This window comes from Chlorocebus sabaeus, chromosome 24 (genome assembly GCF_047675955.1).
Source record: "Chlorocebus sabaeus isolate Y175 chromosome 24, mChlSab1.0.hap1, whole genome shotgun sequence".
Taxonomy (NCBI): domain Eukaryota; kingdom Metazoa; phylum Chordata; class Mammalia; order Primates; family Cercopithecidae; genus Chlorocebus; species Chlorocebus sabaeus.
Window position 1 is genome coordinate 44,107,710 of NC_132927.1, and position 1,120,799 is coordinate 45,228,508.

Below are 1,120,799 nucleotides of genomic sequence, written 5' to 3' on the forward strand. Positions count from 1 at the left end.
CGTGAGCCACTGCGCCAGGCCTATTATGATTTCTATAGAGTATTTATGATGTGTTTGAACTTTTGTCTTGTCCTACACTTTCTCTTTTATAATTAACCAGTCATTTTGCTTTAGAAAAATAATTTACCATGTAATAAATTATTATCATGCAGTGGCATGATCAGCTCATCATAACCTCAACTCCTGGGCACAAGCAATCCTCCCTCCTCAGCTTCCTGAGTGGCTAGTACTACAGGCAAGTGCCACCAGGCCAGACTAATTTTCAAATTTTTTGTAGAGACAGTGTCTCACTATGTTGTAGAGACAGTGTCTCACTATGTTGTAGAGACAGTGTCTCACTATGTTGCTTAGGCTGGTTTTGAACTCCTGGTCTCAAATGATCCACCTGCCTTGGCCTCCCAAAGCATTATAACAGGCATGAACAACTGTGCCCAGCTTTTTAAAAAATTTAATGTATATATATTTTTCAATGGAGATGAGATCTCATTATGTTGCCCAGGCTGGTCTCAAACTCCTGAGCTCAAGTGATTCTCCCACCTTAGCCTTCCAAAGTGCTAGGATTACACATGTGAGCCACCATGACTGGCCTGTGCTCAGTTTTTAAAGTTTTTTTCTATTAACCATTTTTATAGCCTGTGAATGTCAGATATTCACCTAAGCAAGAACTTTAAAGTTAAATATATGGGTATTTTGTGAATAACTCAGAAGGTTTAGCTGTATTTCTTTTTTTTTTTTTTTTTTTTTTGAGACGGAGTCTGGCTCTGTCGCCCAGGCTGGAGTGCAGTGGCCGGATCTCAGCTCACTGCAAGCTCCGCCTCCCGGGTTTACGCCATTCTCCTGCCTCAGCCTCCCGAGTAGCTGGGACTACAGGCGCCTGCCACCTCGCCCGGCTAGTTTTTTGTATTTTTTTGTAGAGACGGGGTTTCACCGTGTTAGCCAGGATGGCCTCGATCTCCTGACCTCGTGATCCGCCCGTCTCGGCCTCCCAAAGTGCTGGGATTACAGGCTTGAGCCACCGCGCCCGGCCTTAGCTGTATTTCTTAAACCAACAATATTAAATTAGTCTTACTTATCAAAAATCACATAAAGATTATTTTGGTTTGGCTGGGTTCATAGTTTTATACCTTTGTGCCAAATCCTGGCACTGTAAAATATTTAATAAGACAAGTATAAATCCGATCACAAATCTAGGCAAATATGTATGTTGACAATTTTGAAGACATTTTAATATTTATTTTACTAATAATTTTAAAGCCAGTTTATTTATTAAAGAATTACTTAAGTCATGTGAACTTGGAAAACCTTTGGGCTTACTAATTTATGAGTGCTCATTTATTTATAAGTCAATTGGGTATCATGTAGATACAACATATAACATACTACATGTATAGATGTAAACACATCTAAACACACATATATATATGCACAAATAGAAATCCTATACCTTTATTTTTTTATTTGTTTTTTGAAACAGGGTCTCACTCTGTTGCCCAAGGTAGAGAGCAGTGGTGTGACCATGGTTCACTGCAGCCTTGACCTCCCAGGCTCAAGTGATCCTCCCACCACAGCCTCCTGGGTGCCTGGGACTACACATGCATGCCACCAAGCCCAGCTAACTTAAAAAAAATTTTTTTTTGGTAGAGTCAGAGTCTCATTGTATTGCCAGGGCTGGTCTTGAGCTCCTGGGCCCAAGTGATCCTCCTACCTTGGCCTCCCAAAGTGCTGGGACTGCTGGCATGAGTCACCTCACCTGGCCCTTATAGCTTTCATTTTAGAATTTTAGTCATGAGATAGTAATACAAACTCACCAGTTTATAAAAGATGGTTGGATCTGAAGTATTTCTGGAAAAAATTGGGACCTGTTAGTCCACATGGCTAAATTTTATTTGTCCCAATAGGTAATCTAATGAAGGCTGTGAGCCAAAGTTTTTGGGTAGTTTGATGGCAGTTTTATTTTAAAAATCTTTTATCCTTTTATTCGGTTTCAAATACGTTTAGAGTTAGATTTTTAATATTAACATTTTAGCTTGAACTGGCGGAATTGTATAAGAAAAACAAAATTTCTAAGTCTTCTTAAGTTAGTAATACTACAAACAGTGAGCTTTATATAACTCAACACAAGTAGGAAAGTCAGTAGTTTTAAAGTAGGCAGAAAAAATATATAGAAAGGCCGGGCGCGGTGGCTCAAGCCTGTAATCCCAGCACTTTGGGAGGCCGAGACGGGCGGATCACGAGGTCAGGAGATCGAGGCCATCCTGGCTAACACGGTGAAACCCCGTCTCTACTAAAAATACAAAAAAACTAGCCGGGCGAGGTGGCGGGCGCCTGTAGTCCCAGCTACTCGGGAGGCTGAGACAGGAGAATGGCGGGAACCCGGGAGGCGGAGCTTGCAGTGAGCTGAGATCCGGCCACTGTACTCCAGCCTGGGCGGCAGACCGAGACTCCGTCTCAAAAAAAAAAAAAAAAAAAAAAAAAATATATATATATATATATATATATATATAGAGGTAGACAGAGAACTTAGAAGATCCTACATGTTAGCTCTATAGTTCTGGGTGGACCACTTGAGTTCTAATCTGTCTATTATTTTAAGATGTGCACAACAATGGGCCATAATATGTATCTAGCTGGAGTCTCAGAAAACCCAGTATGTCTTTTTTTATTTTTCTAAGACAGAGTCTCACCCTGTTGCCCAGGCTGGAGTGCAGTGGCATGATCGCAGCTCACTGCAACTTCTCCCTCCTGGTCTCAAGTGATCCTCCCACCTGAGCCTCCCTAATAGCTGGGACTACAGGTGCATACCACCATGCCTGGCTAATTTTTGCATTTTTTGGGTAGAGATGGGGTTTTGCCATGTTGCCCAGGCTGGTCTCGAACTCCTAGACTCAAGCGTTCTTCCCACCTCGGCGTCCCAAAGTGCTGGGATTATAGGCATGAGTCACTGTGTTTGGCCTGGCATGTCTTAATGTTTGAGAATCTCATTTTTTAAATATTAATCTCTCGGTTTAGAAAAAAAATGTTGGATTTGTATTTTTATGATCTCAGTAGCTCTATTCTCATTCTGCAGTTGTTTTGATTGTTCCCCTTGTTTTAAATTTAAATATATTTCTCCCTTTTGAGGGAAGGAAACATGTGTATTGTGAAATTCTAAAAATCTCTGCCTAAGAGGTGTATGGGAGCCAGGAGAACAAACAGAAAGTGCTGAGTTCAGATCACAGGGGTTGAAGGAGGAGGAGCAGCTGGAGGCAAAAAGGAGAAAGCCTCCTAAATCATTAAAATTTACAAGTCTTTTCACATATCTTTTTTACCTCTTGAATTGAGATATTTTTAAAATAATTTTTTTAGAAGCTTGTAGGTGTTATTGGAAGTAAATCTTCCATTCAATTTGTCTGGATCTAAAACCAACTTTTTTTCAATTGTGCGTGCAAACAAATTATCTTAGGCATTTTCGGAACAGCTCCATTTTGGCTACTGCTGCTTATAACCATCCTGGATTAGGTGGATCTACTACTTATCTAGGCACTCGCAAGTGGAAAGATGGTAAGTATTATACATAAAACTCAGCAGGTGTCTTAGAGGGCACTTCCCATCTAAGCTTTGTGTGAGACAAGTTATGGAGTGGAGTAAGAGTGCCCTCATGAGACTGGAAGAGGAAAAAGCTAAGGAAAGATCTCACCCTAAATCACCAGGGAAACAATTTACAGAGCTTCTATTTTACCCTGCCCTAGAATTTAACAAAAACCCTTATCTTGAATTCATAGCAGCAGCTCTTGTTCTGAGACAGTCATTGTACCACGTAGCCAAGGAGGAAACCAGCTTTAATAAACCAACTAAGACAGGAACTTCATTGATTTCAGGAGGAAGTCATCTGTAGCACTCAGCAGGGGCGTCGAAGTCCACCAACACAACGCATTTTGTGCTGGCACATGCACGAAGGTTGGAAGCAGGTCTAGGTAGTCCAGGGAGGTCACTCTGAAATCCTGTCAGTTATGCCATTTTGTTGATGGAAATTAAGGCTGCTGAGGCAGAAATAAATTGATAAAGGTTTATTGGAAGCCAAATGTGAGGATCAATGTGGGAAGACACACTAATAAAGCTGGGTGTATTCCAAAGTCTGTTGTTACAAGTTGGAATGATTTTATAAGAAAGTTTAGGAGAAGGGAGGGGGACTCTTCATACTGGAGTTGCCCTTTTTCATTGAAGGGCACAATACAGAGGTTACAATCATTGGCTACAGATGACAACATACAAGTTCAAATGTCCATGTTTAAGACAATCAGTAACACTTCATGATTCAGAAACAAATAAGTATCCTTTTCAGTGTCCATAGGTTACATATTAAAGTGTACATCAACAGTTTGAGGAACTCTTAATAAGATTTGAGAGACTCATCATAAGATTCTTTACTCAGAAATGGGATGTAAGCCATGAATCATAAGACTTGCCCCAGGTGGGCTAATTTGGAAGACTGCCAAATGTGACCTGCAGGTTATCACAGTTAAATGCAATGTGGGGTCCTGAATTCAATCTTGGACCAGAAATAGGACATTAGTGAGAAAACTGGTGAAATTAGAATAAAGCCATTAGTTTAGTTAGTGGTGTTGTACCAATGTTAATTTCCTGGTTTTGATCATTGCTCTAAGGTTATTTAAAATGTTGACATTTGGGGAAGCTGAATGAAAAGTATGCGGGAATTTTTTGTATTATTTTTGCAGCTTTTTGTAATATTTCAAAATAAGATGTTTTAAAAAACACATTTGATCAGCCATGATAGAGGAAAGGCTAAATTATCTTTTTATCTTTGTTATTTTCACTACAGAAAATTATATTTACAAAATAATTTTTATAGGAAGAGGCCCTCAAAAACTATGCAGCCAAAAATATAAGAAAAAATATCATTAAGTGTGTCAAGCAGTTAATTAATAAAGATATAGCCAGGTGCAGTGGCATGTGCCTATAGTTCCAGTAACTTGGGAGGATGAGGTGGAAGGATCCCTTTAGCCTAGACGCTCTGGGCTTGTAGTGTGTTGTGCCAATCAGCTGTTCACATTAAGTTCAGTATCAATATAGTGACCTCCTGGGAGCAGGGGACCACCAGGTTACCTAAGGAGGAGAGAACTGGCCCAGGTCAGAAACAGAGCAAGTCAAAATACAGGTGCTGATCAGTCGCAAGATAGTGCCTATGAACAACCACTGCACTCCAGCCTGGGCAACATAGCAATACATGTCTCTAATTTTAAAAATAAAATAAAAATATGATGTCATTTTCTGAATTTTGTGATATTTGTAGTGTGAACCCAGAAAATTTGTGACAGGTCTCAGTTAATTTACAAAGTTTATTTTGCCAAGGTTGAGGATGTGCCCCCATGACACAACCTTCAGAGGTCCTGACAACATATGTCCAAGGTGGTCAGAGCACAGTTTGGTTTTATACATTCTAGGGAGACATGAGACATCAATCAATATATGTAAAATGAACATCGGTTTGATCTGGAAAGGCGGGACAACTCAAAGCAGAGAGGGGGGCTTCCAGGTCGCAGGAAGGTGAGACACAAACAGCTGCATTCTTTTGAGTTTCTGTTTAGCCTTTTCAAAGGAGGCAATCAGATACGCGTTTATCTCAGTGAGCAGAGGGACGACTTTGAACAGAATGCGAAGCAGGTTTGCCCTAAACAGTTCCTAGCTTGAATTTCCCTTTAGCTTAGTGATTTTGGGGGCTCAAGATCTTTTCCTTTTACATTTACTCCACCCTTTAAAAAAATTTTCTGGAGAAAGCATTTTAGAAGAAAATGAGTCTCCGGTCCCAGCTTTTGTCTGATCTCTCATGGTTAGGATGGTTTTTTCCTGGACAGGTAGGTTCTAAGTTATTAGGAAAGCTCATTTTTAGGAGGTTGTGAAGTCTCATGTCCTATGAAGAGAAATTAGGGGGAGGAAGGGATAAAAACAACAGTAAACAAAAGAAAAATCCTGGAAAATTGATATAGGCCATTACTCTGTAGTCTATACATCAGTAGTCAGGTGTGAAAGTGGTTTATGTATGTAAATAGGTTGCTGTTATTTTCTTCTGAAGTTTAAGTTGTCTAGCTTCAGTTTGCAGAGCTTTACAAAAGCACAACTTAGTTGTTAGTGACTCCAAAATAGGAAATATGGGGAAAAAAGAAGGAAAAAAATTGAAAACATTATTTTGAAGACTAGTAGCCAAGAAAAATTAGAATTCAGTCCAAACTGTAGAAAACAATAAAAATTGCAAAACATTAGGCAAGACTAAAATCTAACGATAGGTGTACTATACTTTTGAATCAATTTTTTCTCTCTCCAGTTTCTCATTTTTACTAAAGACAAATTATGGTATGTCTTTTTTGCTTTATTATACTTGGCCTAATTATCTGTATACAGTGCAGCAAGAATATATATATATATATATTTTTTGAGATGGAGTCTCACTCTGATGCCCAGGCTGGACTGCAGTGGTGTGATATCGTCTCACTGCAACTTCTGCCTCCTAAGTTCAAGTGATTCTCCTGCCTCAGACTCCCAAGTAGCTGGGATTACAGGCATGTGCTTTCACACCCAGCTAATTTTTGTATTTTTAGTAGAGATGGGATTTCACCATGTTGGCCAGGCTGGTAAGAATAATTATTTTTTACATAGGCTTTTAAATTTGGCTTTGACGAAACTGTGTTCTGTAGAAAGAATCTCAGATAAGACTTCTTTAAAACTGAGCCCAGTCCTTGATTTGTGCCATCAAATACCTATGAATTGAGTTAACCTCTCCTCTTGAGGTTCCAAGGTAAACTTGGGGCTCCTGGGCCTGTCAGAAAATGACATTCTTTACCTACCACAGGTCAGGAAGCCTGTACAGGGGCTATGTAGATAAAGGTGAAGAGGCCAGTTTTTCTAAGGGGTTATCTTGGCTCCCTAAGTCAAGTTTGATTCCAAGGGAAATCACACCATTCCAGTCAAAGTCTTAATAAAATAACCAGTTTCTCCAATTTTGTCCTGTTACAAATGAAAACAAATTCTTACTGCACTTACGTAAATAACTGTATTGTTATAAGTAAAAGTACTCATAAATAGTTTCCAAATTCTGGGGAAATCATGCAGAGAGAAACAAATACGCTCCAAGTTTTGTTCATGGGAGTATACTTTACTCAATTGCTAAAAGCTGTAAATAGCTTAAAAGAAAAGTTTTCTTGACTCTGAAAAACAAAGCATCAGCAACGTTTTAAGCAAAAAGTTAAAAAGATTACTTTAGTCTTCTATCAGCTTAGTTTACACAGTTAACTCCTGTTCTGCTTGATCTTTTTAAACGCTTCAGCTCTCCATGAGAGTCCTGAAAGTTTTTTCCTCTATTCTAAGGTCACAATCTCCAAAGTTATCAGAAACCTGCATTTAAGAACACCTGTTAGAGTTCTATAGCTGATTATAAAACCACCTTCTAATGAGGACCAAAACAAGACAGTTGTCTGTGGATGATGAAAGGTTTTAGGGCAGCCATAAAGAAACAATTGACAAGGAAATTTGTTATCTCTGTGGCATATGATAATTTAACATAACAATTATAATTATTACTGATAATGTACACTAAGTCATATCAGAATTATAGGCATTTCCCATGATTTTGGAACACATACCAGTAACATATTTATACAAATACAACCCAAAGAAAACCAAACACCATTTCATATTTCACTCTGCTTCCTGTATAATTTTTATACCAAATAAGCCAAATATGTCATTTTTGGACTCTAGGGAACCTATTAATTATATATATATATATATATATATATATATATTTTTTTTTTTTTTTTTTTTTTTTTTTTGAGGTGGAATCTCATTCTGTCACCAGGCTGGAGTACAGTGGCGCAATCTTGGCTTACAGCAACCTCTTCCCCTCAGGTTCAAGTGATTCTCCTGCCTCAGCCTCACAAGTAGCTGGGACTACAGGCACACGCCACCACACCCAGCTAATTTTTGTATTTTTAGTAAAGACTGGGTTTCACCATGTTGGCCAGGATGGTCTCAATCTTTTGACCTTGTGATTCCCTGGCTTTGGCCTCCCAAAGTGCTGGGATTACAGGCGTGAGCCACTGTGCCAGGTCCAACAATATCTTAAAGGATTAATTAGGTCAGAAAAAGACATAATTTACCATTTGATTTTGGAAAGTTTGTCAAATATCAAAGGTTTAAAACACTTGAAATAACAAAATAGAATTAATAGGCCATTGTGAAATAAGTTATTCATTTACCCAAAGTGATAACTCAAGGATTTCCAAAAAAAAAAGGTGAAAACCTTCATTCTTTGAGAGAGGAGACTTAATTTTCCAAACAATAAGCCCTAATAAGAACAGCATGAAGTCAATTAAATTCATTTTTCAAAATTTTATAAACAATCTATAACCTTTTAATCTTGACCATAAGATATAACTTTCATAAGCCTTTCATAACATTTATAACCTTTAGAAGTTGGTTAATGCTTCAAGAAAACCTTATTAATCTGACACAGAGGCCCGTATGCTGGTCTTGCATCAGTATGCCTTTGACATTAATGACTAACATGTAGAGAAACATAACTTATTTTATCTCTTAAAATTGGCCCTCAAAATCTCACATGCCCATCTCTTCCATGATAGTCCCTGGGCCTTGAGGAGTTTAATAGCTTTAATTTCTGGCCCTGTGTTTCAGGAATGCAGTTTATTTTGATTGGCATCTTCTACCAGGCCCAAAGATGGGGCTTTAATGGCTGTCAGTGTTTAAAAAATTAGCAGGACTTGGGGTCCTTTTTAGGCCAAGTTGTCAAAGCCCTGTAACTCAGCGTCACAAGTACTTTAAAAGAGCATAAAGAGTATGAAAGGAAAATACCCTAGGCCCCCAAAATCACTAAGAAAATCTCAAGCTGGAAACTGCTTAGGGCAAACCTGCCTTCCATTCTGTTCAAAGTCACTCCTCTGCTCACTGAGATAGATACATATCTGATTTGCCTCCTTTGGAAAGGCTAATCAAAAACTCAAAAGAATGTAACCGTTTGTTTATTACCTATTTATGACCTGGATGCTCCCTCCCCATTTTGAGTCTTCCTGCCTTTGTTTTAAGTTGTTCCACCTTTCCAGAGTGAACCAATGTACTTCTTACATATATTGATAGATGTCTCATGTCTCCCTAAATGTATAAAACCAAGCGGTGCCCTGACCACTTTGGGCACATGTCATCAGGACTTCCTGAGGCTGTGTCACAGGCGTGTCCTCAACCTTGGCAAAATAAACTTTCTAAATTAACTGAGACCTGTCTGAGATTTTCTGGGTTCACAAGAGAGATACATGGATGTATCTTAATTGAAACTTAATTGAACTTAAGTTTTAATCTTTTTTCTAAGCAAACCAAACTTAATATGACAACTTGATCATATAAAAGTTTTTGGTTTTGTTTTATAAATCCGCTTATGGTGATTTACATAGACCGTTTGTGACATGCTTGGACTGTCCAGTTTGTCCTGAACATCCCTCCTTCTTAAATAACCAGTCATTTTACTCTAGGACTAAATTTAGCATACAATATTCTTTTTCATATGAAATTATTTCTCTTTTAAATTTACCATACAATATTCTTTTTCATATGAAATTATTTCTCTTTAAGTTTTCTTACCAAAAAAAAAAACCTCTTTATTTTTATAACTTTCTTTACATTTCTTTTATTTCCTGGTTCCTTTTACCTTGTTTTATAGATGGTCTTTAAATAAGCTTTGAATTAGACAAAAATTCTTCACTTTTTTTAAAGGACATACTTTTTTTTAGAAAGAATGTTTTCCTACAAATATATTTTTATTGGAAAATACCCAAATAAAGAAATATCTATTATTTAATTTAATATAACTTCAGATTCTAAATTATGATGAATGTGTCTACAAGTATTTATTCTATTACATTTACCTAATTATTTTAATTGTTTACCTAGATTATTTATGAAAATTGTGATAGTCATCATTTAAAGTTATGGAACCACCATTGCAAAATTATAACTGAGACAGTGAAAAAGATTTAACTTAACCGATCCCATCTTGCTTTTAACTTTCAAGCTGTCCTTGTTCATTCCTGGGCATAGGCCAAATAAACTTTGGGAGGAGCTTAGTTTATAGTTTAGCTTTGAAACAAAGATGATAACAAACCTTACTTCCTGTGGACTAGACCACCTAAAGCCACAAAATTAAAGTTATGGTAATCTTACTAAATTTAAGATGTAGCTATTTTTATTAAACCAATATCAATGTCTTATTTATTAAAGATTACACAAGCAGAGATCATTCTGTTTTGGTCTGGGTTTATAGTTTTCTAATCCCTATGCCAAATTTTGACATCTTATAGTATTTGGCAGGGATAAGTATGAAATTGCTTGATTAATAAATGCAAACAAAAATGTATGCTGGCAATTCTTAGGACATTTCTAATACTACTTTACCAATAATTTTAAAGCTAGCTTATTTATTAAATTTTTTTTTTTTTTTTTTTTTTTTGAGAGGGAGTCTCGCGCTGTCGCCCAGGCTGGAGTGCAGTGGCCAGATCTCAGCTCACTGCAAGCTCCGCCTCCCGGGTTTGCGCCATTCTCCTGCCTCAGCCTCCCGAGTAGCTGGGACTACAGGCGCCCGCCACCTCGCCCGGCTAGTTTTTTGTATTTTTTAGTAGAGACGGGGTTTCACTGTGTTAGCCAGGATGGTCTCGATCTCCTGACCTCGTGATCCACCCGTCTCGGCCTCCCAAAGTGCTGGGATTACAGGCTTGAGCCACCGCGCCCGGCCTTATTAAATATTTTAATTAAATTACATAAACTTGAAAAAGCTTTTGACTAGTCTTCCTTTTTCTGATAAAGTATTTGATTATTTAAGTGCTTTTATTTTTCTTTAAGCCAGCTAATTAGAGCTGTTTTATACATTTTCAGTAGTGAAACATTGTGTACACAACACATAAATGCATTGACATATTAGTCATGCTGATAGAAGTACATCTTATAGATTCATAAAGACATTTTCTCTTTCCTGTCTTAGACTTTCAGATTCTTGATAACCTGTTTCACAACCCTAGGCAGTTGTCAGCTAAATAGCCTTAAATTTTCATATTAAAGGAAACAACTCAGGTGAAAAATCAAATAGCAAAATTTGCACCATTAGGTACAAACAGAAAAAGTCAGATGGTGCTAGAGGGATATTCAAGATGGATGTCAAATCAAACATAAAAATATAGAAAACTATCATAAGATTATATACAGAGATAAATTTTATTTGGCTAAGGACTACCTATCTTTTTTTTTCCTTTTTTTTTTTTTTGAGATGGAGTTTTGCTCTTGTTGCCCAGGCTGGAGTGCAATGCTGTGATCTAGGCTCACTGCAACCTCCTTCTCCCAGGTTCAAGTGATTGTCATGCCTCAGCCTGCTGAGTAGCTGGGGTTACAGACATATGCCACCATGTCCAGCTAATTTTCGTATTTTTAGTAGAGACAGGGTTTCATCATATTGGCCGGGCTGGTCTTGAACTCCTAACCTCATGTGATCCACACACCTTGGCCTCCCAAAGTGCTGGGATTACAGGCATGGACCACCGCACCCGGCCTGGGACTACCTGTCTTTTAACTGGATCTCTGAGCTCTGGGAGGAGCCCACACTGAATCCTGTGTCTCCAAAAAGGGAGAATTATTTTGAGGTTAAATCATGTGATGCTTTTGTAGTGCACTTAAAATGTTTTTGTTTGTTTGTTTGTTTTGTTTTTGTTTTTTAAGAAAGACATTTCTAAGTGTCTAAACTACAGTCTTCCTTAAAAATTCCAGAGCGCCCTCTGTTGCAATAGCTATTAATGAAGAAAACAGAATTCAGTCAACTGAGAAGAAAAAAACTTTTGCAAAAAAAAAAAAAAAAAAAAAAAAGAAGGACAAAGTCCTGGGAGAGAAAAGAAAACAAAAACAAAAACATGAAGGCTTTTTAAATACAAACACATCTTGGATGTTAACTTTTAATTAAGCTGACTTTTAACCATTGAGCTCCTTTTAAAAAATCTTTTAAAATCTCATTACTATATTTCATCTAGGACAAATTGCTGCTATTTCAGAAGTACCAAGTATCAAACCAGAAAGGGTTTGATTTAGGAACCAAACCTAGGCTGTTTTGTGGTAGGGAAAAAAAGAAGGCAGAACTTTAGCTATTGACCTTCAGGTGGGGGTGACAGCCATTGCTTTCAGTTGGCCTGGCTAGCAAAAAGATGGCCTTGTTATGTAAATAAAGTCCCTTTAGTAGTCAAAAATAAAAAATGTTCCCTTCTCTCTCTTTTTTTTTTTTCTTTTGTTGGCCATTTTTCTCCCATACCACACCACCTTTTTTTGTGTGTGGGAATTTAACCACTTCAGAGGCCTTATTCCCCATAATTTGGAACTTTCCTTTGGATTTGATCGAGTTGGGTAGAGTTGATCAAACCCAAGGGGAAAAAGACTGAAACAACAACAAAAACAGAAACGAACAACAAAAACCAGTTAAGCAAAACAAAAGATCACACAACTTATATGATTACTGAGCGCTTAAGGTTAAGCGCTCAGAGAAATGAAGACCAGCTGGTTGTTAACTTTAGCCAAGACAAAACACCAATTCAACTACTTACCTAGAGGTGGGTCTCAGGCTGAAGATGGCTGTCTATCATCCTAGAAGCAGGGAAAAAACAAAACAAAACAAAACAAAACAAAAACCTCCTCTTCCTTATTGGAAGTGAGCTCAAACTCCATGAAGGGGTTACCTGCCTTCCACCGTCATGGAAGCAGAAAAACTTGCCTTTCTTGTTGAAAGCAAGTAAAACTCCAAAAAAAAGAGGAGTTGTACAGCAAAATAAACTTTAGATCTTGACCAAATTTTGGGACATCAGGGATTCTCCGGAGGGGATATTCCCAGACCTCAGCAAATTGTCCTGTTGGTTTGAGACATAAAGTTAGCTTGTGCTGGTACCAGGCACCCACAGGACATTTGTCAAAGGTCAGGGGCATCTCCATTCAGAATCCCTTTGTGGTTACCTAAATGTAAACCCAGAAAATTTGAGAAAGGTTTCAGTTAATTTGGAAAGTTTATTTTGCCAAGGGTGAGGGTGGCTCCCAAGATACAGCCTCGGGAGGTCCTGACGACATGTGTCCAAGGTGGTCAGAGCACAGTTTGGTTTTATACATTCTAGGGAGACATGAGACATCAATCAATATATGTAAAATGAACATCGGTTTGGTCCGGAAAGGCGGAACAACTCGAAGCAGGGAGGGGGCTTCCAAGTCACAGGTAGGTGAGAGAAAATCAGCTGCATTATTTTGAGTTTCTGTTTAGCCTTTTCAAAGAGGCAGTCAGATATGCATTTATCTTAGTGAGCAGAGGGATGACTTTGAATAGAATGGGAAGTGCCCTAAACAGTTCCTGGCTTGAATTTTCCCTTTAGTTTGGTGATTTTGGGAGCCCAAAATGTTTTCCTTTCACAGTAGCAACTATTAGATTTTTAAAAATCATAATTTCATATTTACTTTTCTCTTGTAATTAACTTCTTGCTTTACTTTTAAAACAGGGTCTTGCTCCATCTCCCAGGCTGGAGTGCAGTGGTGTGATCACAGCTCTCTGCAGTCTCCACCTTCAGAGCTCAAGCTTTCCTCCTGCCTCAGCCTCTCAAGTAGCAGAGACTGTAGGAGTGCACACCATGCCCAGCTAATTTTTTTTTTCTTTTTTTTAGTAGAGATGAGATCTGATTATGTTGCTCTTGGTCTCAAACTCTTTGCCTCAATCAGTCCTCCTGCCTCGGTCTCCCAAAATGCTGGGATTACAGGTGTGAGCCTCTGTGCCCAGCCTTGTTTTATTTTTGTACCTAATATTTATTCATAGTTTTATATTCCTTTTATTAAAAAGAGCTCCCTAGCCTTTCAAAAGGAACTGCCATCTTCCGGTAATGCTCCAAAACGAGGAACACTAAGGGAAAGAGGAGGGACACCAATATATGGTCTCTAGGCCTTTTAGAAAACATGGAGTTGTTCCTTTGGCCACATCCATGCAAATCTACAAGAAAGGTTATGTTGTAGACATCAAGGCAATGGGAACTGTTCAAAAATGCCCCACACATGTTACCATGGCATTGGGGACTGAAATAGGATGTAAAGTTGAAAAGAAGCTAAGGGATTTTTGAAATTAAATGTTAAGGATTTTTTTTTAAATAAAAGAGGGCCAATAAGCCCAGGCCTTACACCTGCACTGTGGTGACGTGGTCAGGATGGCAGGGGCAAAGCTGTGCAAAGCTTCTGCCAACTCAAGGCATTCACTGAATGCCCCACACGTTACCAAGGCAAAACTGGAAGAGCCTATCAACAGTGTTCCCCAGCATGCTGTTGGCATTGTTGGACACAAACAAGTTAAAGGCAAGATTCTTGCTGAGAGAATTAATGTTTTATTGAGCATATTAAGCAGTCTAAGACCCAAGATAGCTTCCTGAAACTGTTGTAACCAAGCGAGTTATAGAGAAACGTCACACTCTGAGACAAATTCAGAAGTCCTTTATTAGCTGGCGACCGAGAGACCGCTAGTGCTCAAAATTCTCTCAGCTCCGAAGAAGGGGCTAGATTTTCTTTCATACTTTGGTTTAGAAAGGGGAGGGGGGGAGTCTAGTTAAAACAATCTTACAGAAGTAAAGTAGGCAAAACGTTAAAAGGATACATGGTTACAGGTAAGCAAACAGTTCCAGGTGCAGTGGCTTTAAATCTATCACAAAGTGATAGACGCGGGGCTTTGGGTGCTATCAACCGGACACAAATGCGGGGGCTTAGGCTACTATCAACCAGGCGAATCCCTGGGAACTGCGGATATAGCTTGCCACAGTATCTTATCAGTTAATTGCATTCTTGGATGTGCTGGGAGTCAGCTCGCACAAATTAAGTCCTAGAGGAAGAAGGGTGGGCAAGGGGCTGCAAGTGAAGGAGCCAAGATGCAGTCTGTCTGGCTCTCTTAGTTAAGGGAGAGTCAATTCAGGTCAAAACAAGGTAGGGTATCGCAAAACATGTAAAGGAAAAGGATCAGAAAAAGAAGAAAGCAAAAGAAAAAAGCACCTGAAGTGCCAGCCTTCTCCACTTTGTGAAGCTCACTTTGTGAGAACCAATGGAAAGAAGCCTAAGTTGCTGGGACCTGTTCCCTGTGAATTCATAGCATAATAGCTGTAAAAACAAAAAAACAACAAAAGAAAAGAGCCCCCTAAATCGGATAGACTTCAGGCCCTACAATATCCAGATCTACTTCTGATGATGTTTTATTTCATAAGCTGGGCAGTAAGTCATGGTGAGTATTCTTTAAATGATTCTCTATATTATTTGGTTTACTCCAAACACAAACTAGTAAAACATTTTGTCTAAGAGGCTTTGTTTTCTTTATCTCTCCTAGTCCTGATGTTGGATGCCTATGACTTCACTGATTGCTTTAATCCCTTGAGTTGGCAGAAGCTTTGCACAGCTTTGCTTCTGCCATCCTGAGCACCTCACCACAGTACAGGTGTAAGGCCTGGGCTTATCGGCCCTCTTTTATTTAAAAAAATTTCTGAACGTTTAATTGCAAAAGTCCCTTAGCTTCATTTCTACTTTATTTCAGTTCCCAATGCCAGTTTGTTCTTTTTCTAAGTATCTTCTGAAGGAGTGACTCACCATTCACTTCTATTGGAATCAAAATTTTGCTATATTCACAAAGTTGCAAATAATTAAATTAGGATATCTTAGAATCTCATAACCAGGGAGAGATTACTGTAAACTCAACCATATTCACCACTATTTATTGCATATCTGCTTCGTGCAAACCTTGGTTCCATGTGCTGGGGGAACACAAATGTAGACCTTATTTCTGTCCCTGAGCTGGTGAGATAAGAAGTTGCCTAGAGGCCAGGCACAATGGCTCACGCCTGTAATCCCAGCACTTAGGGAGGCCAGGCAGGCAGATCACGAGGTCAGGAGATCGAGACCATCCTGGCTAACACAGTGAAACCTCGTCTCTACTAAAAATATTAAAAAAATTAGCTGGGTGTGGTGGCGGGTGCCTGTAGTCCCAGCTACTCTGGTGACTGAGGCAGGAGAATGGCGTGAACCCGGGAGGCGGAGCTTGCAGTGAGCCGAGATCACGCCACAGCACTCTAGCCTGGGCGACAGAGCGAGACTCCATCTCAAAAAAAAAAAAAAAAAAAAGGAAAAAAGAAGTTGCCTAACTAAGTTATAAGTCAAACCGTTGTGACTGCTGTTCAGAAAAGGCAAATAGAGTGTATGGGAGCAAGAGAAGTGGATGATTGATTAGGATGGGTGAAAGCTGCAGAGAGGAGACATTTAAGTTGGACCTTAAACACAATAAAAGATTTCTTCACCTGAAAACGAATTCCATTTATGTTAGAAAGTTTTTAAAAAAGTGAATATGGCAATTTATAACAAATTTTCATTTTGAAATGTTGTGCTTCTTGATTTTCCATGACAGAAAGCGTGTGCATACACATGTGTTTGTGTGTGTGTCTGCATGTGTACTTCCATTACATTTTAATCTGAACATTTTCAAACATGTACAATGGTTTCAAGAATTTTACAGGCTGAGCGTGGTGGCTCACACTTGTAATCTCAGCACTTTGGGAGGCCAAGGCCAGCGTATCACTTGAGGCCAGGAATTCGAGACCAGCCTGGTTAACATGGTGAAACCCCGTCTCTACTGAAAATACAAAAAGTAGCCAGGTGCAGTGGTGGGCACCTGTGGGTCCAGCTATTCAGGAGGCTGAGGCAGGAGAATTGCTTGAGCCTGGGAGGCGAAGTTTGCAGCGAGCCGATATCACACCACTGCACTCTCAGCCTTGGTGACAGAGTGAGACTCCATCTCAAAAAAAAAAAAAAAAAAAAGAAGAATTTTACAATAAACATCCATATATCCATTATCTAGATTCTACATTAACATTTTACTATACCAGTTTTATCACATATATAAAACAAATATAGTGAAACACCTGCTTTACTTCCTTCTATCAATCTATTTTATTACTGTACTTCAAAGTCAATTACAGACATCAGTACCCTTCCCCTTTAAAAAATTCAGTATGTATATATATTATTCATTAACTAGAGTTCAATATGTATTTAGTTTTTTTTCCTTTGGATGCAAAATTTATATACAGTGAGATGCACAAGTCTTCAGTATATATTTGCTGTTTTGACAAAGGCATAGACTCATGTAACCCAAATGCCTGTTGAGAGATAGAACATTTCCATCATCTCAGAAAGCCACTCAGTGGAGGTGTGTTTTTGAAGTATATGTGGACACAGATCCCAGGCATTGTAGACTAATGGAGTGATTAGAGGTAAACGTAATTAAGCTGGGAGAAGGTAAAGTTTCGAAGGACAAAAGGATTAGTAGATGGCCAGCATCCCAGGCCCTGAGAGGATATTAATAACTTGCTGTGGACAGTAAGCAGGTTAGCTTGGCTACAGCTGAGTGAAAGGCATGGGATACTAAGTAAAACGTTACTGTGCTCTAATCCTTTTCAATACTACATACAACAGGGTTATCCTGTAGGCTTACATTCTGGAGGGCAGTGGTTCCCAAATGGGGGTGCTTTTGCCCCATAGTGGACAGTTGGCAATGCCTGGAGACATTTTTGATTGTCACAAGGGGATAGTAGTGCTCCAGGCATCTTAGTGGGTAAAGGCCAGGGATGCTGCTAAACATCCTCCTTTACACAGAACAGCCACTCACGGGAAAGAATTATCAGGCTCAAAATGTCAATAGACTGGGCATGGTGGTTCATGCCTGTAATCCCAGCACTTTGAGAGACCAAGGTGGAAGGATCACATGAGCCCAGGAGTTCAAGACCAGCATGGGCATCATAGTGAGACCGTGTCTCTCTATATATAATTTTTAAATATCAATAGTGCGTGCTGTGAGTTAAAAGTAAGGGTTGCTGATCCATAGGGGGAAAAATCAATGAAAGTTACATACTAGCAGCAAAAATTATTTTTCTTTGAGAAAGACAGTGTGTTTATTTTAGCTTTTAAAATCAAGAAAAAGGAACAATAAGCCATTATTATTGGTTTAAAAATATACAGAAAAAAGTGCTTCCATTTTGGTTTGCCTTTTAGGGTCAGGGCACGGGAAGAGGCAGCAAGTTCCTCATGGCTGGAAATGGAAATAACTGTGGTGCTCTACAAGCTCCTTAGGGAAGTCGGGCAGGGGTTGCAGTAGAAAGATGGAATCTGTCATCTTCCACCTGTCTCATCTGGCTTCCAAAATATGTGATTTGAAAAATAGGGAAGAGGAGAAGGAGGAAAGAAGGAAGAGAAAGAGAGGCTTACAGTTTGCCCTCTCACTCTAGTTTGTAAAAGGCTCCATTCTTAGCAGAGTATCCATGACAGGGATAACCAGGAGACCAGTACAGTATGAGCTGCTAGATGATTTATGACCAAAGGTCAAATCAGCAAGCAGCTTCCCAGCTCTGCTTCATAGCGTGTGATCTCTACACATCCCTGCCTTAGTGTCAGCCCTGGGAGGATGGCTGATCTGGGAACTTGACCTGTGATTCACTCATGGTGAGACTAGAAGAGGATCCTTCTCAAAGGTGTTGTAAGTGATGAGTGTTTTGTCATCACTGAATTTCAGGCCCATTCCTGCAGTGGTTCCTCTGGTGTTTTCATCTCTTTCTCTCTGTGACTTATATCTATATCTGTCTCAGACTGAAAATCCCTGAAGAGCAGGTATCCTATTGGTCTCTGGCTTTTTTGATGTTGATTACAACGAAGTGGGTGATGATTATGGCTTTGCTTACGTGCCAAAGCGTGTTTAAGAATGTCTCAATACCAGTTTGAGAAATAGCTTTATTTGTGATACTGCAGTGATTAATTTAACAAAGATAAACCTGTCAGTTGTTGCAAAGTGATATGGTTTTTGAGAGAAATTAAGGCCATTGGGGCAGAGATAAATTGATAAAAGTTTATTGGAAGCCAAATGTGAGAATCTATCCAGTAAGATGCACCAACAAAGTTGGGCATGTTCCAACATCTTTTACAAGTTGAAATGCTTTTATAAGACCGTTTAGGAGAAGGAAGGGGGACTCCTCATATCGGAGTTATCCTTTTCCATTGGAGGGTACAATACAGAGGTTACAATCATTGCCTATGGATGACAGCGTACAGGCTAAAATGTTTTATGCACAAGACAATCAGTAAAAGCAAATCAGCAGAGCTTTATGATTTAGTCCTTTTGAAAAGAACACAAAACAGTGTCCTTTTCAATGTCAGTATTAATCAGTAACCTGATAATTAATCAATACATAGTTTGAGGAACTCGCAATAGAATTTGAGTGACTCACAATAAAATTCTTTACTCAGAGACAGGATGTAAGCCATCAGTCTTAAGACCTTTTCCAAGCAGTTCATTTGGAAGCCTGTGAAATGTGTCCTGTAAGTTGTCAGGGTCTTTTTGCTGAAAACATTATTTGTTTTTTCTTTTCTTTTTTTTTTTTTAGAGACAAGGTCTTGCTCTGTTGCCCAGGCTGGAGTGTAGTGGCATGATCATGGCTCACTGCAGCCTCAACCTTCTGGGCTCAAGTGATCCTTCTGCCTCAGCCTCCCAAGTAGCTGGGACCACAGTCTGTGCCACCAGGCCAGCTAATTTTCAGTTTTCTTTTTTGTAGAGATGGGGATCTCGCTATGTTGCCCAGGCTGGTCTTGAACTTCTGGTCTCACATGATCCTCCTGCCTTGGTCTCCCAAAGTGCAGGAATTACAGATGTAAGCCACAGTGCCCAACCAAAATGTAATGTTTATTTACGTAAATTATTTATTTATTCTGTTTCTTAATTATTTATTCTTTTTATACAGCTGTATACTATCTATTATGCGGCTTTACTATTGATGGACATTTAGGAGGTTTCCAAACTTTTGCTATTATATACAATGCTATAATGGTAACCTTATAAATACATGGTAGTAGAATGTTTAGGTGAATGAGTGCATGCACAGCTTTACTAGACATTACAATACTTCTCTCTACGGAGACTGTAACAATGGACTCTCCCACGAGCAATGCATCCGCATTATTTCTTCACATGCTTGCCAGTAGATCATACTACAATCTTTTTGACCTTTGGCAATCTGAAAAGTGAAAAGTGGCTCCCAGTGTAATTTTAATTTGCATCTCTCATATGAGTGAGGGTGAAGAGACACTTGTATTTCCTTTTTTGTAAACTGCTCTTTCAATTGGGTTGTTATTCCCTTTCTTATTGAGTTGTAGGAGTTCTTTATCTACTAAACCAATTAGTCTCTTGTCTTCAAAGCCTGTTATCAATATTTCCCCCCAGTTTCTCATTTATCTTGCCTTGCGTATGATGGTTTCTGTCATGCTCATTTTTTAAATTTTAGTTTTTGATTTCCTGTCTTACTAGAAAGGTCTTACTACCCTAAAAATGTGTCCAGTGGTTCTTCTTAATACTTCAGTGGTTTCATTTTTCATATTTATGTCTTTGAGCTATTAGAATTTTGGAAGGATCAAGTTTGCTTTTTCCCAACTGGATACCTAGGTGCTACTAAATCCCCATGTGTATTTGGGTCTATTTCTTGCCTTTCCATTCTGTTCTATTGATGTGTCTGTCTATTCACGTACCTGGACTTAATAGTATGGTTTAACATTTTGGTACAACTTATCAATGATCTGATGGTGGTCTTTAGATTATAATATTTAACATTTTATTTTAGCAAAGTGTTTGTGTATTTTTGTAATTCTAGATGCCTTGTGGTGCTTCTAATATCTTCTCTCCAGAGGACTGCATGCTGTTCTTAAGGACTCTCTGCTTCCTGGACAAGCTAAAGATAAGGTGAGTATCATCTTCATAAATGCAAGGATCTTAGATTTGAGTCCAGAAGTGTCTGCTGGGAATGATCTGATCGCTCCTTGTTCTGTTGGTCAGGTCCTTGGGTTTCCCCAGGGGCAGAAACTGTGTCTTCCTAGTATGTTGCACAATTCCTGGTGCAGAGAAACACTCAGTAAGTGTGTGTTGAGGATGAATTGACGAATAAGGACATGAACACCTGCCTGCCACAGAAGTCTTCTTTCATGCATGGGTATTCCTGAAGGCTCCTCTGGCTTCACAGGAAGGGAAAGAACTGGGAAATTATTCCTGGGGTCCTGTCCCAGCTCTTTGCCTATTCTCCTGTCCAAGAGAGGAACACAGAGCGAGGAAGGGCAATGAATCCCATTTACCCTCCTCCCATCTCACACACATCCAGAGGCATGATCCTAGCTCACTTCAACCTTGACCTCTGAGCTCAAGTGATCCTCCTTACTCACTCTCCCAAGTAGCTAGGATTACAGGCAAGCAGCACCATGCCCAGCTAATTTTTTGTAGAGACAGGGTCTCACCATGTTGCCTAAGCTGGGTCTTGAACTCCTGGCCTCAAGTGATCCCCCTACCTTGAGCTCTCTACCAGCATTTTCTTGTATTTCCCCTCATCAATAGCATTCAACTGAAACATCACCCACGTTCATCATCTTTCTCTTTTCTACACCATGGCCTTGAGTAAAGCAAGGGAGATAGGAATCAGAACAGCTAACCATAACTGCTGACTCTTATACACTGTTTAGCATATGCTAGTTTCATTTTCCACCAATGTAATAATTGAACACTTAAAATAAGTGGGGAGAGAGATATATATATCATATATGGTTTTATATATATGTAAACTATATATATATAAACTATACATATGTAAACTATATATATGTATAATCATGCCCATTGTAGAAGTGAGAAAACTGAGTTAACAGAGAGGTTTAGTAACTTGCCCAGGGCCATGGAGCTTTTAAATAGATTCAGCGCTAGAGTCCATGCACTTAAACACCACACCCTTTCCTTGTAATATGCATGTGCATGTGTTAACTTCATTGAAGTATACTATAAATTGCAGAAAACTGCACAAGTCGAAAGCATATGACTCAGCAGATTTTCACAAAGTGAGCACACCTGTGTACTGTCACCTGGATGAAGTAACAGAACACTCTCAACCCTCCAGGGGTTCAGTCATCTCCCTCCCAGTCACTGCCCCCTCCTCCCTAAGGTTAATTGCTCTTCTGACTTCTCTCGCCATTCTTCTGGGAGTTTCCTTCCTGTCCTATTTTAATCCACTAGTATTTTAAGCATCATGGGGTTTGTGGCTAAAGTTAGAAATATTCTATATAGTCCATCTTACAGTAGGGGTGGCAGTGGTTGGGAGAACACATTTCCTAGAGAAGAGAAACAATTAAGGATGGGGGATTTAGGGGGTACTTGCTTTAGTTTCCCCACATTCTCTTTGCCAGTAAACCTAAGTAAGCTTCTAACCTTGCCTCCGTCCCCTCCCCACCAGGACTACATCTCCCAGCAGGCTGTGCTCTGACAGCTCTCGGATTTAAATAGGATTCTGGGCTCTGCTCAGAGTCAGGCTGCTGCTGAGCACCCAGGACGGAGAGGAGCAGAGAAGCAGCAGAAGCAGCCAAGAGCTGGAGCCAGATCAGGAGCCTGAGCCTGAGCTGGGGTTGAAGCTGGAGCAGCAGCAAAAGCAACAGCAGCTACAGAAGTTGGAAGGATGCTGGTCACCTTGGGACTGCTCACCTCTTTCTTCTCGTTCCTGTATGTGGTAGCTCCATCCATCAGGTTTGTCTTAATTCAGCAACTCAAATAATCGTTTACAAAGACCTGCACTGGAAGCCAGTGCTCAGCTGCTGAAAGAAGAGAAAGGGAAGGAGGCTGACGGAGAGAAAGTCAGAGCAGGAAAAGCAGAAAGGAAGGGGGTGCTGTGGCTACCATGGTGGAAAACCAGAAGGAAGCATCTGCAGCTGGGTAGAGGTGGGGCTGAGTTCTGGCCCCACCTGAGCTCTGGGGAGAGTTCTACTGCCAGCGGAAGGCTGCGTGGATGACTCTGTCAGGTAGCTCAACAGACACCTTAGGTGGGAGTCCTTGCTTTTTCATTTTATTCCTTTGGGTGTCTCTGAAGAATTCAGAGACTCTGTCCCTATTCAAGGTGGCCCTGCTGGCTTGTCATGCTGTTAAGTACCAGGTAGTTTGGGAAAGAAACGAACTCTCTTCCCTTTGAGACTACCCTCAATTAATGTTTTGGGATGACTCTTTTGCTGTGGGATTTCTAGAGGTGTCAAATAAATGTGCGTTCTAAGTGGAGAATTTTTTAATTTCTTCTTTTTATTTTTGCTCTGTCACCCCAGGGTGGAGTGCATTGGTGTGATCATAGCTCACTGCAGCCTTGAACTCTTGGGCTCAAGCAATCCTCCTGCCTCAGCCTCCGAGTAGCTGGGAATATAGGCATGTGCCACTACACCCAGCTACTTTTTAAATTTTTTGTGGAGATGGGGGTCTCACTATGTTGCCCAGGCTGCTCTCAAACTCCTGGGCTCAAGCGACCCTCCCCCACGTTGGCCTCCCAAGATGTTGGGATTACAGGCATGAGCCACTGGGCTCAGCCTAAAAAATTTCTGATGATAAAGGAGGTTAAATGGACCTACCAAGGACAGTATTATTCTAGGTTCTCTATAGAGATCTGGGTTCAAGTCCCACTTCTGCCACCACTATGTGACATGAACCTCTCTGAGCCTCAGTTTTCTCTACTGTAATGTGGAAATAATACTGGAGAAGTTGAGAGGATTAAAATAAATTACATATGGAAAGTGCCTAGCCTAGTCATTGGCAGTCAGATGTTGTGCAGGAAATGTTAGTTCTGCTCCTCTGTATTCTGTTTTGGGACCTGTGAAGTTAATTTCGTGTAAAAGAGTGCTTTCTGCCCAGAGGTCTGAAAAAAGGAGATTTTATTTCTGTTTGCCATTGGCCAGAATGAAATCTCTAATACAATGGCTGAAAGCCTTGGAAATGCCCCACTCCCTAAAACTGGAGAGGCAGCCTAAGATCAGTACCCGTGTATGCCATCCCCCAGAGTGCTAAGAGCAGTACCTGTGTGTCACCCACCACAGAGTGCTGTTCATCAGTTACTCATGATAACGGTTACTGAATATTGACTCCGCTAATGTTTATCATGCATATGTTTTGAATGTAGGTTAGAGGGGAAAGCTTTCCTCTGGAACCTCTAGAGATAAGAGCTAGATGTATTTATTATCTAACAGGGAAAATCTTCATTGGCCCTGACTCGAGCGTTTACTCTGTTTGCTAATATGATTGTTTGTGGCTTCTGGGCAAGTGACCTTCCCACCTGCACTGATTAACAGGCGACTACCTTGCCCCATGGAAAAATGTTGTGCCATGAAGATTAGCTTTTATGAGTCTCCTGACTGCAACTTAAAGATATCCTTCTTTGAGACTGGATAGCTTATTTATTTATTTATTTATTTTTTAACGTGTCTTAGTGTGAGCTAGTGAAGGATGGTACGTGACGCTCTTGTTTCCCTTGCCGATAGGAAGTTCTTTGCTGGTGGAGTGTGTAGAACAAATGTGCAGCTTCCTGGGAAGGTAGTGGTGATCACTGGCGCCAACACAGGCATTGGCAAGGAGACGGCTAGAGAGCTTGCTAGCCGAGGTAAGTGTTTCCCCTTTAGTCTCCAAAGGGCCATGCCTCCCACCCTTCTTTCCACTGGGGCCTCTGTCCATATTTCTTTATGTTTCCTCCTAGGCTTGGGGGCTCTGACTAGAAATTCAAGAAACCTAGGATTCAAGTCCAACTGTGACACCAACTTACACTGTGGCCTTCAATAAACTGCTTCTTCCCTACTCCTTCTCTATTAAATAAAATAAGGAAAACAATGATGTCTGTGTATAGCCAAGTCAGTTATTCTAAAAGGAGATACTAAGCGACATTAAATATCAGAATGTAAAACCTGGAAACCAGGTTCCCAGCCCGGGATTAAACTGACAGCAAGAAGACTGAACTACTGTGAAAAGCCCAAAGTGGCAATACGGCCACTCTACCATTGAGGGAGGGCTGGGAGAATGAATGCTCTGTCCACCAGTCCCAAGCTCACTTACTGTACCTCTTTTATAGCCTAGGATATGAACGTACTGCTCTCTTTTTGTCTTGGACCCAGGAGCCCGAGTCTATATTGCCTGCAGAGATGTACTGAAGGGGGAGTCTGCTGCCAGTGAAATCCGAGTGGATACAAAGAACTCCCAGGTGCTGGTGCGGAAATTGGACCTATCAGACACCAAATCTATCCGAGCTTTTGCTGAGGCCTTTCTGGCAGGTGAGGTCCTGATGGGTAACTAGAAAAGCAGGAAATCGGGTATGGGAGTGGCTGCTCCATCCTGGACCATCTATGGTCTTTACATCAGAACCATGATCCACGCCACTAGACAGGTTCTGCCACATGAACCAGCAGGACAGGGAATTGGCAAGAGCATGGTGGGTAGACAGACTGGGCAGGATCCTTATCGTCTTTTTGCCTCAGCAGTGGGAATGTTGGAGGTGTCAGTTCCCTGTCTGGGCTTGCACCTTGGCATCAAGGTGTGGCCACAATGCCACTCTCTTCTTTCTTCCTGAGAATCAACCTTCTGTGGCCATAGGCATGAGATGAAGTTGTGCTGCTGGCAAGTTCTTCTGGATCTTGGAAAATGACCAACTTCTACCAAGGACTATGAAATCCATGAGGGACATCCTGGGACCATGTCTGACTCGTGTTACCACTGGATTCCTAGTGCCCAGCAGAGTACACCTGGTCCAGAGTTGGTAGTTAGTACACATTTGCTGAATAAATGAATGAACAATGTCCAGGAAGATATGAGTAACTAAAATTACTCATTAGAAACCCAGTGACAATGCTTATTGGATATCACTGAGATAGATCCAAATGAAGGATAGTTATTGACTGCTGAGGCAATACCTTGTTTTAAAAGGAAGGGGCAGAGCAAGTGACTCCTATCAAAATCTTACCCCAACAAAGACAACTAATGAACAAAGGGAAGGGGCAATTATGCAGGTCTGTGACAGGCAGCCAGGGGATTCCTTGCTAACCACAGGATCTCCTTGGTTGTGCCCTGTAGAGGAAAAGCAGCTCCATATCCTGATCAACAATGCGGGAGTAATGATGTGTCCATATTCCAAGACAGCTGATGGCTTTGAAACCCACCTGGGAGTCAACCACCTGGGTAAGTATCTTTGGGTGACTAAAAAATGAGGTACACCCACTATCTTTCCTTTAGGAAGATGACCCTGTGTAAATGTGGAGAATGTCCAGGGGCCTTCATAGAGCCTAGGAATTCCAATAGACTGGACCCATTGGCTTGTTGTTCACTGTACCTCTCCTGATCAGTCTAAAAAAGTGAGATCCTCCTACCCATACCATTAAGAAGCCCCACATTTCAGGAAATACCAGGGAGAAGAATGTCATTCTTGGATGGGGCAGTGGCAGTACAAGATTTGCCAGGCAGGGCCAGGACTGTGGGTATGCAGGAATCTGGGCTTGGCTGGAGGGGTCACATCTACATGAGGGCCAACCAAGCCATAGGTTGGTCCATGGAGGTGGGCAATCCTTGAGAACTTGAGGTACGAGGCAGGCTGGGGTTCAGCGTTCAAGGCGAAGACTTTAGGGAGGAGAGCATGGAACGTGTTTTCTGATCCTAAGCAGATGCTATCTTCCCTGACTATTCTATCCCTCTGTCTATACACAAGTGTACCTGGGTCCCTAGTTATGCGATCATGGACAGAGTGGGAGTAGGAAGCCAGCAGGTGGGTCAAGGGCAGAGGTACAAAGTAATATAGATTAAGTATGATTGCCTTACTTGTAGTCCAGCTCTGGCTCTTGCTTTGAGGAATCCACAAACTCAGACCAAATTGACCATTAGAGTTACTCATGGCATCAAAATTGGTTCACACCCAGAAGATAGTGAGCTAACACTGAAGTCCTCTCGGCTCCCACATGTTGAGCCTGAGCTGCCGTTCCACCTTCAACTGGCTCTCCTCACAGGCCACTTCCTCCTCACCTACCTGCTCCTGGAGCGGCTAAAGGTGTCTGCCCCTGCACGGGTGGTTAACGTGTCCTCGGTGGTTCACCACATTGGCAAGATTCGCTTCCACGACCTCCAGAGCGAGAAGCGCTACAGCAGGGGTTTTGCCTATTGCCACAGCAAGCTGGCCAATATACTTTTTACTCGTGAGCTGGCGAAGAGGCTCCAAGGTAAGTCTGGAGAAAGGATCAGGTTTAAAATAGCAAAAACGGTCCTCAGACCAGATTAGAGGTCCACAAAAACTTGGGAAGTCAGGCTGTCAAACATGCATGTGTCAGTAATAGCTCTGTGCACTAAGGAGAATGAGGTTATGAATGAAGTAAAAACAGAGTCCTTGCCCCCAGGGAGCTTAAAATCAAATAGGGGTTAAGAACCTCATAAAGTTACCTTGTATTTATGTCGTATCTTATCTCTTATCTCATTTGATTTTCACAATAGCTTTTTGCAACAGGCAGAGGCTTTCTGTTTGTTTTGTTTTGTTTTGTTTTGAGACTTGAGTTTCGCTCTTATTTCCCAGGCTGGAGTGCAGTAGTGCGATCTTGGCTCACTGCGACCTCTGCCTCCTGGGTTCGAGTGATTCTCCTGCATCAGCCTCTTGAGTAAGCTGGGATTACAGGCACGCAATACCACACCTGGCTAATTTTGTATTTTTAGTAGAGACGAGCTTTCACCGTGTTGTCCAGCCTCTTGAGTAAGCTGGGATTACAGGCACGCAATACCATGCCTGTCTAATTTTGTATTTTTAGTAGAGATGAGCTTTCACCGTGTTGTCCAGGTTGGTCTCAAACTCCTGACCTCAGGTGATCTGGTGGCAGAGGCCTTTTGTAACAGGTTTATAGAGCAGAACTGAGGTCCAAGGAAATGGCCAGCTAAACAGTATATGGCAGGTGAGGGTGTCAGAACTGAAATGTGGGTGCTCAGCTTTAAACCTAGGGTGCTTCCTTCTGGGTGCCATTTGCTGAGGTCCACATGGTGATCTGAGCTACAGAGCTGCCACTGCCTGGACTCAGGGAGTTAGCGCTGGATTTCAGACCCCTGGGTCCAAGCTCTTGCTCTACCACATGCTATAGCCCCATGTGGATGTGGATGTGGATGTGCCCCTTTAACCTCCGCTGACTGCATCTTCTCAGCTGTAAAATCAGGTCAGGCCGGTTCTTACTCCTTAATGATTCTGTGCCCCTCTGGAGCATTGGGTGAGCTGCTGGCTCTGACATCTGCAGATCTAGGGGATCATTTGTTACAGTGAATAAACCAGAGTTTGGGAACAATGATCTTTACTTCCAGAATGCCTATAGAACAAGAAGACGGTAACCATAAAAATAAACAATAACAATTACAATAATAATTGAGAGGTTTATGTGTGCCATGCACTACACATCTTAACTTAATACTTCCAACTTTCCTGTGAGGTGGGTGCTATTATTTTCCCCCACTCTAAATATGAAAAGACAGGCACTGACAGATTAAGAAATTTGTCCAAGGAAGATTCCTAGCTGAGTCAGTATTCAAATGCAGACAGTCCATTCCATGTTTTTTTTTTTTTTTTTTTTTTTGAGACGGAGTCTCGCTCAGTCGCCCAGGCTGGAGTGCAGTGGCGCGATCTCGGCTCACTGCAAGCCCCGCCTCCCGGGTTCACGCCATTCTCCTGCCTCAGCCTCCCGGGTAGCCGGGACTACAGGTGCCCGCCACCTCGCCCGGCTAATTTTTTGCATTTTTAGTAGAGACGGGGTTTCACCGTGTTAGCCAGGATGGTCTCGATCTCCTGACCTCGTGATCCGCCCGCCTCGGCCTCCCAAAGTGCTGGGATTACAGGCGTGAGCCACAGCGCCCGGCCCATTCCATGTTTTTAACTTTACATCAGAGTTCAGATCTTGGCCCTGTACCCTGCCAGGTATGACCTTAGGCAATTTACTTAAAACTTTCTGTGACTTAGTTTTCTTTGCTGTAAATGGGCATCATAATATTGTGAAATGTTCTATTTCACAAGCCTCTTTAAGAATTAAATGAAATAATACATTTAAAGCATGTTGTATAGCCCTGGCACATAATTGGTACTGAAAAATAGTGATGGCACCAGGGATATCTTGGGGGGATGTTAACCCCCATAATCTGCATCACCATCCCTTAACCTATACCTCATAAAATGTGCTTGGCAGGCAAATGCAGCTCAAAATAAAGTCCTACTCACCACCTTCCAATCAGACTGCTACCCCTAAATTCCTCCTGTAGAAATGATAAAGATACCACTGTCAATAATTGATACTGCTCACTACATGTTGTCGTGTTTATTACTAGTACTAAAGCCACAGTATAAAAATGACATTGAAATAGAAGGATCTTGAACCAGGCACTCCTTTTGGAACATAGAAGGCTGAGAAGGCTATAGATCTTTCTGAAAGAGATCAATTCATTCCTGTTCAAATTCTGCCTGGTCAGGAGTGGTACCTGCTGAATCCTGGGGTTATGTTTCCTGAGTCCCTCTTTCTCACTTGTGTATTTTGCTGCAGGAGATAAGCTGTTTTCCTGGGCTCAGAGTGTGTCCCTGATCTAACTGTGCCCTCTTTGTCCTAGGCACCGGGGTCACCACCTACGCAGTGCACCCAGGTGTTGTCCGCTCAGAGCTGGTCCGGCACTCCTCCCTGCTCTGCCTGCTCTGGCGGCTCTTCTCCCCCTTTGTCAAGACAGCGCGGGAGGGGGCGCAGACCAGCCTGCATTGCGCCCTGGCTGAGGGCCTGGAGCCCCTGAGTGGCAAGTACTTCAGGTGTGTGAAGGCAGTGCGGTTCTCTCCACCACCTGTGCGCATGGGCGGTGTAGGACTCACTGGGCTGTGCATCCTGAGCAGCTAAGTTTGTTCCTGATGATGCAATCCAGGTTTGGGTTAGGCCTGCAAACAGAATGCTGTTGCTTTGTTAAGGAAACTTACATTACAAACTTATATGTTGGAAAGAGTTGCTTTTCTGGCTCTATTTTATACCTGTGTGCCACTTTTCCATGTAAACTTTGCAGCTTTCTGAAAGCTTTTAAAGAAGACTGTTGCTGTTGGTTATGCCATGGAAAGAATGTTAGCAGGCCCTCTGGATCCTTTTTCTCCTTCTTTAAGCTTTTGGCTGACTTGATTCATGAATTTTTTAATACCAATTAGCACAAAGTGCTGGGGGAATGTCCTCTCTCTTCGGTGTGAACTCTGTCCCTCAATGCTGCCAAGATTGGCACTATCTGTTGAAATATAGACGTAGAAATTTTAGTGCTGAATCTTATCATGAACTCAATGAGCAACTAGAGTCTGGGAATAAAGGGAAGCCCAGGGTGAAATCTCTTTCCGATTCCATGACAGAATCCAGCCCTGTCTGCTCTGTTGTCCCTTTTTGTTCAAGGCTTTTCATCAGTGCAGTATTTATTCTGTGAAGCATTGGAAATAATCTTAGTGTCTGATGAGAGGGGAATGGATAAGTGATAATAGCTAATGTTGCTTGAGTTTTTATAATGTGTTTGGTACTCAGTTCTGAGTGTGTAATGTGTATTAATTCATATAATCATCACAACCCTGTGAGGCAGGTAACATTACCCCAAGTTTTCACATGAAACTGAGGCACAAGATAATTAAGAAACGTGCTTAAGGTCATATAGCTTGTAAGTGGTAGATCTGGGATTTACACCCTGGCAATCTGGCTCTAGAGCTGTGCCTTTCAATGTGGTAGCCACTAGCCACATGTTGCTATTGAGCACTGGAAATATGGCTAGTCCAGATTGAGATGCAGTATAATACCAGATTTTTGAAGACATACAGGTTGAGCATCCCAAATCTGAAAATTCGGAGTCTGGAATATTTCAGTAAGCCTTTCCTTTGAGTTGTATGTTGGTGCTAAAAATGTTTTGGATTTCAGAGTATTTCAGGTTTTAGATTTTTGGGGTTTGAGATGCTCAGCTGGTAAGCACAATGCAAATATTTCATAATTCAAATAAATGTAAAATCCTAAATACTTCTGATCCAAGCATTTTTTTTTTTTTTTTGAGATGGATTTTCACTCTTGTCACCCAGGCTGGAGGGCAATGACATGATCTTGGCTTACTGCAACTTCTGCCTCATGGGTTCAAGCAATTCTCCTGCCTCAGCCTCCTGAGTAGCTGGGATTACAGGTGCCCGCCACCATGTGGGCTAATTTTTGTATTTTTAGTCAAGACAGGGTTTCACCATGTTGGCCAGGCTGGTCTTGAACTCCTGACCTCAGGTGATCCACCTGCCTTGGCCTCCTAAAGTGCTGGGATTACAGGTGTGAGCCACCGTGCCCAGCCCCAAGCATTTCTTATAAGGGATGCTCAACCTATAGTATAAAAAAGAAGTGTAAATTATCTCATTTTACATTTTTAAATGAGATAAAAGATATCTCATTTTTTATATTGATTGCATGCTAAAATGATTTTGCTATTTTGGGGTTAAATAAAGTGTTTATTTAAAACTCAATAAATTAATGTATAAATAAAGGTTACTAAATGAATTTCACCAATTTCTTTTTACATTTTAAATATAGCTGCTAGAAAATTCAAAATGACATATGTGGCTCACATTTGTGTTTCTCATCATATTTCTTTTTTTTGAGACACAGTCTGACTCTGTCGCCCAGGTTAGAGTGCAATGGCATGATCTTGACTCACAGCAACATCTACCTCCTGTGTTCGAGGGATCCTCCTGCCTCAGCCTCCCGAGTAGCTGGGATTACAGGTGTACGCCACCACACCCAGCTAGTTTTTGTATTTCTAGTCGATATGGAATTTTGCCATGTTGACCAGGCTGGTCTCGAACTCCTGACCTCAAGTGATCCACCCACCTCAACCTCCCAAAGTGCTGGGATTACAGGCGTGAGCCACTGCACCCGGCCTTGCCATCATGTTTCTATTGGACAGTTGCTACTCTAGAGTCTGAGTGTTTAACATTGCTGCCTTAAATATGTGATAAAATACACAGTCATTAAGTATCATATTTTTATATAATACGTAATTAATAGAAAAATGTTAGTGACATAATGTTGTAAGGAAAAAACTGGAATACAAAACTATATGATTATTTATACATAGAGAACAGTCTGGAGGGACACCCAGCCACTGGGCAGTAGTGGTTACTTCCAGGGAGTTTTAGGGAGAGCCAAGCAGAGTATGAAAGATGATTTTTATCTTTTTATGCTAGGTGTTTTTTTATTATTTAAACATTTTGCCAGGTGCAGTGGCTCATGCATGCAATCCCAGCACTTTGGGAGGCTGAGATAGGTGGATCACTTGAGGTCAGGAGTTAGAGACCAGCCTGGCCAACATGGTGAAACCCCATCTCTACTAAACACACAAAAAATTAGCTGGTCGTGGTGGTGTATGCCTGTAATCCCAGCCACTCAGGAGGCTGAGGCAGGAGAATCACTTGAACCTGGGAGGCAGAGGTTGCAGTAAGCTGAGCTCGCTCTACTGCACTCCAGCCTGGGCAACAGAATGAGACTCTGTCTCAAAAAAAAAAAAAAAAAATTTTAAGGCTGAGTGCGGCAGCTCACGCCTGTAGTCCTGTAGTTTGGGAGGCCAAGGAAGGAGGATTGCTTGAGCTCAGGAATTCCACACCAGCTTGGGCAACAAAGTGAGACCCTCATCTCTATTAAAAACCAAAAAATTAGCCCAGCATTGTGGTGCATGCCTGTAGTCGCAGCTACTCGGGAGGCTGAGGTTGGAGGATGGCTTGAGCCTGGGAGGTCAGGGCTGCAGTGAAGCGTGATAGTACCACTGGACTCCAGCCTGGGTGACAAAGTGAGACCCTATCTCAAAAAAAAAAAAAAAAAAAAAAAAAATCCTCCTCAAACTAGACACAGTATGATCCCGGTTTTATGTGAGACAGAGAGAGAGAGAGAGAGACTATATCTCTATTTATATCCAAACAAAGCAAAAAAGACTGTACAGAAAGCAACTGAATGAGAGACTTTTCTTTTTTTTTGACAGAGTTTCGCTCTTGTTGCCCAGGCTGAAGTGCAGTGGCATGATCTCCGCTCACTGCAACCTCTGCCTCCTGGATGCAAGCCATTCTCCTACCTCAGCCTCCTGAGTAGCTGGGATTACAGGCGCCCACCACCACACCCAGCTAATTGTTTTTTGCATCTTTAGTAGAGGCAGGGTTTCACCATATTGGCCGGGCTGGTCTTGAACTCCTGACCTCAGGTGATCCGCCCACCTCAACCTCCCAAAGTACTGGGATTATAGGTGTGAGCCACCGTGCCCAACCATGATAGGCTTTTCTTCTTTTATCAGCACTGCATGTTCCAACTGTTTTACAGGGCTTTTATAATTAGAAAAAAGGAACATTAAAAACAAACAAACAAAAAAACATGATGAGAACTGTGTTCTCTTCCCACCCCCTGTCCCTCTGGTCCTCAGGCCCCCTGCTCATTCCAAAGCAAATCTGGAGGGCTTGGTCTGGGGTTCATGATGCAAGTGGGCGTGTCAACAGAATTCAAGGGGCCTGTGAACTTGGATGGGAAAATAACTTCATCTTTAGTTTAACCTCCAGTTGAGATTTGGCATTTTCTTCAATTACGAATGTAGGCACTGAACTGTAGTAGTAGTAGTGATACCTGTGACTTTGTCACCAATAGAATTATAAATATTTTCATATCACATTGCAGTTGTTGCAGGTATCCTAGAATGCCACTTCTGGCTCGCCACTACTTTGAAATCCTTTGATAATTAGACCTGGTACTAGATCTTGTTATAGAATACATTAATAAATAAGCCTGTGTATTACTATATTACAAATTTGTTTTTAACATGTTCTTAGAGTGCATTTTATATAATTAGTTTCTTTGAGTCTGGCATATATTGTATTTTATACATTTAGAAACATTCTGAGAAAGGGACCATAAAGATTTCCAGACTGCTAATTCTCATTCCTGGAATTTACCGTCTTCCTCTGCCCTCCAGTGACTGCAAGAGGACCTGGGTGTCTCCAAGGGCCCGAAATAACAAAACAGCTGAGCGCCTATGGAATGTCAGCTGTGAGCTTCTAGGAATCCGGTGGGAATAGCTGGTGGAAGAGCCACAGCTTTATCAGGCCCAATCTATGCCATAATGAATGGGGACCAAGGAGAAGGTCAACCCTAAAGGATTGTCCTCTTGGCTGGCTGGTGCTGCGAATCCTGCCTGCTCTGATCCTCTTGACTCTTCTGGGAATGTTTGCACTCTTCACACTCCTGTGAGACTGGCTTATGGCATGAGATGTGGATACCTACAGAGCATTCTTCTCTAAGACCTGGAGAGTCAGCAACCCTCTGGGGGCAGCAGGACTGGGTAGATCCCTGGCTGGGCATGTGGGTGGCAGAAGAGCCTGAGAAATTGGGTCAATTCCTTCATCAGCACCAGATGCTCAGCTGAGACAAGAGCATCATCACCGCCTATTTCCAGGGGCTATACACTCCAACTCTTGGTTGACCTCTTTCTTTTTAAAACTATTTGCCACCACCCTGGAGTCTGGACCAACACACAAAGATCCTGGCTAACCCTGGCCAAGTTAGATTCCTTCCTCTCACCTGGACCTTCCCATTTCAATCATGCAGATGGTTTCTTTTTGTAAAATGTTCCCTTTACCTTTCAAATTTTAGAGAAAATAAAGACTGTATTCATCTTATTGTCTTATTTATTTTCTCACGGCAGCAAGGAAGAGAAATGGAACAAGGCAGGGAAACCAGCCTGCTAGTTTAGTGAGTAGCATTTCACCCTACCCAGCCACCCATACCTTCTTAGACTATGGCATCTGGGGGCAAAATAAGATGGTCCAGTTGAGTCGTTTGTCAATTTTCTTCCAGCGGTAACATTTTATTATCTAAAAGAGAAGAATGTCTTCAATTACAGATATGCCGAGCTCCACCACAGATTAAGGCCAGATGTAGGACTTCATTTGATCCATAGATACAGGAAAACCAAGCCTTGATAATCTCTTGTCCTAAATTCATAGCTTCTCCCACTTCCGGTCTCTCTGCTGTCCTTTGCTGTGGCCCAGGTGACCTGCTTCTTGCCTCAAGGGTTGACAGTCACCATGAATAGGCAGAGAGATGTGCCTAATCTTTCAGCTGATCAACAAAATAAGTCATGCTTATTGGCTCCATTTTTAAGGCATCCAAAGGGCATCAGGTGACAAAAATGTTCTTTGCTTCAATAGCAAGTGGACTTTTAAAAACCTTTATTATGGAAATTCTCAAATAGACAAAAGTAGAGCAAAGAGTATAAGGAATTCTCATGTACTCATCATTCAGCATCAACATTATTAACATTTTATCAATCTTGTTTCTGACATTTTTTGGGGGAGGTGGGCATGGGATATTTTAAAGCACATTGCAAGTATCATATTATTCACTCATAAATACTTTGGTATGTGTTTCTAATAAGAACCTTTGCTTTTTACAAAACCACAATACCTATCACTCCTAACAACATTAATACTTCTTGAATATCATTTAATACTTGGAGTTCATGTTTCCCCATTTGTCTAACAAATCAGGGAAAGAGAATGGTCCTTCTGAAAGGAGAGGAAGCTTTTCTTTTCATAAGTCCTAGCAAATCTCCTTGTGGCTCATTAGCATGAAGTGAATCCTGGGCTCCCTTCTGAACCAATCACTGAGGCTGGGAATGGGCTATGGTAATTGGCTTAAGCCAATCACTACCCCCACCTAGAGCTGGGGTCTATCCCTCTCAGCTCACCCAGTGGGGAAGAATATAGCTAATGTAAAGCACTTTTAGTAATTAATTTAGAATTCCTCACAAGAATCTTTTGGGATAGGTTTCATTAACTCCATTTTACAGATGGGGCCAATGAGGCACAGAGAAATTAAATAGCTTCTCAAAGTTCACACACTTGCTAAGTCATAGAGTAGAGCCAGGTAGCCTGACTCCAGAACCTGCACTCTTAACAGCCATTCCCTACTGCTTCCCATGGTGGAGGAAGTTGCAAATCACTGGAAGAAAAAATCCAAGACCATGAATAGGCCAAGGGAGGAAATAATACTGGGGAAGCAACCTTATATGTTTACTACAGGGACCTATGACCTGTGCCTTATACACTGCTGGGTCCACTGGAAAGCTTGGAAAAGAATGAAGGGAAGATGGAGGAGGGGAAAAGCAAGGAAAAGGTAATGCAAGGGTGGGAGACAGAGCATGCAGGGGGTTGATGATGATGATCCTGGATATCTTCCCTGGGCTGAACAAACAGAAAACCAGGAGCATGGAGTATGAAAGGCAAGCATGCCGGGCTGCTCTCTGTGTAGCAAACAAACCATGGGTGTGAGAGCAAGGATTCACACATGTGTGCCAGGCGTTCATCCCAGATCTAAGAGCTAATCATTGTAAACAGTGATGCAAGGGGGCAGGCCCGGATTGGGGCCCATTATGCATATCAGAGGAGGTTGGCTGTAGGCAGAAGGAACCAAGTCATGTATGGGCTGCAAGGTGCTGACCCCAGCTGCCACATCTGGAGCATCACGCTGGTATTGGTATTGGTGACACAGGGTTCTTGAGCAAACCTGCTCACAAGGCTGAGTTCCTCCATTTCCATACATTCAAACATAGCCATTTTTATTTCACTAGAATCTTCTTTCTATAAGACATCCTTTTTTACTGAGAGAACAGAATAACACCTTGAAAAGAGTGTTCCTTAGTATAGACGGAATCCTTATATTATGTGTGTTTGGAATCTTTTGGGCTATTCTATTTTATAAACTTTTCAAGCTTGCCACACTACTGGCTAGTATGATTGGCTTAATTAAGGTCATCCTCTTCTTGGTTCGTGTCAAATATTTGAAACCTGAACATTTGAGAAATCTCTTTGGATATTCTCTAAGATACTCAGTAACCTTGAGGCCAATTGCTGAGGGTGAGGGACTAGTAGCCTAAATCTGGGCTACAAGAACTGGGGAATAGCAAGGAGCAGGTCTAGGCCTAGAACTCAGGGCAAAGACAGCAGCTGGAATGTAGGATGCTCAGAGTCTGTAGCTGCTGGGAGGAATCAATCTGAGTTAGGCAGACAGACAAAAGCAGTTTCCCGGCACCCAAAGGGAAAGGATTTTACTCCCCCATAGCCTAATGGCCTTAGGAAATTTGAGTGATGACGGAGACACTCTTTCCCTTGAGTTTTAGGAAAGGAGTGCGATTCTCTGCGTTATCCCCATCTCCTTCCTTCCTGAAGGAGGCTCCACTTGCAGAACGCATCATTTCCTGCCATCCTTAACAAGGATCACAGCTTGGCCAGCTCACAGTGGTACAGGGCTGGGAGTGGATACTCCTGACCACAATGCTGTACTGCCTCTCATTTAAAGGCATTTTGTTAAATATCTGGCTAGAGAAAATATTTTAAATCTGAAAGTTTCCATCATATCCCAAATTATTAGATGCACTTACAACCAACAGCAAGTGACACCAAATATTGGGAAGCTGAGCAGCAAAGAATGCAAAAGAAAACAAAGGTAGGCATGGGTATTGATTCGACACGTGGTTGGCATTTTCAGAATATTAAGTGATAGTTGTTCCCCTTGTTCAGATTCCAGACTCCATCATTTCTAGTGTTCAGGTGCTCCTATAAGACACAGCCTCCCTCAGCACTACTCCTTCAGAATCGCCTCGTTCTCAGGCTACATCTCACCTTTCTGTAGTGTCTTGCCAAACACCAAAAAGACCATCTAGTCTGCTCAGCCTGGGCAAGGAACATGTGCCAGTCTTGGCCTCTTGTCATGTTTCCAGAAAAGACTTGCCCCAAGTTAACATATGAGCAAGTGAAAGGCCTTGACTCTGCACAAACAATGCTGGGGATTGGTGGATGAGACACGGTTCGACCTTCCCATCTTGGCTCCCTGAATTCCCCTGCAACCATCGGGGCTGTTTTTCTGCAATTGACTTGTGCTTGGATATGGATATGGCTTCCTGCCTTGACAGAGTGCCCCTTAACGTACAGGAAACAAGATCCCAGATGAGAAGGGCTCTGGGATTTCCGTTGTTCCAGACTTCCCTCCTAGATGCTTCTCTAACTTCCCCAGTTCCACTGCCTTCGCTATTCCTGGCTTCTTTTAGCCTCAAACCCTTAGCTAATGTAGACTGGGGTGGAAAATCTTTTTTCTTTGGCTTGGCCGAGACTGTCCTAATACCCTAAAAATAATACTTCAAAGGGAACTAAAGGAAAAGGAAATCAAAGAAACATATGAAACTCAAGAAGCAAACAGTTTCAGAGCACCGATTTCCTAGGTGGTGACTAGCTGCCACAGATTACCTTGGTTGGCACTTGGCCCTTGTCCAACTCAACTCTGTATACAATGTCGCCATGCATCCCAAGCCCAGGAGGATATACCTTGTGTATTTGGTCTCTTTTAGTTATAAGATAGAAACTCACTTTGAGCAAGCTTAAGTCCCAAACTATGGAATATTTTGCTCTTAAACTCAAGGAAGGGTTGAAACTGGAAAGTGGGAATGGGCAGAGATGTATCTCAGAAATAACTAGAACTCAAGCACCAAGCAACACCAGACTCCTCTCCCTCTATTGTTGAAGAGTTCCTGCAGCCATTTCTTACTTTTATAATTTAAAAAATTCCAGGTTTGGCTTGGGTCAAATGCTCACTGTGAAGCATTCAACTGTAGTTAGGTATTGGGTATTGAAAAGCCTCTTCTACAGCTATGATATTCTCATATATGTTATTTTGATATCACTATCATATTCTCATATTGTAGAAGAGGCATTTCAAATCAGTCAGAAAAACAGACAATGTCATAAGTGGTGCTGGACAAATAACTATCCAAATGAAACATAAAGTTAGATTCTTTGCATCACACCATTCAAAAAATGAGTAGTATGTGGATTAAAAGGCAAAAGAAGTTGTGAAAGTATTAGAAAAAAATATAGAAGAATACCTTTATGCCCTTGGAAGAGGGATAGCATTCTTAAGACATGAAAAGCAAAAAGCATGTGGGAAAAGAGGAATACATCTAAAAAGCATACCACAAATAAAGTTCAAAGTCAAGTGATATTGGTGAACATATTTGAAATGGTTTTAGGTTAGATATTCTAGGGAAAATGGACTTTGAGATACAGACATTTGCACACAGCAAATTTATTAGGCGGACTCTTGGGATTGGCATCTATAGGGGCGTGAGAGAAGTGGGACAGGGCAGAGGGTGAAGTTGAACTGCGATGCAGTCACACTAAAGGATTAGGTGATCCTGTTCCACAGGGAGCTCTGGAGCTGAGCTATCTTGAATTGAGGAAAGGATGTTGGTCTTTTTTTTTTTTTTTTTGAGGCGGAGTCTCGTTCTGTCTCCTAGGCTGGAGTGCAATGGCCGGATCTCAGCTCACTGCAAGCTCCGCCTCCCGGGTTTACGCCATTCTCCTGCCTCAGCCTCCTGAGTAGCTGGGACTACAGGCGCCCGCCACCACGCCCGGCTAATTTTTTGTATTTTTTAGTAGAGACGGGGTTTCACCATGTTAGCCAGGACGGTCTCGATCTCCTGACCTTGTGATCCGCCCGTCTCGGCCTCCCAAAGTGCTGGGATTACAGGCTTGAGCCACCGCGCCCGGCGATGTTGGTCTTTAAACACCCGCGGTGACCAGTAATTGGGTGTGGGCAGCTTCCAGGGAGGGGACATGACGTGGGTGAGGGCAAGTTCTAGATAAAAACTCAGCTGAGAGTTGGCAGCTGTGTACATTTCCAGCATCTAGGAGAATGAGTGCTTCATTTCTTCTTCTTTTCTTTTCTTTTTTCTTTTTTTTTTTTTTTTTTTGGTAGAGATAGGGTCTCTTTCTGTTGCCCATGCTGGCCTTGAATTCCTGGGCTCAAGCAATCTTCCTGTCTTGGCCTCTCAAAGTGCTGGGATTACAAGCATGAGCCACTAGGCCTAGCTGTGTGCTTCATTTCTAAAGGGAATATATTAGTCCGTTCTTACACTGCTATAAAGATCCTACCTGAGATTGGGTAGTTTATAAAGAAAAGAGGTTTAATTGACTCATACTTCCACATGGCCGGGGAGGCCTCAGGAGACTTACAATCATGGTGGAAGGTGAAAGGGAAGCAAGGCACGTCTTCATAAGGTGTCAGGAGAGAGAGAGAGTGCAGGGGAAACTGCCACTTTTAAAATTATCAGGTCTCATGAGAACTCCCTCACTATCACGAAGAGAATGGGGGAAACCACCCCCATGATTCAATCACTTCCCACCAGGTCCCTCCCTCAACACATGGGGATTACAATTTCAGATGAGATTTGGGTGGGGACACAGAACCAAACCATAGGAGGGAATCCAGGTGGTGCACTACAGCATCTGCTGCAGATGTATATGTATATAAGACCAATCTTATATTTATATAGATAATATGTATCACACAAAAGAGTAGTACCCATGTTTTTATTCATTCTTCTGTAGACTCGGGGTCTTGCTTTATTGCCCAGGCTGATCTCGAACTCCTGGACTCAAGTGATCCTCCCACCTTGGCCTCCCAAAGTGCTGGGATTACAGGTGTGAGCCACCACTCTCAGTCAGTTATCATCTAAAGAACTTCTACTTCTCAGTAAGAACAAGACACAGAACCCAACAGAGAACTTTGCAAAAGTTATAAATAGGACATTTTCAGAAGAAATGCAAATGGTCAATATACCTAAGTCAAGATGTTTAACCTGACTAGTGATCAGAGAACTACAAATTAAAACAAGATGCCATTGTACCATTTTAAACCATCAGATTGTCAAAAATTTGAAAGTTTAGCAAATATTGGCAAAAATATAGAAAAATAGATATTTTTATATACTGCTGTTATGAGTGGAAGAAATGGTGAAGCCATTTCTACCAGCAATTCAGCTTCTTAATATCTGCAGTAACATTAGCCTATGTATGTAAAGAGGAGGCATTGTTCATATTAGCAAAAAAATGGAAATAGCCTAAAAGTCTATCAGTTGGGGAAAACTAATCTCTGGTATGATTATACAATCTGACATGATTAATGATTACATACTAATATACTTATATTTACTAATATACTTATAAATATATACTTATAAAAATATACTTATAAACAATTATATACTAATCTCTGTGTGATTATACAATGAAATAATTATTTTGGAGTAATTATTCCAAAAATCATTATATTTAAAAAATAATTATACACATATATACTTGGCTAAATCACACTGAATTTCAGAATGATGTGTTCTGTGTAGTAAGACTTATATTTTGAAATTACACACATATAATATATATTTTCTATGAGTACATATATAGGTATGAAAAACACAGAAAAAGATCTAAAACAATATATAATGAATGTGTAAGAGAGGTTATCCTGGGGAAGGATTAATCGGAAATGATTTTTCAATTTTTTAAAAGCAGAATATTCTTATATCTTACTTGAAAATTAAACATTAATAACTTCAGCAGACACTGTTAGTTGTCACCCAATAGTCATTCCCTACTCTGGCTTTGTTCCAGTGTCTACCTCTGCTTTCTGTGAATGATTAACCGATCGCAGTTGTTCTCAACTCTGGCTGTGTATTTTTAAATATTTAAGATGCCAAAGCCCAGGCCTCACCACAGAGATCCGTATTTCATTGTTCTCACCTTGGGAAAATGTTTTTGAAAGCGACCCAGGTGATTCTGATGGGCTGTTGGGACTGTGAGCCACTGGCCCAAAGCAACCGTGAGGATCACATTCCCTTGCAAGTGATGGTGATGGAAAAGTCATGTGGCTCAACCATGGCCGGTGGGATGTGGAAGGAGCCTCTTCGGTAGCTTCTAGGAAAGGCTTCCTCATTGATTAAAACATGAGGCACAGGAAGAAATTTTCTGTCTCCTGTTAGATGTTGTCATGGCTAAATGTGTCATGGCTAAATCATTCACAAGATGATTAAAACCATCATCTTGAGTCCGTGAGTGAAGCTGGCTGGCCCAAAAACTAGCTCACATGCTGAGGGTGGTGAAAGGAAAGAGAGAGAGAATCTGGGTTGCTGATGACGTGGTGGTGAGTCACTGAATTAACCAAGACTGGAGCTATGTTCCCTTGGGACTTCTTGTTACACAACATAATAAAGTGACCTTATTAAGTCTGTGTCCTACTGATACTATCATATTATGTTGAACTCTATAAAGTTGTTGACATTCTACCATTTTTAACCTATTTTTAAATTTTTTTTTTTTTTTTTTTTACTTTTTTTTTCTTACCATCACTGCTAGTCCAAGGCAGATATCTTCCTGACCTACTTTTATCACCTTCAATTTCCTCATCTGCCAAGTGAATATTTGACAACTTTTTTGTTACATTTTGCTCCACCCCCAAGATCTGTCATCTTCCATTGATTTCTGCATGTGACAGATATCCATGGAGGTAACTGACCTAATATCCTAGCACAGAGAATCCTAATAGTCCTGGCACACCCTCACAGGTGTTCACCCAAGTTTTAATCTATATGTACAATCTATTTTATCTACATATGGATATATAATCTATATTAGCCAAAATGATCAGCTAAGAAAATCACAGGAGATGAGGTACAGCTTCCTCCGATAGGAGATTAACTGCTGTAACAAACAATGTTAACTTTAGTGGCACAATATAATAAAAGTTTATTTCTTACTCATGTCACATTCCAATGCAGGGATGAGGGTGGGAGGGTGGTTCTGCTCCCCATGGCCAAGAAAAAAATCAATGGTTCCATTATCCCCCAGGGCCTCAGTGTTCTCTATTGGATCCCCTGTAGCCAGCTGCCAGATGATGCAAAAGAGAGCATCCAGCTATATCCAGCTATTCCATTTCTGGGTCAGGGATGTACAGTAATAAAAGCCCATAAAAATTGTTTTTCCTGTTTTCATCTTAATAAAATCACTATGCTGTCATAGTAATCTAATAATTTATGTTCCAATGACAGCAGTTACTTAAAGGATTAAATGAATATAACTGTATTGAAAGTATACACAATTTAATATATTCTCATAAAAATGGAAATCAAAGAAATGCAAAAATAAAAATTATTTTTAAAATGTTTAGGTTATTTTTCTTTTAAAACATTTAAATTATCTATTAAAATTAAAAGACAAATTACAGTATTGAGTATCAACATTTTAAATTCAAATTATTTAAATAATGCTGAATATTTTTATTTTTTGAAAATTTAGTTAATTCTATGATTTTTGTAAAATAGAACAATTTACAATTCTGAAGTTCATTGTCCATTTAGTTGCTAATGTAAACAATGGATATCATACTTCATGCATGTTTCCTTTATACCTATATGCCTACGAATTCAAAAGTTATGTGGGCCAGGCGCAGTGGCTCATGTCTGTAATCCCAGCACTTTGGGAGGCCAAGGCGGGTGGATCCTGAGATCAGGAGTTTGAGACCAGCCTGGCCAAGATGGTGAAACCTCATGTCTACTAAAAATACAAAAATTAGCCGGGCACGGTGGCAGGCACCTGTAATCCCAGCTACTCAGGAGCCTGAGGCAGGAGATTCATTCGAACCAGGAGGGACGGAAGTTGCAGTGAGCCAAGATGGCACCACTGCACTCCAGCCTGGGTGACAGAGTAAGACTCCATCTCAAAAAAAAAAAAAAAAAAGTAATATGAATTGTTTAATATTGCTAATTTTTAAAGACTCCATAGACAAGTGTTGCAAATACACATTGGAATATGAAGGACAAAAATCTAGACCCTTCGACTACTGAAAATGACACCCGTTTTAATGCAAGTATTTATTATACTCATGCTGGGGAAGAATGTGACAAGTTAATGAATCTGTCTTTCCTCCTCGCCAACTGCTTCCTTTATTCTGAGCCTCCCTATGCTCAGAAGCAGAAGCACAAGCTGCACACATTCAAAGCCTTTGGGTGCCGTTAAGGGTTTCCCTGGCCCCTAAACAATGTGAATCGTGAGAGTAAATGTTTAGGGTATCAGGTTATGTCAGCACTGAGTTCCAGAGCCTCATGTGTTTGTAAATACACTTATTATTTTCTTGTGCATTCTGGCGAAACATAAGGCTTTCAAAGTGGCTGGTCAAGGGAAGGAGCCCTTCTTGCCTGGGTCTAAGGGCAATACTATTCATGTAGTTCACATTCATGTAGTCCTGACATGTCCAGTGGGGGCCCAACCCTAGGAATTCCCAGAGAAGAGGGCACTTTGATGTGCCAGATAGAAATATGGTAGATGCCAGACCCTAACTAGCATCTACCATAGAGGTTTCATGTCAATCTGGCATAAAAGATCAAGTATTTATTGAACATATGAGAATTTTGCCTTATAAAGTATCTGAGAAAGTATGATTAAACAGTAAATAACTCACCTCAAAAAACAACATGGTACTGAAGGAAGACCAAGTGAATGGTGTGATAACCGTGATATACATGGGTTGCCCAAAGCACTACTATTTGAAAACGTGATGAATATTCACTCAGAGTCAGTTCTCTGACCTTCTCCTAATCACTGACTCCTAATCACCGACTTCTACTCTTCTTCGGTCCTCAATTCCCATGACAAAGACTACACCTGCACATCTTGCCGTCACATGAACTCTCTGCTCTCCAGATAACTTTTAACATCCCACTCTAGCCACAACCTCCTACTCCTCCAACTTTCTTCCTGGCTGATTCACTTGCCCCATTATCACTCCTGTCTAGTGAAGGCCAAGCACCCATGGAGTGGTCCATCTCTCTGATTTCTATATACCAAGAGTACAGCTGGAGAAAATCACTCAGTCTCACAGATTGGAGCTACCATGAATCACTGGTCACCAACATCAACTGGGGTTTCCATTATGCTAAGTGAAATAAACCACACACAAAAGGACAAATACTGTATGATTCCACTTGCCTGAGCACCTAGAGTAGTCAAATTCACTGACAAAAAGTACAGTAGAGGTTACGAGGGGCTGTGAGGAGGGGTAAATGGGGAATTAGTGTTCAATGGGTGCAGAGTTTCAGTTGGAGGATGAACAAGTTCTGGAGATGGATGGTGTGATGGTTGCACAACAATGTAAATGTACTCAATGCCACTGAGGTGTACACTTAAAAGTGGTTAAAATGGCAAATTTTATGTTATGTATATTTTAGCACAATAAAAAACATCAAGTCTTTCAAGGATCCTAGGCTCTGTATCTGCTTAGCCTCTCCATACCTCAATATTATAGAGAAGTCCTTTGATTCTTCTAGATTTATTATTTGTTCATATGGAGTTGGTAGAAGGTGCAACTCTAGGATGAATGTTTGAGACGAAGAGGCTTCTGCAACAGTCAGGGGAGGAGGTGATAAGGACCTGAACTACAGTGATGAAGTAGAAGGGTCAGGTTCTTCTGGCTGGAAAGGTAGGATGATAGGATTTGACTTTGGACATAGCTTGATGCATGGCAGGTACTTAAATGTTTTCAAATGAGGAGGTGGGGGAAGACACAGTCAACACAGAGTTCCTCCCTCCCTCCCTTCCTCCCTCCCTCCCTCCCTTCCTCCTTCCCTCCCTCCCTCCCTTCCTCCCTTCCTTCCTTCCTTCCTCCGTACCTCCCTCCCTCCCTCCCTCCCTCCCTCCCTCCCTCCCTTCCTTCCTTCCTTGTCTTTCTCTCTCTTTCTTTCTTTCTTTCTTTCTTTCTTTCTTTCTTTCTTTCTTTCTTTCTTTCTTTCTTTCTTTCTTTCTTTCTTTCTCTTTCTCTTTCTTTCTTTCTTTCTCTTTCTTTCTTTTTCTTTCTTTCTTCCTTTCCTTCCTTCCTTCCTTTCTTCTTTCCTTTTTTCTTTCTTTCTTTCTCTCTTTCTCTCTTTCTTTCTCTCTTTCTCTCTTTCTCTCTTTCTCTCTTTCTCTTCTTTCTTTCTTTCTTTCTTTCTTTCTTTCTTTCTTTCTTTCTTTCTTTCTTTCTTTCTTTCTTTCTTTCTTTCTTTCTTCTGCCTCTCTCTCTCTCTCTCTTTTTTTTCAGGGTCTTACTCTGTTTCCCAGGCTGGAATGCAGTGGCACAATCTTGGATCATGGCAGCCTCTAACTCCTGGGCTCAAGCAATCCTCCCACCTCAGCCTCCCTAGTAGCTGGAACTACAAGTGCCCACCACTATGCCTGACTAATTTTCTTATTTTTTGTAGTGAGGGTCTTGTTATGTTGGCCAGGCTGGTCTTGAACTCCTGGGCTCAAGTGATTCCTCCACCTCAGCCTTCCAAAGTGTTGGGTTACAGGCATGAGACACTGCACCTGGCTGGCACAGAGGTTTCTAACCAGGCAGCATACACGATAGTAATAATAACATTCTGTAATACTATATATTCACAGCTGGATGTGGTGGCTCACACCTGTAATCCCAGCACCTTGGGAGGCCAAGGTGGGCAGACTGCTTGAGCTCAGGAGTTTGAGACCAGCCTGAGCAACATGGCGAATAAACCCTGTCTCTATAAAAAAATACAAAAATTAGCCTGGCCTGGTGGTGCATACTTGTAGCCTCAGCTACTCAGCAGGCTGAGGTGGGAGGATGGCTCAAGCCCAGGAGGCAGAGGTTGCAGTGAACTGTGATCACACCATGGCACTCCAGCCTGAGTGACAGAGCCAGACCCTGTCTCAGTAAAATAAAATAAAATAAAATAAAATAAAATAAAATAAAATAAAATAAAACAAAACTATATATTTACTGAAGAAGGAAGTTCAGGTTTGTGGGTAGAATCGAATGCATTCCATTTTGGACATGCTAATAATTTTAGGTGCAGGTTAGCCTTGTGGTGAGTTCCAGGAGGTAGTCAAAAGGCAGATCTCGTGTGGGAAAGAGTTAAGGGCGGCAGTCAACACGACTGCTGAAGCTATGGGATTGTATGGGAGAATATGAGTGTCAAGAAGGAGTGGCTAGAACCTTGAGGAATTTGTCGTTAAGTGGGATGAAGAGAAAGCATAGGCAGAGAAGCGAATAATCTGTACAGGAGAAGGCACTCGATGCAGGACTGAGGGAGGAGGTTTGACAATGGTAGACTGGAGGGTAGGGTAGAGGAGGTGCTGAAGGAAGGGCTCCAGGCAGAAATAACAACATGCAGAATTAGTGAGCAGGAAAGCATTCCACCAAAGAAGCCATTCAGTAACCAGATATTGAATGAATTTGTTGTGGAAGAACTGAAAATTTCAGGGATAGGTCAGTTAACATTGTCACTGTGGAAGAAGAGAGGAAGGCCAGGAAAAGGCTGTTTCCTCTGGGGTTACTGTGACTATCAATATTTGGTGGCTTGGGTATTAAAAGAGTCTAATAGCCTTTGATCTACTTTGCTTAAGCTCCAGCCAAAGATATCTGGTAACCTTGGAGTGTCTCAGGTTTCTAAACATAGTGGTCATCTATCCTCAGTTTAGAGTGGGTGTTCCAATTTTCTCTGTTGTGACATATCTTTGTGCTATGTCCACTACCAAGTGGTTTTCAGGTCTACTTAAATCATTACTGTTGTTTGTTTTCAGAGCTGTTTTTTTAATTTTTAAATTTATTATGTATTTTAAGTTCTGAGATACATGTGCAGAACGTGTAGGTTTGTTACATAGGTATACATGTGCCATGGTGGTTTGCTGCACCTATCAACCCATCAACTAGGTTTTAAGCCCTGCACACATTAGGTATTTGTCTTAATGCTCTCCCTTTCCTTTCCCACCTCCCTACGGCAGGCCCGGGTGTGTGATATTCCCCTCCCTGTCTCCACGTGTTCTCATTGTTCAACTTCCACTTATGAGTGAGAACATGCAATGTTTGGTTTTCTGTTCCTGTGTTAGCTTGCTGAGAATGTTGGCTTCCAGCTTCATCCATGTCTCTGCAAAGGACATGATTCTTTTTTATGGGTGCATAGTATTCCATGGTGTGTATGTGCCACATTTTCTTTATCCAGTCTATCACTGATGGGCATTTGGGTTGGTTCCAAGTCTTTGCTATTAGGAATAATGCTGCAGTAAATACATGTGTGCATGTCTCTTTACAGTAGAATGATTCATAATCCTTTGGGTATATACCCAGTAATGAGATTGCTGGGTCAAATGGCATTTCTGGTTCTAGGTCCTTAAGGAATAGCCACACTGTCTTCCACAATGGTTGAACTAATTTACACTCCCACCAACAGTGTAAAACCATTCCTATTTCTCCACAGCCTCGCCAGCATCTGTTGTTTCCTGACTTTTTAATAACTGCCATTCTAACTGGCATGAGATGGCATCTCATTGTGGTTTTGATTTGCATTTCTCTAAAGACCAGTGATGATGAGCTTTTTTCATATGTTTGTTGGCTGCATAAATGTCTTCTTTTGAGAAGTATCTGTTCATATCCTTTGCCCACTTTTTGATGGGATTGTTTTTTTCTTGTAAATTTATTTAAGTTCCTTGTAGATTCTGGATATTAGACCTTTGTCAGATGAAGAGATTTAAAAAATTTTCTCCCATTCTGTAGGTTGCCTGTTCATTCTGATAGTGTCTTTTACTGTGCAGAAGCTCTTTTGTCAGTACTCTACACATTCAGAGAAACTTCTCTACTAGCGAACTATAGAAATGAACCCTGAAAGTATAGTCTTTTTTTTTTTTTTACATGAGAAATTGGATGAGGTCACGTTCCGGGGAAAGGAGATAATGAACAGTGATGACACAGTCCGTGGCTCAAGTATCATACTGCAAACATATGCCTGAAGTGCGTGGCAAGAAAACAGTTTAAGCTAAGTTTGAGTTCTGCTTTCCCCAAAGACCCTACACCTGGTTTCAAAGATTGACAATTTGGTCGATATTGAAAAGATATATAGAGCTTTTAAAATGACAAATAGCTTTTTAAAGAGTTTTAGAGGCTGGGGCACAGGGCCAGGGGAAGTGGCCCTGTAATTCTAGCACTTTGGGAGAATGAGGCTGAAGGATTGCTTAAGCCCAGAAGTTCAAGACCAGCCTGGGCAACACAGTGAGATACTGTCTCTATAAAAAATAAAAAAATTAGCCAGGCCACTGCACTCCAGCCTGGTGACAGAGCTAGAGCCTGTCTCAACAACAACAACAACAACAACAACAACAACAAAATTCACTAAAGAAGAAACCTTTCACCCATTGGACTAGCAAAAATCCAGAAAATTTGGTAACAGTTGGGGCAAGGGTATGGGAAAGCAGGTACGCTCTACAGTGCTGGTGGGAGAGTTAATTGCTACAACCTCTTTGGAAGGTAACTGGCAGTATTTGTTAAATGCACTTATTCTCTGATCCACCACTTCTGGACAAGATAATTCAACGCAGCATAATCTGTAGTGGTGAAAGATGGCAACAACATAAAATGTACATCATTAGAAACTGGTTAAATAATTGTGGTATATCTTCACAGTGGAACACTTTAGTCATTAATATTCGTTTATGCATAAGTAGCTCTGGAACTATAAGCTAGACACTGATAACAATGGTGGCCTCTGGGAGGGGACTGGGCTGGGTGGACAGGGTGGAAGGGACTTTTCACTTACCTTTTGTACCTTATAAATGTATTACCTATCTCTACCCATCCCCCAACTAAAGCAAAAAAAAAAAAAAAGGTTTCTGGTGGTAGAGGGTGCACTAATAGTTTTTAACACACAGGAAATGAGATAAATCCAAAGCAGAGTCATTAGTCATTATGGGGATTATTTAGAGTAAGTCTGAATTGAAGGCCATCTGATCTTCCCCACCCACCTTTTCTCTCCACAAGGAAAAAGGACAGGAAGGGTAGGCGCAAGAAAGCACAAAGAAGTTACGAAGCCAAGAAACACGTTGATAGACACTTTATTGTGGCTTATTTGTAGTAAAACATTCAACCCCTCAACATAGATATCTGTTTTGGTGGTTTTTCTGTTGGAGACTACAGCGTGGTATTCAAAGGCTTTTAGCCTCATCTCATATCAGTCTAGTCAGTGGTTACCTATAATTTGATAGTTCAATGAGTTAGAGGAAAATGTCAGGAAAATCTGGTCTTATCCCAAATTAAGGGCTGCAAGATTTGTGACCCATTAGTATAAAGTGCTTATGTTCAGTGCAAAAAAGGCAGACTCAGAAGGGCAAGCAGATGCCAGAGAAGGACATTTCCTGGGAGATGGATACGTTCTATGACTCAAGGAAGGAAAAGCCAAACTTTAGCCCAAATGGATCTAGTAGTTTCCTTACGGTCTTTTTCCTCTCTAACAGGACCAAAACTTCTCATCTGACAGATGTCCATGAGTTGTTTATTTTACTACTAAAAATCTCGGTTCAGAGGGAAATCCACAGGATTTCTAAGCACCAAAGACACTGACTTCAGCTTCCAGTTTCTGTTTGTCTTAGCATCATGGGTGGGACCAATAGGCTGAGCTCTGGCCAGTGAGAGGTTCAGAGCTGCAGAGCTTTCTTTAGGCCCCTCATTTGCAAATTGAAGTCACTGAGTATGACACACCTTGTCTCAAACATTGTCACATCTTGGGTGGGAAGACAAGCCAGTGCATATTAAAGAAGCACTTCACCTAGTTTTCCACCAACCGGATGTGACCTATTCATTATGCCCTCATTCTGACTCTGTCCAGAGGCCCAATTCCAAGCCAACCCTTGACTCCCTCTTCTAAGACAGAGAAAAGAAGTGCACTCCCTTCCCAATGACCCCACGTGTCTGCATATCCATCCCGTGGTTCTGAAGAGACTGAATGGAAGCAGGAGGGAAAAGGAAGCAGCTTCCTAATCAATTCAAGCAGCACGAACAGGACTGCAGCTCAAATAGGTAAAATCGAGTCATTCAGTCCTACGATCCTGGCCACCATTTCTCTCCCCAGACCCTCAAAGAGAAAGTCATGTTTTCTCACCCACCAACTTTGCAGGAGGGACATTGACAAGAGGCAGCTCTGTGCTTGTGAGCACCCGCTCCGCACGGCTCCCCCCACCTGCCTCCCCTGTATCCCTGTTTGGATGGTGGCCTTTCTTTCCCCTCTGGATGAATGTGATGGAGACCCTCTTGCCCATGTTAGCCTCACAGATCTGATCATTTATACATGTACCCATAGCTTTCAGATGCCTGCACCTGAAAACCCTTCTATTCAGACTACCTTCCAAAGACTCCAGGACTTCTTGTGCTTGGGAGAAGAGACACCTGGAAAACAGGTTTATTCCACAGGTAGCACTTGCCCCAAAGCCATCTCTGAATTTTGGAATGGGAAGGAAGGAAAAGAGGCAATCCTTTTGGTGTTGCTCTAATTCTCTGTAAAAGTCCTCTAGGTAAGAGGAGCTACTAAAGCACGTCCACAGGGAGGGGACTGTACAAACAGGACAACCCGGGTCAAGAACCAAAACGCAGGGAAGGTTTTCAGAGTGGCAAGTCTAAAGTAAAGTGCCTCTTTTCAATGGAGAAGAGTTTCATTTGTTCAGAAATGCTTGGGCGTAAACATCAGTGCACAGGAACATGCACGCGTGTGTGAACACACACACACTCACTCACTCTGAGGTAGAAAGAACTGGCCATCTCCAGACAAACACACATAGATTCCACAATTTTAGAGAAACATGGCACTTGCGTGAAAAGTCCTATACTTGCCTGGGAAGGCAAGTAGGGTTCAATCCAGCTCTTTCCAACCTAGGGCAGAGCCAGAGAAGTTCCACTCCACAGGAGGAAAGAGGTGGAGGGCATCGCCATCGCTGCTGTTGCCCAGCTCTCAGGTTACGTGTTCCTGGCCCCGCTGCCCAAGGTCACTTCCTGGAGCCTGAGCCATGGGCACCCCGGGGGTGGCTTGTCAGAAGCCACTGGGCACAGATGTCTTGCACTACTGCATCCCCGCTGCTCTTGGCGGCCTGCTGCACCTGCTGGACGAGGGCTGTGGCCCGCGAGTGTTCTTGCTTCACAGCAATCAAGTAGGCAGAACGCAGCTTGCAACATATCAGGTAGGCCCGAACCTGGCATTCAGTTATAAAAGAGACAGCGGAAAGGCATCCATCACTGACACATCGAGTACACAGAGCTGCAGCAGAAAGCTCAGGCAGACAGACATCACGTCTCACCTGCTACATTCATAACGGGATTCGTGCATTTTATGGTATTATAACAACTCTTTCAATGTTCTGGACATACGCTATAACACTGTGCTATTTTATAGTATAAAAAGTTATGACAAATAAGCTAAGAATTTAAAAAAGAAGGCAGGCCAGCAGGCAGTCTGGTCTCTGTCCACTCCCTCTGACACTCTCCTCCTCACTCTCCCAGGCTCTCCAGCAGCTTCTGGGCTACAGGATCAGCATTGCTCTCACCCAGAGTTGTGATTTTGTAGTTACTTGGGTGATTATTTGATTGATGCCTGTCTCCTTAACCAGACTTTAAGGGGCAAGAGTAGTGTCTGTTTTTTCTACTCCTGTAGTATTCCTGGTGCATAGCATGGGGCCTGGCATGTAGTAGGTGTTCAGTGAATATGCATTACAGGGATGAATAAACCATCAGAATCCTCCTAGAATGAACACATAGATCCTCCTCTATTTTTCTGTTTTCAGCCTGTTGAATCTAAAGTTTTTTTTTTTATAATTACAGGAAATTTGAGGAGAAAGACACACACACGCAATTGGAAAAAGTCGAATTAAGTTCTAACCCCACTTAGATCTGATTTGACTCTGCCTGCTTGGACCAAAGGCAGCTGTTTCAGGATGTGCGCATGTGTGTCTGTATCTCCCAGAATTGCTATCTCATGAATCCCCAGTTTGGTGGAGACAAGAGTCCCTTCCTTCCTGGCCCTGGTCTCCCCAGCACCCCCTGGTTAAACAGTGTTCTAGGCTGGTGAGCAGAGAGGCCTTCATAAGCTGCCACAGAGCTTCTGCCAGCAGTTGCCTTTCTGTCGCAGTAATCCCCGTTGGTTAGTGAAGGGGACTCGCCTTGCTTCCTGTATCAATGCTCCATCTGTTATTTGTTTTGGTCACTAAAGTCTTTCTTTCCTCTCTAAGCTGAATTACAGATAATCTCCTACAGCTAGATGATGTCTGGCATATTCTGAGGTCACTGAAGTGATCCAGTCCTATGCTGCTTGGGTATCCACTTGCTGCCCTAGGATGTTAGCTCTCCCCAGGCCTTGAGCTCCCCTTAGCATCTACGTACGCTAAGCTAAATATATCTCACAAGTTGGCAGGCAAAATTCCTACTAAGAGAAGAGGGGCATTTTGCCACAGAGTCAGGAATGGAGTGAATGAAGCTGTTTTTCTGGCAAGCCCCCATGGCCTCAGGTCATTTAACTGCGTTAGACAGCTGCTGAGAGAAAAATACCTGAAAAAGTAATAAGGACTATCTCTACTTTAGTGCATGTCTTTCCCAGGAATAGAGTCGCTGTCCTGCGGAGTGGGAGGCTCAGTGAAGGCTTGAGAAAGAACTGCAGTCTGGGAATCAGAGGATCTGGGCGTCTGTCCTGGCTGTTGGGTCCTCAATCTGACTCTAGAAAAGTAATTCTCTACATTTCAGGATGTCAGAATTTCATCCTTTCCAAGGAGTGCATCATGACGTTACAGAAATAAATGAAGAAATGTTTAGAAGTTGTTCTCCTTAACCCTGGAGACTGAAAAATGCCCAGTAAATTCAGTCCCGGGATCAGCAATATGGCATGGGAAGCATGTAAGAAGCTCTTTGCCTGACGTCAATTTTCATCACAGGGGACTCAGCTGTCAGATATTTTTCCTGCCGCTGGCCAGGGCAGCTCAGACTGGCTTGGCTTTCTCATGTCCCTCCTGGCCTTGGAGCCCTTCCTGCAGATGGCAGAAGGATCAATCCAGTGGTCAGCCACAAATGGGGGCATCTGGGAAGATTTTTATTCTTACTGGCACTCCTCCCAAAGGCAACGGGAAGCAAAGGTTCACCAATTTCCCAAACAGGGACGAGTTCTTTGGCCCCTGAGGAGAGGTTCATTCTGGAAACTGAGACACTGGTGGACATTGTTGGTCAAAGCGTGGGGTGGGGTTTTTTTCTTACTGTACCTTTTCCCCTCTAGGATAAAGAGATACCTGCCTACTCTGGGAACCTCATTCCATCAGTCCACCCAAAGATGGAGGTGAGGTGAAGGATTTCCTAGGGATCTCTGAGAGAAGACATCAGTTTAAAATGGAGATTCAAGAGCAGCCTAGGACACATTCGTCTTGGGGATAAAGAATTGGGAAGGCAAAGACTCATGCAGTCCATGTTCACCTACTCCCCATCTATTCCCTCCTTTCTACACCCCTAACCAAGCCTCGGTTCCACCTCTGATAACAAAGAAGCTGAGATACGGGTTGTACGGAGCTATTGTAGTGAGCAAGGGATAAAGGTGACAAGGCAAGCCTGAGACACTATTCATTAGCATCACCAGGTTTGGAGACAATTCAGCTCACCTTGTTGTCATCATTGTGTATTGCCTGGATCAGGCCCTCCAGCTCCTGAACAGAACAGAAACAGCAATGTGAGAGGGAGAAGAGTCCCACAGTCTGGGAGCCAGGGCCCAACCCAGCCTCAGCCCAGCCATTCTGACTCCAGAATGAAAATGCCTGCCTGACTTTTTTTTCTCAAAGATATGGGGTCTCACTATGTTGCCCAGGCTGGAGTGCAGGGGCTTTTCACAGGCATGATCCCACTATTGATAGCACAGGAATTTTAATCTGCTTCATTTCCAGTCTGGGCCAGTTCACCCCTCCTTAGGCAACCTGGTGGTTCCCTGCTCTTGGGAGGTCACCAAATTGATCATGAACTTAGTGCAGGCACTAAGTTCTAACACTAAGTATGTATCGGCATAATAAACTATAGTACAGAACTCCTGGGCTCAAGTGATCCTCCCGCCTCAGCCTCTAGAACAGCTGGGATTACAGACATGTGCTGCCACACCTGGCTGACTCTTCTTTGTAAACTCAACTCCTGCTTTAAGAACAAGAAAGAAAATTTAACCATAACACTAAGCTTCAGAATTTGGGGAGAAGGACAGTTCCCAAGAGGCCTGTCCATGGCCTTCACAAATGGATATGGTTCTGTTCACTCCAAAAAGCCACCATGGGAGGACAATTCTGCAGGTAACAGGCTTCAAAGGTCATCTGCTGGCCGACCCTGACCTCCTCTACAATTGTAGGAAGAAGCTCAACTCCACAGACACTTCCAGGTGCAAACAAATTTACACAGTGGGATGTTGAGAGCCACCCTGGGTATAGACATCATCTCCATAAATTTTCTTTACAGGGAAGGGTCAATTGGGGTGAGGCCATTATTGCAGAGGGGTTCAGAATGATAAAAGGATCTTGTAGAGTTTCAGGCACATTATGGGAAACAGAACAATAAAGACGGGGATGTGAAGACACTGAAATTGATGGAGGGGCCAAGAGGTACGGGAGGGAGCGTGCCTGGGGTGGAATTCTCTTGAACGCTTCCAGGCAGTTGAGGAGGATGGTGTCCCCGTCACTTTTGGCTGCCATGCCTGACTCACTGACACACTTGAGCAGTTGCCGGATCTCACTGTATTTCTCCTTTTCCACCAACTGGCGGGCAGCTCTGCAGTAGGTCATGGCAGCATCTAGCTGGAAGTCCTAGAACAGAACACGAGATGATGGGCTTAGGAGCAGGAAATGTTAACAGTGGGGAGGGAGTCAGCATTTAAAAGCTCTCACTATGCTTGGTGTAGATAAGCCATATTGATTGTGGTCACAGTAGAAAACATAAATAGACCAAACAAAAAGCAAGCATCAATTCCTCTTTGGCGTTAGGTAGAACTTTAGGAAGCAACCCCAAAAAACTGCAGCCAAGTATCTAAAATGATACATTTAGCTTGCTGCGGTGGCACTCACTGAAAATATTCTCATCAAAATCCTAAGACGAGTTCATTTTCTCTCTAATAAGTCTGCTTTTTCTTGAGAAATGGGCATTGGGGGCTGGTATTTGCTACACTGGACACCTGGTGCTCTGTTAAGAGGTTCAGAAACAGAACCATTCACTGAACGACTCATTCGCTGAAAACTGCCAGATAAACACCCTAAATCTGGTCTAGGAGAACCCTTATGCCACAGGGCCTGGGTGGAGCTGCCCCTCTGCCTGCCTACCAGGGTATCTGTGTGTGGTGAGCTCTGCCCAACACTGAAAATAGATGGGAAGAAAAACACCTGACTAATCATATATGAAGCCATTGATCACTGACACACGCACAATGCATGAATACCCTGCCTGCCCTAAGCTGCCTGCTGTCAGCTCTTGCGGTATCTGCATGGAGCTGTGTGGTGGTGGGCAGGTCTGTAGAGACTCTGCCCCTCATAGTCTCAGTGCCCTGCTCCAGCCCCTGCTCCAGTGCCACAGCCGGACCTGTGTCCTTTTATCACAAGCAATAGAAAACGTATTCCTCCAGCCAGCTCCTGTACAGACCGAGGAAGGGGAACAGCCCTTGTGGCCAGTGGAAAGCCCCTGGCCAGCCCTCCAGCCATGCTCCCTGTGAGAACGAGCAGTGTTTCTCAGGGAAACAGCTATGGGGAACTGTCTGAGACTTGGCTCCTGGTATTTATTTGGTAGCTTTTGATGAATTTGTCGTGGGTTACTTGGCTTCTGGCAAAGTGGCCTAGAGTCTTGAATTTGACCCAGTTCTATAATAGTCACCTCCTTGATTTCATCCCTAATGTGCGTGTAAATCTACTTTTCTTGGGATAAGAATTTCCTAAAGAATAATCTCTCCCGGAACTGTGGTCAGGTGCTGATTGTCCTCAGTATGGTTTGAGTAATCCAAGTCATACCTGCAGAACACGGAATGCAATTCCAAAACCATCTTCTACATTTTTCCCTCCCAGCATGACCTGAAAAGGAAAGGGAATCATGCTTAAAAACATAACAATTACTAGAGTATCCTCTTGACCAAGAATGAAGGCCCCTATTTATTCAATTATTCAACAAATATTCGTTGAGACCCTGCTAAGTGCCAGGCACTAGGGATATAAGAATGATCAAAATGGACTTGATCACCAGTCTTCGGTGGCTCATATTCTAGTGGTGAGGCAGCCATCAAACAAACAACTGAAATAACACTAGACAACTGCAATTATGATAAGTGTTCTAAAAGATGACAGTAGTCTGCCAGAGGTCTGAAACGCTGCATGTACCTTGCAGGCAACATCCATTTTCATGTGGTTATTTCCAAACAGGGTTGGCAGAGGCAAAGTGGTGATTTGAGAGGTCCCAGCACTTTCGCACCGATGCAAGAACCTGGTCACTTCCATCTGCAGCTGAAGTGTGTTCATGTGCCTGTGATGACAGAATATGCACAGTCCAGCCTCATGAGGGCCCAGGAGTGAGGTGACTGAGGCCAGGAGACTGAGAAGTCGAATAACATGGTGATGAAAAAGGGAAAAGAAATGATGCAGAGGGAAAAGAGACCCCAAACACCTTGTGAGCAGTTATGACAAATGGTGCTCTCGTGTCCTGCACAGACTCGCAATATTACGGAGCACTGTGGAACCAGATAGGGTCCAGTCATTGAATCAACAAGTATTTATTGAGCACCTATGTGCCAGGTACAGTAACACTGGTCAAGAGAGATGAGCCCTGCCCTCAGAGTTGATAGGCTAGAAGAGAAATGAATAGTAAACAAACACATAAAATAGTTAGCAATTAAGCCTCTGAAAGCGATAAATGGTAGTGGTAGAGTGTTTACCTCAGATGTAATGTTCTACGTAGAGGGATTGGCAAGTATTAAAGCTGAGAGGAATTAAGGACTTGGTGTGTTGAGGAGCCCTGAGGAGGCCAGGGATTGATGCTTAGCAACAAGAGAGTAGCAGGAGATAAAGATGGTGACATCAGCAGGGGCCAGAACGTACAGGACCCTTTTTGCCTACTGTAAGGAGTTTGGAGTGTAGTCTGATTGTAGCCTGTGATGCTAATCCTCCCTCCACTCCCACTCCGCCTACCAGCTCCTCTGTAGGCTTTCCAGGCTTGTACTAGACACTGTCATCCAGGGATGATTCCTTTTAGATTTTGTTTTCAGGATTTGGGGAATGGACAAGAGTAGCTTCATCACCAATGAAACCTGCTGCCACCCTTCCTGCCCCACACCAATGGTCCCCTGAACCTCCAGCTACCTTGACACATCAGCTGCAGTCATCTTCTTTCTGAAGAACGTGGTTTTTTTCCTTCCAGAGCTGCGGGATGTTTCTTGGAGGTAGATCTTCAGGTGGTCCTTGGCCTTAAGTAGCCATGACAGCTTCTCTCCCAGTTCTGTATATGACTTTGCTTTGTGACTGAAGAACCGAATACAGGTCATGGCGGCCCGAACTTGGTCCTAGAAGAGGAAAATAGATGTTCAGGTCAAAGTAGATCAGGGGTTTGGGGGTGGGGTGTGATGAGAATTCTCATCTGATTTCCACTAAGAGACCTCGTTTCCAGCACCCACTCCCACCAGCAGCTGAGCTGCTATTTTGAACCCGTCACCCAAAGGTCCAAGAGATCCCGAAGTGCACTGACTGATGGAGTCATTCGGTAGGACATTATTCCACCACCAAAGAGATGCTAAAAGAAGATATTTCTGATTCTCCACTCAAATCAGCTTTACTTGTACTTTGGCATTAAATAATTCAATTTCTCTGTCATTTAGTGCTGACAATCCTCAGGAAGATTGGGAGAAACATGTTCCTTCTCCTTTCACATATTTTCTCTAAAAACACTAACTTTTCCATCATTCCTTATGAATTCTACATTCATATCTCATGCTTATCTTGAAACTAACATTCATTTCTTCTTTTTTAACCTGTCAATTTCTTGCTTTCTGAAGAATGCCATTATGGACAGGATTAAAGTCTACCTCCAAACTTAGGATGGAAATCCTAATATTTAACAATGCTGGAGAGCAACATGGATTTGCTCTAGGGTCAGCCAAATAGCAAGGCCAGGGACCAATGCAATCTCATTCCCTTATCGTGCACTGCCTCCCCTGCAGGGTGGGGTATCAGCGACAGAGGTAGAAGGCAGGAAGGGGCTGCCATTACCTTCATAAACTGCTGCAGCTCGTACAGAATGTGGTAGTAGTTCTTCTTCTGTAAATGTTGGCAGGCAGCAATCAAGTACTTTCCCCAGCTCTCCAAGGTTGGATCAATGGATTCTAGCAAGTTCTCCAAAGTGTGTAGCTTCCCACTTTTATAGCTTGGCTGGAAAATGCCTTCTATAAAAACTTCTGGAGGACTCTCCTGGAGCAGGGCAGGGCGAGAAGTCAGAAGTCTTGAGTCTGGTTTTGGCACTGTCTGGGATCCACTCTGAATTTACTTCTATTGATGGACCTTCAGCATCCTCCCAATGCATTGCTTCTTAATCTTTTATGTGTCACAGATACCTTTGAGAATCTCACTCTAGCGACTGCTTCACTTCTCTCCTTCCTTTTACAGAGAAGCCCCTTGACAGGGTTATACACCCTCACTGTCTCCAATTCCCTCCTGTGATTTTTCTCTTGAACCCACTCTAATCTAGCTCTGCACCCATAACTTCCACTGAAACTGCCCCTTTGGTCACCAGTGACCACTAAACTCTAAATCTAACAGTTAATTCTTGATCCTCATTTTCTACCTGATCGATCAGCAGCTTTTGACAGAGATGGCTTCTTCCTCCTTGAAAAGCCTTTTTAAAAAATAAATTTTTATTTTAATTGAGAAAAACTCTCCTCACTTGGCCTCCAGCACACTGTCCTCTCCAGATTTTCTGTCTACGTCTCTGGCTGCTCCTTCTCAATTTTCTTAGTTGATCCCTCCCAATCTCCCCAGGGCTTAGGAGGAGCCTATACTCTTTTCTATTTATACCCATTCTCCTGGTGATTTCATCCAGGCTCATTGCTTAATATACTGTTGATTTGCTGATGATGCCTAAATCCCATCTCCAGATTGTTCATTCTCCCTGAACTCCAGAACCATACATCCAACTTACATCCAATTGTCTACTCAACACGTCTACTTCGAGATCTAACTGAATGCATCTACAACTACATTCCTGCTTGTTCCTTGAAACCTGCTCTTTCCACAGTCTTCCCTTTCTCAGACTGTGTCTCCATTCTTCTAGTTGTTCAAGTCAAAAACCTTAGTCATCTTTTCCGTCGCACTCCTTCACCAAATCCATCAGCAAATCCTATTGGCTCCACCACCACCATTACAGCACACAGAATCCGGCCACTTCCCACCACCTCCCTCGGACCACACTGGATCCCACCATCATCGTTTGTCTGGATTATTGCAACATACTCCTCCCTGGTCTATCAGCTTCCATTCTTACCTCTTGTCAGTCTAACGCCCACAAATGAGCCCGAGTGACTCTGTTGAAACCTAAGCCAGATCACGTTATTCCTCTGCTCACAGTCTCCCAGCAGTTTCCCTTCTCATCCCTCACAATGTCCACAAGGTCCTGCATGATTTCTGACCTTATCCGATAGCACCCTGTCCCAGTGGACTCTGCTCTAGCCACCCTGGCCTTTGCCCTCATCACACCCTCTGCCTGGACCGTGCCTTCCCCATAGATCTGCATGATTCACTCCTCGTGTTCTTTGGCACTTTACTCAGATGTCACCTTCCCTGGGTACCCAGTCTAAAATTATACAAGCCACCCCTTCCTCATCCCTGTTTTATTTTTCTTCCTCTTATTCATAATCTACACTATCTATTTTATTTCTCATGTTTACTATCTCTCTTTCTGCTATGGCGGCAGATATTTTTGTCTTTTTTTTTTTTAAAGACAGAATCTCACTCTGTAACCCAGGCTGGAGTGCAATGGCACGATCTCAGCTCACTGCAACTTCTGCCTCCTGGGTTCAAGCGATTTTCCTGCTTCAGAGAAAACCAGACCTAATCTAAAAGTTGTAGGCCACATTTTAAGAAGCAGGGGCATTAGCTCTGTAGGAGAGATGGAACACCTCAGAAGGGCAGCACCTCAAGAACTTCCATGCCATCCATTCATCTATCCACATACTCATTCATAATTGGTACTAGGTCAGGTGCCTGAATATACGGATAAGTAAAATATAGCCCTTGTTGGTCCAGATGGAAAGACTCAATTGTAAACAAACAGTTGCAATCCAGTAGGATAAATGCAGTGCCAGGGCAATGGAGGCTAATGCTGCTTGAGTGTTCTGTGAATGCTCAACAGAGAGGGCCTGAAAGAATACTAAAAGGATAAATAGAATTTTTTTTTTTTTTTTGAGACGGAATCGTACTGTTACCCAGGCTGGAGTACAGTGGCGCGATCTTGGCTCACTGCAACCTCTGCCACCCTGGTTCAAACAATTCTCCTGCCTCAGCCTCCCGAGTAGCTGGGATTACAGGTGCCTGCCACTGCACCCAGCTACTTTTTGTAGTTTTTAGTAAAGACGGAGTTTCACCATCTTCGTCAGGCTGGGCTTAACTCCTGACCTAGTGATCCACCCGCCTCGGCCTCCCAATGGGCTGGGATTATAGGCATGAGCCACCACGCCTGGCAAATATGAATTTTTTAAGAAAACAAGGAGGGGCAGGGCATTCTAGGTAGAGGAAACAGCATATAAAGACTCATGGAAATAAGAGTGCGTGGTAAATCAGGAAAATTTGATTAAAAGTAATTTGATGAGTCTGGAGTATAAGGTACAGATAGGATCTGTGGTGAAAATAAATTAGAGAAATAAGGAGGCCTGATCCTGGTGAGTTCTGTAGCATGCTAAGGAATCTGGAGTTCTTCCTGTGGCCATGGAGATCCTCTGAAGGCCTTTTAGGGAGGGAATAACATGAGTCTATTTATGTTTTAGAAAGCTCAGTCTGGGGACAGTGTGGGCAAAGGGACAAAACACACAGCGAAAAGGCTGGGAAGAGAACGTCTTCCATGCTCCAGGCATTCAGGTGTAATTTTCACAATGTCTTTTCCTCCTCTCCCTACCTGCTTGAGAATAAAGGTAAGATATTTCAGTTCAAGGGTAACTATGATTACAGGAGATAAAAAGAAGGTTTCTTTCCTAGCTTTGATAAATATAAAGCAAGGGCACTGCTGTTGTCAGCTTATACTAAGCTAATGAAGTAGGCAGCTTAGCTCTCTGGATTACAGCTGTCAGAGGGAACAGAAGTAGGTGATTTCCATTCTCAATTTGTGCCTGGGAGAAACAGCTTTACTGCTAAACTTGTTTGGAAATTGAGGAAAAGGAAAAAAGTTAGCAATTCAACTCCATATAACATGACTTCTACATTATTCTTGAGACCTGGTTAGTAGCTAAGAATAGTCAGTAGCTCAGCACTGGTAAAAACGCACTCTCTTCACTGTCCTGTAAGGGTATAGTCACAATAATTTTGTGAACTGCTGATTTCACTTGGATCAATCTTAGAAAATATGTCTGTCTGTACATTTGCATTGGCTGCTGTTTTGAATTAGGGTGGCAGAATGAAATTAAAGTCTACCTTGAGCTCATTAAATTTCCTATAAAATTTGGTACATCTCAGCCAATTTCTCCGAAAGTTATTATGGAACATTCAGATAAAAAAAGGAATGTAGCTGGGTGCGGTGCATGTGCCTGTAGTCCCAGCTACTCAGTAGGATGAGGTTGGAGGATTTCTTGAGCCTAGGAGGTCAAGGATGCAGTGAGCTGCGATCATGCCACTGCATTCTAGCCTAGGCAACATAGCAAGTCCCCATCTCGAAAAAACAAAAACAAAAAAATGGGTCATGGTAAAATGAAGTCCTGATTGCTTATCAAGGGCTCCAAAGACATAATATTCTTCAGTGGTGCCTTTGCTTCCAGTGGGAGGGGAGCAGAGGATGGGAGAGGAAAAAAAGTAGGGCATATTCTCCTTTCATCATCTATTTGGGGTTCAACTATAGGATTGGTGCCATGGTGCTTCCTGGCCCTTGTAGTAACAACTCCAAATGGACCAGCAGCTGGGTCAGAAGCTGGACACTATCCCAGGCCAGCTAGGGAGGCACGTGGAAGCAGACTCTAAGCAATATGCCCAAGGTCATGCAAGACTCACACTGAACATCTCATTCCAGAGACCATGCTCTTTTTTTTTTTTTTTAAATTCTTTTTTTTTGAGACGGAGTCTCGCTCTGTCGCCCAGGCTGGAGTGCAGTGGCCGGATCTCGGCTCACAGCAAGCTCCGCCTCCCGGGTTCACGCCATTCTCCTGCCTTAGCCTCCCGATTAGCTGGGACTACAGACGCCCGCCACCTCGCCCGGCTAGTTTTTTGTATTTTTTAGTAGAGACGGGGTTTCACCGTGTTAGCCAGGATGGTCTCGATCTCCTGACCTCGTGATCCGCCCGTCTCGGCCTCCCAAAGTGCTGGGATTACAGGCTTGAGCCACCGCGCCCGGCCTAGAGACCATGCTCTTAACCATGATCCGATTCTGCTGCATGTTTTGGGAGAAGGAATGAAACGTGCCTTTGCTGGTGAGGGCAGACTTGGGATCCAGGCTAAGACTTTTCACACTCCCTGAATAACAGCTGTGCAGAGTCCTCTGTTTTGACCTGGCTCTGCTAGAGATGGCCCCATAGCTCAACACAGGGTTAAGTGTCAAGGGGTTATTGTCCCCCTTAAGGCTGAGTGGTCCAAGCCAGAGGAGCAAGGCAGGCACTGCCTTTTTGAGCTGTGTCCGTATCCCACCTTGTTGAGAAGGTGCAGAAGAGCTTCCCGCAGGCAGCTGTGCCTCACGTAGAAGCTGATGATAGCCAGGTTGGTGCTATAGTTGTGCAGGTAGAAGAGGCATTCCTGGTAGTAGGTGTTGTTCATGATTTTCCCTTCAGGAATCACTGCCAGAGAAAGGCTCTGCGTCCGAAGGGTAGCTTCCAGTTCCCTCAGGGTGGCAAAGTAATCATCATCTTGCTGACAGCACAGGAGAGCAAGACAGAAAAATGAAACTCAAAAAGTTCTCGGCAGGCACTGAAAATATTGCTTACAAAGAATGTTTAACAATGTGGAAAAATGTTCACAATGCAGTGTCAAAGGTAGAACAGGCAGGATATACAATTCTACATATTATGATATGGTACAACCCCGATTTCATTAAAACACATAACATAGAAAATTCACCAGAATCTTAACACTAATTAGTCTGTGTATGGGATTATATGTCACATGTCATTTTTATCTTTTTAAACATCGTTTCTTTTTTTTTTTTTAAATGCATCTATTACTTATCTAACCACATATAGTTACTTATCTAACTATATGTGATAGAAAAAAAATTTTTTAACTTGGTCGACGCTAAGCCAGGACTGACACTGTTAGCTGAATTTCTGCTGATTCTTTTTCCAGGTCATTGCTATTCCTGGGCCTCCCTTCCTGAGCCAGGCACTCTTCCTGCTTTGCTCTTACCAAGGATACGAGGGGCCTCACTGTGGACTCCAGGTACTCGACTACATCCTGCACCAGTCTTGAGCCATGATTCAGCTGATTGAGGTCAAATGGAGGCTTCAGACAGCGACTGAACTTCTCCCGTGCAGCAGTGAGGTTCCCGGCTTTGAGGCAGGCCATGCCCCAAGCATGCCACGCCCCGGTGGTATCAAGTCCAGTCTTTGTGGAGACCTGGGAGAAAAATTGCCCCTTTTAGTGAGGGCCTAAATGTCCCAAAGACCTATTCTATTCCCAAGTTGCCAACCACCCATCCCCACTATCTGCCATTACTCCTTTGCTGGCAAACTAGTCATGCCCCCGATTCTTCCCCATGGGCAGGACAACTGAGAGACGGCAATATCTGTTTGCAAGGCTAAGCAAAAGCAACTTGCTACAGTGGGGTGGAAGTAAGCTTTGTCTTTGTCTCACCTCAACGCCCAGTTGGTAGTACTCGGCTTCCAAAAGCTGGTTCCTTAGCCTGGTTACCGCAGCTGGCTGCAAGATCTGACTCAAAGATGGCACGTGGCGATAGGCAGCAGCAACTAAAATATTCAGCACGTCTACCTTGCTGATGTAGCTACAAGGAGGAAAAGGGCAAGGCCATGAGGCTCCCTAGAATCTTACTTAGAGTAGCCGCTTAAAGGTTTCCTATCCATTTTCTTTTTTTTGTTTGTTTTGAGACAGAGTCTGGCTCTGTCACCCAGGCTGGAGTGCAGTGGTCCAATCTTGGCTCACTGCAACCCCTGCCTTCTGGGTTCAAAAGATTCTTCTGTCTCAGCCTCTCCAGTATCTGGGATTACAGGCACCTGCCACCTTGCCCAGCTAGTTTTTGTATTTTTTAAATAGAGACAGGGTTTCACCATGTTTGGCCAGGCTGGTCTTGAACTCCTGACCTCAGGTGATTCACCCACCTCAGCCTCCCAAAGTGCTGGGATTACAGGCCTGCTCCATTTTCAATATGAAAGTGATCATGAGAATTAAGAGATGCATAGCATAGTTGCCATGAGTGAAAGCTCTGGAGTCAGACTGAATTCTGGCTGTATCACTTAGTAGCTCTATGACCTGGGGCAAGTTAGTTAACCTTTCTCTGCCTTAATTTACTCAACTGTAAAACGGATATACAGTCATAAGCCACATAATGACGTTTCAGTTAGCAATGAACTGCATATACAATGGTGGCCACATAGGATCATAATACCATATTTTTACTATACTTGCTCTATGTTTAGATACACAAATACTATAGTGTTACAATTCCCTACAGTATTCAGAACAGTAACACGTTGTACAGGTTTGTAGTCTAGGAACAACAGGTCATAACCTAGGTGGGTAGAAGGCTATACCCTCTGGGTTTGTGCAAGTGTACTCCATGGTGTTTGCACAATGACAAAATCACCTGACAATGCATTTCTCAGAACATATTCCTGTCATTAAGCAATGCATGACTGTGATAGTGGAGTTTTAAGGATAAAATGAAATAACCCAAGTAAAAGGGCTTAGGATAATGTCTGGAACTTTTCTGGCACTTAATAAATGTTAGATATTAATGTTTGGTGTGGGGATGCTCAAGGGTATTTGAGGCAAGGCCTTTACACTGAACATTGGGGGCTTACAAGTGACCCATCTGCTGTTTGGTCCTTTTGAACCCTCTTTTGTGAGTGAGAGAGCATAGATTCAGTATCAATGGCCTGTACTCCTCGTCAGTGCACAGGCCACATCACTACCATTCCCTGGAGATGCTGCTGGGTGGAGGCATCCTGGTTCTTCACTCTTATTTTAGACTTGACATCTTCACTCTGGGCTAAGGACGGGCCCTCATTATAGCCTAGTAGGGCTGCCTTCTGTGGTCTCACCTAATGCTTGTAAAAACCTTATAAGGACAGAAAGCCCAGAGGGCTGGATTATACTATCTGGTGCTACTGAGACAAGCCTACACTCAAGGTTCCTGAATATTGTCTCATAACTGCAGCAAAAACCTCTGTGGATCCTGAATTATCCACCAATTACCTAGAAAGAGATTCTGTATATCAGTGATTCTTAACAATGTAGAGATGGGGGAGAGGAAAGTATAGTGTATAAAAGCATCGGTACTCATAATATTTTTGCATATTTGGGAAATGAAAACATTTGAAGTAGGTGGTGAGTTTATTTTTATGTTTTTAGAGACTGGGTCTCACTACATTGCCCAGGCTGGTCTTGAACTCCTGGCTTCGGGATCCTCTTCCCTCAGCCTCTTGAGTAGCTGGAATTACAGACAAGAGCCACTGCACCCAGCTGAGTTTTGTTTTTAAACCTATATTTATTTATTTGTTTGTCTATCCGAAGGGGGTATGAGTTAAAAACATTAGAAAAATACTCTGAAAACCAAGAGTTTGTAACTGATTTGCAAGGCAACACATGTGAGGAATGACTTCACTCCCATTAGCAAACTGGCGCAAAGGGAAAGATTCTTAGAGTGGGCGTGTCTGAATGCAGGGTCAGAGAAACGGCTGTTTAAACAGAAACCATTGCTGTAAACTGTCAGAGAAGCGCATGACATGTTGGGGTGAGTGAGAATCCGATCAAAGTGAGGACTTCCTTACTTCTGCTGCCCTCTGCCTAAAAATGGATATTTCCTCTATCTATATTACATTTTAAAGGAAATACAGGACTTGATGTGAAGTTTGTTTTCCCCCAATCTAAGTATCTTTTTCTTTTTTCATTTACCTTACTGATATTTGAATATATTTTTATTTTTGCCGTAAGTTTTTTTTCATGTTTCCTTTGTTTTCCACCTTTTGGTATGTGGAAAGGTTTCTGTTTTTTTCCTCCTATCCTTTTCTCATAATTAGGTAGATTTTTGATTCTTTTCATGGTTATTTCAAAAATTTAACACATATCTGTTTCTTCATTTATTAACTTGAAAAATGATGTAGAATCTATTGCCTCTTGATATAAAGGAATCAGATTAGTTCCTTTTCACTTCCTTCTACCTTCTGTTTCACCTCCTCCTGCTTTTCTCCACCTTCTAGTTTTTGTTACTAAAAATAATACAAATTACTAACATTTTCGGGATACACAGTATATACCAGGCTTAGTTCTTCATCATCTACATGGATGATCTCATTTTACCTTTGTAACAGCCCCATGAGATCAGTATTACCACCCCATTTTATAGAGGAGGAGACTGAGGCCTAGAGGGGTTAACAGAGCTAGGAAGTCATGTAGCTGGGATTTACCATGCTCTATGCTGGCTGCTGAGTTTGTAGATAAGTATTCCGAGCAAATGTCTGAGGGAGGCAATGATACTGCAAAGAAAATTATGCTCCCTTCTCCCAAATTTGGTTAGGACTGAGTGCTGGGAACACACAACATGAGTCACACATCTGAGTGGATAAGCAGGGAATTAGGAGTTTTCATTGTCAGGTTAATGGATGGAGTAAAAGCAGGTTGTACAGGAACCCGAGGGAGGTCTAATCATACCTTTTCCATACACACTTCTACTTTATGACCCAGGTTCCTACTTGTGACACAGGAATAGATCAATTCCCAGAGTGCTTTTAAAAATCTATCATCCAGAACTCACTGAAGTCACAGTTTGAATCTGGCCAGGATTGGAGTAGAGTTTTGTTCAAGGCTAATCACTGGACGTTCAAGGAAGACACATTTTCTTTAAAAGCCTGAAAGTCCCACAGAGACTAAAGGTGCTTCCCTACATTAACTTTAATGACAAATTAACCAATGAAAGTCTTTACTTTCTTTCTGACTGGGTGTAGGTAGAGTAAATTCTGCTTTGAGGATCTGCTCTGAAAAAGAAAAGGATGTCAGGTAGTATGGGGAAGAACACTTGTGATCTGGCAACACCATTTCGTCGACATTACAGAGATGAAAAATCTTTCAGCATGTCTTGTCAGAGGGGATGATGAGATAAAAAAAAATCATAGTGAGGTCAGAAAAAGCAGCTGGCTAGAAACTGCTCCTACGTACAAGAATAGACTCATTGCCCTCTACCTGTCACAAAGAGCCAAGTCTTGGCTCTGGCCGGCTTTGACGAACATCATCTTGGCGCTGAACAGCAGCTGCTTCATGATGTCCGTGAGCAGCCCAGCATCCACCTCCGGGTTAGTGAGGCCCTTGGAGAGCCTGCAGCAGTGCTCAATCAGCTGGTGACCACAGGCAATGCTGTCCCGGTGCAGATTCAGGATGGCAATGCACAAGGAGGCACTGGGGGCCTGGCCGGGGTGGAAGAAGGGAGAACACACGGTGAGTCCAGGGGCCAGAGCATTCTCCAGAGGCAGCTGGGTGGCAGAAATTATCTTTCCCCTTTCAAAATGCTGAAAGACCCTGGGAGAAGGAACCAAATTCCACAAGAAAGCAGAAGTGGAACTAAACAAATTTCAGATGTTCTAAGTAGCAATGCCAAAGCTCTGTCTTTTAGGTTTTGTCATTTTACTGGGAAGAAGGGCACTGTGTCCACCTGTTACCTATTTCTTTATTTTGTTTTTTTGGAACAGGGTCTCCCCTCTGTTGTCCAGGCTGGAGTGCAGTGGTGCGATCTCAGCTCACTGCAACCTCTGCCTCCCAGGCTCAAGCAATCCTCCCACCTAAGCCTCCCAAGTAGTGGGGACCACAGCTGTGCGCCACCATGCCCGGCTAATTTTTGTATTTTTTTTTTTTTTTTTTTTTTTTTTTTTTGAGACAGGGATTTCACCATGTTACCCAGCCTGGTCAGCAACTCCTGAGCTCAAGCAATCCACACACCTCAGACTCTCAAAGTGCTGGGATTACAGGTGGGCACCACTGTGCCTGGCCTTGTTACCTAGTTCTTGACAATGTCCATAGGCCCCCTCCTTTTTCGGGTCCGCTAGTGCAAGTCCTTATTGCTGACTTGGACAACAACGGTCAGCTCACTTGTCTGACCACCTAGAGGAGTTGCTGCTTTAAGCCATGGACACACTGCTGCCAAATGAATATTCCCACAGCACACTTGGAAACCTTTCATAGGTCCCTGATACCTATCAAGTAGACAGTCCTTACTGCAGAATGCAAGACCCTATATATAAATAATCCTTTTCAAGCCTACCTTTTATGAGCTCTCTATTGACTCTATTGATTCTATATTCCCTTCAAATTAAACAACTTCCACTTCTCCAATCGTGCCCTGCAATTTTGGGCATGGTGTCTTTGCTCAGATGTTTTAATTTTGTATTCTTTGTCCTTCCCCATCCCCACTTTCCTCATGACCCCCAGCTTTCTGCTTGTCACATTCCTACCATTCTTCTAAAGCTCATCTTAAATGCTACCTCTTCCACAAAGCCTTTCCTGGTCTCCCCTTGTGCAATTCCCAAGATGTTCATTATTTTCTGCGTTAATGGATTTACTGGTTTAGCTCCCATATTATTGCACTATAAACAAGTAAAGGCCAGGTGTGTTCACCTGCCTCTGTATTTCTCGTCATACTACTACACATCATAAAGAAACTTAAGTGACCATTGCATTTTATTGCTGTTACCTGCTCATAGTAAAATTCATTTCGCACCAGCTCATTTTCCTCCTCTTTGAGATCCAAAATCCATTCTACCTCATCTGCTTTGGGGACTCTCACCACAAACGAGTATGGAGGGCTTTCACTCTTGGAGCTGTCTAGAGCTGAGAAGAGAAATACCATTCATGTGTCATTCACTGGCTGGCAGTTCAGTCTAACCCAGTCCCGTGAGCTGGCATGAGTTGCAGGTAGGCACTTGCCTGCTATTTCAGGGCCCTTTCTCTCTCCTTGGTTCCCTTTGTTTGCTTTAGGACACCCTACTAAGCACCTCAAACTGTCTTCCCCAGGCGTAGACCTGGGGTGAGTGTTACAGCATTTGTCACACAACCTTCTTGCTTCACACAAGAAACCTTAAAAGGGGTATGTTTCTCAAATAAATGGCTGAGCCACTGGATACTCTAAAAACTAACCTGTTGTGGAGAGTTACAGGCCAAACTGTTAACAGGGATTACCTAGGGGTAAGGAGGGATCATGGGGAGGTAGGATGGTAAAGGGAAACTTAAGAAAAACTAAAATAAAATCAAGTACTAAAAGTTAAGAACCAAATTATTTGGTTGCTGGCCTTCTCAATGCTAGAAGCTAATGGGCCAGTGTAATAGGTTAATATGATGAACTTCAGAGGAAACAGGCTGATAGAAATGCCAAGAATTTGCTTTGGCAAACAAGTTGGATGGAGTGCATTAGCTGGACAAGTATATCAGTCGCAGCTGACATGCTGAAGATAGAGTTAACTTAAGTACACAAATGAAGAGTCACAGAGAATGGGATTTGGCCTTACCTTCTGGTTTTCCTGAAGGCTCCTCTGGTACACTGAAAAGAGATAAAGATAAATTATTAAATAAATGCCTGAGTCACTTCTTTGTTTTGAGCTTAGTAGACGCATCAACTCACAGTGTCTCCCTGGGACAATGGAGGGCTCTTTGAGGGTAGAGTTGTTGAATGAAAGAGTCCCCCTGATCAATACGAACTGCCCATTTCAAATCTCAGCAGTATGGTGTGTGGGTAATTCCTCCCTGAGGGAGGGAGGAAGTGGTATGCTAGGGTCATGGAAACTGTAGAATAAATATGGTATGTTTTCCTTCCTATGAGATCAGTAATCATTATGGTAAATAATGACCAATAATGTTCATATCAGGACAAACACAATAATGCTATGAAGGAGAACATAAAATCTATTTAAGTTTGTAAATAAAACATGCATAATTCAAAGTAACTTGTTTTGGATGGTTGCTTTGGCCCATATTCCTGGATGCTCTAGGAGTCTTAGGTTCATGCTCCTTTGCTACTAGAAGTAGTGGAAACAATTGACCAACCCTGAGTCAACAAAGTCTTGATCTGTCTCACTGGAGGTACGAGCAGGTTCTTAAATTTGTTACCAGGTGAATTCTGTGTAGGCAAGTATGGAGGCTCTTCTAATTATGGATTACAAGCAAGAATGACTACCTAGATCAGAGTTGATGCAAGCGAGGCCCAACCACTCAGCAGGTGTGAACTCCATTTGAGTCCAGGTGAGACCAGTTGAAGCAAGAGAGGCTGGAAAATAGGTGAGCTCGTGAACTAAGCTCAATGGCCTGTGTCTGGGGAAGGGCTAAGGAACCAATGTTCCAATTTCAGAGAGAAAATCATGTAAGAGCCTTGAACACCACTTCCTGTCATCCTACTTTCTCTCTTAGTACTTTCTCTAAGCAAGGTACAAACACTTCAGTATAGAATTAATGGCATTTCAGTGTGGATGTTAAACATTTCTGGATTTGAAATGCTCTCCATAATGAGACTCCTAGGAGTGTAGGGACCTGGGGGAGGGTGCAGCAGTCAATAATAGCAACAGCCCTGCTGTAGGACACTCACTCTTTATTGCAGTAACTATAGCACTGATCACACACACGAGCAGGGTTCTCTCTGCAGCCTTCCACCAACATTTTCTTAGTGGAGCAGGAGCTGCATACTAACCGGCCACAGCGGCGACAATGATGACGCCTGTTAAACTGAGGAATGCCATCAGGAAGAGAAGAAAGAGGGAGGAGAGAAGGGGAGATTGTCATCAATCCATCTATACATGGTATTAGCTGCCAGTGGCTTACTTATTAAGAACACCAAGTGCTTGGGTCTCTATTGAAAAAGGACACACCAGTCTTTGCCCTCAAAAATTGAACATTTAAAAATATCTGTCAGCCGATGGGCAAAGGTGCCAAGTCATGGAGTTTTGCAATAGCTCCTGACAAGTTCTACTTGCGTATGGAGGCAACATGTGAAGAAACAGGAAAAAGTAGTGGGGAAGAAGTCACTTTCTGAGCCAGTGCAGATCACATTTCTACATGGTATTGATGTCAATGATTAAAAGGTATCCCTTTTCAAAATGCCCTTATTTATTTGTTTTCCCCAAGGTTACTTTAGCAGGTGCCATTTGTAACACATGATAAACATGAAGCAAGACTTTTAGGCTGGGCGTGGTGGTTCACGCCTGTAATTCCAGCACTTTGGGAGGCAGAGGTGAGCGGCTCACCTGAGGTCAGGAGTTCGAAACCAGCCTTGCTGACATGATGAAACCCCATTGCTACTAAAAACACAAAAATTAGCCAGGTGTGGTGGTGGGAGACTGTACTCCCAGCTACTCAGGAGGCTGAGGCAGGAGAATTGCTTGAATCCAGGAGGCAGAGGTTACAGCGAGCAGAGATCGCACCACTGCACTTCTCTGGGTGACAGAGCAAGACTCTGTCTCAAAAAAAAAAAGAAAAAGAAAAAGAAAAAAAAAAGACTTTAAAAATACAAACACTTAGGTATAATTTAATTTTATACACAAATTCTTAATTTGTATCAGTCAGTTCAGAATTTCTCATCAGTCTTTTCCAAATTGCATACCTTCTCTATACATCCGTATTCTGGTGTGTGTAATACAGGAACAATATTATCAAGCCCATCAGGTTATTGTAAAATTTAAGAGAGATAACTTAAGCAAAGCACTTAGTATCATGCCTGGAACATATAGAGTAGGCAGTCAATAAAGGCCCACTGTTGTCATGATTAGAAACTCTTTCTATAATCTACCCTATATGTAAGTAAACCTTCTATATGGTGGTCTTAAAGCTAGAGAGCAGCTTGTCATATGTCTCAACAAGTCACAACCAATTGTCCTCCTTGAAGATTTATAAGTTTAAATAAGGAAAATATCTGACTTTGTTTTCCTCATATATATATATATTTAAATCTTAATTTTTATTTTAGGTTCAGGGGTACATGTGCAGGTTTATCGTATAGGTAAATTCGTGACTCAAGGGTTTAGTGTACAGCTTATTTTGTCACCTGGGTACTAAGCATGGTACGTAGCAGTTTTTCTTCCCCGAACCTCTTCCTCCTTCTACCCTCCTCTCTCTCAAGTAGCCCCTGTGTCTGTTGTTCCCTTTTTTCTGTCCATGTGTTCTCAGTATTTAACTCCCACTATGAGAACATGTGGTATTTGGTTTTCCATTCCTATGTTAGTTTGCTAAGGATAATGACCTCTGGTTCCATCCATGTTCCTGCAAAAGACATGATCTTGTTCTTTTTTATGGCTACATAGTATTCTATGGTGTATATGTACCACTTTTCTTTATCCAGTCTACAGTGGATGGGCATCAAAGTGACTTTGAAGTACTGCTTCATTTCATTCTAATAGAAATATAGAAATGTTACACCTCTTTTATAGATGAGGAAGAAACAGACACAGGGCAATTACATCAACACTGTTTTCATCAGCATTGAGCTGATGTGGCATACTGGGCAGGTACTCTGTTAACTATGGTGACATGTATTTATTTAATTCTAACAGCTCTATGAGCCTAAGAATGTATCATCCTTAGTTTACAAGTAGGCACATGAGACCAAAATAGTGTATAGTCACACTGTCATTAAGAGGCAGAGCCAGGATTAGAACCCAGGTCCTCTGTCTCTGGAGTCAGTGCATATAACCACTGCTAGGTCACCAGTCTTACTGTTAAAGACATGGAGCCGGAAACAAGATCCACTGACACTTGGTGACTCCTCCTGCCTCTTTTTTATTATCTCATGACAATGGCAAAGATTTTAGAATTCACTGCTATTTGAGGGTGTCTACTACCTGTCTGAATCCAGAAAATACATTCTGATCAGGTCAAAAATAAACCCAAAGTCTTAGATTTGGCAGTTCTGAAAATACCAATATTCTCTTGGGGACAGGCGTTGACTGTAAACTCAGGCTCATGAACTAGAATTCTCCTTTACCTTCTCCTGAGGGTGACAGTGGAGACTGATGCTGCTTACCATGGTGAAGTGTTCCCTGCAGCAGACCATGCAGATACTTTCAGTCTCATCTGGTACCCACTGGTGCCTGGCAGGCGGTGTCGCTGGGGGCACAAATTCCTGTGGGGGCTGGGTTGGTGGAAAACTCCTTTCCCTTAGACTAGGGGAATGTACACCGGAGATACCTGGGAGGCAGAGCCAGAGGTGAGAGTAAAAGGTAATCAATATGCCAGCATACAGATGAAGAGGCAATGATAGAATTTCACCATTTTACAAACCTTATTGAAATAATAGATCCAGTTAATGATCATCAGTGGCTGTTTGTGTCATAAAAGAGAGACAAATGAACATTGTGTGCCTCCTGATGGACATGTACACCACCTGCTATCAAGTATACTTATGAAAAAATATTAAGCCTGAATCAAGTCCAGCTTCTAGATCTAATTACTAATGTCCTAGAAATTCTGGGGATGAAGAGGCAGATTGCCACAGGAAGGCAGTCAGCAAAATCCAGCATGTGGGAAGCTCCGGGGCACAAATGACTAGTCTCCACAAATAAAAAAGAGGTAGGGGGGATAAACAAGAAAAGAGGCAGGGAACCTATTAATTAAAGGCACTTTAAGAGGCCGGTGCAGTGGCTCATGCCAGTAATCCCAGCACTTTGGGAGGCTGAGGCAGGAGAATCACTTGAGGCCAGGAGTTCAAAACCAGCCTGGGCGACATAGCTAGACTCCATCTATACAAAAGAAAAAATTACAAAAGTTAGCCAGACATGATGGTGTGTGCCTGTAGTCCCAGCTAGTAGGGAGGCTGAGGTGGGAGGATTGTTTGAGCCCAGGAGTTCAAGATTACAGTGAGCCATGATCAGACTACTGCACTCTGGCCTGGATGACAGAGGGAGACTCTCTTAAAAAATAAAAATTAAAAAAATATTTAAGAGATATTTCGCCAAATGCCAAGCCATGTATGGACATTATTTAGATCTTGAGTCTAGAAAAACCAACTATAAAAAAATCTTGATGAAACAGCTGGAGAAATTTGAATACTGACTTGATATTTGAGAATAATAAGGAATTATTATTAATTTGTTTCTAGATGTGATAATGGTATTATGGCTTTGTTTCATGAAAGTCCTTACCTTTCAGAGATTTATACTGAAATATTTATAAATGAAATGATATGATATCTGGGATTTGCAAAATTTCCATAATAAAAAGCTCATATAGGCTGGGTGCAGATTATGCCTGTAATCCCAGCACTTTGGGAGGCCAAGGTGGGAGGATGACTTGAGTTCAAGAGTTCGAGACCAGCTCAGGCAACAAAGCAAGATCCTGTCTCTACAAAAAATAAAACAATTAACCAGGCAATGGTGGTGTGTGCCTGTAGTCCTAGCTACTTGGGAAGCAGGGGCAGGAGGAACTGACCTGCAGTGAGCTCTGATGGCACCACTGCACTCTAGCCTGGGCAACAGAGTGAGATCCTGTCTTCAAAAAAAAAAAAAAAAGGTCATACAGTCACACACACACACACACACACACACACACACACACACACACTATCAAAGCTGCTCCGGCTGCCATTTATACAGATGCATGAACCTGCTAATATACTTGCAAGGCTGAGCCGTCCCCTCAGCTTGGCTGGTTACCATGATGCATGACTAATTCTCAAAGTATGGCCAGAAAATGCCACAGTTTGTTTTATGATATGTAAAGAGATTTCTTCTCATCTAGCCGAGCAACATTGGCTGGTCACAGAAAAAGAGAGCTGTAAAATATGGTGCACTTAGTAGCACTCAGAAGAAGAGACCTTAGAATCCTGCTCCTTTGACCATTTGGCAAAACAAAATACTTGGCTGAGCTTCTTTTGGGAGTAGGCCATTGTGTGGGTGCTGGAGACCAGGGCACTAGAGGGGTGGTGAAAAGGGCGACCAAGACATGGCTGAGGCCTTCAAGGAGCTTGTGCTTTGTGTGTGACAGTATGAACTTAAGGGCTAAGTACAGTCAATCCTCATTAATACCAGACTGCATATTTGTGAAGCTGCTTATTTGTTAACATTTGTAACCTCAAAAACAATATTCATCTTGCTTTTGTGGTCATTTGCAAACACGTGCGGTTGTGAAAGTTTTGAGTCACCTAACACTCAATACTCAGATTCCCAGCTGGGGTTGTTTCAGCCTCTATACAACAGTGACCTGGCTGGGTGTGGTGGCTCACACCTTTAATCCCAGCACTTTGGGAGGCCAAGGCAGGCAGATCACCTGCAGTTTGAGACTAGTTTGGCCAACATGGCGAAACCCCATCTCTACTAAAAACACAAAAATTAGCTGGGTATGGTGGCACATGCTTTTAATCCCAGCTACTTGGGAGGCTGAGGCAGAAGAATTGTTTGAACCCAGGAGGTGGAGGTTGCAGGGAGCCATGATTGCGCCAGAGCAAGACTCCGTCTCAAAAAAAAAAAAAAAAAAAAAAAACAGTGACCAGAAGATGGAGGTGGTAGTGGACAGTGCGGGGTAGTACAAGAAGCTCAGTGCTGGGGCTAGTTGAATGGGATTTGAACTCCAATTCTGGGACCTGTTAGTGGGGGTGGCCTCAGGCAAGTCACTTAACACTTCTGAACCTCCTTTGTAGAAAAAAGGAAATAGAATCATCTAGTATGAGCTATTTTTAGGATTTAAGATGACCATCTATGTGAGATACGTGTATACATGTACATATTTCCCCTAGGAGCAAGAGTTCTGGATTTTCTAGTTCAGTGTGGAGACTTTATAGACATACTGCCACAAATAACAATAATTGACTGTATGTTGAATCTTTTGAGATATATGTAAATCTGGAATGAACCAAGATAAACAATTAATAACGTTATAACTGACAATGAAAAAAAGAAGCAAAAAAAAAAAAAAAATTCTGAAGGACAGAATAAGGCAAGACTAAACTGAAACATTTTAGTGAATAATCAGAGCCAGCTCTTACCAGGAGGAGCAGCGGGAGAGAACTCTGACGATGGTGATCTAGGGAGGGTCTCGGGATCTGCAGCCTGGTGGACAATTTCTTGGAGGTGAATCACAGAATCTGTAGAGAGGGAAAATGCTGACAAAATATGGTTCTACCATAAGTATCTTGATTCACCATCCTAGGCATTTAGAACAAAGCTCTGCTGGCTTCTCTGATTGTCATTCCACGACTCTACTAGGTATTAAGAGAATGGAGAAGGTACCTCTAAGCCCATAGCATGCATGTTTCTTAAACGCCTCGAAAAACAAACCATATTTAGGCATATAAGATAATGAAACGGACACTAGGATTCTACAAAATAAATCTAAAAATGCCCAGAGGGAAGTGGAAGATGTTGAAACGATGCCCCTGGAGGGTAGGGAGTAAGAAAAAAGAGCTGGCTGGGAACATCAGTCCATACTTATTTCAGTGTCTTCATTGTAGAATAGGCTGAGTCAGCTCACATACAAGTGATATCTGATGTGATCCTGGGAATAAGGCATATTCTCAATACCAAATGATGGCACTGAAGAGCCCACTATATCAAGGCCAGACAGACACCATTTCCAGCATATTTTGTTTTCCAAACCTTTATGTTATTATGCATGCAGTGGTTACCTACCACCTTTTAATTCTGGTCATTATTCTACTTCCTCCAAGACCAAGATCGCTTCTATATAATAAAGAGCTATCTCTCCTGAAGTGTATTCGTTCACTCTAGATCAACCCAAAATATTAAAAGGGGTGCAAATTAAAACTAAGAATGTAGCATGGCATTTCTTCCCTCCATGTAGAATCCCCTTTTAGGATGCTAGCAGTTACCTGATCGTTTCTCCCTCTGAGGGTATGGGAAGTCCAGGGCTTTCTCTGCGTATCTGGAAAGCAGTGAGTCCACCTCGTCCATACTGAAGCCGATCTCCTGTCCAACCATCAGCTGCTGCAGAGTCTGCACAGCCACAGTGGCCCAATCCACCTTCATGTTCATAAGCAGCTGCTCCAGCATGAGCAGGGGGTTAGAGGACAAGTGGGAATAGCTGGCCCGGTGCTGCTCAGGCAGGGTCAGCAGAATCTGTTTGTGGGGTAGATCCATAGAGTAAAGAAAATAGTACACAAATTTCAGGAAAAAACTCAAGATTCTCACTGGGAAGGAGAAGGGTGCATGAGAACAAAAGGCGCATAGCCAGCTACCAAAACGGACTCGCAGTTTTTTAGGAAGGAAGGTTGAGCTCCCCACTAAATTCTGCAGATGGTAATTGAGAAGTACCCCAAGTACCTTCACCAGATGAGAGGTTAGTAAACTTTTTCTATAAAGGATCATAGAGTAAATATTTTAAGCTTTATGGTCCATAATATCTGTCTCAAACATTCAGCTCTGCACATGTACCTTGAAAGCAGCCACAGGTAAAATGATAGTCGCATGTGTGTTCCAATAACACTTGCTTTACAAAAGCAGGCTGGGGACTGGATTTGGCCCATGGGTGGTAGCCTGCTGACCTCTGGCCTGGACCCTCCAGGTATGGTTGAGGTCTCCCTGACCCTTAATGCCACCATTCTGTTTGTTTGAGGCTTTACTCAGAACGAGAAATACAAGGTGGTGTTAGTGATCTGATGAAACCTGGTGCCTCCTTTGTCCTACAGGTAAACAATGAATCTAAGTTCTCCTTAGAAGTCACGGTCACTAGGCTTGAAATACGTTCACTGACTCTGTTCACTGCCGGTTTTCAAGGGTTCCCCTATTCAGCTACAGTGCATTGGGTGTATCTTCTTAAGGAACATGTTATGTAGTTTAGCTCTTAGTAAGTGGGTCAGTGGTTATATTTATGGTTCTCCTAGCACTCGTTCTATTTGTGGGGTAGTATATAGGACTGCCAGGCAGAATAATTAGAAGAATGCCAGAGGGCCCTAGCTCTCCTCAAAATCTGCTTCACTGGATTACTATTTCTAGTTGGTGGTTTCTTCTATTAATGCCTCCAAGGTTATACATCAAAGGTAAGAGCTTATCTCATCTAATTACATAGACAACTAACCCTCTTCCACTAGCACAGACAAGTTTATCAAGCAGTCGTTTTAAATCCTCACATCAGAAGCCCTTTGGAAGATGTCCAGTCCCTATCTCAAGACCAGTTTTAATTGATCTGGGGTTGAGGTGAATAACCTGGTATTTTTTTTTTTTTAAGTCCAGGTGATTCTGATACATTGTCAGAATTGAGAAGCATTGATATAGCAGATGCCATGGAAACCATAAAGGCAACTTAAGAGGACCAGGTAGAATTCACTACCAAGGCAGGACGGGAAGAGAATGACAAGTCTAGGAGACTCATCTAGGATACAGTGGGCTGCTAGGGTAAGGATTTCATATAGCACAGGCCAGAGATGGCAGGTGCCTGGCAAAAGAGCCATTGAAAAGGCAAGTTCTGAAGAGCTAGGCTCACAATCTCTCCCTCAGGTAGGCCTTCCCAACACCTCCTTTTCCTCCTTACCTTGGATCCCACATACAGCGCCTGGATTTCACGGTGTCGGACAGCAGTCAGTTGTCCATAGAAGTGAGTGGTGAGGTAGTTGGCCAAGAAGTGAGAAGTGGCCAAGCTAGTGTGCTGGTCAAGGGATTGCTCTGTCACTTCAAGGCACATGGTGGGGTCAGGGATTCTTTGCAGGAGCTATTGTTGAAGGGTAGAAGAGGAAGGTGAGGCATGCAGGAGAGCTCTTAGATCAGCCTTGTTTTGTTTGAGAAAGGAATATTTAGGTTTACACATGTTGGACTAATCCTTTCTCTGTACTCGCTTTTTTTTTTTTTAAAACCACCTCTGTAGTTTCACAAATGCCATGGCTTTGACAGGACCAGAATTCAGCAGAATTCTGGACTCAGCTGCCCCATCTGGCGCCTAACGCAAGGCTAGGCCCCTTCTTCTCAAGACGACTATAACCAGCTCCTGAAGGACCTGAAGAGGCATATCTGAGATTGCATGGGATTCAACATGAAAACAAAGCCATCTGATTTGACTAATCTTCTTGTCCCACCCCAGAAGAAAAATGGAAAGAACTGGGGGCTTACTTGCAGAGCCTTGTCATGATCTCTTCTTTCTAGAAGATGGAGAAGATGCTTTTGATGAAGGTTGATTAAATGTTCTCTTGGAATGGGGTACAGGCAGCCCCACTCCTCACACAGCTCATACTCCTGGAAGGAAACACACACGCCTTCAATACCTTTACATGACTGCCTGATTCTTCTTAGCAGTCTTGAGTCTACAAAGCCCCAGGAATGTTTGTAAGTGCTGATGGGAACTTCACTATGATGAAAATGATTGAAGCAGGCTTACTGTTCATATCACTTTCCTCTTAGCTCTACTATGAAAAAATAGCAGATGACGTGGCAACAGACACTTGGTGTCAACCCTGGGGAGATTCTAAGGAAGTGGGAAAGACTGAAAAGACTCTGTTTAAAGGACATAGCACCCATGCTATAAGAATGGGCAGGCCCAATGTTGTCAGACTTTTAAGTTACAAAACTTTTTAAAAATCATACAATTTCTGTATTTTAAAATTTTGGCAATAAAGTCAATATGAAAAAATAAAAATTCTGTAGACCAATACTACAAAGGCCAAATACACATATTGGTGGTTGGATTCTACTCATGTTCCACCTCACTACCCCAAAACCTCAATTTGTGAACTGTAGATGAAGTTTCAGAGAATAGAATTCCTAGGGCTTTGTTCAAATATTCCCACATAGGGGTGTCTGGAATGTCCTCCCCACAACCCTGCCTAGGACTGCCTTCTTCAGGATGCTTCCTTGTTTCTCAGGCTATGTTAGGTGCCCTGTCTGTGCTCCCACAATCTGAGCTTACTTCTGTCATTTGTATATTATGTTGCAGTCACCTAGGGATGCATCTTACATCAACTCTGTCCCCAAAATGTGAGCCACTCCAGGGCAAGGACAGCTTAACTATTTTTGTTTCACCATCATTTAGCACAGTGACTGGCAATAGGCATGCAATAAGTATTTCTTGAATGAACAAACATTTGAATGAGCATCTACAGTCAGCTTCTTAAAAGGTAGACAAAATCCTACTTAGCACTTGGAAGTCTAATAAACACAAACAGATATTCAAATTTATTAGTAATCATGTAAATTAAAACAACAATGAGATACCATCTTATTGTAAACATTGAAAAGTTGGACAATATAAAAAGGTAACAAGGGGCTGTGCATGGTAGCTCATGCCTGTAATCCTAGCACCTTGGGAAGTCAAGGTGGGTGGATCACTTGAGGTCAGGAGTTCAAAACCAGCCTGGCCAACATGGCAAAACCCTGTCTCTATTAAAAATACAAAAAAAATTAGCTGGGCGTGGTGGCAGGTGCCTGTAATCCAAGCTACTCAGGAGCCTGAGGCAGAAGAATCGCTTGAACGCGGGAGGTGGAGGTTGCAGTGAGCCAAGATTGCGCCACTGCATTCCAGCCTGGGTAAAAGAGCGAGACTCCGTTTCAAAAATAATAATAAAAATAAAGATAAACAAAAAGGTGACATGTTTATGGAATAGCAGGAACTGCAAGTGGGAGTGTAACTGGGGTAAGTGTTTTGGAGAGTGTGTTGATAATATCCTAGTAAAGGTGAGGACGCTCGTGACCGATGACCCAGCAATTCCACTTTAAGAAATACGTTCTCTACCTAATATACACAATGTAGAAAATTTCAGGGTGATGAAATTTATATACACAGGGTGATGATACAAAAGAGTCAATTGTATTATTCTCTATACTTATCTGGATTTTGGCAAATTTCACAATAAAAAAGAATGTGGTATAGTTATTTTTTTAAACAGTGAACACTGACATGCAGAAAGGGGCTTATACAGCCAGCTAAGGGATTGCAACTCTGAAAGAAGGATGAAGTGGAACAACACCCAGGAAAATGGTACCTGTGCTTCTAGAATCATGTTCATGACAGTTGATGGGTCCTCAACACAACAGCTCCTCAAGGTCTGCCAGTCACACCACACGGGGGGAGACTGCAAACCCAGAATCTAAGGAAAGACAGGAAAATCCATCAAACCACACTGCAGCTTCTCCTTCCATGAACAAGTCACTGGCATGCCCACAGATGGGCCATCCCTAGATCCCTGCCCCAAAGTCAGGCTGTTAGAACTTGCCAGAAAAGAGAGCAAATTGGGCAAAGATTATTTAGAGAGCAGAGTGAACCTATCCGGGAAGAACAAGCAGGAAGTGAAGGCTGAATATGGCGGCCAGGACTGGGGCCTTTCACTAGTGAAGACAGTGCTCTCATGCTTCCCAGATTGTTCTGGGGTTCACTTGTCCCATGCTCCTCCACCCCAAACTCCACCCAAGATATTCTTCTGGCTTGAATGCTCTGTGGGATCGCCTTTCATACAACATTTTAGCTCTGCATGAAAACTGCTAAGGAAGAATAAAAATAAACCTTTTTTCACCTGCCATTTTCACTGTCTCTGGTAGGGTTCCTGGACTCTGTCTGCTCCAAGGCTATGTAGGAAAATTAGCATCTATTTTGCACTTGTTATGTAGCCATGCTTCCTAAATTTGTCTCCCTAAGCCTCTTGAGCTTGAACATAACAAACATGTCACAAGAATCTTTCACTTTTGAAATTGTCACCTTCATGCATCTTTTCAAAATAGCTGTTGAAATTTTGCTGAAATTTAAAACAAACTTTATAGAAGATATAATATACAAAAACATACACAAAGGTCAAAAAGACATGTGAAAAAGCCTTTTTGGACCATAATACACCATTTCAATGTTAATTTTGTTATTTTTACCCTCACTTCATACAAATTTATTTAAAATTACAGAAGTAAGTAACACAGGAACCAGCTAGGAGGCCTCCCTGCTGTCCACCTAAGAACTGAAGCCAGATGCAAAGCAAAACCCAGGCCTATGTTTTCTGTTTCTTAAAGTTCCCCATCATACGAGAATAGGTTGGGGTTGATCATAGAGTGAGAAGCCCATTTCCTCTCTCTTGATGCGAGGGCCCATACCTTCTGATACACCTGCAGCTCCGCCAGCTTCCTCTGTAGCTCACACTTTAGTCCTTCTTGGACAGCCGTGTCTGAAATGCAGTAGGCCAGAATCTCCAGACATGACTCCAGGGGCCACCTGTCCACAAACTGTAGGGCCAGCCGACTTCTCAGAGATGCATCCTTCACAGGAAACAGGTATTGCCAACCTTCTTTGTCTATAAGACAAAAAAGATGCTCAGAGGCAGCAAGCATGGGACCTGAAGAGCTCAAGAGTCCACATTACTTCTTGAGAAAGGGCTTTCTTCAATTTCATAAAACAGGAGCTTGGAGGATCCTTAAGATGCATGTGATCTTAATTAGTTTTTATACTTGGAACCATTATATGACAAGGAAAATGCTGTATGTCTACCCTATGTTTATCTTTAGGTAAACCTGATAATAGTCATGAGACTTTCAGGAGGAAGAGAAGGAAAGAGAAAGGAAGGAAGGAATAAAGGAAGGACAGAAGAGATGAAGCTCTCCATGTCTTGGCATGCTGAACATATAGGACTGTTTCAGACTCACTTTGTCAGTGAAACTTTCCTTTTCCCTGTAATTTCCACCCTATGCCATACATAACCACTTGAAAATTATTCCAGATAGACTAGTTTCACTCCCTGGATATTCTCTGTCATCATGACTTAGATCTCTCTCTTCCACACCCATTTCACAGATACGATCTTGGAGATACAAAAAACAGACTCCAAGCAATTAAGACCACACAGCCAGTCAGTGGATTTCTCCACCTTTTCAAGGATGGATTTTCTCCTTTCCAAAGGGAGCCAAACCTCCTATCTGAAAGTCATTCTCTACATCACACCCAACTCTTGCTACAACACTGCTAGGAAATCCTAGCAGTGTTGCAGCTCATTGGCTTTCCACTCTGGTTACATGTCAAAATTTCCTGGGGAGCTTTCAAAGCAGTGGTCATCAAAGAGACCCACAATCTGGTTTTATAATAAAGTTGTATTAGACTATAGCCATGTTCATTTCTTTATATATTGACGCTGGCTGCTTTCATGCTGTACTGGAAGGGCTGGGTAGTTATGAGCGAGACTGTGGCTTACAAAGTCCTGGGCCTCTGGGAATGGGGCCCAAACATTTGTAGTCTATAGAATTTCACAAGAATTATGATATACAGTATTGAGAATACTGGTTATGAGTGCCTGTTTAAAGTCAGATGGACTTGGGTTCTAAGCTCTACTCTACCACTTACCACCCTGGGTAAGTTTCCTAACCCCTCTGAGCCCTGGTCTCCTCTTAATAACATGAGATTATAGTGGGACTTCTCTCTAGTTACCATGAGGTTTAAAGGTGATAATATACCCAGTGAATATCAAGTATTACCACTAGTGAAAAAGGGAGGCATAGCATTCTGCTCACCACATGCCACAGCACAGCTCAGGACCGCATCCTTTATGCTGCTCAAATCGTCCACATCTCGCCCGTACACTTCAGTAAGCTGAAGGGCCCGGGACCAATCTCTGGCCACCAAGGATTCCTCGAAAGCCTCAGTCAGTACATCTAGGGCAATGGGAGAATGTAGGCCCAGGAGAACGGTAGAAAGACGGGCCCAACCACAGAGATTCACTGCCAGACTCTGCCCCTGCTGCGAGGACTCCCGCAGGGGCTCCCAGGCAGCCAGAAGGAAGGCCTCAAGCAGAGGGAATTGTTCCAGAAGGCGCTCACACTCCCGGGCTACCTGCTCTGCAGCCAGAGGCACCTCCCTGCGGCCACGAAGTTCCTTCCATGACAAGCTGGGCTTGCTGACCTTTAACCTCGGGGAAGCCCCCAGGCAGGCCACCGTAGCTAGAAGCTTTGAGCGAGACTTAAGAAAGGCCAAGGCAGAGGAGGTGAGGGCTGGGAGTGATGAGTCCCTTGGGGAGGAATAGGGCTTTCTTTCCAATGTGGGGTTCTCAGTTGGCCTCGGGGAACTCGGTGTAGAAAGTGGGAGGTCATCTAGGCAGTGGGAGGCATGCAGCTGGGCCAGAGTACCCAGACGAGTCAGGAGGGAGGAGGTCTGTTGGCTTTGCCGGGATGAGCAAAGAGCAAGGGGCTCACAGCAGCAGCTGACGATGACCTGCGGCACACTTAGGCTGAGATTCTCTTGGGCCAGAAGGGCTGCCAGTCTGGAAGGAGAGAAGCAGAGAAGGAGAGAAGGCTTGAATACACAGGCACCATTACCCAGTCTTACAATTTATTTATGCTTATATGAGCAAATGTAAATAAAAGTTCCTAATCGTTACACTTTTTTTTTAAAACACAAAAAGTAGCCTATTAGACATACTGCTCTGCCCTTTGTGTTTTCACGGAGCACATCTGCGAGATCTATCCATATCCCTCTATAGAGAGGACCCTCTTTAGTTTTTGCAGTTACACAGTATTCCATTATACAGATGAACCATAACTAGGCTCCTGTTAGTGGACAATGAATTTTCTAATCTGTTGGTACTATATCCAAGATTGCAATGAAATGATTTTGCACATAAATCACTTATGTATAATAAAGCTGTAGGATACATTGTCCAAACTGGATTGCTAAATCAAAGGGCATATGAATTTGCAATTTTAATAAATATTGACAAACTGCCTTCCTATAGAGGCTGTACAAATTTATGTCCCGCTTGCATTCTCTGAGAATGCTGTTTTCCTACAGTCTGATTAACTATCATGTTATCGAATTTTTGGATTTTTGCCTATTTATAAAGTGCAGAGTCACCCATTGATTTCATACTTACCAATATACATGCTAGAGTTATTGAAAGAGAAAGCAGGAAACAAGGCACATTACGTTTTCACAGAGTTGTGTAAGAATAAAAGATTCAGTCTGGAAGAAATCCCCACTCTCTGTACTAACCCCAAGCACCAACGCACTGAGCCCTTGGCTATCTTGATGAAATCATTAGGAAGGCCCATGGCTGACTGACTTGCATGGAGGTGGCTCCTACCTCTCTGGGGGAACTTGTCTTTCAAACAGGAGATGTGACACCAGTTGGGAAGAGCTCTGTTGCAGCAGAACAAAGGGATTTCCTACCTTGACCTCCACATGATCTGCAAAGGTAAAGAACAGGATATTTGTTTGCACCACTGACTACAAGAGTTCAGAGCCCTGTTTCCCAGAATCGAGAAAAAAGTACAGTGTCAAGATGAAGACAGTATTGAGATCCTTCTGTTAATTCATTCTAGGTAAAGGGTATTCTCAACATGAACCTGACCACAAGTTTATCTATATCTTACCACTGCTCTAAAGACTTCCAATCCCGGATGAACTTCAGTAGGCACGTCTAGCCACAGACAGCTAACTCCTGCTCTCTTCAACCCAACTGAAGTGCATGTGGTACTTACTCTGTGAACTTAAGAAATAATCTGGTACTCATATCAGAGACTTGATTCCTCTGCTGGCCCCTCAAATCCACAGTGGACCACAGGTCTGACAGAGATATTTTTGAGTCACTAATTCCAAGAAAATTAATTGAGTACTCCCATACAGTTATACTAGCATAAAGATGAGTACAATAGCCAGAGATGAATAAGAGAGGAGGACCTTACAAATCTACTGTTCTTGGCTACTGCTGTATCCAGAGTCTTTTAATCGTGCGTCTTTTCTCTTCCTTGCCCTGAACACTTGCAGCTGCCATGAATCTATTGCCTCTTTCTTGCTACCTACCAGGCTCAGAGCTCAAACTTTGAAGGAGAACTGCAGCAAGGGTGCTGCAGTAACTGAAGAAGGTGCCCAAGTAGTCCATCTGTCTGCTGCCTGCTGGGGTCTGTTTGCCCAGGTTCTTCTGGAGGAGCTGAGTCTGGATCTGCACAGGGTGGGCCTCTGCCTCTGGAGCTTTCTGGGCTGCCTGCTCCACCAGGGAAGACAGTGGAGGAGTCCTGGGCTCTGAGAGGAGGATGGCAGGAGAAAGGACACAGGCTTTAGTCTGTGAGTCCAGTTTTGGGTCAATTTCTGACTGGATATGTGAACTGGGCCTCCTATGCACTGCCTGGGGCATCTGATGGCCTGGGCACTACACTTACAAGGCAAATATAAAATCCCAAGTCAGTCACTTGGACAAGTGATTCTCAGCCAGGAAGAGCTTTGGGTCTGGAGTGTATAAAATTACTCTGGTGTATATAGTTCTGTTTTTATCCTTGTCTCTGGGGTGGAACAACTTTATGAAGAACACAGCAATCTTTTGCGGAAGGGTTCATCAGTATTTACTGAGCATCTGCTGGCTATATTTCTCATTCATCATGAGAAAAACGTATCAGCTAATGGAGTGTTCACCATTCTTTCAATTGAGAGGTGGGAAAACAGGTGAAGTTAAGTTATGAGACATTGAGACATGCCCTGGCTAACTAAAGGAATGATAGAGCCCAGTTCTGGAGTCCAAGCCTCTGCTCCAAAGTGCTTCGTTACTCTCAGCTGTTTCCTTTCCCAGTTCGGCTTTTATTTGTTCCCAAGCAGACAGCCTTATACCTGGCAGCTCTAGTGCCTCTCTCAGTGACTGAAGGACCTGATCTTGCTGCTGGGAGAGGGTGGTGTGGCTGGCAACACAGTCCTCGGTTAGGCTGGGCCAGCACATCTGAAGCAGTTCAGTGATGCTGCACCGTGGAGGGCCTCCTCCCTTTTCTTCCACACTCTCTATGGAAAGCAAATGAGAAAGAAAAAGTAAAGTCTGCTGCTGATCTAATGTTCCAAGTCCAGAAGAAGAAAAGAGAAAAAAGCAACTCACCTGATTTGGTTTGACTGGCTGACATAAGCAGATAATTGAGAATCTTACTGATTTGCTGAAGAACAACTGGAAAACCTCGAATGCCATCAGCATTTAGGAGTACGTGGTCTATCCGTCGACCTGGAAATAGATGAAGGAAGAGGGAATGCCAAAAAAAAAAAAAAAAAAAAAAAAAAAGAAATGTTTTCAGAGATTGGCACTCAGTCCTATATTTACCTGTGAAATTTTATCCTCTCCAATATTAAGGAGGAAATATATGCTGTGCTATTTTGGGTGACAACCAGTATACTTGGCTTATTTCATGCCTGAGATTCTAGGACTGCTGCTGGCAAGATGCCTCAGCTGTCAACAACATCAGAAGATTCAGAATCTCTGGCACTCCTATGGAACTGCTGTCCCAAGCCAAATGGATTTGCCTTGGTACTGCCCTCAGCTGTGAATTTGAGTGGGGATCACATGTCTTCTTTAATTGCTTTAAGTGGTATCTTCACACTCCAACCACACTATAAACAACTTAATGGACACAGATTATTCCTTACATCTCTCCTATACTCCCATACGCTCAAGATAATCTGGAAACACAGTAGTCACTAAATTAATTCCTAAATCAGTATATTGAAGAGATATTTCCACTCCCATGTTTCTTGCAGCACTGTTCACAATAGCCAAGAGTTTGAAGCAACCTCAGTGTCCATCAGCAGATGAATGGATAAAGAAAATGTGATACATTTACACAATGGAGTACTATTCAGCCATAGAAAAAAATCAGATCTTGTCATTAGCAGCAACATAGATAGAACTGAAGATCATTGTGTTCAGTGAAATAAGCCAGGCACAGAAGGACAAACACCACATGTTCTCACTTATGTGTGGGATCTAAAAATCAAAATAACTGAATTCATGGAGCTACAGAATAGAAGGATGGTTACCAGAGGCTGGGAAGGTAGTAATGGGTGGGGGAAGATGGAGATGGTTAATGAGTATAAAAAACAGTTAGAGGCTGGGTGTGGTGGCTCACACCTGTAATCCCAGCACTTTGGGAGGCCGAGGTGGGTGGATGGTGAAACCCTTTCTCTACCAAAGATACAAAAATTAGCTGGGCATGGTGGCACACCCTGTCGTTCTAGTTACTGGAGGGCGGGGTGGAGGGCTGAGACAGGAGAATCACCCAAACCCAGGAGGCAGAGGCTGCAGTGAGCCGAGATGATGCCACTGCACTCCAGCCTGGGTGGCAGAGTGAGACTCTGTCAAAAAAAAAAAAAAAAAAAAAAAAAAGTTAGAAACAATGAATAAGACCTAGTATTTAATATCACAACATGGGGGCTATAGTGAATAATAATTCAATTGCACATTTAAAAATGACTAAAAGAGTCTAACTAGCTTGTTTGTAACACAAAGGCTAAATGTTTGAGGGGATGGATACTCAATTTTCCATGATGTGATTGTTAAGCATTGCGTGCCTGTACCAAAAAATCTCATATACTCCATAAATATATACACAGACTATGTACGCACAAAAAATTAAAAAAACAATCCTTATTGATTGACCTGAACTGTTTCAGTGATTACGAGCCTGAATAATATTTTATTTCAGGATATAAGTATTAGATGAGGGGAAGGGCAGATCACTGGACAAAAACAGCATTGTATAAGCCACTGTGTACTTTCTTTGAAGGTAATGTAAACATTAAAGGACATTTTAACCAACAGCTCAGAGGTGATTTGGAGGGGTGTAGAGAAAAGAGTTAAACAGCAGGCTTGACACTGCTGTCCTTAGAACATCTGCTTGCAAGGCTGGCCCTTGGCTGGCACTGTGGACTTGACTGGTAAGAAGTTTCCTATGCTGATATAAAACTTTCCTTAAATAATGACAGTGGCTCACTGGCCCTAAACTCTTTGTACAATGTGGTTTATGCTGAACACCTGCTTGCCTTTTGGGAACCTGGAATTTGCTACATGCTATGCAGAGGGTGTTTTTGTCACCAGTCCTCAAAAAAAAAAAAACCTTGGGTGGCTGGGTGCAGTGGCTCACGCCTGTAATCTCAGCACTTTAGGAGGCTGAGGCAGGCGGATCACGAGATCAGGAGTTTGAGACCAGCCTGACCAACATGGTGAAACCGTCTCTACTAAATACACAAAAATTAGCCGGGCATGGTAGCACGTGCCTGTAATCCCAACTACTCAGGAGGCTGAGGCAGGAGAATTGCTTGAACCCAGGAGGTGGAAGTTGAAGTAAGCAGTGAACCAAGATTGAGCCACTGCACTGCAGCCTGGGGGACAGAGCGAGATTCCATCTCAAACAACAACAACAACAATAATAAAAAAATAAACAACAACAACAAAAACAAACCTTAGGCCTTGAGTCTCTAATGAGCTTCCCTATATACAACACCTTGCAACTGCTGGCACAACTCATTGCTGGAGAAATAGGCATAGGCATGCCCTGGGTGACTCCACAGGCAGAGGACTCTCGGAAGCTTGCACCTCGTTTCCTCCAGATTTTATTCTATGAGCCTTTTTACTTTGCTGATTTTTCTTTGTATCCATTTGCTGAAATAAATCTTTGCTCTATGATGATAGGCTGATTCTTGAGAGTTCTTCTAGAGAATCACTGAACCTGGGGGTGGGCTTGGGGAACCCAGACACAAGGGGCTACTCATATCATAACCTATTCACCACTTCTCCCTCTATATTACTGAGGCAGAACAGGTTCCTTTCTCCTCCACTACTCAGTCCTTCCAATGTTTGGTGCAAGTAGCAAGGACAGGTATGGGGAGTAGAACGTTGCCTAATTCTACCTTCATATACCTATGCCTTCACATACCTGATTTCTCTAAGAATTCCGTATGCATATTCTGCACTATTATTGACCTCAAGGTATGATTTCCCTCCAACTGTGACTCATTCAGTTTTCCCTTACACCTGGATTACAAATTCAAGATGGTCTCAGGTTTCAGGTTAAGTGAAGTTCACCAAGGAGAGGGCATGCAGTCTTAAGGCTCAAATTCCATTGACACCATTTTAAAATGTATATTTCTTCTTTGAATTCACCTATAATTCAATAAAGAATTTCCCCAAATTGCTATGTCTATTTTGTCTCTCAACAGACTGTATTTATGCCATCAGATTGTATGTGACAAAATTTCATAATCCATTCACCATCTGCCTCCTCCAATAACTGCTTTCTTCCTTGACAATTTATCAAGACTCTCAGAAACCCATCTCATTTAAGAATGAAGGGATACAGCTAACATAGCACACTCACCCCGCCTTTCAAGGCTACTATTCAAACGCCGTTCAGCCGTCTCCAAAAGCTGCTTGCAGGTTTTCCAGAGCTGGCACTGAGAGCAAGCTAGGTCAAATGCAGCCATGGCAGGGGGACTGAGGTCTTCCAGAACCTCTCTCAGGGGAGCAGTGGGCTCCACTAGAGTCGTGCTTATCCAAAAGTCCTCCTGGAGCGTGGGGATGGGGTCTCCAGAGGTGCTGAGCAGCTTGTCGGTCACGTCAGAGATAGAGTAAAACACCATTCCTGGCCGCCCAGCAGTGGAATAAAAAGCAAGGGGTGAAAAGGATTCTCACTACAACTTTTATTAGGTAAAGTAGTTACTTTAAAATTGTTTGAGGTTCACCTGCACAGGGTATCTTCTATGTATATTAGCACTATCATTATGGCCCACTCTTATAGCTTCAAAACAGTGGCATGAAAGGAAGACCAAGAGAAACTCAGAGTGGTCCAGATGAGGGAGGGCTTCTTCCAAATGGGGTCTCAAAGTAAGTTCAGAAAGAATGACATAGACCTGTGTGTGCTAATCAGAGAAGATCTCTAGAACACATTGCTAAAAAGCAAGGTAGACTGTAGTATTGTCTTAAGAGACTACTTATATTAAAAACAGAAATGATGTGTGTATGTTCTTGTGAATAGGCATAGAAAATTTCTGGGATAATATATAGGGAGCAATATGTGATGGTACCATGGTATGTAGAGCCTAGGTCAGTAAGAGTTGTGAAAATGTGGAACAAGAGTCCAACTTCAAGAAATAATGAAAAGATGGGCTCTCTTGCAGTGCATCCAAGGTTGGGAAATTGAGATCTGTGAATTCTAGGGCCTAATTTTTTTTTTTTTTTTTTTTTTTTTAGATGGAATCTCGCTCTGTCGCCCAGGTTGGAGTGCAGTGGCGTGATCTCGGCTCACTGCAAGCTCCACCTCCTGGGTTCATGCCATTTTCCTGCCTCAGCCTCCTGAGTAGCTGGGACTACAGGCGCCGGCCACCACGCCCGGCTAATTTTCTTTTTGTATTTTTTAGTAGGGACGGGGTTTCACTGTTGTCTCGATCTCCTGACCTCGTGATCCACCCACCTCGGCCTCCCATAGTGCTGGGATTACAGGCGTGAGCCACCGCGCCCGGCAGCCCTACATTTTAATATTCAACTTCGCTTTATAGAACAGTAAAACAATACGCTTTATCCCTGAGTAATTACATGGGAAGAAAATAAACTCCTAACAATTTCCTGAAGCCAGAGACAGTGGCCATCAAAACACATGTTAAAAATAGCATTCATGTGTTTCAACAAAGACTTCGTTGAAATCACACAGGATAAGCTTAATGCAGAAGGTCGAGTGGTGGTATGTCAACAGCCCGGGCAAGGAGGATGGGCACAGCTGGAAAACTGGATGTATCAGGTTTGCTGTTTTTCAAGGCAAGTGTCCTGTATTAAATTTCTGCTCACCCTCATGAGGAGCGTAGGATTTTGGTGGTTTCTCCCCTTTTACCCCCTCTCCCAGCCACCTCACCACTTATGTTGTTAGCAGGGAAGCCTGACCTGCTGCCGCAGCACTGCCAATGGCCTGTAGAGTTGAGCGGCCACTGCCAGTTCTCCGAATGGTGTTGCTACCCCCATCTGAGTTCTGGTTTTCAATCTTGTGCTCTACTTGGGCCAGTTCTTGGATCACTTCCTGGTAACGCTCCATGAACATCAGTTCCCCTGAACTGGATGAGGACTTCAGGTTGAACGTGAACAGCACCTGTCATGGGAGAGGGAGAGTGTGGTCTCACTGATTTAGGGAATGTCCACAGATAGGAGATCTTGCCAACCATTAGACTGTGGCCCTAAGATGTCTTGGTGCTTTGTAGGGTCAGAAGGGCACTGAATGTTAGAAGAGCAGGTCAACTATAAAAAATAATTCATAAAAGTAAGAAAACCACCGAAGCCTCAGTAGAAAATAGGCAAAAGATGTGGACAATTTCAGAGGAAATATATATGACTAATATATAAATGGGAAAATATTTTTTCCCCTGTCAGTAATCTAGGAATTTAAGTAACAATACCATTTTGCATCTATTACAATAACAGAGTGCAAAAATAAATCCTCAGGAGGTAGTGTAACATTAAGTATCACAATTTTTTTGAAAAGCAGTTTGGCAATCCATAAAGCTTTAAAAATGTTTACATCTTTTGACTCAGCAGTTTTTATGAGGAACTTTCTTAAAAAAATAATTCAAAAGGCTTAATGCCTAAACATAATCACCTTGACACTATATATTACAACTATTACAAGGTTAAAAATAATCTAAATCTTGAGCAACAGGGTTAAATGCAGCTACTTGATCAGACTATTGTAAGGTCACTAAAATCAAGGTTAAAAGAAAAATGCTAATATTAAAATGTAAAAATGCATGATATAAAATTTTAGATTGGAAATAATCTCAGCTATATAAAAGTCATACATATTTTGGAGAAATATTGGCCAAAAAAGTAAATTTTTATTATTGGTTGTTCCATACTATAGGGTTAAAAGTAATTTTATTTTCTTGTTAATACTTTCTGGTGTTTTCTTATATGTACAACTAATTCTGTCTGTATCCAGGTCAAAAAATAAAAGTTTAAAAAAAAAAAAAGACCATGGCTCAAGAAAAGGAGGAGAAGTGGAGGACATTTAGGGGTAAAATATCATGGGATTTTTAATTCCTCTGGATTTGAGCATTAGAAAGGCTGGGGAGGGGCTGGCTGGCATGGTGGCTTGTGCCTGTAATCCCAGCACTTCATGAGGCCAAGGAGGGCAGATCATTTGAGGTCAGGAGTTTGAAACTAGCCTGGCCAACATGGTGAAACCCTGTCTCTACTAAAAATGTAAAAATTAGCCAGGAGTGGTGGTGTGCACCTGTAGTCCCAGCTACTCAGGAGGCTGAGGCAGGAGAATCGCTTGATCCCAGGAGGCGAAGATTGCAGTGAGCCAAGATCGAGTCACTGCACCCCAGCCTGGGTGAGAGAGTGAGTCTCTGCCTCAAAAAAAGAAAAAAAAAGAAAAGAAAAGAAAAGAAAGAGAAAGGCTGGGGCTGGGGAGGGTCCTATCCTCCTCCAAGGATCATAATTATCATTAAAGTGTAAGATCTAAAATGATCAGAGAAGGTTAAGTAAAAATTGTCCTATCACCTAGAGTTCCCTAGATTTATTCCTCAACAACTGAACTCACATGAAAGAATAATTCTGACCTACATGTTAAGTAGATAAACTACCAAATACTTTACTACCAGTAAAAGTATCATTAATATGCCAAGAGGGTTTTAAACATTAGAAGAGTAGTGTTTTATGCTATTAAGTTTAATCAACAGTAGAGGATTTCATATTCCTCACAGCTAGAATGTAATCCTCTTAACATTCCTATGAGGTAGAAAAACCACGTATTACATTTAACTCCAGTTTTCAAATGAGGAAACCAAAGCTCAGAGAGGTTCAGAGTCTTTCTGATTACCATTCCAGTGCTATTTTCTCTCTACAATACAAATATTCTAGTCTGCCAGCTCTCCATACTTCTTGTATATTGAACTGGCATTCTATTTATTATTGAGACTGGGCATAATGGCTCATGCCTGTAATCCCAGCATTTTGGGATGCCAAGGTGGGTGGATCTCCTGAGGTCAGGAGTTTGAGACCAGCCTGACCAACATTGCAAAACCTTATCTCTACTAAAAATACAAAAATTAGCCAGACATGGTGGTGCATGCCTGTAAACCTAACTACTTGGGAGGCTGAGGCAGGAGAATTGGTTGAACATGGGAGGTAGAGGTTGCAGTGAGCTGAGATCGTGCCACTGCACTCCAGCAGCCTGGGTGACAAGAGCAGATCTCTGTGTCAAAAATAAAAGAAAAAAAGACAAGAAAAGGAAATTGTATTAAAATTTTAAACTAGATAAAAACATGGGCTGGGTGCGGTGGCTCATGCCTGTAATCCCAGCAGTTCGGGAGGCTGAGGCAGGTAGATCACTTGAGGTCAGGAGTTCAAAACCAGCCTGGCCAACATGGCAAAACCCTGTCTCTACTAAAAATATAAAAATTAGCCTGGTGTAGTGGGCACCTGTAATCCCAGATGCTTGGGAGTCTTAGGCAGGAGAATCATTTGAACCTGGGAGGTAGAGTTTGCAGTGAGCAGAAATTGTGGCACTGTACTCCAGACTGGGCAACAGAGCAAGACTCCATCTCAAACAAACAAACAAACAAACAAACAAAAACCCATGTATATGTTCAGAGAAGGAGTCAAGGAGAGAAACAAAAATTTCCATGTTTTTAAGTGGTGGGAATGTGGCTGAATAATTTCTTTTACCTTTTTAAAACACTGCTATGTTAAGAACCACAAACAATTCAATATCTTTCAATCCGCCCTGCTGAAGACTGGGCCTGGGCACATGGAAACCCCCTCCTGCTTCTGCTGCTTCTGCTTGATGTGGACTCCTGAGTGCTCCCAGGTGGCTCTGGTTGCACATGCTCCGAGCCTTACCTGATGCTAAGTTGTTCAGGGGCTGAAAAGGTATGGCCTATGCTCCCCTTACCTGATGGGCTTCTGCAAAGTTTCCACGAAGGATGCAGGATGCCAGCAGTGACTCAGGTGGGGAGAACATCATGGGGATGAGTGAACTTTGAGGATGGGGGTGCAATCTGCTGTCCAGCTCATTCCGCCCAGACACGGCACTCAGACTTCCCTCTGTTGGGACACAAGAATGTGTGGGGCCAGAGAAGCAAGAGGAATTGAGGAAATGCTATATAGCTGCCACCTACCACCAAACTTTTATCTCCTCAAAGTCCTTCTGTAAAAGGTCTGTAAATAGGTCTTAATTTTTCCTCAAATGAAGGGCAAACCTATGCTACCGTCTTTGAATACAAGATGTTAAGTGCCAACTACCTTCTTTAAGTATTTACCTCTATTTCTCCCTGTTGCTGGATAACTAAATTGAGAATGAAACAGCCCTTTCCCTTCTCCCAGCTAAAATCTGGCCATCTGCCAACCTTGAATAACAACCTTGACTGCTCAATCCCGGCTTTACACCACGGTGTGTGGCAATTCTATACCAGGGCAAAGCTGCTCAAAGTTGGCAACCGGTGGAAATCTGCATACCTGATGTACTTGTGCTTGGCTCACTACTTGTACTTTCCAGGGATGGGTTGGAACCTCTGTCTCGGCCATCTACGGGTATTGGGAAGAAGATAGAAAGTCAATCATCAGCTCCTTACAGAGTAGGAAGTGTGAAGTTGGCTTGACAGCCAAGATCTGTGTAGTTAGAGACAGAGGACAATGAGTAACTATGACAACTTCTGCTCCTTCTACAGCAAAACATAAGCTCCTACAGACCAAAGGCAAAGGGTGGGCTGAATATGACAACAGGGTTCACCTGGGCAGTAGCCTATACCAGTGGTTCCCAACCTGTGGGTCTCAGAGCCCCAGGAACTTTCAAGTTATTTTTAGGGGTCAGTGATCAGCACCTGCTCAGTAAGCACTGGCAGTATTCTGAAAAAATAAAAGCACAACTGTTATGACCAGGAAGTAGTAGGGACACAATATTTCCCGATATAGAAAAAGGTATCTTCACACTTGAAAAGGCAGACAACTGGCTAGGTGTGGTGGCTTACACCTGTAATCCCAGCACTCTGGGAGGCCATTGTAGCAGGATAGCTTGAGGTCAGGAGTTTGAGACCAGCCTGGGCAACACTGCAAGACCCTGTCTACACAAAAAATTAGAAACAAATTAGTTGGGCAAGGGGCCATGCACCTGTAGTCCCAGCTACTCATGGGGCTGCGGCAGGAAGGATTGTGTGAGCCCAGGAGTTCAAGGTCACAGTGAGCTACGATTGTGCCACTGCAATTCAGCCTGGGCAACAGAGCAAGACCCCATCTCTATTTAAAAAAAAATGTAGGGAACCAAAGTCTAAGACCTGGCTGGCCACGGACCATGATATTCAATGTCTCAGAGAAAAAGCTTCTTCTCTTCTCAACACCAGGCTTCCTAACGTGCTAGAGCTTTCTAACAGAGGCTTACTATTTCTTAGCGTGCTCATTCGAGGGGCTGTCTCAGCCTCATGCAAGGGAGGCCCCTCAGTTCACTGTTTGGAAGCCCGTTAGAAGGAACAGCTGTAGAAAAGAGATGATGGATTGTGCATTCTTGTACTGAATGGGTCAAGTGGATGCAAACTCTGCCTTCTGGCCCAAACCAATTAATGTAGCAGCTTAAGGGACTTAGCAACTCAACCTTGAAGGTTTCTCTCATGGCATCCTCCACCCCACCCAGTATGCTCACCTTTCATGTTGCCACTTAGCTAGAGCCTACTCATTCTCTGGAGCTTGGTTCAAGAGTCAACTCCTTTATGAAATCTGTTGCCCTTACATCTGCAGGTCATGCTGATACTCTGTTTTAAGACATTTCTTCTGTTTTCAAGCAGGGCCTCAGGTCACTTTAAACTTTCCATGTACACTGTCTAAGCAGGTACATTACAAATTGTTTGAAGTCAAAAGCCTAGCTTGTGCCTCATTTACCTCCCTCAAGACACCTAGTACTGTTTAGCCCATGGGAAATCCTCATGAATTCCTTTTAATTTTTAAAAGATCAACACCAAAAGCCATAATGGAAACTTGATTCTCTAAAAATTTAATACTCCTGCATAATGTGCCTGTATTAACTTCTCTAAGAAAAGTCCATAAGTGGAATCAAAAAGCAAAATAGAGAAAAAATAATAGCACATGATGAGAAAATATTTTCCTTAATGTATAAAGAGCTTTCTACAATTCAACATGAAAGAGATTCCTAAGGAAAAATGGACCTTAGACATTAGGCAGTTTACAGAAAAATATAAACAGCCAATAAATATATGAAAAGATATTCAACCTCAAAACTAAAAAAATACTACTAAAGTAATGAAACATCATTATGATATTAAGTATACTGGTGAAGGTTTTAAAAAATCTAATACTGCTGACTGATGAGAGTATGTACAAATAGGCAATCACATATAGCTTACAGAACTATAAATAATAGGAGGGAGAGAAGGATGGGGAGAGGGTGATTAATGAATATAAAATCAGAGCTAGATAGGAGGGATCAGTTCTGCTGTTCTGTAGCACTGCAGGATGAATATGGTTAACTATAATCTATTATATATTCTCAAAAAGCTAGAAGAAAGATTTTTTTTTTTTTGAGATGGAGTCTCACTCTGTCACCCAGGCTGGAGTGCCATGACACAATCTCAGCTCACTGCAACCTCTGCCTCCCAGGTTTAAGTGATTCTCATGCCTCATCCTCCCGAGCTGGGCGCCCACCACCACACCCAGCTAACTTTCATATTTTTAGTAGAGACAGGGTTTCACTATGTTAGCCAGGCTGGTCTTGAACCCCTTGCCTCAAGTGATCCATCTGCCTCAGCCTCCCAGAATGCTGAGATTACAGGTGTGAGCCACCATGCTCAGCCGAAGAAAGGATTTTGAATGTTCACAATACAAAGAAATGACAAATGTTTGAGGTGATAGATATTACTCCAATTTGATCATTACACATTTTATAAACATATTGAAATATCACTGTGTATCCCTTAAATATGTACAATTATTACATGCCAACTAAAAATAAAAGGGAGGCCGGGCCCAGTGACTCATGCCTATAATTCCAGCACTTTGGGAGGCCTAGACGGGCAGATCACTTCAGGTCAGGAGTTCAAGATCAGCCTGGCCAACATGGCAAAATCCTGTCTCTACTAAAAATACAAACATTAGCCGGCCGTGGCAGCGCGCACCTGTAATCCCAGTTACTCAGGAGGTTGAGGCACAAGAATCGCTTGAACCCAGGAGGTGGAGGTTGCACTGAGCTGAGTTCGCACCACTGCACTCTAGCCTGGGCAACAGAGTGAGACTCCATCTCAAAAAACAAAACAAAACAAAACAGGAAATAAAAATAAAAGGGGAAAAATAATAAGACCTACTTCATAGTATTGTGAGGATTAAATAAGTGAACAATTACAAATATAAGGAATGTAGAGCAGCATCTGGCATACAATGAATACTTAGTATTAACTCTTACAGAAAAAAAGAAATACATATTGGTCTACCTTATTTTTAAGGCAACTGGGTAATATCTATCTATATTTTATATCCACATACATCTAGTAATTCTGCTGCTAGGAGCTTATCCTATATTTACATAAGTATGCACAGAAATGTATAAGGTTGTTTACTACAGCACTGTTTATAATAGTAAACAACTGGAGACTTAAATGTACATGAACAGGGTGTTTTTGACAATGGAATACTAAGTATTTAAAATGATAAGTGGGCCGGGCGCGGTGGCTCACGCCTGTAATCCCAGCACTTTGGGAGGCCGAGGCGGGCGGATCACAAGGTCAGGAGATCGAGACCATGGTGAAACCTCGACTCTTCTAAAAATAGAAAAAATTAGCCGGGCGCAGTGGCGGGCGCCTGTAGTCCCAGCTACTCGGGAGGCTGAGGCAGGAGAATGGCGTGAATCCGGGAGGCGGAGCTTGCAGTGAGCCGAGATTGCGCCACTGCACTCCAGCCTGGGTGACAGAGCGAGACTCTGTCTCAAAAAAAAAAAAAAAAAATGATAAGTGAAAAAAGTTCTCAATTTATAGTACAATACATCTGTATATATAATAGGATATAAACGAAAAAAGCAAGCTGCAGTTCTCAATATATAGTATAATGCATGTGTATATATAAAAGGGTATACAAGTTTATATTGCATGGAAAATTTCTGGAAGGATACACAGGAAACTATTAACAAGGGTTACCTTGAGGGACTGGGAATAGGATAATTTTACAACACTTTTGTTGTCTTTGACCATGTGCTGCTTCTTAAAGAGTATTAGACAAGTAGCATTATACCACTTGCCTAATGCATGGGAATGAGCTCTTCAGATTACCTGCCTGGCTCCTTCTTGTCCGACGACCCCGGCGGACACTGGGGTGCCGTGTGGCAGGCCGGTATCTTCGGGAAGGTTGCTCCTCTGAAAGAGCAAACCCAATAGGACACACAGGAGAGTGATCAACTTTGATTTGGCCCCCTCTTGGCATAACAGGTGGGGGAAGGTTTGCACTGGGCTCTGAGATATGGAGCATAACCCAGTGTTCTACACTGGTTGCCATGGTGATGATATGCCCTGAGTTATGGGGTGACTTCCATGTATTTCTAGCTCTCTCCCATATTCCCAGGATCTTTCTCCCTCCCCACCTTCTGGTTCCACCAGTTCCACCCTCCTCTCACCTGAACGATGGTTGCTTGTTACCACTTTGTATCTCCACTGGGCCTCAGAGACAACCTTGGAAAGTCGATGCAGGCGACTCTGCAGTCCATCTCTGCTTCCTGAGCAGCTCTGACCTTCTTGCTTTGGCTTCTCAGGGGGAATGCGGCTACTGATCTCATCCAGTTGTTCTTGGAGAAGCCTGAGGAAGGCCCCTATTGCAAATTCATCAGCCAGAAATCCACTGATACCACTAGTAAAGTGTTTTAAGTCCAAAAAGCTATGCCTATGAGGCCCTGGGTAACTGTCTTTTGGCTCTGCCTTCACACAGCTTGGCATTGTATAAGCAAGGGTCTTTGGGACTCCCAGGGAACCCCGCTCTGACTTCCTTTCAGGATGTGCTATGTGCTGAGGGCTCTCTGATGGGGACCTCAAATCTGAGGGGCTCTTCCCCTCAATGTCATCATCCTCAGCATAGTCCTCAGGCAAGTGAGGCTCTGGGTGAAGATCAGCACAGGTGATGAGAAGCAATGAGAAGATGTTTTCCAGAAGCTCCAGGCACAAAGAGTCAGGAATACTGCACAGATACTGTTGACATCTGGCCAGGTAAGTTGAGAAGAGATTTGCAGCACCTACAAAAACATGTACAAGAGACGAGGCCAGAGAAAGAGAAGACAGAGAATGCAAACATTAGAAACATTACCTCCCAGAGTCAAACATTCTCACTTTAGCTCATTTATTTATTTTTTAATTATAAGGGAACTGAGGTTACAGTGAGAAGAATAAGATAGACTTCTTAGGATGTCTCGTCATGATTTGCAGAAAGATTTTGCTATTTCAAAAGTACAGCTGGCCATGGGCAGTGGCTCATGCCTGTAATCCCAGCACTTTGGGAGGCCGAGGCAGGCAGATCACCTGAGGTCAGGAGTTTGACACCAGCCTGGCCAACTGGTGAAACATCGTCTCTACTAAAATACAAAAATTAGCCAGGCATGGTGGTGGGAGCCTGTAATTCCAGCTACTCAACAGGCTGAGGCAGGAGAATCCCTTGAACCCAGGAGGCGGAGGTTGCAGTGAGCTGAGATCATGCCAGTGCACTCCAGCCTGGGTGACAGAGCGAGACTCTGTCTCAAAGGAAAAAAAAAAAGTACAGTTTACTGAAAACTCATTATTTTGTATCTGCTTTGTGAATATTACATTGTTCTTCATCCCTGATAAGGACTCCATATTTCAGTTCCAGGAATGAAGGTAACATGCAGACACTTTACTCCTCAATTCTATTTCTACTTATTTTTACACTAAAGATGATCACGGTGGGCTGGGCACAGTGGCTCACACCTGTAATCCCAGTACTTTGGGAGGCCGAGGCGGGTGGATCACAAGGTCAGGACATCGAGACCATCCTGGCTAACATGGTGAAACCCCGTCTCTACTAAAAATACAAAAAATTAGCCGGGCGAGGTGGCGGGCACCTGTAGTGCTATCTACTCAGGAGGCTGAGGCAGGAGAATGACTTGAACCCGGGAGGCGGAGCTTGCAGTGAGCCGAGATCGCACCACTGCACTCCAGCCTGGGCGACAGAGCGAGATTCCGTTCCAAAAAAAAAAAAAAAAAAAGAGATGATCATGTCTACCTAGATCTCTTAACAAATCCTTAATAGGCAAAAATGACCATGCTAAGAGGTAAAGGTCTATTCCAAAGCTAGGAGAGAGGGAAAACTGACCACTAGTCACAGAAGGCAAGTTAAGGAATTGTAAATTATTAAGAAAAATGAGAGGATAGGACCATTAGGTTGGTACTTTTCACACTGTAGGCTATGACCTATGAAATCACCTTAGAAGGCTACATTTAAAAAGATGAAACAGGAAACAAAAATAATCAGGAGTGTGCTCTGTGAAGTAAGCATTGTTTTTAAAACTTGGTTTGTAGATCACGTATATACACATACATATGTAAACACACAAATTATATACCTAGGTGCAAACTGGAGTAGGATGTAAAATGCCATTCCTACCGTGAAATATAGTTTTTAAAAAAAGCATTTGGAAAACACTACACTGGGTGATCAGACTCTGTTAAAACAGGCAATCACTTGCTTTTTCCATGTCCCTTCGATTCAGAGGCTGACAGACGGATGAAACTCTATCTCTGGGTGAAATAAAACCAAGGCCATCACCTCACTCCCAATCTTGATGGAAGAGGGTAAACACACAAAGCTCGCACTGGCGTAGGTTGTTACCAGCTTATGTCAGAGATGGAGGGAAGTGCCGTACCTGGGGAGGAAAGAGAGTCATTCGCTGGCTCTGCAGCTGAGGTCAGGTCCTCAGAGAGGCTGTCTTTGCAGTCCTGGCACTGGGAGTGCTGGTGTGAGTTTACACAGAGGGCATAGATGGCATACTTCATGGCACAGAAGCCCTGGTAGAGTGTCAGGTTCTGACACTGGCTCAGGTGCTCAGGGACTGGAGCATCAACTGCATCTGAATTACAGAGAGAAACAGGCTGAACTTGAGAGTTAATTCATTCAGGCTGCAAGTATGGGTGAAGCAAAGAGATGCTGTGCCGTACTTATAGGTCCACTTGTAGGTTCTTACCCTCTCTCCTTTCTGTCGGTCTGATCTGTGTCACTTCTAGGGCTTTCCCTCTAGTCAGTATCAATTTGCAGTTTCCTGCACTTCCTTTCCCCCACTCACCTCTCTTCTACATATCTCATGACTTCTACATGGCATTATTGCCCAGGGCCAGGTCTTACACCTGACAGTGACTGCCTTCTTAAAATTTGCACCTTAAAGGTCTCTCTTGCTTCACCCTAGTTGCAGCCTTATTATTGCCCTTTTTTGCCTTTTCCAAGTGTGCCCCGTTGGTCCAGGGATCAGATTTAAAATACTGCATTTCTTTGGAAGGCCTGTATACTTACATGTAGGAGCAGAGTTCCTATTCCTACAGGAAATCTGCTAAGCAAGCCGCCTATCTTTCCAGAAAAAAAAAAAAAAACAGGGAATGTAATAACACTGGTTCTGCAATTAGCAGTAGGTCCTTTCAAAAAGTAAAGCAACATCCAGGCTGCCAAACCTCAACTGCCATATAAGAAAGTTTGTGTCTCTCAAAGGTAAGTGTCTCTGACCTGTGTGGCAGACTGTGACTACACAATGATACATTTCTTAAGAACAAAAAGAAATGTATACATTCCTCAATGTATACATGCATCAACATACATTCCCAAAATAGATACAATTATTATTAGTCAATTAAAAATAGGGTAAAATTATATGGGGTGTAGTGATAAGTGCCTGTAGTCCCACCTACTGAGGAGGCTGAGACAGGAAGATCACTTGAGCCCAAGAGTTCGAGACTAGCCTGGGCAACATAGCAAGACCCTTTCTCAAAAACAAACAAACGAACAAAAAACCATGGTGAGAATTCATTTGAGAGAGGAGGGAAATAAGATAAAACTTAAAGAAAAAGAGAGAGCTTTTTAATGGGGTCTTGAATTTAAGCAAAGATCTTAGGTTAAAATAAGGCTTTGTTCCTGTTTCAGACAAGAAGTCCTTCTTCTTCTTCTTCTTCTTCTTCTTTTTTCTTTTTTGGATGGAGTCTCCCTCTGTCACCCAGGCTGGAGTGCAGTGGCGCCATTTTGGCTCACTGCAACCTCCACCTCCCTGGTTCAAGCAATTCTCCTGCCTCAGACTCCTGAGTAGCTGGGATTACAGGCGTGCACCACCACACCTCGCTAATTTTTTATATTTTTGGTAGAGACGGGGTTTCATCATGTTCACCAGGCTGGTCTTGAACTCCTGACCTCAAGTGATCCACCAGCCTCAGCCTCCCAAAGTGCTGGGATTACAGGTGTGAGCCACTGTGCTCGGCCCAGGCAAGTCTTTCTTCTAAACCTCCTGATCTGTTACATGGAGTATGAAGTGGACATAGGAGAAAAGGCACAAAATATGCTATCAGAAAGCTTATAAGACATGAAGCCACCCACTAAGAATTTGCATAAACACTGTCTGACAATGCTGTGTATTCAGAGGGCAATTTCTAATTCTGTTTCACTGGAATGAGGCTGTAGTCCTGTGATGGTTCCACAAGGACAACGAATGCAGGACCATGTTCACAGGATTCCCTACACTTCACCAAGAAAGAAGAGGAATGCCCTATATCTCATAATCTGATTAGGACAAACGGTGCTCATTTAGAGGAGACTTGCTCACCACCCTCTTGAAAGATCTCAGCAATCACATCTGGACAAATCTCATGCGGGAAGAAATGTGCAGGAATGTCCTAAGAGGAAATGCTGGCCAGGTCATTCCATTCCAACTCACCAGGCTCTTGCTGGGGGTCCTTGGCTGGCACTTTCTGTAAGAGCTTGAGAACATCTTCCTCCCTGAGGGCTGGAAGGTTTGTAAGATGATGGAGAGTGTAGAGCACTGAGTGGCTGTCTCCACCGTGTAAATGACACAACAGATCTCTCTTTGGTATGGGGTTGCTGAATGGGAAAGTTGGAAGGATGGAAGAGAGGCAGTTTATATTATTGCCCGAAGAAAGATCAATCTCCATTCCCTCTTGCTTTTCCTCTCTGGACCATAACGCCACAGGTTTCACTTCCCTACAAACTAAATTTTCGTTGGTTTGGGATGGAGCATAATATTTATTTACCCTCAGGGAGGTACACCTATCAAACCAGCTCTAGTTGTCTAGAAAGGGCCTTTCAGGTCAGTAGAGTCTAGAAAGGTCCTACAGATTGAATTTTCTAATTTCTACACCCTCTCTAGCTTCAAATGAACACAAGTTTGTCTGGCTTTACTTTGAGTAAGAGCCCCTTGCTACTTCCCCCTCTGCCCACTGTACTTCAGAAAGTGCTGGTGAAGTGGGTGAAGAACAAGATAGAAACCTAGGTCCAGGCTAAGTTACCAGAGAAACACAGGGCCTCATGCACAGTTCAATAAGCATTCGTTGAATAAAAGTGTGATCCTGGATAACAAAAGACTAAGAATGTGGATGACATTATGAGCTGTGTAATTTTGGACAAGTTATTTTATACGTATGGGCTTCAGTTGCCCGACTTTTATAATGAATATAATATTGGTATCTACCCATCGGATTACTGTGAGGCATAATTGAAACCATCCATGTAAAGGGCTTAGAGCAATGCCTGGCTTATGGTAAGTGCACTGGAAATGTGAGCTATTGTTGTTTTTATTATTGTCATCCTAAAATTATCCTCTAGTTATGACCTGATGGTCATGGTGAAGGTAATAATTACTTGTGTTTCATTCTTGGTTTAACAGCTGGAACAATTATTAGTAGCTAGTCAACATTGCCAACTCAAAACCCTTTATGTGGAAAACGCCTTGAAATGACCACACATGCGGAGTACAGGGTCAGCTGTGCCCTGTGGTGGGCAGGCGCTGCCTGCACAGGGCCATACCTGCTCTGCTGTATGCACCACTCCAGGACTTCCAGGTGAGCCCACAACCCATCACAGGCATCCCTGAGGAGCTCATCACAGCCTGGGTCCTATGTTGATATAGGAGAAGAAAGAGATGCTGACTCAGGCACCTGGGGTTAGAGATTATGACTGACTTTAGGGCTCTGCATTCGGCCCAAGCCCAAAGCCCCAAGGTTCTCACTTCCAGAGCAGCCTGGGGTGCTGAGTGAGAGTTACCTGGGTCCTGTGCAGGGTCTGGAGCAGACTTTTGGCTGACTCTAGGCTCTGGCAGTGTGTCCAGCCCAGGAGCACGAGCAGGCAACTAAGGGGCCTGAATTCTCTATCAAGTAGGCAGCCAAGATTTGGGAAGTCTTCTTCTTTCAACAATGTTAGTGCTGTTACCTGTAAGTCAAAGAAAGCTGTTATGGGCAGCTATGTGGATGAGACAGAATGGGTTCCAGCTTACTGCTCATTAGAGAAAGAAATATTTTAGTACAGCAGGGAGATTTCTGACAATAACAGGAGTGGTTGGCTGGGCGCAGTGGCTCATGCCTGTAATCCCAGCACTTTGGGAGGCCAAAGCAGGTGGATCACTTGAGGTCAGGAGTTCGAGACCAGCCTGGCCAACATGGTGAAACCCCATCTCTACTAAAAATAGAAAATTAGCCGGCATGGTGGCACAGGCCTGTAATCGTAGATACTTGGGAGGTTGAGGCAGGAGAATCACTTGAACCCAGGAGGCAGAGGTTGCAATGAGTCGAGATTGCGCCACTTCACTCCAGCCTGGGTGAGAAAAGGGAAACTCTGTCTCAAAAACAAAAAAACCAGAAGTGGTGAATTGAGTAAGATAAATGTTTATGAAAACACTAGACTGTGAGTTCCTTGAAGGCAGAGACTGACTTCTGTTGTAACTCCAGCTCCTATTACAGTACATGGCACACAGGATGAGATTAATAAGTATCTGCTGAATTAAACTGAAGCTCAGTTGCAATCTGGAAGGAAAAGATTAAAGTAATTAAATTCTCCTGTCAGCTAGGCAACATATTGTTGCCACTGCCTTTTCTTTCTTTCATCCTCCAGAAAGCACACACATATACATTTTAGTTTCTGCCAAAGGACTGACATAAAGTGACTGCAACTGTAAGTATGAATGGCACTGATTCTCAGAGTCTCCTTTCCCATGGGGCTGTGGGAGGGACAGAACCAAATGACTCAACACTAATTAGACTGCTTTATGTTGGCCAAATGAGTGGGAGAGAAATGAGGAATGAAAAAGTCTGGGGAGAACCCCTGGGTACCTCTGTGATGAACAATTAAGCTTGACTTACCAGAATCTGCTCGAGGAAGTGTTTGTTGTTGCTCAGGCAGTAGAAATAGGCCACTTTCCAAGCCTGGGCTGGGTTGGGATTGGAGAACAGGGCTAGCATTGCCCGCTCAGGATCTAGATGATCTGGTGAGACTGAATATCAAATAAGACGGTTATCAGGAAACCAAGAGCTCTTCTTTTCTAAGCTAGAGCCCATTTGAACAACCAAGTGATGTGAGAGTTTGCTCTTTTAAAAACAGGCTGGGTTTTCCATACTTTATCTTAAAGAATCTTTACTTCTCTTGAGAGCTTCTGAAAAGCTCTTTCCTGCTATTGCTATTACTTTATTTTTTTCCCCCCAACACCTCCATCTTACACTAGAAAACCTGTACTTTATTTATTTATTTATTTAGATCGGGTCTCACTCTGTCATGCAGGCTAGAATACAGTGGTGCAAACACGGCTCACTGCAGCCTCGACCTCCTGGGCTCAGTGATCTTCCTGCCTCAGCCTCCTGAGTAGCTTTGACCACAGGTGTGGGCCACCATGCCTAGCTAATTTCTAAAATTTTTTTGTAGAGATGGGAACTCACTATGTTGCAGAGGCTTTTCTTGAACTCCTAGCCTCACATGATCCTCCTTGCCTTGGCCTCCCAAAGTACTAGGATTACAGGCCCGAGCCACCATGCCAGGCCTGTACTTTTACAAAAGAGCATCGTACCCATTTTTGCTTAGCCTCCCCCATTGGATGTCCTGAGCCACATGGAAGGCACCAGTCTAGAGCCTCCAGCAAGGCTGGGCATACTGGAATTACTGAAACTAAAGGAACAGCAGCAAAGGGAACACACCTTTTCCCGAGGCTGTAGCCCTCAGTGGCTTTTCTGTGACCTTCTCTGCATAGGTATGGCCATACAGGGACACCAGGCCCCGGCTGGCCTTGTGCAGCAGGCAGCTGAGCAGCCGCTCCTCCTGCAGGGGACTCCCCTCAGTCCTGCAGGCCTCTAGTAGTTCCTCACACAGGAGACGCAATTCAACCCCAAGTGGTTCTGCAGGGCAACGCAGAGTACGCAGAGCTCCATAGATGGCATCGACTACCCCAGGGGGCACTGAATCAGGGCCCTGCAAAGCCCTCAATGCCTTTCGAATGAGGTCCACCAGCGCATTCTGCAGAGGCCAGTGACAGAAGCCAGTGCCGTCATCCTCCCCAAGCAGGAGCTCCAGCAGGGCCTGTGCTGGCTGGGGAGACTGCCTCAGGAGATCCCAGAGCACAGAGATAGCTTCGGAGCTGAGATGAGGAGTACAGCTCTCCCTCCTCGGATTTCCATCAGGCACGGGGCCTACTGCACCCTGTGTTAAGGTCTCATACAGCTCCTAAATAGAGGATGAAGAGAGGGATGGGTGGTGGGCATGCCTGGAATGGTATCACTTGTGTGCCTTCATGCTTTCCTCTTTTTCAGTTTACTTATATAATAGTAGCAGTAGCAAATACTTATGTAGTAGTTACTATGTGTTAGACACTGTTCTAAGGCCTTTTACACAGAAAAATCAAATTAATCCTTACAATAGTTTTCAGAGGAAGATACTACTTTTACTCCTATTTTATAAATGAGTTGGAGGCTGGGAGAGATGAACTCAATTGCCCAGGGCCTCCATGCTCAAGCTAGTCCCACCTCACTGTCTCCAAAATGTGTACTGGTGATGTGAATCAAGGTCTGCCGACTCACAGATCAGGTAAGATATTATGCCCATCTAAAGGCATTTACATTCAATTTTTAAAAGAACGTCAGTTTTTAACCCTTGCTCTAAATCCTAGCCATGCTTTCAGTCCATTCTTTATCCTTCCATAAAACCTTCTCCAATACCTCCAACCCATATAGCTTCAATGTACTTAAAATTAGTACCATATGATTTAATACATGATAGTGTGTGTTTTAGTCCTTCTTCCTCAGTCACCTAAAAGCAAGAACCTCTCGAGCCTATCCTCTATTTGCAGGGTGAAGGTACAGGGAGAGAAGGGGGTGAGAAGTAGGTTATTTCCCACACTTGAGCACCATGCCTGTAGATGGTGCTCAATGATGCCTCTTCACTCACTGCCTCAGAGATGGACTGCAAGACCACGAGTCCTCTACCTAATACAAGTGAAAGTCCCTCTCTTAAATCCTACTGTAACTATGTATTTAATTAACTGGTGGCAGGGTCATTAAGAAAATAAGTATTGGGCCTCAGAGCATATCTCAGGCACTAAAGTAGTAACTGATACATGTTATAATGATATAACTAAGACTTGATGTGAATCTACCCCCAGAAGGTTGTGATGAGAATTAACTCTAACACATTCAGTGAGCCTGTTATAGAAAAGATAGTCAATGAATACTAGTTCCTTGTCCCCTCCATATTCCCTGCTATCTATTAATAAATCTTTAATTCCCAGTTATACTTGGTACTTCTGGACAACCACTTCAAAAATTCTAAAATCATATAAGTTTACCCTAACTCTAAACTCTCCTCAAAGGAGCTTCAGTGTTGCCTTGCCTGAGAACAAAGTATAGGCAACATCTTGGAGACCTGTCTCTTCTGGATCCCTGGAAGCTAAACTGCTTGAGTGACTGTCAACCCTGGGCGGATGGCACCAGGGCCCTCTCTCACCTCGAGGATGTTCTCTGGAATGTCACCTTGGAGGTCTTCTGACAATAAAAGAAACTCAAGCTTTCTTCGGAAAACAACTGGGAGTAACTTCTAGAAGAATCATAAGAAGGAAGCATAGAGATGAGATATATGTTTTAGTTAACCAATTTAGTTAAATATTTCTGTCCAGTTATCCAGTTAGTCTTATTTCTACTATTTCTCTAAGACAAAGCACTTTTTTTTTTTTGAGACAGAGTCTTGCTCTGTTGCCCAGGCTGGAGTACCGTGGCATGATTTTAGCTTACTAAAACCTCGACCTCCCAGGTTCAAGCAATTTTCATGCCTCAGTCTCCCAAGTAGCTGGGATTACAGGTGTGTACCACCACGTCCAGCTGATTTTTATATTTTTAGTAGAGACAGGGTGTCACCATGTTGGCCAAGCTGGTCTGGAACTCCTGACCTCAAGTGATCCACTCACTTAGGCCTCCCAAAGTGCTGGGATTACAGATGTAAGCCACCATGCCTGGCCTCTCTAAGATAAAGTATTTTTAAACACAACAGTCCTGGATATGTTTTCAGATACTGTTCTTTTTTTTTTTTTTTTTTTTGAGATAGAGTCTTGCTCTGTCACCTAGACTGGAGTGTGATCTTGGCTCACTGCAACCTCCGCCTCCTGGGTTCAAGCAATTTGCCTGCCTCAGGCTCCGGAGTAGTTGGGAGGGACCACAGGCGCATGCCAACACACCTGGCTAATTTTGTGTATTTTTAGTAGAGATGGGGTTTCACCGTGTTAGCCAGGATGGTCTTGATCTCCTGACCTTGTGATCTGCCTGCCTCGGCCTTCCAAAGTGCTGGGATTACAGGCGTGAGCCACCGTGCCCGGCACAGATACTATTCTTTATAAATAAAAAGAGCTAAACTTGGACATACACCTCTCTTAAAAACATACTTGGCCGGGCGCGGTGGCTCAAGCCTGTAATCCCAGCACTTTGGGAGGCCGAGACGGGTGGATCACGAGGTCAGGAGATCAAGACCATCCTGGCTAACACGGGGAAACCCCGTCTCTACTAAAAAATACAAAAAACTAGCCGGGCGATGTGGCGGGCGCCTGTAGTCCCAGCTACTCCGGAGGCTGAGGCAGGAGAATGGCTTAAACCCGGGAGGCGGAGCTTGCAGTGAGCTGAGATCCCGCCACTGCACTCCAGCCTGGGCGACAGAGCGAGACTCCGTCTCAAAAAAAAAAAAAAAAAAAAAAAAAGACATACTTAAAGCCCACACTGATCAGCCTTAAGTTCCAAGGTTTGTTCATTTCATTCACTTTTTTTTGTCACTTGAGGTCTTTCCCCAAGAATCTCTCTTGCTGTGTTCAAAACACCCAGTTGTGGGTAAGCCTGGGAGGGTATGGCCCACATGATCCTCTTTTGGTCCAAACCCCTGTTTTTGTCATTCACTATCCTTTGCATAGCAGTGAAAGAAGAACAGTAAAGGGGGAGAAATCCGATGTTTATTGACCAGTTACTATATGCCAGTACCTTGCAGGTACTGTGTGCCATATTTTATTCTTAACACATTTAATTTCCAAATCAAACAAAACTGTGGCACGTATTTATAAATTTTTTACAAATAATCTTTACTAGAGGTAAAATGATTAGGAAGCATTTTTCCCAGTTTTTTCAAACGAAAAGGAAAAGGTGATCCCAGTGTTAATGAGACGTGCCATCAGAGAGGTCTAATGTATAGAGAGAAAGGCTCTGACTCTTCCTGCGCCTGCTCGTTTCACAATAACTTACCTTCACCTGGTCCCTAACACTCAAACTGGAGTCTCCCCTTTTCCAGACACAAATAAAAATAACAAGAGTCTGAGACTCATCCTGAGAAACACTACCTTAAATATGAGACATCTGTCAATCTTGCCTCTGGTTAAAACTTCTCAAAGATGAGTTTTATTGGAAGGCAAGGAACACCTGCAGGGGTGTGTGTGTGTGTGTGTACACCTGCAGGTGTGTGTGTGTAAGTGCATGAGGAGAGTTTGGAGCACAAGACCTAACTATCTCCATTCATGTACCATTTATCACATCAGAGGCTAACATGATCTAACATGTTCTTGGTCCAAAATCTTATTTCTTCTAACCATGTACTTCCCTAATATGTGCATCAAGGCCATGTGAAAGCTTATATAATGCCTGTGATTGGAAGCTGGTGGATAAAATTCATGCTGGGAAGCTGAGGATTAGTGCTTCTGAAGACTAACAGAAAAGAATAGATAAGAGGTCTAGGACAGCAGACCCTTAATAGTCTGGCTAAGATTTTATTTAGAATCCTGAAGACTGAGTATTTTATATCTATTTTACTGCTGAAACTACTTTAAACATATTCAGGATCATAACTGACTAACAGTTATCTTCTTAAAAGAGGCAAGAATTTGCTCAGCATTTCTAAGCAAGATTTTCTTACTATAAGGGCAACGCATGTTCAATGTAGAAAAATTAAATATACAAATTAGTAAACTAAAATATATATCTATAAAACATATATATGTCTGGTTAGTCTTATTTCTGCTATTTCTCTAAGATAAAGTGTTTTATCTTAACATATATGTTAGTTTGCTTATTTGTATATTTAATTTTGTAATTTTACAAATTTAATTTGTATATTTAGTTACATATGAAATATATAATACATGACATGAAATTTATATATAACATATATGAAATATGATATATAACATGTATTATATATGAAATATATAACATATAAAATATATATAACATATATATGAATAATATATATAAAAATATATTTCATATGAAATATATGTTATATATATTCTCACTGAAGGAGAACAATTATTAAAACTGTGGTCTAAGGCCATTCATTCAGATCATTTGCTATGCACATCTCTATGCATGTATACCAAATGTACTTTTTTCTAAACTGTCTTTTTTCCTACAAAGCAGACCATGAGCACTCTATGTTAGTGAAAACTCATTTACCAAATACTTTTGAATAGTGGTACAGTATTTTACATATAGATATACTTCCATTTATTAACCTGTCCTATACTATGGGCATGGAAGCTGTTTCCAGTTTTCCTCTAATAGAAGTAGCATAGACGTGAACATTTCTGCAGCTAAATCTTTGTATAAATGCTTACACATGTAGAGATAAATCCCTGCAAGATTAAAAGGCAGAAGGCAAAAATGAATGGAGGAAAGGGAAAATAGAATTAGTATTTCATCTAATAATTAGAAGGGAAGCTTTTGGCAAAAGGTGGGAGCCTGGGAAAGGACAGGCAGCCAGTAAATTCCTAGATGATGAAGGCACCTTCAGGATAATGACTGGACTTGGAAAACTACCCTAAGAATTCACTGGACACCATGGGCCTTATATAGTTTTAAAATTCTATGAGGAACTAAAATAGTCCCACAACTGTTTAAATAAGCAAGTCATTGAAGCTTTGAAGACCATATAATCTATCTGTGAAGCTGGGAAAAACGAGAACGGGAAGTAGACTCCATCTCCTGACATAGTTGAGCAACTGTCTAGAAAATAAGCAACCATTCACACATAAAGTAAGCAAATAGCCTCTACCGAGGTGAAAGTTAATATTCCATGTTTGTACTAGAGAGATCCTTAATCAGTAACATTCTTTTTCTCTTTGAAGATACTATTGTAACTATGGTGTTACTATTTTAGCTCAAGTTTTCTCTTTTAAATCTGAAACCATAGCCAACTCTTAATTATGCTAGGTTTCATTATTTTTCAATCTTGTTTTTCTTTCTTCTCCCTCCTACTAGTCTTTCTGTCATTTTTCTTTCCTAAATAGCTGGCTAAATCCTGGATAAGAGATACATTCAGATTAGCAATTTCTGTTACTTTTTGACAGCTATGTGAAGAACGACAAATGTCACGCAAAAGTGTAACTAAAGACAAAATTAATTCTGGTGACCGAGAGGAGCAAAAATTTTAAAAACTGGCAAAATGATAGACATTTTAAAAGTAGAATTTGTGGTTTCTTAGTTTTAAGTCCATCTGGGCTAAAAAAGTAGTGTTAAGGTGGAAAACGCAGAGGATTGAGGTCAGAAGATCTTGGCTTCAGCACCAGCTCTATCAAATAACTTTACAGTGTGTCCTTGGGCCAGTCATTTCTAAGTTAGAGGTTCTTCACTTAAATCTCAAAGTCTGAGGTTCAATATGAAAATGTCTCAGAGAAATTCTTTTATAGATATCAATTTCTGATAATTAACATATATTTCTAAAAGGGCTTTTAATAGAAGTTTATCTTTAAAAAAAGTAATTCCTTACCAGTTTTTTTCAATATTAATTTGCTTACTTGTTTTTATATTTGGTAATTTTCTGTTCAATTAATGTGAATTAGTAAACTACAAATTAATGGAATTTGAGTCTATGAGATGTCATGGAATTAGGCTAGTTAAAATAGGATTTTTGAAAGAAAAACCAAGTTTCAGCTCAGCCCATTCTCTATTACTTAAATGTTGAATAGATCCAAATGTTACAAATTCATATTTTATTTGCTATTTTGTTACTTTCACTGAGTTTCCAAAAATTCTCTTTAGACACAAGACTCATGGTGGTATTTAACAAACTGTACTATATGCCAATGTATGTTAGTGCATTAATGAATGAATTTAGATAAGGAGACAGCAATAAAAATTTAAGCCATTCTCTGAGAATGAGTATGATGAACTTAAACATAAAGGAAGTAACAGACAGAAGGGAAATCCCACAACTACTTTCAAGTTCTTCTCAGTCCTGGCCTCAGGGGAAAATTTAATATAAACCTACTTACCTTTTCCCGGGCCAACCATTTCTCCAGTACAAGAAGCCAGACCCAGGCTAACCTTTGAGGGTTGATGTCCTGCCCACATCTGAAAAAGGTGTAAAGAAAGACTTGTAAAAAAGAGTTTCTACTGATCTTTCATCTTTTGTCATCCAAGACAGATTTTATTGCTCATTCTGTTTTAAACCTGAACAGGCAAGACACTGCCCTAATGAGATATTTTTAAATGTATGTGACAGTTCAATAAAACATTGGAACTAGGCCGGGCAAGGTGGCTCACACCAGTAATCTCAGCACTTTAGGAGGCTAAGGTGGGGGATCACCTGTGGTCATGAGTTCGAGACCAGCCTGGCCAACATGATGAAACCCTATCTCTACTAAAATACAAAAATTAGCCAAGTATGGTGGCAGGTGCCTGTACTCCCACCTATTCAGGAGGTTGAGGCAGGAGAATCACTTGAACCTGGGAGGGGGAGGTTGCAGTGAGCCTAGATTGTGCCACTGTACTACAGCCTGGGCGACAGAGCAAGACTCTGTCTCCAAAACAAAACAAAAAAAAAACAAAAAAATTAGAAACAGAACAGAGCTAGCAGCTTTCATAAAAAGCCTTAATCTCACCTCCACCTCCCTATCTTAGTTTAAAACAAAACAATATTACAGAGAAAACCATAATAGCTAATACTATCTAAAGCATATTTTTTAATACAGAAAGTGAATCAGATAGTCTTAAAAAAGGAATTTCATACAAATTTATTTTTAACTATATGCTAAAAACAGGACTTCAGGAATTCATAGACCTTTCTCTGAAGTTAGGAATTTAGACGATAACGGACTAGATCTCAAATTAAAGGAGAAAAAGAAAAAGAAGGGATCACTTAAGTTTCTCCATTGTATATGTGCTAATACAATATATAAACAGTATAGCATAACAGTCAAAGGATGGAAAACCCAAGGAAAGACTTAAAACAGTACATTTGAATCCTGTATCACCAGTGGTTACTAGCATAACCGGGAGGAACTTCATTGAAAATCTAGGATGGAGAACTGTGGTTGCCAGGGAACAAGGAGGGGTTGTTGTATAAATACAAAGAGGTAGCACCAAGGAGTGAGGGAGTTCTTTTGTGGTGATGGAACAGTTCTGATCCTTACTACAGTGAAATTACACGAATCTATATATGGATAAAACTGCAGAAAACTACAAATGAAAAAATGAAGGCAGGTTAAGAAAATGCTGAAAACCAAATAAAGTACGTAGTGTCATTAACAGTAATGTACCAATGTCAATTTCATGGTTTTGATATTGTACTACAGCTGTATGAGATGTTGCAATTGGGGGAAACTGGGAAAAGGATACACTGGACTCTTATTTCTGCAGCTTCTTGTGAGACTATAATTATTTCGAAATAAAAAGTTTTAAGTAAAGCGACAACAATATCTTCAACCTCGTAAGCAAGAAGAGAGCAGGGTTTGCTTTTTTGGAGGCAAATAAAATACTTTCCATTGCAGTTCCACCACCTATATTAACGAGGATAAACAAGAAATGGCAGTTTCAGGCACACTTTGGTGGCCAGGCTTACATTCAGTTGCAGATGATAATCTAAAGCCAATATTGACTAAGTAATGGCTGTATACTATAGAGGTAAAATTTCAGAGCACATGAAATACACTGTGTCTCTGCTTATTCTTCAGAGGGTAGTTGAGTGGGGGCACATTGACCAATGCCCAGATATTGAACCATGTGTCTCTCACCCTGGGATTGTGTGGTAGGAAAAAAGATCTCTTACCTCAGCAGATTTGGACACACCACCAATGCCTGAAGTATGTCTTCCACCCTCTTTGGGATATCCCCTTGTCCCTCCTGTAGCTGAGGTACACATGCCTGTGCCAGCTCCCATTCTCCCCTCCGCAGGCATTCACAGAAAAATCCAAAAAGCTGCTTCTGCGAAGCAGCTTCCTCTTTTCCAAATGGATGATTCATTTTCCCAGCACAGAGTGCAGGGAGACACAAAGAAATGAGTTATGCTGAACACATTCTCAATGTTCTCATTCGCGGAGTACCTCCTAGAAACAACACACGCCAGTGAGAAGAAACAGAAGGCGCTGTATTAAGACAAAGCAGCAACTACTGGTCCGCCTGGAAAAGGCGGGACTTACTTGCCTAAGTATCGTTTTAAGTTTAATTTCCCACGTACTTTTTGAAAACACTTTCTCCAAGGGGCGGATCCCATCTCTTTACGCAGATTCCTATATTCAATAATATTAATAGTCATATGTGCCCCGGGCGCAGACACATAACTCTACGTCCGTATTCCCTACTGAACTTTATGTCCAGTCACTCCAAATCCCCAGGTGGTCGCCTCCTCAAAGATGAGAAATTCAGCAGGAACCTCTCTAGTTTGAGCCCTCTGTTAAGGCAGAGGATTGACGATCAGGAGACAAATCTGTGTCATAAGTGGAAAGCAGTGCGGGGGTGGGCCGCAGGGACGCTCCCTGCGGGGGTCGTAGAGAGGGGCCCCTCCTCAGGGGTGTCTTACACTCACCTGCTCCCGGCGCCCAAAGCAAGAGAGCTCTCAGCGCAGCCATGTTTGAGCCGAGTCAGGTGACAGAACCCATCCGAACAGCGGTGGTGGGGGTGGTGACAAAGTCTGAAAGCCCCACTCCTATTGGCTCAAGGCAGGGAAGATGATAATTAAGTGCCATATTTGTTTGAGTCACGTGACGCCACATCTCCGTGAGTAGGGAAAGCTAGAAAGCTCGGAAAGAGGAAATCAGCTACCTGGCTGCGGACCGTCTCCCTCAATTGTGACAGCTTCGGCGCTCAATACTTTCAGTTCTGCATTCGGCCGAGCAGGTGGCAGGAAGAACTGTGACCTTGGATTTTTTTTTTTTTCCTTCCACTCTCTTATCTCCCTAACATGTGAAGTCAACATTTAGTGAACGCCAGCCAGTGATGGTGTTTTGCAAGGCGCGGGGATACCTGGAGCTAGAACTCCATTATTATTCTATCTACTGGGCTCTTTTGTTCCGGAACTCTGCGGTCTGAATTTCCATATTCTTCTGCTTCACTCCATTCGTTTATTTGCACATTTACCCTACAACTGTTAATTGAACGGTGTGCTAGGCTTTATTTTATTTTTTTAGAGACAGGGTCTCTGTCGCTGGAGTGCAGTGATGTGATCTCGGCTCATTGCAACCTCGAACTTCCTAGATCAAGTAATCCTTCAGCCTCAGCCTTCCTGTAGTAGCTGGAACTACAGGCGTGCGCCACTACACCGGGCTTAGTCTCTATTCTCTAAGTCGAGTAAATGGAGGTCCCTTTTCTCAAGGGAGATGCAGGCCAAAAATTAGGATACAGTGGGCTAAATTATAAGACAGAAGTATGCATAAGAGATCAGAGAGCAAAGAATGAGCAAAGGCTTTTTCGCAAACATAATAATCTGAAACCAAGCCTTTTTTTTGAGATGGAGTCTTGCTCTGTTGCCCAGGCTGGAGTTCAGTGGCGCTATCTCGGCTCACTGCAACCTCCGCCTCCCGGGTTTAAGCGATTCTCCTGCCCTCAGCCTCCCGAGGAAGCTGGGATTATAGGCTCCCACCACCACGCCCAGATAATTTTTGTATTTTTAATAGAGATGGGGTTTCACCATGTTGGCCAGGCTGGTCTCGAGCTCCTGATCTCAGGTGATCCACCCACCTTGGCCTCCCAAAGTGCTGGGATTACAGGCGTGAGCTACCGTCCCCGGCCTGAAACCAACTATTAAAGTAACGGCTTACTAGGTTTCCTCACCACAGCTGCCTTACACCAAGCCTTTTGTTTGGTTTCCTTGGTGTGCTTTAATCACAGACTCAGCTTTCCTCGGTGTGTGTGTTTCAGGTTTAGTAATTTCATTCAACATTTCCCAAACTATGTAATCATCAAAGGGTGGTGAAAAGAGCAAATTAAAACAAACAGAACGTTTTCTTCCAAAAACTCTTCTGTGATTGGTGGATTGTCCTCGATTCTTGAGAAAACTAACATGCCTCTCTGGCCCATTAAGTTTCTTCTTTTTTTTTTTTTTTTGAGGCAAGGTCTGACTCCTCCCACCTCAGCCTCCCAAGTGGCTGGAATCACAGGTGCCTGCCACCACATCCAGCTAATTTTTGTATGTTTAGTAGAGACGGGGTTTCGCCATGTTGGCCAGGCTGGTTTCCAAATTCTGAGTTCAAGAGATCTGCCCGCCTCGGCATCCCAAAGTGAAACTGCCTTTGCAAAATTATCGCTGAGGAAATTATGACAGTGAAATAAATCAGACCTAACCGACTCTATCTTGCTTCTAACCGTTAAGCTGTCCTTGTTCATTCCTGGGTGTAGACTGAACTAACTTTGGGAAGGAATTCAGTTCATGGTTTGGCTCTGAAACAAAATTGATAACAGCCCTTTCCGAAAAGACCCACTTCTTGCCTGGGGACCAGTCTGCCTTTGCAGGACTAATACATTAGCTACAAGTTTAGAAATTACAGTTTAGGGGTCATGCAGCCTCTGGCTCCAAGAGTCTGAACCTCCCCAAATCGCTCCTGGGGGTGACGTCACTATTGTAAGCTCTGAGATCAGTGCTGGAGATATTCTGCAGACTCTGCACTGGATGGATCAACTGACACCACTCAGACTAGTAATCTGGCCCAACCAATTTTGCCATCTTACCCGGGAACAGAAGACATTAAGAAAACCTCACTTCCGACCCCTTGTGATTCCATCTCCAACCTGACCAATCAGCACTCCCCACTTCTTAAGCCCCCACCAGCCAAACTATTGGTAAAAACTCCGATCCCCAAATGCTCGGGACAACTGATTTGAGTAATAATAAAACTCCAGTCTTCCGCACAGCTGGCTCTGCGTGAATTACTCTTTCTCCATCGCAATTCCCCTGTCCTGATAAATCGGCTCTGTCTAGGCAGCCGGCAAGGTGAACCCACTAGCGGTTTCAAAAGTGCTGGGATTACAGGCATGAGCCACCGCGCCCGGCCTGTTTTTTGTATTTTTTGTAGAGGTGGAGGGGTGGGGGATGGTGTCTCACTATGTTGCCCAAGCTGGTCTCGAACTTCTGGGCTCAAGTGATCCTCCCGCCTCGGCCTCCCAAAGGGCGGATCACGAGGTCAGGAAATCGAGATCATCCTGGCTAACACGGTGAAACCCCGTGTGTATTTTGTATTTTGTAAAAATACAAAAAATTAGCCGGGCGTGGTGGCGGACGCCTGTAGTCCCAGCTACTCGGGAGGTTGAGGCAGGAGAATGGCGCGGACCCAGGAGGCGGAGCTTGCAGTGAGCGGAGATCACGCCACTGCACTCCAACCTGGGAGACAGAGCGAGACCCCGTCTGGAAAAGAAAAAAAAAAGAAAAATTTCCAAACAGGGTGTTCCCTTGCCTCACATTCTCTTTAGTGATGGTCCGCCAACAGATTTTGATAATCACTGTTTTGAGGAACTGCTTCAGATTCGATCTGTTAGGCTGATCACAGTATTAACTACAATTCCCAGCAAGCCGCGGACCCAACCTGGGCCTCTGCCGGCCTCTGACTGGATACAATAGCCAGGATGACAACCCAATCAGTACTTCGGTTGTTGCTTTGCGGCGCTTTCCGCGGGGAAACTGTAAAGGGTGGGGAAACTTGAAAGTTGGATGCTGCAGACCCGGTACTGGAAAGTTTCATGTGGGGTGCCGTTGTGGGGAAGTGGGGTTCGCTCATTATTTCCTGCTCCTTCCCTAGGCCCGTGGGTGTCGATATTGGGGGAGCGGAGATTTTCTCTTGGGTGCTGGTCACGCCCCCTTAAGACTGTCGGGATCGTCACTAAGAACCCCGCCGTGAATTCCGGGGGTGGGGGAGGCTTCGGGCCTTCTTTTGGTGGGGAATGCTTGGAAGCTGCTCCTTGTTGGAAAAAGCCCTTTTTAGGGGATTCCGGGTGATGTTTCCGCCTGTTGATGCCCATCTTCCTCCCCAGCCCCTTCCCGCTTCAGGTAGCCTGTCATTAGGGGAAGTTGAGGGACTGTCCCACTTCAGGTGGTGTTGGAGACCATGGAATCTGGAGTCCGGTCCCTGGATTCGAATGCGAGCTTCACACCAATTGTCAGCTGTTTAACTTTGCCCAAGTTTCTCAACTTGGTGCCTCAGTATCCTTATCTGTAAAGTAAGATTAAATATCTGAAGCCTTTGGAACAGTGTGGCACATAATAAGGGCTCAATAAATATTAGCTAATATTGTTCCTCAACAGTTGTCGTTGAACATCTAACATGAAGAATTTTCTTTTCTTGGTGATGAGGAAGACAGGGTTCATTCTCCAGGGTTGACCGTCTCCCCTCAAGTGCAACACACATACGTGCGTTCGCGCACACATACACCGCAGGAATTTACGTGCTCCAGTGGAGGAAACAAACTTGCAAACCATAATAATACTTTGATAAGATTATCGAATAGATAATGTACGAAGTTGATGAGAACATTGGAGAGGAAAAGACTTGACCCTGGGGAAGGTTTTGTGGAGGGAAGTCAGGGAGACAGGATGACAATTGCGTGACCTACCAATACACATACCATATGACAGGAGGGCAGATCATGTGAGAGTCATTATGATGATTGCTGACCTTAAGTACTATGTGCCAGGCACTCCCCGAGTGCTTTAACCTCCACTACAGTCATATGCCGTGGTAAATTCATATGACTGTAAAACAATGGTTTTAAGGAAATTAAGACACTGAGAGGTAAAGTAACTGACAGGAAGGACAGGAACTGAACCTTGCAATGTGATGTATGAGTGAGAAGGAAGTGAGGGACCAATTTTTGATGTTTTTCTGTGCGATCCTAAGAAGTTAGAAATATATCCGGTGGTCTGCCAATCCTATGGGAAGTGTTAAAGGATAGTGTCTTTTTAGGAAGCTACTCAGGGCAGGATTGTGACACTGATATGACTTTTGCAGGCGAATTTGGGGCTTCTTCCTGTCTGCTCCCATAGCACTTTTAAATAGCAATTGCGATATTTACTGCATGACTGTAGTTATTTGTGTGTACCTCTCTTTTCATCTCTTAACTGTGAGTATTCAAAGGAGAGGTGATATGCTTAAATTATTCTTGTACCCCAGAGCTCAGCAGGGTGTGTATTTAAATGCCTGTGGAAGGAGCCAATTAAGGAACAAATGAATGGAGTGGCCAGAAACAATATGCAATAGTCCAGGCAAGTGATGGGAGTGGCCCTATTAAGGCAGAGATAGCAGAATTGGTGGTTGTTAAAGTCCCTGTAGTTTAGAATTTATAGCTTTTTGTTTGTTTGTTTGTCTTTTGTTTTTGATAGGGTCTCAGTCTGTTCCCCAGGCTAGAGTGCAGTGGCGTGATCAAAGCAGCCCCGACCTCCTGGGCTCAGATGGTCCTCTCATTTCAGCCTCCTGAGTAGCTAGGACTACTACAGTAGTGCAGCACAACGCCCAGCTAATTTATGTATTTTTTGTAGAGACAGGTTCTCTCTTTGTCGCCCAGGCTGGTCTCAAACTCCTGGGCTCAAGCAATTTGCCTGTCTTGTCCTCCCAAAGTGCTGGGATTATAGGCGTGAGCCACCTTGTGTGGCCCGTAGTTCTTTTCTTTCTTTCCTTTTTTTTAAAATTGAATTGATCAGTCTAAATGGTGTGATTACCTGAAACTACCTGATCTGAAAAGACACTAGGCAATGTTATAGCAGGTATCACTTGGTTTTCTATTAGGGGAAACAAGTCAATGCTGACAAATTCCCATAGAGAGAAATGAGGAGGATGTATTTTGTGTTTGTGAGAAGTGTGTGTGTATGTATTGTGTGTGTGTGTGTGTGAGAGAGAGAGAGATAGAGATTGATTCAATCTGATTTAGATAATTTAGGTGTTAAATAGAAATTAGGGCCATGGTATTGGAAATAAACAAACATGTACATTCTCAGTACATGTACATTCTCAGTATACATATATTTTCATTCCAAAATGTTACTTCTGTTCTGATAACTATATTGCTTTATTCCTTGGATTTATTCCTTTCCTCTGGAAAGAACTGAAAAATGTATATCTACCATCTCAATGAGATATACAGCTTCTCCTTTGTATGAATTAAGAGACTCACAGTAATTCTTTTTTAATTCTCTGAAGATAAATCTTTCATGAGCCTCATTTACCCCTAGCAAGGTACAACAGTGAAATTTAACTGCATGTGAGAATATAAGCAGCTAGTGTTAATATAGAACATTTTGGGCCAGGCCCGTTTGCTTATGCCTGTAATCTCAGCACTTTAGCAGGTCAGCATGGGAGGATCACTTGAGCCCAGGAGTTCGAGACCAGCTTGGACAACATGGCAAAACCCTGTCTCTACAAAAAATACAAAAATTGGGCGAGCATGGTGGTGACCTTGTCTCTACAAAAAATACAAAAATTAGCCATATCCAAATAAAATTTATACATGCATTGAACATTTTAAGATGCTCTACAAATGTGAAGTGGTACTATATTCATGTAGTAAATATCGAATAATTGTGTGAAATTATATTTGAGGTTGCCTTGTTTTTCTGTGTGCCTGTTTGATAAAAAATTGTCTCTCATATTTAAAACATTTAAAAAGATTCTATAGCATTCCTTTATCAGTAATATTTTTAACACAGTATGTTTCATTTTGCATATGGAGAAACTTGAGGAATTTTTAATTTTGTTTTGGATAGCCTATTAACTATTACTTATGTTATATTCTATTTTTTTTTCATGGTTCTTCTTTTCTTTGCTGGATCTGGAGGCATGGGTAGCAAGAAACTAAAACGAGTGGGTTTATCACAAGAGCTGTGTGACCGTCTGAGTAGACATCAGATCCTTACCTGTCAGGTAAATTTTATTTAAAATTTTTATTGAGAAGTTTTATGCACAAGTTAACTTTATACCTTAATACTTCTTAAACTTGAAATATGAAAATGTAGGCTTACAAAATAAAAAAGATAAATGATGGTGCTTTTCCATAGGCTAATTGTAAATATCAAGTTTCCTTGGGTGCATTTCCAATTGCGATTTCATTTACCCAAATTTAGTATTTTTGCATTTTGAGGGGAGAGTGGTCATGGCATAAAGTGAAGTAACAGCTTTGCTATTTATTTGTAGTTACATGAGAAATAGGACTGAAATGAGGAGATACTATTCAAAATATACAATTTCTCTTAAAAGCAAAAGAAATTAATAGACCATTTTCTTATTGATGGAGCATGCGAAATATATAGAGTAGATCTTGCATTTTTAAGCAAGGTAGTGAAGGAAATCCTTCTTAGCAGGGTAAATAAGATTTAAAGGTTTTGGTTGGTTGTTTCTGTTCTTTGTTGTTTTTGAGACTAGGTTCTCATGTTGACCTAGCTGGTCTTGAACTCCTGGACTTAAGCAATCCTCCAGCCTCAACTCCCAGGTAGCTGGGATTACAGGCACACACCACTGTGCCTGGCTAGATTTAAGGTTTTATCTTACTATAATGAATGTATAAATCTTTGATCTGCAATAAATTATACTTTTGTCTACATAAGCAGTATCAATTGAAGGTTTCCTTTTAACTCTAATATCTTTGTTACACATATATGTTTAAAATACTCTCTTTATGTTTCTTTAGGACTTTTTATGTCTTTCCCCACTGGAGCTTATGAAGATGACTGGTCTGAGTTATCGAGGTGTCCATGAACTTCTATGTATGGTCAGCAGGGCCTGTGCCCCAAAGATGCAAACGGTATATTTATATTTTATTATGATTTGATTATGAATGATTCCTCATCATTAAACATGCTTTTTTAGGGATGAGGCACATGCAGAAATAGAGATGAGTACCTCAAAAATATTGAGTTTTCTACCATAGAAGTTAGTTCTCTAAGGAAAACACATGTGAAGCAAATATATATATATATTTTTTGAGACACTCTGTTGCCCAGGCTGGAGTGCAGTTGCACAATCTCAGCTCTCTCCAGCTTCTGCTTTCTGGGTTCAAGTGATTCTCCTGCTTCAGCCTTCTGAGTAGCTGGGATTACAGGCACGGTACTACCATGCCAGCTAATTTTTGTATTTTTAGTAGAGATGGGTTTTCACCTTGTTGGCCAGGCTGGTCTCAAACTTCTGACCTCAAGTGATCTGCTCACCTTGGCCTCCCAAAGTGCTGTGATTACAGGCGTGAGCCACTGTGCCTGGCCTATATGTGAAAAATTTATGTAGTTTATAAACTCATGGGAGACAATTTCCAAATCAGGGAATTAGGGAGCAACAGAAAGTTTTTACTTTTTTTCTGTAGCCGATAGCGGTAGTTCCAAAGGTCATCTTTCTCTGATTGATTAGGTAGTATTTGAGGGCCTCGTAGTTAAATTATAATCTTAATTTTAGAATGCCCCTTTCTTTGATATACTGACCTTTACCATCATCACTTGTTCCAGATCATAAAGTACACATAATTGTACTTATACTTGCTTATTGATTGAATAAGAGGTAATTAAAAATTTATCCTTTACTCTTAAGAAAATTTGAAGTCTTTTACAAAAGCCCTCATCAAATTGTACATTTTTTCAGACTTTTTGTGTCATGACTGTAGCTTAGCTTTTCAAATTGTAGATTTGAAACATGATAGAAATATCTTGTTTTCCCATAGTAAGAGTTTCCTAAAATTCTGTTCAGTGTTTTGCAAATGTATTTATTTATGTGGACTGTAAGTTACTTACCTCACTACCTTATATTGAAATTTACTGAACACTAAACAATGAAGTACAATTCTCTGAAGAAGGGGAGAAGGAAGGAATGTTAGTGTCATTTGAAACTTCTAAAAACAATGAACAGATATTCGAACAACAGATATTTTCTTTCTTTCTTTCTTTCTTTCTTTCTTTCTTTCTTTCTTTCTTTCTTTCTTTTTTTCTTTTTCTTTTTTTTTTTGAGATGAGGTCTGGCTCTATTGCTCTGGCTGGAGTCTAGTGGTATGATCTTGGCTCACTGCAACCTCCACCTCCTGGGCTCAAGCCATCCTCCCACCTCAGCCTCCTGAGTGGCTGGGACTACAGGTGCACACCATCATGCCCGACTAAGTTTTGTGTTTTTTGTAGAGATGTGGTTTTGCCACATAGCCTAGACTGTTCTTGAACTTATGAGCTCAAGTGATCCTCCCGCCTTAGCCTCCCCAAGTGCTGGGATTACAGGCATCAGCCACCGTGCCCGGCTGAACAACAAATATTTTCTTTTGTTCAGATTTAGCTTGTGATCTGAGGAAAATATTTTAAAGGCAGGGTAGTCAGAAGGAGAATCAGAATTGGAGTTAGAAATTGGCATTAGTCTTAGCTTTATCATTTATTTCATGGCTTTTGAACAGCTTTCTTTGTTTTATGGGATAAAACAGAAGTTAAAATACTGTGCAGTGATTCTGTGACTAGATTCAAATTAACTTGTTACTATTTTGAAGGTTGTAAAGCACCAGAAAATCTTTAATTTGTCATCTGTCATTCTAATTGATCAATATCCATGGCATATTTCTAGTTAATAATTAAATAAGAGAGCATGGTCCCAAAATTCAACTTCAATTTCTACTTCCATCACTACCTTCAGCTGCCATCTTAATACAATTCCAAATACAGTTCAAGAAGCCATCTTTCTCCTGTGGTTTACCTTCATTCTTGTAGCATTCCTTATATTTCAGCACTGCCTTAAACATTGGCTTAGTTTTTTTTTTTTTCCCCCCAACTTTTATTGTAAGTTCCGGGGTACATGTGCAGGATGCGCAGGTTTGTTACATAGGTAAACGTGTGCCATGGTGGTTTGCTGTACAAATCATCCTATCACCTAGGTATTAAGTTCAGCATCCATTAGCTATTCTTCCTGAAGCTCTCCCTCTCCCTGACAACCTCTAACAGGCCCCAGTGTGTGTTGTTCCCTTCCATGTGTCCATGTGTTCTTATTGTTCAACTCCTGCTTATAAGTGAGAACACACAGTGTTTGGTTTTCTTTTCCTGCATTAGTTTGCTGAGGATGATGACTTCCAGCTCCATCCATGTCCCGGCAAAGGACATAATCTCATTCCTTTTTATGGCTGCATAGTATTCCTTTGTGTATGTGTATCACATTTTCTTTATTCAGTCTATCATTGATGGGCATTTGGGTTGATTTCATGTCTTTGCTATTGTGAATAGTGCTGCAATGAACATATGTGTGCATGTATATTTATAATAGAATGATTTATATTCCTTTGTGTATATACCCAGTAATGGCATTGCTGGGTCAAATGGTATTTCTGCCTCTAGGTCTTTGAGGAATTGCCACACTGTCTTCCACGATGGTTGAATTAATTTACACTCCCACCGACAGTGTAAAAGCATTCCTATTTCTCTGCAAGCTTGCCAGCATTTGTTGTTTCTCAACTTTTTAGTAATTGCCATTCTGATTGGTGTGAGATGGTATCTCATTGTGGTTTTGTTGTACATTTCTCTAATGATCAGTGATGTTGAGCTTTTTTTTAATATGTTTGTTGGTCGTATGAATGTCTTCTTTTGAGAAGTATCTGTTCACGTCCTTAGTGCACTTTTTAATGGGTTTTTTGTTTTTTCTTGTAAATTTGTTTAAGTTCCTTGTAGAGTCCGAATATTAGATCTTTGTAGGATGGATAGATTGAAAAAATTTTCTCCCATTTTCTACCATGGTAGTTTCTTTTGCGATGCAGAAGTTCTTTAGTTTAATTAGATCCCATTTGTCAATTTTTCTTTTGTTCCAATTGCTTTTGGCATTTTCATCATGAAATCTTTACTTGTGTCTATGTTCTGAATGGTATTGCCTAGATTTTCTTCTAGGTTTTGGGTTTTTTCTGTAGTTTTGGGTTTTACATTTAAGTCTATAATCCATCTTGAGTCAATTTTTGTGTAAAGTGTAAGGAAGGGGTCCAGTTTCAGTTTCATGCATATGGCTAACCGGTTCTCCCAGCATCATTTGTTAAATAGGGAATCCTTTCCCCATTGCTTGTTTTTGTCAGGTTTGTTGAAGACCAGATGCTTGTAGGTGTGTGGTCTTATTTCTGAGTTCTTTGTTCTGTTGCATTGGTCTATGTGTCTGTTTTTGTATCAGTACCAAGCTGTTTTGATTACTAGAGCCTTGTTGTATAGTTTGAAGTTGGGTAGCGTGATGCCTGCAGCTTCATTCTTTTTGCTTCAGATTGTCTTGGCTATACAGGCTCCTTTTTGGTTTTGTGTGAATTTTAAAATAGTTTTTTAAAATTCTGCAAAGAATGTCAATGGTAGTTTAATGGGAATAGCATTGAATCTATAAATTACTTTGGGCAATATGGCCATTTTCATGATATTGATTCTTCCTATCCATGAGATCCATGAGTATGGAATGTTTTTCTGTTAGTTTGTGTCCTCTCTGATTTCTTGGAGCAGTGGTTTGTAGTTCTCCTTGAAGAGGTCCTTCATGTCCCTTGTTAGCTGTATTGCTAGGTATTTTATTTTCTTTGTAGCAATTGTGAATGGGAGTTCATTCATAATTTGGCTCTCTGCTTGCCTGTTATTCGTCCATTGGCTTAGTTTTAGTTCATTTCTTCAGGAAATTTTTTTGCTCATTTATTCAATCATTTTTTCTTTTGACCTGTATTTACTGAATGTCAAGTATGTATTAGGTACTTTGTCAGGCACTGGGGATGTCATGGTGAACAAGTTTATACAGTTCCAGCCCTCTTGTAGTTTACAGTCTAGTGGGGGAAGCCAGACATTAAAATATTAATTCAGAAATAATTAGTTAATTATAATAGTGCTAAATCCTATGAAGGAAAGGCATAAGGGGCTTTGAAACTTTATAATAAGGGACCCTACTTAGTTTGGGGGTCAGGAGGGCCCTTCCAAGGAAGCAGTACTTTGGCTAAAACATGGAAGATGAATAGGTTAGAGATAGGCAAAGGAGTTGGGAAGGGAGATGGGCAGGGAAGAGTAATTGGACACTGGGTATAACAGATGCAAAGGCCCTGGGAAGAGAAGGAGAATGGGGCTTGCACGAGTGGGACATAACAGCAAAGAGAGTGGTAGGAGCTGAAGCCAGAGAAGTAAGCAGGAGTCAGATTATTGGGGCTTTGCATGCCAAGTTAAGGATTTTGGGCTTTATTCTGAGAGCAATGGAAACTCATAAGAAGGGTATACTGTAATATGTGTTTTAAAAAGATCAGTCTTAGATGTGGACAAGTGATTGAAAAGGAGGAAGAAAATATTCATGAAGATTAGTTAGGTACCTATTACTGTGTTCCAGACCAAAAGTGATGGTGACTTGTATTATTAATGCAGAGGTTATAGTGTTGATTACTATGAGAGATATTTAGGAGGGATAATTTTTTTTGTTTGTTTTTGAGACAGAGTCTCACTCTGTTGTCCAGGCTGGAGTGCAGTGGTGCAATCTTGGCTCACTCCAACCTCTGCCTTCTGGTTCCGGCAATTCATGTGCCTAAGCCTCCTCAGTAGCTGGGACTACAGACATGCACCATCACACATGGCTAATTTTTGTATTTTTAGTAGAGATGGGGTTTTGCTGTTGGCCAGGCGGGTCTCGAACTGCTGGCCTCAAGCAATCCACTTGCCTCAGCCTCCCAATATGCTGGGATTACAGACGTGAGCCACTGTGCTCAGCCTAGGAGAGAATATTAATGGGATTTGGTAATTGTTTGGCTGAGGTGGTAGTGACGTACAGAAAAGTATCAGAGATGATTCCCTGACTTTTGCGTTGAGAAACTGAGTGGTACCATTTCCTGAGATCAGGAGTACTGGAAGAGGAGCAGGTTTGAGGGAGGCGGATCATACATTCAATTTAGTACTTGTGTAAGTTTTTTTTTTTTTTTTTGAGATGAAGTTTTGCTCTTGTCGCCCTGGCTGGAGTGCAATGGCAAGATCTCGGCTCAGGCTCCCAGGTTCAAGCGATTCTCCTGCCTTAGCCTCCTCAGTAGCTGGGATTACAGGCACCCCACACCATGCCAACACCATGCTCGGTTTTTAGTAGAGACAAGGTTTCAGCATGGTGGCCAGGCTGATCTCGAACTCGTGACCTCAGGTGATCCACCTGCCTCAGCCTCCCAAAGTGCCGTGATTACAGGCATGAACCACTGCACCGTCCGGTACTTGTCTGATTTAAGATGCTTATAAAACATTTTGTGAAGATGGGAAGTAGGCAGTTAAATATATGGACCTGGACCTTGAAGGTGAGGCATGCCCGTGGGAGTCATTGGTGTAAATATGATAGTTGAAGCTATCGGAATGGATGAGTGATTGCCTATAAAGTGCATACAGTAAGACGATAAGTGTACTTAAGCCTGAAACCTGAGTGATGCCAACAGTTACAGGTCAGATTAGACGATAATGAGTCTGAGAAGAAGCAGCCACCAAAGTAGAAGAAAAACTGGTAGTGTTATATCACAAAACTCGTCTTTGTCTCATTTATATACATACTACTTCTCTGAAGTTTTGTTCTGTTAGTTCATTTTATTCTTTTTTTGAGACGAAGTTTTGCTCTTGTTGCCCAGGCTGGAGTGCAATGGCACAATCTTGGCTCACCACAACCTCCGCCTCCCGGGTTCAAGCGATTCTCCTGCCTCAGCCTCCTAAGTAGCTGGGATTACAGGCATGTGCTACCATGCCCGGCTAATTTTTTCTTTTGTATTTTTAGTAGAGATGGGTTTTCTCCATGTTGGTCAGGCTGGTCTCAAACTCCGGACCTCAGGCGATCCACCTACCTCGGCCTCCCAAAGTGCTGGGATTACAGGTGTGAGCTACCGCACCCAGCCAATTATTATTTTTTTGACTTACCAAATCTATTATTCTAGAAATTACACTTAAAATTCCAAATGAAGTACTTTAATTTGGACAGATTGGGCTGCCTTTGCATGTTTGAGAAAGTATCTTCACATGCATCCACATTGCCTGATGATAGATTATAGACAAAAATGTGTATGTAAGGATGCCTACTGAAATATTTTTTATATCAAAACATTGGAAACAATAATAATAGTAAGGAAGGAGATAAATTATATTACATTTATGTTAGGGAATATTATGTAGGCACTAAAATCTTTGAAAAATTCTTATTTATTTATTTTTGTAGAGATGAGGTCTTGCTATGATGCCCAGGGTGATCTTGAAATCCTGGCTTCAAGTGATCCTCCTGCCTTAGCCTCCCAAAGTGCTGGGATTACAGGCATGAGCGACCATGACCAGCCAATAATTTGTAATAACAGGAGAAATGCCCAGGATATAAATGCTTAGTGAAAAAAGCAGGCTACGAAATTGTATATAGTATACATGCCAATTTTATAAAAATGAATGTTATAAAGGTATTTGGCATATATTGTTAATAATGGTTATCTTAGGATTGTGGAATTTTTTACTGACTTCTGTTATCTTTAAGTTTTTTCTTCTTTCCAAATTTGCTTTAGGTAAGTTATGTTCTTTAATTAGGAAAAAAGCAGCAATGGTTCTTGTTTGTCCCCTTGTGGTAATATCTGGCGAATCTCTTAGTCTCAGTTTTTTTACCCTTTGTGAAATGGAGATAATTATACCTGTGTGTAAATGAAATAATGTACATGAAGTACTTAATACAGCACACAGTAGATGTGCAACAAATGCTCTTTACCTGCCTATCCTTGCCTTTTCCTTACTGTTCATGATTCCTGAATCACAGCAGTATCTAAGAGGAGCTGATGTTATTTGCTCCATATCCTAGCATAGCGACTGGACAGTGCCCTGGAGCAGGCAAAGCTAAACTGAAATGTACAGCAGACCATTAACAAACGGAGGTTGTCAAAAGCCTTTAAAATAATAAAAGGAACATTAGAAAATGAACATCTTTTAAAAATCAGGTAAAATTTTAATATCCTGGAATATTAACAAAAGTAATTTAAAAAACAATTTTCCTTATAGAGTATTAACTTTTGTAGCTCTAAATACATCAGAATGATCAAAACCAACACATAAAATCACCAGAATTATTTGTATAATTTCTTGTGGACAAACACCAAGGATAATAAAGGAGAATTTTGGGCCAGGTGCAGTGGCTCACGCCTGTAATTCCAGCACTTTGGGAAGCCGAGGTGGGCAGGCCACTTGAGGGTGGGAGTTCGAGGCCAGTCTGGTCAACATGGCAAAACCCAGTCTCTGCTAAAAATAAAAAAATTAGCTGGGTGTGGTGGCAGGCGCCTGTAATCCCAGCTACTTGGGAGGCTGAGGCAGGAGAATCGCTTGAACCCAGGAAGTGGGGTTGTAGTGAGCTGAGATCACATCATTGTACTCCAGCTCGGGTGACAGAGTGAGACTCTGTCTTGAACAAAAAAAAAGGAGAATTTCAGAATTTTATAATATTGGAAAAACTTCAGATAAGTAGTGTTTCTCCCCTTTTTCGCAGGGAATATGTTTCAAGACCCTCAGTGGATGTTTGAAAATTTGGATAGTACCAAACTATATGTATACTACGTTTTTTGGATCTGATAACTGAGATGGCTACTGACTAACAGGCAGGGAGTGTCTATAGTGCGTATACACTTGGCAAAGGGATGATTCACATCCAAGCGGGATCATGTGAGATTTCACCATGCTACTCAGAGCTGTGTGCAATTTAAAACTTATGAATTATTTCTGGAATTATCCATTTAATATTTTCAGATCAGTGTTGACCATGGGTAACTGAAACATGGGAAGTGAAACCGTGGATAAGGGATACTGTCGTACTGTGTACCTGGCTTTCGATAAAGTTGCTAGTACCAAAAGTTTTTATCTCCACTACTATTACCTTCTTCTAGCTACCATTATTTTTCTTTGGAATGATTGTAATGTCTTCCTGACAGATCTCCCAGTTTCAAGCTGTTCTTCACAAACTAATCTGAGTATGTCTTTGAAATTATAATTTGTTGTATTAGTTTCCTGTGGCAGTTCTAATACAAATCATACCCTGTGTGGCTTCAGACAACAGAAATTTATCCTCTTACAGTTTTGGAGTTCAGAGGTTCAAAATTAAGGTGTAGGGAGAGCTGCGTTCTCTCCAGAGGTTCTAGGGGATTATCAGTTCCTTGCCTGTTTCAGCTTTTGGTGGCCATTAGCATTCCTTGGCTTGTGGCTGCTTCTCTCTCTATTCCATCTTTACGTAACCTTTTCCTGTGTGTATTGAATTCCCTCTGCCTCTCTCTTATGAGTGAGGGTATTTAGGGTCCATCTGGATAATCCATGATTATCCCTTCATCTCAAGGTCTTTAACAATCAAATCTGCAAACACCCATTTTGCAAATAAGGTAATATTCACAGACAGGTTCTGGAGATTTGATTTGGATATCCAGGGGTGGGAGTGGGGGGTCATTTCTCAGCCTTCCACACCTTCCTTCACACTGTTCTTCACAAATGAACCCGAGTTTGAAATGATGACTTGATCACGTTACTCCTTTTTGCATCTTCAACAGAGCTGTTCATGGTTAGGCCCCTGCTTACTTCTCTAGCCTCATTGCTTGCTGTACTGCACCCACACTCCATCTTTTAGCCATTCTAAATGAACTGTATATTTTACAGTTTGTGTTAGTCCCTGTTTCCTCTCTTGCTTCTTGACCTTTCTTTGTACGTTCTGCCCTCTTTGGCAGGAATAGTCACATTTCCCTTGCTTACCTAATAGCTCTTTCAGATTTTAGCACAGGTATCCAGCAATTCCATTGTTTCCAAAATCTATATCAGTTATACTTTCCCTATTACATTATCTCTTATTAATTGTGTTGTAATTGCCTGGTTTCTAGTCCTAATTTCATAGTCTCTGGTTGACTTCATAAGACTGTGAGGGCAGCGTCTCTCTCTGTTTTGTCATATCCCCATAATCTAGCACAGACCCTGGCACAGAGTAAATATTTGTTGAACAAATAAATAATAGAAGGGAAAAGGGTGGATTAGGGTTAAAGTTGCTAAAATTTAGAAAATTAGAGTTGGTTTATGTTTTTGAATATATATAAAGGTTGAAAAAAAACTTAATCATTTTCTTGTTCAGGCTTATGAGATAAAAGCACAAAGGTCTGCTGATTTCTCACCAGCATTCTTATCTACTACCCTTTCTGCTTTGGACGAAGCCCTGCATGGTGGTGTGGCTTGTGGATCCCTCACAGAGGTAAAGGAAAAATTTTTCATACCTTCTTCCGTTGACCTATAATCTTCAGAGCCAGGGAAAAAGTTTAGTTAAAAAACATAAATTATTTCTTGAACAGTAATCTGATTTAAATTATAAGTACTTCAAGGATATGGTTCTCCACACAGTGCTTAGTGTGGTTGCTCTGCAAACAGAGGGGTTAAAAACAAAATCTTTGCTGACTGATTAAAATCTACTTAGGTTGCTGTTTCATTGAATTAACTTAGAAAGTGATCAATATTGCTGGGTGTGTTTATATATGTGTTTTATATATATAATACATACACATATGTTATATATACCTGCACACATATATTTATGTTATATGTACACACATATATACATATGTCACATACATGTAATATATACATGCATGTTATATGTAATATGTATGCACATAAATAACATTATATATTATATATATATGATTATATCATGCCTGTAATCCCAGCACTTTGAGCAACAAGGTAAGATCCTATCTTTACAAAAAAAAAACAAAAAACATTTAGCCATATGTGGTGGTGCATGCATATGGTCCGAGCTACTCAGGAGGCTGACCTTGAGCCAGGGAGTTCAAGGCTGGAGTGAGCCATGGTCACACCACTGCACTCCAGCCTGGGTAACAGAGCAAGACCCTGTCTCAGAAAAAAGAAGGTAGTAAATATTATGAAATAATATTGTGAAACAATTGGGGGAATTAAAAAAGGATCACTCCTTATGAATTAGGAAGGACAATTTGAAATTTTGTTAACACATGGACAAATTATAGTATTAAACTAGAGTGAGCTATTTTTACTTTCTGTTATAGATAAAATGTCTTCTAGGAAGTGATAGGTTATTGGATTAGTTAATACTGTTGCATAACAAATTATTCCAAAAACTAAGTGGCTTAAAACAATAAACATTGGTTATTTCTTAGTTTCTTTGTGAGTGGCTTAGCTTAGCAATGTTGATGAGGGATGCGGTCATCTGAAGCTTGGTCGGGGCTGTAGGATCTGTTTCTGAGGAGGCCCATTTACATGACTGGAAAACGGGTGCTGGTGGTTGGCAGAAGGCCACAGTACCTCCCCAGGTAGGCTCTCCACAGGCTTCTTGAGTCTTATGACATGATGCCTGACTTCCCCCAGGTGAGTGGTTTCGAAGAAGGCAAGATGGAAGTGGTGATATCTTTAGCAACCTAGCTTTAGAAGTTACATGCCCCTACCTCTGCCACTTTTCGTCATTAGAAGTGAGTCGTTAAGTCAAACCTACATTTAGGGAAAGGGAAATTAGCGTCTTTTTTTTTTTTTTTTTTGAGACAGAGTCTTGCTCTGTTGCCTAGGCTGGAGTGCAGTGGCACAATCTTGGCTTGTTGCAACCTCTGCCTCCCAGGTTCAAGTGAGTAGCTGGGATTGCAGGCACGCATCACCACACCTGGGTAATATTTGTATTTCTACTAGAGATGGGATTTCACCATGTTGTCCAAGCTGGTCTCGAACTCGTGACCTCAGGTGATCCACCCACCTGGGCCTCCCAAAGTGCTGGGATTACAGGCGTGAGCCACTATACCTGGCCAACCTTTTAAATGAAGAAGTGTCAGGAATTTGAGGACATTTTAAAACCACTGGTTATTTTCCTTGAAAACTGCTTACAATGTGGTGATTTGATAGACTATGTTTATCAATACACTCCTAAGGACTTCTTGCTTGAAAGTTCTAGGGGCATAAATACTTTCAGGAAACTTCTAAACAAGAACAGATTCCTTTGTTACATTCTGACAGTCATAATTTAACTGTCGATTTTTTTTCCTTGGAGATAGGGACCCTGTTTTAGATACTATACTTTATTTTATTTCCTGTCTTCCAAGAGAGATTTAAAGATTTATATGAACTATGCCTAGCAGATGCCTATTAAATAGTTGGTAATAAATGAGTGAATTAGTTATTAATAAAAATGCACACACACACACACCCCCTCTGCTTTTGGAATATACTGCCACCAGGTGGTGCCAGAATCGTACGATTTTACATAAACTTTTTGGGCTGAAGTTCCACTTGCTTAAATAAGGTTTATTACACTAGTGACCCACAGTCATAAACTTACTTATTTAAATAGCAAAAACATTGAACTTAAAGAAGATTAGCTGGGAAATTCTTTTTACTTTTTAAGTTTTGGAATAATTTTTAATACTTTTTCACTTAGCTTTTATTAATGATTTTTAAAAATCCAAACAGAAGTTACAAGCCTTTTAGGTGTTTTGTTGTTATCTAGTTGGCTGACTTGGGATAGGAATATAAGTACTTTGACTCTTAGTAGGGGCAAATTCTCTCCTTTCTGTTCTAGCTACAGGTAGCCTCTTCAATCTTTTTTGTTTTTTGTTTTTCAGCTGAGTACAGAGAGTATATCAATTTATCTTCAAACAAAGAATTTTTTTTTGCTTTTATTACAATTTTTAATTGATACAATAGTTGTATATATTTATGGGGTACAATGTGATATTTTGATATGTGTGTACAATGTATAATGATCAAGTCAGGGTAATTGGCATATCCATTGCTTGAAACATTTATCTTTTTTGTGTGTGTTGGGAACATCCAAAAGCCCATCTTCTAGCTATTTGAAAACATACAATAAATTGTAAATTATAGTTCCCCTAAAGCACTATAGAAAACTAACACTTATTCCTCCTATCTTGCTATAATTTTGTAACTGCTAACCAATCTTTGGCTGTCTCCCTCTAACCATCTCAGCCTCTAGTAACCACTATTCTACTCTCTACTTCTATAAGATCAATTTTTTTAGCTTCTCTGTCTGAATGAGAACATACAATGTTTGTCTTTTTGTGTCTGACATTTTATTTAACCTAATGACCTTCAGTTCCATCCATGTTGTTGCAGATGACAGAATCTTATTCTTTTTTGTGGCTGAATAGTACTCCATTGCATGTATGTACCACATATTCTTTATCCATTTGTCTGTTGATGGACACTTAGGTTGATTCCATCTCTTGGGTACTGTGAATAGTGCTGCAATAAAAATGGGAGTGTAACTTGACATACTGATTTCATACTGTGTATCATATATGCACATGCACATACGCACATGTGGAGGTAAGACAGCAAGCAAAATGATAAAGCAAATTGGGCAAAATGTTAACAGTGGGTGGATGTGGGAAAAGAATACATAGTTCTGTATTCTGTTTTTATTTATTTTAAATTTATCTTTATTTTAAATTAAAAAAATATACATAGTCTAGCTGTGTCACCTAGGCTGGAGTGTAGTGGCACAGCCATAGCTGACTGCAGCTTCAAACTCCTTGAGTGAAGTGAACCTCCCAAGTAGCTAGGACTACAGGTGTGCACCACCATGCCTGGCTAATTTTTAAAATCTTTTGTAGTGATGAGAACTTGCTATGTTGCCCAGACTGGTCTTGAACTCCTGACCTCAAGTGATCCCTTTTGCCTTGGCCTCCCAAAGTGTTGGGATTACAGGTGTGAGCTACTGCACCTGGCCTTTTGTTTTTATTAACACCATTTTCCTGTAAGTTTAAAATTATTTCTAGATAAAAAAAAATAATAAAAAAAAAAACCTGTGATGTTTGCTGTAAGTAGATATTCTTGATCAGAAATAAGGAACTTTCCTTCATTTCCTAGCTAAAATGCTAATTTGGTGTTATATTTTATCAAAAGCTTTTTTTTCTGCATTGATTGAAATGATTATGTTATTTTTCTTTGGTCTGTTTTTCTTTGGTGAGAAACATTTAATAGATTTTTCTGACGTTAAACTACTATTGCATTTTTGGGACAAGTTCAACTTGGTCATGATATATTATATTTTTTTATAAACTGTTGAATTCAGTTTGCTAATATTTAAGATTTTCAATATTTAGGATAGATATTGAGCTGTAATTTTCCTTTTAGTAGTGTCTTTGTCTGAAGTAGTATTTATCTTATACTAGTTTGGTAGAATGGATTATGGAATATCTCTTTTTTTAATATTCTGCAATATTTTGCATATCATGGAAATTATTTGTTCCTTGAAGATTTGGTAGAACTTGTCTGAAAAATTATCTGATCTTGATCTTTTTCCTTCTTAGAAGATTTTTTAAAAAATTCAATTCCTTTAATGATTATAGGACTACTCATGTTTTCTATTTCTTCTTGATTAGTTTCAGTCAATGAGATTTTTAGGAATTTGTCCATTTTCTTTATATTTTCAACTTTATTATAATAAAGTTATTCATTATAATCTTACAGCTCTTAAATCTGGTTTTACATGTGGTTTTTGTCCCCCTTTCCATTTCTGATATTACTTTGTTTTATTTATCCCTCTCTTTTAAAAAAAATCTTGTCAGAGGTTTGAGTATTTTTGTCATCATTTTAAAGAACTCAGCATTTTGTTGTTGTTCTTTGTCGGTCCTCTCTATTATTTGTTCGTCTTCTACCTCCTTTATTTCTGCCATTTTCTTATCTCCTTTTATTTAATTTTTTGGTGGGTTTTTTTTTTTTAATCTAACTTCTTAAATTACACATTTAATCTATTAATTTTCAGTTTTTCTTTTTACTCTGACCTTTTAAGACTGCGAATTTTTCTTGAAGCATTCTATTTTGATATATAGTATTTCCATTTTTATTCTGTTCTAAAAGTATTGAAACATTCCCATCACAATTGCTTCTTTGACACATGAATCATTTGGAATTTTAAAATATCTAAATTATTTAATTTTAAAAATTTCTTTTAATTACATTATTAATGTAATTGCATTTTTGTCAGATAACTTTGCATGATATTGATTCTTTGAAGGAAAACTTCCCTGAGACATCTTTTAAGGTTAAGTTTGTGATCAACTTTGATAAATGTTGCATGTGTACTTGAAAAGAATGATTATTTTCTAATAATTGGGTGCCCTATTTTATTTTAGGTTCAGGTGGTATATGTACAGGTTTGTTACATTGGTATATTGCGTGATGCTGAGGTTTGGGGTATGATTTATACCATCTCTCAGGTACTGAACATAGTCCCCAGTAGGTAGTTTTTTTAGCCTTTTATCCCCTCCCTTCTTCCTCCTTCTAATAGTCTCCTGTGTTGATTGTTCCCATCTTTATGTCCATCTATACCCAATGTTTAGCTCCCACTTATAAGTGAGAACATGCAGTCTTTGGTTTTCTGTTCCTGTGTTAATTCACTTAGGATAATGACCAAGAGCTGCATCCGTGTTGCTGCAAAGGATGTGATTTTGTTCTTTTTATGGCTGTGTATTATTCCATGGTATATATTTACCACATTTTCTTTATCTACTCTACCATGGATGGACACTTAGGTTGATCCATGTCTTTGCTATTGTGAATAGTGTAGCAGTGAACATACAAGTGCGTATGTCTTTTTGGTAGAGTGATTTGTTTTCCTTTGTGTATATGTCCAGCAATGAGATTGCTGTGTCAAATGGTAGCTCTGTTTTAAGTTATTTGGGAAATCTCCAAACTCATTTGCACAGTGGTTGAACTAATTTATATTTCCACCTACAGTATATAAGCAGTCCCTTTTCTCTTTCTCTGCAGCCTGGCCAGCATCTATTATTTTTTTGACTTTTTTTGTTTGTTTGTTTTTGAGACAGAGTCTCATTCTGTTGCCCAGGCTAGAGGGCAGTGGCACTTTCAGCTCACTGCAACCTCTGCCTCCCAGGTTCAAGCGATTCTCATTCCTCAACCTCCTGAGTAGCTGGGATTACAGGTGTGTGCCACCACGCCCAGCTAATTTTTTTGTATTTTTTAGTAGAGATGGGGTTTCACCATGTTGGCCAGACGGGTCTCAAACTCCTGGCCTCAAGTAATCTGTCCACCTCAGCCTCCCAAATTGCTGAGATTATAGGCATGAGCCACTGTCCCTGGCCATTTTGACTTTTTAATGATAACCATTCTGGCTGGTGTGAGATGGTATCTCATTATGGTTTTTATTTGCATTTCTCTAATGTTTAGGGATGTTGAACATTTTTTCATATATTTGATGGCCACATGTATGTCTTCTTTCGAGAAGTGTCTGTTCATGTGCTTTGCCCACTTTTAATGGGGTCGTTTTTTGCTTGTTGATTTAAGTTCCTTATAGAATCTAGATATTAGAACTTTGTCACATGCCTAGTTCATGAATATTTTCTCCTATTCTGTAGGGTGTCTGTTTACTCTGTTGATAGTTTCTTTTGCTGTGCAGAAGCTCTTTAGTTAGGTCCCACTTGTCAATTTTTATTTTTGTTACAATTGTTTTTGAGGTCTTAGCCATTAATTCTTTGCCAAGGCTGATGTCCAGAATAGATTTTCCTTGGTTTTCTTCTAGGATTTTTATGGGTTGGGTCTCACATTTAAATTGCTGACCCATCTTTGAGTTAATTTTTGTGTATGGTAAAAGGTAGGGGTCCAGTTTAATTCTTCTGCGTATGGCTAGCAGGTAATCCCAGCAGCATTTATTGAATAGGGAGTCCTTTCCCCATTTTTTATTTTTGTTAACTTTGTCAAAGATCAGAAGTTGTAAGTGTGTGGTTTCATTTCTGGGTTCTCTATTCTGTTCCATTGATCAATGTGTCTGTTTTTGTACCAGTACCATGCCGTTTTGGTTACTATAGTTTAAAGTCATGTAGTGTGATGCCTCTGGCTTTGTTCTTTTTGCTTAGGATTGCTTTGGCTTTTCAGACTCTAACTTCCCATGTGAATGTTAGAATAGTTTTTTCTAATTCTATGAAAATTGACATTGGTAATTTGAACCTGTACATTGCTTTGGGAAATAGGCCATTTTAACGGCGCTGACTCTTTACATCCATGAGTATGGAATGTTTGTTCATTCGTTTGTATCATCTATGATTTCTTGCAGCAGTGTTTTATAGTTCTCCTTCCAGAGATCGTTCACCTCCTTGATTAGATGTATTCCTAGATATTTTATTTTTTTGTGTCTAGCTATTGTAAATGGGATTGTATTCTTGACTTGGCTCTCAGCTGGAGTGTTATTGGTGTATAGAAAAGCTACTGATTTTTGTGCATTGATTTCTTTTTTTTTTTTTTTTTTTTTTTTTTTTTTTTTTTTTTTTTTTTTTTTGAGGCAGAGTCTTGCTCTGTCGCCCAGGCTGGAGTGCAGTGGCACTATCTCGGCTCACTGCAAGCTCCGCCTCCTGGGTTCACGCCATTCTCCTGCCTCAGCCTCCCGAGTAGCTGGGACTACAGGCGCCCGCCACCACGCCCGGCTAATTTTTTTTGTATTTTTAGTAGAGATGGGGTTTCACCATGTTAGCCAGGATGGTCTCGATCTCCTGACCTCGTGATCCACCCATCTCGGCCTCCCAAAGTGCTGGGATTACAGGCTTGAGCCACCGCGCCCGGCCTGTGCATTGATTTCATAGCCTAAAACTTTACTAAAGTCATTTATCAGTTCTGGGAGCCTTTTGGAGCAATCTTTAGGGTTTTCTAGGTATAAAATCATATTGTCAGTGAAGAAAGATGATTTTACTTTTTTTCTGTTTTGATGCCTTTTATTTCTTGTTTTTTTTTTCCTTTTTGAGATGGAGTCTCACTCTGTCGTGTAGGCTGGAGTGCAGTGGCATGATCTTGGTTCACTGCAACCTTAACCTCCTGGGTTCAAGTGATTCTCTTGCCTCAGCCTCTCAAGTAGCTGGGACTTAGGTGTGCACCAGCACTCCCAGCTAATCTTTAATATTTTTAGTAGAGATGGGTTTTCACCATATTGGCCAAGTTGGTCTTGAACTCCTGACCTCAAGTGATCTGCCCGTCTAGGCCTCCCAAAATTCTGGGATTACAGGCATGTGCCACCGTGCCCAGCCTTATTTCTTTCTCTTGCCTGATTGCTCTGGCTAGGACTTCCTATACTATGTTGAATAGGAGTGGCAAGACTGGACATCCTTGTCTTGTTCTAGTTCTCCCAAATTTTGCCTGTTTAGAATGATGTTGGCTTGGGTTTGTCATAAATGAGTCTTAGTATTTTGAGGTATGTTCATTTTGATGCCTAGTCTGTTGAGGGTTTTTACCATGAAGGGGTGTTGGATTATGCTGACAGCTTTTTCTGTGTCTATGGAGATGATCATATGGTTTTTGCTTTAAATCTGTTTATGTTGTGAATAACATTTATTGATTTGCATATGTTGAACTAGCCCTGCATCCCAGGAATAAAGCTTACTTAATCATGATGTATTAACTTTTTGATGTGCTGCTGGATTCAGTTTGCTCATACTTTCTTAAAGATGTTTTGCATCCATATTCATCAGGGATATTGACCTGATGCTTTCTTTTACATTGTGTCTCTGCCAGATATTGGTGTCAGGCTAATACTGGTCTTATAGAATGAGTTATGGAGGAGTCCCTCTTACTCAGTTTCTTGGAACCTTGTCAGTAGGGATGGTATAAGCGCTTGTTTATACATCTGGTAGAATTAGGCTGTGAACGTGTCTGGTCCTGGGATTTTTCTGCTTGGTAGGCTTTTTGTTACTCATTGAATTTCAGACCTCATTATTAGTCTTTTCATTAGTTTAAATTCTTTCTGGTTCAATCTTGGGAGGTTGCATGTTTCTCGGAATTTATGCATTTATTCTAGGTTTTCTAGTTTGTGTACGTAAAGATGTTTGTAGTAGTTCTCTGAGGGTTTTTTGTATTTCTTTGGGGTCGATGGAATGTCACCTTTGTCATTTCTGATTGTTTATTTGGATCTTTTTTTTCTTATTAGTCTAGCTAGCAGTTTATCTTATATATTCTTTCAAGGAACAAACTCCTTGATTCTTTGATCTAATTATTATAATTATTATTTTTGCATCTCAATTTTGTTTAGTTCAGCTTTGATTTTGGTTATTTCTTACCTTCTGCTAACTTTGGGGTTGGTTTGCTCTTGCTTCTCTGTTTCCTTTAGGTGAGATGTTAGGTTATTCACTTGAGAACTTTTGAACTTTCTGATATGGGCATTTAACACTATAAACTTCCCTCTTAACACTGCTGTAGCTGTATCCCAGAGATTCTGGTATGTTGTACCTTTATTCTCATTAGTTACAAAGAATTTCTTGATTTCTGCCTTAATTCGTTTGTTTACCCAAAGGTCATTCCGGAGCAGGTTGTTTATTTTCCATGTAATCGTATGGTTTTTAAGTGATTTTCTTAGTATTGATTTCTATTTTTATTGTGCTGTGGTCCAAGAGTGTGATTGATATGATTGCAGTTTTTTTTTAAAATTTGTGGACAATTGTTTTATGGTTGATTGTGTGGTCAGTGTTAACAGCATGTGCCCTGTACAGATGAAAAGAATATATATTCTGTTGTTTTTGGGTAGAGAGTTCTGTAGATGTGTATTAGGTTCATTTGGTCAAGTGTTGAGTTCAGGTCTTGAATTTCTTTATTAGTTTTCTGTCTTAATGGTCTGTCTTACAATGTCAGTGGGGTGTTGAAGTCTCACACTATTATTATGCAGTCTCTTCATAACTCTCTAAGAACTTGCTTTATGAACCTGGGTGCTCCTATGTTTGCTGCATATATAGGATAATTAGGTCTTTTTGTTGAATTGAATGCTTTACCATTATATAGTGCCCTTCTTTGTCTTTTTTTAAATCTTTACTGGTTTAAAGTTGGCTTTGTCTGTTATCAATAGCAACCCCTACTTTTTTCTATTTTCTGTTTGCTTGGTAGATTTTTCTGCATCCCTTTATTTTGAGCTTATGGTTGTCATTGCATGTGAGATGGGTCTCTTGAAGATGGCACACCATTGAGTCTTGCCACTTTGTCCAACTTGCCACTCTGTGGCTTTTAATTGGGGCATTTAGCCCATTTACATTCAATATTAATATTGACATGTAGATTTGATATTGTCATTGTGTTGTTAGCTGGTTATTATGCATACTTGTTTGTGTTGTTGTTTTATAGTGGCAATGGTCTATGTACTTAAGTGTGTTTTTCTAGTGGCTGGTGATGGTCTTTCCTTTTTATATTTAACACTCCCTTCAGGACCTCTCATAAGGCAGGTCTAATGGTAACAAATTCCCTTAGCATTTGTTTGTCTGAAAAGGATCTTATTTCTCCTTTGCTTAGTTGGGCTGCATATGAAATTCTTGGTTGGGGCTGGGTGTGGTGGCTCACACCTATAATCCTAGCACTTTGGGAGGCTGAGGCAGGTGGAATGTTTGAGCCTGGGAGTTTGAGACCAGCCTAGGCAACATGGTGAAACCCTGTCTCTACAAAAAATGCAAAAATTAGCTGGGCATGGTGGCATGTGCCTGTAGTCCCAGCTACTCGGGAGGCTGAGGTGGGAGGACTGCTTGGGCCCAGGAGGTCATTCCTGCCGTGACCTGTGATCATGCCACTGCACTCCAGCCTGGGTGACAGAGTGATACCCTGTCTCTCTCTCTCACACACACACACAGACACAATTCATGATTGGAATTTCTTTTCCTTAAGAATGTTGAATATAGTCCTCTAATCTCTTCCGGCTTGTACAGTTTCTACTGAAAGGTTCACTGTGAGCCTGATGGAGTTCCCTTTGTAGGCGACTTGCCCCTTCTCTCTAGCTGCCTTTAACATTTTTTTCCTTCATTTTGACTTTGATGAATCTGATGACTGTGTCTTGGGGATGATCATCTTGGGTAGTATCTCACAGAGGTTCTCTGCACTTCTTGAATTTGAATGCAGGCCCCCAGCTTTGTTCTCTGGGCCCTTCAGGTTAGGAACCTTCTGTGTTAGAGGGGCCCAGGTGTTCTTGGATCTCTGGCCACAACACTGATGGGTGGTACCAGCCAAAATGCATTGCTGGGATGGTGGCAGTGGGATCTGTGCTTGTTCACATGTGCCAAAAGCAGCTGCATTATGGTGGGATGCATGCTCCTTGGCTTGGATGGGGTGCTGGTGGGTGCAGGGCTGCCAGCCTTTGTGTGCATATTCACACTGGTGGCAGTGTTGGCACAGGGGGTAGTGCAGTGCTGGCAGGTACAGGACTGCCAGTCTCCATGTGTGTGTTCATGCTGGTGGCAGTGTGGGGTGGCATGTGGGTCACTGTCCTCCGTAGGTGCGTTTGCACTGGCAATGACCACACAGTGATGGGGTTACACTCACATTGCAGCTGTGGCACAGTGGGATGCATGTGCACGTGGGTGCCGGCGGTGGAGGGGAGGCGAGGTCTACCCACACGTGCGCCAGCAAAACGGTAGGGTGGGGGGTAGGGGCGGGCGTGTGTGTGTTCCTGCTGGCAAAGCAGCACAGAGGTGGCTGCAGTCAGTGGACGGTGTGGGTGATCTGGTGTGCCTCAGTGGAGGCTGCTCTGCTGGAGCTCTTGACAGTCAGGTACTATCTGCCAGCGAAGGACCTATGATGTGGGCCCCCTGGAGGCACCTCGGTTGGACATCTGAGGGTACACTGCAAGTGTGCTCTACCAGGTTGGGACCCTGGGAGAGGCCAGCAGACAAGGGGTGCTTCGACTGGACTGGCCCCATTTCATATGCAAGACCACCACGATCTGTTCAGATTTGACAATTCCTCTAAGGCTAGAGTCTCCTAGAAGAGCATGGTGAGCCTTGGGTGATGGACAACCCTGGTTGTGCTCCACTGCAGACATTACTGCACCAAACCCTCTGGGTTCCACACTGCAGTCCTACCCCTACCACCTCTCTAAGCACCTCTCCCAGCCAGCTCAAGTGTCCACGCCCTGGAGTGGTCATGGGGTCTCCTGCTGCTAGGATTTCAGAGGTCTGTGGTGAGAGGGGTTTGTTTTTCATCTCTTCAACTCACCTCTTCCTCAGGAGTCCTTGGGGGCCAGAAGTAAGTCTTGGTGTCCTCCGTATGCACGTTTGCACTGGCAGTGGCCACGCAGTGATGGGGTTACACTCACGCCACAGCTGTGGCAGAGTGGGATAGCCCAGTGCAGGGTTTGCAGCTTCTTCTTTCTTCAGCCCAGCATCTGTATCCTCCCTCTGTCAATTCTCATTGCCTTCCCTCCAAAGATCTCAGAATGTGCCAGTCTTCCCAAAGTCCTTGTCACTTGGTGGCATGTGTTCCTCCTGGCTGCATCTAGTTGGCCATCTTGCCCCAGAGTCTTTTCTCTAATTTTAGGCATTTATTTTCTTCTGGTAGTTTTGGGGTTGGTTTATTCTTTTTTTTTTCTAATTCCATTAGGTGCAAAGTTAAAATGTTAATTTGAAGTCTTTCTGACTTCTTGATGGAGAAATTTAGTGTTATAAACTTTCCTCTTAATACTGCTTTAGCTGCCTCCCAGAGATTTTGGGAAGTTGTGTTCCTATTTTCATTAATATCAAAGGATATTTTTTGATTTATGCCTTAATTTCATGTTCACCTGGGAGTTATTCAGGAGCAAGTTGTGTCCTTTCCATATTTGTGTAGTTTTGAGAGATCTTCATGATATTCATTTTTATTTTTTTGGCACTGTGGTCTGATAGCGTGCTTGGTGTGATTTCAATTTAAAAAAAAAATTATTGACACTTATTTTATGACCAAACATGTGGTTGCTCTTAGAATATGTTCCTTGTATAGATGAGAAGAATGTATATTCTGTGGTTGGTGTGTGGATCATTCTATAGATATCTGTTAGGTTTAATTGGTCAAGTGTCAAGTTTAAGTCCAGAGTTTCTCTGTTATTTTTCTGCCTTGATGATCTTTCTGTCACTATCAGTGGAGTGTTGAAGTCCCCCGCCCCCGCAGTTTTTGTGTGGCTGTCTAAGTCTTTTTATCAGTCAAGAAGAACTTGTTTTATGAATCTGGGTGTTCCAGTCTCGGATGGGTATATATTTAGGATAGTTAAGTCTTCCTGTTGGGTTGTATACTTTTTGTTGTTGTTGTTAAGATGGAGTCTCGCTCTGTTGCCAGGCTAGAGTGCAGTGGCACGATCTCTGCTCACTCCAACCTCCGACTCCCTGGTTCAAGTGATTCTTCTGCCTCAGCCTCCCAAGTAGCTGAGTTTACAGGCATGTGCCACCACACCCAGATAATTTTTGTATTTTTAGTAGAGATAGGGTTTCACAATGTTGGCTAGGATGGTCTCAATCTCCTGACTTCATGATCTGCCTGCTTCGGCCTCCCAAAGTGCTGGGATTACAGGCATGAGCCACTGTGCCTGACTGGATTGTACTCTTTATCATTATGTAATACCCTTCTGTGTCTTTCTTAGTTATGGTTTAAAGTCTGTTTTATCTGGTATAAGAATAGTGACTTCTACTTGTTATCCATTTGCCTGCTGGCTCTTTTTTATCCCTTTTTACTTTGAGCCTTACTTACATGTCAGATGTTGTCATCTCTTGAAGACAACAGATGGTTGAGTCTTGTCTTTTTTTCAAGCTTACCATTTTGTATCTTTTAAGCGGGGTGTTTAGTCCATTTACATTGAAGTTTAGTAATGATATATGGGACTTTGATCCTGTCATTGTGTTGTTGGCTGGTTATTATGTAGACTTGATTGCGTAGTTACTTTATAGTGCCTGTGGGCTATGTACTTAAGTGTGTTTTTGTGGTAGCTGGTGTTGTTCCTACCATTCCATTTTTAGCACTTCCTTTAGGACCTTTTCTTAAAAGGTTGTTCTAATTGAAACAAATTCCCTCAGTGTTTTCTTGTCTGAGAAGGGATTTATTTATTTTTCACTTATGAAGCTTAGTTTGTAGGAAATGAAATTCTCTGTTGGTATTTCTTTTCTTTAAAGACACTGAAAATAGGTTCCCACTCTCTTCTGACTTGCAAGGTTTCTGCTGAGATGTCTGGTGCAAGCCTGATGGGGTTCCTTCTGCCCATGCATTACCATTTTCTCTTGCTGCCTTTAAGACTTTTTTCTTTTGCGTTGACCTTGGTGAATGTCTATGTGCCTTTGGGATGGTCGTTATGTTGTCTGAATTTCTGTACCTGGATATCTATATCTCTAGCAAGATTAGGGAAATTTTCTTGAATTATTCCATCAAGTATGTTTTCCAGGTTGTCAACTTTTTCTCCTTCTCTCTCAGGAATGCCGATAATTCGTAGGTTTGGTTGCTGCTTTATGTAATCCCACACTTATCAAAGACCTTGTTCATTTTATAAAATTCTTTCTTCTTTTTTTTTTTTTTTTTTTTTTTTTTGAGATGGAGTTTTGCTCTTGTTGCCCTGGCTGGAGTGCAATGGCGCAAACTCAGCTCACTGCAACCTTCATGTCCTGGGTTAAAGTGATTCTCCTGCCTCAGCCTCCCGAGTAACTGGGATTACAGGCATGCACCATCACACCCAGCTAATTTTGTACCTTTTTAGTAGAGGCGGGTTTTCACCGTGTTGGTCAGGCTGATCTCAAACTCCTGACTTCAGGTGATCTGCCCACCTTGGCCTCCCAAAGTACTGGGATTACAGGCGTGAGCCACTGTGCCTGCCCTAAAATTCTTTTTCTTTACTTTTGTCTCTATGGGTTAGTTTGAAATATTCTGCTTGGTCTAGTCTATTGATAAATCTTTCAATAGCCTGACAATCATAAAGTGAAGTTTTTAGTTCCAGAAGCTCTAATTGATTCCTTTTTAAGATGTTTATCTCTTTTTTCATTTCCTGGATTGTTTTAATAGTTTCTTTGTGTTGATTTTCAGTCTTTTCTATCTTTGAGTTTCTTTCAATCCATGCTTTGAATTATTTATCTGAGATTTCTGAGTTGCCATTTTGGTTGGGGACCATTCCTAGAGAGCTACTGTGATTCTTCAGTGGTGTTACACAAATCGGATTTTTCTGGTATCAAAATTCTTATGTTGCTTCCTTCTCATTTGTAGGTGTTGGCACTTGTAAAGTTTTGTTTTTTGAGACAGGTTTTCACTCTTTCACAGTCACACTCTTTCACTTCACAGGCTGAAGTGCATGAATCATGTCCCACTGCAACCTCGACCTCCCAGGCTGAAGCAATCCTCCTGCCTCAACCTTCCAAGTAGCTGGGACTGTAGGTGTGTGCCATCATGCCTGGCTAATTTTTTAATTCTTTGTATAGACAGTGTCCCACCATGGTCTTGAACTCCTGGGCTCAAGTAATCCTTCTGCTTTGGCCTCCAGGGTTGGAGTGCTGGGATGGATTATAGACATGAACCACTGTGCCTGGTTGGCACTTCAAATTTTTGGAGATATTTTCATGCAGGTAGGGTTTTCTTTCCCTTTCTTTTCTTGTGTTAATATTGTTGTTTTCCCCTTTCCTTTCCCCACTCACTAAAGGGTGTGACTTAAGAGTATGTTGAGTAGGGTCTTTTGTCTTTGTTTCCATGGCCTTATGTTCTGTCAGCAGGTTGTATATTGGACTGTAGAGTTCATCCTATGGACTGGTAGATGATGCTTATGGGTGAGAGTCAGGGGTGGTGGAAGCAGACAGTTATGTACTTGATATTTGTTTACTGTGAAGAGTTCTCTGTTGTTTCAGGTGATAGGCTAGACTGTGGAGTGCTTCATACCATGTACTTCCCATTTTATGGGAGTGCTGGGGACATAGCTGGGTAGACTGGATCCCCTGGCTTGTCTACAAATACCCCTATGTCAAGTGTAGTCCCCAACCCTGATGAGGGTGGCAAGGAAAAACTCCTAGTGAAATGTGCCACAGTCTCTGTGGGAGTTTAGGGTGCTACATAAGCCCCTTCTAGATAGGCTGGAATGTAGATTGTTGCCCAGTCACACCCTTGTTCTAGAGCTCTTGACTCCTGAATCAGACACACACTGCAGCCTATCTCCAGACCACCATATGGTTGAGAGCCTTAGGAAATGTCTAATTTTTGACTCTCCAGGGGAGTGGTTTTTGGGGCAGAACTTCATCACTTAGCTTAGTATAGGTAACTGTGTGGCTCCTCTGCTCTCCAATGTTATGATTCTTCTTCATTTAAGAGCGGGGTTGGGGGACTCCATCTTTGGGCCTCTGCAGCAGTGTGTTGGTTGTGGTGGTGTTGGCTGGTTGTGTCTGTCCATCCAACCTCAGGCAATGGGAGATGTGGTAAAGCACTAGCAAAATTGGAATAGGGTAGGGAGATCTGTAACTCCCTAGCCCCTAGATGGCCAGCTGGACCTCCTGTATGAATCTTGATGGGGTTGGAGTGTTGGGGAGCCTCAGGTCCTGACTGTGATGGGAAGGGGTGAGGGCTGATACCTGGGTGAAGGGCTGAACTCTCAGGCAGGGCACTTAGGTGGTGGGAGCCCCAGGGAAGATCACAGGTCTGTGGGGGTAAGGTTTTTGATAGGGCTCTGGGCCATGACTGAAATGCTCATGTGGGGGTGGGGTAGGTGCAGTGGATGCCAGAAAGCAGCAGCCTTGGTTTGGGAGGGGGCAGTGGAGGAAGGGGGTCATGTGGAAAGCAGTCTGGCCACCTCTCTGAAGGGTAGCTGCTGGCACTGGAGTTTCTCTCTCTAGCCTGGAGGCAGCAGGGGTGCCCACGGCAGAGGACCTGTTCCGTTGCCTTTGGGAGTGATGGTGGTGGGGGGTGCACCTGGGAAGAGGGAATGGGGAGCAGGTTGGGTACTCCTCTCTGCTGATGGAGGTGCTTGAAAGCAATCAGGCTCTTTGTTCCCTCCCTAGCCTAGAAGTAGCAAGGGCCCACTGCAGCAGCTGCAGTGGCAGAGGGCCTGTCAGTTGCCTTTGGAAGCTCCACCCAGAGAAGCAGAGCCACTACTTACTGAAGTGATAATGTGGGGGTAGGGGTGGCTGTGCTGGGGGCCCAAGTCAGGAGGCCCTGCCCTGTGAGGAGCAGCACGGGGCTGGGCCTCTGAGAGAAGAGAGTCTGGCCACCTTTCCTGAAGGTGGCTGCATCCTCCTGGAGGTCTACTTGCTCTCAGACTCTTCACTCCCTCCCCAGCCTGAGGGCAGCAGGAGCAAGGACCTGGGAGAGGCAGTTGCAGTGAGCCTGTCAGTTACCGCTGGGAGCTCTGACCCAGTGAAATACAGAGCCAGAGCCATGACTGACTGACCGGAGTGCTCAGGTGGTGGTGGAGCGGGTATGCTGGGGGCCCAGGCCAGTGGCCTTGCCTGGCAAGGAATAGCAGAGGCAGGGCCTGCAGTCTGACTGCTCCTAAGCTCTGTGGATGCGGCTTCTATCCTAGAGTTATGCAAAGAGCTTGGCCTCCCTTGGTGGGGCTATGACAGCTGGCACCAGGGAACTGAGGGATCCAAGGTCGGTGGGGATCCCCGACTCCATGTGGGGTTGAGCTTCCATGATGTGCTCCTTACATGGCTTACATGGCTGGGAAGTTTGTCCTGGCTGTAGGCAGTTCTTTGCAGTGGGAACCTTTCCACAGGACTGCTTGAGTGTCTTCATGACACAACAGCTGACTTTCTGTGGAGTACATGATCCAAGAGTACAGGGTAGAAATGACAATTTCTTTTAAGACAAAGCCTTGGAAATTACATACCATCATTTCTGCTATATTCTGTTAGTCACAGACAAACCTGATACAGTGTGGGAGGAGACTACAGAAAGGCATGAATAACAAAGGCGAGTACCATTGAGTCTTAGAGGCTGCCTACCACTAATATATGCATGTGTGTATACATATGTATGTATACATGTGTGTATGTGTATAATTTAAAAAAAATTTATGACCATTCTATTCTCAGAAATGTTGTAGTAGGCAGAATTTCTTAAATGGCCTCTCAAAGATGTTCTGCCCTAATCCCTGGAACCTTTGAATATGATGAGATATCACTCCCATGATTATTATATGTTATATGGCATAGTTGACTTTAAGATGGGGAGATTATTTGGATCTAATCATATGAGTCCTTACAAGTAGTGAGCTTTCTCTGGCTGTTAAAAAGGGGAAGGAAGAAAAGTTTAAAACCCGAGAAGGACTCACGATGCCATTGCTGCCTTGAAGATGGAGTGGCCATGATTGAAGGAATGTAGGCAACCTCTCTAGAAGCAGTGAACGGCCCTGAGATGAGAGCAAGAAAGGGACCTCAGACCTAGAACTGCAGAGAAATAGATTTTGCCAACAGCCTGAATGAACTTGGAAGTTGATACTTACTCCCAACCTCCAGATAAGAGCCCAGCTCAGCTGAGATCTTGATTTCAACCTTGTAAGACCTTGAGCAGAGAACCTAGCCAACTCTATCTGGGCTTCTGACCTATAGAACTGTAACATAATAAATGGATGCTGTTTAAGCTGCCAAGTTTGTGGTAATTTGTTATGAAGCAGTAGGGAACTAATAAAATACAGGTGTCAATGAAGGTGCCTAATTAACTGCATTGCACAATCTTTGTTTCTGGTTAAAAGGTCAAGCCTAGTGTCCTAGATAGATGTCAGATAGATCTGGTGGGTGGGTGGGGTAAGGCAACTGATCGAGTGAACTTACAGTGGATCTGGAGATTGAGACAGTAAGAATCAATCTGGAAATATTTTGCTGTCATTTTTATAGTTGCTCTTTCCTGACTTTAACTTCAAAATTTCCTAGGTATTTATCATCAGTTTTGACTTACGTGAATGTCACTGAACCTGGGTGTACTTACGTATTCAGTTACAACACCAAGGTGAAAAGTGGAAGTAGAGAAGTACTATTCATTCCTAAAGCAGAAGCAGCAGAGGAGAAATCAGAGACACCAACTCTGCTGAACTGCTGAAGGAAGTGAACTACAGGACATTGTTCCATTCCCTGAGAAGAGCAAACTCCTCAAAGTTTGTGTTATGTGGAGATCAAATTGGTTTGGTAGCCTTCTCATATGAGATAATATAGATCAGTGTTCCTCATTCATTTTTTCATTATTGTCTCCTAAGAAGCCTTTTAAACAATTTTTTCTTAACCACACCCTCCAGTGAATTTTTTCTACCACACATGCACTGTGTATCTCTTTTTGTACTGTATAAATATCTGTGCTTTATACATAAAAGAGTAAAATCTTCCCCTTCCTCTGAAACCAACTTTTACCCTTGGGGTTAATATCACCCATGCTAAGAATGCATGAGATAGATGCTATTGTGAACAGGTAAAATTAAAATTGTATTTAAAGATACAGGTGAGGCGCAGTGGCTCACGCCTGTAATCCCGGTACTTTGGGAGGCCGAGATGGGCAGATCACTTGAGGCCAGGAGTTCGAGACCAGCCTGCCCAACATGGTAAAACCCCACCTTTACCAAAAATACAAAAATTAGCTGGGTGTGGTAGCATGCCCCTGTTGTCCCAGCTACTTGGAAGGCTGAGGCAGAAGAATTGCTTGAACCCAGGAGGCAGAAGGTGCAGTGAGCTGAAATTGCGCCACTGCACTCCAACCTGGGCAACAGAGTAAGGCTCCGTCTCAAAAAAAAAAAAAAAAAAGAATTCGAAGATATCATCAAAAAAGGTATTTTCAGCCAAGTGTGGTGGCTCATGCCTATAATCCCAGCACTTTGGGAGGCTGAAGCAGGAGGATTGCTTGAGACCAGGAGTTTGAGACCAGCTTGAGTAACATAGCAAGACCCTAGCTCTACAAAAAGTAAAAAAAAAAAAAAAAAAAAAAAATTAGGTATGGTGGTGCATGCCTGTAGTCCCAGCTACTTGGGAGACTGAAGCAGGAGGATCACTTGAGTTCAAACCTGCAGTGGACTATGATTGCACCACTGTACTTCAGCCTGGGGTGAGATCCTGTATCTTAAACAAATGTTATTTTCATACTGTAATATAATCTGGAATACAGGACCAGAGAACCCAGTTCAACACAGAGAGATGTAATATCTGCATAGTTCAACTCATGTGTACCTCTAGGATAGTAAAACGGAAGCACTGCTAAATCTGTGCAATGCAACGAATGATGATTATATCTGGATCCTTGCTCTAAGTAATGAGAAGTGACATAGCACATTTCTGCATTATTTGTATTTCTGGAGTCATTTCTATACTTTGTTCATGACTTTGGGAGGTGAGGTATCTGCTTTTAGTGGAGCAGTTTGGTTTTGGAAATGACTCCCCTACTATTCCCAAATGTTAGAGACAGGATGACAGAGTTCTATTTTAGCATCTTAGTTTTTTCTTTTTTTTTTGAGTCAGAGTCTCGCTTTGTCGCCCAGGCAGTGGCACAATCTCGGCTCACTGCAAGCTCCACCTCCCGGGTTCACGCCATTCTCCCGCCTCAGCCTCCTGAGTAGCTGGGACTACAGGCGCCCGCCACAACACTCAGCAAATTTTTTGTATTTTTAGTAGAAATGGGTTTTCACCACATTAGCCAGGATGGTCTCGATATCCTGACCTTGTGATCTGCCCGCCTCGGCCTCCCAAAGTGCTGGGATTACAGGCGTGAGCCTCCGCACCTGGCCAGCATCTTAGTTTTCTTCTTGGAACAATTTGTATTAAAGTTATTTTTATAATTGGCAGGATTAGCTGTGGCCTACATGACTACAGGAAATAATAAGGCAGGGGTTGTAAACTAAAATGCCTATAAGCAGGAGCCATGTAATAGAAGTATATGAAACAGTTAAGTGTAAGACATAGATACTTTATTAATTGATTTTGGCTGCTGACAACAGCAGCAAACATTTATTTTTTTGCTCATGGGTCTCCAGGTTTGCAAAGGTGGATCCTGTCTTCTTCAGGCTGCAGTCAGATTCAGATGTGCCCCACAAGTTGTAACAGCAGCAAGAAAACCAGAGAGAGATTTCAAATGGATGTTCTTTGAGTAGTCTGCTGACATTCGTTTATCCTGCCCTATGTTTTGAAAGGCGGATAACCAGGCCTGTGTTCTAATAGAGGCGTTTAGCATATGTGGTTGATTGGACCATTGTTCCCAATTCTTCACTTACACTGTAATTTATAAATAAACATTCTGCTCTGTAATGGTTTACTGGGGTCTTTTATGTGGCACATGTTCAGTAACTGTTGTTAAATGAATGATTATATCCCTTAATACTGTTTGATTTTTGTTAAAGATGGAACTTGGGGTACTTGTCATTTCCATTCCCTTCTGCTTTTTCTGCTCTTTTCCCATCCCTACTCTTATTGCCTCCCTTCCCATTTACTTCCAAAACAGCAGTGATCAATATGAAAAAGGAGGGAGTGGTAGAGAGAATCTAAGACATAAACTCTTCCACATGTTGGTGTAAAGTAATTTAAGATCAAGGTTTCTTTCACAAGGCAAAATGCAACCTGGCCTTTCTGAGATTCTTTCTTTTTTTTTCTTTTTGTGGTTTTGGCTTTAGGATTTAGAATGTTATTTTAAAAATGAGTTATGTAGGTCTAAAGACCTACTCATATTTCTACGTAATTGTTGAGCAAATGGAGACAAGTGGTTAGATGCTGGAGGTCATTAAAAACATGCTCACTGGTTTCAGATCAGAGCCAGGCATCCTTAAATTGTCTTCTGCCAGGTATTGGCTTGGCAGATTACCCTGTCCAGTTGCCCTCATCTTGAATGTGAGGAGAGTTAACTTGATAAGATTTTAGGTTCTAACTGGTCCAGATTTTACATTCCTCTCAGCCATGTAAATTTTAAGATGAGGAGGCTTCATTTTTACTTTAGTACAATTAGACTTTTTCTTGGGAATAATTCTCTTTCCTCTTCAAACCAATTATTAACATTTGCTCCCTTGCTGATATTTGAGTGATGTTCACTACTGACTTTTTTCCAGTTCTTTTACATTTCTCAGGCAGGTTGTTGAAACTTTGGCTCTAACTATATGAAGTGAATTGCTTTTTTTACTGGTGTTTTTGGTGTGTAAATATTGTATTCAGTCTGAGTTTCCAAGAAGCAAATAACTTAGCCTATTCTGGTTTGGCATGTTTTCTCTTTCTAACCACCATTGGGGTAGAAGCTGGGAACTGAACACAACTTGAAATTTTGTGGTTTGGGTGCTAGAATTCAGAGCTAGACTACCTGAAGCTAAAAATTATTAATGTTGAAATGTTTTCACGCACTAAATAAACCTGAAAAAAACAATGAAATTTAACTCCAGGCAGCCCATGAAATCACATATGGTATAATTTTTTTGAGTCTAGGAAGAGAGGAAAAAAATTTGTGAATAGGATCTGAGATTGCTAAAAAGAATCAGAAATTGTTTATTATAGTTTAAAGTAAATGCTACTATCCAAACTCGCATTCAAACTCAACAAACAAACAAACCCAGAAATCTCTTACTGTTATTCACATGATGTTTTATTTTCTTCAAGACTATACTGAATCAGTACATAAAAATAATGAAGTAGGGAAAATGCCAGTTGCCCTTGTTTAACTTTTCAGCTATTTTTTTACATGTTTTCTTTAAAGATGGAATAGTAAAGTAATACTTTACATTTTCAAGGTACTTGATACCTTACTGAATATTTCCAAATATATCATCTTAATTAAAATAATGGCTTGTTTCACCCTTTTAAAAATCACAAAGTATTTAACAGTTTTAGGCTCATTAAATCTGAGAACATACCTAAAACCTGGCATATGGATAGTATGTATAGAAAGGCTAGTACTTTGTTCTTCTGCTAGTTAGCATTCTAATGATATTAATGATGGAAGATTTTTCTCAGCCCCTTTGCTGGACTTGTGACAGGGGTACCGCATTTACTTGGCCTGCCATGCTCAACCCCTTGTAGGAGGGAGCACGTGAGTGAGCAAGTGTGGGATCTGGCTGGCTGCTCCAGGTGCCGGCAGGAGCAAGCTTCATGCCCAGGTGTGAGTGAGCGAGTGCAGGGTCTGACCAGCACGGCTCCGAGTGCCAGCAGGAGCAAGCTCTGTGTGGGGTCTGTGGCCGGACTAGGCATGAGCTAGCGAGTGTGGGATCCGGCCAGCCACTCTGGGAGCTTCCAGGAGCAACCTCCATGAAGGGCCCGTGGAGGAACCCAGGTGAGGGTGCCTGTGACTCCGAATCCCCAGAGTGGGTGTTACAGTGCTCTCTTAGTTCTGCCCTCTGCGGACAGTGGTGTGTTAGCAGCTCAGTTGGCCCCTTACCTCATTATGTGGGGCAGTTGCCCTCTGCTGGCGAGGGCAAAGGGCCAACGTGACAGCATTCTGGGTACCCGTACTTGGTGGGCCCCTGTCTGGCATCCAAGAAGAATGAGGTCAATTGGACAATTGAAGGATAGTGAAGGCGGATAATTTTATTGAGCGATGAAAATGACTCTCAGTGGAGAGGATAGCTAGAGAGGGGACCAGAAGGGCAGGTCATCTTCCCCAAAGTCGAGTCATCTCTTCCCTGAAGTCCAGCTGTCTTCCCCAAAGTCTGGCCATCTCCCTTAAGTCCCGCTGTCTCCTCCTGTACTGATTGAGTTTGGGTTCTTTATAGGTACAGAATGGGGAGTGCATGCTGATTGGTTTGTAATTATGCAAAAAAGTTTAAAGCAAGGACACCACTCAAAGGTGGGCATGACAGTGTAGAAAACCAATTAGGAAAGGGTGGGTGTATGTAAAATAGGTGAAGGGTGAGAGGATCAGTCCAGAGGAAAGCGTGCCAAACAGGAAGATGAGTTCTCCCTCTGGTCAGGGGATTTAACCTGTAGCTTGGCTTTCAGGCTTTGAACTGTATCTGGCTTGGAGGTGGGGTTTCACCAGGTACCTGGCCCTACCCTATCTGCCTAGGCATTTGACTGCCTCCTGTTGCTATCATTAGTAAGCATAAGCATTTCTTTGTTTCAGGATCCACTTTCAACTTTTACTGACAGAAGTTTCCCTTGCTCTGATATCTGGTGACTAATTTGATCCATGTTGTTTTTGAAAATGAAGAAAGTTCCATAAAAAATGTTTAGAGCTCTGAATTTAGACTAGCATTCTCCAAAGCAGAGTACGTAAAATGTTTCATTAGGTTGTGGGAAGAAAATATTAAAACTTTTATTATTTCAATCTAACAAATGAAATTTAACTTCATTAACATTTAATCCGTGGATCAACACTGACATCCTCACTTGGTGTGTGTGTCAGGCTGTTAGGTATCAGTTATAGTGCACGAGGAAAGCATGCAGGGGTTGACAGAGGCCCCTTGCTGCTACCTTTATTTTCAACATACTGGGATGAATTATAAGTCTGCATATATCTAGTTAGGTGGATGTATGGATTTAACGAAATCAAAGCTTGCGAAACAGATAAATGGCAAGAAAGATTCCTGCAAAGAAACTGTAAATTGTATGCAGTACTAATAGTGAGAGTGGAAGTGAGCCACACACATGTATAGGTCAGAGCAGATGCTTCTCCTATAGTTCTCATGAAGTAAAAATCAACAACAATCTAATCTCAGCTGAGAAGATGTCCAGAAAAAGTGAAATTATAAGCAAGACAATTTGATAGATGGAATTATATTCATTATTGTTAACAAAGAAATACTTTCTGATATTTTATTCCCTTGAGATACTGGCTAACGATAGTAGGAAGCTATCATAATTAATGAACATGTGGGACAGGAAGATAAACTGACAAAAGTTTTTCCATGACATTTAAAGTTATGTTATACATAACTCAGTATCCAGAAAAATGTCATTAAAATTAATGATAGATTAATTTTGTGCCGCTTTTGTGTTTTATTAACAGCAAAAGACCAAACACAGTACATTATTAGTAACATTAGGGACACACTTGCTCATAAAATGGATGAAATAAAACATAGGAAACAATATGGCAACAATTTAATTTTTTTTTTTTTTTTTTTTTTAAGACGGAGTTTTGCTCTTGTTGCCCAGGCTGGAATGCAATGGTGTGATCTCAGCTCACTGCAACCTCCACCTCCCGGGTTCAAGTGATTCTCCTGCCTCAGCCTCCCGAGTAGCTGGGATTACAGGCATGTGCCACCACACCTGGCTAATTTTTTATATTTTTAGTAGAGACGAGGTTTCTCCATGTTGGTCAGGCTGGTCTCGAACTCCCAACCTCAGGTGATCCGCCCACCTTGGCCTCCCAAAGTGCTGGGATTACAAATGTGAGTCACCGTGCCCTGCCTTAAATGAATCTTTCGTGAACAAATACTTTCAGAAGATGCGTAGAAATCTTGGAAGATGATTTGAATCATTGAGAACTTAAATTATTTAATGTGAGAGGAAGCTATATATTTGAAGTACAGATGTTTCTAACAAGGCTCAGATTATCATAGTAGCTATATTTTGTTTCAATAATGAAATACATGAAGAACTAATTTCATTTTGTGCCATTAAAATAAAGATGTATCAGGGAAGATATATTCTTGAAAATAAGTGACTTTGTGAATACAAAACAATGTATATTAGAGAATTTCCTGGGATAATGATAGTGTTTTCACTTTATTAGAGTTTAGGTTGCATACATGTATGCACTTGTTCAAATTTATGAAATGGTAGACTTATAATTTGCACATTTCAGTACATGTAAAATTGCAAAAGAAAAAAAGGAATAATACATATTAAATTCTAGTTAATGCTATGCATGCTGGACTATTAGAGGGAAACTATATTAATGTGTTTGACTTACTTTGAAATGCATTAAAAAAAACCCTAAGATGGATTGGTGAATGGATTAATCATACAGAAAGCATACAGTGTAGTCATAGTATAGTATAAGAAATACAGTAAAAATTGTAAGTGCAGAGTGTAAGTGGTGGGTATATGGATGGTCCCTGTAAAAGTCTTTCAACTTTTCTGTTGCATCATCCTTAGGTAAGCTATAGCAACACATAGGTTGATGTCAGATGTGCAAAGTTAGTATTTCAATATGGTATCAGTGTTGTTAATTTTTCTTAAAATCTGACTGTTAGGCTGGGCTGTTGGCTCATGCCTGTAACCCTAGTACTTTGGGAGGCCAAGGCGAGAGGATTTCTTGAGCTCAGGAGTTCGAGACCATCCTGGGCAACATAGTGAGACCTTGCCACTACAAAAAATTAAAACAGCTGGGTATAGTGATGTGTGCCTGTAGTTCCAGCTGCTTGAGTGGTGGAGGTGGGAGGATTGCTTGAGCCCTGAAGGCAGAGGCTGCAGTGAGCCATGATCATGCCACTGCACTCCAGCCTGGGTGACAGAGCGAGACCCTGTCACAAAACAAAACAAAAAAACAAAAAATCCTAACCGTTATATAGAATCCCTATTGTACTCCGTAATGAGATGAGGAGTGACCATGAGAATCATTTGAATCACAAGAGCATCTCTGATTATCTTACAGCAAAGATTGTAACAGAATCATTGAACTTAAAAGATGGGTTGGCTAGGCATGGTGGCTCATGCCTGTAACCTCAGCACTTTGAGAGGCTGAGGTGGGTGGATGGCTTGAGTCCTGGAGTTCAAGACCAGCCTGGGCAACATGGTGAAACCCAGTCTCTACGAAAAAAAAGCTGGGCATGTGTGAATTTGAGGCCACGTTCAGTATGTTATGTTCATGCCACTGCACTCCAGTCTGGGTAACAGAGTGAGATCCTGTCTTTAAAAAAAAAAAAAAAAAAAAAAGAGCAAAGCATGTTTTTTTAAAAGACGAGATGTCAAATTTGCTGACCCTTTTTGTATGACAAGTGACTATGTAATCTGCATTGCAGATTAAACACCAAGCAACCAACCAATCAATGTAACACTCTTACTTCATTTCTTCAAGGTAAAGGTAATGTTTTAACAAGGAGTGAAAATGTAACTGCCTTTTATAAAGGCTGGGATAAAAACACATCTATGTTTTTAAAATCACTGTTTGGAATATTTCTTTTATCATGTGATTTTTGTTGTCAAAGATGTGTGTGTCTTATGAAAACTTACCTGCACTCTTAAAAAATACTTGGAAAAATATTTTTTATACTCTTCAAAAATGTTCCCAATAGAGTTTCAGTCAGTGGGGGGAAGAGGGAATAGGTGAAGGAGAGATGTTGGTAAAAGGGTCTCAAGTTTGTTAGACAGTAGGAATAAATGTTGGTGATTTATTGTACAGCATGGTAACTATAGTTAGTAATAATGTTGTATATTTCAAATTGCTAAGAGTAGATTTTAAGTGTTCTCACCAAAAAAAAAGATAAGTATATGAAGTGATAGGTATGTTAATTAGCTTGATTTAACCATTCTACAATGTACTGTAAACATATTTCAAAATATCATATTGAACTCCATAAATATATATTATTATTTATCAATTAAAAAATATTAAAACAAGCAAAACCCATGACACATATCTGGTGGCAAATGAGTATTGTGGTAGAAATTCATCAAACTGCTCAGGTGTGATTCATGTACTTTTCTGGCTGATTGTCATACTTCAGTAAAAATAAATAAATGTAAGCACACACAAAAAAGTTTCAGTGGGTTTTTAAACCAGTTGTTAAAAATATTAAAATGTGGCATGTTTTGCTTAGTCTGCAAGATCAATTGACGTGAAGGAAGATGGAACTTTCTTAACCAAAGATCAATAAAAACGTTTGCATAATTGATGGAAGGTATTGAAAAATGCAAGTAGTAATTTAGTTAAGTCCAACAAATGATGTATTTCTTTAATGTCAATCCTTGCATGTTTGTAATTATCCCCTTTCAGCTATGCAGCCATTACAGTTAAGTACTGAAATAAGTGGAACTTAGGACCTGACATTTCAATCACCAAATCACAAAATGTTCACGTTATTATTTTTTAAAAATACAATTTGGTTTCTTATTATTTTCATTATTATCATTGCTCTACTAAAAATGGTAAGCTTTTATGAGAGCAAAAAGATCTTTTATATACGTAATAAATATTATAAAATGATTTTTAATGTTTGTGATTTTTAATTCATACTTCCTGTGTGTTTTATACTGTATAGGATATATTAGTAAAATAGTATGCATATAATAAATATGCATATATTGGAGGGTTGTACTAAATTTTGTTTAGATTCCTTTTTTTGGCTGATTTGTTGGGGTATGTGGTCAAAGAAGTTTGGAGAACTGTCTTTATTGATCACTCATAATCTGACAAGCTATTATTGACAGGAGTAATTATTTACTCTTAAAGTCTAAATGATCATTGTAAAGATTATAAACCAGCACGTAGTTTTAAATACGGGATTTTTTTTTTTTTTTTTTTTTTTTTTTTTATGAAACATGGTCTTGCTTAGTTGCCCTGGCTGGTCTAGAACTCCTGGGCTCAAGTGATTCTCTTGCCTCAGCCTCTGGAGTAGCTGGGATTACAGGCGTGTGCTAAACATTTGTGTTTTAAGGTTGAACTTTGATAAATGAAGTTTGTCTTTAGACTAAATTCTGAAACGGTGGTTTCTCAAAGTATATAATAACATCAGCATTACCTGGGAACTTACTGGCAATGTAAATTCTCAGGCCATAACCCAGACCTACTGAACCAGAAATGCTGGTTAACAAACTTTCTAGGTGAATCTAATGCTCACTCAAATCTGAGAACCACAGATCTAGATGATTTAGACTCATGGATCATTCCTACTTATTTCTTCCTACTTTATAATGTATCTGAGACAGTTTCTTTATTGTATGTCTCAGTTTTAGCCCAGACGTTTTTTCCTCTCTTAGATTTTTTTTTCTTTTCCCTTCCTCTCCTCTTCCCTTCCTCTCAATGTTAAAAAAAAGTGTTCTTTAGTGTTGTTTTCACAAAGAAATAGTGCATTGGTTCTAAAAATTTGGTGCCACAACTAATGTGACAAATAGCATACATTTAAAGGAGATATTTCTAAACATTTTCAAATTAATTTTGTTAACTACTGTATTAGTTCATTCTCACGTTGCTATAAAGAACTGCCTGAGACTGGGTAATTTATGAAGAAGAGAGGTGTAATTGACTCACAGTTCTGCAGGCTTAACAGGAGGCATGGTTGGGAGGCCTCAGGAAACTTACAGGGGAAGCAAGCACATCTTACTATGTCAGAACTGGAGAGAGAGAGAGAAAAAGAGATCTTACTAAGGCAGAACAGGAGAGAGAGAGAGAGAGAGAAAGAGAAAGTGCCCCACACTTTTAAACCATCAAATCTTGTGAGAACTCACTGTCATGAGAACAGCAAGAGGGAAACTGCCACCATGATCTAATCACCTCCCACCAGCCCCTCCTCCAGTACTGGGGATTACAATTCAACATGAGATTTGGATGGGGACACAGAGCCGAACTACTTCTAGTTACACTTGAATATGGATATAATTAATTTCCTGTTATTTCCTGCCTATACTCTTTTGGTTTCAACTTTTATAATCTCAAAATAGTTTTCTGCCAATGAAGATTTCAAAACAGACACTTCAAAGTAGGAGTCACCTCAACTCAACAGTTGCTTGTAAAACAATGAATTTGCTTTATTTCTCTTTCTGCATACATACATGCATACACATACACATTTTTATTTGCTGAACTGTTTGAAAGTAAATTGTATACATCAGTACGCTTCACCCCTAAATACTCTTAAAAATATGGATTAAAGTAGCCCTTAATGGGACTAGTACAACATTGTTTTGAAATGCTAATTTGTAACAAATGCTCAACCATTTATTAAAGACTCTTAAATATTTTTAAGGTCCTAGTATAAGATCTTTATGAGGAAAAGGTGTAGAATGCCAAGTTATGATGGTATAAATAAGTGAATGTTTCAGCCTTTCTCAACTAAAAGTTTCTCATCTGAACTACAAATTACAGTGGATGATTTCAGTGACTATTTTCTCAGTTCCTCCAAGTATAGTACATAACTAGTGCCAATTCAGATGCAGAGGGGAGAAGTTAATTCATTACATACGATGGATGTCTTGGGCTTAATTCTCTCCTGGGAACCCAGGTTATTTGGACTGCATATATGGCAAGGCCTTAAAAGGATTTTGCTTTGACTGGCTTGTGATGTTTATCCAAATAACATTTTTTTTTTTTAGATTACAGGTCCACCAGGTTGTGGAAAAACTCAGTTTTGTATAATGATGAGCATTTTGGCTACATTACCCACCAACATGGGAGGATTAGAAGGAGCTGTGGTGTACATTGACACAGAGTCTGCATTTAGTGCTGAAAGGTATGAGATTTTATTTTCTATTATAATGTTTTACTTTTGTAACTTACATACAGCATGAAACATTTACACATAGGTTAACATCCTCCCTCCACCCCCCCTTTTTTTTTCTGAGATAGAGTCTTGCTCTGTTGCCAGTCTGGAGTGCAGTGGTGCGATCTGGGCTCATGGCAGTCTCCACCTCACGGGTTCAAGCAATTCTCCTGCCTCAGCCTCCCGAGTAGCTGAGACTACAGGTGTGTGCCACCATACCCGGCTAATTTTTGTATTTTTAGTAGAGACAGGGTTTCACCATGTTGGCCAAGCTGGTCTTGAACTCCTGACCTCAAGTGATCTGCCCGCCTCGGCCTGCCAAAGTGCTAGGATTACAGGTGTGAGCCACTGTGCCTGGCCTGTGGTTTTTTTTTTTTTTTTTTTTTTTGAGATGGAGTCTCCCTCTGTTGCCCAGACTGGAGTGCAGTGGCGTGATCTCGGCTCACTGCCACCTCTGCCTCCCAGGTTCAAGCGATTCTCCTGCCTCAGCCTCTTGAGTAGCTGGGATTAAAGACGCCTGCCACCAGGCCTGGCTAATTTTTGTATTTTTCATAGAGATGGGGTTTCACCTTGTTGGTCAGAGTGGTCTCGAACTCCTGACCTTGTGATCCACCCGCCTCGGCCTCCCGAAGTGCTGGGATTACAGGCATGAGCCACCATGCCCGGCTCCCCGCCTGTTTTTTAAGAACACAGAATGCTGTTTTAAATAAAATTTTCTTTTAAAATTCACATAGGAAACAGTTTCTTTTTGTCTTTTGTATTCCTTATTGATATAAGTAGGGATCTTGGCTAAACTGTGTTTTGCAGAAAGTCAGGAAGATATAAGTTGAAAAAATAAGGAGGAATTTAAGTAGAAAATGGGACAAAGGGTAAACTAAAAAGAAAAACAGCAGGTTAGCTGCTTTATAAGGACAGATGTTTCTCAACTTACAATGGGACTCTGATTATGAAATCCAGACACCATTTCTTAATAAAAGGAATGAGTATTCCTTGGGGAAATTGCTAACTCAATTCTGGGGTTGGAAATTTTAAAGTTGAGTGTGAAACATCATATTAGTTAGCGAGGAAGCTACAAAGACTATTCGGGGGTGTCCAACAGACTCAGAAGAGGCTCCCACTGGCCAAAGACGGAACAAATTGCAGATCAATGTGAATAATAATAGCAGTGGATTAAAACATGAAATAATTAAATGAGTCTATAATGACCTTAAGAGATGAAAAGGAACCAATTGATTGTCATTGGAGGGTTCTGAAGAAGCAACTCATTATTGTGAAAATGGGCAAAAAGAGAAGTCAAGTATCTATTTTTCTGTTTTTATATGAACTATGTTACTGAGTAATAAACTGATCTTTTTTTTTTTTTTTTGAGACGGAGTTTTGTTTTTGTTGCCCAGGCTGGAGTTCAGTGGCACGATCTCTGTTCACTGCAACCTCCGCTTCCTGGGTTCAAGTGATTCTTGTGCCTCAACCTCTGAGTGGCTCCCAAGTGTGCGCCACCACACCAGCTAATTTTTGTAGTTTTAGTGGAGAGGGGGTTTCACCATTTTGGCCAGGCTAGTCTTGAACTCCTGACCTCAGATGATCCACTTGCCTTGGCTTCCCAAAGTGTTGGAGATTACAGGTGTGAGCCACTGCGCCTGGCCTAAATTGGTCTTTTTATAAATGTATCCCAGTAGTAAATGAATAAGGAATGTTCGAATATTACCAAATTACAAATTCTGACAATCTAATGGATCTAGGCATTTAACATCACGAAAAGATGATGCGTCACTGGGGTACTTTCTGATGGAAGAACAATCAAATTTGAATGTGATCAAGGCTTCAGATCCAGCCACCAGTTTACAACATAGCTAGAGAAGAGAGGAACATGTCAAACTACTCTAGAAAATGCAATTAGCAGAATCCAAACTGTGGGAAATACCAGAACAAACAACTTGGTTTCCGTAACAAATAAATTGTAAGATTAAAAAATAATTGGAAGGGGAACCTTTGGATTAAAACAGATTTAAAAACCTTGTTGATCAATTGCTATGTGATGAACTTATTTGGATCTTGACTTAAATAAGTGGCTAAAAAAAAAAAAAAGAACCGAAGAATAAACATTGAGACCACTGGAAATTTGAACATGAAAATATATTTGAGATTAAAGCTGGTAAAGACAGTGGTTCACTCAAATTGTCCAAGTCCTCTTTAAAATGCCAATGACTAACCTTCAACTAACAAGCCAAGTAGGTATTAAATAGCCAGTTATGTCATAAATAGCTAATGTGCAAATAGCTCTTACAAAGGTCCTGGGGAATTTGGGTAAATAATTCAAAGATTAAGATTATTTTTATAACAGCAGTTCAGTTCACTGTAATGGATTTCCGCTTTCTGTGCACCACATACAAAACTGAGTTTAGGATGTCTTCTTAAGGAGTAAACTGTTGCATCTGTAATTTGTGATTATCTCTAATATGGACAATATATTGTTAATTCAGTTCATGTATACTGGAATTCTCATGGTTGCCAAAATTTTCATAGACTAGAATGTGGGGATGGGTCACTGGATTAATCTATTTACCTACATTCTCAAGGTATGTACAAGCATATGCTACCTAAGACTATATCATATCTTAAGCAGAAATCCAGTGGGTTAAACAAAACAAACAAAAAACCAGCAGATCTTCTCTGGATCCATCAGATCTAGTATTACAGTTCAGAGCAGTGTAAAAACCTTATCAATGAATTGAGTGATATCTGCATACATACAGTAGCAGAAGAGTAGCAGGTGACTTGTCTGCATTTTCCAAATGAATTTATGGAGAATCTTACGTTTTTTGTCTTTGCATAGAGCCTTAATTATTTACTTTTTGCATCCTCCATATTTACTTATTTCTCCTTCATATCTTTTTCTGCCTATGTGCATGTTGGTATTTACATCAGAGGCAGGTTGGAAAATGAAGAGGTAAGATTTTAGCTCCTTTGTTGGAATTATGTTGCAAAGTTCACAAGGAGCTCTTATGAAGCTCATTTGAGAATAGGTGTTGAACTTTATATTGTATTTGGTTTTTTATTCCATTCTCCACAAGGCTTAAAATGAGTGATCGATGGACATTTGGGTTGGTTCCAAGTCTTTGCTATTGTGAATAGTGCCGTAGTAAACATACATGTGCATGTATCTTTATAGCAGCATAATTTATAATCCTTTGGGTATATACCCAGTAATGGGATGGCTGGGTCAAGTGGTATTTCTAGTTCTAGATCCTTGAGGAATTGCCACACTGTCTTCCACAATGGTTGAACTAGTTTACAGTCCCACCAACAGTGTAAAAGTGTTCTTATTTCTCCATATCCTCTCCAGCACCTGTTATTTCCTGACTTTTTAATGATCGCCATTCTAACTGGTGTGAGATGGTATCTCATTGTGGTTTTGATTTGCATTTCTCTGATGGTGAGTGATGATGAGCATTTTTTCATGTGCCTGTTGGCTGCATAAATGTCTTCTTTTGAGAAGTGTCTGTTCATACCCTTTGCCCACTTTTTGATGGGGTTGTTTGTTTTTTTCTTGTAAATTTGTTTGAGTTCTTTGTCGGTTCTGGTGTACAGCACGGCAACTATAGTTAATAATACTGTATTATATACTTGAAATTTGCTAAGAGATCAGATCTTAAGAGTTCTCACCATACCAAAAATAAAATGGTAACCATGTGAAAAAAAAAAAAATGAGCGATCATCTGGCTTCCACATGGAATGGATTTTGAGGTCTGGTGATAGGGCCAGGTAGAATAAAAAATAGGAATGCTCTTTGATATATATGACAGACTTGGCATTCTTATACCACCTTCTAGTTTGTCATGGTGGGTCATAGAACGGAGCTGGCCCTGTAGTGTCTGATCACATTTCCTTCATTCTGTTACAGGACCGCTTAACCCCTATTTGGAATTATCAGGAAAGGTTGGTCAATCGGTTAGGAAAGCTTACTGCTGCAGGTAACTGACTACCCAAAGAACAGTGGCTTAAACAAAAACAGGTTTATTTATCTCTTATAACAAGACTTGAGTAGGTGGTTGCTGGCACTGGGTCGCTCAGGTCTCAGTGATAACAGGGAGACCTAGGGCATGTACATTTTCAGACATTGGATTCATTCTGTGCTCAAGTCAATGGGAAGGAAAAGGGCCAACTATATCTTTTATCAGGAAAGTGTACTTTTATTCAGAATATCTGCCTCCTCCCTTCTGTGGATTTCCTTTTTGCTGCCTGTAGTCCTCTTGCAGATTTCTCACTGAGTCACCTCTATATGTAAAAAGAGGCTGGGAAAGTGAGGGGAGAAGATCGTCATAACAATCATGATGCGTTGTCTGGTTAATATTGCTGCCTGAATAAAACTGGGGCTCTCATAGCAAGGAAGAAGTGGAAATGGATATTGGATTGGTAATTAACAGTTTCTGTCCCAGCCCCAGCTGTTTCTGGACTTAGAGAAGAGGCAAGCTAGGGAAATATGAGACTCAAAAAGGACTATGTTGTAGCTCTGTATGTTTTAGCATTGTCTCCACTTTGTGCTTACAAAGCTAGCCAGCTAATCAGCACAAATGAGAATGTGTTTAAAGAATTAATATGTTGAAGGATTAAAGGATTTACATATATAGAATTTAGGGTAAGTGAGAAAAAGTAGAAAATAATTTCTTCCTATAAATATCTAGATATGTTTTTACTAAGAAGGAGGGAGAAATCAAAGGAGGAATAAATAAAAATTACTTAAGTTTAAAATGTATTAAAGAAAACAAAAAGAAAACCCTGCAGATAATATACTTAAAAGCACTTTGGAAAGGTCAGTTCTATTTTTAGAAGCAATGCACTAAGTAGTTTATTGTCTTTTAGAAGATAGTAATCTAAATAGTTGTTAATCATACTGGTTCATCATAGACCACAATTGTATCTCCAGACTATTTAACAATTAGAACAGCCCATGGGCCGCATGCAGCCCAGGATGGCTTTGCATGTGGCCCAACAAATTCATAAACTTTCTTAAAACGTTAGGACTTTTTTTGTGATTTTTTTTTTAAAGCCCATCAGTTATCATTAGTGTCCGTGTATTTTATGTATGGCCCTAGACAATTCTTTTTCTTCCTCTGGGGCCCAAGGATGTCAAAGTTGGACACCCCGAATTAGATAATTGTGTAGTCTGGCGCTAACCAGACTGAGTTACAGGGACTGCCTTGGGGAGAGGGGAATGCTATTCAGGCAAAGATCCGGATCCTCTTCTGATTGATCCAGAGAAGATCTGCTGTTTTCTTGCTTGTTTTGTTTAACCCACTGGACTTCTGCTTAAGATATGATATAGTCTTAGGTAGCATATGCTTGTACATACCTTGAGAATGTAGATAAATAGATTAATCCAGTGACCCATCCCCACATTCTAGTCTATGAAAATTTTGGCAACCATGAGAATTTCAGTATACATGAACTGAATTAACAATATATTGTCCATATTAGAGATAATCACAAAAAGATGGAACTCTGGGTTAAGAATAAAAAATGAAGGTAATATGGATGGCAAATAGTAATAGACGTATTGAAATAACGCTTTTGGAGAAATAAAATGGGTAAAGGAAAATGAAGGTTTGGTTTTAGAACTGCAAATTGAAGGGGATCAATAAGTATGTGAGAAAATCTGAGGGATGTAGGGAAGTAAGAGATGAGAGCCAGTACTCTGGAAGGTGGGGGCCTGAGGAGATAGGATATATGACTGGAATTTTAGGAGGTAGAAGTGAATATTCCTGAGTTGTAATGAAATCAGAAAAACTTTGAAAATTGGGAAGACAATTAGTCCAGCAAGGGAGGAAGACAATCAAGTAATCACTAAAATGTGAAATTGTAAATATTTTAACTTAGTATACAAAGGAGAGGTACTTGTATTGGTAGTGTGTGGGAGCAATGGCTAAGCTTAGATCTGAGGGAGCTGCTGTATTTGGTGTGCATGTCACCTCTCAGGGTGCCAAGTTCCCCACAGATAGTTATCTTTAATACCTAACAAACTACAGTCATGAGCCACATAACATTTCAGTCAAGGATGGACTGCATATAAGATGGTGGTTGCATAAGATTATAATACCATAATTTTTCTGTATCTTGTTAAAGTTTAGATACAAAGATATTTGTATTACAATTGCCTACAATATTCAGTATAGTAACACCCTGCACAGGTTTGTAGCCTAGGAGCAATAGGCTATACCATATAGCCTAGGTGTGTAGTAGGCTATACTATCTAGGTTTGTAGAAGTACACTTTATGATGTTCGCACAACAGTGAAATTGCCTAATGACACATTTCTCAGTACATATCCCCATTGTTATGTGCCATACAACTGTATTTAGAGTATCATTCTTTCTGGATTTGTATATAAAATTGGAGGCAGGGAGTGGTAGTGACCAGCCATGACTCGGGCTGATTCTGAAGGTAATACCAGTGTGGTCTTAAGACCGTTGACATATTTGCTTTTTGGTATAAATTTGGAATCTTTGACCCAGAAAGAAACAATAGGGGAGATAAATTCCCTCTTAATCATTTTTTTGAGATGGTTTCATGACACTGGGTAGGTTTTCCTCAGTTCAGTTTTTGCTACTTTATCATTTTTAAATCTAGGTGTATTAGTGGGGAGGGAGATCCTGAAAAGTTTCTAGGATATACAGTAGAATTAGTCATAAATACTTATTACTGTAACAAAGCTTTGGAATATTCTGGAATCTGTAAGAAATTAATAGATTCATAACATTATATTCAGTAATACATATTGAATGAATGAACAGAGAAATAGTGCATATGTACAAGAAGCTTTGAGAAGTAGTAAGCCTACATTTTAGCACATTTATGATGCTATATTTTAACTAGGATTTTGGAAAACTTTTTACATTAAGCATATGTTTTATTTCAAGTTGGCATGTGGTCACTAATGAAAAGCTTTTATTTTTCCTTTTATATAAGAGCTATGAAGTCACATAGGGAACTAATAATTCTGAACAGGGTTTTGCTCCTTAATTGACATATGCCTTTTGATTCTGGAACTGATTAGGAAAGAAGTCTATCTGTATCCATGAGCAGTTAACTCTTTCCAGAATTGGAATCTTTAAAGTGCATTGTAGCTATCAGGTCCAAATTAAGGCATAGTCACTTGCAAGGTGAGATTTGTTGGCAAAAGAAAAACTAATATGTGGCCTAGAACTTCTTTTTCTTTTAAAAGAGGAGCACTTCTAACCATTTTCTGAGGCGTTCTACCACAGTAAATCCTTTGATTGTGGGATTGATAGTTAGCATTATTTGTGTATCAGAAATGAGTGGTTCTGGGCAGTGAGTGGGACATTGAGAGTAGATGTAGGGTTAGGCTAAGTTAGATGATATGGAAGGGGAAGTTGGGAAGGCAGTGGTGTTTTACCTCAGGACATCTTCACTAGCAATTGATATGCAAATGATTCATCCAGGGAGGAAGAAGATTTTAGAAATAAAGCTCTTAATAGGTTTTCAGGGATATTTTGGGGTTTGATGGACTAAGAGTATAAAGGTAGCTTTTCTGACAGCATGGCCCTTTAGAATGGTGCTACTTCCATTTTATAAATTAGTAGTTCTTAGTTGGGGGAGTAAGGCAGACAGTTTCCCCTTTAGTAGGTACTTTGGAAATTTGAAGGGGGGGTACAAGAATAAGTGGTTTTTTTTACAGTAATAAATAGATGTGGTCTAGGGATGCTAGCCATTCTGTAATGTGATGGTCATTAAGACTGATAATGCTATAAATAATGTTTTATAAATTAGAGCATATTGCAGCATGATGTAATTGACATTCATCTCAGTTGATGCATACAGCAGCACTGTCAGGTGAGGAGGGGGGTATTATGATCTTCATTTTAGAAATAAGGAAAATGGGACTCAGAAACCATGTGATTTGCCCAAGATCATATGGCTAGTAAGATAGCTGAGAGGTGAACTCATGTCCTCTTTCCACGAACTGTGGTTGGAAAAAATGATTGACTCTGAGAAAGGATCCAAGTAGTATTTTCATTCATTCGTTCAGTAATACCTGTTTGACATTTGGGCTTTCTGTCTATGAATCTGTCTTTATCCCATTTCCCATTGGGCTTCCAGTCTTTTTATTCTTGATTTGCAGAAGCTTTTTGTGTGTCTTATAAATATTAATTGTCAGTTTTACACATTGTAAATATCTCCTCCTGCTCTGTTATCTGTCATTTTATAGTGTCCTTTGTTGAAGAGAAATTTATAATTAAAAAAAATTTAGTAGAGATGAGGTCTGACTTAGGCTAGAGTGCAGTGGCACAATCATAGCTCACTGCTGTCTTGACTTACTGGGCTCAAGGGATCCCCTTGCTTTAGCCTCCCGAATAGCTGGGACTATAGGCGTGTGCTACCATGCCTGGCTAATTAAAAAAATTTTTTTGTAGAGCTGAGTCTCACCATCTTGCCCAAGCTGGTCTCGAACTCCTGGACTCAAGCAGGCCTCCTGCTTCCGCCTCCCAAAGTGCTTGGATTCTAAGCATGAGCCACCGTGCCTGGCCAGAAATTTGTAAATTTGAAGTTGTTGCCCAATGGTATTGGTTTTCAGATCTTAATTAACAAGTTTTCCCCCACTATTAGGTATCAAAGATACTGTCTTACAGTTTTTTCCTAATATAGTTATAGTTTTATCTTTTATGTCAATATCTTTAATCCATCAGAAATCCATTAAGGATATATTTTAAATTTTTGTATAAACTGCCACATTCTCCTTTAGAAATATTTTATGTAATTGTATCTCAACCAACAGTACTTTGAGAGCCTTCATCACTGTTTTTAGTTTCTTTAATTTTGTCATACTTATGGGAAAAAAGTGATAGCTCATTGTTTTAACTATTGTGAGCCAACATATATTCATTGTCCATTTATATTTCTTTGGCAAATTGCCTAGAAATACATTTTGTCCATTTTTTCTTGTTGATATATATAAATGCTTTGTGTATTATGGATATTTATGTTTATATGATTTTGTTCCTAGGCAATAATTCTATAATTTGTCTTTTAACTTTGGTTATGCTATCTTTTGTTATCTATGATTTTTTTGGTGGTTGACCTTTCAGATTTTGCTTTATGGCTGTAGTTTTTAAAGTTTTAATTTTCAGGACCCTTAAACTCTTTAGGTGGATTATGTCAATTGATATTTACCATATTAGAAATTTAAACTGGAAAATTTAAAGAACATTTAACTATTATCTATTATGCAGTAAGTCCATTACATGGTGTGTTTTTGTTTGTTTTTGTTTTTGAGATGGAGTCTCACTGTTGCCTGGACTTGAGTGCAGTGGTGTGATCTTGGTTCACTATAACCTCCGCTTCCCAGATTCAAGCGATTCTCCTTCCTCAGTCTCCTGAATAGTTGCGATTACAGGTGCCCACCATTGCACCTGCCACCACACTGGGCTAATTTTTGAATTTTTAAATTAAAGACAGGGTGTTGCCATGTTGGCCAGGCTGGTCTCGAACTCCTGACCTCAAGTGATCTGTTCATCTCAGCCTCCCAAAGTCCTGGGATTACAGACGTGAGCCACTGTGCCCGGCCATTACATGTTAGCATATTGTACCAAAACACGGCTCCATTAGAAAAATAGAACCAGTAGAACACATATATTAAGAGAGTTATTGCAAAGAACTGGCATATGCAGATGTGGAGTTGTCTGAAATCCACAGGGCAGGCTGTTGGAAAGGGCAGGCTAGAACTCTTAGGCAAGGGCCTAAGCTGTTGTCCATAGGTGGAATTTCATCTTTTTAAAGGAAGCCTCAGTTCTGCTCTTAAGGCTTTTCAAGTGATCAAATTAGCCCACCCAGATTATGTAGGATAATCTCTTGTACTTAAAGTCATCTGTTTATGGACATTAATGACATCTACAAAATCCTTTCACAACAATGCATAGATTAGCGTTTGATAGAATAACAGGAGACTATGGCCTAGCCAAGTTGACACAAAACTGCCTGTCATACATTTTTTTTTTTTTTTAAGAGACAGGGTCTCGCTCTGTCACCCAGGCTGGAGTGCAGTGGCATGATCATAGTTCACTGAAACCTTCAACTCCTGGACTTAAGAGAGCCTCCTGCCTCAGCCTCCTGAGTGGTGGGGACTACAGATGTGAGCCACTGCACCTGGCCTTTACATGTATTTTTTATGGGAAATAAATACATTTTAGACTAAAAAAGGTGAGAAAAGAGTGGCATTGTTTTACGTTTTTGCAAATCTCTTTAGTGTCTGACTTAACAGAAGACAGCCGGATTTGAATATCTACTTCTGCATTCAGTCTTTTGCAATCTGTTGTTTTGGTTGAGATATGAAGATCTGGCCTTATACTGGTTATAGCTGGAAAGGGAGGAATATTTTAATATTCTCTTCAGATAATTAAAGATATGCTTCTTTGATACTATACCAGGAATTGAGTAATAGTTACCCAGAGGTTAGTTGTGATATAGAATCTGAAACCATATTATTGCATTTTTTCCATAGTCACATTAAAATCTATTCATCTGTCTTAGGCTCTTAATGGATATTTACCCATGCATGATTTTGTAATATTATGCATTTGTCACTCAGAAAATATTGGTTCACTGTCTTATGGAGTTCTTCTAAATGTTGACACATTTTATTACTCAATATAAAAAAATTTCATTAGTATCTTCACTGATCTGAACAAAAAGTATTTAAGCATTGGGATGCAGTCAAACTCATCGTAGCAGATGTAAGTTTTTTAGAATTTTGATTTTTCATTAAAAGCTTTAATTTTATCATTGGCAGTAAATATTGCCACTTGTTTTTCTTGAAGTGTCAGGCTTATTTTGCTCATTTTGAGAAAACATCTACCAAATACTTAAGTCAGAAAAAGCATAGCTAATCTGGCAATCATTCTTTCAAGTAAAAATGGTCTCCCATGGAAAAAGTGACTTCTTAATCTTAGAACCCAATTATACAGGTGTTTTTACTTGAGACAGCGATTATACTTCAGAATGTAGTAGAAGTGCTTCTATTTTCTCAAACAAAATATTAAAAATACGTCTGTGTTCTAATAAAACTCTATTGACAAAAACAGAGTTTTGCACAGTTTGACAATCCCTGCTTCATTTACTTTCTTGAGCAAATGGAGAAGATTAATAATAGCCGTTTTGAGGTTTTTATCTATGAATGCCATCATATATATATATTTTTAAATCTGTTTTTTTTTTGACTGATTTTTCTCCTGGTTATGGATCTTTTCCTCTTCCTTTACTTGTCTGGTAATTTTTAAATTCTATGTTAGACATTGTAAATTTTACGTTGTTGGGTGCTGGATTTTAACGTATGTCTTTAAAGAGTGTTAGGTTTTGTTTTAAGTTACAGTTTAGTATTAGTTTGATCCTTTTGAAGATTGCTTTTGAATTTTGTTGTAGAAAAATCCCAGGTACAGTCATGCTTTGCTTAACAATGGGGATATGTTCTGAGAAATGCATTGTTAGGCAATTTCGTTGTTGTATGAACACCATACAGTGTACTTACATAAACCTAGATGGTATAGCCTATGGCACACCTAGACTATATGGTATAGCCTATTGCTTCTAGGCTATAAACCTGTACAGCATGTTACTGTATTGAATAGGCAATTACAACACAATGGTAAGTATTTGTGTATCTAAACAAAGGAAAGGTATAGTCAAAATATACTATATAAGCTTATGGGACCACTGTTGTATAAGTGATGCATCATTGACTGAAATGTCGTTATGCAGCGCGTGACTGTGGTTTTTATTCTGAAACTTATTTAGCTCCACTACTAAGGTAAAATGCTTCTGAAAATTCTGCCCAATGCCCAGTGTATAATAAGGTCTCTTTATTCTTCGTCTTGTGTAAACCCGAATGTTCCCACCCTGTGTGGGCACTAGGAATTGTTCAGTCTGATACTTTCTGGTGGTCCTTTCCTCAGCCTCAGGTAGTTTCCCTTCACACATGTGCAGATTAGTTCTCAAGTGGACCTTTCTGCAGATCTCTGCAGCGCTCACTCTGCACACCTGCTTCCTCTCTGGTATTCTGCCCCCTAAGTTCTAGCCACCTTTGCTTACCCAAACTCTGATCCCCATCTCCTCAACTCAGATTGTCTGCCAGGCTCTGTTTGCTTTCCCTTTCTTGTTTTGTAGCCTGGAAACTGCCTCTGGAGCAAGCTGAGGGGATTGTAAGCTCATTGTGTTTGTTTCCTTTCTCTCAAGGATTACAGTCTCAAGCTTTCTATTGTTCAGTACCTGAAAGCTGTTATTTTATGTATTCTGTCTGATTTTCTACTTATTATTTTAGTGCAGTTGTTGTACCAGTTAATCCTTTGCGGGCAGAAGTGGAAATCCTTTCTTTCATTCTCTCTTGAGTTCACTCTATCCAGGTTTTAGTTCCCAGCTCTATAATGCAACTGATTAAAAAATTTTTATCCAACCCAATAGCAGCATTTGAAAGAGTTGATTACTCTCTTTTTCTTGAAAAGCTTTCTTCCCTTGACTTCTTTTTATTTTTTTAGACAGGGTCTCACCTGACTCTGTCACCCAGGCTGGAGTACAGTGGTGCTATCATGGCTCACTGCAACTTTGACCCCCCAGGCTCAAGCAATCCTCTCACCTCATCCTCTTGAGTAGCTGGGACCACAGGCACATGCCACCATGCCCAGCTAATTTTTAAATTTTTAGTACAGATAAGGTTTTGGTATGTTGCCCTGGTTGGTCTTAAACTTCTGGGCTCAAGAGATCCTCCTGCCTTGGCCTCCTAAAGTGTTGGGATTATAGGCGTGAGCCACCATGCCCAGCCCACTTGGCTTCTTGGAGCCACTCTCTCTTCTTTTACACCTACCTTCTTGATCACCTCCTCCTCTCAGTCCCTTTTGCTGGATCCTCCTCGTCATTTTAACTTCTAGGCTTTGGGGAATCCCAGAACTCAGTCCTAGGACCTTTTCTCTTCTATATCTGTACTCAATCCCTAGTATCATCTGGTCTTATGATCTTTAAAATCTTTTATGGGCTATAACTCCTGGATTGATATCTGAATTCTGAGCTTTCCCATGAACTTCAGATTCATATTCGTTTGTGTAATGACATGGAACTTGGATAGGTTTACATACATGGATTTCCTGATACGTCCAAAACTGCATTTTTGATTCCCCCATAAAGGAAATAAAACATGCAAATAGCACCAATAACCAAAACCTTTATCTGAATCTTGTCTTTTCTGCTTCAATAAAGTTGTGATTCCATTCTTCTAGACACTCATCCAATTAGTCAAGAAATTCTTTCTTTCTTTGTTTTTTTTTTGAGGTGGAGCCTCACTCTGTCGGCCAGGCTGAGTGCAGTGGCATGATCTTGGCTCACTGCAACCTCCATCTCCCAGATTCAAGTGATTCTCTTGCTTCGGCCTCCTGAGTAGCTGGGATTATAGGCGTGTGCCACCACACCTGGCTAATTTTTGTAGTTTTAGTAGAGACGAGGTTTTGCCATGTTGGCCAGGCTGGTCTTGAACTCCTGACCTCAGGTGATCTGCCTGCCTCGGCCTCCCACAGTGTTGGGATTACAGGCGTGAGCCACCACGCCCGGCCAAGAAATTCTTTTAGCTCCTCTTTTGAACTATATCTTGAGTCTAGTTACTTCTCATCACTTGACCTGTTACTTCCCTGGGTGAGATCACTACCAGCTCTTAACTGGTCACTACCAGCTCTTGTCTGTGCTAGCTGATCTCCTTGCTTTCACTCTTGCCCAAGCCTCTTCTCCGTTTGGCAGTTAGAACAGTCCTTTAAAAAAAAAGAAGTCAGATCATGTTGTTCCTGCTTCTAGGCTTCCCATTTTGCTAAATAAAAGCTAAAAAAATACCACAGACCTAAAGGTCTTATGTGATCTTGGCCTTGGCTAGCTCTTTGTTTTCTATTATTCTCCCTCTTACTCCCTGTGTTCCAGATACTTTAGTCTCTTTATTGTTTCTCAGACACACCAGGCATCTTTCGACATGTAAGCTTTTGCACTTGTTATAATTCCCTATTCTTGTGTGCTATTTCACTGGATATCCACATGGTTCATTTTCTTACCTCTTTTAAGCTTTTGCTCAAATGTCACCTTATTAATGAGGCTTTGTCAGTTCACCTTACATAAAATATAAAATAGCACTAGCCCCACCTGTCACATTCTATTCTCTCATCCTGCTTCATTTTCCTCTAGAGCCTTATTACCTGATATATAATGTATATTTATTTGTCTTCCTCAGTAGAATGTAAACCCCATGAGAGAAGGGTTTTTCTTTTTCTTTTGGTGGTGGTTGTTGTTCAGTGCCATATTCTCGGCACCTAGAACAGTGCCTGGCATATAGTAGGTCCTCAATAAATATTTGTTGAATGAATGTATCTTAAGTGCTCATTTTGAAAAGAATACTTTTTATAAAAAGATATCCACTAGATGGCATTATTTTCAAACTTTATATAATTAATGTCTGGGAGCAAACGATAGGTTCTTTTCTGTTTTTTGCCCTAAACAAAAAAGATCTTTGTGATGAAGATTGTCACAAGAAGTTACTGGGATGAATGCGAGGCATATCGAATACTGCATTTATATTTGGTTTTTGATTTATATTTTTTAGATTTTTTTTTATAAAATAAAAAAACATTTGGAGAAACAGAGAAAATTACAGCATATTGGTGTGTAAATGGTCCATTGAATACAGTTATTTAGCATGGTAACTGTGAACAAAGGTTGTTCATGTCTATCTTTTGACTATCATTCCTTTTCCGAGGCCTTCAGCAATGGGAAAGCAGCAATAAGTTCCAGAGCCTTTCACTACTCAAGCCACTAGTGGAAATCCAGCCTGGTGCTAGAGGGCAGAAAATTGTCAGCTGTTGAGTTCTTGTTGCTAATGAGCTAGGTACTCTCAATCTGGTTCCTAATCAACTGGGCATTCAAATTTTGAAAAACTTCCATGTTTCTAGAAGATGTTGCCAGACCTATCCTGTTAAAAACTGGTAGGTTCTAAGTGCCAGAGATTTTTAGCTGACTTCTCTGACCAGCACTAAACTCAGCAAATAGTTTCCCTAATCAAACAATTTATGCTTTCCCCTCAGACCCTCAGGATTTGACTGCTCTGCCTATGCCAGTGCCATCTCATTTCTTGATTTCCTCACTTACCTCATTTCCTTCTTCCATTTCAATCCCTGTGCCTCTCTTAAGCTCTTTTCCTGGATGGTTATTTGATCCATTTTATTCTCATTCTTCACACCTCTTTTGGTACTATTCCTTACTCATGAAGTATTTTTTCCTCTTCCTGTTCAACTTAGCTATGTATATTTTTCTTTTCAAATTGTTCAAAAATATACTTAAAAACAGTTGTTGAAGTTCTCTCTTCTCTTTTCCTGTTTTAGGTTTTTCTCTTTTATTTCTAATCAGAGCAAATGTAAGGACTTGTTTTGTTTATCTTTTCAAAGTTCCCAGCCTCTTCTCAGAACTCTAACTATTTCGAAATGAAAACACTGTTCTTTTGTACTTTTGAGTCTCTAAATGGAACATAAAATATAGGATGGTTTTCAAGTTTACAGCCTCTCCTCCCAGTTCCCCTGGGATGGCTAAGTACTAGGGCTGATAAAATGTCATTTCATTTAAAATGAAATGTGACGGTTAAACTCAAAACATTTAAAATGAAATGAGATGGTTAAACTCAAAGACTTATATTTTTAACATTTTAAGCCATAAATATGAGAAATTTCTAGTAATGCTTTCCATATCTTATAATATGAATGATGGCATTTTAACTTGTCACTCTCTTGTGTTTGGCCTACTGCATATATTAAACTGCCTTTGAGGCCAGAAATCAGTGTTTAGAAAATCACTTTTTGTTTACTAAGAAAATATTGGAACATTAATTTGTTTGGGCCATAATTTTCTGTTTACCAAGGAATTATTGCATAACATTAATTTGCCTGAATTGTTTCAATTGAGAAAGCGTATTTTTCTGGAATGAGACATGAAGACTTACTGATATCTATTATAATATAATATACCATATTTGTTCAAATATATTCAAGAAAATGAAAGCATTCTTATTTTGTAAACATACCTTATAGCTGCTACTCTAAATATCATTTACAAAAAACATATTTGATCCCAGAAAGATAAATCTCAGAGACATTGTTGTTTGCTCAAGATTAGATGAGATCCAACAGCCCTTGCTGGTTTCATGCTATGACTGCTAACCTCTGTTAGTGCTTACAAAGGAGAGCTTACATTTTAAACCTGTATATTAAGCCATTTTGCTTATACTTGCTCTATTGATAATACTTAGAAGTTTCTCAAGTAAAATTATTTAGAGATTCAGCAATGTGACTTTAATAGAATTAACTATTTTTGTTTGTGCTGGTTTTTTTTTACCCACAGACTGGTTGAGATAGCAGAATCCCGTTTTCCCAGATATTTTAACACTGAAGAAAAATTACTTTTGACAAGTAGTAAAGTTCATCTTTATCGGGAACTCACCTGTGATGAAGTTCTACAAAGGTATGCTGCTTTAGATTTTGATTTTTTAGTAATGCGTTGAAAGTTTATGTTTTATCTTTTATGTTTCATCTTCTGAGTGAAAAAGTCTTTACAGGTTAGAATTATGTGGAATAACTTTTTCAGTGTTCTTCTTTGTTATAGCCTTTTGGTTGAAGTCTTTCTTTAAAAATGAAAAAAATTAAACGAATAAAATGTTTTAGATTTAATTAAGTGGTGTATTACTTATCTATTGTTCCATTAACAAATTGTCTCACAGTTTAGTAGCTTAAAATAGCAAATACATATTATTTCACATAGTTTCTGAGGGTTAAGTGTCTGGGAGTAGCTTACCTGGGTGTTTCTGGCTCAGTGGCACTCAAGAGGTTGTAGTCAAGCCGGTGGCCAGGGCTGCAGTTGTCTCAAGGCTTGACTGGAGCTGGAGTATCTGCTTCCAAGCTCCCTAATGTAGTTGTTGGAAGGCCTCTGTTTCTTGCTGGCAGTGGGCAAGAGGCCTTTGTTCCTTACTATCTGGGCCTCTCCGTAAATCACAACATAGCAACTTGCTTCCCTCAGAGTAAGTGACCTGAGAGACTGGGCAAGTGAAAGAGTACCCAAGATGAAAGCTGTAGTCTTTTATGACCTACACTCAGAAATAAGGTACCATGATTTTGTCATGTGCTTGTGGTCACACAGATCAAGTCTGGCACACTGTGGGAGGGACCTATACAAGGATGTGAAATACCAAGAGGAGAGAGTAAGTGCGGGCCATTTTACAGACTGGCTACCACAAGTAGTTTTACCCCAAAATTGGAGCATTAGCATTATCTTAAGAGAATCAAGGAATTCTGAAACTACACAGAAACAGTTTGCTCTGTTTCCAGAAAAGTGTTATATGTCTAGAAGAGCTGAAAATAAGTTAGGTTTACTGAATTCTTGCAAATCATTACTGTAACTTAGGAAAGAATAGTTTGTTATTGTTTTTAATTTGCTTAGCCTTTGCAATACCCTTATTTATTTACTTTATCTTAAATTTATTGACTATTTTATAAATTCTTCTTTTATAGGATTGAATCTTTGGAAGAAGAAATTATCTCAAAAGGAATTAAACTTGTGATTATTGACTCTGTTGCTTCTGTGGTCAGAAAGGAGTTTGATACACAACTTCAAGGCAATCTCAAAGAAAGAAACAAGTTCTTGGCAAGAGAGGCATCCTCCTTGAAGTATTTGGCTGAGGAGTTTTCAATCCCAGTAAGTTTTTCTTTTTTTTCTCTTATATCTTTTCCTTTCTTTTCTTTCTTTTATATTACATTCACCGACTTATAGTATCAAATAATAAAATTAGAGGAAAATGTAAAACAGATGACTTTTTAAAGGTAGTACAGTCTAATTGCTATAGCAAACATTACCATCATCTTAAATTAGCTCATCTGCTGAGATTATTTTATCCTTTTAATAATTTGAGCCTGGAGTAGATTTAAATGATGTTTTTAAAAGTTCCTGTAGTCCTTTCTTTTCTTCCTTCTCATTGTTTACTCTTTGTATATGCTTTATATCACATTTCTCATATTATAGTAAAACTTTATGAAATTGCCTAGGTCCATTTCTATGTAATTAAAAAAAATCCTGCAGTCGTTCTTAGTTTTGTTGTAAGTATTTTAGGTTTAGATACTGTGTTATTGTGTTCAGTGCTGTTTTGTGTACAATTGGATTTGGTTTGCCTCAAATGGTCAGAGGTCAACCATTAAGGGATGTTGGAATGATAGTAGTGAAAAGTGTCAGTAAGAAAACCTTGAAAGATTACTTGTGGCATGGCTTTTTGTAGTGAGCATTGTGATCAGGAATCTGAAGATGACAGGATATTGCAAGGGCTTGTGATGTGTAACTTGCAAGACATAAGTGTGTACTAAGTTACACTCCCATCTGCAGTGTGTCAGAGAGTTTCAGTTGTTCCACAGCCTCATCAACATTCAGGCTCCTCAATTTTAGTCATGCTTCATCTCAAGAAAAGATAGTTCCTTAAACTGAGATAAAATTTGGTTATGATTTTATAATTTTTAGATTTGTTTTTGGAAAATTAAAATCTTGGATCTTTGCAACATAAAGAATTTGTGTAAGTAATATAAACTACCACACAGCCTTTGAGATTTATAAAACCAAGGAAGAAGTCAAGGGAGAAAATACGGCATTCAAAAAGTTCTACATACTTTAATGGCTTTTTAGTTTGTATTTTGAATTAAAGTCAAGTGCTGTTAAGTTTATCTTGGGTGATGTTCATCTTTTACATCTTATTGTGTAGTTGGTTAAAATGATAAATTCAAATTTGTATTTTTCCTGGTCAAGGAGAATAAGGGAACTTTGAAATCTTGTATAAAGATACTTGATTGAATAGAAATTTATGTCCTATATAGTCGGCCCTATGTATCTGTGGGTTCTGCATCCATGGATTCAACCAACTAAGGATAGAAGATATTTGAAAAAACAATGGATGTGGTATTGTGTCCCTGCAGTCTTAGCTACTCAAGAGGCTGACGTGGGAGGATCACTTGGGCCCAGGAGGTTGAGGTTGCATTGAGCCATGTTCATGCCACTGCACTCCAGCCTGGGAAACAGAGTGAGACGCTCTCTCTAAAAATATATATATATATTTGAAAAAAAAGAAAAGGATTATTATCTTTGTACTGAACATGTACAGACTTTTTTCTTGTCATGATTCCCTACAGTTTAGCAGGGATCTACATAGCATGTACGTTGTATTGGGTATTATAAGTAATGTAAAGTTGATTTAAAGTATATAGGAGAATGTACATAGGTTATATGCAAACACCGCACCATTTTATCTGAGGGACTTGAGCATCCATGAATTATGGTATCTGCAGAGTAGTCCTGGAACCAATCCCCCATGGATACAGGAGGATGACTATATATTCTTATTTTATTGTGAATTCATACTGTTGCTTGACTTAATCCCATGCAAAATAAAATTCACTTTTTAAAAGTTGTGTTTGTTTGATTTTAAGTAGCAATTGTAGGCTAATGCTTTTCAGTTTTTCCTAAGGTGATTTATTTTCCCAAGTGAGAAAGGGGCACTGCTTTTCTTTGTTTTTAATAGAACCCTCTGAAAAAATAGGTACTAAATATCTCATTTCTCTGCTTCTGGCTTTATCTATTTAGAGATAAATGCAGTTTATACTATGTACTTATATAAGTGTGATATCTGTTTTTTGTGACAAGTAAGATTGTAAGATTGGTTTTAAAAGGATTTTGAAAAATATTTCCTTTAGAAAATGTTGGAATTTTCCTAGCTAAATTGATGCATTTAAATGGAAAATCTCTCACACAGGTCCAAGATTTAATTAAAAAAAAATAGAAGGAAATCATGAACTTTTACACATTTATACTAGAATAGGTGGTTTAATTAGGTTGATGCAAAAGTAGTTGCAATATATTATAATATATATTGCAATATATTATTGTCTGGTTCATTTGCTTTACAAATTAGTAAACCCGAGCCTTTTTGTAGTTCCTTTTACATGCCAACAGATACTCCTGTTCGAGGAGTATTTACTGTTCCTCAGCCTGGAACCTTCCTCCTCTAAATATCCACATGGCTTATTCTATCCTGTCATCTTATCAGTGAGGACCTCCCAAACCATATAAGTATTAACCATACCCCTGCTGTCCTCTTACTATGCTTTGTTTCTTCTCCATCACAGTTTTCACCCCTTAGCATGTTATGTATCTAATATTTGTGTGTTCCTTCTACTGCCTTATTCTCTCTCTCTATTTATTTATGTTTTGACAGGGTCTCACTCTGTCACCCAGGCTGGAGTGCAGGCACAATCATGGCCCACTGTAGCCTCAATCTCCCAGGCCCAAGTGATCCTCCCACCTCATTCTCCCAAGTAGCTGGGACTACAGGCATGCAGCACCACCACACCTGGCTAATTTTTTATGTTTTGTAGAGACACGATCTCACTATGTTGCCCAGTCTGGTCTCAAACTCCTGTGCTCAAGCAATTCTCCCATCTTGGCCTCCCAAAGTTCTGGGATTACAGGCATGAGCCACTGCACCTGGCCTGCCTTATTCTCAGTACCAGCAATAGTGCCTAACATATAGTAGACACTCAACAAATATTTTTGAATGTATGAATTGTAGATATTGCTTCTCATCTTGGTCTTTACTTAATCTTGTTTCTATTGGTACTGAACTTAAATTTTAATATTTGCTTTTAACCCTATTGTTATATTATCTTTTATTTTAACAGTAATAAAATATAATTTTCAGTGGCAGAATGTCTTATATTGGAGCTGTACTCAAATTACATTGGCATCTTATAGGAAGAAAAATAATTCTTCAGATTCTTAAATTTGGAAAAGGCTTTAGAGCTTTAGATAGTATCAGAGAGCCAGGCAGTAGGAGAAAAGATTTTTATCTCAGTCTAGTAGAACTATGACAGGTGAATGTCTGATGGCCTCTGAGCACTGGGTGGTAAGCCATGCATTCTAGATATATAGATGGCAGTTATCTGCTGATAAACACATGAAAAGATAGTCAAAATCCTGTCATTAGGGACATGCAAATTAAAATCCCAATGCCGTACCACTACACATCTATTAGAATGGCTCAAAAAACCCTGATCTGAGCCATTCCCTCTTCTCTGTAGGCTCAGGACCCAGGGCTGGTACCACCACAAACCCAGTAACTTAAGGAATTAGGAAGAAGGGTAAGAGAGCAGTCTGCTTATAAGAGCAGTGTTTTCTCAAACTAGGTTCAGGCACTGACCCCTTTTAAATGCAAATAATATTCTCACAAAACCCCACTGCTGACTTCATTTTTATTGCAGTATCACAGAAATGTACAGAATTATAAGACTAGCTAATAATTCTTAACATTAAGTCATGCTTCTAAAACCATAAAGATGGATTGCGTCTATAGGCACCATAGTACTGTTTAAATTAATTATGTCAATTTAATATGTTATTTTTGATAATTTGCTAAATTAAATTATTGCTTGCTATATATATAAGCTTATCTCACAGACTGCTTTAAATATATATATATAGTGATGATTCAGCTTTTCCCCCTCTTTCTCTGTTTGAACTAGTACTAAAAAACCTTCATCTGTTTGGGAAGGGTGACATTGTTTGGCCCTCATGTGGGCATGAATGCATTTAAGTTTTAAGTATGCTATTGCTCTTTTCTACATTAGTCCCTGAGAATTAAAGAGGAATTAATTGGTATCACTTGATTGAAAACAGATACATTAATATATTTCAGAGGTTTTCAATTTTAAGATGGCTTTACTAATATTTTGAGGGTATCACTGAAATGAAAACATAAAATTAAAAAATTTTCACAGAGAATTTTATAGACTTTTGAATATGTTCAGACTGCAGTTTTGAGAAGCAGTTGTAGAAGTCTGGTAGAATCTTTTTTCCTGAAGTTTATGGAGGTGGTGTAAGTGATACTCTGCCATTGGGATGGAAGATGCAGAACCTTTGTCTTTTTAAAGCGTGTTCACACTAGTATTGAAAAAACAGTAGGCTCTGAAGCTGTTTAGAGATACTTGATAAAAATAACTGAAAAAAATTTAAATATTGCTTTATAAACTACTAAATTGTGGTTATGGCTATATATGTTGACTGTTTATCATTGACTTCTAATTACCACTTATAGAATAGTTATTATACATATTGTAAATTATGTATCAGATTAAAATAATAGGATGTTTTTGCCAGAAAGGACCTTAAAATTTAGTTTGGCCCCTTCATTTTACAGATGACAGTGAGGCCGAAAAGTGACCTGACTTGCTCCAGGACACTCAGCATAGGAAAGGACAAGCAGTGGGTAGAATGAGAGATCTTTTAGATGCCAGTTTGGGGATTTTTTTTTCCACAGCAGAATTTTCTTTTTTTCTGAGACATACAGAATTATGGTGGACTGTAAACTTATTAATGACAGGATTATATCTTCTGTTTCTCTGATTTCCAGGACCTAGCACTGTGGATAACTAATGTTTAGGAGGTAACAGCTAATGAAAGTACAATTAAGGTTTATGAAAATAGTCTTACCATATGTATGTCATATTTACATTCATTGGAATATTTTTCTTTATCTTTTAAAACATAATTTGAATTTTTTTATGCTTACTGCTGGAATTCTTGTTATGTTTTTGTTTTTAAATTGACCTTTGTAGTATGCCATGTTAGTTATATTCTTTTTATTTATTTTCAATTCCAGAGTTGTATAAGTTGTTGGAATTAAAGAGAATGAAAATATATTGCTTAGATAACAGGACTTTGACCTTTTGAAAATTCTTTGGAAATGCTTTTTTACTTGTATTTCCAAGATCTACATTTTTACTTTTTCAGAGAATTCAACAAATCAATTTCAGTTGTTATATGAATAATATTGAACTTTTTTGTCTCCCCTTAATCTTCTACTTCCTTCATTTCTTGATATTGTACAAATGTTTTCTGGTATAAGGGGACGAGTACCAGTTAACACAATTTACAAAAGAGGTATATGGAGATAAATTTGGATATATTATTAAATATTCTAAGAGGGAAATGCCTTATTTCCATTGAAAGTTGTTAATATCCAAATTATTTTACTAAGATGTGCTTATAATCAGTTTTTCTGTTGCCATCTGTGTTCTTGATTACACACCTTTTGAGAATATCCATTGCTCTAATTTATTGCTTATCAAGGTTTTTGGAATTTTAATGATTATTTTTGTTTAAAGCTGCTTAGAAAAATGTATCAAAATATGTAAATTTTTAATTTTGCTATTTTAAAGACAGTTTTAAATCATTAACAAATGGAAAGAATTTGTTCTTGTTTTAAAGTGGACATATAACAAGGTTAAACTTTTTATTATTATTTGACACAAGCATAATTTTTTTTTTCTCTTTTTAGTGGTGAACTTCATGTGGGCCAGGATTTTATTTATTTATTTATTTATTTATTTTACACCATGAGCTGTCCCATTATGCCAAGTGGGTTTAATTTTTGTAGGATTATACCTTGTCTTAGATACTAATAAATATTGAAAATAGAAAAATAAGAAACTAGGCCACTTCATTTAAAATAATTAAGGTTTTATTAATTATAAATTGGGAATATTGTCTTTAAAACTGCAAGATAAGAGGAAAAAGAATGTATGTACCCAAATTTGACATTTATTTTTATCTTAAACATATATATTCAGAACTGTCACTATGTGAAAGCCCGATGAAATTACTCTGATTGTAAAGTAGGAGTCCTAGACTCTAGATATAGACATAGATATGCCATTAAAGCTCTGCAGTCCTATTTTGCTGTGTGTAGCATTGTTGTATGACTTCTAGAAATCATGTAATTTTTGGTTTACTCTTACTACTTTCATATTTGTTACTGAAAACAAGCACCATAGGACTTCTGAGGTAAGAAAAGTCCTTTATAGTGTTTTTCTTTTCCATAAATGCCTACTGTTGGCTCACACACATTTGAAATCAGATTGTTCTTAAAGCTATCCTGTGTTCATTCAGGTCCCTGAAACTCACAGTCTAGACTAAGCCTTTATCATTTAGTGTAAATAATTCTAGAAAAAGTGTATCTTTCTTTGGTGTAGCTCTTTATGACTTCTGAAACTTTGTTTTTATTGTTTCTAGCAAAAGCTAGAAACAACTTAAAAGTTAATAAGTAGGTGATTGGCTACATTAATGTTGATATAGCCATACAATATTATATTGTGCCACTGTTACAATGAATGAGGTAGCCCAGAAATGGATTCATAGTTTATGCAGGCAAGGGTTAATTCAGCTGGCATGGGTTACTCACATCCAGCCATTCCCAAAAAAGGCCTCTTTTCAGGACTGCCCTTGATTGGCTCCTAGGAGATGAGCACTGGGCCCTGGGAATATTCTGCCTAGTAAGAGAGTTATATGCCTGAGGACTTGAGCCACAGGTACTAGTTTGATCAGATAGTTTATGCAAACAGTATGATTTATGGTGAAGCCTATTTTTCTCTGGGGATCTGGGGACTACAATCTAAAGAGCTGAGGTCATTCACATGCAGGCATTGCATGCCTAGTGACTGACCCTCAATACAAATGCTGGACATTAAGGCTTCAGTGAACTTTCCTGGTTGACATTACTTTGCATGTGTTGTCACACATTGTTGCTAGAGCAATTAAGCACATGCATGCAACTCTACTGGCAGAGGACACCTGGAATCTTGCACCAGAAACCAAAGTCCTGGTTTCTCCTGGACTTTGTTCATGTACCTTTTCTGTTTGCTCATTTTGATCTGTATCCTTTTGCTGTAGTAAGCCATAACTGTCAATATAACAGCTTTTCTGAGTCCTGTGAGTCCTTCTAGTAAATCTTTGAGCCAGAAGGTAATCATGGGGAACCTTGACATGCAGGGGCACTAATAGATACATACAAGGGTATCTGTGGCAACTTAATTTGTAATTGCTCAAAACTGGCAAGATGTATTGTAGTTAATAGTATTGCATCAATCTGAATACGTTGGTTTTGATAATTGTACTATAGTATGTAAGATGGTGATATTAGGAGAAGCTGGGAGAAGGGCATTTGAGAACTCTGTACCCGTTCCACAGCTTTGTGGTAAATCTAAAATTGTTTCCAAATAAAAAGTTAAAAAAGAAAAGGAGGTCAGGTGTGGTGGGTCACACCTGAAATCCCAGCATTTGGGAAGCTGAGGCGGGAGGGTCACTTGGCCAGGAGCTAGAGACCATCCTGTGCAACATAGCAAGACCTCATCTTCACATACACACACACACACACACACACCACACACACACACACACAAAACAATTAGCTGGATATGGTGGTGCACACCTGTAGTCACAGCTACTTGGGAGGCTGGGGCAGGAGGGTGGCTTGAGCCCAGGAGTTCAGGACTGCAATGAGCTATGAACATGCCACTGCATTCCAGCCTGGGTGACAGGGCAAGACCCTGTCTCAAAAAAATAATTCAGTCAATAAATAAATAAATAAATAAATAAATAAATAAAGAGTAGGGCGGGTTTTATGAGTAGAAGTTGGCTCTGGGTACTCATAAAGAAATGGCACGGGCAGTATTTGGAGAAGGGGACTTGATTTTTATGCACTGGTTCTCTTCCATTTAGTCATCTGGTCCCATAGATATTATCTAATACCTCTTCAATTTAAACCTTGCTCTTAATCTTTCAGCACATCCTCTTGACTCCACTTTCAAAATACATTCAGTACCTGATTACTTTCTATCACCATCATTGCTATCATCTTGGTTCCTGGAAGTTAAAAGTACTGGTTTTGGAGTTAGACGTTGGTTTGAATCTTAGCTCCACTATTTACTAATTTTGTGACCTTGAATGAGTATTTATCCCAGCTCTAACCTTTAGTTTCCATGTTTGAAAAATGAAGTTAATAATATCTGACTCATAGGGCTGTGAGTATTAAATGAGATAATGTCTGTAATGTTCTTCACAATGTTTGGCACATTCAGTAAAAAGTAGCCTTTAATTATTAATTTTACTAGTTACCTCATTCCCGATGCCTGGTGTGTTTTATCTCTCTCCTCCTAAAATATTTTTTTAAACGGCTGCAAGGGCCTCAGAAGGAAAAATCATGTCTTATTCACTATTGTATCCCCCTCTGTCTTATTGATGGATGCTGTTACTGCCTGAACCCTCCTTTATCTGGTTAACTTATACTTATTTTTTGGATCTCAGACTCTTTTTGTCTTTCCTTTTTAATTCCACCTTCAGCACTTGTGTCCAAAACTCCATGCTAGGAACAATGGGATAATAAAGATGAGTAAAGTCTTTGCCGTTAAGGCTTCTGCAAATAAGGTAATTGTAGAGACAAATCGCTCTCTATGATATAATGGAGAATAAAATAAGTGTCTTGTCTACTGTTCCTTTTCTATTTCTTACAAATATGTAAGTAGCTTGGTACTTCTCTGTCTGTCCTTTGTTTGGAATTATAGATTACACAGAGGGAATTAAAGGGAGGTAGCAGAGACTTTCATAGTCTCTTGGTAAACCCTTTATCATGTCTAGCTTTGGCCCTTAAATGTCCCATTCTTTTTTTATTTTTATGTTTTGAGACAAAATCTCTCTCTCTCTATTGCCCAGGCAGGAGTGCAATGGCATGGTCATAGCTTACTGCAGCTATGCCAAGTTCTAGTGATCCTTCTGCCTCAACCTCGCAAATAGCTGGGACTACAGGCATGTACCACCATGCCTAGCTAATTTTTTTGATTTTTAGTAGAGATAGGGTCTTGCTATGTTGCCCAGGCTAGTCTTGAACTCCTGGGCTCAAGCAGTCTGCCCACTGTGGCCTCCCAAAATGCTAGGATTATAGGCATGAGCCACCGTGCCTGGCCAGGGTTCCATTCTTATTTAGAAAGTGAGTGGTGTTTTGGAGACTGATGGGTAGTGGTTAAATTCATAAAGCAAATGCATAATTCTAAAGTTGTATTGCTAAGTAAAGGTTGGAAATGAAGGCCAGCTGTAGCTCTTAGTCTTTAGTATTCTTTATATGGGTTACACAGTGCCTTGATGTGTTGTAGAATTTTCTAATTGAAGATCTTAAGGCTGTAGCTGAGTGGCAGTCTTGTTTTCTAATTAGTATAGGGATGCAGAGAATGAGGTGATTTATCTAAGATTACTTAAGGAGTCATTTGGATAATTGAATAATATCACTTGCCGCTTCTATCCTGGGTTGTTATTGTAGTATCTTAATGGGTCTGCTTCTCTCTTTTCTGTATCGGTAATAGTACTATGAGGGCAGAGAAACTATTTGTTTTGTCCACAGTTGTATCCTTTGCAGCTAGGACAGTGTGGCACATAATATATGCTCTAATTAATATTTGTTGAATGATTAAGTCTCAGTTTAGGGTATGATATAATATTTAAAGTTCTCTTCCTTCTGGCTCCAACGTGCTCCTCCCATGTTGTCATTTCTCTTCTGTGCAGAAATGGACACACAGGTGTCAAGAATACACAATGGGGAAAAGACAGCCTCTTCAATAAATGGTGTTGGGAAAACTGGATATTTTTCAATCCTCAATATATGACACTATTCGATACAGGCAGCTAAGGAGGATGTGTAAGAACATATATCCAAAGGAATTAAAATCAGTATCTCAAATAAATATCTGAATTCCTATGTTCATTGTAGGATTATTCCCAATAGCTAAGCCATGGAAGCAATGCAAATGTCATCCATGGATGAATGGAAAAAGGAAATGTCATATATACATACAATGGTATACTATTTAGCCTTAAAAAAAAGAGAAGGAAATACTACTATCTGTGACAACATGGATGAACCTGGAGGACATTATGCTAAATGAGATAAGCCATACAGAGAAGAACAAAGAATACGTAATCCCACTTTTACTAGTATATGGAATCTAAAATAGTCAAACTCATAGAGCAAAGAGTAGAATGGTGATTGCCAGGGGCTGGGAGGCGGAGGAAACGGGGGTATTGGCCAGAAGTAAGACTGCTGGATCATATGGTAGTTCTATCTTCAGTGTTTTGAGGAACCTCCGTACTGTTTTTCATAGATTCTTAAATGTTTGGGAAATATTTTTAATCTTACAAAGTTAATTAAGTGCCTCTTGAATTCTTACATTCAATAAAGGGAAAACATTCTAACCTAGGAAAATTAAAGTTGTTTTCTGACTTTTTGTTTGAAATATACAAAACTGTGTATATTTAATGTATACAACTTGGAGAATGTACACTGTGAAACCATTACTACAGTCAATGCCATAAACACATCCATTACCTCTAAAAGTTTCCGCCTAGGCTGAGATCACCGCGCCCAGCCCTTTATTCACTTTTGGTGGGAGTGTAAATTGGTGTAGCTACCTGCTATGGAATCTCTGTAAAAACGTAACAGCTGTGGTTTAAAAGTTTTATTGTCATCCAATACAAGCAACATAATGTAAACTAGAGGATATTAAAAATTATGTATTTTTTACTTGAACAGCTTGTTCCCTACCCCTTTTTGATTTCTGTTTATCCTTGATATTGAAAGAGAAATAATCTTGTTGATTTTACATCTCTATTTATTTAGATCTTTTTCCTTTTTTTTTTTTGAGATGGAGTCTCGCTCTGTCGTCCAGGCTGGAGTGCAGTGGCACAATATCGGCTCACTGCAACCTCCACCCCCTGGGTTCAAGTGATTCTTCTGCCTCAGCTTCCCCAGTAGCTGGGACTACAGGCGCCCGCCACCACGCCCGACTAATTTTTGTATTTTTAGTAGAGTTGGGGTTTCACCATATTGGCCAGGCTGGTGTGGAACTCCTGACCTTGTGATCCGCCCGCCTCGGCCTCCCAAAGTACTGGGATTTACAGGCGTGAGCCACTGCGCCCAGCCTATTTAGATTTTTTATTTTTTTGATACGGAGTCTTGTTCTGTCGCCCAGGGCGGAGTGCAGTGGCCCGATCTCCGCTCACTGCAACCCCCGCCTCCTGGGTTCACGCCATTCTACCTCAGCCTCCCGAGTAGCTGGGACTACAGATGCCCGCCACCATGCCCAGCTAATTTTTTTTTTTTTTTTTGTATTTTTAGTAGAGACGGGGTTTCACCGTGTTAGCTAGGATGGCCTCCATCTCCTGACCTCGTGATCCGACTGCCTCAGCCTCCCAAAGTGCTGGGATTACAGGCGTGAGCCACCGTGCCCGGCCTAGATTCTTTTAATGTTGACTCAGTCTCTGCTGGGAAATATCTTCTTAAAAGTGAAACATTTGCCTTAGATTATAGCTTTTTTAACCTTAAGGCTATTTTGATGGTCATAGAGAGAAAAATATGTATGGCTAGACAGAGAGCAGTGGTTCTTATTGTATTACCATTAATGGTTTGTTCCTAAGATCCTTTTGAAATTAAAATTTTATTATAAACATTTGGGCTTTGAAGTACCTTTTAAGATTAGGGTCCTTATTTATTGTCTCAGAGTTTGTGTTAATTGTTTTACTGGAAAAAATAAGTAGTCATTGACATTGAAAAAATTTCTACAGATTTGAAATGCTTGCTGTTAATAAGAAATAGCTACACCTGGCCGGGCGCGGTGGCTCACCCCTGTAATCCCAGCACTTTGGGAGGCCGAGGCGGGCGGATCACAAGGTCAGGAGATCGAGACCATGGTGAAACCCCGTCTCTACTAAAAATAGAAAAAATTAGCCGGGCGCAGTGGCGGGCGCCTGTAGTCCCAGCTACTCGGGAGGCTGAGGCAGGAGAATGGCGTGAACCCGGGAGGCGGAGCTTGCAGTGAGCCGAGATTGCGCCACTGCACTCCAGCCTGGGTGACAAAGCGAGACTCCGTCTCAAAAAAAAAAAAAAAAAAAAAAAGAAATAGCTACACCTTATTGAGTACTACTTTTTTTGTTTCAGGTTCTGTAGTCAGTATATTTCAAACATTTTCCATTTAATATTTTACATAACTTTGTGAGGTGTATTATTTTATTGCTTTTTTATAGTTGAAGAAATTGAGGCTTATAAAGGTTAAATAACTTTACCAGAGTCACGTGGCTAGTAAGTGGAAGGGCTTGAGTTTGAATCCAGATATGTCTGATTCCAATGCATGTGTTTTTATTCCTAATGGAACACTGCTCCTAATGCAGTAGTCAAAATTATTCTATTCCCTTGCTGCTTATCATACTAAAAACTTTTCAATACTTATTGTTTCCTCTAAGCCTTTTTCAATGGAAAGTCTCTAATTTTGCTTTATGCTTTGATTGCTGCTTGTAAATGTAACCACAGTGTTGCTTCTATATTAGTGGTATAAGTATTTCAAGTAAGAGAAATATTTGAATACTTGAAGCTTTGATTGCTTTTTCACAAACATGTAAATCACACATGTAATGTTAAGAGTATAATTAATGCCTTCTGTGTGCCAGTGAATATACGGAAGACTTGTAGGTTTTCTGAACGATATTCTCAGAATTGGCAAACTTGCAGCTTACGTCTTGTAGTAAGGATGTTGTCTTAGGAAAATAATTTCAAAATACTTGCACTTTAGACCTCTCTTGGGGAACACATGAAGTAAGACTGTCTCCTAAGATTCTGCTTTGAGGTTTTATGAAGACACAATACATGCTGTAACTGGACAGAAGACATTTTAGTTTCATGACATTGCCAAATGTGTCTTGTAAAATTCACTGTTCATGAATTTAATTAAAAGTTCTTAGGAGCTTAAAACTTAAAGTAGGTATTATAGACTCATGACTCAAAGGATCTTTCAGTTATGTGTGTGTGTGTGTATATATGTATGTGTATACATATAAATATATATTTATATACACAAATATATATTTATATATTTAATATATAAATATTGCCACATATATAAATATATTTATATATAAATATATATATTTGAGGGTGAGACAATTCTAAACTAAAGTAGAATAAAGCAGTGCCTATAGTTATAAGTACCAAAGTGCAGTATTTTAAAGAAATGTTGAAATTGTTATAATATGAAGTTTCTTAGTGCCCCTAGCTTACAGCCACTAAAGTTAGTTTTATTTCTGACACCATATTGTAATGAATTTACCTTTTTGTTCTGTATGATCTTTAGTTATTGGTTGCTATGATCTTTAGTTATTGGTTGCCCAATAACATGGGATTAGCCTGCCTGCTAACCTTGTGTTGGAGTCTGCTTAGTCCCTAGTTCAGCTAGGTCCAAGTTTTATTCCCATGACTAAGAAGAATAAGGCTTGCAGACGCTGGAGAGTGAATAGAGTAGAATTTATTAAGCAAAAGGAAAGCTCTCAGCAAAGAGAGGGGACCTGAAAGCAGGTTGCCAGAAATGGGGCTAAGTTCTGGGTCTTTTATGTAGCAAGAGCAAGGAAGTCTTCTGTGGGTTTTGCCCCAGATGGGAAGGCTAAAGTTCCCTCTTAAGGATGTTGCATCTGTGCTTGCCTGCGGTTGGCCAGAGTGACTCCATCTTGGTTATTACCCATGAGTGCCTAAGCGAAAGCCACAGGGGTGCTAAAACCACAATGCTAATGTAATGTTAATGGCATTATAATGAGTTGGGCCAAGTTAAGGACATTTAGTTGACTTATTGCGCCTGTGCCTAAGTTGGGATTGTCCCTTCTGAGCAACATCCTGGCATAAGGGGAAGTTCTTAACCATATTTCTTCTCGTTTGCTACAGGGACAGTGTAGGTACAGTCCTGTGGGTATTTTTCTACTCCCAAGACCCTCCCTTTCTATCTGCCTAAACTGCCTCCTCTGTCACTTGGAAATGGCAGTTTACTGTCGAACAATAGACCTCTCCTTATGCTTTTCTCTTCCAATCTTTGGGAATGACACTCTGATGGTTAAACATTTCATTGAGACGGCATGATGCAGTGGAAGGTACCCAGAATCACAATACAGTTCACAATTGCAAAGATATGGAATCAACCAGAGTGGATTATTAGATGAAGAAAATGTAGTATATATACATAATGGAATACTATTCAGCCATAAAAAGACTGACATAATGTCTTTTGCAGCAACATGGATCAAACTGGAGGCCATTATCTTGTTGGAAATAAGCCAGACACAAAAAGACAAATACCACATATAAGTGGGAGTGAAATAATGTGTACTCATGGATGTAGAGTGTGGAATGATAGACAGTGAAGACTGGGAAGGGTGGGAGGGGGTTGGATGATGAGAAATTGCTTAATTGGTACAATGTATGTTATTCCAGTGATGGATACATGGAAAGGCCTGACTTCATCACTATGCAATATATTCATGTAACAAAATTACACTGTATCCCTTACATTTACATAAATAAAATGAAATGAAAAATGAAAGAAGATAGGAGTTTAAGTACCAGATGTGTTACAACTAGCTGTGCAATCCTGGACCAATCGGTTCTCATTTCTGAGCCTCAGTATCCTTATCTGTAGAAAATGGCTAAAAGTTGCTACCTCATAAGGCTTAATATTATTATTACTAATAATGTTAATAGATGAATAGTAATATGTTTCTGATTACTAAACTTTATAGAGGTTTTTATAATTTATAAGTACTTTCATATGTAATAGTTTTATAGGGATATATATTTATCTGTATTTCTGAAAGGACTTTGTAAATTCTGAAGCACTATGTGACTATTAGTTGATAGTTCCATAACCAGCTAAATCTGATTTAGTGACTGTTTTTATCCCTAGTTATTTGAACAGTCAATCAGAATTTTCTAAGCTCAGATAATGCACTTAACTCAATTTGTTTAGCTAAAATAAAAGTTTTGGAATATTTTTAAACTAGTGTTAAGATTTGTTTTAAAATTAGATTGTAACGACATCTGGCTTTTATATTATTCTTATTATTTAAAGATGTAGAAATGGTGATGCAGTAAAACTCATGAGTGGTTAGTAGTTGGGGGCTAGGGTCATTTTTAGGAGTTACAGTGATGTACTGTGTCCACTAAATTTAGTGATGAATCAATGTAGTTATTTTAAAATAAATATTTAGTACTTGATGTTTACAGAGGACCCTGCAATTATTAGTTAGCTTGTACCAATATCTATTGCTATATAAAGGGCTGGGCAAATGCCTATAATGGCCAACTCTGAGAAATTTACAGGCACCTTTGAGAAAGCTGCTTCTTCTTCTTTTTTTTTTTTTTTTTGAAGACGGAGTCTTGCTCTGTCGCCCAGGCTGGAGTGCAATGGTGCAATCTTGGCTCACTGCAACTTCCACCTCCTGGGTTCAAGCGATTCTCCTGCCTAAGCCTCCCGAGTAGCTGGGATTACAAGCACCCACCACCATGCCCAGCTAATTTTTGTATTTTTAGGAGAGACGGGGTTTCACCATGTTGGCCAGGCTGGTTTCAAACTCCTGACCTCAAATGATCTGCCCGCCTTAGCCTCCCAAAGTGTTGGGATTACAGGTGTGAGCCATTGTGCCTGGCCTGAGAAAACTTCAACTCTGGGTTTAGTTGTTTTGCCTGTATACGGTCAGGAATCTGCAAAGCTTATTTGATTGTTTATTTGTGCCAGCATTTTCCCTGAGAAGTTATTCTGAAAAATACTCTCTCTCAAAATGTTAAAAACCTTTTCTGTGCATTAGTTTCAGAATCTCACCACTTCTAGGACCTAGAACTTCTTTCTAAAGTGTAACCTAAATATTTCCCTTCAGAAGTTAAATAACTAACATTATTAGTGTAACCACCATTTAAGGCATTTAAAAAAATGAAATAGTCTGCTTTCAAGACTCTTCTTTCTATTATGGATATAAAACATATTTTTAAAAAGATCAACATTATAAGGTAGTAGATAGTAAGTACTAATTAGGTGTTTGTGGCAGATACTGTTAGTTGCCTACCCAAAACTTTCCATCTTCACCTTGTTAATAGAATCCTAATTGTGCTTTGGTAGCTGTGTGCCCAGCCTTGGTTCATGACAGTCGTGTTTCCTGATTTCCCAACTTCTACAGCTGAGGATAGCCATGTGACCGAGTTCTGGACAGTGATACCTGTTTAACTCTCCATTTTTTTTTCTTTCCAACTTTTATTTTAGGTCAGGGGGTACATGTGCAGGTTTGTTATGTGGGTAAATTGCATGTTGTGGGGGGTTGGTGTTCAGATTATTTCATTACCCAGGTAATAAGCATAGTATCCAGTAGGTAGTTTTTCAGTTCATACCCTCCTCCCACCAGCCACCCTCAAATAGGCCCCCATACCTATTGTATCCTTCTTTGTATTCATGAGGACTCAGTGTTAAGCTTCTATTTACAAGTGAGGACATGCAGTATTTGGTTTTCTGTTCCTGAATTAATTAGCCTAGGATAATGGCCTCCAGCTCCATCCACGTTGTTGCAAAGGACATGATTTATTCTTTTTTAGTGGCTGCATAGTATTTCATGGTATATATGTACCACATTTTCTTTATCTTGTCCACCATTAGTGGGCATTTAGGTTAATTCCATGTCTTTGCTATTGTGAATAGTGCTGTGATGGACATATGCATGCTTGTGTCTTTATGGTAGAACTTTATATTCCTTTGGTTGTATACCTAGTAATAGGATTGCTAGGTTGAATGATAGAACTCTAAGTTCTTTGAAAAATTGCCAAACTACTTCCCACAATGGCTAAATTTATTAACATTCCTACCAACAGTGTACAAGTGTTCCCTTTTCTCTGCTGCCTCACCAGCATCTATTATTTTTTGAGTGTTTAATAATAGCTATTCTGACTCGTATGAGATGGTATCTCATTATGGTTTTAGTATACATTTATCTAATGGTTAAGGATGTTGACTTGTTTTTTTTTTTTTTTGAAATGGAGTCTTGCTCTGTTGCCAGGCTGGAGTGCAGTGGTGCGATCTCAGCTCACTGCAATCTCCGCCTCCCAGGTTCAAGTGATTCTTCTGCCTCAGGCTCCCAAGTAGCTGGGATTACAGAAGCACGCCACCACACCCAGCTAAGTTTTGTATTTTTTTCATATGCTTTTTGGCTGTGTGTTTATCTTCTTTTGAGAAGTGTTTGTTCATGTCCTTTGCCCATTTTTAATGGATCTGTTTGTTTTTACTTGTTAATTTCTTCAAATTCTTTATAGATTCTGGATATTAGACCTCTATTAGATACATAGTTTGCAAATATTTTCTCCCTTTCTTTAGGTTATCTGTTTATTCTGTTTATAGTTTCTTTTGTTGTAACAGATCTCTTTCATTTAACTAGATCCTATTTGTCATTTTTTTTTCAATTGCTTTTGGAACCTTTGTCATGAAATCTTTGCCATCGCCTATGTCCAGAATAGTGTTTCCTAAGTTTTCTTCTAGGGTTTTTGTAGTTTTACGTTTTCTATTTAAGTCTTTAGTCCATCTTCAGTTGGTTTCTGTATATGGTAAAAGGAAGGAATCCAATTTCAGTCTTCTGCATATGGCTAGCCAGTTATCCCAGCACCATTTATTTAATAGGGAATTCAGTAAATGCTGCTGGGATTGCTTGTTTTCATCAACTTTATCAAAGGTCAGATGGTTGTAGGTATGTGGCTTTATTTCTGGGTTTTCTAACCTGTTCTATTGTTCTGTGTGTCTGCTTTGTACCAGTACCATGCTGTTTTGATTACTGTTGTCTTGTAATATACTTTGAAGTTGGGTAGTGTGATGCTTCTGGCTGTGTTATAATGTTTTTGCTTAGGATTGCTTTGGCTTTTCAGGTTCTATATGAATTTTAGAATAGGTTTTTTTTTTCCTAATTCTGTGAAAAATGTTGGTAGTTTGATAGAAATAGCCTTGAATCTGTAAATTGCTTTGGGCAGTATAGCCATTTTAACAATATTGATTCTTTCAGTCCATGAGCATGGAAAGTTTTTCCATTTGTTTGTGTCATCTCTGATTTCTTTCAGCAGTGTTTTGTAATTCTTGTTGTAGAGCTCTTTCACCTCCCTGGTTAGCTGTGTTCCTAGGTACTTTATTTTTTTGTGGCATTGTGAATAGGATTGCATTCTTGATTTGGCTCTCAGCTTGACTGTTGTTGGTGTATAGACATGCTACTGATTTTTGTACATTGATTTTGTATTCTGAAACTTTGCTCAAGTCATTTTTCAGATCTAGGAACATTTCGGCAGACATGATAAGACTTTCTAGGTATAAAATCTATCATCTGCAAGGAGAGATTTCCTCTCTTCCTATTTGGATGCTATTTATTTCTTTATCTTGTCTAATTGCTCTGGCTAGAACTTCAGGTATAGGAATGGTAAGTATGGTCATCCTTGTGTTGTTCCAGGTCTCAAGGGGAATGCTTCAGGCTTTTGATTATTGGGTAGGTTGTTAGCTGTGGGTTTGTCATAGATGAGTCTTATTATTCTGAGGTATGTTTCTTCAGTGCCTAGTTTATTGAGGGTTTTTAACACAAAAGAATATTGAATTTTATTGAAAGTCTTTTCTGCGTCTATTGAGTTGATCATGTGGTTTTTGTTTTTAGTTTCGTTTATGTGATGAACACATTTATTGATTTGCATGTGTTGAGCCAACCTTGCATCTCAGGAATAAAGCCTGATTGATTAGGTAGATGATCTTTTTGATTTGCTGCTGGATTCGGTTTGCTTGTATTTTGTTGAGGATTTTTGCATCTATGTTTTCAGGGATATTGGCCTGAAGCTTTCTTTTTTCATTGTGTCTCTGCCAAGTATTGGTATCAGCATGATATTGGCCTCATATGGTGAGTTAGGAGGGAGTCCTCCCTTCTGTATTTTTGAGAATAGTTTCAGTAGGATTGGTATCAGCTCATTTTTATACTCACTCAGGTGAGCTTTGGATTTGAATCAGTCTGATCCAGGGTTTTTTTCTAGTTGGTAGGCTTTTTATTACTGATTCAATTTCACAGTTTGTTGTTTGTCTGTTTAGGGTTTCAATTTCTTCCTGGTTCAATCTTGGGTTGTTTTATATTTCCAGGAAATTATCCATTTCTTCTAGGGTTTTTAGTTTGTGTGCATAGTGATATTTGTAATAATCTCTGAGGGTTTTGTGTATTTCTGTGGGGTTGCTGGTAATGTCCCCTTTGTCTATTGTGATTGTGTTTATTTGAATCTTTTGTTCTCTTCTCTTCTCTTCTCTTCTTTCTCAAAGTTTCGTTCTTGTTGCCCAGGCTGGAGTGCAATGGCACCATCTCAGCTCACTGGGTTCAAGCTATTCTCCTGCCTCTCAGCCTCCTGAGTAGCTGGGATTACAGGCATGCGCTATCATGCCCGGCTAATTTTGTATTTTTAGTAGAGACAGGGTTTCTTCATGTTGTTCAGGCTGGTCTTGAAGTCCTGACCTGAGGTGATCCGCCCGCCTTGGCCTCCCAAAGTTCTGGGATTACAGGCGTGAGCCACCATGCCCGGCCCTGGATCTTCTCTCTTTTACTTTATTAGTCTACCTAGTGGTCTATCAGTCTTACTCGTTTTTTTCAAAGTACCAACTTTTGGTTTTGTTGATTTTTTGTATGGTTTTTCGTAACTAAATTTCATTCAGTTCAGCTCTGATTTTGGTTATTTCTTGTCTTCTGCTAGCTTTGGAGTTGGTTTGCTCTTGTTTTTTTGGTTCCTCTAGGTGTAATGTTAGGTTGTTAATTTGAGATTTTTCTATGTTTTAGTTCTCTATTGCTATTTAATATTTTGTTATAAAATATAGTACCTTAAAGCAACAATTATAATTTATTATCTCTCATGGTTTGTGTGGGTGAGTAATTCAGATAAGGACTTGTTTCTGCTCCGTGATGTTTTAGGCCTCAGCTAGAAGACTCAAAGACCGAGGCTGGAGTCATAGGAAAGCTTGTTCATGCCATTTTTTAGTCAATGCTTGTGCCTGCTGGGGGTCCAGCTGGAACATTCACATGTGGTTTTAATATTATCATTGGGTTTTTTTATGACCCTGCCTCCGGAGTTATTTAGCATCACCTCTGCTGTACTCTGTTAGACAAGACTGTAAAAAATCTCCTCCTAGACTTACAGGGAGAGAATATGTCCCCTTCCGTCATTTGGAGGTGCATCTATCATGTTGTAAAAAGAAACTATTAAACAGAATAAATATATTGAGGTGGCCATCTTTAGAAAATACAGCTTACTGCAGCATTTAAGGGAAGGTTTATTGTTGGGGGGCTGTGGGGCTGTTGGGCAGTGAGGTTTTAGGCATGATCCTTTGTTGCTTTTTCCTTCTTCATGCCTGAAAGGAGCAGCAACCATCTTGTGCCCATAAGGTGATAAACCAACCTACTAAGGATTTTGACATCATTGGAAGTCATTCCTGGACTATCTGTTTCCAGGCTTCTATTTTTAGTAATTTAACCTATTTTATAGTAATTTAACCTATTCGTTTAAATTACTATGTTAAGGATTTTGTTTTTTTACAACCAATCATAATTCCCAAATGTCATGGTTGTCAACTTTGAGCATACACAGAAATCACCTGTAGGACTTGTTAAAATACAGATTGCTTGGCCCCATCTTAGAGTTTCTGATTCACTAGGTCTGGCACAGGGCTCAAGAAGTTGGATTTGTAACAAGCTCTATGGTGTTGTTGATTCTATGGTCTTGGGACTGAGGTATGGGCTTTGAGACTTCAGAGAAGGGTGGGTGGCTAGGGCTGACCTTAACGGAAAGATGGAACTAGGGATAAATAGATGAGATTTAGACAGGATTAGGGAAGCAGTTCCAAGTATTACAAATGTTATCAACAAATAACATGAAAGCAGAAAAAGTATACTTTTTTTTGTTTTGTTTTTTAGGATTTCTTTGAGTAAATTAGCTTACTTGGAGCGGGAGTTTTTTTTTTATTTTTTTAAACTGAGGATGTGAGATTAGGTTAAAGGGAAAATAAGGACTGGATTAAGGTCCTTGGAAGCCAGAGAGACATTTTTTAAAAATTTTGTAGCTAGTTAGGAACCGTTAGAAGTTTCGACAGAGAGTAATGTGGCCAGAGCAGTATGTTAGGAGGATACCTCTGTTTGGTGGTGGTATGTTTGGTGGTGGTAGTGGAATGCATTTAGTTATTAAACAAATTTTAACAAATGTTCTTGAGCATTTGTGATGTCTTGGACTCAGTTCTATGAACTGGGAATACAAAGGTGAATAAGACTTGCATCCTGCCATCAAAGAGCATGGTCTAGTGCAGAAATTCTCGGAGTGTGGGTAAAGGACCCTTGGAGGTCCCTGAGACCTTTTCAAGGAGAAAAGGTTAAAAGTATTTTCGTAATAATACTTTTAATAATTCTAAGAATTCGGAGACACTGTTTACTTTTTGTCGTTCTCTTTCATTAGTGTACAAGATTTTCAGAGGCTTTGTAACATAGGATGTCATCATTGCTCATATAGCTAATGGAATACATGCTTGTGTATTATAAACTTGGTAAATACTGATAGACATAACCCCCTAAACAAAAGTTCTTTGGAATCTTCATTAATTTTTTAAGAGGTAGAGTCATGAAGCCAAAAAGTTTGAAAATTGCTGTTCCAGAGTATAGGTTGGAGGAGAAAACACATGAAAAACAAAAGACTAACAATAATCTAGATGTAAGGTAATCAGAGCTTAAACTAGAGTTACGACAAATGAAAAGGGGAGGAAGAGACATTTGGTAGACACTGAAGAGTGGAAAAATGGGTAATACCTAGTGTAAATTATGATGTGGGAAAATGGATACTGCTATGAACATGTAAATTAGTACCAGCCTTTTGGAGGAACAATTTGACAAAACTTATTAGAGACTCTAAAAATGAATCTTTCCTGTGACTTATTCTGTACTTACTATAAGGAAATAAATAAGAATATATCTTTGCGGTTTTGTTTGTAGTATCAGTAAAAATTTATAAGAAGCCTAAATATTTATCAGAGGAGTTTGATTAAATAAATTATTACATCCATTCAATAAAATGCTGTGTAGTCACTAAAAATAATGATGTCAGTGAATATTTAATGTAAAAAAATACATACTTTTTTGTTGTTTTGTTTTGGAATTTTTGAGAGAAGGTCTCACTCTGTTGCACAGGCTGGCATAGCGTAGCACGAACATGGCTCGCTGCAGCCTTGACCTCCTGGGCTTAAGTCATGGACTACAGGCACACGCCACCATGCCTGGCTAATTTTTTTTAAAAAGTTTTTTTTTAAAGATGCAGTCTCACCATATTGCCCAGGCTGGTCTTGAACTCCTGGACTCAAGCCATCCTCCCATCTTGGCCTTCCAAAGTGTTGGGATTACAGGCATAAGCCATCACACGCGGCCAAAAAATACTTTTTATAAATACCTCAGTTGCATAGTGTTTTCTCCATTATCAACTTGACAGGGTTTGGTTTAAGGTTTATGGTTATAAGCACTAAAATTTAAGATCTATCAATATGTCTAATTTTTCGGAAATTTTTTTCTTAAACATTTTAACCTTTGGCCCGTTTCAAATTGTATGTAGGCCAAGGCATACACAGTGGACATTGTGCAGCTGCGTTTAGGAATATAGCCAACATTAAGAGGTCCCTTGCAATAATACTGTTTCAGAAAGGATATTTACTGTTCTTTTGAACATAGTTTTCTTGTTTCTGCTTTAATTTATAAATATTTAAATAAAAATAATGTTTCACTGAAGAAATTGTAAAAATGAACTATATGTTAAAAATAATCTAGGAAACTAAATTACTGCTCTTCCTCTTTGCAGTTTGATGTTGCTTATTTTTCAACTCCTAAAGTCAGTGTTGATGCCTTTTAACTTTTTAAAAAAAATTTTTACTGGATTTGTATTGTACCATATTTGTGCAGTGACTTTGATTAGGTACCAATTGAATTCAGGTTGAAAAGCATAAACTTACATCTGAAGATAACCTAGTATAATTTATATTGTGCATCGTTCTGATTTTGAAATAATAATTCTTCATTTACAACATTAGTGCTGAATAAAAGATAGAATCCTTATGAAATAGTGAGCCCAATGTCATTTTTTTTTTTTTTGAGTCAGAGTCTTGCTCTGTTGCCCAGACTGTAGTGCAGTGGCGCAATCTTGGCTCACTGCAACCTCCGCCTCCTAGGTGCAAGCATTTCTCTTGCCTCAGCCTCCTGAGTAGCTGGGACCACAGGCATGCTCCACCACACCAGGCTAAATTTTGTATATATATTTTTAGTAAAGATGGGGTGTCACCATGTTGGCCAGGCTGGTCTCAAACTCCTGGCCTCAAGTGATCCACCCACCTGTGCCTCCCAAAGTTCTGGGATTACAGACATGAGCCACCGTGCCCAGCGCCAGTCTCATTTTGGACACAGCAGAGACAGATGGAAAACTGTTAGCCCTTGGTGACGTTATTGAACAGTGTTATCCGTGGGTTTCCAGATGTATTAATGTATGTATTTTCTTATTAAGTCCCTTGCATTGAAATAGTGGTGCATGGACTGGCAGCATTAGCATTACCTATGAGTTTATTGGAAATGAGGAATTTTAGACTGTACCCTAGTTCAATTGAATCAAAATACATTTTAATAGGATCCCCAGATAAGTCATATGCACACAAAAGCTGGAGAAGTATTATTTTAAGCCACTTTGAGTTGGATTTTTATTTACTTGCAACTGGATTCATCCTGATGTGACATTCTAGAGTTGTTGTTTGTTTTCTTGTTTGTTTGTTTTTCCTGAAGAGGTACAACCTTCTCCAGGCATGCTATTGTGAATATTGGAGGGAAACCATTTCTGATTATAATAGAAACAGCATTTGTTGAGTCATGATACAGTTTAGATAGTTCTCATTATACTTTGATATAATTTTTTTCATTTTTAAAAATGGTTATTTTTAGATGAAACCTAAAACTGTACTCTTTACTACTTGTGGTAAAAAAGACCCTACTGTTATTTTTGGCAAGTCAGGAGATGTAACCTTAGCTGTGAAGGTTAAAAGCCAGCTTTGAGAGTTGCATTTTACCTCCCTTAGAATTACTCCTTCCCATTCTTTCCTCCGCTCTGTTCCTATTTCAACTAGATAGTTTTGTAGTGTACCTGTATTCCAGAACCATTACTGTCTGGGGAGCGACTCTTATAAACTGCTGCCTTTTAGACCAGATGTGTGTTTCAGTTACGTGAATAGAGAAAAGAATGTCATCCCCCTGCTATATCTGTAAATGTGATAGCATGAAAAAATTAAATCCACCAGCAGTCTAGGAATTTTGAGAAAATTTATTTTTTCTACTCTTTATACAAAGCCAGATGCCACATTCCATAAAAGCAAAACATATTTTAAAATTGTACTTCTTGTTTGTCCTTTTTTTTAGAGGGCTTAATGAGTCTGCAGTCAGATATTTTGGATTATTCCATTCACAAAATAGATTATCATTCTGTAATTAACTGAGAATGATCTCTCTGTGGTGTACTTTATAGTGAGAATTACCAAAGGTCTGTATTCACTCAGAAAGGTCTTAGCTTTAAAAGCAGTCCTTTTAAAGGAAATGTAACTATGCTGATTGATTTTGTTATTGTTATCCTTTGAGTGTTTACTGTATGCTAGGCATTATGCTAGGTAATATGAAAATATGTCTCTAATCCCTGTTTTAGACATGATAACATTGAGGCTAGAGAGATTATGTAACATGCAGAAAATTGTATAGTTATAAGAACCCATGGGTGGTGCTCCCAAAGCTCATTCATCTGCTTGAGGAGTTCAGATTCTACTGACTGGGAGAGAAAGAGCTCACTGTAATAGAATACAAAATGTAGTAAAAATTTTAAATGAAGTAAATTGTAAAAGTAGAGATACAAACAATTTAGTGAGAACACAGAGGAAGAAGGGATTAATTGTGATTAGGAGGATCGGGGAAAAAAATAATTTATCTTCCCTTCTACTTCTCTAGGGGTTTTTCTTGAGATGGAGTCTCACTCTGTTGCCCAGGCTAGAGTGCAGTGGCATGATCTCGGCTCACGGCAACCTCTGCCTCCCAGGTTCAAGTGATTCTCTTGCCTCAGACTCCCAAATAGCTGGGACTACAGGTGCCTGCCACCACGCCTGGCTAATTTTTGTAGTTTTAGTAGAGACTGGGTTTCACCATATTGGCCAGGCTGGTCTCGAACTCCTGACCTTGTAATCTGCCCAACTCGGCCTCCCAAAGTTCTGGGATTACAGATGTGAGTCACCGCACCCAGCCTTATTTCTCTAGCTTTTTAAGCTCCTCCTGACTTCTTAATCTTTTAATGGTATCATAAGTTTTTCAGTAATCAAGATTTAAATCTTTGACTATTTAACTGTCTTCGTATTCTTACATTTCATCAATCTGTAATGCCTTTTAGTTCTTACCGAATACAGTTGCTTGTTAGTTATCCCCTGCTGTCTATTTTCACTGCTGTCGCCCTAGTTTTACCTATCACTGTATCGTCTAGGCCAGTGATTACCAACCTTTGGTGGACCTAAGAATCATCTAATGGTGCTTTGTCAAGGTATAAAGAGATGTTGACTTACTAGTTTAAGGTTATGGGTGATTCATCAAAGTTGAGAAATACTTATCTAGGGCAGTGATCTTCAAAATGTGATCTTGGGACTGCTGGGTGTCTCTGGGACTCTATCAGGGATCTGCAAAGTTAAAACTATTTTCGTGGTTAAACTAAGATGTCATTTACCTTTTTCATTGTGTTGAGATTTGCACTGATGGTGAAGAAAATAGTGATGGATAAAACTTGTAGTGCCTTAGTTCAAGTTAAGACAGTGGTTCCAAACCAAATTAGTAATCAATGCATTCTTCACTGCCACATACCAGTTTTTTTGCTTAATAATGTCTTAAATGAATCACTTAAAATTATTATTATTAAAATTTTTTTATTTTTAATTTTTGTGGGTACGTAGGTATGTATATTTGTGGGGCATATGGGAAATTTTGATACAGGCATACAGTATGTAATAATCACATTAAGGTAAGTGAGGTGTCTGTCACCTCAGGCATTTATCCTTTGTGTTACAAACAATCCAGTTACACTCTCTCAGTTATTTTTACAGTACAATTAAATTATTATTGACTGTAGTCACCTGTTATGCTCTATCGCTGTTTCTATTTTTTTACACCTATAAACTATCCCCACTTCTCTGCCCCACTCTCCACTACTCTTCCCAACCTCTGGTAACCATCATTCTACTCTCTATCTCCATGAGTTCAATTCTTTTTTTTTTTTTTTTTGAGATGGGGTCTCGCTCTTTCACCTAGGCTGGAGGGCGGTGGCACAATCTCGGCTTATTGCAACTTCTGCCTCACACGTTCAAGCGATTCTCTTGCCTCAGCCTCCAGAGTAGCTGGGATTATAGGTACGTACCACCACACTTGGCTAATTTTTGTATTTTCAGTAAAGATGAGGTTTTACCATATTAGCCAGGCTAGTCTTGAACTCCTGACCTCAAGTGATCCACCCACCTTGCCCTCCCAAAGTGTTAGGATTATAGGCGTGAGCCAATGTACCCGGCCAAGTGTTTTAATTTTTAGCTCCTATAAATAAGTGAGAACATGTGAAGTTTGTCTTTCTGTCTCTGACTTATTTTACACAACACAGTGACCTTCAGTTCCATCCATGTTGTTGCAAATGACAAGTTCTCATTGTTTTCTTATGGATGAGTAGCATTGCATTGAGTATATGTACCACATTTCTTTATCCATTCATCCGTTGATGGATACTTAGGTTGTTTCTTTTCTCTTGTTGCTTTTAAGATCTTTTTGCACTTTTTGGCCATGCATAAATTTTTATGTTGTAAAATATATTTATATTTTCTTTTATTATGTCTAGATTTTGAGTCATAGTTGAAGAGGCTTTCATTGCACTGAGGTTAGAGAGGAAGGCACTCACATTTTCTGCAATTATGCATATACAGTTGATCCTCATTTCTTGTAGACTTGGTGTTTGTATATTTGCCTCTTTGTCAGAGTTTTTTCTTTTGTAACACCCAAATTAATGATCTTGTTGCTTTCATGGGTCATTTGTAGACATGTGCAGTGCAGTAAAAAATGGATTCACTAATGTGCATGTTCTCATCTGAGGCTGAATCAGGTGATATCTACCTTCTTGTTTCACCTGTCATATTGTAAACAAGTGTTCTTTTTATCGGGGATGCCACCCCTCCCAAAACACATGGTTTGAGAGTGTGGAAGAATAGTTTTCCAAAAGAAATAGGGTATATCAAATACTACATGTTCTCACTTCTAAGTGAGAGCTAAACATTGGGTATTCGTGGACATAAAGATGGGAACAGTAGACACTGGGGACCACTACAGAGGGAAGTTAGAGGGTGGGTAAGGGTTGAAAAACTAACTACTGGTTACCATGCTCACTATCTGCATGATGGGATTATTCGTATTCTAAACCTCAGCATCACGCAATATACCCTTGTCACAAACCTGTGCGTATATACCCCCGAATCTAAAACAAAAGTTGAAATTATGGTTTATAAAAGCAATGGGGTATGTTTATCAGAAGAGGAGGGGGATTAGGTGTCAGTCAGAAACAACTGTTTATTGTAATACCTGAGTAAGCTTTTATTGGATAGATTTGAATTGGTGAATGAATAAATTGGGTCTTGGAGAAGGGAAAGGGCTTGAATGAGTGCTTTCGGAATAGGCCTTTTCTTTTCTCAGAAATACCAGCAATAACTTCCCATTTTTTCAGAACCGATTCCTCTAGCTTTATTGGCTTTTATCATCTTTGCTGGAGGGAAATGACGTTGGGTTAAGTATTGAGTGTGAAGGAAGATAGTATGAGGATCTTGTTTGCCTGCAGCTTTAGTCCTGCCTGTTAGACCTACTGCCCTTTAAAGACGCTTGAAAGACCTTGCCCCAGCTTTCCTTTTGAATTTTAGGGGGCAAAAGTGTGTCATTCTTTATAAGAGTTGGATTTATAAGATTGTATATCAAATTATATACACAAGAGTTGAATTTTCTTTTTTAGTGTTGTCTAAAGTTACAACATGTAAATAGTCTCTGTCCTTACTTTCTAAGCCTGCCAGTACAAAAAAAATTAATATTTCCTATTAGAACCTGAAGCTTTTTTCCTCCCTAGCTCTTATTTAGGGAGAATATATAATTTAAATGTTTGAATAGGAATAGAGGAAGTAGCCAAACACTTTTCAATAGTCCAGTTAAAATACACAATAACACATGTTTGAAGTAAATCTTTGGAAGAAAGATTGGAAGATCCTGGATAAGATAATATATCATGTGCCACAAAAGCATGCCCTGCTAAGTAAAAGTGGGAGGAAGCAGTACATATTCTATTAGAGGGTCAGAGATCTTTAAATAGAAGTTTCTCTGGCAGTCTGATTCCCATATAGATAGCTGAAGGCTCAAAGAAATTTCCAAGCTTGCTAGAAATTTCCATCTGCTGGCTTTTGTGTTGAGTTAAATGCCGTCATATTTTACTGCTTCATACATTATATTAACACTTTCCCTTTAAATTTACACAAAGGATTTTTGTTTTGTCTTGTTTTGTTTTTGTCTTTTTTTGAGACTGGTCTCACCTTGTCTCCCAGGTTGCAGTGTAGTGGAGCTCACAGTTCACTCCAGCCTCCTGAGTACCTGGGACCACAGGTGCATGCCACCACTCCTGGCTAATTTTTGTATTATTTGTAGAGATGGGGTTTCGCCATGTTGCCCAGGCTGGTCTCGAACTCCTGGTCTCAAGTGATCCTCCTTCCCTTGGCCTTCCACAGTGCTGGAATTGCAGACATGAGCCACAGTGCCTGGCAGTAATATAGTTTTTTATTAGAAACATAAGAACCCACCTCAAAGCTTGAGCTTGGAAGTCTATGGAGGCTTTATTCATTTTAGCCACAGACATGGATAAGAGGCAGTCTAAGTTAAATGTGTGCACTTTGGTACCAGGCCAACCTGGGTTCTAACCAAATTTTTCATATTTTAGATATGTGACAAGTTAATCTTTCTAGGCCTTACTTCCCTCATGTATAAAGGTGTTATTATTAATTAATTCAACAAATATTATTAGTTACTCTTCTATGTGTTGGGGTATTCCAGTGAATAAAATAATGACAGTCTTTCCCTTTATGCAGTTTCCATTTTAATGGTAGAGGAGGGGGATGGGGGAGGCAATATAAAGGAATTGTATGTTAAAAATAATAATTGCTGTAAGCAGAGAAAAGTAGAGGAGGGTAAGGAGATACTGAATATGGAAGAAAGGAGGTACAGAATTAGGATAGTCAGGGTTGGCATCATTGAGCCAGTGACATTTGAGCAAAGACTTGAATGAGGTTTTAAAAGGCTTGCTCTGGTATTGCTGAGTTGAGAATAGACTGTAGGGCATTAAGGATAAAAGAAGGGAGAATCATTAGGAGGTTTTCCTAGTAACCTAGGCAACAGATTTTGTTAGGCTGTTCTTGCGTTGCTATAAAGGAATACCTGAGACTGGGTAATTTATAAAGAAAAGAGATTTCATTGGCTCATGATTCTGCAGGCTGTACAGGAAGCATGGCACCAGCATCTACTCAACTTCCACGGAGGCCTCAGGGGAGCTTTTACTTATGGTAGATGGCAAAGGGGGAGCAGGCCCATCACATGACAAAAGCAAGAGCAAGAGAGAGAGTAGAGGGTGAGGTGCCCAACACTTTTAAACCACCGGATCTCTTGAGAACTCACTAGCGTGAAGACAGCAGCAAGCCATGAGGGATCTGCCCCTGTGACCCAAACACCTTCCACTAGGCCCCATTTTCCATGGTGGGGATTAAGATTCAACATGAGATTTGCATGGGAGAATATTCAAACCATATCACAGATGAGATAACGAGTATTATCAGTGAAGATGGTGAGGAATGATTGAATTTTGTATATATTTTTGAGATTGAGACAACAGGATTTCCTGATGATTTGAGTGTGTTATGTGAAACAAAAAGGAGCCTATGTTTTTGGCTCAGGAACTAAATGGATGGAACTGTTATCAGCTGACAAGAGGAACACTGTGGACAGAGCAGATTTTAGGGGGAAGATCAGGAGTTCATTCCTATATATATATATATAGAGTTTGAGATGTCTGTTTGGCATTCTTGCAGAGATAATGACATCTACCAATAGGTTGGTTGTGATGATTAAATATGGTGAATGTAAATCACTGAGCACAGAATCTGACATAATTATCTCTGTGAGATCAGATAATGTATTGCTATATGAAATAAGAATAAGAGATAGCAAAAGGGAAAAAGAGCTCACAGAATGTGATAGAAGAAAATTTTAAAATGATGAATGGGAAGATAAGATTGAAGAAATCTCCCAGAATATAAAAGCCAAAGAAATGTAAAAATATTACAGAAATATTAAAAATAATGGAGAATCTACTCAGGAGGCCCATCTCCTTTCTAAAAAGACTTTCAGAGAGAGAGAGAGAGATCAAAGAAAATGGAAGGGGAATTTTTTTTTTTTTTGAGATGGAGTCTCACTCTGTTGCTCAGGCTGGAGGCCTGTGGCATGATCCCGGCTCACTGCAACCTCCGCCTCCCGGGTTCAAGCAATTCTTCTGCCTCAGCCTCCCGAGTAGCTGGGATTATGGGCATGCACCACCACACCTGGCTAATTTTTGTATTTTTAATAGAGATGGGGTTTCACCATGTTGGCCAGGCTAGTCTTGAACTCCAGACCTCAGGTGATTCGTCTGCCTCGGCCTCCCAAAATGCTGGGATTACAGGCGTGAGCCACTGTGCCCAGCCAAGGGAAATAATTATCAGTGAAATAATGCAAGAAAAATTTCCAGAATTGAAGGACATCTGTTTCTAAATTGAAAGTGCTCAGCACCATTAATGAGGGGGAAAAAGACGTATTACCAGGACATTTCAGAGTGCAAGAGAGTAAAAACAAGTCACAAGGAAAGGAACAGGGATTAGTGGAGTGTCAGACTTAACTCAAAAGTAACAATGAAAGCTAGTAGACAAGGAAGCAATACTTTCAAAGTGCTGAGGGAAAATTATGACAAACATAGATTTCTAATTCCAACCAAATAGTCAATCAATTATGAGAATAGCCTAAAGATTTTTTTTTTAGCATGCAAGGTGCCAAAAAATTTATCTCCTACACATCTCCCCACAGGAAGCTATTGAAGTATATGAAAGAAGGCATGAAATCTAGGAAAATGGGGAATATAACACTGGAGAGAGAGTGAAAATTTGCAAGATGGTGGTGAACAAAAGTCCAGGATGACAGCTGAGTAGCAAGCCTAGGGATGACTAGTACAGATTGGAGCAAGAAGGTGGAAACTCCAGGGAAGATGTCTGTACAAACCGAATTAAACTGATGCATGTGTTTGATTATTCTGAAAGAGTTTCATAGTTTGTTCAGAGAGTTAGGGAATAAACTGTCCCTAACTTAAGGGAGCTTACACTGTAATAAGGGGTACATGCAAGTAGGCAGGCAATTATAGTATTCTGTGAAGTTTTGTAAAGTTTAGTACTGTAGGAAACCAGAATATGCCTCCCCAAAATATGAAGGATTCTCGAGCTGAAAGCAGTTAAGATGCAGTAGAGGTCTCTGCCTAAAAGCAGGACACAGATTTACAGATTTACAGAGAAAAAAGTCTTGCTGTCCTCCCTCCTCCCTTTCTCCCCTAAAGACAGGATGTAAATTCTTTACTGGAAAAAAACCCTTTATCATCTCAGAGACGGCGCCAGAGGAATCTGCAAGCCGACTTTACTCCATTAGTGCCTTCCATATATTTACCTTTCCACGGTTTCCCACCTCTGGAAGTCTGGGACTGCTTTCCTTTGCCTTGTCACTTCTCTAAAATTTATTGTTCTTTGTTGGATATACTATATAAGCCAGACTCATAAACTACTGCCTTGTGTTATTTTTCACTGAGGACTTTTCCTGTGTGATATGCACTGCACACGTTAATAAACCTATCTGTTTTTCTCTTGTTAATCTGCCTTCTGTTATAAAAGTCTGTGCTAAGGACATACTTATGAGGGTTGAGGAAAAAATGCTTTTTCTCCCCTTCAGTTCTCTGCTACTAGATCACCCATAGTTGGAATGGAGGCTCAGAAACCTAGTATTTAGCTCCTTTGAGCATCTGTAATTGAACTGGCAAACCAAGAGCTTGGGGCTGTTGAGTTAGCTGAAGAGTAGTTTCTGCCTTATTCTAGGAAAGAAAGCTTTTTTTTTTTCTTTTTCTTTTTCTCCAGGGAATGAGTAGGGGGAGCCATTTATTTTGGTTTAAAGAATTTAAAGTTCATTTATATTTATAAGCATTTATCAGTTTTTATTTTAGTATTTTTGGTGCTATCATGTTTATAAGAATATTTTGTTTTTAAAATGACTAGAGCAGTACAAAGGAAAAAACTTTAGTTGTTAATTTTAGATATGAAAAGCAACTGAATTTCTTATGTAATAATTATTTTACCCTCCCAAGATATGTTTTCTATACTCCATTGACTTATGCCAATAAAGTAATGTTCTTCCAATTTAAAAATGGATTTTTTTTCTTGTGGATTTTTTTTTCAACTCTAACATTATTTTGTTGTTGCAGATTGATTAAAAAATACAAATTTTACTGTTTAAAGAATGTTGCCGAATTAGTTATAAATCTATTTCATCTTTGCATTTTTCTTTTATATGCTCATATAAAATGTAGCAGTTTGTATCACATCAATATTTCTCTCCTATAAATATGGTTTATGGTTATGTCTAATCTCATTTCTCATTTGGCCAGTTAATATATGCACAGATAAATGGCCCATAAAGAAAACCTTCAAGAGGAGAAAAAGCTAATCTAAATGCATATTATTATTTTAAAGTTCTAATACTGTGTATGATTTTATGAAGATAAGTTTCTATAATATGTGGTCACCCGGGGTCTGAGAACATTAGTTAATCCAGTCAACAAACATTAATGGCATATGTGCTGTATGACAGGCTCTGTGCTTGGTCTTAGGAATATAGGACAAGTTAGGGCATCATTCCTATCCTCCAATAATGCTTAGTCGCCAGAAAAGAAATTGACATATAAACAAGTAGAGGTGGTAATACAGAAGATTAAAGGTGCTATAGATGATATTTACCAATGAATAAAGAGAGAAGGTCATCTTAAGAAAAGAATGTAGTAAGAAGAAAGAAATGGAGATATAGAACATTTGAGGAAATGGCAGACATTTATTTGTATTTGGTTGTAGCATAGAGTAATGGGGAAGACCAGGGAAACATTGAGAACCATCTCATAGAGCAGGCATGCTACATGCTGGAGTTTAGTCAGTTTCTTCTGAACAGTATTTCTCAAATATGTGTGATCATATGAATCACTGAGAAAGTTTGTAAACAAACAAACAAAACCAAAAAACCCCAACAGATTCCTGAATTTCACCCCAGACCTGGGAAATCAGAGTCCTTAGAGGAGGGCTAGGAATCTGTATTTTGTTATGTTATGTCATGTCAGACAGGGTCTCTCTGTTGTCCAGGCTGGAGTACAGTGGTACAGTCATAGCTCACTGCAGCCCTGAACTCCTGGGCTCAAGTGATCCTCCTGCCTCAGCCTCCAGAGTAGCTGAGATTACAGGCATGAGCCACTGTGCCTGGTAGAATCTATATTTTTAACAAGAGCTCTGGTAATTATTATTGTAACCAATGTATTGAACAAGTACAACCTATTAGGGTATAAGCAAGTATTTTTCCCTCAAACGTTCTAGTTGATGTGAGACTTTCCTTTGGCATCTATTAATGAAAGCAAGGATATAACCTACAACTTTCCTATGTGCATGTGCATATGTGTGTGTGCACATCATACATACACATACACATATATTTTGTTACTAAACAGTCTAGGCCAGGATAAAATTTAGGGAATTACAGCAGGTCCTCAAATAATGTTGTTTTGTTATAACATTGATGACCAAAAAAAAAAAACCAAAAACTGAAAAACAAAAACAAAAAATCCTGGTTCCCAACTGGTGCCACTCTCTCTGTGGAATCTGCACATTCTCCCCATGTCTGCATGCATTTTCTCCTGGTACTTCAGTTTCCTCCCCTGTCCCAAAGATGTGTGCACTGGGTGAATTAGCATGTCTACATGGTCCCCGTTTGAGTGTTTATTGGTGTGTGTGTGTGTTAGTGTGCTCTGCAATGGGATGGCATCTCCTCCCTGCTCAGTTCCTGCTGTGTGCTCTGACTACCAGGGTAGGCTTTGCTTTCAGAAATCTGCTTCCCTCATAAAACTGAATGCCTTTAACAGCACCTAAGTCACCTCTTGAATGCTTTGTTGCTTAGAAATTTTTTACACCAGATACCCTAAATCATCTCTCTCAAGTTCAAAGCTCCACAAATCTCTAGGGCAGGGGCAAAATGCTGCCAGTCTGTTTGCTAAAACATAGCAAGAGTCACCTTTACTCCAGTTAACAAGTTCCTCATCTTTATCTGAGACCACCTCAGCCTGGACCTTATTGTTCATGTCACTGTCAGCATTTTTGTCAAAGCCATTCAATACGTTCCCTTTTCTCTTTTAAAGTAGACAGATCATGCCAGTGTTGAAGGGATATGTTTCCTTTTTTTTTTTTCTTTCTCTTTTTTTTTTTTTTTTTGAGACTGAGTCTCACTCTGTTGCCACTGAAGTGCAGTGGTGCGATCTAGGCTCACTGCAACCTCCGCCTCCCGGTTCAAGCAATTCTCCTGCCTCAGCCTCCCAAGTAGCTGGGACAACAGGCGTGTGCCACCACACCCAGCTAATTTTTGTGTTTTTTAGTAGGGATGGGGTTTCACCATGTTGGTCAGGCTGGTCTCGAACTCCCAACTTTGTGATCTGCCCACATCGGCCTCCCAAAGTGCTGGAATTACAGACGTGAGCCACGACACCTGGCTAAGATATGTTTTCTTAACACTGGGCAAAGAATGTCAGTTTATATAGCTCACTGGACAATTTATAGATCCTGAGGTCAGGGATAATAGTAAGTACGGATTGTGAAAACCTTCAGTAACTCATAGATTTTAGCCAATGACATGTTACAAAGTATTTTATACTGTTATGAAGTATTTTATATTATTTACAGTAAATAATACTGTAATATTATTTCCTATGAGTCATCCCATTCCTGTTATTTAAGCAGTGCTCAAGATCACTATGGTTCATATCCATGAATGTATTTCAGGGTAGAATAATTCTTGAATCTTATTTATAAGATATACTATTGACTTCAAATGAAAGCTGCTCATTTAAATAGGACACCTTATATACCTTGGACGTGAATATTTGCTTTTTTCTCTTTGTCATATTTTATATATTTATGGGGTTCATGCGAGAGTTTGCTGCATGCATAGAATGTGTAATGATCAAGTCTCCATCATCATGAGTGCTTATCATTTTTATGTGGTATCATTTCAAGTCCTCTCTTCTGGTAACTCTGACATATACATAATATTGTTACTAAGCATAGTCACTCTGGTCTGCTATCAAACATTAGATCTTGTTTCTTCTATCTAACTATGTGTTTGTACCCATAACCAACTTCTCCTGTCCTCTCCCCTTCAACCACCCTTCCGAGTCTCTGGTTATCTGTTGATCTCTTCTCTATGTCCATGAGATGAAGTTTTTTAGCTCCCACATGTGAATGAGAACATGTGGTATTTGTCTTTCTGTGCTGGGCTTATTTTGCTTAACATAATGACCTCCAGTTCCATCCATGTTACTTCAGATGACATGATTCATACACACACACACACACACACACACACACACACAGAAATACACACACACATACACATTGTATTTCATTGTATATATATCACATTTTCTTTATCCACTCATCCATTGGTGAGCACTTACTTTGATTCCATACCTTGGGTGTTGTGAACAGTGTTGTGATAAACATGTGAATTCAGGAATCCCTCTGCTATGCTGATTTCTTTTCCTTTGGATAGATTCCCAGTATTGATATTGTTGGGTTGTATGGTAGTTTTAGTTTTCTGAGAAATCTTCATACTGTTTTTCCATAGCAGTTCCTAATTTGCATTTCCACCAACAGTGTATAAGAGTTCTCTTTTCTCTGAATCCTCATCAGCATCTGTTGTTTTTTATATTTTCAATAATATCCAGTCTAATTGGGGTGCTTTGATATCTCATTGTGGTTTAATTTGCATTTCCCTGATGGTTAGTGATGTTGAGCATTTTTGTTCCTATTGGCCATTTGTATGTATTCATATATTTTTGAGAAGTGTCTATTCATATCCTTTGCCCCTCCACCCCACTGGCTTTTTTTTTGAGACAAGATCCTGCTCTGTCAGCCGGGCTGGCTGGAGTGCTGTGGCATGTTCATAGCTCATTACAACCTCGAACTTCTGGACTTAAGTGATCCCCCCTGCTTAAGCCTCCTGAGTAGCTGGGACTACAGGTGCATGCTTCCATGCCCAGCTAATTTTTTTATTTTTCCTTTTGTACAGATGGGTTCTTTCTGTGTTGCCTAGCTGGTCTCAAACTCCTGACCTCAAGTGATACTCCTTCCTTGGCCTCCCAAAGCACTGGAATTATAGGCGTAAGCCACTGACGCCAGCCCCTTTGCTCATTTTTAAATGATACTATATTTTTACTGTTGAGTTATTTGAGTTCCTTGTATATTCTGGATATTAGTCCCCTGTCAGATGAGTAATTTGCAAATATATTCTCCCACTCATGAGGTTGTCTCTTCACTTTTTGTCTATTCTTTGGCTATGCAGAAGTTTCTTAGTTTAAGATAGTCTCATTTGTCTATTTTTGTTTTTGCTGCCTGTGCTTTTGAGATCTTAGTTGTAAAATCTTTGCCCAGACAAATGTCCTGAAAAGTTTTCTCTATGCTTTCTTCTAGCAGCTTTATATTTTTGGATCTTATGTTTAAGTCCTTAATCCATCTTGAGTTAGCTTTTGTATGTGGTGAGAGATGGGGGTCTAGTTTCATTCTTCTGAATAAATATATATATAATATATTCAGTTTTCCCAGCATCATTTATTGAAGAGGGTGTCCTTTTCCCAATGTATGTTCTTGGGGACTTTGTCAAAGATCAGTTGGCTGTAAATATGTGGATTTATTTCTGGGTTCTCTATTCTTTCTCATTGGTCTATGTGTCTGTTTTTACACTAATGCAATGGAATTTTGGTTACTATAGCCTTGTAATATGTTTTGAAGTCAGATGGTGTGATACCTCCAGCTTTGTTCTTTTGGCTCAGGATTGCTTTGGCTATTCAGGGTCTTTTGTGGTTCCATACAAATTTTAGGATTGTTTTTTCTATTTCTGGGAAAAATGACATTGGCATTTTGATAGAGATTGCATTGAATCTTTACATTGCTTTGGGCAGTATGGTCATTTTAACAATATTAATTCTTCTGATCCATGAGCGTGGGTTGTCTTTCCATTTGTTTGTGTCCTCTTCAGTTTCTTTCATCAGTGTAGTTTGATTTTTTTTTGGAGATCTTTCACCTCCGTGGTTAAATTTATTTGTAGGTATTATATGTATTTTTGTACTTTTTGTAAATGTGATTGCCTTCTTCCTTTCTTTTTAGACTATTTCATTATTGGTGTCTAGAAATACTACTGATTTTTGTGTGTTTATTTTGTATTCTGTAACTTTATAGAATTTATCCATTCTATGAGTTTTTGGTGGAGTCTTTTGGTTTTCCTAGTATATAAGACCATGTCATCTGCAAAGAGGGACAATTTGATTTCCTCTTTTCCAATTTGGATGCCTTTTATTTCTTTCACTTGCCTATTCCTCTGTCTAGGACTTTCAGTACTATGGTGAATAGGAGTGGTTAAAGTGGGCATCCTTGTCTCGTTCTGGTTCATAGAGGAAAGACTTTCGACTTTTCCCCATTCAGTGTGATGTTAACTGTGGATTTGTCATATATAGCCTTCATTATTTTGAGGTATGGTTCTTTTATGCCTGGTTTGTTGAGACTTTTTGTCATGAAGAGGTATTGAATATTGTCAAATGCTTTTTCTGCATTTATTGAGATGGTTATATGATTTTTGTTCTTCATTCTGTTGATGTGATGTATCATGTTTATTGATTTGCATATATATAGCTTTTTTTTTTTTTTTTTTTCCCCTTGAGGCAGGATCTTGCTCTGTTGTCCAAGCTGCAGTGCAGTGGTGTGATCATGTCTCACTGCAGCCTCGACTTCCTGGCCTCAAGCAACCCTCCAACCTCAGGCTCCTGAGTAGCTGGGACCACAGGTGTGTGGCACTGTGCCCAGCTAATTTTAAAATTTTTCTGTAGAGACACAGTCTCCCTGTGTTACTCAGGCTGGTCTTGAATCTTAGGCCACAGCAATCCTCTGGCCCTGACCGCCCAAAATGCTGGGATTATTGGTGTGAGCCACCATGCTTGGCCTATTTGTGTATATTGAATCACCTTATATCCTTTGGAGGAATCGCACTTGATCATGGTGTGTTAACTTTCGAATGTGCTGTTGGATCTAGTTTGGTAGTATTTCATTGAAGACTTTTCCATTTACCTTCAACAGGGCTATTGGTCTGTATTTTTTTTTGTTGTAGCTTTGTCCAATTTTGTTATCAGGGTAATGCTGGCCTCACAGAATGAGTTAGGGAGAATTTCCTTCTCTTTTAACTTTTTGGAATAGCTTGAGGAGGACTGATAGGAGTTTTTCTTTATACATTTGGTAGAATTCAGCAGTGAATTTATTCAGTACTGGGTTTTTTTACTGGGGAGACTTTTTGTTCCTGGCTCAATCTTGATACTCATTATGTTCAGATTTTCTATTTTTCCTGATGCAATCTTGTTGGATTGTATTGATATGGCTCCAGTGAATGGAGGAACACCGTGGTTCTTGGTCTCCGGCTGATTTAGATAAAATGACATGGACACATGTGGAGTGGTTTTAAGGAGCGGAGAGTTTAATAGGCAAGAAAGAAGGAAGATGCTCCCCCATACAGAGACAGAGGGAGGGGGTCTCTGAGAGAGAAACCATGTGTGCGGTGGTGAAGTAGTTAGTTATATTAGCAGGCTGGAGGGGGCGGTGTCTGATTTGCATACAACTCAGGGACTGGTCTTACCAGGTGTGTCATTCATGCAGCCCGTGAAAAACCTGGCCCTTCCACCTTAGTCCTTTAATATGCAAATGGGGGTCACCACTATGTCTTGAACACATGTGAGTTATCTGGAGGCGGCCATGACACTTGGTACTTGTGGTGACAAGGAGAAGAGGGCGAGAATCTCCATGTTGGCCATGTTAGGTAGACCTAGTTTCTAATCGTCAGAATTTGCATATTGAAACTTGCCATCCTGGCTCTTTAAGATGCCTTTTCTGTTAGAAAAGAAATGGTTTGGGGGTTGCTACTTACAGGAAAATTTCCACCGAGAACCTTTACCCTTTCTACCTGCCTAAAAATTATTTCTTAGTAACTCCTGTATTAATGTGTTTCCAGGAATTTCTCCATTTTCTCTAGGTTTTTTACTTTCCTAGCATGTAGTTCATAATAGTCTCTGATGATCTTTTGTACTTCTCTGGTGTCAGCTGTAATGTCTCCTTTTTCGTTTCTGATTTTGTTTATTTGGGACATCTCTCTCCTTTTTTTGGTTAATCAGGTTAGTGGTTTATCAATTTTGTTTATCTTTTCCAGTGACCATTTTGTATTGTATTTTTAGTCTCTATTTCATTTAGTTCTGCTCTGATCTTTATTATTTCTTTTCTTCTGCTAATTTTGGGTTTGCTTTGTTCTTGCTTTTTTAGTTTTTGGAGGTGCATGGTTAGATTGTTCATTTGAAATCTTTCAGTTTTTCTGATGTAGGTGTTTATTGCTATAAACTCCCCTCTTAACATACTTTTGCTATGTCCCACAGGTTTTGGTATGTTGTGTTTCCATTTTCTTTGTTTCAAGAAATTAAAAAAAATTTTATCTTGTTTCTTTCATTGACCCAATGGTCACTCAGGAGCATGTTGTTTAATTTCCATGTATTTGTATAGTTTTCAGAGTTCCTCTGGGCATTGATTTCTAGTTTTATTTCATTGTGATCTAAGATACTTGATATGATTTTAGCTTTGTAAAGATTAGTTTTATAGCCTAACATATGGTAAATCCTGGAGAATTTTCTATGTGCAGATGAGAAAAATTTATATTCTACAGATGTTGGGTAACATTTTCTGTACATGTCTGTTAGGTCCATTTGGTCTAAAGTCCTGTTTAAGTCCAATGTTTCTTTATTTTCTGTCTAGATGATCTCTTTAATGCTGAGATTGGGATGTTGAAGTCCCCAACTATTATTGTATTAGAGCCTGTCTTTTTCTTTAGATCTAGTAATACTTGATTTATGCATATCCTCTTGCTGGATTGATCCTTTTATCATTATATAATGACCTTGTCTTTCGGTGTGTGTGTGTGTTTTTTTTTTTTTTAAGAGATGGGGTCTCAGTATGTTTTCTACGGTAGTCTTGAGCTCCTGGCCTCAAGTGATCCTCCCACCTCTGCCTTCTAAGTAGCTGGGATTACAGGCATTGTGCCCAGCCTCTTTGTCTTTTATTATTGTTTTTGACTTAATGTCTGTTTTATCTGATATAAGTGAAGGAATTTCTGCTCACTTTTGGTTTCCGTTTGTGTGGAATATCTTTTTTCATTTATTTACTTTGAGTCTATATATGTCTTCACAGGTAAAGTGCACTGATTATAGGCAGCACATAGTTAGATCATTTTTAAAAAAAAATCAATTCAGAGAGTCTGGATCTTTTAAGTGGAGAATTTAATCCATTTATATTCAAGGTTATTATTGAGGTTTTGTTCCTTTGTATTGTTAATATTTGCTGGTTTTCTATGGTGGTATCATTAGTATTTTTTGTCTTTTTCATTTGTGTATTGCTTTACCAGTTAGTGTTATATTTTTGTGTGTATATTTTGTGTGTGTGTGTGTGTGTGTGTGTGTGTGTGTTTTCACTCCCTTGAGAATTTCTTGAAGAGCTAGTCTGGTGGTGATGAATTTCATCTGCTTTTGCTTGCTTAGAAAAGACTTTATTTCTTCTTTATTTATGAAGGATAATTTTGCTGGATATAGTATCCTTGGGTGACAGTTTTTTTTTTTTCCAGCACTTTGAATATATAATCCCATTCTCTCCTAGCCTGTAAGATTTTTGCTGAGAAGTCTGCTGTTGATGTGGGCTCCTTTATAGGTGACTAGACATTTTCCTCTTGCTGCTTTAAGACTTTTCTCCTTGTCATTGACTTTATACAGCTTGAATACAATGTGTCATGGGGAAGACCTTTCACATTGGATCACTGGTCTTCCTGTACCTAGATGTCTAAATCTCTTGGTAGACTTGGGAAAATTTCATCTATTATTTCATTAAATAGGTTTTTAAGCCTTTTTGTTCTCTTTTTCCTTTTGAGGATACTGATAATTTATATATTTGGTTGCTTTATGGTTTCCCATATATTGTGGAGACTTTGTTCATTATTCTTTATTCATTTTTTTTTGTCTGGCTGGATTATTTCAAAAGGCCCATCTTCAAGTTCTGAGACTCTTTCTTTTGCTTGGTTTAGTCTATTGTTGATGCTTTTGAGTATACTTTGTATTTTTTTCAAGGACTTCTTCAGTTCCAGAATTGTAGTTTGTTTCTTTTTTATTCTATCACTGTAGTAAACTGCTCCTTTATTTCCTGTTTTTCTGATTTCTTTGTATTGTTGTTTGAAATTCTCTTGTATCTCATTGGGCTTCTTTAGTATTATAATTTTGAATTCTTTTTCCGGGATTTCTTTTTTTTTTTTTCCTTTTTTTTTTGAGACAGAGTTTTGCTCTTGTTGCCCAGGCTGAAGGGCAATGGCACAACCTTGGCTGACTGCAACCTCCGCCTCTGGATTCAAGCAACTCACCTGCCTCAGCCTCCTGAGTAGCTGAGCTTACAGGTGCCCACCACCACACCTGGCTAATTTTTTGTATTTTTAGTAGAGATGGGGTTTTACCATGTTGGCCAGGCTGGTCTCGAACTCTTGACCTCAGGTGATCCACCTGCCTTGGCCTCCCAAAGTGCTAGGATTACAGGCGTGAATCATAGTGCCTGGCCCAGCATTTCTTGAATTTCTTTTTATTGGGATATGTTACTGGAGAATTATTATGTTCCTTTGGAGGTGTCATAGTTCTTTGCTTTTTCATGTTTTCTATGTCGTTGTGTCGACATCTGCACACCTGGTATAATAGTTGCTTCTTCTAATTTGTTATTTTTTTAATTTTTCTTCACCTTTTGTTTTAGATTCTAGGGGTACATGTTCAAGTTTGTTACAAAGTTGTATTATGTGATGCTGGAGTTTGGAGTACAATTGAACATGTCACCTAGGAGGTGAGCATGGTATTCAATAAGTAGTTTTCAGTCTTTGTCTTCCTCCCTCCCTCCTACTTCATATATTTTCCAGCGTCTGTTGTTCCCATCTTTATGTCCATGTGTACCCAATGTTTAGCTCCTGCTTTTGGATTTTCTTTCGTAGGAGATGTATCAATGGTGCTCGTTGGGTGAGCTCTTTGGCTTTAATTCTGGGTGCATTCAGTTGTATAGTCTCTGTATGATTTCTTTAGCTATACACAATATCTGTGTTATCTGTGATTTCCTCCATGGTTTATGGCGTGGTTATCAATGGAGCGTATAGTGAAGTTTTTGGTGGGACAGGAGTGCTAGGCAGGTCATTCTCTGGGCCTTATTGGTGGCAGTGGTGGACTGAGCATACCTGTTCTTAGGCCCCAGGACAGCGTGCAGTGGCACTAGTTTTAGTGGGACCAAGAGATTCAATTCTTGGCTCCCCCGTGGCTTGCTCAGATGTTGAGGTGGTGGTGGCAGAGGTGGGGTGGGCAGGTGAGCAAATTCTCAGGTCCCTGGGAATTTGGTATCATGTGGGCAGTGGCAGCAGCTGTGATGAGAAGACCCTCTGGGTCCCAAGTAGTATGCGCTAATGTTGATGGTGGCTGTGTTGCAGGGTCACCATCCACAGCCCCAGACACACAGCTCTTAGACTTGTCCACTCTTGGCGGCAACAGTACTGTACTGCTATGCTGAGGAGGGGAGGGACCTCATGTTCATGTATGAGTCTAAACATGGAGGCCACACCACCAGTGGGGGCACAGTTACTACTTACAGCCCCAGACAGGCAGCCCTCCGGCTTGTCCACCCCTAGCCCAGCAGCAGTGGCAGTGGCTGTAGTGGTATGCAGAGGAGGAGAGAGGCTCCTGCTGTATATGTGTAAAGCTGAGCACAGAGGCCACTTATTGGTGCAGGCAGGGTCACTGCTTCCAGCTCTGACAGCTATCATGCTTACCCATCTGGGCTCCTAGTGACAGCTACTGCTATGGCAACGTGCAGAGAAGGGAAGGAGATCTTTCTACTGGTGAGCTTGAGCGCAGAATTTGTGCTGCCTTTCCGGTAGAATGTACTTTTGGCACACTGTAACTTTTTGGCACACTGCACCATTCCCTGAGGAGCAGTGTTTTCTATGGACTAGAATACTGGGGACCCTGGAGCACCTTTGAATCCAGCCGGTGCTATGCTGCTGTAGCCATTTGGGTCAACAATGGGGTTGTTAGTGGGAGATCCCAGAATGTGGAGATATGGGGCCTCTGATTTCCAGGTCAGGATGCAGTCCTATGACAGCTGTGCTCTCACGGTGGTGCTCTGCAGTAGCAGCTTAGGCCTTGGAGGTGTGACTGACCCAGCATGAGTTCCTTGTCTGGTGCAAAGCCCTTGTGTGTCTCCAGATGACCACCCTTGCTAGTGTCAGGGTTTGTATGGGTAGAGGAGCTCTCCCATGGTTTGGATTGCAGCAGTCCACAGTGGGGACATGGATTGTTAAGGTTCTCTCACTTACCCTTTCCCTGTGATAGTGAGTCCCTTGGGGCTCATAGCTGATCTTTGCTGAGTTGGTCACTTGCTTCCTTCTCCTTCCTTGCCTCAGGTGTTTCCTGTGACTAGAGCCTGTTGGACACTAGTGTTCTCTTCTAGATGTTCTATTTGAGGTGTGATTATTTTGATTACCTATTAGTAATTTTGGTTCTTCTTTCTGGAGAGGGTGAGTGTCCAATCTCTCTAGTCAGCCACCTTGAATACATCTCTGCTGAGGAGTTCAGGAAGAGCAGGAGCTACCTCCGTGCTCCCACCGAGTCAGGCACTGCCTATACCTTTAATTCTACCAGAATTGAAGTAACATAATTTGTCTACTTTAGGGTAATAAGTAAAGTCAATATACACCTGACTACAAAGCTTCGTAGACTATCAACATCAGTTACTTCTGATGTGGTTGTCAGATGTGAAAGGAAAGGGGTTCATTGTATCTGATGCTGCCATTAGACCAAGCTGGCACCATAGAAGACCTGGAATTTGTTAATACTGCTTAACTTTCAGGTTTCCTGGTACAATCAGGATGAAGGGAACTGTAACCACTAGGTGGCGCTTTTTAATTAGAAAACTGTGAATACTTCATTGCTCACTAGGATCCTTGTGGCCTACTTAGCAAAGCAATTGCCTGTGAGAACAGCTGGTGGCAGTCTTTAAGATGCAGATTTCAAATAGGAGAGAAAGGAAGAGAAAGATAAAAAGAGAGGAAAGAAGTGGGAGGGCAAGAGAAGAGAAAAGGAGAAAGTAAACAGGCATATTGTGAAGGAAGTAGTAAAATGCCATCAATAATTTGCTCAGGAAAGTGGTATTTATGGCATTTGTTGCTTACCATTGTTTCATTTCTTTATTTATTTGACACCTATTTAATGGGAATTAGGAATTCTGGCTGAGGATACAAGGTGCTGTTTCTACCCTCAGAGAGTTGATAGCTAAAGGGAGTTTAAAATATCTGAACTTAAAATCTTGACCTCCTTCCTGTAGAGTATGTTAAATAATATGTGGAAGAATACCTTTTATTTTTAGTTTTATTTGTTTCATATTCTCTATTTCATTCCCCTATCAGAGAAAAGAGTTTCTGGAGTACTCTAGTTGACATAATTTGAAAATTAGCCCCTTGAGGGCAGGGAGTGTATATTATTGAGGAATCTGGAGCATGTTGTTCAATCCCTGACTCTTATTGGTGGGGGGAATGTCCATACATTGAATGAATGGTAGGATCAGATGAGAAACCTCAGCAAGGTGTCTCCTGGTTATAGTCTACAGCCTTCCTGGCTCTTTGTAGAATTTAGGCTTCTGACTTTGAATGCTTTCCTGACAGCACCATACTCTCCTCTGCTATATAGCACACCATCATCTTGCCTGTTTACAAGGCATTTGTGTTTCTCCATAGTGATGAATTCTTTTATGGTAGGGTCTTTTCTAATTTAATTTATTTATGTAGTTTCAGTGTTTAGTAGGTGGTGAGTGCTTAATAAATTTTGGTTAAATGAATGAATAAATCTGACTATAGTGTACTTGGTATAAGATAGATTTGTATAGGAATCCTTTTGGAGAGAGTTAATTTTTGGATATGCCAGGAAGACCATCCTTTAACTTTTTTTACGTATGTGAGGATGATTAGGCAATTACTTTGAGTGTAAGATATCTTTAAGTTAAAGATATATCTTTAACTTTCAAAGATAACCAGAAGATATACCAGTTGTATGCTAGAGATGGATTTGTAGTGCCAATTCTACAAATACAACTCTTAAATTTTTATTTTTATTTTTTGGAGACAGTCTTGCTCTCTTGCCCAAATGGCAGTGCAATGACTCCATTATAGCTCACTGCAGCTTTCAACTACTGGGGTTGGGTGATCTTCCAGCCTCAGTGTCCCGTGTAGCTAGGACTACAGGCACATACCATCATGCCATGCTACTTTTAAAATTTTTTTGTAGAGATGGGGGTCTTGCCATGTTGCCCAGGCTAGTTGTAAATCCCTGGCCTCAAGGGATCCTCCTGCTTTGTTTGGCCTCCCAGTGTTGGGATTATAGGTGTGAGCCACTGCTCCTGGCCAACTCTTTTAAATTTTAAAGTGGATTCTGTTGCATTGTCTTAGATAAATAGCCCAGCTGCAGTCTTCTTATTTCTAAAATAATAGGCACTGATGACATCTATTATTTACTCCTTCAGGATCTAGGACCTGCTGAGGACTTCATCTTATAAAGATGAGCATGAGAACTAAGACAAGGTCAAGTAGAGTGTAGTAAAAGATGGGCAGAGAGGGATTTCACTATGGCAGAATTCTACTACACCAGAGGATAACGTCAGTAGGCCGACATCTATTTGTTGAATGCCAGAACTTTCATATTCAAGAATACATATGAGAAAATAGATGTCATTTTTTTAATAGACCTTTTTGTAAAGGTCTATTTTATAAAGGACACATTATAAAAAGCCTTCAAAAAACAAAAATTTTAACAACTTTTTGAGATATAATTTACATACTATACAATTCACCCTTTTAAAGTACACAATTTAGGGTTCTTTTTTTTTTTTTTTTTTTTTAGCATATTCACAGATTGTGCAACAATCACCACAGTCTAATTCCAAAACATTTCACCATCCCAAGAAGAAACCCTGTACCCAGGAGCAGCCACTCTCTCACTCTGCATTTCCATCTTCCGCCAGCCCTCCGAAATCACTGTTTTCTGTCTCTATAGATTTGCCTGTTCTGGACATTTCATAAAAGGGGAGTCATGTGTTCTTTTGTGACTGACTTCTTTCATATAGCGTAACGTTTTCAAAATTAGTGTTGCAGCATGTTATCAGTATTCTTCATTCCTTTTCATTGCCAAATAATATACTGTTGTATAAATATAACTCATTTTGTTTATCCATTTATCAGTTGATGGACATTTGGTTTATTTTCACATTTTGGGTATTATGAATAATGCAGTAATAAGCATCCATGTACAAGCTTTTGTTTGGACATATGTTTTTATTTCTCTTGGTTATATCCCCAGGAGTAGAATTGCTGGATCATATGGCAACTCTGTGTTTAATATTTTGAGGAACTGTGAAGCAACTTTTCCAAAGTCCTAGCAGCAGTGAGCTAGGGTTCCAGTTTCTCCATATCCTCACTAATACTTGTCATCTTTTTCTTAAAAATTACAATAATCCTTGTAGTGCTTGTGAAGTGGTTATGTCATTGTGGTTTTTATTTGCATTTTCTAATGGCTAATGATGTTGAGAATTTTCAAGTGCTTAGTGACCATTTGTATATCTCTTTTGGAGAAATGTCTATTTGTATATCTCTTTTGGAGAAATTGCCTGGTTGTAATTGGGTTGTCTTTTTATTATTGTGTTTTAAAGAGCTAATTTTATATATTGGATACAAGACCCTTAATAGATATTTGATTTTCAAATATTTTCTCCCATTCTGTCCTTTTACTTTCTTGATGATCTTCCTTGAAGCAGAAATATGTTGTATACACATATATGTAAATGTAATATTTTAGTATAATGAAGTAAAGTAGTTTAGAAGTATTTGCAGTAGGTTGCCATGAAGGGGATAACAGTTATCTTTTATTGAAATTCAATGCTGAGCCCTAAATCCATATGTAATACAATTATGAGAAGCCGAAAAAAGGACAGAAGCTGCTAAGAGTGAAACATAATGTCCTACCACACATAACACACCTTCTTCTTCCTGTCTTTGTGATATCCTAGTTACAAGCTAATTAGGGAAATGATAGGGATTGGGGTAGTGAGAAAAGAATAGTTGTTTCCTTTGTTGTCTCAAGTAAGATGTACTGTTAGAGATATAGCTAAAAATAAAACCAGCTGGTTCTAGCAGAGATGACAATAATTCTACTTTTGTCAAATCACCACCAGAGAAATCTCCTCTGTTAATCACGTTAACATCTCGTGCTGCGAGCTGTTCTCTTTCTTTTACTTCAGGTATAGTGGGAGTAACCCATTGGCAAGAAAAACTCATATTTCAGTGGTGAGGGGAAGGTAGGTAGAGAAAATGAAGTGTGTCTTTGACACAGTATGAATGGAGGTGCTCCCCATTGGGAACTGAGCAGGTAGACTGTGTTGATGGACATGGAGTAACACACTGGGATGGTTGCGGCCACTTGCCTGTCTCATTGGTCCGTCTCTCCCAGTATTCCATTTGAGATCCTTACCACAGCTTCAGGTTGATATTGAAATACAATGGTAATAGTGAAGGTATTTTAAAAGTGGACTTTAAAGCTGAGTTACGTTAAGAAATGGGCATATCTGGCAAGTTACAGGCACAGATAAGTAATTTTTTTTTCCTTTTTTGCATTAGGGGTTTGAAATAGTGCACTGATGGCCTTCTGAGGAAGATGTCCACCTTCTCAAGGTTTTTCTGTAGAATGACTTATCAAAATCCATATGGATTCTTGACTGAGGCTTTTCAGCTGGATTATGTGAAAAGGTGTGGGTTTTGTAAAGAGGCCTGGCATGTGCTCCAGTGTGTTTCAGTTTTTAAATTTTCATTTTTTACAGTGTGAGAACTAATTCCAGACTAATTAAACATGTATATGAATAGTTCTCTCAGTTTTGCTTCTTAACGTGTAACTGTTAAGCCTTCTGGAATAACAATGCAGTTGTCCCTTAAGAAAGGTTCTTTATATTGATGTCTCGTGACAGGTTTAAATTCTTCAGGCACTTTCTCTCCTGGTTCCTCTCCATACCCAGAGAGAGTTTTAGATAATCTTGTGCATTGAGCAGAATCAAGAGATGAGTCAGGAAAGTTTTCTAACAAATAATACTTTTGACGGAAGCCATACAACATGATTTCGATTCTGAAGTGACAGTAACTGTCAGTTTTGCTCCTTCAAGGGGATGGACAAATTTGTAATCACGAGCATATTGCATAATGGTCACATAATTGAGGGCATAGGCCTATCCTTTAGAACATAGCCCCTAAGAGAATTGTGTTTCGTACATAATATAAAGATATGTTAAGGTGGTTGTGAAACTCCTTGCTGTCAAATAGTAGGGGTTTCTCGGTCATTTTGTGTATAGTTTGCTTTGTAGATGATGCTGTCTTTCAGTAGAAAACAGTTGATGTCTCAATGTCGTATTGGCATCTGTGGTTGAGAATAGCTCAAATACGATTAAATTGAACTTGTATGTGTGATAGTGTGCTTACCCAGACGGACTCCTTAGCACTGTATGACTCTCGAGAAAATGGTCTCACTTAACAATTTCATTGCCACCTAAGATTTTTATTTAGCAGCTGAGGAAGTGAAGTAGTGACATACTGATTTGCCATCTAGAGAGATAATTGGTAAACTTGGGCCTGAGAAAGGAAGAGATCTGTTATGTAAGAAAAATACTGATCAAAAGAACAATATTTATTGTTGTTGTTGACCAGCTCTGACTGTGAAACATTTAAAGCATCTGGTCTCTAATTGGAGAGACTAGTTGAAAAATAATCATTTGACATTTAGCACTCTGCTAGGTACCTGGAAATTAGAGCACATAAGAAATAATTTCATATCTTGAAGTACTTATATTAGGGGGAAGAGAGACATACAGGCAGATATTTTTTTCTGATATATTAGATAAAGGCTTTACTCTTCCCCATCCCCTCCCCCCGCACACAATGTGGAAACACACACAAACAGGAACAAAAAAGGGAATACGAAATTCATTTTAAATACATGAATGTACCCAATTTGTAATATGTGTCATCTTACTCTAGGATGTGAACTTTAAAAAGGTAGAAGCCAAATTGTGCATGCTTTTGTAAAGATCCTTTCATAAACTAGATAGTATATATAAAATTGACAGTAGGAACTGAAATACTAATTCCTTTTAAGAAAGAAAACTGCAACAGTTATGTTAAGAACTTCTTTAAAAAAAGGCAAGAGTGAAAAAATGCACAATTCAGAGTAGCGATGATCATTGCAGGGAGGCAGGAAGATGGCTTTCGGTAGGGGCCCATGTGTAGCTTCACTGGGATCGTGTTTTAGTTAGCTTGGGCTGCTGTAGCAAATTACCATAGCTCAAATAACAAACATTTATTTCTCACAGTTCTGAAGGCTGGAAGTCTGAGATCAGGGTGGAAGCATGGTTAGGTACCCTCTTCCTGATTATGTCCTCACATGGCTGTTCCTATCATAGGGACTCCAACTTCAAGACTTAATCTAACCCTAATTACCTCGCTAAAGGCCCTAGGTCTAAATACCATTACATTGGGGATTAGGGTTTTAATAAATTAATTTTGGGAGGACACAAACATTTAGTCAATAGCAGATTGGAAATATTTTAATTTATAAATTAGGTGCTGGGTTCATTAGGCATATATTCTGTAATTATGCCTCATAACAAATTATATATATAAAAAATAAAAATTATATGTATAAAACTGTAGCATTTGATAGATGCATATATATATTTTACATTGAGGGCATAGGCCTATCCTTTAGAACACAGCCCCCAAGAGAATTGTGTTCAGTACATCATGTAAAGATATGTTAAGGTGGTTGTGAAACTCCTTGCTGTCAAATAGCAGGGACTTCTCAGTCCCAAGTAGCTGGGATCACAGGCGCGCACCACTGCACTTGGTTAATTTTTGTATTTTTAGTAGAGATGGGGTTTTGCCATATTGGTCAGATTGGTCTCAAACTCCTGACCTAAGGTGATCCACCACCTGCCTTGGCCTCCCGGAAGTGCTGGGATTACAGGAGTGAGCCACCACACCCGGCCTTCCCAGTCTGAATTTCTTAAAAGCTTTTGCTTAGGTTAAGCTGTGAGAGAAAAACGACCTCACCCAGCTAGCCAAACTATCTCTCTGCTGTCTTTTTATTTTATTTTTATTTTTTTTAATTTTTTTTTGGAAACACAATAACAATAGCGTAGAAGTCTTTTCACATTGCCTGACTCTCCTGTTTGTGTCCCATAAGGTTCCATGTACTGTGTCCAGAACTCAGCTTATATGTCAAAGGATGCTCTGTCTGGACTGGTCAGTCAGAGATATAAGTTCTCATTACCTCAGTGTGTGTGTTTGTATCTGTGTTTAATGATGTTTGTGCTTGGCTTAGGCTGAGGATTTTGAAATCTTTGCAGAGTTTCCCAATTTGCTGGGCAGTTTTAGAAATAGTATTAATAGGAAAAAAAAAAAGCACAGAAAAATACAATTTCCTCTTTCATCCTTGTCCCATATTATACAAATGTTCGCTGAAAACAGCACCAATTTTCTGGGAAAGGTTTTGACTCAGACTTTTTTCACCCTTTACCTCTACTCTCCAATTCACATTTCCTTCTTACAACGTAGTCATGTGCTTGCCCAAGCCTGGCTTATGAACCGTGCAGAATATTTGTGGGGTTTGTTTTTTAAGCCCTAAACTGTGCACATGATGCAGTATTTAATTTGGAATGAGCTCTAAGTTTAGTCACATGTGCTTCTTGTGGTGTTTATCTTGGAACCCACAAGTAGGAGGGAAGTATTTTTGCATTTTATACATCTGGATATTGTTCATGGTCCTTCTGTAACTTGGGAATTCTGTGTGAGGCAAAATCCAAAGAACAGTATTAAAAATAACATGGAGTTATAATGACATCTGAGTCAAAACCCTTGAGAATATCCTCCTGATCCCAGCAGAGTTTGTTTTTGAGGTGGTGAACTTTTTCAATTGTGTGTGGTTCACTGCTGGCCTGAGGAGAATGCTGGGATTATAAGGTTACCTGACACCCTTGCATGTAGACTAATGGGTTTCCAGACATTCTGAAAGTCTATTGCAGATTTGGCATAGGGGGAAGATTTTGCCTTTTGGCTTAGGGGGAGGATTTTGCCTTAATTTTGCATGGGGTAAAATAGGTAAAGTGAATTCTGCTCACTGCTGCTATGCCTCTGCCACAAGCATTCTAAGAGACCTGTGAGACTCTCCCTATTTCTCTCTTAAACTTGCCTAATTACAGCCAGCTTAGAGCTAAAGTTGACTTTGAGAATGCCTCGGGCTCTGTGTCAGGACTGGAGGTTTAGTAACCTTATCCTTCCCCTGATTTCACATGAGAAGTTGTTTTAAACAGTATTGGACATACAGGTATAGCACAGTACCTCCTCCTTTTGGCTAGGGGTCTGCTAAAATGGAAAAAGTGGGAAAGGATGTACAGAAACTCCTGCTCTTTGAGTGAGTTTGCATATGGACAGTATTGCTTTTTGGCCTCAGCCTAGTTTTCTTTCATTCCCATGTCTCATCTTTTATGCAGCTGCACAGAGCGGGCTGGGAAAGCAGAATGAAAGCTTCAAACAGATTTGCACTTGAATAAAAGAAAGAGTGATTTCTCTTGTTCAGAGTACAGACCAGTTTGGGTAGAAAACTGTTTGCTTTTTTACTTTCTGGGTAAGGACTGTTTGCTTTTCTCTCTTTAAATGTAGTAAAGAGAGGAAAAGCTAATAAAGTAGTTGGACCTGCTGGTTATAATTCATAGAGAATTTTCAAATGTGTTTAATAAAGTCTCTCATATAACTATAACAGAAATAAGTAATTGGAGGGGAAAGGTTAAAATCCTGTAGAGGTTTAAGAATCAGTTAAATATGAGACAGTGTGCTTAGATGAGACAACTCAACTAGGAGCTGCTTCTCTTTGCTGATTTCTCTGGCCTTTCCTTTGGGATTTTTTCCCCTTTACTTTCGTAATGCATTTTGTAACTTTCATTTAAAAAATCTATCAACATTTAAACTTCTGGCAAATAAACACCTCCTAGCCCTATTACGGAAATCACAATGTAGCAGAGAATAGCTTGACTTCAGCTGGAGAGAGGTTAATGATAGGAACCCCAAGGATTGATACCACGATCGTGCTTGTTTAGTGTTTTAATGACTCCAGAAGGAAATGGTGAAATCTGCTGATGACACCAAATTGTTTTTGCTGATCCAAACAAGGATTTCTGGGAAGCTTCTTCAGAGTATTTGGAATAGTAGAAGAATTGGGCAATATGGTGGCGGACACACTGAACTTAAAGTGAAGGTTTATGTGAAGTAGCAGGAGTAATGTCAATATGTTGAAATTACAAAGCCTGTCAAATCTTCCAAAAAGAAGATTACGGAGTCTCTATAGTTTCCTGAAAGGAAGACTTAAGACAAAGAACATTTATATGTGTAGCAAATGAAAACTACTATGGGAATACTTGCAATTATAAAGTTCACTGACTTAAAAATATGATGTCTGAGTTTAAATGTCACCAGTAGTACGTCTATATAGGTGTTGTTTCTCTCGAAATGATCATAGAAGATTATATACCCATTTTATGCATGCTCCTTTCTTAGTACGTTCTTTGTCAGTTTTCTGTGGTGGCAGGTCTTTATTTTGCAGACTGTTTTGAATTTTGAAATAGTCAACTGTCATTTAAAGCCAAGTGTGATAAATAAGATGGGTGGTCAAACTAAGTAATAGATTTAAATATATTGAATGAAATATAAAGTAGTAAAACTTATTTTCTTTTATTGCTTTCAAAAGTGATTCTAAAGGAAATTGCAAAAATGTTTGTGTACTAGTAGTATTAGATTAAGTTCTTGGTTGATACGTTTCACAAACATCACTTATTTAGCTATGTAAGTTATGGGGCTTGTACTCATACACATTTTATTGGAGACAAACCATGTTTATAAGTGACCTTTAAAAAATTTTTTCTTTATACTCCCTAAATAAACACTTAGGAAGGAAGAAGGAGGTTTTGAATTAACTGGAGATTTCCCTAATGTGTTGAATTTTCTGGCTAAAGCCTACATCTTTGTAATGAAAAAGACCCTGTGCGTTAAAAAACATGATAGGCACTATCACAGGAGCTGTGGGCTGGCCATCTATATTCATCCGTCTGTCTATTATTCCACCCATCCCTCCATCCATCCATTTATTTAATTAAATTATTATTATTATTCTTATTTTTGAGACTGAGTCTCGCACTCTCGCCCAGGCTGGCATGCAGTGGCGTGATCTCGGCTCACTGCAAGCTCTGCCTCCCGGATTCACGCAATTCTCCTGCCTCAGGCACCCGCCACCACGCCCGGCTAATTTTTTGTATTTTTAGTAGAGACGAGTTTCACCGTGTTAGCCAGGATGGTCTCGATCTCCTGACCTTGTGATCCGTCCACCTCGGCCTCCCAAAGTGCTGGGATTACAGGCGTGAGCCACCGCGCCCGGCTTAATTATTTTTAACGGTTGGCTGTGGAGGCGACGTTCATTTATTTTAAAAGAACAGTGAATCACGGCTCTTTTCCTCAAGATGCTTGCTTTTATTTGCATGGTGGCATATTGATTAAGTACTTAGAACACTATTTGACATATGGTAAGCCCTCAATAGAAGTTTGTTATTATTATTACTGTACCTCTTCCCTCTAATGTATAGAGGTAAACATTTTGGTTCCTATTGTGATACGTGGGTTATAATAAATTAGGGCCTCCTTAAGAAGAAAGTGGAAAGAAAGCGGGTAAAATTGTTGCTCAGATACTAGCATGTGGGTGGAGATATAGATATAGGTATAGATATAGATAGTGTAGATATTTACATCTAAGTATATTGTATAAAGTGACAGATTCTAAATTTGCTACATTTCTCATTTCTTCAGCACTCTGGTATAAAACCAGCAAAAATGATATGATCTGAACAGACACAGTAGATGGCGCTATAGGACTTAGTTTTAAAAGAAAATAGTACAGGCAGCGGGAGTGGGGACATGGAGGGGGAAGAAAACTAAAGCACATTTTAATGGGCTCTTTTGTACCACCAAGACAATTTCATCTTAGAGTACGTGCCTCTAAGAAGTAAAGATTTCTTTTTTTTGACAGAGCTGGAGAATAATTTTAGGAAAACTAAATCTCCCAGTTGCTATGTTTGTGCTAGCTTTGTCACTTGGAAAGTATTAGTTGTGTTTTAAGCCACAAATATATAAGGAAGTTATTTTCTTTCAAAACATTGCCTTATTTATGAGGGTTTTTTGTTTGTTTGTTTTAGCTGTCTTTGTCTCTGTATTTTAATATTTTTGCTCCTAGCTTTCTTGGCCCTTTGTTGTTTCGTAAAAATGTAGTTTTAAAGTTAATTTGAACCATATCAGTATGACTATAATGTCATATTTTAAAATTCAGCTATATTTTAATAGGCCTTAAAAACAGGTTTACATTAAAGAGTAACGTAGTGTTTTTGATACTACTGTAGTGTGTTTATGTATTTGATCTTATTTAATCTTAGTACTAATTGTATGAATATTATTATTCACTTTTCTAGGTAAATAAACTATCTCAGAGATACTTAGCAACTTGCCAAGCTCACATACCTAGCGGTTGAACTAGTAGTTGCTGCAAGAGTTTCGCCAGCATTTTAAAGTTGTAGTTTTTGAGCACTTACTGTGTGCCAGGCAAGCTAACCATTGGGAATACTATAGTGACCAAAGCTGACCTGGACCCTGCCGTTATGGATCTTGTAGTTATTAGATACCCAATAGACATTTCTTGAAACCTGCTGGACTGAGAGTGGATCCAGAAGCTGAATTTGAATCATTGTGATTGTTGGATAAGCCGGAGAGCCCTTTCACCAAAAAGAAAGAATCATACCTACTTTGAATGTATTACTATATTAAAATATTTTTTTCTAGTTGTATTCCCTGTAGCCAAGGGAAAGGCAAGACCTCCCTTGGCTACAATGAGTAACTAAACTGTCCTCTAGACAAGAATCAGGAAGAGTAAGGAAAATCTGGTTATACTATAATGTCAAAATTTTCCACTGATTAAATGGTATCAAAATATCTAAAGCAAGAAGGTGTTAGTTAGCAGCGGAAGTCTGAGAGATTAATGTGGTTTGTGCACAGCCTAAGACCATATTAACTTCTAGATGGCTTCTCTAGTGCCATTTGGTGAGATCTTTTAGAGTACAGTCAGCTTAGTGATGCCCCAAATTGCCAAGTACCCCTTTCATCTTGGGACATTAAACATTTTTCTTTCCATTGATTTTTCTTCAAAAAGCTTCACTTTATTATTTTCACACATGATACCAAGCTCTTGTGATATTGAAGGGTATGTCATTGGTGAGGAAACAGACCAAGAGTTGTTTTTTATTTGTTTGTTTTTTGTGACAGAGTGTCGCTTTGTCGCCTAGGCTGGAGTGCAGTGGCGTGATCTCTTCTCCCAGGTTCATGTGATTCTCGTGCCTCAGCCTCCCGAGTAGCTGGGATTACAGGCACAAGCCACCACGCCCAGCTAATTTTTGTATTTTTAGTAGAGATGGGGTTTCGCTATGTTGGCCAGGCTGGTTTCGAACTCCTGACCCCAGGTGATCCACCCGCCTCAGCCTCCCAAAGTGCTGGGATTACAGGCATGAGCCACTGCACCTGGCCCAGACCAAGAGTTTTAAATTGAGGTCCATGATTGGGTTTCAGTAAGTGTATGGAATGCCTAAAATTATATAAAATTTTATGTGTATGTACTTAGAATTATTCTGGGATGAAAGTCCATAGCCTGTACAAGTTTCTCAGTGAGTTTCATAACCCTTAAAAGGTTAAAAGTGGTTGTAATTAGACTTAATCGAAAGGGGTGTTCAAAAGTCACTCCAGTTCAGGATTGTGGAAAGATAACTGTCTTCTCAAATAGGCATCTTAGAGGAAGGGCTGTTTGGGTTCCTTTTAAGAACTGTAGTCTTTAGATGTGGAGTGAATTTGGGATTTGAAAATCCCAAAATAGAGTTTTGGAACTCTCAGCTCTTAGTGATATATCCTGTTTTGAATTGAGGGATACCTTTTGGGGAATTTGAAAATACTTTTTTCTAATTCAACCTTTAATCAGATGATAATTATTTTTGAAAAATGAAGTAGAAAGGAATAGGAAAGGGAGAAAAGTTGTTAATGTCTCTTCGTGGAATAAACAGCTAAAGAAATTAATTTCTAAATTTTAAATTTCATCCCTGGTTAAAAGAGTTCTTTTTTTTTTTTTTTTTTTGAGATGGAGTCTCGCTCTGTCACCCAGGCTGGAGTGCAGTGGTGTAGTCTCGGCTCACTGCAACCTCCGTCTCCAGGGTTCAAGCAGTTCTCTTCCTCAGCCTCTCAAGTAGCTGGGATTACAGGCACTCACCACCATGCCCAGCTAATTTTTGTATTTTTGGTGGAGACAAGGTTTCACCATCTTGGCCAGGCTGGTCTTGAACTCCTGACCTCGTGATCCACCTACCTCGGCCTCCCAAAGTGCTGGGATTACAGGTGTGAGCCACCACGCTAGGCCAAAAGAGTTCTTTTAGAGAAAACAAAAGTCTTTGATATAAGCAATATGATCATACAAATGGATATTGTGCTTTTTTTTTTAAAAAAAAAAAAACACAGGTTTAAGGAGGGAAGGGATGGATATACTACTTCTGTCTTCCCTATCTTCTGCCATATTCTAAGTTTTGCATATGTTTTCTGAGGAACAGGATAGTTATAACTTAAACTTGCATTTATATATTTTCGATTAAGTTGTTAACTGTAGTTCTACATAGAAGAATAAAGAAGTAAAATTAAATTTCTGAATTTGATATATTTAAGTCCCTTATTTTGATCTAATATATTTGATAAAACAGTAATCTTTTAATAGTAGCCCTGTTACACATAATAATACCTATCAAATAGGGTTGTGGTGAGGATTAGACCAATAATAAATGTAACGTGTCCAGTGCTGTGCCCTGAACTTAACACGTGCTAATTAAACATTAACTATTGTTATTACCATTATCATCATCATTAATAAACACCTATATTTTATATCCCCATGACTTAATGTACAGCATAAAGCATAAATAGTAAAATTACCCCAAGACAAAGAGGAATGGGAAGGTCCAGTTGACTAGCCTCTTGTTTAGAGGAGCAGATTATTCCAGGGGTTAGGAAATAAGTTTCCTGTAAGGCATGTTTAGCTTTCATTCATGGATTGATGGCAACATAAATAGCTCTTTCGATGTGAGAAAAATCTAATCATGGCATTGCATCAATTATAAATTTCATGAGGGTAGCGACCTTGTGTCCTTAGCTCCCATTTTAATGTCTGGCCCATGGAAGACTTTCCATTAAATATTTGTTGTCATTTTTCTATGTTTTCTTCTTTGTCTTTCTTTAGCTTCCAAAAATAGTTGTTTTTATATTCATAATTTCTTATTTCATCAGTAATGTGACTCCCCTAGAAGTATTGGTTAAAATACAGATCTTTCTTGGAAGGAGACTGTTTTGTTTGAAGCAAATGACTTGGGAGATGACTTAAGAACATTCAGGCTTAAGATGTTTTTGTAGAAAGACTAATATTTGGTCCTAAAAAACAAAAAAACTTATCTTCGTTTGTGTATGTGTCAGAAAATTCCTAATGTTTAACACTTAAGTTGCTTTGTGTTATGTACATATTATAATGGAAAAATCTGCAGCCTAAAAGGCAGTGTTTTCAATTAGATATTTAAGAAACACTTTCTACTCTCCTATTTTAGAGGAAAACTTCACATAGCCCATTCATCTTCATGTCTTCTTGAGCCAGCAAAACATTTACAACTATAGGAAAGATGATGTTTTTTAGAAATGAATGCTGATCAAAAAGAAGTATAGCTACTGTGGCAAAATTAGGTAAATAGTTCTGTTTGTTAAGGAAAAAATCCGTCTTGTGGAGTTGTATATAAAGTATTAAGTTGAATATATAGTTATATGTTAGTGTTCCTATTGCATACTAGAGTCTGGATGTACATAGGCTCAGAGTAATTTGTTATGGTCCACAGGAATATATATTTTAAGGTGGACTCTCCTAAGAGTGAGTGGTGATCCTACAACCAGTGACTTGCTTGGTTGTAGGATCAGATATGATTAAGTTCAGATAGGAGACATTTTGAACTTCTGTGGTCGTAGAAATGCTGCCTCCCTATTTCCTACAAATATACAGCGAACTCTGGATGTCTTCTGGGACAGAGTAGAAGTAGAGCGGACCTCTTGCAACAGAAATTGAGGTCTGGAGATATATGCAACCCAGCAGCACTGTTAGAAATATTTTGGTTTTGGTAGCAAATTTCCTTACAGTATACAGCCATACCTTGGAGATATCGTGGGTTCGGTGTCAGACCATCACAATAAAGTAACTACTGCAATAATGTGAGTCATACTTTTTTTGGTTTCCCAATTCATATAAAAGTTATGTTTATACTACACTGTAGTCTATTAAGTGTGCAATAATATTATGTCTAATAAAGCAATGTACAGACTGGGCATGGCGGCTCACTCCTGTAATCCCAGCACTTTGGGAGGCCATGGCGGCTCTCTCCTGTAATCCCAGCACTTTGGGAGGCCAAAGCGGGCAGATCACGAGGTCAGGAGATCGAGACCATCCTGGCTAACACAGTGAAACCCCATCTCTACTAAAAATACAAAAAAATTAGCCAGGTGTGGTGGCGGGCGCCTGTAGTCCCAGCTACTCGGGAGGCTGAGGCAGGAGAATGGCGTGAACCCGGGAGGTGGAGCTTGCAGTGAGCTGAGATCACGCCATTGCATTCCAGCCTCGGTGATAGAGCGAGACTCTGTCTCAAAAACAAAAAAGCAATGTACATACCTTAATTTAAAAGTTTTTATTGCTAAAAATGCTAATGATCATCTGAGCCTTCAGTGAGTCATAAGCTTTTCGTTGGTGGAGGGTCCTCAGTGTTGATAGCTGCTGACTGATCAGGGAGGTGGTTGCTAAAAGTTGGGGTGGCTGTATCAATTTATTAAAATAAGACAACAATAAAGTTCATTGAATGATGCTTGAATCAATCAACTCTTCCTTTCATGAAAGATTTCTCTGTAGCATATCATGCTACTTGATAGCCTTTTACTCACAGTAGAACTTCTTTTAACATTGGGATCAGTCCTCTGAAACCCTGCCACTGCTTTATCAACTAAGTTTATGAAATATTCTAAATCCTTTGTTGTCATTTCAACAATGTTCTTGGCATCGTCACCCAGAATAGTTTCCATCTCAAGAAAATAATTTCTTTGCTCATACCTTATCCTTCATCTGTTCAAGTTTGGTCATGAGATTGTAACAATTCAGTCACATCTTTAGGCCCTACTTCTAATTATAGTTCTCTTGCTATTTGTGTCACATCTACAGTTACTTCCTCCACTGAAGTCTTAAAACATTCAAAGTAGTCCATGAGGTTTGGAATCTTCCTCACTCCTGTCAATGTTGATATTTTGACCTCCTACCATGAGTCAGAAATACTCTCAATGGCATCTGGAATGGTAAATTCTTTCCAGAAGGATTTCAATTTTCTTTATCCAGATCCATCAGAGGAATCACAATCTATGGCAGAAACAACCTTATGAAATGTATTTCTTAAATAGTGAAACTTGAAAGTTGAAATTATTCCTTGATCCATGGACTGCAGAATGGATGCTGTGTTAATAGGCATGAAAACAACATTAATCTCCTTGTACATCTCCACCAGAGTTCTTGGGTGGCCAGGGGCATTGTCAATGAACACTAATATTTTGAAAAGCATCTTTTCTTCTGAGCAGTAGGTCTTAACAGTGGGCTTAAAATATTCAGTAAGCCATGCTATAAACAGATGTGCTGTCATCCAGACATTGTTGTTCCATTTCTAGACTATAGGCAGAGTAGATTTAGCACAACTTTTGAGGGCCCTAGGATTTTCAGAATGGCCAGTGAGTACTGGCGTCAACTTAGAAACTTGCCAACTGCATTAGCCCCTACCAAGAGAGTCAGCCTGTCCTTTGAAGTTTTGAAACCAGGCAGTTACTTCTGCTCTCTAGCTGGGAAAATCTGAGGTGGCATTTTCCCCCCACCCAGTGTGAGGCTGTTTTGTCTGTATGGAAAATCTGTTGTTCATGGTAGCCACCTTCATCAGTGATCTTAGGTAGATCTTCTGGATAACTGCTGCAGCATCTACATCCACTTGCTGCTTTGCTTGCACTTTTATGGAATGGCTTCTTTCCTTATACCTCATGAAGCAACCTTTGCTAGCTTCCAACTTTTCTTCTACAACTTTCTCTCCTCTCTCAGCCTTCACAGAATTGAAGAGAGTTAGGGCCTTGCTCTGGATTAGGCTTTGGCCTTAAGGTAATGTTGTGGCTGGTTTGGTCTTCTATCCAGACGTTTGGTCTCCTTATCAGCAATAAGGCTGTTTTGCTTTGTTAGCATTTGTGTGTTCACTGGGGTAGCACATTTAATTTCCTTCAAGAATTTTTTATTTGTATTCACAGCTTGACTATTTGGTGCAAGAGGCCTAGTTTTTGGCCTGATTCAGCTTTTGATATGTCTTCCTCATTAATCTTAATTATTTCTAGCTTTTGATTTAAAGTGAGAGATGTGTGACTGTTACTCTTTCTTGAACATTTAGAGACCATTGTATGGTTTTTTCATTTTTTTTCCACTTTTTTGTCTAACCTGATTCAGAGAAATGTAGAGTTATGAAGTGGCCTAATTTTCATATTTTTATGTCTCAGAAAATAGGGAGCCCAAAGACAGGCAGAAAGACAGGGGAATGGCTGTCCTGGTGGAACAGTCAGAACACACAGACTTATCTATTAGGTTTGACATCTTATAGGAGTGCGGTTTGTGGTACCTTAATAGCGGTATCAAAGATTACTGATCACAGATCATCATAACAGGTATGATAATAATGAAAAAGTTCGAAATATTGTGAGAATAACCAAAATGTGACACAGACATGAAATGAGCAAACACGATTGGAAAAATGGCACTGATAGACTTGCTCAGTGCATGGTTGCCACAAACCCTCAATGTGTAAAAGACCACAATATATGTGAAGTACAAGTGAGGTGTGCCTGTACATAGTTGGCGCCTGTGGTTTTGTATCCATTGAAATATACTGTCACTCATTGTGTCTGCAATTGGGTGTAATAATAATATCTTCTGGTTGTTAATGGGCTTTGAGTCTTCTTCTTTCATCTGTGATAGTTTGCCATTGTCAAGTTAAATTTTTATGAGCTTTTTCAGAGCAGAAATTGAACATTAAATGGTTTATTAACCAAAATAAGGCAACTGCCTTTAGACTTTAATGTAGTACCCATTTTTTCCTGCAGCTTATCATCTTCCCAGTTTAAAAGGCTTAAGCAGAAGAGTAACAGTATGGTTAAAAGTTTTGAAGTTAGAAAGTTGGAACTTGCCTTTTCTTGATTATATGATCCCAAGAGTCACAAGAGAGTAGGCAGAAAGATCACAACTTTATCAATAGGTGAAAGTTCAGGTTTATCTGAATTTAGAATATTAAATTGTACTTTAACCATACTGCATGTTTTTATAACATATAAATCATAATTGACTTCATACTATTCTGTTATTTTATGAGGTGATCTGATGTGGCTGCAAAGTTGTTAACCTTGAAGAAACCTCCTGTAGCTTAGTGTTTATTTGCAAAATCAATCACATTTTTTCTTCTGCCTTATTAAACTGATGAAATCATTTTCTAACATATGGAAACATTTCTGGACCTCCTGTTCTTTTGCGTAAATAACCCCATGTGACTCAAAAACGTTGAAAAAGCAATAGATATTTCCAAATGCTATTAGAACCATCAAACTAATATATCTACAGGTATTGAACAAAAAATTCTTCATTGGGACAAATGAAGACCAGAATGAAGTCTAAGTCACTGTTTCCAGTGAAGATTAGTCACTTTCCACTCTAATTCCAGAATTTAATTTTTGTTGCTTATGTTAGCAAGAGTATTGTCACAAAAGATTCAAGAGTCATCTCCCCAGGTAACCAGTTATTACACAAACCATATGTAGACAATGCTCCCTGACTTCATTTATAGAAATTAAATGGAATTTAAAAACAATTGTCTAAACGTTTGAACTATAATAAGCTATTTTGAAGTATCATTGTCAATACAAAGTACATACCAGTGTGAGGTTTTAAGCAGTAATAAAATCTATGCGTGGAAGAGTAAATGAAGTGTTTCTGCAATATTAATGAATGGACAGATATGTGGGAAGAAGTGATATTAAACCTTGCCATACATTCTGAAAATGTACATGAACAGAGGCAGATTGCTTATAAAGATTTGTAACATATCATTGCAATAAGATGTGCATCCTGTGGTCTAAACTTGTTCCTAAATGACATCTTGAAGTTTGGCAGGTCCAAAAACATCTTTTGAGGAAGGACAGATGTTACAGCTGCTTTCTTCAAGGAAAAAAAAAATTAAGTGACATCACACCTTGTTTTAAATTTAATGAGGTGAAGTAAGAATGTCTTCTGAAAAATTGGCCAAAAGTAGGAGTAGTACGTAGGGGAGGAAAAGGAGAAGGAAGAGGGAAAGAACCTCTTTAAGAAATAGAAATAGTTGAAAATGTTAGTATCTAATATTGTCAGGAACACGACATATAAGAGATTATTGGCAGAGTGCAACTTCAGAACTCTTAGAGGATTCTAAAAGCAAAGGAAAAAAGTATGTGTGTGTGTGTTTTTTATAAATGCTTACTACTTCTGAATCAGACATTCTTTGGCATCTTAAACTGAATGCCTGTAATTACATTAGCTGTTTTGTGAGACTTATATATATTCTAGTCCTGTCTAGTATAGAACACTAAGCTAAGCATTGCAGAAAGAGCAAAATGGATAAGATATTACTTATGTCTTCAGAGAACTTAACTAGGAAGAGGTAGAATATAAATATTTAAACATCTATAGAAAAAGCAGAATCAACTATCTAAGAGGACTATGTAGATGAGACAGATCAAATCCTTTTATTAACGTAAGTGCTTCATGAAGGAGGTGGATGTGAACTGGACATTATGGTATGTGTTGAATTTGGATAGATTAAGAGGGGATTGGGGTAGGAGGTAGGCTTTTGATAAAGAAAATAGCATAGGCAAAGATGGAGCAGAGGTGTAATCCCAGCACTTTGGGAGACTAAGGTGGGTGAATCACTTGAGGTCAGAAGTTTGAAGCCAGCCTGGCCAACATCTCTACTAAAAAGACAAAAATTAGCCAAGCATGGTGGCAGGCACCTGTAATCCCAGCTACCTGAGCGGCTGAGGCAGGAGAATCACTTGAACCTGGGAGGTAGAGATTGCGGTGAGCCAAGATGTGCCACTGCATCCCAGCCTGGGTGACAGAGCAAGAGTCTGTCATAGAATAGAATAGAATAGAATAGAATAGAATAGAATAGAATAGAATAGAATAGGAGTAGAGTAGAACAGTTTTATGTATCTACCACATATAAGATGATGATGAGCAAGATAAAATTCCTGTTCTCGAAAAGTGTGTAATCTGTTAAGAGACATTTCACATAGGAAACTTGAATTATTTCAGTAAAGTATACTTTAAAGGGCGATCAATGTATTAAACAATATAATCAAACCAAGTCATACATAATATCTTATATTCCTGTTGTAACTGTAGAGTTGCACTGTCCAATATGTTAACCACTAACTGTATGTGGTTATTAAAATGAATGAAAAATAAATAAAATGGAAAATTTAGTTTCACTAGTTACATTTCAAGCATTCAGTAGCTACATGTGACTAGTGGCTAGTGTAGTGGACAGCATAGATAGCATTTCCATTATTCTAGAAAGTTCTGTTGGGTAGAGCAGCTCTAGAGCTATAGAATATATTTTAATTGTTTTGGTCAGGCTTGTCCTTCATCTCTTCAACAGACCTTCATTAAATGCCTACCATATGCCAGGTGTTGTGATAGAGTGAGATGATAAAGTCCTAGTTCCTCCTCACACAAACCTTTCAGTCTTGTGGGACATCAAGTCAGTGAATGGGTGAATAAGATAGAATGTGATAAGCATCACTGTAAGAGGAGAAATACAAGAGGCTGTGAAAATACACAAGGAAAGGTACAGAAGCAACACTTAAAGTTTCCCTTTGTAGAAAGGTGAGTAGGTGTTGGCGTGGGTAAGGTGGAGATAAAGCAGAATCCAACTACAGGAAATGCTTGGATGTGAAAGAACATGGCACATTTGAGGTACTGAAAGTTATTGACTGTATCTGGAGCCCAGATAATCTCTAAGGTCTCTTAATTCACAGTCATTATTAGGATACTTCTAAGCTATTTAAAAAACAGACTCCTTCCTTTTTCAAAACCAAAGGGACAAAGATCCCATGCACTGTCCATCTTTTTGGGGAGCTTCTTATTTTTATATCTGTGAATTCTACAGTCAAAGAAGGGCGAGAGAAAGTGAAAACAAAATAAATTTGAAAAAGAAGGACCGCAGAGATGAAGATGGCCAGAGGAAGTTTTAGAGAAATGAAACAGGTAACATTTGATTGAGAATGATAGTACTATTTATAACACTCAGATACCTGTCTCTGATCAGAAGTTAATACCAGCCATTCCAAAAGCTAGTGCCCCCAAATAGTTTACTTGGTATGTGAAGTATATTATGTGAGAATATTTTTTGATAAGGGATTTAAAAATTGAATTTCTGCCCTGGTTCTTTTCAGCAGAAATCACAGTAGAATTTGCTTTACTGTATTTTCATGTAGTGTATGTAATATGGAAGAAATTTAAATGCTATTATTTTGTTTTTATATAATATAAAATAGTCACTGTCAGGTTAAAACTTACATGAGAAGTCAGAGAGAGAGTAGGATCAGGAAACAAAAGAATTGTACCTTCATTCAGTCCTCACCAATTACAGAGACCAATTACAGATTCGTATGTATTATACGAAATACATTGCACATAATAAATCTCTCACATTTTGTAAATATTTAGCTGTTGTTGATTTATTTCTGAGCTAGTGGCAGCCGTCACATCTCTGGTCTGTGTTGGGAATGTCTGTTTATATGTCTGTGTCACATCATCTGCTCTAGCATGGAGGCTTCGTGGAAGACAGGAACCATGTCTGTTTATTTTGTGTGATAGTAACATAGAGCTTTATATATGAAGCTTTATTTTTATTTGATGATGATGATGGTGGCGATGATTTTCTGTATGAATTTCTTTCCTGGCTTCAGATTGATTGAATCTTCTGATCACTATTAATCCAGTAGAACTCAGAAGTGGAATTTACTTTTGAGTGCTTAGCTTGGCTGGGCAGCAGGCTTTTGCAAACCCAGCTATATGAGATCTTATGCCACCACAAAGAGGCACCCTCTTGAAAAAAGATGAAAAATACAGAGAAGCCACCCACATTGGTTTTCGTCAAGGAAAAGTTTGGTGTCTAGTCTTACCACCAAGTGCTTGTCAAATAAACTTGGTTTGAAGTCAAGACTGAATACAGTAAACAAAAAACTCAGATAAAAGCTATAGTAAAAAATAGTATTTCCCTTTATTTTCGTTCCTATTCTTATTTGGGACAACCTTTTGAATAGTGTGGGGTGAATGAATGTAAATTCGTTGAGGTGAAACTGTAGCCAAGTGAATAAGGTCTCAGTGCTTTTTAAAGATGCTCTAGCTCTACACAAATTTTACTATTGTATCCTCCCTGTAAAACATTTGTCTTTGTAAACTTGCATCACTAAATTATAAAACTGGGCATCCAAAGTCATTCATGTGGACACAACTATTAAATTTAGTTTTATTTGTTAGAATGTTCCAGATACTAGACTGGATAAGGAAGGTTTTAAATATTCCCTTGAAAACCTTTCTTTCCCCTTTCACCTTACCTCTACTGCCCTTTCTCTAGATCGATCATGAATTTTTCTATTATATTTCAAAGAATCTTTAGGGTTTACTTTCCACATCTTCTATTGTAGTCCATTTTTCACATCACATTTTTTGTATTAACCCATTATAAATGATACTACTTCTTGTATTATTTGATTTCTATATTCATTTTTATGTTTTATTCTATAGCCTATTGAGGTTTATACATGTAAAATAATAATCACCTGCTAGTGTTACCAGTGCTGAAATTCAGATTATGATTTTTGAATTTTTAGAATGTTTGTGTTTGATTCTCCTGTATTCTTTTGGTCAATACTTTCTTTTTTCTTTTTTTTTTTTTTTTTTTGAGATGGACTCTTGCTCTGTCGCCCAGGCTGGAGTGCAGTAGCACGATCTCGGCTCACTGCAAGCTCCGCCTCCCGGGTTCACGCCATTCTCCTGCCTCAGCCTCCCCAGTAACTGGTACTATAGGTGCCCACCACCACACCTGGCTAATTTTTTTGTATTATTAGTAGAGACGGGGTTTTACCATGTTAGCTAGGATGGTCTCGATCTCCTGACCTCGTGATCCGCCCGCCTCGGCCTCCCAAAATACTGGGATTACAGGCATGAGCCACCGCATGCAGCCAATACTTTCTTTTGAAATTTATGTTAACCTTGAAAAATAATGATAAGCCAGGTATAAATATGCTGATCTGTAAGTGTTACTAGGTGATACAGTTAAAGTTGATAAAACAGTCAAAATTTACCATGGTGTCCTCTTTCTAGCATATCTATATTTTGACAATGAAATCAGTTCTTTATTATTATATATTTGCTTATTCCTGCCAATAATAAGACAATCCCAAACTGTTGGGATTACAGACGTAAGCCACCATGCCCAGTTGGAATTTCCTTTTTTCGATACAGTTTTGATGAATAAATTTTCTGAGGGCTATACTTGCTCAAGCTTAAAACAGAAGAACAGAATTGGTCACTAAGAAAGTAGGAGAGGTTTTCATTCATATCCACTGTGTATCTGTGTCTCAGACAAAGATTATATGCTGGCTATTAGAATGCTGACACAGTTTACTTTCCTATTTTTCAAAGACAACACTCGTACACATAGCTTGAGGAAGGATATTATTCTTGGAATGTTATACATTTTACATGACTGACATAAAGATGTTTAGTCCTTGGCTGGATATTTCAGTTCTCTGAAAATGTGTAGCTATCCTGTGAGAAGCAAACATCTTGGAAACAGTATAGTATAGTTGAAGGAAACAGTCCTACCAACTGACTTGCTTAGACAAATCATTTCACCTCTTCTCTTCTCAATATTTTTTTTTTCTGGAAATCTACTATTTTTCTAGAAATGTATATAGAACATTTACATTTGCATGTGTGTGTCTGTCAACATCAGTGTGTAAACATATTGTGTTCACTATGAAAAAAATTAGGAAATTGAGATAGGCAAAAAGGAAAAGAAATCACTGACTACAGCAGAAAACTATAACATTTTGATAAAGTAGATAAAAGCCTTTTGGGCTTTTTAAGTACATGTATATGCACACATACACGTAGACCCACACACATACATGTACTTACAAATAACATCTTAAAATGTTATTTGTTTATTGTATATTGTATATTGTTTATTGTATATTGTATTTGTTTATTGTATATTGTTAAAAAGTGAGTTTGTAGAGCTAAGGAAGCACATTTGAGGACGAGAACACCTCTACTGCAAAACTAATAGATGATGTAGAACTAGTATGGAATAGAATAGAGGTGACTAAAAATTTAATCGTTTGGAGTGAAACTTTGGAATAATCACAATAAACACAGGAGTAAGACACAAAGATGAAGGCAGTTTGGTTAACAGTGATCTGATATGAAGTTGAAAGGATTACTGGTGTCTATGAGGAAGTGGACCCAACAAATCAAACTAAAAAAGTATAAGGAGAAGTGATATAGCAAAACTTCACTGAAATGAAGAACTGAACCTGCAGATCAAAAGATACATTGAATTCTGAAAATTGGTAGAGAAGGTTCAACATCAAGTCATATCCTGATTGTTGCCAAACAAAAGAAAGATTTCTTCAGTCGTGGAAGCAAAAGCAAAAGTTATCTACCAGGAAGAAGTTTATACTGGCCTCAGACTTCACAACAATGTGCAATACTACAGGAGCTATGTCAACACAGTTCTGATAAAAGAAATTATGGCCCAAGAACAGTGTACCCAGCCAAGTAATTGTTGAGGTATAAAGGCCACAGGTGTATGCTCTCAAATGTGAAAGAACCCAGAGAATATAGCATCTGTGAGATCTTTCTGAAAAAGAACTACTTGTTAAAATTTAGCCAACCAAGAGAAGAATCAAACCAAAAACTGGTTGTGATATTAAATACTTTCATATAAATATGTAAGATTTAGACACTGTAGAAAGTGTGGCAGTACAACAGACTGTAAACACTCTATATCATGGCAAAGTAAAACAAATATATACGATAAAATTGGAAGGTAGGTAGAAGGGAAATGGGAATAAGAGATTATTAATCTTATCATTCATGGCAGCAATTCAATCAGAACTGCCTCAAATGTAATGTTAATCTATTCTTTGTGGTTTTTATCATTTTTCTTCAAGTTAGAGGGATTTTTTTCACAATTAATGTTTCTTGAGTGAAGAAGCATTTGTCTAAGATTTAAAATTTCTTCAGTTTCATTTCAGCTTCTGTTAATTGCAGGTACAATTAGAATTGATATTTTTTATCTTTAACCGTGACTGTAATCTCATCCCAGAAAGAATACATTTATTTCTGTCCATCCATTATCTATGTGTATATGTGAATAGTTGTCTGGAATAATGGTCACTAAATGCTAATACTGAATATTTCCCAGTACTGAGATTTTGGATGATTTAATGCATCTTTTGTTTGTATTTTTTTGTAGTATTTGAATTTATGTAATGAGAATATTTTAAAGAAAGTGATATAATATCAGAGTGATATTACTCTGAAAAATGAATATGTACTTATGCAGTTTTATAACCTCATTTCTTTTTTAACTTATCTTGAGCCCTTTTCTCATACCATCATTTTAAATAGATGCACAGTATTTTATGGATGTGTTATATTTCTTCTTTCGTTCCTGATCTCAGTTTCTTCATCTGTAATGACAGAGCTGAACTAGATTAGCCAGTTGCAATCTTTCTCTTTAAACTATGGAATCCTTCCAAGAAATAAACAGTTTATAACTCTTGGCGTAGGCATTTCCCATAGAATGTAGTTTCAAAGCTGTACAGATGAGATAATTTCTGAGGCTTATTTCGTTTTACCACCAAAAATTAGGATTTTTCTTTTTTTTTTTTTAGGAATTTTTTTAGTGACTTTTTCATGTGTTTTAAAAAAATTGGTAATAGACATAATCTTATGAATCAGAATTTTAAAGTGAAATGGACTTTGAAAACCATCTAGTATATTTGCCTAACATATACATAGGGAAACCAAATTTAAGTTTTTAAACTAACGTCATACAGCCAACTGGAATGAGACTTGAGTGCACATCTCCTGACTTTCTATGCTGTTCTTTTCCCTACAGTACACATAAATATATAAATATATATGTATATATATTCACAACTATTCACATATACACATAGATAATGGATGGGCAGAGAAGATGACAATTTTACTGTACCCATTTCACATTTAAACCATCATGTAAATGTCAGGAAATATGCTTAATTTATAGTGTATTTATTTTCTTGTTCATGAAAAGAGATCAGTATTGCAGCCATTATTGAACTCCTAAGCTCTAGGAGTTAGAAAGGAAAGTGAGTGGGATTCTGGTGAGAAAGAAAGCATTTACTTGTCAAAGATTTGGAATTTACTGTGGTTACCAAGATTAAAATAAAACTAAAACTTGGCAGAAGATTAAAAACAAAGCAGCTCCAAAGTGTGTGCACATCATGGAGAAGATGCCATTATTCCTTCAGGCAACCAAAGGGGAAGGGAATATTGTTTCTTTGTGTTGCCGGAGCTGATTTATTTAGTTATGATTTCAACATGCCTACAGGGCAAACCCCAGAAAACATTGCACAACAACATTAACCGGAACAAATGGTGCTTTTTTTTCTGTACCTCCCCCTAAGGTTTTTTAACAGCAGTGAGGTTTTTTTCTTTTTCTTTTTTTCCCCATATTGTTAAAATGGCTCTGATTATGTTTGACTGTTGGGTGTGGCAGGTTTTAGAATGTAAAGTGGTAGTACAGGTTCCTGAACAAGAAAGAGAATTAGAGGTGATGTGACTTGATTATTGGAATGTGTAGAATGTAAAGTTGTGAGACATAACAATGGTCTACCACAGGTTGCTGTTGGTAATGGACCTTCTTGTTAAAAGTCCTGTTATTATTGGGAATTTATTTTGGAAACTACTAAAGAAGAAATTTGACAGAAAAGTAAAACAAACCACCTTGTCTCCTATTTCCTTTCTACACAGGCACTTTGAAGAGATATCTTAAATATTGTCAAGTCTCAATTATCCTGGCACACGTTAGCATTATCACCATTCTCACAAACTTGAATTAAATGCACATGGTATTGCAGTAGGTGCAGCACAGGGAAAATTAGCAAACAAGATCCTTATCCTTTTGGAGCTCAGTAAGGGTTGCTATTCAAGTAAGTAGTTCAACCAATCCCAAACTCATTTTTCTGGACACACTCCAAACACCCTCCCTCCCTTCCTATATTCTGTATCTTCATTAGTGGCCTCTCTATCCTCTCAGCTGGAAACCTCACATTCATCTTGAGTCTTTATGTTCCCTTGGTCTTCACAACCAATCTAGCAACAACTCCTGTCTCTTCTATCACTAAAATTGCTTTTTGACTTTGTTGGTACTCTTCTGTCCATTCTCCTAGCCATTGCCCTGTTTAGACCCTTTTCATCTTCCATTTTGGTTCTTTGGAGAGCTGCTTATCTACTTTTAACCTTTCCATTTTCTAATCCATCCTCAATACTACTGTCAAATCTCTTTCTTTAAAGACAGCTCTAATCATATCACTCTCTGGTTTAAAAACCTCTGATGGGTCTCCATTAACATACAAGGGATAAAGTCTAAACTCCTTAGCTTGTCATGCCAGGGTTTCAGAGTCTGGCTCTGATCTACTTATTCTCATCTCGTTACCTCCCATAGTTTCCCCCTTTCCCTACTACCTGTTGCCAGACACACATATACATTTACTCCAGTCCCACCAGCTTCCTCATAATTCCCTGAGCTTGCTATGTAATTTTGCTTTTCATCATGCCTTTCCTTGCCCCATACACACAGAACACTCTTCCCTGACAAACTCCTGCTTATATGGAGGAACTCAGGAAGCCAAGATTTTACAAAGAGTACTCTTGACAAAAGAAATAAACCGTGTGCATAGACCAAGCAGTAGGGCCACCATTAGAGCAGAGTTCAGAGTAGTGGCTGCCGACTAGTTTCTCTTGGGCAAACCAGGAAGAAGGACTTGATCCCAGAAGGTACTGGCATTATAGCAGTGATGAAACTGGTTTGTAATAGTATTAAATGAATGCCTCCTCCCCATTTATACAGCCAAGAGTTAGCATTTACTTTTATAGCTAAAGGATAGAGGAAAATAGCCACAGTAGATCTCTGGCATAGTAGTTAATTTCAAGAATTAAAAGAAAACTCATTACCCTCATCTACCTACTACTCCTACCTTATCTCATGTTCCCAAGGAGTAAAGAATGGTTAGGAACTCACAGGACCACCAGCCTTCACATTCACATTGGTGCTTTTTAAAAATCACCAGGATGCAGCCATAAAAAAGGATGAGTTTGTGTCCTTTGTAGGGACATGGATGCAGCTGGAAACCATCATTCTCAGCAAACTATCGCAAGAACAGAAAACCAAACACCGCATGTTCTCACTCATAGGTGGGAACTGAACAATGAGATCACCTGGACTCGGGAAGGGGAACATCACACACCGGGGCCTATCACGGGGAGGGGGGAGGGGGGAGGGATTGCATTGGGAGTTATACCTGATGTAAATGACGAGTTGATGGGTGCTGATGAGTTGATGGGTGCAGCACGCCAACATGGCACAGGTATACATATGTAACAAACCTGCACGTTATCCACATGTACCCTAGAACTTCAAGTATAAAAAACATTAAATAAATAAATAACCAGGATAGAGCCAGAGATGATGGGTTTAAGGAGTAAATTGCATGAGGGAAATAGCAGCTCTTTACCTCAAGTTACTGAGGAAGCAGAGGCCTTTTGCATGCTCTGCCTAGTCATGCTTCTCCCTAACCATTGCATCTTTCTGCTTAACCTTTGTCCTTTTTATCCACATATAATTCTTTTTAAAAATTAGTTCTTATTTTATAAGTAATATATTGACATATTATCTTCAAAACATGTGGAATGTTTGTAAAGGCTGCTCTGACATTCCCTCACCACCATCATCTCCACATTCCCAGCTGCCTGCCCACCAATGCCAGAAAATGACAACTATTTTCAGTTTGGTTTTCTGTTGCTTCAGACGTTTTTCTATGCATTGACTTAGAGATACATGTTATAGATAGATAAAAATAGGCTTATGAAATACAGTATTGCTGTGTATATGTTTGTGTGTGTATGTGTGTGCTTGCTTTCCTCACAGAATCAGTATCATACTTACTCTGCCTCTCAGTTTGCAAATTTGATTTTTTAACCATATCAGTAAGCAAGTACTGGTTCTGATTAAATGCAAAAAATGTTGCAATTGTTGGTTTCGGGAGGAGTATTATCCTTAAAAATTAGACTATCTTAGAAACACTTGTTGGACCCAGTTCAAAGGACTTCACTAGCATTAACACTCTCTCTCCTTTCTTTCTCCTTAACCCACTTCTACCCGATTACTGACATTGATGGGAATTTAAATATAACCAGGACTCTTTTTTTATATATACCTCTGCTTTTCCCTGTTCTGTATGCCTAAGTCCTCCCTCCATTGCTTCTGTTTAGCATTTAATTTAAATTTCCAAATTAATTCAAGAAGAACATTTGAAATATATAAAATGAGGGCATTTGGTGATCTTTGAGGGCTTTTACAGCTCTAGGATTCTATTAGGTTATTAATAATTTATTTCCAGAGGATACATTCTGATTAAGAAGTTTTCTGTGCTTGATTTAGGTTATACTTAATTAGGAATATAAATAACTAAATAATATTTAAATAGATAAAACTTATGCTATTTGTCACTTTTCCTTGAAGCATATTTATAATGATCACTTAATGTTCAAAGTAAGCCTCAAAAAGGACTTGATAACTGCCAAATATTACCACCAAACTATAGACTAATCAATTAGACCACTAGTATTTGAATTTTTTTTCTTTTACTATATAAAACTAAGAAATGTAGGACTGAATCAAAGTGAATGGGACCTTTGGATAAAATATTGGTAAGAAGTTTGCACTTACTATCTGCTTTTGAATGTTCAGATATTTAAGAGGTACCATCATATACCAGGAACAAAAGGTTGGGAGTCAGGAATCAGGGAATTAGTCTCAGCCCATCACTGTCTCACTTTGTGATTGTAGGTCATGCTTTGCTCTTAAATTTTCCCGTCTTTAGCATGTAGTAGATTATTTCTGACTCTTAACTTACCCAGGGATGTTTTGTGAAATAATAAAGATAACCACTGTCAGTTATTTTGTGCTGCTCAGTAAAGATTCTACACAAATTAATTGTAGCAGTAGAGCGGTTATTTCATGATTTAAGACAGTTTTTCAAAATGAGAGAACTACCCAGCTTAGGTCATTTGGAATTTCTGTTTATTATTTCTTTTAGGCCAGCAAAAAGTGTTATATGTTAGGTAGAACAGTGCTAAAAACTTACATGAAAGCAAAGGTTTGTAAGTTGTAGGAGCCAGTGCATCGTGGATCTAGTTCTTTCCAACTCTAATGTTTTTAGTCATCTGCTTTTATAAAAGTGAGTGGTCTACCTTTTAGTTTTTTTTTTCTAAGGTATATTTTTATTTTTATGTTTATTCAAATATTCTCTGGGTTCTGTCATCTTGATAAATGTTGGAATAGAAAGTCATATGTAAAATTTGCCACTTTATTTGAATTCTAACACTATAATGTAAGCCTGTTAGATTCTCATTCTAAATTCCACTTCTCACCTTCTTGTGATGGGTTGCTGTTTGTTAGGAAAACATGTAACAGATTCTTACCCTTTGTGAAAAATCACTGTTGTTCTTTTTGTTGATGCGGAACAGCAGTAATTTTTTCTCTTTAAAGGAAAAACAATTTAGACAAAGGATATACTTGAGAAAAGAGTTTAAGGAAATTTACTGTTTTCTCAGTGTACTTCTTTTCAAAATGATGTCACCCCAAGTGTTATAATTCTTTCAAAGCTTAGCATCCAACTGGTGAACAAAACTAACACTTGATTGCCTCAAGTTCAGCAGTGTTTGCTGTATATTTTCTACATCTGTGGACTATTCTGTTACGATGTAAAAGCAATTGAAGATTTCAATTTTTAAACTATGTATTTCACTAAGTATTTATAAACACATACGAAACTTGTTCTAAGTATAACCTGTGCTGAAATGAACTGTTCATGTTTATGCCTCAGTAGGTAAATTGCTCTGGAGTGCTTCAGACCAGGCTCAGCTGAAGCAAAGCATTTTGAATTGGTATTGTAAGGAAAAGTTTGTTTCCTTATTCAACAGTTACATATGAATTTAAAAAGATTACTTGTGTTTGGTTAGTTCTAAATTTAAATTCGTTACACTACTTATACTAGTAGAATGTTTTCTATCTGCAGATTTGAGAGTTGGTCTTGGAATATGGCTTTTCAGATTAAAAAAAGGTTACTTTTAAAATTCCTCTTAAACTTTATAATTCAAATCAGTCAAGTAACCAAGAAGAGAAATTAGAGAGGATACCATTGACTTGCCTTGTATCTGTTGTTTTTTCTTTCCTTGTCTGCAAAGGTAAACTGAATTGCAGCTTTGTACTTAGAAGTAAATTACTATTAAAATAAAGACAGTTTAATAGTATTTTAGAAAATTTGGAAAATGGAAAGATGGGAATGAACTATAAAAGACAGAATTTGAGCTGAGTCTTGAAGAATACATAGTTCTTGATGTATTCCAGACTTCCCCGTAGACATTTTTTATTCTTTGTGACTGTTGCGTGTTATATGACTGCTTAGGTCATCCTCCCTCAGGGGGAATAGTTGGAGGTTTATTCTCCAACTACTATGTAAGCACGATCTTAATATTTGCCCTTGGATGAGTCACATCACTCTGCTTTGCCTTAATTTCTCCATCTGTAAAATGATAATGGCTATACACTTTTAGATTTATTGAGTTCAGTGGAGGCAAACCTTTAAAGTACAGAAATGGCTTTCACTGTGAATGAATTTAAGATAGAAGATAGCATTACCACAATAGTGCATTTTTCTACCTTTAACACATATGTTAACCACATTTTTGGGGGGGCACGAAAACAAGGATTTGTCATACAAGATCATTTGAGTGGCTTGTACGTGTTCTGGCTGGCAATAATCCTAACCCTTGTACTCAGCATCTGGTTTATTCATGAGATCCCCTATAATTAACCAGTAGTACTTCTCCATCTTGTCTTTTAGGAAGATTTATGGTATACCTCAGGTGGTGTCAGATAGCAGGCAGAAGACAGATGAGTAACTAGTTCTATTTATTTAGAAAAAAATTCTGTCTCCTTGACACCAATATTGTTAAATAAGATATGATTTCTAAAAATCCATTTTCCGTGTTTATTTGATGTGATTGGATGATTGGCAGCTCTACTATCTGAACAACCTAAGATGTTTAAGTTTCTTAGGTGTGGTTTTAGAGTCTTAGGAAAGCTGGGAAGGGCCTGAACTTTAGAGGGGACAGACTTATGGTGTGTCCTGGAGTGTTATACAAGGAAGAATTCTTAGGGCCAGGTGCCTTTCATGTCTTTATCTGCCAAAGTAAAAAATGCAGAGGCAAGAGTTTGTCTCACTAATAGTTTCATACATTATCTACACAGAGAAAAGTGACTTTTCAAAACTGGCAAGAATTCAAATACTTTCTATGTAATCAATATCAAAAGAGAGTAAGTTTGTTTTTGATTGGTTATCAAGTTGATATACAGTCCTGTTGCTGTGGTCTGCTTAACCTGTAATTATCAGAGAAATCTTGTCAAACAAGATTTTCTGAAATGAAGCCTGTTAATTATATCAGATCCTTTGGTTTTATGTGGAACTATTATCATGTCATGAATTGGGAGCTGTTTGAACAAAATACTCATTTGGAAAACTCTATCTCAAATTTTGCTTAAAACCCATGACATCTAATGGAAAGGGCATGGTGAGAGGCAACACTAAATTTCTAAGCTGAACTCTTTTCCTAAACATCCCTCAGTGATCATTCTTTTGTATGAGTAGATGCCAACCAGGGTAGGGATTGGTTAGTTTTAGGACATCTTATCTAAACATTCTTCTAGGGGCAGGTCTATGCTGGTTAGACATGTAGAAATAAAAATTATCAACACAGTGATGACAATGTAACTAGCCATATCTATCAGCAACTTATAATCAGCCATAACTAAGGCTGCTGAAAGGTACACCCTAGTAAAAATTCTGGCTCTACTTTTGACTTTCATTAATAACCCTAAGGATTTTGGACTAAAGTCTGTAAGTGAGCTTGAATTCAACCTGGAATCTGCTTTGTACTTGTAGGTAGATAGTGTGCAACGTTAGGAAATTAGGACAAAATAAAATTTACTTTACAGCTAGGCTAAATTGTGATAAAATGAGAAGTTGGCAGCAAGAAGTTTTAGTGAATAGGACCCTCAAAGGAAACTTCAACAAGTGTTTGCTGCCATCAGACTTAAAACACACACACAAAAACATCGTCTAAACTGTTAAAGTGGATTTTATGTAAATTGTTCGTGATAAACATTTGCATTATATATTCCTATTCCTTTATACTTCCCATTTGATGAAGTTTTCAAACTGTGGTTTGCTGGAGGGGAAAAAGAAAACCCAAATGCAAACCACATAGGACAAATTGAATTACAAACCTGGTGTGGTCCTTAACTCAATTACATCTAATTTGTGTTATTTTAGTCATCCTGGGTGGCAGCTGTTCTGAGTAAATGCCCACAAATATTTTCAATGTAAGAATTTGTCCTGATTACAGCTCTTTAAGATCAGTAGTAGCCTATTTATATTTTAAGTGGCAAAGTTTTAGATTAATTTGGTGTATCAGGACCATTTAAAAAATTGAACATTTGTTGTTTCACAAATAGACATTTAAAAAGCAAGCATCCAATGTTTATTTTAAATGTTAATTTCTTATCTTTCTTCTAAACATAGCCACTTAATTACTTTATTCAGGCAATTATCAACTTGCCTACACAAGGGAATATGAAATTTTAGATTCAAATACATATTTTGACATTCCAAGTAAAAATTTGAGATGATCTGGGAAGAAAAACATGAAAGAATATGAGTTCAGGATTGTTCGGTTAAATATAATTGAAATAGAGGTTTGTGTTACAACTAAGTGAGGATTGAATATTAAATACAGAAGAAACAAAGACCTTGAAACTCATGAAAGTCTTGCGGAAGGACCTTGACTGGTGTTCTAAGGTAGACAAATGGGACCAGGCTAAATTTTAGGGAATTGCAATGAAGAGATACTATCCAGCAGAGACAGAAATGAAAGAAAACTCCTAATACTTCAAAAATGATAGATGGTACATGAATATGTTTAGAAAGCCATTGTTTTTCTACTAAATTCAGTAACTTTCAGTTAGCAACTGAATATCTTTTATGGACTAGATATTGATCTATGTACTGAGACTTCAAAGATGAATAAACTAAAGGTTCCTACTTTGGAGGAACTTATACCGTAGTTAGAATGGGGAACATGTAAATAATTTATAGCACCATATGGTAGGTGATATGATAAAGGTTTGAATAAATTCAAAGCTTTTTCTTTTGTTATAAGGAGGGTATAGGCCTAAAGTTAGGGTATTAGATCAAAACAGAAGTGAATTTTTTGTTTGAACTTACTATAGTACATGAGACTTATACTTCACTAGATATTTAATCAGTTAATGGTTGACCCATAGACTTAGGAATATAAATTGTTTAAATTTGAGGTGTTTATCAGTTGTGTACACTTTTTCCCTACTCATTCTCTTTTTAAGGAAAAAACAATTTGGTAATCAATTATGATTGTATTTTCTTGTATCTCTCTTGTAATTTTTAATTAGTTGTGAACTGTATCAATTTTAATAACATTTAAAAAAATGTTCCTCATCCTATATTCCTCTTTTATATCTGATACTGACTACCAATCTACTATTTATTTTTGAAACTTTTTTATTTTTGGTCTTCAGTGGTAGCGTGCTTTTTTTGATTTCTCTCCTGCTTTTAGAGATTTGGTATCTCCTTTGCTGGCTTCACATCTGTATTAGTTATCAATTGCCATAACAAATTACCCTAAAACTTAGCAGCTTTAAACAATGAACATTTATTACCTAATGGTTTCTGTGGGCTAGTAATATCATATCTGTCTTATTCACATGTGAATGATGAACATTCAGGCATCCAATAAGTATTATTGAATGGTGCACAAATGAATGCTGTTATTCAAGGTGAGGTTCTTACCACTTAGCGCCTAAAGGGCTCCACCATCTTCTTTGCTGGCTTCCAATCCTTACCCCCATGCTGTTTGTAAAACCACCCTTTCAAAAGAAATTTGTGTTGCTGCTTCCCTTATTAATAACCAGTTGTGACTCTCATTGACCTAATCAAATTTCTGTTGGTCTCCTTGGCATTCAAAGCCTTCCATAAACCAGCCTCATCATATTTATTCAACCATAAACCTTAACAGATATACCTATTTTTCTTAAACTGGTTGTTTACACTTTAGACCTGTTAAAAGACAATCCTTAACCAAATTAAATTTAACAGAGTTTAATTGAGTAAATTGGGCAGCTTCTTGAACCAGAGTAGTCTCAGAGAAACTCCATTGCAGCCACATGCTGGAAGATTTATGGACAGAAAAAGGAAAGCGACGTACAGAAAACAGAATAGAGGTACAGAAACAGCTGGATTGGTTACAGCTCCACATTTGCCTTATTTGAACGTAGTTTGAACAGTTGGCCCCCTTGGCCAAAACTCAGTGATTGTCACAAGAGCAGGTTACAGTCTGTTTACACATCCTTTTAGATTATAGTTCATACTGTATAGAGAAACCTTTAGGCTGAACTTAAAATATGTAAGGAGGCAGCTTTAGGGTAAACTTGATTTAACAGACCAAACCTTATCCCCATCCCTAATCCCATGTTCAGTTTTACTTTCTTACCTTTATTAATGCTTTATTCCGTCATCTGTAATGCTTATATTCCTTGCTTTTTCAAATCTTATTGATTCTTGTTCTCCACTCAAATCTCTTTATGTTCCTTCCACCTCTTTCATAAACCCAGTTTGGATTTTCTGGCCCACTCCAGTTGTTTTTGTTTTCGCTTGATTTTTTTTTTTTTTTTGGTTGTTGTTTGTGTTTTGAGACAAGGTCTCACTCTGCTGCCCATGCTGGAGTGCAGTGGTGCGATTGTGGCTCACTGCAGCCTGGACCTCCTGGGCTCAAGTAATCCTCCTGCCTCAGCCTCCTGAGTAGCTGGTACCACAGATGCATGCCACCTTGCCCAGATAATTTTTAAAAATTTTTGTAGTGATGGGGTCTGCCTATGTTGCCCAGGCTGGTCTTGAGCTCCTGGGCTCGAGCGATCATCCCATGTTCCTCCCAATGTACTGGAATTACAGGTGTGAGCCACTCCACTTGGCTCAACTCTAGTTTTTAATCTTTGAATTCTCGTTGCATTAACACTCAGTACCAAACAGTGCCTTTCTTTATTTTTAATTAGTTTAAGTGGATGAATATGTCTTTCCAACTAGAACTCCAGTTTTCTGATAGTAAATTCCTTTTATCCTTTTACTTCTTGCATCTTTATTATAGTGTGCTGTGAGTGTATGCTGGTTGATTGAAAAACTAGAAATCTTGATTCAGCTGTAAAAAAATCCTTTTCGAGTGAATTTTAACTGCCAGAGACATTCATGAGGATGAGCTGGGACTGCAGGACAGTTTGGAACTACGTTTTATTATTTTCCTGAAGAAACATTGCTGTATGAAGAGATTAACTTTAAAAAGTTCCCTCTGGCCAACTATCAGAATTGGCTTTTAGCCTTGAACTATCAAAGCAAAACTTTCAGTGTTGCCTAGAGCAGAACAGGTATTAAGTAGCAAACAATTCAAGGTCTCTGATCCCTAGCCTACTTCAGCTATGGGCCTGGCCAAGCCCTTTGGCAAAGATAAGTTGAATGTGGAATTTACTTTTATCTTCTCCCTCTTGGAAGTTTTATGGATTTGATTCACAAAGAAAGGGCAATAATTGAAATTTTGTGTTAGCTTCTTCTTCTTATTCACCAAGAAAAGTTAAAGTCAGGTAATGACATCAATCAAAATATAAGTACACATACTGCCTAAAAATAACATTATGGTTAATTGTGTTCCATAATATTCTTGGCATACTTTGTACAAGCCCTGGAGAACAAAGCCTGAGAGCCCATGGGAAATAAAGCTCCAGTTCTTTCGGCCACTTTAAATTTAGTTCTGTGATCTTGATAAGATACCATTGTATTTACATTGTTAGTTTCTACCAACATTCCCTTGTGTCTTCTTTTATGGCTTTTTCTATTTCTGTGCCTTTTTGTTCCTCTTCCTTATTTTTTGCCTAAAGCCGTAGGTAGAATGTTTGGTCATAGAGTTTAATAAGAGGAGTATTTGACTTTTCCTTATAGCAGTCTCAAATTTCATTCAGTTTGTGTTTTAGGATGATTTATAATATCATTCTATGATTTGGGCTATTATTTGCACATTTTTGGCTTTCCTGTGGCTAAATTACTGGTGTTTATACAAAAAAGATTTTTCCTTTTTATTTATGCATGAAGGGGTTTCAGCCAAGATTCCTATCTTTAGTACTGGAATATTTGAATTAGAGAAATTAAGAAAGTGAAAAAGGCGAAAGTTCTTGATTCTTACCTTTTATCCTTACAGGTAATGACTTATAAATATGTTTCTTTGGGAAAATAAAGAGTGTCAATTGACTATCACCTCAGTTAATCCCTCCAGCCTCTGCATTTTTTCCTCTAGATGACCTGTAAGGGCCTGCTCGTTAAAGCCAATGTGGTGATGTTAGTTTTGTTGCATCTTTTGGTTTTCTTCTTTACTTGTCCCACACTTCCCATACATATCCCATTTCCCTTCCATGGTGTGTTTAAACGTAAAAGAAGTAAAGAAGTGGGAGGAGAGACAGTGTGAAGGAGGTGCAGAGGCAGACATGAAAAAGTGTCAGGAAGAAGTCTGAGTGTAGCCCTTAAAAGACTATTGCTTTCTGTGGCCACTGCCCTATTCTACTTTGTTCCTGTTGCCACTACTTTAATATTTATAAAAGGAGTTTAAAATAAAAATGAAATCCATTTGAATTTCAGTCTTGAACACTCAAATATAAGTGCTTTTCTGAAAATCTATAGTGATGTTTTTAAGACACTTTCTTTGATCATCCTGCTGTATTTTATGCAAAGCTGAGCATTTCCTTCTTGAAAAAACGAAAAGACTTATTGAATACAACTTTTGCCACATGAAACTGGCTAATCAGCCTCATTTGAAAGTGCACATTTCATTTGATGACATTTGCAAATTGTTCCTTCACCCCACCACCAGAACTTGCGATGTGAAAATGCTTCCATATGCTAACAGCTAGTCTACTAATTTTACTGAAGGAGAAAAAAAGAAAGTATGGCTAGCCATTTTCTAAACATGAAGCTACAGTGTGGGCAGATTTGGCAATGGGAGCCCCTCAGAGTTCACTGTAAACAACTCTGCAACCCCAGGCCTCACTACTGTTTAAGATGAGTGTAGAAAAGTTGTTTTTGCCCCACAAAAGTAAATTTTTAAAAATACAATTGTAATGTGCGTATGGTTTTAAAATATCTAAATACAGTTAAAATATAGTATTAAACTCTGATTTCTAATAGATTTGAACATTTTAAGTGAAGAAATACTTTTGCTTTCAGATTCTTTGTGTATCTCAAGACATTTTAATAGCCACTACTCTGAGTGATGGGCCTCCAACCCCTAATGCGTGGATTATAGCAGTAGTTTTCTCCCTGATTTTCCTAATAGTCTCCCTTTTAACACCGTGCTACTTGGTGCTACTAGGATAATCTTTCTTAAATAACATTATGCCTTTTCCTGTCAACTGATCTCATTTACACTGATCTTACCAATGTTTCTCCTAAATCTGATTTATAATTTTCTTTAAGGAGTCTTCGTGGTAATCCCATCTGGCCCCATTTTTCCACAGTACTTTTGAACCAAGCTTCTACTGTTATTATTTTCATGTTGATTTATTAAAGTTTTTTAAAAAATCGTATTATGTCTGTTCTTTTTTTTCCCAAGTAGATATCAGTGTGATAGAAACACTATCTTCTGTTTCTTTTGACTTGAGCCTTTGTACTTCTGAGTACATAATAGATGTTAAATATATACTCTGTTAATACATATTAGCAAGTTTAAAATGGTGGCTGTTTAAGTCACATAAATTATCAAACAAAAGAGCTAAGTGATGGTACCTGCACAATGCTTAATATATAGTAGAGATGATAAAATAAATTCTACTGAAGTCTGTACTTTGTGTTTTTAAAAGATTTATTGCTTAGCTTTTATAATTAATGGTTTTATCTTTGAAATAGAGAAACAGGTCTGGGGTTTATGCAGTTATAAATAAAAATTCCTTAATTTTGTTTCTATTACTATGGCATCTTATGCCAAAAAAATATTGTAAAGAGGAAGAAGTGGCCAGACGTGGTGGCTAATGCCTGTAATACCAGTACTTTGGGAGGCTGAGGCAGGTGGATCACCTGAGGTCAGGAGTTTGAGACCAGCCTTACCAACATGGCGAAACCCCATATCTACTAAAAGTACAAAAATTGGCTGGGCGTGGTGGCGGGGCACCTATAATCCCAGTTATGGGAAGGCTGAGGCAGGAGAATCTCTTGGACCCTGGAGGTGGAGGTTGCAGTGAGCCGAAATTGTGCCATTGCCCTACATTCTGGGCAACAAGAACGAAACTCCGTCTCAAAAGAAAAAAAAAATACAAAAAAAAGAAGAAAAAGTTAGAGGACTAAAATTACCTGATTTTAAGACTTATAAAGCTAGAACAATCAAGGCAGGGTATTGGCATAAAGATAGAGAAACCGATCAGTGGGAAAGAACGAAGAGTCCAGAAACAGATTCACACGTATATGGGCAACTGAGTTTTCACAAAGGTATAAAGGCAATTCATGGGTGAAGGGCCAAACTTTTTAACAGATGGTGCTAAATTGGATATTCATGTGAAAAAATTATTTATATCACATACCATATAAAAACTAACTAAAAACAGATAATAGACTAAAATGTAAAGCCTAAAACTATGAAACTCCTTAAGGAACACATAGGGAGAAAATCTTTGTTATCTTGAGAGAGGAAAAGATTTCTTCCATATGCCTCTGAAAGCACAACCCATAAAAGAACAAACTGATATGTTGAACATCATCAAAATTTAAAATTTCTGCTCTTGGAAAGAGAATGAGAAGGCAAGCCACAGATTTGTGGAGATGATATTTGCAAAACATATTATGATAAAGGACTTATATTCAAAATATATGAGGAACTCTCAAGATACAGTAAAAAATCAAACAACCCAACAACAACAAAAAATAGACATCAGACAGAGCATAGTGGATTACACCTGTAATCCCAGCACTTTGGGAAGTCGAGGTGAGAGGATTGCCTGAGCCCGGAAGTTAGAGATCATAAGCACATGAAAAGCTCAATGTCATCAATTGTTAGGGAAATGAAAAGTGTACTGCAATACCACACCAAATATTCCTTCTTATTCTATAAATAGGTACAGTTATTATGTGTCAACTAAAAATAAAAGGAAAAAAATAAAATTAAGAAGACTGATCATATGAAATGTTGGTGAATATGTGGAGGAGCTAGCTCTTATACCCTGTGGGTGGGAATGTAAAATGGTACAACCACTTTAAAAAATAGTTTGGCAGCTTCTTAAAGTGTTAACCATATACCCACCGTATTCTTCAGCCATTTCAGCTAGCTTTTTACCCAAGCTTGTACATAAATGTCATAGCAGCCTTATTTATAATAGCCAAAACTGAAGTCACCCACATGTCCATCAACAAGTGAATGGATAAACAAACTATAGTATATCCATATAATGGAATACTATTTACAATAAAAATGAATTAATTATTGGTACATGTAACAACATGGATGGCACTTAAAATAATCAGGGTGAGAGGAATAAGTCAGTCAAAAAAGATTACATGCTGTTTGATTTCACTTCTATAATCTGAAAAATGAAAAATAATTCATACTGATAGTAGATGAGTAGTTACTTAGAGATGGGGAGCAGAGGAGGAGAAAGGAATTATAAAGAGGCACAAGGAAACTTTAGGAGGTTAAAGAGGTTTTTACTATCTTAACTGTGATGATAGTTTTGCAGATATATACATAATTCAAAGGTTATCTAATTGTAGACTTTATTTATTTATTTATTTATTTTTGAGATGGAGTCTCGCACTGTCACCCAGGCTATAATGCAGTGGCACAGTCTCAGTTCACTGCAGCCTCTGCTTCCCGGGTTCAAGCAATTCTTCTGCCTCAGCCTGCCAAGTAGCTGGGATTACAGGTATGTACCACTGTGTCTGGCTAAGTTTTATATTTTTAGTAGAGATGGGGTTTCACCATGTTGGCCAGACTGGTCTTGAACTCCTCACCTCAGGTGATCTGCCTGCCTTGGCCTCCAAAAAGTGCTGGTATTACAGGCATGAGCCACCATGCCCGGCCCCAATTGTACACTTTAAATATGTGCAGCTTTTTATAGCTTAACAAAATTATACCTCAATTTAAAAAGAGAAAAATTGTAAAGAGGTGTTAAACATGCAGTTCACCATCAAAAGCAGTATTATTTAACATATGCACTAGCATATTATAAGTATAATAAATGTAAATATAATTTATGTATTTATAAACATAAATATAACAATGAACATATACATTATTGAAGAGTCCCATATGTCACCTTCCATCTTGGGTTGTATAGAGTTACTAAAATTTTATCAAAGGAGAAGACCATTTCATAAAGGAAATTATTACACCTTGACCATCCGATACTTCAGTCTTTCATATTGCATAGAGGTTCTGTATCAGCTACAATAGTCATTTTTAAAAAATAACAGCAATCTTCATTTTTAAAAAAACTATCATAGACTATCTCGATCTTTATCTATCAATAATTTCCTTCTTTCACTTTCTTGATAAAGTCCCATATTTTGCTTCTGCTTCTGTTTTTTTTTTTTTTTTTTTTTTTTTTTTTAAACCAAATGATTACTAAACAGGGAGTGGAGGTCCAGGTGTGGTGGCATATACTTTTAATCCCAGCTCTTTGGGAGGCTGAGGCAAGGAGGATCACTTGAGCCCAGGAGTTTGAGACCAGCCCAGGCAACATAGTGAGATACCATATCTACAAAAATTTTAAAAATTAGCCAGGCATGGTGGCATGAGCCTATAGTCTCAGCACTTTGGAGGCACAGGTGAGAATTGCTTGGGGCCAGAAATTTGAGGTTGCAGTGAGCTATTACCACATCACTGCACTCTAGCCTGGGTGATAGAGGGAGAGAGGCCCTGTCTCTTAATCTGTAAAAACTGTCTAATATTATTGCTACTGTGTTGGTTAAGTGACTCATTTACATCATAATTTGGGAAAGGAAATTCTTGGATTTTATCACAATTGAGGACTCAGAACCAAGTGATATAATGGTTAAAATAAAACCCTCAGCCAACTAGAGGGTTAGAATTTTATTGGTATTTAATGTATTGTACTTAATTTATCTATTATGTAAGTAAGCTCAAATCTCATTGGTCTCTTTATATAAAAAGGAAAAAGAACAAAAAAGATAAGACCCCATATTTTGCTGCTTCTGTTTTGCTGCTATTGACATAAGAAGGTCTATGTAGTCCTATGGAGGCCTTCTTATGTCAATATCAGTCTGAGTAAAAGCAAATAATGAATTTATGCTGAGGTACGAAGATACCATTTGGACAGCTTTATATTAACATGTAACAGTGTATAAAAGTTATACAAATTTGTTAGCATTTTCTCACTGCAAAATATTATCAAATTAGGAAATAGCAGACACTAGAGATGGTTTTTACTGTATATAAGTATGTTTAAGAGATACTTAAACTGAAGAGTTAATAGTTAATAGTTTTTTTTTTTTCTTCTCATTTGTAGCAACAAGCACATCAACCATTTGATATTTTTATATTTTGGGAGAACGTTGTGACTACCTGGCAGTTTGGATTTGAAATAACAATGGCAAATAAATGGCCTGTGCTGAGAATTGTTAGGTATATCTCTTTATAGAAAACTTCTTTGGTGATATAAAACCACCCAGGTCTATAGTTAAATAATTTAGGCAAGTAGAAAAATCAGACAGGGAGACAGGGCTGGTTCTTTTTCTTTTTCTTTTTTGACAGCTTCTTGCTCTGTTGCCAGGCTGGAGTGCAGTGGTGCAATCTTGGCTCACTGCAACCTCTGCCTCCCGGGTTCAAGTGGTTCTCCTGCCTCAGCCTTCCGAGTAGCTGGGACTACAGGTGCGCACCACCACACCAGCTAATATTTGTATTGTTAGTAGAGACGGGGGTTTCACCATCTTGACCAGGCTGGTTTCAATCTCTTGACCTCATGATCTGCCTCCTCTGCCTCCCAAAGTTCTGGGATTACAGGTGTGAGCCACCACGCCCGGCTAGGGCTGGGTTTTTATTAAAGATTTAGTTTGGTTCTTAGAAGTTATGTCAATTTCTGATGAGTAATCTAGTAATAACTTAATCCATCTTTCTGAATTAATTCTGCAAAACACTGCCACATACTGATTATCATAAACATTGTTGGTTTCAAGACACTTTCTTATTTTAACCCTCCTAACCCTTCAAAGATTCCTCATTACTTATGGTTTAAGTCATTCCTCCTTGGTTTTTATATTCAAGACCTTTCACAGTTGATCACTGAGCTATCTTTTAATCCTCTGTGTCTCTGCTTTTCAGTGTGAATTGCCAAAGTTTCTATGATTTTTCTGTTTATTTGCCTTTTATTCATCTTTGTTCAATCTGGACTCTCTGCCTTTCTCTCATCTCTACCTACTCTTCTAAGCCCTAGAATGCTTCAGGTACCACATAAACCACATCAGCATAAAACTTTCCATGACATTCTATTCATACATGTTATAAATGCCTCTTTTGTGTTGAGCTGTCAGTGATCACCAAGGTAAGGACAGGAGGAAAGGATGCTCCATGGTACTCCACTCTGATGCAAGAGGAAAAATTACAAATTTACAAATATTTTTATCTCATCCTATATACATTTTACTTTTTATGTACGTCTTATAATGTACACAATAAATTGATACCCAAATAGAAAGCGTAAACTAATTAAAATACATATATCAAGGGAGTGCATGCCCAAAATGTTTTACTGATGGGGTACAGAACAAAAAGTTAAGAAACCACCGATCTAATTGTCAGGTCTGTTTCCACATTTGTAAAGTTAGGTCGAGAATTGGACTAGATAATTTCCAAGGTCTTTTTTAAGCTTAAATGTTCGTGGAGTTAAAAAAAATTATTTTGAACAATTTTAAGTGTACAGAAAAGTTGCCAGTATCGTACAGTCAGCTCCCATAAGCCATTCATATGGTTTTATCCACTGTTAACATTTTGCTATATTTCCTCCTTGTCTTCTAATACACATGTATACATATTGCTATACTTTGTTCTGAACCATTTGCTAGTAAATTGCAGAGATTGCAACCCTTTAAGCTAAATAGTTAAGTATGTGTCCCTTAAGAACAAAGACATTCTCTTATAAGATGTTATGTAAGAGACTCAGCACAAAAGAGGCATATATAACATGTATAAGAGAATAACAGTAATTGATCAAGTTCAATATCATAATCTAACGTAGAGTCCACAGTCAAATTTTGCCTATTGTCCGTGTATGACCTTTATAGTAGTTTTTTCACTATTCTAAGGATTGGGGGAATAGGAATTTTCTTGCCATGTCTATTTAGTTTCCTTTAATACAGCAGCTTTTTAGCTTTTCCTTGTCTTTTGTGACATGGGCAGCTTTGAAAAGTAAAGGCCGAACCAGACTCAGGCCTGGAGTCCTAGCACTTTGGGAAACCAAGGCGGGGTGGATCACTTGAGTTCCAGACCAGCCTGGGCAACATAAGGAAATCCCGTCTCTACAAAAAAAAAAAAAAAAAAATTCAAAAATGAGTTAGGTGTAGTGGTGCGTCCTTGTAGTCCTAGCTACTTGTTAGGGTGAGGCAGGAGGATGGCTTGAGCTCAGGAGGTGGAGGTTGCAATGAGCCTAGATTGTGCCGCTGCACTCCAGCCTCGGCAGTAGAGCCAGAACTTGTCTTAAATGAATAAATAAATAAATAATAAATAAATAAAGACCCTTAATTTTGTATAATGGCTCATTTGGGTTTTCATAACTGTTTCCATTGTACCTTGATTTTTTTTTTTTTTGGTAGTTTAATTCTCTGTGTATATGTGCATTTGGGCGCACACGGTGTGCACCTATGTGCTATGGTGCTGTGTGCGTATGTTGAGTCCTCTTTTCTAAAATAGATTGTAAATTCCTTATAGACAGAGATGATTTATCTTGGTAATTTTTATTCCCCACACTTGTAAGCACATATAATACTTAGCCTATGATTCAAATTAAAAATATTCATAAGTCAAAAGTTCTTACATATCCCATGGGTTAAGGAGATGATTTAATACATACAGAGAAGAACATATCAGATTAATTAACTCTCAGTAATTAAGGATGTCAAAGAATACCATGGTAACAATAGAAGCATTATGTTTTATTTTACTGAATTTTGAAGGAAATTGGGTACTCCAAAGTATAATATAATATGGATCATGCACTGTGAATAGTGTACTAATTGACATGTGTAATTTCTTTTCATCATTTCTCTGTGGAAACCCTTTGCAATAATGTTTGACCTCTTTTCCAGATACAGAGAGTCCCAAAATAGTATTTTCATCTGACATGTGTATTTTAGTGGGTAGTTAGCATGAAAGATCTTTGTCTTTTAAAAATATGTTTCTCAAGATTGGAAGTATCTTAGGTTGTCAGGAAAAGGTCTCTTATTATCCTTTTATTATCAAATAAGCATAGCTGTAAGAAAGTGACTCATCCAAAGATTTGTTATGGCTCCTTCTATCTATTAGTATTATTTTTTTTTTTGAGACGGAGTTTCGCTCTGTTGCCCAGGCTGGAGTTCAGTGGCATGATCTTGACTCAGTGCAACCTCTGCCTCCCGGGTTCAAGTGATTCTCATGCCTTGGCCTCCTGAGTAGCTGTGACTATGGGCATGCACCACCATGCCCAGCTAATTTTTGTATTTTTAGTAGAGATGGGATTTAACCATGTTGGCCAGGCTGGTCTCAAACTCCTGACCTCAGGTGATCCACCCGCCTTGGGCTCCCAATGTGCTGGGATTACAGGTGTGAGCCATCATGCCTGGCCCCCTTCAATCTGTTTTTTATTTTTATGGGTACATAGTCAGTGTATATGTTTATGGAGTACATGATATGTTTTGATATAGGCATACAGTGTGTAATAATCACATCATGGAGAATGGGGTATCTATCCCCTCAAGCATTTATCCTTTGTATTAAAAACAATACAATTACACTCTTAGTTATTTTGAAATGTACAATTAAGTTATTATTGACTATAGTTACCCTGTTTTGCTATCAAGTAGTAGGTCTTATTCATTTCTAATTATTATTATTTTTGTACCCATTAACCATTTCCACCTCCCACTAAGTCCCCACTACCCTTCCCAGCCTCTGGTAACCACCGTTCTACTCTCTATGTCCATGAGTTCAATTGTTTTGATTTTAATGGTTAGTACAAGTAAGAAGTTTTTTTATTTTAAAGTCATTATCTGAAAAGATACATTGTAGCCTTTAGAGGCTGATTTCCTTGAAGCCTGTCACTTATTTGTAAAGGTCCATAGTAAGATTGAACTTATTATTTAGAATTTTAAATTGGTAGCTTCAAGAACTCTTAGAAGATCTTTTTTTTTTTTTTTTTCCTAATTTAATGAAGAACATTTAACATACAGGTTTTCTTAGTATTGACTTTCATATGTATTATCTGGGGCAATTACTATCTCAGTTGATTATCTCTGAAGGCCTATTTTAACTCTACATTTATCTGAACTTAACTGAATAACTCCTCGTTACTCAGCACATATTTTAGTGAAGAGATTCTTAGGAGTAACGGCTGACATTCACCATATTGTGGTTTGTCTGTGTGTATGTGCCTGTGGATAACTTGGCAATCGCTTCCTCAGTGAAATAACAGCCAGTGTGGTTCAGCCAAAGTTTAGAGGAATAAAATAACTGAAGTGGAGGTTTTTATGTAATGCCGAGTGATTTTATTCTTGGTTCTTTCTTATTGAATTGCTCAGGTAGTGTGTGCCATGGTAGGTATTAAAACCAAACCAAGCAAACAAACAAACTGTAAAAACCCAATAACAACCAACAAACAGGAAATACCAGGTAATTCAGATTATCTAGTTATGTGCCATAGTATGAACCCAAGAACTCTTCCTGTAACTCAAAAATAAATGTATGCTTAGGTCAGAATCTGATTTAGAAATGAAAAACAAGGCCGGGCGCGTTGGCTCACACCTGTAATCCCAGCACTTTAGGAGGTTGAGGCGAGCAGATCATGAGGTCAGGAGTTCGAGAACAGCCTGGCCAACATAGTGAAAGCCTGTCTCTATTAAAAATACAAAAATTAGCCAGATGTGGTGGCAGACGCCTGTAGTCCCAGCTACTTGGGAGGTTGAGGCGGGAGAATTGCTTGAACACAGGAAGCGGAAGTTGCAGTGAGCCAAGATTGCGCCACTGCACTGCAGCTTAGGTGACAGAGCAACACTCCGTCTCAAAAAACAAATAAATAAAAATGGAAAAAAGAAATGAAAAACAACACCTTGTCTATTTTTTCCAGGATCAGGTTTAATTGGAAACTGGTGATGCATTAAGTTTTTCACAGACATGGCTTGAGAATATTTTCTATTTTATATGCTAGTCAATTTTTAAAAAATAGGATTCTTTGGGAGCTTATTTCCACTGCAGCAGGAAGAGGCACTGTGATTCACTGAATTGTGTGAATTAAAGGCATGATCAAGGAACAGGCCATTGAAAATGATGGCCCTGCAGTATTAAAAGTGCTTTGATCTTCTGTTTTGACACATTGAATTTATCTTTAATTATATGTGATGACATTTGATTACTATACACTTAGACTACTATAATGTGGTTTGTAAAATATAGTTTGTAGTGTATAATAACTTCAACACCGATTTTTCTGTAGATAAGAATTTACAGTCATGTTTTAGTTTTGTTTAAGAGGAAACTGTTAGACTTCGGAATTAACAGATATTTAAAACATAAATATTTAGTAGTCAGACAAAGTATGATTCCTATACAATAGGTATTAGGATTGTACCCTGTGGGACTCAGTGCCTTATTTTAATAGAGGTAATAGAATTCTATGTGGTGGTTTCCTGATCTATCCACTACTGGCTGCTTTACTACAGGTAAATCACTTAAGCTCTCTGAGCCTTTGAAAAATGAAAGCCTTAGACTACCTGATATTCAAGATTTCAATTCTGAAATTCTTTGAATCTACTATGCTATGATGTCTTTGATGGACATAATATAGAATTCCATAGAAATTGCTGACACATTTTCTAACATAAAGATATTTTTAAAATATTGCATGAATTAATGGGTTTTGACCTTGCATTTAAATATGAAAATGAGGCCGGGCACGGTGGCTCATGCCTGTAATCCCAGCACTTTGGGTGGGATTAAATACTAAGGATTGGGGGAATAGGAATTTTCTTGCCATGTCTATTTAGTTTCCTTTAATGCAGCAGCTTTTTAGCTTTTCCTTGTCTTTTGTGACATGGACAGCTTTGAAAAGTAAAGGCCGAACTAGAAACAGTGGCTCAGGCCTGGAGTCCTAGCACTTTGGGAAACCAAGGTGGGGTGGTTCACCTGAGGTCGAGAGTTCGAGACCAGCCTGACCAAGGCAGGTGGATCACCTGAGGTCCAGAGTTCGAGACCAGCCTGACCAACATGGAGAAACCCCGTCTCTACTAAAAATACAAAAGAATTAGCTGGGCCTGGTGGCACATGCCAGTAATCCCAGCTACTCAGGAGGCTGAGGCAGGAGAATCACTTGAACCTGGGAGGTGGTGGTTGTGGTGAGCCAAGATCACACCATTGCACTCTAGGCTGGGCAACAAGAGCAAAACTCCGTCTAAAAAAGAAAAAAAGAAAAAAAAAGAAATACTTTAAAAATGCACTATGGCTTTTTCATCTTGTGGAAGGGGCAGTGGGTTGGGGGGCAATCCCCCTATAGGCCACAATTGTAGAGAGAACTTTCATTTGGAATTTCCTGTATTATGCCAGTACCTTAGCCTTGAGGGTATGAGTCTTTCTTTGAAATTGTCTGCTTTGCTTGCATTTACATGCTCAACCCTGGATTTTTCCCAATTTAGGCAGTTTTATTCTCTAGCAGTGAGGGTCCTTAAGAGTTTGAACCTGATCCTAATTCTTTAGGGGAAATTACAAATTTTTCTTTCTTTTCAAATGGTGGCCATATACAGTAATTTTACTTTTAACTTTTTTTTTTTTTTTTTTGGAGACAGAGTCCCCTTCTGTCACCAGGCTGGAGTGCAGTGGCACAATCTCAACTCACTGCAACCTCTACCTCCTGTGTTCAAGCTATTTTCCTGCCTCAGCCTCCTGAGTAACTGGGACTACAGGTGTGCACCACCATGTCCAGCTAATTGATGTATTTTTAGTAGAGATGGGGTTTCACCATGTTGGCCAGGATGGTCTCCATCTCTTGACCTCATAATCCGCCTGCCTTAGCCTCTGAAAGTGCTGGGATTATAGGCGTGAGCCACCACGCCTGGCTATTAACATCATTTAATCAATTTTGTCAATGTCCCTAATGGGATAGTCAGGCAAAAACAAACCAACAAAATTCTATAAGAAAAGTGGCTAATTATACATTATCATTAGGAAGCATAATATTCCATGTGTTTTTATTCTGAATTTTGTTTCTTTTTGCCATACAACCAGTTCCTTACTTTCTAGGGAGGACATTTATTGTAAAAAAAGATCTGCCCCACATAATTATTGGTTATGACTATTTATCGCCTAAGAACTAAACAGTGGTGCTTTGATTTGAGTTTGTTTACTCGAGAGGCAGAGTGTGTTTTATCTGTAAGTACTTTGGGATTTTTTTTTGAACTAAAAATATACAAATACAATTATTGGTTATGACTATTTATTGCCCAAGAACTAAACAGTGGTGCTTTGATTTGAGTTTGTTTACTAGAGAGGCATAGTATGTTTTATCTGTAAGTACTTTGGGATTTTTTGAACTAAAAATATACAAATATATATAGTTTGTGGTAAGTAGGTGACAGCGTGAAAAGCAAAACTGGAAAGCTATGATCCTACAGCTGCATATCAAGCTGTACTTTTTTCCTCACAGACTATTGCTGTGTTAAGATTTTATTATAGCATTTGTTTCTTTTTAGAGAGGGTAGAAGGGTGAAGCCTTGCTAGAAACCATTTCAGAGTAGTTAACTCCAGACTATATACTAATGGAGAAGAAGAGTAATACAGATAAGTTAAAACATTAGATAATGATTGCTCTTTATTGCTTTAAAAAAACATGGGGAAGAGCAGTTGGGAATAGGATCCAGGCACTTAAATCTGGGAAACTCATTTTTGGTCTTTTTTTCCCACTGCTTCAGCAGCTTGGGCAGGATCCCTAGAGACACAGCCTTCAGGCAGGAAGATGGAGGAGAGAAAGCAGATCATAGACCCTAAGCATCCGTAGGTTCTGTCTCTTTCTTGTTCCCTACAGCTGGTGAATCTGAATTGAATCCTTAGTAGTTTCATATTAGGTGATTTAGTAGATGGTAGTTAAGGAAAATGATGATCTCTAAGAATTAGCCTGATTTTATGAAAAAACTTTATGGAGACTAACCTAATTTCCTTCTTCTTAGGAAGGCTATTATTAGACTGTTGATCACAGCAGACAGGGGTCTGAATTTCATGAAGCTTTTTGACATGGTCCATCATGATATCCTTCTGGGCAGGATGGATGACAGTGATATGATATAATAATATGGTTATGTTGTCATGCAGCTGGCTGAACAGCCATCTGAAAGAGTGATATTTAATGATCTGTGTTAACCTGGAAGGAGAACTCTGGAATACCATAGTAATCTGTCTTCAGCTTCATTATATATATCAACAAAGAGTTAAAAGAAAATATAGCTGGCATACTAATTAAATTTGTAGATAATACACAGTTGAGGAAGGATGGCTAAATTATTGGGTGATATAGACAGTCCCAATAAACATGGGAGTGCAGATATCTCTTTGATATAGACAGGAGTCAAGCTCTAAAAATATCAGGATGATAGGCTTAACCAGCAAGATAAAATTTACTGAGAACAAGTTTATAATATAATATATGATGCTATGTATTACAGAATAGGGGAGAAATGGCTTAGATGTAGGGGTAGAAAAAAAAGGCTTAACATTCCTAAGTTAACTGAAAACTTAATATGGGCAACTTTGTCGTGTTTCTTTCAAAAAATGCATTGTGATCTCAGGAATGTCTAGAACATTAATAGAATGTCTAGAATAAAATTAGTAGTAGTCCTGCTTTATTCTATGCATCAGACTATTTTGTTCTGATTATCAGAGTCTAAGAGTGATAAGCTTCAAGCACATCCAGAAGAAAATGGGTGAAATTTTTCACGTTATGAAGCTACAAAAAGAAGCCTATAAGGAGTCACAATAGCTATCTCCTAATATTTGATGGGCAACCCTTTGGAAGGAAGGTTAGAATGAGACTGTGAAGCTCCAGAAGGTAAAGTGACAACAAATTGTTACATGAAGATGGATTTTGACTCCATATAAAGAATAGTCTGGTCCTTAAAGTTGTCCAAAAAATGAAATAGACTGTGCTGGGAGTTAAGTAGTGAATTTTCCAGGGTGTTGCCAGACTACCTTCCGGGTACGTGGTAGTAGAAGAAATTTATTCATCAGAAAGGGGGTAAAACTAGTTGATGTTTAGATTCAGTCTACTCTTTTTGGTGGTGTGTTTCTTACTTGTTTATACCAATTTACTCTCTGTCGTTTGGCTAAGAGGCAGAGAATGTCTTTGACCATAAATTGATAAACAAGATTCATCTGTATATGTTATTATCAAAACATGCCTGTTACTTTTCCAAGAAGCTCTATTCTTATCTACTCCTAAAAAATCTTTATGAAGTTAAAAGGACTTAACATACGTATTTAGAAGGAAAAATGTTTTTTTTTTTCCTAGGAAGCATTATTTATATTTGACACTTTTTTATAAGTGTCAAAAACAAGGTGATCACACTGCAGCTCTAAGAAGATAGTGCTATGAAATGAATATGTGCAGATATATCAGAGTAACCAGATTCATTGGTTTGTTTACTAATTTGTTTTTTTACTCATTCATTAATTTATAAATAATTTTTTGGATACCTGGTAAGTGCTGGTCACTCTGCTAGGTACTAGGAAGTTGATATATACTACAGTTTCTCTGACCATTTACCTAAAAATCTGTTAATAGGCTCTCTTTCTTCTAATCTTCCAAGAAACATTTTAAAAAAAATTTTTATTTTTGTGGTACATAGTAGGTGTATGTGTTTATGGAGTATATGAGATATTTTGGTACAGATATACAATATATAATAATCACATCAGGGTAATCATGCTTGAGGGAATGGATACCCTGTGTTTTAGTTATTTTAAAATGTACAAAAAATTATTGTGAACTATACTCACCCTGTTGTGCTATTTAACCCTGTGTTTTATTAATTCTATCTAATTATATTTTTGTAGCCACTAACTATTCCCCCCTTCCTCCATCCCGCTACCCTCCCCAGCCTCTGGTCACCATCATTCTACTCTCTATTTTCATGAGTTCAATTATTTTAATTTTTAGTTCCCACAAGCAAGTGATAACATGGGAAGTTTGTCTTTCTGCATCTGGCTTATTTCACGTAATATAATGACCACCAGTTCCATTTATGTTGTCACAAATGACAGCATCTCATTGTTTTTTATGGCTGAATAGTACTCCATTTTGTGTATGTACTACATTTTCTTTGTCCGTTCATGTGTTGATGGACACTTAGGTTGCTTCCAAATCTCGGCTATTGTGACTAGGTCTCCAATAAACATGGGAGTGCAGATATCTCTTTCATGTACTGATTTCCTTTTTGTGGATGTATACCTAGCAGTGGGATTGCCGGATCATATTATAAGTCTATTTTTAATGTTTTTAGGGCCCTCCAAACTGTTCTCTGTAGTGGTGGTAATAATTTACATTCTGTCAACAGTGTATGAGGGTTCTCCAGTAAACAATTATTACTTTGTTTTTTATGATGTAACCTCTAAAGACAAGTATAAAAGAAACCCTGGAAAATCCTGATTTTTCACACTGCATGCTAACTATTCTAACAACTATATGTTAATAACTTAATATTTAACTATTAGTGTATATATAGTAACAGCTATATTATAACTGTTAGGTGTCCATAAAAATATCATGCCTTTATGTACTTTAATGTTAACATTGCTTTGAAACTGAATGCTGAGGCAGAATTTTGTTTTTTCAAGTTTCTGTTCATTTACTGTTAGAGTTTTCTATATTTTCTTCCTTTTTCTTTTTTGGACTGTTGTTAATTTCCATATTGCTTTTTGAAAGGAGAAATAAGATACTGTGTAAGGGGCTCAAAAATACACACTAACCACTGTTTGTTTTTTTTTTTCAAGAAAAAGCCATTTTTGTTCTCTTGGATAAATATTTTTTAGCTGGTTTTAATTTTAATGTGCATCATTGCTAGGTAGGCAAGATTGATCTTGAAAAAGAAAGCTTTTGTAATATTAAGCCAACAAAGACATTGCCTGCAGGATAAGTGAATAGTTGAACATATTCACTGGTTACATGGTCAAGTTTCATCTTTAACTTATTTTAATATAAGATGGTTACTATGTTTCATATTAAGAGTATACCCTTTTTAACAGTACCTTATAAATAATTATTAAGCCCAGGTAGGGTAAGTTAGAAGTATCTAGTTTTACAATTAGAAATATGAAATGAGAAGTCAGTGCTCTTTTGTATGACTAAACTCAAGCAGGATTTAAGGCAGGGAGGGGTCCCCACTGGTTGATCTTCAAATCTTATCATGTCTAAGACTGTTGCTGCTGCCATTTGTCTTTCTTTGGTTTTCTAGGATTCTTTGGAAAAATGTCAGCTCCTTTTCATCACTTTTCCCATTTGCAACTCATGTTTTTCTCTAGCATTTCCCATAATCATCTCAAGATTGCAGGGAAATAGAAGAGATATTTCTACACCCATGTTTATAGCAGTGTTAGACACAATAACCGAAAGGTGGAAGCAAACCAAATGTCATCAATAGATGAATGGATAAACAAAATGTGGTATATAAATATAATTGAATATTCAGCTTTTAAAAGGAAAAAAATTCTGACACATATACAACATGATGACCTTGAGGGCATTATGCTAAGTGAAATAAGCCAGTCACAAAAAGACAAATAATGTATGATTCCATTTATATGTGGTACCTAGACTACTTGGCAGATTAGCAGATTAAGGGATCTTCAGGATTTGGAGTATAAGACACACTCAACCGGGCATGGTTGCTCACACCTGTAATCCCAGCACTTTGGGAGACCAAGGCAGGTGGATCATAAGGTCAAGAGATCGAGACCATCCTGGCCAATACGGTGTATAGGGATGAATTACAGAAGCTAGGAGGTTGTTGGAATATTTCAATCAAGAGGTGAAGGTAGCTTAGACAGAGTGGTCAGTGGCAGTGGAAGCAGTGAGCTGTGGATTCTAGAATTTGGAAGATAGAGCCAGCATGAGTTTCTAATAGATTAGATGTAGGATATAAGAGAAAGAGTTAAGATAAATCTACATTTGTTTGTTTGTTTGTTTTTTCCTGGGTAAGTGCATTTTACATCAACTTAGATGGGAAGGAAGGCTGTGGGTAGAATCGGTTTAGAAGGGAAGAATAGGACTTGTTAACTTTGAAATATATGTTAGGTATCTAACTGGAGGTATTAAGTAGGTAGTCAGATATATGAGTTCAGAATTTCATTGGAAGTACATTTGGGAGTCATATGAAAATACATAGTATTTGAAACAAAAAGATAAAATCCCCAAGAGAATGAATAGATGGAGAAAAGGAACAAGAACTTAGCTCGGGGCATTTCAACATTAAGAAATATGGATTCAGGCAGAGTAGGGGAAAAGAGGGAACAACAAAGGAGACTGAGAAGAAGCAACCAGTGAGATAAGGGAGAAATCAAGAGCATAGTATTCTGGAAGCCAAGTCAATGAAGAGTATGAAGGAGGAGAGAGTGATGCGTTATTGCCTTAGTTTTGGTCTTAGTCACAGTTACTTCCTAAATTATGACAGTTTACTTTGGTCTTTCTGCCTCTAGCTGCCTCCAACCTCATCTTTTTCCTATTGTCTGTGATCAAAATGTTCTTTAAAACAAACGAACACACAAGGCACAAAAACACATAGAAAATGTAATTCTGCAATTAAAAATTTGTCAAGTACTCCCAGTTATCTATGAAATCCATATTGTTTTTTATGATGTGGATCTTCGTGATTTACCATCTCTGTTTTTTTAATCTCTTTCTCTTTACTTTCTATCTTCTGCTTCCACCTTATTGAAATATTTACTGACTCTCATACTATTTCATGCCTCTTCTCTCCTTCTGAAATTGTCTTTGATATTATTTACCTGTCTGTATCCCTCACAAGTTTTTTGAAGGCAAGTATTATTCCTAGTTCATTTCTATATCCCTGCACAATATGTGAATCATAGTTGTAATTTAATAAGTGTAACTTAAATTGAAATATTAATACTTGTTATTAAATTAAATATCAAAGACTTTTTTCCTCATTTAATTCCTTTAAAGATAACAGTTTAGCTGGGCATGGTAGAACACATGTGTAGTCCCAGCAACGTATGTACAGGTTGTACATCCTTAATCTGGAAACCTAAAATCCAAAATGTTTATAAAATCAAAGAGAGACTTCTAGACAAAAACCATTGTTAATGAGTCATATGACTTTGGAGGAAATATTTTAAAAAGCCATGCAACAGAATACTCTCTGCTCCCTGTGAGGAACACTCCCTGGTCCCTTAACTGCTTCTGATGTTTCTTCTCACCTAAAAAAAATAAAAGACAGTGTACAGTAATAACCCTTTAATCAGAACACAATATCCTATGTGGAGACCAAAATCCTACCATCGTTTGTTGTTGCTGTTGCTCAACAGTTATACAAGTATTCTGGTGATGCTACTGTGCTGCTTAGTTGCTCTGAACACATTATTTTTCAATGTATATCACATTTTTTACTGTTAAGTATTTATGCGTGAGTAAGTATAAGGAAATGATTCCCTTATTGGTTGCATATAAATTCAATCAGGAATGACGATGATGGCACATAACCACAGATTGTCCACATCAGTGGCTGAGATTGAATGTACGCACACTTTGTTTTATGCACAAAATTATTTAAACTATTGTATATAACTACCTTTAGCCTATGTATATAAGGTATGTATGAAACATAAATGAATTTTGTGTTTAGACTTTGATCTCATCCCAGAGAGATCTTACTGTGTATATGCAAAATTTTCAAAATCAAAAGTTCAAAATCCAAAATACTTCTAATTCCAAGCATTTCAGATAAGGACTACTCAAGCTTTACCAAACAAATGCTTGTTAAAAGATTTTTGTTGTCCAGGCTGAACTCAGCTTCCTGGGCTCAAGCTGTCTTCCCTCCTGAGCATCTGAGTTGCTGGGACTACACACGTGTTCTGCCATGCCCAGCTAAACTGTTATCTTTAAAGGAATTAAATGAATGAGGAAAAAAGTCTTTGATGTTTAATTTAATACCAAGTATTAATATTTCAATTTAAGTTACATTTATTAAATTAAAATTAATTTCAAAATATTTAATGATATTAAATATAAATAAAATAATTTATAAATTATATTCATAGATAAATATTAAATATTTAAACTAAATAACAATGTTAAATGCCACATATTTACCATTCTGGTATTTTCATACTTTATGTGGATTCAGACTTTCATCTGGTATCATTTAACTTCATCTTGGAGAACACTTTTTATATTTCTTATGTTGCAGATGTGCTTGCAGTGAATTCTTTCAGCCTTTGGTTTTCTGAAAGTTTTTATTTAACCTTTATTTTTGAGCACATATTTGCTAGAAATATAATTCTAGGTTGACAGCATTTTTTGTGTGTGTGTGTACTTTAAGGTTGTCATTCCATTGTATTCTGGTTTGCATTGTTTCTGATGAGAAGTCATGATATTCTTAGCTATGTTCTATTCTATATAATGCCATTTTTTCTTCTACTGCTTTTATACTTTTTCATTTTTCTTTATAACTGTTTGTTTTTAGCATTTTGATTATGATGTGTCTTTGTATGGTTTTCTTTATATTTATCCTGTTTGTCATTTGTTGAGATGCTTTTACCTGTTTTTTGATATTTTGTCAAATATGGTAAATTTTCGGCCATTAATTTTTCACATACTGTCCTGCCCCTCTCACCCTACCCATGGTACTATATTTACATATAGGTTCAACCAGTTAATACTGTTCCACAGATCAGTGAATCTTTGCTAATTTTATTTGTCTTTTTTCTTTCTCTGCCTCAGTGTGGCTATTGTTGTTGTGCTTCAAGTTCATTATCTTTATTGCGCCAAATCTGCTATTAATCCCACTATTACTATTAATATGGAAATTGTGAATGTGATGCTGATGAATGCAGAACTCTACTGTCTTTCTATAAAGAATGTTGGGCTTTCTTCTAGGAAGTAGTTTGAGTGAATTGTGGATCAGTACAACGCTTTTGACGCTTGTTAGAGTTGTCCAGAGTTGTTTTTACTCTAGGGCAGTGGCTTTCAAAGTATGGTACCTGGAACAACAGTATCAATGTCACCTTGGAGGGATGCTTAGCAGTCTGTGTTTTAATACATCTCTAAGTTATTGTGATGTACTCTTAACTTTTAACCTTTTTCTCCTTTAGAAAAAAAAAAGTGCAGCTTACTGCCAGTGCTTTTTTAACTTTACATAAACATGGTCTTTGAGGCTGAAGCAGATCTGACTGATTTTCAATGTGAAAATAAAACGTAAAAACTGTTCTTAGAGTTATTTTTATACTGGACTAACGTTAGAATCACCTGAATCATTGGAATTGTCTATTTTGGAAAAATCAGATTCATCAAATGAATCTTCAGCCAATAACTGTTTGAGAACTGTATTAACATCATGTGTAGGAATGCTATGTTTTCTAGGATTTGACGTTTTTAGTGATTGAGAATTACTACATTTTGTAAATGGATATATCACTACTAAAAACAGAATGGTATAAATAGAATGATATATTTTGTTTCCAAAGTTGATATACTAGAGCAATGTGAAAATAATAATTAAAACGAGATATTGCATGGCAAAGTTACCTCAGGGTAAACGCTGCAGCCACAAGTGCTGGCGAGTATTCTCCAGGCAAATGGGAAAAGGATCAAGAACCACTACTCTGGAGCTAGTTCAGCTTTACTACTAGGTTGTAACCCTTCTGGAGTCTCTGTGCAGTGCTCTAGATATTCAGTGAGGTCTCTCTCTTTTACCTTGTTAAAGTATCTCACAGTCTTATATGAGTTCTGGAAATTATTTAGATTAACATTTGTGGTCCTTTGTTCGTTCTTATGAAATTTATGTATGTGCAGCTTAATTTTCAGTCATAGTCTTATGGGGAACCCTGTGTAGATTTCTTGAGCTCTTCTCTGCGTAGCTCTTTCTCTTTAGCACTCTGTCCTGAAGAGTCCATCTCTTTCCTCCTCTTTAAACTCTGAACTCTGTCAGCCTAACTTAGTAAGACCTCTGTACTCTGCTTGGGTTTATCATTCCTTGTGGTGCATTCCAGAAAGTGCTTCCAGACAGACGTCAGGGCAACCTTGTTCATTTTCCTTTTCTCAGGGATCACAGTCTTATACTAACTTTTGTTTGAGGCATGACAGTAACTCTTTTGCATATTTTTCCAGTTTTTTCAGTGTTTACAGTAGGACAGATCTGGTACTAGTTACTCTGTTATAGCTGGAAGTCCAGGTACTTATTTTTTATGGTCATGAGGCTACATAGAAGCTAGTTATATGAAGAAAATGAATGCTGTACTAATTTCTTCACATGATTTCAGGCAGCACTAGAGTGCTATATGATACATATTAGGCACTGTGCTAGGATAGGAGGATTAAAACCCAAATGGGATAGTGGCTTTGTCTTCAAAGATCTCATAACCTATAAGAGTGGACTGGTGTAAAACAACACATTCCAAGTCAGTTTGTGATAAAAGGCAGCATGAAATTATATAAAGGCCATAGACTTTGAAATCAGATAGGCTTTGGTTAAATCCCAACTCCATGACTTACTATTGTATTATGCAACCTCTCACATCTTTAGTTTTCCATCTGCAGAATGGAGATAATAGTACATTATAGGACTTTTGAGAAGGTTAAATTAAAATTCTTTTATAAAGCACTTGGCATATCATAGAGGTTCATTAAGTATTGGGTTTATTTCCCCTTAGAATAAACATAGGATAGAGGAGCAGTTAATTTTCATTATTACTATAGAATTCTTCAGGGAGGAAATGATACTTAAATTGTGCCTTCAAGGTTGAGTAGGCTTTTGATATGTGTTAGATGGGTTCCAAGGACATTCTATTTTTAAGGAACTGAATGAACAAGGGCTCAAAGGTGTAAAAGGTGGGGAAGCATGTAAATACACTTGTGAATGTCAGCATAGTCCAGAACCTTAGGAAAAGCAGTTTAGATCTTAAAAACAAACAAACAAACAAAAGCAGCAAAAAACTGGTAGTAGGAATGTAAAAATGAAGAAAAAAAAAGAACAAACAGAAAGTCTAACCCCATAGTAAAAGTATACTTCCTTAGTCCATTCCTATTTATTGCCATGACTAATAAATTTGGGAAGACCTGTGGAAAATTCCTGTGGGCTGATCTTTTCTTAACCACTATTCAAGACTGCTTTACGTTGATAGTCTAAGCCGATCATTTCATTAATATTAAACTTCAGAGCTCATTCCCGAGTTTCCAAGAATTTGCTGAATTGCTCTTCTCTGTTATCTACTTCTTTGAGTAACTTCCATATTTTTCTTTCCTGCCCTGTAAAAATTGATTTCCTAGGTTTTCCAAGTGATTGATAATGTGACAGTGCTATAAAGACTTTTTCTTAGACTCTGGTATGTTTGCATTTAGTACAAATACTGTCAAGGGTTTTGTAAAGTGTCTAACTAATATACCTTCTACATATCTTTTAGTAGGGAATTCTAAACTTAAGTATTTTATTTCATTGAGGTTAAAATACGTCCTGCTAAGATTTTTTTCTCTTTTAAATTATTGGTGTTTTGCATTCTTAAAAATCAGCTGGCTTCTTGGATTGAGTTTACTTCACTTTTCCAGTGGGTAACTTTTATCTGACCTTTAGGTCTATAATTGTTTGGTTTGTTTTCTGAAGCTATGGAATGTTTTGGAAAAAATAAGCCTCATAGAGAAGGGCTGTTATCCCTGAAAATGATGAGATGAGAAATGAGAAAAGCAAAAATCATATCACCCTTGACCTGTGGATTTCAGTTTTTAAAAAGTCTTTATCCTCTGTCTCTGAGACCCATAGTTTGGAAGTCTGTTTCTCTGCTTCTCTGTGATAAGTTCTCACCAAAGATCCTCTTGTGTTTTTATTAGAATTACACTGAATTCATAAATTGGGGGAGAATATACGTATTTATAATATTGAATCTTTTCATTTATGAAAATGGTTTATTTCTCTATTTAAGTATTCTATAATATTATAGAGTTTCATCCTTAAAGATCTTACAAATTATACTTTGGTTAGATTTATTCAAGAGTTTTTAATAGTTTTTTTAAAATGGGATCTATTTTTATTATGTAATAAAATCAGTTCTTGGATCAGAAAATTGATTTTTGTATTTAAAGTCCAGCAAACCTGCTTTGCATGTTTATTAAAATAGCTTGCAAACTGTCTTATATTTTCTATGGAATAATATATACAGTAGCAGTTTTTCTTCTATTCCAAACTTTGTACTTCTTTATTCTTGAATAGAAGTGTCATAGTGGGATTTTTTTCTTGTTCCTGATTTCCAGAGACTCCTAATATATACCATTTTTCATTTTAGAAAGTCTCTTTTTCTTGCTGTATTGGTGGAAGCTTTTTTCTTAAGTGATGAATCAATGTAAAATTTTATACTTTTTTATTTTGGAAATTTCTAGTTTATCAGGATCCTCTTTTAATGGACAAGGTGGTAGAGACTCAAAAAGGCAATGAATTTTATTTATTTATTTATTTATTTGATTTTCAACTTTTAAGCTCAGCAGTACATGTGCAGGATGTGCAGGTTTGTTGCATAGGCAAACACGTGCCATGGTGGTTTGCTGCAAACATTATTTCATCACCTAGGTATTAAGCCCAGCAGCCATTAGCTATTCTTCCTGATGCTCTCCCTCTTCCCACCCCCCACCCTCCAAGGCCCCATTATGTATTGTTCCCCTCCATGTGTCCCTGCGTTCTCATTGTCCAGCTCCCACTTATAAGTGAGAACATGTGGTGTTTGGTTTTCTGTTCCTACATTAGTTTGCCGAGGATAATGGCCTCCAGTTCCATCCATGTCCCTGCAAAGGACATGGCCTCATTTTTTTTATGGCTGCATAGTATTTGTATGTGTATACATACCACATTTTCTTTATCCATTTTATCGCTGATGCACATTTAGGTTGATTCCATGTCTTTGCTATTGTGAATAGTGGCGCAATGAACATATGTATCTGTGTATCTTTATAATAGAATGATTTGTATTCCTTTGGGTATATATCCAGTAATGGGATTGCTGGGTCAAATGGTATTTCTGCCTGTAGGTCTTTAAGGGATCGCCATACTGTCTTCTAGAATGGCTGAACTAATTTACACTCCCACCAACAGTGTAAAGGTGTTCCTTTTTCTCCGTAACCTTGCCAGCATCTGTTGCTTTTTGACTTTTTAATAATAGTCATTCTGACTGATGTGAGCCATTGTGGTTTTGATTTGCATTTCTCTAATGATCAATGATGTGGAGCTTTTTGTCATATATTTGTTGGCTGCATGTATATCTTCTTTTGAGAAGTGCCTGTTCCTGTTCTTTGCCTACTCTAAAATTTTTTTTTCCTTGTAAATTTGTTTAAGTTCCTTGTAGATGCTGGATGTTAGACCTATGTCAGATGGATATATTGCAAAAATTTTCTGCCATTTTGTTGTGCAGAAGCTCTTTAGTTTAATTAGATCTCATTTGTCAAGTTTTGCTTTTGTTGCAATTGCTTTTGGCATCTTCATCATGAAATCTTTGCGTGTGCCTACTGCTGAATGGTATTGCCAAGATTTTCTTCTTGGGTTTTTATAGTTCAGGGTTTTACATTTAAGTCTTTAATTAATCTTCGGTTGATTTTTGTATATGGTGTAAGGAAGGAGTCCAGTTTCAATTTTCTGCATGTGGCTAGCTAGTTCTCCCAGCACCACTTATTAAATAGGGACTCCCTTTCCCATTGCTTGTTTTTGTCAGATTTCTTGAAGATCAGATGGTTATAGGTGTGTGGTCTTATTTCTGGGTTCTCTATTCTGTTCCATTGGTCGATGTGTCTGTTCTTGTACCCATACCATGCTGTTTTGGTTACTGTTGCCTTGTAATACAGTTTGAAGTCAGGTAGTGTGATGTCTCCAGCTTTATTCTTTTTGCTTAGGATTGTCTTGGGTATTCAGGCTCTTTTTTGGTTCCATATGATTTTTTAAATAGTGTTTTCTAATTCTGTGAAGGATGTCAATGGTAGTTTAATGGGAACAGCATTCAATCTGTAAATTGCTTTGGACAGTATCGTCATTTGCATGATATTGATTCTTCCTATCCATGAGCATGGGATATTATTGTGTCATCTGTGATTTCTTTGAGCAGTGGTTTATAGTTCTCCTTGCAGAGGTTCTTCACTTCCCTTGTTAGCCTAGATATTTTATTTTCTTTGTAGCAATTGTGAATGGGAGTTCATTCATGATTTGGCTCTTGGGTTGCCTGTTGTTGGTGTATAGGAATGCTAGCAATTTTTGCTTTTTTTTTTGCAATTGATTTTTATATCCTGAGACTTTGCTGAAGTTGCTTATCAGCATAAGAAGCTTTTGGGTTGAGACGATGGTGTTTTCTAGATATAGGATCATGCCATTTGCAAACAAAGATAGTTTGACTTCCTCTCTTCCTATTCAAATATCCTTTATTTCTTTCTCTTGCCTGGTTCCCTGGCCAGAACTTCCAGTACTACGTTGAATAGGAAAGGTGAGAGAGGGCATCCTTGTCTTGTGGCAGTTTTCAAGGGGAATGCTTCCAGCTTTTGCCCATTCAGTATGATATTGGCTGTGAGTTTGTCATATATGGCTTTTATTATTTTGAGGTATGTTTCTGCAATACCTAGTTTATTGAGAGTTTTAACATGAAAGGATGTTGAATTTTATTGAAGGCCCTTTCTGCATCTGTTGAGATAATTATGTGATTTTTGTCTAGTTCTATTTATGCGATGAATTACATTTACTGATTTGCATATGTTGAACCAACTGTGCATCCCACAGATGAAGCCTACATGATTGTGGTGGATAAGCTTTTTGATGTGCTGCTGAATTCAGTTTGCCAGTAAAATTTTATAATTCTTTATATCTGCTGAGATAAATAATATGGCTTTTTTCTTTTATCTTGTTAATGTGGTAAATTATGTTAATGGCTTTTGTAGTGTTAAATCATCCTTGCATTGCCAAATAAACTGTACTTAGTTATTTAAAAAGAATATATTGCTATAATCCCAGCACTTTGGGAGGCCAAGTCGGGTGGATCACAAGGTCAGGGGATCGAGACCATCCTGGCTAACATGGTGAGACCCTGTCTCTACTAAAAATACAAAAAGAAATTAACCGGGCGTGGTGGCGGGCACCTGTGGTCCCAGCTACTCGGGAGGCTGAGGCAGGAGAATGGTGTGAACCCAGGAGGTGGAGGTTGCAGTGAGCCAAGATTGTGCCACTGCACTCCAGCCTGGGCAACAGAGCGAGACTCTGTCTAAAAACAAAGAATATATTGGTGGATTTTTTTGTTACTATTTTGTTTAAGAATTCCTTGTAATTTTTGTTTGTAGTACCGATTCTTCTTTCTAGATTGTAGAAGAAGCTCAGTAGCTTTCTTCATTTTCTATTCTCTGGAAAAATTTTTATAACGTAGGATTTTCTCATCATGAAGATATGGTAAAACTTATTTCCACATCCTCCATAGTTGGTGGAATTTCTAGGTAGCAGGACTTTTAAAAATAATTTATAAATTGAAATATAACGTATATATGGGAAAATTGCATAAGTCATAAATGTACAGCTCAATGAATTTTCACAAACCGAACAATCTCGTGTAACCAGAATTCAGACCAAGAAACAAAAAATTACCAATGTCCCAGGAGCCCCCACTCTGTGCCCTTTCAGCCACAGCCTTTTCTGAGGGTGACCACTACTCCAGTTTATAAACCATATATTTTAGGGGGTTTTTGTTTGGTTTTGAACTGTATACAGATGAAATTATACAGAATGATTTTTTTTTGTATATGGCCTTTTTCACTCAGTAGTATATTTGTGAGATTTATCATGTTGTATTGTGTAGTTGTGGTTCATTCTGTTTGCTATATAGTATTCTGTTTTGTGATTATTCGTACAACAGAATATATTACATATTTACGTATCCATTCTACCATTCTACTGTTTTTTGTTGTTGTTGTTGTTGTGGTTTTTTTTTGAGACAGTGTCTTGCTCTGTTGCCCAGGCTGGTGTGCAATGGCACGATCTCAGTTCACTGCAACCTCCGCCTCCCAGGTTCAAGCAATTCTCCTGCCTCAGCCTCCTGGGCAGCTGGGATTACAGGTGCAGACCACCACACCCGGCTAATTTTTGTATTTTTAGTTGAGGCGAGGTTTCACCATATTAGTCAGGCTGGTCTTGAACTCCTGACCTTGTGATCTGCCCGCCTTGGCTTCCCAAAGTGCTGGGATTACAGGCATGAGCCACCATGCCTGGCCCATTCTACTGTTAATGGAGTTTTGCATGCATTCTAGTTTTAGCCTAGTGTAAATAGGGCTGTTACGGACATTTTGGTGGACTTATTTACACTTTTTTTTCAACCTAGGAGTTGAATTATTGGGTCATAGGTTATGCATGTATTTAGCTTTAGTGATGTTGCCAAACAGTTAAGTTGTTGAACTAATTTATATTCTTACCAGCAGTGTTTGAGTACTGGTTGCTCCACGTTCTTGTTGGGCGTGGTATTTAACTACTATATTTTAGCTACTCTAGTGGGTATGTTGAATAACACATAGTATGCTGTTAACTTGCCTTTCTTTGATGATTAAGCACATTAAACACCTTTTTCATATACTTATTGGTCTTTTGTATAATTTTGGTGAAGTGATGTATTGCTTTCTCAACATGCTATTATAAAGGAATACCTAATACTGGGTAATTTATAAAGAGAAGAAGTTTAATTGGCTCATGGTTCCATAGGCTGTACAGGAAGCATAATGGCTTCTGGGGTGGCCTCAGAAAACTTCGAATCATGGCAAAAGACAAAGGGGAAGCAGGTTCATCTTACGTGGCAGGTGGAAGAGAGAGAGAGGGGGGATGTGCTATACACTTTTAGCAAGAGGAAGAGAGAGGGGAACGGGGTGATAGCACTTTTAAACATCCAGGTCTCATGAGAAGTCCTGAGGAGAACAGCACCAAAGTGATGGTGCTAAACCATTTATGAAAGATTCACCTCCATGATTCAAACACCTCCCACCAGGCCTCACCTCCAACACTGGGGATTGTACTTAAACATAAGAGTTGGGTGGGACACAGATCCAAACTATACCAAGTGCCTATTCAAGTTTTTGTCCATTTGGGTTGTCTGCCTTTTTCTTAATGATATGCAGAATTTCTTTATGTATTATAAATACCAGTTTTTTGTTGATTTTATGTGCTACAAATAGCTTCTCTGTGGGTATATTTTTAATAGTCAGTTTTTAAGTAGTTATCCAAACTTTCTATTTCTTTTTGAGATCTTTTTAATAACATTTTTCTAGAAAGTTGTTGATTTATCTAAATTTTTTAACCTACTGATAAAAAGTTGTTTAATCTATTTTTGGTATCTTTTCAATTATTCTAGAAAATTATTAGTCACTATCACTTTAAATATTGCATATACAGGTATATATGAGTATGTGTGTGTATTTTTAATATAACTGGTAGCATGCTTTACATATTGTTTTGTACCTTATTTTCTTCACTTAATATTTGTTGGAAATCCTTGCATTTCATTATATAAGGAGTGCATCATTTAAAAAATACTTTCATGGTATTTAATAATGTTATGTGATAATATATTTACCCAATTTTGTATTGATAGGAATTTGAATAACTGCAGTCTTTTGCTGTACCAAGCAAAGCTGAAATTCGGATAAATACATAAAGTGGAATTTCTGGTCTCATAAACTCCTGGGCTGATGATAGAGTATTAACTTTTATGTTTATGTTCCGTTTTTAATGTTTTAAGTCTTTTAGAAATTGGGATATAAATGACATACAATAAAATTCACCATTTTAAAGTGTACGATTCAGTGGTTTTTATTTTATTTATGGAGTTGTGCAACCACTACCAGTATATAACTTCAGAACATTTTCATCATCCTAGAAAAAAACCCTTAGCAGTCACTCCAGATTCCTGCCTTCCCCCAGCTCCTGGCAACCTCTAATCTGTTAGTTTTCTGTCACTGTGTATTCATCTATTCTGGACATTTCATATAAATGTAGTCATACAAATGTGATATTTTGTGTTTGGTTTCTTTTACTTAGTATAATGTTTTCAAGGCTTATCTATATTATAACATATATTTATGCTTAATTTCTTTTATGAATGGTCAAGTAATATTCCAGTATATGGATATACCACATTTTATTTGATGGTTATTTGACTCATTTTTACTTTTTGTCTATTATCATTAATGCTGTTATGAATACTTATATCAACGTTTTGTTTGGACATGTGCTTTTAATTCTCTTGACTCTATATCTGGGAGTAGAATTGCTGGGTTCTGTAGTAATTCTATGTTTAACTATTTGAGGGACTGCCAAACTCTTTTTCTCAGTAGCTGCAGCATTAGCACTGGGTGAGGTTCCAATTCTTCACATTTTTATCAACCCTTTTTATTTTCCTTACAAATTTTAAAAAATTATACCTGCTATTCTAACGAGTATGAAGTGGTATCTCATGGTTTTGATTTTCATTTTCCCAATGTCTAATGATTTTGAGCAGATTTTCATGTGCTAATTGGGTATTTACATCTCTTCTTTGGCAAACTGTCTTTTCAGAGCCTTTGCCCTTTGTTTAATTGGGTAATTTATCTTTTTATTGTTGAGTTGTAAGATTCTTTATAGAGATACGTGTATTATGTATGTTGATAAAGGGCAAATATCTCCATATGAAATGTTCCTTTTTGTTAATGAGAAAAAAAAATGCTAACTTCCAAATAGAAAAATGGCCAAACAATATAAAAAAGAATTTACAGAAGAAAAAGAAGTAGCTAATAGTAAAAAAATAAAGAAAAAGCAAATTACATTAATGAAATAAATGAAAATTGGAATGATGACTTTTTTGCCTATTATATTTTTAAAAATATGATTTTTTTTTGTGGTGAGTATGGGGTGAAACTCAGGTAACAGTGGAAATGTAAATTGATTACCTTTGTAGAGGACATTTGGCAACATTATAAAATTTTATAGAATATGTTTATATAATTTGAATTGTAGTTTTACTTCTTGGAATTTATTCTGAGAAAATAATCATTTTGCATATAGATTGCATACAGTGATACTCATGCCAGTATCATCTTTAATGGCATAAATTTATAAACAGCAAGAGGATGGTTAATTACATATAGTAGAATAATTTACTATTGTTAAAGTTTATATTTTAAAATATAGACAAATTGATCTTCATATAATGTTAAGTGAAAAGTAGTAAGATACAAAGCTGTGTAAAATGTATGATAACAATTCATAAAAAGCAACATTCACCCACACAAAAAGCACCACCACCACACACACACAGAAATAAGAGTGGAAAGAAACATTTCATCATATTGACAGTGATTGTCTTTGGGTGTTGTAATTAAGGTTGATATTTATTTTCTCCTTTATGTAGTTCTGAATTTCCCAGATTTTTAAGATTAAATATGTATTGCTCTCTAATTAGCAAAAAAAGTAAAATAATTTTGAATAAGATAGAGTAAATGGATTATTATGGCATGGTGAGACCTTTTCCCATTGGCCCTGGGATTTTCTTCCTTTGGTTTATGAGTTTAAAGTGTTGACAGTTGTGAACTAGTTTGCTAAGTGATAGGAAGCAGTGTTGAAGTACTTTAAATCTTGAAGATTTATGAGGAAGAAAATACTTGGGCAAATAGTGTCAATGAGTCCTGATATGTATTGCTAACTTGTCACTAGTTCACTTTACATCTGTGTAGTGATAACTTTGTTTTTTCCTCCCTCATTGATTACAGTCTCTCATCCCACCATTTGCCAAGGCCATGTAAATAGTTTGCTGTTGTAGAGATAAGCACCAGGCCCATTTGAGTAGTTCTCTCTCACTCTGATCTCCTTAGAAACCTATCACTTTTACCTTTAAATGATACATTTTTAAAAAACTATTGTTGTTGTTGAATGGGATTTCCCTAAATAAGAAGAGCTATCTCCCTAGTTTCAGGATCATAGCTTCTTTAATTGTAATGGAGTTTTAATATTATATCTACCATGGAAATCAGAGTCAATTCAATCTTATTTTGCATCCCCTGTATGCTATCATACTGATTGGGGTGTAACAAAGAATGGGCTGTGATCTTTGCCATTTTGTGGTTCTCATTGGAGATTTTATAGTACAGAGGGAGAGAATGGCATAGTAAATAAAAGAATGAGCTTAGAAGTGAGACTTTAGGGGTTTAAATACCTACTCTCTAATTTATCAGTTTGTATTTAACTTTTCAATATCCTTATCTGTAAAGTAGAAATAACAGCACTATCATCCATCACTTTCTGTTTCCTTATATTTTTGCCTTTTCTTCATTGAAGTTTTCACTTCCAAGACATTATGTTTTTGTTCATTTATTTACAATAATGTAAAATCCTGGAAGACATGTACTTTTTGGTTCACTCATGTATTTTTAGCATCTAGTGTAGGGTTTGCTACATAATAGCTCCTAATATTTGTTCCTTCTCTGGGAACTTCTTCCAACATAAATATCCATATAGCTTATCCCCATGCTTTATTTAGTTCCCCGCTCAAGCGTCACCTCACTAGAGAGAACTTGCTAGACAACGTCTTCTATAAAATAGCATCCTTTAGTTTTTTCTACTTTTTCCTGCTTTGTTTTTCTTCATAATACTTTACTGACTGTTAAGTGGTAACACTGATTTATTTTTATATTTTTGAGTGCCTTGCAAAAATTAGGGTCTTCATAAATGTTTGTTTAACTGAAATTAATTATCTTAGACTGTTCTATCTTATTCTCATATGTAATAAATTACCAGCTTGTGACTGTTTTATTTCTAGGCTCCTTCAACCTATTCATTCGTTTCTATGCCTATTTCCACTTCTTTTTTCACTACACTAATTCGGTTAACTGCCACCTGTTTTGTGAACAATTGAGTAGTTTCTCAATTTTATTTTGTTTTCCTCCAGTTCCTCAACCTGCACAAAACATCTAGCTTACTGCTCTTCAAATATGCTATTATCATTTCATTCTTTTTCAATGGCTTGCCATAGTCCATTGAATTAAATGATATTCAAGTCTCTTTATGTCTAATTGGAACCTACCTTTCCATAGTACTAAGGAGAGTTGTAAGGAGGTGAGTACTTGCTGTAAAAATTGCGTATACATGTAGTTAGCTTGCTATTAGATTAAAAAGATTTTTAAAATACAGAGAAAAATAAGAAATGACTTTAATGCAAATCAATATACAATCAACTGGTTATATGTGATTTAGTCCACAGAGTTATGGAAATTCAGATAAAAAGATCGTTGAAACCTTGCCTCATCAGAGAGAACTTCATTAGACAAACTGATCGTTGTTTGGGGTCCTGTATCATTTATTCATTTTATTTATTCAGACCCAATTGCTCCCTGTTTTTCTAATACAAATATATACGATTTTAGAGTAATGGGTTCTGTTTTGTTAATATGAAAATATTTCTTGTGTCAGAAAAATTCAGATGCTTATAGATATTCTTGTAAAGTGTTATTATTTTTAATGAGATTGGGTCTTATTCTATTACTTTGAAAATGTGTACTTAAACTGAGCTGTTTCTTCTGATCAGCTTATACTATGAACACTTAGTTTGAAGTCATATTGGAATAATTTAGAGAAAGGTAGAACTTAGCAGATATTATAGGATTTAGGTATCTACTGCGAAATTTAGGTTTTATATAGGGCGTGGCATTTTTTAAGCCAATTTATAATAGAGCTTTTCAGTTATATAGTATTGTAGGTTCCAAAGTGCTATTTTGTGGGTTTTCTGTGTGTTTAGCTGTTTTGTCTGTACTTATATTTGTGTTTGTATTGTATAAAAGATATGTTTCTTTGTAGTTTGGATAATCTTTTGGATGAAAGAAAGGTAGTGAGTCATACGAAATAGGGAAAAGAATCAGATATTTTGAAATAATACTTCTAATTTTCCAAGGATTTACCAAAACAGAGGATGTAAATTTTTAGTTTGAATTTTTAATGATTGGATTGGTGTTCTGATAACTTTTAACTAATTCTGCAGGGCAACCCATTTCTATCAACATAGTGTGTCCGACACCTTATTTACCAGTAATCAACTCATATCTACTCTCAGTCTGTAAAGAGGGGTGTATATGAACCTTTACTTGTTATTTTTCACTTACTTAAATTTATTTACTTTTACATTCCTGATTAAAGTGAATAAACATTTTTTATACACATGAATTCATTTCATCACTTCCATATCCATTCCAGGTTCTAAGAGCCTTCTGATTTACAGGCTCCCAAAAATCTTTTCCCTTCCAATTTGAATTTAAGTCATTAGCTTCTTCCTAATTTGGAACCTTGGTTTGAAAACACATGTGTTTGATTTTTCATTAGTTTGGGCATCTTCAAATGAGGTCTTGTTGCTTTGAGTTTAGATGATCACAGAAGTGTTCACTGAGCAGCATCTTCGTAGCTTTGAGGAAACAGAAAAACAACTTTTTTCTACTTTGATTATGATTCTTTTTGACAGTCACTTTAACTACAGTTAGGTACTGGCTATACCAATTCCAATTTAAACAACTGGACTCTGAACCTGTTTTTGTTCTGATTAAGAAGTTTATTTATATGTTAAGGAATACAGAGGCACAACCTGTTAACAGCTGTAAATTTGCTTGATTAAGCTGTGTGTAGACAAATTTACTAGAGGGAACTGTTCCCTAAAAATTCCAGTTCACTTACATATGAAGTTAGTTTGGCTGTTTCTCACCAGTTTCCATCATTTCCTGCCAAGAATAATAAACATTTTCTTGCAAAGCATTGACACTAAAGGTTAGAAGTGTTCAGTGTTTTATCAATCACACTGGGCTGTCAAGAATCTCAGTAAACAAACATAGAGATATCTCTGTGGATGCCTGGAGAAGCAGTTAGACCCTAGAAAAATAATTTCTTTCAGACAGTATCCTAGACCTTTTCAAAGTAGATAAATGTCAATTATGAAGAGACATTTATGGTAATGGAAATAATGGATGCTTGGGTCTAGATTTTCATTTACTGACATAGTTCAGGGAAGCTTGTACTTTTAGTGGATAATAATAAACTGGAGCAAGAAAGTGTGTTTTCTTAATTTCGTATAACTGTAGATGCTATTATGAGTATTATAATAAAGATGGGTTTATTAATTTAAACTTACAGTATTAACATTTCTCTACCACGGTCTGTCAGGCAAATTATGGCTCACGACTGGTCCACAGCATGTTATTGTAGCACTCGCAAGTTAAGAATGGTTTTTACAGTTTTAAGTGATTGTAATAAACATAAAATAAAGAATTACATATATATATGTATATATTTATCTAGAGAGAGAGAGAGAGAGAGAGAGCCCTCAAAGTCTAAAATATTTATTATCTGGCCCTTTAACATAAAGTTGGCCAAACCCTGGTCTATATTAGTAGTAATAGTTTACTACAAGAATTCAAAAAGTGCCAGCAACAAAGCAGGATGAAATTATAGTTTTAGTGTTAGGGTATTTTATTTCTTATTTAGTGTTAGGATATTTTATTTCCTATTTGCATGTGGTATATAAAATAAAAATATAACAGTATCCTTACAGGGTTATTAGGAGCATTAAATCATGACTTTTGGTGGTGCTTCTTACACATGGAGGACAATAACTATTGTGTTAGCTGTTGCTGTTGTTATAATTATATGTCAGATGCCTGACAGTTCTTTCAACTTTGTTTTGTGTATCTTCTGTTTATTCTCTGCTCTATTTGCATTATATTTAATTTTGTAAGTCTTTTAAAAATCTTTTTGATTTTAGTTGCAATGCAAATTTCAAAAGTATAGCAGTTTTATTGTTCCCATTCCTGTGGCTGTGTAACAGATTACCCCAGAACTTAGTGGCACAAAACAATCAGTTATTATGCTCACAGATTCTGTGGGTCAGGAATTCGGACAGGGCACAGCAGGAATGGCTTCTCTTAGTTCCACAGTGTTTGAGGCTGGAACCTCAAAGGCTAGGAGCTATAATAATTCATTCGTTTATATGTCTGGCAGATGTCACTGGCTGTTGGCCCCAGTTCCTCTCCACTTGGGTTTTTCCATGTGATTTCTCCAAATGAACTAGTTTGGTCTTCCTTAAGTAGAGTGTCTGGGTTCCTCAGAGCAAACATTTCAAGAAGAGAAAGAGGCAGAAGCTATATCCTTTTCACGACATAGCCTTGGAAGTCACATTTTGCTCTGTTGGTCAGAATAATTAGGAATCCCTGTAGGTTCAACAGGAGAAAAATAGACTCTACCATGTGATGGGTAGGGGTGGCAGGGTTCTGGAAGAGCATGCTAGACCGGAAATACGGCTGAAGCCATTTTTGGAAATATGATCTACCACAATGATATTACTTTATTTAATAATTGCTTATGTAGCATTTAATCTATATGCTAGGGACTACTATAAATACTAAACAAATATTAATTCATTTAATCCATAACAGTCTTATTTTAAAGATAAGGAAACTAAACCAGAATATTGTATTACCTAGAATACAACTTTCTCTGCTCTAGATGGACAACAAATAATGTACTATGATTTTAAAAACTTGTCTAGTATTATTTAAACATTAAATATTTCAGATGCATATTTGTATTTCCTGCATGCATCATATTAGAATAGACTTGAGAGGTGTAGTTTTTTTTTTTTTTTTGAGACGGAGTCCCACTCTGTCGCCCAGGCTGGAGTGCAGTGGTGCAATCTCAGCTCACTGCAACCTCTGCCCTCTGAGTTCAAGAGATTCTCCTGCCTCAGTCTCCCGAGTAGCTGGGATTACAGGCACCTGCCACTGCGACTGGCTAATTTTTTGTATTTTTTGTAGAGACAGGGTTTCACCATCTTGGCCAGGCTGGTCTTGAACTCCTGACCTTGTGATCCGCCCGCCTTGGCTTCCCAAAGTGCTGGGATTACAGGCGTGAGCCACCGTGCCCGGCCTTGAGAGGTGCAGTTTCTATTAAGTAATATCTTAAATGAGTGAAAAGGTCAGACATCCAAGAGTTCATCCTTCTGTATTCTTAGAACTGGGATGTGGTAAATAAGTCAGAATTTTTTCATGAAGCAGTGCCCAGATGAGTACATAAGTTATCAAATATTTTATTTGATAATAATCCAGGACTGACTGGCCAAACTTGATTTATAAATTAGTTCTGTGTATTTTTATAAGAATAAATACAGTATCTTGGTCTTGGTGTGATAGTATTACCTAATGGCTATGTTTTCCTTCATTGGTATTGAAATCAGAGCTGATTTTTTGTAAGGTTAGTCATTTGCATTATTTTTAAATTTCCATTATTATTAAGATATTTTATCAGGGACAAAGAGTGCTTTTTCTCTCCCCCTCTCCTTTTCTTTTCTTTATTTTTTTTCCATTAACAGCTGATGGAGAAATGTAACTTTGTATGAGTGACTACTGGACATATTTCAAGCCCTGATTTTTTACATTTGTTGATTCTGCTTTGGAGATTGATCAGTCTCTCAGCAAGTTGCTTTGAAGCATTTTAGTCTTCTTTTTCTCTCGGAATCCAGTAGTGCTAGCTTCAGGATGTGCCAGAGTGACTTTTACTCTGGTACATTTGTGACACAGTTACACCATATCTCCTAGTCTCTACTCATCACTGTATAGCAAGTACAAGTTACCAGATAGATCAGGTGGAGTGTTTAACATCCTTTTTGAATATTTAAATAGTGTTTTTCTTTCTAATTGGCAAATTTGGAGTATTTTTTAAAAACAATATTTGATTAGGAGAACATGGAGAAATTTGTACGGTCAAAACTTGCCACATTTGAGACTCACTTATTTTATTTGTTTAAATTTAGGGATCAGTTAAAAAATAAATAAATAAACATAGGAATCTAAGATAGAGACCTGTACTATTCTGAATGTGAATGAACTAATTACATTGATTGGAATACGTAATTTAGAAGCATTCATTGTTACTTTTTGACTTGGAAACAATACAAGGATGAAAGCAAAAAAAAAAAAAAAAAAAAAAAAAAAAAAAGAGCATGTGGATTCATTGCTATCTTGTCTACTGCTCAATCATTTATTTGAGAGTGCCAAACCCTACCCACTAAGGCCACCCGGGATGCTTTGTTTATTTGAAAGGGGGTTTGAAGGCATGGCGAAGAGCAAGAGCTCCAGAGTTAGGCTGACTGGGTTTTAAATCCAACCCTCCTGCCATCTGTACAATCTTGGTCCAGTTACTTAAAAACTCTGTGACTCAGTCTGCTTTTCTGTAAAATGATTAAGTTTTCTCATTGGTAGAAATAGCATCTACCTCATAGTGTTGTGAACATTAAATGATTAAATATATGTAAAGTGCTTAGGGTAGTGCTTAGCACATTATAAGCTCATAAATGTGAGCTCCTATTCATTAAATCATTCTTTCATTCACTTATTAAAAGCATGACATTTATTTAACACTTACTATGATGGGGATACAAAGGTGAATACTCAGGAGATATGAATAGTATAATGGGAGGAGGCAGAGGTATATTATAGTCATTACAACATACGATGGTGTATTAGTCTGTTCTCATGCTGCTAATAAAGACATACTCATAACTGTGAGTCCATTAAACCTCTTTCCTTTATAAATTACCAGTAATTTATAAAGGAAAGAGGTTTTTATAAAGTAATTTATAAAGGAAAGAGTTTTAATGGACTCACAGTTCCACATGGCTGGGAGGCCTCATAATCATGGTAGAAAGCGAAGGAGGAGCAAAGGCACGTCTTACATGGCTGCAGGGAAGAGGGCGTGTACAGGAGAGCTGTGCTTTATAAAACCATCAGATCTTGTGAGACTTATTCACTATCATGAGAACAGCATGGGAGAAAACCTGCCCCTGTGATTCAGTTACCTCCCACTGGGTCCCTCCCACGACACATGGGGATTATGGGAGCTACAATTCAAGATGAGATTTGGGTGGGGACACAGCCAGACCATATCAGATGGGGAGTGATATATGTTATAAAACAAATATGTCAAAGTACCATGAAAAGAGGAGGACAAAATTTTTGATAGCCTTAAACAATCATTTCACTTTTCTCTGACACCATTTATTCATTTATAAATGCCTCATCTTTTATGGAACTTTTACAGTTCTTCAGCAGGAAATAATCTCTCCTTTATTGGCATCCCTATATCATTTTGCCTTATGGCAATTATTATTTTCTAGCTTTCTTTTGGCAGCTGTTGATAGTAATCATTTTCTATCTTGTTAAATCATTATTTGTTCCTATCTTGTCCATTTTACTTGAAGACAGTTCACAGTCACTCAACACAGTACTTATTAAAAATGCTTCAAAAATATCTACTGAGTGAGTCAGGTAGCAAAACTGATTAAAATGCTTAGCCATCAGCCTATGCTCTATTTTTTAAGGGCTTTTTATAAGCAAATACGGGTAGAAAAACATTGGCAGTTTGAGGGTAAAATAAACAACATACATATATAACTCACCAACTGATCAGGATAATTCTCCGGGAGTCTCTGGGGGTAAAAAGCTCCAATTTGTTCCATTTTACAACTCCCACCATGGCCTCAGTCAGGCCACCAACAGGATACAGCTAGATGTGGAGTTTGGAAGAGGTGTGCACTGGAACACCATCATATAGTAATCCTGCCAACTGGATACAATAGTGTAAGCAACCCCAAGAGCACAGATAATAGTAAAATGTCCAACATATTTAACAAATGAGGTGTTTTGAGTATTTATTATCTTTGTTTTAACACAATTTTTATTTATTTGTACATTTATAACATTTAGCTTTAAATGATGGCTGTGTTTAACAACTGGCTTAGAAAATTCCTGAAAATTTAGTAGTCAGCTCTCGTGAAAGAGTACAAACCGACTCACATAACGCTTTTACCCAGGTTCTACTGACTGTAACTTTTGCTAGTAATTTCACACCTAGAATCTATGCTAAGGAAATTATCTGTGAATTGGAAAAAGCACAAAGATGTTTACCATAGCATTAGTAGTAATAGCAAAAAGTTGGCAGCAACCTAATTGTTTAAAGTGAGCTGTGGTTAAATAAATTCATTGGAATGTTTTCTGGAATTGAGTGACTTCTTTGAAGAGTTTATAACAAGAAGAGAAAATGCCATAAAGTTAAATGGAAAAAGAAAAAACAAAGAATGCTAAATATCTAATTTACATAGAATGATCAGAACTAAAAAATATAGAAATATGCTAATGGAAGAAGGAACTGTCAGTGTTTGGAGCTGATAAGGACATGGCTTTTTTTCTTTAACCCTTTCTTCATTTCCCAAGTTTCTAATGAGGAGTGTATTTTATAATTATAATGAAAACATACATTATTTTTGTCACAAAACCAAATTCTAATTTATAGCTCTAGTTTTTTATTGAATTACAAGGCATTATCAAAATAAATCTTTTTAATTTTATTTTATTTTTATTTTATTTTTTTGAAATGGAATCTCGTTCTGTCACCCAGGCTGGAATGCAGTGGGGTGATCTCGGATCACTGCATCCTCCACCTCCTAGGTTCAAACTATTCTCCTGCCTCAGTCTCCTGACTAGCTAGGACTACAGGCACATGCCACCATACCCAGCTAAATTTTTGTATTTTAGTAGGGTTTCACCACGTTGCCCAGGGTGGTCTTGAACTCCAGAGCTCAGGCAGTCTGCTCACCTTGGCCACCCAAAGTGCTAGGATTACAGACCTGAGCCACCACACCCGGCCTATCTTTTTTATTTTAGAAATTAAATATTTTCCTCTAACAACCAATAGAATATATACCAATTGAATTTGTTTTTTAGAGATCAATGCTGAATTCATTTTTGCCCCTAGATTTTATTTGCAGTCTGTCATAGATTTTCATGGAGGATTTTGAATTTTTCAAAAGTATCCTACATTACAAAATAAATTTTAGGCCAGGTGTGGTGGCTCACGCCTGTAATTCCAGCACTTTGGGAGGCCAAGGTGGGCGGATCACGAGGTCAAGAGATCAAGACCATCCTGGCCAACTTGGTGAAACCCCGTCTCTACTAAAAATACAAAAATTAGCTGAGTGTGGTGGCACGCACCTGTAGTCCCAGCTACTAGGGAGACTGAGGCAGGAGAATCGCTTGAACCTGGGAGGCAGAGGTTGCAGTAAGCCAAGATTGTGCCACTGCACTCCAGCCTAGTGACAGAGCAAGACTCCATCTCAAAATAAATAAATAAATAATTTTTAACTGCAGAATTACCTATTTAAAAATCTGCTTAGTAGTTAAGTAGCTAATTGTCCCTTTAAAAAAACTGATAGTTATATTGTTCTAAAATTGAGTCTGGGTCTGTGTGTCCCACATTCCTGTCTAACCTATGCATTGTTAAAGTTTTATTTGACCATTTATAGCTCGTCTCACTTTGTGAAGGAATTTTTCAGACCTTTTCAAAATACATTCAAATATAAGCAGATAATCTAATTTTAAACACTTCTAGAAAAATACTTAAAACTATTTTTCCTGTCCCTTTTTAATCTGTAATTGGTTAACTTTAATAGACAATTTAGACAAGCTAAGCTTCTGTGTAATTTTTCTCCCTAAAGATTAAGATGTGATGAAATACATCATCTATAGTGTACGTTGTAGAAGGAAAATGCTTTGCTAAATACTTTTTAAAGATACTAATTTAAATGTCAAAGCAAGTTCTGTTAAAGTTGTACTTCTATTTTAAGGTTGTAATACCTGTTACCACTCTATCTACTTGGTGTGGATGAATTTCAACAAGGATTAGATTTTTAAAATTAATTCTTTATATATTTATGGGGGAGAAATTGAAGCATTCCATTATCTTTTGAACTCAGTGATCTCTCCGTTGTAGGAATTCCCGGAACTTCTTAGTATTCCTTTTCTACCTTGTTAAACCATTAATTTGTTTCTTATTCATTTTAATTGAAGACTTAAACACTTCTGTATCACTGACAGCCACTCAACACAGTACTCATAAAAAATGTATCATAAACATGTACTGAGTTAAGTAGCAAAATCTTTTAAATTATTCAGCCTTTTGTGTGTCTGGATTTTGAGTCATAGACTTGTGTGTGCCATGGGGTAAAATGAATGTGTAATGGACATTGGAGTACATAAGCCTAAGTTCAAAGTCTGATTCTTCCATTTACCACTATGAAAACTTGGGTAATTATTCTTTGGGCCTCAGACCCATCTCTGAATTGAATATAATAATCCCTAGCTTGTGGAGTTGCTGAGAGGATTAGAGATAAAATATGTAAGGTTTCTTGCATATAGTAAGCATTCAATACATGGTTAGTTATTAGGCATTCAGTAATAATTGAGTGGATGACTGCTTCAGGGAAAATTTGGTGGCTGATTTACTGAAACACCCAGTAAACACATATGAAAAAAAACACACCAAAACTGACTTTTAATCAGAACAGTTTAGAGAAACTGATAGTCAGTTTATAAAGAAGCCTTGCAAGGAGGCTGAAAAGGTTAAATAGACGGAACAAAACCTACAGAGTACCGCTTTAGTGGAGAAAAGAGTTTCAGAATGCTGGAATGGTGGCAGTGGCAAATTCTATAGTGAATTCAAACAAGAAGGTCAATAATTTGTCATCTTTGGATTTGGTCACCTTTGTTATTTACCAGTTTCTGTAGTATACTTTTTATGATCATGGTTGACAAAAGTAAAGCACTGAACATAAGACATGCTAGGAAGGAAAATGGTTTAGAAGGTACAGTTGATTCTTGAAAATCATGGGTTTAGCTACATGGGTCCAATTATATGTAGATTTTTTCAAGCAAACTTCCATGGAAAATAAAGTATTTATGAGATGCAAAACCTGCATGTATAGAGGGCTGACTTTTCATATATGTGGGTTCCAGAGGGTGGACTGTGGAACTTGAGTATGTGTGGATTTTGGTATATGTGGTGCAGGAGTGGCCCTGGATCCAATTCCCAGTATATGCCAAGGGATGACTGTAATTTTATCAGTTAAGATTAGGATGACTGCATATAACAAAAAAAGAGACATCTATCTTATTTCTTCTTCATTCTTACTGTATTGCCACATTGTCCAATATGGCTGCTAGAGATTCAGCCATTGGATCAGTATTACAGCTGGCAGGAGGAGAAAAGACCAAGAAGAATGTGCCCTCCCTTTAAGGACACTTCTGGGAAGTTACACATTGCACTTTCTCTTTGGCTAAAATTTAGTTCCACGGCCACAACTAACTGCAAGAATGACAACCAGAAATACTGCCTTTTGGCTGAGCATCAATATACCCAGCTAAGCTTTGGGGTTCTTAGTTTTAGGAAGCAGGGGAAAGTTACCAGATCATAACAAGGTGATGAGAATGGCCTCTATTCCTGCTTTTCTTTTCTTGAAATGGGGTCTCACTATCTCACCTAGACTGGAGTACAATGGTGCCATCTCAGCCCACTGCAACCTCTGTCTCCCGGGCTCAAGCAATCCTCCCAGCTCAGCCTCCTGAGTAGCTGGGACCACAGGCACGTGCCACCATGCCTGGCTAATTTTTTATATTTTTGGTAGAGACAGGGTTTCGCTATTTGCCCAGGCTGGTCTCGAACTCCTGAGCTCAAGCAATCTGGCCACCTCAGCCTCCTAGAATGCTAGGATTACAGATGTGAGCCGTTGCACCAGCCTCTTTGCTTTTTTAATGTTTTAACTCTGTCTTTTAAAAATGTCAAAGTTACTTTAAAATTACACTAGAAATATGCTTCCTTTTAGAAAAAATTAGGAAATATAGAAGACTGAAAAGTAGGAAAAAACTACCTAAAATTGTCCACTGTTAACATTTTTGGTGTATATCTGTTCAGACTTTTTCTGTTAATATGTAAATATTCATATTACATATGTGTGTAGAGTTTCAGTTTGGGATGATGAAAAGGTTCTGGAGATGGATGTTGATGGTTGCATAAGACTGTGAACATAGGTAATGCTACTGAACTATATGCTTGAAAATGGTTTAAATGGTGAATTTTATGTATACTTTACTGCAATTTATTTTATTTTATTTTATTTTGTTTTTTGAGGCGGAGTCTTGCTCTGTCGCCCAGGCTGGGGTGCAGTGGCACAATCTCGGCTCACTGCAAGCTCCGCCTCCCGGGTTCCTGCCATTCTCCTGCCTCAGCCTGCCGAGTAGCTGGCACTACAGGTGCCGCCACCACGCCCGGCTAGTTTTTTGTATTTTTAGTAGAGACGGGGTTTCACCGTGTTAGCCAGGATGGTCTCCATCTCCTGACCTCATGATCCACCCACCTCGGCCTCCCAAAGTGCTGGGATTACAGGCTTGAGCCACTGCGCCCGGCCTACTGCAATTTAAAAAACCTTGATTATTTTAAAAAAGGAGATCAAACTCAACATATTATTTTCTAATCTGCTTTTTAGAGATAAGAGAATACCTTTCCATGTAAATATATATATATATATACACACACATACACACACACACATATATATATACACACACATATATTTGCAGCATGAATTTTGTGGCTGAGTATTTATTTTATCCTTTAGATGTACTACCTTTTATTGACAGGAGTGTTGAAGCAAATAAACAGGAGTGTTAGCTCTTTCGTTGTTAAGTGGATTCATAGAGAGCTTTGTGATGCATGACAGAGGACCTGGGGAAATAACCAGATTATGGAAACTGAATACCCCCCTGGGACCTTACACTGTGTCTGCCTTGTTCAAGTGACTCTCTAAATAAACAGCTTTACTGCTCTGAGGACAATATAGTACCTTTTTGTTTTTTTCACATATAATTTTTTTTTTTAATTTGTCTAAAAGAATGTCCCAACTAAGTTAATGTTCTGTTAGAAGAGTCAGGGCAAAATTGAGGGATAAAGGGAGAACATTGCCCCCTGAGAAACGGTGCCGTCACACGAGGATCAGATGCCAGTGATGGCAGCAATGTCTGAAATTTCGATATTGCTAAGCCACTCTCAGGAAGATTTTTCCTGATTGGAGGTCGGACTCTCCTGTGAGATGCTGTTTCTCTTACAGCCAGGATGTTTGTCATTTTCCCATATCTTCACTGTCACAGGGTCACTGTCCTTCTAAGTCTTCCCTGCCACTTTTAGACCATCATTTTTTCACCTACTATAAAATGCTCTTCCTCTTTGTTACATGGGTAAACAAATTGCTACCTAGCTAAACTAAGTGTTATTTCTTTTCTGTGCTGTTATTGACATTTGTCCCCCAACTCCCCTCCACTTCACTCTTCATCTTATTTACAGGCATACCTTGGAGATATTGTGGGCTCAGTTCCAGACTGCTGCAATAAAGCAGTTATAGCAGTAGAGTGGGCGACACAAAATTTTTTGTTTCCTAGTGCATATAAAACTTATGTTTGCACTGTACTGTAGTCTACTAAGTGTATCATAGCATCATGTCTAAGAAATGTATAAGCCTTATTTTTAAAATATGGTTTAAAAATGCTAACAATCATCTGAGCCTTCAATGAGTTGTAATCTTTTTGCTGGTGAAGGGTCTTGCCTTGATGTTGATGGCTTCCGACTAAACAGGCTGGTGGTTGGTGAAGGTTGGGTGACTGTGGCAATTTCTTAAAATGAGACAACAATGAAGTCTGTTGATTGACTCTTGAATCAGTGTATTGGCTTGGTAGTAAGAATAGTACCCAATAGATAGTTTTTCAACCTATACTCCTCTCCATTCCTCCCACCTCTAGCAGTCCACAGTGTCTATTGTTCGCATGTTTATGTTCATGTGTAGTCAATGTTTAGCTCCCATTTATAAGTGAAAACATGTATTATTTGGTTTTCTGTTCCTGCATTAATTTGCTTGGGATTATGGCCTCCAGCTTTCTCCATATTGCTGCAAAGGACATGATTTTGTTCTTTTACATGGCTGTGTAGTATTCCATGGTATATATGTACCATTTTCTTTATCCGATCCATTATTCATGGGCACCTAGGTTGATACTATGTCTTTGCTATTGTGAATATCCTGGTGATGAACATACGAGTGCCTGTGTCTTTTTGGTAGAATGATTTATTTTCTTTCGGGTATATCGCCAGTATTGGGATGGATGGGTCAAATGGTAGCTCTGTTTTAAGTTCTTTGAGAAATATCCATCTGTTGTTTTTTGACTTTTAATAACCTTTCTGACTGGTGTGAGATGGCATCTCATTGTGGTTTTGATTTACATTTCTCTGACTTTTAGTGTTGATGAGCATTTTTTCATGTTTGTTGGCTGCTTGTCTTTTTTTTTTTTTTTTTTTTTTCCTTTTCCTTCCAACTCTTATTTTAGATTCAAGGGGTACATGTACAGGTTTGTTACATGAGTAAATTGCACGTTGTGGGGGTTTGGTATCCAGATGATTTTGTCACCCAGGTAATCAGCATAGTACCTAATAGGTAGATTTTCAGTCCTCACCCTTCTCCCACCCTCCACCCTCAAGTGGGCTCTATTGTCTATTGTTTTCTTCTTCATGTCCTGGTGTACTCAATATTTATCTCCTACTTATACGTGAGAACTTGTGGTATTTGGATTTTTGTTTCTGCATTAATTTGTTTAGGATAATGGCCTCCAGCTCCATCCATGTTGCTACAAACGACATGATCTCATGCTTTTTCTATGGCTGTGTATTATTCTGTGGTATATATATACCCCGTTTTCTTTATCCAGTGCATAAAGATGGCAGCTATAATAGGTTAATTCCATGTCTTTGCTATTGTGAATAGTGTTGCCGTGAACATACATGTGCATTTGTCTTTATGATAGAATGATTTATATTCCTTTGGGTATATACCCAGTAATGGGATTACTGGGCCAATTGACAGCTCTGTTGCAGGTTCTTTGAGAAACCTTTAAACTACTTTCTACAATGGCTGAGCTAATTTGCAGTCCCACCAGTGGTGTATAAACATTCCCTTTTCTCCACAATCCACAATCTCACGAACATTTATGATTTTTTGGTGTGTCGTCTTCTTCTTTTTTTTTTTTTTGGAGACAGTCTCCCTCTGTCATCCAGGCTGGAGTACAGTCCTGGCTCACTGCAACCTCCGCCTCCTGGATTCAAGTGGTTCTCCTGCCTTGCCTCCTGTTTAGCTGTGGTTACAGGCGTGCACCATGATGCTTGGCTAATTTTTGTATTTTTAGTAGAGATGGAGTTTCACTATGTTGGCCAGGCTGGTCCTGAACTCCTGACCTCAAGTGATCCACCTGCCTCTGTCTCCCAAAGTGCTAGGGTTACTGGTGTAAGTCACTGCGTCTGACCTATTTTTTGGTATGTCTTCTTTTGAGAAGTATTTGTTCATGTCCTTTGCCCATTTTTTTAGTGGGGTTGTTTTTTGCTTGTTGAATTGTTTAAGTTCCTTATAGATTCTGGATATTAGACCTCTGTTGGATGCATAGTTTGTGAATACTCTCTCCCATTCTATGGGTTTTCTGTTTACTCTGTTGATAGTTTCTTTTGCTGTGCAGAAGTTCTGTACTTTAATTAGGCCCCACTTATCAATTGTTGTTGTTGTTGCAGTTGCTTTTGGGGACTTAGCTAAAACTTCTTTGCCCCGGCTGATATCAAGAAGGTTATTTTCTGGGTTTTCTTCTAAGACGTTTATAGTTTGAGGTCTTACACTTAAATATTTAATCTACCCTAAGTTAATTTTTGTATATGGGGAAAATTGGGAGTTCAATTTCATTTTTTCTCCATATGGCTAGCCAGCTATCCCAGCACCATTTATTGAACAGGGAGTTCTTTTCCTATTGCTTGTTGTCAGCCTTGTCAAAGATCAGATGATTGAATGTGTGGCTTTGTTTCTGAGTTTTCTATTCTGCTGTATTGATCTATGTGTTTTTGTACCAGTACCATGCTGTTTTGGTTACTGTAGCCATATAGTATAGTTTGAAGTCAATTAGTGTAATGCTTCCAGCTTTGTTCTTTTTGCTTGGTATTGCTTTGGCTATTTGGGCTCTAAAATTCCATATGAATTTTAGAATAGTTTTTTCCTTATTCTTTGAAAATGACATTGGTAGTTTGATAGGAATAGCATTGAATCTGCAGATTGCTTTGGGCAGTATGGCCATTTTAATTATATTATTTCTTCCAATTCATGAGCATGGAATAATGTTTCTTCATTTATTTGTGTCATCTCTGGGTTTTTCAGCAGTGTTTTGTAGTTGTCCTTATAGAGATCTTTCCCCTCCTTGGTTTGATGTATTCTTAGGTATTTTATTTACTTTGTGGCTATTGTAAATGGGATTGTGTTCTTGATTTGATTTTCAGCCTGGATGTTAGGAGTGTGTAGAAATGCTACTGATTTTTTACATTGATTTTTTTTTTTAAATCCTGAAACTTTACTAAAACTATTTAGTAGTTCTAGGAGGCTTTTGGCAGAGTCTTCAGGGTTTTGTAGGTATGAAATCATTTTGTCAGTGAAGAGAGATAGTTTGACTTCTTCTTTTCCTATTTGGGTGCCTTTTTGTTTTATTCTTTTGCCTGATTGCTGTGGCTAGGATTTCCAGTAGTATGTTGAATAGTAGTGGCGAGATTAGGCACCTTTTTCTTGTTCCAGTTCTTAAGGGGAATTGCTTCAGTTCTTGCTCATTCAGTATGACATTGGCTGTGGGTCTGTCATAGCTCTTATTATTTTGAAGTATATTCCTTTGGTGCCTAGTCTGTTGAGGGTTTTTTTTTTTAAATCACAGAGGGATGTTGGATTTTATTGAAAGCTTTTTCTGCATCTATTATGATCATATTTTTTGCTTTTAATTCTGTTTATGTTGTGAATCACATTGATTGATTTGCATATGTTGAGCCAGCCTTGCATCTCAGGAATGAAGCCTACTTGATCATGGTGTATTAAATTTTTGATATGCTGCTGGATTCAGTTTGCTAGTATTTTGTTGAGGATTTTTACATGTATGTTTATCAGGGTTATTGGCCTGAAGTTTGCTGTGTTTATTATGTCTTTCCAGATTCTGGTATCAGGTAATGCTGGCTTCATAGAATGAGTTAGGGAGGAGCCCCTCTTCCTCAATTTTCTGGAACAGTTTTAGTAGGATTGGTACCAGTTCTTCTCTGTATGTCTGGTAGAATTTGGCTGTGAATCCATATGGTCTAGGCTTTTTTTTTTTTTTTGGTAAGGTTTTTTTTTTTTTTTAACTATTATTTGATTTAATTTCAGAACTCATTATTGGTCTACTCAGGGTTTCAATCTCTTCCTGATTCAATCTTGGGAGACTGTGTTTCCAGGAATTTATCCACTTTGTCTAGATCTTCTAATTAGTATGCATGGAGTTGTTCAAAGTAGTCTCTGAGGATCTTTGGTTTTTCTGTGGGATCAGTTGTAATGTCATCTTTGTTATTTGTATACTAATTTGATCTCTCTCTTTTTTGTTAATTTGGCTAGCAGTTTATCAGTCTTGTTGATTCTTTCAAAGAACCAGCTGTTGGTTTTATTGATCTTTTGTATGGATTTTTATATCTCAATTTCATTCAATTTTTCTCTAATTTTAGTTATTTCTTTTTTTCTGCCAGCTTTGAGGGTGTGTTTTTTTCTAATTCTGTTAGGTGTAAAGTTGGATTGTTAATTTGAGATAGTTCTTACTTCTTGATGGAGGAATTTTGTGTTATAAGCTTTCCTCTTAATGCTGTTTTAGCTGTATCCCAGATATTTTTGGAAGTTATGTTTCTATTTTCATTGCCATCTCTTTTTTTATTTCTGCATTAATTTTGATGTTCACCCAGGACTTATTCAGGAGCAAGTTGTGTAATTTCCATGTATTTGTGTAATTTTGAGAGATCTTGTTGATACTGATTTCTGTTTTTATTGCACTGTGGTCTAAGAGTATCCTTGATATGATTTTGAAGTTTTTGAATTTATTGATACTTGCTTTATGATCAAACATATGGTTGATCTTAGAATATACTCCATGTGGAGATGAGAAGAATATATATTCTGTGGTCATTGGGTAGAATGTTCTATAGATGTCTATTAGGTCTAATTGGTCAAGTGTTGAATCTAAGTCTAGATTTTCTTTGTTAGTTTTCTGCCTCAATGATCTTTCCAATGCTGTCAGTGGGGCATTGAAGTCCCCCTCTATTTTTGTGTAGCTGTCTAAGTTCTTCATAGGTCAAGAAGAACTTGTTTTATGAATCTCGGTGCTCCAGTGTTGGGTGGGTATATATTTAGGATAGTTAAGTCTTCTTGTTGATTTGTACCCTTTATCATTATATAATGCCCTTCTTTGTTATTGGCTTGAAGTCTGTTCTGTCTGATATAAGAATAGTAACTCCTGCTTGCTTTTATTTTCCATTTGCATGCTAGATCTTTATCTCTTTACCTGGAGCCTGTGGGTTTCATTACATGTGAAATGAATCTCTTAGCAGCAGATGGTTGAGTCTTGTTTTTATAGTCAGCTTTCTGCTCTGTGTCTTTTGCGTGGGACGTTCAGCCCATTTACATTCAGGATTAGTATTGATATGTGAGATTTTGATGCTGTCATCATGTTGTTGCCTGGTTGTCATGTAAGATTTGATTGTGTACTTGCTTTGTAGTGTATGTAGGTGCCATGCTTAAAGGTGTTTTGTGGTAACAGGTGTCATTCTCTTGATTCCCTGTTTAGCACTCCCTTATAGACCTCTTAAAAGACTTCTCTAGTTGAAGTGGATTCCCTCAGCATTTGCTTATCTGAGAAGGATTTTATTTTTCCTTAATTTATGAAGCTTAGTTTGGTGGGATATGAAATTCTTGGTTGGAATTTCTTTAAGGATGCTGATAGTAGGTTTTCAGTAGGTCTCAACACTGGACTTAAAATATTCGGTGAACCACACTGTAACCAGAGGTGCTGTGATCTAGGCTTTGTTGTTCCATTTCTGGAGCATAGCAGAGTAGATTTAGCATAATTCTTAGGAACCTAGGATTTTTGGAATGACAAATGAGCAATGGTTTCAACTTAAAGTCACCAGCTGCATTAGCCTGTTTAAAAAAAAAAAAAAAAAAAAAAAAAGGCAGCCTGTCTTTTGTAGCTTTGTAGCCAGGCACTGACTTTTCCTCTCAAGCCATGAAAGTCTGAGATGACATCTTCTTCCAATAGAAGGCTGTTTTATTTACATGAAAACTCTGTTGTTTAGTGTGGCCACATTCATTAATGATCTTAGCTAGATTTTCTGGATAACTTTCTGCAGCTTTTATATCAGTACTTGCTGCTCCACCTTGCACTTCTATAATATGTTATGGAATGGAATGACTTCTTTCCTTAAACCTCATGAAGCAGCCTCTGCTAGCTCCGTACATGTCTTCTGCAGCTTCCTCACCTCTCTCAGCCTTCATAGAATTGAAGACAGTTATGGACTTGCTCTGAATTAGGCTTTGGTTTAAGGTAGTGTTGTGGCTGGTTTGATCCTCTATCAGATCACCAAAACTCTCCATATCAGCAATACCGCTGTTTCACTTTGTGTTATTTATTTGTTCACTGGAGTAGCAGATTTAATTTCCCTCAAGAACTTTTCATCTGCATTCACAGCTTGGTTAACTGTTTGGCCTGTCTTGGCTTTCAACATGCTTTCCTCATTAAGCTTAATTTAAAGTGAGAGACGTGTGACTCTTCCTTTAACATGAACACTTAAAGGCCACTGTAGGGTTATTAATTGGCCTAATTTCAATATTGTTGTGTCTCAGGGAATAGGGAGGCCTGAGGAGAGGGAAAGAGATGAAGGAATGGCCAGTTGGTAAAGCAGTGAGAACTCACACAACGTTTATCAATTAAGTTTACTGTCTTATAAGGTGTGTTTGATAGTGCCCCCAAACAATTACAGATTAACATCTGTATTAGTCCATTTTCACGCTGCTGATAAAGACATACCTGAGACTGGGCAATTTACAAAAGAAAGAGGTTTATTGGACTTACAGTTCCACGTGGCTGGGGAAGCCTCAAAATCATGGTGGAAGGCAAGGAGGAGCAAGTCATGTCTTACATGGGTGGCAAGCAGACAAAAAGAGAATGAGAATCAAGTGAAATGGGTTTCCCCTTATCAAACCATCAGATCTTATTCACTACCATGAGAACAGTGTAGGAGAAACCACCCCCATGATTCAATTATCTCCACCTGGCCCCACCCTTGAGACGTGGGGATGATTACTATTCAAGGTGAGATTTGGGTGGGGACACAGAGCCAAACCATATCAACATCAAAGATCACTGTTCTTAAATCACATAACAGATAAAATAATGAAAAATTTGAAATGTTGTGAAAATTACCAAAATGTAACAGAAACACATGAAGTGAGCATATGCTGTTGGAAACATGGTGGCAACAGAGTTGCTAAATTCAGCATTGCCACAGACCTTCAATTTGTTAAAATACCAGGGAGGCTGAGGTGGGAAGATTGCTTGAGGTTAGAAGTTTAAGACCAGCCTGAGTAACACAGAGAAACCCTGGTATCTTAAAAAAAAAATTGTTCAGTGAATGAATGAATGAATGGCAGTTTCAGATATTTTCCACTCTTCTCAAACATCTTACAGGTCAGTTCTGTCTTGATCCTCAGCAAATGACTATTTTTAAGTCAATGATAAGAATAGAAATCTGGGATGGAAAATGTCTTCCTCATTTACCATCAAAACTACAAATATTCTCCCATGATTATTTTCCTCTGTTGCTTCTGCTCTGAATGATATAATTTTTTTTCTTTTCCTAAAGCCCTAGGTTCCATCCATATTCACCTTAGAAGGATTTTGATTTTTCTCTGATTCTATCTTTCTCTCAAATTCTGTATGTAGCCTGGTGGTTATGAGCATGGACTTTACAATCAGGCATACTTTGATTCAAATTTGTGTCTGTTACTGTGAAATCTTGGGCAAATTATGTATCTCTCAGCCTCAGTTTTCTTGTGTGTTGAAGATAATACCTAGGTCATAGAGTTGTTGTGAAGATCAAAAGTGATAATATCTTTAAAGTGCTAAGCATAGCAGGTACACAGTAAGCATGCAAAATAAAGTTCCTTGTATTATTTTTACCTCCCTTTCTAGTGGCTTCTAACCTTAAGAGTCTCTTGTGTTAAGAAATTTTTCTACTACTTCAGTATTTAGTACTCTGTCTCTCTCTTCACCATCACAGCTATTCTCCACTTTTTATCTCCTATTTATTTTGGCACTCACATCAACCTGGCTTCCCAAGCATTTCAAATTTTATTTTTAATCTTATTTCTTTTCCACCCCTTTCTCTCCAAATTTGCTCTGCTTCCAATGAGTTCATCTACCATGGCTCCAATCAGAAAAATGGGAGATGCCCTTGTTCTTTGCCCTCTCTACATTTCATCATCAAACAGAGTGCTGATAATTCTACTGCCTAAATAGTTCCTAAATTTTTCTACATCTCTTCTTTGGGTGCTTCCATTTCAGTTCAAGGCACTGTCATCTCACACAGTATTGTGACAATAGCCTTCTACAATTCTCCCCTTTGCCACACTATTCCATACTCCACACTGTAGATAGAGTGATAACAGGATAATGTTATTTCCCTTTATAAACATTCTAGTGAGTTTTCTTGCTCTTAGGGCAGAGCCCTTCTTGGTCAGGTCTTATTTATCTCTTCTTTCAGCTCTATCTTACACCACTGTTACCCTGTGCATGCCCCAGCTCTGGTGAGTTTCTTTCAGTTTCATTCAGATCTCTCTTATTTCAGCTTTTCCACATAGTGTTCCTCTGCTGCCTTCCTGATCCTTCTTGGGGATCATTGCTACTTGGCCTCTGGTTTCAACCTAAACTTTACTTCCTCAAGTGACCTTTGCTTAGGCTAGGTACTTCTGTGGTCTTCTTTATTACTGCATCATCATGGTGTTCATTACACTTTACAGTTCCTTATCTCCCCCCAAGATTCCAGAACGCAGTGGCCATGTCTTTTTCATTCTCTACCACAATACCTGGCCTATAGTAGACACCCATTAAAATTTTGTTAAATGTTGTTAAATAATTAAAGCAAGAGAAAAATCATCCTATATAACATGTTAGGGTTTAGAGCTACATATGGTATTCCTGTATTTAACTTTGAATATTTATTTAAACATAAGTAAATGTGGAAAACAATAATGCTGCTTTTCAACACATGCTCTTATTTTTCTATCTTCACACATTCCCTAATTTTAAAATCTCTGAATGTTTGTTTTTATTGCAGACGACAAACATCAAAAAATTTTGTTTTCTATTTGGATGCTTTTAAGTATAAAGTGACACTTAATATCAGCACTTCTGCCAACTCTCATTCATTTTTCCAGTTATATTTGGATGACATTTACATGGATAATTTTGTGAAATTTTCAACTAGAAGTTGAGATAAATCATGCAGTTTTCAATTCAGTGCATCCTGAAAGATAACGAAACTCACCAAACTGCCTAGTTTTCCAACAAGCTACATAGAAAGCATGAGGAGGGCGGAAGGCAGGAGGGTGGAAGGCTATGGCTTCCACTGTTTTGACCACTTAACAGCGCTTCCTGCAGACTGCTTGGAGATGGCTCAAGTGGAACCTCTTGATAAATTAATGATCCTCTTTTTCCCAGTCACCATTGAGCCGAAGTAGGCTATGGGGCTGAATCATCCCAGAGAGGGTTGAATGAATGTTCTGAAAAGACCTGAGTGAACATAAACTGTCAGTTAAGATGCATTTTCTTCAAGTTTATTTGTGAAAGATGATGGAAGGTAGTTGATGTTGACTGAATTTGATTGTTTCTTAGGAACAATCACAGTCATTTGATTGTTGTTCCTAAGAAAGAAGTCTTTTTTAAAAAACAAAATCTGAGATACAAACGGATCACTGTATGTTAGTTTTCCTTGCCCTTCTTAGGTGACCACTGACTATATTTTACCAGTTGTTAATATAGCTTTGGGGGGATTTTGTTGATTTTTTTTGGTGTACCTTGGATAAAAAATAATAGGAAATACTTCTCATTTTGCAATTACTGACTTTTTATACCACTGGAATATAGGATTTGTCAGAGTTCTTATCTGACTCAGAATAGATTAGACATGTTTTAAGATAAGTAAGAATTGTCTGGTTTTTTTGGGGGGTGTGTGGGGGGAACATGGTCTTACTCTGTTACCCAGGTTGGAATGCAGTGGTACACTCACAGATCACTGCAGCCTCTGCCTCCTGGGTTTAAGCAATCCTCCTACTTCAGGCTCCCGAGTATCTGGGACTACAGGTGCTTGCCACTGTGCCCAGTTAATTTTGTATTTTGTGGAGTCAGAGTTTCACTATGTTTCCAAGTCTGGTCTCGAACTCTTGGGCTCAAGTGATCCTCGTGTCTTGGCCTCCCAAAGTGCAAGGATTGCAAGTGTGAGCCATCGTGCCCAGCCTAGTTGTCTTCTTAAGCCTACAATAAGAATATTGAAAATATAGTTTATTTATATAACCCCATTTGATACAAAATTCACATCAAATAGAGTTAATTAAATAACGGATGTCCCTTGTTCATCATTTCAGGCAGATACAGATACCACTTTTAGCAAAAAAGGTAAATCTCTTGTTTTAAGTTCCCCAGACGAAGATTATACAGACAGTTAGGGTAATGATGTTCCCAAAGCAAAAATTCTTTAGGGAAAAACAGTAAGCCATTTCAGTTTCTCAATTTCTGGAGGGCTTATCTGAAGGGATTGGGGTGTCTAATACTGCAAATTAGGCAAATTGTGCACATTTATCACCAGGCACCTTGGATTTCAAGCAGAAGTAAGAGGAGGATTTGACTGAAGGGAATTAACTTTGGTCTGCCAAACTTAAATATATACCAGATCTATACTGTGGAAAGATCTTCCTGGTTACAATATAATCTCTGGTTCTTTTGACTCTTACTAACTTAATTTACCCAGTTCTTTTCCCTTATAGAAATTAAACTGTGGATTATTTCTGTGGATTATACTCATGGATTTTATTGTTTTATCTTATTTGCAGAATCTGACTTTTCTTTTCTTTCTCTTTTTAAAAATAACTTAACATGTTTGTTTGGAAGAGTGGCATGATGTTCGTTTTACAGTGTTCAAAAATGAGTTGTTTGTGTTTTATGTATATGCCCAAATACTCTGTGAAAACATAAACTGATAAAAGGAAAATTAATTCCTATCTTTACAAAGTGAATAGTTTTTTTTTAACAAATTAACATATCCTGAGTTACATTCTTGAGTGAGATATGAGAGTTTAAACACATAACATTAATCCCCCCAGTTTTGAGTGCTAATATGCAATGAAAGGCTTTCCTCATTACTGTTTTACAACTTTAATGCTCCAGAAGGTTGATTCTCGGTGCTAGTTCTCTTTCAGAGAGAAGATTCAGTAAAAAATACTGTGTACCAGTCCTTAATAACTTAAATGCAAATACTGGCGTATATCCAGAAACTAAGGTTCAATTAGCTGTAGTTGTTTCATCTTACAAACTTATTTTCCCACCAAGAAATCTTGGCAGTTATATTGATGACTTCTCATCAAAGAGGCAAATGGGACTCTAAAGAGGCCTGAAGACTATTTTTTAATACTAATTTTTAATTCCTCATTTTTTTTTTTTATGTCAGAAGCCAGGCCTTAGAAATCAAGCAACTGAATTTTGCTCTGATTTTCTAATCATTACTGCAGTTATTCTAGTTGTCTCTTACCTGTTCAGAAGTCATAATGTATAGTGATGGCATAAGTGAATGTTAAAGAAGTGGAAATTGGATATGATCTAGATGGCAGTTTATTGGTTTAGTTTCAAAGACAATTTTACCTGGAAAATAAATAAGAAAGCTTATCAGGCTTTTCCCTGTGATCCGTGGTTTATCTGTTCCTTGTGTTTCATCTTGACCCCCACAGGTCTTCCAGAAATCGCTAAAATCTCTCCTGTCTATGTCATTTTTTTTTCCCTTACAAAATCAAAGCTTTTATGGGCATTATTTATTGTGGCCTCACAATATTCTGGAGAGCAAAGTAGAGGTTATGTGTCTCCATCTTTATTTTTAAAGCCAAGTGAGGAACAGATAAATCTCTTTGCTAACGTTACAAAAGGAAGCAGTGGTAGAGGCGGAAATAAACTCCTTAGTCAGAAACATCTCCTAATTCTGGCCCTTACATCTAAGATGCAGTAGACTGGCCTTTCTCTAAACAGGCCTTTGACATTTAGGGTGTGTGGAAAGTATGTGCTCCCGTCAGAGTTTCGCTGTTTAGTTATTCTTTGCCTGTTAAAGTAATGACTAGAAGACTGGAGAAAGCAGAAAGAACATCCAAGTCTTATTTCAGCCTCTGCATTTAATGTATGTGAGCTTTGGACAGAGAGTGCCTTTATTTCCTGGGAATTACTTTTCTCTCTTTATACTTAGAAGGAATTTTTGTTTGGGGCACTGCTGATATTGAGAATTTGGGAGACATTATTATTTTTTTTCATTCAAGTTTTATGTGTGAAAACATATATCCCAATACTAGACCACATTGAGAGGATTTGGGGAGATGACTGCAAAGTTTTACATTTTAAAATGTAGGTTTAGTGCCTTTTTTAAACCTGAAAGTCATTGCAAAAGTGGATTAAATTTTAAAATTGACTTAATTCATCAATGTGTATTGCTATGAAGCTTTTAAAAAACTAACAACCTGTTTGCCCTGTGACAAATATTTTTAAAAATAATTTTCAACTACATTTTTATTTCAATATTTATCATTCCATTATTTTATTTTATTTTATTTTATGATTTTAGCTGTTTCACTTTTTTTTTCTTTAGTATCCATAATTGCTGCTTGGGAATTTTTAACACAAGACAGGAATTATTTCCTTCCGTCCCTCCCTCCCTCCCTCTGTCCCTCCCTCCCCCCTCCTTCCCCCCTTCCTTTCTTCCTTCCTTTCTCCCTTCCTTTCTCCTTTCTCTTTTCCTTTCCTTTTTTCTTCTCTTTCTTTTCTTTTTTTCCTTTCTTTGTCTCGCTGCATCACCAGATTGGGTGCCCTGGCGCGATCTCGGCTCACTGCAACCTCCGCCTCCTGGGTTCAAGCAATTCTTGTGCCTCAGCCTCCCGAGTAGTTGGGATTACAGGCATGTGCTGCCACACCCAGCTAATTTTTGTATTTTTAGTAGAGACAGGGTTTTACCACGTTGGCCAGGATGGTCTCAATCTTCTGACCTGGTGATCTGCCTGCCTCGGCCTCCCAAAGTGCTGGAATTACAGGTGTGAGCCACCGTGCCCGCCTGGGCTGCCTCTTTCTGTTTTTAAAGGGCTGCTTTTCATATTGACCTACATGACTAAACTTGAATTATAATTCAGAAGGAACAGTTGAACTATTGTGTGCCATCTTATCATAAAGCGCAGGTTAGCACAAATGTCCTGCCAATGTCTTAAACGTTGCAATTTTTGTGAAGTCTTCCATGTGCCTCCAGCATCTCCAGTTGGTGAACAAATCTCACCATATTTATCCCTGTTGTGTTCTTCCACATATTTGTTTTGCAGCATAATAACACTTGACAGTTGTAAATTTTTCCGTATGTTCCATTTTGTAGAGATAAACAACGTATGTGCTGTGTATTTCCCTGAGCTTTGAAGACTTAACTTTTGAAATAAACAATTCCGTAGGATTTTATAGGAGGCTTTGGTACATTATTCACACAAACTATTCTCCATGAAAGGGAAGGTAGTTGAATGTTCATCCTTTTGATATAAACTGGTTAATTGAACTTTTCCAAGGGAACAAGCACAACTTAACTGCTTTTAGCTTTTCAACCAGGGCAATGCAGACCAGTGTTTGAAAGTCTTTAAAAGTACTAGTTGACATCATAAATGACCATTTTGTGGAATAAGCTCTCTAATTCTCTGAGTGGTTTACTTCGGCTAGAGGGATTAGTGAAATAGCTTTAGATTTGCTTATAATTTCCTCTTTTATCTTTTACAAATTAAAAAGTTGGTATTGGCATGTAATGATAGCATCTAAAACATTTACGTTGTGGTGGTTGTCTCATAGAAAACATTCTTTAGGATTCAATTATAAGCAGCCTCCTTCCATTAGCAAATCAAGTTTTTCTGACCAGTTTTATTTGTGAAAAATCAGTACAGATATTTTTATTCATAGCTTGATGTCCTTTTTTTTTCTTACTCAAATGAATATCTGTTTCCTACCTTTCTCCCCCAAGATGCAGTGTTGCTTTTATTATTTGATTTTGTAGAGCCTGAAGGGCAGAAATATTTCTTAAGTTTTCCATTGTTAACTACAAACTTGGCTACATAAAATATACAAATCATAATATCTGTATGGTTATTTTTATTGTCATTTCTTTAACACACAAAATTTATTACATTTATGCAAGAATTTTTTAACTTAGAAAGCTCAAAATTGATATGTAAATCGGGTGATGGCAGCAATGTGTGGGATGTGGTACGTGACCAGTGATGTGTTGGAGGCAGCCCCACCAGCTCCCAAGATCTAGTGATTAAATTTTCAGAAATTTTGTGAGCCAGTTATCAGTAAAAATTAAACTGTATAAATTTACAATTAAATAAATTATTTAAAACCAAAAATAATACTAAAAACTCAGTAATTGTGTTTTAGTACATTTTATTACCTATGCTCTTGAGGTTATTTGTGTCTCTCGTATCTGTATTGGAAATACTATATAGTGGTGTATACTATGGTACATCTCTTCACAACTTCATGTTCATTAACATCATATTGATAGCTTCAGATCAGCCATGGTAGAAGTATTAACACCATGAAAATCAGCAAACACAATCAATCAGGGGCTGATTTATTGTTTTGCTGATTGTCTAGACTTAATAAAGTGATGGAAAAATGTTAATAACACATATTAAACTTAAAAGTGTGTTATATCTGGCCAGGTGCAGTGGCTCATGCCTATAATCCCAGCACTTTGGGAGGCCGAGGCGGGCAGATCACGATGTCAGGAGATCGAGACCATCCTAGCCAACATGGCAAAACCCCGTCTGTACTAAAAATAAAAAATTAGCCGGGTGTGGTGGCGCATGCCTGTAATCCCAGCTACTCAGGAGGCTGAGGCAGGAGAATCGCTTGAACCTGAGAGGCAGAGGTTGCTGTGAGCCAATATCGCACCACTGCACTCCAGCCTGGTGACAGAGTGAGACTCCATTCCCCCCGCAAAAAGTGTGTTATATATCTATAACTATTATACTATGAATAGCACCAAAAACTTGAGAAAATATTCTTTCGGGACAGTATTTGAAAACTATTATCTAATTGATTGGAGAAGTGGTTCACATTACGGACAAATGAATGACTGAAGTTTGGACATATGCTTGTGTTTACCTTTTATTTATTGACTAAAAACCATCAGCCTTCTACAGCAAAATTATAAGAATGAGATGTTGCTTCAAGTACATCAGACATTAGATGCTACATACATCAGGAAGACTTTTATAGTTGTGTTTTGAAAACTGTACTACTCATAATATGCTGACTGTTTCTTACTCATCTATGACCCCAGACTTCCTGTTTGCTCTAATGGTTGCTGTTAAAGGTATGACAAATTCAGTTGTAAAGTGTTCAGTTATCCACATCCATCTCTTTGATCACAAATTACCTAAGAATGGTGTTACGCTACTTTTGTGGGAAAAGAGAAACATCATAATACTGGATATATGAAATCATAGCTTTTCCTTTCCTTGGGGGAATAATTCTGTTATCTACCCACTGTCGGGAGGTAGTTTAGATAGGTTAATTTAAGTATCAAGGGGGAAAATGGCCGTATTCAACAGAATTTGTTTCCCTTAATTCTGTTGGGAGGTAGTTTAGATAGGTTAATTTAAGTATCAAGGGGGAAAATGGCTGTATTCAACAGAATTTGTTTCCCTTAATCTTATGGATAGCTTCACAATTCATGATAGCACAGTTATGCAATATATATGAATAAGTATGAAGATGAGTATCATTTGATTAAAGTACAGCTTTTAAGACTTAAATGACCAGAAAGAATTGAAATGCATTTAAAACTCTACCACACACCTACTCCTTATAATAGGATAATCTGGTCAAGCCCTTGACTTCAAGGAGCTTGCTAATCCTGGTTTTAATTGATGTTTCCCAAACTTTAGTCAACTGAGTATCATCCTCACCATATTTGTTCTTTCTCTTACCGCTTGTACTTTTATTTACTTTGCAATTTTTAAAATTAACTTTTTCTTTTAAACTTAGCTTTATCCTAAGTGATAATACTCATGAAATCTTGGGTTTAAGGTAATAGTTATGTTTTTTCTAATATCAAAATATTGCCTAGCAATAACAATTTAAAAAAGTTTTTCCTTTTATCACCAGTGGTATGTCTATTATGCTTTGGGAACTATTGCGCTAGTGATGATAATAGCTAGGCATTAAGTTAAATTGTTTTGTTTGTTCCTCACATCAGTGTGATAACCTTGCTCTCTCCATTCAATAAAAGAAGACACCAAAAAATCAGAGAAGTTCAACAACTTGTCCAGGCTCATGAGGTAAGCCAGATATTACCTGGGTAAGGTCCATGTGAACCCTTGGTCCTCACAGCAGCCCTAGAACATCACCTGGGAGCTTTTTGAAAATGCAAAATCTGCAAAATCTCTGGCTTCACTCCAGACCTCCTGAATCAGAATCTGCATCTGAATAAGATCCTGCAGGGGATTCTCGTGCACATTAAAGTTTGAGAAGCACTGAGCTTAACATTTGGGTATTCTGCCTCCCATAGGAGAAGATGGGTGACTGAGTCATTAGTTTGGTTGTTCTGTGATCTTGTTTGGCTCTGTGTGCCCACCCAAATCTCATGTTGAATTGTAATTCCCAGTGTTGTGGGAGGGACCTAGTAGGAAGTGATTGGATCATGGGGGTGAATTTCCCTTTTGCTGTTCTTGTGATAGTGAGTGAGTTCTCATGAGATCTGATTGTTTAAAAGTGTGTAGCCCTTTCCCCCTTTGATCTCTCTCCTGCTCTGCCATGTGAAGATATGCAGGCATCCTCTTCACCTCCTGCCATGATTGTAAGTTTCCTGAGGCCTCCTCAGCCATGCTTCCTTAACAGCCTGTGGAACTGTGAGCCAATTAAACCTCTTTCTTTATAAATTACCCAGTCTCAGGTAGTTCTTTATAGCAGAGTGAGAATGCACTAATTAATATAGTCTCCTTTTCTCTCGGTAGAGTTATTTTCTTCATGCCATGCTATTCTGAGCTGCAATTATTTTTGAGCAATGTGGTATTGATGCTAAGGTAGAAGATAATATTCTCAATCCTTCTGATGTCCTAAAGTCATAATTTGTCTACTTTCCTTCCTTCCTTAATTGGGGTACCAGGACCAGCCTGAGGGTCGACATTTATACTCTTTTTTTTTTTTTTTTTTATCCTTGTTTTCTTCCCCAGCAGCCATAGGTCAAGTTCTTGCCCCTTATAATGGTCTGGTCATTTCTTTTCCTGTCTGCCTGAAACTAGCAGGCCCTGAGAACTGTCTGCAGGACTATAGCTAATTCTCAGTTTTTCCTGGATAGTTTTAATAGTATGGATGTCATCTTGACTCTTAACTTCTTTTCCTTCTCCTGCCAGTTCTCTGCCACTCAGCTATTTTACTGCTGTTTTTCTTTTTACTAAGATGTCCCTATCTCTGCATCCATGAGGCCTTTGTTTCCAGTCTACCTTGCAGCCATCTGCTTCTCACTTTTAAGTTTAGTATAAGCAGCAGCCTCAGGAGACCCCATGAAAGCAATCTTCTGGAAACAGTCAAAGTGCTGGGAATTCGATGGTTGGATCTGGGAATATCAATAATGTCTACAACTGATGAATGTAGCTCGCTATAGATTCTGAAGTACTCCAGTGCGTCATCAGCATTTCATGAGTATGCTGTCTTTGTGTGTGTGTGTGTGTTTTTTTTCACAGAGTTTCCTTTTGAATTTTGTGTCTGCAGAGTTTCTAAACACTGCACCTGGCTCATACAGTTACAAGCCTTCTTTCTCGGTATTTATATAGTTGTTTATTCAATCTCCAAGATGATTAGTTATTTGAGATGAGTAGAAGTTGCATCTATTCATGTAATCAGAGCTTGTTTTCTTGCTCACTGGTGGCCAGATACAGGTCATAATAGTATTTTATTTTCTTAACTTTGAATAGCGTTAAAGGGGAGTGGACTCATTTGAATTACAGGAGGTACTGAAAGAAAACTATATTATTCATTACATTTTGTAATGCAAGAAACAAAGAGGAATAGTTGTTTCCTACCATGGTAATTTCAGACTCTGAAAGATCTGTTTATAAGCCAAATGTACACACACCTATCCCTAACCCAGATTTTTTTATGGTCTTCAATTTTGTAATTATTTAGAATTGAAGGGTTTTTTTTCCTTTCTGCCACATATTTTTGTACACACCCTTTCTCCCTCCTCTTTGCCATGCTTTTGTTTCCTTGAGAAAAGGAGAGTCCCTCTTAGAGCATAGAATAAACATTCTTTGTGAAGTATGACTTATTTATGCTTCAGGGGTTGTCAGTGTATACACAATAGAAAAGGTGATGGAGACTCTGAGGCATGCCAAGTCAGCACTTTGTGCATGTTGAGGCCAAAGAGCACGTTAAGCAGGCTTAAAAAATTTTAACAAGTCAGAACATTTTACAATTTCCATATTTATCAAACATGTCAGAGGATAGGATCACAAAGGCTTCCAGGGATTAACTGCCTCTCTGACTTGAACTGTTTTATTAAGATGGAGGAAGCCAAGTTCTCAACACCCCATGATTTGCTCTAATAACCACAAGAATCAGAATGTAGGTGATCCTTGCTGAATGAAAGCAATCCTAAGGCTAATGCTCTTTGAATGGGGAAAAAAAATCTTCTCTCAACAGATGAACTATGTGTGAAACTTTCTAACAGAGCTTAGGAGTTTGAAGTTTATTTACCTAGAGCTTCAGTTTTATTAATTCTCTGGTTGGTAGTTCTTGACCTTTGACACCTAAGGACTTAGACTATGAAGCCTAAAGAGAAGGCATTCAGAAACATGAAGACATTCTCAAAGAGGGGTGGCCATTGGCTTTTTTGGAGTTGGCAAAACATCCTAGAGTTATTATTTGTTTTTACATGTTTGGGGTTTGGCAGATCCTAAGATGCATTTTGTCAAGCACTTTCCTTTGAATTTTAGTACAGGAATATCTTGGGTGGAATTTAATTGGTGATTCATTTGCATTATACTAATCAGAATGCTGTTTTGGAAAAGGTATCTGATGACTGAGAAATATTAGGAGATTTACAATTTTTAAGTACCAACTTTTTCTTAGATGGGAAGAAAAATGGAATTCAAGCCCCAATTATTTTCAGTGAGATTTGGAACTTGGAATCTTGAACTAAGTAGTAGTTTCCAAATGTGTCTGTATCACTTTCTCTACAAAAGTAAACTAGACTACTTCCCTGGCTTGATCTGCAAATCTTTAGAAAAGTTACAGAGCTGATATGCAACCTTGGGCCGGTATTTAATTTGAAAACTCATGTTAAAAAGGCTTTCCTATAATTAAGTAGGGAGAGTAATCCTCTTCTGAAGAAATAAATTGGAATTAAAAAGCAAACTAAGGCTAAGCATAAGTTAGATCTTGGGTTTGAAAGCCAAATTGCCAAAGATAGCAAAATCCCTAGAGGGCTAAAGTTGTATGAAGTGCCATGAGGTAGCTTTTCCATTACTGTTTGCAGAAAAGGTTGTAAAAGAAGGAACTGTGCTGAAACTTTACAAATGAGTACCAAACCATAAACTTTTTAAAGAACAGGGAAAGCACATGGCTAAATATGGTACCCAACATTATTGCTCATCAGGCTGCAACAAAGCATGATGACAAAAACAGATTTTTTCTTGTCTACTGTCAGCTTCCTATCATTTGTAACTGGCCCAGGAAAAGCAGTGCCAGCAACTCAAATGACTGCTGTCACTGTCTTCTTGAGAAAACAGCAGTGCAAGCAAGCATCCATCAGGAAAAGAAGGAAGCATTTTAAACAAATTTACATGGATATCTTTAGGTTAAAATTATTTTGAAACCAAAGGATATGAAGTGTTGGGAATTCTAGTTCTGAATTCTATAAACCAGTGTAAGGAGAAGGACAGTGTGATAGAGACTCTTTTATTTGCTTCAAATAGTGGGGTGAAGAAGTTATAAGGGTATCATTGGGCCAGTGTTGATGATTTTGTTTTCTCTCTTGTTCCCTATGTTCTTCAAACTGCTTAAAAGCCAAAACACACGATCTGTTTTGAGTTCTTGACCTTATCTTGGCCCTGACTTAGCTCGTCAGAATATTAGGTTGTTTACAGAGATCCACACTGGTTTCCATCTAAATTTTTAAGATTTTGGTCAACTTTCTCTATCTTTCTTTAAATAACTAAGTATTCCTTCAGTACAATAAAAATCTATGTTTTTCTTCTTCTTAAACTTTGGTCCTTCTCCTTGTCCTTGTCCTTGTTACTTTAAAACAGACAACTTAGTAAAGATAACTTTTTCTTTTATTTCTCATTTTTCTCTTTCTCTCTCTATACCCCTCTTTGCTTGCCCCCGCCCCCAACCTTGTCCCTTTCTTACTGGCTATAATCTAATTAGTGCTTGCTTATCAATGACCAATGAGAACATTGTCACATTTTACATTTTGCTTGTTACCTAACTGTAATCTCTGTTGCAGAAAGCAGGATTTTTGTGAGGTTGAAAGGAAAGTGTGTCATCCCATGAGTCTGATGCTATTACGTTTTAGAAAATTGAAATGACTGGCTGGGCGCGAATCCCAGCACTTTGGGAGGCCAAGACAGGCAGATCACCTGAGGTCAGGTGTTCCAGACCAGCCTCAACATGGAGAAACCCTGTCTCTACTAAAAATACAAAATTAGCCGGGTGTGGTGGTGCACGCCTGTAATCCCAGCTACTCAGGAGGCTGAGGCAGGAGAATTGCTTGAACCTGGGAGGCGGAGGTTGCGGTGAGCCAAGATTGCACCATTGCACTCTAGCCTGCGCAACAAGAGCAAAACTCCATCTCAAAAAAAAAAAAAAAAAAAAAAACAGAAAATCGAAATGACTTACTACATTATTGAGAGCGTATCTTAGCTTCGGATAATAAAGAATGTAGGTAAACATTTTAAGAGCAGCTCTTGTTTTATATTTCTTATCTCATACACAGTGGCTTTTACATAATAAGGGCTGAATAAAATTGTTACCAATTTTATTTCAGTTAATTTTTGAATGTGAGGGCAGATCATTTAATTCTGTATCTTAATATATAATCCAGGACTGGTGAATAATACTTCCTGCCAAAAATCCATTAACCTTACAGGAAACAAAACCCAGTGAGGATCATAGAAGTAAAAATAACTTAATTTAGATTTCATAAGTTGTTATTTTTTTAGAGAAAAGCATAAAATGTTCTGTACCTCCACATTTGAAAATGAAATCAAGAAAGCAAAACATTCTCATGAGTAAGAATATGAAATAATAATTTGAAAATACCAAAACTCAGTATTTATTACTGTTCTACAGTAGATATTAGTGACTTGGGAAAGGACAAGGTGGCTATGGGGTAGGAGAAAAGGGAGCAAGATATGTAAGCCTTTGGGGATGATGATTTAACTGCTTCATGGCAGTTAAGCTTTATAGTTTTTCTTAGGGTTTAAAATTATTATATTTAAAAATATATAAATGTTTGAGTTTTTTCCTTAAGTCTGGAAGCAGAAGCATTCCTCAGTCTTTCTCTCCTTTGACATGGCAGCAGCAGCAATGGCAGCAGCAACAGCAGCAAGAGCAGTAGCAGCCGCTGCCGCCACCGCCCTGGCTCCACCTGGGGAAATTGCAGAAGACCCTATCTCATTCTAGTGAGGAAGGTTCTATGAAGTAAATAGTTCATCTTGTAGACTTTTTAGACCATTGCTGTAAAAGACTTTTTTTTTTTAAGACAAGGTGTCACTCTGTCACCCAGGCTGGAGTGCAGTGACACAATCATGGCTCACTGCAGCCTTGACCTTTTGGGCTCAAGCAATCCTCTCACCTCAGCCTCCCAAGTAGCTGGGACTACAGGCATATGCCACTATGCCAGCTAATTCTTTTTGTAGAGACAAGGTATCACTTTGTTGCCCAAGTTGATCTTGAATTTAAGTGATCCTCCTGCTTTGGTCTTAAGTGGGCTTAAGTGATCCTCCTGCTTTGGTCTCTGAAAGTTCTAGGATTATAGATGTGAGCCACCATCCCTGGCCCTAAAACTTTTAGAGCCATCTTCAAATGTTGTGACTGTCTAGCTGCACGTGGTGGCTCATGCCCATAATCCCAGCACTTTGGGAGGCCAAGGCTGATGGATTGCTTGAGCCCAGGAGTTCAAGGCCAGCCTGGGCAACGTGGTGAAACCCTGTCTCTGCAAACAATTTAAAATAGTTGGGCATGGTGGCACAGCCTATAGTCCCAGCTACTCTGGAGGCTGAGGTGGGAGGATCGTTTGAGCCCAGCAGACAGAGGCTGCAGTGAGCTGTGATCATGCCACTGCACTCCAACCTGGGCGACAGAGCAAGACCCTGTCTCAAAACCACCCCGCCCCCCAAAAATGCTGTGATTTTCTGTATAAAGTGGACTATTGACACTTCTTTATAAATCAGGTAAAATCATATTGAAGTCCAGTTTAAGCTCACTGGATGAAGGATATTGCATTTCAGTGTGGTGTTTTTAAGAAGTCTACTTTAAAAATATTTTCTTAAAAAGGATTCTAGGATCCTGTTAAAAAAAAAAAATTCTTAACATTTCCTATGTTCCCACAATATTAAGAGACCATTTCACATCACAGTCTCACTGCTGGAGACTTTTACTATAATATATATTTATCTAAATAAGGTTTTATTTATTTGTAGCTACATAAATAAGGTTTCTACTTAGAAGGAAGCCTCTTAAGAGCCTATTTTTTTTTTTTTTTTGTACATTTTAAACTTCTTTAAGACCAGAAAGCAAAAGAAAGAATAGCAGGTGAACAGCTCTAAAGAAGTAGAGGTAAAACGTAGAAGGAAAATAAAGTTTATGAGAAGAAAAGTGATCTTGTTATTTGAGGGAGCCAAGCTGCTAAACAGAGTGGGAAGAGAACATTTATTCAGTCTCTACTTGCTGGGACAGTAAAGCCTTCTATCTACCCCTGTTCTGTGTAAAATCCTGTTAATATTAGATATTTTAAGATTATGACGATAAAAGAAATGTGCACCTTTTGTGGGAAATTTGAAAAGAATGAGGAAAAATAAAGGCAACCACCTCTAACACCACCCAGAAATAATGACAGCTTTCTAGTGCATTTCTTTCTAATCTTTTCTGTGTAATTTAACATAATTGAAATCATACAGAATAAACAGTTTCTTGGCCTGGTATTGTTTTCATGGACTACAATTTTGTACTCTCATTTTGGGTAATTATAATGTGCCAGGCACTGTGTTAAACATTTTACAAATATTAATATTATCTCCTCTCAGCACTATGAGGGTGGGTATAGTTATGCCTTGAGCTTATATTTCAGGGAGTGTCTACAGTTGTCTACTGCTTTAAGTAGGCTTCACTGTATGAAGAAAATGCAGACAACAGAAAAGAAAGCTAGATGTTTTTCATGGATGCGTCTTTCTTTCTTTTTCTTTTTTTTTAGGTTTTATTTTGGAGGGAAGGAAGAGGAACCTGTCCTCTTTAAAAAATGAAATATTTTTAAGCGAAATCTTATCTGTAGTGTTTAGTGTGTCAACAAGTTCTAAATTGTGGAAGTCTTATCAGAAGAAAGGCTGCTTTGAAAATGATATGGAAATACTTGTTGGATGTTCACTCCTCCAACGTCTAAATGAAATACACTGGGGAGTAACTGAATTTTACAGTATTTAGATAGCTACACAGTGAGCAATCAAAACATTCTTTAAGTATTTAATAAGAGGTTAAGATTGGCCTGCCTAAAGCTTATATAATAGAAATGAGTCCAGGAATCAGTAACTTGGATACTTTGTTAGCTGTTCGAGACCCTGGGCCAGGCTAACACTTCCTAAAGGTGCCAGAGCACATCAGAGAGCATAGAGATTACACTGATTGCAAACCTATCCAAGGGCCTCAGCTCCTCTGCTAACAACCAAGGCCTCTCCACCTGTTTTTCTCAGAGTTGCTCATCACCCTGTCCTTTACCTTCTAGATTCGCCAGGGCTCCTGGTCTCCTTGGAATTACTATTAAAATTTATTTTGTAGTAAGAGTTTCCAAACAATTCTACACAATATCTCTTGGGTTTGTCCTTGTTTATCCAGGCCTTCGTTACTCCCACAGCCTCCTTGCCAGCCTTTTTGATCCTTCCTTTGCTGCTCACCACCTTACATACCCATGCCATCTCCAGGTCTGTATTTCTAAAACATTTCTCTTGTGTCATTCCTCTGCTCAAAGAAGGCCTTGAATGTCAGACCTGTTTTTCAGCTTGTCCTTTGAGGTCTTCTGTAATCTTCTGTAACCTTACTTTTATTTCCTGCTCCAATGTAAAGCTTCCTTTGCAGTCCAGTGGTGTGGATTTCAACTTGTATACCTTGATTGTGTTTTTCACAGGTCCTAAGTAGAAAATCCTTACTTTACAATTTATTTAAATCTTTCTAATCTTAAGTGCTATTTTTTCTATGAAGTATTCCCTGATTCAGTCTACCTAGGTCTTTTCTTTCTCTGTACTTTTCTTACAGGCAGTATCATAAAGATGAAGTCATGTTTTTATGGAAGCCGTTTTTCCCCAATGAGATTGTAACTGTGATGGTAAAGCTGGTACCCTTCAAAAGCTTATTTCTCTTTTCTTTTCTTTTCTTTTCTTTTCTTTTCTTTTCTTTTCTCTTCCTCTGTCCTCTTCCCCATCACCCCCTTGATAATTAACATCATTGCACTGTATATCCTTTTCCTCCCATCATCTTTCATTTTCTCCTGAGTCATCAATATACCAGCATACCATAGGGTGTATCATTTTTTAGTCCACAACAAAAAGATTTTATTTTTTTTTCATAGTATTGCATAATATATTTTCATGTAATACAGTTTTGAATTCTACAGAAAAATATGAAGAAATAAAAATACCTGAAGAGCCATCACTGTGAGTAGTCCACCATCAAAATTTTGATAACTGTGTTTTTAGGCATCTCTATTTACACACACATGTGTGTGCTCACACAACATGAATACCATACGGCTTTCTCATGAATATCTTTTTCAAAATGCAGATTTTTTTGGAGAAGGAAGTTTACCTGCCCTCTTCTCCTCCCGCTCCCCACCATCTCTTAATGTATTTATGTTAACACTCTGTGTGTTTATGCATTCATCAAACCCATTTGATTATATACAAATACATTATATATAATGGTATAAATGGGGAGGGGGAGTGTGTTTGCCAAAATGGGATCACCTTATATAGAGTTATTTGGATCTTGCTTTCTTTTTTTATTTATAACTGTATGTTAAGAAAATCCTTCTAAGAAAACATTTTATATCCAACTCCAGGAGAAATATTAAAAAGGGAAAAATTTAATTGGATGAGCAGATATTAAATATACATATATCAATAAGATTTTATCTATCTCATTAAATAACCAACTTAAAAAAATAAAGAATAATTGTTCCATTCATAGCAGTGTCAAAAATCTTTAAAATGCTTAAGAATAAACTAAAAGGGAAAGTTACCAGATTTCTAGAATCCTGATTTTCTTAAAAACTGGATTAAATAATGTTAAAATTTATATAGAAAAATTAATGTTTGAAAAGAACCAACAAGTTCATGAAAAAGATTATCTACTTCTTAAATTTAAATGAAAACATATATTGCATGTTTTCTTGGCACTACCAAATTATTCTACAACATGACTTTTAATGACTGCAGAGTGCTTCAACATCAGAATGTACTCTCATTTGTTTTACTAGTCTACTTTTGAAATTTAGGTTGTTTCTTTGTTTTCAATGTATATATTTTTGCTATATAAATATGCAGTAGGGAATAGCCTTATGGACAAATTCTTATATACAACCCTGGTTGTTTTTATAAAATAAAAACCTAGAAGGGAAATTGCTAGGTGAATTTTCACATTTTTAAAACTTTTGCCACATTATTGCACTTTGCTAATAATAGAGTTTGTTAATCTAATTTATTTATTTTTTTAAGAGTCAGGGTCTTGCTTTGTTGCCCAGGCTGGAGTATAGTATAAACATGATCATAGCTCACTGTAACCTCAAACTCCTGGGCTCAAGCAATCCTTCCCCTTCAGCCTCCCCAGTAGCTAGGACTATAGGTGCATGTGACCATGCCTGGCTAATTTTTTTCATGTAATTTTGTAGAGATGGGGTCTCACTGTATTGTCCAGGCTGGTCTTGAACTCCTGGCCTCAAGTGATCCCCCCATATACATATATATCCTCCCACATATATATGTGTGTGTATGTATGTATGTATGTGTGTATATATGTGTATATATATATAATGCAGTGTTTTTAGGAAAAAAAACTTACTAGCTTTCAAAACTAAGAAGAGCACTCCCTTGAGGATTAAGGCATTTTGATGTATAAATGGTACACAAATAGATAGGCAAATTACATGTAGTAACCAGACGATAGACTCTTAATTTTGTTGAACATGACTGAAAGCTCTGATTTCTCTTTATCTCAGTGTGCTTCAGCCACTAGGGCAATGAGGACATTGACTATCACATCTTGAAATAACTTACAAACAACACTTTGACATTTGGAGCATTCTGTACCAGAAATCTCTTAAATTACAATTTTTTCTTCGGTCTAGCATGAGTAACATCATCAAAGTGTATTTCTTTAGCTTCTGCTATAATCAACAATAATCGTAATAATAATTAACATCTAATATATCCAACAAATGCTGTGTCAGGCACTGTGCACTGTAACTGAGGTGGTATCTTTAATTTTTTTTTTCTTTTTTTAACTGATGAGGAAAGTTATCCTTAAGAGCATTTAACTAATTTGCCAAGTCAGCAAGTGAGGATAGAGCCCTGGAGTTGGTACCATTACCACTATAATCACTTCCTCTAGTCATTCTTTCCTTACTCCAAAGTTTTACTTCATCATCTCTAGTCATTTCTAGGTATCTTTATTCTTTTTTTCTCTTGATGTCTTCTTTTTATCTGTCTCACTTCCATGACTTCTTTTTTTTTTTTTTTTTTTTTTTTGAGAAGGGGTCTCACTCTGTTGCCCAGGCTGGAGTGCAGTGGTGCCATCATAGCTCACTGCAACCTCTGTCCCCCAGGCCCCAGTGATCCTCCCATCTAGCCTCTAGAGTACCTGGGACTACGGGTGTGTACCAGTATGCCCGGCTATTTTTTTGTGTTTTTGTTGTTGTTGTTGTTTTTGTTTTTTTGTAGTGACACGTTTCACCGCAATGGCCAGCCTGGTCTGAAACTCCTGAGCTCAAGCGATCTGCCTGCCTTGGCCTCCCAAAATGCTGGGATTACAAACATGAGCCACTGTGTCCGGCCAATTTCTTGTATGGATACCAAACTGTACCTTATTCTGCCTCTTTTAGTTCTATGCCTTATCACCCATTAGTTTTACATTGAGCCATACTTATATTTAGCCTATGCAAACTTGATCTTCATCTGCAGAAAAAGGGAATCAAATCAGGCCGGATGCGGTGGCTCACACCTGTATTCCCAGCACTTTGGGAGACCAAGGCGGGCGGATCACGAGGTCAGGAGATCGAGACCATCCTGACTAACATGGTGAAACACCGTCTCTACTAAAAAACCAGAAAAGTAGTGGGTGTGGTGGCGAGCGCCTGTCGTCCCAGCTTCTCAGGGGGCTGAGGCAGGAGAATAGCGTGAACCTGGGAGGCAGAGTTTACAGTGAGCCGAGATTGTGTCACTACACTCCAGCGTGGGCGACAGAGCGAGACTCCATCTCAAAAAAAAAAAAAAGGTGGGGGGGGGAATCAAATTTACTACTCATTTCATTGGAAAGAATATTTATTTACCTTGATGCTTAATCGAGCTGTGGGCTCTGCCTTTTAAATACTGATTAGTTCTCCAATAGAACAGTTCTTTCAGGAACTGTTTTGATTTAAAGGCTGTTTTTCCATAAGCGGTTCTGACAGGTTAAGTTTTGTACGAGAGAATGGGCTCTAGAAATTTATTTTGGAACTTAGATCACTTTATTGGGAATGCCTAAGTGAATCTTTGACATAAGTTGTCCAGGTGTCTTTGCTTTATTCTTTGGAATGAAAAAATGTATGGGTCAAACAGAACCTATCTATTTGGAATAGCTTTAGTATCCAGACACTGACCTCCATGTTTTTGGGTTGTGAGAATATCAGCATAGGACCTGGCTTTTAGAAAATGCTCAATAAATATAAATTGCCTAGTGAATAACTGAATTAATGAGTGACTTAATGATAGAGACTGAGAATGAGAAGATAGAATGGTTGTTCTGGAAGGGATTGCTTTTCTCCAGCTAAGTCTTTAACGCTGGGCTGTACCATCAGTAGTCCTTGCATACTGAAGTCAGACTTTTCTGGTCAAGAAGAACCTTTTACGTTCTTGATAAAGTTTCTTTTATTCTTAATTTTCCTGTAAGTACCTGAATGTATTATCTTGAATAACTCCAATTCAGGTCCTTAGATTCCTCATGTTACTTGAAATTCTTTGTTTTCTCCAAGAGTTCACTGTATCTCACAAATATCCTGATACAATTCTGTTGGTAAATATTGATCTCACTTTTCTCTGAGATCAGGCTGATGTATATGTGTGGTAGGTAATAATCAGTATTTAGGCTGATAGACTGTTCACATATGCACATATTATAATACACAGAAGCATACAGAAATATATACTTTTTCCCTCTGAATTTTTGGAATTGAAGACATGATACCCCTTTATCCTTAAATGTTTCCACGCGTGTTTCCTGAAAACAAGGACTGTCTCTTATACAACCATGATGTAATTATTAAAATCAGGAAATTAACATTGATATAATACTATTATCTAACCTGCAGACCGTATTCAGGTTTTTCCAGTTGTTCCAGTAATGGCCTTTATAACAAGTAAAATCCCTGAACATGTGTTGCATTCACTTGTCATGCCTCTTAATCTTTAGTCTGGAACAATTTATTCTTTGTCCCCTACAGTTTGACATTTTTGATAAGTATAGGCTTTTTATTTTATAAAAAACTCTTCATTTGATTTTCTCCAATGATTTCTTTTGATTAGATTCAGGTTATGAATTTGGGGAAGTAATACCACAGAATCATAATTTTGTTTTTATCTGTTCTTATGTAAAACCATGAGATTCATATTGATAACTACAATTTCCATTCAGCACCACACTGTTCATTCTTTCATTCCTCCCTTCCATGTTTTTAGCTTCCTTCTTCAACCGTAAGAAGACTGGTTCCATTACCCTCAATAAATTTGTTATTTACTCAATCCTAGATATGAAAAAGCAACCTCAGAATTGCTAACCCATACATCTTTAAAAAGGAATCCTGTTAACTAGTATTCAGTATTTGTTTAGGGTGCTTTTTGGTTTTAGTCTGAGGACATATAGTGTAAATACTATCTTTAAATACAGTTACTTGGGTTAGTTTTTCGTTCTCTGTTCTACCCCCAACTCTGTCAGCTGGAAGCATAGGCAAAACAGCTTGGGGCTTGTGATTGATCATCAGAAGTTTGGCGGGGGCAATTGGTCTTGGGGACTGAGCCCTCAACCTATGGGATGTGACCCTGTGGGGGGAAAAATCCCCACACATTTGGTCACAGAAGCGTTCTGTGTTGATTGTGGTGTGAAAACAGAAGAAAACCAGTTTGTGTTTTCTTCCACTCAGTGTATTATGATAATCTCCCTTAACAATTTAGGAATAAACTGATGTTCCTGACAAGCAAAAATAACTTACCTAAACATGTAATCATTTCGGCTTTAGTTTTCACGTTCATAAAAATGAAGGTATTGGTCTAGGTGAGCTGTAATGTCCTTTCCATCCTTAATATTTTTTAAAAAATATCTGTGACATGTTGAGTATAGCTAATTTTGACTAAATAAGCATATTTTAAACCTATTTTCAGAACCACTTTTGGGGAGAATGTTTGCCTTTAATGATAGAGAATTTTTCCCTTAATGTACATAGTAAATGTTGTAAAATTATATTTATCTACAAATCAGCAAGTACAATCAGGGTGAATTCTCATGTCATATGTAAATCAATAACCTTTCAGAGATTAAGTGAGAGCAATCATGTGATAGCAGCAGCAAAAGATCAATATGCAATGCTAGATATAGAAATCTTCTTGTATCTTTAAAATGTATCTTAATTTTGGTCCTTATATTAGTTGTCTTTTGCCATGAAACAAATGAACTCAAAACATAGTGACTAAAAACAACAGTAATATGTATGAGCACTCATAGTTTCTGGCTGGGTACTTCTAGCATTGGATCTCTCACGAGGTTTCAGTTGGATATAGGTTAATGCAACACGCATCTGACAGCTTGACTGAGCGTGGAAGATCTTCTGTGTTGGTTACTCGTAGACTGGCATGTTGATGCTTATTCTTAATGCTAGCTCTACACAGTGAGCAAAGAGACCTAGTGTTAGAAGTCACATAACATAAGTTTTATATTCCATTAGTCACACTGACCAACTGGGTTTTAGTGTCTGTCCTTGCTTTTGTTTTCAGTAGAAGAAATGACTTTTTTAGTGCCCTTAAAATAATTGCTAAAGTGTTCCTCGATGAGATATAATCCTTTTGCACAGATAATGGTACATTTTTTTTCTTTTGCTCTTTTTTCTTTTTTCTGCTTAGTACTAGAGCTCAGTGTTACTTGCTAAAGAAAAGCTTTATTTTGTTTTATTTTTGAGACAGGGTCTCACTTTGTCACCCAGGTTGGAGTATAGTGGCATGATTGTGTAGCCTCTGCCTCCCAGGCTCAAGTGATCTTCCCACCTCAGCCTCCAAGTAGCAGGGATGACAGATGCATGCCACCATGGCTGGCTAATTTTTTGTATTTAGCAGAGACGCGTTTTTGTCATGTTGGTCAGGCTGGTCTTGAACTCCTGAGCTCAGGTGATCCACCCGCCTCGGCCTCTCAAAATGCTGGGATTGCAGGTGTGAGCCACTGCACCAGGCCTTAAAGAAATATTTATGGGGCTGGGCACGGTGGCTTATGCCTGTAATCCCAGCACTTTGGGAGGCTGAGGCAGGCGGATTGCCTGAACTCAGGAGTTCGACACCAGCCTGGGCAACACGGTGAAACCCCGTCTCTACTAAAATACAAAAAATTAGCTGGGCATGGTGCCATGTGCCGTAGTCCCAGCTATTTGGGAGGCTGAGGCAGGAGAATATCTTGAACCCGGGAGGCGGGGGTTGCAGTGAGCCGAGATCACACCACTGCACTCCAGCCTCCTTGGCAACAGACCGAGACTCCATCTCAAAAAAAAGAAAGAAAGAAATATTTATGGCCAGCTACAGTGGCTCACACCTGTAATCCCAACACTTTGGGAAGCCGAGGCAGGTGGATCACTTGAGGTCAGGAGTTCGAGACCAGCCTGGCCAACATGGTCACCATTGGGAAACCCCATCTCTCCTAAAATTACAAAAAATTAGCCCAGCATGGTGGCAGATGCCTATAATCAGAGCTACCCAGGAGGCTGAGGCAGGAGAATTGCTTGAACCTAGGAGGCAGAGGTTGCAGTAAGCTGAGGCTGCGCCATTGGACTCCAGCCTGGGCAACAAGAGTGAAACTCCATCTCAAAAAAAAAAAAAAAAGAAAAAGAAAAATATATCGGGTTGGGTGGAGTAGGCTCAGAGCCATTAATGCTCTAGATGACATTAAAATTGGATCCCAGTCCCAGCTTCCTATTTTATGGCAAAAGAGGTGATTACTGGTAAAATAAATAAATAAATAAATAAATAAATAAATAAAAATAATAAAAATAAAGACTTTAAAGAGAAAATGTAATAGTTCTTTCCAATGAGCTTTAGATTTTTTACTATAGTCATCAGAATTATCTTTGATGGTTTCTAGAATGTGTTATATTAATGTACAATGTAAACATTAATAAATGTGCTTTTAAATGCCAATTGCTGACATTAAAATATACTTATATCTATAATGAAGTTCAAAGTTGCATGGAACTTTCTGAAAACTCTTTTGCAAGTTAATTTAGATATAGGAGGTAGGATTTGAAAACAGGATCATATTATAAACTCAATAGTCTTAGAATTATTATTTAATATATAAAATATATCAAAATGCATTTGTAAACATTTGAAAGATAACAGAATTGGAAAATTGTTGTTCATTTCATACAAAAATGCTTTCAGAATCTCTTAGCTTTTTTTTGGCACTTACTAGAAAAATTACTGATTTCTGTATTTTTTCTTTGCCTCCTAACTTTTTAATTTATTATACAATCATTGTACTAACAGTAAAGAAAATTTAAATGATGAAAATAAAATCGCCATCCTATCAACTTACAATCATTGTACTAACAGTAAAGAAAATTCAAATGATGAAAATAAAATCGCCATCCTATCAACTTCAATTTTACTGTAACCTTTTAGTTCTTTGTGTGTGTGTGTGTTTGGTTGGCTTTTATTGATGTATATAAAAAGATTAGAGACAGCAAGAGAAGAAAATCAGAGACCTTTTAGTTCTTATCAAATTAAGTTGCTTTATGATTGTATTTTTCTTTTATATTTTAATACACATTTTTAATTGATAGAGGAAAGAATCTGTCTTTCCTCTATCTCTATCCTCTAACTTTGTGCTAAAGAAAATCTGGCACGGAATAGTCAAATTTTTGCCTAATTTTTATTATGATATAATTTAAAAATTGAGTATATAATACTCAATTTTATCTTTATTGTGTTTTAGCAAAGGCTTCTTTATTAATGTATACCAGGTTTCGGAGAAGGACTTTCAAGTATAATCTGTTAATTTGTTCACAATTGGTTTACCAGTTTCCTGATGCTTCTGTCCCTTTGCATTTTTGGTCACATACCTTTGACCCTTTTTGACCTTTCCAGTAGAAGGCAACTATAGATGGAGAAAAAATTCATCCGTTGCCTTCCAATTTAATTAGTAGAGTAGGCAATACATACACATTTTTTGTTTGTTTTTTAAAAGTCTCTCTGCCATGACATTTCCAATCCCCTAGCTCCCTCTTTACACACTGTTATCAGTCTCAGAATTACACTTCCAAAGATAATCTGTGCACAAACAAGCATGTATAGGCATATCTATTTTTCTTTTACACTGTTAGTTGCATATCATACATACTGTTTTGCACCTCACTTTTTTTACTTATAACTTGGACTCATTTTTAAGGTTGTATAGTATACCATCATATCTCTTTGGTGTCATTTCTTTAACCAAACATTATTGCTGGACATTTAAGTTATGTTTTGATTGCTAATGAACAATGCAGTATGTATATCCTTTTAAATTCTTAGTGTATATATGTAAGATTATCTGTGAGATGAATTCTGAAAAACATAATTTCTAGTCAAAGAACAGTGCACATTTAAAATTTTGATAGATTTTATGAAATTACCTCCCAAGAATTTGAACCAATTTATATTTCTACCAATAATATATAGGCATATTCTTTTCCCAACACCTGCCAATCGAAGATATTTCAAGTGCCAGCATTTAATGTCATACAAGAGACATCAAATATACCACTTAGTGAAAAATACAGCATTCTATCCCAAAGAAAACTATTGATAACCCCTCTAAGCCTCTACCCTCCTATCTTTTTATTCTTTCATGGGTTATTCATGGCCAGTGCCCTCTTCCAGCAAGCTTAAGCCCCCAAATCAGTCCCTTTGTCCCTTTTCTTTTGTCATCCACATCACTTATCCATGATCCCAATTGGATTTCACCTCTGCATTTAGTACCTCCTTTCCATTTCCACTGCCACTGCCCTCATTCTGGCCTACTTATAACATCTTTGGATTATTACAAAACTAATCTTCCATTAAAAAAGTTCTCCCTGCTGTAATTCCTTCTCCCAAGTGCTGTAGTTATCTCCACAAGATCTGAGTATGTAACTGCGTTACTTTTTAACTATTTCTTACCCACGCCTAGAGTTTTCACTTTGACCTTCAAGACACAATGGCCTGGCCTTACCTTTCCTTTTCAATTTTATTTCCCACTACTCTCTCTCATGTCTTCCTTGCATGCACACATAGCTGCAATTATTCTGGATTTTTAATCATTTCCTGGATAACCCTCCATTTTCCTGTGTAATCCCTTTGCTTCTGTTATTTGTAACATATGCCCATTCTGCTAGGTGAAATTCTACTTTTTAAAACTTAGGTCATATACAACCCCTTCCATGACATCCTGTTTCTCTGGCCAAAAGTAGTCTTTTCCATATGTGTCATAATAATGTATTTTGAGATATTATTAGTATCAAACATATTTTATTATGTATTTTAGTTGTACACATCTTTTTCTCTCAGGAGATCACAATCACTTTGAGAGCAGTGACAATATCATATCCATTTTGGTAGACTTCTCTATCCCACACATAATATATGTCTCTAGTAAACTGAATTATAAATGCTGTATTTAAAATTATTTATTTTATAGTGATTTTAGAGTTTTCCTCTTTGTTACAGTTTTTAGAAGATTTAAAAGTTTAGTATGTGCAGAGAAGAATGTCTGAATTAAAACTTGAAATATCTTTCAGATTCAGTGCCAGAAAGGCAGTGTGATGCCAGAAGAAGAATAAGGTCTTGGAAGTCATGTGTGTTTAGACAAGAGTCCCAGTGCCATGACCACTTTTTAGCTATGATTATATAAAAACCTGAGTCTTTTTCCTTGTCTTTAAAATGAGGTGACTGGAGTAGGTCAGTGTTTCTTAACAAATTTCTGTTATAAAGCATATGCCGGATTATATGTGTGCACATGTTCCCATCAGCATACTTAGATTTTGATAGAAGATAAAATAATTAAAATGTTTGAATTTTAATTGGATTTTGTAATTACCACAACTATTTCTGCTATACTTGGTATAGCAGTAAGTGGCCGACTTCAGAATGCAGCACAGGAAAGATAGGTTCCTGGTTATATGTGAGCCTCTCTCTTGCTTCCCAGTGAGCTGCAACTACTTTCTCAGAATGCAAGCAGTTAGAGTGAGGTTCTTATAGGAATAACTTTGAATGTAATCTAAGTTATGCAGACATTAATCAAAACACTTATAGTATTTTAATTATTTATAGGAATAAATTACTTCTTACAGTTGATCTTGGCTCCTGATCTTGTTACATTGTTATGAGCTGCTGAACAAGAAGATCTTGAAATTTTCTTCCAACTTTCCAATTCTGATTGTTTATTCTCTTTCCGAAGTATAGTTGGGAATAAGAAGACATTGAAAGTTTTCAGCAGTTCTTTTTGACCTGGGCTTATGGTAACGTAATAGAGGAAAAAATGCTTTCAGTTAAAGTAATTGGACATCTAATTAGCATTTCCTATTGAAGGTTAAATATTAAATAGTTTTCCCAGCACCATTTATTGAGAAGACTGTTCTTTCTCCAATGTGTGTTTTTGGTGCCTTTGTCAAAAATTAATTGGCTATAAATATGTGGACTTATTTCTGGGTTCTCTATTCTCTTCCATTGTTCTGAGTCTGTTTTTGTGTCAGTACCATGCTGTCTTGGTACTACAGCTATATTTTGAAGTCGGGTAGCATGATGCCTCAAGCTTTGTTCTTTCTGCTCAGAATGGCTTTAGGTATTTGAGGTTTTTTTTTTTTTTTTTTTTCTTTTGAGACACAGTCTTGCTCTGTTGCCCAGGCTGGAATGCAGTCTCTCAATCTCGGCTCACTGCAATCTCCACCGAGATTCTTGGTTTGAGTGATTCTCGTGCCCCAGCCTCCCCAGTAGCTGGGATTACAGACACGCAGCACCATGCCTAGCTAATTTTTTGTATTTTTAGTATAGATGGGGTTTCACTATGTTGGCCAGGCTAGTCTCAAACTCCTGGCCTTAAATGATCCACCCACCTGGGCCTCCCAAAGTGCTGTGCTTATAGGTGTGAGCCACCATACCCAGCTATTTGAGATCTTTTGGGGTTCCATACAAATTTGAGGATTGTTTTTGTCTAATTTTGTGAAAAATATCATTAGTATTTTGAGGGGGATCACACTGAGTCTGTAGATTGCTTTGGGTAATATTGTCATTTTAATATTTTTTATTCTGCCAATTCATGAATATGGGCTGCCTTTTCATTTTTTTGTGTTCTCTTCAATTTCTTTCATCAGTGTTTTATAGTTCCCATTGTTGAGATTTTTTTCACCTCCTTTGTTAACTTTATTCCTAGGTATTTTATTTTACTTTATTTTATTTTGTAGCTACTGTAAATGGGATAGCATTCTTGATTTCTTTTTCAGCTAGTTTGTTATTGGTGTAGAGAAACACTCCTGAGTTTTGTATGTTGATTTTGTATACTGCAACTTTACTGAATTTGTCTATTCATTCTAAGAGGCTTTTTGATGGAGTATTTAGGTTTTTCTATATGTTAAATTATGTCTTTTGCAAACAGGGACAATTTGACTTTCTCCTCTTTGATTTGGATGCTGTTTATTTCTTTCTTTTGACTGACTGCTCTGGCTAGGACTTCTGGTACTAAATTGAATAAAAGTGGTGAATGTGAGCATCTTTGTCTTGTTCTAGTTCTTAGAGGGAGAACATTCAACTTTTTCACTATAAGGTATGATGTTGGCTGTGGATTTGTCAGATATGGCCTTTATTTTGCTTAGGTACATTCTTTCTATACTGAATTCATTGACAGTTTCTACTATAAAGGGATGTTGAATTTTATCAAATGCTTTTTCTGCATCTATTGAAATGATCTTTTTTTGTTATTCCGTTGATATGAGGTGTCATGTTTATTGATTTGCATATGTTGAACCATCCTTGCATCCGTGGAATAAATCCCAGTTGACCATGATGCATAACCTTTTTGATGAGCTGCTGGATTTAATTTGTTAGTATTTTGTTGAGGATTTTTAAATCTGTGTTTATCAAGACTATTGGCCTGTAGTTTTCTCTTTTTGTTGTGTCTTGTCTGGTTTTGGTATTAGGGTAATGCTGGACTTATAGAATGAGTTTTAAAGAATTCTCTTCCCTTCAATTTCTTGGAGTAGTTTCAGAAGAATTGGTGTTAGTTCATCGTTAAAAGTTTGGTAGAATTCAGCAGTGGAGGCTAGGTGCGGTGGCTCATGCCTGTAATCCCAGCACTTTGGGAGGGTGAGGCAGGCGGATCACTTGAGGTCAGGAGTTCGAGATCAGCCTGGCCAATATGGTGAAATCCCATCTCTACTAAACAAAAACAAAAGCAAAAAAATTAGCCGGTTGCGGCGAAGGCCACCTGTAATCCCAGCTACTCAAGAGACTGAGACATGAGAATCGCTTGAACCCAGTGGGAGGAGGTTGCAGTGAGCTGAGATTGCACCACTGCACTCCAGCCTGGGCAACAGAGTGAGACTCTGTGTCCAAAAAAAAAAAAAAAAAGACTTCAGCAGTGAAGCCATCTGATCCTGGGCTTTTCTTTGTTGGGAAACTTTTTATTGCTGATTCAATTTTACTACTTGTCATTGGTCTGTTCATGTTTTCCATTTCTTTCTGGTTCAATCTTGGTAGATTGTATGTGTCCAGAAGTTGATCCATTTCTTCTAGGTTTTTAATTTGTTGGTATATAGTTGTTCATAATTGTCTCTAGTAATCCTTTAACTTTCTTCTGTATTAGTTGTAATGTCTCCTTCATTTTTTATTTTATTTTGGGGGGTTTTCTTTCTCTCTTTTTTGAATAGCTAAATGGTTTGTTGATTTTGTTTATCTTTTTGAAAATGCAAATTTCCATCTCCTTGGTTTTTTGGTTTTTTAAGTCTCTATTTTGTTTATTTTTGCTCTAATCTTTATTATTTCTTTCTGATATGATTTTCATATTTGTTCTTGGCCAAATCTCATGTTGAATTGTAATCCCCTATGTTAGAGGTGGGGCCCACTGGAAGGTGATTGGATAATGGGGGTGAATTTCTCATGAATGGTTTAGTATCATACCTTTGTTGGTGTTCTCATGACAGTGAGTGAATTTTTGGGAGATCTGGTCACTTAAAAGTATATGGTGGCTGGGCGCAGTGGCTCACGCCTGTAATCCCAGCACTTTGGGAGGCTGAAGCGGGCAGATCACGAGGTCAAGAGATTGAGACCATCCTGGCCAACATGGTGAAACCCTGTCTCTACTAAAAATACAAAAATTAGCTGGGCATGATGATGCACGCCTGTAGTCCCAGCTACTCAGGAGGCTGAGGCGGGAGAATCACTTGAACCCAGGAGGTGGAAGTTGCAGTGAGCCAAGATCATGCCACAGCACTCCAGCCTGGTGACAGAATGAGACTCCATCTCAAACAAACAAACAAATAAATAAATAAACAAAAAGGTGTCGGACACCTCCTCTTGTAGGAAGCATATAGTTGGGTCTTGTTTTATTATCCATTCCACCAGTTCATATCTTTTAGATGGGGAATTTAATTCTTTTACATTCAAGGTTATTATTTACAGGTGAGAACTTACTCTTGTCATTTTGTTATTTGTTTTCTGCTGTTTTCTATGTCCTTTGTGGTTTTTTCCTTTTTCTTAATTGTTTATCTTGCAGTTTGGTGGTGTTTTGAAGTGATATGGTTTGATTCCTTTTCCTTTCTCATTTTTGTATCTGCACTGTCAGTGTTTTATAAGTTTCCCCACGTATTCATGATGGTAGTTATCATTCTTTTGCTTACAGATGTACGACTCCCTTAATGTATTCTTGTAATGCCAGCCTAGTGGTGATGAATTCTCTCAGTGTTTGCTTTCCTAGGAAAGACTTTATTTCTTCCTTATTTCTAAAGAATAGCTTTGATGGGTATAGTATTCATGGCTAACATTTTTTTTCTTTCAGGGCTGTAAATATATGATTTTATTCTCTTCTGGCCTATAAGGTTTCTGCTGAGAAATCTCTTCTTAGTCTAATGGGGATTCCCTAATATGTGACGTGATGCTTTTCCTATGCTGTTTTACAGTTCTTTGTCTTTGACTTTTGACAGTTTGACTATAATGTACCTCAGAGAGGACCTTATTGGTTTGAAATTTTCTGGATTTTTGAGCTTCCTGGATTTAGATGTCCATATCTCTCCCAAGACTTGGGTAGTTCTCAGCTATTTTTTTATTAAACAGTTTTTCTAGGCTGTTTCCATGTTTTCTTTTTCTGGGATTCTCATAATATGAGTATTTGTTCACTTAATGGTGTCCCAAAGTCTTGTAGGCTTTCTTTGTTCTTTTTTATTCCCTTTTCTTTTCTTCCTGTTTTTTCTCTTTTATTCTTTTGTCTGAGTTATTTCAAAAACTTGTTTTGAAAGTCAGGGATTCTTTCTTCTGCTTTATCTAATCTGTTATTGACATTTTTCTGTTCTGTTTTTATTTCATCCACTGAATTCTTTAGTTGCAAGTTTTCTGTTTGGTTCTTACCACCAAGCCTGGCCAAGAACCTTGAGAACAAAAAAAGAAAAAGAAAAAAAAAGAAAAAAACCCAGAAATATGTCATGTTTTAATTAAAGGAAAAGTATTGAAAAGCACACTGATACTAGAGAATTTTGAAGTCACATTTGATTATGCACAAAGAAAGCATGATCCTTGTTCTCAAGGTTCTTACTATTCAGGATGGAAGATAAAAGGTATTCACAAAGAACTAATAAAATCAGTGTATTTAAAGTGACATATTTGGGTGGCCAAGGATTGCTTGAGGCCAAGAGTTTGAGACCATCATAGGCAACACAGAAAGACCCCATCTTTACAAAAAATACAAAAAAATTAGCCAGACTTGGAGGTATGCACCTACAGGTCCTAGCTACTAAGGAGGCTGAGGCAGGAGAATCCCTTGAACCCGGGAGGCAGAGGTTGCAGTGAGTTGAGATCAGGCCACTGCACTCCAGTCTGGCTGACAGAGCAAGACTCCATCTCCAAAAAAAAAAAAAAAAAAAAAAAAAAAAAGGACACTATGGAAAGAGTTGTATTTGAATGGGCTCTTAGAGAATGGGTCTGATTTCAACAGTTTTTCATGAAAAGGATGTGAATTCCAGGTAGAGGAAAGATATGATCAGAGAAACAATGGTGACAAGGTATGGGAGCAATTTTTAGATCAATGAAAACTTTTTTTAAAACCAGCTTTTAAATAATACTTTCAATGTACAATTTAGTGGTCTTTTAGTATATTTAAAGAGTTGTGCAACCATCACCAATACCTAATTGTAGAATATTTTCATCACTTTAAAAAGAACTCTGTACCATTAATAGTCACTGTGCATTTCTTCTTGTCTCTCACCCCTGGCAACCACAAATCCATTTTCTTTCCCTGTGGATTTGCCTGTTCTTGACATTTCATAGAACTGTATCATACAAAATGTGGCCTTTTGTGACTAGCCTCTTTTCTCTTTGTAGAATGTTCACTCATGTTTTAGTATTTTTCAGCACTTTATTTTTATGACTTCACTGCCAAATAATATTCCACAATATGGATATACCACACCTATTTGTTTCCCTTATCATCAATTGATATAAATTTGGGGTATTTCAACTTTTTGGCTGTTATGAATAATATTGCTCTGGATATTTGTTTAAAAGTTTTATATGGACATGTTTTCAGTTCTCTTGGGTGTATAGCTGGGTGTGTACTTCCTAGGTCATATGTTAATTTTTTGTTTAAATTTTTGAGGAACTGTTAAATCAGTTTCCAAAGTGGTGGTAACATCTTACATCCTCACCAGCAATGCATGAATGCCTTGTCTTCACAGATGGAGGAGCTATAAGTAGAGTTTTCTTTAGTAATCACATCTGAGTAACCAAGTGCAGAAATCAAATATCTTAATATATACCTTATCAAGTTAATTTTTCAAGTCCAGGTAAGAATGAATGAGCTTAGAAAGTTTAATTGGGAAAAGAGTGAATATAAGAAGGTGATAGGATACCTCCTTCAAAAGGCTAAAAGATTAGCACATGGAAAATAAAAGAAACTTCTTTAAATTTCTGTAGAAGACAGAAGTAGGACCAGTGGATCAAAGTTACAGGAAGGCACATTTTTAGATCTATCTAAAAAAGGACCAATAAATTAGAGCTGGTTTCTTCTGTTCAAATAGTAATCAGTTTGAGTCACTTAGGGAGGTTGTCAAAGAAATTCCTAATTGGGAGTTGTTTGAACTAACAAACCCAAGGACCTTTCTTACTTGAAGATTATGTATGATATTTTACATATGTTGAAACAGCTGTAAAGAGAAATGACTCGCCACAATTTCTTGCTTAAAGCTTTAGTTCATTTCTGCTATATACTACCCAAAAGTGAAATTTTCATTTAAGAATATAAGAAATGATACATCTCAGAATTCAAGGAAATATTGTTTAGATAGGCCTTAAAAAAGGAGGGACCAGTATGGTACTGAGAAACTCAGCCGAACCTTTGTTTTAATGCTCTGCCACTGAGATGTTTAGTTTCCAGTTGCCAGTCTATGTGCTTTGAAGTTCAAATTCTCAAATGAGATACTCTAATTTATTTAGTTTAAAAGTCTTCCCTTGATTCGATCATGTGTAGCCAAAGGAGTAAGGGTCATGTAACAGCAACAGGGTTAAAATGGTGGTAGGGATGGGCTTTCTTCTCTGGATGGTGGTTAGTTGCTCTAAATGGAGAGATGAAGTAAGTCATGGGCTAGATATCTCATAAGATATTTATTAGATTTCCAAAAATGTTAATGGTAGAAGTAATACTATGATTTAGACTATTTGTTGTCGATTTCAGGCAACCAGTATTTATCATATGGCTACTATGTGTGAGGCACCATGCTAGATGATTGCCAGAATGTAGAATATAAGATATTGTCCCTGTCCCAGGGTATTTACAAGCACTCTGTCTAGTAGACTGGTCATTATTTAATAAATCATCCTGCTTAGGTTTTACTTTGGAAGGGCTAGCCTACTGATTATGTAGAAAGGTGCCTTATTAACTTTTGAACAAATTTCAAGTTGAATATTAAAGATGTTTGCCTTTTCTAAGTATACACACATTTAATGTTTGTGTAGACCAAGCCTAAAAGACTATCACAAGCTCAAACTCTAAGAAACAAAACCCCAATCCATTCTCCCCAAACAAGCAAAAATATGAGTTGAATATCTTATTTGCTAGCAGTATGTTACATTAAAATGTGTGCTTGGCCAGGAGTGGTGGCTAATGCCTATAATCCCAGTATTTTGGGAGGCGAAGGTGGGGTGGATCACCTGAGATCAGGAGTTTGAGACCAACCTGGCCAACATGCTGAAACCCTGTCTCTACTAAAAATACAAAGACTAGCCAGGTGTCATGGTGCACACCTGTAATCCTAGCTACTGGGGTGGCTGAGGCAGGAGAATCACCTGAACCCGGGAGGTGGAGGTTGCAGTGAGCCAAGATTGTACCACTGCAGTCTATCCTGGGTGACAAAGTCAGACTCCATCTCAAAAATATAAAAAATAAAAAATGTGTGCTTGTTCTTATATGTACATAAGGTGGAAGATAAACATTTTAAGTGTCTGTGAGCTACCTAGTATTCTAGGCATGTCACATATGTAAGATGCATATGATATGCATATATTATATGCAGTATTATAATAATCTAATCCAATTATAGTCTTTATTTTCATTATCTTAAGGATATTTATAAAGTTCAATTCAGTCACTAGGAAATTAAAAAAGTTTTTTAGGGGTGGGGCCTTGCTATGTGGTCCTGGCTGGTCTTGAACTCTGGGCCTCAAGTGATCCTTTTGCCTCAGCCTCTCAAGTAGCTGGGACTACAGATATGCACCACTGTGCCTGGCCAAGAATATTTCTTTATTTCTTGTTTCTGTGTTAAAGCTGCGTTTAGGTTTGCAGTGTTTGAAAGGTATCATTTCTGGTTTATATTCAGCTCTTGTCCTTTATACCAGTTGAGTGACTTACGAACAGAAAATTATAGAGTAAAAATAATATGACATGTATGTTAGGCTCTAAGCCCTTCACCTTTTTATTTCTTTCCAAATAAAGATGAAGCAGCTTGTCTAGGTGCAATGCCATGTTAATATCCCGTAAAGATAATTAGTAGCTGACTTAGCAAATTGCTTGGAGGTTTCCTAAGAGACCAACTTTAGTTATGATGCAAGAGATATTTGATTTCTATTAATACTTGAATAAGTCATTGGTTTTATCAAGTTCCTGTATTTAACTATAACTTGGGGCTGAACACGGTGGCTCATGCTTGTAGTCCTAGCACTTTGGCTTGCCAAGGTGGAAGGATTGCTTGAGCCCAAGGGTTCCAGACCAGCCTGGGCAAAAGAAGGAGCCCCTGTCTCTAGAAAAAATTAAAAAATTAGTTGGGTGTGATAGCTTGTGCCTGTGGTCCCAGCTATTCAGGAGGTTGTGATGGGGGAATTGCTTGAGCCTGGGAGGTTGAGGCTTCGGTGAGCCATGATGGCGCCACTGTACTCCCACCTGGGCAATAGAGCTAAGCCCCTGTCTCTAAATAAGTAAATAAATAAATAAATCCTGGTCTATTTAAAACCCTGGATTTGTTTTAAATAGCCATCTAATTTTTGTGCTACAAAAGAGTTAACATACCTTCTTGTTTTTGGAATCTGTTTAACTTTAGAACTGTACTAACTTTGCCATGGATGTTTCTTGGGACTTATTTTTCCAAAATAATCATTCTCTTTTTTAGAGTCTACTATGCATTTTAATTAAATTGTTTCCCATTTTCACATATTGTTAACTTTCCACTATGCTGGTATGATTTCAGGAAAGGAGCATTTAAGTCATATGTTCAATGAAAACTTCTGCAGGTAAATTATTACCCACTTTTCTTTTTTATTTCATGTGGTCTTGGTAAATCATGTTTTCATTGTGGTAAAAATCTGTGTAGAAACATATTGTTTCATTGATTTTTGTAATATTTTGGGGGCATTTAAAAAATATACATCAATCCCACAGAGATATTAGGCTCTACTTGACAATATTTAGCATTTACTTCTGCTTAACCTCTGATATATTTGAGAAAGCAGAGGATACCACAGTATAGTAGTATTTTCCCTTTATTATTAGTTGTAGTATATAATATCACTAGCAGTATCAGTAAATATTTTAGAATTTGAACGAGCCTGCCTCTCTCAGTGAAATTTAAATCTTTGTTGATTTTTATTTTATTACTACTGCATCCAGTGTTATCTAATATTTAAAGTATATTAAAAACATTAAAGACAAAAATACAAAAGTTTTTTAAAGTATGTATTTTTTCTCACTGTATAGGATATTAGACTACGTATGTGCCATCTATTTTAAAACTAATTTCATTCATCACCATCTGTTTTCTAGAAAGATTTAAGGTGGCGTATGTGCGCTCTCGTACTTGATCTCACAGGCTTTATCTCTCTAACACACAAATCTCCTGGAAGTCAAAGGTCACGTCTTTTCTTCTTTCTCCTCCATCTTTTACATCTGGCTAAAATTATATTCTGTATGCATGAAAGTGATAATTATATATTACCTGGTAGTTATCAGGTAGTTCACAAATTTCTTGGAGAAGACATAGGAACAAAATGGGGCCTTCTGTGATGAAGAAAGATGAGAACAGTGGAGTATGACATCAGGAGACTTAGCCTTAGTATTCTTACTCATTGCTTTTGTAAACCTGTAACATTTTTCCCATGCTGTTCCTTTTCTGCTTCATGTCTTGATTTTCTCATTGCAAAATAGGATGGAAACAGTTGCTTCCTGTTTATTTGATGGGGAATTTGAGGATGAATGGGCTAGTGTTTCCTTCCCCAGATGTATCAGGTTAATCTTATTTATTTTCTGTCCATACTTCTGATTCCATAATGTCCAATTGTATATATGTTTTTTATTCTTTTATTTACATTCTTTTCCTTTTCTGGGATTCTTCAAAATCAAAGCATGTTAATCACATTTCATAGTGCCCTTGAGTACCCAAGATACTCTTCAGATATGAATAGCTCTATTTGCTTTTGAGTGTGTATCAAAACCCAGGCCGCAGACCATCAAAGCATGTAATATGAGGGGTGTCCCCAGCCTGTAATGCAGATCAGTTTCCAAGGTGTTAAAACTTTTTCTGAAAGCCCCACTCTGGTCTGCTCAGATGCCTTCTTTTCTTTTAACCTAGATGAGCAGTTATGAACCAAGTCCATGATGGACAGTTGAGTTTGATCAGTGCAGGGGTCTCTTTAGGAGCATTAACTGAAAAGTCTACTTTCTCATCTGAAAAACAGATGTTTTACCATGATCCTCAACATGTATGTGCCTGGCCTCTCTGATATTGATTGAGAAAAAGAAAAACAGTTTAGGAGTCAATATCTGGTGTCTTCATCAGCTCCAAATAAACTATTAACAGTTAAATTTCAACATAAGAAAAAGTAGAGGGCATTGGGACTTTGAAACAAACCACTGAGTGATAGAATTTCACTGAAGATCAGAGCCAAATTAATGCCTAACCATTTATAAGGCTGTGCAGGGGAGGGAAACTGGTCCTGATCTGATGTAGGAAGTCCAATGAGAGCAAGCACTTAGTTGGAAAGTCAAACAAAGTTCTGTAGCATGACCTGGAAGAAATTAGTTTGTCCTAGAAGATTTTGAAGTTAGGAGTTAACAGTTATAAGCATCTATCATTTTGATATGGCTCTCAAAGAATTAAAGAAGTTTTGTCCTATAATGAGGTACCTAAAGGATATAACTGTTTAGTAATATTTAAGTACTATAGAATGTCTTCCAGAGAGCATAGGTTTTGAGTTGCCATAACAGATACTGAGTTGTTTTTTGTTTTTCTGTCTGAAGTGGCCAGAGATTCAAATGCCTCTTGAGCCTCCTCCTAGCATGTGCAAGCAGGACTGTGGTCACGGCCCACAGGAGCCTCTCAGCTTTCCTCCAGCTGTGGCACAGGACATGTGTTTGGTTCACTGGATCATATCGTTAAGTAACATAGGTATTATTTAAAAGGAGAAGAGTGAGGGCGGAGTCCTATTTTATGGCATTTAAGTTTGGAACCACTTGTGTCAAAACTTATTTCTGTGTTTATATGTACTTCCTAATGTATTTATAATAAGCATGTTGAATTATGAAGGAGAATGTTATTTCAAAATTCTATTGGAGGCTGCTCAGAGGCTATGGTGACATTGAATGAGAGCTCTGAAGGAAATCAGTGAAATGGGAAAAGTTCCCTTGTCCCCGTCCCAGGGCATGTGACAAGGGGGAGTGGCTTGCTTCTTCAGTGCCCCACTGCTCAAACCTCTAGGGGAGCACATAGATGGGCAGGTTGTGGGGCTCTGACCCTATGGCGGCGTCTAGGGGTAAATGTTTACAGCTGAAGCCCCAGTGAATGTTGAGGCATACGCTTTGACCTACATATTGACAGAATTTGCTGAGTTATAGAGTGACAAATAATTATTTTTTTCTCTAACAAACAATTATGTGATGTTTTGGCAAATAATATTTCTTTCTTTCTTTTTTTTTTTTTTTCCTGAGACAGAGTCTTTCTGTGTTGCCCAGGCTGGAGTGCAGTGACGCAATCTCAGCTCGCTGCAACCTCCACCTCCTGGATTCAAGTGATTCTCCTGCCTCAGCCTCCCGAGTAGCTGGGACTATAGGCGCCCGCCACCTCGCCTGTCTAATTTTTTGTATTTTAGTAGAGATGGGGTTTCACCGTGTTAGCCAGGATGGTCTCGATCTCCTGACCTCGTGATCTTCCCGCCTCGGCCTCCCAAAGTGCTGGGATTACAGACGTGAGCCACTGCACCCGGCTGCAAATAATATTTCTTAATTTCAGTTGCATTTATTTCTAAATAGGAAATACATTCACCTAGTTCAGAATTTCAGAGGTTACAGAGCTGTATGTAGGAAGAAATTTTGTTTTCTCCCAATTCCCCAAGCCATCTGATAGCCCCCTTGAAGGCAGCTCAAGTTACTAGTTTATTTCCTTCCATAAATATTTGATATGCATAGAAGAAAGACATATATATATGTATATATGTATGTGAGAATGAATGGATAAACTTTCCTCTTTCATACAGTTACTTGCTTACCATACCTGCTGTTCTATACCTTGCATAATTCCACTTAACACTATATCTTGGAATTCATTCCATGTTAGTACATAAAATGCTTCTTTTTTCTTCCTTGTAGTTTTGTGGTATCTATTATATAGCTATATTATAATTTTTTAAACTAGGCCCCTACTGATGGACATTTATGTTGTTGCCAATCTTTTCATTACAATGACTATGTTTTCCGCTTAGCTTTCACTTTTCAATTCATTTCCTAGTTTAGTCTGAGCCTACATATTAGTGGAAAGAACTGAGGTATTTATTGTGTTCTGACACATCTGAGGTATTTGTATGGGTACATATGCACACTGCTGAACTGTCTAATACTAGTCTCTTTCCCCAGGACACTTTCCTAAGGTAAAACCTATTTATTGGAATTCTTATGCTGTACATATGCTGGATCACAACTCTTATTGGCAGATGAGAGAGTTTCAACTTTTAACCTGTGATTTCAGTTATTGTGACATATCCTGTGTTTCAATTAGAAGAGACAACCTTTATTTGATGAGATTCAAATAGTGTTAATGAAAACTCTGTCTTTAATAAAGTGAGGTTAAAAAAATGGGAACCACCTAAGATCTTAGAGTGAGGGTAGTAGATATTATGAAAGCAGTTTTACTTTTTGATTTTAAGGTCTTTCTATATAATTTCAGCCTGTATCAGATAATTCCGTTTAGGACACAGCTGGTATATTTTATGATCAAAAACTCTGAAGGTAGTAACTGGATGCAATAATCAGACAACAAAGTCATTGAGTAGGTTTGTTGACTTATGTCAGATTACTCTAAATCTTGATAATATTGTGTGAAGCACAAAAAAGGAATATTGTCACAGCAAGCAATGGAGGTTTTGATACTCAATCACTGGAGTATTCTTTTCCCCTAAATTTCTCACTCATTGTATCTCATAACTTCTGGTTTCTTAGCCTACTCTGATGTTGTGCAGAAAATTGTACAATACTTAAAAACGTGATATCTAGGAAAGAAAGTTAGTAGAAAAAAGTCATTAGAACTGATATATATTAGCATTGGTTTGATGGTTATTTATTAAAGATAAAAATGGAGAATATTTCATATTTCTTGATTGTCAGAAAAAAAATCATTTGCCATTCATGCAAGTAAAGCATATTAATTTAGGTTTTTGGCACTTTTTTTTTGTTTTCTGAGAGAAACATGAAGAATTCTGCTTATTTGTTTTTTATCTTGAGAATGGGAGCACATTAACAAGTACAACAGACAATACAACTTACTCCATAAGTACTTTATGAACTATGTTAACTTACTCTACAACTCCATAACCAACATCATGGTTGGTTAAATAGACTGAAGAAGATAGAGAGGGAACGTGAGAAAGAAACAATCTTTTTGTTTCCCAAAGCTGTAAGAAGCAATGATAAGACATTGTGTGTGTACATGTGTGCATGTTGGGGTATTTTGTTATTGTGTTTATTTTTGCTGGGAGTGAGCAGAAAAAGAATGAAGCCTTCAGTAAAGAAATTAATACATCTTATTAGAACTTATTGTAAATATCTTTAAAGTTCCTAAAGTTGGAACACTAAGGCATTATTTAAACTTTATCCTATTTTTTTTAAATCTGAGAAACCCATTAACTTTTACCCTAGAAAATGGAAAGTGTCGTATCTCATTTTACAGAGGAAGTTAACAGGTTTATTGTCTTGTTGTAACCCCCTAATCCGGTGACATTTTGAAATAGTGCTTTTGGTAGTGCCTTGTTTTTGAAGTTATAGACCTAGGCACTATTGACATTTTGTACTAGATAATTCCTTGTCACTGGAGGCTGTTCTGTACATTGTAGGATATTTAGCAGCATCTCTGACTTCTACCTACTAGATGCCAGTAGCAACACTCCCTTGGGGGACAAAATTGTCCCCATTTCAGAACAACTGCTGTGGACATACATGGTGGTCCTACACAACTGGAGTTTAAATGTGGATCCTGAACAGCATTCATCAGTCTGATGCACTTCCGCAATATTTGTAATCATGAGGTGCAGAGCAAAACAAAGGCATAAATGTGGGGGTAATATTTTGTTTTCCAAAGACCACTGTTCAATTTGGGGGACATTTTTGAAGACACAGCAAAGGTAACCCTTGGGGTCTGGATTGGTTGGTTGGTTGGTTGATTGATTCATTCATTCAACAAAAATATATTGAACCCCTGCTATATATATGTCTGCCTCAATACTGATGACTTGTACACTGCTATGTGTTTCTTATGGCAGTATGTAAAGAAAAAATCAGTGAATAATAAGTCTGATGGTAGACCAGTTAGGGAGCTGCTAGCTGTAACACTGGTGAGAAATCATGGTTGCTTGGGTTTTGGTAGTGACAGTAGAATTATAAGAAATTTTATGCAGAGATTTTTAGAAGGTAAAACATTAGGATTTGGTGATTAATTGGAGAAAGGAAGGCATCAAGAATAATTTCCAGGTGAATAATGGTTGCTTTCATTAAGATGACGACTAGAGTAGGAAAACCTGTCCTTTCTTTTGGACTAGGAGCAGATAATTGACTTCAGCTTTTGAAATTTCCAATTGGAGGTGCCTTCAACACATCCACAAGGAAGGGTTAGACAGTGAACTTGGGAAATAAAGGGATCGTGTCTGTTTTATTCCTTATTGTACCCTGTGTTCTTTTGACAGTGTCTACATTTCTAGAGGCACAGATTTAGGCTGAATGTATAGATTATGTATTCTTCAGGATATATAGCTGGTTTAATTGAAATCAAGGAAGTAGATAACATTGTCCAAGGAGAATGAATAGAGAGGAGGGCCTCGCATAGCAATATTATGAGCAGCATATTCAAGGAACTGAAGAGAGGAGAGACTGGAGAAATATGAGGAAAATCAGGAGTGTATAGTTAAGGAAGCCAAAGGAAGACAGTTTCCAAAAGAAGGGAGTGTGTTATGGTTTTGAATTCAGCTAAGAGTTCAAGTAAAATACAAAAAGATTGTTTCCAAAAAAAAAAAAAAAAAAAAAAAAAAAAAAAGATTGGATTTTGTAACTAGAAAGCATCAGTGGCCTTCTAAAGCCTTTTTGGTAGTCTGGTAGTTTCAAGAGTTCCGTAAATTTGGTTAAAGAGTAAGTGGGAGGTGACTGGATAAAATCATGGGAGGTGGGAGGTCATGCTTTCATGCATTCTGGCTATAAAGAAGAGACTGAAGATGGTATGTGAAGGTGGTATTGAAATGGGAAAAGTTCCCTTGTCCCCCTTGCAGGGCCTGCCACCGTGGGGAGTGGCTCGCTTCTTCAGTGTCCTGCTGCTCAAACCTCTAGGGGAGCCTAGATGGGCAGGCTGTGGGGCTCTGACCCCATGGCAGTGTCTAGGGGTGAATGTTTACAGCTGAAGCCCCAGTGGGTGTGTGTCACAGAGTGCTCTTTTAGCTTTTGCCGTCTGTAGGTGGCTTATGTTAGCTCAATTAGTCTCCCTTCCTTATCTCAAGGACAGAAGGCTTTCTGTATCCCAGGCTTCTTGCCTTGGTGTAATGGAAGAATTGAATCACTCGTGGGCTTGGAGAATGAGTGCAAGGTTTTATTGAGTGGAGGTAGCTCTCAGCAGATGGGGGAAGCCAGAACGGGGATGGAGTGGGAAGGTTTTCTCCTGGAGTTGGGCTGCCTAGAGGCCCAGGCTTTCCAACAACTCTCCCAGCCAAACTCAGCGTTGTTGGCTTGCCGGTGTGCTGGTGCCTGTTGGTGCATTCCTCTTGCAGTTCAGCTGCCCGTGTGTCCTCGGCTCGTGTGCTCCTCTCAACATCCAGCCACGTGTGTGTCCGCCTGCTAGGGTCTCAGGGTTTTTATAGGCACAGGATGGGGGCGTGATGGGCCAGGGAGGTATTGGGAAGTACATTTGGGCGCCAAGGCAGAAGTGCCTAACATCACCTATGCCCGTGGGCACAGACCTGGGGGTAGAGCCCTCACCAGGGACCACACGCTTCCCTTCCCAGCACTTCTTTGCCCCCCTTCTGTATGGGGAGTGGGGAGGGCATGTGGGCTTGAGCATATTTAAATGCTGATAAGGAGTCAAGGAGACGTTGAGGTTGATATGAGAGTGGAGAAATGGGGCAGCTTGAGATGGGATGAATCCAAAGCACAGGGAGAATTAATCTTAGGATGGATACCCTCTGAAGTCAAGGGATGTTATTGGTGATGAGAAAAGTATATTCTATTAAGATTAACTTCTAATATTGGGGGCTTCTTGAGGGAATAATGCTTCTGGGGCTTCCTAAAAGTTCAGAATGACAGGCATTAAAAGATACCTGAGGTCAGGCGTGGTGGCTTACGCCTGTAATCCCATCACTTTGGGAGGCCGAGGTGGGTGGACCACCTGAGGTCAGGAGTTCAAGACCAGCCTGACCAACATGGCGAAACCCCATCTCTACTAAAAATACAAAATTAGCCGGGTGTGGTGGCGCATGCCTGTAATCTTAGCTACTTGGGAGACTGAGCTGCGAATCACTTGAACCCAGGCAGTGGAGGTTGCAGTGAGCCGAGATTGCACCATTGCATTCCAGCTTGGGCAACAAGAGCAAAACTTCATCTCAAAAAAAAAAAAAAAGATGCCTGTGACAGCCCACACTATTTCTGATTCCCTAGGATCCACTGATCCCCAGAGATTCCATTAATTTGATAATGCTCTTTATTTTGGGTAGCAGGCATATACTAGAATTGGACCCTGAGCGTATGGATGAAGTTAGGGTTTGGGGCCTAATTCTAGTCTAATAATCAGAGTAGCATGGTGTTCTGAGACCCTCTGGAGACTTTTCCAATTGTCAAAGTACAATCTGGAGACCACCTGTAGCCAGTCTACCTTAATTAGCAAAAATATCATTCCCATTATGATTCATCATGATTGATTGGTCTATATGATGGATTACTGATTGTAGAAAACTCTGGGTTATTATAGTATTATGCTTAGAAAACTATTCTGTTGAAATGTTAAAGGGCTAACTACAGCTCACTTTCTTCTGTGGTTTAACAGAAAGAAAGTAGGTTGTGGAATCAGAAAAAAAATCTGGCTCTATCACTGATTGAGCTATGGGGCCTTGAACATCCTATAAGGATGTTACAGAGTCATTTACTCTCTGTGACATTCCCTGCTAATGTCTAACGTGCATCATGGTTAGAATTGAAGGTCATGTATATGTACCATTACATTGTTGATATTAAATAAATGAGAACTGATACTATTTTTATTGACTTAAAAATAATTATTATTTACTACTCTAGGGACCTAAATGAGCACTTATTGTTAGAATTTATTGTTAGAATTCCAGATCAAAATCAAGGGTCTCATTTCTCCATGAATCTAAGGGCGATTGTTGGTGATGTCTTTGGTATAAGTTTTTGTAAGGACAAAGGTTTTGTTACAATCCTGGCCCTACTAAAACATCTTTTACTGACCTGCATGCCATCATAGTAAATACAGAGGAAAGAGGTAAAATTCTAGACTTTTTAGGGTATGTGGAAATAAATCAAATTTACTTTTTTACCATGACCAATTTGGATCGCTGTCATTTTCCATGAATGTGTCTCAGTTAGAAGGTGTGTTTTTTTAAATTTTTTTAAATTGAGAGCTATTTCAACTTCTCTTTTGTCTAATAACTCCTAATTTTTTTCTCCCTCTTTTTTCTTCTTCTTTTCTTTCAGATTATTGGAAACATTCTCATGTTGCAGCATTTGCTGCTATCAATTATGCCGGGAAAGCTTTCTGTGTACTAGCAGTGTTATGGGATCGTGTGTGTGTGTGTGTGTCTGTGTGTGACAGTGACAGAGAGAGAGAGGTGGGGGGAGATTGAGATGGAAAGGCGGGGGATGAAGGAAGAGGGGGAGAAGTAAATGGTGTCTAGGGTAATTGTGCTGGTGTTTTTTCCTGCTTGAGAGAAGCTTCAGATGTCTGTCTGGGCTCTGGCTCAGTTGCTGTATGGCGTAATTGAAGAAGGAGGCTGGGGTGGGGGAGAAGGCAATTAAAACTTTGAACACCTTAAATGCCCTTCCTAATTAAGTGGTGAGGATGGAAAATAAAATACCTTCTTATGCTTCATTACTATTCTCCCTTTAAAAGTCTGTGGAGGGATCAGAGCTCATGTCCTTAGAAAGGATAGAACTTTCAAAATAACAACTCTGAAAAACAAGTTTTAAAAAAATTTCTCATCATTTTCTCTTTTTCATGAACTTTTCATATAAAGCTATCATTTTTTTTTCCTAGGCCCCCTTACCTATATCCTCTCCCCACTCTCACTAGTCACTCCAACTTTGAAGCACCCAATTCTCTGGAGTATTAATGGAGACAGTTCAAGTATCTAACTGCTGTTTCCTTTGTTCAAGTTGCTTTTGGTCCTTGCTGGGAAATGCTCTGAAAACTGAACCAGCTACTGAACACAAAGGCTGATGGTGTTGTCCCTCCTGGTAATGTACTGTGTGATTTGTTCCCCTCTCCTGTTCACGACTCATTAGTCCCTAAGTACAGAAAAGGTTGCTCCTCTGGAATAAAAGGAACGGACCCAGCTTGGAGTCCTTTTTCGCCTTTTCCTGTGTTTTATTTGGGTGCACTCACAGTTCTCCATCTTCATTAGTGACCCAGCAGGGGGCTGGCACAGGGTTGAGACTAGCTTTTGCTGGCTCCCTGGGGTGTATCAGAGACCTCAGAACTCAATACCCTACTATAAAAATAAAATAGTGTGCTTCAAACGACCTTTTGATGGAACAAAGCCATACATCCCAATCTGCCTGGGCCTCTCAAATTGAGACCATGCCAAGTGCCAGATTTGCATTTTGCACATGCCCTCCCATCCCCTTTTCCCCCTCCTCTGAATGTGGTTCTTTTGGTAGCCTCTGTGTCAGGTAAATGTTTATGTGTGTGTGAAAATGCAGACTTTGGCAAAGACCTTTTGTATTTAAATTACACTTCAAGATAGTAGTGTCTTGTAAGAGATATAGGCAGCAGATATTTGTGGGCTTTTACGCCCTAAATGATATCATTTTAGATTTATGTATGTGGGCTTTTGTGCTCTAAATGATACTATTTTAGATTTATATATAAAGTTTAGGAAAGTAAGTAGAAACTAGAGGTGCTATAAAAAAAACTGAGTTACATATTTAAAATTCAAGTTATTTTTCCTGGTTTTCCAGGGTGGCCAAATTATTTTCTTATTTAAAACCCAGTCACTCTAAAGCCATGTGTGTGCATGTGAACTCTACTAAAGTGAGACACTAACATGCACATAGGGTCCATCAGACCTTTATATCAAGACTTTGGAGTACTCAGAGCATTGTATCTCGTTAATCTTCCAGCATTGATGTGCTTTAGTTCTTGGGAACAGATTATTATGCTTATTTTAAAGCAACATGGGCAAATAAAAATAGGGATCTTTTGGTGTTGAATGACCAGCGTAACTTTAGAAAATCCAACTCTCTTATCCTTCATTTTTACATCATAGTTACAGTAACAGGTTAAGATTAGCTATTAATAGATTGTTCTAAATTTCTTTAAGTTTCAAAACTTATTGCTATGACATTTAAATAATACTTTTAAGACTGTATGAGACTTAGGGCCTTGGTTTGTAGAAAATATTCAGTTATTTAAGAAAAGTTCCCTTTGATTCTATAGTAAAATAATATACATGTGCAAATGTGTGATGTTATTTTTGGTTTGTACTTCAGGTTTGCAAACATGCCTTAATTTTTTACTTTTTAAAAAATGTTTATGGAAATAAGATATATATTTTTTCATAGTCTGAGTCTATATAATTTTATACTACATTTACAAAAAAAGTAGATTGTCTCTTCTTCCTTGCTACTGCAAACAATGATGTGAGGAACATCCTGGTACTCTGCAGGGTATAGACTGTGGGGCAGGATTGTAGGGTCATCAAGCATACACATTCTGAAGGTCACTAAATCCTGCCAGATTGCTTTCTGGAATGGCTGTACCAGTCTACAGCCTACCAGTTGTGTAAGAACACTCCTGCTGCCCTACTTCTTTGCCAACATTTTATATGTTTAGACTTTCTCTTTTTTCCAAACTAGTAGATGTAAAGTGGTATTTAATTTTAAATTGCATTTCTCTGATTACTAATGAAATTGAGTACCTCTTTATATTACTAGTTAGTTATTTGGCTTATTATTATTGTGACTTGATTTAAGATTTCATGTTGAGGTAGATCTTAATTTTGAGTTGGTCAAACATACCACTTTTTAAAATCTTTTTTTTGTTGTTGTTGGAGACGGAGTCTCGCTCTGTCGCCCAGGCTGGAGTGCAGTGGCGCGATCTCGGCTCACTGCAAACTCCGCCTTCCGGGTTCACGCCATTCTCCTGCCTCAGCCTCCCAACTAGCTGGGACTATAGGCGCCCGCCACAGCGCCTGGCTAATTTTTTGTATTTTTAGTGGAGATGGGGTTTCACCGTGGTCTTGATCTCCTGACCTTGTGATCCACCCACCTTGGCCTCCCAAAGTGCTGGGATTACAGGTGTGAGCCACTGAGCCTGGCCTAAAATCTTATACTTTATAATTTTAGGGCCTAGGGCCACAGAGTTATTTTCTGACTTTTTTTTTCTGTTAGTCACATTTACATTCAGGCTTGATTAATCTTGAGGTCACCTTTGGTTATAGCAGCATTGTTTGAGGTAGCGTATTCAGACTCTCAAATACAGTGTGATAGTTTGGTATGAACTGGAGGGCCATACTGTATCATGGATACATTTTGAAAGAGTAATGAAAAATATAAAAGAAGGCTATTCATAGCATATTGCCATTTATGAAAATTTAAAACACACACGCACACACACACATACGTAAAACAACACTTAATATTTTTCAAAGAAGCACTCCATATCCAAAGAGAGATGCCATACAATTAAGTTTTTGCTTATTAAGGCTTAGGAGAAAATGGGGGAGTAGTGATAAAGGGGGTAAAAAATAAAACAAGCCAACAGAGGCCTTGGACAGACAGATAATAATAGTATACCCTGGATTGAGGAGTATGATTATCCCCAGAGTCAGGGTGATTGTAATTTGGAGAGATGACCAGAAAATAGGTTAGTGATGAGCAAAGCTGGAAACAGTTAATTGAAAAAAAGTAGAAATCAAATATTTCAATTGTTTTGATTCATGAGTAAGATGCCTGTAAGGAAGAAAAATGCTCCTAAATGACTACATCTGGCCATGCTTTCTTAGCTTTTAAAGTATTTTGTGATAAACAGGAATTTATATTTTTTTCCTGAGGTGAAGCTATCTGTAAGAAGGAAAGCAGATGTTTCTTTTCAAGTGCTTGTGTACACCTGCCACAAGGCAAATTGAGTAGTTCCTATGGAGAGCAGGTTCCAGTTATTTTTTATGTTGCTTGTGAAATTAAAATTCTTTTCCTGGCAAGTATAGGTTTATAATTAAGTAATTTATCATAAGAGTTCTTTTACCTATATCAGAAATTTGATGATATACAGAAGCAATATGTGGGTGGTTACTTAGAAATTAGATGAATGAGTTATTTAATTGACATTTATCATTTGATGTGTAGGTTTTTGCTATTTATAACAAACGTTGAACACTGACTAATTACCTGCAACTGAAAGAAGGTTAAAAAAAAGTCTTGGTTGAGAACTGTGTTCTCAACTTATTTTCAACCCACCACTGCCCTCAAAGAGTATGATGCAGTTAGATTAATAGTTGTCCTCCCTTGGGATCATACTTAATTGTGTTACAGTATAAAGAAGTCTTCCTCATTGGTATTTATAAGGATGAAAAAAAAGAAGTCTTTCTTTGCCAGATGTGGATTCTGTACTTCTCTCCCTTCAATTTCATGTATACTGTTTTTTGTTTTTATTTTTCTGATTAGTTCCCTTGGTATCTGCCCTGCCCTATCCCCATTCATTTTGGTATTCACATACCCAAACACCATAGTAGCACTTTATATTTACTTTGTTTACTCCTAATTACAACCTGCATATTATAGATAAAAGAAACAGACAGCCTGGCGCGGTGGCTCACACGTGTAATCCCAACACTCTGGGAGTCCCAGGCGGGCGGATCACAAGGTCAGGAGATCAAGACCATCCTGGCTGCTAGCATGGTGAAACCCCGTCTCTACTAAAAATACAAAAAAAATTAGCCAGGCGTGGTGGCGGGCGCCTGTAGTCCCAGCTACTCTGGAGGCTGAGGCAGGAGAATGGCGTGAACGGGGGAGGCAGAGCTTGCAGTGAGCCAAGATCGCACCGCTGCACTCCAGCCTGGGCGACAGAGCGAGACTCCGTCTCAAAAAAAAAAAAAAAAAAGGAAAAGGAAAAAAAAAGAAACAGACTCAGAAAGGTTAAGTGATTTTTCCAGGGTCACAGAGTAATAAGTAGCAGAACCAGAATTTGAAGCCAAGCCTAACTCTAAAGCCCATCTTTTTCCTACTTAAGCTATACTTTTCATGGATATTCTACAAAATCCGTATTTTTGTAGAGTGTGATGTTTTCATTAGGCTCCTTAACCTTTGAAGAGGATTTTAACCCTGCCCTTTGGTTCAGTTATTGCTGAATATGGACACCTTTAAGCTGCACCATAGAAAATTTGTATTCAGGCTCCTTTTAGAGATGAGTACTTTGAACTCTCTGCTATCCAATTGCTCAAAAGTTTGTTTTCAAGATGTATTTATAGAAGATTGTGTAAATGGGTTATTCTCCATCCATTTATCTGGATTGTCTGCATTTTAGTTTCAGGCCAAGTCATACCACCCAAGAGCTATGTGCTTAACTCAGCTGCTTTTACCTCTTGCAGAGGTACTTTCTTCCTTCCCCCTACTTTTTGACATTAAATTACTGGCCTTCGATGATGGATGTTATAGCAAACAGCTGAATAAAATTCAGTATTCTTTCTGTGATTGAGCTTTCATTGAGGAGCCCACCTAGAACACCACGTTCCATCGTCTTTGAGAGGACCTACAGATGAAATTCTTCTCAGATCTCGAGGTCAGGAAACAATGACATTTTCATGTTTTTAAAATGCTTATTATGAATCTTATATTTGATTGTGTTTTCCTCTTTACTTTGGTTGCTGGGAAGGTTAGAGCCAAATTTGCAAGATCATCTCTAATAGCTGCAAAGTAATAGATGATATGTGTGTATGTGTGGCAGTCTTACTCCTGGCATTATTTTCTTATCTATGTTCCTGTTTGATTTCATGTTTCTTAGTTATTTATTTTGTCAGTAATGAATGAATTGTCATAAACTGCCACAAATCATTATGCTGGTGATGGTTGCAAATATACAAACAACATGTGTAAGGACAATTAAGCTTTCCTGACTTGATAGTTAAATCACATTTCTTCTAGGAGTATCGCATGTATACATCCATCTTCCTCATTTGTTTTCCTCCTTTATTTTACCTGATACACATTTTCTATTGTTTATTATGGATTTCTCTCTTGATGAATGCCTTCATACAATTTTAGAATTGTTGAGTATCAATATAAAGAGCTACTTTTTTCTGAAAAGTAGTCTCCTTATAATTTGTATTTTTTTAAGTTCACATTTTTTAGTAAAAGTGTACATTTCATAATTTTTATGAAAACATTTGCCTCCCTAAAGAAATTTAACTAATTTGGTTTTTTTTGTTTTTTTAATCTGAGAATAGGAGTAGGGAAATTTGGAGTCTCTAAGGAATGCCATGTAGAAGTTTTTGAACGTTTATATAGAATGGAATGACTTTTTCTGCTTGTTCTTCTGTCCGTTGCCTAGTAGATGTCTCTAACTGGATATTCAGTGTTACTTTAGGCCATCTGAAACTTCACATTTTATTTCCCTCTCAAGTAAACTAGTCACCCAAACCATATACACAACAGTCAGACTCATTTGCTCACAGCTTTAAAGCAGGTTCTTTTCCATTTCCACTACTATTACTTATTCCAAGTGCCTTGCACAACTTTGCCTAAGGAGGCACTAAGAATTCTTCATTGAAGGAATGAAGAAATGAATGAATACAGGGATGGGTTTTCTTCATTTCATTGCTTCTGTCTAGACCACTGGAAAAATGTATACTCCTTTATTCTGACCTCTTCTAATTCATGTTCTGCAAAGTTATCAAAATGTTATTCTTAAAATGCAAATCATTCTTAAAATTATATATAAACACACATCATTCCAGGATTCATTTAGTTTAGCGCCAAGGCCTTTCATCCTAAGTTCCCTGCATCTTTCTGGTCTTACCTCCCACCATGTGTCTCTACTGACCTTGTTGCATCATCATGTGGCTGCATGCTCCATTTCCTCCCATGTGCTGTTCATTCTGCAGAGCACCTCACTGAAGCTTCACCTGGATAACTCTTCTCACTTTGCCAGTCAGATTCAGATGTTTTTCCAAAATCCTTGTTCTCATAGCCATGTATGCACAGTCTCGTGACTCTTTTCATATTAAACTGTTATCATGACTGACTGACTTATCTAGGGGCTTTCTTTTAACACAGGTTCTTTACTCCTAGATGGTATCCAACATTCCATGAATAACCAGTGATTGTTTATTGGCTGTTTGAATACAGAATAGAATAAGTATGTAGCTTATAGTCCATTCTAACCACTCATTCTTTTCATAACTTTTATTGAGTACTTATTATGTGCCAGCTTTTGTTTAAGAGATTGGCAATACTATGGTGAACAAAACAGTACCTGCCCAGGCAATTAAAAAGTAAGCAAATAGACATACAGTGTTGGGTAGCATTATGTGTATGTTAGTCCAGTTTCACTCTGCTGATAAAGACATACCTGAGACTGGGTAGAAAAAGAGCTTTAATTGGACTTACAGTTCCACGTGGCTGGGGAGGCCTCAGAATCATGGCAGGAGGTGAAAGGGACTTCTTACATGGCAGTGGCAAGAGGAAGAATGAGGATGATGCCAAAGCGGAAACCCCCAATAAACCAATCAGATCTCGTGAGACTTATTCACTATCATGAGAACAGTATGGGGGAAACTGCCCCCATGGATTCAAATTACCTCCCACCAGGTTCCTCCCACAACACATGGGAATTATGGGAGTACAATTCTAGATGAGATTTGAGTGGGGACACAGAGCCAAAATATCACAGTGTTAGGAATAAAATGAAGAGGGATAAGGAAATTCTAGAGCATGTGCTCAAGCAAGGCATATCGAAAGAGGGAGCCTTTGAGCAGAGACCTGAATGCAATGAGAGAGGAGTTGTGTCCATGGCAGTGTTGCTGGGGAGGTGGTTCTGGGCAGAGAGAACGCATTTCTGTGCTCCTATTGTGTACCAGGCTCTGTTCTAGGGGTTCTGGAGACAGCAATGGACAAGGTTGTTAAACATCAGCATTGTGTATTATTTAACCATACAGTCTGTTCTTTTTCAATATCATGTCATAATTCAAAACTCTTCCTTTCTTTAATTGCTAGATGTAATGAAGTTGAAAAACCCTAACTTTGGAAAGTCCCTTTGTTCTCCCCAGCTTCTAATCACTTCCTACTCTTTGTTGTGGAAGAGAACCCATAAAGTCTTATTCTTTAGAGGCCCCTAACACAATAGGATCCTGGTCCTGGGGACAGATCCCCAACTATCTGAATTTAATCATGATGCTCAGGGATGTGTGAAAGTGTCTTAGGTTTTCATATCTTTGACATTTGACCTAGGTTATAGATTTCTGTGAAATTCTGTCACCATAATTAGATATAGATACTACTGATTTCCTTTTCCCAACCTTCCAACCCAGCCTATGACCCTGAATAAAACCTTCTTAAATTCTTTTACTTCAGTAGCACACAAAAAATCATAATTTTGGATCCTGTTCCTTGCTCTGTCACCTGCTTGCTGCAGTTAAGTCTGCTCTGTGGCAGTTTTCCATTTGCAAGCAGGGCACCCTTCCAGTTAAGTTGTAAAAATTTATGTTTAAATAAGCCCCTGTGCCCTTGAAGAACAGGAGCAACAGGAATGCAGAGTCCAAAGAGAAAAAAAAGGAAAGAGCATTCCTAAGAAAACTGTGTAAATTTGCAAATTCGTTTTCCTCTGGTGGCAGCTGACAGGTGGAATGACAACCTAACCAAGTAACACTGGGCCCTTGTGATAGGAGGGAACTTAATGCTGTGGTTGTTCTGCTTAGATGGAATTATGTGGGCCTGTGCCAATGCCTGTATTGAGAAAGCCCAGTCGAGCAGAAGAGTTTTTGGTTTCTGCATTTAGAACTGCCAAACAACTGAGGAAAACCGATTAAATCTGGAAGGTGGCAGGTCACTCGACAGGCTTCTCCAGGCACCTTTGAGGAGAATCAAAGATAAATAAACACATTTTATGAGAGGAGTATGTGGTGAGAGGGAGTGCTTGGATAAGAGTTAAAATTTCACAGGGAGGGGGAAGTTCTTTTTGACTTTTCTCCTGATTAGACTCTTGTCTCATGACTTTGTTCATGTACAGATTAGTTTGCCCCTGTCAACATGGGTAAGCTTGATGGGAAAGGAAGAAGATAGAAGTGTATTTTCAAAGACCTCAACTATAGAAGGAAACTGATCAAATATGAATTTCTTTATTAGAAAAAAAGTGGCTTTAAAAACTATCTTATAAGTCATGTTGGATACTCATGTGCCTGTGGAACATGCACAAACTCTGGCCTGTTGCACAGAGGTTTAATTTTGAAATTGTCTAATTTTATTTATTTAAATTTTTTTAGAGACAGGGTCTCACTGTGTTGCCCAGGCTCTTGAACTCCTGACCTCAAGCAGTCTTCCAGTCTTAGCCTCCCAAAGTGCTGAGATTACAGGCATGAGCCACTGCACCTGGCTCAAAGTAATTTTTTCAGTAAAGATTGATGGACTTTCATTATGGCCCTGTCTAGTGTGCAGTGAGTTGCCTCAAGGTCAGGTGGTACTTGACACCTCTTATTTACTGGGTATGGACCGTGGTCTCTCACCTTTCCATTGTGCTTTACTCTTTTTTTCTCTGTGAATAAGTTTTACTTGAGCTTGACTTACCCCAAAGGGGCTATGAATATTGAATTGTCTAAAAATAAATCATAAAAGTCTAGATATATGGAGCCATAAAGATCATTTCCCTCTTCCCCATTTTGCAAAGAGTAAATAAAGAGAAATCCAAAAGGGTTAAATTGCTGCTGGCTTAGGGGCATTTCAGCTAGCAAATATGTATGCAGGAACTTCACCCAGATCCTGACCACTCTATTAGTCTGTTCTCACCAGCTAATAAAGACATACCTGAGACTGGGTAATTTATAAAGGAAAGAGGTTTAATTGACTCACAGTTCTGCAGGGCTGTGGCGGCCTCAGGAAACTTACAATCGTGGTGGAAGGGGAAACAAATATGTCCTTCTTCACATGGTGGCAGGAGAGATAAGAATGAGCTAAAGGGGGAAAAGCCCCTTATAAAACCATCACATCTTGTGACAACTCACTCAGTATCACAAGAACAGCAGCATGGGGTAACCACCTCCAAGATTCAGTTACCTCCCACCAGGTCCCTTTCACGACACATGGGGATAAGGGGAACTACAATTCAAGATAAGATTTGGGTGGGACACAGCCAAAACTATATCATTCCACCCCTGGCCCTTCCCAAATCTCATGTCCTCATGCTTCAAAACACAATCATGCCATTTCAAAAGTCCCACAAAGTCTTAACTCATTCCAGCATTAACTCAAAAGTCTAAGTCCAAAGTCTCATCCGAGACAAGGTAAGTCCCTTCTGTCTGAGCCTGTAAAATCAAAAACAAGTTAGTTACTTCCTAGATGCAATGGGGGTACAGGCATTGGGTAAATACACCCATTCCAAATGGGAGAAATTGGCCAAAATAAAGGGGCTACAGGCCCCATGCAAGTCCAAAATCCAGTGAGACAGTCAAATCTTAAAGTTCTGAAATGATCTCCTTTGACTCCATGTCTCATGCCTAGTCACACTGATGCAAGAGATGGGCTTCCGTGGCCTTGGGCAACTCCACCATGTGGCTTTGCAGGGTACAGCCTCCCTCCTGGGTGTTTTCACAGGCTGGCGTTGAGTGTCTTTGGCTTTTCCAGGCACATGGTGGAAGCTGTCAGTGGATCTACCATTCTCAGGTCTGGAGGACAGTGGCCCTCTTCTAACAGCAGGCAGTGCCCCAGTAGGGATTCTGTGTAGGGGCTCCAATCCCACATTTCCCTTCTGCACTGCCCCAGCAGAGGTTCTTTATGAGGGCTCCACTCCTACATTAGACTTCTGCCTGGACATCCAGGTGTTTCCATACATCCTCTGAAATCTATGTGGAGGTTCCCAAACCCCAATTCTTGTCTCCTGTGCATCCATAGGACCAACACCACATGGAAGCTGCCAAAGCCTGGGACTTGCACTCTCTGAAGCAATGGACTGAACTGTACCTTGGCCCCTTTTAACCATGGCTGGAGTGAAGCAGCTGGGACACAGGGCACCATGTCCCAAGGCTGCATAGAGCAAGGAGACCCTGGGCTTGGCCCACAAAACCATTTTCCCCTCCTAGGCCTCTGGGCCTGTGATGGGAGGGGCTGCCATGAAGACCTCTGACATGCCCTGGAGACATTTTCCCCATTGTCTTGGCAAGTAACATTTGACTCCTTGTTGCTAATGCAAATTTCTGCAGTCCACTTGAATTTCTTCTCAGAAAATGGGTTTTGTTTTCTATCACATAGTCAGGTTGCAATTTTTAAAACTTTTATGCTCTGCTTCCCTTTTAAGCATAAATTCCAATTCCAAACCATCTCTCTCAAGTTCGGTGGTCCCCAGATCTCTAGGGCAGGGGCAAAATTCTGCCAGTCTGTTTTCTAAAGCATAACAAGAGTGAACTTTGCTCCAGTTCCTAAAAGTTCCTCATCTTTGTCTGAGACCACGTCTACCTGGACTTCATTGTCCATATCACTGTCAGCATTTTGGTCAAAGCTATTCAACAAGTCTCTAGGAAGTTTCAAACTTTCCCACATCTTCCTGTCTTCTGAGCCATCTAAGTCTCTAGGAAGTTCCAAAATATCCCACAGTTTTCTGTCTTCTTCTGAGCCCTCCAAATTGTTCCAAACCCTGCCTGTTACCACTTCCAAAGTTGCTTCCACATTTTTGGGTATTCTTGTAGCAGCACCCCACTCTACTGGAACCAGTTTACTGTATTAGTCTGTTCTTATGCTGCTAATAAAGACATACCCAAGAGTGGGTAACTTATGAAGGAAAGAGGTTTAGTTGACTCACAGTTCCACAGGGCTGTGGAAGCTTCAGGAAATCGTGACAGAAGGGGAAGCAAACATGTCCTTCTTCACATGGCAGCAGGAGAGACAAGAATGAACAAAAGGGAATGAATAAAATAATTAAATATATTCCCTGTCTAATTCAAAACCTCAGGAGTTATCATAATAGTTTCAATCTCTTTTTCTATCACACCTCTTATGAGAAACTAGGAAATAAATTACCACATTGAGTTTCAGTTCATGTTTATTTTCTTTCCATGAAGAGTATGATGATAAAAAACATAAAATGAAGTGGCCCAAAGGCAGGCAACCAGAAGGTGAGGAACAAAAACAAAAGAAATAGATTATTAGATGCCAGTAACTAAGATTCTAAATTATTGCTCTTATGAATATAATGTAGGTTGCTGTGACTATTTCATTATAATGTTTACGTCTGCATCCATTTCTCATTTCTTTTTTCTAGTGTGCAAAGTTAATTTAAAGTATTACTACAAATGGAGGAAGGGAAGTCTCTCCAGATTTCATTAGAGGATAGACTGAATAAGAACATGTCCTACCCGCAAGGACAAAGGAGAAGAAAATATATTCTTGACTGTTTCAGACCACTTCAGATAAGGAGAAGACAATTTAAAAAATTAATTAAAAAAAAAAAAACATTAGGATCAAATAACCCCTCCAAAGAAAGGTGTTCTATGGATGAGAAATGTAATTATTCCTGTAAAAATGTAGGGAATTTTCCATGTTCAATATACTTTGTCTTCTATTAGAAGCACTAGTTTGCATTTTTCAGTATTAGGGTTGTGGCTTGCCAGGCCCATCCTCCTGCTGTGTTTATTTTAGGGAATAGAACTTACCCAGTCACAGGTTTCAGAAGAGCTGAGGTAACCTCCTTCAATGTGACATGAGTACTGTTTATATTGGAGACAAATCCCAGAAACTCAAGGTAACAACGTACACAGAGTGAGAGAGTGTATGCGGGAGATTTTTATTTGGCATTTTTACTGCTAACAATCTACAGAAGTTTTAGTATTTAGTGCCAGGTCAGGCTTAAGGGGCAGTTTCTATTTCTGTGTGATTTAGAAAGGTTTAAAGAATTAGCAAATTATTATATAATAGATAATAGAGAATAAAGATTCTGGCTTCTGTGGAAGCTTGCAAAGATGTGAGGGAGGGCAAACAACTGCTTCTACATGTTTTGTTTTGTTTTCTTTTTAAGAGCTTGGAAAAGCATGGTAGATTCTTTGAGCAAGGCCTTCATTGTCAAAAGTTTCTGAAGCTCCCAAACCAGTAAATAATATTATTACCAATTAAAAGAGCAGGTAAACTGAGAAACAAAGCACTTACACCTAGGGTTGACATGGTGAGACCAAAACTGAATTCTGTGCCTTAAAATTCAGTTATCTAATCTCCCCACTTCGTTGCATATTCTACTAGCAGTCATTCAGTAAAGTACCTTTCATCACCGCAGGAGTCTCTCTGAACACAGTGGCTTTGGAATAGGGTTATCTCCAGACACTGTTGACATCATGTCTCTGCTCACATACCAATTGGGTGAATATTGGCCCACATGATTCTTGTAAGTGGATTACAAGAAATCCACGATAGACTTCATTCACTTTTGATGAAACCAAGAGCTTTCCCTCTTGAGCTAGTTAATGAGATATTGTTATTTGTGTATTATGTAGGGTACAGGTTGGGACTTGTTAGCTCTCTGAATTCTTAAGCACTCAACTGAGAAAATCAAATCCATGATTTTACTATGCCTGCACAGGAGTTGGAGAAATTCATAAAGTTTACACTTTATTTTTACTAGTTTTCTTAAGAATACAGATGTAAATAGGCTGTTGAGTCTGCCCAGGCAGAAATGTTGTGTCAGATGAAACTTAATGACCACACCCTCCCACCCCAATGGATACTGAAACTGTTGGAGAAACTTTAGTTTGAAACATATTTACTTTGAACTCCAGGAATCTTTTTTTTTTTTTTCCTGTGTGAGAAAGATATTCTCAGGTCTACTAGGAGATAGCAGTATCTTTAAAATCATGGAAGAAACAAAATTTCGGAGCTTCTAAGTGGTTAGGAATAGCTTCAGACAATTTACCTAATTGGGCTTCAGTTTTGTGACCTGTGTAAAACAAGAGGATTGGTAAATGCTCTGCAACATTGCTTCAAGCTCCTAGGTTCTCTAGTTACTTTGTTATAGTCATAAAATGATAATTTAAAGATTGATGTATGTGCATGATTTTATGTATGTATGTGTTATATATGTATGATTGAATTATCCTTGCCTGTGTATGGAAAATTTCAGGTTGTTAATAATAAGAAACTCGTTTCTTTTGGGGAGAAGGACTATGGGCCTGGGGGTCAGGATGGGAGAATTTTACATTATTTTATACTTTTTGTTTTCTTGTTTTTTACCAAGTATGCATTATTTAAAGATTTTAAAAATAGATTGGTTTTGTCATTATTTTAAAAGGATGAAAGGAAGAATTTCAAATTTTTGCAAAATTCACACCAGGATCACAATAATTGGAATTTCATTTCAGACTCCAAGTTTCAAGTATTTGTAATTATAAGTAGACTTTTGCTTTTAGTATATTAAGAAAGGTCTTTTAAATTCTCTCCTTCAATGAAAGCAACCACTTTTGTTTGGTGAAACAAGCAGCATTTACAAGCACAGAAAGAAGGTTTAGCAATGTTAGTGACAGGATTATATGCCTTCTATTTATTGGGTCCTCTAAAAGATCATCTTCCTTTGATTTGCAACTATGGGAATGAAATAGAAGTGGGAAAAATTAGCTTTTAAACCAATTAGTTAGTAATGACTAGTGCCAAGTTTAAAGTGTTTCAGAGTCTTATTGCCTTGTTTTAAATGCAAAACACTAGCTCCCTCTTAATCTTTTTAGAAGATAAAACTGCAGGAAATGAAAAAGCGGTCAGTTGAAACAGCAGAAGGCATTTTAGAGGCTGCATATAGTAACTGCACTTGAATTTTGGTTTGAGCATTCATTTTGTTCTATTTTCCTATTTTTACAAATATTTCTATTAAGTTTTGAGAAATTTTAAGAACCCAGAAACTAGATGTTTCTAGCTTGGCATATTTGTGGGTTTATTTTTATTTTTATCATTTCTACTTTTGTTTCTTACTTAAAAAGTGAACTTAAGGAAATATACAGAAAAATAACAATCATTTCATTTTTAAAAAATTAGAGTACTTTCTAGCCTGGTTAATATATCATTATAATCAATATAAAGTAGATATGGTGGGGTTTTTTATTTCCAGTTGTTCTGTGAAATCTTGAACATTTTGCCCTATCTGGCACAATGTTTTCTAGCCTTTTCCATATTCAACAATATGAAGTAAGTAAAAGTTAATTTTAAATGAACTGCAGTGTTTGTGTCACATTGGAGTTGTTAAAGTTCTCCTTTGTTCTTACCAGGTTTGCATTGCCTCTGGCTAAATTTATTTGTATTTCCATTCCATGCAGGGTATGGTAGCACTGTGATTCAGCTTACTCAGTACTTCATTGGGACATTGGGTTATTTATGCTAAAGTCAATAATCTCACGGTGATGAAGATAATGATAACCATTGCTGTCACTTATTGAGCCCTTATTTTTGGTAGGTACTACATTAGACTTTTAAAAAGCTCATTTAACAGGTATTCATTGAGCACCTTTTATGCCCCAGGCATTGATTTAGGAGCCAAAGAAATAATAGTTAATAAGACAAAGTCCTGGCCCATAAATATATTGTTTCTAATCCACATAAAACCTTGCAAGGCAGATATTGTCTTAATTTTATAGTTGAGATAACTGAGGCTACAGAAGGAGAACACATTTTTCAGCATTTTATAGCCTATGAGTGACCAATCTATTTGATTCCAGTCTGTACTTTGCTCTGTTCTCCTGCCTCAAGATAGATCAGTATTATTTCCCTCTTCATTAAGATGTTTATAAACATTCAGGATTGGTATAAACATGCTTGGCTATGACATAGTTAAGCTGACAGGGATATAGCGTAGGATGTGAAGTCTATAAACAGTTATTCCTTTTTAACCTTAGTGCTTCATGAGAGCTAGAAGAGATGCTAAAACCTAGTACTTTGAACATCAAAAAACGTAAAATACTAACAAATAAATTGAACCCCCAAAAGTATAAGATTTGCACACTGAAATTATAAAACATTATTGAAAGAAATTAAAGAAGGCTAAATAAATGGAAAGATGTCCTATATTCATGAATCAGGAGACTTCATATTGTTAAGATGGAAATACCCTCTACATGGATCTACATATTCAACAAAATTCCTATCAAAACCTTAATCAATACTAAAATTCACTGGGATCCAGAATAGCCATAATAAGGTTCTTTAAAACAATCTTTTAAAGAAGAAGAAAGTTGAAAGACTCACATTTTCCAGTTTTAATACTCACTATAAAACTATAGTAATCCAAACAGTGTGGTCCTAGCATAGGATAAAAATACAGATCCATGAATTATAAATGAGAGTTGAGAAGTCAACTCTTTCATTTTTGATTAATTGAATTTTTACAAAGGTGCCAAGAGAATTCACTGAGGAGGAGTATCTTCTACACATAATACTGGGACAGTTTGACAGCCACATACAAAATAATGCAGTTGAATTAGTGCTTTACACAACATATCAAATGGATCAGACACTTAAATGTGTGATCTAAAACTATAAAACTCTTAGAAAGAGGCATAAAGCACAATCTTTGTGACCTTGAAAGACAGTCCACAGAAAAGAAGAAAGTAATTTCAAATCTTACATATGATAAAGGTCTAGTATCCAGAAAATATAGAGAACTCTTATAATACACCAATAAAAAGACAAATAATTAAAAGTAGATAAATAATTTTAATAGAATTTTTCCAAAGTTTATGTGCAAATGGCCAATAAGCACATGAAAAGATGCTCAACAGCATTAGTCATTGATGGAATACAAATCAAAACCATAATAAGATACCACTTTATACCACTAGGATGGCTATGATAAAAAACATAGACAATAACAAGTGTTGGTGAGGATATAAAAAAATTGGAACTCACATTCCTCAAAAAGTTAAACATAGAGTTACCATAGGACCCGGCAATTCCACATCTAGGCATATACCCAAGAGAACTAAAAATGTGTTTACACAAAACTTTGTACATAAATATCCATAGCAGCATTATTCATAATAGTCAAAAAGTGGAAACAACCTAAATGTCTCTCAGCTGATGAACGAATAAACAAAATGTGGTATATTTGTACAGTGAAATATTATTTAGTAGTGAGAGGAATAAAGTAGTGATACATACGTCAACATGGATGAACATTCTGTTAAGTGACAGAGGCTAATCACAAATAGCTAGATGTTGTATAATTCCTTTTATACAAAATGTTCAGAATAGGCAAATTCATAGAGACAGAAGAGAGATAAGCAGTTGCCAGGATCTAGAGAGAGGGAGGAATGGGAGGGGAGACTGACTACTAATGAGTATCGGGTTTCTTTTCAGAGTAATGAAAATTTTCTGGAATTAGATATTGGTGATGGTTATAAAACTCTGTGAGTACATTAAAAACACTGAATTACATACTTAAAAAGGGCGAATTTTATGATATGTGAGTAATATCTCAATAAAATTGTTACATATATATATTTTAAACCTATTACTTTGGCTTTGGTGGTTTGGATTTAGTCCACCACTTCAATTATCTGTTTGTGTCTGGGTTATTGCAATTCAAGTACAATATAGTCTCAACCTTTATTGTCCATGAGGATCTTCAGTTTTCATTATTTTATCAATCTGATTGTCTATTGCCTTACTTTATGCTAGCTAGCCTTGCTATATACAGGCAAAAACTGATACAGAGCAATATGATATATTTTCTTCTTGATTCCTTTTTAAAAAAACTTAATGTTATATTACTTTTCAAACCAAGAGTGGCATATTGTTGTAATTATGTCATTAAAAAACGTGTTTATTTTCAAGAGTATGGATTTGATTTAGAAACTGCTTTTCCTGCATTCTCTGTTATTCATAGCATTTGATGGCCACACACTTGAAATGCTCCCTGGCCAGAGCATAAGAGTCTTGGGGGTGGGGGTCAGTGTCGAAATGATTAATGGTTTGATAAAATGCAGGCAAGTTGAATATGACTTTTACAATGTGGCTGTGAGACGAGCTTATGGTATGAATTCATACATGTATCTCTCTTTTGTAAACATGGTATCGAAGTAGGTTTTATTTCTTGAGTGCTCTGGCCTGGTGCTAATGAGATGTATAAGTGTCCTACCCAAAGCATTATATAACAGGAAGCAAAGTTTTCTGAGGGGAAAAATAAGCTTGCTAGAAAGAGAAGATAAAATATTTGCTGGGGTATGGTTCTTTTCCATTAGCATTCCCAGTGCATTTCTCCAGAAGTGTGCCTAGGAATCCTCTGCTGTAGTTGCTAGATAATATTCCCTCTTTTTCAGGGTGATTGGAGAAAGAAACCAGTTATTTGGGGCCTGGAGTATATAGATAGCAAGAAGCCATGGTTCTGAATGTGGTGATTGGTCCAGGCATTCTTGCTAGTGATGGAAATACAGCGCGGGACAGGAAAGAGTGGGCAGCAGTACTTGATAACATGAGGCATTGGTAATACCAACTTCATGTCTGGTCTTCCCATTTAAAATGGATTATATTTTAGCCTCTCGTCAGATTGAATGCTAAGTATCCCTACAATCAATGCCTTCCAAATCTTTGTCATACTTACTTCAGCCAAAACTTAAACTCAAAGAGGAATATAGTGTAAACTTTGGTTGAACTGCATGTAGAAAGATCACACAGAGAGCCCTGGTTTTATTACTTGGAAAGATGATGAGATATAAGTACTGTCAATAGATTGGAGACTCTAGGTCCAAATTTCACTGAAGTTCATAAATGTCTGCTAAATTCAAGGACCATAATACTCAGGAGCTAGTATACTAGGAAATTGGAAAATAAGTTTACCATGTCTTTTGTGAAAGGTGGAAATTTAAGATAGGGACAAAGCTGTCTGCAAGGGACAGTAGACTTGTTCTTTGAGGTACTCTGTGGCATTCAAGATCCTAGGGGATTTGAAATTCAGAGAATGGTACAGTGAACATAAGAGGGGTGGAAAAAAGTGGAGGATGAAGTGATTATCTGTGTCGAAAGAAACTGAAAGGTGTTCATACTGTTCCACAATCCCCTCTTCTTACCATTATTACTTAGGTAAAGAGACAAAACTGAATCGCCTCCCTTTCTCTGTCTCAAGATTGTTTCCTGCCTTTGATGAAAGGAAAAGAGAGAGGGAGCAAAGTTGCATTACTTACTTTGGTCTCTCTTTTTAGATATTTGGGTCCCAAAAGTCTTACTGGTGAGAATATCTGGTTTCATAAGCAGAAGTGAGAAAAATAATTATTACTATTTATTGAACATAAGAACTGTACTAAACACCCTAATAACATTATTTAATCCATGCAACTTTATTGTATAAGCATTTATCTATAAGTTAATACATGTAAAGTACTTAGAATAAGAGCGCATTAAATGTTGTTGTTAATACCCATTTTAGAGATGAGAGAACTATATTTTAGCATTGGTAGAATTTTAATCCATGATTATTAAACTCTAAAGCCCACGATCTATTATGTGATATTGTGGCTCTCTTCTTTAAGAACTCAGCTTCCTTTACAAAAATCTTCCCTGATATTCTCCTGTATGTGCATTTAGAATCGTACCTGTTTTTCAATTCTATATTTTGACTAATTCCAGGTTGTGAGTCCTAAATCCTTTTACTCCCCCTGCACTTATCCCTGAGGAAGTTCATTCTTCAGATTATCAAGGTCTGGACCAAATTTATTTAGTGAGAATGTGGAATTTTTCTTACAAGATTTTAAAATGACAAGTAAGATAATTACATGAAAGGATCTGTTTAGGCTCTTTCTGCATGGTAGGGGGTGGACCAAGTAACCTTTGGATCACTTCCACTTGTATAATTCACCATTTCGGCAGGACAGCAACATTTGAGGCCAAAGTTCAACTTTTTTTTTTTATTATTAAATTCTTTTATTGTCGCCAGGAAACTAGAGAAAATGAATTCTTCACAGTATGCTTGTGCATGCAACTTGAAACGGTTTGCACACTAAATGAAATTAAATGAAAGACAGCTGTTTGGGAACGAGCTGTCAGAAACTGATTGGGTTCTATTAGAGGAGAATAGAGGCTAGGAATAAGTTTTCAGAAACAGGATATCAGTGGTTTTAAAAGCAAGCAAATTTATACACACAAAAGCTCTCATGTGGTTGTGCTGTTACTTGTCTTTTCAGTTCATCCATCTTAAATTATTTGCTTTTGGTGAGTAGGTGTCTGCTTTCAAGGCTTACTTTCACATATTGAATGTGTGGCAGTTCTTTCTTTCCTGAGAAGTAAATACAACACAGCCCCACTACAATACCATCCTACGTACTTTGGTTTTGGGTAAACTGAAAATCCAGTAATGTTTACCAAACTACTTCCTTTGTCCACTACCTCTCTGTTCCTGCCAAAATACAAAGGGAAAGGACCATCTTGGGCAGGTTGCCAGAAGTGCCACCTGGGTCTCCTGAAATGGCTGTCAGCAAGAAGGGAGCAATTACATCCCATAACAGACTCAAAGCAGATGGTCACCTGCGGTGATAAGTATTACATTATTAAGCCTTTGATTTGTGATTGTACTTTGTGCTTTCCAGGCACTGAAGTTACGTTACCTGTGCGATGTTCCTCTCTGCTCCCCTAGACCTCATTGCTTGTTGTTTGGCCATGTGTTCCCGTGGCTTATCCTCCAAAAAGCTTTACTCTGCAATCTTCTAACTCTCCTGCAAGAGGCTAGCTCATAGTAGGATCTTTGCCAGGCCCTCCAGCAGTAGGTATGGTGTTATTACATGGAATTGCCTTTAAAGGAATTTTTAAAAGCCCTTGGAGCTTTACTATGGAAGCATAACTTAGTCACAGTATAACCTCATATAGGAAATTCAGTTAGCATTCAGAATTAGGAGTCCTAGTATAACATTGCACTCATTGAGATTTAGTCTCTGGAGTCTCTCCTTCCATTGAATTTTTATGTTTTCAGCCCTGTTTAACAATGGTTTTCCATAATTCATTGAGGTTCAATCTCAACTGTCCTCCTTTGAGATCTCGCTTGCCATCTTCTTCACATCTTCTTTATTTTTTCATGATTTAGAATACAAATTTACATTCTCTCCTATGGCTGAAGTTAAGAATCACTTGATTCATAGGGTGCCTAGCTCCCTGGACTAAGATAGATGACAGAATGTGCATAGAGATACATGATGACGCAGTCACAAATCTAATTCTTTATGCAGATAGTCTTTCAGAATTCTTAGCAAATTTTAATTTTTAATACTGTGAGCCTCAGCTGTAGTAATTCAGATTTAATTATCATGTGATCACTCTGGGGTGATTGTTTTTAGTGCAGCCATAGGAAATCAAAGTTGGCAGCTGGGCTGCAGCTGTGCCCCCAGCTGGTTTTATCTGAGCTGAATTCAGAGGGAAAAGTGGCAGCAAGCTCACCAGCTCCAGAAGATAGTCTTCTTTGGTCATACAAAGCAATACCTGCTAGATGCTTTTTGAGCTAGTGCAATTAACACCCAGTTAGTGAGACTTCACTATAAAGGTATTAAGAATATAGTCCACGTGTAGTGGACATGTCTTCATTGTTTCTTTATGAATTAAATAAACTTGCTACATAGAAAATTTACTTTATATAATTAGACAGTGTTTTCCCTAAATTACAAAAACATGCTCTTAAATTTGGCTGTCTTAAAGTTCTCTGAACTTGTAAGATTTTGACCTATCATGTCTAATTTTTGCCTGAAAATATTTTATAGATGCTGAGTACAATAGCATATTTATGTTTAAAAATGCTAAGTTGGTTTATTGATTTTTTTAAAATTAATTCTTACTAGAATTTACATCAGCTGCTTTTGGCTTTCCTGTAGGAAAAGAATTCTTGCAGCTTAATCAATATTGTCCCTATTGTAAAAGACACTATAATGAAAGATATAATGTAATTTTCACCATGCATAATAACAGTATCTAATATCCATAATTATTAAGAATTTTACCCATTAAAGAAAACAATTCATAAGAAAAATAGCTAAGAGTTTTGAACAAGTAGTTCATAGATGAAGAATTATAAATTGGAAATCATAAAGTCACTAATATTTAAAGAAATGCACATTTTAGTATGTTCTACAAGAAGGCTCTTCCTCATGCATTAAACTCTCAACTTAAATGTGATACTTAATGAGGCTGGTGCAAATAAGGAAAGGTTCCCTCATACCAGGCATTCCTACAAGTTCTCTTGGGAATGAGTTCTCACAGTACGACTTCTGGTTGAAGGCTTTCCCATATGCAGCGTATTCATATGATCTCTGCAACATGAATTCTCTGCTTTATGATTAGATCTAATTACTGTGAGAAGACTTTATGACTTTCAGGAAACAAATAAGTTTTTTTTTCCATATATGAATGCTCTGATGCATACTCAGAACTGATTATCTGGATACCAGGGTAACTGAATGGAGCCCTTATCACAGTCACTGCACTGACAGGCTTTATCTTAAGTATGAGCATTCTGGGTTTCTTCATATTTGACATTTGAAGGCTTCCTCACAGTTAGTTCATATATGAACTAGGTTTCTCTCCTGTATGAATTTAGTGACATAGTTGAAGATGTGATTTCTTAGCAAAAGACTTCTCACAGATGCTTCATTCATGAGGTTTCTCTGAAGTATGAATCTTCTGATGAGTAGGCAACTCTGATATCTGTCAGAAGGCGCACCAACATTCAGTACAAACAGAGTTTCTCTCTAGTATGAATATTTTCTGGGATGAAAGAAGACTTACTCTTTTGGTGAGAATTTTCCACACTGAATACATATATATGGTTTTTCTCCTGTGTGAACTCAACAGTGCCCAAGGAGTTGTGGTATCCTGCTTGTTTTCTTATTTTATTCTAAATACGTAATCATTGCTAGTGACAGCCTTCTAGTCCTGAGCCATAGCCAACCCTTCAGCCTCACTGAACAATGTGATTGGTACCAGATTATATATATTTTTGTTTTGTATCTGAATGGATTAAGGTGAAGTTGGATTATTTTCTGGCACATAATTGAAATGGTTCCACATTACATTATTAGAAAATCGTTTGTTTTATACTGACCCATTATCTGATATTTTATCATTGAATGGCATTTTTATTATCTTATGTGATTGTCTTTCAACTGAAGTTTTTGAGGGATATATGTAGCATTTTGTCATTAAATTTGTGCAGATACATATGATGGTTTCTGTGTTATATTTTATAATATATAAAACTAAAATTGTTACAGCAAGAATATTTGTTTTCTTAATCTTGTTACTCTCATTGTGATAAGTTTCTTATTATCAAAAATGGCCCAAATAGTTATCAAGTTGTGTTTCATTGTCATGGGTTTAATGTACACATAGAGGTATTATTAATAGTATTTCCCAAGTTGTTAATATTTCATTTTTATTGGATGTGAGATCATCTGCCAGAGTTAATTATTAATTTCATATTATTTGTGTAAGTATTATTTCTTCAGTGTTTATACATAACATACTGTGAAGAATATTTTATGTACCATCTCATTTAATCATCTTAGTAATTTTTAGTATGAAACTAGGTTTTCAAGTTGGTAATGGTTTCAGACTGGCTATGTAAAGCATGAGTAGCATGATTGGAAGTGATTAATTCAAAAAATATATAAAATCAGAGCAACAGAAGCTAAATTACTCAAATCTTGCTCAGATATAAAATTTTTTTCAGCTTTCATAGGATTCTGCCCTTTGATTAATGAGAAAATATGGTCTTCTGTTGAAGCAGAGAATTTGACAGTCATGACATTATATTGTGAACTTTTAAGTTTTACTGCTTTATTTTCTGTAAATTATTACATTTCTGTTGTAATTTCACAGTGTAAATGCTGAATGAATGTGATTAGCTATATTTGCAGGCTTAGAGTGCCTGGTTTTTGGTTAGTCGTGTTTATTCCTAGTTCTATGTCCTATTGAATTGGACTTTGCTTATATAAAGAAAAGTATATAAAGCTACAGGCAAGAAAAGTTGGAATTTCTTCCTTGGGGAAATCTCAAATGTAGAGTTATAAGTAAATATTAAGGTTCAAAATGAGCAATATAATGAGCACATTCAAAGATTTCTTAAGTATTTATGTAACACTTCATGTTTACAAAATGTTTTACGGCCATATTCATTAATTTACATAAGTCCCTTGGAAGGTAACAATGTTATTACATGTGTTTTATTAAGCAAGACAGGTAAAATATAGGCAAATTAAGTGGCAGAAAGGAAGAGACATTAAAACATTTATTCTATGACTTGGGCCTATATCCTAAAGCATGCTGCTGCATTAGGGAAATAAAGAAATAAAATGCTTCTGTTTTGTTATAGACTTGATCATGGTGCCTATTTGGGTAATTGTTTATATATATTCATATAGTTTTATTTTTTTAATTTTTTGATTATGAGACACAAAGGCCTTCCAACACAAATTTCAATGTATGAATATCTCAACTTAATAACTGAAGGACAAGATCCTGGATTATAAATTCTCCATTAAATGTTGCAATTATCATGATCAACAGACTGGTGAATATGTCTGGTGGCTGCTCAGTATTGGTCTAGATAGAATATACCATGGGACCGAAAAAGATATGACCCTGGAGAGCTCACTTTGGTGACCATACACTGCCTGTAGGCTGTTTGTTCTCTGCCACTCTGTTTTTTGGGAGGACTTTCCTTTCCCTCTCATAAAATAGCAAATTTTGGCTAAAAAGTAGTAAATTTGCTCAAAATATCAAAAAGGTACAGTTAGAATATCTTCCATAGTAAAAGAGATTAAAAATAACCTAGACTCTTGCATTAGAAAGCAGAGGGAGACATGACAAATTATTGCATTCAATTAACTTTTCTTTTACTTACTGAGTGCCCAGAAATTGCTTTAACACCCTGAGGTGTGACCATAAGGTAATGAGGAGTGATTTTTAAAAATAAATATACCATAAGGTACACTGTTTAAATGAGTGCTATTCTTCAATGTAGCCACTCTTTACACTAATCCAACGATGCTGTCATTGCAAGAAATATTTTTAGAACTCGTCCTTTTGAATTGCTGTTAGAAGCCATTTATGGACTGTAAAAGAAAACAGTCTCACATTGACTTAAAGTCACACCATATTTTTTAAATCAACCCTTCCCCTGCAAAGAAATTTATTACCCAAATAGATTACTGACCTTTTCACTAACCTTTGTTCTGCATTTTTTTCTTTTCAAAATCAGTTCTATAATTTAAAAAATAACAACTTGACATCAACAAGGATATTTATTTCCTTTTTATTTTGAAAAAAAAGTTATAAAAAATCTGTATCACAAAACAGTAGACAAAATAGTAGTTTCCATATATCCTTCAGCCAGCTCCCTCTAATGTTAATATCTAACATAAGTGTAGTGCAGTTACCAAAATCAGGAAATTAATACCAATAAAATACTATTTGGTAATCTGTAGACATCATTTAAATTTCTCCAATTTTCCCCACTAATATCCTTTTTTCTGCTTCAGGATCTAATCCAGCATCCCACATTGCATTTAGTTGTCATGACTCCTTATGCTCTTCCAACCTGTGACAGTTCCTAATGAGGACATTTAAAGGAAGTGTGCCCCCTCCCCAACAAAAAGGAAGAAAGAACTATAGACTCTGAATGTAATTCCAAAAATATCTTTGTCTCCGTCACTGTCTTGTCAAATATTTCTTTTATTTATTGGATTTTTTGTAACCTGTATACCAAATTTATGCAGATTACAGCAATGAGAAGAAGGGTAAGATATGCTTGGGCACAGAGGAGTTGTGAGGACAACACATCTGTCCATAGCCATGGTGCAGGTGTATTCTGAGCTCTGTGGATATTTTTATAATGCTTTCACATTTGGTTCAAAATATTTTAAAATTTTCATTATGATTTCTCATTTGACTTGATCCTCATTTACAATAGCTCATGTGTGTGTTATTTGCGTGTGTGTGTGTGTATGTGAGTGTGTGTTCATTCATTTCAGGAACTTTATCTTTTAAAATTCTTTGAGGCCAGTGTTTAAAGTATGTTCTTCAAGGGAAGATTCCTATTTGCTCCCATCAGATGCTTGTGAACACTTCAGATGCAGGGGCACCACCAAACCAGTTCTTTTTTTTTTTTTTTTTTGAGACAGGGTCTCACTCTGTCATCCAGGCTGGAGTGCAGTTGTGCGATCATGGCTCACTGCAGCCTGACCTCCCTGGGCTCAGGTAATCCTTCCATCTCAGTCTCCCAAGTGCAGGCACGTGCCACCATACTCGACTAATTTTTCTAATTTTTTTGTAGAGATGGTCTCACCATGTTGTCCAGTGTCCACGTAGCTGAGACTGTAGGCAAGTGCCACCATATTCAACTAATTTTTCCAATTTTTTTGTAGAGACAGGGTCTCACCATGTTGTCCTGGCTGCGGTTCTTGTTGGTAATTTCTAAGCTGCAGGTGTTTAGGCCATATAAGTGGTTTAAGTTTCTAGCCCTAAATCACATTAGCCAGGTTTTAGATAGAAATTCTCATTAGGGCAGAGATCTTTGTTACCCAGTGCCTGGAAAGGTGCCTGGCAAAAACAGGCCCTCGATACATATTCATTGAATGAAAAAATGAATGAATGGAGAAGACCCTTGCTCCTTGCCCTTTGTTTTCCTGATATATCCAGAGCCACATCTGAGAAGGGCAGGTCTCCTGCTTCAAGGTGGGTTTTTTTCTTAGTTTGCCCACTGAGGGGGTCACCCTTTGGGAGTCTGGGAGTCTCAGCTTTAAGTAAAGGTCCTCATTTAATCTCTTATCCTGCTTGGGCCTGGCCTCTGTCTGCTGTCCTCCCAACTCTCTTGCCATGTGCCCATTTAGAACCCAGGCTCTAGTTCATTAAGGATTGTCAGCTGCTCTCAGGAAAGACTCCTCCCGAGTTTTTTTCTTTCTGAGAAATGTTATTTTTTTCGGTTGTTTCTGGCTTACATTTATTTCTGTTACTCTCCGGCTGAACTGTGCTTAAAAAGACATTTTATATTTTAGGTGTGATGTACTAGTCTTCTGTCATATTGCTAAGAGTGTGATTCTCTGTAACAGTTTCTTTAGAGGAGGTATAATGTAAAGTAAAAATTAATATGGAGGAATGGGTTATAGGGAAGTTAGTGTCCCTGAGTTCATGACATTGTGTCTTTATACCCTGGAAGTTATTTTTTTCTCTTGTGTGTTCAAGTTAGAACTTTTTATTATCTCATAGATTAATCACACTGCTGTCACTTATTGAGTGACTTTTGTGCATCAGGCATTTTACGTATATTATTTCTAATCATTATAACAGCTTTGCAACCAGACTTTAGCAGCTTTATTGTAAAAGTGAAGAACCTGAAAGCCAGAGCATTTATGAAACTTTTCCAATGATTCCAGGCAGTGAGAAATTGTAGTAGACCTGTTTTATGGCACCTGCTTACCACGCTTCTAAGAAGCATTATTCCTCCTTGCTGAGGAGTAACAGCCCTGGTTTGTACCATATGACTGCATCTGTATCTCCTAGTCAAGTGATCTAAGGATCCACAATTCTTAGCTTAGTAAGTGCCCTCTTACTAACCTAAAAATGAAAAAGTCAACACCTTGCTTTATAGGGAATTCCGGAAACATTTCCATAAACTTATTATGCCAATGATCACCTTTATTCCTACTATCATTTAGTATTGTTATAGTAGCACTAGACAAAGGAGTCTTATAAGAAAAAGAAATTAGAAATAAAAAAAAAACTAGAAAGGAGGCATATTACCCATACCTTCTAAGTAATATGATTGTATATTTGGAAAAACCAAGTGATTCAACTAAAAAATTTACAAAAGTAAAAGAATTCATAATAACAGATTCTGAGAAAGAAGAGCATTGAGGTGGGACTAGACCAATTTTTGTAAAATGTATTAAGCTACAATAACTTAAAGACTGTGGTGCTGGCATAGATAGTTAAATGGAAAAAAATGGGGCATCCAAAAATAAATGTGGAAAGAGTATAAGATATGTATACATATATATATTTCCCATAAGATAATGTTGGCATTGCATATCACAATAAACATTGGAGCATTCAATAAATCTTACCATTAGGCAAAGAAATGGAGTTGAATTTATATCTTAAGCCTTATCTAAAAATAAATCCTTGGGTGGAACAATGATTTAAATGTGAAAAATAAAATTTAAAAAGTATTGGAAGACCATCTAAGATTATTTAAGATAACTTCTACATATCTTTTCAAGTATAATATAAAGCCAGAAGCCATAAAATAACTAACTTTAAATACTAAGAAATAAAATTTATGCATAACAAGAAAATCCATTATAAGCAAAGTCAAATGACAAATGAAAATCTGGAGAAGAGATTTCACATGCATCACAGACCAAGACTATTTTCCCTATTGAATACAGAGCATCTACAAATACACAAGAAAACAATGACCAGCGGTGGGTAAAAGATAAGAACAGATCACAGAAAACTAAGCACAAGTGCTTTTAAAATTTAAGAAAAATATATCAGACTTCACTCATGATGAAAATTAAATGGAAAACATGATATATCATATTATTGAAGATAAAGAAGCTTGATCAAAACTGACTATAAAGCGTTTGAGAAAGCAGTTGGTTTTATACTTTTTGATGTAATGATAAACTGATAGATATAACTTCTGTGAAGGCCAATCTATTAAAAAAAAAAAAAAAAACTTAAATGCATGTATCCTTTGACTAAGCAATTCCACTTAAGGAATTTTCCTACATTTGTGTTTTTCATTTGAGCAAAATGACTGACATAAGTATAGTTATTGCATCAATACTTATAATAGCAGAGGACTGGATACAACTTAATTGTCATCAATAGGGGACTGAATCAGTATATTACGGAATATACTGTGCAACTTGTTAAAAGAATGAGGAAGTTCTGGTAGAAGTGGTAATGGAACAAAATCCAAGATGCTTTATTAAATAAAGCAAAACGAGAATGGTATGTGTAATATGCTCTCCTTTGTATAAATCACACACACACACACACACACACACACACACACACACACACACACACACACACAAATGCATAGCTTATCTTTGTTGTAAGGTTGTTTCCAGGGAGGGGATTTGCTCTGCCTGTTGCATAAAAATAAAATTAACCATATAAATGTCAGGAATGATCTTTTCTTTTTTTTCTTTTTCTTTTCTTTCTTTTTTTTTTTCTTTTTTCTTTTTTTTTTTTTGAGACAGAGTCTTGCTGTCTCCTCCAGGGCTGCTGGAGTACAGTGGCATGATCATGGCTTACTGCAGCCTCAACCTTTCAGGCTCACGTGATCCTTCTACCTCAGCCTCCTGAGTAACTGGGATCACAGGCGTGTACCACCACATCTGACTAATTTTCTTCTTGATTTTTAGTAGAGTCAGGATCTCACTATGTTGCCCAAGCTGTTCTTGAATTCCTGGGCTCAAGCAGTCCTCCCACCTTGGCCTCCCAAAGTGTTGAGATCGCAGGCATGAGCTACTACACCTGAACAGGAACTTAGTCTTTTAAAAAGTTAGATGATATTGGCCGGGCATGGTGGCTCACGCCTGTAATCGCAGCACTTTGGGAGGCCGAGACAGGTGGATCACTTGAGGTCAGGAGTTCGAGAGCAGTCTGGCCAACGTGGTGAAACCCCATTTCTACTAAAAATACAAAAATTAGCTGGGCGTGGTGGCACACGCCTGTAGTCCCAGCTACTTGGGAGGTTGAGGTGGGAGAATTGCTTCAACCTGGGAGGCAGAGGTTACAGTGAGCTGAGATGGCGCCATTGCACTCCAGCCTGGGCAACAGAGTGAGACTCCACCTCAAAAAAACAAAAAAACAAAACAAAAAAAGAAAACAAAATAAAAAACCCAAGCAAATAAGAAAACTGTTGGTTGCATTTCAAAAATCTAATTGAAAAGACTTTGTGCACAAGCAACTGCATGGAATTTCATTTATCCATCTTGGATAAAAAGCCTTGTTGGTCCTGCTATGATTTGACTCTGTGTTTCTTCAAGCTTTAAGTATTCCAAAATGATGCATTAGCTCTCTGGACTCTGTGCGTCAGAGACCTATGATGTGCTATTTAAATCATCTGGCAAATGGATGTGTGGGGGAATGGAACTCTTCCCCCATTTTTTAAAAAATTAAATTTTGTAATGGTGGCACATTGTATAATAAGCACATATGAAGATTGGAGCTATCATTTTGGAAATGTCCTTAAATGGAAGAAGGAAAGGGTAGACTCATAGTACCATCCAACACTGTGGGTTCAGCCTATTTTCCATTCCTACCACAGAGCTGCTGAGTGACTCTGAGTAAGCAGTTTCATCCAATTTTACTATAAGCCTTTGTATTCCTAATAGAGGTGCAATGGTATTAGTACCTGTCTTATTCAGAGAGTGGCAGATTCAGAAGACTTTGGGTGATTTCTAACTTCTAGCAGCCATACACACGCAAAAATCTATACAATATAGTGTGTTTTTGTACTTAGACATTTCATGTGGTGGCTTTATTTTTTGAAGCCATAGAATAATGCTTTGTTAAGTAAAACAGCGAACTAGCTCCTTGATGTCACTGAGTTTGTGAATTATTTTTGTTCATTTTTGATTAATACATAGGCCTCACAAGCCATTAAGGAGAAAAAAGACAGGTTTTCTTATTCTTATTTTAATGATGAGATATATACAGTTGAAAGAAATTATGTAAGGCCGGGTGTGGTGACTCACACCTGTAATCTCAGTACTTTGGGAGGCTGAGGTGGGCGGATCATGCGGTCAGGAGTTTGAGACCAGCCTGGCCAACATGGTGAAACCTCATCTCTACTAAAAATACAAAAATTGGTTGGGCGTGGTGGCAGGCACCTGTAATCCCGTTACTCGGGAGGCTGAGGCAGGAGAATCACTTGAACCTGGGAGGTGAAGGTTGCAGTGAGCCAAGATTGTGCCATTGCACTCCAGTCTGGGTGACAGAGCAAGACTCTGACTGGAAAAAAAAAAAAAAAAAAAAAAAAGATTATATAGTTTTCTCAAGTTCTCATGACAAACAGGTGACAAAGTGAAATTTTCCTGCATAATGTCACATTAGATGAGAAGTGTATCCTTATTTAAAATGTTACATCAGGGAGTCATATGCTTTATGGTGCACTCATGCCAGCAGTAACATTATTGAGATCCATATGAGACACACAGCAAAGTGGTTTAAAAATTACATAGGGCTGTAGCATTCATTTACACAACATTCAAAGCAAAACAATTACTGAATCAAGCAAGTGGAAATGCAGAATCTAAGGGGGTGAAAAAGAATTGTCTTGTGTTTACTTCTTTTTAATTCTCTCATTATCTTTAGTTGATATTCCTCTCAGATGCCAGATACCCGTCATTGTTGCCAGATGACTGGGCTCTGCTGGCTCATCAAGGGGCTGTGGCAGTGCTTGTTTCCATGAGAGCTGGAAGAAAAACTGCAATGGAAAAGCACACGCAGTCGTTCGTAAGTAACTGGCTGTGTAATTCTCAGTGCCCTATGTTCATCTGAATGTGAACTTAATCTGATATTGCTTAGAACTGGGGCTTCATCAATGCAAATGACTGTGCTTGCAAGCTGAACTTTAATATTTGTGAGCAGTGGCAGAGCACTTTGGTTAATGTGTACATATCCAGGTTTGTAGAAAAAAAAAATCTGTGCAATTTGACTGTGGTCAGTTTAGTTGCCAGGAGAATTGGATATTCCTGGGAAAAGGAAAAAAGTGTCTCACTTCTGGAGCCATTGTAACCATGTAGGTATTTAAGAGATTTTTTAAAAGATAAATCCCTTTTTGGATTATTAGTCAGTTGATCTTAAATATCATGTAATCTGCCATGAAAATTGATGGAAGGCTCTGTTTTTAGAACTGTAGCTCCACTGAAACTCATTCTCATGGTGTCATTTAGAAAGCCCCAACGTCCCATAGGATCACATGAAAACAGAGTCTATAAAGGAGTTATCAGAATGATACCTAAGAAGTTGAAGCAAGTCATCCCATACCTGATCTTCATAATGACTGTCAACATTTATGTTAGATGGGCACTCTCATTAATCCTGGTGTTTTCCCATGATTTCTCTGGTGCTAGATCTGATATGAATAACTTGGTTGCAATAATTATAATATAAGGGAGATTGAATTATACACATCTTTGTTTTTTGTTTTATAGCCATGCTTTTTTTTTGTGCTAATAATTTTTTACTATAGTAACAACAAAAATCATTCCTGTATCAGCTTTTAGATATTCATATTCATACTTAGCACTTTCCTTAGTTTATGTAGCCTTGTTTCCTGAACATGTTTGCTGCCTTGATTCTATTGTTGTGCATGCTGTTGTTCTGGGGGAGCCATTTAGGTTTTGTGTATGCCAAAAAAAAGTCTCATACTCAGCAGTTACAAAATTACTTTCCTTCTTTGTGGATTATTTTATATTCAAGTCTTCTAGTCCTAAGTCGTTGTCAGCAACGATTGGAAGCAGCAGTCAGAAGTGTTCTACTCCTTTGAATAACTGCGTAAAACCATAGCCCCTCACTAAAGAAAATGGGTTTTAATGTGTGACACATTGATAAGTATGAGATTGCTGCTGAGCTGAAGAAGAGGCTGTACCGTGACTTTCTTGATGGCAGAGGTGCTTTTTACTTCTTTAATGCTAAAACTGCAGCATTTGTTCCACACCAGAAGTGAGCAGCTTGTTTTCCAATCAAAATGGATTCTTCTGCAATTCGACGATTTTTGGAAATTAGGTACACTTTCCAACATATATGTTTTGAGGCCCTTGAGTATTTGAAATATTTCCTAGTCTACTTTCCCAGACTTAAAAGATATCATGTGTGAAATACATGGAATGAGAATCTCAAGGTGTTTGGGTGGATTCTTTCTACAGAGAATATACTTGCTTATTGCAGTTTCTCAATAAAGACTTTAAAGTAGCTAAGGGAAAATCTAAAAGCACCTCTTCAGAACTGAAATAATTTATGTCCGCTGGTATAAATAGAACCTTCCACAGTATAAGCTAATGAGCCACCTCAGATACCACCTCCTTTGTGAAGCCTTCTCCAGTGCCCTTAAAAGAAAGTAGTCATCCTCTGTTCTGCTTTTCCAAAGCACTTTGACCCTCTGTAAAAGGGCTTATCTCATATATGTGCCCCAAATTATATTTTTTCATCTCTCTCCCTATTTACCATGGAAATCAGGATGGAGACTTTGTCTTATTTATTTTTGTATTTCCCAAACTACTCCACCCAGACCATTGAATGTAGCTATAGATCAGGCAGCCACCCCAACCCACCTGGTTTCCTCCTGAGTGGTCTGTTCACTCCCTGTGCTCTGCTAGGATTATGTGCTCTTAAAAGCACTATTCACATACCATTTCAATGATTTGTTTATATAGCTGTCTCTTCTATTAGACTGCAAATTCCACGGGGATAGGACTAAGTCCTCCATCTGTATTAGCCCAGGGCCTAGCATAGTGCTGCAACACAGAGTACTCATTAATTTGTATTGAATGAATGTTGGATTTATCCAGTGAATGGTGGCCTTGAGTATATGAATGGGAAATATAGGGGCTCATTTTCCAAAGTTAGCTGTACTGTGTAGTAATAAGTCATAAATAACAATTGTACATTGTAACACACATACAAGCACAATAATGCTTTTTGTCCCTGGAGAACCACAAGTAACAATGAAGTATTCTGCTTTATTAGTTGATATCATCATGATAGGAAGGTATGTTGCTTATTCACTCTTACTTTAAAACCCAGAGATGGTATTCTGTCATTTCTTAGAAGGTTAAGTAGAATTGATCTGTTATCAGATAGAATTAAATTTTAGAGTTTTCATTGTATCTCATGATGGAATTGCCTGTTAGTTTGTGTACCCCAGGAATGTAAGTTCCCTGTGAGTAGGCGCTATACCTTTTATGCCCAGGTTCCTAGCAGAGGGCCTGGAGAGCATGGTAGATGATCAATGAATATCTATTGAATGGAATATAAAAATGAATGTATGATACAATTAGAAAAACCCATAAAAATTCGTTAACTTTAAAGTGAAAATTCTTTTTACTGCTTGGGAAGAATTACTGGGACTAAATGGCTTTTAAGAGAAATGTAGAAACCTTCTGAACATGGTGGTATTTAGAAGCTAGAATATGGGTTTGGTTTGATTGTTCCAAGTTCTTCCTTTGGAAGATCAAACTTCATTCCTTTAGAAGCTTAATCCTTTTTGTGTCTCTATCTTTAGCTTAGATTCTCACCCAGAGAAATAGACCTTCAGAAAAGTTAATATGAAGAGAAATCAATTAGATCACAAGAGTAAAGTTTCTTTGCAATCAAATTATCTGTAATTTTCAGGTCAAACCTGACAGAGCGTAGGTTTCATTAAAAAGGGGCTTATATTCCAGGCACAGTGGCTCACTCCTATAATCCCAGCCCTTTGGGAGACCGAGGTGGATGGATCTCTTGAGGTCAGGAGTTCAAGACTAGCCTGGCCAACATGGTGAAACCCCATCTCTACCAAAAAATACAAAAAATAGCTGGGCATGGTGTTACACGCCTGTAGCCCCAGCTACTTGGCAAGCTGAGGTGGGAGAACCACTTGAACCCGGGAGGCAGAGTTTGCAGTGAGCCAAAATCATGCTGCTGCACTTCAGCCTAGGTGACAGAGGGAGACCCTATCTCAAAAAAACCTTATAGATGGGGGGGCTTACAGGTACTGCTCTGTATCTCTGTTCTCAAATGAAATGAACTTGGTAACAAATACACAGCTCTTACTAAGTTAGCATTCATAATTTTAATTTAAACTCTCAAGCTAGTTTTGGTAGCTCTCTATTTTAAAAGAGTTAATATGTAGTTTTTCATTGAAATTTTTCTTTACTTCGAAAGGTAATTTCCTAGAGATGAGAAGGTATCTAGGCTTTTCCTCTTCTTAGGAGACACAAACTAAGCCAGTTGCTGTATCATTTACTACTTTGTATCTTGCTCTTTTTTGTCATCAAGGGCACTGGTCTTGCTTCTGGAAGAATGCACTGTGAATGAGAAAGCCACAGAAGGATTTAGCTGCAGGAGATACTTTACTTAGAGGCTTTTATTTTACAGATGAGGAAATCGGCTCTGAGATGTTAACTTACTTGTTTAAGGTTACACAGCAGGTCCATAGTAGAGCCTAAACTAGAACCTAGGTCTCTTGGCTGCTTGTTCAAGCCTCTTTCTACTATACCTTATGAGTTTTCCTTATATACTGAGGTAGGATGCTCACTTCCAGGCAAACACTGATTGCTGAAACTGAGAACTCTATGAGTTTATAGAGTTTGGGGTGACAACACAGCCAAAACTTAAAGACTTACATATGTCACATTATTCTTTAACTAGAGAATAATGTAGTTTAACATCAATTTGGTAGTTTAACTACAACTACTACATTGTACCTAGTGTCTGGTTCAATGTAGATACCACAGGGGAACAGCAATGAGGTGCCTGTCACTTAAAGTGGGAAATTAGGTTTCTCCCTAGAGTTAAACTAGAAATCGATAAGCACAGGATCACAGTGGAAATTTACACAATTTTCTTAAATACTATGATCTTGAAAGAATAAAAGACTTGACTGCAAAACTAAATAGCAGATACTAGTCAGAAAAGATGTTGGTCATCTATAGAAGCATGGACAAGATCAAATCACAAGGTAAAGGTTGCCTGTACATACAAACAGAGTGTACTTCAGTGGTTCTCAAACTTTAGTATATACTTTAGAATTAACTGGAGGCCTTGTTAAAGTACTGATTGCTAGGCCCTATCCCCAGATTGTTATGGCCCAAGAATGTGCATTTCTAACAAGTTCCTAGATGATAGTGATGCTGGTTGGGGAACAGCATTTTGAGAATCATTGGTCTACAGGTGTGTTCGTTTTCTATTGCAGTGTAACCACAAACTTAGCAGCTTAAAACAACATCCATTTATTAGCTCGCATTTCTGTAGATAGAAATCCAGGACAGTATGGCTGAGTTTTCTATTCAGGCTGAAATGAAATCAAGGTGTTGGTTGGCAGTGTTCTTATCTGGAGCTCATGGTCCTCTTCCAAGATCATTCCTGTTATTGGCAGGTTTCATTCCTTTGCAGCTATAGAACTGAAGTCTTGTTTTCTTGGTATCAGCCAGGGACTGCTCTCAACGCCTAGAGGTTGTTCTCTGGTCTATAGAGGGTGCCTTCAGAAGAGAAAATACACTAGTGTGGCTGACTCAGGTGTTCCTGGTCTATGTAGCAATTGATTTTCTCTGAGGAGATTAATAAATCAACATTCTGATTATATACATCAGCCTCTGTGAATCTGTTTAATGTGGGTCTCCTCTTGCTGTATTTATAAGATTGGGTTTTCAAACTGATTAGCTGAGATTTAGATCCTGGAATGAAGATAAATTCACCAAGATGAAAACCAATGTTGGGGAACAGAGTGGGCAGCCAGCCCTCCCTTTTAGGAATCATCTCTCTATTGCTTTACAACTGTATTTGTTCTTCAAACTTCTCATTGTATAGCATATCTTGGACTAAAGCCATGGTTAAAATTAAAATGGAAAAGATCTCAGAAATTCAGACAAAATATCTAATAATTTTTCTTTAGCCAATCTCCTCTAACTCTTTTTTTGTAGAAATTGATTCTTTTGCTGAAGCCTTGAGATCTCTGAGCATTATAAACTTTCTGAACTAAAGTAAGAATCCTGAAAATAAAATTTTAAAGGTGAAATGGTGGCAACTTCACTTCCTATGGGAATTCCTGTAAACATCAGACAAAAGTGCTTGGCAGTCACAAATTGTTGAGAGTTGTCAAGTCAGCCTCCATAATCTACTGGTTCTTAAGGCCTGATCTATATGGCAGATGTTATGGCTGATTTTGTGTGTGTGTGTATGTGTGTGTGTTGTGTGTGTGTGTCTTCTATTTACCAAATTTTGTTTTTTCATCTCTTAGGAAAAGTCTGGCTCTATTCGTTTGAGTATCAGTGGCTCAGAGGTTCTTTTATACAAATGTATTTAGCTAATTACTTTATGTGACTCAAATATCCAAATTTAGAATTATTAAATTCCTTTAGAGAAGAGTGATAAACAGGATTGTTGTTATTTTATTCCCTTGTCACATTGTTGGAGAATAAAACTTAATCTGTATTCCTAAAGTCAGTGACAACCATATCATTACATTGGTAAACTTTTGTAGACTTAACTGAAACTACATCAAGCCTAAAAGGCTGCAATGTCACTTAGAATTTTAAAAGTAAACTGTATACTATATGGCTGAAAATATTTAATTTTATAGAAGTTAATATAAAATGACTTAAGATTTTAGTTGTCTATAAACTCAAAATCTGCCTCAGTGTCATGTGCTCATGATGTGGGCTTTGGAGCTGCATTAACAGAAGTACGTGTCAAGATGAAAGATGGATGTATTTGCCAGGCATGGTGTCTCATGCCTGTAATCCCTACACTTTGGGAGGCCAAGGTGGGCGGATCACCTGAGGTGAGGAGTTCAAGACCAGCCTGACCAACATGGTGAAACCCTGCCTCCACTAAAAATACAAAAATTAGCCAAGCATGGTGTCATGCGTCTATAATCCCAGCCACCTGGGAGGCTGAGGCAGGAAAATCGCTTGAACCCAGTGAGCGGAGGTTGCAGTGAGCCGAGATCGCACCACTTTACTTCAGCCTGGGTGACAAAGCGAAACTCTGTTTTAAAACAAAAGAAGATTGGCATATTCTTCCTATCTCTCTCTGTTCTGATCAGACCTGACTGCCATGTGTTCACAAAGAGTTTTGATAAATGTTGAGGGAACCAATCAGATTATGGATTGGAAATCAAGTCACCTGAAGTACAGTTCAACAAGCTGAGATTACTTAGCTCAAAAAAGAGAAAACTTTTGGGATATGTTTAAGATAGACTTGTTTAATTATATAAACTAACTAGTTAATGGCATTTCTTATTGGAAAGATATTAAAGAGTTTACAGAGTCAAAGAGAAGGAGGAAGAATCAGACTCAGAAAGGACAGGGAAAGAACAGCTTAAGAGGACTCAGTAAACCTGGCAGTCACATTCTTCTGGCTTCCCTGCCAAAGTTATGACACTCCAGCAACTTTCAGTGTTTTTGTTAAGATTCGAAGCTAGGGGATCTGGCTTGGGTCATATGTTCACTCTTTGGCTAAAGAATGGCAGGGAATCTTGACTTATAATCCTACTAGACTGCATTCAGTGGGGTAGAGGTAATTTCCCTCAAAGACTGGGGGTACTGTTATCAAAATAGTAAGGAAATATATGCCGTACAGACAAAAAGGTAACAAATGTCCACAAAGGTTTTGTGATCATAATCTTTGAATATTGGAAAGAGGAGGATGAGCCTTGATAAGGATGTAGGGCAATGGTTGGAATATCCATGGAGGCTTCTGTGTTTCAACATCAGGAAGAACATTCTTACAATTAGAGCTCTTAACAGGCTGTATTGTGAGTTATGGACTTCTTATTCATAGTAGGATGTTCTTTTCATTGCATGTGGTAGAAACGTGACTTGAACTAGCTTGGTAAAAAGAGGAAATTAGTGGAAAAATATTAGGAATGTCTCATGTGAGCAAAGAAAGGATTGAACAGCCAAACTGTGGAGAGGGCAGACATCCCACTGGGCCCCAGAAACAACTAGAACCAGAGACTCAAATGCAGCTTTCCTTGTTTCTCTTTCTTTCATCTCTGCTTCTCTCAGAGTATTAGCTCATTTTCCCTCTGCAGACTCTCTCTCTTATGCACATTATGTGAAACCTGATTGCTAAGCATGCCTGGGTTATACATCTTCCAACAATGAAGAGAAACTCTCTCTAGCACATTTAGTGAGAAAAACCTTGGAAAAATTCTTTGGTCCAGGTTGGGCCAAGTGCCCAATTCTGAGCAAATCAAACAAGGCCAAGGGGCAGGACCCCTAGTTTGGCTCCACTGCCTTCTCTGGACTGATCTCAGGATGGAAAAAATTGGCTCTTAGGAGAACCATAATTGAGAAGAGCAGTTCACAGAAAAAAGAGGGATGCTTTTTCCAGAAAAGAATATGGTGGGCAGGCAATATAGTAACTGCATGTATTCAAAAGGTTAGCTCAATCAGAAATATTAGAGAAATGAATCTTATGTTGGTGGGAATTTGAACTGGAAGAACTTGAAGTTCTTTCCAACTCAGAGATGATGTGATTCTAGCTGTTTTCCAGGTAAGGCAGGCACATATTGGTTTATATTTGGAATTTTCTTTTTCTGTGTATTTCAACTCAAGGATTACTCTGTTTGGAAACTGAGGAATATTTATTCAGCTATTTTTGAATTTGAGGATAGAGGAAAATGTTTTATTTTCTAAAAATGAATGTCTGGTAGAAGAGAAGTCATATATGCTTTTTATAAAATGGAACCTGTGAATTTAAAGTCACGTTACCTTCAAAGACAGTACTCTTACCAAATGATTTTTTTTTTTTTTTTTTGGAGACAAAGTCTCACTCTGTCACCCAGGCTGAAGTGCAGTGACGTGATTTCAGCTCACTGCAACCTCTGCTTCCCGATTTCAAGTGATTCTCCTGCCTCAGCCTCCTGAGTAGCTGGGACTACAGGCACACACCACCATGCCCAGCTAATTTTTGTATGTTTTTAGTAGAGACGGAGTTTCACCATATTTGGCCAGGCTGGTCTTGAACTCCTGACCTCATGATCCTCCCGCCTCAGCCTCCCAAAGTGCTGGAATTACAGGTGTGAGCCACCATGCCGGGCCAAATCTGAATGATTTTTTTAAAGATTATTTTGGCTTGTTAAAAGAACATTATTTTTTGAACTAATTATATATTCACAGCAAGATACAAAGAAATGTACAGTGAGGTCATATATATCCTTCACCCAGTCTTCCCCAGTGTTGACATATTTCATGGCTCAACTACAGTATCAAAACCAGGAAACCAATATGGGTACAACCCATAAAACTTATTTCACCAGTAATGCATGCATTCATTTGTGTGTGTCATAATGCGTAGCTTTGAATAACCACTAGCATCCATCAAAATGCCTCACTGTATTATCAGAAGCATCTCGTGCCACATCCTGCTAGCCACACCCACCACATCTTATATTCCCTAACCACTGGTAACCATGAATCCATTCTCCATCTCCGTAATCATATTATTTCACAAACATTATATAAATGATTACATAGTATGTAGCCTTTTGTGATTGGCTTTTTCCACTTTTCTTATGGTTCATCCAAGTTGTTACATGCATATAGAATTCATTTATTTTTATTGCTGAGTAGTATTTTGTTGTGTGGATGTACCATAGTTTCTTTATTCACCCTTTTAAGGATATTTGGATAGTTTTCAGCATGGGACTATTATGACTAAAGCTGCTACAAACCTTCATGTACAAATTTCTACGAGAAAAGTTTTCATTTCTCTGAGATGTGTATCAAAGGGTACAATCCTGGGTTGTATAGTAAATCTATTTTTAGTTTTAAAAGGAACTATCAGACTGTTTTCCAGAATGGCAATTCCATTTTACATTTCCACCAGCAGTGTGTGAGTGATCCAAAATCATTTAGTGTTATCATTAATTTTTAAATGCCATTTTTGATAGGTGATAATAATATTGTGATTTTAATTTACATTTTTCTAATGACTAATTGATGTTAAACATATTTTCATATGCTTACTTCCCATCTGTATATCCTGCTTGAGTGAAAGGATGTCTGTGTATATTTTTTGCTAATTTTTTTTTTTTTCCTGCTAAAGAATGGCTTTATTTTTATTTATTTATTTTTTTAATTTATTTATTATTATTAAACTTCAAGTTGTAGGGTACATGTGCACAACCTGCAGGTTTGCTACATATGTATACTTGTGCCATGTTGGTGTGCTGCACCCATCAACTCGTCATTTACATCAGGTATAACTCCCAATGCAATCCCTCCCCCCTCCCCCCTCCCCATGATAGGCCCCGGTGTGTGATGTTCCCCTTCCCGAGTCCAAGTGATCTCATTGTTCAGTTCCCACCTACGAGTGAGAACATGCGGTGTTGTGGTTTTCTGTTCTTGTGATAGTTTGCTAAGAATGATGGTTTCCAGCTGCATCCATGTCCCTACAAAGGACACAAACTCATCCTTTTTTATGGCTGCATAGTATTCCATGGTGTATATGTGCCACATTTTCTTAATCCAATCTGTCACTGATGGACATTTGGGTTGATTCCAAGTCTTTGCTATTGTGAATAGTGCTGCAGTAAACATACGTGTGCATGTGTCCTTATAGCAGCATAATTTATAATCCTTTGGGTATATACCCAGTAATGGGATGGCTGGGTCATATGGTACATCTAGTTCTAGATCCTTGAGGAATCGCCATACTGTTTTCCATAATGGTTGAACTAGTTTACAATCCCACCAACAGTGTAAAAGTGTTCCTATATCTCCACATCCTCTCCAGCACCTGTTGTTTCCTGACTTTTGAATGATCGCCATTCTAACTGGTGTGAGATGGTATCTCATTGTGGTTTTGATTTGCATTTCTCTGATGGCCAGTGATGATGAGCATTTTTTCATGTGTCTGTTGGCTGTATGAATGTCTTCTTTTGAGAAATGTCTGTTCATATCCTTTGCCCACTTTTGGATGGGGTTGTTTGTTTTTTTCTTGTAAATTTGTTTGAGTTCTTTGTAGGTTCTGGATATTAGCCCTTTGTCAGATGAGTAGATTGCAAAAATTTTCTCCCATTCTGTAGGTTGCCTGCTCACTCTGATGGTAGTTTCTTTTGCTGTGCAGAAGCTCTTTAGTTTGATGAGATCCCATTTGTCAATTTTGGCTTTTGCTGCCGTTGCTTTTGGTGTTTTAGACATGAAGTCTTTGCCCATGCCTATGTCCTGAACGGTACTACCTAGGTTTTCCTCTAGGATTTTTATGGTATTAGGTCTAACATTTAAGTCTCTAATCCATCTTGAATTAATTTTCGTATAAGGAGTAAGGAAAGGATCCAGTTTCAGCTTTCTACTTATGGCTAGCCAGTTTTCCCAGCACCATTTATTAAATAGGGAATCCTTTCCCCATTTCTTGTTTCTCTCAGGTTTGTCAAAGATCAGATGGCTGTAGATGTGTGGTATTATTTCTGAGGACTCTGTTCTGTTCCATTGGTCTATATCTCTGTTTTGGTACCAGTACCATGCTGTTTTGGTTACTGTAGCCTTGTAGTATAGTTTGAAGTCAGGTAGCGTGATGCCTCCAGCTTTGTTCTTTTGACTTAGGATTGTCTTGGAGATGCGGGCTCTTTTTTGGTTCCATATGAACTTTAAAGCAGTTTTTTCCAATTCTGTGAAGAAGCTCATTGGTAGCTTGATGGGGATGGCATTGAATCTATAAATTACCTTGGGCAGTATGGCCATTTTCACGATATTGATTCTTCCTATCCATGAGCATGGTATGTTCTTCCATTTGTTTGTGTCCTCTTTGATTTCACTGAGCAGTGGTTTGTAGTTCTCCTTGAAGAGGTCCTTTACATCCCTTGTAAGTTGGATTCCTAGGTATTCTATTCTCTTTGAAGCAATTGTGAATGGAAATTCATTCCTGATTTGGCTCTCTGTTTGACTGTCACTGGTGTATAAGAATGCTTGTGATTTTTGCATATTAATTTTGTATCCTGAGACTTTGCTGAAGTTGCTGATCAGCTTAAGGAGATTTTGGGCTGAGACAATGGGGTTTTCTAAATATACAATCATGTCGTCTGCAAACAGGGACAATTTGACTTCTTGTTTTCCTAACTGAATCCCCTTGATTTCTTTCTCTTGCCTGATTGCCCTAGCCAGAACTTCCAACACTATGTTGAATAGGAGTGGTGAGAGAGGGCATCCCTGTCTTGTGCCAGTTTTCAAAGGGAATTTTTCCAGTTTTTGCCCATTCAGTATGATATTGGCTGTGGGTTTGTCATAAATAGCTCTTATGATTTTGAGGTACGTTCCATCAATACCGAATTCATTGAGCATTTTTAGCATGAAGGGCTGTTGAATTTTGTCAAAAGCCTTTTCTGCATCTATTGAGATAATGATGTGGTTCTTGTCTTTGGTTCTGTTTATATGCTGGATTATGTTTATTGATTTGCGAATGTTGAACCAGCCTTGCATCCCAGGGATGAAGCCCACTTGATCATGGTGGATAAGCTTTTTGATGTGCTGCTGAATCCGGTTTGCCAGTATTTTATTGAGGATTTTTGCATCGATGTTCATCAGGGATATTGGTCTAAAATTCTCTTTTTTTGTTGTGTCTCTGCCAGGCTTTGGTATCAGGATGATGTTGGCCTCATAAAATGAGTTAGGGAGGATTCCCTCTTTTTCTATTGATTGGAATAGTTTCAGAAGGAATGGTACCAGCTCCTCCTTGTACCTCTGGTAGAATTCAGCTGTGAATCCATCTGGTCCTGGACTTTTTTTGGTTGGTAGGCTATTAATTATTGCCTCAATTTCAGAGCCTACTATTGGTCTATTCAGGGATTCAACTTCTTCCTGGTTTAGTCTTGGAAGAGTGTAAGTGTCCAGGAAATTATCCATTTCTTCTAGATTTTCCAGTTTATTTGCGTAGAGGTGTTTATAGTATTCTCTGATGGTAGTTTGTATTTCTGTGGGGTCGGTGGTGATATCCCCTTTATCATTTTTAATTGCGTCGATTTGATTCTTCTCTCTTTTCTTCTTTATTAGTCTTGCTAGTGGTCTGTCAATTTTGTTGATCTTTTCAAAAAACCAACTCCTGGATTTATTGATTTTTTGGAGGGTTTTTTGTGTCTCTATCTCCTTCAGTTCTGCTCTGATCTTAGTTATTTCTTGCCTTCTGCTAGCTTTCGAATGTGTTTGCTCTTGCTTCTCTAGTTCTTTTAATTGCGATGTTAGAGTGTCAATTTTAGATCTTTCCTGCTTTCTCTTGTGGGCATTTAGTGCTATAAATTTCCCTCTACACACTGCTTTAAATGTGTCCCAGAGATTCTGGTATGTTGTATCTTTGTTCTCATTGGTTTCAAAGAACATCTTTATTTCTGCCTTCATTTCGTTATGTACCCAGTAGTCATTCAGGAGCAGGTTGTTCAGTTTCCATGTAGTTGAGCGGTTTTGATTGAGTTTCTTAGTCCTGAGTTCTAATTTGATTGCACTGTGGTCTGAGAGACAGTTTGTTATAATTTCTGTTCTTGTACATTTGCTGAGGAGTGCTTTACTTCCGATTACGTGGTCAATTTTGGAGTAAGTACGATGTGGTGCTGAGAAGAATGTATATTCTGTTGATTTGGGGTGGAGAGTTCTATAGATGTCTATTAGATCTGCTTGCTGCAGAGATGAGTTCAATTCCTGGATATCCTTGTTAACTTTCTGTCTCGTTGATCTGTCTAATGTTGACAGTGGAGTGTTGAAGTCTCCCATGATTATTGTATGGGAGTCTAAGTCTCTTTGTAAGTCTCTAAGGACTTGCTTTATGAATCTGGGTGCTCCTGTATTGGGTGCATATATATTTAGGATAGTTAGCTCTTCCTGTTGAATTGATCCCTTTACCATTATGTAATGGCCTTCTTTGTCTCTTTTGATCTTTGATGGTTTAAAGTCTGTTTTATCAGAGACTAGTATTGCAACCCCCGCTTTTTTGTGTTCTCCATTTGCTTGGTAAATCTTCCTCCATCCCTTTATTTTGAGCCTATGTATGTCTCTGCGTGTGAGATGGGTCTCCTGAATACAGCAGACTGATGGGTCTTGACTCTTTATCCAGTTTGCCAGTCTGTGTCTTTTAATTGGAGCATTTAGTCCATTTACATTTAAGGTTAAGATTGTTATGTGTGAACTTGATCCTGCCATTATGATATTAACTGGTTATTTTGCTCATTAGTTGATGCAGTTTCTTCCTAGCCTTGATGGTCTTTACATTTTGGCATGTTTTTGCAATGGCTGGTACCGGTTGTTCCTTTCCATGTTTAGTGCTTCCTTCAGGGTCTCTTGTAAGGCAGGCCTAGTGGTGACAAAATCTCTAAGCATTTGCTTATCTGTAAAGGATTTTATTTCTCCTTCACTTATGAAACTTAGTTTGGCTGGATATAAAATTCTGGGTTTAAAATTCTTTTCTTTAAGAATGTTGAATATTGGCCCCCACTCTCTTCTGGCTTGAAGAGTTTCTGCCGAGAGATCTGCTGTTAGTCTGATGGGCTTCCCTTTGTGGGTAACCCGACCTTTCTCTCTGGCTGCCCTTAAGATTTTTTCCTTCATTTCAACTTTGGTGAATCTGGCAATTATGTGTCTTGGAGTTGCTCTTCTCGAGGAGTATCTTTGTGGCGTTCTCTGTATTTCCTGGATTTGAATGTTGGCCTGCCCTACTAGGTTGGGGAAGTTCTCCTGGATGATATCCTGAAGAGTGTTTTCCAACTTGGTTCCATTTTCCCCCTCACTTTCAGGCACCCCAATCAGACGTAGATTTGGTCTTTTTACATAATCCCATACTTCTTGCAGGCTTTGTTCATTTCTTTTTCTTCTTTTTTCTTTTGGTTTCTCTTCTCGCTTCATTTCATTCATTTGATCCTCCATCGCTGACATTCTTTCTTCCAGTTGATCGAGACGGTTACTGAAGCTTGTGCATTTGTCACGTATTTCTCGTGCCATGGTTTTTGTCTCTTTCATTTCGTTTGTGAGCTTCTCTGCATTAATTACTCTAGCCATCAATTCTTCCACTTTTTTTTCAAGATTTTTAGTTTCTTTGCGCTGGGTACGTAATTCCTCCTTTAGCTCTGAGAAATTTGATGGACTGAAGCCTTCTTCTCTCATCTCGTCGAAGTCATTCTCCGTCCAGCTTTGATCCGTTGCTGGCGATGAGCTGCGCTCCTTTGCCGGGGGAGATGCGCTCTTATTTTTTGAATTTCCAGCTTTTCTGCCCTGCTTTTTCCCCATCTTTGTGGTTTTATCTGCCTCTGGTCTTTGATGATGGTGATGTACTGATGGGGTTTTGGTGTAGGTGTCCTTCCTGTTTGATAGCTTTCCTTCTAACAGTCAGGATCCTCAGCTGTAGGTTGTAGCTGTAGGAGATTGCTTGAGGTCCACTCCAGACCCTGTTTGCCTGGGTATCAGCAGCAGAGGCTGCAGAAGATAGAATATTTCTGAACAGCAAGTGTACCTGTCTGATTCTTGCTTTGGAATCTTCCTCTCAGGGGTGTACTCCACCCTGTGAGGTGTGGGGTGTCAGACTGCCCCTAGTGGGGGATGTCTCCCAGTTAGGCTACTCAGGGGTCAGGGACCCACTTGAGCAGGGAGTCTGTCCCTTCTCAGATCTCAACCTCCGTGTTGGGAGATCCACTGCTCTCTTCAAAGCTGTCAGACAGAGTCGTTTGCGTCTGCAGAGCTGCTGCGTTTGTTATTATTTACTGTGCCCTGTCCCCAGAGGTGGAGTCTACAGAGACAGGCAGGTTTCCTTGAGCTGCTGTGAGCTCCACCCAGTTCGAGCTTCCCAGCAGCTTTGTTTACCTACTTAAGCCTCAGCAATGGCGGGCGCCCCTCCCCCAGCCTCGCTGCTGCCTTGCCGGTAGATCACAGACTGCTGTGCTAGCAATGAGGGAGGCTCCGTGGGTGTGGGACACTCCCGGCCAGGTGTGGGATATGATCTCCTGGTGTGCCTGTCTGCTTAAAGCGCAGTATTGGGGTGGGAGTTACCCGATTTTCCAGGTGTTGTGTGTCTCAGTTCCCCTGGCTAGGAAAAGGGATTCCCTTCCCCCTTGCGCTTTCCAGGTGAGGCAATGCCTCGCCCTGCTTCAGCTCTCGCTGGTCGGGCTGCAGCAGCTGACCAGCACCGATCGTCTGGCACTCCCCAGTGAGATGAACCCAGTACCTCAGTTGAAAATGCAGAAATCGCCGGTCTTCTGTGTCGCTCGCGCTGGGAGTTGGAGACTGGAGCTGTTCCTATTCGGCCATCTTGCTCCGCCCCCCCTTTTTGCTAATTTTCTAATTGGATTATTTGATTTTTTAATGTTGAATTTTGGTATTGCTCTTCGTATTTTAGATACAAGTTCTTTGTTTGATATATGGTTTACAAATATTTTCTCCCATTCTGTAAACTGCCTTTTTATCCTGTTGACAGGGTTTTTGCAGAGCAAAAGTTTCACATTTTGATGAAGATGATTTTATGTTATTTTTATGATTAATATTTTAAGGAATGAAACATACATTCTGCATACTTTTTATTGATCTTAAGAATTTTAAATTGCCAAATTACCTGCTGTACCTTCTTTTTCAGCTCAGATGTGTTACCAGTGCAGATGCAGTTAAATTTTAGGATGAGTAAAACCATTCAGTACGTAGTGTTTAAGTGCAGTGGAATGTCTGTGTGTTTTACTCTATTCTACTACCTTTTCCCTGGTGTTTTAATTAATGTAGCAAAGGAAAATCTCACTTTCTGAGGTAGTTTCATTTTGAGTTTCAGCAAGATTTAATTACAGACTGGAAAGAGGACATGTGATTCTACTTTTACAATGGATTATTGTAAATAAACACTTCATATTACTAATATTTTCCTTTTTACACAGTCCCAACCGTATTAGATGGCGCAGCAACATCCCATGTTGCTTTGTTTATTTAAATTTAGCCTTTAGCTTTTCCTTTTGGCAGTCCATTTGTTCATTCCAGAAATACTGCACACCTACTAGCTTTGTCAAGATTGTGCTGGGTTCAGGGTTATAATGGGGAATAGTACACACATAGACATAGGTTCTGCCCTCATGGAGCTTACAATTTGATTCTCATTTCTTATTATGATAAGCTTGTGTTGCCTGTCAGTATTTCATGGATTTGATTGAATATCCTTACTTCCCATTTTCTGTCACAGAATCTTCTTCATTCATCCAAAATGCAGTGTGTGCAAATCTTAGTGAATGCTTTCAGTGCTTTGGGAGTGGTTACATTCCAATAAGATTAAAACCAAGCCAAGCAAGTAATACTTACAAGCATGCACAGGAGGATATGGGATGAGGAGAGAAATCCTCATACTTAGTGAATTTCTTGCCAAGTAGGGAAATTTTCAGTAGAGCCTTAAGTTACCTCAGGGGTGGTTGAAGATTCTAAATAGAGATTCCAAAGCCCACCATTCACCATACTCTATAAAAAGAAACTCAGCCATTTGAACAAGTTAGCTAATCAAATGCCCTCTTCATAGTTCATATTTTTAAAAATCTTCGTCCTCTTATATTATTTATAGAAAATGTGACTCTATGTTAGTTTTAAGGTATAAATGAGACACTTTTCCTATCTGTAAACTACCTGATCTATTTGTAGTCTGGCTTAAAATGTGACTTGCCCAAACATGGAAAAACTTCCAAAACAGGATCTAGACTATGTAATTTAAAAATCAAAATGAGTTAAGAATCAAATATCTGAATTGAAAATTTAATTTTTAGTTAAATTATTTGCTATCCAGTGGTCTTTAATATTTTGTTTTGCAGTGAGCAGGGTCACATATGACAAATTAAAGGTGGACCAGGCCGGGCGTGGTGGCTCACACCTGTAAACCCAGCACATTGGGAGGCCGAGGCGGGCGGGCAGATCATGAGGTCAAGAGATCGAGACCATCCTGTCCAACATGGTGAAACCCCATCTCTACTAAAAATACAAAAATTGGCTGGGCATGGTGGCACACACCTGTAGTCCCAGCTACTCGGGAGGCTGAGGCAGGAGAATTGCTTGAACCTGGGAGGCAGAGGTTGCAGTGAGCTGAGATCACACCACTGCACTCTAGCCTGGCAACAGAGTGAGACTCTGTCTCAAAAAAAAAAAAAAAGTAGACCAGCCATACTTTTAAAAGTTTATTGTAACAAACTTATACTGCTTATTCCATGCTGGTGTGTTTTATGTTCTTTGCAAATGTTAACTAGTTAAATCCTGACAGTAAACCTATATAGGATAGATATTATTAACCTCATTTTACAGATGATGAAATTGAGGCAGAGGGAGACTAGATAACATGCCCAAAGTCATACAGTTAACAAGTGGCAGAACCAGGGTTCAAAACCAGTCCAGAGGCTATGCTGTTAACCACTATACAATGGTCCCATATTGTGGTTAATCAGGTATTTTTCCATATAACGTAATAAAAGCATTGAACTGGGATTTTCCTATATTTGAGAAAACAGTATGGAAAGAACAGATGGAGGTATAGAAGTTTTTGATGGGCTGGGCATGGTGGTTCACACCTGTAATCCCAGCACTTTGGGAGGCTGAGGAGGGTGGATCACTTGAGGTGAGGAGTTTGAGACCAGTCTAGCCAACATGGTAAAACTATCTCTACTAAAAATACAAAAATTGGCCTGGTGTGGTGGTGCACGCCTGTAATCCCAGCTAGTCAGGAGGCTGAGGCAGGAGAATCACATGAACCCGGGAGGCGGAGGTTGCAGCGAGCCGAGACCATGCCACTGTACACCTGATAGAAGGAAAACTGGACCTAGAGGATTTGAGTTTTGACATTACTAATACAAGCTGTGTGTAACTTTGGGGAAGGCCGCTACATTAGTTTCAGTTTCCTATTGCTACGGTAAGAAATTACCACAGATTTAACTTACATAAAACAACCCAAATTTATCATTTTACAGTTCTTGAGATAAGAATTTTAAAGTCAAAGTGTTGGGAGGGCTGTGTTCCTTCTGGAAGCTTCAGGGGAGAATCCATTTTCTTGCCTTTCCAGCTTCCAGAGGCCACCTGCATTCCTTGGCTCACAGCTTCCTGTTCCATCTTTAGAATACATCACTCCAATATCTGATTCCATTGCTACATGTCTTTTTTGTTTTTGATACTCTTGCCTCCCTTTTATAAGGTCCCTTGTAATTACATTGAGTCTATCTGGAAAGTCCAAGATAATCTCCTTATCACAAAATGTTTGTTTTCATCACACCCGCAAAGTTCCTTTCTCCATGTAAGACAATATATTCACAGGTTAGAGATTAGGGCATTAACATCTTTGAAGGGCTGTTCTTTTACCACAGTTACTTTATCCCTTTGGACCTCAGTTTCCTCGACTGCAAAGTGAAGGGGCTAAGTAGACAATCTTTGAAGATCCTTCCAATTCTAAGAACTCTGAAACTTCCAGTCTTACCTTTGAATTCTTCTCGTTTTTATCAAAAGGAAAAAAAAGGTTTGCTATTGAAATCCTATTTGCAAAATATTTTTTCATATTGTATTTTAAACTTAAATTTCTCAGACAAAAAGTGGCAGAATAAACAGAAATTAATAACAGGGGAAAAACCTAAGATGCTCACATCTATGAGAGACGATACTCTTTAGCTGAGGTTTAAATGAAAGAGGTTTTGTTGTAGCCAAACTTTGGGACCTGCATTAAAGTGGAGAATCATTTTGGATTTTTAGCAGTATATTGACTGATTTAGAACTCTTCTGTTAAAGAGAAATAGAGAAGTATAAATAAAGTTCTATTATTAGTTTGCATCTGGCTATGAATTATAAAAACTTCAACTCCAGTGGCTTAAACAATAGGGAAATTTATCATCTTGTTATCTCACATAATAAGGATACAGGGCTGGTAACAATTCAGCAGCTCAGTGATTTCTTTAAGAGCTCATATCCCATCCATTACTCTGCTCTGCCGTTTTTAGTGGGTAGGCTCTGCTGTTAGACTGGGTCTCCTCATGTTTGCAAGATGGCCGCAACATTTCCATCACATCCTGAACTAACATTATCCAAAGGCAGAAGAGAGACCATCTGCTCTATGACATTTTTAGGCATAAGGAAACCTTGCCCAGAAGCTACTTCACAGACTTCCCCATGTTCTATTGACCCACGTTCTGCTACATGCCCATTTTAAAATCTTTTTCAGGTAAGGAGAATGGAATTACCATTTTTTTAGTGGATCTTACACTGTAACTTTTTGTAGTGATGGAAATGTTCTATATCCATGCTGTCCAATACAGTAGCCATTAGCTCCATGTGGCAATTATGGAACAATTGAAATATAGCTAGTGCAATTGAGGAACTGCATTTTAAAAATTAATTTAAATTTATATAACCATGTATAGCTAGTAGCTACCATATTTGATCACATAGGACTAGGTAAATCATCTGGGACAGAATGGATGTTGGGTGGTCAACTACCGTGTTTATTACATCTTTAAATAAAACAGTGAATAGGTGATGCATTTGTCTTTAGAACTTCATTCTAATTACTGACTTACCTGGGAGGGTCTTTTGGGGACGTACCAACCAACCAACCACATGGGTAAAACCAATGTGCATGCTTACAAGGAATAACAGTGGCAACATCTGCTAAGTGAAGGGATAGGGTGGGAGATGATGACATGTCAACATGTGCTAGCATGTGGCATGGCTAAACTAATAGTGGAGGTTTGATTGGGATTTTACTAGCTAGGGACCCTGTTGGTAAGAGAGAGTCTGTTCATTTCCATTAGGAAGCTGGTTTGTTTTGCAGTACTGTAGACAGGGAATGACACCTCCAAAGCCTGCCTGACTTGGAGGTCATAGAGCTAGGGAAATTCACAGATGGCATCTGGTAGGATTTATTCATGCAGTTAATATTTACAAATCACTTGCTATGAGCCAGGTACTGTTCTAGGAACTGTAAAGATAGTAAACAAGACAAAGTCCCTGTCCTCATGGAACGTTAGAATTGTTACAAGCAAATAAATAATACAATTTCAAATTGAGATAAATGTTCAGAAGAAAATAAAGCCAGGTAACAGAATAGAGTGAATGAAGTAAACCTTAACAAATGCCTAGATCTGTGACTTTCTTGTCAAATGCTCAGGTGATTTTTTCCTTGGCGAAGAAGACATTTAGTTTATAGGCTTATTTAGATTCACAGCCAAAAAAATAAAATGGCTCTGTTTAGATTTGCTATTTGCCAAAAGAAAGAAAAGTTAAATTAGTCCCTGAGTTAGCAATATATTTTTCTGCCACTCGAAAATTACATTTTGCCTGTGATACTGTGGCAAGCCTTGCATGGTCCAACAATAGGATGAAATTTATTTCTAGTTTGATTGTGTTTGTCTATGTCCTTTGCCTTATCTGGAGAACTTTGGCTATCTAAAGTAAACTTCTGGACTCCAGCTTTCTCAACCGTAAAATGGAATTATTAATACTAATCACAAGTCAATTGAGTTTCCAAAAGATTTGCCATTAATCAAAATAATTATAAAATGGCCTACAAAGTTGTGGGCCAAACGGAACATTAAAAAGTTTTTATTAAAATTAGGCAAGTCATTTAACCTCTCTGGGCCTGAAATTTTTCAGTGTTACAGTAGTTGTACTGTTGTCAAGAAGATTAGGAAAAGATCTTCTCTTTCAGTGATGGTAGAAATAGAAATTGGTATAACCTTTCTGGAGAGCCAATTGGTGGAACAACTATAAGTTCTTTAAAATGTGTGTACCTTTTTGCCCCAATGAATAAAATTGAACAAGTATTCAAAGGCACATATTTAGGGATGTTCATCATAATACTGTTTATACTGGCCAAAGACAGTAAACAAATGTTCACCATAAGATTTTGATTCATTTATGGTGCATTCCATGTGGAGTTCTGTGCAACTATTAAAGATAATGATGGTATTAATAGAATTGGAAAGAAGTTAACAGTGTATTAGCTTTTGTAGTGATCTGTGTGTCTTTATTTTGGGCTACTACAGCCAGGTGTGGTAATTATAATCACTTCTTAAAAATCTAGGATCAATAGCCTATTGAGCACTGTGGTGCCCGAGGCACTATGCCTAAGCTTTGTTCATATGTTATCTCATTGAAATTTCATATTAACTTCACTGAGTAGGAACAATTTGGAACCTTGTTTTGCAGATGAAGAAACGAAGGCTCAGAGGGATAAAGTAACTTGTCCAAGAACTTAAATTCAGAGATGGCAGAATTAGAGTTTATACTCACCCATTTGACTGAGCCTAGATTTTGAAACCATGGGCTAGACCACCTCTCTGTAACTATCTTTAGGTTCTAGATGGGATAGTCATCACAGATATACTGTAGAAACTCCTTTTTTTCTGTAACTGCATTCTTATTTAAGGGTACTTTGGCGCAGGTATATAGCAGAGGAAGAGGTAGTCCAGTGTTTAGTATAGAGATCAGCAAACTATGGTTCATGGATCAAAACCAGCTCAGATATCACGTGGCACACAAAGCCTAAAATTCTTATTATCTGGTCTTTTGCAGAAAAAGTTTGCTGATCCCTGCATTAATACATTAGAAACCTGGAAGGCTGTGTATCTTATTACAATGACCACTTTTCTTTCCTTAAAGAGAATAATGAAAAACAAGCCAACAAACCAGTTTAAGGGTTACTGTCCTACAGTGCTACAGTCTGCAGGTGTCCATGCAGTTGCTGAAGGTTTTCTGAGAAGGTGAACAAGAGCAGTCTATTTTAAAACTACTGAAGCCCTTTGTGCATGATTGACTGGCATTCCCTAACTGGGCCTTCTTCGTTGCCCTGACACTGCCTGTTGCTGCTCCTCTGAGAAGGAATGTGTATTCACAGATGAGGCACTCCATTAGTCATGGTGCATTTCCTGGGCCCTGGAGACATGGGCATGACATCACCAAGGGCCAATGAGAAAGGATTCTCTGTAGCAAGCTCTCAAAACTCTTTAGAGGATTGTAGACTGTGTGTTCTGTTCCTAGCCCTCAGGGTGTGATTTGAGCTTGCCTTGCTCATCCAGCCATAGTCTGGGCACAGAAGTCTAGCTTACAGACCCAAGAAGCCAGGACAAGCTTGAAAATCTGCAGATCTGCAGGCAGATTCCCATTTAGTATTTTTTTTCCAGGGCTCAGGTTTTTATTCCCAGAGTTTTCCATTCCTAATGACGTTGTTGCTTCATGTGGTAAAGGGTGGGTGGTGAAAGATCAAGTCTGCATTAGATAAAAGACATTTGGCAGTTAAAATTTCTGGGTAAGTATAGGTTGGTAGCATAACAAAATCGGAAGCATATTTTACCGTTTTGTTACATTGCTTTTGTGTGTAGTTTCACATAATAAAACAACATCTTTTAACAGCAAAGGCTCCTAGCAAAATGAGTGTGGCTTAAAATAGGGCAATTACCAAAGAACTTTACTGAGGGGATTAGTAACTCATTAAATCTTTTCTCTTCAAGGAGAAAAGAAACTTAACAAAAAATTCTCTTTTTGGGTTTTAAGCATTTTGGATAAAAACTTTTCTGTCTTTCTCTGTGTCTCTCTCTCTGCTTCCTAATTTATGTATTTATTTATGAAAATGATTTGTGGAACTTAGTCAGGGATAACTTTGTTAATTCTGCGTACCAGGAAGTCTATTGAAAGACTTGTTTTCTAATTGGCTCAATCGTTTGCTAACAAGGTATAATTGTAAAATTATCTTTTTAAAAAATATTCAAGGAAATTAAGGCTCAAAACTCAATGTGAGCCTACACTGAACAGACTTTTATAGCTTAACTCAGTAGTTGAACCTAAAAGCTGTGCTTTTCTATCTTCATTCAATCTATGATTGAATGAGAATGGTTCTTTTAGTATTTTTTCATGTGTGATTCCTTTTTGATGAAGTCAAAGAGAAATTGGGAAAAGTAGCCATCTTTATTAGTGTGTTATTTGTGGCTGCCATACACTATGGAAGAACCTGCCTCTACCACTTTAAACAAAAATTGTTTTTGCAAGATAAAGATGATTTTTTTTTGTAATTATAGCAGCTTTTATTTTTAAAAATCACTTGAAACCACATGAATTTATCCTTTTTTCCTAACATATATACCAGTAATTAAAGGACTTTCCTCTAGAACTATAATATACTATAAGAGAGGGCACTTTTTAACACTTCAGAGATCCCCCTTCAGAAATCTCTGTGCAACTCAAAACATTTATTACTAAAATCTCAAAACATCTGTGGAGATGGTTTTTTTTTTTTTTTTTTTTTTTTAAAGTTTTTTTTTTTTTTTTTTTGGCTTGTATAGATGAGAAAGTTGAGGTACAGAAAGATTGAACCTTATACTTTGTGTCCGTCATAGAAGCAGATACCGAATGCATAAATCATTCTTTTATCAAAACTCTTAAGAGGACAGTTCTTTGTGTCTTTGTATAAAATTAAACTTGTTTTCCTTTGACAGCTTCAGGCTTTGCCTTATTAACAGCAGTTTTTATTATTTTTCAAAACCCTTTGAGACAAAAAAAGCAGGTTCATCTAGCCTAGGCAGAACTGGAGGAAGCCCTGAAAGGGATAAATTACCTAAGGGGTGGCAGTGTGGGGCATGGGACTCTGTGAGCTCTCCCACTGCTTCACTCTTAGTAGAGTACTTGATTCTTCTCAATCCCATCCCACAATTTCTCCCACCTGAACCAATATTTGCCAGTTTTCTACTCAGAGGGTTTCATGACTACTGATGAGTTAATATTGGTAAAACACTTTAAGCCTTTGGAATAAAGGTCTTATAAAAGTGTACAATTGGCACTGGCCCTGATAGCAGTCACAGGCTTCTTGAGTGGGCAGTAGGCGCCCTCAGATAAGGTTAACCAGATCCCTGTTTTTGGCGAGGACAGGCTCTAGAATGAGGTCTGCTGCTGCCATCTTGAGAGAACACATCTGGTTTGAAATGTTGAAAGCCAGGTGACCCTTAAAGCAACCACACAGTAATGTCTCCTCATTGCTTCTGCTTCCTGCTAATTTGGGGAGCAGCAGATGCCTCCCCAGAAACCCTGCCAGAGGGCTGGCATGCCATGCTGATCGCCTCATTAAGCCCTAAACTTTTCCTCCAGAAGAAAACTCTCAAAAGGCGATTCCAGAATATGACAGAGAGAGGTCATGACAGATAATCAGATCGGTTTATAAAAAGTTAAGGATGAGTCATGTCACTCCTAAAGGAGTTGGCATCAATTTATTACACAACACCAAACACTGAAGGAAGAAAAGCCTTTAGTCTCATTAAGGAGCCCAGACAAAAATCCCACTTAATCCATCTTGCTTTTCCTTTTCCTCCAACTCAGCTGGTGTGCAGGTGTAGGGCAGCTTGGCAGAAGCTTTGAACGTTTGGAAAAGGGAGTCATTACTGAAAGTCACTGACACACACTTCCCTTGGAATGCTGCTGATGTCATGGAAAACCAGGACCTTAGCAATAACCCCTAACAACCAGAGCTACAGTAAACAGTAAATGTTACCTCCACCAAGGCATTGGTTTTTAAAGAGTTTTAACAGGCCAGGGCTTGCCAGCCACAACTCATAAAAATGTTCTTATAATTTTACCCTACTCTCTAAAAGTGCTGGATAACTGCTGAGGTTTCTCTGCCACTTGGGATGCAAAGCCAAATTCACGTCACTTTCAAGGTTCACTAATCAGAATTTACAGCATTTCTTTTGCAGTCCTTTTCATACCCCCTGCCATGCTCACAGAGTTAGGTCTGGTAGATTTCATACTTTTTCAAAGAAGCCTCTTGTCTTACTGAGTTGTCTCAATTTCTGGTGATGGTGTGAATTAATGTGCTAGGTTTTGACTGGTGTTTTATTAGTCTAGAGGTTAAGCACATCTGGTTAATTGATAGCACTCAATCTATAGGTTATAGATATGAAACAACCAGGCAAAGTGGCATTCTGTAGTTTAAACTCTGAACTAGGTATGTAGCAAGAAAACTAGCAGCATGTACTGTCACATAGAACTATCAAAAATGGGTTTTGTCAATAGTTTAAGGAGGTATCTTAGTCCATTTTGTGCTGCTATGAGAAGATACCTGAGACTGAGTAATTTATAATGAACAGAAATGTATTTGGCCCACAATACTGGATGCTGGGAAGCCCAAGATTGAGGACCTTCTTACTTTGCATTCCATGGCAGAAGGTAGAAGGGCAAGAGAGGCTGAGAGAAAGAGGGGGAGGGAGGGGGAGAGAGAGAGAGAGAGAGAGAGAGAGAGAGAGAGAGAGAGAGAGAGAGAGAGGAGGCTGAACTTTCTTTTTATAAGGAACCCACTCCTGAGATAATGGCTTTAATCTATTAATGAGGGCTCTGCCTAATCACCTCTTCAAGGTCCCGCCTCCCAGCATCACCACACTGGGGATCAAATTTTCAACACATGAACTTTGGGGAACATATTCAGACCATAGAAGGCAAAACAAACAGAGAAATCAAGAGTTTGAGAGGAAGTTTCACCTAGGGCTGGCTGGTTTTTAGAAGAGGTTGGTGGAATAATAGTAAGGTTTTTGGTTTTGTTTTTTGTTTTTGTTTGTTTGTTTGTTTTTGAGATGGAGTCTCACTCTGTTGCCTAGGCTGGAGTGCAGTGGTGCAATCTCGGTTAACTGCAACCTCCACCTTCTGGGTTCAAGCGATTCTCCTACCTCAGCCACCTGAGTAGCTGGGATTACAGGTGCCCGCCACTACGTCCAGCTAAGTTTTTGTATTTTTAGTAAAGATGATGTTTCACCATGTTGGCCAGGCTGGTCTCAAACTCCTGGCACCATGATTCGCCTGCCTTGGTCTCTCAAAGTGCTGGGATTATAGGCGTGAGCCACCGCACCCGGCCTGGAATATTATGTAAACCAAACCCAGCATGACTTCATTTAGAACTGTTCACATGGTGGGAAGAAGTGAAATGCTAGCATTGCATTTAAAAGGCATTGTCAAGGTGACCGTATAATTTATCATCAAAACTAGGATACTTTTGAGAGTAAAGGGGCTCTATTACTAACTACTCTGAGATAACAGCAATAAACCGGGACTGTTGAAGCAAGTTGAGCATAGATAGGGTCACCCTTGTTACTGTGCCAAGTGTCACCATCTAGCTGTCATTTATTAAGTCAGACATTGAAGAAACGTGCCACTCTTCTCATGAACATTTTTTTGTTTTAGAAAATCTAGTCATTCTCATAAAAATATGTTATTTATGATGTTATGAGTTTATTAGTGTTAGTTTTAAATTAATTAAATAAATGCTTTAAAATTCATCTATTTTAATTTCTAATATGGTAAATATAACCCTCCCAAGTAAAAGATCTATAGGTCTTCAATAATTTTTGTATTCTTAAAGGGATCCCAAGACTAAAAATTTTGAGAATTGCTGCTTTTTCTCTGCATGGGAAAGAATATGCTACTAAAGCAAAATGATAAATTCTCTTGCAAGAGAAACCAGCTTAATCATGATTGCATGTGCTACAGCACTAGCAAAATGTCTTGCGTATAGTTAGTATTCTATAATACATTAATATGAGTAGACAAAGCTCGTATGACAACTCTGAAAAGTTGCTATGTTTTCTGATGTTTGGGTATTACATTAACATCATTATTTGGTTTAAGTCTTTGTTTTTTTGATATTCAGTATGTTTGATACTCTTTGTTCATCTTATTTTGACACAACAATGATGATGTCATTTTTTCTTTGAAAGTTTTATGGGATAGATCAAATTTCCTATGAAATGAGTATGTTAAATAAGAAAACGTAAAGCATAATAGAAGTAGGACTCCTTTCTTTTAACCTGCTTAACTCATGTTTATCCTTTATCTCAGGTGTCACCTTCTTCATTTGGCCTTCCTAGAACTTCCCAGGCTGGTCTGCGGCCCCTTCCATATGCTTTCAAAGTACCTTTTATCACAAGACTTATGACTCAGGGTCATTCTATTCATATGTTGGTTTCCGCAGTTAATTTTGAGTGCTTTTATGACAGAAGCATCCTTTAATCTCCTTATTCCCAGAATTAAATGATGCTTGGTAAAACTATTGAAGACTATCTGTGACATTGAAATGAATATAAAGAAGGAAAAATTAGTTAATTTAACTTTTACTAGTTAATGAAGTGTTTTTTGTTTGTTTGTTTTGTTTTGTTTTTGGTTTTGGTTTTTTTTGGAGTCTCTGTCGCCAGGCTGGAATGCAGTGGCGTGATCAATGAAGTGGTTTCTTAAAAAAAAAGTCATATAACATGATTTCTGTAGTACTGGAAGAAAAAATTTTTTTAGAGTAAAGGAAACCACAGTTTGAGGAAAGAAGATAGATTTCTTTGTTATGACCTTACATGCAGATTGATTTATATCTACCTACCCCTCCACTCTCAAACTCCTTTTCAGAGTTAGACTCTTTTAAGCCCTTTAAGGGTTATGTATTTCTGAGTATGTGATTTCTGTCAACATCAGAAATTATTTCCATTGGCAAAAAAAATTATGAAATGATTTCTATAATATAGGTTTACTTTTGTTGCAAGTAACTTTTCATTCTTTGTGTTTTTCTTTCTTTCAAATGAAAATATTGCTTCTATATTTAAATTTGTTCCTTGAGTTAGAAATACAATATTTTAAATCCATGCTTAATTTAACTTAGAAGACATCTCCAAGGCCTAAAATTGACTTACTGTTTTGTAAATCAACATGACAGGTTAAACAGAGGCCATAGTTTATTTGGGAAGCAGCATTATCATCATGATTTAATAATAGTGAAAATTATAATAAGTAAAAGTAGGAATCTAAATTTTATGAAGATAGTTTTTGATGCCACGTGTTTTGCTTGGTTTTAGTTTGGGTCTTTTCTCTGAGTGCTGTTAGTTCTATGCCTCCACATTTGTTTCTCTTTTTGAAGACCACACATTTTGGATAATTACTTACCAAACTTATATGCAAATTATTGATCAGAGTCAGAACACATCACAGTTTTTATCAAGTCTCCCCTAAAAAAGGGGTTGGGGGCTTGCAGTGAGCTGAGATTGCGCCACTGCACTCCAGCCTGGGCGACAGAGCAAGACTCCGTCTCAAAAAAAAATTTTTTAAATGGGGGTGTTGGGGAAGAATTATGCTGTCTGAGATGGAGTCCTAAAGGAACACTATGATTTCTGTGAACAGGTGACTGGCTGGATGGGGATGGGAGAGCTGGGTATTTGTCCCAACTTTCCCACTCTCTATGTTTTAGTGTGTTTTTAGCATGTCACCTTACTTCTCTTAGCTGCTATTAGTGTCCCAATCTGTAAAATGAGGCTGAGTTAGATGATCTCCAAGGTCTTTTACAAATCATCTAATTCTATAGCTTGTTTAGTCCTCTGTCAGGATTTCTTGTTCTTGAAGTCCCCAGTTGACAGATAATGTTGTGGAAGGAAATGATATGTGGCAGAGTCCTGAATGACCAAAATGGACTTTGTCCACACTTACGTGCTAATCCCCAAAGAAGAAGAAAATACAAATGGGCCAGCGGCCAAACATGAAAATGGTGACAGTGAGCAAAACATTGAAGCAGACAGCTGAAAGCTTCATTTCCTGGCCCGCCTGCCATGAGAAAGGCTGCGCTTGCCAAACCCTTCAGGCCGTCAAGGCCAGAACTTTGGCTAGCTCTTATTTTGAGCCTCCCCCACACCACACACACAAACCACACAGGAAAATTGTCTCTCTCCCTTTATATCTGTGCCTTTGGGCTACACTTCTATTTATGCCAAGTCCTTGCCTAATCTCCTTCCTTCCAGCTGTCACTATATTCTGCCTGTTGCTTTCTGGGGGCTTTGAAAAGCAGCTGCAACTTTCAGAGGAAGCGCAGGGTGGTTGGCATTGGTGGAAGGGTATTGTAAGTGTGTGTGGACTCTATCAGAACCAATAGTCACTTTTACCTGGTTTATGGACAGTCCAGTGTTCTCACTCTCCTTCCTTGGCAAATGTTAGAACTGATGGCTTTAATTTTTTCTCCCTCCCTTCATCTTTGGGAATTTTTCTTTTCTCCTCTACATTACTCAGCCTTTTTGTCTGTGAACATCCTGTGGAAGATTTCATTTGTCTTAGGTTCTTTTGCCAGGCTATTAATCATCTTTTTTGTCCACATAAAACATATTTACCTAACAAGAGAAATTAAGGTGGATAACCAGAGCCTCTGTATTCTCTCACAAGCCTAGAAATTTGACCCTTTCTCAATTCTGACAGTTCATCCCAAACCATTGGCCTCCTAAGGCCCAGAGAGCTCTTGGTCATTTGCTGTCTAGCCCCAGCTGTTAGAGAACTAGTTTCAGTGTACTTTCACCCCTGGCCTGCGTTGTTTCCCCACAGAGCTTGTCTGCATGTGTCTCCTATTGGCTCTTAGTGATGGCGGCTGAGCAAAGAGGCACTTGAGGAAGACGGATTGAAGAATCTTGGCTCAATACAGGGAAACACACCATGTACTATGAAGGTTTTAAATTGTTGCACTGTGCACAGACTGACTTTGTGGCCTGAATACGGAAAGCGAAACAAGATTAAAATCTCACACAGTCATTGTCTTTTGTAGTAGAGCATTGTCTTTTGTTGATGAGTAGAGCTTTTTGAGATACAATGAGTTGTTCTCTGCTGCTCTTTCTGGAAACTTCATTAACTATCTTGCCCTATACCTGACAGTGCCAACCCACATTTCTGTTTATATAAAAGGATCTCCATATCCTCTTCAGAAGCTAGTAAACAAAAAAACCTCAAAGCATATCTGTATTAGGGCTTGTCTGTTTTCTCATGTCTGTATTTTGTGTTTTATTTAAAATAATTAAAATGTTAATTGATTTTAAATTCAAACAGGTGAATTTGTTTGTTAAAATTCTTTTTTTGATAGGATCTTTTTTACCTTTTTATATACTATATAAAGTCTTTTTTATTCATATACGGAAGGTAACACTATAAAGCCATTTTTTTCCCCATTTCTGCCTGTATAATTTCCTCAATCTTTGACTTGTTTGGCTATATTGTTTCAAATACCCAGTTAACCTTTTTCTTACTCATTTCCTTATTACATGCTTTTGCATTGTCTACAGTTCGTAGTATCAGTATGGTAAATATTGGAGCTGGAAGAGCCATTAAATATTAACTATCCAAACTCCCTCTTTTGTATTAATAGATGAGAAAAAGCCTGCAGAAGGAACATGATTAGACCAAGGTCACACACATGCCACAGCCAGGCTCACAAACCTTCTGACCCATTGTCTAGTCGTTTTCCATTATAACACCTGTGCTCCATGTGTCAGGAATTTTCCTAAGCACTAGTGAGAACTCCATGAGAGACTGCATCCTACTGGAAAGGGCACAGGCTTTGGAGCCGGGTAGATCTGGGTTTGAATATCTTGTTCTGCCACCTACCGGCAGGGTAAATTAGGCAAGAAACCAAAGCTTTTGGGGACTTGTTTTTTCCTCTGTTATGTGGCAAAAGTAATAAGAATACTTTACGATAATTGTGTGTATTAAATTATATAACCTACATTAAAGTACCTGTTACACATATTATGTTTAATAAGTTATAAAAATCTGCTGTTCACAGAGAAATGTGATATGTATAAATAATAACTTAAAATAGGTCTTTCATAATTGGATATTCTGAGCTTCTCTTGTTCAGTAGTATTTTCTTGAAGTCAGTATTAATATGTGAATTGAGTGAATTGTCTGCAAATGAATTACTGAAAGTTATTTATATCATGATTGTGATTCATACATTTCCCTTTTCTTTATGGCTTTCCTCTGTACTTAGCTGCAGTGCATCTGTATCCTATCCAAGAACTTTTGTACAAGTTGAACTCACCCAAAGAAGACATTTGGAGAATACTTGAGTTTGGCCCCTGCCTTTCATCTGGCTAAACACTATTAGATAAATCTAGAATATATAATCTGTGTAGAATATTATGTTTACATTTTTAGAAACTTGGGATATTTAGTGTTTTTCTGAAACTTACTGAACTATGTGATGAGCAGCTTCAATGTGAAATTATATGTACTTGGTCTGAGTATAGGTAGAAGTTATGTTCAACATAAAGGGGCCCAGGACTATTCTGTTAAAAGGAATAAGGACTACATTATTTAACTAGTAGTGTGGGGAGAAGCAATGAGTTAGGAAACAAAAACTAAGATGGATTTAGCAAAGGCCAGAGCAAGAAAAGAAAGTTTAGGCTGGGCGTGGTGGCGCACGCCTATAATCCTAGTACTTTGGGAGGGCTTGTTGGGTGGAATGCCTGAGCTCAGGAGTTCGAGACCAGCTTGGGCAACGTGGTGAAACCCCATCTCTACTACAATACAAACCATTAGTGGATATGATGACGCACACCTGTAGTCCCAGCTACTCAGGAGGCTGAGGCAGGAGAATTGCTCGAACCAAGATGGCGCCACTGCACTCCAGCCTGGGCGACAGAGGGAGACTCTGTCTCTCCCCACCCCCACCCCCCCAAAAAAAGTTTACAATCTTCACAGGAGGTGATTCAGGGGGATTTCAGTTAAGGGCGTCTCAGATTGCTTGGTTGTTGTTGGCTTACTGGAATGCCTTAAGTTTGAATTAGAAGGAAAGACCATAAGGAACTAGAGAGAATTTTGCTTCTCTATTAGAAGGCCCTGGCTTAGGTTTTAAACAGAAGTTAAGGGCAATTAGAAAGAGGCACTATGTGCCTAACACATAGTTGATCCTTCATATGAAACCATTAATTGTCAGGGGACTTTCAAGCTCATATAATTTGGCCCATAACTATGGCTAGATAAGTAAAAGCTGTGAACACTCTTAGAGTTTTTTTAAATTGCTTTTTCAGTAAGGTGAAAGTATAGCAATGATGGGAGGGGGTGTTCCTTGTGCCTATTTGTACACAATGTCTTAGATTAGATTAAGAGCCTTAGGCCAATGTTTGCCTAAAGATAAAAAGCAGGCATGATTCTGGAGGAATATTGGATAATCAAATATGACCAGGAAATAGAAGGTCCTATTTTGCTGTATTTTGGGTTCATCCAGACGGGATCAGACCATAGGAATTTGGCAAGCATTGAGACTCGCCACTTAGAACCACACTGAAATAGCTGTGGTGGCAAAAGAATTTCTCCGGGAGTCTTATTCCACTTGAGGCATAACAGCCAGAGATTCCTGGTCTTTGAGGGGAGAGTGCCAAAGTTGATGTATTTTAAAAATGGCAACTGAGATCTATAAACTTAGGAGAAATAGTTGAATTGGATGACATTAGGACTATGTATTTCTGTACTTTTCTTACAGAAGATATACTGTGAGTAAATGTGTCCTGGAATTTACTTTTAAAAATTAGCTCTATGCTCATCTCATGTCCTCACATTGAGATTTAATGTATTGCAGTTTAGTAAATGAGAACATATAAAATAATTTAACTTTAAGGACCTGTCTATGGAAACTCCTATGTTCTGCTTGAAATTCTGACACATTAACCTGGCCATTTCCAAAAACTTTCTGGCAAGAGCTCTTCATGGACCTAATATTTGCTTTACTGTTTAATCATTCCCTGAGCCTTTTTATACTCTAGTAAACTACGTCTGTCACTAGATTTCATCACCCTCTGTATTATTTATCCCTTGTAATCTGATATCTATCTCTATAATGCCCAATTGTATCCCCTTCAAGTGCCCACTTCATTGGCTTATATACATTAGGTTTTCAATAAATATTTTTATATAATGGTAAACGAAGAAGTTGTTCTTTATATTTTAAACAACTCTTATGGAAGGAGATTACAACACAGCTGGAAGGAATTATTGTGAGAGTGAAACATGGAACCAAAAAAGATAAAGCAAGGGAAATTAAAAAAATAATAAAGAGCTTTATTGAGTTATAACTGACATCCAATAAACAGCACTTATTTAGTCCAATTTGATGTTTTAACATATTTACATACCCATTAGATCATCACCACACTCAAGATAATGAACATGTCTTTTATCCTTAAATGTTTCTATATGACCTTTGCAATCCATGTCTCTTGCCCTTCCCTACCTTCCCCTCATAAGCAAAACACCGGTCTGTTTTTGTCACAATAGATTATATTACATTTTCTAGAATTCCTTATTAATGGATCATACAGTATAAACTCATTTGGGTCTTGCCTTTTTATTCCAATTTATTTTGAGATTCATCCATGTTGTTGCATGTATCAGTACTTCATTACTCTTTATTGCAAAGTAGTTTTCCACTGTATGTATATCCACATTTGCTTATCCACAACAGCATCAACCCTCTTGATAGACATTTTGGGTTCTTTCTAGTTTATGGCTATTACAAATAAGTCTACTATGAACATTTGACTACAAATTGTTGAACAGAGGTATGCTTTCTTTTCTCTTGGGCAAATACCTAGGAGTGGAATAGCTAGATTATAGGATTGCTTGTATGTTCAGCTTTGTAAGAAATTGCCAAACTATCTGTACCATTTTGCTTTCTCACCAGCAATGAATGAGAGTTCCTGTTGCTTCACATCCTTGCCAGCATTTGATGATGTCATTGCTTTAGATTTTAGTCATTCTGATACAGATGTTCCCCAACTTACAATGGCTTGACTTACACTTTTTTGATTTTTCAATGGTGCAAAAGCGATATATATGCAGTAGAAACTATACTTTAAATTTTGAATGTTGATCTTTTCCTGGGCTAGTGATACGTGTTACGATACTGTCATGATACTGTGTAGTAACAGTAAGCCATAAGTCCCAGTCAGCCATGTGGTCAAAGGGTAAACCATCAGTACTGTGCAGTGTACTCTTCAATAAATTGTATATTTGGCACTTTATTATAACATAGGCTTTGTGTTAGATGATTTTGTCCAACTGTAGGCTAATGGAAGTGTTCTGAACATGTTTAAGATTGGCTGAGCTAAGTAAGTTTTGATGTTCTGTAGGTTAGGTATATTAAATGCATTTTTGACTTATGAATTTTCAATTTACAATGAATTTATTGAGTCATAACCCCACTGTAAGTTGAGGAGGATCTGTAGGTGTGTAGTGGTATCTGCGTATCTTCTTTGAAGAAGTGTCTGTTCAGATCTTTTACCCATTTTTAAAATCAGATTGTTTGTTTTCTTATTGCTGTTTTAAGAGTCCTGTGGATGCAAGTCCTTTATCAGATAGGTGTTTTGTAAAAATTTTCTCCCAATGTTTGGTTTGTCTATTCATTATCTTAACAGTGTCTTTCTCAGAGCGAAGCTTTTAATTTTAATGAAGCCTAACATCAATTTTTTTTTCATGAATTGTGCTTTAGGTGTTATATTCAAACTCATCATCAAGCTCAAGATCACCTAGATTTTTTTCTATGTTATCGTCTGGAATGTTTATAGTTTGCATTGTATATTTACTTCTATGATCCATTTTGAGTTAATTTTTGTGAAAGGTATAAGGTCAGTGTTTAGATTGATGTAGATGACTATTTGGTCCAGCACCATTTGTTGAAAAGACTATCCTTCTGCATTGAATTGACTTTGCTTCTTTGTCAAGGTTCAGTTAACTATATTTATGTGAGTCTGTTTGTCGACTCTATTTTGTTCTATTGATCTAGTTATCTATATTTTCACCAATATCACATTGTCTTGATTACTGTAGCTTTGTGAATATATGCATGTATTCATTTAAGATATGAGGTCCCACTATGTGGCTCAGGATAGAGGGCAAGTGGCTATTCATGGGCGTGATCCCACTTCTGATCAGCATGGGAGTTTTGGAGTGCTCCAGTTCCAATCTAGGCCAGTTTATTCCTCCTTAAGCAACCTGGTTGGTTCCCTGCTTTCAGCATATTAATGCTGATGTGAATGTAGGTACCCAGTTGGCATAGCACACAACCCAGAACTCCTGTACTCAAGCAATCTTTCTGCTTTAGCCTCCCAATAGCTGGGACTACAAGTGCATGCCACCATGTCTGGCAGATTATTATAGCTTTATAGTAAGTCTTGAAGTTGCAGATTTTTTTTTTTTTTTGAGACAGTTTCACTCTTGTTGTCCATGCTGGAGTGCAATGGTGCAATCTCAGCTCACTGCAACCTCCACCTCCCAGGTTCAAGCGATTCTCTTGCCTCAACCTCCCTAGTAGTTGGGATTACAGGCATGTGCCACCACACCCGGCTACTTTTGTATTTTTAATAGAGACAGGGTTTCACCATGTTGGTCAGGCTGGTCTCGAACTCGTGACTCAGGTGATCCACACACCTCGGCCTCACAAAGTGTTGGGATTACTGGCATGAGCCACTGTGCCCGGCCTGAAAACTTTTATTTCTCGAACTTTGCTTTTCTTTGTCAGTATTATGTTGGTTATTAGTTTGTTTCCTTTCTACATAAACTTTAGAATTTGTCCATATCTATAAAGTAACTTGTTGGGATTTTTTATTGAGATTGCAACAAATTTATGGATTAAGTTGGGAAGAACTGACTTCTTAACAATATTGAGTCTTCTTATTCATGAACACAGAGTATCTCTCCACTTATTTAGATCTTCTTTGATTTCTTTTTTTTTTTTTTTTTTTTTTCAGACGGAGTCTTGCTCTGTCACCCGGGCTGGAGTGCAGTGGCTGGATCTCAGCTCACTGCAAGCGCCGCCTCCCGGGTTTACGCCATTCTCCTGCCTCAGCCTCCCGAGTAGCGGGGACTACAGGCGCCCGCCACCTCGCCCGGCTAGTTTTTTGTGTTTTTAGTAGAGACAGGGTTTCACTGTGTTAGCCAGGATGGTCTCGATCTCCTGACCTCGTGATCCGCCCGTCTCGGCCTCCCAAAGTGCTGGGATTACAGGCTTGAGCCACCGCGCCCGGCCTGATTTCTTTCATGACAGTTTTATAATTTCCTTACATAGATCTTGTACATATTTTGTTTGGTTTATACCTAAGTATTTCTCTTTTGTTGATGCTAGTCGAAATGGTATTGTGTTTTTAATTTTAAATTCCAATTGCTCATTGCTGGTATATAAATAAGCAGTTGACTTATGTACATTAACGTCATATCTTATTTGTTTTTGGATTAGTGTTTTTATGATTCCATTTACCTCTACTATTATCCTATTAGCTGTGACTCTTTGTGTAGTTATTTTAGTGATGGCTGTAGGATTGACAGTATGTATCTTTAACTCATCACAATCTATCTTGAAGTGATACTATACCACTTTACATACAGTGTAAGAACCTTACAATAGTCTTAAAGTAGTTGTCATACATTTTACTTACACATAAATATACTTTAGTTATAAATCCCACACTGAGTTTTATTTTAGTAAATTATCTATAAAATATATTTTGATAATAAGAAAATAAATCTAATAAATATATCTTACCCAGTGGTTACCATTTCCTGTGATCTTTGCTTTGTATAGACTGATTGACTGAATGAGATTTATCTGAAGAATTTGCTCTATCAGTTCTTGTAGTGTAGGTCTTCTTGTGATGAATTATTTTAGCTTTTGTTTATCTGAGAGGTCTTTATTTTACCTTTGTTTTTGAAAGATATCTTTGTTGGGTATAGAATTCTAAGTTGATAGATTTTTTTTTCTTTTAGCTTTTTGTAGTTATTGCTTTATTGTATTTTGGCTTTTATTGTTTCTGACTAGAAACTGTGATTATCCTTATCTTTCTTCCTCTGCATATGTATATAATTTCTTTTATTTTAATCTTGTTGTTTTTCAGATTTTCTTTTCTCTTCAATTTTGAGTAATTGATTCTGATGTGCCTTTGTGTCATTTTCTTTGCTTTTTATGCTCGGGGTTTTCTTGAGCTTTTTTTGATATATTTGTTTAGTGTTTTCATCAAATTTGGAAAAATCTTGGCCACTATGTTTTCAAATATTTTTCTTCTTTGTCTACCTTCTCGTCTTTGGAGTCTCTTACTACACATATATTAAGCTAATTGAAATTGTCCCACAGCTCACTGATGTCCCACGGGTCCATTCATTTTTGTTGGTTTTTTATGTGTGTGTGTGTTTCAGTTTGCAGAGTTTCTATTGTTATGCCTTCAAGTTCTCTAATCATTTCTTTTGCAATGGTTAATCTACCATTAATTCTATCCAGTGTATTTTTCACCTCAGACATTGTAGTGTTTACCACTAGAAATTTGATTTGGGTATTTGTAGTATTTCTATCAACTTTTCTTTTTTTTTTTTTTTTTTTTTTTTTGAGGCAGAGTCTCGCTCTGTGGCCCAGGCTGGAGCACAGTGGCCAGATCTCAGCTCACTGCAAGCTCCGCCTCCCGGCTTTACGCCATTCTCCTGCCTCAGCCTCCCGAGTAGCTGGGACTACAGGCGCCCGCCACCTCGCCCGGCTAGTTTTTTGTATTTTTTTAGTAGAGACGGGGTTTCACTGTGTTAGCCAGGATGGTCTCGATCTCCTGACCTCGTGATCCGCCCGTCTCAGCCTCCCAAAGTGCTGGGATTACAGGCTTGAGCCACCGCGCCCAGCCTCTATCAACTTTTCAAACATGGACTATAGTTATAAAGACTTTTTATTTATTTATTTATTTTTTGAGACGGGGTTTCACTCTTGTTGCCCAGGCTGGAGTGCAATGGCATGATCTCGGCTCATCACAACCTCCACCTTCCGGGTTCAAGTGATTCTCCTGCCCCAGCCTCCTGAGTAGCTGGGATTATAGGCATGTACCACCATGCATGGCTAATTTTTTGTATTTTTAGTAGAGAGGGGGTTTCTCCATGTTGGTCAGGCTGGTCTCGAACTTCAGACCTCAGGTGATCCACCTGCCTCGGCCTCCCAAAGTGCTGGGATTACAGGAGTGAACCACTGTGCCCAGCCATAAAAACTATTTTAATGTTCTCGTGTTATGTAGCTTTGAAATGATTCCAGACACATAATTTACTGCATGAGTGATAAAAGTTTTGCTGTGGTAAGAACACAGAGTATAATCTTCCTCACCATGGAAATGTTATATCATACCTTATCAGACCACATATATGAACTCATATATGAGTAGTTGTCCTCAGCTACTGGACTCTAAAACACATATAAACCCAAGATTTTGACAGATATGTTGAGAGCTTAGGCTGCGGCAGGGCTACTTTCTGTTAGCCTTTGAGCTATTCTCTTGAGCCTGGCCAGCCAACACCAGCACCACTTGCTAGTGCTGAGGGACTTTTCATGTAGTTGTGGATCCACATTGTGTTGGTCAAACCATCACTCCCTAGAATCTGTTGTAAAAAGATACGCCTCAAACGTTGTTTTTTGTTTGTTTTTGCTTTTTTAACTTACCAAATTGGTAATTGTTTTAACTTTTATTTTAGGTTTGGGGTACATGTACAGGTTTGTTATACATGGAAATTCGTGTCACGGGGTTGGTTGTACAGATTATTTCATCACCCAGGTACTAAGCCTAGTACCCAATCTTTTTTTTTTTTTCTCAGCTTTTCCCTCCTCCCACCCTCTTCCTTTAAGTAGGCTCCAGTGTCTGTCATTGTCCTCTTTGTGTCCATCAGTTTCCATCATTTAGCTCCTACTGCAAAGTGAGAACATGTGGTTTGATTTTTTTTCTGTGTTAGTTCGCTAAGGATAATGGCCTCCAGCTCCATCCATGGTCTCACAAAAGATATGAGTTGATTCCTTTTTATGGCTGCATAGTATTCCATAGTGTATATATACCACATTTTCTTTTTCCAGTCTGCCATTTATGGGCATTTAGGTTGATTCCATGTCTTTGCTGTTATGAACAGTGCTGCAATGAACATACATGTGCTATGTCTTTATGGTAGAATGATTTATATTCCTTTGGGTATATAGCCAGTAGTAGTATTGCTGGGTCAATATCTTTAAGTGTTACTGTGCCACTTTATGTATAAGAACCTTACAATAATCTTACAGTACTTGTCATACATTTTACTTACACAAAAATTACATTAGTTACAAATCCCACACTCAATTTTGTTTTAGTCAATTATCTGTAAAATGTATTTTGATAATAAGAAAATAAATATAACAAATAAATTTGAATTATCCAGTGGCTATCCTTCCTATGTACACATTGATTTACTGAATGATAGTGCTATTTTTAGCTCTTTGAGGAATTTTCACACTGCTTTCCACAATGATTGAACTAATTTACATTCCCACCAGCAGTGTATAAGTGTTCCTTGTTCTTCTCAACCTCTCCAGCATCTGTTATTTTTGACTTTATAATAATAGCCATTCTGACTGGTGTGAAATATTATCTCATTGTGGTTTTGATTTGCATTTCTCTAATGATCAGCGATATTGAGCTTTTTTCACATGTATGTTGGCCATATATATGTCTTTTTTTGAAAAGTGTCTATTCATGTCCTTTTTAATGGTGTTTTTTTTTCTTGTAAATTCATTTACATTTCTTATATATGCTGGATATTAGACATTTGTCAGATGCATAGTTTTATGCCTCAAACTTTGACTAGACTTTGCATTCATGAAGGCCTACTTCCACCCTAATTGGGCAACTAGACTTTAATAATTAGACTCTAAATAAAATGGAAATTCACACACTGTGAGGTGAGTATATTCCCCAAGAAGGTTGTTCTCATTATTCTCCACCTGTTTAAGCGTTGTGGTGAGAAGAATCTCTTTGTTAGTAAGCCATGTGATCCATGAATCATATTTTAATCATCTTCTCCTTTTTTTTTTTTTTTTTGAGATGGCGTCTCACTCTGTTGCCCAGGCTGGAGTGCAGTGTCACAGTCTCGGCTCACTGCAAGCTCCACCTCCCGGGTTCATGCCATTCTCCTGCCTCAGCATCCCAAGTAGCTGGGACTACAGGCGCCCGCCACCACGCCCGACTAACTTTTTGTATTTTTAGTAGAGACGGGGTTTCACCGTGTTAACCAGGATGGTCTTGATCTCCTGACCTCATGATCTGCCTGCCTCGGCCTCCCAAAGTGCTGGAATTACAGGCATGAGCCACTGCACCCAGCAATCATCTTCTTATTTTAACTATACAAAGCATCTTGTCTGCTTATTCTAGTATCTGTGTCAGTTCTGAGTTAATTTCAATTGGTTGATTTTTCTCCTCACTATGAGTCGTAGTTTCTTGCTGCTTTTGCATGCCTGGTTATCTTTGATTAGTTACCAGACCTTGTGAATTTAACCTTTTTGGGTGCTACATATTTGTATTCCTATAAATTTTAAACTTTGTTTTGGGATGCAGTTAAGTTACTTGGAAACACATCCTTTTGGATCTTGCTTTCAGAATTTGTTTAGGCAGAACCATTTAATTTAAAGCTAATCATTCCCCACCATTGAGGCAAGACCCTTCTGTGTATTCTACCCAATGCTTCATGCATTATGAAGTTTTCCATTCTGGTGAAAAAAAAGGCATTATTATTGGTCCTGTATGAGTGCCAGGCACTCTACCCTCTACTCCTCTCAGATCATTCTTTCTCTAGCCTCAGGTAGTTTCCTTACATGCATGCACTAATCAGTACTCTGATGAATATTTGAGGGGGACCCTCTACGATCTCTTCTGTGAACTTTAGCTGTCTTTTCTCTGGATTTTCAGCTCCTTCTCCTCACTTCAGGGAGCCCGTTGGATTCCACCTGTGTTCCCTCTTCATGCAGCACAACATAGAAATTCTCTTAAGGTAGTGGCCTGAGGAGATTGTAGAGCTTTCCCTTTTTCCCCTCCATCTCTTGCCAGATGTCCAGTGTCTTAAAAAAAGGTTGTTCCATGGGTTTTGTTTCTTGAAAAGTATTGTTGGTTGTTTTAGGTGGTAGGGTAAATCTGGTGCCTGTTACTTCATCTTTGTCAAAAGCAAAAGTGCTTAGAGATCTCCCTTTAAGTTTAGAAATGACCAATCACAAAACAGGGAATCTCTACTTGAAAGATCCATGATATTTCATCATAGAGAGGTAGGAAAGAGAATTAATCTCAGAACTACCATTATCTAGTCTTCCTCCCACTCATATTCTTCACAAACATTTGTATAACACAATTTTTTGTACCACTGTTGACCATATCAGTGGGTGGATTACTGTATTTTAGGGGGAAAGACATGCATAAGCTACTCGAATGATAAGTTTTATTGAACATGTTATATAAAAGGAAATTATGCGAGGGGAGCTGGGTTGGTATCATAGTATAGTAATATTTCTTTATAGTGGTAAAATTGGTATGAGATTTTTGTTTTTACTTGTTTTGCTTTGTTATTTGGGCTTCCCTGGGGAACCAAGTGATTTTTGGCAAGAGAAGAAGCACAAAAAAGAGAAAACTCTCTTCTTATGGTTCCTATAATGGCAACCAAGTCAATAAATGTTTGCAAAATTTAACTAGATTGCGATAGGGTAGTTACTGCAACTGCTTTATCCTTTTTTAAATAGTCAGTTTGAAAAGTAGAAAAGTTCATGGGTAAAGAGCAGTAGCTAGGACGCAAATGTGAATCCAGGATGCAACATATAAAGGTTTTTGCAGTTTTCAGCAAGTATGAATTTCTGATTGACGAGGCCCCTCAGAGCAGAAAGAGACCCTCTGTCTATGTGTGAGATTAGTAACACACAGAGACGTGGTGTTCATCTGCCCAGTTTATGTGGCTAATTAGCATTTAGAGTTTCTTCAATAGAAGCTAGTGAAGTAAGAACTAGATAATATCTTGGAAGATCTTTTTGTTTCTTCTGTCTTGCACTTCGAAGAGGGGCTCAGACTGTTGAATTGGAATAGAACAGTTAAACAGACTGTAAAATGAAGTCCTGACATGCTGGTTGCTTTGCCTGCTCTGTCAGAGCAGCACTTGTTCCAGGGAGAGGGAATACTAGTTTCGTTTATTTATTTGTTTCCAGACAATTTCCTGCCATCACTTTGTGTGTGTGTGTGTGTGAGCCAAGTGTTTGAGGTTGATAATGTTGACAGAGTCCTTGCAGAATGGAAGTTCATCTCCACAGGGAAAAGCTTTGTATTTCAAGTTTTAAAATTCTAAAATATGGCCGGGCGCGGTGGCTCACGCCTGTAATTCCAGCACTTTGGGAGGCCGAGGCGGGCGGATCACAAGGTCAGGAGATCGAGACTATCCGGGCTAACATGGTGAAGCCCTATCTCTACTAAAAGTACAAAAACTTAGTCGAGCATGGTGGCAGGCGCCTGTAGTCCCAGCTACTCGGGAGGCTGAGGCAGGAGAATGGTGTGAACCCGGGAGGTGGAGCTTGCAGTGAGTCAAGACTGTGTCGCTGCACTCCAGCCTGGGTGACAGAGCAAGACTCCATCTCAAAAAAAAAAAAAAAAAAAAAAAATCAAAAATAGTTTGCTATAACATTGTTATTCATAGTTTTTTATGCCTTTTTGTGTGGATGATTGGTTTCCCCTTCATCTAGTTACCAGCTTTTAGGGGAGTCCCTTTTTAAGTCAAAAAAGCACTTTAGAAAACTTCTCTCTCTCTCTCTCTCTGCTTTTATGAAACTGACAGTAGCATATCTTGCTATTATTGGGTCTTAGTTTGGAATTAAGTTGTGCATGCTGTATGCCCAGAAGGCTCAGTTTTTTAAAAATTTCTATGTTTATTCATATTTAACTTCATTCTAATGGGGTCATGCACACTGTTATATTTATTCATGAAATATTTAGGAAAATATAGTATGTTTGAACTGTAATGAATTATGATGATTTTATTTTCCTTTTATTAATGATAATACACCCGACGCTGTTCTTGAAAGTTTGAAAACAGAAACCTTGGTACATTTTTTTTCTTTTGGCAGAATTTTGAATTTTTTTACATAAAAGCGTAAACCTTTGTTTGGTATTATGAGTCACCTGGTTCCATAGCATCTCTTTGATTTAAAGAGGATATCATCCATTTAAAAGGACTCACAGTCAGGCATGGTGCCTCATGCCTATAATCTCATCATTTTGGGAGGCTGAGGTAGGCAGATTGCTTGAGCTCAGGAGTTTGAGACCAGCCTGAGCAACATGGCGAAACCCTGTCTCTACAAAAAATACAAAAATTAGCCAGGTGTGGTGGCATGCACCTGTGGTCCAAGCTACCTGGGAGACTGAGGTGGGAAGACTGCTTGAGCCTGGGTGGTTGAGTCAGCAGTGAACCATGATTATACCATTGCACTCCAGCCTGGGTGACAGAGCAAGAGCCTATCTCAAAAACAAAATAAACAAAAGGGACTTACTTTTGGGATTTGGAGAACTAGAAAATATTATTATTCATATTAACCGACACCCATAAATGAGTGCTATTAAAAGTTCACTTAATACAAGGGCTTCCTTTTCTCTGCTTTGGATTTAAACAGGTTTTCTGTAAGCTAATCAGTAGAGAGATGATTAGCATACTTAAGCATGTTATATGAAAGGGATGACATTGTGAAAGATGGGAATACTATACAGAAGTAATAAAAGGTATGGAATTAGGTAGTGTAAGAATTTCAGAAATAAAATAGTCTTAGAAATCATTTGGAACATGGATTTCTTTTGATAGATAGAAAATTTCTGTCCTGCAGTGTATCAGCCTTGCCCAGCAGAGCTGGTTAGTGCAGACAGAAGAATCTAGGTTGCTTAACTACCAGTTCACTGTCCTTTCTATTATATTGTAATTCTGTTTTCTGCCTTATTTTAGAAGCAGCAATCCACATGAGCTCTGTATCCTGAATAAAAACAATAATAATGGCAATAACAAACTATTATTTTTATTTTAAAAATGACTTAAACCTATTTGTTTTTATTTATTTGGTTTGTTTGTTTATTTATGTGTAGTTTGTCAGAAAGCCATAGGAGTCAGGCGCTGGGTAGCTTATGGCCGTTAGTATTATTTTCAAAGTCAGAGAAATCATTGGAGAAGAATCCCCTTCTAATATACACTTTTAAACTATTCATTTGAGCGTTTAGGAAGCTGGGATCTCTGCTGTGATAATCCTAGAAGACGTTGCTCAAGCCACAGCTGGCTATTATTGAGACTATGGAAAGAGAAAGAGCTTTTGCCCTGATTTATCCTTAAAATGAATAATAGGCCAATTCAGGGAGACCTAACTCATGGCAGACTATTCTCACCACACCCTTCACCCAGCCCTTTTTTTTCTTCTCCCATCCCAAGCCACCATCCCAACCTGCCTTGACTAAACTCAGTGAACAGGAACCATTGTATGAATCGGAAGGAAAATGTCTTAAATATATGAAGTTATGAGTTGGTAAATGCTGTAAAAATATTCTGTAACTTAGTTGGAAGTTGCATCATCCATGCCTGTGGCACTATGGACTGGACCCAAATGGTATAATTCTTCAGTGTAACACTGAAGTAATTTTTGCATCTGCCAAGTATGGTTTAGATTTCAAACCTATGAAATGCCAAACTGTAATTGTTCAAATCTAGTGAACCACAGGTGTGTTTAATTTCCTTCCTTTACTTTTTGCTGTCTTCTTTAGGTAAGCTGAACCAACTAAAGAGTGGCCTTATGTGAATCTACAAGGTGAACTTTAACGATACTCAGTTAATATACTTCAGTACCTACATACTATATAACACTGCTCTATATAGCACTTTTAAATGTATAAAACTTTTTGATGGAGGATAAGTCCATTTCATTTAGGGAAAACAATTGTTTTCAACCACATATATTATAGTAGGAGTAGAAGTGGCATATCGTAATGAAAGGACATGGGAAGTCAGAAAACCTAGATTTATTTTTGCCTCTCCTATTGATTCTTCATTTCATCCGGCCTGAACAATTTCCTTTTTCTTTAATTTCCATATCTGCTGAAGGTGAATAATAATACTTTCATTGGCCACATAGAGGTGCTGGGAGAATGAAAGATAAATTCTCCCAAAGCACTTTGAACTGCTTAGAAGAAAGACTTATTTAAACAAAAGTTGATTCTATTTTCTATCTTGTTATTTCTTACATGCAGACACCACAGTAAGTGTTGGAAGAGCCTCAACAGATTTGTGTTTTTTTTTTTTTTTTTTTTTTGCAGCTTTTATTGTAGGTGAGAAGGAATGAACAGGGAAACTAATGCCCCCAAAAGGTTTGTTTTGGGGCTTAAAATGAGTAGCCCTTTATGAGAATAGGGGAAATTGGTGGGTGTATAGATGTAATAACATCGGCCATGAGTTGATAATTATTAAAGCTGGTAATGGGTATGTCTGTTTATGGGGGATGTTATCATGAATGCTATCATATCTACCTTGTCTTTGTTCGAAATTTTGTATAAAAAAGTTAAAAAAATTGATTAAAAGTAGCTCGTTTTCATTTGCAAGTTTCTTTTAAAAATGCTATTGAGGCCTGTCCCAGTGGCTCACGCCTGTAGTCCAAGCACTTTGGGAGGCCGAGGTGGGCGGATCACGAGGTCAGGAGGTCGAGACCAGCCTGACCAACATGGTGAAAACCCGTCTCTACTAAAAATACAAAAATTAGCCAGCCGTGATGGCGCGTGCCTGTAGTCCCAGCTACTCGGGAGGCTGAGGCAGGAGAATAGCTTGAACATGGAAGGCGGAGGTTGCAGTGAGCTGAGATCACGCTACTGCACTCCAGCCTGGAGCACCAAAAAAAAAAAAAATGCTATTGAGTCTACCTCTCAAGCACGGAGAATTCTTTACTTCTTAGGGTTCAGCTTAAAAAAAACCAAAAAACAAAAAACAAAGTATATGCTTGGACCCTGAACACAGACATTTTAGTTTTTCATACTCAGTTTTTACATTCTATTTCCAATGCTTTCTAACCATTTGCTACTTTTAACATATTATGCTATTTCTTTAGAGTTAATATATTACATTTTTTTCTTATTCCTGTTCCAGATATTTGTCACGTGCTTTGTCATTGTCAATTTTAGATTTTCATTTTCCTATTTTTGGGAATTATAAGCAGTCAGTTATTAACCCAATTGCTTTATACTTCAATGGGCTTGTCAGTGGGTAGCCATGTGAATTGTTTCAGCTGTTAGAGACACAGATCAACCTGCTACCCTGTACCCACAACAGAAAGCTGCTGACTTCCCCATTGCAGGAACTTACAATCAAATGGCATTTGAAACATGTGAGAACACTCCTATTATTTAAAAAAATCACCCTCAACCTGGGTTATTTTCACTGATAGACTTGCATGGTTAAAGCTTGTTATTTCATGAACTCCCAGATGACGCAAATGCTGCGAAATGCAACATACTCACTGTGATTTGTTTTTAGACATCAAAAGAAATCCAGTTTACAATGGAATCATATAACTTTAGAGCTAAGAAAGATCTTAATACTCATCTGGTATAGACCTTTCCATTTATTTATGCCAGAACCTAAAATTAGAAAGGCCAAGTAATTTGCTCAGTGTTACATACCTTAGTATGACAGAGCTGGAACTTGAACCTGAGTTCTCTAGCTTTCAATTCAGAGTTCTTAACTAGGTTGCCACTCAAGTGCATTCAGGTCTTTGGTGCTATTTGTGAACACTAAATATGTCTCTGCTGCTTACAACTTACAAATCTTACTCTATTTTGCAACGCCCTGCCAAGTCATATTGGAGCCTGAGGCAACATGAAAGACCAATGACACTGATCCTGTCTTTATTTAAAATTCTGATGTTTTCTTCATTATGGATTTGTGGGATTAATTTTGATTTTTTAAAATATTGCATTAAAATATATTTTGACTACTGAGCTTTTTAGTAGTCCTAAAATTTTGCATTTGAAGTGGGTGCCTCGCTTGATTCACCCTAATCCCAACCCTATTATTTTTGCTTTAATCTATTTACTCTAGAAATCCCTTTTTCAGCCTTCTGGCAATAAAATAAAATCAACCTATGGAACCTTTACAAGCAAACCCATATTATTGGCCACTTACAAACAATAGTGGCAAACAAAACAAACCAGAATCTGCAAGTACTATTCATTGGCTTGATTGCTGGTAACATTACATAGTAATTACATAGTAATTTTTGGCTCCATGAATTTAAACTCTCTTGGAATGTCTAGCAGTTTATTGAAAAGAGCTCAAAGCCAAGATGTGAGTTCTTTTGTTTGATCCTTCACAGTATTGTGTTTTAGGCTCTTGGATCATTGTGTTTGTTTTGATTTCTATAAATTGCGACTCAAGGGAAGGAAGCTCTTTATAGGCCTGTTATTTTCATTTTACTTGGTCCTCTCAACACCTGTTTGAGATAGGTATTTTATAGGCTAGGACTAAAACCCAACTCACAGTGACTTAAGTTAAAAGAGAATTCACTAGCTACCATAATTGAAAAACATAATTGAAAATTGAAAAGGAGTAGGTATGACTTCAGGTATTACACATCATTTTGTCAGGGCTTTCTCTGTCTTGTTTTCTATGGGTTGGCTTTATTATTATTCAGGTTTTTCCTACGTAGTAGCACCAGGCGTATACTCTACTAGCTTAGCAACCTTAGTAGAAAGGGAATGAATCTTTTCTGATTGCTTGAGCCAGAGTCTCAGAATTGAGTATAATTGGCCAGCATAGGTCACATGCACATCCCTGCACTAGGCGTTAAGGCCTGGGGAATGCAATTAAATCACTGGCTGAACCTGGTTCATGTGCTCAACCCTGGGTCAGTGACTGGATTGAGAGTAGAAGAGATCTGTTTCCTCTAAAGGAAGAGATGACTTTTTAACTCTTTTCCCCCCAGAAGGGATTCTGGACAGGCAGAGACAAATGTCAACTAAAATGTTACCATTCTCACTTCCTTTATGATGTAGTTAAGGCTTAATTAAGTGAATTTTACAAGGCTGCATAGCTAATGAGTGATAGGGTCTTAACTTTGACCCAAATCTGCCTAAATCTAAAGCCCATTCTCTTTTCTCCACACCTTGTATCCCTCGAACACCATGCTCCTTCCTTCTTCTCCTTAATGTGAAACCATGATGATTGCCATCACTTTACAGCAGTATTCTTCAAAAATGAGTGATTTTGCCCCCAGAGGAAATTTGGTAATTTCTGGAGACATTTTTTTTATTGTCATAACTGTGCACAGAGGTAAGTGTGGTGCATAGAGGCTAGGATGCCTATACATCCTATAGTGCACAGAACAATTCCTCAGAACAAAGAATTACCCAGCCTAAAATGTCGGTAGTGGTAAGGTTAAGAAACCCTGCTTTTTAGGTTCAATTTCTAGGCTATTACTATTAACATCAGTTTTGAGAGAAATAAGTAATAGCGAGCAGGATTGAAATAAACATGTAGGTATAATTAAGTTGTCTCTTAATTCAGGGAAACTTCCTTTAATGTCCATAGCAGCTAACTTTAGAATATTGAATTATCTTGGTGAGTGGGTAAATTGCAATAGAATGTAAATTCCTTTCTAAAATACTGTTTTATGCAAGTTTAAGCTAACTTCCCAGACATAATTTTTCATTCTAAAATAAATCCTATAATTTTTTTCTTAAAATATAATCTAGGGATATTTTAAATTGAATACTGAATGCTTTTAAAGCAAATACATAAGTTTATCTCAAATGCCTTTTAATATTCATATATTCTGTTCCAGGGGAAATAATTATTTTTTAAAATCTGAGCTGCCGGGCATGGTGGTTTACGCCTGTAATCCCAGCACTTTGGGAGGTGGAGGCAAGCGGATAATGAGGTCAGGAGATCGAGACCATCCTGGCTGACACGGTGAAATACCATCTCTACTAAAAGTATAAAAAATTAGCCGGGCGTGGTGGCAGGTGCCTGTAGTCCCAGCTACTCAGGAGACTGAGGCAGGAGAGTGGCATGAACCTGGGAGGCGGAGGTTGCAGTGAGCCAAGATTGTGCCACTGCACTCCAACCTGTGGGACAGAGCAAGAATCCATCGCGCAAAAAAAAAAAAAAAAAAAAAAAAACCAAAAAACTGAGCCAAAGCATTTCTAAAACTTTGGTTGATAATAAGAGATTTAATGTACTGAAAAGCATACAGAAATTTTCTTCCTGTAAGCAAGTGCTTTGTGAAAGAATACATTAATGAAATATATAGAATAAAGAAAAAACATAAAGATAATGAAAGCAGAAGAATACATTAAATGAATTATAGCTGCTAGTTATTGGGTTCCACCCTTCAGAGAAATCAACCTTCTTGTTAAATGACATGAAAATAGTTTGTACTGTCTGACTCCTTGAGACTTGCAAGTCGTTTCTGAATTGTGCATATCTGAATGAATCCAAGGAAAGCTGTGCTTCTGTATTCAAACCACAGACAATATTCTAGTAGAAGAGCTGAATGAGTAGAGTGATACTACAGATGGCTTTCATATAAGAAATCTTTTACAATCCAGCAAGTCAAATTTATTGTTGGAGTTGGAAGATTTGGGGCTTAGCATTTTCTCTTTTTGCCAGTTTTATACAAATAATTCTTCTTATTTTCCAAATTCTCATGACTATGTGCAGCATGGAATTACAAGTCCATTCCTTTCTCTGGTTCTTTTTAACATTATCAGACCCAACCCAGATCAATGAACATTCCTCTGATTTCAGCTGAATTCCAACTTGCTTTGATATCTCACATGGATGACTTTCTTCTCATCTCTCCTATCCCCCGATGGTCCTCCAGCTCATGCCTGCCGTGCCCATTTTTTTTGACCTCGCTTCTTTACCTCATCTCAGGAATACTCATTGCTTTTTCTATTTCTTCTATTTTTCTTTGGCCTCTCTTTCCTCTCCCGTATTAAATTTCCTCCTTGGTTATAATGCCTACCTTCTTCTGTTTCCCAAGCCCTATTTACTGGCTCTATATCCTTAGACTTAATTGTTTCTTAATTCATATCCTCATCTACTAAGGTGTGTAATGGCCACCCACCTAGCATATTTTAGTAAGGCATGTGTGTACAGACAGGTCACCTATTCATCGTTAATATAATTCAATTTGCAGTTTCCTTGGAAATAAGGCAGTTGCTGATCTTCAGATCACCCAAGTTCTTACTCATTGGAATGCAGGTTCCTTTGTCACATTAGGAAAGACAGTAATATTTATGAAAAAGTTAGAAAAATACTGTAATAAATGGTGCTGGGTTAATTAATATATTATTAATATAGTCCTACTATTTTTCTTGAGAAATGTTCTTGAAGATTTGAAATTTCTTATGTTTACAGATATGTTGCTGGTGCCATCAGGAGTTCATTCCTCTTTACTGCTTTGTGATAGGGTTTGGTATTCCCAATTTTACAGAGCAGAGATGAGAGGTCTCTTGACTAAACAAGTGACTTATCTAGAATTTCACAGGAAAGTAATTACAGAGCCCTTGAATTTCCTGTCTCTTACTTCTATGATATAAATACAAAACAATTTGCTTTGCATTGCTTATTTATATAAATGCCTCAGAGCATTTCCTTTCCTTTAATAAAATCATAAGGACTATCACCTGGTAATGAAATTGTTAGGATAGAAGAGAAATGAACTAGAAACAGTGTACCTGAATTTGATTATTGCCTTTTCAACTGTCTAATAATGGGGGCTGTGGGCTCATAGGCTCTCCTTCTGAATTGTGAAAACTATACTTGTTTTATCCTACATTGATGAAGTTCCCTGAAGTCCTTAAAAAACAAACAAGATTTGGCCAGGCGCGGTGGCTCACGCCTGTAATCCCAGCACTTTGGGAGGCTCAGGTGGGCGGATCACAAGGTCAGGAGATCGAGACCATCCTGGCTAACATGGTGAAACCCCGTCTCTACTAACAATACAAAAAATTAGCTGGGCGTGGTGGCGGGCGCCTGTAGTCCTCAGACTCAGGAGTCTGAGGCAGGAGAATGGCGTGAACCCAGGAGGCAAAGCTTGCAGTGAGCCGAGATGGCACCACTGCACTTCAGCCTAGGCGACAGAGTGAGACTGCGTCGCATAAATAAATAAATAAATAAATAAAACAAGATTTAAAGTGCAAAATGTTATTGTTAAGTTAAAATGACCCTTGTGTGTTTGCAAAGCTCTGAGGGTTTTCTGGGGCCAGTGATCCCCTTGGTGAGCACTGGGGAGTGTGGTGGGAACCAGCCATGTTTTGGTGATTTCTTTTAAATTTCTAAAACTGTTTTTCTGTTGGGTTGAAGTGGGGAAACTTCTTTTGGAACTGCTTTTGGTGTTGCTCTGAGTGTGTTTGGGAGTGCATTCCAATAGCTTGTGGGGGGATGTTAGCTGTTCAGGAAAAATAACCCTTACCAAAGGTAATGGTTCCCACTAGCATTTTCAGTAACATGTACCAGATGTGGGTAGTTAATTATTCTCAGATCTGATAAATACCTGCCAGCCAAGCCTAATTTTATTTTCAGTAAACAGTGGCCAAAGGTCCTAGCTGTTCATTTGATAGGATGGGCCTGTTTGCACTTATCTATTAATAAAAGCACAACACTCCTTTAGTTTTCCTTTCCCAGGGCCAGATAAAACATTTTAGACACTCACGTATTTGTCTTAGTAAATCAGACAGAGTAAACAAATCTGGTAGATTAACTTGGTAAATAGAGTGTGGTTAAGTGTTACCTTTGGAGTTGAACTCAATGCCATATAAATAGCATTAATCGCATGGTATTTTCAATAATCTTTATGGAGTAAAACAGAGGGTTGTTTTTTTCTTTCAACCAACAGGGACTTAAGTATATTTCTTAAGTACTTTCAGATGTCCTTCTGTACAGAGATTTTAAAATCACTTTAAAATGAAATTTATTCTTTTGTCCCATTTGTAACTTCTTGGGAACTTTGTACTAGTTAACATTATGTTTAAAAACCTGGAAACCTCTATGGTTCATCTCAGAAGAAAAAGAGGACTACATAGTGGCATGCGAGCTTTGCCAGACAGAGATAATGGCCAACTAGAGGTTACTGATTTGGGTGGAACAGTGAAAAAGAGGCCCACTTTTATGGGGAAGACAGTGGCTGGTAGGCAGAAATTCACTTTATTCATATGCATTTTTTCTTTCCTCTTGAGTAAAGAGTTCTATTAGGGTCAGAAGTACTATTTATTTTTGTGAGGTAGATTCTTGTCTTGTGAGAACTGGCATGAAACAGACTCATTATTTCACACTAGCCAACAAAACAGTATTATATCAAAGTAACTTCTAGTCAGTCCAAGCCTGGACTGGATTTGTACTGGTAACCTGGTGGTGCAGGGCTCCAAATCTCATGCCAGCTCTTGTCTCCCTCATTAAACTTCCTGTTTTAGTAATGATTTAAAAAACCCTCTTTACTACAATATATTTTCTTATTGGCTTTATACTCGAAGTTGCAAGTACTTTATAAAATTATTTTTAGTTTTGCATGCTGTATAATAATCCACCTAATTTGGTAAGCATAGCACATAAAAGAAATAGCTGAAAGGCTTTAGAGAAAGTTCCCTACTCATACCTCCCCCTTTACAATAATCTCAGCATTAATATTTTATGTCATAAGAGGGTGGCCTGGCACAGTACCATGAATATAGTGCCCGATACCCAGTGGTAACCTACCAATGACTGTTATGGAAATGATGGTGATGATAGTGTAGGGGAGAGACTGAAAACCAAAAGTTTAGAGATCTGTGTTCTGTTTTCAGCTTCATTTTAATGGCCTACTGGGAGACCAGGTACATTATTTCTGCTCTTTTTTTTTTTAGTTTCTCTGGCTATACATGAAGAAAAAAGTCCTAGTCCACTCGCCAACCTGATGGGCATGTTGTGAAAATGAATGAAAGTATAAAGTTCTTATAGTTTAAAGGATAAAAGGTGCTATAACTAATAGGTACAAAATACTAATTATTATTTTTACGGTTCAGAATAGTAAACCTTTGGAGTAAATTTTTTCTATTATATTTACTAGTCTTTCTTTTAACAATTATTTGCCAAATTTAACTCTTTTTCTCTTTTAATTAGACCCAGAGTATAGTAAAAAATTGATGGTTTGACTTTCAGAAAGAGTTATTTTGTTGTCTCTACCAACTTTTCAATTAAACATTTTTAGCTGTGAATCAAGTTTCATCTTCAAAGTGTCTTCAATTTTAAATAATCTGAGAATACTTACCTGGTGGTGTAGACTAACGTAGCAGGGAAGAGAGTATTAGAAAAGAGCTGTTGAATTCATCATTCCCATTAGCACCCGTCTGCGGATTCCCAAACCTTTATTTCTAGGCTCAGATATTTTTCCTGATCCCCAGACTTATTAATCCAGTAACTAGTCAACTTCTTTACCTGGATGCCCCATAATGATTTATAGCATAACATACATAAAACTTAATATTCTGTTCCTGAATTTGCGCTCTCTGTGAATGGAATAGCTATCCACCTCGTCTCTCAAGCTGAAAATCCCTCACCCCATTCCTCAACATCTGTAGATCTGACTGCCGTAATACTTTATGCCGCTTATCTCCATCCCCCGATTACTACCTTAATTCGGCTCTTGCTCTTCTGTCCTCGGGCAGCTGCGATTGTCTTCCTGCCACCAGTCTGGTCTCATTACAGTCTGCTCTCCATACCATTTCCAGATTAACCTTTCCAAAATGCAAATCATAAAATATTACTGTCTCATTGTAAAAATATTTAGTGGTTTCTTGTGTGCTATAAGACAAGGTTTACACTCTTTATATTGGTTATTGAGGTCTTAATGATCTTTACCTTGTTTCTAGTCTTGAATCCTCTTATGACCTCTGTTCTAGCCACACTGAAGGTTTGTGGGTTCCAAAACATGCCATGTTGTTGGACATTCTACATTCTCTCCACCCACTTCTTTAAATGCCAACACCTGTTTTTTATTTTAAAACTTAATTCCAGTGTGAATTCTTTTGTAACTCCCTCCTTGTATCCCATCATACCCTGTATATACTTCTTACATAGTTCCTATAAAACCTATAGCATATATTTTGTATATATCCTTCCCTTCCTGCTTTATTGTATGAGAGATTGTGTCTTGTTTATTTTTGCCTTTCGATGTCCAGCTCAGCGGCTGGTACAGAGGTAGAACTTGGTAGATTGATTAGATAAATGGGGGAGTAAAATTCTATGACCATATTTTCCTCCTCAAGTTCTACTCCCTTTTCAGTGTTACATGGAAATGGCTTTTTAAAGTACTCAGATTAAGATTTGATGGGTAGACGAGGTCTTTACTTAATTGGTATGATTGATGAGACAACAGGAATACTCCTGTAACCACTATACCTACCCAAAGATTTCATAGACAGTCTGACGTTTCCCCATGAAAAGTCATTTATTAGAGTTCTGATATTCTACTTATACTCCCTGCCCTCTTTAGTACTTTATGGGTACAAAGTCCTCCCATAAACATTATCTGATTTAATTTTTAAAACCTTATGAGATGGATTTTATTGTATATACTTTATCTCTAAAGTATTTGCAACCTTAGGCAGATCTGTGAATTGCTTTGAAGAATAGCTTTCTATTCTTTTTTGTGATTTGTACTACTCTGATAGTGACACTGTTTTGCTAGGCTGTGAGAGTTTGGAAGTGTCTCCCATAATTTTGACACTAGATTTTATTGGGTACAATACAAATATCACTCCTTGGGGTGGGCCACATAGTCATGGACCCACAGACACTCAGATAGGAAGAGGCTCTAAAGGACATTTTCTCTTTGTATATGGAATTGTGTGAAATTTAATAGAAATAGATCTCTAGAATTTTACTTCTTTTACTCAGGACAAAAGTACAAAACAAAACTTTTGTACACTGCCTAGCATGGTGCTCAGTTCTGCAAAGGCCTTTTATGTCTCTGATACTGATGGTGGTGATGATTTAGAAGCAGTGTTTGCCCATATACATATACCATGGTAAAGCAGTTTTCTCCTTTACCAACGATCTATGAGGAGCATTATTTTTATAGATCTTAGATATAAATTCTCTCCTTCAGACTGTTTGCCTGAACATTAAAATGTAGCACGATTACACAAGCACTCTGGAATTTAGATTAAACAGCATTCAATTTGAAAATCTAATCATATCATCTAAATATCATTAAGTAATAATAGGCTGATTGATAGGGACCAAAGCTGTTTTGGCCTGGTGTTGCATGCCTTTCACTCAGGCAGCCTTTTCAAACCAAGATGTTGATAAAGGGGTCTATAAATCTTAATAGCTGGAGACAGTTTAAAAGCATAGTTCACTGGATAAGGTCACATCCACTTAAGTGACCTATTTTGTATACTTTTCAAAAATAGGTTAATTAACTTAATAGAAATAATAGGACTCTCATATTGATGTGCAATTACTACTAAAACAGTTTTTTTTTTTTTTTTTTTTTTTTTTTCCTTTCCAAGTGAACATGATGTTCATGAAATTGAGGGCATAATAGCCATGACAAGAACCAGGCTTAGCAAGGCAGTTCATGTTCAGCGAGTACATTTCAGACTTGCCCTTTAAAATCCTCTTTTATTCCAGGTCCTAGGATATAAGCATACACCTCCATCAGAGCAGTTTGTTCCTGGCCCTTTCCTATTTCAGTTTTTAGGAGGGATTATTCTAGCTGTCGTTGTTTTCCTAATCACTATAACAGCACTTTATATAGCTTCTGATCCCTGAAGACTCCAGCTTGCATAGTAAGCTCAATGAATTTTGGTCTCTTTTTCTTTTAATCTGAGGCTTTCTTCATTTTCCTAACAGATGGATGATTCATTTGCTAGCCTGGGAGAAGCATGGTTTCAGATCTTATAAAAGGGCAAGGGAATACCCAGACCAGAGTCACATTCTGGTTATATTCTGTTCAAGTAGCCTGCTTTCATTTGTTGTTGTTGTTGTTTATTGCGTGTTTCAAACTTTCTGCTTCCAAAGCATTTTATCTACTCTTAGGTTTCTTATTGATGATTATAACCTTCTTATTCTATTATTGGTCACTAATTTTGCATAATTTGATTTTCCCCTTCATCTGTTCCTTAACATATAACCCCTTAATGTTTTACATCGTAAGTTGAGTACATGGGCATTTGTTATTCTTTGGAACTTTTAAATATATTTTAAATAACATATACATTTAGAAAAGTTAACCCCCTCCCCCAATCTGATATCTTATATCACAAATAACTCTCTACGTAGATGTTGCTGAGTCCCGCTGGCTCGAATTTTCTTGTGACCAGATGGTCTGAGAGGCAGTTAGTGATGCACATTCATGGAATAGTGGGTTCTTGCAAAGTAGCCATGATGGGAGTATTTGAATTGATGGATATATGTTGATCTGATGGGTGCATTTTGAATTAGAGGTTCTAGATGACCTTCTTGTTCACCTTACAGTAGTGTCATTTCTCTGCTTGTTTGCACTGCCCTTACAACAGAGCCTTTTCTAAATTAAACAAGTCTTATTTATATGTTTTGTGTATGTGCTCATAAAAAACAGCGAAGAATACTGTTCTATGGACTCTTAGCTGTGGTGGAAAGAACCATTTAAACTCTCTCGGCTTTAAGTTCTTCATTAGGAAGATGCCTTTCTTACCGAGAGTTGTAATGATTGTGAAGTTCAGTTTTCTGACTTCTCCATTAAGGAATAAGAGAACTCTTTGGTTTTAAATTGAATGATGGAGTGATTCACTCTCTAATGTAGGAGGGAACCTACTGTACTTGAATTTGCTATATTTCTTTATTTCCTAGGTTAATGGTGGTGGTTTTCCCTCCCAAGCATTCTCTCTAGAGTTTAGCAGCATCCTTTCCTTGAAAGCAAAGACCTCATTTCCTATTTCTTTCATATCCTTTAATTTGCCTAGTACAGGGTCCATTTCAAGTAAGCATTCATTAAAAACATTTTAGTTAATTAACTACAAAATGTCTGGCTCAGGTTTAGGAGAGAATGAAAGATTGGGCAGGGGAAGTACTGGCATACAGGAGAATTAAAATCAGAGGATATCCTTTTTATTACTATTTTTTTTTCCAATAATAAAAGTACTCTATTTTCCTTCTTTAAGAAAGCTATCCTTTAAAAAATTAGTGTTCTAAAACCACACCCTGAAATGACTACTGTTAACATTTTGTCATATTTCTTACTAGTCTTATTTTATACACATTTAAAGTTTTTACATAGTTTAGCTTATATTTTACAGTTTTTACATAGTGTTTTTTACTTATCATGTTATCTCATCCTATTAAAAACTTTTTTGTCAAAAGAATTTTAATGGCAGCAGAATGGTTTATCTCATGACTGTAACATGAATTCTATAACCGTTCTAGATGTTGGACATTCAGGCTGGATCTATTTTTTCATGATTATAAATAGCAAGTTGCCTTTTGGAAAGGCTATACAACTTTCTATTCTCATTTCTGAGTATAAAATGTTGATGAAAAAAATGTATTGGGAATGATGACTTCACTGAGTTTTAGACAAGGGTTTCCAGAAGTAAAAGCTTCATGTCTTGGTTTTGGCCTTTGGGTAGAAAAAAGTAAGTTTTTACCAGGAGTCCTTGAAAGGGAGGCCCTGCAGGCCAGGGGTTTCAGGCTCCTCCTCCATAACCCAGCAAGTGGCGAAAGTCTCGCTTTTCTGTGTAAACAGGTAGACAGGTTCTCAGCCTGATCGAGTTCATGTATTTATAGAAGAGGTTCTCTTTTTCTTGAAGAATTTCTGACTTACTTGATCCGTCATCATTGTCTCGTATTTGTAACTTTAGAGCCTGACAGAACAAAAAAGAAATAAGGCATTTCTGTAGCAGAATCTTATTTGGAGAAAAGGATTCAAGACTACAGTGTCCTTTTTTGGGGGTGGGGGACAGAGTTTCGCTCCTGTTGGCCAGTCTGAAGTGCAATGGCAGCAATCTTGGCTCACTGCAACCTCTGCCTCCTGCGTTCAAGCAATTCTCCTGCCTCAGCCTCCCAAGTAGCTGGGTTTACAGGCACCCACCACCACGCCCCGCTAATTTTTTGTATTTTTAGTAAAGACGGGGTTTCACCATGTTGGCCAGGCTCGTCTCAAACTCCTGACCTCAGGTGATCCACTCACCTCAGCCTCCCAAAGTGCTGGGATTACAGGCATGATCAACTGCACCCGGCCTACAGTGTCTTTTACTAGAAATTGTAATTTTATTAGTTTCTAAAGAAAACATTAAAGGCAGTGTTTTGTAGGCAGTGATTACCTTTCATCTTGTTTGTCATATTTCTCATTCTTTTGTGTGTGTGTGTGTGTCTGTGATGGAGTCTCACTCTGTTGCCCAGGCTGGAGTGCAATGGTGCAATCTTGGCTCACTGTAACCTCTGCCTCTGGGGTTCAAGTGATTCTCCTGCCTCAGCCTCCCAAATAGCTGGGATTGCAGGTGCCCACCACCATGCCCAGTTAATTTTTTGTATTTTTAGTAGAGACAAAGTTTCATCATATTGGCCAGCCTGGTTTTGAACTCCTGACCTCAAGTGATCCACCCACCTCAGCCTCCCAAAGTGCTAGGATTACAGGTGTGAGCCACCACACCCAGCCATATTTCTCATTCTTATTTTAGGCTGATGAAAATATTTAATATTTCAACACCTCTGTATCATAGCCATGTTTAAATGTGCATATCCACCAGTCAATTTTAATAATTGCTTTCCATTACATTCTGTTAGGTCTTCAGTTCAACTGTATCTCCCTCAATGTCAATTTGTACCTTCCCTCCTCCCTTAAATTGCTTAGTTCTCATTTGGAAAAGGTAAGGAAATCCTTTGTCAGTAGTTAAGAGGAGGATGTGGATCCTGTATGATTTTCTGTCATTACATTCTCAATCTATTACATGTGTATTTGTCCCATCCTTACTGACTTAACCTCTGACCACACTGCAAAATGCAAACGGAGCCAGATACTGATGCGTTTGTCCCTTCATTAGCCAGGGCCCAATTCATAATTTCTATTTTCTAATTTTGGAGAATAAGAAGCTTAGCTAGATTAAGAGGCTTTCCTAAGTCACATAACCATTTGCAAGTAGCTAAGAACATGATTGTGAACTCTTGCCAAACTCCTCCATAAAATTCCATAAGCTTGTGGGAGCTCATTTATACAATATATAAGAGGTTATAAAGGCAAGGAGAATAATTGAATTTCTATATATTTAGATTGACTGATATCTCCCAAACTTCAAGTGGAAAAAAAAAAGCCCTTAAAGAAAGAACTTAAGAGAATTAAAATGATGTGACCCGAACCATGGTTCCTTTCTCATTCAATTATTTTCTTTTAACCACTGATGGCTTTTTGTGCTTTGCTGGGTAAGTTTCTAGCTAGTCAAGCCTATGTTATGAAAGAGAAATAAGACACTTAATCCTGTGAATGATTAACTAGTATTGGCCTCCCTTCCCAGTAGTTTGCCCTTCCTGTATTGTAGTCTGTTTACTCATTTCTGAGCCAAATCTCCAAGGTCTCTTATTATTGAGTGTAGGGACACCTGGATTACAGGGAATTAGGCCTTTGTTTTAGTCTGAAGATGATGTGACTAATTATACAGTTCCAGGCATTTGCATTTTTAAAGGCATTTTAAAATTTATTGCTTGTGAAAACCTACTTAGTAAAGTATCATTTTTAAATTTTACAGGTGAAGAAATAGAGCTCAGAGTTTTACTTGCCAAAAGTTCCACAGAAAGTCAGTGGCAAATTCAAATGAGTGTATATTCATGTATACTTAGCTCAGTGTTTAACTCATGGAGGTATTGTTTTGTTTCTTATTTATAATATAAAGCCAAGTAGGACTGGCTAGAGCCATTTGTAGTTAATACATTTTGGTCTTTGATCTTTTTCCACTTAAGGTCAGACTTCAAGATAGAATTATATTCTTTATATTCTTTGCAAAGAGCTGATTGCCATCTTGCTATACTGTCTGTGGGAACACTCTGGCCTTAGAATCCAAGATTTTATTCTCCAAGACAGCAGCCAGTAAGTACAGTGAGACCTAAGTGGGGATTTAACTTTTGGGCTGTAGATTTTGAATGAGAAGTCCTACTCAGGATCTGAGAGGTGACCAGAACGAGTGACTACTCATTGATTTGGATTCCTGGGTCTCGGCACCTTCTGTGGGATAAAAATCACATGCAATGTGAGTAATTTTGTGGAAAGGTCTCTAGGTCTTGGTCCTGGTTCATAGACTGTCTCGGTTCCTCAGTAGAGAGAACTTAGACGAGAAATGACTCCCTTGTTGTCATATTGAAGCAGCAGCAGACTATTAGGGAGTACCCATGTTCCTGGCTTCTTTCCTTGGGCTGGAACCATTCAACTGCACAGATAAATATTTACTCAAGAAAGAATGCATAGCTTTTTAACAGTCTTAAGATGAGTAAAAGCCTTAAGATCAGTAAAATATACAAACTGACTCCTATGTAGGTTGTTATATTGATATCTGTGGCCACATATTGGTCCATGAAAAGGATACTTCTAGCCACTGAAATCTTAACCACCAGAAACTTATTCTGCAGGGCATCTTTGTAATTATGGCACTGACTAGCCCAAGTCTTAGATTATTTCACTGTGATGTTTCCAGTGTAGCATCAACTGTATATGTGATTGGCATTTGCCTATTAATTCCTTCTTCCTGTCTTATCTTCTTAATGACTCTTATACATTTTGTTATCTTTTCTTACTCTCCATGTACTAGTTCTTACTCTGCATGTTCAGACTCTAGTGTAGGTGCTAGTAAGTTCCACTTTCTGGTAGATTATTTAGAGTACAGGATAGTCAAGGGAATAAGGATGGTGCTAAGGCAGGCTGTGGTGGTTTAAGCCTATAGGGCCAGCTACTCAGGTGGGAGGATCCCTGGAGCCCAGGAGTTCCAGGGTGTAGTAGAGCTATGACTGCATCACTGCGCTCTAGCTTGGGCAAAAAAGTGAGACCCTGTCTCTTAAAAAAAAAAAAAATGGTTATAAGAGCCATAGGAAAGAGAACAACATCATTCTGACTAAGACAAAGATATAACCTTTACAGATCTCAGTGTCTCTAGGCTAAGATAAGAGCAACTCAGATATAGTACCCTGAGCCTTTCAATGATTGCTATTTAAAAAGTATATGACTGTAGGATAGGATACATTGGAAATACTGAACAATGCTGGAGGAAAACCAACAGCATGCAGATAAGACCTTCCATTGGGGTCAAGACGAGGGGACACTGGATTGGATCAAGGTTAATGACTAAAATGCTTTGCTTCTAATATACACATAACTAACTCCCTTACGCACTTCAAGCCTTTGCTAAAATGTTATCTTCTCAATGGGTCTGCAAACCTATTCTGACCTACCTATTTAAACTTGGAATTAATTGAATGAATTAATGGAAGCCTCATGTTGATTAATCCTCTTTTCAAGGACTGAACTGCATTATATAAGAAAATTTAATTCTATTAATGGTGAGCTCAGTGGCACAATCCACATCTAAGTTTTTAGCTTTATCCTCCTTGCAAATAATGGTATTGAGTTAGTGTAAATATTAATAATATTTGCCCATGAGAAAGAAACAGAATGTTCTCTACCTTTCTCCAGCCATACTTTGAATCCTGGGGAATCAGCATTTCCCAGAAAGATCAAACTATCGATGACAAAGCAACGGATTGATTCCATTGATGATCTTTTTATAATACTGACATACCACATTCTTTCCTATGGCTTTTGCATTTCCATTTTTCCATCCGAGACTTACAACTTCAAACTCCATTTTCCATCTTTTTGCTGGCATGAAGAAGGAAAAAAGAAATCATGGTGCATTTACTGGCCTTAAAGAAAGTTGGTAAGTTTATAAAAGAAATGAAGCATACTAAAGAGGAACAGTATTTGAGTTTCATCAGTTAAGCAGAGCAATTTAAGTACGGAATGCTTCATAGTGACCATTTCCATTTTATTCATTGTAGGCAGGTTTATAAAGATGGCCAGGTGCACTTGTTCATGGTTCTCCCATCTCCGTTTGGGATGTGCTACCTCACAAGCATAGCTGGTTGGGGATAGTCTTTAGGTGGAAAATAGCTAAGAAACACCTATTTTTGGTTGTATAAAATTAGCTATTGCTGACATATTCTATGATTCATTTCTTTCTAAATGAGTACTGGGGCATAAAACTAAGTGTGCCGATGTCTCACTGGTCTTGGATTCTTTTATGGTTCCCCAGCCAAATTCAAGTTGAATTATGGTATCTGTTTAACTTGCAGGTGTCTGAGATAAGTTATCAGTTAACATTTATACATGAGATCACCATCTCCTAGTAAGTACAGAGTACTGGTAGAAAATGTGTGACTCAGTCTGACTTGGGTTCAAATCACTCTACTACCTTTTATTACATGAATTCCATCAAGTGAACCTCTCTCAGCCTCCATTTCCTCATCAGTAAAGTCTGACAGTTCCAAGCCAATGGCTTAATGATTTCTCTACTATATATGTACTTCCTAGAATAGTTGCATTCAAAATTGCAATATATTTCATCAAGATGTTGCCTCTCTTTCCTTCTTTTTCTCTTCCATCACAGTAAGTGATATAGAAGCCTGCTTGCTGCACTCATAAATAAATTGCCAGACATGTGCTATAATAGGCAGGATCCTCCTGCTGAGCCTGTACTCTATTTGGATGCTGTGTTCGTTAGTTGGAGTCTCAGAGTATGTGCCAACTCACCAATCTAACTAATCCTTAACTATCCCTAGGAGATGATGAGGAGGCAGATTTTATCTCTTAGGCATACATCTTGGAAAACATACCAAATAACATGTATCTAGTTTTCTGGGGCTTTATATGGTTGGGTAGCAAGTGAGGCACAGAGAGGTTAAGAAACTTATCCAAGATTCACAATAGTAAATAATAGAGCTGGGATTCAAACCCAGGTCCAACTAATTCCAAAACCTGTACTCTTAATCAGTATGCTGTTCTCAAAGACTTAGCTCTTAAATCCTTAGTCATTTCTCAAAATAAGATAATACATTCTAGTGCTGAAATAGTGGATCAGGAAATTTAGAGTTTGCTTCTTAGCTTTTTCAGTGACTTCACCTCAGGCAACTCAATCATCATTAGATTATTTCTCTACAAGGAAATGAGGATCATGATGTCTGTCACTCAGGGATAGAATGAGCACTAAAAACTAAAACAATAGCCTCTGTAAAAGCCCTTTGGTCTCCAGAGTTGATGAACATTGCATGAATTTACAGTGTTAATATTTTATATTGAAGACTTCTGAGCAGGTCCATTTTGAACACAAAAAAAGGCAAACTTTGTATCATGTGTTCCCTGATTCTAGAAATTAAAGGTAACCAACCTTGAAATTAAATAGTTATAGCAGTACCAAAAGAGGATAGGATTATGGAACAATATCGCCCAGGTATCTTATACAGAAGGCTTCTGGATTGTTTCATTTAGCAGCAGGAGTATGTATTTCATGGGCCTGGGGCATATTAATCAACTGCACTATGCCAAGATGGAGTTCTGTTTTTTACTAGAGATCTGTTCTAAATCACTCTGTTCATAATATTGTCATCAAGTTTGCCATCCACAATTGATGCATGTCACAAAATGAGCAAAGGAGTCCTTTTCTCTAGAGTGTAACTACCAGAATGGGCCAAGAAAGGTAATATTGGACTAAGACTTGTTTCTGAGAAAAGTTTTTCTTCCAGATTCGAGACTGACACTGAGTGTACAATGCCACATTGACTTCCAATTGCAAACAGCACATAATTCTGTACACCAACACTTGGTGATGTTTTCCTTTAAAACTTTTAAAAGCACCATCTTTTTCTAGGTGCCAGAAAGGCACTCAGCCCAACAGTATATGTCTGTGACTGCTCAAGCACACGTGTGTGCATACACTTGGGTGTGTGCGTGTGTGTGTGTTTACACAGGTAGGCACCTAGGTATTTTGATCTCAATTTTTAGAATGATCTTTGTTGCTGGCCAGTACCAGAGTGATCTAATTATACATGCTTTACTGATTTCCATCTACCAAAAGTCATGTTTCAAGTTTAACTAGATATCCTCAGTAGATGTTTCCTTAAAAATATGCAATCACATGTGCTTACCTTTTCTCTTACTGGGCTAGAGCTTAAGTCCACTTATAAGGAGAAAATATACAAAAGCAACTCTAAATTGATGAGGGCAATGGAGGCGGGCAGTGGGGAGAGAGAGAAAGGGAAAAAATGAAAATAAGAAGCAATTAAGTTTTTTAAAAAAATAATTAGCTTACGCTCCTGGAAACACCTGTAAATAAATTTAAGAAAGTCTTCCAAAAGTCAAGAGAATTTAACTCTCCAGCCAAGATGTTCAAACTTTCTGGCATTTGACTAACCTTTTATGCTCTCTTGTCTATTGATCATTGAGCCACTGTTGAGACGACCAGATGACCAGTTGCTAAGCATACTTTAAAGGAAGTTACCTTGCCTGAAAACATTTTCCTACTCAGATTTCTTTAACAGCTCAATGCACATGACCTTGGCATTGCTTCAAAGGTGGCAACTCATCCAAGTAGGCATAATACCTGGTCTCTCAGCACTGCTTTTATAATGCCCTTTTTCTAATGTTGAGTTGGTGACCATGTTGCCTTCTTCATTTTGCAGTAATCAGGGTTGTCTTCTTTTCTCATATCCCTTTCCTGCCTCAGGCTGCTTCAACAAACAGCAAGTATAAACTGAAACCCTATCTCTTTGTGGATCAAACATACAGCTTGAATACATTGATAAGTAACTTTAAAAAAAATATTTAGCCTGTGGACCTATTTATCAAAATGCTATATAAAGTTATTGTTTTCCAGTGACCCAGTTAGTTGAAATATTCTTTCTGAAGCTATGGGAAAAAGACTATTATTATTGTTTTATATGATTTTATCATTTGTTTAGTTAGGTATCACTTCCCACTTTACAGTGTGTTATGCATACTTTCTTTTTTTCTGTCATCCTTCCCCCATGTCTCTACTCTCCAGTCTCATGAATAAAGAAACAGGGTTCCCTACTTGACAGTAAACACATGAGGAGTTGACATTGGAGACTGGATTAAGACTTCGATCATCAGTCATCTAAGTAATTGGGCTATGAGTATCCTGTTGAATCACATTCCTTCTCAAATCCTTCTTTGTTAAAAGTTTGAAGCCCAGGCCTTTCAAATTTCTCTTATCCCTTTAAGTCCGCAAAGGAATTTTTAGGCTGTTTCTGGAGGGTTGTAACTTCTCCCCAGTGCTGTCCAATACCTGGCATACTGGCAATTGGCAGAATGTGGGGTCAAGAGAGAAGGGAGTTCTCAGTAAAGCACCATTAGAATTCTCCCACAGTTTAACACATTCATTTCATTGCCTCTGTTTTGTGTGGCCAGCAACTGATGTTGTTTGGCTGTGACATGGGTAAACAGATGTTGTAAAAAATCTGAAAAACAAAAAAATCATCTTTCCCTACCTTTTCAGGCAGACTGAAGACAGAATCCTTTTTTGGTTATATTGAAGAGGCTGAAATAGGAAACACTTTGAAGTGCAGATAAAATTTCTGCTCTGGTCACAATGGATGCCAAGTGTTATAAAATGATTGTGAGAGTGTGTTTCTATATTGGCATTTTGATATAGAGGCAGGTAAGAGCAATGCCACCTTCCTGCAAAGTACTCTAAAACCCCTTCTTCCTTCATTAATATTTTTCCTTTGAAGATAAAGGAACTGCTTTCAGTATGTGTGAAGCATTCCTTTTGCAGTTAAATTACTGTTTATTGGTGCATGGTTTCCTTGCTGTGATAGTATGCGGCAGATGTTTCTCATGTATCCCTAGGTTTCCAGGCTTTTTCTTTCAGGATAAGGCTCTGTTGCCTTTTCTTTTTTTCTTTCTTGGCAAGAATCTGATTGGGGATAAAACACATTTTATGTAGCAAATTAAAAATACATATTTAAATTTACCTTTTATTTTTTATCTAAAAAGTTCACAAAGTACTTGTAGCTATTATTACTCTGAGGCTATTCCTCTGATACAAATGTATTTATTATTTTATTTCTGAGCTACAGGTAGAAAATCTAAATACAGAATATTAAAAGCATGTGGTATAACATGACTTGTACTTAGTAGATACTCAGTAAATGTTTGGAACTTATGAACTGCAGGTTTCTTTCTGATCTTAGTCTAGAACAGTGCTTCACAGCCTTTCTTATGTCATAATACACATAGAAATTGATCATATTTATATGTCATATGGAATTTTTTTAAAGAACATCTCTAGTTATAATATAGAGAGGGATACAAGTTGAAAAATGCTCTTCTATGTTGTTATTGTAACTGTTAGGGGTAAGACTACCATAGAAAGCATGCATTAGAATGCTAGGCCATGACATGGATAAACAGATGTTACATCTTTCAGGGCATCACACCATAGGAGTGGTATGCCTTACATCACATGGGAGATGTGAATGGCTTATAAGGAGCCCCAAACACTAGGACACCAGCCAGTTCAGGTCTGACTTCAAGACAGCTGGGTCTTGCACAGATGGTAGAAACAGATGGTAGAATGTATATTTGTGTGTTGGCGGGGAGGGTACCCTGTATTCCACCTTTTATTCCCACCTTGCATTCTGAGACTAGAGCTTGGCCTATGGCACCGACAATTCCTCAGTCCTGAATAATATGTATAGGCTACAGCATTGCCTAATTGCGTAAGTCACCCTAATGGTTACAGTTTTGCCACCTGTCACCTTAAAATACCCCAACTTTGAATGGATTCTGAACCATAGCCTATGTGTTTACAATGTCTAGTTTGATGGAACACAGACGGTTTGGGGAGTGCTATCATTCATCTTTACTTTGCCTTCATGTATTATTTTGCCCAAACCTGCTTATCGCACAGCCTGCTTACTAATGGCTCAGTTTGCTCTAGCTAGTTGTGGTTTGGGAGTAGGAGGCCACTCTGCCTCCTACTTAGATGAGGGGGTTGTAAATGTTAGAGAGGGCCAGGATAGAGGAGTACTCTTTTTAAGAAAAGTAGTTGACTTTGATAATGAAAAAGTATCATCATGATTATCATCATGCTATTGAGTGCTTTACTATATTTCTGGCGCTATAAGGTTATATATTTAATACTTACAATCTTATGAGGCAGCTGTCATCATTATCGCCACTTTGTAAATATGGAAACCCAGGCAAAGAGAGGCTAAGTAACTTTGCCAAGGTCTCACAGGCAGCAAATTGCAGAGCCAGAATGCAAAAGCTACTGCCTATGATCTGCTTCTCTAAGTAGCTGGGAGTGGAGAAAGCAAGCAGATGTATAGAATGCACTGATCAGGGTGGCTGGGTGAGCTCTGTGCTGAGTTATACTTCAAGGTGTACAGGACAGAGTCAGGGAAATGTGAGAAGACCAAGGGCTTTTCTGGGCAGGAACAGCCATACTAGCTGCTGTGGCAAGGTTGGAGCCTGCCAGGCAACTACAGTGAAACTTCCTTTTCATACAGATTGGGGGAACTGCAAGACAAGCTATCATCACCTCCACATAGCAGGTGAGGGAAGGGAAGCAACAGCAGAGGCATTGGTGTTTTGTATTTAGAAGAGCACATAACCTAATGCTAAAACTCAAACGTTACATCAACGTTTGGATGCTCTTTGGAAGACTTCTCAGGAGAGGTGTGAGAATGATTTGAAATTGGGTTTTAGTCTTGACCGTGTGCCACAGCAAACAAAATGAAACTCCCCTTGAGCTAAAGGTAATCAAGATGAAGATGTATTTACAAAGATGAGCAGTGGGATTTATCCAGTGACTCTGGAAGGTAATCCCTAGATTCAGTGCAGCATGAATACCATGCCGCGTTCCTAAGCTAGTAAATTACTCTGAGTTTTATGAGAGCGGATTGTGGGAAGCATCTAGATGAAATTCAGCCTGTTTCACCTCGAGTTCAGGGCTCACTAATGCACCCCAGGTGTGCAGACTGCCCAGGCTTGCTGCCTTGGAAGGCTCAAGGAACTTTCATCCCAAAGGGAAGCCTTGAAGAATACCAAGGGCCTGTCTATCTCTCCTTGATTTTTTGTCGGTTTTCTGCCTACATTTGGTAATTGGAGATATTTGCGGTATTAAAGCTGGTCTTGTTCCTTCTCAGCCTGCCGCCTCCAATAGTGAAATTTTAAGCCTGTGGCTTTGATTGTGCAAAGCAGTGATTTCTCTGCAGTGTCCCTCAAATGTAAAAGGAGAATGACTGAAATACTAGAAAGGAGGTTATGGGAAATCACCAAACAACAATTTTCCACGTCTATAGATCCTTTTTTCTGAGGGCAAAAGATGCTAGAAAGGGTGCCTCCAAAGGTGGGGGTTTGGAGGAGCACAATTTAAAATTCTCTGGGTTGTAGGCTAAGGATCAAAGGGTTATGTCCTCAGAATTACATGGTGAGTCACCGGAAAATCTCTGAGTAAAAGTCAGGCATCCTGTTTTCCAATCTTATATGGCTAATAATTTCAACTGGCTTTAAAACAGTACATTTATGTATTTTTTCATTTAGATCCATTGCCACCTAAAGAATATAAAGATGTATGTATTATATAGATTATGGTTTCCATGCCCTAGAGCATCATGAGGTGTTTTGTCATGAGAATACAGTGGGTTAGGTGAAGAGGTGCTTGAGAAGCCTTAGTGTCTAATGTGTGGTCTCAGTACTCCTGTGGAATCTCCTCCTCCCTTGCAAACCACTGCCTCTATTGAAGCCATCTTGTGCTTCAGTTTAGAAGTTCTCCTTTAAGAGAGAGTTTCCCAAAGCTAAATTAACAGCTCTGCAGTGTACTGAGTAACTGTGATTTACTTTTTCCAATTTTGACTGCTGTAAGCCTTTCAGTTTGTTTCCCACTAGTTTGGATCAACATGTTGGTTTTAACTTTATCTCCAAATGTAATGATTTTACATGTTATAGACAAATGTGTTTGCACAGTTAAGGGCAGCAGGATTTGCTTGAACAGAGAATATGTGAGTTCTGTAACTTTTAATATTCAATTCAATGTAAATTTTTTCGTGTGTCCTTTTTATATATTCCAGTTTCTGATTATGGGTGACGTGACTGAAGGTCAGACCATCTGAAGGAAAGATGGTTAAATTGTGTGTGTTTGCACATGCATACACGTGTGTGTGTGTGCATACATCCATGTACACATGGGTGTTCATGTGGTAAAGCAGAGACACAGAGATGTTTAATTTCCTCACCACACTGCAGAAACTGGAAGAGACATGTACTGCAGAAACAAATTCTGAGATACCTTTGCTAACCACATTTTTAGGGTTCACCTTCTGGGGAAAATGTTAAGGCATTTGCAAACATGCCTAGTTTCTTAGAGATTTAAGGGGCATAGACTGTCAGTGACTGTACCTAGAACGTTAAGACATGGAAAAGAACATAAGCTTTGAGCCACCTAGACTAGGGCTTAATCTGGTCTCACCACTTTTTAGATGTATAACTTTAGGTTGATTACTAGACCTGTATTCCTTTCCTTTCCTTGGTTGACACTTGTTCCAACTTATGATGTTGGTTTACGATTTTAATTTTAGTTTGGTTAACTTCTTATTTGGGGGATTTTGACTGACTTAATTTGTTCTCATCTTGTATTAGGGTTCTCTCGAGGGGCAGAACTGACAGGATAGATGAATATATGAAGGGGAGTTTATTAAGTAGTATTAACTTACACCATCACATGGTGAGGTCCCACAATAGGCAGTCTGCAAGCAGAGGAGCAAAGAAGCTAGTCCAAGTCCTAAGACCTCAAAAGTAGGGAAACCAACAGTGCAGCTTTCAGTCTGTGTCCAAAGGCCCAAGAGCCCCTGCAAATCACTGGTGTAAGTCCAAGAGTCTAAAAGCTGAGGAACCTGGAGTCTGATATTCAAGGGCAGGAAGCATCCAGCACAGGAGAAAGATGAAGTCCCAAAGACTCAGCAAGTCAAGTCCTTCCAACTTCTACCTGCTTCTTTCTAGCCACACTGGCAGCTAATTAGATGGTGCCCACCAAGATTGAGGGTGGGTCTGCTTCTCCCAGTCCACTGACTCAAATGTTTAACTTTTTGGCAACACCCTCACAGACACCCAGGAGTAATACTTTGCATCCTTCAATCCAATCAAGTTGGCACTCCATATTATAACAGTCGCATGTCTGTTATCCTATTGATCCTGATGCTTGAGCTCTAGCCCACAGTTCAATTCAGAGAAGATTAGAATTGTTTCAGAGTTGGACTAGGCATGGTGGTTCACACCTGTAATCCCAGCACGTTGAAAGCCCAAGGCTGGGAGGATTGCTTGAGCTCAGGAGTTTGAGACCAGCCTGGGCAATATAGTGAGACCCCATCACTACAAAAAATTTTAAAAATTACCTGGGTATGGTGGCATGCACCTGTAGTCCCAGCTACTTGGGAGGCTGATGTGGGAGGATCACTTGCAAGGTTATAGTGAGCTTTAAACAAAAATTATTTTTTGAGACAGGATCTCACTGTCTCATCCAGGCTGGAGTGCAGTGGTGTAATCACAGCTCACTACAACCTCTGCCTCCTGGGCTCAAGCAATCCTTCCATCTCAGCCTCTTAAGTAGCTGGGACTACAGGTACATACCACCATGCCTGCCTAATTTTTTGTATTCTTTTTTCTTTTGTAGAGACAGGGTTTCGCCATGTTACCCAGGCTGGTCTTAAACTCCTGGACTCAAGCGATCCGCCTGCCTTATCCTCCCAAAGTGCTGGGATTACAGACGTGAGCCACTGCACCTTACTGCTTATAGTGAGGTTGCTACTGCACCACTCCAGCCAGGGTGATACAGCAAGACCCTGTCTCAAAAAAAAAAAAAAGGAGGAGAAGGAGAAGGATTGTTTCAGAGTTAAAAAGAATCTTAAAAATCATTGTGTTTGACAACAATTTTTATGCTGCGGGTGCTTCTCTCCAAAGACCATTGGAAGTTTATCTGTAAATGGAAACAAAATACGAACAGTCCCAAAATCTGTGTTTCTGGAGATTTATTATTTCTAATGCTTGAGCACTTTGAAAGAGAGACAGATTAATAAGGAGGAGGCTTCCTAGTATGAGGGAAAGTGTTCATGAGTTTTAGCCCTAGCTTTGACTCTCATTACACATGTGAAAATTTTCTCATCTTTAAACAGGCTTAAATACAAAGAATAATTGAAAATATTGGAAACCTAAGTGGTTATAATGTTGTTTCTAGTAGTGGGACTAGGAATGATTCTTTGTTTGGTTTAGTTCTGTTTTTATTTCCAAATTTTATGCACTGGGAATGCACTCCTTTTGTATTTACTACTTCACCCCCACCAGCCAAATTGTCTTAAAATGTAAAATCGTGAAAAATAAAAGGATAGGGATGATTTTCAGCCCCACTCCCTCATAGGGTTTCTGTGAAAATCAGATGAAGCAATGTAAGAGTGTGCATTGAAAAATAAATAATAACTACATAATAAAGTATTGCCAACATGTTAGATTTAGCCTTAAAGAAATTCAGTTTATGTATAGGGCAAATGGAATGGCATGCAGATTCTTGAATCTCTTGAATTCATCATTTCAGTTTGCTGCTCCTGCAAGAGGAAGGAATTCCACAGATCCAAAATGCATATCTATTTGTCACAAAGACAATAAGTTAAGATGATTTGCTGCTACTACAGACTGATAGCAGATTTATCAGCATTGAAATAATTATTTTAAAGGCTACAGGAAAAACATGATCATAGCAAGGAATTATATCATGTTCTTGAGTAGATTAGGGAGAAAGAATAGAAGTCAGGCAGATGAGGCTTGCCTACAGTCTCCAACCTTTTTTGACACCAGGGACCAGTTTTGTGGAAGACAATTTTTCCGTGGATGGGGGCGGGGTGGCTGTTTCAGGATGAAACTCTTCCACTTCAGATCGTCAGGCATTAAATTCTCATAAAGAACACACAACCTAGATCCCTCGAATGTGCAGTTCACAATAGGATTCGTGCTCCTGTGAGAATCTAACTCTGCCACTGATCTGACAGGAGGTGAAGCTCACCTCCTGCTGTGTGGCCCAGTTCCTAACAGACCACAGACTGTTGTTGGTCCATGACCTGGGGTACCCCTGCACAAATCTAAAAACTCTCCCTTTGAGGCATCACATTACCCAACTGGAAACTGTAGTATAAGGCTACAGTAACCAAAACAGCATGGTACTGGTATAGAAGTGGACACATTAACCAATGGAACAGAACAGAGAATCCTGAAATAAAGCCACACACGTACAGATGTCTAATCTTCAACCAAGTTGACAAAAATAAGCAATGGGGAAAGGACTCCCTGGTCAATAAATACTGCTGGGATAGTTGGCTAGCCATATGCAGAAGAAAGAAACCAGACCCCTACCTTTCACCATATGCAAAAACTGACTCAAGATGGATTAAAGATTTAAATGTAAGACCTCAAAATATAAGAATCCTAGAAGAAAACCTAGGAAATACCATTCTGGACATGGGCTTTGGTAAAGAATTTGTGACTAAGTCCTCAAAAGCAGTTGGAACAAAAACAAAAATTGACAGGTGGGACCTAATTAAACTAAAAAGCTTCTGCACAGCAAAATAAACTATCAATAGAATAAACAGACAACATGCAGATAGGGAGAAAATATTCATAAACTATGCATCTGACAAAGGTGTAATATCCAAATTCTATTAGGAACTTGAACAATTGAGGAGCAAAACCCAAATAACCCTATTAAAAAAATGGGCAAAAGACATGAGAAGACACTTCTCAAAAGAAGACATACAAGCAACCAACAAACATATAAAAAAATACTTATTGTCAGTAATGATCAGAGAAATGCAAATCAAAACCACAATGAGATACTATCTTACATCAGTCAGAATGGCTGCTATTAAAAAGCCAAAAAACAACATGTTGGCAAGACTGCAGAGAAAAGGGAATGCATGTACACTGTTGGTGGGAATGTAAATTATTTCAGCCACTGTGGAAAGCAGTTTGGAGATTTCTCAAAGAACCTAAAACAGAATTATCATTTGACCCAGCATTCCATTACTGGGTGTATATCCAATAGAAAACAATTTTTTCTACCAAAAAGACACATATGCATACTCACACGTTCATTGCAGCACTATTCACAATAGCAAAGACATGGAATCAACCTAGGTGCCCACCTGAGAAAGAAAATATGGTACATATGGACCATGGAATACTATGCAGCCATAAAAAGAATGAAGTAATGTCCTTTGCAGCAGCATGGATACAGCTGGAGACCATTATCCTAAGTGAATTAAGGCAGGAACAGGAAACCAAATACCACACATTCTCACTTATAAGTGGAAGCTAAACATTAAGTACTCAATAACATAAAGATGGCAACAGTTGACACTGGGAACTACTAGAGAAGGGAGGGAGGAAGTGGGGAGAAGGGTTGAATAACTATTGAGTACTGTTCTCAGTACCTGAATAACGGGATCATTCCTACGCCATACCCCAGCATCACACAATATATCCAGGTAACAAACTTGCACATGTATCCCCTGAATCTAAAATAAAAGTTGCAAAAGGAAAAAAAAGAACTCTCCCTTTGGAATGTCATGTTGACCACATAGAAATGTGGGAAACCTGCTTGTTAGTGGTGACACCCACATGGAAGTGCTTATTTTACTTATCCAACTTCCCACAACCTTTGTGATTATGGGCCACCATCAAGAGATCTCATTTAAATTAAATCTATCCTTCATATGCTTTTATGTTTGTAAAAGTAATACATACTCATAAAATTCAGACCTTTCAGAGATATATTATGGAGGAAGGGAAAAAGTTCCCCATAATCTTAGACTTAACTGATGTTAGCATGTTTGTATACAGTCCTTCAAATTTTTTCAATGCATATATTAACATATATAGTATTCATTTGCTTCACAAAGAATGTGTTTACATATTATATACTGTTTTGCATCTTTTTCTCTTACTATATCTTGGACATATTTTTATTGTATTTGTTTATTTTTCTTTGTTTTGAGGTGGAGTCTTACTCTGTCACCCAGGCTGGAGTGCAGTGGCACAGTCTCTGCCCACCACAACCTCTGCCTCCTGGGTCAAAGCTATTCTCCTGCCTCAGCCTCCTGAGTAGCTGGTATTACAGGTGCACGCCACCATGGTCAGCTGATTTTTGTACTTTTAGTAGAGATGGGGTTTCACCATGTTAGCCAAGCTGGTCTCGAACTCCTGACCTCAAGTGATCCACCCACCTCGTCCTCCCAAAGTGCTGGGATTTCAGGCCTGAGCCACCACTCCCGGCTTGGGCATATTACGCTTTGTAATACCAGTTGTCTTAATTGTTCATATTCTTTCAGAGTCATTTAGTGCCTGATTGCAGTGGTACATACCTTACAAAGTTAAGAAGGAGAGCTGGATAGTGATTTCTTTCTTTCTTTTTTGTTTTTCTTTGCTGTTATTCTTTTTTCTTTTTCCTTCTTCCTTTCTTCCTGTTTTCTTCCTCCTTCTCACTCCATTATCTCCTCCCTTCTCTCCCTCCTTCCCCCTTCTCCTTTCTCCCCTTCCCTCCTTGTTTCTCCCTCTTCCCCCTTCCCTTTCTCCCATCTTCCTTCTTTCTTCTCTTCTTTCTTCTTCTTTTAGGTAAGAAAGAGCTTTTTAGATTGATCATTCAGAAGCAGTTGTTATAGACTCCAGTATTAGGTTTGTCTATGGCTCTACTTTGATATTAGCCAATCTATTACTTGTGATTGTTGTACTGATGGTGGAATCGTGAATTGATTACTTCGTCAAAACAATTTTTTTCCACACTGACATTCTTTCTAGCAACAGACTTGTTAAATCAAATGGAATTTAGAGGTGATGCTCCTCTGTTTTGGAAAGATGGAATGAGTTATCCACCTAGAAACAAATCTGATCTAGTCACTCTCCTATTTAGAGACCTCTTTTGACTTCTTCTCTAAAGAATAGAATCCAAATGTATTCTCTTAGTTTGTAAGATTTTCTTGGGTCACCTCTCTAGCCGTGTATGTGCTTCGGACACACCGATTTCTTGCTGTTCCTCACCTTTGTGTTTTGCATCGACTTTTCTTCCACTAGCATGCTTTTTGCCAGCTTCTCTGCTTGGTGAAACTTGTATGTTTATAGCTCTTCAATAAGGCTTTGCTCCTCCCCCTAGGCACAACTCCTCCTCCTTGTTCTAGACTTCTATTGTGGTGGTTCTGCTGCTATAGTTTAACTTACCTTACCAGTCCTAATCTTTCTTTTAATTTTTTATCGTGTAATTTATTGTTGCATGTGTATTATTATATTTTACAATAATTAATATTATATATTTGTTACTATAAATTTACATACCATAAAGTACACAAATCTTAAGTATACAGTTGATGAATTTGTCAGGTCTGAATTTGTACCTGGACTGTGAGCCTCCAGAGGGTAGGAACAATATTTTAGTCATTCTTATGTCACCAGAGGTACTCAATAAGTACTTGAATGAATATGAGTGACCACTATATAATTTCCTCAGTTCACCTAGTGTATATTTCTTTATGGAAAGGGGACATTAACAAGTATTTTTTTGTAGAAGTTTCAAACTAAGTAATATTTGTTCACTAATCTCAAAAGTTGAGAGATTCAACCTAAAGTATTGATTTCCTAGTGGCAATTATAGATCAGTGACTAAAAACAAATTTCATCAGTTTTTCTACTGACTTGATAATGTTTTATTAGAAACTATAAATCTTAAGACTTGAGGTATTAACAGCAGAGAGATATGGTTAGGATCAAACTTCCTTTTCCTCACTATTCCTTACAGAAAAAAGCAACTACCCCTTTCCTTAAATTTATTATTCTTATTATTTTTTGTGATGGAGTTTCACTCTGTCACCCAGGCTGGAGTGTAGTGACGTGATCCCAGCTCATTACAACCTCTGCCTCAGGGTTCAAGTGATTCTCCTGTCTCATCCTCCTGAGTAACTGGGATTACAGGCACCCACCACATTTTTAGTGGAGACTAGATTTTGCCATGCTGATCAAGGTGGCCTCGAACTCCTGACCTTAGATGATCCACCTGCCTTGGCCTCCCAAAGTGCTGGGATTACAGGCATGAGCCACTGCACCTGGCCTCCCTTAAATTTAAATTCCCTTAAATATTTATTTTGAAAGATGCTTTTTACAATTGCTAAGGAAGTGGAATGATGTTTAATTTCAAAATTACTTCTCCCACTAAAAGTTGCTGACATATTAAAGGAAATGATATTTATGCATGTTTTCTAAAAGCTAGATGTCAGAAAGCTTGCTCAGAGTAATTTGATTCAACAAAAGAGTTTAATAGTTTTCCTTGAAAGATAATCCTGAAATCAATACCTTTAATTTACATTGGGCATTCAAAGAAAATAAACACATTTCCCTACTTAAAAGACTGATCCAGGCACTTTTTTTGTGCTAGAAAATCAAGGCTGAAATATCTTTACTTTTCATTGATTCAGATTTTAAATTGTTCTTTGAAAAGTATATATGGAAACAGATTTTTTAAATGTATAAATAAACATGTATAAGCAGATTTTTAAATGTATAAAAAAACAGATTTAAAAAAACATGTCCACCAAATGGACATTTTTTTCCCAATATATTCAGTAACCTAAATGACCCTATCCCTTCTCAGCTTATCTTAATTTTAGTATACAATTGCCCTTCTTCCATTGATTAATCAATCAACTCATTCATTCACATAATCAGTCATTGTTGATGCCTGTTATATCCAAGCACTCTATATTCTATATGCTTTATATTCTATGTATTCTATTTTCTGGAGACATCAAGATGAAAAGCTCAGATTAAAATTTTTCTTGACTATTTTTAAAAACTTAGTTTTTACTTTTTATGGTTAATTGGCTCAATTTAACAAGTGTCCATTTAGGATTTAATCTATGCTCAGAGCTGTTGAACATCGTAATTCATAATCTCTCCAGAAGCCAGCATTTTATCCCATTGATTTAAATAATGTCTAATGAATTTTAAGTTCTTCATGTGGTTAGTGTTTTACATTTTATGAGTAATAATGAAATGGAAGATTCACGCAAACTCTTTATCCTGTGAAATATGCATCTCCTTATTTCCCAGTATTAATTATCTAAATGCTGTTAGTTAATACTATATTACTACAGGCTTTTTTAAAGACAATATCCTTTCTTAAAAGAATGTTATAAATATAAAAAAGTACTTGTGTTAAGTAAATGTTATTGTGCATTTTTAGAGAAATTGAGTGTTTTCTTGGCAGAGCTGGGAGAAGAAATGTAATTGCTTAAATAATTAAGTATTCATGCTTGGAAACTCAACTTCTATTGCAGTGTTAACATATAAACTGGTGATAAACTGACAAAAATTAAGCATATGTGTTTGGATCATGGTTTCTGTGGAGGCCATAGATTTGCTTTATGGAAACTTGAGCTTCTGTATAACAGTTTGAAACCATTACATGATCAGGTCATTTAGTAGGACAACCCAATAAAAGGTAACTTGAGGTCCCATGATAAGAAAGTGTCTAAGAACTAAGTGATATGGTTACTTAACAATTAAAATGAGAAAAGTCATACTCTTAGTTTTCATCTGTTGTGGTCATGGGGAAAATAGTTCTTAGAATTCGGTCCTGAACCCATCTGAGACTTGGGGGGCATTAGCAGCTTCTCAGTGCATACTTTCTAGGGAAGGAGATAATGGAAGACCCTTTCTTCCTGTCTTCTGTGGTCTCTCTTGAGAGCCCAGATCTTACTCAGAATAGGTTCTCATACTTAGAAGAAACTCAGATTGCTTTGGTCTAAGCCTGTAAATCAAAGGGTGAAGCCTTTTTCTGTTTTCCTTAAGAGAGTTCTGCCCTCAGAAGAGGGCAGAGAAAGAATATGTGTCATTAATCACTTGAGAATTGTTTACAGCTATAATCTAGAGAGCACTTACTTGCCCATGGCAGGCAGTAAAGTTACCTTGGTTGTGTAAGAATAACCTGAGTGGTTTACTCAGACTGTTCACAAATGTTTGGACATCATTCAAGGGCTGTCCAAGACTGACCAATTAGCTTTATGATACACTCAGATTCACCTTTATACCATCCAATCACATCGAAAGGAGGGCGGTTCCTGAAATTGCAACATTACTGACTTCCCAGCCATGTGACATAGCTTTTCAGACTCTGAGTTAAATTTTAACCCAGACATCTCTCTTCAATTCAGGTCACCTACAGGCCAGACAAAGCCAAGGTCATGTATTGAATGAATATAAGGAGTTCTGTTGGTTCTAATAACTGTAATATTATTCACTGGTTGAAATACTATACCATGGTTAATCATAAGTTGCAGCTGTTGTGTCCTTTTATTTATGAGCCCTTAATCAAGAGGACACAGCAAGAGCCACTGTTTGAAAGGAGCCTTTCATGAGGTCTTCTCTTTGGGTGCTCCTTCCTCTTTAATTGTGAAAAGAAGAGAAGTTTATATTGACTTGCAAAAGTTATTAAATAGTATATGTTGGCTTCTCCGAAAACAGATTTTTCTATTCCAAATATGAAAGATCAAATTATAATCTTTATATTTCAGCTGATGACAATAGAAACACTAAGGCTATGCTCTCCAAACAATGTCTTTTAATTGGCACCAAGCTTGACTGAATCTCAACGTCAGCCATCAAAAGTTATGTACTGGCTCTCTGCAAACAGACTTTCCTATCCAGAATTCAGGTTTTCTATTTGTAACTTTGTGTCTCTGCTGATGGTAAGGTAAACAGACCAGAGCTTTTTATGCAGCCCTTTTTACTGGTCCTGAACCTGATGGATGAGATCTTAAATGTAAGTCGATCTCTCTCTCCTCTTTTAACTTTTTAGTTTTATATCTTCCCTTATTTTATGAGAATTCATCTTGTGAGTTACCCTTGTTAAAATATTGGCATATCCAGGAGTTTGAATAGGATCATTTTCTGAACGAATTTTGGAATAATTATATAAATGGATTTTCTGATCAAAGAATTTAGTGAGATAGGTTATATTTTCAAATGTGTTGATTGTCAGCTTCATCCTAAATTGCATATGTAACACAAAAGCTGGTACACAGCTCTTTTCTTTGAGACACTCAAAATGTTTCCAAACTTTAAATTCATACTTACTTTTTACTGATAACATTTTTGTGGATCTCATTCAGGTAAACTTTTGTTTTTCACTTGTTGATCCCATGTGACTCCTCTGCTCTAGCCACACAGGTTGCATGTGGTTCCCTGAATACAGCATGCACTTAGCACCCTTTATAGCTTGGATAGTGTTGTTACCCCAGACTAGAATTCTTTCCTCATCTCCATTACAATACTTGACATCCTTCAAGACAACACTCAAATGCTACTTCTATCATTTACATTTCCTCCCTGATTTCTACTTGGACTTAAATGTTGCTCTTTGTACCACTTTATTTGACCTGTTGCTGAAGCACTTAGTTCACTGTACCTTGTGTTTTAATTGATTTTGTAGATGTTTTTTTCCCTCGACAAGAGGCAAACTTACTGAGATCTGGGACCATATCTTCAAGCAGCCTCCAGATAATTGGCTTGGCACAAAGTTGCATACATCTCTTGTTTTATCATAAATGGATGGAAAGATGATATTTAGATTTATCAGAACTGCTGCAAAAGGCTAAAGGGATAGAAACACACTTGGTAAAATTCAAAATTCTCTTTAAAGTAGTCAGTATTGTTCTTGAAACAATTACATCAAACTTTTAGTGACTGAAGTGTTGTAACAATTTGTGATTTTCAAAGATACTCAAAACTTAAGATGAACAGTGAGCCAGGATAAAAGATGATATACCTAATCTCATTCACCAGTCTCTTTTGACCAAGTCGAGTTGAGGCAAGAATGCTGGGAACAAGCTTTTCTGATTGAACGTGTTAATTTAGGCCTCCATCAAACTTCCTAATCAATGGCTTCCCCTCTACCATCTTTCAGTGCTTTTTTTGTGCAGGATGGCATGTCATCTGTTAGAAATAATAGGGATCACACTCATTATGCCAGCAGTAGTCTCTCTGTGATCACACTCATTGGTCTGTTTACTACCACAAACTCTGGGAGAAATGGCCTGGGACATTAAAAGATACAGCAAGCTAAGAGGACTGTCTAGGACCAATGACAGTTACTGGATTTGTTTTAAGAATTAAGCTTATGAGTTACACTTTTTTCCTCTGCAGCATAGATGAAAATTGTCACTTGAGGAAATTTCAACATGATAGTTGCAAGTATAACTTACAATGGAAAATGTTTTTCATTTTGAAAAGAGGTAGTTGCTATTTTGTAATGGAAGGCAAGGACCGCTGGAGATAAAACTTGCATGCAAAACCAATACAGCTTGATGAAGGGAGCAGAGTCTAGTTTAACCTCTAAATTAGGAGATGTTTGTTTTAATTTTACTGCTAGTCCAGGCAAGAAATATTAAGTGTCTGCTGTGTTCAGGACTGCTAAACATTATGGACAATACAGTAATAGTAGAAGACATGGTGTCTGCCCTTGAGGGAGTGAAAATCGAATAGACAACTCTTAACTATCAGGATCAACAAAAGAATGGTGTTAGTTAGGGAGTAATAAAAGTGCCACAGGGCTAACTACAAACCAGAAGACCAGGGATGGATTACTGTGAACTCTGCTGCTATGTAGCTTTGGGTTTCTTGAATATTATCCATGATCCATTTATTTTGTTTTAAACAGAGAATTATATCTGCCTTCTACCAAATACACAGGAATAATCTGAGTAATGTTTATAACTGTCAACTGAGAACTTTTTTAGTCTTTTGCTAATCTGTAAACATAGAGTGAGAATGAGATATGACAGTGTAAAAGAGGACTTTTGAGATTTACTAATATTCAGAAGTAAAAGGGGGAAAATATTTTTATAGTATTATTATAATGTTAAAGATAATCTTCCTTTAGTTTTCTAAAATGTGACTTTTGATCAGCAAGTGGCCATTTATAAGAAAAGTCTATCCTAAGTTGATTTGCTCTTCCTTGACTTTAAGAACTATAGAACACTTTATTTTCTCTTAAGACTACTTCTTTATTTTTATTTTACTCCATTCATTAATTCACTCAGCACATAATAACGAAGTATGTACTTGGTGGCAAGCCCTGTGGTAGGACCTGGGGATATGAAGTTGAAGAAGACCTGGGACATATCTCTAAAAACCTTGTGAAGGGAAACCAAGAGGAAAAAAAGTTTCTACTATTTTAAATAATTAGAATAGATTTTATTTTATAGTTAAATTTGAAGAAAACTACAATTTTAGTTAGATTTACTGTGCGGTCTTTACTCATTTCTTCACTCCCATTCATTTTTCAAGTTAATGGGTGCTGGAAACCTGAGTCATCCTTGACATGTCCCTTTCATTTGCCCTCCAAATGCAAACAACCACCTGTTGTTTCAGTCCTTTCAAATGTCTGTCTCCAGAATGAGCATTAAATCTGTCAACATATTTACCATCTCTACTTCTCCAGTCACCTCCTAACTGCTCTCCCAGTTTCCACTCTTGCTTCCCTGTAATTAACAGCTGTCCCGCTTTTTTGAGGATGACCCACAATGGAAGATACATTCATGATATTCCCAGTACACATACTTGTGTTGCTATATATCTATAAGTAAATCCAAAATCAAAAATTCACAAAATAATATGTATCTTTTCTCTGTATAATGCATTTTGATATTTTTAAAAATTATATTCCTGGCTGGGCATGGTGGCTCACACTCATAATCCCAGCACTTTGGGAGGCCAAGGCGGACGGATCACCTGAGGTCAGGAGTTCAAGACCAGCCTGACCAACATGGAGAAACTCTGTCTCTACTAAAAATACAAAATTAGCCAGGCATGATGGCACATGCCTGTAATCCCAGCTACTCAGGAGGCTGAGGCAGGAGAATCCTTTGAACCCAGGAGGCAGAGGTTGTGGTGAGCCGAGATCACACCATTGCACTCCAGCCTGGGCAAAAAGAGCAAACCTCTGTTTCAAAAAAAAAAAAAGGGGGCCGCGCATGGTGGCTCACGCCTGTAATCCCAGTGCTTTGGGAGTCTGAGGCAGGCAGATCACGAGGTCAGGAGATCAAGACCATCCTGGCTGACAAAGTGAAACCCTGTCTCTACTAAAAATGCAAAAAAAAATTAGCTGGACATGGTGGCGGGTACCTGTAGTCCCAGCTACTCAGGAGGCTGAGGCAGGAGAATCGCTTGAACCCAGAAGGCAGAGCTTGCAGTGAGCAGAGATCACGCCACTGCACTCCAGCCTGGGCGACAGAGCGAGACTCTATCTCAAAAAAAAAAAAAAGTATATTCCTTTGTCGTTTTCTTGCCAGGAATGATTAATTAAATTCACTTTATGAGCCATTAATGATTTGAAATGTACTGTTCTAATCCTTTTAAACATAGCAGCCAGGGTGATAGGTTTATATTATTTCCCTGCTTAAAATGTTTCATTGGCTTCTGGTTGTACTTTCAGAATTCAACGTAGAAATCATCGCATGGCCCACAAAGTCCTGCATGGTCCCACTCTGCCTCCTTTTCACTTTTTCCTGCTTCTCCGCATCTTCACACAAGTTCTTTCCTCTCCACAGAATAATAGTCTTCCTTCCCCAGTCTTCACCTGGCCAATTGCTATTATCCTATGGGTCTCTGTGTAAAAATCGCTCCTTTAAGAAAATTAGATCTCCCCTTATAATTCCTCTTCCTCCTCTTTTTATTTACTGTATTTATTATAATTCTATAATTATATATTTATTTGTATGACTTTTTTAATTGAATATTAGTGGCCCACAGTAGATACAGGTTCTCTGATATCTAAGACCAGGTCTGTTTTGTTTATTGCTATATCTACAGTACCTAGTATAGTACTAGCATAGTCAGCAAATATTCTTTTTTTTTGAAACGGAGTGTCGCTGTGTCGCTCAGGCCGGAGTGCAGTAGGGCAATCTCGGCTCACTGCAAGCTCCGCCTCCTGGGTTCACGCCATTCTCCTGCCTCAGCCTCCGGAGTAGCTCGGACTACAGGCGCGCACAGCTACGCCCAGCTAATTTTTTTTTTTTTTTTTGTATTTTTAGCTGAGACGGGGTTTCACCGTGTTAGCCAGGATGGTCTCCATCTCCTGACCTCGTGATCCACCCGTCTCGGCCTCCCAAAGTGCTGGGATTACAGGCGTGAGCCACCGCGCCTGGCCAGCAAATATTCTTGGTATGAACTTTGGGTCAAATGCTATGCTTGCCCCACAAAGGTGAATAAGACATAGACTTCACTCTCAAGGAGTTCTACTCTTTTGACATGGAGTATACCTTGTTTGAAGACAGGTATCTAAAAGACAAAACAGGTTAATAAACATCTTAGAAAGGGTATTAGAATGCTGGAAATCCTATAAACAATAGTTTCTTTAGTTTAAGACTCTAACTGGAGGGAAGTTTTCCTTATTTATTCATGATACTAACTCAAGGAACTGCAATGATTTTTTTTAAGGAAGCAGAGATATTATTGTTTTGTTGAGGTAAAATTTCTAGAGAGTGAAATGCACAGATCTTAAGTGGACAATTCAATGAGCTTTGAAAAAAGTATTTTCTTGTGTTCCCGTCCAGTCAATCTCCAGCCTCCTTAGGCAATCATTCTTCTGATTTCTATCACTATAGATTAGTTTTTCCTGTGCTTGAAACTCACATATGTAGAAATCAAGCACTGATATCTGGCTTCTTTCAGACAGCATTGCTTTTTAGATTTATCCATGTTTTGCATGTATTTTTTGTTAATTCCTTTTTAGTACTGAGTATATGCCATTGTAAAAATATAAGACCAATTACTTTTTAGCCATTCTCTTAGGGATAAGCTATGTAGGTAATTTTCACTTTAGGGTTATTATGAATAATGTCATTATGAATATGCTTATACAAGTTCTGTTTTTGAAATTGGTGGGTCATAGGGTAGATGAATGTTTAACTCTAAAAGGAAGTGCCGAACTGTTTCCAAAGTAGGTTATACAAATTTTACATTACCAATAGAAATATAAAATAATTATGTTTGTTCTACAGTTTAAGAGCTTTTTTCTTTAATTTTAGACATTCCAGTAAGCTTGAAACAGTCTTGCATTGTGATTTTAGTTTTGATTTCACTGATGACTAATGATATTGAGTACCTTTTCATGTTCTTATTAAGCACTCACCTATTATTTTGTGAAGTGTTTCTTCAATCTTTTGATCAGTTTTATTGGCTGTTTGTCTTTTTATTGTTGGTTTTGGAGGTTTTTAAAAATATATACATTCTGGATATAAGTCCTTTTTCAGATATATGTACTATAACTATGTCCTCTCAGTCTGTGGCTTGTCTTTTTACATTCTTACTGGTGTCTTTTCTATTGAGCAAGTTTTAATTAAAATGATTAGTTCTTTTTATATCCTTTTTTAGAAATCTTTGTCAATTCCATGGTTGCAGCAATCTTCTTCTACCCTTTTTTCTAGAAGCTTTATTGTTTCATCTCTTATGTTTATAATCAGTCCTGGATTTATCTCTGTGTGTGTCATGAGGTAGCTATCAAGGTTCATTTTTTTTCCCATATATTTTTCCAGCTGTTCTCTAGCTATCTTTTGAAGCGTTTTCTCTTTTTATTAAATTTTCTTGGAGCCTTTGTAAAAATTATCAATTTACTGCATATGCTTTAATCTAACTGGACTCTCCATTTTGTTCCACAGCAGGATTTGCTATCTTTATACCACTCCTATGTTGCTTAGGCTCTGAGGCTTTATACTAAGTCTTAATATCAAGTAGTGAGAGTTCTCTGACTTTGTGAGATTTTTAAATCTGTTTTTTGTTTGTATAAATTCTTTGCACTTCATATAAATTTTAGAATCAGTCTGAAATTTTTGAGAAAAAACTGTTGAGGTTTTCACTGGGATTGTAATGAATCTGTGTTGAACTCAGGGTAAATTGACATCTTTAGCAATATGGAGTTTTCCATGACCATGATCATGTTTTCTCTCCCAATTTATTAGGTCTCCTTTAATTTCACTCAGAAATATCTTAGGGTTCTCAGTGCAGAGGATTGCAATTGGTATTTTGAATGATTATGAATAAATTTTTGGCTGAGATATTAAGCCAATAATAGATACCTTTGATTTTTATTATTATTTCTGTATGCAATTCTCAGCCTCGAAGTTTGAAAGAATTTAATAAGACATTGATACCAGTCTAATGCTGGAATGCTCAATTACAACATCCCTGGCAGATGTTCATTAGACTTTGAACTCTTCCAATGCTGGAGAAATAACTGTTACACAAAACATTCTGTTCCATTTGGGGACAGTTTGAATTGTTGGAAACGTTCTTTTTATATTGAGCTAGTTTTCTGCCTGTTTTCTGCCCTGTGGAGTCATGGAGATAAGTTTGCCCTCTCTCCTACAGAATACCCTCCAGCTATTCGTAGATAGCTAATTTGCTCAATGAATTCTTTTTTCTCGTTGAAACAATTCTAGTTTCTCTACTTATTCGTCGCATGACATGATTTTTGTATCTTTTCTCTTTCTGTGACTCTTTTGACATGCTCCAGTTTTCTGTATTTTCTTTAACTCTTGGCATCCAGAATAGAGGCAGCACTCCAACTGTGTCCAGACCAGCACAGAGAGACTATTTTTTTTTCCTTACTCTGAACACTCTACTTCTGCTAATCTGGCCTTAAATATCATCAGGGTTTTCAGCAGCCAAGTCACACTGTTGGCTCATGTAATGTTCACTGTCAACTAAAACCCCTAGATCTTTTTACACATGAACTCTTATTCAGCCTGGTCATTCTTTCATCCTGAACTTAGGCCTGTAATAGTTTTTTTTTTTTCTTGTATTCATGTAATAGAGTTTACATTTACTCCCATTCAGTCTCATGAACTTCAGACCAGTCTTCTAGTCAGTCTTTTATGGGGTCTATAGTCTTGACAAAAGAAAAAACTCAGACTCCAGTGAATACCACAAATAGTTATTTGCTTTAGGTTCAGGAAATGAAAACGTTGTGCTGGTTTCAAGTTTCTGAAGTTGCCTCCCTCCTTCATCTCATGCTGTCCTCCCACTTCAGTGCTTTGGTCCGAGGCCCAGTGGAGGATGTCTGCAGCCAGTCTCCTTTTAGGGAGGGCCTGGCTCTCATCTTCCACCCACCGCCGTTCAATAATAGCTTGGGTCTGTCTTGGCCAAGCCAAGGGAACATCCAGCTTCACTGAGAAAACCTTTGCTGCCTGGTGATACGCCACCTACTTGCACTGTAGCATTGTCTGGCAGGTTTGGCCCATTGTCTCCCAGAGGAAACAGAAAACAACTCCCCAGCAACCCCCCAGTCATCTCTTTTGTCCCGCAGTCGAGCTCTGGAAAATATCTGAATGCCACAGAAGTGGGAGTACCCTTTGATGTTTATATTGGCTGGCTCCTTTTCCCTTTTCCTTTTTTTTTTTTTTTTTTCATTTAATAATCAGGGTAGTAGAAAATGCAGAGAATTAACCGCATGACAGCAGCAGAGGAATTCATTAGAGAAACGGAGATGAATTCTGCTCAGATTTCAGGCTCTCAGGCAGGAGACATAAAGGAGTAATCGTCTTCTAGTTGTTTTTAATCATTTCTTTTGTGGCACCTTCCTTGTCCATGAAGGCAATCTCAGCGTCTGGCAAGGGGGAGCCCAAGAACATAGGCAGTGCAAATGGTGGCTTTGATTTGGGGATTATTACAGCAATATTAACCACTTCCTTCTTACCTCTCTTTGATAAGGTGGAGCTTGTCATTCTTAGAGAAGGCAGTGGACAATGCTGTGTCATGTTTTTACTTAAAGTATTACCCACTAAAACTTCCTTTTAACATTGGGAAAAATGTGCATAACATTTTACTATGGAAAATTCTTGAATAGACCAAAAAATGCTGAGGAATAAAATTTTGCAAATGTGTTCTCTTCTAACTTAATATCCTCAGAGACTCTTCCTTTTATGAGCCTCAAAGACAGCTTTAGTGATGGCTTGCACAAAACTGAGTAAATTTACACATACAATTTTACTTGAAGGAAGTTGGTAAAATAAATCAATAATTTTTTTTTCTTCTTGAGACAGAGTGTCACTCTGTCACCCAGGCTGGAGTGCAGTGGTGTGATCACCGCTCACTGTAGCCTCAACCTTGCAGGCTCAAGTGATCCTCCCACCTCAGCCTCCCAAGTAACTGGAATCAGAGGCATGTGCCACTATGCCTAGCTTTTTTTTTTTTTTTTTTTTTTTTTTTTTTAAGTAGAGATGAGGTCTCACTGTGTTGCCCAGGCCGATCTCAAACTCCTGGGCTCAAGCAGTCCTCCTGCCTTGGCCTCCCAAAGTGGGATTACAGGTGTAAGCTACCATGCCCAGGCCAGATGGTTTTTTTCTATAATTGTACAAAGGCAGCAACTGGATCCCCAGAAGCTACTGGTAATACTAAGATTTCCCTCCCCAAATCCAAAGTAGTCCTGACTGCTTTGCTTTGGTAGTATAGTTTCATTACTGTTTTAATTCCTCATGAATTAAAAAAAAATACAAATCATGTTAGGAGTTTCATATTGAAACTATGAGTTTCATATTGAAACTATTTAAGAAAATTTTTTTTTCTCAAGTACTGTTATACACTTCAAAAGTATGTATGTAATTTATTGATTTAAATGATTTGCATCTTATGAGAGCAAGTTCTATAAAGCTCCTTTTTGGTTATAATTTTTGGCATAGTTTTATTTTTAAGTAAACATATCTACCTGAAAGCAATGAAAAGAACAGTTCTAAATCTTGGTGATATTTCTGGAAAGAGAACTCATTAACCTGAAGTACTCATGCATATAATTAATTTTTAAAAACCATTTGGTTTTAACCTTAAGCTAATCTAATCAACTTGTGCTTTCATTAGACATTTAAGGCCTAACAGGGACAGGTCTAGTATCATAAAAACTTTCCCAGGGAATACTCTTCTTATGGTTCATCTTAGGACATAGGCTCTAGAACTATGTCCTAGAACCAGACCATTAGCAAGTAAGTCACCTTTTCATGCCTTGTTTCTCCTACCTGTCAAGTGATGATGCAGGCACTTGTCACCTGTCAATGGGAGAAAATACTGTGTATCAATCTTTTCTATATCAGTGGTAAGGAGGAAGGATAGTGATGACTGTGGCCTGTAGAGGATATAGGGAAGGCTCTATGGAAGAGGAGAGACTTGAATAAGGCTAAAAGAATATGTAGGATGTTAGTCAATGACCATTTTTTGAGACTATTGATAAAAAGACATTTAAGATATGTTGCCTGCTTCTGATTTGGATTGGCATAGAGAAGGCATGAAGACAACATCAGAAAGGGAGTAAAAGCATAGGAAGTGTCAAAGCGCATGCAGGCATATCTTGGAGATATTGAGGGATTGGTTTCAGACCACCACAATAAAATGAATATGGAGAAAAAGTGAATATTGTAATAAAGATGCTCACACAATTTTTTCGGTTTCCTAGTGCATATCAAAGTTATGTTAATGCTATACTGTAGACTCTTAAGTGTATAGTACCATTATGTCTAAAAAACCAATGTATATACTTTAATTAAAAATAATCTATTGCTAAAAATTGCTAATAATCATCTGAGCCTTCAGCAAGTCGTAATCTTTTTGCTGGTGGAGTCTCTTGCCTGGATATTAATGGCTGCTGACTGATCATGGTGGTGGTTACTGAAGGTTGGAGAGAGTGTGCCAATTTTTCAAAACAAGTCAACATTGAAGTTTACTACATTAATGGACTCTTCCTTTCATGAAAGATTGCTCTGTAGCATGTCATAATGTTTGACAGCACTTAACCCATACATAGTAGAACTTTCAAAATTTGAGTCAGTCCTCTCAAACCCTACTGTTGCTTTACCAATTACATTTATATAATATTCTAAATCCTTTGTTGTCATTTCAACAATGTTCACAACACCTTCACCAGGAGTAGATCCCATCTCAAGAAACTACTTTCTTGGCCAGGCGCGGTGGCTCAAGCCTGTAATCCCAGCACTTTGGGAGGCCGAGACGGGCAGATCACGAGGTCAGGAGATTGAGACCATCCTGGCTAAAACGGTGAAACCCCGTCTCTACTAAAAAATACAAAAAACTAGCCGGGTGAGGCGGCGGGCGCCTTTAGTCCCAGCTACTCGGGAGGCTGAGGCAGGAGAATGGCCTGAACCCGGGAGGCGGAGCTTGCAGTGAGCTGAGATCCGGCCACTGCACTCCAGCCTGGGCAACAGAGCAAGACTCCGTCTCATAAAAAATAAAAAGAAACTACTTTCTTTGTTCATCCATATGAAGCAACATCTTTTTTTTTTTTTTTTTTTTTTTTTTTTTTTTTTTTTGAGACGGATTTTGGTTCTCGTTGCCCAGGCTGGAGTGCAATGGTGTGATCTTGGCTCACCACAACCTCTGCTTTCTGGGTTCACGCGATTCTCCTGCCTCAGCCTCCCAAGTGGCTGGGATTACAGGCATGTGCCACCATGCCTGGCTAATTTTGTATTTTTAGTAGAGATGGAGTTTCTCCATGTTGATCAGGCTGGTCTCGAACTCCTGAACTCAGGTGATCCACCCGCCTCAGCCTCCCAAAGTGCTGGGTTTACGTGTGTGAGCCACCGCGCCCGGCCATGAATCAACTTCTCATCAGATTTTACCACGAGATTGCAGCAATTCAGTCACAGCTTCAGGCTCTAGTTCTAATTCTAGTTCTTTTACTATTTACTTCACATCTGCAGTGACTTAATCCAGGCTTAAACCCCTCAGAGTCATCCTTGAGGGTTGTAATCAGCTTCTTCCAAACTCCTGTTTATGCTGATATTTTGACCTCCTCCCATGAATCATGAATGTTCTTAATGGCACCTAGAATTGTGAATCTTTTCCAGAAGGTTTTCAATTTATATATTTTGTGAAGATCCATCAGAGGAATCACTATCTGTGGCAGCTATAACCTTACAAAAATTTCTTTCTTAAATAATAAGACTTGAATTTTGAAATTATTCCTCGATCGGTGGGATACAGAACCAGGCATGAAAACAACCTTAATCTTATGTATCTCCATCAGAGCTCTTGGGTGACCAGGAACATTGTCAATGAGCAGTACTGTTTTGAAAGAAATCTTTTTTTCTGAGCAGTAGGTCTCAACAGTGGGCTTAAAATATTCAGTAAGACATACTGTAAACAGATGTGCTGTCATTCAGACTTTGTCATTCCATTTCTAGAGCACAGGCAGAGTAGCTTTTGCATAATTCTTAGGGACTCTAGGTTTTCAGAATGGTAAATGAGCATTGGCTTCACGTTAAAGTCATCAGCTGCATTAGCCCCTACCAAGAGAGTCAGCCTGTCTTTTGAAGCTCTGAAGCTAGGCATTGACTTCTGCTCTTGAGCTTTGACAGTCTGAGATGGCACATTCTTCCAATATGAGGCTATTTTGTCTACATGGAAAATCTGTTGTTTAGTTTAATCACCTTCATCAATGATCTTAGCTAGATCTTCTGGATAAATTTCTGCAGCTTCTACATCAGCACTTGCTGCTTCACTTTGTATTTGTATGTTATGGAGGTGGCTTCTTTCCTTAAACAACTCATGAAGCAACCCCCGCTAACTTCCAGCTTTTCTTCTATAGCTTTCTGATCTCTTTCAGCCTTTGTAGAATTGAAGAGAGTTAAGCCCTTGCTCTGGATTAGGCTTTGGCTTAAAGGAATGTTGTGGCTGGTTTGGTCTTCTAGCTAAACCACTAAAACTCTCCCTATCAGCAATAAGGATGTTTTGCCTTCTTATCATTCATGTGTTCATTGGAGTAGCACTTTTAATTTCCTTCATGAACTTTTGCTTTGCATTCATAACTTGGCCAACTGTTTGGCACAAGAGGCCTAGCTTCCTGCCTGATTTGGCTTTTGACTTTCTTCCCTCACCAAGCTAAATTATCTCTAACTTTTGATTTAAAAAGAGAGAAGTGTGATTCTTTCTTTCACTTGAATACTTAGAGGTTATTGAAAAGTTATTAATTGAACTAATTTCAATATTGGTATTGTCTCAGGGAATAAAGAGGGAAAAAGATGGGGAAATGGCTGGCCAGTGGAGCAGTCAGAATACACATATTTATCAATTAAATTTGCTTTCATGTATGAGTGTAGTTCATGGCACCCACAAACGATTACAAGAATAACATCAAAGATCACTGATCACAGGTCACCATAATAACATAATCATAAATGAAAAAGTTAGAAATATTGTGAGAATTACCAAATATCACACAGAGACATGCATGAGCACATGCTATTGGAAAAATGAACAATAGACTTGTTCAATGCAGAGTTGCCACAACCTCCAATTTGCAAAAGTTGCAGTATCTGTGAAGCACGATAAAGTGGAGTACAATAAAGTGAGGTATGTCTCTACTGTGTTTGCATACATTAAGTGGTGGAAGATGTTATTTAAGTTTTTAAAAAATAGCTATTTACCTTAGATAAATCAGTAAGAGATGAGTACAAGTATGTATTTACAAATTATTTTTATTTGTGCTCTCTATAAGAATTAAAAATTATATTTCAAGTATACACTGTATTGCTCTATAGCTATTAAAAATCATATTGTATAAAAATATTTATCCAAATGGGGAAATACTCATGATATAGGAAGAAGTGAAAAAGTAGGTTATAAAACAATCTATAGTATGGTTTCCATTTTGTAAAATATATTTACACTTATGACAACGAAAAAAATCAGAGAGGATACATAATGAGTCGTTAGCAGTGGTTACATACACTCTGAGACCATGAGTTATTTTGATTTTTGAGAGGCGAGTGTGCTCCTTGGTGTTTTCAATTCTTTCCTACCATAAAATGCATTAATTCACTATTCAGTTTTTTTAAGTTCTAAGAAGTTAGGCACTTATTTATTTTAGGTGTTATACAGTCCATAGGGAAAATTTGAGATGAGTGACAATAAAAAGAATATGGTTGCAGGCAAAGAAGATAAATATGTGTAAGATGTTTTTGAATAGACAAAGCCTATTTTAGGAGTGATGAATTGTAGCAATTTATTGTAAAATGATAGATGTTTGAAATAGGGTGGTAGTGGTAGGAATTCAAAGGAAGGGATAGAAGTGAAACATTATGAAGGATAAATAGGCAGTATGTGGTGAAATGGCTCTGAGAGGTGAGAGAGAGAAGACTCTTCAGGACAAGTGCAATATTTCAACCTGCTTAGGATAATAAAGCCAATAAAAGATAGAGACAGCTTGTTTGGGGGGCTGGGGTAAAAGGTTTCAATCCAGGCTTTTTTGGTTGGTTTTTGTATTTTTTTCATTTTTATTTTTTTACTTTTTATTTAGAAGTAAGAAAAGTTGCAAGAATGAAGAGAGTCCGCATAACAAATACCTTTACCCATCTTCACCTGTTGCTAATATTTTACATTTGCTTTATAATTTATTCCAGCTACATATGCATATATATGTATAATATTTTTTGAACAATTTGAGGCTAAATTACATTTATCATGATTCTATACCCCCAAACACTTCAGTGTGGTATTTCCATGAAAGGGGATATTCTGTTATATAACCTTAGTAGAGTTATCAACTTTAGTAAATTTGATTGAATACTTCTATCTGATCTACCATTTATATGCTAGTTTTGTCAGTTGGCTCAAAGATACAATAGTGTTGTTTATAGCACTTTTTCCCTCCAGCACAGGATCCAGCATAGGATTAGGTATTGCCTTTAGTTGTCATGTTCCTTTAGTCTCCTTTAATCTGGAACATGTCTACAGCCTTTATCTTTTATGACTTTGACAGTTTTGAAGAATTTAAGCCCCCGACCTTGCTTTTTAAAAATTTGTCTGATATTTCCTTCTGATTAGAATCAGGTTATACCTTGTCATCCAGGTGATGTTTTGTCCTTGAGTTATCATATCTGCAGGCACAGGATGTTCATCTCCCACTCATGGTGATGTAAATTTTGATCACCAGGTCCAGGCATTGTCTGATTTTTCCTTTGTATAGGTACTGTTTTTCCTTTAAAAGCACTGAGTAATCAGTGGGAAACAAATAGCTTGCTCTTCATCATTACCCCCAGATTTATTATCTATTGATGATTCTTGTATAGTCTAAACTTTATAAGATGAATGAAAAATCATCATTTTCCATCTTTGACATTCCTTCCACATTCGCCTGTCAACAGTAGACATTTTCTAAAAAGCAGGAGCTTTTTCTTCTCTCCATCCATATATGCATCTCTTACCAGTTTATACTGGTCATGGAATCCACTGTTCTATTCAGTGGTTGATACTGTACCAAATCATTTTGGTACATAAACTGTCTCAGATTTAGCCAGTATGTTCTTGTATCATATCTCCACCATCTTTTTTTTAACACTTCCTTCATTTTTAGCATAAGTTATCCTAGGCACACCTTGTGCCTATTCTGACTAAGCTCTCAAATCACCCATTTTCCCAAGAAACTCCAGTTCTTTTTTAGTGGAAATAGTATTAAAGACCAAGTTCTGGGCATAGGTGTGCTCATTACTATTGAGATATCTTGGCTCTTGGCTCTTTCAATGAAGTGAACTTGGGGAAAAATACACACATACACACACTCATACATACATATATATACTCACACATATACACCTACATATGCATATATGCATATTTTAGAAATCATGAATTGATTCACTGATATCTCCAATTTTAATTCATTCCCATAGGTTTCTTACTTGCTCAATTCAGTTTTACATGGCTTCTGAATTTGAAATAATAAGGCAAAATGGTAGAGATGTTCAGCATGCAGTGGGGGAAGATAGAAAATCGAAATTCACATGACAGGGTGAAGCGCAGTGATTAAGATTAGGAAGTCATCCACACAGAGTAGGAGTAAATACATCTAGAGTTTGCCAAATCCAAAGGCAAGACTGTAAGAGAAAGATACTAAAAGAGAAAAGAGCAGAGGATGGCTCTGCATTTTGTGATACATTAAAAAGTTACAGTAAGAGAAGAAGGAGATAAGAATAACCTGGAGAAAGAGATGTAGAGCATGAAGTCAAAGAAGTAGGGGAGCCAGTATTAGGGAGACTCGTGGTGGTCAGGATTAGAAAGAATTCCAGCAGTCCAATACTGCAGAGTGGTCAAGGAAAATTGAAGACCGAGACTGGGCCTTTGGATTTGATATTTGGTTACCAAAGGTTTTAAAATCTGGATTTAGGAACTCATTTGAGATTTTTTTTTTTTTTTGAGAATATAACTTTAAAGTAAACAAGTCAGCTCACATTAATTAATGTTTAATGTTTTGGGAACATTTACGTTTAGCTTTTCTTAACCTTTTAAATGTGTTCACTAAATATTATTTTATTTCTAATTACATGCTAAGCAAGTTATACTATGTGTATAAAGTGCCCAAGTCTAGGAAGCATTGTAGACAGGCTATTTTTAGGGGAACTCATGTTTTTCTTTAAAAGTTCAGCTAGCATTTGGAATCGATATACAGTATAATATTTAAAAGAAAAACAACATATTTCCTCATCCCCCAAGAGGTTTCTTAAAATAGCATGTAATCTTACCTACAGTGCGAAATGCCTCAAATTTTATAAATTGGGTTGGATCTATCCCAGATTACCTGACCAAGAAAGTCCCCAAGAAAAACAAGGTGTGGTAAAGGTTATAGTAATGGTAATTAAGAAATTTGTGTTGTGCCTGCTGGGCCTCACTAAAAGCAATGACCCAGCCTGTGGCTACTGGCATCATTTTGACTGCTGAGACATGCTGTCTCTTAGAGAGAAGTCCAAACCAAATCTTTGCCCACTTTGAAAGCCAAGATATTCTCATTCCTTTCAGCCACAGAAAGGGCTGGTTTTTCTAATAGGATCATGTCTGTGTGACCTTGTTGATGTATCAACTTGTTTTCTATGCAGTATATAAACAACAAAGGGTTTAATTTTAGTTGCTTTTCTTCACAGAGTCGTGCAGTATTACAAACGTTAGAAGCTAGAGAGGATCTTTGAGGTTATCTGCTTTAAGCCCCTTCCTTTCCACAGGAAAACACCAAGGCTCAGAGAGATAAAATAGTGTGTCCATGGCCCCACAGCTGGAAAATGATAGAGCTTGAACTCAGGTTAACTGACCCTCCATGCAGGTCTTTAGCTGCACCATACATTACAGCATCTGTATTCAACAGTAAAACTCACTGGGGTTATATATTATACCCTAGTGGAGAACACATCTGTGGGATGACAAGCTGCCTTATGCTAGAGTTGCGCTGTGCTCAGCAGCAGTTGAGTAGCCAGCAGCCACAGGCAACCTCTATGGGCAATCTGAAGATAAAATCTTTACCGAATTGAATGGAATCTGTGGAGATCTTTGACAGGCTTCCCTTGCGGTGAAATCTTGTTTTGTTGAGTAGTTTAAGATGTTTTCTAGGGTGTAGCACTTTGCAGAAGTGCTTTCCTCTTTCATGATGTGACCCAGTTTGGAGATCAGGAAGATTTTGTCGTCCTTCACATTGCAAGACTTGAAGACTTGCAACTTAAAATGGTATATTTTTTTCTTTTCTTCCAATAGAGAACAATTCCACTCTAGCACTCAAGTATCTAATACTTTGGAGCATGTTGAACCTGTTTCCATTTCATCTGATTTCACTCAGCAATTATTTATAGAACTCTCTGTGAGGTAGGCACCATGCTAGGTACCATGAGGCTGACAAAGACGTCCTTTCTAAGTTGAGGCAGTGACAGAGGGCACAGCAGCCATTGCTAATGGTCCCTGCTGCAGCCTTGTTGGGTGACCCCTCTGGATTTCAGGGCCTCATATTTTCACAGCTTCACTGATAACCCTGAGAGGAATTGTCCCTCCCACTAAGATTCCCTTCTAGAAGATGAGTTTTTCCATGAGCATTTTAAAATGTTCTTTGTTGCCTTGTTTGTTTTATTTTATTTTTTTCCAATATTTAAAAGAGCAGAAGAGAGGGCAAGGAGAAAGGAGAATATTTAAATCTGAAAAATGCACCATCCACTTTAAATCTACTTTTGGGAAGATGATTGTAAGATATTCTGTACCCATTTAGGGATCTCCTGCCCTTCAGATACACATGCCTTCTTGCTACCATCTTGCTAGAATAGAAGGTATTGTGTTTAGGCATCAAAGAAAGGAATTACACTGAGAAATTTTAGTGATAATTCTTTTATTGTAACCTTGATTTTCTTCCTCCTGCTAATCTTTTTAAGTGGTAATAAAGGAAGCTTCCTGCTAGTCAGTAATATTCCTCCACAAGCACACGCTCTTTTTCCTTATTTGGCACTGGAATTTTATCAGGCTGTATTAATCTGAGTGAAACACACTCTAGGAATATCTTTTTTTTCTTTTTCTTTTTCTTTTCTTTTTTTTTTTGGAGACAGAGTCTTACTCTGTCGCCCAGGCTGGAGTGCAGTGGCGCCATCTGAGCTCACTGCAACCTCCACCACCCAGGTTCAAGTGATTTTCCTGCCTCAGCCTCCAGAGTAGCTGGGGCTACAGGTGTACGCCACCACGCCCAGCTAATTTTTGTATTTTTAGTAGAGAAAGGATTTCACCATGTTGGCCAGGCTGGTCTCTGTTTTGTTTCTCTATTACTATTATTAATAGACGCAAAGACTAAATATCAATAAAGGCCAAAACAAGAGAAGAAAGTGGCAACCCTTTTATTTGCAAATATGCATGCACTCTCAGGCAAGGTTCACTGGTCAGCAGGAAAGGGCCAGGGAAGTTGCGCCGGCGTTCTCGGGTGAGGTTCTCCAGTCCACGAATGCGAGGGCCGAAGAAGTCACGCTGGCTCCTGCCGGCGGCAGACTTTTATGCATTGGTACTGAAAGGGGGAGGGCAGTGGGCAGGATAAGGGCATGATAGGGGCGTCTCCATAGGCATGGCCAGGTAAGTTTCGATCTCTTCGGACTGACGTCACCTGGCGCATGCTTAGTTGATCTGCATCTTCCCGGGCTCGGGCTGCATTTTCCCACGCGTGGGAAAGTTGGTGAGGAAGAACCCGGAAGCAACATGGATTGTGCCTTCTTGTTCACCTTCCTCCATTTTGTCCCTTCTCCCTCACCCAAACAGTCTCGAACTCCCAAAGTGCTGGGATTACAGGTGTGAGTCACTGCACCCAGCCAGCATTATTTTTAGAATAGTACTATAGTTAGGAATGTTGAGACCAGGTAACAAGGGAACAAGGGATTTATTCAATGGGATGACAATTTTTATACACCGTGCCTGAAACAAATAAAGGTGATCAGTGTTTATGTTGCAGTATTCAAATACTCTGGGGCCAAACAGTTAGGACTGCCTTAAAAATGTTCTTGTACATGTGTGTTTGATCTTAAAGATGTTAGGGATGATAACATACCATTCTAGGTATATACATGACCAGGCCTTAGGTTACTTAAGGGTAATGGAATGACCTTTGTGTCTTGGTGGCCTTCAGTGAATTCTGGGTGAGCTGTAATAGTAACTGCCACTGCTGTAGTATCATGGAAAAAACACTGAACTTAAAACAGTTTCCTTACCTGTAACAAAATGGACAACAATCTCACAGAGTTTGTGTGAGAATTAAAGGAGAAAATACTTGGAAAAGTGCTTTGAAATCTCCATAGTACTCTGCAAAACGAAGGAAATGTGCTTGTGATCAGTATCATGGTGACATGGAGTGAGTTACTCCCCAGCTGTTCATGATACGGTCGTCCACAAAGAGCAAGTAGGTCACTTCACCAAACAGAATTCTGTATGTATTACAGAAACTCCCACGCTGAGTCACCAAGTAAAATGAAGGGCAGTGTGCTCTATTTAAAATGTTCATTTCATTTTCGCATTCCATTCTTTACTAACAGAGTGGTTTCACTTCATTTCCAGTCACTTTCATTTTCAGGTTCTCAAGCTTCACTTTGTGTTCCAACACTCAAACATGTGCCTTGTCTTCCTTGATCTTCTCTCTGAGGATGTTTCTCTGACTAATGTGCTGTGGTCAGAACAAGGGCATTGCTAAATGGTGCATTTCCTAGGTAGGCATGTCTAAAATCAGTAAGTGGCCTAGCTCAGAACATTCTATGTGACCCTTTCCCCTCCCCACCCAGTGCCTAGTGACTGATTTATCTGAATATAAGGCTACCTCCACTTTTAGTTCAAGGGCCTTGCTTCCTGTGTGCAAGAATCTCTCTAATCACAATGCCCTCCCTCCACCCGCTTTCCCTATTGAAATCAATGTTTGGAGAAGATAGACGAATGAAAAGAACATTTCAGGTCCTGTTTTTGTACCACCTTCACTATTGTAACACCTCTTTTGTATTGCCAACTGAATATGGTACACATGACTTTAAGCGGGAAAAAAGAAAAATAAAACGTAAGAAAGTACGAGAGCTCCTGGCTTTCTTAAATGAATTAAAGGCCTTAGGCCAGATTGAATTATATTGTAGATTGTAGACTAGATACCTGGGGGAAGGTTACTCAACAACTTGGTTGGGAAATAAATTAATATATATAAAACCATCAGATAATATATCAGAGCAGGCCCAAGATGGCCAAATAGGAACAGCTCCAGCCTAAGCGACACAGAAGACGGGTGATTTCTGCATTTTCAACTGAGGTACTAGGTTCATCTCACTGGGGCGTGTCAGACAGTTGGTCCACAAGTGCAGCCCGACCAACGAGAGCTGAAGCAGGGTGAGGCATTGCCTCACCTGGGAAGCGCAAGGGGGAAGGGAATTCCTTTTCCTAGCCAAAGGAAATTGAGACACACAACACCTGGAAAATCAGGTAACTCCCACCCTAATACTGTGCTTTACCAAGGGTCTTAGCAAACGGCACACCAGGAGATTATATCCCACACCTGGCCCAGAGGGTCCCACGCCCATGGAGCCTCCCTCATTGCTAGCACAGCAGTCTGAGACCTAACTGCAAGGCGGCAGCAAGGCTGGGGGAGGGGCGCCTGCCATTGCTGAGGTTTAAGTAGGTAAACAAAGCTGCCAGGAAGCTGGAATTGGATGGAGCCCACCACAGCTCAAGGAGGCCGGCCTGCCTCCGTAGACTCCTCCTCTGGGGACGTGGCATAGCTAAACAAAAAGCAGCAGAAACCTCGGCAGAGGTAAATGCCCCTGTCTGACAACTTTGAAGAGAGCAGTGGATCTCCCAGCACGGAGGTTGAGATCTGAGAACGGACAGACTGCCTGCTCAAGTGGGTCCCTGAGCCCTGAGTAGCCTAACTGGGAGACGTCCCCAACTAGGTGCAGACCGACACCTCACACCTCACACAGCTGGGTACACCCCTGAGACAAAGCTTCCAGACCAAGAATCAGATAGCAACACTTGCTGTTCAGCAATATTCTATCTTCTGCAGCCTCCGCTGCTGATACCCAGGCAAACAGGGTCTGGAGTGGACCTCACGCAAACTCCAACAGACGTATAGCTGAGGGTCCTGACTGTTAGAAGGAAAACTAACAAACGGAAAGGGCACCCACACCAAAGCCCCATCAGTACGTCACCATCATCAAAGACCAAAGGCAGATAAAACCACAAAGATGGGGAAAAAGCAGTGCAGAAAAGCTGGAAATTCAAAAAATCAGAGCACATCTCCCCCTCCAAAGGAACGCAGCTCATCGCCAGCAATGGAACAAAGCTGGATGGAAAATGACTTTGATGAGTTGAGAGAAGAAGGCTTCAGTCGATCAAACTTCTCAGAGCTAAAGGAGGAACTACGTAACCAGCGCAAAGAAACTAAAAACCTTGAAAAAAGAATGGATGAATGGATAACTAGAATAATCAATGCAGAGAATACCTTAAAAGAACTGATAGAGATGAAAACCATAACATGAGAACTACGTGACAAATGCACAAGCTTCAGTAACCGACTTGATCAACTGGAAGAAAAAGTATCAGCGATTGAAGATCAAATAAATGAAATGAAGCGAGAAGAGAAGTGTAGAGAAAAAAGAGTAAAAAGAAATGAACGAAGCCTCCAAAAAATATGGGATTATGTGAAAAGACCAAATCTACGTCTGATTGGTGTGCCTGAAAGTGACAGGGAAGATGGAACCAAGTTGGAAAACACTGCAGGATATCATCCAGGAGAACTTCCCCAACCTAGTAAGGCAGGCCAACATTCAAATTCAGGAAATACAGAGAACACCACAAAGATACTCCTCGAGAAGAGCAACTCCAAGACACATAATTGTCAGATTCACCGAAGTTGAAATGAAGGAAAAAATGTTAAGGGCAGTCAGAGAGAAAGGTCAGGTTACCCACAAAGGGAAGCCCATCAGACTAACAGCAGATCTCTCAGCAGAAACTCTACAAGCCAGAAGAGAGTGGGGGCCAATATTCAACATTCTTAAAGAAAAGAATTTTAAACCCAGAATTTCATATCCAGCCAAACTAAGTTTCATAAGTGAAGGAGAAATAAAATCCTTTACAGATAAGCAAATGCTTAGAGATTTTGTCACCACCAGGCCTGCCTTACAAGAGACCCTGAAGGAAGCACTAAACATGGAATGGAACAACCAGTACCAGCTATTGCAAAAACATGCCAAAATGTAAAGACCATCGAGGCTAGGAAGAAACTGCATCAACTAACGAGAAAAATAACTCGTTCCAAAATTGACCACCTAGTTGGAAGTAAAGCACTCCTCAGCAAATGTAAAAGTACAGAAATTATAACAAACTATGTCTCAGACCACAGTGCAATCAAACTAGAACTCAGGATTAAGAAACTCAATCAAAATCACTCAACTACATGGAAACTGAACAACCTGCTCCTGAATGACTACTGGGTACATAACAAAATGAAGGCAGAAATAAAGATGTTCTTTGAAACCAATGAGAACAAAGATACAACATGGGGCAGAATCTCTGGGACACATTTAAAGCAGTGTGCAGAGGGAAATTTATAGCACTAAATGCCCACAAGAGAAAGCAGGAAAGATCTAAAATTGACACCCTAACATCACAATTACAAGAACTAGAGAAGCAAGAGCAAACACATTCAAAAGCTAGCAGAAGGCAAGAAATAACTAAGATCAGAGCAGAACTGAAGGAGATAGAGACACAAAAAATCAATGAATCCAGGAGGTGGTTTTTTGAAAAGGTCAACAAAATTGATAGACCGCTAGCAAGACTAATAAGAAAAGCGAGAATAATCAAATAGATGCAATAAAAAATGACAAAGGGAATATCACCACCGACCCCACAGAAATACAAACTACCATCAGAGAATACTATAAACACCTCTACACAAATAAACTAGAAAACCTAGAAGAAATTGATAATTTCCTGGACACTTACACTCTCCCAAGACTAAACCAGGAAGAAGTTGAATTCCTGAATAGACCAATAGCAGGCTCTGAAATTGAGGCAATAATTAATAGCCTACCAACCAAAAAAAGTCCAGGACCAGATGGATTCACAGCCGAATTCTACCAGAGGTACAAGGAGGAGTTGGTACCATTCTTTCTGAAACTATTCCAATCAATAGAAAAAGAGGGAATCCTCCCTAACTCATTTTACAAGGCCAACATCATCCTGATACCAAAGCCTGACAGAGATACAACAAAAAAAGAGAATTTTAGACCAATATCCCTGATGAACATCGATGCAAAAATCCTCAATAAAATACTGGCAAACTGAATCCAGCAGCACATCAAAAAAGCTTATCCACCATGATCAAGTGGGCTTCATCCCTGGGATGCAAGGCTGGTTCAACATTCGCAAATGAATAAATGTAATCCATCATATAAACAGAACCAAAGACAAAAACCACATGATTATCTCAATAGATGCAGAAAAGGTCTTTAACAAAATTCAACAGCCCCTCATGCTAAAAACTCTCAATAAATTCAGTATTGATGGAACGTATCTCAAAATAGTAAGAGCTATTTATGACAAACCCACATCCAATATCATACTGAATGGGCAAAAACTGGAAGCATTCCCTTTGAAAACTGGCACAAGACAGGGATGCCCTCTCTCACCACTCCTATTGAACATAGTGTTGGAAGTTCTGGCTAGGGCAATCAAGCAAGAGAAAGAAATAAAGGGTATTCAGTTAGGAAAAGAAGTCAAATTGTCCCTGTTTGCAGATGACATGATTGTATATTTAGAAAACCCCATTTTCTCAGCCCATAATCTCCTTAAGCTGATAAGCAACTTCAGCAAAGTCTCAGGATACAAAATCATTGTGCAAAAATCACAAGCATTCTTATACACCAGTAACAGACAGAGAGCCAAATCATGAATGAACTCCCATTCACAATAGCTTCAAAGAGAATAAAATACCTAGGAATCCAACTTATGAGGGATGTAAAGTACCTCTTCAAGGAGAACTGCAAACCACTGCTCAGTGAAATAAAAGAGGACACAAACAAATGGAAGAATATACCATGCTCATGGATAGGAAGAATCAATATCGTGAAAATGGCCATACTGCCCAAGGTAATTTATAGATTCAATGCCATCCCCATCAAGCTACCAATGACTTTCTTCACAGAATTGGAAAAAACTGCTTTAAAGTTCATATGGAACCAAAAAAGACCCCACATTGCCAAGACAATCCTAAGCCAAAGGAACAAAGCTGGAGGCATCATGCTACCTGACTTCAAACTATACTACAAGGCTACAGTAACCAAAACAGCATGGTACTGGTACCAAAACAGAGATATAGACCAATGGAACAGAACAGAGTCCTCAGAAATAATACCACACATCTACAGCCATCTGATCTTTGACAAACCTGACAAAAACAAGAAATGTGGAAAGGATTCCCTATTTAATAAATGGTGCTGGGAAAATTGGCTTGCCATAAGTAGAAAGCTGAAACTGGGCCGGGCGCGGTGGCTCACGCCTGTAATCCCAGCACTTTGGGAGGCCGAGGCGGGCGGATCACAAGGTCAGGAGATCGAGACCATGGTGAAACCCCGTCTCTACTAAAAATAGAAAAAATTAGCCGGGCGCAGTGGCGGGCGCCTGTAGTCCCAGCTACTCGGGAGGCTGAGGCAGGAGAATGGCGTGAACCCGGGAGGCGGAGCTTGCAGTGAGCCGAGATTGCGCCACAGCACTCCAGCCTGGGCGACAGAGCGAGACTCCGTCTCAAAAAAAAAAAAAAAAAAAAAAAAAGAAAGCTGAAACTGGATCCTTTCCTTACTCCTTATACGGAAGTTAATTGAAGATGGATTAGAGACTTAAATGTTAGACATAAAACCATGAAAGTCCTAGAAGAAAACCTAGGTAATACCGTTCAGGACATAGGCATGGGCAAGGACTTCACGTCTAAAACACCAAAAGCAACAGCAACAAAAGCCAAAATTGACAAATGGGATCTAATTAAACTAAAGAACTTCTGCACAGCAAAAGAAACTACCATCAGAGTGAACAGGCAACCTACAGAATGGGCGAAAATTTTTGCAATCTACTCATCTGACAAAGGGCTAATATCCAGAACCTACAAAGAACTCAAACAAATTTACAAGAAAAAAACAACCCCATCAAAAAGTGGGCAAAGGATATATGAACAGACACTTCCCAAAAGAAGACATTCATATAGCCAACAGACACATGAAAAAATGCTCATCATCACTTGCCATCAGAGAAATGCAAATCAAAACCACAATGAGATACTATCTCACACCAGTTAGAATGGCAATCATTAAAAAATCAGGAAACAACAGGTGCTGGAGAGGTTGTGGAGAAATAGGAACACTTTTACACTGTTGGTGGGACTCTAGTTCAACCATTGTAGAAGACAGTGTGGCTATTCCTCAAGAATCTAGAACTAGAAATACCATTTGACCCAGCCATCCCATTACTGGGGATATAACCAAAGGATTATAAGTCATGCTGCTATAAAGACACATGCACATGTATGTTTATTGCGGCACTATTCACAATAGCAAAGATTTGGAATCAACCCAAATGTCCGTCAGTGACAGATTGGACTAAGAAAATGTGGCACATATGCACCATGGAATACTATGCAGCCATTAAAAAGGATGAGTTCGTGTCCTTTGTAGGGACATAGATGCAGCTGGAAACCATCATTCTCAGCAAACTATCACAAGAACAGAAAACCAAATACCGCATGTTCTCACTCATAGGTGGGAATTGAACAATGAGATCACTTGGACACAGGAAGGGGATCATCACACACCAGGTCCTGTTGTGGGGAGGGGGATGGGGAGGGATAGTATTAGGAGATATATGTAATGTAAATGACTAGTTAATGGGTGCAGCACACCAACATGGCACATGTATACATATGTAACAAACCTGCATGTTGTGCACATGTACCTAGAACTTAAAGTATAATAAAAATATATATATATATATGGTTTTGTTCTATTAAAAAAAATATATATATATATATATATATATATATCAGAGCATAGTTGTAGAAAGTCACCTAAGGAAAGTCATTGTCTCTAGGCCAAAGACTGGCCTAGACGTGAGTTAATGCACCAGTGTGTCAGAAAAGGGGTTGGTCGACATCTGAAGCACCCAGAGGTAAACACTCGTTGTGCCCTCTGCCCACAGTAACTGTCCGTAGAAATGTGAATGTTGGCAGTCTTCAAAGTTTCAGTGTCACTGACAACAGTCGTTCTTTGTTGGAAATTCAGTTTAACTTTCAAGTTCTGTAGCAAATGCCTCCTATTCTGATGTCTTGTGTTTACAGTTTGCCTCTGTAAGTAGAACCCTCCAAAGGGAAAAATGCTGTGGTCAGATTGTTATGGTCTGTATGACAGATACATAACTGTTGTAAATCAACACTTTGGCATTCTTGTTTACTCCACCAGTTTATTGTGAACTTCATCAGGGGGAGGCATCATGCCTAAGTCTGTACAACTCTGGAATACTGACAAGGTCAAGTTTCTGTGCCTGCAAGGCTGGGACTGGACCCAACCTGTACAGTTCATATAACGAAATAGTGCCATTTAGTAAAAAAGGGAGATAATATGGCACTTGGTTGGAAGTTTCAGCTTTAGAATCTGATTGAACTGGGTTTGAATACTAGGTCAGCCACTTACATACTGTATGACCTTAGCCCCCCCACAAAAAGGATATTCTCATAACACGGACCTCAAAGGGTTGTTTCGAGAATTAAATTAGACAATCCATGTAAAATACCTGGCTCAGAGCCTTACATAGAGCTGTTAGCAGCATCAACAACAGCAGCACCAGCAGCAAGGTAGATACCATCATATGTGTCCTTTGGGTGGTCAACAATTTGCTGAACAATTTGGACTGGTTTAGAACTCTCCTAGCTCACTACTGGGGACTTTCCATTGGAACCACAGCACTGGGTAGTGACAGAATTTGCCAGTGTAATCACATCATTTATGAGAAATGATTGTAATGGGGTTTGGTGTCATAGTAATGGAAAATGGCGCTAGACACTATCCTAATTTTGAAAAAATGGAGTGAAGAAGAAGACATGTTCCAGAATGCGCAGGACATTGATCTTCAGCAAATTTTTAGAGTGGATCACTGAATGATTACGTGTGAGAAAAATGTGATTATTAGGAGTCAAGATGAGCTCATTGATAACAAAACATTCTTATTTCTAACATCCTTAGAGTCTTTCACAGTTCGTCTTACTGGTTATGGAAGTGTCAAGGGATAGATTTTTACTTCTGAGAGGAGTTTGGCTAAGATTTTTATGATACTCTTGTTGTCTTGTTGAGGTTGAGTAGATTCATAGCTGGTTGAACAGATGTCCACTGGCAGTTTTGAGCTGATGGATGGACTAATGTCTATTTGGAGAGGGGTCCTCAGGGTCAGCCTCAGGAACTTGTCTACTGATGCTGTTCTGTCCAATTTTCTCATTAAAAATTTCTGACAAAAGCACAAATAATGTGCTTTTGCAACAAGTGAGATAGGTTTTTTAAAGATCTGTGTAGGTTGATGGGTGGATTTGCTAATAACAACCACATATAGCATTTATTGATCAATATGTGCCAGGCAAAATGCTAAATGTGTTGTATGAATTCTCTCATTTAATCCTCACAATGACCCTCTGAGGTGTATACTAGTAATATTCCATTCTATAGGTGGATGTAGAGGCACAGATATGTTAAGTCATTTACTCAAGTCCCACAGCCAATAAGAGGCACAGATGGCACAGGAACCATTTGTCTATCACCAAAGCCCATGCTCTTAACCGCTGTATTATGCTCCTAGAACCAGTGAGTCAAAAGTTTACACAGATTAATGTAAAGTCCTAAGCTGAGGTTAACAAAGTAGTATGTTAAGTCTTGAAGGAGGAAGCTTGGGTTGATAGCAAGTAATAAGGAAAAGATTTAGGGACATTAGTTCATAGGAAACTCAATGTGATTCAATACTAACACATACCTACTTTTAAAAAAGAACAACTAATAGGAGGGTGCGTTATTAGAATATAGCATCATGGATCATGGTGGCAGTAGTTCTCCCTGTAAGAGTTCATGTCCAGGGTACTAGGTCAGGTCAGTCGTTAAGGGGGTCCTTGACCATTATAATCAGGAGAATAAGAGGTCTGGATTTACATCATAAGAGGAAAAATGGTGAACTAATGTCAGCCTGGAAAAGAGAAAAACCAAAGAGGAATATGAAGACAACCTTCAAATATTAACATAGTTATATGATGAGAAAGAGTAGATGCCATTGGTGTCTAAGACAGTAAAAAATCACTTCTTCTCATTCCCTGTTGAGACATGGACTCTGGCATCAGATTTATGGAGAACAAAATGTCAGCTTTATTCCAGTAAAACCATGTTAGAGAATGTGTCCTGATCTGTGGCTACAGTCAGGCCTTTTATACCCTTCCCTAGTTAAACACACTCTCAGAGTCAGGTAAGGCCCTGGACATCTGTTCTTTCCAGGGGCAGGGCAGTTCTTGTGTGAAGGAAAAGGAGAAAGTGTGCATCCTGAAGCCAGGGGTGCACCTGACTTCTCGACTGTGAAAGAGAGAGGAGGGAACCTAGTTCATACGTGCAGAAAAATTCTTCTTGGAATCCTTGAAGAGGGCTGGGGAAAAAAAAAAAAAAAAAGATCAAAATGTTACCCTAGCAGGAGGCCAGTCATGGAGACCTTAGGCAGGGGAATTGTGTTACTCCTGATACTTATCAACCTTTACTTCAGTGGGGCAACCAAGCCAATGGAGCACTCTTATCCCTGAAGTGTTTGACCTCTGTACAGAATAGTGCGAAAAAGAGTCTTCTAACATTGGGAGGTGGGGGGAGAGATGTCTAGATGACTTCTACGGCCCCCACTCCCTAAGATTCTTTTGAAATCAGTTAAGACACGCATTGGTAAATAACAAAAACTCCAAGTAAAGCACGCCAGTATTTTAAAGGCTTATTTTTTTGAGCAATGAGAGATGATCAGTGTTCTAAGTGCTATGGTTCATCATGTTCTGGAGGTGGCTTTGTTCCAACTGTTTGTTCACCAGTGTTTTGAGTTAAAGGGAATTACAGTGTACAAATTTATGCACATGGCACTTCACAGAATAGAAGAGGCCAACTTCTGGCCTCTTAATCTACATGCAACAAATATAGCTCATGTCCTTCCCCCAGGACTCAATTTGTAAGCCTCTTTATTGCATTGTGCTGTAGTAAAAAAAATTCCCAGTTTTGTGGGCAATCTGTGAAACCAGCCTTCCTTTATTTCAACTTTGTTGTTTTGCCTTTATACTGTGAATTAAATGAATCCTTGGGGGTTCTAATTATATTATGGAAAAAAGAACTTGATGTTCTTTGAAGCTGAAGAACAATTTGTTTTCCTCCACTAGATATTTAGGACTTTTAGGATTTAGTTATCATTTTCAAAAAACTTGAAGATTAATTATCTCCATTGCCTCAAATGACAAATATAGTATGTTCAATTCTCTCCTGAGTTATCATCATAATAACCCTATATTCTTAATATGGCCTTTTATATTTTACAAAGTTTCTCAATAGGGAATGAGAAGAAAGTGATGTTTTACTCTCTTAGACACCAATGGTGTCTACTCTCTCTCATCATGTAACTATCTTAATATTTAAGGTTGTGTTTTTCTTCCTCTTCGGTTTTTCTCTTTTCTCTTTTACCACAATAATCATCACAAATAATCATGTTTGGAAGGTAGAGAAGAGGAAGCAAGACAGATATTATTCTACCCATTTCAGAAATAAGGAGAATGGATCTCACAGAGTGGTGATGGGAACAATTAAGAAATGTTTTCTGAGCACTAATCTGTTCCAACTACCTTAATCCTTATAATAGTTCCAGGAGTTAGGTGCTATTATCCCCATTTTGAAATGAGGAAGCTGTGGCTCAAAGTGTTACTTGCCCAAGGTCACGCAGTAGTGAGTAGAAGAACCAAGATTAGACCCAGGCTTTCTGGTTCTGAAATCCATACTGTTAATCACTAGGTTGTTACCACTGGAGAGGTTATGAACCTGCCCAAAGCCACTGGCTGCCTAGTAACTGAGGCAGGGCCAGAACCTGTGTCTTTAGACTGCCTAGCACATCTTCTAGATCCTGTAGCTGCTTCACTGGTTTTCATTAACTTTGGGGTTTTTCAGTACAAAAAGAGGAAACAAATGAAAGCTGAGCCAAATTTTGCTTTTGTAACATAGTGGAATTTACTCAGTACCAAGGATAATCTGAGGCTCTTATGGGATTTTTTTAAGTGCCCAGTGTTGTTCATATTCTGTTTATTCTTCACCATCACCACCAGTAAATGCAGGTGGTTCTTGTCTGATAGTGATTCACATATGGGCTTATGCCAGGTACACCTATTTTACTACTTTTGGCATTTATAAGGGCAATATGTATCTCAACTAATTTGGGAGAAATAAGTTCTCATATTAACTGTAGCAGAAAAACAAATGGGAAAGTCGGTGAGGTTCAATGGAAAGAGCTCAGTCTTTGGCATCAGCCCAAGCAGAGTTAGAAATCCCAGCTCAGTCTCTTCCTAAAAGAGAGGCTTTAAGTGAGTTACTGAAGCTCTCTAAAACCTGTTTCTGCATTTTAAACTGGAGATAACATTTGACTCGTGCTTTTGTTAGAGAGAACAAATGAAAACGGTCGTTAAGTGTGTTTATTGGCAGTGAACTGTATGGTAGGTGCTGTGCTTGTGTTTGCTTCACTTAATCCTCATGACAGCCCTAGGAGACAGGTCTTATTATCACCTTCTGACAGATAAGGAAATTGAATCTTAAGGACATGTGATAACTTTCCTAAAGTGAACTCTATCTTGATGTGTTGGAAAAGACTGTAACAAATCAAATATATCATTTCAGTTTCTGCAAAACCTTGAAATATCTTTAAGTCTCCCTGAAAGATTTCCCAAATAAGGCTGTCAAGGTCTTCTTAAAGAATCCCATCTAAGTTCTGCTATCCCAGTGGTTCCTTTATCTTTTTATTTCTTGCCATAAAATTAAATCTAGAATTACAAAGAAGTATTTCAAAGTGTATATAATATTCCTCTGTTTTATGGATTTACATATCACCTCCTCCATCAGCAGAGATTAAGAGGGGTGTAAATACTTGGATAAGGCTCTTTTCCTTGGACTTCCTCACCTCCATCAACAGTAGTCAAGAGGAGCCTGGACAGTAATCCCTCTCTGACCCCTCTCTCAGCCTAATCACCACTGTTTGCCTCAAACAATCTCGTGAGGCCTCTGATCAATGTTGAGATTAGTCACAGTAAGAAGTCTGACTTGCAGGAAACCTTTTATCTCCGAAACTCTAATTCTTCTTTTCCGTTTCTCCTCAAGTCCTGTGTCCTCTGGAATTCAGAATCTGTCATTGGCAAGATCTCCTGTGTTCTCAACCCCTTCTCAGAACAGTCCTTTCACCTTCCCACTCTAAACTGAACTGTGGCTGTCACCTAAGGATGGTGCCTCTCCTGCTGCCCTCCTAAGTGGTGGTAATGTTATCTTCCCCAGTCTCCTATGACAAGGCCTGGAGGTGGGCTACGTGTCCTCTTTCTTGTTCGCCACTGCTGCTTTCATATCATTCTTCATCTCCCCTTCTCTAAATCCAATCCCCCGCCCACTTAAGATCTCATGTTATCACTTATGTATAGACCTCTGTGAGCTTAATCCTACACAATGTAAAGGCATATCTTTCTGGCCAATCAATATGGAGTTTATGGCTCTTTTATAAAGAAAGTGGATAACGGCCTCTTGATCAAGAACATAACTGCTTTTTTCATTAGTCAGTACTCTATGATGGGGGTGCACAGTCCAGGGGAAGTGGGTTCAGGCCCATCAGACTGACTGAGAGTTGAGGTCTTCACCCACTCAGAGTCAAGAATTGTGGTATGGGGGGAAGCACTGTGTGAAGCATCCTACAGGGGTCTGTTCTGAACACTGAAAATGGACGGTCCCTGTCTCAGAGTGGCATTCTCAAGATTTTTTTCTTGATGGCACTTGTGTGGCTATGGGCCAAATTAAATTTAATATAAGCCTGACTTTCATAGTCTTTGTAGAGCAATGAAACCAGAAGAATTTGGAGCAGAGAGTCGGGCACTCATGTAGAATATTTTTCTAAAACAGAGGAAGTCATAGAAGACTCAGGGTCTAGATTATAAAGTGTTTGTTACTTAACTTTGGAAGGACAACTTTGTATAATTTAGCAAAGCTTTCTTGTTTAAGATTAGTCTCTAATAAGTAAGACGGCCTCGTTGGATTTCTTCATAATTCTCAGTAGTTTCCAGAAGTCAGAACTATTCCTTATCTGTAAGTAACAGGTCTTTAGATTATAGACCTAGTGGGGATATAACTTTAATGTTGTACAGTTAAATCAACTTCACACTATTTACAAGACATGTCATACAACACTGAAAACAAGAAATTAGAGTATGTGGAAACTATGCTACTAAAATTAAGCAGCATAAGGAAAATTAATGTAAGCCTGTAAGTCACAGCTTGACTTCTGTTTCAGCAGCTGACCCAGAGGCAATGAAGCCAAAAACAATTTTAAGACCTGTTCTGTTCTGACTTGTAAAGATTACAAGTTAACCCCTTACCCTTATCCCCTTTCCAAGTGAGTATCAGGGGTTAGGAAAAAGATATAATATTGCCTGGCTCATTTCTGGTCAAACTTTAATTCTGGCTTCAGCAAGGCGAGATGCCTACTTTTTGTTAAGTATCATTGACAGTTGGCAGTACGTTTCATTAAGAGTTCATGTGACTGTCAGTAGTATTTTTGATACTCTGAGGATGGGCACTAGAGAAATATGTGCTTGTTGAAAAGCCTGCTGATCTCTATGTGATAATTTAATTTTGCTATTACCTGAATGTAAGTGCTATTGATATGGCATTAGCATTGATTTCATAGCTATTTAATCAAGAGACAGAAACTTCAAATGCATAATTATGATATCAATATATGAGTCTTTCCTTAGAGATGAAAAACATAGTTAAAAACTGTGAAAAACTGCCTTGCTTATATCAGAAAACTTATACATCTCTGTTGAAAAAACAGGCAACTAAAATAGTTTACAACATAATCTAAAAGGATGAATTTGTGGAATTTTCAGTATAACTGGAAGGTATGATGTATTAGATAGAGGGGAGAGTGTACATATATTATCAAGCTACAATATTGCAACCTGACACTATTAGATATAATAGATTATGCAGCCAAAAATGTAGTCATGGACAGCGATAGGGGAGCAGGAATGGTTCGGTAAAGTACCAAGTCTGGTGACAGGACAATGGGAAAATGTCTGCAGCCTGATGAACTGGGTAGTTGGATATAAGTCTAACAGTAGTGATACTTTCATATTTAGGGAAAACCTGCAAAATACTGAAAAGATTAATAAAGAGAAAGGGAAGGTCTAAATAGCTAAAACTCCTGGCAGAGCAGCGTAGCTGACAGAGCACCATAATCTTATGTATCAAAGCTTCTCAGTTCCTTTGGAACAGGAGAATTTGATAATTTTTTTCTCCCATGAGGATGCTCTATGAAGGAAACCACTAGGAAATTGGAATTATTTTACAGCGATTTACTTTAACATTAACTTGGTAGACTTCATCTATTCCATAGCATTTCTTTTCTTTTATCCCATTCAATTGCATCCTCTCTATAAGATTAATGCACTCTTGAAAGTGTCACCTCCTAGCCAGTGGCCAACCAACACAAAACCAGTGCATTAAACAAAAACACAACCAAGGACCCTCACAGAGTCCACTGCACTCCCTGCTACCGCCACTGGAGCAGGTACTGGTATCCTCGGCTGCGAGACCTGAAGACAGATCACATCACAGGATGCTTTGCAGACACTCACCAGTACCAACCCAGAGCCCAGGAGCTCCACTAGATGGCTAGGCCCAGAAGAGCCAAAACAATCACTAGAGTTTGGCTCTCAGGAAACCCTATTCCTAGGGGAACACCACCTCAAGGGAGCACCCCGTGTGACCAAAGAATCTGTACAGCAGTCCTTGAATCCCAGATCTTACCTCTGACATAGTCTACCCAAATGAGAAGGAACTAGAGAAACAATTCTGGTAATATGACAAAATGAGGTTCTTTAACACCACCGAAAGATCATACTGGCTCACCAGCAATTGATTCAAACCAAGATGAAATCTCTGAATTGCCAGAATAATAACTATAATAATTCAGAAAGTGAATTATTAAGCTAATCAAGGAGGCACCAGAGAAAGGTGAAGTCCAACGTAAAGAAATCAAAAGCATGATACAGCATATGAAAGGAAAATTCTTCAGTGAAATAAATGGCATAAATAAAAAACAAACACAACATCTGGAAATCAAGGACACACTTAGAGAAATGAAGTCTCAGCAATAGAATCAAATAAGCAGAAAAAAGAACTTCAGAGCTCAAAGACAAGGTTTTCAAATTAACCCAATTCGTCAAAGACAAAGAAAAATGAATTTTTAAAAATGAACAAAGCCTCCAAGAAATTTAGTACTATGTTAAGCATCCAAACCTAAGAATAATTGGTGTTCCCAAGAAAGAAGAGAAATCTAAAAGTGTAGAAAACATATTTGAGGGAATAATTGAGGAAAACCTACCTGGCCTTGCTAGAAATCTAGACATCCAAATATAAGAAGCTCAAAGAAAACCTGGGAAATTCATCGCAAAAAGATCATTACCTAGGCACATTGTCATCAGGTTATCTAAAATCAAAATGAAGGAAAGAATCTTAAGAACTGTGAGGCAAAAGTATCAGGTAACCTATAAAGGTAACCTATAAAGGAAAACAGATTAACAGCAGATTTCTCAGCAGAAACCCTACAAGCTAGAAGGGATTGGGGTCCTATTTTTAACCTCCTTAAATAAAACAATTATCAGCCAAGAATTTTGTATCCAGTGAAATAAGCTTCTTAAATGAAGGAAAGATGCAGTCTCCTCCAGACAAACAAATGCTGACAGAATTAGCCACTACCAAGCCAGCACTACAAGAGTTGCTAAAAGGAGCTCTAAATCCTAAAACAAATCCTCAAAATACACCAAAATAGAACCTCCTTAAGTCATGAATCTTACAGGACCTATATAACAACACAATTAAAAAAAAGTCAAAGTATTCAGGCAACAAATAGCACAATGAATAGAATAGTACCTCACATCTCTATACTAACATTGCATATAAAGGGCCTGAATCCTCCACTTAAAAGTTATAGAATGGCAGAATGGATAAGAATTCACCAACCAAGTTTCTGCTGTCTTCAGGATACTCACCTAACGTAAGGACTCACATAAACTTAAGATAAAGGGGTGGAAAAAGACATTTTATGCAAGTGGACACCAAAGACAAGCAGGAGTAGCTATTCTTATATGAGAGAAAACAAACTTTAAAGCTACAGCAGTTAAAAAAGACAAAGAGGGACATTATATAATGATAAAAGGACTAGTTAACAGGCAAATATCACAATTCTAAATATATATGCACCTAAAATTGGAGCTCCTAAATTTATAGAAGTATTACTACTTGACCTAAGAAATGAGATAGACGACAGCATAATAATAGTGGGGGACTTCAGCACTCCACTGGCAGCACTGGACAGGTCAACAGGACAGAAAGTCAAGAAACAAACAATGGACTTAAACTATACCCTAACACAAATGGACTTAACAGATATCTACAGAACATTCTATCAACAACTGCAGAATATGCAATCTATTCATCAGCACATGGAACTTTCTCCAAGATAGACCATATGATAGGCCACAAAACAAGTCTTAATACATTTAAGAAAATCAAAATTATATCAAGTACTCCCTCAGACCACAGTGGAATAAAATTAGAAATCAACTCCAAAAGGAACCCTCAAAACTATGCATATACGTGGAAATTAACTTACCTGCTTCTGAATGATCATTGGGTCAACAATGAAATCAAGATGGACATTTAAAAATTCTTTGAACCATACAATAATGACACAACCTATCAAAACCTCTGGGATACAGCAAAAGCAGTGCTAAGAAGAAAATTCATAACATTAAATGCCTACATCAAAAAGTCTGAAAAAGCACAAATAGACAATCTAAGGTCACACCTCATAGAACTGGAGAAACAAGAACGATCTAAACCGAAACCCATTAAAAGAAAAGAAATAACAAAGATCAGAGCAGAACTAATGAAATTGAAACAAAAAAATACAAAAGATAAATAAAACAAAATCTGCTTATTTGAAAAGATAAATATTAATAAAGTTGATAGAACATTAGTGAGATTAACCAAGAAAACAAGAGAGAAGGTCCAAATAAGCTCACTTAGAAATGAAACAGGAGATATTACAATTGATACCACAGAAATACATAAGATTATTTAAGACTGCTATGAACACCTTTATGCACATAAACTAGAAAACCTAGAAGAGATGGATAAATTCCCAAAAATATACCACCTCCCTAGATTAAACCAGGAAGATATAGAATCTCTGAACAGACCAGTAACAGGCAGCAAGATTGAAATGGTGATTAAAAAAAAAATTGCCAACAACAAAAAAAAGTGCAGGACCAGACAGATTCACAGCTGAATTCTATCAGACTTTCAAAGAAGAACTGGTACCAATCCTATTGACACTATTCCAAAAGACAGAGAAAGAAGGAATCCTCCCTAAATCATTCTATGAAGCCAATATCACCCTAATACCAAAACCAGGGAAGGACATAACAAAAAAAGAAAACTACAGACCAATATCCCTGATGAACATAGATGCAAAAATTTTCAACAAAATACTAGTGAACTGAATCCAACAGCATATCAAAAAGATAGTCCACTGTGATTAAGTGGGTTTTGGATGCAGGGAAACATATGTCAGTCAATAAATGTGATATACCACGTAAACAGAATTAAAATAAAAAATCACATGATCACCTCAAGAGATAAAGAAAAAGCATTTGACAAAATCTAGCATCCCTTTATGATTAATACCCTCAGCAAAATCGGCATAGAAGAGACATACCTTAACGTAATGTAAGCCATCTATGACACACCGACAGCCAACATTATACTGAACACGGATAAGTTGAAAGCATCCCTCATGAGAACTGGAACAAGACAAAGATGCCCACTTTCACCACTTCTATTCAGCATAGTACTGGAATTCCTAGCCAGAGCAGTTAGACAAGAGAAAGAAATAAACGGCATCCGAATCAGTAAAGAGGAAGTCAGACTGTTGCTATTTGCAAATGATATAATGGTATACCTAGAAAACCCAAAAAGACTCATTCAAAAAACTCTTAGAACTGATAAATGAATTCAGCAAAGTTTCAGGATACAAAATTAACATACACAAATCAGTAGCTCTGCTATACACCAACAGCAGCCAAGCTGAGAATCAAATCAAGAACTCAACCCTGGCCAAGCATGGTGGCTCACGCCTGTAATCCCAGCACTTTGGGAGGCTGAGGCAGGCGGATCATGAGGTCAGGAGATCGAGACCATCCTGGCCAACATGGTGAAACCTCGTCTCTACTAAAAATACAAAAATTAGCAGGGCGTGGTGGTGCACACCTGTAGTCCCAGCTACTTGAGAAGCTGAGGCAGGAGAATCACTTGAACTTGGGAGGCAGAAGTTGTAGTGAACCAAGATCGTGCCACTGCACTCAATATGTGAAAATGACCATACTGTCAAAAGCCCTCTGCAAATTGCAATTCCCATTAAAATACCACCAACATTCTTCACAGAACTAGAAAAAACAATCCTGAAATTCACGTGGAACCAAAAAAGAGCCTGTGTAGTCAAAGTAATACTAAGCAAAAAGGACAAATCTGGAGGCATCACATTACCCGACTTCAAACTATGTTATATGGGCATAGTTACCAAGACAGCATGGTACTGGTATAAAATAGACACATAGACCAATGGAACAGAATAGAGAACCCAGAAATAAAGCCAAATACTTAACAGCCAACTGATCTTTGACAAAGCAAACAAAAACATAAATGAGGAAAGGATACCCTATTCAACAAATGGTGCTGGGATAATTGGCTAGCCACATGTAGGAGAATGAAACTGGATCCTAATCTCTAACCTTATATAAAAATCAACTGAAGATAGATCAAAGACTTAAATCAAAGATCTGAAACCATAAAGATTCTAGAAGATAACATCAGAAAAACCCTTCTAGACACTGGCTTAGGCAAAGACTTCATGACCAAGAACCCAAAAGAAAATGCAACAAAAACAAAGACAAATAGATGGGACTCAGTTAAACTAAAAAGCTTCTTCACAGCAAAATAAATTATCAACAGAGTTAACAAACAACCCACAAAGTGGGAGAAAATCTTTACAAAATCTATACATCCAACAAAGGACTAATATCCAGAATCTAAAAAGAACTCAAACAAATCATCAAGAAAAAACAATTTCATCAGAAAGTGGGCTAAGGACATGAATAGACAACTCTGAAAAGAAGATATACAAATGGCCAACAAGCATATGGAAAAAATGCTCAACATCACTAATTACCAGGGAAATGCAAATCAAAACCACAATGTGATACCACCTCACTCCTACAAGAATGGCCATAATCAAAAAATAATAGATGTTGGCATGGATGCGGTGAAAAGGGAACACTTTTACATTGTTGGTCGGAATGTAAAACAGTACAACCACTAGGGAAAACAATGTGGAGATTCCTTAAGGAACTAAAAGTAGATCTACCATTTGATCCAGCAATTCCACTACTAGGTATCTACCCAAGGAAAAGAAGTCATTATATGAAAAAGATACTTGCACATTTGTTTTTATGGCAGCACAGTTTGCAATTGCAAAAATATGGAACCAGCTAAAATGCCCAACAGTCAATGAGTATACAAGGAAATATGGTATATGTATATACCATGGAGTACTACTCAGCCATAAAAAGGAATGAAATGATGGCATTCACAGCAACCTCGATGAAATTGGAGACTATTATTCTAAGTAAAGTAACTCAGGAATGGAAAACCAAACATTGAATGTTCTCACTCATATGTGGGAGCTAAGCTATGAGGACACAAAGGCATAAGAATGATACATGGGCTTTGGGGACTTGTGGGAAAAGGTTGGGGGTGGCGAGGGATAAAAGAGTTCACATTAGGTACAGTGTACACTGCTTGGGTGATGGGTGCACCAAAATTTCAGAAATCGCCACCAAAGAACTTACTCATGTAACCAAACACCTCTGTTCCCCAAAACCCTATTGAAATAAAAAATAAGAAAAACAAAAATAAATAAATAAATGTTCGTGTTATTCAAATACCCGTAGGATAAGTAATCTCTTTGAGATTTGAACTCCATTTTCTTCACCTTTCTATGCCTGGAAATACCTCACAAAATGACTATAGAGTGTACCCAAAAGGTATTTGTTGAATCGTTATCTCTTACAGAATTTTAGATACCATCTATACTTCTCTTCTTACTGTACATTTTCCCTGGGTGAGCTCTCATTTATTCCTGTGGATGCACACATACCCTGACCAGTCACAGATCTCTACCTCCAGCTCAGGCTCTTCTCCTGAGCTCCAGCCCCACATGTCCAAGTGTCTGCTGGGAATCTCCTACTAGATGTTGTGGGCTAACTCCAATTCAGAGTGCCCAAGTCTGAACTATTAGTATTTCTTTCCAAAATTACCATTTCCTACACTTCCCCTACCTTGGCTAATAGGAAAATCGTTATCTACGCAGTTGCCTAAATCAGTTTTGAGTCATAGAAACTTTCCCTTGTCCTTTCCTCCCATTTTTAATCAAACATGTTTACATTCTTCTTTTTCCTTCTGGTTTGGGACCTCCTCCAAGACAGTTTCTGTCTCGTTACTTATTAACCTTGCCTAGGCCAAGGCTTGATTTAGGATACATATGTTTTTAATAAATGTCTAATGAATGGGAATTTTTTGTAGCTTTTAGATTTTCTATTGAGAGACACACATAATCACATACTCATAAACACATGTGTGTGCCTGGAAGCACATACATGTAGTATTCACCCAAGTCGTCCAAGTTCACTGAGTCCTGTCCAGACCTTTAACTCTCTCAGTTTATTTGTGAGATTGTTATATGGCACAAGCCTACAGGCATATGTTAAGGGGATATGGACTGAGAATTCTGCCATGATGGCTCATAGCTCCTTCTGGCTAGTTAGGCCTCATATCCCATTCTGCCAAACCCTTCTCAGACATTTCTCAACTCTTTTCTTACTCCCTTGTTAACAAATTTTTAAAAATATTTTTTAAAAGGAAAGAAAAGAAAATCCTACCTTATGAAATTATCTTGGCCTTGATGAGTTTAGATTCCCAGTTGACTGTTTTCTGTTCTGTCACTAAGATGTATTTGGATAACAACAAATAACCGCTGAGTCCTGCTATTGTTTCTTTATGGTTTATGTCTCATGCTCTGCTGCTTAGCCAACAGGGAGGGAGGCTTAACTGACAAACCCAGTTTTTGTAGCTGTGCTGGTATCATCCACAATTCAAAGCCACAGTGAAAAATTACAAATCAGCCACAGCCACATTTTTTTTGTTCTTCTTCTTACTGAGAAACACACATGCACAGACAAAGAAGTTCCATGTTTACTGAGTGGGACCAAACAATCTTGGTGTAGAATTAAGAAAAAATGGTGAAACTATGGAGGGTGAAATTATGTAAACTATAAAAAGCAAATGACCTTGTTTTCTCTATCTTTTATACCACCTCCTTTGATGCAGCCTCCATCCTTCACGAAGCCTGTTTTGTTTGTTACTTGTTTTCTCATCCTGAGATTGCACTGAAATTGCATGACTCTTACAATTCTTGGATAACTTTTCAAGAACCACTTTGGAAAAATTATTGTACAATAGTATCTCTCTGGAATCCAGTTTTATTCTCTCCCAATCACTTACTTTGCCAATGAATGGCCCATTAACTGTGTAACTGATGTAGCTCTGCCTTTTTTCATTCATGCATTACTTCTGCTTGGCATATCTTCTTTCACCTTGAACAGTAATAAAAATTTTACTTATTTCTTAATAAATATTACCTTCTGTGAAAAGCCTTTCAAGTTCATATTATTATGATCTATTCATATTTATTCAGTTCTCTAGTATGTAGTATATGCATAAGTAGGCATCTGATAAATATTAAGTTGATATTAACATATGGCTTAAGAAATTGCTAATTTTATAATACAGTAGTTTTATTTTTTATGAAAACAACAAAAGACATCTTAAAAAGCTATTTTCTTTTTTTTTTTTTTTGAGAAGGAGAGTCTCGCTGTGTCGCCCAGGCTGGAGTGCAGTGGCGCAGTCTCGGCTAACTATAGCCTCCACCTCCTGGGTTCAAGCAATTCTCTGCCTCAGCCTCCCGAGTAGCTGGGATTATAGGCATCTGCCACCATGCCCAGCTAATTTTCGTATTTTTATTAGAGATGGAGTTTCACCATCTTGGCCAGGCTGGTCTTGAACTCCTGACCTTGTGATCCACCCACCTCCACCTCCCAAAGTGCTGGGATTACAGGTGTGAGCCACTGCGCCCAGCCCAAAAAGTTATTTTCTTTTTAAGCCTCAACAACACGTATTAAAAAATACAAGAGAAAGAATGTTAAGAAAAAAATTTAGACATACTATTGTGCAATTTAGAGAAACTTGTTTTCTGAAATATTATAAATTTAGAAAAATTTTGCAAAAAAACAGAAAACACTGTAGGGACAACATATGATGAGTAAATTGTACTTCAGCAACTCATTGCTTCTTAGATACCGCTGAATTATTTGCACTAATGGAGGAACATTGTTATACAAACCTATTTATATATGATACACATTTTAGGATCCCTGTTCAGCTTATTTACTTTCTTATTTGTGTCTTATCTAGATTCTTATTAAAGTTAGTTCTCCCTTACTTGCTTGGAGGAGAAATCATTAGAAACATGCTGAAAACTAGGAGATAGCCACTTCAGGTTTAAATTTGCTATGAAGAAGCTACCAATAACCTACTTTCAGTCTAAATTAAGGTGGCCTATAGTTTTACAACCCAAAGCATGATCATGGGATGCTAATTTAGGGAACTATTCTGCAGAAACCATGACACAATCAGTTTGCTGGTCAACATTTAGAACCATACTTGGAAATTGTGCTCAGGTCTGCAATTTGTAATTCACGGGTAGGAGTTGAATCTAGAGGTGGCTGAGAGTTCAGCCACAAAGGTGATAAAAGGATTGGGAAAGAACTATGAAGGAATTTAAAGAAACTGGATTAGCTTGGAAAGAGAGGAAGATACAGAGCAATTTAATAGCAATCTTTATGTAGATAGAGAAGCTTAGCAGAACATAGTGATCAGTGTTTTCCGCCTCACCTGAGGACAACACAAGAGGCTTAAACTGCAATATGAGGAATTTGGGATAGGCATAAGGAAGTATCTACTAACAAGCAAAATTGGAGTAGACTACTGAGAAATATGGTAGAATTTCCATCTCTGAGGATTGAAAATGTATGTATTCTATTCCCTTTGAGTGTTTTAAGATGAATCTTGCTGAAAGACGTTGGTCTGAACTTGATGGCTTCCTGGAAATCCATTCATTGTGTAACATTACTATTTTTAGAAGCTTCTTCATAGATGGCAGAGAGGAACAAGTACACCAATCAAGTAATGGGTAGTGTGATGTGGAGAAAAGGGCTCCGGGCTGAGAGGTAAGGGAACTTGATTGCTGTCTCTGGTGTACTGCAATTAGTTGCGTGTTCTTATACTTGTCACTTAACTCCTCTGTGCTTCAGTTTTCTAATCTATAAAATGAGGGAGCCAACCTAAATGGCTCAAAAAGGAGCCATTTCTTACTTTAAAAGTAAGAAAGCATAATATTCAGTGAATATAAGCTAAAAGCCTCTCCCGGGTCAGCCACTGAGCAAGACTTCTTCACATATTATCTTATAGAGCATCTCATCTGATATGGTTTGATTGTGTCCCCACCCAAATCTCATCTTAAATTGTAGCTCCTATAATTCCCACGTATTGTGGGAGGGACCTGGTGGGAGGTAATTGAATCATAGGGGTGGGTCCCTTGCTGTTTTCTTGATAGTAAATAAGCCTCACAAGATCTGATGGTTTTATAAAGGGGAGTTGCCCTACATAAGCTCTCTTGCCTGGCGCCGTGTAAGACGTAACTTTGCTCCTCCTTGCCTTCTGCCATGATTGTGTGGCTTCCCCAGCCATGTGGAACTGCAGGTCCATTAAACCTCTTTTTCTTTATACATTACCTAGTCTTGGGTATGTCTTTATTAGCGCATAAGAACAGATGAATACATCCTCCAACCCATGTTACAGGTGAGCAAACTGAGGGCCAGAGAGACTAAGTGACTGGTCAGTTTTACATAGCTAGTTTCAGTCCTGGATAGAACCCAAATCTCCTGACTCCCAGGCCAAGACTCATTTATTTTACTGAGCTAGGTCTTTGATAATCATCCTTTGATACAGTCTTTGAGAATCCATTCTAGTTTTTCTTTACTTCGTTTCTTTTTTTCTTCCAGAAATTTTTATTGTGCCCTACTAAATGATAGGCACTATGTTAGGTGCAGAATGGAACTCTGATGGACTCTTCCAGGATTTTAAATTCAAAACTCAAGTGTTTCAGTTAGTGAAGGAGGCTTCTGGATCTTTCCAGGCATGTAGATGTCTTTAAGGATGCAATCAGGCCTCTTCGTCACAAGTGTGTGGCCAGAGGTGGAGAAACAAGAGATTGAGATAAGTACCCTCCAAGGTTTGGGGTCACTTCTGGCTTTGCCTAAGAAAGCAGAAGGGCACTCTTGCCTTTCTTCAAATAGTCTCTTCCCTTTCTCTCCCTCCAGGTCCCAGATAAGGATGCTCAGCATGACTTAGACGAAACTTTTCCAGCTCCCAGAACTGCACCCTTGTCCTCTCCTTGGGGTCCAAGGCCAGTCATTCAGTTTGAACACTGTCTGAGTTTAAATCCTACTCTCCCACATACCAACTGTTGGCCTTAGATTAGTTACTTATGCATTCTGTAAAATGGCAGTAATACTGATATCCACCTCAGAGGGTTGTCATAGGAATGAAATGAAACAATTCCAGCAGAGCTGTGATTCTTACTAAAAAAGTAATAAGTGTTAGCACTCAGTAAGTTTTAGCAATTTATATTAATATTTCCAATGTAGCAACAATACTGTCCTCCTCATCAATGGTCCCTTCAGCCCAGTTTTGAGACCAAACCCCTCCCTGGTCTTTTTAAATTGTGCTTTCTTCTTGAGGGTCCATCAACTGGGGTATATTTCTGTTTGGAGACAGTATACAGACACCTACATATTCAGGTTCTATAGTCTGACCATCCTAAGCTCAAATCCCTGCTCTAATATATAATTGGAGGAAATCTTCCTGTAAGTATGATGGGCATACCTATGTAAAGGCTTTGAAATACATGTTCTGGCCATTCGTGTATTTAATTTGGTTCCTTTGGAACTGTTTGACAGAGCATATTATTATGCCATTAATTATTACTAGTGATAATAATGATAGTCATTATGTATTAAGGGCCTACTCTGTGCCAGCACTGTGCTAAATGTTTTGCATACATTATATCTAACTTTTACAATAGCCCTCTAAAGTAAGTCATTTCATCCCCTTTTTATACCTGAAAAAATTGAGACTAAGGAAGGTAAATAAATTGTCCAAGGTTACAAACTAGTAAGAGACAGAGCCAGAATTTAGATTAAAAATCAGGTTTCTGTAGCTCCAAAGCCCAAAGCCCATGATCACTATAACTCCTTCCTTACCATCTGAGATGGTATGGACAAGACATCTTACCTCTAGGTTGGGAAAGATCATAATGGTTTCCTGGCCTTACTAGTATGATTAGCTTAGTGAAAATATGATTCACTTAGTGAAAATATTTATCAGCTTAATGAAATTTTATTAGCTTAATGAAACTTTCGTTAGCTTAATGAAAATATTTTCTCTTGCTGGCAGAATAATTCAGGTTCTGCTTAATGTTGAATCATTATTCTTACTAGATTTATACAAGTTATTTCACTGTCTTGCCTTTAACACAGTGTGAAAATTTGCTGAAAAACTGAGAGATGCCATTTTTAGAAACCAACATCTTTGATTTTTTTTTTTTTTTTAAAGAACTTAGTTCTATTCGTCATTTTGTGCCCATACCTAAAACAGCTCTTGGTGTGTAAGACATGCTTTATAAATTTGTGTTGAATGACATGAATGAATGAGAGTTCAGTCTGGTTAAAAACAGCTTTATTTTAAAGCACTTGATACAGTGAAATGATCTGTGGACACAAGTCAAATAATCTGTACTCTAGATTTAGCCTGGCACTGACCAGCTGTGTGACTTACGTCAAGTCACTACTTCTTGATGCGCCCTCACATGCAATTTATCCTTTGCAAAATGATGGGATCTAATCTAAATGATTGCTAAGGTTCCTTCCAGGTCTCAGCTTTTGCATCTTCCTATAGACTGTGAACATGGGAATACAGTCTGATTTTCTCAGTGATTTATCTGTGACCCTAGAAGCTGGCAGATTTGGAAAGAAAACCTAATATTCTCTAAACCTGAATTTCATAACTTACAGATTGTAAAATCTACTTTTTACCATGTCTAAAAAGGCAGTAGTCATGAAACAGCTGATATTATCTTTTGCTGATGGGCAAAGTTAACAGGCACGTTTGAGACCTAGCTTTGTATCTATAAATCTGTTAAGTTGAAAGTTCATTTGTAAACAAGCTTCTCTAGACAACTGAGAAGTGATTGTTCTATCTTGCATTGTATGTATTTTAATATTTTGTATTGACCTGTAGTCATCTCGCTGGTCAAGCTAACATGTTTTTGATAGCCAAGAGCTGGTCACTATTGGCCTAATTGTATCCTTGGACCACCCTCAGAACTCTTGGCAATTAGATTTTCTTATAGAACTCTTTCCTAGAGGGCTCTTTGTGGATAAGATGAGCAGCACGTTGCATTTTAGAATAGTATGTGCTAAGAACCAGTGCAAGTAAAAGTGTGACATTATAGAAGATGCCTCTGGCTTACTCATCTTCATAATGAATCTTCAAATTCATTATGAATTTGCCATTGTCAATATCTTATATGTTGTAGAAAAAGAAAGAAATGACTCTTTGGAGTAGACATCTGCAATAAAATCTGGATTGATCTACTCACAGTCAGTTTCAGGCAGTCTCCAGGGCGCTGGGAGTAACTAGACCCTGGTCTCCAGGCCTAGGTTCAGCTACATTCCCTACAAGGCCTTTGGCATGTACTGAAGAGTGCTACCTGTTCAGTTGGTCAGTCACCCTGTTTCTAAACAAAGGGCATGGCCCTGAAAACTATAAACAACAGGACAAGATCCTGGCTCTAGTTTGGGATTTGTCATGTCTTTTTAGTTAGGCAAGCCTCCAATTGAGGGGACAGGATCAGAGCTGTGTCATACATCTCTTATATCTTTGTGCCCTCTCTAGCCCTCAAGACTGCCTCATCTCTTTGATTAGTTCCTGATGCCATCACGGGCTAGGCCACCTTCCTCATTTCTCCTAAAATTTTCACTTTAACTAGGTTGAAGTAACTCATATCATTTCTAGCATGTCACTGAATTCTACCCCTGCCCTTCAGAATCAGTTACACTTTTTCAAGTAGGTATCCAGCACTGAGAAGGCAAAGAGGAGACCAGGCCTGTAGCCAGTTGAGAGGTTACAAAAAGCATCAAATTGTAGGACAGTCTTATACAGGTGACTTTCTCATTCAGTGTAATGTAGATTGTGTAAGTTGAGGCTTTTTGATTGCAAGCAATATAAATTACTTTGGCTAACTGAAAGGAAAAAGGAGTAATTTTTGAAGGTGTAGAGAGTGTGTCATAGAATTGCAGGAAAAGTAGAACAAACAGATTTCCAGAATAGGACAGCTGTGGGAGTACAGGAAACAGAAACTAATAGTCACATCAAGGCACCACACTGGAATGAGTTCACTCCAGACATTTTCTGTTAAACACCTTTATTGTTTGACTAATCATTCAGATTCCCAGCAGAGAATCTGACTGGCTTGGATTATAAGCCTACCTCTTAGCCAGGGAAGGCCCTGCACCTTAGATGACAGTCCTACCGGCACTGCCCATAATAAAGGTCAGAGATGGTTACCCAAAGCCAAGCACTTTTGGTGTTCCTACCAAAAAAAGAGATATTCAAAGGCAACAGATGTCTACTACAAAATCTGTTCTATGGGATTTATAGTGAGGGAATAGATTCAGCCTTATAGCGAAAGAAACGGACTGCTATGCAGAGATTTCTGTTTCTTAGCAGTGGCCAAAAGGACTCTTATCCAGCTTAGGAGTTCTTGGCTGTGATTTTAGTCCTTTTGTTTCCCAAGTACTTTTAAAATGTAAATCAGTAGCTAGCAAGAGGCATCTTTGGTCATTGTAGTTGCTTGGAGTAGAATAAATCTTAAAAATTCTTTGATGTGGGAAAAATTACTATCATCATTATCACACATGGAAGGTCAACATTAGGGCCAGTCATGGAGGTAAACTGTCAGAAGAACATCCCAGTTACTTTCTCACTTTTGAGTTGTGTAGATTGACAGGATTTGACCTCAAACAAATAGCAAGAGGGATATTTCTATTTCTATCCACTGAGGGATTTGTAGCAAGACACCATATTGTGGATAGTATATTATAATAATAAAGAAGATTTTAAAAGGAGGATGACACATTGATTTGGAATGTTTTCTCATCTGTATTTACTTATTCTTAAATATTTTCCTTCATGCTTTCTTTCTCAAGTGGATGACCAGCTGGTTGCCACCTTTTTCTTCTCTCTTTGCCTCTGTTCCTAATTTCTTTCTTATCCTTAACCACTCCACTTTCCTTCCTCCAATCTTATTTTCTCTCTAAATCTTTCCTCTAACCTTATTGAATCTCTCCCCTTCTTTTTGTTATCTGGTCATTTGATCTATAATTTCTATTCCTTTTCCTGAAATTCCCTCATTTTTCCTTTTCCCCTAAACCATCACTCTAGTCCTCCCCACACCCAAGCTTCTTATCTCTTTGCTGTTAATCTCCAATGTGTTTACTGACTTGTGTGCCAAAAGGCAAAATCCCCAGCCCCCTCCCAACCATGCCAGTGCATTGAAAAGCAGCAGCTGTCATTGCTCAACAAGTTCCTTGTGATCTACGAATCAATGGATAAGAATTCTCACAGTGAAAGTTTACATGTATATATTTGTATGTATATATGAGACATATGACCATGTTTACTGAATGGAGAAGGACTTGGATCTTTTCTAGTAGAGAAGAGAAGCAGAAAACTTTGCCTAACCCTGTTTCTTTACTAAGTTAATGAAAATGTTATCCAGGGAAAATAAATGATGTTAATGAGAGAAACAGGGACAGGAGACCAATAAACAATCAGGCATGAGAATATCTTGCTGAACTTATTGTTGATAGTAGACACAAGAATGTATTATAAATGCAGTGATGGAACAGAAAGCAGACCCAGGAAAGAAAGAGATGGTAATAAATGGCAGTAAAATCCAAGTGATTCCTATGCTCAAGTAAAAGAAGAAAGAGGGCTGTGTACACAAAGTAAAAGGGCAAGAAAATGGAAGTAGAGGCATAACTGGTAGAGATAAATAGTTGGGAAATATGAGAAGGCTTCCTGGCATCAGTAAAATATTACATTTTAAACAGCAAACAAAAGACAACAACAGTCTCTGTAGTACTTTTGGAATATAAAAGTTAGATAATACTAGAGTAGTATCTTCAAAATAAGCAACTTCAGATATCAGGTCCCCAGTAAAGGGAATTGGAAGAATTTGAATAGATGAAATAAGGAGCAGTGGCAGGTGATACAAACCTTAAGCAGAAAAAGTGATTTTAAATGGTACTGGCAGGTTAACAACTGGCAAAAAGAAAAAAAAAAAAAGAAAGAAAAGAAAAGCAAGATGGTGCTATATCCCCTGGGTGCTGGGAAACCAACCTGGCCTAAAAAAGGAGCAGACCCACCTAACTCTTTGCCAAGCACTGTGCTGGGTGCATTGCATACACTTTTAATTTAAGCCTCGCTGTACATAAAAGTGAAGCCAAGGTCTGAGAATGATACCCATAGGGAGGAAAAAACAGGAAAATTTTCTGAGCCAGTTCCAAAGTCATAAGGCTCAGGGGGAATAACTTTGACTTTGTCAAGTCAGAGTGAACAGCCAGAGGCAGCAGACATAGGATATTGTCAGAAGTAAATCACCAGCTTGGTCTGGTCTGTCTTATTGCAAGGTCAGAGGACCATAGCAAGCCAGCCAAATGTTTTCAACCATGGAAATCCCCTAACTTTCCAACTGCTGTAGTCCCACAGCTCTGAGCTTTTACTCACAGGATGGCTCCCTTCCAGCTTTCAAATCTCTCCAAGTTGATTAATCATTTTCTTGTTCTGACTCATTCAGGCCTCTAGAAAAATAGCTGTAGGTACTGGAAGGGCTGTGTAGATCAAGGAGGTCAGATAAATTGGCTTGATGTTGGTCTATAGAGAAATCTAGAAGATACTGCCAAAAGCTTTTAAGCACACCGTCTTCAGATGCTGGGATGTGGGCTATATCCACAAGCCATTGGCTCATTCATGTGTTTGAAGCAGAATATTTTTGTTGTGTGCATTAGGAGACTTGGGTATGTTCATTTCTTAATGTAATGTTAGATATTGTAGGCTGGTTGTTTAGGCATTAGAATTTCATTGTGACCGCTTATTTTTATATCTATTTAGATGGAGTGTGGGCCAGAGTATAACCCCCTAACAAGAACAACAGTAAACACACAGATAGTGCTTATTATTAGTTAAGCATGGTACTAATATTTTTCCTAAGAGGCCACATTCGCAGGACTGAAATGTCAGTTCTGGTCGTCTGAGCCAAGGACATATGTGCTCATTACATTATTTTGTCTGGCTAATATACCTTATCATGAAGCTTATTTTAGAGGAAATGTTCATTTTTAGATTTCTGTTTGTACATTTAGGTTATACTAGAAGGTCCATTCTCTTGCTTTGATAATAATTTAGTCTTCTGGTTTATTCATTCAGTTCATGAACATTCATTAAGTTCATGAACTGAGTATGCTGGTCATTGGAGATACAGTTGTAACTAAGGCATCACCCCAGACCTGAAGTTATATATTGTATTTTGTGCTTAGTGATTGGTGTAAGGAAAATACTTGAGAAAACACAGAAGCAGCAGCAAATATTTCTGCAAAGGAGAAGAGAAAATATTTGAGTTGAAACTTCAAGAATATATCAACATTTTCCAGTCTGACAAGGGTGGGAGGAGCCCCGTCAATATAGGGAGCAGCATGTGGAAATGCAAAGAGGTGTGAAAGAGCGTAGTATATTCAGGCTGAAAAAATACATGTTTTATGAGTTGTAGTAGAAAATGAGCCTAAATAGGTTAAGTTGAGGGTAAGAGTGTGATGGGCCTTATAGCATACTAAGGCATTATCCTGTAAGTAATAGAAGGGCTTATGGAGGTTTTAAAGAAAGAGAGTAACTGCATTTGATTTCTTTTTTCAGGAAGAGAATTCAGATGATAGTGTAGGGTGGAAAAAAGGGGTAACAAAGGAATCAGTGGGAAAGCTGCTGTATAGTCTGGAGTGGTAGCAGTAAGAAGAGAGGTGAAGGGACAGATTTGAGATGCATATCAGAAGTCAAATGAGCAGACTACAGTGACTGGTTGGATACAGGGGTGGGTGGGTGTTTGAGTGGGACCTCCAGTTAGGAACTCGGATATCTGGATGGGTCATGATGCCTTCAACAAGAAATTCAGAGGAAAAGCAGCCTTGGGGAATGATGAGGTCATTTTGTAACATGTTGAGTTTAAATTAAGGCACTAATGAGAAGAGACATTCAGGTGGAGAAGTCCAATGAACGACAATAGTATGGGTCAAGAAAGAAAGCTGAGACGTACCTGAATTACAGTTATGCATCACTTAATGATGGGGATGTGTTCTGAGAAATGAGTTATTAGGTGATTTCAACATTATGCAAACATCCTCGAGTGCACTTACACAAACCTAGATGGTATAGCCTGCTATACATCTTGGCTGGATGGTACAGCCTCTTGTTCCTGGGCAGCAAACCTGTAAAGCATGTTATTGTACTGAATACTATAGGCAATTGGAACACAGTGGCAAGTGTTTGTGTATCTAAACGTAGAAATTAAGCAGCAAAAATATGGTATAAGAGATCAAAAATGGTATACCTGTAAGGATACTTACCATGAATGGAGCTTGCAGGCCTGAAGGTTGTTCTGGGTGAGTCAGTGAGTGCACAGTAAGTAAATGTAAAGGCCTAGGATATTACTGTATACTACTGTAGATTTTGTAAACACTACACTTAGGCTACACTAAATTTATTTTACACATTTTCAACAATAAATTAAACGTAATTGCTGTAACTGTTTGATTTTATAAACTTTTAATTATTTTTAACTTTTTGACTCTTTTGTAGTAAAACTTAAATCAAGCACAAGAGAAAATGATATACAATCAAGAGGTAAACAGGAGATGTATGAGGCTGCTGCTAGTGTTACACAGAATACTGTTTTACAGTATTTTTAATATGTAGAAAAAGTAACTGTAAAATAGTGATAAAAGTATAGCCAAGTAAAAACAAAGCAGTAACACAGTTATTTATTATCATTATGAAGTATTATGTGCTGTACATTATTGGATGTGCTGTGCTTTTATATGACTAACATTACCGTAGGTTTGTTTACACCAGTATTACCACAACCATGTGAGTAATATCTTGCACTATGTCATTAGGACAGCTACAGCGTCAGTATAGAAATTTTTCAGCGCCATTATATTGTTGACCACATAGCACATAACTGTACTTGAAGCCAAGACAGCCAGTTAGATCAAGCAGAAGAGGAGGGGGCCAAGGACAGTAGAGAGTGTATTCTGTTTTGCTTTTTTTCTTCTAAGAGGCGAGGTCTTACCTGCATGTGTGTGTGTTCATTGTAGCACTGTTCACAATAGCAAAGACAAGGAATCAACCTGAATTGCTCATCAATGGTAGACTGGATAAAGAAAATGTGGTATATATACACAGCAGAATACTACACAGCAATAAAAAAAGAATGAGATCATGTCCTTTGCAGCAACATGGATGGAACTGGAGGCCATTATCCTAAGTGAACTAACACATGGACAGAAAACCAAACCATGTGTCCTTACTTATAAGTGAGAGCTAAACATTGAGCTAAACATATAGACAAAAAGGAGGGAGTAACAGACACCAGGACCTACTTGAGGGTATAGGGAGGGAGAAGGGTGATGACAGAAAAACTTCCTATCAGATACTATGCTTATTACCTGAGCAGCAAAATAATCTGTGCGCCAAACTCCCATGACAGGCAATTTACCTATGTAACAAACTGGTGTATGTACCCCTGAACCTAAAATAAAAGTTTACAAATTAATTAATTAATTAAACAAATAAGAGATGGGGTCTTGCCCTGTTGCCCAGGCTGGAGCGTAGTGGCTATTCGCAGGTGCAGTTCCACTACTGATCAGCATGGGAGTTTGCCCTGCTGTGTTTTCAAATTGGGCCAGCTACTGTAATATCACCATATTGATGTCAGATTTAGTGAGGATACCTGATCAGCATTGTGCTCTACAGCCCAGAACTCCTGGGCTCAAGCAATCCTCGTGCCTCAGCCTCTCTAGGAGCTGGGATTATAGGTGCCACCACCATGCCTGGTGAGAGTGTATTCTTTCCTGATTGTGTATCAAGGAATCTATTCATGCTATATGGAGAGAGTTTTAGGAGTTCACTAACAGGGTTTTACAACCCTGTTTGTTGTTTTTATGGCAGAGCACACTTTGGATTCTGTTCTTCTACATATGACTAACAGACTTTTTAATGAGGTTTGATGCCTCAGTCAAAGGCTAGTAAGATACTGGCCCCTTCTAGGTCATTATCTTTGTGTCTGTTTGGGGAGGAGTTGGGGAGTTGTTCTCTGAAACACAAGCATGTGCTCCTGCTCAGCTTTCCCTGGCTGACCTGGATTCCAAATGACTGCTGGCTCCTCTATATAGATTTGCAGACATCCACACAAAGGAGTGTCATTTGTATGCAGCCCCTTAACTAATTGTAACAGTGTGTTCCTTAAGTCTCTGAGAAAGCACACAAATTGATTCCCCAGCACTTGCCTATTTTTGAGGACACCTGTATGACCCTTCATCAAACCAGCTGACACACTCTGCCTGCCTTTATTCACCTGCTATTTCAATTATGTGAGCAGTGATGTATCTGCCTCAAAAATCTCTGTCCTGGGAAATTTCTTCAGAAGAGAATTATTGGAAAAAAATTTTTTGCTGTGGAGCCAACTCAGGGATTTAAATCTTTTCCAGCCTACAGAGCACCTGGATTCAAGTGTCTATTCCCTCCTGACTCTGGAAGAATGAGTTGCATCTTGAATTGAGGATCATAAGCACATTGAGAAACTATGAGTTTATTTCTTCCTGCTGTTAACTGAAGCAATGAAAAATAAACAAATCCAGATAGCCCAGAGCCAGTTTTAAGTATCACAAGATGGGGCCTAGCAGTGCACTAGAACTTAGGAGGCTTGGTTTCAAAATATTTGAAGAAGTTTTATGAAACATGATTCACATACCATCAAATTCACCTATTTAAAATGTCCAATTGAGTGATTTTTGTGTATTCCCTGAGTTGCGTAACTATTGTCATTGTCAAGTTTGCGAACGTTTTTACTCCAAAAGATATCTTGTACCCATTAGCAGTCACTCTGCATTTCTTCTCCTTACTCCCCTTCCCAACCCTAGGCAAACACTGCTTTCTGTCTCTATGGATTTGAGATTTTTTTCTGCTTTTTAGCTATTATAAATAATGCTGCTGTGAACATTTACATACAGAGTTTTGCATGGACATGTGTTTTCATTTCTCTCTTTTTTTTTTAAGTTTTTGAAACAGAGTCTTGCTCTGTCACCAGCTGAAGTACAGTGGCGCCATCTCAGCTTACCGCAACCTCCACCTGCCGGGTTCAAGTGATTCCCCTGCCTCAGCCTCCCAAGTAGCTGGGATTACAGGCATGCACCACCATGCCTGGCTGATTTTTTGTATTTTAGTAGAGATAAGTTTCACCATGTTGGCCAAAATGGTCTCGAGCTCCTGACCTTGAGATCCGCCCACTTCAGCCTCCCAAAGTGCCTTGGCCTCCCAAAGTGCCTCGGCCTCCCAATCATTTAGCATATGAATATATCTATGAGTAGAATTGCTGGGTCATATGTTAACTCTGTTTTCTTAACATTTTGAGGAGCTGCCAAATCATTTTCCAAAGTGACCACACCATTTTACATTCCCACCATCAATATATTGAGGGTTCTAGTTTCTCCACATCCTTGTCAACACTTTTTATTGTCAGTCTTATAGCCATCCTAGTAGTTGTAAAGTGGTATTTCATGGTGATTTTGATCAGAAACATTTTTCACAAAATAGGATTCCTTAGTTTTGTTTCGTTTTGTTGTTTTTTTGTTTGTTTGTTTTTGTTTTTTTAAGATGAGGTCTTGCTCTGTCGCCCCAGCTGGAGTACAGTGGTACAATCATAGCTGACTACAGCCTTGAACTTCTGGGCTCAAGCAGTTCTCTCACCTCAGCCTCCCAAGTAGCTAGGACTACAGGTATGTATCACTGTGCCCAGATAATTTTTAAAACACTTTTTGTAGAGACGAAGATCTCACTACGTTGCCCAGGCTGATCTCAAATTCCTGCCTTCAAGCAATCCCCCTGCCTTGGCCTCCCAAAATGCTGGGATTACAGACGTGACCCACTGTGCCCAACCATATTTCTTGGTTTTTACAAGGAAAAGTTATTGATAGGTTATGCTAACCCTTACTCATCACTGTGACACTCAGCTTGGTCTCAACTCTTAAAACCAGACCATATAATGTAATACAATGTATCCCTGGGTCGTGGTCTGTGGAGCACCTGCAATTAATTCCATCAATTTGGGGTTGATGTGATACTTGTTAACAATTCAGATTCCTGCATTCCACCAGGGATCAGAATATCTGGGGAGGGAGTGTGACCTTGGGCAAGATGTGTTGCTCCTCTTACCCTGTTTCTGGATCTACATCAGAGAACTGGTCATGATGATATCTCTATCCTTTTCAGATGTGATGTTCTGTAGCATTCTGGAACCACTATGAGAAAACACTAGTTCTACAGAAATCTTGGCACCTTAACAACAACAACAAAATGACAAATATTTATCAGACAGTCATAGCATATAATGCGCTATGCTGGTTACCAAGGTCACATAGATAACTAAGCTGTGGCCCTTGTCCTTGTAGAAATACAGCCTCCTGGGGCCCAGAAAAGACACAACTGTTGTCTGAGGAAAATGCCTCTGCTCCTTCCTCACTTCCCTTCTGGGCACCTGGCGGGTGTAGGTGGACACCTAGCCTTCCTACGGCATTTCTCCTACTTATTCGCCCGTTCTCTGACTCCCTTTCTCAAGGTGTCACCAACACCACCACAGCCACTCTTGCTGGCATTGAGTTTACCAAACACTGAGAAATCCTCAGTGTGTCAACTCAGCCCAAGAACATTTAAACCCTGCTTTCTGCCTGACATGGAGGTCACAACTGCTTTCTCATCACACGCTGATCCTCCAGAGAGGGAAGCAGCCATCCTGCTCCAGCCTCAGCCTCTGCTTCCCAAAAAGCTGTCCTTCTCCACAGTCTTTTTTTTTTCTTTTTTTAACTGTGTCCAGGACTCCACTCTAGTGCCTGACTTTGATATGTTTTCTTCAGCTCACTGCTGTCTTCTTTTGGTCATTGTTCTCTGTCTTCTTCCACTCACCTATCTCATCAGCCCAGCCTTGTGGTACTGCCCCAGTTCTGAGACCCTGGAGTTTCCTTTATAATCTCTACCAGCCAAAAGAACCATATGAGGTCTCTTTACCTAGCAGACTCTGATATAACTATCACATGTTCCAACAATCTCATTTCAGATACTTTCCATTGTCCCTTTAAGTATACACTGCTGACAAGGGCCCTGGTTTTTAGTTGAGAAAATTTGGACAGTATAACTGTAATATAATATCTAAATTAAAAAGTGAAAGGTCTTAGGTTGGATGTGAAAGAGCTACATTAGTCACATTGTTTTGAGCCACAACTGTACCTTATTTTTACACAGTCTATCCATCTAGAAGGCCACTGTCTGTCCATGAGAACATCCACGAAGGCATCAGAGCCGAGAGACCTTCTCACTAAGTGTGACACTGACACTGTCCAGGAGCCACAGCCGCACTCTATCAGCAGCCGAGGTCTTTATAGGGTGCCCCTATTACCTTGGTGTTGTATCTACAACGATAAAGACTGCCTTAGATCTCTAGTTTTTTTTCATCTCAGAACAGACCTCATTGTGTCTATTTGGAGCCACAGCCCATGCCTGTTGTGTGTGTAATAAGTGTGATACTTAGAACAGTGCCTTTCACCCCAGGAGCTGGAAACCTTTAACAGCCTCAACTCTACTTCCTTATACAGCCACTTAGGGAAGGACAGACAATAAACAGGAACTTCTGGCGATTGTCTGTTCAGGAAAAGCAGAGAGAAAAAGAAGATATACTTTTTACTTACCTAATATTTCATGAGAGGTGCCTTACCAGTCAATTGCCAGGCAGTTAAAGGTGATAAAGGATGATTATTTATCTAAGGAAAGAAAAGCCAACTGAAGTTGCAGCTGGCTCAGGAACTTGCTTTTCATGGTGAATTGCTAGTAGAGTAAGATAAAGCGTCCAGAGTACAAAATGCCTCTTGTTTTCATGTGGCCTGACATTTGTTCATATCCCTGCCCTTGTTTACTTCTCAAAGAAACAGGTTCTATTCCTGTAGTCATCCCAGCTCACTCATAGGTAATGCCAGACTCAAGGACATTAAGCCAAGGAAATTTGCCTGATGTTTTTCTTCCTGAAGAAATATTGGACTGTTTTATATTTCTTCAAGTTATGTTATCAAAGAGAAAAATTATCTTACCCTTTTGTTGGGTAGGTAGGGAAGAAGCTGAGAAGGAAAAGGAAAGGAATTAGCATATACTTTGCCTCATGTACTAGGTTGGACACTTTATCTATATTATCTTATTAAGCTAAAATAAAACCAAATTCATGTGACAAGTCTGCAAAGCAAAGCAATTCTAGTGAGCTTGCCATCTGTGCTTGTTTATCATTTGTGAGCCAGTAGCTGTTTGGGTGTTATCATAGCTTTCAGCCCATATATCTACCTGGGCCTAGTCTATGACTTTTTCTTGTCTTGCCCTTTAAAATGTGGTTCTGGCAGGCGGAAAAACCTAAAGTGTATATTCTTTCCTATCGGAAGCTGCTATACATGGTTGGAACCTAGAATCTAAAAACTTCTCTTTCCTTTTTTCTCTTCTTTCTTCCTTTGTTATGAGAAAAACCTATTCTCTTTTTAAGTTGTCAATCAGGCAGGCTTGGTGGCTCACGCTTGTAATCCGAGCACTTCAGGAGGCCGAGGTGGGCGGATCACGAGGTCAGGAGATCGAGACCATCCTGGCTAACATGGTGAAACACCATCCCTACTAAAAATACAAAAAATTAGCCAGGCACCTGTGGTCCCAGCTACTCGGGAGGCTGAGGCAGGAGAGTGGTGTGAACCCGGGAGGCGGAGCTTGCAGTGAGCCGAGATTGCCCACTGCACTCCAGCCTGGGTGACACAGTGAGACTCTGTCTCAAAATAAATAAATAAATAAATAAATAAATAATAAATTGTCAATCATGGTGTCATGATAAAATATTTGGCTTCATCATTTTGGCTAAGTCTAATTAATATAGGTTCCATTTAAATATACAGTTTTTTAGTTCTCAGATTTTATTTTTTTAAAATAGTTAAAAAGTAGTTTCTGCCCGTCTCCCTGCCCTCTCCCTGCAAGCAGTCCAGCTCATGTATGTTTTTTCTACCATTCCCAAGACCATCAAATGATTCCCTTGCCCAGTCATGTATCCCTTTATGAATTCTGGTACCACACTGAGTTTCTGTCCCACTTCCATCTCTTCTGAGCTGTGCGACCTTGGGCCTACACTGTCTCAGTTTCCCCATCTGAGGATACTTACTGGGTTGTTTTGAGGATTAAATGACTCTGCCCGGTCTCTAGACTTGCCCTGCTCATGCTGACCCTGTACACAGCTGCCAGATCAGTTTGCCTCAGCCTGGCTATACCTCAGCTCTGAAGCTTCTCTGGTTTCTGCCACCTGTGCCTTGCTATCTGAGCCCCTTCCAGGCTACTCCACACTACCCTTTCCAGACCTGTCTCTTACTAATCTTCAGTATAAACCCATGTATGTCCTTCTCAGCCTGGACTAGTACGATTTCTGTAAAGATGCATTTGCTTTCTTCACTTTAGACTTGATTCAGTCCATCCTGTTTGCCCAGAATGAATTCTTTTCTCATCACACTTCAAGGTACCCTCCCTAGCTGTCCTACCCAGGGAGTGGTTGGAGATGACTGCCAACCTCTGAACCCCTAGGTAGTGTATACGTAGACAGCATTTATCACAGATTGCCTGGAAATAGAAGATACTAACACATCTTGTTTCCCTCTGCAGGTTGTAGGCCCCCTGAAGGTAGAAAGTCTAGTTTTTCTTACATATCAGAGCATAATACAAATTTGTTGAACAAATACATAATAAAGCTCCTTTTTTCACCTTTTCATCTCATTTTGAATTCAATGGTTTCCTCTAACATTCAAACAGAGGAAGGTAGGGTATATAGCAATCAGAACTTTGCCTTACTTCATCAACATATACTTTTCAAGTACCTGCTAAGTGTTCAAGACTGTGCTAATTGCTGGGGTTAAGCACAATATTATAGCTACAAATTACTGAGCCCTTCTTAGGTGCTAAACCATGCTAAATAAGTACTTTTCACACATTATCTCATTTAATATTCGTGACAACCACATGAGGAAGATATTATTTTTTTTTATTTTTTTTTTATTTTTTTTGAGACGGAGTCTCCCTCTGTCACCCAGGCTGGAGTGCAGTGGCCAGATCTCAGCTCACTGCAAGCTCCGCCTCCCGGGTTCACGCCATTCTCCTGCCTCAGCCTCCCGAGTAGCTGGGACTACAGGCGCCCGCCACCTCGCCCGGCTAGTTTTTTGTATTTTTTAGTAGAGACGGGGTTTCACCATGTTAACCAGGATGGTCTCGATCTCCTGACCTCGTGATCCGCCCGTCTCGGCCTCCCAAAGTGCTGGGATTACAGGCTTGAGCCACCGCGCCCGGCCAGGAAGATATTATTATTATCAGTATGTTATTATGTAAGCTCTAGGTCAGAGAAGTTAGTAACTTACTCAAGATCACCCACCTACTTAGTAGTAGAGCCTCTTAATTATGGGATATGGTCTGCTCCTGGACATGATCTTGGGCGTGGAGGCCCTAGAAAGCTTAAGCTCACCTTAAAGGAACTGATGCTACAGGCTGTCTGCTGATCATACTCCCCATAAGAGAAGAGCAAGTGCTTCCTTGAAGGAGGCTCTTGGCACCACATTTTAATATATACTGTATACTAATAATATCATAAGTAGTGTGTGCATCATATATTATTTATTACTGTTATTAAGATGTGCTCTCCGGAATTAATTTACATCTAAAACCTGGGACTATTTAGAACAGAAATTTTAAAGGAAATCAATACCAGTTGCCTTCAGATTACTCATTGCTTTGATTCACATATGATAATTACTGATATTTTTTCTTTTTTCTAGCTAGGGAAATATTTTCAAGATGATTAAATTTTTTAAACTTGCAAAGGTTAAAAAATAAAGCATTATTCATATTTTTCCCTATTGTAAACTTTTTTAGATTATGCATACTTTTAGGCAGAAACAACTTTCTGCATGTTAATATTTCTAATAGTTTATCTTTTTGCTTAAGTCATCCAGCTTGTAAGAATTATTGAGTAGCATCACTATTAAATTGTCATGGTTGATGTTATTTTATATTTTCTGAGATCTAGACCTTGCTGATTTTTTTGATCCAGGCTTTCCCTTCCTTGGGCAATTTAGTTTCCCTTTGTTCACTTATTTATAGCTCTGCTGTGGGCATGGTTTGGAGCCTCGGTTTTTATTGCTTCAATTGCTTGGTGGTAATTGACACACTGTACACATTCCAGGCCTCATGTTCCCTTTACATATGAACTCACACTACTTGATGACTCAAATAGACTATAATGAATCCCCTTTATTCTGGGATATCTTTGAGATTCTGGGTTACTGTGTTGGTCTGTTTCCTTTAAACATGGTTCTGACAGCGTTGCCCTACTGGAAACAACTGACCTTTCATTTCTGCTGGTATTTCATCATTATGGGTGCATCCCAATCTAATTATATGTTGATTTGTAATGAACAGAGGCTTCCTCTCATTTAATTTTCTGTTGACTTTATATTCCCTCTGTTTGGAAACCTCCAAGATTATTGTATCAATTTCAGTTTTGTTACACTGATGTCTTTTCATGATGACCTGCTTCCAGTGTATTACTTTTCTATTCAGTGATTCTGTCAACCAGTGTTATCTGTTAAAACAAACAAACAAACAAAAACAACCACTGATATGCCAGTGGGCTCTATGCTGCCATCTAAAATGTTATAGAAAGATCTATTTGTATTGTTATTGTTGCTGTGAATTAGTCCAATGGCCTATTTACTATGTAAGATATATTTGACCTTAGGAGTGAAAAAAAAAAAAAAAAACCTTAACGGGAATCCTCACTGAAGTCTGATTTGGGTACAGTAAGAATTCATCAAAAACATAGAAGCTGCATTTCCTAGGAAATCGAGGCTTTTTCCTGTATTTGGGAGTGGTGAAGGATACGCCCAAGAACTTGGAACAGATACAGCATTGGCAGACAAACAATAGATCTGTAGGGCAGGACTTCCTTTTTATTCTCCTGAGCTCTCTCTCCCATTGTTTCAGAGAAGATGGAGCAAACATCCAGACAGAAGCTGCTTCAGTATTGTCTTCTATTGATAGGCTGCTTGTGTTCAGTGATTCCTCTGGCCCATAGTGTCTGTTGGACAGTTGGAGGCTTTTTGAAGCCATTGTACTGTTAGAAAATAATTAGAGTGAATGAAACAGTGGATAGGGGTTAACAACAATTCTTTGTTGCAAGCAATTGGTAGTCTTGGCATCGGTATTGGTAACAAGGCCAATCTACTGGAAGGAATCGAAACAAAAGATGGAAAAGTTGTGGCTGGTTTATCTGATCCATCCAGCAAATCCACCCATGCATGGCCATTGTGTCCTGTGAGCTCTCTGGAAATGCCTTTGGTCACACTGCATTCCAAGCCCCTGGGTGGGTAATCTCTGGGTAGTCTTGTACATGGATTTGTTAGACTTTCCCATAACAAAAATGGCAAGACACAGGTGTTGTCTTGGCAATTAATCACATACTTCATAAAGAAAATAATGTCCTAACATTTGGGTAGATGAATGGCATGGTAGAAAAGGCCCATGATGTTTCTTTTGGAAGGAAGGTTAAAGAATGCCCTAACACTAACTAGCTCAGATATGTTGATTGATACAAGGGGAAAACATCTAGGCAAAACCATGATCTATGTCCTCATTGTCTCCTCCATCTCCTCCAGACCAGTTAGGCCCTGTCCTGGTCTAGGAGTTTATATTGTGATCTAGAGGGGGCCCAGCCATGGTGGGGTCCAACAAATTGGGGTGGGTATAAATTTAGTACTTCAAAGATAGTGGTTCTTACTGGAAAACTTTATAAGCTGAATGCCTATCTCCTCCTCACTAATTTGGGGAATTGGAGCTGCTGCTAAATTCTGAGTCAAATAGACTTGCAACTGTGGTTGATCAGATTCATGATGTATTAGTAATACATGGAAGTGGTGCCTTATGTTGGGGCCCTGGGTTCCTACTGGAAGCCCGTCACTTAGATTTGTATGATATTGGTAGGATCTGCTACTGTCTGATGCTTTGTTACATCCTCCTTTCAAGTCAGCTTTCCACCAGAGCTTCCCAAGAACAGAGAGGCCTGCCTCAAATATTTGGTTCAAATCATGCAACATAAGTTACCTTATATCTCTTTTCCTGTTGCTTATCTAAAAGGACGGAGACTCAGAGGCAGTTTAGAAGTGGAGGTGGGCATGTCTCCAAGGCGATTTATGACTTTAGACACATATCCCTAAAAGGCGAATTCCTGCTCTCACAAGTTGAATAGGGCTCTAATCCCACAATCTGATTTAGGCCAAGAATGACTTACATTTGAAATCCCAAACCAAGTCTGTTCAAGATCCGTATTAAAGTCTGAGCAATGAGGTGGAGGTAGTGTTCACCTCCACATTATTCTGAGAACGTGCCTGACCCTCATGGATCTGTGTGTGTGAGGAGTGGTGGTTGTCAGGAGCAGGGGAAGGTAGTGTGGGGAGTGAAGGAGGGGAGAGAGCAGTGTGCTTATTTTCAGTTTGTCAGCTGCTCTGGAAAATGGCCAAAATGAATGAGATACAGCAAGCCTTCAGGGCTGCTGTAAGCCAAGGAGAGACAAGGCCCCTCCTTTTAAAAAGCTCTGTGGAATTTAGACTTAAAGTTTTATATGTTATTTTGTTTAGGGTAAATGTGAAATCCCTAAACATTCCCCAGGAAATGTTAGCTCCCAGGAACACACAGTGGGCCCTAACTCCCTGAACAGAAGTATGTTTTGGGGGAGAAAAAAGAATTCAGCATCATTCCGTGTAGCCTCCTGGCTCTGTTTGGCCAGCGGAGAAAGATTGATGAGAACCATGATTAGATCTGTCTCTGTGGCCTCCAGCAAATTATTGGAAAGACTTGAAAAAAAAAATCTTTTAGACAAAAGAGGGTAGAAGTTCCAGTAGACAGGGGAAAGAAAAGGACTAAATCTTCCAGGCCAAAATATGCCAGGGTTTGTACAAACCAGGGAGATGGAGCAAAGCTGAGCACTTTTGTGAGAAGAGGCACCGGCATCAACCTAAAGGAGAGAGAATCTGGGACATTTAAGAAAAGGGGGCTTCCATATGGGAAGAAGGGCTTGTGAACCCAGTGTGGTTGTGAATTCCGTAACAGAAGTCACCAGCTGGGCTTTTTCTAGGCATGAGTTATCTTCTTTACTGGCAATCATGTTCCAAGTTTAATCTCTCCAGTGTGACTTTGGTCTCACGTTCACATCATGAAAACTCCAGGCTGTTTTTTTGCTGTACTCCCGAGCAATGTTGACATTTCTAAGGAGAGAGGAAATCTGGATAAATAGAGTTCTTTTCTTGGCATTGTTAAAAATATTACTAAAAAGAGCAAAGGGTGTTTTCAGAGCTAAGTGGAAGTAAAGTCTTTCTTTGCAATTTTGAAAGGCCAGGTAGGTGGCTGGGTAAGCACTTTCTTGCAGCCTGTTTGTTTTAGCCCGCAGTGGTTTCTGAGCAGCTCTAAGTTCTGATAAAGGACACAAACACACCCATGCTACAGTGGCCATCTCACCTAATGCTGTCTTTTCTATCCTGTGACTGAAAATTTATATAACTTGTAGGACATTTCTGAAAATTACATTATAGCTAGTCTATCACTGATTTTGAATTTTCTTTAAATTTTGCTATCAAAAGCAGAACAACAACTTGTCATCATAGAACTGGAAGGCATGGTTATTTTGTTTACCTCTGACTTTTTGCCCATTCGGAAACTGAAATTGCTTAAAGTTACATTGCTAGTTAGTGCAGGAATGGAAATGAAAAACTATTTCCTGATGCCTGGTTTATCACAATGGAAGGCTCTGCCCACAAGAAGGAAAGTTCAGTTCAGATTCCCTGTAATTTTAAGAACTTTCGTGAATATACTAATTTTAGTAGAAACAGCTAATCAAGATGGCTTACCATTCTCAATGGGACATAATTTTAAGGAGAAACACTTGGAATAATCTAATTTTAAACTGTAATGCTATTTCTTGATTTGTCTATTTGGGGGATTTTTTTTTACATGTTGCATGACATACTTGCACATTTGCCTTTTAATACTTTTTTTTAACCCTGAAAGCACTTATTTAAGAATGATCACTAGCACTCCAGGACAAGTTAAATACAGAAAGCCACATACATATAAATGGCAGCCATAACTGCAAAAAGAGAATAATATAGTAAGGGAAATGGTCTTCAGGGTGCTGCAGAGTGCTTTATAGTTACAAAATGCCTTCATGTATGTTTCTAATTGATCCTTAGGACAGTGTTGTAAAAGGAGGAAGAATGGGTGTAAGTGTACAGCTGTTTTCCAGAACACCAAATCGAAGCTCAGAGATACTGCACAACTCACCAGCACAGCCAGGAAGCTACTGAACTGGGACTCACACTCAGACTTTCACTGCAAGTCCCTAGCTCATTTTATTACCTCACGATGCGTTAGTTGCAGAAGTAATAATACTTTAAAAAGCAATCCACATTTTTTTCTGTTTACTTTCTCCTCTCTTCTTCACAGCAGAAACTGTAGCTTTCCATGTCCAATTCCAGTTTTTATTATTGTATTTGTGGTATTTACCTTACCTGCAGGGAATAGACCTTTTAAATATCTTTATTTAGACCTTTAAAATGGGGTTTTTGAGGTTATGTTCTTTTCTCCTTCACATCCGAAACTTCAGACCTCATGCTCTTTGGCCTTCCGTTCAATTCAAATGAGAAGGGCTGTTGTAATTGTTGGCAATGCCTCCCCAGGCCGCCACTGTAAGCGAAGGATCTTCATGTTTGGAAAGAAAAAAAAATGCAATTTAGTGAAAATTTTACTTTTACTCTTCTAACACAGCCTGTATTTTTTTCTAAATTTATTTGTTTGTTTTTACATGTAACACTAGGTGGCAGAATAACTACACCACAAAGCACAACATCCTTTGTTTCTCACTTCTCTGGGGAGTGGGGATCTGAATAGTGAGGCATAAAACCATCTGTGGCTACATGAGATTGGACCAACCTACATGGCCAATATTTTCTTGACAGGGAACTGGCTGCAGTGATTCTAAAACATATGCTTCCAAGATACTGTCTTTAAGATTTCCATCTTTCTTTTTTCCTCAGCTCCCCTGGATTTCAATTTCTCTGCCTCATTGCACTCTACTAGCAGAGGGTGGACACAGCCTGCAGGCAGCTGCTTTGAAATGGCAGATTGGGATGGATGCGCCCATTGGTGCTGGCACCCTTGCCTTTGTGTGCCAGTGGGTCATGAAGGGTCTGGGGGTAAGGCATCTGAGTCCTTGCCCGAATGGCACCAGGCCCTCTGGCAGAGGGGCAGCAGTGGCTGGGATGAGTCAGCTGGAAGATGCTGCTCTCACTAACTCAGGTTTACAGAACAGGTGTTTTTAAAGAGCAGTCTGATCCTCATTCAGCTCTGTCACACCGGCTTGGAAATACTGCCATGCAGTCGGTGGGGCATCGCCTCTCAGTTTCTCCCGAACAATTTGCTGGTGTCTGCTACCCTGGATGCCTCACATGCTACAGGACACACTAAGCTAAATAAAGCAGAGTAAGTTCTGTCTTCCATGTTGTGAAGAGTGTGAACTTGGGCTATGGAAATACTACTTTGGATTTTTGCTGAAAAAGAAAAGAATAGCATTAAAACAAAACAATACTTACCAACTAGTAGTAATACTCTAAGTATACCCTACATTAAGAAACTCCAGTAAAAGCAAGTCTGAATGTATAAAATTGATCAAACAAAAAGATTTTATTTTAATTACAAAAGCATTCTTTATAACTGGAACCACAATCGGATTTCATTAAATAGTGAGCTTCTGATGTGAATTGTAAATGTTTTCATCTACAACAAAAAGTACTTAAATCTTGACTTTTCAGGAACCCACTTGTTATATAAAACAAAAACCGACCGGACTATAGTTTTACACACATACTTACATCACACCCTCACTGCTTTCCAACTGGAAATCCTAGAGTATTTTTTAGTGTTTAGCTGGAGGTACAGGTAGTGTCCTAATTTTGCACACACAGCCCTGGTGACATGAAAGGGCATTGTTGAAATGACCAAGGTGAGTCACGGTAATCAGGGCAATCCTGTAGGTTAGGGATATGGGGGTCTTGTTTATTTGTTTGCCTACTAGAGCTGCATTCTTTCATAAACTACATGACTTTTGAAAATACCTCAAACAACATATATAAATCAGACCAAGGATATTAATCGCAGGCCACCGCCATAGTGAGGCTTTGAAGCCAAGAGAAGGTGGTGAGACCTTCTTGTTTGTTAAGGAAGAAATGTCATAAAAATTCCAAAGCAGGACTCAAATTTCCAGGGGAGAGGGCCTCTTTATTGTTTCCTCTAATAGCTGCTTTGGCGCTTTAGTGAATAAATGTGTTGCACAAAGTAACCCTAGATGCATCTGAACTTTAGTCTGGCTTGGCTCTCACTTTTGTATTTAGCATCCATTCTGAATTATTTATTTATGATATTTTTGCTGTTGTTTGTCACTCCTTCTTCCTGTCTCCCTACCAGCCCCCCTCATTTGTCCTGTCTTTATTTTCACACTTCTCTAATTAATTGATATCTTCTGCTCTTAGCACTGCAGCAAATGTGACTGCATTTTTATGTGGATCTTCACTATGCAGACTATGCTTTTACGTTTCTGGAATAGAATGATGGTAAAAATGAGTCACAGCTTGTTTCTATATTTGTTTCTGAGTCAAGAAGCTTAGTTTTCTTACTATAATGCCTGTGATATCAAGCTATACAGTTTACTTTTAAGGGAAACAACCACAATTTCATCAATTCCTTTAAGTAGATGTTTTCAAATATTATAGAATTCTTTGGATTTGTGTTTCCAAAATGAACAACACAATGGTAGTGCTATTATTGTTTTTATCCATAAGGAGAAAAGGCATATCCAAAATAGGTAAAATCTTCCCCTAAATTCCCTGGGAAGAGGCCTATGGGTGTTGACCCGGCCTGCTCACAGCCCCAGGACAACCGGCATTAATTCACTGAGGGCCTTATACCTACATATCAATGACTGCTCAAACCAGACACCTGAGGGTCTGGGGTCTAACAGAGGAAAATGGGAGAGTAGAGCTGAGGGTTATAGAACATTCCCAGGAAAGGAGAGAATATCAGAAAATGCAATGACTGCCCCAGTGCAGCAGCAGTGATGCAGCCAGGGGTTACCAGAAGTTCCAGCACTTCCACCCTCAATGACACAAGTTGTATATATAAGCTTACCATGGTTTTCAGCATAAAAAAGCCAACTTATGTCCTTGAGTGTCAGTTTATTGAGCTCTTCAGTGCAGCCTCATAACTTTTATTAATTGGGAGGAAAATGCTTCCAGAGAAAGGAGAGATGCTGGACGAAACAACTTCGTCTTTGACTAGTTGTCAAGGCCCTGCTGTTTGGAGTCATTGACAAGTCCTTGATTCTTGTGTGACAGATCCAGGGGGGAAAAAAAGAAGTGATTCATCTTCTTCTGCTGCACCTTTCAAGGAGGAATTAAAAAAAAAAAAAAAAGATTTTGTTTATGGACTTAACATCACTGGCAGCAGTGAGTGGGCTCTGACTCCTTGCAAGGTATAATTTACCATTGTGCTCCTCCCTCCTGAGTTTATGCACCTCCATGAGCCCCGGCCCATTAAAATTCCTTCTTAAAAGCAGGAGGTGAAAAGAGCCAAGCGTGTGTTTTTTTTAGAGGGGAGTGTAGCTATACAAGGAAAGAGGTCCCAGTCCTTTTTCTGTTTTAAATGCTGGTAAACAACTTGAAACCTGTTAAAGCTTTTAAAGGAATGTGGAGGAGTTGTCCTTTTGACTCTAATGTTGGGGAAAACAAAATAAAGGAAATAATTTTCAGAAAAGAGACTTTCCCATGATGAGCTTTAGTCTGAAGCATCCTGCAGGTGTCACATCTGTTCCTCTAGGTGTGCAGATTGATTTCAGTTGCCTCCATGTCTGCTGGGTCCATCATCTTTGCTCTGCTGGGTCCAACATCTTTGCTCATTTCTCTACTGAACTTTTTCCAACTTTAGTGCTGTACTTTTCCAGCTCAGCCCTTGTCAAAGTATGAAATACCATTTGTTTGATGGTGAGACACAATAGTGTTGTTTAAAGATGACATGCTAATACAGTTATGTGAAAATTCTCCATTTTTTAATGTTACAGGAAAACACCAGTGTCTGTTATGACTGAACGAAGTTATCACTCAGCCGTGTTATCTCAGTCATGCACATCAAGATTGACCTGTCTGCCATTTGGGGAAGCCTTCATAACTTGTAAGGTGCAGGAAGGAACTAGTTTTAATTGAGATTTAAGAGGAATGTCTTTCACAGCCAATAGCCTTTGTTTTTGAGTCCCTTATTTCTAAAGGGTCTTTTGCAACTTGTACAAAAGAGCAAGATCCCACATTCCTCTTTTAATCCTACAGCCTGCAGGAATCGAGTATACCTATAACCAGGCAGCTAAACTTTGAAAACAAGGTGATAAGGTTTAAAATTACATTTAGCTGTGGAAATTTGAGCTTTAGAGAATGATTAGGTTCTGATTTTCTTGGAAATATTCTCTGTATAGAGACTCAAATGTGAGTCTTCCCTATTATTTATCCCAACCTCTTCAGAAATTATATGAATGGAAGAGGGAGAAATAAGAGCCATCTAAAATCATGTAAATCTAGCTGGGATGTGTATTTTTGAATTGACATTTAAATATGGTCTAGCTTATATTCTGAAAATTCAATACACTCCTCCAAGCCTTACTTTACTCCCTTCACCACCCTTTCGTCCATCACTCATACACACATGTATGTGCACACACATGTCTTTTGCCAAACAATGGAGAAACGTACATGGTATTTTAATAGGGTCACACTTACATTAACTGTTTTGCAACTTGTTTCTTTTTGTATAACAACATTGCAGGAAACAATACACTTTATTCTTTTTTAACAGCTGCCTATTAACTCATACTGAGTATATACATACAAATCCATTTGTTATTGATGAATATTTAGGTGGCATCTAATTTTTCACTATTTCAAGCAATGTTATAGTGTTATGTTCTTTTCTTCTATTAAAAAGAAATGGAGCCAGGTGCGGTGGCTCACTCCTGTAATCCTAGCACTTTGGGAGGCCAAGGCAGGCAGATCACCTGAGGTCAGGAGTTCGAGACCAGCCTGAACAACATGGCAAAACCCCGTCTCTACTAAAAGTGCAAAAAAATTAGCTGGGCGTGGTGGTGTGTGCCTGTAATCTCAGCTACACAGGAGGCTGAGGCAGGAGAATCACTTGAACCTGGGCGGTGGAGGTTGCAGTGAGCTGAGATCGTGCCACTGCCCTCTAGCCTGAGCCACAGAGCAGGACTCCGTCTAAAAAAATAAAAAGAATGTCCCTCAACGTAAATTTGGTCAAATTCTCCATTCTAAAAGGCAGAAAAATATAAAGAAGAAAATAAAAATCACTTAGTCATAATTGTCTATCCAAGGATACCTTTAATACTGTAGTATATTTATTTCCAGATTTTTTCAGTGTGTTTGTATATTAACAAAATTGATATCATGCTATCTGTCACATTTTTTCATTTAACATTATACTTTAGGTATTTTCTCACATCCTTAAACCTTTCTTTTGGAAAAATTTTTCTGTATGTTGTGTTCTGTCTTTTGTGAATGTTTGTTTAATTTTGTTTTTTGTTCACTTTTCTGTTGGAATGTTAATGTGTATTTTTGTATTGGCTTATACAGTCAGGCTATTAACCTTTTGTCTTATATTTGTTTCAGTTATTTTTCCCAGTTTCTCATTTCCTTTTTAATTTTGTTTATGGGATCATTTATATGCAAAAGTGTTAACTTTTTTGTATAATCAAATATGTCCACATTTTTCTTTATAATTTCTTTTAAGCAAAACACATTTCTTTAAAACACGTAAAATGGTAGCTAATAAGTGATTTTGAAAAGTTTCCATTATTATTACTACAACCTATAAATCTATGTTTATTTATGCTTTACAGTAACCCCCCTGTGGGGTAGGTAATGTTATCTCTGTTTCACTGATAGGAAGTTGAGGCACAGAGGGTAATACAGATAGAAGTGACATAAATGAGATTCACACTCAGGGTTGTGGACAGTACTCTTACTCACTAAATATATTGCTATATATTTTACTGTTGTAATTGGCCTCAAGTATTATCCTGCTCTGTCTTAACAATTACTAAAAACAAGAAAAATATGCATCATTTCTTCTAGTTTTTCAAATAGTTTTATAATTAACTCTATTTTGTCTGGATCTTATCTTGATGTGTGGTGTGAGGTGAAGCTCATATTTAATTTTTCAATTTGTCAGTGTCCCCAGTATGTTGGTACTTCCTTAGGAACTTGGAAAGGACTTGCCTTCTCTAAGAAGCCTGTGTAATTAGTGCCACTTCATGTTACTTGTTTCTGCAATTATTTATTTCTTCAGAATTGTTGGTTTCTCAGCAGCTTTGATCTGAATGATTTTGTGGAATCTTATGTTGCTCCTAGATTAAAAGATTTATTTTTAAAAAAGAGGTACTATATCTTCATGTTGTTTTATTCTTTACATAAGAATAGGGTAGGAAGTTCTTATCCTAGCTAGCATCAGCCCCTCTCCCCCAACCATCCAAGTTCAGGAGATCTATGAACTTGGATGAGAAGAAAGCTACATCTCCATTTTCACTACCTTTAACCAAAATTGATTATTTCCTTCAATTTTGATTGTGGGCAAAAAATCACAGTAGTATTAACTGTTCCTGGGATTTCAAACCACAGATCAGACAGGTAATCTTGCATTTCAGTTGTTCCGTGTACCTTTAAATATTCTTTGTATGCATCTCTACTTTGACAATATAGTAGTTGATCCACCATTTTGCCATTAATACATTAAGAAGCACATTCATTAATATTTCAAATATTCAAAGTTATTTTGGAAACTATATTTCTGTAAAATTGGTTTTCTTTGTAATCCTATATGTTTTATTTACTTAAAAGTGTATATATTTTATACACTTAGAAACATTTTTCTGAGAAGGGCTTATAGGTTTCACCAAATCACCAAAGGCATCCATGATAAACACTGTGAAGAGTTCTTGTCTATTTGAATGCAAGGCATACCATTGGGCCTTATAAATTACCACTGGGTACTGACTTATCAAGAGGCAATTTAGGAGGAGCTGGAAAATAGTCCAATATATTCCTCTCTAGTGCTTTGATTCTTTCACTTCTGGAATAATTCTCTTTATAGTCCTAAAGAGAACTATGTATTCTCTTTTTCTCCATCTCCTTCACCTTTCATCCTCCCCTCTTCCCCTTTTTCACGTAGTATTTTCTTTCTTTCACATGCTCCCTTTTTTTCTTTCTTTCTCATTCTCTTCTTCCTTGCCTTTGCTCTTTTTTCCTTTTCATCCTCTTCCTTTTCCTCTCTATCCACTAAAAACATTAATATATACGGAGTTTGTGTTTCAACTATTTTCAGAAAACTTTTTCTCTTTCTGGTCTAAGAAAGAATTCAAAGACAGATAAACAAAAAGAGTTGATGGAAAGAGTTAATAATATCGACAAGAAGTTGAAAGCAAGATTTGTCAAAGATAAACGTAAGGTAATTACCTAGAAATAGTTAAGAATTGACCTTAGAGGTCACCTGCCTTGTTTGCTGGTCTGGCCCCTGGGAAAGCCCTTGCACCTTGGTGCTGGTCCCATCATTCCAAGTCCTACTTTCATAACTTAGTTACCTAATTCCTTTTATAAGACAATCATTCACACTAATTTTCCAAGTCCCACAAGGAGGGACTTGTTTTGAGACAATGAGACAATTAGACTGTATTGTTGAGTTACGGTCATTTCTTTGGGATTAGTTCGAAAGTATACATATTTACAGACAAAAGTTAGCGCATAATTTTCTCACCTAAAGTGGAACTTTTGATACCAGTAATAAGTTAGTAGTTTCTCAACTGCCCATACCCTGATCTCACCTATCTGCTGCAATGTAATAGTCATTGTTCATGGATGCCTGATTATACAATGTGTATTGCTACAGAGCTTTTCCTTCTTAAAGTAATTTCTGTGTCTGGGATGATGCCATTTTTCTACACTAAAAACATTAGCTCGTCTTACAGCTAATATAAGCTGAAAATTAGAGGTGCCTGGGGGAGGGAAATGAGGCAGATGGATTGTTTACATGAGTGCTATAGTTTCACTTTTTATGCACCAGTCACCTTGGAAGAATTAATGCCCTGTAAGTTTGCCAATCAGATGGCTCCAGTCATCTCTAAACATTCCTTTTGGTTTATTAGAATAATAAATACTGTGCAAAAAAAAAGAGTTCATCTCGATCCAGGATATTATACTGTGGTCAGCAGGAGAAATATGTGCTGCACCTTACCTCTGACTAGATTTGGTCAGGTGACACAATGAGCTTGACAAGGGGATACAAATTTACCCTATTTGGGTGTTGAATCTGAGGACTAGTCACTGGAGTTATAGCCCTTAGAAATCTTTGTCACCTGTCCAGGGCTGGTGCTGGTGGCCCCTTCACTGGCCATTTCTGTCATGCACCTGACCATCTGATGTTTGCTGAGTGGTCTATTAAGAAAGGATTAAAGGATCTCTCTTCATCCTTCCAGGTGGATTTGGGTGTCTGTAGTCACCCAGAAAAGACTTACTGGAAAGTCCATTAAAGGTGTCATCTACTTTGATGACGATGACTCTGAAATAATTTCAGTTGGGGAAGCTTCCATTTTTATATCTGGCTTTTAGTCCTTCCATGATATGTCCCTTCTTGTCTCATTAGACTCATTCCAGTGGTTCCCCAGGAACAACTCTATTGCTCTCAGCGAAAGAGGCCTGAAGTCACACTGCTTGGTTGGTCGATGATGACACCCTAGTATTTTCTCTCAAACTGTTTTCCTCCTGTGTAAACTGCTTTTTGTCTGAGGCCTATCCTACGGTATTTCCAAGGCCCCAGGTTAAATCCCACCTCCTTCCTGAACCTTTCCTATTGTCTTACTCACTTCACTAATCTCTCTTGCCCCTAAACTTCTACAGATCTGACACCTGATACAAAAAGGAAAACTTTTGGCACAGGAAGCAATCGAATGGAATCAGATAAATACTAAAGTCATAAACATAAAATCTGGATTTATTCATATAAGGGATATTAAAGTTAAAGAGATCATGCATAAGTATATTTCAAGAGCAAAGCTCATATTTTAACATTTTATTGCTGGAGTGTAGGTTCCAGAAAAAAGGAATAAAATCTGTAGTTTTAAAAAAGGCAATTACAAAATGTCCCCTGTACTAATCAAATTAATTGCAGCATTAAAACATGGATGGACTTTAAAACCATGCTGAGTGAAGTAAATCAGACATAGAAGAATAAATGTTGTATGATTCCACTTATATGGGTGTCTAGAATAGGCAAATTCATAGACACAGAAAGTAGAATAGAGGTTTCCAGGAGCCTGGGGAAAGATGAATGGGGAGCTGTTTTTTAATGAGTACAGAATTTATGTTGGGAATAATAAAACATTTTTAGTAGATAATGGTAATAGTTATGTAGTGTTATGAATTATTTTAATGTCACTGAATTATATACTCATAAATGGTTAAAATTATAAACATTATGCTATATATTTTACCATAATTAAAAAAGCGATGGAACAAAAAATTAAAAATTAAATTAATTGCAGCATTATTTGTAAAGGGAAAAAACTTCAGTGTCTAAAAATGGAAGAATTAAACTGTGACATGTAGAGTATACTGTTTATGCTTAATTGATAATTTAAAATTAAATGATGATTTCATATATTAAGAATTTTTACATAATGTTAAGCAACTAAAAACAAAATATAAAATTATTAAAATGTGTATATATGGAGCAAGATGAGAAGGGAACATGAAGAAGTGAAAAGAGTTTTTGCTAAGATTGCAGGATTGAGAAATTCTTTAATTGAAAGATTTCTCTCTTAACAATATTATAAAACTCCAACATTTACGATATAAATATGTTAGGTTTTATAGTGTTGTTCTCTGTGATTGTTTTTGACATCTTAACTCAATTGTAAACTTTATAGAAGTGGAGTCCGTGTCATTTATTTCTTCCATAACCCATGCCTTTAAAATGGTAGAGAACCACAATAGATTATTAATGTTTTTAATTAATGGATAAATTTATTAGTTATGGAGAAAGCAAGTCAAACTGGAGCATAGGAACTGACATTTTTTGAACACTTACTAAGTGCCAGACATTATGTTAGATGTTTAGCATAGTTTGTTTCATTTGAATATTCATAAAACCCCGAGAGAAACTTATTACTAATCACCTTCTAATGATGAGGTATCTGAGATTCAGAAACATAAGTGAGCTGTGTGAGGTGATATGAGTACTCAAATTTGAGACCAGGTGAATAATCCCAGTACTTTGGGAGGCCAAGGTGGGACGATGACTTGAGGTCAGGAGTTTGAGACCAGCCTGGGCAATATAGTGAGACCCTGTTGCCACAAACAGTAAAACATTGGCTGGGCATGGTGGTGTTCACCGATAGTCCCAGCTACTCAAGAGGCTGAGGCAGGAAGATAACTTGAGCCTGGAAGGTCGAGGTTGTAGTGAGCTGTGATTGCACATGCCAGTGCACTCCAGCCTGGGAGACCCTGTCTCTACACACACACACACACATAAACACACACATACACACAATTTGAAACCAAGTTTTTATTGTTTTTGGTTGATTTTTCTTATTCCAGAAACATGTCTCTTTGACTAGTAATGTGTTAGTATAACCCTGGAACATTGCGATGGGCTTTGTGTCTTAATAAAACTTAAAGATGCTGAATTCACGACTAATAAAATGGTGTGTGTGTGTATGTGTAAGGTATCAAACAGTGAACACTGCACCTTTTCCAACATTGCCACTCAAGGACTTCCCACAGACTGCCTATTGTTTGGGGGCAGGTCATGACCGTCCCCATGAGACAGTTTACTAGAGAGCATTATTCTTCCTCTGACACACATTGGTATTAACTTAGACTTTTGAGGTCTTAAGGAATAAACACCCACTCAAGCCAGCTCAGATGACAAGATAGTTACTGCAAAGAAAGAAGAATCTTCTGAAAAATCAAGAGCAGGAGCCTTCCTGTGTAAAAATTCTGGAGCCTCCACTGCCAGTGGCCTAAGTAGTCATTTTTCAGACCAGAGTGACCTGTCCCCAGTCAAGGTTAACTAGACTAGAACTAAGGAACTGAGTCAAGGGCAGAAACTAAGGGGAGAATTTGCCAGTGGCAGGTGGGCTTGAAAGAAACTGCTCAGACGTATTTGTAAGACATGTCAGTGAATGAGGCTCTGCAAATGCCTGCTGCTGAAGTCCAGCCTTCAGTGCCAACTTCCACAAAGCTCTGCCCTGTCATGGCTACTGTTCTTACACAAAATGCAAAGCAAAGGAGGATGATTTAAAAGCTCTCAGAGCACAAATAGAGCACTCAGAAGTTTTTGCTAGGTTATCATGTGTAATTTAACAAGATAGCATTTATCTTTTTTTAGGGCCTGAAGAAGAATTAGACAAGGTTAACTGTGTAAAGCCAGTGGTAATTTGCCACATGTGGTTATAAATGGCGATAATTTCTTATGATCCCAAAGCAAGATAGATAGCAGATCAAGGGTCAACATAGATCTGCAAGGTGAGCTCATAATGCTTTATTTCCCTCCCTAGCCCCATTTCTAGTGCTTAGGTAGCAGGCACCAGTTAAGCATGGTGTCTTGACCATGATACTGCGGACCAAGCAGCGATATGGCTATGGCTATATCACTAGTTTGCCTGAGAGTCATTTATTCCCTCATTATTTATTTATTGGGCATCTACTCTGGGCCAGGCGTGTGTTGGGCATTGAGAAAGTGGTGAAAAAGACAGAGGTCCTGTCCTTAAGGAGCTTTCATTCCAGTGGAAGAATTCAGATAATATACAAAATAACAAATATATAAGGTATTTTTGGGTAGTGATATATTTGATCAGGGAAATAAAACTAAAGAAAATGATAAGAGGGGGTGTGGAGACTGGCTGCTATAAAATGGGTGGTCAGAGGAGGCCTCTATGAGGCGGACTTGCATTAGCTGAGACCTAAGTCATAAGAAACATCCCCATGGGTCTTGGCAAAGTGAGGAAAACATATTCAAATAGAAAGAAATAGCTGGTGCAAAGGCTCTGGGATAGGAGCAAGCTTAGAGTATCCCAGAACAAAAAGAGGGCCAATGTGGCTGAGAGACCGTTTGTGTGTGTGTGTGTGTGTGTGTGTGTGTGTGTGTGTGTGTGTGTGTGTACGTATGTGGGGAGAGGGTAAGATAACGGGGGTAGAGATAGTAGGGGAATAATGTCTTTGCCTTACAAGTTTCATGACTGACACCTCTATAACAAAGGAGATTAACAAGAGAAAAGCATAACACATCTATTTAACCAGTTTTACATGATGCAGGAGCCTTCAGAAATCAAGATCCAGACCCAAGGAAAGCTGTATTTTTATGGTTAGGTTTGATGAAGAATGGACAGTCATGCCGGGCGCAGTGGCTCACGCCTGTAATCCCAGCACTTTGGGAGGCCAAGGTGGGTGGATCACGAGGTCAGGAGATCGAGACCATCCTGGATGACAAGGTGAAACTGTGTCTGTACTAAAAATACAAAAAAAATTAGCAAGGCGTGGTGGCGGGCACCTGTAGTCCCAGCTACTCGGGAGGCTGACAGGAGAATCACTTGAACCCAGAAGGCGGAACTTGCAGTGAGCAGAGATCGTGCCACTGCACTCCAGCCTGGGCGACAGAGCGAGACTTTGTCTCAAAAAAAAAAAAAAAATGGACAGTCATGTAGACGTATAGTTGGACAAAAAGCGGGTATGACCTAATGATGATAAACTGGGGAGATCTTAGCAAAGCCTGTTTGTTCAGATTCTTCTTGGCCTCTCTGTTTAACATTCCATCCCTCCGGGTATAGTACAAGACACCTGTCTCATGAGGGTCTTCGAGAGAGAAGATCAGAGAGACCTTTTTGCTTCTGCAGTTTTCAGCTTAATACTCAGTATGCCAAGGTTCCGTATTTGGGGGTAGCATTTTCTGCACTCCATCATGCTGTAAGCTGATTTTCTCACATTTAGAGGAACATTCAACAGCTAACATAAACAATTACCTGATGCCATATTTGAAGATATACTTAGATAATAAGGCCTTAAAAAACAGTAAGTACATTAAGTACATTCACAACAATTGTTAGTCTTCCATTAGTGCTGAAATGCCTAATCTAACCTTTGTTTTATCTCAGACTTGGGCTAGAATGCTCCTTTTAATTCATTCTGCATGATTTCATAGAATCAATTTTTTTCTTAAGGCCTCATATCCTTCAAAGACTTTAGGGCAATTGGTCACGAAGACCCTTGCACCTCCTCAGGGTTGTGTGCTGTGGATGTTGCAGCTTAAGAAAGCGTTTTGAAACTGGGCATCTTTCACAGCCTAGTGTAGAAGTTATTGGCCTGCAGTTTTTACCGGCTTTCTCTTTCAGAAATCTTTTGTTCCTGCCACAAGGCAAAAACAGGAAAAGAGATCTGTGTGAAAGAATGCTCTCCCTTTTCCTTTTGTGGTGATTGTGTATCTTAAGAGAAGGCCTCAAAGGTTCCCGGAGCTGTCTGTCTTTTCATGTAAATGGAGCCCTTAAGCCTATTTAGAAGTGTGCGAAAAGACTGTGGGAGTTGAGGTGAAAGATACAGAAGAGTAGCATCAGCGTCCCGTTTAATGTATTCAAGTTCAACTATGCACTCTCTCTTTCTTGTATATAATTAAAAATACTGCAGAATTGTATTTTGCACTTGCACTTTTAATTATATGCTATGCATATTACTATATACCCATATACTGTGCAGTGTTGCAACTACAAAACCATATATTTTGTATTGGGAGGTTTAAGGGATTTTCCAGGGTAATTTTGACTATGTAAAATTTGCCTTACATGCCAATTCTAGAAGACAATCCCCATGTGAGATGTAACTCTCTGTATTAGGTATTTTTAAATCCCTGCTTATCCCAAAGTGAGCAGAACTGGGACTCATATTCACCCCTCGCCCCCAAACCAGTAACAGGTATAGGGTTGTTACTGGATTTTGTGAGAAGAAAAGAGGTGAGGCAGAAGGAACTTGTGAAGTTTGACAGAGGAGCCAGGAAAACTGCAGCAGGACACAGTAGGCCGGGGACTCCGGGTCAGGCAGGGAAGGGGGCTGAGAGAGAGTTCCTGGGTGAGACTGTTTGTACTACTAAATGCAGGGCTCAAAGCCATGCTAGCCATGGGGTTGGTAGAGTTTGTACATAGGAGTAACCCCTGCTGGATGGATAATAGCCCTTTTTCCCTAGAGTCCCTTCACCTTGTAGGAACGTTTACTGTGTATTGTTCCATGTGAATGTTGCAGCATGTGTGTATGTGTGTGTGTGCGCACACATGTGTATTTGTGATGCTGTAGACAGAATAGGAGGAAAGAGTAGCAGTGTGGAAAGAGGAAAAGGCATGAGTATTTAGCATCCAAGGTTTAAGAGCAAGGTCTGCCTTTTCTTGTTTTGTGGCTAGGGCAGTATCATTAAATGGCTGAGGGGACCTGAGATACTGGCATGAGAGAGGGACGGTCTCCCTTGTAGCCCATGTCACCTGCTACCTTGGGAGGCATTCCCTTCCTCTCTTCTCACCCACCGTACCACCCCAAGGCAGTTTGTTTAATCAGATGCAGAAAATGTTCTGATTTAGTAGTAAAGAAAGGTAAACAACACATCCCCATGCCCCACTTAAGGTTTTTATCAGGTGCAATTGAAATTTATGTTCATGGATGTGGGATTTTCACTTGCCCCCAACCCAGTTTGTTTAGGAGGTTAATAGAATTCTAAGTCACATCTCCCTGGGTTGGAATTCTCTCCACAACTCTTGGTAGTGATGGGGTTCAGGACACACTACCCCACAATACCTAACCCGGCGTTTGTGAAAATTGCAGAAGCAGGAAGGTCATTTTCTTACTTTCCCCCTGCCCTTCTCTCCTGAAGCTAAAGAGTGTCCTTATCTCTGAAGACACGGGGACTCAGAGAGGAGTTTGAACAAACAGGCCTTCCTAAATTCCCTCTTGTTTATTGCCATTAGATTACACCCCACTTTTTCCAATCATACTTCTCTACAACTATCCATCTCTTCATCAAACCTAAGCGTAAAAATACTTAAGTTTACTTGTTTCTTTGGATCTTGATTTCTGAAGACTCCTGTGTCACATAACATTTATAAATAAATTTGTTATGCTTTTCTCTTGGTAATGTGGCTTTTATTATAGAGGTTCAGTCATGGAAAAATAAATCTTTTCCTCTCCCACAGTAGCTGTTTGTCTTTTGAGCAAGTCTCTTAGCCTCAGTTTCCTCCTTTGCATCAGAGATGATACCTACCACACTGATGCTTTGTGAGGGCTGAAAGGAACAGGGGACCTGCAAGCATTTTCCCGTAACTTTTGCGGATGACATGTGAACAAACTGCAAACCAGCCAGAGAGTTTGAATACGAAAAATTCGAATGCTCAAGACAACATTTTACTCAAGACTCTGTTGCAAATGACAAAAACTCAATTCTAAGACGTTTATGTAAAAAGCAGAATTTCTTATTTTATAGAAGCCAGGGAAGACCTGAGGAATGAAAAGGGAAATCACCACATATAAGGGATGAGGCAGGTGAGGCCTCCCAGGACAGGCAGTCCCAGTGATGTTAGCAACATGTTGTCAACAAAAAATTAAACAAGGTCTTAGAACTTAAATCTGATTTCATAATAATTTTCGTTATCAATACTTAATTCTAATTTTACATTTTTAGATTTATGTAATTAACATAATTCCTTATACAGTAAAGTATATTTCATAATGCTTTTTTTTTCTGACACTAGTTCTTGTTTGAACACACAAAGCTACACTTTTCTATAAGTAAAAATGAATATGTCAGACTTTCAATTCGGAAACTTGAGTCAAATCAGCAGTCTCTGGGAAGAGGAAAGTTGTAAGGCCTATGTTCTTTCATAATGGCCTAGCCCCTCCCCCTCATCTGACATTTTCTTGTGGAAAACATCTGGTTTAAATAAGCACTAATGGCAACCTTGATCATCAGAAACTAGAATGCAGAAATCACAAACAATGTATAGTAGGTTAAAGGGATGCCAAAAAGCAATATGCAAAGAGGAGTCAACAGCAAATTTATTTTGTATATCAGTTTCACCATTTTGGTGCTTGTCTTACACTTTTATCTTCTGGGAACAGCCAAGGCCCCCAAAACACAAAAGTGAGCTATCATCCCACTTTGCCAGACTCTTGAGTTGGCTCTGTAAACATACCCTCTAACCTGTGGTCCTTCCTTCCCACTTCCTCAGAATTCACTGAAAAAAATAGAGCTCTAGGATCTCCTATTGCTTCAAACAGGGGTGAGGATCATGTTTATTCAGGACTATGGCTCTTAAATTAGTAGGACTGTTGTGACTAGCTGGTACTCAGGGGGAGGGTTGTCATGTTGGTCAACATGCCTATCCCATTTGGGACTACTTTAAAGGAAATAGGAATGCCTAAAAAGTTTCTAGACTTATAAGAATTCTGTGACTGGGCTTAGGGATGACTTATAGGCAGGAATGGAGCCAGACTCCTGACAGTATCCAAGGTTTATAGGCTTGGTGATAGAATTTACCAGAGTAGAAGAGAAAGCTTTCTGAGTAGCTAGGGTTTTGAATGGCCTGGGGTTTGTGACAAGATTTGGGGTAAGCCAGTCAGAGATGCTTTGGAGTATCCGGGACCTCATTTATTTTGAGGGAATGCCGGAAGTACAGGAGGCATCTCCTAGGGTATTTAGTTTTTTAGGGCTAAGAAAGGTAGTAAAGGTAAAATAGATACAAATTTGTTACTGTGACTTTTATGGAGCCTTGAGATAGTTATAAGGAGTAGGAGATTGAGCAGGGATTATTTTAATCGGCGAACAGATTAGTAGAAACTCATTTAGGGAGATTAGAGAGTGCTGAATGAGATGCCAGAAGCTTTTAGGATCCAAGAAAAGTGGATGGCAGAGACTACGAGAGAGGGGTCAGCACTGTGTTTAATTTCCTTCTTTACCATTTCTCATCTGCCTTTCCTGGATATTACCTATTCCAAACTAAAGGGGTATGCATGAAGGCTGCACTGGGTAGTAGAAAAACATGGAATATGGAACTGTACCTCTAAAATAGCATGTAATACTTCCCACAGGGGTGAAACAAATGGTATAATCTAGGTCAAGTGGCTTAGGTAGAATACTGGTCAAGTGACCAGATGTCTTGGAATGAGTAGGATAATCTTGGGTTTTGACTCCCTATCCTGTATCCAAGTCACTTTACCATTAGGGTTTCCTATTACCTTGATGTCTGGAGTGAATAGACCCTTAAGAACCTATGATAAACATTTATCAGTAGTTCAAACAGAATTCTTAAACTGGATTCAGAGCTAGAATTATAATAGCAGAGTTACTGTATGTTTCAGACAGTAATTTGGCCTTAGTAAAGTTTGGTCTCTTAAGATTTATTACTCATGGCTGAGACGGGTGGATCACGAGGTCAGGAGATCGAGACCATCCTGACTAACACAGTGAAACCACGTCTCTACTAAAAAATACAAAAAATTAGCTGGGCGTAGTGGTGGGCTCCTGTAGTCCCAGCTACTCGGGAGGCTGAGGCAGAAGAATGGCCTGAACCTGGGAGGCAGAGCTTGCAGTAAGCTGAGATCGCGCCACTGCACTCCAGCCTGGGCGACAGAGCGAGACTCCATCTCAAAAAAAAATTTATTACTCATTTATGGCTAAGTATATCACAAATAAATGTTAGGTCCCCTAGTGAGTATTCAGCAGTCATTTCCTCGGGATCTAAGGCTTACCAGGTGCTATGCTCAAAATGAATGGGACATGGTTCTTGTTTTTAAGATGCTCCCAGACCAGTGGGGCAGACTGGTATAAAAATAACTAACTGTCAGCCAGGCGCAATGGCTCACATCTGTAATCCTAGCACTTTGGGAGGCTGAGGCAGGTGGAACACTTGAGGTTAGGAGTTCAAGACCAGCCTGGCCAATATGGTAAAACCCCATTTCTACTAAAAATACAAAAATTAGCTAGGCGTGATGGCACGTACCTGTAATCCCAGCTACTCGGGAGGCTGAGGCAGGAGAATCACTTGAACCCAGAAGGCAGAGTTTGCAGTGAGCCAAGATCACATACCACTGCACTCCTGCCTGGGCAACAGAGTGAGACTCTGTCTCAAAAAATAGAAAATAAAAATAACATAACTGTATACTGTAATAATATGATGAATGCTATTCTGTGGTATGAATCAAGTGGCACAGAGGAAGAAAACAGTTCACTGTAGTAGAGGGTTGGCATTTTGAGAGATAAATATAATTACGCTTATTTATAACATGAATTATAAATGTAGCAGCGTTGGAAATGCACATTTAATAAGATGTGGCACTACTAAATTGGATTAAGTGCAAGCACTGGGTTTATAGATGGATGTTCCCAAAAAAATTGTTCTTTATTTATATCCCTACCCCTGAGCAGTCCTTGCCTGGCAAAGTGATTGGTGTTTGCACTGTTGGGGGTGGGCTTTAGATTCCTGTTTGGGCATCAGAAACTGTAGGGTTAGAAGAAGTAATGCCTTTTTTCTCACCTATTGCAAGGTTCATTACTGAACCCTATAGCAAAGGCAGAGTAGTAACAAGAAAAAAGCCATAACAAATTTATTTAACAGAGTTTTATGTGACACTGGAGCCCTTAGAAATGACCCAAAGACCCCGCGAAAACTGTATATTTATATGGATAGTCATACAGAAGTATGACTGGAGGACCACAGAGTATGATCTAATGGTAATCCACTAGGGAGAACTTTGCAAAGCCTGTTTGTTCATATTCTTCTCAGCTTCCAAGTATAGGGTAGAACCCCTCTGGAATGAAGATCTTAATGCCTACTTTTAGGGAAGGTAGGTCGGAAAATTATTTTGTGGCCTGCTTCAGAGGGAAAGGCAAGAGAAGGTCAGAGAGTGACCTTCCTGCTTCTGTGGTTTTCCAATGTCCTTTAGCTTAAAATGCTTGGTATGCCAGGGTGCCATATTTTGGGGTATCCTGTTCTGAGCCCCAACATTTCCCTGGAAGGATGATGGCTTTTTGATTTAAGCAAAGTTATCAGAGGGAATGAGGTACAAATGAATAGGGGACAGACTATGAGATCAAATTCTGACTCTATTACTTAAGAGCTTAGTGTCTTTTGACAAATTACATGTATTCTTGGTGACTCTGATATCTCTGTAAAATAGGGATGACAGTAGTACCAGCCTTAAAAGGCTGTGCCTCAAATGTGTAATAAATATGAAAACACTTTGTAAAGTGCTGTAAAAAGTATATAAACGTTATTGTTTTATCAAAAACATCAGCACACCAATTATTTATGTAGTTGTATACGTTATGCAAAAAGTTACAGAGATGTAGGGCTCATCTTCTAGGAAAACAGAATCAGAATTCTGAATCAGCTCTAAAGTCGGAGACCAAACCTTGAGCTCTCTCTAGGTGCTGTTTCTCCTGAAAAGTTGACTTGTAAGTCTAACCTAGGGCATTGCCTCTGATGGCCTGGTGTTCTTCAGATAGGTAAAAAGCAACTTGAAAAGGGGAAGAGTATTGTGCTTTCCGCAAAGACAATACTTTTTTTGCTCTTTGGAAATTCTTGCTCTTATGGTTTTGAGCTCTGAAGGTGAACAATCCAGCTGATTCAAATCCCCAGAGTAGCCCTAATAATAGGAAAACCGTGACAACCGCAGATATTAAAAACATACCTCAATTTGCACAACTGGGGTAAGACACATACATATGGTATTATATGAAAAAAATTCCTTTATGCAAATCTAGAAACATACTTTAATGTCATTACATTTAACAGCAAAGAGATGATGTCAAAGACAACATGTTTACCACGGGGAGATTCAAATGAAAGAATTAGTCTTCTAGAATTCTTTCAAATGAAAGAATTTGTGTGTAAGGATTGATTGGTTATTTGGCAAACACTAATATTAATCAAAAGAACAGTACTTCTAGATGTGGACCATTTTGTACAGGGATTATGCCAGAGCTCCCATAGTATGTATAGAGACCCTTGAAGGAGAGCCCTCAAACCTGTAAGGAAACTTATTTTAAAAATATTTCACTTATGGGCCCATAATTCAATTTTATGTCTCCCTAGCTCACAATAGAGGATTATAATGTATTGGGCTGATATATCTGAGTTAACATCAGATTAATCATATCACTTTGCATGTGAATATCATATAAAAATGTTAGTGGCTGCTGTTTTCACCATGCTTTGTCATAATTAAACAATTTATTTCATGCTGAAGCTCCCCTGTCCTGATTCTGGGATTGTCAGTTTTATGGTTCTCATTTTACACAGATAAAACTAAACTTTTCAGATGTCAAATAATGTGCTGCAGACTTCCATGCAGTTCTCAGCTGCAGTTATAAATCACTGTTGTTTTAAGTAAGTGACCTAAATGCCATTTTTATTAGAAATTGAGTGGATAGGAGAGACTAACATAAAGCCTCTGATGGAGTTCCAACATTTCTCCTCGAGCAGCAAGAAGAGAATTGCATTTCCTGCTGGCTAGAGAAGCCAGGTCAATTTTGTCCTGCCATTCTGGGAACTATCACTTCGGACACCTAACATATCCAGGTCCTGCTTATTTTTCTTGGATGAGCTATTAAAATGCATATATGTGTGCACATACATACACATCATGCAGTCATTTGCCTCTGTGTATACATATATATCATTGTGTAGATTGCACTTTTTCAGAAAAGACAACTGATCACCAGCACGTCACTCTCACTTCCTCCCATGTACATTTTGTATCTTCCCCACAGGGAAGTGAAACTGATGGTGGGTTGGAAGAGATTGAATTTGCTGAAGTGGATTCTGCCAAGTGGCTGTTTGTGGATGACCTTTGTCTTATTGGGGGTAAGAGTGGGAGTTACAGATTCCTGGCAAAATGTCTGTTCACATCTCTTCACAATTAGAATCATAAACTATGGACTTTCTGGATTTGTTCACCTGAGATAGTGATGAACTAGGAATCAAAAGATCTGGGTTTTAGCTTTATCTCTAAATATCTACATATATGTGAAGATAGCTCTGTGTACCACTGTGGATATTTTTCCTTTTTTGTCTTATCTTCTCCATGAGACTTTCAAATCCTCAAAGGCACAGAGCATCTTTAATTTACAAAGCATTCACTTTTTCATCTGTTTGTTCCTAGACTGCATTTAGTAGAGATGTAATAAGTACTTACTGACTGATAGAATGAGACCACATCCTGCCTTAGATGAACTGGAATTCTATTTGAAAGTGTTTCCAACTTGAAATATTCTGCTTTTGTGCCACTGCTACTGTTAAGATTCAACTATAGCAGCCACAGTGTGATCAGACACTTTCTCCTCTCAGGTGCCACCCTTGGCCACCCTGAGAAGACGGGCACCCCTGCCAGCATGTCTTTGGGGCCCAGTGTTTCTGTCTCTGCTTCTCCCAACACTCAGTGGCCTGAAGAAGAAGAGCTTTGGTATATAATTTCTTCCCCCACCTCCCCCACAGCCAAGAGGGATTGAACACTCATGAATATTTTAAGTGTGTTACAAAGAACACAAAAGCTGTGCCTTCGTAGGAGGATTAAATGTTGGTGTTTGACTCCTCACAATCAGCACATTTTAAAACATAAACCAGATCATGTCACTCTCCTGCTTCAGAGCCACCAGTGGTCTGCTATACTCTTGCAACCAAACCCAAGGCTGGGTGCCAGCCTCCAAGGCACTGCCCGGCTCAGCCCTGCCCACTGCTCTGACCACCTCTTGCAGTAACTCCAGTCATGCTGGTCTACTCTGGGTTCCCAGGGCATCCTAAGCATCTTTCTCTTTAGAACCTTTCTACTCATCTCCCCTGCCTGGGACTCTGCCCTGAACTCTGTGCTACCCCAGGATCATCACTCAGATCTCTGCCTGAATGTCCTGTCTCAGACAGGCCTCCCCTGACTGTCCTATCAGTATCTACACCCAATATTTTATTTCCTCACATCACTCATCATATCTGAAATTGTCTTCCTCATTTCCTGGTTTTCTTGTTTACTGTTGGACCCTGCCTAGGGAGTGTCACTCTACAAGGGCAGATAGAGATCGTCTTAGTCCTGTTCTCTGTTGTTACCCAGAAACTGGAACAATACCTATTCCCCAGTGGTTGCTCAGTAAACATATGTGGACTCAATGAGGGATTGAATTGGAAGTTATTTACCTCTCTCCTGACTTTTCCTTCCCTCTCTTCCTTTGTCTCTCTTTTGTGGAATCATTGTCCAGTAGTGGAACACAGGCCTTGGATTGAGGTCCTGGTTGACCCACTTGATCTGAAGCTTCTGGTCATGCACAACTGCTAACTGGAAACAGCTGCTATAGAACAACTCTCTTTTTCCAAAGGGTCAACAAGGAAATCAAAAATAGAAATAAATTTTAGATAGTCATATAATACTTTACTAATATAAACCCTAGGAATAACTTTGCGTTAACTTTGCAACATTAACTTCCATTAAACTCCCTAAACAGTTCTGCTTCTGCTTCTTCAATTCTTTTACTTTGTTACATGCCCTGGGATCCAGCCCAATACAGGAGAAGCCCTATAGAATATATGTTGCTGTATCCTCAGATATGGCCAATAAAATTTGTATGTGACCTGTAAGGAGAAGATGATTCACTGAAGGCCATTCATAGAAGAGGCAAAGCACCAAAATTCAGTGTCTAGCCTCAATTTTTCCTTATTAGAAAGTCTGCAATAGAGGGATATGTTTTCGGGATCTTTCCTAATAGAGGAGTTCTTTTTTTATTTAGACGAAGAGATTATTTCTATAATTTCCCACAGTCTTAGGCTGAACTCTCCAAGTGATGAACTTTTACTCAGAATAGTCTAGGCTTTGTGTACTCGTGGAAAGTGTAATATAGCTTGCCTTGTTGGTTTTTCTGGAGATAGCACATTTGGGTCACGGGTTCAGCCAGTCTTTGGCTGTTATGCAGTGTAATTTTATGGGAATAGTTTTATAATGTTAACATCTGTAGACTGAGAGCTTGATGAAGACATCACCCAGATTGCCTGGGAAAGGCCACTGACTTTGGGAGCTAATTCTTGATAGGTAAAATATTTAGTGCACTCTCTCTGTTTATTTTTTCTTTGCCTAGACACAGCTACCAACCTTACCATTTCCATCTTTTATGGCAGATGAGCTGTGTGTGTATTTTTTTTATCTCCTTGCAGCATGCATTTTTGCAAGTTAGGGGACAAAGCCCAGACCCTTGGCTTTTTAACTTTTCTGCTTCCTTGATATTTGTACATGAGATAAGATGTTAAAGGGGCCAGGCACGGTGGCTCACGCCTGTAATCCCAGCATGTTGGGAGGCCGAGGCGGGTGGATCACAAGGTCAGGAGATCGAGAACATCCTGGCTAACACGGTGAAACCCCGTCTCTACTAAAAACACACAAAAAAGTAGCTGGGTGTGGTGGCGGGCGCCTGTAGTCCCAGCTACTCGGGAGGCTGAGGCAGGAGAATGGCGTGAACCCGGGAGGCGGATTTTGCAGTGAGCCGACATCGCGCCACTGCACTCCAGCCTGGGCGACAGAGCAAGACTCCGTCTCAAAAAAAAAAAAGTTAAAGGATTTCTCTTTACAGATTTCTGTTGAAGAGTTCTAGAACTGACTGGATATTCATATGTGTGCTGTCCTCTGCTTTGTTAACTCTATGTTCATATTTCTTTTTCCCATGAAGCCTCTGTCCCCCACTTTGTTTAAAATTGCAACCTATTCCCACACCTTAAGCTAAATCTCCCTTACCCCAGTTCGTTTTCCATAGTAATGATCACTTTCTAACATACTGTATCATTTGTCATTTATTATGTTTATTCTCTACCTCCCACCACTAGAATGTAAACTACAGGGAAGGATTTCTATCTGTTTTATTCACATTGTATCCCAAGTGCCTACAGCAGTGCTTGGTGCGTAGGAAGGCTTTGATAAATATTTATTAAATGAACTCACTGACCTCCCAGTGAAAAGACAGACACTGTAGTGTAGTGATGAAGAGCTTGGGGCTTTGGAGTAAAATGAGCCTGGGTTTGAATCCCAGTTTTGCTGCTTACCAGCTGTGTGTCTTTAGAAAATGATTTAACCTCTCTGAGACTCATTTTTCTCATCTATAAAATGAATATTATAGCACCTTGAAAGTGTGTTGTGAAGATTAAAAAAAAAAAAAAAAAGATGAATAGGCAATACAGCCTGGTAGGTAAGAAGCAAGGCTTTATAGTCCAATGGATATGGGTTCTGGGCTTTAGCTTCAATTTATGGCTCTCCTATTACCTTATGCAATTTTTATAAGCCCTCTAAGCTTATTTTCTTTACCTGTCAAATGGATATAAAATACTATGGCCTGCCTCATAGGAGAGTGGCCAGGATTAAAGGAGGTAATCTCTGCGTAGTGCTTTGCAGACTGATCAACTCATAGCAAGGGACTAATTGAAGATGACGATGATGATAATGTTTGAAAGGTGCTTAGCTTTATTGCTCACACATCATAATAATTGCTCAATAAGTGGTAGCCTTGATAAAAAATGAAGGACAACTTTATTAGAACTCTGGGAGCCGCCTCTCAATTTGCCGTTTTCTTTGTGTTCTCCTTTCTCCAGGGGGAAGTAAGGCAAATGCTTGAAGTTATCTTTGTGAGATACTTGTTTCAACTCGAAAATGAAACAGCAAGCAATTTTTATGTGCCACACTTTTTGCCCTGTCACCAACAGTTCTTTTATGATTTCAGAGCTTAATTTCTAATTTTTGGAAGCAGTTGCAAAGAGGCATTTCTTTACCAGGTGATCACTGCGGGGGCTTAATATAACGCGGGCATTTACTCAGCTGGTTTGGAGCTAATGGAATTGGCTGTAGTGACTGTAGTTAGGGGAGATTATAATGTCTCAAGGGTTTTATTGGCTTCCACTTCCTTGTGCAGACTTTCAGTAAAAGACAAGAGATGCCTCTTCCTGGCTCTACTTCTCATTTGCTCTGTGAGTCTGAGCAAGACACTTCACTGCTGCTGAGAACCACACCCACTAAGTGGATGACCCAGTTGTGAATCCTTGTTCCATCCTGCTTTATGACCCTGACCAAATTATTCAGTGTTGCCACATGTTATTTTCCACCTTTGTAAATAAATAAATATATGTGACAAATAGAATGATCCTATACCATAGGGCTTTGTGAAGATTAAATGAGATACGACATGTAAAGAGCACTTTGGAAGTACTCAATAATACTTATTATTCTGTTGTCTTTATTAAAAAAAATGAAATGTTCTATTACCATTATATTTTAAGTTTATAAACACTTTCTATATTTTAAAAGTTCTAGAACTTCAGCTTCTGCCCATGATGTCCTGTGAGGTCCTGAAAGCACCTGTTGAAGAATATCTTTGCTCGAAAAGAGCCACTAGTGACCACTGTGTCTTCCTAAAAGTGGTCAGACACAATTGTCTCTCAATTATTTAGTGTAATGTGGGGAAATAACCAAGATTAACTGGTGGTTATGATTTTGCTTAAGGCAACGTGATGAGGACACTAAGGTTAGGGCAACTCCTGAGCAGAAGGAGGCTGCTATCCAGAGTCAGGAAGTCTCCCAAGGTAGTTTTTGCCTGGTGATCAGCTTTTGGCCAAAAGCCTATTACTCTCAGGTGAACCTGGCCCTGTTCTTGGTCCCAAAGCTCCCGGACCAGGCTATAAAAACAGAATGCCAAATTATTGATCCTACAGTGCAAAATTAAGCTGTTCTGTGCACTGGGTAGGCTTGCCTAAGTTCCCCTTTAAGGCAAATTCAATGACAAGCCAAATTATTGGACAGTTGCTTGGTAAGTACAGAATTGATTTGAGGGGACTTAAGTGATTCAAATGTTTATGTTATCAGACCCTGTTAACCTGCTGTTCCACCTCCACAGTGCAGATCTGTCTGTCAGGGTGGGCATACAGGGCCCCCTGGTAACCCTGGTTAGGTTTGGAACAAGCACTGCCATCATTTTTCTGTTTTTTTCTTAGAGATGGGCTCTCACTCTGTCATTCAGAGCTGGAGTATAGTGGTGCAATTATAGCTCACTGCAGCCTCAAACTCCTGGGCTCAAGCAATCCTCTCCCATCAGCATCCTGAGTAGTTGGGATTATAGGTGTGAGTCTCTGTGCCAGGCTATACTTTATATATAATTTTTTAGCTGACAGACTTCCTCCCCATATCCTGTTATACATATTATTTTTTATTTTTTATTTAAATTTTATTTTTCATCAGAGTAAAACATGTATATTGTTTTGCAAATCTAGTAATAGTATAGATTTGTACTGAAAACCAGTTTCTTGCCCCAGTTTCCCACTGTCCTTTGCTTCTTATGCTTCGGAAGCAGCCACTTTCAAATCTCTTGTTGTTGATTCTACTATTTACCCCCACATTTCTAACTGATATGCTTGAATTGCTGTTTCTTAATTTTTCTATTTTAGACATTATCTCATGTTTTCTATGGATGATGACCATAGGGTACTTATACCATTCTCTTCTTCAGTTTCACTCTTCCCCTTCTTTTTTCCAGTATGATTTTATCATAATATTCAGTTAATATTTACATTACTGTGACAATGTAAAGCATTCATGGCAGAGCTACAAAATGTACCATGATTACATTTACTTTCTTCCTTCGTTTCTTGTTTGCATTTTAAAATTTCCCTCTGAAACACACATTTCTTTACCTACATCTCCTATCTTTAAATCGATAAGGGCATATGAAACCATAATGCCTTGCCTTCACCACACCTAACAAAATTAACAATTCTTTAATATCATCTAATACCCAGCCCATAATCAGATTTCCCTGATGTTCTCAAAGATATCCTTTTACAGTTGATTAGTTTAAATAAGGACCTAAATAAGGTCCATAAATTACATTTGGTTGTTATATCCTTTTACTTTCTTTTATTCTGGAGTACTTCCCAGAATAAAATAATAAATGTCACAAATAATGTCACAAATAATTAATAACTAATGTCAGAAATAATTACTTCCTTACCCTCCTTTTATTTGTGACATTAATTATTTGGAGAAATTGGCTATCACATGCCCTACATTCTAGATTTGGCTGATGGCTTCCTCACCATGTCCTTTTAACTTGTTCTTCTAGATCTTATATTTCCTATAAACTGGTGGTTGCTGCTAAGGTTTGATTAGATTAGGGTTTAGAGGGTTTTGTTTTGTTTTGTTTTTTCTTTTTAGGCAAAAAAAAAAAAAACTCTATAGGTGGTGCTAGTACTTCCTATTTTATCATGTCACAAGGTAATAATGTCTGACTATATCACCTTTAATGGTGATTAAGTTGATCACTGATTCGGGATAGTGACAGCCTGATCTTCCCACGACCAAGATTTTTGTCAACTTTTTACCTACTGGTTTTAGCACCCATTGATGATCATTGCCTGGATCCACTGTTTAATGAGACACATATTCTGTCCTTTCATTTTGCAGTTCTGTCCTGAGCTAGTGAGTGCTGGTTGTGCAGTTTAACTCCAGAAGGCCATCTTATTTTCCTCATTTCCAAGTCTGTGTTAGAGTCACGGGGTTTCTCTGTGACCCTCATGTACTACTTAATAAATGACTAAATTTATATGAAAGTAACATTTTTATAGTTGTATTGATTAAAAGTTTTATTTGAACCTCTAGTTGAGCTTTGCTGTTGGCTTTGAAAACATAATGGAAAAGTGGAAAGCATTCTTGTCAGTCATGTTGAAAAGTAACTGGCAGAAAAAGTGGGCTTAAAAAAAAAAAGTAGTGGAACAAATAAGGGGACTCTGCTTTGGTTTGTAATGCCTCCTTTCTCTAGGCTAGGCAAATTTTGAAGTCCAGTGGGGTCTCTCCTGCCTGCCAGGGAATTGGCAAGAAGCTATCAGGATACGCATGGATGACACACAGTCACACAGTCATTTGAGGATTTTTTTGGTTGCTGTTTTGTTTTAGTTTTTACCCCCTTAGAGAAGTCTTTCATAAAAAATTTTTCCTAAACCCTGTTGCCTGTGAATTAGGGCTTTTCCTTTCCTCTATAATGGGGCCTGATATTCTTTGATATGTTGTAGCAGAATTAGGTTCTAAATACAGTTTGAAACTTAGCTCTCCACACACACATACACACACACACACAAACACACACACACCCTTGAACTCTCAGCTGACATGTTATTTCTATTTTTTTCTCCTTACTGCAAGAACCTGTCCTGTAGGAATCAAGTTCAGTGGTAGGAAGAGATTATGTAGACATCTTGCCTCTACTTCCTGGAAAGTTGGGTCATGCAGACATGAGATGCAGGTAAACAGGAGAAGGAAGTCCTCTCCAGTATCTCCCAGTGGGAGCCTGTTTTCATGCTTTTCAAAGAGCTCCTTTTTTGAGACAGATAAATCCCTGGTATAAATACCTGTGCTGTTATTATAGAAAGAGACAGATTGGTCACCTTGTTAATGACTTCCAGTATTCTGGAGCTCCTCCTCTGAAATACTCTGTAGATCCAAATTATTATAATATAGGGGCCTCTTCTGCCATTTAGAATGACCTTCCACATAACTCTCAATGTCCAAATTGGGCCCTTCTTTCAAGGCCCAGATCAAATGACTCCTTCCCTGAGTCTCCCAGTGAGAAGTCATACCTTCCCATCTCCTAGCTTCCCATTCATCCCTCTTTTCACGGGTTACTTGCTACCTTTCATTTTAGCTCATTTGCATACTCATTTTACTTCTTTTTTTTAACAGAAAAATATCAGTCTTTTCTTTGTTTTAACCACGATTTGTATTTAATAAGTATTTTAATAACATTTTAAATTTGAATAATTTAATTACTTGAGTAATTTTGTTTTCTCAGATATTCAGCTTTGATTTCAACTATGCTTCCAATATCTACAGGGGAGTCTGTCGGTCACATGTCGAGCCAGGTTTTCTATTTCAGAAGAGGAAGGAAAAGAATGTGTAGGGGAATTAGTATGGAACTGGAGTCAGAAGAACTAGATTCAAAACCCGTCTCCACCACTTCAGAGCCACTAGCAATTGGTATGTCAGCAGGGGCCATCCCTGACAAATACAAGCTCTGTAACAGACGTCATCTGTAAGACTTAGTTCATCAGAAAGAAGGAAGGGAAGAAAGGACCATGTGAATTTATGAGCAGTGGTGGATGGTACAGGGATGAGGTCTTGGGCCCTCAAAGCCTTCCGAGGTTTTACTGGCTACTGGGAAAAGGATGTCTGGGAGCAGGTCCCACTTTTAGCTGCACTTGGAAAGATGAGTGTACAAAGCTTATGGAGTACTCAGGACAAAGAGAACATGGTGAGTGTTAGGGAAGGAAACCTTAAGTATAAACTTTTCTCTTTAACCTCCTTGGCAATCTCGCCCTGAACCTACGTAGTCCCGGGTATGGGTTTCTCTCACTTCTTACTTCCATAGTCCTTTCTTGGGAGCTCTTTGGCTGAATTAATGAAGGAGATCACTACTCATAAACCATAACCATCACTTACAAGGAGCCTCACACTGGTAATGGACAACAACCCTCAGAGACAGCATAGGTCCTAATGCTATCATTAATAGTCAAACCTATATAGAGAAATAAGAGAAGCCAAGATCCAGTTCCATGGGACATCACAATTCACAAGCAGCTCATCCTTATTTCAGAAAGCCGTTAAGACCTAGCTTTCTCATGGAGGTTATTCTTTTACTGTCAGTCTGCCTCTTTCTGGAAGGTGCCCTCCCCTTCAGCATCAAGGAGTGTAAAGACCATGAGATACAGAGTCAGACTTCGGTTTAGGCCCATTTGTATGCTGTAAACTTTAGGCAAGTCACTTTTTCTCTCTGATATGGAAAGAGATGTAAAGTATACCTTACTGATGTTGATAAAGATGTTCAGATGAAATTTTATGTTCATATAAATGTGTGTATTATATATATGGCCCCTTCATTATTTTAAAGCAATATAAATAATTCTTATCTATTACCATAGTATTTCAAAGGCTACATCTTGCCACAGGTGAGAATCAGAGGTATGTTGTGTGGTTTTTTTTGTTTGTTTTTGAGACAGAGTCTCGCTCTGTCATCCAGGCTGAAGTGTAGTGGCATGATCTCAGCTCACTGCAACCTCTGCCTCCCGGATTCAAGCAATTCTTTCATGTGCCTCAGCCTACCAAAGAGCTGGGACTGTAGGTGTGTGCCACCATGCCTGGCTAATTTTTGTATTTTTGGTAGAGACAGGGTTTTGCCATGTTGGCCATGCTGGTCTTGAACTCCTGGCCTCAAGTGATCTGCCCGTCTCGGCCACCCAAAATGTTGGGATGACAGGCGTGAGCCACCACAACCAGCCAGAGGCATGCTGTGTTCTGTTGGCTCTTTTGCCTACCAGTGCCGGAAATTTCCTATACTTCTTGGCATCTTACTTTTCTCTCCTGTGAAATAGGCAATACTAGTTGCCCTAGAGAAGAAACTTATCTAGAGAAAAATATGTACAAGGTAGACACAGCTGGTGAGTTACCCTTATGCTATTTCTAGTACTACCAATTTCATTTCTTCCAGAATGATTTAGAATGCCACATAGTAGTTTTCCTGGTGCCATGCTTGAAATGGTGAATCTATTTGAAAGAAGTGATTTTGTAGTCACATTGATGTTGCTGCTTGCTGCAAGCCAGGCAAGTCACTTAATATCTTTATCCTTAAAAGAGGACTAATGTCACCTACCTCATGGGGTTATGATGAGGATGAAAGGAGGTCTGTAACTAAGGCACTGAACATGGTGTTTGATACTCACTGGGTACCCAGTAAATGTTAGTTTTCTTTGTCTAGACTATATAATGCCTTTCAGTTTTTCACCCTGATCAAATTGCATTTGTTAAAAATTCCAAGTAAGACATGGCACTGGGTACTTTAAATAAAGGGGTGCTAAGGGAAGGTCAGCCTGCGGTAGAGGGCTGAAAAAGCCAGTTACATTTGTTTGTTTTGTTTTGTAATAAACAACAGTGGCTTCTCATCTCCTTTCCCTGGTCCTGAGCCTGCTGAGTCACTGTTCCAGCCCTTGGGCCACATGATCTCAGGCTGTGTCTATGGAATACAGCAAAACCCACAAGAAACCAGCACTAATAAATGGCAGGTCATTTTGAGGGATTTTTGTTTGCGTTCCTGTGCTTGCTCTCCTGGTGAGATAGGAAACCTTTAATAAGACTTTTCCTAAATGATGTTGCATGTGAAATGCAGATTTTTTTTCTCTGTTCTCCTAACAAATGACCATTTCATAAGGTTTCTTTTTCATTTTTTCTTCTTTCCTGCTTCTCAGTACATTCCACAAAGAGCTTATTCCTCTGCTGGTTACTGATTGATGGTTCTACTCTGTATGCCCTTTAATTTTGCAATAAACCAACAAGGAGTTGAGACCACAAACTTAAAGAGAATTGACTTATTTGACTGGATTCACAGGAGCCAACAGGCAGATTTAGTCATTTCAGTGTGGTCCTGGGGAGGGCAGGAGGAGTCCGTGAGAAGGAACACCGTGTTGTCAGTAACCAGACATAAAAAAGCTTGCTTATCCTCTCATTCCAAAGCATGTCGGCATCTGTTCTCAGCAGTGATCCCTTTCCAGGCCTTGATGGAAGCAGGATAGCTTCTACGAGATTTGCTCAGAACTCCAGGATTCTGAATTCAGTGGGACTTTAGGTATGTAGGATTGGTAGTCAGTGTTTCCAGGTTCTGTGTCCCTTTTTACAAAGGGATCATGGTATACCTTGAAGGACTGCAGGAACAGCCATAAATCCTCCTCAGTTACCAGTCGTTAAACAGCCTGGCCTCTTGTCTAGATGACTTCAAAGACCGAAGACAAACCCCTGGCCCTACCACCTCTATCCTAGCTGTGTCTTTAACATAAGGCCAGGGCCTCTATCAGGTTATAGAGGCACTAATACACCTCATGAGCTGGTTCCCAAATATATTAAGAATTAATTTTTTTTTCTTATTTAGCACTACCATTGTACAGAGTAATCCATCTGAAAAATAAATACAAATATCATTTCAAATAGGAAAAACAAGAAAATATTTCTTAAACTAAAGACCTTTAGTTTTAGAGGTATGCGTTTGAAAACACAGTACTATCATCATTTATATTTAAGACTGGTTCCAGACCCATGCTGCTTTCTGTGCGTTGCAGTGAAACTGAGAAGACAAATGCCCAAATGGAATTGTTCCCACCTGTGAACTCCTATTCCAGATCCCATTGTTGTTTGTGGCTCTTCCTCATTTAACCAGCTAACTGCCTGCTCTTATTCTGTTCTTATGTGACAACCAATCTTCTGAAACTCTCGTCATCACATTTCAGCAGAAGTGAAAATATTAGCAGAGTGGTTGGTGGCCAAGACAGAAATAGAACCCAGGAGTCTGCGTCCTTTCCCTTGCCGTACCTACTGGAGCATGGTTCCTCCCACCTAAAGACTCAGTGTGTCCAACTCTAACAAACAGAATTCTAACAGTTGACTGGTTTCTTCTTGCTACTGAAAATTTGTTTTATACTTAAACATTTTGTACAGTTTTTTCTTTATGAATGATTTTGCATTAAACAAATGGGACTTGGTTAATCTGATATCAGTGAATGCCTTATTCTGAGGAAATTAATCCACAAATATCCATGGGAACATGAATTTTCATACTGAGAACCTTTTTATGTGATAGAAGCAGTATAGATTAGAGAGCCAGGCAGACCTGGTCTGAGTCTGGCTTTCCCATGTGCCAACTATTTGATCTCAGAAAATGCCTCAACTTCTCTGACCTCAGTTTCCTCATCTTTACAACGAGGATGATAATGTTTACCTCACTGTGTTGTGAGGATGAAATAAGCCAACATATCTCAAGCAATTGGTAGGGGTCTGACACATAGGAAATGCTTAGTGAACATGAGTTTCCTCCCTTCCTCCTTCACTCCTTTAGAACAGGGTCAGAGATGTAGAAACACGTAAAATCTCATGAAATGTGCACCATAGAAAGAGAAGGATAACACAAATGACATAAAAAGTCTTGTACTAAGTTACTTGGTATTGATTCTAAAGTCAGAGTATTATCTAGGGCAAGGTGGCTCACACCTGTAAATCCAGCACTTTGGGAGGCCAAGGCAGGAGGATCACTTGACCTTTGGAGTTTGAGACCAGCCTGGGCAACATGTGGAAACTCTGTCTCTACAAAAAATAAAACATTAGCCGGATGTGGTGGTGCATGCCTGTGTTCCCAGCTCCTCTTGCATCTAAGGTGGGAGGAGCGCTTGAGCTCAGGAGTTCAAGGCTGCAGTGAGCCGTGATTTCACTACTGCACTTTAGTCTGGATGGCAGAGCTAGAGCCTGTCTCAAAAATAAATAAATAAATAAATAAGAAAAATAAAGTGTGAGTATTAAGAAGTGAGAGAAAAGTTAGGGCTAGAATAGTTAGCAAAGGTTTCATGGAAGAGGTGGGATTTGAACTGGCCCCTCAAAGATGGAAACTTACAGAGTAAAGGAAGCTATTTCAAATGGGCATTTGGGGTGGGTAAAGCATGAGAAATAGAGAAATTAGAATGAGAATGTTGTAACCCTTGGTTTTCTTATGGGAAGAATTGAACTCAATAGAATTATAAGTAAAAGGATAATATTAATATTTGTTAGGCACCTATTAGGTGTTAGGCACTGCCTTAAGTGCTTTTTATTTATTTATTTATTTATTTATTTATTTATTTGAGATGGAGTCTCACTCTGTCACCCAGGCTGGAGCGCGGTGGTGCCGAGATTTCACGCCATTCTCCTGCCTCAGCCTCCCGAGTAGCTGGGACGACAGGTGCCCGCCACTATGCCTGGCTAATTTTTTTGTATTTTTAGTAGAGACAGAGTTTCACCGTGTTAGCCAGGATGGTCTTGACCTCGTGATCTGCCCGTCTCGGCCTCCTAAAGTGCTGGGAGGCTTGAGCCACCGCGCCCGGCCTGTCTTAAATGCTTTATATGCTAACTCATTTATCCTTAAATAGATAGGATTGCTATGCCAATTATACAGTTGAAGAAAGTGAGGCACAGAGAGATAAAATAATCTACCTGAGTAGGTGTGAAGTAAATAATCTACAACTAGTAGGCAGTGGAGCTGAGATGGAAGCCCAGGGGATCTGACTCCAGAGCCCACCCTCCTAACCCAGGACAGCTGCTTCAGTCACTTCCCACCTCCCCTCACTCGGCATTGAGGATCAGCTAAGACCATTCTGTGAACATACCCTGAAAAGTATAAAGTACCATATATGTGTGAAATGACATGGTTATTCTTATTAATGATGTCACATGAGAGGCAACAAATAGCTACCTGAAACAAAGGGAGAAAAACTATAGTCCAGCACCCACATGCAGTTGTACTGGACAGGTTTAGCCAATGCGCAGCATATATGCCTCACCATCCTCTCTAGCGACTCTGAGTCCTGAAAGCCTCACATTTCCCATTTGGACAGTGTTCCAGGAGGCCATTTCCAAACCAGTATCAGAGACTAAAAACCTGTTTGGCATCTGGAAGTAGGGCTTGTGCCTCAAGTGTGATCTGCCTTTGGCCAGGACATCCTTTTTTTTTTTTTTTTTTTTTTTTGAGATGGAGTTTTGCTCTTGTTGCCTAGGCTGGAATACAATGGCGTGACCTTAGCTCACTGTAACCTCCACCTCCTGGGTTCAAGTGATTCTCCTGCCTCAGCCTCCTGAGTAGCTGCGATTACAGGCGCCCACCACCACACCTAATTTTTTGTATTTTTAGTAGAGACAGGGTTTCACCATATTGACTAGGCTGGTCTTGAACTCCTGACCTCCGGTGATCCACCCGCCTCGGCCTCCCAAAGAGCTGAGATTACAGGTGTGAGCCTCCGTGCCCAGCCTCAGGACATCCTTTTTAACGGGCTTGTACCACATGATTGGGAGTTTGAATGTTAGTAACCATGATGGAAGATCACTCCAAGGGCATCACCATGGGAGGAAGCCTGCCCCTACTTACCATGTAAATATCTAGCCATTTCATTGTATTTGTTCTGGGCCTGTTTTTCTTATGTGTCTCTCCTGTGTTGACTCTGTTTAATTGTAGGTTATTATTGTGTGTCTATATTCATGTCATTTCTTTAAGTACGGACACAGACAGCATTGCTTCAGCTGCCCCCACCCCTCCTTTTAAAAATAACACCTTACACAATATCCCTTCCTTGAGGACATCAAATAAATAACTTTTGTTCAAGAGCATATCTGATGAGGTGGCTGACTTGGAAATTTGTTCCTAAGCAGACCTCGTGACCTCTGTTTGAACACATAGTGAGTGGCCTTTGCTCCCATTTTATGCTACAGATTCACTCTGGAGATAGAATTGGTTGCACCTCTCCAGGCACTGAGTTTGGAGAACCTTTGGTGGTTAGGATGTCATTTGTGCTGGCAGCACAGAAATATAAGCAGTAAGCCCAGAGTTGCTCACCCTCCACTGGAGGTTTCTCAGAGGCTGGGCGGCACCCAAGGCTCCTCTGCTTCAACTCTGCTCTACTGTAAGCCACTGGAAGTGTAACTGAGGCTGAAGGGTATCAATGTTGGTATTTATCAGGTTGGACATCCCCAAATGCCATATTTTCATACCTCCAAGGAGCAAGTGACTCAACAGAACTGTTTTCTTGGTCTCAAATGAGTCTAAGAAGGGGAAATCACTTAATACCAGCCGTCTGTGAGGGACTGATCACAAAGCTGTGTCTTTCTAATCCTCCTTGCAAATCAAAGGGAGGGGAATCCCCAGAGCCCGGGAGTACACATGAATAGAAAGCACCACAAGTAATAAAAACACCGAAAAAGGTCAGCAGAAACTCGGGGGGCTGCTGGAAATTCACCTCCTCTGCCTTTCTATGGGACTCAGTGGGCAGTGATCAGGTAGCAGACAAGGATACCCAGCTAGACGCCAAAACAACTTGGCCACAGGATATGTACAGTGCAGCAGAAGGCTGGTAGGATAGTTTCTTCCATATCCATGTGAACCTCAGAGTCATCTGACCACTGGCCTTGTTCTCTTCCAGGTTCTAGCTGGCCAGAGACTTTTTCGGCCTCATGCTAACTGCAAAATCGCACACAGTTGGCGAATACACCATTGGAAGCCACTGTGGCTGCATTGTCACAGTTCACCAATTGTGCGTGTTATTTCCTGCAGTGGGCCCAAGATCACTCACAGGATGCTGCCGGGGTTGGGCTGAAGGTGGAAACAGCATACTAGCTTGCTGTTTGTGGCCTCTTTACAACTGCCGGCCCCATCTGAGATCCGGAACCAACACGTGCTAACCTCAGCCCACTGGGGCCAGTGGAGCAGCCGGCAGTGGAACCAGAGCTCTCCACACCTATGTCTAAGGCACGGTAGCTGCCGGCCCACAGTTTCCACTGCATGCCCTTGCATATACACCCCAGGAGAAGTAGGCCAAAGAGAAAGCTGCCTTAGGGAGCCACATGGTTATCTTGTGTGTTTACTTTTGCCAAATGACAGACACAATTCTACTTCAATGCATTTTTTCTGAACTCAGTGGTCAGAAGTAGAACGGAAGCACTACTTGCGCCAGCCCCCTCTGTGATTGAGTGAGTGTGTGCTTGTGCAAAGCTGAGGAGATTTTTTTCACCTCCTCCTTCTGTATTCCCTCAGACTGAGCCACTCTCTTCTTTAGGGGCTCCCCTACTAGGCAGAGTGTTTCTCTAGCGTTGCCTATGGATTTCACAGTGAAATCTACAGAAGAGAGTTTTCCTCAAGGCTGGTAATAAGAGGTGTGAATTTATTAAGATTGAAAGTATTCTCACCATAAGCACAAATTATTTCAAGTTGCTCCTTCATCCCTTTTTCCATCCCCTTTTCCTCGGCCACTGCCAATTGGTTCTGTGTAAGATGGGTTTCTTAAGGTTGAAAATAAGCAATGCAAAGGTGGAATTTTGAGTACAGCACTTATCCTAATGTGAGTGAAATATATGAAACATTTATTCTAAGCAGGCTGCTACATTAACAGTTGTAATACATTCATTCTCTGCATATCTTTTGTGGACTCAACACTTTTAGGTACAGAGAGGTTAGGAGAATTTCCCAGAATTGCACAGCAGGTTAGTGACAGAGCCAGAAATAAAAGGCTGCCTGACTCTGACTCCCACACCCATGTTTTCTTCAAGCCAAATTGAAGTTTGGCCTCTTCTCTACAAATATTTCACAAGAAAAGTTCCCCACAGCCTTTCAGATTTTCCCAGAAAACAACTGTTGTGCAGTCCTTCAAGATGGAAGTGACAGGCCGGAATATTGAAATCTTCTCCGTTTTTACTCTAGAACTGACAGTTGATATTTTCTGAGTTGAAGCTAAGATAAAAGTTTGTTTTTGTTTTGGTTTTTTTTTTAATCATGGAATGATTTTTGATTTTCCAGAGCATGGCAAAGCTAAGCCAGCAAATAGTAAAACCAGATTTGTTTTTGTGACGCTCCAACTCTGTAACAAATATTGGGTATCTCTTTACAAAGCTGGAAGTGGACAGGAAGGGTTTGGGATGGGGAGAGGCATGCGTCTGGGAGCGTGGCCTTTCTAGACCTACCCTGTTCTCACTCTCTTCCTTCTGCCTCTTGCCCTCATTGCTTTCCTTATTCTCTTTCTCCCTTTTGTCTCCTTCTCACCTCCAGCTCCTACCACAGCAGACAGGTTGGGGCAGACACCGTCATGGTTGAGGAGCAGGAGGACAGCATGGGGAAAACCACTCCAGGCCTTTCTCTCAAACCTTGGTGATGAAAGGACTCAATGGACCTGAACAGTTTCTCACAGGAAAGTTCCGGTCTCTGTCTCCTTAAAAGCAAGACATTCAGTAACCCTTAACAGAGCCAGGATTAAAACTTGAATTTCTGACTTATCCCAAGCCTCTGTTTGGATAGAAAGGCTAGGTCACTGTCATGTATGGCAATTAGAATCACTTCAGATACAAAAGTAACATTCTTAAAGCAGTGCCTTAAGCAGAGAGACCATTTTTAGTACAAAAAGGAAAAAAAGATTAACTATGCCTTCAGAGCTGATGAAAGGCAGAGCCTTGTCACTTTGGAAGCATTGGATTTAGTGCCAGGCGGGTTGGTGAGCAGACTCAGCACCCACATTCTCTTCTTGCATCTCTCTCTCTCTGGCCACCCAGATTATCCAGGGGCTGCTGTTTACTTGAGAGCTAAAAGTGTCAGTACGGACTATCACTGGACCTCACCATCCTGGCCCAGTTAAAGTGCCTTTGAAACTTCCTGATGTGTGTTAGATTGTGGCAGGTTTCTGCCAAGGAGTGGGCGGGAGGAGGAAGCAGGTGTTTTTATGGGCTAGAAATGCCCCTGAGATGCCTGAGGTTGTTCGTGACTCCTCTAGCTCAGCCTACCCCTTCAACTCTGTTGCACAGAGACATGAGTTCCATGAAAAGTTTGAGTTTCAAAACTTCCCATGGGCGTCGGAAATGATAACCACATGTTATCAAGGGCCACTGAAAACCACCAAAAATTTGTCAGAATTCATATAAGATTGCCTCACATACTTGACTTTCATAGAAGCGGAAGCCATTGACCTACTTGATTTATGGTATTTATTAGCAGAGTCTGAAAAGACTTTTATCACAAGATTGATCTTGTTACAGTATAGCATCTTGACCATCTTTCAGTTAATTTCTGGATATTAGATTTCTTTGCTTACTACTTTTATAGGTGGAATCCTCTAGACCATGACATTAAGGCCCGGAGAAGTCACCTGTCAGTAGGTCTGAGCAGAGAGTTTCTCTCTCTTCTCCTGTGTCCCATGTTGCCTTAGGAAGGAGAGCAGGCAGGAAAGCCTGCATGCCCTCGTCTCATCTGTACTATTGGTCTTAGACAGGTGACTCCAGTTCACTTGGTGGAAAATGGGGATTATAAAATTTGCCTCTCAGCTGTGCCCACAGAAAGCTCAGTGATGGCATTTGTCAGATTCTTGGGTCCTTAAAAAAATCTGACTTTTAAATATTAAGTAATTGTTTTGCTGATCATGAATATCTCTTATGCTGACCAAACAGGACCAGATATCACATTCTAACCTATTCTGTCCCTGGCTGACCACAAACTCCCTCTTCTTTGTCCCCCACCAAAAGTCAGGTAAAATGAGCTGTTTCCATCAAAGGCTGTGCCTTCAGGCCTGGCCATTTCCCACTCAGGTCTCCAGAGCTATCCAATTTTCTCTCCACCTATGCATTCTAGTACTCATGGAAGGTTCCAGTATACAAAATGGTTACTCATGGAGCCCCCTCCCCTTCCACCCCACCAAAGATATTTCTAAACTTCAATGTAGAGTAGGTTAGAATTGACGTATACATTGGCCCTTAAAGGCCAGGAACATTAAGCTTGAGCAGAGGGTAGGTGTGTAGCCTGGGTATAGTCTAGTCATAGCCCAGCTGAAGAAAGATGAGTCAGCTGAAGGAAGAGGGTCTGCATTGGGCACATAGACTGGCAGAAAGTTGGGCTCAGTTGGCCTAGTCCCCTGACTGATGACCAGCTCATTCTGCTTATTCTCTCTTAACCCAAGGTATTTGCTGCCTTAAGCTACTTTTTAAATACTTAGTGGAAATAAGTCATGTATTTTTGTTAGTGTGTGTGTTGGTTGGGTTTTCCTGGCCAGGAGCCTCTGCCTTCTGACCAAAATGACATGGATTTCCCAGCCTTCTGCCTTACCAGCTCATCCCATCTTTAACTGGTTCCTCTCTATCTCTTTTCTCTAGCTTATACACCCTGCTGGCTATGAAAGGAGGACCTACTGGGTGGTTTATGAATCTATACTCTGTATTTCTTTTTTAAAGATCTTAATTTTTCTCTTAATCTGAGTATAGATATTTGACTGGAGTACACAGAGGGTTGAGTAAGATGCATTTAACACAAAGGAAAACTGGGCACCTGGGGGCATGGCTTTTGAAGGGAGAAATCTCTCCCCATTTTTCCTTGTGGGAAAGCATTAAAAATGGGACTCAAGGTCTATGTGACACTATATGAGGGGCCATTTCCTATACAGGTGCACCTCTGTAAGCAACCTACAGTCAAGAGGGCAATGCAAAGAAGCTTGGGAGTAAGCGTTCTCTCATATAAAGCTGAGCTGAGACAGAAGTTACTTTTTATAGGGTTTCTTGTTCCTTCTAGTAGGTGGATGATATTCTTCTTCCTCAAGAGAAGCTGATTAAGTTGGATTCTGTCTATTCCTGGCTTCAGACCTAATCATGACCATTAAAAATATCTATCTTTTCCTTTGCCCAAGAACCCCACTCTGGTCTTGCATTGTAATTGGTGGTACTGGGGGTGTGTTGTGTGTTTTCAATAAGCCATATTTTAGGGAAATAGCAAAAATAGCACATTTACTTTCAATTAAATTTTTATTGCTTTTGAACATACTGACAGCAAATATTTGTTATTTGTCAGCAGTGAGCTATATGCTATATAAAAGGGAATCAGGCATGGATTTTATAGCTAAACAAGCAAGGTATAAATCAGCAAAGGTTAACTAATGAGAGTGATGGGGTAACATTTTCCGTAGGCCGGGTACTGTGCTAAGGACTTCCTATGCATTATCTAGCTGAATCCTCAGAACCATGTGAGCTAAGTATTATCATACCCAGAGAGATTATGAATCTTGCCCCATGTCACACAGCGAGTAAATGGTAGAGCCCAGGATCTAGGTTCAGGTCTGATTCCGAAGCCCTTGTCCTAAACACTGTGCAAATTGCTCTTACACAAATTTAGTACTGAGCATCAGAAGACTCAGTCTTTTCCATGGAGCAAAGCAGCAGGAAAACCCCATGAAGTGTCAGTTAGAAACCAGATTGTGTTAAGAGTCTGTTTATAACTTATAATAGTATTTCATATGTTATTTTAAAAGTATAGTTTCAAGTCTCCTGATTGCCTCAGAGGAAAATACACCTATAGTCTTCTGCCCAAGTTGTGAGGATTGTAATCAATGCTTTGGGAAATGTTTTCATTCTGTCCTTTTTGCTGAAAATAGATTTAGAAAACCACAACAATTCAGTAAGATGGCATGATTAGCAAAGCCCTGAGTTTGGTTGCTATGTATCCCTTTGGTGATTTGGCTTTAAGATTCGTAATTAAAAGGGAGAGGATTATTAGCAAAATCAGTTAGGAGCTTGTTCTTTCGCCATTGGGGAGTACATATTTTCTTCCCCATCTGCTCTTTCACCAGAAGTGGAAATGATGCTGGGTATCTCTTGAGGTACATCTGTAGTTCAGTTTTAGGTTCTGTAAGATAGCATTTCATTAGTTCTGTACAATAAAACCATCATCTCAGTACAAGTTTCCATTACAGAACCAGTGAAGTGAGAATAAAGTTGAGGAAAAGTGGTCTAAATATTTTAGTCAGTGCCTTATCACTGAATTTGTAAGTTTCTAGAGACATATAGTACCTTTATATCTTGATTTCCCCCATGCATATGGTGACATGCTTTGTATGGTAGGTGTTAAGTAAGAATTTTTTTCTCATTACTATTAACCATATCATTGGAGTCCCAATCATTTTCACCAAGCCATCATTTAAAAGAATCACAAAATCGCACCTGTAATCCCAGTACTTTGGGAGGCTGAGGCGGGTGGATCACAAAGTCGGGAGATAGAGACCATCCTGGCTAACACGGTGAAACCTATCTCTACTAAAAATACAAAAAGTTAGCCAAGCATGGTGGCGGGTGCCTGTAGTCCCAGCTACTCGGGAGGCTGAGGCAGGAGAATGACATGAACCCAGGAGGCGGAGCTTGCAGTGAGCCAAGATTGCGCTACTGCACTCCAGCCTGGGTGACAGAGTAAGATTCCGTCTCAGAAAAAAGAAAGAAAGAAAGAAAGAAAGAAAGAAACACAAATATATTAGAGCTGACATATTTAGATCTCTCAGAAGTTCCACTCTTTTTTTTTTTTTTTTTTTACTAAGATAGACAAATGCAGTATTCAGTTCATTGGTAGATAAAGCACATAGTATTTTCAGAGTAATGTCAGTATCTTATTGGCCTTGATTTAAATAATGACTATATTTTTCTTACTAAGATTTTTACACAAATTCTTTGCAATTAAATAAAACTTAGGAAGGACTAAAATAGGTAGAAATGATCAGGTACCAAAGTATATCCTGATATAGAAAATTGTGATTTAGTGTTCTATTGTTAGAACCAACTGTCTGGAGCCTATATGGCATATACTGATTTATTAACCTGTATATCCTCATTCTGAAGGAAATAGTAACAATAACAACAATTGCTTCTATTTACTGAATATTTACTATGTGTCAGATATTTTAAGTATCTTGCATTGATTATCTCATTTAATTCTCATAAAAATTCTATGAAATAGGTATTATTTTACCTGGGAACAAATGAAGCTCAAAGGTACACAAGGTCAAAATCAGAATTTGAACCTAGTTTTACTAAACTCCAAAGCTCATACCCTATATTATAAAAGAGAAATGACCAGGCATGGTGGCTCATGCCTATAATCCCAGCTACCTGGGAAGCTGAGGGAGGAGAATCGCTTGAACCTAGGAGGCAGAGTTTGCAGTGAACTGAGATCATGCCATTGCACTCCAGACTGGGCCACAGAGTGAGACCCTGTCTCGAAAAAAAAAAGACAGCGATGAACACAAATCCTTATTTATACTCGTATAGCTGAACAGTTGTTTCAAGGAGGCTACTTGACCATTTCCAGCCATTTTAATTGAAGACATATCTTAGGTGATTCTCACTGGTCAATGGAAAGTAGCAATACAAAAGAATATGAGAGATAAGATTAGCAAATCCTGAGTGGAATCCTGCAATATCTGATTATTGCTGCAGAGTGACTAGAGACTCACAAGCCCAGTGGGCACACAGAACTTAAAAGGTTGTCTTTGCTATTCGAGTACTTCATTTCTTTACCTGACCTTGCTGTCCCGCTCCCTCTCAGCCCTCAATTAAGCTGCCATTGATACAGGATTTATAATGTGTCACTGGTCCATTCAGGATACAGTGACAGAGGTGTGGCTGAAAAGCTGGATAATAAAGAATGGGGGCAACTTCCCTTTCTGTTCAAATCGGGGTGGCAACAAAACCATAACTGACCCTTGGTTCAGACCAGCACAGTCCAGCTAGACAAATATTCCAAGCACTGGATTGTGCACTAAATGCCAATGCCCCTTGCAGAAGGGACATTGCCTCTGAGTGACCAAGATGCTCATAGTTTCTTCCCACCATGAGAACATCTAAACCTTGGAAAACGATTGTAGTATTCATTATGTTATTATTTTCCAGAAAAGAATCTGTATTTATTCTTCCTCTAGGCTTCTAAACAATAAGGTAGACTTTACAAATGAGGATTTTTTAGGAATAGTTCCTTGACCATACCAAATTTGAAAATTTGTGCGACATTCGATTACATGAGTTAGGTAGTTTTAAAGTCCTTTCCAGGGATCTTAAATGTTATGAACTTTACTTTGTATAGGTAGGTTTATGCTAATTTGTTTCTTAAATACATAGTGAGACTTCTTTCGTTAGAATTTAACTATTTAAAAGAGGAGTGTTATTTCTTTAGAGTGAAACTCATTCATTCCTATATCACAAATTTGCAAATAAAACTCTGACTTTTAACGATAACAAGCAAAGAAGCCACAGGCATCCAAATTTTATTTTATTTTATTTATTTGTTTGTTTGAGACGGAGTTTCGCTCTTGTTGCCCAGGCTGGAGTACAATGGCGCGATCTCAGCTCACTGCAACCTTAGCCTCCTGGGTTCAAGCAATTCTCCTGTCATAGCCTCCTGAGTAGCTAGGACTACAGGCGCCAGCCACGACACCCAGCTAATTTTTGTATTTTTAGTAGAGAAAGGGTTTTACCATGTTGGCCAGGCTGGTCTTGAACTTCTGACCTCAGGAGATCCGCCCACCTCAGCCTCCCAAAGTGCTGGGTTTACAGGCATGAGCCATGTGCTTGGCCCCAAAATTTAAATTATTAATGTTATTCAACACCAGTAATATCTTAGGTTGTGGTTGCAATTTTATTTTATTTTATTTTTAATTTATTTTAATTAATTAATTTATTTATAGACAGAATGTCACTCTTGTTGCCCAGGTTGGAGTGCAATGGTGCAATCTTGGCTCACCACAACCTCTGCCTCTCGGGTTCAAGCGATTCTCCTGCCTCAGCCTCCTGAGTAGAGTAACTGGGATTACAGGCATGTGCCAGCATGCCCGACTAATTTTGTATTTTTAGTAGAGACTGGGTTTCTCCATTTGGTCAGGCTGGTCTCGAACTCCTGACTTCAGGTGATCCTCCTGCCTCAGCCTCCCAAACTGCTGGAATTACAGGCATGAGCCACTGCAGCTGGCGGATATAATTTTGAAAATTAAAGTCTGTTCAAATGTGTACATGTGCATTTAATTGTGGTTAGCTGCCTATTATTTAACTAATATGATAACACCCCTCAATCCCAACTTACTCAGCATTTAGAATGAATTGATAGAGGTTTTACTCTGAAAAAAGTCAGTCTATTTCCTCAGTTTTCTGGGTTTTGAATAACTGCTAGGCCTTGCCAGATATTCTGGCCTAAAGATAAAGCTGGTGAAAGTCAGGGCTGGGGTTTTCCTACCTGTGTATTTATCAGTCTTCTCCTAAACCATAGTCCACCTTTTGATAGCTCTAATAATTAATTTGGTCTTCCCTGTCTTTCTTCTCCCTTGCCCCTCCCTTCTCCCTGTCTGTTCACAGGTTATCTTGACGAATCAGATTACAACCCATCTGAGTGGAGCCCTGGCTTCTCAGGCAGACCTGGTGTCTCCAACTGATGATTTGTCCCTGTCTGAAGGTAAGGAATCTGTCCTGGAGAGGCTGAAACTTGACACTGACATACAGCCCCACTGCCTTTCCACCTCCTGTTGAGAGCTGGGAGATATGGCTAATAGGCCTTGGCCAGTGAACCCAGCCAGAGCCTGTTGATTTAGGTTTGACCACCTTTCCTGGCATCTGATCTCTTATACTGGGGAGTCTCTTGCCCTGCATCTATAAGTGAGCTCCATTTGGGGGCCAGTCACTCCTCTGTGGGCTATTTCAGGTCCTTAGTATGAGGGCTGATGAATTGTTAAATGACTTTGTTTTTGAGACTGATACTCAAAGATTGGCTTTCCCAGTGGTCCCCTAGCAATTTAGCCTTTTGTTTGTGCTGAGTTCCTTTGGACTAAAAAGCATACATCAGTTTCATGTGCCAGAGATATGACATTCTTGATCAGCTTTACAGAAGATTAAGAAAAAAACCTCCATGCTGGTAAATCTGCAAAATTTTCTCCACCCTCCCCTGCTAGCAAAGGTCAGGCTGGCTATGGTTTCGATGGCAATAAGCTTTACATAGCTGGGGAAATAACACCAGTAAACCAGAGGGTGGTTTCTAGTTTTATTGAAAGTGCTTACTTGACAATTCTGAGTTGTTCTCCTTGTAGTCTAATATCTTTCATGCAGAATGCTATGGGCCTGGGTAGACGTGCAGAGCTCTTCCAGGCCTCTCTGCCCTTTCCACTTTCTGAGAATTGTTCATGATGGACTATAGGAGACTTTTAGACCTAGCAAGGCTGCTGACTGACTGCCCAGATGGTCTTCTGCAGAGCAGCTTTGCGTTATGGTCTTAGAAATTGCAAGAACCACACCTCTGCTTCTTAGTGGTGGCTTAAGGAGTGAAAACTAGTGGCTTATTTATGAAAACGGTACAATGCTTTGTGTACCTTCCTTCTGAGTTCAGGGATACATCATCAGAACCCCCATTAGCGAGGCTGAAGACCTGCATCATGGAGTATTCCTCCCCCTGAAACTTTTGTCATCAAGTCTGCTTAGTACTTCTTTCCGCATATATCGTTCCTTTGTCCCCTCTTTTTTGTAATGTGTGTTGTGGTCAGTTGATTTACTAAACTCCCAGTTGGATTATTGTAGTAACATCCAGATTGGCCTTCCCAGCTCTAGCCTCTACAGTTTACATTCTGCCACTACCAAACTGAACTTCCCCGTCTGGCCTCGTTCTACTCTGTTGCTCTCCTACTCAGAAATCTTAGAGAAGTTTTTTTTGTCTGTTTGTTTCTTTTTTGTTGTTTTTTTGTATGTTTTTTTCTGAGAATGACCTAAAATCAGTAAGCTGATTTTAACATATTTAGGGATTTGGGGTTTGTTAGCTTGAAATCAGCCATGGCGAAAGTATTTATACCATGGAAATCAGCAAATGCTAAAAATCAGGTGGCTTGTTTTTTTATTTCCTCCCTTTGGGTAGACGGGTTTTCAAAACACCCCTGGATAAAGTTAATGATTTTAACCCTTCATAATCTGTCATTTCCTTTCTATTCAAATTTAGTTTCTGCCAGTATCTTAGGTGAAGCTCCTATGCTAAGCGTGCCGCCCTTGGCCTGCCCCTCCCCAGGCCCAGCTCCAGGCCTGTGCAGAGACAGCTCACTTGAGAACAGCGCTTCTCTTTTTCACTTCTGCTGCTTCTCATCCCACATCCACTCCTTCGAGGCTTATTTAAAGACTGCCTCTTTCACAGAAGCTGCTTGCCTATGGTCTCACTCTCTGTTTTTCCTCTGTGGCCACTCTATCTGCTCAACTATATAAGGAAAATGTCTAGAAAATTAATTTTACTTTTCATGTTTTTCTGCCTAAATTGGCAGATTTTAAAGACACGACCATGTCATATTCTTTTTGTATCCATGTTGTCATCCGGTGACTAGCAAAGTTCTAGACACATACTAGCCAGTAAATAAATGCTGAATGAATATAACAGTAATAACTTCGGAAGAACAGTGACCATAAGAATCATATAAAGCACCTATGAACATTGTTAAAAAATTGTTATAATTATCACACACACATATACACAGATACACACACACACACACACACACACACACACACTTATTCAGCTCTGCGGAGACCAGAATCGAGTAAACTGCTTCCTTATTTGAAAACCAGTAAGTACTTTTCTTTGTGCTGCCTTCCTGGTTTATCTCAAGCAAAAAAGAAGAACAAAAAACATAGAAAAGAAATTGCTTTGGGGCTGCAGTATAACTGCCACAAGACACCCCTGACGTCATGTTCATATCAAAGGAAGAGTTACCAGCTTATCCTCCCAGAAATCCAAGAAAGAATGGAAATAATTGGTTTTTCTAGATTTGTTTTGTATAGCTGAGCAGATAAAGAGGCTATATAAACATATTCCTAAAGTCTATAATGAAGGTTTTTTATTAGTGGATTAAAATGGACAATATCTTAGAACATTTATAGCCATTCAAATATATTACAACGGTTGTTAAGTTCCTATGATTTACGCACACACATGTGCACATGCATGTATAAATTGCTCTGTTTGTTTCAAGCATTCGTTGTATCAGCTATGCCATTGTGTTATTAACTGTGGTGTTGGGCAGGCCCTTTTGATCACTTTGGGTCTCAGTTTCTTCTGTTACATGACAGGTTGGATGAATAGAAGATTGCCGAAGTTTTTTCCAGCTCTAGCATATAAGATCATGAGGTAGGTCTGAAGGTCAGGAGCATTCACCCACTGATGGGATTTAATTCTGACTTGCAGAGTAGGAAGAATGGCTGCGTTGCTCATGTTGCCCTAGATTCAACACAGTCGAGAGGATCTTTAGTAAATCTTAGCACTGATACTTCGGCATACCTGCAGGAGCCTTTCCTCCCTGTATGTTTTCTCTTTCTCACTCTGGGTACACTTCTGGTCTTGTCTGTGTGTCTCTTGCTCTCTCCGCCTCTCTCCACACAAAGTTATACAAAATCAGAAGTGTGTGCTAATCAGTGAAAATGAGAAACACACCGGGATGGGGTGACTTTGTAACTCTGGTCAATTTGCATAAGTTCCGAAAGTTCCATTCTCCCAATAGTTTGTGAATGGGATAGTTTGTGAAAGGCAGGCTGCAAATTGACAAGCACACTGCACATATGAGGAGATATTTTAAGTAAATAGAGAAAATTCAGTTTGCCCTCTCATTCCTTCTCAAGGCACAAAGCTCAGGGGCAGGAGCAATGCCGGGAAAGTCCTTGGCCCTTGAGGTGTACTTCTCCCTTCTTTGGCTCTCCCACCTGGGAGCTGGATAACTCAACAGTGGAATGAAACCTCAATGAAGAGAATTATACCATGATGTCAAGCAGTGAACATGAGTCTACTTAATCCAAGCCAACAACTCAGCCACAAATTTAATAAGAGTTGGTGGGGGTGGGGATACCCAGCAACACAAAAACAAAGAACTCTCAACTTTACAAACACTGGGAGGGCAACAGCTGGTCAGCCGAGATTAAAGGAGCGTGAGAGAGCACCTCCCATCTTCTGACTTCTCCTCCCCCATAGACGTCCCTGCAGCCAGCCAGGGCTCGCTTTTTACAACCCTGTGCAGATGACCTTGTTCCAGCTAAGATAGGAGCTCTTTTGATCTCAGCAGGGGGATGCTCTGGGCCTGCAGCTGGCAGATATTAATAGTCCAGGATCTGTTGGGGTGGAAGAGATCTCTCGGTTGGGCCAGGTCACTTGTATTCCCTCCTCTGCATCAGAGCAGAAGGGACTTCATTTCCCTGAATCAGCCCCTGCTGGGTGCTGCTCCTCTTAGGTCCACTCAGATCATTTGATCGCTGGCTGCTCTTGGCTGCTTGTTCTCACCCCACAACTGTTTTCAAGGGAGCACTGTTTAAACAGTGCACTGTGCACTGCAGCTGAATTCTGTTACAGGACAGGATAGACCTTGTCCCCCCGCCAAATCCCAGTGTTTCTCATGCTCACTGGTTTGAACACACTTCTGATTTTGTATACCTTTGTGTGGAGACAGGCAGAGAGAGCAAGAGGCAAGACCTGAAGTGTACACAGAGCAAGAAAGAGACAGCAATACAGGAAGGGGAGACTGTTGCAGGTATGCCAGAGTACCAATGCTAAGGTTTCTGAAGGTTCTTTTTACTGTGTTTAGGGCAACATCAACAACACAGTCATTCTTCCCACTCTGTAAATCAGAATTAAACCCTATCATTGGGTGAATGTTTCTAATCTTCAGACCCTCCTTATGATCTTAATTGTTAGAGCTGGAAAAGACTGTAGCAATCATCTAGTCATCCAATCTGTCATTCAACAGAAGAGATAGGGACAGAAATAAGGATTTTTTGGTTGTATATTCTACATTGTTCTAGACTAGGTACTTTGAGTCACAGTATTTTCTTCTTCAGATTTCATTTTGTTGACAGAAGTTCAGTCATATAGGTTATTATAGAGTTCCGTGCTTAGTTATTGTGACTGTTCTGTGGCCAAGGGCACGTTTCTTAGCCCTTGCCAATTCTTCCTTATGGTCATTGGAGATACTGAGGATTGTTGGACCTCAATCATAGGTAACATCTCTTTCCCCCAGAGTGATTAATAGAGAAGGGATCTAACAGTCCAAATGGCCTAGGATGCCATATCCTGTTCCAAAGTCACCTGGGATTTGAGCAGGATCGGCTGAGTGCCCACCTACTGTGACACAGTTGGTAGGTGAGATTTGACTGATGGTAACAGTGAGCCCGGTGCAAGATGGAAGCTGTAGACCATTGGCTTGCTTTCTTCTGATGATTTAGCAGAGTAGCAGTTACTTCATTATGGTGACATGGCCCACTTCAGGAGTTCCACATGGCTTTATGGAAAAGAAGACAATATTAGGCTGCCATCTTGGTATTCCCAGCGTCTGGCATGTTGTATCCTGTTTTCTGCATTACTTGTTTTCGATAGATCATAGCACATGAAAACTAAAAAATGTAAAATGTGTGGCTAGGTCAAGGAAAGAACACAAGAGAAACAGCAGTACTTCCTAGAGCCAAAAGTGGTTTCTAGTTTTATTGTTGGAAGGCTTTCTATTCTGGTTGAAGTAGGGGGAATTGATGGCTGATTTCATGTGCAAGAGAAAGTATTTGGGGATTCATATTCCCTACCAAGCCATCCCTGCAAAAAGCTGGAGTCCATTTGAAAGATTATATGCAAGTTTGTGGCTTGTGTTCTCTTTTAAAATGAGTTCAACAAGCAAGAGCAGCTCAGAATGGTTGGGTCAAATCAGAGACTCATGGTTGTGAAAGAAGCAAACTTCAAAGCGTGGTATGAATTTTCAAGTCTTATTTCCACTCTTGCTTTCCAGCTGGATCTGCTCTGGATTTACTGCAGGATGTTTGAAAATGTGGCTCCCTGCTAATCTCAGACAGTTGCTATGATCAATGGTTTCTTTCATTTCCGATAAAAAACACTGGTGTTTCTACTTAAATTGTGTGTATTTTCAGCTTTATTATTAGAGTTGTGATTTATTGTCCTGCATTACCCAAATTTGTAATCCATTAACCACAGACTTTGGGGCGGGTTGGTCAAGTTAGCAGAAATCTCTACATATTTTAGCTCCAAGGCCCTTCTCAGCCCAATCTCAAACTAGATGTTCATTGGTTTGTGTAGGGCCATGTACCAACGGGTATGAGTGGAGAAGTTTTAAAAATCCATTCCTTGGGGGTATGGTGCAAGTTGGCTAAATTAGTACTTTGAAAGCCTATGGTCTGACTACAAAGTTAATATTAACAACTATGATCAACATTATTAACATTAGTGTTTCCCTAGTATTTTTAATTGTCTTAAAATGATGAATTTCTTAATCTACCTCAAGCAACTGAAGCATGAAGGAGAGAAGAGAATTGCTGAAAAGCCACACAGTGAGAGGTGGTGTGCTGGGAACAGAAGTCAGAGTCCCTCCCGTGAAGTTTTAAATTTGGTTACTGCTGCCTCTTAGGAGTGAGTTTTGGATAAAAATGTTTAAGTGTCCTAGTGACCTTTCAGTTTTTGTTTCCAAAGCCACAGACTATATCAACACACACAATTTTACATGGTTCTATTCACAAGGGCACACGCCAGCCAGTGCTCTACTTTCCTGGTATTCAGGAGTCCATAGCACTTGACTGGGCATATGTCTTCCAGCAGCTGTTCAGATGCCATGAAAGGCCTGATTTATAGAAAAAGATTAAAAGCACCAAAACATGTGTGGTATTCGGCTAAAGAAAGCTTAAATATTATGTGAGGTAGGGGAGGCTAGAGTTGAGAGGAGATGGGCACAGCCTACAAATGTCAGAAAAGCTGTAAATCCCAAAAGGGAGAGGAATGTGTTGAGGGTTTTCAGCCTGGAGGCCAGGGGGCAATATAACCTCAGCTGGGAGATCAAAAGGAGAAAGGGAACATTAAAGTCAACCACCAGGAAGTGCTTCTTGGTCAGGAGCTCTCTTTTGCTGGTGCTAGTTTGTCAAAAGGAGGCACATTTGAAGCACAAGATGCGTTACAGTTAAGTTAGATGAGAGCCAGAGAGGTTTCTTTGGGGAGCAGTCCTTTAGGTAGTTTGTGTGAGAGTTGGGCTAGCTTTGAAAGTAGTTTCCCCTCACCCTCAAATCTTTTTACCATCTAGGATTTACTGTCTAATTTCTCAAATCTGTACTGTTTCTGTTAAGGTCTCAATGTCAAGAAGGCTGGAGGGACAAAACACCAAGGCATCTTTGTCAGTTGCCTCAACTAGAGAGGTGACAACAGGGCCAAAAGCTGAGAGAATGAGATGTCAAGAGGTGGTGTGATCCCAGAGGCCTTCAAGTTAGAAGGACTCTCTGAGAAGAGATCCTTGTTTTCCATAACTGCAGAGAATGCTATACCAAGGGCGAGAGGCCTCTGGGTCAGAGATCATAAAGAAGAAAAGAATGGCTGGATTTTAGGGGTGGTGCCCAATGATTAGTTTGTGTTGTAATGTGACATGAAGTATCTTCAGAATGCATTTGCAGTGTTTACTGAGATGTGGAGAAGGATTGTAACACGGTCTAGCAAGGCAGTCTAGCCCAAGGAAGGTCCAGTTGAGGTCGAGCCTAGTTTCTGATATCTATCCCTTCCAAAGCTGCATGTTTAATTAAAGAAGATGGATGATCTTCCCCAGATAGAGGAGGGCTGTTCTTCAGTCAAAGATACGGAGTGGTTGTGTTTCTCCACCAAAACCTTTATTCCACATTTTTCTCAAATTTTAGCACACATCAGAATCACCTGGGGGGCACATTAATACACACATTATGGACCATATACTGTATGCCTGGCATTGCATGTTTATTATCTCATTTAGTCCTCACAACCACCCTCTGAGGATAGTACAGTTGGCCCTCCTTATCCATGAGTTCTGCACCCATAGATTCAACCAACCATGAATCAAAAAATAGTAAGGGAAAAATGGATGATTGTGTCTGTGCTGAACACATACAGACCTTTTTCCTTGTCATATTCCCTAAACAATACAGTGTAACAACTATCTACATAGCATTTACACTTTATTAGGTATTATAAATAATCTAGAGATGATTTAAAGTATCCAGGAGGATCTGTGTAGGTTATATGCAAATACAATGCCATTTTATATAAAGGGCTTGAGCATCCATGGATTTTGGTATCTGCAGGGGGCCCTATAATTAATCCCCCACAGATACTGAGGGACAACTGTATTAATTATCCCATTTTGTAGATGAAGGAACTGTAGCTTAGAAGGCAACACAATTAGTGGCAGAGTCAGGATTTCCACCCAGGGAGACTGGCTCCAGAGGTACATTTTTATCCACTAAGCTCTTTTGTAAGGATACAATTGAGATTATCATGACTATGTATAAATAGGAACTAAAATACAGCCAGATCATATGGGAATTGGGAAGGTTGAAACTTAGGTTATTCTCTTCATTTTTTTTGTTGTTGTTGTTGTTTTTCTTTTTGAGACAGAGTCTCACTCTGTCGCCCAGGCTGGAGTGCAGTGGTGCCATCTCAGCTCGCTGCAACCTACGCCTCCCAGGTTCAAGCAATTCTCCCACCTCAGCCTCCCATGTAGCTGGGACTACAAGCGCCTGTTACCACGCCCGGCTAGTTTTTGTATTTTAAGTAGACACGGGGTTTCACCATATTGACCAGGGTGGTCTCAAACTCCTGACCTTGTGATCCGCCTGTCTCGGACTCCCAAAGTGTTGGGATTACAGGCATGAGCCACCGCACCCAGCTCTTATTCTCTTCATTTATCTCATCTCCATCTTGCCTTTCCACGACTCTTGACACTTGACTTTATGAATCTGATTGACCCATTTTGTCTTTCACACCTGGTAATTCTGTGCATGGGTTGCCCTTTAATCTATTCAGCCATAATGGTAAAGAAGATGGCCAGTACACCTATCCTTTCAGCAGGGTCCATTGATGGGGGGCATTTTCTCCTTATAAGGGGCTATATATGAAGTACAGATTCCTTTTGAAGGGAGGTAAGCACCCAAACATAACATCTAATGGAAGGACTTTGTCCAACTGAGCAGATATTATAAGTTTGCTAAGTAGGACTGTGTAGCTCTATTGACCCCTTTAGTCATTTTCATTCTCAGCATCTTTTCCTTCTGCCATTTATTTATTTATTTAGAGACAGGGTCTTACTCTGTTGCCCTTAGTGTAGCCTTGGCCTCCCAGGCTCCTGTGATCCTCCCACCTCGGCCTCCCAAGTAGCTGGGACTACAGGCATGCACCACCATGCCTGGCTAATTTTTTCAGTTTTATTTTGTAGAAACAGAGTCTTGCTATCTTGCCCAGGCTAGTCTCAAACTCCTGGCTTCAACCAATCCTCCTGCCTCTACCTCCCAACGTGCTGGGATTACAGGTGTGAGTCACCACGTCCAGCCCTCTCGTTTCAGATCAAAATTTTGGTAGAAGTTACCTATCACTAGTCCATGCCGTCAAGCCAATATACTATTTTCAAAATAAAATGTAAAAATATTTTCTCTTTTTTTTTCTTTTTCTTTTTTTTTTTTTGAGACAGAGTCTTGCTGTGTTGCCCAGGCTGGGGTGCAGTGGCACGATCTTGGCTCACTGCAAGCTCTGCCTACCGAGTTCACACCATTCTCCTGCCTCAGCCTCCCAGGTAGCTGGGACTACAGGCACCTGCCATCACACCCAGCTAATTTTTTGTATTTTTAGTAGAGACAGGATTTCACCATGTTAGCCAGGATGGTCTTGATCTCCTGACCTCATGATCCACCCGCCTTGGCCTCCCAAAGTGCTGGGATGACAGGCGTGAGCCACCGCGCCCAGCCCCGAAAATATTTTCTTTTAGCCCCAGATAATCTGGCTCTTCCTTGATCTAATTTTCTTTAGATCCATTTTGTTTATACCAATAATCAGCCCTTGAATTTGTCTTCAGGAGGGGAGAGATGTCTCTTCTGTTTATCCACAATCCACTGTCTAAACTATTATTATCTGGTGAGATATGAGGCCTAAATTTAACCATGTGTAAGTTACCTCATATTCAGGGACATATAACAGAGGCACATTAGCCTAGGCTGTCCCCATGAACAGCCATGATCTATCCACTACTTGAGCAAGGGAAGCCAGAGAAGCCAAGAAGGCAGCTGGATAACTCAAATATGTGCAGTGGAGAACTCTGTGTCTGTTAGTTACATCCTTTCCATGATTTACTGTATACGAGAGCAGAATTACTCTCTACCCTCAGGGGAGTGTCTGAGTTTTGTGGGTTAAATGCAAATGTTTATGTATATATGTGCAGTGTATGTGTGTGTGGAAGGTGGAGATTCCCGTGTTTAATAGAAGGTCTTTTTAGGTTATGATGTTGATTTTTTTTTAACCATACTTCCATCTAATAGGTTCATCAAAGCAGCTAAAATAATCACATTTCCTGGCACTGTCATCTCCAGCAGTAGAGGATGAAAAAAATCCAGTGGACAAGTTTAAGGAGATAAACTTTTTTTTGTGTTAAAATATGATATTTAGGTAAATGAAGCTAGAAAAGTCTCAAAATAAATTCCATCTGAGTATGACTCTAGGCCAGAGATAGAATAAGCAATTGAAATCTTTAAATGTAGACCCCAGAAAACAAACAACAGCCAATAAGTGGCTGCCAGAGACCAAGGGGTGGATCCAAGGCCAGCCAGGAAGAAGTTTCTTGCTCCATCAGGGACCAAACTAGAAATGAGGGAAATAGCTTGCCCTTTGACTGAATAGTACAAAACTAAGGTAAACCAGCAGAAAGTCCTGTCTTAGGGTCATTAGAATGTGAGGTGTTTTTGTTTGTTTGTTTGTTTGTTTGTTTGTTTGTTTTGAGACACAGTTTTACTCTGTCGCCCAGGCTGAAGTGCAGTGGCATGATCTCCACTCACTGCAACCTCCGCCTCCCACATTCAAGTAATTCTCGTGCCTCAGCCTCCTGAGTAGCTGGGATTACAGACACGCACCACCACGCCTGGCTAATTTTTTTGTATGTTTAGTAGAGATGGGGTTTTGCCATGTCAGCCAGGCTAGTCTCAAACTCCTGACCTCAAGTGATCCACCTGCCTCGGCCTCCCAAATTGCTGGGATTACAGGAGTGAGCCACTGTGCCCGGCCAGAATGTAAGTTCTTGGGGGCAGGAATTTTTGTCACTTTTGTTCAGTGCTGGATCCCCACATCTTAGAAAGTGCTTGACAATAATAGTTAATAAATAATTGATGATAATAAATACTGTATGATGAATGGCAATAGGCAATTCAGGGAATCCTGTGAGAAAGGAAAGAACAGAAGCAGAACAGCTCAGCTTTTGAAGGAGAAATCTCCCACCTTCACACAAGGATGATGACTGAGTAGCTTAGTGTGATACACTATAATGATATTTATTAGCCACCAACTGTCTACTAGGTCATGTGTTAGGCAGGTGCTTGGGACACAGAGACAAAAGCTACAGTCCCTGCTCTTTGGGAAGCTCACAGTCAGGGGAGGGGAAAGGGTGTGGCTATGACAGACGAGTAAGCAGGTTACATTTGGTGTCGTGATGGCACTAGGTTAGATAGGAGTCCTGACTTGGGGTTGGAGCTCTCTAGGAACTTTGCAACAAGGAGGCACGTGAAGAATTAACAGCAGTTCCTAAGAGGAGAGAGAGCAGGGGAAAGTGCACCTGGCGGAGGGAAAAGCCGCTGTCATGGAATCGAGGCAGGGTGTAGAGCCAGGCAGGGGCTGGATTGTGAAAGGTCTTATTCCTCATGCTAATCAGTTTCAATTTTTTCCTGAGGTTAATAGGGAGCCATTGAAATAGGGAAGTATAAAGAAAATGTGGCACATATACACCATGGAATACCATACAGCCATAAAAAAGGATGAGCTCATGTTCTTTGCAGGGACATGAATGAAGCTGGAAACCATCATTCTCGGCAAACTAACCCAAGAACAGAAAACCAACCACCGCATGTTCTCACTCATAAGTGGGAACTGAACAGTGAAAACGCTTGGACACAGGGAGGGGAACATCACACACCGGGTGGGGGGCTAGGGGAGGGATAGCATTAGGAGAAATACCTAATGTAGATGACAGGTTGATGGGTGCAGCAAACTACCATGGCACGTGTATACCTATGCAACAAACCTGCATGTTCTGCACATGTATCCCAGAATATAAAGTATAATAATAATAAAAAAAAGAGATAGGGAAGTGACAGAATCATTTTGTAGTTGGAAGCGATTTCTCAGGCAGCCATTTACAGGTTAGGGGGATGGAGATGAAACTACAGAACTTGGATTTTGATCTCTTTGAGGCAAATCACTTTGGGGTGGGGTTAGCCCTAAACTTCTTAAAGCAACGAGAACTTCATAATAAGTTTTAACTGTTCTGAGATGTTGGGTGGCCAGGTCTGGTTTTAGTTTCCCACCTTACCAACCCGGGAGAGATTTCTTTGGTATACCAGTCTTATGAATAACATCAGGTGAGCCCTCCATTTATCAAGGCGCATTATGGTTAGAAATGGTGTCAGGCTATCTATAACTCTGCTAGGAGGTGAGAGAAAATAGCAAATGACTTAAAGTACTAAATGGAACTATGAGGGCCGTGTGTGGTGGCTCATGCCTGTAATCCCAGCACTTTGGGAGGCTGAGGTGGGCAGATCACTTGAGGTCAGGAGTTCAAGACTAGCCTGGCCAACATGGCGAAATACCATCTCTACGAAAAATACAAAAATTAGTTGGGTGTGGTGATGCATGCCTATAATCCCAGCTACCCAGGAGGCTGAGGCACAAGAATCGCTTGAGCCTGTGAGGCAAAGGTTGCAGTGAGCTGAGATGGTGCCACTGCACTCCAGCCTGGGTGACAGAGCAGGACTCTGTCTCAAAAATAAAAGGCACTGTGGAAATTAATACACATTTTATGTTCCTTTTGCTAATGATTGCAATAATAATATTGAGTGCCTACTATGCATCAGGCACTATACTAAGCACATAAAAATGCAACAACTTAGTGGGGTTCGATTATTACCCTCAATTTAGAAACAAAGAAACTGAAGTACAAAGTGTTTCCATAACTTACTGATGATCACATAACTAGTAATTAGTTGGCATTCAAACCTAGAGTCTGGCTCTAGAGTCTTTGCTGTTGACCAGTATACCATACTCAGCCCTTCAAGACGATCATACAACTACTTCAGCTAGAGCTTATGATCACATATTTCTGTCATTGTTAGAGTTGAGGGGTTTCCATACATTACTACAATTGTAGCTGTTTCTTTATATGTGCCCTGAAATCTCTATACTGATAGTCAGTAGAAAAGCAGTGTGTTTTAACAGAAGCTGAAGCACTGCATTTGGAATTGGGAGACTTGTATTCAAGTACTAGCTTTGCCACAAACAATCTGTACTGTTTTGAGCAAGGCACTTAACTTTTCTGGACCTCAGTTCCCTCAGCTATACACATAGGAGCTTGCATTAGGTGAAGCTGGCAGGTCTGTCAGTTTGCTTCTTCTGTCACATTCTGTCTTCAGTGAGCAAATTGGTATGTTCTTTTTCAAACCTCAAACAGGCTTCTCTGTTCACCGCTTAAAGAAGGCTGGACCAACCCATCTATGAGCATTTTGGCACATTCCTTTTGTCACAGTTATTACATTGGATATCAGGAGCAGCAATCTTTTGAATCTATAACCCATCATTTTTTAGCATATTGCCCACAAATATGGAAAACTGCTGCCGAAAACTATAGTGCTACTATATAAAGTTATATAAAACACACCAGAAATAGAATTTTTAAAATATGAGGTAGGTTCTAGTATTTTTTCCCCACATCCCATTGAGTCATTATGATGTATTCCCACCACTTGGTATAGTTCAAATTTCTCCCTTCCTTGTTTTTACTGCAGAGCTCTTTACTGTCCCAAGTAGAGTGAGACTGAAACCAAAATTTGAGCACTAGGTCTGTTCATTCAGTTGTTCATTCATTTACATATTAAGTATGAAGCATCTATAATGTGAAATGCTGGCTGAATTTTTAGGAGGCCGTAAGAACAGTATCAGGCTTGGCTCCTCTCCTCTGAAACATAAAGGCTAATTCTAGTGTTTGTCAGCTTTATCTGGTTGGAACCCTAGAATTCCTGCATACTGTAATGAAGCTAAACTTTACATCTAAACTGGCTATATGTATTGCACTACAGTGGGTAAGACAAGAAAAGTTACGAAAATAAGGAAAATCCAGAACATGAGGCCCACAGACTGAAACAGTTAAAGTCACACTGTATTACAGCATCTAATGAATTAACAGGATGAGAGAAGCAGATTTTTAATATCAGAGGCATTCACAGAAAGGAGAGATCATTATGATCTTTGTGATGGAGGCTTGGACCACTGCCTTAGGATGTCAGGGCAGAACTAAGATGGGCCCCCTGGTTTATCTGTCCTGACTCACTGCATCTGCAGTGCCTGGATATCAGCCAGCAGACCACCTCCATCATTGAGTTAGACCCACTCACAAGGTGGCCAGCCCCCTGTTCCACTGAGAACTTGCCAGGCTGGCCATCGTAGCATGGTACAGGCTGAAGTAGCTTAGTACCTGTGGTGGGTGACTGTTTTCCTTGGCCAGCTGTTTAATGAGCACCAAATGAGGTAAACTGCTTCTTGGTTCCTCTCCTCTCTTCAGACACAAACAGTTGAGCACATCCTAGTGGAAGGGCCGTGTTAGGGAACTGGCTTTCTGTGCTGAGCATCTTGGTTCCCACATCCATCCCTCCCCGCTGGGCTAGAGTTTGGAGGAGCTATTGAAGAACCTTGAGAAAACCGTTAACCTTGAAAGTTTAGTTATTCATTATCAAATCTATTTAAAAATGTTTGTAGCCAAAGCTTTACTGTCTATGGCAGTTTTAAATAATTATTGAAATCATGATTTAATTAATTTCTCCCTCCATTCAGGGTTGGCTTAGAGAAGTGGGAGATTGCAATTCACAAGTCCTTTCTGGTCTTGTAACCAACTTGCACTTTCAAATTCAGGTAATCACCTTGTCCTTTTCAGTTTATTTACCCATGACTTAGGCTAACGTTGCCCATGCCGCTGGTAAAATTCACAAATGAAACTTCACTAACTGGGTTTCATATTTGTAGGAAATAAATTTTTTTCTCCATGAGAATGTGCAGGTCAACTGAGACCAGCATGATTAATTCTAGACATGAATTAGAACAAGTCCAAGCTGAACAGCTCTCTCAGAGGAAGTCATCTGAAATTGGTACATGTGACCCAGTGTATCCTTTGACCAATTTGCATTGGAAACCACAGTGGGCATGGAAGAAATATAACCTTGATCCTTTGGCCTAATAAACATTCTTGCAATTCTTTTATTTATTTATTTATTTATTTATTTATTTATTTATTTATTTATTTTTTGAAGCGGAGTCTCGCCGTGTCACCCAAGCTAGAGTGCAGTGGCGCGATCTCAGCTCACTGCAAGCTCCACCTCCCGGGTTCACGCCATTCTCCTGCCTCAGCCTCCCGAGTAGCCGGGACTACAGGCGTCCGCCACCATGCCCGGCTAATTTTTTGTATTTTTAGTAGAGACGGGGTTTCCCCTTGTTGGGCAGGATGGTCTCAATCTGCTGACCTCGTGATCCGCCCGCCTCAGCCTCCCAAAGTGCTGGGATTACAGGCATGAGCCACTGAGCCCAGCCACATTCTTGCAATTCTAAATGTACCTAGAGTTTGTGACAAGTGTGTGTTGGAAAACTTGCTGAAAACACATGAGTTAGTAATGTTCTCTTTCAGAAGATGAACTTGCATGGCCGAAGTGAGATTCCAGTGGGAAAGACCTGGTAGAGAAAGAGTGGGAGAATGTGTTGACCTCTGGAGGGCAGATTATGGCATGCTAGGCAATGGGTTGTGCCATCAGGGAAGGAATCTAGAAAGACGAGGAGACTCATGAGAAAGGAGATGACTTCTGCTGACAGGTCATTGTTGTTCAGACTTAGTACAGATGAAAAAGGAAATCCAGAAACCTACTTGACAGCTCCTCCTGGATTGGATGAAAATATTGATTTTTTTTTTCCTAGCTGGAATTTGACAGGGTCAGTTCATGTCTGGGTTTTCAGCACTTAATACAGGGCGCTTTTGTCTTGGGAGGCGGCTGGACTGGTTTTTCCTCCAGGCAGGTGCACAGAGGGCGTTTATTGTAGCCTGAAACACAAACACCAAGCCCCTAGGCCCCGATCCACACACTCTCCAGTGTGGTTCAAGGAAATAAAGTGAACAATGTCTCTTGCAACAGGCGAGAACTGTAAATGCCACTCCTGAATGAAATATTTCTTAAAACTTTGTATCCGTAACCTGATCGTCTCTTAAAACTTAATTATATGTCAGAGAAAAGGAAGCTATTGGCTCCTCCAGCTGTCCAGGTTGAACGAGAGCGCACAATGGAGCATATCCGATTCGCAGCCTTACTTAGGTAATCAGATTAATATCTCCTGAATTGAATTTACCCTTTTGATATGGAGTCTTTCAGCTGCCTTGTTTCACATCTCAAATTCTGACAAAGCTGTGCGGCCTTTGAGTAATTTCCCTGAAATCTATATGCGGGAAGCCTGTACTCTTTCAAGCAGTTTTTGGGACTTGTACCAATTAAATCTGTCTCTGGCACACTTTTAATGGCATGCTTTCCCCTGAGTCAACAACTGCTCCAAAATCTGAAGTCATTTGTTTAATTTAAAAGCAAAGGTTATGGAACAACCATTTCAAGCTTCACCAGCCAAACTCCAGTGGCTTTGAAAAGGGAGATGAGGCAGAGGAAAGGCTAATAAACTGGATTTCTTATACACAAAAATAAATTAATTATTGTGTTTCTGTAAGTTAGTATCAAATCAGGTTTGTTCACACCCTCCCTGCCAACCTAGCTCTCCCGTTCTCTTCAAACTCACCCTCTCTGGGCTTTCATATTCATGATTGAGGCTCACCCTCTTACTGTTGTTCTTGCAACACAAACATCTGGACTGGATTTTTGTCAGCTGGAGTTGAGAGAGAACTGTAAATGATGCAGTGATTTTTTTTTTGTCCTTATTAAATTTATTTATAGCCAGTCTGAAGCCAGGAAACATGCTAGAGCCTTTGATTGGAGGTTCTCGAGGAATGTACAGTGGATGGTATTTTCCCCTGTTGTTTTCTAAATAATATCAAGGATAGAATTACATAACTCCCAACTCGAGTATTTTTTACCCTGAAGGACGCTTTATTAGGACATTTTGTGCGTCAGAATTCTTCCATTGTATTTGCTTATCCAATAGGCCTTCCTTTCTGTTAGTGAGAGAAAAGGAAATGTACATGACAGGTTCTTTCTGAAAAATTGTAAAGATGGAGAGTGAGTTTCTGGTTATTTGGGACATGAATCAGTGGCATGAGTATTTTCTTTTGCCAAAGGAACACAACATGGATCCTATTTCTACCTCTTAACAACCTCTGCAATCTTAAAGCTGCCAAATCTCAAATAATTTCATTCATTTAGTCATTATTTAAGATAATAAAAGGTCCTACAAGCAGCTTACTAAAATAATTTATAAAATATTTTTCTCTGCCCTTAGACCTTGTTAAATAACAATGCCTTGGTGTTTATAAAATTATTTAAGAAACAAAACTTTCTAGAGGAGGCTGAATCAGATGATGATTTCTTGAGGTCCCTTCCTAGTTCTATGATTTGAGATGATTCTTTAATTTTCCTTCACCGTCATTTATAGCTGTGTCATTTAAAAAAAAAAAAAAAAAAAAAAAAAAGAGGCTGTTTGGGAATGAGATTTGCTACACCCATAGGCATTTTCTTCTTCAGAAAAGAGACTCTAGCTTTCTGCCACCCAAGTCAGTCATCCTCAGCCTGAACAATGGAGCTTAATGTTCTCCATCTTCCTAAGAGTTAGTGTCTCTTGTTATGAAAGTGAATTGAAACCAAATGTACTTTCTATTGGAAAAGCTGCCGTGGCTCTCAACTCACGGACAAAACTGAGAGAGAAGGCTCTTATAAAACAGAGGGAAAAATCCTCGCTGTCATGTCATAACACCAGTTATTTCACTGTTAGACCCATGAACATATCTTTGAGGCAACACTACACTATTTGATGATGTTTCTGTGTCACTTAAAGATGGGTGTTTCGTATTTAACTCTTAGAAATGTTAGCAGAGTTTTTTCATGAGTTATCTTGCTTATGGACTGGAAAAGCTATTCTTACAGTAAGACCCTTCATTAACTAAGAAGGCATAAAAGATAGCTCATGTTCTCCACCAAGAAAGGAAGCTCTGTTTCTCTGTGTCTGATGGGAAGCATTTGAGACAGAGCAGTCTCATGAAGTGTGGGTGTCTGTTACCCACTTCCCAGTTTTTAAAGTAAAAGCCAAGTCAATGGCACTGGTATTGGCAGTGAAATGAGCCACAGAGCCATCATTACTCATCACTATCACGACTCAAGGATCAGCAAATGAGAGGCCCGAAGGTAAAGAATGTTTATTTTCAAGTGGAGAAGAAAGAAAAATCACAGAGAGGTAGAGAAAGGTGAAGGGCAAAGGAAGAATTCAGCAGACATTAAGCAACACTGTATCTTCCAAGATCATAAAGCCAAATAGTTCTTGCTAGATTTAACTTTGATTATTTTGGGAGATAAAAATCACTGGGGCATGGAGTTCTCCTTCTGCACTTAGGAACTTCCATAATATTTTAATAATAACAGTAATGATAATAATACTCATCACTTTAATTAAATCTCTCTAAATAAGCATCTTTAAATGCAGTGTTGTTTGCTGTAAAACATCCCAACTAATGGTAGAGGCTGGATGTCTGCAAAGACATGGTGAGGGAACCGCCACAGCACCACTGGTATTGGACCCTGGCAGAGTTGGTTCCTCTAGCCAAAGGAAGTGAATAATCACGGGGAAGTGGTTATTCTAGCTGTTACACTCAGGGAATTTCAGTAGAATATGATGGCCTTATATATGGAATATTCTTAGACATACTAGGATGGTACGTGTAAATTATCATGGGAAACATAATTTGAGGAATACAGAAGATTATAAAGTGTTATTTGATTCAGTTTTTTATGTTAGTTTGGAACCATTGTCAGGCATGGAAATACTTTCATTGATATTCCTGTCTTCTATAATTCAAGGCCTTAATAATAAATTGATTTTGAATCAATCAGTTGTCTGAGAGACGACTCCTGGGAAGACTGGAGAGCCGTATGAGGGTGCCCACCTCTCTCCTGTGTAAAAGGCCCTTAACTCTGGCAGCTTCACTCTTGGGTGGTGTTGGGTAGAAGTAAGATCAGATACCCTGCTCATTGTAGGATGGAAGGTATCACATCAAAGCTCTGAGGGTTGTTTTCCCCTCAGGCATTCAAACCTGATTTCCTCTTATCACCTGATGAATTTTCAACTGTTCTACCTTTTCCTCCTCTGTGCTTGTGTTTTTTCCAAGACCATGAAGTCTGTAAACCACACAGCAGATATGATCAAAACAATATTAGTGGAGAGCCCCATGCTGTTGTCAGGATCACCATCATAGGTATGAGTGCTTGATGCAGGATGTGAGGGGGAAGGGGGCAGTCTTTTTAAAAAGCAGGTCACAGCTGGACATGGTGGCTCACGCCTATAATCCCAGCACTTTGGGAGGCCGAGGCGGGCAGATCACTTGAGGTCAGGAGTTCGAGACCAGCCTGACCAACATGGTGAAACCCTGTCTTTATTAAAAATACAAAAATTAGTTGGGCGTAGTGGTATACACCTGTAATCCCAGCTACTCGGGAGACTAAGGCAGGAGAATCGCTTGAACCTGGGAGGCAGAGGTTGCAGTAAGCAGAGATCATGCCATGGCACTCCAGCCTGGGCCACAGAGCAAGACTCCATCTCAAAAAATAAATAAGTTAATTAATTAAATAAAAATTAAAAGGCAGATCACCTGTTTAGATAGTGGGCTTCCATCCATCGCCTCTTACCTCCTCAGCTCCCATTTTCTCAACCCTATACACCTAATCTTTGCGTGGATGAAGTGCGGTCTCTCCAGAATGCTTTTGTGAGTGGAGGGATGCAGAGTAGATTGTGGGTGCCATGTCTACGTTGTTAACTACAGTGCAACATGTAATCTAGTTAAAAAAAGAAAGAAAAGAAAAACCCATCAAATAAATTTTAATAGACTACCCCTAGGCAACTTTGTCTGAAGAGGAAATCATTGCAAGAAAAATGAGACTTACTAAATAGGCCATTTGGGAAGCAGGCAATGGCTATTTTAAAGGCTTGAAGTTTTAATATATGTATATGCCTTTTTCCCCTCATCTCTTGCAAATAAATAATGGTTTACATCAGGAGAAAATTCAGGAAAAAAGCCTTTTAAAAATTTTTCAGGAAATCTGGCCACCGTGTTTCTGCAGCCACTGATAAATGACAATGCCACCAGCAGTGACCTAGGATATCCTGAATTCTTACTCTTCCGAAGAGCTTGCATTCTCTTTTCAAAGGGTATCCTGTTCCTATTGCAATCTTTAAGCTATCTCAGCTCAAGATCATCTTTTTTCCTTTAATTATCATACTTAAAACAGCACTAGTGCTGTTAAGAAGAATCCACCCATAGATGTTGATGTCATTTGTGGGGAGAACAAGATTTAAAGAGAAGGTAACTGGGCAGGGCGCGGTGGCTCACGCCTGTGATCCTAGCACTTTGGGAGAGCGAGGTGGGTGGATCACGAGTTCAGAAGTTCAAGACCAGCCTGGCCAACATGGTGAAACCTCATCTCTACTAAAAATACAAAAATTAGCTGGGCCTGTTGGCACGTGCCTGTAATCCCAGCTACTCGGGAGGCTGCGGCAGAAGAATTGCTTGAACCGGGACCCGGGAGGTGGAGGTTGCAGTGAGCCAAGATTGCGCCACTGCACTCCAGCCTGGGCTACAGAGTGAGACTCCGTCTCATCAATCAATCAATAGAAGGTAACTGGATATTGGCCCCAAACATATTCTAATTCAGCAAACAGACCCATTGAAACTCAGCACTGTTATTTCAGTTCATGTTGTACAAATCAACTAAATATAATTTTGTCCATTTTGGGGGATAACTGAGTGTTCTTCATCCACAAAGGCCCAAGTCCATATAGGATAGTAGCACAATGGGGAAGAAATGTGTTTTTGTTTTGTTTTTTAGTGCTGATGAAAGGTATTGTATCCAAGGGTAAGTTATAAACAGAGAGGCTGTTTCTGATTATGAAGATTGACTGAGCCTGCACTGACACTTCTGAAAAGGTGGAAAGAGCAAAACTGCAGTTCCCTGGAGTCTCTCAGTTGCGTGATATCCATGCATGTTCGGAGCAGAATGTAGAATGGATCCACCATTCTGCTTCCCTGCTGTCTTCTAGTTTAAAACATTTTGCAGGCTAAAATGCAGAGGGAGAAGATTCTACTGCTTTACTCATCCAGCTATTAAGACAAGGATGGGATGAAGGATCAGTCTTCATAGACCTGCAGATTCCCTCCAGTATTAACCCTGTTGTTGCCTGAGGGCAGCTGGGTCAACAGGTATAACCTCCCTTTTTTTCCCTGAACAAAGGCAGCTGGACTTTCAAGGAAAAAAAAAAAAATAGTCCAGCCCTGATAATCACACAAACAGTTCTCAAAGCCCAATTAAAATAAAATGCCTTGTCTCAGTTTCTTTCCACAGTTTATAGATTTTGCCAGCATAATTATCAAACTTTCAATGTTTCTGTCTTACATCGTCTTGTTCTGTTTGGTTCACCTGGTGATGTTTGTTATAGCCTTTCTATTTGAGGAATTAGTGGAAGATCAAATGTTGCTAAGAGCAATTTTGTTAGTATTGAAAATAGTAGGAAAGAAATAGAGGGAGCAGCCATTGTTAGCAAAATAGCCTGGTTATGTATATTAAGCTTGGGAAAGAAGAATTAAGGCCATTTGGGCTATTGATGCAAAATACCTTCGTTTTACTAACCACAGAAAAAGCCCTTGGTTGGGTTATCTTGAGTAGCTAGAACGGGGGGTGGCCAAGATGACTGGTTGCTGATTTCCAGCACTGTGCGTCAACCACCAAATGATTTTAACTTTCAGAGTTTATGGGGAAAGGGTATGATATGAATTTTGAGGTTTTTGCTGCTTCTTATGCAAAACATTATTTCGGTTTCAAGCAGCTGATCACAATTGCAACTGCTTATACCTGGTGAATTATAATATTCTCTATGGGAACTGCACTGCATGTCTGTGGGGGCCGTCCCATCTGCCTCCTTTGTGAATCTCTTCTCCTTTCAGTGCCTCCAAACTTAGGCCCCAAAGAGGGGTACAGCAGCTGAATGTCATTCTCTTGGGCTGTGGCCCAGGCATGCATCTTTCTGGAAGGATGACTGAATCCCATTCTTAAGTCTAAAGTTCCTCTTGATTAGCGGCTCCTTTTGTTTGTTGTTTTTAACAGCATCTCTGTCTTTCATGGGTAGCTTACAGGGATGTGTTTGAGAGCCCCTTCCAGCTGGGAAGCCGCCCAACTCCCACCAGCTGAGTCGGGGGATGGCTTCCCTTTAGTTCCGCTGCTGTCTGTGGACTACAAGGACTCCACTTCCAGCCCCAGCCACAGTGGCCCTTGTCTGCTGTGCAAACTTGGCTCTCTTCTCTGGGTTTCATTCTCCAGCCATCTGGGCATTTTGGGCACCCCTCTTATCTTAGTACCTTGGCACTCAGGACCACATGTCATCCTATCATGGAGATGCAAACAAAAGAATCCTTCACCTCTAGCTTGCAGTTCCCCTGGAACCGTCATAGGTTAAGTGACAATCAGGGAGATGGGGGGTTGGGCATTGGTCTCGAGTGATATAAATGGTTTTTCTGATAGAAGGCATTTGGAATGGGGTGACAATAGCTAGGATTGTTCAGTACCAGGATTCTTAGTGCCTAGCTTCCTCCTTTTTCTCTGGCTATTTTGAAATCTAGGAGGAAAAAACATAAAGACCCCTGTGGCCTCTGATTGCCATAGCCTCGTTAGGCCTGGAAGCTTCAGCTTCGGGGCTAGAAAACAGAGCAGTTCATCTAGCTTCCTGTTAAGAATTCTATGTGCATTACCCACTTTTAAAATTCCTCCTCCTACTTCCTCAACTTCTGGCTTGCAGAGGGTTTGATCAGAGTCATTCTCTCTTCAGAGAAGAATCTGGAAAGATTGGTCCAAGAGTGCTGATAGCAGGTTCACGATCATTGCCCTGCCTCAAGGAAAATAAGTATTTGATAAAAAGACACTTCCACTGCCCAGTTCACTCCTACTCCATTGTGTCTTCTCCTGTCCTTCCCCTTACCCCTCTGACCCCTGCACTCATTCTGATCGCTCTTCCTGCCTGAACATCTCTCAGTGGTCAACAAGGCAGGAGCTACCCAAAGAAAATGCAGCCAAATAGTGTTAATCACTTCCATTTAGACCTCGGTAGTCAGGTGGGGCTGCGGGTCTTTGAAAGGCAGGCTTAAAATGCTTGCCTCTTTTCAGCGAATCTGATCTTACATCTGGCTACTGATCCTTCAGCCCCTGGCATTTGTTCATTCGAAGCCCAAAGCTTCCACACAGCCGAGTCTACAGAGCAGAGTAATATTAACAAGACATATCTTGGTTATGATGCCAAAACCTTGATGCCACTTCATTTCACACCAAAGTGGATGGATCTTATTTATTTATTTTTTAAGAGTTGAGGCAGCACAGAGAAGCTCAGAGATTCATTCAGGATCATCCACTGAGTCCAAGCTTTGATCCTCTGACCCTCTGACAGGCAATGATGGTTCAGAGTACAGACAGAGCTCCTGTAGAGCGTGTGACCAATTTAACTGGAACCATGGGTTCTTAATTACGACTTCCCCTCCCCACCCACTGCCACTACCATCCAGTTGCCAGAACCCAGTTGGTTTTCTGTGAAAAGGCAGCTAGTGACACTTTGCGTGGGTTCACCAGAAGGCCTTTCAGTCTTTGTCTCGTTTTAATTGTATATCTCGACCAAGAAGATCAACTCTCCACATGTAATATTAACTCCCTCTAGTTTTCAAAGTTTCTTTCCAAGAACCACCTATTGTTAGTCCCTCATCCTGTGTCTGGCAAACTTAGAAGAAACAATGAAGTTCAGAGTACAGACTGAGCTCCCAAAGCACTGATCTTTTATGTATCTAAATGAGGGAAGAAGGAATGCATATTCTCTGGCACAAGCTGGCTCTACCACGTGATTTGAAGTAAATGGCCATTTTATTTCACATTAGGAGGAGAGACTTGGAGCAGTTTGGCAGCAGATCTGTAGCTGAGTAATTAATCTAAGAACTATAGTTTTCTTCCACATAGGAGATTAAATACCCATCTTTGGTCAGATCAAAGCGGGCCTCTTGGACTATCTGATCTTTGCAAAAGGCCCCATGTTGGGCCAGCACAACAGTCTTTGCATGTATTGCTCCCTATGTTAAAAACAACAACAACATCATCATTTTAGTATATGTAAATAATAAGGTCTGCCAGCATTTGCAGCTCTCTAGGCCCAAAGTAAAACTTTAGGTATTTTTCCTTTTTTGTTTTTTTTTGTTTTTTGTTTTTGTTTATTGAGATGAAGTCTCACTCTGTCGCCCAGGCTGGAGTGCAGTGGTGTGATCTCGGCTCACTGCAAGCTCCGCCTCCCAAGTTCACGCCATTCTCCTGCCTCAGCCTCCTGAGTACCTGGGACTACAGGCACCTGCCAGCACACCCAGCTAATTTTTTGTATTTTTAGTAGAGATGGGGTTTCACCATGTTAGCCAAGATGGTCTCGATCTCCTGACCTCATGATCTGCCCGCCTTGGCCTCCCAAAGTGCTGGGGTTACAGGTGTGAGCCACTGCACCCAGCCCCTAAAACTTTAGTTTTACTTGAACTGACTTTATATCAATAATCTACTACTAAAACAAGTCATTGTCCTCCAGAGTTTGAAGAAATGTGAATATTAACTAGGGCTTGTCTGAATGAGAACAACAGCATTGCTCTTTTCATAGTGTTGTAATAAATATCATCTTAGACTTATATGGCATTTTCTTTAGGGCATTAATAGAGTTCATATAACCTATCATTCATTTACTTGATAGCTCATTGAGACAGTTTAGGTATTGATGCTATACTCTCCATCTATAAAATGGAAAGAATCAAAATATTAAGTTCAACTTAAATGGCCTACAAGAAAGAATACAGACGTTTGTATGATCTGTGTTGCCAAGATACTGCCTAGAGCTTTTAAACTTTGTAAGTTCTGCATTTCACCTACCCAAGGGAGTCTGAGAGTGTGTAATTTGGGCCAGGGTACAACAGGCCCTTGGCCAGGTTGAAGTGGACAAACAAATGGAATTGGTTCCAGTTTACCAACCTGGCATGAATTATGTGCTGGTCAAGGAAGTGTTTTTCAAATCATGGGGAGCCACTAGTGAAAATCTACTGGTGCTTTGATGGTGGCCTTTGGAGATACTTTTATAATTTGAAACCATTCCCATGGCAGGCCCAGGGAGAGGTCTTACTTTAGCCAACATGCAACATTAGGTAGAAGAAATGGGGCCTTTCTGACTGGTTAGACCTGTGGGTGGGCCCTCTTCCACATGTTTCTAATTAGGATGCAAGAAAGAGTAGATATTCTGTGGCGACTCTCCTTTCCTTCTCGGCTGTGAGACAGAACAACAGCGCCTTTGTGATGACCTTTGCAGGGCTGTTTACATTTGGTGACCTGCCTGAACGCTCCTGCCAGAGTGGACGCACCTCTTCGCTAATGAGGAACAGCCATGCTATCTTTTACTATGGTAGACCTTGGAGGTTAAAATGAAAAATAAGAGGATTCTCTGTTGATAACTAGTCAAAGTTAATTTTCTTTACAGGTTTATTGAGGTATAATTTAGATACTACAAAATTCACCTGTCGTAAGTATACAATTCAATGATTTTTAGTATAATAAATTTATAAAGTCTTGTCATCATATAATCCAGTCTTAGAACTTCAGTTGGAGTTATTTTGAAAACACCAAATAGGCCGGGCGCGGTGGCTCAAGCCTGTAATCCCAGCACTTTGGGAGGCCGAGACAGGTGGATCACGAGGTCAGGAGATCGAGACCATCCTGGCTAACACGGTGAAACCCCGTCTCTACTAAAAACACATGAAAAAGTAGCTGGGCATTGTGGTGGGCACCTGTAGTCCCAGCTATTCGGGAGGCTGAGGCAGGAGAATGGCGTGAACCTGGGAGGCCGAGCTTGCAGAAAGCTGAGATCCGGCCACTGCACTCCAGCCTGGGCGACAGAGCCAGACTCCATCTCAAAAAAAAAAAAAAAAAAAGAAAAGAAAACACCAAATAATGATCATAATTGTAATGTAGATCATGCTGAAGTGAAAAAGAAATTTGTGAGGCTATCTTGGATTAAGGAAGAGGGCCACCCAGGAAGCTATTTGAGACAAAAAGTCTCAAACTTCTCAAAATATATGAAACCTTGAGATTAGCACTTACATTTCAGAACATTTTCCATATTTTTGCTCACCAAATGGTATGACCTACTTGAAAAAAAATGAGAAGCTGCTGCAGAACCTGCCTCATGTCAGCATCAATTACTGTTTCTTGGTTATAACGAGAAGGAGAAGAAGATGAGAATCTAAGCTCCCCTTAAAGAGCTTATAGTTCACTTTGAACATCTCATCATATATTTATTTACGTGCCCTTTCATTTTCAAGTACTGTGTTAGGTACTGCAGACACATGGATAGTGAGACAATGTCTCTACCCTTAAGAACTAATAGTCCAGTGATTTCTATGAAATTTCAATATGATATCATAAATTCTGTGGTAGAGGTAAATGCTGTGTGATATCAGGAAGTGCTGTGTGATATCATCAGACTTTCTAGAGTTGATGTTACTAAGAAATCAATGACATGGTGAATAAGCTCACTAGTCCTGCTGACACTGACTGAGTCCCTACCCTCTGCTTCATTTGGATGAGGCTCTGTGAGATCCAGTCCCTGCCTCGGGGCTTTGTCATTCATGAAAGAAACAAGTCCATCACTCCTTCCAGTCAGATATCTGTGAAAAGATGGAAAAAGCAAAGAATACTTGGAATTTGGAAGAGAAAGAGAGACCATTTCAGGGAAGAATTGCATTTGAGCTGAATTTTGAAAAAATTCAGATGGACTTTTGCCTGGCATGGGTAAAAGTGGGAAGCAGTCCAGAAGAAAGATGTGAGCAAAGGCTCAGGGACAGGAGAACCTGGGATGTGTTCTGAGAACAGTGAGTAATCCAAAATGGATTGATACATATATCACATAGTACAGCTATTTCTTTTTTTTTTTTTTTTTTTTTTGAGACAGAGTCTCGGTCTGTCGCCCAGGCTGGAGTGCAGTGAGGTGATCTCAGCTGACTACAAGCTCCGCCTCCCGGGTTCACGCCATTCTCCTCCCTCAACCTCCCGAGTAGCTGAGACTACAGGCGCCCGCCACCACGCATGGCTTATTTTTTGTATTTTTAGTAGAGATGGGGTTTCACCGTGTTAACCAGGATGGTCTCGATCTCCTGACCTTGTGATCTGCCCGTCTCAGCCTCCCAAAGTGCTGGGATTATAGGCGTGAGTCACCGTGCCCGGCCAGTACAGCTATATCTATATACGTCAGAAACAAGGGAATTAAGGGAATCACAAGGCTCTGCTTTGCCTGTATCAAGGAAGGCTTCCTAGAGAAGCAGTTAATTTCACTCTGTCTATTATGCATGCTTTACACCAAGGTGACATGGTTAGTTTTCTTCTTTGGTTTCTTCTTTCTGAATTCATCAGGTGGTCACATCCACTGGGCCACAGAAACTCCAATGGATTTTCACTAGTGATTCCTGTGATTAAAAAACGTTTTTGACCAGCACATACTTTGTGCCAGATTGGTAAGCTGGAGTGAATTCTCTTTTTGTCCAGTTCAACCTGGACATAGGCTGCTGTAACCTGGCCCAAGAGCTTAATGTAATACTTTCAAGAAGGTTACAAATCCAACAACTCCTTGAAACATTGGTTGCTAACCTTTGAAAGAGTAGTCACTGCACCTGAGTAGCCTTAGGAAATGAATAGGAGGTCTGAAAAAAAGAAAAAAAAGAAGAATGGTACCATTTGCTTAAAATCCCTGTGGCCTTGTAGGGTGAACCTATTTTTAAATTTAAGTTGCTAAGACCTTGAACCTGGGGTTGTTTGGGGATATTTTGGAAAGTAAGGAATATTATTGACTTTCCATCAGGAAGGAAAGAACTCAGTTGTTTCTGATATTACTAAGAAAGAGAGAGCTTTGCATTTATTTGTTTGCATGGATGGTCTACCTACAGTGTGGCCTTGTTCACGACATGGCGTTAGGGTCAGTGTGAATAGCCAGGCTGCGGCTGTAGCTAGAGACAATAGCCAGCACTGTTGGGCCTTGCCCCTTAAGCCCTGAAGGTTAATTTCCTAGTATTTAGTGGCATTGAACCTACCAAAGAAAATGCTGTTTCATTTGGGGGAACATAATTTCTGTATGTATATTTTTTTCATGAGGAATAAAGAAGAGACATTTTTGGAAGAACATAACTTAACCTATTGGCCTTGGCTAGAAAAGCTAAAAAAGCAAGGGGTCAGTACTCTTACAAGTATCTGTCTTAAACGTCAGCCAACCAGTAATTATTTAAATGCCATCAGAGGGGAAGTCCCATCCCATTGTTATTTTTTCTCTAGACTGTGAGATGTTTAAAAAAAAAAACTTCTCTGTGGGGAAATGATCTTTAAAAAACAAACAAACAAAAAGCCTGAGAATTTAGTGGTGCATTTGTTGAGAAGTAACAGCCCTGGAAACGGAGGAGTTTTTGTTGTTGTTTTGGTGACTGCTTTGCCACTCTGCATGTTAGAAAGGGCAAGTTCTTGGCCACTGGTTAGGGTTCCCAAAAAATTCCAGGATGTCCAGTTAAATTCGAATTTTAGATAAACAACAATTTTTGTATAAGTACATCTAAAATATTGTACTGGAACCTACTCATACTTTAAAATTATTCATTGTTTACCTGAAATTTAAATTTAACTGAGCCCTGTATTTCTCTTTGCCAAATCTGCAATGCTTTGTTACTTCAATTAAAAAAACTGTCCAAGGAGCCTGGGAGCTTTTATGATTAATGAAAATCACTATCAATTTTAAACCTAAACAAAACAATATATGAGATAAAACTTTGAAAATGGAATCAAGTCCAGTGATACCAAGTGAAGGGAGTCCTTTCTCATTCCTTTATCTTCCTGTAGCCAGCTCTGGGGATCCAATTCTATTGGGAATGGCCCACCTAGGTCTGCTGTAGCTCAGAGTTGTACCTTGTAGATCACCTAGATGCTTCTGTATTCCAGCTTTAACTCAGAGGATCAGGTCAGAACTGAGGCTCCCTTTGAAATCTAAAGTGCTTAGCTTCTTTAGGGTAGCTGCGCACCCTTTTGAATTCTTCTGTAAAATGTCTGTCTAGCCTAGAGAAGTGGAGTCTCACTAGACATGGCTCTGAGAATAATAGTTATCGTTTACTGAGTGCCTAATATGTGCCAGTGCCTTACCTGCACTACCTACATGAGTTCATACTGCCTTCTAACAACCCTATGGGATAGATACTGTTATCTCCATTTTACAGATGAGGAAATAAAGACCCAGAGAGGTTGAGTAACTTTCTGCAGGTCACAGAGCCATTGAAAGGCAGAAGTGGGATAAGCATTTCAAATCAGTCTGACTCCAAAACCCCTTCAGTAACTACTGTACTACTGCATGTGATGCACTCAGATTCTCCACTTCTCTGCCTCCCCAAGCCCCCAGTTTGGCTTGATATTGGAATCATCCCTTTCTCTCCTTGTTCTTTATTGGCTGGAATTAATAGAGTACTTTTGTTCTGAAACTGGCCTTAGAGAATCTTTGTCCATGTGTATCACACAGCAGTGCAGTAGACACAGAAATCTGGGCACTAGAAGATGTTAACTTTGGATGCCTCCTGTTTTATATGCATATGATTAAACCAATGGGGAAAGAAAGCCCTGAAACTTTATTACAACATTTTTGTAATATTAAATTTGACATATTAAAATGTGTCATCATTTTAATATCTTTAAAGAGCCTGAGGAGACTCTCAAGGCTTAGACTGTAAATAGCTAACAGCTTTGAGATGAGCTTACATAGGAGTCAAATGATTGTTCCAAGATGGCTGTTCTAATTCTGCAGAGCTGCTGTAGTACTCAGCCTACTGCCTGCCAAAGACAAGAGGCCTTTTCCCTCTCTTCCTCCTCCTTGCTTTCCTCTTGGTTAAGAAGTAACAAAAATATACTGCCCAACACCCATTTTCTTTTAGAACCAACACGTATTCCTCCTGGCTCACTCCCTCTATAAAATGATTTGTCAGCATTTTGATCTCATTAAATAAGAAGTTCTACTTGGTCCAACTGGGAAAGTTTATGAAGTTAGCCCTTCCATCCCATCATCGGCTGTGGCGGCAGTTGTTAAGTGTGAAATAGCTCTATGGGTGTGGTCTACCAAGTATCCCAATAGCGTTTCTTATGCTGTGGGTTATGGATCCAAAGGTCTGGAAGAGTTGCTTTCATAGGGTCACACTAGAACACTGCCTCTTTCTGGTTAAAAGCTTTCCCAGCCTTTCTCCTCCAACTCTCAACACATCTCTCGTGTTTCTTTCCCCCCTGCAGAAGTATAGCAAACCTCCTCTTTTCTTTTCCTCTGCACTCTCCTCATCTGTCTCCAAGTCCCCATTGTGCCACATTTCTCCTACGTCCTGTTTCCTTTAACCACTAACTTCTCATGGTTTTTAAAATCAATCCTATCCAATTCTAAAAGGACATTTAAACCCCATGCCCCAAAAAAGTAAAACTAGAGGGAAAAAGCCATAATAAGAGGTATAATGTTATGATCTTCTCTCTTAGCCCTACACATCTGAAAAAAGGAATCTTGCTCCGTACTGCAAGACTAGGGCAGCCCAGCCGCCCACTCCCCTTTTATTCTCTGTCCTCACATTCCCCTGTCCTTTTCTAACCCACCTTCCCACTTTGGGTCTAATGTAGCCAATTTATACACTCCGCAAGCTTGCAAAGGTTTTGATTCTCTCCTTTTGGGTGTGGAATGCTGGTGCCACAGGGGCTTTCAGAAACAATTTAGTAAGTGATAGACTTGGAAGATTTCAAAAGAAGCTCTGGGAAGACATCACTGATGAGTCTCTGCTCTTAGCATTTTGTTGCCTCTTAGAGGCTTAGCAAATAGCATTTCTGTAAAAGCACCCTTTCTGTAAAAAAGGCAAAATAATCATTCTGACCTCACATTGTTGCTATGAGGATTCAATTAGTTAATTTTTAATTTTTTTAATTAATGTATTTATTTTTTCGAGACAAGGTCTCGCTCTGTCATCCAGGCTAGAGTACAGTAGTGCGATCACAGTTTAGCTCACTGCAGCCTCAATTTCCCAGGCTCCAGTTATCCTCCCACTTCAGCCTCCTGAGTAGCTGGGACCACACCTGGCTAATTTTTGTATTTTTGGTAGAGGTGGAGTTTCATCATGTTGCCCAGGCTGGTCTCAAACTCCTGAGCTTAAGGGATCCACCTGCCTCGGCCTCCAAAAGTGCTGGGATTACAGGCATAGCCACTGCGTCCAACACAATGACTTAATATTTACAATACACTTAGAACAGTGCTTAGCATGTAGTAAGCACTAGATCAAATAAATGTATAAAATGAAGGAAGAAATAATAATAGTGTTTTTCTTTTAATTCATGCATGAAGAACTATGTTCAACTTCTGTATGATATCTTGAAGGGGTCCAAAATAAATCCGACTGGCAGTTTGAAGGCCTACAAGAGAGCATGTTCCGTAATTTCACTCATGGATTTTGACAGTTAGTCCAGCTTGATGGATATCTTCTCACCTGTATTTTGGCCAGACTGACCAATTATTTCCCATTTTAACTGCCACCCAAATTTCCTTCCCCATCCCTTCCACATGTATCAATTGCTTTCACTGCCTTTACTTCATATTGACTGTCAGCATGTGTGGCCCTATAATGCTGCATTTTTATTTAAAAAGCCTTTCTCTCATTCATAAGCTTCTTTTGAGGAGTGAGCCCTACGTTTCTGATGGTTGTGTATCATTCCCATGCCTTGTGCATAAGTGGTACTCTATCCATGTGTTTTGATTGGCTGATTTGAGCTTTTGCAGATTAGGAAGTAGTTGGCCTAGAGCTAAGTGGCACCTGAGAGAATCTTGCCCTCCAGGCCTCATAGATGCACTCTGTGGAAAGGCCATTGTCTCCTTGCTTTGTGTTGGACTATTAGGAACCTAAAAAGCTAGGACAGGCCTGGGTAGAGATAGCCACCTTTAAGTTAGGGGAATGTTGGGGAGTCTACTGGGATTTGACTGTGAGGTGAAAGGAGAGCAGCCTACAAGCAGAAAGCTTAAGGCATTAGCTTTGTGTAATTACCAGGAATGCTTTTAGCTAGCACCTTGAATGGTTGGTTAAAAAGGGACAGTTAGATGTTTGTTAGATGTGTGGTGTTAATAACCTTGACCAGTAGATTCGTGACTATGAGAATTTCAAAAGGTGAAGCAAGAACACACACAGAGGGAAAACATCTCTTGTTTCTTGGGGCAGCCTTCCCAGCAGCACTCAGCCCAGAGCTGTTTTTCCCCCAAGGAGAACACAGGGACAAAATAAATATGCCTTCCTGACCCAAAAAATAGGAGTACCCAGGGAGGCCATGGGATCTGGGAGTGAGAGCAGATTGTAGGGATGAAGTATCCAGGATGAGACTGATATTAGCTACAGGCTGGACAGTCAGTCTGTGGCAGCCGGGCACTGCTGCTAGTGGCCGAGGGCAGGGTTTCTTAGAGACCTGAAGATGTGAACATTCATTTATTTGTTCCTTCATCATTCAGCAAACCTTTACTGAGTGCTTATTACGTACTGGATCCTGGGCTGAGCCTCCACTTGTGACATCACTGGGCATTGAGTCTGAGGCCTTGGCAGCTAAGGGTGGTGTTCCTTAGGGAACTGGGAGGCCATCCAGACAGGAGGCATACTACAAACAAGAAAGACCTGGGGGCCAGGTGTGGTGGCTCAGGCTTGTAATCCTAGCACTTTGGGAGGCCGAGGCAGGCAGATCACTTGAGGTCAGGAGTTCAAAACCAGCCTGACCAACATGGTGAAACCCCGTCTCTACTAGAAATACAAAAGCATTTAGCTGGGTGTGGTGGCAGGCACCTGTAATCCCAGCTACTCAGGAAGCTGAGGCAGGAGAATCACATGAACCTGGGAGGCGGAGGTTACAGTGAGCTGAGATCACGCCACTGCACTCCACCCTGGATGACAGAGTGAGACTCCTGGGGAAACCCAGCCCTGCATCAGAGAAAGTGATGCACAGATGCTTCACATACGGAGAATGAAAGCGGGAGTGGAGACATTTTTCTAGAGTTCAAGCTTCACCTTCAAGCGTGATATTCAGATTCCATGAGAGCATGCAGAAAGAGCCCAGAGGACCTGTTAAACAGGGCATACCATTGTGAGTCCTTAGAAGCTACAAGACAGCCAAGAACAGCAGGAAAAGAAGCTGAGAATAAAAGCTAGAACAAGTACCTCCAATCTCTAAAAAGTTAAACCTCTTAGAGAATCATAAATAAAGCCACACTCCCAGGTGTGTATGCTAGAATTGATTGTATAAGTGCCTGGCATATTAATAAATGGTATGTAGTTTACTTATGGTGCTGTTTGGGTGGTTCTCAAGTAAGCTCTTGTTTTACATTCTAAAGCCCACTCAGTATTAGAATGGACCATTTGAGCCCAAGTAGATTGAACAAAACATCTATACCCAACCTGCACATCTGGGCAGGGATGACACTTGATCCAGGCCTCATCCGTAGACTCTATTCATCCCCTGTTGTCATGGGCACCAAAACATTTCATAGTAAATTGCACAGTAGTTTGTCTTTCTCAATAAACTGTATGTTTCTTGAGGGTAGGTACCCTATCTCTTTATCTCTGTCACCTGGCACACAGCCCAGCACATGACAAGATCAAGAACCAGGACTGGCCGGGGCTAAGTTGGCACGTGCTCTAGCTTTCAAGTGGCATCTTCTAATGACATGAAAGAACTCTCTAGAACTTTTTTTCCTTTTATGATATGTAAATAATATGCTTAAGATATAAACTTTTGTGTTTCATGTTGTATATTAATGTTGAATGTAAAGTTTTTTTCCAGGGTGTGACTATTTTTTCCCCTAGTTCCTTCAAATTTTCATCCCTACCATTAGTTTTTCAAAGTCTCTGGATTCCTGTTCATGTGTCCTTTTCTCTGGAGGTTTATATTACCTCCCAGACTGCTTTTGACTTATCTACTCATGCTTTACTTCGGTAATGCTGATGCTTTCCCCTAGTTATTCCTCACCTGTACCATGTGGTATTATTAATACAAATGAGGCTTTATCTGCCTATCCCCTCCCCTAGCATTTATGCATTCTTCAGGGAAAACTCTGTTGTATATGTCTCTGAGTCTCCCACAGCAACTAACACAGTGGCTTACACTCCATTAGCTACTCAACAAGTATGTTCTAATAAATTCCATTAGTGGAGTGAGGTAGTTAGGAGCAGGTATAAGCTCAAGCCTTTGAGTGGGACAACCTGGGTCTGATGCTGGCTCCTTCACTAACTACTTTTATGATCTTGAGCAATCTGCTAATCCTCCTTGTGTCCAACTTCTTCATGTTTAAAATGAGGATAATAGTACCTACCTAATAAGGATTAAATGAGTTAAGATATGTTTTTGAGGGTTAAATACATTAAAATATGTAAAACACTTAGCACAATGCCTGGCCTGTAGTGAGAGCTGTCATTATCAACAACCACCATCATAGGTACCCATTATCAGAAGTTGGGGGTTTGGATAAAGAAAGTAGGTTTCTCTAGGGTATATTTTTGTGAAGTCTGAACTGAAATGAACTTCTTCAGATTCCTCATAGAGTACTTTGTGCCCTGCCCTTTTATTGCACAGAGACTATGTCTGCTTCAGTATTATGCAGAACATCTTGATTAAGAGTATTTTTTATCTTTAGTCCTTGACCTATACTTATCTTTTGGTGTGTAGGTATATTGTTTCATCACATTCTCAAAGGGGAAGTCCATGACCCAAAACAGGCTAAAAACCACACCAAGGGAGACATCAATGATGTTCTGTTAAGAAGAGCGAAAGGGAACCCAGGCATAAGTGTACACTCAGTATACACAACTGTGGCCACCCATAGCACTGACCATCCTATTGTATCTTAGAACTTAACACTGTAATTTATCTGAGTGTTTTTTAATGGCTCTCTATGAAGTATCAAGCACTGTGCTAGATCTGGGGAAAGGAAAAATGATTGAGACATGGTTCTTGCTATTGAGGTGCTTAGTTGTAACAATTTATTTTCATCTTTTATTAAATACTAATTGAATCATATTATTATTCTTTAAGTAAAATGTGTTTCCCCAAGTAAACTTACTGTGTGTTTAGTACCGTCCTGGACACTGTTACTCACTGTGCTGTTTGCCCCACTACTACCCAGTGAAAAGAAAGGGTGACAGGTTATAAGGACATGTAGGAGTTTGAGGAAAGTTAAGAGGAGACATAGGCTTGTGTCAATGTAATAAAAGCCAAGTAGTTCTTGTTCCAGCCCAGTCTGTATCTAGGACTAGATCATGAACAGAGAACTAAAGGCTTTTGATTATAAACCTCCTTTTGCCTAGGCTTGGCCCACACTCAACTCTAATAAAAATAGTAGTAAATGTTAGGAGTAGACATAAAATGAGCACAGGTTGCCACTAGAACTTTTTCTATAACCTAACTACATTTTTTTCAACCTAAAACATTACATATTGTATCAGCCAGGATGCCATCAGGAAAGAGATGGCGCACTTTAGTATTCCGAGGCTAATTACAGTGGGGCTCCATTAGTGCCCCTAGACTGAGAAGGTGAGGGAACAGGCTGGTTTCTGGAAGCAGGAGATAGAGGGGGCTGTGTGGAAAAGACTGCCTAGCAGGATCTGGACCTTCCATTAAGAGGCACATCCAGCCCATAGCCCAACATCACTCTGCTCCTTCAAATCTCCTGCTGGTGTACCCCAGTGGCCCAACCCAGGAGAGTCCTGTTGCTGTGACACACACAGGCCAGGTCCCAGGGCAGAGAGCAGGTGAAGAATGATTGTGAGTAAATCTAGAGGGGCACACAGGAAGATATCCAGCAAACATGTTTCACACTTGATTTTAGAGGTAAGGGTGTGTATCTTAATTTTATCTGTTTTAGAAAACTAAAATTTTAATAGATTTAAAGTATTTCTGCCATAGTTCTTAAACCATCAATCTGATGGTGTCAGATATTTTTCTCAGTGTCATTAGTTTGACCTGCCACCACATTTTTTTGGTGGGGAGGGATGAGGGATTGTGTATAAATTTCCTCCAGAGCACACAGAGAATAAAAATGCTATTCTTCAGATTTTTTTTTTTTAAACAAAAAGTTGTTCCGTTTCCCCTTTTTCTGTCTACTACTTTCTCCTTCTATGCTTAGGCCAAAAGTATATTACACTTGGAGGCATCTAGCTAGTGTGGTGCTTCCCAAACCTTTCTCAGCCAAAGACTCCTCTGGGAATCCAACTGAATTTCCTGGTTCCCTTTTGCTTTTAATATCAATGCCCATATTACCCAATGAGGTTATTTTTATTTCTTATAAGTATTTTTATAATTAACTTAAGATTCAGCAAGGAACCAAAGGTAAACACACTGGAATCATTTCAAGTTCTAACCACTATGAGTAGGTATTAATCTTCAAGAAGGTATTATTAAAACACAGTATAAAATATTCATAAATTAAAGTCAACTTATAAGTACAAAGGGATATCTGCGACTATGAAAGGAAAAATAAACTAGAATTTAAAATTTAATCACTGTGCCTTAGTAAACATGATCCTGGTACATTTCAGCAGAGTATTTGTGTTTCAGAATAGGGTTTTGTCTTCTAGTTATTCACTAATACGTATTTATTTTACTATCATTCAGCAAGAAACCCTTTAAATCACTGTCAAAAGGTAGGTGATTTACTGGAACAGCTAACCTACCTCTGCCTAGAGCCCCATAGGCACTCACTTCGCTGTGGAACCCTCTGTCCGTTCTTCCCTTCCTATATACCTCGTGTACTTTTATGCAGCCTTGTTCTATGGCCACTCTGCCTGTTTTACTAAGCTGCCTTAAAGTCACTGCAAAATTTCGATCAGAACGTTACTGAACCAGGGGACAAAGAAATGCTCATTACAGGCTTTAAATATATGCTTTGTCTTAGATCTATGGGAACAATTTCTCTAATTCTTAGGTTTTGCTCCCTGAAATTACACAGAAAGTACTGTATCTTCTTAACCCTTTCTCCACCTCTCCTTTCCTTTCAACCCAACAAACTTTTCTCCTGTGTATTGCTAGGCAGTGCTTCTGTTGTCCTTACGTGTTTGAAGTCTTGTGCTGGTGATCACAGAGCTAGCCCGTGGATTTGTTCTTCAAACCTTTAGTGATTCCGTACTCCATATCACGGACTATACCATTTGTGGATTCCTTGACAGCCACGAGGAGACACTGACAGAGCTATGAATAGAAGAACCCTGTGTTCCCCCCTGTCCAGCTCCCCTGGCTTTTGGAAACAGAACTTCAATTTTTTTCTTCTCCATCTATGTGGTTCACATGGAGCTGACCCCATCCTCCACCTCTAGAGGTTGGCTCTGAACTTGGGTCATACCAAACGAGTTTCAGTGCTTGGTTTAGAAATGAATATGTAACTGAAGCTGAGCATGTGAGAATCCAACCATAAGAATTTGGCCGAGCCTTCTCTGTAAGCTCGGGTCACTAAATTAGTACAGTGTAAGCCTGTAGCCACCACTTTGGAGAGCCCGCCTAAGACTGCCAACACACTGCAAGGAAGAGTTGAAAGAACAGAGACTGATTCTCGTCATCATTTGACCACTCAAGTTCAGCCACCTTGGTCATACGACCCATTAAATCTACCCCCAGCACTACCAGTTATTTTGTTTATTATGTCACTTTTTAGTTGTATTTATGTATGTATTTTTTGAGACAGGGTCTTTTGCTGTTGCCCAGACTGGAGTGCAGTGGCATGATCATAGCACACTATAACTTCACACTCCTAGGCTCAAGTGATCCTCCCACCTTAGCTTCCCAAGTAGCTAGGGCAAGAGGTGTATGCCACCACATCCAGCTAATTTTTTGTTTTTTGTAGAGATGGGGTCTCACTGTGATGCCCAATCTGGTCTCAAACTCCTGGCCTCAAGCCATCCTCCTGCCTTAGCCTCCCAAAGTGCTGGGATTACAGGCATGATCTACCACAGCCAGGCTTATTATGTCAATTTGAATGTGCACTCTGTCACTTATAACCCAAACTCCTAAGTGAAATACCAACACATCTGAGAATTTCAGCTTCTGGGATCCACAGCCCCATGGAGGCTACAAGCTACTAAAAAGATACTAATGTCAGCTTCAGCTGAGAATTCCAGAAATCTATAGAAGGTACCTTTCCTTTTCTTTGGCTCCAGAGAGCATGATAATATACATACAGAATTCTGTATGTGTAAAGGAAGAAACTTGGGACAGATAACAGGGTGTATTACCAACTGTGTGTGGTATCTGTAATTAAATATTGCTAAAACCCTGTAGAGGCTGGTTTTTACCTTTAAAAAGATCATTCTAAATAATCTGAGGATTTTTCTTTTAAATAAGTCAATGTTAAAAATATTTTTTGGGCCGGGCCCAGTGGCTCACGCCTGTAATCCCAGCACTTTGGGAGACTGAGGCAGGTGGATCACGAGGTCAGGAGATTGAGACCATCCTGATCAACATGGTGAAACCCCCTCTCCACTAAAAGTATGAAAAAATTAACTGGGCATGGCGCTGCGTGCCTATAGTCCCAGCTACTTAGGAGGCTGAGGCAGGAGAGTGGTGTGAACCCAGGAGGTGGAGGTTGCAGTGAGCCGAGATCATGCCACTGCACTCCAGCCTGGGTGACAGAGTGAGACTCCATCTCAAAAATATATATATGTAGATAGATAGATAGATAGATAGATAGATAGATAGATAGATAGATAACATAAACGTTTGAAGTAAAATCAATTTTGTTAAAGAAAAAAACACTTCAAAATCTAACATGATGCTAGGCTATGTTAACAAAAGCCTGGCATTAAAAACTGAGTCACCATATTCGGCATTAATAAGGCACTAGCAAAGCTCTCATTCAGCTGCCATGCCCAGGTTGAGCTTCTGCACGTTCAGAGGATGTGGAAAGCAATTGAAATGATTAAAAGCATGGAAAATCAGATCTCTGAAGAGCGATGAAAGTAAGCTATTTAACTAAAAGAAAAGGAGATTGAAGGAAGAAAATAAATGGTGTTTAAGTATAGAAAGAGTTCTTATAAAGAAAAAGGTGGCCACATGTTTCCCCCTTCCACTGAGTATATTAAGAGAAAATTGCCTTAGACATTTCATTTATACAAAGGAAGGATATTTTCATGCAAATAGGATTCTTGTACTGGGTGTGACATTGGACTAGATGACCTTTAAGATTTTTCTTCACTAAGATTCTGTGATTACCAGGTTGAGGATGTACTTACCAAAAGAGTGTGGAACCACTTGCTGTATGTCTTAAAAGGTAAGATGAAGAAACACTGACTGGTTTGCCTTAGGTGTCATTCTGCCCAGGAGTTACTTCCAACATTCATAGCATGCCTTTGAAGAAGCAAATATTGTATATAGACAAACAGCATATCAGAAAAAAATCAAAACAAAAACAAAGGAATACTAACATCAAAGTAATAATATAATACAGGATTTCTGTTTTCTACTCTTTCAGTATAGCCATTAGCAAGTCACAATTAGTTTCTTCATTAACGAGATATGATAAGTGAGGCAAATCATGGGACAGCTTAGTATTGGTGACTGTGTTTGGAGGGGTAGAATTAAGTGTTCCATATTGAGTCAGGAGCATTTAATGTCAGCTCTAGTATGTATCTGGCGTATTTCCTACTGCAACTTAATTGGTATAATTTTGGATCCAGAGACTACAAACCAAGACTCAGAAAACTACATTTTACTTTTAAAATATAGTTTTAAAAACAATTCTAGTTTTATACATGGAAAAGCTGTTCTAAAGAGCAATAGCTGGCCGGGCACTGTGGCTCATGCCTGTAATCCCAGCACTTTGGGAGGCCAAGGCGGGTAGATCATGAGGTCAGGAGTTCAAGACCAGTCTGGCTAACATGGTGAAACCCCATCTCTACTAAAAATACAAAAATTAGCTGGGCATGGTGGCGCGTACCTATAATCCTAGCTACTCAGGAGGCTGAGGCAGGAGAATTGCTTGAACCAGGACCCGGGAGGCGGAGGTTGCAGTGAGCCAAGATCACACCACTGCACTCCAGCCTGGGCTACAGAACAAGACTGTCAAAAAAAAAAAAAAAAAAAAAAAAAAAAGAAAGGAAGGAAGGAAGGAAGGAAGAAAGAGAAAGAACAATAGTGTTGGCATTATTGTGGTTTCAATGGATGTATACTTATTTAAAACTTAAAGTCTGAAAAAAAAACTGAAGTCCATATGTTGCTCCACATCTTTCTATACTAGTTGGGTCATTTCAATGAGTTCTACTATGTGGCAAGTCAGGACGTTTTGTGTAAGTACAAGTTCCTGTGACTATAGTTTTCATGCATCCACATATCTACTAATTAGCTCCACAACTGGGTTCTGCAATTTCCTGGGCCACATCACTGAGACAGATTCTGCGTGTTCTGCACCAGCAGTCATTTCCCCTTCATGGAGCCCACATGGTCACTTAAAAGTAATTTATCCAGGAGGGTTCCAGCTTTTAAGTGAGTCTGCTAATAACAGAGGTTGTCTGACTTCACAATCGATTATCCTGCATAGATTCAAGTGATAATTTCTATATTTGTAGTTTTTCAAGTTACAGGGAAAAACTGGGAAGAGAGAAGAATATCAGTTCTGCAAACTAGTTATTGAAAGTATTGGAGTTTGCTGAATATGGTGATTTTGATGGAAAGGAATCTTAACAATACCCCATTCACACGCATTTTCCAAATGAATTATGCAAGAAAAATTACTTAGAAACAAAAGCAAGCAAGCAAGCAAACAAAAAGCCCCAACCAACAGCAGCAAAAACCTGACTTCCAAAGAGAGTTCACATTATAGGCTTACTTTTAAAAACCAATCTAGAAACAAGAAGCTGGTTTCTAAGTTTATTTCCACACTTGCCCTCTGAACCCTGTCTTGTTGAAAGATTCAGGATATCAGATTCTCTCCCATAATTTCCTTTCAACAGAACTTACTGTATTACCCACCCATCCCCCAAATATAAATGGCTGAAACAGCTGGCTCTTTCACTCTCAGTATATACACACAAACACAAATGAGATACACACACATATGTATATTATACATCTCTGCATATGTAAACACTTACTTTGCTCATTTATTTTTTTAACAGAATAAAGGTAATTAATCAAAATACAATTCATTTTAACAGTTGAGGCTTGACAGAGATCATTATTTCAAGAAAAGCCAAGGAGAATAAGCTCCCTTTCATAGTATTGTTTTCTTTCTAAACCTCTATAGGGTGCATGGCTCTTAACTACTGAGAAAGTTTGGGACAGCACCATGGAGCAGCCTCCTGGCCTACATGTTAAAAGATCTAAGTTCTCTTGGGGAAGGAGCTTATAACTATATATTCACTCACCCCACAGAAGAGAAGATTTTGCATCTGTTTTATTTCTAATTCTAGGCAGTCTCTGGTTAGCCATAGGGCAAAGAAAACAAAACTATTCCCTGCTCTTTCCCTGAAGAAAAAACTGAAGTGCAGAGAGAGAAATAAAGATAAATATTTTTTTCTTATTCCAGTTCAGTTTAGTTTTATCTGTTCCTTAATATTGTGTGAGCTGAGAAGAAACATCTTTAAATCATCTCATCTATGTGAAACCTGTTTTTAGAGTCCAGACTTTTTCTCCTTCATTCTGTGATTCTGTCAGTGATGCTGAAATGACTGATTTATATTTCTCCTTCCTACTGACTGGGAAATAGAGGTGTATCGTAGTGGAGGGACCAGGACAATGGATAGGTAGATGAAAGAGAACCAGAGGACCCTGTCCACAACCCACCCACCCAGCTGAGGACTCAGTTAGCTGGTCCCTGAACAGAATGCTCTCACCCTTTCTGCCTCTGCATGCAGGCTCTGCTACAGAGCCACTCAGCAGATTGGTGTCCCCTTGACCCAGTTGGGGCCATCCTGGGACTCCTGTAACCTAGGACCTTCTAGCTTTAAGAAGTTAGGAATCTTCATATCATCATATGTAAAGAATGCCTACAAACCAATAAGAAAAAAAATAGAAAAATAGACAAGGGATATAAACTGGTGATTTTTAGAAGAAACTTGGGTGTTCAACTTTATGAGTCATAAAGGAAATAAAAATTAATACAAAAATGAGATCCTACTCTTAGCCATCAGTTTGGCAAAACAAAACAAAAACCCTAAATGTTGGTGAACATGTAAGAAAACAGGAACTCCAACTGCTAATGGAAGAGGAAATTGGTAAAGTCACTTTGAAGAACTATCTGGCAGCCTCTAGTCTGATGTGAACAGGCACAAGCACTGCAGTCCAATATCTACACTTCTAGCCGTGAGCCTTAGAGATACCTTTTGCTTCACAGGTAAAATTATGTACAACAAAGTCTATATTTATTTTTATTTTTTTAAAAGGCCAGAAGGATGAACACCAATTTTTCTTTTTAAAATTCATAGATAACATTGTATGTTATATACAACGTGATGTTTTAAAGTACACGTACACTGTAGAATGGTTAAATCTACCTAATTAAACAAACGTATTCCTTACATAGTTACCTTTTTGTGGTAAGAGCATATAACATCCAGTCTCTACATTTTTTTTTTTTTTTTTTTTGAGACAGAGTCTTGCTTTGTCACCCAGGCTGGAGTACAGTGGCCGGATCTCAGCTCACTGCAAGCTCCTCCTCCCCGGTTTACGCCATTCTCCTGCCTCAGCCTCCCGAGTAGCTGGGACTACAGGCACCCGCCACCTCGCCCGGCTAGTTTTTTGTATTTTTTAGTAGAGACGGGGTTTCACCGTGTTAGCCAGGATGGTCTCGATCTCCTGACCTCGTGATCCGCCCGTCTCGGCCTCCCAAAGTGCTGGGATTACAGGCTTGAGCCACCGCGCCCGGCTACATTTTTCAAGAATGCAATATATCATTAACTGTAGACACCTTGCTCTACCATAAGTCTCTTGCAATTTATTCCTCCTGTCTCATTGCAATTGTGTATCCTTTGACCAACATCTTCCCATCCCCCTCTCCACTATATCCCAGCCTCTGGTAACCACCATTCTACTCTCTACTTCTATGTAATCAACTTTTTTGAATTCCACATAGAAGTTAAATCATGTGGTATTTTGTTTTCTGTGCCTGGCTTATTTCATTTAACATAATGTCTTTCAGGTTCATCCATATTGTCACAAATAGTGGAATTTCATTCTTTTTTATGGCTGAATAGTAGAGTTGACCCTACAAAAATGCAGGGATGAGGGGTGCTAACCCTCATGCAGTCAGAAATCCACAAATACCTTTGGCTTCTCCAAAACTTTATTAACCTACTGTTGACTGGAAGCCTTACTGATAACATAAACAGTCAACATATACTTTGTATATTATATATGTTATATACTGTATTCTTACAATAAGTAAGCTACAGAAAAGAAAATATTAAGAACATCATAAGGAAGAGAAAACATATTTACCGTTCATTAAATGTAGGTGGATCTTTGTAAAAATATTCACCCACGTCATCTACAATTGAGTAGGCTAAAGAACAAGAGGGGTTGGTCTTGCTGTCTCAGAGGTGGCAGAGGTGGAAGAGGTGGAGGAGGTGGAGTGGGAGGTAGGAGAGACAGGTCGGAGTAACTTTACTGAAAAAATCCACATGTAAGTGGACCTTGCAGTTCAAACCTGTGTTTTTCAAGCATCAGCTGTATTCCATTGTGCATATAGGCCACAATTTCTTTATCCATTCATCTGTTGATGGACCTTTAAGTTGATTCCATATCTTGGCCATTGTGAATAGTGCTTCCATAACATGGTGGCACAGGCAATCTCTCCAAATTCTTGAGAGTGGTTGTCACTGGAGGAAGAAATGTGATTGGCATAGTTTACTTGATATATCAAATGATATATATATACACACACATATAAACACACACACGTATATATTTTTATATATATATATATGTATATATGTATATATCAAACAAGAACTGAAGAAAATATAGAAAATATGTTGGCCAGGCACAGTGGCTCACACCTGTAATCTCAGCATTTTGTGGGGCCGAAGCAGGCAGATCACTTGAGATAGGGAGTTAGAGACGAGCCTGGCCAACATAGTGAAACCCCATCTCTACTAAAACTACAAAAACTAGCTGGGCATGGTGACGGGTGCCTGTAATTCCAGCTACTCGGGAGGCTGAGGCAGGAGAATCGGTTGAACCCGGGAGGCAGAGGTTGTAGTGAGCTGAGATCGTGCCACTGCACTCCAGCCTGGGCGACAGAGTGAGACCCTGTGTCAAAAAAGAAAAAAGAAAGAAAAGAAAAGAAAAAATAAACAGAAAATATGTTATATTTTTCTCTGTACTTTTTTGCATTTACATTTTTCTCAAAATTAAAAAAGAAGATAACCACTCTTTCAGTTGATCAGTACAATCAGCATACTTTAGTCTCTTAGTAATTTTCTGATTTGCATCTTTGCAGTCCCTAAACAGGCTTTCCTCTATGATACTAACAGGTTTCACTGCAACCAGTTCACCTTCCTGGATCTAGTTTTAAGCTTGCTGAAGGCAGTGCTGATAAGGTCTGACAATGTGGGGAATGGTAGAAGAGGCTTGGAATCTTTTACTTTTTTTCATAGCATTTCACAGAGTTGGAAAATAGCTTCAGGGATCATCTAACAGAATTTCTTTATTTAAATGAAGAAATTGTGGCCTTGAGAGCCTTGTTCAGATGCACCTGACTAATTTTCATTAGAGCTAGAATCTGTAACTACTGATTTTCTAGTAACAAGAGCGGAAAGTTCTACAGAGCCTTCCCCATGGCCAATCAGGCACCCACCATAGGTTTGGTGTTTTGGAAATAGCCATTAGGTTAGCAATACTTTAAGAGACTGGAAGGAAAGATTGAAAGTCTGTGTGGTCACTACATTCAAGAAGCGGTATAGCATAAAGGCCGAGAGAAGGCTTATCGGAAGCCACACTTGCATTGGTGTATATCTTGGCTTTGCCACTTCCAGCTGTTTTATCTTGGATAAGTTACTTGATCTTTCTGTGCCACAGTTTCTTTAGTTGTAAAAGTAAGAATAATAATAGTACCTGTTTCAGAGGTTACTCTGAGAGCTAAAAGAGTTAATAATATGTGAGAATGATGTCTGATATATAATGTGTTCAACAAATGTTAGCTGTTATTCTATCATTTGGAGAACAAACTATTGAGGAAACTGAATGTTTAATTATGGTTCTGCCATCTTTTGCTTTAAACCATTTATCTCTCAAAACTGTCATATCTTCCTTTGTATTTAACTTGGATGAGTCTTGGTTTTACAATAAAGAAAGCAGAATTCAAAAAAGTAAGATCATTTACTTGCCTAGAATGATGTCATAAATGTGTGGTAATGATTATATTTCCTTTTCATTATATTTCACTCAACACTTATTCATCCCTTTTGGTATACATGGGGGCTACCCATGGGACGATGTGAAGCAATCTAGTTGACGAAAGAAGTAGAGGACTGAGTCCCTGGGGGTCTTACTGTCCAGTACATAGATTGCTATGTTGATGCACTCCAATCAATTACAAGCAAATTCTTCAAGTTTTTTAACAAATTACACTCCAAATTCCTAAATTTTGACAAAAGTGCTTTGAACCTTAATATAAAATGATGACAGAATTCTACTTGCCACCAATGCATCTATTAAACAGTGGAGGGTTCTAAGACCCAAATCAGATTTTCTTTCTCTGTATCAGTTTCTTGAAACTAATGCTATAATTCTGATGTGGCTTTTAGACACCAACCCATTCAATGGTGGAGAATTCGTTCCCAGGGTTTGAAAGACAGGTAACCATTTCTTTGTTTGTCCCCAGTGCTTTTAACCAAATAATGTAGTTCTTAAAAGATGCATTTATATAGGGTAGAATACTCTACATTTCCTTTTTATGGTTGTTTAAAAATGTTTTTAACAAATATTACAGTAATTTTTCTCATCAACCTCAGAAAAGTGCTATGTTCTAACTGAGATGAATCCCTTTGTCAAACTAGTAAGAGGGTGATTTCATTTGTAGTTTACTTACTAATTTATTCCATAATTTGAGTGTTAATCTTGCTGTCAGATGAATACAATCAACTTTTGGACTCAATTTCTTCCTGTGCAGGGGAGAATTTCTGTGTACCAAATTCCCACATAATTGCCTCTTTCGTACACACACATCTTATTTTCATTGGTGCCTATCCTAGCCCATCGCAACCTATAATTGTCCAGCTAAATATTTTTTTTAAAAGATTTGATGCTTTCAGGTACCAAAATGATTCAGATTTAAAGCTGCAGTGGATAGTTTATTGATACATGAATTAAACCTGAAGTACCCCCGCAGAACCTTAAATCTCTTTTCAAGACAGATGTCTAAAATTGACCACAGGTTTTCATTGTGAAAGTAGATGCTAAAATTAGCCATTGTAGCATGCAGCTTTGTGGAAGTGGCTGGACTTTTGCATCCTGTGGTTCTTTCTTCCCTATTGGCATGGTTGTTTTGATCTGAAATGTCCTTTTTCCTTTGCTGTCTAGCTTTCTGCTGTCTACTTATTTCCATTCCATGGGCCATAATTCTCAGGTGGAGGTTTTTAAAAATTTCCCTTGCCTAGGCTATACCCCAGACCTACTGGATCAGAATCCCTGGGGACAGAGCAGGGATATTTTTGTTGTTAAAACCTCTTCAGGGCATTCTGATGCTCAACCTCAATTAACCACTCGCTTATTGCTCAGGTTAGAAATTTTTATTTGTTTTGTTTTGTTTGACAGGATCTCATTCTGTCCCCCAGGCTGGAGTGCAGTGACACACAGCTCACTACAGCCTTGATCTCCTTGGCTCAGGCAATCCTCCCACCTCAGACTCCTTAGTGGCTGGGACTACAGGCATGTGCCACCACACTCAGCTAATTTTTTAGTTTTTGTGTTTTGTTTTTGTTTTTCTTTTTTAAGAGATGGGGTCTCACTATATTGCCCAGGCTGGTCTTGAACTCCTGGGTTCAAGCAATCCTCCTGCCTCACCCTCCCAAAGTGCTGGGATTATAGGCATGAGCCACCATGCCAGGTCCAAAAATCTTTTATTTGTAAATAACTGAAACCCACTCAAACTAGATAGTTTTTGATCTTAACAGCAACAAAACAATTTACCATAAGAAATCAGGAGACTCTCACAGAACCCACAGCATGAAATGCAGCTGGACTTCATAAGAGACCAGAGCCTGGAACAGGAGCATTTACAAGGACCCAGGCAACTAGTCCCTATTGCCCAGGTGTAGCTCTCTGTCTGCCTGGTTCCCTTCAGGGGCTCGTAGATTCAGATCTCTGCTTCTCTCTGTACATCTGCTTTTTCTTTTCTCTTTCTCAGCTAGCCACTTTCACCGCTTGGTGAGTACATGGCCAAACATGGTGCATCCTCAGTATCCACGTTTGTATGTCCTTAGTTCGACTTCCCAGACCAGGTAGACTAGCATCAGTGAGTCTAAATTCCTGACAGAGGATCTGATCAGTCTGGCACAGGTGATATATCTGTCTTCCCTTAACCCAACCAGACAACATAACTTAAACAGGGCTGCCAAGGGCCCCCCCATGTGTAGGTTAAGATCGGAGGCTATGTAGCTATCTCAAAGTGTGTCTTTATGCTTGCCATATTTTTCTTTTTTCTTTTTTGAAGAAAATTTTGTATTATTTTAATTATTTTTTATGTACAGAAAACTCAACAGTGTACATTTAACCCAGTTCAGTGGCAAGTTCTTTAACCGCTGCCTTTTCGAGCTTGGTAATGTGAGGCACAGACTTGAGACCCAGGACATTGCCTCCCCAGTGACAGTGGATCTCATCGTATCTGTCATTGTAATTGGTCCTGATAGCTTCCACCAGCTTAGCCGAAGCTCCTTTGTCTTCCGAGTTAACCTGTGTGAAGGCGACAGTGGTACAGGTCTTCCTGCGGACTAGATGTCCCAGTCTTGCCTTCCCTTGATCATGCAGTAAGGGACCCCCATTTTACAACACTGGGCAGCTAGGCAGAAGACAGGGAGCTCAATGGGATCCACGTCGTGTGCAGTCACCACCAGCTGAGCTTTCTTGTTCTCCACCAAGGTAGGTGGTGACGGTGTTAACTCCTGCTCGAAGGACAAGTGGTCTCTTAGTGGGGATGTCCCCTTTGCCAGTAGCTTTCTTCTTGGCCCAGGCCAACAGCCTCTGCTTCTTCTCTTGCTTTGTCTCTGGCCTGTACTTGTGGGCCAGCTTAAGCAGCTAAGTAGCTGTTTGGTGGTCCAGGGCCTGGGTGAACTGGTTAATGGCAGGAGGCACTTTCAGCTGCTTATAGAGGATGGCTCTCTGCCGCTGCAACCTGATAGAGTGGGGCCATTTCACAAAGTGGGTGAGGGCTCTTTAGGAATGGATGTCCTGTCCAGTGCCAAAATTCTTAGGCCTTTTCTCAAACAGGGGATTCACAACTTTCTTGGCCTCCTGCTTCTTTATGACAGCCAGAGCTGAAGCCATATTCTTCTCCTTGGCCTTCTTTCCTTTCGGCATCTTGGGTGGCGGGAGGAGAGAGCTATGGTTGCCATATTTTTCATCTAGCATTATGCCACATAACTTTGTTTCTAATTTCAGTTTTATTGATGATATTTTCGCCTTTAAAGAAGGTGGAAAGCAACAATTTTCATATATCGGGGTGATTTAACCTTACAGATGCCACTAAGATGAACATTGAATGCACTGTTTTCTCTCTATGCCTAGTTCTTCCTCTTATAAATATGAATCAGTCTAAATGTTGAGAAAATTAGAGGCTTGGGAAATCTGCCTCTCCTAAGTAGTAAAAGTTGAAAAGTAGTACAGTAAGATAGCAATCTAATATAGCACAGTCATTTTCTACAATGTATATAATTGTAATCATCACAATAAAGAATGTTGAAAGAAACTGAGGTAGTTTAATCATAGGCAATGCTGAGATGTGACCATATAAGGATCTTTTAGAGGGAAGGCTGCTGCTTTTTCTTTGTCTACACAAGGGTTAAAAAAAGAAGAAATGTTTTTAGGAGGAATGTAACATAGTGCCTGGCACATGGTTATTATTCAATAGTATTTTACTACTAGTGCTTACTTAGAAATATTCATCAGAAATAACTTTAAGGTGTCTTTGGACCAATACAATGAGTTACCAAGGAAAGTAAATAAATTTTTCCACCTTCCTTTTTTACCATTAAAGGAAACCAAAATATTTTGCCCTCAAATATACTTCTTTGACATATTTGAGATGGCTATTCAGAGAGCCTGCAGACAGGAATAGCCCTGTAAATCTGCCTTTTGTGGAGGAGATTTACATCTGTAGAGAAAATCTACATTGCTGAAATAAACAGCCAGCCTTTCTGTGCTGTGACTTGCCTGGATCTAGGACGAATGGGCTCCTGGGAGAGAGAGACTGAGAGTTTGACACCTCTGGTGATCTAACAGAAACATACTCTTTTGGAGGGCTGCTACCTGTGAGGTTTCATCTGCATTACAAGACTGCCTTTGCTAGCCATGCTTTTCTTCTCTTCTACCCATAACTGGTCTTGCCAGACTCTAAACCCCTATTCCTTCTGTAACCTCAAGATGAAAACTTCAACTATCTGACCCTTTCTTTGAGTTTTTCTCATTTTTTATGACTCCTGTGCACATGCATGCATATTATTTTTTTTGTATGCCTTTTCTCCTATTAACCTGCCTTTTGTCGGTTGATTTTCAGTAAACACTCAGAGGGTGAAGGGGAGGTTTTCCCTAGGCTCCTATACCATCTTGCATATTCGGGATATCCCAAGACATCCATGATGCTTGGCTCTCTAAGAGATTGAAATCTGGTTAGGGAAGTAAAATATGAAAGCAATGGGGAACAGTCTGCCTTAGGTACTCAGAGATCTCTACATGTTTTCACTTGTCGCATTTCATCCTTTTAGGTTAAGAAGTAGGGAAATAGAGTTCATTACAATTTAAAATTATAATTTTCCTGATATTTTCCCCTTCAGCGAAGGTGAGAAGCAAGAATTTTCACATATTAAAGTTAATTTTACCTTGAAGATGCCACTAAGATGAGCTGGGCAGAGAGAATGTTAAGGCAAAGCACAATGTTAATGACTAAATTAGAACTGAAAATGAATGTAATCTCTTTAAAGGACAAGAATCAAGGTAACTGTATTTCAGTAAGGTATAATTCAAAACATGCATGATGAATAAAATACATCATAGAAATATGAAGGGTTGAATTATATGCAAGTATATTATAGGAAAAATTAACACTAAAATGATAGTTGATCTGATACTGTATCAGAGTAGCTTCATCATTAAATGACACTGTGTCATTCATAGAATCACTGGCAATTCCTAGAACATCTATTACAGCATTAAACTGGTCAGTGTTTTCATAAAGTTTTGTGGAAGTCTGAACCTTATTTTCTTAGGTCAAAGGCATGGTAGAAGCAATTTATAAGTAATGTTTTATTAATAAAGTGATTTCTAAGTTTATGATAAATACAAGTGACAGATCCAGTGGAATTTATTGACTAATGTAATTGCAAAGGCTAAGGAGTGGCTCTAATGGGTTTCCAACAATGTCACCACTGCTGTGATTCCATCTCTCTGCTCTGCTTTCCTCCTGTTGGTTTCACTCGCAGCAGGTTTTGCCATATGGGAGGTAGCAAAGCAGCAGGTTTTGGTCCTTTTCACTTAGGATCTCATAAGGTATAAGGTCCTTTTTCTCTTCAACTTTGTCAGTACCCTCAAAAGGAGTCCTATTGGCCCATTAGATCATTTGTCTACCCCAGTGACAGGAAGACAGGGCCCCAGAGGTAGGGCTGGAGCAGTTCTCCAAGGGAAAGGAAGGTTTCAGTTATCAGAAAGGGGTGGAAAGAATATATGTCCCCCAATGTATCACACCGCTGCATATAGTGCACTTTCACATCCTGTGGCAAACAAAAATCTTTCACCAATGAAAAGGAAATGATGGCTCGAAATACTGTGTATAGTGTGAGAAAAAAAATCCAGATGCTTTTTTCATATTCACTCTAATTCCCTAGGTTACAAATAATTAGTACCTGTTTGCTCCCCATATAATTTGCTTACCCCTTGACTCTGTCATGTGTTTATCTTCCTTCTAGAGGCCTATCTGACAGAAATAGGATGTGAACACTTGAAGATAGAACTTTGACTTTTATCTCTTTATTTCCAGTGCCTAGTCCAGTCCCTGGAACACAGAAGCCACTTGATACTTACTGAGTGGAATTAAATTCTATCCGATCTACTGCTTATATTAGGAAAGAAAAAAAAATCTACTAGTCAAGGGCTTTAGGGGGAAAGTCTTTGTTCTCTAGGAGGAAGGGTTTTCTCTAAGCCACTCTTGGCCTTTCTGCTTCTTCATTGCTCCTCCTTAGGGAAAGTAGAATGGCTTATCTAACTGTTGAGTCTGAGATAAGGAAGCACTTCTCACATTCAGATATCGTCCTCCACCAGCCATAGAGGGACGGGACGGGGGCACTGCCTAACCCAGTTTTGGGGCAGCTCACTGTTGCTATGTACCCATGCCTTCTCTCTCCGTCTCTCCCCCCTCCCCGTCTCTCTCTCTTTCTAATGAAGAGTTTAGCTTTGGAGTTAATGAGCAAAAAATTTCCTTACCATAAAGTGAAGCCCATCAAGTGAAAGCAAGTAGAAAGGCACAGAAAGGTTTATCCTTGTCACCATGTGGAAGGACACTTAGGGGAGCAGATCATTTGGTTACTGTTGGTACTAGTGGCCTCTACATCTTATAAATTCATACATGTCCACGTTTGACCTAATTATGTTTGTAGACTTTTTTGAAATTTTCAGTTTTAGGTGAATACCAATGAGTCCTCAAAGTTTTCTGTCTTTGTTGTCCTCTGGATGTTGGCTCCATATCCACTCAGGCAACAAATCCTGGAGTTACCTGCTCCTTATCTTTAAAGTATATGTAACCCTTGGTCTCCATTTCTGCTGCCTTTTTATTTACTTGTTTTTTAATTTAAAATTGACAAATACAGTTGCATGTATTTATGGGCACAATGTAATGTTATAATTAATGAATATAATATGGAATGATTAAATCAAACTAAGATATCCATCACCTCAAACACTTACGAATTTTGTGGTAAACATATTTGAAATTTACTGTCTTAACAATTTTCAAATGTACAGTACAAAATTATTCACTATACTCACCACATGATTTGAGCTCCTTATATATTTTGGATATTAAACCCTAATCAGATATATGCCTTGAAAATATTCCCAATCCAAAGGTTGTCGTTTCACACAGTTGTTTTCCTTGCGGTACAGGGGCTTTTTATTTTGATATAATCCCGTTTTTCTATTTTTGCTTTTGTTGCATGAACTTTTAGGATCACGTCTAAAAAATCATTGCCCAGAATAATGTTGTGTCATTTTCCCCCATCTCTTTTGACAGCCTACAGTCAGATATATGAGCAAAGAAATGATTTAAAGTTGGACTTACATTTAAAAGGGAAGCAGAGTGTGAAATTTTGGATAATTTGCATCCTGGCTAGATGGCAGAGAAAGAAAAAGTATTTTTAGGAGAGAAACGCAAGCAGGCTGTGGAACAACCACTTGCTTAGAAAGATTAGCATGACTAAAAGGGAGCCAAGTGCTAATTTCCAAGACAATGGGGAAAAGGCATATCAGAGATCTTGGAGACAGACTCTGCTGTCAGACCCAGAGCATTATAAGGAAATAATGGTTTCAGGGACCAGGCGTGGGCTGTTGCCCTGCTCAGACTTGAGTCACTGGGGTGTCTCTGCATCTGGGCTGCTTCAGCTGCAGCTTCAGCTCCAGCTCCAGCTCAAAGGGCGCCAGGTACAGCTTGGGCTGCTGGCTCTGGAGGGCACAAGCTGTAAGCTTTAGTGGCTTCCATGTGGTATTAACCCTGCAGGTGCACAGAGTACAAAAGTGAAGGAAACTTCACAGTTTCCCCCTAGATTTCAGAGGATGTATTGGAAATCCTGGGTGCCCAGGCTGCAGAGGTGGAACCCTTACAGGGAACCTCTACTAGAGCAGTGTGGAGAGGAAATGTGCAGTTGGAGCCCCCCACGTAGAGTCCTCACCAGGGCACTGCCTTGTGGAATGATGGGAAAAGGGCCACCACCCTCCACATCCCAGAATGGTAGAGCCATGGGCAGCTCATATCCTGAGCTTGGAAAAGCTGCAGACACTCAACTCCAACCCATGAGAGCAGTCATGGGGGCTGCATCCTGCAAAGCCACAGGGACATGCACCAGTGTGACCTGGATGTGGGACATAGAGTCAAAGAAGATTATTTTGCAACTTTAAGATTTAATGACTGCTGCCGGCCGCTATGGCTCACGCCTGTAATCCCAGCACTTTGGGAAGCCGAGGTGGGTGGATCACGAGGTCAGGAGATCAAGACCATCGTGGCCAGCACACTGAAACCCTGTCTTTACTAAAAGTACAAGAAATTAGCCGGGCGTGGTGGTGGGTACCTATAATCCCAGCTACTTGGGAGGCTGAAGCAGGAGAATGGCATGAACCCAGGAGGCGGAGCTTGCAGTGAGCTGAGATCGCACCACTGCACTCCAGCCTGGGCAACAGTGCAAGACAATGTCTCAAAAAAAAAAAAAAAAAAGATTTAATGACTGCCCTGCTGGGTTTCAAACCTACATGGGAACTGTAGCCCCTTTCTTTTGGCCAGTTTTTCCCTTTAGAATGGGAATATTTACCCAATGCCCATATTACCATTGTATCTCAGAAGTAAATAACTTGTTTTTGATCTTACAGGCTCATAGGTGAAAGGAACTCATCTCAAGATGAAACTTTGGACTTTAGACTTGGGACTTTTGATTGAGTTGGTATTGGAACAAATTAAGACTTTGGAGAACCATTGAGAAAGGATGATTGTATTTTGCAATGTGAGAAGGACATGAGATTTGGGGAGCTAGAGGCATAATGATATAGTTTAGATGTTTGTCCCCTCCAAATCTCATGTTAAAATCCCCAGTGTTGGAGGGGGCCTGGTGGGAGGTGTTCTGATGATGGGGGCAGATCCTTCATGAATGACTTAGTACCATCCCTTTGGTGATGAGTGAGTTCTTGCTCTCCAACATGAAATGTGGTTATTTAAAGAGTGTGGCACCTCCCCCCACTCTTGTTCCCACTCTCAACTTGTGACATACTAGCTTCCCTTCGCCTCCCACCATGACTGTAAGCTTCCTGAGGCCTTACCAGAAACTGAGCAGATGCCAGCACCATGATTTCTGTAGAGCCTGCAGAACTGTGAGCCAATTAAGCCTCTTTTCTTTATAAATTACTCAGCCTCTGGTGTTCCTTTTTTTCTTTTTTCTTTTCTTTTTTTTTTTTCTTTTGAGACAGAGTATTGCTCTGTTGCCCAGGTTGGAGTGCAGTGGTATGATCTCGGTTCACTGCAACCTCCGCCTCCCGGGTTCAAGAGTGACTCTCATGCTTCAGCCACCCGAGCAGCTGGGATTACAGGAGTGTGCCACCACGCCCAACTAATTTTTATATTTTAGTGGAGATGGGGTTTCACCATGTTGGCCAGGCTGGTCTCGAACTACTGACCTCAAGTGATTCACCCACCTTGGCCTCCAAAAGTGCATGAGGCATGAGCCACTGCGCCTGGGCAGTTACTTCTTTATAGTGATGGAAGAACAGACTAACACAAATGGGTTCAGAATTCAGTTGTGGAAAAGGTATATAATTTAATAGTCCCCTCAAACCTCACAGAAGAATTTCAGAAAGATCCTATATTTGTTTTTGGATACGTGCAGAGAATAGATTAAAATATAAATATCTTGATGTTTTTTATATTACATATTTATATCCCATCTTTTTCCAAAACAAATTTAAAGTGGCTTCATCTTTGACATGATAATCTAACCCATGACATTCAAAAGCCACAAGGACAGAGAAAGAATTTTCTAAGACTGCCTGAAGCACAACTTCATTAGATATGATTTTCTAGCCTGGAATATAATCAGGAAGGCACTGATTTCTTTCTGTTACTGTTGTTTTTAAGCAAAAAAGATCCTATTCCTCCTCTTCTCTTTCTTTACATGGTGAATAGCTCCAGTTACTCAGCCACCAAACAACAACCTGGGAATCAACTTCCTCTCTGTTCTGTTGCCCCTTCCCCCAAACAACCACTCAATCATCAAAATTTCTTCCTTGATTTCATCTTCAGCCCTACATCCAGGGTCTAAATTCACACCTTGGGTTTCTGCTGCCTTGACTAGTCCAGCAGTCCCACTCTGTAGCCGTTCAGTCCCTCTTCTGTACCATGTCCAAAGTGTTCTTTCTAGCAGAACAATGTGATTGTGTTACTCTTGTACTTGAAATCCCTCAGTGTCTTCTTCACTGTCTCTGGGATTTATTCCAGACTCCTTAGCATACACACAGGGACCTCAAGGTCTGGCCGCTGCTCAGTTCTCCAGCCGTATATCTCTGAATGGTTTCTCTCTTGGCCTCATTTCTCCATCACCCCTCCTCCCGCTAAACACATACACTAGAACCATTGTGAATTTCTCAGAGTCCTTCTTATGGTCTAGGATATTTCACATTTTTGGGTCCCTTTTGCTGCTCCTCTGCCTATAATTTATCCCTTCGCCTCTTGCCTTCCCTCTACCCCCCAAGGCTGGCTCAGCTTTTAAAACTCAATCGAAGTGCCACCAACTTTCTGAAGACTATTTCGCAGTTCACCCTTAGGAAGAATGAAGCATCTTCTTCCTCTTCTTCCATGTCTGTAATCCTCAAACATTTTTTTTTTCATGAATTGTTTGCAACACTGTTTACTTTCGCTAGACTGAAAGATCTTAGGGACAAAGTCCAAGTCATGCTCCTTCTGCTGTTTCTAATATCTAGCATCATTCCTGACACGTTAGCAGTATTTCATAAATGTTTATTGACTAAATGCATATTTATCTATGCATGAAAGAGTAACAGTTTCAGAGTCTTTGTTAGCTGCATTCCTTTACTTCCTGTCAGTTTGGGGAAATAGATTTAGCACCCACAAAATGATTGGGGGTCCCCTGTACTGCAAAAATTTGACTTTAAGAAGTAGGTGGCTGCTAGCCGGGCATGGTGGTACGTGCCTGTAGTCCCAGCTACTTGGGAGGCTGAGGCAGGAGAATCGCTTGAACCCGGGAGGCGGAGATTGCAGTGAGCCGAGATTGCACCACTGCACTCTAGCCTGAGCGATATTGACTTTGTCTCATAGTTTAGATCTGGGATAAACAAACCTTTTCTGTAAAGGGCCAGAATATTTTAGGCCTTTATTTGTTTTAGGTTTTGCAGGTCCTGTGATCTGTGTTGCAGCTAAACAGCTCTGCCACTGTAGTATGAAGTCGCCATAGACAATACATGGACAAATGAGCATGGCTGTGTTCAATAAAACTTCATTTATGAACACTGAAATTTGAAATTTATATAATTTCTACATGTCACAAAATTTTTTTTGGTCTTTTTTTCAGCTATTTAAAACTGTAAAAACTATTCTGAGCTCATGGGCCATATAAAAACAAGAGACAGACCTTACTTGACATATAGGCCAAATGGACATTGGCTGGTTGTCATTGTAAAATCTTGATCTTAGGCTTTTTAGACCTGATTAGCCTAAAAGGAACAAACTAGGATGTTCTGTTCTCTTTACAGGGCAAAGGAATTCTCCTTTCCCTACTTTTTAATTTTATTTTTTAATTTTTATTTATTTATTTATTTATGTTTTGGATGGAGTCTTACTGTATCACCCAGGCTGGAGTGCAGTGGCACCATCTCAGCTCGCTGCAACCTCCCCTTCCTGGGTTCAAGCAATTCTCCTGCCTCACCCTCCCTAGAAGCTGGGATTACAGGTGTGTGCCCCACGCCCGGCTAATTTCTATATTTTTAGTAGAGATGGGGTTTTACTGTGTTGGCCAGGCTGGTCTCGAACTCCAGACCTCAGGTGATCTACCCATCCCGGCCTCCCAAAGTGCTGGGATTGCAGGCATGAGCCACCATGCCTGGCTTCCTACTTTTTTATATTCATGGGGAGCTTGGTTGGTATCCTGCTTGAACATGGAGGAGCCAGGTTGCTCACCCTGTGTTTTCCAAAGCCTTAAAGGCTAGTCTACATTTCAGACAGCCCAGGTGATGAGGGAGCTTCATGTTTTCTGTGAGGAACCTTATCCCTTAAGCATCTATATCCCAGTCAGCTTATACATGTAAAGGCTAAGTAAAATCTATTAATATCCTAGCTAGAAAGAAAACTATAAAATTACACATAGATGCAAACTTGTGTGTATTCTGCAGTTCAAAGTGTAGTCAGCAAAAAAAAAGCATACACGCTATCGCACTGGGAGGAAATCGGTGTCTTTGAAATCAAATACCCTGCCATTGGCATATCCAGGCTTGAAACTCGGCTGCAGCTTTTAGCTTCCACCACATGTTTACATTGGAAATCTCTCTGTGCGCATATAGAGTTTGTTCTCTTATGAAATCATGTCTCTAGGGAAGGATAATTTAAAGCCATTTCCGTTTGTTATGTCTGAGCTGAACTAGACTATTAGGGCTTGTTAACGCTGGATAAACTTGAGCCCTATAACTGCCTTCATCTGCAGATTATAGAATCTGTCCAACAAATTGCATTCTGATGTTTTCAGAATGATGGCTAAGCAAGCAAGGGCCTTTTAATTTATATTCTATCACCATGGTTGTCAGGAATCACAGTTTTGACTTTCATGCTTACTTGGTATAGCAGCAATGATATGACTCTCAAATGGACCAAATCCAGAAGTAATTGAGACACTAAACTGCATCTGCATGTTACTATAGCAGAGCGAGCAAAGGTTGACAGTCAGAAAATTGCTGGTGAAGCACCTTTCTTCAGAGTGCCTCCCTTCCCCCAGTCTTAGCATAAATCAGTGTTAGGTCTACTGAAATATCGTGTGTGGTCTGCGTTTAGAAATTTTATTTGAAATTGAGACAGATGGATAAATGAAAACAAGTTTTCTTTAGGCTAGTGTTAAGTAAATAGAATTAAGTGAAGGTAGACAGTTTCCCTGATTTAGTGAAGGGGAGATGGTGGTTGCCCCAGGAAATCTAACTCCCTCTACCCCTATTTATCAAACCCACTGACCACATTTGCCTTCAGTTTGGCTTAATATCATTCTCCATTTTAGATAGTGGGATACCGGTAGGTAGAAATTACATCTGTTTGACTTCTTTGGTGAACCAGTCTAGCAGAACTACCAGTACAACTTCAATAAAATCACAGATAGGATGGCACCAGGCAATAGTGTGACTATCTAACATGGCATCCCCTAACTGGGAAAGGAATCCTTTCTTCATGGCTCTGGACTTATTGTCAGTAGCTCCACTGAATTAACTTCTTTTCAATAAACGTGTAGAAGGTACTGCCCTAAGCCCTGAGGTTGGGGACAGTGGTGGTGGTAGGATACAGAGACAAATAAGACCTGGACCCTGCCCAAAAGGTGACTGTATACATAAAGCACCCTAATCCAGACCAGACTCAAAGAATGCTAGAAATGAAGGGCAGACATAGGACAGTGGCATTTTGAGTAAGAAATAGGGTTTAAACTGGTGGGAGAGAGAAGAACCTGCTAGACTAAGGGAACAGCATGAACTAAAGACCAGAAGTAGAAAAGTACTACTACTTCTACCAAAAGTAGAAAAGACCAAAAGTGTTGAGGGAGAATGGGAATGATTTCACTCTCTTTCCTTTTTTTCCTTTATTCTTTATTCAATAATTATTTGATGAATGCTTATGGTAAACCAAACGGACATGGCTCCTGCCCACACAAAGCTTACATTCTAGAGGAGGAACAGCCATGAATCAAAGAAGCCCAAAGAAAATAACAAATTACAGCCCTGACCCTTACCTCAAAGGAGAGGGGTACATTGACTAAGAGGGCACATTACAGGAGAGTGGAACATGCTTTACAAGCCTTTACTGAAGAGATGCCCTGCAACCTGAAGAGAGAGGAGGCATTGATTAGAGGAGAGCGCTCCATGGAGAGGAGTCAGTGTGGACACAGCATGTGCAAGAGGCTGCAAGAGTGAGGGAATGTGCGGGATTGACCAGTCAGGGAGCAGAACACACTGGGGTTTTTGGTCTTTATTCTAAGAGCAAAGAAAAGCTACTGACCTGTTTCTAGCAAAAGAGGGCATAAGGTAATGAGATTTGCTAGTTGGAAAGATCCCACTAGCTGCAGTGTAGAGAATGAATTAGATGGGTGAAGAGGGACCCCTGCCAGGAGGTGGATACAATTGTCCATGGGGGATATTCTGGTTTCTTTGCACTGGAGTAATGAGGATGGGGATGAAAAGAAGGGAATATGTTTAAGAGCTGATAATGAGCTTGGCCTTGGAGACACTGAGTTTGATGCACCTTTGAGACACTAAGAAGACATACCAGAAAGATATAGGTGTACTGGAGCTGAGTGAAGAGGTCTGGGCTGCAGATAAACAATTGGGTCATCTCCTTATAGGTGATAATTGAGCCATAAAAGTGGATAGATAAATATTAGTTGAATGAATGATAGAATTAATGAATGGATGGTATTGGGTGAGGAAAGAGCACAGAGTAACAAGAGGGCTTAAACAACTTTGTGGTGCTGTATTTCTGTAACTATTAGTTACCAGTTGTGAGACTGGACAAAGTGATTTTCCTCTGGCCCGCTCTGATGCCTCCTATGGACACATTCTGAAAGCCAGCAGGAACCTAGAAAGTGACCAGACCACCCCCTTGCACACAGAGAAACATGTCTCCTAACTCTTCCACTTTACTAATAGGTGGACTTTAAGAGTTCACATAAAAGGTAGTTGTTTGGATTGTAGAACTCTCTTCCCAAAAGAAGCTCCTACTTTCCTAGGGAGATGCCACCATAGACCCTAATTAACCAAGGTCCTTTCTGTGAGACATTATGTTCAATAGGACCTTGAGGTGTTAGAACCTATTTCCTCACGGATGCCTGGGCATAGGCCTGGACTCTTCCCCAGAGTCCTCCCATCCCACTTGCCAGGCACTGAGAGACAGGACTTTCCACCTTGTTGTCACTGGCAAGGGCTTCATGGCTTCAGAGAGGGAGCTCCAGGGGTTTCTGGGACACTTACCAGTATAAATTCCCTGAGGTTCTTCTAAGTCTGTGCTTGAATTCATACATTCATTCCCTTCTTATCTTTTCTGAGGACCCCAAGAATTGGCCTGCCTGTGTCCTTTGCTTTTACCTTCAGCAGGTAGGGGTCTGGTGTGGTCAGGGGAAGGGTTTTGATGGGGAAAGTGAGGCTGGTACTATTTTTCCTCCCATGTTTAGCCTACAGAGTATAGTTATAAAACTTTTCCTCAGTGTTTCAGTCCTGAAGCAAGCACACGGCTCACTGGAAGTTTCTAAGGATTTTTATTATTAGCAATGTCAGAAAGCAAGTTGAAAGCAAAACAGCCCCCTCTGGGCCTCTTCCCTAGCCTTTCCTTATTTTGTGTTGTTTTCCTTATGCCCAGGAGGAACACATATCCCAATTTCTGAGGACAGTCCTGGTTTGCAACTGGCATCTTGGCACAACTGCCAATAGTACCACCTTTAAAAAGTTTAGACACTGAGTTATGGTCATGCTACTTAACCCCATCAAGAAAAATAAAGTAATGCATTGGTGGTAATAGTAGATTTACAAAAGACTACAATAATCTCGATCTGCATTTTAGCGAGAGGACATGAACCACAGAGGGATTTCTTTGGTGTTTTGTCCCAACAGCCGGGCTGGACCTCTATGTGTATAGGTGTAGGGATGGGGTACAGAGGGAAGGACTTGTGCGAAGTGCTAGAATATTGGGGATAGAATATTGCCACGGAGATATGTCTATCTTTTCTTCTGTCTCTTTCTCAGTAACCAGATCTACCATGGAAGACTCAGACTGGCACTTTGGCAAGATGAGATGAAAGATCGGGGCTGAGGAAGGTGCATTTGCAGGCACTGTGGGGTCCACAGCAGAGAGGATAAAAACGTGGAGGCAGAGGTGCATCTGAGTCATAACAGCATAGAGTGTGGTGTTGGGGTTGGGGCCTGAGCAATTACTGTCTGGCTGTCGCAGCAGGGGGAAAGGACCACAGAAGTGTCAATCTTTCATTTAGAATTTTTCTAAAAAGTTGCCACTTTGGGTGAAGGGCTCAGTAAGACCTTCCCCTCCACATAACTATGCTTCTATTAGAAGTGTCTGAGCAGTTCAGGCCATCCACGTGGTGGAACTGTGTGGGGTACCCTAAAGCCCATGGGTCTCTAGGGGTTGTGCCTAAATTACGTGTACACGCTCCACCTGTGATGTTAGGCAAGCAAAACATATCATCCTTTCTCATCACCACTTCCATGAAACAAAGACATTTTAGAACTGTTGACAATAGCAGCAATGTTTTCTCAACAAAGAGATTACTTGTAAAGTAGTAAAGAACATTAGAAAAAAGAGCTGTAGTCATGTGGTCACTGCTTTTTGTAGTGCCATATAAGTGGTGTGTCTATTATAAGAACTTTTGTGTCTTCCAATAATTTTTTTTGTTTTTTTGTTTTTTGCAGTTTTTTGTTTTTTGGTTTTTTTGAGATGGAGTCTTGCTCTGTTGCCAGTCTGGAGTGCAGTGGCACGATTTCGGCTCACTGCAACCTTCGCCTCCCAGGTTCAAATGATTCTCCTGCCTCAGCCTCCAGAGTAGCTGGGACTATAGGCACACACCACCACACCCAGCTAATTTTTATTTTTAGTAGAGACGGGGTGTCACCATATCAGCCAAGATGGTCTCGATCCCTTGACCTTGTGATCCGCCCACCTTGGCCTCCCAAAGTGTTGGGATTGCAGGCATGAGCCACCGCGCCCAGCCGCAATAATGTTTTAAATGAGTAAAATGAAATTTGTCACTTCTGCATGCTTACAAGCTTAAACATCAAAAGAGTTGGCCAGGTGTGGTGGCTCACACCTGTAATCCCAGCACTTTTAGGAGACCAAGTTGGGAGGATCACTTGAGCCTGGGAGTCCAAGACCAGCCTGGGCACAAAGCAAGATCCTGTCTCTACAAAAGATTTGTATTATTATTGTTATTATTTTTATTATTAAGAATCCAAAGAGTTTATACATTTAGGTGGGGAAGGTAACCCTTGGGAAGCCCTGGGCTAGCCTCTCAGCTTGCTCCTGATTCAAGTAACAAAAAGAAAAAGTAGTGGACTCAGGACAGAATTTTGACATGGGAGCCCCATTTCAACCTCTGAGGTCTGAAATGCCAAGTTTAAGGCTCTTGGCCTCATTGTGACTCGATTTCCCTTTCTGTGAAATGAGAAGATAATCCCAGTATTAGAGTATTACCCGAGTACCTTCAGGCTTTTTAGGAAGAACTCTGATGAGTAAGCTCTCTGGCTGTAGAGGAGACCATGATGCACAGTAAAAAGGACTCCCGTCTTGTCACTGGAGGAATGTAGGCAGCCGCCTAATGGGAGCTCCCAAACTGTAGAGATGGCACTCTTGCTTTGGTGGGACTAGTACAGATGTATTTTTCGTGTCTCATTTCTTATGTTGCCTACTTTTGGAGATATATTTGTTTGTTAACTCTTTGAGTTTCATAAAGAAAACATTAATACAAATTTTATTGAGTGGTAGGTTAGCTCCAATATCCTCAAATAGATTGAGCATTTTAGAATTCATCTTAATGTTACCTGGAACCCAAAAAGGTTTGCCTAAAAAGTTTAGCTCCTCATTTTGTTACTGGCTTCATTCTGATTTTGGAAACAACAGAAAGTAAGGTGGAACTGGGGTTTGTGGGTCTATTAGGTTATCCAATTTAATCTTGCCCATCTATTCCTGATATTAATAAACTCTTTCGAATATCAATTGCCCATGGTTGTCATTCTGGTAAATACCTCCCTGGAACCGGACTGAATAAAATTCTTGAGACTTGCTGGTCACAGTTGGAGATTGGTTCAGTGGTTTGGGTTTTTTTTTCTCCACCAAAATGAAAATAGAATTATTGTTATTATTGTTTTCTAGCTTTAAAATGACTAAAATACAAAGGAAAAATGGAAAAGTCTATTTAAATCCTGCTGCTGAGAGAAGTAACATTTTGGTGAGCAACTCTCCAGATCACTCTCAGAATGTGTATATTATACTTCCATGTGCCATTGTTAGAAAACAAGATCATCCTGTACTTTCTTCTTGTGGACAACTCTATGTCCATAAATAATCACACCATTAATTATAGTGACGATATATAATATTCCATTAAACAGCTGTGCTATTATCCATTTATGTATTTTCCAATTATTATTCATTTAGGTTTTTTTATATTGCTTACTATCATTTAAAAATTGCAATAAACATCCTTTTATGTCCAGATTTCCAAATCTGTCTAATTATCTCCCAGGTTATATAGCCATATCTTGAGGATATTGTAGACATGGTTCCAGACCATTGTAATAAAGTAAATATTGCAATGAAGTGAGACACCCACATTTTTTGGTTTCCCAATGCATATGAAAGTTATGTTTACACTATACTCTGTTAAAAGTGTGCAATAGTATTATGTCTTTTAAAAACAATATAGGTTCCCTAAATTTAAAATACTTAATTGCTAAAACTAAATAAATAAAAATAAAAATGCTAGGGATCATTGGAGCCTTCAGTGAGTTATAGTCTTGCTGGTGAAGGGTCTTGCCTTAGTGTTGAAGGCTGCTGACTGATCAAGGAGTGGTTGCTGAAAGTTGGGGCGGCTGTAGCAGTTTCTTAAAAAAATGACAATAATGAAGTTTGCCTTATGGATTTACTCTTTCGTATGAAAGATTGCTCTGTAGCATGTCATGCTGTTTGATAACATTTTATCCACAGTAGAACTTCTTTCAAAATTGGAGTCAGTCCTTTCAAACCTTTCCAGTGCTTTGTCAACTAAGTTTGTGTGATATTCTAAATCCTTTGTTGTCATTTCACCATTCTTCATAGCATCCTCACCAGTAGACTCCATCTCAAGAGACCACCGTCTTTGCTCATGCATAAGAAGCAACTCCTCATCAAGTTTTGCCATGAGGTTGCAGCAATTCAGTTACATATTCTGGCTCCATTTCTAATTCTAATTATCTTGCTATTTCCCGCACATCTGCAGTAACTTCTTCCACTGAAGTCTTGAACCCCTCAGAGTCATTCATGAAGGTCAAAATCTTATTCCAAACTCCTATTAAGGATGGTATTTTGACCTCCTCCTATGAATCACGAATCTTCTGAATGGCATCTAGAATGCTGAATCCTTTCTAGAAGATTTTCAACTTACTTTGCCCAGAACCATCAGAGGAATCACTATCTATGGCAGCTATAGCCTTACAAATTGTATTTCTTAAATAATAAGACATAAAAGTCAAAATTACTCCTTGATCTATGGGCTGCAGCAGGCATGAAAACAACACTAACCTTGTACATCTCCATCAGAGCTCTTCGGTGACCAGCTACATTGTCAATGAGTAGCACTATTTTGAAAGAGATTTTTTTTCTGAGCACTAGGTCTCAATGGTGGGCTTAAAATATTCAGTAAACCATACTATAAACAGATGTGCTGCCATCCATTCCTTGTTGTTCCATTTCTAGAGCACAGACAGCCATTTTCAACATGCCTTCCTCACTAAGCTTAATCATTTCTAGCTTTAAAGTGAGAGATATATGACTCTTCCTTTCATTTGAACACTTAGAGGCCATTGTGGGGTTAATTGGCCTAATTTAAATGTTCTTGGCCTAATTTCAATGTTGTTGTGTCTCAGGGAATAGAGAGGCCTGAGGAGAGGAAAAGATGGGGAAGGGCTGGTTGGTGGAAAGTCAGAATACACACATTTATTAAGTTTGCTGTCTTATAGAGGTGTGGTTGATGGTGCCCAAAACAATTACAAGAGTAACATAAAAGATCACTGATTATAGATCGCCATAACAGATATAATTACAATGAAAAAGTTTGAAATAGTGCGAGAATTACCGAAACGTGACACAGACATGAAGTAAGCACATGCTGTTGGAAAAAGGGTGCCGAAAGACTTGTCGACACACTTGCCACAGACATTCAATTTGTAGAAAAACATAGCATCTGCGAAGCACAATACAGTGACACACAATAAAACCAGGGATGCCTGTACTCCTGAAGTGATGGTGATGATCGATGGGTCCGGGGCATGTTTCAGTTTCTGTGTGTATCGCTAAATTACCTGTCAGGAACATATCAGTTTGCATGCCCGTCAGCAGTGTTTGTGAATTACTGGTCCTCCACACTATTGCCTACACTGCAGCTAATTTTTTTTCTCAATCTTTGTGAATCTCTTGAGTGAAATGATATCTTCCTGTCATTTATGTTTGCTTTACTTTGATTACTAGAGAGATGAAGCATTGTTTTGTATGTTTATTGCCCACTTGTATAATATTTCTCCTATTGTGAGACAGAATAGGTCCTGTCTGAAAACTCTAGGAAGGTTATGGTCTGGTTGGTCCATGGAATGCAGAATCTGGACTATAAATTATTCTTCAGTGGGATTGTATGATATAAAAGCCTGTGGTAAATAAATTATTAAAAATTGTTTGAAAAATATTTTAAGAATATCTTGTTTTATGATTATATCATGGAGTTTGTGTATCCTTAACAAAAGAAGAAATTCACCATGCTTATTGGGGACATGTAATCCTAGAGAAGGTGGGACTGGGCCATGCCCCTCTGCTGCAGTCCCAGCACAGAATGACAGAATTGTTGGAAACCTCTCCTAATTCATACCACCCTACAGAGGAGCAGCTGCCACAGTGAAGCACACCCCACCTGTTTGGAGCTGCCATAGGCCAGCCTCTCTGAGTTTTATGATGCATCTGAAATGGAGTTTTACTGCATCCTCCCACCACCTTACGAAAAACCACGGGGGAGGAAAGAAAAACAGAACCCACCAAGAGGAACAAGCAGACCTGTCGGAGGGTGGGGAATTGGCTACTCCATAAGGCAACAGGAGAGTAAACTACAAAAGACATAAAGCACACCTTGCTTTAATCCCTTCCATCCGCCCAGAGCCCCCAGAAAGCTCATAAAGTCTCCCTTTCTGGGTGATTGGATTCCTTTAGCTCAGAGGCAAGTAGGGCATTTTTTTTTTTTTTTTTTTTTTTTGGTTTTGTTTTGGAAGAGGGCTGGGGAAAGGAGAATGACAATCACTGGGGTCGGGGGAGGGAGAATGAAAAGGGGGGCAATCATTGGGGTTGGGGGAGTCCCTTCTCTTCTTGCTTTGAGGTAGTGAGTGGTAAACGCAAACAGCTGCTGTCTGAACTCACAGCGCGGGGGTGCTGGGCAGCCAGACCAGATCAGCGGCCATTAAGCAGGGCCCACAGTTCCTATGGCCCTTACGTCTCTCAGAAGCCAGGCAGAGCTGTGAGTTCTTTCACCTTTTGAGGGCTCCTCTTGGCTACCTCAAAGGAATCATTTGGAATGCTGCTGGCAAAAACGTTGCTGAAAGTTGTGTGTTGTGGGGGTGTGCTTTTTCTCTCTCTAAAAAGAGTGATGGTGGTTCTTTGCCAGGATTTAGAAGCTGGAACTGTCTGTTCTTTTTGTGTGAAATAGAGACTTTAGAGACTAGTGTTTTCAAATACTGAAAGAAGGAGAAAGAAAGAAAAAAATTTTTGTCTACTTTGCCTTTGGTCTGGGTACTTTTCACTTGTTTGCTTTTAACCTTTCTCAGTGTTGGCAGGTTGCAGGGAAACGGCCTTGTCAGCCTGGGCAGGGCTCCCTGGGTCTTGAACAACAAACACTTAAAATAATCAAAATGATATATTTGGCAGTTAAAAGAAGAATCTCCTAAAACTGTATCTAGTCTTATTTGTTTCTGAACTCCTGGTGGAGGCGGGAAGACCACGTTCTCCATTCTGTGGCCCGGCCACTCTTCTGGGCCTTCTCTTGTTCCTCTTCACTCCCTCTTCCCCAGACATACTCCTAGACTGAGCTGCTTCCCAGCTCAGAGCCCACCATGTGACTTTGCAGCTTCTGCGCCTTTGCAGATGCTGCTCTCTCTCCTGGAATGCCTTCTCCCCACCCTTCCCTGGCTGAAGTCCTCCTGGCCATAAAAGGCTGCCCTAAATGCGCTGAGCTTCCTGGCTAGGCACATCTTATCATCGTTATTTCTCTAATTCTTCCTTTCATTGGCTGACATCCGTGACAGCAGGGCCCAACCCTAGGTGGCTAGCACAATGCCTGTGGCAGTAGTGGCAGCAGTAGTCTTCGTATTACCAGCAGCAGCAATAATGACTCTTACTGGGCATGTGCCATGTACTAGGTCTTTTTCATACTCATCTCTAATCCTCCCAACAACTCTACATCATATATGGTATTATGTCCTTTTTAGAGATGAGGAAATTGGGACTTATGTGGGGTGGAAAGATGTGACACCTTTCCTCACTCATCACGAGGATCACAGCTGACACCCCTTTAACAAAAGACAGGTTGATGAGAAAAGCATAACAAATGTGTTTCATCAAAGTTTGACATGACAAGGGAGTCTTCAGATATGTAGACCCAAAGGCCCAGGGAAGATGGTCTGTTTCTATGCTTTGGTTTGAGGAAGAATGGACAGCTGTGTAGAAATGTGATTGGACAACAAAGGGTCTGATCTAATGATGAGAGTCTGAGGGGGTAGACACAGCAAGGCCTGTCTGTTCAGATTCTTCTTGGCCTCCCTATAGCATTCCTTCCTCCTGGTAGTGGGCAGGACCCCTCTGAAATGAGGGGTTTTAGGGAGAAGGGAGAGAATAACCTTTCTAGGTTTTATGGATTGCTTTGGGGAAGAGGGGTTCTAGATTCTATGACCTGTCTTGAGGAAGAGGAATTCTGGTTTCTGTGATTCCCTTAAGGGGAGATGGGAGACAAGGAGGGCAGGAGAAGGTCAGAGAAAGACTTTGCTTCTGAGGCTACCCAATATCCTTTAGTTCAGAATACTCAGCCTGCCAAAGCACCATAGTTTGGAGTATTGTTTTCTGAGCCCTGGCACTTACAAGTTAAGCAACTCACCCAGGGTCATAGAGCTAATAAATGGCTGGACCAAAGTTAGAATCTGGATCTTACTCATTTCCACCCTGTTTCAAGGACTCTGATTAGATGCTCAATAAGTACCTACTGAGTGAATGAACGGCCTTGAAATTGTTTTCTGAGGCTGGGGAACTCTTCAGGAATTTCAAGAGCCACTGCTTTTACACTTGGCCACTTAACTTTGCTCCCTAGAGCTTTAGTTTCTCTTCTTCTACACCCAGTATCATCGTGTCTACTGCTTTCTTCCTGAGTCATATCCTCTCATTATGTTTTAGCTATGGGGGGTAAGGATGGAGAAAGGGGGGAGTCTCCTGGTGCTTGTTTCATGTATCTCATTTCCTTGACCTGGTCCTTGTTCCTTTGAAGTCTTCTGTTTGTCTGTTTGTTTTTGAGACAGGGTCTCACTCTGTTACCCAGGCTGGAATACGGTGGCACGATCTCGGCTCACTGCAACCTCCACGTCCCAGGTTCAAGAGATTCTTCTGCCTCAGTCTCCCGAGTAGCTGGGATTACAGGCACCTGCCACCATGTTCAGCTCATTTTTGTATTTTTAGTAGAGACAGGGTTTCACCACATTAGCCAGGCTGGTTTCAAACTCCTGACCTCAAGTGATCTTCCCGCGTCGGCCTCCCAAAGTGCTGGGATTACAGGCATGAGCCACTGCACCTGGCCCCTTGAAGTCTTTATAGTCACCCCAAAGAAATTAGGCTAAACTAAAGAAGTCACTGCTTCTGTAGATCTAAGGTGGCTGAATATCAGCCATAGCATATGTTTCCAACTAATGCAGTGCGTCTATTAAAGGTTATAAGAAGATACCTACAAACTTCCCTCATGGGATTGTTGTGAGAATTAAATACATGTAATACATATAAAGGACCTCTAGTGCCTAACACATAGTGAGCTCTCAAAAAAATATAAATGTTAGCTTTTGTCATTATTTTTATTAATCCTTGACTGGGGTACTAAAATTCCTAAACGAGAATGAGCCAAGAAAAATATGTTACTTATTACAGCAACTAATGTTTGTTGCTATGCACCAAGCCATTGTTGTAAGGGTTTTTCATATATGAATTCATTATGAACTAATTTTCATAGCAATCTGGTGATGTAAGTGTCATCAGCCCCATTTTACAGGTAAGGAGGCGAGGACAGAGAGGTGAAGTTGGGAGCTTGGGATCAAGTTTCTGGTTCTAGAGCCTATGTTCTTTCATAATCATCACTATTCTGAAAAAGAGTAAGCACCAGGCCTAAAAGAAACATAAAAGAAATGTCTTTACTCCTTCTCACTCTTATCTCTCATTTGAATGAATGTGTTTGTGAAAGGCAGATGCCTCTGGGGTTCTTTTTTTTTTTTTTTTTTTTTGAGACGGAGTCTCGCTCTGTCGCCCAGGCTGGAGTGCAGTGGCCGGATCTCAGCTCACTGCAAGCTCCGCCTCCCGGGTTTACGCCATTCTCCTGCCTCGGCCTCCCGAGTAGCTGGGACTACAGGCGCCCGCCACCTCGCCCGGCTAGTTTTTTGTGGTTTTTTTTGGTAGAGACGGGGTTTCACTGCGTTAGTCAGGATGGTCTCGATCTCCTGACCTCGTGATCCGCCCGTCTCGGCCTCCCAAAGTGCTGGGATTACAGGCTTGAGCCACCGCGCCCGGCCGCCTCTGGGGTTCTTGCACAGTCCTGGGCACCACGGGGAGGAGAGAGGGCAGCCTGGAGACATTTATGTTCCTAGTAAACGACTGAAAATAGGCAGCGCCTTTGTGCCCTGAACCCAGCTACTTTCAAATTGCAGTACTTCCCAATTGCAAACTTGGTGCAAAAACCTACATTGCCACACTTGAGACTTTCATGAGGAAAGATTTTGGGTACAAGGTAGTTTTTCATACCACTTTTCTTACTCCTAAGACTGCAAAGTACCGTGTCTCCTTGTTTTATAGAAGCTAAAACAAATTCCATCGATAAACAGAATTTTTGAAACTCTGATATTTTCAGAAATTTGTACTGTGCATAAAGTAATTGGTGAATTAACATAGGTGATTAAACAATAAAAAGCGATGTATACCCATTTCCATAGAAAATATATGCATATATAAAAGGAATTTTACGATAAACTGGATGATAGGTATGTATCTATATGTTAATAGATCATGTTTTATTTTCAATGTTTTTGTGTATTCTCGATGTTCCCCAGTATGGAGACAGGGTCATCTCCAGGTGTGCAGGCTCTGAGTGAAGGGGACCTCCTCATTCGAGTGTGCAGGGCTCTTCCGCGGCGGCGCCCACTCTTTGTCCTCCTTCCCCGTTTGTGTTTGCCACCTTGTGGTTAACATAGCTCTGTGGCTCAAGGTGGAGGTCCAGGCCGGTATCATCTCTGAAGGTAAAATGCATACATGGGATGCTGTAACACAGTCTTTCTCCCGGCAGGGAGTGGGAGTGTGTGTGCGTGCACGCGTGTGTGGGTGCAGTGAAGGTGGAGTTGCCCACCTAGTGAGACTCAGAGTCTACCCTCAACCACTGTGCTTCTGTGTGCTCCTGTGTAGGCTGGAAGTCACATCAGCCTCTCCACTGCAGAGAGATCGCGGAGAACGGGCCACATCGGTCAGTGTTGGCGTCCACAGGAGGAAGTTGTGTGGTGGGAAGGCCGCTTCTGGCTGGACTGCAGGCTTGTGTGGTGGGAAGGCCGCTTCTGGCTGGACTGCAGGCTTGTTTGCCCACACACGCCCCAATGAGATCGAGGCCTCCACGGGCTTCCTTCTCCAGTACGGGCAGTGTGTGGCGAAGGAAGTGTCTGCTGCTGAGCCCAGCTTTGCCTCGCCATCTTCCTTCCCGATCCACTCATCCTAACCCTCTCTCCTTCCACCTCCATCCTCTTTGCTCTCCCACTGCCCCTGTGTGTGTGTCCCCTCCCCCAGCCATCCCTCTCATCCCCGGCCACCCCTCTCATCCCCGGCCACCCTCTTCTCCCTCCCTCCCTGTGCGCCCACTCCTCTTTGCGGGCCTCGGGGGAGCCCTCTCTCCACTCAAGACACCCATGAAACAGAGGGAGACACTAGCAGTCAGCGGGCACTTTGTGGGGAGGGCCAATTTAGAGGGCAGATTGACCAGAGCGAGCAGCAGGACATCTAGAAAGACGCTTTGCTTCTAGGGAGCGGGAGCCTAATCCCGTTACAGGCTGGAGGGAGACTCCTGGGGCCTGCAAGCCTCCTTCCCGCTGTGCCTGGAGGGATGTCATTGGAGGGCCGCCGCGCGGTGGAGGGCTCCGCTCGCCAGCAGCCCCCTCCCCCAGCCCCTTCCACTCTCTTTTCTTTTGCAGTGACACATACTGCAGTGCCTCTGAGGTCATTTGTTTCCCACAGCCTCACAGGGCGCTGTGGCAACAAGGGGGACAATGATCTCTCACAGGAATGATGGGAGGCCTTGTTTTGCCTTAAATAAGCCCCTTCAAGGGAGCAGTAAGGTCTGTTGTGTGTGTGGTTTGTTTTTTCAGAAAATCCTCTTGCACGTAGTTCCAGTGTGAAGTACTCTGGCAACTTCAATTGAAGACATAAAGAATCTTATGTGTGTGTGTGAGGGTTTAATTTTATTTTTATTGCTGCTTTGAGACCAGGATTGTGTTTTCCCTTCTGCCAGTTACCCTTTTCCCGCTCAAGCTCCCTGGACCCCAGCATTCTTTCAATAGTTTTAGGGCAGGAATTGGCAGGTGTTGGGGCAGAAAGATGCCCATGTCTGGGTACTGGCTTCTGACTGCCCTTAGCTTTGGTGAGGGAGCTAAGGTTAGCGTGGCAGGAATGTAGTGCTCCTACACATTTCTCATCCCATCCTGGGTCTGAGGAAAGCACAGGGCTGGGTGGCTAGGGCTGGGATTCACAGCAAAGTGACAGTGGAGGCTGAGCGAGAAGTACTTTGTGGGCCACCTCAGAATAGACCATCAGCTTTAATGCCAGAGCTTCAGGGGTATGTGCAGAAAGAAAAGGCCTATAAGTAGAATAAAGAGGAGGCAGGTTCTGTGTCTGATTCGACTGTCCAGTGAGGAAAGACGTGAAGTGATCTCTACCCACAGCCTGATAACACCACTGTAAGACACAGAACTGTCCTGTTGGTCTTACTGTTCTGTCCTGTGTTTTAAAGTCGTCAAGCTGCTGCAGACAATCCCACCTTAGAACTTATATATGTAAACATTATTATCTGTAAAGGCTTCCTATTTGATGAATCATGCTATATCATACAGTCTAGATATTTCATCTGGAGAAACTGAGATGAGGCAGATTAAAGTATTTTTCAAAACCACATGATGAATTAATTTCAAAGCTTGAGATTAAAACCTAGATCTTCTAGTTTCAGATTATTAACTTACCAGTGTGATCTACAAGTTCTTTCTCCATGTTCTAAAAAACAAAATTTTTAAGGCAATCAAGACATTTTCATTCTCTCATCTGAGAAGTATGTATCAGAAAAATTCAGCTGTATAAACTATATGACTGTCTAAATTATAATTTTAACCTGTCTTTTTTTGCTTTTTATAAATCATATCTTCCACTGTTTGCAAATTTTGTTATGTCTTTCACGTATCAGACTCAAAAACTGTTGGCTTTATGATTGGGCCACTAGAAGAAATATATTTATTCACTTACCTTTTCATTTCCTGACTTTTTTTTAGTGATAATCTGAATATATTTGTGAAATATTTAGGTAGGAAGGTGAGTTTTCCAGGTGTTTCTGTTGATTATTGCAAACACAGAACAATTCAAAGACTAGTGTGGCTTTTTCATAAATTAAAGATACTTTTTTTGATAACTAGTTTTTCTTGACTTTAGTAAACATTCCTTAGATTAACTCTTCTCTTAACAACCTTAGTATAATTTTAATTGTTCACAAATTCTGAAGTGGGAGTACTGGAATTTTGGAGAAATGAATTAACATGCTGCCTTATTTCTCTGGACCATCTGTTAATGCTTATTCTCAACTAAAGTAACAAACATACCATAGTCAATTTTAACAAATAACCTATGTCTGTGACAGTGATAAGACATTGGCCAAACCATCCTCTCTCTGGCCATGGCAAAAGTGTACCAGTCGTAGCTAAAACAAGACTGAATCTATTTAGTATTCTTTGTAAAGGAAACAACAACAAAAATAACCAATAAAGGTCTGAGACCGATGATGGATGGCAAAAGAAACCCCCTATGGTCATAAATAAGCTAACTTTGGAAATGTTTGACTTTAAGGAAATACAGACTATGCTTAGTCTGCCTCGTGTCCCTGGACTAAAGCAGCCTTGAAGGCTCGTCTGAACATTTCCCCAGGGGTTTCTTGCCTATTGACAAATCCCACCACATCTTCCAGATGCACAGAAGAGAGTTCCCTTAAATCCAAAATGGTAACCAAAAATGTTGAATAGCAAGAAACTGGCAGGGGTGGCTTTGGGAACTGGTAAATAAATAACAGGCTTGTTGTCCCACACCCTAGTTTAATGCTCTCAAGAGGTTCTTATGTTGCTCGCATTAGTGGGCATGTAAATGAAACCCCTGTTGGCCTTGGCAGATATTGGCCTCTTCCGTGACCTTGTTTGACTGAAACAAAAAGTCATTGGTGGAACAAAAATTCAGAGCTCTGAACTTGGTTGAAAGAAAAGGGCAATTCTCTGAATTGGGTAATTGGATCACCCTCCCAAGTGCCCTAGGGCTTATATCAAACATATAAGAAGGGGATTAATAACTTCAGTGTATAAATGAGCTTCAGGCAGCTTCCAACTGTAACATTTCACTCTCAGGAGCTTTAGGACATAACAGATTTTTTTCAGAGCATTTTGAAGTGCTCTTTATAAAATGCAGGAAGAGACTGCAGACTACTGTGGAATCCTTGTAATTGTGCATGGTCCAGTCTGCCAGGCAGGCAACCTGAAAGCCTCTGCAAAATGGCCGCTTAATAAAACTGTTCATGAAATATACCGTTTGGGGACCAAAAGATGATGACAATGATATGTTTTGAAATTGTATTTGATATTCACTTCCTTAGTCATAATTTTATGATCTAGACTAAATTAGATGTATCTGGAAACTCGAAAGTTCACCATCTTCCATCTTACAGTTGAGTGTGAGGATTCCAAGACTTGAGACAGACTTACCTATTTATATGTGCATTGTAAGGGACCATTAGAAAAGCTGAGAATTTTAAAATTCATTTATATTAATTAATTTGCTCACTCAGTATTTATTCAATGCCTACTACATATCGGACTGGAGGATATAAAAAAGTATAAAGTAGAACAAGGCTGACAGACATTTGAAAGGCAGGTTCATGAGGATTGAAGGAACACGTGGGAAGGGAGCCATTACTTCTTATTAGTGGGGAAGTCCAGAGGAGACTAGAGGAGATAACAAGAGATGAGTCGACAGCGCAGAAAAATAGAGAAGAGTATTCCAGGCGGAGGATGCAACACTTGAAAAAGTTACCCGGAAAAGCTGGCCTGGTGATTAATCGGCCCAGATAAAAGAGGTGGGTTAACACTGTTGTTCTTCTTTTAAAGGAGAAGGATCAAGAAGCAGTTCTGTTGGGTCCTGAGGAAGTGGGATTATTAGTGATGGACACAAAGTGCTAGTGTCACAGCTGTGGTAGAAAAAGGGAAACAAGAGAAAGCTTCTGAAAAAAATGTTTTGACAGCTACTTTTCTGGCTATGGACATCCTGAGACCTCTGACAATCACACAGAAAAGAGAGCCCGTGGGGAACATTTTAGAATTGATTCTTATCTGAATAGCTATCTTTTTGGCCTGTCTGGATGCCAAAAAGAATTAGCAGAATTCTGCTGTTTATATATTGCTGAATCAGTTTGCATATGATATGATATTTTATTACTAGGGAAATATTACTAAAGCTAGGTCGAGTTGCTTCTAAAAACTAAAACACCAGAAACCTAATTGGGAAAAGAATGAGTTTTAGTCATGTACATATTTTCATTTTTCTCCTTTAATTTTTATATGAACAGAAACCCTCTGAAGCAGACGTTTTACCTGCATTTTCACAAATGAGCACACAGCCTCGACCGAGTTAATTCCTCACAGTCCCACAGCCGGTGCAGGCTAAGGCCCAAGTCCCTTTCATCCTCCATTCCCCCACCGGTCATAGCTAAGTCTTCAAGCTAATGTTCACCTGCCAGAGTAAAGGCAGAATATTTGAATTCTCTTGTATTTGTTTTATTTTAGTTATTGACTGTGTTTTTCTTCCTATAAAGTAAATGTGTTTCATTCTTTGTGCACTGGTTTTCCTATAATGCCTGGGTGCTTCTAGCTAGAGAGGGCAAATTGATTTCATCTTCCATTCAACTCCAGAAGGCCTATAGTGGCCGTTTGCACTGCTATAATGGAATTGCTCAGCAGCCACTCCCATATGCTCTATGATGGGGCAGTGGTGGTACAAGTGCTGCATCCCTGCTACCAAGGCTGCTGCTTTAGTATCTTTACTTCACTCTTAAAGTGGGAAATGAGAGAAATCGTCTAAAGTCCTAACACAAGACAGCCATACCTACTTCCCAAAGTAATAAACTCTCTGCTGCTGCATGTAGAATGAAATAGAGCAGTGAAATTATAAAAGAGATTTGCAGTCTAATAGTTAGGAGGGAAAATGAAGTATAAGGCTAAAGGAAGTAGACTACAAACACCTGAAGCGTGACTACAAAATCAAGTTGACATTTTGTGGCTCATTTTCAGGGTAGCTGCCGGAATCTGGTCATGGTTGTTGTTTTTATTTTTTAGGGTTTTCCCCCATCTGTGTACAGTGAGATAGCAACCACAAAAAACTAACAGCCTTCCTGAGTCTCTTGGCTGTAGAGTACCCAGCTCTTTTCCCTGAAGCTTGCCCTGAAGAGGCCTGGTGATACATCTCTCTTGGGAGATGTGACATGGTTCCATATTGACATTACCCACCTGGCTCATTGCTTGAGTCTCGAGGTTGTTTATGTATTTGATGTTTCATTTAAAAATAAAAGTTACGTAAGGCAAAAATAGCCTAGTGCCAGTGGGTTTGGCTATTTGTAAAATTTAGAAACTGATTTAGGAAACCACCATCAGGATCTTGTTGGTGCTGTATCAGCTTGGGCATATTGCCCTTCAGCACACCAGCTCTTGCACAGATTGCGTCCACTGAGTTGAACCATGGAAACCTTCCATGAGAAAATGAGAGTACTCAGGCAGTAGTACTGGTGATCCATATAGCATTGCTGTGTCCTCTAAGGTTCTTTCTTGGTCTCATACCATGGTTTCTTCTTGGGTAAAATGCAAAACCGGGGTTCTGCCTTTCTCAAGGGAAAACGTGTTTGCTGCTTGGCTTCGGAATTTTGGCGCAACTCAGTCAGTGACATTTCTCTTTCACACACTCCTCCTATTTCCTTCAAATAGGTGCCACATCTTTCACTTTCCCTGTCAGTACTTCATACGTTGTGCCTGACTGCTAGGTTTCACTCCAGAGCCTCTTGTGTTTAAGTGATGAATGGACTAATCATAATGAGTAGCTCAGGACAGGTTGCTGAGTTGGAGACCGTGGCCTAGTCATTTCTCTGATCACACAGAAGTCATTTCTGGACAAAAAGCACTACATACTATATATCTATATCTATATATTTTTGTTCTTGATCTTTTTTCTATCTTGTGCTGCAAAAACAAACTTTGAGGGGATGATTCTCTCACAGGGTATGGAAATGGCCTTGGACAATGTCCAGGGTTAGTGGCACAGCTGCTGTTTCCTGCAAGGGACATCTCACATCCAGAAGGGAAAAAAGACAAAGTTAAATATATAGCAGGAGGATAATGACTGAACCTATTAACCCATTTATGCCTAGTGTTCCATTATTGGAACACTAAGCTTGTGGGAGTTATTTATATCCTCCTGCTCAAGGTCATCACCAAGGTCTGAGTTTTCACACAAAAAAATTTGCAACCCCTGGCATAAATGGGTTAACAAGAAGGAAGGGATTTGCCTGTTACAATATCTGTCTGTAATGACATATAGCCATTGGCAGAAATTACAGTTTACATTTAGAAGACATGTTTAAAACTCCTTACCAAAAGGCAACTGATCCAATAATAATGATGGCAACAGCAATAGCATCTACTTATGGCACCTAATAATTTTAAAGTTCCTTTGTGTATATAGTTTTGTATTCACAACAACCTAGTAAGTCCTGTAAGTTGACTGGAGAGGGCTAGGGTATGTAAAACTAGGTAAAGAACTTGGATTTTATCCTAAGCATAATGCAGAGTTTTCAGCCAGGAATGGACATGACTTGATTAACATTTTAGGAAGATTATTTGGCCTGCTCTGTAGGAGTATAGACTATAAGGGGGGCACATGAAAGCCAGGAGACAAGTCAGGAAACATAACACTAATCCAGGAGAGAGATTATGGTGGCTCAGACTGGGGAGTGTGGTATAGGGGATGGCAAGTGGTCAGATTCAAGATAAATATGAAGACATTCCTTACAAGATCTGCAAACAGATTGAATGTGAAGTGTATTTTAAAAAATGAAGAATTGGCTGGGCGTGGTGGCTCACGCCTATAATCCCAGCACTTTGGGAGGCTGAGGTAAGCAGAATCACGAGGTCAGGAGTTCAAGACCAGCCTGGCTAATATGGTGAAACCCCATCTCTACTAAAAATACAAAAAAAAAAAAAAAAAAAAAAATTAGCCGGATGTGGTGACACACACCTGTAGTCCCAGCTACTCAGGAGGTGAAGGCTGGAGAATCACTTGAACCCGGGAGGCGGAGGCTGCAGTGAGCCAAGATTGTGCTGCTGCACTCCAGCCTGGGTGACAGAGCAACACTCCGTGGAAGGAAGGAAGGAAGGAAGGAAGGAAGGAAGGAAGGAAGGAAGGAAGGAAGGAAGGAAGGAAGGAAGGAGGGAGGGAGGGAGGGAGGGAGGGAGGGAGGGAGGGAGGGAGGGAGGGAGGGAGGGAGGGAGGGAGGGAGGGAAGGAAGGAAAGAAGGAAGAAAAGAAGGAAGGAAAAAAAAAGAATTACCTGTGTATTGTTTATCTTAAATAACTGAGAATAGTGTCATTTTTTCCATTCCTAGAGTTATTTAGGCCAAAAAAATCTAGAATGTTGAAGAGAACAGATTGGGGTGGGAGGTGCAGGGTAGGGGATTAAGAGTTCTGTCGTAGAGGGCCAGATGTGGTGGCTTATGCCTATAATTCCAGCACTTTGGGAGGCTGAGGTGGGCAGATCACGAGGTCAAGAGATGGAGACCATTCTGACCAACGTGGTGAAACCCCATCTCTACTAAAAATACCAAAAATTAGCTGGGCATGGTGGTGTGTGCTTGTAGTCCTAGCTACTTGGGAGGCTGATGCAGAAGAATTACTTGAACGCCGGAGGTGGAAGTTGCAGTGAGATTAGATCACGCCACTGCATTCCAGCCTGGCGACACAACGAGACTCTGTCTGAGGGAAAAAAAAAAAAAAAAAAAAAAGATTCTGTCCTAGAATAGTTGCATTTGAGATATGCAAGTGACCGGGCGTGGTGGCTCCCAGCACTTTGGGAAGCTGAGGCAGGAGGATTGCTTAAGCCTAAGCATTCAAGACCAGTTACCTGGGCAACATAGTGAGACCCTGTCTCTACAAAAAATGAACAAAATTAATCAGGCCAGTGGTGTGCGCCTATAGTCCCAGCTACTTGAGGGGGTGAGGTGGGAAGATGGCTTGGGCCTGGAAGGTCAATGCTACAGTGAGCCCTGATTGTGCCACTGCACTCCAACCTAGGCCATAGAGTGAGACCCTGTCTCAAAAAATAAAAAAATAAGAGAAAGATATGCAAGTGGACAATGACAAAGCAGCTGAATAAATGAGTCTGAGTCTAGAGCTCAGGAGAATGGGCTGAGCTGTAGTGAGAATATGGCAGAGATTGATCCTGGGGCACATCAACATTTAGAATAGAAGAGAAACCTGCAAAGGAGACTGGTGGGAGGAGAGGATAAGGTGGGAAGAAATCCATGACAGTGTGATTTTCTGGAAGCCAAGTGAAACAAATATTTCAAGAAGCAAGGATTTAGGTCCAATGCTGCTCAGAGGTCAAATAAGATGAGGACTGAGAATTGACCCTTGGATTTGGCAGATACAGTCAGTGGTGACCTTTGACAAGACTGGTTTCAGTGGAGTGTATGGGGACATAAACCTGCCTGGGGTAGGTTAAAGAGAGAAACAAAGAGCATGTTCAATTCTTTAAGGTTTTTCACTATGAATGGAAACAGTGAAATGGAATGGTAGCTGGGGAAGTCAAAGGAGGTTTTTTTTTTAAGGTGGGTGTTTTTTATTTCGCATTTTGATATTGATGTACATAATGCAGTAAAAAGAGAACATGTAGTAATGCTGGAGAGAAAAGAATAGGTAACCATTGGTAAAAGACCTCAAAGGTATAGAAAGGGATTGAGATGCTTGTCCAAGTGTATGGGCTGGCCTTAGGCTGAAGCAAGACTGCTTCAAGAGATACAAAAGCAAATTCGCTACCCTAAGAATGGAGTACATCACAGCAGGATTCTTGGAGAGAAGCAGAAAAGAGGGTCATTAAAAACTTATGTCACCACCTTAAAGAAGGAAGAAAGTTCTATTTGGCTCTTTTGGGGACTCCAGAAGAAAAGTAAAGGTATACTCATAAGCCCAACTTTTTTAACTTTCTAGTTACCAGAATACCAAGCAAGGATCTTAAAATATCAGATTTTCAGTTAACCCTAGAAAACTGACAGCACTTCAGTAGAATTCAAATATATGTGAGGGAACATAATACATAAATACCATCTGGGAAGTTCTCTAATCAACATTCTCCTTCCCTAGCACTCACCGTTGGGTCTGTAGTACATGCATATGTGAGTGAAGAGCTCTTTCACAAATGTGAAAGAAGCATAGTATGGATGTAGGGTGATGATTTACTTAGTGTGGTAAGTGTCTCTAAGCAACACAGTAAGGGACAGAAAGTTGGGTCAGCCTGCCTCTGGGAAAGCTGGGAGATATGCCTAGCTTTTCTCTCTCTGTGAATCTCACAAGTAAATGAAAATAAGTGCAAGTAGTACTATAGTAATTAAATCAAACTATCTTCTTTGAGAGTGGCTTTGTGTGTGTGTCCCCAGTATTTGCTAATTTGCTATTTCCCACTGCTTACTGATTACCCTGAGTATATTGCATTTATTGTCTTATTTAATCCTCAAAACTCTATCATTGCCATTTTACAGATGAAAACATACAGGCCAGAGAGGTTTAAATGGCTTGTTTGAGGCCACATATCTAGGAAGTGGGAGAGTCAAGATTCTAAGTTCAGTGCCCATCAATGATAGACTGGATAAAGAAAATGTGGCACATATACACTGTGGAATACTATGCAGCCATAAGAAAGTGCGTTTATGTCCTTTGCAGGGACATGGATGAAGCTGGAAACCATCATTCTCAGCAAACTGACGCAGGAACAGAAAACCAAACACCGCGTGTTCTCACTCATAAGTGGGATTTAATGATGAGAACACATGGACACAGGGAGGGGAACTTCACACACCCGGGCCTGTCGGTGGGTGGGGGGCAAGGGCAAGGAGAGCATTAGGACAAATACCTAATTCATGCAGGGCTTAAAACCTAGATGACAACTTGATGGGTGCAGCAGACCACCATGGCACAAGTATATCTATGTAACAAACCTGCACGTTCTGCACATGTATCCCAGAACTTAAAGTATAATAAATAATAATAAAAAGATTCTAAGTTCAGTCTTTGTTTCCAGCCAGGGATCTTTCCACTATGCAACACCGCCTCTTATGCAATCACTGATAATAATAGCTTGGTCATTTACATTTGTGAAGCACCTTTTATTTGAAGAGCTGAAACTCTGTAAGCCTTATCTTTGTAACCTGGAGAGAAGAAGAAAAGAACCAACATTTATTGGGCACCTTATATTTGTGTGTGATATAATTTTAGGCACTTTCATACCAGACATGTTATATTATCTTCATTTTACAGATGAGGAAATGAAACTCAACAAAGAATTTAAGTAAATTGCCCAATATCACACAGCTCACAAACAGTCAGTCCTGGCACTTTCCCTCAGCAGATTCTAAGCACCGTTGGAGCAGAGAGCAAGTCTGTTTTTGATCATTCTAATATTCTTAGTGCCTAGTACAGGGTCTCACTCTGGCACATAATAGGTGCTCAGAAAAGAAATTATTGAATGAATAATGAGCAAATATGCTGTAAGCTGAACTAGAATGCACTGAGCCTTTTTTTGTACTTCCTGGTGTCTTCCAATGGATGTCAACATGATATAATGAGAAGAGTCTGAGAAGGAGTCAGTGAATGCATGCATGTCCCTGACTGCAAAACTTTGGCTCTTCTCACAGCTATACAGCCTAGTGATAGACTTCCTTTTCTTTCATTGGGAAAACTAAGGCAAAGTTTCCTTGGCAAAGATTTTGCGAGTCAGTGGACAATTTGTGGCACAACTGAAATCTTGAGATTCTCACCTTTATAGCCCTAACCACTTAACAACCCTGTGGTCCTGGTGGGGTTATAGCTTTCCATAAATCTGGTACTTAATCATTTAAAGAGATGGCAATTTATCTTAAATACACGCCTCATTATAGATGTGACACACTTAGCACAGATGGTCTCAGAAGTTTTTCCTGGCTTCCCATACCCTAACAGTATCTAGTATGTTCATGTCAATATTAGCTTTACTGTTTTAGGTAACTTTGGTATGCTTCTCATTAGCTGAAACCGTAAAGAGCTCAGTTTTACCTGCGCTGAGGGATCTCTAAATTCCTATTGGCATCTGAATGCACAGTCCCATGTCGAAAGTGAGGTCATGTTTCTCCTGGATTGTGCCTGTATCTGATGAGCCTCGGCTGGCGTGAATCCGAGACAATGAAATAATCACACCCATTAGCTCACCAGGGCCCTATTAAGATGTGGCCTGGCTTTCCATCCATTTCTCCTGCTTGGAAAAACTGACACAGTCATGGTTTGTAAAGGTTAGTGCAGATGGAACTGCTTCAACAACCAAAACTTAGTGTTACCCTGTTTAAACTTGGGAAGGGTCTACTGCTTAATCTTAAGAAATAGCACTTCAGGAGCCAGGGTGCAAGGATGTCCTTTAATCTGTTTGTATGTGATGGTGAAGTTGAATTTTCGTAACACCCTGCTTCCCCGCTGTCAGCTTCAGTGGCTGGGGTGGGCGAGGTGGGGGCACTCTGGAGCTGTGGTTTCCATACTTTTTATTCTATTTTTCTTTAGAGATCCCAGGTTTTGAAGGCTTGAGCCCAGTAAACAAACTGTAATGGTTAAATCACAATTTTATTTTCTCATTGACACCTAGTATGTGTCATATGCTGCGTCCTCTGCCTCGTCATTCTCCAGTGGTGCTTTCTCAGGGCTGTTTTCCCAGACCCTATGCCTCCTCATGGGTTATAGCTAACAGTTACACTTCCAGAGTACGCTGCCCCTCACCCACAGAGCTCTTCTCACAACTGTGACTAACTGGTTATTTGTGTAACCGTTTGCATGTTTCGGCTGTAAGGATGCAGACCATGTCTGTCTTGCTCACGGCTGTTTCTCTAGCGCCTAAGTCTTTGCTTGATACATAGTGGGCACTTGATAAACATTTGTTGAATTAATGAATTAGCTGATTTAATTCTAGTGAAAAATATAAAGAAGCATATCCCTTATATTGGCTTGGGGAGCCTTATTTTGGGTACATTAGATAGGATTTTTGAAATGTAGTCAACAGCTTGAATGAAAATCACCAAGTTTAAAATGAAGGTTCACTCTGGGCAGGAGAGAAGATGATGCTATTGGAGAAGGATTATACAAGAGGCTTCCGGAATATTGATAATATTCTATTTATTAAGCTGGAGGACTCCTAGGGACCCAGGGGCCTCAGACTCACTCCTGAACTGGAGGGACATGCCAAATAAGCCACCTGCTATTTATTTCACATGCACCCAAGGCAAAGCTGTTGGGGCCACTTAAGGATTTTGTAAAATGTAAGGGTGTTATTAAAGTAGGCTTATTATTTTACAGCTCGTATGATTGTTCACCTAACTACCTTGAACAATACTATAAGTATTTTTCTCTGCTCACATATTTGCAGACATGCAGAGCCACTTCAAACAAACCATCCTGCCTTCCCATTTGCATCTACGACCTCTTGAACCCCTCTCAGCCCCCTAAACCATACATTGAAACTAAGCCAAATTAAAAACAGAAAACAACCCACCACCCACCAGTGTTTAGTTGAGCACGTACTGTTTGCCTTGTATTATAAGCTGTAATTACAACGCTTTGAGTCTTGTCCTCATCTTCCTGAAATCTCCCAGTGGATGGCATCATGGAAGAATGAGAAAGTTATCCAAGAATGAATGGTCTGATGTCAAGGAAGCTTTTTAGCCTTTCCTAATGGTCTGATGCCCTCTATGTGGATTTCAATCTTTGGAAGTATAAGATTTCTTGTAAAAGTCACAACACCTGCCAACACAGTTGGGCAGAGACCCAAGTGGGGTGACTTGTGCCGCATTCCTCCCTGGTATTCAGAGACCACATAGTACCAGAAGCTTGCTGGGCCCGGCTCCTGGGGAGTGTCAAAGGAACAGGCCCAGGCAGTCCTCTCCTCAGATTGCAATCAAAAGTTGCTTGATAAATCAGTTAGACAGAAAATATTCTTGGCAGTTTACACAGGCAATGGTAAGAACATGTTTTTTGTAGTTACAATGAGTCCATTATACAAGGGCCGGAAGTGACCAAAATCATTGATTGGCTAATTAGACATAACTCAAGGGTCATAATGCTTCAGTCATTATGTGGGAATATTCATAAAGTACTTGAGTTCAGCTCCGATAAAGAGGGGAAATGTACCCAGGGAAATTGCAGGGTAAAAGTCTGGGAAAATAGATAGTATAGAATGTTACAGGTCTGAAATGGAAGAGTTTACTATATTATTGAGTTTTGCAAACAGATTCTTGGAAAATAGATTCCTCAAGTCTTTCCCAGCTTTCAGATGGGATGTGAAACTGGAGGCTTTAGCCTTTACTTGTGGTTGTCTAAAAATCCACCCTATTTTTCTTAGGAAGGGAAGCAGTTGCCTTAACACCCTGGCCAGATTCCCAACATGTACAGGGTGGCCCATTTAAAACAGGCCTGTGGATGCTTCAGAGTGAGCGAAGGGGTTTGTTGTAAAGCACCATGTGTATGTGGGTGTTTAATGAATATGAGCTGATTAAATTGGCCACCCTGAATTATAACCTCATACCTTCTCTAGTTCCTCTCCAGTTTTTAGCTCAGGACCATATTCTTCCTACTTTCTGCTCAAACTTGTTGGGGAGAAATGTTCCCACTATTAAAACTGCCAGTGTTTTCCACCCAGTGTTCTTTGTTTCAATGATGAGCAAAAGAAGCCAGCCTTGGAAATACCTTTCTTTCAAATCGTTTGTCCAGCTGCAATGTCTGCATCAGCCACACCCACATCACTTCCCCTTCAAACCTTCTCGCCTCCATCTGCTTCCCTGTCTCTGGTGTAGGACAATACCAGTATCTGTCTGGAGCAGATAGTGAGCTCTGCCACAAACAGAGGAGGCCTTGTCTGAAGAAGGAAAAAGCTCTGCTTTCGAAAGCAAGCAGCCTGGGCTTCTGCCTCTTTTTTGCTAATAGCCATCTGTGTGACTTAGGGAGTCACTGTCTTCACAGGCCTGAGTTCCTTCATCTATAAAGGGAAGGAGTGAGACAAAATCAGCACTTCTCAAATTGGGAGCTGTAGATTCTTGCGGTCTGCAAGTTTAATGAGATTTTAAACTTTTTATGAAGATTTTTTTTTTAAATCATAAAGACAATGCTTTGCAATTAAAAGTCATTAAAAAAAATGAGTCTTAAGTTTCTTAAGCTGGTGATTCTGAAACTTAATCTAAGGTCTCCCAAAGATTTTTTAACTGTTTTGCAAGTCTCAAGTTTTCCCCTTTAAAAGGACTCCACGTATCACTCCAGTTTGAGAAACACTGAACTGTTTTCATCTACTCAGAAACTGAATCTAGAGGTAGGAAAAAACATTAGCTTTAACTTTCTTATCCTTACCCTACTCAACCTAATTACTTTTGGCCCACTTCAATATGTTTAAGTCTTTTAGCACATGGGCTCCTTTTGTTTTCATAACTGAGGTATTTCCTGTTTTCAATCACTATATATTAAATTATAAAAAGCATGTTTCTCCCAATAGCTCTTTCCCTTTCCCTTTAAGACTCAGATCATTCAATTTATTAGTGCCCTACCTGGTTAATTGAGACCACCTTCCTCTATTAAGGTTTCTTTGTTGGTTGAAGTGAAGAGATATATGGTCCATTTCCTAAGTACCCAAGAGGAATTGGTTCAAGGACTCAGCCCCATACTAAAATCCTCAGATGCCCAACTCCCTTATATAAAATGGCATTAATGTTTGCATAAACCTTGCACATCCTCCCGTATACTTTAATCTCTAGATTACTTATAATACCTCATACAATGAAAATGTTATTTAAATAGCTATTATGCTGTATTTTAAATTTGTATTATTTTTATTGTTATATTGTTATTTTTCATTGCTTTTTTTCCAAATATTTTCAATCCACATTGGTTGAATCTACAGGTGAGGAACCCCTAGATATGGAGGGCTGACTATACTACTTTTATCTGTGATCTCAAGATTGAATAATCACAGTAGTTTATGTATGAATTCTACTTTCATAATTTGCAGAGTGCTTTCATATGCATTATCTCTTTTGATTTACACTGTAGTCTTGTCTAATAAATGATGTAGGTAGCATGATCCCCATTTTACAGATGAGACACTCAGGTCCAGAAATTTTGCTTCATATCTTCTGATTTGGTCTACTTGTTCTTCCCAACAATGCTTCTTCATCCAATTACAGCAACAAACATATACTAGGTACCTGTTATTTGCCATATGTGCTGTTTTATTGTTATTTGTTCCAGGAAATAACAAGTGGAGCTTCTCATTCAAGGATAAACTGATATTGCCAGGCCTTGCTCAGCCTGACATAAGTCTCATGCCATTATTTACTAAAATACCAAGCTACTCTCACCACTTCCTGGTACATGAAGGAATTCAATAAATATTTATTGGATGATTGAGTGAATGAATAAATCTAAAATAAATTATATCATTAAGTAAAATTTACATATTGGAGATAATTTTTGCTAATAGATTTTTGCCAACATTTTTTCAGGTTCCAAGTCAATAGGATTTACTCAGAGACTGCCAAGTTCTTTAAGGGGAAAATAGAGAGACTGCTGGGAGAGGAGGGGTACACTGGTAGACAAGTAGAGGAAATCCCCTTTCTGACTTTATCCATCTTCCTGTCTATGATCAGTGTCCTAGGCCTCAGAGTGGACATGGAGAATGGTATCACTTTGTCTGCTTGCAGTTAACCAAAATACTTACTCCCACCATAGGGATAAGAGAGGAATGACAGAGGTGTGTGAAGATTAAGTAGAAAGGCAGACAAATGTAATCACATTGGAAGGTAGGATGGAGGGCAGAAAAGTTGGTGGGAAGACAATTTCTGTGGTCAGGATGCGTCTGAATGGAAAGGGGAGAGAGATTTTTGTCCATTCCTCCCATAGTATGGTTTGGCTACTTTCCCTTTACTTCCCAAGAGAACTATTAGTGACCAGGGACATCACATTTTAATCAAGGCAACTGTTGCTGGGCTGGTAAGCAAGGCTCCCATGGGTATGGTGAAGTTAGCAGGGTGAAGAGTGAGGCCGCTAGTCACAAAGGGATCCACTCACCCTCTTCTGCTGTTGGCGGCTACTGTGGTATCTATAAACATAGAGTGTGTACTCACATACTCATAAATGCTAGTTATTGTCATACGATTGCATTATGTATAAAAGTAGATTGCCTGGAAAAAATGATTCCACTTCATTTTTATATACACATTGTTCCTGGAACCACTTCCTGAAATTCCAGGCTTTTATTTTGCTGTCATTCTCTTTAAATTGCCTCTTTCTCAAAGCGTCCAGATTCTGGAGATGTTCTTGTGCTTAAAGTGTGTTTCTAAGTAGCTTCTGGGAACCATGTAAAATTGTCTGGCTCCACTTGGCCAATGAGGAGCTTACTTTTCCTCCCAATTATTCCTCTCTGACAGAGGCTGTTGGTCATCTTGAAAAGCTAAGAATGTCTGATGGGACCAAAGTAAAACTGCAGAGCCTATTCACCCAACCAAACTGAAACACACCTGATTAGCTGACCACACACATGGTCTCAGAATGACATCTCACTTGGGGAGTAAAAGCCAACGGTTGTGGTTAGTGCCCCAGCAGGCCCCAGATGGTTAGAGTTAATATACACCTATATTTTCTGCCAGGTAGTTTTCATCAGTTTCCTCAGGATGTCAGTGCGTGTGTGTATAATTAAGAGTATTTAATCATATTATAATTCCCCACAGAGAGATGGAGTGGGGGATGAAGGATCGCTGGCTTTTACAGTCTCAGCAAGAGTCATCAGTGGAAAAAAATAAAAACAGAAAAATGCCAAGTCTCTGGGCTGTGCCTGTGCCATAACTCACTCAGAAGTCTGGCTGGCACCACCACCTCAGTGTCATTTCAGTGAAAATGTAATCCCAAATCTTTTGTTCCAATCTCAGGGTTCTCACTATTTTAATATTAGCTTAGAACATGTGAATTGCAAAGGAAAACTGTGTTCTAATTCCCTGTTCAGCAAGGCTGTGATTTGTGTACACCCACATAAGGCAACCTTCAGTTTATAAGAGTGATGACTTCAGTCTTGTAGAAATAAATGAGATGAGCACTTCAAGTATTTTAAGTTAGATCAATCAGTAGGGTGAGCACAGTTTAATTGTCTTCTATTGATAGGTTTCTAAATTAAAAGAGCAGAATATAGAGCCATCAATCTTAGCCATGAAATCATGTTCACATTTATTACAAATCCATCATTCTTTCCTATTTCCCCATATATCCTGTTTTCCTTGTCCTGTCAATTGTCAAATTTAACTGCTGGAAATGATCTCTTATTTTGGATTAGGAAACTAAGTCCTAATGACCGTAAGTGACTTTTCAGAGTCACACAGCTAGTTAGCTAGTTAGAATCTGACTCACCAGAATTCCAGTCTTTCCACTTTGCCAGACAGTCTTTCCTGGGAAATACATTTTTACCTATTTCTTAGAAGAATTTACTTATGTGAGCGTCACTTAAAGCAATATTGGTCTATTTCCTGGTTCCCTTAAACTGATCATGGTGCATTTCTGTTAAAAAGCCATAGAGTCGGCCAGGCGCAGTGGCTCACACCTGCAATCCCAGCACTTTGGGAGGCCGAGGCAGGCAGATCACGAGGTCAGGAGATCGAGACCATCCTGGATAACATGGTGAAACCCCATTTCTACTAAAAATACAAAAAATTAGCCGGGCGTGTGGCGGGCGCCTGTAGTCCCAGCTACTCAGGAGGCTGAGGCAGGAGAATGGCATAAACCTGGGAGGCGGAGCTTGTAGTGGGCCGAGAACACGTCACTGCACTCCAGCCTGGGCCACAGAGCGAGACTCCGTCTCAAAATAAATAAATAAATAAATAAAAAGCCATAGAGTTTCTTTATAATTAGGTTCTAACACTACTTCTTCCTGTTAGTCAATAACAGTGCCACAATAAGTGGATTGGGTTAAAATGAAAATCACCTACTGAGTCTCTACCCCAAACCCCTTCCAGTTGCTCTTATTTAGGAGGAAATAACTTCTGCTCTGTTTCTGTCCACTCACAAGACCTCTCCTGCATGGAACCCTGTCCACAGTTTCTATCACTCCATCTGTGCTTCCTTCAGATTATCTCTGAAACAATCAGATGTAATGGCCAGTGGATGCAAAATACATATAAAGTAAGATTTAGGATTAGGAGGCTCAAGGGGGATGGGTATGTAGAGAAAAGACCTAGGAAGAACAAGAACAGGGACTGGCAGAAAACACATTCTGAGACAAAGTCCATTTATTTAGCTCTGGCCAGTTGGTTTATCTAGCCTGACATTTCTCAACCTGGGCACTATTGGCATTTTGTGCCAAATTATTCTTGATTGTAGAGAGCTATCCTGTGCATTATGGAACGTTTAGTAGCATTCCTGCCTCTTCCCACTGGGTAGATGCCAGTGGCATCCCTTCATTTGTGACAACTAAAAATGTCTCCAGACAGTAACAAATACCCTGGAGAGGGGGAAAGGTTGAGAGAGGAAGAATTGTCTTTGGATGAGAATCACTGATCTCACTCAAGGTTTTATCTTTGACATCAGCGCCGTAAGATATTTTGTGAGAGGACAGAGTGGCCTTTCTAATTCTTAACCTCAAAAGTTAGGGCCCTACTCCAGACATTCCTTATCTACTGCAAATACAAATTATTTATTTGTTCATTCATTCATGTAACAGTTATTACAGATGACACTATGTCAGGCACTCTGCCAAGTCTAGGTGAAAAGACAGAACCTCCCCGCAAAGACTTAGAACTTAATACTCTCAAAAATTCTACTCAATGTAGTTGATTTGCTCACCAGTGCTAATGAAGTTAAGACTTTGAGGTTATATTCCCTTATCTGGCTTTAACTCAGACCAACCATTTCACTGATTGGACCAGCACAAATGTATCCTGGCTACTCTAAAAATCACTCAAAAAAATATATCCTACTGATGGTATGTTGATAGTTTCCTGGGATATGAAGGTGGGCATGCTTAAAGCCGAAAGTACTCTTAGGGACAAGTGAAAAAAATCTCTTTGGTAAATCACTAGCATAGTATTACATGGCTTTTTTTGGCCCCTAGGTGCAGCCCCCTTTAGACTCAAACCGCTGTACTTCCTGGTAACACATGACCTTATTTATGATCATTGTATTTATTTAGCTTATTTTGATTCCTCTTTCTACATAAGAAACTACAACTGGAAAAATTAATTAATTCCTAATTTGCTCATAAATTTCCACCCGTTAGAAGAAACCAATGACTCTTGTAATTTAGTACAAATTTCCTTTCAGTATTTTTAATCTCTTTGGATATGTGTGAGTTGAATTCTCGTTAAACAACATGAAAACATATAAGCTAATTATGTAACTTTTAAAAGTATCAAATAGAAGATTCTAACATCCCTCACTGAAGCTTTTCCAGAATTTACCATGTGTACCAGTTGTTCTCAATCCAGGTCAGCATTGCCCCCAGAGGACTTTTGACAATGTCACAGATGTGGGGGGATGCTACTGGTGTCTACTCAGGGACAATGCTAAGCATCCTACAATAAACAGGATAGTCCCTCCAAGCAAGACTTATCCAGCCCAAAGGGACAGGGTGCTGAGGTTGACAAATCATGTGGTGTATAACACAGATGTACACACTGGGGGAAACATCACTGAAATAGATGCTGATCACTTACCAGTTTCACCCCTTCAGGATATCCTCTTCTTTTAACAAGGAGGTTGTGACTAGTTACTTCCCACGAAAGGCAGCTGACCCTTAGGGTTGGAAAGTGTGTTTATTCCCAATAGCAGTGAGTGGGAAACAAAAAAAGACATAATGAATTTCTACTTGCAAGAATGTCATCTGTGGTTTTCTCCAAGTGTTGCTCTCAGCACTCAGTTTTCAAGGTCTTCTTCACCTGTGCGTTCTGCTGCCCTGCATTATCAGAGTTAGAATCAGGGTGGAATATAAATATTTCCCTAGGCATCATTTGGCCCAAACCTGATGCTGCCAGCTAGTAAGCCGTGGAGTCTTACACCTGATCAACACTTGTTATTTTCTCCTTTTGATTACAGCCTGTTTTACTGTACTACTATGAGTCAATCCCAAGGACCTATTCTAGAGAGAAAGAAGTGAGCAGGTAGCCCCTGAGAGGGTCGCTGGGTAGGGAAGCTTGGGAGTGTGGGTGCGAGTGGGGAGGACACTTTCCACTCACAGGCTTCGTTGTCAAGGTACATGTTCTATTTGTTCTGCTGAGTAATTCAGTAACCACTGATGTTTCTTCTCAAGTCAGCTTTCCACTTTGTGAAGGCAAAATCCATTTGCATCAATGAAGTTTATTTTAATTTTTTTCTTATGACCTCAAAATGAAATAACAAGAAAGAATGAGGGAAAAAGTAAACCTTTTAACAAAATGCATGAATCAGGGATTTTTTTAACCTTCTTTTCTTCCGGAAAATCTTGTTGTTTACGTGGTTGGAACTTTATTATTACAGAGATTATTATAAAAATGAACCAACATTCAAAAGTACAAGGCAGGATTTCCCACAATGGCTATGTCCTGGCTGGCCTTGTTGCTAGCTGGCACAGTAATGCCACGTGGAAGCAATGACCATTGGAAAAGAAGCCAGGAGAAAGCCTTACGAGAGGCACAGGGCAGTAGATAATTTGTAAAGCAGTCGTTTGCCTCCCAGAGTGGCAAGGCTAGCATGTCTGGCGTAAGTGTACACTCACGTCATTTATCACATCCTCTGGTAGCAGCACCCCTCTCCACTGCCTGTGAAGGAAACTGTTGCACAATCCTGAAGATCTGACTGAAGGAAACTTGTCTTGGGATCAGAATCAAGGTTCCTTTTTCTTGTTTTCATTTCCAAGTTGCAAGTTATGCCACTTTTTAGCGTTCCCATACCCAGCTGTCTACATTTTAAGCAATCGTTATATGGAATTATATCTTAAATATAAAATAACAAGAATTCATTTAAAATAACTGCTTTCCCTCCAGAACCAGAGGTATCTCACCAAAGCTGTCCGAAAGACCTCCTCCCCACCAGTATACCCCAATTGTGGGTGACAGTTGTGTTTAGAAAGTAGTGTTATAGCTCCTTTTATGTAGGATGATTACTGTGTGGCCATGACCTTCTGGGATGAATGGAAAGGTCTGGGCAGTTACATAGCACGAGGATAGAGAAGAAGCTTGTGGAAGTACATTGCAAACAGAGATGGGCGAGTTAAGTTACTCAATTGCCATCTGCCTCTGTTTTGCTAACTCATTAGTTCGGACACCACATTGTGTTAATCCCCACTTCCCCTGGTTCTGAGCTTGGTCCAGGTCTCGGGGGAACAGTGAGACTGCTCAGCTGGACCCTCCCGTCAGCTGGGCCGCAGCTTCTGTGCATCGACAACATGCCAGGCCTGCCACCTTCGCTGCCACATCACATCAAGGTGAAGTCTTCTCCCCAGCCTCTGGCAACAGAAATTCAAGGCTTTGGACTTGGCTCGACTTTTCTAGGCAGTGGGATAGATTTTTCGCCTTTCACCCCCTAGCACTCTCTTCCCTTCCAGGACCCCTTCAGGGCAACTGGCAATTTCAGGCTGATCATCTTGGAAGTTTGATGGCACTGAGTACCACCAGCCAAATGCTCTCACATTTTCTGTGTCTCTCAGAAGAGCCCATCTGGCAGCTAAGAACCAATGAGTGAGGCCTAATTTGTCCACCAAGACTACACCAGAAGAGTAGTCTTACTTCTGGACCTAATCTAGCATTACAAGCATCCAGTGATGACCCTTACAATGATTTCTGAGAATAGTTGCTCATAAACATCATTGTCTCTGCTGGTGAGCTGACTGGGATATGCAAATTGTTCCTATCAATTTATTTTGACCTCTCTGGCCTTTAGTTTTCTCATCTGTGAAAGGGTATTTTATGAGAATGGCTAGATAATTTGTGATGTCCTTTTCAGCTTTAAGTACGAAAATGATTTGCTAATTTTATATGTTGCCAGACACTACTCTAGGCATCTAACATATACAAACCCATTTATTGGTGCCCAGGAAGTAGACACTATTACATCTATGATTTGCAGATGAAAAACTCAGGCGCTGAGAGGTTGTTTGTTCCAAGGCAAAGGTAATAAGTGACAGCCCAGAGATTGGCTTGCGAGTCTGTGCTCTTAGCCACGTGTGGTCACTTAAGATGGTCCCTTAATCACAAAGTCTGTGGGTTCTCAAATGTGATCTCATCAACATTTAGGGCAGTATCCTTTGGAGGTTATTGTTGCCCCCTTTTTTACAAATGGGCACTTTGAGATAAAAGCAGGCCACATACAAGCTACTGGCAGAACCCAGGAGTCCAGCGTTTGTGCTGGGGGTTCCATCTGCTATATGTCTCTCCCAGTCAAAATTAGGATGATCAGAATATTGAGATATGACCTGCTTACCCCTTTCAACCAGGGCGAATCAGAAACAGCTCCATAGACAATTGGGCTAAGTTTCCAACTCAAATGTTGAATGATCTATGCAGAATATAAAGGCATTTACAAGCCAATGACTCATACAGATGTAGCAATAACATACCTTTCCCCAGTCCTCTCTTTGCTGTGAGGTACCCACTGAATATCTTACACCTCTCTGGATAGCAGGAGTTACAGCAAATTCTGCATATGCCCTCCCACATTTAGCACATGCAGAGCTCACCCAAGAATTTTAGCAGCAGGGGATGATAGAGAGTTTGTTCTCTGGTTCTTTCTGACTGTCTCTGCCCTGATACTGCCTAGTACCTGAGTGGCCCTTCCTCTCTTCTCTAATCCCACTGGATTGCACGTGCCTTTTAACATTGGAGGTTCTGAAAGCCAAGCAAGAACTCCTCCTAATGGCATTCAGTATCTCTTTCTTCCCAGTCCTGGGAGGGGTTTCCCATCAAGCAGAGGGAAGGTGATTGTTTCTGCCTCTCATTTAGTCCTTCCTTTCCAACTTATTGATGGTATACCACCTGCAAAGCTATCCCAGAAACAGGGCTAGCAGATGAAATTTAGGATGCCCAAAGACTGATTTGTGACATAGAAAAATTGGAATTGAAATGAAACTGCACATTCATTGATACCACCTCTCCTGTACGAGTCTGGACCTAACAGCACAGTACTGAAATACCAAACTTATTTATGTATTTAAGTCACCAAGTGATTTGGGTTTTTGTATCAGGGATGGTTATTGCTTTTCCCTCAGCGAAGTTGAACCACTGACCCATTTCCTCTCAAATTCCAGTTCCATGTTTAACTGAAGACACACAGAAATAAATGTGTGTTGGCAGAAAGACAAACCCTGAGATGAAGCAGGAGGTATGTTGGCTGATAGAAAGGCTGTTATTTTAATTTCTTTTACATTGCAGCAGTCTCAGATGGATAGTATCCAGGTAACTTGTAGCGCCTGCATCTTATTAAACTCCTGTTTGATTCAGAATTTACAGCTAAAATGCACCTGGAATACTTAAAGTAGGAACTAGACTTCGGTTCATTTGTTCTCAAAAGGGATGTACAAATCGATTGTGCAACCTACAGCAAGTGGCATAAAAACCTTCAGAAGAAGATGGTGGCACATTTTTGTTAATAACGATATTTCTTGATTTATAAATTCAACAATGCTAATTTAGTGTTTACTGTTTGACAGACATTGTGCCTCTAAAGCAGGATGAACTCACAGGCGTGTTTTCTGCACATCTGTCTCTTTTTATTGTATGCGACAGAAACCGTACTCAAAGTAGCTGAAGCAGAAAGTAAAATTATCACAAGGATACTGGCATATCTATAGAAACTAAGGACTGGGATGCAGCTGACTAGAAGAAGAGATGAAACCAGTGTTAAATACCATCAAGTGAGTTGGTCTCACACTCTCTTACACACACACTCTCTCTTACACACACACTACCACTGCAACCACCAAATAGCTGTCCTCGTAGACCTGCGCTGTTGCTGCGTAGCCACCAGCTACATGTAGCTACTGAGCACATGAAAGGTGCTGTACGTGTAAAAGATGCACTGGATTTCAAGGACGATATGAGGGAAAAAATATAAAATGTCTTACTTTTCATACTGATTACACATTGAAATGATAATGTTTTGGAGATATTGTGCTAACTAAATATATTTGACATTTATTTTACCAATTTCTATTTTTTTCATGTGACTACTAGAAAATTTTAACTTACATATGTGACTTGCATTATATGTGTGTGTGTGTGTGTGTGTGTGTGTGTATATATATATATTTTTTTTTTTTTTAGTTGCGGCAACCTCTCTCTGTCACCCAGGCTGGAGTGCAGTGGCACAATCTCAGCTCACTGCAACCTCTGCTTCCCTGGTTCGAGCGATTCTCCCACCTCAGCCTCCCGAATAGCTGAGATTGCAGGCGTGCACCATCATGCCCGGCTAATTTTTGTATTTTTACTAAAGGCGGGGTTTCTTTCGCCATGTTGGCCAGGTTGGTCTCGAACTCCTGACCTCAAGTGATCTACCCACCTTGGCCTCCCAAAATGCTGGGATTACAGGCATGAGCCACCGCACTCAGCCTGGACAGTGTTGTTCTTCTAGTTGGTTTTCCTAAACATCTACAGCAACATAAATCTCCCCATGCCTTAGTTAGCCTGACTTAGTTGAGGAATGCTGAAGCGACAATCAGAGACATATGTCACCAGTCAAATTAATATCATTCTACTTCATCCTTTTCTCTCTCCGTTACTGTCCCTCATAATTTCTACACGAGCTGAACACATACACTTCTTTTTGAAAGTGAATGTATATATTTACACACTTCAAAAATACTTATTGAACCCCAATTCTATGCTAGGTCTTACAACAGGCTGTGAGGATACAAAGTCCCTGCCCTCACAGAGCTTCCTTTCTAGCAGACTCAGCCACTTTTAGCTTGTTTTCATGAATGGAGCCCCGATGTGGGAAGTGCACCTCCCAGCGTGGCTGCATCTGGTCCAGGCTGAATGATTAACCCTTATAGTGAGTCTGAGTTGAATGAAAACTTGGATTTTCAGGGTTACCGTTAATACCATGTTGTCAAGGGAGATGACAAAGGATGCTGTTATTCACAAGTCGGGAGCCTTCAATGATGTAAATTTGTATTTATCTTCCCGTTTTTATGGAGCCGTGTTTCAGAATTCAGAAATGGAGCTATGGAAATATGGCTCTCCCTGCCCCCAAAAAGAGTCCTTCCTCTAGACTTCCTGACAATATGTGTGAGGAAGCCTCTGGATTCAGTTGTTTTGTTTTTTTAAGTAACTTTCAAAATGAAGTATATAATATATAAACAAAAAAGTGTGTACATCATAGTGTATAGCTCCATGAACTTTCTCACTGATCACACATGTAACCAGCACCCAGATTAAGAAACATAACATTAATAGCACCCATGGAAGCTCCCCCTTCCTGTCATGACCCCATCCCACCCCTCCACCCTCATCCCAAACGTAACTAACTACTATCTGGACTTCTACAACCATGGATTAGTTTTGCCTGTTTTTGAACTTTGTATAAATGGAGTCATATGGTAGGTTCTCTTTGGTACTGTTTTCTTTTACTCAATATTATGTTTATGAAGTTTATTCATGTTGTTTTATTAACCAATAGAAAATATAGATATCTCCCAAGAAGAAACATAAAAATTATAATCCTAATACATTAAGATAATATGTCAGTGTTTGTCCTTCTAGCCCCTTTTCTATGTATATACTTATGTTAACTTTTTTCCAAACTTAGACCATAGTGCACATACTACTTTGCAATTTGCTTTGTTGTTTAATATATCAGATCTACCAATGTGTTCTAAATGTTGGTCTATTGTAACGAGGCTGTGTTCTGAATTGACTAATAGGTAATATAGAAAAGTAGAAAATTATTTTTAAACACATGAGTATTTACATTCATCATTTTGTCAGATGTAGATTTGATCCATCTTGGTCAGGTTTCCAAAAGACTTCCAAATAAAGGTAGCAAACAAATGGATCACTGATTGCTAGGGAAATCTGGTAATCAAGACCAAGTTGGGCCTCTTGTTTCTCAATGAATCTTCTGAAATTACTCTCTACTGTCTTAAACCTAGGTATTCTGCGAATATGTAACAGATTAGGAACTGAATAATTCTGAGAATGGCTTGTTAGAGTCTCTGTTCAACTCCTGGCTTACTCTATAATCTGAGACAAGTCTGTAAAATGTTCCTTATTTCTCAGACGAAGAGCCTCATCTCCACATCTGTTTGGGATCATAAGAAATAATACTTACATAACATTTTGGAATCCTTGAATGAAAAGTTTTTTGGAGTTGCTGACTGTTCCTAAAATTTTCTCAACTAACATTGTGGAAATCCATTGTTGTGGATATAGTTGCTGAGCTAGGTCATAGCTAGATTGCAAATCTTGAGTAGTGGAAAAATCTATGCCTCAAAGTTCTGGTCATTTATTTTAAAAGCTATTCATTTATTCCTAGATGTTCATACTGTGAACTTAGCCTGTTATCATTTTGGTTTACTTGCTAAATCTTCACATTTGGGGTCTTCATCCTTACCCATTTTGGATTGTATCTATTGGCATATGCCATTGGACTTTTCTGAGTGAGGTCACCTGGAACACTAGTGTTCTGATATTGAGTTTACAATGCAGGGATGAGAGAAGTAAATATTCCTATTAGTCAGTAAAGCTTGAATTTATAGCCTGAGACTCCTCAGACACTGACTGTCTGGGACCCTTGGAGACAGACCAGCATTGAATGAAACTAAAAGGTAGAGAACATACTGTGGCTGGGAAAAGTGTTGGAGCAAATCTATGCAGAGATACAATAGTAAGATATTTAAGATTTGGAAGGGATATTAGAGGCCCTGTGGTCATACTTCATTTTTCAGTTGGGGAAACTGAGGCTTAAGGAGGTCACAGAATGAGTCACAGAGCTGGGTTACAAGCTTATTTTAATGTTTCATCAACTACTGAGATGTCTGCACTACTGAGATATATAGAGAAAGAGTGTCAGAGGAAGGATTAGGGTGTCCTCTAGACCCCATTGCACTAATGCAGTTCCTGGTAGGATCTAAAGACGTACTTGTCTCCAAGACACCTGACAAGCTGAGAGTATTGATTAATTCTTCCCCAACTTGGGATTGTAATGGTGAGAGAAATTTGGCATTTTATCTAATTAGCATTGGAAACTTGGCTTTCTTTTGGAGAATTCAAAAGTTCAGTTTAGGATATGTTCACAAGATACTTTCCTCCAGAATTAGGTGGAAGATAAATTATTAAATTTATGAGGCCTTTCTTTCTTTCTTTCTTTCTTTCTTTCTTTCTTTCTTTCTTTCTTTCTTTTTCTTTCTTTCTTTTTCTTTCTTTCTTTTTCTCTCTCTCTCCTTCCTTCCTTCTTTCCTTCCTTCCTTGCTTCCTTCCTTTCTCTTTCTTCTTTTCTTTCTCTCTGTCTCTTTCCTTTCTTCTTTCTTTTCATGTAGCATTTCTTTTTCACGTTGTTTCTGATGATGCTTAACCCCTGCTTTTTAAGTTCAGTTTTGTTTGTGTTGTCACATATGTATCAGTTGTTGAGGCTTTAGTATGCAGAGATGCTGAGCTTGCCCTTCGGAGATGTTGGAAGGTCAACTCACATTATAGTCTAGGTCCAGGAAATGAGAATATTTCCAACTCACTGGGGACCATCTTGGCCTTGAGCAGAAATGGGATCTGAATTATTACCTAAGAGACCTTTGTAGATTGTCACAGTTGGCAGCCTCGGGACTTGAGCTAATCCTGGAAATTCTTTAGCTTCCCAGAAAGAAGGTTCCACAAGGGCAGGCTGAGGTCCTCAGAGACAGCAGATGGAATAGAGCTTACAACCAGTTGCCTTTACAGCTGGACTTGGAGATAAATAATAACATTATACCCATTTTTTTTTTTTAATCATGAAGCCTTTGACTTTCAGGGGGTATCTATTCTTCATTCCTTTTACCCTGTATGTGGAAAAAAAAAAATGCTCTGTATGAAAGGAAAGCAAACTTGTTGACTCAGTTCCCATGGTGAATGCAAGGCAGAGCAGGCCAATAGAAACAACTCAGATATTACAAAAATGTGTTTCTTTCTGGCGGCTGCACAGTCAGTCCTTTATATCCAGTCACTGCAATCGCCCCATCACACAAAACTGTTTCCAAGGTCATTATTCTGGTTGCGGGGGCTGCTTCCCCTCCAAATAAATGTTGATTTTACTAAATGTCCTCTCTCTCCAACTCTCTTTGTGGCGAATGAGGGGTAGCAAAGCATCATTTGGGAAAAGAAAGTGTAGAAAATCAGAGAGATGAAATTCTGCAGGTTTTCTAAAGGCTCACGTTTATCTGGCTCAAGCAATACAAATTATAAACTATGGAACTACCTGTATAATCTGGTTTTAATTAACTTGAGGAAGGTACATCAATGTTATTTCATTAAAATCAAATTCTGTTTAAATAGAAAACCACCACTACAGGGTACATTGGGGCATTGTTCACTTGGGTTTTGGGGTTGGCAAGTAAATCCTGTATTTAGAAAAACCCAAGCAAACCCTGTTTCTTTGGAACCTTCTTATGCTTTGGAAGGCTTGTCATAGGTTCCTTGGAATGTAGGGAGTGCCCTGGTGAGGACCAAGGCACAGCTCAAGATGTTGTTCACCAAGTCTTCCTTTTATGACCCTTCCAGTCTTCTGTCTTCCTGCTCCCTGCATGTCTCCATATCTCTTTAGTGCTTGGCCTTGATGCCCTATAGGACTGTCTGTCCCATTTGCCACTTTGAACTGAATGATTAGATTCCCAGTGGGTGGACAGTGGATGACATAGACCACTCTATAAATAAAGATGCTATTTCAGGCTTACAAAAGGAATGAGGCCCAGGTGGTCACAAGGGCTGGTGAAAAATAGAACCCTCTTTTGAAACTCTCATTTCACCAATTACCTAAGAGCTAGGAGGAACCTGAAATTTCTGTAATCTACACACCTCCTTTTCCAAGGAGGACACTGAGATTCGAAGGTGAAGAAACTGGTCCATACTAGTGAAGTCCGTTTGAGTGGGGCCTCCCCATTTCAACTCACGCCCTTTCCCTTGCAGCCTGGTGCCCCAGTTCTGTGGCCCTGTTGATTACAACACAGCCCACGCCAAGAAAATCCTGCCCTGTCAGCAGAACAGCTTTACAAGCTGACATAGGACATGTGTGCATTTGGAGTCAGGGGAATGACTGAGTTTTAGTTCCAGTTCTGCCTCTGCTTTGTTGGCTTCAGCGAGTCACTTCTCCTTCCTTTGTCTATTTCCCCTATTGGGAAGGAGAAGATAATGAACCTTTCCACCTATCAGGCTCACTTGAGTGTTATAAAGAATAATGAGGTGATATTTGTAAAGTGCTTTGAGCTGCTGGGAAAGAGGAGGGGGTGAGCTCCGTAGAAAGCATTATTAGCTGGAAGCACTTATCAATTGAGCTGTTTAACAATAGTGGAGAGTAAGGATACTCAGAAATGAATTCCAGGGACTAGCCCTGCTTTGAATTTAGGAGGAGGATTAGTGGGGACCTAATAGGTATTCCGCTTCTCCAATTTCTTCAGTGCACCATCAAACTAGGAAAGGTAATTACATTCTTCTATGTGGGATTCAGCCCAGAGTTTCAATTGGGATGTCAAAGTGTGCTTGTCTTCTATTCTCATACTGAGGCTATGTTATGTTGTGATTGTTAAAGCCTTGGGCATCTTCTATCCCCTGGGGTAATTTCGCTTAGGAGCTATACAAAGTACTTTCTATGCAGTGGCCAGGCTGCTGTTTATAAGGTTGATTAGTAGAGCTTCTAAATCTAAAGCGCCTGGGGAGCAATTTGGATGAAGCAGGGAAATAAAAGGCAAGGTCTTTATCATGGTTGATCTTTTTTTATTGAGCCGCTCCATGGGAATTTTCTCAGGGACTCAGATGCATCTACAGTGCAAAACGTGGGGCTCGGTGGCTCTTTGACATGGCAATGGAGGCCTAGCCCCAGGTAAAGGTGAACTTGCCAGGTCACTAAATGTATTTAGGGCCCCCTTTTAACTCCTTTACTCTCACAGAGGGTGATGTTTATGGGGGCCTGAAATGTGTGGGAATGTTTCCAAAAGACTGTTCTGATGAGGGATCTGTTTCTGCAAACTCCTGCCCCACTGTTTGAAAGACCATCTGCCCCCAAATTCAGATCTCTCTCATTTTTAGGGCCAGGGAAGAAGAGAGAGGAAGAGAAGAACTGGAGGAACTTTGTTTTGAACTTGTGCAGTCTCTGTGGGCTGAATGAACAGTGAGCCAGGCAGAAGGTGGCTTCCTCTTTAGTGGGCAGGAGCAAGGCTGAATTTTATCAACATCTTCTGCAGGTGTAGGGAGAGGTTAAGATGTCATTTGGAACGATGATTTTTCTGATCAAAGTTAAGTTAAGGAAATTACAGTGATTGCATCTTTGTCCCCTAAAGTTTATGAGCCTCTTTGTAATCGCTGCTTCCGCAAACCCTTCCCCGCCTTCCCAAGTTCTCAGACCTCCATCTGCATGGGCTGCTGGGCTTTTTCCTCCTGGAAGGATGGGCTCGCCAGCTGGCCAGAGGTTCCTGTATTAGTGCTGCCCTGCACTGACTTGTGAGTCTCCAATAACAATCCTCCAGCATGGCACAGCTACAAGCAATGACCGGGCGGCCCACCTTGAATCCTATACCTCTTTGGGGGCTGACTCAGTCCTCTGAAACTGACTCTTGGATTCCATCCTGGGTCTGCCACCAACTCATTTTTGTTTTTCTCAGCAAATCACTTATCTGCCTTGAGACTCCATGAAATAATATAAGATTTACTTGGCAGAATTCTCTGACCTTTTTCAGAGACCCAGATTTCTTGTTTATTGTAATTTGAATGTCTCAATCCTCTGAAAGCATTTGGAATATTTTCTTCATTTCCCTCCCCCAAGGTATCTACTTTATTCCAGACAGGCCTCCCCCAGTGGGTTTTGAGGGGAAGGATGCCGAGGCTTTGGGCCCTGGCTCCTGTCCTTTACTTCACCTCTGCCAGGGCAAAGACCAGCACTAGGCTGACCTCCCCAGGCTGGGCCAAAAGAGAAGGCTGTGGAAGCCGCACGTCTCCGATGCTGCTCACTGTCCTTTCCCTCCGCGGCCACAGCTGCCTCCCGCCCCCCTCACCCCCTCCTGCTCTTTTTCTCAGTGAGCCTCAGCGCCAGTGCCCCAGTGAGCTGCTGGGAACAGAGGTCTGTCCCCTGCACTGGCCTCGGCTTCCCCACACCAGAACATTCAGGCATCAATGGGAAACAGCAAGATCTGTCGGCATCGCCCCTTTCTTCAGGCTTTGAGGGCCACATTCTCCACGGCCATCTGTTCCCTTTCACCTCTCTGGACAATGTTGCTTTTTAAAGCCAGCGATTCTTCCTCCTTTATCCCCTCCTCTCCCGCCTCCCCTTCTTCTGTGCTCCCACCCTTTCTACCTCTCCTCTTTTTGCCCGATCCTATGAAATTAGTCTCTCTTAAGATAAGATTTGCCCTTCCTCCACACAAAGCTGTTTTGCAAACACTATGGGTTTTTGAATTTTTATTTTTACATGTTGTTTGAAGTGAGGACTTGCTACTTTTAAAGTTTGTGATTGTCTTGCGGGGGGTTATTCTTTTGATAGGGATAGGAAGGGGGAGGATAGAAAAACTTTTTAGTCATGAAAAAAGAAAATACAGAATAATAATGAGTTTTAGGTTCCTGCTGGCAGGCACTTGCCTCTTTAAAGAAGGAACCCTCCCTTTCCTTTCCTTGATGATCAGTTTAAGGAAATTTTTATGCTCTTGAGTTTTCTCACCTTTTATTTTATTACTATTTTGTTGTTGCTGCAATGTTATTGTTGTGCTGTTTTTAATTTAGAGCCAGGGCTTCTGTGGAGCTGGTATAGCGGTTTCCTTTGTCTTGGACAACGCCATATACAACTCCAGAGGTTCCTGGATTCAGGCAGAGTGCCCATGGTGCCTTCTAGATGAAGCAGTCGTCCTGACTCAAGGGCTGGACATCAAGGGGTGTTTGTCCCAGGACTGACCAGTAACTAAGTGTGTGACCTTGGGCACATCACTTTCTTTACGAATAATGATGACAGAATCATTTACTTTGAAAAATTCTTAACACATGATTCTTCTGTTTGTACTATTACTTGGTTTCACAAGCAAGACGAGTCCGTGGTAATGTCATAAAAACTTATGGGTTATCCTTGGGTAAGGATGTACTGAGAATCCACTGTTAGGGTCTAGTTCAGCGGCAGACATGGGAAACATCTAAAACAAGGACTCCTGGCTGTGGCTGCCTGTCAGGATCACAGGGTGGGGACACAGGTGCCGCCAGAGTTGGGCTGACAGATTTTCCTGTCTCTCCTACTTACTAGCTATACAGATATTGGTAAGGTTTTGTCATCTATAAAATAGGGGCAACACTAGAGATATACTTCCTATGGATGTTGAGACAATTAAGAGATTTTTCTCATGTAAAGCACTCGGAATAGTTTCTGGAACCTGGTCGGTACTATGTCATTGTCCCTCTTCCCATCCCACATCCACATTACAGATGAAAACATGGGCTAACGGGTTGTCTGCAGGGCTCTTCTTATTCTTTCACATTCACCTGCTGCTGCTTTATTTTTTCATTGTAAAGACTGATAAAGGAAATAATGTAGTTATCAGATTATAATGATGATTAACACAGCAGTTCTATTTAGAAATGTCATAAAATAGAGAAACATCCTAAGACACGAAAAGGTATATGATCATGTACTTCTGGCAAAGAAGGTGAACCAGATGTGGAGATTATAGTCATAGAAGGAAAGCCAGTCATGATTTTGGCAACTGGGATCACCTTACATATTTTCAGTTGGAGAAAATCTGGAGATTTATTTTTCTTTTGATATCAATTTCTAGAAACCTATCATATGACTAAGAGTTTCCCAACAATAGGGAGAGAACATTATTAAAATGTGCGTTTCTAGAAAGGCCTAGATGACTCTGAATAAGAAATTGAATATTTTAATTTAATGAGGAAAAGAAAATGAATGGGATGTCCAGAAAATTGGGTGGGGGCGGTGGTTTCCATGTGTTTTCCCTCCTAGAAAGGGAGATTAATGGCCATTCTTGCAATACTTTCTAAATGGCCAAAAGAAACAATGAAAAGAAAAGTAATGAATCAGACTCTGGGGTTTAAATCCTGACTCTGCCACTTGCCAGGTGGCCTTGGGCAAATCACTTTCTTTGTAGTGCAGCTTCCTTCATTAGAAAATTGGTATGATAATGGTACCACCCTCATAGAGATAATGTATGTAAGGTGTTTAGCCTGGAACACAACAATTATCCCAAAATGTTACCTCATAATTCTTTACTGGAATGTCTTGTATCAACTGACATCTGAGATGTAGGACACATTATCCAAAGGTGGTGGTCTTGATCACTTTGCTGATGCTGGTCATTTGCAGTAAACCCAAAGTTCTGGCCCATTTCTGGATAAGCATTGGCCTTCGAGGAAGAAGGAAATCGGTTTACTTAAGAATTCATATTTTGCAGATGTGAACTGACTGGCTACTGCCACCAAAACCAGTTCCCCCAGTTAAAATAACCCTGCTAGCCTCAGCACATTTTGTTCATAAGTTCCCTCTCCCGCCATGAGGCGACTGCCTGAAAGTACTTGACTGCCCTACCCTCCACTCCCCGGGGATTGGGACATGCTTGTCAAGAGATACTTGAGGAAGTTAAAGCAAGGTCATCTCCGTTGCCTAAGCCTCACACCCTGGTAATCTGCACACTGTTTGGACCTCGAAACTTGTGAGCTGTGAATTCCTTTCACATATGGAGTTTTCCTCCCTCCTGTGGCCCCAGTTTGTGGTGAGCTTTGTGTTGGCATGGTGGCCATGGGGACACCCCTCTTGTGTATGTGCAGGCCGCCAAAAGGAGAAGTGGGGCAGCTTCCCTCTGCCTTGCCTCAGAAAGCCGATTCCAGATGGCCAAGGAAGCACACTGCATTGAAGGAACTTGGCAGCCAGAGTGAATTCACCAGTGTGGGAAATGAAAACCCTCGGGTTCTTGTCTAAAACTCTGGGAGCAGAGGACACTGGGATTGCCTCCACCAAATGTCAACATTTTACTTCTTCCCCCACCCGCTTCTCAGAGCCTCGAGGGCAGCAAACATATGTGAGGCCAGCATTCCATTCCCTCCCACGCAGGAACATATGCTGATTCCTATCAGGATCCTCTGCTTCCCAAAGAGGCTGATGGAGATGGGGAGGGAGGAAAGCATAACCATAAATCCTCACGCTCTGGGCAAGGTGATAATTGAAAGCATTCTCCACCACGAAGTGCTCTCCAGTGCCAGAGCGGCAGGCGGCTGGGACAGCTAAAGCTGGAGAAGGCCTGGGCCGGGGCCCAGCTCCCCCTCTGACCAGGTGGATTTTGGTGGTCAGGTTACTTCTCTGCCTATGAAATGGGAATTAGGATTGTATCCATGTTGTGGGATCAAAGGAAGCACTTTAAGTCGAATTCATCAGATGCACTTAGGCACTCTGGAGTTTTCAAAGCACCTCAGCGCTTCTGTCTTCTGTCCCACTTGATTCTTTTTGCTCCCCTACTTGCACTCTATTCCTGCTGTCACTGAGGAAACACAGGAGAGTGTGAACTCTGAAAGCTGACGCTTGTTTGGTGTCTCGAAGCAATGCAGGTCAAGGAGCATGACTGAGGAGGGGCCTTATTGAGGGTCTCTGAGTGAGGACCTGGGCCCGGTCACCAGTCCTGGCCTGTTTCATGCCCAGGCTATCAGCTGCCCTTCCCACCACGCCTCTCTGAAATAGTATTTTGGGTGTCTCCTTGGGCAACAGCTCCGAGCAGATGAATTATGGCAGTTCTAAAGGGTATTTACATCTCTTTTCTCTATTCCTCTTGGGAAGTAGGGTGGGGGATTAAGTCGGTCTTAAAAATCTGGGCCAAAGAGCATTCTCCAGAATGATGTCTTCCGAGATTAAAAGGACACAGAGCCACATCACAAGATACTAGGTGGAGATTTTCTAATACAAATGCACACATGATGGTACATGGACTGTCTGCAGGATCTGAGGAGTCTGTAATTGCAGGCAAAACAGCAAATGCCTAATACATGATTTTTTTCAAATGTTAGCATATTTTAGGATCATCTAAGAGAGGTTTTTGAAAATATGGACTCTTGGGCATCACCTCCAGAGATTCTGATTCATCAGGTTTGGGATGGAGCCTAGGATTCTGCATTTTAAAAAGTTAACAGATGATTCTGATGTATGGAAACATATGAATGCCCTAGTAATTTCTCTGGAGATCCAATCCCATGTCCTGATTTTATATCAATGACCAAGTAATCGCTCAGGGAATGTCAACCTACATTTTCACACTAATTTTTTGTGGGGGGAAGGAGAGTTCAAACCCACAGAAAAGTTCCAAGAAAAGTACATTGAACTCCCCTTATACCCTTTACCTGATTTTTTTGTTTTTGTTTTTGTTTTTGAGACGGAGTCTCGCTCTGTTGCCCAGGCTGGAGTACAGTGGCACGATCTCGGCTCACTACAAGCTCCACCTCCCGGGTTCACACCATTCTTCTGCCTCAGCCTCCCGAGTAGCTGGGACTACAGGCACCCGCCACCACACCCGGCTAATTTTTTGTAGTTTTGGTAGAGATGGGTTTGCACCGTGTTAGCCAGGATGGCCTCGATCTCCTGACCTCGTGATCCACCCACCTCTGCCTCCCAAAGTGCTGGGATTACAGGCCTGAGCCACCACGCCCAACTCTTTACCTGATTTTTAACATTTTGCCTCATTTGTTTTTATCTCTTGTATATTAGTTACCAATTTATTTTATAATATTGTTAACTTATTATAATTATCTTTGGTGAACCATCTGAGGGCAAATTACAGATATCATATCCTTTCATCCCCAAATACGTCAGCATTTATCCCTTAAGAACAAGAATTTCTCTTACATAACCACAGTACAATGATCTCACCCAGGAAATTAGTATTGATACAGTACTATTATCTAATATACTGGCAATATTCAAACTTTGCCAGGTGTCCCAATAATGTACTCTATGGCAGTTTTTTCCAGGATGCAGTCCACGATTAGACATGGCATTTTAGTTGAAATGTCTTTTTGCATTAATGGTTTTTAAAGCCATTGATGTTCTCCCAGAAAAACTTTTCTTCAAGAATATATTTCCTAATCAACAAATCACATTTCTTTTCTCTTCTATTCTTACTGCTTGCAAAGTGCCAGTGATCCAAAGTGGGCCTGAAGCAGGAACAGGCTTACCCAGGCCTGTTTCTTCACAAGCTAAGGCCTGGGCAGAGGACCTTCTCCCAGTCCTGGGTTTGCCTTGTGAGCTGATTTCCTGAAGGCAAACCACGTGACTGCTAGTGTGTCCCCTTGCTTCAGTCACGTGGGTGGCACCTGGCTTTCTCCTTGTCCCAAACTACTTCATTGGATATATAAAACTACCGAATGTTACTTCACTATAGTTTGAATCTTCCCCAGAAAGAGTGTCTGGTAAAGGACATGGCCACTTTGCACCCTTCCCAGCTCTCTCCAAAGGCAGCTGGCTGCATGCACACTTCTGAGGGTGATGTTTTTTCCAGCACTCAGGGCTAAACCCAGTGTGAGATCAGAATCAGCAGCTGTATTCCTTCTGCCTCAGCCAGTGCCACCTGAAACAAATATCAAGTGGTCAAAAAATGAGATGCTGACCATGTATAGTACACAAGACTTACTAGAATTCAACTCTGGTATCCTCCTGCTGCCTCTGACTCTACAATGGGAGCAGGAAAGCAAAGCTCATACCAGGACAGCTGAAAGGTGTGGTCTGAGGATTTCATGGTGAGCAGATAGAACACATTGTGGGGGGGAAAAAAACCCATATTTTATGCAAGCATCTTTCTGGCTTGTCTTGAATGAAGCCTAAATTTAAAGAGAAAGTGCCACAAATTTCTTTAAATGGTTGTGTTTTTGTTTTCTTTGTTTTATTTTGCTAGTATTTACTTAAGGGTAATATGTGTTTTCTGTAATGAGTGAATTTATTTTTAATTAAAAACTTATTTGCAAAGGGTCAAGAGATTTAACTACAAGTCATGATTCAGGATTTTTTGTTTGTTTGTTTTCCTTAAGTAGAAGGTAGCAAGAGGAAAGCTGTATTATTGGAGAAAAGGTCGAAGGGCATGGCCTCCTGCAGAATGTTGGGAGTTGAGCTGATGGGAGGAGATAGCTTCTTTTTATTCAGACAATCTAGTTCTGTTCTTCTTATGCCTACTATTGTTTTCCTAGCCATCTTTGAGACCTTGATGATCGACACTGCAGACACAGCAAAGAAGCCTAGTACAGCATCCCCTACTTCCAGACTGAAGCTCTTCTTATAAAGTGAGCGTTCTCACTGTGATTCCGGACAGTTCCTACGTGGTATCTCTGTTGGATAACATATGTCTTGGTTTTCTCAGAGCAAGCTCAGTTTATTTCTGTTATCCCAGTATAACTATTAAAATGTCCCCATTTCATTTTCAAAAATGTCCTGGTTGGATGAGAACTTAAAGTATTTTGTTAAGACTCTGGGAAACTGAAGGTGTTTTCTCCCTATCCATGAGCCAGTGGAGTTGTTGACTGATTTGTGCATACCAATCTCTAGCCTAGTGGATGGCTCACCCCCGCTTCTACCCTACCTTGTGCTATGGAGGCTCCATCCCTAACTCTTGCATTCCAGAGGTTCTGATTGCCTCACTTCTTCCTGTCTTCTGCTTCACATTTCTTACCTTTCTCAGTAACGAGTTTTACTGAGACTTGGATCAGCCTAGGTATGTTGTGCAAGTAAAGCCTCTGGACTGCATTCACTCCTTTCACCTCCAGCCAAGAGACATCAGGAATGAAATGTTCTGCTTTACTAAAATGAAGCAGCCCATTCTTTACAAGCCAAATGCCTTCCTCGGTGGGTAAATGGTATTAGTTGAAGCAGTTATTACATAGTTTTATGCCTCAGATCCCGTATTTATAAATCTGAAAGACGACTAATAGCTTTAAAGTATTTTGAGAATCTCAAAGCTCAGAAGATTATAAATAACAAAAGATATATTTTTTCTTATCTAAAATGATAGCACAAATACTGCGGTTGCTTACTTAATAGATAGCGTGTGGTCCCTGAGCCATTGCAGCTGATGGGTTTTTTCCAGTGCTCTATTTATAGAGCTAGGTCAGAAATATCACTTCCGTTGGAACCTGACCTATAGACCATTGTCAATTTTAGAGACCCAAGGAAGTAGAATGCACCCTAAATACAGCTGGTTCACAGATTCAGTTAGTGAACCACAAGCCCCCAAGGAAATTAATTTTGCTGGAGGGTAAATGTCTGAGCCTATCCCAGTCTCTTTTCTTTGACACCTTTGTCCTGTGGTCTCACAGAGCTTGTAGGTCATCTTGAATCTTTATTCTAAAAATAGCCCTATTATAGGCAGTTTCCCTACTTTAATAACTTGCTCATCCTCGTCACCTTTTGTTGCTGAAATTCTGCATTGTATGGAACAAGAACTGATGACCTGCCAAGAGAGGTAACCAAGATTCTCAGTCCCTTCCCCAGTTCAAATGGATGATCCAATAAAGAACCATGCTCAGCCAGTGCCAGGGGCCTAGTTTTAAACAGGAGAAGCTGAACTGAATGGATGATAACCTCCTTCTGATCCCGAGTCTCGCACTCAGACTCCCGTCTTTAAGCTTTGTTACTATGAAGTTGTGTTTGCTGGGACTTGGCCACTGGTCAGCACAGGTTTACCCATCATAAAGTCTTACTAAGTAGGGTAGACTAAGAAAATCTCTAGTCTCGAGAGAAATCTGCTATCAGCAAAAGAACCCATGCCTGTGCTGTCTTCAAGCATAAACGGGTGCTGGATGGGGCACATCGATTCAAAGACTTCCTGGAACAAGTGAGGTTCTCAATGAGGAACTCAGCCACATCATCAAAATACCAAAGACTCAAAGTTTTTTAATAAGGCAGGAAATTTTAAGGTCATTCACCCCTTCTTGTCATGGATGAGGAAACTGAGGCTTAGCGAGGTTAGGTAACTGCTCATTACCAAGGCCTACTCTGAGGTTCTTTGTTACACTACTCTCCTTCTCCCACCTGTTCTCATCAAAAGCCCAGATGGAGTCAGAAATAGAACTGCAGGGTCCTGCCTCCTAGCCAGCAGCTGGCCACAGGCTATCATGCATTACATGGAATGTGCTTCAGGACGTGAGGACAAGAGCTAAGAAGGAGAATGCAGTTCCAGTGGTAACATACCATCTTCTTTCCTGGATTTATTTCAATCCTGAAAACATTTTTAGGTATTGTTATTCCTTTGTTTTTTTTAAATTTCCTATTTCTACTCTAAATACATGGGCTTTCATCTGCAGGGGCTGGAGGGACCAAATATCCAGAATATCCAGTCCGCTAAGGCCATGAACTTTTCCTTCCCCTCTGTTCCTATTCTGGGAGTCATTGCTTTGTTTTTTTGACTTTTTTTTTTTAAACATGGAAAAGCATTCTTTTAAAGTTGACCCTTTTGCTACAGGGCAAACGCTTTTCTGTTATGCACTAGAGATTCAGTTTGATCTCCTAGAAATGCTTAGCACAGGAGTCATAAATTGAAATGTTTTCAGAGAAGGAGCTTTCTCATTAAGAGCTTTCCAACAAGCCTCTTTTAAATACTGACACGGGTTGGTACCAGAAGCCCATCACCTTTTTGGAAATCAAGGCTACATAGCAACCTGGTTATCCTCCTCCAGTCTGACTGCACGAGGGCTACACCCCATGTATACAGAGCAGAGAGACAGCTCCTTGCCTTGTGAGAAATTCGTCTTCATAACCAACTCCCACACCAAATGAGTAAGGAATTGGATCCAAAAGATAGTCATGAAAGATATTGCAGAATCCAAATCATGTGTTGTAACCACTTTGCAACTAAGATTTACTATCTTGCCTCATTGTTAACAGAATAAAAAATGCAGTAGATAATGATTAAACTTCTTTCCTCCCTAGAATTTCATCTTCAGTGTTTGATCATCATTGTTCCTGTCACTTATACACATCAAGTATCTTCATCTAAGGGTCACCAAGAACCTCTGGTTGCCTGGAGGCCAGAATTATTATTCACATTTTACAGATGGGTTAGCAGTCACAGAAAGAGAACATGCTTTGACTTACCTAAAAGAGTCTCTGAGAGAGTGGAGAATGAATGTTCCCACAGTCTTTTATAGAGAGCCCTGACTTCAGTGTGAATAAATTAGATTTGCTCTATGTAGCTTACACAGAGACTTCTACAGGCTCAATCCCATAACAATGAAAATCCTCAAAAATGAAAATATTTTCAAAGCTCAGTTCACGTATTTGATTTTTATATTTGTATTGGAATTAACTAAATTCCAGACAATGAAGTTATACTGCTTTGGCAGGTCTAAATATCACAATCATCAAAAAGGAGAGAGAGGGAGCAAGCACCTCAATTTTTAGAACTTCCTCTTAAAGTGAACATAGAGAAAGTTCACTTATCTGTTTCCTAACCAATTAGGTCATCTAGCAGGAAATCACCTTTTCTTAAAAACCAGTAGGCAGATTCCTCCTACTTTAAATTTCCCATCAACAGCATTAACAATCATTTATGCCAGCCCTCTCACAGGAATGCTTGAAAGTCAAAAGACATAAGAGACCACTAAGTTTTCTAGTTTAAAATAAGGTCACAACTTTGTAGCAACTTACAGTTTCCCTGCCTCCCTCTCTCAAGTGATCCTATCACTTCTATCACCCTTCAATTGCTTTCCTATACTTGAGGCCCTGTTAAGTGAACTATCTTTCCTATCCTTACCAGATTTTTAATTCTACAACCAGAGAGGGTCAGTTTCAGGCCACCCGACTTGCGTGAATCCAGCTGCTGGGCCAGTTGGGTGAAATTAAGTAACTTGCTGAGCCAGAGGATATGCTGTCTTTCTGGAAACCCCTTGCCCTGGGTTATCGCTGTACATCAGAACAGAGGAAGCCGAGTATGGAGCCTGAGTGACATGCAGAGCTCAGATGAGTGATAAGATCCTCATGACACACTTCCATCAGTGTCCTCCTGGAGAGGGGCCTTTGAGCTCTCAAGGCCCTTGTGGGCTGGCAGAATAACACGGTATTTGACATGAGAGACATGATAAGCCCAAAGAAAGCTAATTGGAGTAGTGGTTAAGACTCAGTTGGCCCAGTTTCGAACCCTGGCTGTGTCAGTAACTAACCATGTGAACTGGAGTGACTTCGTTTCTCATAGCCTCATTCTGTCAATAGGGATGTTAATATTACTCACCTCATAGAATTGTTGTAAGGATAAAAAAAAGATGCAACTAACATATGAAGCTCAACAAGATTTAAGCTTACATAATGCCTAGCACATAGTACCTTAAAAATATTGCCTTTCCACTTTGGGCAACATAGTGAGACCCTGTCTCTACAAAAAAATAAAAATAAGTTAGCCAGTCATGGTGACATGTGCCTGTGGTCCCAGCTACTTGGTAGGCTGAGGTGGGAGGATTGCTTGAGCATGGGAATTCAAGGTTACAGTGAGCTATGATCATACTGCTGCATTCCAGCCTGGGCAACAAGGGAGGCCCTGTGTCAAAAAAAAAAATTTAAAAATTGCCTTTCATTATCATTAACTTTCAAGGCCTTGGTGTTATTACTTTTATGGTGGATTAATGTTTGTAAGTGCCCCTAAAAATACAAATGGATATTTTTGAAGTCTATAGTAGACTACAGTCAAGCTTGCTCACTCAGGGTTTCCTTTGGAAACTTTTCTGTAGTCATCTGTACTCATGGCCCTTACTTAAGACTTGGGTTTACCTGTCCAGAAAACAACCAAATACATGGGTACTTTTTTATACTATTCTTATTGGTTTAGCAACGTGGAGTCCTTTAAATAGTTGTTCCTGGCCCAAGTGTGGCTCCAATCTCTGAAGACATCCTGTGTCTTCCTATAGACCTGAGAAACTCCTACAGTTTATCACCAAAAAAGAAAATGTTTGTGCGCTTAACTAGCAACTCCTAATTACTCACATGTAGCTTTTTCTTGACACACTTTAGAGCTCAGCCTCCCTTCATCCCATCACTTAGCAGGCATCTAAGCAACTAACTTTTAGAGTTTACTTGAAAAATGTAAACCTGTTAATTTTAGCTAAGCAAGATAGAATTAAGGATGTAAACCTGCTGCCAAAACAAGGATATAATATGATTCAAAATTTAATGGAAATAACTTTTTAATTAGTCACTTAGTCAGTGTTTATAAGCATGCTCTGTGTCTCAGACCTTGTGTTAACTCAGGCATGCTGACATATATCAGACGTGGGTTTGGCCTCTTTGTAATATATAGTCATATGTCACTTAACGATGGAGATGGGTTCTGAGAAATGCATCATTAAGCAATTTTGACATTGTGTGAACACCATAGAATGTATTTACACAAACTGAGATGGAATAGCCTACTACAAACCCAGGATATATGGTATAGCCCATTGCTCCTAGTCTACAAACCCATTCAGTATGTTGCTGTACTGAATACTATAGGCAATTGGAACACAATAGTAAGTATTTGTGTATCTAAACACATCTAAACAGAAAAGGTACAATAAAAATGGTAAAAGGATTAAAAATGATACACCTGTGTAGGGCACTTACTATGACTGGAGCTTATAGGACTGGAGTTGCTCTGGGTCTGTTGGTGAGTGCACCTCGTGATGAGTGAACGTGAAGCCCTAGGACACTGCTGTACACCACTGTAGACTTCATAAACTCTGTATCCTTAGGCTACATTCATTGATGGAGGCATTTTTCTTTCTTTAGTAATAACCTTTGATTACTATCACTTTTTTACTTTATTAATTTTTTAATTTTTTCAACTTTTTGATCTTGTAATAACATAACTGAAATATAAACATTGCATAGCTGTTCAAAAACATTTTCTTTATATCCTTATTCTATAAGCTTGTTTCTGTTTTTGAGGTTTTTTTTACCTTTTTAAACTTTTTTGGTAAAAATTAAGACACAGACACACACATTAGCCTAGGACTACACAGGATCAATATCGTCAATATCACTGTCTTTCACCCCCACATCTTGTCTCACTGGAAAGTCTTCAGGGGCAATAACTCACATAAAACTGTCATCTCCTATGATAACAATGCCTTCTTCTGCAATACCTCTTGAAGGATCTGCCTGAAACTGTTTTACAGTTAACTTTCAAAAATAAGTAGAATATACTCTAAAATCATAATTAAAAGTATAGTAAATACATTAAAAGTATAGTAAATACATAAACTACATAAAAGTATATATAGTAAATACATAAATATAGATACAATAAAAATATAGTAAATACATAAAAGTATAGTAGCTATATAACTGGTTTTTATATTTACTAAACTGGTTATTATAAGTAGAATAGACTCTAAAATGTTGATTAAAAGTATAGTAAATACATATACTCTAGTAAGATCAAGTATTATGTACTATACATAATTGTAAGTGCTGTACTTTTATACAGCTGACATCACAGTAGGTTTATTTACCAATCATCACCACAAGCATGCGAGTATGCATTGTGCTATGATGTTACCAGTGCTGTGACATCACTAAGTGATAGGAATTTATCAGCTGCATGATAATGTGATGGGACCACTGTCATATTTGCAGTCTGTCATTTGCTGAAACATCATTATGCAGAGCATGACTCTGTATTAAAGATGATAAGAAAAACACACAAATAATATACCACAGGTAGAAAATGATTGTAATGTGAGACAGTAAAATAAAGTATTATAGAAGTTTACAGGAGGAAGACATTATTTCTGTGAAGATTAGAGAAATTGGCACATAGAAAGTAGCATTGAAGGCAGAGTAGATTTGGGACATGTGAACATAGGGGAGTTCCAGATGAGGGAGGGGCATGGGAAATAAGTGATTGAGTAGGAACACAGATGTGGGAAATGGAGCAGGGGGAAGAAGTCTGGAAGGGCAGGTGGGCACAGGGTAGAAAGTTCTTGAATGCCAGTGTTAGGAATTTAGAATTCTATGAAGGCACTTGGGAGCCACTGAAAGTTTTTGAGCATGATGGTTGTAAATGGGAGGGTGGTATGCTTAGGTGTGTGCTTGGAGGAGGTTAATCAAGTAGTAAAACAGAGGATGGCTTTAATAGGGAGAAAGTGACAGCAGCATGGACAATAGGCAACTAAAGCAGTCACACCAGGTGAAAGCTAATGTGGGTCTAAGGTTGAGTTAGGGGGAATGGAGAGTTAGGAATGGATCTAAGGGTGAGGTAGGAGAAATGAATGGATGGATATAGGTAGGATTTTACAGTTAAATCAGTAACACCTCTCAATTCATTGCAAGTGAGAAGAAGCAGGAGAGAAGGAAACATTTTAAAAATGGAGCTGAGGTTTTAAACCAGATTAACTGGAGGGTCAAAGGAAGGAACAGAGATGGAGGAGTAGATTTATATGGGAAAATATGAGCTTGCTTTGATGATACTGAATTTACAGTGCTAAAATTTATGATGTAGGCTTGCAGTTCTTGTGGTTAAAAATGGAAGACAAGTGTTGAGACAAGCCAAAGGTTGAGACAAAGGCGTAGAAACCATCCACCTTGTCGAATGGGCTCTCATCCTTTTCAAAGTGGAGCCATGCCATGTGGAGCAGACACTGCAGGCTTGATGGGAATGAGGCATATCTGGCTCAAAAACATGTTTATTTGTGTGTTTTTAGAAGTATACATATTACACCAACATTTTAAAATCAGGAAATTATACTTAAAGCATTGATTTCTGGCTTCCGTTTTAAAAATCAAAATTGCACTTTAATGTTAGCACAATTAAAAAATCATATCACTATGATTTTTAAAAATCAAAAGATGTGATTGTAAAAGTTTTTTACAATTTTAAAATAAATAAATAAATAAGATGTGACTAACTATGAACTCACATTGCCACATGACAACAACAGCTAGAGCTGAACAGAGACTGCCCCCTTGAGATCCTGGATGAATTCTCGAACTCACCACAGTACTCACCACTTCCCCTCATCTCCTAAGGCTTTAATTGAAAGTCAGTTACTAAATCTATGGAGAAAAAGAAAAAATAGGTTAATGGTTGCCAAGAACTGGAGGTAGGCAGGGAATGGGGTGTTGGGGACTGGTGGCCAGTGGGTGTGGGATTTCTTTTTAGGGGGATGAAATGTTCTACAGTTAATGGTGGTGATGACTGAACATCTCTGTGAATATAGCAAAAGCCACTTGAAATCAGAGGATGTATGATAGCAAATTATCTCAATAGAGCTGTTTCTCTAAAATGCAAATGTAGTTGCTATTGCCCTTGCAGTGTTGGTTTTCTTATAGTAGAAAATATTTTTCTATAAGTCTATTTCTATCAAAAAGGGGAAGGTAAAAAGTCAGACTGAGAGGGTTGTGAATTTCAAGAAAAATGGTAAGGACTGTCTCTCTTAGTGTGGGTAAAGAATTTCTACATGTTAATATGCAAGCACCTGGCCTCTTTACTAATGTACATTATTTTCCTGGACACTGAAAGCATTTGGTATTAGACAAGAAAAAATGTGGTCATGCCCCACTCCCTAAGGTCCACCCTCAACTAAGAAGAAAGAGAAAACAAAGGCAGAGAAAGGAAAGGAGTAATCAGCATGGTAAAAGGAGAAGCAGAAGAGGCCAGTAGATTGGATGCCAAGGAAGGGGGAAGCTTTATCAACTGCTGACAAGAGGTCAAGGAGGATGAGGCCAGGGAAGTCAGGAGGTCATGGGACACCATCCAGTGAGGGGGCTGAGAGAGGTGAAGCCAGAGAGAGATGCAGAGGCAGCTGACAGAGTGCTCAGAGTGCATTGTTCAGGAGACAGTATTTAATCTCAGGCATGAAGGACTACTGAAGGCGTTTTAAGTAGGGGAATGATGTGATCAGATCGGAACAATCTAGATTATTTGTTTTCACATTAATTTGTGCATATTTTGAACTGTGTGCATGATGAACTGAGGTTACCCCAAATTTTATTCTTTCTTACCCTGAATTCTCCTTCAATCTGATATCCCCAGGCTTGTTGAGACCTTGGTTATTGATTTCCATTTCATTCATTCCTGTTCCTGCTTGAACCAGGAAATACATATATATGGTTGGTGTTATCTGACCCAGGGTTTCTCAACTTCAGCACTGCTATATTTTGGGCTGGATAATTCTTTGTTGTAGGATGCTGTCCTATGCATTATAAAATGGTTAGCAGCATCACCAGCCTCTACCCTCTAGATGCCAGTAACACTGTGAACACTTTAAACCACCCTCCAGCCAAGAACCACTGAACTACATTTGTCTATTGTAGCATTTGGGCCCAGGTGCTTAAGGCCATGTGCAGTTAGTAGACCACCCTGGAAGGTGTTTGCCCTGGAAACAAAAGACCAATTCCTACTCCACACTGAGGCATACAAATCAGATGATGCAGTAAGGAGGCAACAGATGACACACTCAAGACCTCATTTTGTTTTAACTAATTCAGTGGACTTCAACCTGTATGTAGTCTCCTCATAGAAAAAAGATCGTATCTGGAGGCTACAAGGCACACTAAATGCCCAACTGTGCCCTCCTAAGGTTAGGATTCCTGTCATGGCCCAGGGCCAAAGTGGGTTCAGAAGAGCCCTCGGGCACAGGGCACAGGGGTTCAGAGGAGGCCATGGGATGTGCTAGACATGATAGTGGGAGCTGGCTTCTATACGGCAGGACTTGTTGGCTTGCCTTCAAGGGGGAAGGAGGAGGTAGGGAGCAGAAAGGGTTTTCTCATGGTGATGTCAAGAAGGGTCAGCAAAGCTTTGGAGATGTAAGATGCAACTTGGAGGAGGCTAGGAACTCAGATAAAGTTTACTTCAGACCCTCCTTATAGGAAAGTCTTAGAAGGTAAAGGAATGTTTTTCTTGGAATAGGGATGTCTAAAACAGATTACCTGTGAAATTTTGAGATCTTCCAGATTCCTTTTTTGGGTGTGTGTATACAAGGGGTGGGAGGACAAGGGAATTTTATATGTATATGCCACCATTTCTATATTGATAAGGAAAATTGAGTTAAGACTCTTGTCGAGCTAAAAATGTCTAACAACTCTATTAAACTAAGACTATTTCATAACTGGTTCTTATTCTGTGGAGTAGCATTATGCCTTTGATATTGAACGGCTACATTTACTAGTAGCAATGGCTCTGAGCTGTCTTGCAATGCAACCTCTTTTTGATATATAACTCTGTTATTATTTGGCCCAGTAGTGGTCACTTTCACCCAGGCTGAAGGAAACCCCTGCTGGTTTGTTGTCTCATATTCCTTAACCCCTGTCCTACTTCACTAATTCCTCAAGTTCTGTGGTAATGAACTGAGCCTCCAAGTGCTCTCTGGGCAATGAGTAATGTCTGAACTTCATGTGAAATGCCATCTCAAGAAAGGGCATCTGAAAGCATGCTTTTACCATTTCATTTCAGGCACTTCTGGATCCAGCTGTGTGATAGCTGCACTAGGAAATACCTGGAGTCACAGTGTGAATACCCGGCTGATCCTCCAGTACCTTGATTCAGAGAGAAGACAGGTGAGTGCTTTGACAGTATTCTCTGACTATGAAGGTTGGGGAATGAGATGTACTGAGCAATCTGAGCATCTTCTGAAAATGCTGGCTACATTGTCTGTCCTGGGCCTGCACTGGCTAGTAGGACATAAAGAAATCAGCATTTCTGCTTGTCCCAACAGCAGTTATAATAAAGTGGGGAGACAAGTCACACACAGGAAAATATGTAAGAATTGATTCCCACAAAGTCAGCATTTCTCTGATATTTGTAAGTGACCAAGGACCACGTCTCTAAGGGTATCCAATTCTCTATCTCTAAATGATAATTTCACTTAGAATGTGTTTGTTGAGGATTACATAATTTGCATATGAATTAAATAATGATGATGCTTTTTCTTGGAGTATGTGTACCTTGAAAATCTTAGGCCAGCAGCTGCTGCCAAGTGAATAAACTACTCCCCAGATAATAGGTACTTTTTCATTAATGCATACGCCTGTAGTGTAAAGTACTGAATGATGCTAGAAAGACCTCCAAATGGTTGATCACCATCTCAGAGTTCCCTATTTGTGGTTTCTATACTGGCCAAAAGTGAGAATCCTTCCCTTACATCCAGAAAGTTTACCTTCTACCTCCTTTTAAGTCTTCTCTCTTCATTCTTCATTCCAAAGAAAAGGACACCACTGTCTGACTTCTTTGGTAAAGCTTTGGTAAAATGTTTCACAATAAAAAAATGTCTTTTTCCTGATGACTAACCTCAATTGTATCCTGCTGTGTGACCAGATTCAATCTAGTTTCTCCTAAAAGCAGGAGGAAGAAGAAGATGGGTGATTATTTTGATTTTTTGGATAGGACAGAATTCAGAAGCCAGATTTGCCCACCTTGCTAAATATATATCAAATCCAGGCTATTTAGATACAGAGGCATGAAATGTCACTCTGGTGATCCTTTCTGGAGAAAATGGCAGAAAAGTTGTTGTTGCCTTTACCTGCATTAGGTAAACTGGCTCTTTTCCAAGGAAGCAGGAATCATCAAAAACAGGCATCAGCTATTGCCTGTTCTAGACATAATTTTCCAAATGCCCTTCGTTATAAACCAGAGAATTCTTCTTGGTTTGCCTTGGACTATGTAAATAATATTCCAGCTTGGTGATCAAGTCAGCCATGCCTGAGAAGATAGAATTGCTTGTTTCTACTCAGGGAAACATTCTTGAGTTTTTCAGGCCCTGGACTACTCATTACCTCAATGGTACCTTTTCCCTGATGAGTCCGGTATCCCAGGTTCTGAAGCTATTATTTCTCTTTTTAGTGGAACACATTCCAAAATATTCCTGGAGAATCTAATGACCTTTGGTAGTAAATCATGCTAAATAGCTGTGTTGCACCTTTCAGGGATATCATTAAGGATTGTCAAACACGCCTATGTAAACTTTATCAGAGGAAGCAAAATTCCTCGTGAATCAGTGTTGACTCATTCATTTTCATGGATCTTTGATCATCTCACTCCTTCAAAACTTGTAGTTTGTCTCTGCTTTAGATTTTAGATTTTAGAAGCCATTCTTACTGTTACACACGGAGTTTATGACTTCGTCTATTATATATGGTATCATGAAATCAAGGCTCCTAAATCCTAGTTTTACTAATTCCAGTTAGAATTTATAAGTGAATAAAGAAGTCAGAGCCATATTTTACTTTTTCTTTTGTTTTAATAAATTAACCAGTCAGTGTCAACAGGAAGTAGCTGGTAGGACAAATGCTATTTTTTTATGTTTCTTTGGTGACTGGAGGATGTTGGTGGCTCTTGGCTTTTGGCTGAGAAGGTCAAACGCAGGCCAGTGGTCATAAGGAGAACCAGGAGCAAAGTGTGGATGGATCAGTGACAGTTCATCAACTCACATCCCATTAGATGGGTCAGTCATGTTATCTTAATTTACAAAAGACAACTTGTTACTATCATTACTAAGCAATAAGATGCCTTGGAATCATGTTTTCAAACAATTAATGTAAAACATGGCCAGTGTTAAAATGGCCAACCCAGGCAAAGAACATCCATTTTATTAATCGATAGAAATATGCATGCCTTTGGGGACCAGTTGTTAAACCTGTGACCTAATAACTGGAATAAAGTTTGATATAGAAAACGTGTCTCTGTCTGGTGACCTTATCTTGCCTTAGCAGAGGGTGTGCTTCGTGATTCCCTGAGTCTTTCCTGTGTTTTTTTTTTTTTTTAATCAAAAACTATAGAAGCCGTATGAAGCTAAACCTTTTCTGGGATATGTGCACAAAACAGTACTTTAAAGCTAACATTTAAAGTAATTGCACCAAGTAGCACTTCCTTATAACACCATTTAGTAGCAGAACGTGCCTGGATCATTCTAGGGTAGTTAGACCTCTGGAACACCAGCCACTTAGAGAAGATAACAGGTATAGTTTTTTGATTTTTAGGTTTTTTTTTTCAATGCCCTAGCAGAGGCCACTACACCCAGGGATCAAGGTTATGGGATGAGGATTATGTTTTATCCCGTTTCTATGACATTGAGCTCTACACCAGGGCTCTTGAATGTGAGGCTTAGTTTCAGATCACAGTCCTGGAAGGGGGTCAGGTCAAGCTGAGCAGACCTTCAAGCCGATTAACCCAAGAACTGAATTGTGTCGTCCGAGGGAAGGAGTCCTCCCTGGCTGATTATTTTCTTTACACCCTGGAAACTTTGCAAAATTTTAGAACCAAGAAAGAAATCTCCTTATCAGGGCCACAAGCCAAGTTAATTCTCTTGCTTATTCTGCTTCAGTGTTTGCAAAAACTCTCTTAAGAAGCTGGAAAACATTTTCTTTTGGACTAATTTAGCTTTTTTTCCATTTGACTTTTATTTACTCTTTTCCTACTCTGCTTCAGTCCTGCCCCACCCTTTTTGCAACATTTTTATTCTTACCAAAGACATGTTCTTAGAGTAGAATTAAAATGGCCTCTCCTACTTTTTGTAGTTGTTGTTGTTTTAAACCATCAAAAATATGTTTTGGTCTACCCTGTGCATGGCATGGGCATATAAAGAAGTAGAAGACTAGTTCCTGCCCTCCAGGTCCAAACAAACTAATACTGAGGTACTGCCACAAGGCAGTGTTTGATTTGTTGTCTAATGAGTGGTTAAAACAGTAACTGCTTTGAATCCAAAGGAAGGTAACATCATCAGAAACATATTAAGTCTTTTCAGGAAAAGGTGAGACTTGAGTATTACCTTAAAATCAGTGATTCTCAGCAGGACGCAGTGGCTCATGCCTGTAATCCCAGCACTTTTGGGAGGCTGAGGTGGGTGAATCGTCTGAGATCAGGAGTTCAAGACCAGCCTGACCAACATGGTAAAACCCCATCTCTACTAAAAATACAAAAAAAAAAAAATAGCCTGCCATGGTGGCACATACCTGTAGTCCCAGCTACTCAGGAAGCTGAGGTAAGGGAATCGCTTGAACCCAGGAGGCAAAGGTTACAGTGAGTAGAGATTGCACCACTGCACTCAAGCCTAGGTGACAGAGCAAGACTCTGTCTCAAAAAAAAAAAAAAGAAAAAAGAAAAAAATCAGTAGTTCTCAAACCTGGCTGCACTTAAGGCTCATCACAGGAGCATTTATACCAATGCCAGTGCCCCACCCTGACCAGTTAAATCAAAATCTCTGCCAGTAGAGCTGAGCATCCGTGTTTATTTTATTTGTAAAGCTCTCCCATGTGATTCTAATGTGCAGCCAAGGTTGGGAACCTCTGCCTTAAATAATAGATAAAATTCAGGTAGTCAGAAAGGGGAGGTCCTGGGGTAGAGTGAGCTGCAGCTGAAGAACAGGAGGATAGGCTGCATCGTCAGCGAGCACAGGCTGGGTTTTGTCTTGTAACAAGAGCAGAGGGTTTGGGCGCTCATTCACTTAACAAACCTTTATTTAATCACCTCTTCTCTGCTAGTCACTGTGTAACTAGTTGTGCTGGAGATTCAAAAAAAAAAAGAAAAAAAAAAAAAAACAGGTAAGAGATGGTTGATACCCTCTGGTTGTTCACAGTCTACTTGAGGAAACAGATAAGCATGCAAACCGGACTTGCAGTAAGAGCATAGTGAATGAAGTAAGTGTAGAGGAGATGGGGGGTCCTGCCACTAAGGAAGGTTCTGTAGCGATTAATGAGGCAGAGCATGCAGAGAGGAGTGGAGGGTTGGAAAAGCTAGAGTAAGGCTAGTTATACTTGAAAGAAGGAAGAGAAAAACTCGATAAAAACATTCACATTTATACAATTTCTCCTCAAATCCTCGTGAAGTCTGGTCTGACAAACCACAAATGGGATTATATAAATTTTCAAGTGCCCTAGAAGGAGTAATGAAGTAAATGAATCCTGACTAAGCCTCACACCCCCTTGATGAAATAAATATTATGACTCTCTTATTTCAACAAATGGGAAAGAGGTCTTTTTTTTATATAGGAGGTTTATTTAAACGAACTTTCTAATAATATTTTCATTTCTATTTAGGAGGCACCCTGAAATTATGGGACGCTTGAGGGGCGAGCCTAAAGTACCTAGTAAATTGTTGACAGAACCAATCTCACTCAAGCTGCTGATCCACACTTGAATCTGTAGGCTTTTCTCAAAGTCCCAGTTTTGCATCTTGGAAGATTGCTTTGCATCTTGCAAATATTCAGTGTTTCCTTTCTGGTGATAGGATTCTCAGTGTCCATTTTATATTTTCAAAGACTCATATATCATCACAGTGAAGACTTCCCTGACACCAGCTGTGATCCATCCCTCTTCCCTCTGGCCCACACTTGCACCTGGCCCTTGTCTCTATTCTTAGACTTCTGAGCCCTGAATTATGAGCCCCTTGAGGTCTGTGACTGAATTTGTCTGCGTACCCTCAAATGTAAGGGCAGTGCTTGACACTTACACAGTAGATACATTTATTTTGAAAGACAGAGAGAAAGCAAGAAAAAGAAACACGCTCCATGTAGCTACTCGTGAACCCAGTCTGAAGGACGAAGGACTGCTTATTTAGAATCATTCTTCCGTATAGAAATTGAGTTTTACAGTTTAACCATTCCTTTAAAATGTTAGTAATTGTCAGTTTAAAAGGTTAGCATCAAACCTCAACAATTATAAGCACATACCTAAATAGAAATACTGTAAGAATACTGAACATAGGAATACTTTTTGTAGAACCAGCCTGCTGGAGTCTATGGGAGGATGGGAGTCAGGCTTCCCTTGGAATCTTATGGGATAGCCTTTGTGTAAGCAAGCCAGAACCCTAAACACAGACCCAGGCTGAGGGAGAGAAGGGTTCTGCAGCTGCTTTCAGGGACCAGATAGCATGAGGACTTTGGTGTGAGGCTAGGAAATCTTTGTTGCTATCTTCTACAAGTCTTAACTTCTCCTCTCTGTTGTTGGACAGGCTTAATGCAAGACTGAATAACTAAAGAAAAGTTGATACATTCTTTTCCCAGATAAGCTGAAGGGTAGATTTGGGGCAGCATGTCAGGCTTATATTCATATTCACCCAAAGAAAAATATTGAGGATGATGTTTTACCTGATATAAGTCATAGTTGTGTATCTCCCTACTCTTAGATTCCTCCTAAGAAGGATTCAGGCTTAGTTGTCGTAACTCAAAAGGAACCTCTCTCCCTTGGTAGCATGGGTCCCGGTCATTGTACTTGTTCTCTTGTTTTCTACTCCAGCTCATCTGCTGTTTCTAGGCAAGGAGAATTATGTGAGTATGTGTGTGTGTGACTAGATTCTGCCAGAGGAGAAGTTCGGCTGTGCTGCAGGGGTAGCAAAAACTCTTTTAAAGCATAAATATCTGCAGAAATGGCAAAGGGAACCTAAAATCCAGTCAGGTACATTGTCTTGGGTATAAATGTCCCCTCCCTTTCCAGAGCTGCTCAAGTGTGAAATCCAAGCCCCTGCCCACACTCTTCCAACAGAAGTGCTCTAACAGGTATTGAGTGGATTGGGGAAATGAATAAAAGGGGAACCCAGAATGGTGACGTTAAAAGAATCCCTTTTTTTTCAGGCAATGTATTGGCAGTAGGCACTAGGCAAATGTATTAAAATGTGAGGCAATCCTATGGAAAGTGTGCGGTCCCAGTGAATGAATACAGCGAGGTGCTACTCACAGTGCAGGGACCGAGAAAGGGCAACACACTGAGAAAGGGCCCTGAAAGTCAAGGACCCAAGTGGACATCTCCTATTTCCATCTTCACATCTGAGATAAGAATACCTGTATCTTTCCTACGACCTGCAAACAAACAAACCGTGGGGATCCCTTTGAAAAAAGTCAGTATATCCAAGAAATCACTATTTCTGAATGAGCTCAAGTGGAGAGAACTTTCTCTTAAGAGGGTTCCATTGGAAATTGCCAGCGGAAAATACACAGGTACAGTGACTCCCACGCTACAGATGGAGGGTTGCCTTTCCCATGCTTTGACCACGATAGACCATGTACCTTTGCTGAGGGGGAGAGTCAGTCTTTCCTAGGAGATTTTGAGCCAAATAAAATAAAAACAAAACAAGGGTGAGAGAACCATCATGATGTTTTAAACATCATTTTTTTATCGAATAGAGTTATCAAATTAACTGTTACCACCATTTCAAAAAGGTAAAGGCACTTTAACACCAAAAAGTAGAAAGGACATATCTAGAAGAAAGAATACATGTATTAACATATTTAAACTGAAAACATTTCTTTTTATGGCAGACTTTAGCACATGTCCTTACTTCTCTCTTTGAGGTGCATGAGCTCCGACCATCATGGGGACAAATGACTGGTCCTCTTACAGAGCATGTCCATGGTTTACCCTTTAATGAGCCACTCATTTCACTAGCATTTTATCACCTCTGTTATTCTCCTCCAGCTCTGACTTATTTTATTTTTATATACTGTTTGTCTGGTACCAAAATCCCTTGTGCAATGACCCTCCCTGCTCTAACTTGCTAAGTAAACTAGGCCAAATACCTGGGTAAGAGATTTCTAGAGAAATCTGAGCAGTTGCAGGAAGTGGAAGAGACACAGGGCTTTGGAACCAAATGGAAGACCCTGTTGTCTGGCTTGGGAAGAAAAATATTTTCAGTTGGAAAACAACATGGGAAACAGCTATGAGATCTCTTGGACAAGGTGCTGCCCTGAAAGTCAAGGACCTTGAAATTTATTTGGCTCATTTGAGAATGAAGATTGGACAGGATGTTATATTTTAGTCTTAGCTGGTTAGCTGTGAGCAAGAAGAAAATGAGCAACCTCATTGGCTAGAGAAAGGAAAAAGGAAAAAAGGGTTCAACACCTGCCTAAATTATGAACTGATTTACAAATGAATCAGCACTTTCACTAGAACAAAAAGCATTTAGAATATGACAGTGCCCATCTGAGATACAGTCCAGAGATCATCTTCTCCAGTGAGTCTCAAGTACAGTGAATTTAAAAATCCCAGGTGTTTGCGAACGATGAAGATCCCAGGCCCCATCCCCAGTGCTGGATTCAGTGAGGGTGGTGGCAAGCCTGGGATTGCGGTTTATAGCAAAAGCACTTCGAGTGATTCTTACATGGTATTCTTCAGTCTCATACTCCATTCTAGCCCCTTTGTTTTACAGATGGCAGTAAGCAATTGATATTAACTGATTCATTCATGGTCACACAACTAGTAAGTAGCAGAAATGGAACAGAAATTCAATTCTTTCAATTCTGAATGTGTTGCTATTTCACTTTACTCTGGTGACTTTTAGTAGAAAGATTCTAGGCAAAAAAGTCCCCAAACCCAATCAAATTATTGGTTTTGCAGGTGATATGTTTATATCTCTCATGACTTTCAGTGGTTCGTAAAGAAATCCTAAAGAACTGTGCAGGAAAAAAAAAATTTAAGCACCATCTCACCCCACATTGCAATCAATTACAAGATAAAAGTTATCTTTTAAATTCTTGAGCCCAAATATGAATATGTGACTTTTTACAAGTTAAACTTCACGGTGAGCATGAACTCCTCAGTCAAGTGACTTTCTTTATAGACAACATATGCCACAAGGCTAGCTATGCTACCGCTCTCATACAGATGGCCATTTGTGCTCACGGACGGCCCCCCTTAAATCCTGGCTTCCTAGTCCCCATCTTCATAGACTAAAGGTGTGCAATGGGAGAACCAACTTTGTCTGATCTTACGAGCATGGGAGAAGCTTTTTGGTTATCACATTTTTGAGTCAATCTTTATTTTGAAAAAGCAGGGCAGGATAGAGGGAGGAAGAGAGGCTGAGGGCAGGCAGCAGCCTGTGTGGGAACCCGTTTCCTGCCATCCCAGGGTCCCATATTTGTAAGGGACAGCATCCTTGCTTGGTTCCTGTGTACCAGGTGATACTAATTTAAATTCCTCTTTATTTTCTAGTGATGCAAGGGAGTTTGCCTTTACTGAGTACCTTTGAGTTTGCAGGGATCATTTTTGACCCTTTGTGTTTTATTTCCATGAATTCCTCCAATAACCCTTCAGCATAGATCTGATCATCTCTATTTTTACAAATAGAGGAACTTAGCTAATAACATAAGTAACTCGTATTCAGTGATGCATCAATATTTGAAACCAAGTTTGTGTAGTTCCAGACCTTCAGTTCTTTTTCCTGTACCATGTTCTCTGAGATGTAAGGTGGTGGTTGTGTAACTGGAAAGGGATCCCCATCCAGACCCCAAGAGAGGGTTCTTGGACCTCATGCAAGAAAGAATTTGGGATGAGTCCATAAAGAGTGTACTTTGTGCCAGAGTTCATAGAGTAAAGTGAAAGCAAGTTTATTAAGAAAGTAAAGGAATGAAGTATGGCTACTCCATGGCAGAGCAACCCCAAGGGCTGCTGGTTCGCTGTTTTTATGGTTATTTTTTTATTTTATGCTAAACAAGAGGTGGATTATTCATGAGTTTTCCTGTAAAGAGGTGGGCAATTCCCAGAACTGAGGTTCTTCCCCTTTTTAGACCATATACCGTAACTTTCTGATGTTGTCATGGCATTTGTAAACTGTCACTATGTTGGTGGGAGTGTCTTTTAACATGCTAATGCATTATAATTAGCATATAATGAGCAGTGAGGACACCAGAGATCACGTTCATTGTCATCTTGGATTTGGTGTGCTTTGGCCAACTTCTTTATGGCAAACCTGCTTTATCAGCAAGGTCTTTGTGACCTGTATCTTGTTCTGACCTCCTATCTCATCCTGTGCCTTGGAATGCCTAACCTCCTGGGAATACAGACCAATCGGTCTCAGCCTTATTTTTCCAGCTCGTTTTCAAGATGGAGTCGCTCTGGTTCAAACGCCTCTGACAGTTGTCACTGTTTTAATTTAGGAATAAAATGAGATTCTGGAAAAGGAGGCCTTGACTTGGTGATGATTCTGCTGGGTAGCAATGAATGGTCTTTATTATCTTCCTCTCTGACTTTTCCCGAACAATGATTAGACCTAGAATGTCATTTGGTTTACCTGTAAAACTTACTGAGTTATATATTAGAATGACACCTCCCACCCTGGGGCAGGAATATAAAAGCAAGGAGATGAGGAGCTTCTTCTTGCTTTTTTTCTCTTGCTCTAGGCATTTTTTGGCTTTGAAATACTCCTGGCATATGCCTATGATTCTGAAATGCCCCTTCCTCTGCCTGTGTGTGTGAGATTTGAAAGCTTGTCACCCATGTGGCCAAAGCAGGGCCAGCCTGGAGCATTGGTCTTCTGGCTGCTGTTGCTGGGGGAGCATCCCTGCTGTGAGATGCTACTCCACCTGTGCCTGTGGCCTCTGCTTCTCTCCTGGGGTAGCTGTGGCTGGGAGGTGCACAGCATGGTACAATGCTAGTTTTCATTTCAAGTCCTTTCTTGATGTCACTGATTAGTGCCATGAGTGGAGTGGGGGGGCCTCAGGCCTTTCCAAATTCTTAATAGCTTATAAAATTAGGAGTAGAGGAGGCTGGGTGCGGTGGCTCACACCTATAATCCCTACACTTTGGGAGACCGAGGTGGGTAGATCATGAGGTCAGGAGTTCGAGCCCAGCCTGGCCAAGATGGTGAAACCCCATCTCTACTAAAAATACAAAAATGAGCTGGGTGTGGTGGCAAACGCCTGTAATCCCAGCTACTCGGGAGGCTGAGGCAGGGAACTGCTTGAACCCAGGAGGTGGAAGTTGCAGTGAGCTGAGATCGCGCCACTGCACTCCAGCCTGGGTGACAGGGTGAGACTCCATCTCAAAAAAAAAAAAAAAAAAGGTAGGGGTAGAGGAATGGGAAGCAGACGAAAGGTTGACATTGTGGAGGTTTGAGGAGAAATGGATCAAGTAAGTCTCTAGCATTCTGTTTGAATTTATGTTAGTCTGATTATGTTACCATAACATTTTATGATATGCTACACATTATCTGATGGGTGATTAATTTTCAAATGTAATACAGATCATTGAGCTTTCCTGATTTCTGCCACTGAAAATAATTTGGAATTTTCAGTTACTGCAAAGTTGACATAAGTCACTCACTCCTTCCTTCCCTTAATCTTCACCTTACCTTGTTGTCCCCTCCCTACCCCCAAGCTTCCCTGGATTTTTAAATAAGCCAGTGGCTCCTGGCAACTGTCTTAGAATGCTTGAAGCCAAGGTTTTCTTTTCACCGAGAGTCTCTTTCTGGAAGTTTCTCTTTTTACCTTGGCAGAGCGTAAGAGTTCTTGCATCTCAGACAAAGACTGTGTGTGCTTGACTGTTGGACTCTCATTTTATTGTTACCAAAGGGACCATGATTTTGAGAACACCTTTGGAGAACCCAGCTCCCATGGTTGTATCCCACTGCCCATTTTCTGAATCCTCAACTCAGAATTGGTGATGAAAGATTGAGCTGGGATTATGATCTGTGATTCTCTAACAGAATTCTCTGAGTGTCAAACTCCAGAAAGAGGCACATCTTTTACAAACCTTAGAGAATTAGAGCTGAGGCACTGGTATGTCTGGGAGGGATTGAAAACAATCCACCCAAAGCCCTGGCGGCCCTGGCTCTCTGGTTGCTTTACTGAGTCTATTCATCCATTTATTGAGAGTCTACTTTGTGTCAATTATTCTGCTGAGTGCTTTGTGGGCATTTTCTTTTTCAAGCCTCACAACAACTCTGTGAGGTGGGTATTATTAGATATACTTTACAGTTGGAGCACATTGAAATTTATAGAGTTTGAAAATTTTGCTCTAAATCACATGGCTTCTAAGGGGCAAAGCCAGAACTTTCCTTTTCCTTTGCCTCTCCCTCCCCCATCACATACATACACTCCCTCTTTTACATCCCTAGGTTCTTAACCTTTATTCTATACCAAGTACCATGTTCATGTAAGATTATTCATGCATGTTACTTGGAATTAATTGCAGAACAATTTTTTTTTAACCCCTGTGGTGTGGTTACCTTCAATGCTTATACTTGGTGGAATACCCCTTCAAAGAGTGGAATGATCCATTGCCTCGAGAGAGCTTTTTCAATCTCCGTTTAGTAATGATTAGTTATTTCCTTATAACCGTGTGGCTCTGTGTGACAACAGAACACTTTTCAGGAAGAATGAACTCTACAGGACATGGTCTTCTGAATCTCACCATTCAATCAGGGGAAGTTCTAGCTCTTCCTCTCTGTTCCAAGTACTAGCCTTTCCAGCCAGTGCCTTTTCTGTGCTCTGGGTTTGGCTTCAATGTTCTGTCATTTATTGTCAAAGAAGAAAGAGAAATCTCTGTGGCATCTTGCCCACAATGGGGACGGACCTGTGCTCATCTCTGTCCTCCAGTGAGAACCTAAGGGTCCAGGAGGTATAGTGGTGCATCCCATAGATACCTCCCTTCCCTCATGGATGATACAGAATGACATATAAATGATATCTATTTCTTCATTTTTTCCTTGCAAAGTCATTTTTCCACACAGTAATCCATTTCACGGTTTATCTTTAAATCCTTTCTCAGTTGTCTGTTCTTCTCTGAAAGTATTATCCCAGCATCTTTATGAAGATTCCGTCAATGTCTAGTAAAATGGGAAAACCCTCTAGTAGTACTATGTTTTGTTTTTGTTTGTTTGTTTTGTTTTGTTTTTACTGGTGCCTCTTTATAATAAAAAGATTTGGTGGCTCCAGGATGGCTTCTAACCCTTCAACAGCTGTGCCTATACCAACCTGTTCTCTCTTATTTGTAACTATTTGTACAGTGTTCTCTCCAGATATACTGTTCCATACTGACCTGCATTGGAATGTTAGGCTCTTCTTTGTGACTGATCTCTCTTTCCTACTTGTGACTCCATTCTGACCCTAGCTTTGCCTTTTTACATCATCCTCCCTGCTTTTCTCATGTAGATTTGCTCAAAGATTCCCATGACTCCAAGATCCCTGTAACTGGCTCTGCTGAGTCTGTCAGCATTTGATCCCTTTGACTTGAGGAGGCCAGTCCTTCTCAGGAACCACCTGTAATCTCTTTTTTTCCTTAGAGACAGGGTCTTGCTGTGTCGCCCAGGCTGGAGGTACAGTGGCATGATCATAGCTCACTGCGGCCTTGAACTCCTGAGTTCAAGCAATTCTTCCACCTTAGCCTCCCAAGTAGCTGGGACTACAGGCACATACCACCCACCTGGCTATTTTTTAAATTTTATGTAGAGATGGGGTCTTGCTGTGTTGCCCAGACTGGGCTTGAACTCCTGGTTTCATGCAATCCTCCTGCCTCAGTCATCCAAAGGGCTGAGATTACAGGCATGAGCCACAGCACCTGGCCTATACCTATAATCTCAGTTTGAATTAAACAGTAGTCTCTAGGACCCTTCTGTGTAGGGAATCTTGTTACATGTTGTGGTTGTTCAAAGGCCAACTATTTTCAGAGAAAACCCACTGAGATAAGTTGGATGAGTGACTGCCATAGCAGTCACTATGACACCTTGGTCACTTTTTGTCATATCCTAATAATCCAGTATTTTTCCTCAAGAAAAGGTATATACTGTGGTTGAATGTGTCCCCAAAAAAGCATATGTTAAGTAGTAGTTTACTTAATGGCCATTGTAAACTATTAAAAGGTAGGACCTTTAAGAGGCGATCAGCCCATGAGGTCCCTGCTCTCATGAATGGATTAATGCCATTAACAAGAGAAGTGAGTTTGTTATTGCGGGAGTAGGTTCTTTATAAGAACACAAGTTTAGCCCCCGTTTGTCTCTCTGTCACCCTCTCTTTGCCCTTCCACCATGCAATGATGCAGCAAGAAAGCCCTCACCAGATGCTGGCCCCTTGATTTTGGACTTTTCAGCCTCCAGAACTGTGAAAAATAAATTTCCGTTCATTGTAAATTAGCTAGTCTGTGGTATTCGGTTATAGCAAGACAAAATGGACTAAGACAGAAAATTGGTACAAGGAGTGTGGTGGTTGTTATAATAAATACCTGAAAATATGGAAGGGGCTTTGGTATTGGGTGATGGGTAAAGACTGGAAGAATTTGGAGTAGCAGGCTAACAAAAGCCTAGATTGCTATAAATGGAGCATTAACAGTAATTCTGGAGGACTCGGAAGAAGAGAATCTGAAACTTCTTAGAGATTACATAAATGATTGTGATCAGAATGTTAGTAGAAATATACAGTAAAGGCCACTCTTTTTTTTTCCCCCTTTTTTTTTGTGACGGAGTTTCACTCTTGTTGCTTGGGCTGGAGTGCAATGGCACAATCTCGGCTCACCACAACCTCCGCCTCCCAGGCTTAAGTGATTCTCCCACCTCAGCCTCCCGAGTAGCTGGGATTACAGGCACCTGCCACCACACCTGGCTAATTTTGTATTTTTTTTTTAGTAGAGAAGGGGTTTCTCTATGTTGGTCAGGCTTGTTTAGAACTCCCGACCTCAGATGATCCGCCCGCCTTGGCCTCCCAAAATGTTAGGATTACAGGTGTGAGCCACACACCCGGCCCAGTAAAGGCCATTCTGATGAGGTATCAGATAGAAAAGATGAATATCTTATTGGAAACTGAAGTAAAGGCCATGATTGTTATGAAGTGACAAACAACTTGGTTGAATTGCATCCATGCCTTGAAGCTTTATGAAAAGCAGAATTTAAGAGCAATGAACTAGGACATCTGGTAGAAGAAATTTTAAAGCAAAACATTGAAGAACCTGTGTGGCTTCTTTTAACTGCATACAGTAAAATGAGAAAATAGAGAAATAATTTAAAGATGGAATCTATAATTAAAAGGGATCTGAAGGATTCTCAGCCTGGTTGTGTGGTAGAGAAAGAAAGAGAGCATTTTCAGGAGAGGCAATGTGTGGCTAAGCAACCATTTGATAAGGAGATTAGTATCAATAGAAGAAAGCCAGATGCTATTCATCAAGGCAATGGGAGAATGACCCTAAGGGGATTTTGGAGATTTTTGAGGCTTCCCCTCCCATCACAATCCCAGAGCTCTAGGAGGGCAGATGGTTTCCAGGGACAGACCCAGAGTACCATCCACAGGCTGACTTTCCAAGGCCATCTCAGGACTCTGCCTTCTGCATCCCAGAGGAGCATTTCTCTGCCACCCAGTCATAGCTCAAGCAGGCCCAGGTGTGACTCATATTGCCACTCTAGAAGGCACAAGTAGTAAGCCTTGGTGGTGCCCACATAGTGCTAATTCTGCAGGCATGCAGAATGTATGAGCTCTTAGGCCATGGGAGCCTCCACCTAGATTTCAAAGGATATATTGGATAGCCTGGGCACCCAGGCAGAAACTTATCACAGGGGCAGAGCCGTGGCAGAGAGCCCCAACTAGGGCAGTGCTCACTGGAACTGTGGGCTTGCAGCTGCCACAGAGAGTCCCCTCTACACCTAGTATAGCTGTCATGGCAGGGTCACCTGAGACTCCAGAACTGCAGAGCAACCAATGTGCAGCCCCAGCCTTGGACAGCTGCAGGAGCAAGACTAACCCATAAGAGCTGCAGTGAGGGCTGAGACTAGCAAAGCCATGGGGTTGGAGCTTCCCAAGGTCTTCTGGGTACACCCCCTGCCCTAGTTTGTACGGAAGGTAGAAATGGAGTAAAAGGAGGTTATTCTGGAGCCTTATTTGAGGTTGTTTTCCCTGTTGAGTTTTGGACTAACTTGGAATCGGTTACTCCTTTCTTCTTTTTTATTTCTCCCTTTTGGAATGGGAATGTCTGTCCTAAGCCTTTCCTATCATTGTATTTTGGAGGCACATAATTTGTTTAATTTTATAGGCTCACAACTAATAGGGAATTTGCTTTAGGATGTATCTTGCCTTGAGTATCACTCATAAATGATTTAGATGAGACTGGACTTTGGACTTTTAAGTTGATGCTAGAATGAGTTAACACTTTGGGGCTACTGGGATGGAATAAATGTATTTGTATGTGAGAAGGACATGAATGTAGGGGTCTGGGGCCAGAACGCTATGGTTTGAACATGTCCCAAAAAATACATGTGTTGGAAACTTAATGACCATTGTGATGGTATTAAGAGGTGGGATCTTTAAGAATTGATTTAGGCCCTAAGAGCTCATCTGTCATGAATGGATTAATGCTGTTATTGTGAAAGTGAGTTTGTTATCACGGGAGTGAGTTCCTTATAAAAATTTGAGTTTGGCCCCCTTTTGTCTCTCCTTCACCTTCTCTTTGCCCTTCCACCATGGGATGATGCAGCAAAAAGGCCATGGCAAGATGATGGCTTCTCAGTCTTGGATTTTCCAGCATACAGGACTATGAGAAATAAATTTCTGTTCATTATAAATTACCCAGTCTGTGGTATTCAGTTATAGCAGCACAAAATGGACTAAGACAGTATGTATTACAGCTTAAAATCTTTAGTAATAAATCTTCTAGAGACTGTAATTGTAATAATAATCCTTTGTGTGTACTCTAGCCACAGACACAATCCTCTTCTAACTCTTCCAATTTTTTTTGCATTTAACATTTTTTTTAATTTTTATTTTTTATTGTGATAAGACCACTTAACACGAGATCTACCCTTTTGACAAACAGTCTAAGAACACAATACCGTATTAACTGTATGCACATTGTCATACAGCAGATGTCTGGAACTTATTCACATTGCGTAACCGAAGCGGTGTATCCACTGAAAGAAAACTCCCGATTTTCCACTTCTCCCAATCCCTGGAAATCATCATTCTGCTCTGTTTCTATCTTTTTGACTATTTTAGACACCTCATAAGTGGACTCATATGATATTTGTTTTTCTATGACTGGCTTATGTCACTTAGCATGATGTCCCCCAGGTTCATCCATGTTGCATATGGCAGGATTTTCTTGTTTTTTAAGGTTGAAAAATATTCCATTTTATATATCTACCACATTTTCTGTATCCATTTATTTGTCGATACACCTTTAGATTGTTTCCATTCCTTGGCTATTGTAAATAATGCTACAAGGAACGTGGGGGTGCAGATATCTCTTTGGGATAAGTTTACATTTTTTTTTTTTTTGAGATGGAGTCTTGCTCTGTTGCCCAGGCTGGAGTGCAGTGGCCGGATCTCAGCTCACTGCAAGCTCCGCGTCCTGGGTTCACGCCATTCTCCTGCCTCAGCCTCCTGAGTAGCTGGGACTACAGGCACCTGCCACCTCGCCCGGCTAGTTTTTTGTATTTTTTAGTAGAGACGGGGTTTCACCGGGTTAGCCAGGATGGTCTCGATCTCCTGACCTCGTGATCCGCCCATCTCAGCCTCTCAAAGTGCTGGGATTACAGGCTTGAGCCACCACGCCTGGCCAAGTTTACAATTTTTAAAATATAATTTCAACTTTTATTTTAGATTGAGGAACACATGTACAGGTTTGTTACTGGGTATGTTATGAGATGCTGAAGTGTGAGGTGCAAATAATCCCACCACCCAGGTAGTAAGCATAGTACCCCTCAGGTATTGTTTTAAACCCTTTTCCCCATCCTCCTCTTCCCCATCTAGTTCCCAGGGTCTATTATTCTCATCTTTATGTCCATGGGTACCCTGTGCTTAGCTCCCACTTATAAGTGAGAACATGTGGTATTTGGTTTTCTGTTCCTATGTTAATTCACTTAAGATAATGGCCTCCAGCTGCATTTATGTTGCTGCAAAGGATATGATTTCATTCTTTTTTATGGCTGTATATGTAGCACATTTTCTTTATCCATCCACTATTGATGGGCACCTAGGTTGATTCCATGTCTTTACTATTGTGAATAGTGCTGCAATGAACATACAAGTACATGTGGGGTTTTTTTTTTTTTTTTTGGTAGAACAATTTATTTTCCTTTGGGTATATATACCCAGCAATGGGATTGCTAAGTCAAATGAAATTTTTTAAGTTCTTTGCAAAATCTCCAAACTGCTTTCTACAGTGGCTGAACTATCTACATTCCCACCAATAGTGTATAAGCATTTTCTTTTCTTCACAGCCTCACCAGCATCTGTTGCTTTTCAACTTTTTAATAAAGCCATTCTGACTGGTGTGAGATGGTATCTCATTGTGGTTTTGATTTACATTTCTCTGATGATTAGTAATGTTGAGCATTTTTTCTTATGTTTGTTGACTACTTGTATGTCTTCTTTTGGGAACTGTCTGTTCATGTATTTTGCCCATTTTTTAATGGGGTTATTTATTTTTTGCTTGTTGAATTGTTTAAGTTCCTTATAGATTCTGGATATTAGACCTTTGTCAGATGCATAGTTTGTAAATATTTTCTCCAATTCTGTAGGTTGTCTGTTTACTCTGTTGTTAGTTTCTTTTGCTGTGCAGAAGCTCTTTATTAGGTTTTGTTTGTCAATTTTTGGTTTTGTTCCAATTGCTTTTGAGGACTTAGTCACAAATTCTTTCTCAAGGCCAACATCAGAATGGTATTTCCTAGATTTTCTTCTAGGATTCTTATAGTTTGAGGGCCTACATTTAAGTATTTAATCCACCTTGAGTTAATTTTTGTACATGGTAAAATGTAGGGGTCTAGTTTTATTCTTCTGCATAGGGCTAGCCAGCTATCCCAGCACCACGTATTGACTAGGGAGTCTTTTCTCTCTTGCTTATTTTTCTCAACTTTGTTGAAGATCAGATGACTGTAGGTGTGCAGTTTTATTTCTGGGTTCTCTATTCTGTTCCATTGGTCTGTGTGTCTATTTTTGTAGCAATAGCATGGCGTTTGGGTTACGGTAGCATTATAGTATAGTTTAAAGTCAAGTAATGTGATGCCTCTGGCTTTGTTATTTCTGCTTAGGATTGCTTTGGCTATTCAGGCTGTTTTTTGGTTCCATATGAGTTTTAGAACAGTTTTTTGTAATTCTGTGAATAATGATGTTGGTAGTTTGATAGGAATAGTGTTGAATCTGTAGGTTTCTTGGCACAGTATGGCCATTTTAACGATATTGATTATTCTAATTCATGAACATGGAATGTGGTTTTTGGGGGGGAGATCCTCTCTAATTTCTTTTAGCAGTTACTTGTAGTTCTCCTTGTTGAGATATTTCACTTCCCTAGTTTGATGTATTCCTAGGTGTTTTTTGTTGTTGTGACTACTGTAAATTGGATTGTGTTCTTGATTTGGCTCTGACCTTGAACATTATTGATGTATAGGAATGCTACTAATTTTCCGTACATTGATTCTGTATCCTGAAACTTACTGAAGTCATTTATCAGTTGTAGGAGGCTTTCGTGGAGTCTTTAGGGTTTTCTCAGTATGTTATCATATTGTCAGTGAAGAGGGATAATTTGACTTATTGTTTTCTTATTTGGATCCCTATTATTTCTTTCTCTTGTCTGACTGCTCTGGCTAGGACTTCCAGTACTATGTTGAATAGGAGTGGTGTGGATGGGCATCTTTGTCTTATTCCTGTTTTTAAGGAGAATGCTTCTAGCTTTTGCCCATTCAGTGTGATGTTGGCTGTGGGTTGGTTATAGATGACTCTAATTATTTTGAGGTATGTTACTTTTATGCCTAATTTGTTGAGGATTTTTCCAGGCAGGAATATGGATTTTATCAGAAGCTGCTTCTGCATCTGTTGAGATGATCATGTGGTTTTTCTCTTTAATTCTGTTTATGTGGTGAATCATAAATATTGATTTGCATATGTTGAACCAACCTTGCACCTCAGGAATGAAGCTTACTTGATTGTGGTGAATTAACTTTTTTATATACTACTGGATTTGGTTTCCTACTATTTTGTTGAGGATTTTTACATATGTGTTCATCACGGCCTGACGTTTTCTTTTTTCATTGTGTCTTTGCCAGATTTTGATTTCAGGATGACGCTAGCTTTGTAGAATGTAACTCTTCTATTTTCATCTAGACAAGACAACTAAGTGTTCTTTATGTTGAACACCTCCCCTTTCCCTTCATTCCTGCCTCATTTTTTCATCTTTCATATCTTTTCTGGGTACATATGTGTGCCAAATGCTGGGAAAATTAAGTCAAATAAAGCTCAGTTTCCTGCTCTGAAGAGCCATAGTAGTAGGGGAGAATACCTAGTGTCAATAGAGGGAAGCATACAGGCAAATAAATACAAGAAGGAATTGAGGGAATTGTGGAAGAAGACGGTGTAGCCAGAGTTGTTGGGATGGTCAGAACACTCACAAGGAAGTGATGGCCAGAGAAGGATTCAGAAGAGGGTGTGATAACTGGAGACAGAACTTGAAAGGTACATTGGTATTTGCTTGATAGATGAGGTAGGAAACCGAGGAAGATGTTTGAACAAAGGCTCTGAGGCAGGAACTACAAATGGTTCTTCTTTAGTGCTACAGGGGAGGGTATGTGTCTATATAATGGGTAGGGATCAGGGAGGACGGGGTCTGTATGTAGTTAAAGATAAAGTAAGGAAAGGAGACACAAACCGGACTCAGTCCTGCAGGCTTTCAGAAGCCCCACTAAGGAACTGTGACAAGGCTGTGACATCAGATTTGTACCTTCCAAGTCTCCCTTTGGCAAGAGTTTTCCATATAGATTTGGAGGGATTTGAAATAAGATGCAAAGAAATGAGGGCCTGAACCAAGACAGTGGATATTGAAAGGGAAAAGACGGAAGAGTTTTGAGATGGTTAGGAGGCAGGATCCACAGCATTTAAGCACAAAGAGGAGATCTGGAAGGGTGTGGGAAGGGGGTGGTTCCTGAGGCAAATGAGTGAGTGGATGAGGTTTTACTCACTGAAACAGGTTGGTAAAGGAGAAAAAGGAGGCCTGGGAGGGAGGCAAGAGCTGGCCCTGCTTGGAACATGCATTGTTTCCTGCCTATGTGGACAGTGTATGGCTGCTTCCATTCTTCCATCCAGGCCTCAATGACTGCCATCAAGAATTAGGTTGGAGATCAGAAATGATTTCTTATAATTGCACAGAATCTTTAGTCAACGTTTTCTCTTCCCCTGCTTCCCACCACTGTTTACAGCCCATCATGCCATCTCCACTCTCAATGTAATTTCCTTATTTTGGATCCCTGGCTTCCATATAGAGACAATGGTTATCAGAATGTGGGAAAAATGAAAAGGGAAGGTGCAAACTATTTTCAGTAAAGCCCCAGAGCTCAGGGAGGAGAGGGCCCTATAGAGAGCTATGTCTCCCTCTCCACTGAATTCTAGCAACTGTAAAGTCCAGGGGTGTGGCATCAGTAGCTAATTTGCAGAAATACCAGTTCAGGCTTCAAAGTTTTCTGAAAGACCCACATCTACAAATGAGGAATCAGGAATCCTCACCTTAGTGGGTCATGCCAGTCAGTAGACTGTTTGCTCTCAGACCCACTCCCTGCTCTTCCCCTGTTCTACTTGATACCACAGGGAACTTACCCTTACAATTTGCATTTCCCAGTCTCCCTTTCCATTGAGTCTGGTTAGTTTGGAGAGTAAGGTTGAAGGGCAGAAGTACAAGAGAAACCATGTATTTTTGTACACACACATACACACACACACACTCACACACTCATTCCTCTGCCCTGCTTCCAGTGGTGTCCCAGGCAGTGACATTAGTTCCTCTCCACGATCCCTTTGCTGTCCCAACTCTAGTTGGGCAGCTTCAGCCTCTGGGCCCTAGTAACAGCACCTCGTCCTTGTTTCCTCCAGCCCTGGGGATGGTGGTAGCTTCTTGTTGTTCCTAATCTCTGGGTTGACTCATTGTCCCCTATTTTCATTTCAGTTCTTTGAATATATTTGTAACTAATTCCCCAAATTAAATGCTTTCTCTTGAACTACCAGAGTAAGTCCTGTTTTATTGATGGACCTTGACAGATACAGGTCTACATAAGCTCCCTGGTTGGTACATGATTAATATAAGACCGCCAATCTCTTCTCCATTGACTCTGTTCCCCTAAAGGACTCTTCTGTCTACCATGCTTCTCCATCCCTGAGAGTTGGGCTCCCGGCCTGGACTGCCTGGAAGGGCAAACATTTGTGCTGTACTTCCTGAATGGCATGAGAAAAGGAGCTCTTTTGGCCTAGCCTCCTTCCTGTAGGATTTTCCAAAACTTTCCAGATGTATCTAAGCTCAGGAAACATTTTAATGGCTGGAAATAATGTCTCATGGGGGTTGGGGGTTTGAAACCAACAGAACCTTCTCTAAAAGAGGTGTGTTGAAATGTTCCAGGGTCTGTATGCACACATCCAAACCCTGCCCCTCCCCTGTTGAAAGCATGGCAGGCTCCCACCCTTTAATTGGTTCATGTCATAGAAGCGGAGTTGGCATTCTCTGAATGCCCTAATGACATGGAGCAGAAGAACAGCTCCAAAGGCCAGAACTCTCTCCAGGAGGGAAAGGATTGTTAAGCAGTTAGTGATGTATTTGGATTCTAATTCAGATTCCACCTCAGAATCTGTAAAGAGACTTCTATAACCCTCTTCTTTTGGCCTTATTTGGCTAGTAATAATGGTTGTAAGATTGATCTAAATCATAATAAATCTTGTCTAAGGCTGCTGTTACTGACTTAATGAGTTGGAGCATTCTGAGTTTTTTGTGAGGATAGGCATTATCCAACTGCGGAATACACTATTGCTTCTTTTTCAAACAGGCTGTGGCTTTTACTTTGCAATGTTGCCCACATTTCACAACAACTTTCAGAACAAACTCTGTTGAGGGATGAAGATAATTGCTATCTGAAAGCATTCATCAAAGAAAAGTAGAAGTGGAAGAACTGTACTTGTGCCTTCTCAGATTCTTCAGCATTGGGCCAAGAGTAGAAAGTAACCATCATTTCAGCCAGGCACAGTGGCTCACGCTTGTAATGCCAGCACTTTGGGAGGCTAAGGTGAGTGGATCACCTGAGGTCAGGAGTTAAAGACCAGCCTGGCCAACATGGTGAATCTCCGTCTCTACTAAAAAATACAAAAGTTAGTTGGGCATGGTGGCAGATGCCTGTAATCCCAGCTACTTGGCGGGCTGAGGTGAGAGAATTGCTTGAACCTGGGAGGCGGAGGTTACAGTGAGGCGAGATCTTGCCATTGCATTCCAGCCTGGGCAACAAGAGTGAAAGTCCATCTCAAAAAAAGAAAGAAACAAAGAAAGAAAGAAAGTAACCATCATTTCTAGTCTGTGGGGATCAAACTCCAGAAACTGCTAAGAGATTATTACCTGTTCTAGTACTACAGGGAACAGCTAAAACCTCATCCTTTTGAGAATGGAACTTGAATCTAAGCCAATATTTATTTATTTGGGATGTGTCTTGCAAGTTCGCAAATGCTTTAACACAGTAATCACTAACCAGGATACTTATGTAATTATTTGATGACTCATAGAACTTTGTAGACCTTGGGGTCAGATATATGTTTTATATGAAAAAAGCAGGATTTTAATGAAAAGGAAGTAGGTCATTGTGCAACAATATAACTACAGTTTCTGTGTCTCTGAAGTGTTCAGCTTTGTATGACATTGTTACTTCTTTCTTCTGACCAAGTTTCCTTCATTAGCCTACAAGGGTACCTATGAAGTGAATCACGGCACCAGAAATAACATGAGAAGACCATGATTTTTAAATTATTTCAGAGATTAAGATTAATTTATGGATTCTAGTATATAACATACATACATAAACTACTGTCTTCATATGTGGGTACCTGGAAAAATTTTTCAATTGCAAAAAGGATAATGTTATTCTAAAGTAAAGTTCTAATTCTGTCTCTAGATATGTGATCTTGGACAAGTGACTGAGTCATAGGTTCCTCTTCTATAAGAGAATTGCATGATCTAGAACATGATTTCACTTTCTGGTTCTACGAAGAAGCAGCAATGCCATGCTATACCTCACTTACTATTTTGTACAGTGGGAAAAGTCTCATTATCAATGGGCGCTGGCCACATTGTTTGTGCTAAACCATAGGATACAACCCTAACACTCTGCTCAGTTATTTATTTGGCTGATGACTTCCTCTTGTAATACTTCTTGACAGGTGGTCAGAAGAATACCTCTTGGAATCCACTTGCAAAACTTGTTAAAAATTCAGATTCCTGGACTTCCCAGACTAAATCAGCAGCTTTGGGGGTGGGTCTAGAAATCTGCATTTCTACATTGCTGGGCAATTCTTAAAGACACAAAGTCTGAGATCCATGGCCAGTCAACAGCACATAGTATTAATATATTCTATGATGTGAATTACTTTAACTCTCTTTACTCTTTGCATCCAGTCTGCAGGGTCCTAGCCCAGGGCTTACTACTGACTGGATGATTTGGTCACAAACTTTCTCTCTAGGACTGTCTTATTTATGAAATATGGGGTCTAAAGTATTCATCTCTAAGGAATTTTGTGTTCTAACAGTTCATGAAAATAGTTCTCTAGCAGCATGTGAGAGAGTTACTGAAACTACCTTAACACATTTCTTGAGTGCCTACTATGTAGTAGGCATTGCGCAGCATTTTTTTTTTTTTTTTTTTTTTTTGAGATGGAGTCTCGCTCTGTCGCCAGGCTGGTGTACAGTGGCTCGATCTCAGCCCACTGCAAGCTCTGCCTCTCGAGTTCAAGTGATTCTCCTATCTCAGCCTCCTGAGTAGTTGGGACTACAGGTGTGTGCCACCACGCCCAGCTAATTTTTGTATTTTTAGTAGAGATGGGGTTTCATCCTGTTGGCCAGGATGGTCTTGATCTCTTGACCTCATGATCTGCCTGCCTCAGCCTCCCAAAGTGCTGGGATTACAGGCATGAGCCACTACACCCAGCCTGTGCAGCTTTTATGTATGTTCCATTTATTCTTTATGCTAACCTGTGATATTACGATGATGATTATTATTATTCACACTGAACACTTAAGGAAGTGGAGGCTATGAAAAGTTAAGTAACTTGTCCAAGCCCACTTAGTCAATAAGAGGAGCTGCAGTGAAGTGGGATGAAACTGGGGCTGTGAACACCTAGAGAATTGCCTGGGTTGTTACTCCTCCTGAAGCTTCACAAGGCCTGGGCCTCATCCAGTGCACTGCTCATTCACCCTGTGTTCCACTCTCCCAGCAAAGGAGCCCTGGTTTTGGTTTCTTTCGATGTTTACTTGGCCTCTTGCTTAAGCATTTGCCTTTCCTCCTCAATAACAGTGAAAGGACTGAAAAAAAATAAAATAAAGAAAAGAAAATCCCAGGGCTGGAAACATTTTGTTTCCTACAAAAAGAATATTTTGCGGCCAGCTCTGTGGTTGAAAGTATTTTTCCTGTGGTCTAGGGATGGGTTGGATCCCATCTCTTCTTGGCCAGGGTCTGAGAACTTAGCCTGTGGCTTCCCATCAAGTCAGCACATAGCATGCTGTTTTTTGAACGAGTGTCTGACGATGTTGAATGCGTTCACGAGTGGATGAATAGGTCTGTTTGGGTGTATAAGAAATGTGTGCATGTGCCTCTGGCTCTTCCAGGGCAGGGAGAACCTGGGAGTGGTTTTCCACATGCTGTACATATCAACGTAGCTTTTAAGTTTTCATCACTCACATGATGACCAAAAAATTCAGATGCTGACAAAGTGAGAGGAGGGTGATATGCGAGCCTTATGTGGATTTGCAAGTAATCAGAAAGCCAGGGAATCTAAGATTCCCTCTCACATTTCTTTCCATTTTCAAATGGAAAATGTCACATTTCTTTCCATTTTTCAAATGCTCAAAACCAAGACATGGGGTTGGTTTTATTATGGCAGGGCGGTCTGATGGTAATGCAGAAGGTGGGAGTTCTGAGAGCTGCCCCAACTTGGCCACCTTCAGCCTTCAGGACACTGACCTTTGCCTAGCCTTGGATAAGTCATTTTTTCTCAAAGACTGCATTTTCCTATGTGAAAACATAGATTTGTGTTAAAAAATTTGTGCTTTCAAGGATAAAAGCTTCTCTAGTGAGGGATGAATTTTGAGTATTCAAACTGAATTCATGGATAAGAAATAGTAGTGCTAAGTACCTTTTCTTTACTCATAAAGCATTATGTACTCATATTTGTATTCTTCCAGTATGACTTTGAAGTGTGTATTAGTGCCTAGAACTTTTCAGCCTGTTCTCCATGGCATGGCCTTCATGATTCCATCTCTTACATTCTTGTCAACTGCCATGAAGAACTGGTGTTCTCTAGACTCTCATTGCGCATGGTGTTATGTTCAGTTACCTGCTGACTGCCTCCCTGTTATGCCAGCTGCAAGTCACAGCACAGTGCCTGGCACAGAGCAGATGCCCAGCTTGCATTTGTTGACTTAAATAAAACTTCTCCAAAGATGACAAGCTACTATTTGTAACTTCAGTATTCTCTTGTGCAAAGTCCTCTACATAGCTCTCCATTCAGGGACATTTCTAGAACTCAAATCATCATGACTTCCAGGAAGAAAAGTTGTCACTGGAGTAGGGGGCATTGTTTGAGGAAATAAGCAAATTCCACAGGTGGAAAGAATTGTGAATTGTGTGTGTGTGTGTGTGTGTGTGTGTATGTGTATGTGTATGTGTGTGTGTTTTGAGGTAAAAGAGATTTAGGGAAAATTTGAAAAGCTATTGGAATGGAAATTAAACCATCCAGAGTGTTTTATTTGAGAGAGATAGGGATTAAGATAGACTCAGCAGTGGTGGCATTGGCCACAGGGCTGCACCTACACTGGGATGCAGAAACTGGCCCATCCAAGTCAGCTCCATGGGAAAGAATGACCACAAAGTGATCAGGGGTCACCAGTGGGAAAAACTGGCATTTGCTGTATTTTGTCACATAAGACAGTAGAACTGTTCTCACAGTAGGAGCTGGGATGGGGTGGAGGTAGTGGTGGTGATTTTAGTAAACCAGTTTTCTGGTGATGGGGGGGGGCATGTTTCTGTTTTTACCCCTTAACAATGAGACAGCAACCCAAATAACAGATCCCTCAGTACACTGAAATGCCAAGGCTAAATGAACTGGTGGAACTTTGTGGCTTTGGCTCTTGGCTCACAGGCATATCCGTGCATTAGAGCCATGGCTTGGCAGTAGACAAAGCAGCTGTGTGGGTCCTCGGGGAGCTCTCTGGCTCTGTGGCTTTCTTTGATATACAACTGAACTGTGGCAAATTTTTCCTCTCATGGCACTGTTTATGAGGTCCAGAGACCCTCATTATGGAACCCAATGCCAAAAGCAAACTAGAACTACAGGATGTCTTCCCACATTCACACTCTGCTTGCAGGCTGAAGAGCTAGCCCACAAGGCTTTCAACAAATTTAGGGGAAAAGACTGCAGAATTCCCTTCTTAGCTTCACATGGCTGTAAATCTGTAGGATTGGCCAGACCTCTTAAACTTTCTTTCCTTCAGAAGGAAAAGATCTCTTACTTAAAAAGGATTCTGTATAAGATTACTAATTTACTGGTTTCCAATTCATTTAAAGACAACAACAACAACAGTAACAATAATAGCTAGCATTCATCAAGTACTTGACCATTTGCCAAGTACTAAAGTGCTATGCATGTATTAATAATAATGCATTTATTATCACATCTTTGTAAGGTAAGTGCTATTATCCCCATTTTATACATGAAGAAACTCAATCCCAAAGAGGTTAATTGTTAGTTGTTGTTGGTCTTAATAATTGTTCACCAGTTTAAGGTATAATCCTGCAGATATATCTTATGATTGACTGGCTTTCCTGAACCCCACCTTCCTCAGTCTATGACATTGGGCCACAGATACTAAAATAATTAAAATTAGCATTCTTAATTGTTAACCCACCTCAAACTGTAACTGGGTCTTGACGAGTTTCAAGTCATATCATCCTTTTATTGGGAAATCTATAATTAAGACTTTTCTAAAGTCACGAGCAGGTATACACAAAGTGATTGACTTGGTGAATGAGAGGGATCAGCTGTCCTACAGGGCTTGTACAGTAGAGTGGAAACAAATGTGGTGTTGGACTGAGAATGGTTTAAGGTATTGGAGACAATGATTTTGTTCAAGTGCCAAGATTAAACCAATAGACTCTGGGGGACTCAAAAGTGAGGCTACGTATCATGGTTTGACATCTAAGTTACAGCTATGCAACTTTCTTTCCTATCCATTTCTACTGTATCCTCTGTGCTTTCCATAAGAGCCGCTCCAGGGAATGCTGATAATAACATTATCAGCTGCCATTTTTATGCCAGGCATATGATAAGAGCCTTACAAACATCATCTTTACAATATGCTGTGAGGTAGGTTTTTACAATAACACTGTGAAGTGGGTATTACTACCCTGAATTTACAGATGGAAGAAATGGGCTATGGAGATTATGAAGTGCTCTGAAGTTAAAACAACTAGTAAATGGTAGAAGAGAGACTCTAAAGTGACTTGTAGCTACCAGTTTGTCTTGCCTCATAAACAGTGTGATAGACATCTGGTATTTCTGCTTGTCCTTGATCTCTTACCCCTTCTCTCATACCTACACCATGATTTTCCTGTAAGGAAACATGCCTCTTCAATTTTTTTCAGCCTATGTTGCTAGTTAGGGCTGATTGTACCCACTGGGTTCATGTCTGACCAATGGAAGGATCACATTTCCTTTCTACAGAGATTAGTTTGCAATAGTTGGTTAACCCAAGCTAAGCTGAATAGAGAAAGCCCAGAATTTTGCTGAACAGTAAGAGTTGCTAAATTGGAAGGATATAAGCCTGGAGCTCCTTGTGGCTGTCTTTGCCACCATATGAAGGAACCCACTTCAGAATGACAATAAATCAACCTAGAGTAAAACAAAAGAGATTGAGAGAATGTTCCAGGTGGAAGGAGGGGAGATTGTGAGGTCATCATCTGAGGCCCTGGATCCAGCTGTGCCTAAGGTCAGTTACTCCTGAACATTCCAGTTAAGTGAGCCAGTAAATTCCCTTTTTTGTTTGGTCTCAATCACTGTTACTACCAACAGAAAGAATACTAAATAATACACATATTAAGCTGGGTGCAGTGGCTCACGCCTGTAATCCCAACTCTTTAGGAGGCCGAGGCGGACGGATCACCTGCGGTCAGGAGTTTGAGACCAGCCTGACCAACATGGAGAAACCTGTCTCTACTAAAAATAAAAATTAGCTGGGCGTGGTGACACACGCCTGTAATCCCAGCTACTCGGAAGGCTGAGGCAGGAAAATCACTTGAACCCAGGAGACGGAGGTTGTGGTGAGCTGGGATTGCACCATTGCACTCCAGCCTGGGCAACAAGAGTGAAACTCCATCTCAATAATAATAATAATAATAATAATAATACACATGTTAGATACTCATAGTTACATACAAATGTGGGCCAGAAAATTCTAATAATGAGAACCTGTATCGTTGAGTTAAAGAGTTTATTCCCCCATTAAGTAGAGATAATTTCTGATTACTCGGGCCTACTTTCCTGGTTTCTATATTATTCCATTCCTTTTCTTTTCCTCTTCCATCTTATGCATTTGCTCTTTGTCTTTCTGGTTTCCTTTTGGCCTTTTTATTATTCACCTCCACCACAGTAGAGAGAAAAAAAAAGCATGAAACTTACATTGAACAGCTTTTCTGGCTTATAAGGCTCTTTGAAAAGTTTCAGATGAAGAGTAAGTTAAAAATACTGACTAAAAGCAATTACAAAATCATTTTGGGGTTTTAGTTAGCCATTCTATCCATGACCTTTTTTTTTTAAATAAAAACCACTTTTAAGCTTGATGAAAGTCCTTGATGTCATTGCTTCCACGACAAAAATACAACCTTTTCTGGGTTAGTTTCCTTAATCATTAATGATGAGCTGTAAAATATTCTTTCCAGTTTGAAAGTGGCATCAAATAAGAAACTAAGATGAAATTAGTAATAATTTTGGAAATGTGGTCATTTAGCAAGCTGATATTTACTGAACATCTACTGTGTACTAGGTTAGGCTCTGGAAAAAGCAAATATGAATAAAACATAATTTTTTAAATCTAGCTGGATCAGCAAGTCTGAATTGAGACTGAGCAGGAGGGGCAGAGGTGAGGGCTGAGCCTGGAGCAGCCAGTTGGCCCATATTGAGAAGGACCTACTGAAGGCTTTGGAAAGTAGATTGTATAGGGAGCTGAGGATGGTCTTCAAGAAGTGAAAAATGTGCTAACCTACTGGGCAGAGCTGGTGGATTATATACAAGCGTCTTAGTTGTCTGACAGAGAAAACTCACTTTAAGATTACATGAATATATGATCCATATGGTCTACCAGGACGTCTCTTTTATATATTGATCAGGTTAATCTGAGAAAGCTGGAAGTACAGGCATGTAAGCCACCAAAGTTGTGGACTACAGTTCACCCTCAGCAAGAAAGCGAGTGTTTTTTCACGTGTCATCTCCTGGATTCCCGAGGCTTTCTGGGTTACCTCAAACCTGGGCCATTTAGCTTCTTATGGGCAGGGACATCATCATGTTCATCTTTGCTTTCCCTAATGTCTAACTCAGTACTTGGAACATAGGAGGTACTCAGTAAATATTTGTTGAATTAATATAACATTAAATAAATCATTCAGTTCTGAGTAGTCATTGTTTATACTTGTTGTAAATATGGTTTTATATAATTTCCAAGTGTGTCTGCCCTTTTTAGGTCCTGTATTTTCATTTTGGCATAGTCTGCTTTCAGTGGCACCCAGCTAGAATTTGCCTGCTCAACAGAAAATCTCTGGCGACACCAAATTGCATATCCTGGCTTGATTGCTGATGGAGAATGGCAGAGCACACACTCTATCTTTAACTTGATTTTCCATGTATAAGAGAGGGGCTGTTTTTGTTTGTTTATTCTGAAATGGAAAACAAAAAAGTAATGCATACTAGTTGTGAAAAAAAAATCAAGCAATATAGTAGGAGGGAAAATCCTCTAATGGTATATAATCTTCTAGGCTTTTTCTATGCATATATCAAAATATTTATGTACTCACCATGTATAATGTTATTTAACCTACTTTAAAAATAATCCACACATTATGGATAATTTTTCATGTAAATATACATATTCCTAACCGTTTTTCTGGGCAGCATAGTATTCATGGTATGGATACACAGGAATGTGGTTAAGAGGATAACATAAAAATGAACGAAATTTTGTGTTCCTTAAAAAATCATATCAGGAAAATCTGAAGTATTTTTTAAAAAAACAACAAAACTTTGATTCAAACCAAAGAGGTAGCAATATAGCTTCATTTCAGAAATTGCTAACTTAGTGCATGAATATTGTAGCCGTGATTTGCTCCATCATTAACTTTCTCTAATCCTATCTAGGGACCCCAAAGAGCATGGTAAACATTTTACAAAGACTCCTTAAAGATGCTGGTCTGGACTGAATTGATCTTTAAATCTAGTTGTTTTTAAATGTCTTTTAGTAAGGCCCACCTTAATTGAGCCTTTTTCTTAAGATCCTGATTTTAAAAGGGTAGATGACTCAGAAAACTGCTCCAAATCACCAAATAAAAAATCAAGTTCTGAACAGTGAGACACCTGTAGGCCCATCCCCCCAGTTGTCCCCAAGATCACACTCCTCCATCATGTGTCTCCTGAGAGTCAGAGATCCTGCAGCTGTGCCTGAGGAGGACTGAGGTCTCCAGGGTCTTGTATTGCTAAACCTAGTTTTTGTTTTTGTTTTGTTTCCATTCTCTTTTCTCCTGCCTTTTTTTTTTCCTCTGCGGTGTCTCATTTCTCCTAGAGTCCTGGCTGACTCCCTTGGGGATGAATCTGCCTGCCTGTGCATACAGGAATCCACAGTGTCATTAGGGTAGTTATCTCTAATTTATTCTTCCTCCTTGTGATTAGAAGAGCTCGGTCTGAATATTGAAGAAAACTCATGTGGGCTCTTGTCTTTGTGATAAAAGCTTCTGTCCCATAGTAATTAGGCAGAGCTCTAGTTTACTTCTAAAACATGATTAACTCCTTGGAAAGGGGGGAAAAAACGGAAAGTTATTTAAGATGGGTACCCTAGGGGAACAAAGGAGAGGCTTTTCCCATTGTTATGCCTCCTAATTAGGCCAAGCCCAAGGTTGCTGTATGCCATTCCAGAAGGCAATTGCCTGCCTGGTAGGATAGGAGCAGAGGGGTGACAGAATGAAGCTGACATCAGAAAGGCCCAAAAAGAGCTTAGGCCTTTTTTTTTTTTTTTTTTTTTTTTTTTGAGATGGAGTTTCACTCTTGTCCAGACTGGAGTGCAATGGCACAATCTCTGCTCGCTGCAACCTCCACTTCCCAGGTTCAAACTTTTCTCCTGCCTCAGCCTGCCGAGTGCACCACCACACCTGGCGAATTTTTGTATTTTTAGTAGAGACGGGGTTTCGCCATGTTGACCAGGCTGGACTTGAACTCCTGACTTCAGGTGATCCGCCGGCCTCGGCCTCCCAAAGTGCTGGGATTATAGGCATGAGCCACCATGCCTGCCCGGGACTTTTTAAAAGACTGTATCTTCTGGACTTGCCTCCTGTTCCACCTCTGAAGGACTCTTGGGGAGAGAGGGAGCTTAGATCCCACACACTGTTCTGTAGTTCCTCACATAGTTTTTCTCACTCAGAATCACTGAAAGAGGTTGGGTTGCCTTATTCCTCATGACTCTCAGTTTTGCTTGACTTGTTTATGGTGAACATGTGGTATTTATATAATCAGAAAAACATAAAGCCGTATTCATAGTGTACCAGTGGGGAAAGAGAGAAAAATCAATTGTTTGTTGGGACTGGCAAATAGTCTCACAGTGTAGTGAAGTCAGCATTAACAGTAAGAAGGGTGCATGGGATTATGAAACTGTAAAAGGCCCCTGAGGATTCTGAGCAGAGTTCATTCTTAGCTTGACTGTGGGGGCTCAGTGCCAGGCCATGCTGGACCCCACAAGGGCCGTGTCCAGACTTCTCAGCCCAGGGAATTCTTCATATTGGACAGTTTTGGCCTCCTTTGATGGTCAGTATTCTCAGCTTCAGGGTCCTGTGTTTCAGGCAAGATAACCTATTCACTCATTCTATAGAATGCTCAGCCTGGTGGTATGTATGTTAAGTAGGTAGACTGCCTGGAGACACAGATTGAGCACCAACAAGTGATTCTAATTCTAATAAGAATTTTAGAATGTTAATCTCCTTATATATCCAGTCTGGTTGCTATCAAGCTCTTCTTACGAAGTTCTTTCTGAGATCCTTCTGGTGCCTATACCTGTTTCTTGAATTATTTCAGTCTGTGAGCCTATTTCTATGAATTAAAGATACCTTAATTCCCTTATAATAGTTGGTAAGTGAGTCATTCTATGGTTATATATAGTGTAAGATTTAGAAACAGTCACATTAAAAATACTGAAAATACAAAAGATGAAGCTGACTGGTTCCTGGTTATACCCTGACCTGGCTGGAGAGAGTTATTGTATAAAGTTCTAGGTCTCCTCCATCTTACTGAAACTAGATTTAGTTTGTGCTTAAAGGAAAAGACGGGAAGGGTGCCCTGCTGTTTCTCTGTTACACCCTTCAACTCATCTGAAATCCTGTCTTGTGTTTTCTTCTTGTCCTTTGCCCTTGCATTTGCTGGAGGAGGACTTTGGGGAAATAGTAAGAATGCTGCGGTAACAGAGAGAATTAATTTGACCGTGCTCTGAAGAAAGAGCATGTTGATTTCTCACTAGTATTGGTTCCTCCACCCATCAGAGCAAGGCCAGGGATGTGGTACATTACACAAACCAGTCCCATTTGACCAGCTGTTTTTGGATGTGTCGAGCCCAGAATTCAACCTCTTTACATAGAAACATGTTGCCTTCCTTGAAACGGTTCCTGTGAGACTAAAGAAAGTCCCGTGTGGCCCAAGCATGATGTAACAGGGATGTGTGCTTCAGAATTCAAGACACACCCTCTGAGTTCCTGGCATCTTTTTACTATAATAATCACACAGCCACAGTCTTCCTTCTGTGACCTTTGAAGGCCAGAGCCGCCTCGCCTCGGCTGCATTTTCTAGTGGGCCTGGACAGGAGGACCCAGCTCTGTTTCTTATGGGTCTTGTGGATGGTGCTGGGAAGTCAGGCTTGTCTAACCGGATATCCAGAGCTTAGCATTTACAGCTGGACAGAGCTCTTGTGCATCTTGTTTTTTTTGGTCATTTAAATACTCCTGATTTAGGGTAGAGAAAGGGAATGGATTTCTGTTGCTTGAAATTCCCTGCGACAGTATTTGTTTGCTTTAACTGGCGCTAGATTGAAGTTTCCAAATTCAGATGATGATGAAACCAGTTCATACTTATTTGAAAATTGAAATTGGTGATACTTATGTTAACTTTTGATTTTTTAAAAAAAACAATAAAAAATAAAATTTAAATGTAGTATTTGATGGCGATGAACTTACTAACGATAAAGTCAATTCTCACTTCCTTCAAAGTCCCCAATGGTAATGTTAACAAATGGTAACATTAACAATTTTAGAAATGGTTAGAAATATGTGCAGTTCTGTAGCCTGTGTGTGAAGTTGTACATTAGCCTTATGCACATAGGCACTCTCACACGGACAGCAAGGAAAGGCAGACCATTGAACTAATCTTTAGCCTTTAAAATGGGGCAAGTTACTAACTTTTCTGCATTTCTTATCCCCATAAGATTCTCTCATCATAGTGGAAAGAAACTAATATTTCTCAGGTTCCTGTGATATGCCACGTTTTTCACTAATTTCTTTCATCTCTTTAATCCTTACAATAAGCTTGTGAGATGAGTGCTATTGTGTTCATTTTAGAGATGAGGAAAGTAAGCCTTGAAGAGGTTAAAGTACCCAAAATCATATAGCCAAGATTTGAAGCCATGTTTGACCAAATCTAAGGTGTGTTATATTTTATAATAATGATGATGGTACTTGACCCCAAGCCACCTTTTTTAGCCCCTTATAACCATGATTTGATAATAGCTAAAAAATTATATTGAGCAGCCTTAAGAGGAGAGCTATTTGATACATATGTACATGGGGGTGTGTGTGTCCACATGTGTGTGCATGTGTGTAACCCTCAAACTGATAGTAAGATAATGCTACTAAATCACAACCTAATTGGAGATAGAAAAACTAAAGTTCACAAAGAGTGCCTCCACTTTAATGTGGAGGTTTGATCGCATATGTATATTCTTTCTCGTGATTCATTTGAAATTATTTCCATGTGATAAACTAATTAAGTTAATCCAAAAAGACTAAGAAAGTGTGAATCTTTTTGAGATATCAACAGGATTCAGCAAATAATAGAAAAGATTGTATCACAGGAAGTGATACAAGATTGGCAAGAAAGAACAGAGACACTTTTGTGCCTTCAAAGTAGTGTAGCAGTAGAACACTTAAGAGATTTCTTCAGGACTTAGAAGAACCAGATATCGTAAAAGACAGAAAAGACAAAAACAGCAGATTGCCTTAAAATTGTATATGAACTATAAGAATTAGCTGAACCCCCTTTTTCACCCCAGAAAGCTAAGTGACAAGTCTCCAACCCAGGATAAAAGCCAAATTTTATCTTTGGAGACAGACTTGGGACTCCAGACAAAGCATAGGACAAAAATGGGCATTTTGTTAAAACAGGGGATTATGCCTGCCAGATGGTAAGTCTACAGCCCCTTTCTCTGCCCTGCTTCTAGAATGTAGCAACCAAACAAGAGAGTGAAAGACTCATTTTTGTAAATATCAATCCACCTCTGAGAAGGTGTCTCCATTTATTGGCTCTACAGTGGATCCCACCATTTACAAATGCTGTATGTATACACGGTGCTTTTAATTTTATTTTTAGTATAAAAATATTTTATTTTTAAATATGATTGAAAACCAAGGATCACCAGACTTTGGAAAATGACTCTCATATCAAGGAGAAAAGAAAATAGAGATAATGTGAGATTCAGAAGAAAACTTGAAGTATAATTCATTTCCTCAGAGAGTTAAAGATGACATAAGAACAAGAATAGGAAGCACTGAATTAGAATTGGTCAGAAGACAAGGAAGAATACCTGGAAATTAATAATATAATAGGTGGCAGATTCAGTTAAAGAGCTGAAAGATAATACAAAAGTGGCATCATTTGCTATTTTCAATTATGTGTAAGCATTAAGTTGATTTAAAAAATCAGTTGTCTAGTGCTGTGAAAACTTTTAAAACAGAGAAAGGAGGAGTCAAAATTGAATAGGGGGAGATAACCAAGACAGATACTGAATCAGGATGTTTACATTTTGGCGTAGGAGACTCAATTTTCAGCACAGTGGAATAAGGCACTCCCAAACTCTACACCTCCATAAAAGTAACAAGAACATTGACAAAAACTGTTAAAATAAACTACTTCAGAATTCTGGAAATTAAATAAAGGCTCACAACAGTCTGAGGAGTGTTTATTTGAGAAAAAAAAACAAGTGACTCTCAGGAAGAACAGCAAGACTTGTGGAATTTTAACTTGCCCTAATTCTATTCTCCTTTCATCAGTGCTACAGTAACCTTGAACACCAACAATCTTTATTTGTGGCATCTTTGAAAACCAGCATGGTAGCAGCCATTGGAGAGGATAGAACAGGTTTGCAGTACCTCAAAAACCCCATCCCAGAGAATTGCTGTTATGTGACCTGTCCAACAGCATGCTAAAAAGCTCCATTCTCAGGGCTTGTCTTGATTTGACCTAGACTCAGAACTTGCTCTGTGTGAACAGCACTACCCACAGAGCGTTTGTCAAAAACAGTCAGTGGTAATTGCTTACCATCATGGCTGCCCAAGGCTCCATTACCAGGTAGGGTCAACAAGAGGCTGACCAAAAAATGTAAAAGGAAAATCTGGGGGAATGAGATGGCTACACGGGGTTTTATAAAGCTTCTACATACACCAAGGAATCTAGAGGGCCATGTAGATACCCAGGGCTTTGTAAGAGCTGAGAAAACCTGAAGCTCTCACTTCCAGCTGACCTTGAGGCTATGTGCAAGAAGGAAGTGAAGAATGAAACAGAGCTATATGACTTGATGGAGTATTTAATGCATGCCCCAACACACACACACACACACACACACACACACACACACACACAGAAGCTGAAAGATTTACTGATTCACAGCATTTAAGGAAATCTGTCATGTCATTAGTGGACTACTAAGTGGTTTCATATATAAGGGACCTTCAATAAAATTAACTGACTGACTTCTCATCAGAAACCACAGAAGCCAGAAGGTAACTGAATAACATATTCAAACTGTTGAAAGAAAAAGATTGTCAATCCAGAATTCTATGTCCAGCAATACTATCCTTCAAAAATGAAGGAGAAATTAAGACATTCCCAAAAAAAACAAAATCTAAGAGAAACACCTGCCATACAGAAAATACTAAAAAGAATTTGTCAGGCTGAAATGAAAGGACACTAGAGATTAACTCTAATCCACATGAAAAAATAAAGTGTGTGGCCGGGCGTGGTGGCTCACGCCTGTAATCCCAGCACTTTGGGAGGCCAAGATGGGTGGATCATGAGGTCAGGATATTGAGACCATCCTGGCTAACATGATGAAACCCTGTCTCTACTAAACATACAAAAAAAAAAATTAGCTGGGCATGGTGGCAGGCGCCTATAGTCCCAGCTACTCGGTAGACTGAGGCAGGAGAATGGCATGAACCTTGGAAGCAGAGGTTGCAGTGAGCCAAGATCACGTCACTGCACTCCAGCCTGGATGACAGAGCAAAACTCTGTCTCAAGAAATGAGAGAGAGAGAGAGAGAGAGAGAGAGAGAGAGAGAGAGAAAGTGTGTTGGTAAAGATAAATATATAGGTAAATGTGAAAGACAATAGAATGTATTTTTGTTTGTAATTCTTTTCCTCTGCCATCTGATTTGAAAGATAACTGCAAAAAGCAAGAATTTTAAAGCCATGTAGATGGGCTTATAATGTATAAAGATGTAATTTGTATGACAATAGTACAAGGGAGGCGAAGAGAATAGAGCTATATTGATGCACATTTTTTGCAAACAATTGAAATTAAGGTGGTATCAATCTGAACTAGTTTTAAGTTAAAATATTAATGACAATCCTCAAGGCAGCCTCTAAGAAAATAACTCAAAAATGCATAGTGGAAGAAACAACAAGAGAGTTAAAATTGTATACTAGAAGAATACCTAACACAAAAAATGCAGTAATGGCAGAAGACAGTAATGGCAAAACAGAGGAACAAAAAGGAGATACACACAGAAAACAAATAGTGAAATGACAGGCATATATCCTACTTTATCAAGAATTACATTACATGTGAGTTGATTAAATGCTCCAACCAAAAGGCAGAGATTGGCAGAATAAAGTTTTTTAAAATGATCCAAGTATATGCTGTCTACAGGAGACACACTTTGAGTCAGACACAAATAGATTGAAAGTAAAAAGATGGAAAAATATATGTCATGCAAACAGTAAAGAAAGCTGAAATGGCTATGCTACTATCAGACAGAATGGACTGTAAGACAAAAATCACTACTGGAAACAAAAAAAGAGAGATTTTATAATTATAAAAGGATTGCTCCATCAGGAAGACATAACTAGAAATGTATGTGTACCTAATACCTGAGCCCCAAAATACATGAAGCAAAAACTAATAGAATTGAAGGGAGAAATAGAAATTCAATGATGATAGCTGGAGGCTTCAATACCCCACTTTCAATAATGGATAGAACAACTAGACAGAAGTTCAACAAAGAAATAGAAGACTCAACACTCTATGCCAAGTAGACCTCAAAGGCATCTATAGAACACTCTAAACAACAGCAGATACATGTTCCTCTCAAGTATAAATTAGACTACAAATTGAGCCTCAGTAAATTTAAAAGATTGAAATCATACAAACTTCTCCAATCACAATGGAATGAATTTTTTTTTGTTTTTGTTTTTGTTTTTGAGACAGAGTCTCACTGTGTCACCCAGACTGGAGTGCAGTAGCACGATCTTGGTTCACTGCAACCTCTGCCTTCCAGAGTCAAGCGATTCTTGTGCTTCAGCCACCTGAGTAGCTGGGATTACAAGCATGCACCACCACACTCAACTAATTTTTGTATGTTTAGTAGAGACAGGGTTTTGCCATGTTGGCCAGGCTGGTCTTGAACTCCTACCCTCAAGTGATCTGCCCACCTCGGCCTCCCAAAGTGCTGGGATTATAGGTGTGAGCCAACACGCCCAGCCCTGGGGTGAAATCAATAATCAGTAACAAAAGGAAAATCTGGAAATTCTCAATTGTGTGTGAATTTAAAAACACAGACACACACAGACACACCCCTAAATAAGCAATAGGTCAAAGAATAAATCACAAGGGAAATTAGAAATGAATGAAAATGAAAACAAAAATGCAACATATCAAAGCTTATGTGGTATAAAGCAGTGGTTATAGGGAAATATACAGTTTAAATGCTTATGTTAAAAAGTAATTTTATTACATGTATATTATACCTAAATAAAGCTGATATTAATGTAGAAAGAATTGGTGGCCCATATTTTTGACTGTATAAATTTGCATACTACCATATATTTGTAGTCGATAAATTTTTTCTGATTGTGGTATAATTCAAGAAGAATTACTAACACTTTCAAACCACATGTAAAGTTCACTGAAAAAAAAAACCAACATGGTTTTTAAATTGTATTAATAAATATTAAGCTTATAGTTAATTATATGCGTGCTAAAGCAGTTAGAGAAAAGTGTACTGATGTTTGCAATTTAGTTTGAAATGTAATAACAACCAGAACAAAAAATAAGATGGGTTGACAGATAAATAGATATGTGATAAAAAAACAAGTGTAATAAAATTATTTTGGTTTTTGTTTCTGTTTTTTGAGACAGGGCCTTGGTCTGTAACCCAGGCTGGAGAGCTAATCATAGCTCATTACAACCTCAAATTCCTGGGTTCAAGTAATAAAATGTTAATGGTAGAACCAGTTGATATGTTTATGGGTATTCATTATAAAATTCTTTCACTTTTGTTGTATGTTTGAAAAGTTTCATAATAAAATGTTGGGGAAAAAACTGTAAACTCAGAATGTCATTCTGACCCTGAACTATTTACTATTCCATAATTTACTAAGTTAATAGCCTACTGATCACAAAAAATTAGTGTTTTCTTTAAGGAGCCCTGGCTGTTTTCTAGGCAATACTTTCTTATACTTTGGGAACCTGATGTGTTATATTATTGGTAAACATTTTGAAAACGATCACCAGAGAGGTGTTATACAAGAGCATAACGATATTCTATGAGGAAATAGGATCTTATAACCTCAGGGTCAAGCTTCCTAAGAGACTCTTCCCAGAGTCTAGAATTATATTATTTATAGATTATATTATTGTATTGTATGTTATTATTTATATTATATTTTTTAGGGATTCAGATCAGCTTACTTTATGTCCCCTAATTTCTGTAGAAAAAGTTGGGAAGTAGGCTACATGTAGACAAATTAATAAATTCATGCCTGCTCAAATACAGTTCATTTTTCCATCCTGCCATTTTCCAGCACTATATTACTTCTACAGATCTTGCTCTTCTATTTTGAGAAGGCAGTTTAGATGCCGCTAAACTCATTCTCTGCTCTCCCTGCATAATCCTGCAAAGCTGCTGGTGTTGAGGCTTCAGTGTTCCATGCAGAGTGATTTTCCAAGTGATGAAGCAGATTCTAATCAGTCTAAGATCCAAATACAGACTGGGAGTTGGACCTCTGCCACCTTTCCCTCCAGCTCTCGCAACACAATGGGGAATTCCTGTGAGGATCACTGGGTACACTTCAAGCTCCCCTGATCCTATGGCCTCATTCCAGCCACAGATCTTCCTGTCTGGAGCATTTCCGGCCCTTCTGTCCTTTGGCTTGGAGAGTTCAGCTCAACCTGGGAAGGGACAGAAGACTTTGGGGTTATCAAAAGCCTGTTGAATTATCTGATGCAAGACTAACGGGTTTGTTTGCCTCCCTGGCTCTCTTCCTGAGCTTCAAAGCAGCTGAGAAAACAACTTTTTTCTAAGTCTTGGACAAGGAGGAAAACCCTGGCATGAAGGATTTCTGTCGCAGACACTTGGCATAGCTAGAGGAAAGGTTTGTTTAACTTACCAATGGGTTTTATTAGCCTAGGACTCCAGTTGAAGTGAGATAATAGGGTCCCTGTAGAAGGACATTTCAGTCAGTGGACTTCCTCCCTAATTTCTCCACAGGACCCTTGCATAGAGATGAAAGCATCAGACACATTCAACAAGGAAATCCCCACTGAATTTATCAACGACCACATAATCTTGCTGATCATGAGGGAGACTGAGACAGGATTAAAAAACTAGCAGGACAGGAAATCGTGGATGGATGCAAAGTCATATTTGGGAGCTATCTACTTTAATTGCTTCTTGCTGTACTTCTCTTTGCTGAACGTATTACAGTCTCTGGGCCTCACATCTTCTAGCAGATAGTAGGGATAGAAAGAAAGCCAGTCCCACCACCTGCCCTTACAGGAAGAAACTCTTCTGCTTATACTTTTCCTCTGCCAGCTCATTCCACTCTTCCTTTCACCCCCCAACTAATGTGAGATTTGGGGTTGGGATGGGAAGGGGAAGGAAATAGAAAAGAGGAAGAATTCATGACTGGTGTACAGGAAGCCTTCCTGGCACAGGAATTAGAGAAGAGAAAGTAGAAGAATCAGTGCCAGCTTACCCTCAGCCTCATGGCTGCCTATTCACGTCTGCTTTCCTGGGCCACAAAGGCAAAACTCACTTTTTCCTAAGGTTGGGGCTGTATTACAGGAACTCATGTAAACTGCCAGGACCAGAACTCTATAAAAGCAGCCTCCAGGCCAGGCACGGTGGCTCACGCCTGTAATCCCAGCATTTTGGGAGGCTGAAGCGGGCGGATCACCTGAGGTCAAGAGTTCGAGACCAGCCCGGCCAACATGGTGAAATCCGGTCTCAACTAAAAATACAAAAAATTAGCTGGGTGTGGTGGCAGGCACCTGTAATCCCAACTACTCGGGAGGCTGAGGCAGGAGAATCACCTGAACCTGGGAACGGAGGTTGCAGTGAGCCAAGATCGCGCCACTGCACTCCAACCTGGGCAACAAGAGCAAGACTCCATCTCAAAAAATAAAAAAATAAAGCAGCCTCCAGGACAGCCTGTGCCCAAGGTTCCTGATGTCTCTCTGCTGCCTGCCCCACACTGGCCTTCCTAACCACCCATGGAGAAGGGCTGGACTGGGCTGTCTCAGATGAGGGCCACACCTGTACTTTAAAAAGCAGGACCCAGACACTATCCCTAGAAGGTGTCGCCATCCTGGAGGAGGCCTCGGGTTACTATGCCCAGCACTTTCTGTTCTGTGGCTCCTTTTCCACTTTCTGAGCCTCTTGGAAGTGGGATCAGGCCAGGAAAAACATGTGATGCTATAGCAAGCTGAAACCAAAGACTTGACTTTGGGCCTGGCCAAGCCGAGAATCTTGGCAGTGATTGACTGGGAAGCTTGCTGTTTTCTGTGGCATTTTCTGAGTCCCCTAACTTTGGGAAGAGGGAACCAGATAAGTCCTAAAAATGGATATGAATCAGTTGAGCTTCTGTGGGTCATCAGTTTGTGCATTTATTCACTCATTCATTCTTGTATTTCATATTGAAGCTTCTTTTACGTGTATAGCACCACACTAGAGGTTTGTGGGACCAGAAGCAGCAGCAACAACGAGAATGGTCAAATAGATTATGTTAAATTGAGGTAACATTAACCATAAAACAGTAAAGAAAACTAATAATTAAAGAGTACAGATAAAGTGTGAAGGGATTAGAGAGAGAAGACTGTAGGCTGGAGAAATCGGCTGAAGCTTCTGGAAGACGTGATATTTGTATTTGGACTTTCAGGGATGAAGGGCAGAAGGAAGATTGCCAGTGTGGAAGCTTGCGAACAGCTGAGGCAGCCCGCACGGATACCCTGTCCAGCCCCCTTCTTTGTCTTGAATCATGCAATATCCATGCAGGAAAAAAAAAAAAAAAAAAAAAAAGGCCCTTATTTGCTGTTATGTATCCTGCCTCATTTGATGTATTATCCCAGAAAAGTGGATTGAGTTGTATGTGGCAGATTGGGAGCTGCCATTGTGGTGGTCAAAAGTACAGACCAGGTAGTACAGAACCAGGTAGCCTGGGTTGGAACCCAGCTTCAGGACTTATAAGCTACCTACCTTCGAGGATTATTGTGAAGACTAATGTCTATTGGTTGTTGTTGTTCTCATCAGCATTATTACTGTAGGAACCCTGGAAGCCTCCCCTACCCACTCCAGTCCTATTGCACTTTCTATCATTACAGACCGTTTCTCCTTTTTGAGAGTCTTATATTACAATGCAGACACACCTAAGAAAGCTAATGCGGGAAGGTTTACCACCCCTCACTTTAGGGGTAGAGATAATTAGCTGACAGCTTAGTTACTGAGAGCAAAATAGAAACCTGTGGGGAGGGACATTAAAGAAAGAGGAGAGAGTTTTCGGAGAGAAGCCCATGGGCCCCAGTGGCCAATTTTCCTTCCACGCTTTATTTAGAGTACACAGGCCTCTGTGTTTCCACTTGTCATTGGATTGACACACCAGCATAGGGATGAAGTGAAGAACAGTGAGGAAGATGCCTGCCCGTCATTCTCAGAGCCCTCAGCTGAAAAGCACCACAATGGGCTCTGGAGAAGGGAACAGAGGGAGAGTACAGAACATGCCCAGATCTGCTGAGTTCCACTGAGAATTCAGAGCTTGCCTCTAAAAAATAAACCGAGGGAGAAACAGGTAGCAGTATTTTAATAAGTGCAGATTTACAGAGTGTAAATTGAATCCGCCTGGCCCAGAGTGTGGTACTCAATAAATGTTTGTTGCTGGATGGATTGAATGCCCTAGAGTGAGGAGCACATAGTAGAATGTCACAGTGGAAAAAGCCCAAAGGCTTCCCTGTATTGTCTGTCTTCTGCCACCAGAATGTCAGTTCCGTAAGATCAGGGACCTCTCTGTCTTGTTCCCTGCTCTATCCCCTGCACCTAGAACAGTGCCGAGCACAAAGAAAAGAGCCCAGTAAATATTTGTGGATTGAAAAAGTGCATGGATGGGTGGGTGGATGGTACACATAACCAAAATTGTTTCCAGATGGTAGTGGGATTGAGGATCCAGCACCTAGTACATATTTAATATACCTTAAATGTTCCTCCAAAGAATTGGTGGATAGTTGGATCAATTAATCGAAACAGAGTCTCATTATGTTGCCCAGGCTGGTCTCAAACTCCTGACTTCAAGCAGTCCTCCTGCCTCAACCTCCCAAAGTGCTGAGATTACAGGCCCAACCCCTCCAGAGAATTTTAAAATATGGGGGATCACTTACTTTGCAAGGATAGGTAAAGAGAGGAGAAAGTGTATTTATTCCAGTGCAGTTAAAGCTGAGCTGGTCTGATATGAAGGAAATATTCAAGAAGAAACAATTTGGCTATTTGTGGGAGATGGGATTAACTGCCCACATACCACATACCTACCACATGGAGCCCCAGGCTTTCTGAGCCACATATGTCTACACTCATTCTTGCTCAGTTATATATTTCTGTGAACCCTCAGACTTCCAAAGCCAGCCTTCACACATTGCACACAGGTTTAAGTGTGATCAGAATTTTTCAGTAGGGCCCTGTTGTTTTACTGAGTAGCTAGGCCTCCCTGCAGGGTATCATGTATTGAAGAAGATAGAATGACACTTGAAAACTGCCTAAGTCAGACAATGATTAGAACTCCCCAGATTTATAGAATGGCTGAACATCTGAACCAGCACAACCTAAATTATCTGCTGGGGGTTGTCTGCTTTAGAAGAGGATAGTTTATAGTTTGAATGGCAGAAGGGTCATGGGGCATTAATTTGGATCAAAAATAGGGAGGAATCTGTATGTATCCACAAAGATACATGGCAAGCATCACTTTTTTTTCCTGAAATATATTGGGCTAGAAAGCTAATTTACACTTCCCCTCACTAGTATATAATACAACAGAATCTTCAGGTTAGAAAACTCAAAAGCAATATGCATCTCATAGTATATACTAGTATATAATACTAGCATATAGTATTACAGAATCTTCAGGTTAGAAAACTCATAGTAAAAGCAATATGCATCTTCACTCCAGTCCTCTTACAATGATGTTTGCATTGAAGTGTTTGTGGTCATGGATTGCTTTGGACCTCCAGCCACCTTCTTGTTTGTCATTTTTTCTTTCGGAATTTGGGCCCCAATCCAAACACATTGCATCAGGCATGGTTTGCTGGGTGAGGAGGAGAGCAGGACTATCACCTCCCTTGTTCCACATACTATATCTCCATGGATGTAACCTGAGAACATGCTAGATTTTTGAGAATTACATCTCACAGCTGACTAATATTGAACTATAGTTAACCAACATTCCATTTTCTGGATGCTGAATTTCATTTTGCCTGTTCCATAATGAATCATTGGTGCTCTGTTCTCAAGGACAAGGCCTTTCATTTAGTTCAATAAAATTGCATTCCAATCAATGTGTAGGATTTGTTCCAACATTCTAACCAAATTGAGATTTGTTTTGATATCATGATTATCTAATCTATGAACTCTTTCTCTTAATATTTCTCTAAATCTTCTGTTAACTTTCCATCAGTTCAGCATCTCATCAGTGGGTTTAGTTACATGATTCACAAGTCCAAATGTCACTTCTTCAGTGAGATCTCATGATACTCTATCCAAAATTGATGCCCCCACCTCCAATCCAATATACTTCCTATATTCTTTATCTGCTCTTTTCATCCATTACATGGATACTCATCGAACATAACATTTTTATTTATTTATTTTATACTTCTTATATTTCTTTAGAATGTAAGCTCTATTAGAGGAGCAGTTTCTGTAAGTTCTATTCCCTGCTGGATTTCATATTTGTTGTATGGGTGTATTTGAATACATCAGCAATATCATTCAAATCAGTAAGACCAAGCTAGAATGCAGTACAATCTACTAGAGGTTGCTGCCCCTCACCAGGTTACTACTGACCTTTTGGTCACTCATAAGTCCACTTAACGGTATTAGCACCCAGCTCAACTTATCTTCACTTTATCCAGAAGGCTATCAAGAGAGTTTGTCACATTTTTTGGCTGAAATCAGATATTTTGTGTTGGTGGTAGCCCTCTGATCTATCAATCTGGAAGTTCTTTTCCAAAGAAAGGAAATGGAATTCATCTGACATAACTTATCACTTCCTTTTTCTAACTGCACACAGATCATCCTTTTGATGACTCATTTTAAATCCTGCTCCAGAAGGACAGTGTGTTAATCAGTGACCTGTCCAAACTCTTTGATTTCCGGCAGGGAGGTCCCTCCAGGTGTGAGATCCTTTTGGCTGGGGTTCAGGGCTTTTTCATAGACTGGCTATTAGAAGGTGGAGTTAGCACCACAGAGTTGGAAGGCTTAGGCTTAGATGCCATTCTTGTGTCGCATTGGAATATTACATTCTTTTTTTGTGGGTCTCAGCTTCTGCAGTGCATAATATAAAAATGGTATTATTTTTAAAAATATAGCGTGATTCTTTATTTATTGCTATTTACACCCTTTTGGTTTCATGTCTAGTTGCTACATACAGACAACAAAGATCTGAGATTTTTTATATATTTAGTTTATTTTTACTGCTGTTTGGATCTAAAGGATTTACATTTATCTTATCCATTTCCTTTTTTCCCACTCTTTCTGACACAGCTATAGTTGAGGCCCTTATCATCTCATCACTGAATTACTGGCGTCGCCTCCTAACTGGCCCCACATCTCCCATCTCTTGCTTCTCCATCTTAGACTTTTCAATCAGGCTAATTGCCTAGAACCTGGCTACTCAAAATGTGGTCTGTGAACCACAGCATCAGCATCTCTTGGGAGCCTGTTAGAAATGTAGACTCTCTCAGGCTCCACTCAAAACGTACAGAATCAGAATGTATAGGTCAACAGGACCCACAGGTGATGCAAACCCACATTAAAATCGAGAACCACCATCTTTTCTTCTACCATGCCATTCCCCTTCTAAGGGGTATCCTTAAAATTCACATTGAACCGGGCTGGGCACAATGGCTCTCACCTGTAATCCCAGCACTTTGGGAGGCCGTGGCGGGTGGATCACGAGGTCAGGAGATCGAGACCATCCTGGCTAACACGGTGAAACCCCGTCTCCACTAAAAACACAAAAAAATCAGCTGGGTGTGGTGGTGGGCGCCTGTAGTCCCAGCTACTCAGGAGGCTGAGGCAGGAGAATGGTATGAACCCGGGAGGCAGAGCTTGCAGTGAGCCGAGATTGTGCCACTGCACTCCAGCGTTGGCAGCAGAGCTAGACTCCGTCTCAAGAAAATAAAAAATAAAAAATAAAATAAATTCACATTGAACCATCTCCAAACTATCTCAGGCAGAAAGGGATCCACCTTAATCTTCAAATGAGATATTTTTGACATGAAAGTGTAAATGCCCACCTTTACTTTCTTCTCATTGGTTCTGAGAATGATTAACTAGTTTATCTAGATAACTTTAGAACATTTGTAAAAATTACTGCGATTCAACTGGAGACTTTCTTCTGGTAGAAGCCAACTGATATATTGTTGTTTGGTGAGTGAGGGTTAAGGGAACCATGTGTGATGGGTTAGTTGGAAATGTTCCTATTATTTATTATGAATTTATTTTGTGTTTGACACAGTGACAGGTATTTTGCATACTTAATTTAATCCTCATAATAATCCCACTTGGGAAGGTGTTTTTATCAACATTTTACATGTGAGGAAACTGAGACTTAACAAATTTAGGTTGTCCAGAGTCACAGTTTTGGTTAGAGTTCAGGCTGCACTGTAGTAACAAAGATAAAAATACAGTGGTTGAGACAAGTTGCTCTGCCCTGAGAGGACTGGTGACCCCGAGTGGGAGACACTGATGCTCTCTGAAGCCACTCAGCTTCCCTCTCTCATCCTGCCTTGTCATCCCCACAGTGTTGTCCACACCCATTTGCTTGGATCTGGTTCCTGCCTTGGGAAGGGTGAAAGGGAAAGTGAAGAGCACGCAGTTTTCTTATGAAAACATAATCCAGAGGTTCTACCTGTCATTTGTACTCACATTCTGCTAGTAAAGGCTTGGTCACATAGCCACACCTACTTGCAAAAGAAGCAGAGAAATGTGGAAACTTGGGGAGTTATTTAGTAAAGGGAAGAGGGGGAATGGCTACTAGAGGAAAATTGTAGGCTCTGCCATAAGCTCCTACCCGATGAGTGGAAGAGCTAGATTCCAAGCCCATGACTAAAACCTGTGATCTTTCCATCACATTTTTCCACCACTTCTCATACTTGACAGCAAATATTTGTTGAATTGAGATAGGCCAAGGTATTATATATAAGCCTTTTGGTTATTTGAAATAGTTTCTTCTTTCTCTCTTGCCTCCCTGATTACCTATACAGTTCAGGGTTCAAACTGTCCCTGTTTCTGATAATGTTTTTTTTTTTAATTTGTAAAACAGGAAACTGATGTTAATCTTCCTTCAGTAGAAATACTGTAATAAAATAATCCACCAATTATTAGAGGTTCTGTAAACCATATGAGATGTGATAATGGCTTAACGATACTGATCTTTTAAATGACCAGATAACCATCTCCTTTAAAATAAGTGTTGTCTTAGGAAAATGCCATTGCTGAAAACATTTTTTGATATTTTGGCTGGTATATCAGTTAACTCTTGCTGTACTAATGCTTCATGACTCCACCACCAAAATCTCAAAGGCATGCAGCGATATTTAATTTGTGTATCTGTAGGTCTCCTGGGGGTCAACTCTTTAGCCTAAGCCTTCCTGGCCAGCTCTGTTTCAGGTATCTATTGCCCTCCTTCTGAGATAACAGACTAGCATGGACATACTTTTCTCTGACGATGGCACAAATGTTAAGAGAACAACTAGAAATACTTGAGGCTTTTTGAGGCCTCGGCTGGGAACTGGCACAACCTGTGTCATGCCACCTGGCAAGTCATATGCCCAAACCCACAATCAAGGGCCATGGGAAATGCTGTACACCTTAAGTGAGAGAAAATGTAGTCACGTAGTAAAGGATTTGGTGAAGGACCAGAGCCAACAAAGAAACCTTCAATTGCTTTGCCTTTCACAAGTTACTTTGAATATTTGCAGTGATAGTAAATCTTTTAAAGGTACCTTTGAATTTTTTTAGTAAAACGGCTAAGTTTATAAATAAAATTAAAGAATCAAGCTAGGTTTATTTTTAGGCAGAAAGGTAGCTATTTAAGCATGTGTTATAAAATAATGAGGCTTATTTCTAGAAGAATTGATTCAAGAATATGGCTTTTGATGGCAGAATAGTTGGAATAAATGCACAGTCTTTTAAGGTGACCACTTTGAAAGGATAACACTCATTTAAATATTGGGTTATAAAATTTTTTTTAATAAGGCTTGTTACTTATAATCCTATGTTACCACTTTGTCTCAAAGTGGGAAGGGGATGTTATAAAATAATGAGACTTATTTCCAGAAGAATTGATTCAGGAATATGGCATTTGATGGTAGAATAGTTGGGATAAATGTATAGCCTTTTAAGGTGACGACTTTGAAAGGGTAGCACTCATTTAAACATTGGGTTATAATTTTTTTTTTTTAAAATAAGCCTTGTGACTTATAGTCCTATGTTACCACTTTGTCTCAAAGTGGGAAGGGGACTGAATAGAGGCCCATCCCTGATCCTTTGACTAATCCTAGAAAAATGTGCTTTATGTGCAGATTCTTATTGCCAAGTCCCCTCTGGCTCCCTTCACTTCATTTGTCTACACCATCAAGGAGGAAGGCCTGGTTCTTCAAGGTAAGATCCTTGGATTAAGCCATTTCTTTCAGCTGATTATGCTCAGTGCTGCCCATTGCTAGTGGTAATTACTGCTATGGTTCTGATAGAAGCTAGCTCTAGACAGAATCAAAAGCCAAGATGCATTGGCCAGTGATATTTACCCTAATGAGAGCAAGAGATCAGCAGTTGTGGCAAGAATTTGACAGAGAAGATTGAGGTAGGGCTGAAGGAGACCTACAGAATTTCCTAACAGAATGAGACAATCAAAACATGAGGATCAAACCAAGAAAGCTCGGAATTGCTACCACCCCATTCCTCTTTGCAGATCCTATGGCATGAAGTGGGCAATTATTCTGACACCAGCGGGGAGGTGAGGAGCCCATGCTGCCCCAGAGCCCCCTTGCTTAACAAGCTGAAGAACCGTCTGGGTTGGCAGCCTCTGGGGCACAATATCATGACTCCATGAGCCCTACTTCCCTGACTCCTTCTGGTTATCCTGTTTCCTTTTCCTGTCCTGTCCTGACATGGTCTTCCTGCTGGGGACCAGACCTTTAGGACCTGCACCTTGTGACATGAGCCCGGGACTTAGAAGGAGCTGAGTTCTTGCTTAGGGTAGAGCACCCTGAGGCCGTGTCCTGGAACTCACTGATCTACAATGGCGATTCATTTCTAGATGCTAGATATGCCAGTGGTTAGGAAAGGCACTGGAATGCAGGTTTTTCCAGAAAATAATTAACATAAAGGGGTAAATTCAAGCACTGTTAGAAGAGTCAGCCCACAAGATCAGATGTCCAAAACTGCTTTGCGGATGAGGAAGGATCCACACAGAAGTGCTCAGGATACACATCTGTCCCCCGCTGTTGGGCAGGAGACCCCACCCACAGAGATGCTTAAGTGAATATCTGGCCTCACCCTAGAGGAGCATATTGTCACTGCTGTCCATGGGAGAAGGCCTGCCCTGAAGGATTTATAAGTTAAGTATTTTTCCCAGGTTTGTGAAACAGGGCAGTCCCTGTAATTTCCCCATAGAGATACATTGCATTGCAAAGACCTAGCAAGGATTATGTGGGGCAGGCTGGGGAGTTCATGCTTCCAACTAAGGAACAGGCTGCAGCCTTCCCTTTCCTTCCCCTTCTAAAATGTCTGCTTCTTAATGGACTCACAAAGCAGCATGTTTGTTTGGTGCAGCTGAGCTCCACAGCGGGGACTCTCAGGTCCACGAAATTTGGGGTGAGAACTACAACCTTTGGCTCTTAGCCTTTGACTTATGCTATCCAAGTTCCTTGGTAAATATTTTTTTTTACAATTGCAAATAGTGTTTTCTGACAAAAGAGCAGAGATTTTAAGACCAGATTAAGCAAAGCAAACAGCAGGCCTCTTTGTTACATACTCTCTAAGGGTGTATAACTAATAAGCAATCAGAAAGCTGGACTTTTATTTACCCAGTACACAGGGTGGCATTCAGCTCTTCATTTTTAGAGGCTTTCTTAAAAGATTAGAAGTATAGTAAGTAGCAAATTTAGATGAAGATTTCAAGAAATTCTATGGAAGACTACAAGATAATTTCAGGAGGAAAAGAGTTTGTTCTGCTCGGATGACCTGTATGAAGAGCCTTGATGTGATACATGCACCCTGATCACTAGGCATTTTGTTAAATAGCATTTCTAAGCCTGGTCAAATTTGGATAACTTTTGGGATAATATTTGTGAGAACAAGAGTCACTGAGTTACCTCTCTAATGCTCATTGCTAAGATCATGATTTTAAGAGGGAAGAGAAAGTTATTTAGAGAAAGTAGAGCCTGGAAATACAATGAATTGGTAGAGGTTAAAAAAAAACTGCAAGGAATGACTTTTTGAAAAAGTTGGAAAACAGGGGAGAAAGCAGATCACTAAAGGAGGCTGACCTGGAGCTGTGTCTAGGAAAGATAAAAATTCAGGAAAATGTCTTATGATTCAAGAACAACAACCAGTAAGTAAAATGCTTGGTTGGGAGACCTTAGAACCTCACCTGGGTGCTTTCTAAGTTGTTTTCTCTCTCCCACTCCCCCAAGCTACACATCCCTCTCTGGGGTTTCCCAGAAGCAGTGGAACACCTCTGCTTTTACCAGCAATGCCCGTGAAAACAAACCTCTTGACACGCCCTGCCTTCTTGCTGTGTGCTCCCAAAGACTTTGAGAAAACAAAAAAATGCGGGTCCCCAGAAAATGCAGGTCCCTCCTTTATTAGAAAGAATCTTTGGATTTTGCTTTCAGCTTTGTTATGATCTTGAGAAAATATCTGGGCCTTGATTTTGTCAGCTGGAAAATGAAAACATTAACCTTGATTCAAGGCTTTGAAAACTGTCGCAACCCATTGGTGGGTCATGAAGTGAAACTGATGAATCACAACCGGCATTTGAAAACCGAGAGAGAGAAGACAGAAGAAAGAGAGAAGAAAAAATACCAGATTATATCACACATATTGTATCATTTCATAAAATATTTCTTATGTGAGTGTGTGTTTGTGAATGTGCACACACTATGGGTTTCTGTGGGGGCCGCAGCATAAAACGTTTTTCTTACATGGATTGTTGTAACCAGCCTGCAGCATCTCCAACAGCCTTGTCATATCAGCTTTGTCCGATCCTCCTAGGCAAGGATGTAGTCATCATTCCCTTAGCTCAGCCCAGTTGTACCCTTGAGATCGCCACATACTGCATCGTCAAAGCTAATTTTTCCCCCTTCTTACCAGATGACTGAACTAAAAGACACCTGCACAATTCCCCAGGTTTAAAGCAAAGAAACCCTTGGTCTCTGGGTGGAAAACTTGGAAAGTTACCGTCAGTCAAGGCCAAGTAGCTTTCCTTCCATGAGGAGTTGCACCGGCAGGTGAGCCCCGAGTTGGTGTGGAGGTTGGCACCTGGAGCTCTGGGTGGGATATGCAGCCTATGTCCAGGGACTTAGAGACAGACAGGGCAACTCCTGTGCTGCCAACTAGAAGGGAGACCGCCAGCCACTGTGGCTGACATTCGGTCTTCAATAGAGCCGCCTGGATGGTGGAAACAAGCCCACCACACCGGCTACCTGTGGGGGTAGGGAATGATCCCTCGGTGCCTTTTATCCCTTAGCAAGCCCCAAGATGCCTACTGGCCTGCTAGCCAGGAGATTTTATAATACCTGAAGAACTCCTGAGTGCTCAAGCAGAGGGAGGGAATAAAAGGTGAGGGCAGAATTCGATTTATCAGCTCCACAGGCCATTTCCCTCACCGGTTCTCAAGGATTAGGATGCTGAGAACAGTCAGCAACTGGGGGCCTTCTACCCTTTCCTCCCCTTTGTTCACTGGGATGGGAAGGACAATAAAGCGGCAGGCTGGAGAGACTGAGGGGCTGGTTAGAGATTTCTCAGGCTGCTTTTTGAAACACTTGAAGGAGCCGGTCCATGCTATTGTTGTAGTAAAATAGAAAGCGGAACTATTCTCTTTTTGCAAAAAGAAGAAGAAGAAGAAAAAGAAAGAAAGAAAAAGTAAATGAAAGAACCCCCCTCCTCCCAGCATCTTCAGGAGGCCTCAACTCAGGCCATTAACATGGTAATACCATCCTGTTTGCATCTTCTTTGTCTGTCCAGCGCTTGTCTGGGATCCTGGCCTCTGGATGCTGGACCCTGGATGCTGGAAATACTTAGGCCCCAAAGGAGAGGGAGCTCACAGCCACCAGTTTCCTGAGGGTTTGGACTCTGAGAGGGGGCTAGATCCCAGGCAGAGAGTTGAGCCTCTCTGTGCAATGAAGTGGGAAAGGCAGAGGTAGGAGGGGATCTCATGAATCCATTTTTCCTTTGGTCCCCAGAGTTCACCATGCAAGTCTCAGTGCCTGCCAAGTGAAAAAGCTTAGCGGTTTGGCTAGCTTCTTAGAGTGATGCTCAGGTGTGCTGGGGCCTAGTGGAGAGGGAAGAGCAGGAGTTGGTTCTGGGAATCAGCTTTAATGGTGTGTGCCCACAGAAGCACCTGGCAGCAGAAAGGAAAGGGAGTTTACAGTGAACTCCAGGCTGACGCACGTCTCCTCTGGTCATGTCCTTTGTTCCCCTGGCAAGCCTCAAATGTTGTGCCACCCAGAACACAGCTGGGACTCAAGGCCAGGAATAAAGATTCTGTCATTGAAAGCAGCTGGGCTGTGTCGCTGGCACTGCAGGAGGCCTAGAGGAAAACCCAGGTCCCAGCTCTCTGGGAGCCCTCCTAGTTTTCAGGGGCTCATAGGCACAAACACCTGCAGACTTGGGGAAACAGAACCTAAGGAAGGGGAGGCCCAGGGGAATGAAGGGTTGATCTAGCACAGCCTCCCCTTTACTCCTTTCCACAGGGATCTGGGGAGGATTTGTAAAAGAAAAGCCAGGTTGTTTGGAACAGGACAGAAGATAGTGGCTTAGTTCCCCAGTAAGACAGAAGCGTGTTTTTTATACCATTTTTGCAAAATCAAAGTCAGGTATGACAGGTTGAATTTGGATCCTGACACTGTTGTCTATCAGTGTAGGTTTAAATGAGCAGCATAAACCGTGGAGTGGGAGCTGGGGAGACCAGGGCACCATGAGACAGGTCCAGAGAAAGTGCTGGAAATGAAATTAGTTTCCCATATCTCCAACCACTTGGCATAGGGTGGCAGAAGAAAACAGAAAACAAAGCAACAGTGATCCTTTTTAGAGCTGAAAAGCTATGTGCCTCATCTTTCTTGATTTGCTTTTGCAATCAAGAACGGTTTGATCACCTTTTGAAACATATCAGGAAAGGCATTAATCTCTTCTGTTTGTTCCCTTGTCACAAACTTGCGTTAAGTTTTCCCACCCTGTTTTTTCAGTCACTGAGCCAACTGGATGATTTATTGAAAAAAATTTCCCCCCAAATACCACCCCCTGAGTTCATCCGATTTCAGTTTGAATCAGTAACCTATCAAAATGTTTTATGCTGCTGGACTCAAAGTAACCCAGAAGATTCTCAATTTATTTCCATCCAGGTACAGAGGTGTCTGCATGGTAAATACCACCTCCGCACCTGGCACAGTCTGGCATTCTGGTGGGAGCCTGGGCAAAGAGCCCTGGAACTCAATGGAGCAAAGAGAGTGAACTCCTCTCCCAGAGGTCATGGAGAAGAAGGCAGAGCAGACCGGCCACATTGTCCCCAGTCTGCCCGGTGCCACTGCAGCCTCAGAAAGTTTGTCTAGGCCAAGGCGCTGACCTTTGCTGCTTCTGCCTGCCTCTTAGTGTGGGGCCTCCCCGGGAGATGAGAAAGGAGAGGAAGGACTCCTATCTGCTCAGTTCTCTTCTCCCCTGTCCACATTCACTTTACACCCCCTCCCTCCGTGACATCTTCTCATACAGGCTCTCTGCTTTGTTTACTTTTTTTTTTCTGGCAGTTAGCCTTGAAGAGAGATTTTACAATATTTGGAAATATTTTATAATATATGAAAAAATATTTTAAATACAGAAGAGCACAGAAAATCATAAAAGAAAACAGGTGACTCTAACACCCCAAATAAACAAATACTAAAATTTTGTCCCATTTGTTTCAGATTTTTTTTTTTTTAATTACAGGAATGAAACTTGACAAACTTTAGGACTCCTTTGTACCTATTCCTGGTCCATTCCCTCCTCATCCCACATTCCTCCACAAAAGTGAAAACTCTCCAGAGTTCGGTCTACATCTTTCCTCTCCATTCTTAAAAATGTTTCTACATATGTGTGAATCCACACATAGTATAACGATTGATTTTGAGTGCATTCTGAAATTTGCATAAATGGTTTATTGTACAGGATTTCACAACTTGCTTTTGTTGCTTAACATTGTTTTTGTAATATAGCCATGTGATACACAGGCCACGTGATACACAGGCCACGTGATACACAGGTCCTGCTCTTTCACCTTAGATATCCACATCTATTCAGTGTGTGAATATACCACATGTTACCCACTCCCCTACTTATGGAAATTTTGATTATTCTTAACAGTTTTATTACGTGTTTCTTGATATTTAGGTATGAAGGTTTCACTAGGTATATATAAAAAACGAAATGACTGGTCAGAGTGTCTGCACGTTTTCATTTTTACTGTATTTTCCCAAATTACTCTCCAAAGACTTTTACCAGCGTACACTCATTCTGGAGATAGTGGACCAATTTCTCTGCAGCCTCGTATAATCATAAGTTTGTTGTCATCCTTCCACAGGCAGTCTTCTCATGACTTCTTTAGGGATGTGCTGCACTCTAGCCTGAGTGACAGAGCAAAACCCCATCTCTCTCTCTTAAAAAAAGTCCTCATTTCCCTAAAGTTAACTATGGAATACTTCCCAGAAAGCGAGCTTTTAATCTCATCCATCACCCTGATTCTCACTTGAGGGAACTGAGTTCCAGAAAGGTAAAGTAATGTTCACTGCCTCAAAACTGGGTTTGTAGCCCTTTCTAAGCCCTCAGCCTGGGCTCCTAAGATTTTAGAAAATCGGAAGTGGGTTTGGGCTCTCTCATCTTCCATCATGGCAGCCCCTGTGGCAACTTACCTCTCAGGCTTCATGAGCCTCTGTTGAGATACTTTCAGGCCTGTCCTGAAATTTGAATCTGGAAATTCTAAGCTAACATGGATTGGTCATACTGATATAATAATCCTTCAACAAAGTCCCTGAGTACAGTTCAATTATAAGTTTGGCCAGGTGTAACTATAACCTAAACTAACAGTGGTATACATGATAGAGATGCACTACTTCCTCATGTCGTGCTGAGGAGGAATGCAGTCCAGAGCTGGCATGGCAGCTCATCTCTACATGTCTATCCAAGAGTCCAGACCATTGGCTTTTTGCTCTGTCACACCTAGGATGTTGCCATTACCATGGTCAAGAATGGTTCAGCATCATGCCCTCCATCGCAGTAGCAGGATGTGCATGAGATAGAGAATGATGGTGGGAGGGAAAGCATCCCCCTTCCCTTGGGACATTAACCAGAAGTTATACACATTATTTCTGTTTATATGATGTTGGCCAGTCTATAAATATATGATCAGAAAGGCTAAAAATGTAGCCATTAATCTGGGTGGCCATATACCCAGCTAAATTTTGGGAGTTCTGTTATCATGAGGAAAGAAAAGAAAATGAATATTCAGTGACACAGCCCTTTCTGAGGAGCCCAGTTGCAGAGATTAGGTGCAATAGTACAGACTTAAGGGCTGGGCTTGTTGCATAATAGAGTTATACTCTTAAAATGCAGCATCAATATTGTATGTATTAAGAAGTGCCATCTGGACCTGCTTTGGTTCCAGACTCTAAAGTAGAAGAGAAGGGGTATCACTTCACCAAGGGTCAGCACCCAAAAATCTTGTTCTGCCCACCCAAAACAGACTCTCCTCCAGGAAGGAGTTTTGGTATGTGTTTTGCTTTTATGCAGTATGCAAGAAAGAAACTTCAGTGAGAGCTACTATTGCTTATAGCACAAGGCAGGGCATGAACTTGGATCCAAACTCATAGACCAAACACTTTTTTTTTCCAAAATGTTTTTTCCTGTCTCTACTTTTTAAAAAAAATATGAAACAAAATGTCAGTTGGAATAACATTATAGAGAAAAACTGTATTCCAAGGCCTGGACTGTAGTTAGACTGGATTTACATTCCTCTTTTAGAACCTGGAAGCCACTTGGCTATCTTTGCAGAGTTGACAATTTGCATTTACAAAAATGGCCAGGTAAGAGTACCAAAATATGTTAAATCAATTCAGGTTGTTTATTTTCTTTGAAAGTCTCTTCCAAAGAACTTCATGTTCTTTCTGGAATATGATTTAAGCTGCATTTCAGTGAGTTCAGTTCAGCAAATATTTGTTGAGCATCTATTGTTCACAAAGCATGGTGCTCGGGGTCAAGAGATATAAGGCTGAAAAAAAAAAAGGTCCCTTCCTTTTAGTAGCCCAGAATCTAGTTAGGAGAGATGTAGTTAAATAAGTTTAATCAAAAGCAAACTGTGATACCTATTACCAAGGTTCACACAGTGGAATATAGAAGGATAAAGGAGGTAGACTCATTCCAACTGGGATGACTGAGGAAGGTTCCTGAGAGTACGTGGGACTTGGACTGGACTTCAGCTTGTGAATGCCTACAAAAACCACATTCCATTGTCTCTTGACAGAAGCCAATTTCTTTTGCTATTTGAGGATAGATTCAGGGACACTGGGGAATGCTGATTAGTTCCATCACTAATGCTGATTAGTGGTGAATGTTGAATCATGCTGACTAATGTGTTCTAAATGGATTGACTCAACAATAAAGGGAACGTTGAGAGTCAAGAGTTCAGATCCTGAATTTCACCGATGAAGTGTAAATCACTTCGCCACTTAGTACTTAATTTTTTTGTCAATTAAAATGTGTTCGTGGGTGAGAATCCAATAAGTCATCCTGACCCATGAGGGCTTCAGAAACTTCAAGGATAACAGACAGCTTAACAGTGACTACTAGGACAGGCTTATGCGACCTTGGGTTATTCATAGTGCACACAGAGTCAGAACACCCATCACATGCCCCTCGCCAGCCATGCGAAACTTCTGTTTCCTCACACATGCCATGAGAAGTGACAAACAGTGCACTGAACTCACAAAACCCGACAAATAGAGGAGCTTTTGAAAAATCTTCCTATCTACCTACTGGGGTGTCTGTGTCTTTCTACAACAAATGTCGCCACAGAACTAAGGGCTTGCATTGCAGACACAGCTCTTTCTCTCTTTTGACATCTCCCCAGCTAGACTGCTTGAGAACCTGGCCTTCCATGTCCAGATGTTTACTGAATTCTGAAGGCCCCCCAAAGAGCCCAAGTTCTTTTGTTGCTCTCCAAATCATTTCCCACAGAGACTGACCAATGTCCTGAAGGAGCCCTTCAATAGGGAGGATAAATGAAGGCAGATGAAGACATGGCCCCCTGAGGCTTACCCACATCCACTCGAACAAAAGGTCTGAGGCACAACCTTGTAAGGAGTGTTTTGGTCAGCAGCGTCCCTGTGCGAGGCCAAGTCTCCCCTACAGGGCTGCTTTCAATGGCTACCATCATAGTGGAAGTATTGGGCATTTGTTAAGGGCTGTGGTGTGCTAGGTATAGCACAAAACATCTAAATCATGCTCCCCTGCCTTTGTGAGGGCTTCCTGGCTACAGATGGCAGCTGGCTTTCTCAGGGGAAACTTGGGGGTCATAGAGAAAGCTGAAGAGGGGTGCTTGGTTCTGTGGATGACCTCTTCCCGCCCAGCGCAGTGACACTCCCCTTTTGTCTATAGCTATCCTTAGTCAAGCCAGGGCTGCACGACCCTAACCCACACTTCTGCTGTGTTTCTGGGTCTCTGGTTTGTGAGGCCAGTGGCTCTGTGGGTGATAGGTATGGAAGAGGACCACTGTTGGAGGAAAGTTCCAATTAGGTTGCTGGTGGGAAGTTAGTGCATTTCGTAACATTTTTTTTTTTTTTCAAACTTACTTTCTCTCTCTCTTTTTTTTTCCCCCCTCCTTTAGGCCAACAGAGGCCATAGGGATACTGTGACCTTTGTCTAGAGTTGATGGGGGTGTGATTTGTGAAATAAAACAGGACCGTACTGCTTGGAAGAAGGAAACGGAAGCTGACATAATGGGGATTAATTAGTTGATTGCTGTTGAGATGGTAACAGATTTGCTCCTAAACCATTGAGCTAGCGATTTCAGACCTAGCAGGGAAGGTGAAGATGAAGAAGCCTTTGTTCAGGTCTCTAGATGTGTAGGGCTGAGGGCTTTGCCGCCATGGGATGTCAACAGCCATAATAATAATTTGCACTTATATAGCACCTTTCAACCAGGCACCTCAAAGCGGTTTAACCACATTAATTAATTAAAGCCCACAATCCCCCTGGGGAGAGGAGGAGGATGACTAACAAGATTTGTAATTACAGGAGCGAACATTTCCGAATAAAGTATTGTCTACCAAATAAAAAGAGTAGGTGTAAAGGAATTGGGGTCTCCAAATAGTAACCAATTCAGAAATGAAATCATGGAATGATGTGGGAGGTTGGGGGCGGGCATGGGCACGGGGGTCGACTATGTGTCAGAGGGAGGTCGATGGGCTCAGAATTCACTGACAGGTTCAGATCCAGCCGAGAAGTGGAGCATGTATGGTATTAGTGGCATTTGAAGGTCATTAGTGGCATAACTATTGTAGTGTAAATTCAAGTTTCATTGGTATATTGTGTATAGCCCTGCAGAACAAAGAGTGAGACTCATGCAGTATTTAATAAAGGATGAAATGATTTCTTTAGATTTAAAGCCCAAAGCTGGGCCAGTCAATTAGCAAATAAATCAATTGGTGACCCGTAGGATAATTTAGTCGTTTCCAGTAGAACACCCAGCCTACACGTTCCTACTGCCATGAGGCTCTGATTGAAGCATCAGGCTGGGTTCAGGGCAAGGTCTGGGGTCTTTAGCCCCTCCAAAGCCAGGCATTAAATCTTTCCAGCCTTTGGCCTTGCTTACCCAGGTTGTTATTGACCTCAAGCTATCCTCTGTAGAATCATGTTGTACCTGCTCCTCCATCAGAGATTTTTAGTGCATTGAGGGCTAGAATCAAGTCTCCTCCTATTTCATGTCTCCTATGAGTGCCCAGCAGAGTGCTGTACACCAAGTAGGTACAGATTGATGAAGAATGATGAAGAATGACTGAGTCCTTTAAGCACTCAGGATTTGTTGAGCACATACCAAGTATTCAGGTGAAGCTTGAAAACAAAGCTCAATATGTGCCTGCCCTCCAAAAATGTACTCCAAGGAATGGGAAAAGATTTACAAACTATTAACTATAATATAAAGCAGAATCACATCCAAGCCCGGGGCAGCAAGGGCAATAGGAAGAGCATCTTATTCAGCTGGAGTGAATCAGGGAAGGTATTGGTGTGCTGAGCATTGGAAGGCAAGAAGGATTTGGGTAGACCTGGAAGAGGCAGAACAGGCAGATGTCCCAGGCTGTGACTATGTGTGTGACCCTCTGAGTGAGGTACATTTTGAGAACTTGGGATGTTCAATAGAATGTTGGTGAAAACCAAGGTGAGTTTTCGCATTTAATCAGGAAACGTACATTTCCTATGGATTCTTACGACATGAATTGGTTAATTTTGAACATCAAGGGATTATTTGAGAAGTTGGAGGTGGGGTTCAGGGTACACTACTCCAAAATCTGGCACGTTGGCCTTGAAAAAATAGCAGAAGCAGGAAGGCCATTTTCACCTTCCCCTCGCCCCTCCTCTCCTGAAGCAGGTTGTAAAATGTTCATTCCTAAAGTGTTCACTCTCTACCCAGAGGAAAGGAATATTCTTATCTCTGAAGACACGGAGACAGAGAATAATCTGAACAAACAGGCCTTGCTCAATTTCCCCCAGTTTATTCCCATTAGATCATACTCTTTAGTCCTCCAATCATACTTCTGCATGACTATCTACTCTTCATCAAACTTAAGTATGAAAATACACAGATTTCCCTGGTTTGGGGGTGGGTTTTTTTGTTTTGTTTTGGGTTTTGTTTTTGTTTGTTTGTTTTCCAGAGTCTCACTCTGTCTCCCAGTCTGGAGTACAGCAGTGCGATCACAGCTTACTGCAGCCTCAACCTCCCAGGCTCAAGTGATACTCCAACCTCAGCCTCCCAAGTAGCTGGGACCACAGATGGGTGGCATCACCACACCTGGCTAATTTTTTATTTTTTGTAGAGACAGGGTCTCCACTGTGTTGCCCAGGCTGGTCTTGAACTCCTGGGCTTAAGTGATCCTCCAGGCTCAAGCCACCTTCCCAGCTCAGCCTCCCAAAGTGCTGGGATTACAGGCATGAGCCACCATGCCCAGCTAGGTCTTCATTTCTAAAGGTTCTCATATCACATAAAACTTACATTAAATAAATTTTTATGCTTTTCTCTTGTAAATCTTGTTGTTGTTGTTGTTGTTGTTGTTGTTGTTTGAGATGGAGTCTCGCTCTGTCGCCCAGGTTAGAGTGCAGTGGCGCGATCTTGGCCTACTGTAACCTCTGCCTCCCAAGTTCAAGCAATTCTCCTGCCTCAGCCTCCCATGTAGCCAGGATTACAGGCATGTGCCACCATGCGCAGCTAACTTTTGTACTTTTTTTAGTAGAGACGGAGTTTCACCATGTTGGCCAGGCTGGTCTCGAACTCCTGTCCTCAGGAGATCTGCCCGCTTGGCCTCCCAAAGTGCTGGGATTACAGATGTGAGCCGGACCTTCTCTTGTAAATCTGTCTTTTGTCATGGGGGCCTTGGCCATGAACCTTGCAAGGGTAAGGAAAAGATATTACTTTTTCTCCTGTGCAGTTTCTGGTGCCCAATGTGGGGTAACTGAGATACCCTACTCATTCTGGATCTTGCAAATGAGATCCTGGGGCAACTGACAAAAAGCTGGAAAAGTAAGAATTCTTATCAAACTCAGCTCTTCCAGATCTCTGTCTGTAGTGCTTGGTCAAGAGAGAAAAATTTCTCCTTGTCCCTTCCTTCCCAAATTCAGATTAGCAGGAGAAAAAAACAAAACAAAACATGTCTATATTGTGACTCCCTGGCCAAATCTGCTTTTAAGATACTCATTTGATATTGATCCTTTCCCTCCCAGGGACTGCTGTCTCTTTCCTTGTTTGTCTCAATTTCTGTCCTGATAACTTGGTTTGATTTTCTCCCTATTGGGGCATACAAGCTGTCTTGAGTTCCCCAACCAACTTCAGGGGAGGGAACTCAAGAATATGGCTGGACAGAAATGTGGGTTGCACCCTATTTCCAGCTATCTTGCCAACTATTGCCGGCTCTTGGGGAGTTTGTTTGTATCTTTCTTTTGACTCTCTTTGGGGGTGGTTCTGGATTTGGGAGGGCTACACTCTCTTATAAGAACCCCTTCTTAATCCATGGTGAAGTCATAAAAGGCTCTTTGGTTTTGGTTGAGTCACTTAGTAAGTACTTTCAGTTTAAAAGAAGAAAAAAGTAAATGTGTATGTTTTGTTAATCTGTGTTTTGTTATAGTGCTCTCAGCCACGAACCTTGAGATAGGTGAGGAAAATAAATTACTTTTCCTCCCTTACATTGAGCAAGATGCTGTCTGTTCTCTGCAGCTCCTAATCTGTTCTCTCTTCACTTCCATTGTCTGCCAAGAAAAAAAAAAAAAAAAGCTAAATTGTTCACACATTAAAATGGATCACTCACAAGTGTCTGAAAAAAAGCAAGAGGAAGACATATCCTAATCCCAAATGTCAAAAATTAAGTGACTCCTCCTTGAAACTACCTTTTTGACCCCAAGAAACACTAAGAGTGCCCCATACCCAGTGTTTGACAAATCAATGCGGTACTCTCCTGCCCAAGGCCCTGCAGGCCTTCATCACAAACCATGCTGCAGGGACAGAACCTAAGCACTGCCTCTGATACGGAGCACTTGCTGTGTGTCTGACACACACTTTACATACACAATCTTCTCTAATGCTTCTAGGACTCTTACAAGGTAGAATTTTGTATTATTCCTTCTCTACAGATGAGGAACTGAAGCAAGAGAGGTTCAGTCTGTCACTGGAAAGGATGAAATGTGGATTTGAACTCAGGCAGTTCTACTCTCTTTTCTCTCTCATCCCTTGCCCATGTAATATTTCTGTTCACAACTCTTATTAATCATTCATCCTCAGTTCACTAAAGTACTCAGCACAATACTACACACACAATAGTAAAGAACTTGTGAATATTTTCTAAATAAAAGAATCACTAGGAACAATGCTAGTAGTTTGATCTTTTACTCTGGGCAGTGATGCTCAGAATATAGCAGAGGCTCCATCACTGCCTTCTCCTGTCATTTTTAATGATCAGAAGACATGCACAGGAAAGTTGCCCCAGGAAATGTTCACAAGAAAGGACACAGGTAGCATTCTTCCCCACGGGCTGATAATCTGCCAAGCTGGTACCACCTATGAGATGCTAGTGTGGCGTCTTGTATCATTAATTACTTTTACTGAAAGTAAAAGTAATAATGCAATTCAGAGATATTTTGGGGTGTGTGTGTGTGTGTGTGTGTGTGTGTATCAAAGTTCAACTTTGTCTCCCTAATCCTGCTAGCCTTCTGGCTATTCTGTTAAGGTATTGCAGTCCTGATGAAGATTCAGAAATGTGTGGTCCCTGTCAGCCTACAGGGTGAACATTTTGGATTAACCCAGACAGCCTTGAACTCTGTGCATAATGTCTTTTAGGTTGTGGGTTGTGAACAAAGCAAAATGACCGCTCAGAGACAGGGTTGTAAAAGTTTGTCCAGCAAAACCAGGATTGCCAAATGAGAATTCTGGAAAGGGAGGATAAGGATTAGGTAATGGGAGAAAAGTGAGTGAAGGCAAGGAGAAGTGCAAAATATCTGATTCTAGCCTAAAAACTGGTCTTGGAAACATTTGGAAGGGTCATTTTTTCCGAGTTTTATTTTCAATATCATCACCACCACTTTTATCCTGTGGCTGTGAAAGGACTTTCTTCATTCCACTCCAGAATTCAAAGAGGCTTCTTTTGCACAAATGGAGGGAAGGCACTCATCACACTTCTCAGCCAAACATCCTAAGTGTGAGAGAAAACACACTGCCTACTTCTGAATTTCAGTGAGGGCAGGGTTCAGAGAGAACACATGTTTTCCAAAACTCCAAATAGATCTGTTAGGAGAGGAAACCAATAAATCACTAGACAGAAGTCAGGACACATTTGGTTTTGTTGCCTATCAAACAGTCCCCCCAAATCTCAGTGACTTGCAAAATCCATGCATGTCTGAGACTCTCCAGACAAGCTCTCTTCCATGTGTGCCTGAATATTGCATTTCAGTATTAACATGCACTGCCACAGTTGCCACAGTAGGGGAAGGGAGAGGTGGATAGGAGGAGAGAAAGAAGAAAGTAAGAAAGAAAGAGAGAGAGATTGAGCACTGATAATTAAGTCCTTCCCTCAAAAAATGATATACATTCCTTCTACTCTCCTGGCCGTGCAGCCATGCAGCCACTCCTAACTTCTAAGAGGCAGGAAGGTACCACTTCCTCCATGTTCTGAAGGAAAGGGGAACTGGATATTGGTGAACACCTGTAATGTTTGGCATGCACAGCTACACCCAATGGGCTTGCAAATGTTTCCTTCTTCCATATTCATGCTTATATATACCTTTCCCTCAGATTACCTGGCATACATCAAAGATGTATGGGGTAGTGTTAAGGAAGACCAAACAGTTTTGCAGCCTGTTTTAGTCCACAGGTGACCTTTTGAAATAGAGGGGTAGCCAGGAAAGACCAGTTAACTCTGGTACTTTTCCTCTAGAACTTTCAGATGCAAGTAACTCTGGGAAGGGATAGTGGGTTCAAGGGAGCCATGGCCTGATAGATAGAAAAACTAGTTTTGAGCGACCCCAGACCATCATGCCTTGTGTGAGAAGACTTTTGGAAATGTGCCCTTCCATTTCCATTCTGCCGCTTTTTACTAGACATGATGCACGTTCCTTCAAAGCCCTGTGATTTTTCCAGAAAGCAGCTCTCGCTGCAAGAGAGAGAAACTTTCCCTTATTACTCTTTCGATAATGAATTCATGCTCAGAATCGGCTGCCTCCATGTGTTTTCAGTCAAGTGCTGATGGCAGCCTGGCCTAGGGGCATTTCTAAAGCGGAGGACATAAGAGATGAGGGAGGTCTCATATTGACAAGAGCTGCTTTTGGTTTTCCTTCCAGTTTAGCCCTCCTGAGCCTTGAAATGGGAGATAACAATGATTCATCAGCTCTTGTTGGTGAATCAACATGACCACCACACCTCTTTGCTCCTTTCAACCAATGAAAAAGTCATGGTTTTAAAGCTTTCCTCAGAGAGATTTGTGGACCTGGATTTTGGTGACTTAAAAGGGATTTAACTTTTTCGGACCAAACCAATATTTTGTAGATGCCAAGACTTCCTTTCTTCAGGTCTCAAACATAGACTTGGCGTACCCTGACATGATTAGAACAAAGGAGAAATTAGATCATGCTATTTCCTGCCTAAAACCTAATCTCAAGTACACAGGCTGCTTCCAAGTAAGCTGTGGTGGTAGGCTATGTTTGCTGAGAGCCAGCCGACTCACTCTCCCTAAAGCAAATCTCTTCAGATAATAATTCAGTTTTCAGCCTACCTACTTGGAACTTGTACAAACTTTTAGTTACAGTTGGGCTCTTTTCATTGGGAAGAAGAGTCTCAATTATCTCCGGCAAAAGGGGACACATACTGTTAAGGATATAGGTGGTGCAGAATTGGAAAGCCTTCTGGATGGGAGGCAGCCCTGGGAATTCATTATCCTGGGGTCTCTGCTTTTCTCTACATGTCTGCCCAGGGCTACTGTCACTCTCCCAGCAGATTTGTCCTGCATACTAGAGTTCTATTTACTCAAAACTTCAGTTTGCACATGGCTCACCCTTGCATTTCTCCCTACCCCTTAGCCCTTCAACTTCAGTTTCCATTGGCTGTTTTCCTTGGTTAAAATTCTGAAGAGACAATCTGATTGCTCGGGCTTATCTTAGTGTTTTGTCTCAGACAACCTCACTGGTCACTAGCTAACCAAACCCTTGTTGGCTAAGGAAGCCACTGAAAACATGGCTGCCCAAGCAGCAGGAGGTATGGGTGGGGCATCTTTTGGTAGAGGGGCTGTGGGAGGGCAAGACAGCGATGAACTCCAGGGCATGCTTTATACCCTCTAACTGGACTGCTGCAAGCATACCCATTCTCTCTTGCTTCTTGCTCATAACTGTATACCTGGTCCGCTTACACCCTCACAGCCTAGGCATTTCCTATTATTGCTTACCTCTAGCTCCTGACTCCAGGATCTTACTTCTCCCCTGTTGAAGTGCCCAGTCACAGAAGTATAGGACTAGTGAGTGAGAAGGAAGAGCTGTTGAGATTTATTTAAGAATATAAAGAAGATTGGGGAAGGTGTGTAATGAAAAGAGGAATGGAAATAAAATCCCTCTCTCAGCTAAAGAAAATTGTGTTCCCACCATGGGACCCAGCTACCTTTCCTCCTTCCACCAGTCTTTGGAGTTACTTCCTTTTCCCAAAAAACAGCATCAGCAGAAGCAAGAGGAACTTCCTTTGAGGAAATCTGACCAAGCAAGTGGGAAGATACTCCCTCTTCATTAACCTCCAAGGTCTTCTCTGTCCCCTGCAAGGATCCCTTGTCCCTATCCCTGATCCTTGTCTTTCTGCAGCCCCCACCCCCAGGTCTTGTGAAGCCCAGATTCTTGACTAAGAAGTCCCAAATAACTTTCAAACTAAGATTTTAGAACACAAGTGAAGGACTCGGTTTGGATCAAGTTTTTGCCAATTGTATTCTCCGTGCCCAAAGCTCTTTATTGGAAGTTATTCACAAATCTTCATGATTGTTTTTGGAAGACTAGTCATGTGTGGTTTTGCCCTATTTCACATGAGTCAGAGAAATTGTGCTTTTTATGAATTCATGCATCAACCAGAGCATTAGGGGGAAGATTGAATTGTGACAGGATGCTTTACCATTTATTCATGAGATACCATTACCTTTGTAACTCATCAGATGGCTAAAAGCCAAACCCAAACCATCTGCATTCAAATTTCAGTCTGCCCGTATTATTTTTAGTGGACATGAGTCTAGGAGTGAAGGAGAGGCTAGTCTAAATGTCTGTGTTTCCTTGCCCTTTCCTGAGCTCCGAGTATGTCAAAGGTGATTAAATCATGGTCAGACTTTGTCCTGTGACTGACACTTTTATCTAGTGACTAAAACTGCAACATTTCCCTAGGAGCCTATGATAGTGTTTGCAAATCTGCTACTGTGGGATTCTAGTCAGTTCCTCCGTTCCTCCGGAGCACCTCCAGATCCCTGCCCATTCTATTTAGAATCGGAGGTTTAAGTCTATTGCCATTGGCTGTCCTCTGGGGCCCAGAAACCTATATGGGGTTTGTCCAGCCTCTCATCCCAACACCATCGTCCAAATCCCACAGTCATTACCAATCTAACAGCTTGAAAGTTGATACAAAGATGAAGCAGAAGCCAGTTTGGCTTTCTCCCAGTTCTCTATGCCCCTCCGGAGTTAATCAACAACCACCTATCTTTGTGTCAATAACATAAGCCTCTCTAACTAGAACACCTGGTGAAAAGCCGGAGGAAAGCTTAAAATGAAGCAAATTTTGCAGTGATTATTCTGACCATCACTGTTTAAGCTGGACTCAGGAGCTCCAGACAAAAACTACTTGCTAAACCCAACCAACTAGCTTAAAGGTATAGGATGAACCTATACCTCTCAGTGCTCCTTAAGCCACTTTGGGTTTTGCTAATATTTTTCATGCCCACACCTCAATTCCAAATCTGTAAACTTTAAGCATCAACTCCCCATTTCAAGCACACAGGGTTTAGTGAGATGGCCTGGGTTCATCTCGCTGGTAGAATTCTTTAGTGGCATCTCCCCATCCCTTTCCCACCCTCAAAGCCTGTCCTCAAAGCCTGATGGTGTGGTCACAGCACTGGAGAAACCATAGGCCTTCTTAACTGGGATTACCAACACCTTCTCTTAGTACCTATTCACATGGCCTTGCATGTTGGGTGACTGCCTGTTCAGGGAAAGTGGGGAGGGTGAGAGGGATTGAAAAGGCAGAGGGCACATGGACACTAGTTCCTTGCTATATTAGTCTGCTCAGGCTGCATAGAGAATACCACAGACTGCATGGCTTAAAGATCAGAAATGTATTTTCTCACAGTTCTGGAGGCTGGAAGTCCACGATCCAGGCTCCAGCAGGTTTGATTTCTCTGGAGACCTCTCCCCTTGGCTTGCACGTGGACATCATCTCTCTGTGTCCTCACATGGCTTGTTCTCTGTGTGTGAGCTCCTAGTATCTCATCCACTTCTTATAAAGACACTAGTTCTATTGGATTAGAACCTTATCTTCTTGCTTCTTATTTTCCGTATGTCCGTTGTATGTTTTTTGGTTTGAGGTCACCATGAGGCTAGGACCTCGTATTTATGACCTTGTTTAACCTTAATTACATCCTTTTATTTTATTTTCCGTTGCTGATCATGATGTGCAATTCATTACCTTTTTTTTGAGATAAGTCTCGCTCTGTTGCCCAGGCTGGAGTGCAATGGCATAATCTTGACTCACTGTAGTCTTCACCTCCCAGGTTCAAGCAATTCTCCTGCCTTAGCCTCACGAGTAGCTGGGACTACAAGCACGTGCCACCACACCTGGCTAATTTTAGTATTTTTAGTAGAGACGGGGCTTTGCCATGTTAGCCAGGCTGGCCTTGAACTCCTGACCACAGGTAGTCTGCCCAACTGCGCCTCCCAAAGTGCTGGATTACAGGTGTGAGCCACCATGCCTGGCCATTAATTACCTTCTTTTAAAGGCCCTATCTCCAAATACAATCTCATTGGAGGTTAGCACTTCACATATGAATTTTGAGGGGACACAGCTCAACACCTACCATAACTGTTTTCCTCACAGAACATCCCTTATCCTCTGATCTTGCCCTTCTTATCTGATTGGGAAAAAAGTAGATACTGGCCAAGAAATTCAAGTATGACTGTGCAGTTTGAGAATTGCTAAGCTAGGTAGGGATGGTGCATGAGATAAAATGAAAAGGTGGATGGATAGATGCATGAATGGATGGTTATTACATGGAAAGACAAATGAATGAATAAATGACTTTGGCAGTGTGTTGATGGCACCAGGACAGAAATTACATTCTGTTTCTTTAGGGTTTGTCTTTTTTTTTTTTTAAATAGTACAGGGGTTACAAACTCAAATGTCCACGCTAGACAGGTAAAAAGAGTTGCAAAAAGAGGCCAGGTGCAATAACAGGCAGTTGTAGGGACTGACAGATTAGAGAGAGCCTACCGTATTTAAATGGGCAGCAGTTACTAACAAAGACTCTCATTTTGACCAAACTTGAGTCAGGCTCCTCTGAGTCGTCTTTCTGACTAGGCCCCAACCTTGGGCTCTATCCTTGACTTGCTTAGTCCAGTTTTAGCAAGAATCCTGCTAAGTCAATTGAGTGAAAATTCCCCACCCTTGGTATTTGATCACCCTCAGTACCTAATCATATTCCTCAACCCCCACCTCTAATATCCTATCACCCTTGCCTGCCTTCAGTAAGAATCCTGCCATGTCAGCTTAGCCAGAATCCCCCTAGCCTTGGTGTTTCTTCTTAGTAATTTTTCATCCACTGACATTCACCCTGCTCTTTGGCTATAAATTACCACTTTTCCTTGTTGTATTCGGGGTTGAGCCCATCTCTCTCTACAGCTGCAAAACGCCATTGCAGTGTTCCTTCTTGAATAAAGTCTTACTTAAAGCCTTTAACAAACTGTCATGAAAAATTTCTCTTTCACAATCTCAGCTCCAGCCAATTGTTATCTTGTGGGATGCTGGCCTCATGTTGCCAGAATGTCTGATTTTACAAGGGAAGCCAGAAATCTGAGTTTTCAGATAAATTTTTTCTTTATTTTTATTTTATTTATTTATTTTTTGAGATGGAGTTTCACTCTTGTTGCCCAAGCCAGAGTGCAATGGCACAATCTCAGCTCACTGCAACCTCCGCCTCCCAGGTTCAAGCAATTCTTCTGCCTCAGTCTCCCAAGTAGCTGGGATTACAGGTGCATGCCACCACGCCTGGCCTTTTCTTTTTTTGTATTAATTTTTTCTTTAAATACATCTTGAAATTCAAAAATTATAAAATACTCTATAAGTCAAATGAATGCTTTTATAGTCCGAATGCACCCGGGAGGCTGCCAGATTTCCACTCTTGGGAGGCATCTGTAATGTTATCACATGAGGATATAGATGCTTGTGAGTTCGGGCTCATGAGTAGACTGCCTGGGTTCCTGCTGCAATCCACCACTTACTAGCTTTGTGATCTCAGGCAATTATGCACATAATTCTTACAGTTATTGTACGGTTAAAATTATTCAATGCATGTAAGTACCTAGAACAATGCCTGCTGCCTAGTAAGAAAGCAGTAACTGTGAGCTGGTATTATTAGCTAGTATCATGAAACCTCTTGGTTCCCAATAATACCATTTCTGTAAAATGAGGGAAACCCATTTGCCTTTTTTACCCCCAAAGGCTTGTTGTGCACGTAAAAGAAGAACAAGTGTGAAAGAGCTTGAAAAAGTGGACACATTAGTAAGAAATATACCAGGCATTTCTATGTTCCTCTTCCCACAGATGAGGCACAGCCTTTCCCAGTGCAGGGCTGGGACTCCGTAGGAAGAGGAAAATAGCAGTAACTAGAACCAGACCTTTCTTCTTTTCAGGTTCATTTGTTGTTTTGTTGTTCTTAGCATTTGGTGAGTTTTTCTTTTTCTTTCTTTTTTCATTATGAAAAATTTCAACATTCAGAAAAACATAGAAAATAGTATAATGAACACTCAAATGCCCTTATCTAGATTTCCTAATTATTAACATTTGGCAGATGTGCTTCACTTGGTGAGTTTTCCTGGCAATTATATGCGAATGGAACACACAGAGATGTGGTAGGGAAGTGGGGAGAATTGCAGAATAAAGATACAGACTGGGAGGCTGAGAGCCGTAACTGCCTCAGCCACTACTTATTTTTTAAACATGTAAGATCCAATCAAGTGTGGAGGGTTGCCTTTTGGATAGGACCCTGGAGAAGGGACTTTTCTGCAGATTGGTTTGTTATGGAGAATACATTGTTACCACCTTAAAGAAAGTAATATAAATGAGATAACAGAAATCATTTTATTATTTATGTGATTTTAATTTATTTTTAAAGTATCAATTTTTTGCAAAGAGAATATATTCATGTATTGCTTATGTCACTGAAAATTAAAAATTTCTAGAGAGACTTTCAATGTGAAAATGTCTCTGCCATGAAGAACTCAGGGGTTGAAACTTGTGGATCTGAGAGAAGTCTGATAAAATCAGTGATTTAAAAAATATTGGTCACTAAAAATGAAAGGTTTTAAAGGCAGAAACACTCTGATTCAAGGAAAGTATATGCTAATTATAAGTGATTCGTTTCTGGTAGATTACTGAAAAGATTCTCTAAGACATATTGCCCCATTTCTCAACATCAACTATTACCGCATTTAAATGCTACCTCTTCTCTCTGGAAAGGATGTCTTAACAACATGAAAGCAACTAAACTTTGCTTTAAAATTCTATTATTCAGACTCCTCATTAATTTAAGCTGACACTCCTCAATTGGGGCAAATCATCAAAGCTTTATTGTATTGAGAACCTTGAATTCAGCAACAAAGAGCGTGGGGTATGGAGGGAAAACGTTGGGAGGGGAAGGGTGGAGAGCTCCCAAGGCCAAAAGAAGGGAGGGGTAGGGAGGAACACTGCAGGAAGGACAGCAGAGAGAAAGATGGACCATGGAGAGGCCAAGGGGAGAGCAGGGAGTTAGAAAAAGACTGAGATAAGCAATGGGAGGCCTCCTCAGAGGGGCCTTACACTGTCAAACTGCCCCTGGAGCCTCTGCTCATCAACATAGTAGAAGCAAAACCAGCCTACAACTTTGTAGTCACAATTTTTTCTCCAGAGTTAAGGATAAAAAGGGAACTAGGAGATAAGGAAAAGGAAAACATTCCCTTTCTTCCTACATTCGGGTGCCTCTCCAATCTTCTTCCTGTGGCACCTGCCCAGCAGCCAGTCCTGCCAGTAAGCCCACTCCACAGACCCTGAGGCCTGGAGCCCCAGCCCTGGTCATGGATTAGTGCCTGGCCAAGTTGCACCCCCACCTCAGGCCCCCAGCAGTGCTCCCTCTCTTCCTTTCTGTTGTGATTGACTCTGAGATATATGATGTGGGATGTACTAGGTGCAACACATCGTGTTCATTATTGAGGCATAAAGTAAGAAAGGATCTTTTGAAATGTGAGGACATCATCCACAAACTGTCATTGACCATCTACGATTTATAACTAGAATGTAATAAGATTTGTAAGATGAACTTTAAAGCCTAAAAGAAAACTGAGTTTTTTCAATGTGTAAATTTAATAAATATTAATATCAAAAACCAGAGTAGCCCCAGTTGGTCTTTTCTCTGCATCAAAACAATCCTCAAGGATGCATGAAAGCCCCATGGACACTGTGGAGCAGACAGCTCCTAGTGTCCAGAAACCCATCTTAGTCCATGTCAGGGGGCACTGCAAGAATTCAGTCCTCAGCCCTACCACCTTCCAGCTCTGGGCCCTCAGAGAACGCCCATAGCCTTCCCGAGTCCCAATTCCCCAGTCTGTAAAATGGGAATAGAAATAATCTGCCTAATTTTCATGCCAGGGGGCCTGTGAAGATGACAGGGTAGATAAATGGATGGTTTTCCAGCCTTCATGGAAGGCCTGAGCCTGAGTTTATGACCTCCTCTCCAGTTTTAAGACATAAATCAGATCATGCCATTCCTCTGCTCAAAACTCTCAAGTAACCCTTTTTCACTCAGACTGAAAGCAGAGTCCTTCCACAGGCTTAGAAAGCCCTACCGATTCCAGCGGCACCTGCTTCCCCGCCTCTCACGGCTCCTGGCTTGCTCACCTGTTGCAGACACACTGCCTCCTAGCTGACCCCGTCACAGGCATTCTTTCACCTTAGGGCCTTTGCACTTCTGAACCCTTTGCTGGAACCCTTTTCCCCAGAGTACCATAGCTGACTCCCTCACCTCCTTTCCTCATATAATGGATGGCTCCCTCACCTTTAAATTTTTGCTAAAATATCACCTCTGTGAGACTGACCCACTTAAAATTGCAGCCAACTCTGCTTACCCCCATCCTGCTCTTCTTATATTTTCCCAAAGCACTTATCTCCATACAAGGTAATAAATAATCAATAGCTCAAAATGTTTACCCTTCGTTCTGTGTCTTCTCTGTTACCCTATAAGCCCTGGAGGGCAGGCATCTTTGATTTCTTCATTGAGTTTTTTCTTAAGCACCTAGAGCAGTGTCAGGTATATTAATGACCTGGAATAAATAGGTTGGATCTTTCTGAGGAGTCCAGGATATAACATCAGTAAAAGAAGGACTGCTACAACTAAAGGGATTTGTGAGCTCAAAATCCCTCCTGCTATCTCTCCATGAGCAAGTGCAAAAACTGCTGACATTTGTTCTCATGTGTGAAACCAGTTTTGAAGTTACTTGATGCTACTTGATGTCAGGTCCAAGGGCCTACACAATAGCTTGCACATAGCAGGTGCCCAGTGGTACAGATTATAAGGGGAAGGGAAGTAACATTTGTTGAGCAGCTACCAAATGATAGGCAGTGTCTGTGCCTAGTGAGCTATAGAAGTGATTTCATGAAACTGTCAACCCTTCTACCATTGTCTCTCCAGTACCTCGTACCAAGCCTGGCATGTATTAGGTACTCAGTAAATGCCTGCTTATTTCCCTAACAACCCTCTGAGGCAGGTACCATTATTCCCATCTTGGAAGGGCCCAAGGTTCAGATTTAGGTAGCTTGCTTAATGTCATACAGCTCGTGAGTATCAGAGCCAGGATTTAAATTCTTCTCAGACAAGCTGCAGCCTCTCTGATTCTTTGAGAGAATGTACATTAGACCATCCCTCCGAGCTTCCCTGAAGCAGAGCTGTCTCCCAGCAACCCCAGAGATGAGGGGAGGGGTCTCTTTCTCCACCTGGACTCACTTCCTCCCTTTGTGCATTTGGATCACCTGGAGGGGTCTCCTGCTACCTTTTGATTAATGGGTCTGCCCTTCCCATCTCCCCTGGCTGAATGACCCCAGAGTTACCAGCAGTTCATCTTGAATCATAAATCAAGTTCTCAAAGACATTGCAGCTTTGTGCTCAAAATCTCTCTAGAATTCAAATTATTTGTGAAAGGCATTTGCTTATGAGTAGAATGATGGATTCATCAAGTCTCTCCTTTTAAGAAAAATCTGGATGGTATCTGCTGGTGTCTCCCTGGCCCCTCCAAGAAAAAAACAGCCCTAGTTAGTCAATTTCATGTAGTTAGAATTCCCCCAAGGACCTCATACTCGGCTTCTACCCTGGCCATACTAAAGAACAGCCCTAGTTATGTTGCCATTTTACATAGATAGAAATCATTTGCAACTTGCACATTTGTTGTGCTTCCCATATACCCACGATTAGCTCGAATTTTATTTTTTAGCCATTGCTGAAGTGTCACGCACCAGCTATTTACACTGTATAGGGACAAAACAACCTAATGTATGTCCCAGACCTATTTTATAGAAGCCAAGAGGCAGCCTTTGAGTCTCCGGTTCCCAGAACTCTAGCTCTGGGAGAAAGCATCTCCATAAATCTCCCGATGCTTTATGCCAGGTTAGAATTTCTCTTGGGAACTTTTGAGTTTGTGTAAGAGTTGCCTTTAAAGGCAATTGATGAACTATAGATGTCAGGCGGGTTTTCATTTTCTGTGTGTTTTTTATTTCATCTAGAACAAACAGTGGCCTTTAGCATTGGATTCTTTTCAGAGACTCTCTCTATAGGTTTCATGTTCAAAGGCTCCAGGTTAGAGGAGCTCGGGGTTTAGCTGAGTGTCAGCAATGACCAATTCTGACTGGATGCGGTGGCTCACGCCTGTAATCCCAACACTATGGGAAGCCCAGACAGGTGGATCACTTGAGGTCAGGAGTTCGAGACCAGCCTGGCCAACATGGTGAAACCCTGTCTCTACTAAAAATACAAAAAAAAATTATCTGGGCATGGTGGCACATGCCTGTATTCCCAGTTACTTGGGAGACTGAGGCAGGAGAATCCCTTGAACCTGGGAGGTGGAGGTTGTAGTGAGCTGAGGTCACATCATTGCACTCCAGCCTGGGTGACAGAGTGAGACTCCATCTTAAAAAAAACAAAACAAAACAAAAAACAAAAAAAACCACAGAAATGACCAATTTCACCAGTGCTGCTCTATTAGCAAAAGGTTGGGAGTAGTTCTTCAGTTGTATGACTATCCTGTGTACTGGAGGACATTTGTACTTCCAGCCTCATCCAGAAAATGTCAGGAGTACTCCCTGAGGCACTGTAACAGCCAGAGGTGCCTGGGCAATATTCCAAGCATCCCTGGTTGAAAACACCAGCAAGGCTATCTCTGAAAGATGGTGAACTGGGGCAACACCACTAAGTTTCACCATCAGTGAGGGGTCAGTCCAGATGGGCGCGTTCTTCCCACTGTAAGCTGCTTCCTATTCTTGTTGCCTTTGATGATCTTTGTTTGCCTGCAAGTCGGGTTTGTTACAACATTTGTTTTCATCTCTGATTCCTGCCATACAAAAATGGGGGCAATGGGAAGGAGAAAGGAAATACTGAAATTTTCCCTCAGCCTATAGCCTCCCAAGAAGGGTCGTGTTCTCTGGAATGGCTTTTAACTGTTTATCCAGTTAATGATCGGGAGAGTTTGCTAGATGTAGGTTCCCAAGCCTAGCAAGCAGAGTATGGGGTAAGAGATAGAAACAGGGGCAGAAAAAAAGTGGATCCATCAGGACCCAGACATTGAGGTGCAACCAGTGGGTCTTCTCCACCTCCACAACTCATCAGTTCTGACTTGCTTGTAGATTCCTGAGTACCACTCATCCACCCTACAAGGCATGGTGGGTTTTCTCTGATTTCTAGAAATGTCAGCATTCTCTGCAAGGTGAACGGCCAGAGTCAGGATCTTCTAGTCGGGCAGGGATGATATAACTCCCTGGGCCCAGGAACCATCCAGAGAGGCTGTCAGATGAATCAGCATCTATTCATGCCCTGCCTTGCTTCTCTTGGGCATGACTGCCTCACATGCCAACGCCCAGGCTTACAGGTCAACTATTCCAACCCTGCATCCTGCCCGCCCCACTTGCTGGGGAGTGCTCTCCATAGCTCTCAGCGCATCCTGTTTGTTCAGACCCCTTTGTCTTCCACTGGCGCAATCGAGAGAGAGGATTCCTCCGAGCCCCTTTGCTTTCGGCTTTGAAATCAGATCCTGGCACACCTGATTACACTCAATAGCTGGAAATGGTAAGGATGTCCGATGGCAGAGAGCTCTTGTTTTAAGCTCTGCATGCCAGGAAGGCAGGGGGCTGGGTCTCCTCAGGGCTACGCTGGAGGGGGCAGGATGCTCTAGCGGAGGAAGCAAACAGTGTTAACCCGAAGGGAAATGCACTTGAAAAGGAACTAGGAGCATGGGCAGCCAAGCCGCGTAGAAGCAGTAACTGAGGACACACTGTGGGGCTCAGACCCCTTCCTCTCTGCTCATATGCCCCTAGATGGGAAACATTCAGTTCCTGCCCAAGGGAACCAGGAGGGCCAAACCTGTCTGTCCTACTTTTTCTGTAGAAGTGTCAGCTCTGAGGCCTTGACTAGGTGGAATAAATAGTGATTTACCCCCTTAACCACAGTGAAAAACCCATCAAGCATTTGGATATGAAGGGCAGCCCCTGTGTTCTCAAGGGACCCTCAGCCTCAGACACTGCCTCTTTTCAAGCCAAGATGCTGCCCTAACACACAAGTCCAGTGGCTCTAAGAGTCATTATGAAAATTTCACACAAACCAAAGGGCACAAAGAGCATCCGTGTACCCAAACCCAGCTTAAGAAATGAAATGTTACTGATGCAATTAAAGCCGCCTTTGTCCTTTTGGTCCCATCCTTCCATCCTGGCTTCCCCCAGCAGTAACCACTCAGTCATTGACAAGCAGTTTCTCATATGTTCCGGTGATATGTGCATCCCTCTTTGGAATTAAACTTAACCTTTTTGAACCTCAGTGTATTCATCGGTAAAAGGGGGCTACTGACAGGATGAAGGAAAATGATTTATGACAAATATTTGGCTGTTGTTCCTATGAAAAGGAAAAAGTCAGCAGAAGAAAATGGGTCAAATGTAAGACCCTTTCCAGCCTGGCCCCAACTTTCCCTGACAGCCTCATCTCCTCTCTGCAGCAGTGTTCCCCAGATATGCCACCTGTGTCCATGCTTCTGGGCCAATGTGGATGAGGTGCTTACTTGCCTGCAATGCTGGTCTCCTGTCACCATCTTCCTTTAACACTGGACTCCACTGTCCCCAACTCTGACAGGACCCAGAGGCAGTGACTCCTTGGTGCTCCCATGGCCTGATACCTCTGTCTGAGCACTTGCCGTATGGCTGTGATGCTCCTGGTGTGTCTGCCTGGCTTTTTCACTGAGATGCTTATGCAGCAAGGCAGGGACAGGGTCTTCTCCAGCCAGTGGCCTGGCCCATTGCCTTCTGGCACATGGCAGGACCATATGCAGTGAATGAATGAATTCCATTAAGAACATTCGTGAGTCACAGGAGGAGGTCAAAATATCAACATTAACAGGAGCTTGGAAGAAGTTGATTTCCACCCTCATGAATGACTTCAAGGGTTTAGGTGCTTGAGTGAATGACAGTTCCATCAACAGACTACAACTTTCTGCCCTGGTTAACGCAGGGTATCTGCATGTCCCCAGTTCTCCCTAGGGGCAGTTTTATCTTTGAAGTTCCAAATCTTCTCTGTTCTAGAAGCACAAAACTACAGGTTCTCTCTCAACTCTTCAAATGAAGTTGGAACAAATAGAATGGGGACATGAACTTTTTTCCCCATAACTTCAATAAACAACAGTTTTAGCCCAGTAGGTTTTATGCAAGCCTTCCATCTTTTTCTAGGTATCTTGACACTTGTATTCTTTTTCTTCTTGCAGCCTGTGGAAATTCCTAGAGACAGAGAAACGTGCAAACCTGTTCATCTTGCTGAGAAAAATCCACTTTACCACCACAGAAACAAAATATTGGGAAAGAGTCTTGTGGTGAGACACCCATTGTTGTCTGGTAAAACATTTGGTTGCTACTGTGTAGACTCAGCTTTAGTCATGGAATTCTGGAGGATGTGTCTCAGAAGTGGGATCAAGAACAAGCTCACAGTAATCTGCACCACAAGCTGATTTGATACCATGGCACTGACAATGGGCACACAGGTCTACCAGGAAGGGAACGGGAAATGGGAACGAGAGCAGGGGTTGGGCTGTGTTCGTGGAACACACAGTTTTTTTTTTTTCAAACTTTCTCTTTCTAAAACATTTCATTTTTATGGAGGTGAAATTTATATAAGATGAAATTAACCGTTTTAAAGTAAACAATTCCGTGGCAACTAGATATCATGATGTGCAACCAGCATCTCTGTCTACTTCCAAATGTTTTCATCACCCCAAAAGCAAGACCCATAACCGCTATGCAAGCGTTCCCATCTCCCCTCCTCCAAGCTCCTGGAAACCCACCAACCTACTGTGTCGCTATGGATTTACCTATTCTGGATATTTCATATCAATGGAATCATATAGTATGTGACCTTTTGTGTCTGTCTTCTTTCACTAGTGTGTTTTCAAGCTTCCTCCATGGTGTAGCATGCACCAGTACTTCATTCCTTTTTATGGCGGAATAATACTCCATTGTCAGGATATACTGCACTTTGCTCATTCATTCATCCATCAGTGGTCATTTGGGCTGGTTCCACCCTTCAACTATTGTGAATATTGTGCTGCTATGAACTTGCATACACATGTATTTATTTGAATACCTATTTTCAGTTTTTTTAAGGTATGTACCTAAGAGTGGATTTACTAGTCATATGGTGATTCTATGTTTAACTTTTTGAAGAACTGCAATTCTGTTCTCCACATGGCTGAACCATTTTGTATTTCCATCAGCAAATATAGGAGCACAGGTCAGATTTTTTGGGAGTCACATTTTAAAGTGGCACAAGACCCTTCTAGAGGGCTCTGTTCCATGCACACAAAACTCGTAGTCTCCACTTGAAGACACAAATTTTGCACAAACATGCAGGCAGAGAAAGGAGAGAAAGTGGACCCTCAGCAGACAAGCTGAAAGATCGTTCAGAGAAGCAATGGGCTTCACCCATCGTCTTGCTGCACTCTTCATAGCTAAGCAAGGGGCAGACTGGAGATTCCACTGGCTACTTTGTCTTATTTTCACTTCTTTCCAGTTAGTCCCCACTACTCTACCCTTTCCACAGGACTGTAGGGTTATGGTGACTTTCCTGCACCTAGCCAGGTTCCAGTGGTGGGGGACTCTGTGAATATATGATCTAGTGTTCAGAGCTCCCAGATTTGTGCAGACTGAACTCTACACATGCTACTTGTCAACATCTGTGAGCCAGAAATAGGAGGAACACCTTTAAAAAGAAACCTACAAACACAAAGTGATTCATAGACACTGTTGAAGGAAAAAGCAGGGCCACCACCAGAGCCCCATGCAATTAGACTCATCAGAGGGAAAGGGCATAAGACTGGCTTTTTTCTTAAAGCCACCTGGAAGGAGCTGAGACCTATACTAAATTTATATACAAGTATTATTTGATTGAAGAACAAAAAACACATTGTATTATGATCTGTCTTCCCTTGCAGTCTGATAGCTTAACTGTCCACAAATTTTGGAGGAAAGGCCTTCCTGACAGGGGACTGGGAACCCCTGGGCAATGTCTTTCCTATGAGACATGGATGTTTATGGTTGAATAAGGGGCTGAAGGAGGAAATAGACAACAGGGGTCAGAGAGTGAGGCCAGAGGAGGCCTTTGAGAAAAGAGAGGAGTTATGCCCCCTTTTCAGTGAGTGTGGGGCCTCTGGAGGTTGGCAAGAAGAGGAGAAGGTGAAGGTTTTGAGCACTGAGAGAATGATGTTTCTGATGGGCTTTGCCAGAAGGGGGCTCATCACATGTGAGTTTTTGCACTCATAAGCCTAAGGAGCACAATGGGTTTTTTTTTGTTTTTTGTTTTTTTAAAACAGAGCCTTGATCTGTCACCCAGGCTGGAGTGCAGTGGTGCGATCTTGGCTCACTGCAAGCTCTGCCTCCTGGGTTCACGCCATTCTCCTGCCTCAGCCTCCCGAGTAGCTGGGACTACAGGCGCCCGCCACCACGCCCAGCTAATTTTTTGTATTTTTAGTAGAGACGGGGTTTCACCATGTTAGCCAGGATGGTCTCGATCTCCTGACCTCATGATCCATCTGCCTCGGCCTCCCAAAGGGCTGGGATTACAGGCGTGAGCCACCGCGCCCAGCCCACAGTGGGTTTTGAAATCCCAACATATCCAACTAAGAACAGGAAGCCCTGGGACTCAGCACAGACTTGAGTCCCCCATTGGATGCAGTAGGTGCCTGTTTCTCACTAAGTGGAAAGAACTTGTTTTCACTCCCTGCCAATGAGTAAAGAATGAAGAGCTAGATTTTTCCGTGAAGGTGGTGGATCATGACCCCTCCTTGAGGCTACGCAGAGAAGCAGTGATGTTACCATGGAGAGGAGTGAGCCCCTCACCCACCCAGATGAGAGGTCTTATCCTGACTTTTTAGTCACAATCCAATGAGATATTTTGCAGGGTTAGTGGATGCAGTAGGTTAAATGGTGGCTCCAAAAGAGATACGTCCATGTCCCTACCCCTAGAACATGTAAATATGGCCTGATTTGTACAAAGGGTCTTTGCAGAGGTAATTAAGGATGTTGCGATGAGATCATCCTGGACTACCCAGGTGGGTCCTAAATCTAATGACAAGGGTCCCGATAAGAGACACAGAGGGGGAAAGTCACAAGGAGGAGGGGGCAGTGTGACCATGGAGGCAGAGACTGGAGTTAGGCAGCCCCAAGCCAAGGCACACCTGGAGCCACTGGAAGCTGGAAGAGGCGAGGAAGAGGTCTCCCTGAGAGCCTTCAGAGGGAGCCTGGCCCTGCAGACACCTTGATGTGGGGCTTCTGGCTGCCAGGACTGTAGAGAATACATTTCTGTGGTTTTAGGCCACTCTGTTCGTGACACTTTGTTGCTGCAGCCCTAGAAAACTAATGCAGTGGGGTCGTCCAGAGAGATGAAATGACTGGAGAGAGAGAGAGAGAATGTGGTTGTCTAGAAAACTGAGTTCAGCCCCTGGACTTGCTGCTGGGGTCTGAGGTGAACTTTCCTAAACATTGTGCTGTGGAGTCTCTTTCCTCTTGCGTTCCTCATACGTTAACTTCTCATGGCAGAGATTGGGGCTCATGGTTCACCTGAGGACACTACTAAGGACCAGGGAGGTTTTATCAGATCCTCACATCTATTTGAAATAGTGGCAATAATAATGACTGCGCTCTATAGAATGCTTAACATGTGTTAGATAAGTCACATACATTATCTCATATAATCCTCAAAACAATCCTATGTGGTTGCTATTCTCATCCCCATCTTACAGATGAGGAAACTGAGGCTCTGGGAGGTCATGTAATCTGCTCAAGGTCATTTAGCAAATGCTGGTGGAGCCAGACCTTGACCCCAGGTTTGCCTGTGCTTGAGCCACAGCATTACAAAAGGCTCAAGCCCCAAAGAGGTAGTCGGGCACATCCTGTAGCACCCAGCTGTCGGATGAGAAAGGATGTATTTATTTATGTATGTCTTTTAATAGCAGCACTGGCATTAGAGTTTCTTTGTCAGTGAGGGTTGGAGTGATGGGTTGATTGAGATGAAGGTTGCTGAGATGACCTGGTGGGTCCTGCTACCAGCAGATGGATGTCAAAACATTTGCATTGAGGGGGAGATAAAGTCAAAACTGGGACGAATCAACTTTCTCTCAGCTCCAGGGCTCTGAGGTCCTTTCTTGGCTCTCAGCCCTGTCGGGAAAAGAGGAGAACCCCCTGCCACATGGTCTCTCTGGTGTGAGAAGCTGACAGTCCACTGCTGAGCTTTCCCTGCTTTGCCACAAACAGAGGGCACCTCCCCACACAACTTCCTCTCCTGCTGGAATGGGAAGAGAGGACACTGGCTATTAAGAAAAGCTCTGATGAGCTCCTGTCCTGGGGCAAACTCTGTTTCTGGAGTCCCCTCTTATAGGGCTAAACCCAGGTGGGCTCTGACTGTTGGGGGTCCCCGTGCCTCTCACAGTCATGTTTTCAGAGTTTTGGGAGATCTGGGTTGGTTTCCTTCTTGCCATGGTTCATGCTGGGGTGTGGCCAGCATGGCAGCGTCTCCCCTGCCCTCCCAGATTTCAGGTTAGAGGGAGTTCAGTTTCAGAGAGACAATCCACAGGCCTGCAGATTTCCTCCCATGCAGACCTCAGTGCAAGATAAAGTCAGGCAAGGCTGTGCCACAGCACAACAGCATAATAAATCCCCCTCTGGCCTCCTCCCAGACTTATTGTTCTATTGCAGTTGTTTTGAGTATGATCAAAAGGAAGGAAGAGACTGTGCTATCAGACTGAGGAAGAAGGATGCTCTCCTGACCGCTCCTGTTGCCCTTGGCCACCCTTATTTTAAATATGAGGAAACCAAAGGGCAACGTGCAGCCTAACCCCATCCACATCATGAGGAGCGACGAGCTGCAGCCCAGGCCCCATGGACCTTTGGTGAGGCAGCAACCCCTGTGCAAACTCACTGACAGCTACCTTGAATGTCCAGCCCTGTCCTTTTACACACCATGGGGGGCTGGAAGGCCCAAGCACAGGGTCGGTGGCACTTTGGGGCCGGGGCCGGAGCCGGAAGTAGGCCCTGGAGCAGCTAAGGTAGCTGTTGTTAACCCTTTGGACTGAGAACTAAGGCTGTAAGGCCACAACTGTTGGAAATAATGGGCCAGAACAGGAACTCCCCAAGCTCAGCTGGCTTGGTGCCCACTTCTCCAGATAGTGAGTGGCTCAAGTTCTTTGGAAATGTTGTCAATGTCAGGGCTTTGGCCTTGCCTATGTCCAGCCCAGGTTCGGGCACAGGCGTGGGGTGGGGTGTGACATCGGCCACCACCGCTGGATTCCTGCAAGGAACTAGAGCAGAAAGCAGCGACTTGCCTTAGGCTTCAAAGGTAGAAAAGGCGGGGCTGAGTGTTCCTCTTCACAGACTTGTAGGCTCACACAGTCCTCTGCCCTCACGGAGGGACATCTGCCCTGCCCAACGCCCAGATGCTGATTCGCCAGGTGCCTGGCTGCCGCAGCCTGGTCACCTTTGTCTGGGCTGGAAGGCCACGTCTGAGCCATCAAAGGAGCCTCAATGGGAGAGGACGTCAATGTGCTTCCTCAACCAGAAAGGTGGTTTGAGTTTGGCCAAAGCAGCCCAACCAAATAAGTAAAAAGCCTGTCAATGGAAAGATGGGGGCTGCTGGGAGATCACACGACAACAAAATGAGAACCATTATCAGTCTCATCCCAGCCTGAAGGAGGGAGAGCCTTTGAAGCCACAGACAGGCTGAACAGAACTTTCCACCTGAGAGACGCTGGAGATGGGAGGTCAGGCTGCACTCAGCCCCCACGAAAACTGATCAAAGCCTGCTGCAGAAGGGAGGGGGCGCACAGCTGCAGCTCCAACTCCCCCCACGGGCCGCCCGGGACTTTCTGAAGGCAACGGGGCTGACTTTGCAGGGGCCTGTGGGAAAACCCAACACAGATGCACATTGCAGCCAAACCCCCGAGCACTGCTGGGAGAGGGAAAAATAAACCCCTCAATAGTCCTGAAAAGAAAAGGGAGGGAATCAAAGCACACAAAAAATGCAAAGACCACCCACCTGATGAGCGCCTACCTTTCGGAAACAAATAACTCCTGGTTTCCAAGGCGCACTTCTAAAAGAACAGACGGACTGAACACTCTGCCTCAAAGCTGCGTGCACCAGGGGATTTGTGGGAAGCCATGGCCCCTTCTAAGCGTTGGAAGCTTAATTTAAAGTGTCTTGGCCTCTGCGGTGCCTATTCAAGGGCTCCCTTGCATCCGCTCTCCTCCCTGGGACCCGGGAGACAAGAATCCTCATTTAGAAAAGGACAGGATCCTGTGTGAACTCCTTTTTCGTGGTTCTCTCGGACAGGACAGCCATATCTGCCAGGGAACATTCTAGGGGGCATCTTTCAGGCTAGATCCAGGGTGATATGGGCCCCTGCGAGGACACCTTGGAAGGCTGTGTTGGTTCTGCCTGGACTGGTCCCCCTGGGACAGCCTCAGCCTACCCTGCCTGGCCTCACCGCTCCTCCCTCTGGCCTGAAGCCTCCTTTGGAGGACTGACACTTCATGGAGACTGCAGTTTGATCTTTTCTGAAGTGGAGACAACAAAGCAAAGCCACTTCCACTGCGTGGTCTCTCAAAAGAATAGGAAAGCTCTTCTCTCCTCCTTGGGAATGGGTTTGAAGGGAGGGTGGAGTGTGCAACAATGGGGAGGCCGTGCAGGTATTTTGGTGGAGGAGGGTGTGTATGGAGGAAATGAGCTGCCCAGAAGCACAGGGGAAATTGACATGAGAACATTTCAGAAGCACTGGTTTAACCGGCTGACATTCTTTCCAAAATGGATGGACAAGCCTTTAGGAGTAGACAGAGGGCCTCAGGGAGGAGAAACAGAGCTGAGGAAGAGGCATCTCCCTTCCCCCTCCTCTGGAGGCTGATGCTAGAAAGAAGGCAGCAAGGCTTCACCAACCGTCTACCCACCACTCACTAGATTTCTATCTTTTTATTACCTTACCCTGGGAGATAAATGGGGTTATCTCCATTTTACAGGTGACAAACAGATTCAGAGAGGTGAGGAGAGGCTCTCCAAGGACTCCTATGGAAGTGTCAGCTGGAATTCAACCCTCAGGCAGCCTGGCTCCAAAGTTCACAACCTTTCCTACTCATTTCAGCCCTGCCCTGCCTCTCAGGGCTAAGAAGATGTGAGTAGATGTTCCCTAAGTATGTATTAAATTGAACTGAACTCAGCAGCTGAACACACACAGGCCTCTTCCACCCTGACCAAGAGGATTCCTTTGAGGGTCTGGGGTATGGAAAGAAATTCTCTGAGGCGCTAAATAAAATCCTGCTCTGAGGTACAAGGAGGACTTTTTTGAAATTAATAGCTAATAAAGTTTATTCAGACCCCAAAAGGAAAAACGGAAAGGAATTGGAACCATTTTAAAAACAGAGTCGGTAGATAATAAAACTTCACGCTGGTGTTGTTGTCTTTCATCAAGAAGCACAAAGTGCTCACAGGCTTTAATTACATCTTCATCCCTACGGCCCCTTCTGAAGTTGGTAGATGCACGTTAATAGTACCTTTCGTTTTAGGCATGGACACATTCCGGACCAGAAGCTTTAGCAATTCTCCCCAAGGCAAGCGGAGTGCAGAGCTGGATCGGGGCGCAGTGACTCTCCACACCGGCACTCCATGCCACCTCCGGTTGTATTTCCTCACTCCGCAGCTGAAACCAAGGACTTCATTGATGTATTTAGGGGGAGGGGGGTCTGAAGGTCTAGGAAAGAAGGTGGGCAGAACCAAGGAATTAGGCCTCCATTTTGGCCTGCACACCATATAAATCCCCTCTTTGTTCACCCATACATACATTCTTTAATTTAGGCATGTGTTCATTTGTGTACATCAATGAGTTTGCTCACAGTCACAAGGGTGCCGAAGCCTGAGCTGGACCACTCACTTTACGTAATGCCACAGCAGACATTCAGTGCCTCTGATCATGAAGACTGGAGAAAGGTGTCTGGGCTGGGCCCGTCCTTGATGCTCGGGAGGGAAACTCTCCCAGTGGACCCTGGGGTTGGGATGTAGAGGCTAAGACAGCTAGAGATGGGAAAGGGAACTTAAACTGCAAGGGAGTAATCCTTTTTTTTTTTTTTTTTTTTGCTAGTTCATTTCCAATCATTCATTTCCTGACTTAAAAAGTAATTAATAGTAGCAATCGCATATGGCTTTTTAATGGCTCTCCATTGCCAAATACTATTTAAGCACAAATTTCTTCACTAGACACTGGAGCCCAGTGTCCACACTTGATGGTGTGGCTCCATCTGGGACCCCAGTCTCATTTCTTGTTCTTAATTTCTGCACAGTTATTCCTAATTTGTGAACTGCAGACCAGCAAAAGGCCAGGGCATTTCAGCAAGGGGTCCATAACTCTTAATACCACACCAAACATGGGCAGCAGCTGAAATCCATAATATGTAAAACTCAGGCAAATTTGAAAGGCTGTCAAGTTCCTAGCAGCTCTTTGTCATTACGTGTTTTCTTGGGTACAAAGTTTAACACTGTTACAAGAAGGGGCCTGCATTGTGATAACGGTTTTCAACCTGGGATCCAAGGAACCCTTCAGAGATACCCTGAAGTATAGATGGGGGAGCACAAGGATGGAGCAGGAGCAGATGGAGATACCCCATCCCCGCACACACACAGCTAACTCATCCGTGTAACCAGAGAGAGACTGTTTTCATCAGTTTTGTACACTGGGCTTTCTAGTAAGATTTTATTTGAAGAAAGGACTCCGCCACAGAGGTGAGTGGGGTAGAGTTTGCAAGCAATGGCTACAGACGAAGTACATGTATTTCTAGCCAGTCCCTTGCACAGTTCAGTGGGGCACAGTGAGAAATCTGTCAGTTGCCCTTCTGTCCAGATCCACACAGTAAGAACTCTGGGTTTGTTAGTGTCTTAGATGCATGAAGTCCCATCTGACTCTTAGAAATAGCAAATGAGCTTGTAGATTAGCCAATCTTTTTTTTTTTTTTTTTTCTGAGATAGAGTCTCGCTCTGTCACCCAGGCTGGAGGGCAGTGGCATGAACTCGGCTCTCTGCAACCTCTAGCTCCCTGGTTCAAGCAATTCCCCTGCCTCAACCTCCCTAGTAGCTGGGATTACAGGCACGCACCACCATGCCTGGCTAATTTTTTTGTATTTTTAATAGAGATGGGGTTTCACCATGTTGGCCAGATTGGTCTCGAACTCCCAACCTCAGGAGATCCGCCCGCCTCAGTCTCCCAAAGTGCTGGGATTACAGGCGTGAGCCACCACGCCCAGCCAGATTAACCAATCATTGTCAATGCAAAGACAGTATCCACTTTGCATATGTACTGCTGAGGGAATCATTAGAACATTCACTGCTGCTGAGGGTCAGGTGGGGAATTCTGTCTATACCAGCTTTTCTCGTGGGCCAAAATTCCTAGAGGGATAGTGGCCACTTGGGGTCCATTTTTATCTCCTTCAGTTTCTACCTGAATTTGTCTTTGCTTATGTGGCTGGGGCCTGCCACTCAGGCTTTCAGGACACAGTGTGCCCCCAGGCAGCCCTGGCCTAGAACAATTGTAGTAATAAGAGATGACAAAGCAGGACCTTGAGACAGAACTTCCAGAAATTCTTTGGCTGAGCCTCCGTCCTCCCAGCCAGGTTTCAGACAGGGCGACACATAAAGAAATCTCCGAACAATCCAGAGCAGTGCACGTTAGAGAGCGAAGCTCAGGCAGGAGATGGGAAGGAATGCCTTTGTCTCTGCTTTCCACACTGCCACCCATAGCTCCTTCTCAAAAGCCACCTCTCCAACACTCAGGCTCGGGGTAAATGCTACAAAACGGGGTGGAAACCTCTCATGACCTCCTTTCTGTTGCATGAACGCCTGTTAAAGGCGAAGGAAAACAATGGCAAACAGACCCAGGCCTGTCACAGCTGTGCTGGGGCCAGCTGGGATGTGGCTGTGTGTGCGCGTGCATGTGTGTGTGCACGCTGGTGCACACGTGGGGATATAAATATCCTTGGCTCCCCAGCTCCTGTGTGCTGGATCGTGCTGAGTGGGCACAAAGTTCTGCGTGTGTCTGAGGCGGGGAGGGGCAGCACCAGCACGCCTAGGCACTCTTGTTTATACATGGAAAGGCAGGTGGGGAGACAAAGGAGAAGTTTTGGGAACGGCTGTGTGCCCGTGTATGTATGGGCAAATCTCACTGTTGATGTGTCTTGGGGAAAATTGAGGGAAATTCTGTGCTTAGGTATGTGTGCACGCATGGCAGGTGCCCACACTCAAGTGTGCAGAGGGGGAAGCTGAAAGAAAGTTTCGAGATTCTGTGAACATTCTCAGTTAGAAAAAAATTTGGCAACTCCCCATACCACAGGTGGGTACACAGTCAATGCTTGTGAAGTTCATTTCCTGTACTAGTTACCAGCCCTTGTTTATACAGGACACAAGATGTGATCGGTAGCAAAAGCTCTAGGTCTCCGGGGTGAATTGCGGGAGAGTGTGTAGGTGGAGAGGGTCGGGAGGGAGTGTGGGCATCACTGCCCAGGTCCCCTTGAAGTACAAAGGAAATCAATTTTCAACATTAATCCATAATTCCACCCATATATGTTCAGAGGGAAGAGAAAGCAGACTTCTAATTTTAGAATGACACCCTCCTTCAGTTGCTCCAGTGCTGTTTTAGCACCCAGTCTGCTCAGGCCAGTGGCAGCTCGGGTGTCCTCATGTGTGTTTATGGATTTGAAATGCATCTGGCTTGTTCTGCTTTGAGCTTTAGTTTGTGAGCCCAGCCCCAGGAAGTGTTTATGAGCTTTTTCACTTTGCTTTATTCTGGCTCAGCTTTGTTTGGTAGCACAGAAGGGTAGAGTTTGACATAAATACTGTGTTCTTTGTGTGAGGGCTTCAGATTGCAGAGGGTCCTGGGACTGGCATTCCATAGGAAAGCTGAGGAGTTTGACCCACCCCGTGATCACACACCTGTAAGCGAACATTCTGCACACCTCAATATGGGAAGAAACCGAACTCTGTAAACAAACTCCTGGGCACGTGACCTCCTCCGAGTCTACTTGCCAGTTCGTTCATCCAAGTGGTGACCAGCTCACGATAGACACTCAGTGACTGCTAATTAACTCAGTGACTGCTAATTAACCATGGAATATTCCATTCCACTGCATGACCAAAGTGCCAGCGTCACTCCTCAGCATAGCTCAGGACCTTGTCCAATCAGCTGTCCCGAACACCCACTTCGGTCCACGGTTCACATTCATGTCATAGTCCTGAGCCCCTGCTCTTCCGCCAGTCTCGACCCAAGGAAGCAGTGGCAGAAATCTCCTGGCTGTTGGGTTCCATGGAGCAGAGAGCCTGAACCCACCCGGAAACCAAGTCTAGACAAAACAGAGCTTTGAGGTTTACACCCACAACCTTTGTGCCGTCAGAAGCAGAGGGTGCCAGGGGATCCACTGGAGGCTCCCTGGGAAGCAGAAGCCAGAGGTGCCGTGCTATTTCTCCATCTGGCCAAGGGCTTAACCCTGCTGAAGACTATTTCTGAGCAGAGTCCCCATGATGAGGGGACCCAAAGATGCTAATGGGGTTGTTTCCCAGGCTTTGTTCTGGTCCAGTGCAGGGCTCCGGTTGTTGATGGTGATGGAAGTTTGCTTTATACTTGGTCTGCTCGGTTGGAGTCCTCTGCCACCCTCTGGCAGTTCACAACCACTAGTCACTTGGAGACCCCTGAACAATAGCAGGACTCTAAAGACTGGGACCCGTGGCTCCTCGGTGAATTCTGAAACTGCTTTGAGGTGCTGCCTAAAGTTCAAGGAGAAGCTTACCAAGGAAAGTGGACTTGGGGACAGCAATGGAAACAGAGACAGTGAGGTACAGGCCACTTGCTATCCTTTGTAGGAAGTTTCAGCTCCTGTTAGCTAGAGACCTTTGCAGAGTCAACATTCTATGCGAGCCAGTGTGGCACCCTGCTGGTCTATGATTCTGTTCAAGGCCCAGACGTAACCAGCCCTTCATGGGCTTCCAGACCAATGAGATTGCAGCCTGGAGTGACGTCCTACCTTGGCTGGAAGGGTCTCCCCACCCAGGCCTGGTGCTGCAGGAAATGGTTCCCATGGGGAGAATTCCTACTGCTCCAGGGCAGCAACTTCCTTGGTGTCATCAGTTTACCTGCCAGTCTCATCTCTGGGAGGGTACCAGTTTCTCTGGCTTCCCTGCCTGTACCCAGAATGATCCCAACACTTATTTCGCCCCTGAAAGCCTTGGAAGGATGCCCGCTTACATTTCTAGTGAATAGCATTTCCATTGGAGGCCCTTCACCCAGGGTTCCCTACAAAGGGGTTTGCTTTTAGGGAAGGGCAAGGTGACCTTGCTTTGTCCTCCTGAAGTACCACATGTGCCTCTCCATCACTGTGCCTGCCACACAATCACAATCCTCCCCTTCCTGTCTCTGCCCTGCTAGCCTAGAAGCGCCTGAAGGCAAGAGCTGTCTTAGAGGCACACTGGGAAAATAGGGGGCCCTGGGTCCTGATGGAGTGAGGGCCCGGCTAGGGCCAGAGGGCCTGGGCTCACCAGCCACTGGGCCTGGATAAACATGATTTTCAAGAGGTGAGTGTAGTCTGGCCCATCTGATTCTCATTCCCACTCCCTGAGAGTGCTATGTTTTTCACCTTGAAAACGAAGGCACACTACCCTGAGCCCTTCACTGCCTTGTCAAGTGGTGGTGTGGCACACGTAAGGGAGCATTGCCATGTGAAAGCTCCCCAGCTCCCTTCATTACGATCATCCCACAGACAGAGGACCATGCTGTGACTCAGAGGCCCAGCTCTTCCTAGCCGTGCTATTCCCTAAGTAAACTTCAGTGAGTTGCTTTATCTCAGTGACTGTGTTTTATCTGTGAAACAGGAGTGTCGGATTGTCAGGGCAAGACCTTGGAACCTTCACTGAGTGGCATGGTCATGGGCATTCCTTCTTATTGTCATTGCTTAAATAAGCACGAAGATACTTTCCTGAAGAATGATGTTTGGAAGGAAGGAACCTAGACTTTGGTGTGGGGTGGGAATGGAGTAAATCCTAAATCCATTCCTTGTTAACAGGCTTGTAAGTGGAATTCTTGCCTAGCAAGATTTAGGATAGTTCTCTAGCTCAGGAGTCGGCAAACGTTTACTGTAAAGGGGCAGAGAGTGACTATTTTTGGCCTTGCAGGCCACAGGGTCTCTACCACAACTGCGAGGCAGCCATGGACAATACATAAACAAATAGACATGGCCTTGTTCCAGAGGACTTTATTTACATCGGGCTGCAGGCCGGATTTGACCAGTCAGCCATGGTTTGCTTACCCCTGCTTTAGCTTATGGGGGGTGCCCAGCAAGCACTTGGGAAATTAATTTGTTGAAGATAGGTGAGTAGAGGCCTCTGCTAGTCCTGTGCCTTGGTTTTAGCTCTGTTTACACAGGACCAGGTTCTGTGTTCTTGCCACTGAGTCACAGCTGCAAGACCCTCACCTCCTGCTAGCCCCACTCCCCCAGCTTTGAGTGATCCCAGGTTCCTTCAAGCCCACTGCTGAGTGGGGAGCAGTTTCTGTGCCTTCCAGGGTCTGTCTCCCACACTGCCACTCCCCATCCAGGGCCTTTTCCCTCCATTCTGAGTTTGTGGGACACACAATTTGTAATCTTCTTAAAACTGAAGAAGCGAGGTCTCTGATTCATGTAGATTAAAATCAGCTGCAACCTATTAATGGTCCAGGGCCCAAGACAGATTTTAGGAAACAAAAACACTGGACCAAATTAGACTGAGCCGGCCTCTGTCTCCAGGGAAGGGAGGTAGCGTAGGAGGCTGGGGGCGGGGGAGTGGCCATGTGGTTTTCATTACTTTGGATTCTCTTCCTGAAGCGAAGTCACCCAACACAAAGCGAATGGAGCGCCAAGGCAGCGGCCAGCCTCTGGAACCCGGCTCTCCCTGGTAGAAGCCCTGGGTCCTGTTGGGGGGCTCTGGCTGGTTGTGTGTCTGTAATTAACAGGTTTCAAAGTGGTTATTTTGGAAAAGAGAATTTCAGTGGCGCGTTAAAATCCTTTCATCAGCCATCAGCTGCCGTCCCAAGGCCTTCAGCAAGGCCTGAGCCACTTAAGGCTTCTGAGAGCTTTAAATTCCCAGGGTCCTGTTTGAGAATTTGTTGGCTTTTGCCATGGGTTTTATTGGGCTGATGGTTGCCATGATTTTCATATGTTGTTTGGTTCCTGGGATCATAAAAATGTTTGCCTCTTCCTAGAGTACCTAGGATCATTAAAAAGAAAAGGAAAAAAAAAGACCCTGCATTTGTAGCTGCTACATAACATACAAACCGTGGCTTCCTTGGGGGAAAAGGGCCAGCTCCGGCTCTGGGCTAGGGAAAATCATCAACCTGGAAGAGACAGGACAAGCAGCCACACCCAGTCTCCACCTCCCTCCCATCCAAGGACACTGAGGCCCAGAGAGATGCTCATCTAAAGCCGGTCTGGAATCCTGGTCCCACTCTCAGTCAGGTGCTCTTTCTCTTCCTGGTGACTTGAGGCTGTGAGTAGAGTTGGGAAAGGTAGAGGAGTCTGAATTCTGCTGGACTAGTACTTTGGGACACCTCTAGGAGTGGAAGAAATGGTCAGATTTATAGGCAGCATAAAGTGAAATGCTGATGTGGACAGAGGAGCAATCCGGGTCAGCACGGGCATTCCCATGGCCAACAGGACAGAGCGCTCCTCTGAGGCTGGAAGGGTTACTGGAGCCTTCACTTGGCACCCACAGCCCTGAGACATGGAAAGAAGGGAAACAGGTACCAAATCCCACAAGCCTCAGAGATGATTTCTCACTGCTTTGAATATGAAACCTCTGAAATCTGGTCAAGCTCCCAGAATCACCATAGGGGGTGACAGGAATTTTGGTTAAGCCAGTATTATCTGATAAGTGGAACACTAACCTGGCTTTACTTCCTATTTTGATGATGGCTACCTTCCAGAACCTTCTTTCATGGAAAACATGACAAAAATTCTGGGAGAATTGCTATTAAATAACCTCTGCTGCTTAAAAACAAGGCCAGACCAGCAGACCTTGCTCTCAGCAGGACACATGTAAGAACTAGTCTACAATAAAGAAGCTGTGAAGGCGTGTTCAGAGAATTAGAGGGTGTCAGAGCTGGGAGGGAAATTGGAGTTCAGCTAGACCAGGCTTTCATTTTACAGATAAGGAAACTGAGGCCTCAGGGCATATCCAAAGTGATCTAGGGGGCAGAGGGAGTCCAGGATTTTCTTGACTATCCCATTCTTCACAAGGCCACTGTTCCCCTTTTGGGTTGATATTGTCGTTCATTCATTCATTCAGTTTTTACTACCTCCTATGTGTCAGATGCTTGTAGGCACTGCTAATTTTGTTTCTTTGAAGTTTTTAGAAGTGGAATAAAAGAGATACATTTCTGTGGACTACATTAAGGGAGGAAAGGAGTTTTTCCCCAAAAATCTAGGTCTGGGGAAAGTCTGGTGACTTTTGTGAGCCTGGGGCATGTTTGGGAAACGCCTGCCTTTTTGGGTGTGCCTTTCAGATGAGTGGGAAATATCAGGTAAAGGGGTGACTTGCCTAGGCTGCCCCCACTTGCAGTGACCCCCGCTCCCAACAGCCACCTGGCAGTGTGGCCCAAAGGAATCTGGAAGTGAACATCAGCAGAGATTCTCTGGATCCAAATTTGAGTGAGGGCTGGCGGGAACCCAGGCTAGCTGGAGGCTGCAGCTTGCATGGGTCTCTCCGTCTGTTTCTCATCATTCTCCTCCTACAGTTTGCTTGTCAGTCCTTTGCTCTTGTTTACCTCTGTGTGGATAATTCCTCGATTATAAATCAGAGAACTTGGCACTGAGTTCTGGATTATCTGTGATCTTTAACTTTCCCAGGGCAAAAGAAATTAAACCAGTGAATCTCTTTGTTTCTCATGGTTCAGCATCCAAATCGTGGAAGTGTGAGTCTGTGTGGAGTGAGACAGCCTGAGCCCACCTCTGCCCTGGCCGCCACGCTCTAGGTGAGCAGTCATGCATCCATGCATTCATTTATTCCCTCAACAAATATTCAGTGAGTACCCATGTGGCACACTCTCTTCTAGAAACTGGAGATACAAGGTTAAAAAAAAAAGGACACTATTCCTTCTTACCTTGTTTGCATCTTAGTATGGGTGACAATAAGCAAACAAACCAACAAACATACATGCTAGTGATCAATGCCTTGAAAAAACGTAAGCCGGGTAAGAGATGGCAGTGAGGGGTGCACTATTTTACACACAGTGGGGTCAAGAAGACCTCTCTGAAGAGGTGACATTTGAGCAGAGATTGGATGAAGAGAGAGTAAGCAATGTTCAACCCAGAAAGAACATTTCAAGCAGAAGGAATAGCAAGGCCTGGGACAGGGACAAGTGTGATGTGTTTGGGGAACAGTAAGGAAGCCAGGGACTGGAGTAGAGCAAACAAAGGGGACAACTATAGTACATTAGGTCAGAGCAGTGGGCAGGGGCCAGCCATGGAAGTGGTGACTTCGGATTTTGTTCTGAGCCTCACAGGATGTCCTTGGAGGTTTTGGAGGGGAGTGATGCAGCAAAGATGAACATTCAGAGGCTATAGAGAGGCTTGTGGAACAACAATGGGCCAGCTTGGGTTAAACATTGGCATTCAGACACATGGCAATGGTAGCTGCACCTCATGGGTGGTGCTTCCAGTGGGAACTTTTGAGAGCTACATGTCTCGACAGGGTGAGGCTGGGCCTGGGAGCTCACTACCTCTACCAATTAGTGTTAAGCCCAGAAAAAGGAAATGCTGCTGTTTAAATTGTAGGGTTGGAACCTGTGAGTCATAGAACCCTCAGCCAAATGGACCATGGTGAGCTCTGGAAGTTACTGGTGCAGGGTCTGAAGCCCCCAGCTGGGTTGTTTTGCCACCCGTGGGGGCTTCCAGACACATTCGGAAGAAGCAGACTCAAATACAAACCCCATATTTAGGGGGTCCAGCTTTATTTTTGGCTGATTGTATACTGTCTGGTCAGTTTCCTTCCCAGTGTCTTTTACTTTGGAAAAGGCAGGCCACCTCACAGGGGTGCAGAGAGAAAAGGGGAAACACATGGATTTGGGGCTCAATCAACCCCAAAACACAACCCTCACCTCATTACTCCGCTGGCTTTTGGAAAAGCTACTGAACCTCCTAGAGCTGTACTGGTCAGTGGAGTAGCTGCCAGCCACGTGGCTATTTACATTTAAAGCAATTTAAGTGAAATAAAATTTAAAAATTTGGTTCCTCAGTTTCACTTACCATATTTCAAGGGCTCAATAGCAACATGGGGCTTGTGGCTACCTATTGGACAGCGAGATGTAGAAGGTTTCCCTCGTGGCAGGAAGCTCTGTTGAACAGTTTCACTTCTTTAAAAAGGAAGCGATCCATGAGAACTGAACAAGTTAACAGGCACAAAGCACAGGGTGCTCTGCCGGTCTCACTCCAGGTGCTCAGCAAATGGTAGTCACTATGATTGATCATGTGAATCTCCATCCTCGCTCTGCTACCGACTAGCTACGTGGCAAGTCATTCAACCTCTCTGAGCCTCTGTTTTCTGATATGTAAAATGGGAATAAAAAGTACCGCGGAGGACATTCCCACAGCATAACATGATCCTTGTTTTTCTCCGTTCTCTCTGGACCCATGAGAACTTCCTTACCAACCCTCAGCTGACTTATCTAGACCAGAGCTTGGAAACTCCAGTCTTGCAGCACTTAGCAAGAAGCAGGACCTACTGTGGCCCAATAATGCAATCTGGAGATTTTGGCCATTCTGAAGGGTTTGACCATGGCTTGTGGTATGGAGTTCTAATGAAACGAGTGGACAAATCTGATCAAGAAAAATAATCATTTGACTCAAGTCGGATATTTACCCTGCTCTGCTCTGAAAGACAGCATGCCTTGGGTTCCCCAGCTCCAGGCCCCAGCTTCCCTGGCTAAACGTTCCTCCTGTGGGCAGGGCTCTCAGAGAGGGGCTCCCAAGCAACCCTTCTAGTGTCTCAGCCTCCAATCAGTTTTCCATTTTCCACTTGGGGTTTTTGTTGTTGTTTAAACGTTTATTAACTGCAGGCATTTGGCGGTGGAAGTTGGGATTTGCCTGAGGCTGGGAGGAAGTTATTTGCCAGGCCAGGATAAGGTGTGGTTTAAGGGTTGAAACTGGAATCCCCTTCACCTGCTTAATGCATTTCAGGGGAGATTTGTTTTCAACTCCCAAATTACCTGCTAGGAATTCTAGACCTGAGATCCTATCTCACTGGCTGTTTTCTTTCATTTTCGAAAAGAAATACAAAGAAAAAAGAGTGAAAGGCTCAAACACGACATTCTTGCACTCTCTTAAATAAAATTACATACAGTGAGTGATTTTCTTCCCTGTCTTCTATAAAGCGGTAAGGGGAGGGCCTGACCTAGCCCGGAAAACTTCTGTTCCTGGGGAGGTGCGGCTGGGAGCTGCAGAGAGCAGGTGATACTAAAGACATTTCTTACGTGCTTATTGGCCATTTGTGTATCTTACTGAAATATAATTTATTTTCAAATATTAATTTTATGCCCAGCAATCTTACTAACCTTTCCTTTAGTTTAATAATTTATTTGTAATTTTGGGGGTATTTTCTATGTACAAATCACACAAAGGTTATGGGGAGTGTTAAAACTCATAATGGAGTCTCCAGTAAAGTCAAGTTCAGAAGAAACAGCTAGAAGGACCTGTGTCCAAGCTTGTGGAGGGTAAGTGAGCAAGAAGTTGCCTAAATGATGGTATAACTATGAACAAGAGGACAAAGATAGACAGCGAAGACATTTCAGACATATGGACCAATAATTTCTTTTCTTCCTTTCTTTCTTTTGTTTTTTTTAGAGAGACAGGGTCTTCCTCCCTCTGTCATCCAGGCTAGAGTGCAGTGGTGCAATCACAATTAACTGTAGCCTCCACCTCCTGGGATTAAGCAATCTTTCAGCCTCAGCCTCTCAAGTAGCTAGGACTACAGGTGTGCACCACCATACCTGGCTATTTTTTTTCTTTTCTTTTAGAGATGGGGTCTTGCTATGTTGCCCAGGCTTGTCTCAAACTCCTGGCCTCAAGTGATCATCCCACCTCCGCCTTCCGAAGTGATGGGATTACAGGTATGAGCCACCCAGCTGGACCTCTCTCTTTCTTTCTTTCTTTCTTTCTTTCTTTCTTTCTTTCTTTCTTTCTTTCTTTTTTTTAAGATGGAATCTCACTCTGTTGCCCAGGCTGGAGTGCAGTGTGGTGCGATCTCGGCTCACTGCAAGCTCTGCCTCCCGGGTTCACGCCATTCTCCTGCCTCAGCCTCCCGAGTAGCTGGGACCACAGGCGCCTGCCATCATGCCCGGCTAATTTTTTGTATTTTTATTAGAGACAGTGTTTCACCATGTTGGCCAGACTGATCTCGATCTCCCAACCTCAGGAGATCTGCCCACCTCGGTCTCCCAAAGTGCTGGGATTACAGGCATGAGCCACCACGCCCGGCCAGGAAGCTGGACCCATTTCTTTAGGCTGGAAACTTTAAAATATTTTGGCTATAAGTACTCCTTTATATGCTTAACAGTTGTTGACTGATGATCTTGAGGAGCCTTGGTTTATGTGGGTTGTATCTATTGATAGATCCTGTGGTAGCCAGCTTCTAGAATAGCCTCCAAAAATCTTACCTCCTAGTATTCATGCCCTTGTGTAGTCTCTTCCCAAATTGAATCAGAGCTAGTCTATGTGACAGGTAGAAAATGGCAGAAGCGATGGTAGGTGATTTCAGGGGCTAGGTTATAAAAGGGACTACTTGTTCCCACTTGGCCTCTATTGTTCACTCTGGAGAAAAGCGATTCCTGTGTTTTGAGTACCCCAGGGGAAGACCTACATGGAGAGGAAGGAACCAAGGCCTCCTGTCCACAGCCAGCAACACTGGCCTGACTTATAAATGAGCTATCTTGATGGCAGATCCTCCAGCCCCAGTTAAGCCTTCAGATGACTGCGACCTCCTGAGAGGCTGCCTAGCCAGAACTGCCTAGCCAAGCCACTCCTGAATGCCTGAACCACAGCAACCAGAGATAACAAGTGATTCTTGTTGTTTTAAGCCACTAGGTTTCAGGGTACTTTGCTATACAGCAATAGATAATTAAATAATTTACCATATTAAAAACTAAAACCAAAAATAATATTTGTTCATTTAATACATATTCATTGTTAATGAATAAATTAACATTTAGTAATTTATTAAAATGCATATATTCATTAATCCATTTAAATGTTAAAAATAACAACATTTTATTATAAAAATAACTTTTTTTAAAAAACCCACGTGAGAAGAGTGACAGTGTTTTACATTTTTGCAAATCTCTTGACTGTCTGACTTAATAGAAGACAGCTGGATTCTCATATCAGCTTCTGCATTCAATCAGCTGTGATAATGTTGTTTTGCTTGAAGTATGCGAAGGAAACCCAGCCTCACATAGATATTTTGTTGGAAAAGGGAGGAATATTTTAATAGTCTTTTCAGATAATTGTGAATATTCTTGTTTGACATTATACCAAAACTCAGCCAATAGTAGATTACAAAGGTTAGTTGCAATGTGGAATCTGAAACTGTATCAATGAACTTTTTGTGCTCAGTTATGTTAAAATTCAGTTGTCTGGCTTGTACTCTGAATAGATCTTTTGCTCATGTATGATTTTGTAATAATATGCATGGGTCATTTGGAAAATATTGCTTCACTAAGTCATGCGGATTTTTTAAGTTCGATGCATTTCATGATGAAAACTAAAAGTTCTTATTTGTTAATATCATCACTGATCTCATCAAAAACCTCTATAAGTGTTGGGAAGGTGTTAAGTTCACTATGGCAGATACAGGTTTTAAAAAATTCTAATTTTTGCTTTATACTTCTATTTTGGCAGAAAATACTGTCAGTTATTTTCTTTCTTGAAGTGATGAGCTCAGTTTTTTCATTTTTGAGAAAATGCCTGTCAAATAACCAAATCTGAATAACCATGGTTACTTGGTCCTTTTGAGTAAACATTGTGTTCCATGAAAGTGGCTAGTGCAGATCACAACTCAGGACACTCACACAAGTGCTTTTCCTCCAGATGACTGGCATACTTTGGGATGCACTGGAAATGCTTGATACTTTGTTTCCAAGTCATCACACAAAGAGAAGGGAAGGGAAGGGAGAGGGGGGAAGGGAAGGAAGGATACACTTTTGGGCAAGATTTTATAAAATAAATAATTTTTAATGTCTAATTTAGGACATTCTTCAGTGAAACTGGCATTATTTTCCACCTGTAAGTTTGTAGCAGTGAAGAATACCATGATTGCCAGCGTAGTTCAGCGCCAGCAATTTTACCCAGATGTCAACACAGTGAAGAAGGCAAATAACATCTTGGTATTATTATGAAAATAGTTTTCAGCTTGCAGACACCCTAATAGGGTCTCAGGGATCCCAGGGGACTGCAGACCTCACTTGGAGAATCGGTGCTTTAGGGAGATGGCTGCCATTCTACTACTTGTAGCATTTACAGGTAAATGTGCTACATGCTAAGACATATATGTACCAAGTCTTTGGGCAAAATTGTAATCACCATTTATTGCATAAACTAGAAAACATATCATTAGGTATCAGCTTATTCTTGTAGCTGGACTAGATATGAGACAGGTGTTTTATTTAAGGGGGATTTTTTATGGTTTTATTTATCTCACTTGTCAAAGGTATATGGATGGTGGTGAGGAAGCTAGGCTCTAAGCCATTTCTGAAACTGTCAGTGTTGAATAAATAAGATACATAAGGAAGCTAACACTTGCACCCCTTCCTCTGTAACTCTTCTACCGCCTTGATCCAGTGAGCCCTGAAAGCTCAGGGGGCTGAGGAAAACATCCTTTTTAGAGCAGCAGGGTTCCCTCAACTCCAGTGTAGAAGTGGGCAAAGTTCTCACATTGGCAGTGCCTGCAGCATGGGACAAGAGAAGCAGCCGGCCCCCGAAGGCCGCGTTTGTTCAAATGGCCGTGGCACCTGTGAGCACTGTACTGCCGTGGAAGAGCTCAAGTCATTGCCTCTGCTAAAGTGCCTCTGAATTCCTACAGAGTGGACTTAGAGCAAGACAGGGTGGGGACACAGTTGTTTTCCATTCTTGTTCAGTTAGGCTTACACATCCTCTCACTCCCAAAAGGCAGAGTAGGCTTGCGCCCCACACCTGACTGGGCTCAGCTCTTTGGCGAGTGATTGCGTAGCTGTTCTGCCTGTGACTACAGGCCCTGGTCTGCAGGCGGGAAACAACAGGCAGTTGTGTCCTGAGCCCTGGGAACTGGAGATCTTTCCACATCTGTTCGCCTAGTCGGGGGCGGGAGGAAATCACCAGAACCTTCAAACATGGGGCCAGAGCAGGGAGACAAAGGGAAAGCCTTAAGCCGATGGTGACCCCGGGTCATATGAGCCCCCCCCAGGCGCCCCCCCATCCCCTTTCATCCCCTCAGGTCCCCGGCACTCAGCCTTTTCATCCTTCTCCAGGTCAGCAGGATCAGGTTAATGTGAGTTGACCAGAAAGCTTATCAAATGAAGGCAGGGACAGGTGTTTGAAACCCCTTCCCTGCTGAAAGCTGGGTTGAACAAGGTTAGCAGTGTAGCTGAGGCCAACATCCTACACTAATTGCATTTTCTTTCCTGGAGCTCCTTCTCTTCCCCTTCCTTGCTCTCTGGTTTGGAACCCCTCAAGGTCTCTGAGAGCCGGTAACCAAAACAAACCGTTCAAAAAACGAAGGATTTAGGGGAAAAAATTAGGGGATGTGACATTCTAGACCGAACAGTGGCCCTTCTATGCCAGAGCCTAGGAACCAGCATTTGGAGGCCACTTCCACCCAGTGGGCATGCTGAAATCAGTTACTATGGGCTTATCAGAACTGATTGCACAAACCTTTTCCCAACTTCACAATCATGATGTCCTATTTGTAGCTTGAGTTGACCAAGGTGGGAATATTTGTACCACAGAAATCAGCAAGCTACAAACCAGGCTTTTCCACCTCCAGAGCCAGTTGTTAAACATTTACCGGCACACCAATGCCTCCACTGTAGCTACTGTCACTCAAAGTATGATTCTCAGACCAATTACATAGGAATTTCCTAGAGATCAGAAATGAGGTGGGGCAGGAGGGTTGTTATTTAACATGCAGATTTCCTGGCCAACCTGAATTAACTGAATCAGAGTCTCTGGAGGTAGAGCCTGGGGAAATGCTTTTTAGCAAGTCCCTAAGGTTATTAATAAATTCAGTAGAGTTTGAGACTTCAGCCTGAGGGAATAGGAGAAAAGAGTGGGTGTGCATCTGACTCTTGGCATCTGGAAGGAACAGCTGGCTTCAGTCCCAGTTGGCCTAAGAATGGACAGCTGTTTTCCCTTGAGATAGAAACTTCATGACAGGAAAAAGAGGTGGGAATTTTGGGGTCTCAGCTACCCACTGACAACACAACTGGTTCTGCCTTAGATCTCAGGATGAACCCATTTTCCAACTTGAGACTTTGACCCAAGACAGCATGAGCAAATGCCCAGATGTATGTACAACGTGGAGAAAGTCACCATCATTTGCACCAATGGTGGGGCCAGTGGAGCCAGGGAAATCCCAGAGTCAGTTTTCCATATTAGATTGCCCAGCACAGCATTTCTCCTTCAGATTTGTCTAGACATTATCAGGAGCTTTCACAATCAGGCATGATTTTGTAAAGCGAAGACCTTGTTGACTTCATCCCACTGAGCTGGAAGAGAGGGTCTTTTAAGGCAGAAAGAAAAAGAGAAGAAAAGGAGAAGAGAAAAAGTTTCTTTGCCTAGATGTAAAACAGAAAGTTCATAAGGAGCTTAACTCTGCTTTCGACTTGTTTTGCACCTGCCTGAGGGAGTGGTTTAGACGGGGACAGGTAGTGTGAAAACAGAGCTGGTTAGTAAATTCAAGAGCTGGGGTTTGGACCCAATTTTACAGCAAAACAAACAAACAAAAACCAATGCCCTTTCCTGCCAAGCACAATGCAGTATTTTTTCAACATGCAGTTGGAACCCAGAAGAATCCTTAATGGGCAACTGGGGTAGTGACATAGGACATATACGCTCAAAGTACTATGATTTCCTAAACCATCAGAGCCCTCTATATCCTGATGCAAATTCTGAAACATAATCCAAAGCCACATGTAAAACTTATGGGGTGATAGGCAAGTAAATTATGAACTATTAGATTATTGGCTATTAGATTATGCACTGGAATGGATAATTGAGAGTCAACCATATTGATGCATATCATTTAGGCACTCCCCATATTAGACAGTTAAGCTTGTAGCAGTTTGCTAAGTTCATGATCATGTGATCATTTCCTATATATTTGTTCTAACTGTTCAGGGCTTTAATTAAACATAAAACTTCATCAAATGGGAGGAGGAAGAAACCAAATGGCCCTTCAGGAAAACAAGATATGAGCTCATGTATTTTTTGCCAGGTTTCACGGCCTTTCTTTGTGCCCAGAAACTCTTCCTCACCCCAGGACCCATCTTCACTTTAATACTATCCATTCAACAAATACATAGTGAGGACCTACTGTGTGCCAGGGAGGGTGTGGAAGAAAGGCGACAAACCACCTGGTCTCATTCTCAGGAATTTTACAGTCTATTGGGAAACAGGTATTACACAAGTCAGTATAAAAATAAATAAGTGATTATACATTGTCCTAAGGGCTGTGCAAGAAAAGTACAAGGTACAAAGAGAAATGTCAATAGTCCTGGAGGGTTGACTGCATCAAGAACATGTCCATGGAGACCAGGCTGATGGGGTGTTTGTTTGGATTGTTTTGGGTGGCATGGAGTAGGGGTAAGGGGACACGGAGCGTTCTGTTTGAGGTACTTGAAAGGGCGGTCAAGTAGGTGACTGAATATCCAAATCAAGAGAGTCGGTAGTGGAGAGGTGATTCAAGCCCACACCTGGATGAGGTCATAGGGATGGAATGTCCGAGGAGAGGCAACAGCTGGGGCCTGCTCTCTGGGCCACCCATATGCAGAGCTCACGAAGGAGGCACTCCCAGAGGGGAGGGAGTCCCAGAAGCCATTTGCAAAGGGTATTTTATGAGTGGGCAACGTGAAAGTACCAACATCAGAAAAGCAACTCAGGGCCTCCAGGACACACGTGACTCCCCACTTCTCCCTTCTCACGAGCCAGGCAGGCTGTCTGCAGGCCAGCCAGTGAATTGAACTGGGGCTCTCAGAGTCAGAACAGCTGGCTTCATGACTCTAAGTTATTACTTTCTGTTCCTTTCCTAGTCCCGAACTCAGACCCGGGCTCTTTGCTCCCCAGAGCTTCTAAGTGTGTAGGTATCAGGAAGAGAGCAAATACACCAGTTCACACAGATGTATGAATAATGTTTCACCAGCCAGTTCTCTTTGAGATGTATTGTCATAAAGAAGCAAAACTAAATCTCTAATCTGTGGAATTTCAGGCAACCTTAGATGTTTCACATGGTGCCCTTGAGAGGGAGACCTTTTGAGCTGGGGCTGCCACCCTGTTCCCTTCTAGCTTCCCCGCACTGTTCCTGCAGCAGCTTCTTTTCTTCCTCCATTTCTGAATCCCCAGAGTCTTGAAAACCTCCAGAATTCTCAGAATGGTTTCTTAGGCACCCGTGGCCATGCCTCTGACAACTACAGTAGCTAACATTTATATGTAATTGTTACATGTAATTGTTAGCCCCTCATATTAAACCTATGTTAACCCTATGTTAAATGAAGTTAACCATAACATAGGGTCGCTGTGACTTCACAGCAAACTTCAATCCTACGTTAACTGACTTCACAGCAACCCTATAAGATTGGGTCGGTTACTCTTCTTCTCTGGGTGAGGCTGCAGCTGGATGAGAGATGTTTATTAGCTGCCTGTGGACACACAGCTGGCAGGCTGAAATTTGAAGCAGGGTCTTGCACCCAAACCACACTCAGGGCCTCGTGAGTGGGATGTCAGCCTGAGTCTGCCCCCGCTTGGGTTTGCTGTCCTGAGAGAACAAAAGCAAATCCATGTTCTGGTTCTCTGAGGCAGCTCTTACTAGACCTGACTCAGTTTGACCCCTTTCTGCGGCTGGAAAGGAGGACGGCGCAGGTCAAGGCCCTGGTTGCTGATTACAGAAAAGATGGGAGTCATGTGGGGTGTCACCTTCTGTCTCCTGAGGGAGAAAACCGAACACTGCTACCTGAATTTCTAGGATGAGGTCGAAGGCACAATCTTTTCAGGTCAAATCTCTTGGGCAGAATTGAAGAGACTGCAAAAAAAAAAAAAAAAATATGGAAGTTTCCCTCACCGTTTCTGGGATGTCTGAATTCCTCCCTCTCTGGCATGGAGCCACTAGAAGGCTCCATAATCCTCCCTCTCCTGGCTCAGAGGCCCAGCTACACTTTCTAAAACAACCCAGAGCCATCTGATTTGAAGCATGTACCGGCTCGTGTGTGGAAGACAGTAATTACCTCCATTCCAGTTAGGAAAGCTGAAACCTGCCTGTTTCATGCCTCAAACAATTATCGAAGTGCCTTTTGAAGCTCTGGATAGAAGAGAAAAGCAAAACAAACCAGAGCCAATTAGAGCCTGGGATTTGAGCGTGGCTTAGTTTTGTGCAGTGGGACTTGGGGGGAACTGTGGGAGAGGGTCAGAGGTCACCCCAAACCTCCAGCTGCCAACCAACTTTGCCCGTGCCAAAAGAACATTATTTAGCATTTAAAATGAAGGCCCCTCTGCCTGACTCAGGAACAATTTGCAGGAACAACCTCTGCATCAGCTGTGAAGAGGGCTCCCTGATTAGATAAGGCCTGGAATGCATTTGATGTTGAACAAAACAGTTCTCTGACAGCTTTTCTTACTTGCCATTAGAATGTTTTCCCCTCAGCTGAAACTTGGTAAGATAAAGTGAATCCCCAGGGACCCTTTTGTTTTTTGGGTACATATCTGAGGAATATTTGTGGCCTGTGTTCCATTTGGAGTTAAGGTTCTTGGTCCCTGAAGTTCTTCCAGGCTTGGTGGTAAAATCTGGCCGTTCAGAGGCAGGCTGTGATGAGAGTGGAAAGCAGATACCAGGCATGAGGGCAGAGGACAGCAAGTGGCTCTGCCGTGGGATGGGAAGCCTGAAGGCTTTTTTTACAGTCCCCAAGGACAGTTCCCTGGCATTCAACACTGCCACAAAGCACAGAGTGGAAAGTGGAGTTGGGGCATGGAGGGGGTTGAAGCTGGATTAGAATGAACTTGGCCACGATCTGTTCATGATGTCTGGGGTGGCCTTTTGGATTACTAGGATTTGATTGACTGTCAGGGCAACGTAGCACTATCTGGGAGGTTCCCTTTTGAGTTTGGGTGAGGATCAGGAAGACAGCCAGCACCAAAGAGCCCTAAGAGAACCCACTATACCTTATTTACATCCCTAACCCAAGCTGGATAGAGGAGCTTTCTCCTGGCCCTGGCATAAGTGCCCAGCTTTCCATCTGCCTATCATTTACCCCCTCAACAGTGGGCTTTGATGTCTACCCTCTGCAACAAGAAAAAGCATTTGTGGGAATGCCTCTTGGTATTTGTGGGGGACTCTCCCTTGGTATAGGGAAAGTTGTCCTCCATACACACAGGTTTTGTATCCTGCAAGTGCTGTATTTTCTATCTGTGTTTGGTTGAAAAAAAAAAAATCTACATATCAGTAGACCCAGGCAGTTCAAGTCCATGTTGCTCAAGGGTCAACTGTATTCCTATAAAGCAAAACAAAGAAGCATATTGCTTAGGAAGATGTCTGTCATGCTCAGAATGGGGTGAATATCAATGGTCTGGTGGCATCAAAATGGCCAGTTCTGTGACAGTAAAAGAGGTTCATGTCTTATTTAATCTTTTGATAATAATAACAGCTATGGTATATCACAGCTTTACCAAGTACCAGACACTGTTCTAAGGGCTTTGCATGGTTCACTTACTCCTTACTTCAGCCCTAGGTGGCAGGTGCTATAATTATCCTCATATTGCAGACAAGGACATTGAGACAGAGGTGAAGCCACCTTCCCAAGGGCACACATGGCGTCTGCACTGCTCCTGACCAACCGACAGAGAGAGCTGCTGTCACGATCCTCAAATGAGTTACGCATGTCAAAAGTTTAAAAATAAAAAAGATAAAAAGATGCATAAAATTTAAAAATGTAACATTTCAGGCTGAACAGACTAAAACTGAGAGATGGCCAGAGCAGAATATGAAAGATAAATCTATGGACAGAGTAAACCATGACTGGCTTGAAATTAGGGGCCTTACTCCTCCACACTCCTGACAGCGGTTGGTTCAAGACCAAGAAATAGAAGCACATTGTGTGTTCTACGCATGCTGCCCTGGGACACACAGAGGCTAAACACACCCACAGGCTCAAGCTGTCTTTGAAGTTGTGCCTAACAGATCCGAGATGCATGGTGAAGGAATGTTCTGGATGCGTTCTTCTGAGATTTTAGAACTGAGTTCACTCACGTTCTCCTATGAACTGTCCCTTGTAGTCACTGTTCAGAAGGATCCCAGGCTGCCTGTGTCAATGATTTGACCCCACAGATGGTTCTTTTTTAGGTTCTGACAGGGAGCAGAAATGAGTTTTTTGACTCAAGAAGATGCACTTATCTGTAGTTCTTTAAAAACCATTTTTGTGATTTACAGTGTTTTCTCTGAGGCAGGTCTCCAATGATTTCTCTCCAGGATGTGGCAGAGACCACCAGCTGCTTAGCAGGCCCTCAACTGGACCAAGAATGTTCATGATAGGGATTTCCACCCTTTCCATCTGTGGCCTATGATAGGCAGAGTAATGGCCTCCCAAAGATGTCCCAGTCCTGATCCTTTAAACCTGTGCATATGTTACATGGTGAGGGAGAATTAAGGAAGCAAAAAAGCGCTAATCAGTTGACTTTAGGATAGAAAGTTTGTCCTTGGCCCAGCGTAATCACAAGGGTCCCAATATGTGGAAGAGAGAGGCAGAAAAGACAATGTCAGTAAAGCCATGTAAGAAAGACTCAATGGGCCATTGCCAGCTTTGGAGTTGGAAGGGGCCATAAGCCAAAGACTAGAAGCTGGAAAAGGCAAGCAAATGGATGTTCCTCTAAAGCCACTAGAAAGGAACATCGCCTTCCAGATGTCTTAATTTTAGGTCAGTGAGACCCGTGTCCGACTTTTGGCCTCCAGAATTATAAGATACATTTTCCTTGCTTTAAGCCATTCCATCAGTGGTAACTTGTTACAACAGCAATAAGAAAGTAATTCAAAGTTATCATGGTTTTCAACCCCCAGGTCATAGGACCTGGAGGACATTGTCCCATGAGCTGGGAAGTGAAAAACATGGTGGTCACCTTAGCATCTTCCCACTGACTATCTGGGAATTCTCATGGTTCTCCTGGCTAAGCCCCATCTACATGTGAGCACTTCAGCCATCAGTGTTTCCCTGCAGTGGGGTCTCTTCTTGACGACTGATGTTCCATTTCTTAGCAGTGTTGCCAGGGCCTCTCCTTAGTGTGGTCCAGACATCCTGTAGCATTACAACAAGCTGCTTTTCACACCCTCATTCGCCCAAAATGCCAAATACTTCCAGCCAGCACAGGGTCTGGGGGATTTTTCTCCCCTTCCAGATAGCCAGCCACAACTTCTATGAGCTCCTGAATATAGAATTAGCATGATAGAACCATGACATGGCAAGCGCCAGGAGCCAACCTGAGCCATCCTTGGATTTGAGAAGTTATCAACTGGGAAATACTTGTGATTTACAATTTTCTTCCGTCCTCCACCATTCCATCACATGAACATCCAAGTCAAGCTTCTGAGCTGGGTTAAGAAACTGGAATTCCTGGGGCTCTGGTTCAGGCTCTTACTACCTCTGTGACATTGGGAACGTTGGTTAAGATCATTGTGCCTCAGTTTTCTTATATGTAGAACGGGGAAAATATATGAGTTAATACATGTCAAGTGCTTAGTGAACTGTCTGGGTCATGTTCAGTGCTATAAAAGTGTTCATTGTTGTTGTTGCTGTTGTTCCTATTGTTGTTATTATTAAATGGGTCCCAAATCTTGAGGCAAGTCATTTGGAAAACCAGCTTGTTCATGGTTTGCCACATATAGTCATGTGCCACATAACAATGTTTTGGTCAACAACTGACCACATATAGGACTATATAGCCTAGGTGTGTAGTAGACTGTACCATCTAGGCTGTGTAAGCATACCGGATGATGTTTGCACAGCAACAAACCCACCTAATGATATATTTCTCAGAACATGTCGTTAAGTGACACGTGACTGTATTATACTTCTAACAATTGAGATGAATTACCGTTGCACACGGTGCTGAAGCTCAGGTGTAGACACCCTCTTTTAAAATATTTTTCCCATGAACATGTCCTCCAGGAAGCAGGCTCTGGTGTGTCACAGCCAGATGAGTGATTGTTAGGGAAGACAAAGCCTGTGTTTAGAGTTATGCAAGCGTAGTGGGGAGAGGGCATCTTATTGCTGACTCACACCCACTGGCAACCCAGCCTGATTCATCTAGACTGCTGCAGAGCTCTCTGCATGGAAGACCTCAGCTCAGAGGATCTCAGCACACTGCATGGCCCACCAAGAGCCTCTGACATTGAGGCCTCTTCGTTCTTCTGGATTCAGTTCTTAGGTCCCCGAAAGTGGTAAAGGGGAGAGGAGAAGACTAGCTCATTTTCAGCCAGGAGTGGCCCCTGGCACATGGGACACTGCTTGCATTGGACAGAGGCCACTCACAACAGGCTGCCCTTTCTGGGTGCGGCGGCCAGCCTGCCCTGACAACAGTGCGACCTGAATCTGTGACTCTTAATGGCTGCTTGGGACTGCTGCAAGACTCTTGGGTCTGTGACTTGCCGAAGAGAGAAGTTTCTGGGCAGAACGGGGAGCTCAGGAGAGAAAAAAGTTACATCCGCACTAAGTTTCAGTTATAAAGCCCAATGATAACGATGACCAAAACAAAACCAAAAATCCTACATGCTCTTTGGTATTATTGGGACTGAAAACAATGGAACTGGGTTTCTTGAATTTTTCTTAACTTTAATCCCCATGAAAGAGATTTGAATTACAATATTTTATCAAAGTAAAAACCATCTGAACAGCTGCCTGAACTAACCTGGGGGCCTAGACAGTTTAGCTTCTTGACCTCTGGCAGGTGGGGGAAGGGGACAAAAGGAGAGAGAGAGTAGGGGAGGAGTGAGCTCCTTCTGTTTTCTGGGCTGGCCGTTTGAGGCCCGTGAACCAACTGAGCTGATGTCAGACTCTGGCACTCCCACTTCCAGGAGTCACAACAAAGTGGCAGGGATCAGGGGCACACCTGGGTCTCAGAGAAGTTGCACGTTGTAGGAGAAAGAGAATATGCTGCGCAGACACGCCCAGATTTGTGTTTTGCTGCTCCTTTCACTCTATGTGATTTAGACAAATTACATAACCTCTCTGCAAATAGGGAAAACTTCCTTGTGCCTGTTGGTCTTGGAAGGACTGGGACTACATAATGCACCAATAGAGTGTCTGGAGCACATCACATATACAATATATGAGCAGTAGCTATTTTTATTATTAAACACAACAACCACTTGGGCCAAAGGCCACCTAATTTGTAGAATCATAGAGCCAGAAAGAACTGCAACGAGTCAGCTAATACAGTATGCGTAGAAAGAAGCCTGGAAGGAAATTTACTAAATATTAACAATCATTATTTCTGAGCAGTGGAATTGTAAGGATATTTGTGTTTTCTTCTTTATACTCTTTTGAATTTTCCAAATCTTCTTTAGTAAATGTGTATTTTTAATACTACAAAATTTTAAAACATTATATATTTTTTAAAGTCTTCCATCTCAGTTTGCAGGCTCCAGTCAGATTGCACTAAGATTGCATCTAAAACCATAGTCGTCCAGCCTGTTGCTAAAGCCATGAGAAAAGGCTGGCAGTAAAGAATTCCTTCCACTCTTCTGTACCATACATCCTGAATGGAGCATAATCCCTGCATGGTTTCTAGCCCATCATAACCTTGCTACACTGTTTCATATAAAAACTTCAGCCATTGAGAATGATGTCATTCATCATATTTCCTCTTTCTTTGCCTTTTGCTGCCAGGAAGCCTTAAACAAATTTAATGCTCAATTACAGTAACAATTAACTCAGATTTTTTTCCCTTCTTCCTCTATGGTTTAATTTTCTCTTTTTTATTCAACCAACTTATTGCATATGTGACCTTCATTGTAAACTACCTCAAGTACACTTTAAAAGTTGGACATAAATCATAAATAAATGAAGCTTTATCTGATCTCTTGTAAAAACCCATGAACAGCCTGTTAAAATTCATATTACTAAACATCTCAACCAGTAAATGTCAGGAGGGTGGCATGAAGAGCAAGAAAGAGAAAGCTCTGAGTCAAGGTCCATAATTAGTGGAAAAAAATAAAATCCTGGCAAATATAGATTTGTTCAGAACTAATTATTTCCCTTTTAAAATGGTTACTTAGTACTTACTCTAATATGTTCTTTGAGCATCTATTGGGCGTCAGGCACAGTTTTAAATGTTATTTCATTAATTTTGTGAGGTAGGTATTATCATTTCTAGTTGAAGAATAAGAAAACTAAGACTCGAACAAGTTAGATAACTTGCTCCCAATCTCCCAGCTAGTAAGTGGTAAGTCTGCAGAAGAAACCCTGCTACATCCAACTCCAAGGAATTCACAGCCCTATTCTGTTTCATCAAATACAGGTTTTCTTTCTCTAGGTGGATTAGTTGAAATGGTCAACCAGGCTGAAGCCGCTGGTTGGCTGTGTTCTAAATCCAGAAGCCCAGCTAGAGGCTCCTGTGCGGTGAGAAGGACTAAAATTGCTTCAAGTGCAATGGATTACTGGGGTTAGGCTCATTTCTAAAAATGAAACACTGAAGTGGGGCTTTCTTTTTTGTTTGTTTGTTTTTGAGACAGGATCTCACTCTGTCAACCAGGCTGGAGTGCAGTGGCACAATCTTGGCTCACTGCAACTTCCTCCTCCTTGGTTCAAGCAATTCTCCCACATCAGCCTCCCCAGTAGCTAGGACTACAGTCGCATGTCACCACACCGGGCTAATTTTTGTATTTTTTGGTAGAGATGGGGTTTCACCATGTTGGCCAGGCTGGTCTCGAACTCTTGACCTCAGATGATCTGTAAGGTGGACCTTTCTTACTAGGAAAGAATGTTGAAAAACAGCTGCTGATGATCACGTCTGAGACTGTTTCTTATAGGAAACTGTAGGCCTATGGAGGCAGGAGAAATAATCACAGCCCAGCAACCAGAAACTAGGATGCTTTCACTACTAAGGGAGAGATCGGTAACACTATGGCTGGGAAAGATCTTAAATCATCACTTGATTCTGAACCAGAGACCTCTACAAAACCTCTAGGATAGAAGAAAATGAGGAGAAAGAAGAAAGAAGACCTCACTCTCAAAATTAGTATCCAAGCAAAAATATTCAACACTAAGAAACCCAGTTGACAAAATCAACATTTGTTAGACTAATTTTGTCCGAAAGAAATTAACAGAACAATCTGACTAAAACTTTAAACTAAATTTGTCTAAATACTCAAAGAGAAATAACATCTACTTTAAAAAAGGATATTGTGAAATAAAGCAGGCAGAATTAAGAATTGGCAAATATGTAAAAGAACAAATTAAAAAGATAAAATATACAGATAGGATAAATTCTAGACATGAAATAAATGAAGAGAAAATTAGTGACTAGGAAGATAGTATTTAAGAAACCACCAAAATGTAGCCCAAGTCAGAGTTAAGGGCATGAAGATATACTGAGAAGCTCCAATTTTTATACATACATATGAGATAGTAAACCTATCTACCTCAAGGATAAAAATGATAGTATTAAAAGTTGTGGCTGGGCACAGTGGCTCACACTTGTAATCTCAGCACTTTGGGAGACAGAGGCAGGAGGATCTCTTGAGCCCAGGAGTTCAAGACTAGCCTGGGCAACATGGCGAGACCCCATCTCTACAAATTTTTTTTTTTTTAATGCCAGGCATAATGGCATGCACCTATAGTCCCAGCTTCTTCAAAGGCTGATATGGGAGGATTGCTGGAGCCAAGAAGGTCAAGGCTACAGTGAGCCATAATTGTGCCACTACATTCCAGCCTGGGCAACAGAGAAAGACCCTGTCTCAAAAAAAAAAAAAAAAAAAAAAGAGATGAAAGAAAGAAAGAAAAAAAGAAAGTTACCAGGGAGAAAGGAGAGTTATTTATAAAAGAATGATAGCTACATTGATAATAGACATCTTATTAACAACAATAGATTCTAGCAGACAGTGGAGTAGTATCTTCAAATATCTGAAGGGGGAAAAAAATCACCTGTAAATCTAGAGTTTTAAACCTACACTAGCTTTCAAAAGCCGATTTAAAAGAAAGGCAGTTTTAGGATTTTTTTTAAAATGAAGTTTATATCAGTCTTGAGTCTTCACTAAAAGAACCATTAAAAGATGTATTATATCAAGAAATAACTCAGTTTCAAGGTAGGCCACAGAAATCAAGAAACTATAGTGGGCACAGAAATAAATAAATTAAAATAGACTTACTTCAACTGACTATAACTAAATCTGGAGTTTAAAATAAAAGTTAAATTAAAAAGTAATATGTTGAGATAATATGTTAGTAGAAAGAGCATTTACTGGGTAAAGTGTGCTAAGAGTCTTGCCTTGTTCAGGGAGGAGGATAAGATATTGAAAATTTTAGACTTTAAAACATATAATTAAATGTGTATGGTAAAACTTTAAGGTAATTATGAATAGAAAAGAATGTCAGTCTGTAGGTTCTAAATGAACAAAGGAGAAAACAGAATATAGAAAACCTCACCAACCTAAGGGAAGACAGGAAAGACAAAAAAAGAAAGAAGACAGGAAAGAAGAAAAAACCTAAGAAAAGATAAGAAAGAAAATAAATAGAAAACTAAATAAAATGGAAGAAGTAAGTCAAATATGATGGTAACTACAATAAATGTAAGCTTATTAAATGTATCTATTAAAAATTGGAGAATATCAGATTAGAATTTTTAAAGTATTCAGTTATAGGCTATTTTCAAAAGACCTACTTAAGCCAAACCACACAGAAACTTAGAAGTAAAGAGATGACAAAAGACGTACCAGAAAATGCTAACCAAAAGAAAGGTGGTGTCACAGTAAGGCAAATGGAATCTAGGGAAATACATATTAATAGGGATAGAGAGATATATAATGATACAAGAAAATATAATATTCATGAACCTATATACCCCTAAAAACATAACCTTAAAACTCAAAACATGTAAAGCAAAAACTAAGAAAATTTAAAAATGTAAAATTGTGGTAGATTTAAATTTATTTTTACAGAAATTTATTAAAAACATAAAAGATATAACCACAAACTGATATATCCTTTACTCAAAATCCAACAATAGGCCAGGCATGGTGACTCACACTTATAATCCTAGCACTTTGGGAGGCCGAGGCAGGAGAATCACTTGAGTTCAGGAGTTTGAGACCAGCCTAGACAAGATAGGAAGACCCTATCGCTACAAAAAAAATTTAAAAATTAGCCAGATGTGGTGGCTACTGTGAAGGCTGAGGAGGGAGAATTGCTTGAGCCTGGGAGGTTGAAGCTACAGTAAGACAAGATGACATGCCACTGCCCTCCAACCTGGGTGACAGAGCGAGACCCTGTCTCAAAAACAAATAAAAACCAACGTCTAACAATAGAGAATATATGTTCTTTTTCAAAAATATGTTGAACATTTACATAAATTGACATAACAGGCCACACAAAGGAAGGTCTCAACAAATTTATAAGAATTGATAACTTATAGACATATTTTCTGACCACAGTGGAATCTGGTTTTTAAAACTCAGTAAAAGATGTGTTTAAATCTAGAAGCAAGGAGAATAGATTAAGCCTGAAAAAAGCAGAAAAAAATAAAACTGTCAGAAATTAATGGAAAAGAAACAACAACAAAAGAATGAACAAATCCAGAATTTGATTATTCAAAATTACTAGTAAAATAGATAAAACCCTAGCAGGGCTGCTCCAGAAAAAAAGAAAATGCAATAAATAATATTAAGAATTGAAAAGAGAACATAATTTATAATGATAGCTACAATTGGAATAAAAAAATCATAAAAAATATAATGAGCAAATCTATGAACAACTTAATACTAGTAGAGGAAGTTAATGATTTTTTTAGAAAAGTAAATTTTGAAAGTTGAATCAAGAATAATTAATTGGAACATCCAAATCAACCAATAACCCATGTAGGAAATGAACTGCTACCCCAAATCAAAGTCTTCTACCCAAAAGACATTGGACTTAGGTGGATTTCTGGGATGTTCGGCCAACCTATCAAGGAACAGCTAACCCTTATGTTATACAAACTGTTTTAGAGTGTAGAAGAAAAGGGAAAGTGACTCATCTTATGAGGCACCTGATATCAAAACTAAGAATACAAGTATAGACTAATCCATTAAAACATAGATGAAAATTTTCTCAATAAAATATTACCAGAGATGACATGTCTTAATACAGATGCAGAGAAAAATTATTTTATAGAATTCAAAGTTCCTTTATTACATAAACTCTTAGCAAAGTAAGAATAGGCAGGAACTTCCTTAACTGGATAAAGAACATATAACCAATACCTTTATAGACAACACACTCGATGGTAAAACTTCAGAAAAAAGATGATACCTACTATCACCCTTATTATTCAATATCATTCTGGAAGTCCTACCAGTGCAATGAGAAAAGAAAGAGAAATGAAGTATAAGAATTGAAAAGAAAACAGACAAACCTATCTTTCTTTAAAGATAATAAGGTTGTTTACACAGAAAATCCACTGAATCTATTGTATAGGAAAATTATTATAAATAATAAGAGATTTCATTGAGTTTGCTGAATACAACATCCATATACAAAAATCAACAGCATTCTGTAGGCACTAGGTAAAACTAATTGGGAGACAGAGACTGAGATTGTAGCTGGAGGGGAATGTATCAATGTAGGATTTTTAAAGATGGGAGATTCCTGAGCACTTTGTTTGCTGTTGAGAATAGTCCAGTGGAGTGAAAGAAGTTGATTGTGCAGAAAAGAGAGGTGGATGACCTTAGGAATAAGTCCTGGAGACATCAAGAGAGGATGGGGTGCAAAGCACAAGTAGAGGTGTTTGCCTTTAAGAGGAACAGAGCTACTTCTTCCATTGCAATGGGAAGGAAGACAATTCCTATGCCAGGAGGTTTACAGATGTCACAGTGGAGGGATGAGGTAGTTTCTGTCTGGTTATTTCTGTTTTCTCAGTAAGACATGAATTGAGATCATCAGTTAAGAGGGGATGATCATTGGAGGTCTGAGGGGAGAAGAGACAAATAGTGACCTTAGAAAAGTTAAAATAAACTTACTATAGAAAAAAATGTAGCCTTTCTGAGCAATGTTGAGTACTCATTTGAGGACTGCAGTCATAGATTTAAAGTGTAATCAGTCAACTCAGTGGAATTACTTTCTCCATTAATCTTAAATTGCTTCAGGACTGTTTCAGCCTAAGCCAATAGCTGGGTTTAACCAGATTTGAAGATTTTTCTAGGAGAGTTTGGCATGAGGAGAGAGGAGCAAAGGGGTGTAAGGCAGTGTTTATAATAGCGGACCATGGAATTGATCATGGGTAAAGAGAAAACAAGGACCTGTGAGGAGGTGATAAATAGAACAAAACAAAGCAAAACAAAACAAACAATAAAAACAGACAAGCAAGTGAGCTTAATTGTTTGGAGGTCTTATTGAGGTCAAAAAATTATCAGAGCAGAAATACTACAGAAGGTTGGCTGGAAGGATGAAAATGGTGGTCATCGTATGACAATTGAAATCTAGACTTGAAAGGTGGTGATGACAAGGTTGGCTGTGGCCATTTAAATGTAGCTGAGCAAAGTGGAAGAATAGATCACTGGAAGTGAGAAGGTCAGGAATTCAGAGACCAAGGATGTTAAAGTCACCAAGAACGATGGCAAAAATAGGGGTGAAAGAGAGGAGTTATATGCCCAAGTGTTTAATAAATGAATAATAGGTTATTGATGACAGCAATTCAGTGGGAGAAGGGTTAGATAATGTGAAGGAATGAACATCCAAATAGCTGTGGTTTTTAAAGGATAAAGGAGGAGAAAGGGTTTGGAAGTAGCAGTGGAAAGCAAGGAAGCCCATTTCCCTATCTACAGGCTCTGGGATATGGGACAGTGAGATAAACAACACCACACTTCTGGGTGCTATGGGGAAGAACCACCTCCTCAGGGCCAATCAGGTTTCAGTGAAGGCACGAAGATGAACAGAATGTTGAAAGAAGAGGATAAAGATCTAGAGGATTTCCAGAAAGCTAAGTGGAGTGGGTGGATATTGGGTCAGATATTAATAACACTGCCAACATACCTTATCATCTGTCCTCCCACTCCCACCCCTACTAGACTGTAAATTCCACAAGGGTGGAGATCTTTGCCTATTTTATTCATTGATCTGTCCCAAGGACTAAAACAGTGCCTGGAACATTGTGGATGCTCAGTATATATTTGTTGGCTGATTGATTAATAGTAGCTAATATTTATTGAGCACTAATATGCCAAGGATACTACTAAGTGCTTTATATGTATTATTATTATTACTACCCCCATTTTATAGATGAGAACATCGAGGCACAGAAAGGTTAAGTAGCTTGCCTAAGTTCATGGGACTAGCAAGTTGTAGAGCCAAAGTTCAAACACACTGTAGCTCTGGTTTTGTTCTGGAGCCTCTGTATTCTTAAATTCCAAATTACCTCACCTTCTTATGGTTAGTGGATGTACAGAACAATCTCAAAGTAAAGGCCCAGGTAATGGTAAAAGACCAAAGAGGCTAGACCTCTAGTGGTGACTGAGGTTAAAAGTTAAACAATAAACGTGAACACTGATTTCAAATGTTAGTCTAAAAGCTAGCCTAGGGCATTTGCTGCCTCTAACGTCCTATACTCTTGTTCATCTCTTGTTGTGATTGTGACCCAGGCACCTTCTACTATCAGTTCCCAGATCTTTTTATTTCCCACCCCTCACTCCCCGCATATTGCCCTTCTTCATTGTTTTTAGTTTCTGCATATTCCCATGCCGACACCTGGCAAACCCGCCACTTTTTTCCACTGACTTCTCTTAAGGGAAGTCAGGTGCATTGGGACCTAATTTCTAAGCATGTGATATTGACACATCGAGCTTACAGCAGGCCTTAGGATCACCAGGCTGGCTCACTGTCGTACAGATTCCAACTACAAAAATCATTCTGGGAGAGCCCTCCGAAGTGCTAGGATTCTGCTGGCTGTTTTATTAACAGCTCATACTATGAAGTGGAAAAGCAAAGGAACATTCCAACATTTCAGGAAAACCAAGGAAAAAAATGAGTATGTGTAACTGACTGGAGGAAGCCTGGGATAGTACCACTATTTCTGTGTGAAGCCTCTCCTGTCCCTCAGTGAGATACATGCTCACTGGGGTCAGCCACACGAAAGGTCTCCAGGAGCCCTTGGTGATTTGGACCAGAGATCAGGACCCACAGTGCACTGGTACTATTGTATGTGCTAAGGTTCTTTGGGTGCATGCAACAGAAATACCTCTGGCTAACGTAAGCCAGAGTTTAACAGAAGGATATAGGAGTCCCACAGGATTGAGGGAAGGCTGAAGAACCAATCTTAGAAATGGGTAAGAAGCAGGCAAATTCCAGAAACTAGGAAGCAGGAACCACAAGGATCCCAAGAGTCCCACAGGTCTGGTCAGGACACTCCACTTGGATGGGATGAAACTCCTGACATCTCCATTCTCTTTGTCTCTCTGTTCAAAATTTACCTTCCATTGAAGGGAGCATCTGATTGGCCCAGCTTGGGTCAAAAACCTCCTGATTGCCAGTAATATCCACAGACTGTATCCTACTGGGAAAAGGTAATCCTCCAAAAGGAAATTAGATTGTTATTAGGAACAGGAGATGAGTGCTAGGCACTCTGGCAGCCACCGTTCCCAACCCCTCCCTGGATGTTTAAGAATATATAAAGCATTTCAACTTGAGAAAGATGATTGAATTTTTTTTTTTAAAAAAAAAAAGAATATATAAAACTATATTTCTTCTCCAGCTGTACTTTCAGAGCCCTACATTTGTCTAAATGGAAGGATATCTTTCAGTACCAGGCCAGTCATGCTTTTGCATGATTATCTCTATCAAACTCTATTTCTTTGGAAGGAACTCTTAAATTAACTGTCACATAAATGTTTCCTGGTAGCTCAAGTAATCCTTTGTAAAATTTTGTCTAACTCTACGGCTTGAAGTTAATTTTCCTTAAATCTTTAAAAATAAAAGTTCAGTCTTGTTATTGATTTAGATCCTTGTGGAATTTTTTTAGTATTCCATTACTCTTTTAAATAGTCTTTTTTTCTCCCGTTTGCTATTTTTCCTATTGGTTTTCTTTCATTAAAAATTGAGACCCAGCCAGTCTCAGTGGCTCATGCCCGTAATCCCAGCACTTTGGGAGGCCAAGGTGGAAGGATCTCTTGAGTCCAGGAGTTTAGGACCAGCCTGGAAACAGAGATGCTGTCTCTAACAAAAAAAGTGAAAAAATTAGGTGAGTGTGGTGGTGAGCATCTATAGTCCCCGCTACTCGGGAGGCTGAGGTGGGAGGATCACTTGAGCCTAGGAGGTAGAAGCTGCAGTGAGCCGTGGCTGCACCACTGCACTCCAGCCTGCACGACAGAGTGAGATCCCGCCTCAAAAAAAAAAAAAAAAAGGCACCCAACATTTTTAGAATGACTGTCACAATAATAGCACCTGTCCCTAAATAGAGATCCTACCTTAATGTTGGTTAAAAGAGGTTGCTCTTAAAAAGGAGCCACGAATCACTGAAACGGGTTTCACTTTTGTTTTTGTTTTATTTACCTCTGCGATGTCCTTTTAAGATCAGTGTGATAGGAGACCCATCCTAAGGGATTGTTGGAAAAGAGGAAACAATCTTAATGAAAAGAACTATCATTTTAGTTCTTCTAGATTTAGCCCATATCTTGAGATTAAAAAGACTCTTAATGGTATATTTTGAATGAGACCTTCACATACATGCTCCCTTTGATAAAATTTGTGTCTGTGGCAGTTTTTTTTTTTTTCTTAATTGGCCTTTTTATTTCTTTATTTACTGCTTTAAAATATTTTCATATGTAATCTCATTTTAGTTTTCAAATGAATTGGTTAGAAGAGGTATTTTGTCCCCATTTTAATTATGTAGAAACTGGTTCACAAAACGATGATGATTTACCCAAGGTCATGTAGCTAGTTGGTCAAAAACCCAGGCAAAGCATCAAGACGTCTTCATTTCTGGGTGTTTATTTAAGTCAGCGATCTCAAAATGGGGCCAGTAACATGCTTAGGTCTTGCTAGGAGGGGACCCTGACTTGGACCCCACACTTTAAAGAGCCTAGCTCTGGCTCTTTCCAGTCCCATGGGCCAAAGAGCCAAGACACCTCACATTCTGGGTCCCAGGTCCCCAGAGTCCTGTCAAAGGGTCCCAAGAGTCCCACAGGTCTGGTCAGGACACTCCACTTGGATGGGATGGAGCTCCAGGTGTGCAGGCTGGAGCTGGGGTGGGAAGGGGAGGGCTGGGGGCCAGGAGCCAGCTCTTCTCTGCTGCCCCGTGTCTGTGTGCAACTCCGAGATGTCCCAGAACTCTGAATTCTCACACCTGGCTGCCAGGTCTTTAGGAAGGCGTATTTTTTCGTTGTAGACAGACAGAATATATTTTGTTTAACAGTTAGTCAGCTTGATTTATACTTTTAAATATTTAGACATATGATATGGGGGCCTCCATTTGTACTCTTGCCCCAGGCTCTGCTAATGTTAGGGGTGGGCTCACAGAACGCCAACATAGTTTGTTTGGCTAGCACACCACTTTTTTTTTCTTTTTCAACATCTTGAATTAGTTTCTAACATTAACAATTGGGAGATTTTGTATAAGAATAGAGCTTTCTGATTTCTCTTTTTTCAAATTACAGAAAATCATGGGCCTGCCTACTTGTATGGCAAAAAAGAGCTGGGGCCGAGCAGGACCAGCCTGCCCTGGGTGGGGCTGGCCCAGTGGTTTCTAATTGGCCACAGTTCCCACCTGTCTCCCTTCTCTCATTTCGGTGACCTCTGATCTCTCTGGCCCCTGAGGGCATTTGAGTTTGTCACCCCTGATTTACTTCCTTCTTTAGATATGTCCTTTCTATATAAAGCCACCATGCCATCACATTTAACACATTGTTTTTGCCTCTTTTCTACAACTTCCCTCAAAGCAAGTTTTTTTCCCCACTAGCTAAGTGTAAATCCCTACATTTTAGTATGGATAAATGCCTATAATTTTGCCATCTTATTCCCTAACTTCTGAATCTTGGGAAATCATTAAAACAACAGCTAGGAACTTCAAGAGAGCAGTCTCTCTCCACAGGGATCCCCCCTTTCTCCATGCCATGCGAACTGGAAACCCAGTGCAATGGATTTTCTCACTTTGACCCCAGTGAGGGAGGGAGATTTTTGATAACTGACAAAGAGCTTTTGTTCAGGTTTGCGACAGGATGGATCAGTCAGCCCCACCTCATGGCCCCATGCTTCTTCCAGGTTCATCTTCCCCTTCTGCCCCAGAAAAGCCCCCAGCCACAGCCTCCTTGCCTCCAAGTCGCCAGCACTCCACCCCCTCCTCCGCCCGCCTCTCAGTCTGGAAAACAGCTTTGCACGTTAACCTCCAGGGGCATTCACTGGGTTTCCAGAGGGGTCCCCAGCCCCACAGGCTGCCAAAATAGGCTCTTTACACTCCATAGATGGGAGAGAAAAATCTGCTTGTTCGGTTGCAACTGTCAAGCAAAGGACGTGCTGAGCTCAGATAGAAATAGCAGCAGGGTCAGGGCAGGGCAAGGCCCCAGCATTTCATTAGCTCGGCCCAGCTAAGGGTGATTAAATGCACACAGTGGCCCATGAATGGGGCCATGGAGGGCAGCCACACAGTGCAGCACAGAAAAATCATTCTTTGGCCGCTGTCAGCTGGCTGAATGGGACTTAATTATCGGGATAATGAGAACTGATTTTCATTGTTTTAATTTTGGGGAAGGGGTGAGAAAGGAGGGACTTTTCTTCCTCATCTGGGTGAAAAGATGCTAAACTGTGGCCTCTAACAGGGCCCATATCCTCCAGGCTGCTGTTGGCTCCTGTGTTTGCTGTTCTTTATCAATGCTGTAAGAGAGTGTTAGGATGGTCTTCTGTGTCAGTATCTCCTTTAAGGCCTATAATCCTGGCAGAATGTGTCCTCAGAAGAGCATTTCTGTGCTGGCATCCACTGTGAGCAGCTGCACCAAAGCAACAGAGGGACAGAGAGAAGCCACTGGATAGAGCTGCCCATGCTCAGCCCCTTCCAAATGCCTCCAGGACATGAGGGAATCCTACCCTGCTCCTTTTTTTTTTTTTTTTTTTTTTTTTTAAATACAGGATCTAGAGAATTCAAATGATCCACTGGAGGCAAACATTGGATCGTGTGAGTTCCTTGCACCCTCTTCAAGGTTCGAGAACCTAGGACTCTACTGCAGACCACACCACAACACTGTTGGATCATCAGACCTCTTCTAGCTAGAAATCCTTGACGATTGAGATAAGCTCCACTTACATGAACCCTAAAAGTCATTACAGATGACTTATTCGAGATAAGCTCCACTTACATGAACCCTAAAAGTCATTACAGATGACTTATTCAGCCCTCCCTTATTCAATTTGACTCACTTGCTACCTTCCCAAGATCTTACTCTTCATGTGGAAATGAGAGACTTATTTATTGCTCAGCTTGTTCCCTCATTTCTCTATGTAACATGTACCACTAGTAGGATCATCAAACAGTAAGTATTTGCAAAACAGGGTTTAGCGTGGTTCTAGGTGCTATGCAAATATATAATGACACCCCAACCGAAAGAAAGTCAGCTGGGGAGACCTGAAACAATCAGAAAAACACACAAGGGGACTCTAATTGAAAGTGGATCTCTCTAGCCAACCAGAAGAAAGAGAGGGTGGGTTTAGGGGTGGTGAGGGACACTTTGTGAAGAAATGACAGCTTGTGAGGATTCCAAGGTTGAGTGAAATTCAACAAAGAGCAAAGAATGGAATTGGATGGTGTGTTCGAAAGAAGGAAACAGACATTACTGGAATAAAGACTCCATGTGGGGAAGAAGGTTGAGTTGAAGAGTAGGGCCAGATGATGTGAAGTTTGGAAAGACAGACAGGGCATGCTTTCTTCACCCACACCCACATCTTTGACCATAAAAAGTGGTTGTCATTGCTATCGTTTGTTTTTGTTTTCACTTTGCCCCTTCAAGTTATTGAAAAAGATAGGCAGAAAAGAAGAGGGTATGTCCTCATTCATGGAGCACAGAGAAGGAAGCCCTCTGTGATGTTTCCAGATGTGTAGGTTTAGGCTCTAGACCAGTGCTGGTGCTTTCCTGGGACTGCCCAAGCTGATCTCCAGGGAGAGACTGCAAATCCTTTCTCTGCTCAGCTCAGTTCAGGTTCCTCTTTTCTTGAAGATCTGACATATATTGGTTAAGTTCTTCAAATCTGACAGTTGGGTTCTTTGTGACAAAGAACCTCTCCTTAGGTGGCTAAGAAGAACTGGCTATAACAGGCTAATGGCCTACCTGGCCCCTTTCCAGCAGGAGAAATGCCGTAGTCCTTTCCAGAAGCCACATCTTATATACACAGTCCTCAAAGTGTGTCTGTGCATCAGAATCAATTAATCATGCCTGTCAGGAGGGGGAATGGCCCCTCTGGCTGAAACAGTGGCAAGAGCCCTCGTGATTGAAGACCCCTTTGCCTTGGAAACCCATGCAGGTCAGAGGGGAAAGTTGAGTCTAGATGGCATGCGGTATTCCTTGGGTGTGTTTTCTCATCCCTGAAATCTGCCCATGTCACCCAACTAACGGCTTGTAGCAAAGCTGTATTGTCAGTGCAATCCTTTGGGGCCTTGTTTGGGCCTGAAGAAGCCATTCATTTCTTAAAGAAGAAAGAGCTGGCAAAGTGGAATTTGTCATAACAGCTCTTAGTATTACAACTTTTGTTTCAAGATCTTTGGGCACTTAAAAATGGCTTTAAGTGGCCACTCTGCGAGAGTCTATCTTTTACATGGCAGCCTGTGAGATCTTTCACAAAACAAACCTCATCCCATCTCCTCTTTTGTTGAGATCCCCATTGGTCCTCTATTTTGTGTAGAAGTGGTTCCCAATCTTTGTTGATTTAACACCCTATCAGTAAACAATTTTGAATAGGTACTCCCAATATACATATATTTCTTTTTATATTATACACAGGTTAGTTTCCTAATATATTATGTACTTTATGAAACATACACAAAATTAATTTTTTTAAAGGCCGAGATAAAGATGAAGTAAGCAATAGCTTAAAATGTCTTGTCAATTATGATGGCTTCATACTGTCATTACGTAATATCTCAAAGCACAATAAATATGTCAGGGAAGATAGTTCATTTGTGATGGAAATAATATAAATCCTTATATCTAATAGTTTTCTTGGAAATTTCTAATTGTTTTGGTTTGACTTCTTGTTACATGCGAATATCTGGTCATTGTCTTCGCCTTGTAATATGACTGAAGAAAACTTGTTCTAAGGGCAGTATCAATGCTATTATTTTTATTATTTGCTTGTGCTTATACTACTAATATTATCTTTGATCCATTGTTTCCGTGCGGGAATATTTTAATCCACTTGTCCATTTTGTGTGTGTTAGGTTAAATTTGATAATATCCATAATCCAATGAGTCAGGAATGTGCAAGCTGTAGTGATTTGTATGTCATTGAAAGCCCCAGGGGAGTGAGGACTGAGGACACCATTTACCCTCTCTGCAATGTGCAGGTCCTAATCTTGCCACAGGATATCTCATGAACAATTCATGACACATAACAATGTATGTGAGGACTCCATTGTCAATATTTATATCAAATATCATAAGACCATGTTTTTTATTTCCTAGAAAAAAATAAGTTCAAATTCTAGTACTTTCTGACTACTAAATTCTAATGGATCATCTTATGTAACTCTGGGGCTTGCATCCTATTTGGAGACCAAAGGTCTACAAGATGGATTTCAAACCCATTAGCCTTGACTTACAGGGTCTTTCTCTGTCCAAACTCAGCCCATGTTTCCAGCCTCATCTCCCATTGTTCCCTGTCTTATACCAAGGAGACATCCCATTGCTTTTTAAACATCAAATATTCTTTAATAACTCCATTCTTTTGTGCTTACTATTCCAGTCAGCTGGAATGCCTTTCTCCCATTCGCTAACCCAACTTAAATCTTTGTAAGATTTCTGATTCCCTTAGAGCAGAGGTCAGCAACGTTTCTGTAAAAGGCCAGATGGTAAATATTTCAAGCTTTGCAAGTCATATTATCTCTGCCAACTACTCAATTTTATCATTGTAGTGTAAAAACAGCCGTAGGCAATATGTAAACAGATAAGCATGGTTATGTTCTAAAAAAATTTCTTTACAAAAATAGGTAGTGGGCTGGAATTGGCCCTTGGGCTGTAGTTTGCCAACTCCTGCCTTAGAGAACCTGTCACTGTTCTACTACTGCTGTCCTAGCTTTTTCTCCATGATTATCTGTTTATAAGCACATTTTGCCAAAATACTAAATTATTTGAAGTCAAACACTTTTATTTCTATTCCCTAAAAGCTAGAAATCTGGGACTAGAAATGATTCAATAAAGACATATTATTGAATATCAAGAATTTACATTATGTTCCTCGTGGAAAAAAATGGAGAAAAATTCTTCGGTTGGGTACAAGATTGAATGGCTTACTTCTAAGATTTATCTAAAATAAAAGATTATATAAAAATACAAATTAATAAGATGGAAGGATTTGTCTTGTGTTGGAACTAGGTCTTCTAAAAGGGCAGTCAGTGTCCTGCTCATCTGATCACCCATGTTCATATTCCTGCCACATTGTTTTGGGCCACAGCTTCAGTGGGACCTGGAGAATCACTTCCTTTTCAACCACATAGCCACCGCTGGGGCCAACCGCTCCCTACATTTGTATAATGCTTTATGATTTTCAAAGCAAGTAGCACAATTCCTATTTTGTAGATAAGGCAACTAAGGCACATTAAAGGACTTGCCCTGTGAATGATATAACTGGGACTTCTGATTCCTAATCTAGAACTCTTTTTGTTACACCAGACAGCCTCTCAGGTAATTAAAACAAAAACATGACACATTGCAAAATTAAGTCCAAGAATAAATTAACCCCATTTGAAAGTCCAAGGAGACCTTCAGACAAATGTGTATCAGAATTTCAATGGTATTTGGTGGAGTTGGCCTAATGGAACTGTGGACACCCTGCCAACTTTACACGAGATACATAAATCTCAAAATCAATTTAACTAACTTTCATTTATCTTGGAAACACAAAAATTTAGACTAGAACTTGGCAGGAATAAAGAGATTTACACCAAGCCTGCATCCCCACTACTCTTGTAAACTGTTTCATGAACCCCAGTGTTGAAGACCTCACTGTTTTGTTTGACTGTGAAGGCCGCCTACGCATACTTGCTGCTGGAGGAAGGTTAATACTGACTCAGAAGCAAGAGGACCACTGACTGAATCACCACCACTTACTACAGTCCTCTGCTCTGTGTTCCTTGGAAATCTCTTGCCTCAGCTTGGGCTTAACCCAGCCCACTTAGAAGGAGAGAACAATTTTACAGCCCTGCGTGGAGTGACTCCAAGCCAATCGTGTCTGTTTCCAAGTGATCTGACGCAGCAGGCAGATTGTATTTCCTTTGGAGGCTTGGCTGAGAATTGTTGGGTTGGCGACACTGAACCACAGTGAATAAAATAAGACTGTCAAGAAAAATCTGAAATGGTCCCTAAAGAGATAGGACTAATGAAATGCCCAGGTCAGGGGTGGGGTGCTTTCTGGGGAGACTGAAAAAAGAAAGGAGGACTAGGTGACCATGTGTGAAATTCAAGAGTCAACAATGATCTAGGTAAGCCAGGCAGATTGGCATATGCCCAGTATTTTTCCGAGAGCAGGCACCAAGCCTAAAAACATGCACAAAATCTACCTCTTATTTTTATTCTTACCTATAATCAGATTTTTATTGAAGTTTTTTCATGGTTGGTTACCTGTCCACCTTCCTCCCATCCTGCCAAAGAAGGCAGGGACTCCGAGTGCATTTGCCATAAACCAACAGACCCCTGTGTTCAATTATTCTGGGCTTAGGGAATAGTGATTAAGGAGTTCCAGGGACGGGGTGTGAGAGCAGCAAAGGAGTTAGGTTTCACTTAAGGTCCTTGGGAATAAATAAATATTCTGTCGCTAGGATGAATGAGGTTGGTTCTTCACAGATCATGTGAAGGGACAAGCTTAGCCCTAGAACCAACTCCTGATCCAGATGAGTTTCTGTTCAGATGGATAAGGGCATATCTTTGAGCACCAGATTCCATGGGCACATATCTGGTTCATTATTCTCTGCTTTGTTTGTGCAAAATTATTTTCAAAGGCAAAGACACAGGGACAAAGTTGGGCTCTTTGAGGCTGTTCCTTGAGCAAAGAGGTGTATGCCTCTGACTGCCCACTTGGCAGTGGATATCTTCGTGCTTCTTTTTTCCACCCAAATATTATGGTCACTGGAGTATTTGTAGGAAACAATCTAAAAAAAGACAACACTCACTTCCCCTTGCTTCAGGCTCTTCACAGTCAACTCCACTGGCATGTTTCAGGCACCTGCTGTGTGCCAGGCATTTTTTTTGGAATGGAACAATGTTGCCCTTGTCCTTAATGCCTTAACTGTCTAGTAGGAAAGACATTATTATGAGTACCTGGGGCAGAAACAGTGTGAGAAACATTTTGGACACCCAAAGGAAGGGGCTATTGTAAAGATGTTTCACCAGAGTAGAGGTAAGAAAGGGGAGAGGGCATGCCTATAGACACCTATCCATCATTTGCTCGTCCACACATTGATTTCCCTAAGTATTCATTGTCTGCTTGTTATTTGCCAAGAGTGAAGGGCTTGGGATTCACCGATGAATAGGACATGGAACACAGACTAGGGGGTTGGGCGGAAGAAGGTAGTGGTGGGAGAGGGAGTTGAAAAATAGATTGGGCCACATTAGTAAGACTTTTGCTTGCCAAGTGGAGTCTGAACTTTGTTCTGTAGGTAATGAGCCTCTGAAGGTCTTTCTGCAAGGGGTGGCACAGATACCCGCCCCACCCCATTATTTCCTACCCTGCAACTTAGAATATTTTATTCATGTATGTTTTTGAGCTTGTTTCTTGTTTGATTCCCTGAGATATGAGTTACCTCACATCTTACCTTATCTTACAAGATACCTGCTATATCCACCACTGTATTCCCAGTTCTGGGCACAAAGTCTGGCACACAGTGGGTCACCAGCAAATATTTTACTTACGGAATAATCAGATCTGTGTTTAGACAGTTGTCTCCAGTTGATACCGTGGAGGGAGATCCAAGGTTGGGAGATCCTGGAGGAAGGACTGGTAGCAGCAGAGAGGAGCTGAGAGCCTAATCTGGGGCTATAGTGGCATAGATGGGAAGGGGAGAGATTTAGAGGACTCATCAGAGTTAACATTGTCAGGCCTTGTTGAGGGAGAGGGAGGGTCCAGAGTTTTCCACTTGGATGTCTGAGTAGCTGGTGATATCATTGACTGAGAGAGAGGAGATAGGGTAGGAACCTTCAGGAAAAGAGGGGCTTGTCATGGAAAGCAAGGGAGCATAGATAATGAGATCAGTCTTGGACATGTGTGATTTGAGACAACCATAGAATGTTGGGAATATATGTGGGCAGTTCTGGAAGATGGCTGTAGCTGAGGTCACAGGTTTTTGTGATAAACGAAGCCAACGAAAAGTAAAGTCACTCAAGGAGAGCAGACAGAGTTGGAAGAAAAAATAGAAGCCCCAAAACTAGAGAATACCATTTGAGGGTGAGAAAGAGGAGCCGGAGGGAGGAGACAGAGGTGTGCTCTGCGAGGCGGGAGGAAAAGAGAGGAGGACTTCTGGCTACTATGGGTTAGCATGGGCCCTACCTAGGATAGGGCAGAGGTTAGTGGGAACGGAGCTGTTACCTCGGGCGACCAACTCCACTCAGTTCTTACCATGTTAATGTTAATGGCAAACTCTTGGCAATTCTGGGCAAGTGAGAAGAGCAGAAACACCTCTGTGCAGTTTATCAGGACTTTCTCCTTCTAGCACACCCTGAGGGTGAGGCCAGAATTAGTCATGTGCTGAATGGTCTGCCTATTTCATGATGGCCTCAGTTTGGAAACATTTGTTTTTGTGCAGCTCCAACTCAAGCACCAGCAAATCCAGCCTCTCCTCACCTCCTATTACAAATGGCTGTCCTGGACTAGATCGGTGCTTAACAAACAGCCCACACTTTGGGATCTGGATTCAGGTTCCGGCAGGATTAGTGCAGGTGGCTTCTGGCTCTAAATCTCTCAGGGGAGACGTCGTCTTCTGGGGGCTGGTTCACATGTGAGTGCTGATCATGACCTTATGTCAGGATTAACCCCCTTTCTCAGCATCTCCTGCTACATTCCATCTGTTTCTAAAGACGCCTCATTCTGCCTTCCTTCCGGCCACCCACTGTTATCTTCCACTTCCTGTCGGCTCATACAAGTCAGTGACTTTACTCAAGTCACTGAACATTTTGAGGAAAGGAATTGAAAACATAAAGAGAAGCCCAGTCCACAAAACAGCTCAAAATGGAGATGCTCTGGCTGAAGGAAGGAGTGTTGGGGTCCAGGAGCCCCGCTCACTCCTCAGCACCTGGGAGCATCACAGAATCCATGGTGAACCTCCGGGGCAGGAGACACAGCACTGGCCTTAGAGTCCACAAGCCCGGGTTCCTTGGCCCTGTCTCTTTCCCTCTGTCTGTTGTCTGTAGCTCCCTCCTAGCTCTGAAACTCCGAGTGCAAGCGAGCACGTCATGAGTCACCAAGCCTCTTTTCCTGGGCGTTTTTCCTTCTGGGGAGAGAACAGCCAGGCTCGGACAAAAAGTGTTGGGACACCCTGAAGCAGAACACACTCCCTGTCATTCCTGGCCTTAGTCTCCTCCAGAACAAAAGCACCCAGACCTGCAGGCCTTTGTTAGGAATGAAGTCACTGATCTGTGTAGGTTGACAGAGCGTCTTTGGAAAAGGCTGCTTGGGAAGGAAACTCACAAGGCATGGGTGTCCCCACTGGAAGAATCCAGAGCAAAACCCTGCTGGAAATCCCCCACCCCACATACACACAAGGAAACTCCATGGAAGGCATCCTGGCTTGGAGGCCTCAGTGGGTTCCTCCTGGAGAGTTTAAGGGGAGGGAGGCAGAGGAGGAAGGAGAGAAACCTAAAGTCAGCAGCATATTCTCATGTTCTCTCTCTGTTAATCGCCTCCTCTCTCTTTTTCTAAGAAGGCTGAGATACTGAGGCTTCCTCACCCACCACCCCTTCCTCCACCTCCCCTTAGTGCTGGGTGAGTTCATCCATCAGGACCCCTGCCTGGGACCGTCCTCACTCTCCCGCTGTGGCTCACTCGCCCCCAGGGCCCAGCCCAGCCCAGCCCAGCACTACCCAGCCCAGCCGGCTGCATGCTTCTACCCAGGCTCCCACTCAGGCTCGTGCGTCACCGCTATTCATCTTGTTTAGTGCTTGGCTTGGCTGCAGATGCTGTAAATATGGTAATTTTAGACTCCCTGATTGGAAAGGATTGCAGAGCGGGTTGTGGGGGAGGAGGGCAGTTTGATTTACTCTGCAGGAGCTGGATCCGAGATGGCTCTCCACCCTCTGCACGCCTCTTCTCCAAGCTGTACCCCATCAGGCCCCACTCTTAGTGTTGAGTCCTGACTTCTGGGGTCTTGGGAGAAATGAGAGGGACAGAGTAGATGTCTCTGGGTTCTGAGCCTGGAGAATTGCTGGTTAGCACAGAGCATCACATGCAAGGAGGCCGGAAGTGTAGTCCGTGATGCGCAGGGTGGGGGTCCTGACGCGGCTAAGACAATGCCCAAGGCTGATGACCCAGGATTATCCCCCCGACCCAGGGCACACTGGGGATGAAGTGGGGGCTGCCCAAGGCCTCTGAACCGTTCTGAGTGCTCTCCCTTTTCTATTCTCCTTTCTTTCCTGACCTCCCTCCATGGGGGGCCATCAGTCCCCAGGGCCTTCTGCCAGGCACTCACAGGGTTGTCAGCAAATCCCTCCTCCCACCCCTTTGTTGCATAAAGACCTAATTTGCATTTGATTATAGGACCCCTGAGTGGGTAGGGGTGTATTCAGATCCCCAGGGAGTGACTGTGAGGCTGGCATTTCAGGCCCTGGGAGTCAGAGTGGGAGATGAGGGTTTTGAGCCCCAGGAGTAGGTCAGGTTCTTCAAAAGCCACCAGATAGTCTCCCAGCTGTCTGTGTCATCTCCTCAGGACAACCCTAATTCCAAGGCTGGTGACTGAGTCAGACTTGGAACATCCCCATTTTTGAGCCACAGTCTGTAGTCACAGAATGTTCCGGGGGAGGGATCGGAGGGGGGAGAAAAGGAGGGCACAACTCACATTTCTTTGAGCCCCAAACTTCATTTGACCAATGAGGAGTGGCTTGCACCAAATCATCGGTCCAGCTAACCACAAGAATGTTAGCTCTTATCTGGTGCTTCATCCATGCCCTGGACACATTTTTATAGAAAGATCTAGAAGAAAGGGGGAAAAAAAGTCTGATAGGTATTTCTTTCTACTAAGTCCTGCAAGAATTTACAGCGGAATCCTGCCACTCTCCCTGCTGACTGATGGTGAGCTTATGTTTGGTGACAGGAAACTTGCCATCTACAAGGCAGCCTCTTAAAACTTCGATCAGCTCTGACCATTGTCTAATAATTCTTCGTTGCTGCTAGTTTTCCCCCACATCTGTTTTAGTGGTGGTGGGGGATTGGGGGACTCAGAAGGAGGGTGTAGGTTGTCCTACTACAGAAAAAGAACTAGCAGGACTCCTCGGAGGGAGCAACATGGAGAGACTTTCTCACCGCTCTGCAGGCAGGCTCCGCCCCCTTTCACTCACAGGAGTGCTCATTTCCTGCACACACACTGCGTCGTGCTCCCTCCTGGACCATGAGGTGCCAGTCACCACACACTTGGATTTGTTTACTTTTCCTCCTGAAAATGTGGACATGAGGGCATTATACTCACTTTTCAAAGCAAAGGATTCTTTCCTGGAGGAGTTAATAGTCCTTAGGTGTAAGTACCCCTCCAGTGGTTGTATAGCAGTTGTCTGTTGGGGGACCTTAAGTGATTATTCATGGAATCTTTCATACTAAAGATGCATTGCAGCAAAGCGTCATTGGTTTGGACCAATTCCAGTTACGGTCTGAAGAACCTCAGGTATGGGACATCCCCTGCAAAGCAGTCTTATTACTCTTTATCCTGCAGAGTCACAGCTTACAGAATCTTCCCTAGGAGAGGTGTGCCTGGTGTACTTTTAAAAATAGATGCGCCTCTTGTGTAAACAGCATTTTGCCTGTTGGAATGTAAATGAATGTTGTTGGAGTGCTTAGAGACAGTTTGTTCTTTTAGTGGATTAGCAATTTCCCCTGCAAATGTTGTTTCACGGTATTTGCTAAGCACATCCTTCCTTCATATGCAATATGGAATTCCATATCAGCCAGCCTAGATGGGCGAAAACTCTGGAAGTTCTGCTGTACCCAATCCATCAATAACCCTAGCAGTGATCTGTGTTCTAGAGAGGCAGGGGTAGGGGATAAGTCCAGGTTTTCTAGAGACATTGGGAAATAACAGCACATTTGCCAGAGAAGGAGTTGCTTCCAAAAATTTTAAAAAATAGTTAAAGAGAGGCATTTATAACCAAGAAGAGTAGTCGACCGAGAAAAAAACATGCCAGTGAATGAACAGCCTGGCAGAGGGTGGAGAAAGCAAGCCGGAATAGTGTGGAGGGGGTACAAAAGTTTCAAATTATTTTCCCTATATAAAATTCCCATGATCCCCCAGGCAGTCAGTTTTAACTGCATACCCCGCCACTCCCAAATTCCATTCTCTTGGAGGCCTGGTAAAGCACCTCCTCAGCACTCCCTACCCAGTCCCAGGCCTCATGTGTGCTCTCCGCACAAGTCCACTGTCCGCGTCTCCACTTCCACATCATCCTTGGATCCTAGATCACTGTCCCTACAGCTCACTTCCTTGTTTCCACTCCCTGGCCACACATTAAATATCCATGCTCTGGCCTGGCAGTCAGCAGCCCCACGACCTGACTCCAGGGCCCCTTCAGCCCCATGTCGCGTCCCTCGAAGGTTTGATGCCTGACCAGCAGATTTTGCCCCCACAGAGGACTCGGAGAGTGCCTGGCCGCGATAAGCACGTGTTACTATGATTTTGTCCATCTGTCTCCTTGCTTTTGCTTAGGCTGTTCCCCTGCCGTCCTCTCTGCCCAGCAGGATTCCCCACTTCCCAAGAAGTGCCTGCCTCTGGTCTCCAGTAATTGTCTGACGTCAGTCATATTCTTAAATCTGACCACCTCACAGTATTTACATCCAGGGTTTCTCTCTTTTTCTAGAATGAAAACACTCCAGGTCAAGAGCTTTCTCTCACACTTGTTTACAGCCCCTCAGCATCTAACATAGAGTGCTATACACAGCAGATGCTTATTTTAGACTGTGATATCCTTAATAATAATAATAGCTCTGCTTTATTAATCATTTTCCATGTGCAGGCACTGGGGGTCTCTCCCCAGATTCATCTTCAGCACAAACCGAAGAGGGTTACCATCAGTTCCATTTTATGGAGGAGGAAAGTGAGGTTCAGAGGATTTTCACTTGCCAAGAGCATAGGTAGTAAATGACAGAGCTGCGATTGGAACCCATATTTGTCCCCTGAAGGACTTGAATTTGAACTCATAAGGGCACTGTTCTATTACTCTCGTGAAGACAGAGACTATGTCTTTACCTAAAGCAGGGTTGCAAGTAGAGACGTGAAGGCCAAATCTGGCCCATAGATATGTTTTGTTTGGCCCATTCTGTGTGTGTTTGTTTGTTTAATCAGGAAATTTTACATCCACATCTAGATTTCTGGCTTTGCTGGGAGGCTGGGGAGATACAGTAAACCTGGATTTAAGCGTAGTGATGCTGGCCAGTGCTCGAAACAGCTGTCCCCACTTCACTACAGCCTCTGCTTGCCTGGCCTGGGGGTAGAGGAGCATTCGAGTTTGCATCTTCCGCACTGTTCTGTCCAGTTCCGTGTTTCACCTCCCAGGCATTGGGATTGGGGTGGGTCCATTCTTAGTTATATAGCACTGCCCCATATATTGCAGGGTGTGTGGTAACCCTGGTCCTCACCCGCTAAATCAACAGCACCTTTCCTTCAGTCATGTTGACAATCAAAAACTCCCCCAAACATTTGCAAAGCCCCTAGTGAGGGTGCTACCCCATTCCCTTTTGAGACACAATGGCAGATAACCCCTTGTCTCACCAGTGCTGGCACACAGTAGGCCTCCATTAAATAGATTTAAAAGACCTAAAATGCAACATCCATTACCAAATAGTTCTCATGTTAAAAGTTCCCATGAAAGGAGAAGCAGAAAAATACAATAATCATAGTATTTTTTAAAAAATATATTATCTGGAGCAAATTTAGTGCATTCCCTTAAACACCTGTCCCATGATGGAAAAAAAAAAAGTTAGTAATAACACATTTCTGTGGAGGCATTTCCATTCTCCACACCTCAGTTCCCACTGTAATGTTAATTGGTTATGGTTTTCTTTGCTTCTAGTCCTTACATGCACAGCTGTCAACCAGGCACATCCCCAGGAAATGCTGCTTTTAAAGGGATAACTAAGAGGAACTGAATCACATGCAGCTTTTCTAAGGAGAAATGGTATTGTTAATACTTGTGCTTTTTGTTCTAATTATAAAAATACTATGTGCTTATAGTAGAAATTTCAGAGTAAAGTACTAAGAATAAGTAAAAATCCCTCATACTCTCATCATCAGAAGATAATCACTATTTCTATTTTTGTAGATTTCCTTCCAGTCTTTTTTCCCCATCACACATATTGGTGTTTGTTGTCGCTGACTTCATTTTGCTTCTAAGAAAATTGGGATCATACTATTGATAAAGCCCTCCTTGCCACTGCATGGCTGTATCATGATCAGTTTAGCCAGTCTCCTTTTGTTGAACATATGGTAGCTTCCCAGTTTATGCTGTGATCAACAGGACAGCAATCACCTTCTTTATTCATAAATCTTTTGGGATCACTTGGATTATTTCTATAGAAAGAGTAATATGGTAGGCAGTGTAGGAAGAAACTATCCTCTCCACAAGAGAGATGTTATTGGCTCTGGCCCTAGAAGAGATGGGCAGAGCCAAGAGTAGACTGAGGTACGGTTAAAGAATTTCCAGGCAGGAAGAAGTTCACATTGTTGAGCTGGCTCCTCTAGTGCAGCTGAAGACAAGCCATCTGCTGCGAGCAAAGGGAGGCGAGGTGGGGCTGGGGACTTGGGTGGAGTTGGTTTGGAGCTCCCAGCGCAGGAAGCAAACAAGGGCTTAACCAAAGGATGAAAATTGTTTGGCAGCATTGAGCGCCTAGGTCACACTGTATGATTTAGAAATAGAGGCCATTGGCACAGACATGCAGCTCTCTCCAGTGAGGCAGAGAGACAAAAGCAGAGGTGGGATGGAGGTTGGGGGTGGGGAGGGTGGGGGTAGTAGGATCATCTCAGGTTTGGGAAATGGCCTGACAGATCCAGCCAAAGGTCAGAGGGGCTGCTGAGAGCCTCATGGAATCTTTTCCCACCCAAAGTAATAAGATGACTGTAACACATAAGTAAAAATCGTCTCTGCAACCTGGCAAACAGAGCTAAGAAATGAGTTTGGTCTACCAAAATGGCTTTACAGACCCAACATGAGCTGGACATAGACCATGAGTTATTTTATGGTATAATAATAACAACAGTGAACACTTTCTACAGCAGATCACAGTTACAGAGTGCTTTCTACAATACACGAGTCCAATCCCATAGGGTATTACCAAGTGGGTCCCCCATTTTCAAAGGAGAAAACTGAGGCTCAGAAAGGGTGATGATATGTATAAGTGCAAATAGGTAGTTGGCTGTGGAGTCAGGCTCCAGACCACCTCCAAGGACAGATTTGTGATAATTAATATATTCATGTGACCATCTCTTCTGTCCTTGCAAGATGACTTTTGTTGGAAAACAAAAGTCTCAAAACAAAGATCACACCTGTAACCTTGATCTCCTAAGCAAGACAGTCAACCAGTCGCGCTAACAGGAAAAGCCAGTTCTTCCTAGGTGTAAAGAGTGGTCTCAGCGTCCTGCCTACCAGGCTGGTCTCCTTGCTGTTCTCTGAACAGACCTCACACAGTCCTCCTGCCAGAGCTTTCCCCTGGTGAGTGGTTTCTATACCTGGACTCTTCTCCCCCACGTGCCGACACAGCTGATTCTCTAACCTCTTCAAGTCTTTGCTTCAAAGTCCCCTTCCCAGTGGTGCCTTCCCTGGCCCCCCTATCGTAATGGCCACTGCCAACTCTCTTCTCCAGCACTTCCTGTCTTCCTTTCCTGCTCTTTATTTTCTTCCATAGCATTTATCACCTTCTAATATACTAGTATTTCAATCATTTTCTTGTTTCTTGTTTGTTTTCTCCACCATAATGTCAGTGTGACAGTGCAGAATTTTTGTCTGTTTTGTTCCCTGCTGTTTCCCCATGCCTAGAAGATGTCCAGGATATAGTACGTATTTAAAAAGTAATTGTTGAATGAATAGCAGCCGAGGCATTAGGAGAAAATAAAAAGTATTCTTTTTTTTTTTTTTTTTCCAAGACAGAGTCTCAGTCTGTCGCCCAAGCTAGAGTGCAGTGGCACAATCTCGGCTCACTGCAACCTCCACCTCCGGGGTTCAAGTGAGTCTTAGCCTCCCGAGTAGCTAGGACTATAGGTGCCCGCCATCACGACCACCTATTTTTATGTTTTTAGTAGAGACGAAGTTTCACTATGTTGGCCAGGCTAGTCTCAAACTCCTGACCTCGTGATCCACCCGCCTCAGCCTCCCAAAATGCTGGGATTACTGGCGTGAACCACCACACCCGGCCAGAAAGTATTCTTAAGAAGAACACTAGCACAGTGACTCGCTCATAATAGGACATCCGTATCTGCTGGTTCCTTCTCTCTTGCCCCTTCTTCTGTGTTAAATGTTATGTGTTCAGCACGTCCATCTTTGGAATTAAAGTATTTCTGGGAAAAAAACACATTAAGCCTTAGTATCCAGTCCATGAAGCTGATATCACAGGGGAAAAAAACCCACACTGGCTCTTAAGGAAGTAGGTGAGTCGTACATGAAACGAGCCAGGGTGTCCCTATCTGCCTAACGGGGTGGGACACGTGATCTTGGAGGGTATCTACAGTGCTGTCTGTGATTCCACCCAGCTGTGAATCAGGGTGGGCAGAAACTGGAAACAGGCATGAGGGACCCAGGTGGATCACAGTCTCCCCTCTTCCACCTGCTGGCGTTCCTGCCTTTGGGGACAGCAGGGCAGGTGAACCTTGGGCTGTCTGCTCACTGACAGCCATGGGGTTGCAAAGGATCCCTTCTCTTCAGCTGGGGCACTGCTGAGTTACTTACTCACCCATCCCAACATTCCTTTCTTCAGTAGAAACGTATTAGATGTCCCCGGTGTGCTCAGTGCTAACTGAATAAAACAGACATGACCCTGATTGACAGCTGGGTGAAATCATAGACAGCACTGGAAATACCCTCTGAGACCACGTGTCCCACCCCCACCCCTCATTAGACACACAGGGAGACCCTGGCTTGTTCCATGTACAACTCACCCACTTCCTTGACAGCCAGTGTGGGTTTTTTCCCCTATGGTATCTGCTTCATGGACTGGATGTTAAGGCTCAATGTGTGCTATCTTTTCTGAAAAGAATTCTAAAGGTGGACATGCTGAGCACAAAACATTTAACATAGAAGAAGTGAAGAGAGGAAGGGAACTGGCACAGTGATTTCCTACTATGAGCCAAGTCATTGAACTAGTGTTCTTCTTAAGAACACTTTTTTATTTCTTCTAATAACTCAGCTGCAGTTCACTCAATGGTTACTTTCTTAAGTACCTACTATATTCTGGACATCTAGGCATGAGGAAACAGCAAGGAACAACACAGTCAGACAAGGGGGACAGACCTCAAACGTGAAAACCCACCCAGACCAGAGCCATCCTTGGGCACCCTGATGCCAGTCGGACTTTCCTATCCTACTTTGGGGCTCTATTCCTTCCCAGGGTCTTGCTCAGGCTCCTCCCTGGAACCAACAGCCTCCATCTGCTCTCCTTGTCTGAAGCCTCCTCAGCGTGCCCTTCCTCCCTGCAGATTGCTCCCAGATGGCTCCTAAAGCCATCAGGTGGAGTTTAGCCCAGGCTACCCAGAGGACGAGTGAGGGGGCCCCGGGGGGATGGGGAGAGAGCGGCCTGAGAAGAGGAGGTGGCTAGAAAGAGAAAGCGAGGAAGAACAAGAATGAGGAGTCTTTTTAAGGGTGTGAAACCTGAGGAGCAAATGTCCCAGAAGGTTTGAGGAAAGGTTCACTGGGAAATGCACTGCAAGAAACCCCTGCATGACCTCTCAAGAAACCCTACCATGGAGATCACATTAGGCCTGAAAGTGTTTGCAGTTACATGTGTTTCTTTGAATGCAAGACCAAGTGGAGGCCATCTTCCAGGGAGGGCTGGTCACGCCAACGGCAAGCACAATTTTAATCTGTCATCCACAAAGCATCCTAGAGGATAGCGCCTGCATACCCTTCCTGCCTTGTTTCCTAGCACCCACCCCACCTTCTCCACACACCCTGAGTTTCTCAGTGTTCCCTGAATAAACCTCCTCACACCCCATTCCATGGCATCCTCAGGAGTCCCCGGCATTGGAGCACTGCCATTTCTCCTTCCTGGGCTCCTTCCCCAGCCCTACCTAGACTTCAAGCCTCAGCTCAGAGCCTTCACCTCTTCCAAGAAGCTTTGGCTGGCCACCTGGAAGCATCTTCGGCTCCTTTCTACAGTTTGAGGAGAACACCTTTTATAAACCCCCTTGTAGGGGATCACTATTTTATGTACATGAGTTATCTGTTGCACCAACTACAGATGCATCTCCACTCACAATAAGGTTAAGTTCCAATAAACCCATCAAAAGTTGAAAAGATTGTGAGTTGAAAATGCATTTAATTCATCCAATCTACCAAACCTCCGTAGGTTAGCCTCGCCTACTGTACACGTGCTCAGAGCACTTACATTAGCCTACAATAGGCAAAATCATCTAACACAAAGCCTGCTTTATAATAAATTAGTAAATATCTCATGTTTATTGAATACTGTACATTGTGTCAAAATTGGAGGTTTCGCACCATCATAAAGTCAAGAAATCATTTAGTTGAATCATTATAAGTCTAGGACTGTCTGTAGATGTAAATTTGTTAAAAATTAGGAATCAAGAGTAGAATTCCTTTCATCCGCGTAGACTTACAATGGTGCTGTGCACATGGAGTCCCTAAATCATTGCTGACCGAGTAGATTTCCCAGGGCAAGCCCAAGAAGTTACTCCTAGAAGGGGCTGGAAGGGAAAACAGCCAACATCCCACATGCCTGCCCACTTTGGGTCTGCTCCCTAGAAACAAACTCCAGTGGCCTTGAAAATTTAATATTGCTGTCAGAAGGGCCTCCCCTTCAAAAGAACAGGTCCTGATAGCTCTTGGTGTATGCAAAGTGGAAAGGTAACGTGACTGTTCTCTGCATTTCCTGCCTTTCAATTGAGTGAGGACAGACAGATGATTTATTGGGCATTTCCTAGCCTCCCCTTCACCATAGGAAACCAGACTGAAAAAAAGGTGCAAATTTTAAAAAGATGTGTGAGTGTTTTGAGGGAGCTGGGGGAGAATTCCTGTGTACCATTAAAGCAAAAAAAGAAAACTCTCTAACAGCAGGACCTCTGATCTGAAGGCATACTGACCGTAAATTTATGCCACCCCATGAGAGCTCAAAGGCAGTGCCGTTCTCGTCCTCTCTCAGTCCCCACTTCCAGGTGATCAAGCTTGGGCATAGGGTAGTGGCAGTGTGGCTTTAGCTGTCAGCCATCACCATGGAAGAGCAGGAGCTTTAGAGGCTTTCACAACCTTTCAAGTGTTGGTTTCCATTGGAAATAGTTGAATATCTCCACCCTACCCCTGCTCCTGAGAGAGAGCCGGGAAGACGGACCACCATCGGGGACTTAGCAGCTGCAAGCCCAGTGCTGACATGAAGGCTTCACTTCATTACATTCGGCTAGAGAGCTGTGGTTGCTTCCGAGGACTCCCTAGCCAGGCGGGTACTTTACTGAGTGGCTGAAAACAATAGAAATTGATTGCATCATTGTTCTGGAGGCTAGAGGTGTGACATCAAGGTTTTGCCAGGGCCATGTTCCTCCTAAAGGCTGTCGGGGAGGGTCCTTCCTTGCCTCGTCTCAGCTTCTGGTGGTAGCCAGCACTCCTCCACATTCCTTGGCTTATAGCTGCCCTGCTCCCGTCACTGCGGTCGTCTTCACATGGCCCTTCCCTATGCGTTCGTGTCTTCATGTGGTGGTCTCCTTGTGAATGACAGTCTCTGTCTCTGTTCCTCTCCCCTCTTCTTATAAGGATACCAGTCATACTGGATCGAGGGTCCACCCTACTCCAGAATAATCTCATCTCCGCCTACATTGTAATTACATCTGCAAATGTATTTTTATTTCCAAAATAGGGTCATAAGGTACCAGGGTTAGGACTTCAGTGTATCTTTTGGGGGTGACACAATTCAGTCCACTACAGGAGACAAATGCTTTTTGTCCATGGCCTTGTAGGGAAGCCTTGGGTTACTCCGTATCTGTGTGTAAGTATATGCCTGTGATTTGCATTCATATAGTGTCATACACATACAAATACCTATAGATTTATGTGTATATATACAAATATCTATAATATGATATTTACTAATATATATCTGTAATAGGTATTTGTAATATATATACAAATACCTGTGATTTGTATTGATATTTGTTATATATATGTGGGCATATATATATACACACACACACAAAAAAAACCTGTATATATATATGTGTCTGTAGAGACAAATACCTATAAAATGGTAGGTAATTACCTATGTATGCTATTTATAATACATATACAAATATCTATACAAACACCTGTAATTTGTATTCATGTAGTGTCATATGTGTAATATAAATATATCTAAATATAATGTGTCATACATATGACGCTATATGAATGTGTAAATCATTAACCTGTGATTAATACACATCCTAGGAGCATTTTTTTTTTTTTTTAAGACAGAATCTTGCTCTGTCACTCAGACTGGAGTGTGGTGGCATGATCATTACAACCTCTGCCTCCCAGGTTCAAGTGACTCTCGTGCCTCAGCCTCCCAAGCAGCTGGAATTACAGGTGCCCTCCACCACACCCTGCTAATTTTTACATTTTTGGTAGGGATGGGGTGTCACCATGTTGGCCAGGCTGGTCTCAAACTTCTGACCTCAGGTGATCCATCTGCCTCGACCTCCCAAAGTGCTGGGATTACATGCATGAGCCACTGCGCCTGGCCCCAGGAGCAATTGTGAGTAATGCCCTGTTTTCATTAATCAAAGGAAGACTGCAGAGGTGTTTGTAGTCCTTTTTCTGCGATTTTCCCACTAAAGCAATGGCAGGAAAGGTCTGTCATCTTTACCACAGACACACACGCTTGCCGGGGCTGCACCCCGAGAAGGACTCCAGCGTGTGGAATGGGCAGAAGGCAGAAGCCCTGTGTCTGCCCTGGGGTCCCAGGGCAGCAGCTCTGCTGGCTGCACGGCTCTTCCCTACCTTGTTTTGGATGAGAAGACCCAGACCCACAGTCCTGAAGTGGCTTGTCCAAGTCCACATGGACATAAACAGTTCTAGAAGTCACACTGCCACATACTCAGCAAAGCTACTTCTCTTCTCTGCCTCCTCCTTGCCCCATTTTTCCAACTAATAATAAGATTTTTCCTTGGAGTGACTCCTGACGAGCTTACTCACATGTTATAGGTAGTCACAAAAATAGCACCCCTTTCCCATCAAATGGGCTGAGAAACGATTTTTCATGGAGGTCTTGCCACATGCAGAGGTTAAAGTACTTTGTGTTCAGTTGTTTTGGAGTTGTTGTGAGGCGGGGAAAAAAAATCCTTTTTCAATTTTATAAAGGATTTTTGTTTTTATTTTCTCAGACTCCAAACTGACTCACCAAAAGGTTCATCTCATATTCGGCCCACAGTGGCCCACCTGGGAAGTCTGTTATTAATGAGTCTGGGCACTTGGAGGCTGCTGCTACCCTAACTCTACTTGAAAGTGACCTTCAGAGCCAGGCGTGGTGACTCACACCTGTAATCCCAGCACTTTGGGAGGCTGAGGTGGGCGGATCACCTGAGGTCAGGAGTTCCAGACTAGCCTGGCCAACATGGTGTAACCCCATCTCTACTAAAAATACAAAAATTAGCTAAGCATGATGGTGGGTGCCTGTAATCCCAGCTACTCAGAAGGCTGAGGCAGGAGAGTCGCTTGAACCTGGGAAGCGGAGGTTGAGGTGAGCCAAGATTGCGCCACTGCACTCCAGCCTGGGCAACAAAAGTGAGACTCCATCTCAAAAAAAATGTGACCTTCAGAAGCACTCATCTGGCCTCCCCCCAACCCCACACACTTCTGCCCTGGGATGCCCTCCCCTCTCTGTCTCCACCCTGCTCTCTCCACACTAGAAGGCTACTTAACTTCGCTTGTGGAGGCCCTAGGGCCTGATTCTCTCTCCATCCTGCTCACTGGGATCATTCGGCAGGGAACAAAAGGGATACTGCTTCCCAGCAGGAAATGGGCCAGAGTCAGGAACGCCTGAAATGGGGCTCTGGAAGCCTTCTGCTTGGAACTTTCTCAGAGCATGTTTTTGCCAGGGCCATCACCCATCCAGGAGTTCCAAATGGTTTGGCAGAAATATTGCCCAGCCTCCTACACCTTCCTCTGCTACTCCTGACTTCCTTTCACCCCAGCCTCCCCATCTGCAAACTCCCGTGCCAGTACCCAAATACACAACGAGCTCTTTGCAAGGTGCCCACTTCCACAACGTCTGGTGATCAACATATCTTAATTCATTGGAAAGCCTTAATTGTGGATCTCAAACTTAAGGATCATTTAGGGGGCTTATTAAAAATATCGGTTTCTAACCCCACCATTCAAAGTCTTATTGAGGTCTGTGGCAGAGCCTGGAAATCTGCATTCTTGGAGCACCCCAGTGGATTCTTATGTTGGGCATCTAGAGGACGCCATTGGAGAAATACAGCTTCATTCTACAGCAGGCATGCTCACCTGGGGCCTCTGCTCTGCAGAGTGCTGCTGGGGACATTTAGGGGAGGTGACTAGGAAGAAGAAAAGACTAGCAGTGTGAGGATTCAGGCTGAGGTATAAATATAAACCAGGTAGGCCAGGGCTTGGGCCTGGGAGGAGGGGAGAAGAAGGTGAGTTCCCCGTGTGGCTTCTCAGGGACCAGCAGTGGCAGGGTTCCACGTGGCAACACTGCTGGAGAGACATTTACATCTGGGCACTGGCAGAGCGTTCTGGACAGACCATCAAGCCAGAGGGAGCAGGCCCTCGAGCTAAATGGCATCATTCTGAGATGGGAGTTCCTTCAGTTTTGTCCTCAAAGGCACTGCAGCTTGGTGAATGAACATATGGGCTTTAGAGTCACACTGGTGGGTTTGGGGCCCGACTTGTCTGGTCTCTGTAGTTTCCTCCACTGGAAAAGGAGGACAACAGTCTTCCATGCAGAGGGTGAGTAAGAGGATGAAATGAGGTCATGTGTGCACAGTTCTCAGCCTGGTCCTTGTGGCAGCAATGTACATGAGCTATTGTCTGTCCTCAGAGCGGCTCCTGTCTGCCTCACAGTACATCTCTGAAGCTCTCTTTGCAGAATTAGACCACATGAATAATTTGAAGCGTCCATAATTGTCCTAGAAAGCTTTTGGTTTTTCTTTTTCTCCCTATAAAAGCCCTTATCACCTTGGAAATGGCAGTTCTGAATAGGCAACGCTTACAACAGCGTCAATTTTTCTCTCCAAGTGACCCCACCTCATGGGACATTTGCAGCCCTTCCAGCAATCCTGAAAGAACCACTCAACAGATGGGGGCCAGATCTTTGCACCGGAAAATGCCGTTTTTGAACTCCAAACCTCTGCCTGATGAAGGCTGTATGATCTACAGAGTGAGATAGGGAGTTTAAGGTGGGACCCAAAGGCTCTTGAGCAAATGCAGAAAGGAAATGGACATATGCAGAGGCCCAGACAGCCCCCAGTCAACCCTGCCTTTGCCAAGTCAGCTGTGGGGGCTTTTGTGCTAGTCTCAGCATCTGAGCGCTCTCTGCCTCAGTTTCCCTCTGCAGGGTGGAGCCAGCACCCACAGCCATGTTTTGGCACGTGGCAAACTAACTCCTTTTGTGTGTTGTGCAGTCTTAGGAGTAATGAGGCAGCAATATTACTGTTGGTTCTCTGTTCTAACGATCAGCTGTGAGGACCTAAGCAAATGAGAGTTGCTGTAGTGTTATGAAGAAAAGACCCTGACTGGTTAGAGTGACCATTTGTTTCCCTGCAGCTATTCATCCCCCTGGTGCCCTCATCACCAGGGCATGTCTAAAAGATGCCCTGCTAGATACCCATCCAGCGTATGGTACAGAATTCACAAGGTAAGTATTCCAAGGCCAGAGAAGTGAAAATGTTCACAGCAGCTCTGGAAGAGAAGAACTCAGAAACCTCTGAGCACCTTCTGGATGGAGCCCATTGCCTCCACATCCAAACATGGACCATGTATTGCTACAAAGGAAGATCGTACTCCTGTGCTCCATGGAAGGCCCGGGCTGCTGCTGGTGCCTCCAGAGTTCACGGCTGGGCATGATGAGACCGACCTCTCTCACCCTGGCCGCTTCCCTAGCCAGTGGGAGGGCAGAGGCTGGCAGAAAAGCCTCAGTCTGCCTTGTTGACTCTGCCGGGTTCAGAGAGGGCTTCACATTTGACTTGGCGAAGGAGAGAAGTTCTTTATTTCCCCCAGCCTCAGGTCTGCCAAGCCCAAGGCTGAGGTGAGCAGTTTTCTCCTCCGTCTCTCATTCCCACATCATTACCTGCAGAGTTCAGTGAAAAGCCCCATCCAGAATGGGCCAAGCCCAGCCTGCAATGGGCCTGTTCTCTCCTCCGGGCGTGCTCCTTTTCGCCTCCAGCTCAGTCTGCCAGGCCTTCCCAGTGATACTGCGAGCTGGGTTTTTCTTTCTTCCAACCCCCCAAGTCCAGAGCCCAGTTATTTACCCAAAGAAAACAGGGAAGTGACAAGGTAACAGAGTACACATGTTGTGAAAATATGCAGGCTGGGACTGAAGGAAAGAAAACATTCTTCCATAAGTAGCTGCCTTGTTAATTCATTTTTTTCTCCAGATTAGAACCAGCCATTTCTTGTGTGCCTTCAAGCACCTTCTGTGGTTTCCTGACAGCTGCCTGCAAGGGGTGAGATTTGGCTTGAAAAATGGGCCATCGGTCATGCTTCGGGGGAAGGGCAGAAACCAAAATTCCCAGATTGCTCAAATTCACTGCTCCTTTTCTAAATGGGAACGAAAGAGGGAGAGGTGGTGGGGAGAGGACTGTATAAACTCTTAGGCGTAACCTGATTTTCCATAAGAAACGACAGCTCGGTAATGAGCAGTCCTTGGAACGTGCTTTTTTACCTCCTCTTGAAGTTGGTTTCCGATCCCTGGCAAGCCTGTGCTCTGCAGCCTTGAGTAACGGCCACAGGCCGATTCTCGGCAATTAAAAATAATATTGGCCCTGATAGAGAACTCTTGGGTGCTCCCCCACACATACACACCCTTTTCATTATGTGCCAAAGATCACTTTCCCAAACCTGTTTCGGAACAGCTGGCTGCACTAAGAGGGCCTGCGTGGGCTGGGGGAAGCTGGGGTTATTAATAGCATTTGCTCTGCCTGGTGTTTGGGGCAGGAAAGGGGTGATTTGTGTCTTTTTGGAAGGCTAGGCCCTCATCAGTTTGGGGCCTGATTTTTCTGCACTGGATTCTTTAAGCCTCAGGGCCTACCCAGAACGGTTGAGAAAGCCTGAAGAGAGGCTCTCTGCGGCCAATGTCCCTTCAGTGCAAATCGTCATGCTTCTCATTATTTCCCTCGTCAACAGTCCCTGTCTCCTTTGCAGCCTGTGGGTATTGGCCTGCAGCTTGGCTGGGCTCCTTTTGGGAGAGGTCATGCCGCAGAGGCCTGGCCGGCCCCTGTTAGCATTGCTGTGGTGCTTTCTGTTAACGAGAGGCCACTGAAGCTGGGCGATGCCTCCCAGCAGGGGACCTTGTGAGAAGGAGCTGCTTGTTCTCCTTCCCCAGAGAGGAGGCCGAGTGCAGGCCTGAGCAGGCAGCTGGGATTGGAGGAGCTTCACGATCCCTTACTTATGGCCACAGAGTTCATCAGCTTCCCACGACCAGCACCCACAGCCTTAACCCCGGTATGGGTGGAAACTCTGCTGTCTCCTCACAGGGCTCCCCACCACCACAAGGGCACCTTCCCAAGAGCCCAGGAGAGGGCTGGCTTTCAGGCCTGGCATGGTGTTGATGATCGGGTTGAGGCTGAAATGGAAAACCTAGAGAGTGAGGCAGATGGTGGGCTTGAAGATGAGGTCTGCCCTCCAGGCTGACATCTCCCATTGAGAGAGCCGGGTCACAGAGACACATTCAACGAGTGCCTGTGGCCTGGATGGCTGAGGGGACCTCAGAGCACCAGTGTTTGGGACTGGGGCTGGGAAGGCCCCGCCATCCACCCTAGTGATATCCTTCACATGGGTCACCAGTTTCCCACTGGGTGAACACGGCCTCTCCCCTCACTGGGCCAGATTCCAGCTTCTGGCCATAGGTGAAAGACAATTTCCGATTATTGTTTTCAAACATTCTACATCCAGTGCATAAAAACACAATAGTGACAGGAAAAATACACACACACACACACACACACATGCACACAACACAAAAGTTTAAGCGCTCACTATAAGAAGGTCAGGGGACCCTTTTCTCTTTGCAGTCCTTGATGTGGATCCAAGGGAAGCAGTGCCTTTGAAGTCGGCAGCGACCGCAGCAGGCTCAGCTGTGAGGGTGTGGACGGGGAGGCAGACAGGATGTGCTGCCTTATCAGGACCCAATCTACGGCCCTCCTGTAAGGACCAAGCTTCCTCCAGCAAAAGGTGACTTAGAGGTGTTTGGTCAATAATGCAAGGAGACTCATTACAACCCTGGGGCACTTGGGATCTGGCTCTCTCAGAGCCAAGCCTTTCTGTTTGGAGTTTTGCACAGCCCTTTGAGACCAGACCTCAATGTGTCTAATTCCCAGGCAAGGCCCTCCCTTAGACTAGGCCCTTCACTCTACCGTATCTCAATGGCAGTCATCTTTGAAATGTCTCCATGTAGCAAATAATGGTGCAGAGGAATGGCTCTAGGTGATGAAGAGGCAGCAGGGAATGAATTCTGTTGACATTCTGTTTTGAGAATCGGATTTTGGGCTCCTATGATTGTTGTTGAAAGGTGTTTCTCTGGGTTCTGGTTAAGACCGGCCCTCAGATTCCTCCTCTTCAAGCCTCTGCCTTCCATTACCAGAGGGCTCTAGTTGGTCATGGAGTCCAATATCCCTGTCAATACAAGATGTTTAAACAGATGACTTCCTGGGTTTTGCACTCTTTGGGATGGGGTGCTTACTGCCTTGTAAGATATCTGAGCCATCGCTTGAGAGTTTTCATCCTCAAGAAGTTCTTTCTTGGCTGGGCACGTTGGCTCACACCTGTAATCCCAGCACCTTGGGAGGCTGAGGAGGGTGGATCACCTGAGGTCAGGAGTTCAAGACCAGTCTGGCCATATCTACTTAAACCCCATCTCTATTTAAAATACAAAAAAATTAGCCGGGCATGGTGGTGCACGTCTGTAATCCCAGATACTCAGGAGGCTGAGGCAGAGAATCACTTGAACTCAAGAGGTGGAGGTTGCAGTGAGCTGAGATGGCACCATTGCACTCTAGCCTGGACAACAGAGTGAGACTCTGTCTCAAAAAAAAGAAGTTCTTTCTTACATTGAGGTGGAATCTGCCACTCCATGACTTTGATTCATTGACCCAGTTTTGCAATAATGCTCAAGAGCTGGGCAGAAGTATAGCCAGGTTCCAATACCAGGGAGAGCAGGCACAGAAAGAGAGCTAACCTCCTTTACCCCATCCTTGCTGCTGTCTGTCTCATGGCTGATTATTAATATATTGATTATATTTTGAACAGACTGACTCTTGCTTTCACCCTAATGTATTTCCATGAAATATTTAACATCTTCATGTCAATATTATCTTATAAAACACTGCTGAAAAGATACATTTTGGAGAATGGTGTCTCACTCCATCTGGTTCTCCCAGTGCAGCTGGGAAGGGTATCTGGATCTTTTCCCTGGAGGTGTCTGGCCACTCTCATCCCTCCTTGGCTCCAGTGTGGCCACAAGCCACTCTTGCTGAAGGAGGTATGTCTGCTTTTATACCTTGGGTATGTTGGGGTAGAAAGTTTTAGGACCATTCTTCTAGAATAAGGCAAACTTGCTTCCTCTTCTTGGTGCCAAGCCGCCTCACTCCCCTGGGCCTTGTCACCCTTCACTCTCTCTCCTGATTTCTCCAGGTTAAGCAGTTCCAGGACTCATCTTTCTCTGTACCTGATGAGAAACTAACTACATGGCTTTTTACTAGAATGTTAACTCTGTGAGGGTGGGGAGTGTGTCTGTTTTCTTTGTTGCTCTGTCCTCAGAGTCTATAAGTATTTACTGAATGACTGCTGACTGGTTTCCCAGATGTAGCTGACAAAACCCTATGTTCAGCTCTTACACTCTGTGATGAAAATCTGGAGAATTAATAAGAAGGTGAACCTGGCCTATTTCCCATAGAATTGTCTGATTCATCACCTTTGTTAGTAATTAGAAGAACAACATTGAGGTCAAATTTCAAACAGCAAGTCAGCAGCAAATCCAGGCAAACCCCTCAAGCTTGAGCACTGCTTGTCTTGTATGCCCTGTTATGCCAGCTTCGTTCAAATTGTGACCTTGATCCAACTGAGGAAGCTCGTACTCAGGAAGCACTATAGGATCTCATCACCACTGCTAGATTGACTGCTGTCTTCTACAGCTCTGTTCATGGACACTCCAGGGCTCACAGCCTACACCTACCGAGCTGGGAGAAACTCCCTGGTGCCTCAATGACTGGGGGCATGTTTGGATCACTTTTCCCTCTGAAGTCTCATCAAATCCCACTTTCATGATGTCACTGCTCAGCCCCAGAAGCTAAAAGAGCTCCTTGTGTTCTCCAACACCAAATCCCAACTTCTCTGCTTGGCTTTCAAGATACGTCATTATCTGACCCCAACTCGCCTATCAAACCTTCTTTCTTATTACTCTTCAAAGCATTCTCCCTTCTACCAGCAATGGCCAGGCCATGGGTTTATTGCCTTCCCTGTGTATTTTGCTTGCTTCTTTTTCAATATGCTTGCTTTGTTAATATCCCAAATAGGCTCATATCTTCTTTTTATAAAATTCAACTTTACTGGCTGGGCGTGGTGGCTCACACCTATAATCCCAGCACTTTGGGAGGCCGAAGCGGGTGGATCACGAGGTCAGGAGTTCCAGACCAGCCTGGTTGAGATGATGAAACCTCATCGAAAACTACAAAATATTAGCAGGGTTCAGTGGCAGGCACCTGTAATCCCAGTTACTCGGGAAGCTGAGGCGGGAGAATCGCTTGAACTTGGACGGCAGAGGTTGCAGTGAGCCAAGATCGTGCCACTGCACTCCAGCCTGGGTGAAGAGTAAGACTCTGTCTCAGAAAAAATAAAAATAAAAAATATATTGACTTTATTTTTTAGAGTGGTTTTAGGTTCATAGCAAAATAGAGCAGAAAGCACAGAGAGTTCTCATATACCCCTGTCCCCCAACATGCACAGCCTTTTCCACTATCAACATCCCACACCAGAGTGGTACATTTGTTACAACTGATGAACCTACACTGATGTCATTATCATCCAAAGTCCCCGGTTTACATTAGGGTTCACACTTGGTGTTGTACATTCTCTGGATTTGTTACCATATGTTTATATGGTAACACCATGTATCCACCACTACAGTATCATACAGAGTAGTTTTTCACTGCCCTAAAAATCCTCTGTGCTCTGTGTATACCTCCTTTTTATCATCTGTTTTCTACCCAAGTCATCATGGACAATGCAAGTTCTACCTTCTTCACAAAGTCTTTCCCAATGACTGTAGTCTGCGTAGATCTCCCTCTTCCCAGGATCCTTGCTGTACCCACAAGAAGAACATCCTTGGCTGTGCCATTATTGTCTTCTCCTTTCATATTAGCCCTGTCTCTGTAAGTAGATTTTAAGCTCCTGGTACTTGGATTCTACCATAGTGCCTGGCCTATGGCAGGAGTTCCACCTGCAGGGCTGACACATTGCATAGTTCTAGGGGTCCCATTCACATGATATGAATGGGGCCCCTGGAGTTACACAAGTTATAGCTCTGTCCACAAGTCCTTGGTGATTGAATAAAACTCATTCCAGGACCTGAAAAAGAAACAATTATTGTGATCATGATTCAGTTCAAATCTTCAGGTGATTATTGAACAGCTACTATGTACTAACCACCAATGATACAAAAAAATGAATAAAATGGTTGTTCTTACCCTCTGAGAAACTATAGTCCTGTGACATAGAAAAGTAAGCAAACAGGTCACTATAATACAATGTGAAAAGTGCTAAGATAGAAACATGGGTAAAGGAGATGACACTTGATATGTAGCATGAAGGATTCATAGGAATTTGCCAGGTAGGTGAGTGGGTGGAGGATATTCCAGCAAGAAGGGACATCATTGGCAAAATGAAAGTATGTCGTACATTCAGAGAGCTGCAAGTGGTACAGTTTATTTTCTGCTGATAAAACCAGAAGCCCAATGGTTAAATTGCCTCTGGTCCCCAAGCAAACCTGTACCAGACCATTGGCACAATAGTATTGTCTGCATCACCTGCACTTACTGCTTCTGGAATCAAAAAGAAAGAATAGAGCCCTATCTTTCCTGGCCATCCCTTGCTCTTCCAAGGGCTGGGTGGAGTTAAGACACAGAACTTCCTTGTATTTTTTTCATATACACTACCCTGTGTTGCTCTGCGCACAATCGGGTGTACCATTCAAGCAGTGGAATTGGATCCCTCTAGAACCCTCACTGGGCAACGTCAGGAATGGGCAGCCATTTTCAACAGGCTTTTCTTCAAAGCTTGCACTGCTTTTGGCCTACCTTGTAAGTTCTTCTTCTTCCTCGTCCTCCCTTTCTTCTTCCTCTCCGCTCTCTTTGCCTTCTTTCTCATCTTCTTCTGATATTTTGGATGCAAGAAGTCTGGTTAATTACATAAAATCCAGTGTGGGCAAAAATAGAGTTGTTTCTTCTCCTTGCATGGCTTCCTTTCTCCAACCCAGTTGCTAAGTGTCATTGGCCACCATGTTGGAATTTAAATGTGGCTGGGCTTCCACAATGCATGGTCCAATCTCAGAGTGTGTTAAAGGGCGTTGGGGTCTGGTTGGATAAAACAGCTGAGGCCCAATGTTGTGGTTCTGTGCACCTCTCATTTCCCCTCTCTGTATTTCCCTTCTGCGTCATCAGCAGGATTTTATTTAAGGCTTCTGGAGCTTGTCTTTGTTTCACCTGGGAAAGTCCCTGCAGGGAGAGCTAAGATCTCCCCAGAGGAATGGGCCAGAGCCCTGACCTCTGTCACCTGAATTGTTTAGGAGAAGCAGCCCCCGTAGGGGTTAGGAGGGTGATCAATTGGCAACTTAAGGAGTAAAGGCCTCTCTCTCCCTCTTCTCCCTCTGCTTATTGTGCTCAGAAGGGCAACAGGGTCAGCAGCAGCAAACTGAAGGGCCAACTCACCACGCCTTGAAAGAGGCTCGTTTTGTGTTTCAGTAATGAGCACTCTTTCTCCCCTTGGATGCACTCAAATTTCACAAGTTACAGGGAACCTGTCAACTGCTGTTTTCATTGTATGCGGCTCACAGGGAACTTGGATATAGGGCAAGCTTGTTTCAAAGAAAGCAGGGGAAAGAAAAGTCCTGAATAGCTGCAATGTGCTGTCATATGCAGATCACAGCCCCAGTTGCTATGGGACACCTCTGCCCGCAGAGAGGGCAAGATGCCGAACGTCCCTTATTGATGTGATTGCCTCCTTGGAGATGGGAATGCCCGTCTAAAAGGGCCCGGCTAGGAGCCGACAGCACCGCGGGCTCTCGGGTTTGCCATGGAGCCAGGCCTGAAGCAGCCTGCATCCCAGCAGCCTCTGCCTTCCCACTGGCGGTTCAGTAGGGAGCCCCCCAACCCAGGGGCTGACGGAGCAGGCCAAGCTAGCCCTGGAAAAGTGAGGAGAGGCAGGTGGGAAGGGTTCCTCTTTGTGGGGCACGGGCCTTTGCTCATAGAAGGGCTGCTGGAGGGTATGGTTGTGAACCGGGCCTGATGTTAAAGACAGGTTTCACCTTCTTTGTTTGTCTTGCCCTCTGAGAACACTTGGCAATAACATTCCTTTCCTGACAGGCTCATTTTGTAGCTGACAGACATTGTTTTCTTTCCCCTGTTTACCTAATGTGGCCCAGAGTAACAGGACAGGCTGTGCCAGCGAGAGGGAAGAGTGAGCCTCCCCAGTGGCCCCTGGGTCCCCATACCCAGGTCCGTCTGCCCTGAGCTCCTTGTCTTGCATCTGTTTGCCCCACCTGTGGGAACAGGGAGTACCCAGAGGGCTGTCCTGCCTGGAGCCAAGCACTGGCTGGACCTGGGGGGAGCCTACAATTAGGATAGGGCCCAGAATTATGACTCTCCCCCAGGGGTCCTCTGACTGCAAGATTAGAAGGTCTGGGATCAGACAAGGCTATGAGAAACCAGCTTTGTCACTTTGCATAGGATAGACCAGTGGGAGCCAAGATTGGAGGCATCTGAAGGTCACTGCAGGACCTTAAAAATACCAGGGGAGGGTACTGTGAGAAACAGATTCCCATCAACTGTTTACTAAACACTCTACTCTATTTAAAGGGATATAGCATGGCCAGGTCCTATCATCAGGGAGTCTAAATCCGGGGGCTGAAGCTGAGCCAGAAAGGGGGTCCAGTGCTCTCGGCAGCCTGCTGTAACCTTCTGACCCTCTTGTTTCCAGCCCCCCTCCCCATTTTTACCTCCAGCCAAGCTTCTCCCTATGGGGGTTACCAGGGCAAATACTGAAGTCCAGGCCCTTCCCTCAAAGAAGCTGCAAATCTAGTAAGAGAATAATATGTGCATATATGAAACTATAATTTAAGACTGTGATCAATAACCTAAGGGGAAAGGCTCTGAGGACATTCAGGAGCCTTGGGCTCAAAGGCTGGAACACCACACACACATACACATCAAGTCACATATTAGCTCATGTCTTCATGAGCTTTCCAGTTTGCAAACCACTCACACGTACAGCATTTCCTTTAAACTTCACATCAGCCAGTGAAGGGGCTTTGTAAGCCTGACATGTAAGATCTAACAACCCTCCTAGAAAGAGAGAATTGGCAGAGGGGGGAGGCAGGAACCGTCAAGCAATGGCGAGTTTTCTGACTGGCTGGAACACAGGGCAGGCGACCCCGTGAGCTGCGGCGACACAACCAGGCTGAAGGCCTCGCATGTTGCAGTGCTGGGTGCCCCATGTCAGCTCAAACCAGATTCAGTTTGGTTGCTTAATGTGTCCATTTCCTATTGCTGCCATACAAACTTAGTAGCTTCGACAGTACAAATCAATTAACTTTATAATCCTGGAGGTCAGAAACCCAAAATGGAATCAGTGTCGTCAGGGCAGTGTTCCCTTCTGGAGGCTGCAGGAGAGAATGCATTGTCTTGTTTTTTCCAGCTTCTAGAGGCTGCCCACATTCCTTGACCAATGGCCCCCTTTCTCCATCTTCAAAGCCAGCAACATCACAGCTCTCCGACCAATCATTCTTCCACTGCCACTTCTCCCTCTCACTTGGATTCCTCTTCCGCCTCCCTTTTCTTCTTTTAGGATCCTTGTGATTACGTTGGGCCGGGACCATGTGCCTGTTTCAAGGTTAGCTAATTAACAGCCTTAATTCCCTTTTTCCTGTCAGGAACATGTTTATAGGCTTCAGGAATTAGGCTGTGGACACCTTTGAGGGGCTGTTATTCTTGCTACCATATATAGTTAGTTGGTTGATTGTTAAGTTGTTCAGTTATTGGTTGTTTGGTGTTGGATGGCTGGTTGTTTTGTTTTTTGTTTTTTGTTTTGTTTTGTTTTGTTTTTGAGAATCTCCTTGGCTCAAGTCCTTACCTGAGAGCCAGATAATCACATTTGTTAAAAGAAGAGAAAACTGAGAGTGAGCAGCTGCTAAGGGGAAGAAGGAGCTGCAAGAGGCGGCACAGAAAGTGGACATCGATTTTATTTCATTGTCCATCATTATCAATCTATAAAGCACAATTCCCCAAACTAGAGCACATGCCATTCTGGGGAAATTTGTTAGCTCGTGGACCCCCACAGACCCCAGTGCATGGCTGTTTCATACTCCACGCAAACAAGCCCTTGGACTCTGTCTTGTGTCCTCTGGCTTAGAAGCAGGGATGTTTGTAATCTACAAACAAAATGTTGTCTGGCCAAACTTTTGAGATGTAATCTCGAATCCAGATACACTAGTGGGTTCTGCTAAGTGTCTATTGGTCCCCTAGGGTCTCTCAAACCCACAGTGGGCTTCAGTCTCTCTCCCAGGCATTAGCCCTAACCCTGTGGCATGGGCCCTGCCCAGCTGCCTCCCAGACTTCACATCTCGCAGGCCAGACTGTGTCAGCAGCTGCCTTGCTTTCCTTGCCGGAAACCTAAACTTGCTTTTTAAGGAACCCATCAAAACTCTTGAAATCAGATGTGGGCATTGCTCACTTGCCCTGAGCTGCCCCTTGCAGCTGGGGGGCTCCTTGGTTTGCTCTCTTGGCAAAGCCCCTTGTTTTTACTCTGCCTGGGGCCCAACTCCTTCCTCCTTTGTTTCCTTGCCTGAGGCTTCTGATTCCAGTAAGCCACCCCAGTAACTCCTGGGGTGCTCCCACGGCTCACCTGCCAAGGCCACTCCCACCTGATCCCAGACCGTCCAGTCATCCCTGGCCTGTGGCTTGTCCCGACCTCCCAGTGTATCCTGGCTTCTATCACTGACCTTCCAGGTAGTGACTTTGATCTTGATATCCTCTGCCCCTGCTGACCTTGACTTCCCATCTGCAAACGGCCAGTGTCGTATCAACAGCCTCACAGCATAATGGCTAATGTTTCTTGAGCTCTTACTACACCTCAGGCACTGTACATGTTTTCGTTCATTTAATCCTCATCACAACCCTAGAAAGAACCCTATGAAGAATGGGTACTAGCCCATCTTACACGTGAGGAGACAGAAGCACAGAGAGATGAAAGAGGCTATCCATGGTGCCACAGGTCGTATGTGATGGAGTCGGGAATCAAACCCAGGCCGGGGAGTGTCATCATCCCTCACATCTGGGTTTCTGCTACAGTCACCTCATACGACTCTATCCTATTCCCAGTCAACTCCCAGCAGCCAGGGTGAACTGTGTGTACAATGGATCATGTCCTCCACTGCTCAGAGCCTACCAGCAGTTCTCACCTCACTCAGAGCCTTCCAGCAGCTCTCACCTCACTCAGTAAAATACAGAGGCTCATGTGGCCCACAGGTCCATGTGGTCAAGCCCTGCTCCTTCTCTATCCCACCTCCTGCTGTGCCCCCTCACACTCTCCTCCACTTGGCTGCACTGGACTCCTTACTGTTTCTCAGGGAAACCAAGCACCCCCCTGCCTTGGTCTCCCTGTTCTTGCTATTCCTTCCGCTTGGGTTTCTCCCTGCCTCCTCACTGCCCATACTTGGCCCATTCCTTTCTTAGGGAGAGCTTTGCTGATACTCTACATTTAACAAAATTAAGACCTACCTTTGCCGACATCGCTACCCAAATTCTCCCTATCCCCCTTACCTTGCTTTATTTTTCTCCATATATTTGTCACCAAATAACACATGAGAGCTACCTGTGTTGTTTATTATCTGTCTCTCCCACGGGGAATGAAGCTTCAGGAGGGCAGCACCCTTGCCCACTGCTACGTATCCAGCACTGTGTAGGGCGTCTAGCAGGTCTTTGTTAAATGAGTGGATGAAGCCTCAGGACTCCCCTCAGGAGCCTAAGGTTCTGGGAGGCTCTAGGCCACCATCCAACCTATATCTGTTCCTGGGCCACCAAAGGGGCAGACCTTCCGTTCAGCCCACGGATGAAGACTTTAGCTTCACTTTGGTGCTCAGTTCCCCCTACAGGGCCCGGCAAACAAGAACATGCAGCACATGTGTATGGGCTAAGCTTGAACTTTTGTTCTCATTGACTGCTGTTTGGGGGGTGTGGGGGTGTGGGTGTCGGTGTGCATACATGTGTGTGTGCTCACTCATGTGTTGAAGGAACTCCATTGCTCTCTCCTCCACCCCCACCCCTACTCCAGCAAGCTGAGGGTGAGAAATAGCTACTTTTTGTTTGTTTGTTTTTGTTTTGTTTGAGATAGGGTCTCACTCTGTCACCCAGGCTGGAGTGCAGTGTCACAACCTTGGCTCCCTGCAACTTCAAACTCTCAGCCTCAAGCAATACTGCTGCCTCAGCCTCCTCAGTAGCTGGAACTACTATTGGCTTTTATTGGCTGCACTCACCAGCATCTCACTGTGTTGCTCAGGCGGGTCTCAAACTCCTGGGCTCAAGCGAAACTCCAGCCTTGGCCTCCCAAAGTGCTGGGATTACAGGCATGAGCTGATGCACCCAGCCACAGCTACTTCCTTCACTATCAGCACCACAGAACACATAGGTCTTAATTCTCAGCCCTTAAAACCCTGCCCAGCCCACCAGACATTATTTAAAAATAATCCAACTGAGACTTCTTTGTGGATCTCTCCCAAAAAGATAGCTTTGTCCTCCCACCCATTGCTTCAGCAGCCTGTATAGGGGCACCCAGAGGGCCAGCCCACCACACCTGGGGCCCCCAGGCCTCCACTTTGAATCCACCAGGCCCACTCTAATGGGACAGGGACCTTGGACCAGTGAAGCAGAAATGTATTTCTGTAACAGCCCTGTGGTTTGAGATCCTTGCAGTAGCAGGTTCTGGGCATGTGTCCCCAAAACCCTTCTCCAACAAAGAGTAGTTTATTTTTATTTTTTCATGGCTGGCAGCAAGGCAGCACCTGTGGTAACCTCGTTAGTCAATTCCAAGCTCCTCAGAGAAGGAGGAAAGCCTGCCAATTTAGCAAGGGTTTTTGGTCTCAGGTAGCTCTGGAGGGTTGGGGGGATTGGGGAAATAGGCCCAGGAGCAAGAGAGGTTGTGGGTGAGTAGTCTTCTCATCCAAATCCACTCTGAGGTTAGAGAACAGGAAAGCACGTCACTGACTGGCGTTCTGATTGCCTTCATACATCCAAGGAGCTTCTCCACAATGACTGTTTCTCTAGTGGGAAGCCATGGAGATGGACTTAGATAATACGAAGTACCATTTCCTGCACGCCTTTTGCAGGCCAGACATTGTGCCAAGCCCTTCAGATGGAGCTCCTCAGTGAGAGCTGCTCAGCCAAGGTTTTCTGTCAAAGATACTGACTCGGCAATCCTAGAGGATATGGAGTTTCTTTATTCCCAACTGCAAAGTGAGGGACTCCAGTCTCTGAGGGGTTAGGTGACTTCCCTAAGTTCTCATAGCTTCTAAATGGTAGGACCAGAATTCAAACTCTGACGCCAAAGCTTACATGACAAGCTCCCTCCCTGCTCCCTGCTCCCCCTGCCCTTCATTTCTCTGGCTGTCACCAGATTTTATTTTCCACAGAATGAGAATCTATAAAGGTTTGGGGTCTGGCTGATTTGGACTGAAATGGGCTTTGTGACAACTTCCCTGGGTCTTAGGCCCCATTTGGAAAATTGAAATGGATCACTGAATCCCAGAGCTTTGCGGCGTGGTAGACTGTGAAACAATTCCGTCTCCTCCCTTCTCCCTCCCCAACACCACACACCCATGGTGAACGGGGATTCTCCCAATGAGGAAGGCTCAGCAACTCCCAGGGTCCCCGACCTGTTCATTCTAGAAGCTTCAGCAGCAGCAGTCCCTGCACCCAGGCTCATGCCCCAGTTGGCAGCCAAGTTCTTCCTCTGGACACCAACATAACTTCAAAAGAGTCAATGTCAGAAAGCCTCATACTTGTCTTACCGTTTAGGGTAGTTTTTATTTTGAAATACATATAGAAAGATATATTAATCAGGGTCCCAGCAGGAAACAGAATTCTTTTCAAAAGGATTTGACTGAGAAGAATGTAGTGAAGGCACAACTTGCAGATGGATGGGCAGGGTTCAGGGCAGCAACAGGAATGTTGAGGTTCCCAGGAACTAGCAATATCAGGAAGATGGTACCAGCCCTCAGCCAAAAGAGCAAAGAAAGGAAATGGTGTGACTGGGGCCTGGTGAGTGTTGGAAGCATAGGGGTGGCCACCTGGTGGGAGTAGTGGTCCCAAGGGCCACAGTCCCTGCTGTAGCCAAGCATCAGAGCAAAGAGGGAGCAGGGGAAGAGACACCCTCCTGGCCTCCAGCCTCCTACCTGTACCTCACATTGGCCAGACATAAAAGGAAGCCAGAGGCAGAGGAAGCTGGTGATTCAGCTCCTAGCACTCAGTCCCAGGGGTTACAGAGCAGGGCAGCAAAGGGAAGAGAATGAACCTGAAGGGAGAAGGCCAATGGAGAAAAATAAGAACAGGGGACACCTTCCTCCATTTCGAGATTAGGATTGTTACCATTGCAGACCTGCCTGCCACCCCCAACCCAATGGACCTTGAGGCTTTGGGGAATGAGAAGTAAAGCCCCTCACTAGAAGGTTGAGGATGCATAAAGCTTAAAACCCTTGTTCTAGGGAAAGTGTCTTGGCAGCCTTTCCACGGCACTTAGCGAGGAATGAGTCTTGTTTCCAGACAGAGATGCTAAAGCACCCAGGCATGCCCACCCTGGGGGATGCAGGGAAAGATTCTCAGGGAAGGACCCAGGCCTTGTTACTTTAGAGCTTCTAGGGTAGGAGTCATCTTTGCCTCTTAACAATCAGATCTGTGGTATCCTTCCGACCTCTGTCATTTGGCTGCGCTGGAGGCAAGAAATGGTTTGGACTCACGCAGGGGCGTGACATATAAGTAAGGAAGGGGTCAGAGGTAAACCTGCCTTGGGTGCTCCACCTCTTGACTCAGAGTCTATGCTGTTTGCTGAACTTTCTGTTACCTTGGGATCTTCTACAGTAGGTCCCAGTGTACAAATATTTCAAGATCAAGAGAAAATATTTCATTGTGTTTTATTTAGGAAAAAAATGCTAGATAAAGGAGGAACCAACAGGACCATTCTGTTTGTGGTTTGCTGAAATTCCCTGGGAAGCAAGCTTGGGAGGCTAGGGTCCGTGTCAGAACGCAAGACCAATGTCTTCTTCAAAACTTGGATGAACAGAAGGTGCTTACAAGCTGACAGGGAGTTATGGAGAAGGAAGCAGAATTTCCAGTTTGGTTCCAAGTCTTTTCTGGTCTTGACCTTTAGCCTAAAAGCAGAGTGTCCAGTTGATCTCCATTATTACTGTAACTGAAAAGGAGACACATGGGTCCGGGAGAGATTTGGGAGGCAATGCTGGGTTTGCATGTTTTGAGTTCATGGAAACCCAAGGAACTGGCTGCCCCTCTGTAGGATAACTAGAGCCAAGCCACTGGACCCTTCTCATACTGTGGCCTTGTCTACAATTTTAATCATTTTGAAGATGAAGGTTTTGAAGATGAAGACCCAGCCTCAAAAAGGAATAACCAAGAACAACCCTCTCTCTCTCCTTTAGTCTAGATGCTTCCACAGTCAAATGTAAAATTATTATTCATGTGCTTTTACTCATTATTCATCTAATTTTACATAAAAAGAAAAAAATGGAATGCTAGGCTGGTCATTACATGGTGTTCTCAATCACAAGCCATGAGCCAGGGTTCAACATGCACCCTTCACTCCAGACCTTCCTCACAACTGAGCCTGGATCCCACTCTGGACCTCGTGATCTGCCCACCACGGCCTCCCAAAGTGCTGGGATTACAGGCATGAGCCACCGTGCCCAGCCCCCTGCTTTATTTTTCTATATAGCATTTATTGTTACCAGATACATTTGTGTTTATCTCACACACACACACACACACACACACACACAGAGAGAATTAAAAGCAGGGACTTGGTCTATTTTCTCAAAGTTGTATCCCCAGCACTTAGAATCCTGCCTGCCATGATGTACATGCTCAATAAGTACTTATTAAATGAATGAATGAATGAAGTCAGACAGGTCCTCAAGGGTAGGTTCAAATCAGGGAGAATAGTAGGTGTCCCTACTGCTTTGTAGGACTTCAAGCTGGCCCCAGACTTGAGTCATTTCCATCAGGCAAATTCCTGAAATACTTACTGGTCTTCCTGATTCTGTGGTGTGTGCTTGTCAACAGCACATTGTCAAACACGTTGCTGCCTATGCAACACTATGTGGCAATGGCTGTTGGAACTCATTGCTAACAGAAGTGAAAGCAAAGAAAAGCAAAGATAAAGAACGTAATGGCTGGGTGTGGTGGCTCATGCCTGTAATCCTAGCACTTTGGGAGGCTGAGGTGGGCACATCACTTGAGGTCAGCAGTTCAAGACCAGCCTGGCTAACATGGTGAAACCCCTTTTTTACTAAAAATACAAAAAATTGGCCGGGCATGGTGGCATGCACCTGTAATCCCAGCTACTCGGGAGGCTGAGGCAAGAGAATCACTTGAACCTGGGAGGCGGATGTTGCAGTGAGCCAAGATCACACCATTGCACTCCAACTTGGGCAACAAGAGGGAAACTCCATCTCAAAAAAAAAAAAAAAAAAAGGAGAAAGAAAGTAATTTTTCCCTCCATGGATGATATGACATGGCAGCTTTCATGGAGGTTTCAGAATCTGTGGCCCACCTCATACATGACTTCCTATGCAATTAGTATAAAGCAAAGAGACAACAGACAACGCTTCACACCTGAGGCCCAGGTCCTGAATGTCTTTGGATAACCTTTCTCCTTGAAGGAGATATTGATTCACAGGCAAAGGGCCCTCATAGTGATATAAAGGAGGCCAAGTTGGAAGGAATAGATCACAGGAGGGTGAAGCCCGAAATCCAGAAGGGAATTTCAGGGAAAGTGGTCTGGACTCAGGCACCCTGCCCAGATCCATGTGCCTTCTAACACGTGGCAGAGAGAGAGGTGACAAGACAAAGGAGCAGAGCATGCTCGAGGGATAGCTAATGGGTGTGTTATTTGACCTTCCCAAGACCTAGCTCTCTGGAAGTCCAAGGGTTCATGGGGCTGGGTCACAGGCTTGCTTTCCCTCTAGCTCACTGTGCAGACCTTGGCCTTACCCATCCACCCTCAGTAGCCTCTTCTCTGACCCCTTCCATGGTTCTGTGCAGAGTAAAGGCATAGAACACACAGTAGGGCCCAGAAGGGTCTCCTGGCAGTCACTGTTGCCAGATTCGGCTCTCTTGACTCTCCATGTTGGTGAGGCCACCACCAATTTTCCTTTGCATACATGGACTGACTCACCTTGAAAATTCAAGGGTCTACAGGCAAGTTACTTCTGCTTCTAGGGGCCCCCCAGAAGCACCTAGTATTCTGTTTCAAGTCCTTTGTCCAGCTGCTTTCAAATCACCAAACTCCTCTCCCTCTCCCCTCCATTACTACCCATGGAGATCCAGAGGAGGGACCTCTTAACTTCTCAGACAGTGAATTGAGGGAGCTCAGAGATTTCTTCTATTCCTGGAGCACAGAATGTAATGTAGGTGCACCAGATGAAAGGCATAGCACCAGCCTGAGCTTCTCTTTGACCAAATCCAGGGAGGCAGGCTGGGTGTTTGTGTTTGAAGATAGAGTGCCAGATGTTGCAAATAAAAATAGAAAACACTCATTTAAATTTGAATTTCAGATGAACAATGAATAATTTTTTAGTATAAGTGTATTTTATAAAATATTTGAGCCATACGTATACCGAAAAATGATTCCTTGCTTGCCTGAAATCCAGATTGTGTTGGGTAGTCTGTATTTTACTTGGCAGCCCATTTGCATGTTTCCTAAACACCCCGGCAGCTCCCAAATCAACCTGGAGAGAGCTGGGCCTGGTGCGTGGGGCACACCTTACAACCCCAGTTTCTGTTCCCCACCCATGTTCCTTCCAAGGAGACTGGCTGCCCCACTGTCAGAGTGCCCAGGAAAGAAAATGGAAGAGAGAAAATGGTCACGGGGTTCACAGGCATTGTGCCCCCACTGTCGGCTGCACCGAGGCTGAGGCAGGGACTCAGTGTGACAGATGCCTCCTTGTCTCCAGCCCAGGCCCAGTCAAGCAAGGGCCCTGAGATCTGCCCAGAAGGAGAAGGTGTGGGAGGGGGCGGTGCCCGCAAGTGGAGGTGGGGGACAGGAAAGGGAAGGGCCTGCAGTGCCAGCATGGAACTTCGAAGGGTGCTGCCTGTGAAGCACTGCTTTCCTCCAGAGCAGCCATCCTCCCTGCCTGCCCTGAGACCCCTGCTGGCTCCCACTATCCCAGGACAAAACAGGGCCTGGGCTCCCGGTTCCCCCTCATTTCCTCTTTCAATGTATTTTCTCTCCTCCATCTTCTGGAAGTTTCTCTCAGTGTAAGCCTTGTCAGGGAGGCCTGCCACTCTGCCCCACCTCCTCGCCTCCTGCTTGCCCCGTGGCCAGCTGTGGTTTGGCCTGATCTCAGAGCTTAGCATACGGCGGGTATCCTGGGGTTGGAGGTTCATCCTGCCTTTGAGTAGCTATGTGACCTTGGAGGAGGCCTATCCTGCCTTTGAGTAGCTGTGTGACCTTGGAGGAGGCCTGTCCTGCCTTTGAGTAGCTGTGTGACCTTGGAGGAGGCCTGTCCTGCCTTTGAGTAGCTGTGTGACCTTGGACTACTTAGTGCTCGGCACCTCCGCTTCCTCATCTGCAAATGGGCACTCTGGGCAAGATGAAGTGAGTCACTGAGTGGGAAGTGTTTGGGACAGTGACCCGCATGGAAGAGACGCTGTTATACACGTGGGCTTTATTCTGCCCCTGCGGCTCCACTCAGCTGTTCCTCAGTCACCTCCACTGATTTTGTTCTTAGCTGTAGCCCTTCTTGAACCCCCACCATCCTAGGTGCACACGCCTGCCCACACCTCCCACTGTCCCCTCCCTGGGTGGCCATGACTCTCTTCTTCCCTTTCAGTTATTTTCCTCTCTCAGACCCATCCAACCAGCCCCATTTCCCCAAGATTCTGTTGTAACCTCTCTTTAATCCTTTTTCCCTTGGAGATCTCAAGGAACAGATGGGAGCCTCAGCACAGTATAGCCTTGTATGTGCACAGGCCAATTCCACACGGGGCGGGGACGTGGCAGCTGTGCTTTGGCGGTCATCTCTGGAGAAGGGCGGCTGGGGCTCAGGAGGCTGAGGGAGCTCCTGCTTTTCACTTTCTTCCCTCCTGTGAGATTCAGTTTTTTTCATAAGTATTAATTACTTTTATTAATATAATAGAATTGCAACTGTAATTTAGGATTTTTTTAGGAGAAGGGATAGATTACCTTTGACCAGGCTCTCAGGCTTTCTTTATTAAGTAATCTGCCTTTAAGACAGGATAGGAGGAGAGCATTCAAAGTAAAGACGGTCCCCTATTTGTGATTTTTCGACTTTATGATGGTGCAAAAGTGATAGGCACTCAGTAGAAAGCAGCACCACACTCTCCTGTGATGCTGGGTGGTGGCGTGAGCCATGGCTCCTGATCAGCCAGCTGGTCAGGAAGGTAAAGAGCCAATGCCCTATAGCATGCTGTGCTGCTAGGTGATGTTGCCCAGCTCTGGGCTGCGGAAGTGTTCCGAGTGTACTGAAGGTGGGCTAGGCTCAGCTGTAATGCTCAGGAGGTTAGGTGGATTCAGTGCATTTTCACCTGTGGTATTTCCAGCTCACCCGGCATTTATCTGGATGTAATCTCATCGTAAGTCAAGGAGCATCTGTACAACAAGCAGTCTGAGGGAAGGCACAGCAGAGAGGCTTTGGCACCTGGAAAGAAATGTCGGGCCTCATACTGCCCCAAGTAATTTGTAGATTCAATGCTATCCCCATCCAGCTACTATTTACTTTCTTCACAAAATTAGAAAAAAACTACTTTAAATTTCATATGGAACCAAAAAAGAGCCCATGTAGCCAAGACAATCCTAAGCAAAAAGAACAAAGCTGGAGGCATCACACTCCCTGACTTTAAACTATACTACAAGGCTACAGTACCCAAAACAGCATGGTACTGGTACCAAAACAGATATATAGACAAATGGAACAGAACAGAGGCCTCAGAAATAACACATCTACAACCATCTGATCTTTGACAAACCTGACAAAAGTAAGCAATGGGGAAAGGATTCCCTCTTTAATAAATGATGTTGGGAAAACTGGCTAGCCATATGCAGAAAACTGAAACTGGACCCCTTCCTTACACCTTATACAAAAATTAACTCAAGATAAATTAAAGACTTACACGTAAAACCTAAAACCATTAAAAACCCTAGAAGAAAACCTAGGCAATACCATTCAGGACATAAGCATGGGCAAAGACTTCGTGACTAAAACACCAACAGCAATGGCAACAAAAGTCAAAACTGACAAATGGGATCTAATTAAACTAAAGAGCTTCTGCACAGCAAAAGAAACTATCATAAGAGTGAACAGGCAACCTACAGAATGGGAGAAAATTTTTGCAATCTATCCATCTGACAAAGGGCTAATATCCAGAATCTACAAAGAACTTAAACTAATTTACAAGAAAAAAACAGACAACCCCACCAAAAAGTGGGCAAAGGATATGAACAAACTCTTCTCAAAAGAAGACATTTATGTGGCCAACAAACATGAAAAAAAGCTCATCATCACTGGTCATTAGAGAAATGCGAATCAAAACCACAATGAGATACCGTCTCATGCCAATAAGAACGGCAATCATTAAGAAGTTGGGAAACAACAGATGCTGGAGAGGATGGGAGAAATAGGAACACTTTTACACTGTTGGTGGGAGTGTAAATTAGTCCAACCATTGTGGAAGACAGTGTGGCAATTACTCAAGGATCCAGAACCAGAGATACCATTTGACCTAGCAATCTCATTACTTGGTATGTACCCAAAGGGTTATAAATCATTCTACTATAAAGACACATGCACACATATGTTTATTGTGGCACTGTTCACAATAGCAAAGACTTGGAATCAACCCAAATGCCCATCAGTGATAGACTGGATAAAGAAAATGTGGCACATATACACTATGGAATAGTATGCAGCCATAAAAAAGGATGAGTTCATGTCCTTTGCAGGGACATAGATGAAGCTGGAAACCATCATTCTCAGCAAAGTGACACAAGAGAAAACCAGACACCACATGTTCTCACTCATAAGCAGTAGTTGAACAATAACTCATGGGCACAGGGAGGGGAACATCACACACCAGGGCCTGTCAGCGGGTGGGGGGCTAGGGGGGATAGCATTAGGAGAAAAACCTAATGTAGATGGCAGGTTGATGGGTGCAGCAAACAACCATGGCAAGTGTATACCTATGTAACAAGCCTGCACATTCTGCACATGTATCCCAGAACTTAAAGTATAATAAAAAATAAAAAAATTTTAAAAATAAATGTCGGGCCTCAGCTGGTGGTGGCAGGTGCTGTGGCTCACTAAGGCCTCATGTCCATTGGCTTTACCCAACAGGTTTGTCTACAGCACCTGCAGACCTGCCAGAAAGGGGTGACGCTCTTCGGAGACAGGGTGATCCCCTAATAGTGATGTAAGTGGGTGGAGAAGCTGTAAAATGAGTTTAGGAAATAGAGACTCCCCCACATACTTTTTGGGGGTCCAGGTAAGGGTACAATGTAGACCAGCTTTTATATGTCCAAATATTGGAAAGTTACAAATCAAGTTAACAAACTATTACATAGAATATGTTCTCTCCTCTTGCCTTGACAAATGCACCTTCTTGATATGGTGAAGGCCAAGCTTGAATTTAGAACCCGTGGACCCCTCAGAATTCCACACTGGAATGTGGTGACCTTGGGGGAGCCCGCCTGGGCTGGTTTCAGACCCTGGCTCAATTTAGCACTAGGAAGCGCCTTGAGCACACATGTGTGGGCACTCAGCTCGCATGTCCAAGCTCCGCAGTGCCCTCAAGCCACCCCTGGTCACCACCTGAGGCCTATGGGTGTGCACACTGGTGATGTGGTCCACCCACACCTTGGCCTTGGGCTTGGGCTCAGGGAACTGACTAGGGAACTCGAGGATCAGAGTGCACAAGGCATGGTCCAATGTCCAATAGCAGGGCATGTGTGGGTCTTGGGAGCCATGTTCCTTTAACCTGTGGACACTTCATCCACGGCTGGAGGTAAGCCAGAGCAGACGCCCTAATGTGTGGGCCACAGCACAGGCCACTCCAGTCACCAGATGAAGGCCTGGCAGGGGTGAGCTTAGCCAATGAAAACCGGAGGAAGGAGCTTTAGAGGTTTCCTAGAAGAGTCCTCCAGATGCCCAGGCGCCCCCCCTACCCCCCATGCCGGGGCTGGGTTTCTGCCCAACACCTCATGCCTCAGGGTCATTCAGGTGTCACTGTCTCATGCTCCTGACACAGTGGAGGGCTTGTTTTCCTCCTCTCACACTCCCTGACTCTAATCCCCACCAGCCTGTGCCACTTGGCTGGCCTCCTTGGCAGAAAGGTGACAAAAGGACATGTCTCTGGAGAGTCAGATCCCTCAGCTGCCAGGACCTACGACCTCCTTGGGGCCACAGGAGCCAATGGCCGAGGGTCCTGATCTTGTTACTGATCTGGTTTCCTTCCACCTCTTATAGCCAAGGTGTTGGTGGGAGTCACTCAAAGCAGTTTCATTAATCTTAAGGAAGCAGGAGCTATTACAATCGAGAAAGCCTCTTTGCTTCTCTCTAATGCTCATGCTCCCGTAGCACTGCCCTCCCAGCCCGATCAGCCTTCCTTATAGAACCTTATCTCCCAGTGTTTCCTCACCTCCAGCCAGCTCACCTGTGCCACTGCGCTCCTTGCCTGCTCCCAGCATCTGCTCATCTGCGCCTACCCAGCTGTTCTTATTTCTGTCCAAATCTCTTTCGTCCTTCAAGGTGACTTGAGGTTTCACCTCCATAAAAGGTTCCCAACACTTCCATCAATTCTTCTCCTGCTTTATCACTTGTATTGTTTACCACCTGGACCCCACATTTGGCCCATGAATTCTGTTCATGTTAGTACTTTATACCATATGGCAATTTTTTTCTTCCATTGTTATTTAGGAATCATAGAACTAGAAGAGGTCTTAAAGACTACCTAGTCCCATCCTCATTTTCTGAAGATGGGGAAACCGAGAGAGAGGAAGGTTTTGTAACTTGCCAGGCTGAGCCCTCAGGGTTTGGCAGAGCTGAGCATTACACTCAATACATTCAACCCTCTTAGCCCAATCCAGGACTTGCCACAAGCTCTTGATGCCTCTCTATATAGAAGTCTGCATCACCCATAGGATGTGGCGATCAGGAAGGGCATTCTTGGGATATACTCAACTGGGCAAATGGAGCCTCCCCATTTTCTGGCAGGACACAACCCAAAGAGGTGCATCCCACTTCTGTATACTCTGTTTTTTAAGTTCTTTGCATTTTAATAACCAGCAGGCAAAAAAGGTGGTGGTCACCTAGATTTTCTCAGACCAGCCTTGATTCCCTGCTGTCTCCCCATGGGGAATTTCAGGAACTCCCTTTTCTTCCGAGGGAATAAGCCCAATTCCTGCTTCACCATGGCAGGGAGACCGGCTCCTTTTGCTGCCCATCCCCATCATCCCTCGCATCTCCATTGTGGAAGTGCAGAGAGCTTCTTAGCGAGTCTCCCCTTGCACTTTCCCAGGGGCTGACGAGGAGCCCCAGGCAGGAGGCTGATGGGCTAAACAAGCAACCAAGGAATAGCCATACAGGCTCTAAGTCAGAGCCCATCTTTAACAAAGGTGGGATAAAGCGAGCAACAAAATAGAGGGCAGAAGGGTAGGGAGGGGCTGGGGACAGGATGACCTGTCCCAGGTAAGGCCCCTAAATGCTAAGTAAATTCCCCAAGTCAAAATCAGCTGGAACAGGGCAGAGCAAACATTTTTTTCTCCCCCTACTCTCTCTCTCTCTGGTTGTCCTGCTCACTGCAAGGAAGAAAAACAGAATAATGAGCCACGTTGGAGAGTGTCACCCGAGCAGCTCCGGAAAGACGTGGGCAGACGCCTGGCTGGGCGGCTGACTTTCTCTGTTTCTGGTAGAGATTTTATAAATATTCGGGGAGTTTGATCTGAGGCTGTTGGTGGGGAGGCAAGGAGAGCTGCAGCGGGGGGAGATAACTCAGCCCACGGGGGTTCTTGGACCTCTCTGAAGCCTGCTTTTCATTAGTGTCGCCAAGGCAACGGCTCATCCGCTGCAGATCTCATCGAGGCCCTGCAAAGCATCTACGGCGCGTTACGCTTTGCGTTTCATAGTGAATCAGCTGCAATCAGTCTTCCTCCAGCCTCCCCGCCTCTTACCCCCATCACCTCCTAGCTTATGGAAGAGAAGATAATTAAAGAGGGGTGAAAAACTGCAATCAGAACTCTCCAAGGCCAGCATGGAGAGGCAGAGCTGCGATAGTCCTGTTCCGAGGGCAGTGATTCACCCTGAGGACTGTTCAGAGCTGGGCAGTCATGAGCCTCAAGTAACCAGATGGACCTGTAGCAACTCCCCAGCTTGGTCTTCCATGGTGCACACCCAGCCTTGATTCTTGTCTCCTCCCTGCCTGACCTGACCTTTCCCCTCCACACACCTTTATTTTTGACCAAGGCAAACATTTGCAGCGCGCCCAAGAACCTCACCGGCCCTTGTGCCGATCGTTCCAGATGCCCATGGAAATGCATGCCCCTGTGTTCCTCTGGTTTTAACCAAGGTGTCCAATGAATTCTAAAGGGTGATGTCAGGGGAGGTGGGGGCAGGCCAGGGAGTAAAGGGAGACCTATGTTGGCAAAGCAGTGTGAGAGCAGGTGAGTGGGTCCAAAGAGGAGGGCCAGGTGTCATGATCAGCGCAGCCAGGTAGGGAATGTGCACAGAACACGTTAACTCGGCTTCACAGACACTCCCATTCTCAGCATGTACCCCATGGGAATCCAGTCACCCCCTTTAAAAGTTGACTCCTTCCATGGCGGGCGTGGTGTTTCAGCCCTGTAATCCCAGCACTTTGGGAGGCTGAGGCGGGTGGATCACCTGAGGTCAGGAGTTTGAGACCAGCCTGGCTAACATGGTGAAACCCCATCTCCACTAAAAATACAAAAATTAGCTGGGCGTGGTGGCGTGTGCCTGTAATCCCAGCTACTTGGGAGACTGAGGCAGGAGAATCACTTGAACCCAGGAGGCGGAGGTTGCAGTGAGTTGAGGTCATGCCGTTGCAGTGAGCCAAGATCACACCATTGTACTCCCGCCTGGGCAACAAGAACAAAACTCTGTATGAAAAAAAAAAAAAAGGTTGGCTCCTTCCAGCTTTGAGCTCCTGGGGCCAGCAGCCAGGGATCCTGCTGTCTGCTATATGTCAGTGTCCAGCACAGTGCCTGCGCATAAGGGGCGCTCGGTAGTGTCTTGAAAGAAGGAATCCCTCTGTCCATGCAAAAGAGGGGGAGAGTGGTCAGAGCACGGCAGAGGTTGGGGTTGGGTTTTCTGGTTGTCTTTCTAGCTTGTCTTTGTGCTGGAAAGCAAACCTGAGCTCCAGCCTCTCCCAGCCCCTCCTTTCTGTGGAATGCAGATCACCCCAGCCCTCTTGAAAGATTTGTACTCAGAGCCTTTGAGCAAGCCCTGGGAAAATGCAGAATCTCAGGCTGTAATTATGAGCTGGAGAAGATCCCTCCCCCAGCTATAAATGGAGCAGAACCAGGAACCCAAGACAGCTGGGCTCACACAAAGGCAGCCCCTTGCTTTCTTGCTTGATCCTACTTTTCCCACTGAGCTTGGCCCTGAAGAAGCAAACCCCTAATTCCTCTGCTGGTCTGAGCAGGAAATTCCCGTCAGCTTGTGGGAGAGGCCATATGAGAGAGATTTCAGCACATCCATCCCGCCCGAGATCCAGAACCGTGTCAAGTCCTACCCCAGTCCCGCAGAGCAGCTTCCTCCTCCATAGCTTCTGAGCTGCACCAAGGCAGGCCTCCACCAGCCTTTGTTACCCAAGGCTGATGGCGGGTTTTTAACACTCAGCCAAGTCATAGGGAAGAGTAAGATTTACAATAATTGGGTACATAGCATAGCTGACTGGGCTGCACAGTGTGGCTTTTGGTCAGTTCTGGCATTCTGGTGGGAAAGCTGCATTGAAGAGACAGAGAAATGCCAGCCCAAATGGCAGACATGGTGCATTTAAAAGGGCAGCGTGGTATAGATCCTTGTTCCTCAAAGGGCGGGCCTGGAACCTGCAGCCAGAGCATCACCTGGGAGCTTGTTACAGAAGCAGAATCTCAGACCCTACTGAATCAGAATGGGTTTTAACAAGCTGGCCAGCAAACACAGGCACATTCGAGCTTGAGGCAGAGTGGAGCACAGGAAAGAACATATGGGTGCATTCATCCCAGCCTTGTGGATTCCTAATGCCAGCTTTGTCACTCAGTAATATGTGACTTTAGGTAAGTCAGCTCCCTCTCTGAGCTTTGGTTTCCTCCCCTTTACAGCAGAGATGATGTAACCTATTCTAAAGGGCTGATGTGAGGCTCGGCCTGGTACCAGCAAGCTCCTACCCTAGTCAGTGTTAGCAGCACAGAGATGACTGCTCCGGGATCAAAATCCTTTATTTCCCCAAGGCAACTACCTAGGAGATGCAGCTTCAGTCCGTCCTCTTGCTATGTCACTTTTTTATTTTCTGGGGGGACTTTTAGTCCCCTGACCACGAACCCTAGAACCAACAGTGATAGCTTTTCCTTCCAGCTACCCCCATGTGAAATTAAGATCCAGAGTGCCCCCAGAGAGAACAAGATTTCTCGTGTAGAATAGATCACTGTGGGTGAAGGAACTGAATGAATGCGGTCTGGCAGGGTCAGGTCTGGGGACAGGGGCATTCCAGGAAGAGGAGATACAATGATACAACATGTGACTTTCATAATGGATAAATGGCTCCTTGGTTCCGACAAGCGAGTAGGATCCAGTCTGGATTTCATTTCTTTCACCGTCTGTGAGTTTCTTTGAGAGACAGTAGGATTCTGTCATTGTTATAGGGGTTGGAGTTTTAACCCACTTTTCTTTGTTTGGTGTTGGTGTGTTCTGTCACTACAGTCCCCTCCTGCTTTCCCAAGCTAATGTAATGGAACACAGGGATGGACAAGCCACGAGGGTCTGCAGGGACCTCAACTTCTCCATAAATGCTGGGCTGATTTTGCGAAGCTGCTTTCCCAGTGAGGCTTGGCTAGAGCTGCTTTTCAAGTTAGTTTTGTAGAGGAAAGGAGGGCAGGTCAGCTCCCGGGTACTGGTTGGGTGACCTGGGGCAAGTCCCTTAACCTCTCTAAGCCTCAGTTTCCTCCTAGGATGACAATGCTAATATGAGAATCTCCTTGAAGACAGACATGCACATCTCCACCCATTCTGGGGATAACAGAATTACTGGCGGATTAAGTAACGTCATACTTACAAGGAACATGGTACAGAGAGGGGAATAGAGTCAATAAATGGTAGCTGCCATTTTTGTAGTCATTAGAAGAGGTGAGCCTTGAACAGCTGGCCTCTGTTGGCCTACATTTGCAAACAGCGAGCATGGCTACCCATTCCTGTGCAGGTCAGCAACTGACCCTCCCCTCCCCCGCCCCCCGCCTTCACTTTTTTTTTCTTTAGCTGCAGGAGTTGAGACGTGTGGCTCACCAGGCTACCTCAGTGAGTTAAAGCTTTAAATAAATACACACTCAAAACGGCTATCACATCACTGCCCCCATGACTGCCACAGGCCCCTCCCGACCCAGGAACGTCTCTTCCTCCCTCTCCCTTTCTCTGCTACTAGAAACCAGGCCTTGGCTGAGCCCTGGAGAGGGTATCTCCTCTGCACGTATGCTGGTCCCAGGGGCCCTGCACAGGGCAGATGAGGGTAGTCCTGATCCCGTACAGACTTCCCTCTTCCTGGGTTTGTTAGAAGCCTGGCCAGGCCCCTAGTCTTATGACTTCCACAGATGTTTCTGCTTAAGGAGCCCTGGCATCTTTATGGCCTGTTTTTTCCATTCTTGCCTCTCTTCCTCTGTCCCAGCAGCCCTGAACGCAATTTGGACTTTATTTTCTTTCTAATGGTTACAGGGATAGAAAGGGCTTTTTTCCCCCCCCATTTTCAGTTTTTGGCTTTTTCGTTAGCTCATCAAGCTGGGAATGTCTGTGTTAGCTCAGACAGACATATACACACACACAAACACACACATTCCATATGCATTCAGATCGTACCCGTGGTGTGTATTTCTTAATGTTGCACTGACATTTATTGCCACTTCAGACCCAGCTCATTTCAAAGTCTTCCTCCCTGCCTCCACCCCACACTTCACATTCATCCTCTGCCTAGCCTCACACAGGTCACCCTGAGCAGCCGACTGGGGTGTCACCCAGATGCTGATTCCAAAAACTAGTGCTGGCCTCGGCCTCCAGCAAGATGTGAAGAGCCTCACTAACTCACCAGTCTGCCTCTGTGCTTCCAAGGAGGTTTGGGCTGACTGATGGAGTGAGAGCTGAGACTGCAATTGCCATGCATCTCTTCAAGCTCTGCCTGGCCAGCCAGTCTACCCAGGCTCAGGGGGCCAAGTTGACAGCTGTTTAAAAAAAAAAAAAAAGAACCAGTTTTCCACGAGCAGGCTTGAAACCAGTCTGGCCACCCCTTGGATCTACATCTGTAACTGCCCCCAGCTTGCCAGCATGGCAGGGTGTTCCCAGTCATCTCCCCCGCAGCATTGGGGGTTGCCTGTCTCATCAGTCTGGTTCCCAGAGCAAAGAAAACCTGGCAATGTCAGGTCTTCAGCTTTTAGTCTATCTATAGCACAGGTGCCTGGGGCTGGGGCCTCTATTACCTCCTAAGCCTGAGGACTGGAACTGAACTTCTCACTGCGGGTATAAATAAATCTACCTGGAATCTTAAATGTTGACACCACCTGGCTGCCTTAACTGGGGTTAGACTCATTACCCACAAGAGGCCATCCAACCTCAAATTCTCTGTGTCTCTGCAGCCCTTCTTCCTAGGAGGGTGATGATGCCGACTCACCTGTTATGGCATTTTCATAATTCAGCTAACCGTCCACTACTCTATCTGCCCATGATCCACCCAATGCTGACCATGGGTGGCGGGGCAGAGTGGCCCCTCTAGAATGTCTCCTCTTCAACACCCTCACCACGGAGGGGCCTTTATAGATGGCCCCATGAAGTTCTCGCCAGGTGACTGCCCCTACCTGAGATGGGCCAGGCAGCCATGGACCCCTCCCCTTCCCTCCCCTTCCTGCTCTGCCCAACCTCATTCTGATGGTTTGGCCTTGTGCATCTCACCAGTGACTCTTTTCTTCACTCCTTCCTATTTAAACAAATTAAAACTCCAGTTTTTCTTCGTTTATGTTTTGGTGGCTGAGGTGGAGCATCTTTTCCCCCAGTGGGTTAAGGGAGGCTGATTGGAGAAGACAGCAACAGTAGAGTGAGTTGGGTCCCCAGTGGCATAGTGACATAGACAGGGACAGTGGGAAATGGAAGCTGGAGGAAGTCCCAGAAGTAGGAGCAAGAAGAGTGACTGTCCTCCATGCTGGGTTCTGCTAGGGACTCTGGATGCGCTGAACAACAGCCATGCTAGAGACTTGAGGACGCCTCTTCTGTTTGCTTTACTTGTCACAGATTCATTAATAAAGACAAACAGGGGAGCCACCTCATTGACTTTTCCATCTGTAAATAAATCCCTTCCAAATATACACCCCCAACATGGATGCTATGGATGCTTCTCAAGAAACAGCCATACGATGCTATCATAATCGACATCCTTCCGATGATTCAAATCAAATCAACCTGAGGAGCCTGATGGGTCTGATGCTCTTCTTCCCTGGGCATCTGCACCTTGCCAGAGCCAGGCTGCCTGTGTGTGTGTGGCCGGTGGGGTGGCGGAGTTGCTTCTTTTCATTTTTGTGAGTGAAAATAAAAGGGTTCCCCACAACCAGCTGCAACAAGGATCTCTCGCCCTGTTGCTAAGGAGTGGTGGGGTCCTGCTACCATGTGGTGCTCTGCCAGGCCTGGGGAGATCTTTAGGGATCTGGAACAGCCACTGGATGTGCAGTGCTGAGGCCCTGGGATGTGGAAGTGATTAGCTGGCCACCTGGATGGGCCACAAAGTCCTACTATCACTCCTCTTCTCTCCTTTCACTTCTGGAGCCTGCTGGAGAAATGGAGCCCTGGGAAACTGTCTCACCACCTAGGACTGTGTGGAGCTGGGCACACACTCAGGAGTCAGGTGACTTCTAGGTGGTCAAAGAGAAGCGCACCCTCCCTGTCCTCTGATAGTCCTATTCCCTGAAGGATCTGGTCAAGCCATTCCTTCCAGATGGCTGTGATACTGTGTCCCCTCAGTGTTAGGAGTGGGGGAATGGACACTTTCCACGAATGTAAGCTCCTAAACCCCCTCCCCTGCAGCTAGGGCTGAAACCCCAGATGTCCTCATTGCACCATAAATGTGAGCAGGGAGGTACAAAGGTGTGTGCAATGATGTGTGTGTGTGTGTGTGTGTATCAAAGACAGGAGTCTGTCACAGGAAGAATACTGAATGACCCCAAATGTTGTAAGCATATGCATCCCGGTTTTAAAATAGTAACAATCATAATACTAATAATTTTTGCTATCATTTGTTGAGATATTTTTCTGGGCCAGGTACAGTACTTTGCACATATTATCTCATAATTCTCAAAATCACTGTGAGGTACAAGTATCACTGTGCAACTTTTCAAACAGGAAAACAAGCATGGGAAAAAAGGTGGTTCAATTGCCAAAGATAGATCTGAGAAGTGGCAGGGCCAGGATTAGAATCCAAGAGCTCAAAGTTCTTCTGCCGTGTATCATAGAAGTGACCACTATATCGATAATGGTAACCGCCAACCCCTACTGTCAGACATAGATTCACTTAATTCGTTCTTACAAAACTCTGGATATATTCTTATTGCCTCATTGTGTAGATGAGGAAACTGAGGCACAGAGCATTTTGGCATTGATTCCCTTCGGCAAATGTGATTTGAACAGCTCCTGTGTGTGTGCACGGCACTGTGCTCTTGGCTCTGCGTGGGATATGGGACTGAATGATATGTCATTCTTATGGTCTGAGATCTATCAGCAAGGTCCATGGCCATGGCCATCAGAATGGGCTCCGGGTGGGGTTCCAGAACTTGAAATGAGGGACAGTAGGAATCCTGCATCCTAGGATATCCTAGAAAGTGGAACATACCAGGTCTCTAGAGAAGGAACCTAGGCACAGAAGCAAGACAGTCCTGTTGTCAGACTGAGGCCCCAGGTCAGTACTGGGCCAGCAGCAAGCGCTGGCTGAACTGGAACTGTTTTATTCCTGCCCACAGCATGGCCTCGAGGGCAGGACTCCAGAGCTAGGCTGCTAAGTTCAGATCTTCCATTCTTTAGCTGTGAGACCTTGGGCAAGTTAATGAACCTCTCTGGGTTTCAGTAGCCTCATCTAGAAAACAAGAATAATAACTGCCCGGCTCATGGAATTGTTCTAAGAGCTAAATGAGTTAATATGCGAGAGGCCCTTGGAACAGGACCGGGCCCATGTTGGGCTCTCTGGTGGGCTCTCAAGCTCTCACCAGCCAATGATCCTCGGGCCCTTTGATGCTGAGGGGCAGAAGCTGCAGGTAGGGGCCAAGTTGTCCCCGTGGCAGAGGGAAGAAAATTGTAGTAGGAACTGATTAGGGCCTGTCCCTGCAGGTGGTTTGATGGGAGGGAGAGATGAAATCCAATGGGACAAGAGGGACTTCACATCATTAGTATAAAAGGTTGGCAAATGGGCATGGGGCCCTTCCTTCTTAGTCTCCAGAGGCCAAGATGCAGGTGCCTGGCACCTGAGCTGGCTGGAAGTGGGGAATGTTTCAGGGCTGGCATTTATAGTGATGCCACTGTTATCTAATTATGGTCACAAAGAGAGACTCCCACTGTCTGTGCAGCCCCTCAATCACCCAGGGAAGAAATATTGATCTGTTCCCAGCATTCCCTCTGTCAACTCCCCAACCTCAGTCTCTGGCTTAGAAGAAAGACGGCTGGGGAGGGGGATGGAAGGCAGCCATGCTCTGTTGCAGTAAATCTTTCCTAGAAGAGGAGACAGCTGAGCTCATCAGCCAGTGCCAGATCAGCTCAGAAAGAATCCTTTCCAACTCCCAGAAGACCCCTCAGCGGCTTGGGAAAGGAATGGCTCACTGGGGCACTTTGTTTGTGTATGTGGGCCTGTCAGGCTGGGCAGGGGTGTCTGATGACACGTTAGGACAGCTGAAAAGAGAGGTGGGACAAAAATGTTTGCCTAAGGGCAGTCTTGTGATTCCCCCACCCCCCCTGCTCCCCACCCCCACGCGCTTTTGAGAGCTTGTTCCAGGACTTTTCATGTGCATTTGAGACCACAATTTCCTCTCCCAGAAACACCATTAAGCTATGAGTGAGTGAGGCGGTGGGGGAGAGAGAGAAAGGAAAAGAGAGACAGAGCAAGAGAGAGAGAATTTGTGTGTGCACATGCGAATGTTTCTTCCCCACCCACATTCTTTTGCACATGTCTACCATTATGTACATTCCTATGCCATACCCCTTGAACTCTCTCTCCATCAGGTCTTCCTCAACCACCCTCTTCAGTAGGCTCAGGGCCTCAGAGAAAGGCAAAAGGGCCTAGACTTTGACTTTCTTTTTTTTTCTCTCTCTCTCTTAGAGACAATATCTTGCTCTGTAACCCAAGCTGAACTGAACTGGGCTCCAGCAATCCTCCCACCTCAGCCTCCTGAGCAGCTAGGACTACAGGTGTGCCACCATCCTCAGTTAATTTTTTAATTTTTTGTAAAGCTGGGGTCTCATGACATTGCCCAGGCTGATCTCCAACTCCTGGCCTCAAGAGATCCACCCACCTCAGCCTCTCAAAGCGCTAGCATTACAGGCGTGAGACTTTGCCATTCCAATGAGAATGTTGTCCTTAGCAATCTCATCCAATGGCCGCTGGAGATGTATGTAGGGCCACAAGAATGAGAAAGGGGGCAATGGAGTGACAGGTGACCTGCTCAGGTACCCTTCCTCAGACCAAATGTCCCAGGCACACAGCCCGTGCCCTCCACCAGAGAGTACATTTTCTCCCTGGCTTGCTGCTGCCATAAAGGACCAGGGATGTGGACTAAGGAGGTGAACTAAGGCACCCCGCCACCCACTGTGGCAGCTTGAGTTTCTTGAGGCTGAGACAAACTAGGATCCAGCAGCCTAGATTTTGCCCCAATTTCTCCACTGAGTATTTACTCAGTGCTCCTGAGCGGATGCCTTCCCCTCTGCCTAGAAGAAGCACAGCGTTTCAGTAAACACCTCAGCATGCTAGGAGCGCTGAAACGTTTATTCTTTTCCCTCCCAATTATCCACTCTGATGGAGCAGAACACTTACATGGAAAATCCTAAACATGGAAGATAATTTAAACATAATTCACCCTGGAATACATGCTGCCAGTTGCTTCTGCAGGTTTACCTTGCTAAAGCTGTTTCGCTTCCTTTGCTGTTACAATAAGCTTGCCTGCCTTGTAGAAAAGATGGCCAGGGCCAAAGGGAAATCAGTCAAGGGAGGCTGTTTTGTCTGAAATAATGCATCTATGAACAAATGATTTGAGTATAACTGTCTTGAGTATAACTGAGTGTTTCTGTGGAATTAAGAGAACATCCAAGGCCACTCCTAGCTTGAATAGATTAAATTTGCCCTTGTGTTTGGAGCAAGGGTTGTGAAGTCTGTCTGGCCCATCAAATGACCAATGGCTTTTAAGGAAGGACTAAGTGACTTATGACCAGAACAAGGGAGCAGCCTGAGTCAGTCTCCCCAGTGCCTACATCGTGTTATTTATACTAGCGAAAAATTGGACACAACCTAAATATTCGACCATATGGTATTAGTTAAATTAACATCTATATGATGGAATACTAGGTAGTCATTAAAATTATGTGTCAGGAGAAGGCTTAATCTCATGGGAAAGTGTTCACACCACATTATTAAAGAGAAAAAACAGATTATAAAGCAATATGCATACAATGTAGCAGTTCTGTAAGAAAAAAGTATTATGTGCATTTTTAACTGGAAAAATATGTATAAAAATGTTAACAGTGCTATCTCTGGGCAATAAGATTATACTTGACTTTTATTTCTTTTTTGGAATTTTTTTCTTTTTCCAAATTTCCTCCCATTAACATGCATTTTCCTAAATCAGGGAAAAATACATTAAGAAAAAAAGATTATCTGAGAGTCCAGCAGATGTGTTTCCTGTTTCTTATCCCATGTCTATTCTCCATTTTATTTTGGAGATTCAAATTCTTCAGTCCTTTCCACAACAGATACTTACGGGGCAAGAGGCAAAGAGTATCTGATATCCTGAACAACATCACCAGGGTGAATTTCTCCCTGACAGTAACAGTTTTGGAAAGGTTTTGTTTCTACCTGGCACTGGGAATTAATCACACCAAAACTTTTTTTTTTTTTAAATAATCAGTAATCTCCAAGGGGTCCTAGTAGGGTTCCAGGGGTTCATGGAGGACAGTTATAAACCTTGACAGCTGCTCATTGAGTTTTCAACCATGGGGGCGATTCATCCCTTCTCCTAGGCCTTTTCACAGCACCCTAAGCTCAGAGTCTGGAGGGAAGAGGATCGCTTAGGAGATATACCTAAAGTAAATGACGAGTTAATGGGTGCAGCACACCAACATGGCACATGTATGCATATGTAACAAACCTGCACGTTGTGCACATGTACCCTAGAACTTAAAGTATAATAATAAATAAATAAATAAATGCCAATTTTTATATATATATATATATATATATATATATTTTTTTTTTTTTTTTAAAGCAAATGTGACAAGAAAGAAAGGGGCTGGGGAGAACAATGGCCCTTCTCCTTTTATGGAAGGATGATGAAGGGAATCGGGAAGAACAAAACTACGGGACTAAGACAATTCGGCTTTTTTTGTCTGGTTCATAGGACCGTGTTCCCCATAGAGTAATGCCCAATGAGTGGATGGAGTAATAAATGAGTTCATAGAAGGAAACAGCTGCTGTAAAAGCTCCTTTAAAACAGGTAGGCCTGGCACATGCCATTTCTGTCACAGGTTTTAAAGAACCTATCTAGCTTTCAGCTACTCCTCATCACCACCTCCTACAGAAGCAGAGTCAAGATCATGTCTCTTCCCACCATAAGGAAATGGCACTGCGAATGTTCCAGCTGTCCTGAAGTCACTAATTCTGTCAGGGGCAGACCTTGGCAACATACCCAGAAGGTGGTGGGGAGTGCAGCTGTCCTCCTGACCGACTGTTCCAGCCGGTCACCTCTGCTGCTCCAAGGGTGCCACGTTACCTAATTCTGGTTCACGGTCAGATGGCGCCTTTTCTCGGCCAGCTTGTCCTTAGAAAATTCGTTCCCTTGTTGTGTTGGAAAATTCCTCTTGTGCCTGTCATTGCACACATCAGGAGACCAAGGTTTCCATTTTCTCAGAAGGAATTAGCCAGCTACTGTCATTGACATGAAGCCTGTTCCTGGAATTTTTTACTCCTCCTCTTAAAGGCATAATCTGGAAGCGGCAATCTGAGGATGGGGCCCGTGCTCTCCCACAGCAGAGAAATAAACTGAGGCTAGGCCAGGAGCTGTGCACTGTCTGGGGGAACCATACCCAGAGGGGCATGGCCAGCTCAGTCCCAACACTGAAATTGTTTACTGCCATCCACTCCTGGTTGTTAGGGGACATTGAGGGTGACAGGATAGAGAGCAGGGAAGGAAGGACCAGCCAAGGAACATTTTCCCTATAAAATGAGACTCCCACTACCCCTGCCCTTATTAAGACTTCATACACTATGGAATACTATGCAGCCATAAAAAAGAACAAGATCATGTCTCTTGCAGGAACATGGTTGGAGCTGGAGGCCATTATCCTTATGAAACTAATGCAAGAACAGAAAGCCAAATACCACATGTTCTCACTTATAAGTGGGAGTTAAATGATAAGAACTTATGAACACAAAGAAGGAAACATCAAACACTAGGGTCTACTCATGGGTGGAGGGTGGGAGAAGGGAGAAGAGGAGGGAGAGAAGCAGAAAAGGTAACTATTGGGTACTGGGCTTAATACCTGGGTGATGAAATAATTTGTTCAGCAAAGCCCTGTGACACAAGTTTACCTGTGTAACAAACCTTCACATGTACCCTCCAAACCTAAAATAAAACTAAAAAAAAAAAAAAAAAAAAAAAAAAGACAGATGTAAATTGACCCTGATGGAGAGAAGTCTACTCTATCCTTGCCAGGTCACAAGAAGGTGAGATGTTTACTTTTCAAATGATTGATGCTGAAATGGGAAGGGCTGTATCTCGGGGGCACAAACCCAACAGAGTAAATGAAGATCCTATGGCTTCAGCTCCTGGGATTTGCTAAAGTGGGGACCAGCTTAGAAAAATAGACGGCCATCCTAGACACCCATGGCAGTCTCGGTCTGATTTTAAATCTAAATTCTCAAGTACAAGTAGCTTCCCAAGAAGAGAAAGCTACTTCTACATAAAGAGGTGGTATCAGTAGGAACTCCTTAAGCCTTACCTTTTTATTATTGATGATGATGAAGTGAAGCTTCCTGTTGATACCATTGTGAGGCCAAGTACAGCACACCAACTCAAACCTCATTCATGCATGCATCCATTTAACAGATGTCTACTAGACACCTTGTATGTCCATAAACCAAATACCATGCTTAAGACCAAGGATTCAGAAATGTGTTAGCTGTCATTCCTCCTCCAGGAACTCACAGCCAGGAGGAGGCATACTCAGGGAAAAGGAGAAATCACAGTAGGTTACATGACAGTTAGAGCCTGAGTCAAGGTCAGAAGAATGAGCCACAGGAGCACAAGGGGCAGTGCTGCTAACTCTGCCCACAGCTTCTGGGGACACTTCACAGTCACAGAGACTTGTAAGTTGGGGTTGGAGGTGAGTAGGCATTTTCCAGGCAATTGAACTGGTTTTTTGTTGCAGACATGAATATGTTGCAGTGTGCATTTGAGCTCCAGTGAGTCAGGAACACAGTAGGTGGCAACCTATTGGAGAACACGAGCAATAGCATCCATTAGGAGACGACTGTGCTCTTTGGCAGTGAGTCCAAAGGGTAGTGGCCCAAAGCAGATCTTAATGTCTGATGTCATTAACATCTGGGACTAGAGTCCTGAAGCCAGTCGCATGTTCATCAGAGTCTGCTCCTCCTCAGGAAAATGAAGGTCCAGCTCTACCCAAGTATGGAGGCAAAAATGCTTGGACAACGATTAGAGAGGGCTTGCACAATGGTGGCTCCCAGCTTACCATGGCCTTCATCCCTTAGTTATGCCCCCTCTGCCTCAATCTGCTCTAGATATGAACATCTACTCACAGTTCAAGACTCAGCTCAAATGCCATCTCCTCTAAGAGGTCATTCCAGCACTCCCCAGCTGGACGGCCATCCTCCTCCTTGCCGCACCCCACCCTTAGCACATGTCTATGTTACTTATGTGGGAAGTCACCATGCTCATTTATGTACGGGTCTGTCTCCCCAAAGGCAGGAAGAGTGACTTTCTCATCTCTGTAACCCCAATGCCTAACTAAATGCCTGGTGAAATTTTTATTAAATGGATTCAGGCTGCACTAGTATGCTTAGTTTGCCCTGTAGTCTTTTATAGAGCAGGAAGATATTACCATTGTAAAATCCTTTCTGATAAAATTGCAGAGTGTCTAATACCCCTGTTCCACATACATATAAAGAAACTAAAGTGTGGAGAAGGGAGGCAAGTCCCGAATTTAGCGTGTGGCAGATCCAGGAGTACAACAAGCATTCCTCAGTCTGGGGTAAATCCCACTAGGGCTGTGTTGAGACCCAAATTCCTCTGAGTCCACGGGCCCCTTCAAGTCAGATGAAACTCCAAACAAGCCAGAGCCTGGCTGAACAGTTTCATGGTGCCGGGCTCCAGTGTGTTCTGGAAGGTTCTTGGGGGCTGTGCCTCCAGAAGTCAGAGGCAGGGAGGAGCCCCACAGGCCCAGGGCAGTGTCAGGTTCCCCCTTTTCTGTCAGCAGGCATGGAAGAGCCTTTAAGAAAGTGGAATATTATTATTATTTGTTTGTTTTTACAGTGACTCAGTCTGTAGTAACTGGGTTAAAGTCCACTTTGAGAAAAGGAGAACAAAAGACCTCCTGTTAGTGCTGGAAGTTTGCCTCTTAAGATATCACTGAGAGGAACTGGGAAGAAAAAAAAAATCCCCAGCAGGGCAGAGGAAGCTGCAGGCCTTCAGGAACACAGCAGCACTTTGGAAAGGAAAACACGGCCGACTTTCATCTCCTGCGCCCTATCTGAGCTGGCCGCTCCCTTTGCCGCTGCTTTATGGCCCACTGTGGTGCTGACTGTCGGACATCGGCCAGTACCCTATTCCCACACTCTTTGAACACAGGGGGCTGCCAGGAGTTGTGGTAGTGTGTGGGTAAATCTCCATAGCCAACCAACCCCAGGCTGAGGAGGAGGGAAAGGATGGTGCCATATGAAACATACTATGTGCTGGACATTATTCTAACATTACATATCATAACTCATTTCATAAACACCAAGGAGGTTAGCATCCTCCTTCTCCAGCCACAGCAGAAGTTGCACAAGGTGGGAATCTGGCCCTGCCCTGTTTAGGAAACTCATTGCAAGTAGAGGAACCATGGGGTGAGTAGGCTTCCAAATGTGTGGGACCAGATTGGTAGGTGATCTCTTCCAGGTTGCAGACTCGGGCCATCTGATTCCAAGACCTGAAAACTTAATCCTACTCTCTTCAAATGAAAACAGAAAGTCAGAGGAAGACAAGAAAGGTTTTCTTCTCACAATCTTCCATCAGATCAGCCCCACCTACATTAAACTTGTACCCGTGTCCTTCATCAATCAGCTCAGTGGAAATGTTTTTCTCACCCATGGCCACCTAGATCAGGAAATCGGTCTGGACCATGAGTGACTTGCTTGTGTTGGCCTTCTTCACCATAATTATAAGAAGCTGGAATGTTCCCCTCAAAGGTTATGAAAGAAGGATGGAGACAAGAAGGAAAAGACAGAAATTCTCTGAAAGTCTCAGGTCCTTCCTCCTTTCAGAACCGCTTCACATAATCCTCTTCCTCCCCAGGGGTCCCAGGCCCTGGCTCTGCAGAGTAGTTGGGCCTTTGGGGTCTCTCAAAGAGCCTAATCATTCTGTTTTCTGAACAAGTCATAGTTTTGCTGACTTCTGACCAAACACCCATTGAAACCCAAGAATGGAAGTGTGACTGTGGTCATCTATACCCTGTCCCCCTACAGGACTCCCTGTCCCCCTACAGGACTCCCTGTCCCGCGGGATGCGGCAGGCAGGTGTGGGAAACAGCCTACCTGAGGAGATGGCCAAGATCCTTAGGCAGCGGCCCTCTGATTTTCTGCACAGCTACTCAGTGACTCAGAAGGGATTCTTTGCACTAATAAGCAATGCCTCCACAAACAATGAGTTGAGGGGAAAGACCCAAAAGAGGCCGATACAATGCTGTTTGGGATGCTTCTCCCTTTGGCTGGCCTCAGGGGATTGGGCCCCTCATGTAATCACTGGAGATTTAGGGCCTAATTAAACTCTGGTGTTGGGCCAGCATGCTGGTGGCCCCTTGAGTTTCCCCTGTCCACCCATGTCTGGGGTATTAAACTCTAGACTGGGAATGTGCACTGCTTAACTGATCCCACAGGAGCCAGCCCTCATTATCCAACAGCCTGGGTATTGGCAGCCCACAGGGCTCGGCATTGGCAGGTGCGGTCCTGGGGAGGACTGCGTGCCTTTAAGTTAATGGTGCCTACATCTGCACCCTCTGGGGCCACAGTAGAGAGCTTTGTGGATCACCTCTGCCATTGGGACCCCTGGCATTTGCTTCCTTTCATAGCCTGATAAAACCCAAGCTCTGAGAGTTAGCAAACTGATACCCTTTAATCATGCCTTATATTTATAAAGGCGTTTCTCCAGAGAACTCCAAGTGCTCAAAAATATCCATTAATTCACTCTCCCAGCCTCCTTTAGGGTAAACTGGTGGCAGGTGTCATCATCACCACCAGAGGTGGCCAAAGCATCTTCTTAGTGGGCTGTCCTGGATATTCTTTGCATTTAAAGAGCATTTTGCTTCTGAGCACATGGTTGGGTTTTGCATAGCCTGAAGCATAAGGATTGGGATATTTCCTTACTTTACGGCTCTAGAGAATTCTTGTGTGCAGGTACCCATGAAACACAAACTGAGTGACTGCATGCTTTCTTGAGTTTGGAAATTTTGTTATTGTTTGGTCTCAGCATTTGCTGGTAGTAAATAAGTAAGCAGAAGTAAACTGCTTAGGTTCCCATGCAGTCCAAGACAGAGCAGACAAAAACCTGGTCCCCAAGCCCCACACTGGCCCCAGGATCCCTCTGGAATTATCCTGTGGCCACTCTCTGAGGCCTCGGATCCTGTAGTTGGTCTCATAGCCAAGTCTCACTGGTAACTTGGGGTGGGGGCGGGTCCTGGCAAGATGTGGGTAATGTAGGAATGGCCTGGCTGCAGAAGGAGGAGAGCCAGGTAGGACATCTCCCTGGCTGTCCTCCTTCCTGGCCACAGACTAGCTTTGTGACCTTGGTTGGCAATGTCATTTTCATGTTGGCCACAGTTTCCATGCCTATAAACAGAACGATGATACCTGCTACCAACTTTTCCCTCAACGGGGCTGGGAGAGTGCATTAATTAATGTTTTTGAGCACTTAGGAGTTCTTTGGAGAAAGGCCTTTATAAATATAAGGCATGATTAAAGGATATCAGTTTGCTAACTCTCAGAGGAAGTACTTAATGGGATCAGGCCTGCATGTGTTGATGACTGAGTTTCATTCTTCATTCAGATCTGCACAGGGCTCCCGTCACTCAGCTCTGCCGCCATTCATGTGGTATTCTCCTGTTCTTTCATTTCCATATACTCATAGTAGGGGGCCCACAAATGCTGCCCTCCACATGCAGGCCCACCACCTCCCCTCCCTCTTGTCAAACCCAGTGGCTTTTCCTCACTCTGCATTTTCCTTGTCCTTCCTGGAACATGACACTGGTCACTACCCCTCCTCACCCTTGAAAGTCTTATTCTGTGGTACCCACAAGCCCAACAGGTCTAAACTGAAGTCATCATTGGTCCCAAACCAATTCCCATCCTGACTGCCCTATTTCTCTTCACCATTCTCATGGGCCTCAACCTCAGGTCTTCCTCTCCACTGCCACCCGCTCTGTGCAAGCCTTATTGTCCCAACCTGCTTGTCCTTTGAAAAACCCGTCACTGGGCAGGAATGGGATGTGTATGTCCCTAAACTGCCCCCAAAGACCTCCCTGCACCACATTTTACCTCTGGCCCTCCTGTTCCCTAACTGACCTGAGTCTCCTGCTCCCTTCTGTAGGCTGCTCTAGCTCTGCCCACCATGTGACCAGCCTTCCTGCTTGTCCACCTTTCTGTCTGGTCCCCAGACTCAGCTGGTACTCTCCCTTCCAGCAAGCTGTCTCAACTGCCTGCATTCCCCACTGGACACAGACATTCATGTAGATAAACACACACACTGACACACAGACTCACGTAGACATGCACCAACACACACTCAGACACAGATATACTCATGTGGACATGCAGACAGGCACACACATGCAAATACACACAAAGACATACAGACAGGTACATATACACAGATACATACACAGACACACATAGACAGACACACAGGCACAGAGACACATATACTGGCGTAAGCATACACATACTGACACACACAAATGCACAAACATACACACACGGTTATGATGTTCACACAAACGTAGACATATGTTCACATACCCCTCCCAGCATCCTGACTGGCCCAGCTGACCTTCCTCACCCACTCTGAACAGCCAGCTCTCCCTCCTCCTGCCTTTGTCCAGTCCCATCTCTATTACTCAGGGCTCTCCAGAGAAATAGAACCAACAGGGTTGGATGTGGATAGATGGGTGGGTGGATGGATAATGGATGGATGGATAGATAGATAGATGATACATGATAGGTTGATATTAGATGATAGAAAGGCAAATAGAATTTAATAAATTGGTTTATGCAATTGCAGAGGCTGGAAAATCTGAAATCTGACCTCAGTCTTTTATCTTAAGGCCTTCGACTGATTGTCCAAGGCCCACCCACATTGCAGAAGGTAATCTGATTACTGAAAGTCTACTGATGGAAATGTTAATGTCATCTAAAAAATACCTTCACAGCAAACACCTAGCCTAGTATTTGACCAGATATCCAGGTACTATGACCTAGGCAAGTCAACACATAACATTACCCATCATGCTTTTCATCTGGTCAGCAATGCTCGTATAAATCTCCTGAAACATTGCTCTCACGACAGTGCTTCCCTGCTCCAAAACGTAAACACCCATATGCCTGACATGCAGTAGGGACAGGTATATATTTGCTGAGTGAATAAATAATGAGGAGCCTTTGGGATGGGCTGCACTCTGCTCAATGCAGCAAACCATTTTGAGGGCCCAATGTCTGGAGCTGAGGATATGACTATCAAAGCTGCTCTTACATGTTCCCCTCCCCTCCCTCTAGTGTCTCAAGGTTAGAGTCCAAACGTCAGACATCTCTAATCCCCCATAGTACCCAATGGAGTGCCTTATATGGATTAGGCCCTCAATCGCTTGTGAGTTAATTTTATTCTCTTTATTAATCCCTATATCAAATTTACCTGAAATATTACAGGCTTTTAGGGCCTCACTTATGAAATAATAAACTATAGTGCCAAATCTGCTTCCTTTTTTTTTTTTTTTTTTGAGACAGAGTCTCGCTCTGTTGCCCAGGCTGGAGTGCAGCGGCATGATCTCGGCTCACTGCAAGCTCCGCCTCCCGGGTTCACGCCATTCTCCTGCCTCAGCCTCCCGAGTAGCTGGGACTACAGGCACCCGCCACCACGCCCAGCTAATTTTTTGTATTTTTATAGAGATGGGGTTTCACCGTGTTATCCGGATGGTTTCTATCTCCTGACCTTGTGATCCGCCCACCTCAGCCTCCCAAAGTGCTGGGTCCACTATTGTTTTTAAGGAACACATGCAAAGAGCTCTTTTCACCACCAGGAAGGGTGGATACAGCCCAGAATACTGATAGTGGTCTGTACTGATGTGTAGCTTCTACGTGATTTTTTATACTTTTCTGTGTCTTTTAAATTGTCCTCTGTGACTATATGTTGCTTTTACAACCATAAAACACGTTATCTACTTTTTTTCATTTATCTTTTCGATTTGGGAGTCTGTTCTCAGCTCTTTCTTGGGGTCCCTATCATGTCTGCTGCCTTCCCTTTGAAAATAAGGTGACCTGAGACATCCTTGTAAAAGTCTGTGAGGTCATAAAAGGCCAAGTTAACTGCAAATGGTTGTTCTGTTTTAATTCTGCTGAAGTGTCAGGTAACATGGACTTATAATAAAAACACTTGGAGAGTTAATGATTGCTGCTGTTGTGAAGCTGTCCTGAAGACGGAGAGGGAGCCTGGGCAGGCCGCGTCTCGCCTTAGGTCGCTCCTTCAGTGTGTCCAGCCCTGCGGCCGCCCTGGCCCCCTGTCCGCATGCTGTCAGGCTGCCTCCGTGCCAGACAAACACCACCCAACCACAGTGGAAATGACTGTTCCTTCAACTTTCTTCAGCCTCTGCCTGCTGGGGTCTCCGGAGGGAAGCGTTCACTCCAGCCCAAATGAAACAGAGCTCCAGAAAAACCACAGTGGAGGCCACAGTGGCCTCAGACCCTGAACTTTGTATTTCTTAGCCTGCCAGGATCGCTGGCTGCTGGGTGTCACATAACTCCTAAAAATGTGAAGGGAAAACCAAAGAGCCTGAGAAGTGCAGACGTCTCCTGGCTGAGGAGTCCATCTAGAAATTCGCCTTTCATGGTGAGGCCAGGTGCACGCGAGAGTGGCTGGAGAAGGTGGGGTGAGCCCAGAACAGGGAGACCCAGCCTACTCCCAGGCTGAAACTCCAAGAAACTTCCCCTGCACAAGGCCACGCTGGTGAAGTCCCCTTCCTTCTGGAAAGGGTCCTACACAAATTGCTAGGGTTTCTATAGTGGTATTTGATAAGTGCAAAGGGCTGGAAATATTCTAGAGATTTTTCAGCTTCATACAATTATCGGTGGCCACTGAGCCCATCTCACCTCCCGCAGTGTCCCGCCAGAGGCTGCACCGGCCAGGCCGGGCCGCCTTTTGTCCCTGATCCCATCAGCCTTCCAGTAAAGTGTGCTTCACCAGGTGCCCCAGGAGAACAGGGGCCAGCTCCATGTCCTCATGGGTGTACAGCCCCTCAGCCCTTCCTCGGCCCTGCCCGTTAACAGCTGTGACCACAGAAAATGCCCCATCGGCAGCGCCATGGTCTCTGGGGCTGCCCTCCTGCCTCCCTCTAAGTCATCGAATGTCACGGTTGGAGAAATCTTAGTGCCTGTGGGCCCACCTCCTCACTGATGAGCGGAGCACTGGCTCAGGCTCCCTGAGGACAGGGCCAGGCTGCTCTGGTCTCACGTACTTTTGTGTTCTGGGAGCCTAGCGCATGGTAGGGCTCCCTGAGGGGGTGTGGTCAGCGAGTGAGTGAGTGAATGAAGGAGTGAGTGAACTGGATCCTGTGTTCTCATCTTTTCTTCAGAGAGTGACACTTTGGATAGGTCGTGTTTACTCCGTCCCCTCAGCTTTTCAGTAAAACAAGCCCACCAGTGTTCATTTCCTTCAAAAAACTGCTGGCGTCAAGCCAGCAACATTGTGGCTCTTCAGATGCCCACCAGTGTGGCCAGGGGGGTGCCACAGGCTCCCTCCCTCCAGTCCTTAAGGGAGGCCTCACTGACATCAGCCTCTGCATTAGTTTTCTATAGGGCTGACTTGGTCAAGTTTTACTTAAAATAACAGAAATTCATTCTTTCACATTTCTAGATCCAAGAAGTCTGAAATCAAGGTGTCACAGGAGGGCGGGTTCCTTCTGGGTGCGCCGAGGGAGAGCCTGTGTTATATGTAAAATGTTTATTTAGAAACAGAATGCTTGTTCCCTGGCGCTGCAAAGAAACAGCACTCAAACATAAATTTAATTCTCTCAGCAAGGCCATTTTTACTTTCTGCAGAAAGGGTGCTCATCGCAGATGGAACAATGGCAAGAGCACACCTGAGCAAAGGAGGGAAGCAATTTTTATTCCTTACGCAGTTTGTCCCTGCTACTGTGTCTTGTCTCTGTGTCTTGTCTCCATTGACTGGAGCCAGACCTCACAATCCAAACTAAACCCGATTGGCTAACAGTTTAACAAGAAGGGAAACTTTGAAGAGGAACATTTACTTTCTACAGCCTGTTCCAGGCCTCGTCTAGCTCCTGGTGTGCTTGGCCATGTGCTGTCTCTCTCTCTTCTCATAAGGACAGTAGTCAGATTGGACAAAGGGCCTACCCCACTCTTGTGTCTTAACTAATTACATCTACAGCGACCTTATTTCCAAATAAGGTCACGTTCTGAGAATCTGGAAAGGACATGAATTTGGGGGGACGCTATCCAACACAGGACAGCCTTCCTGCTCCCCTGCGAAGTTTCATCTTGTTCTCCACTCACCCCTAACCTCCGCACCCTTTCTTTAGCTGGGGGTGGGCTTCTGGAATGCAGTCTCATTTGCTCTCTAGTCTAAGTGTGGTTGGTAGGTAGAGAGTAGGGGACACGCTGTCTGTGCCACTGTTTTCTGTCAGGGACATAGACACTCTGAGGATCCCTGAACTCTGAAGTGTAAACTGTCAGTCAGTGTCCCCAGCGGAAGCTGCACTTTAGAATCACCGGGGAGTTTTTAGAACACAGTGTGCCCTAACCACACTCCCAGGAACTCTGGTGCACTTGGGCCGGGTGGGACTCTGGCGTGAGTATTGTTTGAAAGCTCATCAGGTGATTCTAACGTGCAGCTTAGGACCAGAACAGCTGTGTAAGATGCTGTGAAAACAGCTCCATCTCACCTTCACCAGGAATATGGGCAGTTCACTGCCTAGTGAGGCTCAACTACGCATTAGAAAGAGCCAAGCCAGGCTTCTCAGGGTGGGTTCCTTGGCAACACTTCCCAAACTCTCCCACCAAGCTCCCAGGAGGCAGGAGGGAGCAAATACGTACTCTGCAGAACCTCAAACAGACGACAGCAAGCACCACGTGTCCTTGAAGTTTTCTGTTTCGCTTTTAAAATTGGAATTTTTGCATCTTCTACAATATCACCATCTTATTTTACAATCTGAAAAAAGATTTCATTATGTTGGCTTTTTTTTCCTCCAAAAATATCTGAGTGTAGAAACGAGGCTCCGGAAAGATATGCCATGTTTAAACTGTGGTTTTGTATGGTCCTAGACACATCATTGGGTTCCCTGGGGTTCCTGACTTTGAAAAACCCAGCCACAAAGAGTTAAAGAGGGTGGGAGCCAATCTGTTTAACCCTTGGAAAGAATCGCATCTTAGACAAAAGCCTACGCCCAGAGAGGTTAAGCAGCTCGTTCAAGATGACACAGTTTGTTATTAACTGAGTCGGAACTGTACCTCGGGACCCACCTTTCCCACCGCACTGATCTGGGGCAACTGCTAATTTGCTGTGTGACCTTGGCTAGGTCTCTTTACTTCTCTGTGTCAGTTTCCCTACCCATAAGATGATGATAATATCTGATCCACCCAATTCCTTGAGTAGTTGAGGGGGCGCAGGTGTGTGCAGGCATGTTGAAATTAGGGAGTGTCACATGTAAACTATGGTGTGTCATATGTAAATTATGGAGTGTCATATGTAAATTATGAAGTGTCACATATAAAGACAAGGTGCCATAATTTAAGTCCAGCCTCACACTTCTAGATGAGGCACAGTGATTGCAGCAAGAATGACCTTTCCAGGGTCATGCGGGCGGGCCACTGAGGGAAACACAGTGTGGCGCACCCAGCCCCTCTGAGCCTGTGGAGAGGCTTAAGTGAGCTCCAGTGTCCAGGGAAGGCTGAGGCCGGGAGCTCATGCCAGCACTTCTGTTTGCTCTCCACTGGTCCCAGCTTTTATCTGCCCAGCACCAGTTTGAAAACAACCTTCTTGTCCCAATCCTGAGAGTATCCTTTTGAAAGAGTAAGTCATGGAAAAATGCGTGGCAAACAACAACAATGCCAGCACCTTCTTTCTCCTTTCACAAGGCCACAGAGACCCTCCCCCACAGCCCATCTCTTCCAGAGGAAGTCTGAGGCCAGCCCTGCTCCAGACCCCTCCTTTGCCAGCCCAGGCCCGTGAGGCTCCTCAGTCCACGTCCGCCCGTTTCTGTTTACACTGGGAGATGAGCTTCTGCTGAGCTTAAGTGCAGTTCTGGCCCTTTTGTTTGTTTTTAAGTCAAGTTACAACTTTGCTCCTGGATTTATTGCAAATTCCATCTATCTTCTTCTGCCCGGGGTCTCTGTACAAAGCCTTTGTGCCTCCCTCCTCTGCTGTGGACAAATACCATGGGGCGCCGGGAAAGGATGGGGAGCACACAGCCCCAGGGAGGCACATTCTAAGGAGGGCCAAAGCCATCCTGTGGGGTGCTGGGGGGAAAGAGGGTGGCTGGCAATGCAGGAGGAGGGGCTGTCGATTGCCTGGGAGGACAGGCCTGGCCCTATCTCCCGCCCCTTCTCACACAGGCCTCCAGAGGAAAGAAGAGCCAGGCCGAAAGGCAAAGAAATCCCAGACTTCAGGGGAAGGAATCAAGAAAGGAAGGTTCTGGTTTGGGTGGAAGGAGCCCGTGGCAGTTTCTAGCCAGGGGTGGTATGAGGCCAAAGGTCCTGAGAGGCCTAAGAAAGGACACCTAGGTCTGATAAGGGCGGCAGGCCTGAGGGTTGGGCATGGCACATGCCATGGGAGACCACCCCAGGTGCAGCTGGGCACCAGCACAGCCTCTCAGCTTCCCTGCCCTTCTTTTAGACCTCCCTAACCCTCTCCAAACACCACATTTCCAGAAACTGCTGATGAAGAGCAAACAACTCCAAACTGAAGCTCACCAGGGAGAGAAAGAGAATCAAACTGAGCTGAACAAATTGCGAGTGGGGCGTCCAGCTGTGCTGTTGGCTTGTCTCTCTAACAGGGAAGTGCCGAGGGCCTGTCCCCCACCGCCACTCTGAGTCCTTCCCGAGTGCGAGTTCCCTGGCTTGGGAGCACACAGGAGATGCTCGGCTTCAGAGGGGCCCTGCTGGTAGCATGGTGAGGGAGTCCTGGGGCTGTGAAAGAGGAACTGCTGGACTCTCCATGCCTAAGGGCCTGACCTAGAATGGGGCTTTAACCTCCCTGGACGAGGAAAGCAGCTGCAGGTAGCTGGTGGCTGCAGAGTGCTCCTGGGCAGGCTGCAGGGCCATGGGTCAGCAGCTGAAGGAGCCACCTTTCATGCCTTCCCCTCAGCATCACAGTTCCCGGGCATGAAACTCAGGCCTCAGCACCTCAGCCCAGGCCCTCAAGGAGTGGGGTTAAGTGAACATGAACAGAGCAGGCCCCCTTTGCCTCTGGGAGCCTCCTGGCTTCCCAACAGGTGCTGTTGCTTAGGCCTGTCCACAGCAATTTCCCCAGCCAAGGCTCTTTGCTCCAGCCCTGGTGGTCCCTCTTCCTCAGTCACCCATCAGCTCTGCAGCCGGCCCAGCCACTCCATTCTCCATGTTGTGGCCCCTCCTTCGGGGACCCCACTTCTCAGCCGCTGCACTGGTCTATCTGTCACTTACCTGCCTGGCTCCCTCAGACACCTCCAGCCACTCGGCTGCTGATGTCCACTCTCCAGCCGCAGCTTCCTCCCCTCACCTGTCCCTTCTCCTGCTCTCACCCTGGCTCTTGTGCCCCCGCCTCTCCCCCTAGAAGCTTCCCTGGGCTCCCTTGCCTGCCTGATCTCAGGCATTCAGCACCCTCACTCTTGACTTTCCCCAGGCCTGCCCCGAGGGCCCCGCATGGCCATCCACTCCATTCACTCCACACCTCCGGCTGCCAGGCCCCAGAGGAGGTGTGGCTGCAGGCCCAGCACAGGCTGAGTCCCGGCTCTCCCCTCAGGCCACTGTCAGCTGGCCACTGTCACTCTCCTCAGATGCCTCAGACCCCCAACTCTACCTTCTACCTGCAGAATCTCTCAGCACCCCCCTTACTGAGCAGGTCCAGGCCTTCCCACAGGGCCCCTGGAGTCTCCTCTGACCCCGCTCAGAGCTCACTCACTCACACCACCCTTCCTTCCCTCGAGAGCAGAGGATGTCCCCACCTCCTTTGCAAAACTAACTTCCATACCTGGGTCCAAACGCAACAGCTCCTGTGTCTTCCACACCAAGCGGCCACCGTCCTTGGCCTGGACCGGAAGCTGTGTGGCAGCAGGATCTCCGGTGCTTCCAGTGCACAGCCACAAGCATGGCATCCTCTTCCTTGTCCTAAAAGGTCTTCCTTTAGATGGCTTTCTCTCAGCACACCATATCTGCTCTTGTCCCCTTTATCACACACTTCTTACTGGGTCCTTTCACCTTCCTCTTCTCCAGCCCTGGCCATCAGCCGCTGCTGAAGGCCATTCTCAGTGGCCCTCCTCATGATGGTGGCGCTGGAGCCAACTCCCTAGCTGCTTCCTCAGAGTTTCTGGGCTTCCCCCACACCCTTTGCGTCCCCTCCATGGGTTCTCCTGGTGACTTCCTGCCAGGTTTCCATTTCTCTCCCATCCCTGCACTTTTTTTCTGCTCCTCTGCCCACCGGGCCTCCTCTCCCAGCATATCACTTCTATCTCCTCCGTGTCCACATCTTCAGCCCGTGTTTCCATGAGCCCCTGATTTCCAGCTCCCCAAATCCCCACATTTCTACTGGCCTACTCTGCTGGTCGTCTCTGCTTAGACACCCTGCACAACTTCTCACAAAGCTGAACTGATCGTCTCCTCCCCAAACCTCTCCTTGAGGCTGCTTGTCTCTTTCTGTATTTCTACCCTTCCCACTGCCCGGGCTCAAAACCCAACATTCTCTTCATCTCTTTCTTTTCTGTCTCCCTGCATGTCTGATCAGCCTCCGAACACCTGAAGGAGCATCTGCACTCTTTTTCAGATCCCTCCCACCCTGGTGTTGCTATCTGAATTCAAACCCTTTCCATCTCCTCCTGGACCTTACCTCTCAGTCTTTGGGCCTCCTCTCCTGTGGTCTCCCTGTCCTTGGACACAGAGCCCATCAGAGTGGCCCATCTCCCTTTTAGAAACCCATATGAACTCCACATGCATGTGGCTCCCCTGCCAGGAACAGGGCCTCCCCTGTCTTCCAGTACAACCTCACTGCCGCCACTGTCACTCAGTAGATGTTGCCTGAGTCCCTGCTATGTGATATGTACCTGTGCTCACACCATAGCCACCTGCTGCTCACTCCCAGAGCTGCCCCTCTGCACCTGTCCAGTCTTCGGGTCCCTCTTTTTGTTCGCCTGTTTTATCTTCCAGAGACACCTCCTCTTCTTTATGTCCATTTCCACCTATCAGCACCTTATTCAACCATACTCAAGGCCTACCTCCTCCAAAGGTGAAACCAATTTCTCTCCTGCCTCATTTTCCGTTAAAATACTGTTCGTTCCCTATTACAGCCACATCTGAATGTATGTGTGTGTGTCTCATCTCCCCAGTTGTGTAACCCTGCAGGCCATGAACAGTTATTACTCAATGTTGTGTCCTACACATCTTTAATAGAAGTTTGTTAAATTTAAATCAGATCTTATTCTCTCATTTCACAGACGTTAGAACTGTGGCCCGAGTCAGCTCCAGGTCAGAATGCTGGTCAGCAGCAGACCCGCATCCCAGCCCCACCTTCCTGATACCTGATGCAGTGCTCAGAAAAACAAGGAATCCCAGGCTGTTACCCAGTGTCTCCACGTGCCCTCCACAGTTGCACTCAACTGTCCTCTCTTCTGCTCTTCCTCCTACAAACTGGGCAACCGGAATCAGAGCAGAGACTTTGGATAAGCATCCAGTGTTAACCAGCCTAGTTTTTCACCACGGCTTCCAGATCTGCACTTAACATCCAACAGCAACTATAATTCTACTTTCTGAACCTCCAGGGAAATTGCTTCCCTGTCTGTTTCAGCAAAGGATGGCATGGTTTTACATTGTCTCCAGTGAAACACTTCTTCTTCTCTACATCTTCCTCCCACTCTCACAACCCTTGATCCCCACGTGAGATCCCATTTCCTCCAGCTGGGTCTTCTGCAGAGTGGTTAGAGCTTCTGCCCTCCTTGCAGCATCTCTATTGTAAAAGGATTGCTGAAGCTTATTAACCCTTGCAGCTCCTAGGAGGAAATGTACCATACAGAAATAAAACAAATCAACAAATGAGTGTGTTTTGTAGAGGTTGAATAGGACTCCACCTATCTGCATGAGTGTGCATACTCTGCAGCCACATAGGCAGTTTCAAATGGGAATTTGGAGAAAGCTAAGCTTTTTCACTTGGGAAAGGTTTACATATTCTTTGCACCTGGGCACACACAGCACAGGCTGTTCTCAGGACTCCCACCAGATTAGGCCTGGGATATCACAGAGCCTGTCAGGTCCATGTTCACTTTCTAGTCTCCTTGCTTCCAGTCTAGCTGTGGCCTGACTCCAAGTCCAGCGTAAGATTTTTTTTTTTTTCCCAGCAATAAGGAATCGGTTCATTCACCTGTACAAAAGCCACTGGGAGGATCATGCATGAGGCTCATATCCTTGCTGTGAATTTCAAAGGACTAGCTAAGTAAATAAAATTTTCATGCCAACCTGAGCCGGCATAGATTGCATTGATTGCTGCTAATAGCCAAAATGGACATTTTAAAAGTGCTCCACACTGCATTCTACACAACTTGGGACAGAAAAATAGCTGTTGCTCTTAAGGAGCTGATGGTCTCCTTCAAGGGTAAGCTGGAACAGGCTGGCCCAGGAAAAGGCACTCCCGGTTGAATGCTTTCGCTTGCGTGGGAAGTCCAGCTGTCTCAATGAGGCCCGGGAGACAGACTGACGAGGGACGAATTCCTGTGTTTGGGATCGGGCTTGAAAAGTCTCCTGTTTGTAACACTCAACGTGTTGAAGAGCAGAAAGAATTTCCAGCTGTCGACAGGACGAGGGGAGCCCTCCTGATTCTGTCTGGGGATGTGTTTGCACTCCAGACTCTGCTATCCTTCCTCTTGCTATCCTTCCTGGCTGCCACATCAAACACCTGGTCCATTGGGCCAGCTCTGGAACAAGATGACTCTTTGCCATCAAGGAATACAAGTGGCCAAAGGACAAATATTGTGTGATTCCACTTACATGAGGTATCTAAGAGGAGTCAAATTCACAGAGACAGAAAGTAAAATGGTGATTACCAGAGGCTGGGGTGGAGAGAGGGGGATGGGGAGTTAATGTTTTATGAATACAAAGTTTCTGTTTTTCAAGAAGAAGAAGTTCTGGAGATGGATAATGGTGATGGCTGGAGATAGTGAGAATGTACTTAACACCACTAAACAGTACAGTTAAAAATGGTTACAGCGATAAATTTTATGTTATGTATATTTGACCATAATTTTTTTTTAAAAAAAGGAAGGAAAGAAGGAAAGGAAGGGAGGGAAGGAGGGAGGGAGAGGGGAAGGGAGGAAGGGGGAGGGAGAGAGGGAGGAAGGAAATGCAAGTGGGAACTCAGCCCTGGTCACAGTACTGCTGGGAAAAGATAGGTGACTCAATATCCTACTGTAAAGAGAGGTGTGTGTGTGTGTGTGTGTGTCCCCTGCAGGTTGAAAATGGACCCACAAACCACATGGTTAATGAGATGAGCATACTGAACCAAGCTGTTTAATATCTGGGACTGCCTCATAACTAACAGTCCAGGTCATTCTGCATAATGCAGACCAATATAAGATTGTTAGTGGAGGCCAGGCGTGGTGGCTCACTCCTGTAATCCCAGCATTTTGGCAGGCCGAGGTGGACGAATTGCCTGAGTTTAGGAGTTCAAGACCAGCCTGCCCAACATGGTGAAACCCTGTCTATACTAATAATACAAAAAAATTAGCTGGGCATGGTGATGCACACCTATAATCCTAGCTACTTGGGAGGCTGAGGCAGGAGAATTGCTTGAACCCAGGAGGTGGAGGTTGCGGTGAGCCAAGTGTTGTACTCAAGCCTGGGCAACAAAAGCAAAACTCTGTCTCAAAAAAAAAAAAAAAAAGATTGTTGGTGGAAGTTGTTCTTTCTTCTTCTTCTTTTTTGTTTTTTGTTTTTTTTGAGAGGGAGTCTTGCTCTGTCACCCAGGCTGGAGTGCAGTGGCGCCATCTCGGCTCCCTGCAAGCTCCACCTCCTGGATTCACACAATTCTCCTGCCTCAGCCTCCCGAGCAGCTGGGACTACAGATACCTGCCACCACGCCCGGCTAGTTTTTTTGTATTTTTAGTAGAGATGGGGTTTCACCATGTTAGCCAGGATGGTCTCGATCTCCTGACCTCGTGATCCGCCCTCCTCGACTTCCCAAAGTGCTGGGATTACAGGCATGAGCCACTGTGCCCGGCCAGAAGTTGTTCTTTAAATGGCTAAGAGCCTTCTTAATATTCTTGGGAGGGCGAGTGGGAGGCCATTTCTCCATAACTTGCTCAGAAGCACATTTTAGTTGTTCTAAGAATGATTTGATTTTTGGAGTCAGAGAGGTTGGGGCTAGAGTTTAGGGCCTGCTGTTGTGTGTCCATTCAGAATGCCCAATTTAAATCTAAATGTGTAAGATCAAAAGAGTGGTAAATGTGAACATGCTTTTCTATAAACTGTAAAGTGCCTCACTATGACCCTTCATTCTTTCAATGCAGCCTGTGAGTGCAAGTTAGCAATAGACTTTAAGGAACTCATACTGCAGGAAAGTAAGCATAGATACTAAAAGACAAAATTCAACCTCTACTGCCTATTACACAATTTTTCAGGCCTCAGAGGCAGCCTGGTAGCAACCACAGCTAAGAACAAAGTTCCTAAGAGCTGGACTTTTTGAAAAAATAGATTCTGTAGCCTTTGTAGGGAGGAGTTGGTCTGAGTTAAACCATAATGCTGAGAAGAGCCTCTCATTAAGCCTTTATCAATTATCAACACTGGAGCATAAAATCATTTACACCAAATATTTTTTAAATTGAGATATAATTGACATACCATAAAATTCACTCTCTTATTAAAGTGTACAATTCAATAATTTTTAGTATATTCACAAAATTGTGCGACTATCACCATAGTCTGGTTCAGAATATTTTCATCACCCCCAAAAGAGACTCCAAATGCATTGGCAGTCACTCCCCATTCCTCCTTCCCCTTTCCTCTGGCAACCACTATTCTACTGTCCATCTCTATGGATTTGCTTATTCTGGACATTTCATACAAATGGAATTATACAATATGTGAAAAATACAATTTGTGTTTGGCTTCTTTCAATGAGCATAGTGTTTTCAAGGTTCATCCATGTTGTAGAATGTATTGGAATGTCATTTGTTTTATAGCTGAATAACATTCCATGATATGGATAGACCACATTTTGTTTATCTGTTCATCAGTTGATGCACATTTGCACTTTCTAGCTAATACAAATAATGCTGCTATGAACATTCACATACAGTGTGTGTAGACATGTATTTTCAATACTCTTGGGTACATACCTAGGAGTAGAAATGCTAGTCATATGAGCAATTGACCTAGCACATATGTTTAACTTTTTGAGAAAACACCAAACTGTTTTCCAAAGCAGCTGCACCACTTTACATTTTAACCCGTGACATATGAGGCTTCCAATCTGTCTACATTCTCAAAACACTTATTATTGTCGCTTTTTTTTTTATTATAGCCATCTTAGTGGGTGTGAAGTGGTATGTGCATCTCTTCATGTTCTTATTGGCCATTTGTGTGTCTTCTTTGGGGAAATGTCTATTCAAATCCTCTGCCTATTTAAAAAAAATTGGTTGTCTTTTTATTGTTGCATTGTAAAAAGTTCTTTATATATTCTTGATATAAGTCACTTATCATACATGTGATTTGCAAAACTTTTCCCATTCCATGGGTTTAATTTTCACTTCATTTTTAATTTTAATGAAGTTCAATTTATCTATTTTTGTTTAAATGTCATAGCTAAGACACCATCACCTAATTCAAGGTCATAAAGAATTACACCTGTACTTCTTCTAAAAGTTTTATACTTTTAGCTCTTACATTTAAGTCTTTAATCCATTTTGAGTTAATTTTTGTATAAGGTGTGAGGTAAGATTCCAACTTCATTCTTTTACGTATGACTATCCATGTGTTCCAGCACTATTCGTTGAGAGGACTATTCTATCCCTATTGAATTATGTTGGTAATCAAGTCAAAAATGGGCCTTTCTTCTTTTCTAATGTAAGCATTTCATTAAAATTCCTTCTGAATGCTAAGTGAAATAAGCCAGACACAAAAGGCCACATAGTGTAGGATTCTACTTATATGAAATATCCAAAATGGGCAAATACGTAAAAACAGAAAGTAGATTCATGATTTACAGGGGATACAGGGAAGAGTTTGGACTGGCTGCTAATAGGTATAGCATTTCTTTTTAGGTGATGAAAATTTTCTGGAATTAGATAGTGGTGATTATTGTATAACATGGTGACTATAATAAAAACCACTGAATTGTACACTTTAAAATGGTGATGTCTTCATTTTCATTCAGTTCAAAATAATTTTAAATTATCTTTGCATTTTCTTCTTTGACCCATAGACTATGTAAAATATAATGTTTAACTTCCAAATATTTGTGTATGTTTCTGAACATTTTTCTGTGTTTTACTTCTAATTTAATTATTTTTGGTGAGATTTCAAATTTTAAAAGTTTGCTTAGTGTTTTTTTATGATCCAAATTATAGTCTATCTTGGTGACTGTTCCATGGAACTTTAAAATAAATACGTATTCTGCTATTGTTGGGTGGAGTTTTCTGTAAATGTCAGTTAGATCCAGTTAATTGATACTTTTGTTCATATCTTTTTTATTTTTTAGACAGAGTCTCACCCTCTCACCAGGCTGGAGTACACTGGCGTGATCTTGGCTCACTGCAACCTCTGCCTCCTGAGTTCAAGCGATTCTCCTGCCTCAGCCTCCTGAGTAGCTGGAACTACAGGTACATGCTGCCACACCCAGCTAATTTTTGTATTTTTGGTAGAGACAGGGTTTCACCATGTTGGCCAGGATGGTCTCAATCTCTTGACCTTGTGATCCACCCACCTTGGCCTCCCAAAGTGCTGGGATATTCTGTATCCTTACTGGTTTACTGATTTTTCTGACTATTTGTTTTATTAATTCTTGAGAGAGGAATGATGAAATATATATATTCAAACTATGACTGTGGATTTGTCTATTTCTTCTTTAAGTTTTGTCAGTTTTTGTTTCATACATTAAGAGGCTCTGTTAGTAGGTACACAAACATTTAGAATTGTTAAATCTTCTTATATTTTTCTTTTTGTCACTATGAAATTGTCTTTCTTTATCTCTGGTACTATTCCTTTTCCTAAAGTCTTCTTTTTTTATTATTAATGTAGCTACTGCAGCTCTCTTATGATAAGCATTGCACAGCATATCTTTTTTCATTCTTTTACTTTTAAACTATTTGTGTTTTTATATTTAAAATGAATTTCTTGCTTTTTAAATCCAGTCTGATAGTGCCTGACCTTTAACTGGGGTATTTGGATCATTTGCATTTAATTACAAGTACATGTAACATATATGTTTGGTTTAGGTATGTCATCTTACTATTTGTTTTCTACTTGTCCCATCTGTTCTTTGTTACCTTTTGCATCTTTCCTTGCTTTCTTTTGAAGTGAGGGTTCTTTTTCATTATTTCATTTTATCTAGACCATTTACTTTTAGCTACATGCTCTTGTCCTTTGTGCTATTGCTGCTATAAATTTTACTTCTGCATATGGTATGAACTCTACAGTACTTTATTATTTTTGCCTTAACATTTTAAAGAAATTTTTAATGAAAAATTTTTAATATTTATCCTCAGGTTTCCTATTTCTGGTGCTCTTCATTCTTTTGTGTAGATTCAAGTATTACTTTCCTTCTTTGTTAACATTTCTTATGTCAAAGCTTATGTTAACATTTCTTTAATGTAGATCTGCTGATGGCGAATTCTCTAAGCTTTCATTTATCTCAAAAAGTGTTCATTATGCTTTCATTTTTAAGAGATATTTTCACTCGATACAGAATTTGAGTTTGATTTGTGTATCATTCAGTATATCAAAGATAGTATTCCATTGTCTTCTGGTTTGCATAGTTTTGATCAGAAGTCTGCAGTATCTCCTATACTCTCTATGACACTATAAAATATAGCTTTTTTCTGACTGCTTTTCAGATTTTCTCTTTATTACTAATTTTAGTAATTTTATTATGATATACTTTGGTATGATGGTGTGCTTTTCTTTGTTTATTTTCATTGGGGCTCATTGTGATTCCTGGATCTGTGGTATTTATAGTTTTTAACAAATTTGGAAAATTTTCAGCCTTGATTTTGTCAAAAATTTGTTCTCCCTCTTTTCTCTTTTTCAATTACACATATGTTAGACCACTTGATATTGCCCAAGGATTGATGGGATTTTGTTCATTTCTTTCTGTTTTTTGTTTTTGTTTTTGTTTTTTTTGTTTTGTTTTTTGTGTTTTTGAAGTCTTATTCCTCTTGGTGCTTCATTCTGGATAGTTCCTATTGCTGTTTTCAGTTTTACTTTTCTCCTTGTAGCATCCAGTTTGCTTTGAATTTCAGTCACTGACCTTTCATTTCAGATACTCTCTTTTTCACCACAAGAAGTGCATTCTTTCCTCATTTTATGTATATTTTTCTTAAAATCCTGTAATATATTTTGCATACTTAAACAACTGTTTTAACGTGCCTGTCTGTTCATTCTGTCTTTTCAACTCTGTCATTTTCAGGCATGTTTCTATTAATTGACTTTTTTCCTGATATGGGTCACATCTTTCTGCTACCTGGTGAGGCTAGTAATTCTTGCTTAGATGTTGGATATTTTAAAGGTTACGTTGTTGAATGTTTGTATATTTTTAAATCTTCCTTTAAAGAGTATTGAGTTTTTATCCAGTAGGCAGTTACTTATGGATAAGATTACTCCTTTAGAGGCTTGTTTTAGCTTTGTTGGATTGAACCCTGCATTTCTTTTATTCTAGGGATAGTTCAATCCTACTGTCTGCATATGACCCTTATTGGATCTCTACTAAATGCCCCAGCTGATCAAGCTCGTTGATATTTGTACATCTCAGAGTCCCATGTGAACTCTGAATTTTTCAGCTTATAGCTTCTGGTCATTCTTTGCCCAGACTTACAAAGCTTCACTCTGGGTATGAACATCTTAGTATTAAACACTCAACAGGGCACTTGTGCAGATTTCTGGAGCTTTTTTTATATGGTCCCCTCTTTTCTAGAATTCTGCCCCACAATTTCCATCTGCAGTCTATTTGACTTTCATTTCTGTATTTTAACTCAACAAGACTACCATACTCTGCTTGGGATATTGTTTCCTCCTCTAAATGTAAACCATCTACTGCCCAGTAACTGTAAGACCACAGGCAGATCACTTTACTGACTGTAGCCTCAGTTTGCCCTGAGCCTAGCCCTGAAAACTTGAGCCTAGCCCTGACTACTTGAGAAAGTCAAATTCAGGAGGCTGTGCCATAGCAACAGACCTGAGGAAAGAAGTGCTCCCTCCACCTTCCCTACCTTTTTTTTTTCTTTTGTCCCCCATTCTTAGAATTCCTAACTTAGCTGCTCTGCTTCACAGGCTAACCAAGTTTTTTCCTCTAGGTCTTAGCCACAGATATAGCCTGGTCAGTGCTAAGAGAGCAGGAGGCCAGATAAAGACCACTCACATAGAGACAACTATCATTTGGGGATCACGCTCAAGGTCAAGTTCACACAAGCAACTCAGCTTTTAGCCCTAGCCAGTAGGGCTTAACCCAAGGGACTCTTTTACCTCCTGATACATGCTCCCTGGAGAAGATTTATTTTTTTTATTTTTTAACTAGAAAGACAGATCAATAGAATGAGTTAATTAAAAAGTTAAAAGGCCAGGCGCGGTGGCTCACGCCTGTAATCCCAGCACTTTGGGAGGCCGAGGTGGGTGGATCACAAGGTCCAGAGATCAAGACCATCCTTGCTAACACGGTGAAACCCCGTCTCTACTGAAAATACAAAAAAAATTAGCCAGTCACCTGTAGTCCCAGCGACTCGGGAGGCTGAGGCAGGAGAATGGAGTGAACCTGGGAGGGGGAGCTTGCAGTGAGCGAGATTGTACCACTGCACTGCTGCCTGGGTGATGGAGCAAGACTCCGTCTCAAAAATAATAATAATAAGTTAAAAGATAGAGATTTTAAATAAAGAAGGAAAAGTCATGAGTTTTAAAAGGTTAGTCCTGAGGTCAAGGAAGCAAGTTAGATAGAGTCAGTTATTGCAGCCTCCCCCAGGCTGAAGCACATTTAGAAATGGAAGCCAAAGGTATGGTGGAAAGAATCCAAGAGCAGAAGGAGTCAAAGAGTTTGTGACAGTCTACTCTGAAAGACATTAGGCCACAATGAACATATAACCTCTCAGGTAAACATCCCCAGATCCTTGTCCTAAGAAAGGGAAAATGAAATGGTCTCCCACCCTTCTGTGAAAACCTATTAAACCTACTTGCCTTCCTGAGGAGGTCATTTTCTGCATAGTGCACCTTTTTTGTCTTCTTCTTGATCAAAGGGACACTTAAGTCCCCTTTTGAGGCTTCTAATGCGGCAAGCCTATTCAGTCTCCAAGGTTGATGTTTTTCCTAGACTTTCACTTGATCCTTGCCCCAAATATAATGTACCTTTCCCCTACCCATGTTGTGACTCAGTACCAAAGCCTCCAGGGCCACTACTCCGGGGTTAGCATCTCTCTCTCCCTTTCCTTCCAGGAGTCTTTCCAAGATCTAGGGTAAGATTGATGCTTCTCTGGGAATCAGACCTCCTTACCCTTCCTCTTGCATAGGCTTAAACATGATAGTGCATCTTTCTTTTAGAAAAAAAGTCTATATTTTCTTGTTATTTATTATCATTAAAGGCAATCCAGGCTTACCCAAGAACTAGGCAGGTTGTTGGACTGGATCTACCCAGGAGTCCAGAGATTCCCAAGTGAGTCAGCAGACGCCTGAGGTAGTAGAGGCCTAAGAATAGCAACCTTCCCTACAGCCTCTGCATGACCCCTTCTGACCTGTCCCCACCATGGGTAGCTGTTGTAATCTGACTCACTGTGTCCCTCCAGACAGCTCTGGTTTCTGATAAGAACCTTCCATGAAAGAAGAGCCTTGCTCACTTCTGCACTAACTGCTCACACTATTGGTTCAAGGCTTAGAGAGTATAGTCCTTTGACCCCTAACCCTTGATCCTGGCCCCAGTGAACTAGTCCTACTGGGCATAGGAAGAAAAGCCTGTACTTAACATTTTTAACTGAAGGGAGAGCAGAGACAATCTACCCAATGATTTGCTATTGTTAATTAATACCCCAAATCCCTAAGTAGGAGTGACTGAAAGGCTTAAGGTTCTTTAACTCTTCCTATTCTCAAGTGAATCTAAAGTTTATTTTCCCTATGTCCTTTAATCATGTTTCAGGCCCTCACCTGTCCGTCCGCAGCCTGAATACAATTGGTCTGGGATGGGATTTGGGGAAAGCAGACACAATGCCTTGTAGTTGATGAGTGGCAGCTCGGGAGTTTCTGTAAAGGAGAACCTATGGATGGAATGTTGGCTGATATAGCAGCCAGGTAGTTTTCATCAGGCTGTTTTGTATAGTAAACACTCTATTTTTCCACTTAGATTGCATGTTTATTTATTTAGAAAGACTTTAGGGGAAGCCAATGGAGACTGGAGGGGAGCGGGCAAGGCCCTCCCAAACCACTCCTTGGCAATTTCTGCCTAAGATGGCTTAACCCCCTCATTGGAGACTCTCACTTCTCACTTATTTCTCCTTCCTTTATCACTCATTCAATCCCAGGAAAATCCCATCCCATGCTCATTTTTTCATTCATCCACCCACCCACCTGTCCATGCATCCATCCATCCATTCATGATGGCAGCTCCTTCTTAATGGAAAGCAAAAGCCCCTTGCCAGAGAGAACCTCTATATTTTTCACCCAGGCCTGCGGGGTCCTCCTCTTTGACTTCAAATCCCAAGTGATGCCCAGGGGTGCTGATGGTGTCACTGCACTTCTCCACAGCCACCTTTCTTCTCTTGCCATTCTCTCCCACTCCTTTCTCCTCTACTGTTAAGTTCCTTTTTTCTCTCCTTTTCCTTTCTCTACTCTCTATGCTTTAGGCCTACCCAAGACAGCCACCATGGGTATTTTGTAGTCATTCAAAACTAAAGAGGGCAGCTGAGCCCAATTCCAGAAGAGCTGATAGCTCCCGGCTCCCGGATCCTCCATGACCCCAGCCACCCACTGTTTCCCTGGGGCAGAGCTAAGCTGGCCTTCTCCTTACTGGCCCCCAGGGTCTGGGCTAAGGCCACACTGGGGCCCTAAGCACATCAAGACTTCAGGCTGGGGCGGTGGGCTGTTTACAGCCCATCCTACAGGAGAAAAAACATAAGCTCACAAAGCAGAAAAAGTTGTCTTTCCTCCTGTTGCTATTGGAAACATAACAACAGAACCAAGATGTAGTGGCTTAGCAAGAATAAAACAGTGCTGTCAGCAATCAGGGCCCAGCTGATCTCCCCAGTGGTGACGCAGGTTCTGTGCACAGTGACAATGAGTGTAATCGAACCCAGAGCTTTGGGGTGCAGGAGGCAGGCCAAGCAACCCCAATGCCGCTCTCCTTTCCCATGTCACTCATGCCTCTGGCTGGGGGTGGCAGTTGGGTCAGCACAGGACCACAGAGGGTTCCTCTTCATGTCTTTACTTCCCTCCTAAAGAGGGATAATTCTGGAACCTGGGCACCTGGAATGACTGGGCAAGCATGCCTCTAACCTGGCCTCCATTCCTGAGCTCCAGTTACCCTGTTACCATCCAGGTCTCCAGAGCCCCATCTGTCCTAGAGTCACTGCCTTTAGGCTGGAGGGACCTTGGCAATCGTCTGGTCCTGGCCCTCTCAGGAGCAGAATCCTCACATGGGATTAGACCCTTCACCAGGGCCAGATGCTCTAAGCACAGGAGCATCATGGGGGAGGAGCCATTCTGACTTCCAGGACACTCGATAGGGGACAACTGCTTCAGTCAACCCACATCATCTTGGGCCAGGACTGGTGCTGATTCATTCTGATTCCTGAAAACATGGTCTCTCTCCTCCTGAAGCTGAGTCTAGTGGGGAAGACAAAAATGGATCAAGTAATAAAAGTGGGAGGCTGTTTACCAAAATGGAGTTCTCAGGGGGTCACAAGTCTGGGGAGAAGGTGGTCATGGAAGGCCTTTCTAAGGAGACGGCATTTAAATTAAAGGCAAGAGTGCATTTCTCTCACTCACTTCCTCACCCCCAGAGCCTAACACAGGGCTGGCACATGGTAGACACTCAGTTGTTTGATGAATGAATGAATGAATGAATGGGAAATGAACAAATATCTCTACCTTTCCTGATAGCCCTTGGTGACTTACAGGATTTGATGCTGGGTCTATTAATGTATCCATTTACAAAAAAAAAAAAAAAACAAAACTGGATGTCATGATTCCTCCTGAGGTCTATTCATGTTATGGACATGCTATGTGCTGCTCATTCAGTTTTAGAGGTGTTTATGCTGGCTCACAGCGGGGGAAGACAATACCCCTGAGATCCCGCAGGAAGTCTTCTAGACTCGCCCCCTTCTGACACCCTGAGACTACACCATGGAGAACTCTGTAAATTAATTCATCAAAGTGAGGAAGGCAAGCCCCTTGACAGGTGATTGGATTTAGATCTGAAAACGGAGACAGGTTAATACTTCCTGTGCCCAGATGTCCTAACCATAGACCAAAGCTCCATGGGAAGCAAGGGGAGAAGAGCACCATGGACCTACCTTCTTTTTCTCAGAAGAGGGTGAAGGGTTCTTGGAAACTCCCCTAAAGCATTCAAATGATCACATCCAGGGCTGTTTGCTGTCAGGTTTCTGGGCAGGATTATGGGCAGACTGACCAGCTATTCCCTCCCCCAGGACTGCCTTAATTTCCAAGCCCTGCTTCTCAGTCCCAGGGAAAGTGGGCCCAGCTATAAAATACCCTGAAACTCTCCCAGACCTCAAAACATGCCCACAGTATGGTGTCACTCTTGGGGACCCTGTCCATAATGTTCAGTAACAGGCATCATCTTTCCCTTCCCTCTCCAACACGCACCTTTTCAAGAAGAGAAATGACAGCTAGTGACATTGAGTATAGGCAAGGCCACCACGTATAGTTGCATAGGCTGTTCACTGCAAAAGGCCAACCTGTATAGAAGGCAGATGGGGGCTGAAATTCATCCTGCACTCGTCCTGCCAAGCTGTGCCCTGGCACGGCTGTATCCACAAAGAAGAAGGGGTGCCTTTTTCTAATTTGTACATAGGTGCCATATGGGCTAGTAGTGACCCTGGGTGGAGAGCCCAAAGAATTACATCTGGGGAGGAAAATAAGCCAATCATTCCCTTGCTACCACCTAAACATTCTAGCCAGGTGTTCCTCAAGTGATCAGATATACTAATAAGGCAGACTTCTTAGAAAATAATAGAATATGACGGATAAACCAGTAGGGCCAGTGGGGCTTTGTGTTTTATTTTTCTATGTCTTGAATTCACATGACAGTGAAAATCAAACAACTGAGATGTACTAGAGAAAGATCAAATGTCTTCTTTCTGTTAAACTACTTTTAAGGAGAGTAAAGATTTGCAGTGAGTATAACCCCTCTGGGTTGGAAACACTAGGAGTCTGGAATGTAGCCCAAACACTGGGCTCTAGCTTTGCTTACCTTGAGCCTTTTGGTCAGGAAGGGGGCCCCTGAAAGATGAGGTGAAGTTGGCATTTTCTCAAGAGAACAACCTTCCCGTGGAGGTCAAGGCATCTCACCAGAGAACACATCTCATACTCAGGATGATTAGCTCTTGGTGTCGTCTGGATGGTGGCATAATGTGGATGTGTTGCTTGGAAAAGAATCTGATTTCAGCACGTTTGATGGGTGTAGAACCAAGAGCTGTGGTCCGCTTTGCCAATCACTTTACATTGCAGGGATATTGGGCAAAGGCAACTCAAACTTAGAGGCAAGGGCAGTCACTCCCTCTCAGAAATGCGTCCCCAGCATGATATCCTTTGTTATCTGCCCATATGCCCAGTCTAAAGGGGGCTATGGTTCTGGGGAAGCTGAAAGGGAAGATGTGCAGGGAGTGAGGCCTGCCAATTACAGCTCTCCTAGCACTTCCGGCACCTCCATATGCCAGAGCAGGAAGTGGGTTCAAGGGATGAAACCGAAATGCTTCCTGAGACTCTGGGATCCCCCTAACCACAGTTCCCTGCCCTGATAATTCTAAATCCTCTATGGATCTTGGACCAGGCAATTACCTGGGAACCACTTTTGGTCTGGCCAGAGAGAAACCCAAGCTTCTCCGAAGTTTCAGGAAGAGCAGCCTAGGCAGTCAGGGCTGTTGAAACTCAGCGCATGCGTGGGCAGTTCAGGAAAGTCAGACCAATGTCATATGACTCCTGCGAGATCCTCTCAGGAAACAGGGCCCTAGGCAATTTCGTTCCTAAGTGAGACTTCCTCTTCTTCCCTCATCATCTTTTTTTCTTTCCTAAGCAAAAGTTACTTGGACTTTGCAGATAATTTCATACCCAGAGCCCTCCCATGCCTCGTGGGGAGTACATAGGATAGGAGCCAGTGGTTCTGGAGTGCCTGCAGGTGACACACGTGGAGTTAAAGGCTCACTTTGCCAGGAGGATCTTATGAAATCCTCAGACAACCTTGAGATGAAGCACCGTTACTGTTCTTATTTTTACTGATGAGACACTAAAGGCTCAGAGAGTTTAAGTAGCTTGCCCGAGGTCACATAGCCAATAAATGGTGGAGCTGGGACCTGGACTAGATCATGTGGTTCTAGTGCCCACACTCATACCACCTTATAGCATGGGAGTTCCAGATCTTTCACAAAGTGGGAAGACTGGGATATAATGAGGAAGGAAGGCCACAGCTCCCCTACACCCATAGTCAGCCAAGCTCTGCCCATGTTGTGAGATGTGTATGGGAGCAACGACTCCTCCAGGCATTTTACCTGAGAGCAGGGACTTTGTCTCCCTTGAACTTTTCTGCATAGCCTGTGCTTCAAGCCAGACCTGATTCACAAAAGAATGTTTATTGGCAGAATGAAGGACCGCCTCTTGAGCTGCCCTCGTCCTGCCTTTCTCCTCCCTCTCTCCTAAGCTCTGAGTGGACACTGGGCTCACCAGGCTTTCTATTTTTATTTATTTTTTATGAAACAGGGTCTCACTCTGTTGCCCAGGCTGTAGTGCAGTGGTGCAAACATGGCTCACTGCAGCCTCGACCTCCCAGACCCAAGCCATCCTCCCTCCTCGGCCTCCCGAGCAACTGGGCCCACAGAAGGCAGGGTTCCTGCACAGGCATCAGGTTCTACTCAAGCTGACCTATGTTCCCACTTCTGACCCTAGCATGGCTTAAACATCCATGTCCCTAGATGGGCAGTTGGGGGAGGTTTTGAACATATGTCCTTCCTACAATAGGTTCTCAGCTGCTCCTGGTATCTCTATGAATAGGTTCTGAGGGTTTTCTCCCATCCACACAGTTTTAGCTCTTCTTTGGGTTTCCAGGGCTGCCCCCAAGAAGCAAATCTAAGCAGGAGGTTAGCAACTACGTTCTTGGCCCTGGTCTCCTTCCCCTGAGTGGCCACAGTGTGGATGAGGTTCAGACTCCTCCATGGTGTGACTGGCTCCTGGGTGGGCCCAAATAGCGTGTTCATCGGTTATCAAATGTCAAAGATCAGAAGCCGAGCCACATAAATACCTCAAGATGCTGCTCCAGCAGTCATCCCCCATATTTATCCACTGGAACAGCTTGACAAATCTGTCCGTGCTAAGGAGGGTAGAAATCAAATCATATAGGTCCCTACCTTCAAAGTGTCCACCATCAGGCTGAGGAGGCTAATACACATGGCACAGTTAGTGAGCAGTGCAAGGTTTGTGTGGTGCAGTATGCCAGGCACAGCTCAGAAAGCAGGGATGGTGTTGGTGGGATGCAGGGGCAAAAAATCCTGATAAATAAAGCCTTTCAAAGTGCTGAGATATCAGGAGGTCCTCTCCTATCTTCCACACCCCATCTAGCATTTCATTCCTCTTGAATTACCTGCTGCTACACAACAGACACTCTAAAACTTTGTGTCTCAAAACAATGCATCGTTATCTCTCACATCTCTGTTGACTGGGCTCAGCTCACTCAGGATGTCTTGCAGTTGGAATGGCTAGGGCCAAAATCATCTGAAGGTTCTACTGAGCTGGACATCCAAGGTCACCATCACTCACTCACATGGCTGGCAGTGATGCTGAATGCTGGCTGAGAGCTCAGCTGGGGCTCTTGACGGCAGCAACTATTTCTGGCCTCTCTCTGTGGCTTGGATTTCTCACAGGATGGTGGCTGATTTCTAGAGCAAGTGTCCCAGTACTGAAAGTTCTAAGAGATCCAGGCAGATATTGCAGAAGTTCTAGAATGTTGCTCCTACCACATTCTGTTGGTCAAGCAAATCACTATAGGTAGACCAGATTTAAGGGGTGAGAAGCAGCTCATGAATCTGAGGAGGGAAAGAACTAAAGGCTGCCATCTTGGAGACTGTCTATTACAGCTTCCTTTACATAAACATAACATGCCTTTTTTGAACCGAGACAGAAAATGAACTCTCAACTGGGAAAGGAAAGAGAATTTGTCCCTGTGTCTAGAAGAAGGTACTTCTTCCAGTCCCACCCCAGCCTGTTTTCTTACCTCATACCCCAAGGTACATTCTTTGACTATGCCCTAGGCCCAGAATTCTGGAGCCAGAATGTGGAAGAGAGTGGAAAAAACCACTTACATCATCCTAACTAACCAGCCCACATTTAAGAATGAGTTTGCTACGTGACTGTTGCCATGAAATTGTTTATCTGCCCTTGCTACAGTGTGGCCTTTAAGGGACACAATCTGGTGCCAATGATGTCCCAGCAGCAATTGCCATGGAGACCTGGAGGTCAAGGTTGGTAAGGGAGCTTCTTGCCAAGATGATGTCACATAAAAATCCCTTTGCTTTCTTGTGACCACCAGGTAATTGAGCTATGAAGGATAAAGAAAGCCATAAATTCCTCAGATGTGTGTCCACAGTCGGAGCAGAGTGGGCTACTGCACAGTCCTAGCATACAAGTCACGAGACCTCCTTTAAGTCCTTGCACTCCCCTTGACGTGTCTGATGGGGGAGGTCCATCTAACCTCACTGGACATGCTCCAGGAGCCGCGTTTGGAAGGCTGTGAAATCATCTGGTTGGGGCTGCCTTTCTCACCCATCTGAATAATTCAAGCACAATAACTCATTTCTAAGCCTGCTGTTGGCTTCCCCCAGCCTCTGTCTGCCAGTCCCCATTACCTATGGGGTGCAATCACTGTCAATATAAAGCAGAACGGGGGTACTTTGCACATGCCACCTCCCCCCAACTCGCTCCTACTCTACCTTACTTGAGAAACTTTATCTCCTTCCCCAATAACATAATGTATTTAAATAGCTACTAATTTCCTCTTCTTTCTTTCTTTCTTCTGCATAGAATTTCATTAATTACATATTTCTCGGTTCATGACACAATCTCATCTTTGTACCATGCACACTTCACTTGTATTTAGCTATTTAGTTTTTCGGTTTTTTTTTTTTTAATAAACAAACACCATCCAGTCAGCCCACAACCCAAAACAAAAGCCAGGTCCTTGACAACAACCAGCATGTCTTCCAAATTCCAAGTGACAGTGAACACAAAAATGAAAGAGCCGGTCACCCAGCATAAACAAGCCGGAAGAAGCCCAGGCCTATCAAAAGGTTCCATCTTCTTCTAGCATCCGAAGATGGCGTATTTTCCAAATGTCTTGATTTTTACGTGACCCAAGTGTCTTAGTCTTTCCAGTCATTGAAAATTTGGGTTCTCAAGTGGTGTATCATTTTATCTTGAGCCATGTGTCCTATAGAAACATGGAAGATGACTGTTTTTTCAGTTAAACATGCAGCAGGCAGCAGACTAGCAGCCCGCTTCTGCTTCGGGCCGCCCCGGGGCGCGGGATGGGAAGGGGTTAACGTAGCGCCCCGCTTACCTGGGTAGAAGCCGGCCCGGAACCCGAGCGCGCAGGTCGCCGCGCGCATGCGCATTCGCCTGGCCCAGCACCGTTCTCGGGGGCCGGCGGCTCCCAGCTCCCGGGCCGCCTCGCTGCACAAAGGCCTGCTTTGTGCTCTCGGCTCTGTTTTAAATATCTGACGAATATTCCCCCCATCCCTGCGCCAAATCCCCGGCCTGACTGCAGGCGCGGCACAAGGGCGCATTGTGGGGCCAAGCGAGGGGCGAAGGGGGCTGGGGGCGGCCGGCGCAATGGGGACGCTCCGATTGCGCCAAGTTGACTCAGCCGTTTGGGTCACCTGGGCTGAGTCGCGGGCGTGGAAGCAGAGGATAGGGGGTGGGGAGGTGTTTCTTGTCTTCTTCCAGTCTCAGAAATAAAAGTTGGAAAATGGGGACCCCAGCAGTGAACAGAACCGTTTCCAAGCCAGGCCTGTAAGGAGGAGCTGAGGTTTCAGCTGAGCCCCCACCCTTCCCGACCGCACAGCCTCGGGCATGAACCCGCGAAGCCAGACGCTTAGTTGCTTATCAGGCCATCGCTGTACATATTGAGAAAGTGCCTATCACTCAGACACTTTGAAAAGCGTGGCATTCCAGCGCAAACCAACCCGAACGAGGTGAAAGGGGGGAGGCCTTTCTTCCCGCAAGTTCGGGGCTCGACAGACTCTGCAGGAAGGGCATCACCCCTGGCTTCCTGCAGCCACAGCTTCCCGCCCCACACGATGCCCGACTTCATTTTAGCAATGGCCCCTCGGGAAAATCACACCCTTCTTGGTTTTGTCCCTCCCTCCTGAGGGGAGGCAGCGGGTGGTTGGGACATGGTTCAAACAAAAGTGAGCTTTCAGCTGGCAGGGAAGCTGCCCCGCCTCTTGCCTGCCCTTGTCTTGCCGGTATTCATTGGGACTAGCAGGCAGCTTTCCTTCCCAGCTCAGGTGTTTACCTGCGGCTGCAGAGGAGGAGTTTTTGCACTGTCTCCAGGGAGGTTTGCAAAATAAGAACCCCCAAGCCCACCTCTCTTTCGCATTTTCTTCTTTAAAGGTAGAGAAAGCACTGCCTTTCAGATTGGGTCTTGGAAACCCAAAGCTAAACACAAAATGTGGGCCTTAGCAGCTCTGAAAAGTGTGTGCTTGGTCTTATGTTTAATCTTAAAAAGGAGGTGTTCATACTCCAGCTTGCGAACAAAGCTTTCATACCTTCAGCATCTTGAAGGGAAATTGCCGCCCTTCCTTCCAGGGCAGGTGAAGGAGGAACCAGCTTGGGTGGGTTGGATTCAGAAGCAAATAGCTTTATCATTTTGTAATGCCTGTTTGAGGCCTGAGTGGGAGCCCAGGAGTCCTCCTTCTGTGGTAGTTTGTTATAAATCCCAGGGTTGGACTTACATTCCCCAGCTGTAAAAAGCATACGTACTTCCTAAGATATTTATTTTAAGTCATACTTTATAATTTTCACTTTTCACATATTGTCACATTTCACCAGTACTCTAATAGTTGAGTATTAAAGCTAATCCGTCATAGACCAACAGTCTTATTTTGCAAACGAAGGAACTTGTCCAGAGCCATTCAGAAAGACAGGGCAGAGACGAGCCTGGAGGCCAAGTCTCCTGTCCCTGTGACGGGGTTCGGTCCCTTCTAACACGCTAGTTATGAACTAAAAGACCAGGTTTCCTACCACTTCTCACAAAATTCTTACCACATCAGAGAGGATTCTGACTCCAGAGTAAGAAGCTTTGAGGAAAGGTTTTTGGTATTCAGGTAGCTTTGAGGAGAGGGAGTCTCTTCTCAGTACAGCCCCTAGGAATGCTGAGCTTGCCAGGACCGTGCTCACTGCAAGCTTAGAGACGTAAGTCACATTCCACTGCCTGGGTTGCTAAGTGGCAAAGAAATCCTGGGTGTTTGTTTCCAGGCACTCTTGAGCCTCCTGAGGAATTTCTTCAAGCAACACTAAGTATCCTTTCACCACTCTGTTGGCCAGTAAGCCCCCTATCTCTATAGATGATAGCAGCCCGCTCTTTCTCCCCCACTAGTCCCACTGCAGCAGGTCAGCCTGGAGCCACGTCTGGGAAGGTGTGACCTAGAACTTGACCTCTCTCCCGGATGAGTGTGCAGAATCTCCCCAGCTATAAAATAGCATGGCAGTCCCTACCCCACCCCCCATGCACCTCCGGACTTGGAGATGTGAGAAGGTTTACTCCAGCACATTTGTGATGCAATACCAGCTGCTTGGACAGAAACATTCACCAGCAGCCTCATCCTATAGCCGTGCCTGCCCATCTGGGCAGGAGGTGTCAGGATTTATACCCCCCTGAGCTTCAGAGGGTGGGATGGTTCTAGACAACCTTAGGCCCGTAACTTTTAATGGCACATCCTTTTTTTCATATGTTCTGCATTGACCCATACCACCACCACCATTCCAACCCCTTGAGCCAACCCCTGGTTTCAGGCTCTCCCAGGCTGGCAGATGAAGGAACATTTCAAAGCCATCACATGGTAATGCTGCCTGCCGGCCAACAACTGCATTTCAACAGCGTCACCTTTGGACTGTTCAGCAGTGTTTGTGCAAGTATTTGAATATTTTCTTGCATTTTTGGCCCTATTATTTTATAATAATAAGTGGAAATGGAAAAATGAAGTGCTGATTCTCGTGATAAGAAGGGCAGGTCTCACAGAGCTCATATAATTGAGACAAAGATGGAAATCATTAGGCACGCTGAAAGTGGGATTATTTAGCCTCAATCAAATGCTCACTGGAGTTAAGCCAGTCAACTATGTGTCCAATTGTGAAGAAAAAGAATACAATTAGGGAGCATATATGAAATTCTGGACGTATATGGTCAAAGATTGTGTCTAAAAGGTGGGTGTAGTTGGGTTTTACTGGATTCCCTCAATTCTAAAGCTGCATTGATTTAATAGCAGTTTTTCAGGACTGGGTTGGGGAGACGCTGTGAGACCGGAAGTCAGGAAAATACAGTGATAATATTGTTTCACTTCCTGGGAACAGAACCGTCCCTCATAACATGCAAGTGTACTGCTTGCCTCTGACATGGTGGACCAGAGGGTTTTCAGGACAGTATTAGGGTATGGGAGGAGGGAGTGGCCTGGAGACTGATCCCTTGGGGGGTCACTACAGCTCGGAAGCTGGGGACAGGCCTTTAGTTAATGTGCTAGAATGGATGGAAGTTGACTCAAGAAAGGCCCTCGTACCACAAGGTTTTGAAGCTCCTGTGTGCCCAGCATATTGAAAATTTAGGGAGTTAAAAGCAAAGAGTATAAGGTGCACCTTTTCCTGTTTGGGCACCCGTCCCTTTACCACTGTTCCAACTCTCCCTGGGGGCCATGCTGTCACTGGCAGCCGTTGCATGGTCTGTTCCCTCTGCTGGGAATGTCTGTCCTATCTCCTTGGCTGCCTGGCCAGCTCTGGCTCACCCTTGAAGATGCCGCTCAGGTTCCTGCCTCCCCAGGCTCCAGTGTCTGTGTGTGCGCTGCGTGCTGGCCATCCACCTCATATTCTTGCTCTGTCCACACTGTGTAACCATCACTGGCTGGCCTGGGAGAGTTTGAAGGTGAGATTTCTAGTTCATCTTTCGATCCTCTGCATCCCAGGAGCCCTCAGTGAGGGTTTGCTAAGTGAAGCAGGGCAGGAAGGAATGCTGCATTCTCAGGAAGACCGCTTCAGCAAAACACTACTGACCTTTGCCTTTGGATCATGCTCCAGGCGTGACCTAGCACAGCCATTTTAAACCTCTTAGACACCAAGAAACCCTTTCTTTCTTCTCCAGAAGCCAAACCATTTGTTTCTAAATTCCGCTCTCTGCCTCCAAGGCCCCCTCATCTGGAGCCTTCTTGCCCATCTAGTGTCTGGAGCTTCACATCCTCCGGGGGGTTCTTTACTAATACTTTCAGTAAGTAAAGCCACCGACTTTTCCTTCAACTGTGGGGTGCTCGCTGAATTCTTACCACTTCCTTCAGGCAAAACAACCTTGAAGCACTCTCTCATCCAAAGTGTTTCTCAGGGAGAGCGGCCAAGTGAGCACAGGAGCCGCTCGGCCGTCTGGGACTGTGATGTGATGTCTGAACAGCCTCTTTAGAAACACTGCGGCCTTTTCCAGGGATACCATCCAGACGGGGACATCCCTCACAAGCTGTCTAGGGTCCTGGGGATGGAGTTCCGGATCGAGGGATTCAGCCTGACGGGGCCTGGTTGGCACCACCAGGCCAGGTATGAATGAGGAGGGTGTCTGAGCTCTGTTTTGCACCGGTTCACTCACCAACTTGTTCTTGACCTAACACACCGTGCCCCTGCTGCCCATGGCTGTGACGATGGGAAGCAACTGTCCAAAAAGCCTGAGGGGAGCCAGGTCCAAGAAACCCACCATTGGCCAACCATGCCCACTCTACTCAAGCGCAATGACCAGTGGGCCTTCACTTTTTACAGTCAAGGCGTTGCTCTGTTGCCCAGGCTGGAGTGCAGTGGTACGATCACAGCTCACTGCAACCTTGACTGCCCAGGCTCAAGTGATCCTCCCACCCCAGCCTCCTGAGTGGCTGGTACTGTAAGTGCATACCACCATGCCCAGCTAATTTTTTCTTTTCTTTTCTTTTCTTTCTTTCTTTTTTTTTTTTTTTTTTGGTAGAGAGGGGGTCTCACCATCTTGCCCAGGTTGGTCTTGAACACATGGGCTCAAGTGATTCTCCTGTCTTGGCCTCCCAAAGTGCTGGGATTATAGGCATGAGCCACCATACCCAGCTCTGGACCTCTTTTTGAGGACACCAAGGCCATTGCCTCCTGTCCAAACTATTCTCCACACAAGTGAGTTCCACAGACTCTCCAGGTCCTTGGGACCCCATCAAATTCTCTGGGGCTGTGCCCAGAGTCCACTTGACAGAAACCTGATTCCTTTCCTGGGAGGCAAACAGCTGTGATCAGGACATGTCTGTCAGGGGATGATTTGGCAGAGCTACAACACCAAGGCTCGGATGCATATTTTTTATGTGATTTCCTAAAATTCAAGCAGGAGAATACGCCTTCCCCCAAATGACTGGCTTCCCCACTGCATTCGCATTCCCCCCACGATGTATAACAGGAGTCCGCAGCCCGCCCCTGGAGAGGACAAGGCTGTAATTCAGCGAGGCTCCAGTGACATCCTGACCGTGAGAGTGCAGCTGGGGCAGTTTATGAACAGTGCTCTAGTCCCTGGGGGAAATTAGCCCTGTTCTCCAGCCCACAAACGTCTATTGTTCGCTTTCTTGTTTTTCTCCAAATGTTTAGATGTGCTCAGAGCACAGAAAAGCCCGAAGCCCAGGCCACCAGCCAGGGCGATCCTGAAGCAGGGAAGCCTGTAGGCTGGAGCTGGTGGGGCTACCCCCACCCACACACACCCATTGTTGTTCCCACCTCACCCTAAGATGTGACCATCCTGGACGACGGGGTAGGGGAGTGGCCTCTTCTTGGCCAGGGCTGTTTGGACAACACTGGGCTTGGATTGTTCCAGCAAGTGAGGTATGAGACCACAGCTCAGGCTCACTTGGGTGGTAGCCAGGGGCAACTGCCCAAGTTACCTTGGGCCCGTCCAAAATGTGCACAGAGAGAGTTTGGCAACTGTCTTCCAGTTGCTTGTCACTGACCAAGACTGCTGAAGTTTGACAGGAATAAGCATGTTCTGGCCTCCTGTCTGCATCAAGAACCTGGGCTCCAAAGTCCAGCCTCTTGAGTTGGACTCCTATTGTCAGCTCTTCCTAACTGTGCAAACTTGGGCAAGTTACTTAGCCTCTCCAAGCCTCAGTTTCCTCCTGGGTAAAATGGCACCTACCTCATAGAGTTATTGAGGATTCAACAAGGTAATCAGTGAGCCCTCAATACATACTGGTTATTCTTTGTATTATTACTGTTATCAATGATTACTAGTACACCATCCCGAAGCCACTCCCTCTGCTTAGCGCATCCACTTTTTTACCTAAACTGAATGCCTTCAACAGTCTCCAGTTGTGGGTCAGAAAACAGCTGTGCAAGAACGGCAATGCCAGAGGAATGAAGGATGAAGTGCCTTGTGACGTGGGGAGGAGAGAACGTGCTCAAAAGCCCGTCGCCTTCACCTCCCACTCCCCTTAGCCCCAGATCCCTTTCTCCAGGGCTCATATTACCTGCCCTCCCCCTATGACTGGGATTCTCAGCCTACTACTGGCTCCATAGTCCCTACAGAGCCACTGAAACCCTCCCACCCCTGCCTGGAAAATGTCTCTCCCCTGTATACCACCTTGGCGGCCACCACTGGTCAGCCAGTAATGGGGTGGGGGTGAGACAGAGGTGAAGCCTCTGCAAATGGTGCTAGATCAAGGGAGAAGGAGATCCAGGACCCCAACTCCGTAGGCCTGGGATGATGAGTATACTTTAGAGATTGGGGATCCATTTACACCAACTTGGGGGGCTTTGGTATGAAGGGAGATGGGCAGAGTATGAGGGAAGAGGAAAAGGTAGAGGGTGGAGGAATGCATCCTGAATCCTAGTCCTTTCTGACTGGGACAGTTCACATCCCTAAATGAGGCTCTGGGGCCTCTGCCTCAAGAAACGGAACTATGATGATCCCCCTTTGGATGCATTAATCCTTTCAAAAATAAGACTCTGGGAGCCTCCGGTGACAGGGCCATATGGTTTCCTTATCTTCCTTATCTTCCAGCACTCACCTTCCATTTGGAATGTTTATCCCAAGATAATGATCAGATTCCACTTAGGGTGATTGAATGGGGGCCTCTGAGTATCCCCCCCTCAATTTCAAATGAATGGGTGATCCGATCCAATAATAGATGAGCCTAACAGTCTCCTGCTAATGGATGGGGCTTCTCAGCCCCGTGCCATGCACCCCCAACTTCCTTTTTCCGCAAATATCCACCCCCTTCAACCTGGGCAGCTCCACTTTTACCTGCTTTATATAGTGGAGGGTGCTCTGTGTAAAATTTATAGTGAGCAAGATGGAACTGCTTTAAACTATGTTTTAAAAACCAGAGATCTGATGCTAACTCAGCGATTTTCAATAGAAATGTAATGAAAGCCACAAATGCAAGCTATGCGTGTCATTTTAAATTTTCTGATAGCCACACATTTGTAAAAATAAACAGATGAAATTAATTTTAAGGATATGTTTTATTTGAAATCTAATTTCTATCATAGTTACTTAATATAATTAATATATACTATATTTTATTAAACCCCAAAATATCATTTTAACTTGTTACCAATATAAAAATTATTTGTGAGATATTTCACCTTCACTTCCTTGTACTTAGTCTTCAATATCCAGAGTGTATTATATACTTACAGTATATATTGATTCCGACTAGCCACATTTCAAATGCTCAATTGCCCCTGGGCTAGTGGCTATTGTATTAGATAGGGCAGATCTAGACAGACCACACTAAGAACCTAGGGCAAGGACAAACTGTGATGGACACAATGGCTGCCACTCTTGAGCTGGCTGCCAGAGAGAGACCCTTTGAGAAGAAGAGCAATTTACAACTTTGCTCCGAGTCTAAGTGGAGATCTAGCCGTCGTCTTGCTGCCTCTCCTTGCCTTTCACCTCCCAGGAAGGAAAACACACAGGACACAGCATTTTTTTTAAGTGATAGCAATTTTAATTGCTACTAATTTAATGGCAGTCATTTCACCTGCTAATAAAATTGTCCATTGAGGCCTCCAGCCATAGGTGCTTTTTTCCATGGACTGTTTAAAAGTGAAGCTAATGCTAATTGTCACTAAGCATCCATGTCACGGATCCACTGTCCTTTGAAGAAAGGGAGGCCCAGCTGGGGTAGACAGAGTCAGCTTTGGGTGACCACTGCCAGTAGACACCCCTTGATTCCAGGGAAGAGGAGACCCAATTCAGACGTTGACAGGACACTCAGATAAGTGTTCACTAGTCAATCAGATACCATATTTAAGGCCAGGTGTGGTGGCTCATGCCTGTAATCTCAACACATTGGAAGGCTGAGGTGGGTGGATCATTTGAGGTCAGGAGTTCGAGAGCAGCCTGGCCAATGTCTCTACTAAAAATACAAAAATTAGCTGGGCCTGGTGTCAGGCACCTGTAGTCCCAGCCACTCAGAAGGCTGAGGTAGGAGAATCACTTGAACCCAGGAGGCGGAGGTTGCAGTGAGCTGAGATTGAGCCACTGCACTCCAGCCTGGGCAACAGAGTGAGACTCAGTCTCAAAAAAAAAAAAAAAAAAGAAAAATCCATATTTAAATGGCCATTTGTGTTCTAGACCAGGAATTGGAAAAGAACAGAGTTTGTGTTTGGGGGTTTGTGTATGTGCTTGATGTCTCCCAGTCTTAGTGAGTCTTGAATGAGTTAATAATGTAACAGGTCTCCTGCTTAAGCAGACTTGCCCAGCGCCTCCCTGATCTTCAAATCAAGATAAACACATACAAGAGTAGGCTGGGAGGGGAGTCCTCTGGCAAAACAGGAGGATGGCAGCCCCAAGCCCCGCATGAGGGAAGGTGGGGAAGTAGGTTCCAGGCCTCCTGGGAGAGCCCTTCGTTGACCACCTTGTGGAATAGTTACTCTCTAGCCCCTCTCTGCTTTGATTTTCTTCAGAGCACTTACAATTCTTGACATTCTATTTTGTTTTTATTTGTTGACTGCTGTCCTCAGTTTTGTTTCTTGCTACTTCCCCAGTGCCTAGAAAGAGTGTCTGTCACTCTCAACAAACTTTTTTTTTTTTTTTCCAGACAGGGTCTTGCTCCATTGCTCAGGCTACAATGCAGTGGTGCAATCATAGCTCACTGCAACCTCAAATTCCTGGCCTCAAGTGATCCTCCCACTTCAGCCTCCAGAGTAGCTGGGACTGTAATCATGGCCATCACACCTGGCTAATTTTTTTATTTTGTGTAGAGATGGGCTCTTGCTATGTTGTCCAGGCTGGTCTTGAACTCCTGTCCTCAAGCGATCCTCCCACTTTAACCTCTCAAATTTCTGGATTACAAGCATGAACCACCTCACTCGGCCTTCGTAAACATTTGCTGACTGAATAAATAGTATGAGTTTGTTCATCCTGGGCAGGCCTGAAAGATCTGTGAGCTTGGGAACAGCCAGAGGATGAGAACAAGCTGGTAGGAGAGGCAGAGCGAGATGGTGGTCTGTGTATGTGATTCCCCTAGTAATGGGGAGACGGACAAGAATTTGCAGAAGTGAGGGAATGTGATTGCAGCACAAAGGCAGCAAGATTATTTTGTCAGCAACATTTGGATCCCATCGGTGATGAGAGACATGTGGGCCCGGCGAGGAGACAATTGTGGTAGTCAAGACAGGATGTGAATAAGACATAAAGAAGCGTTTCATCAGTGGGGATGGAAAAGAACCAGGGCTGTGGCGGCCGAGTTCAGGAGTAGGAAGTGTCGGCCCGGCATTCACGAGGACCTCTTCACATACACACACACACAAACACACTTGCACACACAGGCAGCCTGCTGGGACCATTCATTTAGAGGCCCCCGCAGCACATTTTAGCACAACTGCAAAACTCACCTTCTGTGTCAGGCTTTGGTCTTTGTCTTCTCTTTGCTTCTTACCATAGCCGGGAACATTGCCCTGTGAAGGGCAGGGCCCAGAAACTTTGGAGGAGATAGTTTCTTCAGTCACAGGTTTTCTCCTGGCTAGTTTAAAGAGGTTGAGAGGCCCCAAAGTCACAATGTCCCTCAGGAGAGAAAGGAGAGAAGGCCAGTGAAGGAAGGCCTGGAAGAGGAGAGAAATCCTTTTTTGAACTGGGTCAAAGAGGGCAACTGTGAGCTGACATCCTAACTCACACTTTCACACATGTGTAGGCCACGTGAAGGGTCTGTAATTGAGACTGGGGGCCTGGAGGAGGCGAATGAGCTTCTTATTAGGAGTGGGTGGGGACGTTCTTGGGGATCCAGCTGAAACAGAACTTTATTTTTAAAGAGCTTTAGATTGATGTCCCTGCTAGCCTAAATATAACTGAGCAGCCAACTTCTTCCGAGCCAGGCCAGGCTTCCAAACAAGCTGCAAGACCCTGTTTTTAAAAGAGGAAAAAAAGAGAGAGAGGGAGAGGAATCCACAGATGGAAAAGGTCACACAGTTAGCCCTCTGAATGTGCTGGGAGGAGGGAGATGGATGAGCTGGTTGTGTACACTCTGCAGTTCCCTGGCCTCACCATCAAGGAAGAAAGATCAAGGGTTGCTGGGTGATGGGGGAGGGGAGCTAACATCCACTTTGTACCTGGGATCTGCCTGGCCCAATCCGGGACAAGTAAGACCCAGGCTTGTGCTCAGAGAGCCAACGGTTCAGTGGGAGGAAAAGGGTGCCGAGCAAACCTGCGCAGCACTGCAGTGCAGCACAACTGATCAGTCCCACATGCTGTACAAGCAGAGGGCTGTGAGCTTTCAGAGGGGCCCTTCCGTGCAGCTGGGGGACCTGAACAGCCCATCTCGGAGAAGGAAGGGTTTCATGTGGAGCTGGAGAGAAAACAACAGAAAGCAGAGACAGGAGTGGATAGGATGCATGTCAAGTACTCAAACTCATCAGATTTGACAGAAGTGCAAGAATGTGAGAGCAAGGGGGTTGGTGCTTGGAGCCTGAGGTCTTGTCCTTCGGTCTGGAGGTTAAGGGGAGGCACTGAAGAGTTGAGGGGGACGGCAGCAACCCCAGGTAGACTGAAAGAAGGCTAACTTGGCAATGAGGTGTAGGGTGGAGCTTCATTGGGGGACGGGAGAGCCCAAGAACACAAGGGTCAGCAAGGGATCTGAGTTAGGTCAGGCAATGCTAGCTGCTGTAACAGACTCCAGAATCTCAGCTGTGTAACACAATAGAGATTTGTTTCTTGCTCACATAAAGCTAATTTGGCACAGGGCTGAGGAGTAGGGCTTTGCTTCTGGAGTAATTTAAGAATCCTGAGTGATGGGGGCTCTGCTGTCTTCAACATGTGGCTCCAGGGTCAGTCTGGAATTGACATTCATGTTGCCCAGGAGAATATGGAAGACCTGGCAGGAGGCTTTTATGAGCCAGGCATTCCACCAGCCAGAACTCAGTCACCTGGCCCCTCTGCATGCAAGGGTGGCCGATGGGTAGTCCCTAGTGGGCTACACATATCTGGTGGTCATCTCTGCCACAGGTCAGGGACAGGGACTGCAATCTGAAGGAATATGTCAGCAAAAGGAATGAAAAGTGGGGAAGCAGAGCATCTATATTTAGGAATTAGGAGGAAGAGAAGCCAGAGATCCAAAGCAAAAGAAGGCAACTTGAGGGAACAGAGAAAAGGACAGCACTGCAGACACTTTGAGGAGGAGTATACTGAGAAAGATCCTTCAGTTTGGCTGCCATAAGGCCCGTGGAAGAGGTGTTTATTTTTATTTTTATTTTTGAGTCAGAGTCTCGCTTTGTCATCCAGGCTGGAGTGCAGTGGCGCAATCTCGGCTCACTGCTGCCTCTGTCTCCCAGGTTCACGTGATTCTCCTGAGTAGCTGGGATTACAGGCATGCACTGCCACGCCTGGCTAATTTTTGTATTTTTAGTAGAGATGGGGTTTCACCACGTTAGCCAGGCTAGTCTCGAACTCCTGACCTCAAGTGATCCACCCGCCTCAGCCTCCCACAGTGCTGGGAATATAGGAGTGAGCCACCATACCTGGCCCAGGTTTTAAGGCTTTGGGAAGCAGCCAGCAATGATTCCCTAAAACTTTCTGTAAGCACATCCATGCATTAGGCATGTGTGATGACATTACCTTTACCTCCAAATACCCAAAGTGGCCCCAGAAGGGACCCCTTTCCAGGGACTCTCTGTGGTGCAACAACATGAATATGGGCTTTAGAGTCAGAAGATCTGGAATCCAGGAGTAACCATGTAGACCTGCAGCAAACACCGTAATCTCTGGGAGCCTTGGTTTCCTCATCTATTAAATAGGCAGACTGGTTGCTACTTTTCCATCTCATTGAAAGGGTTAGGAGCAATCCACTTTGTAAGGTGCTTAGCTCAGTGCCAGTACATAATAATTTGTGTAAGAAACATTTATTGTATACCTACTGAGGGCCAGGTGCTTTACTAGGTGTTGGGGACTCAAAGGAACCAAAATTCCTGCTCTCAAGAAGCTTATGCTCTGGTAGGGCTGAAGACACAGAAGAAGTGTACCCTTAAAACATAGCATGATAAATGCAATGATAGTGGTATTTTTAGAAGAGGGAGACTCAGTTCTAGTTTGTTGGAGGAGGTGACTCATAGTGGAGAAGAAGAGTTCACCAAGGGATGGGCTGAAGTATTCCACAACTAAGGAAATACCAAAGAAGTAGCAATGTGTAGCAATGAACAGCAACTAGACTTCTTGTGAGTTTTGCCAGATTGCATCCTTTAAGGAATTGGTCCATTTTGTCTAGGTGTATGTTGGGGCGGGTGCCGGGAAATGGTTGAGCTGGGAATCTCACAGTTTAATGTCTCTAACCATAAAGTTAAAGCAGAGGTGGCAGGAGGTGCAATGGAAAAGGTAGCCAGGATCCTGAACTTTGAGATGTTATCCATTGTGTTAAAGGTCTTTACCCTGTGGGCAACAAGGAGCTCTTGAAGAGTTTTAAGCAAGAGACTGAAAATGGTCATTTTTGAACTCATCTTTCTAATGAGTTCACCTTGGTTGCTATTTGGATAATTATTTAAGGAAAGAATAGAGGAAAGGAGGCCCAAGACACAGTTCAGATAAAAGATGATGAAGGTCTGCAGAGATTGTACTCATGTCTAATGTGTGTTGCATGTGCACAATATGACAGCTCTGTCCTAAGGGATTTAATTTCAAATTCGAATTGTCCACTGTTGATATATTGGAAAGCAATTGACATTTTTGTTCAAACTTTGTATTCTGCAACCCTACTATAATTGCTTGAATTTCCAGGATCTTAAGAAGTTAATCCTTTTGGATTTTCTACATGGATGTTAATGTCATTTACAACAAAATTTTCTTTCTTCCTTCCAAATCTGAACACTTTTTATTTGCTTTTCTTGTCTTATTGCATTATCTAGGACTTCTAGTATGATGTTGAAAAACTATAACAGGGGAAATCCTTGCTTTCTTCCTGATCTTAGTGGAAAATCTTTGCATTTCTCACCATTAAGATGTTAGCTGTAGACTTTTTGTAGATATTCTTTATCATGTTGAGGAAATTCCCCTCTATTTCTAGTTTACTGAGAATTTTTATCATGAATGAGGGTTGGATTTTGTCAAATGCTTTTTCTTGATCCACTCAATAGAATCATATCTATTGATATGATCATGTGATTTAAAAAACAAATATGGAGACAGGGTTTCACTATGTTGCCTAAGCTTGTCTCCAACTCCTGGATTCAAGTGATCCTCCCGCATTGGCTTCCTGAATTGCTGGGATTATAGGAGTGAGCCACCATGCCTGGCTGGGATTTTTTTTTAGCCTGTTGATGTGATGAATTACATTACTTGATTTTGGAATGTTGAACCAATATTGCATACCTGAGGTAAATCCCACTTGATCATAGTGTATACTTCTTTTTATACATTGTTGGATTCCATTTGCTAATATTTTGTTGAGAATTTTTACATCTATGTTTGTAAGAGATAATTGGTATGTAATTTTCTTTTCTTGTAACGTTTTTGTCCAGTTTTGTTATTAGGATAATGCTGGCCTCATAGAATGAGTTAGGAGGTATGACCTCTGCTTCTATCTTCTGAAAGATATTATAGCAAATTGGTATAATTTCTTCCTTAAATATTTGATAAAACTCACCAATGAGCCCATCTGGGCCTGGTGCTTTTTATTTTGGAGGGCTATTAATTATTGATTCAATTTCTTTACTAGATATAGACCTATTCAGGTTGTCTATTTCTTCTTGTATGAGTTTTGCCAGATTGTATCCTTTAAGGAATTAGTCCATTTCATCTAGGTTATCAAAATTTGTTGACATAGAGTTGTTCATAGCATTATTTCTTCATTATCCTTTTAATGTCCCTGGGATCTGTAGTGATGTTCCCTCTTTCATTCTTAGATATTAGTCCTCTCTCGTTTCTTAGCCTGATTAAAGTTTTATTGATCTTATTGATTTTTTCAAAGAACCAGTTTTTGGTTTTATTCATTTTTCTTTATTGATTTACTCTTTTCAATTTCATTGGTTTTTCCTTTTATTTTTATTACTTTTTTTCTTGTTTACTTGGGATTTAATTCGCTCTTCTTTCTCTAGTTTCCCAGATGGAAGCTTAGGTGATTGATTTTAGATCTTTTTGCTAATATATGCACTCAGTGCTATAAATTTCCCTTAAGCCCTGCTTTTGCTGCATCCAACAAATTTTAAGTTACATTTTCATTTTCTCTTAAATCCAAGTATTTTTAAATTTCTCCTAAGATTTCTTCTTTGACCCATATGTTATTTATAAGTGTGTGGTTTAATCTCCAAGTATTTGGGGATTTTCCAGCTATCAGACTATTTCTAGTTTAATTCCTTTGTAGTTTGAGAGAAGACTTTGAATGATTTCTATTATTTTAAATACATTTAGGTGTGTTTCATGGCCCAGAATATGGTATGTCTTGGTGAATGTTCCATGTGTGCTTGAGAAGAATGTATATTCTGTTATTGCATAAAATAGTCTTTAGATTTCTATTAAATTTAGTTGATTAATGGTGTTGTTGAGTTCAATTATGTTGCTACTAATTTGCTGCCTGCTGGATCTGTCCATTTCTGACAGAGGGGTATTGAAGTCTTTAACTGTAATAGTGGATTCATCTGTTTTTCCTTGAAGTTCTACCAGTTTTTGCCTCACACATTTGCACACTCTGTTGTTAGGTGCATACAAGTTAAGAATTATTATATCTTATTGGAAGACTGACCTCTAAGTCATTATGGAATGCCCCTCTTATCCCTGATAACTTTCCTTGGTTTGAAGCCTGCTCTTTCTGAAATTAATATAGCTACTCCTGTTTTCTTTTGATTAGTGTTAGCATGATATGTCTTTATCCATTCATTTACTTTTAATCTATGTGTGTTTTTATATTTAAAGTAGATTTCTTGTAGACAACATATAGTTGGGTCTTGTTTCTTGATCCACTCAGTCATTTAAGGAGACCAGAGGAGGATGGGAGTGGTGGGGGGATAAAGATCCAGATCCCTTTAAAATAAACAAGTGCTTCAGCTAAACCATATTCTACTCCTTATTTCAGAAGGGAGAAAAGACCAGTCACAGATCCAAGACAAAATTCCTCCTCCCTGCTTTTTATTACTTTGTTTTATCCTACTCCTCTGATAAATGGATAGATGTGTTCAGAACATATAACTTACTTAAAATAATATTAATGCTAAACATGTGCCAGGAAATCAGAGCAGCTCCTTGTGTTTTCCCCTTTTTAGGAGGTCTGGGAGGACCATCCACCCCTCCTGGAAGGCCTGACTCAAACACTACAACATCAGATCCCAGCTTCCCCTTTGACAGAGTTTTGCAGGTTCCCAGGAGAGATAAGTGGTCATGAAAGGAGGGTGTGGCCTCTCTCTGGATGGGAGAAGGCACTGGAACCAGTAAGCCATCATCTCTCAGATTCCACTTTGGGCTTCGCCTTCCCCGGTGGCTGTCACCTGCCTTTCCCTTTGTTATTGGGGCACTCTGCTACAACCTGCTTCATGCTCCCCACTTATTGCCTCCATTGCTTCCCTCCCACCCTGTGCAATAATTCCCTCTCCTCCCTTCTTCCTCTAGGGGCCTTGTTTCAGGCTTGACTTTGGCATTGCTGGCATCCTAAATCCTGCAACGAGCATTTACTTGTTCATCTAATTCATACAGTGAGTACCTATTGAGTGCTCAGACATGAAGCTGCCCCTATGGCCTCAGGGATCAAGGAGGGCTGTGTAGGGCCATAGTGTCTGCCCCCTTTCTGGTGCCCAGGCAGTGGCCCCTGACTCTTGCCATAAGACCTGTTCCTAGTCACATGGCCACAGGATCTACCTCTTTCTGCCATTCCTGCCCCTTTGAGGGACCCTGGAATCCATCAGTGACTTTCAAGACCCCGAGGCACACAGGACTCTGTGAGACCATCTAAGGACCATCTGCAGCATCTTTTCTCAAAGGCCTGAATGTCTTCCTGGGGCTCTGCCTAGAAACAGGGCCCAGATTCCCACTGTTGCTTTTTGAAGCCCAAAAACCACACTGAACATTGTTCTCCTTCCTGAATCTCTGCCTAAAGATCAGGAATATGTGACAAGAAGTGGCATCTCTGCTCCATTTTCAATCTCGCCTCACAGATTAGTCTGGACTCTCTTATGTATGTCATCAAATGTCAATAGTGCAGGTTTTGATCAGACACTGGTTTGTTGTTTCCTTTTTTTTTTTTAATTAACTTCATCCCTACAAAAGTCTTATACACTCATCATAGGGAATTTAGATGACACAGAACTCTATAAAGAAGAGAATAAAAATAACCTATAATATCAGTACTTAAGGAGAACCACTGTTAGCATTTTGTAAGTTACTCTCCTGCACATATTGTTTCATATACTCAAGATTATAACTTTGACCCTACTCAGTTTGTTGTTTTGTTTGTTTCCTTTTTTTTAACTGTGATAAAATACACATAACATAAAATTTACCACCTAATCTATTTTTACGTGTAGTCTTCAGTGGTACTAAGTACATTCATATTATGGTTCTACCATCACCACCATCCATCACTAGAGCATTTTTATCTTTCCAACCTGAAACTCTGTACCCATTAAATACTAATTCACCTTTCTCACCTCTCCCAAGCCCCTGGCAACCACCACTCTACTTTCTGTCTCTGTGATTTTGACTCCTCTAAATATCTTGTGAGTGGACTCATGTAGCATTTGTCTTTTAGTGATTGACTTATTTTACTTAGCATAATGTCCTTAAAGTTCAACCATGTTGTAGCATGTACCAGAATTTCCTGCATTTTTAAGGGTGAATAATATTCTATCGTATGTATATATCACATTATGTTTATCCATTCATTCATCAATGGACGGTTAGGTTGCTTTCACATTTTAGCTATTATGAATAATGTCGCTATGAACATGGGTATACAAATATTTCTTCAAGACCCTGCTTTCGGTTATTTTGGGTATGTACCCAGAAGTGGAATTGCTGGATTCTAATACAGTAATTCTATTTTTAGTGTTTTGGAAAACTGCCATACTGTTTTCCACAATGGCTGTACCATTTTACATTCCCACTAACAGCGTACAACAGTTTCAGTGTCTCTGCATTCTTACCAACGCTTCTTATTTTCTCCTTTTTTTGATGATAGTCATCCTAATGGGTGTAAGATGCTTGCTTGGTTTTTTAAGTTTACATTATATTGTAAGCACTGTCATTAAAAACTCGCCAGACACACATCCCTCCTCCAATTCCTCTATTGTTGGAAATTTAGGATTTTTTTCTTTCAATATTTTTGCTATTATAAGTAAAATTGTAATGAAGAATTTGTGCATAAATTTCTGCTGCATTTTAGGTTATTTACATAGGCAAGGATTGCTAGATAAAATACAGGATGTCCAGTTAAATTTAGATTTCAAATAAACAATGAATAATTTGTTAGTGTCAGTATGCTCAAAATATTCCCCAGGACAAATTTATTACAAAACATCATCATATACCTCATATACCTGAAATTCAAAGTTTGCTAGGCATTTTTTTTTTAATTTGCCAAATCTAGCAATCCAACCATAGGTACTATTCCCAGGAGTGAAATTAATGAGTTAAAGTTGATGAACATTTTCAAGGTTCTGGATGCATCTGGCCAAAGGGCTTTTCTGTAAACTAGTGCCAATTTCTCTCCGCTAACAGTGAGTAAGAATGCCTGTTTTCTCACAAAAGTGGCAGCTTTGAGTTATTTCATTTAAGAATAAACAAAAGTACACTTCTTTGCTAGGTGGGAAATGATCATTTATAAAGTTTTGACTATGAATGAAACTGACCTTTCATTCCAAAGGTTGGTCTTTTGTACTTCCTTTTATGTAAACTACGTGTCTGTCCTTGGCTCATTTATCTTTTTGTGTTTGTTGTCAAGCCATAAGAACTCTTAAAGAATATTAGCTTTGTGTCTTTCACATTTTGTTGCAAATATTTCTCCCAGCTTGTTGTCTGCCTTTTAATTTGGCTTATATTATTTGCCAAAGTTAAGGCATTTGATCAGGTCTTTCATGATTCTTCCATTGCTTTTAGTCCACAGCCCCTTCTTATTTAGATTAGATATATCTTTTCACCTGTATTTACTTCAAGAAATCTGTGTTGATTCTTTTTAGTGTTTTCTACATTTAACTGTCTCAACTATATGGAGTGTCTTTGGAAATGGTGTTCAATGCATTTCTAAATTATTTCTTTTCTTCAGATCTCTAATTTGCTTCAGCTACATTTGATGAATAAAATCTCTTCCTTCACAATGACTTGTGATGCCACTTTAGCCTTACACATGAAGAAAAATCTATTTTCCTTAAAAGTGACCTTCTTTGTCATTTAATCTGTCTGGGTCTTGCTATATTAACTATACAACGAGGCTATTTTATAATTCATTCATGTATTCAACAAATATTTATTGAACATATTCTGCGGGTCAGATATACATGTAAGATTTCTTAGCGGACTTAGCTGAGATTAAAGGAAAACTGAAAATAAAAATAAAGATTTCTTCCAGCATTAAAATTCTAAATATAAAAGAACTTCATTTATTTATCCTCAGATCACTGGGGGAAACTGACATAATTTGCTTCACCTGTTGATTTTTTTCTTTGTCTTATATTAATCTATTCTACTAATTTTATTCAGATCTTTTCCAGAACTTTTACCTATTATTGCTATAGCATGTCTTATTGCATTGGCAAAAGCTTCAAAATAATTGTTACATCATAAAACTATATAATAAAGGTGATAGTTGACACCCTTGTTTTGTCTGTAAGGAGAGTGCCTCCCATTTTGTGCCATTAAGAATTTCTTGGCTTTTGGGCCGGGCGCTGTGGCTCAAGCCTGTAATCCCAGCACTTTGGGAGGCTAAGCCGAGTGGATCACGAGGTCAGGAGATGGAGACCATCCTGGCTAACACGGTGAAACCCCGTCTCTACTAAAAAATACAAAAAAAAAAAAAAACACTAGCCAGGCGCGGTGACGGGCGCCTGTAGTCCCAGCTACTCCGGAGGCTGAGGCAGGAGAATGGCGTGAACCCGGGAGGCGGAGCTTGCAGTGAGCTGAGATCCAGCCACTGCACTCCAGCCTGGGCGACAGAGCGAGACTCCGTCTCAAAAAAAAAAAAAAAAAAAAAGAATTTCTTGGCTTTTGATTTAAGATAGAGGCTAGAGGCATTTTTGTATTTAAAAAGTAATAGTCTTATTTTTCTAAGAGTTTTTTAAAGTCAGGAAATACTTGATTAATTTTATTAAATATAGTTTGTAGTCGAGCCTATTAAGGTTATTGTATCATTCTTCATGAGTTTTGCATTTTGAAGTACAAGTACTACTAACATAGTGGGACTACATGGGGCAGAATTAAGATGAATACACACAGTCCTCACCACATTATATTATATGGTGCTTTCGTGGACAGCAATTCTAAACTTGAAGTACATGTTAAAGCCTTGATTGACTGATTAATTTTGTTGTTGTTGTTGCCCAGGCTGGAGTGTAATGGCACGATCTTGGCTCACTGCAACCTCCACCTCCCGGGTTCAAGTGATTCTCCTGCCTCAGCCTCCAGTAGCTAGAATTACAGGCATGCACCACCATGCCCGGCTAATTTTGTACTTTTAGTAGTGATGAGGTTTATCCATGTTGGTCAGGCTAGCCTTGAACTCCCGACCTCAGGGGATCCACCCGCCCCGGCCTTCCAAAGTGCTGGGATTATAGGCATGAGCCACCATGCCCAGCCACTCTGATTAGTTTTTTTTTTTAATTGAGCATATATATATATGTGTGTGTATATATATATATAGTCTATTTTGTATCTCATTCTTTAAACTTTTAATTTGTTATGGTAAAAAAGACATTCTAATCTTTTCCCCTTACCCCAATAAATCAACTTGCACACACCCTACTTTGGAGACCAGTTGTATAAAAGACAAGTATTAGTGGGATATTTGTGGGTTCATTCTACCTTGGGCACATACAGAATTCTATGCAACATCTGCACACTCATTTGAATTTAAATATACAGAATTCAAAATGCCCTATGAAGCTTAACGAAGAATTTTTAAACTAGTAGGACAAAGCTCAATAATGGTAAAAGCATACAAACCTACACACACACACACACACACACACACACACACACACACACACACACAGAAAAACAAGTTATTCAACTTTGCCTGACTTGAGGTAAGTTATGTAGCCTCCTTGGGACTCAGTTTCCTCATTACTAAAATGACAAGGTTGGGCCAGATGCTCGCCAAGCCTCTTCCTGCACTGACATTTTGCGATAGCAATGACCCTGTGGGGAGTATCAGGTTATGGGAGAAGCAGATCTACGTGTCAGTCAGCAGGAACAGCTCTGTTATTAGAAATCCTAGCAGTCCTAGGACTGATGACCAGGAATCCAGTGTGCACAATCCTGGCTGTCTCCAGAGGCAAACCTCGTATGTCATAGCAATGGAACATGAAGAGGTGGAGATCTTTCAGAGTGATCAGAGAAAGGATTAAAAACCTTTTAAAATGGGTCATCTGGGGAAAAGTTACAGAAATGGGATTCCATGGGCACATTAGGACGCAGTAAGACGGACTGAGCTCCGAGCTCCAAGCTCCGAGCTCTGAGCATCTCGTGGTTGAGCAGCTTGCTTTATACTGATGGTGACAGTCTTGGGCAAAGCTCTTTTTGTTTCAAGGAACAGAGACCTACCCAGGCTAGCTCACAGAAATTCACAGCTAGGAACACAGGAGTAACTAGGACTCACAGGAATAGACATGCTATCAGGACCTTGGCCATCTTCTGGGGACTTTATGTTCTAAGCATTCTCTCTCTGAGCCTCTGATTCATTCTCCACTCCCCACTTTGTACTCTAAGTTTCCACTTCTCTGTCAGATCAGCTCACAGAGGGATATCATGGCCCCACTCCATACCATGCATGACTTTTCAGCCTAAGTGTCCATTGGCCATTAGCCCCTTCTTTCCATTTTCAAGTCTAGATTCCCCTGAAAACGATGTATTTATCTTATTTAACCTTATCTTTTTGTGCCACGCCACATCAATCATTGGTCATCATTGGTTAGCCAATAGATGGGTCATCCTTGGGTCAAGTGCCCACCCCTGGTCCAGTCATGTGTGAAGAGGGGAGGGGGGTCACATGCTCTCAGACAGGGCTGTATGGGCCAGATTTCCTCCAATCACAGGGGGAGCAGTTTGGCCATGATGAACACCTTCAGCAAAGAGACCAACTGTCTTTTAACCTGATACTGATAGGAGAACAAAATCGGTCTGACCCTGAGCCTTTATACAGGAGTAAGATGTAATAACACTTCTCAAGACACCCTTTGAAATAAGGTGAGAGTCCTTCTGCCTTAAGACATGCTGACCAAGGGCTGCCTCGCTGTGGTGGCGGCCTGGGCTGCAGGGCTCCTGAGAGCCACCTCTTGGCCCATTGGTCTGGGAGACTCTAAAGTCACTCCCCTCACAGAGCCTAATTTCTCCATCAGAAATGTCTGATCTTTGCTGATGGGTGGTTAGCTATTTGAGGGATTTACAAAGCACTAATTCTGATTGACCGCAGAAAGATTTTCCCTGCTTAACAAGAAGATGCTAAAAACTACCCAAGGACCTCTGCACCCTCCTGGACTGGCTTGACCTATTTTCATCCATTTTGAATATCCAATTTCTACCTGCTTCTCTGAACCAACTCACAACCCAGTGCCTCTGAGTGGCTGACTTTTCATTCCTTGATCCTACGTGTGACTCTTCTGCTCAGCATCCTGCCTAGAATCCCCAGTATCTTATAGGACACAGAAAATGGGACTTTAATGAACAAATGGGCAGGGTGATTATCTATGGTCTTTTGCCTGTGCTGGGTTTAATCACTGTACCAGCCTCACACATAGGTGGGCAAAAACTCAATTGCCTCAAATGCAAGGGCTTTGAGAACTTAGACTTGAAATTAGAGTGAGGATCTATCTACCCCAAAGTTACTCAGACACTTCATTATGTAAAATCAGACCAGAACCTGAGGATGAGCCAAGAGATGTCTAAGCAGCCAACATTATCTACAGAGGACCATATTGTTGTGTTTAAAGTAGCATCTAACTCAAAACAACTGACTTCTCAGAGGGCTGGATGGCCTATTACCCTTTAAGAAGCCTAGATGAATCCTCTCGAAATAGGAAAAGCTAGGTTCCTTACAACCTATTTACTTTTTGTTTACACATAATTTTAGCACGTTTGCATATCTGGTTTCTCAACCCAGAACAGACTAAAAGAAGATGAGTCCTGAGGTTGCTACAGGTATGAACAAAATAGCATTCTCCCTCATAACAGGGAAAAGTAACCACTGCCACAGAAAGAGATCAGAACACGATACAAAGTAGACCCAAGAACCTCAAAAGCATAACAATATGAAGAGATACAAATGGCCACGCATATCTCAAAGGTTTGGGCACTACTGGGTTAACAGCACTGTAACTAAAGTTTCTAAAAATGACCTTAAGTAGAACAACAATGTGAAATTAAGATCAGTATATTCTATTTTAAAACCTAGTAAGCATATGACTTTTTTAAGAAAAACTTCCATCCAAAATGATGAAATGTTTACATGTGATGTTTATTTTATTTTATTTTGAGATAAGGTCTCACTCTGTCACCCATGCTGGAGTGCAGTGGAGCAATCATGGCTCACTGCAACCTCCGCCTCCCCGGGCTCAGGTGCTCCTCCCACCTCAACCTCCCAATTAGCTGGGACTACAGGCATGTGTGTCCATGCCTGCTAATTTTTGTGTTTTTATGTAAAGACGAGGTTTCGCCATGTTGCCCAGGCTGGTCTCAAACTCAAGTAATCTGCCTGCCTTGGCCTCCTAAAGTGCTGGGATTACAGGCGTGAGCCACCATGCCCAGCCACGTGTGATGTTTAAAAGGACAAACCTTAAGCTAGCTGGAAAGCTCCACTATCCAGCATGATGGGTTTTGTTCTGGATAACTGAGGTTTTGCTACATAGCTGAAGTCGAACCCTCCAGACCACTTCTTAAAGGACATCATGGAACCTTGTCAGCCAGGGAAATGCCGTTGCTGTGACTTACATGCTATTTGGACGAAGCCAACAGGGGCTGAAGAAGGTTTGACTGTATTTGGTTGTAGGCTTCGCTTGGCACCGTCTCTTTAAAAGGCTGCCTGCCTTTGAACTAATCCTCTATTTATAATCCAGCTGGAGAGAGGCCTCCACAATGTATACCAATTCCTAGAATTTACAGAGTGCTGCTCACGTAAGCCCTGAGCCCCATTCCAGAGCTTCTGCCTGGGCCCTCACTTCTCCAGCGAGGACTCTGAATCATCCCGGAACCGTCTTGGTGCTGTGGTAGACAGGCCGCCTGGCACGCCCAGCGCCCCCACATTCTTGTGGGGAGCACAGGGCACATCTGGGAATGGGGGCATGAGTTGGATTAGGCTCAGTAAACACCATCACTCACTCCTGACGGCCCGCACTGCTCAAAGGCTCTTTCCTAGAGGCCAAGGGTTGAGGCCTCAGGCACAACTCACCTCCATCAGGCCGTTCCTTTCTTACAATTCATTCCCTCCCCAACAAGACGCCAACTTCACATGTTCCTTTTTCCCCCCTTGCACAAATTATTGCAAGTCATGGCAGTCTAAATATAGCCACAGTCTGCGCTCCAGATGCCGAGGCCATGCAGCCCCGACATTCTCCGGGTGTCTTTCCAGCCACCTCTTGCTCTTGCTGTCCTTTCTCTTTTCTCACCCTTGCTTTCTCCCTGATACTCCTGCTCTCTGCCTCCCAGTCTCCCCAGGTCTTTCCTGTTTTTCCGGTTCAAAGGAAAGTTCTAAAAGCAAGGCCTGAAGCCTGGACAGCCCCCTGCCCAGCCCTCCAACAGCACTAGCTGTGGGAAAGGGATCCCATCTAGAGAAGAGGCAGAGGTGCAGCGTCCTCTAGGACCCTTGGCCATGCCTGCCGTGGGTTCTTGCCTAACCTTCACTTACTCGCTTTGTCCAGGAGTCGTTTATCCTCCTTCCTCCTCATCTGTTTCTTCTTCTTTGGTCCTGAACGCCAAAGACTGACTGGCCACTCCTTCCATTTAATAACCTCTTGTGTTACTGGAAAATATCTATTAGGACACCCTCCAAGTCATTACTTTCTTGAAGATAAATGATATCAATTCCTTTTGCCTTCCTTCCATGGGCTTAGGTGTCCAAAGCTTTCATCATCTGCATAGATTCTCTCTGTACCATCTCCAAGTTGGCCATATCCCCTGTAGGAAGTAGGGCCAGACCTTGAGTCCTCTGTCCTGCTAAGGGTTTGACATCTGCTTTGTGAGCATAGTGGAGCAATTTACTGATACTTCTTAATCACAGGCCCCTAATTTAAAAAGAAGTGCTACAGTAATGATGTGTGTTCATGCCTAACTTGAGGTCCACTCTGATAATAGGCTGGTCCTTTTCTTCACTGAAAGCAAAGCATTTGATTCACTTGCATGTTTTATTCTATCCTTGTCAATATGCTTGTTCACTCACTATTAGTCAGCTTTCTTAAGTTCTAACTTGGTGGGCTTATGGTGACTCACATCCCACAGGTGGGGAGTATATAACTATTAAGTCATTCTGCTCATTTATTTATTCAAAAAACAGTTATTGAAAGCTGGGTGCCCCGGTGCATGCCTGTAGTTTCAGCTACCCAGGAGGCTGAAACTGGAGGATACCTTGAGGCCAGAAGTTGGAGACTGTAGCATACTATGAGCATGACTGGGAATAGCCCACTATGAGCATGGCACCCCAGCCTGGGCAACATAGCAAGATCCTATCTTAAAAAAAAAAAAAAACAGAAACAGTTATAGGATATCTCTTTAGGCCTAGCCATGGGTATACAAATAAGAATTTGCCTCAAGAGACACACAGACTAGTCTGGGGCTTCTCGACCTCAGTACAACTCACATCTGGGACCACATAATTGTTGTGTGGATGGTCCTGTGTATTGTAGGATGTCTAGCAGCATCCCTGGCCTCCACCCAGGATGGATGCCAGTAGCACCACCTCACACACAGATGGTGACAACCAAAAATATCTCCAGCCATGGCCAAATGTCTCCTGGAGCCAAAATCACCCCGGTTTGAGAACCACTGGTCTGATGAGATAGACAGATATGCAAATGATCATTATAGCTCAAAGAAGCCCTACCATGGAGACACGAACACAGGCCCATGCATAGAGGGCACCGGAGTTGAATTCTGAAACCGGGTGCGATTTTTCCATGTAGAGACTGTGCTGGAGAGAGGATATTCTTGGCAGAGAAACAGCATGTGCAAAGGCACAGGGGTGTCAAAGAACAAGTCAGCTGCCTGACCTGGCAGCTACTGGGTAGGAACAAAAGGAGATGAGGATGAACTGGGGCTGACCCCAGTGTCTAAAGGGCCTTGTGTGACTCAGATGCTTGAACTTGATCCTGAAGGTTAGGAAAAGCAGGAAGGTTTGTAAGCTGGGAGCATGGTTGTTGGCATGTTGGCATGATGAAGAGAGACAGCTCTGATGACACTCCAGGAAGAGATGATGTGGGCTTGAATGAAGGCAATGGTGCTTGAGAAGGGAACCCAAGGGGCAGGATTTGAAAGCTCTTTCTGAGGCAGAGCCTGCAGGATGTCTGAGTGGGGAGGAAGACAGGGAGTCAGCCCAGTGATACGGAGCTGATGGAATCCCGGTGGGTCGGTCTTGGCATTAAGGCTTTTTTCTATCCTGGAAGCATTCTGGAGTTTGGGCTTTGCCTGCCTTGTCTGAGAAGATGAGGCTGTGGGGACACCTTTACGTCAGGGAGTGTTTCTGCTCATTCTTCCTCGTTTGCTTTTAGATCAGGTTCACGGGAGATGTCTGGTGGACAGAACTCCCCACTCCCTTTAGGAATTGCATTAAGGACACGAGCTGCTGATTTCTGAGCCTCAGTTTCTCCATTTGTGATGGGAAGAGAACTCCCTGCCCCATCTCCCAGGATGTGGTGCGTGTGAACAGGGCTGTTTCTGTGGGTGGTTTAGACCCCCATGGGTGCTTGGCACTTCCTGCCTGCAGTTGGCGAGGATCGCGAGCGGTTGTAATCAGGCCTGATGGGAAGGCCCCCGACTCTACCGCGGCCTTGAGTGGCTGCCAGTTCCGTGACCAGGCCTACTTCGAAACTTGCCTGCAAGTTATTTTTCTCAGGGTGTCTGGTTCCTGTAAACAGGCTTTCCCAAACCCTCTCAGGCTCCAAGAACCCCCTTTGGCTGTGCATCCCAGTGCCCTTCACGATCCCCAGCCCAGTGGAAAACCTCAAGACAATCCCACTCCATTCAAGCTTCATGCACGCCCTCCCCTCCAGCTCCCTCCCTGCCTTCCCAGGTGAGTTAGAGTGAAAGCAGAGAGTAGGAGGCTGGGATGGAGGCACCTTAGAGAGAGGCTGGCCCTGCCAGGCAGTCGTGATGGTCTCAGGCCTGCTATGTAACACCTTTCCCCAGCACTTGCTCTGGGTGGGCTAGGTGAGTGGGTTGTGCCAGGAGGCAAATGGTGAGTGTGTGTGTGTGTGTGTGTGTGTGCCAGCTCGCTGCCCCCACTCTCAGGAGCCCGCTGCTGATGGTGATCTCTCTCTCAATGCAGGAACAAGGGACTGCATTGTTAGCTGGCCTATCTCTTGGTTTCTGATTCACCCCGGGCCACGGCAGCCTGAGCAGGTTCACAGCTGCTCTGGGATATACTTTCCAGCACATCTAGGGCTTGGAACAGCCCCAGGTTTCAGGAACACATGGTGATGGGGGAGGGGAGGGGCTCAAATAGACTAGGGGTGTGGGGGAAGTGAGCTACTTCTTTCTTTCTTCAAGACGAATCTCCATTTTCATCATCTGATAGCAGGAACAGCATCTGAGGACGGCAGATGAATTGCAAACCTGCTCAGGTCAGGGGAGAGGGCAGGCGCATGGAGGAGATGGGCAGATTTAGTTCATCCTGGCTGAGGTCTTCTTGTGCAGCCGTGTACCCTCTGACACACAGCTCTTGCTCCAGTTTCAGCCTCCGCCCAGCCAGGGCCTGCCAGGGGCGCCCACCCGCGGGGCACTCTGGCACACATCTCGGAAGTCAGCCCCCATAGTGGGCCTCTGACTTCCAGCAGCCATGGCCAAGAGGGCAGGGAAGAGCTGGAGACCGGCCCTAAGAGGTGGGACCTGAGGAGCACCAGGTTCCCATCAGCGGGGTCTTTTCTCTCTGTTGCTAGTGGCTGGTTAAGGACAAAATTGAGACTGTAATTTCCCAGCCTCTGCCATCTCCCTATTTTCTCTGAGACAGGTAACTGCCTCACAACAGACAGGAGCCAGGTGACACTGCTGTCCCAAGCATTCTGCCCACATTCAACCACAGCCATTCATCCATCCATCTGATGTCTGCTGAGGGCCTTCTAAGAGCCAGGCATGGTCCAGGTGCTGGTTTTTAGCAAGGAGCAGAACACAGTCCCTGTCCTCCAGAAGGCAGGAGAACCCGGAGGAATGGCAGGCATTGACAGCACCAGGTACAAGGAGCTCGGACTGGGCAAAACCAGATTTGAGCACTGTCCGTGACTTTGAAAAGCCCGGCCCCTGCTCACCTGGCAGCGGGCAGCCTCCTCAGTGGCCATCTAGCTGGGCAATCTGGGGCAGGGCTCTCTTTGGGCCTGGTCATCTCAGCCCACCTGCAGAGATGACTATAGGTACCTGCCTACATCCTAGGGCAGCTGAGAGGCTCAAAGATTTGTGCCCAGAACCCCAAAATATAAAACCTTTGTCCAGCTCTCAGATTCTTCTCCCCTTTTTCTCGATGGGGTCACTGAGGACTGAGGCCCAACATGCAGGAGCCGGTATCAGAACAGGGAGGCTGCTGTGTGCTACCAGAGCTCGCCGCCCCTCCCGGCCTCTCTGGGCAGTGCTACACAGAGCTGGCCTCTGTGCGGGGTGCAGAGCAGCTCCGGGACGACCACACAGAGCCCCTTTCTCCTGCGCTTTGGCCCAGAGCTCGCTCTTAGGGTCCTATGTAGCGGGTCGGGTAATTGAAAAGGCGACCACAGGCCAGCAGTGTGACCTTTGGGCCTGCCTGGGCGGGTGATTGAGTTAGGCCCCAAGGCTCCCCACCCCTGAGAGGACCAGCCAGGCCGCAATTCTGCACAGACACAGCAAGGAAGGTGCAGCATGGCAGGGAGGACCGGGCTGAGCTCCTGGCTCCCAGCCCCCATGGGTCACTTGTCCCCCCTGCTCCCCACTGTTCCCATTCACTATGCGGGATCAAGAACTACACCCTCTCTTTGAGGATAGACAGGGAGAGGGCACAGGGTGTATGTCAGAGACTAGATGAGTTCGCAGCTGAATAAACGGGTTTAAGCAGCCTGGTTAAAACAGGAAAGAGCCTCCATACAACCTAGTCATAGTGCTGCCTTTGACTTTCTACATAGAACTTTCTACAAAGATGGAATGTTCTAGAGTTGCACTGTCCAATAGGATAGCCACTAGCCACATGTGACTATTGAGCACTGAGATGGAGCTGGTGTGACTGAGAAACAGAACCTTTACCTAAGTTTAAATAGCCACATGTGGCTAGTGATATCCATATTGGACATTGTGGATCTAGCAGTCGGGGGAATGCTGAGGCTTTGGAGCCACACAGATCCAGGTTCAAATCCTGATGCTGCAGCTGAAACTTAGCAGTCCGTGGCTGGGGCATGCTGCTTGATCGCTTGAGACTCAGTTTCCCCATCATTTAATTAGACTTCTCTTCTTTGCTTATTTCCGGAGAGATTATAAATAGTGAAATCAGCTTAATTTGGCTCTCTCTGAGATCAACAGGCCACTGTTTCCAACAGTCTGAAAACACCAAGCAGTCCCACCCACATTCACGAGTCATGCCACGTGGCAGGCCAGTAGGCTCTCCATGATGAAAGAACTTTAAGTTGTGTGAGTTTTCAACAGATAAGACTCTTTCTGAACTCTAGCAAAGATATCTTCTTTTCAACTTCAACTAAAATAGAAAGAATCTCGCTATATTGCCCAGACTGGTCTCGACCTCCTGGCTTCAAGCAATCCTCCCACCTTGGCTTCCCAAAGTGCTGGGATTGCAGGTGTGAGCCACCGCACCAGCCTCCCCATCATTAAATGTAGAGCTGAATAATATACTAAGTGGGCCTGGTGGGGGGCCAAGCCGCAGGGTCCAACTCATAGGAGCTAACAGTTCATCTATTAGGACTGCTGCCTCGGCCCCTGCAGAGATCAGTCTGGGGACTTCAGGCATCTGTGTTTAGGAGGGCTAGACTGATCCAGGCGTTTTCTTCCTATGCGTGTACTGAAGGAAGCCTGCAGGCAGGAAAAGGTTGTTTCTCCTTAGTGTGTGGAGGATTTGACGGAGCAGGTCCAGAAGTGCCGGGACAGGTTGTCAGGCTTGGACCTTCTGCTCTGTGCTCACCAGCTTCATGCTTCATAAACAGACATCCCTAGATTCATTTGGTGAGCCTAGTGAACCCAGGCTGGACAAAGACAGGCTAAGAGGACATCTCCTGCCCTGGAGCTCAGCCGCCAGCCGTTTACCTCCTAAGTTGCTGCCCATGAGCTGACTTTCTTCCTCTTACACCTGAATCAGGACTCACCTGTCCCACCTAGTGAGAATCTGCTCATTATTTGCCTGAGTGACAGCTGCCTTGCCTTGGTCCGGGCACTGAGGTCTTCCTAAGATCTGGCCCTGCCCTTGCCAGGAAGTACATGGCCACTGCACAACTCCAACAGGAGCACCAGGGACCATGAAAAAGAGGGAGGCTCTGGGCTGGGTTGGCAGGAGAGATGGGGTGGGGACAGCTCCCCAGCTGCTCTCTGAGGACAGCCACATCCCTGGCCTTGCTCTGCGGGAGCCTCTGAGCCAGCCACCCTGGAAACCTTGGTGCTACCGGTGCCATGTCAGTGGGGGCTTCCCAGACCGAGAATCTGGGGCCCAGAACACTCAGCCTTGGGCAGCACTGACAGACCTGTCCTCATGGTGCATGGCACCAGGGGCTTATCCAGATGATGAGGGCCACTGGCCCCTGCCCCCTGGTGACAATGGCCAGGCAGGAGAGCTGGCAAGTGCCAGGTCAGTCAAGAGTCACAGAGGAAAATGGCCCTCATAGTGCCAAGGATAGTGAAGCTTGGTTTCGCCATCGCCTCTTCATCTCATCTGCACCAAGTGTAATCATTCAGCCCTACTTCACAATCCCTCTACAAGGAAGAGGACGGAATCAACTCCACTCCAGCCACGGAGGGAAACACGGAGGTTCAGTCACCTAGAGAAAGTCAGCTACAGACTCTGCCTCAGGGTTCTCCCTGCCTCCCACCCCACACCCCACCAGATCACCCTCATCCTCATCCTCCTCCTCCTGATCATCAACACCATTATCATCACCATTTATTAAGTGCCTGGTTTTGTGTGGAGCATGCATTGTTACATCATTTCATTTCATCTTCACTACAACTCTGTGAAGCAGGTATCTTTATCCCCAATTCACAAAGGGAGAAACTGAGGACCCAAGAAGTTATTAACTTGTCTAAAGCCACAAAGCTCCCTGGAGTAGGAGAGAGGCTGTGCAGCCCAGGATGTCACTCCCTGGACATCACAACCGCTCAGGAGAAAGGGGAGGGAGGGATAGAGGAAACACTGGCGGGATGGTCTCTCCCTCATCATATGCCAAAAGGTCTACTTCTGGCAGGGGTGACTGTGTGGCCTGGAGGGAGGGCAGAGAGTGGACAGTGCTGGGGGAAAGGCTGTGCAGAGCCAGCAGGGAAAGCCCTGCAGAAGCAGCTGCAGAAGCATGCTGATCTGTGCCCCCTCCTCTCCAGCCATGGAGCCTTTTCCTCCAGGCCAGCCTGTTCCACAGGAAAAACAATCTCCCCTGCCTGGGGACTTGAGGCCTTGGGGCCGGCTGGGCCACCTTCTGGTCTGTCTTCATTCAGATCCCATTTCTCTCCTCTCTGGAAGCTGGGGGAGGGAGTCATGCTGGGGAAGGCGAAGATGAAGCTAAAGTCTTCATCTGTCCCCCTGTAAGCCAAGCAAAGAAAAATAGCCCTTTGCCAAGATCTTTCAACTCAGTCATTTACTCTCGCAGATGTTTTCTGCAATATAAACAAGAAGCAAAGAATGTTGGGGAGGAGAAGAGGGCGGGAGGCGGGTAAGAGGGAAAGGAGGAGTGAATTGACAGCTTTGAAATCTGGGCCTGCAGAGGGCAGGAAACAGGACCTTGGGAGGGTCCCGACTGCCCTGAGAGCCTGGGCAGCCTCAGGACACTGCGTGGGGCAAGTCGAGGGTCGCTTCCCAGAGTGTCTTTGAAAGGAGATTCTGGAGAGGCAGCCCAGCCCTTGAGTGGGTGGTCTCCCCAGACGCCCTCCCTCTGCCTGGGAAGTGACACGTGGACAGCAGCTGCTGGGGCCCTATGGGCCCAATCTGGAGCCATGCCCTGCCAGGGAACACACCTGCCCACCTTAGCACTCCCCAAAAGTTCTGAGGCAAGAACGCTCAGCCTGCTGCCAACAGAGCCATCAGCAGGACGGACAGGAGATGCAGACACCTGCAATGGGCGTTAGGATTTGGCTGCACCGGGGGAAGAAAGAATCTTGAGCTGGAGGGGGTTGGCACATCCTACAGTGGGTCAAGAAATAAACCAAAGACATCAGGTGTCTCTGAGTTCACCGTTCTGTGAGATTCCTATTGATGTCAGTAGCTTTTAAACAAATAAGCCTTGGATTACGAACTCAAATGCTGATGGGGGCTGGCAGTAACTCACAGGAGTGATCACTGCCCTGACTTGAAGAAGGCTGGCCCATCTAAAGGGGGCACCACCACTCAGTTTTGGCTGGGTATTTAAGACAGCCTAGAAATCCAGAGTTCTGTATAAAGTATCCTGTTTTTAAAAATATTTGCACTGATTAAAAACAAAAACAGAATAATACTGGGCTGGCCACGTGAGACGTGCTGCTGAATAGCTTTTAGTTTGTGAATCACAGATGTGAGATTTTTGCAAAATATGCTGGTTGAATGAATAAAATGCTTACTTACTCTTTCTGCTCTTGACTTTAAAAAGGGATTTGTGAGGAGCTTGGATAAGAATCCAATAGCAACCTTTTATTGGGCATCTACTATCTTCCCAAAATGGAGCTAAACATTCTGATGGATTCAGAGAATCAGAGGACCTGGTCTTGCCCTTGAGGATTTACACTGTAGTTAGGAGACAGAATCAGCTCCTGGTGCAGAGCCTGGGCAGGCACGGGGTTCCAGAGCATGCGGCAACAGACACTGCTCCTGCCCTCAGGGAGCTGCTGTTCTGATCTGTCTGCTGTTCTGTAAAGTGAGAACACACAGGAAATGAGACCAATCCTTGATGGTCCTTGGTTATGCAGCACAGAATGTTTAAGGGAAGGGGAGAAACTAGCCAATGCTTCCAGAGGGTGCAGTGTTTGGGCTGAACCTTGAAAGATGGGTAGGAAGAGCCACTTGTTTCTGGCTAAGTGAATTCTGAAACTAGACGACTTCACTCAGCCCAAACATTGAGAACTCTGCAGGATCAAGACCCAGGACCACTGAAATGAGGGAGTCCTGCTTGCTAAGAAAGAGTGGCCATGCCACATCTGCCATCAACATCTCACCAAATTGTGTATAGCGTCTCCAGGAGAAAGTCCCTTAGAGCCTTCAGGGGAAAGTCAGTGAATGGGTGGCCTGAGCGGAGCTGCAGCCACAGAGGTAGGCCAGCCATTTAGGAAGCAGTGACAGGCAGGCCTGGTGTTCAGCAACCTTTTTGAAAGGAAAGAGGGGGACGGATTTCACACAAGGGCCCATGAGGGTTTCTGAGTGTCTGTGGTTTCCTGTGAATGACTATGGTTTTGTGCTCCTTGCAAGGAAAGGAATGGAAAGGGAACCAACTCTGAGATTCCCACATATTCCACAAACACACTGCAGGACAGTAGAAATTATTCCTGCTTTACAGAACAGGAGACAGACCAGAGCAGTAAGCCTCCTGAAGGTAGGACCCATGTCTGTTGCTACGCGCACTGGAATCCCTGGTGCCTGCCCGGGGTCTGCACCAGGGGTTGATGATGCCAAATATGTCTTCTCTGAGATCTTACAGCCAGAAGTGGCCCAGGGGAAATTCAAACCCAGATCTGCCAGACCCCAAAGCCCTGGCTCCTTCCGTGATGCTGGCGAAATCTGCATCTCCATAGATTCCCAAAGGTCACTTAAAGGAGAATGCTGGACGCTCCAAAGTTTGAAGACTATGAATGGGTGCACTCCATCATGGGTCGGTATGCCCAAGGAAGTGTTAGCATGAAGGGAGCATGGCATACAAATATACTCATGTGCCCAGGCATTCGAATTCAACAGAGATCCTTTGAGACAACACGCCCTCCGTTTCATGCCAGGTAGTCTCTCCTCCAAAAGCCCTGTGTGCGAACATCTCTAGGGGAAGCCAACTTACCACCTCACATCTCACTGTGACTGCCAGCAGGTTTCGCTCTAGGCTGGCCTGGTTAGCCATCACCCAGTGGTCTTTGCACTCTCTTTCTGTCCTCCACCAACAATGCTTTTCAACATGACTACCTTCCAGACACTTGAGGACCTCTCTTTTATTTGCCAGCTCTCTTATTTATCTCTTCTGCTTTTCCTTCACACATTCTCGTGTGACACACTCTCAGTCCCCCCAGCCACCATGGTTGTCAGCAAATGCAATCCATTGCATTTTGCTTCTCCGTTAAAAGCAGTGCAGTGGCATTCCAAGTGGCTCAGACCAGTGAAGAGGCCAGCAGGAGAAATACCTCCCTCATCCTCAACATTCTGCTTCAGTTAATGTTACCTAAGAGGACACCAATTTTCTTGGTAATTGTTGAGGTTGACTCATGTCAACTTTACGGTCAACACACACCCCTGAGTCTTTCACATCTGCCCCATCCCAGGCTAAAATTCCATTTGTTTAGCCCCAGGTTCCAGATGTACATTAATCCTATTATATTTCATCTTGTTACATTCAGCCACCATGAATCCAAACTGTTGGGATCTTAGGAGATTCTAATTCTGTTATCCAAGATGTGAGCTGCCTCTGAGAGTTATTCCTAGTCTCTAATAGAACTGTTGAAATGGAAGAGCCATGGGAGATTCTGGGACACGGATGGAACCACCCATCAGGCTGACGTCCATCTGTTTGTTAGCAGCTTTAGGGCCAGTCACTCAGCACATCCCCAGCTGTCCCAGTGACACTGTCTGCAGCTCTCCTTGTTTTCAAGACAGCCATGAGGTGTCTGCTCTGCTGCCCTACCACAATGCCACAATGCCATGTGCTACCAACTTAGGAATCCCGTCTCCTTCCTCCAAAAAAGTACAATGAGTAGGTCATCTTTTTTCTTGGTGAATCCATGCTGATTCCTAACGAGCATCACTTTATTTCCTAAGCCTTCATAAGCCATCCCTTTCCTTGTAGATGAAAGAAATTAACCCTGAGTCCAAAGCAGAAGCCTTCAGACAGCTGGACATGTTAACTCATTATGCTGGGCATCTCCTTTTGCCCCTCTACAGCCACCCCATCCTCCCCCCCACTGCTCTGTGCCCCAGGAGGCTGGCCTTGTGGACTGCATTACTGGGCACACTTGCCCTCTGGCTTCAGTTGGGTTCTGCCAGTGGGAGGCACCAGCAAGAGACAGGAGGGTGGAGCCAGGCACAGTGGCTCACACCTGTAATCCCAGTACTTTGGGAGGCCAAGGTGGGTGGATCACCTGAGGTCAGGAGTTTGAGACCAGCCTGGCCAACATAGTGAAACTCTACTAAAAATACAAAAAAATAGCTAGGCATGGTGGTGCGCACCTGTAATCCCAGCTACTTGGGAGGCTGAGGCAGGAGAGTTGCTTGAACCCAGCGGGGTTGAGGTTGCAGTGAGTTAAGATCAAGCCACTGTGCTCCAGCCTGGATGACAGAGAGAGACTCCGTCTCAAAAACAGAGAGAGAGAGAGACAGAGAAAGAATGAGAGAGAGAGAGAGAGAGAGAGAGAGAGAGAGGGAGAGAGAGAGAAGGGTGGGACAAGGTCAGGATATTTATTTATCCTCCTGATTCTACTGTAATGGGTCCTTGCTTGGCTGTGTCTCTCCATTGCCACTCTGCCTAAGGCCATAGCCCCTGATGGGTGGCTGTCTCCTCCAGATACTTTCTCTTTCACTTCTCTCCCTTTACCCTTCAGGCTCCCCACCCCTGCTAGCCCCGGAGGGCTTCACCTTGCCTTGTTAGCTTCCTTTAGCTTTACGCGTAACTTGTAAGTAGTCACATTTCTAAATTCTGCTCAATTACCCCATTTGAGTGTGCCTTCTGTCTCCTGCCAGAATGCTGACCAATACACTCATATTTTGAGTCATTTCCTAAAGACTTAGGCCTAACAGTGCTAGATGTGGGAGGGAGTGTAGGTGTTGATGGGAATGGCATAAGAGTTAAAGGCACACAATTTGTGGTCTAAGTGACCAGGATTGAATTTGATTTCCACTGCTTTCCAGCTATAGTTATTGAACTTCTCTGAGCCTCTGCTTTCTCCTCTGTAAAATGGGAACAGTAGTCCCTTCTCACAAGTTCATTGTCAGGATTTTATGAGATTATATTTGTGAACCATTAAATTTGGCATCAGGTGCATTATAAGCACTTGATAAATGTGTTATTCTAGATTTTTTTTTTTTTTTTTTTTTTTTTTTTTTTTTAAGACGGAGTCTCGCTGTGTCGCCCAGGCTGGAGTGCAGTGGCGCGATCTCGGCTCACTGCAAGCTCCGCCTCCCGGGTTCACGCCATTCTCCTGCCTCAGCCTCCGAGTAGCTGGGACTACAGGCGCCCGCCACCACGCCCGGCTAGTTTTTTGTATTTTTAGTAGAGACGGGGTTTCACCATGTTAGCCAGGATGGTCTCGATCTCCTGACCTCGTGATCCACCCGCCTCGGCCTCCCAAAGTGCTGGGATTACAGGCTTGAGCCACCGCGCCCGGCCTATTCTAGATTATTATTAAGACAGACTCTAACTATTGAAGGTATTGCTTTGGTGCCAGAATACACTAGCAATAAACTTTAAGGTTTTCCTGTTTATGGCCACCAGGGAATTTGGACCTCAGGTAATCTGCCTAAACCCTACAGGAGTAAGAAAAAATAAGCATTGTTGTTGCTGTTATTTTATTAGCTAGAGAGGCAGTCAATTCTGTCACTTATTTTCAAGATAATTTTTTAGCAAAGACTACTCTAGGAGGTTGTAGTTACATTCTTTCTGACACTTTTCCCCTATCTGTTTTCTACATAATCTTAAAGTCTCCCAACCACCAAGGATGATTCCTACTGATTTAAACTAAGAAAATGTGGCACCTTTTAGCCTGCCCTTACAGAGTTTCTCCCCACCACATCCACCCCCGCCTGCAATGATGTTCTTACCAAAATAAGGCTCAGAAGAGACTCTCTTAACTTTGTCCAAAAGCTAAATCTGAAAGAGGTTAAAGGTCCTCTGGTCAGTCGCATTTCACCCGACTATTTTTAGCTGATATAGGGCAAAACAAGGTTCCCCAAAGATCTGGGCCCTGTGAAAGCTGGAAGTTCTGCCAAGATGGAGGAATACAGCTCTCCATGTTGGAAAAGAGAGCACAGTTCCCTCCTTCATCACTCCGGGATATCTATTTGCTGCCAGTGAATCTCCCACCTGCTCTGTCATGCTAGCATTTGATCACATTGGGTTCATATGTGCTTATTTGCTGCTCCAACCCCAACCCTTACTCCTGAGCCTTTACCACTCAACTATCAATGTGTCCACTCATCCTCTGGGCCATCTTGTGCCCTCTTATCCTCCATCTCCTGGGCCAGAAGCTTGGCAGTTTTCTGGATGTGACTCCTAATGGAAATCCATGACAAAAATGCCCGGATTCTCAACCAGCGAGACAAACTCCTCTTCTCAGCCTCTTCTGCCAGTGTCCCCCACTCCTATTTCTCTCTCCTGAGAGCCCTAAGCCCTGCCATGTTGTTTCCGTCCTTTCAGCCCCTTTTTCCCCCTACTCACATAATGCACCAAGGATATATCTTCCTGCCCAGATATATCTGCCCTTCCACATACTCCCATGTGACTCTTTGACCTCTGTTGCTGGAATCTCTTGAGTTAGAAAACCAGAGATGTTTCCATGACTTTTAAGGCTTTTGTTGGCAAGGCAGCAAGGAGAATGGAGTAAGGGGCCAAGCTCAGGCTTTCTGCCTTGCCCCAGAGGGCAATGCCATGGGAAGGTGACCTCCTCACAGGCCTGGGGGCTATCCCAGTGGGATGACGCTATTGGGTACTCTATCTCAGGATCCTCTGTTGCTCTGCCCTTCAGGCAGGATATTGAGTTTTAACTTAAAAGACAGGGATCAAGCTTCATTCCATGATTTATGGTCTAGGCCAGGGTTTCCAAAACTGTATAAAAAGTTATTCCTGGCCAAGTTCCCTATTAGTCATATGTGTGAAGTGGAAACATCGCTTTGTCAGAAATATACTTCCCCCAACCCATCCCAAACTGTGTCTGTAATCAGGCTCTGGAGGGAAGACACTGGTATTAGAGCTGGTATCAGGAGAAGAACTCAAGGGAAGAATGCTTTACTAATAGGACTGTATGGCTCTGGCAGTGGTGATTATACCAAACACATATGGAAAGGGATCCTGAGGCAGCCAAAAGATGACGAAAACTTCACATTGGTACTTCCACAAATGGATAGATTATGAATGTTTAAACTTTCTTATTTAAGTGACCTTACTCCATCAGCATCCATCCACTCTCTTCTGGTACTCATGCCCCTGTTTCATCTTGAGGAACTCTGCTCTCAGTCCATGAGATTTCAGTGCAGCCAACTTTGCCCCCAACTCAGGGTGAAGCATAGGACCCAGGCCTAAGCCAATCAGAGCATTAGATTTTCTTGGGCATAGTGATTGGTTTAGGAATGGACGTCTGATCAGTCAGAGCCAATGAGATACCTTAAGGTCTTCCTTAGGACTTCTGGGAAGAGGACTCACTCCCCCTTGAGTCTGAAATCTGAGAGGTATGGAGCTGGAATTGCTGTCATTTTTCTGTCACATGAAACCTGACTCTGAAGCCAGCATAGCAGAGAGTAGAGCTGAGAGATTTTTCTGTCACATGAAACCTGACTCTGAAGCCAGCATAGCAGAGAGTAGAGCTGAGAGATGGAGAGTAACCAAGTCCTGATAACACATTATTTTATCCCTGAATCAATTTATATCTGATGCTGGCCCTAATTCTGGATCTTTTTGTTGCATGGGCCATTGGATTTCCCCTCTGCTAAAGCAGTTTGAGATGATTTTCTGTCCCTGGCAACCAAAGATCCCTAGATTACAGCTGTTGTTTAAAAATACGTTCAAAAGTGTAAATGGAACTAAGAGAAAGGAGACAGGGCCAGCAATAGATCTGTACTTTGCAAGCACAGTCTATTGCTCAGGGACACAGACAGAGGCATATCACATACTTAAATGTGAGGAGAGCAGTACCAGGAGGTCCTCAGACAAGAAGAGAGTGAACCCCAGGCAGGAAATTCCATCAGCAAACATCACATCTTTGGAAATGAAATTATTAAACAACCAGACCATTTCTATTGCGTTTAGTTTTTGTTACACCTCACTTGATATGCTTAACATAGTAATAAGTATTACTGCTATAGTGAAACTCCCTTATTTATATCATCACAATTTCTGTTTCCCTATTATTTACTCCCTTTTCCTATGAAATAATAAAAATATTTACTCGTCATCAAATTACTTTCTCTAAATTAATCTGCTTTTCCCCCATTGTATTATAAAACTTCTCCAGAGAAATAGAACCAATAGGATCTCTCTCTATATAGATAGATTAGATACATATGTAGATGTGGACAAAAGTGATGTCTGCCTCTTTCAGGGTTGGCCTTTTAAAGCAACTCAGCAACCTTCCAGCTCTCTCTTCCACGATGACAGCAATCTTGAAGTCACGTGTTTCAGATGGCGTAACCACCGAGATGCAGGGGTTTATTTGCCGCAGCCGCGTAACCTTTCTCATTCTGACAAAGGTAGATGAATCTAGAGAGATGTAGCTATAGATGAGATAGATGGATTTAAGGGAATTGACGCATGTGATGGGGGTGGAAGGAGGCAGCAAATCTGAAATTTTGCAGGAAGTCAGGTGGACTGGAGAGCAAGTAAGAGTTGATGCTTCAGCCTTGAGTCCAAAGGCTGGAAATTCAGGCAGAATTTCTGAAACTGAGGCAGAATTTCTGTTGCAGTCTGGAGGCAAAATTCCATCTTCTTCAGGAAACCTCAGCCTTTGCTCTTAAGGTCTTCAACTGATTAATGAAGTCCACACCTATTTTGGCAGTTTCTCTGCTTCACTTAAAGTCAGCTGATTGTAAATGTTGACTTTATTGTAAATCGTATCTAAAAAATACCTTCACAGAAACATCTAGACTAGTATTTGACCAAATAGCTGGGCACCATAGCCTAGTTAAGTTGACATATAAAATTAACCATTACATCCAGTTTGAGCCAATATTCCCCTATGCTCCTCCGTATACTAGTGAGGGTTCAGCTTTGGATTCCCAGGCCAATACAAAGGTAGACACTGCAAATAATGAACCCTTGACAAAGCTCTGTTAGTTCCCAGATGGAAGAAAATTAATGATGATTGCTCAATTCAGTCTGGACAGAATGCTTTACTATTTCTGTTGTGGTTAAAGTATGTAAGTCAGCTCTTATTTATTATATCTCCTTTGGTTTACTTTTCACTGTTTGCGGAATTCTCCTCCCAGCTACCATGCCAGAAAAACACTTACACCCTGGCCCATGGACCCCCAAAAGCTGAGAATGTATCCACAGTCCTAACTGAAGGCAGACCAGCCTTAAGTAAGGTAACTCCAGCAGGAGAAAGCATTTTCCCCATTGTGAGGCCTGTGGGAGATCCTCATCTGAGGCAGATGTAAAGAAGCATTTCCCTGGCCTGGGTCTGCTGGGAAACAAGTGATTACCAATCCTTGTGCTGTCCACGAAAGGGCCTCACCCCTGCCTGCTGAGGGTCTGGGAAAGATTTGCTTCCATGAATAACCCAGGTACTCATTTTTCTTCTCCCTAGTTACCTGCTAAAGGCTCCATCTTGACATCAAGCCTGGGGTCACCCTCCAGGATACTTCCTCGAAGCAGCCACATTCCTGGGTGCATCTGTGCCAGGAGGGGATGGTGCGTTGGCAAATCAGCAAGTCCTGTCAGTCCTCAGCACCACTCTGTCCACAGCCTCATGAGCGTTTTGTCTGAGGACCTTCATTAGGCTTCAGGGCCTGTGGCTGATGACGCCAGGTCAAAGCCCCGGATGATACCTGCTCATCAAAAACCACATGTTCCACTCCACTTCCCAGCCTCCCCTACAGTTAGATGGAGGCCATATGACTAGATCCTGGCCAAAGGGATGTGGACAGAGTCATGTCAGCCACTTTCAAGGCTAACCCTTAAAAGCATCGCAGCTGCCCTCCAGCTCTGTCCCTGATGACAGCAATCTTGAAGCCACATTTCAGGTGGCATAACCATTGAGACGTGGGGATCTATTTGTCACTATAGCAGTAGCCATTCCCATTCTGACTAAGGTAGAGCATAAAGGGATTATGATCCATGGCTCCCCTCTGCCCCCCGAGTCATCTCACAGATGGCAGGCTGTTCTCCTGCACGCCCAGGCATGCTGACCAGTGATATCTCTCCCAGTCTCTGGTGAAATGACCTCAGACACCTGCTGTGCTGAAGGTGACAGGCCAGGGGCAGCATCTGCATGTCTGAAGCAGCTCAGGATCTTCTCTGTGCCCAAATCCCCAAGAAAAGGCTAAAACTGGTAAAGTAATTGAACCAAGATGGGTTTTCCCGAAAGACCTTTTACGGCTTTGAGCTCATTATGGAAAGAAAGAGGATTTCAAGACCTAAACAGTGCTGGATTCTTTCTATTTTAGTTGAAGTTGAAAAGAAGATATCTTTGCTAGAGTTCAGAAAGAGTCTTATCTGTTGAAAACTCATGCAACTTAAAGTTCTTTCATCATGGAGAGCCTACTGGCCTGCCACGTGGCATGACCCGTGAATGTGGGTGGGACTGCTTGGTGTTTTCAGACTGTTGGAAACAGTGGCCTGTTGATCTCAGAGAGAGCCAAATTAAGCTGATTTCACTATTTATAATCTCTCCGGAAATAAGCAAAGAAGAGAAGTCTAATTGCAAACAGACTGAACTTTACATAGGAAATATGTAGGCCCCCTGAGGCACCTAGAAAGTGTCTAAAGCCCTAACTGCCTCCCTGCCTCCCCTGCTTCCCTCTCCAGAGCACGTAGGCCACATCTAGAGAGGCCTGAGGCTGCAGAATGGCCTTGGACTGGCCAAACCAGCCCAGCCAGCCCCTTGGGCCTAGGGGCAGGGACTTTTGGATGAGAAACAGGAAGACATTTGCCCACAGCTTGAACCATGGCTTTGGGAAGACTCTTTGTTCTCTTGCCCCCATTATTTTGGGTTTTCTGGTCTTTATTCCATGCTTGTCAGATTCCAGGCATGGAAGGCTTTCAAGCACACTAGCAAACCCGCCACTTACACACACACACACACACACACACACACACACACACACTCCCCACCCCCACTGCATTCCCATCACAATCCCATTTGTAGCAGAGCCCTGGGATTTGTAATCATGTGGGGCCCAGTAAGAGCTTTGTAACATTTCACATGGCCCCTGGCCTTCTGTAACAACTCCAGAGCTAAAGTCCCAGCCAGAACCCTGGGCCTTGCTGGCAGCTGTACTGCCGGGTCACTGTGGGAGATGAGACAAGGACCTGCGACCTGCTGTGCCTCAGTTTCCCTGCCTGTCAGTTTGGACAACCATGACTGCAGCTAATTCTGCATTGTCTGCCTGCTGGTGGGACCAGGCCCTGGTGGGGGGGCTCAGATTTATGGCACGGAAGTCCCAGAATGAGTCAAAGAAGAGAGAGACCAAAAGAGATCAGGAGCCAAGCGCCCAGAATGGCAGCCAGAGAAGATTAGACACGCTGCCGAGAGAACCGTCCCGATGACTTTATTGAGGGCTCTTGCTCATAAACAGCCACTATGTTATTGTAACTTCCATAGACCAGGCCGACCCTTCTTGTGACGGGAAGTTTGCGATTGGAACCGTCCGTGGGCCCTGCTGTTGCTGAGGTCGCCCTGGGAGCTGGGGTTCTTCCAAAGGAAATCAGCATGGGGCTCCAGGGTTTGGCGGAGCAGTGGACAGATGGACAGTTTTTGAGTGAGAAAGTCATGGTTAGGAGTCAGGGAAGAGTGGCAAATGCCCCCACTCCCCCCACCCCCACCTCCACCCCCACTGCAGCTCAGCTGGTGGGACTAAGTCTTTCTTTATGGGCATTTCTGTTGAAAAGTCCTTCCTCCCTTACATTTGCTTCTTGGTCTCATGGAGAGGAGAGGGCACTAGGCCAGGGTGACAGATGTGGAAAAAGCCCAGAACTGCTGCCACAGTTCCCATCCCTGGGAGCCCCCAGTCCCCAGCCATGCCGAGCAATGGCTTTTCCTCTCACATCCTGACCCCTCACATCCTCTGTCTCATTGCACAGCCCTTGCCCTCCTGGCCACTTGCTACTTTTAATCCTCCTCTCATGTGGAGAGCAGCCCTGGCAGGTCCATCCACCCTCGTCTTCCATTGGAGCGCTTCAGGCAACAATGGAAAAACTTAAGTTTGCCAGCAAAGTGGTCGAAGGCCAGAACTTGTGCATTTGAAGATAGAGACACAAATATCTCATTTCAGTACTGAAGACCCTTTCTTTCTTATCACTGCCAGTTCTCAACCACACATCCATCTCCTGCTCATCTCTGCTAGAAATGCTACTAGCCAAGGCGAGCCAAGCCAAGCGGCTGTTTGTGGACTCACAGACCCTCCAAGGATAAGAGTCTCTTCTGTGACTACCAGATTGCACCTTGATGCCAGCCAGCTCCTGGTGTCTGCTGCTGCCCCCCTCCCAAGATGGTAGCCTGGGGAGATATAGCCCAAACGCTTGATCTAGTCTCTTTCCAGTCCACCTCTGTTGGCAAAATGAAACTTCCTGCCAAGGGAAAGCCAGTTTGAACTGTCCAAAGGGCACCCATGATAACTGGGCAAACCATCCATCCTGGGTTGGTCCGTGTGTTTTGAGACTTACACTAGGTGGGCCAGTTGAGGAAGGAGATAGGAGGAAGAAGTCCAAGGCAAGTGTCAGAGTTTTGGACAAGCCATTGCTGGCAATGTCTTTTTTGGGAAAATATTGCACAGGAACTTACAGTGAAAAAGAAGCTTTCAAAGCCCTCCATAAAGTAACCCTATCCTACCACCTCTCAAGTCTGCTCTACCATGTCCTCCCCCGATGTGAATTCACCTTGGCCAGATATACAAACCCACCCCGTATCCTCCTCCATCCCTGCTCTTTGTCCTTGCTCATTCCATTCCCTTTGTTGAAATATCTGCCTAGACTGTGCCCATCTTCTTAGTGGTCCAGCTTCAACTCTGCTCTCTTCCCCAACACCCCACCCCGACAAACCTCTGGGGAGCCTGGAGTTGGCATTCACTCTCCTGTGCTCACTGCATTTTTTTGCCTACCATAGACAGTTTAATTATTGAAAACCACCTTATATGTCCTGTTTCAGATGTGTTGGCTTTAATGAAACTGTGTGTCCCCTAACCTTGTCTCAGAATTCGTTATATGCCCCAAGGATGCCTCCACAGTGCTCTGAACACTGTAGGGCCTTAGGAAATACTGATGGCTTTGATTGGTTATCCAAAATAAAAAATGTAAGTGATCAAAAAGATGCATAACCAGGAAGAACTATGGAAATGTTCAGCAAAAACTGCGAGAGTGGTTCCAGGTGCTCCCTTCTTGGGGTCAGTGGTATAATGGGTTTTCCTTTCCAGACGGTCCCCTGATAGTCCTAGAATCCCAAAGAGACCCATGGAAGGTGGTGTTGGGTGGACAGTGTCCAGCAGGCAAACAAGACCGTAAATGCAAAGCCAGAGAAGCTAAACAATGTTTGCTTTACAACTCCAGGTGATGAGAATGGTATTTATAGACTCAGTGACATGTTTGAAGCTGTGAGTCCCAGAGGCCAATATTTTAAGCTGGATATCCTGAGACCCAGACGTTCTGTTTTTGTTCTCCTCCCCATCCTTCCCTCCTGTAACCCCTGGAACTTTCCATGCAATTTGGACAAAAGCATGAAACCCCTATTGTTTCTCAATCCTTACTAGTGCTAGGGAAGGATTTAAGAACTGCTTCATGGAAGGGTGATTTGTAATGAATGGAAAACATTCTGAGGCCTTAAAATGACATTTGCCATTACACCAAAACTTCCATCAGAGAATTTCAAAATTCTAGGCAGAGACAAGGGCCTTTCTGCCGTCAGAGAACTCCAATGGCAAAGGGGCTGGGGGTTGGAAGAGTGAGGCCTTATTTATAGATGAACCTATTTTGGCCAGAGGTTCTGGATTGTCTAGGTCCACCTATTTAAGAACTTTCTTTCTCTTAGGTCCATTTTTATATTGGATAATAATTCCTAAGGCAAATCTATAAACAAAGGGTGGGAACCTAAAACATTGCTATTTATATAGCCCAGAATAAAATGGGGAAATCAGTGTTTGTCTTCAAAGCAACCTAGAAAGTGCTAGCCAAAGAACAAATTGCAAACAGTACACAAGCATCAGGGAAATCCCATCAATCATCAGAGATGGAAAATAACCATGAGATCATCGTGCTCATCTCCCCCGGGGCCTGGACATCCAGGATGCAGCTTCACGGTGTCCCTTCGGAGGGTGTTACAGACATTACCTTTCTCTTGCTTTGCCCTGTGAATCGTGCTCCCGATTAGTCTCCAGTACATCCCCTGAAGACAGGCAGCAACCACAGAACACAGTACCTCGTGCATGGGAATTAAGTCCAGAACATTCTCTATTAGGTGCATTTTTTGCTGTTTGTAAACAACTCTAGATATTCATCCATCATTCATTCAACCGTGCTGACTGGTTTAATGCACTAGCCAGACCTGGTCAAACTTAAACATGCACAAAATCCTGTAGTCACTTTAGGCCCAAGTCCAACATTTAGAAGCTATCAACACAGGAAAAAAGTTGTACCTGTTTTCATGCTGAGAAAAGCAGATAGCTAATCTGTACCAGGAAAACAAACAAGAATCATGATCTGAAAATAACTTGGAAGTGTTTGTCTTCACCAAAGGAAGCATAAATAGTAAAACACATACACGTAAGACATGCATGTACACACATATATACATGCACACACATACACACACATATTGTATGCACACATATACATGCACACACATACACACAGTACACACAAATATATATGTGCATACACATGTACACATACACATACTGTACTTACACATATGTACATGCACACACATACACACGTGCACATACTGTGAACACACATATGTATACATGCACACACACGTATACATGCACACACATACACATACTGTACACACACATATACACACATATATACATGTACACACATACATGCACACATACATATATTGTATGCACACATATATACACGCACACACATACACACACATACTGTATTCACACATAATATATGTGCACACACATACTGTAACACACATCTATACATGCACACACATACACATGCTGTACACACATATATATACATCCACACACATATGTACATGTACACAAACTGTGTGCACACATATATACTTCCCCACACCTATACACATACATACACATACTGTACACAGGTATATGCACACATACATATATATACATGCATACACACATACTATATACACATATACATGATACTGTACACACATATATACATATGCACATGTACTGTACACACATATACATGCACATAGACATGCACATATATACATATGTACATATACACACATATGTGCACATGCATACACATGCTATATACACATATATGCACACATTTACATATGTACATACATTTACACACGTTTTTCCTCCTAATTACAAAAATAAATGCAGAAAAACACAACTAGAAGACCTGATATTTTATTGTGTTCCTTCCAGAATTTTTCTATGAATAGTCACCTGTATTCTAATGTATCATACATATTATATGTTACATTATGTATCATATCATATATAAATGAAAAGGTATATAGAAGTCTTTTTAGATATACTTAATGAATATATATTTGTATATTTTAATTAAAATTTTACATAACATAATGTTATGAATTTTATTTTTTTATTTCTATCCTAAGGTAACATATTAGTTGTAGAAAGTCAGAAAATGTGTATGAGCAAAAGAAAAAGTGAAAATCATGCATATTCTCAGCATTCAGAAATGAGTACTTTCATTTGCTGTATGCCCCCCTCACTTATTTAAATATACACCCCTAAGTATAATATGGGAAGTCCCATTACACAGGAGTATGTGTGTAATGGGGTATATGTTCCATAAGTAGGCCAGGGGTATCACCAATGAGCGTCTTAAACCACTGTTCCCTCTTTCCCTTGTAAGGCATCCCATGCTATGGTTTCCCAGCCACAGACCCATTTCTCCCTGTGGAAGGGGACACTACCTGGATGATGAGCCACTGCTCAGCCTTGGGGGTCCATGCTAACTCTCTTGAGTTGCTAAAGGCTTTATGGAAAGATTTCTAAATTTTAAAATCTTCCTTTAAAGTGCCAAGTCAGGTGGTCTGATAATGGGACTTTACCATAAGCCATAGTTCAGAAAAGACAGTCGATAGCCTAATAAAATTTCCCCTCAGATAGGAAGGGAAAGTAGACAGCTCTGCCCAGCCAGGAGGAGAAGCAGAGGAGAGAGAGGACAAACATAGCAGGTAGACAAGCAAGGCCTTTCCTGCCTCCCTTTCTTGGGATCATATCTCAGGGACTAGGGTGTCAGTAACAAACAGAGGGAATTGGGGAGGGGTCTAAAACAATCTGGGTTAGGGCGCTGCTTTTCTGAGACATAGTTTGAGGAGAATCCAAGTCTCCTGAACTTCTGTGGCACAGATCCAACATGGTGCCACAGGATGGTTTAGGAATGACAGAGGGAAGTGACTCAGTGTCCAGGCAAATGGGCATGAGACAGCCCTCTTATTCTCACAGCTTGCTTAGGCATCTAGGATATGCCTGATTCCTTTACGGCCCCCAATACAGTAACGCAGAGTGCTAAGAGAAGGCCTGGGGTTGAAGAGGCTAGAGTTCTTCTCAACCTTCCATTCGAAGTCAAAGGAGAAGAAATATAGCCAATAGCCTCACTTTCTAATGCTGTTCAATTCCATTCGATGGAGTTCCCACCTGCCTTGAGGAATAAACTCTTTCAAGTTTAATTCATTCTATTCCAGTGTGATACACACATTATACACATCAGATTAAGGTAGACCCTGGGGGACTCCAGAGATGGGGACAATTCCACAGACACTGTGCCTTTGCCTTGGGCCTTCAGAGCTCCGAGAGGGTTAGCCCGGGCATTGTTCTCTCATCCTATTTCTAATGGTCTTTATCTTCTCCCTGCTCCTCCAGCCCAGCCACATCCTCTTCTCAACCCTCCGTCTCCACCTGCTTCATTCAGCCTCTCTTCCATCCCCTGCTTCTGAGTCTTGGAGTGCTCATGGTAGTAGTCAACCTAGGGCAGATAGGGCCAGGCCTTAAGACTGTGGTGAGAAAGTCAGAAAAATGGAACTAGAATGATAATTGGGGTGGAAAATGAATAATAATACCTACTATCATTATTACTATTGTTTCACTTATAATGATTCTTACTATGTGCAGGCACTGGTTTAAGCATTTTATGTGTATAGTATGAGCTCATACACTTGTGTTAACTCATATAATTAACTCGACTCAAAAGCATGAGTTCATACGGCATATGTTATAGCCTATGAGGTAAGTGCAACTATGATCCCACTTTAGAGATGAGGAAACCTAGGCACAGAGAGGTTAAAGTGACTTGTCCTGGGTCATTTAGCTGGTACATGGAAGGTAGAACCCCACCACAGCAAGCTGGCTGTAGACCCTCATAGTAAGCCATAGTTGGGGACACCAAACAAGCTAGACCAAGGCAAGTGGCTGCATTTGGTTTGGGAATGCAAGCTGACCCACAGAGGTCCCACAGAATCAGAAACAATCCTTAATAGCTTTTAGGAGATTTGCTAGAAGGCAGGGAGTTTAGAGTGTCTGTGGCTCCTGCTTTGTAACTCTGGAAACTGAAGCCGGGGAGTTAGAGCTACGTGACATGCCTGCAGTTGCAAGAGGTAGCTGCAAGAGAGTGGAATTTGCATCTGCACTGCACACTAGGTGGGGCAGAGCCAACATTCAGGAAGGTGTACATGTCTACACCTGCACAGACTTTTTTCTGGAGGAGGCAGTTGTGGCGAGCCCCCTGCTAGGAATCCAGCCAGGGAAGGCATCCTTTGTCTCGCTCTGGTGGCTTTCAAGCAAAGAGCCCAGTGTGTTTTGCAAGCGTCCATTCATGCACTTAGCGCCTGAGCTGCACTGACTGGATGACAGGCGTCCCCACCCAGCAGCCAGGGACTGTGTCTCCACTTGCAGGCAGGGCCAGCATGAGGTCAGGATTAACCAGAGAAGCTGTGCTCTGAGGGGCCTGCTGAAGTGACTGGTCCTTGGAAGCACAAAGCGTGGAGCTCCCACAGCCAAAGACCCCAGAGGTTCATCACAAGGGGCCTGTGAGGGGAGCCCGCTATGCTCCTCCCTGTCACAGATGAGGAAACTGAAGCTCAAAACTAAAGCTGGAAAATGATTTCTGGAACCTCAAATCAAGCCTTCTAGCCCTTATTCCAGGTCTGTCTTCCCATATACCATGCTGTTTGGGTACCTATGCCATTTACAATATCAAGCAGAATGGGGACTTCTTGAGCCTAAATCAGGCTCACCCTGGGGAACAAGTTCAGAGGACCCCATCAGTATCCAGGGCAGAGTATTCATTTGCCCAGTGATGGATGCATTTGGGCTCTGCTTGGAGGCAGGAGAGAATCCTTGTGCACCCTGCAATTGCACTGCTGCTCCGGCCCCAGCCTCTTCACACTGGGCATAACATTTTCATACATGCTCCCTCCAGTATGTAGTGTCTCTTCTCTTCCAAGCCCTTCTCCTTTCCATGCCCCCTGAAAACCCATCTCCTGTAATGAAACTATAACTATCTTCCTGGAAGGAAAATTACACCACCTCACCCTTTTGCCCTTTTGCTCCTCCTTGGTTCTAAACCTTGTAGTTCTCAACTCAGGGTATCTTGTGAATCCTTGTGTCCTTTATTCTTGGGCATGGCTTCAGCATGGGTGTCCTGCCCCGTATATACTGTCTTACGTGTTGAGGCGTGTTTGCGGTTATTTTGCCCAAGGGAAGACACCATCCGTAGAGTAAGGCACTGACATCATTCCAGTGGCTTCTGGATCTAGCTAGGGCCATGATGGTGTCAGTCCCCATGCCACAGCCAGGTCCTCTTGGGTAGGTGTTACTGCTGTAGGGTAGTACCTTGGGTAGGCCTCTTTGCAGGGCCCCATTGCAGGCTGATAAGATGCCATCTGAGTACATAGAGGACATCTGCAGACTGGCCTTTTTCCCAGCTCTTCCGGCTGTATTTGTCCCCCTGCCCAAATGCTCCACCTCCACCTCCACCTCCACAGTGCAGTGAATATTGGCTCCTTTTCCCACGCCAGGCTCCGTGCTAAGCACTCGCCATGCTTTATCTCGTTAACCTGCACTACAACTTTAAGAGGTGGATATTTTTATCCACATTTTACAGATAAGGAAAATGAGACTCAGAGAGATAAAATAACTTGCCCAAGGTTACATAGCTAATAAATGATGGGGCCTGGATTTGAACCACCACATTCTTAACCACTGAGCTCCATTGCCTCATTCAGTCCATGTCGGCTGGTCCATGGCCCATCCTCAGAGATGCCTGTTTTTGCAGTGAGCACCCCTCAAACCTTCAACAACACCCTTACCTCCTCGATTTACCCTTGTGAGCCCTGAGCTAAATCTGAACCTGTTGAGCTTAATCAAAGAATGGATTGTTATTTGAAAGAGAAAACAAAAGATGAAGATGACTCATTTACACTCGTCTTTGAGCCACTATTTATTGAGAGCCTTCTGCGTCTCTAGCACTGTTCTATGTCCCACATGAAATAAAACCCCCTGCCCTCACAGGGATTACAGTCTAGTGAATTAATAGCTCGCCTAGTGCTGACAAGCTCTAAGAAGAAAGGCCCATCCAGAAGGAAGAGTGAGCACTCTGGGAAGTAGGGGAGTGGCTGCCTCCCTGCCCTGGCAGCTGAGGGATGACCTGAGGCCTCAGCTTTTCATGGGGTTGGGTTTTGTTCCAAGGCAGAGAGTGCTGGTGAGGCTGTGAGGGTGTGGGGGCACAGAGGTCTCCAAGCCTTCTCATTTCTGCTGGTGGTGATGTGGAGCCCTAAGTCTAGGCAGAGGCAGTCCATCTGGAGCTCCAGCTTCTGTTGCATGAAATGGCCTTGTTGAACACGATAGTGTATACAGATTATCTCCAATTATCAGTGAGTGAAGGAGCCCTTTACAAAATTTTAATTATTTCCCCTGCCCAAATGCTCCAGGTCCACCTCCACCTTCACAGGATCATAACCAGATTTCCTCTTCTGACTCACGTCTTCCCTTCTCCCTCCTCCCTGCCCCTGCCCCCACCCCCTCAAACTGGTTTGGCCTAAGGCCATGCAGAGTAATTTACCTAAACCCAACAAATATAATTAGAAAAGTAAATACGTTAGCCAAAAGAGTCTTATATTGTATTTCAAAATCAAATGTAAGTAATATAAGTACACGATAGGAGGTGCAAAGGCTTCCCAATCATCAGGTCCTTTACATCTATCATCATCTTAAACTAACCCTCACTGCAAACTTGGGATCTAGGCTTTATCATCCCCATTTTGTAAGTTTAAACAAACAAACAAAAAACCCAAGGCTTAAAAAGGTAAAGTAACGTTACCAATATTATGTAAATGTCAAGGTTGAGTTTTTGACCAAAGTATGTCTGCCCCCAAGTCTGTGGTAGTTCTGTCCCCATCTAGTCCCAGGGTAGCCATTTATGCAGAAAAAGTCACCTTGGGCAAACTATTTTACCTTCCACTGCCTCAGTTTCCCATCTGTAAAATGGGCCCAATGCTGATACCTAACTTTCCCCTCAACCTCAGTTCTGTTCTGTTAATCACACGAACTGGTGTCTAGGAAAGGCCACAGAACTTTCAGGTACTGTGAAAATATAGTATTAATCCTACCCTTGAATTTAGAAGTGATTATGGCTTTTCTACCATTTAACCTTGTTGGTGTCCAGTGGTAGATTTCAGTTTAGCATATCTGGTTTATTTTTCACATTCCTGTTCTGAGGGTAGCCTCTGGCTGCTGACTGTAAAATCTGTGTTGCTCTCTTCCCAGGAATTAGCATCTCCTGTTCCACAGCTGTACTTCAGCTGTACCTCAGGCCCCTGATTGCCAAGTTGTAGGTGTTCTATAACGTTCTTTCTTCTGGAATCCCAAGGGAGTGGTCCATATATACTTCTTTCCAGTAGTGAGCGGGTAAGTGTTTAACAGCTGGCTTTCCAATTGCGAATCTGGTGTGAATGTTGGTTAATAATTACATCTACAATAATAAGTAAGATAAAAGTGAAACAATGAAGACGCATTTCAGAACTTCGCTGCTTTTTTTCCATATGAGCCACTTTTTTGCTGAATCAGGTAGTAGTTTTCAAAAACTAGAAAAATATTACCTCAATATATTATGATTCACAACGTCACTACTACAGACATGGCACACTTTTACATCTAATCGTACCGTATTAACATTTTCTCTATCACTGCCTTAAGTCGAGATAATCAACACAACAATAAATCAAGCCCTGAGTATAGAGTGTGCCAATTTCTGTGGTGTAAATATTGTCACCACGGCTAATTTCAAGCTACCAATGTGATGTTACTAACTGTGGAACTGGGAAGAGAGTGGAGAGTCAGAGAGGGGTGAAGTTGAAGTAGGATCTTATAAGAAATGACAAATGAATAAGAAAGTATACCACGCTATAGTCTTCCCGCCATATGTGTAATAGACATAACTCAAGCACATAGATGACAGTAAAGTGTAGTTTAAAAAAATTAGGATCTGATCTGTTGTTAGTATTTATTATCTTTTTAAAATATACTTAATTATATATTTGTATCATTTAATTTTTAACAATGGCTGCGTTCAACAACCAGCTTGCAAAATTCCTGAAAATTTACCAATCGGCTTTCACAAGCCAATGCAAGCTTCAGCACACCACTGTCCCGTTCCTCTTCCCGTTAGCCCAGATGCGTCCCATGCTATCTGATGGCCACACCCTTTGTTAAATAGCTCCAGTTAGTCCTGATCCACGCAAATCAAGAGAACATTAGTCAGTGCTCAGCTTCTCCAAATAAACAACGTCAACAGCTTCAGTCCAGTGGAGTGACTTAATGATCTGTTTCCTTCAATAAACTGTGATTTCTGAACTCAGTTCAGATACCTGAGCATCGCAGTAAGCTGAGAGTGAGGCCTGGAGGCGTTCATAATGTAATATACTAAGTTTAAACTTGGCAACTGGATGACATTGTGAGAAATGGCTTTTTTTAGGCTGATTTTGGGAGTTTGGGGTGTTTTTTTAAGAGTTAAGCCAAGGCAAAAAAACAACCCTTGCAACACATCACTTCACAGCGGGTCAGCCTGGGAGAGGCTATTCTGGGATATTCAAGCTAAAGAACCTCTTTTTAAACTCCAGGCAAACTAGAATCAGGATGCAGGGTTTTTATTTCTGTCTGTCATGGATTTACTGTGTAATCTCTGTCCAGTTTGTTCCCTGGGTGGGTCTCAGTTTACCTTCTGGAGAAGTCAAGTCAACTGCCTTTACTTAGGGCATTATTCGATTTTTGAATTGTGGAGACTGAAAAAAGATAGTTGCTAGGGTTTATCAGAGGGTTTGGAGTGTCTGCTTGAGGTGTTCCTACTCAGTGGAGAGTCAGAGAGGGGTGAAGCTGAAGTAGGATCTTATAAGAAATGACAAATGAACAAGATGTAACAGAGAGGAAGAGGAAGAGGGATAGGAAGGTGAAGGAGGAGTGAGGGCCTCCAAGCAACGTACCATGAAAACGTCGGGCAAGTGGCTAAACTGCATCCAGTGTTCACTTTGCTAAGATGGAGAGTGAGGGCATAAGATGATTTAGTTACAGAAGAAAAGGCAGGCAAGATGGAGCAGGCAGGTGCCTTTTGTCTGGGTTTGGCAAGAGAGTTTCCTGGGTAGGGAAGGAATGTGATCAAAGTTATGATTCTAAGACCTGCCTGGAAGATGACCAGGGAGTGGGCAAACTTGGAAGCAAAACCAGCCTCCCAAACACCCATGTAATATGGTGCCCTGGGCCACTGTATAAATAACCTCCCTCCTGTTCATCAGTAGGCTTTGTAGTTCTCAGCCTCTCTCCTCTGTAGAAAGTGTGAGCCAGCACTTTGCATGAAGAAGCATTAGAAGGGATCACTGCATACTTCTCTAATTGTCAAGAATGCATACATGCCATGCATATGAATGATACAGTGGACTTTGGGGACTGGGAAGTGGAGCAGATTGGGAGGGGGGTGAGGGATAAAAGACTACATCTTGGGCACCATGTACACTGCTTGGGTGATGGGAGCACCAAAATCCCAGAAATCACCACTGAAGAACTTCTCTATGTAACCAAAAACCACTCATACCCCACAAACTATTGACATTAAAAAAAAGAATTCCCACTGTGCCTTAAGCTTATGTCATCTCACTTTTTTCTGTCAGCAGCCTAGAGGGAAGGGGACACAATCCCAATTTTAACACCAGAGCAACTGAAACCTACAGATATTAAATGACTTGCTCCAGATTACAACTGAGACTCAAACCCATCGCCTGACCACAAGTCTTGTGCCCTATCTACACCAATCGGTCTCCGGTAAACCTAACTAGCTAGTCAACTTTTCCCATCCATGGGCCAGACACCTTTTGAAATAACAAACCATCTGATCTCTAGAAAAACTGAAAGTCCAGTTCCAGTTGTCAGACACACCAAGCTCCAGAGAGTCTCTCCCAAAAGTTCTCTGGAAAGCCCAGGGATTCTGAATTCCAAAGCCAGCCAAATTTGAATTTCCTCTACAAAGAGATAGTCCCTCCTGGTTTAGAACATAACCTTCCTCATTAGGCTGGTTCCATGTTTTGTAATAACTTTTGCTTACACCACAAAATTGTCATAGATTATGAAAACACAAAGGCCTTGGAAAAAAGGCCCAGAGCCCCCTGGAAGTCATTATTTCTTCCTTTAGCAATTGCTGAGTTAAGCACCGTAAATATGGTTCCCATTCTGCTCCCCTTCCCCCGCCCTCCCTGGCCCCCACGATCTGCTGGACATATGTTCAGAAGAAAGTGGGGATGTGGGGGTGGAAGAAGATTCGCATGTCATGAATCTTGAGCACTGAAAAGAAAAAGTGGGGAGAGGGTGGGGAGTTTGCAGCCCTGGAAATGGAATCTCTGAAGGATTTATTGCCTTTGAGTATCTCACAAGGCTTTTTTTTTTTTTTTAATAAAAATCTGTAGCTTATGGGTTTTTTTTGTTTTTTTTTTTTTTTGTATAGGGCAGTAAACAAGAGCTCCGAAAGGGGAAGGAAGCCAGGAGAAAGCCAGCTCCATTAGTCACGCAGCAGCATATCCTGTCACAAAGAACCCCAGTTGAGTAATCGCCCAAAATATGCCTGTTATTTTTTTCTGTCAGAAAAAAAAACGGGGCCTGCCAAAATGTACTGTAAAAAAAAAAAAAAAAAAAAAAAAAATCTTAGGCCCAGTCTTAGGCCCAGAGAGGGAAAAGAAAATAAAGAAGAAACAGTCATAACTTCACAGTGCTCTTCAAACCCTCTCCCCAGCTTACCTGGAAAAGAAAAAGCCTTCAGACTCTTCACAGCGACAGAGCCTGCCAGACTTGAGGAAAGAAAGCTACAGCCTTGGGATGGTCCAGGTCTCAGAGTCTTCATAGCTACTTGGTGCCAAGAGCTTAAAAAGAGGAGGGGTGGTCGGGGAGAGTGGAAGGAGGACAGCACGGGGGGAGAGAAAAAATGAACAGAAAGGGACGCAGGATATTGAACAAGTCCTTTGACAAGCTGCAAATAGGTGAGGCATTGCTCATAGGGAGCCCGCAGGAGCCCACACCAGTTCCATGAGTATTGCATGAGCCCAGCAGGGGCCAGTGACCTCCAGCCAATGGCCGAGCCTGCTTCGTAAGCTTTTCTGATGGCCCCAGCAAAACCAGCGCTGTCTCAGGCCTCCACCATGCCCTGTGGGTGTTTGGGCCACAGACTGGACAACAAGGACTTGTGCAGAAGGACATCAGACTCTGGAGAGGTCTGAAACAAGGGGTGGGGAAGGACAGGCTGGTCAGAGCTGCCTGCAACCTCCTGCGTTCTCCTAGATTGGCTTTCCAAAACCCGGCTGACAGGCTCTTGGTAGGAAAACAGGCCCAGCAAACAAAGGTGTACTCAAGCCCAGTTCAGTCACTGCCTCTGTCCCATGTTCTTCGTCTCATGGCTCTCAGGACCAGGACACAGAGATGGTATGTCCAAACACAGAACACTCTTGGAAAGCCAACATTTCCCTCCTGCTGACATTCTGACCCACTCAAGGGTTGTCCATGGGGAACAGGCTTTCTGCACTCAGTTGACCAAAAAATAACAGAAGCCTTCGCCTTAAGAAAGAGAGCAGGCCAGGTTCAGTGGCTCACGCCTATAATCCCAGTGCTTTGGGAGGCTGAGGTGGGAGAATTGCTTGAGCCCAGGGTTCAAGACCAGCCTGGGCAATACGATGAGGCCTCGTCTCTACAAAAAACTTAAAAATTAGCCAGGCATGGTCTCAGCTACTCAGGAAGCTGAGGTGGGAGGATTGCTTGAGCCCAGGAGGCTGAGGCTGCAATGAGCCGTGATCACGCCACTGCACTCCAACCTGGACAATAAAGCAAAAGATCCTGTCTCAAAAAAGAAGAAAGAGAACAGAGCCCTACAGGGAAGGAAGAAGGCGGGCACACTGTCGCTTTTCCTCTCAAGCTCCCTGGATCCCTCCTAGAGGAAAGACCCCAGACCTGCCTGCACTCCGCAGGAGCCAGCTGGGGGAAGACCCTTTCCAGGGACGCATCCCTGGAGGTGCTCTAATGTTTGGCTGTTTGGCTATTCTGGGCCAAGAAGACTCCTTCCGTAGCCCAGGACCATGAGTCTCCCTGATGATTGCTGCAGAAAGGCCCGGTTTTCAGGGCCCTACCTAGCCCTTCAATACCTTTGAGCCGCCCATCTTGTCTGAGCCACAGTCCTAAAGCCAGTCCTGAGCTTCAAGACTCATGTTGGCCCTGGCCACTGCTTCCCCTGGGAGAGCTGACTGGCCTCCTGCAGAGAGCTGGCCTGTAAGTTGGAAGGGCATATTCTCCTCCCAGCTTCCTGGCTAAATTGCTGTGGAATTTCAGGTCACTTCAGTGAACTTTCTGTGACTATTTTTTCCTCCCTTCAAGATTTATCAACTATTAATTAGAACCTCTAGATGCCTGCAATGTGGAGGTCCTGAGAATTCAATACAGAATAATACAAATGCAGTTCTTCCTGTGAAGCCTGGACAACCTTTCCCTTCCTTCTGCACTCCTTTCTTCCTTCCTTCTTTCCTTCCTTCCTTCCTTCCTTCCTTCCTTCCTTCCTTCCTTCCTTCCTTCCTTCTTTCTTGAGTTTCCTGATGCCAGCTCCTCGGATGGTGAGCTAGGGGTGGGAAGGTAGTGGTGGGGGTGATTATAAATATAATAAGAAATAAACCCATACACTGCAAAAACCCTATGTTAATACTATTAATAGTATTTCCAAATTGCTTACAGGTAGAAGACAGTTCCTTAGCAACATGATCATAATGAGAATTCCACAAGGGCATCTGGAATTTACTCTGTCAGACATTCCAGCTTATCAGGAAATGAAAAGGACCAAGACCATCATATAATGTGCAGACTATGCTAATGCCTATCACTAGCGTATATCAGACCCCAGTTACAGGATTGACCCGTGGGACTCCCCTTGTCTCAGCTTTAATCACATGAAGTACCTGAGGCCTGTTGTCCTCCTCAGGGTTCAACACCTTCTTGCGGCCAAGTCCTTCATATAATTCAAGAGTTGAAATCACTGTCAACACAGCCCTTTGACTAATGTTCCGGGGTGATAGGCCTGGCACGTGAACACATGAGTAATGCTATTATCCCCCAAATCACAGGTGAGTGAGGTCTCTGGAGGTGTCCACCCCCACATGAATTTCCCTTTGCGGTAGCAGTAACATCTGAGTCACTAAGCATGGGGCCACAATTTAGGCTCGCCCCCTCCCCTTCCTGTGCCCAAAAGGGGGCTGAAGGCGGGTCTTCATAGCAGAAAAAGCTTCACTTCCTCCGAGCTCCAGACAATACATCTCAGCTGTGTTGGGCCTTACACGGCTGCGGTCAACAAGCACCCAGGTGATGAGGTCTTTCTCAGCCTGTTGTTCTCTTGTTAGCCCTTTGATGTTTCAAAGCTGACGAGGTCAGCATCTTCCAGGCTGCAGGAAACATGCCTGCCAGGCATACCTTTCAAGCAGCTGATTAATATGTCATGTGGTCTCTGGTCAGAGGAGAGTGTAAGGGCTGTTGAAATGACTCTCTAGCTCAGCTCCCATGTCTTTGGGAAATACTACCCTATCAACAAGAGGCCTCCAGCTGAAGAGAAAAACACAGATCTGAAAGGGTAAAGTTCTAGCGTCCAACAAACCATCATACATCCTAAATGAAGTGAGAAATGGTAGGCTCTTCACCTGCCAGGGCCTGGGGGGGCCTGTATCCCAGGACTGCTTAGGAATCCAAGCCTAGCACTGTTTATCCATGATGCTGATGAGAAGCCTGTGAGACAGGGAGCCTTGCTGGGCCTCCAAAGTCCACTTGCTGGCCTGTTACTTGGCACCATCAGATCTACGCTAGGGATGGTGTAACTAGAGCCTTTGAGCATATGAAAAGTTTGTGGCCTGACAAAGCACTTACTGACCAAGGAAAATCAACTTCAGGTGCAGCAGGAAAGGTCTGGTACCCAGAATGTCTGGGGTTTTGAGACACTGGAAAAGATTGCCTAATAATGTCATGGGCTCCCTTCCCTGGAAATAATCCGAAAATAGGATAAGTTCCCTCCAATCTTGGATGGGTCAACCTCATCTTGAGGTGAGGAGACGGTTACATCAACCCACGGAGAGGGCCTGTCAGCAACTCTGAGTCTATTATAGGGTATATTTTCACACGAAGAAAATGTTTTATTCTGGTAAAATATACCTCACGTAAAAGCTACCATTTTAACCATGTTTAAGTGTACAATTCAGTGGCATTAAGTACGTTCACATCGTTGTATAAGCTTCGCCATAATCTCTCTCCAGAACTTCTTCATCTTCCCAAACTGAAACTCTGTGCGCATTAAACACTAATTCCTCTATCCCCTCCTCCCAGCCCCTGGCAACTACCATTCTACTTTTCATCTTTATGATTTTGACTACCCTAAGTACCTTGCGTAAGTGGAGTCACGCAGGGTTCTTGTGTGACGGGCTTGTTTCACTTAGCATAATGTCCTCAAGTTTCATCCATGTTGTAGCATGTATCAAAATTTCATTCCTCTTGAAGGCTGAATACTATTCCATTATGTGCGCAGGTGCATGAGTGTGTGTGCGTGTGCAGGTGCGTGTGTGTGCGTGTATGTGCGCATGTGCAGGTGCGCGTGTGTGTGCGTGTGTGTGCAGGTGCGTGTGTGTGTGCATGCGTGTGTGTGTGCATCTGCAGATGCGCGTGTGCAGGTGCGTGTTGCACATGTGTGTGCGTGTGCAGGTGCATGTGTGTGTGTGCAGGTGCGTGTGTGTGTGCGTGTGCAGGTGCGTGTGTACGTGTGTGTGCGTGTGTGTGTGTGCATGTAGCATGTTTTGTTCATCCATTCATCTGTGATGGACACTTGGGTTGTTTTCACCTTTTGGCTATTGTGAATAATGCTGCCGTGAACTTGGGGGTACAAATATCTGTCCCTCCTTTCAATTCCATATCCAGAAGTGGAATTGCACAAAGAAACCTTTAAAGACAAAAGCATTGTGCCCTCAGAAGAAGACATGTCTCTGTCCTCACATCATGAACCCATATGGAGAAGAAACACCTAAAAAAAATTGGGCTACAGTAAAACTTGGTAAGAGGGACCAAGGAAGCATGGAAGAAGGAGCTGGTTGGTTCCCAGAGCAACCAGAGAAGGCTTCGCAGAGATGAAATTGGAGCTGGATTCTGATGGGTAAGTAGGAGTTTACCTGGTAGAAAAAAAAATAGAGAAGGGCAGGAAAAGAAACATCCCTTTTCAAAAAAGAGGAGATCAAACATTGCATGCACATATCCTTTGACTCAGCAATTGCACTGGCAGGAATTCTGCTGTTATCCTCACACACATACGCTCCAGGCATATGTCTAAGGATCCTCATAGCAGCAATGTCTGCGAGACTTAGTCACTGGGAGTGGCCTGTGGCCCCTCACTAGGACACTGGTGAAATAAACTATGGTACAGCCATACTGTGAATTCCCACACAACCATTAAAAAGAATGAAGGAGGGCCAGGCGCGGTGGCTCATGCCTGTAATCCCAGCACTTTGGGAGGCCGAGGCGGGTGAATCACCTGAGGTCAGGAGTTTGAGACTAGCCTGGCCAACATGATGAAACCCTGTCTCTACTAAAAATACAAAAAATTAGCCGGTTATGGTGGCAGGCGCCTGTAGTCCCAGCTACTGGGGAGGCTGAGGCAGGAGAATCGCTTGAACCCTGGTGACAGAGGTTGCTGTGAGCAGAGATAGCACCATTGTCCTCCAGCCTAGGTGACAAGAGTGAGACTCTGTCTCAAGGAAAAAAAAAAAAAAGAATGGAGGAGATCTCCATGTGCTGATATGACAAGAATTACAGACTTATTTTTAATTTAAAAAGAAGATGTCATTATATGCCCAAGTTATTTCCCTGGAAGGAAAGAACACACAAGAAACTCTTAATAGTCATTACCTTTGAGAGGAGCGACTGTAACTTGAGGGCAGAGAAATTCAATTTTCATGTTATGCTTTCTAATGTGTATGTGTTCGTTTAAAAACAAAGTTAACAAAGCTGCCAGGGTGATGAAATTACAGGCAAATTTTATATTCTTTGTGCTTTTTGTAATTTAAAATATTTTTTAAAGAAAAGCAGCCCTTTTTCTGGAATTGTTTAGTCCCAATGACTCCTAAAGGCAGACAGATGAGATGTTTACAGGGCCATCCTTTCGGAGATTCTCTTAGAGCTTTGCAAAGATTCCTTTCAAGACAGAATGGTATCCTCAGCTCCTCAACAGAAAAAGTTTGGGGCCAAACAAGAATTAGGCCAAAAGCTTGGGGCCAGGCATGTGTGGTGCCGGGGCAGTGTGGGGGCGGGGAGCTCCCACAGTGTCTGTCCAACTCTCCCGGGGCCAGGACCCCTGTACCTCTTCTGCACTTTACCCCTCGTGAGGACTACATCTCTGGTACACAACCCAGCCACACAGGGTTAACCCCTGTGTTTTGCTTCACTGAGCATGGCTGAGGAGGAGGGGGTGCGGTGAGAGCAGAGGGGGCTCCATCCCGCCCCAGCTCCCGGCAGCATTAATGAAATGCAGGTGTTTTGTGTATGTATAGCTGCTTGAGGGAGGAGGAAAAAAGAGCCTTGACTGCAGCGAGCGCATAGAAACCAGCCGAGCGAGCCTACAAGAGGAAAATGTGCCTACAAGTAATGAGAAAGCATTTTGCAAAGAGAGCGCTGGCTTTAGGGTTAAGAAGAATGCAGCAGTTTCTGGCACAGGCCTACCCTGTAGCTCCCCCTGGGTGTATATATGTGTGTGTGTGTGTGTGTGTGTGTGTGTGTGTGTGTGTGTATCTGGACACAGGCTCCTACGCATGCATGTGCACACACACACACCCCACCACCACCACCACAGATTTTTTCCCAGCAACACCTCAGACAACCTAAGTTTGACCTTCACTCGCTTTGACCAGGAGTTGGTTCTGACACTCCCTTCCTTCCCTGCTGACTGCCCTCCATCTTTTCTCTCCTGTCTTCCTCTCTCTGGACTCCATGTCCTGCAACTCCTCCTTTCCCCCATCACTTCCTTCTCTCTTGGGCCTTTGGTTGATGGTATCTCCCCTTGGCCAGCCCCTTTTTCTTAATGCCCCTTGGCTCTGCTTTCAAGCAGGCACCTTGTGAGCCTGACTCCCACCCTCCTTTCCAAAGCCCACCGCCCTTGCAGTCAGGAATGGAGCTCAGGGGGTTGGGCAGCCCCTGCTGCTTTAGCTTGATGACGTGGCTCCGGCGCCATGGAGGTTCAAGGTGAGGGGGTAGTAAAGCACAGGACAAGCCCACTGTGCTCTCCTGGCCACCCCAAGGGCAGGAGAGCAAGGAGGAGACATCAGAGATGACTGCAAAGTGGGCAGCAGCTCTGAGGGCCACTGGGCCCTGCTAAGGGTCCTCTGTCCCTGCCTCCCCACATCCCCCAGGAAGGTGGGAAGTGACGGCCCCCACCTTCTAGAGGGTTGCTCTCCATTACCCCAAGTTAAAGAAGCCTAAAAGCAAGTGATTTCTGTGACTTATTTAGTTTGCCTCCTTGCCTGAGACCTGCTGAGGAATGCAATTGTGGGTGAGTTGTTCTGACACTGGAAAGGCTTCAGGAGACCAGAGTGGACCCCTGAGGCCCTGCTTGGCCTCAGGTGGGCTGGGGTCTGAGTGGGAGTCACAAGTGGAGGTGAAGCTCCTCCAGAGGGACATGAGCTCCTGATTCCATGAGGAGGGGGTGGGGAGAGGTGCTGGGGGGCTCAGGAAGGGCCCCTGTCACTGGCTACCAAGCTGATCCTGAGTGTTTGTGTCTGAAACCACCGAGCCAGAACCCATGACAGGCAAAGGCCAGCCCAACAGCGTAGTAAATATGTTCCCCGGAATTTAGCACCCCCGAGTCAGAGGGGAGCAGGGGCTGGCAGGAGCCCTCTCCTCCGGCCTGGCTGAAATGCGGGGACCAAGCTCTAGAGGATCAAGTTTTTACTTTCTCAACTCCCATCCTCTACTCCCTACCTGCCTCCCCATTCCTCTGCAAAAAACAGACCTAGCAGGGATGGACAGGCAGCAGCTCAACCGTCCCCCCACGCATCCACTCAGCCCTGCCCACAGCTCACAGGCCGGCTGGCAGCAGCTGTGTCAGGAGGCAGGACCCACATTCGGAAACTCTGAGGAATCTCCTTGGAGAGTAGTTACTGGGGTTGCTTGTCCCAGACCCCGAATTGGAACACCCTCTCTGGTAACTCCAAGACTGGGACTTATCACTTGTGGGAATAACAGTGGGAACCACCCTGGAAAATCCAGGATGCAGGGTCCCCTTACTAGCACAAAGCAGCCCTGGGGCCCCTGTGTCCCCACACCCAGCCCTTCCTCCCTTCTGAGAGTGGAACGGGGGAGAAAGCCTTGCATCCTCAGTGGCCCCCACCCTCTGAAAGACGTGTGGTGGCCCCAAGGCCTTATTCCCCCCTCCACTCTGTTATGTGGAGACTATGATGAGCAGATGTTTCTAATGAAGGGCCCAGACCAGGGCTCTGGAGGTAACAGGCCCGCCGTAGAGCTCTGGCTCCCATGGAGGGGCCGCAGCCCCCAGACCTCTGAAAGCACAAGCCGCCCAGTGAATGGGACACACACTCTCTTGAATTCTCAGCTCCTTTCAGGAAATTACCAAGTTAGCCCTTGGCTTTCTCCTTCCCGGTGCCCGCCCCGTTTCCATAGCAACCGCCTCCGCATCCTCCAGAGCCTCTCTCCGGTCCTGCCCGCCCCCTCCTCTCCACCACCCTCCGCGTCTCATCTGTCTGGGTGGGAACCGGGATTAGAGTTCATCGGGCCGGGATGCTTTTCCCAGGGCCGCTTTGCCTTCGTGATCCCTTTGCGGTAGCCCGGCCCCTGCCCCAGGCTTTTCAAGTCCCCCAGACTTAATGACCAGCCCTGGGTTTCCTCCTCTTCTCTTTCTCTGCCTCCAATAAAGCCGGAGAATTAACCCAGGTTTTAAGTGCCCCGGTTCCAAGCTGAATATCAAAGGGGGCTTCCCCAAGCTGCTTCTGCATTTCAAAGGAGCTGATTTATCACTTTCACTTAAACCGGCACATTTTGGGGAAAGAGTTTTACCCAGAGGTCAAACTCTGGAAAAACAAATGGACCCCCGCTCACCCCCTCCTGGGGTGCTGTGGGCTATTAGTGTATAAACTGCTGGCGGGTAGGTGGGAAACAGGCTGCCCACACTCCTCAGCAGCCTGGGCGCAAACTGCTCCTGTCCCCACAGGGCGATTGTGAGGAAGAGGGGGAAATGCATGGACCCATGGCTGAGAAGCTCCCACACTGCTCCTCCTGGTCTCTGCCCCCGGCACTGGGAGAGTTCTCAGCTCTGTTTCTGCTTCCTGGGCCTCTTGTGGAGGCCCTAACCTGAGCCTGCATTAACACGTCCAAGCTAAGGGTGCTCTCTGCACCAGGGACTCTGCCCCTTCAATACAGCCTGTGCCTGTGCTTCTGGATTCTGCCTTTTCTTCCATTCTGCCTGCGAAGCCTTTGCAGGCACTTACTATTCAGGGGCTGCAGAGCTGGACCCCTGAGTCACCCTCACTCCCCAGCTCTCTCCTGCCCTCACAGTCAGGCCTTGTCCATACCCTTCCTTCCCACATTCCTTCCCCACAAAACATGCACACACACATCCACCCACTCTCTCCCAGACCCCTGCCACCATCCCCAGGCTCCCTCTCATCCAACCTCAACCACATAAATTATCTCTATTATTGCCCCTTCCTCAAGGACCTCCTCATACCCCCACAAAGAACGCGGGGACCCCGGACCCTGGAAACTTTTCTCACTCTCTATGAAGCATCTGTCTAGCTGCCCCCAAGCAGACTCCAGCCCCCCTGCAGAGCGTGAGCTCCTTCATCTGATTTAGCCCAGATCTGATTGATTCCCAGGCTTTCTCAGGCATTAAGCCCCAACCACGTGTGCACATCCCTCCTTGAACTGACCAGAAAAGCCAGGAGCCGGCAGCCAATGAAGCAATCCTTGGAAGAGGCCAGGCAGACGGCACAGCGTCATCGAGGAACTTCTTACTTAGCACCAAGGGGCAAAAGCGGGAGAGGCAGCACCCCAAAGCCAACTCCCGGAGAAGACATCCTGAATGAGGCCTTGAGAGGCTACAATCACAAGGCAGGTTTTCCCTTAATGGACACATCTGTTTCCTTTTCTCACCCTGCCACCAGCTCATTCATTCATTCACTCACACATTCATTCACTGATAGGACCATTATTGAATGTCTATCTCATGTCAGGGGCATTAGAGAGTAACAGTGCAATGAGATAAACCCACTCTCCCATAAAGTGGCTGGCAATGCACATGGTTTAACCCTCTCCATGTGGATCTGGGAAATACTCCAGACAGGGGATTTGATTTCAGCTTGAAAAGATGGACAGGAGTTTAGCAGAGATAAATATATTCCAGGCAGAGGGAGCAGCAGGTTCAGAGGCACCCAAGCCCACCGTAGGTGGTGACGATAGGCAGATCAGTGTGTGTGGCACATAGGAATGTGGAGGGAGGAGCTAGGAGATAAGCCTGGAAGGGCATGTGAATGAGGTTGTGAATGGCAGACCAAGAAATCCACTGCCTCTGCCATGCCATCCAAGTTCAATCCCAACGAGATCAAAGTCGTATACCTGAGGTGCACTAGTCAGTACTACATCTGCTCTGGCTCCTAAGATCAGCCCCCTGGGTCTGTCCCCAAAAAAGGCCAATGAGGACATCACCAAGATAATTGACTGGAAGAGCCAGAGGATTCCAGTGAAACTGACGGTGCAGAACACACAGGCCAGATTCAAGTGGCATCTTCTGCCTCTGCAGTGATCGTCAAAGCCCTCGAGGAACCACCAAGAGACAGAAACAAGCAGAAAAACATTAAGCACAGTGGAAATATCATTTGTGGTGAGATCATCAACATTGCCCAACAGATGCAGCACTGATCTTTAGCCACAGAACTCTCTGGAACCATTAAAGAGATTGTGAGGACTGCCCAGTCTGTGGGCTGTAGTGTTGATGGCGCCACCCACCCTCGCGACATCACAGATGGCTTTGATAGTGGTGCGGGTGGAGTGGCCAGCTAGTTAAGGGCTGCATATAGAAGTATTTCAATAAAGGATCATTTGACAACCAAAGAAAATTTAAAGAGGGAACTGTACTGAAGAAGGTAGGGAATGACAGAGGGAGCCAGTCAGGGCCTGGGAACAAGAGCAACTCAGAGACTATGTTCTAGCACTTGTCCCCCTGCAGACCCTCACCATGAGCATCTTTGCTGCATGTGCTCAGATTCTGCCTCCGTTTACCCTTTCCACCTGGGGAAGCACGGAGCTCACTGACTCTTCCACAGGAGCCCTTGCTGAAGAAATATTTGTCATTCCGTCTATCCCCTTAGATTAGCTGGGAGGGTCAGTAGAACCTGCAAGCGTCTCTCTCCCTGCAGGGAGGCAAGGGACACAGAGGAACTTTGGGACAACTACACAGGGCCTGGCAATATTTGCAGACAAGGGGATGGGAGGGAGCAGGGGTGGCAAGAGTGACAGCAATGCTCCCCGGGCCCCACACCAGCCACAATGCAGCCTCTGGAATTTTGGAGAAGGAGCTCCCAGGGGAGAGTTGAACTAGAGTTTCAGTCTCTCTCAGTGCCCACATATCATGATGCCAGTGCTGATGCTCCAAAGCAGAGATGCCCATCCAGTTGCGTTTTTAGGCTGCTGCAACGCAGTAAACTTCCCTGGCCAAGCCTCGGCAAACCATCTGTAGCAGGACTCCCATTTCTTCCAGGCTCTCCACAGAGCAGATTGTCCTGGGCATGGGACTTTCAAAGCCACAGAAGGAAATGGAGGACAAAACAAAGAGCAGGGCAGGGGAGCGAATGGTCCCCCGAGTCTTCATGTTTGTGATGCTACTTGGGACCTAGAAGTTCAATAACCTGCCGTCCACACATTTCACACAATGCAATTGACTCCGTGCAATAGATGTGTTCCCAGAAGCTGTCTGGGAACAGCTAAAATTTGAGTAATAATTGTACGTGGTGTTTTCATAGAATTTGGATAATCTGGATAATTGTTACATATCGTGGTTTGGCTTAAAGCCAGGGTTAGCCCTAACAATAACAAAAGTGTTGACTGCTTGGGGCCTGGCACCTCCTACTTGGACCTGCGGTTTGTGAAAGGCTCCTCCTAGGTCTTGGCCCCTACTTGTCTTCCCCGGAGTCTTGTGTCCTGGTGACTGCTCCGGAGTCATCCTCACAGCATCTTCCTCCACACGCTCTGTTGAGCACCCGAAGCTCAGGATGCGCAGCAGGAAGCAGGGAGGGAAGACTCCACCCTGCCTTCAAGGAACTCCCCTGGGAGCTGGGTCTCCCCAGCTGCATTTCTGGGGGTGTCTGTGAAGCCCATAGCTGGACAGCCCAGACCGCCCCACACAGGAGGCGCTGGGCTCACCAGCTAAGGGTGGGAGCTCCAACTGGTCAGATCTTGATCCAGGTCACTTTTAAGGTTGCAGTGCAGGCACTGGGCACTGGCCTGCCTGAAGCCTGCCTTACCCAGGGACTCATTTCCTGGCTTTGCTTCTCCTCTACCCAGCTTATGAGAGGAGCGCTAGGAGAGGGAGAGAAAACAGAAATCTAAACTTGCTCAGGGCTCCTATTTTGTATCTTCCCTCTGAGCTGTTTTGGTTTCAACCGAAGCATACTTCCCCTCTTTTCTGTGGACTCAAAACCCATGCCCCTCACTCAGACCAGGCCTTCCTCTTCCCGCTTTGTCCACCAGCCTCAAGTCCCACGATAGAATCTCCTGGATAGTGTTTCTTTAACTGGGCTCGAGCCCCACAGTAAAGTCTCGATCCTCCGCCGGCCAGAGCCCACATCTCTGATTCAGCAACAGGAGCAGGTGTTCAGGGCAATCTGGGTTAGGTCCACTGAAAACCAAAGGAAATAACATTGGTCTGATTCAAGGCCTTCAGAAATGAGTCAGCCCCTGAGCCCATCAACCATCACTGTTACCCAACATCACACCCACATTATTCATGAAGTATTGTCTTCAGCTTACTAGACAACAGAACCCCACCAGACTCTGGGAGGCTGAGGATGACTTATCGGTCTGCTGTGGGCTCAACATCAAGTACATGCCTTACCTCCGTCCAAAAACTGGAGTGGAAGAGCGCTGAGTCAGGAAGGCTTACGGCCCAAGGCATCTTCCCACAAGCCTCTGGTCACCCTGAACAGTCTGTTCTGGCTTTCCCACCTTGGAAAAAAGTCCTCTATGAGTGCAATGAGTGGAAAGAGTCCTAGAGGAAGAGTTGGGGCCAGGTGGTCAGGTACGTGCAGCACCTCTGCCCAGCCCTCCTTTGCCCGCAGTCTTAGGCTGGTAGCCTGCATCCTATGCAATAGCCAATGTTACTTTTGTTTTTCATTCCTTCTAAATGATCCAACTGAGGACCTGCCAAGTTAAAGTTGGATGTGACTTTCCTTCCAATGAGGCAGAGGGGGACTTTCCTGGGTGTAGTGGGAAAACACTATGGCCAAACACGTGACTCTCCAGTCCCTGAGGCTTGGACTCGAAGTTCCAGCCCTGCCATGTATCAGCTCAGCAAGTGACTTATCCTCTCTCGGCCTGTTTCCTCTTTGATAAAATGGGAATAATAACACTGTCCATCTGTAAGACTGTTGTGAGTTTTGAATGTCATAGTGCACATAAATGCCTGGCACCTCATGAGTGCTCCCTCAATGGCTCTGCCAGTGTTGTTGCTGCTGTTGTTGTTGTTGTTATTATTATTATTATTATTTTTATTATTATTGTTAGTACCACTCTCACTACCACTCTCCCTAGGTCGGAGTCTTCTTTCACATGAGAAGCCTTGTCTTCCTGATTCTGGCATCCTCAGCAAACAGACACAGTCGGGTGCAGTGAGTGGCAGTCCAACAGAACTTCTCAAGGGGCTGGCATGTTCAAAGGTCCTGCAGTGGGAAGGTGCATGGAAAATTTGAAGAACATGGTATAGAAAAAAATCCAATCATTAGCTACTGGCTCCCAGCAGCTACTTTAGCCAATCCTCCAACCTCCTCATTGGCATGGCAAGACCATGGAAGCCTGGAGCCCTGATGCCTACTCCAGCCCTTCTGCTCCTCTCACTGACCAGAAACCTTCCCTTACAGAAGCCCCAAGGTCATCTGAACCTCAGAAGACCAAGGAAGCAGAAATATACCAAATGAAGATCCTGAGGCCTTTGTGTTTAGTTACCGTAAAGAAATAATTCCCCAAACCTGGCTATTTGTACTTGGCATTGGATAATTCAAAGGTGGTTGAGGAAGGTACTGGGGAAGGAAGCCCAGGCAGGGGCTGTGGTTGCCAGGTGGGGAGGGAAGACTTTGTAAACTAACCCAAAAGCAAGCATGGGGTGCGCGCCTGTCTTCCATGTAGTTCCTCACCCCCTGCTGCCAACACGCCCATGATGCATGGGAGCGGCCCAGTGCTGCCAACCACAGTGAAGGCTTATCCTCCACCCCATGCCACTCTTCTCCAACCTCCTGGAAAATGGTCTCCGTTCCCATCCTTCCTCTGCAAGAGCCTGCCGTAACTTCAGCTATTAGCCCTCGCAGGAGCACTTACAGTTAATAAAAACAAGGACCTTAACACTCCACAGAAGGGGCTCGCTAATGGTTCCCTTTCTGGCTTTTGGAAACTGCAGGGAGCAAGGTTTCCGTAGTAGTTGGCTGAGGCCTCAAGGATGGGAAGACAGGGTCTGCAGAGGCAGAATGCCAGTTAGGGACCAGGTTCAAGGTAGGTCTCCCAAACTCTGTCTTATGCCCTATAACCTAACTACCCTCTGTTGGTGGTGTTGGTGGTGCTGGTGGTGGTGGTCAGGTTTGTTGAAATTAAGTATACATACAATGAAATTCATCCATTTTAAAATACAGTTGTTTGAGTTTTAACAAATGCATGCAGTTGTGTAACCATCACCACAATCAAGATACAGAACAGTTCCATCACCCCCTAAAATTCTCCAGGGCTTCATTATAGTCAACCCCTTCACCCAGCCCCAGCCATTAAAAACTACCCATCAAGTATTTTGTCCCTTTAGTTTTACCTTTTCCAAAAGGCCATATAAATGGAATCATTGGGTGCATAGCACGCAATCTGCCTTCTTTCATTTAGCCTAATGCACTTGAGATTCGTCCATGCTACATGTATCAGAAGTTCCTTTTCATCAACCCCATTAAATAGTGGGCAAAGGACATGAACAGACACTTCTCATGAGAGGATATGCATGTGGCCAACAAGCATATGAAAAAAAGGTCAACATTACTGGTCATTAGAGAAATGCAAATCAAAACCACCGTGAGTTACCATCTCATGCCCATCAGAACAGCGATTATTAAAAAGTCAAAAATAACAGATTCTGGCAAGGTTGTGAAGAAGAAGGAACACTTTTACACTGTTGGTGGGAGTGTAAATTAGTTCAACCATTTTGGGAGACAATGTGGCAATTCCTCAAAGACCTAGAGGCAGAAATATAATTTGACCCAGCAATCCCATTACTGGGTATATGCCAAAAGGAATGTAAATCATTCTATTGTAAAGACACATGCACATGTATGTTCATTGCAGCACTATTCACGATAGCAAAAACAAAGAATGAACCTAAATGCCCATCAGTGATAGATGGGATAAAGAAAATATGATACATATACACCATGGAATACTATGCAGCCATAAAAAGGAACAAGATCACATCCTTTGCAGTTACATGAATGAAGCTGGAAGCCATTTTCCTCAGCAAACTAACACAGGAACAAAAAACCAAACACTGCATGGTCTCACTTATAAGTGGGAACAGAAAAATGAGAACACATGGACACACTGTGGTGAACAACACACACTGGGGTCTGTCAGAGGTGGAGTTAGGGGAGGGAGAGCATCAGGAAGAATAGCTAATAGGCGCTGGGCTTCATACCTAGGTGATGGGATGATCTGTGCAGCAAACCACCATGGCACATGGTGGTGGTGGTGGTGGTGGTGTTGTTGTTGTTGTTGTTGTTGTTGTTGTTGTTGTTTTGAGACAGAGTCTCACTCTATTGCTTAGGCTGGAGTGCAGTGGCGCAATCTCAGCTCACTGCACCGTCTGCCACCTGGGTTCAAGTGATTCTCCTGCCTCAGCCTCCCGAGTAGCTGGGATTACAGGCACCTGCCACTGTGCCTGCCTAATTTTTGTATTTTTAGTAGAGACAGGGTTTCACCATCTTGGCCAGCTGGTCTTGAACTCCTGACCTCATGATCCACCTGCCTCAGCCTCCCAAAGTGCTGGGATTACAGGCATGACCCACCACGCCCAGCCCATGGCACACATTTATCTATGTAACAAACCTGCACATCCTGCACATGTACCCCTGAACTTAAAATAAAAGTTGAAGAAAAAAAAAAAGTAGCTCATTTTTGACTGGGCACGATGGCTCATGCCTGTAATTCCAGCACTCTGGGAGGCTGAGACGGGCAGATTGCCTGACGTCAATGGTTCAAGACCAGCCTGGCCAACATGGTGAAACCCTGTCTCCACTAAAAATACAAAAATATTAGCCAGGTGTGGTGACGTGTGCCTGTAATCCCAGCTACTTGGAAGGCTGAGGCAGGGGAATTGCTAGAACCAGGAAGATGGATGTTGCAGTGAGCTGAGATCATGCCACTGAACTGCAGCCTAGGTGACAGAGTAAGACTCTGTCTCAAATAAAAAGAAGTTCCTTTTCATTGATAAGTAGTGTTACAATACATAGATGTATAACAGTTTATTCATTCAGTAATAGAAGGACATTTGAGTTGTTCCCAGTTCTGGGCCATCATGAATAAAGCCACTATAAATATTTGTCTACGGGTTTTTTTTGTGGACAGAAGTTTGTATTTCTCTAGGTAAATACCTACAAGTGATATTGCCGACTTATATAATAAGTATATGCTTAACTTTATATCAAACTGCCAAATTGTTTTCCAAAGTGACTGTTCCATTTTGCATTCTCACGAGCACTGTCTGAGAATCCCAGTTGCTCCACATCCCCTGCCCCGGTACTTAATATTGTCAGTTTTGTGTTTTGAATTTTTTTTTATTTTAGCCATTCCAAAATAATAATAGTGGTTTCTCATTATGATTTAAATTTAGTGATTAATTATGTTAAACACCTTTCGTGTGTTTATTTGCTATTCATGCTTCTTTTCTGGTGAAGTATATGTTCAAGTATTTTGCCCATTTTTTTAAAAAACAAATGTTTGTTTGTTTTCTTCTTACTGAGTTTTGAGAATTTTTGATATATTCCAGACACAAGTCCTCTGTCAGATACAGATTTTACAATATTCCTCCCAGTCTGCATAGAAGATTTGTCTTCTTATTTTGTTATCAGTGCCATTCTAAAAACAGAAGGTTTTGATTTTGATGAAATCCAATTTCTAAATTTTTGTTTCCTGGATTGTGTTTTCAATGTCATATCAAAAAAATCTTTGCCTAATCCAAATCAGAAAGATTTTCTCCTGTTTAATTCTTTTATGCTTTTAGGCTTCTTCTTTTGTACTTTCACTTATGTTTCTGTATTTCCCATTTTAACATTTTACATTTAGGTCTATGATCCTTTTTGAGTTACAGGTCAACATTCTTTCTTTTTTCCTCTCTCTCTCTCTTTTCTTTCTTTTCTTTTTTTCTTCTTTTTCTTTTTTTTTTTTTTTTTTTTTTTTTTTGCATGGATGTCTGTATGCTCTAGCATCATTTTTTAAACAGACTATCTGCCATGGTTTGAATGTATCCCCACAAAATTCATATGTTGAAACTTCATTGCCAGTGTGATAGTTTTAAGACTTATGGCCTAGGCCAGGCACTGTGGCTCATGTGTATAATCCCAGCACTTTGGGAGGCCAAGGCAAGCGGATCATTTGAGACCAGCCTGGCCAACATGGTGAAACCCTATCTCTAACAAAAAATACAAAAATTAGCCAGGCATAGTAGCACACACCTGTAATCCCAGCTACTTGGGAGGCTGAGGCAGGAGAATCACTTGAACCCAGGAAGTGGAGGTTGCAGTGAGCTGAGATCGTGCCACTGCACTCCAGCCTGGGCAACAGAGCGAGACTCTATCTCAAATGAATGAATGAATGAATGAATGAATAAATAAATAAGTAAATAAATAAATAAATAAATAAATAAATAAATAAATAAAAGAATTAGGGCCTTTAGGAGGTGATTAACTCATGAGAACAGAGCCCTCACGGATGGGATTAGCACCCTTACAACAGAGGTGTGAGGGAGCTGTTGGTCCCTATTGCCATGTGAGGATGCATCAAGAGGCACCATCTTGGAAGCAGACGACAGCCCTTACCAGACACCAAATCCACCAGTGCCTTGATCTTGGACTTCCCAGCCTCCAGAACCATGAGAAAATAAATCACTGTTTTTTATGACCCAGTCTCAGGTATTTTGTCATAGCAGCAGAAACAAACTGACACCATCTATCTCCAGTGAATTCCCTCTGTACTTTGTCAGAAATCAACTGACCATGCATGCGTATTTCTGCAGTCTCCATTCTGTTCTACTGTTACAAATGTGCATCCTTTCACCAGTTCCACAGCCTTGTTCACTCTAGCTTTATAGTAACTCTTGAAAACAGGTAGTGCGTGTCCACCTGGTCTCACTGTTAGCCTCTCCTCTATGAGGCCCTCCTCTTTCCTGTGGTCTTTCAGGCCAGGCGGCAGAGGCTGGACAAAGCTCAGGGCCCTAGCATGGCCTTGCAGGCCCTTATGATGCAAACCTCGCCAGCTCATCTTCTGTCACACCTGCCTCCTGGGAATACTGATGTGCTGATAGTTCTCTGCTTTTGTCTAGCACCATCAGGCCTCCAAGCCTTTGCCTACCCTGTCACCTCTGCCAAAGACAGGAAGGCCCTGTCTTTGGGCCCCACGCCACCCCTTTTCCTCTTCCTGGTTAGCTTGGATTATTCTTCAAGGCTCTAAAAAATAGAGGCCTCCTAAGAGACATCCAGGGGAACCCGTATGACCTTCCCAAAAGTGTCCTTACAGGTAATATAGTACAGTGGCCAGAGGGTAGACCTGGGAACCAGCTGCCTAGGCCAGAACTCAGGGTGCCAGAACCCACTACTATCAATACTACTAGGGCAAGTTACTTCCCATCTCTGAGCCTCAGTTTCTCATCTATAAAAAAAGTACCTCTCTTTTGGGGTATGGTAGGAATTAAATGAGTCAATATATGTATAAATAAATAAATGTACTTAAACATAAACTTACTAAAAATGAATATAATAGAGACCCAATAAACTTGGGTTGTTATTATTATGATGATTTTTTTTTTTTAAGATGAAGTCTCACTCTGTCGCCCAGACTGGAGTGCAGTGGCGCGACCTCGGTTCACTGCAAGCTCCGCCTCCCAGGTTCATGCCGTTCTCCTTCCTCAGCCTCCCGAGTAGCTGGGACTACAGGTGCCTGCCACCAGGCCTGGCTAATTTTTTGTATTTTTAGTAGAGATGGGGTTTCACTGTGTTAGCCAGGATGGTCTCCATTTCCTGACCTCATGATCTGCCCGCCTCGGCCTCCCAAAGTGCTGGGATTACATGTGTGAGCTGCCGTGCCCGGCTGGGCTGCTATTATTTAAGGATTGAGACCCCTTTTGATGTTTTCTGCTGTCAAGAAAATATGTGAGCACAGCTTCTTCCCCTGATTTGTCACCCCCACACAAACACTCAGGCAGGGGTCAAGGCCATCTGAGCAGCTAGATGCAGCCACTGAGGCCCCAGCCCCCATTGTAGAGCTGCTGTTTCTAGGAGCCACATGCTAGGGAGCAAGCAGCAGCCAGCACTGGAAACAGGCTACCGCAGCCTCAGTCTCTGTGGGTACCACTCAGGTGCCCAGCACTGCGGGAATCCCTGCCTGAGGCAGCCTAGGCTGGGAGTTCACATCTTGGTGCCCCAGGGTCCTTGGATAGTGATGTGTCAGTAACACTTCAAGCAACCAGTTGAGCTACTCTGCAGGGAAGAAGCCCACTTGCAAGGCAGCTGGACGTTCCCCAGCCCTGGGAAACAGAGTCCTGCTTGCTCTTGGGGTTGGGTCCCCATGAGAAGGGGGTCAAGAGAGGACCAAGAGCATCACCGGTTTTTTCTGGAGCAGAGGAGAGCCCTTAAAGCAAAGAGAACCATCTGCACACGAGAGCCACCGAAGTGCGGAAGGAAGGCCAGGGGAGGGGCATGGAGGCAGAGACAGGGGTTCAAGCCCCAGCTCCCCTTCTCTGTGTGAGTTATGTAACTTTCCTGAGCTTCAGGCTCCTCCCCTCTCCTAAGAGGATAGTGCCACCTCCCTTAAGGGGTACCCGTGGCTGTACGGAGCAATGGGAGAGCCAAGAGGAAACCCTCGTGCATCCAGCCTTCCTTCAGAGGTGGAAGCCACAGGCCCAGCCAGGCGATCTACCCAGGGCGGGCCAGCACATTCCTGGGAGTCCAAGTCAATGCAGACAAAGGGCTCTCTAGGGAACAAAGAACTGAGAAGAGGAAAGCCATCTCTGGTTCTTGGTGAGCCTGCCAACCTCCTGCAGCCCCTCATAGCCCAGGACCCCTGGAGGTGAGCCTGACTCTCAGCCCTGGCACTGGAGAAACTCACTCCTCCTTGCCCCATTGGTCCCCATTTCCTGTTTCCTTGGGCCCCTCTTCGTCTAGCCTGGGCAGAGCTGAGGAGGGCAGTGGGGGTTCAGGCCGCTGCCAGGTTGGGGAGCTCCCTGCAGGGCTGGGAGAATAGGATGGACAGCGTTTTGCCAGAGCCTCACAGGAAGCTTCCTTTCAGGCAGCTGAGCCCATTTCAGGGGTAGGGAACACTGATTGGGCTTTCCCCAGGGTTGGGACATTGCCCTGGGAGGAGGACGAGGATGCTTCCCAGGCCTCTGCTGACTCATGGTAGTATTAGTCACTCCCTCACAAGAATCGGCCCACGTCCTCTAGTAGCCTCTTGTCTCCCAGAGGCCCCTGTCGCATGTTTACCTGCCTGAAGCTCCTCTCCCGGCCACCCCCACCCACGTCCACACAGTTCAGGCAGACACAAGAGCCCAGCATCACTTTCGCTGAAGGCTCCTCTGTGACCTCAGCTTCCTGCAGGAGAATCTTCAGGAGGTTTCTCTGACAGATTTGGGGGCCAAAGACTGAGTTCCAATCTCAGCACCGCTGCCTTGTATCTCTGCTTCCTAGGCAAATTATGTCACCAATCTGGACTGTTGGGTTTTTTTTTTTTTTCCCCGCAAAGAGTAATAATAATACTATCTAGTAGGATTGGTATGACAATGAAATCATATAAAGTGTATGAAAGTTCCTGGCACAAAATAAGTGATCAATGCGTGGTAATGAACATTATTATTATAAATCAATAAAAGAAGAAATGTCCCTTATATAAAGCTTTTTTAAAATAAGATAACAAAACCCTTGGCCCCTTGGCCCTTTGGCCTGTGAAACTGTGGGCTGACACGGAACAAAACAAAAGCAAGTAGAGGGTCAGGTGTGATCCCTCACACCTGTAATCCCAGCATTTTGGGAGGCTGAGGTGGGAGATCATTGGAGCCAAGAAGTTGGAGACCAGCCTGGGCAACATGGCAAGACTCTGTCTCTACAAACAAGCTTGGCGTGGTGGTGCACGCCTGCGTCTATGGTCCCAGCTGCTCAGGGCTCTGAGGTGGGAGGATCACTTGAGCCCAGGAGTCCAAGCTGCAGTGAGCCCTGATCGCACCATTGCACTCCAGCCTGGGTGACAGAGCAAAACTCCATCTCTATTTATAAAAAAATTAGGAGATGGGGGAAGCAGGTAAAGATTTCCTCTATTTTCATCCAATATCTCCTGGCTGTAGAAACTGCCCCTCAGCCCCCACTGGGGAGGTCAGGATGGCGGTGAGCAGTGAGACCTGGGACAGTCTGAGGAACTGTGGCTCCATGGGAGGAGCCCGGAAGGGGCAGAGAGGTTGCAGATGTGCCCTGAGGATAACAATCCACTCAGCTCAGGGAAGCCCACTTGAGCCCACCTCTCAAACATAAGGCCCCCATCCCGGCCGGCTCCACCCCTCTCACCGAAGCAGGGTTTCTCCCCTCAGCACTGCTGACACTTTGGACCAGATATTTTTTGTTAAGGGGCTGTCCTGGTCATTGTACAATGGCAAGCAGCGTCCTCAGCCTCCACACACTAGATATCTGTAGCACTCCTTCCCCCTGCCAGTTGTGACAAGCAAAGATGTCTCTGGACTTTGCCAAATGTCTCCCCCTGCACCCCCACTATGAAGAACCACTGCTGTGGACGGTAGGCTGGTCCCTTGGTCTCCCCAGCTTCATCCCCCACCTCTCCTGAGCCTTCTCCCCACCTCACCCCAGCCCCGGCCTGGCTGAGATGTCTCCCCCACACACACCGGAGGAGGCAGCACCAACCAGCCCACTGCATCTCAGGAAGGCCACCTGGCCCAGTTGCTGAGAACCAGAATGGAGAGGCTGTCTCTGTAAGCCAGGCCATTGCTGAGTCAGGGAGCAGTCAGTGGAGGAGTCTTGGGGGTGAAAGAGGAGTCAGTGCCTCCGAGAGGAGCCAGGAAAGGCGGAGTAAGGCTGAGACAAGGCTACAGGTGGTGGTGTGTGAGTCCTGACCTGGGCACTTTCTGCTTGGTCAGACAGGGACCTGGGGAAGCCACCGGTAGCTGAAAGGTTGCTCAGAGCCCTAGCGGCATGGCACTGCCTCCCAGCAACCCTGAGAAGTCCAGGCCCCAGCTTGGCCCCAAGAATTCAGGAGCCCCAGGCTGGATCAGGAAGATGACAGGAACTGAGTTCAGAGCCTCATGTGGGACTGGGGCCTCGGGCATGAAGCTGTCAGTGCAGTGGGTTACATAAGTGCTCTCTCCCCAGCAAAGAAACAGAAGAGAGCCCTGAGAAGAAGGCATCAAAGGAGGAAACTGGCAAGCTTCACAGGGGAGGAGGCCTTGGAGCCAGTTTTGTCAGATGACAAGGAGTTCACCAGACAGAGGCAGGTGGAGGAAGGGCATTCCTGGGAAAGGGTGCTCACTGACAGGCAAAAGGTGCCCAAAGAACAAGGAAAGGTCAGCAGGTCCACGCGCTGCTTCAGGAACCCTGGTTCAGCCCTTGAGTGATGGGGAGTGAGGGTGAAGTGGGTTTGTATCCCACGGGAAAGTGGCTGGCTGGCAGCATGAGAATAAACGGCCAGTTCACGCAATGTCTCCCCTCCCATTCTCCTCATCAGTGAGGTTCAGGTCACCTTGATGCAAGGTCAGCATGTGCTGGGGTGAGCTAGCTAGCCATAGTTCCCGCAGAAGACCTAAGCCCAAGTATGCCTTGGCCTTGGTCAGTTTCTCAAGGAAGACACTGAAGCTCCCCTGCCTGCACAGCGGCACTTGGCCCAAGACTTGCGGTCAGGAGGTCTGCAGTCATGTGTTTGAAATGGGGTCTGACTGTACTTGCTCGCACTGAGTACCCATCATCCTGCTGGGAGGTTAACATTCTCCCTTCCCACAATGCACTGGCCCACTGGGCCCACAGCTTTCCTCCAGGTCACCCTGGAAAGTCACCACTGCTGTAAGCCCAGCCCTCAATCACCCTAGGGCAGGGAGAAGATCAGATCAAGCCAGAGTACCCAGAGCCAGGCCCTGGCTAGAGGAGACTCCACCCCCCTGCCCTGCCCCTGTGGATCTGTCCTGTCCCACCCAGTCCCAGGAAAGGGCTGGGACTGTTTCCATTTCCAACCTGTCTGGGCCGCTCTTTTCTTGCCCAGGTGGCTCTGCTGGGAAAACCTGTAACAGCTGAGCGGGCTTTTCAGGATTGGCTTGATGCCAGGGCCAGGGCCAAGGATGAGCTGGCCACATAGCAGTAATCGCCTGTGCTGCTGAAGTGCTTTTCTTTAGAGGATCTCAAAACATTTTACCAGAAATAGGAGCTGTCCCAGCTATGAAAGGACACAGAGAAGAAGGGTCACTCACTAAGCTGGTAACAGCTTTGTCAGTAGAATGAAGGCTTCAAAAGACTGGCTCCAAGGGAAGTAAACAACAGAATCCAAGGCTAAAATTGTATCCTTAATAAATACTATCTGAAGTTAAAACAGGAGTTCACTATTTATGGAAATCTATATAAACCTAATAAGCACAGAGTGGTGAATGTGTGTGTGTGTATTCAGGGAGGGAGTGGAATAGAACAAGATGTGGCACTCACTCTCTTCCTCCCTGTCCCTTCCTGTGGTCACACTTCTCAGGGTGCTCCTCACATGAGAGTCTTCCCTCTGAGATTCTGTGCCCGTGGTTGCCTTCTCCTCCTCTAGGCCCAGCAGGGTCCAGGTCTCCCACTTGAGAGGAGACAGCCACTGTAAGCCATCTGTCCTCTTGCCAGATGAGACCATTCCTTTGGAATGTCCTTCTGGTCACCTTCCTCTCCCACTGCCATGGGCCCCCACCCTCTCATGCTCAGTTCCCCACACCTACTCAACTCACGCACTCTTCCTGCCAATCTTACATGCCATCACCACACTCATCTTCCCAAAATCCTGCCAAAATTAGCCTTTCATCCTTGTCCAAAGGACATTGTCAAGATTCCCTAGCAGAACCTTCGAGATTCTTCCCCCAGACTGATCTTCCACCTCCAGTCCTCCCTGGCATGAAGTCTCCTCAAGATATTTCATTGTTTGCTTGCTGGTCCCACATGTGCCTTGAGTCTTCCGCCCTCTCTGCCCTTCCAGATCCTTCCCACCATCCTTAGGAACCAGCCCTGCCAGGAAGCCTTCCTATAGCACAAGGCCCCTTCCAGAGACTGTTACTCAGGAGATCGTGTTACCTCCTTGGGTTCAAATCCAGAACTTCTCCTCGAAGGCTTCATTATCTTACTTCTTACTCTGCCCTTATGGACACCCTGCCTGGGTTATGAGCTATCTTCCCGAAGAAATTGAGTTGCCAGATTTAGCCAATAGAAACACCAGACTTCCAGTTAAACTTGAATTTCAAATAAGCAACAACAACAAAAAATAGTGTTAGCATATGCCATGTAATATTTGGAACCTACTTATATTAAGAATTGTTTATCTGAAACTCGAATTTAACTGGGGATCCTATATACTCTCTGGCAACCTTACAAAGAAAGCATAAGCATGAAGCTTTCCATCTCCCTCAGGCTCTGACACTCGGAGGAGTTCTCAGGACCTGTATCGTCGATTAATTATTTTTTTGATTCAGCAAAGACTCCTTGGCTTTCATCTGCTCTTGGCCCCAAGACCCAGAGCCTGCTTAAATCCCTTTGGTCCAGTTGAATCATCTGCAGCAAACTCCTAACAGGCCATCTAGGAGAATATCATCCTTTAGTACTTCATGTTCTCCTTAAACATTCATCCTTGAGACGCGCTAGCAGCAGATGGGTTTCAGGCAATAAAACCTCGAGTGTTTCTTGCTAACCAAAGGAGGAAGGAGCTCTGGAGCCAGGATGCTTGGTTTCAAATCCCAAGTCAACCGCATGTGGTCCTGAGGCCTCAAGCAAGAGATTTACATCTCTAGGTCTCAATTTCCCCATCTATAAACCAGCAATCATAGCAGGACCTACCTGACAGATTGTTGTGATAATTAAATGAGATAGTACATGGAAATTGGTGAATACACTGACTCTTACATGGAAAGCACTCAATAAATGGCACCTGACATTGTGAGTGATTTCCTAAGACTGCCAGTGGCTGATGACACGGGCACAATCTCCTTTTGGGATCTCTTTCACTAGCTGCTTACTAAAATAGTGGTCATGTGTCAATCTCCGTAAGCAACAGAGTTACAGCAGAGTCACAGAAGAGGGTCCCCTGGTGAAGGTTCTCCGTGGGGAACTCCCACCTCTAGGTGAGGCAAAGCAAGACATACAGGGACTTCCTCAAGAGTGTGGTCTGTCCCTACTTCTCCAATTAAACTACAAATCATTGCCCTCCCTTTTCAAGTTCACATCTTTAAAAGACTGGTAAGAGCTGCTCTCCTTGATGAAATGGGTGGCCGGTTTCAGACCCAACTGGATGTGGACAGAGGAAGAGCTACCACTGGCCTTCTTAGGACTCTGTGGGTGAGCCTTGGGGATTCAGTGGAGAGAGATCCCATGCCCAGATCCTCCTGCATCCTACCAACCCATCTTCAGCCTCCAAGGTCACCAGCCAGCTCCTGAACCTCAGCATGCGGGGGGCGGGGGGGGTGCCTTGGGTTTTTCAAGGAGACTCTTGGTCAATTCAATAAAAGTTCAATCGCCAAAGGACCAATTTGCTAAATGGCAATTCTTTGAGTTCATGAAACTCACAAACTTCATAAGAACTCTTTGAATATTCTCTATGAATATGTGTTTCTTAACAGCAATTTAAAGAATATTCAATTTGTCAAAAGCTCAGAGGCTGAGAATGGTTTAGTTTCCTTATAAGTATGTTCTTCTTTTGAATATATTTTTAATGTGTAATTTTAATGAAAATATTTTCTTTTTCTTATGAACATATTTGTAAGAAATATATTCATAACAAATATATTTAATCAAATAAGAATACATTCCTAATGCATAGTTACTAACACATTCAGACAGAGCACAATCAGATATTCATGGAGAACGTAGTCATTGAATGTATTTCAGAAAATCATTATTTCAAAACAAGGTTTTGGCATATTGGCAAATTCAAAGAACTGGTGAAATGACTCCTAAATAAGTTGACTTTCAGAGAATTGGCTGCTTCTCATGAGAGAAAATCAATTTCTGCCTCTTGTTGTCATCTGTTTACAATTTGATTCTGAGAACTTCTAGAACAGTGGTTCTCAAACATGAATGTGCATCAGAATCACTGCAAAGCTTGGCTGAACTGCCAATTCTTGGATGATGCCCCAAAGGATTCTGGTTCTAGGTGGGGTGGAGCCCAGAAATCAGTGTGTTGAGTACAATTCCAAGGTCACTCAGACACCTCCAGGTCCCACACCTCATTTTGAGAACAAGTTGAACGTAATGAATAAAATGGTTAATCATGAGATGTTACTACAAGATTCTAAAGTAGGATTTTTTTCCTCTCTGAGTGTGCTTGAAAATTACATCCAGCCTTAACACTAATATTGTAAGATAATAAAATGACCTACATCCCACCATTCTTTTTGTTTGTTTGAGACAGGACCTCTCTGTATCACCCAGGCTCTGTATCACAAGTATAGCTCACTGCAGCCTCAAATTCCTGGGCTCAAGTGATCCTGCCACCTCAGCCTCCTGATTAGTTACGACTACAAGCATGCACTACGAATCCCACCTATTTTTTGTAGAGACAGATCTTGCTATATGGCCCAGGCCAGTCTCAAGCTTCTGGCCTCCCGTGATCCTCTTGTCTTGGCTTCCCAATGTGCTGGATTATAGATGTGAGCCACCATGCCTGGTACCTATACCCCATTATCCTAACATAATTATCTTTTGCAAGCAGCCTTCAACATGCATGCCAATTGATTGCCAAAGGTACATACTGATTTATATTCTACCTTTTCTGTTTACTATAATATAAGAAACATCTTCCACTATGTGGCAAAGGCATTGTCGTGATCATTTCTAATGGTTAAACAAGATACCACACACAGATTTCCTATAACCTGCTCAATTAGTCCTCTAATATTTTATATCTTCTATATGTGCTGTATCATTTCCAATTGTTAGCACAGTGAACATCTTCAAACATGTAATTTTTTGCTTCTGTTGAATAATTGTCATGGAATTCATTTCCAGAACTGGAATTAGTGGTGTGGTAGGAATCTACAGTGGTTCCCTACAGTGAGAACACAGTAGAATAAGGACCAGGAATGGGATGACATGAAACACGAATATTGTAATCCCCTCTTAAGCCACTTTCTTGAAGCTCTAGGATAAAGGTCACAGTTGGTTTTACAGATCAATTTAAGGTCAGGTCATGGAAGAAGTTAGACAAGCAGGGGTTATGAGCTTCTTATAGAATCATGATTTTAATGTAGCATGTAGGGAAGGCCTGAGACACTGCAGGTACTTAACGTGTTCCAGTATTTGATGCATAATAAAGATACTGCACTTAGCTCATTAACAGCCTGGCATAATTGAATTGCTTCATTAAATCATTAACACTCCTTGCCACACCACCCAACGCGTCTGGGAACTATCCAGAGGCGTCCCATTGAGTCCCAAGACCTTGGGAAGAGTAGAGCCAACTCCCTCATTCCCATCCTGCCCTTCCCCAGCTGCTCCACCAGTAGAAGAGGGAAGTGGAGGTCTGGATATGAGGAAGACCATTAGCCAAGTCTCACCTCCTACCTAGGGCCGCAGTTGTGACAGTGTGCCGAGGAACCACGGAAAACCGGGAGGAAAAAACTGGTTGCTCTCCAGATGTGTAATGTGAGGAAGTTATTCTGATCCCGCTTCCTCACAGATGGGATCTTTGTCTTATTGACACCTCAGTAGGTGCTCCACAAATGATTGTCCCTGGAGTGAATGAATGGATGGCCTTTGTCTAGGCTCATACTGATACCCCAGGCTGCCTCTCCCTGATGTATTCTGTAGGGGGCACTCTCATTGCTGCCTTCACCACAGCCACCTGTGGGGATGTAGGCACCTGTGTCTCCATCCTGGGCAGCGCTGGTCTTGGCTTTAATTATCTCCTGGATCTGGTGTTTTGAACCTGACGAAAGGCAGGCATGTGGGTACATGAAAGCACAAACAATGTGCAGTGCGTTTATTTGCTGGATGACCATTCCAGTCATTCCAAAGGCCCACTTGAGTGGGGCATTACAGGAACATCCTCTGTCTAGAAATCCGAGCCCTGGTTCTTCTTCCTCAACTGTCTTCTCCATCTCATTCCACCCTGCTTGAGTTCTCCTGCCTGGCTGTGCAAGCAGCCTCTCCCTTCAGATCTCTACCTCTCCTTCTGAGATCCAGCTACCCCAGCTAGGAAGTCCGTTGTAAACCCAGAACCCAGGATGTTTTCCCTTTCCCTGTCTCCTGCTTTTCAACATGCATAAAACGTCTTTGAGTCTCAGAAGAGACTGCCCAAGACCCACCTCCTACGGCACCTAAATCTTCAGCTCTTATTCTCCAGCAATAAGAAATCAGTTTGATACACATTAAGAGCTTTGGTCCTGGGCCTCAGACCAGGGCATTGGTCCCATCAACCTCAGACCATATGTTCATGTGAGGACAGCAGGTGGGAGGCCACCTGCTTTCCTCCATCCACTTGCCCTGCCTGGGATACTGAATGGCAGGTAAAAAGTGGAGAAGCGTCCTCCTGTCCCAGCCCAGCTGCTGAGAGATGAGCTAGAGAGGGCGGCCTCGATCCAGTCGGCCCAGATTGAGGCCCAGACTCAGACACCTCCTGGTTCCCACGCTCAGGCAGCAGGCCTGAAGCAGAACTGGTTTCATAATCTCACCTCTGCCCAGTGCTTTTTGCAAAATGATCTGCCATTTGGTTCCCACATCACAATCATACTATTTATCTATGCAAAACAGCACCTCATTAAAAAAGGAAGAAACACATCACCATTGGCCCAACCCCTCATTAAGGTATAACGCACAGGCCCTGGGCACACCCAGGGTGGAACCAGCACCCAGACTGACTGGGGTGTTAGGCCCATGTCACTAGCTCTGTCCGCACCCTCACCCCATTCCTCCTAAGTGAGCTGTGCTGCTCCTCAAATCTGTGTAGTGGGAGATGACAGAAAAGGGGTCCTTTGGAACTGAGAGATGGGTTCACTGGGGGAGCCCCTCCTCCAAGGGGCCTTCTCCCCTGAAACTATTATCTCTACTTAAACCTCTTCCTCTTGCCTTCAGCCCAGCTTCTACAATGATATTTGCTGACTACTGGCATATTTTTACCTTTGTTTCTCACTAGAACGGAAGGGCCCTGAGCAGATGAACTGTATTATGTTTTTCAGGGCCTAAACCAGTGTTTGGCACATAGTAGATGTTCAGTAAATATTTGCAAAATGCTCAATTTAATTTTGACTTCATGATAAGGAATTCCATGATTGTTTTCCTGCCAGAAGTTTCCCTCCCATTCTCACTGGAAATACACCACCCCTTTGGTTGTGTTAAGCAATGATTTCTACCCTTGACCCCCAGGGTCTCAGGAATAAAAGTTGAAATGTTTTTATTTTGAATAATAATCTCGTGCTTTTTGTATTATCTGAATGGCTTTAATTTACTGTGCAACATTTAGGACATACAGAAAATAAATGAGAAAAATATCACAGCCATGCACCCACCACCCAACCTGAAAACACCCAAAGCATGATCACTACAACAGAAGACCCCAGGCAATTTTGATGCCAGGCACCTACTCCCCTTTCTCTCCTTCAGAGGAACCTATATCTCAAACGTGATGACCATCTGAATTTTTTACAGTTAATTTTTTAATGTAATAGGTATGAGGTTTGCCGTCGGTGTGTCCTGCAGGCTGAAGTCAGACCGTGTTCTCAACCCAGCCCCGCCCGCACACCGCACCTGCTCTGTGCCCCAGTTTCTCTATCTGTAAAGTGGTGATAATAATACCCGTCTCTTCCCCACTTCACTGAGTGTGCAGATGAGTGAGATAAATGTAAAGTGCTTGGAGTCTCAGGAGAGAGAGGCTTTAGATAACCTCAAGCAGGTAGGTAGTGCAGGAAGTGCCAGCAGGCCTCTACCACGGGTTTCTCATGGCCGAGCAGGGTGTGCTGACCTGCTCACCTGACTGTGCCCTGACCCGGATGTCAGCTCATTCACACCAGCCAGCCAGTTCCGCCTCCTCTCTATGGGTAACCCTTCTTTGGTGCTTGTGGGATCCTGGAGCTGAGACAGCCAGCAGCCACCTCTGACCATAGAGGACCCATTTCAGCCACAGAATTGGTAACCTCTCACTGTACTACCTGAGAGTCCTTCCTCTCTCCTTTCCTGTCATTCTGTGTGCCAGAGTTGTGCTGTCTACACAGCAAGCTCCTAAGCAATGGTGGTGATCAGGCTATCTGCACTCCCGAAGAAATGGGGAAGAAAGGGTCAGCAGACATGTCTGAGCCTGGTGTGAACGTACTGAATAAATAGGTCAGTGAGATCTACAAAGTTTAAGACTCCCTGTTCCCAGGACCAAAAGAGACAAATGAGGTTGAAAAGCGCAAACTCAACATTCTTAAAAACCATAAAATGAGACAATTCCCACCCAAGGCCATCTCCCACATATTCACACCAGAGGGCTTCAAGTGTGGGAATTGTGTCGGGAGAAGCAGAGCAAGAGCTGGCTAGCTGGTCCACGAGGCTTGAGAGGGGGATACGGAGGTAAGATGGTCAATGGACAGAAGCCAGAGGCTGAGTTCATCCAAGACACTGTCACTTGACTAAACCAGCAGAGACTTCTGAAGCAGTCCAACAGTGTGGTCAAAGAAAATGGCAAGTTTGGTAGGTAAAAGAGTTTGCTGACACAGATGTTATCTACAGCAGAGAAGTCACTGTCATTAGAAAATATTCCCCCATTTGCTAAATGCTTTCAGCACTCCAGCCCAAGAGGCGATTCAGAATGCTGATGTTGCAGATAAGTGCAAGGATGGGAGGAGCTGCGGCTCCCATCCTTCAATCTCAAGAATCCTGCCAATTCCAAGCACCTATGCTGTGTCTGCTGTTCAGGACAGCCCTTGAGGAAGATGGTGCTCCAAGAAAAATCCCGAAGAGGTGGTCCAGAAAGCTGGCCACCAACAAGGGGCACTGATAGGAGAACTGGAGGCTTGGATCTCTGACCTAGGATGTCAGGAGCTGCCACAGAAAAGAACGGAGAGAGTCAGGGCTTGAAAGCAGGGCCATTACTGGGAAACTTCCAGTGGAAGAGAAAGAATCTTGAGTGGTGGCTGACAGAATTGAGTTCTAGACCTAGATCAGTGTGACCTTGAGTGAGTCATTTCATCTCTCTGGGCCTCAGTTTCCTCATTTGTAACATGAGGGGGCTGGGTTGGATTATGTCTAAGGTTCTATCACACTAACATCCTATGGATAGCGTCAGAGAACAGGGAGGGGACCAACACTGGAATGTCCCTAAACGTAATGCATTGGGGCCACCAAAGCTGAACGGAGTGTACAGTTAAAACTCATATTTGGAGCCCGGTGCAGTGGCTCACACCTGTAGTCCCTGTCCTTTGGGAGGTCAAGGCAGGAGTATCACTTGAGGCCAGGAGTTCAAGACAAGCCTGGGCAACATAGTGAAACCCTATCTCTACAAAAATAAAAAAATTATCCAGGTGTGGTGGTGCAACCTGTAATCCTAGCTACCCAGGGAGCTGAGGAGGGAGGATCACTTGAGCCCAGGAGTTTGAGTCTGCAGTGAGCTATGATTTCTCACTGCACTTTCAGCTGGACAACAGAGCAAGACCTTACCTCAAAAATATATTTAAAAATAAAGGAACTTGTATTTGGCAAGCATCAGAGCAAGATGTAAAACTTTCCTAACCCTGCTTCCCAGAGTCACACACAGCATCCTGACCTCCTTGTCCCATGATCAGAGTATGAGCCAGTGGGCTCCAAGTTGGGCAACCCAATTCTCGGTCCAGTGCTTGTACTAGCTGTGCGACTTCAGGCAAGGCAGTTATCTTTTTGCCTTGCCTGTTTCCTCATCGCTAAGAATCTTCGCCTCCTCCCTGCCCCATGAGGAGGCTGAGAGAATTCACTGAGTAATGTCCACCTAGCATTTGGCTTGCAAGGGGGAAGAGTCCCACCTAAATAGAAGATGACGAGGGTTGTTGTGACAGCTGTTTGATTCCCTGAGTTCTTTCCCAGCCCTTCCTTTGCTGCTGATGGAAACTAACCTGTTGTGAGTCACTATTGTCTTGTTCTCAAAGTTCAGTTCAGAGAAGTCCCCTTGAGCATCACGTTCCTATCTAGCCTCACTGCCAAATGAGGAGACATCAGAGAACAAGGCTAAGAAAATATGATGCCACCACTTCCCTAACACCTGATTCCACTTTGCTTTTTACCCACTATACTGTACGTTTCATAAGGGCGGGGACATCTGGGCAACCATGTTGCACAACTGCAGGGGGCACCATCTGCCAGCATTTAGTTGACACCCAATAAGCATTTGTTGAATGAATGACACAAACTGCGTAGCTAATATTTGGGTGGCAGGAAGAAAACTACTATTTTTGAATATCCACCATATGCCAAAAACTTTTTTTATTTTATTTATTCCTCTTAGCAGTCTTATGGAATCAAAACTATTTTCCTATTTTATGGTTGGGTAAACTGAGACTCAAGAATTAAATGACCACCGAGGTCTCATGCAATGAAAGCGGTAGACATAGAATTTGAACTCATGCCTATTTCACTGGGTTCTAGTCACAGTCCCGTGAATGTGGGTAGGGGAAGGGGGCAAATACCTTAAACCAAGATAAGCTGAGACACTGTCTTCAACAAAGGTTTTTGCTGGACCAACAGGGTAATAGTGCCGGAAGGGCACGGCCTGTTAGTGACAGAAAGGCCCCCTCAAACCAGGCCTTTAAATGGTAAGTGCTGGCTGAGGAAAAGCCCAAGTTTCAGTAGCTTCTCAAACCCGTCAGGAGAGCCAAGAGAATCTGGGCCGTCCCTTCTCCCTTCCTTTCTGCTTGTTTTTACCTCCACTACCTCACCTTTGTCACACACATGCACACACAATCCCTGCTACAACGTCTCCCAATAAATATAAACACAGAGACACACAATGTCTATCCCCCGCTCCCTGCAAAACCCCTCAGTTCCTAGAAGACCTGCGAGAGTTGACAAGCAGGAATGTGGACAACAGGAATTACAGAAAGAACAAGAAAAGACCAGCGCAGTGGCTCACGCCTGTAATCCCAGCACTTTGGGAGGCCAAGGCAAGTGGATCACTTGAGGTCAGGAGTTCAAGACCAGCCTGGCCAACATGGTGAAACCTTGTCTTCACTAAAAACACAAAAATTAGCCAGATGTGGTGGTGCATGCCTGTAATCCCAGCTACTCAGGAGGCTGAGGCAGGAGAATCTCTTGAACCCAGGAGGCAGAGGTTGCAGTGAGCTGAGATCACGCCACTGCACTCCAACCTTGCGACAGAGTGAGCCTCCATCTAAAAAAAGAAAACAAAAGCAAACGAAACAAAAAAAACCCACAAAAACAAAGAACAAGAGGATTTCTTTGCCTCAACACTGCTAAAATTCAAGAGTATTGGAAGTAGTCTTTGTCCTCCAGTCTCTGCCTGGGACATTTTCCTAGCACGAACAGTATGGGCATGGCTCCCCCGGCACCACGGACGAACGCAGGCTCATCCCCTCCATTCCTGAGCTTTGTTGACCTTCATGCGTTCTTTGATACAGGAACAATCATCTCTGGTCTAACATCAGAAGGAACTGTGCTTTCAAACACCACAATCGGCCTTGTTTAAGGAGCAGTCCTTAGGAGAGCCCGCAGGGAGTACATATTTACTCAGGCCTATGGCACTTGTAAAGGAATTATTGACCGTTGAGAGGTGCTTCCAGCTGAATGTATATCCCAAGGCGTGGTAGCTCCCCTCACCGGGGGCCTGATAACTGCCGGGTGCCCTGTCAATTGACTGACATCTCATGGCTCCCCCAACTGCTGCCCAGAGTAAAGCAATGCGATTGAGTGAGTTCGTGGAATCCCTTTTATTCTTTCCAAAGGTCCACCTTGCTCAGCTCTTTTTAATTTTTATTTTTCAATAAAACAGAGACAGGGATCTTGCTATGTTTCCCAAGCTGGTCTCAAATTCCTGGCCTCAAGCGATCCTCCTGCCTTGGCCTCCCAAAGTGCTGGAATTACAGGTGTGACCCACCATGCCCGGCCCTTACTCAGCTCTTTCAACCCCCAAAGATGAGAGTGTCTAAAAGGAAGGTGACCACAGCTTCACTTGCTAGAAGATAATGTCACTAAACAGGGAACCCAGTACTGAAGGCTGGTTGTTGCACCTGTGAGGCTAAATCCCAGCTCCGCCAATACCTGCTGTATTTGTGTATTAGGGCTACCATAACAAAATCCCACAGATGGGGTGGCTTAAACAATGTATCTTTTTCAGAAACTTATTATCTACCTCAGAAACATATTTTCTCACAGTTCTGGAGGCCTGAGGTCCAAGACCCGTGTATAATGAATGTCAAGGACAGACTAGCAAGTAGTAAAGAGGCACCACAGGCCATCCTTGGAAAGCTAGCTGCGTTGACAGGAGATATTTGGACAGTGCACAGCTGGAGACCTTCCTGTCTCTGCAGTTCTCTCTGCTTACTTCCAAAAATGTTGTATATATAGATTTTGATTTAGACACTTTCAGGTGCACGCAGGCCTCTGTCAGTAAAATAAAGAAAACACGGCTGGGCCTGGTGGCTCACGCCTGTAATCCCAGCACTTCGGGAGGCCGAGGCGGGTGGATCACCTGAGGCCAGGAGAACAGCCTGACCAATATGGTGAAACCCTGTCTCTACTAAAAATACAAAAATTAGCCCGGCGTGATGGTGTGCACCTGTAGTCCCAGCTACTTGGGAGGCTGAGACAGGAGAATTACTTGAACCTGGGAGGTGGAGGTTACGGTGAGCCGAGATTACGACACTGCACTCCAGCCTGGGCCATAGAGCAAGACTCCATCTCAACAAAAAAGAGAAAAAAACAAAGAAAGAAAGAAAACAGATTCCTGTCTCCATAAAATATCTGATGCTGCTATTTTTTTTTTTTTTTTTTTTTTTTTATTTGAGACGGAGTCTCGCTCTGTCTCCCAGGCTGGAGTGCAGTGGCGCAATGCCGGCTCACTGCAAGCTCCGCCTCCCGGGTTTACGCCATTCTTCTGCCTCAGCCTCCCGAGTAGCTGGGACTACAGGCGGCCGCCACCACGCCCGGGTAGTTTTTTGTGTTTTTAGTAGAGATGGGGTTTCACCATGTTAGCCAGGTTAGTCTTGATCTCCTGACCTGGTGATCCACCCGCCTCGGCCTCCCAAAGTGCTGGGATTACAGGCTTGAGCCACCGCGCCCGGCTGCTGCTATTTTTTTATTCATTTTTTTCTGGGCCTCAGGGGTAAAGAATTTAGTTAATCATCCTACTTGATTCATAGCATCGTCACACTCACTGCATTCTCCTCACTCCAGTAGTTGCTATACTCATGTGTTTCAAGGGATCCCTTGATAAGGATATATTCTTGTGAGATACATGGTATTATTTTGTAAGGAGATTGCTTTTTTAATTCATAAATGGTATGCTGTAAATAGCATTTGGTTTTCTGCTCTTTCTTCCAGTTCTAAGGTATCACCATGTGATAGTATGTGCATGTCATTCCCTGCTTCTATGGGTATTCTATAGTGTGGGTATAGAATATGGGTATTCTATAGAGCCATGGGTATTCCATAGTGTGTGCTCACCAGTTAACCTATCCACACACGTGGTGATGGACAACTCAGCTGCCACAAACAAGGCAGCTGCAAGTGCCCTGGTGGCTGGCGCAAGAACTGCTCTGAGAAACCCAGAAGGATTTCTGTGCCCCAGGTGGATGCATCCTCACTGCACTGAACCCTTCCAGACCACCCTGTAACCAAGCAGATCTATGTAATAAGGTGCTCGGTGTAGTGCTTTTACCTTATCAACTATTAACCAAAGAATCCCACACTGGGGCATCAGGGTTTCATCCGGCTCTGCTACGGGGTGGCTGTGGGATGTTACATAAGTCACATCCCGTGTCTGGGTCTCAGGATTCTCATTGGGAATATACGTGTTATAGGAGTCCTTGACAATTAAGTGAAATAATGGACATAAAGTATCTGGCACTTTGAGTAGCTGTTCAAACTGATATCCATTCTTTTTATTCCCAACCCATGCCCTTTCCCTGTTTTGTCATTTTCCATTGAAGAATTCTGAAATTTTTCAGAATTCTAAATTCTGACAATTTACTGTTCATTCTGTCTTCTTAATGAGGCATAAATACATACAGTAAGGTCTAATAATCTTCTTTTAATAACAGCTTTATTGAAGTATTCACAGACCATAAAATTCACCCTTTAAAAGTATATAATTCAGTGGTTTTTTATAATACTATATTCACAGAGAAATCTCATGACTGCTTAATTTAAGAACATTTTCATAGACTCCCCCTCCGGCCCCCACCAAAAAACCCTCACTCTCCATTTCATCCTCTCCAGCCCCTGGCAACCATTAATCTACTTTCTGTCACTATTCTGAGCATCTCATACAAATGGAATCATTTACTATATGGCCTTTTGTGACTGGCTTCTTTCACTTAACATAACATGTTCAAGGTTCATCCATATTGTAGCATGTGCCAATACTTCATTTTTATGGTGAATAAGATTCCACTGTATGGACACAGCACATTTTGTGTGTTCATTCATCAGCTGATGAACACTTGGGTTGTTACCATTTTTTGGCTATTATGAATAAAGCTTCTGTGAACATTCATGTACAGATTTTCGTGTTTAATTATCTTGGGCATATACCTAGGAATGGAATTGCCAACCATATGGCATCTTTATGCTTAACTTTTAAGGAAGTACCAAAATGTTTTCTGAAACACCACTTTTCAGCCCCACAGCCATATATGAGGGCTCCAATTTCTCTACATTCTCATCAGCTCTTATTATCATCTTGTCTCTTTTGTTTTAGTTACTCTAGTGGGTGTGAAATGGTATCACTTTGTGGTTTTAAAGTGCACTAATCTTATATTAGCAGCTCGGTCTTTGCAAATGTGTACACCTAAGATACATATACACAGATTTAAATATAGAACATTTCCCTCCTCCTGCCTCTGAATCACTGTCTTCCTACCCAAGGTAACCACTGTTCTGCAGCAACATTGCCTGGTTTTCCTGTTCTTTAACTTTATGTAAATGAAAACATAGAATATATGCTCTTATGTCTAGCTTTTTTCCACTCAAAAAATGTTGTGGTATCAGTGGTTTCAGGTGCTTGTTCTTTTTATTCCTATGTAGTATTTCATTATATGAGTATACTGCAATTTACGTATTAATTCTTTTATGAGTGGGCATTTGTTTTGGTTCCAACTTGGGGTCATTATGAATAAAATTGCAAAAACACTCTTGTACCTTTCTTTTGGAAGAAATATGAACTCATTTCTCTTAGGTCTGTACCTAGGAATGGAATTGCTGGATCATGGAGTATCTTTAACTTTAGTAGAGGTTACCAAACAGTTTTCCAGAGTGGTTGTACCAATTTACATGCCCATCAGTAATGTATGAGCATATCAAGTTGTTCTATATCTTCTTTGGCACTTGAATAAATCAGTCTTTTTGTTTTTGTTTTTTAAGTGAGACACAATCTCATTCTGTCACCCAGGCTGGAGTGCAGTGGCATGAACATGGCTCACTATAGCCTCAACTTCCCTGGGCTCAAGTGATCCTACCATCTCAGTCTCCCAAGTAGCTGGGATTACAGGCATGCACCACCATGCCTGGCTAATTTTTTAAATTTTTTAAAAATGGGGTCTCACTGTCTTGCCCAGGCTAGTCTCGAACTCCTATCCTCAAAAGATCCTCCCACCTCAGCCTCCCAAAGTGCTGGGATTACAGGTATGAGCTACCATGCTCAGCCTAAGTTTTTAAAGTTTTTCAGGTAAGTTTTAGTTTTGGTGTATAACAGTATCGCACTATGGTTTTAATTTGTGTTTCTCTAGCAACGAATCATGTTGAGTACCTTTCTTCATTGCCTTCAGTCTGAAACTTAGCTGAAAGGATCTGACAAATAATACTCAACTCTCCCTGGCGGTTGCTGGAAGAACTGAGGATTGAAGTGCTCCAGGGGGCCCCATCAAGGGTGAGGTCTTTTATCCCAGATCCTTGATCACACTCTACTAATCGAACACTAATAAGAAATCCATTGCTATAAACATATTTATTCATTTTTGAATTAATAGTATTTTACTTTCAACTCTTAGAATTCTCCTTGCAACATATCCTTAATCCAATAAAGAAAGAGATGGAGTATTAAAGTAAGTGTAAAAAAAAAAAAATTTACCAGTCAATCTTCAAGGCAAAGAATTGACTATACTAAACATAAGAACTTTCCATTTAAATGTTAAAGTCAGGTGAAGTTATAGTCTAGTGTATAAGGGATGTTTAAATTCATGTTTCTCTTTTTGTTTGGTTGGTTTTTGAGACAGAGTCTCTCTCTGTAAACAAGGCTGGAGTGCAGATCTCGGCTCACTGCAACCTCCGCCTCCCAGGTTCAAGAGATTCTCCTGCCTCAGCCTCCTGAGTAGCTGGGACTAGAGGTGCATGCCACTAAGCCTGGCTAATTTTTGTATTTTTTGTAGAGACGAGGTTTCACCATGTTATCCAGACTGGTCTCAAACTTCTGGCCTCAAGTGATCCACCCACCTTGGCCTCTCAAAGTGCTGGGATTACAGGTGTGAGCCACCAGACACACTTTCTCTTTGTTTTTTTAATAGAACGTTTATATTCTTTATGATAGCTTAATGGAAGGAGCATTTGAAAAAGGGTCAGTTATCTTTAAAGAAAGTGTACTCTGTCCTCAAGTTGGGAGAGATCATGTGTGAGGTAAGCGTTTCAGAAGGTTCCTTAGGGTCATCACATTATACAGGGCTCTGTGCCATGGACACGGAATTGTAGGGGATTGGGAGGATCTATAAGAACTACCAAGGTGATTGGTGAAATGTCGGTCAGCCTCCAGACACCTCTGCTGCACCCACTAGGCAGAACTGGGGTAAAATGCCCAGGTCCTTTGGGCAGAGGAATTTCAGAAACAATGTGAAGCAAGATTTGGAGTTCCCAACCCCCCCATGCCAGTCCCCATGTAAGCAAGCAGGACTTTCCCACCCAACAATAAACGCCTCTCTCTCCCATCCAATAAATATCACTGATGTGTTTAGGTCTTGTTAAGCCATTGGGGCAAAGGAGTAAGCTCCCTGTTAAAGTCAACAAAAGCAAAAATCATCCCACAGCTTTTATCAAACACTAAAACAATTTTCAATGTGGAAAATTTCTTCTTAATAGGGAAATGGAAAATTACAGATATAGAATCATCCAATCTTAGAGCTGGAAGGAACCTTGGAGGTCATCGGTTGAACCTCGAGCCCACTGCTGGAATTCTTATTACAACATCCCTGCTGTCCTCTGCTTGAACGGTCGTAAGCCTGGGCCCTTTCTCAGCACCTCTAAGGAAGTTTTCCACCCATTGTTGGGTGGTTGTTAGACAGTCATTCTTATGTTGAACCAAAATAGTCCTTCTGGAAACTTCACCCTTCAGGCACAGTTTGAATCAGTCTATTTCCTCTCCTCTGTGAGAACCCTTTGAGTATTTTAAGGCTGTAAGCCTCATCCCCTCTGAGTCTTTTGTCCCCAGACCAAGCATTCTCACTTCCTCCAAATATATAATAATCCATTCGAAAACCTGGCCAAGGCCAGGCATCAAGTCACTGGTGTGTGGTCTTCCTAATGTTTCTTTCCCTCGTCTTGAAAACCAGATCCACAGCAGGGACCGGAGCAGCACACTCATTCTCGGACATTGCCCGAAGGTACAGATGAAGCTTCAGTGACACCTTTGCGAGTTCAGTGGATGAGGGATGCAAGTCGTACCCTAACACATAAGAGGATTTTTTTTTTTTTAAGTTTTTAACAAGCTTGGGTATTTTTAGGAAATAAAAGTGACACTGTTGACCCCAATCTGGAGTGAGCCCAAGGAGTTTTCCCAGGAGATGGGTGGGTTCTTGCTAATTCAGTCGCAAATTCTTAAGTATTTTCTAGGCACCCATAAGTATAGTACAGTATTATGTTCAGAAAACTGCTAGAGCTTCCTTAGTCCTGGTCTTATCCACCTGGGCAAAGTGGCCCAACCAGGGCAGTGAGGACAAGTACCTGGATACTCGTATGTGTACAATTCATGTTCAAGCCCTACCTGCCATGTCAGTGAACTAGCTGCTTCACCATCCCACTCCCCACAGCCCAGACCCCAGTGGGAAGTAGTCTACTTGTGAGCAGGTGCACACGCATGTGTAGACACACATACAACCCTCCCAAGCACACGCACATCCTTGAAGCCTTTTCTATCAATAGCCCGACTTGTATTCAGCTATCTATCAGGGGTGAAAAAAATAAACAAGGTCTCTCCCTGGAGGCACAATGATTTTATGGTAGAGGTGCTTCTGAGCAGCCAGCAAAACAAGACAAAGGTCTTATTTGGTTTATCAAGCCCAGGTTACACCCATTGTTCAGTGGGCCAGGCAGTGTTAATCAGCACCCAGACCTTTGAATAAAATCTTTGCCAAATAGATCTGTACAGATATTCTTGCTACACAATGATAAAAGCACTACTTCTGGTAGGGAGGCAAAATCACTAAGATTTTAGGCAATAATTTTTCCTTGCTTACAAAACAGGGAGTAATGCCTACCCCAAAGATGTAAACAGTTTTTAATTCTTTGAAGGATAATCTGTAACTTATGCTAAAACCAATTGCCAAAATAATGCTAAATGGAGCTTTCTGGAAAGAAGGCATTGTGAGTAAAAGTCCCAGAAGAAACCCTTCTCTCCAATTTCTTCTTACGTTTCTGTGCAAACCCACAAAGGAAGGAATTGCATGATTTTAAAACCAAAGTCTTCTGTTTTTAAAAATCATATATCAAAACTTGAGAATGCAAAAGAGTTCTAATTACAACACCCAGGGGAATGGTTATGAAATACCAATAATGGTTGATAAATGCTCAACCCAGTCAGTGAAACACATACACAAACCTTTGACCAGAAACACGGACTTAGAAGGTCACCATCAGCGTGATGAAAGCCTTGGAACACGCCTCTGACAAGCAAGAAGGGCATTAGAGAGCCAGGTGTTTCCCCTTTGATTAATGCACTCTCTAAGAAGCCCAGATTGAGAGGGAACTATAAATGATCAACCTTTGTTTTGGAAAGGGCTTTCCTTGATCTTCTTGGGTTATTGTGCAGCCCATTCTACAAGTCTCCTCCCATCCTCCCTCCTGGTTGTCAAAACAAGTCTGTGGGAGAGGCATTCTCAGGAATGTATGATGCTCTGTTTAATATGGAAAATGATCCTCCCAAGGCAGGGGAAGAAATAAAGAAACAGATTTCCTCCGCAGCCTTCACAATACAAACCTTCAAGGACACTGAGAGAAGGGTGGTTTAACGGGTGCATGAGGAAGATTTGGAAGTTGTGGCTCCTTCAGAAATTTGCTTCCCAGTTTAATTGTAGGCATCTAAAGGGTTAGGTCAACTCTAAGGATGATTCAAGTATTCCCTCTCATTTTCTTTTCTTTTTTCTTTTTTTTTTTTTTTTTTTTTTTTGAGATGGAGTTTCACTCTTGTTGCCCAGGCTAGAGTGCAATGGCACGATCTCGGCTCACTGCAACCTCCACCTCCCGGGTTCAAGCAATTCTCCTGCCTCAGTCTCCCAAGTAGCTGGGATTACAGGCATGTGCCACCGCGCCTGGCTAATTTGTATTTTTAGTAGAGACAGGGTTTCTCCATGTTGGTCAGCTGGTCTTGAACTCCTGACCTCAGGAGATCGGCCCACCTCGGCCTCCCAAAGTGCTGGGATTACAGACTTGAGCCACCAGGCCCGGCCACATTTTCTCCTTTTAAGTTTCTTAGAAAGGTGAAAGGCTGGGCGCAGTGGCTCATGCCTGTAATCCCAGCACTTTGGGAGGCCGAGGCAGGCAGATCACTTGAGGCCAAGAGTTCAGGACCAAGCTGGACAACATGGAGAAACTCTGTCTCTATAAACACAACACAACAAAACAAAATACAGAAAATAGCCAGGCGCAGATGGCGTGTACCTGTGGTCCCAGCTACTCAGGAGACTGAGGTGAGAGGAACACTTGAGCCCAGCGGGCGGAGATTGCAGTGGGCTGTGATGGCACCACTGCACTCCAGCCTGGGCACAGAGCTTGTGACCACGACCTTGTCTCAAAACAAACACACACAAAAAGTGAGAACTGTTTACCCCCTGCTTAGAGAAGGAAGGTTACTACTCTCAACTGGTATGGTTGAATGTTTTAAATATTAGCATATGATAAAACAAGTTGTACCTAATTAGGATTTTCTGAATCTCAGCCTGTAAACTAACTGTGTGATCTTAATATCGCTGAATCTCCATTTCCTCATCTATAAAATGGGGCTGAAATCTTCCTCAGAATTATTGCAAGGATTAAATTAGGTAAAGGAAGTTCAAATTTAATTCTGGTACCTGGCCCATGGCATCCAGGAAACAGTAGATATTATTATGTAATTGACTGTTCCTTGCCGATTCATTCATAGACTGCAGGGATTTTGTGCACAAGAATCAATATTATGAAAATAATTATTGTGTAGATAGGCAATGCTAGATATCCAAGCATAAATAATTTGGTAATAAACTGCTGAAATCCATGTGAGTCTTGAACAGATCACACTTTCATGAGATCCAGCTGGTACATGTCTGCTGTGATATAATGGGAAGGGCCTGGGTTTTGAGACTGGCATACCTGACTTCCGGTTCCAGCAATGCTACCATGTAGCATGGAACCAGGGAACCATGGGAAAGTTACTCAGAAAATAGTATACAAAATGTATAAAGCATTTACATACTTTGATTATTTTACAATGCAATATTTTCTTTTTGTAGTCAGTTTTAACTGTGAGGCCTTATATTTTTTTAAATGAAAATGTAAGCACTCTTTCAAATTATTTATCTTCAGAGAACTATATGATCTGAAGTTTGGAAAACAGAAAAGAGAGAATAAAAGTCATAATTCCACCCTCCTAACACAACACTATCTTCATTGTGTATTCTCTTGCACTAAAAGCATCCAGAAGACCACACTGTGATCCTTCTCACCTGCTGTATTAGTCCATTTTCATGCAGCTGATAAAGACACACGCAAAACTCGGAATAAAAAGCAGCTTAATTGGACTTACACTTCCATACAGCTGGAGAGGCCTCAGAACCATGGTGGGAGGCGAAAGGCACTTCTTATATGACGGTGGCAAGAGAAAAATGAGGAAGATGCAAAGGTGGAAACTTTTGATAAAACCATCAGATCTCATGAGACTTATTCACTACCTTGAGGATAGGTGGGGGAAACCACCACCATGATTCAGATTATCTCCCCCTGGGTCCCTTCCCACAACATGTGGGAATTATATCAGGACGAGATTTGGGTGGGGACACAGAGCCAAACCATGTTACCTGCCTTCGCTCCACCATCCTCTCAGTTGTTTTACTGGATTGTTATCAGGCTAACAAAAACAAACAGGCAAAAAACAAAAACCACAACACGTACACACACACACACACACACACACATCACATCACATGAAATGGAAAAAGGCAAAATTTAGACTCCATATAGCAAATGAATTTATGCTACAGTGTGGCTTTCATCCATTGTGAATGTGCTTCTTAAGCACTTGGTTCTTAGGACAGGACCTGGAAAACCCTCAGGGAGTTGTCCCCCCACCGATATTGAATCCCCTGGGGCCATCACATCTGGATTGGTGATCTGTTGGATGTTACTCACTCATGAGTTCCTAACAAGAGACCTGAAAAAAGGCAACCATAAAGAAGGGATGGAGGGATGAGTTGGCCAAGAAAAAATTGTCTGATGTGTCCAGCATATTTCTGTTTGGGAAGCCCGATGCTGAGCATGGACCTCCATAGCATTAAGGAGAAAACGAGCCCAGCAGAAATACACCGTTTTCTGAAATACGTGGGAAGGGGACACTTAGGAGAAGTGAAGACAAAGCACGGCACTGCTTCATAAAGAGGATAATAAACCTTGAAGCTCTTTGCCCCAAGAGGTACTTCATATGGACAGAAAATGAAAACAAATTCAAAGAACTTTGGGTGTTGAGGGCTGGGGAGGTAGGAGTGCCAGATAAAATATAGGACATCTGGTTAACTTTTAATTTCAGATGAATAATAAGTAATTTTTTTTTTTAGTTTAAGTATGTCCCATCTATTTTTTGTATGCCATATCCTGTATGTTTTAAATGTGTGAGGTTTGTGGTATCTATTTTTAAAATCTCTTTATTGAGATATAATTCACAAATTTAAAAATGTACTCATTTAAAGTGTGATTGTGCCATTGCACTTCAGCCTGAGTTGATCTCTTCCCTTCAAAAGCCTGTCCCCAGCATTCCTTTGTCATCTTCATTTTCCTTATAATAGAAACTCCATAGCTCTCTGGGTGTGGTAGCTCACACGTGTAGTCCCAGTTATTTGGGAGACTGAAGTGGGAGTATCACTTGAGCTCAGGAATTTGAGGCCAGGTTGGGTAATATAGTGAGACCCCATCTCTAAAAGAAACAACAACAACAACAACATCAACTTCTTTTCCCTTTTCTCCTCTCTCTGCCCTCTTCCCCTTCCCTCTACACCTTGACCTGCATGACTTACTGATGAATGATGAATGGAGAGGGATGGAAATTTTGTTCATCAGCTCTCCCAACACTGCATGCTCTTCCAGGGCAAATGACCATGCTCCCCTGTTTTTAAGTGCTTTTTGCCTCCCTGTACATATTCTGGCAACTTCTGTCTCTTTGGGGATGAGGTTTTCCCCCTGGAAGTTCTGTGTGAGAAATCATGTTTAATGTGTGATTCTGCATGGATGGGTGTGTAGGAAATATGACCAGCATACGCACTGACGTGGACCCATACAAGTCTAGGCATCTGTTAAGTGTTTGGCCCTGTCCAGGAAGTAGCTGGGCCATAAAATCAGATACGGGAGGAAGCTTGACCATGGGAGGGGCCCCTTCACAATAGAGTCTGCAGGGACGGTGGGGGGAGACAGGAATGCTAGTTAGGTTGAGCGTCTGAGCAAATGTGGACAGCCAAAGGCAGCCTTGGCCAAAACTCTTTTTCCTCTGTCTCCAGGAACTGGAAGTGTCCCACTGAGGTGTCATCGTGAGTCCATCCAAACCTTACTGAATTACTACCTCCATTTTAAGGTGTAAGGTGTTCAGAGAATGTTCGTGATTCAATAGTTCTTAACATTTTAGTTCCTCAATTGTAAGTGTGTCGGTTTATGAAATAAAACACATTGGTTAGCACATTGATTTTGGAAAATTTCCACTGATAACTGCGAGGGCTGACACAGACGGTAAGATTATAAGACTTTTTATTCACAGGGCCTTCTTAAAAATCTAGTGTGTTTTCCATTTCCCTTGATGCCTTGTTCATGACAGGTGCTTGGCAAATATTAGTTGAATGGCTGAATAAATATATGTATGAGTGAATGGCAGACATCGAAGTCTTCCTGGATGAGGTCAAGACCAGCCTGGGTAATGTAGCAAGACCCTGTCTATACCCAAAATTTTAAAAGGCATATCTGTGGTCCTAGCTAGCCTGTGGAGGCTGAGGCTGGAAATTGCTGAAGCCTAGGAGGTTGAGAGGCTACAGGGAGCTGTGACTGTGCCAATGGACTGCAGCCTGGGCAACAGAGTGAGACCCTATCTCAACCGACAAACAAACAAATCAAAAAAATGTTCCTGGATTTTTGAGAATGGAATTTGAGATCAGGAAACAGGCTATCGTGTGAAAAGTCCCAGAGCAGTCATAGCTTTGCCACACAGAGTCTTGTGATTGGAACATGTCACTTAAACTCCATGACCTTCAGCTTCTGTGGCTGTCAATGGGAATCACCTCCTGCCATAAGTGGTTTTGAGAGTCAAGTGAAATTTCAGATCTGAAAATGCTTTTCTGACTATAGGCTGCTGTATAGATTGAGGATAATCTGATAGCATTCAAAACCCAGTGCTCACCACCTCCAACCCTATGATCTTGCTCAAGTTAGTTAACCCACCCAAGCCTCAGCTGTTTTCATCTACAGAATGATAATAATAATCACACCAACCTCACTGAATTGTCTTGAAACTTACATGAATGTATATGCACTCGAGAGCGCAGAGGTGAGCTCACGTGAGTTTCTCTTCCCTGGGTTGCCATTGTCTGCGTATTTTCTGTTTTCTTTTTCTTCTTTTCTTTTCTTTTTTTTTTTTTTTTTTGAGACGGAATTTCACTCTGTCGCCCATGCTGCAGTGCAGTGATGTGATCTCGGCTCACTGCAACCTCCACCTCCCAGGTTCAAGTGATTCTCCTGCCTCAGCCTCCTAAGTAGCTGGGATTACAGGTGCGCACCACCACACCCGGCTAATTTTTTTTTTTTTTTTTTTTTTTTTTTTTTTTTGTATTTTTAGTAGAGACAGGGTTCCACCATGTTGGTCAGGCTGATCTCGAACTCCTGACCTCGTGATCTGCCCTCCTCAGCCTCCCAAAGTGCTAGGATTACAGGCGTGAGCCACTGCGCCTGGCCTCTCTGCGTATTTTCTAAGTAGCTTGTTATTCTACATTGCCCAGACTTGTTTCTCTGCCAACCCACCAGTCAGTAAGTAAATTAATTAGGTGATAAGTGATTCCTTGATCTTTTTATTATTTCTATTTGGTTATGATGATTAAAGCAGATGGTCATCTGATTGGCCATAAGTCATGCCTGCAAAGCAGCTGCAGTTTTGTCTCAGGATTGTTTCCTTATCAGAGACCTGCCATCCAGGTGTTTCCTCATCTTAGGAGTTGCCCTCTAGGTTTCCTCAAATTGTGTCTTTCAGATGAGACCCACCATCGGAGCCAGGCTTTGAAGGAACTGACCCTGGTGTGCATGAGGAAGTACTTTACAGTGATGACCCTCGTCACCCCCTCAGGAAAACACAGTGACCTCTCCCCCAACACCCCCGTCCCACTCCCAGGTACCCCGGCAAAAGCAGAAGAACCAAGCAAGCCCTTCCACCAAAGCAGCCATGAACCCCATTCTCATCATCTCCAAGAACTCCCTGCTATACCAGATAGGGGTTTGGGGTTCTGTTTTCCATTTTTTAAAAAAATCGTTTTCAGACTCTTGAACAGTGTGTTAGTTTACACCATTCTCTCTTCTTAAACCACCATATCAACAGATTCACTCTGCTTCCTTTCTTTTCATTTGGCAAATGCCACACTTTTAATGGCAGCAATAAAAGGTGCTTCTATCAACGCCAGGTGGGCAGCCCTGACCATCTAAAGCCTCAGAGAGGATTATACCAAGTCTCCTGTACACCTCCGTGCTGGTGACAACATGTGGGGACCTCTCATCCCAAAGTTTTGGGACAAAGTCTCCCGTCCCTTATCACTTGCTTTCACTGAAGCTAAATGTATCTGTTCAGTACATGGATAGATTTTTAAGCTCCTCTCACAAAGTCTTGTGCTTGAGACAAAATCAGCCCAGGTTCTGCACTTTGTCTACATTTCAGCAACTCTTCTGCTTGATATTAAAAATAGCCTTGTCTAGTCCATTGAGATCAGACCCAGGAGACAGGCGCCTGCTATTCTAATCTCTGCTTCACAAATAGCTCTCTATGGGCTCAAGCATCTATCAACACTTCCAGGGGTCTCCAGTTATAAAACAGGGCCAGGCCTAGTCACCTATAAAGGTAGACTCTGCTTATCTCTCCTGAGCTGTCCATGAGGTTAGCATAAGGCCTACAACAATCACATTTCCACCATGGACCAGAGACCTCCAATGGTGACTCAAAACTGAGAAGCAGTTAAGAGCACCTCCCACACTCAGGGGATCCTGTGCATTTCCCAGGCCAGAACCTACAAAAGGTTCCCTTGAGACTCAGACTCAAACATCACTGGTAAACAGGCTGCCCCTCCCCCCTTCCTCCCTCCTCCTGCAAACCTCCCCCATCCCTCACTTTCACCTCCCTTCCTCCCCAACCCATCTTGTACTCTGTGAAAAACTGTAGTCCCCTCAGTTGCCAAGGGAACCAAGCCTTTTATTCCATCCGTGACTAGCTGGTTGGGCTGAGGAGTGGGACAACAACTGGTACCCAGGCCTCTGGAAGTCCAAGCCCTCCCTTTTTCCCAAAGGGGGAGGGGTAGGCTGCACCCCCGTTGCCTTTTCACCCAAACCCAGCTGGGTGGGACCGAGCCCTTGGGCTCTCAGGAGCTCCCTGGCGGTGGGCTCGGGAGATCAGTGCTCCCCAGGCCCTCCTCTGGCCCTGGCCCTTTCCAGAGGACAATAGCCTTCATGCAAGGGAAAATTCCATCGCCCAGGGTTCAAGTCTCCAAGGAGTTGCTGGGGCCTCTGTTTCGCCTGGAGTGGGCTCTAAGGAGCCGCTGCAGCTGCCCGGCTTGTTTTCCCCCTCGCTGTGTTTTATTTTTAACCCCTGAGCTGCCAAGGATTGTTTTTCCCCAACCAGTGCCTGGGAATGAAGGGAGGGAAGAAATAAGGCTTTGTTCCCTTTGGGAACTAATTGGGAAAGACAGGCAGTGTGGCCGGCTTGGCTCTATCAGGGTGTGAGGCTCCCACCCCTCACTGCACAACATCTTCACCCTAACCCATGCCCAGGAGGCTGGGAGTGCAGAGGTGCTCCCCAGGCTGCAATCAGAGGCCCAGGGGCTGATGGGAACCCAAGTGCAGCTTCAAAACTGCAAAGGCAGCTCCGAGCCATTTTCTAGGGCTCCGAAAATACTCGGGAAATAAGATGTTGGGAGCTGGAAATGTCTACTTTTTCCCATTTCAACCCCCCAAACTAACCCCTGCTTTTCTCCTGCTGCTGCTGCTGCTGATGCTGATGCTGGTGGTGGCTGCTGCTGCTGTTGTTGTTGTTGTTGTTTTCCAGACCTGCATAATGAACTCTGAAAGAAAAGTGAGGGAACTCAAAAAAGTAAGAAACCAGAAAATCAAGACATTATACTTTTAAACACTAGGCTAATCAATGGGAAACACCTAGCAACCCCGCTTATAAGTTTACTCCCTCAAAAATATTCCTTATACTCCGAAATCTAATTTCATTGCAAATTAGCTAGAAATTAATGAAAAATTTGTTCCACTGCCATTTTATTTTAAGATCAAATGGATTCCAGATAGGGACCCATTAAGAATGTAAGGACCATTGTGATCCCGTCTAGGGACAGAGCAAAGGTCTAAGGAATCACCCACTTGCAGCAAGCCTGTACATTCAAGTGAGGGCTGGGGCATATGACACCCAGTGCATTCAGGCAAAGACTGCTCACCTATTTACCAAGAATATTTGAGAAAAGAAAATGCTCCTGCCTGGCAGACAATAGCACAAAGCATTTCTCTGTACCTGGGCACATCTGCTCCACTCGATAAAAGAGGACCCCTGACCCAGATACACAGGCAGTTGGAGAAGAGGACAACTATGAACCGATACAAAGGCAAGAGGTTCCTGGTAGCATTGGAAGAACACAGACTGGTGCATAATGCACGGCGTGTGCAATAAAAGTAAGCTGTATCAAAACTTCAGCCTTGTTAATAGCTACAAAAAAAAATTGTTAGAAAGAATGAATAAGATCTTGGCCAGGCACAGTGGCTCACGCCTGTAATCCCAGCATTTTGGGAGGCCAAGGTAGGTGGATCATCTGAGGTCAGGAGTTCGAGACCAGCCTGGCCAACATGGTGAAACCCCGTCTCTACTAAAAATACAAAAAAAATTAGCCAGACAGGGTGGTGCGCACCTGTAATCCCAGCTACTCGGGAGGCTGAGGCAGGAGAATCTCCTGAACCTGGGAGGCAGAGGTTGCAGTGAGCCAACATTGAGCCACTGCACTCCAGCCTGGGCGACAAGAGCAAAAAGAATGAATAAGATCTGGTATTTGATAGCACAACAAGGTGACTATAGTCAATAATAACTGAATTAAAAAATACATTTAAAAACAACAAAAAGAGTATAACTGGATTGTTTGTAACACAAAGGATAAAAGCTTTAAGTGACGGACACCCCATTTACCCCGGTGCAATTATTACACATTGTATGCATGTATCAAAATATCTCCCATGCCTCATAACTATACACACCTACTATGTCCCCACAAAAATTTTAAATATTTTTCTAATTTTTAAAAATGTGTTGAAAAACCTTCAGCCCTGTTAAGTTGCTCACATGTGCTGTTGCAGCCCCAGCTCACTCGCTAGTAAATCCTGCTGACACAGGGTCCCCCACAGCTACGGGTCTATCCTTCCTCTGGTGTGGCAAGACTACATTTTCAGGAAGCTGCTGGGCAGAATGAAGCAACTCAAAGCTCAGGAGAAGTGTCTACGTGCCTTTCAGGGTTAGGGTTTAACCCGGCACCCAGGGATTTCCCAGCATGCAGACAAAGGCACTGAGAGTTAGAGCAGAAGCTGGAAGGGTGAGTCAAGCCAGGACTCAGCACCCTTGAGCCCATCCACAACTCCCACTCACATCATCCCACACTCCCTTTTCGCATTTACTCCAAGCATCTGGAGCCCCAAGCTCCTGCGCCTCAACCCACGCCCTCGGTAACAGTATCCATTGCCAAGCCAGAATTGACTCTGGGCCCACCGCGCCACTCACTCAGAGTCTGTGAGGAGTGAGCAGCGCACGGAGCCCGGAAACAGGCCAACTCAGAGGTGGGCTCCCCATTGCACGTCTTATCCAAAAAGATGCCCCTCAGTCCCATCAGTGCTGACTTTGCATTGCACCATTCGATTATTTCCTTCAGCTCTTCTTAAGACAAATGGCTGGCTGTTGGGAGACTGGCCAGGGTTAAGGTGGAGCCTCAATGTGGCCATTTTCACAGTCCCGGCAAAGCCCATGGTTGGTGCCAAACCCTCATTGAACTGAATAGAACGGAGGAAAGCTAACCAACCCACCAGAATAATAATCACTAATGCTTATGGGGTGATCACACACCAAGACTGCTCTAAGTGTTTTGTGTGTATTCATTTATCTTTACCTCATCATAAGTACTATTATTTTTCTACTTTATAGATAAGAAAACTGAAACAAGGTCGCAAACCACATGATCTACAGGGGAGCCACCACTGCCTCCTGAAGACCCCAGTCACAAGTCCCAGATTAATTTCCCCAGCATCCTGTTTGGAAACCACATGTCCGCCCTGCAACTGTACCTGGCTTGTGTCCCACAAGGAGAAAGATGCAGGGGACTCCAGAAGCTAAAGAGGTAGATGTGGGTTTACTTGGGTTAATGTGGCCAGGGAGTCGGGAGACCTGGATTCCCGTTCTGGCTCTGCCCCTATCTGCGTGAGAATGACCAACTGTTCCAACCATGAGTTCCACCCTCCTCATTGCTCAGCCACCAGGTTTCCAGGTCCCTCAGGCCCCTGCACATCCTCAGCTCTCTGAAGAACAGTGACTGGTGTGATGACAGGGCCCCTTCACAGAGCGAACCTGACAAAGAACTACTGACCGCACACACGAGCCTTAGAATGCACATGTCAGTGTTTTGGGAAATACGTGCTGTTTTGAAATGTGTCTGGGCCATGAGTAAGTTTGGGGGGAGACGGGATAGGAGCTTTTCTTCCAGTTAACGAAGTGAGGCTTCATGGAGGAAGAAGATTTTCTTAGTCACATTTCCTGTTTCACACTGACCTTTTAAAAGGAAACCCACAACTGAACCTGTGCTAGGGCCTGCTTACAAAACCTACCCACAGGTATAATAAAGATGATCTAAATAAAGCCAAGCTTAACCTGAATCAGTGGAAATAATAAGATCACCAAGAAGGGCTGATGGCCTGAGATAAGGGACATGGTGGTGCTCCGTAAACTGCAAATAGAAGTGACACGTGAGAGATTTAATGATTATTAAACAGGAATCTAAGCAGAGAGGCAGAGATAAACCATGCAATCTTTTCATCAGTCTCTATGTACTCAGGGCTTAGCCACTTGTTATAAAATGGAGACTCTGAAAACTTAGGAGAGATGGACGCAGTGATTTCAAAAGAAGTTGTGTTGATTGGGTTATAAAATTAATTATGGGAATTAAGATTACTTATCTGCAGAGGGAAAAACCAACAGATAACTGAAGAACTTAAAGTTGGTAAGGGGCCGGGCTTGGTAGCTCATGCCTATAATCCAAACACCTCAGGAGCCTGAAACAAGAGGACTGCTTGAGCCCAGTAGTTCAAAGCTAGCCTGGGCAATATAGTGAGATCCCACATCTATAAAAATATTTTTTTTTTGTCCCCAGATGTGGTGGTGTGTGCTTCTAGTCCCAGCTACTCGGGTGGCTAAGCCTAGGAGGTTGAGGATGCAGTGTTCTGTGATCATACCACTGCACTACAGCCTGGGTGATGGAGCAAAACTCCATTTCAGAAAAAAACCAAAAAGTTGGTAAGGGGTCAGTTATTGGATGACACATTGCCATATCTACTGACCAAAGAATGACAGGCCCAAACAGTAGCAGACAGATGTGGAATACTCAAGGATGTCCCAGAGATGGCCAGGTATGGTGGCTCATGCCTGTAATCCCAGCACTTTGGGAGGCCAAGGCAGGCAGATCACTTGAGGTCAGGAGTTCAAGATCAACCTGGCCAACATGGTGAAATCCTGTCTCTACTGAAAATATAAAACTTAGCCAGGCGTGGTGGCGCATGCCTGTAGTCTCAGCTACCCTGGAGGCTAAAGCAGGAGAATTACTTGAACCCAGGAGGCAGAGGTTCCAGTGAGCTGAGATTACACCATTGCACTCCATCCTGGGCAACACAGTGAGACTCCAACTCAAAAAAAAAAAAGAAGAATGTCCCAGAGACACCTGCAGAACGGTCTCCAAGGCCCAAAGAGCTTCACCATCAGGCAGCACCCAATACCATGGCTGTTTACACTGATTCAGGGAGACGCCACAGAAATGTTAAGTTTTGAAAGCTTTGTTTTGTTTTGTTTTATTACTTTTTTATTTTAAAAAATATGTAATGCTTCACAAATTTGTGTGTCTTCTTTGCTCAGGGGCCATGCTAATCTTCTCTGTATTGTTCCAATTTTAGTACATGTGCTGCCAAAGAGAGCACTGTTTTGTTTTGTTTTAAACAAGGAGGCCTGGAATTGGACTGAAGTAAAAAAAAAAAAAAAAAATCATACAAAGGAAACAGTAATTACGTTAGCAAAAATAGAGTGGGGAATAGGGTTAGGCCATGACAGGCAATGATCCTAAGAGCTAGAGATCTCTCCCACCCCAACAGAGAGCGACACACACACACACACACACACACACACACACACACAGAGACAGACAGACACACACACACACACACACACAGAGACAGAGAGACAGAGAACCCTGACCGGAATACCTCAGGCTCTTCCCAGCCAGCTTCCACGTTGCTCTCCCATCCATCTTCACACCTAATTCTTCTACCAAACCCTCTGTCCACCCCAGGAGATTGTGAACTCAGGCACCAAATCCAACAAACTTCCCGAGGAGCTTATAACAATCTGTTTTACAGAGAAGTAAATGTTGCTGAGAGGGAAAATTGTCAGGCCTCAGTGTTCCAGAGCAGGAGGCATTCCTTCATTCCCAGAGAGGCCCTGGGCCTCAGCAAGCAAGCCCGACAAGCCCTCCGCAGCCAGAATCCAAGCTTCAGGCCACGCCTCCCTCACTGCTGGGCCCTGGACAGCGAGGTTGCTGCTCAGAACCCCTCTCCTCAGGGGGACAGTCCTCAGGGCTGCCCCACCTGACCTGTTCCCTCAGTCACTCAAGCCCTCCATCCTCTGTCACAGCCTGGCTCTGTCCCTTCCCATGCCCCAACCCCCAACCTCCCAGGACCAAGTGTCTCAGGGTTCCTACCCTCCTCCAGCCCTGACCAGCCTGGAAGCCAAGTGGCGAGCACGTGGTCAGCCGGGTGGGCCCTGAGAGCCAATGGAATGGTGTTCACAATGCAGGGAACAAGAATGGGGGAGGAGGGAAGGTGAGGGGTACAGGGGTGCCTCTGCCAGGCCACCACTCTGCAGCTCATTCTCCTCTGAGGTTATTCCCTGACCCATACCCCTGTGGAGCCCACCCCAGCTGCTTCCTCTTCCTAGGGGTCTCCACCTGCTGTTCTGTGACTCCCCTGAAAATAAACTTTTGAAAGGCAGCCTGTGTGGTGATTGTGAGCATGGGTTTAGGGTCAAGAGGTAACCCCATAGCCAGACTTCATCCTCCTCCAGGCCTCCATCCAGGGCTGCAGAAATAGCTAGCAATTGGCTGGCTAAGCAGGCAGTGGCTTACATGGAAAGAGGGCCCCTCTGCAGCTGTCACCTGTGCTTGTGAATTTGGTTTTCCAGTGTCAGGAAGGAAAGGTGATTGGGGAGACACCAAGCAAAGAGCAGGAGGACCTTTTCTGTCCCTTGAAATTTAGGAGAGAGATGACCACACCGAGGCTGAGCCTTCCAGCTCCACTGGCGCCTGATGCCCTCCCTCACCTGTGACTGCCACCCTGGGAGGTTCTTTAAGGCTCTGTGCACAGCTCCCCTGCACAGAGGGGAGGGCGCATGCCTGTCATGAACGCTCAGGTGCTGGAGTCCACAGGACAGGTAGAAGAGAAATGACTGTGGCCACTCAGCAACCACTTACGCCAAACACCCTTTTAATAGAATCACCTTCATCCAATCCTCAGAGTCATCTCTTGAAATAGGCACTACTCCCATTTTGCAGACAAGGAAACTGAGACTGTAAGAGGTGAAAGTGCTAATGCAGATCATACTTATTAGGGACAGAGGCAGGACACATTCCCACAAACACAGGGGGCAGCTGCCAAGGGGCCTCTTTTTCCATATAAGCCACCGCCTGCTTACCCAGCCAATTTCTAGCTATTTCTGAAGCCCTGGGATTGAGGCCTGAAGAAGGATTGAGTCTACTATGGTATCACTTCCTGGCAAACTCTGAGAGGGACTGAGAAGGCCAAGTGGGGGCCTGCACCAGGCACCCCCAGCACCCAGGACGCCCCTCCTCCCACTGAGCCACTCAGAGGCCGGGTGCCGGACCCAGGATGCCCCTCCTCCCACTGAGCCACTCAGAGGCCGGGTGCCGGCAGGGTCCCCTCGCTTCGCAGATCCTGCACCCTAGGCCAGACCCCACATAAAAAGGGGTGTCCACAGTGCTCATATCCCACCAGGCTCAGACATGGTAGCCCCAGGAAGTCACATCCATCTGGGATCTTCCCACCCCAGTAGTCTTTTTATGGGGAGATACAACAATATTAACCATGAGCACTGCTAGGGTCACTGTTCACAAGCAGGCAGGAGGACCCCAGTGCAAGGTGTTTCTGTGGGGCCGCCTGGCATGCTGCATGCCCAGCACCGTAGGTGGACTGGATGGTGGAGGAGGCCCCGTTGGAACCTGAACAGAATGAACTTCTGGGAAACTCAGCCACTCTGGTCCTGGTATTCCTGGTATTCCAGTTGTATGTTTCAAAGCTGTCTTGGCTTAACTAGTTCTATCTCATTTTAGGATCTTCCAAAAGAATTGGTGAACCAAGGTGTTAAACAGCCAGATCCATTCGGCTCCTGAGCTCTGGAGGGCTAGGACGCAGGGTAAAAGGACCCAGGGTCCCAGCACCTTTTACCAGCTTTCCTAGCCTGGCCCTTGAGACCCTGTTTGACAGGTTCCTGTCCACTGACCAGCCCATCTCAAGTCATCCTTGTGCCCTACCTTCAGTGCCTCCGGATAATCCCTCTGTGCCCTACCTTCAGTGCCTCCAAGCTCTGTCTCACCCACCATGTGCCCTCTTGCCTGGGGACCAACCCCTTCCTTTCCCCAGCTAACCCCTACTTCACCTAGCACGTTTCCATGTGAATTTCAAAGGCTAAGTGCAAGGATTACATTCCTCTGAACTGGTTGAGATCTTTCAGGATTCCTATCCATCCCCCAGTGTCCTGCCTATTTATCTCAATTTATGACACCCACACTTTCCCAATAATCCTGTTGTCTTTCTTGGTGTGGTTGTTGCTCCCTATAAATTGTCATTAAAGAGGTTGGATAGGAATGAGCCTGCAGCCCACTACTAGAGACTTCTCTTCTAGAGGTCGACATTGATCCACCCATCTTCATGCTAATGGCGGAAGGATTAGGTTGTTTTCTAGTTATTGATTACTATGGAACAAATGACTTCAGACATGCTGATGAAAAATGCGAACCATTTTCTTCTGCTCACAGATTCCTGAGTCAGGAATCTGGACAGAGCACAGCTGGGATGCCTCTTCTTTGGTTCATGTTCAGGGCTTCTGCTGGGAAAAGTAGACAACAGGGGTGAGGGAATGAACTGAGTGGTTGGGGGCTGGAATTATCTAGAGGCTTCTTCATTCCATGTCTGGTACCTACATTGGAAAGACTCAAAGACTGAGCTGAGCGGGGACTGTCACGTGTCGCATGACACGTGTCCTCTCCACATGGCTTGGGTTTCTCAAAGCATGGCAGCTGGGTCACAAGAGTGAGTATTCCAGGAGAACCAGACAGAAGCTGTGGGGTCTTTTATGGCCAGGCTTCAGAAGTCAAAAAACATTACTTTCTCCATACCCTACTGATCAAAGCAGTCACAAGACTGTCCTGATTCAAGAGGAGGAGCATAGGTCCCACCGCTGGATGGGAGGAGGAATGTCTAACAATTTTGTAACAGCCACAGCAGCACTGGAAGCCTACACCCAGGTGCAGAATGACTTGGGAGTCCCTTTGAGTCAGGGCGTAGGCACTACCTGACAGGCTACTCAATGGTGATAAGTCATCAAGAATAAGCAGTGCTGAGAGGCCTCTGACATTCCTGCAGAGAGGCTGGGGTATAGGCCAGACTACCATGATAAGGATTGTCTAACAGAATGAAGCCTCAAAGTGGATACTCGGTCTCCTGAAAAAGGCAGAACCCCTATTATCACAACTGGAACATGCAGGATGTCAGACCAGCAGTGTGTGACATGATGCCATCACACACGTTAGCTAAGCACCTTCAATCCCTCCTCCTGTGATCACATGAGACCTTGTCAAATGCCCATGCTGATATTAAGAAATACTATATAGCATATTCCTGATCCAACAATTCAGTCATTGCCTTTCAAATGTGCGGATTTTTTTGTTTGTTTGTTTGTTTGTTTTGTTTTTTTCTGAGTTTCGTGCTTGTTGCCCAGGCTGGAGCGCAACAGCACGATCTTGGCTCACAGCAACCTCCGCCTCCCATGTTCAAGTGATTCTCCTGCCTCAGCCTCCCAAGTAGCTGGGATTACAGGCATGCACCACCACACCCAGCTAATTTTGTATTTTTCTTAGAGAAGGGGTTTCTCCATGTTGGTCAGGCTGGTCTCAAACTCCTGACCTCAGGTGATTTGCCCACCTCGGCCTCCCAAAGTGCTGGGATTACAGGCGTGAGCCACCACGCCTGGCCTCAAATATGCATCATTAATCATCTCGACAGATATATTTCCAGTGATCAATGTGGATGTCACCAAACTGAGAAAGGATTAGGAAGTATACACATCAAGAGGGAAACAGGAGAAAGCAAATGGAGGCAGTCATTAGAATTATTCCTGAGTTCCTCTAGAGACGGTAGAAGGGAGGTGGGATTCCAGGGCCAAGTGGTTCCAGGTGGTCTCAGCCTACCAGCTTTCAGCTCTTCATTAGTGTCCCTTCAAGGCAAGACCCCTCTCTTTCAGAGAGCAAACATTTACACTGGTCTAGGGTCGCTGGAGGCCATTTTACCTTGGAAGTATCTGGGAGTTGGGAGTTGATGAAGGGGCAGTACAGAACAAATAGCTCAGAGATGGTCTGGGAAAGAATGAAGAAAGTAAAATTGATTTTTGTGGTGAGGGGTGCAGCTTTTCCTGTGGAAGCAGGGGACTGTCACTGCTGTGAGTCATCGATTTCTGGGTCTCTGGCTCAGACAATCTTAGAAGGCCAGAGCTGGGGGGTGCCTGTTCCAAGGTCATCTAGTCCAACCCTTGCATTTGAGAGATGTGGAAATTGTTGCAGAGTCCATTTGTGCCCACTGAATATCCATGTGCTTCCCCGAATTTTCCAGCCTTCCTTGCAGTTAGGTGATTAATTATAGCCAATGACACATGTCATCTCCAGGCCCAAACACTGAAGACAGGATGTGCCTCCTCCATCCCTCTTATCCCCTGCCACTGTGACCAGACAGTCCATGTACCCTAGACGGCACACTTACAAAATGGAGGAGGATCTGCCCATCCTCATCAGAACAGGAAATACAAAGCTTCACTCTGTGAAGCCACTGAAAACTGGGGGCTTATTTGTCACTGCAGCATGGCCTGGCTCAGCCTGACTACTATGGAAATTGAGGCATAGAGAGGGGAAGTATGAATATGAGTAGCCCTGATAATGTATGTCAGATCCCTGCTCATTCAGGAAAGCAGATCAAAGCAGGTAACATGGTAGGATTTTCTGCTCTAGGGTGATGATCATGCAGCATTGATCCTCTTGCTGTCATGCTTTATAATTTACAAAATCTATTCATGCCCAGAGTCATACAGTGAAGGGATAAGGGAGTCAAAACTAAAATCCAGGGCTTCCCCACTCACGGCCTGATTGCCTATGCTTTTAGAATACTGATATCTTTTTAAAGGGTTATAACTCTCTTTTATCCTCCCCTCTCCAAAAAACAAAAACAAAAACAAAAAAATCTGATTGGCATACGCTTCTTTTTTCCCACAGGTTTATTTCCATAGAATATTTATTTCAATATTTAAATTTTGTCTTGAGAAGGTTCCAATAGCCTGGAGATCATTGGAGGTACCCAAGGAGTCACGGGTACCAGGGCTGGGAAACTCCTCCCTCATGGGGGAGATCCCTGGCTGAGAGAATCCCCTTGGTCGGTCCCCACAGAGGTACAGCACCCATCGTCCCACTCAGACCAGCAAATGAAGAAGTTGGATGAGACCACATCAAAGCAAGATTTCTTCAAAAAATCCAAATCAGATCCAGGTTCCTCTTCTTCAGACCACATAGAGTGGGTGAAAGGTGCCTTCTGACTGCTTCCTCTTTCAACAAAAAGGGGAATGGCTGTAGGCCTGAGGGTGGCCATTTATGTCTGGGAGAAGGTGACAAGTTAAAGGCCAGGGTTGGGGACTCAGGCTCTCTGGGGCTCTGTGATGTCCAAATTGCAGCCTCTATCACCGAGAACCCCAGCTCTCCTGAGAGGCCCAACCCCTCTGTAGCCCCAACCCTGGCTGCCCAGCCAGGCCCACCTGATCTGAGATGTCGCCTCTGACCTTCACCTGCCCTCCCCTCCCTGTCAACAGCCAGATGGGGAACCCACCCCTCAGGTCCCATTTCCCCTCTGGCTCCTTCCTCCTGGGGCCTCCATGATCTGACTTCCATCTTTACCTTGATTCTAAAACTATTCCAACCAAGGATATCACTGAAATGCTATTGCCCAAACAGAAAGACCTTAAGTTCAGGCCCCATCACTTACAAGTTTGTAGCCTTTGTTCAGCAAGTTATTTTCCTACTCTGGTCTCAGTTTCCTCACCTGTAAAACAAGAATGATAATAACAGGACCTACCTCATAGGGTTATTGTAAGGACTAAATGAGGTAATGGGAGTAAAGCACTTAGTAAAATGCCTGCTTCACATAGTCTATCATGCGATGAATATAAGTTAACAATCCTTCATCCAAAATCCCTGGGGCCAGAAGCCGGCATTTTTCCTTATTTTAGGAGGTAATATGGTGCCTAGGCTGTCTTTAGTGTATGTCCCCCAGTGGGTGCCAAGGTAGGGCCTCACAATTAGACACATTCATGATGCTGCAGTGACCATGTCAACTTTCACTTGGAGGGACTTCAGACTGCAAATAGCCTCTCCAGTTCAGATCAGATTTTGCTGCCAAATGAGAGTTGGCACCAGATTGACAAAAACAAAAAACAAACAACAACAGCAAAAGAAAAAAAAAAATCTTTTTGTCCCTGGGATCTTTGGGTTTCAGGCTTACAGATAGGAAATTGTGAGTTTGTGTTCATATTATTCCTATTTACACAACTAGATTTTTCTGTCACCTAGAGCATAGAATGGACTCAATGACTCCTTCCTAGGAAGCCCTGACTCCAGAGATCTTCCAGATTCTCTTCCACCCTAACTCTCTCCCTTTGGATCCTACAGCCCTGGAGCCAATGTGATGCAACCAAAGATAGTTTTATACCAATACCTGCTGCGGAGGCCCATGTACCTTAGACAAGCCTATGAGGGCAAGAATAGTGTTTTCTACTTCTCTGATCTTCTTAGTGACAAGTAAAGAGCTGAGTACACAGTCAGTGCTTAATACATGCATCCTACATGAACACTGCTGACCTCTCTATGCCTCTGTTCTAATCTTGGCTCACTTGGTGCTGGAAGAAATAGCATAGTGTACAGAAACCATGTAGCTTCTGGGTTCAGCCAAGCCTGAATTTCAGCCTACTCGGGCACCTCACTGGCTTGTATGTCTCTGTCTACCTAGAAGGCTCCACTTCACATCCACAAAATGAACATAGTAACCCACTGTGAAGGGTTTTCCCCATAAGAAGCCATCTGTGTAATACACCTTGCACAAGGCCTGGCGCTCACTGGGAAAATGATAGAACTTGAGTCATAGGATCATTGTGAGGATTACACGAATGAAAGGTTATGTGGGTCTTAAGAAAGGTTTTAGCATGTTCTGCATGGTCAATATTTTTTTTTTTTTTTTGCTATATTCGAGAGATAATTTTACCTCTTTTTTGTGATAAATTTATATAACATAAAATGTGGCCAGGCGCAGTGGCTCACACCTGTAATCCCAGCACTTTGGGAGGCTGAGGCAGGCAGGTCACGAGGTCGTGAGTTCAAGACCAGCCTGGCCAACATGGTGAAACTCTGTCTCTACTAAAAATACAAAAATTAGCCGGGCATCGTTGCGGGCACCTGTAATCCCAGCTACTTGGGAGGCTGAGGCAGGAGAATCACTTGAACCCAGGAGGCGGAAGTTGCAGTGAGCTAAGACTGCACCACTGCACTCCAGCCTAGGTGACAGAGCAAGACTCCGCCCCCCCACCTCCACTAAAGTATCACTTACCCGTTTTAAATGTACAGTTCAAAGGCATTAAGGACATTTACACTGTGTGCAACCATCACCACTTTCTATTTTCAGAACTTTTCCATCTTCCCCAATTGAAGTTCTAAATCTATTAACCAACAATTCCCTGTTCCTTCCTACCTCCTTCCCCCAGTTACTTCTAATCTACTTTTTGTGTCTATGAATTTTACTGCTCTAGTTACCTCGTGTAAGTGGAATCATATAATATTTGTTCTTTTGTGACTGGCTTATTTCACTTTAACATAATGTTTTCAAGGTTCATCCATGTTGTAGCATGTGTCAATGTTCTTCCTTTTTAAGGCTGAAAACATTCTAATTTGCTTATCCATTCATGCATAGTTGGAAACTTGAGTTTCTTCCACCTTTTGCCTATTGTGAATAGTGCTTCCAGGAACATGGCTGTACAAATACCAGTTCCAGTCCCTGTGTCAATTATTTTGGGTATGTACCTAGGAGATCATCTAGTAATTCCATGTTTAATTGTCTGAGGAACTGCAACACTGTTTTTCGCAGCAGCCTCAACGACACTTTACTTGTTATTTCTCCACCCATCCATTCATTCAACAAATAATTAATGAGTGTCAACTATACGCAGGAACCACACTAGGTTCTGGGGATACAGGGAAGTCCAGTGTGGCAGCACACAGCAGGCCCTCAGGGACCAGCAACAGCTACTGATGCACCCCTTGGGCTTCTCCCCTGCTTTGCTGCCTGGTTAATTTCAGCACGGTCTTCCCCGTTTAATTCACCTTACCTGGTAAGTCCTCCATGTCTTTCCTGGGGCTGTCCACCAATCTGAGGCGTCCTTCTTAGCATCTTTCCCATTTCACAGTTGTCTCTCCCACCACACTTCTAAAACTTCTTCCTGTGCCTCTAGGCTGAGAAAAAGCCCTTCTCAGACTCCCCTCGCTCATGCCTTTCTACCTCTTAAGGTTTCTTTGAACCAAATCACCCTCCCGAAGCTTGCAGAAGCTCTTGGCTATTATTGAGCTCTTCCTTGCTAATCCTGGGTTTTACCCTCTCTCCCACATCATCGGTCTTCATTACTGCCTAGTCCCCTAAGCAGGTTCCCCAGCATTCTCACATACCCCTTGCCTTTCATTTGTCCCTTTGTCACGCATCTCCCCAGCTGCCCTGGAATCCCTGCCAGACCCAGCCTTCCTTCAAAGTGCAACAAAAGCTGGATTTTTTGTCCAAACATATGAAATCCAAAGTCACGTTGTTTTGTGGAGTCTTTTGAGATGAATCCCCCAGAGCTTCAGGTACTCCCTGTTTCACAAAATCAATTTGGTTTTAACAAATTTCTGTTTGCGAATCCTCACCTGATTCACCTGATGTGAATCCTACCTCTTATTACCATGATAAATTGGAAGAAGGGTTTGAAAGAAAATGAACTCCTGGAAGGCCTCTCAGAGTTCTGCTGGGGTAGCTGTTCGATAGCATTCCATGGGGCACCATGGCCTTTCGCCATTGCCCTGTGCAGCCCTCTTTCTGCAAGGGTCTGCAGTAGGGGTCTGCTCAGTCTTCCAGAGGTGAGGAGCTGAGCCCCTGCCAGCAAAACCCTTCCTCCTCTTCTACTCTGTGGTGGAGAAATGTTCCTGATGCTTTCTGCTTTCAAGGTTTTTTAAGGCTACCTGCCTCTGGTGTCCCCTGAAGGCCTCCAGCTCACATCAGATCCCAGGTTTCCTAAATCCTAGCCTTCTTCAGCTACAACAATGGGGATCTTTTGTCTTGCCTTTTCATCACCCGCTGGGTTCTCACAGCTTCCTCAACCCATAACTGGTTGGGAATTCATGCTTGGACAACCCGAAACATTAGCATATCTAAAACTCACATTTACATTTTATTACTTTGTAGGAAAACAATTTACAATACAGCCTACAATACACTGGGGGAAAAGAGAAATTGGCAGACAGAATTTCTCTTTGGTGGGGAGAGTAGGGGATACATACCTACGTATTATTTTTTTACACTTTATTTTCAAGAGAAAGTGGTTGATGAAGTAAACCAGGACTGTGGAATGCTAGCTGTCTTATACCTCTGGTGTGTCTGCCTCATTTACCCAAATCCCTGATTTTGTATTCAGAGCTCTCCCAGTTTCGTTCTCCCCCTTTTTGTTTGTGTGTTTATCTGCGAAACACAGCTAGGCTGAAGAGGTGCGCTTTGGAGAGCCAGGGAGGAATAGGTGCCTACTTCAGGCTGTGAATTTCTTAGATTCAAACCTTGAAAAAGTATAAATCACCCCCAAGGCCCTAATTGGCCAATTTTGTGCATCAGAAATTCTGTGAGGAGCCTGGGCAACACCACAAGACCCCCGTCTCTACAAAAAAAATTTTTAAATGATCTGGGTGTGGTGGTGCTCCCAGCTACACCGGAGGCTGAGGCAGGAGGATTGTTTGAACCCAGTACTTCAAGGCTGCAGTGAGATATGATCACGCCACTGCACTCCGGCCTGGGCCACAGGGCAAGAACGTGTATCTAAAAAAGAAAAAGAAGGGCCAGTATGGTGGCTCACGCTTGTAATCCCAGCACTTTGGGGAGCCGAGGCGGGTGGATCACGAGGTCAGGTGTTCAAGACCAGCCTGACTAACATAGCAAAACCCCATTTCTACTAAAAATACAAAAAATTAGCCAGTCATGGTGGCAGATGCCTATAATCCCAGCAACTTGGGAGGCTGAGGCAGGAGAATCACTTGAACCCAGAAGGCAGAGGTTGCAGTGAGCTGAGATCGCACCACTGAACTCCAGCCCAGGCAAGAGTGCGAAACTATATCTCAAAAAAATAACAAATAAAAATAAAAATAATTTTAAAAAGAAGAAGAAGAAAGAAATTCTGTGAGGTAAGTTTACATAAACTTGCTGGAATGGGGTTCATAGCCATTTTGTGTGTCGAGTGGGTGGATACTATGTCTGTCACATGACAGCAGGAATCCCTTGACCTGTGTCCTCAAATCCCCAGGGCTCCTGAAGAGCAAGTGCCAAACAAGCCTTTAAGAAAACGACTCTCAGTGGATGCAGCTCTCTCCTCGCACTCAGTTCACAGCTTCACCAGGAACACAGCCGAGGCTGAACCCCACCGTCAGCACCCCTCCTCTCAGCCTGCACCAATTGGCAAAGGGTGGTGACACGTGGGGGGACAGAATGCCTAGGGATGCCCTCTAGCTCTTGCAGCATCCAGAGAAGAAGGTTGCCTCTCTCTCTTTGTGGCTCTGCTAAGATGTCAGAGAGGACAAGGGGAAATCAAACCAGCAGGCTCTGGAGGAGATGTTGGTCAGGGACCTGCCACTGAAAGCCAGTACACAACCATGCCCATGCCCAGGCGGCTGCATACAACCATGCCCATCTGTTGTCAGCCCATCTGCCATGCCCCTGCGGCCACGCACCTGTCTAAGGCCACCCTCATTCGACCTTGGATTCCAGCCCCTGGTGTAGCCCAAGGCCCTCACTCTGTGCTGGGTGCTCTCTCTGCCTGATTGGCTTCTCCTCTGCTGAGGCATTCCTCCTGGTGCAAAACATGTTTTACTACCTCCCTCTTAAAAAAGAAATCCCTTGGAACTAGATCACCCTTCGGCTATTGCCCTACTTAGCTTCTTTCTTTTAGAGTCAAATTCCTCAAAAGAATTATTATCACAGTCACTACCTCCTCTCCGCCTATCTTTTCTTGAACCCTTGAAAATTGGGCTTTGCACCCCATGACCCCCGCTAAAATGGCTCTTGTCAAGCATCACAATGATACCACCAGTCAATCCTCAGTCAGTCCTCATCCTCCCCCATCAGTCCAAAGCATTTGGCCAACTGCTTGCTCCCTCCTTCTAGAAATACTTTCTTCTGTTGACTCTCTACCCCTCTAATGCCTGTTTTCAATCTCCTAATGCCTGTTTTCAATCTCCCCCTTAGCACAGGAGCTCGCCCCGGCTGCAGCCTAGGGCCTCTTCTTTTCTCTGCCTGCATTCATGCAGGGGTGATCCCTTCCCCTCCCTGCTTTAAATACTGTCCATAGGCTCATGTGTTTGGATCCTGGCTAAGACTGTGCCTAGCAGGGTGATCGTGGACAGGTCATTTCACCCCTCAAATGTAAAATGAGGTTTCTAATAGTACCCGGTCATAGAGTTGTTAGAAGGATTAAATGAGTTAGTATATGTAAAGCATTAAAACAGTGGCTGCTGGGTTTATTAAATAAATACTCTTCCCCACTTCTTTCCCTAGACAACTTCAGCTCCCCCTGTAGACCTCAGTGTGCACGTTTCTTCTAGATATCTGCAGCACCTCCTCCATGGTTATGCTGAGAAGACTGTGGTCAATGCATTATTACCTCTGTGACTGCTGACTTTCTCTCTCCACCATGCATAGGCTCCTGGAGAGCAGGGACGAGGTCTCCCGTGATTCCTGCTCTGTCCTCTGCACCTACGGTGATGGGGTCAGGGTAGCACCTCCATGAATAGTCACTGGATGAATGAACGACCAAATACCTGAATGGATGGGCTCTGCAGCAACTGCTGTAAGCTGGGGACTTAACGAAGGGCATGGGCCTCTCCCAAGGAAGAAGCCACAGAAGGGTCTTGGGAAGGACACGCAGGAAAGCCTGAGCCATGGAGGAGTCTGAGAAACATGTCACCCATTACCGTGGCAGAGGCCGCTTTGTCCCTCTGTCCTTCCATGCCTGCCTGCTCTGTGCCCTGGATGACATGACTTTATCCCACAGGAATGATTGGCGTTCCTGAGACACCTGACACTTGGTGGCTGGACAGAGCCCCAAGCTAGCCTTCAAGGGGCAGGACCAGGGGTTACTGTTTATACTCAGATCCGGAACTCAATAATGAGCTGGCGTTCCTTTCTGAAATGACCGACTCCAGGAAGCTTATGCCGTGGAGGCGGTGAGTGGGACCAGAGCAAGGTGTGCCATCAGGCCGGCCTGGGTTTGAATCGTGACCCCACCCCTTGTCACCTGTGACCTCAGGAAGAAATGGTTATAACTCTCTGATTCTTGAGTTGCAAAACAATATTCCTAGTGCTGTTGGGAAGGTAAAATGAGGCACTGGGCTTAGTACATTGTAGAAATGCAAATGTTTACTTCCCTACCTCTAACATGGACTGGAATTCTTCCACAGGTAACAAAAACGGCAGATATTAAGAAGCTCTAGAAAGGAGTGAAGCTTTTACCTTTTGTCCTATCATGAATTACACATTTGACCTTCCATAGGGTGAATACAAACATGATTCAGTTCACTTCAACTCAACTCAAGGAAAAAATAGTTATAGTTATATATATGTATGTATAGATATACATATTTACATTTACTGCAGGCACAGATATGTGCTACAGCCCAAGAAGAAGATGGTGAAATTCCAGTTTCATTCCTGTCTCTTCTTTCTCTAGAACTTTGTATATAAAGCAACAAAGCACTTCTTAAAGTCTTTAGAGTCCTGTTCTGCTAATCCTGTGATTCAGATGGGATGAGCTTGTAGTGGGTAGGAAATTAACCTTGCTGAGCACCAACACTGCTGGCGCCTTCACATGCTTTCTGATGAAATCTCCATCCCCACCCTGTAATGCAGGTCTTCTGAACACGGAAACGAAGCCCCATCTCTAGAATCCCAGCAGACAGGGCCTCCATGAAGGACTGGAAAATTCCAGCACCTCAGAGAACACTTAACCTGTCATGATTGCGGGTGGAGGAGGCAGGAGGGGATACTGGCAGACCTTTAGAAGTCCTCGGCTCTAAAGATATAGCATTGTCTGCAATGTGATTCAAGAGAAAAACATAACAAACTCATAAAATGCAAAACTTACATGTATGCTGCAGTTAAAATGGCTCCTTCTGGATATTTCTGAACACAAAATCCTGGATCATTTTATCAAAGGTGCGTTTTCTCATAGCTCTGGAACCTCTGCCTTGCTGCTGCCCTAATGAGGCCCTTGGTCTGCCCACTGGACTAGGCAGCAGCCAGCATCTGCTGTGTTCCATGAGATTGAGGGGTAAGCAAACTTAGGCAAGGCCAGCTACTTCCACAGCCCCGCCGCCCCCCGCCACTGGATAAGGAGTTGATTGTCTCTAAACATTTCATACAGGTACCCCATATAAGCACTATTTACAGGGCATTCAGAGAATCAGGAAAACTGATGAGGCCCAGGAGATAACTAGATAGATAGATAGATAGATAGATAGATAGATAGATAGATAGATAAAGATAGATAACTAGAGAACTGCTTCAAGGGCACCAGGTGTGATTACATGTTCAAATCTGTCTTTGTTTATTTTTTCCCCCTCTCACATGAAAAGAAAGACAGATGTGTAGCTTCTCTATGAGTTGGTGCAACGTCTGGGTTCAGGTAGAAAATCCTAGGCCCCCTTGAATACGCTCCCAGAGCTTAGTGGGTTCCTTGGAAAATCTGTTGACAATTTCCTGTGATCTTGGATCCAAATGCTATTTTCCAAAAGGCCTTATGATCATGATTTTAAGTATCTCTGGAAACATATTGAAAGAACACACTCTCAAAATAATATTCAGCCTCGACATCTTAACAAATTCAGGGCCCAATGGCATAGTGCTCATTCTTGGCAGGGATGGGAGGAAACAGGAATTCTCATAAACTTTTGGAGAGAGTGTAGATTGATAGCTTTCTTTTTTAGAGCAACTTATAAAATCTATCAAAATTTTAAATACATAAATATCACCTTAGGTTATTTCATGCCTAGAAATGTATCCTACAGAGAGCCATTCACACAAGGGTTCAAAGATACATGAGCAAAGATATTCATTTATAATCAGGTTTGTCACATTTTTTAAAACTGGAAACAACCAAAATGTCCACCAATGAGTTAAATGGTACATGGTGTATCTATAATGTGGTATAGACTATGCAACAGTTTAAAAAAGTAACATGAAAATCCCTGTGCATGAACTGCCGTGAAAAGCAGCCCACAGTCATTCATTAAGTTAGAAACACAAATTTTCAAACAGTATGAACTAAATCATGAGCATGTTGGTTTTTTAAGTATTTACATATACGTTTTGTCTACGCATAGGAACATCCGGAACAGGTCATTCACTGAGGGGAGGGGCTTTTGGTGATGGAAAAGAGGTAGAGGGCTAGAGAAGGGGAACTTTTACTTTTTATTCTTCTATATCAAACTTATAAATTTTCATATATGAAGCATATGTCAATTTCAAAATAAACATGGGGTTTGTTTGTTTGTTTGGGTTGGAGTCTCACTCTGTAGCCCAGGCTGGAGTACAGTGGCGCAATCTCGGTTCACCACAACCTCTGCCTCCTGGGTTCAAGAGATTCTCCTGCCTCAACCTCCCAAGTAGCTGGAACCACAGGCGTGCACCACCATGCCCAGCTAATTTTTGTATTTTTAATAGAGATGGGGTTTCACCATGTGGCCCAGGCTGGTCTCCAACTCCTGACCTCACGTGATCAGCCCACCTCAGCCTCCCAAAGTGCTGGGATTACAGGCATGAGCCACCATGCCCGGGCATTTTACTTTTTTAAGAATGTATGGAGGCCTTTGGCAATGGACCTTCTGAAGGTTTTCTATCACCACCACATATGCCACAACTATTAGGTTGGTGCAAAAGTAATTGTGGTTTTTACCATCACTTAATGTCAAAACTGCAATTACTTTTGCACCAACCTAATAGTCATTGCCACCTCTCCTCCTTGAATACTGTTTCAAGTTCCAGACTCCTCCAAGTATAATTTAACCTGTAGGCTTCAAAGACAGCATCATGATCGGCTGCTGCAGGTGAGCAAGGATGTTCAGAGCTCTGTCAGCTTGCTGGGGACAGAAAGAGCTTGGCAATTTACTGAGCGTCTTCACAATCTTGCCTTACAGCAGCCTTCAGGACTGGCAGGACAGTCTCGCAGGGAATTCTTATTCCCATTTCTCAGGGGAGGCTTGCACGGGTTACTGGTCTTGGTCCCAGTCATGACTTGAAATTCAGAGAGCCACAAGTGGATCTGGTTAGAAGCAAGTTAAGCTGATGAGTTTGTCTCTACTACAGGGGTACCTGCCTTTCCCCAGGATGAGCCAGATGGCAATTCTGGGCCCAAGCTCTCCCTCCCTGATCAGGTCCCAAAGGAAACAGCCCACATTGCCTCTCACTTTTACTTTCCAAGCTATCTGACAGTTAAATCAGACATGTCGGGAACCCATTCCAACTCTTTAAGAGTCTGCACAGCTTTGTGTCCTGCTATCGGTCGCTTAGCAATGCATCATTATAGGGTGACTGGAATCACCCAAAAAAGTCATATGTTGAAGTCCTAAGCCCTAGTATCTCAGAATATGACCTTCCTTGGAGATGGGGTCTTTAAAGAGGTAATTAAGTTAAAATGAGGTCATTGGAGTGGCCCTGCTGCAGTATGACTGCTGTCTTTATAGAAGAGGAAATTTGGATGCAAACACATACAGAAGGAAGCCCAGGAGAAGATACAGGGCGAAGATGGCCATCCGCAAGCTAAGGAGGGAGACTTGGAGCAGATCCTACTCCACAGCCCTCAGAAGGAACCAACCCTGCCAACACCTTGATCTCAGGCTTCTATCCTCCAGAACTGGAAGACGATGAATTTCTGCTTTTTAAGCCACCCAGGCTTGGAACTTTGTTATGATGGGCCTAGCAAACTAATACATACAGCTCTCGCAGACAACTTTGTTTTCCTTATTTTCAACTTCTTGACACAGGGCCTCACTGTCCTGTACAAATTGTAATATTAAAAAAAAAAAAAATCCTCAAGAGAATGACATTAAGACAGTTCAGCTCTACAAAATAAAGTGCAATCCCAGGCTAAGTATTCTTTTTATCTTAGCAACCACTAACAGGGCTGAATGTGCCTTCAGTAACTCCAGAAGCTTATCAAATGTCTATAGGTAAAGCTGAGTGTGAAGGCACTTCCAAAATGGGTTTAGCCCATCTGAAGGTGAAGAGACCAGCCTCACTCTGCTTCAGGGTCCTTCAGCCTCTTCAAAGAAAAAATGGAACCTTCCAGCATATAAATCCCAGGAAAGAGGGTGAACAAGAGAAAGCCCTTGAATTTGTTCCAAGGAGGATACTGTCTGTCTTAAAAGTATGAGCCTATGGGTGTTTTGTTTGTTTGTTTTTGTTTTAGAGACAGGGTGTCACTCTGTCACCTGGGCTGGAGTACAGTGGCATAATCTCAGCTCACTGCAACTTCCGCCTTGTGCCTCAGTCTCCCTAGTAGCTGGGACTACAGGCATGAGCCACCACGCCCAGCTAATTTTTGCATTTTTTGTAGAGACGGGGTTTCACCATGTTGCCCGGGCTGGTCTCAAATTCCTGGGGTCAAGTGATCCACCCACCTCAGCCTCCCGAAGTGGTAGGACTACAGGCATATGAGTTTTTATGATAAAAATAATGCTTGCTTTTAGAAATTTTGGAAAATATAGAAAATGCAGAAAAAATAAGAAAATCGCCATAACTCTACCATGCTGAGACCACCTGTGTTTATATTTTTGTATATTTTTGTTTTACTTTATATAGTTGTATTTCATAATTGGATACAGTTATATACACAATTTTCATACCTTTTTAGTTATAAAGAATTCCTCCATGTTATTATAATCTCTCTGCAAACATCATTTTAAATGACTGTAAAATATCCCATCAAGTTGATCAGTTTTCTCAAATGTGAACTGCAGAACATCTGCAACAAAATTATATGCGGTATGTTAAAAATGCAGATTTTTGGATCTCACCCCAGATCCATTAAATCAAAATCTCTAGGAGTAGAGGCTGGGAATCTTCATCTTAGTAAGTGTCTCAAGCAACTCATGAACTTACAAAAGGTTGAAAACCACTAAAATTAGTGCAACTGTGGTTGTACATAACCTTATCTGAAATGCTGGACATTTTCGTTGTTTCCAGGGTTTTCTTTTATAAATACTTGTGTGTAGAACATCTATGTGCATAAAGCATCTTGCAAATTTTATAGCATTTCTTTAGGACAGTTTCCCAGAAGTGATATTATGATGTCAATGGTGTGAACCTGTTAAAGATGCTTGATAAACACACAACACACCTGCACACACATTTAACCACAAGGTCTGTTCAAGTTCCAGGGAGAAGTGTGTTGCCAATTACTTAACTGTATAACTCTTATTTTCCAGTTCTTTTCAACAATGTTCTACCTTTATTACTGAAAATAATGAGTTGGGTCACAATAAAGTAGTTAAGGAACGAGCAGACAGTCAATAAAATGTCCTTTATTGATACAAGAAGACTCTGGCCTAACCCCATGCAAAACCAGAGCAGCAGATAGCCACAGGGACTCCAAGGACTCCAGACATCAAACGGAACTCCAAAGAACACAGTAGTACCCCATTGTACCCCTGTCCTACGTGCCACCAGGACAGTGTTCTCCTTAGTTCAAGGTCATCACCAACATTTGGAGGCAGCTGCACAGCAAGGATTCGTGTGTAGGTGGGGGCTGGTCTCACCCTGCCCGACGTAGAGGGATTTTTTCTGTCTTTCTTTTTTTTTTTTTTTTTTTTTGGAGACAGAGTCTCACTCTGTTACCCAGGTTGGAATGCAGTAGCGTGATCTCGGCTCACTGCAACGTCTGCCTCCCGGGTTCAAGGGATTCTCCTGCCAAAGCCTCCCGAGTAGCTGGGATTACAGGCGCCCACCACCACGCCCAGCTAATTTTTGTGTTTTTATTAGAGACAGGGTTTTGCCATGTTGACCTCAAATAACAAAGGTCACAGCAGCATACAGAATGTGGGGGCCCCAGAGAGGAAAATGGGCTCACAGAACCTAATGTGCTCAGAGGAGGGCAGCTTCTAGATATGGGGACAGCTACAAAATGTAATATTAAGTGCATAGCAAGCACACTGTTCTTACTGTGTGTTAAAATGGCTTAGAGGAGAGGAAATCATATAGAGACATGGGCAACCAGTCTGCTTAGGGCAACCAGAACTCATTCATTCGTTTAACCAGCATTTATACGGCATTTATTATGCACTAGGCAGTGGTCTAAAAGCTTTACAAATATTAACTTATTCCATCCCCACAACCAACCTATGAAGTATCATCACTCCCATTCTACAGATAAGGAAACTGAGACACGGAGAGTTTAAGTAACTTGCCCAAAGTTGCACAGCTAGGCCAAGTGCTGTGGCTTATGCCTGTAATATCAGCACTTTGGGAGGCCAAGGCAGTTGGATCACTTGAGGCCAGGAGTTCCAGACCAGCCTGGGCAACATGGCAAAACCTCATCTCTACAAAAAATGCAAAAGTTAGCTGGGTGTGGTAGCATGTGCCTGTAGTCCCCAGCTACTCTGGAGGCTGAGGCATGAGAATTGCTTGAACCCAGGAGGCAGAGGTTGCTGTGAGCCGAGATCGCACCATTGCACTCTAACCTGTGTGACAGAGTGAGACTCTGTCTCAAAACAAAAAAAAAAATAACCAAAGTTGCACAGCTAACACGTGGTGGAGCCAATATTTAAATCCAAGTAGCCTAGTTCCAGAGTCCATGATTTTAGCCTTGGAAGGAAGGACTGAGAAGCATTAGAAACCAATATACAGCAAGAAAGGTCAGTGGGTGACCCCTGGACAGGCGTCATCAGCCATGTCATTGAGTCTATCCTTGGGGAACCTTCACCTCACGCTATTTTCAGTTCATGCATCCCAAGATTAGGACAGTTCATGAAACCAAAGTGGGTAAAGTTGAAGCCACAGAGTCTATTAAAGTGTCATTTAGAGCAGAGACTCTATCTGCTAACCCTTACGCACCAGCACATATTAGAAAAATGAAGTTGTTCAGTATAAACCATCCTTTCAACACCGGTCTCCACCTCTCCCCCACCCCAGCTGAGTGGGCACCACGTTAGTGTAGCTGGTGCATGCAGTGGGTTAGCTGAGCATCTGGTATCTTCTGGAGCAGCACGGTAGATCTGCCTGTGAGAAAGCCCCAGACACCTGCACGCTCCAGGAATACAGGCATACACGTGCGGCCTGTGTGCAGCACTCCCCACGCCTCCCCAACTATCTGAGACAGCAGGGGTGACCCCCTTGGTCACCCTGCCTGCTGGCTTCAGGCTGTGGTGCCTAAGCCCCTGGGGGACCCTTCCCCTAGTACAACTCCTCCCTTAGAGAACACCTCTGCCTTTTATGTGAAGGACTGCAAAATCCATCATCAGAATCCATCATCCCTCGCCTCCAAGGCCTTCCACCACTGCAACTAATTATTTGTGTTGTAAACTCCCATTTGGAAACAATCTACAGGATTTCTCATCAGACCTGGCCGGCAGGCTAGCAGCTCACACGCCTGCCTGTAGACTGGAGCAAGCCAGCCTCCCCCTTTTAAACAAACACATTAAGTTAATAATAACACCGACCAAGTTTGACAGCCACATTTACTAATTAATTCTCATTTGCTCCTTCTTTCAGGAAAGCAGGTAGGACTTGTCCAATTTACAGATGAATTAAGCCTCCAAACAGATTTCTCTTAAGGTGGCACCAAAAAGTTTAACCTGGAGCCTTCCTCTCAGTCAGCCTTCTCCACTTCCCTACTCCTAGGGTGATTCACTTTACCTAAGCTCCCCAAGGCAGTGTTCAGGATGGAGAAGATCCTAGTGGTGACCAGTCCCTGCCCCTTGACAGAGGTGTAGATGGCTCATCACAGCACCCCCTTTCATTCACCTGGCCATGCAGAAGCACGTGGGGACCTCAGCCATCTCATCATTGCATTCTCACAACCCTCCTCCAGGAGAGTTGGTTATGATCCCCATCTCCCAGAGGCGTAACCACAGCTGAGAGGTCAAATGACACATCAAGATCAGAGGGCTCAGAAGCAGAAGGCCAAAAGCCCATTGTCTGCGGCCTTCCCCTTTATCTGGGGATGACTGGTTAGGAAATTTGTCCCAGGTGATGAAACAGCCAGCTTCAGGAAAACAGAATTCTCCATGCCCAGCCTTGGGTTCTGACCACAGAACCCGCTCTCTCCTCACACCTGTCTATAAAGGCCTCTGAGCTCTGGGCATGTAGGAGCTCACTTGTTTGTGGGCTTTGGTGGAAGGAGGGTGGATCCTTCTGGGAACCTGCTTCTACTCTGCAACTTCTATTCCTTTAATCCAAATAAGAATGCTGTTGCCCAGGCTGGACAGCTTTGGACTGATGTCATCAGCCATGCCATTGAGTCTGTGCTTGGGGGACCTGCAGCTCACGCTATTTTCAGTTCATGCATTCCAAGATTAGGACAGCTTGTTGCGATGTTCTCTGTCCACATATCTTAAACTCTCATTCTAGCTTCTCTCCCTTCTATTTCACTTTCTGAGCATTTTCTACACACCTGTTCTACTAGGACCATCCATTAACATTTTAGATTATGTTTTGTTCTTGCAACAACCCTACAAGGCATGTATTATTCTTTACAGTGCTGGTTTTACAAATGGGGAAACAAAGGCATAGAGAGCTTTCATTCCTCCTAAGGATTACGTGGCTGGTGTGCAGCAGAAGTGCAATCTGCCTTTAGACTCTGAGTTTAAGGCTCTAGTCTCCAGCTGATAGGAGGCACCTTTTGTAAGCTCTGTAGCTCTTACCCTCCCACTGCAGAGGGTGCTGAACTCTCGGGGCTAATGGCCCCGCAGTCACATTTTTTTAACGGGTAATGGCCTGTACAGCTGGCGACAGCATGCGTCATTTCCCAAGAATACTCAGGGGCCCAGATGCAGAAACTGACACCCCCACCTCTACCCCGGCTACTGGGCAAGGGGCATCAGCTGACTCTGAAGGCTGAGAGCACCAGGTTTCTGAGATTGTTCTAAAAAAAGAAAAAAAAAAAAGGAAGTTCATTTGGCTTCCTGCTCAGTCTAGGACTGGCTAACCACGTCCTGCCTGGGATCAGCATGGTGGCCAAGACTTCGTGAGTAATAAATAACACCACCAGGCTCTTCTTGAACCTTAGATCCCCATAACCAACAAGAGCAGCTGGTGTTTTCTGAGGGCCTCCCTAAAGACCCACAGCTCTGTGATAGACAGGACCTCATGTATCCCCATATGTCCTCATGAGCCAGGGGGAGAGGGGTGGCCAAAGGGACTCTCCTCCTTATTTTAAAGGTGGAGACACTGAATCACAGAGGGGAGACAGGGCTTGCCAGAAGGGAGTGGCAAGGACTGAAACAGGTTGCATTATCTGCCAGGATACCACAAGACCTCTCCACTCCTCACCCGTGTCCATGAAAGAAAGAATACATTCCTAAGTCTCCCAAAGCAGCTGGACTGGAGCTGGCTCCACAGCAATTGTTTAAAGAAAAAGCAGTAGCCCTGATGGGAAGGAGCCCGATGGCCAGGGTGAACACAGTTTGGCCATTATCTGCAGGCTGGCCTCCCTGTGAGCTGCTCTGCACCGAGATAACACAGCAGGCTGTGCTGGACACAACTGGCTGCCTGTGGACTCCACCTTTCCCCCATGCTGGGTTCCAAACACAAGATAGCAAAGACACTGTTTGCCTAGAGAGCCTAGTTTTAACCCCATGCTAGCTATGGCAAGGCCCAGCTGGGGGATTTCTCTCCTTCCCTCCTTCAGGCGGGGAAGGTCCACTGAGCAGAGAGCTTGCCAGGTGAGCCTGCCAGGTAAGAAGGCTCATCTCCCTGCGCAGAGGGATGTAGCTGACTACAGCCTCCTCAGAGGGTCTCCCCAGGGAGGACCTCAGGCTTGGACTCTAGGAACCTCTTTGGAGATAGCCCAGATAGATGGGCAAGGTCCTGACAGGTTAGCCAGGCATCTTGATTCCCTCTTCCCTAATTCCAACTCCTAACTTCCAGCCCCTCCCCCTGACCCTTCCCCTCCACTGGCTTCTATCACCCCCAGCTCACCCACAGAGTCCCCTCGTTCAGACCCATGTATGCAGGCCCTAGGCCTCACTTTCCAACAGTTCCTTCTAGCCCAGTCCTGGTGACTGGCTTCTGCAGAGAATGTTAGAGCTGAAAGGACCCTAAAGAGCCACCCCCCTGCATTTTACACATGAAGAAACCATGACCCAGAGAGACTGTGACAGATCCAGGGCTACCATTTGGTAATGGCAAAGACAGGCTGGTTTCCAGGAATTCCGGAAACGTTTGCTCCACCAACCTGCACACAGAAAGTCAAATTAAGGTAAGTTCATCCCTTTACAGCTGAACAAACTGATGCCCAGAGAGGTAAAGGGGCCTTCCCAAGGCTCACATTCACGCTGTTTGTTAGTATGATCTCTTAGATACAAACTAAATGGAGAGGCCCCTAATCCTATTGGTGACAGCTGATGCGCAGACAGTGTGATTTTGCAACCTCACTTAGTCACCTGTTAACAAGCAGCTCTGAAAATCCTTCTGCAGGGCTGCCCTGAGGCCTCCCATCTGCATGCTGCTATTCCTCGGAGGGGCACTGCCCCCAGGAAGCTCCTCCGCATGGATATTAATGCCCAAGTCAGAAAAGAAGCCGATGAATCTGAAAAAGAAAGAGGGCCAGAGAGTCTTTCTATTTTACCTTTTTTTTTTTAAATGGAGGAAATTCTAAATTATTCTAGTACCCAATCTACTAGTTGCCTGGAAAATGCCTACTGATCCTTCAGTTGCAGGTACGTTGGTGCTAGAAGGCCAGGTTTGCGTTCCAGCTCGACAGCTATATGCATGTGGTCAAGTTTCTCAGCCCCTTTGAACCTGCATTTCCTCATTTGTCAAGTAGGAATATTACCTCCCTTTCCCTGCCTCTTGGTAAGGTTGACATTAGAAAATCAATGTAAAAGAATGCTCTGATTTGAAAATGTTCTGAAGACATAAGCGATTACTCATTATGAATACAATATTCTCCTTTCTCTTTTGAGAAAGGCCCTTTGTTGGCTGGGGGTGGCGGGGGACTCAGGTAACTCAGCCAGGTTGCTCCCACCAGTCTGATTTAATGGACTCCTCTCTTAATCACCACAGCTTCTCCCTTCTTGTGCCTGGCTCTTTCTGAGCTTTCTGAACTTTGCAATCCCCAGCTCACCCCACCCACACACCCCACGGTCCTTCTCCCCAACAGTTGCCAGCCCACCCTGGCCATAAACCGGTAGAACCCACAAGGGCTCTCAGGAAACAACTTCACCCTTACCTTCTCCCACTCCCAGGTCCCTCTGACCCTGGGGAAGCTCACTTGGCCCCTCCTTTCCCCATAGTGGTGTCAGCAAAGTAAACTGGAGGCTGGTTGACCCCCAGTCTCTAAAGTAGGCCAGAGCCCCAGTGCTCTCAGGTGAATTCCAGGGCTTACTATGGGAAGGTGGGAGGTGGGCTGGGGGCCAGTCTGGTGGTACCAACCCCTGGGTACCTACCATCCTCTGAACCCCACACTGTATCAGAGGGAGAGGCTGGGAGCTGGCATTTATTAATCCTCTATTCTGTGCTGGGCACTTTGCCCACATTAGAGCTACTTCTCATAACCCATGGAGAGGGTTAGTATCCTCATTTAACAGGTGAGGAGAAACAGATTCCAAGAAGCTAAGCAACATACTCACAGTCACACAAGACTTCAGGGATGAACAGGAATCCAAATCCAGGGTTCTCACCTGTAGGCTTGGGCATAGGGCGTGGATCCCACACCCACAGTCATTTACTGAGTCTATATACATAGCAGGTTTACTGGAGTAGATCAAAAGAAAAGAAAGCATACAATTCCCCAGACTTCTGGATTTTTTTTATCATGATCTCAAAATAAGTACTGAAGGCTGGGCGTGGTGGTTCATGCCTGTAATCCCAGCACTTTGGGAGGCCAAGGCAGGCGGATCACGAGGTCAGGAGATAGAGACCATCCTGGCTAACACGCTGAAACCCCGTCTCTACCAAAAAAAAAACAAAAAACAAAAAATTAGCCAGGTGTGGTGGCGGGCGCAGGTAGTCCCAGCTACTTGGGAGGCTGAGGCAGGAGAATGGCGTGAACCCAGGAGGTGGAGTTTGCAGTGAGCTAAGATCGTGCCACTGTACTCCAGCCTGGGCAACAGAGCAAGACTCTGTCTCAAAAAAAAAAAAAAAAAAAAAAAAAGGTACTGGAAGTGAATATTAAAAATAAAAATAGTTGCTGTTAAGGTAGATATCTTTAATGTTACTGTGTTGCTTTCTCAAAAAAAAAAAAAAAAGATTCCTTCCTAACCATTTCCTTTTCCCAAAGTGAATAGCTGATGTATATAAACAGTAGCCACTAGTATTCATTGACCACTCACTATTCTCAAAGCCTTTTATGGGAATGCTGTCATTTCATCTACCAACAGTCTATGCAGTAGGTACTACTGTTAACAGATTTATAGATGAGGAAACTGAGGTGCAAAAATATGGAGAGATTTGCCCCAGGTCACTGAGTTAGAAACTTTGAACTCCAGGAGTCTGGTGTTAGAGCCTGTACCCTGACCCATTAAACTTAATATTCCCAGCTGTGGGATTTCCTGGACCAAGGTACAGCGCCTAACCCAGTGAAGGTGTGTGTGCTAGTGCCAGAGAGTCATCAGGCCTCAGTAACTATTGAGTGGAATGGAGTGAAGGAAGGAATGAGTAGGGGAAATGGATGACTTGCTGCGGGTCTTGGGAGTGACTTGTGCACTTGGAAGTGGGGTGGGCGGCGGGGGGAGGGTTGGCCTTAAGCCAGGAGTTCTGAATCCTTCTCACTGCCACCTAGGAGGGCACAGTGGGGATGGGGGACAGTTGCAGACAGCTTCAAGGGAGTCAGGCCCTCCCCGGATGAGCTGCAGCTCAGCCTCAACCCTCATCCCACCCATCCCACCTGGGAGATGCTGACCTCCCAGGACACCTCCAGGCTAGTGTCATCTCCACCCAACCAAGGCGGGGCTGGGAAACCAGATGTGCCTGCCACAGGTGGGGCTGAGGCCAAGAGGACACCCACGGGAGGGAGCCCCAAACCCACAAGCGTTTGCTGGGCTTGGACACAGAAGGCAGCCAGGTGAGGTTGACAAGCTTCTGCTCCAGGAGTCACCATCTAAGAATACCTCAGAAAGGACCATGGCTCCCACTTTCCTGCAGAGGAAAGTCTCCCGGAGTCCTCCAGTCTGCCCATTCTTCTCCTCTCTCCAAGTCCGCTTTCTGCCTTCCACTTCTACCCCACCATAATCTAGCCTCTGCCCACCTCTGCTCTGCCCCCTCCCTCCTCAGGATCCCACTAAACACTGCCACTTGCTTTTCTCCCCAAACACCCCATCTCTTTTGCTTCTAAAATGCTTTTCCCTGCAGTGTTTTCTCTGTGTGGGATGTTCTTTCTCTATGTGTCTCTTGCAACTCTACTCAATCCTGCTTGTCTGTCAATCCTCTATTTTTTTTTTTTTCTTTTTGCTGGGTAGGGGATGGAGTTTTACTCTTGTTGCCCAGGCTGGGGTGCAATGGCACAATCTCAGCTCACTGCAACCTCTGCCTCCCGGGTTCAAGTGATTCTCCTGCCTCAGCCTCCCAGGTAGCTGGGATTACAGGCACGTGCCACCACCGTGCCCGGCTAATTTTTGTATTTCTAGTAGAGATAGGGTTTCACCATGTTGGCCAGGCTGGTCTCGAACTCCTGACCTCAAATGATCCACCTGCCTCAGCCTTCCAAAGTGTTGGAATTACGGGCGTGAGCCTCCGTGCCCAGCCCAATCCTCTATTGAGATGCCGTCCCTCCAAAAAGTCTTTCCCAGCCACCTGAGAGATTAGATTCCCTGCCACATTTCCAGAGCATATGCTGCCTTGGCCATGATTCGTAGACTCACTTAATCTGCTTTTAATGTCCACCAGGGCATAGACTGTGTCTCTCTGGTTCATGACCCGACCCCTATTCCCTAGCACAGGACCTGGCACATGGCACTTGCTCTTCCACAGCTTCCAGGGCCTCAGACACAGCGTAAGTCTGACCCAATTTGTTGCAGGGAGGCTGAGGAATAGAGTGCAGGGGATTCTCGAATTCGCTTGAATATATGACTATAAGGCTCTGTTGGAACTAGAAATCCTTTGTCAGATGCCCAGAGCCCCAGAGGCCAAGTGAGAGACAGAGCTGCCATGTCCACTGCTTTTCAGGTGAAAGGCCCCCCAACTCCAAGTGTGGAAAGCCTTGCATTTCAGCTCAAGCCTCCACTCAACCAGCTTCTTGCAGGAAATCTGGGGCTGGGGATGGGGTGGGAGGTACGGGGAAGATCTATAAGCCAAGCAGGCCTTGGCCAGCTGAAAGCAAGCCTCAGTCCAGAAATCCACACTGCCCTCCGCCCACATAGCTCCTCCACCCCCACCCCAACCCCAGGGACCAGCCGGCAAGAACCTAAGCTTGTATAAACAAGGCCACAGGAAAGCAAGCCCCTTATCTGTTATCAGTTCTCTTTCTCCAGCTCAGCCACTTGGCTGGAACAGCAGCCGGGAGGTGGGAGCTGGTCAGACTCCTCCCCCTTCTCCTTTATCTTTCCTCCCTAGCCAGCTTCTCCTCCCCCGGAGGTGGCTCGGGCTCCCCGGGTCACTGCTTCCCGCCAGCTGGAGAAGGGAGGCAGCAGCTATCTTAACAACCCAAGTCAAGGCCGAGTCTCTGATTGTCTGTGCCGGGGAGGCTCCCTCCTCCGTCCTTCCCTCCCTTCCCCCCCCCAGCTCCCTCGGGATGGGGTCACAGATGTGTTTATCTTGTTGGAGGAGGGGGGGAGGGATGGTGGGCCACAGTCTGCAAGCCACTGAAGGTGCAGAGGGCCCACTAGGGTCCTAGTGACATCTAGGACAAGAGGGTTGCATTTTGGTCTTCATGATGTTCAGCTCTTTAGTTGGAAGAAGATGGATGAGAGTTTATTAGGTGCAAGGTCTCTTCCTGCTCAAAAATTCTGTGACAACCAGATAGAAGGCTGCGGGGGAAGGTTATTGGCTGGGTGTGTCTGACTGTCTGACTCGTCTCCACTTTGGACTTTTAATTACATAAGCCTGGTACTGACCCAGAAAGAGTGGGCGTCTGGCTAATACTCCCCAGAATGTCATGTTACACCAGAGGCATTCCAGCCTGAAGGAAACCTGTGAGTCTAAGACATCAGTTTTAATAAAATGAAAATATCTGAGCCACATCCCTAAGAAAATAGATTTCTGTACTTCCCAGATCAACTGAACTAGGAAGATGGAGGGAAGAGGCAAGTCTTCCTCCCTCACCCAGCCACATGTGCTTCCCTTCTCCCACCATATTCTAGGAGGTCCTTGGAGAAGGTCAAACAGGGAGAATGGACTCCACTGTCACTGCCCCAAAGCAAGACAAATGCAGATACCGAGGGGATGGAGTACCTGGGATTTACAACAATACAGCAAGATTCAAAACCTGGCTGAGACCTGGTGCAGTGGCTCACATCTGTAATCCCAACACTTTAGGAGGCCAAGGTGGGTGAATTGCCTGAGGTCAGGATTTCAAGACAAGCCTGGCCAACATGGTGAAACCCTGCCTCTGCTAAAAATACAAAAATTATCCAGGCGTGTGGTGCATGCCTGTAATCCCAGTTAGTCTTCTCAAGATTCTTCCCTTGTGAAGCTTATATTGTATTTTGGGTTTTTTGTTTTGTTTTGCTGTTTTTTTTAGAGAGGCAGGATCTTCTTCTGTCACCCAGGCTGGAGTGCAGTGCTGCCATCATAGTTCACTGCAGCCTCCACTTCCTGGGCTCAAGCGATCCTCCCACCTCAGCCTCCTGAGTAGCTGGGACTATAGGCATGTGCCACCGTGCCTAGCTAATTTTTAAGAAATTGTTTTGTAGAGACGGGGTCTCATTATGTTTTCCTGGGTGGTCTCAAACTCCTGGACTCAAGCAGTCTTCCCACCTCAGCTTCCCAAAGTGTTGGGATTACAGGCGTAAACCACCATACTCAGCCATTATATTTTATTCTTATATTTGTTTATAACACCATCTCAAGACAATTGTTCACCAACTGGATTTTGAGGTCTCTGTATCTTCCGATAATTTAGGACCCCCTAGCCTAAAGCAGGACTGACTTAAGGACCCTTTGTGTGGTAGACCTTACTATGGGACAAACATTATACTTTCCTGCCCCAGGAGAGTTGAGGTTTGGCCATATGACTTGCTTTGGCCAGTGAAACGTGAGCAGCAGCGACAGGCGTCACTTCTAGACAGAAGTTTTAAGAATTAGTGAGTGATTCCATGTGTCGATCTTTTTTTCCTCTGCTGTGAAACCATAAGTGCTCCAGATCCAGGAGTCCCGGTGTCATGCCATCAGCCCAGGAGGGAAATCAACAGAGCAGTCCATGACCGACTCATAATGAACATGTATTACAAATGAAAAATAACCTTTCTCATTGTAAGCCACCAAGATTTTATGATTGTTATCACAGCATAACCACACCCACCTTGATGTTGTTTTTGTACACTAGTTGTGTACAATAAAGTTGATTAGACAGGTTGTTTTCTATCTCCCTACTGACTTTTTTTTTTTTTTTTTTTTTGGAGACAGAGCCTTGCTCTGTGGCCCAAGCCGGAGAGCAGTGGCGCGATCCCAGCTCACTGCAGCCTCAACCTCGCCGACTCAAGCGATCCTTCCACCTCAGCCTTTCAAGGAGCTGGGACCACAGGTGCATGCCACCACACCCGGCTAATTTATTATGTTGCCCGGGTTGGTCTCGAACTCCTGAGCACAGGCGATCTGCCTGCTTCGACCTCACAAAATACTGAGATTACAGGAGTGAGCCACCGTGCCTGGCCTCCCTACTGACTTTTCACTGGGAAATGATCGACTGATTCCGGTAGATGACACTACACCTTCCATAGACTACATGTAGCTTCATTTGTTATATTCATGGCTCTCCCACACTGTTCTTCCTGCCACTCCTAAAGGACAAGGCTTTATCAATCTGGGTTGTAGTGTCCCATTTTTTAAATTGGTGGGACCATTTCATTCACACTTTTATGTATCCTAGCCTGAACATTCAAGGTGAGTCGACTGGTTGTATCAAGGATACCCACATCCTCATCCTCTTCCCCCACTCTGAGTTCAGAGCATTCTACATTGGCCTTCTTTGTCCCATGGGCCCATGGCAGTACCCTCCCCTGTGGCCAGCCATCCTTGCTCTTTACTGCATCTCCCTGCTTTCTTGCCAACAGCATTTGCCTTTGGGGCTGCTGTGCACCTTTCCTCTTTCTGTTACTTCCTGACCAGCCTGAGACAGGCTGCAGATGTTGGAGTTTCTGAAGTTTGAAAAGATGGTATGCTTATAGAGAAATATTGAGTGTTGGCTGGGCACGGTGGCTCACGCTTGTAATCCCAGCACTTTGGGAGGCCAAGGCAGGTGGATCACCTGAGGTCAAGAGTTCGAGACCAGCCTGGCCAACATGGCAAAACCCCGTCTCTGTTACAAACACAAAAAAATTAGCTGGGTGTGGTGGCAGGTGCCTGTAATCACAGCTGCTTGGGAGGCTGAGGTAAGAGAATTTCTAGAATCCTGGGAGTGGAGGTTGCAGTGAGCCAAGATCACGCCACTGCACTCCAACCTGAGCCACAGAGCGAGACTTTGTCTCCACAACAACAACAAAAAAGAAATATTGAGTGTGTTTATCCAGGCAGGGATTGAGGCTGCCATCTGTGCCATTTGGCAGGAAGGAAGCTGAGACCTGGGTCAATGTAGGAGATGTTTACTGACTTTTGCCTCACATGGCAGACGTACCCGCAGAGCAAGATGGAAAGCCAGAGTGGACTCAGCAGGTAAGTCAGGGGAGGAAAGAAACAGGGGTTATTGTGATCCCAACAAAGTACCAGGAGCTCTGGTCCATCCCCCTCCTAGCCCAGAGCTCCTTCCTTCTCGGAGACACAGGAAGGGAAGTTCTATTTTCCTTGCCTTCTCAGAAACCCAGATAAGCCAGGTATGGGTGCACATGTCTGAGAAGGAGAGGGACTCAGGACCACAGGAAAGGAGGAGGTAGCAGGGAGGAGCACCCTTCCGGATCCTTAGCCTCTCCTCTCACCCTGCTTCGAGGCTGCACACAGCAGCAGATCCCAGTACAAGTTCTGAGTCCTGGAGATGTGGGGGAGAGAGGCAAAGGGTCAAGGTGAAGGCCTTGGGAGTGTATGTGGGTGGAGGCAACTGAAATTCCTCAGTCCTCTCCCTCTTCATGTGAAAGCCCTTTGTAAACTGTGAAACATCACTGAAATGTAGAGTAGTGCTGTGGTTGTGGTGGTGATGATGATGATGATGATGATGATGATGATGATGATGATTTACTCTCCCTTTTGCCCCAGGAGTCTGCCCAGGTTCTCACCTGATGTCATTTGGTGAGAGTCTCAGAGTGACTCTGGCACCTAGCATGAGTCAACCCCAGGGCTCGATTTCTCTTAAGGGTACAGGGCCTGGCCACGTTTCCCAGCTTGCAGGGAGCTCCGTGTTCTGTGGCATTTTGGGTGCCCTGTCTCCCTCTACCCTTCTGGCCAGGGACTCATCCTCTGGTTCCACCCACCCAAGCCCCCATCTCTCCCGAAGCCACATCGCTTTCACACTTCCCCTATACCCCCTCCCATCCAGCCGGAGATTAGCAGAGGCCTGCCTGGTCTGAACCCCTCACTGATACAAAGACTGGGGTCATCTGGAGGGCTCTAGGGATGGTTCTCAACTCAGCTCTGAAGGAAATCAATTGTCCCCCTTGCTCAATACCTTCATGCCCCAGCCCTTTTTCCCCAGGCTACTACAGTGTCCTGGCTGCCCCCAGCACGGAACCCCACCACCCTGTGGCCACTGTGGAGCCTGCCTTCCTTAGGCAGCACCCAAATTCCAGACCTTTCATGGCTTCATCAGCACCTCCCAGTCTGGTGGCCCATCCTGCCAAGCTCTGCTTTCCCCCTCAAGGCCACCGCCCAATTACTGTAAGGCCCCAGCAGATGCTTAGGAAGCGCCGAGCACTGTGGTAAGTGAGATGTGGATATCAAGTGGGATGGGCTCCTCATCTTCAGGGGAGTTAGAGAAATAAAACGAGTACCTGGAAGAAGAAACACATTCACAGCAGCCAAGGCCCTGAGCAGTGCTCTGTGTTTTGTGGAGTTCGAGAAGGAGTTTGGAGCTCTATGGCATCCAGAAGTGGGGCCCAGTCCTTCATGGAAGATGAGGTTTGTCTGTGCAGAGAGAGCAGGGGGAACCCTGCTGCCCTAAGACATTCCAGAGAGATGAAGCTCTATCCTGTTTGGAAAAGACCTCCAGGGTTGGAGGCTTTGCTGCAGCCGGAACAATCCAGGCAGGTGGTTTTCCCCTTTGGTCCCTCTCAGACACAGTGTGTGCGCTGTGACCTCAGCGCCTGCTTGTCCCCAGGAGACGGAGAACAACTGGTCACCAGCCTCAGGGCAACAACCCTGAGTGGAGCAGAAGACGGGTGGTCAGAGAGAACTGCCACTGCTGAGAGCCAAGAAAACCGTCCAATAGGGGCCTTTCGGGAAAGGGCTGAGCAGACAACCCGCATGCGGCACCCACTACCAGCCCCTGGTGTCTCTGACTTACAGACACATAGTTAGCTACCAGTCTAACAAGGGGATGGACGGGAGGTGTTTGGGGCTCTGTGAGAGACAAGAAAATTCCAACTCTTCTGTGCGGTGGGGATGGTTAGGAATGAAAACACGGCCCAGGTTGTGAGAGGAGGTGGCCCCACAATCCCAGAGCCAGGGAGTTTACTCCCAATTGAAGAGGCTGTCAAACGAGTGTTTCTCTGCTGTGTCTGGTGGTCACACATCTGCCCAGGGTGACTGACGGCCCAGCTGATGATGGCAAAGAAGCAGGGAGGGTGTCCCTGGGAGGGTTAGACCATGGGGAAGTGCAACTCACCTGGCCTCAAGGGCTGCTCACTACTACAGGACTGGGTTTCCTTAGAGAAACACAGAAAGAGCCCAGTGGGCGAAGGAGGTCAGCTTCCTTCTGTCCGTTCACCTTGGCCCTAACCACAGTCAGCCGCAGTCACTGGAGTGGCCAGCATGTAGGGAGTACTTAGCACATGCTCCTCCTCATAGTGCTGCGCAGTGTGCGGCGGTCTCATTCCATCCTCCCTTAACAGCAATTCTGAAACGTGGGCTGGGAATGTGCCCCCCACATGACACCTGAGCAGACCTGAGGCTCAGGAGGTTTGGGGAGTTTTCCCAGGGCCCCACAGCAAGTAGTGCCTAGCTCTCCTCTCCAGGTTTCCCCACCACCACATGACATAAGCTCTGAGGATATGCACTTTTATTATTCCCATGTCACAGATGAGAATATTGAGGCTTAAAGAGGTTAAGTGACTTCCCCAAGCTTATACAAGGAGCAGGGGCAACATCAGGAAAGAACTCCTGGCTTTTTGACTTCAGAGCCCACACTTGTAATCACCACTCTCCACCACCTCTCTTCTGATCCCCTACCCATCCCTCACACAAGGAGCCTACTTCTTCCAGAAAGAGTCCTTTTCTCCAAGAGTAATGTGGTCTATAACATGAAGATGCACACAGGGGAAACACATCCAGCATGCGGACAGGCTCCTCAGAGCCAGGGAAGCACAGGTGCGACCACGACAAGCACAGAAAAGAGGGGGTCGTGCTGGGTAGCACCTCATCCCATACTTTTCAGCAGACCTAGCATTTCATCTGCTCTTTCTCTGCCCCTTAATTATTTTATTTTATAATAATAATTATTATTATTATTATTTTTTTGAGATGGAGTCTCGCTCTGTCTCCCAGGCTGGAGTGCAGTAGCACGATCTCAGCTCACTGCAACCTCTGCCTTCTGGGTTCAAGCAATTCTCCTGCCTCAGCCTCCTGAGTAGTTGGGATTATAGGCACGGGCCACCACACCCAGCTAATTTTTCTTTTTTTTTTTTTTTTTTTTTTTTTTTTGAGACGGCGTCTCGCTCTGTCGCCCAGGCTGGGGTGCAGTGGCCAGATCTCAGCTCACTGCAAGCTCCGCCTCCCTGGTTTATGCCATTCTCCTGCCTCAGCCTCCCAAGTAGCTGGGACTACAGGTGCCTGCCACCTCGCCTGGCTAATTTTTTGTGTTTTTTAGTAGAGATGGCGTTTCACCATGTTAGCCAGGATGGTCTCGATCTCCTGACCTCGTGATCCGCCCATCTCGGCCTCCCAAAGTGCTGGGATTACAGGTTTGAGCCACCGCGCCCAGCCCTAGCTAATTTTTCTATTTTTAGTAGAGACGGGGTTCCACCATGTTGGCCAGACTGGTCTTGAACTCCTGACCTCAAGTGATCTGCCCGCCTCGGCTTCCCAAAGTGCTGGGATTACACGTGTGAGCCACTGCACCCGGCCTTTATTTTATTTTTGAGAGAGGGTCTCATTCTGTCAAGTTGGCTAGAGTGCAGTGGCACCATCATGGCTTATGGCAGCTTTGACCTCCGAGGCTCAGACCATCCTCCCACCTCAGCTTCTTGAGTAGCTGGGACTACAGACGTGTGCCACCATCCCCAGCTAATTCTTTGTATTTTTTTGTAGGAACATATTTCACCATGTTGCCCAGGCTGATCTCGAACTCCTGGATTCAAGTGATTCCCCCTGCCTCAGCTTCCCAAAATGCTGGGATTACATTACAAGTGTGAGCCAAAATGCCGGCCTGTACCCTTAATTTTAAAAACAGTTCCCTTAGTAATATCATGTGAGCATGGAGTAGCATTGAATGAGACATCATCACGTCAATTTATTTTTTATTGCTTATCACGGGTTAATTACTTCTGGGTGGGGAGAAAAGTTGCCTCCTAGTAAGGCACAATGGCACAACTGCCAAGAGGCCATGTCCCCTAAACACCAACTTACTGTCCCCCTACCCAGCCTTGGGGCCTTGGCCGACCTCAGCCCCCACAGCAGGCCTTGTGCTATAGGAGAAACTCCCTTCACCAAGAGAAGGCTCGGGAGATCCAGAACGTGCCTGCATCTTGGAGAACGCAAGGCCTAGGGCTGGGGGGTGTGGGGAGGGCCTCATTTCCTCACCTGTCAGCCTCACACAAGCTCCAAACTGTCCTGAAACGGTTTATTCAACCCAGGAAGGTCACCCTGACTCAACTGAGAGGAGCCTCCAGGCAGGATGAGATGGACTTGTGACCAAATGCCAGTTCCTCTCCCACCCTGTCCTCTCTCCTGAAAAGGATTTAATTGAGCGTCTACACTCCCTCTCTCTGCATGTCCTCAGCACACCAAATCAATGTGACTAGGGACACTGTGGCAAGTTAGGATTCTGGCTTGTCCTCAGGGTCCCGTGGAGACAGGTCCAGCGGTGCTTCAGCCCTGGTCTCAAGCCGTGGCAGGGAGAGAGGCAGTCCAGCAGCAGCAAGGATGAGAAGAACAGCTGGACCCTTAGAGCATCATCACCACAGCAGAAGGCAAACTCCAGCCCTGCCCCTCCCCTCTCCTCCACTTTGCTAAAACAAGCCAGAGAAGAACTGCAGGCCTTCCCGGAGGACCCTCACCTGCCAGCCTCTCTAGCAAGTCTGAACGGAGGCCCCTCCCTGTCTACCTAGCCCTCTCCAGTGGTCCGGCACTACATTCCTCGCTCCATAATTTCTTCAATCTTGATCTTTAAGCATTGTCTTGCCTGTGTAATCATTTCACCTTTCATGCCTGTTAGTGCTGTTTCTGAAAGAAAAGGGGCTGTGTCATAGTCACAGCTGCACCCCCGGTAATATCCACAGACACACAGTAGATCTCAGGAAATGCTTGTGCTGCAAGTGGCTGGGCAGGGTGAGTTAGAACCCACCGCGGGCTCCCTGCTCTTTCCCCACGCTGCTACCAAAGCGCCAGCCCTTCCACCATCACCTCCTCTCTCTGTCTCCCTGCCTCTCTGCACTGCAAGTCCTGGAGTCAGGACCCCTGTCCACTCACATTGGAATCCTCCTTGCCTAGCATGGTGGCTGGCACGTAACTGCTATTGGTATTCGTTCATTTCACATTTATTCCACGCCTTCCATCATGTGTATCTTAGAATGCTTTCTACACAATGTCTTTGATTTTTCAACCACAACTCTGTACGAGTCCATAAGGTGGGCATTCTCCCCTTTTACAGCTGGAAAAACTGAGGCAAGCAGAAGTTAAATGCCTTGACCAAGGCCAACCAGTGTGGCAAGATGTCTTGACCGAGGCTACCCCGTGTGGCAAGGAGAAATTAAATGTCTTGACCGACGCCACCCAGGCAGAGGCAGGATTCAAACCCAGGTCTCTCAGGTACCCAAAGCCAAGTTCTCTCTTGTAGACCAGCTGTTCTCCAGCCTCAGGGTGAAAGCTCCTATAATCCAAACATTCAGACTGTGGGCTATAGTGTGTGTCACTTCAGTGGAAAGTCTGTTTCTCCTCAAACCCAGGGAGAGGTCTCAGGGAGCTCTAGCCTGGAACTTTCTACTGCCCATGTTGGGAGCATGGGAAGCGGGTGTTTTTCTTCCTTGCGGCCTTGGTGGCCATTTCCTACAGTATATCCGCACTGGAGAATGACAGGAAGAAGTGGCTTCCGGCTGGCGCAGGGAGGAGCCTGCCTCTGCCTGCCCTACAGAGAAGGGATTTTTTTTTGCTCCAAAGTAGCAGCTGCTCTGCCTTGCCCTTGGACAGGCAACACAGGAGAATTAGGAAATGATGAGTTTGGGGTAGTTATTACATTTGTTTTTAATACAATTGATTAAGTTTATATAATTTCATCTTTAATAATGGCAGTGTTTAACCACTGCTTTCCAAAATGCCTGAAAATCGAGCAATCAGCGCTCATGAACCAATATTATACAGGACCAATTACTTCTCAGGGCTGTTGTAAATCCAAACACGATAATGTCAGTGTTCACCAGCAGGTTGCTGGAACCAGCTGTGTGACCTTGGGCAAGCTTCTTTACCAGCATATGCTTCAGGTCTTGTCCATCTGTAAAATGAGACCATTGTGAAGATAATAGGATATATATAGGTAAAGAACCTAGCCAGGGTAGGCTGGGTGAGGTGGCTCACACCTGTGATCCCAGCACTTTGGGAGGCCAAGGTGGGTGGATCGCTTGAACCCAGAGTTTGAGACCAGCCCTGGCAACATAGGGACACCCTGTCTCTAAAAAAGAAATAAAATAATTAAAAAGAACCTAGCCAGGATGGGACTGGGGTGACAACGGCACTCACAAAGGACTAGGCACTCAGTCTCAGGATCAGCAGCTGAATGCCTCCTTAAATTTTATACACTAGGCCCCTCGCTTGCCTGACACTTGTATGAGCCCCACTCTTGGCACATAGTAGGTACGTGCTATTATTTACTACAAGATCTTCAAGGAGGGTGTAACCTAACAGCAACATAAACATGAGGAAAGTTATCTAATAATACATGAGAAAAGCACCAGCGCGGCACATTGTCCTGGGGCATATGGTAGATACCCATTGAGCTTTTCAGATAATGAGGGTTGTATTTCAGCAATTAAACCCACAGCCTGCTGAGGAGACATCTCTAGAAGATTCAGGGCTGCCTCTGGAAACACCTGTGGCAAGCAATAATTTCTTTGCATTATTTTGAAAGGTAAAAAATACTAATCTTCAAAATGTACTTCCTGCTGCATAGTAGGTAGATAGGCACTGTAAGATTGTTCTCCCCTAACAATGCTTCTAGTGAAATTAACGCCGGGGAAGATGGGCCTGTTGACCCTGTGGCTTCCCAAGTTCCCTGACACAACACTGGGCACCCACTACTCAGAGTCAGTGGTTGGTGGGGAGGAAAATGCTAAGATGCTGGCCCTGTGTGGGGAGGGGAGGGCTGTATGGGCTTGAGGAGGTGAGATATCACTTGTTGAGGATGTACAGAAGGGGAATTGGGGTTGATGCCTTGAAAAAGATGGCTGGAAAATTCTGAAAGTATACATTTCAAAGGAGACAACCCTCAAATCTCTTCCCTAAATCATTTCCTTTTAATGCAATATTTGGGCAGATCGGGGATTAATAGTGAGGTATTGTGATAAGAGAATTGGATATGAAATTAAAAGGCTTGGTTTCTACCCCTTACTACTTCCACAACCTTGGGCAAATCATCTGACCTCCAGAAGCTTCACTTCTCTGTTTGTAAAGCAGGGACCATTGTGAAGAACAGGCGAAACGAAGGGTTTTCACGTAACTGTTCACGATGGCTGTGAACTGGTTGGCCATTTGAAATCCCCAGTCAATGCTGCCAAGAGCCAGGAAGAAAGTTCCTTTGGCCTCCAAGATGCATCAGGAGCACCACAGGTGAGGGCCATTCATGCAGATCAATCCTGCCAGGAATATTTCAACTCTGCATGCTTAGTTCACACCCAGCTACTTACTGCAAGAACATTTCTGCTTCCTGGACTGGAAGGAGGGGCTTCCATTACAATCATTACAGACTTGAGGTCTTACTATCAGTGGTGATCCAAGCCTTTCAGCAAGTCCACACCACCAGGGAACAAGGGTAGAGGCCAGAGGCTTGAAGCCTTTCTTCACCTAGAAGTCCAGCTCCTGAGTCCAGGAGGATCTCCTCCCTCCGAAAGGGAGTTGGCCTTGGATCTCATTCCTCCCTACCCTGTATGGAGATCTCATTCCTTCCTACCCTGTCTGGCTGTTTAGATCCAGACCTTGGGAGAACCCTTGGACTTGCTCTCTTCCAAGCCTGATGGTGCCGCAGGAACACAATGGGGTTTTACACAGCAGCAGGTAACTAAGAAAGAGAAGTGAAGTGAAGGAGAAAAGGCCAGAGACCTTCGGGAGGCTGGCAGATCCACCTGAACATGAGCTGTGGGGCAGTGGGGAGGTGAATGACCCAAAGGTGGAGGTATATACCCCAGGCAGCCCAAGGAACAGACAGTGGCTGGACATCTCTCTCCCTCCCCACGTCTCCACCCGAGCTATCACTCCACCCAAGGTAAACAGCAGAGCCATATTGTCCACTGTTTCAAAGCTCTTTTACTTGGCTTTTTGTAAGTGTATTTCTTCTGTGTTTTATGTGTTTTACCTCCTCATGATGCCACCTGCATTTGAAGTGGCTGTCATTTTCTTATGCTCCAAAGTAAACTTCCTTTAAGGATTGATAAACCAAGGAAAGCAGTAATATCCTATGTGATATGCACCTGGTTCTTTCCACAAAAATACTTTCTATTAAGGAAAAAAATTCTTGTTAGATAAGCAAGTACAAATCTTTTAGAAAAAAATAAACTGCTAAATTCAAATTACATGTCTTTGACTCAACCTAACTCTCAGATTGGCTCTTTTCAGTTCTCCCCACCCACACACAAGCCTCAGTAAGTAGAGGGATAATGTGTTCTCTCCCAGAGGTCATTGCTTTCTTAAAGATGAGCGAGGCTGGACATTGTGGCTCACGCCTGTAATCCCAGCACTTTGAGAGTCCAAGGTAGATGAATCACCTGAGGTCAGGAGTTCGAGACCAGCCTGACCAACATGGTGAAACCCTGACTCTACTAAAAATACAAAATTCAGCTGGGCATGGTGGTGGACGCCTGTAATTCCAGCTATTCAGGAGGCGGAGGCAGGAGAACCACTTGAATCCGGGAGGCAGAGGTTGCAGTGAGCCAAGATTATGCCATTGCACTCCAGCCTGGGCAACAGAAAAAGACTCTATCTCAAAACAAAAAACAAAAAACAAGGGAAAGGACAATGTTTAACAGAAAGCCTAAGTGGAGAAGCTGCTGTAGGACGGAGACTTTCCCACACTCCAGCCAACAGCTTCTGACTCCTACTGTGCCTAAAATAGTAGAATAAACACTGGTTTTGATTGTCCACCAGATCACAAGATGCCTAAGGGCATGAGCATGTGGTAGACTATTTGCAAAAATGACTACGAGTGCTCCTCTTCCTGTATCTATACTCCTAAATATGACTTTGTAGTTTCTCCCACTGAGAGGTGGAGTCTATTCTTGAATCTGAGCTGGCCTTGTGATTTGCTTTGGCCAATGAAGTATAATGGAAGTAATGTTGTGCCAGTTCCAAGTCTAGCCCCCTGGAGGCTTGCCTGCCCACACTCATTCTCTTGGAGTGCTGCTGCCACCATGAGAACAAGCCCCAGCTAGGGCGGTAGGATGAGAGACCACGTGGAGCACAAATAAGCTGTCCCAGCTGAGGCCATCTTAGACCACCAGCCCGCAGCCTACCTGCCAGGTGACCACAGATACATAAGTAAGCCCAGATGAGGCCAGAAGAACCACCTAGCTAAGCCCAGCTCAAATTTCCCACCCACCAAAGTGTGAGCTAAGTAAGTGGTTCTCATTTTAAGCATTAATTTTGGGGGTGGTCTATTATGTAGCAAAAGCTAATAGACACAGGGCAGATATAGTACCTCTGTCAAGCATCCTGGGCTCGTTGTGATGCTCAGCCTCCATGAACAGAAGAGGGGTTGAAGATGCTGTTGGTGGCCCACCACATCCCTTCACCCTCACCATTTCATCACATGTCTGTCCAATTCCAGCTGCCAGTCTCTGTACCTATGCCTGTGGACTATCTCTAGCCACCCTCACAGAAGGTCAGAAGTGTCAAGCAGCCCTCAACCCAAGACTGAAAGAGTTAGTGTATAAATACCCCAGCTCCCTTGCCCCTTGGATGTGCTGTCTCTGAAGCATGTGTCCTTCACTGGCTCCCTGATCTTCCCAGCAGCATCAAGGCCTAGACACCCAGAGTAATAACTAACTTGATTACAAACCCTTTACTGGCTGCCTTCTCTTTCTGACTCACTTTCCTGCTTACCTAGTGGTGCTTCTTGAAATTACCTCTCAAACTACTTCCACTCAAATCCTTATCTTGGGGTATGCTTCTAAGCAACTAAAGCAGATGGGCACCAGAGATGGGGCCACCACTCAAAGCCATTGCTGTCATCAAGCCCCTTATCACTGGGTTTCGTTACTTCTCCCGCCTCAGTCAGGAAGCAGCTGCCCACTAACCCACTCCCGCTGCCCCTGAGCACGAGCACCCCAGGACAGCCCACCACGTGGTCCGCGGGACTACTTCCTCCACCATCTGTCTTTGTAAACAGGTAACGCTTTGTCCTTCACTTTCCAGTCCCCTGGCTGTCTCATTTCATGCTCTGGAGGATGGAGAAGGAAAAACTTAGAAAAGAGAAAGACCCAGACTTGGAACAAAAAGGTGTGGAGCAAGTTGGGCTATGCCCACCTGTCCCTTTCACGCTAACCAAATCTGGCAAAAGGCCCAACCTAAGCCCCCATTAGGATGTAATACTCAGAGGAAAGAGTTCAGCAAATATAGCCCCAGCCTCCCAGGGATCAAGGGTTGTCTGCCCAGCACATACACTCAAAGATACTTACTGAGTGCCTGTTACCTGCCAAGCACTGCTCTGGGTGCTGGGAGACAGCAAGGAATGAAACAGACCAAAGCTCTGTTCTCATGTAGCTTATATTCTAGTGGGAGGCACAATACCCACATACACACAGACACTACATGTATGTATCAGCGCAAGCCAGGGGCATCTGTCTTACAGACTCATAGTGAGGGAGCAAAAGTGGGCATGGATTCTGAGGTCCGGCAGGCCTGCATTCAAATCCTGTCTCCGTCCTCAAGTAGCTGTGTCACCTTGGGCATGTTGGTTAACCTCTCTGCACCTGTTTCCTCCTCTGGGAGGCAGGGAATAATAGCAGAACCTACCTCAAAGCACTGTTGGAAGGATTAATGAGGTAGCACATGGCACATATAAACCCTTAATACACCTCAACTATTACGGTGATTCTTGAGGTGGTGCCTCTGTTGTATAACCTGCCATGTTTCCCTCAAACTCAACTGGCACAGGAGCCCAGCAGGGAAGGACATGAGTGAGGCTGGTGGGCTCCATTCCTTCAACACAGCCACCCTTTGCTTGCATGAAGAAATAGTCTTTCCTATTGCCTGTTGTTTTTAAGCACACAGCCCTCTTGAGTTTTTATTTTTCATATTTTTTGATAGAAATATGGATACAGAGAAAACTTTCTGTAACTTTGGAGGACAGAAAGTTCAGGAGGTCCTGGGGACACACAGGGAGTGGTGGGGACTGGGGCAAACTGGAGAGCATAAGCCCACTTTATATTAAAAAAAAAAAAAAAACACAGACACTATTGACATCCACATGGCTGATGCCAAATGGGAATATGAGCCATCTGTGGCCAGATACCCCAGTTTTCCCAGAGACGCCAGAAATTTGAATCATTATTATTAAATCTTTTGATTTTTAAATGTTGGTTCAAAATATTTAGAAATATTGTATAAAGCATAGTACATTTTAATGGGTCTGTAGGCTGGCTCCACCCCATGGGCAGTAACCTTAAGACTGCTCTCTTTCCTCCTATCTGCTAGGTCTCTGCAGTCTGAGTTCTTCTGATGCAGGGACACCAAGATACACAGCTCCAGGGAGCACCATTTACATTTAATTCCTTGAGTCTCTGTGACTCAGGGAAGTAAGCAGGGTTCCTCTGATACTCCCAGAGTTAGGCCAGTGTGGAGCTACAAGAGAACTTCTCTCCAGACCAGATGCTGCCACGGGCACAGAGTATCACAAATTGTACTATCCTCTAATTATCTGCTCTCAAGTTAGTCTTTTATTGTATCCATATTTGTACAGATTTATACAAATTTGTATGGATTGTATTGTATTGTATCCATTATTTGTATCCACAGGACAAAATCTGATATGGTTAATTGATGGTTTCATTAGTTTATGTCTTGCCTCACCAACTAAAACGTAAACTGTGTGCATGAGGACCACGTTCTATGCCTTTTGGATCCATACAGCCCCTTCTGCATTGCATTAGAACCCAGTACCCATCTATGTGCTGACTGATTCATCACAGAGGTCATTCTGAATTGGTTGCTCTCATGTGTGGCATTTGGGTAACACTTCAGGATACCGAAGAGGAGAGCTCTTCCAGGAGCATGCAGAAAGAGGAAAATGTATTTCACAACAAAATTTACTTCACAACAAAAAAAATGAGCCATCTCTGTGCCTTCCACTTCAACACGCACCCACCATTCGGTGCCATCCTTTGCAAGGGTTGGTTTAATGCTGTTATTAAGAACAGCTTATTTTGCATTTTCTCACCAGTGAAATGGAATCATCCAGGCTTACTAGCCATCTCCTGGAGAGCCCACAGAGAGAAGAAAGAAAGTATAAACTCATCCCATTTATAACGTATATTTAAAATCAGAGTAGTGGGTATGTTGTGGCTGAGCACACTATCAGATGGCTAAAACGTATCAGGAAAGAAATCCTCAATTGTTCATTTGTACCACAGTTGAATGAGCTATATTTAACCTGATGATTATTTAATTAAATTGTCAGTTCCCTTGGAGTCTCTCTGTAGTCCTTATAATTTGTTATATAGAATACAATAGTAATTCATTTGCACTTGTATAATATTTACTCTCTGCTTCCCAGGGCTACTTTTTTTTGTCAGTTTCAACAGGCCTAGAACCCCTAATAAAAGAGAGTTGAACAAACAGTTTGAGAACACAGGAGTGAGTACAAACACAGAATACTTGAATCACAAGATAGTCCAGCTGGAAGGAGCCATAAAGATAACTGAATCCAACTCTTTCTTTTTACAAATGAAGCAACTGAGACCCAAAAAGGTCGGGTGACTCACCCCAGGACAAACAGCCAGAGAGGGGCCACATGTCCAATTCCTAATACTCACTCCTCTACTCATTAATCTCAGAACACCACGGCTCCCTCAAACACCCACAGCCAGCTTTTGAAGGTCTAATCCCTTAGAACAGTGGGCTCTTAGAAGCTCTAACACCTGTACCAATAGAAAAATCATCCATTCAGTAGGTAAGTGCCTGCTGAGCGCCAGGCATCAGCGTTGATATGAAATAGAATGGTGAACAGAAGGCCGGGCACGGTGGCTCATGCCATAATCCCAGCACTTTGGGAGGCTGAGACGGACAGATCACTTGAGGTCAGGAGTTCGAGACCAGCCTGGCCAACATAGTCAAACCCTGTCTCTACTAGCAATACAAAACTTAGCCAGGCATGGTGGCAGGCGCCTGTAGTCCCAGCTACTCAGGAGGCTGAGGCAGAAAAATCGCTTGAACCCTGGGGGTGGAGGTTGCAGTGAACCGAGATCAAGCCACTGCACTCCAGCCTGGGTGACAGAGTGAGACTCTACTTCAAAAAAAAAAAAAAAATTAATAAGAGCCCAGGAGCCTGCCTCACCAGATTTACCTTCAAGCTGGGTGAGATAATGACAGACAAGTCAAGAATTAAATGAACTTGGCACTTTCTGAGAGTAATAAGTACTGAAATATTAAACCAGAATGATACATAGAGAGTGAGGAGGAGGGGACTGCTTTGGATAGGATGTCAAAGAATCACTCTGCAATGTCCCTGACCCAGGAGAGGGAGAGTTGGGTGGGGGGAACACCTCGCTTTTGTTTGAACATTACTAACAACAGGAAGTCCACTACCTCCAAAGATCAGCTCAGCGTCTTAAAAAGGTCTTCCCTGGACTGAGCCAAAATCTGCCTCCCTGTGACTTTAAACCTGAGTAACTCATTCTCTGAGCATCACAAAAACCAGTCAGCTAATAAGCAGCATGTTCAAATGCAAAGCACATCCTAAATTAAGACAGTTGTTGCAATGTTTCAATTTGAAATAGCGTGTTTGGGAAAATACAACATACCAAGAGAATGACTTACATGTTCTCATTCAGCCTACAGTTCATAAAAGTGTTTAAAACCACCACTTCAAAGACGTTCCGACAGCCAGCTTCTAGAGTCCCAAACCCATCTGTGTGAGTCACCTGACATCAGTGACAGGACACACCAACTCCCTTCCGTCTGTAACTCTAGTTGGGGTTTTATAGCAACAACACTGCCAGTTCCGTTGCCCTGTCATGCGGCGTGGCAAAGGAAATTTGGCTCTGTGCATTTTGCTTTCTAAGATATTCATGGAATCATGAAACAAGCTACTCTTTGGCCCCACCCTCTATCTCACAGAGAAGAAAATGGAAGCCTGGAAATAGAGAGTGACCATCAAGTTTCATCAGCAAGCGATGGCCGGGGTGGGACTTGTTCCCTTCAGTCTCCAAACTGGTGGCAGCTGCAGCAATGCGTAACCCCCAGGTTTGCTTGTATGTGGAGATGGACGTCTAAACCTCCAGAGATATTTAGTGCATGCTTATGAAGAGAAAGCCCAGCTCCCTAACCCCCTTTCATGTGAACCTGCACTCCAGCAATCTCCCCAGAATGTCTGACCACACGCTGCTGAAGGGGTTTCCATTTGAGGGTGGGCACATTGTTTGGGTTGCAGGTGTCATCCATTGTGTGGGAAGAGGCAGCTCCTGCCCCAAACTAACCCAAAAGCTACAGGATGCACAGAGAGAAGCAGGGGTTAGGGACAACACCAAAGTTGGCACTATTTCAGCTTTTACCCAAGTCTAATAGTCTAACTGAACCAACTGCCTGGCTGCTCCTAATGCCTCAGAGCCCGCTAGGCTGGCCCAGTAAAATCCTTAGTAGCAAAGGAAAAAAACTCCTTAGGAGACAGGCTTTCCTGAGCCAATGAAGGAAGCCTCAGAGCCCTGCCCTCCTTCCCTCGGCTTGAGGCAGCTGGGGGAGGATCTGAGCGCTGGCTGTGCCGATCTGGTCATGCCTCCTTCCTCCTCCCTTGCTGGCTTCTGCTGCTGGCTGGAGCTCTGAGAATCCACCATTTTTCCCCCTCTGACCCCTGCATTTGCAGGAATAAATGACTTCCTTGAATGGAGAGGAACTGCTTGAATGCAGTCTAATCATAATGGACAGTATCTCTCAGAAAACAAGGCACCAAAAGAGGGAACACCAATGCCAGCAACGATCCTGGTGCCTTCTACAGCCAGCCCCAAGGTCACAAGTTTCAAGTAGACTATAAATCTGTTAACTGATTAGAAAATAATCAGCTTAGCCCTTAGAAGGCTCCCTCCTGATCACACATTACACAAGACAACACCCCTGTGAGTGATAAAATATGGTTTCCTCCACCCCAACCATGCAGCAGCACCACTGAGAACAGGCGTGGTTTCAAAGCCACTGCTGCACCCAAAGGTGAGCCCAGCGCAGTTGCCAACACCACGTTTCACCTCAGCTCTTCCGTTTGTAAAGGAGGCAGAAAGCGCTACCTCTGCTCACTACCCCAGGCCCCTGGGCTGCAGAGAGGGTGACCAGATGTGACGGAGACATCTCAGGAAAGGATGGGCTGAGAGGAGAAATTCTCCTCCATGACAATGGGTCCCCAGGGGAGGGTGAACATCGGAACCTGGACCTGTTAAGTGACTCAGGCCATTTGACATCTGCCTCCTTTTACAAGTGGAGGCCGAGAGCTTGGGTGTTACAGCCCAACAGACCTGGGTCCTGGCTCAGTGGTATACAGCTGTGTAATTGGGAATAGTGACTTCTCCCTGAGCCCGACTTTCCCCATCTGTAAAATGGGGCTAATGATAGCACTGGCTCGCAGGTACTATCACATGTAACCATGTGATAGAGGCCCAGCCGCCAGTGTGCATAAGTCTTCACAAATCCTGGTTCATGTTATTATTTTTACTATATAAATTCAAGAGAACCACCTATAACACTCACACCATATGTGAGTTTGAGGTAGAAAATCGAGAGAGTGAGCCAAGATGGCAAAGTACCACATTTTGATACTCAAACAGCTTTAGAGAAGGGCTCTGTCATTCTGAGGATGGCAAGCTGCTCCCACACTCTCAATATGACATTTGTCTAGGGTGTTATCATTTCCAGAGCTCCTTCCTCCCCATTTCATCTGATCCTCACCACAGTCCTATAATGTGGGCAGGGTGAGTATGCTTCCTGTACCCCATGCATACAGGAGAAAAACAAGTCTCAGAGAGGTTAAGCAACTTGCTCAAGATCAAACAGCTTGAAATGGCTGAGCAGGATCACAAATCCAGGGCTGCCTGACAGGGCTGGAATGAGAGTAAAGCAAATCACAAGCCTAGTGTGTGCAACTTCAGGAGGCACTCACTTGTAAGACCCTGAGAGTGAGCACCTCCTCAAATTTTGCCCTGCTGTCTGACCCCAAGCCTTGGGCCCTTCCCGGAGCACTGAGGCTGAGCCAATTGTGCAGATACTGCACAGAGGAGATCAGCCCAGCAAGAACTCACTCCCAGCTCCTTGGGGTGGCTGGATCTACCAGCTGAGCTGAACATCTCCCTGTGGAGCTCCAAGAACCACTTCCCAAAAGAGTAGAATGCAACAGAGAGTGGAAGTGGTGCTGTGATAGCCATATAAGGCTTCCGTGCACCCTTGAGCTTGAGAGCCAGTGAAGCGGGGCTGGGCCACGCAGGCGTTCCCCAAGGCCCCTCTAAGCCAGTCAGGCCCCTCAGAGGCCTCACAGCCCTTATCAGCCCAGGGGAGGGATAGGCCAGGACAGGCAGACAAGCAGCCCACAGGGTGACTCCCAGGACAGTGGCCTCTGGATGCTGGCCCACCAGACAGTCAAGGTTCTCCTCTCTCCAGCCACTCAGAGCCCAGCTAGCACCCAAATCAGCCTCCCCTTACCTCTCACAGGGTGTGGGAGGTACTGACTAGCAAGGAGGCTTATTTTAAATCTGCAAAAAGAAAAACTTTTCTAATGTAGATGATTACACTTACTAATTAGTCAACTTGGTTGTGCCTGGATTACTGTGAATTTAGCTTTCCTGCAGAAACAGCACCTGTTCACTGAGGGACAGTATTGGGTAGTAGGACAGTGTGCAAGCTTGAGAGCTACTGCGGTGGGATTCAAACCCCACATCCCCTGGGCAAGTTACTCGGCTGCTCTGAGACCATTCCCTCCTTCTACAAAAGGGGACTAGAATAGTACCTGCATCCTCCATTGTTGCTATTACAAAGATCAGCCACAATTTATTAAGTGCCTATAATGGGCCAGGTACTGAATTTCTTTTTCTTTTCCTTACATGTATTATTTAACACTTGTGACAACTGTATAGGTTTGTATTTTTGAAGTATAACTTACAGTGAAGTGCTCAAATCTTCAGTGCACAGGTCAATGAACTTTTACATGTATGCTCTATCTTCTAATCAAATATCAATCATCATAGGTCACTTTTGCCTGTTTATGAACTTCATACAAATGGGCTCATACAATATGTGCTCTGTTGTGGCTGGTCTCTTTCACTCAACTTTGCTCTTGCAATTCATCCACATTGTTGTGTATCAGTTATTTGTTCTTTTATGTAGCTGCATAGTATTCCATGGTGTGACAATACCACAGTTTTTCTATCCATTGACCTAGATATCATTATCATCATCATTATCACCATCATCCCATTTTACAAATGAGGAAACTGGGATCTTAACTTTTTACTAAGTGTTTAGCTTAAAGTCACAAGTGACTTTGAGGCCAAACAGGGACTTGAACCCAGGTCCCTGTAACTCCAAAACTAGCTCCTTACCAAGGACAACAGAGCCTCCCATAGCCCTGGATACTGGGATTGGCAGAAATGAATGCTAACCTGAGCTCCTTCTCCCTGAAGTACATTTGGAGTCAGGGGGAAGCTACCTGCCTGGCTCCAGGTGCTGAAAAAATTGCCTTAGTTCTGGCAATTGCCCATATTTATTCTCATTGCAACCCAAGCTGATAGCACGGGTACAGTCATCACTCACAGCCCTGTACTTTGAGATCTGGGCTTTGCCAACATTTCAAAACAACTGCAAACAGCCTCAATGTGGAGGAGGCATCCTTGTCCACTGACCAGCAGTTGGCTGTCATGGGCAACCCCTGCCCTGGCTCCTCAGAGTCTAGTTTTCTATGATGGTAACTCAGCTGTAACCATCTGGGACTCCCACAGAAAGCACTGTAGGCCAGGTTTCTCAACACAAGCCTTACCTATCAAGAGGTGAGACCCCCAGTGCTGACCTAACCTCAAGAAAAGGCTGAGGTTTTGCCTTGATTTCCAACCTTCAGAATCTCTGCCTGCTGCCCAGCAGGCAAGCGGCAGACCTTAGAAGGGCCACCTGCAAGGCAGCAAGGGGGTGACCAGGATCCTGGCTAACCTCCCTGCCTCCTCCCCCTCTGAACTCAGGTAGCCTCCAGTCAGTCCAGCCAGACATGATTAAATGGTTGGCTACACACAGGGGTGGAAGACCCCGGGGGAAGAAGGGCATGGAGCCAACTCCCTGAGGCAGCCCCAGGGCACCCTTTGGTCTGTTGATCATTAACAGAAGCCACCTCATGGCAGGCAGAGAAGGGGAAAGTCCAAGGGGATGGCATACCCCCTCCTCCCACACTCCATCCTCCAAATGTGCCAATGCAGGGCCTCTTGGGAGGTGAGGTCATGGCACTCAACAGAGGGGGTGTGTGTAGAATCATCTAATCCAACTGGTTGCCTCCTCTGTTCATGCAGAATCTCCACAAAAGGCCAAGGGAGAGGGCAACTAACACTGATTGATTTGCAGTTACTATGTGCCAGGGACTGCACCAGTGTCCCAGCCTACAACACTCTAGCATAGTGGAGAAACGCAGTGATGGAGCTTGCCTACCTGGGTTCAAATTCTGACACTGTCTCCCTGTGTGACAAATTAGTGAATTTCTCTGCACCCCAATTTCTCCATCTGTACAAAGGGAATAGTATAGAGCTTCCTCCATGGGGTCATTATGATCATTCAATGAGTTAATACACAGGAGGTTCTTAGAGGACTACCTGGCACTTACAAAGAGCTGTCATGACTAATGGCTCACTTGATCTCACAGTAACCCCTTGAGACACAGCTGAAAAATCCAAGGTTGAGTCATTTATCCAAAGCACAGCTGGTAGAAGGGGAGCTGGGATTTGAACCCTGGTCCAAGGGCTCCATTCAACACCTCTTCTTCCTTCATGCCCTGGATCCTTCCCCTGCCATGACCCACTCAACCTCTTCAGTAACCGGTGCTTTGTGATACACTTGACTGTAAAACCCATCTTCAGACTAACCCACAATCTCAGTTGGCCCTCAAAGCCCTCCTTTCATGAGTGTCACTGAACTGTAGCAGGCCCCTAGCCTTCCTCCTGAGAATGAGGCCTCCAGGCCAGGAAAGGCATTGCTCAGTGGCCAAAATAGCTCATTTCTTTGAGCTACTCCAAGGGAAGATCTTCATCTAACAGCCAGAGAGTGGGTTGCAGGGCCAGCAGCCACAGAGGCCCCACTCATCCATGGCTGACCTGGTGCAGGCCCCTAAACCCAGCCTTCAAGACGCCCCAGCCTCCAGGGTAAGGGGTGGAGAAGAAGGCCTTGTGCCCCAGGATTGGCCTGGCCTTTCCTGACCCACTTCCCTCGTGAAGTCCTTCCCTTCAACTCCCTCGGCATAGTTCCTATCCTTCCCAGCTGCAGAGGAGCTCAGAGATAGGAGTTTCTTGCCAGCTCTGGGCTCACACTTCCCCGGCCTCCCTGCCGGACTACAGCACGGGGCTGCTGCTGTGGCCCCTTCTTCTAACATCCTGGAGAAATAAAGGGCCTGAAAGATTCTGCTGTTCCCTTTCCCAAGGGAACAGTTAGTTCCTCTAACTTTAAGGACTCGAAGGGACACAACCAGGCTCTTGTGGCCACCACACATGGGCCTGGGTGACCTCAATCCCAGCCTGAGTGAGTTCCCCAGGGAGACACTTAGGTGGAGGTAAAGGGTTAAGGCCCGGGGACATGGAGCTTCCCCACATGATAAGGAGTCTCCCCTGGGCTTTACAGCCAACCCCCACCCTCCAGGGCCTCCAGTAGTCAATGTCTCTATCTTGGTTAGACAAAGTCAAAGGACTGACTAAGTCAAAGGACTGACTCCCATAGAGGAAATTCAGGGCTGGCCAGGAGGTATGCCTGGGCCTCTAGGAACCTAACCAGTGTCACCATGAGAGGGGAAGTTAGAAAGGTGTCTGCCACATGCTCAGGTATGCCTGCAGGGAATGAGCTCAAGGTGAATGATTAAATGTACTTTTTGTTTTTACTCCGAAAAGATCACATGCCACCACCACCAACCACCACCACCACCTCCACATACACACAAAGCCATTTCCTCCTTAAGGAACAAGAGGCCTAGGTTTACTCCAGTCCCAAGAAGGGCTGCTCTTCCCCTTCCTAAACCACCAGCCCCTGCCCTGGAACAGGTAATAGTCCCTGTTTTTCTACCTCACCCCCCTGATCCCCAGTAGATACCTGATGACCAGGAAAATGAGTTGAGAGTAGAGGTAGGTCTTCGAGTCTCAGGGACATCCCTGGCCTGCCCAATGTCTGCTGCAGACCTTTGGAAGAGGACTGGTGGAATCATGGTGACTCAGCTGAACCCCCAAAACTTACTCGGTGTAAGGAACCAAAGGCAAGTGAGCTTCAAATAGCAATCTCTGCCTGTCCCCAAATAAATCCTCCCAAGGCTCACACTCAGGATTTTGAGAAAGTTCCAACTCCTCCAGCAGGTGAAATGCCACCTGTAAGTGGTCATCCAGCCTTGGTGGGGGTGCTTCTAGCCAAGGAGACCCTACCTTTCCCAAGATGACAACACACCTAATTTTGCATAGCATCTGAGATTGTAACTAAGGTGGTGGGAACCCTTGGTTACTTGCTGTGTTGTGTTGGCCAGTGTTAACACTCACTTCCCCTTAACAGCCCTCCAAACCCAAAAGGGTATGTCAAATCCAGTCCCAGTCCCCAGTTCCTTGTGACTGAGCCCCTCACCCTGCTGGATGTTCCTCTCCAAGCAGGCAGTGCTTCCTTACACCTACCCCACGCGGGTAGGTGTTGAAAGGCTAGGACTGAGGTAAATTTCCTGTGGGCAAAATGAGCCCAAGGCACCCCAATAAAAGAACTCACTCAAATCCAAGCCTGCAACTGCCATGTGCTAGGTCCTCCTTTATCATTTTGACACCCCAAACACTATCCAAAGAAATGAAGACAACAGGCTGGGCGGGGCAGACTGGAAGGCCCTGAGCCTTGGCTCCCCAGAAGAACCGCTGAGGCTACACAGGTGTCGGCAAGGCTGGGCCCGTTGCTATTCAGCCAACAACTAACACACTGCAGTCTTTTCAGAAGTAATACAGCAGGAAGTTCAGGCTCCTTTGCAGAAAACCTCCACCCCGTCCCCTCTAAACTCAGCAAACTGCCAGCATCAAGGAAGGGAGCTAAGGCTTAGCTATAGGGATGAGATGTGGCCAACCACAGCCACAGCCCTCTCTCCCCTCCTCCCCAGGACCTGCACAGTATACAAGGGGAGAACCTTACTGGCAAAGTCAAACCAAAACCAAGTAAAACCAGCTCCACCATCAATGTTTCTTGAAAAAACGGGGTTTATTGATTTTTAAACTGCAAATAGTCGTTACAAAAAGTTTTTTTTTCTTTTAAATAAATTCACACAAAGAAAGAGAAATAGAAAGCGACGGTAGTGACCAGCAAAAGGAATAATAATTACATTCATCTTAATGTGTGTGTGCCAGTTCTGTTTACATTAACATTGGAAAACTCCAGACCTGGAATCCAGAACCTCAAATCTGTGAGTGGAATGTCTTGAGATGGGCACGTGGAAGTCAAAGGGTTTCTCTCTTTTTTTTTTTTTTTTCCCTTTTAGAAGCTATACATAAAAAGTTGTTTTCCTTCTGTACTGTCACAGAACTTTTACATACATTCTCAGTCCTAGTTGTGAAAGGCCTAAAGAGAAAGAAACTCAATTTGCAGTCCGACACAAAGGGGGGAATTTCTAAAATAAATAATCCAACAGTTTTTTGCATTTTTTTAAATTAATTTTTCATTTTTTTAAAATAAAATAACCAAAAAAGTGTAAAGTTACAAAACAATGTCGTTGAAGAATAATATATTAAAACTGTGGAAAAAAAGGAAAAAGACACGTCACAAAATTTTAAGATTAATATGAAGATCATAATTTAACATAAAAGAATATATTCTATGGATTTGTCATCCCGATAAATATGAACAAAATTAACAAAAAAAGCATAGTTTGGCAATAAATACGTTTTGATAAGTTAAATAAGCTTTTTTATATTGATGTGCAGTGACAAGCAAAATTTTTGCTCTCCAATTTCTGAAAGTTATATGAAGTTTAAAACCCAGGGAAGAAAGCATGGCGTGAGTGCTCTAAGGATAGACCTACGGTATTCTAGAGCAAAAACCATTAAAGCTACTTCTACAGGAAATCGTTTTACACAGATATTGTATGTGGAATGAATACCATTAACTGCTCACCCCTTACTTTTTTTTTTTTTTTTTTAGCTTTTCTCTCATTTTTTTTTTTTGTTGTTATTTTTTTTAAAAAGATGTCACATATGAACTGGGGAACTTTAGCACCAAAATCAAGTCTCTCCTAGTCCATCTAGCTTCCCCTTCCTCCCCACTTAAAAAAAAAAGAAAAAATTAAATCACAAAGTCCCACTTAAGTCAAAATCTTCATCCGCTTTTTCAGCCTTCCTTCCTGCAGACCTACACAAACCCAGGCAAGATTAGTCAACAGGGATTCAGATCGGGAAGAAAAAGGTTTTGAATGTCAAGACAGATTTCCCCCAAAACCCTAGTCTGGCAACAACTCTTCCAAGGGGCCGGGGAGAGGGGACAGGTGGAGAGGTGCAGCCGGGAAAAGGGGAGGAATAAGTGTGCGGGAGACTGAAATGAGGGAAGGTGCAGTTGTGTCGCCAGTGGAGGGGGCTGCTGGTTCCGGGTCTCCACCCTCCCATGGGCAAAGGCTCCGGGAGGCCCACGGGTGCCCTCTGGCGCTGAAGAGGTAATGTAGTCACAGTGACAAAGTTAGATTACAAGGCACTAAGTTGCTTCTGTAAACTGTTACTGCTTTTCTCTTGTGATTTGGCACTTAAGGCTTAAGCCGGGGGAAAAAAAAAAAGGCATCTACTGACAAAATATGGGACTTGTCTGTTATGCATGGTAAGTGGGCTAAAATCCAGGGAGGGGGTTTCAAGCCAGAAGAAGCTACTGACAAATTGACTTGTCCTTATGTTAGGTGGGGTTATGAGGGGGAGAGGGAGGGGGCATTCTGAGGTGCTGGGGGAAGGGGTTGAGCTTAACCTTGTGAATGTAGGGCCTGTGGGGAATTGGATGGGTAGGGAGAAGAGGGTATGGGATGTGGGTGCAGGGAAGGGGCTGGAGTAGGCAGGAGGTCCCTCCCTACCCTGGCTTAGTCATCTGAGATGGAAAGTCTGCTGAAGATGGGCAGGCGTCTTGAGTTGTCCAAGGTCGGGGAGTCTGAGCCACTGTGGCTGCTGCTGGAGCTGCTCAGGTAGCCCTCCTGGTCCGAGAGAGAATCCTGAGGGCTGGGGGGAGAGTCAAACATGTGAGGGGACTCGGACATGGGCCGGAAGAGGAAGGTGGTTGGGGAGCCACCCCCGGGCAGCCCCATGCTAGGGGCAAAGAGGCTTGCCAGCTCCTGGCTGGAGAAGGCAAAAGGGTTATTGGTGCCATCGGGCAGGGTAGGTGAGCCCAGGAGGTCATCGGCGCTCAGAATAGGGGGTGGGGTGATGGACGTGGGGCTGTCCAGCAGCCCGGTGGCAGCGGCGGTGGCAGCGGCACTGGGAAACCCAGCAAAGCTAAAGCTATGCTGGAGGCGGGGACGGTCAGCGGAGAGGTCCCGGGCCCCGGCCAGGGCACGGCGCTCTTCGGCGTTGTGGATGAAGTGACAGCGGGGCCCGTAGGGGCAAAAGCCGATGGTGTGGAAGGTGCGGCACAGCTCCGTCTTGTACTTGGGGTGGCGGGTCAGGCTGCGGAGCTCGTGGATGCCGTGTGCGAACTGGCACTTGTCCCCGTACTTACAGGCACCGTTTTCCTCAAAGGGGCGGCACAGCTCCGTCTTGTAGCGGCTGGAGTTGACCTGGCCGCTCCCGGGCTGCTTCTGGGTGGGCAGCAGCCGCTCGCCCCCTTCCGAGAAGGAGCGGTCTCGGAAGCGGCTGTCTCGCGAGCTCAGAGCGGGGGCTGGCTCACCCTTGAGGCTGCTGAGGAGCTGGTTCTGGTGGAACTTGGAGCTGGGCAGGGTGACTGAGTGCCTCCGAGGGAAGCCCCCACCAGCAGGGGTGCCCACTGCCTTTCTGTCCAGCAGGCAACCCCCTGCACTGGGAGCACTGTAGTTGAGCATCTTGTTACCCTGGAGAGAGAAGAGAGAGGATGGTAAGGACGGAGGAAATCCCACCAGGATGTCCACTATGGGCAGCCCCCTACACAATCACAAACGCCCGCTCCTTCTCAAAGAACTCATCTCTACCTCTGCTCTAGCAAGCTCCCTTCGCTCTCTCCCTCCCATAGGCCATTCACCACAAGATCCAGACTGTGTGACAAGCACACTGCTCCACGCTGACTCCTGAAATGCAACCCCCATATCCTCTGTCCCCAAAGCTACCACTTTAATCTGTAAAGTTCAACTTCTTTACTGGTCAAACAGATTCTTCAACTCAAAATATCTCACACAACCCGGACCTATCTAGATTGCCCCCCCCCCCGCCCCCCGCCGCAACAAAAACAGGTAAACCTCAGAAAGGAGTCTATTATAGCCTAGTTTAGGTCCCCTTCTAATCAGTCTCTGCTTAATTGATACCCCCTCCCTCAAGACCTGGCCTAAGACTCTCAAATTTCTCCTTCAGAAGTGTTCCCTTCCTTCGGCAACAGGTTTTCAGACTGCCTTTGCTTTTTCTTGTGGGGAGGAGATTGGGGGCCTGGTCTGAGGTTGAGGGAGACAGGGATGTGATTCCTGAAAATAAAACTCTTTGCCCTAAGTTCCCAGAAAAGATATTTTCTACAATAATCTCTCACCATTTCCACTCACCCCCAGCCCACCCCGCCCCCTTCACTGAGAAGATGCCTTTGCAATTAGTCTTCTGGCTGCAATAGCAGGCTTGGATAAGAGCTCCAGTGTTTAATCTTTAACGCAAAGCTGCAGATGGAAAGGAAAAGGAAAGCACCAACCCCCCTACCCAACTCCTTGTCAATAGCAGATTGGGGGTGGTGGGGATGGGGGCAGAGCCACCAATGGCAGGTTTCTGTTCCAATAGGACCCTCATCACCTGCCCGAATATACCCAAGATTTGGAAAGGGTGCAGGTCAGGGACCTAGGAGTTAGTTCCCAGCCCATGTGGGTGTCATTGTGCAAATTCTAATGTTGCTCCCTTAGGATCAGCAGGGGGGGACCGGGAATCTGTAACTGCAACCACCCCACCGAGAGGATTACAGGAACCCAGTGGAGAGCTGGTTCCCAACAATGAGGTTCATTTAAAAAGTCCTGAGGGGGGGAGGGGGCCAAAGAAAGAAATAGATCAAAGAGCCGGGAGAGTCGAGAAAAGAAGGAAGAAGTGTTGGGGAGCTCTGGCAGCCCGGCCGGCAAGTGGAGTTTGGGAATGTGCAGGAAGGGAAGGAAGCTGAAAAATTCAAACTTTTTTAAAGTTACTCTTCAGCTCCTCGGCGTCCCTGCACCCCAACCCTGAAGCCCTGGGGCGTTGGCAGCTGCACCAACAGGAGCAGCAAGCTGGGAAAACAGAGCAACATGACCCGACGTGTTAAGAAAAGGCAGAACACTTCAGCAATTAAAAAGTAGCCCAGCAGCTTCACCCTTTCAAATTGGGAGGGGGAGGTTGGAAAGAAATTTAACAACATCCGTAGGCTTTTGCTATGTATATTTAAACCGCAGTCCTGGAACATTCCGAGCTTAAAACTTGCTTTTTCAACACTGGCTGACAAGCAACATGTTTTAAGGAGGCCCCCATTAAATCCTTACTCGCGGGACTCTTGAGTTCAAGCCAGCATTTCGTCGCCACCCGCCCCCCCATTCTGCCCCCCCCCCCCCCCCGCCGCAGTCGACGAACCGCAATGCCTCTGCAACACAGGTAAGCGGGTCAACCTGAATGCCTCTTTCACCCCAAAGTTTGCTGCACGATCGGCTATCGCGGGAAGAAGCCCAACGGAGCTAGGGCGGACTCAAGCCCCACTGCAAACTTGTTCTGCAACATCTTTTTGAATCACAACTTGGCCTTTCTTCCTCGCATAGCCCCAGCACCCCGCAAAGAGTGGAGGAAAACAACGTCCGAGACTCACTTCCCCGAGGGATCTCCCACTCCCAACCCCACGGGTGGGTAATGCTGCTGGACAGACCTAGGACGCACACTGGGAACCCGATCAGAGCAGTGAACCTGGGATCCAGCAGCACGTTACGTAAAAAGAATCGCCCAAAACTTGTCACAATCTCAGCCCTCCCTCCGAGGCCCCCGGGCTGCCCTGCCAGGCAAACTTCGCCCCTCAAAACCCTGACCTCCAGATTCACATGTAATCCCCGCCAGGAACTGTTGAAACTCAAAGGGTGGGAAGGACGAGGCCAAATTCCTTCAAACTTGGGAGAAATGCGGGAGGAGAAAAGAATCATCTCGCTGCACCACCTACCCCACTGCCTTCCAAGACCTAAACTTTTGGGGATTATTTTTTAAGGCAAAAGAAAAAGACTTTTTGAAAAGCAAATGCTCCGCCCCCCTTTACCTTGCATAAAACTTCGCTCAAGTCGAAGATGGTGGCAGACACGAGGGTGGTGGTCATTCTGTGCGCTCGCGCGGGCCAGGGGCGAGGATCTGGTGTGTCGCGAAGGTCCCGATGCGGGGAAGGCGCAGCCTCTCCTGTCTGGAGTCCCACACGCCAGTTCCCGGCGCCCCTCGCCTTTCTGACTCCGGGGCTGGGGCGCGCAAAGCCCAATTTATAAAGTTTCAGATTTGGTGGGCCGGGGGGAGGAGGAGCTTTAAACTTATTTAAATGAGGAAGAGGAGGAAAAAGAAGTTGATTGACACTGGAGTTGAATCAGCCATGCGGTCAGGCGGGGAGGGGGGGCAGGGGGAGGAGAAGAAACTTTCAAAAGGAAGAAGGGGGAGGGGAGACGAGAAAAGAAGGCGGAAAAAAAAAAAAAAAAAAAAAAACCACTCCGAGCCGCGCACAACTTTTTTTTTTCTTAAAGAGGAAAAGTTTCGAGTCGGCTGACTTCCCTACCCGGCGCTTCAGGCGCCCCTCTCCGGGGCTGCGCGGGCACAGGGCGGGAGGGGTGCGCCCCCTCCTTTGTCAGCCTCAGAGCGCGGCTGTGACGTCACTCATTCCACTCCCTCCGGGGTTCTTGTTGTCGTGTTGTTGTTTTTTGTTGGGCAGGAAGGCGGGCTCGACTTTCTCTTTTTGCCTGCGGGAGCTGAAGCCCGTCCTTAGCGCCCGGTCCGCGGTTTCCATCTTGAGCTGGTGGTCCCCTTGAAACTTCCCCAAGTGTCTGCACAACTTACCTTTTCCCGACTTCTCTTCTACACTCGCCTCCCCTCCGCAAACCCGGCAGGCCGAGGACATTAGAAATTTGGGACGCACAGAACGTTCAAGTCTAGGATTTTATGTTGCTGTTTTTTTTCCAGCGGGGCGTAGGGTGGGGCGCGGTGCGGGGGGGACTAGGGAAACTTTTTCCCCCAGGAGGACACGGCCTGGCGGGGGCGAGCGCGGCACAATTTAGCGCGCCGCACGCGTTGATACTCGCGCTCGCTTTGCAGCCGGCGCTCTCCGGGTGTGGGCGGGTGGGGGGGGCGTCGCAAAAAAAGACCACAACCAGGGCCGATTGTTTTACCAGGCCTAGGCGTGGCGTTTCTTTTCACGCATCCAATCTTTAAACTTTAGTCAAGAAAACCCTAATCCTTCCTGAATGCCCCTTCCTCCCAGAAAAAGCCCACCGAGCAACTAACTCACTACTTTCCACGCGCGCTCTGAATTCTAGGCGGCGCCACAACCCTCCCTCCTCCTCCATCCTCCCCCCACACACCTCAAGACTCTAGAACAATGAAAAAAGGTTACTTTGGTAAGAATGAAGGTAAAGAGGTGGACGGAGGCGGCACTTTAAACTTGTTACTTCTCTCTCGCCCCCACGGGAGTGGAACGTATGGCTTGTCACGCTTCCCCGTTTTGGCGGGAGGTGGAGTGGGGGGCATGGGAGCCACGAAACCGAAGGGCCCGCAATGGAGCATGACTCCCTTGAAAATGATAAAATATATACTGTTAGGTTTGGATGCCACCCACCCAAATAAAAAGTTATCGTGTCCCCCACCCGCCCCTTGCGCCTTGGCCCGACTGCTGGTGTGATGACCCGGGCGGAAGTCGCAGGGCTGCGCTTTTTTCCGATTTCCACGCGGGCCCCGCCGCCCCCTCGGCCCTCGCACGTTTCTTCCCAGCACTCGAGGCCGCCGAGTCTGTTATGAAACCCGGTGCTGGTGTGGCTAAGATTGAGTTCCATTGCGATGTAATTAGGTCACCCCATCATGAGCACGTTTCTTTGGAAAGGACGGGGCGGGCAGAAGAGAGCGCTCGAGTCACACTCTCACCACCCCCAACACACACTTTTTTTTTTTTTTAATGCATTTCTTATTTATTCATCAACATCTGGGCAAACCCAGCGAAACCTTCCAAATCACAACTGTTTGAGAAACCGGTTGTTTTTCAGCTTTGCGAAACACAACGTTTGCTGCAGCCACGAACCTACGTGATCCCAGCGGCGTCGGCTTTCGTTCGTCTCCTCTGCCTGAAATGGACGGCCCCCACTTTAACCCGGCTGCTGCCCTGCAGCCGCCTGTTGCTTCCCTCCCCCTGCTCCCATTTTTCCGCTTTTCTTGAAATCTGGCAAGCGCCAGAAAGGGAAATAACTTCCATCCACCTTAATTTAAATCATTCAAGTGTAGGTTTCTTTCTTACAGGGATGTTTGCTCGTTCTTTTCCCAGCCGAAGTGGGTGTTGGGGCGGGGGGGAAGATTTCGTGCAGTTTCTTGGTGATGAGGTAATGAGTTCCAGATTTCAGGACAGAGCAGGGTGCGCGTTGAAACCACAAGGTTAGTCTGAGTTCTGATGTGAAGCTATTTCGGTTTTTTATTCCCCTGGCCTCCACCCATTCCCGCTCCCCCACCCCCCAAAAAGAAAGGGCCGGCGGGTCTTTAACTCCCGAGGGTTCGCGAAGCTCAGCTTGGGGGACCGGAGGAGGGGCTGGAAAAAAGCAAAGGGGAAGGGGACTGGGAGCGGGCGGGGCCCCTTCCCGGCCCAGGGCCTGTCCCCGCGGGGCACCGGCTGTGCCCCTGCTTCGGGCGGCGCCGCTTTCGCTACAAGGCTGCAGGACCCGCCAGGAGCACCATCAGGCGCCCCAGAATGGCTACAAAGTGGGTTTTTCCAAAGAAAGCTGATTCCTCGAATTTCCTCGGCTTTTCCAACTCCCGGCGGCCCTCCCCTCCCCCTCTCCCTAGGGGCGCGGGCTCCGCAAGGCTGCGGCTGGCCTAGCCCGCTCGCTCCCGAGTTGTTTACCGGCCCCGCCGACCGAGAGTTTGTTCCAGCTCCCAGAGCCTGTCTCTATAATTAAACTCTTTTTTAAATTGTCGGGTTGAAACGTCATTTCGGGGACTTTCCAAGGGTGAGGGAGCCGAGAGGAGGGAGCAAGTCCCTTAACCCTTCGCTGACCCGACGTCCCCGCCGCGGCTGGCCGGGGTGGGGTGAGGGCCCGAGGGCCGGAGCCGGCCCGCCCCCGCCCAGACGTGGTCGGCAGGTGCCCAGGGGTGGCGGGAGGGCGGCCAGCCCCTACGGGGCAGGAAGGCCGAGGCGAGGCGTGCGCGGCCGTCCCCCGCCAACTTCGCGGTGCAGTCGGCCCTCCCGCTCCTTACCCGCGCAGTCCCCAGGCTGGCCGCGGCCTCACCTGCACTGCCGCTTCCGACCGGGAGGCGGTGGGCCGGCTCCCCTGTCTCAGGCCCGACTTCCGGGCCCTCCCCATTCGCCTGGAGGGCGTCCCTTCGTGGGGAGGGGCGGCCCAGGTATTTTAGCTTGGAGGTGGGGGTGGGGTGGGATGTTCGGTTTTGTGCAAGGGGGAAAGTGAAAGTCTTCGGAGTGAAGGAGGCGCTGCGGATATACATATTCATCGGCCAATCTGGACCCCAAGCGCACCTCCGGGCAGGTGAGAGTCTAGAGCACTGGGCCGCAGAACCCAGACGGTTAGGCCTAGTCACAGGGGTCAGCAGGGTACCCGCTCCTGAGAGCCCTGCAGTGTTGCACTTCCTCTCAGGCTTCAGGTCATTCGCAACATCCCCCAAATTCTTCAGGTGGAGAGAGACAGACCCCTGGAGTCCCCTAGTTTAAAGTTTGGAATGCTGATTTCCCGGCCCAGATGGGAGCAAGAATCTGCATTTTTGGTAAATTTCCATCTCACGACCCAAATACTAATGTTTGAGAATCAGTGAGCCAGAACATTGAAGTTAGGCAGTCCTGGATCCAAATCTTGGCCATTTTCTAGCTATGTGACTTTTCAAGTCACTGACCAAGGCCTCAGTTTCTTCATCTCTGAAATAGAAATCATGATAACTGCCTAAATTTGGCCCATAAAGTGCCTAGAGTCGTGCCTCACTGAATATATGCCAGGCTGTTGTATGTAAACTAAGGCATTTGGCAACCCTTATTACACCACAAAACAAATTCCGGGGCTATTCACTTGGCAAAGGATTATTCGGTGTAGACTTCCATTAAATGGTCAACTGACAACTTATAAGTTGATCTGTGTCACTCTCTAGCCTCCATCCCCAGCCCTGGATAAGGCAGGCCCTGAGGCCTGGAAATGGGGAGAGGGCCCTGGGCTTGGAGCCTGGGGGACAGTAAAGTGGTTCAGGGTAGGGTGATGGGGATTTGTTGCCCACATCTGAAAAATACCTGATTATTAACACAAGTATTTCTGTAAACAACTACATCACTGGGGCCTTGTGGGAGTCTATAAAAGCCAGACTGTCTTATCTCTCAAAGTCCTTAAGCCCCTCAGAAAGCTTAGTGTATATTACTGAGCTGTCAATACTCTCCTGAACAAGACAGGGGCCTCAGGAGAGGGCACTTTAGGGTCTATCGTAAATGTGGCCCTGCAGGGTGTCTGGAATCTTTGGGTTTGGGAGCAGGCCGCCTCCTGCAAGGACTACTGAGAATCCAGTCCCAGGTCCAGCATTGCCCTGGGGGGTCTAATTGCCCAGGTCTCTGCAAGATGTTCCAACTGTCAGTGAAGTTATAAGGCCAGCCCACAGCTACACCTCTCCACCCGCCCTAACCTAGGCCCCACCTAGAGCAGTCAGGCATAATGACTCTTACTACAGGTTAGATTTTTTTCACTCCCCATCACCACTTCTCCCACCCTCCAGGGAACTCCCTGTGCTCTAGTCCTTTTTAGATGAAAATGAGCCATCTTCCTCCTACTCTGGGGCCTTTGCACATGCAAATCCTTCTGTGAGAATCAACCTTCCTTTAGCCCCAGTAAATTCTAAATCATTCTTTAGAACCCAACTCAAGCCTCACTTCCTCAGGGAAAACATTCCTGATGCTTTCCTTCATCACATAACAGTGTCCTTCCTCTCTCTTAGGCTCTCATGGAATGTTCATTTCCTTCAAAGTAGTTATTTCAGTTTGTGAGTATACATTTATTCCTGTAACTTTTTTTTACTTTTCAATTTAACATACAGTAAAATTGATCTTTATTTGGCATACAGTTCTATGAATTTTAACTTATGAATTGATTCATGTAACCACCACCACAATCAGGAAACACAACAGTTCCATCACCCCTCAAAAACTCCCTCATACTATCCCTTTGCGTTCAAACTTTCTCCATCTCTAATCCCTGGCAACCCCACTGATGTTCTCTGTCATCGCAGTTTTGTCTTCCCAGAATGTCATACAAATGGAATCATATGCTGCATGTTTGGTTTCATGCAGCATATGCCTTTGATATTTAACCATGTTGTTGCATGTATCAATAGATCATTCCTTTTTATTGATAAACAGTACTTCACTGTGCGCTTATACAATAGTTTATCCATTTTCCTGTTGAAGGACATTGGATTATTTCCAGCTTTGGGCCACTATGAATAAAGTTTCAATAAACTCTGATGTACAGGTTTTTGTGTGAACACAAGTTCTTATTTCTTTTTTTTTTTTTTCTCTTTTTGAGTCCCGCTCTGTCACCCAGGCTGGAGTGCAGTGGCGCAATCTTGGCTCACTGCAAGCTCTGCCTCCTGGGTTCACACCATTCTCCTGCCTCACCCTCCCGAGTATCTTGGACTACAGGTGCCCGTCACCACGCCCAGCTAATTTTGTTTTTGTATTTTTAGTAGACGTGGGGTTTCACCATGTTAGCCAGGATGGTCTCGATCTCCTGACCTCGGGATCTGCCAACCTCGGGATCCACCTGCCTTGGCCTCCCAAAGTGCTGGGATTACAGGCGTGAGCCACCGCACCTGGCCAAGTTCTTATTTCTCTAGGGTAAGTAACTAGGAGTGACATTTCTGGGTCACATGGTAACTATATGTTGAAATTAATACAAAACTGCCAAATCATTTTCCAAAGTGGCTATACTATTTTGCATTTCCAACAACAACATATGAGAGTTTCCAGTCCACATCCTCACCAGCACTTAACGGTATTACTATTTTTTGTTTTAGGCATTCTAATAGATATGTGGTGGTATCGCATTGTGGTTTTAGTTTGCATTCCTCTAATGGCTAATGATGTTGAACATCTTTTCATATGCTTATTTTCCATCTGTATATACTTTTTGGTGAAGCGTCTATTCAAACCTTTTGCCTATTTTTTAGTTGGGTCATTTCATTGGTCATTTTCTTACTGTTGAGTTTTGAGAGTTCTTTACATATTCTGGATATATAAAGTTCCTTTGTTGCTTATGTGACGTGCAAATATCTTCTCATGTCTGTGCCTTATCTTTTAACTCTCCCAAGCAAAGGATCTTTCACAGAGCAAAAGTTTTTCATTTTAATGAAGTCTAATTTATCAGTTTTACCTTTTGTGGATCAGGCTTTTGGTGTCACAGCTAAGAAATCTTTGTCTAACCACAAGTCATGAAGATTTTTTGTTTTCTTCTGAAAGTGTTATATATTTTCATGGTCTGTTGTTAGATGCATAAATGTATATAACTGTTCTATCTTCTTGCTATATTGAGCTTTTTATTAATGTATAATGTCCTTATGTCTTGTAACCTTTTTAGATTTAAAGTCTATTTTATATAATATTAGTAGAGCCATTCCTGCTCTCTTTTGGTTACTGTTTGCATGAAACATCTTCTTCTGCCCTTTTACTTTCAATCTGTTTGTGTCTTTAAATCTAAAGTCAGTCTTTTGTAGACAACATATAGTTGGATCAGATTTTCTGTTTATCCATTCTGCCAATCACTGTCTTTTGATTGGGGCATTTAATTAACATTTGAAGTGATTACTGATGAGAAGGGACTTAGTTCTGTCATTCTGTTGTTTTCTAGATGCCTTAGAGTTGTATTGTTCCTCATTTTTCTGCACTACTATCTTATTTTGTGTTAGTTGATTTTCCATAGTGAAACATTTAAATTCCTTTCTCATTTTCTTTGGTACATTTTCTTTTATACTACAACTACAGTAGTCCTTCCTTTATCCATACAGGATATGTTCCAAGACCCCCAGTAGATGCTGGAAACCAGGGATAGTACTGAACCCTGCATATACTATGACAATTTTTTTTCCTTCAGAATTTCATGGATAGAATTTTCATTCTTACTATAGATCTTAGCAATATAAGCATATGATTCTTCTTCCTTGTTGAGAATTTTCACCTTTTCACTTGAAGCAGTTTACTGCTTTGTTCTCTCCAAATTGCCTTTTATCTGACCTCTCCAAATTGCCAGCATCACTACTCTTGCATTTTGGGGTCATTATTAAGTAAAATAAAGATTCCTTGAACACAGGTGCTGTGATACCACAGCAGTCAATAGATAACCAAGATGGCTACCAAGTGACTGATGGACAGGTAGCAGATATGGTGTGGATACACTGGACAAAGAGATGATTCATGTCCCAGGCAGGATGGAGCAGGATAGCACGAGATTTCATCATATTACTCAGAATGGCATACAATTTAAAACTTATTGTTTATTTCTGGAATTTTCCATTTAATATTTCCAGACTGTGGTTGATTGTGGATAACTGAAACTACAGAAAGTGAAACCACAGGTAAGGGGGGACTATTGTATTTTCTTTGTGGTTACCATGGGGATTACATTTAACATCCTAAAGTTAAAACACTCAAATTTGAATTTATAACAGCTTAACTTCAAAAACATACAAAAATCCTGCTCCTTTACAGCTGCATCTGCATCCCTTTTGATTATTTATGTCACATAATTACGTCTTTATACATTTTGTGCCCCAATATAGAAACTAATAATTATTTTAAATGTGTTAGTCTTTTAAATTATGTAGAAAACAAATGTGGCATTACAATCTAAAGTTATAATAATTTTAGCTTTTAGACTAATAATTGTTTTTTAAAGCAGTCTCTTAAATTTTGTCACAAAGTAAACTTACAAACTGTTGTTTCAATAATACTAGCTCTTATAATTGCCTTTATTGAGATCTTTATTTCCTCATACGGTTTCAAGTTACTGTCTACTGTTCTTTATTTTACTTTGCAGGACACCCTTGGAGCATTTCTTACAGGACAAGTCTAGTGGTAGTGAATTCCCTCAGCTTTTGTTTATTTAGGAATGTCTTACTTTCTCCATCACTTTTGAAGGACAGTTTTTCCGGATATAGTATTCTTGTTTGATTTTTTTTTTTCCTTTTAACATTTTAAATATGTTGTCCCACTGCCTCTGGTCTCCAAAATTTCTGATGAGAAATCTGCTAATAATCTCATTAAGGATCCCTTGTAGTGGGATGCAGTGGGATTTCACACCTGAAATCCGAGCACTTTGGGAGGCCAAGGCAGGAGGATTGCTTGAGATCTGGAGTTCAAGATCAGCTTGGGCAACAAAGGAAGACCCTATGTCTTTAATTTTTAAAAAAATGTATTTTATGTGAGTCACTTCTTTGTTGCTGCTTCAAGATTCTCTTTTTGTCTTTGACTTTTGAGACTCTGATTATAATGTATCCTGGTGTGGGTTTCTTTATTTTACTTGGAGTTCATTGAACTTCTTGGATGTTCATATTCATGTCTTTCATCAAATTTCAGAAGTTTTTAGCCAAGTTTCAGATATTCTTTCCCCTTTTCTCTCTCTTATTCTTCTGGGACTCCTACTATGTGTATAATGGTGTTCCACAGGTCCTTTAGGCTCTATTCGCTTTCCTCGATCTTTTTCCTTTCTGTTCCCTAGACTTGATTACTTCCAGTGTCCTGTCTTCAAATGTGCTGATTCTTTTTCCTGCTTCCTCAAAACTGTCTTTGAATCCTAAAGTGAATTTTTCATTTTAGTTATTGTACTTTTCAGCTCCAGAATTTCTTTTTACTTTTACTTTAGGCTTACTATCTCTTTATTGTTATTCCCATTTTGTTCATACATCTCTTTCTTGACTATCTCCATATCTTTATTTAGTTCTTTGGGCATCTTTAAGACAGTTGTTTTAAAGTCTTTATCTAGTAGATCTGCCATCAGTTATTTTTCAGGAACAGTTTCTGTTGATTTATTTTTTGGATGGACCGTGCTTTCGTGTTTCTTGTATGTCTTGTGATTTTTGTTGTTGTTGAAAACTGAACATTTCAATCTAATAATGTGGTAATTCTAGAAATCAGATTCTTCCCCTTCATCAAGGTTTGCTGGGTCTGGTAAATTTTTCTTTTAAATTATTGTTGTAGGCTCTCTGTGCCAAGGATCAGCCTGAGGTATAAATGTGAGGTCTTCTGAGATCTATTCTGAGCCTGTGCCTTTCTCTGATCATGCATGGGCATTCATTTTCAAATTTGCCCATGTATGTAATTGTTTTTGAATGTCCTAGTCTTTAATTTCTGGCTCCAAAAAGGGGAAAAAGAGAGAAATGAAGAGTTGATTTTTTTTAAAAGGGGGCCTTCATCCCTTTAAATCCCCTATAAGTTAGTTCAGCAGAGGGGGAGGAGCTTGCAACAATGGGAGAAGGTGTTGGCCAGGTGTGGTGGCTCATGCCTGTAATCCCAGCACTTTGGGAGGCCAAGGCGGGTGCATCACCTGAGGTCAGGAGTTTGAGACCACCTTGGCTAACATGGTGAAACCCCGTCTCTACTAAAAATACAAAACTTACCTGGGCATGGTGGCGGGGGCCTGTAATCCCAACTATCCAGGAGGCAGAAGCAGGAGAATTGCTGGAACCCAGGAGACAGAGGTTGCAGTGAGCCAAGATCACGCCACTGCACTCCAGGCTGGGCGACAGAGCAAGACTCCATCTCAAAAATAAAAATAAAAATAAAAAATGATAGAAGAAGGTGCAACAACAATGGTCACCTGCATCATTGTCTACATCTCTGTTATCAGAAGCAGTAATCAGAGCATAAAACCCTGATATTTGGAGGACAGGGTCCTTTTGGCCCACCCTGGCTCCTGTAAGCTGTGTGCAGGCTACTCCAGGAACATATGCACAGCTGTCTGCCATAGGGTTGGACGTGGGGGATGGGTAGCTGCTACTGTTCTAAGAGCTGATATTGACCAAAATTAAACACAAATTACTGTTCAAGCCTCCCCCTGGAATTTTCAAGCCTTCAATAGACTCCAGAGTTCCAAAATAGTTGTATCAGACAGATTCTGCCAGTGCAATTGTTTTCTTAAGAGGGGAAACATTCCTGGTGCTTCCTACTCTGCCATGTTCCTAGAATCCTGCCCTAAAAGTAGTTACTTCAGATCTGTAATCCATTTAGAGTTAGTTTTTATATAAAGATGTGAAATTTAGCTTGAGGTTCTTTTTTTGCCTGTGGATTTTCACTCGCAACATTATTTGTTGAAAAGACTGTCATTTTACCATTGAGTTGCCTTTACACCTTTCCAAAAATTTGATGGCCGTATTTGTAAGGTCTGTTTATTTTGTTCCACTGATCTGTGTCCACCCCTTCACCAATACTACACGATCAATTATTGTAGCTTTTTACTAAGTCTTAAGAAGGTGTAATTCCTCCAACTTTTTTCTTATATTTTGAAATTGTTTTAGCTATTCTAGTTCCTTTGCCTGTTCATAAAAACTTCAGAATCAGCTTGTCTATATCTAGGAAAAAAAACCCTACTGAGATTTTTATTGGAAATGCATTAAATCACTACAGGGAGAATTACTATGTTGAGTCTTCTAATTCATGCACATAGTATGTCTAGTTAGGACTTATTTGATTTCTTCAGTGTTTTATGGTTTTAATCTTTTTTTGAAATGGGGTCTTGCTATGTTGTCCAGGCTAGCCTCAAACTCCTGGGCCTAAGTGATACTTCTGCCTCAGCCTCCCAAGTAGCTGGGACCACAGGCATGTGCTACCATGCCCAGCTGTTTTATAGTTTTTAGCACAGGGATTCTATATATGTTTCATTAGATTTATACCTAATATTTCCTATTTTTTAGAACTATCATAATTTTTTTTTTTTTTGAGTTGGAGTTTTGCTCTTGTTGCCCAGTCTGGAGTTCAAGGGTGTGATCTCGGCTCACCGCAACCTCCACCCCACTGGGTTCAAGCGATTCTCCTGCCTCAGCCTCCCAAGTAGCTGGGATTACAGGCATGCGCCACCACACCCAGCTAATTTTGTATTTTTAGTAGAGACAGGGTTTCTTGATGTTGGTCAGGCTGGTCTTGAACTCCCAACCTCAGTTGACCTCCCCACCTCAGCCTCCCAAAGTCTGGGATTACAGGCATGAGCCACCACACCTGGCCTTTTGAAATCTTGGTCTCCACTTGTTTATTAGTTTACAGAAATTCAGTTGATTTTTGTGTATTGACCTTGTCTCCTGTGATCTCACAAAATCACTTTAATTGTAAGGAGATTTTTTTGATAGATTACTTGGGGTGTTTTTATTATTTTTGTTTTGTTTTTGTTTTGAGATAGAGTCTCACCTTGTTGCCCAGGCTGGAGTGCTGTGGTGCAATCATAGTTCACTGCAGCCTCAAATTCCTGAGCTCAAGCAGTCCTCCCACCTCAGCCTCCCAAGTAGCTGGAACTATAGGTACATGCCACCATTCCAGCTAGTATTTTTAATTTTTTGTAGAGATAGGATCTCACTATGTTTCCCAGGCTGGTCTCTAACTTTTGTCCTCAAGTAATCCTCCTGCCTGGGCATCCCAAAGTGATGAGATTACAGACATGATCCCCTGTACCAGGCCTGTTTTTATTTTTAATGTAGACAAGCACATATTGTCTATAAATAGGAATAACTTAATTTGTTCCTTCCCTAACATATGAATTATATTTCATTTTCTTGCCTTATTGCTCTATCCAGGATTTGCAATACAGTGTTGAATAGGCATGGTAAGAGTAGATGCCCTGACCTTGTTCCTGATTTTAGGGGGAAAGCATTCAGTCTTTCATTTTCATTTTAAAATACAACATTAGTTGCCAGTTTTTTGTAGTCATTTAACTTTTTAACATTCCCTTCCCACTAGGATGTATGCTCCATCAAAGCAGGCTCTCTCTGCTCTCAACTGAACTCCCAGTGCCTGGCTTAGTGCCTAACAGATAGTAGGCCCTCAATAAATATTCATGGAAAAAAAAATGAAGATTTAGTACTTCTCTACTTCGCTAACTTAGCCAACCGCAATCAGTGTCCTCTATGACAGACAACAGAGAGACTTGGCTGAATATGTACAAACATTAGAAGAATAATCTTACAATAAATACCCCAACAGATCCAACTAGGCATCGTCCCCATAGAGTTGACAATCTCAAGCTGCAGAGCATTTGTAGATCAGCTTTTCAGCAAGCTATACTGTGTCAAAGCATTTATCTATGAGGAATAGATGACTGCAGTATAATAATTATTTTAGATCGAGAGCATTCCATTCCCAAAAGGAATTTAAACAAAAAGCTCTCAGCTCTGAAAAACGGGTTTTCAGGATAGAGAATCCCACTGCTCTAAAATCTTAGGCCCTCAGACGGGTGGGGTTGTTTCGCTAAATTTATTTCAGCCACTTATAGAAACAGAAGGGGGAAGAAGGGGTGGCTGCCTGCACACCAACCCTGGCTCTGTAGCATTAATATCTGCCGGGTCAGGCTTTTATTTGGGTTTTGTTTTACTTTGGGGGGCTGGAGAGACAGGCAGGCAGCAGGAATATCTCACAAATGCACGGCTTTCGAATTGCAGTTTCCTGCCTTTCTCCATGTACGTTACCCACTGAGAGAGAGAGAGAGATCTGTTTGCTTTCTTTCCCGCACAAGTGAGAGTGCAGGGAAACTGGGGTCTTTGTCCCTGGCCCCTATGAGAACCCCTACCCAATCCCACACACACACCTCCAATGGCTCTATTACTTGAATTTTAGGGGTTGTTGGATATAAAATCCAGGCCTTTTAAACCCTGTTTACCTCCTCCCCAGCTTCCCCAAAGCACTGAACACACATTCTCCTTAGTCCCTGATACCTAGACAATCTCTTCTGCCACCCCAATCCCTATAACTAGAAAAAGGATTTGAAATGATGTTGCTTTTTTGGCCTGGCACGGTGGCTCACGCCTGTAATGTTAGCACTGTGGGAGGCTCAGGCAGGTGAATCATGAGGTCAGGAGTTTAAGACCAGCCTGGTCAAGACGGTGAAACCCTGTCTCTACTAAAAATACAAAAAATTAGCCAGGTGTGGTGGCAGGCACCTGTAATCCCAGCTACCTGGGAGGCTGAGGCAGAGAACTGCTTAAACCCGGGAGGCGGAGGTTGCAGTGAGCCGAGATAGTGCCACTGCACTCCAGCCTGGGCAACAGAATAAGACTCCATCAAAAAAAAAAAAAAGAAAGAAAAAAGAAATGACGTTGCTTTTTTCAAACTTGTTTTTTGCTAAATTTGAAATACTTTATGAAGCACAGGTTAATGACCTCCCACAGATGTAAGGGAAATTGAGGCACAGGAGCAGGAGGTGGCAGAAGGTGACCTGCACCTACTGCGAGCAGCTGAGATTGATGTCCAGTCCTTGGCTGGCTCTCAAGAGGTTCCCGGCTGAACTCAGGACTAGAGAAAGTCTGGGCTCTGTATCTGGGGGCTTGCTGCTACATGGCTGCTGCTGTTTGCTGGCAGAAAGAGGAGACATGCATGAGGAAGCTAAGATACCTGCTGTGCCCGAGACTTGAATAACTACATGAGAACATGGGGAAGTACTGTGCATGGTGCCCAGCCCATGGGAACCCAAGTGCCAGTTTGCTTCCTTGGCTGGGTCACCAAGGAAGGTGGGAGAAGGAGCGTCTGTCCTCTCCTCTCTCTACCCTTGAGGCGGAAAGACTGGCAGGGACTGGTGGGAGGGAGGGTGGCCTGGGGCAGATGCTGGTGAGAGGCCTGACTTGCAGATAATCCAGGGGGGTCTTGCTCTAAACTGTGGGGTCTTCAGGGCAAATCAAGGGATTCACACTTACTAGTAAACAGTAAAGTGTTCACAGGTAAACCAAGGTACTATTTTGTCCTAGCATCAGCGAGTTTGCTTTGGAATTATCCTCCACGACTCCCTAGCAAGTCCCTGTATGGCCAACTTTGCCCTGAGGAGCTTTCTTTTGAGAAACAGGAACCTCCCCAGCCAGAGCAGGGATCAGACAGCTCTTGGAGAGTCGCCATGTGGACAGCCGGTGGGGGAGAGAGAGAGGACGGGTCTTTGCCACAGCCCTGTGACTTCTTTAGTGCTAAGTTTCTCCCACCAACTGCACCCTCCACTCTGGGGTACTGTGGGCCCCCAAACCAGGGCCTGCTCTTGTCTGACCAAAGGCAACCAGATCTGCTGCAGCTGCTGGGTGAGGAAACAAGCTCTCCCAGAGACCAGGGAAGCAGCTGGAGAAAGATTCCTGCCAGCCCGGGGGTGTAAATATTTATACAGCGTGGTGCTAGTGCGTGGGAAGAGGGAAGGCAGCGCGAGATGGCAGGAATGAGGAGGCACAGACATGGACAGATTTAAGGAGGCTGCACTTGGGGCCCAACTAGGAGTGAGGCGGCCTGGGCGGGAAGGAGCAGGAGGCTGCTGGAATCCTAATCCTCACCTGAATTTCTGTGTCAAAGAGGCTGGGTCTTTGCCCCCAGCTCTCCTGCCAGAGTCAAGGGGAGAAACTTGGAAGAACATTCATCACCCATCCCCTAGTCATTCCTCCTGTTGATTATAGCCCTCTACATAGACCAGGAGGCACTGCCTGGAATCAGAGACCAAGTCCACAGGGCCTAGGAGTAAGGGCCTTTGGCCTCCTGAAGTTTATGCTTTTCGAGTCTTAAAGGATGCCGGACCCTGAGAGTTGGACTCCAGAACTGAAGGCTTAGAAAACATAAACAAAATATAAAATGTAAGCAAAGAGTTGTCTCAAGCCTTTATATAAGCAACAGCACTTCCCTGAAGTGACAGGGAACATTGTGCATTGATGAAGATGATGATGAAGAACAGATGGGACCCAGAAAGAGAGCAAGGTGTGCCTATGGAAACGGCCCTCAACCACACTTGCCAGAGAAGCAGGTGGCCACCATCAGCACAGGGCCTAGAAAAGATAAGGCAGTCCAGTGGGTGTCTACCAGGAGCTCTTGAGTCCCCTCACCCCAGGATGCTGCTCAGCTCCGGGTGTGCCCAGGCAGAGCTGATCCACCAGCCCCTCAGCCGCACCCGCTGAGGACTGACGCCCCAGGATGGGAAGCATGCCTAGACCAGTGGGGACAGCCAGATGGACTCCAGTCGATTTGCCTCAGACAGCTGGGGAGCAGGGCCCAGGATGCTCCCACCCCACCCCACCACTCCAGACAGGGAGGGGTGTGGTTGCAACTTCTAGGATTTCTCTGCCACTATGCCCACCAAGAAGTGCCACCCACCTCATCAGTACCAGGGCTGACCCTCAGAGCCTCCCACAGGTGGGGTTTGCCCAGCAGCCAAGAGTCTTTAATACACCCCACAATTACCAGCCTCTTCTAGCATTCCCCCTGCACCCTCAAAATGCCCACTGGCCAAGGGCGGGGACAGTGGGAAGAAAGGACTTTCCACTGGAAAACTGCCTCTGTCTCCCCAGCAGACACCTCTGGATGCCCAGGTCAACTTCAGTCACTGAGTCAGAATTGAAGGAAACCCAGACTCAGGTCCCAAGAGTCAGTCCCTATGCTGCAAGTTCTTCAAACACAGCACTGAGTTTTGCAAGGAATACATTCCCAGTGGGTGCAACTCCATGGAGCTCCAGTCTTTCATGGTCTAACCTGGTTAATCCTCCAACCCACAGCCCGAAGGATGGATTCCTTTGCCTCCCTGAGCCATGGAGTCCCAGGCCCACACACTGTGGAGGAGACACCATCTGCCCTAACCCTCAGCCCAGGCCTGGCAGACAACATCAGCCCTAACAGGGAGAGCAGCACTGTCCCCATCCCCCTCCCCAGAAGGACACCAGGGCTGGGAGGAGAATCTTCAGGCTCCCAAGACCTCTTCTGCTGCTGTGGCTCTGCCTGCCGGCTGTGGCCTCCTCCTTGCCAGCTCTGCTTAAACAGATGAACAAGAATAAAAGCCGTGTGACCCAAGGAAAGCTTTGGGGAAAAGAACTGAAGCTGAAAGGGGGAAAAAAAATCCCAAAAACCTCTAAGAAATGGGAGAAGATGAGAATTCAAGAAACAGACAAAATAAATCATCCAGGAATCCAGATGTAAAACAAGGCAGGCCAAAAGAAAAGCAAAATTATGCTAAGAAGGCAGAGTGAGGTGGGGAAGGGAGCTGAGAATGATAAAGAAGTGGGGGCCAGTTATAACTATTCTGAAAAGAGAGAAGAATGTCAAACCAAACAACACCTGAAAATTTAAAAAAAAAAAAAAAGACCCAGGAGAGAAAAAGAGGCAGCAGTGAATTTAAAACAACTGCCCTGATCCCCAACCAAATCCACTCAGTAGTGTTCTGGGTGGCTACAAGTGAGTCTTAGGGCTTTTGTATGTGTGAGGATTTCAGACTCTTCCTAACACTGAACAAGGACAGTCCTGGAAAAGCAAGCTTTCCTTCTCGCTTCTGTGTTTCCTACAATTTTCCCACCTCACCCCCGCTGTTAGTCTGTTGCAGAGAAAGGGCTAGTCTTCCCGGGACAAGGCCAAAAACCAGTCCAACTCACCCCAGAGTAGGGTGGCTGCCATCATGGTACCCTATGGCTGGCTCACTGGAGAATGTGAGCAGGAGCCCTGTGCCAGCAGAATATTAGGTATGAGTAGAGTGGTGTGATCAGCTTTTCATCTTCTAGAGAGAGGTCTGGCCCAGCCACCTTTCTGTGGATACAGGCTCATCTAACTCAGACACACCATTCCTGGAAAAACAGAGGTCCATGGCAGACTGGCATACCCACCTCTATGCAAAGCCAGAGAAATCCCAGCAAATGCAACTTTTGTTAATAACTAAAATGATGTAAATTAATTTCCAGGTGTTCCCAAGGGAGCCTAAAGATAGCCACAACCATTGTTCTGGTTGGCAAACAGCTTCTTGAAGTTCAGTGCCTCAATGCCTTCTGTCCATAAACCCCATGAAAACTTATGGAAGATGGTAGTCCTTTATCGGCTTGGCTTCTTTCAGCCTTCTAATTGTTCTCTGTCTTCTGCAATTCTGTCAATGCTTCCCTTCTCCATGCCTGCTTGGGTTTTTCCAGTTTTCTTACTTAATCAAACCTCTGCCCACTCTTCATTTCCCTAAGGGAGCAGGAGTTGGGAGAAAGCTGAAGCAAACCCAGGCAAAATCCAGAAGCAAAGAAAGTAACACATGGGTGTTGGGTTTAGTGCCCAGCTGTGCAATGCCCAGGCTGTCCTCAGTGGGTGAGGCAGGATCCCCATAGACAGGTGGCTGACCAAGCACCTTATCCTGCTCCTCCAAAGTTCAGCCACACCCTGAGCTCTGATTAGCTAGAACAAGAAAAATGGTACTCATGCCAGCCCATCTCCCTCCAAAAATTCTTATGTACTTGACCCTGATACTTCTGTACATTCCAAAAGTAACATTTTTTTTTTTCTATCAAAAAAAGTACAGAAGGATGGATGTCTAGGTTGTGGCCTTACATACTCAGCTTCTTGCCATCCCTCCTAACCTTCAACCTGTCACAGTCATATAATCTATAACTCAAACTATTCTTTAACCATGGAAAAAGACAAACCAGGAAATTATAGGCTGAAATACCTAAAATGTATTCTATTCAACTGAACTAATCTCCTAATAAGTGTGTGTATATTTAGAAGTCATGCTCTATCTGTTTTGAAAGACGTGGAAATTTCAGGAAAAGTGCAAGGTGACAGCAGATCCCAGCTTGTCGAGATTTGTCCTCAAAAGAATACGTGCCCAGTCTTGGGCCGAGTTGCCTAGCAGTTTTTTAAAGGAGTCTTAAGAGCTGGGAACCAATATATTGCCATGGAGCACACCAGCTCGATGTTCAGGCTGACCATATTCAGAGTCTGGCACTGCCCCCTCCTAGGCAAGTAGAAGACTCACCTGCCTCCTTCTCCTCCTTTATGAAGTAGCGATGACAACAATACCCATCTCCTGGGGTTTCTATGAGGACAGATGATCAAAGCACTTTGCACACTCTTGATGAATATGAGCTCCCCCTCAAAAAAAAAGGAACCCAGTCAACTTTTGTTGTATGTTAAACAGCAATTGGCAAGACCAAGAAGAGCCCTGGAGGCCCCACAAAGTGGGATTCCATAGAGCCACTGGAGCATAGTCAAGTATCCCAAGCAAGAGAGAGGAGAGGGTCCCAGAGGAGGCCCAGGCAGCTGGCGGGTGGAGCACTGGCCGGGAAAGCCAAGGACAGGCACTCGCAGCCAGGGCGGCTGTGTGGGTGGGAGGACGTGGGGGGCTGCGCTCCAGTCTCCCCTAATTAGCTCAACCTGGCTGCATCCTCACCCTTGCATGTGTTCATCCTTATGTGAAACGGAGCCCATACTGACCTAGCACTCAATATGTGGAAGGTGCTGGCTGAACAGGGAGCTGCAGCAGAAGATTTCAGTGTGATCATCACCTCAGACTTAATAACTGGGTGTTTCTGCCCAGATTCAGAAATCTGTCCTTTTGTGAGCGGGATTGTAAGGAGATGACCAAATACTGAGAAATTTTTATTTGGGGGCTGATTTTTATTTTTTTTTCTTTCAGTAAGTGGAAAAGCAAAGAATTTGAAAGTGTTTTGGGAAAGCTGAACACCAGTAGAATCTTGGTAATGTTTAGGGGGTATTATTAATTTTTAGGTGGAATAATGATAATGTGGCTAAGCTTAACAAGAGTCTATTATTGGGAGATACAAAATGAATTTTTTTTTTTTTTTTTGAGACAGAGTCTTGCTCTGTCGCCCAGGCTGGAGTGAAGTGGCACAATCTCGGCTCACTGTAACCTCCATCTCCCGGGTTAAAACAATTCACCTGCCTCCCAAGTAGCTGGGGCTACAGGCACACGCCACCACACCCGGCTAATTTTTGTATTTTTAGTAGAGACAAGGTTTCACCATATTGGCCAGGCTGGTCTCAAACTCCTGACCTCAAGTGATCCGCCCACCTCGGCCTCCCAGTGTTGGGATTACAGGCATAAGCCACCACACCTGGCCTGGAATGAACTATTGACAGATGAAATGATATGATGTGATATATAGGATATACTTCAGAATTGTACAGAAGGTAGGGAGGTGGATGGTGGCACTGATGAACAGGTTTGGCCATGAGTTGGTGATGCTGAGACTGGGTGGGTACATGGGGTTCATCATATTACTCTGTCTCCTTCTGTGTATATTTGACATTTTCTATAATGTTTTAAGTTCAGAAAAACTAAAAAAGTTTTAACTCAATGATTCTTGTCTTACTAGCTCTTGCAATACAATATGTACTTCCTGTAGACACGTGTTCTTGGACAAGAAATGAAGCTATGGAAAAACCTGTCGGAAAGGGCTGGAGAACAGATGGACACCCCCACCCGAGGTCAGAAAGGCAAGCTACACAGCCCTCTCCACACTTACGTGGGGACCAAGAGTAGGGCCCTGCCCCTCTGGGCCTCTTGGGCTGGAAGAGTGCAGGCAGAAGGACTGATGTCCATTTTGACACTGCTTTTAAGCTCAGTAAAAATCACTTTAAAATTGGTTTCAATGTATTTTTAAAGCACAATGAACTTTTTTTTCCCCTCAGCAGAAAGCCATCATAGCAGGGTACGCAAGCTACTCAACCTTTCTGACCTCACTTTTCACAACAGGAAAATGGGGATACTTACACATCCCCCATTCCCCATTTCCCAGGGCGTGAGGGTGAATGAGATCAGTATGTCCAGTGCCTAGCACAGTAAGAACTGCAACAGGGTGGGTCTAATACGTGGTTTTTTGGTGGCTGTTAAGCCTCTGAGAGGCCCACAGTAGAGCCACCCCACTGTGAACACTCTGTTTGAATTTGAATGCTTTTCTTAAACATTTAAATTAAACAAAAATCAAGGCACACATCCTCTGAAACCCCTTTGGGTCAGGTACCCTGCTGGGTGTCAGCCCCTTCAAGTGTCACAGAAGCCATGGCTCAGTACCCCCCAGCCAGAGGAGCTGCCCAGGCTCTGAGAAGAACAGGGCAGTTGGGATGGGGCTACCACAGCTCTCTCTAGTTGAAGAATTAGCTGGAAAATGAAGAGTAAGGCACTGCCCACTCTGGTCCATGGCTTTGCATGTCAAAATGCATCCCCAGAAAGCAGACCTGCAGCAGACCAACCCGTCCCAAAGACGGGGTTCAGGGTGCTCTAGACAGACAGCAGACCCTGGGCTTGGCAACATCTCCCAAAAAGGAGCTAAGTCTCAGGCAAGCGATGCCCGAAGGCCTCCATACACCAGGGGCAACACAACATACCTTCACTGGTGGAAAGGCCCTGCCAAATGGCTGTGCAAAGGTGGCCAAGCAAGAGAGACAGTTATAAGAAGAAATCAAGGAGCCATGGCACACAGAACTCCCAGGAGAGGCAGGTGGCCTGTACAGCCAGTTCATGCCCCAGGCTACTGGGTGGGTGGCTTCCTGCAGACAAGCTTCAGCCGGAAGACGGTGTTTGGGACTTCAGGTGACAAGACTGGAGGAGACAAGGGAACCTAAGCAGAAGGTCATCCAGACCACTGTCAGAGCAGCCACACAAAGTATTTGGGTTCTTGCTCTAAGTCTTCTGCCAGCCAGATGAAGGGATGGAGGATTCACATCCAGCCACATCTTGACGCTGCTGATCCTGGAAGAGAATGGACAGAGCCCTGCACTGGCTCCACCTGCTCCCTATTCTTCCATAGGAGGAAACAAGAAAGGAGGCCGGACAGCCCAAGACAAAGCTCAGGAATGTTCTCAAAAGGTTCTTGGGCTTTGGGACCTTACAATGCATTCATAAGATTATCCTAAGCTTCTGAAAGCCCCCTGGCTCCAGAGAAGAAAGGAATCTCCGGCTGCTAAACCTTGAGTGCAGAGACTAAGGGCACACTGGGGCCAGAATGCCTGGGTTCAAATCCTAGCTCTGCTATGTATTAGCTCTGTAACGTTCAGCAAAGTACTTAACCCCTGTTTCCTCCTCTGTAAAATGAGGATAACTATGGCCCTATAGGGCAGAGTTGTTGCTTAGAACAGTAGAAAACTCAAAATTAATTTAGCAAGGGGCCCTCCTCTGCCCAGTGGGATGTGCTACTATTGACCCCGTGGGGTTCTGGAAGAAATCAACATGCTACTGCAATGGAAGGCATTTGAAGGCAGTGGAAAGTTTTCACAAAGTAGTCCAGAGACATGCACAGAGTGCTGCTCTCAGCACAGACCAGAAACCCCAAAGATTTGTGCCTCTGTCAGAATGCAGCTTTCTGAGGTCTACCAGGCTATAGAAGCTGCATGGAGTCTGGAATGGGAATGGGTTGACCTAGTCTTCCCCTGGAGGTGTGGAGAGGAAATGTTACACTTTCAGGCTTTGCGCAGGACAAGCAGAGAGTATCACTCAAATCCAAGCTGGCTGCCCTGTGGGTGACACAGGCCCATGCCAGCAGGCCTGGGTAGAGCCACCGTTTGCTGAGGTTAGGCCAGCACCAGGGGGTGTGAGGAGCCCACCTCCAGTCTCAGAGCAGGGTTGGGCTTCCCTGGATGGGGAGGAAAGGGTTAAGCCGGCTTGGGCTCTGAAGGGAAAGCACTCGGCAGCTATAAACAGAGAGCCCAGGGAGGGAGGGGCCGACAGGATGTGGCCAGGGCTCGAGCTGTCTGATTATTAACTTCACTTTTATTTGGAGGGGGATTCAATTCTCTGTTTTACTTCCCATCAAGGAAGTGAAAGCCCAGGTCTCAGAGGGGCCTGGTTTCAAATTGTTTTGTCACAGCTCATTTATTTTTCCTTTTAAATAAATAAACAAAACCACCTCTTTGTTTTCCCCTTAATGAGCATTCAACAAATCATCTGTGGGTAAGGCATGAACGGGGTTTTCTGGGCTCCTTCATGGGAGAGCGTTTGGCTTATTATTTTAAAAGGAAAAAGCAAGGATCTCTCCTTTAGCTCCAGGCTTCTCCAAGGCTGTCAAGGCACTTTCTTTTGCCTCCTCTGAAGTATCAGCGAGGAGTCCGAAATCACAGCCTCAAGCCCAGTCACAGCCCCAGGAGCTTCCTTGGTTGGACCTTGGGGCCGGACCGCAGCCTGCCATCCCATCTGACAGGCCCTGACCCTGAGGCCACGCAGAGGAAGCACCCAGCACAGGCTCAGTGGTTCTTCTTGCTTGGGCTCAGACCCACGGCTTTTGTTCCTCCGGCACCCTGACATTTCTACTAAAATAACTTAAAGCAATTAAACACACAAAAGGATTCCATTACAGCTTTAAGAAAACACCATTACATGTTCCTTTACCCAAGGCTGAAAACATTTGGGAATTTGATTTCCAACACCAAAATCCAGATCAAAACCCATTCAATAATCCCATGATCCCCTTGCAACAACCGCTTCCCGGCGAGCATCACAGGGTCCCGACCCTCACAGGGTCTCACAATTCAACAATTCAGTGAGAGAGTATGCAGCAACAAACACTGTAAGGAAAAAACAGGAGAGCCTACAGCTGCAGCTACTGCTGCTTCTCAAGGTGGGCAGAGAAGGGAGGAGACGGATTCTGTTGGAAACTAACAGGAGAAATCCAGGAAGGCTTCCTAGTGGAGCTGATCTTTAAGCTGAACCTTGAAGGACGGATAAGATGAACGGATGTTCTGGAACCTGAGAAATACCCAACTGCCAGAGAGAGAGCATCCATGTGTGAACTAAGCTAGACAGGCAACAGGCGTGGTGGGGGCCTGGGGCTCCTCAGAATGGCATCTCAAGTCCCCATGGTGGACAGGGACTGGAATGCATCGGCCGCCTGGAGCCAGCTCCGCGGGGCCAGTCCCTGATCTCTGGCTCGGAGATTGGTGTGCCCGGTGAAGGATTTGCCCAAGGATCTTAGGCAACCAGATACTACGCCTGGTTTTGGGCCCTGTCACTTGCCTGCCCCAAAAAAACCTGCTGACCGCTGTGACCTACTTTAAGGGCCTCCGACTTTCCGCTCTTTGAATATGGGGCAAAAAGAAGAAGGCAGGCTGGCGCCACCCGATTCACTTGAGGCTCGGGGTGCAGGCCTGCCTTCGCGGCGGCTACTGGGGTGGCGTTTCCCAGCACCCCCGGGAAGCTAGCAGGGTCCAGGGCTCTCCTGGGCTTCTGCGATGTCCACGCACTCCCGCGGCCGAGCTTCGTGGTCGCGCTCTCCCGTCGCCACCCCGGCGTCGGCGCCGCCGCGAAAGCCGGGCCGGGTGCGGGCCCCGGCGAGGCCGCCAAGATGGCCGACGCGCTCTGCAGCGCGCGGATCACGCGGGAGAGCTGCCCTTGGCCTCCCGGGAAGCAGCCAAGGTTCCGCCGCCCTCCTTGGCGCTATGCCCCTGCCGGCCTGCCGGGATCTCCTCCCCGGCGTGCTCTGCGGCTCCTGGGGCCTCGCGAACCTTCCAGGCGCGAGGCCATCCAGACGCGCACACCAGGCCCGACCCGCGAAGGGAGCGGGAGGCGCGAGGCAGCCCGGGAGAGAAATAGGGGCAGGGGCTGCGGCGGCTGAGCTTCCTCGGCGGCTCAGAACGCGAGGCGCCGGTGAGCTGAGGCTCCTGCAAGAGGCTGCGGCGTGGAGCGAGATTCTCGCTACGGCTTCGCTCTCGTCCTCCCGCGGCCACTCTCCCCCGGAAGCCCTCGGAGGCGACGCGATGGACGTGGCCACACTGCCCTCCAGTGGCCAGCCCGCCGAACAACACGCCTGGGCCCCGTCTGGGGGTCGGGGTGACGTGTCCACCCTCTGCCCTTTGCTACGTTTGAAAGTGGGATTTGTTCATCCGTGGTTCCTCTTACATGCCGCCAAAGCTGCCACAGTGCACACTGACCCAACAGCAGGGGATTTGCTGCCTTCGGTGGTTCTCAAACTTTAGTGTGCGCAGGAATGCCCCCTGGACAGTTCTTTCAAACCCGGATTGCTGGGTCCCCCAACTAAGAGAGTTCGCATTTCTAACAAGTCCTCAGGCGATGCTGAGCGGCTGCTCCGCTGGTCCTGGAGCCACACTCAGAGAACCACTGGCTTGGCTCACTCTCTCTCACGGGGTTTCTGTCATCTACTCATTCAATACAGAATATGTCCTGCTAGGCCCAGAGGACTAGTGGACGGAACAACTTTCCTACCCCTGGCGGAGCTTACTCTAACGGAGGAGATAGACTTGTTTCAACAAATTACCTAGAAAGAAATATAAGATTCCATTTGAAAAGGCTTTCAAACTTCTGTGAAAGAAAAGAATAAGGTGCTCAGAGAACATATATAAATGGGGCACTAATTTAGATTTGGGATGGGAAGGTTCTCGAGGAAGACCTCTCTGAGGAAACCCTTAAGCTGAAGCCAGGAGGAGAGATGAGGTCCTGAGGGGAGTGGGGAGGGGACTGGAGCTGGCAGGCCTGGCAGGTAAGATGCAGACCCTGGTTGTAGAAGCAGAGACTGGTGGCGGGGCAGGCAGGGGGTCAGAGCCTCGTAGGCCCATGCCTCTGGTACCCACATAGCTCCCTCCTCAGAAGGGCAGCATCCAGGGGAGAAGAGGGCCTGCCTGCATGCTCAGATCTTAGCCACCCCTGTCAGCGCCAAGAAAGATGCTCCACCTTCAGGAACCCCAGCCAGGTGCCCACAGCCACAAACTTCTCTTTGCCTGAACAGATTTACGTAGGTCCCTTCCGTAAGGCCTGAAGGATGGTCACATTTGATGGAACTAGGTCTGCTGAGTAATGATGAGTAGACATGATGTTACCATCCACCCATCAATGCCCTCAGTGTGCCATCTCCTCCCTCCTGCAGGTCCAGGATCCAGCTGTTTCTCCAATGAGCACTTTTAAGCACCTACTATATGCTCTGCACTAGGATCACTGCAATGCTCTGTGGGGCATGGCACAAACAGGCCAGCCTGCCCTAGGAGGTTCCAAGCACCCTGGAGGGCAGGTAGGTGGAGTACACCCTCCCCACCCGAGTCTCAGCTGCAGCCTGCCTTGTGCACCCGCACCCCACCCAAATGTCCCTGGGGCTGCTCATTGCAGGTGGGCCAGGCTGACAAATGACAGCCAGGAATTCTAGTGTGCGAATGATTCTTACTTGGTATCAATTCCAGCTTGATGACAGGGGCCGGGATGAGCACTAACCACTGCCTCTTTATCCCTCGTGCTCTGACAAGGAGGTATCATCCCATTAATCCTGTCACCTTGTTCAGTCCTTTCTGTCCCCAATTTTCACATCTGAAAAATGTGGGGTGGAGATGAGTTGTGTTAGATGATCTCCAAGGGTTTTTGGTCCATGCCTAGCCCACCAGTGCACTGTTGGAGAGATGGACGAGAACAGCCCTGCCCAGTGACCCCATGACCTAGCGTTATGCAAAGCAAGGCCTTTGTCATTAACAGACTCCAGGTTGGGGAAAGGAGAGGGGAGCAGCTAAAAAACTATGTGCAGCTTTAGAATCAATCAAATCAATCCAGCTCTACTCCTGACTCTGTGATAGCCAGCAAGTGGTTTAACTTCTCTGAGCCTGTTTCCTCATCTGAGAAATGGGAATAGCATGGTACCTACCTCATTGGGCTGTTCTGAAGATTACTGATAATAGCTACCACTTAGCAAGTGCTTCATCCGTACCAGGCAGCACACTCCATGAGGTCATGTGCAGAAGTGCTGGTCCCATGCCAGCAAGGAGTAGGGCTCCATCGTGGTCGTTAAGCATGACACCCCTACTGCTCTGCACACATATATTTATGTAGTCCTACGGCCCTACTGCTCTGCACACATATATTTAACAGGTGAAGGGGCTTAGCAAGCCCTTGGCACATAATAAGCACTCAGTAAACGGTAGGCTTCTTTATTAGCCAGAGAGAAGGGACTCTTGTGAGGAGGTCCTGCAGAAGGAGAAATATGGAGAAGTGGGTGACCCGAGATGATGGCTCACACACCTCTCCCAAGAGGGCCAGCCCCATGCCTAGCAAGGCAGTTCCCTGGCTAGGATGTCAGCTCTTACTCACTCTTCCCAGAGAGCAGCTAATTAGCCTCCCAGCAGCCAGGAGCTCCCCAGATGAAAGGTGCTTAATACAAGCTCAAGGCGTAACCCCCATATTTATAACTAAGGTTCCCTGGGGTGAGGAAGGCCCCAGGGCAGAGAGACAGGCCAGATCAGGGCCTCGCCTTCTTTATGACGGAGGTTCCCAGGGAAGGGAGCCGGCTGGGGTGGCTGTGAGCCTGAGAAAAGGCTCGGGGTGGTGGGTGTGGGGCTTCAGAGGGAGCCCCTCCCTGGGAGTGGGCGGGGCCCTGTGGCTGAGAAGGCAGAGTGAATGCTTCAGGGCCCAAGCTGCCTCCCAAAGTGGGAGCTCCAAGGTCAGGAGACAGCCTAGAATAGGATGGGTCAGAGCGAGGGCTCTGCTGCTGGGCTGCCAGGTCAGAATCCCAACTCTGCTATGGCCATTCCATGTCCCAGAGCCTCAGCTTCCTCATCTGTAAAACGGGGATAATGATAACATTGACCTCCCAGCTATTTACTGATAGCACTTAGTACAGACAGGGCCTGGCACCCACTATGTAAAGAATGAGGATTTGTGCATTTATTCATTCAACAGATATTTATTGAGTACCTGCTATGTGCCAGGCACTGGGTGTTAGAAATACAGTCATGAACAAAACAGATCCAGTATTCCTGTGACCCTAGAACCAAGAGGTTGGTAATACACTGCCTGGCAGTGACCTGCGCTGTGGGAATCGGGTATGAGGATGGGGTCAGGTGTCCGATACAGTGACAGAAGAGCAGGTACCCAGGCACATATGGGCAGATTAACAAACGAACCGGGATTGAAGGGCCAGCCCAAAGTGCGCAGCAAATCAGAGGCAGGAGCCTGGGCCTGCAGCATAGGAATCTTCACCCACAGCTGCTGAAGCAGCCACGGCAGCTCCCTCTGCCCCTAAGGGGTGTGCCCAGCGAAGCCACCTGCCCTCACCTACCCCCTTGGCTCCCGACCCTGACTCCTGCAGTCTGGAATCCAGCAAGGCAAGGGAACTGACACAGCCCCCAGGGCCACGACGGCTTCCATTCTTTGACATTCACCAGTGTCACTGGCTGAGCTCGGGCTACGTGGCCATCTCCTCTCCGAATCCTCCCAACCAGCTGGTGAAGTCAGTAGCACCCCTGTGGGTTTTTTATTTTGTTTTGTTTTGTTTTGTTTTAATCAAGGTAACGTTCACATAACATAACGTGAAGCATTTTAAAGTGAACACTTCAGTGGAATTTAGTATATTTACAGGGTTGTGGAACCTCTGCCTCTGTCTAGTTCCAAAACATTTTTATCACCCCGAAAGGAAACCCATACCCACTAAACGGTTGCTCTCCTTTCCCTCCTCCCCCTGGAAACCACCCTCTACTTCCTGTCGCTATGGGGTTGCCTATTCTGGATACTTCACCTAGTCCAGAGCTTTTGTGTCTGGCTTCTGTCACTTAGCATCATGTTTTCGAGGTTTATCCAGGTTGTAACATGTATTGTTATTGCACCTTGGTCTATGGCTAAATAATGTTCCATTGTCTGTAAGCACCCCCATCTTACAGATGAGGAAACAGTCCCAAGGCGCTGAGACTCCCACCCTGAGCCACGCCAGAGGGACACGGTCCGTGCAAGCCTGATCCCCAGATGGTCCCATCCTGGCACTGCCGTCTGGGAGGAGGCTGCCCTGGGGGTGATGCTGGTCCCTGAGTGGTGACCTGACCCCTTCTAAGGTTCACTTCTCAGTGCAGGTTCACAGGCATGGGTGCTCTGGCCTCCCAGTCACCCTGCTCCAGGCAAGACCATAGCCTAGCTGCAGGGGCCGCCTCCTTGGGGGAATTCCAGTCCCTGGCCAACCACAGACCATAGCACTCCCAGGGTTGAACCGTTTCTCACAAGTGGGTTGTGACAGCTGGGAGGTGCTCAACCCTGGGGGCCAGCCTGGTGGGCAGGCCATGTTGGGAACACTGTTCCCAGCCAGCTTCCCTAGGCAACACGGCCAGCCCCCTCCAGCAAGTGGACCACTCAGGTGGCAGGCATGTACTGAGCACCCACTGTATACCAGCCAGGCACCACCAGGCTTCCAAGGAGCTCCCTTTCTGATGAGGATGAGCCACCCCAGAACAGAAACTGGGTGCTGAGGCTGGGGGCAGGACAGAGGGGTGCTCCGAAGAACAAGCACCAGCACTGAGCACAGGGAGGTCCCAGCTGGCAGTGCCTGACATGGCCCACACCGGGGATCCCTGGCCTCAGGAAAGCAGGGCTGTCACATCAAGAAGGCCACGACATAAGGGCGCCTGCCAACGTCCAGCCTTAGGTGGAGGGCACAGAGATGGTAATACACAGACCCTAGAATGCCTGCCTGGGGATGCCCACCTTGGCCCACTCGATGGCCAGTTGATGGCCCAGTTGATGGCCAGTGTGCACTGTCCACGCACCTGTTCTGACACTGCCTAGTGTATAGTTATTCTTCCATTTCACTCATTCAGTGCCAGTTACTCTACTGAACAATAAGGATATAAAGTTTTAAAAACAAAACAAACATGTTCTGTCCTCTAGAAGCTTAAAATAGAGCGAACTGAGAAGGAAACTAATAACGACCACCTTGCCAGGGGCAAGGAGACCAGAGGCAGGGCCCTAACCCATGGGCAGCTGCAGCTGGAATGTATGAGAGTGTGTGTGTCTGCGCTCGCGAGTCCACAGCCGAGCTCACCTCCAGACAATTATGCACTCCTACCCACTCATCTCATCCCACCTCCTCCCCACCAAGGCAGGTCTACTCAGTAAGTCAGGCTGAAAACATGAGCCTGGGGAGTTGGGGCTCCTTGACTGCTACCCCTACCTGCAACCCATCCAGGATGAAGGAGGCATTATCCAGCAAGGACATGGCCACTGAAAGTGCCACCGAGGACTAGCCAAGGGGAGGGGAAGGGCTCCCTACAGCCCTTCCCCTGCTGGGCTGAGTTGAATGGCTGGGGACTTACCCAGGTTGGTACAAAGCCACTGGCCCCAGGGCCATCCCCTAGTAACACAGCACTTCCTGGGTGCCAGTGCATGCTGAGTATGTCACATGCATTTCTTAAACCACTAAGATTTTACCAGTGACATACCCAAAGTCACCGGGCCAGTGTGTAGAAAATGTGCATTCTTGTGCAAGCCACTCCAAAGTTCACACCCACAATTCTACACATCCCCTAACCAAAGCCAAGGGGCCCAAAACGCTCCCCTGTGCACCTCACACGGCTGCCTGTCTAGGGGAAATGAAGGAAATCCCTTCACATGGAACCCCTGCCCCAGCCGTGCTCCAGTCCCTCTCTCTTCCCCTCCCCTAGCTGACCCCACAGCTAAGCCCACCTTTGGGCATTCAGGGTGCACCTGCTGCCCCAGGGAACTCCCAGATGAGCTGGAGGGAACAGTCTGCACTGGGGCTGTGGGTGGAAGGGAAGAGGACGGGGGCTAACTAGGTCCTGGGCACACAGGGCCTCACGTGGGAAGGAAAATGCTCCCTCAGAGGGTCAGATGCTCTCAGCCAGTTCCCACCCCCTGGTGCTGTCACAGAGAACTTCCTTGGCAGAGAGGGGAGAGAGCAAGCTAGATCTTGCTCCAAGTGTCTTGGCTGACCTGAAAACCCCAGGGCATCCTGAGGGAAAGAAGGCCAGGGAAGGGATGCACAGGAAGCTGGGTGACTGTTGCCCTCCATTCAAGGGTTGGTGGAGGGGACCACCTGTCCAGGGAGCATAGCTTAGCTGAGGGGCAGGAATGGGCCCCTCCCTGTCCCAGGGTCTGTCCAGGGTCAGATGGGGCCAACTATAGTCCCCACGGCCAGGACATGGCTGCTGAGAGGCCCTGTGACTACAGCTGTGTTCTCGGCTCTGGCTGAAGCACTTTGCATGTATTAATCCTAAAGCCGATCTTTACAGCCTCCCTGAAGGGAAGGTGCATGAGGTCCCTGTTTTACAGATGAATAAACTAAGGCTCAGAGATTGGAGAAATGTACCCATAGCCAGATGGCCAGGAAACAGTACAGTCAGGATTCACATCTTTCTGATTCCAAAGCCTTTGCCCTTGACAACTGCTTAGAGCTTTTTTGCTGGCTGTGCCTAGCACCAGGCTGGTACCTCAGACATTCAGGTATTCACTGGGATGAGGGAGGGAGTGGACAGGTAAGGGGATATGTGAGAGGATATGGGGATGAGTGGGAGGGCAAGTGAGTGTATAAGCCTGTGGGTGAGTGAGTGGTTTACTCACATACAGTGGTTTACTACTGAACCAGTCAGTGGACACGCAGACTAGTAAATGAATGTTGCGGTGGTTAAAGGGCTGAGCTAGAGAGAAGAGCAATCGCTGCTCTGTCAAATGGCCTCCGGGAGTGAAGAGGGAATGTGGCTTCTGAGAAATTGGGTGGCCCACTGGGATCTGGTTTACCATGAATAATAGCCCCCAAGTGGTCTCCCTCCCTGGAAAGAACCCTACCCAGAAAGGGACTCTGGAGGCCACAGGGCTTCTGCCTGCCAGGCACACGCACATTCCATGACCAAGTAATGGGCTGGCCAGGTCAATCATCTACAGGGCTTTGGGAGCTCCATTGCTTAAGAGGAACCTGAGCCACGTATCGATCTGCCCACCCCTGCTGGGAGGAAAAGAGGAAAAAGAGATCCATTGGTTCTGCCCAAGGTGGAGGTGGGGATGGGTGGCCAAGAGGCCCCACCTGCTGTCCTGGGAAGGCAGGTAGGCCTGACCAGGACAGCACTCCTTTGCACTGGCTGTTGGGCCCTGGGGGTCACTGCCCGGGCCCTGTTTGCCCAAGGAGGTGGGTGCAAGGTGGTGCGGATGTGACTCAGCAAGGGGTCACTGCCATGGACAGGGAAGGCCAATGGGGTAAGGGGCAGGCTGGACTGGACCCAGGAGTCAGGATAACATGGCAAAAAGGGGCTGTGGATCTTGGGGCTGGAGGCAGGGAAACTCAGGGATCTATAGCCCACCAACACCTTCCATGAGGCTCAAGGGGAAGTAACTGGACCAGGTCAAAGGCAACTCCATGACTTAAAGGGCACACAGGGGAACTCTCCCATCCAGCCCTCAGCCAGCTCTCCAAGGAAGACTGGAGCAAGCCAGGGGCAGGTGCTGGCCAGTGTGCTTCTGGAGAAAAAGTCCCAGATGCTGCTCAACTTGGGGTCAGAGGAAGCCAAGAGGGGATCCCAGAGCCATGCCTGGTCAGGCACAGTCCCTCCCCAGTCGTGAGTTTGTACCCACTGCCCACTTCGGGAGTGGGGGCTTGTCATGACATACAGTGAGCTAACAGAGGGTATGAAGGGCCTCCTGGAGGGGGTGGGGTGCACAGGAAACTGCTCAACACCTTGGTGCTCTCCCCTGTGCACTCACGTCTTGCATGAGCTGCCTGTCCTGGAGGAATCCTTAAAGGGGACAGACAGCACCATCTTCCCTCACCTTTCTACACAGGGTCCCAGGAATCTGAGCAGGGCAAATGCTTTCACCACCCTGTTCTGAGAACAAACTGAGCAGGCCTATTAGCCCCATATTCCCACATGGGGTCCTGGAGACTAGGCTTTATCCTGGAAAATGCCATAGAGGTCACTTTGGGCATACGGCACAGCGGCTGTCCGAGGGGGTGTGTTTAGAGCCGGACACCTTCCGGTCCTGCACAGGCCCTGAGGAGCAGGCGAGTGCCCTCTAGTGGCCGCTCCCGGCACAGGTTGCATAGAGCCCCACTCCCTAAAGACAGCTGGTCTAGGAGCACAGGGACAACTCCAGCCTCCTGTAGGGTCTGGAAGCGCTGTGCAACTAACCCTCAATTTTTTCAAAAGAAAAAAGAAAGTGATAGATCTACATCAGAAGGTCATTGCAAGATGGCAGAACAACATATACAGCCCTTTAGCATGGCTTTCTCCAAATATTAGTGATAATGACACCAACGAGAGTAAAAGTTATCTTAATCCTCACAATTACCCATGAGGTAGGTGTTATTATTTCTAGTTCACAAATGAAAAAGGGGTGGCCAGGCATGGTGGCTCATGCCTGTAATCCCAGCACTTTGGGAGGCCAAGGTGGGTGCATCACTTAAGGCCAGGAGTTTGAGACCAGCCTGGTCAACATGGTGAAACCCTGGTCTCTGCTAAAAATACAAAAATTAGCCAGGCATGGTGGCAAGCGCCTGTAATCCCAGCTACTCGGGAGGCTGAGGCATGAGAATAGCTTGAACCCAGGAGCCAGAAGTTGCAGTGAGCCGAGATTGCCCACTGCACTCCAGCCTGGTCAACAAAGCAAGACACTGTCTCAAATAAAAACAAAACAAAACAAACAAAAAACACAAATGAAAAAGATACAGAACTTGGATTTTTCAGCTGAGCTGTGATGACAAACTTGTGCTGGTGTTTAGGCACTCCACTTTAACTGCTCAGATTTTAACAAGAGGTTATTCCCAACCAAAAGTGTAGCCTTTTCTCTCCTGTCTCCTGCTCCCAAGAGAGACTGCACTGTTGAGGAGAAAGCAGGGAAATGGCTTTTTCTCCTCTCTATGGTAAAAAGGATCAATGATAAACTTTTCCTTATTTTTTTATACTTTACAAAGGACTTTCGCCTGTGTTATCTCATTTGCACATCACACCAGCCCTGTGAGGGAGGAAGTATTAGCTCCATACAACATGTAACTCCAAAGGTAGCTGTCCACTCAACTTCCAGCCCTGCATCTACACAAGCCCCATGGGACCAAACCCGAATGAAGTTTCAATAAATTTTAAAAGATAACTGGCATATAAATTATCTCCTCGAACCACAACAGGACGAAGTTAAAAATCAATAACAGAATCAATAACTGGAGGCCGGTTGTGGTGGTTCACGCCTGTAATCCCAGCAATTTGGGAGGCTGAGGTGGGAAGATTACTTGAGCCCAGAGTTCGAGAACAGCCTGGGAAACATGCTGAAACCCCATCTCTACCAAAAACAAAACAAAAACAAAAACAAAAGACAAAAAACAGGCATGATGATGCACACCTGTAGTCCCAGCTATACTTGGGGACTGGGGTGGAAGTATCACCTGAGCCTGGAAAGGTCGGGGCTGCAGAGAGCTGTGATCACACCACTGCACTCCAGCCTGGGCGACAGAGTGAGACCCTGTCTATAAAAAAAGAAAAAGAAATATAACTGAAAAATTCACAAATTTGAAAAAAAAAAACAATGCACTCTTAACCAATGGATCAAAGAAGAAATCACAAAGGAAGCTATAAAATACCTAGAAATAAAAGAAAATGAAAATACAACAAAGCAAAACGTATGAGATACAGCAAAAGCAGGGCTAAGGTGCAAATTTATAGCTATAAGTAACACAATAAAGCAAAACGTATGAGATACAATAAAAGCAGTGCTAAGGTGAAAATGTATAGCTATAATTGTTTACATTAAAAAACAAGAAAGATTTCAAATCAACAACCTAACTTTACAACTTAAGGAAGTATAAAGACAAGACCAAACAACCCAATATTTAAATAAATTTAAAAAGATAACTGTCATATAAAGTATCTCCTTGGACCTCAACAGGATGAAATTAAAAATCAATAGCAGAAATATAACTGGAGGCTGGTCGTGGTGGCCAAAATAAATACTAGCAATAAATTAAACTGAGAATAGAAACACAATAGAAAAGGCTGGGCACAGTTGTTCATGCCTGTAATCCCAGCACTCTGGGAGGCTAAGGCAGGCAGATCACTTGAGCTCAGGAGTTCAAGACCAGCATGGGCAACATGACGAAACCCCACCTCTACCCAAAATACAAAAAAGTAGCTGGGCATGGTGGTGTGTGCCTGTAGTCCCAGCTACTTGGGAGGCTGAGATGAGCGGATCACTTGAGCCTGGGAAGCAGAAGTTGCAGTAAGCCAAGATCATGCCACCACACTCCAGCCTGGGCAACAGAGCAAAACCCCATCTCAAAAAAAAGGAAAAAAAGAAAAAGAAAAACAATAGAGATAAACCAACGAAACTGAAAGTTGGTGTTTTGAAATGATCAACAAAATTGAAAAACCTTTCGCTAGATGGACTAATAAAAGAGAGAGAGAGAGAAGCCTCAAATTACTGTAATCAGAAATGAAAGTGGGGACATTTGGCCCAGCACGGTGGCTCACTCCTGTAATCCCAGCACTTTGGGAGGCCAAGGCAGGTGTTGTCACCTGAGGTCAGGTGTTCGCGACCAGCCTGGCCAACATGGTGAAATCCTGTATCTACTAAAAAAGTACAAAAATTAGCCAGGCGAGGTGGCACATGTGAGTAATCCCAGCTACTCAGGAGGCTGAGGCAGGAGAATATCTTGAACCTGGTAGGTGGAGGTTCCAGTGAGCCAAGATTGCACCAATGCACTCCAGTCTGAGCAACAAGAGTGAGACTCTGTCTCAAAAAAAAAGAAAAAAAAGAAAGTGGGAACATTTATTTCCAATTCTATGGAAATAAAAAGGATTCTAAGAGAGTACTATGAACAATTGTACACCAACAAATTGGATAGCCTAAGTGAAATAGACATATTTGTAAAACTTACTAAGACTAAATCAAGAAAAAATCGAAAATCTGAATAGACCTATAACTAGTAAGGAGATTGACTCAGTAATCAAAAACCTTCCAACAAAGAAAAGCTCTAGACTTGATGGATTCATTGGTGAATCCTACCAAACATCTAAAGAACTAACACCTATCTTTTTCAAACATTTTTAAAAATTGGAAAGGAGGGGTTGGGCAAAGTGGCTCATACCTGTAATCTCAGCACTTTGGGAGGCTGAGACAGGCAGATTGCTTGAGAGTTTGAGACCAGCCTGGGAAACATAGTGAGACCTTGTCTCTACAAGAAATGCAAAAATTAGTCAAACATCATGGTGCACACCTGTGGTCCCAGCTACTCTGGAGGCTGAGGCGAGAGAATCACTTGAGCCCAGGAAGTTGAGGCTGCACTTAGCCGTGATCTCGCTATAAAACTCCAGCCTGGGGAACAGAGCAAGCCTCTATCTAAAAAAAAAAAAAAAAAAAAAAAGGAGAAAAATCACTTCCTAATTCATTCTATGAGGCCAGTATTACCCTGAAAGCAATGCCAGACAGACATGCCACGAAAACAATAGACCAATATCCCTTAATAACATTGATGCAAAAACCTCAACAAAATACTGGCAAACTAAATTCAGCAGCATATTAAAAAGATTACACACATGACCAAGTGAAATTTATTCCCGGAATTCAAGGATGGTTCAACACACAAAAAATGATCAATGTACCACATTAACAGACAAAAGGGAAAAATGATAATCTCAATTGATGCAGAAAAAGCATTTGTCAAAATTCAATACTGTTTCATGATAAAAACACTCAACAAATTAGGAATAGAATTCTAGATGTTCAACAACAGATGATTGGACAAAGAAAATGTGGTATATATACACAATGGAATACTCGTTAGCTATTTAAAAAAGAATGAAATTCTGTCATTCTTGGCAACGTGGATGGAACTGGAGGACATTATATTAAGTGAAATAAGCCAGGAATGGAACACTGCATGTCTCATTCATATGTGGAAGTAAAAAAATAAAAAAAGTTGATCTCATAGAAAAAGTAGAACAGAGGACACTGGAGGCTGAGAAGGGTAAGGGGAAGAGAGAGTTAGAGAGAGATTTGTTAGAAGATATAAAATTATAGCTAGATAGGAGGAATAAGTTCTGTGTTCTGTACTGTTCTGTACCACTGTAGGATGACTACAGTTAACAATAAAATATATAGTTTCAAATAGCTAGAAGGAGGACACTGACTGTTCCCAATATAAGAAATGATGAATGTTTGAGATGAGGGATATGCTAGTTACCTTGATCTGATCACTACATATTATATGTGTAATCAAATCAGTAGGTAACCCATGAATATGTACAATTATTATCTGTTGATTTTTTTAAAATAAAACTTTTTTTTTTTTAAAAAAAAGCAAAAAAAACAAAAAAAGAAAGAAGAAGGAAATTACCTCAACATTAAAAAGCTGTACACAAAAAACCCACTGCAAATCCATACTCAATGGTGAAAAGTTGAAAGCTTTCCCTCTATGATCAGGAACAAGGAAAGGATGCCTGCTTTCACCACTTCTATTCCACATAGTACTGGAAGTTCTCACTACAGCAAGTCAATCTACAGATTCAATGCAATCCCTATCAAATCCCATAGAAAAACTAATCCTAAAATGTATATTGAATTTCATGGTTCCGTAAATCACCAAAATGATCTTGAAAAAGAAGAATGAAGCTAAAGGACCCATGTTTTCTGATTTCAAAACTTAGTACAAAGCTACAGTATTCAAAATAATGTGCTACTGGCATAAAGACAGACATACAAACCAATGAAGTAGAAGACAGAACCCAGAAACAAACCCTCACATATATGGTCAAATGATTTTTTTCCTTTACACATTTTATTTTATTTTAAGATATCTTTGTTTTTTATTGATACATAATAGATGTACATATTTTCAGGGTACATGTAATACTTTAATACATTCATATCATGTGTAAATATCAAATCAGGATAATTGAGATATCCATCCCTTGAATATCTGTCTTTTCTTTATACTGGAAACATTCAAGTTTTCCCTTCTAGCTATTTTGAAATACATAATAGATTATTGTAAACTATTGCCACCCTACAGATCTATAGAACAATAGATCTTATTTTTTTCTGACTGTATATTTGTACCCATTAATCAGCCTCTCTTCATCCCCTCATTTCTCTCTCCTTCCCAGCCTCTGAAAACCACAGATTTACTCTCTGTCTTCATGAGATCCAAGTTTTTAGCTCCCACATATGAGTGAGAAAATGCAATATTTGTCTTTCTGTGCTTGACTTATTTCACTTAAAATGGTGACCTCCACTTGCATCCATGTTGCTACAAATGACATGATTTTATTTTATTATGGCTGAATAATATTCCACTGGGTATATATGCCACATCTTCTTTATCCATTCATCCATTGATGGTCACTTAGGTTGATTCCATTTTTTGGCTATTGTGAATAGTGCTGCAATAAATATAGGAGTGCAGATATCTCTTTGATATATTGATTTCTTTTCTTTTGGATATTTACCCAGTAGTGGAATTGCTGGATAAAATGGTGGTTCTCTTTTTAGTTTTTTGTGCCAAAAATAGCTCAAAAAGTGCTATTCATAGTGGTTTTACTAATTTACATTCCCATCAACAGTCTGTGAGGGTTCCCCTTTCTCCATATCCTCAGCAGCATCCCTTTTTGATAAAAGCCATTTTAAGTGGAGTGAGATAATCTCACTGTTGTTTTGATTTGTATTTCTTTGATGATTAGTGATGGGGAGCATTTTTTCATACACCATTTGTGTGTCTTCTTTTGAGAAAAACCTCTTCAGATGTTTTGCCCATTTTTAAATAAGATTTTTTTTTCTTCTTTTTTTGGGCTATTAAGTTGTTTGAACTCCTTATATATTCGGTTACTAATCCTTTGTTGGATGAGTAGTTTGCAAATATTTTCTCTCATTCTGGGGGTTGCCTCTTTATTTCTTTGATTATTTCTTTTGCTGTGCAGAAGCTTTTTAGCTTGCTGTAATCCCCTTTGTCTATTTTTGCTTTTGTTGACGGTGCTTTTGAGTCTTACACAAAAAATCTTTGCCCAGACCAATATCCTGAAGTGTTTCCCAATGTTTTCTTTTAGTAGTTTCATAGTTTCAGGTCATAGACTTAAGTAATTAATCCATTTTTATTTGATTTTTATATATGGTAAGAAATAGGGGTCTAGTTTTATTATTTTGCATATGGTTATCCAGTTTCCCCAGCACCATTTATTGAAAAGACTCTTCTTTCCCTAGTGTATATTCATGGTGCCTTCATTGAAAATTAGTTGGCTATAAATGCATGGATTTTATATCTGGGTTCTCTGTTGTGTTCCCATTGATCTGTGTATCTGTTTTATGGCAGTACCATGCTGATTTTGTTATTACAACTTTGTAGTATATTTTGAAATCAGATAGTGGGATGTGATGCCACCAGCTTTGTGCTTTTTGCTCAGTATTGGTTTGGCTATTTGGGGTCTTTTGTGGTTCCATATAAATTTTAGAATTTTTTTTCCTATTACTGTGAATAATATCATTAGTATTTTGAAAGGGCTTGTGTTCAAGCTGTAAATTGCTTTGGGTAGTATTGCCATTTTAACAATGTTAGTTCTTCCAATCCATGAGCAGGGACTATCTTTTCCTTTTTTGTGTGTCCTCTTCAATTTCTTTTATCAAAGTTTTATAGTTTTCCTTGTATAGATCTTTCACTTGTTTGGTTAAATTGATTCCTAGGGGCCAGGCACAGTGGCCCATGCTTTTAATCCCAGCACTTTGGTAGGCCGATGCAGGCGGATCACAAGGTCAGAAGTTCAATACCAGCCTGGCCAGTATGGTGAAACCACATCTCTACTAAAAATACAAACAACAACAAAAATTTAGCCAGGCATGGTGGCATGTGCCTGTAGTCCCAGCTACTCGGGAGGCTGAGGCAGAAGAATCGCTTGAACTCGGGAGGCAGAGGTTGCAGTGAGACAAGATCGTGCCACTGCACTCCAGCCTGGAAGACAGAGCAAGACTCTGTCTCAAAAAAAAAAAAAAAAAAAAAAAAATTGATTCTTAGGTATTTTATCTTCTTTGTAGCTATTATAAATAGGATTGCTTTCTTGATTTCCTTTTCAGATTGTTTGCTGTTCATGTATATAAATGCTACTGATTTTTGTACATTGATTTTGCAACTTTACTGAATTCGTTTATCAGTTCTAACAGTTTTTGGGTGGAATCCATAGACTTTTCTAAGTATAAAATCATGTCATCTGTGAACAAAGCTAATTTGATTTCTTTCATTCCAATTTGGATGCCCTTTATTTCTTTCTCTTGCCTGCTTGCTCTGGCCAGTACTTCCAATATTATGTTGATTAAAAGGTTGAGAGTGGGCATTCTCGTCATGTTCCACATCTTAAAGAAAAGGCTTTCCATTTTTCCCTGTTCAGTATGATGTTAGCTGACAGTCTGTCAGATATGGCCTGTATTATTTTGAGATATGTTCCTTCTCTACCCAATTTGTTGAGAGTTTTTATCATAAAGGGATGTTGAATTTTATTAAATGCTTTTTCAGCCTTGATTGAAATTGTCATATGGTTCTGTTAATGTGATGTATCACATTTATTGATTTGCAAATGTTGAACCATCCTTATGTCTCTAGGATGAATCCCACTTGGTCATGGCAAATGGTTTTTTTCTTTTTTTGAGATGATGCCTCGCTCTGTGGCCCAGGCTGGAGTGCAGTGGCGCAATCTCGGCTCACTGCAACCTCTGCCTCCCAGGTTCAAGCGATTCTTCTGCCTCAGCCTCCCAAGTAACTGGAACTACAGGCATGTGCCACCACGCCTAGCTAATTTTTGTATTTGTAGTAGAAATGGGGTTTCACCATGTTGGCCAGGATGGTCTTGATGTCTTGACCTCATGATCCGCCCACCTCAGCCTCCCAAAGTGCTGGGATTACAGGCGTAAGCCACCGTGCCCAGACGCCAAATGGTCTTTTTAATGTGTTATTGAATTCAGTTTGCTAATATTTTGTTGAGGGGTTTTGCATCTATTTTTATCAGTGATATTAGCCTGTTATTTCTTTTCTTGTCATGTCCTTGTCTAGTTTTGGTATCAGGGTAATGACGACCTTGTAGAACAAGTTTGGAAGTATTCCCTCTTCTTCAGTTTTATTGAAGAGTTTGCATGGAATTGGTATTAGTTCTTTAAATGTTTGGTAGAATTCAGCAGTGAAGGTATCATGTCCTGGGCTTTTCTTGATGGGAGACTCTTTGTTACAGCTTCAATTTCATTAGTCACTACTGACTTGTTCAGATTTTCTATTTTCTTCATAGTTCAGTCTTGATAGGTGTATATGTTCAGGAATTTATCCATTTCTTCTAAGTTTTCCAATCTTTTGGCACATAGTTTTTTGTAATAGTCTCTAATGATTCATTGAACTTCTGTAGTCTCACTTATGTCTCCTTTTCAGTTTCTGATCTTGTTTACTTAGGTCTTTTCTCTTTTTTTCTTAGATAGTCTAGCTAAATGTCTGTTGATTTTATTTTTTCAAAAGAACCAACTTTTTGTTTCATTGATCTTCTGTATTATTTTAAATCTCAATTTCATTTATTTCTGCTCTAATCTTTATTACTTATTTCCTTCTACTAATTTAGGGTTTGGTTTGTTATCGCTTTTCTAGTTTCTTGAGGTGCATCATTAGGTTATTTATATGAAATCTTTATACTTTTTTGATATAGTTGTTTATTGTGTAAACTTCCTTCTTAGTATTGCCTTTGATGTATCCCATAGATTCTGGTGTATTTCCTTTTGTTTTGAGAGACCTCTTACATTTTTTTCTTTTTTTTTTTTTTTTTTTTTGGAGACGGAGTCTTGCTCTGTCGCCCGGGCTGGAGTGCAGTGGCCGGATCTCAGCTCACTGCAAGCTCCGCCTCCCGGGTTTACGCCATTCTCCTGCCTCAGCCTCCCGAGTAGCTGGGACTACAGGCGCCCGCCACTTCGCCCGGCTAGTTTTTTGTGTTTTTAGTAGAGACGGGGTTTCACCGTGTTAGCCAGGATGGTCTCGATCTCCTGACCTCGTGATCCGCCCATCTCGGCCTCCCAAAGTGCTGGGATTACAGGCTTGAGCCACCGCGCCCGGCCACATTTTTTTCTTAATTTATTCATTGTCCCATTCATCATTCAGGAGCATGTTGCTTAGTTTCTATGTATTTGTGTAGTTTCTGCGGTTCTTCTTGTTATTGATTTCTAGTTTTATTCCATTGTAGCCAGAAAGGATGCTTGATATTATTTCTTCTTTTCTGAATTTGTTGAGACTTGTTTTGTGGCCTAAGACATGGTCTACTCTGGAGAATATTCCATTTGCTGATGAAAAGAATGTGTACTCCACAGCAGTTGGGTGAAATATTCTGTAAATATTAGTTAGGTCTACTTTGTCTAGTGTAGTGTGTAGTTTAATGTTTCTTTGTTGATATTCTGTATGGATGTTCTGTGCATTACTGAGAGTAGTGTGTTGACATTCCCTACTATTATTATATCGTAGTCTATCTCTCCTTTGAGATAGATTTATGTTTGATTTATATATTTGGAAGCTCTAATGTTAGGTGCATAGATATTTATAATTGTTGTATCATCTTGCTGAATCGACCCCTTTATCATCATATAGTGGTCTTCTTTGTCTCTTTTTATAGTCTTTGACTTGTAGTCTATTTTATCTGATACAATCATATCTACTTCCCTTTTTTGGTTTCCAGTTGCATAATATATCTTATTTTAACACAACACACTTCCAGTCTATGTTTATCTTTTTTTTTTTTTTTTTTTTTTTTTTTTTTTTGAGACAGAGTCTCACTCTGTTGGCCAGGCTGCAGTGACATAATCTCGGCTCACTGCAATCTCTGCCTCCCAGGCTCAAGCAATTCTCCTGTCTCAGCCTCCTGAGTAGCTCATGTATGACACCATGCCTGGCTAATTTTTGTGTTTTTAGTAGAGACAGGGTTTCACCATGTTGGCCAGGCTGGTCTCAAATTCCTGACCTCAGGTAATCCACTCACCTTGGCCTCCCAAAGTGCTGGGATTACAGGCATGAGCCACCGTGCCCAACCTACTCTATGTGTATCTCAAAAAAAAAAAAAAAAAAAAAAGCAAGGTATCATTCTGTCTTCTAAGCTGAAGTGCAGTGATATGATCATAGCTCACAGCAGCCTCAATCTCCTGGGCTCTATGTGTGTCTTTATAGGTGAAATGAGTTTTTTTGTAGGCAACATATAGTTGGGTCTTGTTTCTTTATCCATTTAGCCATTCTATGTCTTTTAATTGAAGAATTTAATTCATTTGCATTCGGTGTTATTTTGATAAGAACTTACCACTGCCATTTTGTTGCTTGTTTTTTGGTTGTTTTGTAACTCCTCTCTTCCTTTCTCTCTTTCTTACTGTCTTCCTTTGTGATTAAGTGGTTTTCTCTGGTAGTATGTTTTAATTCATTGCTCTTTATTTTCAGTGAATCTATTATAGGTTTTTACATTGTGGTTACTATGAGGCTTACAGAAAACATCTTATAAATATAACCAGTCATTTTACAGAGGTGGCAACTTATCACAAAGTTCTAGATCACAAACAAAATAATAGAAACAAAAACTGAAAAAAATTCTACACTTGAACTCCATCCCCCTCACATTTTGTCTTTTTATCGTCTCAATTTAATGTTTTTATACTGCCTATCTCTTAATAGGCTGCTGTAGCTATATTGTTTTTGATAGATTTACTCTTTAGGTTTCATATTAGAGGTATGCATGACTTGCACATCACATTTTCAATATTAGAATATTCTGGATTTGTCCATGTATTTAATTTTACCAGTGGATTTTATACCTTCAAATGTTTTCTTTTTGCATGTTAGTGGGTTGGTTTTTTCCTTCTGGCTGAAGAACTGTCTTTAGCATTTCTTGTAAGATGAGTCTGGTGGTGGTGAATTCTCTCTGCTTTTGTTTGTCTGAAAAAGATTCCACCTCTCCTTAATATTTGAAGGACAACTTTGCTGGATACAGTATTCTTGGATGGCAGGGTTTTTTTGTTTTGTTTTGTTTTTTCCAGCACTTTGAAAATGTCATCCTGCTCCCTCCTGGCTGGTGTGGTTTCCACTGAGCAGTCTATTGCCAGACAAACTGATGCTCCTTTATATGTTGTTTGCTTTTCTCTTGCTGCTTTTAGGATCCTTTATTTATCTTAGACTTTTGAGAGAAAATGATTATATGCCTTGGGGTGCTCTTATTTTGGTAAAATCTGTTTGATGTTCTCTGACCTTCCTGTACTGGATATTTGCATATTTCTCAAGTTTTGGAAAGTTTTCTGGTATTATTTCTTTGAATAGGGTTTCTGCCCCTTGCTCTTGTACATATCCCTCTTGAATACCAATAATTCTTAGATTTGGTGTTTAGAGGCAATTTTCTATACCTTGTAGATAATTTTCACTCCTTTCATTCTTCTTTTTTCTCCTATGGCTGTACTTTCTATTAGCCTGTCTTCAAGCTCACTAATTATTTCCTCTACTTAACCCATTCTGCTGTTAAGAGCCTCTAGTGCATTTTTCTGTTTGGCAAATGCATTTCTCAGTTCCAAGATTTCTGTTTGTTTGATTTTTTTTTAATTATTTCAATCTCTCCGTTAAATTTTTCTTGGCTGGGCATGGTGGCTCATGCCTGTAATCCCAGCACTTTGGGAGGCTGAGGTGGGTGGATCACCTGAGGTCAGAAATTCAAGACCAGCCTGACCAAGGTGGAGAAACCCTGTCTCTACTAAAAATACAAAAATTAGTCTGGCATGGTGGCAGGCACCTGTAATCTCAGCTACTCAGAGGCTGAGGCAGGAGAATCACTTGAACCTGGGAGGCGGAGGTTCAATGAACCGAGATCACACCACTGCACTCCAGCCTGGGCAAAAGAGCGAAACTCTGTCTCAAAAAAAAAAAATTCTCAAACATTTCTGAATTGATTTTGTGTGTTGTCTTGGAGATCACTGTGTTTCCTTAAAACTGCTCTTTTGAACTATTGGTCAAAGGACTCATGTATCATTGACTCATTAGAGTCAGTCACTGGTTCCTTGCTTTGTCCATTACAGAAGGTCATGGTTCCCTGTTTGCTGTTGTTCCTTGTGGATGTCTCCTTTGTTTTTGCATTGAAGGATCAGTTATTTACTCTAGTCTTCTAGGTTGGAAGAATTTGGAGGGCTCAGAAGAAGACAGGATGATGAGGGAAAATTTGGAACTTTTTAGATACTGGTTTAAATGGTCATGACCAAAATATTGAGAGATATAGCCAGTGAAGGCCAGGCTGACGAGGTTCACATGGAAATGAGTAAGTTATTGAAAACTGGCTTAAAGTTATTTGTGTTATGCCCTAGCATATAACTTGGCTGCATTGTGTTCATGTCCTTAGAATCTATGGAAGTTTGAACATAAGAGTAATGACCTAGGGTATCAAATGGAAGAAATTTTTAAGCAGCAAAGCATTTAAGAAGTGGCATGTGGCCAGGCATGATAGCTCACATCTGTAATCGCAGCACTTTGGGAGGCCAAGGCTGAAGTATTGCTTGAGCCCAAGAGTTCAGCCTGGGTAAATAGTGAGACCCCCATCTCTACAAAAGGTAAAACTTAGCCAGACCTGGCAGTGCATGCCTGTGGTCCTAGTCACTCAGGAGACTGAGTGAGACAGGAGCATCACTTGAACCTGGGAGGTCAAGGCTGCAATAAGCCATGATCATTCCATTGCACTCCAGACTGGGTGACAGAGAAAGACCCTGTCTTAAAAAAAAATTTTTTTTAGGAAAAAATAAATACAGGAGTGATGTGGCTGCTTCTAACAGTCTACAATCAAATGCAGGAGAAAAGGAATGACTTAAAGTTGGAACTTATATTTAAAAGGGAAGCAGAGCATAGAAGTTTGGAAAATTTGCAACCTGGCCCTGTGGCAGGTAAATAAAAATCATTTTCAGGCAAGAAATATAAGCAGGCTGCAGAGCAAGCACTTGCTACACAGATTGGCACAACTAAAAGGGAGCCAAGTGCTAATATCCAAGACAATGGGGAAAAGGCCTTGAAGGTATTTCAGAAATCTTGGAGAAAGCCTCTCCTATTATAGACCCAGAGGCCTAGGAGGAAAGAATGGTTTTAGGGGGCAGGCCCAGAATGCAGCTGCCCTGCTCTGCCTCAAGAGGCTGCTCCCCACATTCCAGCTGCTTCAGCTCCAGCCTCAAGTCAGAGGAGCCCAGGTACAGCTTGGGCTACCACTCCAGAGGGTGCAAGCTACAAGCATTAGTGCTTCCACACAGTGTTAAGCCTGCAGGGTCACAGATTGCAAAAGTAAAGGAGGCTGCCAGCTTCCTGCTGGATTTCAAAGGATGTTTCAAAAAGCCTGAGTGTCCAGGCAAAAGCCTCCTGCAGGGGCAGAGCCCTTATGGAGAACCTCTACTAGGGCAGTACTAAGGGGAAAGGTGGGGTTGGAGCCCCACGCAGAGTCCCTACCAGGGCACTAGCTAGTGGAGCTATGGGAAGGGGGTTGCTCCCCTCCAGACCCCAGGATAGTAGAGCCATGGGCAGCTTGCATACTGAGTCTGGAAAAGCTACAGGCACTCAGCCTCAATCTGTGAGAGCAGACACAGAGGCTGCACCCTGCAAAGCCACAGAAGCAAGGGTGCTTGAGGTCTTGGGAGCCCACCCCTTGCACCAGTGTGTTCTGGATACAGGATATGGAGTCAAGGATCATTTGGGATCTTTGAGGTTTAATGTCTGCCCTGCTGAGTTTCAGACATGCATGGAGCCTTCAGCCTCTTTCTTTTGGCCAATTTCTCCCTTTTGGAATGACAATGCTTACCCAATGCCTGTACTGCCATTTTATCTTGGGAGTAAATAACTTGATTTGATTGCACAGCCAACGAGATGGAAGGAGATGAGACTCAGATGAGACAGGACTTTGGACTTGATGCTGGAATGAGTTAAGACTTTTGAAGACTACTGGTAGGGATGGAATAATATGGTTTGGATGTCTATCTCCTCCAAATCTCATGTTGAAATGTAACCCCCAGTGTTGGAGGTGGGGCCTGGTGGGCGGCCCCACCACTGTGTGGGGGTGGATCCCTCATAAGTGGCTTAGTGCCATCTCCTTGGTGATAAGTGAGTTCTTGCTCTGAGTTCCTGTGAGATCTGGTTGTTTGAAAGTGTGTGACACCTCCACCCTCTGTCTCTTGCTTCACTTTCATCATGGAACATGCCTGCTCCCCCTTTACCTTCACCATGGTTGAAAGCTTCCTGAGGCCTCACTAGAAACTGAGCAGATGCCCATGCCATGCTTCCTGTACAGCCTGCAGAACAGTGAGCCAAATCAACCTCTTTCCTTTATAAATTGCCCAGGCTCAGGTATTTCTTTATAACAATGCAAGAACGGATGAACACACTAATTAGGGACATACAAATCAAAACTATAGTGAGATACCACTCACACACATTAGGATGGTCACTATTAAACAAACAAAACAAAACAACAAAACAGAAAATAACAAGTGTTGCTGAAAATGTGGAGAAACTGGAACCTTTGTTCAATGTTGGTGGAAATGCAAAATGATGCATAAACTGTTTCTGAAAAAATTAAAAATAGAATTACTATATGATCCAGCAATTTCATTTCTGGGTATATACCCAAAAGAATTGAAAGAAGGGTCTCAGATAAACAATACCATGTTTATAGCATCGTTATTCACAATAGCTAAAATGTGGAGGTAACCCAAATGTCCATCACTGGATGAGTGGATAAGCATAATGTGGTATATACACGTAATAGAATAGTATTTAGCCTTGGCCGGGAGTGGCAGCTCACACCTGTAATTCCAGCACTTTGGGAGGCCAAGGCAGATGGATCATTTGATGTCAGGAGTTTGAGACCAGCCTGACCAACATGGAGAAACCCCGTCTCTACTAAAAATACAAAATTAGCTGGGCGTGGTGGCACATGCCTATAATCCCAGCTACTCGGGAGCTGAGGCAGGAGAATCACTTGAACCCAGGAGGTGGAAGTTGCAGTGAGCCAAGATTGTGCCGTTGCACTCCAGCCTGGGCAACAAGAGCAAACCTCCCTCTCGAGAAAAGAAAGAAAAGAAAAAAGAAAAGGAAAAAAGGAATATTATTTAGCCTTGAAAATTTAAAAAAAGAAAAAAAAAAAAACCCTCTGACATGCCACAACATGAATGAGCCTTGAGGACATTTTGCTACATGAAATTGGCCAGTCACAGAAGGACAAATAATGTATAAGTCTATGAAGTACCTAGAGTAGTCAAAACCATGGAAACAGAAAATAGAATGTTGGTTTCCAGGGCTAGGACATGGAGGTATGGGGGAATTATTGGTTAGTGAGTATAGAGTTTCAGGTTTTTTTTTTTTTTTTTTTTTTTTTTTTTAGACGGAGTCTCACTCTTTCGCCCAGGCCGGAGTGCAGTGGCCTGATCTCGGCTCACTGCAAGCTCCGCCTCCCGGGTTTACGCCATTCTCCTGCCTCAGCCTCCCAAGTAGCTGGGACTACAGGTGCCCGCCACCTTGCCTGGCTAGTTTTTTTGTATTTTTTTAGTAGAGATGGGGTTTCACTGTGTTAGCCAGGATGGTCTCGATCTCCTGATCTCATGATCCGCCCGTCTCAGCCTCCCAAAGTGCTGGGATTACAGGCTAGAGCCACCGCGCCCGGCCAGAGTTTCAGTTTTATAAGATAAAAAGTGTTCTAGAGATGGATGGTGGTGATTGATTGCACAACATTATGAATGC

The 1,120,799-nt window shown here is 41.8% G+C and overlaps 4 protein-coding genes, 1 long non-coding RNA gene, 1 other non-coding gene and 1 pseudogene across 16 annotated transcripts; 3 read left to right on the forward strand and 4 right to left on the reverse strand.

Moving 5' to 3' along the window:
- Window positions 1-20,674: 20,674 nt before the first annotated feature.
- Window positions 20,675-34,622, forward strand: RDH12 (retinol dehydrogenase 12). Of its 2 annotated transcripts, none has more exons than XM_007987082.3 (8): window positions 20,675-20,854; window positions 22,383-22,669; window positions 24,436-24,554; window positions 25,060-25,215; window positions 26,012-26,116; window positions 26,935-27,144; window positions 29,546-29,735; window positions 33,920-34,622. In XM_007987082.3, exons 2-8 carry the CDS (start codon window positions 22,602-22,604, stop codon window positions 34,020-34,022), a joined length of 951 nt encoding a protein of 316 aa, XP_007985273.1. In that variant the 5' UTR covers window positions 20,675-20,854; window positions 22,383-22,601; the 3' UTR covers window positions 34,023-34,622. The 2 variants fall into 2 exon arrangements, with proteins under 2 accessions (XP_007985273.1, XP_072867202.1); XM_073011101.1 differs by having other exon boundaries at window positions 22,383-22,645; window positions 33,920-34,601.
- Window positions 34,623-48,385: 13,763 nt separating this feature from the next.
- On the reverse strand, window positions 48,386-48,493 carry LOC119619212 (small nucleolar RNA U3; annotated as a pseudogene).
- Window positions 48,494-49,687: 1,194 nt separating this feature from the next.
- On the reverse strand, window positions 49,688-117,023 carry ZFYVE26 (zinc finger FYVE-type containing 26). 3 transcript variants are annotated; one of them, XM_007987084.3, is made up of 42 exons: window positions 116,938-117,023; window positions 116,182-116,458; window positions 114,407-114,485; window positions 109,618-109,707; window positions 107,820-108,342; window positions 106,995-107,125; window positions 105,904-106,068; window positions 105,667-105,755; window positions 104,561-104,724; window positions 102,518-102,721; window positions 100,268-100,876; window positions 99,927-100,010; window positions 96,121-96,189; window positions 95,558-95,709; window positions 92,554-92,755; window positions 90,998-91,261; window positions 87,733-87,852; window positions 87,477-87,641; window positions 86,679-86,897; window positions 85,960-86,062; window positions 84,395-85,140; window positions 82,991-83,187; window positions 81,898-82,002; window positions 80,033-80,155; window positions 79,461-79,637; window positions 77,803-78,049; window positions 76,960-77,058; window positions 74,005-74,168; window positions 71,578-71,714; window positions 70,508-70,539; window positions 69,697-69,833; window positions 68,196-68,416; window positions 64,635-64,782; window positions 64,188-64,397; window positions 63,477-63,695; window positions 58,872-59,069; window positions 57,969-58,168; window positions 56,994-57,135; window positions 56,631-56,690; window positions 55,260-55,442; window positions 54,267-54,311; window positions 49,688-51,827 (listed from the first exon to the last, which is right to left on the reverse strand). In XM_007987084.3, exons 2-42 carry the CDS (start codon window positions 116,373-116,375, stop codon window positions 51,624-51,626), a joined length of 7,620 nt encoding a protein of 2,539 aa, XP_007985275.3. In that variant the 5' UTR covers window positions 116,376-116,458; window positions 116,938-117,023; the 3' UTR covers window positions 49,688-51,623. The 3 variants fall into 3 exon arrangements, with proteins under 3 accessions (XP_007985275.3, XP_037840075.2, XP_037840076.2); XM_037984147.2 differs by having other exon boundaries at window positions 76,960-77,076; XM_037984148.2 differs by lacking the exon at window positions 99,927-100,010 and having other exon boundaries at window positions 76,960-77,076.
- Window positions 117,024-119,992: 2,969 nt separating this feature from the next.
- On the forward strand, window positions 119,993-895,973 carry RAD51B (RAD51 paralog B). 8 transcript variants are annotated; one of them, XR_012090986.1, is made up of 13 exons: window positions 119,993-120,065; window positions 123,165-123,250; window positions 124,014-124,127; window positions 133,400-133,516; window positions 163,173-163,309; window positions 179,756-179,875; window positions 180,919-181,102; window positions 578,153-578,249; window positions 696,504-696,607; window positions 745,582-745,660; window positions 774,257-774,361; window positions 789,977-790,054; window positions 793,094-795,864. XR_012090986.1 is itself a non-coding variant. In XM_073011105.1 (11 exons), the coding sequence occupies exons 2-11, from the start codon at window positions 123,167-123,169 to the stop codon at window positions 890,677-890,679; spliced, it is 1,320 nt and encodes a 439-aa protein (XP_072867206.1). In that variant the 5' UTR covers window positions 119,993-120,065; window positions 123,165-123,166; the 3' UTR covers window positions 890,680-894,727. The 8 variants fall into 8 exon arrangements, 5 of the variants coding, with proteins under 5 accessions (XP_072867206.1, XP_072867203.1, XP_007985279.1 ...); XR_012090988.1 differs by lacking the exon at window positions 789,977-790,054; XR_012090987.1 differs by lacking the exons at window positions 789,977-790,054; window positions 793,094-795,864 and adding an exon at window positions 781,044-781,144.
- A 120,035-nt stretch (window positions 895,974-1,016,008) lies between these two features.
- LOC119619218 (U6 spliceosomal RNA) lies at window positions 1,016,009-1,016,115 on the reverse strand. The gene has a single exon (XR_005235636.1). It is a non-coding gene; the product is annotated as a U6 spliceosomal RNA (small nuclear RNA).
- A 52,395-nt stretch (window positions 1,016,116-1,068,510) lies between these two features.
- ZFP36L1 (ZFP36 ring finger protein like 1) lies at window positions 1,068,511-1,074,019 on the reverse strand. Its single transcript, XM_007987093.3, has 2 exons — window positions 1,073,476-1,074,019; window positions 1,068,511-1,071,103 (listed from the first exon to the last, which is right to left on the reverse strand). The coding sequence occupies exons 1-2, from the start codon at window positions 1,073,530-1,073,532 to the stop codon at window positions 1,070,144-1,070,146; spliced, it is 1,017 nt and encodes a 338-aa protein (XP_007985284.1). The 5' UTR covers window positions 1,073,533-1,074,019; the 3' UTR covers window positions 1,068,511-1,070,143.
- Window positions 1,074,020-1,075,747: 1,728 nt separating this feature from the next.
- On the forward strand, window positions 1,075,748-1,092,984 carry LOC103229225 (uncharacterized). Its single transcript, XR_012090989.1, has 3 exons — window positions 1,075,748-1,075,829; window positions 1,079,118-1,079,268; window positions 1,092,714-1,092,984. It is a non-coding gene; the product is annotated as an uncharacterized lncRNA (long non-coding RNA).
- The last annotated feature ends 27,815 nt before the right edge of the window (window positions 1,092,985-1,120,799 follow it).

Coding starts and splice junctions, on each gene's coding strand:
- RDH12 (XM_007987082.3), top strand. CDS start 22,602: ATGCTGGTCACCTTGGGACTGCTCACCTCTTTCTTCTCGTTCCTGTAT. Junction 25,216..26,011: donor TGCTGAGGCCTTTCTGGCAG/GTGAGGTCCTGA, acceptor TGTGCCCTGTAG/AGGAAAAGCAGCTCCATATC. Junction 26,117..26,934: donor CCTGGGAGTCAACCACCTGG/GTAAGTATCTTT, acceptor CTCTCCTCACAG/GCCACTTCCTCCTCACCTAC.
- ZFYVE26 (XM_037984147.2), bottom strand. CDS start 116,375: ATGAATCATCCATTTGGAAAAGAGGAAGCTGCTTCGCAGAAGCAGCTT. Junction 114,486..116,181: donor GTGTGTCCAAATCTGCTGAG/GTAAGAGATCTT, acceptor CACCTTTTTCAG/ATGTGGGCAGGACATCAACC. Junction 107,126..107,819: donor GGCTACAGCCTCGGGAAAAG/GTGTGTTCCCTT, acceptor TTTGATATTCAG/TCTCACCAGATCATCTAGAT.
- RAD51B (XM_073011105.1), top strand. CDS start 123,167: ATGGGTAGCAAGAAACTAAAACGAGTGGGTTTATCACAAGAGCTGTGT. Junction 124,128..133,399: donor GTGCCCCAAAGATGCAAACG/GTATATTTATAT, acceptor TTTCTTGTTCAG/GCTTATGAGATAAAAGCACA. Junction 696,608..745,581: donor TTGATTCAGAGAGAAGACAG/GTGAGTGCTTTG, acceptor CTTTATGTGCAG/ATTCTTATTGCCAAGTCCCC.
- ZFP36L1 (XM_007987093.3), bottom strand. CDS start 1,073,532: ATGACCACCACCCTCGTGTCTGCCACCATCTTCGACTTGAGCGAAGTT. Junction 1,071,104..1,073,475: donor TGAGCGAAGTTTTATGCAAG/GTAAAGGGGGGC, acceptor TTCTCTCTCCAG/GGTAACAAGATGCTCAACTA.